Source organism: Triturus cristatus, chromosome 4_1 (assembly GCF_964204655.1).
Source record: "Triturus cristatus chromosome 4_1, aTriCri1.1, whole genome shotgun sequence".
Lineage (NCBI taxonomy): Eukaryota > Metazoa > Chordata > Amphibia > Caudata > Salamandridae > Triturus > Triturus cristatus.
In genome coordinates this window covers 589,835,146-590,782,028 of record NC_140585.1, presented here as the reverse complement: position 1 = coordinate 590,782,028, position 946,883 = coordinate 589,835,146, and the positions used below count along the sequence as shown (strand labels likewise).

The 946,883-nt window shown below is 46.7% G+C and overlaps 3 protein-coding genes and 1 pseudogene across 4 annotated transcripts in view; 3 read left to right on the top strand and 1 right to left on the bottom strand.

The window, feature by feature from the left end:
- Nucleotides 1-83,541: 83,541 nt before the first annotated feature.
- DCLRE1C (DNA cross-link repair 1C) lies at nucleotides 83,542-567,367 on the bottom strand. The gene is made up of 14 exons (XM_085652918.1): nucleotides 567,193-567,367; nucleotides 540,083-540,134; nucleotides 539,903-539,987; nucleotides 539,504-539,563; nucleotides 502,481-502,536; nucleotides 426,828-426,929; nucleotides 401,805-401,877; nucleotides 358,683-358,823; nucleotides 352,224-352,325; nucleotides 288,622-288,758; nucleotides 147,150-147,204; nucleotides 133,707-133,795; nucleotides 92,308-92,408; nucleotides 83,542-85,765 (listed from the first exon to the last, which is right to left on the bottom strand). The coding sequence occupies exons 1-14, from the start codon at nucleotides 567,299-567,301 to the stop codon at nucleotides 84,738-84,740; spliced, it is 2,190 nt and encodes a 729-aa protein (XP_085509044.1). The 5' UTR covers nucleotides 567,302-567,367; the 3' UTR covers nucleotides 83,542-84,737.
- A 715-nt stretch (nucleotides 567,368-568,082) lies between these two features.
- Nucleotides 568,083-771,222, top strand: MEIG1 (meiosis/spermiogenesis associated 1). The gene is made up of 3 exons (XM_085650588.1): nucleotides 568,083-568,204; nucleotides 747,749-747,914; nucleotides 771,030-771,222. The coding sequence occupies exons 2-3, from the start codon at nucleotides 747,753-747,755 to the stop codon at nucleotides 771,156-771,158; spliced, it is 291 nt and encodes a 96-aa protein (XP_085506714.1). The 5' UTR covers nucleotides 568,083-568,204; nucleotides 747,749-747,752; the 3' UTR covers nucleotides 771,159-771,222.
- On the top strand, nucleotides 628,035-629,749 carry LOC146855254 (uncharacterized; annotated as a pseudogene).
- Nucleotides 771,223-832,177: 60,955 nt separating the features above from the next.
- The window catches only part of TMEM243 (transmembrane protein 243), a 156,469-nt gene continuing 41,763 nt past the window's right edge, over nucleotides 832,178-946,883 (top strand). The window contains exons 1-4 of one of the 2 annotated variants that reach the window (XM_085652917.1): nucleotides 832,352-832,515; nucleotides 854,422-854,695; nucleotides 900,186-900,236; nucleotides 939,940-939,964. In XM_085652917.1, coding sequence (XP_085509043.1) covers nucleotides 854,591-854,695; nucleotides 900,186-900,236; nucleotides 939,940-939,964 — 181 coding nt within the window. In that variant the 5' untranslated portion in view covers nucleotides 832,352-832,515; nucleotides 854,422-854,590. Of the gene's footprint in view, nucleotides 832,516-854,421; nucleotides 854,696-900,185; nucleotides 900,237-939,939; nucleotides 939,965-946,883 lie in introns of both variants that reach the window. The other variant, XM_085652916.1, reaches the window with a different exon arrangement.

Sequence of the window (946,883 nt, the reverse complement as noted above, 5' to 3'; positions counted from 1 at the left end):
AGTCCACCACAAGTAATGATGGCGCGATTCTTGTTAGGTCCTGTAAAGGCTTCATTAATTTAAATGCGAGTTAAACCCCTGGTGACTTTGGCACAGAGCAGACAGGCTTAACTTAAGAAGATGTGTAAAGCAATTAGAAGTGCCAAACCAGTTTAAAAAAAGTCTAACAAAATTAAAATCCCACTCTAATTTATAAAAATAGAGTATATTGTAATGAACAAATTGCACCAAAATGACAAAAATCCATTAAGGGGAACCGGAGATATGTATTTTTAGAGTTTAAGTAAAAAATAGCACCAAAAAGAGCAAAGTGGCAACTGTGAGCAGCTAGTCACGGTAAATCGAGACAAAAGTAGGTTTCAAGCCGACTGCAATGGAGTATTGATAGGATCCGAAGACCAGGTTGGTTCTGATGAAAGAGTTACCTTCTGACTTTCTTAGAAGGTAGAGTCTTCAGGAGGGCAGGGCTGCAGGCTGCATCTGAAGATGGGGTCGGCGACAACAGGTTGACGAAGGACGAGGTCTTGTTGAGGCCTTCGAAGAAGACTGGAAAAGTTCTGAGCAGGAAAAGTTTGGAGTTAGTGCACAGGGAGCTATGTCGATCAGATGCTGTTCAGTGTCACTGTCAGATCTTCAGAGTTAGAAGCCAATTTCTACCATGGTGTTACAGATACTCCATCGTAACCGCGACAGAGTAGCTATACCACCATTATTTATTTCCACCAATTTTATATGCGGTGGGAACTTAGGTTTGATCATGGAGGTGACTACTCTGTCTCTGCCTTGATTAAACCCCTCCAACAGCACTATGGAGTAAGGGGCTGTTGGAGGCAGACATCTAATTCTGACCACCTGATTTAGATATGTGCAATTAGTTTGGTTTTCACTGCCTTTCACCGCCAGGTAAACCCTGATGCTAAGGGGCAGTGAAAACTGCTAAATGCTCCCCTCACCATAGAAGAGGATCTCCAGGCAAGGGAAAAATTCCTTTTTATTTTTATAAAGAAAATCCCACTTTAGAATTTTATTTTTGACCGAGGCCTGCAACAAACTATAGACTATTTAAATATGGCAGGTGGCACCTCCGTCAGAGGAACAGAGTAAATTAATCTGCCCCCCTTGACGGAGAACAGGCTACCCACCGCAATATTAATTAGGCCCTTTGTCTCTTTTTTGCTGTAAAGTGAGGCCCACCGATGATGCACCCTTTGCGGAATCGGCTTGACAAGTCGGTCTCGGTCTTCTGTCGGCTCTCGGGGCAAAAATCCGCAAACGTTTCTAAATCCTGAGTTTTAGGGTTAGCCATGAGGAGTACATGCCAAGGGTTCCAGGTCCCGAGAAGGGTCTAGTTGAAACTGGTCAGCTGGGCGCCTTCAGGAAAGTAGGCTTTTTGCAGCATTTCTGTCCCTGTAGCTTAGCAGAAGGTCAGCCAACTGATCCTTGAGTTGTCTTCTCGGTTCTGGGTACAAGTGGAGCAGGTCCAGTCCTTAGGGCTCTCCTTGCAGGTCACAACAGCAGGTGAAGTCCTCCTGTCTTTCACAGCTCAAGTATGTTTGTGAACAGGGAACTCGGTGGTGGGTTATTGATACCTGGCACTAGCCTCTGGGTGGTGTTTTTTCTGGCCTACTCCTTAACCAATAGGGAGTAGTGTGTACCCTTGGAAATGAGCAAACCTTCCCTTGTGGTCACTCAAAACCGGCTCTGGGGGTAGCTCCTCTCCCACTAGGATTGGTGCCTGGCTGGCCATATCTGCCTGTCACAGTGCATGTCCCTTTGAAGATAATTAAATAATTTGGCAGCCAAGATGGCGGTAATGCTTCGAGCCGGCTCCTGATGCCCCACAAGTATCCATTGCCATCTGTCCGACCGGATCATACACTGGCTCCCCATGATCGAGACACTGGGGGTCCATTCTGAGCTGGGTGCCAGCCACAGTGGACACACCGATAACCTGCGTTCCAGATCCTGATGCGGGAGCGGGTCAAAATGGCGCAGAGCCTCAAAGACCTGACGTGCTGGAGACTGCGGACTGAGGTGGGCCCTCCGACCCTTACCGGAGCTAGGCCTGTGCTGCAGCGACATGACCAGAGACTTGCAGCACTAACTCCGGAGGCCTTGGCATGGGAGACATTCAACCTGCTCGTTGCAGGCCCAGAGCGGCGCACATCAAGGGAACCACCGGCTGCTGGAGGCTACGCCAATCCTTGGCCTTTGCAGAGGACTTGCCAAGAGGTATGTGCACAGGATCTGGGTAAATCGGCCTGCAATCCCCTTCACACCCATGACCACTGGGAGCCCGCATGGCCTCCTGGGGCCCCCAGTTTCCAGTGCTTTGCAGACAAGCTCCCTGGTTCTCTTTTGGGCAGCTGGAGGCCCGCTCCCGTTTCCCATCTACACGCTCTTTCGGGGTCACGATGTGCTCTTACCATGCTACCTACTCTGTCTAAAACAACTTGGAGGGTAGTCATTTAATCTGCCCCTTGCCTTTGAATCAGGCTGTCCGCCATAATATAAATTAGGCCCTTAGTTTTGCATATGCGTCTGTTACACGGCCTCTCCCCAGCAATTTTGACCTGCCTGAGACTCTTCGTCCTCACTGCGTGGGCAACTGAACTGGTCTTGACTGTTTGGGAGACGTACCCCTCAAAACCTTACTCTCCTCCCCTGAAGTTGAGCTGCTGGGGTCCCTTTCACCTACCGCACTGAGGGATTGGACTGGGCTGCAACCCTTATAGCAGTTGGGTGTGTGCCTTTTGGGGACCTGCACAGTTTACTGCAGAGAAGCGGAAGACTGTATACATTGAATTCACACCTACTGGAAACTGTTCCTTATGTGCCTGAGATGCCCTTGGCCTGAGCTACCTCGAGGCTAGCAGCTTGTGTCATCGTCCCAACCGGGTGAATGTACCATTTAAAGGAAGGGGCCCTCACTTACTACTTTCCTTCTCCCCTTGATTGCTCCTGAGTGGTCTTGGCGACCTGCTTGCTGCATACTCGTCTGAGATATGGGAGGGGGCACCTCCGACTGCCCCGCTGAATGACTGCCCTCATATTGTGAAGCTGCTGACCACGCTGGAGGCAACACCCTTTGGGACGCCGCTTTGTGCTTAGCCCTTCAGCTCCTGCATCTGGATCAACCCTGCGAGACGACCCTACTTACTCACTACATAGTCTCAATGGAATCCGGGTTGTGCAAGGGGGTGCCCGGATCGGAGGTGTATCTCACTCTTCCAGACTCTTGCTGATGGGACCAGGCAGGACTCTGGATAACTTATTGGCAGCAGCGGCTGCCTGTGGGTGCAAGCGAGCCACTGGACTACAGACATTGACCTCTGGTGATACCATCTGTAGGAGAATAGGATCTGCTTCTTATAGTTAACCCCACTTTTTGCCGATGTTTCACTGTTTTTCGACTTTAGTCTGGCTGGGGCCCTGCTAATCAGGACCCCAGCCTAGCTGCTTCGTCGCTAAAATGATTACCAGTACTTTAGGTACACTCCAGATTAGATTCTGGGGTACCCTTATAAGTCTCTAGTGTATGATATACTATGTACCCAGGGCATAGGTACCCCAGAGGCCTACCAGGGGCTGCAGCATGTATTATTCCGGGGTTGTTTGTAATGCAGCCAAACCATATACTCTTAAGTGCATTTTAACCAAACAGTAAATGCTAACTTTGGGATGGCTGCACGGAAACATGTTGTGTTTGGTGTCAAACACCTTGGAATCATATGATCCCACCCTTCTAGAGGGAGAGACATGACCGCACCGGTATACTCTATACCAGCTAACAGAGACCTGGCATCACAAAATGGATGCTGCCAGCCACAGACAGTCTGCCCTCATGCTGCTAGACGAAACTCTGACAGGGGAGGCCTGGACAATAGGTTTCCTGTCACAGGGAGGTGTCACCACCTCCCAGACAGGCTTTAGTGTATTGGGGCTGGGTGGGTGCACTCCAAGAGTGCTTTGAAGTTCAGCATTGGGGGCACATTTAGTGTCCTTGTGCATAATCCAGTTCAAACCGGTTGCAGGGGCTACCAGCCCCTGCTCTGGGGCGAAACTGGACAAAGGAAATGGGTTGAGCCACCCCTCTTTCCTGACCCTCCCATAAATGGGTCCCAAGAGTTTGTCCAACCCTTCCTTAGGTATAAGAAAGGAACCCCTGGCTACAGGACTTTAGATTGCACCTGGACGAAACTCTGATACTGAATCCTGGAACTTCGTCGATCTACATTGAACTAGATGACTGAAGAATCTCCCTTGGAGTAAAGGAGTTACTACCCTGCAAGGCAGACACCAAAGACGCATCTGTCTGGTTTGCATCTCCGAAGCTCCCGCCGGACTCCGGAGAATTTTGCAGCATAGGAGGTGGGTTTCCGTGGTCTCTGAGATCGATCTGTGCCCTCAGCAATTCTGAGGCCTGTATCCCTCGTGGAAGACCATGCAACCCGAACCCCTGGACACCGTGACCATTTGCAGACGCATAAGCTTTCCAGCGACTCCTGCAGCTGAGCTTTGGGTTACTTGTAGCCCTGACCCTGAGCAGCATTAGCTCCTAAGATTGCCCGCTTACACTCCATGAGTGTTCCGTGAGCTGGCCCTTTGTGTTTTCTCTCGAGGTCCCTTCACGATCCCTAGTCCGTCGACTGGTGGGTCTCTGTGAAGGCAACTTTACTTCTAATTGGGCTTACCTGGCTGCTCCAGATGTGCCCTGGCTCTCCATTGCTTGGGGAGTCCCCAGGACCTTGCTGGTCCACACCGCAGCATCTTTTCTCTTCCTATGTGGGTTGCTGTTGCCAAGGCTTGTTGGGTCCAATCCGGGCACTGACACTGCAGCACTCGACATCCTTCGTGGGACAGCTCGAAGCCAGCTCCTGGTCGTCGTCGACACCTCCTGGTCCTCGTGGCTGCAGAGTCAAGCTTCACCTCTTTGCACCTGAAACACCCGACATCTGTGGGCATTCGTCTGTCGTGCCCCTGGTCACTGGCAAGTGACCCAGACTCTGTCCCCTCTGCTTTCAGGTTCTTCTGATCTTCGATCCAGGATTGGGTCACACCGGACACTTCTCTCCTTCCCGGCAGCAGCACTTTGCAGCAGATCGCCATTGAAATCAACTACGATTCCCGACACCATTTGACACCTATGCACCCGGCTTCCCTGAGTGAGGTAACTAGAGTGCTCTGGTGCTCCCGTGGGTGCGGGCTCTAGAACCCCCCAAGTCTAAAGGGGTTTGCTCAAAGTCCTCTTCTAAGTGTCCTCAACTTCTAAAATTCCAACCTCGACTTTCCCATAGAATAGTACGGGGCTCGCGCCTGTGTTCTCACACTGCACGCGTCCCCGTGGGTCTCCTGTGTCACTTCCTTGGGTGGTTCATTGGGGTCCCAGCGATTCTACGTGCTCTAGGCACTGAGTCTAGTCAAATCGTGGTTCTTATACTACTTTCTTACTATATGGTTTGGTCCGCCCCTAGGGCCCATGCTATATTGTGCTATTTACTGTAGTTTTAGAACTGTATTATGTGCCTTGCTCTCTAACTTCATAAAGAGATTGGTAGAGAGTGTTTAGAAATAAATACATATATTTTATATATATACCTTGTGTGGTTCTCCTTTCATTTAGTAATTCAAGAGGTTATAATCTGGTAAACCAAGATGCTTTACACTCCTTCAAGACTTAGTCTGAGGCTGCTCTCCATAGCTACCACTAGGATAGCTTTCAATAAAGGTTGTCTTTAAACCTATCATCAATAAGGGTTGTTTGGACTGGTGCAAGGTACCTACTATAACTAGTGGACAGCATATGCCAGGCCAACTTCTCACACCATCTGACACCCCTCCAGAGATATGGCAAGACAAGCCCCACCGGACCCCCCCCACACACACCGGCGCGAACCAAAATGTATCAGTGCACCAGGCCAACATTTGGCACGCGTGGAGCCTTGAATTCTAAACTGCTCTCTGCAATGACATTCCTGGAAAAATGAGCCGAGGAAGCTGAAAATCATTCACGGAGGAGCAACTTGCGATTCATTGGCTTTCCCGAGGGATAGAGGTATCCGGTGTAGGAGACCTGATGGAAGAATGGCTCCCATCTTGGGTCCCCACTGATCTGCTCTCACGCTGCTTCATGGTGGAGAGGGCACTTCTAGCTTTGACTAAGCGACCACCCCCAGGTGTCCCTTCTTACCCTCTAATTACCCATATCCCCAATCATCAAGATCGAGATGTCATTCTCCACAAAGCCAAACAACACCAGGGCCCACATTTCCAAAACAACAAGATCACGATCTTCTCCAGACTATAAACACACAGTCCAGCAGCGCAGACGCTTCTTAGAGGACATCAAACAGAAGCTCTGTGCTCTTACATGCTCGCTCGCTACATGCTTCTCTTCCCTGCCCGACTAAAAGTGATTTTCAATTCCTCTATCTACTTCTTTGCTACACCGGAGCTGGACTGGGAATGGGCGACTGAACAGCAAGATTTGCTGTATACGTGTGACTCAAAACACACTGGGACACAGATTGGAGGGTGCCTCACAGAAACGTGCATAGGCGCACCAATAGTCTGCATTGAATCCAGAGTAAATGACTACAGATGATGAAAAGAATCAAAAGCGTGTTAAAGGATCAAAAAAAAGTTTCAAATGTGTTATATACATTAAATGCAACACATTTTCATGTTTATTTGGACAATTCGACTTCTGAGTAAATTAGGCAATTCATTTTGCATATTAAGTTTTGATTTGATTTCAGTTTTTAATGTGTTTTGGTGTGAACCAGGTTGAGTGAATGAAGTATGATAGATCATAGTATGGATGAGATAATTTAGGGAAACAGCCTTAATGCGAGCTCAGCCACGCATGCCATTTCCCCCCTCCCCCCAGCCGTACCACGCTTTTCTTGACCACGCATATGCCGTAACAACGCATATGCGTGGTTAAGGCAATGGGCAGTCTAGTTGCTGAGCGGATGGTCAGGAGAGAAAGACATGAAGACGAAGGACAGTTAGTAATCTGGAGAGGACGCGTAGAGGTAAGTGGGGTTGGGGCTGGGTCTTGAGGTGGATAGGGGGCTAGCTTTTCAGGGTGGGGGTAGGTTTTAGGATTCAGGAGGGGGTTGGGGTTGTTTGTAGGGCATGGAACCGTTTTAGGGCTCAGGGCAGGGAGGCTGGAGTGGGGGTCTAGTGTTTCAGGGTAGGGGTAGGTGTTAAGATTCAGGATGGGGTCGAGTTGTTTGTAGGGCAGAGAGTAGTTTTAGGGCTCAAGGTAGGGAGGCTGGGGTCGGGGTAGTTAGCAGATGAAGGGAACAGTATTTAGGGCTTACTACGAGGGGATGGGGTCAGGGTAGTTTTTAGGGTGGGGAACAGATTTTAGGGCTGGGTGGCGGGAAAGGGACAGTTTACAGAGCAGCAGACAGTTTTAGGACTTGGGGCGGGAGGCTGAATCAGGGTACTTAAGGTCAGTTTTTAGGGCTCAGGGTGGGGGGATGGGGTAGGGGTACTTACTGGGGTGTGGGGTTTATTTTTATAGCACAGGGCAGTGGGAAAAGGGACCGCTTACAGGGCAGGGTCGGGGTAGTTTAGTATGTAGGGGACGGTTTTTAGGGCTCCCGGTAGGGGAGCCTGGGTTCAAGGTAATTTTCGAGGCATGGGTTTAATTTTTAGGGCTCAGGGCAGGGGGAAAAAGGACAATTTACAGGGCAGGGAGCATGGGTATGATATTTAGCACGCATGTCTTTTTACCCATCATGTCTTTACCCCGAACTTGCGTGGTAAAGACGTGGCAGTGGTAGAGACTGTGTGGTAAAAGCATGTGTTGGGGTATGATCTCTAGCACACGTCTTTTTACTGATCATATCTTTACTACAAAATTGCATGGTAAAGGCATGTGTGGTAAAGATGCGGTCGGGATAGAGACCGCCTGGTACAGGCATGTGTTGTTCAGGCATCATACAAGCGATATTTTAGTATGTATGGAGTGGAAGGCATCCTGTTATGAATTTATCTGTATGTGAGATACTCTCAAATATATTCTTTTGATTAACTGACTTGGTAAATGTATACTATTGTGATACGAATTATGACCATGTACTTTTGCTTAGTAAAATATACAAAGAAATACCTTCTCTTACAATAAAAGAACTTTGAGAATGTAAAATGTCTGATTCATGAATCTATATTTTCGAATTAAATAACTAAAGTCATACCTACGTGAAACGTGTGGAGTTGGCAAAATCTGTTCTGTGTTTTTCTTTCCCCTGGAACTGCGTTTTCCCAATCATTTTTTTCAGGGGCCCTCATTTGTTTAGTAGGATGTCCCTGTCCTGTACCTAGTACTTCCTCCGTCTCCTGGTACTCTAAACAGAAGCGGCGTACTGTGGGTCATCCCCCCCCCCTGCCACTCCCCTGATTTGGACACTGCCACTGTCATTGTGAAATCCAAAGCGGAGCAACCCTCTGACCATATCACAGTATATGTAGAGGTCTTGACTATCTAATTGAGTCAGCCCTCCCTCATTTGATCCACCCAGATCAATGTGGCTTTATGCCGTACAGGAGTCTCCTTCACTGTATCTGCAGAGTCCAACTACCCTTATCCCAGGCACACTGCATCAATGGCCCTACAGCTGTGCCCCTAATTGAATTTGAGAAGGCTTTTGATACTGTTGCGTGGGTCTTCTTGGCGGCGGTGCTACAGAGGTCAGGCTTTGGGACTCTTTCTTCGTAGGTGTACGAACGTAGGATCCTTCTAGCATTGTTACCCCCACTTTATGCCTGATGTCCGTGTGTTTTTGACCTATTCTGCTGGGATCCTGCTAATCAGGACCTCAGTAACTGTGCTCTCTCCCCTAAATTGGTTCTGGTAAGTACTTTGGTACGTCCACAATTGGCTACTGGTGTACTCTTATAAGTAAACATAAACAAGAAAGGGAGTGAAGAGGTTCAGTAAGTTGTGGACTCACCCTCCTCTGTAAATCCTTAAAAAACAAAGAAAGTCCACCCTTTATTACTACGATGATGCTATCCTTCCTAGACCAGTTCTATGATGTGTTATAAAGAACTGTTTGCATTCCTAAAATTGTATAGGAAAACTCAATGTTTTGCTAAAATAACCCTCAACCACCAAAAGGTCCCTTGGTGGCATGCTTCATCATAGGGTACTTCCTGCCCTTCTGCGGGACGGGGCTTGCTGCGACCGACGAAGACGTGGGAGCACTTATTAGTGAGGTGATGCTATGTGAGAGTGAAAGGGTCTGAGTGAATATAGTGAGATTAAAAAATACATGACTGTGTGGAAACTAGAATTTAATACACCCTATAGCTGGTATTAATAAAAATGGGGAGTGGAGTATGTATGCTGTAATGTGCTACTTCCTCCATAGTCTACATGTTTTGAAGCCATCCCTTGGTTTCTTTTCAGAACTGAAAAAGAGATCCCTGCATCACTCTACAGAGGAAACAACGTGGTCTGCCTACTCAATGTTGCAGTTCTTATTTGCACATTAAAAACATGCACTCATACAATACCCAATTGGTATAATCATGTGAGTTAATCTGGAAGGATAGAAAAAACATAGTTATTAAAGCAATTTTATAATTCGTGGAAGGTCTACTCAGCGATATATTTTTCACTAGTGCACGACAACTCGTAATTCAAGTGGGTGACGTGCTGCCCTTGATCGTGACGTACAACACAAGACAAAACACATTAACCATAAAACACACACTCTATAGTGATCCGTATCCATGGTATTCCAATAAATGTATAATACTCTTGTTGTATCTCTGTTGTCTAAATGCAGGAGAAATATACTGCGATGCCTGGTGAGATGCTCAATAAAATCGAAGTACAAGGAAAAATGAAAAGCTGAGATAACATACACTTTTATGGCCCAACTATAGCCCCATGAGAAAAACGATACCTTGTTGCCTAAGTGGATCAGCTGTGTCGTACTCCCGTTGTAAAAGCTGCTCTCTCACCCTAGCAATGCCTCCCTGTGTCTTCGAAGAACAAGGAATGTGAGCCGGTTTAAGTACTATCCCTTCCGTGTTTGGCGCGCGCGCGTGTGTGGGAAAAGGCTGAAATGTTAACTCTCCTAAAATGGCCGCCCCATGTTGGAACCTTCTACTATGTACTCACGGTGACTTCCGTGTGTGTGCGTGCTGGCGGAAAACTGCTAGAATGTCATATTCTCCAAGTGGCCGCCCAAAAAGTGGCACTACTTTCAGCGCTATCTCAATGTATATTATGCGGCTGCACTCGTTGGTCTTGACTTCAAAAATGTTGAAAAGGTATTGGGAGAGAATACATAGTCAATAAATGGCACTAATTTCCCAGCTAGCTTAATGTATAGTGTGTGTCTGTGCTTGTTTGCTTTGATCCTTAAATGTCGAAAAAGTATTAGAAGAAAATGTAGTCTTACCGATGACTAGTGTGTGACGTTTACCTTCTTGTACTCTTACAAGTCCCCAGTATATGGTACTAAGGTACCTAGGGCATAGGGACACCGGGGGTCTGTATTGTGCCACCCATGGGAGTCCACTTAAACTGTAACTACAGTCCTGTCAGTGCAGCCTGTGAGTTGGTGCTTGCACCCCTCACAACACATAAGTTTCCTTATATATGAGGTCACTGCACTTAAAACCTACAAATCCCCCCCAATGGCATGCTCCTCAGTCCTGAGGGCACGGTGCTTGGTTATAAGTGTGAAGGTGCCCCTGCATGAGCAGGACACCCCTACAAACCTTGGAGTCAATTCTTCAGGCTTTGTAAGTGAGGTCAGCCATTTTCAGACATATAATGGACATCAGTCATTACGAGATGGCTGCACCGAACCCAGTCATGTTTGGTATCAAACATGTTGGAATCATACCCTAACACCGATTCCAGTGTTGGAAGTATGATCCCATGTACTGGGGGCCCCTTAGGGGAACCCTCTGTACTCCTGGTAACCGCCTTTCAGGGTCTGCCAGTATGCTTGTGCTGCTTCCAAACAGACACAAATCTACCCTCTTTCTGCTGAGCCAAGCTCGAGCAGGAGAAGGTAGAGCAATAGGTTTCCTGTCATAGGGAGGTGTGACCACCTCCCAGGCTGGACTTAGTGTATTGGGCTGGGGTAAGGGTGTTTCCCAGTGCAACCAGCATGTTTGAAGGGCTACGATGGTGCCCTTGCTGCATACTCCACTTTGAGCCAGTTCAGGAACCCTTGGTTCCTGCTCTGGCGTGAAACTGGACAATGGGCAGGGGAGTATCCACCCTTCTGTCCAGTCCCTCCTCTGGGAAGGACCCCTGAGTCGTTTCAACCCTTTCCTTAGGGTATTTATGGGCTCCCCTGTGGGTGGGACCACAGATTCGTTGTGGGACGACCCTGAAACTACGTCACTCTTCAATCGTCTGGACACTTGGACTTCGACTGGAACCGAGACTGCACCTAGGAAGGTTCCTGCTGCTCCTGGTCTCGCTGTTCTTCAAGTCTTCTGCATGGTCTGTGCTTCATTCAGGTTCTCAAAAAGACCTGTGGGCATCGAGGACACCCGAAAAATCTCTCTTCGAGTGAAGGAGTCCCTTCCCAGCATCTGCAGGCACCACAACAAAGCTGAATACACACAACTGATGGACGCAATGCAGAACAAATCAAAACATCTGGGTTAAATTCATCATTCTTTTGCTCCCCATGCTACCCCAGTTTAGACATGGCCATATGCAAATCAGCCTTGACCATGTGCCTCATGGGAACAGTCCAGCCCAAACTGCCAAGCCAGGTCCTCCCTGGACCGGAAACAAGCATCCTAGGACCGGTTTCGGGGTTTCACTCCTCATCAGCCAGGATAGCTTCAATCCAGTGGCACAGTGAGCCTGGGACCCACGTCTGGGTATACCCGGCGCACTTAGGGCAAGGAAGCAAAACACACACTTTTGATGGGACGGAATGCAGAACAAATCAAAACATTCACCCCCAGTCAAGAGATCTGGGTTAGATCCATCATTCTTTTGCTCACCATGCCACCCCAGTTTAGACCTGGCCATATGCAAATCAGTCTTGACCCTGTGCCTCATGGGAACAGTCCAGCCCGAACTGCCAAGCCAGGTCCTCCCTGGATCGGAAACAAGCATCCTAGGACCGGTTTTGGGTATACACCCCATATCAGCTAGGATAGCTTGAATTCATTGGCACCGGGAACCATGTCTGGGCATACCCGGTGCACTTAGGGCGAGGAAGCAAAAGACACACAATAGTTGGACGGAATGCAGAACAAATCAAAACATTCACCCCCAGTCAAGAGATCTGGGTGTAACTAAGCTGACCAGTCCCATGGACATCCGGATGCTCAGCAACACTGGTGGTGGTTCGGTGGTTCCCTAGTGGCCTGACATGTCTTCTCTGCAAATGGGAGGACAGTATCCCTCGTCCGGGCTTCTGGGACTACACCAATGTGCTCTGTGTCGACTTGCCATTGCTAAGGCTTGTTGGCTCTTCACTCGAGAGATCTTCAGGTTACAAAAAGCTCCAGCACCTCACTTCCTGAAGAACAGAGTCCTCCCTGCATCTCCTGCATTGTGGGCCTCTGACATTGGTGAGCTGCTTGACGTCCTCTTGTGACTCCTGTTCGTATGGCCTGTGGGTCCTTTTGAGGGCCTTCCTTTGCTTCAATGGGCTCCCCTGCTTGCTCGGGCCTCCTCTGACTCTCCTGCACTTGGTGAGTCCCTTGGACTTTGCTGGTCCCAATGGTAGCTCCTTATCACTCATCACGCCAGTTGCGCCTACCTAGGCTTGTTGGTTTTCCCACCAGTCACAGACCACCTAGATACTGACATACGACGTTGGACAGATCATGCACGGCTCCTGGTCTTCCTCAGTATCGCCTGGTCCATACAGCTGCAGTGACAAGGTCACTGTCTCTTCTGAACAGCTCGACATCGGTGGACATTGTGCTTCCATGCCTCCTGGTCACCTCCAAGTGGCATAGTCTCTGTCCCCTCTGCTTGCATGTTCTTCACTTCCAGAATCCACCCTTGGATTCTGCCAGACTCCTTCACAGTCTTCTCCAGACGCATCTTTGTCGAAATCTCCCATTGTTGTCTATGGCAGGTTCTGACATCTCACTTCACACCTGTGCACCCGGCTTTCCTGGTGCAGGTAACCTGGTTCCTAGGGAATCCCTGGGTGGGGTGACTCTCCAACCTTCTGTCTTCCAGAGGGTTTCTTCAGGGTCCTCTGGGAAGTGTCCTTTTTTAAAACTCCAACTGTGACTTCTCCATGGACTTCCATTGGGCATGTGGGTGTTTCCACTCTGCACACAGCCTCCGTGCGGATTCCTGGGTACTTAACTTGGGTGGTTCCCTGTGTCCCCGCTCCTATGAGTTTTTTGGTCCAAGTCCCGTTCTTCTTTGCAGTTTGCATTCCACTTTCTTAATACATGGTTTGGTCTCCCACTGGAGACCAGTGTATATTTGTGCTACTTACCTGATTACTTTAAAGTATTCTTGTGTATTGTTTTGATATCTCCGGGTAGGAGATCTACCAATGTGTTAGTGATTGTGTTGTGTAATAGGCTTGTTTTTAAATAAACAATGTGTGGTTCTTTTTCATTTGACTTGCACTGTTGATTAAAGTTGTTTAAACAAGGTGCTTTACACACCTTTAACATCAGCCTGAAGGCTTCTCTCCACAGCTACCACTTTAGGAGTTTCCATGGTTATCAAAGACCACTAAAATCACCATAAGGGTTGCCTGATTAGTGCAAGGTGCATCACTTGAATACAGGTGTACCATATACTAAGCCAGCCTCCTACAGTTGGCTTGTAGGCCCCCATTATGCCAGACCCACCGCCCAGGCCCGAGTTAACGGTATCCTCTTGCAACCCTTTCCGATCTGCAGAGGTACCCGCCAGGGTTGTCCACTCTCCCCACTCCTATTCGTGGTGGCGATTGAGCCACTGGCACATCTCATCAGATGCAACTGTCTGGTACAGGGGGATAGGGACGGGTGGGGGGGGAGGGCAGAAGAGCATATAGTCTTATATGCAGGTGATTTTACTGTTCCTCGCAGGAGATTCTCTGCCTTTACGAGGAAGCCTTTGGACTTTGAATCAGTGAAACTAAATCCCTGCTGGTGATGGGCAATGCAGGCGGAAACTATTGGATTCCCTGGGAGCCTGCTGAGCTGTCTTTCCTTTAAGTACCTAGGCATTCACATTTCCAGTCTTCCGGCGCTGGCATGCAGTCTTAATTTACAGCCCCTCATGACAGGGTTGAATAGGGACCTGCTGCGGTGGGCCTGGTTGCCCTTGAATCCCCTGGGACACTTGGGATTGTTCAAAATTATGTGTCTCCAGCATTTCTTATATGTCCTTGCAAATTTCCCCCATCTGATTTCTAGACGATGGTTCCAAACACTGATGTTAAAAGTCATCACCTTCCTTTGGGCGAGGGGGGCCACCATCAAGTGGCCTTTGTTAACAGCAGATACCCTTCCCTAAGATGGGGGATGAGGATAGAAGACCTATACAGCTACTACCTGGACACCTAAATTGAAATAATAAATGACTGGTTTAACAGTGGATGGGATGACCCTGCCTATCGGGCAGAATTAAACCTTTTGGGCCTCGGCAGTCTTCTAGGCCGCTCTGTGGGAACCCCATTTCCCAGTCATTTCCTGATTGCATGCTCTGCTGGAGGGCAGCTCTGCTGTTCATCAAATGGGATCAGAAAATTACTGGAACTACCCTGTTGTGGCAGTGAACTTGGCTGAACCATACGGTGAGCCTACAGGGTTTTGTGCAGTGGGACAAAATAGGGATCACCCACCTGGAAGCCGTCTAGCGATGAGATGGCTTGATGTCATTACAGGAGATGCTGGAACAATATCGGCTCTCCCGTACTTAATTTTATCGCTATCTGCAGCTGTGCCATGCCTTGTCAGAGCAACTACCCACTGGGACACCCTTCCCAGAATTTTCTCATCTTGAAGCCAAACTCTTGATGGGGAAACTGTGTAAGGGTGCTATCTCTAGAGCATACCACTCTTTCTTCCTTAATTCCCTGACTGCTTTACAGATCTGCACTGGATGTGGGAGAGGTGGGTGGGGCACCATGACGATGACTGGGGGGAGGGCATGCCTGGCTTCCAGAGAACTGCCCATACCCACCGGACTCCACATGATCCAACTCAGTTACCTACACCTCACTTATTTCCCCGATGACTACACTGTACAGGCAAGGCTCATCAGGCTCAATGTGCGCAAGATGAACAAGTTACTTACCTTTGGTAACGCTTTTTCTGGTGGATACAGTATCTGCCTGTGGATTCCTCACCTTGTGAATATCCCCTGCGCCAGCATTCCACTGACTTTTTCCTAGTTCTCCTCGCCGACGTGGACGTCATAATTCCACGGCTCCGCTCGCGACTCCGTATGATGTCACCGGAGCCATAAGAGAGCCACATCGGCGTGATGACATGTGTTCCACCTATTTTTTCCGTGCCTCGGAGGCGAACAGGTGGACTGACACAGACTCAAGTATACATAGTACACAACATTTGAACCAATACATACAGCACAAAGTCAAAAAGGAAAACTAAAAACATCAGCATTTCCTATAAATGTACTAGATAGAAAATAGAATGAATAAACAACCAGCCAAAAAAGGGATCTTTTTAGGTATACAAAGGTGGACAACGGGGAGGTGGGTGGGTCAGTGAGGAATCCACAGGCAGATACTGTATCCACCAGAAAAAGCGTTACCGAAGGTAAGTAACTTGTTCTTCTGATGGATACATCTGCCAGTGGATTCCTTACCTTGTGAATAGATTCCCAGAGCAGTCCCACTCCTATACCAAAAAGTCCTTCAAGACAGAGCGCGCAAAATAATGCTTTGCGAAAGTATGGAGAGAGGCCCAAGTCGCGACCTTACAAAGTCTGCAACTGGAACACCCCTTGCCAAGGCAGAGGTGGAAGACTTAGCTCTAGTAGAATGAGCTCTAATACCCTCAGGAGGAACTTTACCAGCCAGGGCGTAGCAGATCTTGATGGTTAGGATGATCCACCTGGACAGAGTGCGCTTGTGCACAGCTTTGCCTTTTGAGTGTCCAATATATCCCACGAAGAGCTGATCTTCCAAATGAATATCTTTTGTTCTGTCCAAATAAAAGCTCACTGCTCTTCTAGGGTCCAAGTGGTGAAGTCTCTCCTCCTCCTTGGAAGGGTGAGGGGGAGTATAAAACACAGAGAGAGTAATGGACTGCCCCAGATGAAAAGGAGTAACCACCTTAGGAAGGAAAGCAGCCCTGGTCCTGAGGACTATCCTTTCAGCATGTAAGGTTATAAACGGGGGTTTTGAACTAAAAGCTTGAAGCTCACTCACCCTCCTTGCCGAGGTTATGGCTACAAGAAAGACCGTTTTAAAGGACAACAGCCATAAAGGACAGCTATGAAGGGGCTCAAAAGGGGACCCCATCAAAAAAATTAAAACAAGATTAAGGTCCCACTGTGGCATTACAAAGGGAGTAGATGGAAACCTATTAGTAAGGCCTTTGATAAATCTTAAAACAATAGGAGATTTAAATAACAGCTGATCTGGAAGACACAGAAAAGCCGATAAGGCTGATAAATAGCCCTTAACCGTGGCCACAGCACATCCCTATTGAGCCAAGGAAAGAGCAAACTGAAGCACATCAGAAAGGTGGGCTTTTAAAGAGTCAATGGATCTCTCTCCACACCATTGTACAAACTTAGACCATCCATATGAATTCATTGACTTAGTGGAGTGTCGCCTGGATGATAATATAACATCCACTACGTCCGGTGGGAGAGAGAAAGAACTCGGGTTGCCCTGTTCAATCTCCAGGCATGAAGCTGCAGGCTGTGGAGGTGGGGGTGTAGAACCTGCCCCTCCGACTGCGAGAGGAGGTCTGCCCTGAGAGGGAGATGGAGCTGAGGGTGCGACGAAAGGTGAAGTAGATCTGTGTACCACACCCTTCTTGGCCTATCCGGGGCGATCAATATAACTTGGGCCCGGTCTTGGCGAATCTTCCTCAGAACCAGAGGAATTAAGGGTATGGGGGAAATGCGTAAAGGAGTTGTGAGCCCCAACTCAACTGAAACCTGTCCCCCCCAATGCCCCCTGCATCGGAAACTGGGGACTGCAGAATGACGTGCAATGTGTGTTCTCTTGAGTGGCAAACCGGTCTACCCGAGGAGTCCCCAACATCCGGAAGACATGCTGAACTACTTCTGGATGAAGCCTCCACTCGTGGTCGGCGGAAAACTGCCGACTGAGACTGTCCGCACATACGTATAGCACCCCGGCCAGATGATTCACCATCAAGCAAATCCAATGGTCCTGAGCCCAGGACCAGAGTCGCAAAGCCTCTCTGCAGAGACCGTACGACCCTACTCCTCCCTGCCTGTTGACATACCACATCGCGGTAGTGTTGTCCGTTAGGACTTGAACCGACTGACCGGGAAGGGAGAAAAGCCTTGAGCGCCAAACGTATCGCCCACAATTCTAGAAGATTGATATGAGACAATCTTTCCTCTTCAGACCAAAGACCCTTGATCTCCAGATCCCCCAGATGAGCACCCCACCCCAGGGTGGAGGCATCCGTTACCACTGTGGCCACCGTTGGGACAGATTGCCCTCCACGCTCCACCAAGACAGGTCCGCTGCAGCTTCTCTGGAGATCCTGACTGACTCCCTGAGATCCCCGTTGTGCTGATACCACTGCTTGTGGAGACACCACTGGAGCGCCCTCATGTGCCAGCGTGCATGGTTGACCAACAGAATGCAGGAGGCAAACAGACCGAGCAGGCGAAGGACCTTCAGAACTGGAACAACCGCTCCATTGTGGAATAAAGGGATCGTCTCCTGAATGTCGAGAATTCTTTGTGGAATTGTGGAAATATGGATTTTTCTGATCAGTTATGTCCCCTATCTTGGACCCCAACGGTTTCATGTATGAATCACAAGTACATGTATGTTCCCTCCAGTTCCAGTTATGAAGACGCAAATACATGTGCGTCCACCGTCAACATGTCCTCTGTCAGATCCGCCATGAATAGGCCGGATATTCCATTCCTAAGTACAAAAGGCCACCGGCTTTGTATGGCTCACTTATGCCATTTTACAGTCCAGGCAAGTAGGCCCTGATTCTGTCATCAAAACTCTTCTTGCCTTCTGCCTCTGAAAGCTCCAGTCTGAGCCTGCATCTGTGACCATGAACTTTGTCTCATTCTCTGCGCGGCTCACGAAGCCTGACATCAGCCTATTCTCTGCCAAGAACTGTATTTCACCTTCGAGTTATCTGCTTCCCCCTCAGCCGATGCATTCCTGCCTAGTAGTTTAAGTAAACATTCTTCCAGCTACCAAGCAAAGGGCCCGGCTTCTCTGTCTTAATACAAGTAATTCATAGTCCTGTTACTATGGAAGATTCCTGCCCTCGCATTTAGTGTAGACACTTAGACGCTTGTACACGCACACACAGTCAGTATAGAATAGATTCTGTCCGAGAGTCCTTCTTTATGGATAACATAGTTCTTTAAACATAGGATGTTAGATATGATTTGGGATTAGGTTGACTTGACCCCTCAGACTTCTTGTCTCCACATGTAGAGCTAAATGTCAAGTCCCCTTCACCCCCTAGTTACACGTCAATTACACGTCATGCTGCTGCGCGCGCATCTATGCCAAATATTATCTTATAGATCCACCTATATATGATCTCATAACCAATTATGTTCCTTTTTACTCCTTGTTCCACCCATTTTCGGTTACGCAGACAATTCGTCATTTTCCTTATCAATTGTTACGCCTATTGCATTCGCTTCATTGTAATGTATGTATTATAAAAGTCATTTCATATCAATAATGTGTGTGCTTCACTTCCTGAACCTTCGTGGTGACGGAACATTGGGAGCAACCGATTATAATCGAGTTAATGGAATAAAGCCCATTCCGAACCTCTAATACCACGGATTCTGCCTCTCATTTTACTGAGCTATTTTATTATGTTCCTGTATCAAATTCAGTCCAGGTAAAGGAGAATTATTTACCACATGAATGGCGCCCGAACAGGGACACTTTCTCATCTCACGCGCCGGCGGTGAGTTGCAGGCCCGGTCTCCTGCCACAGCTGGACGGACAATAACGCGTACCAGCAGGATTTCCTGTATCTCCCTCCGGTCAAGCGGGGGCGACTGAGACTGCGATCAACACCCAGACGAGGCGGTGAGAAGTGCGAAGTATCCCGACCAGAGCCTAGCTGAGAGAGCAAGATCCGAGGTATACAGAGACCCACCAGTCCGAAGTCAAGCCCAGTGTCCGACGAGTCGAGTCGAGTCGAGTCCAGTCCGGGTCAAGTTCAAGTTACTGAGGCCTTCCGTTTCCGAAGCTACCCGGTGAGTACCATTGCTGGGGAGGCATTTCTGACGTGCACATAGGTTGTGCCGGTCAAGACGGGTTTGGGTACACAAATCCGGTCTGCACTGTTTTAGCAGTGTATCTGTACTGTTTAGCAGTATATCAAGTATTCCGAAGTGTCTAGTTATTGTCTAGTTTTTGTCAAGAATTAAGCTTGGTGATTAGTTATGCAGACGATCATCATTGTTGTTTCAGTTAAAGGTTCAATGTTTAATGTTTAATATGTTTAAATACGTTCTGTATATTGTGGTATGAATGACTGTTCATTATCGTGTTTATTGTATTAAGTCTGTTCAAGATCAAGTATCAGGTCAGTTGGTCAAAATCAAGTATAAGGTCAGTTCTCAATATGCCGCTCTTTTCGAAATTAAGACAGATTACTACAAGAAAAGGGGTTCTCGAAGAAGCCGTTCCTATTCCTCCTAGGGACACTCCAGGGCACTTTATGTATCACAAACATGGCTTAGACGCTATATTATTTCTTGATTTATGGGTAGACTACACCAAGGGATTACCAGAAAGTCAGAGGTGGCCCACAGCGGGAACCTGGGATGCAGAGTGCATCATGAAAGTAGAAGAAGAGTTATGGAAAAGGAAAGTCAGACAGTCACAGAAAGAGGCCATTGAATTATGGCGTAAAGAATCACATAGACGAACAGAAAAAGCACGTAGACAGGAAGAGAAGAGTAAAGAGAATTCCAATAAAGTTCGAGAGAATCTATTAATTGAGGAAGGTATCCGAGTGAAATCAGAACAAGTAGACAGACAAAGAAATGCCCTTATGAATGGTATGTATCCCCTTCTGGCCGAAGGATTACCTAAGGCTACCCCAGAAATACCGAAAGACTTGCCACCCCCATTGTTCCCAATAAAGGTACATCCTAAGGGGCATCCTAGAACCGCAGAAGATGTTTTTCTTTCCTCATATTTAGATGACGCAGCTCCCGAGTATGCTAATTCCGCCCCACATAGACCGCATACCAGGGAGGTCCAACGCCAAGATCCAGCACCCGTATCCCTACAGCAACAAATCGAGTCACAAGTTCTGGCAAGCACATCTGTTTCTACATCCGCTCCTACAGCTACTTCTATAGCTGTGTCCACACCTATAGTTGCTGTATCACGTTCAACGAATCCTTTCACACCCGACACCCCAGATGGGGCCACGGGAGGTGCTACCAATATCTTTTCCACGCCACCCAGAATAAATAAACTCACTTTTCAAGAGTCAGCACATTCACGTACACCCAAACTCCTTAGTGCCCGTGCGCTTAAGGAACTTCTTATAGATTGTAGATATGACCCTGTGCCTGGAAAGGAGGACGAAATGACCCTAGCATCATTGCGTATCAGACGAGCCGCAGTGTATTTAGGGAAGTTACCAGGAATGACTGCGCATCTAGATAATATATACCATTTTGTCCACACAGGGCGAGATCCAGGATGTATTAACAGAGCTATGGAATACCAGAAGGTAGAGATACAGGGGGAACTGTTACGTTTCCTCATAAACTGTGTGATCAGAAATCAAGACCGACCGGGGGTAGACCCGGAAGCAATGCAAATTCTTACAAGATGGAGCCAGAATATATCAGAAGGGAGACATGATAAACAAAATTGTATAATAGCCATGTGCCGAAAGATCCGTAAAGAAACTGTATTTCACCTTCGAGTTATCTGCTTCCCCCTCAGCCGATGCATTCCTGCCTAGTAGTTTAAGTAAACATTCTTCCAGCTACCAAGCAAAGGGCCCGGCTTCTCTGTCTTAATACAAGTAATTCATAGTCCTGTTACTATGGAAGATTCCTGCCCTCGCATTTAGTGTAGACACTTAGACGCTTGTACACGCACACACAGTCAGTATAGAATAGATTCTGTCCGAGAGTCCTTCTTTATGGATAACATAGTTCTTTAAACATAGGATGTTAGATATGATTTGGGATTAGGTTGACTTGACCCCTCAGACTTCTTGTCTCCACATGTAGAGCTAAATGTCAAGTCCCCTTCACCCCCTAGTTACACGTCAATTACACGTCATGCTGCTGCGCGCGCATCTATGCCAAATATTATCTTATAGATCCACCTATATATGATCTCATAACCAATTATGTTCCTTTTTACTCCTTGTTCCACCCATTTTCGGTTACGCAGACAATTCGTCATTTTCCTTATCAATTGTTACGCCTATTGCATTCGCTTCATTGTAATGTATGTATTATAAAAGTCATTTCATATCAATAATGTGTGTGCTTCACTTCCTGAACCTTCGTGGTGACGGAACATTGGGAGCAACCGATTATAATCGAGTTAATGGAATAAAGCCCATTCCGAACCTCTAATACCACGGATTCTGCCTCTCATTTTACTGAGCTATTTTATTATGTTCCTGTATCAAATTCAGTCCAGGTAAAGGAGAATTATTTACCACATGAATGGCGCCCGAACAGGGACACTTTCTCATCTCACGCGCCGGCGGTGAGTTGCAGGCCCGGTCTCCTGCCACAGCTGGACGGACAATAACGCGTACCAGCAGGATTTCCTGTATCTCCCTCCGGTCAAGCGGGGGCGACTGAGACTGCGATCAACACCCAGACGAGGCGGTGAGAAGTGCGAAGTATCCCGACCAGAGCCTAGCTGAGAGAGCAAGATCCGAGGTATACAGAGACCCACCAGTCCGAAGTCAAGCCCAGTGTCCGACGAGTCGAGTCGAGTCGAGTCCAGTCCGGGTCAAGTTCAAGTTACTGAGGCCTTCCGTTTCCGAAGCTACCCGGTGAGTACCATTGCTGGGGAGGCATTTCTGACGTGCACATAGGTTGTGCCGGTCAAGACGGGTTTGGGTACACAAATCCGGTCTGCACTGTTTTAGCAGTGTATCTGTACTGTTTAGCAGTATATCAAGTATTCCGAAGTGTCTAGTTATTGTCTAGTTTTTGTCAAGAATTAAGCTTGGTGATTAGTTATGCAGACGATCATCATTGTTGTTTCAGTTAAAGGTTCAATGTTTAATGTTTAATATGTTTAAATACGTTCTGTATATTGTGGTATGAATGACTGTTCATTATCGTGTTTATTGTATTAAGTCTGTTCAAGATCAAGTATCAGGTCAGTTGGTCAAAATCAAGTATAAGGTCAGTTCTCAATATGCCGCTCTTTTCGAAATTAAGACAGATTACTACAAGAAAAGGGGTTCTCGAAGAAGCCGTTCCTATTCCTCCTAGGGACACTCCAGGGCACTTTATGTATCACAAACATGGCTTAGACGCTATATTATTTCTTGATTTATGGGTAGACTACACCAAGGGATTACCAGAAAGTCAGAGGTGGCCCACAGCGGGAACCTGGGATGCAGAGTGCATCATGAAAGTAGAAGAAGAGTTATGGAAAAGGAAAGTCAGACAGTCACAGAAAGAGGCCATTGAATTATGGCGTAAAGAATCACATAGACGAACAGAAAAAGCACGTAGACAGGAAGAGAAGAGTAAAGAGAATTCCAATAAAGTTCGAGAGAATCTATTAATTGAGGAAGGTATCCGAGTGAAATCAGAACAAGTAGACAGACAAAGAAATGCCCTTATGAATGGTATGTATCCCCTTCTGGCCGAAGGATTACCTAAGGCTACCCCAGAAATACCGAAAGACTTGCCACCCCCATTGTTCCCAATAAAGGTACATCCTAAGGGGCATCCTAGAACCGCAGAAGATGTTTTTCTTTCCTCATATTTAGATGACGCAGCTCCCGAGTATGCTAATTCCGCCCCACATAGACCGCATACCAGGGAGGTCCAACGCCAAGATCCAGCACCCGTATCCCTACAGCAACAAATCGAGTCACAAGTTCTGGCAAGCACATCTGTTTCTACATCCGCTCCTACAGCTACTTCTATAGCTGTGGAATACCAGAAGGTAGAGATACAGGGGGAACTGTTACGTTTCCTCATAAACTGTGTGATCAGAAATCAAGACCGACCGGGGGTAGACCCGGAAGCAATGCAAATTCTTACAAGATGGAGCCAGAATATATCAGAAGGGAGACATGATAAACAAAATTGTATAATAGCCATGTGCCGAAAGATCCGTAAAGAAATAGAACGCCTACACGAAGAGAGATTAGAGGTAGACGAGTTCGAACAAAGCGAGGAAGAAGGGTCAGGACCGCCCACAGGACAGTCAGAAACTATAGCCTATGTAGGTAAAAGAAGATCTTGTAATAGTACGAGATGTCTTAATGACCCAATACGCCCGATATGTCCAGACAATAACAGGAGTTTCCCAACACCCATAGTCCATATAAGGTCTAATGAGCATTCGTTCCAAACAGCTGACAAGTTACTCCGAGAACGAAGGGGTTATCATTTCCTCGATTCTATGGATGAACAAGATTTAGCCAGGGCAGCTGTCCATTGGGTGGACAGTCCCGGAAAATATAGTGATGATACAGTAGTACGCACATTTTTGAATCTTACCCCAGATGAACAGAGGTTAGCTGGGATTTATATGATTCAACAACTCATTATACTATATCGAAGTCAGCATTCAGATCCTGGTCCCTTACCCGACATATTGACTGAATTACTCACGAATAGATGGAGAGGTCCAGGTACTAAATTAATTAAAGAAATTCTAGAATCAAGAAAGCAATATATTCTTTTTGTATGTTCAGAACATGTTCCATTGCCCGTCAAGGAAAGAACTATGTATCACATGGATAGACAGAATCCCTTACGAGAAGTGCACCCAATAAAGGGCGAGGACAATCAGTTTAAACGCGTATTTGTATATACGCCCATATCGAAAATAGAATTGTTACAAATGAAGAAAGTGGTACCCAGTCATGACAAAGACCCAGCGGGTTTTCACCGAGAAATTAAAGACATGTTACTCATGGGAGAGTACACCTACCCCGACATTATGACAATATTAAAGGTATTGATGCCTGCTGGCATTTATGAGAAACTCAAGGAAAAAGAGTGGGAGGTAGGAGACCAAAAGATAGAATGGTCAGTATTAGAAGCAGAAGAAAAGGCCCGAACTGCAGGAGCAGGACTTGGGGATAAAACTAAAGCACTACCAGGATTACTAGTACAGGTACTGCCGCGTTTATTAACTACGAAAAAGGAAGACTGGGGTACAATTTCAGCCTGTAAACAGAAGCAAGATGAGGACACTAGTGATTACTATGCCCGATTTGAAAAATGTTTTGGTATAAATAGTGGCATAAAAGCAAGTAGCGAATCATACCCACATCTGTTTGTAACAAAATTAGTAGAAAATGCTCTGCCCCCAGTAAAGAATAGAGTATTAAAATTCGAGAGTACCTGGCAAGGTAACACTCCATCACAAATGTTACAAATGTTACAGTACCATCACAATAGAATTAGAGAGGAACAAGAACATGAACACAGACGCATGAAAGACACGAAAATGAAAATGTTAGTTTCCCAGACAGTTCCAGCTGAAGGGCATAAAAAGGGTATGACACATTCCGATTCAGCAGGACCTGTAAAAGGGACATGTAATTATTGTAAAAAGCCAGGTCATTACGTACACGATTGCCCAGTTTTAAAACATAATATCAGCATAGGTAAAACACAAGAAAGATCACGCCCACTCAGACAAGATCAGAATGAACAAGGAGCTTTGCAGCATGCCCAGGCCATGCCAGCCGCACAACAGCCAATACAGTTTGTGCCAGCTGCACCACCGTTGCCTGTTACTGCCACACAGACAACAACACGACAAATGTATCAGACCGCACAGTATGAATATCCTGAGTACCAGCGTTACGCATGAAAAAGCCTAGAGAGGGAAATTGACTTACCCCTTATCGAGATCCCTGTAGATCAAGAAGGACCTTATGTACACAGTGAATTATTAGGTCAAGATAGAAAATTTTTACTCGATACAGGGGCAAGTCGAACAACTATAAAACGTAGTGAAGTTCCAGGGGCACCCCTCTCAGGCTCACAGAATATTTCCCTGGGTTTTTCAGGAAAGCCTATTGTTAATGAAGTGTCACAGCCTCTTCCACTTACGATAGGACCTTTGACCCGAACTACAGATTTATTGCTTACTAAATCATGTCCAGAAAACCTGTTAGGAATAAAAACATTAAAAGCTCTAGGAGCTATAATATGTTGTTCTCCGGAAGGAGTAAGATTGTTTTTACGTGATTTTAAAGGTCACTATGTATCTAGAGACATGGATCCCCGATTACAGACTTTACCCACACGTCTATGGGCACAAGGCCCTACTGATGTTGGTTGCATGAATATTACACCATATCGAGTCACATTAAAGGCAGGAGTGGTGCTACCACGAATGCGACAATACAAGTTACCCCCAGATGCTGTAATGGCTTTACTACAAATCGTTGACGAGCTCATTACCCAAGGAGTAGTTGTAGAAACAGACTCCAATGTATGTAATTCCCCAATAATTCCGATTCTTAAACGAACAGATCCAAAGGCCCCGCCAGTATATCGATTGGTTATTGATCTGCGCGAGTTAAACAAATGCATTGTGCCACAATTTCCTGTGGTTCCGGATATCTCGTCATTACTGACAGCTATTGATTCCGAAGCGACATTCTTTATTGTAATCGATCTCAAGAATGCCTTTTTCAGCGTCCCAATAGATCCGGAAAGCCAATATTTATTCGGATTTAGTTTAAATGGACGTAGCTTTAAATTCTCACGCGCACCTCAAGGATTTACAGAAAGCCCCAGCATCTATAGCCAAGCACTGAAACGAGAACTAGATAGTATCCAAATGCCAGTTAACACTGCTCTGCTTCAATACGTCGATGATCTGCTGATCACCGCCCGAAGCGAACCTGAATGTGAAAAAGCATCACTGACAGTTTTACAATTTCTAGCCGAAAAAGGGCACAAGGTGTCCCCTTCTAAGCTGCAATTCTGTGTCCAGCGAGTTATTTATCTTGGACACTCGCTGTCCAAGGAGGGAAGGCAGCTTACACCAGACCGCATTCAGTTAATAGCTAACATGCCAATACCCAAGACACAAAAGGAGGTGCGGGCTTTCATAGGCCTCACTTCATACTGTAGACAGTGGATCCCACAATATGCATTTCTAGCAAAACCACTCATTCAGTTGACAACCCAGGAGGCAGCCACATCGACTGTTCTCCCTTGGACTCAGGAACATACACAAGCTTTTGAAAGCCTAAAGAAAGCTTTATGTCAAGCACCTGTTTTAGCAACGCCATGTTACAGAAAACAGTTTACACTCTTTGTTACAGAACGCGGAGGTACTGCTTTGTCAGTACTCACACAGGAACAAGCAGGAGCACACAAACCATGTGCTTATTTTTCTAGTACATTAGATCCCGTAGCTCAGGCTTTGCCTGCGTGCCTGAAATCAGTAGCAGCGACAGCTTTAGCAATCAGACAAAGTGATGCCATAGTGTTAGGACATCCATTGACAGTTCAAGTACCACACACAGTAGAAGTCCTTGTGAATAGAACGCAAACGCAACACTTGACTATAGCACGACTTACAGGGTATGAACTTACATTGTTTCAGCCACACATAGAAATCAGACGCTGTAACACATTGAATCCTGCCACACTTTTGCCAGTAACCGGAACAGACCCACTAGCTCATGACTGTATTGAAGTTATTACTATAACGACGAAACCTAGACAAGACTTGACAGATGTTCCATTGTCAGATCCAGACCTGACATTGTATGTAGATGGTTCATGTATGAGAACAAGTACAGGAGAGTTGGTGGCTGCTTATGCAGTCACAACAGATACTGAAGTCATTGAAACTAATCGTATAAATACTTTGTCAGCTCAAGCCGCAGAACTCATCGCTCTGACACAAGCCTGTATTCAAGCCACAAGTAAAAAAGTCAACATATACACTGATTCACGTTATGCATTCGGAGTTGTACATGACTTCGGCGTGCTGTGGCGAGAGAGAGGTTATTTAACTTCCCACGGTGCCCACATTCAGCACGGACCCCTCATTCATGCCTTATTAGATGCAATACATCTACCTACTGCAATATCAATTATGAAATGTAAAGCTCATACGAAAGTTACTGATATCATTTCTCAAGGCAATGATTTAGCCGACAGAACAGCTAAACAGACTGCTCAAACCCAAACATCCGACATGACAAAGACAATAGTCCCGATGCCGACACATTGTATGACAGTTAAAGACCCTACTCTTGACGTAATTGACATACAGACACATGCTACACCAGACGAAATAAAGAAATGGACTGAATTAGGAGGGATCCAAACGGACCAAGGATGGATGATGAAAGAAAAGTCTGTATGGTTCCTCCCTGATTCAATGGTCCAAGTCATTATTAACACTATACATAGTCCAGCACATCTAGGAGAAAAAGCTATGCTAGACAGCATTCAACACATTTGGTTCAATAAACATTTACGAGCAGCAGCCAAACAAAAAGTCCGTACCTGTATGATCTGTTGTCAGTTCAACCCAGGAAAAAGTGTTCCCGTAGAACAGGGTGGATTTCATCCTCCTGATCACCCTTTTGAAGTCCTCCAGATGGATTATATCCAGATGGAACGATGTCGAGGATTCAAATATGTTCTCGTAGTTGTCTGCGCTCTGTCCCGTTGGACGGAGGCATACCCGGTTTCAGATTACACTGCCCCGACTACTGCCAAACAGTTAGTTCGAGAATTCTTCCCACGCTACGGTTTACCACGTGTTGTCTACTCAGATAACGGCCAGCCGTTCTCATCCGAATTAATGAAACATGTTTCACTTCTGCTAGGATATCAGTGGAAATTCCACTGTGTTCGACACCCCGAGGCAGCAGGTCTCGTAGAAAGACATAATCAGATACTGAAAATCAGACTGTCCAAAATATGCAGAGAGAAAGGGGTCGACTGGATAGTAGCATTACCAGTTGCACTTTTTTACATGAGAATGGTAGCACACTCTAGAACAGGGCTATCCCCGTATGAGGTGATCTTCGGTAGACCACCAAATATGTGGGGGACGCCTATACCACGCAAAATAACTGATATTGACTGTAATATGCTGACAGATTACTTGGCTTCCTTGATGTCTGCACTACAATCTTGTCGTTCACAGGTTGCTGCAGCATTTCCCGACAATACTGAGGTGAAACCCCATGACATAGTTCCGGGTGATATTGTATTTGTGAAAAATTTCGACCGAAAGACTCAGCTGGAGCCCAGGTGGAAGACACCCAAGTTGGTTCTGCTGACCACAAGAACAGCCGTGAAGATCGAGGGCCGCAAGGGATGGATTCATTCAAGTCATATCAAGAAATTTCATGGACAATCCTCGGATATAGACATTGTGCCCTGCACTCCCTCACAGACTGATTCAAAACTTCCTTTGGTAGAAAAAACTGAAAGCGAACTTTACAAAGTTAAGTTAAGGCCTAGGACGTCAGACGGTTTGATTGTTTAAGTCCTCTCCTAGGTGAAGCGGTTGAATCTGTCTCTGACATGTATCCTCTAGACCTGAATCATGAACAGTCGCGAAAAATGATGAAACGACAGGCGTATTGTAAATCACTGCGTAGCCATTGTATAGGGACATTATTAATTCTGTTTTCCTTAAGTCTTTTAATAATTATTACAAGTATGCTGTTGCACATATATTACCCTATTGCCAGAAATGTTCACAATGTTATTGCAGAACATTCTTTTAGTGACTTACCCCCGCATGAATTGTCCTATAGACTTGCGCTGCGCAATAACACTTTCATTAGTATGTTACATCATTCCCATCAGACTAGTAATGCAACTAATTGTTGGGTGTGTGGCCGACTCCCTCCCTATCAGAATTATGAAGGAGTCTTGCCTTTCTTTCCACATCCATTTACACGTAATGGCTCCTGTGGAGCATGGTTTAGTTTAATCAATTCCATAGACTCAGACACAGCAGTTTACCAAGATCAGTGGGTATGGGGAAACCTGAACCTAGTTTTACTCAAGGTCTGCTATCCTGACAAGGAGGGTCGCCCCAAAAGAACAGGAACTGATCTAGAAAATGAAGTATATGGATTAGGTAATTTTACACCTAATCTCATTATTCTAAATGTCGTCTCCGAAGTTGAGCTAGTCTTACCCACCATGTCAGTATTCCCAGCAAAAGGTGAATTGTGTGTAAGAAAGGTTGGTTCCATACATATGGGCCATAGTCAATGCACTACTACAGTAGAATTCAGTGATCAAGGCAAATCTTCATTCAGAGCTTATCGCCACTCCTACTTTATATGTGGTCAGACTGCATATATGCGTCTACCTCTAGATTGGGATGGTACCTGCTATATTGCATTCCTTTTGCCACCTGTTTTCCTAGCTCCTCCTGATTATTATAGAAATATTCATTTAGTACACAATAGAGAGCGGAGAGATCTCCCAATTGTCGATTATACTGAGACAGCATGGGACAAGTATGTAGATTTCAATAAAGGCATCTTTCCCTATATAGGTACAGTTACCAATAGTAAGCTGATACGTAGATTAACTAGAACCCTTGAAGCAGTAGTGAATGAAACTATTTCCGCCTTAGGCAATTTAACAGAAGAGCAGTCTGCTATGCGGATTGTTGTGCTTCAAAATCGTCTTGTCCTTGACGTCATCCTGGCTGATAGAGGCGGAGCTTGTAGGGTCATCGGATCAAGCTGCTGCGTATTCATACCAGAGAATTCGCCATCTGTATATAAAGCTATAACTCGCCTTCACAAGATTGTAAGCCAGATACACCAGAACCCAGGCACCTGGACTTGGTCCAGTTGGTTTTGGAGTGTGATATCAGCCTGGGGATGGAGAGTTCTATCCTTCCTAGGTATTGGCCTTCTCATATTATTCAGTTGCTGTCTATGTCTACAATGTGGACCAGCGATTTGTGGTCTGTGTGCCACATCGTGTATTCCAACACCAAGATTTCATTCAAGATCCCGGAAGAAGAAAGAAGAACAAATGATGCTATATGAACAGATCAATGGATTAATGAAGATTGATATCTCTTAACGGGCAAGTAGGGGACAAGGAGGGAATGTGGAAATATGGATTTTTCTGATCAGTTATGTCCCCTATCTTGGACCCCAACGGTTTCATGTATGAATCACAAGTACATGTATGTTCCCTCCAGTTCCAGTTATGAAGACGCAAATACATGTGCGTCCACCGTCAACATGTCCTCTGTCAGATCCGCCATGAATAGGCCGGATATTCCATTCCTAAGTACAAAAGGCCACCGGCTTTGTATGGCTCACTTATGCCATTTTACAGTCCAGGCAAGTAGGCCCTGATTCTGTCATCAAAACTCTTCTTGCCTTCTGCCTCTGAAAGCTCCAGTCTGAGCCTGCATCTGTGACCATGAACTTTGTCTCATTCTCTGCGCGGCTCACGAAGCCTGACATCAGCCTATTCTCTGCCAAGAACTGTATTTCACCTTCGACTTATCTGCTTCCCCCTCAGCCGATGCATTCCTGCCTAGTAGTTTAAGTAAACATTCTTCCAGCTACCAAGCAAAGGGCCCGGCTTCTCTGTCTTAATACAAGTAATTCATAGTCCTGTTACTATGGAAGATTCCTGCCCTCGCATTTAGTGTAGACACTTAGACGCTTGTACACGCACACACAGTCAGTATAGAATAGATTCTGTCCGAGAGTCCTTCTTTATGGATAACATAGTTCTTTAAACATAGGATGTTAGATATGATTTGGGATTAGGTTGACTTGACCCCTCAGACTTCTTGTCTCCACATGTAGAGCTAAATGTCAAGTCCCCTTCACCCCCTAGTTACACGTCAATTACACGTCATGCTGCTGCGCGCGCATCTATGCCAAATATTATCTTATAGATCCACCTATATATGATCTCATAACCAATTATGTTCCTTTTTACTCCTTGTTCCACCCATTTTCGGTTACGCAGACAATTCGTCATTTTCCTTATCAATTGTTACGCCTATTGCATTCGCTTCATTGTAATGTATGTATTATAAAAGTCATTTCATATCAATAATGTGTGTGCTTCACTTCCTGAACCTTCGTGGTGACGGAACATTGGGAGCAACCGATTATAATCGAGTTAATGGAATAAAGCCCATTCCGAACCTCTAATACCACGGATTCTGCCTCTCATTTTACTGAGCTATTTTATTATGTTCCTGTATCAAATTCAGTCCAGGTAAAGGAGAATTATTTACCACATGAATGGCGCCCGAACAGGGACACTTTCTCATCTCACGCGCCGGCGGTGAGTTGCAGGCCCGGTCTCCTGCCACAGCTGGACGGACAATAACGCGTACCAGCAGGATTTCCTGTATCTCCCTCCGGTCAAGCGGGGGCGACTGAGACTGCGATCAACACCCAGACGAGGCGGTGAGAAGTGCGAAGTATCCCGACCAGAGCCTAGCTGAGAGAGCAAGATCCGAGGTATACAGAGACCCACCAGTCCGAAGTCAAGCCCAGTGTCCGACGAGTCGAGTCGAGTCGAGTCCAGTCCGGGTCAAGTTCAAGTTACTGAGGCCTTCCGTTTCCGAAGCTACCCGGTGAGTACCATTGCTGGGGAGGCATTTCTGACGTGCACATAGGTTGTGCCGGTCAAGACGGGTTTGGGTACACAAATCCGGTCTGCACTGTTTTAGCAGTGTATCTGTACTGTTTAGCAGTATATCAAGTATTCCGAAGTATTCCGAAGTGTCTAGTTATTGTCTAGTTTTTGTCAAGAATTAAGCTTGGTGATTAGTTATGCAGACGATCATCATTGTTGTTTCAGTTAAAGGTTCAATGTTTAATGTTTAATATGTTTAAATACAGTCTGTATATTGTGGTATGAATGACTGTTCATTATCGTGTTTATTGTATTAAGTCTGTTCAAGATCAAGTATCAGGTCAGTTGGTCAAAATCAAGTATAAGGTCAGTTCTCAATATGCCGCTCTTTTCGAAATTAAGACAGATCACTACAAGAAAAGGGGTTCTCGAAGAAGCCGTTCCTATTCCTCCTAGGGACACTCCAGGGCACTTTATGTATCACAAACATGGCTTAGACGCTATATTATTTCTTGATTTATGGGTAGACTACACCAAGGGATTACCAGAAAGTCAGAGGTGGCCCACAGCGGGAACCTGGGATGCAGAGTGCATCATGAAAGTAGAAGAAGAGTTATGGAAAAGGAAAGTCAGACAGTCACAGAAAGAGGCCATTGAATTATGGCGTAAAGAATCACATAGACGAACAGAAAAAGCACGTAGACAGGAAGAGAAGAGTAAAGAGAATTCCAATAAAGTTCGAGAGAATCTATTAATTGAGGAAGGTATCCGAGTGAAATCAGAACAAGTAGACAGACAAAGAAATGCCCTTATGAATGGTATGTATCCCCTTCTGGCCGAAGGATTACCTAAGGCTACCCCAGAAATACCGAAAGACTTGCCACCCCCATTGTTCCCAATAAAGGTACATCCTAAGGGGCATCCTAGAACCGCAGAAGATGTTTTTCTTTCCTCATATTTAGATGACGCAGCTCCCGAGTATGCTAATTCCGCCCCACATAGACCGCATACCAGGGAGGTCCAACGCCAAGATCCAGCACCCGTATCCCTACAGCAACAAATCGAGTCACAAGTTCTGGCAAGCACATCTGTTTCTACATCCGCTCCTACAGCTACTTCTATAGCTGTGTCCACACCTATAGTTGCTGTATCACGTTCAACGAATCCTTTCACACCCGACACCCCAGATGGGGCCACGGGAGGTGCTACCAATATCTTTTCCACGCCACCCAGAATAAATAAACTCACTTTTCAAGAGTCAGCACATTCACGTACACCCAAACTCCTTAGTGCCCGTGCGCTTAAGGAACTTCTTATAGATTGTAGATATGACCCTGTGCCTGGAAAGGAGGACGAAATGACCCTAGCATCATTGCGTATCAGACGAGCCGCAGTGTATTTAGGGAAGTTACCAGGAATGACTGCGCATCTAGATAATATATACCATTTTGTCCACACAGGGCGAGATCCAGGATGTATTAACAGAGCTATGGAATACCAGAAGGTAGAGATACAGGGGGAACTGTTACGTTTCCTCATAAACTGTGTGATCAGAAATCAAGACCGACCGGGGGTAGACCCGGAAGCAATGCAAATTCTTACAAGATGGAGCCAGAATATATCAGAAGGGAGACATGATAAACAAAATTGTATAATAGCCATGTGCCGAAAGATCCGTAAAGAAATAGAACGCCTACACGAAGAGAGATTAGAGGTAGACGAGTTCGAACAAAGCGAGGAAGAAGGGTCAGGACCGCCCACAGGACAGTCAGAAACTATAGCCTATGTAGGTAAAAGAAGATCTTGTAATAGTACGAGATGTCTTAATGACCCAATACGCCCGATATGTCCAGACAATAACAGGAGTTTCCCAACACCCATAGTCCATATAAGGTCTAATGAGCATTCGTTCCAAACAGCTGACAAGTTACTCCGAGAACGAAGGGGTTATCATTTCCTCGATTCTATGGATGAACAAGATTTAGCCAGGGCAGCTGTCCATTGGGTGGACAGTCCCGGAAAATATAGTGATGATACAGTAGTACGCACATTTTTGAATCTTACCCCAGATGAACAGAGGTTAGCTGGGATTTATATGATTCAACAACTCATTATACTATATCGAAGTCAGCATTCAGATCCTGGTCCCTTACCCGACATATTGACTGAATTACTCACGAATAGATGGAGAGGTCCAGGTACTAAATTAATTAAAGAAATTCTAGAATCAAGAAAGCAATATATTCTTTTTGTATGTTCAGAACATGTTCCATTGCCCGTCAAGGAAAGAACTATGTATCACATGGATAGACAGAATCCCTTACGAGAAGTGCACCCAATAAAGGGCGAGGACAATCAGTTTAAACGCGTATTTGTATATACGCCCATATCGAAAATAGAATTGTTACAAATGAAGAAAGTGGTACCCAGTCATGACAAAGACCCAGCGGGTTTTCACCGAGAAATTAAAGACATGTTACTCATGGGAGAGTACACCTACCCCGACATTATGACAATATTAAAGGTATTGATGCCTGCTGGCATTTATGAGAAACTCAAGGAAAAAGAGTGGGAGGTAGGAGACCAAAAGATAGAATGGTCAGTATTAGAAGCAGAAGAAAAGGCCCGAACTGCAGGAGCAGGACTTGGGGATAAAACTAAAGCACTACCAGGATTACTAGTACAGGTACTGCCGCGTTTATTAACTACGAAAAAGGAAGACTGGGGTACAATTTCAGCCTGTAAACAGAAGCAAGATGAGGACACTAGTGATTACTATGCCCGATTTGAAAAATGTTTTGGTATAAATAGTGGCATAAAAGCAAGTAGCGAATCATACCCACATCTGTTTGTAACAAAATTAGTAGAAAATGCTCTGCCCCCAGTAAAGAATAGAGTATTAAAATTCGAGAGTACCTGGCAAGGTAACACTCCATCACAAATGTTACAAATGTTACAGTACCATCACAATAGAATTAGAGAGGAACAAGAACATGAACACAGACGCATGAAAGACACGAAAATGAAAATGTTAGTTTCCCAGACAGTTCCAGCTGAAGGGCATAAAAAGGGTATGACACATTCCGATTCAGCAGGACCTGTAAAAGGGACATGTAATTATTGTAAAAAGCCAGGTCATTACGTACACGATTGCCCAGTTTTAAAACATAATATCAGCATAGGTAAAACACAAGAAAGATCACGCCCACTCAGACAAGTTCAGAATGAACAAGGAGCTTTGCAGCATGCCCAGGCCATGCCAGCCGCACAACAGCCAATACAGTTTGTGCCAGCTGCACCACCGTTGCCTGTTACTGCCACACAGACAACAACACGACAAATGTATCAGACCGCACAGTATGAATATCCTGAGTACCAGCGTTACGCATGAAAAAGCCTAGAGAGGGAAATTGACTTACCCCTTATCGAGATCCCTGTAGATCAAGAAGGACCTTATGTACACAGTGAATTATTAGGTCAAGATAGAAAATTTTTACTCGATACAGGGGCAAGTCGAACAACTATAAAACGTAGTGAAGTTCCAGGGGCACCCCTCTCAGGCTCACAGAATATTTCCCTGGGTTTTTCAGGAAAGCCTATTGTTAATGAAGTGTCACAGCCTCTTCCACTTACGATAGGACCTTTGACCCGAACTACAGATTTATTGCTTACTAAATCATGTCCAGAAAACCTGTTAGGAATAAAAACGTTAAAAGCTCTAGGAGCTATAATATGTTGTTCTCCGGAAGGAGTAAGATTGTTTTTACGTGATTTTAAAGGTCACTATGTATCTAGAGACATGGATCCCCGATTACAGACTTTACCCACACGTCTATGGGCACAAGGCCCTACTGATGTTGGTTGCATGAATATTACACCATATCGAGTCACATTAAAGGCAGGAGTGGTGCTACCACGAATGCGACAATACAAGTTACCCCCAGATGCTGTAATGGCTTTACTACAAATCGTTGACGAGCTCATTACCCAAGGAGTAGTTGTAGAAACAGACTCCAATGTATGTAATTCCCCAATAATTCCGATTCTTAAACGAACAGATCCAAAGGCCCCGCCAGTATATCGATTGGTTATTGATCTGCGCGAGTTAAACAAATGCATTGTGCCACAATTTCCTGTGGTTCCGGATATCTCGTCATTACTGACAGCTATTGATTCCGAAGCGACATTCTTTACTGTAATCGATCTCAAGAATGCCTTTTTCAGCGTCCCAATAGATCCGGAAAGCCAATATTTATTCGGATTTAGTTTAAATGGACGTAGCTTTAAATTCTCACGCGCACCTCAAGGATTTACAGAAAGCCCCAGCATCTATAGCCAAGCACTGAAACGAGAACTAGATAGTATCCAAATGCCAGTTAACACTGCTCTGCTTCAATACGTCGATGATCTGCTGATCACCGCCCGAAGCGAACCTGAATGTGAAAAAGCATCACTGACAGTTTTACAATTTCTAGCCGAAAAAGGGCACAAGGTGTCCCCTTCTAAGCTGCAATTCTGTGTCCAGCGAGTTATTTATCTTGGACACTCGCTGTCCAAGGAGGGAAGGCAGCTTACACCAGACCGCATTCAGTTAATAGCTAACATGCCAATACCCAAGACACAAAAGGAGGTGCGGGCTTTCATAGGCCTCACTTCATACTGTAGACAGTGGATCCCACAATATGCATTTCTAGCAAAACCACTCATTCAGTTGACAACCCAGGAGGCAGCCACATCGACTGTTCTCCCTTGGACTCAGGAACATACACAAGCTTTTGAAAGCCTAAAGAAAGCTTTATGTCAAGCACCTGTTTTAGCAACGCCATGTTACAGAAAACAGTTTACACTCTTTGTTACAGAACGCGGAGGTACTGCTTTGTCAGTACTCACACAGGAACAAGCAGGAGCACACAAACCATGTGCTTATTTTTCTAGTACATTAGATCCCGTAGCTCAGGCTTTGCCTGCGTGCCTGAAATCAGTAGCAGCGACAGCTTTAGCAATCAGACAAAGTGATGCCATAGTGTTAGGACATCCATTGACAGTTCAAGTACCACACACAGTAGAAGTCCTTGTGAATAGAACGCAAACGCAACACTTGACTATAGCACGACTTACAGGGTATGAACTTACATTGTTTCAGCCACACATAGAAATCAGACGCTGTAACACATTGAATCCTGCCACACTTTTGCCAGTAACCGGAACAGACCCACTAGCTCATGACTGTATTGAAGTTATTACTATAACGACGAAACCTAGACAAGACTTGACAGATGTTCCATTGTCAGATCCAGACCTGACATTGTATGTAGATGGTTCATGTATGAGAACAAGTACAGGAGAGTTGGTGGCTGCTTATGCAGTCACAACAGATACTGAAGTCATTGAAACTAATCGTATAAATACTTTGTCAGCTCAAGCCGCAGAACTCATCGCTCTGACACAAGCCTGTATTCAAGCCACAAGTAAAAAAGTCAACATATACACTGATTCACGTTATGCATTCGGAGTTGTACATGACTTCGGCGTGCTGTGGCGAGAGAGAGGTTATTTAACTTCCCACGGTGCCCACATTCAGCACGGACCCCTCATTCATGCCTTATTAGATGCAATACATCTACCTACTGCAATATCAATTATGAAATGTAAAGCTCATACGAAAGTTACTGATATCATTTCTCAAGGCAATGATTTAGCCGACAGAACAGCTAAACAGACTGCTCAAACCCAAACATCCGACATGACAAAGACAATAGTCCCGATGCCGACACATTGTATGACAGTTAAAGACCCTACTCTTGACGTAATTGACATACAGACACATGCTACACCAGACGAAATAAAGAAATGGACTGAATTAGGAGGGATCCAAACGGACCAAGGATGGATGATGAAAGAAAAGTCTGTATGGTTCCTCCCTGATTCAATGGTCCAAGTCATTATTAACACTATACATAGTCCAGCACATCTAGGAGAAAAAGCTATGCTAGACAGCATTCAACACATTTGGTTCAATAAACATTTACGAGCAGCAGCCAAACAAAAAGTCCGTACCTGTATGATCTGTTGTCAGTTCAACCCAGGAAAAAGTGTTCCCGTAGAACAGGGTGGATTTCATCCTCCTGATCACCCTTTTGAAGTCCTCCAGATGGATTATATCCAGATGGAACGATGTCGAGGATTCAAATATGTTCTCGTAGTTGTCTGCGCTCTGTCCCGTTGGACGGAGGCATACCCGGTTTCAGATTACACTGCCCCGACTACTGCCAAACAGTTAGTTCGAGAATTCTTCCCACGCTACGGTTTACCACGTGTTGTCTACTCAGATAACGGCCAGCCGTTCTCATCCGAATTAATGAAACATGTTTCACTTCTGCTAGGATATCAGTGGAAATTCCACTGTGTTCGACACCCCGAGGCAGCAGGTCTCGTAGAAAGACATAATCAGATACTGAAAATCAGACTGTCCAAAATATGCAGAGAGAAAGGGGTCGACTGGATAGTAGCATTACCAGTTGCACTTTTTTACATGAGAATGGTAGCACACTCTAGAACAGGGCTATCCCCGTATGAGGTGATCTTCGGTAGACCACCAAATATGTGGGGGACGCCTATACCACGCAAAATAACTGATATTGACTGTAATATGCTGACAGATTACTTGGCTTCCTTGATGTCTGCACTACAATCTTGTCGTTCACAGGTTGCTGCAGCATTTCCCGACAATACTGAGGTGAAACCCCATGACATAGTTCCGGGTGATATTGTATTTGTGAAAAATTTCGACCGAAAGACTCAGCTGGAGCCCAGGTGGAAGACACCCAAGTTGGTTCTGCTGACCACAAGAACAGCCGTGAAGATCGAGGGCCGCAAGGGATGGATTCATTCAAGTCATATCAAGAAATTTCATGGACAATCCTCGGATATAGACATTGTGCCCTGCACTCCCTCACAGACTGATTCAAAACTTCCTTTGGTAGAAAAAACTGAAAGCGAACTTTACAAAGTTAAGTTAAGGCCTAGGACGTCAGACGGTTTGATTGTTTAAGTCCTCTCCTAGGTGAAGCGGTTGAATCTGTCTCTGACATGTATCCTCTAGACCTGAATCATGAACAGTCGCGAAAAATGATGAAACGACAGGCGTATTGTAAATCACTGCGTAGCCATTGTATAGGGACATTATTAATTCTGTTTTCCTTAAGTCTTTTAATAATTATTACCAGTATGCTGTTGCACATATATTACCCTATTGCCAGAAATGTTCACAATGTTATTGCAGAACATTCTTTTAGTGACTTACCCCCGCATGAATTGTCCTATAGACTTGCGCTGCGCAATAACACTTTCATTAGTATGTTACATCATTCCCATCAGACTAGTAATGCAACTAATTGTTGGGTGTGTGGCCGACTCCCTCCCTATCAGAATTATGAAGGAGTCTTGCCTTTCTTTCCACATCCATTTACACGTAATGGCTCCTGTGGAGCATGGTTTAGTTTAATCAATTCCATAGACTCAGACACAGCAGTTTACCAAGATCAGTGGGTATGGGGAAACCTGAACCTAGTTTTACTCAAGGTCTGCTATCCTGACAAGGAGGGTCGCCCCAAAAGAACAGGAACTGATCTAGAAAATGAAGTATATGGATTAGGTAATTTTACACCTAATCTCATGATTCTAAATGTCGTCTCCGAAGTTGAGCTAGTCTTACCCACCATGTCAGTATTCCCAGCAAAAGGTGAATTGTGTGTAAGAAAGGTTGGTTCCATACATATGGGCCATAGTCAATGCACTACTACAGTAGAATTCAGTGATCAAGGCAAATCTTCATTCAGAGCTTATCGCCACTCCTACTTTATATGTGGTCAGACTGCATATATGCGTCTACCTCTAGATTGGGATGGTACCTGCTATATTGCATTCCTTTTGCCACCTGTTTTCCTAGCTCCTCCTGATTATTATAGAAATATTCATTTAGTACACAATAGAGAGCGGAGAGATCTCCCAATTGTCGATTATACTGAGACAGCATGGGACAAGTATGTAGATTTCAATAAAGGCATCTTTCCCTATATAGGTACAGTTACCAATAGTAAGCTGATACGTAGATTAACTAGAACCCTTGAAGCAGTAGTGAATGAAACTATTTCCGCCTTAGGCAATTTAACAGAAGAGCAGTCTGCTATGCGGATTGTTGTGCTTCAAAATCGTCTTGTCCTTGACGTCATCCTGGCTGATAGAGGCGGAGCTTGTAGGGTCATCGGATCAAGCTGCTGCGTATTCATACCAGAGAATTCGCCATCTGTATATAAAGCTATAACTCGCCTTCACAAGATTGTAAGCCAGATACACCAGAACCCAGGCACCTGGACTTGGTCCAGTTGGTTTTGGAGTGTGATATCAGCCTGGGGATGGAGAGTTCTATCCTTCCTAGGTATTGGCCTTCTCATATTATTCAGTTGCTGTCTATGTCTACAATGTGGACCAGCGATTTGTGGTCTGTGTGCCACATCGTGTATTCCAACACCAAGATTTCATTCAAGATCCCGGAAGAAGAAAGAAGAACAAATGATGCTATATGAACAGATCAATGGATTAATGAAGATTGATATCTCTTAACGGGCAAGTAGGGGACAAGGAGGGAATGTGGAAATATGGATTTTTCTGATCAGTTATGTCCCCTATCTTGGACCCCAACGGTTTCATGTATGAATCACAAGTACATGTATGTTCCCTCCAGTTCCAGTTATGAAGACGCAAATACATGTGCGTCCACCGTCAACATGTCCTCTGTCAGATCCGCCATGAATAGGCCGGATATTCCATTCCTAAGTACAAAAGGCCACCGGCTTTGTATGGCTCACTTATGCCATTTTACAGTCCAGGCAAGTAGGCCCTGATTCTGTCATCAAAACTCTTCTTGCCTTCTGCCTCTGAAAGCTCCAGTCTGAGCCTGCATCTGTGACCATGAACTTTGTCTCATTCTCTGCGCGGCTCACGAAGCCTGACATCAGCCTATTCTCTGCCAAGAACTGTATTTCACCTTCGACTTATCTGCTTCCCCCTCAGCCGATGCATTCCTGCCTAGTAGTTTAAGTAAACATTCTTCCAGCTACCAAGCAAAGGGCCCGGCTTCTCTGTCTTAATACAAGTAATTCATAGTCCTGTTACTATGGAAGATTCCTGCCCTCGCATTTAGTGTAGACACTTAGACGCTTGTACACGCACACACAGTCAGTATAGAATAGATTCTGTCCGAGAGTCCTTCTTTATGGATAACATAGTTCTTTAAACATAGGATGTTAGATATGATTTGGGATTAGGTTGACTTGACCCCTCAGACTTCTTGTCTCCACATGTAGAGCTAAATGTCAAGTCCCCTTCACCCCCTAGTTACACGTCAATTACACGTCATGCTGCTGCGCGCGCATCTATGCCAAATATTATCTTATAGATCCACCTATATATGATCTCATAACCAATTATGTTCCTTTTTACTCCTTGTTCCACCCATTTTCGGTTACGCAGACAATTCGTCATTTTCCTTATCAATTGTTACGCCTATTGCATTCGCTTCATTGTAATGTATGTATTATAAAAGTCATTTCATATCAATAATGTGTGTGCTTCACTTCCTGAACCTTCGTGGTGACGGAACATTGGGAGCAACCGATTATAATCGAGTTAATGGAATAAAGCCCATTCCGAACCTCTAATACCACGGATTCTGCCTCTCATTTTACTGAGCTATTTTATTATGTTCCTGTATCAAATTCAGTCCAGGTAAAGGAGAATTATTTACCACAGAATGAGGAAATGCTCTACACACAGTAGGGTCCAGAACCGCCCCTATGAACAGGTTGCGCTGAGAGGGCACCAGGTGAGATTTGGGCCCATTGATTGAAAATCCTTAGTTGAATAACAGATGAGATGTTACCTGCAGATGATGTTGCACCATCTCTGGCGACTCAGAAGCCAGTCGTCCAGGTAGGGGAAAACCGGAATCAGCGACCTCCTGAGATGGGCAGCCACCACTGCCATCACCTTGTGAAGACTCGCGGTGCAGTAGTAAGACCCAACGAAAGGACCGCAAATTGGTAGTGCTGCGACAAAACCGTAAAATGGAGATACTTCCTGTGCGACTTCAGGATTGGGATGTGGAAATACGCATCCTGCAAGTCGATCGACACCCTCCAGTCTTCTTGCTGCAACGCCTGAAGAACCTGAGCAAGGGTTAGCATCTTGAATTTCTCCTGCTTCAAGTAAAAGTTCAAGACTCTGAGGTCCTGAATCGGACGCAATCTGCCATCCTTTTTGGGAATCAGGAAATACCGGGAGTAGCATCCCTGGCCCCTTTCCTGCTCTTGAACCACCTCTATCGCACCTTTTTGAAGCAATGCAAGAACCTCCTTCTGCAGAAGAAGTAGATAGTCCTCTGAGCAAAAACCTTGGCAAGGAGGGTAAGGGGGACGAAATTCCCGAAAGGGAACGGCGTACCCATTCTCCACAAGGTTTAAAATCCATAGGTCCGTCGTGCCCAATTTCCAACCTTGCAGAAAGTGGGACACCCGACCCCCAACAGGCCCCACATGATCCAGGATGGGGGATCTAGGTCTACTTCCCTGTAGCATCATTGGGAGCAGAGGAGGCTGAGGAAGAGGAGAGATTGCGGCCAGAACCACGTCGACCCCTTTGTCTTCCTCTATAGGACTTATAGAGAGGGTGCTGTTGCTGCTGTTGAGGTTGACCGAAGGAGCGAAAAGAAGACCTCCCAAAACCCCTATACTTTCTGAAGCCAAAACCCTTCGACTGAGTCTGCAATCCTAATGATTTCGCAGTCGCTTTGCTATCCTTGAACCTCTGTAAGGCAGAATCCGCTTTCTCTCCAAAAAGCTTTGTCCCATCAAAGGGTAAGTGAACCAGAGTGGCCTGAACATCAGGTGAAAATCCAGAAGAGCGGAGCCAAGCCTGCCTTCTAGTGGCTATGGAAGAACCCATAACTCTGGCCACAGAATCAACCGTATCTAGGCCTGACTGAATTACCTGCCTAGCTGCAGCCTGAGCGTCAGACAGAACCTCCATGAAACAACCCTTGTCCTCATCAGGCAATTTGGAGGCCAATTGCTTTACAGAGTCCATTAAAGCATGAATGTAGCGGCCCAACAAACAAGTGACATTAGTTGACTTCAGTGCCATACTAGCTGATGAGAAAACCTTTTTAGCTGACTGTTCAATTTTCTTTGAGTCTCTGTCAGCTGGAGCTTGTGGAAAAGCCCCCCAAGATTGTTTGGAGCAGGATGCTTGCAGTACCAAACTCTCTGGAGATGGATGAGAAGAAAGGAAGCTCAGATCACCTGGAGCTACTCTATGTCTTCTAGCCACAGCCCTCGAAACAGCAGGCGAAGAAAGTGGCTTGCGCCAAACATCCATAATAGGATCCAAGATGGCCTCATTAAAAGGCAACAGAGGCTCAACAATTGAGGAAGGCGAATGAAGAAACTCGGTCAATAAGTTAGGCTTATATTCAGCCGAAGGCAACTAAGTCTAAAAGCTCCGCAGTCTTCTTTATCACCAATTGGTAAGGAGCCAGCTCCTGAGGCGGAGAAGACCTCGAAGAAGAAAGTTCCCACTCAGGAGTGGTGTCCAATCCGCTTGCCTCCTGAATACCTTCAAACTCACCCATTGAGACGTCAAATTCACGTTCCTCCACTTCATCTGCACGATACTGCTCCTCTTCTATAAGTCTCTGAGCTTCTCTTTGAGAACGAATCCGTGGACACGGCGTCGGCGGCACCGTTCGCAGAGTCGCTGCGCCGATAGAGTCAGCGGCGTCACACGCGGCGCAGCTGGAGCCAGCGCCGGCGTCGAGGGAGGCTCCAATGAAGGCACACGATACCGGGAGGAAGGCTCTCCAGACGGCGCCGGGAACTGCCATGACGGCGCCATCGGCATGAAGGGCATAAATGGTGCTGGAGCATAGTGTTGTGGCATGCCTAAACTGAATGCCATTGGACCCGAGGGACCTGAAGATGCATCGGTTGGGAAGGCTGATCTTTGAAAAACTCCATAAATTGCAGTTAAAAAATGCGACGGATCCACCCCTGGAGTCGGGAATTGCGGGTATGGATTCAAACCTGTATCCAGCCCGGGAGTAACTGGCGTCGGAGCCGACGGATCCTCTACCAGATCCACTGGTTCACCTTCAGGCACAGGAGAGAGTTCAGCATCCTGATCCGGCTCGGCGTCGGAAGCTGGTGAATCCCTCGGCGCCGGAGACTGCGCCGGAGTTACCTTAGGCGAAGGAGACTTCTCCAGAGAGACACGAGGAGAAGGAGAAGGCGAAGGAGAGACCAAGTTCTTACTGCGACGTCGAGGTGAAGGCGACCACGAAGCCCTACTCTTCGTCGACCGGCGCCGAGACTCATGCTTCCTCTTTTTCTTATGCCTTCTCGACTTCGACGAGTGCGAAGTCGACGACTCTGTCTTCGACTTGTCTCGCTTTCGACCTCTATCTTCCTTCTTCGCCTTGGCCATGAACAGCTTTGCTTCCCGTTCCTTAAGAGCCTTTGGGTTCATTTTCCTGCAACAGGAACAGTCTTCCACGTCGTGATCCGACGACAGACACCATAAGCAATCTTCATGGGGGTCAGTGATGGACATGTGACCCCCACATTCCCTACACGGCTTAAATCCTGACTTCCTCGAAGAAGACATGAGTACTTTAGAAACAGTAACTCACAAGATAACTACAAAGTAACTCTACAACCAAGGAGAGTGCTAGAAAACCGTTACGCGTCGGTGCGGAAAAAAGGGAACTGACGTCATCACGCCGACGTGGCTCTCTTATGGCTCCGGTGACGTCATACGGAGTCGCGAGCGGAGCCGTGGAATTATGACGTCCACGTCGGCGTGAAGAGCTAGGAAAAATTCCATGAAATGCTAGCACAGGGGATATTCACAAGGTGAGGAATCCACTGGCAGATGTATCCATCAGAAGCTCCCTACTGCAAGCTGATCAATTTCACAAGGTCTGGGTTTGTCCAGCCCAGGCGCAGTTTTGGGAAAGGATTGGAAGGGAACTTTCTTTAGTTCTAGATCGCTCAATCACCCTCACACCAAGGATTGCATTGCTGGGTCTACTTGATGAGGTTGGGGGCAGAGGATGAAGTGTCCTTTGTTGGGGTGACCATGCATGTGTAAATCTCTGGCACCCCCATCTCTTTGGGAATGTAGGAACGGCGTGGACTGGTGCACCCTCCAGGAACAACCAATTTATGAGGCACGAGGGTGTCCACAGTAACATAAGATTTGGGGCAGCTGGTGGGAGCATCTTGGGCTAGATATGTGATAAGGGTGCATGTTTGACTGTTCTTCCTTCATAGACATATAGACTGATTTACAGTTTTTGTTGTTTTCGCCCTGAAAATCAATAAAATTTGGTTATAAAAAAAAGTGTCACAAATCCCTTTCCCAATGAATCAGATTTGTAATAAATATTTTAAAAAGAATGAACTTTTAAGCTGGTTCCTAAGCAGAGATAACTTTATTAATTGAAAGTATTGAAGTGTTTTCCTATGGCACAGCAAGCCCTTCTACAGTGAAAATAACTTTTCAGGCCTTTTTACAGCAAGGATTTGTTTAACATTAAACATTTACGTGGCCTACTTATAAATATCATGCACCCTGCCTTATGAAAATGTAAGGCATACTTAGGGTTGACAACATTCAAAAGGAGGATTTAGGCCTTTCTAAATCCAGTTCAAGTAGACTGCTGCAAACACTTTACCCCGGTTATCACAATCAGCTACCTCTGGGACCAAGTCTTTCTGCAAACTAATGGTGAGGATCCTGTGTTTTTCCACAGGAGTAGAATTCGAAAAAACTGCTTCCAGCTGGTCAAATTTCTGAGCAAGCCAATAAGGCATATCGTCCTTATTTTGGGGGCACTTGCCCATAACCAAGTTAACCATGACGGGACTAATAGTAATCCAGGCCTGGCCAGCTGGTTACGCTGCAACCCCAGGTACCCCCACCTGGACATTGCGTGAAACGTATTGCACTAAAGCCCTATGCACTGTAATTAGGGCGGTATGGAGTTGAGTTAACTCATCCACTGGGGCTTGCAAATAACGTGGATGTGGCGTTTACCTGGCCAATACTGGCGAAGTGGCCCCTGGAATGGACAAGGGACCCAAACGAACCGATGTAACCGTGTGGGGGAGGGCGCCATTGAACCAAATACGATGCTGCCAAGCAGAAATAGGAATTTCCTGCGTCCTATATGATGTGTAATTAGCCGGGACTGCCGTAGAAGTGTATGAGTGAAACGTATTATCATTCGCATTCATCGCCGGCAAAGTAACCCAAGAATAAAATAGCTCATAGGGGTGCAAAGCATCGGCACTCACTACAAAGATAACAGACATTCCATCGTCAGGCACCCCGAACTGCGTCAAATGACGCCGGAGAGGTGCGCGACTATGCGCTGCAATAGCGACTTCAGCTATAAGGACAAACAGAGGAAAAACAATCTATATAAACAGTAACACAAAAAGGGTATAAGATAAAACGAAACCTTTTTAATCGTCAAGCTTGAGAGAACCTATATATTAACTATTTAGGTAGGTTTAAACCGTCACTCCCGTCAACCGGAAACAAGAGTGAGTGTATTGTGGACCAATATAAGCACTACTAAGGCGTCTCAATCATAAGACCAAAACGTTAGGTGCGCCATGTTGCAGGGATTCTGCTCATGCACAGTACTATGCGCAGGAAACCAGGACCTCAGTGAATTGTGGTGTACCAAAAACTCACCTCAGTACCCAGAACCCCTATCCGACTAGCATCAATGTCTCATTCGTTCTCCATATCATCTCGAAGCTACCAATGATTAGACAACCCAGAACAAGCGACTTCGAGTACTCTCAGGAATGGTGGGAATCAGAAACACCTTTTCGTTATTATTCTCATATCAGTCCACAACAAGACTAATCAGAGATACGGTACAGTTAAAAATGTTTATTTCTAACTACTTGCTCTAAGGTGCAATACTTTGGCCAACATAAGCAGACAAATGATTAAAAACAAAATCATCAGCATGGTTATAATACCATAGAAAATGAAGGGAGAAATCATATTACAAATGATAGTGGAAAACAACCACCCTCCCTTCGCTAGTAAGCTAGTCTTATGAAACTAATAGAAGGTCTCTAGGCTTGAATGGGGAACCCCATACTGTTAATATCATCTTAGGTGAATCACATCACAGGACCAGCTCTGCTCTGTGTCTGACAAAGGTTTTCTCCAAGTGCCTTAATCATGCATGCAAATGCAATATTAAAGGCACCCGATTTTCAGATATTTGCAGCTGTGTGCGTGTTATGGCTAGAGCGTGGGCCGATCAACCTGAATTCAGAAGCAAACATTGTTATTTGACCTTGACGGCTTCTGCACACAGTGTTCAAACTAAGGTCGCGGTGCACGTCTAGGGATGTGAACAACAGACCGTTCCCATGTGAAGAAAAAGCAAGCAAGCAGTTTTTCTTGTAATAACAGCTACCTGCAGTGTCGTGTGCAAAAGCAGCAAAGTGGCAAGATGGCATTTTACATCTAAAGCGCTTATGCTGACATAGCAATGTGTGCACGTAGAACCCTGTCTCCACTACAGTGGAGGAAGTTCTTTGGATGGGGTGTCTTTGTCCTTTTGTTTTGATTCAGACGGCTTTTTAACAGGGGTAGCCTCTGAAGGTTAAAGAGGAGCTGTTTGTTTTTTGGGCTCCGAGCCCTTCGGTGTGGAATGTTTCGGCTCTGAAGTTTTAAGTTTTACCGATTTCGGCTCCCAAGGTTTATCTTTTTAGTGTTTTTCGGCTCCGAATGTTTGTCTTTGGATGGTTTCAGCTCCGAAGCTTTGGGTTTACCGGGTGTCGGCTCCGAAGCTTTGGGCTTAGCTGGTGTGGATTCCGAAACTTTAGATTTATGTGGTTTCAGGTCCGAGTCTTTCGGTGCCGAAGATGTTTTGGTGCCGACAGCGAATTGGTGGGCACTTGCTTGGTCTGGGGTTTCGGTGGCGAAGATGTGGGTTCGGCACCCGAATGGGGCCGTCTCGATCCCGAGCCGGAAGATTTATCCTAATGTTTCGTAGCCGGGCACGAGGGCGGGGCATCTGAAACTGTTTCACGGTGTCGACCTGGGCCAGAGGGCGAAGGTGATACCGGAGTCTTTATTGTTTTGGTGGGCACTTAGGGCTCATTACTCACTGTTCGTTGAACTAGAGTGACGGAGATGTGTTCTTCTTCCTCGGCGCCGGGCTGTTGGAATTCAGACTCCTGTCCGAACATGTCTGGCACCGGGCTAGTGCCGCGTCGCATCTCATGACGTCGCACCCGACGGTCACGAATCGTTTTCTTCGATCGGAATGATCGTCAGGCCTTGCAGTTGATTTCTTCGTGCTCCGGGGATAGGCAGAGGTTACAGACCTCGTGCAGGTCTGTGTGTGGGAACTTAGCACCACACTCGGGGCTTTTGAAGTTGTTGGATTTTACAATGCGCGTGGCAAGGGAAGTCGCAATCAAAACAATACCGTCGAGTGGTAAGGATTGTGTGTCGAAAAGTTTCGAAGACGATACCGAACCGGAGCGCAGCAATACACATCCAAACCTGATGGCAGAACAATCTTGGGATGGAGTTGATGCCCATGCGCACTATCGCCCTAAGGAGGAGTCACCTACCTCGTGACCACAAAGACTTCTTCGAAGAAAAACAAAGTGCAAACATCCGAGCCCAACACCAGATGGCGATCTATGCTAACGCATATGATCTACAGCTCATATACCTCGAACAGTGGACTTAATATTTGTTGAAGTGTAGTATGAGTTTTGATGCTGTGCATGATTGACAGCAGCTGATCACCATGTTGCCTCAGAAAGTATCTTCACTAATGCATGCATGGGCTAGCATCTCTCATCCATTTTGGTTTTATACAATAGTTTTTAAATCAAACTTGGTCGTAACGTTTGTTAAGTAATTTCTAACTTTGCAAGACAAACTGGGCTTGCTTCCGCAACAAAGTCAGAAAACAATGAACGTACGTCATGTTTTACATTATATACAGCATTTCTCACTCCTATTTATGTCTCACCCTACGTTATGACACTCTTTCAGAGGGATCCATATTTTTCGGGTGCCATCTGTTTATAGAAGTTATCCTCTCTGCTTTCATGACCCAGCCCACATTTCTGCACCATTCATCAACTGTCAGAATCTCACGGCACGCTCACCCATCTCTATATTATGCTTCTTCTTGCAAAAGCTAGTCACAGGCTCACTTACATTTTGTTATATTGTTTGGTCGACTGATAGTCCCATACACTGAGCAATTTTTATGGCAATCCCGAAATACAATGGCAGTTTTAGTACATCTTCAATTGTGTTTTTTGTAAGCACGACTAGAGGAGTCGACCTCTTTCTACTATTGTTGAGGGAGAATGACGATTCTCCAATTGTTATGCAGAGAGAATCTTGATTTCATTAAAGACATACGGAGGCTAACATTATGCAAATACTTTTATTTGCTGCCCAACATGCAGCCCTTTAAAGAATGTAAATACATCACAAAGAGTAGAACACTCATAACATAACTAGTAGCCACTGTATATTCCAATCTTCCTCTTGGGCTGCGATGACACAGACGTAAATGGATGAGAAAGAAGTATTCTTAAGCGTTGTTATCTGAGGAAATAAGATCATAAAAATACTGTATAGTGAAAACAGGCAAGAGCAGATAAAACACAAGAGGTAATGAGCAAAGTATCAAAAGGTTACAAAGTGCATTAAATTGAATACACCCAAACCCCCTCAGGGAGAGGAGGGTGGGATAATGTTAGCCTCCGTATGTCTTTGATGAAATCAAGATTCTCTCTGCATAACAATTGGAGAATCGTCATTTCATTACAAGACCGGAGGCTACCATTATGCATGTTTAAAGCCATGTAAGACTACATTGCTAACATGCTCTATTGGTCTCAAATAGAATTTTGAGAAAGTAGAAGCATTAGACCAATCTGCAGCTCTAAGTATTTCAGGAAGGGAGCCTCCGCCCCAAAATACTTTACTAGCCATAGCTCCTCGAGAGGAGTGAGCTCCAAATCTAGTCATATCTATACCTGCTTCATGCATAACCAGACGAACCCACCTGGCTAAGGTGGCTGAAGAAACAGGTCTAAAAGGTTTAACATAAGACAGGAGAAGTTGATCGTTGTTAGCAGGTCTAAAAATAGAAATGTTATTATCATAACATTTCATACAGTTAACAACACAAAGTTTTTCACATTCATGAAAAAAAGGGTAAAAGACAGATTCCGACATTGTTTTAGTTCTTTTCCAAATGTCAAAATGAACACCTTCGGATGAATAGAATCTGTTAGAAACTTCCAGAGCTTTGATATCTGATATTCTTCTAAAGGAGATGAGGCATAAAAGTGTGGCCAATTTCATGGAGGTTCTTTTAAGAGAAAGAATTTCGTTGGAAGGCCATGAAAGAAATAAATTAAATATGAGGTTAACATCCCATAGAGATTCGTAACGGGCTGTAGGAGGTCTCCTCAACCTGATACCTTTCATAACTCTCTTGATCAAGGAATTGCTTCCAATAGCAAGGTTATTAACCAACGAGTGTCCTGAAGAAATTGCTGATCTGTAGCAATTAATCGTTCTATAAGAGAGCCCTGAATCAAAGAGATAAGCAAGGTAGTTGGCTATCTGTTGTAAAGAGGCTTGTACGGGATCCAGATCCCTCTCCAAGCACCAGCAAGACCATTTTCTCCATACACCTGAATACCTCTTCCTTGTTCCAGGTGCCCATGAGTCTTCCAAAAGACTCTTAGCTTCTCCTGAAAGTTCAGAATATCTTCCTGAATTCCTGATATCTTCCAGACAAGAAGGTTCAATTTCCCCTCCAGAACCAGAGGATGTTCTTCTCCGTCTGGGCCTTGGAGGAGGCCGAGTGATGAAATGAAATGAAATGAAAATTTGACTTATAAAGCGCTACAGTTGCCCTGAGGCGTCCAGGCGCTGGAAACAGATGGGGCCCTCTTGAGGTTACTAGCTAGGCATTAAACAGCAAGGTTTTTAGCTGTTTACGAAAAGTGGTCAGGTTGGGGTTGTTTCTTAGTTGCAAAGGGAGTGAGTTCCAGAGTTTGGAAACGTTATACGAGAAGGAGCGTCCTCCTGCTCTGGCTCTGCGAGTTCTGGGGGTCTCGGCCAAGAATGCTGTGGAAGAGCGGAGAGATTTATTCGGCCTGTAGGGAGAGATCAGGGGTCGATTGATGTCTGGGCCCGTTTCCCAGAAAGTCTGGTGGGCAATACAGAGCGATTTAAATCTTACTCTGTCCCTGATAGGTAGCCAGTGCAAGGTCCTCAAGCTGGCTCTCACTGAAGTCCTCCGGGGGATGCCCAGCAGTGCTCTGGCAGCACAGTTTTGGGTGCGTTGGAGCTTCTGTAGGGTGTAATCCGGGGCTCCCAGGTATAGGGCGTTATTAAAATCCAAGCGGGATTGGTGATTGATGAAGGAATCAAACGTGGGAAATCCACTGTTAGCTCCATAACCCCTGGGAACCAGACTTGAGACTTCCAGAACGGTGTTACGAGGATGATTGAACAGCGCTCCAGTCTCACTTTCCATAATAATCTCTGGATCATTGAGAAAGGGGGAAAAGCGTAAGCATTTATTCCGTTCCAGGGTTGGAGAAAGGCGTCTACCCCTGACGCATTTGGGTCCGGTCTCCAACTGTAATAAGTCTGAAGTTGATGGGTCAGCCTGCTGGCAAAAAGATCTATCTGGAAGGGACCCCACAATTCTTGGATCAAGGAGAAAATCTCTGGATCCAATTTCCAATCGCTGGAGTCGTGGAGATAGCGAGAATTCCAGTCTGCCCTCAGGTTTTGAGTTCCCGGAATGAATTCCGCTCTGAGAATGATCTTGTAATCCCAGCAGAAATACCAAATCTTCTTGGCAATATCTGAAAGATTCTTGGACCTCGCTCCCCCAAGACGGTTTATATAGGAGACTGCAGAAAAATTGTCTAGATGGATTAGAGTGTTGGAATTCTTTATAATTTCTTTGAAGCTCATAAGAGCATTCAGAGCTGCTAGCATTTCCAGTGAGTTTATCTGAAGGGACTGTTCTAATAAGGACCACCTCCAACCGGTCTCTAGATTGTTTAGGCGAGCACCCCATCCCCGGGTGCACGCATCTGATTCTAGAGTGAAGTCCGGAACGTTGCCAAAAATCGCTTTCCCGTTCCATGCTTGAAGATTTTTTAACCACCAGAGAAGATCTTCTCGAGCATCCTCCGAGAGGGAAACTGAGTCTTCGTACCAAAGACCCTTTCTTAAGGCTAGAGCTTTTAATCTTTGTAAACCCCTGTAATGGAGAGGACCAGGTGAAACCGCTTGGATGGAGGAGGAAAGGAGACCTAGAACCCTGGCCAGGTCTTTGAGGAGAATTAAGTCCTTCGAAAGGATGACGGAAATATATTTCTTTATTTTCGTCACCTTCTTCTGAGGAAGTATTAAGGTTGAGAGGACCGTATTTACTTGAAAACCCAGGAATTCTAACTCCTGAGTAGGTCTCATGATGGATTTCTCTAGATTTATAATAAAGCCCAGATTCTGAAGAAGATCTGTTGTCATTTTTAGATGTTCTAGTATAGTCAAGGGGTTCTGAGACATAATGAGGATGTCGTCTAAGTAAATTATCATGCGAACTCCTCTTTCTCTGAGATAAGAGACCACCGGACGAAGGACCTTCGTGAAGCACCAAGGTGCTGATGAAAGCCCGAATGGAAGACATTGGAACTGATAGAGAGTTCCTTTCCATGTGAAACGGAGGTATCTGCGAAAATCCTTGTCCATGGGGATCGTAAAATATGCGTCTTTTAGGTCTAGTTTTACTAGCCAATCTTTGGCTTGTAAAATGTCTCTTAACAGATGGATACCTTCCATCTTGAAGTGTCTGTATGTCAGAAAATTGTTCAAATATTTTAAGTTTATCACGGGGCGCCAACCCTTGTCCTTCTTTTTGACAAGGAAAATGGTACTTAAGAAGCTTTCCTTTATTTCTGAAAGAGGGATCTTCACAATGGCACCCTTCTCTAACATTTGGGAAATCTCTAGATCTATAAGTTTTGAGTTCTCAATGTCTAGAGCCATTTCCCTTGGAATTTTTTCCTGGAAGGGTATCTGCCAAAAATCTATTTTGAATCCCACAATCGTTTCTAGTACCCAAGGATCTAGAGTAACTTGTGCCCAATTGTGTGCAAAAAATCTTAGTCTCCCTGCCACCTTTAATGATGAAAGATAATCTTGGCTTACCTTGATAGGACTGATTAGTGGATCTGGGTCTGCCACCCCTGGATCTTGATCCCCTTCCTCTTGAGGGGTAGAAATTTGAGTATGAGCGGTAGCCTCTGTTGGAACGGAAGGAACCTCTTTCGTCTTGTGGGTAGAAATGGGATCTGTAGAAACCTCGGCTGATAGACTGTCCCCTCCTATCAGCCCTTCCAAAAACTGCACGGCCTCCAAACACTCTTCGCATGTTAGATTGCGCTCTACTGAAGGCGTTAAAGGTGGAAACGTACTTTCCAAGGGAGTTTGCGAAATTTTCCCCAAACAAAAGCCCTTTTGCATCGCATATGTCTTCTTTGGTAGAAAGATCTGCGAGCTTCGGGTTCATCCTTAAGAGGACAGCCTTCCTTCTTTCCCTAATGAGGTTAGAATTGGCATTGCCCACGAAGCAAATTGCTCGTTGGGACCAACCTCTTAGAAGTTCCACATTTATTGGAATATTATTGATCCTAGCCTCTTCTGTCATATCGAGAATCTTCGTTAAGGGGCCAAGCACGTCAAGAAGTTTATCTTGACACTGTGTGAGGCATTTTTCTATACCCTTTCTAGGATCTCTCCCGGATTTGAAAAAAAAGGTGATAATCTCGGGGTCCAAATTAGGGGTGTTACAAATCTTATCCTCAGAGGAGGGACGAGGGCACTCGTTACGCATGAGATTGCGTGCATCTCTGTCTAAAGGTTTCCTCACCCTTTGAGAGAGGTATTTGCCGACGTGGTCCATTGGCCACCATTCTGAACTCCGGGGGTGACGAATCCCATTAGGATTAAACATTTCCCCACCAAGGGGATCTTTGACAGTGCATGATGAGGTGGAAGGATTATTAATGTCCTCATCCAGATCCTCCAAGCTATCATGGGGATCAAAAAAGAATTTGTCTATATTTTGATTCTCATAAATATGAGATTCTGTCTCATTGTCAAATTCATGTGTACCGTAAAGGTTACCTTCATTTCTCATGTCGCTATGGACAACTCTTCTCTCTGTCCCAGGGTAGTGGGTTCTTTCTCTTGTGCTGCTATGAGCACCAAAATCTATTGTAGCGCGAGGGCTACCAATAACAAATGCACGGGTAGGTGCCTCATTCATGTGCTTCTTTTTTTCTGTAACTTTGCCTCTTTTCTTAGGCTCTGAAAAAGGAGGGGAGTCCCCATCCGAGAGTGAGAAGTAAGTCTCCTCAGTGGGAGGTGTTCTTTTTCTTTTAGTTAGAGCGGCATCAACCGCATCCCTGAGTGAAGATTTAAGTTCTTCACCAATCATCTTTTTTATATTCTCGCCCAGCAATTCCTGAGAGGATTGCGATGGGTTATTAATATCATTGTTCATTGTTAGAAATTAAAATTAGAGGTTCTCTCTTAAATTCCCAAAATCCTATAAAGGATTACTTACAGTAATAAGCCTCTCGTATTTAGTTGACTTCTTGCCTTCCAACAATGAATTTTGGCTTGTTTTCTAACGGGAGTAAAATGACTTAGCCAGAAATTCAATTATGAATTTCTCCACAAGGTGGCACTAGCGCTCTTGAAAGAGGGGAAGGTTTCTTTTCTCACTATTTAATTTAATTCCAGAGAGGCTTCGTTGAAAAAAACGCTTCGTTTCGAGAGGCTCCGGTAACCGTCTTGAAGATGGTAACCCTGGAAACCATTGGGGAAGTGACGGCAGATGACGTCTATGAAGGCACGCTCCCGCGTCTCCCAGCGCGTTGCCAAGAGACGCGGGAGTCGAATGCCAACAAGGTATGAGGAAGCCAGTTTTTATTTCCTTATTTATTTAAGTCCGGTTTTCATTTTCAAGTCCCGCACCGAATGAAAATAGCGGTATAAATATCGAGTACTTGGCAGATATAGGAAACGCAGTGGAAGGAAACTAAAAGGCAGAAACTTACCTGAAGCAGATGTCACGATCGTGAAGCGATCGTTAAGCATACATAGCGAGAAATAAACGTCAGGTTATACAGAAAGATAAATAAACGTTCTCCCTACCATAAATTGGAAGGGGGGAAGCAGTAAAACGATGATAGTTATAGCATCATAACGCTGAAAGCAAACAAGGCGAGCAAGCAGTATAACCATAATATAGCAAAAGCATAGAAAATCAATAAATAGTACCCTAGACGTAAGGCTTACAATAGTAAATCCATTTTATATAGATAACATTGTCTAATAAATATATAAAGTCAACAAGAAAGACCATAAATGTAGGAGAGTACTTAGCTGTGTCAGAGCAGCGAACAAAAGAGAGAAGATTGGAATATACAGTGGCTACTAGTTATGTTATGAGTGTTCTACTCTTTGTGATGTATTTACATTCTTTAAAGGGCTGCATGTTGGGCAGCAAATAAAAGTATTTGCATAATGGTAGCCTCCGGTCTTGTAATGAAATTCGGTCCAGCTGTATAATAGAAGTGAGTCTGAGTTCCCTGGTGTCCGTGTTACTATCGACTATCACGGGATGGTGAGCATTACAAAGCATGCTGTGGTCACATTTTGTCCATACACTTTGTGCCTCTATCTCCCTGGTGGACCAACTAACGTTTACAGGTGTAACAGTATTACCGTCTTAGATAGCTAAAGCCTTATAAACACTGTTGGATTTAATGCAGAGCAGAATAGTTGTAGTGTAAATAAAACATTTTTCCAATGGGTGGTTACAGTTCCTGCAGAGTGGAGGGGGAGATTACAGCCAACAGATAAGCTGTAAATGATGGGGAATGTCTCCAAGGGTCAAGTGAGTTCTTTTAAGGAGTTTCCACATTTGTGAGTGCGGGTGTGTGGGTAGGGAAGTGCTAGTGAGTGCTGGTTTAAAATGAGACAGGGACCTAAAAATATTTAATCAAAAAGATCCCTGGTTCAGGCTAAAAAATTCACGGGGGTGGAGATGCACAGTAGTGCTGCTTTGAGAGGGGAAACACGACCAAATAGAGTCCCACACCCGCACTCACAAATGTGGCAACTCCTTAAAAGAACTCCGCCAGAGAGCCCCTAACCAAGGGCCCGTGAGGGACTGCAGCGCCACCCCCACGAGGAGCAACCATTGCCCAATGATGATGCTATACATCCGCAAGGGTGTGTGAGGGCACTAGATACCACATTAAGGAGTACTCTTTCCTTACTTTGCACACTCACTTGACCCTTGGAGACATTCCCCATCATTTACAGCTTATCAGTTGGCTGTAATCTCCCCCTCCACTCTGCAGGAACTGTAACCACCCATTGGAAAAATGCATGACTTTTAGGAGCATTGGTTCAGGACCTCTTTCTAATCGCTCCTAGTCCCTCCTCTCGTTGATTTATTGTGTAAATAAAACAAACAGAATGGCGTATTGCCAGGGAATGAGTCTAACTCCCAACTCCTGGGACTATAGCTTATCTTGAAATGGAATTGCAAGCTGATTTCCAGGTTAGGACAACTCCAGAGCACGTGTAAGAAGTCCGAATGCTCTTTCTGTGCCTCACCTTGGACACTCCTCTGATCTGACCGGATATATTCTACTTAACTTGGATGGCAATAAATGTGATGCAGGACATAAAAAATGCACCAGTTTAAAGCAGGAGTTACTAGACACTTTTAAACCTGTGCACAAGCCCTAATCCAGTGCTCTCCGGTAGATCCACTTCCCACTGAGATTTGGCTAACATCTTTGTTATAATCCTTTCTGCCTTTAGGGCCTCGTAAAGTTGGGAAACCAGCCGTCGGGAGCAGCTCCTATCTAACAAGACCTCAAGTGTTTGTCTCTCTCGGTGCCTCTGGGAAATCTGTCTATAACTCCCCTAGCTATCCTAGTCAATTTGGCAAATAGAATAAACTGCCCCAGGTTTATCCGAAATCTCTATTCTGCCTCTAAAAATATACCGCAGTTCTCTCCAAATATAAGTCTCACATTTACCCTCTCTTCTGCCTAGCCATGGACATACTATTACTTATTCTTAAAAAGGGTTCTAACTACCATAGCGGAAATCACATAGAATTATGGCCTTCACTTTAATCTCCGATGCCTGAACCACCCGTTATACTATGCGGGCATTGCTTATTCTGTCCGACTGCTACCAGTTTTATGCCACAGGGATACCAACCAACAACCTTTTCTTCCAGTTGTCCTCTGCAGCACGCCATCTGACTGCGAGCTGAAGTTGTGCTGTCAGCTAGTACAGTCCTAAGGCAGAGACCCCAAGCCTACTTCCAGCCATATCCAACTTTAGAATACTCATTCCGACTCAGCTCATTCTTGCCTACCCATATCAAAGAGATCAAATGATCCTAGGTAGTGGCCACTGTGCATTCTGCAGTTCATACAGATATTTTGGTAGCACTATCTTCTTCGCTACCGCAATCCTGCCTGCAATCGCCAGGAGTAATTTATTCCAGAAGTCATCAGAGGTTCGCAAACTGGTTAAGTCTCTGCCTGTATTATAGTTGTACTCCTTTTCTGCGACATGTACATGTATCCCTAAATATCAAAATCTTTCAAGTTCCCATCGCAACCCCACATTAGGTAGCTGTTCAAGTGTACAGCCCATCAGTCTGGCTAGGGAAAACACTAGTGATTCCCTATGTTGATGTAGAGACCTGAAGCATGTTTACATTTCTGCACTTCCTCCAGCAATCGGGGCACTGATGTTTCTGGTTGTCGCTGATACAGGACAGCGTCACCGAATATAGCGGAATTATATGTTCAATGCCACCCACCCGGATACCCCACTACATCAGTAGGTACACAAGTGTACAACCAGTAGCTCTCTTGTCGAAGCAAACAAGAGCAGAAAGTTGGACAACCGTGCCTCGTTCCCCTTTGATATGTCCCCTATCTAAAAATGTAAGCCTAAAGACCTAACTCGGACTTAGAACATTTGTTGTTCTTGGTGCTACCTATTTGACCTGAAAAATACCCAGAGGGAATTAAATCAATAAAGGGGCGGAAGCGTCGATACTGAAAGATGTAGACATACATTTATTAGCACCTGCTGTGTACTGTTCTCCAAATTCGAGTCACTTTTGGACTAAACTTGGTGCGGATATTTCTGCTTACTGTTTTTACTACTGTTTGATATCACTTATTGTGCACCTGGTCACTCTTCTCACAATTCACTATGCTGTTCACTGGAGTAGCACCTCCTTCATGATGATGAAGTTCATTCATATCACTGTATTATATGTTTATGTGCAATCACATTAAATCATGTATCCACACTTTTCGTAAACAGTAAAAGCCAAGCTGCATAGGGTGGCAGCAGCTTGCCCAGTTATGTTATGCAGATTTGTAGAGCACATTATCATCGGGAAGGGTAGCCTGCCACGGAGCAGGTGTGAGCCTAGCCAGATCTCAGGCCTAGTGAGACTACTCAAAACGCCAAACCTTCAGCTTTATTAACTGGGAGAAAAAAACTGACCTCTAGCTCCATGAACCTAATGGGGACATTGATAGAAACTGCAGAGAGGAAGGTTGCCAAATTATTGATTGAAATTCAGACACTAAAGAAGGAAATTATGGATTTAAATCTGCTAGAGCCCACAAAGAAAAACTGTATTTTGAATCAAATATTGGGTAAACATCAGAAATACATAAAACTGAGAAAGGCCAGGAAACGTAGGAGAGATGAGATGGACTATTGTAACGGTAGGGTCCTTACTTTCCCCCCAAAATACCATCATCTTGTGAAAAGGGATGATTGGTAACAAGCCACAAGAGCTTTCCTCAATTAGCCATAGTTCAACCTCTTTGAGCATCCCCTCTAGCAGTGATGGAGAGATTGGTGAAGGAGAAGGAACTTCTAATCTGAACACAAGTGGGAATACTTTTTAAAGAGAAGTGCAGAGGATAAAGATTGGGAGTCGAGAACAATCCAAAAGAACAGACAACATGAGAAAACCAGAAGGGGGAAAAGAGGGGGAAGACTACAGTGGAGAACGGAGAGGGATGCATACCAGATCTGGGGACAAGAATAAGTAGACAAGGGTGTGTCTATTATAAATTTGTCAGATGAAATATTGACCCCAGATATGCAATCTTTCCCTAAAAGGGGGTTGGGATTTTGTCTTGGGATGAGAGGAGATATCTGTAAACTTAAGACTGACCTTTATAAATATGTACGTTTTTTGAAACTGAAGAAATATTTTCTGATGAATCCGCAGACCAATAAAGGAATGCAGACACATGTAATAAATACTGTTTTAAGTGAGTTATCTATACAAGATATACATGATACAGTTATTCTTTTGTCCATCTCTGATCTGGAGGAAGACCCAGTAACAGTTGCGAGGGTTCTTGACAAACTGAATGCACAAATGAATCTTAGTAGTCAGTGGCCTAAAGAACAAATCGCAGTGGACGCCACAACTAACGAGTGGAAATAATTTTTACAGACTAGTTTGTGTGGATCTGGATAGGTTGAGTAAACAAATTGGGGAAGGCCAGGGGTAAGGATAATTTTAGCCCAGGAGAGAGAGTAGCTCAGAAAGCGTTGCCGATAAAGGAGGCTGAAACAGGAGGAAATTTGTGGTCATGAAACGTCAGGATTATGAACATGAAATATAGTCACAGCTGAATGATGAAACTTGCTATGAGAAAGTGGTGGGTAACCCCATGTTTGAACTGACCTAAAAGATTAATCTGGCTTTGAAAAAAATGTAATGACAGTTGTCTACTTAATGATGATATCTGTATTTATGTGTGGATCGCCCCAGGTATCCATATATGATACTCAAGCTAAAGCTGTGGCTGGGACCTGTTTCGGCCTACTGCGCGGTTTGAAGCCGATACTAGGCTTCTTTCCCCCTAGAGCTCGCCAGACCATCATCCAGGCGACAATACTATCCAGACTGGATTATGGAAATTCACTGTATCTTGGGGCAAACAAATCTTGTGTCCACCGCCTGCAGAGGACCCAGAACGCCGCAGCACGCATTCTGGTGGCACTCCCGAGATCTGTTTCGGTCTCTCATGTCCTACCCAAATTACACTGGTTGCCTGTTGAGAAACGAATTCAATTTAAAACTCTTTGCGTTTCTCATAAGATTCTCACCCAACAGGCCCCCCTGGGTTTGGCTAAGCTGCTTCAACCTTATATGCCTCGGCGGCCCCTTAGATCGGCCAATCAGATCTTGGCAAATGTCCCTCGGGTTGTGAGAGCAAAAGCCGGGGAACGCTCATTTCGTTGTCTTGCGGCGCAACTCTGGAACAGGCTTCCACTTTCAATTAGAGAGCTCCAGACTCATCTGACTTTCCGTAAAGCGATTAAGACCTGGCTTTACCCCTCTGTTGCATAACGGCTTCTGGCTTGCCACCCTCCTGTGTCTCTGGTCGCGCTGGGACGCCCCATTGCTGGGGCAGCTATGCGCATTATAAGCTCGACATATAAATAAATAAATGTATACTCTCCCTAAGGTGCATGAAGATCATCCATTTCCACCAGGAAGTGATAGTATCGGGGAGTAGAGGGGGCCAACAGGACGCCTTTCGGAGTTTGTGGATTTTTTTTGCAAACATTTGTAATTTGTAACGAATTTACCCTCACACATTCATGATACTAAGCATATACTAGGTATATTAAGTGACATTATTTGGGAGCCAGGAATACTAATAGTAACACTGGATGTTGTGTCCTTATCCATGAATATAGAACATAATAAAGGGATGACTGCACAGTCACACTTTGAGTAACAGATCATCAAACTTATGGAAACATACTAAGATGCGGTTATCTATGATAGAACTTATTTTAAATAATGTATTCTTGTTCAAAGATGAGTGGTATAGACAACTGCAGGGAACTGCAATGGGTTGCAGACTCGCTAAATCGTATGCAGACCTCTTGTTGGGGTGGATGGAGGAGGAGTGGATATGGGGCCCGAGTGGACTGGAATGAACACACCTTGTATTGGGGGCGCTTTACAGATGACTGTTTTATGATCTGGATGAGGAATGTGGAACAACTTGAGGGTTTTTGCTATTTCTTAATAATAATGATTTGGACGGATGTTTTCTCCCTCAGCACAGTGAAGAGAAAATAGTTTTTGGGGATATGGAACTTTAAATCAAGGATAATAGCATACAGAGAAAACCATAATCTTGTATTTCTATTTTACATGCATTCAGCGCACATCCCAAATGTCAGATTAACGCCAATCCTTATGGTGAGATGATACGAGTAAGACGTCATTGTAGTGATGAACGGGAATTTCAAATGTGTCTACGAGATATGGAGATGAGATTTTTAAGGGGAAGATATGACACACATATTATCAGAATAGCTAGAAATAGGATTGCAAGTGAGAGTAGGGAAAATACTTTGATTAGGACAAGGCATGAAAGGGAGAAGCCGAGAAAAATTAGGCTGATTACTGACTTTAGTTGGATCTCATTTCAACTTCACAAATGTCTTCAGAAACATTGGCATCTTCTTCCAGTAGATAAGATGTTGCAGGATTGCATTTCTAAAAGACCGGATATTACTTTTAGAAAGAGTAAAACTCTTAAAAACCTAATGAGCCCAAGCTATCCTACGCACAAATTGAGAGACAATTGGATGCCACAGCACACAGTGGGTTTTTACAAATGTGGCCACTGCAAGATGTGTAGGTGGACTCTAGCTAAAATAAGAAATTTAACAATGGTGATACAGGGGAATATGATATAAGATGCAATACCAACTGTAATACCAAGTTCGTAGTATACATCATTGTTTGAAAATGTGACCGTATATATGTTGGGAGCATTATAAGGTAGCCTCAGAGAGAATGTTGAAGACCTCATGAAGGGCACTAAAAACAATGAATAATTTGTGGTTCATGCCATGGAATATACGGCACAGACACAACATAAGAACTTTAAGGGGCATATGTACAATGAAATGTCGGAGCGCAGAGCTGTAGCAAATTTGGCAATGCCGTGCTCCAATATTTCCAAAACTCAGGGAGGCGCTGTATTTACAACAAAACAACGTACCCCTGTGTTTTCCCTAGCGCCAAAATTAGCTGCCTAGCTCAACGCAGGCACCATAGTGCAATGGTGTCTGTGTTGCAAGGAATGATTGTTTATGTGCAGAAAGGTGTTCCTTCCTGCACATAAACAATCAATATTGGCAATGTGTTACTTCTATATGTGCTGCAGAATGCAGCACACATAGAAGTAACAAATCGTAATTATGTAATTCCTGCACATAAACAATCATTCATGGCATTTTGCTCTTTCTATGTGTGTTGCAGAATGCATCACACATAGAAAAAAGCAAAAACGAGGAGAAATAAAAGTATTTCTCCTCGTTTCGCCATTCTAACACCTGCTCTTCCATTGAGTTAGTTGTTGGCACTGCCTCAGATTTAGAGATCCTTGTAAATCTGGGGCAGCATCAAAAACAATGAGCGTTGTGGTGGAACGCCCATAGCAATAACTATTGCATGGCCCTTTCATGCAGATACCTGCGTTAAAGGATACTATATTTATAAAGCGACGCTAAGCCACAAAAAGTGGCTTAACGTCACTTTGTAAATATAGAGCAGCAAACTGCATCACAGGAATGCTGTTAAAAGTAACATTCCTGTTGCGCAATTCCCTTGTAAATATGCTACAAATTTTGGGGGAATAGACCATGTGATCAGGGACCCTAGAAGGTGTAACGGAAAATTGAGTCTTAAACGTAAAGAAGCAATAAGGATAATACGATTGAAGGCAATGGAAAAGAGTTTAAACAATGATCATGAAATAGAATACTTTTTGGGGGATTGGTGTTGTATGTAACATTAAATGTAACATGTCAGTGGCATAGTCAGATCTTTTAGTGCCTCTGGATTAAGGCGCCAGCTGGGAATAGGCAGTCTGGGTCAGACCCAAGTGTTATTAAGCAGTAGGGGGTGCATTTGCTGCCAATCATATATTGTTACCCAATGAACTTGAAATTAGAATCTTGTACAATCTACTAAACTTACTATGTGTAGTGGAGAAGAAAGTCTAATCCCTATGTGTAGGGTGCATCAACCTCTAGATGTCCACACACTCCACTTGCCATCACTTCAGCCAGTGACTCTGTCATAGCCACTTTAGAGCAGTGTGTGAGAAGGTGGGTTGGTATATGCTGTCCCCTAGTTAAAGTGGGCACCTTGTACCAGGCCACACGACCCTTATGATGTATGAGGTCAAAGATAACCTTATTGAAAGCTATCCTAGTGGTAGCTATGGAGAGCAGCTTTCAGGCTTAATCTTGAAGGAATGTTAAGCAGGTTGTTTTACCAGAATATCACCTCCTGAATGACTAAATGAAAGGATAACCACGCAGTGTTTATATAAAAATATGTATTTATTAATATAACACTTTACTAGTTTATTTATTTTAAAGTTTATAGAGCGTGAACCAGACCGTGAGGGTATCAGAGCGCTTTACAAGATTGAAGGGTGGTATTCAAAAGATTTAGGAGGGGAGGGTAACAGTGGGGTAAAAATAGGTAGATACAATATACAAGGAAAACAAGCAGTACAAAGTCCCGGATATCTCTGGGATAGAAACGACAGGTAGATACATTATACAAGAAGGCACGCAGTCTCAACTCTTGAGTGGGATGCCCAGGAGTGCAGGGTCGGTATCATCCGTAAAAGCCATGGATAATGCCGAGGTGGAGGGTAGAACAAGTCGTTGAGGTAATTGTAATATGATCATTATGCGAGGAATTTGCCCATTAGGAAAGTTTTGGTCTCCTTTTTAAAGCGAGCCAAAGACGAAAGTCTTCTGATGGCGGGCGGGAGAGAGTTCCAATTTCTTGGAGCAGCCCCCGAAAATTCCCGATTGTAGGTTTTTTTCCTCCGGAAGCATGCTGGTTGGAGCAAAATGTCTCTGGCAGATCTGGAGTTTCTGGCTCCTCTGGATAGCACGAGTTTCTGGGCGAGAAATGCAAGGGAATTGGAGTAAAGTGCCTTGTGAGTGATGCAGGCCAGTTTAAGTTGGATTCTGGCCTCAAGGGGAAGCCAGTTCAGAGCTTTAAGGTGGGGAGAGATGTTGTTGAATTTCTTTGAGCCAGTTAGGAGTCTGGCGGCGGCGTTGAGGCAGGCTTTCAAAGAGGCCAGAGAGTTGGGTAGCCCTGCGAGAGTAGAGCATCCCTATTCTAGTCTGGAAATGACTAGTGCCTGGATTGCCGTTTTTAGGTCAGAAGTGTTGAGGAAGGGTTTCAGGTTTTTTAGGTAACTCAAGTGAAATCTGTCAGTTTTGGCCATCGAGTTGATGTGGCCCCGCATGTTCAAGCTGCCGTCGAGGGTTATTCCAAGGGATTTCGCAGTGTCCACAATGATAGGAAGGCAGTTTAGCGCTGTGATAGCCTTGATCCATTCCTGGATGTCTGGATTTGTTTTGGGTGGGGCGATTAGAAGAAACACAGGGGCATATTCATAAGGAACTATCGCAGAGTCAACAGCACTTTATCGCAGCCAAAGTTGCAATAAATCTATCGCCCCATTCACAAGCTGGTGTTAACAGCCCACAGCACCAGTTTACCCGCGATAGCAGCGGCAAAAAACATCACCACAGAGACCCCCGCAACTATCGCTAATGAAATGCAGAGTGGGCGTTCCTGTGCCAAAAGCCACGACAACACACTTCAACATTCTCAAAGACCAGACAGAACTGCGATAAAAACACAAAACAGGCGATAAGGCGCGTTAGTACCAGGAAATCTACACCTGCTCTGACCTGGTGAAAAAGTCAGATGGCAGCCTGCACAACAAAAAGGAGCACAGCCCAGAGCCACATCGGAAGGGCAACAGATGCCATGGAGCCACCCATCATGCGGCCCGAACACCCAAGAGGTCCACAACACCCACCGACACCACCCCCAGGACCACCCCTCCCTGGCACCCCCCGACCAAAGACATGCCACATCAGCTACACCTAAACATGCACAAAATAGTCTGCCTGATGTCACACAATCACAACTGGTGGCATACATGTGTTGACACAGAAATGAGCAGCACACATTCACTTTCGAAGCAACAAATTAAACTTTATTAAAATGAACACTGAAATGAAATGAAGACACATGGCCGCTCCCCTCGGGACAATCCGTAGGTCCCAGCTTGCAAGACAAACAACATGATGAGAAGGTGTGTCCTGCGCACATCAAAGGACAGAGAGAGAGCGAAGGGGACGGAGAGGAAGAGAGGGGGAGAGAGAGAAGAAGAGAGGGGGAGAGACAGAGAGAGAGAAGAAGAGAGGGAGAGAGAGAGAAGGAGAGAGAGAAGAGAGGTGGACACTGGTGTGTCTCCAACCACGTGCCGGTATGTATCGCAGATCACCAGGTCACGCATCTGAGTCAGAGCCGTCAGCTGAAACAGAGTCCAGATACATGACTGGCACAGTACACACACATGCACAAGACAACATCACGTGCCCACCCATGCACACCCAGGCAGGGGCACCCCAACCCCTCCTGCCGCCCATCGGAGCATGCCCGCCCATGCACTCCCAGGCCTCACTGCTCACCTTCTGCCACCGGTGCGTAGAAAGGAGGTCCTACCGCATGCCGCCACAAGCCCGGAGCCTTCGGGCATAGCACCCTCAACACCATGCAGCTCCGCTCCGCAGGCCACCAGGTCTCACATTTGGTGCTGTGTCTGGATTACTCCATGGCAGAGGACATACCAGTGCACCCGGCACCATCGCAGGCTACACACCCACTCAGCCCAATGGGTGCCACTAACTTTGGGATCCCGGAAGCGACACCACTTGGCGGTAGGCCCGCTCTGGCTCTGGCCTACACTGCGGTCCAGCAGGGCACACTAAACCTGAGCTGTCCGGACAGCCGGGACGGGGCATCATCGCAGGCTGCACACCCGCTCAGCAGCTTAAAGTGCCACTGACTCAGTGCACCCAAAGTCACCGTCCCGTGGCGGGGTGCCTGTGCCGTCCGCAAGGCCTCGGATGCCACTAACCCTGTGCAACCCCAGTCTGCGCCACATGGCGGTAGGCCCGTGCCGTGCACCAGGCCTCGGATGCCATTAACCCTGTGCAACCCCAGTCTGCGCCACGTGGAGGTAGGCCCGTGCCCTGCGCCAGGCCTCGGATGCCAACCAACCCTGTGCGCAACAACTCATGGGCCCTTTATAAATGAGAAGCGTGGAGAGGCCGTCATCTAGTCACCACCGGAAGAGGGGAATGTGACGTCGGCCAATTATGTTGGCGGAGTCACATTGCCAGTGACGCCTGTGCCGGATGGGTGTGGTTTGTGTGCAAACCTGCCCTCTGGGAGTGGCTGTGACATGCTGACGACTAGACCTGCACACCACCAGCGAGTCCGCCTACGACGGGTAGCAATGATGGCCCCCCTCAGTGCGTCATCGGAGTGGTCTGGCCTGCCGTACGCCGGACCAGCACAGGGCTTGTCACAATGACTCGTGGGCTCGGGCGTGGTCCAGTCCATTTCCGGACAAGGAAATGACTGATGCGTGTGTCCCTGTTGTAGTGTTCACGGGATCAGGTACACAAAATGCAATGTCACACCCTCTGACTCGCATCCCACAGGATGAACATCATTGCCGCAAGGGAAGGCATTGTCCCCACATTCATCCACGCATCCATACCTGAATGATGTAAGACATGACACAGCAGTGCGTCACTGGATGTTTATTTGCACATCCAGTACAGTTATGCAGCTGGAGCGAAAGGGCAATGCCGAGCACACTACAAAATATGGGCTCGTGGAGGGCCAGCCAGAGTCCATCCAGAGATGACATGTACTGCGGAAGAGGAAGGATAAAGTCCGCAGTCTGTCCGCTGTGTCATTGGTCATCGAACAGGATGTGGCAGTCCATGTCGCTGTCCATGGTGAGTGCATTGGAGTGTATCGGGGGTCAGTGGAAGGTCATGAGGCCATGTGCGTCACCAAGCAGAAACAGGCCTGGTGGCAGAAATGAATGCTTGTGCCTCCTGATCACAAACCCATCCACGTCCTCGTCCCCAGATGTGTGCCCTGCCCCCCCCCCCCCTTTGGGTGTTGCAGTACCGGCTGCGGCACTGTGTGCCACTGACACATCAGGGGCCTGAGTGGATACGTCTGCCGCACTGTGAGGTACTGACACACCAGGGGGCGGGGATGTGGATGGTGTGGGGGCAGCAGCATTCATCATCGTCACGCCTTGTGGCGGCAATGCCATGATGGAGGTCTGCAGGGCATGATAGATCCCAGCTACATTTCGATGATGTGCAGAGGTGGCTGCCATCCTTTCCGCCTCCATATGCACCATGTCCTCCATGAGCCTCCACATGTGTGCCAGCTCACGGATGGTATCGCTGGAGCCACTCTGAGCGGACAGCTGTTCTACTCTCGGCGTCATGATTCCAGTGATGTCAGTCAGGGCTAGTTGGAGACCATGGAACGTACATAGACACCCAAGGATGACGTCCAGTTTGGCAGCCATGAGATCGAACCCCACCCGCACCTGCTCAGCCGTCTTCCTCTGGCTCTCCAGCACACGGCATTGGAAGGCCATTTGTTGTTCCTGTGGGACTTGGGAGGGTGCCGGGGCTGTGGGTGCCTCCTGCTGGGTGGTTTGGGTGGTGTCTCCTTGATGTAGCTGGGCTGCCCTGATCCTGGAGGTGAGTCGCGGATGAGGTCAATGATGTCTAGGAGGGCTTGTGCGTTGATGCTGGTGTTGTCCTGCTTGTCATCAGTGAAGAGTGGCTGGGACTGCTCTGCAGGAGGTGTTGACGATGCCCCTGCGATGTGAAGGGGAGATGGTGTATTACAATGTGTTCACATGCATGTAGCCGCATGGTACAGGTTGACATTCTGACAGCATGGCATTGTACATTGTGACAGTCTGTGGATCAGGGCCATGACCCAGAGTCATTGTGGGTGTGCACTGTGCTCTGCTTGATTGTGCATGTGTGCCATTGTGGTCATCTCCACCCATCCCCCCAGTACCTGGTCGTCACTCACCCTGTTGCGGTTGTGTTGTGTCCTGTCGAGCAGTGTCCGGTCCCCCAACTCCGGCCACAGTATCCACACTGATGGCTGTCGACACCAGCTCCTCCATGTCATCCAGCACGAGCTGTGGCGCTGGGCCCCCACCTCTGGTCTGCATTGCTGCCTTCGGGTTGGCCGAGAGTTTCTCCTTGATGTCATTCAATTGCCTCTTGACCTCGTCCATTGCCTGCTTGTGCTCTCCGATGGCATTCACCTTGTCGACGATGTCCCGTCATATTCCAGTTTTGGTGCCCACTGACACGTTGGAGGTGACGAAGAGTTGTTGATGGTTTTCCATCACCTTGTGACTATGATCCTGTTTGCCAAAGGACTGAACTTCGTCTTCATCGTCTTCTTGTCCTAGCCCTTCCCTGTCCCCGATGTCCTGGGCTGGTCGTCCGGGGTGTTAGTGGGGTTGCGCTCGTCCTCTGCGCCTGCTCCGGCTGCCTCCATGGTGCTTGGGTGTAGGTCAGTTTGGGTATGGGTGTTTTTTCTACTTTTATGGTGATTTTTTAGGCCTGCCAGGTGTGTGTTGCAGGTCTGGCGCTGCTTATCGCTGATTTCCTCAACGCGCTTTGGCCCATTGCGGGTTTTTTGGTGTTGTGGTTTTTGGTTTTATCTCCGTCATGGTTGTTGTATCGTGGACATTGTCCGTGGTGTCGGCGGACTATCGCATGGTACTGCCTTGTTGTGAATTCCACGTTGACACGGGGTTATTTTCCCGCGATGGGCTGCGATATTGTAAGTTGCATTACGCTACTCTTGCGGTAGTTATCACATGTTCTTGTGAATATACCCCACAGTTTTATTTGTGTTAAGTTTGAGCTGGTTGGTGGTGAGCCAGTGAACAGTCAGCTTCAAGGCCTCATTCAGGGAGAGAATGTCTTCAGGGGAAGAGATTTTAATGTAGATCTGTGTGTCATCAGCGTACATGAGGTAGGAGATATTGGGGGTTCATAGCACCTCTGTGAGCGGTTCAAGGTAAAGATTGAAGAGGGTGCGGGAAAGGGTTGATCCTAGGGGGACTCCAACCGTGATCAGAGAGGGAGCGGATAGGTTACCGTTGATGGGGACTCAGTGAGCGATTTTGGAGGAAGAATCTAAACCATTCAAGGGCGGTGCCATCCAAACCCATCCTGAGTTTGAGGCATTCAAGGAGTGTTTCGTGGTTAACCGTATCGAATGCCGAGGATAGGTCTAGGAGGATTAGGAGACAGGTTTTGCCTTGGTCGAGGGCTTGGAGAGTGTCATCCACGATGTGGAGGAAAGTGGTTTCAGTGCTGTGTCCAGGTCTGAATCCGGATTGGAAGTCATCTAGAAGGTGGAAGTTGGTGATGTGTAGGCTCAGCTGCTGTTGCACACATTTCTCCAGAACTTTGGCTAGGAGTGGGATGTTTGATATGGGTCTATAGTTGTCGGCGGAGGCAGGATCCAGCGTAGGTTTTTTTACGATAGGTACGACTTGGCCAGCTTTAAGAGAGTCAGGTATCGAGCCCTGTAGGAGAGAGGCATTTATTATTGCAGTCCAGGAAGGGATGATAGCCTGAGAGGCGGCAGCTAGGCAGTTAGAGGGGAGAGAATCATTGAAGTGATTGTTCAGGTTTAAGGAGGCTAGAATTTTCGAGATATAGTGTTCGTCATAGACTTTGAAGTAGGACCAGTGCGCTTGGTTTTTGGGTGCAGTTTGGGAGGGCAGCGCGGAGAGAAGAGATAGAGCCGACGTATTTTGGTGGTGAGTTGCGGACATAAGTTTGTTTCCTAGGGTAGAGATTTTGTTGCAGAAGAAGGATGAACATTTCTCGCATGATATTAGGGGTTTAGGCGTTTCTTTGGAGGTTTTTGCTAGTTTGTTGGATTGGTGTTTGACCAAATCAAATAACTTGTGAGGTCTGTTCTTGGCATTCTCTAGTTCTGTTCTGAATAATTCTTTTTTAGCTTTGAAGATTTTCCTATTGTAGGCATTTGCTGGCCTGGCGGAGAAGTTTTATATGGGTTGCTGACGGGAGGCCTCTGGGGTACCTATGCCCTGGGTACATGGTGTACCATATACTAGGGACTGATAAGGGTACCCCAAAATCCAATCTGGAGTGTACCTAAAGTACATGCATATCAATTTACAGGAGAAAGCAGGTAGACTGGGGTCCTGGATATCCGGATCACAGTCAGACTCGACCAAAAACAGTGTGATATCAGCAAAAAGTGGGGGTAACCATAAGAAGCAGATACTACTTTCTTACACAGTGCTTCGGAGATGATCAGCCCAGATCCCCATCCATTGCACAATTGAAGTCTCCGTCCCAGATCAGGGGCTCCCCTAGGTATGTCAGCCTGTTTAATATGGACCAGAAAAAGAGCTTATGATCATTATGCGCTTAACATTCAAAAGACCTGCTTCTCTTCGATCTAGTAGGCCATATAGTAACAGGAATCTGCCCTCTACAATAGCACACACCTTTCGAAACTGAAAGTGTCCCCGGTGCCACCGAGATGGATACCTCCTTTGCATATGTGGAATAAGCTGAAGAGTAAAAGTACCCTCTCCACTTTTCTTTAATTTGTCAGCCTCTGTGTCCACCAAATGAGTCTCTTTTAGAAAAGCAATGCCTACTTTATAATGCCAGACGTATGAGTGCACTCTGTATCGCTTATTATTCTCATGCAAAGCCAACCCCTAACATTCCAGGAGATTGTATTGACCTTTTCTGCCATCTCCAGGTGTACTTGCTTATCACTAAGCATATTTTTACTTGATCATATGGAAGATCTTCTGTGTACCTATCAATTTTTTCCCAAACATGTCAGTTGTACCTTGTATGCTAAATTGACAGAACTGAATTTACATATGTATTAACTTGTAATTTGAAACCATTTAGAATCATTATCACTAAAATCAGAAATTAAGGTGCAGGCCTTTTTCACAGGGTTTTATCAGTAAATCTGATAGAGCAGGGAGATTGTTACAGAAATACGTATCTGTCTTATTCTTGTATGTTGTATAAAGGAGCCTTAAGCAAGCAATTCATTATTTATTTTTTTAACCAATACTTACTGGCCTGCTGGAAAACAGTGCAATTAATTCCAAGGGGCGGTGAAGATGCATCTTTAGATGCCAAGATATATAACAAAGTACTGCAAGTCTTCTTTATCTGCATTGATGTCCAATCCATGGTCCTTGTTCAATTTAGGTCTCTTAGGAAGCAGGAGGACCAACACGGGAAGGAGGCAAATTAGACCAGACATCATTATTGTTTAATAAGTACAGGAATAAGTAGTACATGAGGTTCTGCCAGAGAAAACCTCTGTTCATCTGTCAGCTCCTTCAGGATATTCTAAAAAAAAAAAAAACAACAACAAAAAACAGAGAGGCATATTTACAAAGAAATGGTGCAGCGCTGCAAGCAATTTAGCAGCACTACACAGTGTCATTTAAAAAACGCAGGGAGTCGTTGTATTCACTAAAGTACGGTGCACCCGTGTTTACCCTTGCGCCGGTGCTAAAATCGAAAAAAAAGCTGCCTAGCACCAACACAGACACCCTTGCGCCATGGTGCAAGGGTGCCTGCATTACAGGGATGATTCCCTGCAACTCAGACACCGTGGTGCAAGGGTGTCTGTGCTGCAGGGATGATTGTTTATGTGCAGGAAGGGGCACCTTTAACAGCAATTTGCTCCTTCTATGTGTGGTGCAGAATGAAGCACACATTGAAAGAGCAAAAAATAGATATTTCTCTTCTTTACGCCACTCTAACGCTTGCTTTACAGTGGTGTTAGTTTTTGGTGCTGCCTCATATTTACAGATCCTTGTAAATCTGAGGCAGCGTCAAAAGCAATGGGTGTTGCGGTGGAATCCCCATTGCACGCCTCTTTCACGCAGACCTTCGCGAAAGGGTACAGTATTTACAAAGCACGCAAGTGGCTTAACAGCTCTTTGTAAATATGGAGCAGTTCATTGCCCCACATGAGCTCCGTAAAAAGTGACGCTCCGGTGGCGCAATCCCCTTGTAAATATGGCCCAGACTGTCTAAAACAATGAAGCAGCTTATGTCTCAGTCCCTCCATCCAAAGAGTCCTTTTCAACATCTGAAAGTGAACTGGACAACCCTCTATCCTAACGGGAGTTTTTCACAATCCACTAACAGCATATTTTATAAAGTTCAGAAAAATACAAAATCAGAGTTAATACTAAATTAAGTATCTAAATGATATGGTTGTTTATTGTACCTTAAGACGAAAACTACAGGCCTTGAACACAGAAACTGTGCTGCAAATATGTCAGACACAGTGGCGGCTCCTCGAGGGAGTGCTGCAGGGTGGTGGGGTGGGGTAGGGTGGGGAGTAGTGAACTCCGGAATACGGCTAAAACAGCGTTGCAGCACGCATAATGTAATTTGTTTTATTTATTTATTTACTCAACTCCGTTCGGCCGTATTCTGGAGTTTACTACCCCCCACCCTGCCCCTCCCCCGCCCCGCAGCACTCCCCCGAGGAGCCGCCACAGGTCAGACACACTTCAACAAACGGTCATTCAGGCCTGGAAAAGGAGAAGAGAATGTAAAGTCAAGTCACATTCAGGTACGAATTATTTTAACGAAATCTGAAAGAGACTACACAGAGAATAGTGATTTGTCCCCCAACCAATGGCGATTTAGTTTCTCTTCGGAGTCTTCAATCAGAATAGTCCTTGAACACTCCAATATCAGAGAACATGAACTTCACTATGGTAAGGAATCATTTGACCGTGACTTGGCAAGCCATTTTGAAAGGCAGAACACCCGGGGCTTAATAGAACGTAGCACATTTTTACTCCTGTAAACTTTAGACTTCTCTCTCTTTGGTTTCAGGGAAATTGGCCTAATTAAGAAAGGTTAGAATATCTGTACTGATACATGATGTTTCCCCTAACCTTTAACTTTGTCCTTCCCCCACCATCTGGATATAGGAGGGGAGTTTACCTTAATGAGGGAGTTGATTTTGCAGCATTACCCTTGGATTAAACTAGCAATGCTGAGCCAGTACCGAGACTTCAGAGAAAGTATGCTAAACAAAAACATAATATACATTCGGTAAGAAGGATTCTTCTTGCAGATTCCTCACCTTATGAATAGCTTTCGAGGAGTCAGACTGGATCTGGAAACGTTTACCTTATATTAACTCTTGAGTGCCATGTGGTGGCTACAGCCAGGGCTTTGCTAATACAGAAAGTGACAATACCAGATATATAAGGCACTGGGGTCAGGTGCTGGAAGCATAACCGAAAGGGACAGTAAAGAACACATTGTATACTCAAGGACCTTATTAATACTGGCATTAAATCATTATGACAGAAATGGGCCATAAGAAATCTCGTTCTGTGATGACATTCACATGCACTGAGGAGCAGAAGTCACAGGTTGAGGGACCATGGTCTGACCCAAGACACCACATGCAGATGTCAGGCTGGTCAGACAAAGACATCTTCTTACACCATCTAACATCAGGCTTTAAACCCCAAAACCTTAGAAGTCATTTGACTTATTGGCTGTTGAAAGAGGAGGATTTTTGTTGGTGAAGTACTGAGAAAACTCTGGACCAGTATAAGGTATAAGGTGTTGAAAAACAGGAAATGATGCCAGCACCAGTCGGCAACATATATATCCTGGTGTTGTCACACCTTATGTGGGGGAAACTGCTTGGTGCCACCTGGCGAGCTACGATTCCCCAGATTCAGTGTGGCACCTGGAGGACATTCATAATGTAAGGAATCTACATAACCAAGAAGTAATCATAAAAGAAAATAATTAGAATGTATCCCAGACTAATAATTTTTTTTTGGGGGGTGGGGGAGTCCAGATGTAACCTGACCCCCCTCCGCCCCAGCCAAAGAACATTTAACCGGCCATATGTGGATACAGAAATGAAATCTGGAGAGCAAACCTGAACAAGAGCAAATCAATCAGATAATAAAAGTGCTTCAAAATCAATCCTAAGTGAGGAGTCAGACAGCCTTCAAGATGGATCCTTCGAGTTCTGGCATGGCTCTCTTCTTTGGGTCATGTTCAGTTGGAGAGGATCATAAGAATGCATGGGGAGGGCATCTCCGAGGAGGGGGATGAGGGGTGCACTGCAGGGGCGATTCACGATCTGCTATACGAAACTGAGCATATTCACTTCTGGGCAGGAAACAGCAGTGCGGACACACTTTGCTTAGAGTATTGGGACTAGACATGCAGCACTGCAAACATACCCAGTACACATCCAGATGGCCTTTGACGTCATTCGAGTACTAGAGGTGAATATGAACTTGCAAGCTTTTCTCTTGGGGTTGTCACAGTTGCGGCTCAATGAGCTAGTGATTGAGTGTAACGGGGCAAGGATGGTGGCATGTGGGTAACTTCCCTCACCGCCCCTGCACAGTGACAATCAGAATTGATTTTGCACTCTTATTGAAGATTTCAAAGCTCGGAATGCCATTAAGATTAGTGGATTCAAGCTCATGCAGTTATAAAGTATCCTGATTTTCACAACACATTAACTGAACAAATGTACAATTCTGCTTTGTAAACTGTCTTAAAGGTTTTTTTCCTAGAAAAGAATGTTGGCGTGGATGACTGTTGGAAAGTTGGCTATTAGTAGTGGTAAATAAGCATCTACCACTGGCAATATGGCCACTGATACAGTCTAGTGCTCAGTACAGGTCTCAAAAAATGATTCACTTCTCAACCCTTGGTAGGCTGGCTGCGAGCAGGCAGGCTTAACTTAGGATACAGGTATGTAAAGCATTTAAAAACACCAATGATTAAGACACAACCAACAATAAAAATCCCACACCAATTTATATAAATACAAAATATTTGTATCTTTAAAATGACACCAAAATGACAAAAATCCAATGTAGGGAATCAGAGATATAAATTTGTTAAGATGTACCACTATTTAGCACTTAGAAACCTATAGTGCCACATTGGGACATCTGGTGGCTCTTGACCCAGACAAAGTCAAAGTTTCAGGCCGACCGCGATGGAACCTTCTTGGATACACCTCGCGGTAGGTCTCAGTCGAGATTTTACCTTCAGTCTTAGAAACGTTTGTGGAGCTTTTTCTGCAGGGGTCCCTTGATTGCTCTTCATCATTCCAGGTTCGTTGAGAGTTCATCATCTTTCTTTCCAGTGAGCTCCTGGTCAAACTCTGGAAGTCGGTCCTCCAGAGCTTTTCAGCGGGATGAACCAGCAGGACAGGCCGGCTCGCGGTTGAAGGTCACCGGCTTGGCTCTTGCGGTTGAGTCGGTTCCCTTCTGGAACTTTTTACCAAAGTTGTTCAAAACTTCTCCAAACTTCTAGAACTTCTTCCCGAAGTTCCTCTTGGGGTCCAAAGTGTCTAAAACACAATTCAAAGGTCTGGAATGACTAGGATGGTCTTTGAATGTTTGAGACTTCAGTTCCCACAATCCACTTTGACAAAACCCTTACAAATCCACTGGACACACTCCAGGCTGGGGCTTCTTGGTGGTTATGGTCCAGGTGAGCACTGTTAACATGTAGCTTGCAGGGAGTCCACTCTTTTTTCCTCTAAAGGGTTGCAGTTCCAGATAATGCAACAGGTGACGTCAGTCAGAATGCAGGGCCTGATGGTGCAAATCAATTTTCCAGCTTGGTAAGCCCTACCACCAAAGACGAGTTTGGGGGGAATTTACATTTAAAAGCAGTGCTGCAACACAGGGCTGCTTATAAAATAACCTCAGGCTCTCAGCAGTGGATGCATGCAAGTGCAGAACGGGCTGCTGGCCTCTAAACTGCCACGCCCTATTATGTACTAGGGACTTAAAGGTAGGTTTAATCCCCCTGCTGTAAATGTATTAAGGATGTGTAGCGTAGGTCATGCCAATTATCAGTGTACCCCAATATATAGTGTATGTATGTGGATGTTTTCACTGTGTGTTTCAACCTAACAGTGGGTGTTTTCAACATAGCACTGGCCCTGTGCCTGCCCAGCAGAGCCCAGGGCCAGGGCTCAGGGCACTTTCAGAGCCAGAAAACCAGGATCTCTGGGTTTCAAATGGAGCAAACAGTGGGGGGACACTGCAAGCAGGTCATGATTTCCAACAATGACGGGGCGTGGCTTAGACGCCGATGGAGATGGTCGCGTGAGCTGAGAGCTGCGCGCCGCCCTTACCACTTATCCTGCATTGAGCGCCGGATTGCTGAACCGGTGACCCCAGGAGGGGCCCCCATGGTAGTGGGGACCCACTTTGCGAGAGATCGGGGGTCCTGCTGCCCCCAGGCGCCGAGAGCACACTCCGGGAAGACGGAGACCTGGGCTGCGTAGCTGCAAAATGGTGCCCGCCTCCTGGACTTGAATAACAATACACAGCCTGAACACGAGGGGAAAACGGCGATCTGGGAGGAAATGCGCTTTCCCCCTATGTATGATATGGACTGAGCTCACGGGGTAAGCCTTGCGCCCCCCCTCGCATGCTGAGAAGCGATTGTGGCGGATGCGTCTTGCGGATGATACTGATGCACCTGGTTATGGAAGTGGCGAATGCTGTGGCGAGGGTGCTTCGGAGACGGCCGTGCGAACTTAGGAGAAGACTGCTCCGGTGTGTCTAACGCTCCAGCGAAAATCCATTATCAGACTCCGATTTGGGAGAAGTGTGCTTACCCCCCCAGGATGCAGTAAAGGCAGAGCGTGTACCGTGGGGCCCTCTTAGCGGCAGACGGGAGCGGTGGCTCCGAGCGAGACGACTAGTGGATGGCCCGGAGGGGAAGGCGCAGAGAGATGCAGGAGTGCTGATGTGTGGATCTGTGACCCCGTGGCGCTGCGCTGGCATCGGAGGCACGCATCGGAGCCCAGCTGCAGACCGCACGATCTTTGCTTAATTCAGCTGCAGGCTTAGTGGCCAGGATCTTGTAGCGCTCAATGGGAAGCACAACGTGAACTGTGCCTGGCGTTGCGGGGTACTGATTTCAGTGAGCGGCAGCTTTAACTGATGGCATTTCCACCCGCAGTGGGGGTCATGGGCGTTGGGCAGGGGCACTAACCATTCAGGTGTCCAGAACCTTCCATGATAGTGTGGCTGCGACGTGCCATAGTAATTGTGGCACAACAACGGGATACTCAGGGCGCTCATGGCAACATTCCTTGGCAGCAAAGAGAAGTTGAAAGGATTTCGAAAGGCCCCTGGACCCGATTGTAAGTAGCTGGCGGTGTCGCCCCCTGATGATTGCGGGGTTGGGTCTGCCTGCAGGGCGGCACTGCACTGCGCCACAATGGGGTGGTGACGGGAGAGGCCCTGCGCGGCGCTGAGGACCTCTGGCTGCGGGACTGCGAGACGTCGCCCAGGCCTGATGAGGTATGGCCGGTGAAATCGATTAGAGGTCGGGGATTGACCGCTAGCGCTGATGGTGAGAGCTGAGAGTGGCGCACTTCATAAGCAGACGGACCCGAAGTTTGTTGAAGCCCTTCGGAGATCCTGAGCCGAAGAACGTGAGCAGCCGCACACCCTGGACGATTGTGAGCTGGGGCTTATTATACACGAACTGGATTTTGAAAGTGTCGCGTGGTGAACTCCACTGGACTGTCTGGAATTTGGGAACCAGGGCCCGGTTCACAGTGGAACTAGTGGTGCTGGGACAACTTTGCTCAGGGACCAGATGATTTAATAGACAGTGGCCGCCCAGCGGGGTTCCCCGTTAGGAACTGAGCGCATAGGAGGTTCCCCCGGAGCTGCGTTCGATAGAGGGGATTAGAGACCTGTTGTACCTGCGTCCCTGAAGGCTGGGAGGATCTACGCTGCCGAAGCACAAGAGGAACAGGATGATGTGACCAGAGTTGAGACCTCGGAAGACTCGCAGCCATGGGGAAACCGCGTGGTCGGCAGGGGGGAGCGCACCCGGAACCAGACAACGGATCGGGGGAGCCGAGTCCGCAGGTCGTTGTTGACCTGCACCCTGAGGGGCTGATGCAACAGCAGGTGGACCAGATCCTCCGCGCTATCACGGACACGAAAGAAGCACTCCAGAAGGACATTGCTCAGGTGTCATTAGGACTGGGACTCCTGCGGGCTGATTATTCAAAGCTTGTGGACCGAGTGAATCAGGCTGAGACTACGTCGGAGTTCTTGGAGCCCTCTCAAAATGCGCTGGATGTTCAAATGGGTGATGTCACTCGTAGGCTTCAAGCGCTGGAGAAGAGGGCCGAAGATGCTGAAGGGCGTAATCGGCGGAACAACGTACGAGTAGTGGGCCTTCCAGAAGGAATTGAGGGTGACAGTATGATAGACTATCTCGAGCAGTGGCTGTGCACTGAGGTGGCCCCGGAGGGCCTATCGCCATTCTACACTCTAGAGAGAGCGCACAGGGTACCTGCCCGCCCGCAGGCTCCTGGGAGGCCGCCCAGACCCGTAGTGGCTCGACTGCTCCATTATAAAGACAGGGACCTCCTGCTACATAAAGCACGTACAGCTGGTCCGTATAAAGTAGATAATAGCAGCGTGTCACTATTCCCGGATTACACCTTCGAAGTACAGCGTCATCGAGCCTCGTTCCTGGCGGTCAAGAAGGCCCTCCGGGACAAAGGCATTCAATATTCCCTGATGTTCCCGGCACAACTGCAAATATCGTTAGACGGCAAAACGTTCTTTCATACTGATCCCAACGAGGCATGGAGTTGGTTGGAATCATACCGAGCAGGAACAAACGAAGCAGGAGGTACCGGTGGACAGAGAGCGGAGGTTCCACAGCCGCATCGTGTGAGGCGCACTAGGAGACGAAACCCGGGGACACAGAGGCCCTCCACTACTCAGACAGAGAGAAAGGTTGGCAGCGCTGCAGGCCGTGACAGAGATCTCGCAGGCAAGCGGCACAACGCCGTTGAGACTGACAGACTCCGAAAAGGGGTCTACAGGGACAGATTCCGATGGAACAGATGCAGGGAGTGTGGCTCTGCCGCACATTACTCCGGGGACAGCAGATGAGATCGTTGACACCTGAACTTAAGCAGTGACTAGTAAGAGGGGCCGGCTGAACCTGATGTTGCCTGCGGGGGGTGAGGTGGGTGCTGGCTGATTTACCGGACTGGATGGGGGATGGCTTTGGATATGCGGGTGCCCGGGGGGGGTTCTCTTTTTGGGGGGTCCCTTCTGGGGGGAGTTGAAGATTCCTTTATAGTAGGGTCTGGCGCCTGGGTACAATGAGGCAACAGGCCGGTTTTTCCTGGCGTCGAGTTCCCCCCCCTTAGTTTCGCCCCTAGGGTGACTCTCTGGTAGCTGCCAGAGGGACTATAAGTAGATCGTTTGGATAGGTGCTAGCCGTTTAGAGCCTGTTCTGGGGAGGGGAGTTGAGGGAATTTGGCTTGTTGTTCATTTTGGGGTAGTTCACACCGCCGGTGCGCCACACCAGAGAGTGCAGTTGAGTAACAAGGGTAATTTGCATGATGGGACCATTACATGAATTAAAATGTATTACGTGGAATGTACGGGGGATGCATATGATGACGAGACGCCATAGGGTTAATGCTTATCTGGTTCGAAGAGGGGTACAAATAGCTTTTCTCCAGGAAACCCATATAGACAGGGCTGAAGGCCACGCATTACAATACCGCTGGAGGGGGCAGCTTTTCCGTACCACGTATTCTGCTTTTGCCAGGGGTGTATTGATTTGGGTGAGGGCAGGGGTTCCTTTTCAGCCGACCAGGCAGTTAGTGGATCCCGAAGGGAGATATGTAGCAGTATGGGACGCTTGGACGGGAGAGATGTGACGTTGTGCTGTGTGTATGCCCCTAATGTAGAACAGAAATCCTACTGTGCGACATTATGTGGAAAACTAGCGTCCTTCCTCACCGGCTAAGTGTTATTGGGGGGTGATTTTAACTCTGTTGCTGATACTGAGCTAGATAGGTCACACCCACCACTGCCCCAGGCGCCTATACACAAACTTGCAAAAAGGATGGATTGGCAGGCAGAGTGGGGACTGATAGATACATGGCGTGTACAACATATCGGAGAGCGGGGCGACTCTTACTATTCTTCCCTGCATGATTTGCATGTGCGGCTGGATACGGTGTTGTGCTCCCCGGATGTTCATGCACTGGTACATTGTAGTGAGTACCTAGCGAGAACAGTCTCGGATCATAATCCACTGCTACTGGTGTTGAAGTGGTCTCGGGAACGGCCTGCCATCCCCACCTGGCGCCTATGCCCAGAAGCTTTGGGCATAGGCGCCAGGTGAAGTGTGGGAGGGTATAGAGCATTATTTCCTTGAGAACGAGGGGACGGCATCGCCTCTAAATCAATCGATAGGATTCAAACTCTCGATTTTCCACATACAGCAACCTACAACCAGCGTCGGTTACTCACGCACTCACGCATACGCTCCCTATCATTTGGAGTGGGATGCGTTTAAAGTGGTGATACGGGGCTTATGTATCGCTAAAGCAGTAGGGATGCGGAAAACACTTTTGCGGGATATAGAAAGGGAGGAGCAGCGATTGTGTTGTGCGGAGAGGACCTACCCTGAGAACCCAAGTATGCGGGATAAGGTTGTAACTGCAAGAGAAGCAGTGGCGCAGCAAGTGGAGCAGTTACGCTGCTTTAATCATAAGGAGTATTTGGTGAAGGCACACGCGGAAAGAGATAAGGTGGGCTCTCTTCTGGCATGGCTGGCGAATCCAGCTCCGAGGGTCACACCCATCCTGGCTTTGACTACCTCAGCGTGGGTACCTGAATATACCCAACAAGGGATTAATGGGATGTTTCTCACATACTATGCGGAGCTCTATGAAAGTAAGTTGCAGGACATGAAAGATGGATTGAGCGAGTTTTTAGCTGGGTTACGATTGCCGCACCTTGAGGAAGATCAGGGGGAGCTGCTGGCTCGGGAGATTGACCAGGGTGAAATACGCAATGTGATAAAAATTATGGCACGCAAAAAAAAACCAGGGACAGACAGATTGCCGATAGAATTTTACTCGACGTATGTTGATACCCTAGCCCCTAACTTCAGGCGCTCTATCGAGAAGCCAAGGAATTGGGGAGACTGCCGATTTCTACTCGAGAGGCTATCATTGTTCCGCTGTTGAAACCGCGGAGGGACTCATTATCTAGATCGGCATTTCACCCGTTGTCCATGTTGACGACGGACTACAAGATTTTAAGTAGGATCCTGGCGATCCGGCTCCTTCCCTATATGACGCACCTGATCCATAGTGACCAGGCGGGCTTCATCCCGAAGCCAACTACCGCGACCAACATGCGACGCCTACTACGGATCCTTGGAGAGGACCATAGTAATACACCTGACGAAGCGGTTCTCTCTGTTGATATTGAGAAGGCGTTTGATAGCCTAGAGTGGCCGTATTTGTACCAAGTCCTGCATGCAATTGGACTTGTAGAGACTTTCGTGGGATGGACGGAGCTTCTTTATAGATCGGCGACGGCGCTCGTGCGGACGGGAGTGACGATATCTGCGACTTGCTGGATTGGGCGGGGCACACGACAGGGATGCCCGCTCTCTCCGTTATTATTTGCCTTGGCCATTGAGCCTTTGGCCTCCCATGCCCGGTTGAGAAAGCACTACCCTGGCTTATATCTGCGAGGGGACATGCAATTTATTTCTCTCTACGCGGATGATTTGTTGATGTTTCTGGCGAATACCTCGGCGGCTTTGGAGGGCGCAAGACACCTGCTCCATATGTTCCGACAATATTCAGGACTGAGGGTGAACTGGGCAAAGACTTGCTTGTTTCCGGTGGTGCTGACTACGATGAACCCCGCCCCCGGTTGGAGGGTGTTCGCTGGGAGCACTGTTGTTTGCCCTACTTAGGCACTAACATTTACCATGCCCCCGAGGATTTACTGGAGGGTAATTTAGGTCGGGCCATACGTGGACTTAAGGGCAGTATGGCGTTCTGGAGCATGCTGCCATTATCGGTAGCGGGGCGAGTAGCGCTCCTGAAGATGGTAGCACTGCCGCGGATATTATATTATTTTCGGACATTGCCGATCTGGGTGCCGGGCTCCATCTTCCGACAGCTCCGCTCTATGGCCGGTGGGTTTCTTTGGGGGACGGGCAGGAGGCGGGTTGCATTGGCTACAATGATACGACCAAGAGCGGACAGGGGTATGGCAGTGCCAGATTTTGAGTGGTATTATTTGGCAGCCCAGCTACAATGGCTCACGCAGGCCGTGGCGTGGGAATTCCGGGGCCCGGATGGCCCAGAAGGTCGCTGGGTACCGCGCTATATCTTGTCCTTCATAGTCCTCCAGCAGAAGATGCGGCTTGAACCGCTCACGGCTGAGGAACGTGCTGGAACCGGAGCCAGCGCCGAGCCGGATTTGCCCGCCCATATGACCTCCCCCGTGGGGATTATCTGCTGCACTCAGCGCTTATCTCCGCCATCCAACGCTACTGGAAGACGGGGTTGTCGGAACCACGAACCTCAATGGTGTGCCAGTACGTAGTAATGGCCGCGGGGACCTTCAAGGCTATTACGTGCCTCTACAGGCGAATGTCAACGGAAAATCTAGAACCATTGCGAGCATTGAGAGGGAAATGGGAAGTGGATCTTGGCAGGGAAATACCTGAAAAGTCATGGGCTCAGCTGGTTAGGCGGGCCTGGAAGGGCACGAGAAACTCCAGGTTCCAATTGATACAGTTCTATGTTCTGCATAGAGCATGTTTAACACCAGCAAAGCTTAACCAATATTTCGAGGCGGCAACTGCTCAATGCCCGCGGTGTGATTTGGAGGGGGCGGATTTCCTGCATATGATGTGGGCATGTACGAAATTGGGAACATATTGGGAGGAAGTGCTGGATCTCTTATCTAGTATAACTGACCGGATACTTGAACCAGAGCCGGGCACTTGCTTACTGCATTGGTTCCCACATACTGCTAAAACAAAAGTAACCAGCAAATTTCTCGATTTGGGCCTTGTTTTAGCCAAATGGGAGCTTACTATGCATTGGAAAGCACGTAGGGGGCCTTGCATGGAGAGATGGCGGGCGGAATTTCTTAAGTGGGCACGGAGTGAAGGCATTCTTAGGTTACAACAAGCCTTCCATACTAATAATGAAAAAGCGCAAGAAGCGGCAAGGGCATGGGAGGCCCTGGTTACAGTACTCAAAACCCCAGACACAGACTCAGAGGAGGGGTCACTCTTAGAAGGTCAAGGGGATTCAGCTACAGCACTGGAGCAAGAAGAAGAATGAACCACTACAGGCAAAAAAAAGGCGAGGATACTCTTTAAGGATTTGCTACCCCCAGTGCTGTCTTAATGTTGTTTAATATAGTTATCGTATTGCATACAGAAATAGTCTATTGGTAACAATGCAGGATCTCAAGGCGTGCCGGCGGGGAAAGGGGAGGGAATGGGAGGAGGGTATAGGAGGAAGTGGCTTATGTTAAACTGTAAAGAACTGAGATGTTATTTGTTTAACGCGGCTTTTATCACTGTTGGTTAAAATCAATTTAAAAAAAAAAAAAAATGATTTCCAACAATGACAAACTTGACAATGAAATTCCAAATTGTATTTGGTTGGGTATTAAGCATTTAAATTTCATATGCCATAATCATCTTGTCCTGATTTTCCTACTCCTCATGGATCCATTACAACAAGAGACCCCTTTGTGCTACTTGACACCTCCGAATTCAATGCAAGAGTGAGGTGGGTCCGTAATGTGGATGACCATTGCTCCTAAGCATGAAACACAAGGTAGTGATCTCTCTTGCTCTACGATCCACACTCCATCCCTCATGTGCCATCTTATGCTCTTCCCAACTTTCTTGTCCTAAAAGCAGGAAGATGCGCTTCAGGATACAGGTCCGGCAAGGACAGCACCTTTTTTTTCTATTTCTGTGGCTCGGAGTCTCAGTCACAGGCAGAGCAGTGGAAGGGAAAAAGAAAGCAGCTGCCACGCCAGTCTGATGATAGGAAGGGCCATCCTTGAGTAGGTACAGACCTTCAGAGAGGCAGAAGTCTGCTATTTGTCTCTGGAAGGAAACAGTGGAATATCTCTTTTCAAATGCTGAAATTTCACAGGTGGATAATAACACCTTTAAGGGACGATGCTTGCATATTTGTGAAACAATAACTGACTATATATGTATTGCAAAGCTGTACCTTTAGCGAAATACACAGTTTTAGTCCTGTAAATAAATATCAGAGCTTTTTCTTCAAAGTGACAAGGCTATCTGTCCTGATCAGCCTCAAAATAAATACCAAAAATGTATGTAGTCCAACTCCTTTGTAAATCCGGGTAATCTTTAAAATGGCAACAGCAATTCCAATCTCCCTCAAGATAACAAAGCTCCAAGAGAAAACAGGAATGAGTTCATGACTGAGCACTAAAAGTTTCAGTTGAAGGATTATCTTCTAGGAAGGAATGAATTTACAACTGTGCAGAAAAAAAGATTTGCAAAAAAAGTATTCAACTGGTATGTGCACTAATCAAAGGGCGTCCAGTTTCCAGTCCATCAGCACAGTATCTCCGGTTGCCAACTTTTCATACAGATTCTGTAGTCTATCTGGCCTAGGTGACTCTGCACCAGGAGTGCGAGGGATTTCAAAATCAGAGGATCCTTGGGAGTCTGCTTTTGCAAAAGCTTTCAGTTTTTCTTGATTTGTGTTTTGTGCATTTGTGTTCGGTGTGCATTCGCCACTACCTGGTTTACCCTGACCTTTTTCTCGAGTGGTCAAACTTGACTGTGGATTTTTCCATTCAGCATTGGTGCACAAGTCTCTGTTATCTTTGGAATGGGGCTCATCGACTTGCAACGCGGTCCAGCTCTGGCCATCATTCTGATTCTCCATTGGAAAGAGATGAGCTGGTGAGAATATTAACCTACCATCAGCTCTGTTGACATTACCATACTCAGCAGCTTTTCTTTCCTGAGAAGAGATCAACAACGTGTCGGGCTGGCTGTCCCACCCCTGACTGCCATGTTCTGATATATGAGTTGACTGCGACGAAGTCTGAGAAGATATATGGGTTGACTCCCCATCAGAGTCACTAAAGAGGTTGGGTGACTGTGATCCATTTTCTTCTTTTGAAGCTGTAGAATATTCCTCTTTTTCCTCAGTGTTATCTTCTAGTGCATCTCGTTTAAAGAAGACATCCCACTTTGGCATAACTATATTAGACTCCGCCTCATCGCTGATCACCGTATTTTTATGCATATTATTTTCTAGCGAGTTGATCTTCTCAGATAAAAGCGTACGGTTATCTTCATTTGATACTATTTGTTCAGATTCCTCTTCCTCGTCATTGGACTCCTCGCAGTCCATATAATTGACAGGTAATGAAAAACCAGATGTGCTTGCTTCATAGGCGGCCTGGTCTTTCCCACAGATTTCTCGGTTTGTTTCGGGGGCCTCTTTACATTGAAGCGATTCTGACTTTACTGCTTGCACTGCAGGTAGCTTGTGCCGCCGAGTGACGGGGAAGTCTTCAAACAACTCCTCGACATTATTCTCATCTTGTAAAAAAAAGAAAAAAAAAGTAACAATTAATGTGACGTCTTTCGAAATTTGATTAAACAAGTCTGCGAAAGCTGTTAAATACAAAGCTGCTAAGGTTTCACATGGAATTTGGGAATATCTATTTGGGACAGGCTACATATAGTGAAAGCAAACAATTATTTGTAAACACACACTATTGGATGAAAATAGCGCTTATTCAATTCCATTCAAAGATCTTTATTTTGGCACAGTGCCATAAAAGCACATAAAAATTTGTAAAACAGCATAAAACAAAATAAAACACGTAATGCAACTAATCAGATATTAGTGAGATTTACATGCAACAAAGAAATCCTTCCATGCTACAAATCAAATACGTCCCCCTATAATAATCAGAAAATAAATAGAGTATGGCACAGAGTAGATGTTGTGTCTCCGATCAAGAATAAATGAAGACACAAAAAGGAAATTAGGCAACAGGATTGATTAAAATTCGTAAAAACAAATACCTTGCTATTAAAAAAGTAGGACCTCACATAGTTATATCTCATCAAAATTGCAGTAAACATTTGGCGGCTCGCTACTATCCTGTTTTTCCTGGACAATGCACACTTTCTGCCTTGTTCTCCACATTCCCAGCAAATAACGAGAGGGCGAAGATTAATTAATGGTTTGCTAGCATCATATATCAGTATACTGAGGGCTTCTTTGTGCTCCCTGGTGCTTAAATTACAACACAGCGGAATAATCCAATGCCTCCTTTTACTCATATAGGCTGGGCAGAAAAAACTGTTTCATTTGTGGTGCCACAGGACAGACAAAACCGCTCATGGTCCTTCGACACTTGTGCCCACTTATAGGTGAAAGAATAAATTGGCAGGGTCCCATAACGAAATTGCAAATAGTTGCCTAACTAGTGGAGGCGCTACCTCATCCAACAAATCCTCTTTTCAAAAGGTATCCTTGACTGCAAGAAAAGTGTCTGTTATGGAACCATGCCTCATTTGGGAACTTAGAAGTGTATCTTTGTACTGCCAGTAGGCAGTCTTAATCATAGACTTTGAGGTGGTCACAGCTTCACCTGGGGCACTCCAAAGACAGGGTATCCCAATCTCACTCAATGTCAACTTCATATATTTAATCCATGGAATCTTACTAGAATTTGAGTAAGATAGAATTTCTTCTAGCCCTTCACGATAAGAGCGGAGCTCTGGGATGGCCCAGATCCTCCTCCAATACATCATTCGGCAAAGTTCTAACCTTTCAGAGAGGGTTCGCAGGCAAAAATCCAGCCTAAGAAGAATCAATGGGGTAGCTTTAAGCACACCAACTAACTGACGCATAAAATGATTCTCCACCATAATTAATGTGGATACATCCTAATATCCCCATAACTCTGCATCATAGGAAGCTGACGCAAGTGCCTGATGATTATATATCTGCAATGCCGGTTTGATAGGGCAAAACTGTGAACTTAGCACCACCGTAAGAATTTCTCCCTACATTTGTTCCATTTTTAACCTAAGCTGTATAATGTGTACTTGCCACCCCAGGTGTTCATTCAGTGTTATACCTATGTAAAAAAAAGTATGCACACGCTCTGACGTGGCTCCTGCTAGTGTTGCATTAGCCCTGGTCGAGTGCCTGGGGTTCAGGACCTCATACTTTGTTTTGCTCACGTTGATCTCTAGACCCCTCGTTTTACAGAAACACTCAAATTGATCCAAGGCTTTTTTAAGTCCCATGGGAGATTTGGAGAGGCGTAAGGTATCATCTACAAGCATGAGGGAAGAACCCTCTTATCTGCCAATCTGGGTGCGCCATTAGAACACTGGTTTAAAAAATGTACAAGGCAATTAACATGTGAACATTGTAGGCGCCAATATGCACCCCTGCAAAACTCCTCTAGTCACAGGAAAAAGATGTCAGCTCACCTGCGCTTCTAAACCTAACCTACACATAATTCTTGTAATGCAGTCGTATCATAATGTCGAGCAGTAGTTTGGCACCCTCAGATAGAGCCTGCCAATGTGTTGACCTGGGTACTCAGTTGAAGGAAGCACGTAGGTCAACGACACAGACGTATAGTCATCCCACCCCCCCCCGCCCCAATGTGACAGTCTCCCAATACAGCATCCGCAGATAGAACACTTGGTCAATAGTGCTGGTTGACTCACTGGAGCCTGCTTGAAGGGGAGTCAGAATTCCTTTATCAGATAGCCAATCCTAAAGTCTACTCATGACCACGCTGCTGAATAATTTTTGCAACCTATCTAAGAGACTTATAGGTCTGTAGTTTGTGGGTAGGTCTTGTGAGCCCTTTTTAAAAAATAGGGATGATGTCGGCCCCTGTTCATGTAGATGGAATAGGTGTCCCTTTCATAATTGCTGTGAAAAACATGCACTCAAAATACTTGGCTCACTCAAATAGACCACTGGGGATTTTGTCTAGTCCATGGGCTATATTAGGACCAATTCCCCTTACATCCAAGCTTAATTCCTGTGCATTCCTTTCTAGGGGTCCGTAATCTTGTGTGAATGGGGTGCACCTTTAAGGGACAACCTTTGACTTCACGTCTTGGTCCCATTGATTGCTTTGCAACAATCGCATTAGCTGTTCCCCAGAACTCAGTGAGTTACTTACCATGGCCTGCTGACCTTCCAAATGGGAATATAAACTCGAGAAATGCAACACCCAATCACTGGCTATGATGTTATTTTCTATGGAGCAAAACCCATCCCTGCTGCCAGAAGACACAAAATTCCAGAAGGAGGGATGGTTGTCCGATCTGGAAGCAACCAAGAGGGTCTTCAATATTCCCCACTCCCAGTCCTTTTTGGCCTCAGAAACCACTTTCCTGCAAGACCGTCTGATGGTTTGGATCGAAGGTCTATGTTCCCTCTTAATTGCTTGAAAAAGTTCAGTCTCAGCGTCTCTTCATGATTTATTGTACTAGGATTGTGGTCGCTTCCTCCCCAATCTTTGCTCTCACTCGATCACAAAGTGATTTCTTAGGTTTTAGACATCCGGTCGTGGGCTTCGGATATCGTCTTCAATATCTAAGGTGCTTCTCCTAGCTGGTCTAGTTGCACCAACTACTCCATGCCATCGGCAACTTATCCATAAATTATGCTGATGGACTACTGGGCGTATTTGAAACTACTCCATTTAACCATGCGTTTATTACTAGAAACTTTCAGTCTTCTGTCGAGGGGCTCACATTGGGAGCTATTTTGCACGCTGGTGGACAAACAACTTGAAAATCAGGCCATTATGATCACTATTAAAGCGGGGGAGAACTATCCTGTCAGTCAGAAGTGGACACAATTTGACATCCAGCATTATGTCGTTTATTGGGCTAGTGTGATTTGTCCTCTTAATTTATGGTTGCCTAAGTTGTAGGAAATGATCTATCATTGCAGGCCCGAAGCCCTGATTTAGGGTAAGTGCATTAATTTGGACTGCCACGGGGGAATAGCGCTTGTATATTTCTGGGTTCAGCTGCATCAATATTTCTCAAAGTTGGAGTGATTCATATGATCCTGTTGACCTTTGCAAAGACCTGGAAACTCACACTTAGCAATCTACTTTTTCAATCATTACCCCTGGAAATAGCATTGAAAAAGTCCCAGAACCATCTAAGAAGCATTCCTACCAACATCTCTGTAGTTACTGTTGTATAAATTGTAATCAAAGTTACGACATTGTGTGCTTTTCCGTAATATCAGGCTCGAGTAAAAATATTGTTAATGTTAATGATCGAAGCGTTGATGAAAATTATTTTGAGTCTGTCTGATTGTATTGCTCATTGAAATATATTGTGTGGGTTGGGAGGCACTAGTGGTTGAGCTCCAAGGGTGGGGAACGGATGAAGTTGAGGACCATGATACAGTGGAGCAACCTGCGGAAGCGCAGTAATAGAGATGTACCAGGTAGAACACAAGCGATGGAACGAGTACATCACTTTTCCTTACAGAACTGAATCTGATTATTGAAGTGGGGAGTAGCCCACGACCAACAACACAGCAACTTAAAAAGAGAGAATCATCCTTATACCTTGCATTATGGCACACTGACATGGGGGGGGGGGGGGGAGGGGAGGGTGTATATGCATATAGGAGTGCTGATGGGTAAAGAATATCTGGATGGCAGCGACTTAGATCATATACCACATTGATTTCTGGAAGTCGGATATGTCTCTCGGAATGATGGTAATTAACGAAAGGTAATTGTACCTGAAAAACGCAATAAAAATTGTTTTTGCAAAAAAAAAAAATGAAATATATTGTGTGGGTTTAAAACATACAAATAATGACACTAATTGACCTAGACCAACAAAATGAATTTGGGATATTGCGAAGGAGTGCTCCACTATTCTTGGGTATGTTCATGCCTGGGCTGGGAATTGGATTCTCTGGTCTAGATATACACATCGTGGCAACAGGTGTGTCTTAAAATTAAGAGCACCACTGTTGTGTTCATGCTAACTTACACTGCTCTTAAAATAGGAATGTGTGACTACAATGCAACTGTTGCTTACTTTGATCAGAATAATGGACTCCAAGCAAGCTTTGAAAATTGTAATGTTTACTAGTGCAAGTCTGGTAATTTGTAAGTGACAAAAATTAGGGTAATTACATGAATCTTAGGCACAGACGTTTACATGTCTGTAGCTTTTCTTAGACACAGACGTCTTCTATTCTGTTCCTATTTTCTTTTATTTATCGGACCCGATCCTAATGAGAAACTCATGGTGTACCGTGATTTGAGGGGAAGCTGACTTAGTGTACATGGCTCACAATTGAAATTACAAGTGAATCATGGTCTATGTAGCTTTTATTTTTATTTTTAGTCTTTAATCAGAATACTTTGATCTGATAGCAGGAGAATGGAGGTAAGAACACGAGAAATCTCATTTGTCAAGACGTGAACAACTTTGACATCAGTTGTTTTATCCAAGTTATTCACTGAATCCAGAGAAGATACAATTTGATAACAACGAGGCTTAAAAGAAATATAGACAGAGGTATGTTTCTCCTAATTTTCTCCAACTGCAAAGACACAAGGAGACACATACTGTCAACAAACTGCAAGCAAAATGAATTAGTTGCTAGTAAAACGGAGAATCATCTCAGAAAACGTGCCAAAAACAGCAGAAAGGGCAGCAAAAATGGTCTACTCACATGGCCATGTTTTAGCTCGGTTCTGCCACGGGCGTTAATAAATGAGTCCAACTTCTTATCCCTGCTATTGCTGTGTCAAATGTCCCCACTTTACGACTCCTATCCAATCATAAGTACGCTTATATTCTTTCCTCAGAGTGACATGTCCTTTCAGAAAATAGTAAGACTTCCAAGTTTGCCCAAAACTATGATGCTGCTACATTTGAGCAGTTAACTCTCTGGGAGGAGTGAGTCCTATCTTAATTACTTGGATAGGAATTCAATTCCTAAATTTGACAACAATGCCAATATTACTAGAAAATGAATATAAAATGACCAACTCATAAATGATGGCACAAGATCCCACTTTGAAAGACTAAGAATATTTCCGCAGCATTTCTTAGTCATGTTCCTACCATGGAGGTGAACAAAGTCTCTATAAGCGTTAAATCAAAACCCTTGTGGACACGGAGATATACATTAATCATGCCTAATTACCAAACATCTAATAAACATTTATCTAAATTAGTTAAGTGGGAATCTGTATACAATTACACCTTTGCAAGGGAACTGTGACCCCCATATGCTTTCCCCAATGGTCCCTAAGGCTCACTGTGTCCAATGAACTGTTATTTTAGGTTCAGACATGGAAGTATGTGCCATCAAATGACTTCCTGTTTTCTGGCCTACAGGAGCGAGGAACAATGTGGGGGAGAACTAATAGACGTTTTTGAATCATTCTTTTGAAAGTCTATCACAGAAGAACCACCTGTACGATAATGTTCAGCATTGTCAAAATATTGTTGGTTAGAAATGGAACGATGTTGAAGTCTTGTAGTGATGGCCTAAGGTTTTTCGGAGATGGTACTAGTAATTAAGCATGATAGCCTGCGGTCAAGGTCAATATTGGTTAAGATCCCAAACCAGATTTCTGGGCCGAAGCCGCTGGTGAGGGCCTATAACCAGTCACAGCTCAAAGCTGAAGGGCTATAAAGCTGTTAGAGCATTCCACTCAAAGGGAGAAACAGACATACACTGAAATGCTGGAGCAGAAAGTCTGTATCAGCCATTAATGGCCCTGAGCCACATCAACGTGTTCAGTGGAGCTCTCAATATTCTAAAAATAAAAAATCTAATTAAGCATATAGTAAAACTGATAGACCCTTTTGTGCAAAACTCCAACCATACATGTTCACTCACACAGACACAAATCATACACCCAAAAGCACATACCCAAAAAACATTACCAGTCACATCCCGCTGTGCACCTATACATATATAACATTGAAAGGTATAGACATGATGGCTTCATCAATGCTTGGATTGCTTCAGAATTAAGAACGTAAGTAGTGAAACCAGTTATCACAAATTAAGGCGGAAATGGTGTGCTCAGTACCTGTGTCGTTTAAGTACATTCCTCTGGATCTCTTCAGTGCACCCAGGGGTTTATACATGGGCTCAACGTTGCCTGAATGCGACCTACATAGTGGCTTCAGACTGAAAAGAAATAGGAGAAACACTTTTAGAACTCAATCTCCCAATGCAACAATGTGCAATGCCATAGCAGCGCATTTCAACATCTCGAATTAAGCATGCCGGTCGCCACATACACTGTAATAACAAAGTTTCATGACAGTTTTATTATACTAAGTGTGCAGTTTATTCAACCGCATGATGATATTTATGTATGGGACACCGCAGCGACTATGGTGGGTTAGAAGGACATTGCAAGTCTCAGGTGCTCAGTGATCATTTTGATAAATGACAGGGCTTGCAATATCCTTTGTATTTGTGGCAGGGGTACTTTATTCTGCGTAATACATACTCACATCATCATCATCCACCCATTCCCCTCATTTGAATATTTGGTTTCTTGCTTCCCCTAATGCAAAAGATTATCATGGTGCAGATGGCAACTGGAATGATAGTGGGATCTGTACTGTGGAAATAAATAAATTAGTACAAATGGCAATAGATTACAAAAAAATGTAAACCATTTAATGAAAGTACACTTTACATGTATCTTTGTGGTCTATAATGTGAAGATATATATAGTTAGATTTCTGCTTTACTGTAGATATGTCCAGCAGTGCAATAAATATACTACCATAAATAAATCCTCAACAGTTTTAGATGAGAAGATGTAAGAGAAAGTGATTTGAAAAGGTAGTCTTCATTTTCAGGTCTTTCCTAGTTAGCGCATGTGCTGTCTCGTTCGAGACATGCAGTATCTGCTCTATGGGCTTTCATCACACCCCTCACTTTTCATTGGTGCCTTTCTGTGTCGTGTAAAATCCGTGTCTTTTGGGTGGTGAAATCGTCCCAATTGTCCCACTTTTTCTGTTTTCATTGCCACCCATGGCAACTGGCCCTGCTACATGTATAGTTTCACTTCTGTTTATTTAAGTTCCTTTCGGCACACTATTTTTTGTTGTTGCTTTTTGAAGCCCACAACAGGAACCGACCACCAATAGCAGCTTATTAATGTATGAGGGGTCGGTTTGCAGAGGCAGCACGGCTAGTGCCAGCCTGAGCAATGCAGGAGCCATATGACGCTCCTGCAGATAGCTTATCTCTTTAAACACAGCTGCTTCTATTTGTTGAAGTTTTTGCTGATGGAATATTCTGTATTTAAATGTTATTGGTAATGGCCCTAATTCTGAAATAATTTGATTTAACAATACATGCAATAGCGCTGGGATGTCCAGCACTGAAGATTTGTCTGTGGTTGGTCAAACTGGGAATTACATGTTCCCTCAACCTCCAATGTCATGCAGAGGAGATGTCGCCGAGGAGACTCGTAACGTGATGACACCATCGCCCTACAATATGGCTGTAGGAAACTGGGTTTTTGTTGCAGTACCTCTCCCTTCCCCCACATTTTGCTTGGTATCTGGTGCAATGTTGAATGAGAGTGTGCTGGGTTCCAGCTAATCAGGTCCCCAGCTCCAGTGTTCTTTCTGATTGTTCAGCAATTGCCACAACTTCAGTCCCACAGTAAGTCCCTAGTAAATGGTACCCCTGGTACCTAGGTTATTGGAAATAAAGAGCGTCTAGCAGGGCTGCAGCACTAATTGTGCCACCATTAAGACCGCTCACCAAGATCATGCCGACTGCCATTGCAGCCTGCTTGTCTTGGTGCAGAGAAAATCTAAGAGTCAACATGGCACACATCGCTATGTGCCATGCCTGCCAGTACTACATGTGGTATAGGTAAGTCACCCCTATGGAAGGCCTTACCGCCCTAAAACAGGGTGCACTATTCCCAGGTGTGGGCATATCTGTGAGAGTGAATATATCCTGGTGATATCCAAGTTCACCCTTCGATATTTCCAGTGCACAGGGAATCCATAATGAGTACACCGGCTGGACACTTGTCCTTACGAGTTTCCCAGTTACATGATGGCTTCACTGTACCCCAAGGTGTTTGGCACCAAACACCTCGTCTTAATGAACTCACACTGATGCCAGAGCTGGATTTAATAATAAATGCATACAGAGGACACTTAAGAGGTGCCCCCTGAAAACCTACCGACTATTAGTGTGTTGACTGACTGGTCTCGACCAGCCTTCCACCACTAGACATGTTTCTGGCCTCTTGGTGTGAGAAACTTTGCTCTCTGAGGTTGGGAATAAAGTTTGCTCCGGGTGGAGAGGTTCACACCTTGTACAAACTGTCTTCCAAGACAGGAAGTTTCAAAGGCCATGCCGCCTTTGAAATGATGCCCAGGCCTCTCCAGCTAGCGGAAGATGCCAACCCCCCTGTCCTGTCCCCAATTTTTGTCAGGACGGCAGGTGGAAAAATTAGTTTGATTAGGAGGTGTGCCCACACCTAGCCAGCACCACCCCTAAGGTAAGGCAGCTGATGCGGACTCGACTTTTTAGAAACCTCCATCTTGTGTTGGAGAGAATTATCGGGGTCAGAGTTATGCCCACTTCCCACGAGGTGTAGTCACACTTAAGGTAGGTAGCCCATTGGCTACTACCTGGTACTTCCCTTAACGCCCCTAAATAGCGTATTTAGGTGGCACCACTTGCCCCAAAACTTTAGATTCGACTGACCTAAAGATGATGAGGACAAAAGAGAGCTGCAAAACCTGAAAATTGAGTGCCTGCTGCAGAGTTATGGTTGCAAACCCCTGCCTGCCAATTCAAGACTTGACAATCGAGATGAGCTGTCCCGTCGTGCTGCTGTGTGGCCTCTAAGAACCCCAGAGGACTACCAGCCTTTGCAAACTGCCCAAAAAGTCACATGGAGTAGAGGAGCTACTCCCCTGCAGACCGCAGGCACCAAAACTGCAGAGTCTGGTCTGCCGACTTGCAGCTCCCTAGCCTGAACGGAGTCGCAACCTACCAGAAAGAAGAACTTGTACTCTGGAAGGTCAGATCTGTCTCCCTACGGAGTGTGGAGGCACCAGGACTGACCGGGGCTGTGCAGTACCAACCCCCAGGGTACCGGACGCCCTGCAACCAAAACCGACTTGTAAGAGTCCAGTCAGGACTCCAACTGTACCAGAGACCAGCAGTCGCTTAGGGACATCAAGACCCCTGAGTCCCACTTCAAGAGTGGCCCAACAGTCCTGAATTTGCCCCTGGCAGCAGTTGGCCCCTGACCGCGTGGAGCAGCTTTATGCACCGGGGCCGGCCAACCTACCTGCTCTGCACCCAGCCCACCCGGCCTGGGTAACGGTGAACCGGCTGTGCTCCCTTGTCACCAAGGCCCTTGCAACTCTAGCTTTTGGACTTGCCCGCAAATCCCCTTGTGCAGCCTCTCTTTAGAGCACCCCCTTTCCACATAGCGCACCAACTACCTGCACCTGGCAGAATTTGTGATGCACCTGACAAATGTTTGGTAGAACCTTGAACCTTTGCTTCCTGCTGTTCTAAACTCAAAAGGTGAACCCATACAACTGTTTGCACTGTGTGTTTTACCTACCTGCTTTTTCCTCCCATAGGATTGTATGGTGGGTAATTAATTGCTCACAACTTTGAACTATTTGCGTATCAATGAAAATTCATAAAACATACAATACTTACCTTTGAACGTAGTTCTTGGTTCGAAAATACATTTAAAAAGACTTTGTTATTTTTCTAAATTTGCCTTGGCATTACTCTTTGAGGGCGTTGTCTCAATTATTGCCTGTGTGAGTACAAGAAATTCTTAGCACTACCCTCGGATAAGCCTAACTGCTCGCCCACACTGCCACAAAAGAGAGCGTTAGAATTATCACTTTAGCCTCTATAAAACAATTGTGGACTTACTGGACTCTCTGCACAGTGTACTTCATTTTAGCACATTATATAGAGGACCAGCTTAATACTGCCTTGCACGCAAGCACATAACCTTGGAGAAGTAAGTGGGGCTGGGGATGGTTAATATTTGTATCAGGCCCTATGGTTACTTCGTGGTCTAGGACAAATTGGGCCACTCGTTTTTTAGGTCGAGCCTGGGCGAGGCATGCTATATTGAGGTATGGACTTGCAGCTCCGCCCACTTTATGCTCATATTTTTCATTGGCCTGTGTCATTGTCCACTGTAAACTGTGGCTTTTCATTGGTCACTAGGCTTAGTAGTCCCTCCTTAGTACTGCCTTGCCCTATTTTGTAACCTCCCATGAGGACACCCCCTGCCACGTGTTTTGTTACTCGGTAGGCTTTAATTACAGCCTCCGAGCATTATTTTCTCAAATAGCTTTGTCCTGACACGCTCTCTCCTATTACTTAAAAAAAATCTTTATAGCACGGGCGCCAAACGCATTTGCAATGCAATAGGTCTCGCATTTGTGAGAGTTTAAGCTATTGGCACTGTAAATGACAATGCCTTTTATTTATCTGCTTTAAAAACAACACAAATAAAAGGCATTGCTATTTACAATGCCAATAGCTCAAACGCTCGTAATTGTGAGAGATATTGCTTTGCAAATGCTTGTTATATTAAGGCAACCAGCAGCTAACAAGCACCCAGCAGGTAGGAGTTTGCCGATTTTAGTCACTATGGGCAGAGTATAATAGACCTAAGATACTACTGGGTTTAAAAACAAGATAAACTCTTCTATACATTTGCAACTGTGGGGCATTTTTTCACTATCTGATTCGCTAATAGGAAGCACTTATTTTGGTGCCCTGGTGTGTTTTCTATCCCAGTCTGATCCGGATTGTATTTCCCTGTTAAGGCATTTACTGAAATTACTACAATGACAATACAACTGTGTGCCTCTGTGTCACCATTGTGTGTTAGCTTTGGATCGGACCTGCAGAAGAGTTCACCTATTTTATAAACAAACCTTTTTATTGGGCAGGACATTTCGAGCCCAGGACTGTGCAAATTGATGTGATGATGCCCAGAAGAGAAAGAACATTTCGAGGACGCACGGTGGGCATGAAGGAATTCATTGTAGTATTGTTATCCTTTTGACTTGTACCAGCACTCATGTTTTCAAAATAAAACTGATACCACCTACAGACCATAATACTCTCACTTACTGTCTATCTGGATCAACAAACACTATGGGGTTTGTTTGGATGTGGTTCCAAGTTTGGATTTTGAACCAGCCTGGTTTGTTCAGTGGACAGATGCTGCCATCGATTGGGCAGTTATGGCAGCAACCAGAGAGCCTTTAAAGGGGGTCATTGATGACAGCACAAGAATTGACATAGTCAATAGGTCTATCATTGATGCCTTTTCAGGCTAACCTAAAACTCAATCTGTGAATCAATGCTTCAATGTCTGAAGTGCAAGCAGCTTTAAGGGCACATAATTAAGATCTGCACTGTAGATCACATCCACACCAACAAACATAAGATGTCATGTTAGCCTCCACTTTAGTGCAACAACTAAGCTGAGATTCATGTGGTCTACCTGCAAGCTGTCTTGCACAGCCTTCCCAGTGCATTTCATTCAGGCCCACTTTAGATAGCACTGGCAAGAATGCAAAGTGTGTGGGCCTCCTTGGTATTTTAGGTGGTATGAGAAATTGGAATCACTGGAGTGAGTGTGATTTAAAAGCCTCTACTGGAGGTGTGGCTATGTAAATAATACATATGAAATAACCATCCTGTGTTTGAGACATTCATAAATGGGGTCTTATTGGACAAACCATAATCAAAACTGGATGGTGTAGGAAAGTGGCTCTATATATATTACACCAACATGAAGTATAGTGTGTATAGAGCACAGGTGACCCCAGAGGTAGGCAGAGGTCAAGTAAGATAGAACCTTACTCTCTATTTGAGGTAGAGTGGTCGACCAGTAAGGCAGTATCAGACGACAGTGTTAAGCATTTGATGTACACACTCAGTCAGCAAATGAATTCACACTCTCAAGAACTGAACTCTAGGCCAATTGTATTTGTATAAAAAAATATACTGTTTATTTTTAGATCCAAGCAAGCCTGGCACAGGTAAGCCTAAAATACTTTCCAGTAATAAGTTACTGAATATAGAACAGTTTGAAAATGCAATAGAACTTGTACTTTGTTTGATTTACAGGGGATGCAGCAGGTTGCAACACTTAGCAAATACAGTACTTTGAGAATGAATAGGCTTTTTCAGTAAATTACAGGTAAGTTACTTTTTACGTTACTTTTCTCACTCAGTGCTGGATACCTAGATTCAGCACTGGCACATTTCCTGTAAACAGGTAAGTAATCATGTTTTGGTTATTCGCATGATTTTTAAAGAATATCTTTAGATTTCAAAACTCCATACTTAGTTGTTTTTGGGAAGAAAAACAGTGCATTGAAATGAATAGGCTTTTTCAGTAAATTACAGTTAAGTTACTTTTCTTACTCAGTGCTGGATACCTGGATTCAGCACTGGGACATTTCCTGTAAACAGGCAAGTAAATACGTTTTGTTTATTTGTGCGATTATTAAAGAATATTTTTAGGTTTCAAAACTCCACACTTAGAAACTTTTTGGGAAGAAAATTGTCAATGTTATCCTATGGAGGACAAACAGGTTATCAGTTCACAGGTAAGTAATCGACTGTGGGAGTTAAGGTTCTGGGGTTAGACTCAGGTGTCTCCCAGGGTCAGTGATGCACTGTTGTTGCACCCTCAGCGGCACCAAGGCGGCCGGGTGCAGAGTGTTGAGGCCCAATGTTATCCAATGGGGGATAGGAGGCCTCCGGTTGGTGGCTGCTGGCAAGCAGGCCACTGGGTTGTGAGAGCAGAGCTCCTAGGGTTAAGGTCGGGGCAAATGGGGAAACAAAGTAGCACAAAAGTGCAGCCTCAGCGGCACTGGGGCGGCCGGGTGCAGAGTGCTGTTTCGACGTTGGGCGCCCTGTTGTTTACTATGGGGAACCTCCGGTTTGCAAAAGCACTGGCATGGAGAGGTGTTCACGGGAGAAGCAGTCTTTGGAAGTGAAGGCAGGCAGGTCCTCTGGGGTTTTCGAGGTTGCTGACTGCAGGACACACCGGGATTTCGCAGGAGCAGGTTCGAGCGGAGACAGGCCTGGAGGGCTGGGGCCAAGTCAGTGGGCGTCTTCCTCTTGTTAGCTGGCTGCACGGCTGTTTGGTCCTTCTTCTTTTTGCTACTGGATCTGAGGAAGCAAGGTTCAGGGTGCCCCCTAAATACTAGATTTAGAGGCGTTACAGGTAGGTAACGGGCAGGGACCAATGGGTCCTTCCCTGGGGTGGGTACACCCCCTATTGTGCCACCCTCTAGTGGGAGGGGTGCAGGAGCTTGTCCCTGGTTGGTTGGGTCCCCCCATCCTCAAGACGGCGGGGACTCAGAGTTGTGCTTCAACTCGCCTCCCCTACCCGAGGGGTGGAGTTGGCAGAGGTGGGCACACCTCTTTCCCTCACTTGTTTTTCCCGCCAGCTCTCCTGCCCAAAGTGGGGGGTAGGACCAGTTGCTGAGAGCAGCAAATGGTCTGGGGAGGCTCACAAAGGCGGCATTCCTTTGAAGCTTCCCCATTCCTTTGAAGCTTCCCCTTTCGTGAACCCTGCCCATCCTGGGGGAGGAGGCTTGGCACCTTGTCCCAGGGTGTGCATTGTTTCAGGCCCGTGAGAGCAGCAGGCTCTCAACCCAGGGGTCCAGAAACATGTTTGTTGGTGGCAGCCTAAGCAGCCACTCAGTTGAGTGCTTAGAAGTTGGTCGAGTTTCAGGGGGGCATCTCTAAGATGTCCTCTGTTGTGCATTTTACATTAAATCCCACACAGGCACCACTGTGGGTTTAACGTGCTGAGAACTTCCCAGTTTTCAGTGGAGCCATTATGGTGTTGTAGAGGTCGTAATGACAAACTCCCAGCACCATATACTCTTAATGGCAGCACTGCACTTACAATGCACAAGAATGGACTTGGGCACTGTAGGGGTACAGGGCTCATGCACACATATCCTCACCACTGGCATAGTGCACCCTGCTAGAGGGGCGACTTATCTATGCCAGGGCAGTGTTTTTTTGGGCATGGCACACAGGGATGTGTGCCATGTCGACTCTTCACTTTGTTCTGCACCAAGACACGCAGCCTGCAAAGGCAGTGTGTGGGTTTCAGGGTACAGGCCCTCTAAGGGTGGCACAACAAGTGCTGCAGCCCTTAGAGGCTTTCTCTGGTCACAGTGCCCTGGGTAACTGTGGTACCATTTACCAGGGACTGACATGTGGCCAGAGATGCCAATTGGGTTAATTTTGGGGAAAGAACACAGGCCCTGGGAATCTGATTGGCAGGGACCCAGGGCACACAAAGAAAATGTGCATCAGTAGTCTGGCAAAAAATGGGGGGGGGGGGGGGTTACTGCAACAGAAACCCACTTTTCTGCAGATGGATGTTTTATTTAACAGTTTCAATAGCACCTTTATCCAGAACCAACAGCAATACAAAAAAACTTGTTAATGTCAAGTAAGTGGCAATACATTTGATATTTACTTGGAATGCAATGCTTTAGGACCTGGATCAGCAATGGTAAGCAAATATTGCCACATGTCACTTAGTCCCTGTGCCACAGGGGAGACTTCTGGTGACATTGCGTTGCAGCACTAGCATGGGTAGGAGGGTAGAATTTTTTTTAAGCTGGTGAATGAAAGATATAGTGGGCCCCTTTGGCCTTGGTTCAAAGTCCATTTTTGGGTGGAGCTTTTAGCCCACCCATTACTTACCATTCGTTGGCATCATTATGCCCTCTGATTCAGCAGCAGGTGCGAGGCGTCACTTTCTGTGCCACTTCAATGGCTTTTTACAGGTCACGGACCGAGTACAGACTGATTTCTTTTGATTAGAGCCAGTCTCCTGCTCGGACTATGATTGAGGCACTTGTTCTTTTTTAGAGCAGTTTTATCTAGCGTGACCTCGAACCGACCTGAAAATACTGGAGCTCTTGACATGAACATCAGTTACATTACACAAGTTGACATTATATTTTTTTGGCGCAGGGAGATTAAGTGATTTTTTAACAGCATGGATGTTCGTAAAAACTTTAGTGCCAACTCCAATGGAAAGTCTTGGAATAATAGCTTATTCGTTGTGGGCTGAACTCTTTGTATGTTGACAAAATATGTCCAACCGACCTGCAGGACAGTTAACTCCTGGTAGTACTGCATATGTGGCTGTCACATGCTTTTGCTCGTTCAAGGGGTCGTTTCTCATCTTATAAGCTTTGGTGTTTCTTTTTATCATTTTGAAAGCTTGGATTTCTGAACTACTGATTCGCTTTAAAATAGAAACTATGTTCATCCTGTTTGCCTGATCTGCAAACCGGTAAAAAATCTCCGCAAGCACGCAGAAATTCCACGAACACACGGAATTGCTTGTTCGTGATGCTTTTTTCCTGTTAGCGCACGCTGTTTGCGTGTTCGGGGTGGAAATATCTCGCAAACACGCATTTTGAGAACGCGAACAAGCAAAAAATTCTACGAAGCCGCGGAACGCAGAATTTTGGGCAAATCCGCGTTCTCCACGGAGAGGGAAATTACCCAAATTCTGCAAATTCCGCGAGCGGAACGAAATTTACCGCCCAGGCCTACCAATAACACACAGTACGTCAGGGAAAAGTTTGGACTTTGCGTATTCACTTTAAACCAGTGCGACAAGCACTAAAAGTCCCTTGCCATTTAACACAAAGCAATCCACGTAGCCTGTTTTGGACCCTCTTTTGAAGTTTTCCATCTCCCCATCTCACCGTTTCATTCTTGTCTTAGTAGCCAGTGAGTCTGAAGCGTCTGAAACGTGATAGGCTGTAAACAGTCTGATGCCTACAGCCTATCCTGATTTGTTGAACACAGTGGGTGCACTAAAGACGAGTGCTACCTTCCTGCATCTCCTCACGCTATGCACCGGTCCACCCGCCCCCCCCCCCCCCGGGGCCCCTCCCAAACATCCCTCTTTCGCTCTCTCTCGCTCTCTTTCTCTCTCTCTCTCTTACCATCTCTTACCCCTCTCTCTCGCTCTCTCAAACACTCTTCTCGCCTCTCTCATGTGGTTTACTTTAAGTCTTCGAGTGCAGTTTCTTTCCCGTGTCTTTTCAAGGTTTCCTTCCCTCAAACTCACCTTCTCCTCCTCTTCTTGGGAGTGTCTGCTGCGTACACAGGTGCTGCATCAGTAAGTGTTTCTGTGGCCTGCTCTCCCCTTCTTTCTCTTTCTCACACACTCTTTCTGCTCCTCTATCTTGAGTTCATTCACCACTTCATGCACAAACTACTTATTCCTCTCTATCTTCCTTTCTAACTATTCTGGGGCCGATTACAATGCAGCGCGTAAAGGCTACGACATGCCGCCGGAGCCTTTACAGACACATCATAATGGGCCATTCGGTTTCCTATCCGACCACCTCATTACAACTGGCTGATCATTCCGACTGGCTTTTAACGGGCTCAGAGAGCCAGTCTACCAGTTGGAATGCAGCCTGTAATCTCAAGGGCGGTTTCTTTCCAACCTTGAAATTACGATGCACGCTTTCCAACATGGTTTCCATGCCGGCCTGTCTGACATGGTAACCATGTCGGAAAGCGTGTCAAGGGGCCCCGAGCATGCTCCCATAGTAAAATATAGGATTGCTATCCAACAGTGTTCAGTCGCATCCTAATGGGGCGGTCGGGACTACCGACCGAGTGTTGGTCGGTCCCATGACCGATGTGATGTCAGGCAGAAGTGATTCCGCCCAACATCATAATGACCCCATCTGTGTAGCTCTCACCCCTATCTATTCACCATGCCAGATAATTCCATTACCCAAATACATTACACACCACATAATTCCACCACACACAATTCCACAACTACAATTCCAATCCAACACACATAATTCCACTCCACACCACATACATCCACTCCACACCAAAACTCATGGGTAAAAGACATTGTCATTTACAACGCCAATAGCTCTAACTCTCAGAAATGCGAGACCTAGTTTAAAATGTAGCATTTAACAGTGAAAACAAATTCTAGTAAATGATGCAAGTGTGAGCATCGGTATTTTCTCCTATAGGTCTATATGTTTTCTTAAATGTGAAAAGGGATGTCCATTGATATGATCACCAGAGCACGATAAGCGGAGACTGAAAATTATGCATTGAGTTTAAATGAAGAGAATCTGAAATGTTGCACATTTGCACAGATAGATGGATGGAGAGTCTTTATTATTCATATAGAATTAGTATGGCAATTATCGATCTGAAACCCTTCGTGTGGTATGGCCCCCAAACCTTTTACCTTCACTCCGTTTTTGCCTTATTCGTTTTTGTTAGCATTAGGACCAAGGGTAAAGTGCTTCTGCTTTCTCCCTAAAACATGGTTAAATTGACCTATAACATAATTTCCTTATGAGTCTCCAGTATATGGTACTAAATATATCCAGGGACTGTATATTACGTGCTACTAGTTGGCTGCAGCACTCATTGCGCCACCCACTAGAGCAGTCTTTTAAAACCTGACCCACGTCTACCCCTGCTGCATGCAGTGCAGCTTTAAACTGCCATTTCGACATGGCAAGGTAAACCTTTTGCCAGGCCTAAACCTTACTTTTTAATATTTATGAGTAATTCGGTAGGTTGGCTCTTAAAAGCACATAAGGCAGGGTGTATGGTAAAATGTCGGTTGTGGAATTAAAAAAAATATCTACTTGTCTATGGAGTAGGTTGCTTCATAAATCTACTTGTCCTGTAACAAAATCCACTAGCCCCATGTAGTGCCATGTAGTGCAGTGACAAATTATGGCAGCAATCTTATTATATAAGATCTTTTATATAGCCTCTCTGATTATGCCAGGGCTCGTACCATAGTGGAGTTTGAATACTTACTATCCCCTTATGTTGCCAGGTTTCCACAGATCTGCATACTGGGGCTGAAGGTAGTGGGAAGCAATAGTTCCCGGGTTAGAATGCCCTTTTGAGTCTGAGCAAAGCTAATAACTTGCATGTTTTAAGGGTTTTCAACAACTCTTCTCTAATCTTTTCCATACTGTAAATTGTTGGAAATGTACTCCTGATGATGGTAGACTTAAACCTTCTTCCAGAGTTGGGGAAAAAAGTGATTGGAGGGAAAGTGAACTTGCAAATAATCAGATTTTTGCATGAGCAAATCTACATATGCATATTTATGTCCACAATCTGAACGGCGGACTCCTAGCTCTGCACCTCACAAGTTCCAATAAATCCTGGTCCTGCGCAATGCTCCCTAGAGCGCCTCTATGCTCCAGATCCAAACAGATTACTACAAGTGGGGCTGAGCGTTGCTTATCCATATGAAATAACGGAATTTGAAATAAAGGATTTTTTTGATACTACTTACAGTCTACTGGACTTCATTGCCTGGCGCACACCACTTGTAGTAATACATATGCATATTTGCTCATGCTAAAATGTAGTTCACAAATATTTTTGAGGAGTACCATTTCTTGTCCTACTTCTGTAAATTCTTGGGAACTCACGAAAGCCAAGTAGCTGCACTTAATGCAAGGACATATACCATGGGTGCACTTTTGGGACTTTCTTTAATAATTGGGCCCTTAATTTGGTCTGGCATTGACGATGAACTATTGTGTTTATTAAAATTCTGTCTCTCTCTCTCTGTATTGGCTTACTTCAGTGTGAGTGACAGCATTTTGCTCTTTCTCAAGAAGCATCTCAGCACACAAAGTAGTTTTGTTCACTGCCAGTAACTACTGTGTCAGTGTGTGCCTTTCGTTCGGTTTTGCCAATGATTGTTATAATAGGGAGGGCCCGGCAGCTCCCAAACCAATAAGGTTTTACAAAAACCATGCCATAACAAGTCACACAATGACAAAACTAAAAAGCTGACCACCAATTTCAGACATACTGGTTTTGCCAAGGCTTGTTTATTTTTGTTTCCCAAAATCTTATTGAAACTGGTTACACTGATTTTCAAATATGAATATTTTTGGGAAATACTAGCATGCATCAACACGTTACTAAATGATGCTGCAAAGAAATGACACCTGAAATTTTACAGTAGTTTAGCAAAATGGTTTTTTCCTGCTTTCATTTTTTTATGAACATATTATTTTGAAAAAAAATCTTGCTTTCAAACTTCTACAAATATTTGCATCAAATCAGAGAGCATTCTGGGAGCATTAAACATAGCCTCATATTGCTAAACTTTGAAAGCATGTGTACACATTTTTATACTGAAACCACTGTCAGTAGTGAAGTCAAAGCTTACTACATTTACTTAGAGCGCCCACCCTAATAATAAAGGCTTTCACTTAATGAAAAATCTAGTTACTTACCTGTACACTATGGTTCTCCAGTATTATCTTTCATAGATTCACATGCTTGTATCTTTCCCGTCGTCATGGTGGGAGGTTCTACCTGAGAAATGGGGAGGCGGGCGGGCCGCACGTGAATCTATGAAAGATAATACTGGAGAACCATAGTGTACAGGTAAGTAACTAGTTTTTTCTCCAGTATTTAATCTTTCATAGATTCACATGCTTGTATCAGAATAGCGAGCAGTACTTATACCAGACTGCGTTTCCAGGATAGAACCCCAAAATGTTTGTGGGCTCTGCTCTTCCGTCTAGAATATTAACATTCATAACAGTATTTAAAATATTCAAGAAAATAAATAGTTAGGAAGGCATATATACATTTGCAATATGTATACCAGAACATACATATATATATATATATATATATATATATATATATATATATATATATATATATATCTTGATAAATACCTTATTGAAATAGATGACGTAGAACTGCCTGTCCCATTGCTGTATCCTTTTTCCATGCTGCTTCTAGACAATAGTGTCTAGTGAAGGTGTGCGCATTTTTCCACGTCGCTGCTCTGCAAATGTCCGGCAAAGACACTCCTGCAAACAGAGCCGTAGAAGTTGCCATTTTTATCGTAGAATGCGCATGCAGCTTGGCTTGTAGAGGTTTTCCAGCTTTGACATGACACAAGGAAATGGCCGAAGTTATCCACCTTGAAATACTAGATCTTGAGAGTGCCAGACCTTTCCTGGGACCAGAAAAAGCCACAAAAAGTTGGTTTATTTTTCTGAAAGATTTTGTTTTATCAATGTAGAATTTCAAACACCGTTAAATATCTAAAGAGTGTAGCGTTCTTTCTGCAGAAGACGAAGGATCTTTAAAGAATGTAGGTAACACTACCGGTTCATTCAGATTTAAGTTGAAAGGGACCTTAGGAATGAACTTTGGATTAGTTCTAAGGATAACTCTATCCGGTCGGAATTGGAGAAAAGGTTCTGCAATTGAGAAGGCTTGAATTTCGCTGACCCTTCTTGCCGACGTGAGAGCTAATAATAAGGCCGTTTTCCATTAAATTAACTGTAAATCCGCCTTATGTACTGGTTCAAACAGCGGTTTCATGAGCTGTGTAAGAACCGTATTAAGCTGCCAAGAGACTATTGGGCGTTGCACTGTGGGAAACATCCTGAAGAGTCCTTTGAGAAATTCTTTTATAACTCTTTGAGACCAAAGAGATGAAGAGTCAGGAACTCTCGTATATCTTGAGATAGCGGCCAAATGCACTTTTATAGACATATGTGAAAGTCCAGATTTAGCCAAATTTTAAAGATATGGAAGAATTTGTTCTGAGGAGGCGTGAAAGGGATGCAGATTTTTAGATGCGCACCATTGACAAAATCTCTTCCATTTAGCCGAATATGTTTTATTTGTAGAGATTGCCCGACAGAATATCTCGGCAGTCCTGAAAAATATTCAAAGATTGGAATTCATGTTCGTGAGGTTCCATGCTGACAAGTTCAGCGATTTCAAATTTGGATCAAGTATTTGACCGTTGTTCATAGTGATCAGATTCTGCCCTAATGGAAACTGTATCCTGGGTGCCACTGATAAGTTGAGAAGTTCGTAGAACCAAGCTTGTCTCGGCCATGCTGGGGCTACCAGAATCAAATGGCACGGTTCCAATTTCATCTTTCGCAACACTTTCCATATCAGGGGAAATAAAGGGAATGCATACGCAAACATCCCTGTCCAGCGCATCTGAAGAGCATTGCCCCACGAACCTTTTTGTGAAAACCTGCTTGCAAAGTGTTTGCATTTTGAGTTGTGGCGATTCGCGAACAGATCCAGCGATGGGGTGCCCCATAGATAAAATACTCTGAGAAGCTGGCTTTGGTCCAATTCCCACTCGTGAGAAACATTGGACGATCTGCTCAGAACATCTGTTCTTGTGTTGTCCACTCCTGGAACGTGCTGGACTTGAAGTGATATGTTGTGAAGCAGAAGCCACCTCCAAATTTCCTGCGCTTGTTTCGACAGGAGTTTTGATTTTGTACCCCCTTGTTTTAGAAGGTAAAACATCGATGTTGTGCTGTCTGTTTTGACAAGTACTGTTGAATCGTGAATTCTGGGGAGAAACACCTTTAATCCCAAGAAGATCGCTTTTAGCTCTAGCAAGTTGATGTGAAGTTGAGCTTCGCGGTTTGACCAGTGACCCTGAATTTCTAGGTCTTGGAGATGCGCTCCCCAGCCTTGTAGCGATGCATCTGTCATCATAACAAAACTGTGATTCTGCAGTTCGAAAGTCAGACCTTCTGTTAAATGTTCTCTGATCTTCCACCATGACAGGGCCTTTAGGATCCGAGGAGTGATAACTATCCGATCTTCAAAGGACCCTTGAGATTGAATCCATTGTTTGTCTAGGAGCTCTTCAAGAGGCCTCATGTGAAGTCTGCAATTGGGAAGTAAGGGGATACAGGAAGACATCATCCCCAGCAATAATTTGTAGATTCTCACTGAAACGCACTTTTTTATTTGCATATGCAACACCAGGCTTAAGATTTTCTGAATACGCTCCTCTGAGGGATAAGCTTTTGCTTCCTTTGTGTGAAGCATAGCTCCCAGAAATTGAAGGGACTGAGATGGCATGAGGTGCGACTTTTCTAGATTGATCCTCAGACCCAGACGACTGAAGAGGTCCATGCAACAATGCAGAGAGCGCTGGGTTTCCCTGAACGAAGTACCCTTTATGAGCCAATCGTCTAGATAAGGGAACATTTGGTGACCTTGAAGCCGTAGATGTGCCGCTACTGGCGCCATACATTTTTTAAAGACCCTTGGCACCGACTTCAGACCGAAAGGCAATACTCTGAACTGGTAATGGCGCCCGCCACCATAAAACGAAGACACTTTCTGTGATTTATATGAATTGGGATGTGAAAATAAGCATCTAAAAGGTCCAGGGATGCCAAATAATCTCCCTTGCAGAGGAGGAGGAGTATTTCCTGCAGGAAAAAACATTTGAAAAGATTTATTTTTGATGAATTTGTCCAAACCTCTCAGGTCCATTACCTGCCTCCATTTCGATGTGTCTTTTTTCTTTATTAAGAAGAAATGCGAATAAAAGCCTTTCCCTCGTTGAAGGCACGCAACCTCTTCTATTGCTTCCTTTTGTAAAAGGGATAAAACTTTCGCCTTGAGGGCTGATAGGTGTTCCTGCTTCCTGCGTATAGGAGGATGATCTGGAGGCTTTTGTATGAATTCCAGGGTATGACCTTGTTGAATCACGTCCAAAACCCATCTGTCTGTTATCGACAGCCAAGCCTGATAAATGGAAGAGAGGTAATGATTCTTGACGTTTGAACATGTGGCGGGCGCTTTGACAGAGTCACTGTCGTCTATTAGATTATTGCTATTGGATTGGTATGAAGATCTTTGATTATATTGTTCTCTAGTTCCTCTTTTCCGAAAGGACTGGAACCTGCCCTGCTGAAGAGACCCCAACGCACGCGCAGTGTCTGTGTCAGCTTTGATACTTTGGAGGGCATCATCTATATGTTTTCCAAAGAGATTCTCTCCGTCAAACGGCATGTCCACTATTTTTGCATGGACTTCCGGTCTAAAAGAAGTGGCTTTAAGCCATCCTTGCCTTCGGAGGGCCACTGCACCCGCCATTTGTCTGAATGCCACCGAAGACAAATCCATCGCAATATCTATGGACTCAGAAGCCGCCCTAGCTCCATCTTGTAAAATGGCGACCGCTTCTTCCTTCTTGTCCTCTGGTAGATGGGCCAACAAAGGTGCTATATCTGACCACATCTGCCTATTATATCTACTAATAAGGGCTAAAGCATTTGCAGCTTTAATGGAGGATGCTGCCATCACAGCAAAACGCTTACCCGCACCATCGATTCGCCTTCCTTCCTTATCCGGAGGAGCTGCAGAAGTGGAAACTGGATTTTTGGAGTATCTTTAAGCGGCTTGCATCACTACAGACTCCGGCCGCGGATGTCCAATTAAACAGGCAGGAGAAAATTCTGGGGCTCTATATTTTTTCTCTATTCTGGGTACCGAGGCAGCAACCGAAGCCGGATTCCTCATTATTTTTAATCCCTCGTCCCAAATATGATCAATAATTGGAATCGATCTAACGGATTTCCGTGAATCCTCTTTGAAATCGTAGAGAAAACACTCAGCTTCTTGTACCGGAAGGGGAAGCTCAAATCTTCTTGATGCTTTTTCCATAATGTCATGAAAACCTTTGATATCTTGTTTGCTGTCGATGGTGATGGAGACGGCGTAGTAGGTAGAATGTACTGATCCCATTCTATCCCCACTGGATTGTCCTGAAGAAGTTCCCCTTCTTCTGGTTGATCTGCATCACTCTCCTCCAAATCATCCATAATTGTAACAATAGGAGGAGATTGAATCTTTTGAGCTGAAATATTGGGAGGAGGTTGAGGCGGTTAAATTTGAGTAGGAGTAGATGAAGTGCCCGAGGTTTGTGTGTTAGCCTCAGGAAAACGTCGATAATAGTGGTTGATCATGAGACGTAAGTCAGTCACTAGAGAAATTGGCATTGAGATAGTCTCTTCTCTCATATCAGGTTGAGCTTCTTCCTCATCCTCATAATCATAAGACTGCTGAAAAGACTCATATCTTTTTGACTCATGCCCTGGACGATCCTGGAAAGAGAATACTTCCTGAACCTCCTGATATTCTTCATCATCTGTTTCCTGACTCTTTATCTGAAGTTGAGAAGGACTCTATGCTACTACTGATGACTCTTCATCTTCTGACTGCAATTCCAGTAGATTAGATGGAGGAAGCGGAGAAATCTTTGTCCAGCCGGTAAAATCTGAAGATTTCTTCATCGTCGATGACGCAATAGATTTTAACGATATTGTTGTCTTTGCTTTGGGAGACTTAAAAGATGTCGTCGACCGAGCTCCCGTCGACGAGAAAATACAAATTATCGTCGACGAGGTGGTCGTCGACGAAGTCATCGTCGACGGAGTCGTCGTCGAGGTCACTGATGATGGAGTCGTCGACGAGGTCGTAACTGGCCTCCCCGTCGACGGGGTCGGCGATGAGCCTTTCTTCGACGACGATGTCTTAGTCTCAACGCAGCTGTCGTCGTCGAGATAGTTGTCGTCGACGTTTTCATTGAAATCAGTGCCGGCGACACCCCAGTCTTCGTCGACGGAGCTGAAGATACCTCTCTAGACCCTGAGGATTTTTTTAGAGGAGTATGAGGAAGAGAAGACTAAGAAGCCTCTTTGTCTTTGGTTTTCTGCTTTTTAAGCTCTACTTTCTCCTCAGAAGCAGAAGATTTCCTCTTTTTAGATGACTGAGAATAAATTTCCTCTTCAGAGTCAGAATCTGAAGTGACCTTCTTTTTTTGAAGCCACAACAGTAAACGTGCCTCCCTGTCACATAGGGTTTTTGCAGAAAAGGTTCTGCAATGCTTGCAATCCTTAGGCACATGTTTAGGATGAAGACAGTACAAGCAGTCCTTGTGGGGATCTTCAGAATACAGTCTAGGTTTCCCACAGGATCTGCAGGGCCCGAAGAGCCTCTTTTTAGAGCTTTCAGCCATAGCAAGTAAAATATGAAACAGTACCTCAAATCCAGAAGAAAGAACATTTTCAGTTGAAAAAGGTCAAAAGTTCACTCAGGAACAAAACTGAGCAATGCTCAGGGAGACTCCTTCTCACACGAAGACGGTTGGAAATCTGAGGTAGGATGGCTCTGCTGGGGAGTGTGATGTCAGGGCTGGCAGCGGATTGGCTGAGTTTTGGACCAAATAATGATGAGATTTGGTTACTAAATAATATGATTCCTTATGGGATTTTGCTATGCAGTTTTTTCTAGTACTGCTGTGGTCATTCTGTTACCGTGAGACTCCCACCATGACGACGGGGAAGATACAACCATGTGAATCTATGAAAGATTGAATACTGGAGAACCCTAAATACATGTTTGAACAGCATTAACATATGAGCACAAATATTTTCTTAACTACAGACAGTGCCCTTCCCTGATCCATAATGTGGTACTGCAAACTGGTAACCAAAGGGTTTGTGCCATGGACGAAATACACATGTAAACTTGTTTCCCTTGACCCCAAACAATATGTCATGGGCGTCGGGCAATAGGAATTCCACATCCCTGAATGTAGATCATGTGAGTTTAAGTTTTACATGTCCTGGCAGGAAAAACTTCTAAGATACCTGCTGATACTCCTGAAATCTGTAAATAGATAAAAACGTTACAGGACCTTCACGTTATGTCATATATTCCTGTGCTTCGTCCTTTGGCATTCATGCAGAATGCAGTGGTGGATGAGTATGTGTCACATCGGTGTACATATACTCTTTTAGAGATGACGGAGACAGTCTAATATTATATTCACGTACTGTAGAATTGTTCAGGAGTCATGGCATTAGATTACCGGTGTGACAGGTCAGTTATGATTAATTGGACCCTCAGGTGCACTCAGTCGTTTTTTGTACAGGTGAAGGCATTCTGTAACCTTTTCATAAGTTTACATATTTCAGCAATTAATTCCACACTTGTTTGGAGTCATGGATCAGGTCAGTGGTTGGCTGAGCTCACCTAACATGAAGCACTGTGATTCTGAAGTTTGGTTAGTTACCTACCTATATACGGGCATTAACAGTTGGTATGCCACGGTGATGTGCATCAGACACAACTTGACTTGTGCCTATGGAGCACGCCCTGCTGGGTACCTGAGAACACACATACTCATCATGCACCATTAGTATGTTCTAATCTTTCCCACAACATACACCGCTTTAGGTGGTTATATGAACAGCCACGATGCACCTCTTTTCTTGCATTACTTAGAGGTCGCATCTTTTTTTTAAAGTCACCGGTTGGGATGATTACTGCTTGTTATTACAACTCCTTTTAGTACAATTCATATCACTGAGGGTGAGGTACAAAGGCACTGACAAGTAGAATGGGGAGTTTTCCATTGATTAACAGGACGGTGTGATGCTCTAGCCTTCCCTAAAGAAGCTACTCAAAAAATATTTCCTCTTATCTTATAGGTGAATTAGACAGATGACCATGTCCTGATGCAGGGTCGAAACGTGGACACCCCCGTCTCTTGGCTGTTTCGTGATTCACTGAATGAGGAGCATATATGGAATATTTTGTACAATCTCATGTGTATATTTGCTATACCTTAGGTCTTTTAGTGTCTTTGTACGTTTCTGGATGTATGTGTTGGGATGGAAAAGACCCTTGCATGGTGACGGCGTATACCCCTTCCCGAGTGTCCCAGATGCAACAATGTCTGGATCTCGCGTGCTGATTTTTGTTGCTTTGGGCAAACATGGACCATGGGTGTGCACCATGACACAGGCCTGTCTCACAGATTGCAGTCTTGTTGGTCAGCAGGTGCGTCCAAAGCACTACCCTCATAACGGTGAAAGGCCACTGCCCATGCCAGGAGATAAGTAGCATGAGCGCAGTGATGGCAGCATACCGTGTACTGATCAGTACAAGGGAACAGGCCTTTTTACCTCTATCACTGGAGTGAGGCCTACCGACTCACTTATCTAAAGGTCAGCTATAGTGTGCTTAACCCACCCTTGGCCTACATCAAGTTAGTATGTAGTGCTATGCAGTGTGTGTTGCATGCAGGTGCTGGGTGTACGTGTACCTGTGAATGGTACAATTCATCGAAAATTCTGTGTTCCATTTTGGGAGATCCAGGGCTGACTAGAGGAGCAGGAGAAAGTAGGGGAATCTCCCCAGACAGATTTGTGGAGTGCTGTATTCCTCTGAGCAGGTGGGAAACAAACTGGAGGAAGGAGAGCCTCACTCATCCATACACTTCAAAGGATGCTCTCTGATTCAGGGAGTGCACATGCATTGTGGAATCATCTCCGCATGAAAGCTTTTTGCACTGGTGTACAATATACTCTTTTAGAGATGATTCAAGTGTGTAAGAAATGTGGTTACCAGTTGAGGGGGGTAAAACCCTTCTCAAGCAGCAACTACAATTATTCTCAGGGTGAAGTCCCAAACAAATGCTAAATTAGCGTGTGCTTAATCCCAAAGGTAGCTTGGCAGAGAGATGTCAGTTAACTCAGAGGCAATGTGTGAAGTATTTGTGTAACACTTCTAACACAGTGAAAACACAGTACAAAAGGCGCCCACAAGAGAATTAGAAAAAGAGATAGATTTTTCATAAATGAAACAAGGCCAAAGCAACCAAAATCCAATTAGAAGAATGGAGATATAGAATTTAAAATATATATATTAATATTCAACCCGGATCGGTAACTGGGGGTGAGGGTCTGAAAAGTTTCAGCGCTCCGCCCATCATCTCCTTGTGTTAACTTTCTTAAAGAGGCATTTTCAGAATTTGAATTTAAAATCCGACTTCACCATAAGTGAAGATTTTAAATTGTGATTCCGGAGACGCCAAACATGAACTGGTAATGTCTTCCCATTTGGAAATTACACTTCTAAAATGTAACAAGGCAACTTCAATGTTATTCTATGGGAGACACAGGCCTTGCAGTAGTGAAAAACTAATTAAGAGTTTTTCGCAACCAAGACATGAGAAAAACTGGACAGTGTGCATCCTGCTTCTAAATACATTGCACCCTGGCGGTGACACATGTATTAACAAGCATTTGCAATGCAATTGGTCTCGCCTTTGGGACCTTGTAATTATTTAGCTATGGAGAAGAAAGTACACAAATTTGGTGATTGAATTTTTAACAGTTTGTGCACAGATGGAACTAATTTCAATCCGTGTTCAAAAAGCCCACACCATAGCTGTCCAAAGTAAGGTCATGAAAGATGTTAATGGTGTGATGTCATCGATCACTTAGTTTGTGATGTAACCTAAGTCATTATGAGTGAGGCAATGAGCAGTGCCTTCGGGCAAAAAATAGTAGTGCTTATATATTGATTGAGAAAGTCCTTCCCCTACCTCTTCAACTCTGGTGATGATCGGTTCCTCTTCCAGTCTTACTTTTGGAGATAACTGCTAAACATCTCCATAGAGGAAAAGGGTCAGACTGGAGTCTGTAAATGCCCACAATCCTACAAGTGGGCGTTCCCAATAATTTAAGGCTAACTGTGGCTTGATCTGCCCATGTCCTAGCCCTTACACTGGATTTACTACTGGGGGATGTCTCCTTACTCATGGGCAATGATACCTTTGTGAATTGGTCCCTTTGTACACAAAGCACCACAAGCGTGAGAGCCAAATTCTTATAAAAATGATTCCTCTGAAGCTGCAGGTTAAATCCCAATCATGGGTACAGACTTACAATTTTCTGCAAATCATAACGGTTTCAGTAGTCCTTACAACCTGCAATAGTCAAGAGGACCCGATTCACAAATATTTGGCTGTGATTTACTCTTGTAATACACTTGGCTTAATCAGGGAGTACTATGAGACTATGCCCTACCTACTCAATGCAACATCATTAGGAACTGGGATCACAGATTTCCAGAAGAGCGCATGGAAAACATTTGTATAGTCTAAATTAGGGGCATATTTAGGGAATTTCCATATGTATAAATGTAAATAGGGTATAAGTATACATGCATAAATGCCTCTTCTTTAGTGAAATTCCACACATATTTATTTGTTTAATGTCTTTTTCTTTGCTGGATGCTTTCCTATGGAGAAACCATTTCCAACACTCCCACCAGATTTAGTGGTATTCTCTTCCTATCCCAGCCTTGGCACACTGTAACATCCTTGGTTGCTCCCCAGCTTTGGTGTAAACATTAATGAAGAGGCAGGCTGCTTGAAAGATGCACTTACTTTCCCCAGAAGGCCATGTCTGTGCTGGAATACTTCCTTGGTCTTAACCCAGAATCCATCGCAAGAGTCCTTAAGTTTCTGACTCACTCTTTGGCCCTGATCTCACTTCCATGTGGTTTCTAAGTCTCGGTCACCCACCTCCTGTCAGACATCCCAGGGTCTGTGTGTGCCTAGACCGGAGCCTGCTTTCACAGCCATGCTGGGTGAATGGGTTACATTGTAGCCTAAGAGAGTGAGCTCAGCTGAGCCAGCCGCCAAGCCTGCCTGCTATAAGTAGTGCTGACCATGGCTGCCACTAGATTGCTGTCACACAGTGGTAAAAGCGCTGCACTCCGGGCGGGACAGCTGAGAAGGTGCTTTTCTCGTGCACACAAGCCAAGAAAGGGTGAAATAAAATATTAACACGACCACCTAAAGTAAACAACGAGCGTGGCTTCCATGAGAAAAGATTAAGCACACAGCAAATGAAGCAAAGTAAAAGAAACACGAACGCTTCTCACTACAAGGCAGGTCAACAAAAAAACAAGCTGTGTGAATGAGGAGCACTTACAAAGACCAGTGCAGCTGGGAGCAGTGACGTAGGAGGGAACCAAGCTATGTATAAGGCTGCAATGTCCAACCAGGGGGAGGCAAGAGGGGCCATCACATGCTGTACAGTGTGATGGCCAACCAAAATGCTTTCTTAGTGAAATCGCCGGGGAGGGAAGAAAACGCACACAGGAGGGACATTTATACAAATGCACCAATAACAATCCATCATTTCTGAATTCCACAGATAACAACCAATAGCAATCGGTGGGTGTGCCAAAACCCCACAGAAGAGATACAACAGGTCTTGCAGACAGCTCAAGCGCTGTAGAGGCTCGACTAAAAAAAGGAAGGTTTGGGTCTGGAAGTTTGAAACTACACACACAGGCTCTGCAACGGCAGACCTGAGATATGTTTAAAGGGCTACTTAACTGGGTGGCATAATCAGTGCTGCAGTCCCACTAGTTGCATTTCATTTACAGGCCCTGGGTACATGTAGTGCCACTTTAATTTACCTCTAAGTCTATAGTAAATATACCAGTTGGGTATACGCCAATGTAACCATATTTAGAGGAGAGCACAAGCACATTAGCACTGGTTAGCAGTGGTAAAGTGCACAGATTCCTAAGGCCAATAAAAACAAAATCAGTAATAAAATAAAATGGAGGAGGAAGGCAAAATGTTGGGGGGAAGACGACCGTAAGGCTGACTGGTCAAACATGGCGGTCTAATATTGTCCAATCCTGGAGTATGACCCCCGCTCTTGACCACGGGCCTGTTACCTGGTGTTGAATTTGGAGAAGGCTTTCGACTCCTTGGAATGGGCCTTTTTATTGGATGTGCTCCTACGTTATGGCTTGGGATTATGATCAAGATGGTGAAACTCCTGTATACCATGCCATTCGCCAGGGTTTAAAACGTCCTCATTTCTGACCGCATCTCAATACACAGGGGCACTCGCCAGGGTTGCCCCCTATCTCCGCTGCTCTTTTTCCTGGCAGTAGAACCATTGGTTGGAGCGTGCCCTTCGAGCCCATGGATGGGGTTGGAGGATACAACTAGGTGACAAACTCCACTCGATCTCATTATACATGGATGACTTACTCCTGTATCTCAGGGACATACACGTTATTCCAGCTGAGGTGCCTCTTACATTTAGCCGTTTTGCCCAGCTCTCGGGCCTTTGGGTCAACCTGGAAAAATCATGCCTTTTCCCATTTTCCGCTATGATCGCGCACCCTTCCTTTTGCCTCAATGGAGTTTGCAGCCCACTATGTTTTGCTATTTTGGGTATACGCGTATAACATGCCTCTGCAGACCTTTTCCATGGCAACCTCACTTGGGCGGTGTCCTCATTGCGGCCACAGGTGGGATTTCGGAAGTTTGTGCCGCTCTCTGTGGTGGGTCGCATAGCGCTCCTCAAAATGGTCGTGCTGCCACGTCTATAATATTATTTTGCCAACCTTCCCCTCTATATTACGAAACCCTTTTTTTGATCACTTGAGACATTGATGCACAACACAAGGTGCAGGGTGGTGATACATAAGCTTCATTTACCTACGGAGGAGGGTGGAGTCATGGTCCCAAATTTTGAGCACTACTATTTGGCCTCCCAGCTCCAGTGGGTTGCCCAATGGCTGACAGGCCATCAGACTGCTGACACTGACACTATCCCCCCGGCCTGGAGCCTGCCTAACATTTTACATCTGTTTCACCCTTGCTCGAGAGTGGCAGCCCCTGGCCCTACTCTACTGCGAATAGCATACCGTTGTTATAAGCAGAGCCTCTTTCTTACAAAGGCAACATACCCATATGCCCTGGCGCAACCCTTGCTTCGCACACCTAGGGGAGGCTACATCACCCCTTTAGCAGAACTGGCCACCTGGCACGAGATAAGCTTACATACGCTAGGTGAACTGCATCGCGATGGTGCTCTCATTCCTCTTGAGTCCTTGATTGAAGAGGAAGGTCTGCCACCTGGTCGATTCCTTCTCTATACCCCTCTCATTAGGGTACTCGGCAAAATATGGGGAGATATGAAGCGGGAACATCAGATGCATCATACCATTCAGTACCTCCATGTAATGGGTAATGGAGGACTTTGAACACATTGGCTTGCTGATTCCCTACGTACCCATGCAGCAGCTTCGCTCACCCCACTGCGCCAACATTGAGAAGCAGACCTGAGTCGACAGTGTACAGATAGGGATTGGCCTACCCTACTGGAGAGTCCAGTCCATATCCCACAGAATACCAGCTTTCGTCTCATTCAGTTTTATCTTATTCATAGAACCTATCTTACTCGTGACAAAATAGTTATTTCCAAAGTGCAGATGCCACGTGCCTCCGCTGTAACCTAGCTGATGCAGACTTTTTGCAAATGCTGTGGGCCTTCCAGCCTCTCCCCCTGTGTTGGCAGGGGGTCACTTCACATCTGTCAACCTGCACGGGGAGCCTCTCACATCACACATAGGAGGTCTGTCTATTAGGCCTAAACCGCAGCGACAGAAAACAAAGCCACTTACCGTTTTCATGACCTAGGTCTTCTGACAGCCAAATGCCTAATTACTCGTAAATGGAAATCTCCTGGCCACCCCCTCCTCCCCCCTTATGCTCACAACCTGGGAACAGTCCATAACTACGTGGACTCAGGCAGAAAGCATTGCCCTACACAGGGAAGATACAAAAGGCTTGCGCAAAAACCCCCTGGCAGACAGCTGGCATGCCATTCCGATTGATTTCCACACTGCTGTGCAGTCCACAGCTAAGCCCTCTGGACGCACATCAGACACAGGTTCTCCGGAAACTCATCACCAACAAGATGTGCAGGCACGCACTGACTGTTCCTTGTACCGCTTTGTGGTTTCTTTCCACTGATGTTTTGATGTTACGTGATACATGCTGGCTTATTGGATGGATGTGGGCCTGGTTCTTTGTTTGTCCTTCGCTGTTCTATTTTTTGCTTTTTTTCATTTGGAGTTGAATTGAATCTGTGGCATGCTATTCATTGACTACTTTGAACTCGGCCTTTGCATGATTACTCGCATACGGATTAGCTTTTGCTGGCTGCACGTATTACTTTGTACGAAAGGTATTACCCTAAACCGTATTACATGCACTGTTGTATTTGATTGTCCTCTATTTCTGTGTGACAAAGCTGTTGTGGTAATAATGCTTGTAATACAATATATGCCTCTTGGAAAAATGAGAGGGAACCTTTGTTCACCAAAGGACGAGGGTTCAATCTAGAAAAATAGCAATATATCCTTTGATTGGCAAACTCATTCACTCACCTAATTCACACACATTCAATTATGAGGAATACAGTACTGTTAGAAAAAGCAGTGCGCCAGTACGCAAGTATTGGAAATGTTATGTATCAATTTATTAAAAGCATATAAAACAATTGTAACACATTTAAAAAGTTAATCATTCATAGTATATTTATGTTCAAATTCAAAAAAACATAACTATAAATAAACAAATGAACAAACTCAATAACAAAGACAATTAGACAAGAGTATTAAAAAGACACTACACTTTGTCATCAAGTGAACAACGTTTACGGCTCACCACTTTTAAAACTCACCAGCCGCCACTGTTAGAAACCACCTTGTAAGGGCATACACTGAACCTACCTCACATACTCAGAAGCAGTGGCAGCTGGTGCGTTTTAAAAGTGTTGAGGCGTAAACGTTGTTTGCAACTTTGACAGCGGGAGTGAGCTCAAGTGACCCAAATAGGGTTCGTGGGGCAACGCTATGCAGTTCACAATGGCTGTATCACAATTTAACTACTGGGAAATACTGCGCATCTCTTGCAGTTACAGGAAGAGTGTCCTCGCCCTGACAGAGACAGACTGCAACTAAAGAGTGAAATAAGCAGCCAGTGTGGACCCATGCTTTTGTAAAAACGAGATGGATGTTATTTTAAACAAAGCAAAAAGGAAGCTTATGTAGTACTCTGAGGTGTACACTGGCAGTTAAAGACTTAAAAGACACACACAGATCTTCAGGTTAGCATCCATGTCAACATGTGTATAGTCAACAGTGAGATATCCCGGACTTGTCTAAAGCACATTCTTCATTCACACTGCGTTACGATTCCACTACCTCTATTGAAACTACGTCGGAAACAATAAATTGCAGATTTTGGTCATTAGTTCCAAAAGGTGAAAGCCACCCTTACCCTCCCCCTCCTCTCCCGATCCCAAACTCAATAACCTTCCGTTGCCACCAGGCCAGTGTTCACGACTAACAGAAATGCTCCATCTTAAGCTAACATAACAATATACCAAGTATTTGTTACAAAATAAAGCACTTGCTTGAGGTAGCCCATCTAAGGGACGACAAGGTGTAGCACTGCCACAGCAACAGAACATGTGACAGTCACATGCACTGCAGCACTCCCTGTCCTCTGGATCGAAAGCAGCTCGGCTCCACCCCTCAGGCCTCATCAGCCAATACAAGCCACACGAGCAATGGAGGAGGCGAGGCCAGCTTTCCATGGTCAGTGTGTCTTGTTTTCGCCTGTCAGATTCCATCTGACAGCGGTGAGTTTTTGGATACCGAGGCGATAGCCTCATTACTCCACATTCATTTTTGAGTTTTTTAGTCGCTGTTTCGGTTGTCTTATTGATGTGACGCTTTGTCACAGTTGAGGTTGGATCACAAGGTCAGCGCTGTGAAAGGCCGCAGGTTGCGGTCAATATGGTTTGTGGAAGTGTCAGCAAGTTTTATCGCAGAGTCTTGTATTAGTCTGCCAAATGTCTTCTGGCGGTGATGAGCTTTTGATGGCTGCCGCGGCGGTTGCCTTCTGACAGTGATGAGTTTTGGGTACCTGCCGGGGCGATTTGCCCTCAGGCAGTGATGGGTTTTTTGGATGCTGTGTTGTTGTTTCAGTTTCACAAGTTTAGCGCTTCGATGGGCCTCGGGTAGCGGTCAAATGGGTTCGTAGAAATGTCTGCAAGTTTCCTGATCAGTGGGTTATCTTTTTGATCCAGTCCTTTGTAGAATGTCCTGTTGAGTTTGCGGAGATGGTCGTCCAACATCTCAACGCCCAGGTCTCTGTGGAGGTCTGCTGTTCTTGTGAAGATTGGAGCACCTGCTGCAATCCGTAAGGCCCTGCTCTGTAGTCTCTGCAGGTCTTTCCGAAGCTGCGGGCGGCAGCCACTCCAAACTGGTGCAGCGTACGTCATGGTTGGTCGAATTATTGCGGGGATTACTCGCACCTTGCTCTGCAAGGGCATCAACTTGGTCTTCAGGAGTGGGTATAATGCAGTCAGTTTTGTTGCTGCTTTCTGGCAGGTCTTCTCTATGTGGTTTCTCCATGTGAGTTTAGAGTCCAGAGTCACCCCCAGGTAGGAGCTGCTGTTTTCCCATTTGATCTCGTCCCCGTTGAGGAGGATCGCTGGGTGTTTTCTGTTCAGCTTTCTGGTGAATAGTGTTGCTGTGGTTTTGCTAGTGTTCAGGGTGATCTGCCAGTCGCTGTACCATTCGGAGAGTCTGCTGAGTGATGCCTCAAGGTTCTTGGCCACTTCCTGTTCGCTGAAGGATTGGGAGATGACTGCTGCATCATCGGCGTAAAGAGCCAGATCAGTCTTCTTTAGGTCCGTGGGGATGTCGTTTGTGAATATGTTGAAGAGGAATGGTCCTAGGATTGATCCCTGGGGCACTCCAGCAAGGATTGGGCGTGGCGTTGAGCATTCGTCTCGTACCGCCACAAGAAAGGTCCGTTTTGACAGGTAGCTAGACAGCAGTTTAATCAGATAGCTTGGAAACTTGAGCTTGATAAGTTTGCAAAGCAGTCCCTCATGCCATACTCGGTCGAATGCTTTGGCTACATCCAGAAAGACTATTCCAGTGGACTTGTTGATGTTGAATCCATGGCTGATGATGTCCACAACTCTGAGGAGCTGGTGATTTGTCGAGTGGTCTTTCCGGAACCCAAACTGTTCTTTGGCGAGTAGGTTTTCACTTGTCGCAAAGTCCACAAGGCGGGCAAGGATAACTTTTTCGAAGAGCTTTGATAGGCCAGATAGCAGACTTATAGGGCGGTAATTTGCAGGATCTCGTAGTGGTTTCCCAGCCTTGGGGAATACGATGACTCTTGCTTCTTTCCAGGCATTAGGGAAATACTGGTGCTGCATACAGGCGTTGAATAGCTCAGCAAGGTGATCCACTGCAGCGTCTGGGAGCATCTTGATGGCTTGGTTGACTATTCTGTCCTTTCCAGGTGCCTTGCCGTTTTTTAGTGTCTTTACCAGGGCTGATAACTCGCCTGTGGAGCAGCTTTCCATGGTAGCCACCCACTTCTGCTTTGTACCCCTGAGTCTGCCCCGCCCTTTTCCATTAAATGAATGGAACTCTTTAGACCCCGCCCTGGGCCAGAGCAGTATACGCCCAAAAGTAAGCCTAAGCATCACCGCTAAAACTGGGGATGCCTTCCACAGTGATGTCACTGGCCTGGTTTCTGCCTTAAGGGAGAGAATCATCACGCTCGCAGATCACACATGCCCAGTCAGGTCTCCTACCAAACAAAAAAAAAATCTAAATCCTTCATAAAAGAGCACGTTGCCCTGTCATCCGTCATGGGGGGAGAGGGAGAAAAACCTACGAGTAGCTCTAGTCCAAAGCAACCATTCACTTTTTGACTAAAGCTGCTTGTAGGTTTTTCTCCCTCCCTTCCCCTCCGTGATGGTAGGACAACGCCCCTTTCGCCCTTTAACACCAGCTGCCGCTGGTTTCTAATGTTCTTCTCACTTCTTTAAAGCAAGTAGGGAGGAATCTGAATTTTCAATGTGGATAAAATATGCCAATTCTGGTGTGCAAGGTTTTTTGAAAGATTAGTAGAGGGGCTAAAGATGGTGATGCATACCATGATCTGTTGGCTATTCTTCAGTTTTCATTCCAGTAGTGTTTCTTGGGGAGTGGACCAGGCTTTCTTGCATGCATATTTTCTTAGGAGAGCCTCTCCCACCCAGTTTTTTGCGAGGTTCTTCTGAATGGATAAAGTATTGCTCTTTTTCTGTACCGTATTTGCAAATTCTTACAAACTGTCTTCATAGTAAATTGTCGCTTAGATATCTTGGATGAAAGCTGTAGTATTGAAGGAGGCTGTTCCTGTCAGAGGCTTTTGTACATAATATAGTTGCCAGTCATGTTGAATTTGAATATGATGTCAGGTGACCTATTATTCAATCATTGAGACAATTGTAGTAGTTTGTTGCAGTTCCTAGTCTAGAAGCCAAAGATGTCATCACTGTATTCGTGTCAAGAGGTTATCATCTCTGCAAATATTTTCTTACGGTAGATGTCATATTCAGCCATGTATAAAACTGCCATTTCTGAAATGAATGGGCAGCCCCACTGCAGTCTCTTTGATTTGTAAGTAAAAGCTGCCATCAAAAAGGAAAAAGAAATTTAGTCAGTACTATTTTAGCCAGATTTACAATTAATTCAGTGGGTGCCTGGTTGGGTCTTTTCCTTTTATCAAGATAAAGTTTGATTATTTCCAAGCCCTGATCCTGGGGAATATTGGTATATAGGGAGACTACGATCAGCATGACCAAGATTTGGTTCTGCATATTGAAGACTGATTCCTTGATGCAAATAATGAAGAAGTCGGTTGTGTCTTATAGTCTTCTGAAATAGTATCAGGAAGAAAGCTATGTATTTGGATAAGGGTTTAAGGATACAGAGAAATCCTGAGAGTACGGGTTTCCCAGGAGGACTTTCACGATCTTTATGTATTTGGGAAAGAAGATATAACAGAGGAATTCTTGGTTCATTTTTGGACAGGAACTTCAATTCCTTTGGCCCAGTCCAACCCTCCAAGTGCCCATTTTTCAATAGGAGACTAATTTCTTATGGTTCCGTAACCTGTTGACGTCCTTCCAAAATGTATTATTCTTTATTCTGGACCACTATTGCTCCTCCTTTGTCCGTCCACTGGTTTGATGACCACCTTGTCATTTCTTTTGAGTTCAATGAGGGCTTGTAGCAATGTTTAGGACACGTTCAGTTTATAGTACATAGATCTTTTTTCTACTTGGTTGATAGGTGGAAATACTGTCTTTTCAAATGTCAATATTTCCCCTGGTATCTCAGAGTTGGGTTGAATAAAAGTACATTTTTTCAAACGTTTGTCAGTTTTTTCTTTGTATGCACCTCTTTGTTGAAAGTAAAGATGATTATTAATTTTTTCAAAATAAATCAATTGTTTTTGTCTTCAATTTTACAAAGTCTATAGGGCCAGATGGGACAAAAGAGGGACATGTGGACAATTCTACCATTTGTCCATCGGACAAGGTAGAATTGTGTATGATATGCATAGAGTTCAGACTCCTTTCTTGTAAAATCGACATTGTGTGTGCATTTTCCATGGTTGGTCTCCTCTTTCCCCTTCTCCGCCACTCCCTGGAAATGGCTGTGAAATTGTATGTTTGCTGTAGATGCTGCTTAATGATTATTCACCAGGGTCTTGGTTCTTGTTGGAGTCTAATAATAAAGAATCTGAAAACGTGATAAATCTTTGTTGTGAGTCTCCTTTGTGGTCTGTCAAAGATCTTGTTGCTTTGAGTCTCAAGTAAAAATCTCAAGTTTTAATTTCTTTTTGTTCTTCTCCAATCAGGTTTGTTTCTGGTCAAGTGTCCATTCTTTTAATTCTTCTATTTGTTTTTCAGTCTTCACTAAAAGTTTCTTGCTTTCTGCTAGAATCTTCTGGTTTCTTTTTTAACTGTGATTCAAGTTTCGGAATATCCAACAATTCCAGTTTACAGATGCATTGATGAGACCATCCCATCTCTGCTACATTTCTTTCTAGGGCAACTGAAGTCTTTTTTGATAGATCTGGTCTTCAGTTAAAATAACCAGGATATTTTTGACTTGTAGACCTGATGGGATAGTGCCTGCCTTGAGATGTTTAAGGAGAATGTGATAATGAAATTCTGTCTGTATGTGTTCATTTTTGAGCCTCAGTAATTGTTCTGCCTCATATTGTGTTTTTAGATACAACAGAATGCAGGGAAAAGTGGTGACCAATAGTTTTCTTATACGTTCCTTACTATAGGTAAATGTATACTTTTCATGACATTTCTAGAAAAATAACCTAAGCTTATTGTTGTTGATGGCCAAGAATCCTGCGATGATGCAGTGGCTGCTCAAGTTGCCCTAGAGGGATTATATTGTGCAGCCCTCTAAAAGGAGGCTGGACCTCGTGAACAATATATACAAAAATATCTGCATGCTCTGCTATTAAATTCAAGACACTGTATATACAGTACAATTAAATCTACTGTATCAAGTGGCTAAATCACAACAGTAGACATACAACCTTGTACAATTTAATGTGTCATGAAAGAGCTCAGTATGTATACATTTCAAATAATTTAAATAAAACTTATCAAATATGGTCATCTGGATAAACAACCTTTCCAGCTCCAAACACAAATATTTGAAAAGCTTCACTAGTGCTGACAGAGTTAAAGGGAAGAATTTAATGCATGAAGATCTTGATATAATAAAATTCTCTTATTATTTGTCTATTGTGTTACTTCAACAATTCGGGTCATTAAACTATTTTTAACAAACGTTTTCATCACATGGGGTTTGTATGGAGGAAAAACAATCATGTGGGGTTTGTATGGAGGAAATCAAGGCAGCTTTCACTTGAATTCAATGAGCACATAGGCCCTTGAAGGGTTCCTTCTTGGCCAGGGCATAGCATGTCGTTATACACAGGAGGATCCACCTGGACAAGGTGTGTTTTTCCACTGCATTTCCCTTCTTGGCACCCGCAAAGTCCACGAAGAGCTGTTCACAGTAAACAGTTTTAGTTTGTGCTCTCAATGTTAAAAGCTGAGTATTTGAGTATTGTCCTTTTATTGAACCAATAGAGTCTCTCCTTGTCTTTTAAAGGTATGAGTGGGAGAGAAAAAAGCAGGAAGAGTGATGGATTGATCCACGTAGCAGGTTGGGATAACATTTGGCAGACAAAGAGCTCAGGTTCGCAGCACCAATTTGTCAAGAAAGTGGTGTAACTACAATCATAAAAACCTTCCTGCTTGTGTAGAATTGTACAGAACAGCTTTGCCTGGCCTTGAAAGTCTTACACATCAAAAAAGTGAGGACCAAGTTGAGGTTCCACTGAGGCATGATGAAGTGCTTTTGCAGAACCATGTATGCTAACCCTTTAACCCCTTGTGTGCCCATGACGAGCTGGAATCGTCATGGGCCGCGGTTGCGCTGTGCCCATGACGAGTCCAGCTCGTCATGAACCCCGCCCGCTAATGTAACGGCCGGCACAGGGCGGGGAAAGGGCGTGGCACACAAGGGGTTAAAGAACCTCATCACAAGAGGTGACATGAATAATGAAGGTTGGTCAGACAAATGTAAGAAGGCTGAAGGGGCAGTCATATAGCCTTTAAATGTGCCCACCACAAAGCCTTGGCTAGGCCAACGGCAACACAAACAATACAATATCTGACAACTTAGCCTGTGAGGGATCAAGGTGACGGTCTCAACAGCAGGCCACATCCACTATGTCAGCCGGTATATTGAAACTGCTCATATGTCGCTAAACAGTCTCTATGCATGGAAGTGTAGATTAAGGAGATTTGGGTGTATACTCAGCCCTGTTGCGGGGATAGGAGGTTATACTAAAGAGGTAGATGGACCAGAGGGCCAATGCTCAGGGTCAAACGATCGGAGTACCATACTCTTCTCTCCCAGTCTAGGCCTAGCCATAATGACTTGAGCTCAATCTGGTCTGACCTTTCAGAGAATACAAGGAATATGAGGTAGCAGTGGAAACACTTACAAAATGCCAGTGATTAACTGCAAGAGGAGTGCATTCTCACGGAACCCTCTCTCAGAAACTAGTAGAAACTCTAGCGTGCAGTAATCTTGACATTGCGCGTTCTTTACAATGGTGAAAAGACCAGCCAGAGCATGCATCACCTGATAGGGTGCCTATACCTTTTAACCTGTTTTTGGCGACAAGCAATTCTTATCCACCAAACCGGACAACCAGGAAAGTAACATAACTACAATACGCTGATGATCTTGTTCTCGTGAATCTAACTGGGATGGGCCTACAGGGATAAAAAACACAGGTAGTGATTTTTGGCAGGAAAATAAACAAGAAAGGAAGCTGGTCATTGGGGGGGGGGGGGTAAATTCTATGAGCAACATCATACAAATATCTTGCAGTATGGTTACAAGAACGGTAGTCACACATCTTACATCAGAGTGTATAAAAATCAGTAATCTCAGCTTTCCAGCAAATTCACCGGAAATTACAAAGCCTGACCTTTCAGCCATTACGAACTGCAATACAAGCCAAGTTTATTCCAACGCTCTGCTATGGCACTGAAGTTTTCCTGGGCAAATTTGGGCTTTTCCTCAATTTATTACAAAGTAAGATCTTCAGACTTATTTCAACTACCCCAGAGTGCATTCCCCTCTCAGATTCGACTAGAATTCGGGCGAATAAACCAAAATTTAGCACAAACAGGCGCATTGATCAAATACATGTCATTAGTAAGATCCTCGGAAGGAAACACATTACGAGCTTTTATATGGAACGAAATTCAAAATAACATGCACCATAATTCAAACAACTGGGCCCGAACCTTCAACATAACATTAACAACGCTGAGCGCTAAAGAGCTATGGGACATGGCACTTCCGCACGACTCTTTAAAAAAAGTAATCAACAAGCAAACAAGGTAGTTGTCATGGTTTGAAGATAAAGAAGAGTTTAGAAATAGAAGGCATGCATGGATAACTATTGATAATTACAGGGAGCCCCACCCCCAGAAATACTTCATGACGCTACTAGGATCATTTTATAAAAATAAGCTATTGTAGTTACGGTTTTGGTCTATGCCAAACATTAGAATACATCCCCAAATGGCAACCGCAACCTCTGAATGCAAAGTGCAGACTTTGCTTACTACATGAAGAAACTTTGACTCATATTTTATCAATTTGCCCGATCTTATCAATAAAAAGAACAACCTTATTGAAAAGATTTTTAAATTTGTATAGCATTGGATCATGTCAGCACGCTCTACTATTCTGTATGAAAGGGGAACCTCCACAAATAATAGCTGCTTTGATAACATTTTATCTTAAAGCCGAATGATTATGGACCGCAAATAGTACGATTGATGCAATGTAAGAATGACTCCATAGTGACTTTACTTAAACAGGGCACAATCTGAACTTCTGTGATGCTCAAAGGAAATCTTTAAAATCTGTTTTTTTTACTGTTTTTTATTGGTGTAATATTTTATGGTTTTTATTAACTTTAATAATAAAGTGATCCTATCTAATCACCTGATAGCGCATGTCCCACTGACTGGTCAAAGATGTCCTGAGCTACCCCTAAATGAAGATACCGATGCCTGCTGAGATTGTCTGTTCTGCCATTTAGAGACTCCCATGAGGCTATTGACTACCAGAGGGATCCCCTGTCACTTTAGCTACACCCAAAGGCATAGTGCCTCTGGGCACAGAATCCCAGTCCCCAGTCTAGCCTGATTATTGCAATACCACACAGCAGTTGTGTCGCCAGTCAAGACCTGCACCCGATTTCCCCTTAAAGGACAGGCGAATTACTTTCAGAGCTAGCTGGATGGAGCGTTGATTGAAGCTGTTGCTCTCCTGCAGACCACAGACTCCTGGCTCCCACCTCTGCCAGATGGCCTCCTGAACTCAGAAACGGTATGCTGCCTTCCTGACACGTACCCTTCATCTTATGACATTTCGCCTTGTGCACTGTACCACACAAAAGATCAAAACAGCAGAAACAGGTGAAGAAATGCCTTTGGGCATAAACTTGATGATAGACAATAGTAGCTGCAGGTACCTAAATGAAAAAAAATTGCAAGAGGGAAGAGACAGGAACATGGAAGGATGCTCCCAAAAAGGCAACAAAAAGCATCCAAATCAATTCCTGTCCTTTCCAAAGCCGGAGTATCACCAGCTACCCATCTCAGAGTCCAATACACTCTTAAATACCCGTTTGGCCATAAAGGATTTGACTTCCTGCAGAAAGATAGCATGGACTGCCAAAACTAGGGTAGGGAAGGGTGGGATACAAGAGGGGATGAAATGAAAGGCAAGACACAACCTTTTAGGACAATTTGCAGCGCCAACTGATATGAAGTAATGGATTGCCAGCCAGTTAAGAGAAATCGAATTCTTTGCCTACCGGCTGTGTGTTGTCCTGTAAGAGAGAATCAAAGTGGGTTGGAGGCCGTTGCTGACAGTGGAAGAATAGTGCCCTTGGTAATGTCTGCAGCTCCAGTCACCCCCATGTCCTCTAGAGCCAGGAATAGTTTGAGCCAACGCTCAAACGGCTGTGAGGGCTGCAGATGTCAATAGGCCAGACCCTACAAGTAGCCTCTAAATTTTCTGTAATATTGGTGAGCAAGACAGGTCAGTGAGAGCAAGTTTAGGAAGCAGGCCTTAATGCAGCTGTCTTTTAGGCATTCTAATACCGGTATGCCTTTCCCCAAAAAGCCTAGACATTGCCAGAAAAATTCTACACTATAGAACACAAGAGGTCATGCGCGAAGCAACATTTTCGATTACAGTCCAAGTCATATGGCCATTCCAGCACCAAATCACAGACCATCTTATGCCAGATTCCAATATTTATCTATGACCAATAGCACATCCAGGAATAGTTCCTGAACACAATGCTGGTGCCCGTGGCACACTCAACACAGTCTGTTGTGTTCAGGCTAGTCTGTAGAATATATTTGACAGCTTATCGACAATCTTGAATATTTTGGGCAAAGGTTGACTTCAATGCCTCAGAAAAAGCTGGCAAAAACTTGCTGGTCATATGCCAAAACATTTATATTATGGACTAATAGGCAGACTGCATTTAAAGACCATAGGCCTACACTGGCAGATGAAGGTAATGCTGAAGGCGTCAATGTACTTCGACTCCCTATCTGGAAGGGAAGATACAACGTTGGGGTTGATTTTGCTTGTGGATGACTTTACACTAGGCTTTCTGGGGGTGAATGTTGTGGGAGAATTGCTAGATCAACAGGAGCAGATCTGAGTTGTTTAGCCACTGGGGGAGTAGAGTATGGGGTTGTCCAAGCAGGCATCAAAGTGTCTGTTGAAGTCTCACTGAAAGGAAGCAAAGGCTTCGAAATGGTAGGCATGGCTGCAAGATTTCTGTCAAACCAAATCAGCCATTGTTTCTGTAGTGGAAATTGTAAATCAAGAACTTCTACTTCCCTGCGGACAGCCACCAAATTAGACACATGCTTCTGTGGTCAGGCTTGGTGGAGATTCTAACTCAGACTCAGCAGAACATTCAAAACCGACCAGCATTTTGTAGGTCTGTGTACAATCAAGCATCATTGAAAGGAGGGGGGGCAAGTTGTCTGCCTCCTCATCACCAAGTGGTGTGTTCTGAAGCCATTAAACTGTATCTTAATCGTAGCTGAGCAGGGTCTTCAGCGCCCAGTAGTAATGAAATTAAGAAATAGGCTGGGGATCAGTTTCTAAGGTTGAGGGCTACGCTGTGGTGGTCAAGTGGCACAAAATAGGTCTGGTGTGGGTTGATGTTGGCTTTGGATGGAGACTAGCATCGGGACCGAATTTAGTTTGGATGTTACTGGAGTTGTGCCAATAATTCCAACCAGGGTGTCACCCCAATCCAGTGTGGAGTAATGGGCCGGTACTGGCACAGAATCGCAAGGAGGCCTTGGGGAGTCAGTCGGTGAGACCTGCCAGTTGAAGTGCAACTGGTGAGGCCTGTGGCTCCCTGGGGCCGGAAGGCGCACCAGAGGGAGCCAGCATCATCTTGAAGATCTGCAGCATGGTCTCCTTAAAGACCTCTATCAGGTGCGAGGGTCAGTGGAGGCCCGAGGAACTTGGGGTGCACCGGAACCAGCCTCACAATGAGCTTGGAAGACATTAATGGAGTCAAGCTCTTGGAGTGCTGACTATGCAGCTTCTCGTCTCATCTGGAGTGGTTCTTCACCTTTGTGTGCTTGTGGCATGACTTGGACTTACCCGAGGACTTGGACTGAGAATTGAATCTGGCATGGGAGTGGCCCGGTGATTTGGAGTTGGATCAGAAACGTTGCTTTGCACATGAACTCTTCTTATGTTCCACAAAATATTGTTTTGCTTTGCACTTCTCAATCACATTCAGGTGCCTCAGGCCACATAACTTTGAATCGTGACCCAAACCGGGGCACCAAAAGGAAACATGTAGACTATGACCGACATCTGCTTTCTCTAGTCTTAGCGCAGTGTAAAACTTAGTTGTCTTAGAGGTAAAGGGGATTTTCCCTGTCATACTATCTTAATTTTTTTTTGTGTTGGTAGAGCCAGTAAAGTTGGGAGCAGAGCTCCGGAATTGAGTCGAAAGACATGGAAAGCACCTTTACGCGACTCTGAAATGTCACTTCTAGAATGGCGCAAGTCCATCGCAGGGTTGGACAGCGCCGCCTACCGTTGGGTGGGAGCAATTACTTTGAAAATGCAGTGCAGCCTGGCACCAGGAGCTCTTCTAAAGGTGAGGAATCTGCTGTCAGAAGCATCCATCAGAATAGATAGCTCTTTAAAAATAGCTAATGGCTGTGGATTTTCAGGACAGAAAGTTTAGAAGAATGGCATCTAGAAAGCTAGTGCGTCCTTTATTAATTTAGACAGCTGTTAAAAGTTCTCTTAAGAAACCTCCTTTTCACTTGTTTTTGTGGGAGATAGCAGACCGCATGATCAAAAAAACAATAGCCTAATAATGTTTATGGTATCTCAACTCTTTATTAAAGAAGCCCATCCAAACTGCTATGGTTCCTCAGTTGTTATTTATTTAAATCCTGTTATAAATAAAAAAAAAAAAAACATTTCCAAATGTAGCCAAAGTGCTAACCAACGTGCATTTCAACCCTTATGTCAAATAGTACCCGGAACTTTCTCAGGACTGACTTTAATTGTGATTTAGCCTTTTAATGAAGAATATTTTCAATTCTGGAAAGAATCTACATGTCATCTGGTGGATTAAATGATTTGTGGTCGAGGTACGTGGACTACTAATTAAATATATCTGTCCTCTGGATCATCTCAGGATTTGTAAATAAATAAAACAGAAAGAAAGCACCTTGGCTGGACCCCGTTAATTAAAACTGGAGCTACGTTACACATTATCGGGGCTTTGGATTCTTTATTTCACACGTCCTCCTGCTAGCTCCCCGAAAAATGTATATGGTAGTTGCGGCCAATCCTGCTAATAGTAGCATTCTGTGCCAAATGAAGTCGAAGGCCTGCCTACTTGGTCATAGCAATTAGCAACATGGCATAAGTCCCTCGAAGCATTCTCTTTGTGTCTATGCTTTCACTGTAACTGCTGGACATGGCTGGAGGCATCAAGAAATCACAATTCTACTGTAACTTATTACATTGGCTATGGAAAGTTCAAATTACTGGTGACTAGTGATGTCACAACTAGAATGTAGTTAAAGATAGATAAGGATATTTATAGTAGGGATGCATACTCCCACGTATGATATTTAGAATTATAGATGGCTGTCCATCAATAACAGGGTTATTTTTCCACTTCGGAACCTTGAAGCGGAAATCTCCAAGTTAATGATATATACTCTTATCTATTAGTGTATGATGTGTATGACCCTGCCAATAGCAATCCTGATGTAAGCGGATCCCATAGACGATCTGTCAATGTTGGTGGGGGGGAGGGGCTGAGGATATCCTAGTGCAGTCACACACAAAAAGCACTTCTTCACCCTTTCACCACAAACTTGTTGTCCTGCCTCACCTTACCACCTACCCAAGTCTTTCATTTCCTTCACTGATTCACAATATATGCTTGTTTTTTATAGCGCTTCCAATGGCAACTAAGCGCTGTAGATATTGGTACTATTACCTAATTTCATGATATTCAGATTTAAAGCCCAGAGAAGGATTGAGGACTGGGATTCAAACTCATAACCTCTACATCATACACAGAATTCAGAGGTGAGAGTTAATTTACTGAATCATCATGCAAGCATTCTCTCAATTATAATATTATTTTCAATCTAATACTTGGTGTCCTACCCCCTTCCCCACAACAATCTGAACCTCGCCTTCAAGGCCCAGGTGTGTACTCTGCTCCCAAGAAGCACTAGGACTTTTAACTGAGCCGCAATCAGCAGATAAGGCAATTCTATGTCTGCTGGGGGCCTGCTCAGACTCGCCGGTTCAGAGCCTGTTTTTTCACTGCTCTAAGGTCAGAGGCCCCGATTCCAAGTTTGTTGGAATCAAGGCTCTACTTATCGCTCCTGATAAATACCAATACGTTGGGGTACATTATGTATCAGGTGGGGTAAATAGTGTCTAATATGAGTTTTTGGGAAAAAGCATGCAGATTGTGGTGCTTAATGCACCAAAATCCACATGGTACGGTAAAGACCGTGCACTTTTACCCACTTACATTTCTACAAGCTTGACCTGCCTTAATTTAATGAACAGTGAGGTATTTAATGTACCCAGTGATTACTGGGTGCTTTTAGTAGTACCTAACTCGGTATTCGGACCTCTGCACAAACAGGAGTTTGTGCAGGGGGATGGAAAACAACGAACCTCTCATAATCAAGCCAGAGTACTCGTCAACATGTTTCGACCTCCATGTTCCTGATAATGCCTTTAGACACCAAACGCGGCAAGGAAATTCAGCATATATCATTTTACAGGTATTGCAATAACTACTAACATGATTTTCAGCTCTGCACTTACATCTTTTCTACATGTTCCATGGTTTTGTCAGCGGGTATCACGTTGGGATATGCATTTACTGGATGCAGGTATTTGAGGAAATCTTTAATCTGAACGAAAATAGACAGGAAAAGACGAGTATGATTGGACTCCTTCCAAATGGTCACAATTCACAAGTACAAAATATATAAATTCCAATATAATTCACAGAATGCGCTTTTCTCATACCACAAAATAAAAGATCCTTAGGCTAGGTAAGTAATCAATTATATATTTAAAACACAACATTTAGCACATACACAGTGAGAACCTGAGAGGTCTAGTGCAATGCAATAAATTTTTTTGTGTACAGCAAAGAGCAGCCAACTCTTAGTGACTCAAGTACTAGGTATGGACCTAGGTTCACCAAAGGCCAGCATCTGGATTGCAATTCTTAGCGAGGATAAATATGTTTGAAAATAGCTTTCTTTCTCTTTACGAATGTAGCCATGTGGGCAGAGCACTGGTGAAATCAAAATATGTATGTTGTGTCTAAAACTATCTTAAAACAACTTCTAATAGCTGTCAGAAGCACGTGGACTCAAAGGGCCTGATTCACAAAGGGCCTTCGCACTCGTGGTGCAGACTCCGTAATCAGAATTCTTATTGTGGAGAGTCTGCCCCGGGTGTGAGTACTCCCCCACGAGTGAGAGACCTCCCCCACGAGTGCGAGGCCTCCCCCACGAGTGCGAGGCCTCCCCCACGAGTGCAAGGCCTCTGCCACGAGTGCGAGGCCTAGGCTACAAGTGCGTGGCCTATCCCACGAGTACGAGGCCTCCCCCACGAGTGCGAGACCTCCACCACGACTGCGAGGCCTCTGCCACAAGTGCGGAGGGCCTTTGTGAATCAGGCCCAAAGTGTCTCACTGTCTCTTCTCCTTGTCTCAGGATACTGACACCAATCAACAAGTTCCAGAAACAATTAAATGTCCTTTGACAACTCCTGCTCTCCTGTCCCACAGGAAATCCGTGAACTCAATCACCAAATACTTTATCATTCATTGTTCGAAGCACCCTTTACTGTTGAGCTGTTCTACTACCTTCACTATCTCAATGTAACCCTTTTTGCAACTGGAAATGTTTAAATATAAAGAACCCTCACACCAATGAGGTCCAGATGCACTATATAAATATTAAAATATCTGCACTGAAGGTTAGAGCTTCTGATGCCAAATGGAGATCGCTAGCCAACTGACCAAATCTTGTCTCTTGAATTTTTAAATCTGTTCATTGACATTGTTAAGACAAGATGATAGTGCTTAGCTGTGATATTGCATTAAAAAAGCTGTTCAATTACATTATCAAGAGAGCATGACAGGGCGTGGTCTTTCAAACAAACAAAAGTAAAGAAAAGCGGGCTGGTCTGTAGCATAAGAGTCTCAAGCCACCAACAACGTTTTATAATGCTTCTAGCCTCATCAATGACATTTTCAATGGAGAATCACCCAGCTGCCCACTAAGGGCACAAAGGATGACGAAACATCGACAACATCAGAACAAACAATATCCAAATCCGAAACTGTGACTTAAACACACTGCATAACAGTCCACCTTCAGTGAAGAAAACACTATACCTTATTTTGGGCCAACATACGATAACCTCAGACAGTGGACTCCCCAAAAACAGGAAATTCCTACATATAAACTTCATCTCCCACTCATCTGGTGTAAAAAATCCCTGGTTGCCACACCGACACCGGTCCTAGAATGCTTGTTTCTGGTCCAGGGAAGACCTGGCTTGGCAGTTCGGGCTGGACTGTTCCCATGAGGCGCAGGGTCAAGACTGATTTGCATATGGCCAAGTCTAAACTGGGGTGGCATGGTGAGCAAAAGAATGATGGATTTAACCCAGATCTCTTGACTGGGGGTGAATGTTTTGATTTGTTCTGCATTCCGTCCATCAATTGTGTGTCAAGTAGTCCACTTTCAATATAAACTCAAGCGACTGCTCAACTCCTTTCAAGTTCAATGTTTCTGACTACCATCAGTTCTGTTCCCTGGAAAAGTGGCAAGGCCATACTCTGGAACAAGGAAGAGGCCATTACTCCCATACATGTAAGAAAAAAGTGATTATATGGGTCTAAAAAAGTTGTTACAATTCGTAAAATGACTTTTGAGACCCTTTCAGAATCGGAAATAGGAGGGGAAGTCAAAAGGTCAGCATAATCCTATTTACAAGTTGCAATGGCATGTATCAATTGTATGTGACTGCAATTGTGGTTGCAAACCACTGAACAGTTAACAAGCCCCAAGTTGCTGTAGTAGCTGAACTGCAGAGGAAAGTTCCCGATGTGTTCCCAAACGGGTTTTTCCTTTTAAAATCAGCACCTGACCCTTTAATGGACACAAGATGCTATACAAAATGTTTGTGAATGCAAATGCAGGGGCAGAGGTCTGCTGCCCCGTACAGGCCTCCATTCAATTACAGGAGGCTGTACAATTCAGTTTACCTAATTAATATTTGCTAGCCATGGACAATTGTATTCGGACCCGTCAGTATATAGGTAAATAGCACCACCATTCACAAACCAGTCGGTGAGCAAATTGCACATCCTCTTTCAAAAATGGGTTTTCGTACATCATGCCACTAGTTCTTTGATGAGTAGCAAAGGCATTGTAGGCTGGAAATCACAAATATTTAGAACATTCTTTTGAATCCACTATTTGCGAGATCAGTAAAGATGTCTACTCAGACTGCTCACCATCTGGTTGGTGTCAAGACCCCATTTGTGGCAGCCATTTGACAAGCAGGCGATTATGGGCCACAACCTTGGTGGTCGGGGTCATTTCCCATTTCCCCCTAGTGACCTGGGGCCCGTTCTACTGTGGCTCTGCAACTGAGCTAAGTGCACCCCTTCCTCACTTGGCTCTCAGGGCAGTAAAGCTGAGCACTCAGGCTTCTCAGAGAAGAAGTGGGGTCGGGGTGAAGGGGGACAAGGATTCAGAAGTCAACAGTAAGACAACAGATACAATTAGTCACTGTCCAGCTCAGGGCTTATCTTTATAACAAGAAAAATACTGTCATATCACAGCAAGGTTTAAAACTGTACACACTTTAGAGGCGTTTGATGATCCTATGCAATGGATCGCCCTAAGAGTCCCACCACCTCCAATGTCCTATTCCTGGTTCCTATTGTGACTCTGAAACCTATGGTAATGCGCAAATAAAGAAATCACAGCCAACAAGAAGCACATGTGCAAGTTCAGGAAGTAACCATCATGTTAGACAACCCGTAGATTAGTCATTTGATATCGAGCAAGAGGAGTTCACACTAGCAACATGACTCATTAACGTCAGGCTTATCCTTACTCGTCAATATGCACTTGTTCCATCTTTCAAATTCAAAAATTGCATTTTGCTTTATGCAGTTCACTACAGGAACATTTTATGGAGACTGGGGGACCTCTCATTTCTTGGTCGGTTCTGGTTGTGCTCCCTTTATCAGTCAGGGCCCTAGAGCCAACTCCCCTAACCAATACAGATGCTGCTCTCATGCTGTTAATCAGCATGCGAGAAGTGCCAGGATTGGTTGGAGCAGGCTGGCTTAGTGCTCTTTAAGGCACTGGGTTCCTGTGAATTCTCTCCACCCGGCTGTCTAAAAAGAATTGGATTGAAGAGGTTTAAATTGCTCTGGCCGCCGAAAGACATTTGGCCAAAGTGACATGCACACTTTAATCTGCTGTCATCGGGGGGCATGTCAAAGATGGCACCCATATAGATGTGTCTCTACGGAGTTCAGCCGCCGATATTAGTGGTGGTGGTCCTGGCAACCTTCAAGGCCCCTTAAAGCACCAGTGTGAAGGACAAGGCTCCCGCACTGTGTCGGGAAAGGAGGCAGCAGCTTTCGCACCTGGATGGCCCATATCGCATTAAAGTTTGGCACTGGAGGATCAATCAATCAATCAATCAATCAAAGCATTTATATAGCGCACTACTCACCCAGAGGGTCTCAAGGCGCTGGGGGAGGGGGGTCCGCTACTGCTCGAACAGCCAGGTCTTGAGTTGCTTCCTGAAGGCGAGGTGGTCCTGGGTCAGGCGGATGTGGGTCGGGAGTGAGTTCCATGTCTTGGCGGCGAGGTAGGAGAAGGACCGTCCCCCTGTGGTGGCTCTTCGGATGCGGGGGACGGCGGCGAGGGCGTGGCCGGTCGATCGAAGCTGGCGTTTGGGAGCGTAGAAGTTGAGGCGGCTGTTGAGGTATCCTGGGCCTTGGTTGTGTAGGGCTTTGTGTGCGTGGGTGAGGAGTCGGAAGGTGATTCTCTTGTTGACCGGGAGCCAGTGCAGGTCTCTCAGGTGTCCGGAGATGTGGCTGCGACGGGGGATGTCCAGGATGAGTCGTGCTGAGGCGTTCTGGATCCGCTGGAGTCTCTTCTGGAGTTTGGCGGTGGTTCCGGCGTAGAGGGAGTTGCCGTAGTCCAGACGGCTGGTGACGAGGGCCTGGGTGACCGTCTTCCTGGTCTCGGTGGGGATCCACCGGAAGATCTTACGTAGCATGCGCAGGATGTTGAAGCACGACGAGGAGACGGCGTTGACTTGTCTGGTCATGGAGAGGGAGGAGTCCAGGATGAAGCCCAGGTTGCGTGCGTGGTCTGTTGGTTTGGGTGCGCTGCCTAGGGCGGGGGGCCACCAGGAGTCGTCCCAGGCGGAGGGTGAGGATCCCAGGATGAGGACTTCCGTCTTGTCCGAGTTCAGTTTCAGGCGGCTGTTCTTCATCCATTCGGCTACCTCTTTCATCCCTTCGTGAAGGTTGGCTCTGGCGGTGGCGGGGTCGTTGGTGAGGGAGAGAATCAGCTGGGTGTCGTCGGCGTAGGAGATGATGTTGAGGTTGTGCTGGCGTGCGATGTCTGCGAGGGGTCTCATGTAGATGTTGAAGAGGGTGGGACTGAGCGAGGAGCCTTGAGGAACGCCGCAGATGACTTCGGTGGCTTCAGATCTGAACGGGGGGAGGCGGACTCTCTGTGTCCTTCCGGCGAGGAAGGAGATGATCCACTCCAGTGCCTTCTCCTGGATTCCGACGTTGCTGAGTCGCTGCACTAGTGTACGGTGGCAGACAGTGTCGAAGGCCGCGGAGAGGTCTAGGAGGATGAGGGCTGCTGTTTCTCCGTTGTCAAGCAGTGCTCGGATGTCATCGGTGGCTGCGATCAGGGTGGTCTCGGTGCTGTGGTTGGCCCGGAAGCCAGACTGCGAGAGGTCGAGGGAACCGTTCGTCTCGAGGAAGGCGGCCAGCTGCTTGTTGACGGTCTTCTCGATGACTTTTGCAGGAAACGGGAGCAGCGAGATGGGGCGGTAGTTCTTGAGGTCGGTGGGGTCGGCTGATGGCTTCTTTAGTAGAGCGCTGAGTTCGGCGTGCTTCCAGCTCTCCGGGAAGGTAGCGGTGTCGAAGGAGGTGTTGATGATGTCCCGCAGGTGGGGTGCGATGACAGCGTCGGCCTTGTTGAAGACGTGGTGAGGGCAGGGGTCGGTAGGAGATCCGGAGTGGATGGAGTTCATCGTGCGGACGGTGTCTTCGGTGCTGATCGGGGTCCAGGCGCGGAGGGTGGTGGTGGGGGGGCGGTGGTTCAGTCGTGGCGTGCGTCGGTTGAGTGCTGAAGCTGTTGTGTATGTCCGCGATCTTGTTGTGGAAGTAGGAGGCGAGGGAGTTGCAGAGGTCTTGCGAAGGGGTGATGTTGTTGTTTCCGGCGTTGGGGTTGGAGTGCTCTTTAACGATGTTGAGGAGTTCCTTGCTGTTGTGTGCGTTGTTGTCCAGTCGTTCCTGGAATGCGGTTTTCTTGGTGGCGTGGATGAGTTGGTGGTGTTTTCGGGTGGCGAGCTTGAGGGCAGTCATGTTGTCCGGTGTTGGGTCTCTGTGCCATGTTCTCTCGAGGGCTCGGCAGTTCTTCTTGGAGCTCTTGAGTTCGTCGGTGAACCATGGGGCTTTCTTGCTACCGGGTCCGCTAGGCGGGGTCTTCAGAGGGGCGAGGTCATCTGCGCAGATGATGATCCACTTCGCGAGGTTGGTGGCCGCCTGGCTTGGGTTCGTTGCGCTGGTGGGAGGGTTCATGCTCAGGGAGGTCGCGAGCTGGTCGGCTGTGATCTTGTTCCAGCTTCTGCGTGCAACCTGTTGCTGGTGATGGTGGATCGTGGTCCTTCTGAAGCTGAAGTGGACGCAGCTGTGGTCCGTCCAGTGGAGTCCGGTGGCGTGGCTGAAGGCGATGTCCTTGCTGGATGAGAAGACGGGGTCGAGTGTGTGTCCGGCGTAGTGGGTGGGGGTGGTGACCAGCTGCTTGAGTCCCAGGTTTGCGAGGTTGTCCAGCAGGGTGGTGGTGTTGCGGTCGTTGTTGTTCTCCAGGTGGAAGTTGAGGTCCCCGAGGAGGATGTAGTCAGCGGAGAGGAGGGCGTGCGGGCTGATGAAGTCGGCGATGTCTTCGCTGAATTGTGTGCGTGGTCCCGGGGGTCTGTAGATGAGGGTGCCTCTGAGGGTGGTCTTGGGGTTGATGTGGACCTGGAAGTGCAGATGCTCGGCGGGTGCGAGGGTGTCGTCGGTGTTGGTCGTGATGCGGATGGTGTTCCTGTGGATGATGGCGATGCCTCCTCCGGTCTGGTTGATGCAGTCCCTTCGGATGATCTTGTAGCCGTCTGGGATGGCGATGGCGATGTCGGGCGCTGAAGAGGCGTTCATCCAGGTTTCCGTGAGGAAGGCGACGTCTGGTGAGGTTGTGTCGAGCAGGTTCCAGAGCTCGATGGCGTGTCTGTGGACGGAGCGGGTGTTGAGCAGGATGCATTTCAGGTGGCTGCTGCTGTTGCTCGTCTTGGTCTTGGTTGGTGCTGGAGTAGTGCTGGTCCGGATGCAGGTGAACTTGCAGGCGTTGCAGCAGAAGGGTCCGTGGGTGCGTCTCGGGGTGGCTCGGTAGCATCCTGGGATTCGGCCGGCTTTGAGTGCGTTGAGGGTGGCGGCGTCGTACGTCCGGCGGGTGGGCTGGGGTCTGCGGGGGCCAGGGGTCCTGGCGCTGGGCGCGGACGGGCTTACCTTTGGCGCACCTTCGGCGCTCAGTCGGCGCTCCCGCTGCGCGGTTGCTCTGGGGGCGTCATAAGAAGGGGGACGAGAGGGCGGGTCAGCTGGGCGGCGGGAGCGGCTCGGCCAATGGGCCGGTGGTGGGCGGGGCCTGTGGCGAGCTGCGGCGGGAAACTGGCGAGCGGGCGGCTCTGCTGGGGCTGGGCCGCTCGGGGGGCCAGGGGGGCGTCTGCATCGGAAAAAGGCGGCAAGGCTGGCAGGCAGGAGCAGGAGGCGGCAGGAGGAGCAAGGGGGTGACCCGGCCTGGTGAGAGGCGCAGCGGTCACTCCCGAGCACTCCTTGCTGTCCCCTTAAGAAGGGGGACGAGAGGGCGGGTCAGCTGGGCGGCGGGAGCAGCTCGGCCAATGGGCCGGTGGTGGGCGGGGCCTGTGGCGAGCTGGGGCGGGAAACTGGCGAGCGAGAAGAAAAGGTGCGGCTACAGACAACATGGCGGCAACAGTGCTGCATTGAGCCACCATACAGCGGCAGGCCGCATGGTATTCTCTGTATTCACTGCCTGTTCCTCACTCTAGCCAAAGCTAGCCTCCATCCTGAACTGGCGGGGAGGAGGAACCAACAGTGCTTCAGAGAGACGGTGCTGTCTCCCATCCAGGCACTGACGCATCCGGTGGCGACAGAGGGGATGGGCCTTCTCCAGTGTTAAGACAGTGGATTTGGCCGGGGGAGTGGCAGGCCACATTCAGGGACTACAGGGCTTATCTGAGGTGGCGTGGATGGGGTAGGTGCAGCTATACTGCCACGTATGTGCTAATAACACAAGTCACTCCCCTTGCTGGTCTACACATGGCCTAATAGCCTGCAAAAAGAGTCCTCCAGGCCCCAACAACTACAGTGCGTGCTGCACTGGGCACTATATGGGGGCCATTGGAGACCCAACTGTACTAATCAAAGAAGCGCCCTGAGAATGGAGAAACCATGCAAGATGAAATGTACTCCCCGAGTCATTTCGCGGTGCTCTCCGAGAGGGCCTAGGGGGGTGCCCACTGGCCTAAGTCTCTGTTGCTGTGTCGCATGAGCCCTACATACAAGGACAATATCACAGGAATCGGCGCTGCCCTGGAACCATGTTGCGGTCTATGCTCTGTCGACTTGCCGGGGGCCTCTCTTGTGGTGGCCACGGGCAGAACTGGTCCTAGCTGTGGGCTCTATTATAAAGTCTGCTCATTGGTCCCATCACCCAAGTGCTCTATGGAAGTATAACCCCCATCAGCTCATGCGCACTGGGCGGAGTGCCCCTAACTTGCACGCAATGTTTCGGACTCCTACTTCCCCTGTTGCGTGCTCTACCTGATACAGCAGAACCTGCAGAGGCAAGGGCTACCCTGCACAAGGTGCATGGACACCCACCATAAGCAAGAGAACACGCACTACGTAGAACCTAGAAGTCATGCCCTCGGGTTGCAATCACAGAAAAGACTCTACTATTAAAGATATGCTCACTAAGCCACCCGCAACGAAATCCGACCAGTCTGTGGATGCTTCGATTTCAGCATCCATCCATGCAGCAATTCCCTCGACAGGACCTCACAACAGTGATGCCCCTATCACGGGGGCATTATTGGTGAGCCTTCTCGGCTCAGAGAAGACATTGCGTCCCTTAAGTAGGATATAGCATCAGATGTCAAAGACATCCGAAGGAACATCGGCAAATTGGATCAGAGGGTTAACTCCTTGGGATGGGCCAGCGACACCCATGAGGGGGAACTTAAAGAACACCGCTGTGAACTTCTTGCTCTACAGGACAAGACTGCTGATCTCAACTACCAGTTGGAAGATCTACAAAAAAGTGGTCACGGCACTCCAACATCCGTATCAAAGGTGCACCGCTGCAGGCAGACTCAGGGAAGTTAGAAGATTATGTTTTGCACCTGTTTCACCAGTTGGGCCCGGCCCTAGCTGACCAAGACATTTTATTAGACCACAGAGCTGGCTGACAGGCTTGCTCTCCAGGACAGCCACAGGGCATACTTACCTGTCTCCACTACTTCCAGGAGAAAGACGTCATCATGCCCTCTATACAAGAGAGGAACGACATTCACTTTGAGGGCGCAAAGGTGAGGCTATACCAGGACCTCTCTCCTATCACCTTCCCTTGCCGCAGCAACCTTCGCCCTCTCACAAGCCTCCTCCGCGATAAAGGAATCAGATCTAGGTGGGGGCACCAGTTTCAAATCACCTTTGTATGGAACAACAAGACCCGAAGTGTCCGTATCCTGGAGGGGGCACGGTCGCTGTTGGAGATGGACAAGCTTCAGGAGAAGATTCCACACAGTCCCAGAAGAGGCATCCCATCTCCCCATCCACAGGATACGTCATCTCCTCCGCTCAGCAAAAACAATTTCCCCAAACCCTCTGCACTAGAGAGTCACTGGGAGAACGCTGCTCTGTTGAGTCACTTTTAGGGGCAAGACAGGGCTTCTGAGTCAGACAATGACTAAAGTGGGGGGGGGGGGGTCGATCCACCGATGTCCGCCGCACACGATCATCTACGCTGTAGCATTAGCTACCATCCCTCTCTGGGCCTGGGGGTCCTGGAGAAACTGCCCCCTTTTGGTTCACCTCCATCTTTAAAGCGGAGCTCCCCTCCCACTCAAGTCTGAGGATGGACACGATCAACGGCTGATGAAATGGACCCTCCGATTTTGGATCATCACTGCATTCCTAGGCAGGGAACTCTACAGTTGTACACTTTTCACTGTTATTCACTGTTCTTGTTTCGACAACTCACATTTGGAAACGTGCTAGGCAGGCACTACAATGTAATCAGATCGCTAGAAGTTGTCAATATTGGACCCAGCTCGATGCCACATTATTAGCTACACTCACCCCTATAACACATGGTTAAAATCTCAAGCCTTAACGTTCGTGGCCTCAATGATCAAGTTAAACAATTAGGGCTCCTCTACTTACTTAGGGATTCTAAATGTGATCTCTGCCTTATTCAAGAAACCCACCTCCTAAGGGCAGATTGGAAACGTTTGCATTCCCGATGGTTTGACCGCCAGTCCTTAGCCCTGGGTTAGGAAAGAAAGTGGAAGTAGCGGTGCTGCTGGCCACACATTTTCCAGGGAGGGTAACCCAGACGCAAGCAGAGATACCAGGCAGACTCCTTTCTCTGCACATTGAAATGAAGGGCTATACATTTACACTTGCAAACCTTTACTGCCCCAATGACCATTAAGAAGCCTTCCTTAGGGACGCAAAAGGGCAGGTGCTAGTCACTCCAGACACAGCTGTCCTTCTGTGGAAGATTTTAATTGGGTCCCTGATGTAGCAATGGACAGGTTAGCCCAAAGAGCAGGACAGGTGGGGGCGCTTTCCCTAGCGAGCTGACAATGGTTAGCAGATATGGGGCTAGTAGATGTTTGGGGGCAGCACAGTCCACTCACAAAATGTTAAATGTTTTTCAGCAGCACACCAGATGTATGCTAGAATAGATTTCTTCCTCACTTCCCCGTGCTAACAGGGCAGTGGATATCGGAGTGGCAGCACTCTCAGACCATTCGCCCATAACATTACATGCCACATGCCAAATCTTGTGCCTCAAGATCGCGCATGGCGCCTTAACTATAAACTTATGTATGGTGCAATGTCACTGAAAGAACAGGTGCCATTCATGACTTCCGAGCCATTAATGATATTCCGAACACTCCCATTGCCCTGCAGTGGAATACATTAAAGGCAGTAAATTGAGGCTTCTTTATAGCTATAGTGTCTCGGATCTTCAGGGACCGGAGGGAGAAGCAGTCACAACTGGAGTTGGGATAAAGAATTGGAAGAAGCACATAAGTAAACAGGCTCCCTTAAAGTGCGATGCTAACTACCGGCAGCCTGCAAACAACTCAAGGACCTTGACATAAAGCTGTAATCATTCAATAGTGAGAGGTATAGCCCAACCGATTAAAATAGAGCAACATGTCACCTGCATAAAGGGAGACTGAGTGTGTACCATCTCCCAGGGGAATTCCTCAACGTTGGCCCTGGGTACGCAAAAGACACGCCAGATGTTTCATCGCCAAAGAAAACAAGAGAGGAGATGAGGGGCATCCTTGGCGGGTACCTCTTTGTATCACTATGGGATCTGAGATATGGCATCCAAATTTAACTCTGGCTGTGGGAGTGGTGTACAATAAATTAACCAGTTTGGAGGAAGCGAGATACAAATCCATATCGGGCGATCACCTCAAATAAGAAGGGCCACTCAAGAGAATGTAGGTATGTCTAGAACCAAGCAACTCAACTGTGGATATAGCTGCAGGGTGTGTGCAAGTACCTGAAAGCAATGATGTAGATTCAAAGAGGTGTTCCTGGAAGGAACAAAACCATATGGTCTGTGTGTACAAGCTGTGGAACCAAAGGGACCAGTCCATCTGCTCGCATTTTTGGCAGAATTTTGTAATTGGTGTTTAACAATGCAAGAGGTATGTAGGATTCCAGCTCATGTGCATATTTTCCCGGTTTAGGCAGCAAGATAAGTAAGTCTTCTACCAGAGTAGGCATCAGGGCTGCCGCAGTAAGAGCAGTGTCATATAAGGTTTTCAGACAGGTGCATACACTTTGTAAAATTCTGATGGCAGCCCATCAGGACATGGGGTTTTGTTGGCGGTAAGTGCCTGAATCTCTTCCTGTACTTCGAAAACGGTGATAGGCCCCATTAAGTTCCTCCCTATGTTCTGGTACAGGCCAAGAAGTCGCTTTTCTCCCCCAATGGCACCGTAGTTGCAGTTGTGAACAACAGTGTGTAATGTAATGTACAGTAACTGTCCCTCGCTCGAATGTATAGACAGGATAGGCTGTCTAACCACTTCCTGTTGTATCAGCCATGCCAACATTTATCCAGATCGGTCTGCATCTGCATCTGTTCTCTAAGTGTGTTCAACATAATTAAGACAGCGCAGACTCTCCAACAATGCAATATGTTCACACCCGGACTGGTGTAATTGCTTCTGGGCGGTATTTGAGGACTGTGCTAATTCCTCAAGTCCTAATAGGTGACCCTCCAAATGAGAAATGTCTTTAGTGAGAAGATGGAGAATGTTTAGTGCGATACCCATACAGTGCCCTCGAATAGACACTTTGAATGAGTCCCAGTGTATCAAGGGAGAGGAGTGGATCCAGTGTTAATATCAATGTTCACAGTGATATTATCATTGATTGAAGCACGAAACAGGGGTCCTCCAATACAGATGCCTGTAGCCTCCAAGGGGGTATAGTCAGCAGGATGTGTTCCCAGCAGAGCTTCAACTGGAGCGGGTTATGGTCACAGTGTGTGCGGCCAAGCCATTCTGCACGTGTTATATGGGGGTATTGTCATGGGTACAAACAAACCTTTCAATATGGACATGGAGTCTATCTGCATGTGAGTAAAAGGAATATACTCTAGTGTTAATGTTTCGGTGGCGCCACACATCCAGGAACTCACAGTGTTTTGACCATGTGGTAAGAGTATGTGCATTAGAGGTAGCCACTGTGCGAGGTAAGGGCATCCTGCCAAAGTCATAGATAGAGCATGAAGGAACATGGCTTGTTCCACATTGAGTGCATATATCACTCCTAGTAGCAACCGTCTACCATCTAAGCACCCCTCCACCAATACTTAACGTCCTTCTGTGTCCATGATCGCATGTGTGGCAACAAAAGGGACCCACCTGAATCCATACCAATACCCCTCGTGCATATGTGGAATAATTAATAGAGAACACCTGGCCCTTCCATCTCTTCTGCGGTCTGGATTTTTGCACTTTGGACTTCTTTCTTTCAGGTGTGCCACCGAACTTGTAATTCTGCTTTGATCGGCCTAATGGCAAGACATCAGGTCCAGCAGGTAACGCGGAACATGAAGAGCTTGGGTGTATAATAAGGTGAAGTCAGTGTTAAAATTGGAATGATCTTCTTGGCACGAACACAGTTCGTGTCTACATCGCCTCGCCCAATACAATACAGACATGTCCATAAACTAAACAATGTTTTTCTTTACATTTGCTTTTATTCATAGAATGATGCAGCAAAGTTGGTAATGTTAAATGTACTTTAGATGTACTCTCATAAGTGCATTTATCGCCTTTGTGGCATTGTGATAAAAATACACTTTATCCACTTTCTGCAACATAAATTCATTTAAATAATGGGACTATACTGTACCAAATGGTGAGACCTAAAACAATCAGTAGGAATCTACAGCCAAATAATACTTACCAGCCACTGCAAAATAAAATGTGATCCAGAAAGATATTTACTAGGAAAGTAGATGATATACAATTATGACTGCCTTTTCTACTTAGTGGTGGTGAAGTCATAAGTGTAATATAATGTAAAGCAGCACAAACTGAAGTACAACAGCAGACAACACCTCCCAGGGTTTCAAAACACATACATACCTCACTGTACGAAGAGTGAAAAGAGAAACATGCTCTATATGAACTTCCTCCAGTTCTGAAAAAGAGAATGGTGAATTTAATAAAAGTATTTTTATGACTGCCTCAAAATATTTGGTAGCAAAGCAAATCATTTGCCCAAAGTGTCAGAAAAAGTATATTCTACAACACACCGAAACAGTCTGCTTCACAGTTGTATTTGAAAAAAAACCTGCAATACTGTATTTCAGTGTGTCAAAGAGTGAGGTGGTGTACACTAGCCCAGTTACCTGATCTCATGCACCCACCCACCTGCAGTAAAGACCCAGTGGCAAAGGGAGAAGGCTTGCTATACTGCTTGTAAAGAACAGTTTTTGTTCTCACGTAGAGATCATGCAATTAGGCGTGTCACACTTGCTATTCTATGACTCCTTATGAGCCAACTCTGTCACTACCACGAAATACAAATACAATAAATAATTTGACAAAATGTTAGTTTTTAAGAATATTTCGAGGAGTCAAACAGTTAAAAGCAGTAGGTATTACATAGGGAAAATTTAGAACAGTTTAACACATAACTGATATTTTCAACCCTAATCACTCGTTTTTCCACTGTTTTATCTCAACTTAATTACTCATTTTACCACTGTAATATCTGCTTTCTTTACCTGTTCGTTTTTTCTTCCTTGACGCCACTTCTCTCCCCTCTTCCAGCCTCTCGCTAAGCCCGCCTTGCGCCCCTCCCCCTCCTAGGGCCTACTTAATGGAGGCTGCAGCCGTCTGCCCCTAGACCGCGCCCAGCGCCAGAAACCCTGGCTCTGCCGCCACCCACAGCTACAGCAGAACAGAGTTGATAGCCCTTAACCCGGACCTCGTATTCACAACAGCAGCCATGCCTTTCCATGCTCAAAGGTAGGACCGTTCTCTTGCCGCCAAGGTCTCTTCTACTGTGATTCCGGAGCACATGCACCCGCCACCTACACGACCAGGCCAGGACAACTCCACTGCCTCCTGCTTAACACTCAATTGCTCTGCAAGCCGTCATTGAGATCTGGGACACCATCACCTCCCTCACCAGACATAGTCTTTCTCACTGAGACCTGGCTCAACCAGACATCCGCAGCCAATATTTCCACGGCCACACCCAAGAGCTACAAGATAATACACCGGGACCGCATCAGCAGACACTGAGGTGGAATATCCATGATCCACAAAGAATCCATCCATTGCACCGCCACCAGAGACGACGCCACTTCGATCATGGAACACCTCAACTTCCAACTCCAAACAGATGGCAAAACAACTGTCAGAGGCACTCTCGCCTACAGACCTCCATGAGCGCGCCCTGGCTTCTGTGACGGCATACCCAGCTCCATTGCCCTACTGCCCATCAATACAGAAAACCTCAATTTTCACCTCAACGACGCCAACACAGCCAAACTCCTTAAAGCATGAACAAACTATGCCTGAACCAAATAGCCACCGACCACACTCAACGGCGGACACATGCTCGACCTCATTTTCACAGCCAGCAACAGAGTCAGGTACAGCCATGTCACCGAGCTCACCTGGACGGACCACTCAGTCGTCCACTTCACCATCACAGCAGCCACTGCCACCAAGCCGCACAGCACCACACACAGGAGCTGGAACGAAATATCCAAAAGCCAATGGACCAACACCCTCAACGCCTCCCATTCCGACACCACTGCCGACCTTGAAGAGGCAGTCAAGAAGTTCAGCAACTGGATCACAGACTGTGCTGACAGAACCGCCCCCATAAAGCACACACAACTCTGGAGACCAACCAAACATACCTGTTTGTTTACTGCGGAACTGAGAACCGCGAAATGCATCTGCAAGCGACAAGAAAGGAATTGGTGCACTAGCAAGGAGCCAACAGACCGTGCCACCCTCAAGACAGTGCTCAACCACTACCAACAACTCCTGAAAGAGACAAAAAAGAACGCCCTGGCCGAACACCTTGAAGCCCGCTCTAACCACACCAAAGAACTCCTCAGCATCGTCAAGGAGTTGTCCAACCCCTGAACAAACGAATACATCGTCACCTCTTCCCAAGATCTCTGCGACACCATGACAGACTTCTTCCATGACAAAATCTCCACCATCTACATACACCTTGACCCCCAACTCTCCGCCGCCAGCATCCTCAGCCTCCTCGCCCCCACCGATGCCTACCCCAACCACTGGAACACTGCAATGGACTAGCTCACTGTGCAGAGCACCACAGCCATCATGCATTCTGTGCACTCAGGAGCACCCACAGATCCCTGTCCCCACCACATGTTCAACCTCGGAAACAAGACTATCAGCAACAAGGTCACCACCATTTTCAATATATTGATCACACCAGCTACCTTCCCAAAAGAATGGAAACATGCTGAAGTCAAATCCCGTCCACAGACCCAAACGAGATCAAGAACTACCGGCCTATCTCCCTGCTCCCTTTCCCTGCCAAGGTCCTCGAAAAGGCCATTAACTGCCAACACATGGACTACTTGGAGAACAATGACCTCGACCCCTCCCAATCTGGATTCCGCTCAAACCACAGCATGGAAACTGCCCTAATCTCAGCAGCCGATGAAATCAGGACTCTCCTAGACCAAGGAGAAAAGGTCACCCAATCCTCTTTGACCTCTCAGCAGCTTCGACATTGTGTCCCACCACACCCTGATCAAGAGGCTCCATCAGATGGAGATCAAAGAGGACGCCCTCAAATGGATCGCATCCTTCCTCACCGTAAGAACCCAGAGAGTCCACCTTCCACCTTACAACACGGATCCCAAGAACATCATCTGCGGCGTCCCTCATGGGTCATCCCTCAGCCCCACCCTATTCAGCATCTACAGGACCCCAGTGCCAACATCATCAGGACCCATGGACTCAACATCATATCATAAATAGGCGACGCCCAGTTTATCCTCTCTCCATCAACAGAACCATCTCTCAGGAGGGCCTACTTCCGCCTCTGTATGACCAGCATCGCCCACTGGATGCTTAACTGCCTTAAACTTAGCACTGGCAAAATGGAGTGTTGGAAAACCACTCCCACACTAGAAGGGGTGGTGGTGGTCTTCCGGACACACTGTGGTAGCTTGGCTCGAGTGGTCAGGAATCAGGCTCCGTGCTAAGCATACGACATACCCAAACAATAACCATGCGTGCATCCGTTCCAAAAACGACTCTACACCGTAAAAATTATGAAAATATCTTTCTTTATCTGCTTTTTCTCTTAGTTGCTGATTGGAGAAAATAAATAACAATCACAATATACAAACTTTTTGGATAGTGCAGGTCAAATAAATACTGGCTTAATGATTCAATAAATAGGGGTGATCATAAATACTGAAGGCATAAATACAAGTGCAATACATACAGACAATTAAATATTCTGAGGCAATAAATACTGTAAACCAATAAATATTGTGCATCAATAAATACTGTGGACCAATAAATACAGTGGAACAATAAATAGGTTAAATACAATAAATACAGTGCCCCTAATAAATACTTAAAAGCTGACAGTGACACTCATGGAATCAGATCACTTTTGAATTCCTAAGGGCTGATTTGGCCCAGGCACAGCTTGTGGGGATGTGGAAGGCTTGGGGGTGTCTACTCCCTGGCTTGGTCAAGGCTGAGGCCTAAACTGAGGTAGATAAAGGGGGGAATACCAGGGACCTGGCTCTCTCCCTCCACACAACTTCTCTAGATTAGTCCCAGTTCACCCCTGGCACAGTCAGGTTGATTCCAGCACCTCCCTAGCCCCTTAGAGCAGTCTCTCAGGTCTCCACAGGGCCTTAGGCGCCCTCTACTCCACTTACTGCCCTTTTTCTGATGCTCCGACGCCGCTGGAGTCGTGTCGATGCCGTGAGGCGGTTCCGGTTCGATGTCGGCGGCCTCGGCACAATGTCAGTTCTTGACGACGCCGGTAGGCGGTTCCGGTTCCGATGCCGGCGGCCTCGGTTCGATCTCGACCTCCGATTCGATGGCGTCGGGCAGTCTTTACTCGATGTCGACTTCGGGCGGCTCCGGTCCGATGGCGACCTCGGATTCGATGACGTCGGCCGGCCTTGCCTCGATGTCGACTTCCGGCGGCTCCGGAGTGCGATCCTCACTCCCGACCTCCGGTGCTCCTATCCTTAGGTTTCCGGCGACTCCGGAGTGCGATCTCCACTCCCGACCTCCGGCACGATTCTCACAGGTTCCGGCGACTCCGGAGTGCGATCCTCACTCCCGACCTCCGTTACCCTTCACCTCGGTCTCCGACGACTCCGGAGGGCGGACTTCACTCCTCCGATGACGCCGCTCACTCGACCTCGGGTGACTTCCTCCTCGACCTCTGGTACTCCTCACGACCTCTGACGGCGCCCTCACTCGACCTCTGGCGGCTCCGGGTACGACGTCTGCTTTTCCAGTCAGCGCCGCTTCTCCACCTCGGGCTCCAGGTCTTAGGCTACTCGACGTCGGACTTCAGGGAAACCAGTTTCCAGGTCAGGATCTTGCTGTTCTCTTGTTTCTAAGGCCTGTTCCTGCTGTCCAGGTCCTCAGGATGGTTTTCTGACTTCTTCCCACACAGGGCTCTAGGCTGGGCTCCGTCAGTAGGGACTAGTATCAAGGGTGGGTTTATGGACCCCACTCCAGGCACAAGTTTCCACCCCTGCTGCTTCACTCCTTCCTCCTTCAAGTTTCTGCTGCTCACTCTTCACCAGTCAGGTGCCAACTGCCAGCTCCAACTGCCAACTCTCTGTCTTAGCTTCCCAACATTCTAAACCGCCTCCAACTGTCACAGGGTTCTGGAATGTTCTGGAAGGTGCTAGCAGGTTCCAGTGGATGCTGGTGATGTCACAGGTGGCCACCATTTTGTGCTCCAGGCCCTCAGACAGAAGTTTCAGGGGTAGGTAAAATGGCTCCCTGAATCTGCAGCAACACGAAAAAGTCTGGTGGTTCCCAAAAAGGAAAAATTCAAACAGGGTTTGAGGCAAAAGTGGGACAAAATAAATAATGATGAGGAGGGACCACCCAAAGGGCTGACAGGTCTAACACGCGTCCCCCCCAGCTGAAAGTGGGGAGAGCTACCCAACCCCTTGGGAGTTCTCATCACTAAGGCGGAAATACCTTGAGAGACCGTCTGCATTGGCGTGGTCCACTCCAGGCCGGTGTTCCACCTGAAAGTCCATTCCCTGTAGGGAAATAGACCACCTCAACAACTTGGGATTCTCCCCCTTCATTTGCATCAGCCAACTAAGGGGTCTGTGGTCGGTCTGAACCAGGAAGTGCGAGCCAAACAGGTATGGCCGCAGCTTCTTCAGAGCCCATACCACTGCAAAGGCTTCACGCTCTATTGCACTCCACTTCTGTTCCCTGGGAAGTAGTCTCCGGGATAGGAAGACCACGGGTTGATCCAGACCCTCTTCGTTGAGTTGCGATAACACTGCCCCAATGCCATGTTCTGATGCATCTGTCTGGACAATGAACTCCTTGGAAAAGTCTGGGGCCCTTAAGACCGGGGCCTCGCACATGGCTTTCTTCAATCTCTCAAAGGCTTGCTGACAAGCCTCCGTCCAGACTACCCGTCGAGGTTGTTTCTTGGACGTGAGCTCCGTGAGGGGGGCTACGATGGTACCGTACCCCTTCACGAAGCGGCGGTAGTATCCCGTGAGGCCCAAAAATGCTCGGACCTCAGTCTGTGTCTTGGGGGGTTCCCAGGCCATGATGGCCTTGATCTTCGCCTGGAGGGGCTGCACCGCTCCCCTACCCACCAAGTGTCCAAGGTACACTACCGACCCCTGCCCGATCTGGCACTTGCTGGCCTTGATCGTCAATCCAGCTTGTCTCAGGGCCTGGAGAACAGCTTGCAGGTGACGCATAAGCAGCAGAGAAACTCTCCATTCCGGTGAGGATCTGGTTTACCAGGCACTGAAACGTGGCAGGTGCGTTCTTGAGCCCAAAGGGCATCACACAGAACTGGTAGTGGCCATTGGGCGTGGAGAAGGCTGACCTTTCCCTTGCTCCATCAGTCAAAGAGATCTGCCAGTACCCTGAAGTAAGGTCAAAGGTACTTAGATATTGGGCAGCTCCCAGCCGGTCAATCAATTCATCCGCCCTAGGGATCGGATGAGCATCAGTTTTGGTCACTGAATTCAGTCCCCGATAGTCCACACAGAACCTCAGTTCTGGTTGGGCACCCGGTGGTGCAGCTTTTGGTACTAGTACCACCGGACTGGACCAGGGGCTGCTAGAAGGTTCGATCACTCCTAGCTCCAGCATCTTAGTGACTTCACTATGAATGCTGGCCTTCACCTTGTCTGACATCCGGTAGATCTTGGACTTCACAGGTGGGCTGTCTCCTGTGTCCACGTCATGGACGCACAGGTGAGTCCTACCCGGGACAAGGGAGAACAACGAGGAGTACTGCCCCAGGACCTGGCGACAGTCCTCCTGCTGTTCAGGAGTTAGAGATGGGGAGAGAATCACTCCCTCCACCGACCCATCCTTCTCTTGAGACGCAAACAGATCAGGGAGAGGCTCGCTTTCCACGTCCTCTCCTCCGTCAGTCACCATCATCAAGATGACTTCGGGCCTCTCGTGGTGGGGTTTGAGGCGGTTGGCATGCAGCACCCGCAGGGGCTGACGAGGGGTCTTCAGGTCCACCAAGTAGGTAGCCTTACCCTTCTTCTCCAACACCTCAAAGGGTCCTGACCAGCGATCCTGGAGGGCACTAAGCTCTCCCGGTTCGATCACCCACACCTTCTGGCCAGGCTCCAACTCCACCGGGTGAGCATTGTGGTCATACCACGCCTTCATCACTGCTTGGCTGGCTTCCAAGTTGTCAGAAGCTTGCTTCCACAACTTAGCCATTTGGCTACGGAAGGCCAGCATGTAGCTCACCACATCCTGGGGAAGCTTTCTGGGAGTTCTTTCCCATCCGTCTCTCACCAGGTTGAGAGGTCCACGTACAGGGTGCCCATACAGAAGCTCGAAGGGGCTGAAGCCCACTCCCTTCTGTGGCACTTCCCTGTAGGAAAAAAGTAAACAGGGTAGGAGGACGTCCCATTTCCTCCGCAGGCTTTCAGGCAGACTTCTGATCATGCCCTTCAAGGTTTTGTTAAACCTCTCCACCAGACCATTTGTCTGGGGGTGGTAAGGAGTGGTGAACCGGTATGTCACTCCACACTCCTTCCACATCGCCCGCATATACGCTGACATGAAGTTGGTCCCCCTGTCGGACACAACTTCCTTGGGAAAACCCACTCGGGTAAAGATTCCCATCAGGGCCCTAGCCACAACAGGTGCTGTTATGGTCCTCAGAGGTATTGCCTCTGGGTACCGTGTGGCATGATCCACCAGAACCAGGATAAACCTGTGACCAGCTGTAGTCGGCGGATCTAATGGACCCACAATGTCGATGCCCACCCTTTCAAAGGGGGTGCTAACGACAGGAAGTGGTTCCAGGGGAGCTTTCAGCTTCACCCCTGTTTTCCCACTGGCTTGGCAAGACACACATGTCCGGCAGTAGGTATCGGACGACACTTTCATCTGAGGCCAATAAAAGTGTGGGACAAGACGGGCGAAGGTCTTGTCTTGCCCCAGGTGTCCTGCCAATGGTATCTCGTGAGCCAACTCCAGAAGGAAGGCTCGATAACGTTGAGGAACTACCAAGGCTCGTGACGATCCATGTAGGGGTGCCTTGGGTTCACTGTAGAGGAGGCCATCCTCCCAGTAAACACTGTGGTTCCCTTCAACGTTCCCTGCTGCCTGGGCTTCGGCCTGTCGCCTCAGCCCCTCAAGGGTAGGGCACTCCCTCTGGCCCTGGCAGAATTCCTCCCTGGACGGGCCTCCCTCCACGTGCCACTCGGCCGGGATGGGTAGGTCCTCCAGGTTGGTAACGTCCCCCACCGCAGACTCCTGGTCCACCACCTCCGGTGGCCTATCTGTCCTACGGGGTGGGGACGCCGAGGCAGGCTCCTCCTGTCCTCGGTTCTTCCCTTGACTGGCAGCTGGCTGGGCCTTTGTTCCAGGCTCCAGCCGAAACGAACTCCCTCTTCGGGTAGTCGCGGACCTTGTGCTAACACAGGCCCATTCAGGTGTACCCAGCATCTCGGTGTGAGTCCGGTATTCCACCTCCTTCCAAGCGTTGTGCTCCATGTCATTCCCCAGCAGACAATCGACTGGCACGGCAGGGCTTACGGCAACTCGAAGTGAACCTGCAACCCCCCCCCATTCAAAGGGAACCTCAGCCACTGGATAGTGGCCTGTTCTGCCGTCAGCCATCGCGGCTGGGTGGAGTACATCGGGAATTACCTGCTCTGGAGACACCAGTTGGCTACGTACCATAGTCATACTGGCTCCTGTGTCTCTCAGAGCCTCCCCTCTTTGGCCGTTGATGGTGACCCACTGCCCATACTTTGCGGTATTTGCGGGCACCTGGATCTTAGGAACCATCTCCCGTTCTCCCAGGGACACTAAAGTGACACCCGCCCACTCCCTTCCCTTAGTTAAGGGCATCTCCTCCCCGAGCACTACACTAGCTACTCCGGGGGTCTTTCCTCCAGTGGGAGGGGGTGGTCGTTTCAAGCACTTCGGATCTCCTTTATAGTGTCCAACGCCACCGCACTCATAGCAATGGACAACCCTTGGCTGCTGACTCTGGCCAGGATTAGGGTTTCTGGGCGGGTTAGCCTTAGGGGTGAATCCTGTTCCCTTCCCTTGGAAGTTATTTTGGGGGCCTTTGGAGAACTCCTTTTTCTTTACCCCTCCCTCTTTCTTCTGGGGGGCGCCCTGTCCGGCCTTTTGAGTATCCCCTCCAGTCCCCCTTGTGGACACCCGGGTACTAGCCCAAATGTCCGCCTCCTCAGCAAGCTTCCGGGGACTGGTCAGCTTGCTATCCACCAGGTGTTGCCGCAGTTCAGGGAAACATTTCTCGAGCAGGTGTTCCTTCAGTACCAGGTCAAACAACCCCTCGTAGTTCCTCACTTCACTGCCCTGAATCCAACCTTCCATTGCCTTCTTTGCATAGTCCAGGAAGTCCACCCAATTCTGCGTGCCCAGTTTGTGACTACCCCTGAACTTCTGTCTGTACTTTTCAGGTGTTAGTCCAAACTTTCTGATGAGCGCCAGTTTCATGGTGGGGTAGTGGGTCTGCTCATCCTCCTCGAGGGCCAATAATGCATCCCTACCAGCTGGAGGCATGTACTTGTACAATCCCCCTCCCCAGTACTTCTCTGGAACCCCATGGGCCCTCAACGAGACCTCATAGGCCGCTAGCCACTTGGCGATATCGTCGCCCACTCCATAGCTAGCTACTATGTCCTTTGGCAGGTATGGTTTAGGTTCCCTGGTGATCTCTTGGGTTTGGCTGCCACCATTAGGAACAGGTTGTGCCCCGATTCTCAAGATCTGAAGATCTATTTCTTTCAGTCGTAATTCATGGGCCATCCTCTGCTCCTCCTTCTCCTTCTCCAGCCTTGCTAAGTCCCATGTGAGCTGTCTTTTCTCCCTCCGGTCTGTTAACTCCACTTCAGACAAGCCACCGCTAGAGGCACTGCTGCCCTTCCTAGAAATGGTTCTGGGCCCTGCTGACAGGTTCCCCACCTCAGGTTGGTACATCTCAGCCCCCTCGGGGTCAGGCTCTCCATCCCTGTCTTCCTCCTCAGCCTTGCTTTCTCGGCGTGCCTCCCCCCAAGCCCTTAAGCTGGTTTGGAGTGCACCCTTCTTTGCTCCTGGGGGACAGTACACCCCCTCCCGCTGGCAAAACTCCCTGAGTTGGGCCACAGTGTACGTTTCTAGATTTTCTAGTACAAACTCCATCTCGCCCACTCAGGTTAGAGGACAGGTTTTGTGCAGTAACTATGCAGGGGGGTACCTTTAATAATACCTCCTCCCACCACCAGAGTAAATTTGGAAAAAACAAAAACCCACAATTAGGAAGGCCGCTTTGAGAAAACTCCCGGTGTAGGCCTATGGACTACCCACAGTTATTGTTGAGTATACGTAGGCACAGCTCTATCCCACCACTGAACACCAATTTATGTTGGAAAACCACTCCCACACTAGAAGGGGTGGTGGTGGTCTTCCGGACACACTGTGGTAGCTTGGCTCGAGTGGTCAGGAATCAGGCTCCGTGCTAAGCATACGACATACCCAAACAATAACCATGCGTGCATCCGTTCCAAAAACGACTCTGCACCGTAAAAATTATGAAAATATCTTTCTTTATCTGCTTTTTCTCTTAGTTGCTGATTGGAGAAAATAAATAACAATCACAATATACAAACTTTTTGGATAGTGCAGGTCAAATAAATACTGGCTTAATGATTCAATAAATAGGGGTGATCATAAATACTGAAGGCATAAATACAAGTGCAATACATACAGACAATTAAATATTCTGAGGCAATAAATACTGTAAACCAATAAATATTGTGCATCAATAAATACTGTGGACCAATAAATACAGTGGAACAATAAATAGGTTAAATACAATAAATACAGTGCCCCTAATAAATACTTAAAAGCTGACAGTGACACTCATGGAATCAGATCACTTTTGAATTCCTAAGGGCTGATTTGGCCCAGGCACAGCTTGTGGGGATGTGGAAGGCTTGGGGGTGTCTACTCCCTGGCTTGGTCAAGGCTGAGGCCTAAACTGAGGTAGATAAAGGGGGGAATACCAGGGACCTGGCTCTCTCCCTCCACACAACTTCTCTAGATTAGTCCCAGTTCACCCCTGGCACAGTCAGGTTGATTCCAGCACCTCCCTAGCCCCTTAGAGCAGTCTCTCAGGTCTCCACCCTCTACTCCACTTACTGCCCTTTTTCTGATGCTCCGACGCCGCTGGAGTCGTGTCGATGCCGTGAGGCGGTTCCGGTTCGATGTCGGCGGCCTCGGCACAATGTCAGTTCTTGACGACGCCGGTAGGCGGTTCCGGTTCCGATGCCGGCGGCCTCGGTTCGATCTCGACCTCCGATTCGATGGCGTCGGGCAGTCTTTACTCGATGTCGACTTCGGGCGGCTCCGGTCCGATGGCGACCTCGGATTCGATGACGTCGGCCGGCCTTGCCTCGATGTCGACTTCCGGCGGCTCCGGAGTGCGATCCTCACTCCCGACCTCCGGTGCTCCTATCCTTAGGTTTCCGGCGACTCCGGAGTGCGATCTCCACTCCCGTCCTCCGGCACGATTCTCACAGGTTCCGGCGACTCCGGAGTGCGATCCTCACTCCCGACCTCCGTTACCCTTCACCTCGGTCTCCGACGACTCCGGAGGGCGGACTTCACTCCTCCGATGACGCCGCTCACTCGACCTCGGGTGACTTCCTCCTCGACCTCTGGTACTCCTCACGACCTCTGACGGCGCCCTCACTCGACCTCTGGCGGCTCCGGGTACGACGTCTGCTTTTCCAGTCAGCGCCGCTTCTCCACCTCGGGCTCCAGGTCTTAGGCTACTCGACGTCGGACTTCAGGGAAACCAGTTTCCAGGTCAGGATCTTGCTGTTCTCTTGTTTCTAAGGCCTGTTCCTGCTGTCCAGGTCCTCAGGATGGTTTTTCTGACTTCTTCCCACACAGGGCTCTAGGCTGGGCTCCGTCAGTAGGGACTAGTATCAAGGGTGGGTTTATGGACCCCACTCCAGGCACAAGTTTCCACCCCTGCTGCTTCACTCCTTCCTCCTTCAAGTTTCTGCTGCTCACTCTTCACCAGTCAGGTGCCAACTGCCAGCTCCAACTGCCAACTCTCTGTCTTAGCTTCCCAACATTCTAAACCGCCTCCAACTGTCACAGGGTTCTGGAATGTTCTGGAAGGTGCTAGCAGGTTCCAGTGGATGCTGGTGATGTCACAGGTGGCCACCATTTTGTGCTCCAGGCCCTCAGACAGAAGTTTCAGGGGTAGGTAAAATGGCTCCCTGAATCTGCAGCAACACGAAAAAGTCTGGTGGTTCCCAAAAAGGAAAAATTCAAACAGGGTTTGAGGCAAAAGTGGGACAAAATAAATAATGATGAGGAGGGACCACCCAAAGGGCTGACAGGTCTAACATGGAGGTACTAATCTTAGCAACAACACCTCCCTGTGGAACGACTCCTGGTGGCTTGTGGAACTGGGGGCCTCACCCACACCGACAGAACACGCCTGGCATCATTCTGGACAGCAAACTCCCTACGAAGAACCAGATCAACACAGTATCCTCAGCCTGTCTCTGCAGCCACTCTTGGCTGCTAATCATGCCCCTTCTCTGACGTACGGCATTGAGATCTTGAGAGAAAAAGCAGATAAAATTATAGACAATGCCATGGTAGGAACTCATCGGCGCCTCTTTAAATTACCTCGGCAGGCTTCTCCAGCCCAAATCTATTTAGAGTTTGCCATTCAGAGGCAGTGCATAAGCAGTCTTGGAGCATATCTGAAATGTTGTTATAAGTTAAAAAATTATCTAAGATCTACGCTCAGTACAATTGTGTGGGAGGCAATAAGTGACCATAGAATATCGCAACACATGAGTATTTTAGCTTGGCCCTTTCCACTTTTAAGGCAGAGGAGCTTTGGGCTTTATCCCTTTCTACTTTTTCTTAAACTGTATTTAATGGAGTTATAAATGGAACAGGAAAAAAAGATCTCATCCTTAATGGATACAGAAGTGTGATCTATAAGAGCCCATGCATGAATGGTTATTGGTTAATATGGCCCCTTAAAATTTCAGTCATATTTAGGAGGGTTGACTGGTTTAACACCAAAATTAAAGCTTCTGCGCTTCCAACTTGGAGATTTGCAAATCTGTTTTACTTCACCATCTTGGAGGAGACTGTCTAAAGAGAAATCATGTTGTCTTTGTAATTATTACAAGGAAGTTATTTGTCATATTGTCTGCTGCTGCCCAGCCCTAATGGAAGAGAGTAAAAGATTGTTGAGACAGTTTTTTAACAGAAACACTATACAAACATGTCGGCAAGCAGTTATAGCCTGTCTCCAAGGGGAGGATTTGATATTTTGCAGAAATATTTTAAAATTAATGTCTATTGCTGAGTCCGAACTAGCAAGGCGTGGGTTGTAATGGATATTGTCAGTGGTACATACATTGTGTATGAGGCCTATTCATATTGTGTTAAAAAAAATATGAATTGGTCTTAATTTTGTATGAGTGATAATGTTTTATTCTGAACAATGAACTTTATTGAGATGCATGACTGATCATGCTAAATTAGGTTGTTCTCACTGCGAATATTATTTAGTTTTAAGATGAGAGAGGATTTTATCAGAGGCAAGTTCCACTTTTCTATTTTGCACAAATGGTCATTAAATCATAACATTGTCAGTTGATACATTTTAGGTGTAATAAAACTAAGTTAGTGTATTAAGCCTTTTGAACTGTAAGAATTGTAGATTGGTGCTCTTTTAATTAGCCTCAAGATGGGATGAGGTACTTAGATTATATTGATAATTGGGGGGCTGTAGTTGTGAATCATTATAGAACGCTGGATTCAAGCTAAACATCCCTTTTTTGAGGCTTATGAAGGGAATCTTGGGGGTTATAAGTGTCAGAAGTGGTTTTTATGATGTAATCTATTGATGTGTTATTCGGTGATTAAACTGCGTTACATTTTAAGTGTTTATCAACTGAACAATACAGTTATCTTATTTGTGTAAAAAATAAATGCAGTATCCTCAGCCTGCTTTCTTACCCTCCGCATGCTCCAGAATAATCTTTAATTGGCTCACAGTCAGCACCAGACGCACCGTTACCCAAGCCCTCGTCATGAGCCGCCTGGATTACGGAAACATTCTCTACACAGAAATCACCACACACCTACGGAAGAGACCACAGACCATACAGAACTCAGTGGCGAGACTCATCCTCAACCTGTCCAGGCAGAACCACATCAACCCAAACCGTACACAAGAGGTGCCAATTCAAGATGCTAACGCACGCCCACAAAGCCCTGCACAATCAAGGACCAGTATACATAAACCACCGCCTGAGCTTCCAACAACCCTCCAGTCACCTCCACTTTGCCTCCCTCTCCCTTGCCCATAACCCCTGCATCTGGTGAAGCAAGAGTGGTAGACGCTCGTTCACCTACCTGGCCGCAAAGGACTGGAACAGCCTCCCCCTCCACCTCCGGAGCTCACCCTTCCTGCAGCGCTATACAAATCCTGATTGATTGATTGCTAGATAATGTATGCCTGGCAGGCTGTAGGAAAGAGGCTGGTGGTTCGCCAACTGACAACTTAAAAATGTCGAAAACTGCTGATGTATTCTCATTGGATTTGCTGGGTTCTGTCTATGGCATACTTACTAATGGAACAAACACTTTGTGTTTATGAGGTCCTTTGGGGAACAGCTGTAATTAGCAAACTCATCTATATCATCACTTATTGTGGCATGAATAATATATTGGATTGCAGATCTTCATTTCACTCGAGCAGGTGTCAATGCACATGTATTATTTTATATAGGATTGTGCTCATTGAAAAATAAGCAAGGCCGACTTAGGACAGAAAATAGACCCAGGCACCAAAATAAAAGTGCCCCATTTGGGAATGAGATAGCTAAAAAGTGGCCCATGTTTGCAAATTAAGAAGTTTAGAACTTATAAAGATACACTTGTTGGGGCAGAAAGGTCCTCCGCCTGTTTGAAGACGTGTACCCCTGCCCTCAGTGCCGAATTGTACAGTTGACTGGATCCCTAAACACAGATAATGTGTGTGCACCATGACAAAGGCCTGTCTCACGGATTGTGCTCTTTTTGAACCGGGAGAGGCGCCCAAAGCATTGAACTCATAGTGGTGGAAAGCTACCGCCTTCCCCAGGAGTTAAGCAGCACAAGCACGATGGTGGCAGCATATCGTGTAGTGACCAGTAGTAGGGAACACCACTTTTTTACCCTGTGTCACTGCAGATAGGCCTACAGGCTCACTCAGCTTTTTAAAGGTTATGCTGCTGTGAGCTTAACTCAACCCTTGGCCTACATCAGGTAACTGTATAATGCTCCACAGAGCAGTAGTGACTCTGTACTGGTTCTATGAATGCCTGGTAAGGATAGAGTACAGTGAAAGGGCAGTACTGTGCAGTATGTATGTGGTTACTGCTTGTACTGGGTGTATGTATGCCTGTAAGAAATACATGACACAATAAATGTAGTGCAGTGATTGTGCAATGAGAGCATGCGCTAAGTTTATGTGCACTTGCGTGTAGTACAATACATGAAGAGTGAAGTGCTATGCAGCGCTCACATAGTAAGTGTGTGTGTTTGTAAATAGCACACTATAGTTAAATATACAAGAGTGTTAGTGCTGAACAGTGCACGCAGACTGGTTGTGTTTGTGTGCTGAATGCATATGTACATGTAGGGGTACTAGTGCTAAACATTAAGTATGCTGTTAATGTACACTGAATTAGTTGGCCTGCAATGGTATATACATGGAAGACTCTGGGTTCCATTTCGGGATGCCCAGGCCTGCCTGGTGAAGACATGAGGAGCTACAGGAATCCACCCGAAAAGAGTTGTGTATTGCTGTTTTCCTGGGAGCTGGGTGGGACACACACTATAGGAAAAAGGAAGAGACTCCCTTTATACTTCAAAGGACTACTCTTTGATTAAGTGATAGATCACAAAGAAGAGGGTCTGGACACATTTCAGAAGGGAGATGGGGCTGATCAGGGACTCATAAAGAGGAGGGCTGGGAGTCTGGGATTAACCTTTAAAAGAAGCAGAACCCCAACATGAAATGTCAGACTCAGACCCTAAATTATATTTTGGTATCTGGAACTGGACAATAAGAAAGGGAGGTTGAGACCCTAAAATCTGTCATCAGTCAAGTAGCCAGGGCAGGTTATATGAGAAGGGGAAGCTCTGTAATACTTCTGCGTTTGACCAGAACTGAGGGCAAAGGCCTGCTAGTTTCCCTGCTGGGTGAGGGGACATCACCCAAGACACCAAGGTCACCTCCCCTGGAGCTTGAAGCACCAGTGCCTACCTACCAGCTTATCAAGACCAGTGTGCCCTAGTGAAGAAGAGAAGAGCATTGAAGGGAGCGAGATCCAGTGGGGAGCCTTGCAAGAGGTTTCCCTGAGCGAGGTGTGAGACTGTGCACCGATCGGGTCGTTGCCCGTGTGCCAAGTTGTCTCTGTGACCCCTGTATGCCAGGAGAGGACTGCTGGAAACTGAGCCGGAAGTGACGCACTGTGCGGGCCTGGGTAAACCTGTACCGCCGCGCTGCGGTGACCCCGTATGCTAAAGGGGACCACCAGTAAAGTTAACCACTGCTGAATCACAGGGACCCTTGACCTCAGCATGGGTGTTTGCACCAAGAAAGCCAGTGCCAGTGTTTTACAAGTATGACAGCAACCCCATATGCCAGGAGGGGTGCTGTTATGAATGTGCCAAAGAATTCGGGCTGTAACCCGAAGGTTAAACTGAGGCTATTTTCCGCGGATTGGACTTGCACTATGAGGGAACTGCACCCGACAGACCTGAGGGATGCCCACAACGCCATGGACAACGTTGAACCCTCACTGGGCTACAGATGGGAGCAAAGAAAGGAATTACTGCCCCGCAACCACGCTGGGTGAAGTCAACTTACTGCTTGCTCGGGAGCTGGGAGGTGCTACAAAAACTAAGGGAGACTCCGGCAGTTCCACTCAGGAGAGAGAGTCTGCGCTGCTGGGTGCTGCCGCATGGGCCAGGAGCAGCCCGATTTCTCTGAACTGAGAAGAACTCACAGATGCTCTCTTCCAGAGCACCCACTGCTGCGCCAAACTACTCCATGCTGCGAGAGTGGGTAAGACGTGAACTGGGCCAGTTGGAATGAGGGGTCTCGCTGTTACCAGTGCTAAAGCACATAGACAGTTTTGACTAAGATCATGAGGAATCAAAGGGGAACTCTTGAGTATGGCCTAACCTGGATTACGCGCAGGAGCGTGGGACAGGGATTGGTCTGACTTCTAGAGCCCCAAACTCAAGGGGGATTGTGTTGTTGCTTCTGAATGTCATATCTTTGCATGTGAAGAATTATAAATAAAATACTTTTATTGTTTATACAAAAACAAGTATTTGACTGGACATTGATTTATTGCTCATGCTGTGTGATCTGAGCTTTGAGGTCATGTTCACTGACCAGTATCTACACTGCCCCCCGAGTGAGCATTGACTGCTCGGCCACAGGTACCACTGAGATTCAAGTGCAGAAGGGGTACTTGGCCCAGTTTCTCAGGATCTATAGTAGGTTGGCCCCCTGGACATCTTGTGTAAAAGGCCTTAACCACCACGGTTGGTCCCAGTGACCCCTGTGTGCCCCCCTGTGTGCCCTGTGGCCCTCTGAAACAGATTCTGACAACGCTGTATAACTGTTTGCAAGGTATAGAAGACTGCATGGATTTGTGCTTGCTGCATGCAATATTTGTGGTATTATCAGGGAAATCAACAGTAAAAACCATCCCACCAGACCATAAAACAGACAAACATGTCAAACCACCCCATTTGGCACCGTCTGGTTGCTCTATTGGCCTGTCTGACCCTGACAATAAGCTATGGTCTTAACAGGAGCCTCGCTGGATATTTTTCATGGGGTCAGTTCAATGGAATGGTTCTGTCAAGTCTGAGACTTAGTTAAGCATGCATTCATTTTAATTTTTGTGATTAGATCTCGGAAATACTTTTTTGCTCTTTTCTCTGAATACAATGCTGTTGATGTACTTTTTTACAAGTGTGCAAAAGGACCTCTAGTGAACATCATTTTTAAAAATATGACAGCATGGCTACTTTGGACATGTGGAAAGTGGCCAAACACAAGAAAGTGTGCAGAGACAGTTTATATTTGAGATTGATGCTGTTTCTTGGCAATGTTATGCCTCTGAATGGGTGTTAAGTATGCACTATTCCAGAACATTGGCGGCAAGAACCCCGTCTTTGACAGATGACGTGACTCTTGACACTCGGATTCTGAACACTTGGATTGAAGACTCATGTAAGGAGCTAGCGCCAGAAATCAAGTGAGCCCCACATAGAGTCAATCCTTCTTGTCATTGGTATACAGACACCCTTAGAGAAGGCAAGAAACAGACTAAGGCCCTAGAAAGACAATGGAGGAAATATTATAATCCTATCCCCAAAGTCCATATTAAGGCTGCTTTAAAAGGGTATTTTTTAGCAAAGAAAGCCTATCTGGGAGACAGAATTGAACTTGCTGGGACCAAATCACGAGAAAGTTTTAAAATTGTACAAAGATTTATGTCACCGGAAGCAGGCTCCAGATGTCAGGAAACATCAGCTGAATGGTGTAAGCACCTGGCACAATTCTTCCATGATAAGATTAAGAACATCAAAGATAGCCTTTTTTCTAGCAGATGGCCGAAGGGTGTCTGTCTAGATAGTTTCTATGCAAGTTATCTCCTGAATTCCACAGGGTCTCTTTCCAAATTCGATCCTATCTTTCTGGAAGATTCTTTGATAACTATTCAAAATAACTATTCAAAGCCTCAAGTCAGGTTCTCCGATGAATTGATGAAGGCCCCACATTTTCATCGCAAGTGAACACAGTAGTAGAATCCTGCTTTGTTTTACTACATATCCTAAGAAAGTGTCTTTCTCAGCCGGGAAACAGGTGATACAGGCATTGGGGTCATCCAGGATGGGTTATGGCAATGCTTTGTATCTGTGCCTGCCTGACTACCTTATTAACAAACTGCAGGTGGTCCAAAATACGGCAGAACGTGCTCTCCTCGGTTTGCCTCTGAGAGCACACCTGTCGCCACATCTCAAGATACTACATTGGCTCCCTATAAAAAAAAAGAGAATCTTATTTAAGACTCTCTTCCTGGTTCATAAAGCCCTTTTTCGGACAGGCACAAACTATCTCAGGGCACGTATCAATTTTTACACTCCCTCCAGATGCCTGCGGTCAGCTAAAGCCTTTTTAGCCAAAACGCCTAAGATTAGGTGCATTAGGACTGGCGGTTGATACATTTCCTTTTTAGGTCCATCAGCCTGGCACAAACTTCCCTCTGAGATTCGTAGCATTACAGATATGTCTCAACTCAGAAAAAGATTGAGCACTTAGTTGTTTAACCAAGCCTTAATTGATTAGGCCGTCCAGGTTTGGGCAGAGGAGCAGAGCGCCAGGACACTCCATGGGGTAACAGTGTGCTTTACAAATGTCCGTTCACTCATTCATGCCCAGGTCTTGTGTACAGAAGAGAGTGAGATACGTGCTCTTTTTCTTTCTGTAGTTAGGGGGTACATATTTGCCCTGGTACTTCAAGCACAAGTGAAATCTGGGTGTGATAACTCTGGTTGAGTGTTCAAAGGGGTATAAGGAGAAGTTACTTAACTGTAATCCTAGTTTTCTTCCAGGGGTATACTCATCAGTCATAAGCACTGAATAGCCCTGCTTATGTACATGGAACCCAGAGCACATATCAAATATATTATATATACGTATGTTTAAACATTTAAAAATGCAAAGTACTCTAAAACATACATATATATGTATGTATTAAGCCATATATATATATATATGATCAAGGGCACAGGGTGCTCGAAACGCGTCGCAGAGGGAGTCAATAAATTACATCTACTGCCTTACCTGTTTGGGTCCGTCCTTCTCTGTTCGCCGTGAAAAGGAAGTACGAGGAGTTTTGGAGCATATATATATATATATATATATATATATATATATATATATATATATATATATATATATATATATATATATATATATATATATATATATACATATATACACGCAGCCTATCCAAAATTAGGCTACAAATGCTAAAATTGCATTGAATTTTTCATTTAAAATAACCATATACATTTAGCATTTCTGTATCATAGAACATGCACACCTTAAACTTCAGAATATAGCTTTTATTTGAAAGGAAAAAGGAAAGGGACAAGAAGGCATTGTAAGCATATAGGCTGCAGAGAAAAAGCACTACAGAGTAAACGGGCACTGTGCCTTTAAGACCTCCCTAATCCCATCATGCCCCATAGGTGATAGTTAGGTCAGGTCATTTTTAACAGCACAAAATAGAATTTAAAGATAATAAGCCAATCATAGCTGCTACATCACATATTCGTCCAGGGGGGGAAGGAGGGTTGCTTATGACTTTGATGAGTATACCCCTGGAAGAGAACTAGGATTACAGGTAAGTAACTTATCCTTCTCTTCTAGGGGATACTCATCAATAGTCATAAGCACTGAATAGAATAGCAAGCCCATATCTTACATCTACGGATGAATACCAAAGCAGTTACTAATAGCAACAGGCGTATTACCCAAAGAGATTCCTTAACAATGCCTGCCCCATATGGGCATCTGCCTGAGTGTCTGAATCCAAGCAATAATGGCGAGTGACGGTGTTCTCCGATCGCCATATGGCAGCCTTGCAGATCTCAGCAATGGGTACATTCCTAAGAAAGGCAGCAGTGGCGGCCTTACACGTTGTAGAATGTGCCCTCGGCCTACCAGGAAGGTGCTTGTTGGCTAACTGGTAAGCAAGGGATATGCAAGAAACTATCCATCTCAAGATAGTTTGTTTGGAAGAAGGTAAACCAGTGTGCAGGGGGCCATAATTTACAAACAAACAGTCGGACTGCCTTATTTTTTTGGTCTTGTCAAAGTAAAACTTGAGAACCCTTGTAAGATCTAGGGAATGTAAAGCCCTTTCTGTAGGTGTGGAAGGGTTTGGAAAAAATGTAGGTAGAATAATGGTCTGATTGGTGTGGAAATCAGAAACTATCTTTGGTTAAATAAAAATAAAAAAGTAGGATGAATTCTCATAACTACCTTGTTTGAGTGAAAAATTAAATAAGGTTCTTTCGCACAAAGACCCTGGATTTCACAGACGTGCAGAGGTTACCGTCACAAAAAAGCGGTCTTCCAAGTAAGGTGTTGTAGGGATGCTTTGTGTATGGGCTTAAAGGGAGGACCCATCAATTTGGAGAGAACCACATTAATCTCCCAGGAAGGAGAGGGTGACCTTACAGGAGGGTAGACCTTCTTTAAACCTATGAAGAAGTCCCTAACTAGAGGCATTTGGGAAAAAGAAACACGGTGCCTTTCGGTAGGCTGTAATGGACCCCAGGTTCCCTTTTATAGATGCAAACTGAAGACCAGATTTGACTAAATGTAACAGATAAGGCAGGATCAACTGTTCTTGACCTAGAATAGGGTTATGACCATTGCAGATGCACCATAAGTTGAAACACTTCCACTTGAAAGCGTAAGACTTCCTTGTAGAAGGCCTCCTAGATTCTCTTAAAATATCCAGACAGTCTTGAAAAAAGACCTCAGTGTCCATATTGCAGGAATTCAGGAGCCATGCCGTCAAGCTCAGAGAGCGAAGGTTGGGGTGGAAGACCTTCCCTTGGAGCTTGGAGAGGATATCAAGTCTGCATGGCAACCTCCTGCGTGGTATTTCGGATAGGTGAAGAAGGTCCAGATACCACCAATGGCGAGGCCACTCTGGTGTGATGAGCATCATCTTGTTCTTGGCTCTGTAGAACTTGATGATGACCATGGGGATGAGAGGTAATGGAAGAAATGCATTCAGTAATGTCTCTGACTAGCTGATCAAAAGAGCATTCCCTCTGGATCCTGGTTGAGGAAATCTGGATGTGAAGAAGCAGCATTTTGCGTTTGCTCCCATCTACAAAGAGGTCCATTTCTGGCATTCCACATTGTTGGAAAATGTCCTGAGAGACTTTGCCGTTTAACACCCGGTCATGAGTTACGACGAAGTTGCGATGGAGGGAGTCTGCGTGCACGTTGAGTGTGCCTCAAAGCTGAATTGCAGAAATGGTCAGATCCCTGGTGAGTACCCATGTCCATACGGCTTGTTCCTCCAGAGATGAGGGCCGTGACCTGGTTCCTCCCTGCTTGTTCAGATAATGCATTGTGGTGGTATTGTCTGTTTGTACCAGCAGGGAGCATGTCTGAATGGATGGGTAAAGAGACTTGAGCGCAAGATGGACTGCCCGCAGCTCCAACATGTAGATATGGTACAACTTTTCTGGTTTTGGCCACAGTCCTTGAACTTACAGCTGGCCCATGTGGGCTCCCAAGCCCTGAAGGGAAGTATCCGTAATGAGTGTTTGCGTGGGAGGTCCTGATGAGAAGGTACCCCTGTTAAATGGTAGCGGCAATTTCAGTCGATAACCCTTCAAGTATTGCCCGGCGGTAATCGCCTCTCATACCACTCGATAATTTATCAATGAAAGAGGCAGGCGCCGGAGACTGGAAGGCAGGAAACAAAGTTTTATTCCGTCGGAGCAGAACACATCAGATCAGACAGCAAGGTATCGTCACGAGGTGCTCTAACTGCATCTCTGAGGCCTGGCCTCTTATACACAGGTTTATTGCTTTATTACACATGGTACATTCTTATTGAGACTTTGATGTACGGAAAGGCATCCTTGGAACCCCCACTTCAAGCTCGTTCCCACACATATCTACAGTAGAAGTCCCCACCCCATCTACAGTAGGAGATGGCTATCACGCAGCTGGACATTCCGCCAATTCCCGGGGGTGTGTGCAACCGGCCGGGTCTCAGGGGGTAGGGGCTTTGATCCACTGTAATCCCTTTGATGTGGGGTGTTTCCCTTACAGTAGGGGCAATAAACTTCATCCGCAGGGCTAGGTGATGGCCTGGGATCGGTTTCGGACAATGGGGCGCAGAGGAAGGGGGTTATCAAAGAGAGGCATGACCATGTATGGGATGTCGGTCAGGCGTGGGATGTGGTTCCATGGCAGGGTCGCGCAGAATGAGAGGGTTTATGGCCCGTGTATGAGAGAGCGGGGGTGGCCGGCGCGCGGGGGATGCTCGCAGCGCCAGGGGAAAGCGCTGGCGATCGAGAATGAGCGGGGAGAGAGTGGGGTGCCTAAAAATGGCGGCCGTGCATTCGCTGTGCGTGGCGCTGGGGAGAGGCAAGATGGCGCAGATAATGTTCAGTTACAAGCTAAATTTCCACAGTCCTCCCTTTTAACATATCTCGCCAGCTTGTCTAGTTCGGATCTATCCCCATAATACTTCGAACTTCCACCTCATACAGAGCTTTCATTCGCTCTGTTTCAAAGTCCAAAGTCTTAGGGCAGATGCAGTTCATAAAAAGCGAACATAAAGGTGGCAGACACTGAATCCCCAAGCAACATCCACATGGTATCACAATCGGTATTAGGATAAATGAAAACAGCCTCCATCCCCAACTTTTAATAGTGTCCCAAAACCAACTCCCCAGTGACCATTCTTCTTGCTCTTGATGGACCTCTGCGGACAGTCTGTGGAGGTGTTCAATTGCTTTGTAGACTGAGGGTGAGTTATCCGGTACGTAGGTACAACAGCTGGACCCAATGATGCGGCATGCTCCTCCACGATCAGCCAGAACCACATCTAGAACGAGGCGGTTCTGAAGGGCCACTAACCGGACGGCCTGGAGCTCGGCGGTGTTGTTGGCGAGGGCGCCAGCCGTAATGTTCATCGCCGTTTCGACTGCCTGGGTTAAGTGGCGGATGGCACGGCTGTTTGCCATTGGACCCCCAGAGTGGAACAAGGCCTTTTACAGCGTCCATGAACTGTGCTCCGGCGGAGTCGGCTTGCACAATGTCTTTGGCCCGTTTCTGTCGGTGATGGTTTGCTGGAGCCACATATGTCGGAGGAAGGACAAAGGCGATGTAGCAGGTGCCTCCCCAACCTTTCGGAAGCCAGGTGTAGGCCTTAGTACCACAGACGAAGTACATATTCGGGGAGGCAACAAAGGAGGGTGGGTCAACTGAGTCCAATGTTCGGGTGATGAGGCAGGAGCTGTGGCCCACCAGCTGCGCCCCCAGGCCTTCGAGGCACACAAATCCAGTGATGTTGATGACGGACAGGGCCACTGTTAGGGTGGCGGCCGTCCGTTTCCGGAGGTAAGAGAAGGTGTGTCTGGCTGGGTTGTTGAACACTTGCATTTCAACTCGTTCTTTGGCAGGGATGTCCATGTGAAAGGAAGTGTTCGATCTCAGAGGGCAGAAGTTCTTCCACTTTTGTTCAGCCAGAACCCATGGTAGAAGTGTGACATGGTTCTGCCGGAAGTGGCATTGTCCTTGTAGCTTTCTTGCAGGAGGATTAGCCAGGCGAGGCAGGAACCATGGACAGAAAAAGGTGAAGGGATGAAAGGGATAGAGTGTCCAGTGGCATGTGGTAGCAATCCACAGATCCAGCAATTAGTGGCATTGGCAGCAAGATTGTGTTGGTGGAGCAACTGCACAAAAGAGTTATTCCAGAACTCCTTACGCCTTTCTCGGAGTTGGGGTGAAAGTGAGATCAGATGGTGTTCTTTCGTGGTGGAAGGTTGAACGGTGGTCAGCAATGTCTTATGAGCGGGTGTGCTCTCCTCCATGATCCAGAAGGTGACCACGAGGAGAAGGCAAAAGAGAAGGGTAATGAAAAGTGCAATAGTCTTTAAGCTGTGCATTCGGTCAGTCTTTGGGTTTTTGTAGTGGATCTTCGGACGTCCGGTTGCTTCCATCATCTTCATGTCGGGCGCTTCCATCACCTTCAAGAGACTCGGTAGCGGGCAGAACCACAGACTTTGTTTAGTTTCTCTCCTGGTGGCCTTTGAGGTGACTAGGCCACCGCTCTGAGATTTCCACTTAGCCTGTGGTCTGCTTAGCCGAAGTTCTCTCCTTTCGTCGCAAGTTATACCCTTCCTTGGATGGCACGGTGGGATCAGGATATCTTACTAACTCGAGTGTCTCTGTATCTGGGCAGCGGCTCAGGGATGGTCGGTCTTTGTCCAGAAGTTCCTCTTGGGCGGTGATGTTGTCCGTGGTTGTCAGGGTCGGTGATACCTTCTTGCAGTGGTGTGCATGCAGCCAATTGCGTTTCCCCTCCACTCGAAGAGCTGTTCGGGTGGTGATCAGGACTTGCAGGGGGCCCGTCCACCGGGGCTCCAGACTCTTGGTGCGCTGGAAGTTACGCACTAAGACGAAGTCACCGGGTTGGATGTCGTGTCCGGGGCCCCTGGAAACATCGGGAATGGCGTGCAGCACCTGCTGATGGATGACAGACAACGTTTTAGTTAGGTTATACAAATAGTCAGACATGAGGACGTCCGGGACGTCGTGGATGGATGTTGGCTTTGGAGCAGCCCAAAGGTTCATGGGCCCCCGAAAACGACCTCGTAGGGGGTTAAGTGGTGTTTAGTGGGGGTGGAACGCATTGATAGCAATGCTAGCGGGAGAGCGTCTGGCCATCTCAGTCCTGTGGTGGCGACTATTTTTGCTATCTTAAGCTTCAATGTGGCGTTGTGTCGCTCAACCAAGCCTGCAGATTGGGGATGGAAGACCGCATGGAATTTCTGTTTTACACCCAACCCTTTTAAGATGAGTTGGATAACTTCGGCTACGAAGTGGGGGCCGTTGTCGCTCCACAAAATTCGACAAAGGCCGTATCGGGGGAAGAATTCCTTCAGTAGTACTTTTGCGGTAGTCATAGCGGTGTTGTCATGGGTTGGGTAGGCTTCCACCCACTTGCTGAAGGCACACACAACGACAAGTACATACTTCAAACCTTGGCACCTTTCTAACTGGACATAGTCCATTTGTAGGACTTCAAAGGGGTGACTGGGGACCCCAAACCCTCCCCGGGGTACAGCAGTTCCCTTCCCAGGGTTGTGTTGGAGGCATACTAGGCATTGTTGGACCAGACGTTTGGCTGAGTCTGGGATTTTGTCGTTGTGCCAGACTTTGGAGATGAGCTCGATCATGGGGGCAGACCCTATGTGTGCGGGGGAGTGTGCCATGGTCAGCATGGGGATCAAGTATGAATCTGGTAGCAACCATTTGTTCAAGTCTTTAGTTCGCCAGCAACCGTCATCGTCCTTCAATCCCACCCGGGCCCATTCAGTTAATTCGTGTGGTGTGCTGGCTAGTTGGATATCCCTAATTGTTTCCCTAGCATCCTTCCATTTCTCAGTTTGTGACCTGGTCACGTACATACGGGTCGTGGACCTATTCTCGGCTGTGGTTCGGGCAGTAATGTCAGCCAGTGCATTTCCCTGTCCTATAATGTCTGTCACCTTCTTGTGTGCCTGGCATTTGATCACAGCTAACCGTGTGGGGAGGAGGACTGCTTCGGTCAGGGCAGAGACTAGATCTCCATGCAGGATGGGTGTGCCATGAGAAGTCAAGAATCCCCTCTCTTTCCATAAGAGCCCAAAGTGGTGAACTACCCCGAAGGCGTACTGACTGTCTGTGTAAATGTTTGCGGTTGTCCCTGCTGCCAGGATGCAGGCTCGTGTGAGAGCAATTAGTTCCGCCGCCTGTGCGGATCGCTGTGTGATGCGGGCTGTCTCAACAACTGTTCGGGCTGTGGTGACTGCATAGGCAGCTGAGGTGGTGCCATCGGGGAGCTTGATGCATGAGCCATCCACCCACAGTTCTCCGTCAGGGTCCGGGAAGGCAGTATCCCGGAGGTCAACCCTACTCTTGGTTTGTTCGTCGGTGAGGGTCACGCAATCATGTATAGGGGACGCATTGGGGTCAGGGAGAGGCAGTAGAGTAGCTGGATTCAGAGTGGTGCATCGTTTGAATGTGATGTGGGGTGCAAGCAGAGTCAGTTCATAACCAGTCAATCGTGCGCTAGTCAGGTGTTGAGTCTTGGTTTGGTTCAGGAGGGTGTCAACCGCATGGGGTACCAATACTGTGAGGGGGTTTGAGAGCACGATCCCCTCGCTTTGCCGGATAGAGATAGCCGCGGCGGCTACTGCTCGAAGGCAGGCGGGCAAAGCTCTGGCTACAGGGTCAAGAGTGGCAGAGAAGTAGGCACAAGGGCGTTGCTTAGGGCCTATGGACTGGGTTAGGACAGACAACGCACATCCCTCCCTTTCGTGGGTGTAGAGGGAGAAAGGTTTAGTGTAGTCTGGGGTTCCTAGGACTGGGGCCGAGCAGAGGGCGTCTCGTAATTCTTTGAAGGAGGATTGACATTCGGGTGTCCAGGGGAGGGGGAAGGGGACATCTTTAGCCAGCAGGGAAAGCAGAGGTTTTACGATAAGACTGAAATTTGGCAACCACTGTCGACAAAAGGAGGTGAGGCCTACTAGGGACCGCACTTGCTTCTGAGTTTTGGGAACAGGGGTTTCTAGGATGGTTTGAATTCGGTCAGGGGTAAGTTTCCTCCCGTCTTTGGATAGTAGGTGGCCTAGATACGTTACTTGGGGCTGGCAGAATTGTAATTTCTTTCTGGAGACCTTGTGACCGTTCTCCGCAAGGAAGCGGAGGAGGTGAATGGTGGCTGTGACGGCAAGTGGAGTGGTGTCGGCCGCCAAAAGAATGTCATCGACGTACTGTATCAACACCACTCCATCGGGTAGTTGGACTGCATCTAGTTGCCTCTTGAGGGCTTGGCTATAAATACTGGGACTCTCAGTGTAGCCTTGGGGTGCCCTGCAGAATCTGTACGAACGGGCTTTTAAAGTGAAGCCGAACAGGTAGCGGCTGTCTGGGTGGATGGGGATGGAAAAGAATGTGTTCTTGAGATCAATAACAGTAAAGGTGGTGGCAGTGGATGGAATCAGGGTGAGGATGGTGGTGATGTCTGAGACCACGGGGTACTGGGGTATGACTACTTTGTTAACCTCTCGCAAATCAACAATGAAACGGTAGGCTTTCTCATCTCCCTCGCCTTGCTTCTTTACAATGGGTAGGATAGGGCTGTTGCAAACATTACTGACTACTTCTTCTACCACTCCTGCCTCGACTAGGGACTCGATGATTTCCACCAATGCCTTCTCGCCTTCGGGTGATATCCGATACTGTGGAAGCTTTGGGAGCACTGCGTCCGGTCGGACGGTTATGTGTACCGGGTCGATCACCATGCGCCCTACATCTGAGTCGGTTTTAGCCCATAGATGTGAAGGTAATGTGTCGAGTAGGGACATGTCAGCATCGGTTATAGAGAGCATACGCCGTGTGTGACAGGGTCTGGACAGATCTGGGTTATCGTGTAGGATGACTCGAACTCCGTCTGGGGAGCATCTGATGGTAGCTCGAAAATGTTTTAGCAAATCAAGTCCCATAATAGCATCGGGGGTGTTGGAGGAGAGCAGAAAGGTCGTGTCAGTGGTGTTATCTTCTAAGTCAAAGGAGATTGGTGCTGATAAGGGGTTAGTGGAGGGCTTTCCATCGAAGCCTATTGAGGTTACATGTGAGCCAGACAAGGGTGCCCTAGGAATCAGTCGTTTGGATAACGCACTACGTGTCGCCCGAGTGTCTACCAGGAATGGAGATTTTGTGCCCAAGACCTTAGCAGTGACGTAAGGACCTTGCTGGTCAACACGGAGTTCGACTGGATCCCTCCCTTGCCCCTGGCGGTCCTATGCGAAGTCATGGGTGCTTTCATAGTCAGACTGTTGACACTGGTTTTGTCGGGGGCGATCAAAGGTGTTTGGTCTGCCTGGCCTGTCGTTGATGGCGTAGTTCGTGTACCCTCGTCCCTGTCCTCTATTTCTGGGGTCATATGCTGTGTCTCTGGGGTCCCTATTTTTGTTCATTTCCAGAAGGACCGGGCACTGGGATTTCCAGTGTCCGAACCCTCTACAGAACGCACATTGATTCCCATCTAAGTCTCTCCGTCCGTTGTAGGGTGCAGGGGTATGGTCTCTAGGGGGTAGCTTTCTAGGGGCGGTTGGTTGGTAATTCCCTTTCGGGGGTTCTCTTCCTATGGTCACCCCTTGCAACTGTGCTATCATTACCCTCTCCTTTAGTTCCTTTTTCTTCCTTTCTGACGCCCTATCGTTCTCATTCTTTTGGTTTTCGTAGTATTGGGCCATCTGGAGGATAGCTGCGGGTTTGGAGGCTGCCCAACTACTCTCGCTGGTCTGCAGCTTCTGAGAAACTTCTTGTGATAGACCCTTCACATAATTCTGGACAAAGAGGTGATGTCCAATTGCAGTGGTCATGTCCTGGCCACTATAATCGGAAAACACAGTCTCGAACCGAGAGAAGTATTCAGACACATCCTCCTGGGGTTTCTGGCGACAAGCCGTCACTATTGACCAATCTACCTTTCTTTCTGGGATTAGAGTCTTCAACTTAAGTACAATCTTGTCTGGGAGCTCTAATATGGCTTTCGGGGGTTTCTGTCCCGGTTCTCGCTGTTTATCTATGGTATCGAGTTGTACCCAGGTATATCCGAACGGCTCAGCGTGGTCAACTTTCCGGATTTGTTTCCACACATCAGCCGGCAGACATAATCCGAAGAACAAGTCGATATCTGCTAAAGTCATTATTGTTGAGCCTAAGGCTGTACCTAGTTCGGTGTAGAAGGCAGTCGGGTTCTTTCTTAAGTCGGGTAGAGTTTTTCTAAAGGTCAAAATATCTTGTCGGTCCCATGGCTGGTAGACCCAATTATATACAACCCTCCCCTTCGCATCTTGGTGGTTGATGTCGTCATGTGTTCCCTGACCTCGTGGGGGGACCCAGTAGGGGGCGGCCTCTTTGATGGGCATCATGGTATCAGTCCTTCCTTCCTGGGGCTTAGCCGCTATGGGGGTTTCTGTTTTGGTTGTCTGCCTGTGTTCTTTAAGGTGTCAATAGACCTCGAGTGTGCGAGTGAAGAGGTTCGTCACATCGCCCTCTCCTTCTTCCCCAATGTCTACCTTCCTATATAGGGCCGCTAAGCCTTCGGGACCTTTATCGTGGTACCTATCCTCATATGCATTCAGGGCGTGATAACAAAGTCGTACGACAAAGTGTCGTCTGCGGCTGTCAGCATACGAGTTATACACGTCTGTTATATACTCCTCACTTTCCTTCCGCTCCACCAGTGTCCCTACTATCTTGTCAATTCCTGCTCGTTCATCCTTTGTTAATCGATTCATTCTGGTGGAATCTTTCTTTCTTATCTCAGGGTCATCCAACGTCGTTGCCGACGTTGTGTTCAGTACAAGAGGCTCGGCCGGCGCGGAGGCCGTGAGGACCGAGGCCCCTGTACTGCTTTCACTCGTGTTTGGGGGTTGTGGGTGTTGCACTACCGATTGGGAGGGTGCGTATGGAGGGGGCATGTAAATGATTGGGGGACCTAATAGTAATTCGTCATTCGTTCGTTGCTTAGAGGACAACTCAGGGTAGAGCATAGAGGGGGTCCTAACAGCGTACTGGCCTGAGGTTTCGGGCTCCTGTCTTAGTTTAGTTTCCCTTCTTTCCTTTATTTCTTCTTCTAGCTTTCTAGCGGCAAGGTGAGCTGCCTTTCGTAATTCCTTTTCTGCTTTTACTTCTTCCCTCTTTTTCCGTTGCGTTGCTTCTTTGCGCCACATGCCGATACTGTCAAGCATAGTAGGCGTCGTCTTATTGCTACGCAGAGCCATTTCTAGCACTTCTATCTTATGGTCGTCGAAGGATCCCATCAGTGGCCACTGACTCTCGGGGTCCTTCTTTGTATATTTATGCCATAGCTTGCTATAAGCTACGGCGACTAGTCCATATTTAGTGAACATGTCCTTATTAGGGGTGCCTTCCAGTGGAGCCGGATGGTCCACCTCTAATAAGCGGTCCGGGCAGAACCAACTATCAATCAGTGGGGAGAAGATAGGCATGACGGGTTTCAACGGGGACAAAAGTCAGCACTACCTATCTTTTCACTGCTTGCAAAGACTAGACAGAATATCTCTATTCCTCGTTATTTGTAAGCAGAGAATACCTCCAAAGAACCAATATCGAACAACTAGTGTTCGGACAATCAATCAATCAATCAATGGGGAGATAAAGATAGGCACGACGGGTTACAACGGGGACAAAAGTCTGCGTTACCTACCCTTCACTATTTGCAAAGACTAGACAGAATATTTCTATTCTACGTTATTTGCAAACAGAGAATATCTCAAAGAGCACTTTTCTTCAAAACAATCAATGTTCGGACAATCAATCAGTGGGGAGATAAAGATAGGCACGACGGGTTTCAACGGGGACAAAAGTCTGCGTTACCTACCCTTCACTATCTGCAAAGGGAGAGAGAGAGAGTATTTCTACTCCTCCCCGTTTGTAGACAGCGAATATCTCAAAGAGAACAATCAATGAGCACAATCAATGAGCAATACTAGTATTCCAAAACTTCAAACAATCAATCAATTATTTTGCAATTTGTCGTGTATCACGACCTTACCCGGACCGCGTGGACAGTTTCTCGTCTTCCGCCTCCAGCGCCCGATCGTCCTCTACTCTCCGTATTTGCCGCGGCACTCCTGATGGTTCCCAGTCAGGACCGTAGATCACTTGAGAGAGGTCTGCTCGGAACCAGTGAAGTTCGGATGATCGGCTGCCAGACGAGGGTCTATTGGGCAGGAGCTCTCCCGATCGTTGCAGTCGTTCACTCTGTCGTCAGGACCTCTCCCACTGGATCCACGTGTCTCTGATGGGCCCCACGCTTGGGACGCCAATTGTTAAATGGTAGCAGCAATTTCAGTCGATAACCCTTCAAGTATTGCCCGGCGGTAATCGCCTCTCATACCACTCGATAATTTATCAATGAAAGAGGCAGGCGCCGGAGACTGGAAGGCAGGAAACAAAGTTTTATTCCGTCGGAGCAGAACACATCAGATCAGACAGCAAGGTATCGTCACGAGGTGCTCTAACTGCATCTCTGAGGCCTGGCCTCTTATACACAGGTTTATTGCTTTATTACACATGGTACATTCTTATTGAGACTTTGATGTACGGAAAGGCATCCTTGGGAACCCCCACTTCAAGCTCGTTCCCACACATATCTACAGTAGAAGTCCCCACCCCATCTACAGTAGGAGATGGCTATCACGCAGCTGGACATTCCGCCAATTCCCGGGGGTGTGTGCAACCGGCCGGGTCTCAGGGGGTAGGGGCTTTGATCCACTGTAATCCCTTTGATGTGGGGTGTTTCCCTTACAGTAGGGGCAATAAACTTCATCCGCAGGGCTAGGTGATGGCCTGGGATCGGTTTCGGACAATGGGGCGCAGAGGAAGGGGGTTATCAAAGAGAGGCATGACCATGTATGGGATGTCGGTCAGGCGTGGGATGTGGTTCCATGGCAGGGTCGCGCAGAATGAGAGGGTTTATGGCCCGTGTATGAGAGAGCGGGGGTGGCCGGCGCGCGGGGGATGCTCGCAGCGCCAGGGGAAAGCGCTTGCGATCGAGAATGAGCGGGGAGAGAGGGGGGTGCCTAAAAATGGCGGCCGTGCATTCGCTGTGCGTGGCGCTGGGGAGAGGCAAGATGGCGCAGATAATGTTCAGTTACAAGCTAAATTTCCACACCCCAATTGAGAGATGAGGACGCTTCATCCACCAATGGAGAGTCTTTGGCCATCTGAGAGTCACTTTGTCCTACCAACGGCCCGAGAACTGCAGATACTGGTCTTCCAATGCCTGCTAGAGAGTCCGCACGTGAAGTCTGGCATTCGGAACAATGTAGATGCCCAATGCCATGGACCCTAGCAGAGAAGCCACCTTCCTGACCGATGGATAAGGAGTGTGGAGGAGAGTAAGGCACTTTTTGTTGATTGAGGATAACCTCTCCACCGAAGGAAACAGTCCTGCGTTTTTGGTACCCAAGATTGCTTCTAGGTAGTGAATCGCCTGATTTGATTTGAGGATGGATTTTTTTAAGCTGATTTGTAGTCCCAACTGTTGTAGCACTTGTACGCAAGGCTAAAGTTGTTCCTGCAGGAGAAGAGGTGAGGAACATTTGATCAGCCAGTCATCTTAGTACAGGTAGAAAAAAAGGTTCCTTCTCCGCAGGTAAGCCGCCACCACTGCCATGCACTTGAAGAATGCATGAGGTGCCGACTTGAGCCGAAGGGCAGTAACTTGTATTGGTAGTGCTTGGATGCGACTTTGAACCGCAAGAATTTCCAGTTTTTTCTGGCAATCGATATGTGGAAGTAGGTATCTTGCAGATTGTTGGGGCACAACAAGTCTCCCTGATGGAGTTGGGAGTAGATCTGGTGAAGGGCAAGCATCTTAAACTTCTCCTTGTGATGAACTTGTTTAAGAGTCTTAAGTCCAGAATGGGTCTGTACTCCCAATGTGGACCCTGTTTTTGTGCCAGGAAATAACAGAGTATATTCCTGGGCCTTGTTGAGAAGCGGAAACCTTTTCAATAGTTTTTTTTTTGTAGCAGAGTGGCAACTTATGCTTGCAGCAAGTCTTGTTGATGACCAGAGGTTCTCCAAGGTGAATCGGAGAAGGAGACTTGAACCTGATAGAGTAGCCATTCTTTACAATACTGAGCACCCATTTGTCTTTTGTTACTCTGCGCCACTCATCCAGGTGTGTGACACCATTTCCCCCCACCAGGGTGGGAAACAGAGGAGGAGGAAGCAGACGCTCATTGTTTTGCTTGTGTATTTAGCAGTGGAGGCTGATGGACGGGGGGCGCTGCCCTTCTTCGGGTTGACCGGCATAGATGGTAGTGTGACCTAGCCTGGTGTTGCTGCTGCGTTGTCCAGGGAGGGGCTTCAACACTCTGCTGGTAATGGCAATGATCGTAGTGGCAGAATTTGCGGCGCAAGTCCTTGCACTTCTCCAGACCAACTGCTTTGAGGGTATTTAGCTCAGACTTCATCTTCGCCATTTTATCACCCGCATGAGCACCGAACAATGAGTTGCCACAGAAAGGTAGGTTTAATATTCTGTGCTGGGCCTTTAAGTCTGGTAAGCTGTAGCCAGGAGGAACGCCTTGCACAGATTTCATGTGAGTGGCCATGGGCTGCTAGGTCCGACACATCAGCGGCTGCGCTGATCACTTGGTTTGCCACCAAGCCACCCTACTGGAGAATCTCCTGAAAATCTTGCCGATCTTCCTTTGGCAGTTTTTCAGTAAACCGGGACAGGGAGTCCCATAGTGCTCTGTCATACCTCCCTAACAGTGCTGAGGCACTGGTGACCTTCATGTAAGATGCAGAGGTGTTGCACACCTCCATATTCTTACTGTCCTTATCAGGGAGCACTGTAGATGAAGATGCCCCTGGATGCGCTTTCCTAGTTGCTGCTACTATAATATAATCAGGTGACGGATCGGCTGTAAGAAAGAGAGGGCCCTGGTCTGGTACATTATACTTTTTTGAAATGCATGAAGGTGCAGACCTTATTGATGCTGGTGTAAGGAATGTCAAAAGGGCTGGTTGCAACAGATCAGGAACCAGCGGAAGCATTGGCCTGGATGACGTCCTGTGAAATACTATTTTGAATATCACAGAAGCCGATGTGACTGGAGCAGGCATCTCGATATTTATTTTTGTCGCCCCTCTGATTAGGACCTCATCAAAAGTGATGATATCATCCACCGGTGAGATCCTTGCTGGAGGGGTAGCTGTTAGAGTTGGAGAATAATCTTGTACAGAGGAACAATAAGTTTCTGTGGACTGTGACGGAGATCAATGCCTGCATCTCCGAAATCTAGATAAATGAGAGCGACGAGATCTAGATGGTGTCCGCCTGAGAGGCGTTCTGGATCAAGTTCTCCTTGAGGAAGGTGATCATGTTCTTCTTGGATATCTTTGTGGTGACTTTGTGGTAGTCTTTGGAGGAGGAGGAGTACCAGCTGAGACACTAGAAGGGGAGTAGGTTTGCGAGAAGTCCGAACCTGGACTCTGCTGTGGTACTCTCCACTTTTTCACACTCTGTGATGCGAGGTTGATAGGTGTATCCTCTTTCTCTGGGGCTGGAGATCCATTCGGGGTAATCTGAATTATTCTGAGTTCAAGGGAGGAAGATCTGCTCCTCGACCGTCTAGAACCAGACGTTGATTTATGTATCTGCAACTCCGCCGTACAAGACTGTACATTCCTCGACGTCGAGGAAGGTCTCGATGTCGGTGAGGGTCTAGACATTGGTGAAGGTCGAGGCGTCGACAATCGCCTTGTGTCTTCCGCCAGCGAGCCAGAGGTCCACTGTGTCTTTGTCAGCGTTGGATGATGGGGCAATGGCGAGGTCTTCGATGTCAAGCTGTCTTTTTTCCGTTCTTCCCTTGTGTTCAGGCTTTTCAAGAGAGGAGGGCTCTTTGAAAGGGTTTTCAGACCCCCTCCCAAAGCCACTTGAAGGTCTCACCTTTCCTCCCTCTTGCAGAGCATGCAGTCTAATCTCTCTGCCTTGCAAAGTTCTTCTGGAAAACTGCTGACCGTAGTAACAAGTCTCTGGATCATGAGAAGATGGCAAACACACACTACAGAGTGTGGATAGGATTTTGCCTTCTTTTTTGCCACACGAAGGGCATTTGTTAAATAAGGATGGTATTTTCTGACAAAAAAAATATTTAAATTTTGTCAGGAAAATGGTTAAAACTGTTGAATGAAAGCAAATAATTCAGTCTCTAGACAAAATATTTTGATAGGGACACAGCCAAGCAGCAAAAACCTACCTGACCTACGCCACGCCATTTCTTCCACCGCCACCGCCAAGAGTCCGGGCCAGCCCTCGCCGCACCAGTGAGCATCACCTCCCGCGTCGCCGCCCCGGGACCACAACTCCCGGCAGTACCAGCGGCGGCGCGTGGCTCTGACGCGGCGCAAGCGCCAGGAGGGGATACAAAGCTCCCAGAGGTCGGCGGAGCAGTGGGACACAGCCAAGCAGCAAAAACCTACCTGACCTACGCCACGCCATTTCTTCCACCGCCACCGCCAAGAGTCCGGGCCAGCCCTCGCCGCACCAGTGAGCATCACCTCCCGCGTCGCCGCCCCGGGACCACAACTTCCGGCAGTAACAGCGGGGGCGCGTGGCTCTGGCGCGGCGCAAGCGCCAGGAGGGGATACAAAGCTCCCAGAGGTCGGCGGAGCGGGGGGACACAGCCAAGCAGCAAAAACCTACCTGACCTACGCCACGCCATTTCTTCCACCGCCACCGCCAAGAGTCCGGGCCAGCCCTCGCCGCACCAGTGAGCATCACCTCCCGCGTCGCCGCCCCGGGACCACAACTCCCGGCAGTACCAGCGGCGGCACGTGGCTCTGACGCGGCGCAAGCGCCAGGAGGGGATACAAAGCTCCCAGAGGTCGGCGGAGCGGGGGGACACAGCCAAGCAGCAAAAACCTACCTGACCTACGCCACGCCATTTCTTCCACCGCCACCGCCAAGAGTCCGGGCCAGCCCTCGCCGCACCAGTGAGCATCACCTCCCGCGTCGCCGCCCCGGGACCACAACTCCCGGCAGTACCAGCGGCGGCGCGTGGCTCTGACGCGGCGCAAGCGCCAGGAGGGGATACAAAGCTCCCAGAGGCCCGCTTTGCGGGACGCGCCGGGCTAAGCCCGGGCAAAGGGCGGGCCCTCTGTGGCCCTCCGAGGACCTACGAGACCGGACCGGACCCGTCCCCCTGGGCAAACTGTGATCCAAAAGAAACCAACGAATAGCAAGTTGCTACCACATTCTATTGTTACGAAATTGACCTGTCAAGTTGATAACATGTCTACGATTGTGCCGAGCCCGACAATAACGGTGGCTGATAGAGTGGGGACCCTATTGAATGGCACCCTGGATAATTATTTTACTAGAACATCATCCGGAGGCTTAACAGAACTCTCACTCGCAGAGCGCCGAGCGGAGCGTAGACGCTCTATAGAAAATATCAAGAATAGGGCACTGTCTGAGCCTAACCCTGCAGCCATTCCTAATACTGAGCAAGTCCCAGACCTTGCTGATGATACTCTATTCACAGATGGTGTACCTCTTTTGCTGAGAGACTGTGAAGTGCCTAGCACTTGTTCTACTGGAATAGACATCGTAAACTCACCACATGATCCTTTTTGCACTCCCAGTACATCAGGAGCTCTGATTGCTGTGACACCTACTCCCCCTAAGACAGCACGACAAAGGTATAAGAAACCTGTACAAACTACAAAGTATGGTCCACCACCTACCAAGAAGAGACGCAATAGGATGGAACCTTCCAAGCAGAAGCTGAGCTCTACCGACTTTGGGAAGAAGGCCATCCCCCCTAGTACTAACGTTATAACTGCTGCAGTCCTCACGGATGGGACTGGAATGGATAATGTTCCTATATCAGTGTTAACTTCTGCATATACAGAGGGGGAACATAGTACTAAACATAGTTTGGAGGATAATGGGTCTAATACAATATATACCAGTAATCTTTTGGATAGTATTGAGATGATTATGCGATCTTTTACTCTAGCAATAGTGGAAAGATTGAAAAATATGGAGAACCGTTTAGGGAAAATAGAAGCAGACCTGGGTAGGAACAGAAGTCCTACTCGACAAAAAGCTAATTTAGAGATTAAACAGGCCTCAGTTCCTTCCCCAGCGGTTAAATCCGCTATTAACTCTCGACCATCAACTACTGAAATTGGGGCAGTTTTAAATTTAATTTCAAATAATTCCATATTAGACGCCCCGTCCTCTAGCAGTCACCCTTCGAGTGGGACAGTTTTTGCCCCTAAACCCGCTCATAATAATCTCACTACTAACCTGACAAATGCTCCTGTAAGCATCGCAACAGTTAATACTAATTGTTATCCAATGATCTCTGATAATAAATCTACCAGAGATCTGGGTAATTGTTCGAAAGGATCAAAGAGGCATGAGGAGGGAGGCCTCAGGCAGACCCGGGGGGAACAGTTCAGGAGACCACTACCGGATCTTCCGCCAGAAGCCGTACCATATGTTGTGATTCTCACAGGGGTACCAGAGCTCCCAGCGAACAAGAGAGAGGGTTTTTCCCAACTAAAGAATAAAATAACACACTGGCTGACATACACAGGCCAATTGCCAGTAACATAGATGGCGAAATAATTCATGTACGCCGTCTTCAGTGGTTGGGTGGAAGACCTAAAGACTTTGGGGGGGGGACGTGGTTTTGGTCAATTTTAGAGATCATAATGCAGTACGCTACATCCTGAATTGGTCTCAGATAAATCTTGACAGTAGCATTATTCCACGCCCTCTGACCTACTTCTACCCTAGATCTGTAGTATTTCCTTCCCAACCTGCCTATGGCTACTCTTTCCCTACTACCAACTTCCCCATTATGATGAATAACAGGAATTCTGCCTATGTGCATCATGCAGCTCCAATGGCAGAAACATCTGGATGGAATATAGTACCTACTAGGCCAGGTATCACTGCACATAGGAGCACGGACTATCCAGTGCCATTCACTCCACTGGAGGTGTCCAACAGGTTTGACATCTTTAGCGGTCTGGATGCCTGTGATTGAAGTCTACAGTTACGAGGGGAGGAGATAGTGGGTGCACACTTTTTTAATGCAGGTGGTTTGGTTGAGTCCTTGGAAGGGAATGTACCTATTGTTTCAAATATATTTGACGGAGTTCCTGATCCGACTAGTGTCATTATAAAGGTGCCAAATAATTCTGACCACTGTACAAAAACAGACAACCAAGGTAGCCGTGTAAGTGATATAACAATCCATGGTCTAACCAATTATGAAGCTGTCCCCGGAGTTACAGGTCATTTTACATCTAGTAACTGTTCAGGGAAAGCCAATGAAACTGGATGTCTGGTGGAGGTCAGTGGATCAGAGATAGAGGGAGTGTTGGCGAGTAGCAGCATAGGAGATACTACAAATGTTCACAATCCTTCAAGTAGTAATGTGGAGAGCCAGTTTTTGGTTTCGTGGAATGTGGCAGGTCTTAAAAATAAGTTGGCCTCTAGGGATTGGGCTACCTTTATTGATAATTATATGATTGTCAGTATGCAAGAAACATGGGCATTAGAACCCCAACATAGATCAGGGTATCTTCATTTTGCAATAGCTGCAACCAAAACAAATAAAGGGAGACCTAAGGGGGGACTGACCACTTGGGTAAAACAGGATGATGGATTTACAACTACACGATTAGAAATTAATTCAAGGGATATTCTGGGGGTCAAGTTAAAATCTCCCTCATTTGGTGAACTCATCATCTTTAATGTGTATGCCAGGGGAAAGCCGGGAGGGAAATCATCAGAAGTCGTGGTGGCACTGGGACACTATGTTAGTATTTGGAGGGGAGGTGCTAACATATTAATTTGCGGAGATTTCAACTGCTCCTATGAGCCCCTGGACCATATGGATCTAGAGCTCACGGAGGCAGAGGATATCTGTTGGCAAATCCCCCCCCTTAGTGCACCCCCTATTAAACGGTGGACCCAGGCAGCCCTACAACTTAAGACCTTCAGTTTAGAACACGGGTTGAGAGCAGTGAACGGTAGGACACGAGGGGATGAGCAGGGTAATCCAACTTTCAATAACGGACAGAGCACTAGCAGAATTGACTACATTCTGGTCAATCTTGAATTTTGGACATCAATACGTGATATGACTGTAATTCATCGTATCGAAAGTGACCATAACCCTCTCAGTCTTGAGCTACAGCTCCACAAAGGGTCGGGGTTAATACCAGATGATATAAGAGATGATATCGTCATGACAAACGATACTCGGCGGGTTAGATGGGCCGAGTGTCTGGGTAAACCCGAAACCATTAGTGAAATGAATGACATGGTAAAAGAAGCAATCATTGAAATGCAGGGGCAGCTGGACTTCTGTCGTACTTTGGTATTTGGGACCACGTAGAAGACAGGGCCCTACCCCTGTTTATTCATGTATTAGCAAACCGTGATTGGTCAATGCGGTATGTACAAGCGCTTTGCATAACGTCCCATTGCCAAATGCACTATGTATACGTTATTATACATTGACTCCGTGGGTTCCATCTTGGAGCGGTGGCCATCTTGTCATTGCCCTCACATAGACAAACACATTATAAGCAAGTACGGGCCTTTAGAATACATGTACTTTCTGCTTGACTTCTCCATGAACTGGGCAGCTGGTCTCCGCTGCCCCAGGTCAGTCCGGTCTCACGAGCTCCCCTTCCTCCGGCCACCTGTGATTAGCATCAGGGCTTGACACACCATAAAGTCCTTTCATCGCACACAAGCCTCCGGCTAATCACTTTCGCACCTGCTTGTTCCTGCTTTATGGCCTGTTTCTCAAAACAGGAGATGCTCATGTTTATTGGGGTCAGATGTGGGATCTGAGCCTTGCTGGGTAAATAATTGCGGGCTGGCTGAACTGAAATGTGAGATTGCAATCATGACTCTGCTTGTTCTTTGAAGTAAAATATGTGAATGACCAACTGCAAGAGAAGGGCGGTGTTGCCCAGATTCTGTATAAAAAAGGAAACTGGTTTCTGTTCTGGAGACTGCCTCATTCAGTTGCTAAGGCTTCTGTGCGACGTAGTCTCACTCATTTGAGTTTAATAAAGATGTCTTTTCATATTTCAGCTTCTGTTGCCAAGTTCTTTGTGATATTATCAAGATATGCAGAATTTTATAATACCACATCAGGAAGTACTCGAAGTCATAGGGTGCTACCCCTAGCACCTCTGGAGTCTCAAAAATTGGAGTACTTCAGTTGGCGCCCAACGTGGGTCCTCATCAGAGAAGTGACTTTCTGTGGGAGTGATCTGGTCAGGAGACTGAAATCTACTGGAAGGACAGAACGGGATTCTACCAAGAAGGTACTCTGTGCACAGGGATTCTGGAGATTCTTTGATTATGTAGTCCGGTATATTTCTGCTCTTCCTGATTTTGATCCTCCACATGATGTCACTCAAAAGGTGAGAAAAAGAACCCTTTTGGCGTGAGTATTATAAAAGACGTATGGGCATGTAGAACTTGACAATTAGAATTTGGATAACCTTTTGATTATTAAGAATAAGAATTAAGTATAAGTGGGTCGCTCCCAGTCCTTTGGTTCTTTGGGTCTTTAATTTGGTTATCGCAATTACCAAAGCCGAGGGGTTGGTTTCTTGGTTTCTGATTTGGTCATTGCACTTACCAAAACCGAGGGTCTCGCATATTTGCGAGTTTATTGGTAGAGATAAACCCTTGAAGTTTGAAGCTAGATTAGTGAGCTATAAGATGCCAGATCTTAGCAAATTGGGAAATGTAGCTTTTGGTTTGTATAGGTTTGGATATGCAAATTGCAATTTGCGTAGGCAGGTAATGAGGAGATATTTCTCCATTTGGTTTTGATTATAATACTTGCGTTTTCAGCAGTATTTTTGGCATGCCTGTTTGTAAGCTCACATGGAAAAATGTGTTGCTTTTTGTTTTGAAAGGTACCATAGTGTGGGAAATATCTAAATAGGTTAGATTTAAAAACATATTTCTTCCTTGGTGATTTTGTATCCCCAGGGAATTAAAATATGACATAATACAAAACAAGGATCCTTCGTTCTGCGCAGTTTCACGAATGAAGATATGCACAACGATTTTGTGTGGTGTTCTGCTAGGCAGAGCTAGTGAATTGAGCGCATTCACTACTTCTTGGACATGCATCTGTCTGTGGAGCTGTTTATGCAGCCTTTTGGAACACTATTGAAAAGCGTTGCTTGTAAATATGACCTACAACCAGTATTTGCAAATGGTTTGTTTCAAGTATAGTCTGTGAGCTGTTCTTTCTTTCTGTCATGCGTATTGATTTGTAAGTCAACTGTGTGTTTAAATGTCTGTGGGTTTTTTATCATTAGTGCAACTTCTGTAAGTAAATTGCGACGGCGCTATTTATGAAAAATGGCTAAAGCGCGCTGTATTGTCTGTTTAACCCCTTTCTGTTTATGTCTGAAATGAGCTCAATATGTGTTTGTGGGTCTTCTGATGTTTCCAGTCTGTTAAGTAGTTTGCTGGTTAATTAATATCAAGTAGAAACTTAAAACAAAAATCCAGAAATGAACAATGTGATGTGCTACAATAGCTATGTGTTGCTCTTTAATTTATAGAACGAGCAATTGTGCACATATACAAAACTGCCGTTAAATGCTTAAAGGATAAAATTAGAAACACATTCGATAGATATAAATCAGGCCCCAAAAACGAAATTATCTATTTTTGCAAAAGTAAATAAATTTACAGCATTTTCCTTAGATGCATTATATTAGATGTTCACAGGCAAACTTTTCAGCTGCAGTATATTTGATAGAAATGTTCATTCAGCAAGCACCTTCCCAGTTGAACACGGGTGAAATTTGGCAGAACCGTTTTTTTAAATGAAAGTGGCGCAAAAATGTGACGCGTTTCAAATTGGGCTTATGCGCTTAGGCTTGTGAGTTAAATGTGTCCAAAATGATAGGCAAGGGATGCAGCTTGTTTTTTATACATGGAATTATCACAAAAACGAATAATTGGGATTTTTTAAAAGAAAATTATTAATCATGGGAAAAATTATTTAAAAAAAATAAGTGCTTTTCAAAATCGTTTTTTGATATTTATAAAGCTTAATACTCATACTATGACCTCCTAGCATTAAAATTTGATTTAAGTTGTGTTGCATCACTAAAATGACAAGCATTCGCGCGTACAATTTTCCCTTGGCGCAGGCGCAAACAAGCTCATTTTTATAAAGTATAAGTTATTATTTCCAATGCCTGACTCATGGGTTATGTAATAGACATTCTGGTGATGCATATTATGCAAGAAAATTGTAGGATATTCATTTTTTAATGCTTAAAATATCAAAGTCGAATTTGGGTAAAAAGGACTGTTTCAATTGCATTTTCTTTCATTCAGAGTACTGTTTGAAGTGTCCCAGGCTTCAGTAAATGCATACGTTTAGGTTTTGATATATATTTACAGGTTGTGCCGTCTTATGATTCAATGAGTCAATGTGCCAGTACAAAGGCTTGTTTTAATATCAGGGTTGAAGGTTCTAACTTTAGCTGTGTCTGTCACGATACTACTGAACACGCTATGACAAACAAGACCTTTTTAAAAACTTGGGGAAATTAAATAAAATATGGTGTCGCAACCCGCAACTATTAGATGTTAATAAAAAACGGCCTTAATGGAGTTAGCACCCACATAGAGAAAGAGAAATGGAGAATTGTTTTTTGATGAAGGAAAAAGAGGATGTTTGTGAGCAGGTACGTGATGAAGTCAGTAATGATAGAGGGGTGGAGAAATGTAGAACTACGGTTATAGGAACTGGGTAATGCGTAGGAAGGAGAGGAACAATTGGGAAAATAGAATGCCGTGGAGGGAAGAGAGATGATGAAGGGGAGTAATAAAGACATGAAGAGTAGCGTGAGGAAGGTTGTATTGACGAAGGGAATGAAAAGGAATGTGGTACCGGTTTGAGTAAGTAGGAGGGGAAAGATGAGATTGCAGGTTCTAGCAGTAGGGGTGAAAATATTGTAATTACCTAACGGGAGGCACTGAGTTTCATATGCTAATATGAAAGGGGACGAACAGAGCTTGAATAAAGGCAAATGACTAAATGATGAAGAAAATATCAAAACTCATTGTGAATACAATTCACTTAAGGTTGATGAAATGTATACCATTGCATAGGATTACAACAAGCATTTATTCTAAAAACTGGTATGTGTGTTATTAAATTTTGTGAATTATTCACAGTACATGTAGTTTAACAATCTGGGAATAGGGATAATTTTTTAGCGCCTAAAAAGGAGAAATTATTTTTCAACATAGAGCGAATTATTGCAAGTTAGGAGGGATTAGGAAGGCCTTCTGGCTTTGACGAATTCAGAGTGTCAGAAGCTGGGGGTTGGGAGACCTGCAGAGGCTGGCTCGGTCACGCTGCTGAGATGCTATCTTTCCCGTAAACAATGGAGTTGACATTTATGACCTTTTAAATTAGGGCCTTGCCTCTGTGGAATGCAGAATGCCCTTGCTACACGGGCCTCTAAAGGTGGGGTTTCTGGTTTCTCCATAGCATCACTAAAACTAAAGAACTTAATTCCACCGGGAAAATATAGCAAAGGGGTTTTCTTTGAAAGTCCAAACATCATGTTAAATGCTTTGCTGATACATTGGTGCTCTAAAGAAAATAGAATGCTGCCTGCTATAGTTGCTCTTCTTTAACAGAAAACGAAGTGTTGCATTAAGTCTTAGACAGACAAAAAGATTCTAAAATGTTTTTTTTAAGGCTACATGCCTAAATGTGAACGAATTGCTATCATGAATTGTTCTTGCTGGTCCTGTATGTTAGAAGAAAAACAGTAGAGTTATGTTTGACAGCAGATTTCCATTGCCTGGTGATCTACTGTCAAAAAGGAGGGTAAGTATTTTAAACCTGACAAATTAAACAGGCCCAAATATTGGGTTTTGGGCTGCAGTTTTACAGTGCATAAAGTACATGACATGGTGTTGTGTGTCACCGCTTTTTACATATGCTATTGTTTTGTCTATGCTTTTTTGTGCTTGATATACAGCAAGTATATCTGATGGCTTGATGTTTTGTGCGTTTTTATTATTTTTTGCATGTTTTCGTTGTTTTTGTTGCTGCTTTTTATACTATTACAAGTTTACCTATATTGTATGGGGATGGTCATGACGATGCCCATCGCTACGCAACAGTTGGTTGAACTTGTTCTGGTTACTAAATTCCACAGCTAATGATATTTCATGCTGTGAACATGAGAGGCAACACTTCACCAGTGCATGTCTAAATTGGCTATAATGGTATTACAGAAAACTAAAAGAGATCTACAGGATCAAAGTGTGTCACCTGTCACGTTATACTGCCCTTCCCTTAAAGGAACAGGCAGCCCTACATTTATGTATCCTTGATTGGACCTAAGGATGAAATTATAGATCTGTGACTCAAGGTGGCTTAATTTCTATATTACATTAGGTAATGGTGTCCTGTCTCCTAAGTAGCATATGGCCTTTGCTTCTTAAAAGGAAACTAGGTTTTCATTTTTCCCTGCAGAAGGAACTGGAACATTAGCTAAGATTACCGTATATGGTGTAGTCGCCAGCGGTAGAGTTAAAACGTATGTGACTTTGGCCTTTTGTGTATCACCCGTACTCTTGGTGATGTCACATGCCTGACTACCACCCAAGTAAATTCTTGTCCTTCCTATAGATTTTTATTTTTTATTGCTTTTGTTTCTTCCCTGCCCAATGTCGCATTATGCTTAGTGATTGGGGATTTTAGTTGTGCCCTAGTTCCAATTCCCTTTTCCGTATTCCTTTCACCAGTCAGCCCATTTATTATTGTAGGTGTATTGTTCAGGTACATACTTCCAGACTGCAGTGATGCACCAAGAACCCCCATATTATGTACAATTCCCTTTTGCATGACCAGACTGGTTTCCAAGAATTTTCCTTAGGCCTGCTGCAATGTTTTCCAGCCTGACTGTCAGGGTAGTGATAGACTGGCTAACTGACTCAATATTATAGTAAGACAAGTTTTCCATACCAATAGGAGATATCTTACGTTTACCCTTTTGAACATGACGAATTTTCAATGTCTATTTTTTAATGTGGCTTTTACCCTTTTGTTCCTGCTGCTTTAATTTTCGGTGGGATCAGAAGTTTCTAATCATGCAAATATCAGGACCCTCTAGTCCTTGTCTTTTTGTTTCATATCTGACTATTAGCCTGTGTATTGTCTAGTGCACCTGATATGAAAGGTTTCTACATGCCTATGATAAACTGTACCATGTGATTTTTCTATTGAAATGTCCTAGATAAGGAATTTAGAAACACTTATATGTAATCATTCAGGAAAAAAAATGTGTTTGCCCTATTAGACAATGCCACCATATGTGAAGACATCCATTTTAGATAGAATTCTCGTGTAGTTATCTACCCTTAGATGATGGAGGCTCTCACACGGAAACCCAATTGAAAAGCTTAGAGGCACTGTTTTGCCTACTGCCTTTTTATTTGTGTTGCTTCTTGAGAAAGACAGTGTATTCTAGACGAAAATTGTCCCATGGCGTGTGGCCACTCCCTTGAAGGACCGCAGGCCACCTGTTTACAGTCCCCTTGTTATACAACGAACTGTTTAAAGCATCGCACTTGCTTCATCAGAAGGCGTTCAACATCAGAAAGGAAGAAGGAGCTGGTTTTGCCAAGAACCAGAATTTCAGTACAAAAGAGCGCCTGTCATGTGCTGGTAACCTCTGACAGTGTGCAGTCCCTTGAGCCCCTGGCCCTGAGTTTTTGGCCACACACACCCCCTCTTTTCCTTTGCTTCAATGGAAGTGCAGTGCACCGGCGGATCCAAGATTGACAGAAGGCACTACATTCCAGTGCCCATGGAAGAGCAGCCTGAGCGTCCTCTGACACTGAGTGACGAGTGTTGGAGTCTGAGAATGGTCCCGAATCTGCACGAGATGACCTGTGCCTTTGATCAATGGAGAGCACACTACCTGTAGTGCCTGCTGCAAAGGAAAGATACTGGCGCACTGCCTTGAAACATTGAGACTCTCGAGTGAGCTGTGAGGGCACTCCAACTAAGCAGTACTTTCTTTTCTCATGTAAGGCTTGAATGAAGAGGCCCATGCAAAAGAAAACAACAGAAGAAGATTTGATGGACAATAGAAGCCTGCCAGTGAGGCTTTTTGAACGGACTCTGGGCATAGGTGGTTTCACGAGAGGTTTCCGTGTGATTGTATAGACTAGGTGTTAGAAGACTGTTTGTTTTGCTGGCATTGTCTAGTATAAGCAGAATAAAATCCATTTTCTGTGGAAAGGTGCCCCCTTTTCACCTCAGAGCATTGATGAGGGTCACCACTGTTTCACCTGAACATAAAAAATGTATAGGAGCCCTAAAATGTTACTAAATATTTCATTTGTAATAGTGGTCGCTACTTTCTCCCGTTGTATATATATTCTTAATAACGTGTTTTCTAGTGGGTTTTGAACATGACGTTGTCATTTATGGGTGGGATTGTTTTTCTCTACCCAATTGACTTCTGCACCCGCTTCCCAACCTATGTCTTTTTCCCACTACTGTTACTTTGCACTCTTTTCACCCTTTTCCTGAACATGAGCAGGTTAAAAGATTAGAATTCGTAAGCAATTCTTCTATACAGCTCCTGCATCGACACTAGTTAGTAGTAAACATCACTAATTGTTGGGGGTGTGATCTTATGCCACCTAGATAGAGGTATTCCTTATTTTGTCCTGCCATATGTGGCCTTTGTGCTTCTTCGTGTTCAAGGAGACCTGTCCAGAGAGAGAGTCCAAGTACTAGGATTTTGCTCCATCAGCAACATCTTGATGATCTGGTGAATATAGACCTGGACTAAGATCAGTATGAGTATAGTGATTGCCTATGTAAGGGCAAAAGGAGGGTCTGTCGTACTTTGGTATTTGGGACCACGTAGAAGACAGGGCCCTACCCCTGTTTATTCATGTATTAGCAAACCGCGATTGGTCAATGCGGTATGTACAAGCGCGTTGCATAACGTCCCATTGCCAAATGCACTATGTATACGTTATTATACATTGACTCCGTGGGTTCCATCTTGGAGCGGTGGCCATCTTGTCATTGCCCTCACATAGACAAACACATTATAAGCAAGTACGGGCCTTTAGAATACATGTACTTTCTGCTTGACTTCTCCATGAACTGGGCAGCTGGTCTCCGCTGCCCCAGGTCAGTCCGGTCTCACGAGCTCCCCTTCCTCCGGCCACCTGTGATTAGCATCAGGGCTTGACACACCATAAAGTCCTTTCATCGCACACAAGCCTCCGGCTAATCACTTTCGCACCTGCTTGTTCCTGCTTTATGGCCTGTTTCTCAAAACAGGAGATGCTCATGTTTATTGGGGTCAGATGTGGGATCTGAGCCTTGCTGGGTAAATAATTGCGGGCTGGCTGAACTGAAATGTGAGATTGCAATCATGACTCTGCTTGTTCTTTGAAGTAAAATATGTGAATGACCAACTGCAAGAGAAGGGCGGTGTTGCCCAGATTCTGTATAAAAAAGGAAACTGGTTTCTGTTCTGGAGACTGCCTCATTCAGTTGCTAAGGCTTCTGTGCGACGTAGTCTCACTCATTTGAGTTTAATAAAGATGTCTTTTCATATTTCAGCTTCTGTTGCCAAGTTCTTTGTGATATTATCAAGATATGCAGAATTTTATAATACCACATCAGGAAGTACTCGAAGTCATAGGGTGCTACCCCTAGCACCTCTGGAGTCTCAAAAATTGGAGTACTTCACTACGAGGATTACTGCAGCAGGGTAGTCCATATTCACTCGACCCTTTTTTTTAAACTAAGTAAATATTTTAGTATTCTGAGGAAGAGGAACTCTGGTAAGGGGAAAAGAAAACAGGAGTCATGGTATGATAAAAACTGCAGGATTGCATACAAATCTTTAGCTGATGCAGTGCGATCCACTGATAGGGAGGCTATACGGGCGGCAAGGAATCATTACAAATGGACACAAAATGCCGCGAAAAAAGCGTGGGACACTAAATACTGGGAGGAGTTATCGGTAGCCAGTAAGTCCAGAGATTCGACGGACTTCTGGCATCTTGTGAGGTGGGGCACGGGGAACCAAAAACCAATCCCGGTTAATTATGTCCCGCCAGAACACTGGGTCAAGCACTTTAAGTCCCAGTTCGCTAATACAAATAATGTCCCACCATCTGCCCTAGCCTCTCTCAGCCGTCCTTTATCAGCAAACATGCTAGTGTTCACCAAGAAAGATGTTGAATGTGCCCTTAATTTAATTCCCAAAGGTAGGGCCCCGGGCTTAGATAAAATCCCCACAGATCTGTTCCTGCATAGCAAATCAGTCTGGGTCCCTTACATTGAATTACTGGCGAACACTATTGCCAAAGGCACTACGGTGCCGGATATATGGCGGGGAGCAGAAATCATACCAATTTTCAAGAAGGGTGACCGAGCAGACCCGGGAAACTATAGGCCAATTAGCCTAATAGCCTGTATTCAGAAGGTTGTGGCCAGAATGGTACTTCTTAGGGTCCAGAATTGGATCGAGGACTCGGGAGTCATGTCCACTTTACAGGCTGGCTTCCGACCCCTGACTAGCACGGTAGATCAAGTTTTTAGATTTTCCACAATATATTGGAAATGGGTGGTTCTGGGGGGTGGCACACTCTATGCAGCCTTTGTTGATTTAAAGGCTGCATTTGACTTAGTCCCAAGAGACAGGCTGTGGAGAGCGCTCCACGAGCAGGGTATCCCACCTGAACTGCTTGCGGTTTTGATTAAACCACATGAAAATAATTACGCGCAGGTCAGATGGGGTAACCAGAGCCAGGTGACCGTCAGATTTCCAACGGAAAGGGTCGTGCGGCAAGGGTGTGTGCTGGCACCTACATTATTCACACTATATATAAATAGAGTTATAGATTATTATAGGGACTCTACTACTGATGCACCCAAACAGAACGGAATCCCCGTCCCCCTGCTAATGTTTGCGGATGACACCCTCCTATTATCAAAGACTCAGGAAGGGTTACAGAAGGCAATAGACTGCTTTGAAAAATTTTGCAATGACTACGGCCTTTCTGGTAATGTCTCTAAAACCAAATTTATGACGATGCATAGGCACATCAGGGGCAGAGTCTTTATGAATGGGGAACCGTTAGAGCAGACTGATAGCTTCAGTTACTTGGGTATCACATTGGGCTCTAGGTTACAGTGGAAGCCGCATGTGGCCCATTTAATTTCTAAGCACGCACAACTATCTGGTGCCCTTCTAAGAAAATTTAAGTTGTTAGCCACCAAACCCGTAGCCCCAGTATTAAGAATTTATGACTCAAGTGTAAGATCTTCCATGTTATATGGAGCGGAACTGTGGGGGTCGTCTGATATAGCTGGTCTACAAAAAGCACACAATAAATTTCTCCGCAGCATAACAGGGCTCCCACATTCTACACCACTTGTACCTCTGCGCATGGATTTGGGATGTGAGAGTCTAGAAAATATCTGTAGATTTAGACCAGTTGCTTATTGAAGAAGACTGTGGGTAACCCCAGAATTGAATCACTATGCGTTAGCACTCCTGGAAACGCGTGATATGGATTCTGGGGGCAAAATTCTATAGTTTAGAAAGGTTAAAATTCTACTTAAGTCCCTAGGTTTGGGGGATCTTTGGGATAATCCTCAGGGGACATTATTTCCTACCAAACAACAGTTAAAAGAGGCCTACTGGTCATTCATATCCCAGGAGGAGTTTCAGTCACACACTGCTCCATCGCATACTAAGGCTTTTTTGGAGCTGAAACATACTACTGGGTATGAGATGTACTGGGATCTGATTACAATGCCTCATGATAGGAAATTATTCCATCAGTTTAGGGTAGGTACTCTCCCACTGAATACGGTCACCTGTAAATGGGCATCTTGTAAAAGTGATCAAATGTGCCCTTTGTGCATAACATACCCGGAAACCATAGCCCATGTTTTGTTTATTTGCCCAGAATATAAGGCCCCCCGTCATAAATGGATAAGAGCAGTTTGTATTCAAAAGGGTATTATGACGGGGACTATTGCACTGAGAATATTTCAAACCGACTGTTCTGAAACAATAGTGATAGCTCTAGCAAAATTTCTGAAATGGATGTGGACAATAAGAGTTGGGAAACTGAAAGCTCTCCAGTCGCCCTAAAGTAAACCCAGTACAATTGTGGTACTTTTTTTATGGTTTTAGTGTGTTTTTATGGTAGACAGTTATTTATTTTCTTATCTGGTCGAGTAGGAATACCACTTATGTAGTGAACTTAAATCCTGCTGTTTCTAGCTTCGGTGCCATGCTTTCTGTGTATAACTCAAATGTGTAGCTCTAACGGATATACCTGATGATGAACTGTCCTTTTTTTAAAACTTTTTTTCTTATGTATTTGATGATGAAATGTGTTTTTAATCTGTCTTTTATGACAACAAGTCGAAATAAAGACTGACTGATGAAATTGAAGAGCTCCGTGCTCCAGGATCCTCACAGAGGGAGCCGGAAAAAAGAACTGACCTGTCACCTGTGGGGCATGATGGGATTAGGGAGGTCTTGGAGGACTTAAAGGCACGACGCCAGTTTATTCTGTTGTGGTTTTTCAATGCAGCCTATTGACTTACAATGCTTTCTATTCCCTTGCCTTTTTCCTTTCAAATAAAGGCTATGTTCTGAAGTTTAAGGTGTGCATTTTCTATGTTACAGAAATGCTAAATGTATATGGTTATTTTAAATGAAAATGTCAATCCAATTATGGCATTTTTTTGCCTAACTTTCGATAGGCTGCATGAATATATATGGTTAAATGCATATATATGTAGATTTAAGAGTACTTTGTATTTTTAAACATACATATATATAATATATTTGATATGTGCTGCGGGGTTCCCACACATGGGTGGGACTATTCAGTGCTTATGACTATTGATGAGCATCCCTTGGAAAAGAATGGATGTGTTTTGTGGATCTGTCCTTAAGGTAGAAGAGGAGTATAGGAGTGTCCTGGCCATGTGTGCAGTAGCTCATGAATGTGACGTGAAAGGCGGTGTGTGTTTTGTGGTTTTGTTTGGATGGGGTTTATTGGTCAGTGTATATGTCCTTACGATTTCACGTGAATGAGGCTGTGTTTAATATTACCCATCAGTTATTTAGTCTGCTGCGGGCTTGTATCTCTTATTTTTTATTTTATAATAACAAATGTTATTAGGTTATTTTGCATTATGAGGGGCACAAGCCCTACAATGACCTGTATGATTATAAGGATAATAGTTGCATCGGTAACCATTTTTATGTTAATGAAACGTACCTGCCGAACATGTCGGTAAAGCAATAATACAAACATTATGCAGACCGTTTTCGATCTCCATATTAAAGCATATGATACAGCGGATTCAAAATATATATCATAGCAGAGCAGCAATAGTACATAATGAAACAACACAGGATAATATACATCAGGGATCAGAGGGTGCCACTCATGGATCCGCCTCAGGCACGGGGGGCAGGTCAATCCCTCTGTATGTCGCCCAACGTGACCAGATCTTATGATGTTTCCTGGGGCAGCCCTGGGCCTCAAAGACAGCAATCTCGGCCCCCATACATTTATCCAATTCATTGTTCCATTTGCCTATGGTCGGGGGAGATGTAGCCTTCCAACCTTGCGCAATATCCCTTTTGGCGATGGTGAGGGCCAGGAATAGTAGATGCTGTTTATATTGGTTCCCCCCCCCTATATTGTCAGGGGAATGTAGTAGGAAAAGTCGTGGGTCAAGGGGAAGCACCCATGCCAGCACTTCGTTAAGACATGACCCAACCCTGTTCCAAAAGAGCTGCACAGCTGTGCAGCTCCAAACTGTATTCCTAGTATAGTATACTCTATGCAAATATTTGAACTGGATAAGCCGATAGCGTGAGGAGGCCGCCGCCCCATTGGGCTGGCGATTGCTTCGGCCCAATCGTCGTCGGTTAATTTTGGAATGTCAGCCTGCCAAGCAAGTTGGGTCTTGTCGAGGGGGGTGGGTGTGTGCGTCGTAATTTCTGATAGATTTGTCTGATCTTGTGTAGACCAAGGTCGCCCATCAGCAGGCGACCCTCTAAGGGCTGGAACTCGGGGAGAGCCTCCGAATTGCGGATCTGGGGTGTGAGTGCATGACGGAGCTGTAAGAATTTGTAGAATTGCGACTTATGGAGGCCGAAGTCGCTCTGTAGTTGTTGGAATGATTTTAATGTAGTGCCTCGCAATACGTCCTCAAGGTGGTCGCTGATTGAAGATGTGTACCGTGCCACAGGGGAGTTTACAGAGTGAGTTTCCGTTTCCACTCTATTTGCCTGGCCTTGGCTCTCCTCAGCTGTATGGCCACTCTGCCAGCCGGCGGTAATTGCTCTAGAGACATGTTGAACTATATAATAGATGGAGAAGAGGGATTTGCTCCATTGCGGCGTGCTCTATGGCATATGCCGGATCTGTGGGGGAGTTATGCCATCATTCATTTATTACTAGGATGTGAGACGCAACATAATAGGAGTAGATATCAGCTGCCGCAATCCCCCCACAATACGTGGACTGTGCGCACATGCGTAGTGCCACACGAACCGCTCCGCCACCCCAGAGGAATTTGTTTTGTATGGCATTCACTTGCGTAAACCATGTGCGAGGGAGAGGATATGGGAAATTATGAAGGCGGTACAGGATCCGAGGTAACAAGACCATCGTGAAGATGGCCGAACGCCCGTCAAGGGAAAGGGGAAGAGAGGCCCATATTGCTGTTTTATTCTTAAGGCCAGTTAACAATGGGGTAATATTGTGCGCCCAGGAAACTTTGGGGCATGGGGAGATGTAGAACCAGAGATATTTGAAACCATCCATAGCCCGGGAGAGCTGTGCGGCCCATGAGTCGCGGCCCTGGTGCCCACACATTGGGAATAAGATGGATTTAGCGGGGTTGGCGTGAAGGCTTGTTGTGCTTCCAAACACCGAAGAATTTCCAGTATACGGGGCCCTGAGTACCATGGGTCTGTCATGAATAAATTAACATAGTCTGCATATAATGTTATACGATCAAACCGTGATTGGGACCAATCGAACCCCCTAAGTACCGGGTCACTTCTGACCCAGGCCGCCAGAGGCTCGACCTCTCTGAATTGGGAAAGAGTGTGAGCGATGTCCCGCGATACAAACTGATGCCGTCAAGTCGGTATATAATAGGCGTATATACGTCAGTAAGCGAGGTCCGAAGTTGATCGCCTCAAGCAGCTGGAAGAGATATACCCAGCTCAAAGAGTCAAAGGCTTTATCAATATCAGCTAAGAGCAGGGCAGTGGGTCGGCCCAATGTGGGAGCAGCAGCAATGGCATTGTGGACTCATCTGATATTGTGTCTGGTGGCTCTCTGTGGCATAAATCCGGACTGATCGGGGTGGATCAGTTCCGCAACATACCCACGAAGGCGATCTGCCAGGACTTACTCTAGCAATTTGGGTTCATAATTGATAAGGGAGATGGGGCGATATGAAGAAGGGTCATATGGAGGGCGGCCAGGTTTGAGAAAGAGCACTATTTCAGCGTGTCGCCAGTCCTCCGGCAGACTGGCCTGGTCCGTGGCTTCCTTGATATTCGCCAGTAAATGAGGTCCCAGGAGATGCATGTGTGGTCGCAAATATTCCATAGGAAACCCATTGGGGGCCCGGTTATTTTTGTTTCTAGTGTTTATTATGGAAGGAGGTGAGTAATAATCTACTGGCATTGTTATTCCTTTCCTTCCTAGGCTGTATGTGTCATGGAATGTTAGCAAGTGGCTGGAATGTAGGTCAGTTGGAATACCCAGTGAATTAGAGGACTCCTGGGAATCAAGGACGTCGTTTGGATAATGCCAGCCTTGGAACCTGGCCCCAGTGCAAGCACATGAGTAGCTGTGTAAGCTGGGTCTGGTGGCTCTGTGGACTAATGCGTCCACTGAAGAGGCCTGTGTTCGACCTCATGGTCACAGTTTCAAATCCCGGCGGGTCCAGTCAGCCTTTAATCCATCTGAGGTCGATAAAATGAGTACCATTGAGTTGGGTAAAAGTAAACATCTGTTATTCAGCGCCAAGATGCCTCCGGGTGAACGTGCAATACACACAATGTTATGTTATGTAACAGGAATCGAGCTGTGAGGTGAAACAAGTTTATTAGAACCAAACTGACAGGGAAGCGCATCCAGCATAATGACAATGGACTGTGCTACGTGTCATAATCATTATCAACATTTTATGGCACGTACCATAAAACCAGGGAATAAGGAGGAAAGGGAGGGGAGGGGGGAACATTTATATAAACGCGTTTACATATGTGATGAACATTTTAGTTAGCATAAACCATCCTTTCCCTTTACAAAATAAATTATCCCCGCAGGATCTTTCATGTAGTTATTCTTGTTCTAGCAGATATCTTAATTCTATCAGCAATAGTTCCTTTGCCACTATAAGGCTGTGACGAGTTAGGCTTTTCACTGCTTTCGTATTTTCCAAGAAGGTATGCATTTGTGAATTTTACTCAAGGTTAGCATCATCAGTGGACAATATGTTCTGTAGATGAAAAGTGTGAAATCAGTCAGGTCGCCCTCTACCATTTATACTCTTGGCTACCATACTGATGCTCCAGCACTAACCAGCTTGTGTGCCAGCACTCCCCTTGTTCAATTTTACAATCTTTCGAGTATCTGCCCTTCTCCACTCTCACTGGCATCTTTATGTGCACCACATAACCAACAGACGGGTCATGAGATTTGACCTTGTCATACCTTTGTTTGACTATTAACTGCTTCCTTTCCACCCTTTTTCTAATATATATATGTATCGTGTTTAACCATATTTTATTGGCTTTTAGACAACATCAATATACATGGACATTCCCAGTTTCATATCTAGCGCCTAATGTACATAGCAGTCCGCCTTTATTCACTGGCGCATTTTCTTCAATATCCCCTTGAACAAAAACATCCCCCCTCGAGTTGCGCTTAAGTAAACATGTAAGTGTTTCTACGTGCTGTTGGGCTCTTGTGCGTCGACCTCCCAATTTCCGTGTGTTGTTGCGCTGTGCCTTCAGCCTTCTTTAGGCTGAAAGTCCCTCCTGTCCATTCTCCTGTCCTGGCTCTACCAACTTTGGGGTGCTTGCCCCACTACTGTTATCCTGTTCGCTCGCCACCAACTCGCACACTAAGCTTTCCTATGCCCTAGCCCTCTCCACTTTGCCTATTCTCTGTCTGACCTTCATGAGCAGTAGTCTGCCTTCTGTTCCTGCCCACTTCTCAAGATCTTTTTTCCAGGTAGCAATCTGTGGCCCTCCCGGTGCTTTCCAATTCTTGGCTATCTTTCTCTTGGCTAGGACATAGGCGAGGTCCTGGAACTTTCCCGTTATTTTATTTTTGGCCGTGTGGGGGAACCACCCTAGTAGGAAGTGCTCTGGTGCCTGCGGAAACTCTTTGTCAATAAGGTCGCCTATCACCTGTCTTATCTCTTCCCAGAAGGATTGCAACATGGGGCAGCTCCAAAACATGTGAAGTATATGCGCCTCCCTCTCCCCCATCTTGGGTACACTGCCATTTCCGCACCAAAATGTCTCCTAATTCGGGCCGGTGTGAGATACTCTCTATGTAGCACATAAAAGTTAATTAATTTAAACCTCGCATTTCTAGATGCTTTCGGGGTTCACTTTAATATTTTGTCCCACTCTCGCTCCGGTATCTGCACTCTCGCTCCGGTATCTGTTTACCCAGGTCGTCTTCCCACTGTAATCGCAAGCGCTCTAATGGCTTTTGTATATCACACCGTATTGCCTTATATAGGCAGGAAACCATCTTCATTCTTCCTGTGGACAGCACAACATATCTACACCCCCCTAGCGCCTGTGGTTCCACACCCCCAACATTCAAATGCTTTCTAATCCTTCATGTGAGGGCCCTGTGCTTCAGAAAGTGACCCCCAGAAAAATCTTATGCAATTTGCAAGTCTTCAAATGATAGTAGTGTGGAATCTTGGTACAAGACCCCCCCTCACTGTTAGTCCTGCCTCAACCCAGTCTTCCAGCCCTGCCCAGTGCTCTCCCTGTGGAAGACAGCGTAGCATTGTGATAGGTATGTCAGGGGAGTAGGGGGTCACAGCACCCGTTCGTCTCAGGTATCTAGCCCAGCAGCGCACCACCACCCTAGTTTTGGCTGTCTTCGGATGTATTCCGACACACTGGCAGCAGGATTTTCGCCAGGGTTGCTGCGTCTGGCGCAGCAGGAATTGTTCCCTTTCCGTAGTGGTGACTTTCAAAATCAGGCACCGCCAATCCACCCTCTGGTGTGGGGCATCTCACTGAGGCCAACACTACTCTCCTACGCCCTGCTCCACAAAGGAATGACGTAACCATTGAGTCAAGCTCTTTGAATATCGCTTGCGGGATCAACACTGGGAGAGTCCTAAAGAAGTATAGTAGGTGCGGCTGCATTACCATCTTAAGGATGGCTACTCTCCCAGCTACCGACAGCAGCAGCGTTCGCCAGAAGTCCATCGAAATGTTCGCTGATCTTATCGCTCTATCCACATTACCTTCCAGTTAGTCTGCCGCTCCGTGATATATTTTAACTCCAAGGTACTGTAGGCAGCTAGGTTCCCACTTCAAATGTTCGAGATCAAGCAGTGGGGGGGCATCCTGCGTCATTGGGTATAAGCTGCTGGATTTTTGCCAATTGACTTTAAGGCCAGACACGGTGCCAAATCTGGCCAGCATGGCACGCACTCCCCGCAGTTCGTCTGTCGTGTTGTTTAAGAATAGCAAGAGGTCATCAGCGTACATTGCTAGGTAATGTTGCACCGCTCCTGTCCTCAGGCCCTAATAGTCCTGTCCGCTCCAGGCCCTGCTCGCCAGCGGCTCCATGGCCAGTGCAAACAGGAGCGGGGAGAGGGGGAACCCCTGCCTCGTACCTCTCTCCACCCTCTGTCTAGACGAGATAGTCCTCCCATGCCGTAAAGGATGCGTACAACAGCACCCTTTTTGTAATATGATCTCTCAGCCGCCTTTGATACGGTGAACCATGTGCAGTTACTTGCTTGTGTCCGTCGGCTGGGAGTCACTGGGACGGTCCTCCAGTGGATCACTTCCTTTTTGGAGGATCGATCTCAAAGGGTCAAATTAGGAGACTGCATGTCTAGGCTGGGTAATCTTCGCTGGGGGGTTCCGCATGGTTCGGCGCTGTCCCCCTTGCTCTTTAACATTTACCATCAACCCCTGATTGAGGCTCTGGCAAAAGCAGATTGTCAGGTGTTTAACTACGCGGACGACACTCAGTTAATAGTGCGTATTGATAACTCCCCTGATTCACAGTGTGACGTCCAGAATATTCTCCGGTTCACCATGAACTGGATGACTTAACTCCCTGAAGGTGAACCCAGACAAAACCGAAGTACTGGTTCTTACCTCAGGGGTTTCTCCCTGGTCCAGCCTTTTTTGGCCCCAAGAGCTGGGCACTACTCCTATACCTGTGCCAGCCGTGAAGAGTTTGGGCATTAGGCTGGACACTGGACTGACCCTAAAGACCCAGGTGTCTGCTGTAGTGGGAAGCTGCATCGGACTGATGCGACAACTCCGGAAATTGTCAATCTTATTGTCACCCGCTACCATGCAGGCGGCAGTGAATGCATTCATCTTATCCCGCCTTGATTACGGCAATGCAGTCTACATTGGCCTCCCTGGTAAACTCTTGGGGAAACTCCAAGTGGTCATGAATGACGCAGCGAGGCTGATTTATAAATTGCCTCGAAGAGCGCACGCCACTCCCCTGTTGAAACAGTTGCACTGGTTACCCATTAAGCAAAGGGTAAGCTTTAAGGGTCTGTGCATTGCACATAAATCCCAGTTTGGTGAAGCACCCAAATACATTAAAGACTGCTTGAAGCCTTATGAACCTGGACGTCACCTTCGTCCGTCACAGGCTAGCCTCCTCGCATGCCCACGTTTCAACAGAGCCACTTTAGGAGGCTGGGGTTTTTCAGTTACCATCCCCCAGATCTGGGACAAGCTACCGGATGGTATGCGTAAGGAAGCCAGACTACTTCCGTTCCGGAGGAGACTCAAGACGATGCTGTTCACAGAGGCGTTTGGTCATGCTTACGTTGTTCAATGTTGAGTCCAGTTGCGTGAAAGAACTTTGGATTGTCTGACCCATGCTGTAGCGCTTAGAGACCTTTGGTGATTAGCGCTTTACAAATGCAACTTAACATTAACATATGACAATAATCCACATTTCCACTAATCCATTGTTTAGTACACCAACTAACAAAAATCAGATGTGGAAAGTTTTCTTCTTGGTAACTTGAAGGGACTGATCCCAGTAGTGGAATGAGGACTAGTGCAGTATGACTACTTTCCTTGATTAAATTATGGACTGGAATTCTGTTTTGCAAAGCCAATTGAACACTATCTTTTAGATAGTGGTAAACCTACTGACAAGGCCATTTGATTGTGGGTCGTACACAGCAGTAGAGGTGTGTTTAATATTATGCGTATTGAGGAACCTCACCATCTCATGAAGTAGAATACCATTGTCAGAATCCATGGATTTGGAAACATCGTCTCTGCTGAATATTTACCTCATGACATTTTTTACTTCGTCAGCAGTCACCCTGCCTAAAAATATTACCTCAGCTAACTTGAAGAAATATTTCACCATGACAGTGGTGTACTGCATATTAGCCGGTAATCCCTTAAAGAGGCCTGCCACATCAAAAGAAAGTATCTGCCGTGGTAACTGGGGCCAAGGGCCTGGCTGTATGGGGGTGAAAGACATTTAAGGTTTTTGTCACAATTAGAACATTCTACATAACTCCTCACATAACGGTCTGCTTCTTTGTCTAGGTTCCTTGAGATCCCAGAATTGGGATTCCTGAACAAAATATTAATATTTACACTTAATTCATCTGCAACCTGGGCAAAGTAGTGTAACTCGCAACACACCTGCCTGATTGGTGGCTACCCAGAGCATGTGTATTCTGTGGTCTTGTCTCGTGAATCTTCTTTGAACCACATATTTTCATATATTCTACACTGCACACATTTTACCCACACTTGCAAACTTATTAGGATCATATTCATCATTATCTTCGCTACTGGTTACATGGCAAGGTAATGGAGATAAAAAATCTGCATATTTATTGCTTTAATCAGGAACATGCACAACTTTGAAACAATACCATTGTAATTTCAAGCTCAATCTTGCAATACGTGTTGTGGAATTTAGCCCTCTGCCTGGAGGCAGGATATTAATAAGAGGTTTGTGATCTGTTTGTAAATTTAATTGATAGGCCCAAATGAAGTGTAAGTAAAAATATACTACTCAAACCCAGGCTGCCAGCTCTTGTTCTATTACAGTATATAGCCTTTCTGTTGGGATAAGAGTTTTGGACGGATGGCCAACCACCCATTCATCATTGCTGTTGTGACAGTACAGCACACAACCAGTAGGCACTGGCATCTACAGTTACGGTGCATTATTTACCAATAGTAAATGGCCTTAAGGTGGGAGTGTTGGTTATTTTTTGCTTTATTGAGTTGAACATTTCTTCTTCCTTCCATTCATATGTTTGATCATTGTGAAGGACGCACTTTAGGGGTTCCATGTCTGTGGCGAAATTCTTGAACTGTGAAAAAAAATTGCATAAGCCACAAAAGGATAGAAAGTGCTTCTTGTAACTTGGGAGTTGTGCCTCGTCAATTGCATTGACCAGGGAATCCTTGGGAACAATTCCTTCGGCTGATATTTTGTGGCCAAGACATTCCACTTATTTCTTGAACAAATTGCACTTGCAGGGTGAGAGAGTCAACCCCTAGACTTTCAGTCTTGGGCAGACCATATGTAAAATCTCAAGATATTACTGAACATTTGGAAAGACAGGCATATAGTCTTGGAACCATCTCACATGTCCTTACAATATGATACAGTGTCCTCTGTAAGATGGCAGAGGCAGATATCAGGTCGAAGATCATCTGTTTATACTGGAAAAGACCAAAAGGGGGGAGAAAGGCAATTAAAGGCCTTGATTGTTCTGTCTTCTCAACCTGATGCTAGTCCTGACATAAATCCAGTGTGGAGAACACAGTACCTTCCTTAGGAATGAAGATAAGCTCATTACCTTTGGCAGGGTTGTCTATTTATAACAAAGTTTGAATTCAGGGCTCTGAGGTCGACACACAAACAGAAGCTACCATTGCTCTTCTTAGCCAATACAATTGACGATACCCATGCAGATGATTCAGCCTCCCTGATTATCCCTTGTGAAAGGAGATCTTAGGGTATATTCTGCACGTCTTTTCTCGTGCAGTTAATACAATAGGGCTACCCAATAATCACCCCAGGAGACTGAAAGCAACCAAACAAGAAGCTTCTGAAGGAGTATTTCACTTTGAATGTTTGTAACTTTTTAAATCAGTCTATGTGGTAGGTATCAAACGAATTCAACCCCTAACAAATTTGAAATAACCCCAGCATATAAATCAGTATAATAAGGCATACTCTAAGTATTTTATAAGAAATATATTTATACAATAAAGATGATTTAATACAATATATACAATAAACACGCATATTTATCAAAATACACTGAATGATCGCGAAGGTTCATAAGAGCACAACTGTAGCCTAATAATCACAGGATATTAATCACAATTCACTGAATAGCGATCTTTGGTAATGGGTAAATCCACTCAACCAAAAATACATGTCTCTTTAACCATAAATCCTTCTGAGATGAATGTCCATTCAGATTAAGGTTGTTTGAATATTTGTCAGAGTGGATGCATTGTCTTTTCTTTCAGGCAGGAGTACACCCCTTAATTCCTGCCTAAATGGTACATATCCATTCCTCAATTTGATATGGAGCCAGTTGTTCTGTGGGCTGATCAGCTGGGGAGGACTTCGAGTCCCAGCATCCACGCGGCCAGTCGGTGTGACGCTTTTCCGCGCCCGGAGGTGCAGAAGAGGAGCGGGGGCTTCCTGCAGTGCTGGAGCCCTTTGTTCTGTGGCCTGATCAGCTTGGGAGGACTTCGAGTCCCAGCAACCTCACGGCCAGCCGGCAAGACGCTTTCCCATGCCCGGAGGCGCAGAAGAGGAGCCGGGGCTTCCCGCAGCGCGGGAGCCCATTGGTCTGTGGCCTGATCAGCTGGGGAGGACTTTGAGTCCCAGCAGGAGTGACGCTTTCCCACGCCCGGAGGCGCAGAAGAGGAGCCAGGGCTTCCCGCAGCCTGAGAGCTCTTTGTTCTGTGGCCTGATCAGCTGGGGAGGACTTCGAGTCCCAGCATTCTCATGGTCAGCTGGTGTGATGCTTTCCCGCGCCCGGAGGCGCAGAAGAGGAGCCGGGGCTTCCCGCAGCGCGAGACGCGCGCAGGGGCACCCGGGCCAAGGGCGGGTCCGCCTGCACCCGTCAGAGCCAGGAGGAGGCTGGACTGGGCCCCCCCTAACGTCCCTGCTCTACGAACTTCAGGAGGATGGGGAAGAAGAAAGCAAACCAGCCAGCATCAGAGGAGGTAACAAGAACCGCACTTGACTCTTTCCTTGCTAAAGCTACCAGCGCCCTGGATAGGGAAATAGCGAACGCAGAAAGGAGGCTCTCTCTGGGAGCGGGGGGCCTTAACTGACGCTTTGCACTCCCTTAGCTGTGACACTACTCAACACATTGTTGGTGAGGACACTGTATGTGAACCCCCTGTCATCCCGTCAACTGTCCCAGATTGTACTCATGGGGGCCAGTTAAAGACTGAGGTTGCCCCTTTCACCACCAAAAGGAAAAAAGGTCGATCTAAAGTAGCCCAAATTTCCACAGCAAAAAAATCTAGAAGGGTTAATCTGGGGAGGACAAAACAAGAGCCCCGGCTCCCCTACAGACTAAGCCATGCTCATCCTATGGCTGGCAGGATGTTGAAGCCCACCTTAAAGAACTTATCGACCCAATTGTCACTAGCCTAGATTCTATTGAACAAACTCTCACCGATTTAGTGGCAAAAAACCTAAGGACACAATGTGTTTCACAGGCTGGGGAGGGTCATTAGCGACACCAAGGCACGTGCCCGTCAATCTGGTCGCTACAAGTAGTAAGCGGCAACAGGGCCAAGTAAAAGAAAATTCTATCATAGCACACAATGACCGCGTAGAGAAGGGTCGAGAAATATTGCAGTCGGTAGCACACCCCTCTGGGCTCAACGGAGGCCCGTCTGCGGCGGATCCAGATGCCATGAATCTTAATGCACACATAACCTCGACAGCTCTCAATTCTAATCCTAACACGATTCCAAATGCTAATACATTTAGCACACGCCTCAGCGCAACCCTACCAAGTAGCAGCCCCCAACTCTCAACTTACCACCCGCGGCTTGTCCTTTTGTGATCACCATGGTAAATGTCACACCACTCCTAGCCTACCAAAACAAAACTACCACCCAACTGATGGCGAAGGCCAGACATTGGTTATCCAATGCTGCTGACATAGGCCATCTAATACAAAACCATTTGATAATAGCCAGGAGAATACCGTGGGTAGGCAATGGGCCAGAACTAATCAATAACGATTGCATTGTCCTTATTTTTGACAACCGGGGGCTGGTCAGGCACCTATATTGCCAACTACCGTCAGCTCCTTCCACTCACTCACAGATTTTTACACTCCCACTTGCTTTTTTCTATAAACCACCACCCAAACTTGAACTTATTACTAATAACGCAGGCTACCAGTTAATAACCCAAATCCCCCCCATCAGTTAACGGGGAATAACCCCTTGCTTGGAAACAAGTTTGCCGTCCTTGAGGATCTGGATGCCTGCAATTGACTCAGCCCCCCCTGTAACCCATTATCCCTACCCAGCTTTCCCGAGCGTAAGGATGAAGAAACACAATACCTGATAGGAGACTGTTATACCATGGGGCGTTCCCCTACCACCACGCAGGCTTCATTTGACTTTCCATGTCTGCCACCTGCCGCTCTTAGTAGGGCGACCCCCCTCCAGCCCGATGAAGGACTTATCTCATGGAATATAGCTGGATGTAAAAAGGGAAAGGGCACCCTGGTTTGGGACTCAGAGATGAGGGACATCAGTATTATCTGCTTACAGGAGACATGGGCACAAAAACCTTTCATCTTAAATAGTTACCGTTCCTTTTTTACACCAGCCATCCCATCTATTGCAGGCAGAGCTAAAGGGGGTTTAATAACACTTATTGCTAATACCCTTTCGTTTGATAAAATAGTATTTGCCAATAGTTCGATCCATATCCACATTATTTTAGCAAGGGGACGGAATAGTCCCGATACAGTATTAATAGATTTTTATAATAACATTTTTTTAAATTTAGCACAGGTAGCAGAAGAGCTGGGGCACACATTGGAGGACTTACTATTTAATTACACCAAACGGCCATTTGTCATATGGGCAGGGGACTTTACTTTCCACATTTGCAACTATACAAATCATAACGTACGTCGGGTTACTGATGAACAGGGCCATCCCCTGACTCACATTTACCATCACAACTATGGCAACGCTCTAAATAGTCTACTGATGATACTGGACCTGGAAATTGCCAAACCAAAATGCACTATCTCGGGGGAAATGGAGGCTACATTTCACCGGGCAGTGGGTTCCTCATGTATTGATTTTATTCTGCTCCCTACGGCCTCACGCAGAAATGTTAAGAACTTTGAGGTCATAAATTCTGCATCTAGTGATCACTCCTTTCTGTTATTCACGTTTAGCTGGCACCTACCCAAAGAACCGGGCTCCAACTGTATATCTAAACCAACACTAGCCAGGAAAAACAGGTACACTTTAAAATGGGTGAACAATGATCCCGTTAAGCTATTACAGATAATAGTGTCCTCCTCCTATAAGGAGATCTCCTTATGTTTAAACGTATCCTCCACAGCTAACCAAACCATGGAAGCTTTTAACACTAATCTAATTTCGATAAAGGGATACCTTACTTGTCAAACTTCCTCAAAAAACCTTTAAGAGAAAATTGGTTTGGGAAAACGTGCTCACAGGCACTAGCGTATCTACATAAAGCACTTAAATCGCAACCTAGAGACCAAATTCTTATTAGATCTCTTAGGTCTGCTTATAAATCTGCAAGGCAGAAAAGGGAAATCACCAAGAAAGCCTGGGAAAACCTGAGCGCTGCATCTATAGCTAAGGAATGAAAATCTTTCTGGAAAACAATTAATAGTCCCCTTTTTCAGGAGGAGAGCGGGCCCTCACCGGACCTCCACATTGATGAGACCAAGTGGATAAATCACTTCCCAAAAATATTTCAGGAACAATCAGCCAATATCCCGGGGCTATCAGAGCAACATTCAAGGACCCCGACCCTACTAGCACTGGAGTTCTCCACAGGCGAAGTCGAACTTACATTAAATCAATCCCCAGCATTGAAGGCTCCCGGACCAGATGGGGTCCCACTAGATGTTTTTACATTTAATAAACCCCTCTGGCTACCTATCCTTACAACTGCATTTAACGCCATAGCGATAGTCGGCCCTCTGCCGTCTTGGAAACAGTCCGTCATTGTTCCAATCCATAAAAAGGGGAATGGCGCAGACCCAGCTAACTGTTGTCCGATTTCTCTGCTGGACAGCACAGCAAAGTTAATGGGCAGACTGCTGCTGAACAAATTGGAGGAGTGGGCAGAGGAGAACAAAATCCTCGTTGAATCCCAGTATGGATTCAGGAAGGGGAGAGGCACAATAGACCACTGCCTCAATCTCACCCTAATTGCCGCAAAATATTCTATTGCCAAACAGGGGAAGCTATTTCTGGCATTTATGGATTTGTCCGCGGGATTTGACTGTGTGAGCCACAATAAATTGTGGTCCTTCATGGAGTCTCTCGCCGTGGACCCACCCATAATCTCATTCATGAGAGACCTGTACAGACATGCAGAGGCAGTAGTCCGTTACTGGAAAAAAGGGGAGTGTACAAAACCTTTTAGGACTGACAAAGGGGTAAGACAGGGTTGTGTTACTTTACACAAATAAACTCTCCGAAGCCCTGATTGAAAACTGCAAGGACGTCCCAGTGGTAGGCTCACATCCCCTACCTGTTATGCTCTATGCGGATGACGCCGTCTTTCTAGCCAGAACACCAAGGGCCTTACAGCTTTTGATTGAGACATACTCCACATATATGGCAGACCTAGGCCTACACGTTAATAAAACAAAAACCTATGTGATGGCCATGGGCAGGGCCAAGAAGCAGAAAGCAATGGGCTTTCATATCAATAGCAGAAAACTGGATAGAGTGGACAATTTTATATATCTGGGAATTTTTCTCGACGATAAATTCAAATGGTCCACTATGGTGAGGAACAGGGCGCTCCTGATGTCCAAAAGTATAGCTGGGATCTGGAAGTTTGCAGTAAAAATAGGGAATAAACCAGTAAAAGAAATGTTAGAAATGTATCATGCAAAAACAAGATCCATAGCATCATATGGTGCAGCTGTTTGGGGAATTGCAGACATTAACTCCATTCAAGCAATGGAAGATACATTTCTAAAGAGATTATTAGCGACCCCTACATCGTGCCCAAGCATTCTAATTCACCAAGAACTAGACTTTTCATTCATTTTTGATACCCTGAAAATTGCTCCCCTTCAAGCCTGGCTCTCAATTCGGAAAAGTCAATCAGTCCCTCTGAACCAACTAGTATTAAGGGACATCCTAAACTTGGGCCGCGCTTCTCCGAATAGCTGGCTAGCGTATGTAAAACGGTCCCTCACTGAACTAGATCTGGAGCATTTGTTCAACTCACCGTCTGTGGGCATATCCTTTAATTCAGTGGGGGAAAGCCGTTTAATGTATATGGTTTTATGACTTTTTAAATCAACTTTATAGCTGTTTTAGGAACTTAACATCATCTTTTAATTAATTACCTAAGCTGAATTTCTGTTTTACATGATGCATTCTACACTTTGATGATTTTATGTACTTTTTATGCATTTATTTGAATGCGAAATAAAGATATGATTGTTTGATTGAAATAACCCCAGCAAATGAATCAGTATAATAAGGCGTACTCTAAGTATTTGATCAGAAATATATTTATACAATAAAGATGATTTAATACAATATATACAATAAACACACATATTTATCAAAATACACTGAATGAACGTGAAGTGTCATAAGAGAACAACCGTCGCCTAATAATCACAGGATATTAATCACAATTCATTGAATAGCGATCTTTGGTAATGGGTAAATCCACTCAACCAAAAATACATGTCTCTTAAATCATAAATCCTTCTGAGATGAATGTCCATTCAGAGTATAGTTGTTTAAATACATGTCAGAGTGGATGCATTGTCAGGCAGGAGTACACCCCTTAATTCCTGCCAAAACGGTACATATCCGTTCCTCAATTTGATATGTTGCATGAAGCCTGTTAGTTTTCCCAGGTGATCACTGAATGTTTTTGGGAACTCGTGGATGAGTGTGGCAGCTGTATTATTCTCCTGAATAGCCAAGGCTGGATCTGAGGCATTAGGGGTTAGGGCAATTTGTAAAAGTCTTAGGGTCTTCCATCTTGGCACACACACATACCTATGAATGGCATAACTTTTTTTATTTGTGTTTCTTTCCTTGATCTCTATATTGGCACAAAAATATTCATTCAAATGAATGGTTCTACTATCAAAGGCCACAGAATGAATGTCAGGTTTTGTCAGAGTGCCAACTAGCAGTGCACATTTTGACCTAAATTTCCCCTTGAAACTTTGGTATACAGCGAACCAGAATCCACCATAACCTCCAAATCACAGTTTAACATGTGCAAAGTGCATACTTGGAGCGTATCTATGGTTCTCCCATGCATATTTTCCACCTTCTTGACCACTAAAATCAGTCCTTGGAGTAATTTCTGCTTAGGTTCTATTGCTTCCTGTTTGTCATGATTTGTGGAGATCTCAGCAACTCTGGGTCTTTTGGCAACAACGGTCTACCTTGCACACTTTGTATTGTCTGGGAGAGCACCGGACAATTTGGCTATCATTGCCCAGGTCTGGCCAATTTTTGTATGAAATGATATACATAAAGCTGCCACATCGAAACACATAAATTTTGTTCGAGTCTTCCTGAGTTTGTTCTTCTCTATCTAATTTACCATGTTTCATTTCATCTGTTGATTCCCCTAAAGTTACATGTCACAGATCATCCTTAAAACGCGGTTATAAATTCATCAAATAATTCTCCTTCCCTCTGGTTTGTAGTATACAAAATGATAACTTTCAATAGTGATCATTATTGTGGGCCTGAACCTTCTTTCCATTCTCATCAATGTCTCCTCAAAGTCCTCATATTCATCCTCATCCTGAGATGCATCAATCTTTGGTAGGGTGCAAGAATTGTCCTGGCCCTCTAACCCTAAACAGCATGCCTTTTCTGAGCCCAACAGTCATTCTATTGGCATCAGTGGCCACCAGATATGTCTTTATTTAGTTAGGATTTTTGAGGTGGTTCAAATTGCACGTTGATCTACAAAAATAAAAGCTGATCTCAGAAATGCCGTTGTCCGCATTAAAATCAAGGTCAGATATGAGGAGGGGGCACCGAGAGACTAATGCCACTGAAATGACAGAGGCGTGCAAAACTATGTGAGAATGTGCAAACGCCAAAAGACCAGTCTGATAGAAATTACAATGAGCTTTGAAAAAGAGGAGGTGTATCCATGGGAGGAGAACACAGAAGGGTAACTCTCATGAATGCAAACTCTGTCTGATGCAAGTCAGCACTCCGCCCAAGGGAATGTCAGCAACTACACAGAGCAAATAGGCAGCTGTCAGGAGGTGTCATCTGGGGCATAGAGAGTTAAGCGAGAGTCAAACACTTATAGTTAAACCACTATGCTCCGCCGAGTAGAAAGGAGGCAAGCGTAGCAGGAACCTAAAAGAGCCATTTTGAGGCGCATCAGGAGCACGGTGAATATGCCAGAGGAATCAGCTTGCAGAGCGTGACTCACTAAGGGTGCTGTGTATAGATGAAGAGGCTACTTCACCGCTTCATGAGGCTTGAAGACAACAGGAAAGCCTCAACAGACATTGGCAAAGCTCTCCAAAGGACCGCAGCACCATTCAGGGCTCATGGAAACAGGATGTTCCGCGACACCAAATAGAGTATGCAACAATGCAGGAATAGAGTTGTGAAGTAAAATGAATTTATTAATCAGAACTTAACTCATAGGAGAGCGCGTCCAAAATAACGGTAATGGAGCACAAAACTGTCGGGGGCGCTAGAGAGCGCGCGGCCAAGATGGCTGCGTCTGTGTGAAGCTCCCGAGCAACGGAGCCGTTTTCCTCCGGTTCTCCTGCCCGGAGTGTGCTGCGGGGCTGCCAAGACTGCCTGTGGGGTCCCGGCGCCCGGTGAATCTTACAGTGGCGGCGGGGGCGGCCTCAGCCCGCGTGCCGCCCCCCTTGGAGACCTGACCGGAGGACAGCACGGAGAGCGCTGGAAGCGGCGTCCGGCCGCGCGCATCACCCCACGCCGCGGCCTGCCACGAGGCGGCTGGGCCGCACGTCAAGAAGCGGACCGGCAACGGGAGGACTGAGGACCCGCGAGGGGGTCCCCCTGGGGCGACGGTGCACCTGACGCCTGCTGTATTGCCTGCACTGTGCTGACGCCCCCTTACGCCGTGCTCCTGCCAGTCCAGGCACCCCAGGACAGCGGAGGCCTGCCGTGGTGGACGGTGGTAGAAGACGTTGCGACCGGAGGCTCTGGAGGTGGACATGACACCTGCACCGCCCGGGGGCCCGGTGAGTGACCTGCTATGGAGGACCCCTCTCTGGGAGTGAGGCTGGGGACGGGCCCCTAGCGAGCGCCCGACTGCTGCCCCTCGGAGGCGAAGCGGATACCTGTGGTGGCGGGGGCGACCCTGCCGGCCGCGTTGTGGCCCTACTGCTCGTGCCGGTGGATCGGGGCGAGACGCCCGGGGGACTGACCACTTGTCTGCTGCTGGACGCGGGGGAGTAACTGCTGCCGACCCGACGGAGTGCGGCCTGGCGCACTTTGGCTACTGGTTGCCCACGGCTCGCGGTGCACCTCCCCCGCTGGCGACGCTGCCCTGCGCCCTGACACCCTTGGCGCTGGCCCGACTCGTGACGGCGGGACTGGACCCCCTTTGTTAACGGCGCCTGGTAGTGATTGGAGCCCCGATCGGCCTCGTGCACCACTGAGCCCTCTGAATGCCATCGGCGCAGCAGCTGGCCATGGGGCGGCTTCGGAACAAACAGGCTGAGACCAGACTGAGGGTGGACGGCCCTGATGCGACGCCGGGGCGCCCTGTTGTGACCGCGGCGCCGCCCGCATCGACCCTGGAGGCCAAAATGGACGCCATGTTGGCGGCGGTCGACCGGCTGAGCAACACGCTGGAACAAACCCGCACCTCACTGGAGTCACGAATCGACAAAGTCACGGTTGACTTCACCCTGCTCCACGCCGACCATCGCAGGCTGGCGGACACTGTTGCCGGTCACGGCCAGGCGCTACAGGACGTGCAGCCGATAGTGCGCAATCACTCCGCCACCTTGCAGTACCTGATCGACCGCGTTAACACCCTTGAGGACCGTGCGGAGGATGCGGAGGGCCGCTCTCGGCGCCAGAACATACGCGTCGTGGGCCTGGTGGAGGGCGAGGAGGGGCGGCGACCCGAGCAGTTTGTTGAGGACTGGTTACGAGATATCCTGCCCCCAGGAATGCTCTCCCCGCAGTTCGTGGTGGAGAAGGCGCACAGGGTGCCGATGCGGAAGCCTGTCCCCGGAGCCCGGCCGCGTCCATTCCTGTTTCGCCTCCTCAACTACCGGGACCGGGACGTGATCCTCCGGGAAACGTGGAAGATGGGAGCCCTTACAATAGGGGGTGGCCCGGTGATGCTGTTCCCGGACTACACTGCGACTGTTCAGAAGCGGAGGAGCAACTACCTGGAGGTGAAACGCCGGCTCCGAGAGCTGCACATCCAATACTCGCTGCTGTTCCCCTCGCGCCTCCGGGTGGTCACGAAAGATGGGACACGATTTTTCGATGCCCCGTCCGATGTTTGGGACTGGCTGGAGGAAACGGGCCAGCATGGTGGCCCCCGGCCCGCGGACCCGGGGCCTATGGTGCGCAGAGAGAAGAGGCTGAGACGGCGGAGACAGAGGGACCGACGCGGTGGGATGGGGCCGAGTCCCCCGGCTGCGCTAAGTCCGGAGAGGATGTGTGTGGAGCGGCTGGAGGCTCTGGAGGCAGTGGCCACTCTGGGGTCTGTGAGCAGCCAGGGGGACGTGGCGGCTCGCATTCACAGTGACACTGAGACTGACCTGTCCTCCTCCCCGTCCACCCTGATTCCGGAAGACCAGGTGTTACCAGAGGTGACCCCCCCAGACAGACGACCTTCTGGGGTGAACTCTTGTTGGTTTGCATTGTGTCCACTGCAGGTACCCTGGGGTGTCGGGCGGGTTGTTCCGAACTACTCTCGGGGGGGGGGGGGGGGGGGGGGGGAAGCCTTCTGCCTCTGCTGTCCACTGGACTGTGACTTTTGGGGCCCAGTACGCTTCCGTGAGTGAGACGAGGGGTTGCGGGGATTGAGGGGTAGCACGGGTCCCCTTACACGTGAGCCGGGAACCGGGGTTTCGGGCTTGTTCTGGTTGCGGGGGAGCGGGGTGATGGCGATCCCTACACACACTCCTTTGGGGAGAGGTTGGGCGAATGGCGGCCCTACAGACACACGAGGCCCTGACGGGGGTAACACGGGGCTCTTGCAGGCCAGGATCAACGGTATTGCTCTTTAGCCCCTCGCAAACCCATCTCTGACCTGGTAGTTCATAGGCGATTGAGCCTTACATGTTTGGACGAATGCCCGGTTCTGGGGTTCGCCCCTGTGGTTATGGAGTTCCTTTTGTTCACATTGTTTTTACTTTTGCCTCTTTACATTCTGCAGTGTTCTGCAGTTCTCTCACACACCATGTTCTTGCAGCAGGAGATCTGGGTAGCGGTCCTTCTGGTCTTTCTTCCCCCTCCCCTTCCCCGGCTGGCCCGCGTCGGCCGATGAACCTAGTGTTGTCTGCGCTCTACCCCAATGGCTGACACTGCAATCGTCACTTGGAACATTAGGGGCATGCACACACCGGCCCGCCGATATTCTGTTTTTGCCTATCTCCAGAGGCACAAGATAGGGGTGGCCCTTCTTCAAGAGACACACATGACACGGCTGGAACTGGATAGACTGCGCGCCCGATGGAGGGGACAGCTTTTCGGGACCACATACTCCGCGCATGCTCGGGGTACACTGGTTTGGGTACGGGCAGGCACGCCCTTCATATGCTCCGAGATGGTGCTTGACCCTGACGGTCGATACACTTTGGTGCGGGGGCGACTCAATGGTCACCCTGTGCTCCTGGGTTCTATCTACGCCCCGAACGTTGACCAACCGTCGTTCCTTGATCGCCTCTCGGTGGCCCTGACCCCGTATGTGGGTCTTCCCTGGCTGCTGGGTGGGGACTTTAATGCCGTGCTGGACACGAGCCTTGATAGATCCTATCCGCCACTCCGTAGTACACAGGCGGTCTCGAACGCGAGGAACCTTACTGATTGGCTGTCACGGTGGGCCCTTCATGACGTCTGGCGCACCTTACATCCCACTGACCGGCTCTATTCATATTATTCTGCGGTACATGATCTTCACGTCCGCCTTGACAGGGTGGTGAGCTCCCCGTCGCTGGACCCTTTGATAATCCAGGCGGATTACTTGGGCCGGACTCATTCTGACCACAACCCTCTTCGACTGAGTCTCTGCTGGGACCCGGGGAGACCCCCCATCCCCACTTGGCGCTTGCAACCGGCTGCTCTTGAGGACGCGGAGTTCCGGGCCTCGCTCGGCACAGCGGTCGAACAGTTCTTCGACCTCAATGAGGGCACGGCGAGGAGCACATTGACGGAGTGGGACGCGCACAGGGCGGCCATGCGGGGACACTGTCTGGGGGCGACGGGAAATATCCGTAAGCAACTTACGTTGCTACTCGCCGCTCTGGAGACTCGGCTACTGGCATGCGAACGTTACGGCGAGGGTGGTGGGCGTGACTCGACCAGGCTGGCCCGGCTTCGGGCACGCCATGCTGAGCTGTTGGAGAGGTTGCGCTGCCACAACTACGCTGCCCATTCGGCACGGGTCCACGCCACATCGGACAGGGCGGGGCGATTGCTGGCCTGGCTGATCCGACAGGAATCGGGCTATGCGCCAATAGCCTCCATTCGCGGGCTGGACGGCACGCTGGTGCACACACAGCGGGAGATCCACCAGATGCTCACGGCACACTACAGAGATCTGTACACCTCGGTGGGGCGACGGCAGGCACAGGATCTTGATCTGTTCTTGGGGGCTGCCGGCCTCCCCACAGTTCCGGATGCCCACCAGGAAACACTGGAGGGTAATATAAATTAACAACAGGAGAGAGAGGGAGTTTTTGGAGCCACTCTTAGTCCCCCAGGGCTAGTATAAATCAACAACAAAAGAGTGTGTCCATCAGATGTGAACAAGTGCAGGGAAAATTAGAAAAGTGAATCACTATGTTTTTAAAAGAACCCTCACTCACCAACCTAGTTGGTGACATGCTTCATCATTGGGTTCCCACCGGAGAGACCGAATGTCTCCCCGGTGTGCTACGACGCCTGAATTACAGCGGAGCAGGTTTTTTGTGTGTGGGTGCAGTGCAAAGGGTGATAGTGTAAGTTTAAAATATGTCACAGTTTCAACCAATAATGAATTTAATAGTGGTAAACCGGACACAGTTAAAATGGTGTGGCGGACGATAGGAACTGGTGATAATTAGACCAGCTACGTCCTAAATCAAGTGCATAGTGAAAAAAGTGGTCAACATGTTTCTGCTTCTTGCGTCAGTGCACGAAGCATTCGTCAGGACCTAAAGTAAGACCACCACGGCGGTGTACGCACGCTAAGGCGTACCCTAACCTGTGGGGTCAGAAACCGCTTTAGACTTACGGTCGAGTTTACCTTTCAGCAATTTCTGAGAGGTTCAGTTCTGTTGGAGTAAAATAGAAAAAAGACAACACAGAACAAACAACAGTGATTCACATCATACATATAAAATTGCACATGAAAACAGGCTTGAGCTAAATCACACAAGTGTCGTGAGGATATTTCATGCACACACATGGTGGGAATTTCCCATTGTTTTGAACCTTCGGGGAGCAAAATTCACTAGTATTAGCCCGTGTTCAAATTCTAAAGGCATGTGGTGCTCCTTAGCGCTATCACTAATTGTGCCGATAAAGTGATACACCCTGTTTTTTGGGGGTGATACGGCAAAGCGACATAAGGATATTGCCTTCGCATTGATGGTCAGCACTACATTATGGCCGATCTGTAGGAGGCGATAGGGAAAATAAAATGCTTGGATTGTGATGGAGATTCAAGGGTTAATGTATCAAATGGAATTGTGAACATCGCGAGAGCCGATCACAGTGCTTACGTGATGTTCATTTCAGTTTCACAACATGAGTCCGGGTGGGAGGCGGGACTTATAGTCACACTCTGGACGTGGAGTGAAAAAAATATAAGAAAAGTTAAAAACTTACACGGTTGGAGTAAAGGTATAGAAATCCGTCCTGCAGCGCCTTTACTTACTACTCCAAAGTCACCAGCCCTCTGCAACACCTATTCGGCCCTCCTGCGGACTCGGATGTTGATATCCCGAGCCGCCGAGAGGAAGAAATAGTGAGCGTTTACCAATCGGAGCGGCGTCACGTCATCGCGTGAATCACGTGGGACGTAGACGCGGGGAAAGACTAGACTGCTGCTTGTCAGGGGCAAAGTGAATACTTGGTAAACTTCCGGGAAGCATGGCTAGTAGTCTAGCGGTTTGGTGACAAAAGGGTGCAAAAAAGGGGCTATTTGCGTTAACCTGAATATGCGTACAGCCTGAAAAACATGTTTCATATCAACTCTGACTACAAAAGAGAATTTTTGTGGAAATATTATTTTTGCGTGTTGCAGTATTTTAAATATGGTAAAAGTCGCGCCAAAGGATACGATCATTGCCTGGTGTGTATTCAGTGGAGTAGGGGCTTAGTATAAAACATGTCCCATAGTTCAATTCCTAGTGTTGCAAGCCAGTAGAAATGAAGCTTAAATTAGTGCATGTGCTCTAAGCCCGTGGTGATTGAAACATATTTCAATGAAGGCAATGGCGAGAGTGTGTGGAAAATTGCCTAATAGGTGTCCAAAGAGGCCTAAATTTGTTCATTTGAAATGCATCTGCAACGAGGAACACAGTTTCGTAGTGTCATAAAGATGGAACAATGCCACAAGGTGACTGGTTAGGAGTTTCATTGGCATATTATCTATATGATTTAATATCTTTTTAGTACTGTGCCCCAGGGGATGTTATCGTTGAAACCTGTGATATGACTGGACAGGCGATAAATACAACGTTGCTCCTTTTCGAACAAGATGTTGGTCGTTCTGATTCCTGGATTAATTTGCTCAATTATAGTCCAGGTCAGGTCGTCAGGGGTGTGTTTGAGGGCTGAGTAGTGTTCTGTCATTTTGGTGATACTCTTTCCACAGCGGATTGTGCTTCTATGTTCGACAATGCGTTGTTTGATTTTACGTGTAGTCATTCCAACGTATCTGATCCCACACGGACATGTAAGTAGGTAGATGACATTGGATGAATTGCAGTTCGTGTGGGTACGTTGGCTCCACACTTTGTCTTGTTCCAGATTCAGAGTTTTGCTTGCTTTTGTGAGGTGACACACACTACACTGCCCACAAGGAAAATGCCCTGTTACTTTGGGAAGTCCCCAGGATTGTAGGACAGACGGGATGTTGTCAGGTGGTGATATTCGTGGTCGCGTGTGTACTAGGGCATCTTTTATGCTTCTTGCCTTCCTGAAAGAGAATAGGGGTTTTTCCCATTTCAAGTTGTTACTCAATAGGATGCCCCAATTTTTGCGGATGGATTTGGTGACAGCATTGGAGGCCGTGCTGTAAGTCGTTACACATGTCAGAGGGACATCTTCCATTGTTTTTACTGAATCCTCAAGTAAAGCCTCTCTGTGTTGATTTTTAGCCCTCTTGCAGCTGCGTTTTAGAATTTTATCTGGGTAACCTCTTCTTTTCAGTTTTGTTGAAAGGTTATCAGATTGAATGCGAAAATCTTCCATGCGACTGCAGTTGCGTCTGATACGCAAAAATTGGCCAAAAGGGAGGTTTTCCCTAAGCGGTCGTGGATGGAAACTTGAGAAGGCTAAGAGATTGTTTTTTGAGGTCGGTTTATAATATGTTTTTGTGACGAGCTTGTCTTCACACTTGGTAATAGTAAGATCCAGAAAGATTATTTCATTCTGGTCATATGTGTTGGTGAACTTCAGACTCGGATCGCAGGTGTTGATCCATTCAAAAAACTTGACGAGTTGGATTTCAGGTCCTTTCCAGATCACCAGAATGTCATCTATATATCTTTTCCAAAAAGATATATAGAGAGAGAAAGGGTTGTTGGGAGTCAGTATGTACTTCTGTTCGAAATCGTACACGTAAAGGCCTGCCACACTAGGGGCAAAGGTACTCCCCATGGAAGTACCGGTAGCTTGGAGAAAAAGGGTCCCCTTGTATTCAAAGAAGTTCTTTTCTAAGGCAAGGGTGGCACAGTCAACAATGAACTGTTTCGAGGTCTGAAAGTCCCAGGGACTCAACTCCAAAGTTTCACTAATGACCCTGATGGTATCTTCCTGGGGAATGCTGGTGTATAGACTTTCTATGTCTAAAGATACCAGGAAGGTTGGTTCGTCTGTCAAGGTTACATCCTGTAAAAGTACCAGCAGGCTCTTGGTATCTTTCAAGTAGGTGGATGTGTTCTGGATCAAGGGTTTTAGGAAAAAGTCACAGTATATTGAAAGAGGCTCCAGAAGGGAACCAATTCCAGAAACAATGGGACGGCCAGGCGGAGGGGACTTATTCTTATGAGTTTTGGGTAACGTATAAAAGTAGGGAATAATCCCTTCACTTTTAGTTAAGAAGTCAGCCTCATGTCTGCTTATATGACCGTTGGACTCTGCCTCCTCCACCAGGTTAATAATCATTGTCTTCAGCTCTGGGGAGGGGTCAATGGTTAAGGGGGTGTAACTGATCCTGTCCGCAAGGAGGCGTCTGCATTCAGTATCATAAGCTGATGAATCCTGGATAACAAGACCCCCACCCTTGTCAGCTGGTTTGATGACAATGGAAGGGTTGGACTGGAGAGTTTTTAGTGCCTGAAACTCATCGGCACTCATGTTCTTAAAGGTGCCAGTGTCTTCATAAGCCTCAATGTCATTGAATACTGCCTGCTCGAAAGCAATGAGTTCTGCTGGAACAGTATGAGGCGGTGGAGTGAAGGTAGATTTTAGTCGTAATCCTGTGTCGCTCTCTGGCAAGGAAGGGCTACTGGCTTGATTTTTTTCAAAGAAGTGTTTGAGTTTTAGCTTTCTGAAGAAATCAGACAATTCACAGTGTAAACGAAAACGGTCAAGGCGAGCGGTTGGAACAAAACCTAACCCCTTCTCTAAGACTCGTTTTTCAGTGTCTGTGAGTACGAGGGAAGATAGGTTGGTCACTAAGGTCTCTGGTTGCTCGGTCCTGCTTGCTGAGCCCCCGACTTGCTCCTCGTGTTGATCCCTGTTTCCTCGTCTGGTCCCCAATGTACCTGATTTCTTCTCCTTCCCCTGCCTCTTCGGCCTCTCTCTAAAAAAGGGGGGCGGTACATATTGGGTGGATATGGGGGAATCGGCATGAAAGCTGGATTCCAACCCATCATGGGGAATTGTGGAGGTTGATGGTATTGGTTAGGGAGGTTGGTGCCTTGATTAGGAAAAACAGGCCAATGTTGTTGGTAATTCTGGTACCTACCCTTCCCCCTACCCCTCTGTCTGCTCTTGAAACTACCACTACTCGAACCACTGGTGGTGGATGTGTCGTCATCAGATGTATTGTCTGAGTAGTTGGAATTACGTTGCGGTGGTGTATAGTTTGGTTCAGCATAGGGGTATACTTTGGTGAATGCAAACCGCTTAAGGTCTTTTTGGAACTTTTGTGCCTTGGATTGTGTCAGGTTATCTTTATACTCGTTTATTTCTTTATTTAGTTCCTCAAGCTTCTTCTTATACCCTGTCAGGGTTGTTCTGAAATGGGTTTCAGTGAGTTGGATCTCGACCATTAATGCTTCGGACAGCCTCAGGGCCGTCTTAATGATCAAGACCAACCAGTCACGGGTACAGTGCCAGGCTATTTGTGCCCACTCTTTCCTGAAGACAGAGTCTTCTAGAAAGATGCGCGGGGCATTGGTCACCAATAAACCTCTAGGAGCTATGTTGTTACGTAAGTATTCAGTAAGAATAGTGCCGTGTAAGATGGTGCGGATGCGGTCACGCTTTTGCTCAGATAGTTTATCCCATTCTGTTGTTTGTGAGATAGTCTGGGCAATGGACGGGTCTGAAAAGAGGGAGGGGTCAGCCAGCAGGGCATCGACCTCCTCATCAGTATAAGTTAAACCAGGATTCTCCATATTGAAACCAAGCAAAAGGACAAAGTAATATCAATTTTGAACACCAAATTATGGGTCAATGTAGTTTTTGTCCAAGAGAGCAATATTTCAGAGAAAAACTCTCGCAGCTGTGCGCTGCCGAAATATAAATTAACAACAGGAGAGAGAGGGAGTTTTTGGAGCCACTCTTAGTCCCCCAGGGCTAGTATAAATCAACAACAAAAGAGTGTGTCCATCAGATGTGAACAAGTGCAGGGAAAATTAGAAAAGTGAATCACTATGTTTTTAAAAGAACCCTCACTCACCAACCTAGTTGGTGACATGCTTCATCATTGGGTTCCCACCGGAGAGACCGAATGTCTCCCCGGTGTGCTACGACGCCTGAATTACAGCGGAGCAGGTTTTTTGTGTGTGGGTGCAGTGCAAAGGGTGATAGTGTAAGTTTAAAATATGTCACAGTTTCAACCAATAATGAATTTAATAGTGGTAAACCGGACACAGTTAAAATGGTGTGGCGGACGATAGGAACTGGTGATAATTAGACCAGCTACGTCCTAAATCAAGTGCATAGTGAAAAAAGTGGTCAACATGTTTCTGCTTCTTGCGTCAGTGCACGAAGCATTCGTCAGGACCTAAAGTAAGACCACCACGGCGGTGTACGCACGCTAAGGCGTACCCTAACCTGTGGGGTCAGAAACCGCTTTAGACTTACTGTCGAGTTTACCTTTCAGCAATTTCTGAGAGGTTCAGTTCTGTTGGAGTAAAATAGAAAAAAGACAACACAGAACAAACAACAGTGATTCACATCATACATATAAAATTGCACATGAAAACAGGCTTGAGCTAAATCACACAAGTGTCGTGAGGATATTTCATGCACACACATGGTGGGAATTTCCCATTGTTTTGAACCTTCGGGGAGCAAAATTCACTAGTATTAGCCCGTGTTCAAATTCTAAAGGCATGTGGTGCTCCTTAGCGCTATCACTAATTGTGCCGATAAAGTGATACACCCTGTTTTTTGGGGGTGATACGGCAAAGCGATATAAGGATATTGCCTTCGCATTGATGGTCAGCACTACATTATGGCCGATCTGTAGGAGGCGATAGGGAAAATAAAATGCTTGGATTGTGATGGAGATTCAAGGGTTAATGTATCAAATGGAATTGTGAACATCGCGAGAGCCGATCACAGTGCTTACGTGATGTTCATTTCAGTTTCACAACATGAGTCCGGGTGGGAGGCGGGACTTATAGTCACACTCTGGACGTGGAGTGAAAAAAATATAAGAAAAGTTAAAAACTTACACGGTTGGAGTAAAGGTATAGAAATCCGTCCTGCAGCGCCTTTACTTACTACTCCAAAGTCACCAGCCCTCTGCAACACCTATTCGGCCCTCCTGCGGACTCGGATGTTGATATCCCGAGCCGCCGAGAGGAAGAAATAGTGAGCGTTTACCAATCGGAGCGGCGTCACGTCATCGCGTGAATCACGTGGGACGTAGATGCGGGGAAAGACTAGACTGCTGCTTGTCAGGGGCAAAGTGAATACTTGGTAAACTTCCGGGAAGCATGGCTAGTAGTCTAGCGGTTTGGTGACAAAAGGGTGCAAAAAAGGGGCTATTTGCGTTAACCTGAATATGCGTACAGCCTGAAAAACATGTTTCATATCAACTCTGACTACAAAAGAGAATTTTTGTGGAAATATTATTTTTGCGTGTTGCAGTATTTTAAATATGGTAAAAGTCGCGCCAAAGGATACGATCATTGCCTGGTGTGTATTCAGTGGAGTAGGGGCTTAGTATAAAACATGTCCCATAGTTCAATTCCTAGTGTTGCAAGCCAGTAGAAATGAAGCTTAAATTAGTGCATGTGCTCTAAGCCCGTGGTGATTGAAACATATTTCAATGAAGGCAATGGCGAGAGTGTGTGGAAAATTGCCTGATAGGTGTCCAAAGAGGCCTAAATTTGTTCATTTGAAATGCATCTGCAACGAGGAACACAGTTTCGTAGTGTCATAAAGATGGAACAATGCCACAAGGTGACTGGTTAGGAGTTTCATTGGCATATTATCTATATGATTTATTATCTTTTTAGTACTGTGCCCCAGGGGATGTTATCGTTGAAACCTGTGATATGACTGGACAGGCGATAAATCCAACGTTGCTCCTTTTCGAACAAGATGTTGGTCGTTCTGATTCCTGGATTAATTTGCTCAATTATAGTCCAGGTCAGGTCCTCAGGGGTGTGTTTGAGGGCTGAGTAGTGTTCTGTCATTTTGGTGATACTCTTTCCACAGCGGATTGTGCTTCTATGTTCGACAATGCGTTGTTTGATTTTACGTGTAGTCATTCCAACGTATCTGATCCCACACGGACATGTAAGTAGGTAGATGACATTGGATGAATTGCAGTTCGTGTGGGTACGTTGGCTCCACACTTTGTCTTGTTCCAGATTCAGAGTTTTGCTTGCTTTTGTGAGGTGACACACACTACACTGCCCACAAGGAAAATGCCCTGTTACTTTGGGAAGTCCCCAGGATTGTAGGACAGACGGGATGTTGTCAGGTGGTGATATTCGTGGTCGCGTGTGTACTAGGGCATCTTTTATGCTTCTTGCCTTCCTGAAAGAGAAGGTCCCCTCACTCAGGAGGAGATAGGGGACGCGGTGGCCTCGTTGGCCTCTGGCAGGGCGCCTGGGCCGGATGGTCTCCCGGCAGAATACTACAAAGCATACCGGGAGTCTCTGGTGCCCCGTCTGCACGCGTTACATCTCACAGCCCTTGAGGAGGCCACCCTGCCCGCCTCCATGAGGGAAGCCTACCTGATCTCTTTCCCCAAGCCGGGGCGTGATCCTACTCATCTAGGGTCCTATCGCCCCCTTGCCCTCCTCAACACCGACTACAAGATCCTGGCCAAGGTCCTGGCGGAGCGGCTGGCCCCCACCGTGCCTGTACTGGTGCACAGGGACCAGAATGGGTTTGTGCCGAAGCGCAGTACTTCGCTTAATCTTCGCCGGTTCTTCCGTGTTGCCGCACACGGTGCACAGCATTGGCCACGGGCGGGCTGTCTAGTGTTAGACCTCGAGAAAGCCTTCGATAGCTTGGAATGGGGCTACCTGGTGGCAACACTATCACATTACGGACTAGGCCTTGGGTTTCTGCAAATGGCGGCGCTCCTCTATAAGAACCCTGTGGTCCGGGTGAGAACTGGTCCGTATATTTCCGAGGCCATCTCGGTTGGCCGAGGTACCAGGCAGGGGTGCCCCCTCTCACCCCTCCTTTTTGCGCTTGCCATTGAGCCCTTGGCGGCCACCCTGCGGGGGGTGTTGACGGACGGCATTCCAATGGGCGACGCCACCCACCAGGTTTCCTTGTACGCGGATTACCTCTTGATCTTCGTGCGGGACGTGGCGAATATCTCAGGGGACCTTGAACGGGTTCTCACGGAGTTTGCAACGCTTTCCGGGTTAAGGGTGAACGCAGCCAAATCGTGTCTCTACCCGTTCCGTGATGATACCCTGGATCCCCGGTTTCAACTGGGAGGTGTGCCTGTCCGGTGGCAACCGGACACCTTCCGTTACCTGGGCATTCAGGTGTACCGGCGACCCGCTGACTTAGTGGAGGGTAACTTGGGCAGGGCGGTGACGGCGACCAGGGCGCAGATGCGTTTCTGGGGCACCCTCCCCCTTGCGGTCACGGGTCGCATTGCACTGGTCAAAATGGTGGCCCTGCCCAGACTCCTCTACTATTTTGCTAACCTGCCGACCTATATCCCGGCGTCCTTTTTCGCCGCCCTGGAGCGCTCCCTTCGGGATTTTGTGTGGGGCACCGCACGCCACAGAGTGGCGCTCTCTAAGTTATACCTCCCCACGGGTCAGGGGGGACTCGCGATGCCCTGCTTTGCGCACTATTACCTAGCAGCACAGCTGCAATGGGTGGCCAGGTGGTTGGCCGACCGGGAGAGGGACGACACGGCGTCTGTGGAGCCACCGCTCCCCCTGACGGATGTCATCGCGTTGTTCCATCCGACGGCCAGAGCGGTCAAGCCGGGGCCCCTTCTAGTGGCGGTGGCCTGCCAGTGCTATCGGCGTGCCCTCTACCTGACTCGGTCGCATACCCCATATGCTCCTGCCATGCCGATTGAGGGTTCACCTAGCGGTCGAGGGATATTGCGCTCGGCAGAGCTTGCCGACTGGCATACGGCGGATATTTGTACGCTGGGGGACCTCTACCACGACGGTGCGCTTATACCGTTCGCTCAGCTGGTGGAGGAGACTGGGTTACCGGCCGGTCAGTTCCTCCGTCACCGCTCGCTAGTCGCGACGCTGACGAGTCGGTGGGGTGCTCTTCAGGAGGAACCGGCGCAACACCTCATGATGCAGTACCTCCACGTCATGGGACGGGGCGGTCACATGATTCGCTGGTTCGCGGCCTCCTTGCGCACGATGGTGGCGGCGGACCTGTCTCCATTGCGGGGTAAATGGGAAGTGGATCTGGACCATCCCCTGACCGACAAGGAATGGAGGGATACGCTACGGGGGCCCACACGGATACCCAGGAACCTGCGGTTTCGCCAAATCCAGTACTTCATACTGCACAGAGCATATCTCACTCCCGACTCCATCAATCGCTATTTCCACCGGGCGGACGCTGAATGTCCACGCTGCAGGGCTCTGGATGCTGGACTGGTGCACATGTTATGGAGCTGTCCAGCGCTCGACTCATACTGGCGGACGGTGCATGGAGCGTTACGTACTTGCGCCGGCCCGCTGGCGCCGCGAGATTGGCCCGCCTGTCTGTTACACTTGTTTCGTAGAACTACCCCCACGAAGGTTGCCTGTCGTTTCCTCGACCTGGGCCTGATTGTGGCAAAGCGGTTAATTACCAAGCGCTGGAAGGCGGCTGAACCCCCTCGGGCGCAGGCGTGGCGGAGTTCCTTGCTAGTGTGGGCGGGGGCGGAGGGTACGGCTCTCTTGCGAGAGGAAACGTTAGGCCTCAGACGCACACCCATAGCGAGTCAATGGGACGTACACTTGCAGGTCCTGATGCAGCTGGATGGGGATGCCCTGGGACTCTGTGGGACACATACTGCGGAACCACTTCCTGGAGGGGAGGGGAATGGTGGTGAGCCTGGGAGACCCACTCTGGGGATTGGCGGGGAGGTCCCAGCCGAACCGGGAGGATGTGCGGACAATGACATTTGCCTCTCATAGAACGATATGTCACGGGGGATGGGGGGCCGGGTCTGGGGGGGGGTATCCTGAGTGTCGTATAGTCTAAGATCGAACCTGCTGCGGTTGTTCTGTTGGGCATCTGTTGTTTAACCTATCTTCTTTTACCCCATTTCGGTTGTTACATGAATCTGTTCAACTGCGGGCGGTGGCCCTGACACTTATTTGTTTGCATTACTCCACGCCTCGTAGTGGCGCTGGATCCTGCGGCTCACCGCATTCACAATTGGCGGATACTCCTCCGAGTACCGGACTCATTGCCTGTGGGATATCACATTTATGATGTATGCTATGTCTATATGAACAAATGCTAATAAACAGATTTCATAATAATGGAGCACAAAACTGTCCATCATTACCAACATTCTATGGTAGGTACCATAAAACCATGGAACAAGGAGAGAAGGGAGGGGGATAAAGGATAAAGGGAACAATAAATGCATATACATATCTGATGGACATTTCAGTGAATATAACAGTAGTCATCTTAGAATGCTTACAAAACCACTCATAGATAGTCAGTCGCTTGAAATGAAATGGCAAGTGACTGAAGTACTCAGCGGCGGCTCCTCCGCTCGGCCCGCCCAAAATAGTGATGCGCAGTTTCCCTGTTCTCAATGCAGGCTGCATACAGCATGCATCGAGGGCATGCCCACCCCTCAGACCAATTGCAGCGTTGTGATTGGTCAGGGGAGCCTGTGTGCTGGGTACTTCCTGTTCCTGGAAGACGAGAGCACGAGCAAAGACACGCGGGACCTGGCTGCAAGGTAAGTGTTTATTTTTTTATTTTTCTGACCTGCCTGTCCCCCCTACTACCCTGTGCCTGCCTACACCTGTCTGCCGCCCATCCCGCGAGCTGTTCCGGCCACCACTGAAAGTACTGCGGTAAGTACAGCATGACACGAGATATTTCATCTGAAATGCACGTGCTGTAAATACTGCAGGTGTATTACTCACATTGGGGGTAACATCAATACACTTCTAAAAAAAAATAAAAGTGAATGCAGGTGGATTAATAGTCTTAAAACCACAGACCTAGGATTGCATGATGAAAGTGAACTAAAGAACGGTGTGTCTGTATCACTCCGGTGAGATGGTTATGCCTCAGAGCGCGCACAAGGACACTGGGATATTCATAGCTCTGCTGCCGAAGGGTTTTATGTTTATATATTTTGACTACATAAAATAATGTATGTTTGTTGTGTTTATTTCTGTAGCAAATCCCTTGTCACAACGAACTCAATAGACTATATGTAATCCACACACCACTGAATCCACCAGTAGTACGGATTCATTGACTTTGACTTCATCAGATCGGGCGAACACTGATTACTGACTTGACATATTCCAACATGGCAGGTAGGCGATACATTGTAGCTTCTGAGGACACACGGGTGAATCTCCCCTCTCATCATGCTGTGGAGTGACTTGTAACACGGAACGTAGCGGAACGTGGTTGAGACAGCCCCACAGTGGACACTGGCTTTTTGCACAAGCTTGCAGGTCAGTTAACTGTGATGACTGTATATGTGGTGCGATATTAGAGGTGTGTGGCGGAATCTAATGGTATTAAAGATTTATATGGATGATTACTTTTAAAGCAGACACCCATTACATTGAGTATGTGCAAATAACACCCACATGAAAGGACTTGAGACTGGACTGCAGGCATGACACTAGTATTGGAATGTGAGGATTTTATCTACTCATCCTTGGAGAACACGCACAGAGCAGAACTACTCATTCTGGAACAACGCTTGCTTTCACTGCACAGAGGGTATACACTCAGCCATGCAACAGAAATAAGGATTAGCAGATAACAGTACTGAGATTCAGGCGTGACACTTACTCTCGTCATGCCTATGGTACGCATCGAGCAATAGCACTAATGACCACTCAGATGGGATTTTAAACACCGGTTCGCCACACCAAATGGAAACATACCCAACACAGACTAAATAAGGAATCGAGAAATTCAGCGCAAGCTGATATGACGATGATGAAAGATACTTCGGCGAATGTAGTGGGACGAGCACAACACCGGGTACAGGCTATTTATTCTGTCTGGGAAATGGCCACAGGTTTCACCAATGGGACATCAGTAGCAAGGTGGTGGTAGTGCACATGATGTTGATCTAACCTACAATAGTTTCAATCAGAAACAGATACCAAAATACTGGCATTTTACAAATTCATGACTGAAGTTGTAGACTGAGGTTTGGACCAGCTCAGCGCACAGGAGGGTTTCCTGCAGCTGAGGTATGTTGATACCACTTATGAATCTTTAATAGATCTTTTGCTTTCATCTAGTCTGAAACTAAGGGTCCTTTTTTCAATTTTCAGGTTGGTAGAAGACTGCAATGTCCTGAAGAGACCAGAGGCTACACTCCATAGGGTTGAAATACGGACATCATTTCAGGGGTGTCTGTTGTGAACTTATATCTAACTTCAATTCAAATACTGCGTATTGAACCAGTAACAAGTATTTGCGCACTAAGCATTTTATGTAACCCTGTGCAGTCTGATCTAGATTGTATTTTATACAGTATTATGATGTTAAAAATAATACAATCAGTTGAAGTATCAACAGTGGTCCTGTGGTGCATTGATTGTTTTACTATTATACCAAAGTACAAGTGATTTTTCTAGGTGTGTGGATCAGTGTGTAAGTTGACAACCACAGAACCATTGTCTGTGTTCAACTTACCGACCCAGGTTTCATACTGGGCATATGGGTCCATCCTGTATGTTTATACAGGAATACACAACAGCAGCAGTAAGATATCGTAAAATGAATGTCTTCTTGGTAATAACCCCAGAGCATTTTTTTTTAAAGGGCTGCAGTGAACAGAATAAAAAAAGTGTTGTTTTGGGAAAGGGCATAGGGCTTGATTGCTCTACCTAGCTAAACTGATGATTGCTTGGCAGGACAGGGAATACTTGTTGGTATGTAGAACAAGCAGAGGGACTTCTTGCCAAAGTCCTGAGGAAGGCTGAAGTTTCAGGTTTGTGTGCTTTTTACCACTTCATTATTAGTAAGAGTTAACCGAAAGATAAATATGCGATGTTTGGAGGATGAGTCAGTAGCCTGTTCTTTTTTGATGTCCTTTGTGCTTGCATTAAAAAAGCTCTTGAAAAGACAATTAGATTCTAATCATGCTGTACCAAGGTGGTTTAATAATAAATGCTCGAAAGACAATCGACAGCTGGAATTGAAAATATTAGGCAGAGCTATTTACAATAGAATCAAGCATTGGGCCTCAGAAAAAGCCATCTTACATACCTGCTAATATGGCTTCAGGAATCATGTGGGAACTATAGAGCAATGTCTGAATTTAAAATGAATTATCGGCAAGTACACAGTAGCTAAACAATGCCCAATATATCTTGCCTTTATGGCTCTGTCCTCTGCATCTGACTGTGTAAATCGCTCAAAGCCGTGGAGACTCCTCCTGTCCATGGGACTGGATGAGGAGCGTGTAAGCCTTTTTAGCACCTTACATGACAATATGAAAGCTACAATAAGACTTGGGGAAAATGGTGAATTCTCCAGTTAGATCGAAATCTCTCGAGGTGCCAGGCAGGGTTGCGTACTGCCACCTTTACTTTTTATACTCTACATTAATTAACTAAGCCCCTATTTATCCACTGTCACCTCTGATGTTCCCATTGTAATATGTACTACTACCCATTCTGCTTTACACCAATGATGCAGTGTGATGGCCAACACTCCGAAAGACTGTGTGCTAGTGGCTTCAGTTACCCAATTTATGGCCGACCTTGAAGTTCTTACACATTTTTCAAACTCGTATATCATGGCATGCAGCCCCAACAGAATTTGAGTTTCTACTCTTGCAGTGGGGGGGGGGGGGGGGGGGGGGGGGGGGAGGGCACTTTCCCCGCTTTTGCCGATTAATACAACACAGTGTGTGCCTGTAGCAATGTACGGAGCCAAGATCTGGGGCATCACTAATTGTGAGCCCAATTCAGGCAGAAGAAAATCTATTCTGTAATAAGGTCTTGTCAGTCCCTCCATCCATCTCCCATTTTATTTGTCATGAGGAGCTGGACATGAGCTATATGGTGGATCGTACCAGAGCTAGCCCTCTACTTTTGTGGTTATCCATATGGCGAATGGAGGAGGCAACTCTGATTCAAGCCATTATTAAATATAGTCTAGCGTGTGACAAGGGGCTTAGTATCCCGTGGCTATCACATGTAAGAAAAAACTTTCACGAGATAGGGTTGCCTCGCGCCTTCGCTGAGCCCTGTTCCAGCAGGAATCTAGGTAGAAAGACTGGTAAAGCACTAGTGCTAAACTATGCTCGGTCATAAAGGCTTTTAACAAAAAACAAAAAACCCTCAGTTTTAGCTTACTTTCAGTACAGATAGAGCTCCCAAACAATATTTGTTTAATACATGTTGATGCTAGGAAAGATATCTATTATTTCGCTCTAGGGTTGACACTGTCATCTACCTACTTTGTTTTCACTGGGGCTTTCAGAAAAGTATTAGTATGTGTCCATGTCCCTGTGATGGAAGATCTGCCCAAACAATGTTACATTTGTTTTTTTTCCTGTAAATTCTATATAAAATACATAAAACAATTGTTATCTCCATTTATCAAGTCATGCAATCAATTTTAGCCAGTGAAGACGAGCCATGCATTTTCTACAGAAATTGGCTGATGCCGAATTTTGTTTTTATGTAGAACCTTTCCTGGGACCAGCTGTACGGTCAGGTACCACTATGCACTGTGAGTTATTTTATTAACCAATTACTCTCTTGTTCTGCATATTGTACATTAATTTTCTGTATTGTTACAGGATTTTATATGCATTGTTATTTGTATGATATTGTAATCATGGATTTAATTGGAATAATGCACTTTCATAGTTGTTTTTTTGCACTTGAATATAGGAATTTCGGATTCTCATACTTTATCATCACAAAATTAAAAATGTGATTCCCAGTTCATTTGCAGGTAAACGTGTCACAAGAAGATACCTGCAACAAAACGGCTAATGGTTGATTGTGAATGGACGCACTCACAAAACTGCAGTACTCTTGGATAAAACTGTTTAATATTTAGCTTCAATAACCTTTATTGGTCTTTTACATATCGAATCTTTCTAACATCAACAGTTGACAAATTCCCCTCCAAGACGCCACAGGATTACATTTGTTGTTTTTTAAACACGTTTTATTGGTAAACATCAATCCAAACAATACCATAACACGAGGCACGTAAAATTCCCATAGACAAGTGATATCTCACATGTTGAACTCAAGTTCCACATCAAGCAGATTGCACGTAACAACTCATGCACAGGTTATGCAGTCCGATTTTCTCATGCACCATTATTCACAATGGGAGAGAATAGTTCATAACAACTGTGATGATGTTTTTTTATTCATAGCTTCAATAAAGTTTCAATGGACGCCATATCTTTTTTAATTTATGGGGACAGTCACAAACCTCATATACAAATCTTTCTACTCATATACCATTTATTTTAACGCTACTTTGCTGATTTGAGGGCGGTAGGGACGCTCCTCATAATCTGGCTATATCTCTCTGGACCTCAACCATGCCCATATGACAAAACAACTTTTGGTACCGGGTACTCTTATCTTCCCCACATATTCTAAGAATACATTGTTTCTTATTTGAGCCAAATGCATTTGAGCTACCACGGTTGTACACCTCAGCCCAACTTCCCAGAACTTCCTGACCTCGGGGCATTCCCATAAAAAGTATATAAACGTGTCAGTCAATCCGCATACTCGAAGGGATTCATCGGTATTAGCTCATCTGATTTTTTCAATCAATTCTCAGGTGTAGTGTATTCTGTTCAGAATACTTAATAGCACCAGTATGAACCCATCCTTGATTTCGAACTCCCTCGGTCCCTGCATGGCCTTACTCCAGTCCTCATCTGATAGTTCCCCCACATCTAGCCAGCATTTTCCTTGAAGTCCTACTAACGTGTCTGGTAAGTTACTGGCTATTTTTTTATTTATTTTTTATAAATGATATTGCTTTTTTGTGAGAGAAGTTCCATCAGTTTTCTCTCTTCTGTGCGTTTATGTTCTCCACTTGAACTCCCTAAATTAGTTATTGTTCATTCGCCATTTTTTCCCCATCATTTACTTGAAACGCTTGTCAGGGTTTCCTTTCAGTATCTCCATCAGCCTCAGGGCTTGCAGTCACTTGGGGCATGCCCTGCTGAGGAGGAAGTGCTGTCCCCTCAATCGCCGATACTATTTATCTTTGTCTTGTATTTCATATGCCAGTTTCTCCATCTCCCAAAAGGAACCCATAGCTTCTGTAAACATAGATTGAATACAGGTGCTTTTTTTTTCCCCCCAAAAACGTGGGAATGGCTTGGTCTGCTGCTAACAACAAGCATTGGTATAGCCAATAGGTCTCGCCTTCGGGACCTTATAAGTGTTTAGCCATGCAACGGTTGATGTTGTTGCACCAAGGATATTGTGCTGCATAACTAAATACATATAAGGTCCCAAAAGCGAGACCTATCGGCTATGCCAATGCTTGTTTCAGATGAAAGGGGATGATATAAAGTGCCATGTGCAGAAACAAAGTTATGTGTAGAAACAAAATACAGCACATCTCACTCCCAAACTAGTGAGCAGGGATGACTTTTTCCACACAAGATGGAATGGCACACGGTCAAGACAGTGAGCGAAAACCGGGGCTGCATTATAGGGAACACAATCGTTGTGGGAACCCTAATATAATAAGCAATTGTGGACTGGATGACACTCACAAATCACAGGCCGGCCCATTTAAATGGCCTGAAAAGCTTATGAAATCTTTTTTTTTCTTCTTTTTTTTGCATTTCGGTAGCTGCACTTTTGCTATTATTAACCTAAGGCCATAGGAATTATGCAATTTTTTGGATGTGTCGTTTTCCACATAATCATGGATTTGCCACACTTGCTACATAACCATAAACTGATGCATAAACTACAGATTTAAACAAAATAAACCTTATTGCTCAAACGGTCCAAAAGTTACTAAAAACAGAGCAACAAGTTTTGGTACTTATCTGTTGCTGATTGGTGTGTTTGGATGTCAAAGTGGTTCTAATGAGGGGGGCGTGGCTTCGACGCCGACAGTGATGACCGCCTGATACGGGACCTCCGCCGCACCGGTAAGATTTTCTGTTCGCGGGCGCCTGCTCTCGTATCCTTGCAACGGACCGCCGCTGCCTCAAGCTGGGGGAACTTTGTCGCGCTAATGCTTCTCAAGGATTACTCATGCTGTAGTTGTTTCCTGTGATTTCTTCAAGCACCGGAGGCTCTCTCCCTGCATAAAATGTATACTTGATGTTTCTGGCAACTCCCTGCTGTTTTTATTATGGCTTTTTTGCTGTGGCTGCCTATTGTTGTGGATTTTTCTCTCATTTCAAACTTCCACTTAACCCAATTATATTTTTTTTGTACAATTTGGGTCAGTCTCTTTGTCATCTGCGTTGCTCCATTTTTGAGGAGTTCTCTCTTGAATCTCTCAACAATCAATTGGCGCCATAATTGTGATGCTTCCTTTCTGATGACAGCAGCTCTGCTCTTTGAGTGAATATCTCTCCAGCCGCCTAACGCAACTGCTCTTCATGAACTTTTTTTTTGCCGTACTTCACCTTTATCATTTTCACATGGTTGCTTCTCCTGTTGAAGTATCTTTAAGGTATTTGCATTTGACATTATTGCATTTGACTGTATTGGAAGCTTTTGACCTCTTAAGTGCCTGTTTTTATTTGCCTTTTGCGAGGTTTGCTGACCATAACTGCCTTTTATCCTACGTGCTGCTTTTGCTGTGTTTATTCCGTATCATTTATGTATGGGAAAGTTGCATAAACCACAGTTTGTGTTTATACCTAAGCTTCACACTACTTTGCAGCACCAATTTCTCCTTCAGCAAGTATTTCACCTCATAACGTAGGCGAGATGGCAGGTGTTTCTTCCAACCGCTCCACTTCAGCACAATCGACTGTTACTAAACCTTCTCCGCCACTATCATCATCCAAGCGTCTAACGCAGGACCCTCCATCTCATGACAAATCGTTGCCTCCTCCTATATCTTTGGAAGTTTTACTGGAAGAAATTCGAGCTCTTCGTCCATTTGTAGAGGAAACTAACAGTAAAATGCAACTTTTGGAGGAGAAGTGGTCTACGATGGAATCCAGAGTGTCCTCGGTAGAGCAGCAGCTCCATATGGTGCACAATACGTCTCAGAGACTCTCTTCCTTGGAGCAAGAGGTTCGTGATCTTCGGTTACATACAGAGGATTTGGAAAATAGGAACAGAAGGAACAACCTACGTATTTATGGTCTTCCTGAATCCCTTGAGGGTGAGGATCCTGTTACCTTCTTTTCCTCCTTCTTACCAAAGCTCCTGGATATGCCTTCTTCTATCTCTCTCAATATTCAGAGAGCCCATCGACTGGGCCCTCGTCTCTCCAGCTCTGCGGCTAGCACGAAACCAAGAGGAGTCATTATTCTCTTTTTGAAGTTCACTGACTTGCTTTCTGTTCTCTCGGCAGCCAGAGCCAAACGTCAGCTTTCTTGGCTTGGTCAGAGGGTGTTTATTTCTCAAGATGTATCCAACGTAACGGCATCAAGAAGAAAGGAATTCCTTAATCTCCGACCTCCTCTGCGATCCCTTGGTGCTTGTTATGGCCTTTTCCACCCATGCATCTTTAAAATGACATACCAAAATCAGACTCTGACTTTCCATGACCCAGCGGATCTTAAGAAATTCATCCATTCTCATACTGCTTCTGTTATGGATTCAGCTGGTCCTTCCAATGGTTGACTTTTTGTAATTCTTTTTTAGTTCATTAGCTATTCTTTTTCTTATTACTGCTCTTAGATTTGTTTATTAAGGGGCCTGTTGCCTCTCTCTGAAATGTATCTATGCTAAATGATATTTGTTGTCTATATATTTATTTATCTGTATATTTACTTATTTGTTTATTTCTTTTCTTCTTCATGTCTTTCATCGCTAATTATTTCTTCTCTATTTCATATAGGTTTATTTGTCTCCGTGGCCCGTAAGGTCCTTTACCTTTGTCTTCCCCCGTCCTGATGCGGTCCGGATGTCCTTGGTTTAGGTGGTCCATCTCGTCATGTGTCGTCCTTGCCCTGACATCTCTCCCCCGATCCCTTTAGGTATGTCGTATCAGTCATCCTTTTTGGATATGTACAGTCTTTTCTTTCTCTTCCTTTGTTTTTTCCTTCCTCTCCTTTCTCCTTTCCCTCTTTCTCTCTCACAATCATACTTCTTTCCTATCTACTGTCTCACCTGACTGCTTCCATTTTACCTTTTCTTTACTTTTCTTACTGGTATTTGCCCCCTTCTCTTTTCCCTTCTACTGCTCCTATCTCTCTTTTTCTTTTCTTCATTGTGTTTTCCTCTTTCGCTATCTACTATTGCATATTTGATTTTATATAAGTATTTTCAATTTTTAATGTTTCTCCGTTCAGAGTTATTTCCTGGAATGTAAAGGGTTTTATTAATCTTATTAAACGACAGTGAATCCTTTCCCACCTAGCTTCGTATAATCCCTATATAGTTCTTTTGCAGGAAACGTACCTTACAGAAACTGAATCTCTTAAGTTAAAAAGAAGCTGGGTGGGTACGGTCTTATTCTCTCCATCTACCAATAAAAATAATTGTGTTATCATTCTGTGTCATAAAAAATTGAAGTGTAAAGTTTTATCACACCAAAATGATACGGATGGTAGATGGGTTCTAGCAAAGTTATTAATCAATTTTGTTTCTTTAACTGTTTTTAATATTTACGGTCCTACTCAACCTGATTGTACTTTTTGGCCTTTGATTATGCAAAAATGTATTCAATCTCAAGATGATTTCTTCATTCTTGGTGGTGACTGCAACCAAATTGTTGATCCGTTTCTTGACCGCAAGTCCACAGTCCGTTTCCCTCCACATAAGACTCACAAACAATTTCTAGATACCATCTGACACATGTCGTGGACTCTTGGAGGCTTTCTCACCCTGACACTCATTTTTTTTTTTTTTGTTAAAAATTTTTATTGTGCAGAGAAAAAGGGTACAAGCACGGGCCTACAACCTCCTGGGCCGGCCGCTAGTATTCAGAAATGATCAAGCAGTTCAAAAACAATGACTGGCCCGCAGGGGCTCCGCTCAATGACAGGAGATCAGGCTGCACATAAGGGAAGTCAGGATACACCCTTTTTTACATAAATATCAACAAAAGTAAAGAAAAACAAAAAGCAAGGCGAAAAACATTAAAAGGGCGTCTAACCACAGCAGAGGAACTCCACATAGGACCACCCTAGGGTGTTCAATAAAAAGGGGGTCCGAGAGGGAGGGGGGGGCCACGGGAAAACCAAATCTATACTCAGATGAACAAATTAAGCAAGGAACCCTCAAGGATCAGGGGGACAAGGCAACATCAGACGTATCCACCGGGGGGGGAGAACAGATAGTCCCTCGATACACATTCCACTGACCCCAGATTCTACCCCACGCCCCCGGTTTACCACGAGCCACATACACCGTCTTCTCCCTGAACATGCACCAGTCCATGTTCTCCTTCCATACGGACACGGTGGGAGGCCGTTGGGAACCCCAAAGCTGCGCAATATCTCTCTTTGCGATCATGTTCCCAAGGGCCGCCCACCGAGCCTGGGCCGCATTATAATCATTGGGCTCCCACACATTCAGAACACATCGGCGCACCTCCGGCAGCAGAGCGACCCCAGTGACTCGTTTCATAACATCATGCACCTGGCGCCAATATTCCGCCACCTCGCGGCACTCCCAGAGGATGTGGAGAAAGGTGGCACTGAGCCCGCAGCCACGCTTACAGAGCCCGTCGTCAGAAAACCCCATCGAGACCAAACGGGGACCCGTCACATAGACACGATGGAGAATCTTAAGCTGGACCAGACGGAGACGGGCCGGGATGGCAACCTCCTTAGGGGATGACAGCGCAGACTGCCAGTCCTCGTCGTCCAACTCAACCCCATCTCCCGTCCATGCCTCCCGAAGACGCACCAAGAGATCAGCCCGATTATTTATTCGTTTTTTATAAATCAGGGAGATAGTACTGTCGGGGACGTGTCCGTCGAGTATACGGTCCTCGAGAGGCGAAGAAACAGGGACCGTGGTCCCCTCCCCAAAGACCGAGAGTAGGGCGTGCCGAACCTGGGCATAGCGGAAGAACTCCCTTTCACTAAGCTCGTACTCGCTCTGAAGCGCCGCGAAGGATTTAACCGCGCCTTTAACCCATAGGTCCCCCACTCTGCTAATGCCGATCGTATCCCAGTGCTCAAAGCCTTTCGTTGTCCAGAGGCTTCCCAAGCGCTCTGAGGCGAATAGAGGAGTAGCACACGTTAACCGCTCACTCCAGCCCACAGCTACATTCGCCGCATTCCACACACGTACCGCAATCCTAGTAGGGCCCGTGAGGGTCCTTCCGGCAGATCGAGAGTAGAGCGCTCTGTTATAGTTACCGCCGGGAAGCAGGAATTTATCCATCTCATATGCCGGGTTCGAGCCAGGAGCGTACGTAGCATGGTTAATGGCAGACAGCTGGGAGGCCCAATAGTACCTTCTAATGTCAGGAAGCGCGATGCCCCCGTCATACCAGGGAAGAGTCAGCTTTGCCAAAGCGATACGCGCACGACCGTCCCAAACCAGTCTCCTCTGCAAACTCTCCACTTCCCTAAAGTAGGCCGCCGGAATGATATCGAAGGAGTTCTGGAGTGCGTAAAGAAATCTGGGAAGGGACATCATTTTAAACAGTGATGCGCGACCAAGTGGAGACAAGGGCAACTTACACCACCGAGCCGTATCCGCCCTCAAACGCCGGAGGGGAGACAGGAGATTCTGCTCGTAGCGGACCGCCGGATCCAACGAAACGTATACCCCCAAGTATTTAAGGCCGGATTGAGATGTTTGGATCGGAAGCCGAGGCGGCAAGAGAGGAAGGCCACCGGAGATAGGATACACGCAAGATTTGGACCAGTTAATTATCAAACCCGAATTTCTCCCGAAGGAAGTAAGGACATCAAAAAGCACATTGAGCGACTTCCGCGGCGAGGTGAGGTACAGAAGAATATCATCCGCGTACAACGAGACCCGATCCTCGAAGCCCGGGGCCCACCGGATCCCTCTGATCGAGGGCTCCCAGCGGAGCCAGGCAGCGAGCGGTTCCAAGGCGAGAGCAAAGAGCAGAGGGGACAACGGGCACCCCTGCCTAGTACCCCTCCCGAGAGTGAAGGGCCGAGAAACCCGCCCATTGACAACAACCTGAGCCATTGGACCAGCATAGAGGAGCTTCACCCAACTAATAAATCCCTCCCCAAAGCCAAACTTCGCCAATACGGCCCAAAGGAATGGCCACTCGATGGTATCAAAGGCCATCGTGGCGTCTAAGGAAACCAATATGGCTGGTTCAGAGAAGTACTCCGCCCTAGCGAGGACACCATGTAGACGCCGCAGGATAAAGTCAGGATAAGTTCTGAGGAGCAGCGAGGGTCCGGGGAGCCCTGTGCTCACGCGACCATCTTGGATGCGTGCTAGGCTCCTCCTCCACCCTGACACTCTTGATTACTCTTTCTTCTCTCCTCCTCACGCTTCTCTTTCTCACCTAGACTATATTTTCTCTCTCAATCTTTGTGTCAAAACTTACTGTCTTCTTCTATTGAACCCATAGTTATCTCTGATCATGCTCCAATTGTTACGGACCTGGACTTACTTCCTCCCCGTCCAAAATTCTCTAGTTGGCGTTTTAATAATTCCCATCTTACTGACCCTCTTTTCTCCTCCTCTTTTCGCTCTTTTTCTAAGGAGTTCTTCAAATTTAATTGTGACTCTGACTCCTCTCCCCATATTATATGGGATTCTTTTAAAGCTACGGCTAGAGGTTTCATCATAGATTTTGTCTCCAAGAAAAGAAAAAGAAACGTTTTCTTCATAAGCAGAAGTCAGCCTTAGCACATATTAAGTATTTGGAACATGAATTTTATACCTCTTCCACCAATTCTATTTCACCTGAGTTGATACGCGCCAAGATTGAGTTCAACAAATCTTCTACCGATAATGCGTCATCAGTGCTCATTCGCAGTAGTGCTTGGTACTATGGTGGTCGTAACAAGGCAGGGAAACTCTTAGCAAATTATCTCACATCCCGTAAGGAACGTAAGCTTATTGACTCTATTTACTCCTCTACTAACTCCCTTCTGTACAAAGATCAGGATATTCTTGATGAATTTAAATTATTTTATCAAAATCTCTATACCCCAGATTCTCCCCCTTCCTCTGCTCATATCCAAGCTTATCTTGATAAACTCCCCATTCCTTCTACTTCTCATCTTAATTTTCTTGATCTTGAAAAAGACCTTTCACTTCAGGAACTTTCTACTGCTTTAAATACTCTTACTAAAGGCAAATCGCCTGGCCCAGATGGTTTTTCTGTTGAATTGTATTTACATTTTGCTGATATGTTGCTCCCCAAGCTTTTAACGCTCTTTCATTCATTCTATTCAACTGGTAAGCCAGAAGGCACCTTTCAGGAAGCCACCATTTGCCTTATCCCTAAAGATGGTTGTGACTCTCAATTCGATAAAAACTACCGCCCAATCTCCCTTGTTAATGTTGATTATACGTTATTTGCTAAGCTCCTTGCATTACGATTAGACCCCCTCATGCTCCATCCTATTGGTAAAGAGCAATGTGGTTTTGTTAAAGGTAGGCTGACTTCCGACAATTCTCGTATTTTTATCAATGTCTTAAATAACACCTCCTCCCTCTCCTCTTCATTGGCCGCTATCTCAGTTGACGCAGAGAAAGCTTTCAATAGAGTCGATTGGTCTTTTTTGTTTGCATCACTACATTGGCATGGTTTCGGTCCTAATTTCATATCACTCATTTCCTTACTGTACTCTGCTCCGAAGGCCTCGGTTTTAGTTAATGGCCGTGTCTCTTACTACTTTCCTCTTCAACGAGGTGTTCGTCAGGGCTGTCCTTTATCCCCTCTTCTTTTTGTCCTAGCCCTCAAACCCTTTTTGACCTCTATTCGTACCAATGATTCCATTTCTGGCTTTCCTTACGGTGACCATCAATTGAAACTCTCTGCGTATGCAGACAATATTCTTTTATTCATTTCTTCTCCTGAAACCTCTATTCCTCCTTTAATGTCTGAATTCGACTCCTTTTCACAGGTTTCGGTTATAAAATTAACTCTGACAGACTGAAATTCTTCCTCTTACGAAATTCTGTTTTTCACACTCCTTCTCTTCCACTGGATTTGCATGGAGCAGTTCCAAAATTTAATACCTCGGTATTTGGTTTTCCAACTCCATAACGTCTTCTATTAAATTAAATATGTCTGCTGCATTATCTCGTATTGAGAAACTAACATCTTCTTGGAACCCTCTTTTTCTTTCTTGGTGGGGACGTTTAGATTCGATTAAAATGATGATTGCCCCAATTATATTTTATATCCTCTCCATGCTTCCTGTCCACATTCCTACTCTTTATTTCAAACATATTGATTCATGCCTATCTAGATTTCTTTGGAAGAATAAAAAATCCATAATTGCTTTATCCTCTCTTCGCAAACCAAAGCCTAATGGTGGCGTGAACTTACAAAAATTTCTTCTTTATCATAAATCCTTCTCTTTACGCCAAGCTTCAAAGTGGCTTCTATTGGACCTCTCTCCCTTTACTCCTCTTTGACTTCTCATTGAACAAGTCTCGTTACTACCCCATTCTTTCAGTGAAGTCCTCCGTTTCTCCACCAAAACCTCTCAAGCCTCTCTTCCTTATTGAAACCTTTGTTCCGCCCTACTGTCATTTCTCACGAATCTTTCTTAGAATCCCCTATTTGGCATAACTCGCTTATCCTCTTAAATAACAGGCCCATTTTCTGGAAGGCATGGAGATTAAAAGGTATTATATGGGTCAAGCATCTTTTTGACGGTATCTCCCCTTGCTCCTTTCCCCACTTTCAGTCCCTTTTCCAATGCTCTCGCTCCTTTTTTCAACAGTTCATTACGCTTATGGCGATAATAACTGACACTTACTATTCTCTTCCCTACTCTCCCTCATCGGATACTCAAAACTCTCTCCTTGAGATACTCTGTACTTTACCCAAAGCCTCTCTTATCTACAAATTATTTTCCGCCCCTAATCCAAATTGTATGAAATCTAAACTGGAACTCTCCTGGGAGTCGGACCTAGGATGCGAATGGTCTTTAGTCTTTTGGGACAAACTTTGGACCAGATCCTTAAAGATTTCCCGTTCTGCCTCTCTAACCTAGTCTATGTTTTTCCTTTACCACAGACTCTATCTTTCTCCTGTTTCTTTATCTCGTTTCTCTTCTTCTACTGACTCTAAATGTTGGACTTGTGGTTCTTCAGATGCTGACCTCCTTCATCTTCTCTTCCTTTGTCCTTCAGTTTCTGTCTTCTGGGAAAAAGTCTAGTCATACATTTCCCGTCTGTTCACTATTTCCATTCCTTATTCTATTCCACTCCTCTTTGCTGGTAGTATTTATGAGTCTTTAGTGCTTTCCCCACATTCTCATGGTCTTTTTGACCTCATGCTTGCCCTGGCTTTTCAACACATTTCTTTCAACCGGAAATCCCTCACAAAACTGTCCATACAGCATTGGTGGAACACTCTCTGTCACTACCATAGACTGGATGTTGCTTTCGCCTCCTCATGTGTGCCAGCATATAATAGGGATCTGTTCTGGTTGCCTCTTACCATATATTTGGACCGAATTGTCCTACAGAAAATCTCACACTTGACATCTGACAATTTTAAACCTCCTTGAATGATATTATCTCTGTCTCCTTATATTTATTATATTTATTTATCCTATTGAATTGTTATACATTTTGACTTATTTCACAAATAATGTTTTGATTATAGTATGCCTTTCTTTTTTTCACTTATCTCTCCATTTCATTATGGTAACTTTTCCTACTCTCCCCTCCCCTCCCCTCTCCCATTCTTTCCCCTCCCCTTCTTTTCTTTTCCTTCCCTCATTTGTAATATCCCGAAAATGCTTTTATGCTTCTTTTACGGTATCCAGCTTATACATTCATCTTATCTATTGTTGTTTCCTATATATTAATACAAAATCCTTAGCACACAGAAGTTATATCATTTCAGTGTTGACAGTGTGAACCAACAAAACAAAATTATTTCTATATATAATGATAAGAAGCTTGAGTCTTTAGTTTTTCTTTGGTCCAAACATTTATTCTCACGAACTGTGATTCAGTTGAAAGCCAGATGCCAACACGTGTTTCGTCGCCTTCAAGTATTAAACTTGCGACTTTTTCAAGGCTACATAAAAAGTAAATCACAGTCACTAAAGTAAAAATTAGCTCAGAGGTACAATTTGTGGGCATATCACCACAATACCTCCACCGTGTGAAGAATAATCGTTACATTGGTGAAGAGTGAACAAAATGAACATAAGAAAAATATTGTTAAGACTACGCATTGCAATACGTATTGTTTTCAGTAGAACTTAAAAGAGCTAACAGTTTGTGTGTATATTGTATCTATTGAGACTATTCAAATCTAATCGAAAATCCAGTGGGTAACTTTGCCGCCAAAGTAAAAAGAAACAAATAATAAGAGATGTCCGTCAAGTGTTAAGATAAACAGAAGGTCAAACTAACCTGTAAAGGCTTAAATCTGTGTATACTGTAAGTAAAACAAAGTACAATAGGGTATGAGGGTTACCATCCCTGACATGTAGTTCAAAACATCTCAGTAAATGCATATCCCAGTCTCAATTTACATACTTATCGTGCAGTGTTAATTCTGACCCACACGGTCCTCCGCCGCGGGTGAACGTTCTTTAAACGTAGGTGATTTCAGTGGTCAGTCATTCAGCACGGTATTAGTGGTGAACTGCAAAAACATGTATTGCATCAGCCTTAGGTACTACAACATGCCAAAACTTGTCACTAAAAAACATGAGTAGCAGATGAAGTATTCTCCAAATTATTTCTAGGAATATTCAATCCTATAACTGGCCATAAATTCATCATTCTCCATGGTCTCTTTGCTATTATAATGCTAAACAAACATGGTACCCATTAAGTAACAGTAACTCAAAAGTATAGCACCCCGTTTCTGCAAACCCATTAATGTAATCGGTGTCCCACTAAGGCATCATAGGACATCATTAGAACGACAGTTCTGACTGACCTAGAATCGGATGCAAAACGTAACAAGTGATACCCGCTACATTAATATACCAATATTGGTAATCCAATGTTCAAAGACTTAGTATGAGCCTCCATCCATGTCCGACAACAGTATGTTATCCAAAATTAAATCAATCCCGCCAAACGGACGAGAGTCCCAATATGCAAATCATACCATCGTTACTCACTATCGATTGCTTGTCCGTTCAGCTCCGTGCTTGGAGAAATGATGTGTATATCCCCTAACCAAACATCCAACTGATAGGTAAATCGCTGCCGCTAAGCTCAATAAACCCCCGCATAGGGAACCTAAACTTTTCATAAGTTCATTGCCACTTACCAGATCCGTGTATCAACGGACATGGTGTCCTTCTCCCGCCGGAATCTCGAGTACGAGAGCGCGTTTCCCGTAACCAAGCAGCTATAAGCATACGTCAGTGTCACGTGGTACAGAACTGCCCTGTCATGTTGCTAATACAATCCTGTATTAGCGATCCGCTACTAATTATAAAACCCTCAATTCCACGCTATTATTATCACAATTTTATCACTGAACCAAACGAGCAGTATCGCTGAAGGTGGATAAGCTCACCACTACTTAATCCACCAAAACAAACAAAAGTGAAACTATATCCTGATGGGCAAGCGTCCAATGCACTCAATCAACCCAAGATAAACGTCATTGTAACTCAATGTGTGATTCTAAACGCCATCCAGACCAAGTATTAGGGCCAATGTTTCCACCAAATAGTGGAAAAAGGGTGAGTGTTGGATGTGATCATGATCTATCATAATTCCAAATATTCTAGATATGAAATCTACATGTATTGTAAACATTGTTAGAAACAAATTAGTAAATAGGTTACAATAAATTGTGAATGTCGCATATGAGCACACAAAATCTGCTATGAAGTACCTTGACTACATCTCCACATTGAAAGTATAACTATATAACATATTATTGTTTGCATATACACAGTAACTGAGCACTTCCTCTTTTAGAAGAGCATCAAATCGGCCATAATTGTCAACATACGTGTTAATAGTATAATTCTCATTTATCATCTATAAGAGGTTAATCTTATCTCTTGTAATAATTAATGACTCCTCAGTTACCTCAAGACGTATATTCATAATTCAGACATCCCAGGTGTATCACAGCTACCAAACTCGTATCAAACAGTAGCTATTTTGTACCCAGGAAGTAATGAAGCTCCTGGTCAATGTTATGACCCAGTTCGGTAGTACGTAATCTCAGAATCCACCTAGCCTCATTTTGCCGTAACTGTAGTTCACGGTTACCACCCCTCAAATGTCTCTGTGTCTGTTCAATGCCGTAGAACCCCAAATCCTTGTTTCTACCCTGCGCAGCACAATGGTTGATATGTGCTGCTATGGGATACTTCATGTCACACTGTTTCACAGCTCTTATGTGTTCACCCATTCTTTCTCTCAGGGTGAGAATAGTGCCGCCCACATATTTTCTGCCACACTTGCATTCAATTACATAGACTACATAAATGGTGGCACAGTTAATGTTGGTGAGGATCTTGTATTTGTTATCCCCAGGTCCCATGAATTCCTTGGTGCCACTACTAGCCCATTTACATGCAATACAATGTCCACATTTATAAAAGCCTGTACTCTCAACGGTGAGCCAATCTTTTTTTGTAGTAGTTCTGCGGAAGCTAGGGCTGAGTATATATTTAAGGTTTATACCTCTCCTATATGTAATGTTAGGTCTTGATTCGATAATGTCATTTAAGGATATACCTCCTTTTAAAATATGCCAATGTTTGTTAAGGCTTTTAATAAGTACTTTAGATAAAGTATTATAATTGGTAACAAACCTTATTTTATCATCTTCCTTTTTGTTTTTATGTAAGTTTCGTTATTAGAGAGTGTCTTGTCTCTTGATTTTGCTAATACGTCATCTAGCAGATGTTAATGTTTGTTTATTGTAACCTCTTCTCTTGAAATGTGAAACCATGTCATTTGCACATTCTTCAAATTCGGGGTCAAAACTACAATTTCTCCTGGCTCTAATCAGCTCCCCAGAAGGGATTGCTTTAATTTGATGAGAAGGGTGTGCACTGGAGGCATGCAAAATAGAGTTGCATGCAGTCTTTTTACGATGCAATCTACTATGAATTTTACCATCCCTAATATAGAGTTCAGTGTCAAGAAATGCAATTTTGTCTTTGCTGATGTCAAACGTAAAATTAATGTTGAAATCATTATTATTAAGATGGTTAACAAATTCATTCAACTTAGTGTTATCCCCTGTCCATTTCATAGGGCAGTCGTCGACGTAACGACCCCAGTATAAATTAGAGTCGTTCCATTTGCTTCCCATGGTGCCCCAGATCCAAACCTCCTCCAGCCATCCCATGAAAAGGTTGGCGTAGGAAGGTGAGAATCTGGAGCCCATGGCAACGCCCTGTTTTTGGTTTATAAACAAAAGGATCCACCTTCTAGAAGGAGGTACTCAAAAGACCAGATAGCAGGGGTAATGGTGAATGAGTGTCCCAAAACGTGGTTGGGCACACCCAATGTTGTTTAAATACCCCTCACACACCAAGAATGGCCCATGGTGTCATGCTTCATCATTGGGGTCTTCCCGCCCCGCTGCGGGACGGGGCGTGCTACGACCTACGACTACGTGGGAGCACTTTCGATGAAGTACTATGTGTGATGTAAAGGGAGGGTCTATTGTAGTTGTGAGAATGTGTATGTTAAAAAGCAACTGGCCCAGGGAGACAGAAAAAACTTTAATTTGTCCCAAGAGGGCTGGTGCTAGTAAAAACAAAAGTGCGGAGTTTGCCTACATAATGTGTGGTTACTCCTTGTGGGTCAACATGTTTCGATGCTGGGCATCTTCATCAGGACAGAGAAAAGATCCCTCCCAATTTAGAGGCATGTGCTTAGTAAATACGAAAAAGTGAAAAAAATGCAGTAAATAATGCACATGTATACAATACCTAATAGTATGTATGACGATCTGCAAAGGGAAACAGAGACTTTATCAATTTCCCCAGAAGGAGAACGTGGTACCTGTAAATGTAAATAAACGCCACAATGTGACTATAAACAGCGTGCTTCAACTGTAATATTAGCGTTATCAGGAAGTGTGCAGTGACCTGTAAAAGAAAGGACAGTACAAGACACTACACAACAGAAAACACACACTCTATAACTAAACGTGAAAAATCTTTGGCATTTCAGGTGAGAAACGTGGTTAAAAAGCAAAGGTGCATACTTATATGTATATGAGGAAAATGCCTCATGAACCTAGAACGGGGAGGATCGTAATGGAGCTTTAGTTCTAGTGAGGAAAAAAAGAGTAAAAAAGAGGGATCAGGTTGTTACCTCCAGCGAAGGATTTGAGTGATGGACGAAGTCTTCAAACCGGAGCCGTGGCTCCGTACTTACGTGCCCTGGCTGACAATCTCAGCTACGAGTCTGTCCTTCCCGCGGTTCCGCTGTGTATTGGAACCAGGGCGGGTAGAACGCTCTTAAAGCTCCCGTAATTGGCTGGAAAATGGGAGTCAGCTGATGCCGGCGGAGCACCTGGAGGCGCTTCCGGGTTGGGGCTTGTACAGAGACTAGACCGTAACCCTTGCACACTGGGGAAAGGAAGTGAATCGAAATCTCAAGTTGGCAGAGATGTTGAGAAAAGAGTGATCTAGTGCACCAATGTCTGGGGAACATTGCGTCTATGCCGGTGTGAAATGACACAAACGGATTACGGGGCTGGCGAAAAGGGAAAAAAAGGTTGAACTCATGATAGATGATTATGCGCAGTGGTTGATACCTACGTAAAGTCCGATACGTGCATAAATCTCTGGGGAAAAGAATGGTCTAAAGGGATATGAATTGACCATAAAGGATTACGGGGCTGGCAAAAACAATGCTCAGTTTGAGATTGATGGAAAAGGGTTTCCAGGTGTGGTGGACTCCTACATAAATAAGTAAGGTCCGTTATTGACACGGTGTGCCTAATGAAGCAGTCGCGCCGGTAATCACAGAAAGGGGCGGGGGGGAAAAGGGGGGGGGGGGAAAGGGGGGAGATGGGAAAGAAAGGGGGGGGGATGGGGGGGGGGGGGAAGGGGGAAAAAATACAACACCCAGTGGGAGAGGTGCTCTGGTGTGTGCAAGTACACCCACAACGTATTGGCAAATTCTGACTATTCACACCTCGTTGTTCTTGATAGATTATTGTTAATAATCCAGTAAGGAGACAAATTAATTATATCAATTGTGCCCAAGGTATATCATCGTTCAGGCCCGTTATGTGTGTGTCCAGGCGGAACACCCAACGTTGTTCCTTTTCAAAGAGTCCACGATCATTGTTGAGTTGTTCAATGACAGTCCACTTGATTTCATCCACGCCATGATTCATATTCAGAAAGTGGGTGGCCATTTTGGTCGTGCTCTTCTTGCAGCGGATATTACTTTTATGTTCTCCAATCCGCACTTTTACTTGTCTCGTGGTCATGCCAACATATTCCATGCCGCATGGACAGGTAATGAGGTATACCACGTTCTTGCTGTTACAATTCGTGAACTTACGTTGCTCCCATGATGTCCCATTTGAAAAGGTAAGCTGGGTACTCTTTTTTGTGAGAGAGCACGCACTGCACACGCCGCATGGGTGATGTCCTTTGATGGGTGGCAACATACTACACGTATTATGATGTGTTGAAAGGAGACGGGGTCTGGTGTGAACCAAAATGTCCCTCAAACTGCGGCCGCGTTTGTGAGAGAACATTGGTTTAGGTAGATCCAGACCGCCACAGTTTAGAATTTTCCAGTTCTTATTGATTATTTTGGACACTTGGTTAGAGTGGGTATTATAAGTGGTCACACAAATTGGTCTGGTCACCTGTTCTTTCGGTGTTTGGTTTTCCAGGAGAGCATCTCTGTTGTTGTTCCTGGCACGCTTGAGTCCTCTTTTGACTATTCGTTCTGGATAGTTGCGATCTAGAAGCCTCATTTCCAGGTCTTTGGCTTGTGTTTTAAAATCTGTAAGCTCTGAGCAATTTCTCCGTAAACGGAGGAATTGTCCGTAAGGCAGATTATCCCGAAGATGACGAGGATGGAAACTGTCATAGAGCAACAGGCAATTTTTTGCCGTCGGTTTGAAGTGTGTTCTGGATTTTAATTTTCCTTCTTCAGCATATATAGATAGATCAAGAAACACCAAGTTGTTGTTAGAGACCGTGTGGGTAAATTTGAGGAAGGAGTTCTGTTCATTTAGCCAAGTCATGAAATTAGATACTGATTCAGAATCACCTTTCCAAATGACTAAAACGTCATCTATATACCGTTTCCAGAGGATAATATTGTTGAAAAATGGGTTTTGTTGAAGCAGTATTTTCTGCGATTCCAGGTGGTGGACGTACAGGCCCGCTAGACTCGGCGCGAAGGTACTCCCCATACTGGTACCGTGTTTTTGGAGATAGTGTACATCCTGATAAAGGAAGAAGTTCTTCTTTAGGGCTAAGGTGATACACTCCATGACCAAATTCCTGGGTGTGTGGTAATTCCAGGTACCGGAGAAAAGAACCTCTTCAATAATGTCAAGGGTCTCATTATGTGGGAGACTGGTGTATAAACTCTCCACATCCAGTCCAAGTAGTAGATGTTGATTGGGGTCAAAACTAAGTCCTTCAAGGAGTTGTAGGACTGCTTTTGTGTCCTTTAGGTAGGTATCAGTAGCCTGGACTAAAGGGCGGAGGAAAGCGTCTGAAAATTTGGATAGAGGCTCAAGAATGGAGCCAATACCCGAAACAATCGGACGCCCTGGTGGATTATCGAGGTTTTTATGGATTTTAGGAATGGTATAAAAATAGGGTGTTCGGGGTGATTTTTGAATGAGGAAATCAGCCTCTTTCTTGGATATCCAATCGTGTGTGATTGCTTCTTCTACCATTCCCATTATTCGTATCCGGATTGCCTCAGTGGGGTCATCCCTTCCTCAAATTTACCCACACGGTCTCTAACAACAACTTGGTGTTTCTTGATCTATCTATATATGCTGAAGAAGGAAAATTAAAATCCAGAACACACTTCAAACCGACGGCAAAAAATTGCCTGTTGCTCTATGACAGTTTCCATCCTCGTCATCTTCGGGATAATCTGCCTTACGGACAATTCCTCCGTTTACGGAGAAATTGCTCAGAGCTTACAGATTTTAAAACACAAGCCAAAGACCTGGAAATGAGGCTTCTAGATCGCAACTATCCAGAACGAATAGTCAAAAGAGGACTCAAGCGTGCCAGGAACAACAACAGAGATGCTCTCCTGGAAAACCAAACACCGAAAGAACAGGTGACCAGACCAATTTTTGTGACCACTTATAATACCCACTCTAACCAAGTGTCCAAAATAATCAATAAGAACTGGAAAATTCTAAACTGTGGCGGTCTGGATCTACCTAAACCAATGTTCTCTCACAAACGCGGCCGCAGTTTGAGGGACATTTTGGTTCACACCAGACCCCGTCTCCTTTCAACACATCATAATACGTGTAGTATGTTGCCACCCATCAAAGGACATCACCCATGCGGCGTGTGCAGTGCGTGCTCTCTCACAAAAAAGAGTACCCAGCTTACCTTTTCAAATGGGACATCATGGGAGCAACGTAAGTTCACGAATTGTAACAGCAAGAACGTGGTATACCTCATTACCTGTCCATGCGGCATGGAATATGTTGGCATGACCACGAGACAAGTAAAAGTGCGGATTGGAGAACATAAAAGTAATATCCGCTGCAAGAAGAGCACGACCAAAATGGCCACCTACTTTCTGAATATGAATCATGGCGTGGATGAAATCAAGTGGACTGTCATTGAACAACTCAACAATGATCGTGGACTCTTTGAAAAGGAACAACGTTGGGTGTTCCGCCTGGACACACACATAACGGGCCTGAACGATGATATACCTTGGGCACAATTGATATAATTAATTTGTCTCCTTACTGGATTATTAACAATAATCTATCAAGAACAACGAGGTGTGAATAGTCAGAATTTGCCAATACGTTGTGGGTGTACTTGCACACACCAGAGCACCTCTCCCACTGGGTGTTGTATTTTTTCCCCCTCCCCCCCCCCCTTTCCCCCCCCCCTTTCTTTCCCATCTCCCCCCTTTTTCCCCCCCCCCCCTTTTCCCCCCCGCCCCTTTCTGTGATTACCGGCGCGACTGCTTCATTAGGCACACCGTGTCAATAACGGACCTTACTTATTTATGTAGGAGTCCACCACACCTGGAAACCCTTTTCCATCAATCTCAAACTGAGCATTGTTTTTGCCAGCCCCGTAATCCTTTATGGTCAATTCATATCCCTTTAGACCATTCTTTTCCCCAGAGATTTATGCACGTATCGGACTTTACGTAGGTATCAACCACTGCGCATAATCATCTATCATGAGTTCAACCTTTTTTTCCCTTTTCGCCAGCCCCGTAATCCGTTTGTGTCATTTCACACCGGCATAGACGCAATGTTCCCCAGACATTGGTGCACTAGATCACTCTTTTCTCAACATCTCTGCCAACTTGAGATTTCGATTCACTTCCTTTCCCCAGTGTGCAAGGGTTACGGTCTAGTCTCTGTACAAGCCCCAACCCGGAAGCGCCTCCAGGTGCTCCGCCGGCATCAGCTGACTCCCATTTTCCAGCCAATTACGGGAGCTTTAAGAGCGTTCTACCCGCCCTGGTTCCAATACACAGCGGAACCGCGGGAAGGACAGACTCGTAGCTGAGATTGTCAGCCAGGGCACGTAAGTACGGAGCCACGGCTCCGGTTTGAAGACTTCGTCCATCACTCAAATCCTTCGCTGGAGGTAACAACCTGATCCCTCTTTTTTACTCTTTTTTTCCTCACTAGAACTAAAGCTCCATTACGATCCTCCCCGTTCTAGGTTCATGAGGCATTTTCCTCATATACATATAAGTATGCACCTTTGCTTTTTAACCACGTTTCTCACCTGAAATGCCAAAGATTTTTCACGTTTAGTTATAGAGTGTGTGTTTTCTGTTGTGTAGTGTCTTGTACTGTCCTTTCTTTTACAGGTCACTGCACACTTCCTGATAACGCTAATATTACAGTTGAAGCACGCTGTTTATAGTCACATTGTGGCGTTTATTTACATTTACAGGTACCACGTTCTCCTTCTGGGGAAATTGATAAAGTCTCTGTTTCCCTTTGCAGATCGTCATACATACTATTAGGTATTGTATACATGTGCATTATTTACTGCATTTTTTTCACTTTTTCGTATTTACTAAGCACATGCCTCTAAATTGGGAGGGATCTTTTCTCTGTCCTGATGAAGATGCCCAGCATCGAAACATGTTGACCCACAAGGAGTAACCACACATTATGTAGGCAAACTCCGCACTTTTGTTTTTACTAGCACCAGCCCTCTTGGGACAAATTAAAGTTTTTTCTGTCTCCCTGGGCCAGTTGCTTTTTAACATACACATTCTCACAACTACAATAGACCCTCCCTTTACATCACACATAGTACTTCATCGAAAGTGCTCCCACGTAGTCGTAGGTCGTAGCACGCCCCGTCCCGCAGCGGGGCGGGAAGACCCCAATGATGAAGCATGACACCATGGGCCATTCTTGGTGTGTGAGGGGTATTTAAACAACATTGGGTGTGCCCAACCACGTTTTGGGACACTCATTCACCATTACCCCTGCTATCTGGTCTTTTGAGTACCTCCTTCTAGAAGGTGGATCCTTTTGTTTATAAACTGATACCTAAGTGGAGGATGTATCCATCTTAGTGCTTACCTCTACACTCCCTAATCTTGTTATACTTGGCAACGCCCTGTTTTTGTCTGTACCATTGGTCTTTGAAAACGAATATGTTGTTGTCCAGTATAAGTTCAATCATACTTATAATCATTTTTGTGTGTTCCCAAGTGCTCGCAGATCTAACACTCAGCATCTTACGTATAGCCCGTAATCCACAATCTCTTCTAATACTGGTGTATAGGGCTGTAACATCCAGCGTGACTAGTAACATGTTTTCTTCCCATACGACATCAGATAGTATACCCAAAATATGTTTGGTGTCTCGAATAAAGGAAGGTAAGTTATTAACTAGTGGCTTGAGATAAATGTCCAGATATTCGGACAGTCTTTCAGTAGGGCCATCATTAACCGAAATGATTGGTCTCCCCGGAGGGAAAGGGAGATTCTTATGCACTTTGGGGAGTGTGTAAATGCATGGAAATCTGGGACTATACACTTTAAGGTAACTCATCTCTTCCTCATCTAGTAAGCCCATGCCATGCCATTGTCTAAGATGTTGATTTATATGTTCAGCAAGTTTCCAAATGGGATTCCCTACGAGAATCTCATAACAGGCGTCATCATTAAGTTGAGAGAGAATCTGTGTGTCATAATCAACGCTTTTCATAACCACAATATTCCCCCCTTTGTCAGCCTCCCTGATTATTATGTTGTCATCTTTCTTTAGGTTTTGCAGAGATTTCCTTTCTCCACTGGACAGTAAAAGCCTTTCTTAGGTCATGTATTCTTCTCATAAAATCTGTCTAAGTCTGTTAGTACTAACTTGTGGAAGATATCAATGTTATTCCCCATAAGCAAAGTGGGAATCCATTTCGATTTATCTTTTAAGCCACTAGGTATCGTTGTGTCGCTTATCACATTTAAATCCCTCAGAATTATGTCAGTTGTTAGAATTTCATCCTCACACTCAGTGAGTGACATCAACAGCCGTGTGTCCAACACCTCTTGAATTGTAATTTCACTCAAAGCATGACTCTGTTTTGGTATTGTCATAATTGTATTCATATTGTTGCATACAAAATGCTTCTTAATCTTCACTCTTCTAATAAACTTAAACAAATCAATCTTTAGTTCACAAATGTTACCATCATTAATCGGACAAAAACCAAGTCCCTTTTTCAACAATGATAGGTCATCCTTTGTTAGATCCCTACCGGACAAATTCATAACATTCACATTCTCTACTTCCGCTGATTTCATGAGCGAGTTCTCATCCCTGGCCTGTCTTTTCCCCTTGCTACCTCTTTTTCCCCTCCTTGTTTTACGTTTGTTGTAGGGCATCTGTTAATCTCCTTGTTCCCCTTCTTGATACGCTGTACCTCTCTTAAAAAACGATTTTCACTATTGGCAGTATCTGTTGAGCCTTCCCCTCTTTCCCCTTCTCCTCCACTGGTCGCAGGTGTGTCAAGAGACGTTGTGCTAGAGCTAGGTTCCTTCCTTAGACTTGTTCTGATTGCCTTTACTCACTAAGTCATCATATTTTCTAGCAAACGTAAATATTCTACCGTTGAGGTAATCAAATTCATCTCTTCAGTTTTTTTGTCTTCTTTAGTTTGATCTCAGCTAGATGGCATTGTAACACATCATTAAGTATTGCATAGTTTTTGTCAGTAGCTTCTGGTAAATTCAAAGATTTAATTTCAAGTTCCAAAGTTTCTATTTCAGTCTGAAACCTCGCAGCTTTGCGGTCACAGTTTTCTATTAATATGTTCATACGATTATTTGAGTTATTAGTCAATTCTTGTTCCCACATTATGAGCAGGTCAATATCTAAATCATCGTATGTGGGGATTATTTGTGAACGTAGGCCTCTGGAGATCCTCTGTACCTTAATGTATTGGGGCAGAGTGGCCCCATCCCACCATTTAGATATCTCATTTTTGCGTAGCCTCTCTAGTCGGATAAATGTATCTCTTAATCCCTCATTCTTATTAGTCCCTGATGTTTTGGAACCACTAGGTCTATTTCCTGAAATATTGTCAAATAGTTCTTCTGCTTCCTTGTCTCTGTTACTTCTCTCATTACTGTATGAATTCATGGTGATCCAGGGCTGCCTCCTATTCTCTTAGCTCATGAGCAGTACAACAGAATAGTGGTATATTATGATAGGGATGGGGCTCTTGGAAAAATTAGCTAGGTTATTATGTAGTCTTGCTATTAGTCTGGTGCTATAAGGAAGAAGAGAACCACTAGACTCCCCTGAAGTTACTGTAGTAAAACTACAGTGCAAACATTAATACAAACTCCTTAGCACACAGAAGTTATATCATTTCAGTGTTGACAGTGTGAACCAACAAAACAAAATTATTTATATATATATATATAATGATAAGAAGCTTGAGTCTTTAGTTTTTCTTTGGTCCAAACATTTATCATAACAAACTGTGATTCAGTTGAAAGCCAGATGCCAACACGTGTTTCGTCGCCTTCAAGTATTAAACTTGCGACTTTTTCAAGGCTACATAAAAAGTAAATAACAGTCACTAAAGTAAACATTAGCACAGAGTTACAATTTGTGGGCATATCACCACAATACCTCCACCGTGTGAAGAATAACCGTTACATCGGTGAAGAGTGAACAAAATGAACATAAGAAAAATATTGTTAAGACTACGCATTGCAATACGTATTGTTTTCAGTAGAACTTCAAAGAGCTAACAGTTTATGTGTGTATATTGTATCTATTGAGCCTATTCACCGCTAATCCAAAATCCAGTGGGTAACATAGCCGCCAAAGTAAAAAGAAACAAATAATAAGAGATGTCCGTCAAGTGTTATGACAAACAGAAGGTCAAACTAACCTGGAAAGGCTTAAATCTGTGTACACTGTAAGTAAAACAAAGTACAATAGGGTATGACACACAGGGGATAACACTAAATTGAATGAATTTGTTAACCATCTTAATATTAATGATTTCAACATTAATTTTACGTTTGACATCAGCAAAGACAAAACTGCATTTCTTGACACTGAACTCTATATTAGGGATGGTAAAATTCATAGTAGATTGCATCGTAAAAAGACTGCATGCAACTCTATTTTGCATGCCTCCAGTGCACACCCTTCTCATCAAATTAAAGCCATCCCTTATGGGGAGCTGATTAGAGCCAGGAGAAATTGTAGTTCTGACCCCGAATTTGAAGAATATGCAAATGACATGGTTTCACGTTTCAAGAGAAGAGGTTACAATAAACAAACATTAACATCTGCTAGATCACGTACTAGCAAAATCAAGAGACAAGACATTCTCAAAGAACGAAACTTACATAAAAACAAAAAGGAAGATGATAAAATAAGGTTTGTTACCAATTATAATACTTTATCTAAAGTACTTATTAAAAGCCTTAACAAACATTGGCATATTTTAAAAGGAGATATATCCTTAAATGACGTTATCGAATCAAGACCCAACATTACATATAGGAGAGGTATAAACCTTAAAAATATACTCAGCCCTAGCTTCCGCAGAACTACTACCAAAAAAAGATTGGCTCACCGTTGAGAGTACAGGCTTTTATAAATGTGGACATTGTATTGCATGTAAATGGGCTAGTAGTGGCATCAAGGAATTCATGGGACCTGGGGATAAAAAATACAAGATCCTCACCAACATTAATTGCGCCACCAATTATGTAGTCTATGTAATTGACTGCAAGTGTGGCAGAAAATATGTGGGCAGCACTATTCGGACCCTGAGAAAAAGAATGGGTGAACACATAAGAGCTGTGAAACAGAGTGACATGAGGTATCCCATAGCAGCACATATCAACCATTGTGCTGTGCAGGGTAGAAACAAGGATTTTGGGTTCTCCGGCATTGAACAGACACAGAGACATTTGAGGGGTGGTAACCGTGAACTACGGCAAAATGAGGCTAGGTGGATTCTGAGATTACGTACTACCGAACTGGGTCTCTACATTGACCAGGAGCTTCATTACTTCCTGGGTGCAAAATAGCTACTGTTTGATACGAGTTTGGTAGCTGTGATACACCTGGGATGTCTGAATTATGAATATACGTCTTGAGGTAACGGAGGAGTCATTAATTATTACAAGAGATAAGATTTACCTCTTATAGATGATACATGAGAATTATACTATTAACACGTATGTTGACAATTATGGCCGATTTGATGCTCTTCTAACAGAGGAAGTGCTCAGTTACTGTATATATGCAAACGATCATATGTTATATAGCTATACTTTCAATGTGGAGATGTAGTCAAGGTACTTCATAGCAGATTTTGTGTGCTCATTCACAATTTATTGTAACCTATTTACTAATTTGTTTCTAACAATGTTTACAATACATGTAGATTTCATATCTAGAATATTCGGAATTATGATAGATCATGATCACATCCAACACTCACCCTTTTTCCACTATTTGGTGGAGACATTGGCCCCAATACTTGATCCCGGATGGCGTTTAGAATCACACATTGAGTTATAATGACGTTTATCTTGGATTGATTGAGGGCATTGGACGCTTGCCCATCAGGATATAGTTTCACTTTTGTTTGTTTTGGTGGATTAAGTAGTGGTGAGCTTATCCACCTTCAGCGATACTGCTCGTTTGATTCAGTGATAAAATCGTGATAATAATAGCGTGGAATTGAGGGTTTTAAAAGTACACGTTTACGAGTTTGTTATTAACGAATAGGAGTACACATACTCTTCCAAGATGGCGCCCATAGTAGAGGATCGCTAATACAGGATTGTATTAGCAACATGACAGGGCAGTTCTGTACCACATGACACTGACGTATGCTTATAGCTGCTTGGTTACGGAAAATGCGCTCTTGTACTCGAGATTCCGGCAGGAGAAGTACACCACGTCTGTTGATACACGGCCCTGGTAAGTGGCAATGAACTTATGAATAGTTTAGGTTCCCTATGCGGGGGTTTATTGAGCTTAGCTGCAGCGATTTACCTATCAGTTGGATGTTTGATTAGGGGATATACACATAATTTCTCCAAACACGGAGCTGAATGGACAAGCAATCGATATTGAGTAACGATGGTATGATTTGCATATTGGGACTCTCGTCCGTTTGGCGGGATTGATTTAATTTTGGATAACATACTGTTGTCAGACATGGATGGAGGCTCATACTAAGTCTTTGAACATTGGATTACCAATATTGGTATATTAATGAAGCGGGTATCACTTGTTACGTTTCGCATCCGATTCTAGGTCGGTCAGGACTGTCGTTCTAATGATGTCCTATGATGCCTTAGTGGGACACCGATTACATTAATGGGTTTGCAGAAACGGGGTGCTATACTTTTGAGTTACTGTCACTTAATGGGTACCATGTTTGTTTAGCATTATAATAGCAAAGAGACCATGGAGAATGATGAATTTATGGCCAGTTATTGATTGAATATTCCTAGAAATAATTTACTTCATCTGCTACACATGTTTTTAGTGGCAAGTTTTGGCATATTGCAGTACTTAAGGCTGATGGAATACATGATTTTGCAGTTCACCACTAATACCGTGCTGAATGACTGACCACTGAAATCACCTACGTTTAAAGAACTTTCACCCGCGCCGGAGGACCGTGTGGGTCGGAATTAACACCGCACGATAAGTATGTAAATTGAGACTGGGATATGCATTTACTGAGATGTTTTGAACTACATGTCAGGGATGGTAACCCTCATACCCTATTGTACTTTGTTTTACTTACAGTTTACACAGATTTAAGACTTTCCAGGTTAGTTTGACCTTCTGTTTGTCTTAACACTTGACAGACATCTCTTATTATTCGTTTCTTTTTACTTTGGCGGCTATGTTACCCACTGGATTTTGGATTAGCGGTGAATAGTCTCAATAGCTACAATATACACACATAAACTGTTAGCTCTTTGAAGTTCTACTGAAAACAATACGTATTGCAATGCGTAGTCTTAACAATATTTATCTTATGTTCATTTTGTTCATTCTTCACCGATGTAACGATTATTCTTCACACGGTGGAGGTATTGTGGTGATATGCCCACAAATTGTAACTCTGAGCTAATTTTTACTTTAGTGACTGCGATTTACTTTTTATGTAGCCTTGAAAAAGTCGCAAGTTTAATACTTGAAGGCGACGAAACACGTGTTGGCATCTGGCTTTCAACTGAATCACAGTTCGTGAGAATAAATGTTTGGACCAAAGAAAAACTAAAGACTCAAGCTACTTATCATTATATATATAAATAATTTTGTTTTTTTGGTTCACACTGTCAACACTGAAATGATATAACTTCTGTGTGCTAAGGATTTTGTATTAATGTTTGCACTGTAGTTTCACTACAGTAACTTCAGGGGAGTCTAGTGGTTCTCTTCTTCCTTATAGCACCAGACAAATAGCAAGACTGCATAATAACCTAGCTAATTTTTCCAAGAGCGCCATCCCTATCATAATATACCACTATTCTGTTGTATTGTTTCCTATATATATTGCTGGTATGTTTGTATTTTACTAAGTGCCAATAAAGCTTTTCAAACACCAAAGTGGTTCTAATGAGGTACAACATTTGTCCAGATAGTGTTAACATTTATACAAATGACAAAATAACAAGGTAGTGCCACCACAAAATGTGCTGCGTCACGCCGCATATTTTGCCATTTATAGCTGCATAATTTAGTCAACCTTGCTGCATAATTTGGTCCTCCCCTGCCATATAATTCCAGCATGCAAGTGAAAACTCAGGATTGGATAAGTAACTAAGTAAGACCTGTCAGGAGACAACCTGAGACATCCATAGCTATCAAGTGCCCCGCTTGTCAAATGTCATACACAGAATATGAGAAAAATTAAACCGCAATCCGAAAACCGCAACGTTCTGCTGAGTAAAAGGTAAATGGCTTGTTAAAGAGCCACACACTGCATGGGATCAATTGACAGCACTGTGTCATAGCTGGGTGTACTTGCTCGGCAGACTTTACATCTCACCGCAAACCCAGTTTTTGGATGTTGACATTTGTCCTGATAGGCACATTGCGAATACAATTTAAATTACTCAACAATGTGACCCCGTCTCCAGTCTCGGTATTGCCCTTTACATGCTAGTGTAATGTGGTAATGAAGCCGAACTAGTCTGCCTGTCCATACGGTTAAACTAGACAGTGCTGAGTAAAGCCAGTCCCGCCCCGCACAGCAGTACTAGCGCAGCCATGCAGGTGGTGGTAAAGTAGGTAGGAGGGACGGCGTGCAAGCTGGCTCAGTGGCTTCCTAAAAGGAGAGTCGCCCGGTGTAAATGCACTGAGTCGCTGTGCACGGAGTAGCCGGACGCCGTCAGACAGGGTCCTGCGATTACTGCTCCGACAGAGAAAGACCTCTCCAGGCGGACGCCGGCGCCTGGGAAGGGGGCAGGCACAGACAGCCCCTCCCTCGCCAAGGCTTTAAGCTGAAGTTTTTTTCAATATTATATACAAGCTATTGTTGCTGCTTATTTATCTTATGCAACTAGCAACCACTGACAAAGCCAATAGTTCTGACTTGTTGGTATGATGTGACTTGTATCATATCTGAACGCAATGACAGGAACAGCAAAATACAAGCCGGGCGGCACACTGTGCTAAACACAGATTTTAGCTTAAGTGTTTTTAAGCCACGCCCTTAATTACATTGACCACGCCCCTTTGAGAGACCCCCAGTTTTTTCATCTCACTTAAAGCCCTGCTTAGAACATTACATCACAGTTTCTTAGCAGCCATTTAGCAAGCCTCCTTAAGTAAGTGCTCCCTAAAGCTAAAATCACACGCGGAAACCGGTCGGCCTGGTAAGGTTAACCTTTCCAACATAAAGCGAGGCACGTGGTGCCACAGGGCGCTTCAACCCTTTAAAGTGAAAGTTGATTCGGGTTACCTGATGGTAACTGCAGGCGCTTTTTGACCTGTGGGCGAGGGCAGCGGATTTCAAGTGCTAGACATTGCTTCATCGACATGTGCCCTGGGGCGGGGAACAAACACTACTCCACAAGCTTAAACATTTACTCCAGGCTTCAGCTTTTAGTGAAACCTTAATTCTCGCCTTGTTACCAAAGACTATAGCTGCAGCCATGCCCTGTTTTCGTGCCTCTCTGCATGAAGTGGCCTAAATTCCTCAAAGGGATTGAAATCTTCACTGTACTGTACTCATTAATGCAGCGAGACTGCAAGTCTCAGAAAGCACCGCGGGGCAGGCTAAAAGGCCAGGACAGGCTGACGGTGTTTGCATAGGGTGGCTAAATGGCTCCATGTCATCAGGACAACAAGTGTTTATTTCAGTTCGTTGTTTTTATATAGCCTTGTTCTCATGTGTGTTAGTTCAATTGGCTCAGTTACAATTAATCAAGACTACAACTCCCAGAATGCACAGGTTTGTATGAGCAACGTCCAGGAATGGAAAGCGGTGTCCCGACAACATGAGGCCACCTGTCCCCCCTAGTTATGGGTGGAACGAGTTCAGTGGAAGCTCATGTGCCGGCAGTCCTCACTGCAGCTGTTACAGCTGTTAGAGGAGTGTTGCCCCCATGCGAGGAGTGGATCCCCCATAGCATTGCTGCCCTCTCTGCCCTGCAGTTAACGTGTCCTCCAGACAGGGCATCAGCTGGGAGAAGCCGCTGCCCTTTGCGGAGAATGGGCACCAGCCTCGCTCTCATATCACACAGGTCTCAGGCGCCTCCTTGACAAATAACCACTCAACGCTTTTTGACCTCTGAGGGGAAGCAGATGCGCAGGGAACCTTGAAGGGTGATTGAGAGTTCTCTTGACAGGGAAAGTGGGAAGACACAGGCTGCCATTTTCCCTTAAGGTACACCACGAGACAAGCAATCTGGACTGGGCGGAGCACCTAAAAGCTGCTTTGAGCCTACAAGAAGAAGACGCGAGGGGCAGGTTGTGTAAATAACAGCCATGTGTTGGGTTCAGGCTCCAATACAATAATAGTCTAATATCAACAACAGAAAGGGTGTTCTTTCCACTCGGAAGGGAGGCTTTGAAAAAACTCCAGGGCCATCACTCTTCCTGTATACAAATGGACAAATTAAGGCAACCAGAGACCCACTTATCAACACCGAATGACTGACAGGAATGTTACAACCGGGCAGGCTGCACAGCTCGCGAGCTAGAGGGTCGCAGACCAAGAGCTGTTGGAGGAAGATGGGAACGGACGCCCACCTCCTGCGCGAGAAGGAAAGAGAGGACCCTTGCACACGTGCTGCAGTCTGGAGACGGGAGACAGGCAGCAGAGCTTGCTCTCCTCAGCGCTTTAAAAACAAGCCCACGAATGGTGCGCACGCGCTGTAAAACGCAAAAGTGAAAGCTAACTGGAAACCGCTCTCCTCAGCGCTTTAAAACAAGCCCACGAGTGGTGCACGCGCGCTGTAGGATGCGAAAGTGAAAGCTAACTGGAAACCTGATCCAGAACACATGGCACCCTGCGCGGTCCCGAGTCCCCTAGGCCATGAGAGTGAAAGTTTTGAGGGAAGGCGGGACATGCACCTGTCTTTCGCCATTTGCGTACTATCAATTATTGAAAGCCACACGCAAAGGCCAGTGGGATGTGTGGGAGGAGGCACACCCACACGGAGAAGGCTCTTGGAAGTCTGAAGTGATTCCAAGAGCCATCTCCTAGAGTAGCGCATGCGCGCTGCGCTAGAAGAGACCTAAAATGGAGATTGTTTTCCCTTTGTTAGTGTATAGTCAGTAAATTTTCTCTGGGTGTGCACCAACAATATTATTGAACAGAAATCTGGCTAAATCCAATATAGCTATTTTATGGGTACTGTTCGGTATCTCTTTCAAGTAGTTGTGCAAGTGTGGGTATAGGATATAAACCTATGTGTCCCACTCCCCACAACACCTCCAACACATATCAATGCATGTGATGTCTATTTGATGTAATTGGCCTGGCTTAAGGTACCATCTATATAAAATAATTGTATAGTGACTCCCTGCCTGGTGTGTGTGTTTTGCAAAGTTGTTATGCCTGTGCAATATTTGATCCCATTAGTCCAACTGTAAGGTAATTGCCAGCTTTTTTTCACACAGTTTTTGGATTGGGCATTGCATGCTTTCCTTTTCTCCATCAATATTTTCAAAACTGTAGTGATGGCTTGAGTCTGGGAAGTGTGCTTTTTATTCAGTTTTACAAATGGTGTCCATAATCTAGAGCTACCCTCCCTAGTTCTGGAATGAATAACCCAATGTCTCTGGTGAAAATACCAATATCCTTCTTCCTCTGGAAGACCATACTCTTCCTTTAGTTGGGGGAAAGTCTTGATTTGGCCTTTGTAAAAAATATATTAAAAAGATCTCACTGTATCACAACCCCTTTCTTTCCAGTATGTATAATATCTGTTACTCATTCCTGGGGACAAAATGTATTGTTTAGAAGTGGTATAGAGCAGGTGCTGGATATGAGATACATTTTCCTTTTTTACCCCAGGATGTCCCAAAACTTCATCGTGGCTTTGGTTACAGGTGAAATAAGTCTCTCTGTTCCTTGTTTAGCTACACAACATCTCATAGGAAACAGGCTGCTAGTGCATGATCCACATAACACCTTTCTTTTTACGTGTCTGTGTGGGACCATTCCAGTAAGTATCTGAAATGGTCCGGCTGATATTTAAATAAATGCGGTACGCCCAAAGCCTCCTGTCACAGATGCAACAGCTGCCTGCTTCCAGTCCATTCTTGCCCTTTTGCCTTGCCATATATAGTTCAAGCATAAATTTGGTAGTGTCTTAATGTCACCTATCTGTATTTCCAGTGGGAGTGCATGCATTAATTATGGCATTTCTGAGAGTATTATCATTTGCACAAATTTTTTTTGACCTAGCCACAATACATTTTGTGATTACCAATTAAATAGTTCTGCCTTCACGTGTGCAGATGACCAGCTGCACACTCATAGCAAGTGTTTCAGGCACAGTTTAAGCTATAGTTATCACTAAGCATTCTAGATCTCTTATACCCCATTTAAATGGTATTTCAGCTTGTATAGTGTGCATACACATAGGTGTATTAAAGTTAGATCCTTTTAGTTTTGTCAGGCTGAAATAAATCCTGAAACCAGCAGATACTTTCTTAATTCTGTCAATATTGCAGGGATGGAAAGTCTGAGAGATCATATTTTTCCATCAAATTTGTTAAAGTCTATAGTAATAAAGGTCCAAAGGTTTTATTCGAAAAATGGCTGTAAAAGCAACCGGGCATGGTGCCTTTGATATTTTAAGATTATGTATTGCATTCAGCACTTCCTCTTTAGTAGCCAGTTGATCAAGATCCTCTCCATTTTCTTCTAGAATAGACCGCATCAAAGTATCTGTCAAGAATTGTTCTCTAACTTGCGGAACATATGATTCTGCCAAGTATAATTTGGTATAATATAAATAAAATCATGCTAGTTTGCCTTCTTAATGTCTAGGTATTGGACTATAATTAAGGTAAATTACTTTCTTTGAATCTAATTTACATACATCCATCTACATTAGCTTGCTAGGGTTGACTTGAATCAATTGAAAATATAATTTTAAAGCTAAAACAGTGTTAGGATAAGAGTCAGAAGCTAAAATTAATTTGAAAAGCAGTGCTCTTTCTGGTGGATAGCCTGTCTACCAGCAGATTCCTCACCTTTAGAATATTCCCCAGGCTCCTGACTGAATCCAGAAGATTTCATAGCAGTGGTGCCGCACTCCACTAGGCGGTGCCATGCACTTCCATGTTGACTTTGTACTGCCCCGGACGTGAAGGAGTGGACCCACATATAACTGCAACTCCTAAGCGCTGACATCAGTTGCTTGCTTGACTCTTTCTGTGCCCCTTGACACACAGTGGAAAACATGCAGAACAGTGTACAGCTCTCTAATTGGGATCTCTTTAGATGGCATAAAAAGACTGCTTCACAGAACAGAGAGGTGGTATGGCATAGAGAAATTTGCAGTTGGACAGCATATCCACCAGAAAGAGTGTTACCAAAGGTAAGTAACTTGTTCTTCTGAGGAATACTTCTTACTGCAGTTTCCTCACCTTTAGAATAGATACTAACAAGAACCTTCCAAAGGTGGAGGGACTGTGGAGTGGACCCAGATGAAACAATCCTGCGGGACCGAATGGGCATAATGTCCTTCCCGCAGACCTGACTGTCAAGGAAGTAGTGCTTTATGGAAGTGTGCACCGACGCCCAGGCGCAGACTGGCAGATATCAAGGACAGGCACTCCTTGTGCCAACGCTGTGGTAGCAGACTTGGCCATGGTGATATAGGCTACCAACCCTTCCGGAGGCTGCTTTTTGGCCAAAACATAGCAGATCTTAATGCAGAGGACTATGCAAATAGACAGTCGTGTTAGCAGGGCGGACGTAACTAGCCCTGCTCGCACCTTGAGCCTGTTTGCTGCTAATCTGTTTAAAATATCTCTGACACTGTTTTTAAATATATTTGTACTGTACGACTTGCGGGGAGGATCGTTGCTGCTGGGGGTTATTTTTTAGCTGTTCATCTGTTTCAATTGTTTTAACATTATTGCACTGACCTACTTTTACTTGAGCTCTTCCTCGCTTTCCTTGCGTTCATTTGCACTGTGCTTGCTGGTTGTCAGGGCCGCCCCGTTCCGCCACGGCTGACGTGCCGATTGAGCGGAGGGCGGACCCTTCAGTACACTGTATTCCGGCCAACTCACTTCCGGCGAGGACGCGCTTCTGGCGTTCGTTGGAACGGATATAAACATTCAAGGTGCGGACGCGCGCGTGCCGCTGGCGCGCCAAAGGCGCGCCTAAGGCAAGCCCGTCTGCGACCGTCCGCGCCAAGTCCGTGCCCAGGGCCCACAACTCTGTACTGTGGCCCCCACCAATCATTACATATACGAGTGGGGTACTGCGTGCCTTGGACAAGTAAGGTAGGGAGAACTGCTGTGCTATGCGTCCTGGGGTTAGTACGGCAAGCTGTGCTTGTGGTTTTGTCCATCCCCACCCCGAACTAGTCCTGGCCTTGCAATTACCCCAGCGTCTAGCGAACAACATCTTATGATGCTCTCCATTTCTCGTTTACACTCAATCCTAAAGTGACCTTTAAGGGGATTCTTCTCTATCGTCCCCCAGGCACACGTAACACTTTTTTAACCAATCTGGACACTGCTTGAGCCAGTTATTTTAAATTCAGATTTTACTATTCTTGGAGACTTTAACTTCCATCTGGAAGAGTTAGAAAATAAAGACACAATGGGGTTATTAGATACCTTAAGATCACTTGGACTCACTCAATTGGTGCAGTCACCGACACATATAGCTGGACACACGCTGGATGGGGTTTTCTCTTCAGCCTATGGCCTCACGGTTAAGGAAACTCTTCCGCTAACATGGTCAGATCACTCACTAATCAAGTTTAACCTTCCTTTATTCAGGGTAGGAGAGGGTGGCACTACCAAACGGCCAGCTTCCACCTGTAAAGCTTGGAACAAAGTGGATAAGTCATCCCTTTATACCTATCTGGAAACCTTTCGCCCTACCCCTCAGGATCAGGTGGACTTAACCTCCACCAACTACACTAATTGGATTTTGGGTGCAGTTAGCGCCTCGGTTCCTTTAAAAACATTCTCAGGCAATAGGATTACGCCTTCTGCCCCCTGGTTTTCTGAACGTCTTCGGAAAGAAAAACTGATGTGCCACCGTCTAGAACGGCGTTGGCGTTTAAATTATGACGAACCGGGTAAATTAGCTTACAAAACAGCGTTATCAAACTATAAAAAACTTCTTATCTCAGAAAAGAAAAAATATTTTACACAACAGATTGATTCAGCAGCTAATTCGCCCAAGGAATTGTTTGCGGTGATTAACAAACTGGCTACACCCAATAATACAGGCAGGAAGGTCAATCAGAAACTCTGCAATGACATCGCAGATACTTTTAAATCTAAGGTCTTAGCAATCTTTCAAGCATTCAAGGAGGCTCCCGATTCCTGCCCTTTACCACATTCATGTGGCTTAGACTCTACTAATCAAACGTTATTTGCGTTCTCCCCGGTCTACTTAGATGAAGTAAGAAAATATGTTCATCAATCTAAGTCAGGTTCACCATTGGATCCATGTCCACCGACTTTCCTCAAAGACTGGCAGATTTGGTGAGTCCAGGTCTTACTGATAATTTCAATCTGATGTTTTCCTCTGGTGTTTTCCCGATCAATTGGAAGGAGACATCTATTTTGCCTTTATTAAAAAAATCTACCTTAGACGCCACCAATCCCATCAACTATCAACCTATCGCTAGACTGCCTTTGCCTGCGAAAATAGTGGACAAAATTATGAACAATTAACTGTCGCAATTTATTAACACGAACAGTTTGTTGCATCATTCACAGTTCGGCTTCCATAAAGATCATAGTACGGAGACCGCACTGATCAAAGCTTCAGAGGAGATCAGAGCAGTAATGGATGGAGGAGGCGCGGCGGCCCTCGTGCTTCTTGATCTATCCGCTGCTTTCGATACGGTGGATCACTCCCTCTTGCAAAGTTGTTTGGAGAAGTTGGGAGTGGGAGAGGTGGCGTGGGCACTTCTGGCCTCCTTTCTCACTGATCGAATATCCACCGTATCTATCGACGGTTTTAACTCAGATCCCTACATTCTACCTTGTGGTGTCCCTCAGGGCAGTTTGCTAAGCCCTTCATTGTTCAATATCTACGTCTCTGAACTGGCCCCTCTCATCCGAGAATTTGGCTTCAACTTGACCACGTATGCCGACGATACCCAGATTGTGATAGCGGCACATAAACTTCAACATTCCCCGGCCTCGCAGTTTAGATGCTGCATGAGTGCCATCAATAGATGGATGACAGCACACTGCCTTAAACTCAATTCCAATAAAACGGAAGTTTTGATTTTTGGCAGTATACAGCCCCCCTGGAATAATTTGTGGTGGCCAGCGGAGATGGTCCTACCACCAAAGCCAGTGGTTAAGGTAAAGAATTTGGGTGTGCTAATGGACAATAGACTGACAATTTGCCATCAAACGAATGCCGTGGTGTCTGCCTCATATTTTCTCATAAAGAAAATAGGGAAAATATATCCGCACATCCCCGACAACACCAGGAAAACAGTAGTTTCTTCCCTTAATCAATCCAAGTTAGACTACTGAAACGGCCTTTACCTTAACGCCCAGAAGCAGTGTTTGAGGAAACTTCAGATGATTCAGAATTCGGCAGCTCGCCTTTTGTCTGATATCCCCAGACATAGCTCAGTTTCTAATGAAATTCGCAATCTCCATTGGCTTCCAGTATCTCGGCGCATTTAATTCAAGACATTATGTCTTGTTTTTAAAGCTCTGCATCACCTAGGTCCATCTTTTCTGCAGGATCTCTTCACATGGTACCAACCGACCATACATCTTCGGTCTATGGGGGCACGATTACTGTTAGTACCAAGAATTCATACAGCGCACTGGGTAGGCCGTAGTTTTTACTATGGTGCATCGAAATTGTGGAATTCCCTTCCCTTTCAACTTAGGAATGTTAGTTCATTGATGGTTTTCAGAAAGCAATTAAAAACCTGGCTCTTTCAGTACTAGGGGTGAGTTTGCGGCTGGTCACTCCCTAGCGCCAAGACACCTTTGGGTATTTGCGCGCTCTTACAAATCTCTTTAACATAACATAATAGCCCCAACACGGTTTTGCATCTTCATTAATGGCTTAGTGGATGTTCTAAATAAATGCCAGAACATCGATGCCCCTAAGCTAGCAAACAAGAGTATACCAGCAATGATGTTTGCAGACGACACCTTGCTCCTCTCAAAATCCCCCATGGGCCTGCAAAAAATCCTGGATGCCTTCTGCGAATTTTGTAGGGGTTAGAAATCAATATACTAAAAACATATGAAAATATGACATGGAAACCCCAAGTGGCCAGATCTAATCTGAAATTAATACAGACAGCTGGGGGTTTGGCTAAACATTATAGAAAGTCCTTCCACAAACCCCTGACCCCGGCTATAGAGATTTATAAGACGCAGGCCAGAAGCTCAGCTCTTTACGGGGCTGAACTATGGGGGCACTCCTACCTTAGGCCAATTACACATACCGAAAATAATTTTCTGACGCAATTGACAGGGCTTCCGCGAACCCCCCCTCTATTGCCCTTGTATATGGATCTGGGGGTGAGACCTATCGCACAAGAAATTGCAAGGCGTCCGCTACTGTATTGGCGACGTCTGTGGGCAACAAACGAGCTGGCGGAGTACAGAGCAGAATTACAAGAGGTACTCAGCCTATCTGGGGCAGGGAAGCTTCCTTGGCTTATGCATATCAAGAAAAGCTTAAATGAGATAGGCTGTCCCGAGCTATGGGCAAGTCCTCTAATTGCCCACACCAGGGTGACGCAAACATATTTATCCACCATTTACTGGAAGGCAAAAATTGATAAGATCTCAGAGGACCCCAAGATTGGCTCTGTAACTCGCCAGTTCCTGGATATAAAAGCCATTTACCAACTAGAGCCGTGCTTGGAATTTATACGTCCAACCATTGGCAGGAAACTCTATTTGCAGTTTCGTCATGGTTGTCTCCCCCTGCATTCATTTGTTAATAAATGGTCTAAGGATGTTCCCATGGTCTGCCCTGCCTGTGGTGTAGCTGAGGAAACAGAACTGCATGTTTTTTTTGTTTGCCAAGGCTACTCTAGGATCAGAAGAAGAGAATTACAGCAATTATGTAAGAATCTAAGTGCTATCCATTGCATAGATGTGTTTAGGCTTTTAAAACATGACACCACCATGCATATAGTATTTGCTACCTCACGATTTCTTGCTGCAATGTGGTGGGCTTATCTGCAATTTTTAAAACCTTAATGAAATGTATTTATCTGTGGTCATTGACAAATTGCGAAAGATCTTTTTCTTTTATCAACGCATTTTACTCTTTTAAATATTCCTGCCAAAATCTTTTTTAATAGTTGACATGAAATGCTGTCTTTTATGGTTTCATAACCGAAATAAAGATTTTCTACTACTAAAATAGACAGTCCTTTTCTACAAGTGCCTTCTTTTCTTCACCACAAAAAGCTGCTTGTCCACTCCTTGGTACGATTATTGTAAAAGCTAACAGCTCTTTAGGCTTTAACAGATAGCGTCTCTCCTCCTCTGTCGAGGGATGAAACGGGGCAAAAATGTTTGAAAGGGTGGTAGATTGCCAAACATGGAAAAGGAGTCAAAACTTACAGCAAGAAGGTCACCTGGTCCTCTGCAGTTTATCCAGAAAATAAAATGTGGTGTAGGACAGTTGTACTGAGAAAGCGTGGAGCTTACTCATACAACGAGCTGACGTCATCACAAGGAAGACAGACTTCAATACTAAAAGGCGCAGCGAGCAGCTATGCATTGGCTTGAAGGGAGTACACATTGGAAATTTCAGAACCGAATTCAGCTGCTACTGTGGCATCGCAAATAGTTTGGTAGGGAATAAGTGTGTTACACCTTTAAGAAACCCATAAGTGGTTTAAACAAGAACTATTGGTTCAGTAAATGCAGAAAGGCCGAAAGGGACAATAAACAACCTTTAATCATGCCCACCACATGGGATTTCTGGGCCAAAGACAAAACAAATAGGAAGCTATTACACAGCTTGGCTTTCAGAGGGTCTGTCCACTGACTCCAGACCAGATCACAAATTTGTCACAGGGCCCGGCATTAAAAGACCTTGTAGAACAGTGTCTGGTAACTAGGATGACATCCACAACTTTGGTTGGCAAGTTAAATGCCATCAACTGCCACAGCTCAATCTCCAAGCATGAAGGTGTATATTACAGAGGTTCAAGTGCCCTGCTGCTGAGACAGAAGACCTTGCTGAAGGGGTAGCCTGATCGGAGAGCAGAGGCACATGGTCAAAGGTTCTGAGTATCACACTCTCCTGACCCAATCAGGGGCCACTAGGATGATTTGGGCACGGTTCTTCCTAATCTTCAGAACTCTGGGCAGGAGAGGCAGAAATCCATAGGAGGCACATGCCGCCACCATGGGAACACCTTTGTGGGAACCCCAAAGAACAACATTTTGGACACTGCATGTTCTCTGCAGGGGTGAAAATATCTAGCCAGAGTTCTCAACATTGTCAGAAGATGCCCTATGCCACCTCAGAGTGTAGCCGCCATATGTGATCGACCCGCCAGCTGAGCTCGTCCACCCTGGCATTCGATAATCCCACCAGATGGTTCACAATCAAGGAGATGCCCTAACATTCCAACCAATGGAGTAACCAGAAAATGAAAGCACCCTCCACTTGAACCATATCTATATTCAGAGTATGCAAAACGCAAGGAAGCCTGACCCTACAAAGGAGGGTTCCTTGTACCCTTTAATCCTCCTTCCATGTATCTATCAATCCTTTCCCCCTTCTGTCAATTCATCCATTGATCTGTCAATACCTTCTCTTTTCCATCCATCCAACCATGCATCCATTCATCCTTTCATGTATTCTTACATTTTTAACCATCTGTACAATGTTCATACTTTAATCCATTCACCCTTTCACCTCTCAATCCTTTCAATGTTTCATCCATCTATCCATTCTTTCATCTTTTTACTCCATCCTTTTTATACCCTTTAACTCCATTCTTTCCCTCTTCCATCCAGTCATACTTCATCCTACGTTTCACCTTTTCTTTTTTATTTAATTTCACTGTTCTTCCTTTCACCCTTCTTTTTACCTCCTGTTCTTTCTTTACTATTTCTACCCATCTTTTGTGTCTCAGCCTTTCTCCTACCTTGCATTTCTCTCATACACATTTTTGTATGTTTCTTCCTCTCTCTGCATTGATTCACATGTTCATTAATCCATCATATCTCTTTCTCGGATTCCTTTGCTCAGCAGGTCAGCCAACAACACACACCCTCTCCCATGGTATCCCTTATCATGTATTATCATTTTGTATATGGAGGTAAGAGGCCCACACATGACCAATTAAAGTTTTATTGGGGCCAGTTTAGAAGCCCACCACTGACAGCCCCCGCTTAAGCTTCTTATGGGCGGGGGTTCAATACACCACTTGTTCCAACAACCTTCAAAAGGTGTAGAGTCTTCTGGCACAGGACCACACACCGCCCTCGTTGCTGCTATGCCACATGGCGATGTTGTAGTATGTGAGAACCTCTACAAACTTCACATTGATGGACAGTAGGAAGGCCGTCAATGCCAGGCGAACAACCCTCAACCCCAACAGATTGATATGAAGGTGATTTTCTGGCAGATACCAAGGTCTTCTGATCTGCACCTCCACAATAAAGCAGTGACACATCCATTACCATCATCCGCTCTGGGTGGGGAAAGGAGCAAGGTCTGCCACTAGTCAAGCTGCTGTAGAGCAGCCATCACTACTGATCTTCTGTAGTTTCCCCTAAAAATGGATGACATCTGATAGGTTTCCAGGGTGCTGGGCCCACTGAGACTTTAGATCACACAGAAGAGCCCTCATATGCCACACTGCAAAGTGGACAAGCTGGATGCATGAAGCCAAGAAGCCTCCAAGCTGCTCTCACCAAGATCCAAGCCAGAGGATGAAACATCGGGATCATAGCCAGAATGTTCTGGACTCTTTGAGGTGGAGGAAAGGCCCTGACCTTCACTGTGTCCAAGATAGCTACTGTAAAAAGAGGTCTCTGTGAAGGAGTTGAATCTGACTTTGACTCGTTGAACAGGAACCCCAATGAAGTCTGTAGAAACACGTTGTGTGGAGGCAGTCTACGACAGAGTGATGAGCCCGCGTTCAACAGTCAATTGTGAAGGCAGGAAAAAACTGGTATCCCCAACCTTAAAAAATGGGCAGCGACTATAGTCATCACCTTCGTCAACACCAGAAGTGTGCTGGAAAGGGCAAAGTGGAGCAGAGCAAACTGAACATGGTCTTGGCCAACCCTGAACCACAGGTATGGTCTGTGTGAATTCATAACAGGCACATGAAAACATATGTCCCGCAGGTCCAAGGGTATCATCCAGCTGTCCAGAACCAGGACAAGACAGAACCTGGGCCAGTGTGAGCATTTTGAACTTGTCCTTCCAAAGGAAAGCATCCAGAGAGCAAAGATCTAAAATAGGACAAAGGTCAAAATCCTTCTTCGTCATGAGGAAATAGCATGAATAACAACCCGTCTCCTTTTCACAATCAGACACAATCTCAATAGCCCCTTTGGACAGTAGAGATATTACCTCCTGTGGTAAGATGAGTAGGTACTCCTCTGAAAATCACCCGAATGTGGGAAGAAGCTGTGGTAGGTTGTAAAGAAACAGAAGGGCATAGCCCTGCTGGATGATCTGGAGGACCCATATGTCGGATGTGATGGACTGCCACCCTGGTATAAAATGTTGGATCCTAACTCCTATAGGATAGCTGTGTGCAGATAAGGACAAACTAAAGCAGCTTTGAGGCTGATGCCACAGGGGAGGTGGCTGGGAAGATAGGTGTCCATGGTAATGTGTGCATTGCTTGCCTGACCCTTGACATGAAAGGACTGGAGTGACTATAGCAGGGGTGAGGGGAACATGTCTCTGCCTATACGCCAAATCCCTGGAGTACCATTGGATGGGCCGAAACTGATGAGGAAACTGTCTGGCAGGGTTGAAAGACCCAAAGAACATGCCATGCTCTGGCTTTCTTTGAAGCATTCCATGGTAGAATCAACTTTCGTGCCAAATAGACTGGATCCATCAAAAGGCATATCCATAAGGGATAGCTGCACATCTCCCAAAAAAAACTGTGGATTGTATCCACACATGGCGATGGAGCATCACACTAGTGCTGACTTCTCACCCCAAGCAGTCAGTAGTATTCAGACCAACATGAATCATATATATGGCAGCATTCTTACCATAATAAATCACTTGAGCGAAGAACGCCCTGCACTCTTCAGAAACTGCTAGTAAGAGAACATGCATTTTCCAAATGACTCAATCGTTTATGATTCTCTGCCCAGGGGAATGAATTAGGATCCCCCTTTTAGTGGAAGCTTGGACCAACATGTTCTCCTGAGAAGGTTACTCCATAAGAAAATCAGGTTTGCCAGGCACCAGTCAGTGGCACCTGGCCATATGCCTGTTTAACAGTAGGAAATAGCAAGGCTTAGACCAAGTGTCCATAAGAGTGTCAGTTATGGCTTGGTTGAATGCGAGTAATGGCTCACAGGGAGAAGGCCCAGGTTGCAGAACTTCTGTAAGGACGTTGACTTAACTTCAACAGAAGGTAGATGTAGGTCCAGGACAGAAGCAGGATGTCTGAGTATTACAGCGAAGGAAGCGCTCTCTTCACTTGGCAGCCTCAGGGGAAAAAAGTAAAACTTTTATCAAGGGAAGTCTCAAGGTCACTGGCATCCTGTAAATCCATGTATAAAATATCATGATCACAACGTGGAGGTAAATCATCCCCATCATCACCGTGCCATCTCCGAGTGGTGGTAAGTTATGGCCAGAATCTGTACCAAAAAGCTGTTGGGAGACCCTGAGAGCTGCTCCGTAGTAGTGGGAGTGTATTGTCTCAATAAGGCTGAATGGGAACCAGGTGTGCTGGAGTGAAGTCGGAGTGCGACCTTGTTTGGGGTAGAGATGGATTCGGCTTGGGTTAGACACAAGAGTCAGTAGCAGATCCCTCTGGTGCTGGCAATGTCAGCATTGATGAAATAAGCACCAGTGCAGGTCTTCGAGCCAGAATGGAAGCCGGCACCTGAGTCAGTGCAGGAGCCCAAGCAGATTTATGGGGACCGAAGGCACACCAGAGGGAGCCGGAAGAGTGTCAAATATATACAGCATGGCCTCCTTAAAGGCATTGACCTTCTGTAGTGTTGCAGATAGCTCAGGAAACTCAAGGCGCATTGGGATCAACTGTGCTATCAGCTCCTTAATCGAAGATCGGGAGCAAGATCGAGTGACACCTTGATACCCTTGCAACTTCTCTTCAGATACAGAGTAGAAGGGGTGAGGTCAAGTATCACTTTGTGTTCTTGTGTTTCCTTTTTGAATTTGACTTTGACTTACCAGAAGACTTCAACCACAAAGAAGACAGGTTGTGGGATTGGCTTTGAAAGCAGTAACAAGCCCTTAACTTGGAGCAGGACTTATATGAGATCTGTGACTTTTTTCAATGTTTGGTGACGTACAGCTTCACTTCATGATGTTGGATCGCCGTCGGGTGCATGAGGGCACATTCCTCCCACCATTTGGAGTCAGGAGTCATACCCTTAGCTCAAACACCAAAGGCACACCTCTTGTCAATCCTACACCGATATCCTTTTTCGACTGGTTTGAACCCTGTAGTTTTAGTGGGAAGATTGCTCCCTTGTAGACTGAAATTGAAAAGCTCACCAAACTGAAAAAAAAGGGAGCGGAATTTCAGATCCATGCGGACGGCGCAGAAAGAAAGGAACTTATGTCAGCGTGCAGGGGTGGTGCTTATAAGCTGCGCCACTCTGCAGTTCTGGGACGGAACAAAGTAATTGTGGAGCCAGATGGCACAACCTGCACTGCACTGGAGAACTGCTATAGAATCTTCAACATTCATTCTGCCGCTTGGGAATATTTTAAAGGTTCGGAATCTGCGGTCACTATTAGAGTACCTCATTTTTGGGGCTCTGTTTGGAAAATAAGTATTTTCAAAGCATAAAACTAAGTCAGTTGAAAAAGAAGTTCTTTTCGAGGTCTACTAGAAATGTCAGTGCTTTTTTGGAGGAATCCTGTTAGTCAACATACTGAAACTTGGGTTACCGTAAAGTTTAGTGGCTAACCTTAGTTTGTGCCCTACAGTCTCAGATAACGTCTTCTTACATTTATGACTCCAGAAAAGACAAAAAAGCTGCAAAAATATGACCCAATACTTCAAACACTTCCATGGACTGCAGTGTTTTTTTAATATCACTTCCAAATTTGGATTCTCAGGGTATTCTTAAACTAGCTTGAGTTTCTGTGTCTTCCTCCCTTAGTGTTCTTCAACTTTGATTCTACCTCGCACTTCATCAAATTACTGCCATTTACTGCCAAACTTTTAAGCAAGGTGGTATTTAGGCTTTCAAAAAACTGAAATTTCTCACCAGACTGTAGAGATTGAATTTTATGACATACTTTCTCAAAAACATATGTATACTTCTAGTGAGCAGGCCAACATCCTAACCTGGAGCACTTCACAGAAGAAAAGAAGGAGCAGTATGTATCATTTTCCAGGACACATCTTTGCCCTTTGGTTGTACACTATCTATGATGTGACCTGGCCAAATATCTGCACTGCACAAAGGGGGGCATTCACAAGCACTCAAAGACATTGTGCCTCAATAATAGTCATGAGGGATGATGCATTCTGGAAATGATTGAGACTGGCTCTGAATACCGAAATCGAGGTCTACAAAGGGCTGAACAGAGGAGGAGGTGCTTTCCCGCGGTTTGCAGTTTGTGGTTTGCAGCTGATCGGAGCAGTGCGGAACTGTGGAGCTGTTGTTTGGACCGGGGACCAGACCGGACCCGGACTCGGACAAGTGCTAGCGGCCAGAGGAGCTGGGGCAGAGCGGAGATAAGTTGTGTCGAGCGGGAGTGACGGATGTTAAATCTCCTGTCCCTGCTCCCGCGGATTTCTTTAAATCGGGTTGAGCGGACTAGGAGTTGCGGCCGATAACTCCCTTGTCCTCGCTCCCCGCTCCCGCGGCTTCCTACGGTTCCAACTCCGGTTCGAAGTTTGTGAGCTGTTCGAGCAGTTTGGAGCCGAGAGGCCGAGCCGCGTTTAATCACTTTGAGAGTCAGAGCTGTGTTGGAGCCGCGTTGGAGTCCCTAGTCGCCTACTTGCCTGCCAGCCCCCAACCGCCAACCACCTAGTGCTGCATTGCTGCTGTGCAGTTTGAACGGCGGATCCTGGGGGGCTGAAGCCGTAGCGGGGAGTAGGTGGCGGCAGTCTTGGGCCGTGGTGAAGGGGGAGGTGAAGTGTGCAGGTGTGGAGACGTGAGGTGCAGTGAGGAGGGGAAACGAGCCAGGCGGCCCCCGCACCTGTGCTCGGAAGTCCCGTGACCGAGTAGGTGAGAAGCGGGCATGTCGAGCGGGTGAGTAACAGCCTTGAAGTGTACTTGAAGCCCAGCCTAGCTCTGCCTGCCCTGAACTTGTGCCTCTGTGACTTTGTGCTTCTGCGCCTCTGTGACTTTGTGCCTCTGTGACTTTGTGCCTCAAAGCAGCCTCTAAGCAGTGTCAATATGACTGAGTGGGTAAGAAGTGGGAGCCCCTCACGGTCTGAGCAATTAAGCAATCAGGGCATGAACTCAGGTCTGGAGGACTAGAGGAGAATTGGAGCGTGTGGAGGAAGCGCGTGCCTGCACCAGTGCCTGTACCAGTGCCACTGCACCTGTACCTGTGCTTGTACCTGTACCAGACCCCCGCGTCAGGAATTGCTCCGGGTCCCATGCCTTGGGCTGGTGGCATAGAACGTACATTTTTTAGGACCTTTAAGTAAAGATTGGTGACGGCTATTAAAGGACAGAACAGTTAAAGTCAACGGAGAACCGAGAGCATTTAATTATTCACCTCCAATCCCTCAAGCTGCCCCATTCCCAAAAGCATTCCCTAAAGCAGCCTAGTAAGCAGTAAGAGTATTTAATTATTTTGTAATGCCATCTAGGTGTTTGCGCTCAAGTGTAAAAGCTAAAACAGTAGCAGACTCAGAGAGTTGTTTTCCGAGCCAGAGGAGCCCCCTTAAGCTTCAGAAAACCATTCGGAGCAGGAGAAATAGGGATCACCTTTCTCATCTAAAAACGCACCCATCGGTGATGTCAATGTTTATAAAAGGTGTAAGGAGCTCGAAGCGGGGGAAGGGGCTAAAGGAGGGAAAAAAGGAGGTCCAGTAAGACGAGGTGATGGACACTCATGTAACATCAGAGAATGAGGAGGGTATCCAGCTTACTAATTCATAAGTTAAGGCAGCTCTTTACCCTTCTGTAATCATCCAACAGAACAATAATGGTGGAAAATCCGTACAGCCATCAGGTGAAATTGCTGCTTTACAATTAGAAGGGGTGGGTAGTAAAACGGAAATGGATTTGTCGGTGGGCAAAGTAGAAGGCCCCCGAATAAGAATGTGACAAGAAAGGGACTCACCCCATTATCACCATTGGCAGGATTGGTATCCCTCTTTGACAATTCTCAAGTTTTTTCAAGAAGTATGAACAAATTTGAGCCTGGTTTTTTGCCGACCAAACTGAGTGATCTGTCATTAAAAATGCCACAGCGTATAGCACTGGTCATAGCTAATGCGGACTGCTTTAGGAAAAGAGGTATAGCTGTGATCCCTACTGTATCCCCTTGCTGAGTTCCATCAGAAAGCTTAGGAACGATTCATCAGATGCAAGGGTATAGTTCCTTTAATAATAGGGGTGTAATAATCCCCATAAACCTAAAAGATTATGAAATAACAGTAGGGAGAAACCTAGGAGATAGAGAAATTAACATTTTAGCCCCTTGAAGTCTGATGGCCCACTAGTCCCAATGGGGAGGATGAGGTAGCAAAGTGGAGTTGAGTTGCAGGCACCCTGAACGGGTCAAAAACATCTACCATAAAGCCCATAGTGCGGGGGTAGCCAATTGGGAAATATCCTATCCTGGAATGTGGCTGGGGTAGGAAAATTGAGTTATAAGCTTAAATCACTATTAGAATTAGACCCCAAAATAATTTGCCTCCAGGAAAAGTGGATGGGGGAGGAGTTTCAGTTTGAGAATTTTTTATGTGTACTATAGTACAGCAAAAAAATCTGTAAAAGAGCATGCAAGTGGATCCCCACCGAAACCAGAAAGACGGTCACCCAGGCCCTCATCACCAGCTGACTGGACTACGGGAACGCCCTTTACACAGGAACCACAGCCAAACTTCAGAAACGTCTTCAGCGCATACAGAACTCCTCCGCACGACTCATCCTCGACATCCCTCGCCACAGCCACATATATGCCCACCTGAGAAACCTGCACTAGCTCCCCATCAGCAAGAGGATCACGTTCAGGCTCCTCACCCACGCACACAAAGCACTCCACGACATGGGCCCCGAATACTTCAACAACTGCCTCTCGTTCTACACTCCTACCCGCCAGCTCCGCTCCGCCAGCCTCGCCCTCGCCACCGTCCCACAGATTCAAAGAACCACCACGGGAGGAAGATCATTCTCCTACCTGGCCGCCAAGACATGGAACTCCCTCCCCGCACACCTACGACTGACCCCGGACCATCTCTCCTTCAGGAAACACCTCAAGACCTGGCTATTCGAGCAGTAGCGGCCCCCCCTCCCTTCAGCGCCTTGAGACCCTCGCGGGTGAGTAGCGCGCTTTATAAATGTATTGATTGATTGATTTTACTTAGCTGTGACATAGTATGGGATCCTGTGATTTATAAGCATCCACCAAAATGTTGTTTTGTAGCAAAGCTGAGAATAGGTGAAGATAACCTGGGGAAAGCAATTTTTCTTTTACTGGTAAATGTGTATATTCCCCCAGGAATTGACGTATTGGTCAATTCTGTCTGTACTTTTGTGCAAGGGTTAAGTAACAAAGAAGAATGCTCACGTATAATGATGGTGGGTGATTTTAACGCCAAATTATCCAATAGTGCAGTTATGTCTTTTTCTAACCCGGAACTGGAGGAGGTATGGGCTATCCCAGATTCTGTACTGCCGGTCCATCTAAGGTCAGATAAACGAGGCCTGTTACTTTTGCAAAATTTTAGAAGCTTAGATCTTGTAACGTTAAACGGTAGATTCCCGGAGGACTCCCCCGCAGCTTATACCTTCCGGGGTCACATGGTCACTCTTTAATTGATTATATGGCAGTTTCTCTTCAACTATTTAATGTATGTACACAATTTAAGGTATCTGCCACAAATATGAGTGACCATAATATTTTAGCTGTAAAAATGGACATAGAAATTGAAGCCTGAACTTTGGAATCAGAGGGAGGAAAAGGTCTCTTATAATCTTAACAATGGGGGTACTTGCTGGTCAAATAATTTGCTTCCAAATTTTAAGAGGGTCTTTGAAAATATTGCCTTTATTCCCAGCCAAGAAACACCGGGTCAGAGGATTGAGAGAGTCTTGGCTGCAATTAGAACTTTCGGAAAAAATAAGCAAGTTTTTAGTTCTACTCCATTAGTAATAATACCATGGGAAATTAAAAAACTGAATCGGGAAATTAATGGTTTAATTAGAGACCAATTTAGGGTGCCCACATCATAAAAAAAGAGAGAAATAAGTAGGCTGAAACAGGTACGGAAAAGGAAAATAACTTCTGATCGAAGGAGGGCTGAAGACGAAAAATGGGTTAGACTCCGAGAGGTGGGTCTCTGAGGACACTAGGAAGTATTGGGCACTGATAGCAAAATTTTGTGATGGGAGAGAGAAGTCAAAACTTATTTTAATCCCAGAAGCAGAATGGTCTATTTATTTTTCCCAGCTCTATGCTTTAAATCTCATAGTTGGACAGAACCAAGAGGTCAGTACCACTCTAACTACAGGGGGCGACTATGGTGTACCATAATGCATGGAGATTGAGGGTTACATTAAAGGGGCAAGATATTCCAGCGCAATGGGCCCAGATGATGTACCAGTAGCCATAATAAAACAGGATTGTGAAGAATGGGCAACATTTTTACATCCGTTGTTTGTCCATTGTTATACCTATGGTGATATTCCACAATCCTGGAAGGGAAGTATACTAGTTCTGCTATATAAAAAGGGTCCCAAAAATTCCCGGACAGTTTTAGACAGATTTCGCTCCTGGATGCAACTGGTAAACTGTTTGCAAAGAGTATTCTCACTCATCTTCAATAGTGGGCATTTGGAAATAATTATATCCCTTTGGAACAAACAGGATTTCGTAAGAATAGTGGCACACTGGATAATATCTCCATTCTGCAAACTTTAACTGAAACTTATGCAGTAAGTCCGGGTGTGCCGTTATATTCGGCTTTTATAGATTTCTCCACAGCATTCGAAAGGGTAGATCGGGGGAAGCTGTGGAGGAAATTGGTCACTATGGGGATACCAGGGAATCTTTTAAGATTAATAATTGCTCTCCACACTTATACCTGGACTCAAGTATTATTGGGGGGAACACAAGGTCTTTCGAAAAAAATAGTAACCAACAATGGATTGAAGCAGGGATGCCTTCTGGCCCCTTTACTCTTTTCCATCTATATTAATGATTTGCCAAGAAGAGTGGGGCTTACTAAAGGGGATCGCCTTAAATTAGGAAACTTAGAGTTGAGCTGTCTGCTATATGCTTATCATGCCATAATAATGGATTTAACCCCAATTGGACTGCAAAGACGACTTGCTGAGCTAATTAGATACCTAGAGGAGTACTATCTAAAAATAAATATTTTAAAAAGCAAAGTCATGATTTTTAGTTATCAAGGATGTATGGTCAGAAAAAACTTGAATTGGTTCCTGGGAAAAGAGAAATTGGAAGTAGTAAAATGTTATCCATATTTAGTAAAAATATTCACAAATAGGTGCTCAGCTAATAGACATATGGACCATTGCAAAGGCAAAGCAATTTCAAAAGCCTTTGCAATTAATCGTCTGTACACACACTGTGGGAAAAGACATTTCTCACACATTAGTTCGGTTTATAAAATAAAGATCCCACCAACCCTGAGCTACGCCAGTGAAACAATAGATGCACAAGAGTGGGCCAGATTCGAGAAAGTGGAAGGACAAATCTGGCGCCAAATATGTAATCTGAATTGTGTGGCACCGATTGCAGCGCTTAGGCTCGAATTTGGTCTTCTCTCTACATATGTGCTATCAATAGCCTCGTGCTTAAGATGGTGTAATGCACTGATAAATAGCTCTGAGAATTTGCTACGGGTAGCACTGTACAGAGAAATATTTGTAAATATGAAGGAATAATTCAAAAGTATTATCAATGTTTGGTTTAGATATGGATGAGGTAGTGGTTCTTCCCAAAAGGGCTTTGAAAATTATAATTAAGAAAATAACCTACGGGGTTTCTCGTGAAAGAGATATTAAAATGTGTTCAAAGAATAGAAACATTGATTGTATTGTGGGGAGCAGTATTGTCAAAAATCCCCAACCATACGTTTTATGGAATCTTAAACATGGAGTGCGCAGGGTGATTTTGCTACTGAGATTGAATTCACTCCCCCTGAGAATTGCAAAAGGAACTTGGGAGGGTATTCCTAGACATGAAAGGTATTGTCATTTATGTAATTCCTGTATACAAGACTTGAATCATGTTTTATTTGTTTGTCCCACATTACAGTCAATACGTCGTAGATATTTAAGGAATTGTTTTTTAAAGTATAATATCGTTACAGCAGAAGAGGCCCGAAATTGTCTGATGTCCCGCCATCTGAACGGATGTGTTTTACATTTTTTAGCTTTTGTAAACAATTTTTAAACATATATCAAGGGTGTAAAGATCTTCTTAATGCGTATGTACAGAGCACTTGCACTTTTCCTTGACCTTCCGGTCATTTAGCAGATTTATTATGTTTACAATTAAGCATGTGCACTTTTACAAACCCTTATTGCTTCTAGTTACTCATCTTTGGATCTCAAGCACTTTACTAAATTTGTTCTGCTGCTAAATTATCATGTATTAGATGATTTTTGCCCGATTTACTAGGTTTGGAATTAAGCATGGGCACTATTATAAACTATTTCCTCTTCTAGTTTCTTATCCTCTAGAATCCCAAGCACCTTACTAAATCCTTGTTTTGCTGCTAAACTATTGTATATTTCATACTAAAAAAGGCGAGTTTATGGTATTGAACTACTTTGCACTGTTATTATGCTGCTGGTTATACATTACAGTTTAGTGAGTAGATAAATTATCTTTTTACATGGTTATTGCGTCCATGATCTAGTACTGTATAGCGAATTTTAAATCATTGTATTTTACAATAAGTTTTAATACTGAATGTTTTTAGGATAGTATTTGATTATAAATCCGTAAGAATTCATGTAGGATAATATGATTACTCAAGGTTCACCCCCTCTTGCACTGGAAAACCACAAGACCGACTGCTACTGTTATGTTCATCCGGGTTTTAGATGTAATGACAATATGAATTTACATTGGTAGTTTTTGTGGAATTAAATGTGTTTTGAAGATGTATTTTTATGTGGAATTCTGCGGAATTCCAAATCATAATGAATAAAAATTGAATTGAATTGAGGTCTACAAAGCGCTGCAAGACTCCATTTACTATGGCAAAGTGCCTGGACTGCAATTCTGTCCCTTGGAGAGACACTGTAATACTAAAACAAGCATTGACTAAGCCAGTACATTGAAAACATATCTAATGTAGCACAAAATCTCACAAACAACTCTATGAAAACATAACACAGTGAGATAGACTGTGAATTCTGGGTTATCTCATGTTGAATGAATGTTAGGAGTGGAGTCCACAGTATTTGCTTCATGTATGAAAAAGTGAGTGTGCACCTTTGGATATCTATGGATGATTCTTTCTGACTAAATGAATCAAATATTTTTTTTATTATTGTTTCAGACCTCATCAGAGATCCACAATATAAAATTACAGTAAGTACAGATGATAAAAATGTTCATAAATTTGACATATTTAAAACAGTGGTAAAACATTTTTAAAAATGTAAACAAATTATAGTATACAAATTCATCTGGTGGGATTCTTATTTGCTCGATCAGATCATTAGTTCTAAAAATACTGAATTTAATACATATAGGTTTTATAAAACGGCTATGAGCTTCAACCAGAAGTTTATTTGGACAAATGTATAAACATGCGCCATATCTTGAACACCTCCTCTACACAAATCACAAGAGCCTGATTTATCAACTGTGCCTGCCCAGTTTTTGGTTAAGGCTTTTAATGATAGAATACTTAATCGCAGCATCAATATGCAATACCTGACTTTATGATCTAATGTAAATCTTAAATATTTTGGACTCGCTTTATATTCTATACTAGCTATATACAGCTTATAATGGGATAGCTGTGAGCAATGCGCCTTATCAGAATAAAAACTCAATCTCGGGGAAGATTTTTTCAGGCAGAACTTCAAAAGTACTAGTGACCAAGACTGTAGGAGTTTAATGGAGCACTAAAAAAACTCTAAAGCAGTCTCTAAATTTTCATTAAAAGCGTTTTTCCCTGAACCAGCCTTAAAAGCTTCCTGACTTAAAGGTGCTCTCAGTGAGCCTTCAGGTGCATGAAGACGATTATTAAGCCCATCTAATAAGGTTTGCCAAGGCTCTTGTATATGCACTGACTATTGCTAATTCTAGTCATAGACCTTGAACAGGTATAGCTTGTCCTGTGGAAGTGATCTTGCGCAGTAACTTCCCTTCACTAAGATTTAAAATACCCGACCTTATTATGGGAATGTACTCTAACGCATAGGTTAAGGTAGGGGTAATCTTAGTGCGATACATTTCAAGGAGGGCAGTAAAGTGCTGACTCCCCTAAGATAGGTAGAATCATTTCATTGCACTAAGGTGAGCTACAGCTTTTAATTTGAAATGTTGGAAGTGAGAAGCAGTTCCAAGTGACTGAGAAAATACTCTACCCAGGTAGGTGTATGTTGGTACTTTATCAACTGGGTTTCCTCCAAACTTCCAAGCGAAGTATCTGGCATTTCTCCTTCCCCTAAACAGTAATATTTTCGTTTTTGATAGGTTTACTTTTAAAAAATTGATTTCTGAATATCTAAAAAGAGCTTCCATGTTGGCTAAAGACCAGTTGGAGTGAGGTCAAAATTTGACCACATTATCAGTGTACATTAATAAATGAATGACATCAACAATAAACATTTTTAGCAGCCATTGGTCTGATAGTAAAACTAATTTTTCAATCTGGTCAAGTTTTTAAATTAGGATTAATAAAAGGCCCACTTGTTTATTTGAAATGTGCTACAAGAACTGTGATACACAGTGTCAATGGCAGACTGAACATTGTGAAAACATTTTCCAAGATGCTGGACTTTTATAGTTGCTTAGGATTTCGCTTCATTATATGCATCATCAAAAATGGCCTTTTGTTGATATTGTGACAGACCCACATTAGCAGTCATTCTCCAATAAGTCTCCCAAGACTTTGTCTTGCGAATTAAAATTTGCTTTCCATTTTCAGTTCTATATGCTCTATGTGAGTTAGTTAGTTGTGAGAGTTCCAGGTAATGATATTGTTCAATTAGCCAAGACCCTGAAGACATTTTATTCTACGCAGCTATTGCCTCACTTTGGCCTACTTTGCCAGCTTCTATGGGACGACAGAAGGAATTGGGTAGCACTTTACGCTAGGTGATTCTGGTAGTTACAAAATGTAAGCCATCAGCACTAGCCTTGAGCCAAACTATATATTTTCATCAAAACGAGATTCTTTAAACAAGGGAGCACCTTCTATTACAAAACATGTCCGTAGATAAAGCTTGGGTCCATTTCTTACCTCACTATTACATTTGTCCTTCTGGTTCTTTCCCCAAACCACATGGTGGAAGGCTTGATGCTGATGACACGCAGTGGGGTCCCATTCAAAGACATCATTCCACAGGGCAACCTGTTACCGCGCAAGAATTCTTCATCCTAAAACAAAGGAGGATATTATTTATTAAGGTAAATTCAGCAACATACGACAATAGCAGTACTGGAATCATTTACATTCAAATTATATTTTGGTGAAGATAAGACTCTGCTTTAGCTGAAAGGAGGCACAAGTGTTCCTCCAAGTCATCACCTGAACATTTCTTTAAAATGGTCCAATGGAGAGTTGTTAGACCTGGGGGTCGCTAGTTGGCTGAGGTAGGTACCTTAGGCCAAATAGGGACCCTTGCTTCCACGTCAGGGAAAGGAAGTTCACCTTCTCAGATAGCCCCCGCTCACCCCCTTGGTAGCTTGGCACGAGCAGGCAGGCTGATCTTCAAGGCAAATGTGTAAAGTATTTGCAACTACGCTCTCAGTAACCCAATGATGACACCACAAATGGACTCCACACGAGTTTCATAAAAACGAGTATAAATTTATATAAAAAGATATACGATGAGACCACACGATATAAATCCAACAAATGCGTATTTGTAATATTCCTCCTGGCCGGTTGTTAGGCCAGCCAACCCTTGTAAGTTCTGGTGATATTAATGAGCTATTCTAAATGATACACTGCAGTCCTAATGCAATGCTATGCAGTTCATAACACTAGAATCGGGCACTTTGCAATGTAAAAATAAAGCAGTTTGTTATGCTAGAATCAGGCACTTTGCAATGTAGAAATAATACAGTTCGTTATGCAACAATCAGACACTTTGCAATGTAAAAATAATGCAGTTCGTCATGCAACAATCAAGCAGTTCCTAATGCCAAAACAATGCAATGTGTAATGCAACAATCCGGTAGTTCGTAATGCAGAAATAATGCAATGCGTAATACACTAATCAGGTTGTTCGTAATGCAGAAATAATGCAATGCATAATACAACAATCAGGTAGTTCGTAATGCAGAAATAATGCAATGCGTAATACACTCCAGCACCGCTCACGGTCTCTTAGGCGGTCTCTCCGCCACTCGTACTGACTCACGGTCAGCCCTTGTCAACAGATGCCCCCACACGGGTATGGTGTAAACCAAAGTGCAGCTCCGCACTCTGGCCCCGGTACTGCCACTCCTTGGCAAGTAGGGGCCGCGATACGAGCCGAAGCAGAGGCTCGCGCTGCAGGAATGGGAGAGGCGAGAGCGTCTCTCTCCGAGCCCGCACTCTGCCCCAGGCGGCGACACATGTTACCTGGGGGGTGCGACCTCGCTCTCCTTTCCTCTTCTAGCGACTTGGGCCTCCCATGCAATCTTTGTGGATTCCGGGCAGTGGAACTCGGGCCCTCCCTCGACGGGGTTGGTTCGAGGTCCCGCCCTGGCAACGGCAGACTCAGGCTGGCGGCTCAGCTCTCCTGGGGCTGCCGGTCCGGGCCGCTGGTGCTACGAAGATCTCAGGCTGCAACATGGCACATGCACACAGCGTCGCTGAGACTCACTTGAGCTTCGGTTGTGCACAATCACAGGGCACTCCTCACAAAGGTCTCAGGCTGCACAAAGCACACGCACACAGCGTCGCTGAGACTCACTTGGACTCCGGTGTACACGATCACAGGACAATCCTCACGAAGGGCTCAGGCTGCAAAAAGCACACGCGCACAGTGTCGCTGAGACTCGCTTGGACTCCAGGTGCCCACGATCACAGGGCACTTCTTAAGAGGGTCTCCGGCTGCAAAAAGCACAAGCACACAACATCGCTGAGACTCTCCTGGAAACTTTTGTGTTCCTGAGTTTCTGCAACAGGGAGCCAGCTCACCTCGGGCCCTTGGGGATAAGTTACTTTCGGACACAGCCCACAGCAAAGTCCTTTCAAGCAGGGGGACACAGCAAAGTCCCTTTAGCCTGTTCTTGGTTAAAGCAGAAAACTGCAGGCCAGCCCCAGAACACACAGCAAGGGTCAGTCCTTTCCTTCAGTCTCTTCAGCTGTTTCTTCCTTTGCAGAGGTTTCTCTTGACCACAAAGTAGTTTCAGTCTTGGTCAGTCTTGATCAATCAATTTCTCCAAAGTTCAGGGGCTTCAGCTCTCATAGTTATACCCCTAAATGTCTTTGAAGTCTTTGTGTTCAGGGGGTCACTGAACCCTGTTCAAACCAGTTCTGGGTGCCTCCCTGCCAGTGACACCTTCTTCCTTTGATTAGTGGGGGTCTGGATTCTCAATCACTCAACAGGAGATGGGACCATTTTTTTATGGCAGCAACCTAGGCCTCTTCACCTCTAGGGGCTACTCCTCCCCTCTACACTCCAGATGCAGGTCAGCCTGTTGATGTCTCCCCTCCTCCCCTGGGTCAAGACATTCCCCAGATCCTATCACTTTCAAATCCAGACAGTCAATCTACAACCAGGAAGAGACGCACAGAAATGTTAGAGCACAAAAACCCAGCTAATTCTAAAAGAGTGGTTTCTAAACGCACAATGCAAAAACCACCCTCATAAAAAGATGTGTTATTACATTGTGAGTTCAGGCACACTAAACTTCACCTCTCCATCTCAAGCCTTTGGGAAGATAGGCTGGAAAACATATTACACAGCCTCCTCCACTCTGTCCGAAGGGCAAGATGGCCTTTCAACAGTGAAAAACGAAATGAAGATTATTTCACTGTCAGGACATGGTACACACCTTAGTACATGTCCTACCTTTCACATGCACTACACCCTGCCCAGGGGGTACCTTGGGCCTACCATAGGGGTGGCTGATGTGCATAGAAAGGGAAGGGTAAGGCCTGGCAAGTGGGTGCACTTGTCAAGACAACATGGCAGTTTAAGAAACTGTGCGCAGGCACTGCAGTGGCAGGCCTGAGTTCCCTCTTTAAGGCTACTTGTGCGGGTGGCACAATTAGTGCTACAGGCCCACAAGTAGCATTTGCATTACTAGCCCTGGAATACATAGTGCACTTTACTAGGGACTTTACTAGTTAGGCAAACATACCAATCATGGACAACCAATTACCATTTCACTTTACACAGGGAGCACTTGAACTTTGACACTGATCAGCAGTGGCAACACCATGTCAGAAAAAAAGGTCTAGGGGGAAAGCAAAAAGTTTAGGGAACTTTAGCCAAAAAGGGTCAAGTCCAACAAGAGTGCATAAAACAACCCCAAACTAGTATTCTTTAAATATTTAATTACGTCAGTAAGTGCCCTGCTACTTTGACAGCTATCCAACATTTGTCAGGTGTCGACAAAGGCAGCAAACACCTTAGCTTTAGCAGCAGTGGTTGAAGTGCATTAAAAAAGTTGGGGAACTGTGATGCTACGCACAATGTGGTCAGGGTCAAAGGTGTGGCTAAAAAAACAAAATATTCTGTAACTTTGTTCGGGCTTTCACCCCTAGGTAACTAAATATAAAATAATGCCCAGCTTGAATGAAAAATAAATGCAAGCTAAGTAGATCAGCGGGACATGCACTATCATACATTATGAAATCTCCATTAGTTAATGCACTGCACCAGAAAGCCACAGAATTAAAACCTAGTTGGTGTAGAGCAGAATGTGACTTGTGTATGTTTAGTGCTATGAGGTCAGTCTGTGACACAAAGCACTGTGAATATGTAAGTCATTATTTTAAACTTGTATTACACATATTATAAGATAAGCTGCAACAAAATGTGCAAAAAAGTAAAATATATATTTTTTTTAAAAGGCTTCCTGTAGGCCTATGGACTACCCACAGTTATTGTTGAGTATATGTAGGCACAGCTCTATCCCACCGCTGAACACCAATTTACGTTGGAAACGCCCACTCCCACTCCGAAAGGGTGGTGGTGGACTCCCCGAACACACTGTGGTAGCTTGGCTCGAGTGGTCAGGAAACAGGCGCAGTGCTAAGCATACAATATACCCATACAATAACCATGCGTGCATCCGTTCCAAAAACGACTCTACACCGTAAAAATTATGAAAATATTCTTTCTTTATCTTTTTCTCTTAGTTGCTGATTGGAAAAATAAATAGGTCAATCACAATATACAAGTTTCAATTAGTGCAGGTCAGATAAATATTGGCTGTTTGATGAAATAAATAGGGGTGATCATAAATAACAGGGCATAAATACAAGTGCAATATATACAGACAATTAAATACTTTGAGGCAATAAATACTGTACCAATAAATATTGTACACCAACAAGTCCTGTGGACCTATAAATATAGTGAAGCAATAAATAGGTAAAAACTCAATAAATACAGTGCCCCCAATAAATAATTAAAAGTATACAGCAACACTCATGTAATCAGATGACACTTCAATTCTTAAGGGCTGATTTGGCCCAGGCACAGCTTGTAGGGTTGTGGAAGGCTTGAGGGGGGGCTACTCCCTGGCTGGGACAAGGCTGAGGCCTAAGCTGAGGTAGATCAAAGGGGGGAATACCAGTGCCCTGGCTTTCTCTCTCCACACAACCTCTCTAGGTTAGTCCCAGTTCACCCCAGGCACAGTCAGGTGGGTTTCAGCACCTCCCTAGCCCCTTAGAGCAGTCTCTCAGGTCTCCACAGGGCCTTAGGCGCCCTCTACTCCACTTACTGCCCTTTTTCTGATGTTCCGACGCCGCTGGAGTCGTGTCGACGCCGTGAGGCGGTTCCGGTTCGGTCTCGGCGGCCTCGGCACAATGTCAGTTCTTTGACGACGCCGGCAGGCGGTTCCGGTCCGATGTCGGTGGCCTCGGTTCGATCTCGACCTCCGATTCGACGGCGTCGGGCAGTCTCTTCACGATGTCGACTTCGGGCGGCTCCGGTCCGATGGCGCTCTCGGCTCCGATGACGTCGGCCGGCCTGGCCTCGATGTCGACTTCCGGCGACTCCGGGGTGCGATCCTCACCCCCGACCTCCGGTGCTCCTCCTCACAGGCTCCGGGCGACTCCGGAGTGCGATCCTCACTCCCGACCTCCGGTTCACCTCTACCTCGGTCTCCGACGACTCCGGAGGGCGGACTTCACTCCTCCGATGACGCCGCTCGCTCGACCTCGGTTCACTCCCTCCTCGACCTCTGGTATTCCTCACGACCTCCGTCGGCGCCCTCTCACGACCTCAGGCGGCTCCGGGTACGACGTCTGCTACTTCAGTCAGCGCCGCTTCTCCACCTCGGGCTCCAGGTCTCAGGCTACTCGACGCCCGGCTCCAGGGAAACCAGTTCTCAGGTCAGAATCTTGCTGTTTTCTTGGTTCTAAGGCCTGTTCCTGCTGTCCAGGTCCTTAGGATAAGTTTCTTCTGTCTTCTTCCCACACAGGGCTATAGGCTGGGATCCATCAGTAGGGACAAGTATCAAGGGTGGGTTTATGGACCCCACTCCAGGCACAAGTTTCCACCCCTGCTGCTTCACTCCTTCCTCCTTCACTGTTGTGCTCCTCATTCTTCACCAGTCAGGTGCCAACTGCCAGCTCCAACTGCCAACTGCCTCTCTTATCCTCCCAACATTCTAAACGGTCTCCAACTGTCACAGAGTTCTGGAATCTCCTGGAATGTTCTGGAAGGTGCTGGTAGGTTCCAGTGGATGCTGGTGATGTCACAGGTGGCCACCATTTTGTGCTTCAGGCCCTCAGGCAGAAGTTTTCAGGGGTAATTAAAATGGCTCCCTGAATCTGCATCAATATGAAAAATGAAAACAACTGAGGGAAAAAGGGCCAAGTCCTACACAACCCCCTTCCAGCCAAAAGCCAGGGTAGACCGATCAATGCCTTGATGGTCTTCCCTGCTTGGGGCGAGAAAAGGTGGACGCAGGCCCGCAACGGCAGGAGCACCCGCAAGTTCTCCTCCGCTCTGGAACCCAATGGTTCCCTAACAAACCTCCCTGGACCAACAAAACCACCCCACGGGGGCTCCCTAGCTAGTTGTGGCCAGGACCGGCCCCTGGGCCATCCAGATGTCTCTGGCCCGGGTGATCTCGCGGAGTGGGGGGCAGTAGCCCCAGGCCTGTAGTGCCCATTGACCACTCCGGTCCTCCTCCTTGCAGTCCTAAACTGCCTCTGGTCCTTCTTCCTGGGGTTCACACCCTTAGGCTGACCAGCCTTCCGGGGCGAGGCTCTCCTCCCCCTAACTCTCCTTCTGGGATTCCTCACCCTACCCTGCGAGGCACCCTCAGACCAACACTTCCTCCTCAGTCTAGGGCCTTGACCCCTCAACTGATCCTTCAACCTAGGGTCTAGACCCTTAGGCTGAGTCGGTGCCCGAGGCGAGACCTTCCTCCCTCTGCACCCCCTTCCAGATTTCAGCACCCTCCTACCGGGAAAAGTACCCCTGGAAGTCAATTTCGGGGGGACCCGGTTAACCGAGGCCCCACCCGCCAGGTCAGGCAACCCCTGAGCCTGGCATCCCAGCCCAGAACCTAAACCCTGAAACTGGGCCAACCCCAGAACCTCAGGCGCGCTAGTTACAGTCGCCCTGGGTCCTCCTGACACTAGGGGCTCCCCTGCACTGGAGGGCACATCGGGACAGCCTAGGCTCCCAACCTGGGGCTCCCTTGAGGAACTCTCCAGGCCCTGAGACTTCGGTTGGGGCACCTCGGGACACCTCCCCGTCTCACGCCTTCCTACAGATAGGTCGTGAGGCCCTACAACCCTCTCTCCCTGGGACCTAGCTGGGCTATCTGCCACTTCTCTCACCTCGCTGGGTTGGGAGATCTCTGCACTACCCCCTTCAGGTTCACACCCCAATGCCTCCTCAGACACCCTGGTGATGTCATCCTGGGGTAAATAAACTTCTAGCTCCTGTGAAGCTTCTGGTATGCTGCCACCAGTGTCCTCGCTGGACACACTCATCTGGAGGGCACGCAGCTTCATCTCCTTCATCCAAAGCTCGTGCGCCCTCCTTTTCTCCTCCATCTCTTTCTCCAGCCTTGCTAAGTCCCATGCGAGCTGTCTTTCCTCCCTCCGGTCTGTTAACTTCCTGACTTGGGCCACAGTGTACGTTTCTAGATTCTCTAGTACAAACTCCATCTTGCCCACTCAGGTTAGAGGACAGGTTTTGTGCCGTAACAAAGTAGGGGGGTACCTTTAGTAATACCTCCTCCCACCACCAGAGTAAATTTGGAAAAAACAAAAACCCACAATTAGGAAGGCCGCTGTGAGAAAACTCCCGGTGTAGGCCTATGGACTACCCACAGTTATTGTTGAGTATATGTAGGCACAGCTCTATCCCACCGCTGAACACCAATTTACGTTGGAAACGCCCACTCCCACTCCGAAAGGGTGGTGGTGGACTCCCCGAACACACTGTGGTAGCTTGGCTCGAGTGGTCAGGAAACAGGCGCAGTGCTAAGCATACAATATACCCATACAATAACCATGCGTGCATCCGTTCCAAAAACGACTCTACACCGTAAAAATTATGAAAATATTCTTTCTTTATCTTTTTCTCTTAGTTGCTGATTGGAAAAATAAATAGGTCAATCACAATATACAAGTTTCAATTAGTGCAGGTCAGATAAATATTGGCTGTTTGATGAAATAAATAGGGGTGATCATAAATAACAGGGCATAAATACAAGTGCAATATATACAGACAATTAAATACTTTGAGGCAATAAATACTGTACCAATAAATATTGTACACCAACAAGTCCTGTGGACCTATAAATATAGTGAAGCAATAAATAGGTAAAAACTCAATAAATACAGTGCCCCCAATAAATAATTAAAAGTATACAGCAACACTCATGTAATCAGATGACACTTCAATTCTTAAGGGCTGATTTGGCCCAGGCACAGCTTGTAGGGTTGTGGAAGGCTTGAGGGGGGGCTACTCCCTGGCTGGGACAAGGCTGAGGCCTAAGCGGAGGTAGATCAAAGGGGGGAATACCAGTGCCCTGGCTTTCTCTCTCCACACAACCTCTCTAGGTTAGTCCCAGTTCACCCCAGGCACAGTCAGGTGGGTTTCAGCACCTCCCTAGCCCCTTAGAGCAGTCTCTCAGGTCTCCACAGGGCCTTAGGCGCCCTCTACTCCACTTACTGCCCTTTTTCTGATGTTCCGACGCCGCTGGAGTCGTGTCGACGCCGTGAGGCGGTTCCGGTTCGGTCTCGGCGGCCTCGGCACAATGTCAGTTCTTTGACGACGCCGGCAGGCGGTTCCGGTCCGATGTCGGTGGCCTCGGTTCGATCTCGACCTCCGATTCGACGGCGTCGGGCAGTCTCTTCACGATGTCGACTTCGGGCGGCTCCGGTCCGATGGCGCTCTCGGCTCCGATGACGTCGGCCGGCCTGGCCTCGATGTCGACTTCCGGCGACTCCGGGGTGCGATCCTCACCCCCGACCTCCGGTGCTCCTCCTCACAGGCTCCGGGCGACTCCGGAGTGCGATCCTCACTCCCGACCTCCGGTTCACCTCTACCTCGGTCTCCGACGACTCCGGAGGGCGGACTTCACTCCTCCGATGACGCCGCTCGCTCGACCTCGGTTCACTCCCTCCTCGACCTCTGGTATTCCTCACGACCTCCGTCGGCGCCCTCTCACGACCTCAGGCGGCTCCGGGTACGACGTCTGCTACTTCAGTCAGCGCCGCTTCTCCACCTCGGGCTCCAGGTCTCAGGCTACTCGACGCCCGGCTCCAGGGAAACCAGTTCTCAGGTCAGAATCTTGCTGTTTTCTTGGTTCTAAGGCCTGTTCCTGCTGTCCAGGTCCTTAGGATAAGTTTCTTCTGTCTTCTTCCCACACAGGGCTATAGGCTGGGATCCATCAGTAGGGACAAGTATCAAGGGTGGGTTTATGGACCCCACTCCAGGCACAAGTTTCCACCCCTGCTGCTTCACTCCTTCCTCCTTCACTGTTGTGCTCCTCTCTCTTCACCAGTCAGGTGCCAACTGCCAGCTCCAACTGCCAACTGCCTCTCTTATCCTCCCAACATTCTAAACGGTCTCCAACTGTCACAGAGTTCTGGAATCTCCTGGAATGTTCTGGAAGGTGCTGGTAGGTTCCAGTGGATGCTGGTGATGTCACAGGTGGCCACCATTTTGTGCTTCAGGCCCTCAGGCAGAAGTTTTCAGGGGTAATTAAAATGGCTCCCTGAATCTGCATCAATATGAAAAATGAAAACAACTGAGGGAAAAAGGGCCAAGTCCTACACTTCCAAAATACAGATTTTAGTTTTACCCAGATTGTATGTAGTGCAATTTTTTTCATAAGTCTTTTAAAAGCACACACTTCACAGCTCTTATGCTATGTGTTTTGCAATACCACTCAAAAGAATATATCTGTCACCAGGAAGCTTCTAGTGATTCTGTTAAAGCCCCTACCAGCTTCCGAGCACCCTTTACATTTGCAGATGGACCAGTTGTGCACATTTATAATTCGTTCAGGTAAGCAGGTACCCTGACAAGGCGGCCTGTTTAGCTCTCTGCCTGTCATGATCGAGCATGAGGGCAGGTGCAAAACCGAGCGACCCTCCGGCGTTGGACAAGCGGTCCAAACTACATCTCCCAGGTGGCGCAGCGAACCCACGCTCCCCGTGGCCATTAGCGCGTCCGAAAATAAAAGCCGACCCGACGCGGGGGGGCGGTGCCAATGATTCCGGATATTCCCGTCTTCCTTCAGCGGCCCGCACCTTCGCAGCTCCAGCTCCAGCATCGTTATCGGGACTCCCCTGCTCGAAGTTCCCTCCAGTGATACCCCGAGTTCCACGACGTGCTCACCGCTGCTTCTTCAACCCCACGTAGGTGAGGTGAGTGACAGCGCCTTCGGATGCCCCCAGATGCCCACGGATTGCCGGGCCGTCGTAACCCTGGTGCGCGCTCCTCTGCTCCTCGTTGGTGAGCATAGAGTGGCAGCGTGAGCACCTTGGATAGGCCAGAGAGTAATTGGGTGCCGAGAGCTCTCCATTTCCCCAAACTGTCGGGGCACCGCGAGAGGGTACCCAAATTCACTCCCGTTCTTTCCTTTTGTGTTGTACTTACTTCCGTCCAGGAATCCTCTAACTCGGCGCTCCTCAGCCCCACGGATTCCCGGGCTTGGAGTAGTAGCGCCACCGGCGGTTTCTACCAGAACGTCTTCACTACCCGCAGCCTTATTAAACGCAGCAGACCGTCTCTCCCCGTACGCACAACAAACCAGTGCGTGTGCGACGGGTGTCCCAGAGAGAGAGAATAATGTGACAGCGCGATAGCTCAAGAAGCATTGGGCTACCCTGGCTCCGGGTTCTGGAGTCCTAGAGCCGACCCCTGAGCCTGCTCTGAACCGCACCAAAGACCGTGAATCACCCCACCAGTGCTATTAACTGGGTAAACGACCACGGCCAGAACCAACCATTGATTAACCGATAGCGGGAGGAAAATAGAGACAGGTAAAGCGGGGAACAGATAGGGGTAAGCTCTGTCCACGGGGAGGGGAAGAAAAGCGCAGTGTCTAAACGTCTGCTTGTTTCATTTCAGGTCTCTCTCCCTGCAGAACCTTCCCTTCCTTCCCTCGCCCACCTGTCTCCCGAGTCCGAGGGTATTACACATATTCCGGGCTGGGGACGGATGGGAGGGGGACCCCTCTATAGCATCAGCGTCATCCCGAGGAGAAAACCAGGGTCAGCCACAACAGAATCATTGGCCCACGAATTACCCTCCTCCTGATCACGCTGATATAGAGAATGGCCACGTTAGAAGACGTGTTAGCCGCTTTGGTGCAGGTACAAGTAGAATTAGCTACGTCTAGAGCTGAAACAGCCGCGTTACATACCCGCTTAGACCGCCTCCAGAGAAACCCCTTTGATGTGGGGAACGTATTCCCTACATCAACTCCCCAGGTAGTAGTAGAGATGCTGGCGCATGTGCCTTTAGCCCCTCCTGAACGGTTTCACGGAGAAATACAAAAAGGTGCAAGTCTTTATGACCCAAATATTATTGAACTTTCATTGCAAGCTCAAGCTCTTTCTGACCAACCAAGCCAGGGTGGCGTTCCTCATCTCATACCTGGCAGGAGAAGCCACGCAATGGGCCGTTCTGATAGTCAGAAGAGACGACGCCCTGTTGTACGACTGGGACACCTTCAGGCTTGAGTTCGAAAAAACCTTTGATCGTCGGGCAGACACCTTTTCTGCCGACAGCGACCTCCATGACCTTCGTCAAAGCAGCACCGATTTCATCGGATACATCAACAGCTTTCGGCGGTTGCTGGCAGAAACCGACTGGCCCGAATCCAAGCAGGCCGCAATCTTCTACAGAGGGCTAACGGAAGAACTCAAAGACGTTATTGCCCAAATAGATCCGCAACCCCGTACTTGTGCGGCCATGATTGAACTGGCTTCCCGTCTAGAATATCGACTGAGGGAGAGGAAAGGAGACCACAAACGCAAAGAGAAAACCCTCGTGTCCTATGGTCACCCCCGTGCTTCGGAACACGCGCCACTCCGAACCGACCCTATGGAAATAGGGACAGTGAGAACGTCTCTAACCCTCAGCGAACGAGACCACCGACGTAAACAGGGACTCTGTTTATATTGTGGCAAGAAGGGCCACTTCCTGCGAGAATGCCCAGTTCGACCCAAGACCGGCCGTACACGCAACGGACAAGCAGCAGCCATCACCGGTGAAGGACCGGCGGGAAACTCGAGGGCTTGAAGGGACACCTTCAGGCTACCAGTCCATCCCTTCTATGGAAGCAGATACCACCAAAGAACCCAACCACTTTTTTGTCCCCTTGCGCGTAGTTGTGGATCACAGTCCCCGACAGGTCAGGGCCATGATTGACTCCGGGGCCACCGGTTGCTTTTTAGATAAAGCTGAAGCGGAAAGGCTAGGAATCCCACTACTGCTCAAGGACACGCCAGAACTCGTCTTTTCAGTTGACGGCAAAGAGCTGGACTCCGGTCCCATAAAATACCAAACTCCTTCCCTTTGGGTTACCATATGAGAAAACCATGGCGAATGGCTCACCCTTAACATCATCCAAGCACCACGCTGCAACCTCATCTTGGGGTTACCGTGGTTGAGATTACATGAGCCACACATAACATGGTCAACGAACTCAATAACGTTCAGCTCCGTCTTTTGTCAACAACACTGCAAGGATCCGGGGTTTCCTCCTGACACGGAAAACACTTCCACCCACCACGTGGCCACGGCAGCCGAGAAGGACGTAACACTCCCAGACTGGTACACCCCCTATAGGGAAGTATTCAACAAACGGAAAGCAGAGGAACCACCTCAGCACCGGCAATACGACTGTCGCATCGACTTAATACCTGGCGCTACCGTTCCGTGTAGCAGGATATACGCCCTTACGGGTCCCGAAACCTGTCACCTCCGCGAATACCTGGACACCTACTTAGAATTGGGCTTCATTCGCCCCTCTAGGTCTCCTGCTGCATCTCCCCTCTTCTTCATTCCGAAGGCCAACGGCGAGCTTCGCTGCTGTATTGACTACCACGCCCTCAACGCAATGACCATAAAAAACCAGTATCCACTGCCACTGATTCCGGTGCTCCTGGAACAAGTGCGGGAAGCAAGCATATACACTAAGCTGGATCTCCGAGGGGCGTACCATTTGGTAAGAATACGAGACGGGGACGAGTGGAAAACCGCCTTCAAAACAAGATTTGGGCTGTTTGAGTATTTGGTTATGCCCTTCGGGCTCTGTAATGCCCCGGCCGCCTTTCAGTTCTTTCTCAACGAAGTGTTGAGAGACTTCTTGGACAAATACGTCGTGGTGTATATAGACGATATCCTGATCTTTTCGTCTAACCTACAAGACCATGTTAAACACGTGAAGACGGTACTACAAGCCCTGAAAGACCATCGTTTGTTTTGCAAGCTCACGAAATGTGAATTCCATGTGACCACGGTGGAATTCCTCTGCGTCCTGTTGACCCCCGCCGGACAAATCATTACCGATCGCAAAGTACAAGCGGTTGCCGAGTGGCCCCAACCCCGGACCGTGAAAGACATCCAAAGCTTTCTTGGCTTCTCGAACTTCTATAGGAGGTTCATCCACCATTTCTCCCAGTTGGTGACCCCCCTCACCAGGTTGACCCGGAAAGGGGTCCCATTCATATGGTCTCCTGATGCCCAAACAGCTTTCGACCAACTCAAGAAGGCGTTTACGTCCGCTCCCATCTTACGCCACGCCAAACCCGACCTTCCCTTTATCGTGGAAGCAGATGCCTCCGATGTGGCGGTCGGAGCAATCCTGTCTCAACGTCACCCAGATACCGGACAGCTCCATCCAGTCGCCTTCATGTCCCGAAAGTTGTGCCCGGCCGAGCTGAATTACACAATCTCGGAAAAAGAGCTGCTCCCCATACGAGAAGCGTTCCTGGAGTGGCGACATTGGTTGATGGGCGCTCAACATCAGGTGACCGTCTTCACAGATCACCGAAACCTTCAATTCCTTCGATCAGCGCGACATCTCTCACCTCGCCAAAAAAGATGGATGCTCTTTTTTGCGGAGTACCACTTCCTCGTCACATTTCGGCCAGGAACTCAAAACTAGAAAGCCGACGCTTTATCCAGACAGGAACTTCCCTGCCTCCCTGCGGAGAACCCCGACCAACCTATACTGTCACCAGAGCAAGTGGTGGGCAGTATAAAAACCGAGTCATTTCTACATGGAGTGAAGAAAGGGATACAGACGTTCGCCTGGGCATCCTGGCTGAAGAGTCATAAAGAATGGCGCCTGCACAGTGGCCTACCCATGTGTGGATCTAGGGTGCTGATACCTACTCTCCGGCTCCGCAAACTCGTTTTCACCTGGTGCCACGACGTACCTTGCGCTGGTCATATGGGAGGAGCAAAGACCCTGGAACAAGTGTTGAGACAATTCTGGTGGCCATCTGTCCAGCCAGATGTTCTACGGTGGGTGAAAAGCTGTCCCATCTGCGCCCAAATGAAAGCCGACCATCAAAAAAGTCAAGGCCTCCTGATGCCACTCCCGACCCCTATGAATCCCTGGGAAAGAATCTCCGTCGACTTCATCGCGTCGGTCTGCCGAAGGACCAAGGCTGCACAGCGATAGTCGTTGTCATCGACTATCTCACAAAAATGGGACATTTTATCGCGTGCAAACAAGTGCCCACGGCAGGTGCGTTGGCGAAGCTCCTGTTGATACACATTGTACGGCTGGCTACACGGTCTTCTCCTAGGGATCGTATCGGACAGGGGCTCGCAATTTACTGCCCGTTTCTGGAAGGTCTGGTGTGACGAACTTGGCATTCAATCCTCCCTATCCACCAGCTTCCATCCCCAAACTGATGGCCAGACTGAAAGACTGAACCAGACCCTAAAGCAGTACCTGCGATGTTACGTGGATCACGCATCGGAAACTTGGGTAGATTGGCTTTGGGTGGCAGAAATAGCATATAATAACTCAGTGCATTCCTCCACGCACCACACACCCTTCTTTATTGCGTCAGGTCATCACCCCCGTTTCCTCCCGTTTCTCCTCCCTCGCACACACGGTAGCCTTCCCGATGTACAGGGTAGACTCAACGCCATTCACTCAGCACTCAAACAAGCCCGAGAAAACCTGCGCTTAGCTAAGACACGCTATAAAGCCCAAGCCGACAAACACCGCCGAGCCCCTCCAGTTTACCACAAGGGAGACAGGGTATGGTTGTTTACAAGGCACATCCAGTTCAGAAAACCCATCGTGTTCAATCCGAAGTTCATCGGACCGTATCCTGTGGTTCGACACGTGAACCCTGTAGCGGTACAGCTGTGGCTACCTCAGCATCTGCGCATACACCCTGTGTTCCAAGTCTCGTTGCTCAAACCCTCCTTCTGTCCGGTTCGGAGGGTCCCGGCTCCGGTGTGGGTACACCACGAACAAGAATACGTGGTGAGACGTGTGCTGGATTCCAAGTTGGTGAGAGGCAAGTTGTGGTACCTCCTTGTGTGGAAGGGTTATGGGCCGGAGGAGAACTCCTGGGAACCTGCTTCTGCGGTGCATGCGGACCGCCTGGTGGCGGCCTTCCACCGCCGTAGCCCTGCCAAGCCCGGTTCCTCTCTCGCCGCCGGAGACGGTGTGAAGGGGGTGTGCTGTCATGATCGAGCATGAGGGCGGGTGCGAAACCGAGCGACCCTCCGGCGTTGGACAAGCGCTCCAAACTACATCTCCCAGGTGGCGCAGCGAACCCACTCTCCCCGTGGCCATTAGCGCGTCCGGAAATAAAAGCCGACCTGACGCGGGGGCGGTGCCAAGGATTCCGGATATGCCCGTCTTCCTTCAGCGGCCCGCACCTTCGCAGCTCCAGCTCCAGCATCGTTATCGGGACTCCCCTGCTCGAAGTTCCCTCCAGTGATACCCCGAGTTCCAGGACGTGCTCACCGCTGCTTCTTCAACCCCACGTAGGTGAGGTGAGTGACAGCGCCTTCGGATCCCCCCAGACGTCCACGAATTGCCGGGCCGTCGTAACCCTGGTGCGCGCTCCTCTGCTCCTTGTTGGTGAGCATAGAGTGGCAGCGTGAGCACCTTGGATAGGCCAGAGAGTAATTGGGTGCCGAGAGCTCTCCATTTCCCCAAACTGTCGGGGCACCGCGAGAGGGTACCCAAATTCACTCCCGTTCTTTCCTTTTGTGTTGTACTCATTTCCGTCCAGGAATCCTCTAACTCAGCGCTCCTCGGCCCCACGGATTCCCGGGCTTGGAGTAGTAGCGCCACCGGCGGTTTCTACCAGAACGTCTTCACTACCCGCAGCCTTATTAAACGCAGCAGACCGTCTCTCCCCGTACGCACAACAAACCAGTGCGTGTGCGACGGGTGTCCCAGAGAGAGAGAATAATGTGACAGCGCGATAGCTCAAGAAGCATTGGGCTACCCTGGCTCCGGGTTCTGGAGTCCTAGAGCCGACCCCTGAGCCTGCTCTGAACCGCACCAAAGACCGTGAATCACCCCACCAGTGCTATTAACTGGGTAAACGACCACGGCCAGAACCAACCATTGATCAACCGATAGCGGGAGGAAAATAGAGACAGGTAAAGCGGGGAACTGATAGGGGTAAGCTCTGTCCACGGGGAGGGGAAGAAAAGCGCAGTGTCTAAACGTCTGCTTGTTTCGTTTCAGGTCTCTCTCCCTGCAGAACCTTCCCTTCCTTCCCTCGCCCACCTGTCTCCCGAGTCCGAGGGTATTACACATATTCCGGGCTGGGGACGGATGGGAGGGGGACCCCTCTATAGCATCAGCGTCATCCCGAGGAGAAAACCAGGGTCAGCCACGACACTGCCACTCCCTTGGTTTCACAACATAGGAGACTCCCCATTTCAGCTGAGGCATTTCAATTCTCCTAATTAAGCGTGCAGGGAAGGTTGTCTTTTCAGAGGGGGGCGCTAGGTGGCGCACGTGAGGAATGGCTGCCTCCGGGTGAAGCTCCCGCAGTTCGATGGCACAATCCGTTTATTAATCCTTCTTCAAGGCCAGGCACCCTCCCAAAACTGCAAGGCACTGATGCAGAACTCACCGCTACATAACCCAGGTGAGTCCTGAAAATATTTAAGGCGTGAGGAGACGGTGAGCGGTGGACATAAAGCTGACCAGCGACGGGACCTGCCCGACCGGAGGCCGCGCTGGGTGAAGCCCACCTACGGGAGGCCGCTGCGCTCACGTGGCGTGTGGGCCGCACCGGACTGGTGATCGCGAATGCGGAGGTGCAGGTAGGCCACAGGGGGACGGACTGACTGCCGAAGTGCCGGAGCGTGAGACGAAGCATTGACACGAGTAAGTGCGAACTGCTGCGTCCCAGAAAGTAGCGAGAGCTGCGGGTGACGAGCGTGGCCCGCACCGGCGCCCGAGCGGGATACAAACTGAGAGCACTTGCGGAGGTCTGGGACCCGTGCTGGATACAGGAGAAGAGGAACGGCGGTGGAGCATTGCCCCCAACGTAGGACTGCTGCCTCTAGTGTGCCCCGAGACCTAGCCGGCGGCTGTAAGGACGGGAGCGCTGCATTGAGAGGCGCTGCCGGGTGTGCAACCATACTGCAGCGATCGGAGCCTGAGAAATTGAAAATTAACGGTCACTGCCGACGCTATGCTGTGAGACGATGGAGCGCGCCATCTCTGCCTGTAGGGGGTGATATCGAAAATGAGACAGGCACAGGGGGGCCTGGATAGAGCTCCCATAATCTCCTAGGGGCGCCGCACGTGGATGGGCCTTGGCATCTGAAGAAGCAGCGGTGTTCAGTGAAAGAAACTACGCTGAAACAGGCTAGGGGAGGACTTAACGTGCAAGGTGGCTGGATCAGGCTGTCGGGGAGGCTGCTGGCATCGCGAGCTGACTACTGTGCAATCATTGACGTGTGCTTTTTTTGGGCTACATGCGGAGGTCCGGCCGCCACTGTGCAACCTACCTTAAGGATAGTAACCTTCCCACGGACGGTGAGTGCGGCCAGGGCGGTGTCCCCTTATGCAATACCTTATAACGCTGCGCAGGCTAGCGAGGCGGGCCGACCTGGAGCTACATGCGAAGAGTGAACGTTGCCAGTGAATCTTAACGGCCACATGCGCTGTTAATGAAGAAGATAAGATTGAGAGCCAACTTAGTGCGGCCCTGCTGGCTCACGCAACGAAATCTCCTGGGGATACTCTATAAATAGGGCGGCACCTTGGATACGCCACGAACTGCGGCATCCTGCCCACTGGTTCGCAGAGACGTCTGGGGCCAACTCGGTGACATCGCTCGAGACAGAAAGAATAGTGCGGCTGGTTGAACACCCTTGGGGCTTGGAGGTGTCACTCTGTGACTCGGCGAGATGGGGAAGACAGATCCTCGCCAGCCTCTGCTCCAGTTCGAGGCAAAAAAGAACACCAAGACGCTCCCGGATGGTGGCACCGAACCCGCGACAACAAGCGCTCGAGACCTACCCATGGAGCCTGAAGTGGATATGAAAACTATCCTCCTGGAAGTACGACAGGGCATAGCTACAATTGCGGGCAAAATGGATGACATGAACACGCGCATGGATAATATTTTGCGCAAAATAGATGGGCACGAGGGCCGGCTCATAGAGGCGGAGAAGCGCATATCAGATTCGGAAGACGCTGCTGCGCACATGCAGACCACGATGGCTCAAATGGATAAAATTTTGAAAGTCATTGCGACTAAGAGCGAGGACATGGAAGCGAGAAGTCGCCGCAACAACCTCCGCCTCCTAGGAATAACTGAGACCACCAACACGGGCAGGATGGAGCTGTACGTCGAGAAACTGCTGATGGCGACAATAGGGGGTGAATCCTTTTCCTCTTAATTTGTGGTGGAAAGAGCGCATCGGTCACTAGGCCCACGACCACCGGTGGGCGGAACGCCGCGGCCCATCATCGCCCGCCTCCTCAATTACAGAGACCGGGATGTGGTCCTTAGGGTGGCACGGGAGAAGAAACAGCTTCAATATGAAGGAGTGACTTTCACTATATACCCGGACTTCACCGCTGCGGTGCAGGAAGACAGGCGGAAGTTCCTTCCTGTGAAACAGAAGCTCAGGCAAGCACAAATCGACTATGCGCTGCTCGACCCGGCCCGGCTCCGCATCACTCACCAAGGCAAGCAAACATTCTACACTAAACCACAGCAGGCTGAGGAATTTCTGAAACGACTGAGACGGTGTAATAAATGAGAACAATCTGTGGCAGGCTCCCTGTCGCCGACCACATCGGACATTGACTGAACAGTTAAAGGCGAAACAGACAGATGCTGTCAATAAAGGTAGATGTGAGAGATACATCTCATCTAAGCGATGGACATGAACTATCTGGCGAAATATTTCATCACGTCAAAGAACTTACTAGCCCTGGCACTGGAGAACTTACATGAACTACATCGGACACCCTTGCCTCCTCTATGGGATGTGGAGGGCCCTCACGTGCCCCTGGGAAGGCAGGAGTTACTTGTGTGCTACCTGGTGACAAACCCCACTTGGGAGACCCCTCTGTGCGTTTTTTCTTTTTGTATGGTTCTTTCGGAATTAAGCAGGGTTTCTTAGCCCTTTTGTGGCTGGTTAATTTGGGAAGAGAGAGGAGGGAGGGAACTTTATTACTGGCATGGTTGGGATGCTTCAGTGGGAGGAGGGAGGGGGGATAGATAGTTGGAATGTTTTAGAGTATGTTACGATGTTTTTAGACAGACAACTGCGCAACTGTACAGATGCGGATAGTGGGACACCTACTGGACTCCGAAAGGCTCCTCTCATTGCTAATGGAGAGCGCGGACGGCAGGATACTTGATAACTGTATGGGGATATTGTCCTGGAATGTAAGGGGGATGGGAGATCCTAGGAAGAAGAGACAAATACTCTCCTATCTAGATCGGCATAAAATCAGTATAGCATTCTTGCAGGAAACACACTTCGCTCCACAAAACAACATCACATTATCGGGGAAATGGGCGACTTACAGATTATTTTCCTCATACTCTTCCTACGCTCGCGGTGTTGCCATCCTCGTCAAGCGCCATGCACCCTTCGTGCCACAGGGAGAACTCGTAGACCCGCAGGGAAGCTACGCGATGGTGTGGGGGAGACTGGGATCTGACACTGTCACACTGGTGAACTGCTATGGCCCGAATGTAGACACGCCAGACTTCTTCACTGTCCTATGGGGGAAAATACTGGCAATAGGCACCACACACGTCATCTGGGGGGGAGATTTTAATGTGGCCCTTGACCCTAGCATGGATAGCTCCACGGCGTTGTCACATCACTACAATCGCGCGCAGGCAGCGATGCGGGAGATCATGGAAGAGGGAAGACTAATCGACACTTGGCGTCACATGCACCCACAATCCACGGAGGGCACGCATTTTGTGTCAAGCGCGGCGTCCTGGGCCCGGATAGATTATTGCCTAGCATCTAGAGGCCTAGGGCCGTCCATTAGAAGAGTAAGCATGTACTCAGACCACTCAGACACTGGTCTGTAGGATAAAATCTGGTTCTCCAATGGATCCTATGAAGCCAGCTCAGTTCAGAGATTCTGCTGCTAGTTGTCTTCCTCCAGTGTGTCACCTTATAAATCTTTCTCTCGTTTCAGGTGTTGTTCCAACTAAATGGAAACAAGCCGTTGTAACACCTATCTTGAAAAAGTCTATGCTGGATCCTTTAAAACTCGAGAGCTATCGTCCGATTTCGCTCCTCCCCTGGGTCGCGAAAGTAGTTGAGTCCCATGTGAACGGGGTGTTGACTGAACATCTTGCCAAGGCCAGCATTCTGGATTCTTCCCAGAATGGTTTCCGTGCTGATCACAGCACTGAGACAGCCTTGCTCTCAATGACGGAACACCTCCGCTCCGTTCTCGACTCTGGTCAGACTGCGGCACTGATACTACTTGATCTTAGTGCCGCGTTTGATACGGTTTCGCATGGGATCCTTCTTCAACGGCTAGGGGAGGCGGGTGTTACGGACATTGCCCTCAATTGGTTCCGTTCTTTCCTTACTGAGCGGTCGTTTAAGGTTTCGATCCCGCCGTTTGAGTCCAAGTCCTACCCGTTGGATCTGGGTGTTCCTCAGGGTTCGGTGTTGAGTCCCACACCATTTAATCTCTATGTGAGACCGCTAGCTGCTGTCGTCAAACAATGGGGTATAACTATGGTCTCCTATGCTGACGACACGCAGCTGGCGGTTGTACTGAATGGAGTTGCCGACCTGGATGCCCCCAGATTCCGGGATAGTCTGTTGGAGGTAGCCAACTGGATGAATGCCAACTGTCTCCAGTTAAATGCTAAAAAAACGGAGGTTATGATTGTCGGTAAGCAAACGGATTTTTAGGGTGACATGTGGTGGCCTCCTGAACTGGGTGTTACCCCTATTCCAGTTTTAGAGGTAAAAAACTTGGGGGTGTGGCTGGATCCAGCCTTAAGTTTTAGTACTCACACAAAAAAAGTGGCGGCTACCTGCTTCGGCATTTTACGTGGGTTGAAGCCTATCTTGCGGTTTTTTGATGCTCCGACTAGACAGCTGGTTATACAGGCTTCCATTTTATCTCGGCTTGATTATGCCAGCTCGCTCCTGTTGGGGGCCAATCAGGCTGAAATTGCCCGGATGCAACGTATTCAGAACGCCGCAGCCAGAGCCCTGGTAGGTTTACCGAGGTTCTGTTCTGCGGAAAGTACCATCCGTTCTCTGCACTGGCTGCCTATAGCACAGGATTTCTTTTAAGACTCTGTGTCTTTCCTTCAAGATTCTCAAGTGGGCTTCACCCCAGATTCTTGCTAACCTTTTGGTACCTTATGTGCCTGTGCGCTCCTTAAGATCTTCAGGTCAAAACCTTGTAGTGGTCCCAAGGTTTAGGCTTGCTAGAGCTGGAGGCCGGTCTTTCCGGGTTCTAGCTGCTAAACTTTGGAACGCACTAACATTCGCGAAATTGATGAACTTTTTAAGTTTAGGAGGGCAATTAAAACGCATCTGTTTCCTCTCGCAGCTTAGCTTTTCGACTGCGTCCCCCTGGCTGTATACAGTGTTGTGGTGCTGGGATCTTTTTTAAGGGCCGGGACGCCCCTTGGCTGGGGCATCTGTGCGCTATAGAAGTGACTGTAACATAACATAACATAACTCACCAGTACACCTCATGCTTGATTTGTTGGGGGGGAGCAAGGGGGATGTGGAGACTGCAGCCCACAGCATTACTGGACGCGGTATTCCATGCTGAGCTGGAGGAGGAGATTAGGTTTTTTTTCATAGAAATAAAGGATCTGTGGACTCGGTGGAGATCATATGGGAAGCATTTAAGGTCACGATCAGGGGGGTGTGTATATCGAAAAGCTTTGGAGTGCTCCGAGATATCAGAGGACGACTCCAGCGCTTAGAAAGAGAGCTGAAGACACTGGAGGTGCAGATGACTCAGGGAGCCAGAGAACAGGCACAAGTAGAGTTTAGGGATAAACTATCGGAGTACACAGACACAGCAGATCGCGAATCCAAGTTCTTGGGGAAATACTGGAAAGCTCGGAGATATGGAGAGGGAGAGCGTCCGGGAAGGGCATTAGCGGATGCCCTCAAGAAGCCTAAATTCTCCAATTATATTCTTGAAATAACAGACTCGACAGGGGAAATGTGTCGGGACGCGGTGATGGTGCAGGATATATTCGTGGCCCATTATACCAAACTGTATACAACACAGCGCGGAGACCCCTTAGAGTTTGAGATGTTCCTGGGAGATGTCGCACTGGGGTGGTTGGAAGATCACCATCGATGCACCCCGTTTGAAATAGATGAGGTTCGTGAGGCAATAATGCAGCAGAGGTCTGGTAGGAAGCCGGGTCTTGACGGACTCCCTGCTGAATTTTATAAAACTTACGTGAATATTATTGACCCCATACTGAAATTGTACGAGGAGGCCTTTGAGGGCGGATCACTACCTCCTTCCATGAGTGAAGCCTTGATCACATCTATCCTAAAGCCTGGCAAGGAGCCACAGTTTTGTGCCTCCTACAGGCCATTATCGCTCCTGAACTGTGATACCAATATATTGGCAAAGCTCGTAGCGAATCGAGTTCTCCTCCTCATAGATAAGCTGGTCCTGCCGGATCAGGCGGGCTTCATTCCAGGGAGGGCAACCTCGCATAATCTTCGTACACTGTGCTCGGTTTTACAGAATGTATCGCCTGACCTCCCATTGGCTGCGGAATTCCTAGAAGCTACTAAGGCGTTTGACTCTGTTGAATGGGATTATCTATTTGGTATTATGCTCCGCATGGGGTTTCCCCCGGGATTTGTATCATGGGTACAGCTGCTCTACCGACGACCCACGGCTAGGGTGCTGGTTAATGGTCGGGTCTCGCCTGCCTTTCCCGTCACAAGAGGGACTAGACAGGGATGCCCATTGTCCCCCCTCCTGTTCGATTGAACCCCTGGCGTGCAGACTGAGGCAGCATCACAATGATAGAGCGTTCCGATGCCCCCTACGGCAAATATTGATTTCAATGTATGCTGATGACCTGACTTTATATGTTCGAGACCCCCATACTAACCTAAACCCCCTACTACGTGAATTTAAAATGTTTGGGAAACTCTCTGGAATCCATATTAATTGGGAGAAATCGCAAGTTTTTCCCTGGACGTCGGCGGCGGTCAAATTCCCACTGGACTATGCGCTTGCATGGTGTGACACAGATTTGAGATATTTGGGGATTCAGATTTCGGGAGATAGAGAGGAAATGGTCCGCCTAAATTACGGCACTGCCGTGAGTCGTCTTACTGACAATGGATCGCCTTGCCCCTGTCAATGGCGGGTAGAGCTTCATTGATTAAGATGGTGCTATTGCCACAGTTTTTATACCTATTCCTCAATCTCCCTTACCACCCGGGACGGTTCTTCTTTAAAACACTGCGCTCTGAGCTTATGCGCCTATTTGGGGGCGGTAGGAGGCCGTGGATCCAGTGGAAAGTGCCTACCGAACCCACAGTGAGGGGGGGATTTGACATCCCGGATTTTGAGCTATATCATGCCTGCGCCCAAGCCCACTACGCCTACTATTGGGTGCACCCACCGGCATGCATGCCACAGGTGGCGGCGGAGCACTGGCTGGCGGACCCGATTCCCCTAGATGCAATGATACATGCACACTCTTGCTCACGACACACTGCGCCAACTACACTCATGGGCACGGTGGATGCATGGCAATATGTTATGAAGATCCTAGGGGTATCGACCCTCTACTCCCCGAATTTACCGCTGACGTATCACCCCGGCTGTCACTGCTGCAGGAAACAGGTTTCAGACAACTATGCGCCCGAGTGGGCAGACGAACCTGGGGAGACCTGTTTTGTAGTGGTACATTTTGTACGTCCGTCCAATTTTTTGGTGCCGCACAACCCACCCCTTTAGGAATGTTTTCATATATAAGATTGCGAAAGGGCATGCGGGCCATTCTCCCGAGCTTTCCGCGGGAGCCGGAGGTACTAAAGCCACTGTACCAGATGTTACAGAGTGAGAGTCCTGGGCATCTGGTGTCCAGCTTGTACCGAACGATACGAGCGGAGGGTGAGATCCCTCATAGCAAAGCGCAATTACACTGGACGGCTTACTTAAACAGGGACATTACGGATGAACAATGGCGCTACTGCTGCTCACAAACAGCTACTGCCAGGTTACGTATCATCCATTATAAATTTTTGCAGCGTATGTACTGTACCCCGTCAGGGATGTGCCGCTTTGGGCAACGGGATACAGACCGATGCGATAGGTGTGGTGGAATGGGAGCTGGATTCCTGCATCTAGCCTGGGAGTGCCCGAGAGTGAAGGAATACTGGGGACAAATCTTTGAAGTGCTCTCTGAGATGACGGACTTAACGATAGACTGTGACCCCTTAGTCGCGCTGTTAGGCTACACTAGGCAAATCCCAAAAGCACGACGCCGATATGTCTCGCTTTCGCTGCTATTAGCGAAACGCAGGGTGGCCTGCAGATGGGGTAGAGGGCGGGCCCCTAAATTTAAGGAATGGCCGGAGGACCTGGTGTACTGTCAGGAACAACTTACAATCTATGCAGAGACGTTGCCCTGCACTTCGAGACCAAGAGTCATATGGGGTCCTCTAATGCAGTACTTGCAGGCTCGTGCCGTCGGGTCTCCCCGAACGGTCCGATAGCAGCAGGGGGCGATAGTGGAGTCGCCCCCTTGTAGCCTACTGCTGTCTTGAAACCTGGAAAGAGATAATGCTTTCTCGCCTTATGGCAGCGGGAGGGGGTATGATGTGAGAATGGACCGATCTAGGTAATAGGCAATATAATATGTACCTAGGGCTAATGAATTGACTCACCTGAAGAGCTAATGTCAATAGGAACTACACAGGGATATGACATATATCTGGTAAGGAACTAGCCGACACGAATAATGTACCCCACAGGACGTACCCCTACATGCTATTGGACATTTAAGGGAATACTACCAGCGATTGCGGACATGTCCTAATGTCTTCCTGCTTCTGTAATTGTGTATATGGTGCTCAAACAATTTGTATGTGTTGCTCTGGCTATATACTGCACGAATTGTTTTTGCATTGAAAATTACAAATAAAATTAAAAAAAAAAAAAAGATCCCCCCCCCCCCCCAAAAAAAGTTGTCTTTTCAGAGAAAGAAGGGGAACGGTTTGTTAAATTAAAAAAGTATGGGGACGCCGAGCACCTCAAATCCCGCCCACTTCGATCACTGTCTTGCACAATTAGCCACCAATACTGGGCAGGGTCAGGAGTGGCGGAATTTCCACACGTGAAAAATATTGCTTAATCTTTTAGTGCGATTCTCCGATATTACACAATGCAGAAAAGTAGAACAGAGAGCAACCAGAAACACTGCCCTTGAATGTATCCCCCCATCGATGCCCTAAATCGTCATGTATTCAAATGCTTATCCATGAGCAAATGCACATGATGGTGGAGGTATGTCGTTTGTTTCTATTGGACATCGTTTTTGGGGGAAACAGTGTCAATGCATTCTTAGCTCATCTAGACACAATAGGTACCCGGGCTTGGGGGGACACAGCGACCTCTGCATCTACCTTCGGAGGTGACGGTGTTGAACAGACATGTTACAAAGGACAGAGGGGCAGCTAGCCTAAATACATAGTTAGGAAAAGTAAAAGGGTTCTTGAGAGCGGGGGGCGGAGGGGGTCCTGTCACTGAATAGGCAGCTACTAAACCGGGGAAAGGAGCGCCTTACTTATAAACCAGAAATAAATTAACATTTGGCAGCTATATTGCACCCCTGATGGGCAGGTTAGCACAATAGGTGGGGGCTTTCTACTGAGGGAGGCGAGCTCCACGCTGTTAAAATACATGAGGGCCACTGACAAAAGGCTTTTCATTTTCAACAAAATCTAACCAATTAGCATGAAGTGCTGAATTATACAGCTCATTACAGAGGCCTATAAGAAAGACATTTGAATCGTAAGTTCATCCTATCCTCTCAAACACCCGACAATATGTGCTCTGAGGCTACAGCTGTAACAGTGAGGACTCTAGAAAGCTGGAGCACCAGACTGTCACCTTAACAAGCACTGGCAATGCCAATAGGTCTGGCTTCAATGTGCTGCACACAGCACTTACAGTGCACTCTTACAGGCAGGTGGTCCAATCTGCACTCGAAAGCAGGACTCCCACTCTTCACTAATACAAACACACCCTTCCCTTTGCACTCACACAGGCATACTTGCTCACATGGCACTCACATGGGCACACTGCTCACCCTGCATAAACATAGGCTCACTGCATTCACACACTATACGCACGGCACCGCTCACCATTACATCCCTGCCGTACTTCCATATTGCTCCCAGATACCCTTTGCACTGCTCCTAAACCACACTCCCAATATTGCATCAGGCAGCAACACATGAGCCCATAAATGAAAGTGCACACCACCCACCCACACCCTCCCCCAAGACAACTGCATGAGCACGGAGACACTGTCACACCCCATAAACAACCCTAAACTCCCTTGAAACTATCTCCAGACACTCATACAACTCCATACGGACAAGCAGCAGACAAAACGCTGTACAGCGGTCCAAACAGCCACACAATTCACCCTAGACAACCATATATGCCAAAAAACATTCACATTTCGCACAAACCAAACAACTCCAATACACCCTTTGAATACACAACACAACCCCTCCCATGAGGCGAGTCCTCCTCCCACTCCCTCAACTTTAACTGCGTCCATTTTACCTTTAAATCACACCACTGACAAGGTGCTTTGGTGCCTTAAAAGGTCGCAGTTTATTCAACATAACATGGTTGTACATTCTGAAATTGTAATGGTTATTCATAAACATCCATGTTATCGCATACTTCATTGTCTTTGTATTTATCTTTGTACATTTCTTGTTGTTATGCGCTCCCAGACAGTCTATTTGCGGGGGCCCAATCATCCGGGCCTCTGTGTCTGCGGTTCCAGGCTTCAACTTGCTACTGAATTTGGTGGATGTCCGTCAGGACCTGCCCAGGCTGCAAGTGGCGTTCTGCTTGTCCTGGACCCTTTGTTGGCCCCTCGCCTGCTCCTCAGGGCTCCTGCCGTATGGCATCCCAAGGACCCTGTGTGAGCATTCAATCTATTCTGCCTGAGGCTGCATCCTGACATTCTCCCTCAGTACCCCTGCCGTGAGGAATCCCAAGGGCCCTATGGAAGCATCACATCTACTCTGTCTGTGGCTGTGTGACGTCCTTAGCTCCCTCAGTGCCAGTGGCGGCTGGTGACATTTGAAAGTGGTGAGGCGTAACTTTATTATTGTACTGCACTACGGCGAGCGAGTGTAGCGAGCGAGCTTGAACAACCTAAGAGGGTTTCGGGGGGGTTTTCCCTCCGAGAAAAGTTGGAAAAAAGAATAGACAAATGGTGTATTTTCAAGCAAACTTGAGGAAGCAGGAAGGTTAATAAAGCAATTCGATTTAATTATTTATCATTTAAGAAATTGTCAATTTTTATGAGCTTTAGAGGACAATCTTTGCGTATGCTGGTGTGGGTGGGGCATATTGTGCCTGTGCGCGACTGCCCCATGTGTGGTTTGTGTGACAGACTCACTCGGAGGATTGCTTGCTAGGTGGCTAAACGGCTACACTTTTTGGAATGCTAGACGGCTTATCTTAAGGCTGGGAAATAAACAACACATTTACACTCAAAAGAGTGTTGTGGTGATATTTGCAGTCTGCCTCTCTCTTCATTTCTTCCTCATTCTTCTTCTCTGTAGTTTGTCTCTATCTTTTCGCTGCTATAATCTTTTCTGATGTCTGTCTATTCTATGCTTTCTGAGTCTACCTATGTATTGTATCTTTCCTCTCAGCAGTTTGTCTTTCTGCTAAACTTTCTCTTTTGCCTGTCTCTTAATCTTAACTCTGCTATCCCTCTTCTCTAAAGAACCTTCATTTCTATCTTGTGTCATTCCTCCGATACTGTTCCTCCCTCACTGCAGTGTTTTACTGTTTTGTCTCTGTTATCATTCCTCTCTGCTATCTGTCTCTATGTTAATCGTCATTTATGCTGTTTCTTAATATTGCTCTGCTATCCTCAGTCTTTCGTATTCGGACCTTCATCTTTGCCGTCTCCCCCATCGTCTGCTCCTGACTCCACTCAATCCATTCTCAATGTAATCTACCTCTGTGCTGCTCACTAACCTGGAGAACAGCTCGGCTTCCTTTAACAAAACAATTTGTGTTTCTGGGTGTCAGGGACATCTTAGCACTAACAGAGAGAGATTGTAGGTGTCCCTCGCTAAGCAAGACTCTGTCAGTGATGGACAGCTGGAATCCAAACTACCTCGACGGCTTTGTCGAGCATTCAAGGACCGGCTCAAAGCAGGTGGTGTGAAGGGAGACTCCAGGAATAGTGCAACACACTTATTACACTTGCCATAAAAATAGCAATGGTCAGCCTGCACTTTATTGTATAGAAAAGAACATAACTTCACTAATACCTAAAATATAAATAAATACAGAAAAGAAATAGTAACCAATTCAATTCAATGTAATTAAATGTGTTTCGATTTCCTGTCACCAAGCATTCCATTAAGGCGGGATCATCAGAGACATTTTGTGCTAAGCATTAAACTATACAGGAGGCATTAACGTAGAGCCTATGGCTTTAGCTGATAAAACCTGTAGAAAACAAAAAACTGACAGTGGCGGAATTGGTAGCCTTTGTATATGAGGTCTTCTCAAGAAACATTAACAGAATAAAGTTCCCCACACACACCTCAGGTTCAGCAAGGTAGCAGTAGTAGAGGAAGGTAAGGGGCAGGCAGGGAGAAACTGCATCGACTGGAGAGGGCATGAGGAAGGTAAAGGTACAGTACGGCTGGGTGTACGGGCAAAATGGAGAAGGGGTAGAAAGAGAACGGTAGTAGAGGGCCGGTAGGAAGAAGGGCCATATTTGTAGAAGGCACAGGCAAGGAGAAATGACATGGAGAGGGCGACCGGGTGGGCCAAGGGCACACATCGGGGAACGGGGCAGAGAGGGTGGACAATTTAGCATTACCAGTGCAGTACAAATATCATTTTGGAATGCCGAGTTTACGTCAGATGAGTTCAACGCAATATTTTATTTAAATATACATCTGCTATGTACATAATAACAAACACCATTCCACTGCCTTGCAAAGTTTCTCTTTTACGCCTGAAAGCTGTTGTTATGAAAAGCCCGTTCCGCAATCGCTCCAGTTTCTTTGTATTATACCTCTTTGTGTTGTTGCATGCTATGACTTCACCTGTGTGGTTTCCTTACCAGCGCTGACTGGCTTTTCACCAGCAAATTTTTTATTTCAAGTCTTTTTCCCACCTTGGCTTTCAACTGATTCCCTTGTTCCATGCCCTTTTCCCAAGTGGCGCTCCAACCAGGAAAGCCAAGTTTAACCATGGGCATGTTTCCACATGCTTGCCGATCACCACAAATAATAAGATGCCCAATACAACACGATTCCACTACGAGCTGTTTGAAATGAAAACCAAATTGATCCATGAGCATGCTTCCAAATGCGTGCTGATTTTGCCTGGGGTAGTGCGCCGTGCATGGATTAACAATTTGAAATGCTGTTTAATAACACTCTCCCACTGCACGCTAAAAAAGGAAAACAAACGTTCAGCCACCAGCACGCTTTCAAACATGTTCAGTTTTCTCAAAGGAAAAGTGCTCAGAGCGTAGAATAATCACCTTGAAGTACCCCTCATCAGAACACGCTTCCACTGCATGGTACAACAGGGGCCGGAAGGCAAGTGCAGAAAGTATGCAAGGCAGCTGCGCCCGGCATGTTCGGGGCAGGGAGGAGAGGCGCGGGTGGGGAATAAAAAACAATTAAAAAGTTACCTACCTTACCGCCAGGTATCGCGCCACCTCTGCTCCTAGGGTGTAATGCTGGGACCCGCCGCCTGTTCCTACAGGAAGCAACTAGCAGGCAGCAACGACGGTGAGTGACCCAAGCACGAGCGAGCGAGCAGCACACGAGGACGGTGTTTGTGTGGCGCGTGCCGCGGTGTGCTCCGACGTCATAGCTCGTCACTCAGTCACGCTAACAGTACGCTTGAATGCCTGCCTGCAAATGGCCAATTACTCTCTGCATGGCTTCATAAGCCATGACAGTGATTGGTCATGCTTAGGCACTAGTGCCACCCACGCGCCGCGCCCAATGAGCCAAACCCAATCCAGACGCTGCTCCAGCAGTGCCAGGATACTCCCCGCTCATTAGGAGACCGGGGGCTGCGGTATGCAACAACCCTCGGTCTCCTAATGTGCAGCCTAGTGCGAATGTTCGGGCTGGTCTGAAAATTGATCAGCCCAAAACCGAACATGCGCACTGAGTGACCCCTGGGCCTTGCTGCATATTGTGTTGTTGACAGGTTGTGTCAAACCTGCTGCTGCCAGTGCGCCCCATACCACACCCCCTTCAGAGCCATTGCCTCGGCCGGCCGGATTCACTGATAGGATAATTTTTTTATTTGTGGGATTTTGGAGGATGATGTTTTGCAAATTAGTTAACTTAACACTTAACTTTTTAATTCACACAGCGCCGCCGATCCGGATAGTAGGGCAACGCCCCAGCGCACTAATGGACGCTCCGCCACTGCTCAGTGCCCCGGCTGTGAGGCATCCCAAGAACACTGTGTGAGCCTTCCATCTACCTCTAGTAATTTTTCTCTCTTTTGTATATCTTTCCTGGGTTTCTTCCGCCACGCTACCTACGGTTTGACGATCGGAGCGATCAGGGGAAGCTCCCCCTGCTCTCCCTTTCCTTCCTTCTTTATGAGAAAACCATTTGCTTTAGTACCCCCACGATGTTTAACAAGAAAATATCCATCCACAACCACGTCATGTGCACTCCGTCCTCCAGGTGATAACCCGGGGATCTCAAGTTGATGAAACGGTGTCTTACGAAACCCCAGCCATTGTCCCTACATATTTTTGCCATGGTGATATTCAGTTTACGTCTGGACTTCTCGAACGCCCCCAGATCCAAGGCCCCGCTCCATGCTCTGCGAACTATTATTTCTGAAAAAATTACTTTGGCTGGGCACACCAGTCTTGTCATGGCTGTGAGGCAATCCTGCATTTTTTTCAGGAGGCCCCTCCTTCCTATTGCTGCCAGGTCGTTTCATCCTAGGTGGACAACCACCGCATCCGGTCTGCCACCTTGCCCCATAGCTTTCCGAATTGCGGAGAGCAGTTGGTCCCATTTCATCCCTGATCTCCCCAGCCAAATTACTTCAGTGTCCAGAAGCCAATTCTACCGAACTGGCGTCTGGCCACCACCCACCGTTGCGCTCGTGTTATGTAGGAGTGACCCACAATCCAGACCTTCTTGCGCCGCTCACCCGGGGTGAGATGGGGAGAAACCAGACTCAGAACATCGCGGGGTTTATGTAACGTTTAAACGCACGGGATGCCCATCGCCGTATCCCCTTGATCTGGTCAGTTCCCAAATCTAGTTCTGCAGCTGTGGTGGCTGCCCCAATTCGGAAGGAGTGAAACCTGAATGCCCTAGCCGGGAGACCTTCCTTATTACTGCTATGAACTGGAACCAGTTCAAGTACGACTCGTTCCCATGTGTTGGCAGCAGCCCCCGTTTGTGTTCCTCGGGTTGCATGTACCTTCGAGCTAAGCACACTAGGCAGCATGACTTGTCCCTGATGCAGTTTATTCTGGTCGACTTGTCCCTGATGCAGCTTATCCTGGTCCACTTCCCTCTGCCTGTCTGGTCCGTTTTTGACCGCCGCAGGGGGATATTCATGTGTCCCTCCCTCATTTCTACATCGGCCCTGCGTATGCAGGCTGCTCCTGGGTTGTCTATAGCGGGGGCCACTAATTTGCTGACCCTGTATGCCCCAAAGGACGCCAGCGTGAACGCTGCCTTAAAGAGTGTGGCCTCCAGCTCAGTGGTGCATATTCAACCCAGTGCCCGATAATTTGCTGTAGTATTCCAAAGCAAATGGGCCGCCTACTATCCCTTTATGTTCGTTGCAATCTGCCCCAGTACCTCAATGTCATTCTACTTCAGAAAGACCTTGTCGGATCCTCCACTGCTGCCATCTTTGTGTAGTATGCTGCGGCATTAAAGTGGGCTTGGGCCCAGGATTTCATTTTTCCTGCCAAGAATGCCCATTCTATGAAGCTTAAGACCTCTTCTTGCCCTGCCAGCCGGCCTCCCGTGACCCCTGTTATGTAAGCAAACGTTGCTCAGCACCTACGGTATTGGTGCTCTGTTTTAGGGGCCAGTACATAGTCCAGCATCATCCTTAACCCGGGTCCACCCATGCCCATGCCTCTTTCGGCACCGGGGTCATCCCTCGGTCCGCGTCTGGGACGAGCTCTCAGAATCTGCCCCACTGAAAATGAGAAATGGCATCCGCAATTGAGTTGTCTACCCCTGGGATGTGTTGTGCCCTAAGCTTGATGTTTGTTTTCAACTGGCAGTCGACTAATTTCCACAGCAGATTGACCACTGCCGGACATCTTGCTGTTCCTGTGTTGATCGCCTGAGCTACCACATGGTTGTCAGACCATAGAAATATTTGTCTGTTGGCTAGCCGTTGGGACCAAATGTGGAATGCTACCACAATGGGGAATAACTCCAGCAGGGAGATGTTGGCTGTGACCCCTGTCTTTTGCTAGCTTGCCTGCCAAGCCCCTGCTGTCCATGCTCTACCTAGGATGCCCCGAAGCCGTACCCGCTGGCCGAATCCGTGTAAAGCTCAAGTTGGTTAGCCTGCACCCATGCATGCCACATGAGGGTGTCGCTGAAATTGGTTAGGAAATGTTTCCACTTACCCAAGTCCTCCTTCACCCCCTGCGTCAAGCAGACCCTGTGGCGCCCCTGTGTCCTACCCCTAGTCATCCAGGCTAAGCGTCTGGCGAAAGATCGCCCCACAGGGACTACCCTTGTGGCGAAATTCAATTTCTCCAGCAACTGTTGCACTTCACCTAGTGTCGCCTTTTTCTATTGCCTCAACCTGCCAATGATCTGCCTTAGCTCCGCCACCTTCTCGGGGGCAGTTTGCATATCCCTGCCACCAAGTCGAGCTCTATCCGGAGGAAGGATAGTTTCGTGGTTGGGCCCTCAGTCTTGTCCTGAGCTAGGGGCACTCCCAATTCCTGAGCCAGGTCCATGAAACTGTGTAGGAGGACTGCGCATTCCCCTGTGCCTGCCCCGCCGATGAAGAGGAAGTCATCCAAGTAGTGGATCCCTCCACCCGCCGGGACACTTGTTCCCAGCTCCCACTCCAAGAATCCGCTAAAGGCTTCGAAGTATGCACAGGATATGGAGCAACCCATTGGCAGGCATTCGTTATAGTAGTATTGGCCGTCTAGCTGAAAACCTATCAAGTGGTAGCTACCTGAGTGCACTGGCAAGAGGCGTAAGGCTGATTCTATGAATGTTTTCGCCAGCAGGTCCCCCTACCCTGCTTGTCTTATTAGGTCTACTGCGTCAACCACTGATGCATATCCTACTGAGAAACTCCCTTGCTCCAGCCAGTCGTTGATGGGAGTCCCCGTGGGGGGGCGACAGATGATGTATTAACCTGAACTTGCCTTCCTCCTTCTTAGTCACCACGCCCAGAGGAGATCCCACCAAATCCCCCAGCAGTGGGGAAGAGAACGGGTCAGCTACCCTCCCCAGTTGAACTTCCTTTTCCACCTTCCACCTTGCCGCTCCCGGGTTGTCTCTTATTGAATTCAGGTTTCGACTTTCCCAGCCACCCCTAGGTCCTTTATAAGGGATGGGAAATCCTTTTGTGAAATCTTCCGCTAACCTCTGTCTGTCTGATGCCTTGGGATGTCTTAATAAATATAACAGTCTGCTTGTTTTTATGGGGGTGGGTAGTGGATGCCTCCGCCTGCACCCCTTTCGCCCCTTTTTTGGGGCCACCAGCTCCTTACTTTTTTTTGCCTCCCTTTTCCTTGTCGGCTCCTGTCCCCTGGGCCTGCTTGCAGGGTATGGCGGGGTGGTTTCTCCCGCAGGACCCGCATGCATGCTTGAACCTGCAGGCTGCCTCCCACTTACAATGGTCCTTGTCGAATTTCCAACATGACTTTCCTGATTTGCTACGCCCTTGGTTCTTACCTTTAAACGCCTGTCCCTGTCCCTCATATTTTCCTTTACTCCAGTAGGGACGAAAATTAGGCTCCCTTGAGTTGACCCCTTCTCTGGCAGCTACCATGTGCGTTGTGAACCCCTCCATGTCTTGGCAATCCCACTCAAACACTGGTCACGTGTTTTCCCTGAAGCCCTCGTCATAATGCAGCCATGCGTCCCCCCTGGTATTTCTGTTGTGCATCATGCACCTTCTGTTCATATAAAATAAGTGCCGCCGCACTCTCGAGGAACTTTTCGATGAATACGGATGCTAGGGTCCTGAACGCCCTTAGCCAATACTCCAGTGACCTTTCTACCGTGGGCTTGCGTCTATTCCTCCTGTCATCATCTTTCTTGTCTTGCGTCGTTAGGTTTAAGCCTGCTTGGCGCAATTTTAGCAGTGAGAAAATGTCTATAAATTCCTTCCTCCAGATCCTTTCTTTCACCTCAGTGGGATGAGATTGGCCAACCCTAGGAGTTTTGTGGTAGTGGGGGGGGGGGGGGGGGTCTCCCGGGGAGGGACGTAGGTACTCGGTGACCGGTTTCCCCTTTGGGTCCGGGCCCTCCCATGCTCCGCTTTTTCCCGGAACAGTGCCCCCAGGAGCTGCCCCCCATTGAGTGGTTTTTTCGGGCCTTACCTCCTCAACCTGGTATGCCCACTGAAGGTTCTCCTGTCCCTTGCCACCTTTGGGCCCCCTCCTTTCTTTGATCTCTGCTCTGGCTCCCCCCACTCTTGGGGAGCTTCTCGATGAATACGCATGCTAGGGGTCTGAACGCCCTTAGCCAATTCTCCAGTGACCTTTCAACCGTGGGCTTGCGTCTATCCCTCCTGTCATCATCTTTCTTGTCTTGCGTCGTCAGGTCTAAGCCTGCTTGGCGCAATTTTAGCAGTGAGAAAATTTCTATAAATTCATTCCTCCAGATCCTTTCTTTCACCGTCAGTGGGATGAGATTGGCCAACCCTAGGAGTTTCGTGGTTTTGGGGGGGGTCCTCCCGGGGAGGGGCGTATGTACTCGGTGGCCGGTTTCCCCTTTGGGTCCGGGCCCTCCCATGCTCCGCTTTTTCCTGGAACAGGGCACCCGGGAGCTGCCCCCCCCCCCCCCCCCCCCGAGTGGTTTCTACGGGCCTTACCTCCTCAACCTGGTTTGCCCGCTGAAGGTTCTCCTGTCCCTTGCCCGTTGCCACCTTTGGGCCCCCTCCTTTCTTTGATCTCTGCTCTGGCTCCTCCCACTCTTCTCTGCATTCCACTGGGCCCCCCAAAAGGGGATCCCGCCCCAGGCAATTACCACCAGGGCATCCAAGCCGCTGGGTGAGCCGGTCCCTGTCCACATGATTCTCCTCTGAAATCCCGTTGGTCCCTTCCTTGCCCTGCCTGCCACCGAGGTTGTAGGGGCAAGGGCCCCCGCATCGCTAGATTGTCTACTCCTCTCTGCGTTTCCAAGTTCACAATTTTCCCTGGTCCCCCCTCTGCTGAACCAGTGTGCTGCCCCCCTTACGCCTTCCCCTTGCGCTCTTTGTGCGGTGGCTACAAGTGTCTTTGTCCGCCGTGCTGCTCTGTCCGCTGCGTGATTCTTGAGGGGCTGACGTGCAGGCTTTAAACCTCTCATTGCGGCTGATTTCCTCGGCATCTGAGCTGGACAGCATCTCGGGGGTTGCCGCCCTCCTATTCCTGGCTTGGGGGCTCCTGCCCTCGTTGCGCTCCACCTTGCCAGCAGCAACAACCTTTGCTCCTGCCTTTTTTTTTTAAAACATAGTTTATTGGTTTTTTGTACAACCACATATAGATCCATACAAACTGTTTTTGCCTTGTTTTCCACATGCTCCCCGAGGATTAATCACAAACCCCCGGCAGTCATACAGTGCATAATACAAGGCCATGTAAATCTCTCCAGAGCTTATGCGTCAAACAAACAAAAAACCCCTCCATACCAAATACCCTACCCCTAAACACTATGAAAATTATAAATTCCCTCCCCCTCCCTCAGTCCTCACCAACAACTCAGGTGGCCGCCTCTGTCCTCTGGTATCCTACATTCCGAGGAATATCTATGTGTTGAGTTATATGATGTACCCAGCTTGTTCCGGGGCTATCCCCTCATCCCCGACTCGGTCTCCGCCATCAGCATACGGTTCATAATCTCGTAGTGCCTGTACTAACGCCTCCCATGCAGCTGCCGCTTCTAGCGCCTTATCGTCGTTGCGTCTGCGCGCCCATTGATACCGTAACGCGCCCTCACTGGTGGCCCATTTAAGAAATTCCCCTTTCCATCGTTTACTAGTGGGACCCACTGTTGCTTTCCAACGTTTCGTGATTTCTCGTTTCGCTAAAATAAGTCCCATATCTATGAATTTACTTGTGATCTTAGTTTTGGGCGTGTGTGGGAACCAGTGCAATATACTAACGGCCATATCAAACACCAGCCGCCTCTCTGTCACCTCGCTCAGGGTATCTCCCACCTCTTTCCAGTAAAGACCCATCGCTGGGCAAGACCACAGCATATGATCCAATTCCACACCAGTTCTCATGCATCTGGGACATGCCGCCCCCTCAACCTTAAAATATCTCTGTATTTTCCAAGGTGTCAAGTATGCTCTGTGGAGGATATAGAAGTGCACTAGCTGAAACCTTGCATTCCTCGTGCTCTTCCAGGCTCGTCGCACTATCTGCGCCCAGGCTGTCTCAGGGATAGCTTTACCTAGATCAGTTTCCCACTTCTCCTTCAATTCAGTTAGGGGCGGTAGGTTTTCCAGAAGCATTCTAGAATATAGGCATGTGATCGCTTTGAAAGTCCCTGCCGTCATCATGGTGTACTGGCAAGCCATCGACGTCTTAGGCTCCATCAGCCCCTCCTTCCAGTGCGCCTGCATCGCTCTGGTAAGCGCTGCGTGCAGCAAGAAGCCTCCCCTTGGTAAATCAAACCTCTCTTGGAGAGTTTGGTAGGTCAGCAGAATCCCGTCTTCATACAGGTCTCCCACCACCTGCAGTCCCGCTTCTTCCCAGAGTTGTAATTGCGACCAATCGCCCCCGTGTGGTAGTGCCGTCAGCATCCCCAGCGGCATCTCCGGCGCATACGGATGTAACACTCCCGCCCGCCGTTGGGACCGGTTCCAGCAGAGTCTGAAGGTTGTCTCCTCTGTGAGGAGGTCCCTGGGCTCCAGTCTCTGCTGCAGGGCAATATAGGAAAGGACATGTCGTGGGGTACCCCCTCCCCTCCTATCCTCCGGGCCTCGGAATACCCACGCCACATTCTGGCTGAAGATCTGCAATTGAGCCGCCAAGTAGTATAATTCAAAGTCTGGGACCGCCAGCCCTCCCTCAATCTTGGGTCTTAGAAGCGTTGCCTGCGCTACTCTACGCCTACCCGCACCCCACAAAAAAGACACCACCATCGATTTCAGCAACCTGAACGTGGAGCCTGGAATCCACACCGGGATTGTCCTAAAATAGTATAATAATCAAGGGAGTGCCACCATTTTTAAAAGGGATATGCGGCCTGTCACCGACAACGGAAGGGTGGCCCAAAAGGCCATACTCCCTCTTAATGCTCTCACACTGCGGCCCACATTTCCCTCTAGTATATCTGCCATCGTGTGATAGATGTGTACGCCGAGGTAGTTCAAACAGGTAGGTTCCCAGCGCACCGCGCGAGCCATGTACGGTCTAGTTTCCCCTCGCCTCACCAGGAACATGCATGTCTTAGCCCAATTAACTCTCAGACCCGAGATGTCCCCAAAACCCGAGAGTAAGCTCTCTGCTCCCGCCAGTGCCCTATCGGCGTCTTCAAGGAATAGTAAAAGGTCGTCTGCATAAAGCGATATATGCTGCCGTCCGTCTCTGCTATCTAGGCCCCCGTAATAGTGGCCTGTCCGAATCTTGTGTGATCACTCGGGCCCGGTGCCCTGTGCCCTTATTTAAACCTTCAGCCGCTCGCCGGCTATCCCCCGGATTGGGGGCTCTGTGGCCAATCCTGGTCGCCCCTTTTTCGCGGAGGGGCGAAAGGGCTCCCTGCCTTCGGGCGGCGTTTGTCCCGGGCCCCCATCGGGTCCGGGTTTGCCTTCGCCGGCCTGGGCTTCCTTCTCAACTGCTTCTAGTTGAGAGTACCACCAAGAGATCCTCAAGTGCACCCACATGAATTCCAAAATCTCCCCCAACTGACACCCTTACAACGTCTCACCATCTCAGAAAGCCCACATACACCATCACAATTCATATAGCCATTGAGTCACTTTCAAGTGTACTGTCATAACAATACACCCTCAAGTTATCCCTTGCCACCGTCACAATGCCAGAAGGCACACTTACAATTTCCTCCAGACACAAAAGAACATGTCCACTGTAATACAATGCCCAGATAGATAGGGAGCTAAGGAAAACACCTATCTCGCTGAGCTGGAATGCAATGATGGAGGAATATGCTGCGATAGATATACTATCCTACTAGGGTGCACTGTTATTATAGTTTGAGGGACTGGACCACTGTTATGTGACGCAGGAGCTCCTTACATTATCCATGGGTTGTTACACTGTATGATTCACAAGACTACACAATATACCCAAGTCAGATTGTGGAACCGAGATGCACATGAGTTCAACTGTGGAAATGTGAAAATGCTACTATAAATACTTATTGCCAGACATGAGGGAAGGGAAGGGTGGGTACGTTTTTAGTTGAGTTGTTGTCAATGTATTGAGCACTGATAGATTTGATTACACATGGTATGTTTTATTAGAATCCAGATATGGGAACAAAAGCTGGAAATCATCCGTACTGGTTTGCAATCAGAAATTCAATTACAGATGTTAGATTACTAAACAATGTCTTGCGAGGATTCTCATAATGCTTCGGCACTGTCACTGTGTATTCTTCTATACTGATTGCGAATGTATGTCATTATGCCATGTACAACTATGATACTGTATCAGGTTATGTTGCCTAAGCTGATTGTTGCGTAAAATCAATAAAAACAGATTTAAAAGAAAAAAAAAAATACAATGCCCAGACAGCTACACAACAATATAGGCAGACTCATGAGCCCCCCCCAAACATCATCACAATGCCCTGAAAAAAAACTCTAAACCTTCAGAGTACCCTCCTGCACCCTCACAGTGCAAAAATACATCATCAAAATGTCCTCAAACTCCATAATTGTCTCACACACTTGCCTAGTGCACTTAGTCACCCAACTCCCTCTCGACGTTAACATAAATATCAAACAACCTCATAATGCTAGAAACAGCCACAGAGCTTACCCTGGACGACCTATGCACCACAAAAAACTTCACAATACCCACAACCACATTAAAACAATCTCAAAAAGCCTTTAGGAAACCCCAGGGATCTTTGACACTCCCAGGTCTGCTCATAATGCCTCCAGGACACTCTCCCAATGCATCTATGCACGTTCAAACTGCGCCCTACACACTTGCAATGCCACAGGCTCTTGCAATGCCCTCACACACACATTCAATGCTTTCATATATAGGTATCTGAGGGAAGACCGACAGCTGAGATCGACGCAGATGGATTGGTTCAATTGGAATGACAACCATGACAGATAGGCCGGTTAGAACACCGACTGAGGCAGGGCCCCTTGGATTATCCGCTCTGTCCTGGAATATGGGTTGGGACACAAAGTCAAACGAGGCATGGTATGCAGATTTTTGTATCGGCACAGCTCGTATATCCTGATCCTGCAGGAAATGCACCTGAAGGGTAACAACTGCGCTTTTGTGGGTTAGGGCCGATACAAATCCTTGGCCCTCTCTGTGTTCAATTCGGAGGCCAAGGGAGTGGGTATCCTGGTGTGTAGATCCCTCCCACTGACGATAACACAGCACTGGACAGACTCAGAGAGCTGCTATGCAGCCATATTGGGGAAATGGAATGGCAAAATAATTTTGCTGGTGTCCTGGTATGTCCCCCCAGGGTTGCAGTACTGTGTTCTGGGGCGGATGGACAGTGGATTATTCAGGCCCCACCTGCATTGTTGCTGATAGAAGGGGACCTCAATCTGACCATAGGGCACTAACCTAGAGAGATTAACTGCTGTGGATACTGCAGGGAGGAAGGATCAAAGACTCTGTACTTTTACCAGGGCGCTGGGGAGGGCTAGGTACTCCCACAAACAACAATTCTCATATGCATCCTCCACCTCCTGGTCGGATTCGTAGTTGAATTATTGCTTGGTTCCCCACATTGAGGTACATAGCTACCAGGACACAGCCTTCCTACCAAGGGGGATCTCAGATCATTCATCCATATATACTTATATACTCAGCTCATGACACAGACCACTGTCAGTCGTCCACCAAGGAGACTGGATGCTTGGTACCTCAGCGATTGGAGCACGAGTGAGGGCCTAGGGACAAATTAATTTGCGCAAAAGTGGGGTTCCGTGAAGTCGGTGGTAACACTGTGGGAGGCAAATAAACCAGTGGAGGGTGCAGCCTGATCTCTAGGATTTCAGGGCTTAGGAGGAAGGTGACGAGCAAACAGACATCGAGCAACGCTTGTTGCCCATAGAAGAGAAGTACCTATCCACCTCGAAGGTAGCACTGGCGCACCGCCTCTCGGACCTACAGGATGAATACAAGCAGATTGAGGAGGAGGAAGTGAGTAAACAGCTCAGGGCCACACAAAATCAACATAGACTCTATGAAGTGGGTAATAAGGCTAGGAAACTACTGGCATGGCTGAGGTATAGACAGGAGGGTCAGTGCTGGGTGAAAGAAGTGGTCATGGCAACTGGCTGCACAGCGGACACGGCCCGTGAATAGCCGAGCGGTTTGGGGACCACCTGCAGGCCTTGTATTCTCCCCGGCGGCAATGCCTGCCAGAAGAGTTTTGTGCGGGTTGTGGGAGATCTCCCTGCCCTGGTCCTGCCAGTGGACGACAGAAATGCGCTGGATAAGGCGTTGGAGGCAACGTAAATTACGGATGCCATAAAGGCACCTCAAAGGGGGAAAAGCGCTGACCCTAATTGGCAATCCGGCAGGATTTTTTTTAAATGCCTGTGGAGTCAGTTGAGAGAACCACTTCTCCATCTGTATCAGATGGCATTGGAGGCTGGAACCCTACCCCCAGACATCCTTACAGCCCATATTGCCCTAATAAACAAACTAGGAAGAAACCGGAAGATGGTGCCTCATCCCAACCTATCTTCCTTTTAAAAATGGAGGCAAAACTGCTGGAAAGAATTTTGGCCTCCTGTCTGTATGAGATGTGGGACAAACTGATTCACAAGGACCCATCCGGATTCATGCCGCTTCATGCCATGAGACATAACCTGAGATTCTCAGCAAAGCACATTATATTGGGGAACCGGTGGTGATCCTGTCCCTGGATGTCGAAAAGGCATTTGACTCGCTCAAAAGGTCATACTTCATGGCACTGCTGGAAAAGGAGGGTTTGGGAAGACTCTTCTATCCTGGATTAGCCTACTTTACACGACACCTTTGGCCAGGGTGCATGTTAATGGGATGTCACAGGAATGCTAGCTGGGGAGTGGTACAAGGCAGGTGTGCCCGTTGTCACCCCTGCTGTTTGCATTAGCCATTGAACCATTGGCAGAATGGGTCCGGAAGGATGCCCTGTTGCCAGGCGTGCTTTGAGATTCTGATTGGGAAGATTTGATCTCCCTCTACACTGATGACCTGCTGTTTTACCAGGCGAAGGTGATACAGTCCACTCCCCGGGTGTTGGAGATTCCCAGTATCTTTGCAAGATACTCTGGGATCCATATTAATTGCCCCAAGTCTGTGGCGTTCTTATCTATGGAATGGGGCCCGTCAAAAGACTGGGATTGCCCCCTGCAGTGGACCGAGAACGGATGTATGTACCTCTGTATATTTATCACTAAGAACCTTGGTATCTTTTATGCTCAGAATTTGGAGAGTATACTAGGGCAGTATAGGGAAGATGTAACTAGATAGAGGAAGATGCCTCTGTCCTTGATGGCTAGGGCGGCGCTCTACCATATGATTTACCTAAATTTCTTTATGTACAGCAGAATACTCCAGGTGTGATCCCGGACGGTTTCTTTTGGGTGGTTCAAGCAACCACAAGGACATTACAATGGGATGGGGGTTCCCCTAGGATAGCACTAGATACCTTAATGCGAGGGCCTTATAACAGAAGCATTGCTCTGCTCAATCTGAAGCTTTACTACTGGGCAGTGCAGCTGAAGGTGGGTAATAAGTGGACCTACGCGGACCAGCATGACCCGGCCTTTATGGCACAAAGAAGAGTGCTCCAGCACCAGGGCATTCTGCAGGCGCTGTATGGACATATACAGAGGCCGGTAGTGTTGGCAGACATGGCAGCAGTTGTTCAAATATGGAAGAAGGCGACCAAGGCAATTGGGTGGGCGTGGAAAATTACCATGGAAATGCCAATGTGGGATGTAGATCCACTGCTGGATATACAGAAACTAGGGGGATTCCATCTGTGGGATCTCATTGGGACTTGTGGGTGGCGTCAGGGATGGTCTCCTTTGAATATCTGCAAGAGCAATATAAATTGGCAGAATCCCAGAGATTTAGATACTTGCATATTAGGCATGTTCTTACCAAAAGCACTGGGTACTTGAAACAATAGAGGAGGAGACCCTTAGAGTTCAGGATGCTGCCTGCCCTGCTTCACGACATGCAATATCCCTCATCTATTCCACTCTAGTTAGGAACTGCATGACACCAATGGACAGGTTGAAGGGCAGATGGAAGCGGGACATAGTCGTCCTGGAGGAGGAAGACTGGGCTGAGGCATGCTTATACACGAGGGAAGTGGCGATCATAGCTGGTTTCTGCCTCGTTCAGCTTAAGATATTACATAGGGCATAATAATCACAATCGAGACTTTACGCTATGGGCAGAAGTTCTAATGGCAGATGTCTGAGGGGATGCTGATTGAAAGGGACCCTGGTGCATACTTTGCAGGAATGCCGGAGGATGGGAATGTACTGATGAACCATTCAGGGGCTAATGGAGCAAGTAGTAGGAACTCTGGATGACATATTGGCACAGCTGGTATGCTTGAGTATCTGGGGGAACAGACACTACAGCTATGCTCCCTCCTGTTTTGTAATATTGCACTGACAGTGGCTGGGAGAGATATTGTTCAGGCATGGGGCACAGAAAGCTCTACAAGTGCGACCAGGTGGGCGCAGAACATGGACTGGCGTAGGGTGGGGTTGTATCATGTGCAGGGATACCAAAGGAATTTTGATAAATTATGAGGCCAGTGGATGGCACTGAAAGAGCAGGAGGTCTAGCGGAAGGGAGGCTTGGTAGCCGGGTGGTGGCACTCATGGACAGAGGAGAGGTATGCACCGTCAAAGTAAAAGGAGAGTTGGGGCCGACGTGGGGATTGATGTTTACTGTTCATGGGACTCTAACATATTAGTGAACTTCCCGAAGATGCCATTTTATTTGATGCTAGATCTGTACCATTGGTTGTACTCTGTTTCTTTGCAAAACTAATAAAATGTGTTTTTTTAATGCTTCCACATACCCACAAATTACCACTAGATACCCTTCCAATACACCCATTGCATGCTTACAACGAAAGACATCAACACACATGCTCAACAGTCGCAAAACACCTAGAAAACCACACAACACACAATAGACGGTCTCAGCTACCCAATGATGATTCACAACACCCTTCAGAAACACTCTCAACACCCTCCTCACCCATGCCTAAAATTCCCCAGGCACCCACACATCACACCCATGCACCCCCAAAATGACCCCAGACATTCTTACGAAGTCCCACTCTCCCGGACAGCCACAACTCGCTAATGATAAACTTGCAACTTCTTCTGGACACAGCCTACATTCACACAACACAATTAGAAGCCACAGAAAGCACCCTAAGCAGGTAGATGGTCATAGTCACAATTTCAAAGCCCAAAAACAACTTCTAAACACCCTTAAAACACCACATGTCCCCCTGTCAGAATTACAATAACTCAAAGCCACTCTCATGCTCAAAACTCTACACCCAGCAGATACACATCACTCCGGAGAGCCATGTGCATCCTTCAAACAGCCCAGGAATTCCACAAACACCCACACAATGACTCAAACCATCCTTAAAGTGCTCACATATAATGCCCAGAATCCTCTGACGTCTCCAGGCACCAAAGAACAGACCTCAAACTCAATGTCCAAAAACACCTATGCATACCAGCTGAGACTGTCACATAATCACACACTATCAGACACTAAGGCACAGGTTCTGGAACATAAGCACCACATTACCACAATTACCCACCGGCAGACACAGCCCCTTCATGCATCAACTCTCAAATAGTGGCAGTCAGCCACTCAAGAGTCCAGCATTCTCATATGTTCAGACATCAACAGCTGTACCTACTCGTGAACAGACAGCAATACAGACCCATAAACACCAAGCACACCCAGATTCACTGTCCCCACAATGCTCGGGGACTTGAAATAAATCATACAAGAGTTAGATGACAGGAGGGAGCTGATCCCGTTCATGCTCTCCCCGAAAACACTGGAAATGATGGACTCTGAGGATGAGCACCAGGGATCTGGAGAGAGTTTTGAGTGACAAGGGGCAAGAGTAGTGTGCCGACAATGCGAGAGCATTGGAATTACGAATTGTCAATAAGAGCAGGGGAGTGACCAAGAGTGACAGCAGTTGGGCAGGACAAAGAGACAGGTGAGTAGCAACAACTCCACGAGAGCAGTGGAGTGACAGAGGCAGAAGTGGTGTGACACCGATAGAACACAGCAGAAACAGAATAAGAGAGACAGCAGTGAGGTAATAATACAACAGAGCAGCGGCGTGACCGAGAGACAGCAGTGGAGTGATATTATGAGTAGTGGTGAGCCAACAACGGCGCAGTAGCGTGACAATCAAATATACCACATAGGGTAGCAAGAAAGGAGAGAGTTAGAAGTGGGTTAACAATAGGACGGGGTAGAAAGAAAATTACAGACCAGCACAATCGTAACCTGTGCCCCTATGATCAGGTCTCCCCACAAAGCACATTACACATAATGTTCTTCTGTAGGTTTTATTCCAAGCCACGATCTTTCACCATCAAGGCCCTCCTGATGAAACACTCCATGAGACAATACACAGAGGCACTTTACTTCCTTCAACGTCCTGCATCCGACGATCGCATGTAGCTATCTCAGACTTGAGATCAGGAAGACGCTTGATCATGACTCTAAGTGATTGGCCTGGAGTTATCCTGACTCAGTAGGAGCACACAGCGGACCTATTTATTTTAGGTTTTTGTTCCCTTCTCTTTGCACCTTCTGTTTGTTGAAGTGTTTACCTGTGCAGGAGAGCCTTGATTGTGCATTCACACATACAACAAAATATTTTAAATTATGACGTCTGTCGAAAATAGGAGCTGCTAAAGTATTACGTAATTTTTAACCTTATTATTTTTAACTTTGTATCATTTCATCTTTTCTGCTATTATAGTACTGTAAATTAAGGCCTAGTTTTAAATAGACCGAATAAAGTTATTAGACTTTGACAGACCAGTCGAGAAAGAGAGAGAAGTGGAGTGGAAACTGTACCTTTAGAGCGACAAGGACATACTTCTGTGGCAGTGGAGTAACAATTAGAGAGGGTGCATGAAATAATAAAATTGAGAGAGAGCAGTGGAATGAGATGAAAAGAGAAAGCTGTGAACTAAAAATCATAGTGAGCAAGGGAAGTGACAAGCAAGCGAGACAGGAAGGAAGAGAAAAAGAACATGAGAGAGACAGAGCCAACGGAGAGGTTTGAGAAAGAAGTCAAGAGCAGAGTGGTGACAACTTTGCACGATAAATGCAATTCATTAATTTGCGAAAGTATTCATGCGCCACAAACGGTTGACAACAATTTTGCAAAAAGTGCCTGGCATTTGAAATATAAAATGTATCACTATTATTCTTGTTAATAGTCTTTTTTTTTTTTTTAAACTTTATTGTGCAAAAAGCATCGTTACAAATATGGGCCTACAACCACCAGGGCCGGCCGCTAGTATATGCATATCAGTTGCTGGATGTCAAAAAGCCGCGACTGATCCCCAGAGGCGAAGCAGGGTTACAGGAGATATTCTAAGCAACTCAGAAGCTAGGCAGGATACAGATATTTTAATTTTGAAAAGAAAAAAAACAAACAAAGAAACAATGAAACAAAACTCAAGGCGAAAAACAGTCTAGACGGTGTCGAGCTCCGACGGGGGGATCCCACCACACCAGGTAGAGAATCAGGAGGACAAGGAAGATGACCGGGGGGGGGGGGGAGGGGGGGGGAGGGGAGTCAGAACAATCAGCCAAAAGAGTACCGTATTCCAGGAACCTCAGGATCAGGGGGACAGAGAAATGGCCGGAGTATCTACAGAAGGGGGCGTACAGATGTTACCTCGGTAGGTGTTCCACTGACCCCAAATTCTACCCCACGCCCCAGGCTTGCCCCGAACCAGATACACCGTCTTCTCTCTGAACATGCACCAGTCCATGTTTTCCTTCCACACTGACACGGTGGGAGGCCGTCGGGAACCCCAAAGCTGCGCAATATCCCTCTTTGCAATCATGTTCCCCAGCGCCGCCCACCGGGCCTGGGCGACGTTGTAGTCATTCGGCTCCCATACATTCAGCAAACATCGACGAGCCTCAGGCAACAGAGCGACCCCAGTAACACACTCCATTACAGCATGCACACGGTGCCAATATGCCGCAACCTCGCGGCACTCCCAAAGGATATGAAGGAAGGTGGCGCTCATTCCACAGCCACACGTACACAACCCATCCGAAGAAAAACCCATCATAACCAACCGAGGACCCGTCACATAAACACGGTGAAGAATTTTGAGCTGGACGAGACGGAGACGGGTAGGAATGGCAACCTCTTTCGGGGAGGACAGTGCGGACTGCCTGTCTTCGTCATCCAGCTCCAACCCGTCTCCGGTCCAGGCCTCCCTAAGACGCACAAGGAGGTCCACCCGATTGTTGATCAATTTCTTATAAATCAAGGAAATCGTACTATCGCGCAGATGACCATCAAGTATACGGTCCTCGAGTGGTGAAGATGCAGGGACTGTGGTACCGGCCTCGAAGACCGACAGCAAAGCGTGGCGGACCTGTGCATACCTGAAGAACTCCCTCTCACTCAACTCATACTCACTCTGAAGCACCGCAAAGGATTTGACCGCACCTTTCACCCAGAGATCACCCACTCTGCTAATGCCAATCATATCCCAGTTATCAAAGCCTTTCGTTGTCCAGAGGCATCCCAATCTGTCCGATGCAAACAAGGGGGCCGCTCGTGTCCAGCGATCATTCCATCCCACAGCCACAGTGGCATCCTTCCACACACGTACTGCGATCTTAGTGGGTCCCGTTAGGTTCCTCCCCGCCGTCCAAGAGTAGAGCGCTCTGTTGAAGTTGCCACCAGGCAACAGATATTTATTCATCTCAAAAGCCGGATTCGGACCGGGTGCATACGTAGCATGGTTGATGGCGGACAACTGGGAGGCCCAATAATACCTCCTGATGTCCGGGAGCGCGATGCCCCCGTCATACCAGGGGAGAGTCAGTTTCGCCAGAGCGATGCGTGCGCGCCCATCCCAAACAAGTCTCCTCTGTAAACCCTCCACCTCCCGAAAGTAGGCCGCCGGAATAATATCAAAGGAGTTCTGGAGTGCGTAGAGAAATCGGGGCAGGGACATCATTTTAAAAAGTGCCGCTCGACCGAGTGGCGACAACGGCAATCTACGCCACCGAGTCACGTCCAACTTCAATCGCCGGAGAGGGGGAAGAAGATTCTGCTCGTGGCGGATCGCCGGGTCCAACGACACGTAGATCCCCAAGTACTTGAAACCGGATTGCGAAATTTGAATGGGAAACCTATTCGGTAAGGGGGGGAAGGCCACCGGAGATAACATACACACACGATTTAGACCAATTAATGATCAAACCGGAGTTTTTCCCGAAAGAAGTGAGGACGTCAAATAAGACGTTAAGGGATTCACGCGGGGAGGTGAGGTACAAGAGAATATCGTTGGCGTACAACGAAACCCGGTCTTCAAAGTCAGGGGCCCACTGAATGCCCCTTATCGATGGTTCCCATCGGAGCCAGACTGCAAGCGGTTCGAGATCAAGAGCAAAGAGCCGGGGGGACAACGGACACCCCTGCCCAGTACCCCTCCCGAGGGCGAAGGGCTGGGACACCCTACCATTGACAACAACCTGAGCTAGCGGATCCGTATATAGAAGTCTCACCCAACTAATAAATCGCGCACCGAAACCGAACTTCGCCAGAGTGGCCCAAAGATATGGCCATTCTATCGTATCAAAGGCCATCGTGGCGTCCAAGGAAGCCAAGATGGCCGGCTCGGAGAGAAACTCCGCCCTGGCGAGAACGCCATGTAAGCGCCGCAAGTTGAGAGCGGTGTTCCGGTGCGGAATGAAACCAGATTGATCCGGATGAATCAGGTCACAGATGACAGAGAGTAAGCGATTAGCAAGGACCTTAGCGAGAATCTTCGGTTCAGCATTCAATAGGGAAATAGGCCTGTATGAGTCACAACGATCACGAGGCTTGCCCTCCTTGGGAATCACTACTATAGTAGCCAGACGCTGGTCACAGGGGAGGGAACCAAGCTCACGCGACTCAAGAAACATATCACGGAAAAACGGTGCGACTTTATCCGGGCGCAATATGTACAATTCAATAGGCAATCCATTGGGGCCCATAGCCTTGCCAGAACGGAGCGAACGAATCGCGGTCGCAATCTCGTCGGCCGACAACGACGCCTCCATGCGCTCTCGATCCTCTTCAGACAAGCAGGGCAGCGCAATGTCCCTCAACAAGAAACGAGAGTCATCCTCATCTCTATCGGACACCGGGGAGTAGACCACACGAAAATAGTCAGCAAAACACTCCACAATCTCGCCAGGGTCAGTCACATGCACACCGTCAGAATTCTGAAGCACAGGGACCACACGATTCACTCTCTCCTTCTTATCAAGCCATGCAATCAATTTACCTGCCTTATCCCCGACCTCATACAGTCTACCTTGCTGTTCCCTGTACATTGTCTTGGCAGCATCCGTAACAAGGGATTTATATTCAAACTGTTGCAAGCTAAGGGCGTGGAGCCTAGCCTGGGTGACACCTAAGTCGAGGTCAGCCTCCAATTCCAGTATTTCAGCCTCCAGCTTCACAACCTCCCCATTTCTAGCTTTCTTGGTCTCGACTATTAAAGATAGGGCCTGTCCACGAATAACAGTTTTGAAGGCTTCCCACGGGGACACTGAGGACAAAACAGACCCCTCGTTCTCCAGGAAGTAGTGGTCGAGCGACTTAATGAGGCTGTTACGAGTCTTGGGGTTGCGCAGATGCCAAGGGTTAATAGGGGCGATCCGCCCCGCGGCTTGCGTCCCCGTGTCGAAAAGAAGCCACACAGGGGAGTGATCTGAAATGCCCCGGGCCAAGTGTCTTACCTCCCCAACGTGGGGGGACTGGGCCGCGGGCATGAGGAAGTAATCAAACCTAGAGAGACTCCCATGAGCCCCAGGGTGGAAGGTGTATTGACATTGCGTCGGATGCATTAACCTCCATCAATCCACCAAACCAAAGGTGTCCAAAAACCCACCAAGCCATGATTGGGAAACGGGAAGGGCCCGGGGGGGGTGGCGATCCAGATCGCCGGATAGCACAGAGTTGAAGTCCCCACCCATGAGGAGAAGACTATCGGGGAGTTCCAGCAACATCCGACCAACATCAGAGAAAGTGGAGGTCTGGAGGCTGGGGGAACATATATCGTGGCTAAAGAAAGAGTCTTACCCTCCCACCTACCGGTTAGGGCGGCATAACGCCCTCTGTCGTCAAGGATGACATTATCAATCTCTAGTGGGAGGGAAGACCGGACCAGAATACCAACCCCTCTGGAACCAGTGGTGAACCCGGAGTGTGCAACCAATCGGTACCCCCACCTGTTCATAGCATGACACACATTGCCGACCAAATGCGTTTCCTGCAGGAGCACAACATCAGGGGTCAAACGACGCAAATATTGCAGTACAACACCACGTTTAATACGATCCCCCAATCCATTGACGTTCCAAGATATCAACCTCAACCCACTACCCCCCATCCCCACAAGAGTTGCATGAGTCCCCCCACAGAGAGCAGGACACCTGAAGCAGAGAAAGAACCAATATGCCGCCTTGAGAAAAGAAAACACGAACAAAAACACCCTCTCCCACCCCCCAACCAAAACCCGTTACAACTCCCCCCTCCCTGCACCCCTGCAGACTAAAAAGCCACCCCAAAATGCAGTGTGCCTGTCGCCCTAACAATCCCATTCTACAAAAAGACCCCGGAGGAGGAGAGAGGCCCGTCTCCACCCGCCACCCGGACGCGAACTACTGTAAGGCAAAATATACAAAAGAAGTAGAACCCAACTGAGCATTGTCCGATTGTCAGGGTTAGAGACCAAAAGGTCACTTCTGTGTAGGCTCACCACCCTCGGCACCGCCTGGGTGCCCCGTTCGATCGCCCCGACCAGGCAGGGAATCCAACCAGTCACTCACATTGTCCGGTCGCTCAAAAAAGAAGGTCCGTTCCTCGTATTCCACTAGAAGCCTGGTAGGGAAAAGCATAGGATACTTCAATCCCAGGTCCCGGAGACGTCGCTTAACCCCCTGAAAGCCCATCCTCTGTCTCTGGACAAGTTGAGTGAAGTCCGGGAAAAAATTGACCGAGGAGTTTTCAAATTTCACCGGGCCGTGCACTCTCGAAGCCTGCAAAATCGCATCACGGTCTCTGAAATGAAAAAGTTTTGCGATGATAGGCCTCGGAGGGGCGCCGGGCTTGGGCTTACCGCCCGGAAAACGATGTGCACGCTCCACGGCGAAAAACTTGCTCAGTCCAGAAGGGGCAAGATGGGTGAGGATTAGATCTTCGACCAGGAGGTCAACCGCACGAGTCTCGGGATTCTCTGGAACCCCTATGATGCGAATGTTGTTGCGTCTTGCCCTGTTCTCAAAATCCTCCAGCCGATGGGACATCAGGTCGTTGGCCGATTTCAGAGTGCCAAGGTCTGTGTGAAGTTCCGACACATCGGCCGTGAGGCTGGAAGTCTTCAAATCCAATGACTTCACCTTCTCGTTAGTCTTAGACAGGTCGGCCCTGATTAGAGTGACATCAATGGCGACCGTGTCAATTTTACGAGCCAGAGCCTCATACTGCTGGCCGATGGTCTCCTTCATGCCGGCGATGGCGCCCATAATGTCCTGCAGGGGCAAGCAAACAGGGGCAGAAGGGTCGTCTCTGGCGTGCTCCGGGGTACTACTGGAGAGCCTGGGGGATCCTTTGGCTTGAGTGTAACGGTCCATAACATTTGTCTGGAACGGTCCCCCACGAAGAGACGTCTTAGTCTTCCGCTTCTCGGGTTCACCCCTGCCCGTCATGTTGGAAGATGCACCCTGGAGGGGCCCGCAAGACCTGGTGAAAATGGCCGCCGGCAGGTCGGGCACCAACAGGCCAAGAAGCTGGCTCGTACAGTCCGGAGAAAGTCACGACTTGACCCAAGAGGCTATAATGAGGAGGCAGCGATGACACTAAATGGAGGCTGGATTGGTCCCCGGCCGAGCGAAACAGTCTCTCAATCAGACCATTTCAGGATCCGGAAACGAAACCGGGGGTACGGCCACCGATGAGGTCCCACTGCCGTTGTTGTTCAACTACGACCCGGCTCCACAAGTCACCAAGTCGCCGGCACGGCCTCCAGGTGGGCCTCAAAAGTTCAAAGTGCTGTAATTCTGGTCACCCAAGTCCGATTCAAATTCTGAAAAGAGTTATGGACTCAGTCGAGGTTCACCTTCGAGAGTCCGTCCGAGAAATCAGGATATCATCAGGATAAATTGCGAGGAGTGGCGAGGGTCCGGGGAGCCCTGTGCTCACGCGACCATCTTGGATGTGCGCTAAGCTCCTCCGCCCTTGTTAATAGTCTTGACCAACGCACTGTACCTGTTCCGTAGTCTTCATATTGTTTGCTGTCCCTAGAGAGCACGCGCAGGGCCTTAGTAAGGAAGAAGAATCGACCAGGCTGAGGCCAGTCTAGGCTGACACGATGGCTCCGATAGGTGCGAAAAGGGTGCCCTTTTCGCACCTATCGGTGCCATCCGTATAATCATCTAAAAATAGAATGAGGTTCAGATGGTAATATCTGCATTATCCTCCTTTCTCATAAACCACCACCCTAGTGATATCACGTCGCTTTCCATTACGGACCTTCTATCTATACCGGGACTAATCAGGAGTCAATCTTTTTTATCCATCATGACCCACGTTGGCATTTCACATTGAAAGGTCGTCCGGATAAGCGATATGAATAATATAAAGATATATACAGGCTTTCTGGCAGAGTGGTACGAATCATTAACATGCAACCCTCAAATAGAAGTCTTCTATAACTTTGTCTTGCCCGACTATCATCTCGGAGCAATTTAGATTTGAAGTCCCATCTGGGACATTCCGGTCTAGGAATTCTATACGCATATAGAGCAACTTTAAGCAATAGACGGTTTCCTGACGAAGGCTGTATTGCCGAAACGCACGTAGTTCTCCATCTACCGCATTGCCTCTATCAACCCTATATGGTTACACTGTTTGTATAAATGTTTAATGATGAATTATATGTAAAAAAGAACAATTAACAACTCAATAGTTTTCAATGAAGGATAAAAAGTGAAAAATAAACATTATATATTTGTTCTCCATCTACCGCATTGCTTCTACCAACTCTATATGTTTACACTGTTTGTATAAATGTCTAATGTTCTCCATCAACCGCATTGCCTCTATCAACCCTATATGGTTACACTGTTTGTATAAATGTTTAATGATGAATTATATGTAAAAAAGAACAATTAACAACTCAATAGTTTTCAATGAAGGATAAAAAGTGAAAAATAAACATTATATATATTTTTCTAACTAATATTTGTGTGTGGAAGAAAAAAATATTTTTTTGACGGTTGAGAATGGTTACTCTTATTGTACACCTAGTATTTGTCCTACCTTATGTTCATCTACTTGCTATAATAATTTACCTAAATACCTGCCCATGCCTTCCCCTGCCCATGCCTGCCCATGACTTCCCCGGTCCATGCCTTCCTCGGTCCATGCCTTCCCCAGTCCATGCCTTCCCCAGTCCATGCCTTCCCCAGTCCATGCCTTCCCCAGTCCATGCCTTCCCCAGTCCATGCCTTCCCCAGTCCATGCCTTCCCCAGTCCATGCCTTCCCCAGTCCATGCCTTCCCATGCCTTCCCCCCCAGTCCATGCCTTCCCATGCCTTCCCCAGTCCATGCCTTCCCCGGTCCATGCCTTCCCCGGTCCATGCCTTCCCCGGTCCATGCCTTCCCCGGTCCATGCCTTCCCCTGTCCATGCCTTCCCCTGTCCATGCCTTCCCCTGTCCATGCCTTCCCATGCCTTCCCATGCCCATGCCTTCCCATGCCCATGCCTTCCCCGGTCCATGCCTTCCCCTGCCCATGCCTTCCCTTGTCCATGCCTTTCCCGGTCCATGCCTTCCCCTGTCCATGCCTTCCCCTGTCCATGCCTTCTCCTCCCCGTGTCTACCCCTGCGCTGAACCGATTCTTGGAGCACTGCTGTATGGTCAATTAGACTGAGATCTTATGAGTAACAGTCTCAGGTCCACCTCAGTGCTAGACCTTCTGCTGCTGGGGGGTTGAGCAGGGTACATGGCACTCGTGGGTGTTCTAACCAGTGCTTTAAATGGGCAGTTACTATCCGGTACTACCTGCACTTCGAAAGAGACAGTGCCTCCACCTCTCAGTACTGCTGTAATATATTTAATGGGAGAGTACCACAGTACAGCCCAAGAGCAAATAGGTACTCGAAACGGTCGATGCCTGCCTTCTACGCTCCAATTTAAAGCACTGGTTATAGAAATGGAGGAGGCATAAAGGAAAGAAAGTGATGTGGAAATACATAAGCATTTAAGCCTTGAAGTAAGGCGACCCCTGACTTCACTACAAGTTTGATCGTTGGGAAGAATCTTCTGGATGCAACTTCTATAGAATGGCCACGAGTTTGAGTTGGAATGGCTAATCGCATAACTGTGAATTAATACGTCGCCTGACCTTACCAGGTTTAAGATTTTCGTTGGGAGAAACGCACTGAATGAAGTCGGCTTTGAAATCTTCCTCAAGAATGGACCATTGGTTTCTTGATTGTACCTTGTGTATCTGTGGAAGGTACAAGTAGATGGATGAAATTGCCCTGTACCTTTTTGGATGAAGAACCTGAATAAAAAGATGAAATATATATGAAAAGGATCTACTAGTCGTATCTTTGCCTGTTTGTTTAGATATACATGTTTGATTATTGCCTCAATAAAATTAAAATTTGTATTTTTTATGTACAGCCAATGAGCAGCTGGCCGTTAGATGAAGGAAATAGGGTTGCATTGTTACTGTGAATGCTCCAGGTGGTGCGGCATCAGGTGCTCCGGCTGCCACAGTTTGTGTAAAGATGCTCAGATAAGCCATATGTACATATTTATAATGAATGACTTTAAAATGTGCAATGCGGGGGCGTGGCTAAGATGGTGGAGAGTTAGGACGTGTTCTGCCTTCTCTCCTCCACCCGTCGCACCATACGCACCAGCATAGGCCTTATTTCGCACCGGCGACAGTAGAACTGAACCCTGAACCATCTGGGGACTCCCGGGGGCTCCTCGGCTGAGCCATCTGCAATCCCCACGACCATCCCTGCGATTCCCGGCCCGCGCTGGGCCTGCATCCCGGACGAGACGCTGAGGGAGGTGCTGTTGTTGCGATCGGAGCGGACGGCGCTCCATCCAGAGCAGCCGCGGTGTGACGAGAGCCGAGCCCCGGCTGTCAGGGTGTGCCCCGCTGTCCGGGGCCGATGAACACCGGCGGCGGTGATCAGTAGTGGCCCGGTGGCCCCGGTCCTGTGCAGAGGGGAGGCCTAATCGAGACGCGCCTGAGGAGCGCGACCGCATCCGCGAGGCCTCGAGCCCCGAGGCGCGCATTGCGGAACACCCGGAGTTCTCCTGACCCGTGGCGCCACGGGACACCTCGGGCCCCGGTGGCGGTGAGTCTGGCTGCCCCCAGTACCTGACTGCGATTTCTGCCTCAAGCGGCCACCAGAGGTGATAAGATAATGAATCAAGTAAATCTTCTTGTATTAGATATCCAAGTTTATTCGTAGAAACTCCACCCAACACACGGAGCGTCCTCCCAGGGCAGTGAACGAACGGCAACTGGCTACCGACTTCGAATCACCACCAAGGAACGCTCCATGCATCAGGCCAGCATTCAAATGAACACAGACGACAGAATAACCCATTAACATTCCTAAGATGTCATCTATTCATGAGCATCGCGCGCTAGCCGCGCGATGCCCGACATGTCCACCATTACACCACCTTCCCCCTTTACATAAGGGGGCCTTGATTGTGTGACGGCCGGCCCGTGGGAGTTGGCGAACTTGGGGCTGCATCGGCCCGGAGCAGGCCCACCTCTCCTGTTTGCATTGCCGCTGAGGGGCTGGGCCCTTGCTTGGTGAGGCCCTCATCTCCCCCACCACACGCTCCTGGAACTCCTACATTGCGATGCTCTGCGGAGCCCTGGTACGTCTCGGCCCTGTGCACCCCCTGCACCATTAGCAACCCGACGGGGGGGGGGGGGCCTACTTAGGAGAGGGCCTAGGACTCTGGTGGCAGCGGGGCACATATTGCACTGTCCTGGGAGCCCGAGGGAGCCATCTCGTTACAGCGGTGGGACCCCACGGAGCTGCATTGAGCACCTCGCAGCCCAGGGGGTGAGTCCGCCTGATTGGTGGGGAGCGGACTTAGAAGTTACTTGCGCTCTCTGCTACACAGCTGCCGGGCCTAGTGCGGTAAGGGGAACACAGTATGGCATCATCCCACGGCAGGAGGGACAAATCGGTTACGAAGGAGAATTCCCTCAAGGACGTCTTCGCCCGTGCGCAGAGCGGCAGCCAGACAACCCCCGGCCAGCAGGGTGAGGTGGCACGAATGGCTAACGCAGAAGACGCGCCAGTGACGCGGGCCTTTCTGGAATCCCTGTTTGCAGCTCTGTATGAGGACCTCCAGATGGTGAAACGAGACCTCCGGCAGAGATGAAGGACCTCCGCAAAGATGTTGATGACATTGGTGAGAGGGTAGCATCATTGGAGGACAAAAGCGACAACCATGACACTGAATTGGCGGCCATTCAACAGGAGGTCCTCCGTATCCACAAGCAGCAGGTTGATGCCCAACCCCACCTAGAAGACCTTGAAAATCGCTCCCGTCGCCACAACATACGCATCCGGGGGGGGTAGGCACCGATGAGGAAGCCGGAGACATTTTCGGATACGTGCGAGCCCTCTTCAATCACGTCTTGGGCAATCCGCGGGACTCGGACTTGAAACTGGATAGAGCAAGCAGGGTGGGCCCACCCTGGCAAATCCACCCTGGCAAAATCAGCACCTCCGGCAGATATCCTAGTCTGTGTCCAGGACTTTCGCACTAAGGAAGAGATCCTGCGGAAAGCTAGATTGCTTCAGGCGATCACCTTCCGCAACCAATCACTGGCCCTCTACCAAGACCTGGCGGCCATTACACTCCAGAAACGCAGGACATTCCGACCCTTCACAGAGACCCTGCGCCAGCGCAACTTCACCTATTCCTGGGGGCACCCATTTCGCGTTGTCTTCTGACATGAGGGGACCTTATTTCAGCTTCGCTCTCTGTCTGAGGCCAGCAAACTATTGGGTATCCCTCTTCGGGAGGACACAGAGGATGAGGAACGCACAGACACCGGCTCCAACGACAACAGGCCGGGATGGAGGCAGCAGCGGCGGCGGCGGGGAGCCCGGCAGCTGAACCCGCAGGTGGTCAAGAAAGAACAGCAAGCTGTCCTGGAGGCTCTGTCGGGCGCTCTGGCGAAGACATCATCGAGTGACTGAGTCTGGCCACTATGCTGTCTGTATCCTTTATGTGGTTTGTTGCTGTCCGGGTTGGGGGAGAGGGGGTTGAGGTTCCCCATCGGACACGCTACATCCGCATAGACTGCTCCACTAGTCATCCTTGGATGACGGACTAATGACTGAACTCCAGACTCTTTATGGCGCCTGTTACGCCTTGGTTTTTTGGTCTTATCATTTGTGGGTTCTTGCTCTACTCTTCTTTCTGCTCTTTTCTGCTCTCTTTTCTTTTCTCCCGGGGGGGGGGGGGGTGTTCGGTCCAAGGAGTGCCATAATTTTTTATCACCTGCGCTGGCGAAGTGGGGTTCAGGTCGTCCTGCTGCCCCTTCTTGGCATCATCCCACCCTCAGATGCTAGATGCGGGGGGCTTCTATTAAGATACTCACGCTTAACGTGAGAGGACTTAATAATCCGATCAAACGCAGGACCCTCCTCTGCTAGCTAGAGAGTACAAAGGCGGATATCTGCCTTCTTCAGGAGTCACATCTGCTAGCTAAGGACTGCCACCATCTTAGGTCCTGTGCATTCCCGACCCAATTCTTCTCCTCGACGGCCGGGGTAGCGATCTTGGTCTCCGGGGCTTTCCAGGGGAAGGTGCTACAGAAGGGGATGGAGATAAAAGGTAGACTGCTCACTTGCCAATTCCTTGTGGGGGGCCATGTTCTGCACTTGGGATCTATTTATGCACCTAATGAAGGTCAGGAAAGTTTTTTGGACGAAGCCCTCACTGACGTGATGGCAACACATGACCGCAATATCCTGATAGTTTTGACAATGAGTTAGATAGATCAGTGCAGCGCACCAGTCAGGTAGGCGCCCTTTCCCCCGCCGGTCTCGCCAGACTCAACGACCTTGATCTCACAGACCTCTGGAGACACCAACACCCCAGGTCACGAGCCTTTTCATACTATTCCAGCGCCCACAAAACTTACGCTAGGTTAGATTATTTCCTGGGTTCTAAAGCACTGCCCGACGCCCTGCTCTCTACTGACATTCTGACGGCTGCCCTTTCCGATCATGCTCCCATGGAAGTGATTCTCGCCCTCCCACACCTTCAACGCCCAGCCCGACACTGGTGCTTTCGTGACGCTCTACTGCACAGACCAGACAGTGGCCCCAATTACAGAATGCCAGAGGACTTCCTCACACACAACAACAACCCAGACACTGCCCTTTCCATGCGGTGGGCAGCCCTCAAAGCAGTTATTCGGGGCGAGGTCATCGGCATCTCATCCGCAGATAATGCAGACCGTAAGGCAAAGATGGAGTAGTTGACCTAGAAAGTACGGGAACTGGAGCAGATGTACCAGCGTACCGGAGCGCCCAGCATATGGCGGCAGCTGACGGCTGCCCGGGCACAATTGACAGCCATTGATCGCGACAAGGCGGAATACGCAGCGATGCGACTCCGACATTCCTTCTACACAGGAGGGGACAAATGTAGCCGCCTTCTAGCTAACAGACTTCGGGAGGTGAGACTGCGGGAGGGGGTCCGGGAAATTCTAGATGACGCAGGGGAATTGCATTCGGAGGACACGGCTATTGCCGAGACCTTTCGTAATTTCTACGCTCAACTTTACGATGCACAACCGCTTGATGGGCATGACATTGAGGCCTATCTCGATCACGCCCGTCTCCCCACCTTGACACCAGACCAAGCGGCCCACATAGCGAGGGATATTAGACCAGAGGAGGTTATCGCGGCCATCTCCTGTCTGAAATTGGGCAAATCCCCCGGCCCAGACGGTTACACCCCTGCTTTCTATAAGCAGTTCTGCACGACCCTTGCCCCCTTACTCACCCGGCTTTTTAACTCCTTTGCAACAACCGGCGCAATCCCAACCCCTATGTTAGAAGCGGCGATCGCTGTTCTCCCTAAGCCTGGGAAGGACAGGTCAGAATGCAGGTCATATCGGCCAATCTCCCTCTTAAATGTAGACCTGAAACTTTATACTGGCATATTGGCTTCTAGGCTCGCCCCCTATATGCAGGGAATAGTGGATCCCGACCAGGCTGGGTTTATCCCGCAGCAACAGACCAGCAACAATACAAAACGCGTTGCACACCTCATAGAGAAGGTCTCACGCATCCCTGGAAAATATATGCCTCTGGCCAAAGATGTGGAGAAGGCCTTCGACAGGGTCCACTGGCCGTATCTCGAACAAACGCTGGCCCGCTTTGGCCTTGGGGAAAAGATGCGGATGCACATTTTTAACTGTTATAGAGCCCCCACAGCCACGGTACGGATCAACGGGCACACCTCCACCCCATTCCCTATCCACAGAGGCACGCGGCAGGGATGCCCTTTGTCACCCCTGCTATTCGAGCTCTATATGGAGCCTCTGGTCCAGAGGGTGAGGTAGTGCTTGCGGATAACGGGTATTCGTTTCGGGGGGGGACACACATTCCATTAGCCTCTATGCCGACGCTGTGCTCATCACCCTCGAGGATTCTGAGCAGTCGCTGGGACCTGTTATGGAAGAACTGGACCCCTTTGCTTGTGCTTCGGGGTTTAAGGTTAATCTGTCCAAATCTATAGCGATTAATCTTTCCCTGTCACCACAGGAGCTGGAGTCCTTGCGGGCTCCCTACCCCCTACATTGGTCCGCAGATACCGTCCCGTACCTGGGTGTATAACTGGCTCCGACCCTACAAGCCATGCGTACCTCTAACTACTCCCTCCTTCACTCTCACATCCGCGCTGAGCTGCAGAGGTGGAAACACCATCAGATCTCTTGGTTGGGGCGAGTGGCAGCTATTAAGATAACAATACTTCCCAAAATTCTCTATTATTTCAGCCGCTTCCCCTGCCGCCACCAACTGGTTGGCTCCATAAGGTGCAGTCGGAGCTTTCTCAGTTTATCTGGCAAGGAAGCAAACCGCGTCTCAAACGGTCGGTTGGATCTCTCCCGCCCCACGAAGGGGGTCTGGGAATCCCGGATCTCACGCTTTATTTCTACGCTGCACAGCTCCGATACTTGGTGGAGTGGAGCCGGGCTGAATCTGAAAAACATCGTCTCTTTCAGGACCGGGCCGTAGCCGGCACGTCTCTCATGAAAATACCCTTCCTGTCGAGAGCTCACCGCCCTCCCAAACTTTACACCTCTGAAGTGACTCGCTCACTTCTCACCGTCTGGGATCGGACCAACAGGCATCATAGTCTCCAAACTTTCCCATCTCCGCTCACACCCTTGGTGGACAACTCAGACTTCGGCCCCAGAATGGGCTATCAGCCCGACCAGTTGTGGCGGGACGCCGGCTGTCGAGCACTAGGTCTTTTATTTGCCGGGGGCGACATCATCCCCTTTCCACAGCTTTGGGCAGACTACGGTCTCCCGGAATAAGAACGCCTGCACTACTTACAAGTCCGACACTGGGCCATGCACCCTGACAATCGATCCCAGGCCACTAGTCTCCTTACCACATTCGAACGGTGGCTCATCACGCGGACCTCCGATAAGAAGTTAATTTCTGACCTTTATAAGATGCTCCTGTCCAGATATACCCATACTTACCATGAGGGCCGTGCGCGCCGTGAGGACGATCTGGGTCGTTCCCTTAGTCTTGCAGAATGGGAGGGTGCTTGCTACCGAGCGCACCAAACCGCAACACACATAGGCTTCACTGAAACCCTCACCAAGTTGGTGTATCACTGGTATTATGCTCCGGTGAGGCTCCATCGAACTGACCAGACGCAAAGCCCAGACTGCTGGCAGGGTTGTGGCACGCAGGTCCATCTATTACGGGACTGCGAACATCTGCAGGACTACTGGAAGCACATTCTCGACGATGAGGACAAACACCTCGACACTGAAATCCCTAGGTTCCCTGCCTTTGTCCTCTTAGGGGTGCCTAACCCACTCACTTACCCACTGAAATCTAGACAAGGGAAGCAGATAGCTATAGCACTGGGCACAGCAGTACAGAACATATTTATCCACTGGCGAACCCCCCGCATCCCCGCACACTCCGGCTGGTACCAACGACTATGGCATGTACTAGGTTTTGAAAAAATTTCCCTCATGCTAGCTGGGAAAGGTTCCTCCTTCATCGACTTGTGGCAGCCTTTCCTCTCCCTGCTCGCGCAAGAATTCCAGGAGTTTTATTGCCCGAGATATCTTTGCCTGCTACGCCTCATGTCGCAAGACATCCCTGCATAGGCGGGCTCACCTGCAGGACTGCTGATTCGCCTGACACGGCGCTACTTTGTTAATATGGAACGGGTAGGGGTAGAGGGTGGATCTTTTCCGGTATTCCTTCTTCTTTCTTTTCTGTCTCTTAGAGAGGTGGGTTGGAATGTATTTGTTCCTTTTTCCTTTTATGTTGCTTTTGGCTTTAAAATGCACTGATCGGTACTGCTATTGGGCCATGTGGCTCGGCTTTTGTGAACTTGCCTTTTTCGCAGTGTGTAATAAAATAATTAAACCATAAAATGTGCAATGCTAGATACGTGTCGCATCCTTGTGCACACACTATCCCATTCCGCATCAGTAATGATCTCCGGTACAACTTCATGCCATTTGTCGAGTACCACCATTCTCCACAGAAGATCAACCGTCTCCTATTTGAAATCTCATACATATCTGCCAGGGTTCAAGCTGACACCAGTGCTTCCAGAAATGTGAGACACATCTCCCTGGCCGTATGCATAATTTTTTATATTGTAAAAATTGACAAGTCCCTATATTAAAGGTCACCTGTGCATCTGCAAAACCTAGGATCTGTCAAGTGTCAAGTCTGCCAGTCACCCACGCCTCCATCCTTCAACTGACGTACTTTGAGCAATTTGTTCAAATGGGTGAATGCTCCATATAATCAAGTCTAGTGCGAACAGAGTGTATCCAATGACCCTTTTAATTGCTTTGCACCATACTCGACACATCTGTTCTGCATCAATAAACTGTCCAGTTTATGGTCCCCATATGTGCCCACAACAATCTTTGGTCCCAAATGTCTCCGTCTGCCAACCAGCACACTGCATGATGCAGCTAAACTGTAATGTAATACACATCCAAGTACAGCAACTACAGACCACCATTGGTCAGTTTAATTCTAGTGGGAGAAAATCCATTTCCATAAACACCTTTTGTGGCAACTCAATCATTGCACCTTGGAACACGGATAAGCATTGCGGTAGGAAAACCATTTTTGCCAGAGCTACCCTGCCCCTGACTGAGATCTGTAAGATATACCACAATTTTTGGGGGCAAGAAGTTCGACCCATATTTAATTGATATTTCTCCTTGGCAATGCGGGAGGTACATATTCTCAAATATTCAAAATGAGTGACAGCCCAGTCTAGCCACACAACCAAAAGTCGCTGGACCTCCAGTCCCTTCATTCAAAACATTGGAAATATTTTATTATTTTTTCCGGTTGACGCTTAGACACGACAAACCCCTGAATTCCTCAAACACATGTAATAGAATTGAGATCAAATAGGTAAGCTGACGTATGTAGACGTCAGCATCATCTGCATACAGGGACACCACGTGAGTGGTCTCCCCCACATGAATCCTCCATAATTGCAATTCACTGCAGAGCCCTCACGGCAGCAGCTCCAAGGGAAAAGAAAATAGCAAGATGTGTAGGGGACATCCCTACCGTGTTCCCCGCTCCAACTTAAACCTCACCGAGACCAGTTCACACTTTTGCCAGGAAATTTCTATATCAGATGTAGGCCTGACCTAGCCCTGTCCAGGCAAGCCCATCCAACATATACTCCAGCTGATAGTATGGAAGCTCGCTCAAAATGTTATTTTCCAAACAGGTATAACTGGGACATTACCTCTTGCATAGATATCAAGGGTATTAGGCAGCTTTTAAGTCCAAGAGTTGTTTGTAAGAGCAACACAGAAACACTGATCTATGTTTGGTAATGAGTTTCACTCAAAGAGAAATCACATTAAGATAGAATGAAGATGAACTAGATAGAAGTTTAAGGAACTCTAATTAGTACATGGCCCGGTTTCAGCCAACTGGGGAACAATTAAAAGAGGCTTAGTACAGTCACAACGTTTCTAGTTGCGTCCATAACATCATGAAATTTGACAGCACTCTTTAATGAATCTGCTTCATAGTTGAAAGTTATCCAATGAAAAGCTTCTTTCTATGTATTCAGAAGCCCAGAAAAGTAGTCAAAGTAAACATTACATGAAAAATCAATAAAAGATTGCCAGTATCATTCTTCCGATAGGGTACTGCCACAAGTGTTTTCCTTCCCAATTAGCTCTGGTTTTATTTAGCTGGCTAAGAGCTGGACAAACTGAAGTTAATAGTGTAGGTTGTAAATCATTAGTGGGAGTTTGTGAAACTGAACCTTTCTGCGGGGTTGCCGACAACAGTAATGCAATATGAAAGTGAGAAAGGTTCTATACTATTGGCCTTACTCAACCCATTTAGATGAAATGTCTGCATAGTATGCACACTTTAAGAGTCAAGTCTGGAAAGTGCAAATATCACTGTTTTAAATACCACTCTTTAAATGATAAATCATATTCTGAAGAAAGTACATACCCTTGGATGGCGGCACGCATGAATCTGACTGTATCTATTTGTAGTTACATGGTAGAGGATTTCAGGCATGTTTTTAAACATGTCTAGTTTATTGACATGCACCTAAAGAAAGTAAACACAAATGAAAATAATCTTATTAATCATTAATGTGTGCATTTGAAAGGCTGTAGATAGATACAAAACGTTCATACATTCGAATATTGTCAAAACCAGAGGCTACAGATTATGCTTTACTTTCTACATATATTTGGCTCAACAGCCTAATCACATACAACCACAACAATGCGAGGGACTCGGGGCGTGGCTGCGTGGGGAGCAGCGGAAGATGGAGGTAACAACTTTGGGGAGCTCTGCTGCTAGCTCAGACAAAAACGACCGGTTGACTGGACCTTGGAAGGACCCGAAATGCCCAGAGAGACCACTCGCATTGATCTTCCAAGGTGCCTGCCGCGTATCGACCAGTCAGGGCTGCAGTCATTACAGAGCCTGCTTCTCTCCCACCCGTGCTGTACCGAACTATCGTTGGGAGCCGTGGGGGGGCGTATCGCCGGCGGAGCCAAGACCGGGGCCCGAGCAATGTGTCGGTTTGAGGCCTTGCACTGGGTCAGGAGGTAGGTCCCCCCCTTGGATATAACTGCTGGCAGGGGCGGACTGGCAACCCAAAAAACCCTGGCAATTTTATCGGATCAGCTCCTGGGGAAGCTCTGCCTGGCCTCGGGAGACTGGAAACGCTTGCTGCTTCTGTTACTGGGGCCGATATTGCAGCATCACTGCAAAACCGCCCCCCCCCACAGCTACAAAACCGCCCCCCACCGCTGTAAAACTGTCCCCCACCCTTTCAGCGTCCTGGGAAAACGCCCGATGCCCGCTATGGCCAGTCCAGCCCTGGTTGCTGGGGCCCTGGAAAGTGGCAGTTAGGGGAGGGGGGGCTGCCGGGTTGAGCCGCTGGTGGTCTGCCAGAGGTGACAGCAAGAGTTGCAGTGAGACGCCCACCTGAGAAAACCCCCCACAGAACCTCTTGAAGCTTAAACATCAGCCCTGGGACATTTAGCGGCTGCAAGCGGGACCCAAGCGGATGGTGGATCCTCCCTTGGCCCCAACGGACGGTCCCTCACTGACTTAGACAGGGACCCGAAGTGCAGCACCAGGACCCGAGGCTGCTCGTGCCAGCCCTGCCCGGGGGTGGGAGGGGTGTTGAGGGGGGTGCTTTAAGTGTGCCGAGTCTTGCCGGTGCTGAGCACTGGCAGTTCTAAAAAGCAGGAGCCGAGACGGGTCCCTATCGGGCTCTACATTTGTGCCCTCTCCCTCAGGGTGAAAAAAATACATATACCCATACCCGCATCCAAACCCATCCAAAAACTCAGGGCCGGTCACACAAACACACACACTCAAAATCACTCATGGAGGCTCCCCTAGGGTTGTGACCGTTTCCTGTGTCATGACTGGTGGGGAGGAAACTCCAGAGATAGGCCTGTCCTCCAAAATTCACCCACCTGGTTTCAACCTAGGGAAACCAGTGGCGGCTGGTGACATTTGAAAGTGATATTGGCGTAACTTTATTGTCGTACTGAAGTACAGCAAGCGAGCGTAGCGAGCGAGCTTGAACAACCTAAGAGGGGTTCGGGGGGGTTTTCCCCCTCAAGAAAATTTTGAAAAAAAACAGTGGACTAATGGTGCATTTTCAAGCAAACTTGAGGAAGCAGGAAGGTTAATAAAGCAATATGATTTAATTATTTATCATTTAAGAAATTGCCAATTTTTATGAGCTACAGAGGACAATCTTTGCGTATGCTGATGTTGGTGGGGCATATTGTGCATGTGTGGTTTGTGTGACAGAGTCACTCGGGATTGCTTGCTAGGTGGCTAAACGGCTACACTGTTAGCTACGTTTTGGAATGCTAGGTGGCTTATCTTAAGGCTGGGAAATAAACAACACATTTACACTCAAAAGAGTGTTGTGGTGATATATGCAGTCTGCCTCTCTCTTCATTTCTTCCTCATTCTTCTTCTCTGTAGTTTGTCTCTATCTCTTCACTGCTATAATCTTTTCTGATGTCTGTCTATTCTATGCTTTCTCAGTATACCTATGTATTGTATCTTTCCTCTCAGCAGTTTGTCTTTCTGCTAAACTTTCTCTTTTGCCTGTCTCTTAATCTTAACTCTGCTATCCCTCTACTCTGCAGAACCTTCATTTCTTTCTTGTGCCTTTCCTCCGATACTGTTCCTCCCTCACTGCAGTGTTTTACTGTTATGTCTCTGTTATCATTCCTCTCTGCTGTCTGTCTCTATGTTAATCGTCATTTATGCTGTTTCTTAATATTGCTCTGCTATCCTCAGTCTTCCATATTCGGACATTCATCTTTGTCGTCTGCCCCATCGTCTGCTCCTGACTCCACTTCATAAACCCTGAAAGGCATTGTCCAGTAAAGAGCTGATACTGTGATACCCACAAACGGGGAGGAGGAGATTCACATGAACAGCTTTCAGGTGCTCCATGCACTGAGCACATTTAAACCAGTGGCTATTTCAGTCCACTTCAAGGTGCTCCATGTCGGGTGTGAGATGTTGTAGCCTTTTACATGTGTTTCTGGGTGTCAGGGACATCCTAGCACTAACAGAGAGAGATTGTAGGTGTCCCTCGCTAAGCAAGACTCTGTCAGTGATGGACAGCTGGAATCCAAACTACCTGGACGGCTTTGTCGAGCATTCAAAGACCGGCTCAAAGCAGGTGGTGTGAAGGGAGACTCCAGGAATAGTGCAACACACTTATTACACTTGCCATAAAAATAGCAATGGTCAGCCCGCATTTTATTGTATAGAAAAGAACACAACTTCACTAATAACTCAAATATAGATAAACACATAAAAGAAATAGTAACTAATTCAATTCAATGTAATTAAATGTGTTTCGATTTCCTGTAACCAAGTATTCCATTAAGGCGGGATCATCAGAGACATTTTGTGCTGAGCATTAAACTACACAGGAGGCATTAACGTAGAGCCTATGGCTTTAGCTAATAAAACGCGTAGAAAACAGAAAACTGACAGTGGCGGAATTGGTAGCCTTTGTACATGAGGTCTTCTTAATAAACATTAACAGAATAAAGTTCCCCACACACCTCAGGTTCAGCAAGGTAGCAGAGGAAGGTAAGGGGCAGGAAGGGAGAAACTGCATCCAGTGGAGAGGGCATGGCGGAGGTAAAGGTACAGTACGACTGGGTGTACGGGCAAAAGGGAGATGGGGTGAAAAGAGAACGGGAGCCAGCAGCAGACGCATGAAGAGGTCGGTAGTAGGGGGCGTTAAGATGAAGAGACATGTTTGTAGAAGGCACAGGCAAGGAGAAATTACATGGAGAGGGCGACAGGTGGGGCCAAGGGCACATCGAGACAGGGTGGACAATTTAGCATTAGCAGTGCAGTACAAATATCATTTCAGAATGCCGAGTTTACGTCAGATGAGTTCAACGCAATATTTGATTTAAATATACATTTGCTATGTACATAATAACAAACACCATTCCACTGCCTTGCAAAGTTTCTCTTTCACGCCTGAAAGCTGTCGTTATGAAAACCCCGTTCCGCCATCGCTCCAGTTTCTTTTGTATTATACCTCTTTGCGTTGTTGCATGCTATGACTTCACTTGTGTGGTTTCCTTACCAGCGCTGACTGGCTTTTCACCTGCAGCTTTCTTATTTCAAGCCTTTTTCCTACCTTGGCTTTCAACTGATTCCCTTGTTCCATGCCCTTTTCCCAAGTGGCGCTCCAACCAGGAAAGCCAAGTTTAACCATGGGCATGTTTCCACATGCTTGCCGATCACCACAAATAATAATGCGCTCCTCGCATAAGATGCCCAATACAACACGATTCCACTACGTACTGTTTGAAATGAAAACCAAATTGATCTATGAGCATGCTTCCAAATGCGTGCTGATTTTGCCAGGGGTAGTGCGCCATGCATGGATTAACAATTTTAAATGCTGTTTAATAACACGCTCCCACTGCACGCTAAAAAAGGATAACAAACGTTCAGCCACCAGCACGCTTTCAAACACGTTCAGTTTTCTCAAAGGTAAAGTGCTCAGAGCGTTAAATAATCACCTTGAAGTACCCCTCATCAGAACACGCTTCCACTGCATGGTACAAGAGAGGCCGGAAGGCAAGTGAAGAAAATATGAAAGGCAGCCGCGGCCGGCATGCTCACAGGAGGGAGGGGAGGGGGCGCGGATGGGGAACAAAACACAATTAAAAAGTTACCTACCTTACCGCCGGGTACCGTGCCACCTCTGCTCCTGGGGTGTAATGGTGCAGCCGGGTCCCGCCGCCTGTTCCTACAGGAAGCAGCCAGCAGGCAGCAACAACGGTGTGTGACCCAAGCACGAGGAAGCGAGCAGCAGGCAGGCACTTAGCAGCACACGAGGACGATGTCTGTGTGGCGCGTGCCGCGGTGTGCTCCGACGCCATAGCTCATCACTCAGTCACGCTAACAGTACGCTTGACTGCCTGCCTGGAAATGGCCAATCACTGTCTGCATGGCTTCATAAGGCATGACAGTGATTGGTCATTCTTAGGCACTAGTGTCACCCACGCGCCGCGCCCAATGAGCCAATCCCAATCCAGACGCTGCTCCAGCAGCACCAGGATTGGCTTGAGCAGGGGATACTCCCCGCTCATTAGGAGACTGGGGGCTGCGGTATGCAACAACCCTCGGTCTCCTAATGTGCAGCCTTGTGCGCATGTTCGGGCTGGTCTGAAAAATGATCAGCCCAAAACCGAACATGCGCACTGAGTGACCCCTGGGCCTTGCTGCATGTTGTGTTGTTGACCTGTTGTGTCAAACCTGCTGCTGCCAGTGCGCTCCCACACCACACCCCCTTCAGAGCCATTGCCTCGGCCGACCGGTGGCCCGATTCACTGATAGGATAATTATTTTATTTGGGGGATTTTGGAGGATGATGTTTTGCAAATTAGTTAACTTAACAGTTAACTTTTTAATTCACACAGCGCCACTGATCCGGATAGTGGGGCAACGCCCCAGCTCCCTAATGGACGCCCTGGGCAACCCAACAATACAGCATCCCTGGGTGCAAAATCGTTACTTTCTGTACTCCCCTAGTCTTTTCCCTTCGGCTTGCTACCCTCTCACACTCAGCTCATTTTACCAATTTCAATCCCCATCTATAAACTATACACATCCAGGTCCCAATACGACTTCCAACTCATATTCAGTTGCCTGCGAGTGAGAATCAATACCAGGTTCGTAAATCTATCCCTTACATTCTAAGCCTCACCACGCTTATGCAGGCCCAGCAGACACACGTCGACTCAAAGTCCCGGTTGGCAGAACTGCAAACCACCTGGAGGACAGTGATCCAGTATGGCAGCAGTGTCGGACAGGACCACACCATACGGAAAAAATATGCATCATCCGCACCGCCTCTAGGACAACGCCGGGGAACATGGCATGTATTCGCAATGGGACGAGGTAGGCCCGGTGCAGGTAGTAGAACTGAATAAGTTTAAAGCCAGCATTCTTACACACCCTGGGGGTGAGCTCCAGTGCCCGTTTCCAAGCTGTATCAGACAGAGGAGTCCCAAAGTCCTCCTCCTAGCGCTGACGGAGACACAGCAGGTGCAACTACGTCCCCTGCAAGCAGAGCCCTGTAGTATAGCAATGTGACCACCCTCGCCTGGCCTATGATGAGAAAGAGGTGACACAAGCATTCATGCTCTGGCGGTTCTATAACTCCGCGGCCCCACCATTCACGTATCTCATGCACGAGAGCACTGTGGAGCAAAAAGTGCCCCACTTTTCTCCTGAAGTTCATAGAAGGGAAAAACCTCACCCCGACAAATAAATCACCCAGAATAGCACCCCTCTGTGGAGCCCCAACCATCACCTCGATAGCTCCCAACACCAGGCAGCCAACAATATCAGGGTCAGATCATGCAAAACCCACTATGAATCAGACCACAGAAAACAATATTTTTTCCAGATAATCAGGGAGGTTTTTTTCCATGATATAGTTCTATTGAGCACTGCATGGTGTGTTGGTGTCAAATGAAAATACAGAAGTGCCACATCCAGGCAAGATTTTGAACTATATAACTGAGTTTCATTTAGATTCATTATATGTGCATTTATTTTAATGGAGATTTTGAAAATATGGCATGTATGTGACCCCTCCGTAACTTAGGGTGGACACATCTGGCCGAAGATTTAAGACGAGTTAGTGAAAAGTAGGTACTGAAATTTGCTTAGATTTATCAAAAGGGTCTGAGACCGTCAATATATATATAAAGTCCCTCAGGCACAAACATGATTATTCAAAGTCCACATTCATAGTCGGCCACAATGTAATGTACATTTATTAGGAATGAAGGGACTAAAACTGGCCCATTACCTCTTTTGTACCTAGTAAATACAAAAATTAAACAACTATTATTACTGCAAACCCACCTTAACTCCAAATTCTTCACTGAGGTTTGTAAACAAATACTCATATCCGTAGGCTGCTTTGCAATTGAGCCATACAACATGGTATGGACCCAGACTGATCCAACTTCGGACCAACTCCAAAATTCCAATCAGGCACTCCTCCTAAGCACAAAAAGTAGAATTACAGCAAATAAGTTGAATGAATGTACAGATCAAGCTCAAGCATAAAACATTTGAGTAAATGAACAATGCAACTAAACAACTTGACTAAATAACACTTGGCATCTGGAAATGTTTGGTTCTTTTGGGGTAATAGGCAGAAATATATATGTTTAAGAAAAATAGAATTTATCATTGGCAGAAATATATATTTTTAAGTTAAACAGAGAGTTTATCAAACATGTTAACCACCGTCGAGGGGTCTCCAAGAAATTAGTTCATGCCAATGCATACGCCCCAAATTTATCATCTGTACTAATAGCTAAATATGTAAAGGAATAATCTTCCCACTTCAGGATACACCGAAGTGTGTCTTTTCTCTGTTTCTTAAGCAATGATTGATAAACTCCAGAAGAATTCCATTCCAAGAGACAGCTAAGTCATGTTATGAAATATGGAGCACGAGTCCTGTTTTTTTTTTGTTATCATTGCCAGGCTCGATGGCATTTAATGTACTTTGTCGATCTTCAAAGTCGGTAGACGAGCGTGTTGAGTTGCTTACAAAGTAATTATTCAGAGTCCCAGCTCCTTCCTATTCCCAGCGGATGATAACCTGGCACCACCTTCAAAAGAAGAGTCTACACCTTGTCATTTATTTTATTTATTCAGTTTTAAGTATTTAATACAGCATAAACCTACTACATGGTGTCCCATCTGTCAATTTAAGTATCACACGAAAATGAGGTGGCGGGGGCTATCCGCGCGTTGAACTCGGGCAAGGCCTCGGGTCCGAACGGCTTGCCGGTCGACCTGTACAAGCTATTTCCGGATAGGGTTGCCCCTCACCTGCGCGCCATGTTCGTGGAGGCGCGGGGGAGTGGGGCCCTCCCGTTGGATCAGCGACTGGCGACGATTGTGGTTATACACAAAGAGGGCAAACCCCGAGATAAGTGCGCCTCATATAGGCCTATCTCACTCCTTAACGCAGAGCCGAAAATTCTGGCTAAAATCCTGGCGGCCCGGTTGATTAGGGTACTCGGTGACTTGGTCCATCCGGATCAATCCGGATTCATCCCGCACCGTAACACAGCGTTAAATCTTCGGCGCCTTCATGGTGTAATCGCCAGGGCGGGCACGCTGCGTGAACCAGCTATTGTGGCGTCTCTCGATGCCACGATGGCCTTTGACACGGTGGAATGGGCATATTTGTGGGCCGTGTTGACCAAGTTCGGCTTTGGCCACGGTTTTGTGAGCTGGGTGAGGTTGCTGTATGAGGGCCCTCTTGCGAGTGTGGTGGTAAATGGCCGGGCGTCGACTCCGTTTCAGCTTGGGAGGGGTACTCGGCAAGGTTGTCCCCTGTCGCCATTGCTGTTCGCCCTCGCCCTTGAGCCGCTGGCTGCGTGGATACGCTGGCACCCGGATATACGGGGACTTAGATGGTCGCCTGAGCACGAGGACCGTATATCGCTCTATGCTGATGACATCCTGTTGTATCTTGCCTCACCCAAGAAATCACTTATAGTGGTCTGTGACGTACTCACATCTTTCGGTAGGAACTCGGGTCTCGTTATCAACTGGAGTAAATCGTATTTATATGTTCTTAGTGGCGAGGTTCCACCGATCCCTCGAACTTGTTCGATCCAGGTTGCTCAGCAGGGCTTCGTGTATCTGGGGATCTTTATCTCCATAGATTCTGCCGTGCGATATGAGAGGAACCTGCTCCCCCCCCTAGCGCGCCTGAGGCGGGATGTGGAGGGCTGGCGGAGGCTGCCGCTCTCCCTCGTTGGGCGTGCGGCCCTGTTCAAAATGATGTCTCTTCCCCGGTTCCTCTACGCACTGCAGAATACTTTGGATTGGATACCGGCCAACTACTTTCGGGAGGTCGAAGGCCTCCAACGAGCGTTGCTGTGGGACGGGCGGCCGCGAATAGCTATTGCAAAGTTGACGCTCCCATGGTACGACGGGGGTATTGCGCTTCCAGACATCCGACGGTACTATTGGGCCACCCAGCTGAGTGCGATTAATCATGGGTTTTATGGCCCGGCCCTCAGCCCTGGGTATGCCATGGACAGGTGGTTGCTGTGTGGTGGTAACTATTACAGGGCATTGTATTCGCGGTCCCTGGACTCGTCCCTCACGGGGCCCACTGGTGTGGCGGTGCGTGTGTGGAAGATGGCAACTGACTCGCTGGGCTGGAAGGATAGGCTCACCCTCGCTACCCCGCTGTTTGAATCTGAGAGATTGGGTAGGCTTTGGCACACAAAAGGCTTTGACAAATGGGACTTGATCGGCATCTCCAGGGTCGGAGATGTCCTGATTAAGGGGAGGGTGAAGTCCTTTGAAGAGTTGCAGAAGGAGTATGAGCTGGGGCCATCTGAGTTTTTCCGCTATATTCAGGTGCGTCACGCCCTCCTGGTTCACATGGGATTCTCGGAGGACGGCCTATGCAGGAGGGGATGTGGTATGGTGGGTACTTTCCTGCATATCATTTGGGAATGTGGTGTCATCACGGAATTCTGGCGGAGAGTCCATGCAGTGATGGGGGAGGTGACGGGCATTGCTATGCAGCCGGAAGCGCGGTGTTGTCTCCTGAATGTCTGGGTGCCCACTGATCACAATGCGGCGCAGACTCAATGGGTGACTCTGGGTAACATGGTCGCTAAGAGAGATATAGCGCGATTGTGGGGATCCGTGGCCCCCCCCACATTGACCGCGTGGAAAGAAAATATGGACTGGAGTATGCTAAGGGAGAAGACGGTATATTGGGCTAGAGGCCGCCCTCGGAAGTGGCACGCCATCTGGGGGGGAATTTGTCTTGCCCCTGATCTGGATCCCCCCGAGGAACAGCTTTCCTCCTAACCTTCTTTCCAGCTCAGTATGGTTAATGGACTTCTTTGGCCTCTGCTGTCCCCCTTCTTCCTCTTTTCACGGTACTGTAAATGGTAGATGATTGGGGTCCTGCCTCCCCTGGGGGGCTATCACCATGGGCATTCAGTGTTCTTGCCTTGCTGGGGGTTGTTGTGTGTTTTGTGTTTATTTAAAAAATGGAATCTTTGCACTCCTCCTTCAATGTACTGTGGACGCGTCTCTGTTCCTCTTTACCGAAGCTGCCGAACCTCCGGGTTGTCGGCTGAATAGCTGTGTCCAGACTTTTGAAAATAAAGGTTTTTAAAAAATAAAAATAAAAAAAAAAGTACCACACGAAAAACACATTTTAAGTGTACAACAGCTGATCAGAGGATGGGATTTATGTATAGTGTTGGCACCAGTGGGGGAAACAAGCCCTCTCTAATTATTAGGGTAATAACCAAGCTAACTGTGTGTTAAACACTATTGTATTGTTAAATGGAAGTCAAACAGGCTTTCCAAAATATTGGTATAAAAGTGCTTGATACTCCAGTTTGCAGGTACAATGTTTTTTTAAGATTCTAAAGTTAGGTTAGCCCTATGTTTATGGATTTAATACCTGCGACACAAATTGCGCTGGCTGATTAATAATGCTTTCATTTTTAGCTGTGCGCCAGGAGTCAAGAAATTCTGTTCCCCCCACGGTTATTGCTTTAACAATGCTTTCTTTTACTTTGGAGGTGGATGGCTGTTTTTGTAAGCCTTGCTTTTGAGCAGGCACTGCTTACCTTGTCAGTAAGTTTACTGTCAATTTGAAAATCTAGAACTGCAATAACTGCACCGATCTGTTTTCATCAACGGGTCCTCCTCAACACCATTTTAGATTCACTTCTTATTCCAGCTGAAAATGTTCAATCCCTACACATTCTGTCGGATCTTGGTGCACATTTTAAACTGTTGACCACTCCATTTTCCTTTGAAATACTTACCAATCCCTGTATTTTTTCCAATATGAAATTCTCCGCAATTAACTCAGAGCATTATGGTAATCCAGCCCAAATACCTGCAAGTATACACCTACCTATTATTTTTTTTACCCTTGTGGTGCGCAGTTCCCCCTTATCTAAAAAGTAAGCCAGACTGCTCCATTCACAGGAAACAGGTCATGATAACACTGATAAGGAAAACGTTTGAATTTTAACTAGATAGCCTCTGTTATTCTTTTTCGCCTTCCCTCATCTCTTCAAGATTATTCCTGCTATTTTACACAGTACTTATAAATAGCAACTACTGCTACATGTAAAACAATATTTAATCAATAAAAAGATTGTATTCAATATGCAAATTCTGAAAACTGGCATTCATGGTGTTTCTGGTACTTTTTAGTCCTCACTCTCCCTCCCACATAACTGGTTAGGATACTAATTGGAACAAGCATTGGCATAGCCAATAGGTCTCGCCTTTGGGACCTTATAAGTATTTAGTTATGCAGCACATATCCTTAAAGCACCAACATTAACTGTTGCATAGCTAAACACTTACAAGGTCCCAAAGGCGAGACCTATTGGCTATGCCAATGCTTGTTTATAATGTCAAAACACTGATTTTGTTGGAAAGGCGAGACCTATTGGCTATGCCAATGCTTGTTTATAATGTCAAAACACTGATTTTGTTGGAGGTACCAATAAATAGAAGTTTATTTTATCAATAATTTAAATTGTTATTCCTGTGAGTGGTTGTGTAGGCAGGGCCCAGTGCACTGCTTTGCCAAGGGGGGGCCTATAATGCTGTTAAGACGGCCCTGCTTCGATAGTAGATCTAGCTACAGCGTGTGTCCATCTGGTAAAGCATCTGTGGCAAAGGGCACACTTCCAGAAGCAGAGATCACCTTGCCATGGCATGCACCTATGAATTCAGAGCTATCATTGGAAGAGCAAAACACACAAGATGATAGACGGAATGTTGCACATTGGCAAAACATTCACGCCCAATCACAGATCTGGGTTTAATCCATCGTTATTTTGCTCACCACGCCACCCCAGTTCAGACATGGCCATATGCAAATCAGACTTGACCCTGTGGCTCATGGGAACAGTCCAGCCCGAACTGCCAAACCATGTCTTCCCTGGACCGGAATCAAGCATCCTAGGACCGGTTTTGGGGTTTCACCCCTCTTCAGCCAGGATAGCTTGACTCCAGTGCCGTAGTGAGCACGGGACCCACGTCTGGGCATACCCTTCCCACATAGGGCGAACAGCAAAACACACAAGATGATGGACGGAATGTTGCACATTGGCAAAGCATTCACCCCCAGTCACAGATCTGGGTTTAATCCATTGTTATTTTGCTCACCACGCCACCCCGAGTGGGAAGGGTATGTCCAGACGTGGGTCCCGTGCTCTCCATGCCACTGGAATCAAGCTATCCTGGCTGAAGAGGGGTGAAACCCCGAAACCGGTCCTAGGATGCTTGTTTCCAGTCCAGGGAGGACCTGACTTGGCAGTTCGGGCTGGACTGTACCCATGAGGCACAGGGTCAAGACTGATTTGCATATGGCTGGGTTCAAACTGGAACGGCATGGTGAGCAAAAAAACGATGGATTTAGGCCCAGATCTCTGTACTGGGGTGAATGTATGACATTGTTCTGCATTCTGTCCATCAACTGTTGTTTTTGCATCATTGGAAGAGAGCACTTGGGGGTCACAGTATGAGTGTACCACACCGTGTTATAGCTCACCTTACACAATTCTTCTCGTGGCAAGCCATATTTTTCAAGTGTGCTCTCCCTGTGGCACAGTTTGCTCTGCAAGGGTGCTTGCCTGTTGGCACATCTGCTGCGTGTGTGCTGGTGGCACTGCAACCCTTTGTAAGTGTGCCACACTAGTTCTTGAACTACCCTTGTACATATCCTTTCCAGTCTGGTAAGTGCACCCTTCTGGTGGAAAGGGTTTTCTTCTGCATGTCCTTGGAGTCACGTCTGCAATACAGCGAGCACATGTTTCATTGGTAGCTAGATAGTGCCGCAGCAAGAGTTTAAAAATGTTATTAAGCATTTGTAAAGAACACAACTGTGTTCTTAGTAACTGTTGATGTGCCAAGTCTAAGGTACCAACAGCCAAGGCTCCTCCATAATGTCGGAGGGGTGTAGCAGAACGAAAAATAAAATGATAATAAAACAATTTTATTATCCTCTTATTTTTCACGTGCAGGCAATGCTGCTGAGTCTAGGGCAGGTGGGGCCAGGCAATCCTCTCTTGACAGTGCAGGGACTGGGAGGAGAAGTGGTAGGCACTTGTAAATGCGCATGTCAGTTTAGCCTCCCGTCTTAGGCCGGCAAAACAGACATGCGCCTTTAGGTTTCTCCAACACAGCTGTGTTCCAAAGCCAGGTGGAGAAACACCACAGACTCCCTATGCCTGAGAGAGTGGCAAGCAGCCCGCTAATGCCAAGCCCCAAGCTGCTGTCATAGCATGAGAGCAGCATCTGGATTGGATGGGGAGTCTGTGAACGTTGTCCCAGGGACTGCTGGGAGCAGGAAGATTAGATGAACCCAGAGGTGCGAGGTGGCCGGCCTACAGGTAAGTCTTTATTTATTATTAATTCTTCCCCTCCAAAACCCCTCCCCCCCACCGCTGCTGCCCAGTGTACAGTGGCTGCTGCCGTGACTCGGTACTGGTAGTTAACTAGCTCATTTACTCTGTGCCGTGGCGTCTCTAGGCGCTGGGGTGCCAACTGCCATTGGCAGTAAAACATGAAAAAGGGAGTTTTGACCACGAGCCAACATACCTGGTGGGAGGGTTCTGTACTTAGCAAGTTAGAATATAGTTGTGCGTAGATGTGCTCATTATTGCTACACATAAATCAGGTTAACTTGGACCAACATGCAGGCAATAAGCAACTGGTTTGTATCAAATTGTGTGAAATAGTATTAGTTTTTCTCAATTCTTAAAAACAAAAAACAATTATATTGAACGAACTATAAGTTTACTAAACAAGTTAACATCTTTTATCTTTAAAAAAACATGAAAGAGGTACTGGAGGAGGGGCTTAACCCAAAAAAAGAGGGCCATGGTAGGAGCAAGGTGGGAGGTGCCGTTATGGGGCAGGAGGGGAGTACCGCCCCGCTTTAACAAGAGCAGGTTCTGTATCATCAGTAGATGCACAGATGAATTTGACTTTTTGGTATGTCTTGAGACCAGCTTTCGCGCCGCACATATGTGCACAGGTTACTTTTAGCATGGTTCTTTGTTTCATGTGCACTGCATATTTAGAATGTGTACGTGTGCAAACGTCTTCACACATCTGCACACGTACACAGCTATAGAGGGCACCACAGACAAATGTCCATGATATAAAAGTATACCAAATTCGGCTGAAACATATGCAGAAAAGTCGGCCATCTTTTCACACCTACTGCACAGATTTCCAAGACTCTATCCAAGAATCTTTGTATTCAAACAAATTTACTGGCAACTAATTGCACATTTATGGTAACCGCAATAGCGATCAAAGTGCATTAAAACAACTGTAATATAAGCTAAAAGTATTAGAACGTTTAACACAGAATGCGCGAAAAATTGTGTTGCTTATAATCTGCATATATTTATTCATGATTTTTGTTTCAAAATAAGTCAAGAATTTATTTTAATTTGAAGTGAAACCTCAATTAGACATTTGCCTCAAGTGATGGAACCCCTACCGTCTTCATGACTTCAGCAGCATCATGCCGTTAGGTACCAGAAATCCTAAACACAACTTGTGGGCTTTGAGATCCGGCCTGGTGTTCAAACCCCTAACTGAAACCACCCAAACAAGTAGGTGCCAGAAAGCAGAATCTTCAGAATAAGTTAAGCGTGACCAATGAAGTGCAATACAGTGGCCCATTTTGCACCTCAAGCAGTCCCAATCATAACTGTGCCCATCTCATGGCAAAGCAACACATGTGTGTGTGCCCCTCTGTTGCCAGAGCAACACTTTTCTATGTGTGCCCCACCAGCAATCAAGATACCCATTTATGTGGTTCTTTTTAGTGTCAATACTCCCCTTGGAAGTGTAACGTTTAGAGCAGAGCTAATTGTCGAACTGAGTTTTTGGTGGCATGACAGCTGCACTTGTAAATGTGCCTGTCTTCCAGCAGATATAACATTGCAACATTGCCATTCGCGTAACAGATCAGCAAAGGTGCTGCCATCCGATACCCAAAGAGCCCTCATGGTATTGTAATCTTGGTATTAAAAGAATGGTAAGTATGTGACTTCAATGGCCACACATGCCATTGTGTGGATGGAGCCTGGTGAACAAGTTACTTACCTTCGGTAACGATGTATCTGTAAGAAACATTAGTTAGTTAGATTCCTCACCTTAGAATATCCCCAGGCGTCAGACTGGATCCGGCAGATTTTTCGTCAGCAATACCCCTTGCGCGTCGCTAGGCGTCGTCTGCGGCTCCGCGTCCGTCGTCGGCGTCGTGCGCCGGGTTGACGTCGTCGGAGTACTTAGACGCCGCCCTCGCGCGCTGACGTCAGTTCTTGTACATAGCCTTCCGCGCCAGGAACGCAGAGCCATGCAAAGACCGACACTGGTGCCAAAAATAAAATCTAGGGGCCTGAAAGGACAACCTTAACCCTAGATGTCAGTTCGCAGAACGGGGAGGATGGGTGGGTCGGTGAGGAATCTAACTAACTAATGTTTCTTACAGATACATCGTTACCGAAGGTAAGTAACTTGTTCATCTGAAAGAAACACGTTAGTTAGATTCCTCACCTTAGAATAGATACCCAAGCAATACCATCCCCGGCGGTGGGTCTGCGAACCAAGATCACACCAGAAAGTCCTGGAGGACAGAACGGCCGAAGAAGCCATCCCTCCGGACTTGGCTGTCAAGGCAATAATGTCTAGCAAACGTGTGTAGCGAAGCCCACGTTGCCGCCTGACAGATGTCCTGCAAAGGGACTCCTCGTCCCAAAGCAGTAGTAGCCGCTGTGGCCCGAGTGGAATGGGCGCGCAGCCCAACAGGAGGGTCCTTTTTTGCCAAAGAATAGCAAATTTTGATGCACAAAACGACCCACCGAGAGATGGTCCGTTTGTGCACAGCTTTCCCCTTCTTAGCACCCACGTATCCAACGAAAAGTTGGTCGTCCACCCGGAACTGCTTTGTGCGGTCCAAATAAAAGCAGAGCGCACGTTTTGGGTCCAGACGGTGGAGCCTCTCTTCCTCTTTGGAAGGATGCGGAGGCGGAAAGAAGGTGGGCAAGGTGACAGACTGCCCAAGATGAAATGGAGTCACCACTTTCGGAAGAAAGGAGGGACGAGGCCGAAGGACAACCTTGTCCGGATGAACAGAGAGAAAAGGAGGCTTTGAAGATAAAGCCTGGAGCTCACTCACCCGTCTAGCCGAGGTAATGGCTACCAGAAAAGCAGTCTTAAGCGTCAGCAGACGAAGAGGACAATTATGAAGAGGCTCAAAGGGAGCGCACATTAGAAATGTGAGAACCAGATTCAAGTCCCACTGAGGCATTACGAAAGGGACAGGAGGGAACGTGTGAGTAATGCCTTTCAGAAAGCGGGTAACAACAGGGGACTTGAAAAGAGAAGGCTGATCAGGAAGCCGCAAAAAGGCAGAGATGGCAGCAAGATAACCTTTCAGGGTGCCCAGGGCAGAGCCCTGCCGGGCCAAAGAAAGAAGAAAGAGGAGAACCTCAGAAAGAGGGGCGGAAAGGGGATCCACAGCCTTTGCTGTGCACCATGCCACAAATTTGTTCCACCGGCAGGCGTATACCGTCTTTGTGGAGGGACGCCTGGCTGCCAGAATGAGATCACAGACTTCAGGAGGCAAGTCAAATGGCATCAACTGCCGCCGCTCAATCTCCACGCATGGAGGTGGAGGCTGGACAGGTTCGGGTGGAGGACCGTCCCCTGCTGCTGCGACAGAAGATCCTCCCGAAGGGGCAGACGTATCGGAGGATCGGTCAGCATACTGAGTAGCTCGGGATACCAGTACCTTCGTGCCCAATCCGGAGCCACCAAGATGACTTGGGCCCGGTCGTGCCTGATCTTCTTCAGCACTCTGGGCAGAAGTGGTATAGGCGGAAAGGCGTATAACAGACCGCAACTCCACTCGTGACGAAAAGCGTCGCCGAGCGAGTGCCGCCTTGGAAATTCCAACGCGCAGAACTGCTGACATTGCGCGTTCTCTTCGGTGGCGAATAGATCTAACCAAGGCTCTCCCCACTGCTGAAAGAGACCTTACGCCACTTCGGAGCTCAGACGCCATTCGTGATCCATCATGCACCGGCGGCTGAGTTTGTCTGCTCTGGCGTTCAGAGAGCCCGCCAGATGTTGAACCACTAGGGTGACGCCCTGGTGTTCCAGCCATGTCCAGAGGCGCAGAGCCTCCTGACAAAGGGTCCACGACCCCACCCCGCCCTGTTTGTTGCAATACCACATGGCGGTGGTGTTGTCCGTGAACACCTGCACGACACTTCCCCTGACAGAGGGAAGGAAGGCTTTCAGTGCAAGCCGGATCGCTCTCAACTCCAACAGGTTGATGTGGAGACGAGACTCCGCCGGAGACCAGAGGCCTCTGATCTCCGCCTCTCCCATATGGCCACCCCATCCCAGGAGGGACGCATCCGTCACTACGACATGCTCCGGTTGGGGAAGGGAGAGGCTCCTGCCCGTGACCCAATCGCGGTCCGTGAGCCACCACTGCAACTGCTGTGCAGTGCCCTCCGAGATCAAGACGTGGTCGGACAGGTTGCCGTGATGCTGGGCCCACTGAAACTTCAGGTCCCACTGCAGAGCCCGCATGCGCCGCCTGGCGTGATACACTAGTAGGATGCAGGAGGCCATCAGCCCCAGAAGCCGCAACACTAGCCTGACCGAAACCCAGGATAGAGGCCGAAAGATGGGAATCAGGGCCTGTATATCCCGGACCCGCTGTTCCGGCGGATAGACCCGGAACTGCGCCGAATCGAGAACCGCTCCGATGAAGAGGAGCTTCTGAGAGGGACTCAAGTGTGACTTCGGCACGTTGATGGAAAATCCCAGCAAATGCAGGAGATCCGCCGTAGTCTGGAGGTGGGAGACGACTGTCTGGGGCGAGCCCGCCTTCAACAACCAGTCGTCGAGATAGGGGAAGACTGGAACCCCTGATCTGCGCAGATGAGCTGCGACCACCGCCATCACTTTCGTGAACACCCGAGGGGCACTGGTAAGGCCGAAGGGGAGCACGGTAAACTGAAAGTGCTCTTGGCCCACCGTGAACCGCAGGTAACGCCGGTGGGCCGGCAGGACGGGGATGTGGAAATATGCGTCCTGCAAGTCCAACGCTACCATCCAGTCTCCGGGGTCTAGGGCAGCTAGAACCTGAGCCAAAGTCAACATCTTGAACCTTTCCTTCCGGAGGAAGGCATTGACGTTCCGAAGGTCCAAGATAGGGCGTAGGCCCCCTTTGCCCTTCTTGGGAACCAGAAAGTAGTGGGAATAACAACCACGACCCACTTCTGGACTCGGAACGCGCTCGACGGCACCCTTGGCCAAGAGGGCCGAAACTTCCTCGTGGAGAAGATTCAAATGATCCCCCGAGATACGGTGGTGCTGCGGTGGCATGGCTGGAGGGGTCGTCTCGAAGGGGAGGGAGTAGCCCCTTCGGACGATTTGCAGCACCCACCTGTCCGATGTGATGGACCGCCAGTGGAGCAGGTGATGGCGAACTCTGCCGCCCACTGGCGTGGAATGGGCCTGAAAGCTCGGACTAGGAAGGCTTTGAGGCGGATGCTGCCGGGGTGGATGTGGGCTGACCTCGTCGACCTCCAGAACCGCCTCGGCGGAAACCACGTCCGCGCGCAGGTTGGTTCTGCGGCTGGTGGCTAGGCGCACGTGAGGAGGCACCCCTTCCTTGGCCACGAAAGGGGCGAAAAGCGGAAGATTGCGACCGCGGGGCCGAGAGGCCCAAGGACTTGGCCGTAGCCCGGGAGTCTTTAAAGCGGTTCAGCGCACTGTCCGCTTTCTCGCCAAACAGGCGAGTGCCATCAAACGGCATGTCCATGAGGGTGCTCTGGACATCGCCCGAAAATGACGTGGACCGCAGCCAGGCTTGACGTCTAAGCGTCACTGTGGTAGAAATGGCCCTACCCAGCGAGTCCGTTGTGTCAAGCCCACATCGGATAGCGTGCCGTGCTGCATCCCTCCCATCGGCCAGAGCCTGGGTAAGTCGTGTCTGGACCTCCTCCGGACACAGGGGCAGCACGTCCTCCACCGCATCCCACAGAGTGGGAATAACGGTCCAAGAGACAAGCGGTGTTCAAAGACCGCAGGCCCAAACTAAGGGAAGAGAACAGCTTCTTGCCAAACTACTCTAGTCTCTTGGAATCCCGGTCCGGCGGGGCGGTCGGGAAAGAGGATTGGGAGGTGGAGGCCTGGATAACCAGGCTCTCAGGGGTAGGGTGTTGGAACAGGAAACTGGGGTCGCCCGGAGCAGGGCGGTGGCGCCTGGCGACGTTCCGGTCCACAGGAGGAACTGTGGAGGGCTTGGACCAGGTGCCCTGCAGAACGTCAATGAGGGCCTCATTGAATTGCAGCAGAGGCTCAGTGGAGCTTGCTGCAGACTGAAGCACCTCAGTAAGGACGTTAGTCCTCACAGCCACGGCAGGCAGCTCGAGCCCAAGGGCTGCGGCTGCCTTGCGCAGCACCACGGAGAAAGCAGCGCCCTCCTCCGAAGCCACAGTCGGAGGAGAGACAAATCCAGTGTCTGGAGAGGTATCCAGGCCACTGGCCTCCCCCAGTTCATCTGCCCAGTCCTGGGACAGTTGAGCCTGAACGGCTAGAGGATCCTCAGATCCCTCCCAGTTGTCCCCATCATCCGACTCCTGGTATAGAGGAGAAAGTAACGGAGCCGGGCGGTAGACATAATGTGTCTCTAGCGGCGTCGATCTCGGCGTCCATCGACGCCGGACCGGCGCCGGGCCCGGAGTGGGACTGAACCGGGGCTCGGCGTCGAGCGGAGTCGACGTCGGCGGTGGTACCGGTGTCGACGCCGGCGGAGGAGGCGTGACGAGGTCGACCGGAGTCGACGGGGACTCGAGAACGGGTCCCTCGGGCGCTTGCGGCGTCGAGGCCGGAGCCGACAACGGCGCCGGGGCCGGAGCCACCGGCAGGCAAGGCAGCCCAGTCGGGTCCGCGTGGCCCGAAGGCGCACCAGCGGGCGCCGACAGCGGGGCCAGGCTCCTCATGGCCGAGAGGAAGGCACTGACCTCCGCCGGCGTCGCGTCAGTCCCAGGGACCGGCGGGTATGGGGACGTGCGCGGCGCCTGCGGCTCCGCCGGAGCCGCGGGGGTGGAACCACCCTGGAACTCGGCCGAGTCGCGCGACCGGCGAGGGGAGTCCGAAGAGCGGTGTCGCCTCTTGGAATGCTTCGACTTACCCGAAGACTTGGATCCCGACGACCGATGGTGACGTCGGCTGCGGCTCCGCGACCGATTCTTGGACCTCCTCCTGGACCGGGATCGAGAGGCGCGCGGAGCCGAGTGGCGAATCTCGAGAAGCTTACGGGACCGCTCCCGTCTAGCCTTCGAGGTCAGGGCCTTACAGTCCGAGCACGACTCCGCGTCGTGGTCGAGGCCCAAGCAGTACAGGCACCGGCGGTGATGGTCCGTAACCGACATCAATCGGTTACAGTCCGTACAGGCTTTAAACCCAGGCATCCTACCGGCACCGGTGTCGATTGACAGGATCAAAAAGGATCAAAAAGTTAGTCAAAAATTGACTAAAGGGGTAGCTCTCCCGGATCTGTGCTTACTGGCGCGGAAAAAAGAAGAACTGACGTCAGCGCGCGAGGGCGGCGTCTAAGTACTCCGACGACGTCATCCCGGCGCACGACGCCGACGACGGACGCGGAACCGCAGACGACGCCTAGCGACGCGCAAGGGGTATTGCTGACGAAAAATCTTCCGGATCCAGTCTGACGCCTGGGGATATTCTAAGGTGAGGAATCTAACTAACGTGTTTCTTTCAGATGCTTCGCTCTGGGAAAGAAGCACAGTCTTTGGACCGTCATATGCTGCACACAGAAAAGGAGTTTGTGGAATGTGGAAAGTGTAGTACAACACGAGGCCTGGGCGGGTAACTCCACTCAGTTCTCAGACTTTTTTTCCTCGTTCGTGCTCACCAATGTTAAGTTGGTGAGCGTGAGTGAGGAAAATCCAACGTAAAACCACATCCCAGACAGATTTCTCAATGAGGCCGGTCGCGGATGCTCGTGACTGCGCATGTTGAGAAGCCATCCATTCGTGTTGATTAAGCTGCCGCTCGAGTAGAAAATCTACCCGAGCGGCAGAAAGACGCAGTGCCCTCTTGCACTGCACATGGTGCTGTCTGTGCTGATTTTCCAGCATGGGACAAACACCAGGTGCTAAAAATCAGCGCAAACAGCACGTCCTAACGCACCTCAACACGTGCGGAACTCTATATAGCTTCGTGGAGTTTTTTGGTCAACTCTGCCCAGGCCTATACAACACACATATAGCATACTAGTCCCCTTGTGGTTCACCTGGCCCTCTACGAGGGCCTTGCATGCCTTTCCCCAAGTATCCAGTAATCTTCTCTAGTCAAGGTACAGTATCTAGCCTCCACCTCTCTCTATATATAGGCAGTGTCTGCACTTGACCGATTAGCCATGTTGTTCGTTTTGTTGCCACTAGAATCCCAAAAAGGGAACAGGTTGGAGGCACTGCTTGTATTCCAGAAATACAAATCAAAGCCACAATGATCTCTCCGAACTTATTATTTCATTTATGAGGGAAAACACTTGCAAATGTCATGTTATGATGCAAATGGTAGGAGACCCACAATCAACAACCAATGGTTCTAAAATCTTAACATATGCCATCATCTATCCAGTTTTATTTTAATCTCCACTCGCATTATCAACATGAATGGCAGACATGAAATGCTGCAGCCATTTTAGATTACAACTTCTTAAAAATTCTGTATGAAGACTTTCACTTACATTTTCACAAATCCCTCTGCATAATTCGTACTAACAATCGAGGGTGCATTTTTTAACACATTGCTGGAATATCGTAGCCAGTCTCTTTGCTCCTGGAGGTAGACCACAAATATGTATCAACAAATCTGTAGCAAGTCAACTAAAGTCCAGAGCCAGCAGAGAGCAGGGATTTTTTTTTCGTATTTATGAGAAAGGCAAGAAGATGTTTGGCACAGAGTGCCGTGGGTGTGCCCCATTCTGACACATACTTTGTGGTTTGACGCCTCCTCATTAGTTTGCATCATACTGCATTTACCCTTTTATGTATATGATTCCCAGAGCCCTCCCTTCATTATCCCAGAGCACGCCGAGCTGTGGCGGGTGGAAGAAAGGTGGTGAAAATCCATACACTGTTTAGTCTACGGTGGGGAAAAACAGAACATTCCGTGTGACCACTTACACACCACACACCAGTTCTGCAGCTTCCTTTCTGGATCAGCCTTACCTGGTAAATCAGCAAAAATCTCCCCGATGCAAAATGCGCAACCACGTCAAATTCATCTCCCGGGTGTGACTCAAACAGGCATGTGTGACTGTCGACGTGTTTGGGAGCCTCAGTTCGGCATCTTTGAAAGCTGGCTGACTTGACTGATAATCACAGCAAAAGGAGGGCTGTGCAAAGTTTTTTCCACCCATAAAGTGCTGCAAAGTTGCACATTGTTTCCCCTTGCCATGTTTTCCGATTTAAGTTCGCTTTCAACTCTGCAAAAGCTCTCTGGGTGTTGAAATGCTCTTATTAACACTAACAACAAGCATTGTCTGGGTGTTGAAATGCTCTTATTCACACTAACAACAAGCATTGGCCGCGTGACGTGGGAAGCTTTAGTAATGTAAAAAAAAGAAACACGCTAGTGATGCACGCGTGCGCAGCAGCACGAAAAAGTTAAAGTGATCGCGCTGGAAGGGAGGCAGATGGCGGCTGCGCACGTGCACGCTCACGTGAACGCAAGCGCTAGGCCACCAGGCAGCACTTTGAAAACCCCGATACTAAATGTTTCGGAGCAGCGCATGCGCTGGCTCCGCGGGACCTAAAAAGCTTCACTAAAAGAATACTGTTACAGAAGGAAATCCAGTCCATGCATGTGTTCCAACATACAACTCTACAACGGTACAAAGGTATAGCTGGGTCGGTGCTTTGAAGGACAGTGAGCAATGACCAAGAGTAATAAAATCACAAAGAGGGTAACTTGTATGTTACTCTTGCTATAGAAAATTTAAAATATGAACAAAGTAGAAAATGCAAAAAACGAAAACCAAAGTCAACAACAAACACTAGCAGAAAGCACACAGCTGTATGTGGTGAAAGAACGGTGTAGGCCCAGATTTTGTACTGACCAAAGAAAGGTTAAGAATTCACTTGAAGACATAATGGAATAAGTAACTTGAAAGGGTTGCAGTTAAAGGCCAACTTGTGTTTAGCAAGCTTGAAGGTATTATGGAGTTAGCACACAGGTTCACTGGCATGCACTTTGTGTTTACAAATAGATTGTAAATTGATTAGACAATGGGTGCAGAAAATCCAATTAGCATAGAACACAAAGAGGTCTTAGGTGCACGAAGATAAAGCACACACTCCACTAAAATTGTATTTACCACATATATACATGCACTCACAAAGAATGGCTACGTTTGCTAAGCACTATTAGAAACTGCAATAGAGTATATGTATTGAATTAGGCTAAAGTCAAGGGTCACAGGTGATTTCATGTTTCTTACGATTGCCATGTATTAATCTGTAACTGATGAAATGAACTGCTTCTGAACTTTTGTAACCCTCATTGTTTAACTGTGAATAAAAGAAGCCGTTTGTAATGCATAAAATTGAGAAAGGCTGCCTGCCTGTGTAAGAAGGGTCAGTTTCCCTGTTGCGACAGTAAAGAGCTGTCTTTACATTTTTTTTTAAAGGTTTTATGTCACCCGCCAAACACTCCGTCGTCCTGGTACCCTTCATTTCACCAAGTGCTTGGAAATCTCCCAAAGCTAGGAGGGCTGGTAGTCAGTACATATGCGACAAGGCTCCAAGCAGCCTAGATACATAGAACGTCCTTTCCTGGTAGATGCATTCAGAGAGGAATGATTGTAAAAACATACAGAGAGAAAACATATATAGAGACCCCCACGTTACCACCCTTCACATGTCTGTAACAAGAACCGTCTTTGAAACATCACCGATGCAGATTCTGTTGAAATGAGCAGAAAATATCTCAAGAGAATGAATTCTTATATTGCTGAATTACTTTCATAAATATCTTTGCGTAAGTGAAACTCTGATAGAACCCAGGAATGAAAGAAAGAACCATAGAAGAAAGTTTTGTAGAGGTGCCCACCACAAAGTGAACAGGCATACAGAATAACAGTCTAAGTCAGAGAAAAAACAGAGTAAATGTAGTGGGGACCTGTTTTCATCAAGTGAGTAGACTAATGGGAGTCGTGGCCTAGTAAGATGGACGACAGACCATGGTTGTCCTCGACTTCAGGTCCCTCAATGAAACTACAGAAGAAATCCTAGCTGAATCATGGCGTAGAAGCACAGAAAAATAGGAATCCATACCCAAGAACACCATAATTTGCCTGGTTGACCGATATCTGCAGTGGACTCACTGATCCTGTGTCCGCGTGGTTGAAGCTTGTCCTGACACTGAGGAACAGGGCCTGGGGCAGCATGCTGTGCTGGGAAGAGAAGTTCTGCCCTTGCTTGCTGTACCTGGGATGCTGAATTCATCCACGTCTAAGGGCAAACTGGAGTGCTCCTGAGAGGAAGAGAACCAGTCCAGGGAGACGGTGTGCTGAGAGGCCTGATGGGTCTGAATGACAGGGCCTGCTGGTGTGGTGCGCAGCCTGGGCTGGTCCTGAGAAGCCAGAGCAATTGGCTTTTCTGGAGATACCTGTGCCAGCGATGAGCAGCCCGGGGAGGTAGCAGAATGAGGAGCTGGAGGAGCAGGGCCAGCTAGTTTGGTGCATTGCTTGGGGACTGATTGGCCTGAGAGTGTGGGTGCCGGCAGTGGTCTGTGAAGTGTGGATTGGCCCTAAGGCTGCCAGTCAGGAAAAAGAGTAACAAAGCCTGAGAGAACCACAGTGTGTGGATTGATCCTGGAGCGGCCGGTTGGACCACCCGAGGACTGGCAGTTGAGGTCAGCGCAGGCATCACCTGTGCCTCAGAGCTGCAGCCCTGCTTGGGCTCCTGTAGTGCTAGAGGCATGCTTGTGGTCTGGCACCCTGTGATGACATTTGACAACCATTATTTTAATTGACTTTGGTGTGTTATTTTATCCTAGCCTGAATGTACAATGTCCTGCATATGCCTTGTTCTCTTAAAGGTTTATTTCTTGTAATCTTGCAGTCTTTCAGTGGGAGCTGTCACGGAGTAGAACAGCCTTGCCAAGAACAGAACGTGTGGGATGTGCATTCGAAAGCATTAGGGAGAGAGAAGTGTGGAATGTACTTTTTGGTCTCTAAGTGAAGTGTTGTGAGCAGTTTTGCACAAATGTGCACTGTGTTGTACATTGAGACGATGTATGTGATGCTATAAGCAGTGGTGCACAAATGTGCATTGTGTTGTATATTGATAAGTATTATGAAGTTCTTACTATTGGGTTTGACATGGCCTCATGTCATCCTGAATTCTGACTCTGCCTGGCTTGAGCTTTATCTGCGTGCACAGCAACGCTTGCAAGTTGTTTGGGTTAATCACGTTCAAGGATTGTTTTTGTGAGAGACTGTTTAATGGTCCCTGGAAGGCTTTCGTGAGCTTCGACAAGATATAGGCTGGAACATGCGAAACTGTACAGGGAATGTGGGAACTCCTTCCTCCTGCCATGGAAGGCATGCTTGGAAGCTGGCCAGTCCTGGTAAGATTCCTTTGGCGCGGGGGAGGTTTCTCGAATCTTCTAGTGTGAGTTTTGAGACTATAAAGCTGGGGTTTATTGACAGATGAGTTTGGGTGCTCACTTAAAGAGTAGACGTACTGCTGTAAGACAAACAGAACATGAGTCCCGGTCGAGAGTCCAAGCCAACTGTGAACGGGCCCCCCAGAAAGAATTGGCAAGGATGTCAAGTTAACGATCGGGTGAGGTGATTGGTTTCTGACTAGTGCCATTGTGATTCGTGGTTCCAGTGGCTGTGTCGTCATTTGAGGTGTTTGAGCTTTGATTATTGCCATTGTGATGTGTGGCCAGTGGCTTTGATCATTTGAGGTGTTTTCTTTGTGATGTGTGAATGAGTGAGTTGCACATCCAAAGTAATCATTTGATGTATTTAGTGTATATATCTTTTTCTGATCTCTTGCAGGACGTCCAGCATATTACATTTGCTTGAGTCTTATTATTTGCTGCTTGTTTATCCATGGTATTATTCATGCATTTAACTGTTGCATTTACCAAATGTGTTATCATTGCTTGCACATAAACATATATATCTCTTTGTGTATTTGAAAGTTGTGCATTTGGCATCTGGGAAAGCCTTTTTGTTAGAGAGCACTGTGTAAAATAAAACCCCAAGCCTTATTCTAAAAAGAGAGTCTTTGCATTTTGTAAAATAAAACCCTTTTCTAAAGGTGTTAGTTGTGTTAAATGTCTCCTGCTTCGCCGAGTGTTAAGCCACCGTGTGGGAGATTCTGGATTATCTGAAAGGCGAAGCAAGACAGCTCCGACTGTCTAGAACATGAGTGGCACCTGGCCTGCAGGTTACAGTGTCAGTGTTTGGGATGTCGACCTCCTGAGGCCTGTAGGAGCAGCAAAATTGCAGGTGGAATGCAGGGCAGCAGCTTCTGAGTTCGTGGAGAGTGCACATATATCTTAAAAAGCAAACTGTTGATATTTTATACTGAAGAGCCAAGGTGTATGGCCCTCGGGCTCCTGCTGCCGTAACGTAGGTTACAATTAAACATTCATTTTCCCATAATGACTGACAATAGTCCAATTATCTGAGGCAGCCTGGGAACCACGCAAGCAGATACAGACTGATATCTTTACTTCCTATGGAGGGGGGATAGACTTCATTCTAATTCAACAATAGCAGCCTCTCCTCTGATATCTTCCCATACAGCGTGCTCATGAGGGCGAGGCAGGTGGCATTTCTGCCCTACTCTTACTTGTCATTGTGACCAACGGTTGCGAACCCAAAAGAACAGTAGTAATAATTTCGATTTCATGTAGAGATTCCAGGCAGGCCGCTCCGGAGTGAGAGCCACACTGAGACCTAGCTCACCTTCAACCCCTATGACAAACTCAAACATGGGAAAAGATAGAACAATTAGATTGCCCCAACAAACAAAAATCAATTAATATACAGGGAAGTCTCAGTGTAGGTTTCTGAATCAACATGTGGTTGTTAGACCCAAACTTCGCTCTCTGACAGAGCTTGTAGCCTGACAAGAGGTTGAGAAGAGTAGATCTTGTCACAATTATTTATGTTTTGTGGGGTTCCCTGAATGCGCTCAGGGGGAGACTCCTGAGGCATTTCTGGACTAGGAATGAAAGAAATCCTGAAGCCCCAGGGTCTGTTCCCTCAGCTTATAAGTTAATGAGTACAAAGGGCGTTGGCACCTCCCCCACCTCCTGCAGCCCCTTCAAGGGCTATAATTAAAGTACGAAATTATCAGGACAGGAACATCGTCCTGCAGACTGTGAGAGGCACCGGAGACCTGGGATACAAGAATCAAATCATTCGAATTTTCCTGGATTACACACAATCTGTTCAGTACATAAGGAAATGCTTTGTAGATGTAAAACAGAAATTGAGGGCTATGAACAAGCAGTATATGGTGTTGTAACTGGCAAAACTGCCCTTGATTCACGATGGTCGCTTCCAGAGGATGTTTGAGACTGGTTAGAAGTTGGCTTATGAACTCAAGCTGGACTTTCCAGGTTCACGAGGAATGGCGCAGATGGAATGGAAGAGAGCGGAGGGTTGCGGTTGTGCCGCTTCTTCGCATCCCTCTGCAGACAGAGTAATGGTGGCAGATTATGGTATTTCGGATACTGAGCAATATACTGGTGCACACACTTTTATATCGGGCCCTTACGAACAGGGTGTGTGGTTGGTGGGGTTCAGGATCCGTGGAGCCATGGCAACACAAGTGCCTCTATCACCTCTTCCTTATAATAGGGAACACAAGGGCTGTCACACTTCTTTATAGGGCTCTTCTGACAGGAGCCCAGACGGCTCTGTCCCCACAGAAGCAGCGATGGATGGTAGATCTCAGGACATCTTTCGATGATGCTGCTTAGAGGAAGACCTTAGCTTGCAACCCCAAAGTCTCCTGTAACACTAGGTTTAAATTGATAGTTTTACTTCATGTGTTGGGCATAGCTATACCCCACTGCGCATTCATAGCATGTTCCCTGCAGCCTCATCGGCGTGCCCCTGCTGTGGCGAGGAGGATGCAGACTTCTACAACATGATCTGGAACTGCTCCACACTGACCACCTACTGGGAGGGACAGTGTGTTACAGCTTATCCATAGAGCTACGGACAGGTCCTTTGAGAGCATCCCACAACTATGTTTGCTAGGCCTTCACAGAAGCAGTGCTGCTCACACGGTTATCTAAGGGTTCACAGATCTGGCACTTATCCTTGCCCGTTGACAGTTGATAATGAGCTGGAAATCAGATGGAGGTCCCTATCTGTGAAGATGGTGGAGGAAAGTGATTAAGTAGGCTGACTGCGAGAGAGAGAGGCGATATGGAGGAAGGAGAATAGGGGCGTTTCGTAGGATTCCAATCCTGCTGGCCTGGGATGCAGTGCTGTTGGCTAGCCCTAGACTAGACTCTCAGGGCAGGGTATTGATGAAGGAGGATACCTTTGTGGGTCCCCGATGGCACTGGCTGTGCCACTGGGGCAATCTAGTGATACTGCGGTTGCTTGAACTGGGGTGGATCTGGGAGGGTGAACCCTGGCGGCCCGATTGCGGTGTGTGTAGCAGTGTGTTTGGTCCCGCTTTGGAACCCCTGAACAACTATGCCTTAGTAGCACTCACAGTGTGTGCCGCCACACCAGTCTTGCTCTGTACATATCATATAGCGATTCAATATATACATTTCAGTTTTGACGATTCTCTTGTTTGCCATGCCAGTACAGATTCCTTGGTATTGTTCTGTTCTGTGAGTGCAAGTGCAACCGAAGGGGACTTGGATAACACCCAAACTTTCAATACTTTTGCACTGGGGGTCTGTGCGGATGGGGCACCCCGGGGTATGTATGGTTTAACCTGCTGAGAGTTGCTGAAGGTGAAATATGGGCTTTGTATTCAAATTACATCACATTACACCATTCATGCTTCCACACTAGATACTAAATACAAAGGTTATGGTGATACACGCTTCGGCCTGATGGTGGGTGTGGGGGCAAAGTCGAGTGAAAGCCTACATTTGTTGACTGTCAGTGTACGTGGCACTGGACTCCTCAGCCTGTTGACTAAGATTTAACAGTTTATGTTGTGTGTTGGTAAGTTCATATGTGACACTTTGCAAGTCAATTGCAATCTTGCTGATAGGGACATTGGGTAAACAAAAGGCGCTGGTTTGTATTGATGTATTCCTGGGGGGGTGTGGGGAGAGGGGCGCGTGGAGGTTTTTGGATAGTTTGTAATGTTTATAAGTGATACCCGAAACGTGATTAATATAGACTAGCTGACATTCATAAAATCGTTCACCCACTTGCTCGGTACACTAAATTTTTACTGCTTTGCTTGGTACCCTCACAGACGCATTCAAACAAGAATAACTTGGGGACATTAAAATGGGCGCACCTGTAAAATGCATTACATGGCATGCCCATGGCTATATTAAGAGATACAGAGTGGACACAATTCTGAAATGGATCAACACTGCGTTTCTATAGGAAATGCACTTAATAGATGAAGAAGTAACTACCCTCTGAAAAAAAAATGGAGGGGTACCGGAGATGCTGCAGCACCCTCAGAATAACCGTGTTGGAGTTCTGAAAATGAATAAGCAATTCGTTTTTATTATGTCATATTTGCTGTACGCTCAAAGGCAGAGGTCAAATGCCAGGCTGTGCCCTCTGCCAAATTGCTGCTTTTTATTTTAACATGGACATTGATGTTTACTTTTATGCTGGTGAGAAAAGTATGCAATTGTTTCTAACACGCTACAAAATGTAACATATATTTAAAACCATATAAGCATTTAATGAAGGACTTATCAGGTGCTTTCTAGGTCTCGCCTGAGCCAACGCTTTAGCGCTGCTCTGGCGAGAGTTTTAGTAAGCGGGTTTTGGAAGTGCAAACTAGTGGCTTTTTTCAGGCCTCCAGCTACAGTGCATGTGCGCTGGGCGTGCGCATCATTTGTCAGCCTGCGTGATCACTTTTGCGGCCGCTTTGATGTTCCCAGTGAGCCGCGTGGCCACTGAGAACATCAAAGCAGCCGCGAAAGTGCACACCATTTGCCAGCCTGCGTGCCTCTACGCCTTAGTGCGCGCAACGTGCCCTACCCCCTCCCTTATCCCACTTCCTGCTTGTTTGCACTATATTTCCACAAACAGACCAGATAAACCCGCTGCTTCTTAGTTTAGAAAAGAAACACTAACTTTCATTAACAGGTCAGATAAACCCGCTGCTTCTTAGTTTAGAAAAGAAACACCGACTTTCATTAAGCTCTTCAAACACAGCGGAAAATTAAAAGCAATTAAGTACCCCGGGGATCAATACTACCCATCAAACTCCGATTTATTCATCCGTGTGGCTCGCAGACACTCTGAAAAGCGTGGAGAGGTGACGAGCGGAGTTAAACACATCTTGATAGCGCCCTTAGCATTACTTTCGCAACGCCTGGCTCTAAATGGAGCGCGCTCAGCTAGGAATGCAACGCAAGCAGTGACGCCGGCGACGCCACTTACCCGGATATCTTCCCTCGCTTGAACACCGATGCTTTTCACTCTCTCGCTTTCGGAATGTCTTACAAAGGTAACTAGGCACTCTAGCATCATTCTGGCGTCATTGTTATGGTACATTACAGATCTGACAACTTTAAAAAACATCTAGTGTGTGAAAGAGGAGTAGGGATCAGAAAAAATGAGCTTGTGAAGGGAGTAGGCGCAGAGCCCGTCCCTGCCTTACCAGCCATGAAGGGACACTGGACATGGGGTCACGGAGAGTCCAGGTATAGGCTTTCTTCCTAGCTTTTGTCCCGTCGTCTCACGGTCAGCCTCCACTCCCCAGCCAACCTCACTATTCTTTTACTTCTATCTACCCCGCACCACTCCCTGCCTCTATCTCTGCTCCGCCCCCCACCCTCATTTCTAGGTCGCACTGTGCTCTCCCTGCCCAGTCTCTCTTCGTCCCGTATCCCCTACTCGCGGACACCCTACGCCCATGTGTTATTTGCAGTTGTAACAAAAGTGAGTGAGGCTACATATATTGAAACTCTGTGTGATTAGCTTCTCCACCCCAGAATCTTTGCATTCTGGGACTCGTAGTCCTGGTTTCATATATGGGGATTAAGAAAACACCAAGTTCCAGAATGCAAATTTAAACAAGCATTGGCATAGCCAATAGGTCTCGCCTTTGGGACCTTATAAGTGTTTAGTTATGCTGCACAATATCCTTGGTGCAACATCAACTGTTGCATGGCTAAACACTTATAAGGTCCCAAAGGCGAGACCTATTGGCTATGCCAATGCTTGTTTATAATTCTGAAGTGAGAGGGAAAGAAAGACTTTAATATGATTGAAACAAATCATGACACTATACTTGGTGATGTGCAAATAACAAATAGTCGTTGAAACCGGACTACCACATATTATCGTTTGTGTGCTATATAGTTTATCAGTAAAACTGTATGTCTTTGCAAAGATAACCACACCATGACACATATATATATTTCCGAAAGTTTGCTCCACAATGCACCACCAGCTACATACTATATCCTTGTCAGTTTATTGATGTAACATTGATGGCAGCACCCTCACTCTCAAAACTGTTCCAGCATCATGATTCATCCTACACCAGAAGGGTTCCTCTCTGGGTGGCCCCATGGGTTCCGATTCAGCACTGCTACTCTAGAGCCAATGTGGAGGGCAGATATGTCCTGATTTATGGCCTACTAGTGGGGGGGGGGGGGGGGGGGGGGAAGTGTGACTACTGAACAACTATGCTCCTAACACAGACGGTAAAGCATAATTTTGATCTACATGTGGTATTATTGCTCCTTATGTGGACTTCCTGCTTATGGCGGTGGGGGGGACATTTTAACGATTGGACATACAGCATGGATGGACATACAGTCGAGCCCCATTCCACACTGGGACTGAGATATTAGTGGAGGCTATGACTAACCTTGGATACGTTGATATATGGCGAGTATTGCACTCTGAAATTAGGGATATTTGATCACTCATTAGCACATGACAGGTATAGCATATAAGACAGCATTTTGGTCATGAACAGTCTAGAGACCACAACTGTTGCCGATCAATACCGGTGTAGATTCCTTTCAGACCATTCCTCACCTCTAATTAAGTATAACATGGCACCAGTCCTACAGGCCCTGGGGTTACAATTAGGATAGGTTCAACCATCAGTTCCCATTTTGAAAATAACTGGGGATCAACTGTCAGGCTACTGAACAGGATGCCCTAAAAATTGTACTTTCGGAAGGAATGTGCGAGTACGATCTATGGGATCAAAAGACAATTGCAACAATCTAATACGGGCCAAGGAGAAGCAGACTCAACTCCAAAAGCAAACAACCTATGATACCTCAGGAGAACCGGCCACAGCGCCGGCGCAGCGAAGGTGGACGAGTGATCATTCGGATGCCTTGGATATGTTTACCCACATAGATAATAGACAAAGACCATAGAGAGAAGGCAAAAAACCCAGCAACTGTTAGCATGGCTGTTGAGGAGGAATGGCCCTACTCCACTAAACTGTTCCGGAACCGAACTGATGGTATGAAAGCAGCGACCCCAATGGCAATAAACTCCACTCTAGCACATTGTTTGACCACGGTATACAAAAAAGGCCTATTCTCCGGAAGTACTGATAACTAGCTTTTCGAATGACCTTGAGATTCCATTGCTCACTCCAGAGCGCGCTGTTGCACTGGAGCAGTCTTACTAAAGAGTAACTTTGGGCAACTCTTAAAGGTATGCTGAAGATTCCATGCTCAGATGGCATTACACCCCACCCCACCCCAGAGTTTTATCGCCAATTCAGGCAGGGGGGATAGAATCAATAGAAAAGCTCTTTGAGGGGGTTCTGAGGTTGGAAAAGGCTCCTGAACTCCATGAGAGAAGACACGGTCCTTATGATGTTAAAATGAGATCGGAATCTGCAATTAAATATTGCAACTAATGCAATGTGCATCTTGGTGACTTCTTTACATTTAAATATTTTTTATTAACACTATTAGGAACATTACTGAACTGCCCAACAATCCATTCAAAGCTGTTTTTTAAAGCGTTTTATATATATTGTCCAAAACCTTAAACACAAGTTCCACATAAAAGCAAAGATAATAAATGTTAAGCTTGAAAAGAAACGACAAAATATATGTGCATTGTAGTATTTCAATAACATGTTATTTTTTTTGTTTTCCGTACTTCCATTTAACAATGAGAAACATTACAACAGGGATCACATTGGAAGAAGGAACGGCGTTGAGAAAAAAAAGGGACCAAAATGGAAAGGGGGGGATAAGGAAGATGTTGGGTGGGGGGGGGGGGGCATAGACTACAATTATGAGCTTCCCGCAGAGCAGTTCTCTTTTTCCAGACAGTTAGGTAAAATAAGACACAGAGAGACTGGGAGTTAGACCATATTTCGTGAACAATCATCTTTCACATCATATTGTCATGCGTAGAGTGCATTCTGCATGTAGGCCCCATCATAGCTACAAATGCACTTACATCCGCATCTTCTGGTAAGACTACCATACAAAAGAATTCCTGGGACGCTAGGGCGGGCTGCTGATTGCCATCTCGGACAGTGTGCGCCTCCTGTACAGTCTCTTCCGCTCGCCGAGATGGAATCAGTGCGACGGAGAAAGGATAGGAAGGGTTCCATTATCTCTTTGGGACCGGAGCGTAATGGTATTAACTCCCAGTAAATAGATAGTTGTTCCTGGCAATACGTGACATCGCCCAGCGAAGTCCAAAGGGTGGGAGCAGGTTTCCACCCCCAATGCATGCCTCCCTGCGTTTGGCTAATAACAACAATATGGCTGTGAGCTGGTAATGATAGGCAGGTGTGTCTGAGACAAACCCTAGGAGTCCTACAAGACAGGTGAAGGGTGCTGAGTATAATGTGATTGTGTGTATGGTCATGTATATCTCCTTTGAGAACAAAGAGAGTTCAGTTCCTGTATGAGGAGGTCTAGGTCAGGAAAGAAGGCATTGGAGGGGAGTGCTCCTTTTAGGAGCAAGGGCCCTCACACACCCCGAGGGGTGTCACGCTTCATTATATGGGCAGCTCCTCGTTGGGCCAGCGCTGCAACGCCCAACGGGCCCCTTGAGGGGGCTCTTTGCAGGAGATCTTTTCTTTTCTGTCAATGTGAGGTGCATGAGCGAATGGCAAAGAATATGAGTAGAATGGGTAAGGGTAAGGTGTGTTAAAAATGACTAAGGGGATGCGAAGCTAGAACTGAGGTTTTAATAATAGGATTCCAAGCACGGCTGGGTGGGTGAACCGAGGATAACACATACGGCACCCCATAGCATGCCATAGCTTAGGCCTGGAGGAAATTGAGTTCAGAAGGGCTCGTCCTCATTCATTATCACTAAGCACATTCATGTGTGCGGCAAGTCTCTGTGTGGGCTTTTCCCTTTGGTAGCATGCTTAGAAATTTCATTGCAGATTTTATGCCTGTGAAAAAGTGTGGTTTACCATCCAAGGTGATGCGCAGTTTGGCCATGTATAGCAATGCGTATGAGATTTCCACCCTCTGGAAAATCCGTGTGACGCAGAGGAATTCACAGCGAGCGGCCTGTACTGACACTGTGAAGTTCAGGTGGAACGACAGGCTGGTCCCATGATACTGAACAGAGCCTGACTCATGCGCCAGCCACAGAACCACATTCCCGTTCTCTGTTGTTCAAAAGGCGAGCAACTATGGGCGAGCCAGCGCGCCCGGAGGGGGCCGTGGGCCCAGCGAGCGCTGTGCCCGTTAAAGCATGAAGACCGCAGACAGGCCCTCTCCAAATAATCCACACAGCATTGTCTCCACAAAGTCCTCCATTTTGTGATTGTGGTGGACTCCTGGACACCTATGATCCTCAGATTATTGAGAAGAGAGAACGCCTCAAAATGTTCATTTTTGGCCTTTATGAGTTTGAGCACCCTGTCCATCCTCAGTAGGTATTCTTTGGAGTCTGCCTGTGCGTCATCCTCATCCCATATGCAATTTTCCAGATGATTCAGTCTTTCTTTATACTTATCAACACGTTGCTTAACATGATACAGATAGCTATTGAGGTTATATAGCTTGGCGTCTATGGCTTCCGACTGGTCTTTACGTCAACTAGTAGCTCCTTTAGGTCAATATCTTGTCGACTGTCTTGCACGGAACGATCCGGGGAGACCTCAGATCGCGTTTCATGATCCACCTGGCGAGTGAGGCGTTTGCCCTCAAACGAGAGCTTCGATTATTTGGAATCATGTTTTCCCGTGGTCGGGAGACGATGTAACTGGCGCAACAGCGCTCTCCGAATAGCAGATCGGCAAGGGTAAGCAGTAGCGGCAGACCACAACAGCAGACAAGGCAATCAGGAGTGGAGATCAATTGAGCCGTGACCTTAAGCAGGCTTCATCGTGTCGCTAGAGCCACACCACACCCTGAATCGATCTCCCAACCAGGGGGCATGAGCAGGCCCGGGTCCCAGGCTCGAGGGGACACAAGGCGGCAGGGGGGCCACCCCATGCCCATTTATCACATGAGTGTGAGCCATCAGAGTACTCCACAGAAGAGCGCACACCAATGCTGGCTGGAGAAGGCGCTATTCTCCAAAACTCCATTGGTGAGGGGGCGGGGGAAGATATGAGCAGGCAGTCTCCCACTGGCAGCACCAAGTTCAAACCACGTGGCAACGTGTAGAAAGAAATGGCGAGGGCTCCCACACCCCATGAGCCGCCCAATACCTGAGCCGGGCAGAATACCAGGCTCTGCTACCCAGCACCAAGTCCACCAGTCAACAGCTGCCAGTGCTCCAGAATAATGTAGGGATCTCTTGTGTGAAGGGAGAATGGGCGGTGGCACGGTCCAGAGGCACACAGCAGTGAAGCAGCCGGTCCCTCCCCGGTGCCACCTACAGGCACGGGCGCTTCCCAGCCAGGGCGGAGCGGAAAGCCCAAGCTAGGGGGCCCAGTAGCCAGGTGCATAGCGCTGCAGCAGGAAGGCCTGCCGTGGCCTACGCGGCCACAGTCACTGCCAGTCAGGGGCCTGCCATCTTGGCTGCAAAGTGCGGATGCCTCCAGGCAAGGCTGCTGACCTGCAATCTCCATACAACAGTTGTCCTCCTCTAAGAGAGCCGCCATTCCGGGGGGCACCAGGGTTGTCGACGGGCCTTCTCATGGCCTGGGTCACGGCCCAGTAAGTAGACACCACTTCAGAGAGTAGCATGGCTCTTGGGTGTCAACATGAAAGATGGGGGGGGAAGATGCTCATCGCAGGCTCTGGGGAGCACAGCACAGTAGGGAACGGCAGATGTCGGTCTACTTCAACTATCGGCAGGCCAGGCACAGGATTCGTGGTCCCAGTCACAGAGACAACCAGGGAACGGGGCTCCGCAAGGCAGCGTAGGCCGCACCGAGATGCTAGTGGGCTGCAGCCCCCCATTAGGCACAGTGAGATACCAGGGGCAGCAAAGGCAGCCAAACTGCTCCAGTGGGTGCACCATGGGCAGGGGTCACTGTGATGACCAGTTTGGTGGGTGAGTGATCCAGTGCACTGCAGATGATAGCAGGATTATGGGCTCAGCCGGCAAAGTCTCTCTAAAGAGTGGCCATCTCACACCCTGGCCAAACTCCGACCCATGTTATGTTATGCTAGGTGGATATGTATGGCGCAACATATAATCCATGAGGGTATCCAGGTGCTGGAGCGTGGGACCAGCGGTGCTCCTAGTTGAACAGCGAGGTCTTGAGCTTCTTACAGAACTTGAGCAGTTCTGATGTGTAGAGGAAGTTTGGTCCAGTTTTTGGTGGCGATAAAGGAGAATGCACGCCCTCCTGTCTGGTTTCTGTGGATGCGAAGGATTCGTGTGAGGGAGAGAGAGGTGGAGCGTAGTTGTCTGGTGGGATGATAGAGTTGGAGTCAGTCATTGAGGTAAGCTGGTCCTGTGTGTGGAGCATGTTGTATGTGTGGATGAGCCGCTTGAACTTCCAGCGTTTCTGGATGGGTAGCCAGTGGAGTTAATTGAGGTAGGGAGTGATATTTGTGTTTCTGGGTATGTTTAGGATGAGTCTAGAGGTGGTGTTTTGGATCAACTGGACTCTGCGTGAGTTCATTGCCATAGACGATTTTGCTGGTGATGAGAGCTTGGGGGACCGTGCGTCTTGTGAGCGTGGGTAGCCATTTGAAGATCTTGCTGAGCATTCTAAGGCTGTGGCAGCAAGATGCAGTCACTGAATTGACCTGTTTGTTCATCCTGAGTTAGTCAAACAGGACGATGCTGAGGTTTGTGGCATTGTCTGTGGGTGTGGGACCTAGGTTGGGTGGCCACCAGAAGGAGTTCCAGGGAGAGTTCTTACAACGCATAATAAGACTAAGGTATGTAAAAATGACAGGAAATGTCACAGCAAAGCCTACACCATATATGTTGTTATACGCTAAACTCTTAGCAATTGGTACAGAAAGAAGCAGATTTAAGACAAATGTAGGTGAGCACACAAGGAAATCGGGAAGAAAAAGGGGAGAGGTTAGACAAGAGCAAACTGCAACGAGAATTGTATAATGTGCCATTCTCTGTATAAACTGTTCAAGAAATTATTTCTCTATATCCCCAAATACATTGCCTGCCCCTCTTTTTTATATAATGCTTCTCCAGTGATACTTTCTGCGCAGATGAGCTGCGACCACCGCCATCACTTTCGTGAACACCCGAGGGGCATTGGTGAGGTCGAAGGGGAGCACGGTGAACTGAAAGTGCTCCTGACCCACAGTGAACCGCAGGTAACGCCGGTGGGCCGGCAGGACGGGGATGTGAAAATAGGCGTCCTGCAAGTCCTACGCTACCATCCAGTCTCCAGGGTCAAGGGCAGCCAGAACCTGAGCTAAAGTTAGCATCTTGACCCGTTCCTTCCGGAGGAAGGCGTTGACGCTCCTGAGGTCCAAGATAGGGCGTAGGCCCCCTTTGCCCTTCTTGGGAACCAGAAAGTAGTGGGAATAGCAACCACGGCCTACTTCTGGACCAGGAACGCGCTCGACGGCCTCTTTGGCCAAGAGGGCCGTAACTTCCTCCCGCAGAAGATTCAAGTGATCCTCCGATATACGGTGGCACTGCGGTGGCATGGCTGGAGGGGTCGTCTCGAAGGGGAGGGAGTAGCCCCTTCGGACGGTTTGCAGCACCCACCTGTCCGAAGTGATGGCTCGCCAGTGGAGCAGGTGATGGCGAACTCTGCCGCCCACTGGCGTGGAATGGGCCTGAAAGCTCAGACTAGGAGGGCTTTGAGGCGGATGCTGCCGGGGTGGATGTGGACTGAACGGCACGTTGTCCTCCAGTACCGCCACGGCGGAATCCACGTCCGCGTGCAGGTTGGTTCTGCGGCCGGTGGCTAGGCGGATGTGAGGAGGCGCCCCTTCCTTGGCCACGAAAGGGGCGAAAGGCGGAAGTTTGCGGCCGTTGGGCCGAGAGACCCAAGGATTTGGCCGTAGCCCGGGAGTCCTTAAAACGAGCCAGCGCACTATCCGCCTTCTCACCAAAAAGGCGAGTGCCATCAAAGGGCATATCCATGAGGGTACTCTGGACATCCCCCGAAAAAGACGTGGACTGCAGCCAGGCGTGGCCCCGGAGCGCCACCGTGGTGGAAATCGCCCTACCCAGCGAGTCCGTGGTGTCTAGTCCACACCGTATGGCATGTCGTGCTGCATCTCGCCCATCAGCAAGCGCCCGGGAGAGACGAGTCCGGGCCTCCTCCGGACACAGGGGCAGCACGTCCTCCACCGTATCCCACAGAGAGTGGGAGAAACAGTCCAAGAGGCAAGCGGTGTTCAAAGACCGCAGGCCCAAACTCAGGGAAGAGAACAGCTTCTTTCCGAACTGTTCCAGCCTCTTGGATTCCCGATCTGGAAGGGCGGACGGGAAGGTGGATTGGGAAGTGGAGGCCTGGATAACCAGACTCTCGGGGGTGGGGTGTTGGGACAGGAAACTGGGGTCACCCGGAGCAGGGCGGTGGCGCCGGGCCACGTTCCGATCCACAGGAGGAACTGTGGAGGGCTTGGACCAAGTGCCCTGCAGAACGTCTATGAGGGCCTCATTGAACTGCAGCAGAGGCTCTGTGGAGCTTGCTGACGGTTGAAGCACCTCTGTGAGGATGTTAGTCCTCACGGCCACAGCAGGCAACTCGAGCCCCAGGGCTTCGGCCGCCTTGCGTAGCACCACTGAAAAAGCTGCACCTTCCTCCGAGGCCACAGTCGGAGGAGAGATGAAACCAGCGTCCGGGGAAGTGTCCAGACCACTGGCACCCCCCAGTTCGTCTGCCCAGTACTGTGAAAGTTGGCCCTGTATGGCCATAGAGTCCTCAGACTCCTCCCAGACGCCCTCGTCATTCGATTCCTGATAATCAGGAGGAATGATCGGAGCCGGGCGGTAGATGAAACGCTCATCCATCGGCGTCGGGTGCGGCGTCAAGCGGCGCCAACCCGGCGCCGGGCCCGGACAGGGGCTAAACCGGGGAACGGCGTCGTCCGGAGACGGCGCCGGAGGCGGAACCGGTGCAGCGGAGGAGGCGTCGTGAGGTCGACCGGCGCCGGCAGAGATCCAGGCCTGGATCCCTCGGGGACCTGCGGCGTCGGGACCGAAGTCGTCGCCGGGGCCGGAGCCGCCGGCATGCGAGGTCGCCCAGTCGAGCCTACGGGGCCCAAAGGCGTGCAGGCAGGCGTCGACGGCGGAGCCAGGCCCCTCATGGCCGAGAGGAAGGCACTGACCTCCGTCGGAGTCGCATCAGTCCCAGGGACCGGCGGGTATGGAGACGGACGCGGCTCCTGTGGCTCCGATGGAGCCGCGAGGGTGGGACCACCCTGACCCTCGGCCGAGTCGTGCGACCGGCGAGGGGAGTCCAAAGAGCGGTGTCGCCTCTTGGACTTCTTAGATCGCTTCGACTTACCCGAAGACTTCGAGCCCGACGAGCGATGATGGTGACTGCGGCTCCGCGACCGGTCCTTGGACCTCCTCCTGGACCGGGACCGTGAGCGTCGCGAAGCCGAAGCTCGAGAAGCTTACGGGACTGCTCCCGCCTAGCCTTCGAGGTCAAGGCCTGACAATCGGGGCACGACTCCGCGTCGTGGTCAGCCCCCAGGCAGTAAAGGCACCGGTGATGGTGGTCCGTCACCGACATCAGTCGATGACAGGAGTCACAGGCTTTAAACCCAGGCATCCTACCGGCACCAGAGTCGAGTCGACAGAAGACCAAAAAGAGTCAAAAAAGTTTAGTCGAAAATTTACTAAGAGGTAAGCTCTTCCCGGATCGGCGCTGTCTGGCGCGGAAAAAAGAAGAACTGACGTCAGCGCGCGAGGGCGGCGTCTAAGTACTCCGACGACGTCATTCCGGCGCACGACGCCTAGCGACGCGCAAGGGGTATTGCTACAAAAATCTTTCCGGATCCAGCCTGACGCCTGGGGATATTCTAAGGTGAGGAATTTAACTAACGTGTTTCTTTCAGATAAGGAGCCTTTATGTTGCTATTTTTATGTGACCATTGAATTTTTCAACTACCCCCTCTACAGAAGCCATCCTTGCCACAATTTGCAGGATCAGATTTTGCAAGTATCTCAGCACCCCCATCATAATTGTTTCTGCCTGAGGCAGTACCATTTGTGGAAATCTGTCCCCTATGATTTTTGCACTGTGATTTTTTAGAGGCCACTGCTTAAGAAGTTGCAAACGTATGCCTCTCTTTAGTGCCTTTCTGCATCAGCTCTTTTGGCAAAATATCAGTGCAATGGATGCATTTCACCAATGTCCACCACACAAGTACTTGCCTGCATTAGTTACAATGCTTCCTACACAGCTCATTGCTGCAGCATCTGGTGCCAGTCCATCCACAAATAGTGGGGGACCAATCTGCCATTACCATCACCTTGATGATGGATCCCTGTTTCATCTCTCTCCATTGCCATGCCCAATCCTATTGGTGCTGGTACACTGGAGGGTACAGTGACTCCCTTCATCAACTCGGAGTTCTAAGTTTTGCAATGCAGGTTTCAGTCTCACGTCATATTGAATCCTCTTGTGGGAACATGAGCGGACTTATCTCAAACCATCAAGTTCCATATCAGGCACAAGTACATCATGGTATATGCACCTCTTCGTCATACAGGGTCTGGAGAATTAGGACCCAATCACACTCCTAGTGCCCTAACAAAACTCAGAAAAGAGGTGACACCAGAGTACCTGAGAAAGGCAGCCATCTTGGTGCATGGCTAGCTACGCTCCTACGTTAACTCTGGCAATATTTTACCTTCTACAACAGCTGAAAGAGCAAACACAATTTTTCACACACTAGAAAGCACAGTTCCAACTGAAAACAAAAAAGCCTGATATGCAATTGTTTAGGCAGGTTCCTCTTAACCCGCTTTGAACCCATATGTCCGTCTTTCAACAAGAAGCAAGAGCATAGTAATGCACTATATATTGTGAATTCAAAAGTATGCTTAACATGTGTTTAGATGTATAAAGCTTGTATATTAAAAACTTAAAGCTGAACTACAAAAATGTTTCCTTCATGAACATTGATGGTGCAAAGAACATGGAAATGGAGAAGTAAAGGATTGCGGATAGAGTCAAAAGTCTTTGTACTGAAAAAATATTTGAAATATTTCTTGAAAAGAGATGGTTTTAATTTTTTCATGAAGTAAGGAAATGTGGAGAGAGTAAGCTGGTTATGTTGGAAGGACATTACAACTTTACACATGGATTTACTTGCTAATGATTGAATCACAGTAAGATTAACTTCTGAGCAAAGGGGTTTCTAAGGTGGGGACAGGGTGATATCTAAGATCCTAGTTCCGCTATTTCTAAATTATCTGTGAGCCACTCAATCAAGGTTGCACACAAGACCCTTTTTATTATGCTATTTCATAATGGCTTCAAGTGGAAGTGATTGAGGGAATTTACAGGGACTCTTGTGATGTGGCTGAATTTTCATATGCTAGTAATCAGCCTGTGACCGGCTTGAAACGCAGCATTTGCAGTTCCAGGGTTGTACTCCTCAGCAGTTCTGATGTGAAGTCCAGTGGAAGGATAAGAGATACTGTTTTTTATTGCAGATGAAATTAGCAAATTTGCAGATATGGGCAGCAATAGCATGCCTGGAATTTGAGCAACACACTGTGGTGGTTTACCTGGCCCTTGACCTATATCATTCTGTAACCTGGTTCTATAGCACTATTCTTGCTTGAACAACAGGTATGGCACTTGAGCAGGAGTACCCATCCTCCAGCTCTTTCTGTTTTACATGTACATGCAGCCTCTTACTGAATTGCTCCAGCACGCATGGGTCCGCTGTTACTTATAAGCTGATGATTCTCAGCTTATCTTTAACCTATCTAGTCTACATGAGTCTCCTAAAAAATATTTTAAAAACTGTAGTTTAATGGAGGCTTTTATCATTGTTAGTCAATAGTTGTCCAACAAATTCTTCAAAATTAATCTAACCAAAACTGAACTCTTAAATACCACCTCTTTATCGGTATTTGGAATAGGACACAAGCTTATGGCTAGATATAATGGACAGCTCCCCAGGGCCTTCAACAGTGGTCTGAAACTTAGGAATTATTCATTATCCATGCATGCTACCACTAGGACTAGAATGGTCACTTATAGAGACAGTGCCTTTTCTACAGCAGCGGACAAACTGGGGAACTCTCTCCCTTTGACATTGAGGGCAGAAACAAATCTATTCTGGTTTGGAAGCCATCTAAAACCTGGCTTTTTAATAATTAAGGGCCTGATTTAGAGTTTGACGGATAGGTTACTCTGTCACAAACCTGACGGACATCCTGTCAGGCTTATAGCAAGTGCATTGTGACAGAGTATCAGTGCACCAAACTCCAAATCACGTCCTAAGTATCTTCTGGCCTTTATCCACTAGTCACTGGTAGCTTGTCATCCTAAACTGCAAAGAAATGTTTGCGTAAACGTGCTCTATAAATACATTATAACATAATATGGCACTTCAGGAAAACGCCTAGCTCATCAAAAGCACCCCACACAGTTTTTGGAGAAGCAGTTAAAGAGAAACCATCCGGGCAGCACTGCGGGCATTGTAGTAGCAGGGATTCCGAGGCCTTGGAGCAGCATCAATCCCTGTACTTAGCAGATAATTCTTGGCATTGGGTCCATAACAACAGTTGAAGTAATTTGCTCATTTGTGACAAAATGATGACATTTTCTTGACAATTAACTCATTATAAAGCCAATATTGAATATGCTACTTACCAGTATGCATCTGTTCTTGGCATGTAGGGCTGCTGACATTCATATCTGTGCATAGATCGCCGCCTAGTGTTGGGTCCGGATGTTTGCACGTTGTTGTCCTGGAAGTGTCTTCGAAGTATCCTGAGATAGGTGACTCCTCCCCTGGACCACAGTGCGCATGGGCATCCTCTCCATCCTCAGATTGTTTTTCGGCATTGTGGCAGTGATGGAGTAGATACAGAAAGTGATGACCATGCTATACAGTAATTCTGAGAGCTGTAGCTGCTACAGGCGCCGGGGAGGAGGGTGGGCGATATGAATGTCAGCAGCCCTACAAGCCAAGAACAGATGCATACTGGTAAGTAGCATATTCAGTTCGAGGCATGTGGGCTGCTGAATTCATATCTGTGCATAGAATACATAGCAGTACCTCCTATTAGCGGCGGCCACCAGTGCCAGCTGCAGCGGTCTGAAAAAGAGTTTTGAGAACAGCCTGTCCTACAGCTGCCTGCTGTTTTGAGTGCACATCTACACAGTAGTGTTTGTTAAATGTATGTATAGTGGACCATGTGGCTGCTCTACATATTTCCTGTAAAGGAATGTTTCCCAGGAAAGCCATGGACGCCCCTAACTTTCGTGTTGAGTGGGCTCGTGGGGGAATCGTTAATGTGCGTTTAGCTTTTTGATAACAAATTTGGATACATTTAACGATCCATCTGGCTATACCTGCTTTGGAAATGGCGTTGCCCTTGTGTTGTGGAGAGAAGGCAACGAAGAGTTGTTTAGTCTTCCTAAAGTCTTTAGTTCTGTCAATATAGTACATGAGGGCCCTCTTTACATCTAGTGTGTGGAGCATTCTCTCAGCGACATTTTGTGGGTTTTGAAAGAAAACAGGCAGTTCAATGGTTTGGTTCATGTGGAACTGCGATATTACTTTAGGCATGAATTTGGGGTTGGTACGTAGTACGACCCGGTTTGCGTGAACCTGTATGAATGGCTCCTGAATGGTTAGTGCCTGGAGTTCACTAACTCTCCTTAAGGAAGTGATGGCAACCAGGAAAGCCACTTTCCAGGTGAGGAATTGAATCTCACATGAATGGAGAGGTTCAAAGGGTGGACCCATTAGTCTGGTGAGGACCAAGTTGAGGTTCCACACCGGTGCTGGGGGGTGCCTTGGGGGAAATCACACGTTTAAGTCCTTCCAAGAAGGCTTTGATGGCAGGCACTCTGAATAAAGAGAGGTGCTGCCTGTTTTGGAGATAGGCTGCTATTGCGGTTAAATGGACACGTATTGAGGTATATGCCAGATTGCATCGGTATAGGTGTAATAGATAGCAGATTATGTTCTGAATAGATGCGTCTAGCGGGTTAATGTTATTGTTGTTCCAATAAATGACAAACCTCTTCCATTTGGCTGCATAGCAAGCTCTGGTAGTGGGTCTCCTAGCCTCCTTAATGATCTCTATACAGTCAGGTGGCAGGTTTAGGTAGCCAAACTCTAGGACTTCAGGAGCCAGATTGCCAGGTTCAGCTGTTGCGGATCTGGGTGCTGAATTTCTCCATGGTTCTGCGTCAAAAGCGCGGGTTTGATCCGCAGCCTTTGATGCGGCACCACGGAAAGTTCCAGAAAGGTGGTGTACCATGGCTGGCGTGCCCATGTTGGAGCAACCAGGATGAGTGTCAGTGAGTGCTGTCGCAGTTTGCGTGCCACCAGCGGTATCAACGGCGCTGGGGGAAAAGCGTACGCAAATCTGCCGGACCAGTTCATCCATATCGCATTGCCCTGCGACTGTGGATGTGGGAACCTGGCGGCAAAGCTTTGGCATTTTGCGTTTTCCCTTGTGGCGAATAGGTCTATCTCTGGATGACCCCACTGCTGGAAGTACGGTTGGAGTACTGACGGGTGTAGCTCCCACTCGTGCATCTGGTGGCTGTGTCTGCTGAGCAGATCCGCCATCTGGTTGTCCTTGCTGGGGAGGTGTTCCACCATGAGGAATATGTTCCTCTGAATGGCCCACTTCCACATGCTCTGAGCCAGATGAGACAACTGTGGAGAGTGTGTTCCTCCCTGCTTCTGTATGTAGTACATGGCAGTCATGTTGTCCGTCCGGATCAACACGACTTTGTTGCACAAGTGTACCTTGAATGCTTTCATTGCCAGGAAGATTGCCATCAGTTCTAGAAGGTTGATGTGCATCTTCTTTTGTTGTATTGTCCATAGTCCCTGCACTGTGTAATTGAGTACATGAGCTCCCCATCCCTGGAGAGACGCGTCTGCCGTCAGTATTATTTGTGGAACAGGCTCTTGGAACGGTCGGCCCTTGCAAAGGTTTTGTGGATTCCACCAATGCAGAGAGTTCTATGCCCGACCGCTCACCAACACTATGTCTTTTAATTGCCCGTGAGCCTGATTCCATTGACGTGCCAAGCACTCCTGAAGCGGGCGCATATGTAGTCTCGCGTGCGGGACTATGAAAATGCAGGAGGCCATCATGCCTATTAACTGCATGAACACTCGCGCAGGAAGGGAGTGTTGAGGTTTGAACTTTGAGATCAGCATTAGCATGCTGTTGATCCTCACTAAATTTGGCTGAGCTGTGGCTGCCAGAGTGTCTATGGTCGCACCTAGGTACTGGTGTACGTGTGCGGGTTGGAGATGTGATTTTGGGTAATTTAGTGAGAATCCCAGACTGTGAAGGAGGTGAATGGTGAGGGACATGTGGCTGGCACATTGTTGGGCTGACGTTGCCTGAACAAGCCAGTCGTCCAGGTAAGGGTAGACGTGAATGTGTTGTCTCCGTAGATGTGCAGCCACTGTAGCTAGGCACTTGGTGAAAACTCTGGGTGCTGTTGTCACACCGAAGGGGAGGACTTTGAATTGGTAGTGCTGCCCCTGAATAGTGAACCTGAGATATTTTCTGTGTGACGGGTGTATGGGTATGTGGAAGTACGCATCTTTGAGGTCTAGTGTGGCTAGGAAGTCTCCCTGTCTGAGCAGCGGGAGAACCTGCTGTAGGGTGAGCATATGGAAATGCTCTGAGAGAATGTAATGGTTGAGGGGTCTCAGGTCTAGTATAGGTCTGAGTGACCCGTCCTTCTTCGGTATTAAGAAGTACAGAGAGTACACCCCTGTCCCTTGCTGGTGGACGGGCACGACCTCTATTGCACCTTTTTGCAGCATACTTAGCACTTCCTGCTGCAATAATGCTAAGTGCTCTGAGGACATAGGACGGTGCTTTGGCGGTATTGTGGGTGGAGTGGAGGTTAATTCGAGACAGTAACCGTGTTGGATAACATCCCTGACCCACCTGTCCGTGGTGATGGTATTCCACGTGGACAGGAACCGCTGGAGTCTCCCCCCGACAGGTGTTATGTGGTCGGGGGGGAAGGGAGAGGGCGTCACTGTTTGTTCTTGGGTGAGGACCTGGTGTTGCCGTAACCGCGTCCTCTGCCCTTGGTGCTGGAGCCACGATATCCACCTCTGGTGTTTTTATCGTAGGTACTCTGTGTGCCCCCTTTATTGTATGTTTGCTGTAACCCCTGTCCTCTAGCCGCTCCCCTATTTCCGGGGCGACGAAAGGAGCCACTACGAAATGTCTGCGTTTGCAGAGCCCCCATTGACTTTGCAGTGTCTGTGTCCTTTTTGATCTTTTCTAGGGTGGTGTCAACTTCTGGTCCGAATAAGTAGTCGGGGTTGACAGGCTGATTGAGGATGTTATTTTGAACCTCAGGTTTGAATCAGGAGATTCTTAACCAAGCGTGTCGTCGTAGCATGACGCTGGTGTTTATTGCCCTCGCAGCTGTGTCGGCGGCATCCAGTGCACACTTAATGGATCCGTTTGTGAGAAGTTGTCCCTCTCTGATGAGGAGCTCCGCTGCCTCTTTGTACTCGTCTGGTAGATGTTGGAGTAGGGACTCCAACGTGTCATAGTGTGAGCGATCGTAGCGAGCCAGGAGCGCCTGTGTATTGGCAATGCGCCAGATGTTTGCTGCCTGGGCTGCAATCCTTTTGCCGGAGGTCTCCAGCACCTTGGACTCCTTGTCCGGGGGAGGAGCATCACCAGTTGTCTGCGAGTGCGCTCGTTTGCGAGCGTTAGCAACCACAATGGAGTCCAGAGGTAACTGGCCTCTAATGTACATAGGGTCCCCGGGCGCAGGCTTGTATTTTTTCTCGATCCTGGGGTTTATCACCCGTGCCCTGGTTGTTTCCTTGAAAATGTCCTTTGCTGGCTTGAGGACACCTTTTAACATGGGCAGAGTCTTTACAGTCCTCTCTGAGGAGGCGAAAGTGGCCACTAAGAAATCGTCCTCAATTGTGTCCGAGTGGAGTTGCACTCCATGAATGGCTGCGGCGCGTTCAATGAGGGCATTGAAGGCAGCAGTGTCCTCTGTGGGAGATGTTTTGGCGCCATAAAGCTGCGTGTCCTGGGTATCTGTAGCGGCACCTGGGTCTGCAGGGTCATCCCAAGCTTGATCTGGGTCCTGCTGCTCCTCAGGCTCTATATCCCTGGGGTAGGTGGTGTCATCACCCATGTAATCCTCCATTGCGTCCGTGTCGGAGGGCGTCGGAGAAAAGGACTGGGGATCTGGATAGGAGGTGTGGAGGCGTTCATATAGAACTGGTTCCGATTCTGCTGGCAGTTTTTGCTTTAGAGGGATTCTGTAAGAGTCCAGAGCCTGGTCGGAAGTGACCTTCCGCTTTCGGAGCATGAGCCTGCCGGTGTCGGCGTCGATGAATTGGGACGGTGAAGGCCCAGTAGGAGAGTGTCCAGTAGATGGGGACCTTGTCTGGGTGACACGTGTTCGGATCTCGAATAGTTTTGGCGCTGTGGACGGCGGCAAACCAAAAGTGATGTTGGTTGGTGCCGAAGGTGCCTTTGGAGCCTTTTTCGGCTCGGAGCCCGACGTGGACTGGAGGGCTGCCTGTTCTCTGATACGTTGCAAGGACGCTGCAACTTGTCTAACCGAGAACGCCGAAGGTTCTTTGGTGCCGAGTGGTTCTGTAGAGGTAGGTGTGGACTTCTTCTGAGCCACAGGGTCATCGAGTCGAGGAGAGGTAGTAGCGGTCGACGGCGTCGATGACTGGACCATAGTCGCTGCCTTCGAAGTGGATTCCGATGGAGCGGCCATTTTAACCTTGGTGGTCGGGGCCGATTGCTTCGGTGCCGGAGGCCGAGGCGCTTTGGTGGTACCGATGGCCTTCCTTTTTGGATCGGTGCAGACATCCGCTGCAGCGAGTTCGGCGCCGAAATCCCTTTTGGTGCGTTCGGAGCCGATGGTTTTGGCTGGCGTCGAAGAAGTGGAGGTCTTCGAGCCGACCAGTGCCAGTTTCACTTTCGGTTTCTGTTGAACCGGTGCGACGATTGGTTTCGGTTTCGTTGAAGGGAAACCAGTCTTTTTCAGTAATAATGGCTCTCGCTGGATGTTCGAGGCCGGGCCAGAGGGCGGGGCCGAAGAACTGCGGGATTGATCTCGGGTAAGGCCCGAAGGCGATCCCTCGACCGGAGCCGTAGACTGACGCACTTTAATAGCCTCCGTTTGGACGGGTAGGCCCTGCTCTTCACCAGAGTTATCTTCTTCGGCCCCGAAGGCCTCATCGTAGTCCCCTACCTCATCGTCGGCTTCTTCCCTGTGAAAAATCTCTTCATCTGTGTCTTCCGATCGGTAATCGTGTTCGGAAGCGGGGCTGGAGTTGATGTTTTCCACGCTTTCAACATCTTCGTCCTCGGTGCTGAAGATGTTGGTCGGGGCCGGTGCCGATTGCTGCGCTTCTAATCTCGCTGCTCGTCGATTCCGGAGAGTCTTCTTGGATCTGAATCGGGCACAGGCCAAACATTTCGATTCGTCGTGATCCGGAGAGAGGCATTTGTTGCACACCGGGTGGACGTAGATATGTGGATATTTTGCGTGGCAAACAGGACACCGTTTGAATGGGGTCCTCGATTCCATCGTCGATGTAAGGTCGATGGTCGGAATAAACGGATCCGAAAAAAGTTGATAAAGTTGCTAAACTAGCAAGTAAGCTGACGATACCGATCGGGAACAGTACCGACGAAAACTAAAGGCCTTTTGGCCTGAAACTAAATTTTCCTAACTTGAGTCAAGATAACCACATCCGAACCCAATGGCGGAAAAAAACAATCTGAGGATGGAGAGGATGCCCATGCGCACTGTGGTCCAGGGGAGGAGTCACCTATCTCAGGATACTTCGAAGACTCTTCCAGGACAACAACGTGCAAACATCCGGACCCAACACTAGGCGGCGATCTATGCACAGATATGAATTCAGCAGCCCACATGCCTCGACCCGTTAACTACAATCTCAAAGATATTATAAAGATCAGCAATAGATTGAGGATTAATGTTGTAAGCTGACGTGTAGGCTATATAAAACTCTTGAATAAATAGATATGGGTATTTGATCAGCAACGAACTCCGCAAAATCATCAGTGAACTACAGCTAAACAATCTGAACGAAATGCAGTTAATAGTTACTTACCCTGCTCGGTATCTGATAATATCTGGGATCGCAGAAAGTCGTATCTAAATATACACTCTGAATGTCCTTGACTCTGAAAGACACAATGTTGGCATTGCTTATGTAAAGCGGTCATATTCGATTTTTACAATTGTAGTGCAATGATTTAAAAATATTATTGAGTTAAAGTTGTTTTTAACATTTCACTTACATTTTGGTAGAAAACCAGACTGTAAGTTGTGGGAGGGACGAACATACACATATCATGGTACCACTGGACAGACCCATCAGACTTGAATGGGATCTGCTTTAAAACATTTGACTCTTAAAACCCAACTCATATGCATAACTTTCTCCCACCTGCAATCTTCATATGACCCTTTTAATGTTTTTGAACTCTCAGAAGCGGGAAACCTAAGTGGAGATCAACTATAGGGCTTGTTCGGGCATCTCTGTGATCCTGGCACAAACAGCAGCCTCATCATTGTCTGGGGCTGGAAAGAACCCACGTGCAAAGTTAACCAAATGTGAAGCCAAACTATGACATCTGTGGGAGGACTTTCATTTTTAAAATGGCCGATCACCTTTAATGGTCTATTGCGGTCTCAATAGTAAATACACTGAATCTAACCAATCTCATTAAGGGCATGATCTGTATCAAATTTTCAGGATATCCACATACAACAAATGTGCATACAAATTCATGATCAGCATTTATCCTAAAAACCTGGCATTTTTTAGGAAACGCTGATGCTCTATAACTCTTCCCTATTTACAAAGTAACATACAAATTACTAGGCTCAGAACTGAGCAGAGAATGGTAGGAGGTCGTCCAAATTATGAAAAGTTTACAGTTCTAGTGGCATAATCTGTCAGAAACATCATATTGGCAGTAATGGTAGAAGGTACCATACAAAATGATATAATGTCCTAATAGGAATACAATACTTCTTGAGCCTCTCTAAGTACCCTACCAATCTCTTGTCTAGTATTACTATAAAATGATAATATAGACTTACTCCGTGATTCATTTGAGCAATGCAGAACATAAAGCACCTTTATATTTACAAAACATTTGCGAAAAACTGTGGTGTTAATTTCAAATATGTACATTTTTAGCTTCTTTCATCCGCAAAAATTGATAAATAATAAAGGCCAGAACTCAAGAGTAAATTGGTGGCACAAATTAACTACATAACTGTGATGCTAGAGAATTTAATAAGTAACAACAGAACTCAAGCGGTAGGGCTTCAAGCACTAGCGCACTAGGCGTTTACATATATCCCAAAATAAATTCAGTAATAAAGAAAAATTCGTAGTTTTTATGCTCACTTCTCATGGTTTTACCGCTAAACAACCACACTAACTAATACTCAATCAAGGAGAAGTAACAACACAATTAAATGACAATATCTATATTAGAATTAAATCCTCAAAACGAAAAGAAGTCATTGGGCAGATAGTTCATGATTCAGACCCAATCTTCTTTATTGTAATTCAAGTCAAGTTTTCTTCATGATGGCTGAATTAAATATTCCAACAAAGAGTGATCTGATTTATGCCGGAAAGCTGCAAGTCTTTGAAAAAAATCTAAATGACTTTTCATGAAGAAAACTTGACTTGAATTACAATAAAGAAGATTGGATCTGAATCATGAACTATCTGCCTAATGACTTCTTTAATTCTAATATAGATATTATTGTCATTTAATTGTGTTGTTCCTTCTCCTTGATTGAATTTAATAAGTAATTTAAAGGTATGTAAACTACTAGTGGACAATAACAGGCATGGTGGCAGTGAATACATTTCAAAATTACTATTGAATTAAGAGGATAGGTAAGTAGAATACTGAGGTCATCAATGCAAGTTTGCTGTGAACTCGCGGGGATAAACTAGGGCCAGAATTCATGATTCTGGACAATATTTCCCTCTTAGTTTACGGGGTATTACAAGTTATCCCCCCAACCACTTTGGAGTACTGGGCCCAATTCCACATTTTCCCCCTTCTGTGGTTAATAATAGGCATAAATCTGCAACATTTGTCAGGTGCTTGGAGAAGATGGCAGCTCTGTGGCAGATTTGTTTCCCTCTGCTGTGTGTGTGTGAGAGGGGGGAGATGGACAGAGGAAAAGAGGAGCACAGATCATCGGACTTTAGCTAGGGGACATTTTGCTGCTGCTCCCGATTCTGCTGCATGCGGGTAGGTGGGCAGGGTCCAAGCATGACATCTGTACACAGCCACCGCTGCTCCTCACAAAGCCCCAAGTCTGGTGTCTTCAGGCCTGGGATTACTGGGCCTGGAGTTTGTGGACCCAATGATTCCGGGATAGGAGACATAGGTAAACTTGTAGTTGCCAGGCTCAGTAGGTTGTAATTGATAGGATGTGATGTAATAGGAGTAAAACATGACAAGCAATCATGAGAGACTAACTTTGGACAAAAGAGCTCATTGTGTGTTCTGAGTCCTAAGGAGAACCCTGAAAGATATACAATAGGGTTTGAAACGCGTCAACTGCTGTTTCACCAAACAAGTGTTCTCTACAAGCATTCACCATTGTGGCTCATGACGTGAATGAAATCACATATTGGGATGTTTTAAATCAGCCCTAATGGCACAGTGTTTGGTATAGCCCTTGTAAAAGGAAAATACAAGTAGGGCGTTGTAACGCCAGCCTAAAGGGCATTGGTTTTTTTCTGTTTCAAAAATGACAAATTTGATTTATAATCACAGTACCAGAGCTATTTATATTTCTGTATTAGGTGATTGATATAGATGTATTGTCAATCAATCAATCAGTGACACTTATAAAGCGCGCTACATACCCGTAGGGTCTCAAGGCGCTGGGGGGGGGGTGCCGCTACTGCTCGAACAGCCAGGTCTTCAGCTTCTTTCTGAAGGAGAGGTGGTCTTGGGTCAGGCGCAGGTCGGACGGGAGGGAGTTCCAGGTCTTGGCGGCCAGGTAGGAGAAGGACCTTCCTCCTGTAGTCGCTCTTCGGATGCGGGGGACGGCGGCGAGGGCGTGGTTGGCTGATCGGAGGTGGCGTCTGGGAGCGTAGAAGTTGACTCGGCTGTTGAGGTAGCTCGGGCCTTGGTCGTGCAGGGCTTTGTGTGCGTGGGTGAGGAGGCGGAAGGTGATTCTCTTGTTGACGGGGAGCCAGTGAAGGTCTCTCAGATGTCCGGAGATGTGGCTGGATCGTGGGATGTCGAGGATGAGTCTGGCTGAGGCGTTTTGGATCCGCTGGAGTCTCTTCTGGAGCTTGGCGGTGGTACCGGCGTAGAGGGCGTTACCGTAGTCCAGTCGGCTGGTGACGAGGGCCTGGGTGACGGTCTTCCTGGTCTCTGTGGGGATCCACCAGAAGATCTTCCGTAGCATGCGTAGGATGTTGAAGCACGCCGAGGAGACGGTGTTGACTTGCCTGGTCATGGAGAGGGAGGAGTCCAGGATGAAGCCCAGGTTTCGTGCATGGTCTGTCGGTTTGGGTGCGGTGCCCAGGGCGGGAGGCCACCAGGAGTCGTCCCAGGCGGAGGGTGAGGAGCCCAGGATGAGGACCTCCGTCTTGTCCGAGTTCAGTTTCAGGCGGCTGGTCGTCATCCACTCAGCTACCTCTTTCATCCCTTCGTGCAGGTTGGCTCTGGCGGCGGTGGGGTCGTTGGTCAGGGAGAGGATCAGCTGGGTGTCGTCGGCGTAGGAGATTATGCTGAGGTGGTGTTTGCATACGATGGCCGCGAGGGGGCTCATGTAGACGTTGAAGAGGGTGGGGCTCAGGGATGATCCTTGGGGGACGCCGCAGATGACTTCGGAGGCCTCTGACTTGTACGGTGGTAGGCGGACTCTCTGTGTTCTTCCGTCGAGGAAGGAGATGATCCATTCCAGCGCCTTGTCCTGGATTCCGATGTTGCTGAGGCGCCGTACTAGGGTGCGGTGGCAGACCGTGTCAAAAGCCGCGGAGAGGTCTAGGAGGATGAGGGCCGCTGTTTCTCCATTGTCCATCAGGGCTCGGATGTCATCGGTGGCGGCGATGAGGGCGGTCTCGGTGCTGTGTTTTGCTCGGAAGCCGGACTGTGAGGGGTCGAGGGATCCGTTCGTCTCGAGGAAGGCGGCCATCTGCTTGTTGACGGTCTTCTCGATGACTTTGGCTGGAAACGGGAGAAGCGAGATGGGGCGGTAATTCTTGAGGTCGGTGGGGTCCGCTGTTGGTTTCTTGAGTAGAGCGCTGAGTTCGGCGTGTTTCCAGCTCTCAGGGAAGATGGCGGTGTCGAAGGAGGTGTTGATGATGTCTTGCAGGTGGGGTGCGATGACAGCGTCGGCCCTGTTGAAGACGTGGTGAGGGCAGGGGTCGGTCGGTGATCCGGAGTGGATGGAGTTCATCGTGTGGATGGTGTCTTCGGTGCTGATCGGGGTCCAGGCGTGGAGGGTGGTGGTGGGGGGGGTGGTTGGTCGGTCATGGTGTGCGTTGGTTGGTTGTTGAAACTGCTGTGTATGTCCGTGATCTTGTTGTGGAAGTATGAGGCGAGGGAGTTGCAGAGGTCTTGCGATGGGGTGATGTCGTTGTTTCCTGCGCTGGGGTTGGAAAGCTCTTTCACGATGTTGAAGAGTTCCTTGCAGTTGTGTGCGTTGTTGTCCAACCGGTCCTTGAATGCTGTTTTCTTGGCGGCGCGGATCAGCTGGTGGTGTTTCCGGGTGGCAAGTTTGTAGGAGGTCCTGTTGTCCGGTGTCGGTTCCCTTTTCCAGACTTCCTTGTCTAATGTTTTGTCCGATTTTTTGTAGCGTTTTAAGGCATGTTATCTAATCTAACAATTTTCTGTGTGTCTCTGTGCTGTTTAATGGTTTGTGAAAAATTGATGTTCTAAAAGATGAACGATTCATCTTTAAAACATTTTTGGGGATAAAATTATATGAATGAACCAAGAAAAATAAAATATATGGTCATATCAAGTGTTGTGTGTGATCATGATGAGTGATGGTAATTTGCTATCAGTATTGGCGCGAGTGTAGTTGTTTGACTGTTTTAAATAGACGACAGCAAAGAACCCTATGGGAGTTAAAATAGGAAAAGAAGCATTTTTGTGGTCTACCACCTCCCTGACTGTTCCCTTGCCATGTTGAACCCAAAATTAACTATTCTGTAGAAAATGTTGTGCAATTGTGGAACTGCACCAAGTTATTAACAAACCGAAAAATGCCCTTTCAATGGAAAATCAGACCCATCTATATCCATAAAGGCGTTATCACTGCTTGAGTAATATATGCATCTGGGTGGGGGGGGGGGGTGGATTTTTAGAGGTCGTAGGGATGTTTTAGTTTTTGTATTTCAATCCAATGTAATTAGAACCTACAGATACACCAGATCAGTCAAGCAGGGATGTCTACTGGGGGCAAATAAGGACTGTTGCTGTAAATAACAACCAGGAAGGATTACTACAGGCCAGGTGTCTCAGGGGTTCAACTTCATGTCTGACACCCTGGAACTCATTTCCTTCTCTTCTTTTGAATGAGGTGCATGGGAGGATGGTAGAGTGAGTGGGCACACAATAAAGCACTGGATTACAGGTGGAGAACTTGGCTATGAACTGTATAAGCGCTGACACAACCGTACACTGATGTTTACACTTTCCTTGCCTTTGGGGAGCAAACTGAAATACATTAGATGATACCCGACACTTTTGGGGTCATAGTCTGGGCATAGTGGGAGCGGCAGGGTGACTGACCCAGGGGTGGAGATTGGGCACAGGATTGACCTGCATAATATTTCCTACAAAGGAGAAGTTAGGCTACAGTACTCGGCGAGTTGGCTAAGGTATCTTGTTTTAAATTTAAGTCTGTTACTATGTTATGTTCCTTTTTTGGGAGCAGGGGTAGAATTTCCTGAATGTTGGGGTTTGGCTTGTGGTGTCTAGGGACCTGTCGACTGATTCCTTGGTGACTCGGATACCCTAGAGCATGTGATTTTCTGACTTTGAATGTTAAATAGTTTAATTCTCTGCCAAAAAGGTCCTGGAGACATTCTTTTATTAGGAGAAAGGATGCAGATGTGTTTGCTATTCATAGTAGCTGTTTTCAAAAAAACTTCATATTGGGCGATGACCTTGAAATGGTCCATTCAGGTGGCAGGGGAGCATCAACTAGGTGGCATCACAGGGCTTACTGGAATATAAATGATCTCAGCCGGGTAAACATGTTGGAATGTGGCAAAATAGTATTATTTTTCTGTTAACAGCTCTTTCTCAAGGATTGACTTCCTTATGGTATCAGCCAGGCTACTAAGATGTTTGAGGGAAAAACAGATGGGCTCAATAACTTTGACAGACCAAAGGTCGGTGATGTCTGTCTTTGATCTTGAACCCAGTGCACTAAGAGATCAGATTTAGACACTCATCAAATATATACTGAACGAACCATTGAGTAGTCTTAATTAAGACACATATTAAGGAGTTCTTTGAAATTCGTACAACGTTCAACATTGTTATTACTGTGGTTTTGATGCGATGAATGATGTTGCATGGGGCAGCTTGCGGGAGAGGTTGCTGGCGTCGGTTGGGTTGGAAAAGAATCTGGCTACTGCCACATGGGCTTATAAACCAAATGTCTAACAGACCAGGTGCCAATTTAACACAATACTGGTCAATAGGTCTGAGAAGACACTTACTGTGGCTTAAGCAGAAGCTTTAGTCATGGTTAATGTCATTTTGGATTCCTTCCAACTGTACAGGGGCATGAAGCTGGGATGCTTGTTGGCCCCTTTATTTTTTGTTTTGGCTATGGATCAGTTAGTTCTCTGCCCGACTATGACACAATAATGCAATGAAAGCTGTGATGTTGGAGGACAGGGTTGCATAATCTCGTTGTTTGCAGAGGATGTCATACTTACTCTTTCAGATACTGAATTGTACCAACTCCCACTGATGTCACTGCTCTGGTCTTATGGCGTGATATCAGGTTTCAAGGTTAATGGTGATAAGACCCTTTTAGGTAAGAAGGAGGCAAGCCTCTGGTTAGTGATTCAGTTCCTTTCAGAACTATGGAAAATAAGTCAAGTATAAGGGGCTTTGGGTATCTTTACGATCTGATATACTTGCTCTACTGCGTGATATCTGGTTGGACTTGATCGGATGACGTAACAGGTTAATCTCGGAGAGATAATTTACCGTCTAACAAAATAAATATAGTCCAATCACCTGCCATATGTGTTTCAGGCTGATCCTGTTAGAATTCAATAAGGGCGTATAGAGGAGTTTCAGAAGTTTTTACAGCAAAGGAAACGACTGAGCAGGCCTATTTGCCTGAGAAAGAGGTTGGGAGAAAGAGATGGGAACTGGGTTTGCCAAACATATTTGCATAATATAGGGCTGCCCACATATGGTTGAACCATATGTGATGTCCTTTTCCTCCTGAGGAAGAAAAAAAGATCTCCAATCTTGATTGTAGTCAGAGCACAAGTCCAAAGTTGGAGGTATAGGATAAACTAGCGGTTAGGTTAAAAAATCATACACATGCTACCTATTGCTGTTCATCCAGATTAATTATAACCAACCGTTTCTACCAGTGAGCAAGGGGCAGGCGCCAGATAATTGGAGGCCGGACCACCTCAGAATAACTGCAGATATGTCAGCGGAATCTGTACTAAGGTCACTTGAGGACTGTAAGAGACAATTAAATATAGAGAGGAAGAGATGTTTTGGTATAGACAGTTCAACACTTGGATTATTTACAATTGATACAAAAAGCCGCAACTAGGGAATGGACTTTGAGACATTAATAACTACCTTTGTGGGTACTAAGACCTTGGTATCGATGCATTTATCACCACCCTGAACTCTGAGCAGACGTGGACATATATGTTCAAGTGACAAAAGGAGTTCAGTAGAATAGTTTCTTTGTAAAAGTGGGAATGGTTATGGGAGGATGAATGGAAAAGAACAGACAGGTTGGGACAATGCGTTTAACTTTTTTTCAGCACATTTTAATTAATATTCACATGTTGCAGTACTGATTATCAGTCAATATAATACCAATAGTAACTGCACTGTTGGTTTTAACTATACAGACTGCAAAAGCAAATCTAGCATTCAACAAATAGTTCACAAGATGTAGGAGCATTACTCCATTTTACTCTGTTTGGGGAAAGTAAGCTCACTGTGCGCTTTATCTAGACTATACTATGTTTTTGGCATGTGGTCATGTTTCTTTTTGGGTGGCAGTGTATCTAAAGACCATAGTAACCTATATATGAATAGCCTCCAATCTTTCAAATCTATCCTACCCTATGTTATCTGCGAGTTTGTATTTACACATTTAGCTAAAGACCAATCCTTCATGTCTCTCACCCATTCTTCGACAGTGGGAATATATTCTCTCATCCAGTGAATCTCACCTAGCGCTAGGATAGCTGCATCTCATCCTATTTATAGTTAGTGCTGTGACTAACTAGTAAGTGTGCAGCCCCATTGAACTTAAGTGTCTGGTGGCTTGATCGTATCTATGTTTTTTACCTCCTCCCAGTATGGCTGTAACTGTAGTGACTTCCAAGTCATTTTCAGGAACATGATCTGTACAGTTCTGCATTTTAAAAGGTATTTGATTTGTTTAGATTGATTTTGTGAACCATGACTGGGGTGTCATAGTACTATAAACTGTAGGAGACCTAATCTGGTGTTGTTGGAGGATATTTGTTATGTTATGTTAGGTTATCAAGATTTCTAAAGCGCGCTGTTACCCTGAGGTGTCCTGGCGCTATGCGCTATCTACCAGAGCGAGCCGTTAAGACATTAGGAGGAAAAGGTTCTTCAAGAGAAAAGCCAGGTTTTTAAACCCTTCCTAAATGGAAGAAGTCCAGTAGAGTTCCTAAGATGAAAAGGGAGACTATTCCAAGCCTTGACGGCACAATGGCAGAAGCCCCTACCACCCCAACTGAGTTTGTGGTAGCGGGGAAGAATAGCACGTTTAGATTGCAGAGAGCGCAGGGTTCTCCCCGGCACATACCACTGAATCGAATGTTTTAAGAAGTCAGGGCCAGTTCCATTGAGAGCTTTAAAGACTATGCATAGAGCCTTGAACTGAATCCGAGCTGCCACCGGTAACCAGTGCGGGGATCTAAGTCCTGCCCTTACTGAGGTGAACCTGGGTGTAACGGTAAGTAATCTAGCTGCAGAGTTTTACACGGTCTGGAGTCTAGACAGATGTTTTTTATGAATATTGATATAAAGACTGTTACAATAGTCCAGCCGTGACAAAATGAGTGCCGTAACTGCGATTTTTAGACAGTCTTCTGGGAGAAAGGATTTAATTTTACATAGAAGTTTAAGTGTAAAAGAGCAGGAAGAGACAACTCTGCTAACCTTATCCTCAAAAGACAGTTTTGCATCTAAAAGCACCCCAAGATTTTTTGCCTTCGCGACTGGAACAGGAGGCCTTCCCATAGAAGTTGGCCACCAGTCTGATGTCCAGAGGTTGGCTGTGTTCCCAAAAAGTAGGACCTCGGTCTTTTCGGCATTAAGCTTGAGGCAGTTTGCTGCCATCCAGGCAGCTATTACCTGCATACAATTGTGAAACTTAGAGGCTGTTTCAAGCTCTGCCCCCTTTTTAATTGACAACACAATTTGTGTGTCATCGGCATAAGATGACAGCTGGAATCCGAAAGATTTAACCAGGGTGGCCAGCGGGGTAACATATACATTAAACAGTGTCGGGCTGAGTGAAGACCCCTGTGGAACTCCACAAGGAAGGATAAAGGGCTTAGAGCTGTTCCTGCCGAGATCCACCGTTTGTGATGTTATTAAGGATTTATTCTATTGCTTGTCTAAGTGCAGCACCCCAGTCTCAGTCCCATTTATTCTTCAATAGAAGCAACTGCTTTCAGATATCTGCCCGCAGTTCTCAATATTTTCTTGTGGTTGCCCTGTCTGAATCCTGCGCATCTAATATTTTGTCAGTATCTATGATGTGGTTGGTTCATACAGGGTTGCACCCCAGGTATCTTTGGTTGCCTGAACCATTCCATTTATAATGATGCAAATAAAAGTATGTTAAGATGATATCTAACACTTCGTAAGCACCTATGCTTTTACCCTACAATACATGGTCAGTGTTGGAGGGAGGGCTGACAAGAACAAGTTACTTCCCTTCGGTAATGCTCTTTCTGGTGGAGGGTCTAGCTGAGCCAAAGAATGGCTTCAAACCAGAATGACATGCAGGACCGAGCAGGCAAAATGCCCCTGTCATACCCGACTGTTCAGAGAATAGTGCTTCATGAATATATGGAGAGATGCCAAGGTAGCACCTGGTAAATGTCCAAGACTTGGACTCCACCTGCCAAAGCAGTGCTAGCAGCTTTGGATCTGGTCCTTCCAGAGACCTTCAGGAGGCTGCTTTTTGGCCAGTGCTTAGCAAATCTTAATGCAAAGCATGATCCAATGGGAGATGGTTCTCCACTGCTCAGACTAGCCATTTTTCGCTTGGAGGGGATCTATCTGCAGAGCATTACATCAAGCCACAAATTTGTCCCAACCACAGGTGGATTCAGGTTTTGTTGAGGGACGCCTGGCTGCCAAGATGACATGAACCACCTGCAGAGGAAGATCGAAGTTGTTCAGCTGTCTCATCTCAATCTCCAAACATAAAGGTGGAAATTGCATAGGCTCAGGTGCAGAACCCTGCCGAGCTGCTAAGACAGCAGAACGTCCCAGAGGGGTAGCCTGAGCAGAGGATAGATGTTCATGCCAAGGAATTCTGGATAGCATATCCTCAGTGGCCAAGTTGACTTGGCCACCGTCAGTACTGATCTTCTTGAGAACCCAAGACAACAGTGGAATCGGTGGAAAGGCATACAGGAGTCCTGAGTTCCACTCGAGACGGAAAGTGTGTCAGAGCGAGAAATGCCTTGGGAACTCCATTGGGGATAAGTGCTGACATTGTGTGTTCTCGGTGATGGCGAACAGATTGAGCCATGGTTCTCCCCATTCGCAGACGAGACCTTGCACCATCTTCAGGTATAACTGTCTCTCGTGATCCGCAAGGCGCCAAAGGCTAAGCACATCCGTCCTAGCAATCAAAGATCCTGTCATGTGGTTCACCCATTTCCTTCTGGCACAAGGTCCGTGTCCCCACTATTCCCTGTTTGTTGTAGTACTGCATGGTGGGAGTGTTGTCCATGAGCACATGTACTAGCTTCCCCTTGATGGACAGAAGGAAGGCTTTCAACATCAAGCAGATGGCCCTTCGCTCCAGAAGGTTGATATGCACTCCTCTCTGTTGGAGACCTGAGGCCTCTGAGTCCACACCTCTCCCAGATGTCCGCCCCAACCCAGAAGGGATACATCGGTAACCACTGTCAACTATGGGTGGGGTAGAGAAAGGGGTCTGCTGCTGACGCAGTCCAGTAATCACCTCTGAATATCTTTTACAGTTTCCTCCGAGATCTGGAAGTGGTCTTAGAGACACCCTTCATGTTGGACCAACTGGGACTTCTGATCCCACTACCGAGACCACATATACCACCTGGCGTGCTTGACCTGCAAGATGCAGGAGGGCATATGTTCCAGAAGCCTCAGAGTCTACCTCACTGAAATCCAGGACAGAGGCTGAAAGATCAGGATCATAGCCTGAATGTCCTTTACTCACAAGGGGAAAGGCACAAAACTGTATTGTGTGCAAAATGGCTCCATCGAAGGGGACCATCTGAGAAGGAGTCAGGTGAGACTCTGGCACGTCCCCGTCATCTGGAGGTGGTTCACAACTGCCTGAGGTGATCCTGCCTTCAACAGCCAGTCGCCGAGACAGGGGAAAACTGGGTTACCTAACCTCCGAAGGAATGCAGCTACCACCACCATCTCATTCATGAACACCTGCGGGGAACTGGTGAGACCAAAAGGGAGCATAGATAACAAAAAATGTTTCTGTGCCATCATGAACCGAACGTAGCGCTGATGGGCCTACAGGATTGGTATATAGAAATAGGCATCCTGCTGGTCCAACTCCACCACCCAATCTCAAGGGCCTAGGGAAGACCGGACCTGGGCCAGCGTGATTATCTTGAATTTTTACTTCCAAAGGAAGGCGTTGAGAGTGCAGACGTCTAAAATAGGACGAAGGCGTCAGTCTTTTTTGGCACCGGAAAGTAGCAGGAATAACAACCACAACCTACTTCTGGCACAGTCACCCCACACACCCCTCAATAGCCCCATTGGCCAAAAAGGTTTGCTCTTCATACAGCAAAATGGACAGAGGGTTCTCAGTCAGTCGTTACAGGGATGGTGGTAGGTTTGGCAACGTGGAAACGAATTGTTCGGCATTCAATTTGCAAGACCTACCTGTCCAATGTTTTGGCACGCCAATCCGGCAATATCTGCCAGATCCTGCCTTCCACCTGTTGGCTGTGCTCCAATAAGGTCCTGATGAAGGGGTATGGCAAGTCGGGCTTCGGAAGAGGCAGGGAGGGAGGTTGTGGGTCAGGGGTGGTCAGTGGACCTGCTGACCCATTGACCTTGACCGCAGGGGTGTTGGGCACCACTGCCTCAAACGCAAAATTGTTGGGCATGTTGTTGAGTTTGGATCTGCTGACTGTACAGAGTGCCTCTCCCGGGAAACAACTGATAAGGCTGATGCGGTTGGCGAGGCGGGGTATATAAGCTCAGGGAGCATGCCATGGCCCTGCTCTCCTTGAACCGCTCTAGAGCGGAATCTGCCTTGTCCCTAAACAGGCAAGTCCCGATGTGGCATTCCCTGATTAATTACATGTAGAAATAAATGGGAAAAATCAATGTAGGTCTGGATTTTATGATGTGGCCACGGTTCATATTTAATGAACTACAACCATCAGTTAGATTACAGAATTGGAGCAGGGATGAGACATGTATAACTTCTGTCCCTACTCTTGTGTGATCTTGTGGTTATGGGCTAGATATATTGGCAGTCTTATTCTGGACAAAGCTGATACTGAAGGGATTTATAAGGTTTAATGGGATAAAGACCATATTTGTTTTATTCAAATGGAATTTGAGTGTATATTGGGGATCCAAAACGATCAGTTTTTGTTGGAATAATATAGAACTGGTGGTTTTAGCATACAGCATGCTTCCCATCCTCCCCTACTAATAAGGGCCCCAGAAGAGGGGGACACATTGTATAGAACTTCGATGCTATATGGGGGTCTAAATGCTGCAGTAACAGGATTAATATGTATACAACAGTGTGCCTGCATGCTTTGTGACCAATACCTCGTCAAAGTACTTGCCAGACGCGTCCTGTTCGTGCTTTTCTGTTTGCTTATGTTTCTGGTTTATGTGTTACAATGTCTTCCTCTTTACTAATCTGGATTCACATCACACCTGAGCCGTTACCTGGTGGTGCTCAGAATGTCACATGCAAGAAGCTTTGCATTCATAGTGAAATGTGACCTAACGTGAATATGTTAATGGTGTATCATACCCTTATGCTCCGCAACGGTGGTTCTGAAACTATGTATCACTATTACTAAACATTGTAAAGCTCAATAAAAATTGGTTTAAATAAAATCGAATACAGAATACATTCAAGCTTTGAAATTGACTGATGTAAATCAATGGTCCCTGAACAGGAAAGGAATACTTTAGGAACCTGGGAATGGGCATAATGAAAGGTAGACATCAATGTATAGCTTTTAATATAAACACAGCTTGACCACATTTAGAAGATTCAAAACACTGGAAGGGACTGTCTTCTGACACTATTGAGAAGAATAGTTCTATTTCGGTTTATACAGCAATCAAGATGTATGCATGTGATCCAGAATATGCCACATGAAGTAACTTCAGACTTTCATAAGCAAGTCAGGGATTTTCCAGATACTTGGAATGGAGAATTCTCCAAAAAAGCAATAGAAACCTTTTTGGGACAAAAGACTGGTAGAGACGGACCTGAGATGAGGAACAATGAGACTGACTTCCAAAATAGCAGTAGATATCTCGATTAAAGCTTGTTTCTAAGCTTTTCTCAACAAACTCTTGTTTCTAAGCATTAGAAACAATGAAGATTCTGTGCCTGTGATGATAAATGTTTGAAAATACCTTCAACATGATCATCTATGCACTCTCTATGTGGGAAGATATCTGTGGCAATCAGTTGCATACTTTTACTATTTCTTTATGGATATCTGTTGTTTTCACCCGAGTTATATGAATTGTGTGCCACTCTTCAATAGTCCCTAAATTCTTAATGATTTTTTTAAAACCGTTTCAGCATCTCTCATCATGAAGAAACATTTGTTTAAAGACAGTGGTGAAAAAAAAAAATGACATAAATGGCAAAATATTAAAAACCACAAATAAATGTGATGGTCATATGTTTAATGCCAGATCTGTGCTAGAATGCACACCTTCTTGGGTTTCGTTATTCCTCATTTATGCGTGATGACTTCAAAGCTAGTGTTCAACTAGTGCGTGCTGACTCGGCGCGTGCCTTGCCCTAATGGCACGAAAGAGTTACTCAAGAAAACGGTAGGGCGCTGTTGTCGCCCCAATCCCAGTCGCACAACAAAATTCGTAAATCTTCATAAAGTTCTTTTCATATGTTTAATGGCTCATTCAGGCATAATAATGAACAGTTTTAAATAGCCGTATTGCCCTATTGAGGCTAACACCCGTACAAAGACAAACCTTGATATGTCAATCATACTGAAAGAGGAAGCCTCACCCTCATTTTGTGGCATGCTTTATCCTTGGCAACCTCATTCCACCCTGGTAAGATAGTACTACCAGGGCAGACTCTACCTCGTTGAGAGGGAGTTCTTTATAAGAAGTGTACCAGGTAAAGATGGGATCCAGATAAATGAAACCTACTTTGAGGTAAACCGAATGGTATACCTTTATTAGTGGGTAACCCAGGTACAATTCAAATCAGAAAGGATGGATGATAATTAGGTTAAATGACCGGTTCATCTGTGTCGAGCCAGCATGTTTCTGCCCTCTCCATTGCCAAAACAGGTCAGGGGCAATCATCAGGACAAACGGGATCCATGTCTCAAATTCCATATTCCTTGAACTATACACAGGATAAAGTGCAGTTGCCAGAAACACAGTTTCTTGGAGTAAACACAAGTGTATTCATTTATAAGTGCGTGCCCCAGATAGATTTAAAATCAGAAAGGATAAGTGCTGCAGGGTCACTAGTAGTATTGAAGTTTACTAGCCCTGGGTATGGATAGGGTACAAAACTTTACTAGGAGCTTATAAGTAAATTAAATATGCCAATCAGTAGTAAGGGGGGCACCCTAAGGCTGTCCGGTCTAACGTGTCCCCACCCAGTTGAAAGTAGGGAGAACTACCCAATCTCCTGTGAGTTCTCCTCACTAAAACAGAAGAGCCTGGACAGACAATCAGCACTGGAGAGGAGTTTAGAGGTATGCACTCTCGATATCTGGAATCATAGTCCACCAAAATTAGGGTAAACCTGTTTCCTAAGGCAGTTTGGGGGTCCAGGGGCCCAACAAGGTCAATGCCCACGGTTTCAAAGGGGGTGTCAACTACAGGTAAGCGAACCAGAGGAGACTGGAGCTTTTTCCCTGTTTTCCCACTGGCCTGGCGGTTGGGACATGACCTGCAGAATGCTCCTGAGGCGGTCTTCATCCGGGGCCAATACAGTTGGGTTACAAGTCTGGCAAAGGTTTTGTCTTGCCAGGGGTATGTCATGAGCCAGCAATGGATTTAACCCAGATCTCTTGACTAGGGGTGAATGTTTGATTTGCTCTGCTTTCCGTCCATCCTCTGTGTGACTTTTGTAGGAAGGCTCTGTAGCACTTGGAAACCACCAACACACAAGTTGTCCCAGGCTAAGGAACCTTAACCTCACTATATAGGAGGTCATTCTGCTAAGTAAATCAGGGGAACCCCTATAAGTGTCTCCAGCTGCCTGGGCCTCAGCCTACCATCGAGGGTGGGTCACTCATTCTGTGCTTTACAGAATTCCTCCCTAGAAGACCCACCATCAACTTGCTATTCAGCAAGCTCAGGCAGGTCTCCCAGAGCAGTAATATCCTCCCAGGTAGGCTACTGGACGGCCTCCGCAAGTGCCCCTTCAACCTGGACCGTTGTTGTTTCAGGGACTGGGTTCCCACATCCATTGCCCTTCCCTTTTTTGCTGTCGGAACCTTGTTGCTTGTTTTGCTTTAATGTCCACCTTTTTCAGGCTTCCTTTATGAGCTAAGACCAACTTCCTTTCAGCCAATGGTCTCTCAGCCTAAGCTTTCTCCTTCTTTAGGGCAAGTTTTCTTTCCTCAAAGGCCCGGAAACGCCTCCCCAGCCACCCTCTTGGTAGTAGCCACCTCCTTGGCTGCCTCCAAGTTTAGCTTAGCCAGTTGCAGATTGAACTCCCTCTCAGGTCTCCTGCCCTCCAGCTTCTCTCGGTGACAGACCATAGAAAGACACACTCCGCCCTGCCCTGGGGTTAGTTGTCCTCTTCCGCTGAGTGCTGCAGCTCAGGACCTCTGCACATGTCCTCCTCCTCCTTCTCCATAACCTCATCTTCGGCTGTGGCTTGCAACTAGTGGGCCTCCTCCCAAGCACTGAGGGCCTTTTGGAGCTCCGGCTTCTTGGAGCCCCTATATGCTGGAAGCCCTATCTCCTTGTAGAATGCTCTGGGCTCAGCTGCAGTGTAGCTTTCCAGGTTAAGGAGCTCAAATGCCATGCTTGCAGGTAAAGGCACAGACAGGCAGAATGGGGGAAGAGTTTGGAAAAAGCAAAACTGGCCATTTAAGGAGAATTTAAACGGAGGTAGAATCTGGTATTTATAACAGAATTTTTAGTGTTACACAAAATCATTGAATGGCAGTGCACAAGTACTGAATCCCACCAATGCGAGAAATTGGGTTTGTTAGTTGAGAGGGTGTGAGCCATTCTCAGCCAACAACCACAAACTGTTGTCTATGTGAACCACAAAAGTCACTAAATTAACCTGTGCTTAACCATTTGATAGCTTGCCACAAAAGCAGTTAGGCTTAATTTAGAGGCAATGAGTAAAGTAATTATGCAGCACACAAACAGTAATGAAGTGAAAACACAACATAAGAAAAATCCCACACCAATTTAGAAAACTAGAGTGAAATGTAATAAATTATTTGATGCCAAAACTACAAAAATTCAATCAGTAGAACTGGAGATATGTAATTTCTAAGATTTAGGTAAATATAGCACCCAAAAGCACAGAGCGTCACTCGTAGTTATCTGGTAGTGCTAGACCAAGGGAAAGTCACAAGTACAGGGACCAGGTGAGTTTCGCTGAAAAAGTTACCTTCAAAAAGTCCAGACATGGGCATGACTAATCTCTATCTGTATTATCTAGCAACCCGGCTGCTCGTCCTGCATTATTGGTTCAATGGCGGCTGGTGGGATCCAGCATATAGGATCAAATTAAGGCAATTAGGACTCTCACAAATTCAGGCAAAGTTGTATGGTGGCCCTGTGCCCAGAGCCCTACTGTTGGTGACTCGAGCGGTCCTGCTGGGCTGGCGTACAGCCCTTCGTCAGACTCGGTGGGACAACAAATTGACCCAACAAACACCTCTCTGGCAGGGAGTTTGGCTCAGGGAGGTGGGAGCTTTGGAGGGGTTCAGGGGATGGGACCTTTTTGGTACATCACAATTGTGAAATGTGAGGGTGGGTGACCACATATGCTCATTCCAAGAAATACAGACCCGCAATACCCTTCACAATTTTACAGATATCTGTAGTTACGTCACACCCTTAGCCCACACCTATCGACTGGCACTACACTTCCAGAGTTTAGCCCAATGGAAGGGCAGATCATGATGGGGACTTAGGGAAGGGAGGGGTGCCTCGGATATACCGCTCCTTAACCAACAATGTCCCAACAACGCTTGACTTGCTCAGACACCGCTGAGAGGTGTGGCTGTGTCCTCTCGAGGACGAGGACTGGTGTGATGCCGTAATGGCTCCCAAAACCATTACCACCTCAGCCAAGCTTCGTCTAATCAAGCTATATTATCTTCATAGCGCCTACCTAACTCCTGATCGCCTTTACAAGTCGGGTCTGCGACCCTCTCCATCTTGCACGCGCTGTGGGCTAGAGCCGGCAGATTTTTATCATATGGTATGGACTTGCCCCCACCTTACCTCATACTGGTAAACACTGGAAATCTCAGCTCATGGGTGTCCTGGGTTGGGAGGTAACACACAACCTCATGAATCTCCTCCTGGGAGTTATGGATGGTCTAGACAGATCCAGGACAGACATACTCCTCCTGGGTACCGCCACCATGGTGGCTTAGCGAGATATCGCCACTGCATGGAAGCAGACTGCCCCCCAAGTGTAAATAAATGGCGCAAAGGCGGAGATTGGTGCGCAGCGCATGAAAAGCCTCTGTTCGAAGCTAGGGGATGTCCAGCCAAACACCAGAAGGTCTGGGGCAAGTGGTTGAACCAAGTGGGATGAAGGGGTTCCTTGTCCTTTCTTGGACTCAGATTGTATATGACAATGCATCAAGAAGTGGTTCGAAAAACATGCTTGCGCATAACAGAAACAACAGTCTACTACTGTACCAAATTGCTATTGCTTACCTGTGTTGTACTGTTTGCTTTGTTTATTCAAAAATCAATAAAATTGATTATCAAAAAAAAGCCAATCAGGTGTAAGCCAAAAATCATGTTGAGTGAGTACAAGCTCTTTAGCACCGCTCACCAGTGGTAAACTGCACAGAGTCCTACGGCAAAAAAAACAAATTTAGTAGAGCAGGAAAGGGAGAAGACTAAATGTTTGGGGGATGACAGGTTTAACAATATGCAATGGTGCAACCTGCATCTCTCCGTGTGTGATTAATGACAAATTTAAAATCTTGGTGCTTTCTTTTACTACCGATAGGACCCAACACCGTCTGGTCATTTAGATGTTCACTATCGAATGGGAGTGGGCAATGGTGGTGATGGAAGAATGACTGTGTAGAGCATAAATGATAAGAGTTAAAATATTTCCTCTTACGCTGTAGAAAGGAGGGGGGTTCCTTCTTTTCTTTTAGCATTAGTTTATTTGTGTTCATTGCTCTGTCTATGTTAGATTAATTCTGAATACAAATTGGTATTTCAACAAGAAAGTCTACATCCAGACAACTGCTGTGGTGCACTGAAAATTGTTTCAAGGTAATACATGTGGATAAATCAGATTGAGTTATTGATTATGTTTAATTAGACCTGGCAGACTCCGGAACCTCACCATTTAGTTTGATTGAACACCATTACATTAGAAAATGTTATTATGTATGTGTGGATCTTCTTTATACGAGTTCTGCTTTTTTGGTTTACTTCTCACGTATGTGATACGGATATCTCATTTTAAATAAAAAATTTAATTTTGTAAACAAAACAGGGAATTAGCTACAAAGTACAACTGAACAAATCCCTGAGAATACCATTAAAAACCTCTATCGAAATGTTTATTTTAGGTGGAAATCAGTATTCCAAAGTTCAGAAAATACTATAAGCCTCACAGCTATTGGGTATTAATGATTGGCTATGCAAGTCAACTTACTGTTTGTTCATCTTCAACAAGCCTTGATTAGGGCGCATATCAAAACATTTCGATGTACATGGAACACATGTACAAGAATCTCTCACTGCCAAACGAGCCACGGTCATGTCCAATTAGAAGAATAAGCTGGAATGGAGACACTGAAATAGGAAGCACGATCTGAACAAGATGACCCAGCCAAAGGGTTTCCAAGTTCACAAGATGTTCAAAAAATAATTTCACCTCCATGAAAAGGAATTCTATAAATGCTTGCCATTACGTGATGCAATGGAGGGCTACTAATGTGATAGGAAGGGATTCCCAGAACACTTACCCTCAGAAGGGATAGAAAAAGAGAAATTCCAGCACACGACTGAGTGTTCAGAAGAGTGAAATATGTGGTAGGAAAGTTTTTAGGTCTCGCCTAGCGTTTCGCTCGGCGAGATTTATTGCATAGGAGTACTTTCTGAAAAGAGCTTGAAGCCCCGCCCCTTATTCCCATTGGCTTGCATCACCGTTTATGTTAAACGGTGGGCAGCCATTGGAAATAAGGTTTCCAGGGTGCCTCCTTTTCACTTTTTTAGCCAGCCCACCCAGACTGGCTCGCCTGCATTACGGCTGTCGTGACGAAGTTTCTTATCAGAAGCTTCGTCACGCTGCTTTGCATGCACCAGTCCAGCTCTCCGATTGGGCGCTGCAAGAAACCGTCACCACCGCTCGTCAGTGCTTTTTGTGTTGTTTTGAGCTCTCTGTCCTGGCACGCTGCCTTGCACGCGCCAGTCTGGCTCTGATTGGGCGCTGTGAAAAACCGTCACCGCTGCTCGTCAGTGCTTTTAGTTTTGTTTTTGAGTCACTTGGGGGCTGCAGATTATAACTCTCTGTTAAAACACCCCCGCTCGCGCAGTCCTATGTCTACAGTTCAAAGCACATCTCTTTGCCTGAAGCTCTGCTGTCCATTGTGGCAGGCAGCAGTAGCCGATCACAGAACATGCACATCAGCGGTAGAAATTGCAGGACGGAGAGGCAGCTCTGACCGAAGATTCAAAAGTCTCATCCCGCCCGTAGTTCCCCCACTCGCTGCACATACCACTCTCACACCACATGCTCCTTGTGATCGTGTGCTTTCTAGGCACGCAGAAACACATTTTGTTTTTCAGCTGGAGTCTGCTGCTGCGTTATGTGTGGTACTGTGGTGTGTTATGTTATGTGCTGTATTGTATTGTTATATGCCGAATAGTGTTGTATTATATTGTATATTGTGCTGCTTTGTTATGCTACATGCGGTACAATGTTATCTTAAGTTCACCTACCTCTTCGATGCCCCAGTAAAAACAGACTCAGCCGAAAACATCCAAAAAAGCACAACAACCCTGCGTGGCAACGAACAAAGAAGGGCACAGTGCCCGCCGCTCGATTGGTATCCTCCCCGGGGGTCCGATGCCTGGCACACCCTCCCCAGTGGGTACAGCTTCCTGGACAGCGGTATAGACTTCTCTTCCCCTCCGTTCTACAGGGTGGGCGTCAACAGGTGAGACAGAGTGCGCTGCGAGGCTGGTGGCGAAGGGTGTCCGAGTGGCACAGCACCGGGTGTCGCCAGTCATTCTGCGAGGGTGCCTGGGTGGCACGGTGTGGGTCTGGGCGTCCGCCGGTCGGTGTCCAGGTGGCAGAATGCGCCCGTTGAGGGCACACCATCTTTAAGGCATGCTCAGGTGAGTGGTCCGTGAGTTACGGCTGGTAAACACTTCTCTGGAGATAGATGTCTGGGAGCCCCGCATACCTGCACAGGCAGGAAGGGCCTCGCAGGCTCTGCCTCCACAGCAGCGCTCACCACCTCCCAAGGCTCACGCTGTCGCACACATCAAATCTCACTTTAGCTCCCTACCTCCCTCATGCTCTCGAACATGTTCTTCATATGTCACATCTCAATCTAGCCTCTCACATATCTCATCCTACCTCTCGCGGACTCTCTCCACTGCCCCTGCCCCCACCTTCACATAACATCTCACACTAGCTCCCTCACACACTCTGCCCCCTCACGTCACATCTCCCACTAGCTCTCTCACACACCCCTGACCCCCTCACACGTCACATATCTCAGACCAGCTACCTCACACACCCCTGCCCCCTCACATTTCACATCTCCCACTAGCTCCCTCACACACTCCTGCCCCCTCACATGTCACAAAGGCTCACACAGGGAGGGAGCAACAACATTTCAGAGGGGTTAGGGGTGGGGAGGGCAAGAAACAAGGAGAAAGAAACAAAGGAAAGAAGCATTTGCAATGCAATAGGTCTCGCATTTACGCGAGTTTGCACTATTGGCATTGTAAATAACAATGCCTTTTATTTATGTTTTAAAAACAATAATAAAAGGCATTATCATTTGCAATGTCAATAGCTCAAACTCGCGTAAATGCGAGACCTATTGCATTGCAAATGCTTGTTTGGAATCTTATACTGCAGCCATGTCATTGTAGGCTTATAGGGCTTCCGTATCAGGGTTCGCCTCTATCACACTCCGACTGATCTTTATGACGGTAACCACCGGAAGGCACTGGCTGGTATCAGGTCCACGGTGGGGTTCTGGAGACACCTCCCGTTAACCCGATTGTCCGGTTGGCCATCGCCAAAATGATAATCGTCCCGCGGCTATTATACTACTTCACAAATTTGCCAATAATCCCACCCAGAACATTTTTCCGCGAATTGGACGCAATCCTTGTTTCGCTGATATGGGGTGAGGGCAGACATAGGATAGCATTGGCGAAGCTGCAGCTACCCACCACACAAGGGGATTTGGCAGCTCCATCCTTCGAATCCTATTTCTTAGCCGCACAGTTACAGTGGTTATCCTACTGGACGGCAGGCAGACACATAACAGAGACATATACTAGGAACGGCCCAGTGCCCATACCAGAAATCCGCCGATTGCTATTACCTGGTACTAAACCTCGACGTACATACCCCCTACAGGTGACAGTTGCACGCCAGTGCATGCAGAGGATACACTGTATGTCGCCCGCGATCTCCCCATACTCTCCCCTTCTTCCGCTGGTCGGATGGCCCTTGCAGGAACACTACTATACAACTAATATGCTCCGCTTCTGGAAAGAATGCGGTATCACTGAAGCTGAGGCTCTGTTCGTGGACGGCCAGCTCAAGCCTTTCCAACACCTAATAGAGGATCCTGACCTTCCTGACGGCCAGTTCTTACTCCATCACCAACTCCTCGCACATTACAGACAGTACCATGACCTTTCGACAGGGGAACCAACTACACACCTGGTCATACACACATTCTTGCAAATGGGAAAAGGACGTCACTTGGTCACATGGCTCTACAAAGCTATCGGGGAACTCCGGTACAAACCACTAGAGACCCTACGGGCCACCTGGGAAGACGAATTAGGCCGCTCACTACATGAGAAGGAATGGGAAAAAGCTCTCGAACACCCCAAGAAGGTGTCTCGAAATGCGCGTTTCAAGAATATACAATTCTACATCCTCCATAGAGCGTAATTGACACCAGCATGCCTCCAACACTTCTATCCCGACACCCAGTTCCTGTGCCCTAGATGTCACTCACATGTGGCAGACTTTCAGCACATGTTCTGGTGCTGCTCCACACTACACTCATACTGGCAACACATTCATAAGTCCCTTGGGGATCTTACTGGACTCACGTATTTGAACACATGGGAAGCCTGCACACTGGGTATCTATCAGAAAAGAAAACAACACAAAGTACCCCTCAGATTTGCCTCACTGGCCATTTTGCTGGCCAAACGCAACATTGCTATGCACTGGCGGTCTCCCACAGGCCCCCCGGTCGCTGCCTGGGAGGGGGCGGTTCAAAAATGGGCTTTAGCGGAGGAAGAAACACTACGGGAAGAAGAGGTAAAAGGGATGCACAAACACCCCATAGCCCTAGATTGGGCTATCCTACTGAACCACTTCAAACAATCACTAACTCACGCAGACCCGGAAGACAGCTCTGACACACCGCGCGACACACAGCCGCAGATACAGACCGAGAACATGGACGCCAGATCCCATCACGCAACCCATATAGACAGAAATTAGCTTTTAAGCACTATGCTACACACCCCAATGAACGGTCGGAGCTCAGTGCCGGGTCAACCATGACCCCACCCGTCCCCCCGGCCGTGTGGACCCATCATCCACCAGGGCATATGTCAGCCTGCGACCACAGACAATACCAGTACCCAAAAATTCCATGAACACCACCCCAACACCCCCCCAGTTTGATTCCAACCCAGTTCTGTTCAGAAATTTTACATGGAATCACATCAACAAAGGCAAAGCGTTGTTTTGATGGTCAGGATATGTAGATTGATAACTTGTCACCTGATGCAAAATGTCACAGTAAATCCAAAATGTCAATAAAAATAGGTTTTTAAAAAAAAATCAATGAAAGACATCATTAGTGATAGGGCTTCCGTATCAGTGGCCTCTTAATTCTGATAAAAATGGTAACATCAGTTACCAACCCCATGGGAAGTACGAGGTTTTGTCTTTACTTTCACACACAGCGTGTGTCCCAAAATGAGGAATTAAAGGAAGAATCAGACCCACCAATTACCCTGGAGAGTCTTAATTTCTTAGTGGAATCTCAGGTCCAACAAATAACAGGGCATATTTTACCCACATCCACAGTTACCAATAGCCACCTAGTGCCTCAGTAGCAAACAATTTTGAAACAAAGTAAATATGTTGTGAATATGGCAACATGGCAGAAAGAAGAATCAATGAGAATTGACAGAACAGTGCATGTGAATAGAGGATGTCCACTAAACTTTCAGAGATGTAGAGGCTTGTGTAGACGGTATCACAATGTTAGAAAAGTCAGGGTTTAAGCGGAGAGAAAAGAGAGATAAGAGTGAAAACCAATAGTAAACAAAGTGCATGCCTTAATGTTGGTTCACATGTAGGAAATACATTGATAGGAGTATATACAACCCTGCTCTTATCCTGTATACTGCAAGTAACCATTATGGAAATAATCAATAAAAGAAAAAAAAAATTATAAAAAAAGAGAAAGGAATTTTGGTTAATGTGGTAACCTGCAAGTTAACGTACAGCAGGATGGACAAATGCTCAACTTGATACAACAACTGTACTTCGTTTAGAAGAGGTGGTTTCGTCGGTTTCTTTTGTTGTCATTTTTTTGCTTCCAAGGCTTCTACTAGATAACACAGCATTACATTTATTAGTAAAGAGCACGTTCATCCTTTGGGTCGTTCTGATGCTGAATAAAATATGTTCACTATTACCCACCTCAGTGGTACTTATTTTATCGACTTCGAAAGATGAAAGGCTAAGCAGACATGCCATGATTTTAACCTGTGGCTTTGAGGTCAAACAGAGATCCCTGTAGTTGATGTATTTATTAGTCTACCGAGCCACCAGACCCGGGTTAAAGAATGTACAGACATTATAGGAGCGTGACACTGGGCAACAACTTGAAATATGTCTTATATTTCAGCTTAGGTTAAAGTCTTTGCAAATGACATTAAATTGACATGGCAATATTCACCTGTCACCAGAATGCATGAGCTCCATCCGAGCCACTTCACCTTTGGCAAGTCTAAAGTCTCCAGTATAGAGCACGTTTCCATTGTTGCCCTGAAACAAAAACCTGTCAAACAGAAATAGCGTTACAATACTGACAGTTTCTCCTCAATAAATAATCACATTGGAAAAAACAGCGACTCAAGCTGGTGGTTAGGTATTCGTGAAACCAAAACAGTAAAATCAAAAAATTCACTTCAGATCGATTGTTTTTTTTATCTTAGTCAGTATTGGACAAGCATCTGAACATGAAGAATCATATCAGTAATGTGTGCAAGGGAGCTAATCACCTGATGAAGATACTCCGGAATATCAAACCATTCCTTCTACAAGCTGATTTCAAGCAGGTGGCCCAAACGCTTGTTTTGCCGAGACTAGACTATGGCAGTGGTACACTCTGTGGCCTCCCCAATGTACCTTGGCTCCACTAAGGGCATCATTGAACGCTGCTGCTAGATTGGTTACGGGTTCCAAACGAAATGCACACATAGTCCCAGTCCTAAAATCCCTTAAGTGGTTGCCATACGAAGCACGAATCAGCTAAAGATTGCCTGTCTGTCTCACAAAGCCCTCCATTTCAAGACCCCCAGTTATCTAGCGCAAAAGCTAGAATTATCCGGAGGTGGTAGACCCTCAAGAAGTGCTAACTCTTTCCTCCTGAAACCACAGAATCTTCGCAAAAAGAGAACGTGTCATCGAGCTTTCTCCAGCTCTGCCCCCAAGATCAGGAACTCTCTACCACCGAAGTACGCAGAATCTCCTCCACGGTTGCTTTCAAATTGGAAGCTAAAAGATTGTTTATGAAAAAGTTCTTACCTTAAATGGGTTTGGATCATCCGCTTTAAGTCATTGGACTTACAACCTTACGACCTGCACTGGGTGCTACTCCTCTTTAACCTATCATTTGCTTCCCTCTTAGCTCGCTATGTACTAGTTATTTTATTACTCTCTATTGACACCTTTTGTTTTGTAACTGTTCGTTTGGTATTCTTATTTGATGCCGGTACTGCATTTGTTACCTTCCTTCCCTCCAATTGTAAAGCGCTCTGATGTCCTTCGGGATCATGTTCGCGCTATATGAAACTTTATAAATAAATAAATTAATAAAAATATGTTTTCCACACTTTGGAGTGTCAGATAAAACGTGACAACTATGTTCCAGTTACCTCCTCCAACCCTCTTTCTACAGCAGATGTTTCTGTTCTCACCAAATAAGAAGCAATGGATATCCTGAATATGTCAAAGACTTTCAAGGTGCACTTTCTCCCACTGAAGTTGATCCACTCTTCATTGACCCTACAACTGAGCCATCAATCACCATATCTGCGAAGTTTCCCAGGTCCTTGAGTCACTAGTTAGTCCAGTCTCGTCTATTCTTAGAATTCTTGGACTTGTAGTCTTAGTTAATAACCAAGTATAACATCAAGACTACAACTCCCAGCATTCTAATTCAAATCCAGACTGGACTAGCTAGTCATGCAGGAACCTGGGAAACTTGACAGTCATGAATCGCCTGCCATGAAAACTAATACTTATAGTTCACAAATAATCTGTAAATGTCAGATCCAAAAACCTAACCAAGGGAATGGGGATTCCTCTGAATGCGCGAAAAAACAAGACCCCTGTCCAAAGAAAAGAACATTATTTTCTTGAGTCCCCTCACTCACCTAGGGTTGCCCCTAGGTGACATGATACATCATTGGGGCCATCTCAAACAGCTGCTGCTTGGGGCGTGCTGCGACTTGCGGAACTACGTAGGAGCACATTTTTGGGAAGAAATGTGTAGTGCAGTGTTCGTGGAGTGGTAAAAGTGATATTAAAAATACCTAGCTAGTGAGCAATATTTTATTCTCGCTCCTAGTTGGTATGGATAAAAAGGGGGTTAAATAGAAGGGAAAAGATATAACTATTATGTGTATACACTCCCTAATATTCGGTCGACATGTTTCGCGGTATCCCCTAAACCTCTTCTTCAGGACCACACGGGGACCAGCCCCATGCATGCCACTCCTTGGGAAACCTATAATAAAGTGCGGATGCACACCTAATGTGTGAGCACACGATTCAAAATACATACGGTTTAGTCTTTGACTCGTAGTATTTATGCTATGGCAATACTATGCTTCATGATCTGACGGAGTAGAGGGGCTTGTAGTCATACCTTTGTCAAAGCGCATCTCCGTCTAATAACACCTACTGGCACCCGGTTGGACCGCATCTTGAAAACTAATACCACATGGGAAAATCAAGTCCTAATATCACCAGAAGTCTGTTCTACAATGGTGACAAATGGAAGACTTTAAAAAAAATGTAACATGAACAGGAGAGTCTGGTAATTCCCCTGATCTTTGCAATGTGGCAATAGGTTTCAAAACGTTGTCAGTGACTTCTTGCAAGATTTGACAAAAGTGTACTTAACACCACACAAACAACATTCTCATATATTCACATGTTGTAGAACACAAGGTGAAGATGTGGGAAGTGCTTTTGGCAACACAAACTGTCATGTGGCTATGTTAGGCTCGGGAAGAAACACTGCCATTTTACACGGACACGTTTCTTAAGTTGCCTTCTTCTCAACACAATGAATTTTGACACCTATTTGCTTGGATGGAAGTGCAGGATTAATTTCTCTGAAACCACATTATCACAACACCTTGAGCATTCAGGTGGTGGACGTGGGCTATTCCTCCAATCCTTACCAGACGTAGCAGCCACACTAGTAGGCACCACCCCAAATATCACGCTCTTGGGGGATTTCAACCTCCATTTTGATAGCTCTGATATGGCTAATGCATCAGAACTGACTAAGGAGCTATTAGCAGCTCAACTTCTGCAAAATTTCACATGCCCCACCCATAAACTAGGACACATGCTTGATCCTGTTTTCACCAATAATAAAAAATAATCGGTAGACGACCCATCCCCTCTGCCTTGGACCGATTACTTCTTGATTCCCATTTATGTTATCTCCCCACCCCTCCACCCAGGTATTCATTTCACCACAAAGAGAGTCAGGCCATGGGCCAAATTAACAGTAGAAGCTTGGACTACAGCCGTAGAAAGTTTAAAACCGGAAACCACCCATAACCTCACTACAGCCGCAGATAATTTTTCCACCTGGATTAGGTCATCATTGGATATGGTTGTCCCATTCAAATCCTGCCATAAAGTAAGTGAGAAACGCTCAACCTGGTACTATCCCAAACTTCGGTCACATAAACAGGACTGTAAAAGACTGGAGAGAAAGTGGAGGAATTACTATAATGTCATTAGCAAGCAGAAATATAGAGAGGCTATAAAACGCTATCAAAGTGAAATAAAAATTGCCCAGGAAGCGTACTATGAAGAACTAATTAATTTAGCAGCTAACACCACTAGAGAGATTTTCTGCGTCGCGAAAGACCTCTTAGAACTTCCTAGAGCAGAAGCCTCCTCTGGTCTCCACTGAGCGATGTAATGAACTTGCAGACTTCTTTCTAGAAAAACTTAAAAACCATCACCCCGGGGATTTGCCCCTTCAGTTGATGGTGCACAGGGCACCCCACCTGGTGGGTCTGGCTATGAGCGTGCCCTCTGAACCGCTCTGCTCCCCAGTGGGACCGAGCCTCGGGGACCGTGCTCCTGGTGTTGCTGGTAAGTGGCGCCCTCCATGAGAGGAACTGGTGCGGTCTGTGCCTTTGAACCACGCCGCTCCCCTGCCAGACCGAACCTCCGTGGGGTTGGTGCCCTTCGCACTACCGTGCTTCAGCTGTTGGGTCTATTGACGGGCCCAGGAACTGATGAACCACTAGTGCCCCCGTTGGGCTTGTGGGGGACCTGCCTTGGTCTGACGAGCCCCTCGCTCTCTCTCCCCGTGGATTGTTTGCCCTGAGTAGCTGGTGTTTGGGGCGCCTCGCCTGAGGATCTGGGCCAGAGCATGCCCTTTGAACAGCGCTGCTCCCCTGCATAACCAGTCCTTGAGGTCTGCGGTCCTGATGCTGTTGTGTGTGATGTACCCCATTTGAAGGGCTGGCGCTGTGTTGTGCCATCGGACTGGACCGCGCCCCCACCGTTTTCTGCTACGGGTCGGTGAACAGGCCTGGGATTGAGGAGCCACTTGTGCCCCCGCTGGGCTTGTGATGGACCTACTCCGTGTCCGGATTTGGCTGCCGGATAGATGTTAAGGGGGTCTGCGCTGTTTGTGTATGCACAGACTGCTGCCTGCCCTGATCCGCATGATTGCCTGCTGTTTCAGCCGACATTTTGTCCCCCGTTTATGGCTGACATCAGCGCTCACTTGTTGCATGTTACCTAGAGGTGATTCCCTTGCCTCCTGCTCCAACAGATGGTTATTGCCATGATCGATTCGTTCCATTTTTCAGACTATTAACCTTCTTTCTGCCTACTTTATTTCTTGGACCGAAGGATTGCTCCTTTACCTCTAATCCACATGATCGCCGGCTGTTTCTGCCAACATTGTCCTCCGTTTCGCCCTCCTCAAGATGGCGATCCTCGTATTGCACCTTAAAAGCCTCTAACGACCTTCCACCTGGTCACTTGAAACTCTCGCCGTGTGAGCGGATACCCGTCCTCGGGATCTGCATACACAACCCTCGCACCAAAGCTGCCTTTGATATCCAGCTTAGTGTTTCTCTGCTCTGCGGCAGCCGGCGCTCCCCTCGCCTCACCCTCAGCAACTGGGTAACTTTGGTTGTCTCTATTGATTTGGCCTAATCACGAACACCTCATCTTTGCCCTGCCTTATACCGCCTGCTACCTATCCAGACCCTAGTCTACCTCACTCTCACTGCCGTCTATACTCTTTCTGGCGCTGCACTAATGCCAGTATTGCCCCTAACTACCGTGTGCTGCACTTGCCTGACTTTCTCTGCAACTGGATCCCTTAGCGGGGTGCCTCACTGCAGACTATACTCCGTCTGGCACTGCACTAAATGGCTGTGCTCATATCTCCCCAGTATTGTCCCTAACTACCGTGTGCCCGCACTTGTTCTGACTTTCTGTGCAACTGGATCTCCTGCCCACACTGAGTTGCTCTGAAACTGGATATCTTAGCAGGACTCTGCACCTTATTCTCGCCTAGCCCATAACCTACCCTGTGTTCCCTTGCTGCGCGAACGAACCGCTGAAGAATCTTCGCGCTGTAGGGTCCTCCACATGACCAGAAGTCGCCTGCATAGATCCTCTGCATCTGGATGAACGTCAGTGCTATCAAAAGGCTTTTGTGAAGGCATGATCACCACAATCAACACGTCTGACTAGTACCATCTTTGATGAAGACACACTGACTGGCCAAATGCTCCGTTGTGATGCAATAGTCGATATAATCAAAGATATTCAAATTGTGTTGACAACAAGAGAACTATATCTAGAGGACTTCCTTTGGAACTGAAAAACTCAGACATTGGACTCTCATTCTCTACTACCTGACCATCCTCCCATGATGGCTGGATCTGACCTGATTGCCACTGGATACAACTCCTTCACCATCGCCTACCCTCTTAACCGTTCCAAGTCCGCTGCCAAAACCTTTAAAAATTCCCTCCTGAGAAGACACCCTGAGACTCTGATGTCTGACCTGTACTTCAATGCTGACAGGGGCCTCATCACCAATGACTATCTTCTATACTAGGAAAACAGCATTATGGCGCACGACCATACTCAAAGTACTTAGCGTACACACTGCCAGGAACATCCCCTATGGATCCAAACTCACAATCGTGCCTTACCATTACCGCTTACAAAAACGGCATCGTCATGATCCAAGCATCTGACATGCATCTCAATAAATTTGCTGACTTCTTCCCCATCCGCAACAAACAAGTACTTTACCCCTCCACACACCCCCTAGGCCTGACGTCGCCCCCTGAATCCCCTCGCAGAGCAGGTCCACTCAACTTGAGAGAGGGTCTATTTTTTATCATAGGGTACCCCAGACCCGTTCTGTCCACACCTGAGGAATTAGATCCTTGTCCTTGCCCTGCCAGCCTAATCTGTAGGCCTTGTTACTATATAACAAATACCCTGGGCCATCCTTGTCACTCAGCAAAGCGTGAACTTGTATGTAGGCCTTGCCAGCCTGATCTGTAGGCCTTTTGTTAAGTTGACCAGAGTTCTGCACCCATTTTACTGAACAGCAGGCTCTAGGCTTGTCTGACCAAGAATCACAGCCAGCCTCTCTCAGCGAGGCCTCCTGCTCCAAACTAAAGAGCCCCCACCCTACCCGTGTGCAAAGTTCGCTGTCTCTCTGTTCTGTCGACATATAGCACATCATATCCTGGGTCTGTACATGAAAATAGAGAAGTTCCCACCGCAGCCGCGTCAAGCTGGGGTGATGAATAACCAAGACACATATCCATATATGTATAATTTATTCCTTTGCAATACATATCTTCTGCTTGCCCTATGCAATTTACGACGAGCGCTTGGCCTGAGAATATAACCTTTCACCTAGTCTACGTTCCGCATTTAGTAGGATAGACACGACACGTCTGATAACATTTGCAGACCATGCTTTAAGTGACTGACGTAGGTAGAAGTGGCATGAGATGACGTTACTGTAGGCGCTTCTCATAGGCTTAAACATTATAAAAAGGGAGCTCACAAAGTTCTCGGCGGACTACCCCACCCGTCTGTTAGTAGATAGCAGGCGGGTGTGGGTGCTCCCCAAGAGCTCTTGTTTTTTGTTTTTAAGATACAATTTAACTTGCCAATATATTTGCTGTATATGCTATTTTGTCCCTAAATTGGTGTTTTCTTATTGAGCATTTCATACTTATGTTACATTTGCAAGGCTGCTTTCTTTTAGGTAGGTACGAGAGTATTCTCAGTATTTTAGATCAAATGTGTTTTGCATTCTGAGAAAATTTTTCTTGATTTAACTTATGTTTTTCAAAATGCATTTATATAAATGTGTGTTTGAGGTTTTCTGAAGTGTCTCTCTCCATACGAGTTCAATGCCTTCTGATTCATGCGAGGTCACTATATTTGAATTTTGTATTTTTATGCCTTTTTCTTGAAGTTTCTTGAAGTTGCATCTTCTTAATTAAACTGTTAAACTTTCAGCCTCATTTTCCATGGCTCACATATCTGTTTCCTTAATTTTTAGAGCGAGCGTTCCCAGACACCCCGGCTCAAATTAAGGTGCCCCCTTTGTCCCTAACTCACTCCCTCGATCATACGGTGAAGGTTCCCTGAGCCCTGTGCTCAGCCCCCTGCCCACTTGATCCTTAAAAAAAAAATGTCCCTCGAACATTTGGTGCCGTGACTCGGATTGGTAGTACCGGCAGACAGGAGACAGCTGGGACCGGGAGGAGACGCAGACTAAACACTCGTGCCTCTTTTCTGACTGAACCACAGAGAACAACGCTCGGGTCAGTTTATGTTGACTACCTGATGTGCTTGTGTCTTTTTTTGGTAACAGTTTGAAGGGAGCGCTTGTGAGACATCAGCGTTTCATTTCCCTTTCAGTTTTCTTCCCTGTCTAGCTAGTCTCGCTAAAGGACATTCTAAAGCTGAGGAAGCTTGTGTGCGAAGTGGAATTCTGAGCCAGAGAGTGAAGTTAGGAAGTTATGTGATTTACGTGTTTTTCTTGCTATAAAAAGATATACGTTATTACAGTGCCTCTCTTAGAGCCAGAGGGAAGACTGCGTCTGGCATCTTTCAGAGCTCATTTTTGCTTTATTGTTGTTATAACGTGTTACTGTGCCTCTCCACATATAGCTAGGGGAGGGCCTCTGTCTAGTCACAAGGACCTGACAGGAAAGGGAAGATTGCGTTTGGCGTCTTTCAGTGGTTATCTATTCTTTGTTATAAGTTGTTACCGTGCCTCTCTACATATAGCTAGGGGAGGGCCTCTGTCTAGTCACAAGGACCTGACAGGGAAGGGATGATTGCGTTTGGCGTCTTTCAGTGGTTATCTATGTTCTTCTTTTTTTTTTTAGAATACCCCTATCATATTTACATAGGGAGAAGTGAACTGCGTCTTGAGTTTTCTAGTAGTAATTTTGGTGCCTCTCTAAAGATTCAGAGGGAACCCCTATTTCAATACTAATAGGGAAGAGGTTGATTTCCGAGCCCGCCTAGCTAACGGGCTTACGGTTATCTCCTATGGAGAGTAAATAAGAAGTGGTTTCCCCGGGATGATGTATTAGATGTTATATTTTTAGCTAGCTTAAGCATTGTTTTTTTTTTTAGAGCTTACATTATCGGTTCTTTATTATTATATAAATATATTTTGTGCAACGGAGATGGAGTTAACGCCTGTGCAGGAAGGCAAGGAGTTTGCATGATGCAAATCTCAGCTTTTTGCAGGCTCAGGAGCGGTTCCGAGTCCCGGATAAGATGTGCCACTCTATGTCTTGTAACTGGCACATGAGGATTTATGATAAACAGTTATCAGACTTCCTCGGCTTTTGCGAGGGACTGTCAGTATATATTTTTATTTCCAAAGACAGTCAACATGAGTATTGTGCGATTATGGTTTGTGGAAAAGAGGCTTTCTAATGTGGTTTTCTGTTCTCTTCCTGTGTTAAAATGAAATGTAAAGATGTTTATTTTTTTGCTATGTTATTTTAAGACATCCTTCTGTATGCATTTAGGCCAGCAGAGGAGAATGCGCAAATAGTTCAGTGAGTTTATTTATATAAATAGATGTGTACATAATATGCTGCACATTTTGTATAATTGAAGTGCGAATATTTTAGGGTCAAATATCTTTTTATTGTGGTCTTTTTAGCATGCATTGTAGTTGTCTTTTTAAGCATCTGTGCCTGGCGCAACGACCTTTTATGTATTTAGTGAGATCAATAATAACTAGAATTGTAACTGTTTTTTTTATATATGAAAGCTGTTGCCTTTTTGTGAATAAATAGTATTATATAGTTACCCCTTGCCCCCCCCCAGTCCCTGTCTGACCCATGTGGCGCAGCACCACATTTAATTAGCACAAGTAATTTTCAGATAACTGACCACGTAGTGCACAACAATATACCCCGAATTGTTTAAATATTTCCTCACATTTATATTTTGAAGTATGTACTTGACGACAGGAGGTTGCGTCTGGCGTCTCCTACTTTGTGCCACAAATACGTGTGTATAGGACCGCGTCTGCCAGCTCACATTTGTTTTGAATTTTGATTACCTATTTGGTGTAAATTGTTTTGTTTGAAAGTTTATTTCTGCAGGGAATGGGAGGTGTACTATCGCATTGAGTTTAACAGGGTCTTTTTTCAACTGTGTGCTTCCAAAAGGGGAGCTACTTTCCTTCATCACATCGCATTGTGGTTTCCTATCTCAGGCCTGGCAGTAGCCAACGCCTTTCGACTTCTCTCTCTCTATATTGTAATGGGTGTCCTCTGTTCTTCTCCTTTTTCAGCTACATGCGGTGTACTTTAATAGATATAATGGTTGTCACCTTCTCTTGATTTGCAATTTAGAGCCTCTCCCTCTCTTACCTGGCTTATAGGCCTTTCTCCCTGAAGTGACGCAAATCCTGTTCAATAGGTGCTCAATTTCATTATGATTCATGGTCAAAAATCCTGTGACCTTTTGAGAAACTTTTTGTTGCGTGGGTGGCACTTCTATTTTCTTAAATATTTCCCAGAAGTGACCAAAATGCGTCATGTCCTATGGGTCAGAGGCACCTGATAATGTTGTCCTTTTGTGGTCAATAGTTCATCATTAAAAGAGTATAAAGATCTGCTCCTCAGTCCATTCGACGGACGACCCCGCTGCAGTGACCCCTTGGGTCACTGACACCTGTGTGGTCTCCTTCAGCCCTCTATCTAAGCATCTTTGGCTGAAGCTCTAATTTCTTATTGTACTTTGAAATGGTCTTTTTCTCTCTCCTCTGTATTGCCCTTATTCTAAAACATTATTGCAAAGCACTAATGGTTGTCCCTCCTAACTTAACGTGTGCATTCCTAGCATTGCAGTCAAGTGCATCTTGCATTTTGAAAGTATTTCCATTGACTTATATATTTGCATTACATGAGTTTGTTCTTCACTCCAGAAATGTGTCTTTAAATGCCAAGACTTTGCTAAGACTCCCAGGCTATATATTGAATTTTTTTTAAAAAGGGTTCTTCCTTCATATGAATCAGAAAGCTATTTTTCCCTATCGTTTACACGTCTATTTTGTCATACTTTTGCAGAAGCACCCCCTCAAATTAAGCTGTCTTGGTGCAGTACCCGAGGACCATGAAATTTCACCCTTTCATTGCCTTTAAATATACTTTGAAATTGTAAATTCTTGCATGGTTAATTTTCTCACTTAAGGGTTTGCCTTCAAGGCACTTGAGCGTCATAAACATCTATTCTTGTGTTACTATTTCTGGCTGATTACAATTGTAGTTTTGAATAGTCTTTCTGGAGTTAACAAATTGATGAATATATTCTCTGCTGTGTTAATGATTTGATGAATAAAAGTGCCACTTCAACGTAAGACCTTTGTTTCACATCTGTATTCATTATTTTTAGATAAGCAATGTGTGTGTAGCTCGTGACCACAACAGAAGGGAAATACTTACCATTCATCTCTTATCTTGCTTATGGGCCCTCCTCATCTCCTTCTCTCACAGTGCTACCACAGGAGAGGTTATATATAGGTGTACGTCCCTTGTGCACTGCAGTGAGAAGTGATAAGCAGGAACATCTGGGTACGTGCCAAGCACACCCACTTTAACTGAGACAGGTTCAATTAGAGACAACGCAACTGGTGCACGGTGCATCCAGTGTTTTAACTCATTACACACTGAATTAAGTACATTCTGTTCCTTGACAGTCACACATCATGCTTCTCATCTCACCTTTCTGGCGTGCTTGCAACCATAGTAAAGGATCCTCCCACTTGAATATTCAGTAAAGTGGTAGTAAGAGGGGGAGGAAGGCTTTTGCATGCATTTCTCGCCATAACACACAGCCACCTTTTTTATGTGGAATGCACGCAAGCTACACCCATGGTTTGACTTCTTGGTCACACGTCAAATGCTGCTAGGTCTCCTCAGCCTTTCAGCTTTCCAAGTTGGATAAAATGAGTACCATTAAGTTAGGGGAACAATAAAGATTTGCTATTTTGCGCCACAATACCATTCTGAGTAAACGTGCGCTTTACAAAAAAGCCATATTATTTTAAAATAAGCTATATTTTACGTACAATTAAAGACAACATGTGTCTGAATATTACATGGCGTTGAAGGGTTAATAGATTGTGTCTTGATCTGCCTTCAGAAGTAGCATTCCTGGCCGACCACAGATTCTGGGCGTTGAGCCAGACAAGAAAGATTTCCTGTGGTTGGCAACGGACATAAGATTGAGAGGAAAATATGTATGTGTAGAAGTATATTATAAGTTGGGCTGTGGAAGTTAAAAAAAAAATAAGTTGCCTAGAATCACACAATTTGGTAATGGGGAAAGCCGAGATTGAATACAGTGTTTCAGGTTTCATGTTGTGCAGTTTAGGGAAGGAATATGTATGTGTTTATGTGCAGATGGGTGAGAGGTGGTAAGGAATACGTTTTCGGATATGCACAGCTGTGTGCAGCCTTCAAAATATGAGACAACAAGAGATTCGTAGGAATAGATTACTACAGGTAGCCACCACATGCCCCAGTGCTAGGAAAATTTGAAAGAATAAATAATACGTGCAGATATAAAGTAGATTTCAATGTTAAAGGAGGTTAGCATGGAGTAAGCAATGCTCAGTATCGCAGTGTTGTGTGAACGAGAGGTGTGGATTTGAAGAGGCCTTTTAAAAGTCGAGTTGCAGACTTTAGAGGTGGTTGCATATATTTTGCAGTTCTACCACTACGAGTTTCCTCTCGTGTCCTATCTCCTGGGAACTATTAGAGTACAATGTTTTGGTTCTTCGTTCACTTTCGGCTTTCGGAGTTAAGTGATGTTTTGAGGTTTTTGCAACATTTTTGGAATAAGCAGACTGCACAGGAAAGATTTGTCATGCCACAGGCTCAGGCCTACTACATTTTCCCATATGTTTGGATGACAGCTAGGCCATGTGTCCATTATGATATAAAAGCAGCAACAACTTTCAGCAATGCCTGAACAGACTGCTTAGAGATAAAACAGGCAAAATAAGAGCCACAATTGAGGGAAATAAATAAATGAATAAATTGAGAGAAAGCAAAAATAGTTTATTGCCCATGAATCACTCTGTTTTCACTCACAAATATTACAATGTTCTGACAACAACATAACACCCCATATACTTATCCCTGAACAATTAATATATGTATAAGTCACATCAACTCGACCTAACAGTGACATTGAAATTATGAAAGTAGACATATATTTGTATAATTTAACACGCGCTACAAAGTTTTTTTTCTACTCAGGTGTTCAGGCAGAAGGGGAAGGGCCCCATCATCCCTGAGTCCAAAGAAGAAGAGGACAGGTGATCAGCCGCAATAGGAACACCGCCATCTTCACAAGCAGATGTTCTTCAGAGTTGGAGAGAATATTGGAGTAATAAATTACATTGTAAAGTGGAATGTGCTAAAATGCATTCTAATGCAGTGCATTCGCCAGGGTCTACAAAGGATAGGAGTAATAGGAAAAGTAGTAATGTTGTGTTTATATTATGTTTATGTATTGATCGTTAGTAATGAGTATATGTCAATACAGAAGGATAGTGTGCATTGAATAACTGTGCTTCGTAATATAATGTTTCAAGGATACAATGTGCACAGATTTAATATGTGTTTTAATATATAGGTGCAATCTTTCAGGGTGTTTGAAAATAGGTTTCAAGGTGTAGGGATTGGCACAAAGGGGTGTGGAATTTAATGAAATATACTTGTTCATGGGGCAGGTTGCTTCTTAAATATACTTGTCCTGTAACAAATTCCATGTGTCCCTTTTGTGCCATGTAATGCAGCGACAAATTATGGCAGCAATGTCATTATATAAGAGCTGTGAAATAGCCCCTCTGATTATGTTAAGGCTCCTTCCATATTAGGCTTTGAATACTAAAAATTCCCTTATGTTGCCACGTTTCCGCAGATCTACATACTGGGGCTGAAGGTAATGGTAAGCAACAGTTCTGGCTCACAAAAAAAAGAGTGGCTGGAGGAAAAGTGAACTTGCAATGGCTCAGATTTTCGCTTGAGCAAATCTACACCTGAAAGTTTGCTCATGCTTAAATGCAGTTCACAAATATTTTCTAGGAGTACTATTTCTTGTCCTACTTCTGTAGTCTTGTGAATTTACAACAGTTGTATATCTGCACTTAATACAAGGACATGGGTGCACTTTATTTCATGATTTGGCCCCTAATTAGGTCTGGCGTTAACAATGACATTTTATGTTTAGTAAAATGTTGTCTCTCTCTTCCTCTCTTGGCTAGCTTCACTGTGAGTGACTTCATTCTGTTCTTTCACAAGGAGCATATCCACACACAGTTGTTTTATCCAGTGCCAGGAACTACTGTGCAATGTGCGATTTTTGAGACCAAAACAGTTTCTGCTTTTGCCAATGTTTGTTATAATGGTGAGGGCCCAGCAGCTCCCACACCAATGAGGTTTCACAAAAATATTGCCCAAAAAAGTTGTGCATTGACAAAGCCAAAAGGCCGACCAACAATTTCATTGGCTTTACCAATGCTTGTTTATTTTTATGTTGCAAAGAACTGGTACCTACCTTATTCCAGTAGTTTAGCGAAATGTTTTTGCTTTTTTTTTGTGTGAACATTTTTATTTTGAAAGCAAAGAATTATCAGTCTTGCTTTCGAGCTTCCGCATCTAATTGAAGAGCATTCTGAGAGCAGTATACATAGCCTCACATTGCTAAAATACTGAAAAAGTGTGTAAACATTTTTATACTCCAACCACTGTCAGTAGTGCAGTCTGAGCTTACAACATTTACTTAGAGCGCTCACCCTAATAATAAAGCCTTTGCATTAATGAACAATAAATGCAAGTTTGAACAGCATCAACACATGGACACAAATATTATCTTTTTTTGGAGACTATGCCTTTCCCTGATCCATAATGTGGTACTGTAACATGGCAGCCAAAGGGTTTGAGATGTAGGGGTTGGGCCTACTTGTCCCAAGGACGAAATATGCATGAAAACTTGTTGCCCTTGACCTAAAAAAAAAATGAAAATATGGCCTGGGCGTGGGGCTACGGGTATTTTTGATTACTAAAGGTGTTACTGTGACATAGATTTTCATCTGTGTTTGCTGTTGGGTCAAGCTATAGTACAATGTTTTAATTCCTCTTTTGCTTTTGGAGATAATGAATTTCTTTTTAAAGTCTTGTACAGGGATGCCAATATAGTTTTTAGGTTCTTTCCTTCATTTGGAGTTCCCTCTTTACCTCAGCTGGACAACACATGTAGCGTGCACCATTAATAGCTCAACTATTGCAAGGCATGTTACTACCAAAGTTTCAATTGTAAAATGTGCTGCACACACCTCCCCCAAGGACTGTGTATCAATTGGTAAAGAATTTATTGATGCAGATGTACAAAAAAGGAATAGCATTAACTGATTGTGAGTACACAATGGTTCAGATTGCTTCTACTACACATGATATCATGATATAAAGATAAAGGATCATGATATGTACTATGACACGAAGTATATTATTGAAAGGGCTGGGTGAAAGAAAAGGAAGAAGGGAACAGGGGAGGATGTATGCAACCAGAAAAGGGACATGAATAAGGCCAAATGGAAAGATATATTTACCAACGATAATGCTTGCTCCCATGGCCTGTCTTTTTCATGATCCATCACTTGTAGGACGTGATGGAAGATCAGACTGTTTTCCTAATGCTGTATTTCCACTGCCCCAGGCCACTTCATTTCCCCACATTAAATGGACTTCATCAACATACCCCCCTACTCAAATTACAAGTATGTGTTGGTTATTGTTTTTTTTTTCTTTTTATATCCTCATTTGCCTCTGACCCCAACAAACTGGTAATCCGCAGGTCGCCACTATTACTCATTTTGGAGAGGTAGGTTTTATGGGGTGCTGCTCCATCCCAACGTCGCCCGCCTACCAGTGGTTCACCTACATCCTACCTGTTGGTGACCTCTCGTTGTTAGTAAGAGGATGATCATGCTCTCCTCAGATTTCAGGAAACCGAAGACTGTGGCTGAAAATAGAGCCCACCTTGGATCACTGTTACCTGATGACCCAGTGATACCAATGGGGTCCATCGCAGTCTGAGAGCTTCCCATGAGGCCTAATCATAGGACAAAAAGAAAGTTTCCTATACATAATACAGAGACAAGTTAGTTATATCTCTATCTAGGCTGGAGACCAATTCAAAAGGCAGTCCCAAATAGCCCTCTTCTTGCTATTTTTTAGTCTGGCCAGGTCAATTTTAGATGTTTTATACACAGATGAGAGCCATTCCGAATGTGTAGGAGGCAAGGCCTCAGCCCATTTCTTACAAATTTCTCGTCTGGCCAACAAGACAGCAAAAAAGAGAAAACCTCTACTGTGGCCAGTAATTTCAGTTTGAATACCAAAAATTATTAATCCGAGGGTAATGTGTACTGGGTATCCTAAAATAGACTTTATAGTGGAACCCACTTTTTGCCAGAACTCAGAAATAGCAGGACAAGTCCAAAACATATGTGCTACATTTTTTGCATCTGGCAGGTGGACCATTGGACATCTTAGAGAGTCTAGCTGGGGACAGGTAGGCCCTGTGTGTGGTGAAATAACGATTTCTTCTCAACCAAGCTGGCTTCACAACTGAGAACAAAGTATTATAAGATACCTGCTATAACTCAGCCCAATCCCCCTCCAAAATCAGTTCTTCCCATAATTCACCCGCTAGTCTGAAATCCCCGTCTATGGCCTCCTCAATTGCCCAATAGAAAAAGCTACCTCCTTCTTGCCTGCTGGCTTTTTAACAAGGTGTTCTTCAAGATCATTCCCCAGTCCAATCGTTTTTTTAATGATTTTGGGACCAACTTTCTAACTGAATTATATCTAGACATCCCCCCTTCCAATTTCTCATCAAGTGTTGCCCAAGAAAGGAGAGAGCCGTCTTCAGTTAAGTCTCCCCATGTTTATAGACTTGCTGTTTTTAATGGTATGGCCAGCGTGTCCTTAAAACAACTTGGAGACCCCGGGCTGTCCCACAATGGAGCTAATCTAGAGTAATACCCCAGACCCGTTGATGTTTTAATTCTGGCCCATATTTGGGCTGCTCCACATAGAACCTTCAGCCTAACTTTCTTAAAAGATTTTTTGTCTCCATATTTAAAAAGAAAACCTTCATGGGGAAGCCCTGCCTGATCCAGCATTGCTTTGAACATTTTCCCTCTATCTGATGAATCTGGGGATTTCAACAACATTCTTGAGTGGGTTAATTGAAATGCCCACGCATAATACTGAACATCCGGGAGTGCAAGACCACCCTTTTCTCTTCTCCGTCTTAATTTTTTCAAGGAAATCCTGGTTTCTTTGTAGGCCCACACAGATGAATTAATTGCCTGCTGGAATCTGTCAATCAATTGTTTATCAAAATGTAATGGAATAGTGTTAAAGAGAAAAGTTACTCTTGGTAAAATTACCATTTTTATCAGGTTTACTCTGCCTAAAATGGTCAAGGGAAGGTGAGCCCAGGATCTCATTTGTTTTTGGCTCTCTTTAAGAATATTTGAAAGATTCACCTTGGCTATCTCCTCAATGTTAGGGACGATTTTAACTCCCAAGTACCTCATCTCATCTTTAGTGTGATATCAACCCTTTGGCAAGTTCCAGGTCATGATTTCAGTCTTTCCTGCATTAACTTCATAGCCAGAAACTCTACCAAACTCCTCTGCTAACCTGATGTCTTGAGGAAATGATGTCTCTAGATCTGACGAGAGGATTAATATGTTGTCCGCATACAGGGCTACCTTCCTCTCCCATGTAGCACTCTTGAATGGCAATATGGCTGACTCCTCGCTAAGACTCTGAGCAAATGGCTCTATGTACAAGTCAAAAAGGAGGGGAAAGAGAGGGCAGCCCTGTCATGCTCCTCTCTTAATGCTGAAAGGCTTGGTCAGTTTACCGTAGACTACCAGCCTTGCCGACGGGTCACTATATACGAGTTTAATAGTTCGGCAGAACTTTGGACCAAAATTCAGTTTCTCAAGTACGGCAGCAAGATAATTCCAATTTACCCTGTCAAAGGCTTTTGTTGCATCAAGCGTCATGGCTGCCAGTAGAAGAGTAAAATTGGAAGAAAAATCAATCGCGCCTATCGGGTCGTGCCTGAGATCAAAAAGATTTCTGCCTTTTAAAAACCCCTTCTGGTCAGTATGTAGCAGATCTCCTGCAACTACGCCTAACCTGTCTGCCAAAATCCTAGTGAAAACCTTATAATCAGAGTTAAGGAGCGAGATGGGTCTATACGACCCACAGTTGGTAGAGGATTTACCTGGTTTCAGAATCAAAGTGATGTTTGTTTCTCCCCACAAAGTGGGTGGTTAACTCCATCTCCCAGGATCTTATTAAAAAGTATGGTCATGAATGGAATTATGACTTCACCCATCCTGCCCAGCCGCCTTTCCAGCTTTACAAGCGGAAAGTGCCTTCCTTACTTCCTGCTGCGAGATTTCCACCTCTAGATTTTCCCGTTCAGTAGATTCCAAAACTGGGAGATGGACAGAGTTTAACCAATCTCTAGCAATGGTCTTATGTATGCTGTTATCCTCTTCAAATAATTCCTTAAAAAAGGTATGGAAGGCGTCTCCTATCTCATCTTCATTACTTGTTAGTGTATTAGCATCTGCAACATATATTTCCTTGATCAGGTTACGCACTCTGTCTGATTTAGCCTTCCAGGCTAGTAATCTACCAGCCCCCTCGCCGTATTTAAAATGAGCAAGCCTGCTCACCTCCCACCTACTGGAGATTCTAGCCTGAACTGTGCTATCCAGAAGCGCTTTGAGAGATTCCAATTTAGAAATTAATATTTGAATTTGCTCCTGATCTGTCTCTTTCATAATCCTTTTTTCGACCTCTTTCATTTGACACTCTGTAAGTGAAATTTCTTCCCTATATTTCCTGTTTTTATACAAGATCCTATTCGTGACTAAACTCCTCAGAAAGGATTTTAGGGTGTCCCAGACCACAATGACATCAGCAGAGCCAATGTTGATGTCTAGAAAAGATTTAATCTCCTGGGACAGATAACTAATTTCCTCTTTATCTAAAAGGATTGCACGGTCGAACGACCAAGCCCTTTGCTGAACTTTCCCTACAAGACCCCAATCCATCCAAACGGCGGCATGATCCAAAAGGTGGAGGGTCGAATAGCCTATATCTTTGACGTTGCTTCTTAAATCATTGCTGATTAGAATATAATCGATCCTGGATTTGTGTCTGTATTTTTTGTTATAGAAGGACACTCCCAATTGGGTGCCCGACCTCTCCCTCCAGATATCGATTAGCGCATTTTGCCTCATCATTGTTTTCAAAAAAGCTCTAGATTTAGACGGGATGTTAGCTCTGCTATTTGGGGATTTATCCCATAGAGGAGTCAGAACTATGTTAAAATCCCCTGCAAAAATTGTCCTGTCAGGAAGCCCCAGCAGATTTAAACAGATTGTTTTTAAGGTTGAAGGATCATCCTGATTAGGACCATAGTAATAAAACTACAGTAATAGGGGTACTCTCCACAGAAATCGTTGCTATAACCCATCTACCACTTGAATCCGTCTTCACATCCAGAAGGCTAACATTAGCTTGCCTTTTAATTAGTATAGCAACCCCCCTAACATTAGCCGATTGATCAGAACAGAGACAGTGTTCCACCCACCTAAGCTTCCGACATATTTCAATAATTTATTTTTTGGTAAGGTGGGTTTCCTGCAATATAATTATATGTGCGGGTGAATCCTTCAAATATTGTAAGATTGTTTCTCTCCTATTTTTAACTTGGAGGCCATTTACGTTCCATGACAAACATTGGAGCATTCTCATGGAGGATTAAGGAGACCACAGTTTGACCCTACCCCATCCTGCAAGGAATCTACGCTTGACCAAAAGCGGTGTTGGTTATTGTGTGCATGATCAGCAAATGGACTAAGGCATGCCAATTCAAGAACAGCAATGCACAAACTATTGCTAAATGCCTCCTGAAAGAGTTCATACCGCGCTTTTGAGTACCTATGCTTTTGGGTTCTGAAAATGGACCGGCGTTCATCTGACATGTGATTGAGGGGTTGTGCAAGGGGCAAGGAGCCACACAGAAACTACATGTGTTCCACGGAAACTACCAAGTGGGAATGGTATTCCAAGCTCATCCTGAAGGGTAGCACGTGCTACACAGAAGAGAAAGGACGACTGTGTGAGCGGGCCCCAGGATACATCACCTAAAGAACGTCTGGAAACATCGACGCCCCAACCCCTCAGTCTACAAGTTGAGACAACGAGACATCTTTACCTTTTCATCACTTTGTTTTCTTCATATTGAATGTGCCTAAGTAATAGAAGTGCTTGCAAACCTCTCAAATTACTTGAAGACAGGCACCAACGGTTACTTTTTCTGTTGACGGGCATCATCTCTGAGGCTCTACATTATTACTCAGCAGACTTTTTTTTTTTAAAAGAAGTAAAAGTTCAGCAGAAGATAAGGCATTCTTCCAACTAGTCACAGTAGCCACACGTACCAACGATTGGAACAATGCCTCAAGACTTGCACAAGACTTTCAGAACAATTAGAGAAAATGATCATGGGTGCTACTAGCAGCATTGACCCCCATTGCTGCTATTATAATGACTTTTGTACCACATTGAATAAATAGCCATTGCTAAGGACGGGACAGGGGGACAGTTGACAGAGCAGGATGTTACGTTTGTACACACCGGCCTACTGACACAGAAAACAGCATGTTTTACAATGTCATACCTGTCTCTAAATATGTGGGCTGTGTCCTAATGTACAATATGCTCGTCAGTAAGCACACCGAGTATGTAGCAGTTGCACCTCCTGAGAAAAGCATAATTAGCAAAGGGAGAGCAAGGAAAGAACAGGGAATGTGAATAACTTAGCACTTATAGAAGTTGTAGAAGTAACAACAATAAAGCTACACTAAATGCAGCCTGCTACCATTACCAAATACCTCAAAGACCTGAAAGGTATGCTGTACGGATTTTGTTCAAGAATGAACTAGAGAAGGCAGTGAGAGAGGGTCTATTTTTTATCATAGGGTACCCCAGGCCCGTTCTGTCCACACCTGAGGTATGAGACCCTTGTCTTTGCCCTGCCAGCCTAATTTGTAGGCCGTGTTAAATTGACCGGAGGGTCCCGTGTTACTATATAACAAATACCCTGGGCCATCCTTGTCACTCAGCAAAGCATGAACTCGTATGTAGGCCCTGCCAGCCTGATCTGTAGGCCTTTTGTTAAGTTGACCAAAGTTCTGCACCCATTTTACTGAACAGCAGGCTCTAGGCTTGTCTGACCAAGAATCACAGCCAGCCTCTCTCAGAGAGGCCTCCTGCTCCAAACTAAAGAGCCCCCACCCTACCCGTGTGCAAAGTTCACTGGCGCAGAGTTCACTGTCTCTCTGTTCTGTCGACATATAGCACATCACATCCTGGGTCTGTACATGAAAATAGAGAAGTTCCCACCACAGCCGCGTCAAGCTGGGGTGTTGAATAACCAAGACACATATCCATATATGTATATTTTATTCCTTTGCATTACATATTTTCTGCTTGCCCTATGCAATTTATGACGAGCGCTTGGCCTGAGAATATAACCTTTCACCTAGTCTACATTCCGCATTTAGTAGGATAGACACGACACGTCTGATAAAATTTGCAGACCATGCTTTAAGTGACTGACGTAGGTAGAAGTGGCGTGAGATGACGTTACTGTAGGCGCTTCTCATAGCCTTAAACAGTAAAAAAAGGGAGCTCATACAGTTCTCGGCAGACTACCCCACCCGCCTGTTAGTAGATGGCAGGCGGGTGTGGGTGCTCCCCAAGAGCTCTTGTTTTTTGTTTTTAAGATACAATTTAACTTGCCAATATATTTGCTGTATATGCTATGTATCCTATTTTGCTATGCTATTTTGTCCCTAAATTGGTGTTTTCTTATTGAGCATTTCATACTTATATTACATTTGCAAGGCTGCTTTCTTTTAGGTTTTAGGTAGGTACATGAGTATTCTCAGTATTTTAGATCAAGTGTGTTTTGCTTTCTGAGAACATTTTCCTTGATTTAACTTATGTTTTTCATAATGCATTTATAAATGTGTCTTTGAGGTTTACTGAAGTGTCTCTCTCCAAACGATTTCAAGGCCTTCTGATTCATGCGAGGTCACTATATTTGTATTTTGTATTTTTATGCCTTTTTCTTGAAGTTTCTTGAAGTTGCATCTTCTTAATAAAACTGTTAAACTTTCACCCTCAGTTTCCATGGCTTACATATCTGTTTCCTTCATTTTTAGAGCGAGCGTTCTCAGACACCCCGTCTCAAATTAAGGTGCCCCTTCTGTCCCTAACTCACTCCCTCGATCATACGATGAAGGTTACCTAAGCCCTGTGCTCAGCCCTCTTGACCATTAAAAAAATCTCCCTCGAACAAACTCCAAATCCACGAGTAAGGGCCCCCCCCATCTAGACCTACTAATGCAGCTGCAACTCCCCCTCCACACCCTCTCTCACCCCCACAGGTGGGATTGGCACGAACCCTCCCAACGTGTTCTCCAATCTGTCCAAACCCAGAGATAATCTCTCCTATAGCGCTCAGAGAACTCCCCTCCACTTCCCCCCAACCTCTAGCATCCGCCAATAAGTCCTTGCCGCTGACCCCGCCTTCCATCCCCGCACCTCGCCATCTCATCTAGCATATAACAACCACCTCCCCCCAGCTCACATAACTTTCCCCGCAACGGTCCCGGATCCTCCTCCTCTCGGAGCTTGCCTAGCCCTCCTCTCTCCCCGCCTCCCAGTAACCTAGCCATAGGGGGGGGGGGGGTCGAGCTCCCCCACCTGGCCGCCCGCTCATGCCACCAAACCCTGTCCTGTCTCCCTGGTCCCTTGCCCACAAGCACATCCTACACCTTTAGTCTTTGAAACTTTGAACAACAGAGCATCCACCATAATTCAGAGAATCCAGAAATCCCTATGTGAACATCCTTCTACTCACTGAACATTCTATCACCACCTTCCAGCCCTCCCTTCCCTTGCTCACCATACCCACCCTCCAGCCCTTGCCGCTGACCAGCAGACACCTTCGCCCCCGCAAACTGCCAAACTACCTCTCAGAGGAGGAAACTCTAGCCCTCCTCTCATCCTACACGACCTCCCCTGACGCCCCTTGTCCTCCTGACAAGGAAGTCGATTGCCTGATTCCCACTATCACAATCAATACAAATAGATCATCATCCCTCCGTAATAAAGGGGTAAACTGCAACAACCTAACACAAGTACCTTTAACCTCCCCTTCTAACAACACTCGCACTGATGCTCCACTCTCTGGCCTCCTTCTTAACTGCCGCACAGCTGTGAGATACGCCTCAGACATCGCCGCCCTCATCCTAAGCCATAAAACAGATGTAACCATCCTTACCGAGTCATGGCTCAATGATTCCTCATCTCCTCACCTTGACTTACTGGTCCCTCCTAACTATAACATCATTAGACTTGATAGACAAATAAAAAAAGGTGGAGGCATTGCATGCATCTACTGCTCAGACCTCCTTGTCACAGAACTCCATGCAGAACCCAAAAACTCCTGTGTATATCTTGCTCTCTCCATTAGTAAAAACACTACTCAGTTATGCAAATTGCACGTCTTCTACCACTCTCCAGGCAATGACACTTTCACAGATCTCCTAATGGAAATCATCACTGCTAAGGTCTACCCCCACCTCAATGACATCTTCCTCAGTGACTTCAATCTGCATTGGAACGACCCCAATGACCTCCAATTCAATGCCATCAAAGTCTTCCTTGCCGACCAATCACTCACCCAGGCATGCACCCTGCCTACCCACACAAAAGGCGCCACTTTGGAATGGATAATCGCTAAGGCATCAGCGATCAGACTAAATTCAATAGTGCCATGCGACTGGTCAGACCCCCCACACCATCACCTTCACAATACCTGACAACCTTCTGAAATGTCTTGGACAACCGGTGAAACCAAAACGCTGGCTCAGAGACACTAAGAGCCTTGACCTTGAGATGCTGACTGCTCACTGCGAGAGCGACCTACACCCCCCCTTAATCTTTCTAAGGTCAATGACCTCACTGAGCACTACAATGCGACTATGACTAACATTCTGGATGATCTGGACCGCTAAAACTCAAAAGGTCCCAAATCAAAGACAAAAACCCCTGGTTCAGCAGACCCCTCAATAACGAAAGGAGAGCTCAATGACTCAAAGAAAGAAACTGGAGGCAGAACCCCTCAGCTTCCCATCTTAATCTACTCCGCCAGGCCAGAAATACTTACAACAAGAATATCCTCCTGTCCAATAAAGAGTTCTTTAAATCAGAACTGGAAAATGTCATAAACAGACCACGAAAACTCTTCGAAATATTCAACCTTCAATCAAACAAACTAGCAAAGTCATCAAAATCCCTAATAACCTGCGATGAGTTCTCCTCCTTCTTCACAACCAAAATCAACTCGCTAGGCAATAAACTCAATGCCTCCTCAAACTTCCCTCCTTCTCCTTCTGGGACTCATCTCTCCTCTCGTTTTCTCCAAACACCACCCAAAAACAAGGCTCACTGGTCCAACTTCGAACTTTATGATGACCAGTCCATCTAAAAAATTCTAGCCTCCTTCAAACCGAACACCCACTTCAACGACCCTCTCCCTGCCAACTACTTGGCAGCGACCTCCCCACACATCGTTCACATCTGGACTACAATTATCAACGCTTCTCTTCTTCAAGCATCCATACCCGACTCACTGAAATCCGGGCAAGTCATCCTCATCCTATAAAAACCCACTCTGAATCCTGAAATTCCATACAGCTTCAGACCTATTTCGAATAAATTCCCCTTGCGAAAGTGCTGGAGAAATGTGTGCAGCTACAACTAATCCAACACATCGCTAATTTCAATTTACTTGACGATTTCCAATCTGGGTTCAGGCCTGGGCACAGCACTGAAACTACTATTCTTCATATCGTAGACAATGCTCTCCTAGCCCTTCTGGATCTCTCCTCAGCATTCGACACAGTCAACCATGAGAAACTTCTTAAACGCCTCGAACACAGAATGGGCCTAGGAGGTACCGTCATCAAATGATTTGGTTCCTTCCCCTAGAACCGCACCCAGAGATTCTTAATAAAAAAAACAACAACCTATCTGCTCCTTCCCCAATCTCTATCGGTGTCTCTCAAGGCTCTACTCTGTCCCCTACCCTATTTAATCTCTACCTTGAACCATTAACTGAAATTCTTCGCACGGCCAACTTCTCTGGCCACATGTACGCCGACGATACTCAGATATACATCAAAATCTCCTCTCTGGAGGAGATTACCTATCTGAATGATGCCATGAAATTGACAGTTCAATTGCTCGCCAACCACCAGCTCAAACCGAATGCCCAAAATATAGAATTCCTTCTCATCCCCCCCCCCCAAAAATCCAATGACATCCCTGAATGGATTAACTCAATCACAGCACTCAACTGCATGCCGACCATAGTGGATTCAGCCAAATCCCTCGGGATAACTTTGGACAATAATCGTATTATGAGCGATCACATCAACTCGATGGCCAAAACTGCCAGATTCCATCTGAGCTACTTGAAAAAATTCAAAACTTTCCTGGAAACCGCCAACCTAAAAACTGCATTTCAGGTGCTAGTTATTTCCAGAATTGAATACAGCTGCTCTACCCTATCTGGCCTACCTAAGACTTTGACAGCCCCCCTGAAAGCTTGACCGCATTTCACCACATCTGAAGGCCTTGAACTGGCTTCCTCTTGAAGGCAGAATCCAGCTCAAACTGGCCTGCATCACTCACAAAGCCTTGTACACAAACTCCCGAAGTATCTCGCCTAGACAATTGTGATATCCGGGAGAACCAGAAACTCCCAGTCCGCCAAAGACCGTGTGCTCCAGCCACCCCGCTTCCGCAATGTAAAAACATATAACCAAGCGTTATCTGGGGCCGCACCAAGAATCTGGAACTCACTACCTCCCTCCATCAGAAGAATTCCTACTTTGTTGTGCTTCAAAAAGGAAGTGAAAACATTCCTAATGAGAAAATACCTCCAATAACTCCCCCTTTGCTGCGCTTACTGCCTTTTTATGGCTTTGTGTCTCTGCATAATCTCCTGTATTCGCTTGGCCCTCTCCATATTTTAACTGTTTGTCCTGTTTTACTGCATACATGTCGCTCTTTGTTTTTGTACTGTACTACTTATTGTGTATAACTCTTGCTTTTATCCTACTGTAGTCATTTACATAACCCTCATCCCTATATTTTGCCAATGCCTATCTTGTACGTAACGTGTTTTTTCCTGTAAAGCGCTCTGATACCCTAATGGGTCATGTTCGCGCTATATAAAACCTAAAATAAAAAATAATAATATAATAATAAGGCTCTACTAAAAAAAAACAATCTGGACCCGGACGACCTAGGCAACTATCACCCAATATCCCAGCTCCCAGTAACCATCAAGACCCTAGAAATGCATGTTAACTCAACCATCTCAGAATATTTACATCCCACACAAACAGGCTTCTGGTCTCTTCAAGGCACAGAAACTGCCCTTCTAGCCATTGCAGAGGAATCTAAATTGATCCTCAATCGGGGGGAGCAGTGTCCATTATCCTCCTAGATCTGAGTTCAGCTTTCGATTCTGTGAACTATAATATCCTAGCGGAGAGACTCAGGAGGAGAGGTGTCTCAGGTGAGGAACTTAAGTGGATCCAAACCTACTTAGAGAATAAAACCTTCCAGGTATTCTCAGGGGAATCTACATCTAGAGTTCTGGAGACCAGCTGTGGAGTCCCTCGGGGATCTTCCCTGAGTCCCACATTATTCAACGTGCACATGCAGCCACTGGCTGACATCATCCTGCCTTACGGGATAAAGATTATCAACTATGCAGACGACACCCAGCTGGTAATCACCCTCAATGGCCCACACAATCACCCTTCCCACTTGGGAACCTGCCTGAGGGAAGTGGCTTAGTGGGTGGAACACTCCTGCCTAAAGCTGAATGCGGGAAAAACAGAGCTAATGCTTCTGGGTAACACCTCCGTCCTGGACCCCAAACAGGTCTGGCCTAATTGCTTGGGGCCTGTCTCCTCTCCAAAGACCAAGATCAAAAGCCTGGGCATTTGGTTGGACAGCTCTCTTAAATTTGAGGACCAAGCAGTAAGAGTAACAGGAGCATGTTTCAGCGCCATTAGACTACTGCGTAAGATCCTCCCCCTCCTTCCAATGAGTGCCAGGAGGACCCTAATACAGGCCCTGGTCTTATCACGCTTGGACTATGTAAACTCCCTATACTTTGGTGCACCCACAGCAACTCTAAGGAAACTCCAAGTTGCGCAGAATTGTGCGGCCAGATTACTGATGGGGATACCTAAAAACAAGTCGGTCAAACCAGCCCTAAGGACGCTTCACTGGCTACCTCTCTCCGACAAAGTCAAATTTAAGGCTCTGTGAATAGCCCATAGAACCTATTAGGGTATCGGCCCAGCTATCAATAGACCTCTTATTACCCCTTACCACCCTCTAAAATGCCTACGCTCTTCCAATCTTCATTTGGCAGTCACACCGAAAATAAAAAGGGCACCAAGCGGAGGTAGATCATTCCCCTATAATGTTGCCAGTGTCTGGAACACTATGCCCCCTCTCATCCACGCCAAATCCCATCATCTTCCCTTTCGGAAACTTCTTAAGACCTGGCTATTTCAACAATCAGTTTCATAAACCCACTGTACCCTCTGCCTAGACGCTAGCACTGGGATGCCCTTGGGTAGCTACGCGCTCTACAAAAGCAAATAATAAATAAATTCAGTATAAAGCCTGAACGGGGGGCGTGGCCAAGATGGCGGGGTGAGCGGACGCTTCCTCCCGTAGCTCCTCCGGCCCGGCCAAGCTAGAGCCCTTTTCTTATGCTCTTGTCCCCCCGCTGAGGCTCGGCGCGGGAGAGGAGCGTGGCGGAGCATCAGGGGTGCACATTGGTGCTGTTTTGGTTCGGATCGCCTTGGGGGAACCCCCCCAAAAGTTCGATCGAGATCAAGGAACGACGACGGCGAGCCCGAGGGGCGGAGCGCATTGGAGAGCTGTCCGGGCGCCTCGGCTGGGCCTGGTGCTGAAAGTTGCGCTCTGGAGGGGGTCTGGCCCGCCGTTCGACGGTGACTGAAGGAGCCTTGCGGGAAGGGACCCGACGGTGTGGAAGGCTTGGGACGGGTGCCCCGGCACTCAGACTGGTGACGGCGACACCTCGCACTGCGGAGGCCCTAACCCCTAGCCGAGGTACAGCGGACTCTCTGATGGGGTTGGACCATCTAGGCCCCTGTGCGTGACAGACGGGGGCCGGTAGTGGAACTTATTTTACTGTGGGGTGCCTCGGGGGCCCCGGTGGTGTCGTCGGGCCTGGTCGCTTTGGCCTGCTCCGCCCGGCCGCCATTTTGTCCCCGAAGGAGCAGTGGTGGCAGCCTTCGCCGGAGTCCTGGCTGCTGGATGCAAGCGACCCCCGCTGCTGCTGGGCTGACTACCGGAGGGATGTGCTGATGGGACCCCTCCGCTGCGGCCCCCTTGGTCTCACACAAGCTCTTGCAGCTGACGGTGACCGGACTGGGCCGCCATTTTGTCACCTGTGACGCAGCGACTTCACTCGTGGGGGATACCCAGGTCGAGTGCTAGCCGGCGGCTGAGCATCCCTGGGGCGCCTGGATCGGTGCCCGACTGCGGAGCTAGCGATGTCTGGAAGAGGAGGCCCGAAGAAAGGGGACCGTACCCTGCCGGACATGCTTGGCAGGGCCCAGCATTTGCGGGACAGGACGCAGCCCTCACCGGGGCCCTCCCGGGCTCCGGCGGATGTGACTGGAGGGGAGCCACCCGTCACGAGGGCCTTTATGGAGGAACTGTTTAGCTCCCTCAGGGAGGACTTCCAGACACTGAAGCGGGAGGTGGCCAGCGAGGTCCGAGAAGTGCGCAGGGAGGTGGAGGGCCTTGGCGAGCGTGTGGAAGCGGTGGAGACGGAGGGCCAACAGCGAGCGGAGGAGATAGTCCACCTCCAGCAGGACGTTCTTCGCCTCCGGGAACAGTGTGTGGAGCTTCAGGCCCACTCTGAGGACCTTGAGAACAGATCTCGGAGGAACAACATCCGAGTGCGTGGTGTGCCGACTGCGGACGAGGGGTCCGATCTGGGGAGCTACCTGCGGGCCCTGTTCCGAGAGATCCTGGGGGAAGCTGCGGACTTTCCCATCAGCATTGACAGGGCGCATAGGGTTGGCCGGCAGCGCCAGTCATCGGCACCTCCACCGGACATTCTGGCCTTCCTGCCCGACTTTCCACTAAAGGAACGCATCATGGCTGAAGCCCGTAGGAAACAGCCCCTGACTTTCCGGGATCGGCCGGTGGCGCTTTACCAGGACCTCTCCGCCATCACTCTGCAGAAACGCAGGTCCTTCAGGATTGCCACTGACTTTTTGCGCGAGCATGAGACGCCGTACTCTTGGGGTCACCCCTTCCGCCTGATTTTTCGGTGGAACGGAGTGTTACACCAGCTACGCTCCTTGCAAGACATTTGTGGTGTCCTGGGGCTCGCGGCGGCGGAGGAGGAGGGAGCTACGCCGTCGTGGAGGTCCTCGGAGAGACGAGACCGGCGGAGGTCAACGAGGCGGCGCTCAGCGACCAGTGTGGGGCGCCCGGACTCCCCTACCATCAGAGCGGACATGGCCGACGCCCTGAGGGCGGCGGCCGGGGACTCGACCGGCTCCTCTAGCGTGGCCTTGACGGCCTAACACACACTCCGGGGGGAGATGTCTTTAGCTTCTTTACATGCTTGGTACGGGGCGGGGGGGTTGGGGGGGGGAGCGGTTGGAGGTGAGTGGCTGGACGTCCACTTCGCTCTTTTCTACGGACTTGCCCGTTTTGGGGCTTGACTGAGACTATGGGGTGTTTGAGTTTGTGGGTGGCTAGTTGCCAGGGTTGTGTTTTGGGTGGGGGAGGGGGTTGTTTTGGGGTTGGGAAGGTCCCGTCCGATGTTGTCTATGCCCGCTTTGTTTTGGCTTGTCCTGCGCTGCAGCCCCGCGCGCCCCACCCGCTGATTCCCTGCCCATTGCATGGCGCTCCCGACCCCCGCGAGGAATGCCGGGCCTAAAGGTAGTGACCCTTAATGTTCAGGGTCTGAACAACCCGGTGAAGCGCAGAGCGATCCTGTCGTTGCTGGAGGGGACGCAGGCGGACATTTGCCTTTTGCAGGAGACACACTTATTGCCCCGAGATTGCCATAGGATGCGTTCTGCTAAGTTCCCTACCCAGTTCTTTTCCTCGGCAGCGAACAAGACGGCGGGGGTAGCCATTCTCCTAGCGAGCTCCTTTCGGGGGGAGGTGTTGCATAAGTGTGCTGAACAGAAGGGGAGGCTCCTTGCGTATCGCATGCGCCTGGGAGGCATAGCATTTACGGTCGGCTCCGTTTATAGCCCAAACGATCACCAAGAGCGCTTCCTAGATTCCGCGCTGGTGGATGTCACTGCTTCCCCCGACCGCCACATTATCTTGGGGGGTGACCTCAACATTGTCTTTGACTCTGTGATGGACAGATCGGCGCAGCGCTTCCCGCAGACGGGGGAACTGTCCCAGGCTGGGAGGGCCCGGATTGCGGAAATGGATTTGCACGACCTCTGGCGCTCCATGCACCCCACGGATAGGGACTACTCTTACTTCTCGCACGCACAGCGAACCTACTCACGGCTGGACTATCTCCTGGTGAGTGGACCGATGCGTGCCGCTGCCACGGCGGCGGACATCGGGGTCCTGACCCTGTCTGACCACTCCCCAGTCACCGGCGTTTTCCAGTGGCCGGCGGCCTCCCCCTCTCGGGGGGTGTGGCGCCTCCGGGATACACTTCTACACAAAAAGTCGGTGGTGCAACGCATCGGGGAGGTCATACAGGACTATCTCACCCACAATAGCAACACTGACACCTCGCAGGCGACACAGTGGGCGGCATTGAAGGCCGTCCTCCGGGGGGAATTCATCTCTATCTCTGCAGCTGAGAATAAGGAGCGGCAACTGAAGAGGGATGAGCTGACAGCTCAAGTCCGGGAGCTTGAGCAGGTCCACCGCCGCACCGGGGCGCCGAGGGTGTGGAGGCAGTTGAAGGCAGCGAGGAAGCTCCTGTCGGCTCTGGATCTTGACAGGGCGGAGTACGCTGCCCTACGCTTGAAACATGCCTACTACACTGGGGGGGACAGATGTGGCAAGCTCCTAGCACACCGGCTCCGGGTCGCGCAACAGCGCAGCGTTGTGAAAGAATTGGTGGGCGCGGACGGGGGGGTTGTCTCCGGGGACACGGAGGTAGCGGAGTCTTTCCGCGGCTTCTACGAGGCGCTGTATGCTGAGGAGCCCTCCTCGCCACGGGATGCCGACGGCTATTTGGAGTCGGTGACCCTCCCGGTACTGGATCCGGCTCAGGCTGACCACCTGGAGCGGGACATCCATGTTGAGGAAGTGATTTCAGCTATCGCGCGGCTGAAACATGGCAAGGCCCCGGGCCCGGACGGGTACACGTCGCTATTTTACAAGACTTTTTGCACGGCCGTGGCCCCTGTCCTTACTCGGCTATTTAACTCTTTCTCCGAACCGGGAGCCATCCCTCCGGATCTCCTGAGGGCGACGGTCGCGGTAATCCCGAAACCTGGGAAGGACCGGGCCCTCTGCGGCTCGTACCGACCCATCTCGCTTTTAAATGTCGACCTCAAGTTGTACACGGGGATTTTCGCGTCCAGGCTGAGTCCACACCTCCCCGACCTGGTGGAGGCGGACCAGGCTGGTTTTGTGCCCGGCAGACAGACGGTTGACAACACCAAGAGGGTGACGCATGTTCTGGAGAAGGCCTCAAGGATCTCGGGGGAGCGGATGTTGCTGTCCGTTGATGCGGAGAAGGCCTTCGACAGAGTTCACTGGCCGTATCTTGAGCTGGTCCTCAAGAAACTGGGAATCGGCGATAAGTTCCGCACCATGGTATTTAACTGCTATAAGCATCCTTCAGCGTCGGTGCGGGTCAACGGGTGTAGTTCCGGTGGCTTTGCCATCGAGCGCGGCACGCGGCAGGGCTGCCCTCTTTCGCCGCTCTTGTTTGCCCTCTACATGGAGCCGTTTGCTCAGAGGATTCGTAATAATCCGGATGCTGTCGGGGTCCGGATGGGCCAGTTCGTCCACACCGTCAGTCTCTACGCGGATGATGTCCTGCTGACTTTGGACGACCCTAGGAGGTCGCTGCCTGCTTGCCTCCGAGAGCTGGACGCCTTTGCGGGGGTGGCCGGCTTCAAAATGAATATGAGCAAGTCGATGGCATTAGACGTGTCCCTGGCTGCGGAAACCAGGAGGGATCTTCAGCGGCTCTTCCCCATGCAGTGGTCCTCGTCCACGGTGCCGTATCTGGGGATTCTGCTGGCGCCTACATTACCGGAGATGGTTACGGCCAATTATGCCTCCCTCAGCAGGAAGATCAAGGACGAGCTTGGCCGCTGGAACAAAGGCCTGCTGTCCTGGCTGGGGCGAATCGCGGCGGTCAAGATGACGGTGTTGCCCCAGATACTATATCTTTTCCGGGCCCTTCCGCTCCAACCCCCGGTGGGCTGGATACGACAAATGCAGGCTGACATCTCCCGCTTTGTCTGGCAGGGCCGCAGGCCACGCATGAAGAGAGTCCTCTCCACGCTTGCTCCGAAAGCGGGGGGGCTCGGCATTCCGGACCTCCGTAAGTATTTTCAGGCGGCACAGCTCCGCTATCTGGTGGAGTGGAGCAGGTGGGAGTCCGACAAACATTGGCTCTTCCAAGACCAGGCAGTGGCGGGCCGCACCTTACAAGAGGTTCCATTCCTGCGCCGCGCGCATCGCCCCCCTAATCTTTACGCTTCCTTTGTTACGCGGGTCCCCCTGCGTGTGTGGGACGCGGTCTGTGAGGCCCGGGGCCTTACCACCTTCCCTTCGCCGCTCACTCCCATTGCGGGCAACCCGGACTTCTCCCCAGGGATGGAGCCGGGGGTTTTCTCCCACTGGGTGCGGGCGGGCTGCAGGGCACTCTTCCAGATCTATGGCCCGGAAGGAGTGGTTCCTTTTCAGCAACTCCGCCAGGAGTTCGGCCTGACGGAGCTGGACAGATTGCGCTACATGCAAGTTCGGCATTGGGCCCTCCAGCCCCAGGTGCGTGCCACCGCCGCCCGTCCAATTACACCGTATGAGAGGTGGTTGGCTACTCGGACCTCCGACGCTAAACTGATCACCGACCTGTACAAATACCTACAACCCCCGCCGTTTCACTACTACAACCCGGGGAGGGAGCGTTGGCACAGGGAATTGGGTAGGACACTCAGCCACAAGGAATGGGACAAAATTGCGTATCGGGCGCGGCACTCTGCATATCACACGGGTCTTACGGAGACCTTTACTAAGGTGTCCACATACTGGTACTACACCCCGGAGAGACTGTATGAAATGCATAAACACACTGACAGGGGGTGCTGGCGGAGCTGCGGGCAGGAAGGTACCCTTACACACATTCTTTGGGATTGCCCAGTGCTGACCGCCTACTGGAAGGAAGTCTTGGACGAGGTGGATAAGCACTTTGGGATAGAGCTGCCGCGACTCCCGGCGTATGTCCTGTTGGGCCTCCCCAATGACCTAATGTACCCACTGAAGTCCCGTAGGGGTAGGCAGATCGCAATCGCGCTGGGGTCTGCGGTTCAGAACATTCTAATCCACTGGCGCACAACCACCGTCCCCTCCATCACCGGTTGGTTGCATAGGCTCTGGCATGTGCTGGGGATGGAGAAGCTGTCGCTTACGGTTGCGGGGGAGATAGACCAATTTGAAGAGCTATGGCAACCCTTTCTAGCGCTGCTGTCCACGGAATTCCGGGAGCTTACCTGCCCGAGGTATCTTAGGCTTCTCAGGCTGACGCCGCCGGTGACCCCGGCGGACTAGCTTACATGTGAGACGGGGACCCCCCGGGGAGGGGGGGGGGGGTGCGGGGCTTCCTGGTTAGGATTACTCTGATGCGGGACCATAGGACGGGGGGGGGGGGGGGGGAGTGTTGTTGTTTCGTTACTGGGAGGATGGGGGATGGGAGGGGGGGGATTGTGTTCTGTTAAGGTGTTGATGGGGGGGTTTTTATTGCTTAGATTTGGGGTGTCAGATACGCGTGCGGGGATTCCACAGCTTGTATTTCTAGCTTTCATTTACTGTGTTTTTCCCCCTGACCCACCGCGCCACCTATTGCCGACCCTCTGGAGTTGCACCCTTTTTCTTTGACTGTATTCCATGTATCCTGCCCTCCTATCCCCCTCCCCCATGGTTTGTTTTGTCTCAATAAAAACGTTTTAAACATAAAGCCTGAACGGACATTGTGCAAATGTCGTTGGTTATTATTCAGCCATGAGGCGACAGGGCTATCACAGACACAATAAACAATGTCAGCTCGGCTGAAGCCTGGACACGGAAGTATGGATGTTATTATAAATAAACACACATTTCCTTGCTGAAAATTAGAGGAGCACTCTGCTGTCATTGCAAGGTTGTCGCTGTGTCAGAGTTTCAGCCCAGCTGATTCCTGTTTACACTCTGCAAGGAGAGATGACCAACTTGCGACCAAGATGGGGACCTACATACCTAGCCTTCAGGTGATGAAGATTTAGATAATCCAGTAGGGGATTCTTGTCAGAACACCCGCCCTAGACAGCTAGGTTAGGGAGCACATAATAGGAGTACACTACATCCTGTACTTATATGCCAGCATATATACACACTGTTTTAGCACAATGGTGGAATCATTCGTTCTTTTCACTCTCCTTAGATTGCTAATCACTTTTATCTGCTTGTGTCCATTAATCATAGCACACACATTTTATAAAAGAATCACAATGGTTTAATAATTATTGAAAACGCCCCTTTGTGTATTTCTTGTATATCTCTCTGAATGAGCACGAGTGACTGAGAGAAAAAGGTTCTAGTTCTGTTACCACGATTCCTTGGGGAGTCAGGAGTGTCATTATCTGTGGTTGCCCAAACCATTTGTTACCTTGCCAGGTTTAGGGGTACTTATCGTGGCACTGTGAGCTAGCAGGTCTCTAGGCCAACATATCCTAAGGGGTGCATGGAATCAGTCTGGCACCATCCCAATGTTTATGTTGTACAAGAAACAAACAGTTCCTACTGGAAAGTGGAAACTGTATGACATGGTGCCGCCAATGTTGGTAGATTGGGTTCTTATTTAATAGATCGCCTGAGTAGTTCTCTGTGCATACCCCCTAACCGGAAACGCCCATGGTGGTAGGGACTATCCTCCTATGCTGAGTATGTAACCCCTATGTATGGGCTGTAGGTTGTTCACGCTTGAACTTTTCAAAAGGATTATTCCCATTGTGTTACCCTCTCTGAATGCCACTTAAAAAATATGCCTGACACAGAAGACCCGAAAACACGCAACATTGCTGAGAACTGCAGACATGCGGTTACTCAGAAGCTACATGGTCTCGCACTTACAGGTGGGGATGTGACCTTCGTGGTTGGGGCTCACGAAGCATGTAGGACATAGGTGTTCTGTTCATGGGTTACTTTCCCAGCAGTAGAAAATACAACAGGGATATTTCACAAATATAAACAATACAAAGTTCCCCCAGGGAGGCAGAAAGCCCACTGGATGCCAGGGATTATTTTTTTAAATATTTATAGGGGTTGGGGCTGCCCAAGATGGGCATGCCAATGCCCCCATCCCCCGCAAATTTCCGCAGTCTTTTTGCCCCACCTGGGAGGCAGATGGGGGCAATAGCCCCTGATATGCCCCCCCCCCTCCCCCGGGGGGCAGAAAGTTCATTTGGCACCAGGGATTGCTTTTTTATAGGTAGGGGTGGGGGCTGCCGAGAATGGGCATGATAAAGTCCCCACCACTAAAAACGGCTTTCTGCCCCCCCAAAAGGCAGATTGAGGTAATAGCCCCTTATCTGCCCCTTGCTGGGCAGAAAGCTCACTTGGCACCAGGGATATGTTTATTTATTTATTTATTTATTTTTTTAAACCTTTATTTTCAAAAGTCAGGACACAGCTATTCAGCCGACAACCCGGAGGTTCGGCAGCATCGATATATAGAAACAGAGATGCGTCCCCAATACCATGAAAGGAGAAGTGCAAAGGTTCAATTTTAATTAAACACAAAAACGCACAACAAAACCCAGCAAGGCAAGAACACTGAAAGCCCATGATGAGCCCCCCAGGGGAGGCCGGACCCCACTCATCTAACAGTTACAGTACAAAGTAAAGAGGAAGAAGAGGGACTGTAGAGGCCAAAAAGTCCATAAACCATACTGAGCTGGAAAGAAGGTTAGGAGGAAAGCTGTTCCTCGGGAGGATCCAGATCCGGGGCAAGACATATTCCCCCCCTGTATTGATTCCACCGCCCCCATATGGCGTGCCACTTCCGGGGGCGGCCTCTAGCGCAATAGACCGTCTTTTCCCTTAACATACTCCAGTCCATATTTTCTTTCCACGCGGTCAATGTGGGGGGCCCCGCAGAGCCCCACAATCGCGCGATATCTCTCTTAGCGACCATGTTGCCCAGAGTCACCCATTGGGTCTGTGCCGCATTATGATCAGTGGGCCCCCAGACATTCAGTAGACAACACCGCGCTTCCGGCTGCATAGCAATGCCCGTCACCTCCCCCATCACTGCATGGACTCTCCTCCAAAATTCCGTGATGACACCACATTCCCAAATGATATGCAGGAAAGTACCCACCATACCACAACCCCTCCTGCATAGGCCGTCCTCCGAGAATCCCATGTGAACCAGCCTTGGCCCCGTCACATACACTCGATGCAGTATTTTAAGCTGCACCAGCCTCAGACGCGACGGGATCGCAACCTCCTTAGGAGAGGAAACAGCAGACTGCCAATCCTAGTCATCCAACTCGAGGCCATCCCTAGCCCACTGGTCCCTCAACCCCAGAAGCATATCCGCCCGGACGTTGATCAGTTTCTTATAGATGAGCGAGATCGTGCTCTCGGGCATATGGCCATCAAGGACCCGGTCCTCCAAAGGAGAGGACTCAGGCACCTTCTCACCCTCTATGAGGACTGATCGGAGGGCGTGACGCACCTGAATATAGCGGAAAGACTCAGATGGCCCCAGTTCATACTCCTTCTGCAACTCTTCAAAGGACTTCACCCTCCCCTTAATCAGGACATCTCCGACCCTGAAGATGCCGATCAAGTCCCATTTGTCAAAGCCTTTTGTGTGCCAAAGCCTACCCAGTCTCTCAGATTCAAATAGCGGGGTAGCGAGGGTGAGCCTATCCTTCCAGCCCAGCGAGTCAGTTGCCATCTTCCACACTCGCACCGCCACAGCAGTGGGCCCCGTGAGGGACGAGTCCAAGGACCGCGAATACAACGCCCTGTAATAGTTACCACCACGCAGCAACCACCTGTCCATGGCATACCCAGGGCTGAGGGCAGGGCCATAAAACCCATGATTGATCGCACTCAGCTGGGTGGCCCAATAGTACCGTCGGATGTCTGGGAGCGCAATGCCCCCGTCGTACCATGGAAGCGTCAACTTTGCAATAGCTATTCGCGGCCGCCCATCCCAAAGCAACGTTCGCTGGAGGCCTTCGACCTCCCGAAAGTATTTGGCCGGAACCCAGTCCAAAGTATTCTGCAGTGCGTAGAGGAAGCGGGGAAGCGACATCATTTTGAACAGGGCCGCACGCCCAACAAGGGAGAGCGGCAGCCTCCGCCAGCCTTCAACATCCCGCCTCAGGCGTGCCAGGGGGGGGGAGCAGGTTCTTCTCATATCGCACAGCAGAGTCCATGGAGATAAAAATCCCCAAATACACGAAGCCCTGCTGAGCGACCTGTATCGAACATGTTCTAGGGATCGGGGGAACCTCGCCACTAAGAACATACAAATATGATTTACTCCAGTTAATAACAAGGCCCGAGTTCCTGCCAAAAGATGTGAGTACGTCACAGACCACTGTAAGTGATTTCTTGGGTGAGGCAAGATACAGCAGGATATCATCGGCATAGAGTGAAATACGGTCCTCGTGTTCAGGCGACCATCTAAGGCCCCGTATATCCGGGTGCCAACGTATCCACGCAGCCAGCGGCTCAAGGGCGAGGGCGAACAACAAAGGCGACAGGGGACAACCCTGCCGGGTACCCCTCCCAAGCTGAAACGGAGTCGACGCCCGACCATTCACCACCACACTCGCAAGTGGCCCCTCATACAGCAACCTCACCCAACTCACAAAACCGTGGCCAAAGCCGAACTTGATCAGCACGGCCCACAAATATGCCCATTCCACCGTGTCGAATGCCATCGTGGCGTCAAGAGACACCACAATAGCTGGTTCACGCAGTGTGTCCGCCCTGGCGATTACACCATGAAGGCGCCGAAGATTTAACGCCGTGTTTCGGTGCGGGATGAATCCGGATTGATCCGGGTGGACCAAGTCACCGAGTACCCTAATCAATCGGGTCGCCAGGATTTTAGCCAGAATTTTCGGCTCTGCGTTAAGAAGTGAGATAGGCCTATATGAGGCGCACTTATCTCGGGGTTTGCCCTCTTTGTGTATAACCACGATCGTCGCCAGTCGCTGGTCCAACGGGAGGGTCCCACTCCCCCGCGCCTCCATAAACATGGCGCGCAGGTGAGGGGCGACCCTATCCGGAAATAGCTTGTACAAATCGACCGGCAAACCGTTCGGTCCCGAGGCCTTACCCGAGTTTAAGGCGCGGATAGCCCCCGCCACCTCGTCAACCGTTATGTCACCATCTAGATCGTCCCTATCTATGTCGGAGAGACAGGGCAACTCGATATCACGGAGGAGGTCAGACGAGTCCTCGGGCGGCCTATCCGACACTGAGGCATAAACCCTACAGAAATAGTCCGAGAAACACTGTACAATCCTCTCAGGTTCCACAATCGCCTCTCCCCTCTCTCCCGTCAACTCTGGCACAACTCTATTGACCCGTTCTTTTTTGTCCAGCCAAGCCAGGAGTTTCCCTGCCTTGTCCCCAACATCATACAATCGGCCCTGCTGCTCCCTGCTGAGGGTCTTAGCGGCGTTCGTCACCAGGTCCTTATACTCAGCTTGCTTCAAGCAAAGCTCATGCAGTGAGGATTCTGTAACCTCCTCCTCCAGCGCTCCCTCCAGAGCCGCGATCTCCTCCTCAACCTGCAGAACCTCGCCATCTCTCCGCCGCTTGGCAGCTACTACTAGGGAGAGGGCTTCCCCTCGGAGCACGGTCTTAAATGCTTCCCACAGCGACACTGCCGAGTCCACGGATCCCTGATTATCCTTGAAAAAATTATCTACTTTCTTTACCAGCGCTCTGCGCATCTTGGGGTCTCGGAAATACCACGGGTTAATAGGGGCCACCCTTCCTCCTCCCTCCCGACCTAGATCCAGCCGGATCCACACTGGCGAATGGTCAGATATACCACGCGCCATGTGCCTCGCCTCGGAGACCAATGAGGCATGCGCAGCCAGCGTGAGTAGGTAATCAATCCTGGAGAGACTACCATGTGCCCCGGAGTGGAACGTGTATTGGCTCTGTGTGGGGTGCCGGAGCCTCCAGCAGTCTATCAGGCCAAGCGTGTTTAGGAAGTCTGGGAGCCACCTCTGAGCCCCCCCTGTGTCTCTGGGCGGGTATCTATCCAGCAGGCCGGAGCCAACAGCGTTGAAATCACCTCCCACCACAAGCATACCCCCCGGGAGATCCAGCAGGGCCCTACCCAGATCTGTGAACGTGGAGGCCTGCAGGGCCGGCGGGACATAAACCGAAACTAAAACCAAAGTTCTTCCTTCCCACCGCCCCGCCACCGCCACAAACCTCCCCCTATCATCAACAATGGTGGAGTCCACCTCAAATGGTAGCGAGGCTCTGACTAGGATGCCCACACCCCTGGACCCAGAGGAGAATCCCGAATGTGCTATGAATTTATAACCATTCCTATTCAGAGCATAGCACGTATTACCAATAAGGTGCGTCTCCTGCAGCAAGGCAACATCCGGCATTGACCGTTTCAAGAATTGCAAAACAATCCCACGCTTAATGCGATCCCCCAAACCATTAACATTCCAGCTTATAACACTTAAACCCCTACCCCCCATCCTCAAACGGAAAGAGGCCCACCCCACTCCCGAAGAGCCACCATGGAACAGTCCTGGAAAGAATCATCATGCCTTGCAGAAATAAACCCAACAACAAACCCAAAATCCCAGGAACCCCCCCCCACCCTGCACCCCTGCGGCAGCTTACAAAGCCCCCCCAACTTGCAGTGTGCCTGTCGCCCTACAAAAACCCCCAAAAATCTACAAAAAGTACCCTAAGGGAGGAAAAGAGCACCCCTCGTCCTCCCGCCGCCCTCCGCATTGACTGCACTCTATTCAAGTCTTCAAATATAGCCAAATCGAGTCAGACCGGCTCCGAAAAATCAGCCCTGCCCATCCCGGCCACTGTCCCCATCCTCGGCAATGTCCTCCCCCGTCCGTCGTCGGGGCAAAGCGTCCAGCCATTCATCGGCCATAACAGGAGAGTCAAAGAAAAATGTCCGATCTTCGTGCACCACACGTAGTCTGGCAGGGAAGAGCATGGCATACTTCAGATCCCTCTCCCGAAGCCGCCTCTTCACCCCCAGAAAGCCCTGTCTCTGCCTCTGCACCTGCTGGGTGAAGTCCGGGTAGAAATTCACCGACGCGTTCTGGAAGGGGACCGGGCCCGTCACCCTCGATGCTTGCAGGATAGCGTCCCGATCTCGAAAATGAAAGAGCCGAGCGACAATCGGCCTCGGTGGGGCACCCACCTTGGGCCTCCCACCCGGCACTCTATGGGCCCTTTCAACCGCAAAGAACTTTCCAAGACCCTTGGGCTTCAGATGATTAAGCACCAAGTCCTCGACAAGCAGGTCAACCGAAGCCTCATCCGAGGACTCCGGGACCCCGATGACGCGCACGTTGTTGCGCCTGGCCCGGCTCTCAAAATCCTCCAGCCGGCGGGTGGCGAGATCACTCTCGGTCCTCAGCTTACGAACCTCGATCTGCAGTTCCGTGACGTCCTCGGTGAGGCCCGTGGTCTTGAGGTCCAGGGTCCTAACCCGTTCATTAGTTTTGCCCAGGTCCGCACGGATCAGGTTAACATCCACCAAGATGGCATCCACCTTATGCGCCAGGGCATCAAACTGTCTCCCAATCGAGGTCTGCATCCCTTCGAGCGCGCCCATGACATCCTGTAGTGAGAGCTCCGGGGCCAAAGGCGAGGCCTCCTTCTGGGTATCCGGCGACTGGCTCGACCCACTCGGTGATCCCTTCTGCAGAGCATAGCTGTCAAGTTCCTCAGCTGAGTTCTTAATCCACAGGAGCAGATGCTGGTTCTCCACTCCCCCACTCCGCTACCGCGAACTCTAAGGCTCACGAGCAGCAGTGAGGGGGAAAGGGGAATTGGACAGACAAGAGAGACAGCACTGTACGTTCTTCCTGGACTGGCCTCGAAACCTCTTCGTCAAGGATCCTGCAAAGAAAACTCATTAACTACTGCTCAACTTCTACTAACTCACAAAGTTCTAATTACCACCTTCTACACTATACCTGTCCAGATACAGTGGGTAGCTGCTCTCTATACAACTTCAGCGAGATTCTCATAGGTGGAAGTTGGTGTGGGTGGATGGCATGCAACTATTCCTGTAATAGAAATTCACATGTGAGAACCAAAACTACCCAAGACCTTCCCCACCCTTTACCCTTTCTAGTAACTATCTTTACCTGTCTACCATCTGAGAGAGTAGCATCTATCGCTGAACTTGAAGGTGGAGCTGAAGTAATAATGAATCTTCTTTTAGAGTTTGGTACTCCACAATAGGTTACTGAACTAATGTATACCCCATATATATATATATATATATATATCAATATACTACTAGGAAGCTCTTTGTGGCCAGTAGATAGGTCTCTACTTGAAGAAAGTTCTCCTCACAAGTCTCTTTATTTTCAGGTACTCTGGAGTCAATGTTTAGACGACTGAAAATGCCTCTCTACTAGAAAATCGAACTACTGCTGGACTTGGCTGGAACTCGTAGTTGATTCTGAATGACTGAATTCAATATACAACTGTCTCTGGAATAAAGGCACTGGATAGATGTGGCAACAGCAAATTGAATGAGAGGCTGCACTTACTTCTCAAGAGTCATAGCCTCCCTTTTGCCACCTTGCCTCCTTACTTTCAGAAGAACGAAGTCACAGAAAATGCCAGCTAAAATCTCCGCTTCTCGCTGACAAAACTTCTCAGGATACGCTGTGGAGATTTCCCTCGAAACTTACGCTCCGCTCATAGAGCCAAATGGAAGTCACAAAACAGGGAAACACTTGCTGAACTTCCCAAGAATCCGACTAAAAATAACCTGAGGGAAAGAGTCGGATCTCCAGACGAAAACCGCCTCTTCACAGAGTTTGACGGTTGAAGTGCGCCGCGTATTGGCCACGCGCGCACTAAATCAAAAATGAAACACTGCAACGCAGCCACAGCGGGAGTAACTGGGACGTGATGAACCAACCAGCGGCCATCTTAGGGAGGGGAAGGGAATGGAAACTAAGCGACTACCTAAACTAATAGTAACCGAAGGAAAGCGGAAAGTGACCTAGCAGACACACATCTCCGCTTCCTTCTTCCCACTCTGGTCTGACTACCGTGTAGTAGTTGTAATCGGGGGAATCTGACTCTCTCAACTCCAAACCTGACAGTACCTCCCACCAAAACCCCCCTCCTACCCTCCTTGGGTTTAGCGGGATAAGTGCGATGGAACTCTTGAAGCAAACGTGGTGCATGAATATTGGATGAAGGCTCCCATGATCTTTCTTCAGGACCATACCCCTTCCAATCCACTAAGTAGAAAATCTTCCCTCTCTGTAGCCTAGAATCTAAGATTCTCTTCACCTCAAATTCCTCACTACCCTGCACTTGAATTGACAAAGGAGACTTCCTTAGCCTACAACCCTCGGGACTACGCTGGAGCAGGGAGGCATGAAAGACTGGATGAATCTTTAACCTAGGTGGGAGTCTAACCTTGACACTGACGGGATTCACCATTCGGTCTACACGAAAGGGACCCACGAACCTTGGTTGAAACTTCCGGTTCCCCTTCATACGTAGATTTCTAGTAGAAACCCAAACCAGATCTCCCTTTTTATAAACTGGATTTGGACGCCTCTTCTTATCTGCCTGCTTCTTAAAAGAACTTTTTGCCTTAGATAGATTTCTGGAAGCTGACTGATAGGCCAAGTGTAACTCCTGTACTACTGTTTCTACTGCTGGAACATCACTGAATTCTTTCCCAACTAGGGTGTTTGGATGCCTACCTTGATTCAAATAAAATGGGGAGTAACCGGTAGAAGCATGCTGAGCATTATTGTAGGCAAACTCAGCTGCCCAAACCAAATCTGGCCATTCTCCCTCCTGATCCATCAAGAACAGGCGCAGGTATTGTTCCAATTCCTGATTTACTCTTTCTGTCTGTCCATCAGTCTCTGGATGGAAACTGGTGGACAGACGAGAATCCACACCCAACCTCTTCAAAAAGGATCTCCAAAAACGAGAGACAAACTGCGGGCCCCTGTCGGAAATAACTGTCTTAGGGATTCCATGTGCCCTTACAATGTGTTGTGTGAACAATTTGGACAGTTGTGTGGCATTGGGGAGAGCTTTCAATGGGACGAAATGGCTCATCTTAGAAAAATGATCCACCACCACCCAGATGACAGAAAGACCTCCACTGGACGGAAGATCAACTATGAAGTCCATAGAAATGGTATGCCAAGGGTATGGGGCTATAGGCAACGGCTGTACAAGACCTTGTGGAGCCCTTCTAGGTGTCTTTCCCTTGATACATAACACACAAGTGGCTACATACTGCCGCACCTGAGCTTCCATTGCCGGCCACCAAAATTCTCTCCGAATCAGCTCCAACGTCTTCTTCACTCCTTTATGTCCTGCCAGTGGATCGTCGTGGAAATGTTCTATGATCTGCCTTCGCAAATCCAAATTTAACACCAACACCTTGTCAAGATAATGGAGTTTCCCTTCTTTGACTTGGAATTCTTTTCCCTTGGCTGTCCAAATCTTCACCTCTTCGGGGGACTGCGAATCACTTAACTTCTTTTCAATGTCAGCATAGGAGAGTGTTCCAATGATTCGTTCTACAGGGATAATTACCCCTTTGTCACTGGTGTGGACTTCTTCACCCACATTCAAACGGGAAAGAGCGTCCGCTTTTCCATTAGCTGTTCCAGGTTTGTAGGTTAAAACAAAATCATAATCTGCAAAAAATAAAGACCATCTCAATTGACGTGGAGTTAGGGTGCGAGCGGATTTTAGGAACTGCAGATTTCGATGGTCCGTAAAGACAGTTACAACATGCTTGGCACCCAACAAGTAATGTCTCCACTCTAAAAACGCATCCTTGACTGCCAACAGCTCCTTATCAGCGATGGGATAGTTGATTTCCGCAGCTGATAATTTCCTTGAACGATAGGCAACTGGATGCAGCTGACCTGTCTGTTTATGGCGCTGAGACAAGATACCCCCAATGGCCAGATTGGAGGCATCTGCTTCCACAAAAAATGGCTCTTCAGGATTTGGATGGAGCAGCACTGGGGAGGATACAAAAATTCTCTTAAGTTCATTGAACGCTGATTCAGTTTCTGCATTCCACTCAAACTTGGTCTTCTTCTTGAGAAGTCTCGTGAGAGGACATACTCGCTCAGAGAAGTTGACGATGAAACGCCTGTAGAAATTGGCGAAGCCGAGGAAACTTTGAACTTCCTTCACAGAGCTCGGAGAGGGCCACTCCTTGATGGCTCTAACCTTGGATTCATCCATGGACACACCATTTGGTGACAGCACAAATCCTAAAAACTCAACTTGGGTGGAATGAAATACACACTTCTCCAATTTGACAAAAAGTTGGTTCTCAAGCAACTTCTTCAAGATGGCTCGAACATGCTGGACATGTTCCTTTAAACTGGCTGAAAAAATTAGGATGTCGTCAATATACACCACTGCACATCGATCCAAAAATTCACGTAACACATCGTTCACGAAGTGCTGAAACGCAGCTGGGGCGTTACATAATCCAAAGGGCATGACTTGGTATTCGTACAACCCAAACCGAGTACGAAAAGCCGTCTTCCACTCCTCTCCTTCTGCCATGCGTACCAGATGATAGGCACCTCTCAGATCCAATTTAGTATATAACTTCGCTCCCTTAACCTGGTCCAAGAGCTCAGAAATCAAAGGTAGTGGATAACGATTCTTCTTGGTCACCAAGTTGAGGGCACGATAATCAATGCAAGTGCGCAGTTGGCCATCCTTCTTCGGAATGAAGAAGAGGGGAGACGAAACCGGAGACTGAGAAGGGCGTATGAAGCCATTGGCCAAGTATCTACTCAGATATTCCTTCAGATGGACATTTTCTGCTTCCGTCAGTGCATATATTCGGCTACAGGGCAGTGAGGCACCAGGCTCCAGCTCAATTCGACAGTCGTACTCTCGATGGGGGGGCAAACGTTCCGCTTCTCTTTCATCGAACACTGGGGCAAGATCTTCATAGTCTTGGGGAATTTCTTGCGTATCTACTGCACAAATGGTCTGAGTTATACTGGCTAAACATTGGGACTGAGAAACTAGTGTTGCAACTGATGTATCTGGATTTGAATGGAAACAATGTTGCAGACAGTAGTCTGAATTCATGCGAATGGATCGTTGAGCCCAGTCTATTTGAGGGTTATGCTCAGTGAGCCAGGGCAGACCCAAGATAAATTGGAATTGCGGAGCATCAATCAAATTGAATTGGACAGAGCTTAAATGTTTTCCTGGACCATACAACAAAATTTCCTCAGAATCATAGACTATGGGTCCAGAGGACAAACTCGTTCCATCTACTGCTCGTACCGGTTCTGGCCGTTCTTTTCTCACGAATGCGATTCCAAGAGCCTTAGCAAAACCAATGTCACAAAAATTTCCTGTGGCCCCTGAATCGATCATGACAGAAATCCCCTCCTTGACTTGCCCACCAAACCTTATCCGTACCAATAAAATCAAATGTGGGGCCGAAGATTGCAAGGTGTTTGCCGCTAATTTCAAATCTGGAGTTGGCTGTTCCTTCGCTTCCACCAGGGCAACCCCTTCTACTGGTGGAGCCGATCTTTTACCCAAGAATTGTTCTTAGGTTTCTTTTGGCATTCCTTCACAAAATGACCTGGATTCCCACAGTACATGCACAGCTTACCCAGACGTCTCTTCTCTCTTTCTTCCTTTGACAAGGGTCCTCGCACTGAACCAATCTGCATAGGCTCATCTTCAGAAGTCGTTTCCCTTGACTTAGCACCTTCTGCCTTCATTCTGTCGAAACGAGGAGGGATAAACCTAGTTTCCCTTCTCCTCTCATTCTTCCTCTCATTCTGACGCTGATCAATCTGAAGGACAAGGTCAATCAATTCGGAAACCTCTGTGGGACGTCTTGGGATCTGAGATAGGCCATCCTTGATCTCATCCTTGAGACCTCGATAAAAGATTGCAGCACGTTTTGCTTCTGGCCAGTTAGTTTCAACAATTAATTTATTAAATTGCGCCAAATAAGCAACTAATTCTCGATTCCCCTGCTTCAGATCTAATAATTCATTATCTGTAGATTGAGAGATGGACCGTCTGTCAAAAATCCGTAGAAACTCTTTCTTGAATTCTTCAAAACCATATAAAATGGGATCATTGTTATTCACCAAAGGCATGGACCAAGCGGCGGCATCTCCACTCAGGTACGACAGCATGAACGCCACCTTTGACTGATCTTCCTTAAAAATTATGGGCCGACAGAGATAGTGTAAGGAGCATTGTGTGAGGAAAATTTGGGCCTTATTCGGGTCCCCACTATATCTCTCTGGGGCTGCCAAAGGGATAGTTGGCGAGATTGCGTGGATCACCTGTGTAGTGAGTTCCGCCGCAGATGGGGCGGGAGCGAAAGAGGGGGACTTATCTTCCTTGACAGGTAAACGAATTCCCCCAGAAAACTCCTCAAACTGTTGGCGCAAATGACTAGCATCTGAGACTGACTTCCTAACTTCTTCTCTCAGGGACCTATTCTCTTCCATAGTATCTGTTAACTGTTTTTGGATACTATCTAATACTGTGGCTAGGGCCTTGACATCAATTCCCTCAGCCATCGTGCTCGGGTGGAAAATTCAGTTTTAAGGCACTTCAATCTGTCAAGTTCCTCAGCTGAGTTCTTAATCCACAGGAGCAGATGCTGGTTCTCCACTCCCCCACTCCGCTACCGCGAACTCTAAGGCTCACGAGCAGCAGTGAGGGGGAAAGGGGAATTGGACAGACAAGAGAGACAGCACTGTACGTTCTTCCTGGACTGGCCTCGAAACCTCTTCGTCAAGGATCCTGCAAAGAAAACTCATTAACTACTGCTCAACTTCTACTAACTCACAAAGTTCTAATTACCACCTTCTACACTATACCTGTCCAGATACAGTGGGTAGCTGCTCTCTATACAACTTCAGCGAGATTCTCATAGGTGGAAGTTGGTGTGGGTGGATGGCATGCAACTATTCCTGTAATAGAAATTCACATGTGAGAACCAAAACTACCCAAGACCTTCCCCACCCTTTACCCTTTCTAGTAACTATCTTTACCTGTCTACCATCTGAGAGAGTAGCATCTATCGCTGAACTTGAAGGTGGAGCTGAAGTAATAATGAATCTTCTTTTAGAGTTTGGTACTCCACAATAGGTTACTGAACTAATGTATACCCCATATATATATATATATATATATATCAATATACTACTAGGAAGCTCTTTGTGGCCAGTAGATAGGTCTCTACTTGAAGAAAGTTCTCCTCACAAGTCTCTTTATTTTCAGGTACTCTGGAGTCAATGTTTAGACGACTGAAAATGCCTCTCTACTAGAAAATCGAACTACTGCTGGACTTGGCTGGAACTCGTAGTTGATTCTGAATGACTGAATTCAATATACAACTGTCTCTGGAATAAAGGCACTGGATAGATGTGGCAACAGCAAATTGAATGAGAGGCTGCACTTACTTCTCAAGAGTCATAGCCTCCCTTTTGCCACCTTGCCTCCTTACTTTCAGAAGAACGAAGTCACAGAAAATGCCAGCTAAAATCTCCGCTTCTCGCTGACAAAACTTCTCAGGATACGCTGTGGAGATTTCCCTCGAAACTTACGCTCCGCTCATAGAGCCAAATGGAAGTCACAAAACAGGGAAACACTTGCTGAACTTCCCAAGAATCCGACTAAAAATAACCTGAGGGAAAGAGTCGGATCTCCAGACGAAAACCGCCTCTTCACAGAGTTTGACGGTTGAAGTGCGCCGCGTATTGGCCACGCGCGCACTAAATCAAAAATGAAACACTGCAACGCAGCCACAGCGGGAGTAACTGGGACGTGATGAACCAACCAGCGGCCATCTTAGGGAGGGGAAGGGAATGGAAACTAAGCGACTACCTAAACTAATAGTAACCGAAGGAAAGCGGAAAGTGACCTAGCAGACACACATCTCCGCTTCCTTCTTCCCACTCTGGTCTGACTACCGTGTAGTAGTTGTAATCGGGGGAATCTGACTCTCTCAACTCCAAACCTGACAATAGCGGTCCATACTATTGACTTGGGTATAGGCTCCCCGCCTGGTAGACTTAGCCTTCAGCCGATCCACCTCTGCTTTGCCCGACATGGTTGATACCAAGCAGGTCGGTTCAGATAAGACGGGTCCCTCTCAATGAAAGGAATCAGGGGTGATCAGTTCTGCAGTGGGCCACCAGAGTAGCCTGCAGAGCGTCCATAGGGTAATAAAGCCACCAAGAGCTCTCCAGGGGCAGGGCTGACAAAGGGAGAGAAAGCGAAAGTTAAAGGACGGGGACCTCCGTCCGACAGTTCACACCTCGCCTGGCCGTTGTTGTTCAACTAGAAGTCGGGCATCCTGCCAACTCTAGCGCCTGGCATCCCTCGGAGATAGGCCGCAATCTTCCGCCAGGCATAAGTCCGGTTCCCGGTGGGCGATCCGACCGCGGGTAGCATCAATCGCCTCCCTGACAGGTCATCCACACGATGCCATGCATACCGACAGGATTAGAGACAGGATAGTCGACGGAGGGCACGAGGGTCTCGGGAGCTCAGAGCTCACGCGGCCATCTTGGTCAAGCGCTAGGCTCCTCCTCCCAGGGATATGTTTATGGGCATGCCATTGAGAAGTCCCAAAGGCAAGGGTTGCTCCCTTTTTTTTTAGGCACACATTTTGGCTGTTTCTGATATATTTGTATTCTTATCTGCACCCAAGCGGGGGCAGAAAACCACTAGAAACCAGGGAGAGTTGCTGGCGGTGTGTGTGGACCTGCACTTGGCTAATGGTGTGGGTGGATCACGCTTGATGATGGTGTGTGTAGACTGGCGCTTGCCTGGTGGTGTGCATGGAGTGGTGCTTGGCTGGTGGCGTGCGTGGACTGGTGCTTGGCTGGCTGTGTGCATGGATGGTACTTGGGTGCAGGGCCGGACTGGCCGTAGTGGGCACCAGGCGTTTCCCCGGTGGGCCGGAGGGGTGTGGGCCGGTTTTTTGGCCGTGGGGGGCAGTTTTGTCACTGGGGGCCGGTTTTACAGCAGTGGTGCAATATCGGGCCCCAGCAACAAAAAAGGGAGCAGTGCTCTTTACTAGCACGCCCCTCCCACCCTCCCAGGGCTGGTCGAGCTGCAATCTGCCAGGGCTGGTTGTTGTTCCCAGTCCAGCCCTGCTTGGCTAGTGGTATGCGTAGATACTGCTTGGCTGACTGTGAGCATTGATAGCATTTGTCTGGCTGTGTGCATTGATATTGCATGGCTGACTGTGGTCATGGATAGCATTTGGCTGGCGGTGCACTTGGATGGCGCTTGGCTGGCAGTGTGCATGGATGGCGCTTGGCTGGCAGTGTGTGTGGATGACACTTGTCAGGCAGTGTGCGTGGATAGCGCTTGGCTGGTGGTGTGTGTGGCTGGCGGTGTGGCTTGCATGGATCCCAAAGCGTTTTCTTACCCAGAATCCCCTGCAAACCCTAAATTTACTTATAAAGTCACATTTTCCTCACAAGTCTGTGTGAATAAGTAGTTAGATAACCGCGCAGCCACAAATTTCCTACTACCCAGCATTCCTCTTGGTCTCCCGAGAAAGATGATACCTTACTTGTGTGGGTGCCCAAAGTAGCGTCAGCCTAAAAACGTATAAACAAACTGCCCTTTTGGACCCATGTTGGGCATCCCTCAATCTCTACACGTTTTTGGCCCTTCCATGTCATAGGCACTTGGCCCATCCACACAAGTAAGGTATAATTTTTATCGGGGGACTGAGGAATTTGTGCCGTGCGGTGATCCCACCACTTTGCCACACAGATATTAGAGGAAGATGTGACTTTTTAGCTAAATTTGAGGTTTGCAGTGGATTCTTGGAAGAAAAATTTTGGGAGATCAACGCAAGCCACACCTCCCTGGACTCCCACGGGTGTCTAGGGAAACAAAAGGGTCAGTTTTCACTGTAAAAATGTGGTGTGTCCACGTTGCATTTGGGCCGTTTCCTGTCGAGGGTACTAGGCCTACCCACAAGAAGTGAGGTACCATTTATATTGGGAGACTTAGGGGAATACAGAATTGGAGAGCAACAGCTATTACCTATTGACTTTCTATGCATTTCTGCCTTCCAAATGTAAGACAATGTGTAAAAAAGAAGTCACTTTGAAAAATGTCCTATAATTCACATGCTAGTATGGGTACCCACAACTTCGGAGATGAGCAAATAGCTACTGTTTCAAAACTCTACATTTTGTTCCCATTTCGAAAATACATAGATGTCCTGGATACCTATTTTTCACTCTTTATATTTTACCAAATGAATTGCTCTTATTGTATACAATGAAAAAACATTGCAAGACGCATCTCAGTTATTGGCTCTGGGTTCCTTAGGTTCTTGGTGAGCCTACAAGTCCTATATATCCCCACAACCAGAAGGGTCCAGCGGATGTAACTGTATATTGCTTTCAAAGATCTGTCATACTTAGAAGAAGTTACAGGTGAAAACGTTAGCACAAATTGCTGTTTTTTTCACCTCATGTTCTATTTTTCTTATTTTCAACTGTTAGTTTCTATTTAAAAAAAACTTGAAGGATCTACTTAAATCACCCCTTGCTTAATTCAGAATTTTGTCTACTTTTCAGAAATGTTCACCCATTTCTACCACTAACTGGAAGGAGGTTGAAAGCACCAAAAGTAGCAAAAATAGGCTATGTTCCAGTAAAATGCCAAAACTGTGTAACAAATGTTGGTTTTCTGTCAAAAGTCTGCCTGTCCTTGAAAGGTGGGAAGATGGTGATTTCAGCATCACAAACCCTTTGTTGATACCATTTACAGGGGGAAAAACACACGCTTTCTTCTGCAGCACTTTCCCCCAATTTTTCCCCCAAAAACCCAAATGTAGCTGTATTTTGGCTAATTTCTGGGTCCCCTCCAGTGGAATCCCCAAACCCTGGGTACCTTTAAAATCCCCGTGATGTTGGAAGATAAGGATGTAAATTTGCCGTGGATACCTTATGTGGACAAAAAGTTACAGGGGCCTAACCTCGAGCTACCTCAAATAGCCAAAAAAAAAGGCTTAGAACGGGCAGGGGCTAGCAGCGAAAGAGTTCAAAATGAGGCTAAAAAACAAGTCAGGGAGATTCTAGAACAACCTGAATACTAGGGTGTAATAGAAAGTTGCACCTCTTCAATGAACAATCTCGTTTCTTGTGATCAAACCAGACCATTCATGTCATCTAGTTTTAGATTACAGACATCTAAACACGGTTACTCGCACATTTGCAGTACAAAACACGCACAGCGCCTCTGCCTGGACCCGTGCATGGCGCAAGTCAGCTGTGTGCGGTGGGGGGGCTGGGTGAGGCAGGAGGGTTACCGGTCCCAAGGACTGCCACTCCCACCTCGACCTTTCCCCGGCAGAGTGCACGCGCCACTGAGCTGTTCTTGTGAATGATCGTGTGTCTGTGTGTACCTCTGCGCAGGTTCCCCCATGACTTCACATTTCTGCGTAATGTTTATACATATGCATAACGGCCTCTGTCGCCAACTGTCTGCCCGTCACTCCCTCTCCACAATGTCAAGTCTCCCGCTCACCTGCGGTTCTGTCTCTCTCCCTGTTATTCCACTCTCCCCTCTGGCTTTTTCAGTTGTCTTCATAATATGCTGTTGGTACGTGTCTTTTCATCAAGTGCCACGGCTCAAGCCACCCCCACACCCATGTTTATTAACTCCCCCCTGTGCCCCTGCCTCTCTTCTCTCTGTGATCGTCCCTCTTCCTTCTTTGCGGCATCTCACTCTGTGCACTTCTTCGCCCGGTCTCTTCTTTGCCCCCTACCTACGCCTGTCTTTCTTTGGTGTCATGTTTTCTCTCTTGTGGAAATGTGCTTTTCAATGAGCACACCGGTGCAGGGGTCACCCTTCTCTGTCCATGGGTCCTTAGACCAACAAAATAGAGATTGGCACTGAAGCTGGAATTTAAATAGCAAGTTTATTAATCACTCATGAGTGGGACTACGTCCACACAGCACTCCCAAGTGCTGCCTGAGGTAGTACATTGAAGTCACAGAACACAGGCCTTATATACAGAGTTTGTTGCAGAGAAAGCATGTAGTTACAAATAGAAGGTACAGGCCTACACAGGAATAGTTACCGACAAACATGGGCAGATGGGAAATCACTTAGTCAGCAAAGTGGGAGGGGGAGCAGGAGTGCTTATGGCAGCACTAAGAGATTGATAGTTGAGTCTGAGACCAGGTGTTCTGGCAGCCACAAACTATTTAGCATGCATATTTCTTTTAGCTGAGTCAGGAAGTCAACTAAAATAGACAGCACTGGCAGGGAAAAAGACGAGCAGCAGGGATGGGAGAATTACAAAGCCAACAAAATGGATGCCATAACCAAGACGGCTTCAGCTCATGCTAACAGAAATTATTTCAGATTTACACACTCTTTGTACTCTTTTTTTTTTTTTTTTTTTACTCCTGTGGCTTTGTCACTTCCACTGTAATCTCACTCCCCCGGTCCCTCTCCCTCGGACTTGCCTATCCACCCTCTCTTTCTCCTGTACCATGCGTCTCTCTCAGTCTACACTATTACACAGGAGGGGGGTCTCTTCTTTTTAGCAGTTTTACATACCGCAAGCTCGAGCCGAAGGTATTGTAATGCTTTACATTCGCACCAGTTACAATACACAAGAACACGTTCATTTTAGTTTTTTAGGCATGGAGAGATTGTCTGCCTCCCTCCCTTCCCCCACACCCAGGACTGTAAATCACAGATTAATAACCTTCCTCTGCTCGTGCTGCGATTCAATTGCTATTTTTCATTGTTTTGCTTTGGTTCTTCCATTTTACTTCTTCCCTCCTAACCCCTCCAATTGTCCCTGTTGCTTCTTCGCTATTGTCCCTCTTGCCTTTTCCCTTACACCCACCCACCCATTGGCCCTGTTGCCTCTTCCCTCCCACCCGCCCATTGGCCTGTTGCCTCTCTTTTGTCCCAGTTGCCTGTTCCCTCCCAGCCACCCATTCTCCCTGTTGCCTCTACCCTCCCACCTGCCCATTGCCCTTTTTTTTTTTTGACAACAAACTTTATTGGCATTTTTAAGGACACCGGGGAATTTGTCCCCATACATGGTACCAAGATGAAGAAAAGAACAGTGAGAGGTGGCATCCTTGTTTCGCCCCCCCCGGTCTGCAGAACATCAGACCCCCAAACCCTCCCCCCCACCCGCACATCACACCAACCCACAGTCCAACACAGATATGCAATATTTCCTATCCGCATGAGCTCCATATTCCGACTACTCATCCACAATGCATAGGGCCCGGGGCCCCGAAGGGGAACCCACCGGGGCTCTGATTAGCCTCTCTATTGGGTCCAAGGGCACTGCATCCCCCCGCACAGACAACACGATACCCCGATATCGCGCCCATCTCTTCCAGACTTTACCATGCTTATGCGGACAACCCCTTGCCAAGAATACCGCCTCTTCCGCAGACATGCAGCGATCTAGTGCTTTCTTCCAGGCCTGAACCGGGGGCGGGGCAGAAGACTTCCAATGCTGGGCAATATCTCGCTTGGCCAGCGTCAAACCCAAAAACAGAAGGTGTCGCTTATAGATGTTGCCCCCTATCTCCTCGGTACAATGCAACAGTGTTAAGCGGGGATCGGGGGGAAGCTCCCAACCCAGCACCCCCCCAAGGCAGGATAGAACCGCCGTCCAGAACGGGCGCAGCCGCCCACAGTCCCACACCGTGTGCAAGAATGTACCGTCCCCATCACCGCAACGGAGACACGTGGGGGACCCAATTAAGTGCATGCGCCAAAGGCGGTGCCGGGTGTAATATGCCCTGTGCAGGTATTTGAATTGTATAAACCGGTATTTGGTGGCCACCGCAGCATATCGCGGACCCGCTATAGCGTCTGCCCAGTCATCCTCCGTGAGCGCGGGAATATTGCGCTGCCACGCCTCCTTGGTATTATCTAGGGTAGTGTTCATGAAGGTTGTCAGAGTCTGATAAATCTGGCGAATTTTGTGATCCCCGAGGTCTCCCATCAACAGTCTACCCTCTAGCGGGTGGAACTCCGGCAGAGTGTCTAGGTGCTGGATGCTAGGTGTGAGGGCGTGCCACAACTGGAGATATTTGTGAAACTGGGATTTATGCAACTCAAAATCGGCCTGCAGCATCTGAAACGACTTAAGCGACACTCCCTTCATTACATCCCCCAGCGAGGAGATCCCTATCATGTCCCAATAGCGAAAGCCCTCCAGACTTGCCGTCTCCTTGAGCAGGGTACCCTGCCACAATGGGGTGGCCTGCGTAAGCCTGCCGCGCCAGCCAATAGAAATGACCGATTGCCGCCAGATCCGGATCACCGTAGCACACGCAGGGGGCAACCGGTCCAGTGAGGAACGGCTATAAAGAAAATGCAGCAGAGGCTTCTCCGCCAATGTGGCCCGGTCCAATGCGTAGGCTGGATCCGCGGGGGAGGCATACCACCAGTCATTTATGACTAGGAGATGCGCGGCCCTGTAGTATGCCTGAACGTCCGCCACCGCTATGCCCCCGCAGTAGGTAGACTGCACACACGTCGCCAAGGCCACCCTCACAGGCCCGCCATGCCAGAGGAATTCATTCAAAAGTGCATTCAGCTGGCGGAACCACGCCTGGGGCACCTGGAAGGGGTAGTGTTGGAGATGGTACAAGAGATGCGGTAAGGTCACCAGCTTGAAAATGGCCGATCGGCCGTAGAGGGAGAGTGGAAGATGCGACATGGGTCAGCAGGGGCGCAATATTCAGAGTCCAAGCAAGATCCGGTGTGCGGGTGACCCGTACTCCTAGGTATGTGATATGGTCCGGGGCCAGCACTAATTGAGAGGCCCAAGCCTGGCTTCTCTGGTCACCATACAAGGGAAACAGAGTGGACTTAGCCGGGTTAGCCACGAGGCCCGACGTCTCGCCGAACACCCGCAGAATCTCAAGCACCCGGGGCCCAGAGGCCCACGGGTCCATCATAAAGAAGATGACATCATCGGCATATAGCGCGATACGATCATAGTGGCCCGAGGGCCAGTCCATACCCCGAAGGACCGGATCGGAGCGGGACCACGCCGCCAATGGCTCGATTGCCAACGCGAACAGCAGAGGGGAACGCGGGCACCCCTGCCGCGTCCCCCGTTTGATCGGAAACGAAGGGGAACAGGCGCCCGCCACCCTAACCGACGCCGAGATGTCCGTATACAGCAGACGCGTATATGCCAAGAATCGGGGCCCCAAGTTTACCGCCCCAAGCAGCTTGAACAGGTAGGTCCAACTAAGGGAGTCGAAGGCTTTATCAATATCCGCCTGGAGCAGAGCGGTGGGCCGATCCACGCGCCCGGCCTCGGCGATGACATTGTGAAGCAGCCGTATATTATGTCGGGTCGACCGATTGGGCATGAACCCAGATTGATCGGGCCGGACTAGGGTAGAGATGCACGTCCGCAGCCGATCTACCAGGACCTTCCCTAGCAGTTTCGGCTCAACGTTTAAGAGCGAGATAGGTCGATACGAGCCCGGATCCTCCGGGGACCTGCCCGGTTTCAGAAAGACTACGATTTCGGCGTGGCGCCAGTCAAGGGGAAGAATGGCGTGGTCCACTGCGTCTGCCAGAGCCGCAAGAAGGTGCGGGCCCAATGTCGTCGCACGAGGCCCGAAAAAATCACCCGGAAAGCCGTTGGGTCCGGGGGCCCGGCCCGGACGCAAATTGGTCATCGCGGTGCGAAGCTCATCCAGCGTGATGGGCTCGTCTAGCGCATCCCTCTGGGCATCAGTCAAGCGTACGGGGGGAATATCAGAGAGGAACGCATCAATGAGCGCCTCGTCAAGGGGCTCTCCCTTCGCATATAAATCTCGATAATAGGCCGCAAACGTTTGCGCTACCGCCTCTGGGGAGGTGTGGAGGCTACCGTCACCCGCTCGAAGGAACGGGACCTGCGTCTGGGCATCTCGAGATTGGCACAGCCGGTGCAGCATCTGGCTGGACTTGTCCCCCCATTGATAGATACGGTATTGGGTGGCAAGCCACGCCGCCTTAGCATTATCCATCAGCAACTGGCCCAGTTGACGCTGGACGTGCAGCAGATTCCGCCGGATAGTGGGATCCGAAGACTGGAGGAGCCGCGCCTGCAACCGCGCCTGCTGGGCCTCCAGCTCCTCAATATCCGCCCGCCGGGCCGCCTTAGCATGCGTTCGGAAGCTTATATCCACACCCCGGAGCACGGGCTTCAGGGCTTCCCAGAAGACCGCCGGTGAGGACGCCGTACCAGCGTTATGCTGAACGTAGTCTGTGACCGCCTGGCTAAGAGCTTCACTATAGTCTGCATCCCTGAGGAGCCATGGCGACATCCGCCACCGGTACGGCGCCCTACGAGTCAGCAGGCGCAAATGTATCTGTGTCGGCGAGTGATCCGAAAGGCCTCTGGGTAGTATCGCCGCCTGAGACACCCTATGTAGATAAGTATGGGTAATGAAGATGTAGTCCAGGCGGGACATAGTGGGGTGAACCGCCGACAGGTAGGTATAACCTTGTGCCGTCGGATGCAGCGCGCGCCATGAATCAGCCCAACCCAAGGTGGTCGCCAGCGAGTGCAAGCGGGAGTCTACGGGAGCCGCCGGTCGCCCCTGCATGCGCAGCCTATCTAACTCACCCATTGTGGCGTTCCAGTCCCCGCCCAACAACACCAGGCTCCGTGGCAACCCGCCCCAGACCCGTGTCACAACCTCCACAAACGTGTGGCTAAGCGGCGGGGGCGCATACACGCTACCAAAAGTGATCGGCTCTCCTCCCAGCGTCCCCGACACTATAATGAACCTCCCTCCGTCATCCACCCAGCGCCTGTCAATCTGAAAGGGAACCCTGCGATGGATTAAGAGCGCTACTCCTCGGGAACCCCTAGTGTAACCGGAATGCAGGACGGTGGTGTAGCCGAAGCTCGCCAAGCACGGCGCCTTAGACCCCTGAAGATGAGTTTCCTGCAACATAAGAATATCGGCGCCATACGCCTTACCCGCCCGCAGCACTGCCCCTCTCTTAATCTTGTCCAACAGGCCCCGAACATTCCAGGACACCACGTTCAGGACGGCCAGAGGGCCTGCGGTAGAACTCTGTGCCATAGCCAAGCAAACGACAAGCGCGGAAAAGCCCCCCTCCCGGGGGGATGAGGACCCCTTGTGGTGATGTGTGTGCGAGAACAACAACCGTCATAACAAAACAACTCCCCCCCCCTCCCTTCCGAACCCCGAACCCCAAACCCCCATAGCCGCCCTAGCCCCAACCCCCACCCTATACTTCCAAACCATTGAAGTACCTGTCGCGGTATTGCAGGGTTGATGCTCCTAACGTGAGCCCAAGACCATACACACCAATGGATCCCCGGCTGAACAATTCCCAACTCCCTCAACTCCCCTCACCCAACTCACTGAGGGAGGCCTACCCGCCATTTCCCTCCTCCCCCCCCCCTCGCCCCCATGTGGCATCAACCACTACTCCTCCCAGCCCGTACGGGCCTACCCGTGGTCTACGCTCACTCCTCAATGCCCATGGTGATAGTGCACGTTATGAACAAAATTAGTCAGCTCGTGGTGCGCCCAGTATGTCTCTCACGGATCTGTTATAATTCCGCCTGGAGCACCAGACTTTGTCCCCCGGGAGCTGCCCGACTCCGATCGCTGCCGAGACCGGGACCTCCAGTTGCTCTTTTGCCGGGCCTTCTGAGCTGCCGATTTCTGCGGCGCACCCTGCGACTCGGAAGATTCCACCCCCGGCTGGGCCGGCACCAGCACCGACACCGTTTCATCTGTCCAGCGGAATACTTCCTCTGGCGTATCAAAGAATTGAGTGCGGGACTGAAACACTACCCGCAGGCGAGCCGGGTACAGCAGTGCGTAGGGGAGTTTAAGATCTCTCAGGCGCGCCTTGGCTGCTGCGAAGGACTGTCGCTGTTGCTGCACTTGCCTCGTATAGTCCGGAAAGATCATGATGCGGTGGTTCTCGTATAAGAGCGGCTCCTTAGTTCTGGCCTCACGCAGGATGACATCACGATCATGATAGTTCAGCAGTTTGGCTATCACTGGTCGAGGGCGGGCCCCCACCGGAGGCTTCTGCATTAGGGCCCTGTGCGCCCTTTCAATCACAAAGCACTTAGAGAGGGAGGTCGGGGGGAGCCAGCCCTCCAGCCACTGTGTGAGGAAACCCTCCATGCTGCCCTTCTCACAGCCCTCCGGGAGCCCCACAAACCGCAGGTTGTTCCGTCGGGCCCGCCCCTCCGCGTCTTCCGCCCGAAGGGCCAGGCCCCTCTGGGTGCTCTCGAGGCTAGCCACTTTGCGTTTGAGGATCACAATATCATCCTCCGCCCCCGAGATGCGGGTCTCCGCCTCTGTTATGCGGGCCACTGCGTTCCTCAAATCCTGCCGCAGTAAAGTGACATCGGACCCCACCGCTCCTATTTTCGCCTCCAGTGTGTCTCTTGATTGTGTTATGGCAGCCATCAGGGCCGCATTGTGCGGCCCAGCTTCATGATGACCACTGGCCGCTCCTGTACCCCCACTCGGCCCCGTGTACTTGTCAATGGGGCCTTGCTTAGGCGGTCCGCCGCCCCCCGCACCTCTCGTCATGGCGGTCCCCCTGCTTGTCTGTCTCTTCCAGCCAACCTCTCAGTAGCTAGACCCAGACCCTCGCCGCCCCCAGGCTGGCCGCTGGTAGGTCGGGCCGTGGCCCTACGCACAGGATCCGTATCCTTATGGCAATGTACCCAGACCTCAGGGGCCACGCAGTCCAGTCTCGAATGCAGGGCCAGATAATTGACGTTCCCCCTCCCGCCGTGACCCGATCTGGTCGCCGAGCGCCCCTTATCGTGCCGTATGTATGAGTCCCGGACCGGCCACCGCCCGGCCCGACCGTCTCCGTTCACCAGGGGTGGTCCGTGAGCTCTCCAGCGACCACACCCCACATCGCCCCTGCCGCCTCCTTACTTGCTCTGTGATGGTCTCTGTCCTCCAGGTGTCACGTTCCGGGTCCGTACCATCGTCGCCCGCTGGGCCCTCGGGTCCGGCCCCTCCGGGAGCGCCCGTGCCCCTCCAATCACACCAGCGACGGTCAGGCCTCCAAGATCCACGTGCCCCGCAGCTGCGGTGTCTCGCCCGTCTCCGCAGTCACCTTGCCTCCGTGCTGGAATCGGCCCCCGGTCCCATGGGGCCCCGGCGACGTTACCTTGTATGGACTTCGCTCTGCCGCTGCACTCAGTCGCCGCCTCAATCATGCGGCCCCGGACAACTATGCCAGCGCGTGGTACTCCCGTCAGCTGCTGAGCCCACCGCTTGACCACCGGTGCGGGCCCCGGATCTCGTCGGAGAGGAGTCCCTCGCCGGCCTGGCAGCCCTGTCGCCTCCGCTCTGCCGTCCTGGGGCCACACCAAACTTGAGACCCCGGCTTCTCAGCCCTGCGAGGGCCTCGCACTGCAATCCCGTGCCAGCCCCTCGTACAGTCCAGGGCACTAGGGCCGGACGATCTCCGCTCCGACACCCCCTAGCGCGCTCCTCGGCCACCGGAACAGGATTCTGTGGCCCCTGTATTTCTCCTCCGTCTCAGCTGGTCCGGGCCTCTCCAAACTCAAGGTCCCGGCTTCTTTGGATCACGAAGGCCTCACTCAGCAGCTCCGTTATCTGCGGCCCCCAGCACGTCCCAGGTCACGGGTGTCCCGCCGGATGATCTCCGCCACTTCCGAAAGTTCTCTGTGCCCCCAGGAGCAGGATTCTGTGGGCCCGGTGGGGCGCCTCCGTCGCAGCCGATCCCGGCCACTCTAAACTCGAGGCCCCGGCTTCACCCCTCCTTGCAGGCCTCGGCTCGTGGCCTTACGGTCTCCGGCTCCTCACACGTCCCGAAGCCCCGAAATTTCACCGGAGGACCTCCGCTACCCTCCGCTGCGCCCTATGAACTTCTGGGACGAGATCAGGCGGGGGAAGGCAGGATGAATCGTCGGATAATGTATCGGCGGGACGGAGCTCTATCAGGCTGCGTCCGCCATGATGGCTCTCTTGGCCACGCCCCCGCCCATTGCCCTTTTGCCTCTCTTTTGTCCCTGTTGCCTCTCCCCTCCCACCCGCCCATTGTCCATGTTACCTCTTCCCTCCCACCCGCCCATTGTCCCGGTTGCCTCTTCCCTCCTGCCCATTGTCCCTGTTGCCTCTTCCCTCCCGCCCGCCCATTGTCCCTGTTGCCCTGTTCCCTCCCGCCCACCCATTGTCCCTGTTGCCTCTTCCCTCCCGCCCGCCCATTGTCCCTGTTGCCTCTTCCCTCCCGCCCATTGTCCCTGTTGCCTCTTCCCTCCAGCCCAGTGTCCCTGTTGCCTCTTCCCGCCCGCCCAGTGTCGCTGTTGCCTCTTCCCTCCCACCCACCCATTGGCTAGGTTCACTCTGACCTCCCGTCGCCCATTGTCCCTGTTGCGAGACCTATTACATTGCAAATGCTTGTTACTAAAGATAAGTCACCCCTGGGGTAGGCCGTGGACAGCACAGAGGGCAGGGTGCAATGTATTAAAAAAGTTAAACACGTACTTTTAAGTTTTGCATGTCCTGGTAATAATAAACTCTTAAATTCATTTTCACTACTGCAAGGCCTACTTCTCCCATAGGATAACACTGGAGTTACCTTACTACCGTTAATACGCTGAAACTTCCAAATGGGAAAAGGTGCCAGTTCATGTTTGGTGTCTTTGGAATTATAATAAAACATTATCTGCGTGTTAAAGTACAGGCATATATTTCTTGGAACTTGCCACATGGAGTGCACCTTTGTTGGTTACTATTGAGGCAGGGTATGCTCCCTATAAACCCTTTATTGGCAAAATGGTATGGCTCATCACCGATTTGTAATTTGTGCAATAACGGCCAGCAATTATTTATTTTTTATTTGTCCAGCATTACTATTGTGCCGACGAAAATGGATGAGACCAATATGTCTACAGCTATCTATTCTTTCGGCCTCAGCTTTAACTGAATCTTTTTATGAGCCACCAAATTAAATGTTTGGTTATAGAATTTTTAAAGTGTTTTTAAACTTGTACTAAGGTTCACTAGGTATGTAGGGAGTAACTGCTAATACTTGCTCTTCGTGGGCGATTTTATTCTTTAGCTTGTGATGGTAGTTTAAGGTAGATATATTATCTTATGTTATTTACCTCCTAAACATTTGCACTAGGGGCATGAAGGACATTTAATTATTTTGTACTGTACATTATATTGCTATGTTTTTCATTTGAAGACTTCTTTAAATGTTGGATTCCGCTTAGGAGTCCCTGATGTCTTGTTGGAAAGTTATATTTTTCTGTGTTAATTTTATCATCAAAATAGAACCCTTTTTATTTTGTTATTGGTTTCTTTATGTGGACCTCCACGGAATTCCGTAATCATAAAATAAATTAATCAAATAAAACATCATCTCTTATGGTAAAGTCGGATTTTAAATTACACAATTTTGAAAATGCTGCTTTTAAAAAAGTTGGCATTTTCCTGCCTTAGCCATTTAGTGCCAGCAGCCTGTCACTGGGTCATATGACTGGGGTAGTTGGCAGTTGGACTTTGTGTATTCCTCCATGACAGCCACACAGACTAGAGAGCTTGGTGAACATGGATGGGCTATCACTGGCAGGATGGGAGGGTGGAGCCAGGCACATCTCAATTTAAACATGAATAGGCGGTGTCCTGCCTCCACACAAAGGGTAACCCCTGTAGTGTGGAGCCAGGGCAGGGGAGACAGAACACCTGTGTACTTCAAAAGGAAACCTATACAAGTATCTCCCACTTTAAAGAAGGCACCTGGTATGAATATTGGACCTCAGACACCAATTCATCAGTACACTTCTGGACCTGTGGAGACTCTGCCAGGAAGAAGGGGGGATGTCTTGCTAAAAGGACTGCCACTCTGCTAACCTGCAGGACTGCTGCCTTGCTGGATCGCTATCCTGCTGACATCCTGCCTGACTCAGTGGGACTGCACCAGCACCTAAACCTAGGACTCCTAGGATGACTTCAAGGGCTAGTTTGCTGGCCTCCTGTTCAGAGCCACAGAACATAACAGGCTCCCAACCACCTGAACCAGTACCCAGATCCAGCTGAAGTAAACCCCTGACCCCCAAGTGTGCCGCTCAGCTCCTATACCCTTGAAGGGGCCTCAGTGAAACTGAATTGAATTTTTTGGGCTCTTTTTAACTGCAAATGGGTCGTTGGTGCCAAACCCTGGTAGAACACACTGCCCGCCAACATGAAGTTCTGTCAAGCCGACCATTTGTGCTACAGCATTGAACCTTGCGGGGAACACCACCGCAAAACTCTGGCCCAACCGTACGCCATGACAACAGGATCTTCGCCTTACAGCAACGACTTTCCACGATGCCCGGCCTAATCTTCTCACTACGATGACAACCATCTGTGATGCTTCCCTGCTTTCCGCGGCTCCTCTCCACCATGAACGTGACTCTCTGTGCTTGACTGAGAAAGTAACTTTTCAGCGGGACTAACCTGGTCCCTGTATCTCACCCAAGCTCCATCCCGGTCAGCCTGAACTTGTGTCTTTCTTCCAGCCTCGCACTGCCAGATAGCCACGAGTACAGATTTGGGCGTTTTAGTGGTATTTTCACTTAAATCTTTAAAATTGCATTATCTCAAGTTTTACTGATTGGATTTTTGTTGTTTGGGTCTCGATTTATGCATTACATTTCCCCTTATTTTTCTAAATTGGTGTGGGATTTTTCTTGTGTTTTCACTTTATTACATTTGAAGTCTGCATAAATAATTTACGTATTGTCTTCCAAGCTAAGCCTGACTGCTCTGTGCCAAGGTACCAGTAGGTTGAGCACAGGTTAATTTGGGGTTTGCTTGTGCCTCACCTGACAAGGATTGAGTTTGCTGCTTGAGTAGGGTTTCAAACCACCTTAACTAGTAACCCAATTTCTCACACAAACCATATGTGCCAACTTGTGAACTTCAAAAAGAACTGCATTAATGGTGTCAAAACACTTATGTAAGTGGTCATCTTTAAGAACAAAAGTCAATGGAACTCCTGAAATGTTAGTTTTGCTGACATCATACAGTAGATCCACAAATATTTTGCATGTGCCCTAAACAGAATTTCTGACTAGAAAACAAGCGGCCAAACACTTCTACCACCCAAACTTCCTAATGAACTAAGACTGGCCTTGGCAGTGGATTTCATGACTAATTTGGTGTTATGGGTTATAGTGGATTTTCTCAAACCTCAAACGCTAACCAGTTACAGGCCTCGAAAAATCTACTCACCCACTCACAATTGAGGGTAAAAGTTTATCAGATCGAGCTATTTTCAGCAACTACTAGTCCCATCTGGAGAGTGAATTTAGGCTGGAAAGGTGCAATAAAGGTGCAATAAAGATGCCATTAAATCTTGTTTTTATCTTGACACATTTGCTGTCTGTTCAAGGAAAGAGGTCAAATGTCACTTTGTCTTTTTACGTACTGCTGCTTGGAAAATGGAGTTTATTTTTCTCTCTCTTACTAGAGTTAGAGGGTTTTTGTCAAGTGAGCTGTCTGTAGAAGATGTCAGTTATTTTTCACCGACACATAACACTTAATAAATAGCTGGTTAATTAATATGACAAATATTTCAAAATATATCAGGAATTATGAAAGCAAATTTCTTTGTAATTAAGAAGTGTGATGCAAACAGAGTTAAATAGGAGATTAACAAACCAAAAAACTTAACTGAGTAATATGCAAATGACACATTTGCAGAAACTATTTCAGAACAATATTGTTTGTGCACTATATAGTTTTATAAGTAAAAACTAAATGTCAGTGGGAAAGTTTGTGGCCATTTCAATGTAAAATTTGCTGATTACAAATGAAAGTGTGCTACCACTTCATGCTTTAATTATGTATTTATGAAAAGTGATTGTTTTTAAACATAATTTGAGAAACATTCCTGCACCCCGCCCTAATGACAATGCTGTTAATGAACTAAGAGGCAAGTCAAGGGTCATGAGTATTCTGTGGCTAGATTTGTATTATAGATGGAAAAAAAGTTTAGTCTATTAAATCAAAAAAGAGTTTTTTTGCACAGCAGACATGCTGAACTCGCACATTTTATTTTTACATCATATTTTATTGAATTTTCATGGTACATAATGGGCCGTGGCCCACTGTATAAATTTTAAAGGCATAATAAATCAGGAGTGCCAATAAGGACATGAAACTGCAAAACGTGCAGGTAAAACAACAAAAACATGGCACAGATAGTCCCAGAACCCACGAAGCTCAGTAAGTCTGAAGGAGTGTAAGTGTAGACGGTAGCGTACGTTGTCTGGGTTTCTCAACGGGCAATTATGTGTAAAAGGGCAACCTTATAAGGGGTCTGTGGATGGTGGGGGGTAGATCTATGCCCCGGTAAGTCGCCCAGGGGGACCATATTTTCCTATGCTTCTGGGGACAGCCCTGGGCCTTAAATACCACAATCACGGCTCCCATGCATCTTTCTATGGCCTTTACCATCCACTGATTGTCGGAGGGGACGTTCCCTTCCACAGTTGGGCAATGGCCCGCTTGACGAGAGTGAGGGCTTGAAAGAGCAAATGTTGCTTGTACCGATTCCCACCTATTCCATCGCTACTAGGAAGTGAAAACAGCCTCAGGTCAAATGGGAGATCCCACGATAGGACACGGCCAGGTAGGATGCAATCCTCCGCCAGAACGGTTATAATGCGACACAGCTCCAGACTGTGTGTAGGAAGGTCCCCTCTTCCCTCTCGCATCTCAGACACATGGGGGACTCGATGACTCCCGTTTTCCATAGACAGGATTGTGTGAAATATATACGATGCATGTATTTGAATTGTATGAGGCGGTAGCGTGTGGACAACGCTGTGCCCCGAGGGCTGGCCAGGGCCTCGGTCCAGTCGTCATTGGTCACGTCAGGTATGTCCTCTAGCCATGCTCTTTTAGTCTTATGTTATGTTATGTTATTAGGCACTTATAGCACGCATGGATACTCAGGAGTGTCCCGGCGCGAGAACCAACTACAGGAGACAGGAGAAACTGCGTTAGGAGAAGCTGAACTTTAGTTAAAAAGCAAGGTCTTTAACTGCTTTTTAAACAGCCTGAGATCCTGAGTGTTTCGCAGTTCATATGGGAGGGCATTCCAATCCTTGGCCGCCTTGAAGGAAAGAGAGCTGCCCCCCATTCGAGCAAGGCGGAAACGGGGGATAACTGCAAGGCATTGTGCTGCTGCTCTCAGATGTCTTTTGGGCTCATAAAAGTCAAAGCGTCTCCTCAGATATGGTGGCCCAGATTTGTATAAGGCGCCATGAGCAAGGGTGAGGGCCTTGAACAAAACGCGTTGCACCACAGGGAGCCAATGCAAATCCCGGAGATGTTGCCTTGTACTTGATCTGCCAGGGATGCCCAACAACACTCTTGCTGCTGCATTTTGAATAATTTGCAGCTTTTTTAGCTGGTAACCGGGAAGGCCAATATATAAGTGTGTTTTAGTAGTGTAGTACGGCTGTGGGTGGTCAGTGTCTGGTAAATCCGACGGATCTTATGCACTCCTAGGTCCCCCATCAGTAGGCGGCCTTCAAAAGGATGAAATTCGGGCAAGGTATCGAGTGGATAAATTAGGGGAGCGAGAGCATGCCTTAGCTGGAGGTATTTGTAAAATTGTGTCTTATTTAAGTGGAACTCTGTCTGCAGTTGTTGAAACGACTTTAGGGTAGTACCCTGCATTACATCTCCCAGAGTAGATATGCCCACCAGATCCCATTTACGAAATCCGGACAGGACCGCCACAGGACAAAGATATGTGCCATGCCACAGAGGAGTCGCCCTACCAACCCATCAGTCTGACCGTGTACCTCCAGAGCTGGTCCACGGGAGTAGGAAATCCAGGTTCTCCGTGCTATATAAGAGCTGAAGAAGGGGGATACCCTCCATTGCTACATGCTTGAGAGCGAAAGCAGGGTCTGTTGGCAAATTATGCCACCATTCGTTAATGATTAATAAATGGGATGCTGCATAGTAGGCATATACATCCGCTGCAGCAATGCCTCCGCAGTATGTTGACTGTGTGCATGTACTCAGTGCCACCCGGACCGCCCCTCCATTCCACAGGAATTTGTTATGTATAGCGTTGACTTGCGTGAACCATGTACGTGGTATATTATATGGGAAGTTCTGTAGCCTGTATAGTATTCTGGGTAAAGAGACCATTTGAAAAATCGCTGAGCGCCCGTATAGCGAAAGCGTAAGAGGAGACCATATCGGCGTCTCATTCCTTAGGCTGGTGATAAGTGGGTTAATGTTGTGTGCCCACAAGGTCTTAGGGTAGGGCGTGATGAAGATGCCCAAGTATTTAAAACCTGCGGTCGCATCTGACACCTGCATTGCCCAGGCTCCACGTCCCCGATTCCCACATACTGGGAATAGGACCGATTTTGAGGGGTTAGTATTAAGCCCGATGGTCTGTCCAAACACTCGGAGGATCTGTAGGAATCGGGGTCCCGAAAACCACAGGTCGGTCATAAAGAACAGCAGATTGTCCGCGTATAGCGGGATGCAGTCAGATTGGGTCTGTGACCATTTGAAGCCTCTGATCAACGGGTCACCTCGCACCCAGGCCGCCAAGGGTTCCATGGCCAGGGCGAATAATAGCAGAGACAGGGGACAACCCTGTTTCGTGCCGCGGCCGATAGGGATAGAGGCTGACCGGTGTCCCGTGATCCAGACCGAGGCCGTTAGGTCCGTATAGAGTAGGCGTACGTAAGCTAGGAAGCACAAGCCGAAGTTAATGGCTTCGAGGAGTTGGAACAGGTACAACCAACTGAAAGAGTCGAACGCCTTATCTATATCGGCCAATAGGATAGCCGCGGGCGACCTAGCTCTGGGGCCTTCGCCATGGCGTTATGGACCCGCCAAATGTTGTGATGAGTGGATCGGTGTGGCATGAAGCCTGACTGATCCGAGTGGATCAGGTCCTGCACGCAGGCGCAGAGCCGGTCTGTGAGGATTTTGCCCAAAAACTTGGGCTCAAAGTTGATGAGGGAAATGGCTCGATACGATGATGGGTCTTCCGGTGGGCGGCCGGGCTTCAGGAACAGGACAATCTCAGCATGTTGCCAGTCCTGGGGCAATATGTCTTGATCTAGGGCTTCATGTATCAACTCCAGTAGGTGCGGGTCCCGCATGTTCGTGTGTGGTCTCAGGGATTCCATGGGTAATCCGTTGGGTCCGGGGGCCCGGCCCGGGAGTACAACGGCCAGTGCTGCACTGAGCTGGTCTACTGTAATAGGGACATTGTGCTGATCCTGCAGATGAACTGTGAGCCTTTGAGGGGGGGTCTCCAATAACCCCAATAATTTCTTGGTGAATTGTTTAGGCTAAAATCTAAGCTCAAGTAGCTGAATATACAGCCCGGAGGACTTTCTACACAATTCAACTCTCCAATGTGGAGGAGATCTTCCCCTAAGGTCGTATACTGGCTTTGCAACTTCGCAAAGGAAGATTTTTGCCACATCATCTGCAATTGTCCAGCTTTAAAGTCAGAACCAAAATGTCTGCTGAGACAGCGCTTCATCAGGATTGGAATACGTACATGTCAGCAGGTCATTATAACCTGTCTTCGAGGAGAAGACTTGATACTCTGCAGGAGATTCCTAAAGTTAGTGAGCTTGGCAGACTCCAAATTAGTAAACTCAGACTTATAAAGAACCCCTTCCATTTTATGACATGGCACTTGACTGCAATTCGTTTGGGAAACTGGCCGAGAAAACACTGTACTAGGCCCCAAACGCCCTTTGTCGCTCACCACATATCTCGCATGACTCTTCGATTTTTGATAAGCAGTATGCACTTATTTTTTTAACACAGGGTACCCTATATTTATGATTTAGCACAATGCACTTTCTTTTGCACTTCGCACTAACAAAGCCCTAATGTGACTCGCTTGGCACAGTATATCTTGCGTGGTGAAGCGGTTTTCAAGTCAAAGCATTAAGCACTTTTATCTGTGTATTTGCACTAGCAAGGCAATTATGTTTCATGATCCATACAGTTATTTTATAATCCTGTACTGTGGTTTAGGTGCTCCAAAACGTTTAACTAATGAACAGGGAGTGTATAAAAGTCCCGCAACACGCTCACGTTTATTGATGCTTTCCATTGATGTCTTTTAATTCTGATATGTAATATTTGTAAGATTTAAATAACTGAACAATAAAGACTGATTGATAGAGATGCTCTATTACCTGCTCATTTTCTGGAAAGCCTCAAGAAATGCTTGAGGCCCCAAAGTCAACTGTGTCAACTCATTGTGTCCACAAACACAATACCAGCTCTGCTTCACTTCTGTCACACAGGACGATTGGTCATTTTTACTTCTATTATCAGAATTGCATATAATAACACATGGCATTCCTCTTGTCGTATTTCCCATTTCTTCTCTAATGCTGGACGCCATGTATGTTTACCATATAGCAATTAGGACGTGTCAATGACTGAACGCTCATTGTTGTATGTTTACCCAATAACTGGAGCAACGTATCAACAACCAACATTGTAGCCAAAATACTATGTAGCATTCCAGGATACAATTTACCTTCAAATCACAAAATTCAACTAAAAAAATGCAAATGCTTGACCAGCACTAGTCTGTACTCATTGCCTAAGCACATATACATTCCTGAGTCACATCCCTCATTCAAACCTGCAAATTTGGCACTAGACTCCAGCCAAGAAGCTCGGTCAGATATCCTGCTTCTTGAATATTGTATATCAACTGCTAGGTGTTGAATCAATAGATGCAGCAGTAAAACAAAGTGATGTACATATAAAGTGAACTAAATGGGCCCTGGCCTGGTCCAGGACTCAGTCTGCTCTGATGGGCTCAAATGGGAATGCCATGGGTCTGTCCTGAGCCTCAACAGAGTCACTTCTTGCAAGCTTACTGTTCTTCAGGCATGCATATTTGGCCTATCTCATTCGGTTCTACCTTCTTACCGCAGAATTAGTGCACTAAGTAAGTATCTTAACAATAATATTGTTAGTACTACAGATGGGCTTAGACTTGGAACCTAAAGGCTCCAAGTTAATTTTCACACGTTTGGTAAAATGTTAGGCCACAATGTCTTTCTTTTGTTTTGCTGGCTCTGTGACAACCCAATCATGTGACAGCTTTTCTCCTCCACACTAAAGTTAAAGGAAAGGAAATCTAATAGTAAAGCAGTTGCTGCATAGATTTCTTGTGTATTTCAGTTAGACATTTTGGGAATCCTGAAGGTTTATCTAAGCAACTGCAAGATTAGTATGGCAATTATGATTCTTACATTACTGGTAATTTTAAAAGAGACACAGAATTTGCCACTGGAATGTTATGTTCAAATTCAATTTTCTAGAGAATTTCTAGTTTTTCTATTTTGCCACCATCTGTCACAAAATGTCATTAGACACTAAAATAATGGTTGAGAAAGGATGCTCATCTATTTCTCTGAAAAATCACTACTATATAACTTGTCAAATATGTAAAATATGAAACAGAAAGGCAGATTTACTCAAATGTTTTAGGAGGGATATTGGTTGGGCGAGGGAGGGAGTGGAAGTCACACTTAGGCAATAACCACAGTCCTGGTCAGGGTGAACCACAAAAGTCACTAAATGAACCTATGCTTAACTCCCTAGTATCTTGCCACAAAGCAGTCAGTCTTAACTTGGAGGCAATGTGTAAAGTATTTAAGCAGCACACAAACAGTAATTAAGTGAAAACATAACATAAGAAAAACCCAAACCATTTCAAAACAAGAGAGGACATTTTAATAAATAAAGTGATAAAAGAACAACAAAAATCCAATCAGTACAACTAGAGATATTCAATTGTTGTGTTTTGTGAAAATAGCACCTAAAAGCACAAAGTGCCACTCGCGGCAATCTGATAAAAAAGGATAGTCACTCTAGAAGGACAGATTCATCTAATCTATTCAGTCAACAATAATACAAATATTATTACTGGACATGTACAATATTATTTCAATCCATTAATCTGATAGTCATACATAGATACCTCCTCTCAAGATGCCGGAGTCCCTCATACATGTACGAATCAATTCATTGTATGCATTTATAAATTAAAAATGTTCCAAAGACTTTAGTACATGGAACGGACTCTCCTTGTAGGTAATATATATTATTCTCATGAGACGACCAGGAATACATTTTTAAATGGAAGGTTAGTCTAGAGATAGCCCATTGTGACTTTGGGAAATTAAATGTATCTATGTGCTAAACATCCAATGAGGTTGAGACGGAAATCCATAAATACATTTTCTTTTTTTTTATACTTCAGCGTTGGCTTCTCATAATGTGTGGTAGACGCGTTTCGGCTTATCAAATTATGGCCTCTTCAGGACAAGTTTGCACTCGCTTAGGAAAATTAAATACAAAAAAGATAGAACTAATTAAAACCCCAAAAAATGGTACAAAGATGAGACATGTATTCTAATATATGCTGATGCACTTCCACCCACAATCAGGTCAGCAAGAGTATGGCAATAAACGTGTTTCAACAGCAGTCCTCTGCATGTCACTCTTGGATCTCCTTGCTTGTACATAGTCACTAGTGCATCAGTATGCATTCGACAGCAGAGCCATTCATAGTCACGTGACCCGGGACACTGGCAGAAAGGCGTAGTTGGTTGGGACAAGCAAATGGCAACTGGATTCAAACTAGTCTGGCTGATGAGGAGTGATACCCAGAACCGGTCGCAGGATGCTTTATTCCGGGCCAGGGAGGACCTTGCTTGGCAATTTGGGCTGGACTGTTCCCATGAGGAGCAGAGTGAAGACTGATTTGAATATGGTTTGGTCCAAACTGGGGAGGCGTAGTGAGCAAAAGCATGTTGGATTTAACCAAGATCTCTTGACTGAGGGTGAATGTTTGATTTATTCGGCATATAGCCCATCATTTGTTGCCACAGCAACTTTCTAAAAGTGGTATTTTCAGAACTGTAAGTTAAAATACGACTTTTAAAAGGATATGAAATTACAATTCATTTGAGTGTAAACATAGTTCTACCTGTTCCCAATATAAAGTTAGCATTTATTAAAGTTATTAGGGTAACCGAGAGCCAGGTAATTGGCGAGGCAGGCCCTACAACAGTGAAAAGTCGATTTTAGGAGTTCTTCACTCCCAGGACGAAGAACACATGTCCTACTTTTTAGGGGTGACTTGCAAGTATCAAAAAGGAAGGTTTAGGCATGGCAAAAGTTTTATTTTGCCAGGTCAAAACGGCAGTTTAAAACTGCACTTCAGGCTCTAGTGGCAAGCCTGAGACATGTTTTAAAGTGCTACTGTAGTGGAGGGAATAATGAGTGCTGCAGGCCAACTAGTAGCATTTAATTTAAAGATACTGGGTGCATGTAATACCATTTACTAGGTCCTTACAAGTAAATTAAATGTGCCAATTATGTGTAGGCCAGTTTACTATGTTTTTTGGAGCGAGCACAAGCACTTCACCACTGGTTACGAGGGAAAAAGTACAGAGTACAAATGCCAACACAAATTAGTCCAGCAATAGAAGGCAAACTTCTGGGGGTGAACTGGCAAAAAGGGCAAGATCCAACAAGAGGTAAGAGGGTTAAATGTTGGACGTCTTTCAAGATTATATGTCAAAATAAACCCATTAAAAAAAGTTGTGTAACAAAATATAGTGGCAAATAAAAAGTGACAAAACACTTAAGGCTAACATATTATTGTATGAATTGCAAAAATGAAGTGCTAAAAAGTTAAATTACATCTTTCTTGCCTTTAATTATGTATTTGTATAACGAGTCTCGACAAAAAACATTACAATTCGCAGTGAACTGTGTCAAATGTGCTTAACAAGAGTACCTACAAAATGGCTCTGCAATAATACCTTTTCTCTTGAACAAAATGTAACCCTTAAGCTATCCCCTAACAGATACCACCACCTTAACATTAACACTTTAATCTTTACCCTACCACTTATCCTAACCTTTACCGTGGGCCTTACACCATCCCTTGCTCTAACACAGCGTTCTTCAAACTGTGGGGCGCACCCCCTTGGGGGGCCGTGGCCGTGTTTCTAGGGGGTGCAAATGTCTCAGTAAGAACTTGTAAATGAAAATGGCCTGGAAGCGCAGATTTGTTTATTTATAGCGTTTCCAGCCTGTCTTCATTTACAAACAGCAGCTGAAGTGCATGGCAGTGTCAAAGTCAATGATTAAAAAGAATTAAATATTCTGTAACTATTTCCTTCAATTTTTTTCACTAGCAGCTAACTGCAGATAAAATACTGCATACCTTAAATGAAAAGTAATTTCAAGTTAATACTTATGAATTCTCAATTGGTTAATGCAATCACTGCAGATGCCTGTGTGTGAAGTCAAAGAGTTACACAATTAAATCCTGGTGGGTGCAGTAGGAAAAAGGGGCTTGTGTATATATAGTGCTACGAGGATCCTAGATGTAACAGAAGGCACTGTGAATATGAATATGTAATTCATTATTTTAAAACTGTATTACACCCAGTATAAAATAGTCTTGCAGAATGGTTTAGTCAGAGCCACTGGAATTATGAGGCAGGAGACAGACAAATTATGCAGCAGATTTGATGACATGCAAAAAGAAAAAGCAAATTATGTTAAATAATGTGGCACATTTTTTATAGTAGTACTTCATTATTTTGTACTTTTTACACATGGTAATACTGTTTGGGCAAAGATTTTGCCTTATTAGTACCTGTTTAACAAATACAGAAATAATCAAATGAAAGGTGACCAGTTAACCTTTGTGAAGGGCCTTCCACTGCATGGGAACACATGTCGCCAAAATGTAGTAACTTTCAATCCGTATAAGCAAGAACCAATTTTATTTCTAAAATCTGCAGCAGAGGCACCAGATGCTGGATTGAGCGGCAGATTCATAATTATGCTAAATAAGACAAACCATTGCATAATTCAACTGGCTCTGGGTTTAGAGTTTATGATAAAACAAGTGCTTTCAAAATGTATATTTAGTAATGGGTAATCAGACTGTGTCTAGTGCATGTTTGTTTCATAGGATCCATTAAAAGGACACTTTCCAGAACTCAAAATCTCTGTCACTTGTCATCATGTTTTTTTCGCTGACTCCATCAATTAAGGCTTATACTGGGTCTGTAACAGCCCTTAAATTTGGTGAGCAATCAATTGCACACATTTACATTTCCTTCAGCTAGCAGGCATCTTGGTGACAGGACCGGAGCACCCGAGCTGTTTGCTAGGGCTGGTTTCGGATGATTTTGTTACAGAGGGCCGATACTGCCGTCCCCCGGTAACAGAAACAGCCCCCTAGGGGCCTAAAAGCGGCCCCTACCCTGGCAGCCCACCGAGGAAAATGCCCGGTGCCCGCTACTGCCAGTCTAGCCCTGCTTGGTGAGAAGGTCTATTTTTTCTTTACCTCTCTGTCCTGCCCTCGGCTTACCAACAAATGAGAACCCCACCCCTCCCCTTTTACTTTCACCCAGAGGCACCGTAAGGTCCATATTAACCACTGAGGGATGGCCGTTTCTTTTTTGTTTAACAAAAAGTATGGGAACTGGTTTTGTGAAATGAAAAAAACACAGGCACATCAGTCCCCACATATCCTGCCTACTTCGACATACAGATGTCCTGTCAGGTAACTTGCAGGGTGGCCAACAAAGTCGCATTCAGAAGCAGAGCCCTCTTCATCCGGACCCCTGGGTCTTAAGAGTAATTGGCCCAGGAGATAGAGGAAAAGGGCGAGATCCATGGATAACATCAAAGATATGGCTAATTTATCCAGTTCCTACTGTTCACTCCCAGGCCGCCCTTGTTGCAAAGGGAACATGGCCCCAGCACCAGGGAGAAAATGGTGGGGGGCGAGATGTGGGACTAGTGGTGTGAGGGGTCAATAAAACCCCAGTTATGGATGTTTAATATCCTTCCTTGTTTGAATTAGTTCCCAGTGCACCTTTGTTGAGCCAGTACTTTTGGCCTCTTACCAATGGCCCAAGAGAGGTGCATAATGAAGCAGAGGAGGCAGCTTAGCTTGGTCCTCAGAGCGATGACAGAAGATGTATGGTGCAAGATCGGGATCCATGTTTTTAACAAGGAGCAGAGAAGACTGCCTGTTTCGCAAGGCAGTAGCTATCATTATTGAAGCAGCAAAAGTGGCACTGGATCCCAGGTTGTTGAAGGGCCCAATGCATCAGAACCATGTCCGTTTTACTTTCCAAAGAGGCATGGTGCCTTGCTAGCATTAGAGCTGAGCAACCGTTGCTGCAAAGTTGGGGCAACCCATGGAGGAAAATGTGTTTTCTGAAAGGGACAGAGAGCCTATTTCAAGACTAGAGTGCTGGTCAGGCACGGTGGGAAATGCAGAGGTAAACAGTTGTATCATTAGTCATATAATGTAACTGCAGTACTACGTTCACCGCTTACGTTTCTTACATGAAATGCCAATCAAAAGAATTTTTTTTTAAACTCTAAAACATTTTTACAATAAATTAATCATTTAAAAAAAGTCATTGAACACATTATTCCTTCCTGACAGCCCAGACCCAGTCGGCCACACTGACCCCTTTGACCGCGGATGATTCAAAAACATCCTCTGCAGACTTTCACAAGGATCCTCACTCAGCTCCACTCTGTTCAACCAACTGCCTCAAGGGCAAAACAGACAAGACTGAAGTAGCAATCTTCTGCAAAGACACCTCGCTCTAGGACTCAGCCTGGTGGCTTGCCGAACTCCAACCCACAGCCCTCCCAGCAACCCAAACAAAGAACATTAGAATAGTAATCGACAACAGATTCATTATGACCGGCTGAGTAAACGCAGTATCAGACTCCTGCTGTCGCACACTTAAGATGCTCAGAAACATCTCAAAAGAGCTCTCCACTAACACTCTCAGAACCGTCATCCAAGCCCTCATCACCAGCAAGCTGGACTACGGCAATGCACTCTATGCTGAAATGAACACTGAACTGACTAGAAGACTCCAGACCATACAAAACTCAGCAGCCAGGCTCACCCTCAACATACCACTCCGCAGGGACTCCCAATCCACAAACAAGCACTTTTCAAAATCCTCATGCACACATACGAAGACTTACATAAAATGGGCCCCACATATGTCAACCACTGCACACATGGTCACAAACCTACCAGACACCTCCTCTAAGCCAGACTCCTTATTGCCCGCCTACCCCCAACATACGAAGTACTAGATCTGGCAGCTGTGCCTTCTCCTACCTCAACTCCTAAAACCTGGAATGACCTGACCCTGCAAGTCACAGCCTACTTCTCCGTTTTTTAATTCCAGAAGAAACTGAAGACCTGGTTAGTCACCTAGGCCCGACCCTAGCTCAATCCATATAGCTCCCACTTTAGAGCCAGGATACCCTCTCAGGTCAGTTGTGCACTATGCAAATTCACATAACATTTTTAATATGTTAAACTATTTTTAATTCATCTGTCATTTCAATTTTATTATACAATTTTCGAACAAAGTTTAAATCACGCTATTATTTTGATTTGACTTTTTTGTGCCACAACTTCTTTGTGACTTTTTCTTCACTGCAAACCTTTCATATGTAGTTACGAAACAACATAGTGTCTTCCACATTTAAGTAATGTAACTATAACAAGTGTCCTCAAATTTCTGAATTCGCTTGGTTTAAAGAACACCTAGTAAACTGAGAATTATAATCAATACATATATCTATGTTAATGAATTCATATACTTTACATCACTGATCCTGGGCAATGACCAGCAGGTAAAAGGGTGACCACGAGATCTTCTTTCTGAAAAGGAAGAGAGAAGAATTCACTGTCTTTATTCAAGTGTAGGTTTTGCATGTTATGCCACGGTTTACATACGCCTAATGTCAGTCTTGACAATGGGCAAAATACGAACGCTCAGTGTGCTCAGGTGCAACTGTTGACATTCCTTTCCAAACACTTCCAGAGCCTTAATTTTCAGCTGGGACTTGGCTAAACAGATCACTCCTTTCCATGCCATCTCCACCTGCTTGCCTAATCCGCACTCATTTTAAATATCTCTTAATGTTATAAATTGATCTCTCCTGACCACATTCTATACCCACTCAACGTTCCCTGAATGCTGATGGCTGAACGGCTGGCACCAGCCCAACTTGAATAGGCAAAGAAATTGGATCCTGGCATGACACACTAGAGATCATTGAAGTGTCTACTTTTTTTTACATTCAATCACTGGCTGTCATGCTCCCCATGTAAATCCCCACCAACTTTTTTTCCTCCCCATTTACACTGTCAAACTAATGAACTGTTCAACTCCTCTGTGCCTATGGCTAGTCTGCTATATTTTGACAGGCATCCCATTAGCCCCCAAAAACCACAATTATACTAACTGCCAGTTATGTTATCATCTCTCCTGTCTGCACCCATCCTTCCTACTTTACACTCACGTTTTATTATAATTGTAATGTTTGTTTTGGAAAATTATATATTATGTGTTAAAGAATTCTTGCTCCATACTATTATTTTTTAGTGTGCCCCCATTCAGTGATCTGCAAGCCTGGTCCTGGCTAAGTAAAACTCCATAAATGAAACAGTGGATCACCCTACAGAATACAAATTTGGCAATATAAATTGTGGAAAAACAATTACACGCCCCTCCCACCACAAAATTGTTTTTAAATACATTTTTATTATTTTCATTTAAAAAACGAAACAAACATTAATATCACTCAGGCCGCAACATACAATTTAAAAATGTCACAAGATTCCATTCAACCAGTGGACTGTCCAGTGGTTTACAAGACTCAACCCATGTTTTGTGGGTGCTACATCTCAGATTTTTGCTACACAACAATATACAGAGCGATAGTGTTCTTCATACCCGGTCGCACTACTCCACTTCAATTATCCCATCAAGCATACTGTGGTTCCGTGAATTCTGAACCCATTCAATGAAGGTTGTCGTATCGTGATTGTTGGACTTGGCCCTTTTCCCTGAGTTTTTTCGTTTTTTTTGCTTCTCCCAAGATGGCTGCCACAGGCCCCTGCTACTGCAGAGTGGTCTTTATTAGTAGCACCCTAGCTGCCAGGAGCTGCCTGGAACCCCACAACAATGTTGCAACACCAGCCCGCCTTTTTTGTCCCATAGGTAGAATGGGGAAGCTCCTGGAATGTGCTGGAACCTTCTAGAAGGGAGGTGTGGTTTTACTTTTGCCGCCTTGGCTAGAGGTCACCTGACCTAGGGATACATAAGTGAGAGGGGGAACTTTTTCTAGTCAGTTGGCCAGTGGGGTAAAGCAGAGCTGGAGAATCCATGCAGGAGTGTAGGCGGTAGGGCCTAGCCAGGGACTTATGCCTCTGAGAGTGACAGGATTTAGGTGCTGCCTCTTAAGTGAGCGAGGGATCCTGTGAAACCCACTGATCTTGCCAAGCAGTAGGAGGACCCAGGGAACCTCTGCCCAGCCTGACTAGGAAGGACCTAGTCGCCAACTCACCCCCTACCCCCCTGTAACAGAACCCCTTAAGGGCGCCAGATACATCTGCACCATCAAGACTTTCAAGAGCAACTGACTGCCAGAACTGAATGCTGAGACTGCGTGTCCAGGCTGAACCTTGAAACTACCTACCTAACCGATTGTGGTATCGCTGAGGATCAACCAGGTCTTAGCGCTGTGACCCCTGCGCTCCCTGACCTGGCCTGGGATCCCCAGCAGCGTGCTCCGTTAAGAGCGGAGCCCCCAGCTTAATTTGAGCCCCCCCTGTGGCGTGGAGGCTGAAGCGCGCTCACCGCGGCGGCCCGGAGGCCGGAAGAGTGCCCCTCATCGTCGCGAGGCCCGAGGAGAAGCCCGGGGCCCCGTCGCTGCCGTCGCAGCTGTGGTGAAGGTGCGTGAGGCCGTGGCCGGCCCCCGTCGCAACAGGATCGCCTGAGGACTTCGGAGCCGGTGTGGACGCCTTCCCGACGTCGAGCAAGGTAAGCCCGGAGGCTTGGGACTGACCCCGGTGCGCCCCCTACAGGCTGGGAGCCACACCGCACCCTGAGCCCGGGTTCCCTCTCCGTGGGAGTCCCCAGGTCACCACGACAGAGAGACCCCTCCGAGGGATTCGCCCCCTGTTCCCCACTGACTATTCTGGAACTTTGTGTCTCCCAAACTGCACCGGAGTACGAGAGGCTCGCTCCGTGCGACTCGTTGTGCTCCGTGAACTGCTCCATTCTGAAGTATTCCTTGCTATTGATTATGAGTAGCGATCTGTTCTAGATGCTCCATTCTGAAGTATTCCTTGCTATTGATTACGAGTAGCGATCTGTTCTAGATGCTCCATTCTGAAGTATTCCTTGCTATTGATTACGAGTAGCGCTCTCTTCTAAATGTTCCGCTCTGAAGTATTCATGGCTATTAGTTACGAGAAGCGCTATGTTCTAAATGCTCCGTTCTGAAGCATTCATGGTTACGGATTACGAGTAGCGTTATGTTCTAATGCTCAGTGCTGACGTACTCACCGCTTACTGGTTACGAGTGGCGCTACGATCTAATGCTCTGCTCTGAAGTATGCACTGCGTGCTGGTTACGAGTGGCGCTATGTTCTAATGCTCTGCTCTGAAGGTGTTCGTCAGATTTGTCCCAAGGTAGCGGTAGGCCCGCGAGGTCTGCCCTGGGTCCCTGCATACCCCCAGGAGTAGCGCTACATTCCCCAAACCCTACCACGGGGAGTAAAATATACAAGGTACTGGTGAATATCATACTGGTGAATATCATACTGGTGAATATCATACTGGTGAATATGGTGCTGGCGGATCAAACGCTGTCATAAGTGAATTGCTATTATCATCTCCTTAACTGAATTTATATCTCATGAAGTGCATACATATGTTATGAATTGCCTTGTTATCCCATGAACTGCATTTATCTCGAACTGCTTGGATAAACTTGAGTTATTTGCATAAATCTCTACAGTGTGGCGTCCCTTATTGTGTGCGTTCCTTGCTTCAGTGGAGGTGCGTGTTGTATGGTCGCTTTACACACAAGCCTTTGGGGGCCCAGCCGCTCGTGTCACGTTACCCCCTTAGGGCCTGGAGACCCCAGGTCTTACAGTGATGATTTTGGTATCAGCGAACCGCGACTGACAAGTGCGGTATGCGTAAGCATTTTCGTCATGCTACACCGTTGGATTCACTGTGTATTTGACGATCTAGTCTGCACCCGTGGGTTCCATTTTGTGCATAACCGCCATTTTGTGGTTGCCCTCACATAGGCTAATGACTACAGGATGACTGTGGCCAAGCGAGCCTCTAGGGACGCATACACCTTAGTTTGAGCTCGTGTTGACTTCAGTTTGACCTGAGTCAACTGACCCTGTTGCCCGAGGCTAAACTTGTTGAGCCAGTACCTTGTTAAGCAGCTGGTCAGATACAGATCAAAGAGCAGGACATTATTGATTCTATGGCACACGCACACACCCCTCTATCTCTCCTCATCTGTTTCTGCTCCTTACTTTTATGGCCTTATGGCCTAATTATTGATTTGGGTTGAGGTCTTTTATGATGGGCCCGTCCGGCCTGTTCGAACAAGAATGCTGGATTCTTGCCTTGTCATTGGCGATGGGTTGGATAACTGAAAGTGGGTTTGTCGTTATGTGATGCCTCTGTAAATATCATCCTCTGATTGGTCAAATTTGTGAGTAATTGATGCTAGCCAGGAACGTGGTTTTTGGCATAAAAGAAGATGCTCCGCTCTATTATGTTGAGCAGTCTCCTGAGAACATACACCGTGTTGTACTTCTAGGACCTCTGTTACTGGCTGCAGCTAAATAAATTGATCTTTGATGTCAACAGAAGAATCCCGTGTCTCTGTACTCTAAGACAGGTGAACCCGAAGACTTCGGGCGTGTCCCCTGTGCCGCTGGGTTTAAATCCCGGTTCTTCAATACTTTTCCAACTTTTCAAATCTGGATCTCATTTCTTATCAGTACAAATTCGAAATGAATTTCCTCATCTACAACTCATTCTCGCAAATCCTCAGATCAGGATTAAAACAATAGTTCCACTTCTTGTGATCAATGCATTGCTACTCTTCTCTTACCTATAATTAATTGTGACTTTGTTAAATCTCCTCTCCGATGATCCCCAGGGGACATTGGTTTCCCACTGCTCTTTTCAGTTGTTGTACAACTTTTGTCAAATACAACTCCAATACTTCACATGACCAGACTATGTGCAGGAAGTTACTGTCATCTTGTTTGAAATGTGGGTAGGAGCCAGGGCCCGTTGGGTGTTTCTTATGTATCATAAATTAAGTAAACCCCAGGCACAATTTTAAATAGCAGCAAATCAGGCACTACTAGATTAAGATGTATGGCATGCATATTGGTTGTTACGAAATGTTTAAAAACCATAATATAAACAAATAAAAAAAAAAGCAGGCACTACTAGAAACCTACTGAGAATACAAGAGGTTGCACTCCAAGTAGCATCACCCACATGATCCACAGTGTCTCGTTTACACTCACTTTTAATCTGATTAGTGCAGTGGGCATTTTCGACAGAGAGCCTGGTATATGCAGGCCAATGAGCATTCCATTCCCACAAGCAAAACAATATCCGGGAATATTCTGGTTTCTGTGTTTGGGGTGTTCTGGATATCTCCTTCAAGTATGGTACTCGTTTTTTGGCATTTTGGAACAGAAAAATAAAATTGTCCAGCATGTCCCAGACTGTTCCCTGGAATTCTCAAAGAACCTACATTCTTCGGCCTCATACAAATCCTCCATGAACATGCAGACACATTACATACATCCATCCATTCTTATCACTCAGCTTGCCAAGACAATATGCAGCAAACTGTGTTACCATTATCTTAGTTGCCCTGCCACAAATTCTTGACATCAATGTCACCAGATAAGATATCCCCTATTTCCCCTTCACCGAACTTAAAATTTGGTATTTTAGGTCCACAGACACATGAAAACCCCAGAACAGGGAATATTATATATTAGGGGTATTTTTCAGCCATCGAACCATATGCAGAAGCTGTGGCACCAAGCAATACCATTTCAGGCCAGGAACAATTAGTCAACCATGTTCGTGGGGCAACTTAAAACTGTTCAATTTGACTCTAGGGTAATTACCCACCCATATCAAGGTGGCCAGTAGGCATCAAGCTCTCCAAAGATAGGGCTGGGTGACAAACCAAAAACACCCTGGAACAATGTTACCCAAACTGTGGTTTGCAAGCCGATTTTTAGTGGGCCGCCAAAGTCCAAGCAATAAATAAGGTTGCCTTTAACTTCTGCATTTACATCGTCACATTTGCAGTGCTCCAAAGACAGAGGTGAACTGTCCGGCAGTGTCTTCTGACAATTTGCTGTTTATTTTTTTAACACGGGGATCGGAGTTTACAAACTACTCATTTTGCAGTCAAAGAAAGAAAAGTAAAGTGAAGTATGTGATCATCTTGCTAGGGTACAAAGAGTGTGAAAGGAAAGGCTGTAGGATGTAATTTTTTTAACACATAACACAATTTAAATGACTGTAAATGAACTGAACACATTCAGCAGTTAGTAAAAAAAAAAAAGAAAGCACATTTTTTCTAATGCCAAAGTGTGATGGAAATAAACAGTTTAATAGGATCAAAACAAATGATGACACTTTATAATTTGTGATGCACAAATGATAACTAGTCACTGAATCCCAAATTTTCACACATTATCACTTGTGCGCTATATTGTTTTATCTGTAAAACTGTGTGTCTGTGCAAATTTAGTGGCTATTTCAAAATGTGCTGACTGTAAACAAAAATGCCCTATTTTATTAAAATATCCACTTGTCCATGCAACAGGTTGCTTCATTATCTACTTATCGTGTATTAAAAAAACACTTATCCTTTTTGTGCCACGTAGTGCGGTGAGAAACTACGGCAGCAATCTCATTATTAAGAGCTCTAATAATAACCCGAATATGCCAGGGTTCATACTATCGTAGGGTTTGAATACTAGAAATTCCCATAACATGCCACCTTTCCACAAATCTACATACTGGGGCTGGAGGTAGCGGTAAGCAATAGTTTCAGGGTTGGAATGCTGTTTTGAGCCTTTGCAAACCTAACTTGCATGTTTTAAGGGTTTTCACCAGCTCTTCTCTAAACTTTACCCATACTGAGAAAGGTTGGAAATGTACTCCTGACAAGGGCATAAGTAAAACGTCTTCCAGGGATGGAGAAAAACGTGGTTGGGGGAAAGTGAACTTGCAAACACTAAACAAATTTTTGTATGAGCAAATCTACACATGCATATTTGCTCGTGCTAAAATACAGTTCTCTAGTATTATGTTTTCCTGTTCTACTTCTGTGAAATCATGACAGCAGTAAATCTGCACTAATGCAAGAACATATGCTACTGGTGCACTTGTGTGACTTTCTTAAAGAATTGGGCCCCTAAGAGGCTCTGATTTTAACCTAGACTTTTTGTTTTTAATAAAAGTCTATTTCTTTAGCTATCTATCGGCTGGCTTCACTGCGAGTGATTGCATTCTGCTCTATCAGAAGGAGTATTTCATCACATTAAATAGTTTTATTCAGTGACAGGAACTACTGTGGCAATGTGTGCTTTTTGAGACCAAAAATATTTTTGCCAATATGTGTTGTAATGAGGAGGCAGCTCCCACAACAATAAAGTTTTACAAACAAAATGTCAAAACAAGATGCGCATTGACAAAACCAAAAGGCTGACCTCTAATGTCAGGCCTGTAGGATTTGCCAATGCTTGTTTTTTTTTTAATCTTTCCCATAATCTTGTTACATTGGTTTTCCATTACGAATATATTTTGTAAATTATAGCATGCATCAACACATTTTACTGAATGATGCTTCAGTAAGGAATGGTTCCTAAAAAATTCACAGTAGTTTAGCAAAATGTTTTATTCCTGGTTGTATTTTTCTGTGAACATTTTATTTTGAAAGCAATGAATCATCAATCTTGTTTTCAAGCTTCTGCAAATATGTGCATCTAATCAGAGCATTTTGGGAGCATTATACGTAGCCTCATATTGTTAAACTTTGCAAACGTGTGTACACATTTTTATACTGGCACCACTGTCAGTAATGCAGTCTGAGCTTACATTTCCTTGGAGAGCTCACCCTAATAATAAAGACTTTGCATTAATGAACCATAAATACAAGTTCAAACAGCATTAACTTGTGGAAATAAATATTACATTAACTGTATAAAATGCCCTTCCCCGATCCATAACGTGGTACTGTAAACTGGCTGCCAAATGGTTTGTGCAGTAGGAGGCTGGGCCTACTTGTCCCAGGGACAAAATAAACATGGAAACGTGTTGTCCTTGAGGGCTATAGGAATTCCACAGCCATGCACACTCCTTATGTCCATTAAACCTAGGTAAGTTGTGAAAGTGTGTCTTTATGAAAATTGGGTTGTGGTCCTAAAAGGTTTGAGAAGAAATGGCCTGGAAAACCTAAAGGCATTTAGAACAGCTCACCCTTTCAATTAATGCTCATCTGCCTCTACTGAATATGGGAGCCTACTGACTCTCAGATCCCAGTTCTGCTCACATTTAATTCTAGATACTTTTCTTGATTGTGTGTCACTCATACAACTAAATAAATCAACTCTCACACCTGCCACCAAAGTACCAGCACTGGGAGATAAGCAACAGTCTGCTCACCATTGCACCCACCACAGACGCAACTTGGATCTGGACCAAATTGTACATAGACTGAAAAGACACCATATTCATACAGCAGTTTCAACGTGCAACATACATGCCACTAAAGGTCTCTAAAATAAACTAAGATGTCATAGAGGAACACCATCTGTAACACATTTCCTATGGTAATATCACAGTCCCTCAAGTGTGTTCTATGAATATCAGCCATAGGCTTGATGACGACAGAACAGAAGGGGTGAGACAGGACATCCCTGTTGTGATCCTTTTTCAAGAGGCCAACACTCAGATTTTCCAGCCTGCTCTCACACTTGCACATGGCTTTTAGAAAATTGTACTATTATATGGGCCATATCTGAAATTCTTCTAGCTCTAAAATGACATTTCCACACCACTGTGTCAAAGGCCTTTTCAATATCAATTGATCCCACCACATATTTCTCCTGCTCATCAAGATCTATGGATTAGCCTGCATAGATTTACAGTAGTGTTCTAGGACTACTGACTGGTCAACCTCAATATGACCCATAGTATTTTACCCGCCGTGACCCCATTGAGAATTTCATGTCAATGTTTTACATTGACAAGGGACAGTACGATTTAAAGTCAGTCAGGTCTTTATCTGTATTAGGATCCATTATAATCATGCCCTTTTTCATAGAATCAGAAAGTTGTCTATGATTCCTCATAAACCTCAAGTAGTTTAGACAGGACAGATTTTGAGTAACAGCTTTAAAACTTAACTGAAAGCCATTCGTTGCCAGGGAGGTCTTCCCTCAGTATCTTTGCAAGTTAGGTTACACATCTCTTGCAAGTCAAGCGAAGGGCAGTTCTTCGCTCCGCACCACAGTAAGGTGAAAGAGCGTAGCCCTATCAAGAGGTCTGAACTGATTCCATATTTGGAACTGAAGACTAAGAATCAAGCAGTGTCGTAGTTTGTATCAAAATAGGGGCGCAAGGCCTCAACCCCATTTTGTTTAAATGTGCTGTCAAGTAGCGTTTCTGCTTTTAGTCTGCAGGTTAGGATACATTGCCTGCGAACCAGCTAAGTACAAATCAAACTATTGGGGGAATGAGCAGAGAGAACCCCGCTTATAAATTAGGCTGCAGTGTATCTATAACACAGGATGAAGCTTACAAACATATATTCTATCTATCATAGGAACCGTGGTGGGGCGGAGGGGCGAGTAATAAAGAGATCATGTCCCTCAGGTCCTGCTCCTGCCAGACACTCTCCAATGTGCAGGCATTCGCTGTGAAGTCAGGGCATTGAGCCTTTTTGAGGCAACACAAAGAATAATATGGAAGGATGTTCTTAGTATTTGTGCGCAATAGGAGATGGAGGTAATGAGAAAGTTCTAGTGCATGTGCATTTAAATTTTATGTGTGAAGAAGCATATGTTAAGTTACAGATTGGTGCCCAGTGGGGCAGCATTTGGCTAGAGATGGGTACTGGTTACTGTTGCGTCCACCCCAGCTCTGGAATACGACATGACCAAGCCACACACAGAGCTCTGTAACACACGCCTTTATTCTTCGGCATGCAACCATTAACTGAACGCACTACGTTCTAGACTTTGTTGGCCACGCCCAGACACACACACATACCACCCAACTGATTATGTAACTTTATAAGGAATCCGCTGAAGACCACAAGGATCCTACCGCACATGATCACACAAAACTAGTTACTAAACAAAATAAATTTGATACCACTGAAAAATCCACCATCAAGCACGTCTTTTTAAACAGTTTTATTCCAATCTTGTGTTTTAAAATTTCAAGACATACATCACAGTATTTTCATAAGTCAAAGATATATTGTTGGGTGTGTAAAATCATCAGAATTATTCTGAAGTGTCAGACCTAAACGTCCAGTTAATTGTGGAGACATACCATTAAACAGAACTGACATTTTGGCAGTATCCCATTTTGCTCAAAGTCCAGAAATGCAAACAGATAAACAGTTAACCAAAACAGTTAAAAAAAAAAAAAAAAAAAAAATCAAGGAACCATAATGACGACTGTCCACACTGCTAAATAGCTGCGGGAGACATCCTTCATATGTTATGGGGTTGCCCTCACTTAACCTCCTACTGGTTTGAGGTGGTACACTTTTTGGCGGAAGCCACTGACCGTGCCCTGACTCCTTCAACCCAGTTTGGTCTTTTAGGCATCCACCCTCACCTTGCTAAATATAGAGTTACTAACCGCTTTATCGATCTAGTCTTAGTGTTAGCAAATGTAAAATCACTATGCTGTGGAAAAACGCTGAGGGCCTGCGGACTGAAACCTTGCAGGCATAAGTTATATGATGGGCGACCTGGGAGGGCATCACTCTGGTCCACCAGGCTCACCAGGGTAGGCGCCCATTAGAACAGGTGAGAGCTTGGGATGTGGTCCTGATAGACTTTCGGGGAGAAGGATCTGAGAGTGCAGATCAGAACTCTAGCTGATTGCCCCAGTGGTTGCGTTCCCTGTGTTAGATTCATTAGGTCTTGACATTTACATTCCCAATCATACCTGCGACTCTCCTGAACTATTAATAAGGTCCATAACTGGGCTCTACCTTCGCTATGCTTAACTCGCAATTGCATACCTCCTTTTGACATGACCACCTGATTCTCTATCTTCTCAGGAGGAGTGGGGGGAGAGGAGGAGAGTGAGACATGCTGCCAGGTGGAGGGAGATGAAACTGGGTGAATGTTTGTTCACTTTTTATTTGGTTGTTCTCCTACGCCTAAACTATTTCTTCTGGAACACGTCAATCTATTGGTAACCAGAATCTTTGTCCGCTTGCATACATTTTGGCTTGCATTAAGGATTTTCTTTATACTTTGCAATGTGGGCTTTTGTTATCTTTGCCAGTGACTGTTCCATTTGATTAATTATTTTGTGATATAAGTGCATTAATGTATGTTGTATACTTGAAAGTGGCTTTATTATGTTTTTTTTACCTCCCAATAAAAAGCTGCGAAAGAAAAAGTACCATCATGGGAGGGGACAGTGAGTTAGCTAACGAGAATTCCATTATTTGTGTTAAGCCCCAATCTCCCACCGCCCACCAGTAGTATTCACTGCCAAGCCAATTTAGAAAAATGGAAATTAGATAGGCGCGATCATAACCCCAACAATTTACTTTGATTACTTTAGACATTATATCAAAGGCAACAGATACAATCTTGAAATCTTATCTCTGGATGGACTTGAAGCTTTCCTGCTACAGTAAATCACATCAAACCAACTAAGGATTGAAAATATTTAAGTCATTATTGTGAGAAGTTGGCCTGATATGTAGTGCTCACTATTCTAGTGATCACTGTGTATCATTCCAAACGACCCTTATTGATGATTGGTTGTAAGTCAACCTTTTAGACCAGCTATCCTAGTAGCGTGGATACGAGCAGTCTTAGGCTAAACTCTAGAGGGCGTGTTAAGCCAGCTGTTTACCATCACATATACCCCTTGAACACCAAGTGAAAGGACACCACACAAGTTGTTATGAAAATAAAAGGATATTTATTTATAACAGGACTACCCTGGCTCTTTATGAGTCAGGGAGCTAAGCACACTACAAAACTCTTAGGAAAATACTTCAGTTGCACACTTTACACAAATGCCCGAGGGGCACGAGAAACCACCTACACTAACAGTGAAATGCGAATGGTTAGAGTCTGGAGATACTGATCCCGGAGTGATCCGATCAGTGGGACTAAACGAAAAAGGAACTGGACACTTGTAGAGCGAACCTGCGATGGAGCACCGAGATGCTCGAGTTACCTAGCCCGGAGGCTGCGGCTGCGTGAAGTTCGTCAAGATGTCGGGAGTCCTCGTGTAGTCTCAGGAGCCTGAAAGAAGAAGTTGCTGGCAGGCGACCAGTGACGATGTTCAGAGCGATCCAAGCCTGGATCGGTGGTGAAGGAAAACCTGAAAGCAGAGGGGACTCAGTTCTCAACCGCTAGCCAGCGATCGTGTGGGTACCAGGAGGGTACCGGCGGAAGTCACCTCGACCAGGTGAGTGGGTGACGTCGTACTCGGCTGTTCCTCGGACCAGGAGGCGCGGCGGCGACCAGGATGGAGGGCGAGCTGTCCCACGAAGGTGTCTGCTGTCGATGATGCTGGGCCCAGGAAGGGGCAGCGGATCTTGGCAGTGGCCACCCAAGCGGGGGAGTCAAGATGGCGTCGGGAGTGGACCAGGAGGGTCCGGGGTACTCCTCTGTTGAAGGGGAGCAAGAGCCAGTCTGGAGCAACCAGACTAGTGATGAAACAAAACGTGGTGCGTCGTGAAGCGGGCCACAAGCCGGTCGGCAAGTGGTCGGACAACGCGGTGAACAGCAAGGAGCGGAAGGGCCCCCCACGCAGATCTCGTGGATGCTGGGGAGACAGACTTCGATGCTGGAGCTGCTCAGGGTTTAGGGTTTCTCAAACCCTAGGTGCACTCACTCGAGGGTCCCTCGGTGGGCGTGCTAGATAAGCGTCGTGCAGGTCCTGAAGATAGCCGGTCCCGCAGGTCTCGTCACACCTACGACTCTCAGCTGAGCTGATGAGGGAGGTAAAAGGTCAGAGATGGCAGGGAACTCGGGTCTCGTCGAGCTGGGCAGTCTTGATCCGTAGGCCTGCTTGATAAGGCCTGCCATAGGAGTGACTGATAGGAACCCATGTGTCCATGTTAGGGTTTAGGTGTAGGAATACTACACCTACAGCAACGGGTGATTACACCACGTGGCCCCAGCTGTCGTGCAGCCAGTTGTGTCAGATTTGGGCGGCCATTCCAGGGGTGGCATAATACATGCTTCAGCCCCTGGTAGGCCCTGGGTACACCGATGCCCTGGATACCTGTGGTATGCTGAGACAGGGACTGACAAGGCGGCCCAGTTCCAATTAGTGGATGCACCTAACGTACATGTGTGTTAATTTCGAGAGAGAACAGCTAGGCTGTGGGTCTGATTGGCAGGCCCACAGCCGGAGAAAGTCGTAAACCAATGAAGCAAAAGCAAAAAATCTGGGTGATCATAGGATTGCAGACCCTACTCTCCTACATGACCCCCCCCCAAACTTCGGGACAATAAGCTAACCTTGACCAGGTGAGTCTTCTTGCTCTAAGTGGAAATACCTGGAGAGCCCATCTGCATTGCCATGATCAGTGCCAGGTCTATGCTCCACTGTGAAGTCCATCCCCTGTAGGGAAATGGACCACCTAAGTAGTTTGGGGTTTTCACCCTTCATTTGATTTAGCCACAAGAGGGGCTTATGGTCGGTCTGAATCTTGAAGTGAGTGCCAAACAAGTATGGCCTCAACTTCTTCAGGGCCCAAACCACAGCAAAGGCCTCCCTCTCAATAGCTGACCAATTCTTCTCTCTGGGGGTCAGCCTCCTGCTAATAAAAGCTATGGGCTGGTCATGACCATCAAAATTCAGTTGCGATAGAACAGCTCCCACACCCAGCTCCGAAGCGTCTGTTTGGACAATGAATGGTTTGGAGTAGTCTGGACTCTTTAGGATAGGTGCTGTGCACATGGCCTGCTTTAGGTCATCGAATGCCTTCTGACAGCTTGCTGTCCACTGAACTTTTTTTGGCATCTTTTTACTTGTCAGGTCGTTTAGCGGGGTCACAATGGATCCATAATTTCTGACAAATTTCCGGTAATAACCAGTCAGGCCCAAGAAAGCTCGAACCTGAGTCTGGGTGGTTGGAGGAGCCCAGTCCTGGATGGCCTGTATTTTGCTCTCCAATGGTTGAACCTGGCCTCCACCTACAAGGTGGCCCAGGTATACAACCTGTGTCTGCCCTATCTGGCACTTGGTGGCCTTGATAGTGAGGCCTGCCTTCTGCAGGGCCTCTAACACTTTCCTCAGGTGGACCAGGTGATCCTCCCAGGTGGAGCTAAAGACAGCGATATCGTCCAGATACGCCGCACAGAAGTCGTCCAACCCAGGGAGAACTCGATTCACCAGCCTTTGGAAGGTGGCAGGTGCATTTTTCAACCCAAAGGGCATTACCACGAACTGATAGTGCCCACCCGGGGTAGAAAATGCTGTTTTGGGCTTGGCCTCCTCAGCTAACCTGATTTGCCAATACCCAGCTGTCAGGTCAAACGTACTTAAGTAGCTGGCCGAGGCCAACCGGTCGATAAGTTCGTCTGCTCTTGGTATCGGGTGGGCGTCAGTCTTAGTGACTGCATTGAGACCTCTGTAGTCCACGCAGAACCTCATCTCTTTCTTACCGCCCTGGGTGTGAGGTTTCGGCACGAGCACTACGGGACTAGCCCAGGGGCTGTCCGAGGGTTCAATGACTCCCAGCTCCAACATTTTCTGCACCTCTGTCTTGATGCAGTCTCTGACATGATCAGGTTGCCGATAGATTTGACTCTTGACGGGCAGACTGTCCCCAGTGTCGACCTCATGGGTACACCACTTGGTCTGACTGGGTGTCAGAGAGAACATATGTCGAAAGGATTGAAGAACCTGTTTACAATCCTCTTGTTGATGTCCAGAGAGGCTGCCACAAAAGACAACACCATCTACTGATCCATCGTCAGGGTTCTGAGAGAGCAGGTCTGGGAGAGGGTCACTCTCCTCCTCCTGTCCCTCATCTGTGGCCATGAGCAAGCCCATGCCCTCCCTGTCGACATATGCCTTGAGCCTGTTTACATGGAGCACCCTGTGGGGGCTCCGAGGAGTTCCCAGGTCTACCAAGTAGGTGACCTCTCCCTTTTGCTCAACGATCGTGTGGGGCCCAGACCATTTGTCTTTGAGTGCTGCTGGGGCCACTGGCTCCAGCACCCACACCTTCTGTCCAGGCTGGTACACAGTCAGGACAGCCTTTTGGTCGTGCCAAGCTTTCTGTAATTCTTGGCTCGCCTCCAGGTTTTTAGACGCCTTTTCCATGTACTCCGCCATCCGCGAGCGGAGACCGAGCACATAGTCCACAATGTTTGATGCTGGCTTTCTGAGAGGTCTCTCCCATCCTTCCTTTACCAAACAAAGGGGTCCCCTTACAGGATGTCCGAACAGAAGCTCGAAAGGGCTGTAGCCAACCCCCTTCTGTGGGACCTCTCTGTAGGCGAACAAGAGGCAGGGTATCAGGACATCCCATCTCCGCCGAAGCTTTTCAGGTAGTCCGTGAATCATCCCTTTTAGGGTCCGGTTGAATCTCTCAACCAGCCCATTGCATTGTGGGTGATAGGGTGTGGTGAACTTGTAGTTGACACCACATTCCTTCCACATAGCAGTCAGATATCCCGACAGGAAGTTTGCACCTCTGTCTGAGACGACCTCCTTAGGGAAGCCCACTCTGGAGAACACTCCAAGTAGGGCCCGTGCCACCACAGGTGCTGTAGTGGTCCTAAGGGGAATAGCTTCAGGATACCTGGTGGCGTGGTCCACCACCACCAGTATGAACTTGTGCCCTGATGCTGTCTGGGGTTCCATTGGTCCGACAATGTCGATCCCCACTCGTTCAAAGGGTACCCCCACCACTGGCAGTGGTATGAGGGGGGCCCTTGTCGTGCCACCTGACTTACCACTGGCTTGGCAAGTGACACAGGAGCGGCAAAACTCCTTCGTATCTTCGGACATGTGGGGCCAGTGAAAGTGTGGAACAATTCTGTCCCAAGTCTTATTCTGGCCTAAGTGACCTGCAAGGGGAATCTCGTGGGCCAAGGTGAGAAGGAAACCTCTCAGAGACAAGGGGATGACCAACCTCCTGGTCGCACCAGGTTTGGGGTCTCTTGCCTCGGAGTACAGGAGTCCATCGTCCCAGTACACTTTGTGGGTACCTGTGGCGTTCCCTGCAGCCTCAGCAGCGGCCTGCTGTCTGAGGGGTTCAAGGGAGGGGCAGTCTAACTGTGCCTTCCCCAGGTCTTCCCTGGAGGGTCCCCCTGAGCCCAGAAACTCAACCTGACCAGGTTCAAGCTCTTGCGGCTCAGTTTCCCTCAGTTCTTTAAGGTCAGCCTCCTCGGAGACTTGATCCACGACCTGGGGCAAGGGGGAAGGCGAAGCCTTACCCTTACTGCTCCTTTTCTTGGAAGGTGCCTGGTCCGTTCTTCCAGGATCCAGCACCTGTTCAGTGGGGCATCTTTTGGCCTGTGACCTGGTCACAGCAAGGACATGTGCTGGCAAGCCTAACATCTCCATGTGAGTCCTCTGCTCCACCTCTGACCATTGTGACGTTTCCAAATCATTGCCCAACAGACATTCTACGGGGAGGTCTGAACTAACCACAACCTTTTTCGGGCCACTTACCCCTCCCCAGGAGAAATCAACAACTGCCATACTGTGATTGGTAGTGACGTTGCTGGCATTGGTCACTAGGTAACTGGTACCTAGCATGATCTGTCCAGGGTCCACGAAGTTAGGCGTCACCATGGTGACACTGGCACACGTGTCCCTGTAGGCCTGAGCCACTCTTCCATTTATCAAAGGTGTCTGTCTGTATTTGCCCAAAGTATTTGGACTGGCGTCAGGGGACATATCCATATCCCCTGTACAGACAAGGACGGCCTGAGTGAGCGTGCCGACTAAGTCGTCACTCCCCTCGGTTCCCAAGGTTAACCCAACTAATGCCTTGGGAGGCGCACTACCACTGCTGACTGTACTAGGGGGTGCAGGTGCCTTAGGGGCTGCAGTGGCAGGAGTTTGCCCTCCTTTCTTGGTGCACTCACTAAACCAGTGAGTCTTACTTTTACAGTATTGGCACCACCTTTTTGACTGGCCTTCTTGAGTCTTCTTCTTCTGCGAAGCCTGACCCCCACCCTCTTTGGTTTGTTGGGGACCTGTCGAAGACTTCTGGTCATTTTGTTCGTTCTTGTTACCCTTCTGGTCTGCTTTCTTCTGACCACCCTGGTTCTGATTCTGGTTCTGCTTGACCCTTGTTCTGACCCATCTGTCCGCCTTCTTTCCCAATTCTTGGGGAGAGGTCAGATCCGAGTCGACAAGGTGCTGATGCAACAATTGGTTCTGACAGTTGTTTAAAATCTGTTCTCGCATGATAAGATTGTACAATCCTGTGTAATCAGTAACCTTGCTACCCAGCAACCAGCCTTCCAAAGCCTTAGTGGCACAATCGACAAAGTCAGCCCAATCCTGAGACTGAATTTTCTGGGTGTCCCGGAACAGCACCCGGTACTGTTCCGTGGTTAAGCCGAACCCATCAATCAGTGTGTTCTTCAGGACCTGGTAGTTGTTAGCATCCTCAGCTCTTGTAGTGAGGAGCTTGTCCCTTCCTTTACCTTCAAAGGAAAGCCACAGTATAGCTGCCCACTGACTTGGGGGACGCACTGGACAGTGCAGGCCCTCTCCAAGGCAGTTATCCACTTGTGGATGTCGTCCCCTTGTTTAAAGGGGGGCACGATTTTACTCAGGTGTCTAGTGTCTATACCCCTGTCTTTCTCTCTAAGGAGAATGCTGCCACCAGTGGGATCTAACCCACTTAATTTCTGTTCTCGGGCCAAGGCAAGTCTTTCTTTGGCGAGGGCAAGTTCTTCCCGCTCGATCCTCAGATTGACCTCCCGCATCTTCGCTTCATGCTCCCTCCTCTGAGGGGAAGTCATTCCTCTCTGAGAGGATGCCTGAGAGACATGTGTATGAACCGATCTGCCAGAGCCTCTGGAGAGAGACCTAGCTCGTCCGTTCCCAAGGTTAAGCCTGCTTGAGCGTGGGCCCGGGGCTCCCCCAGTTCCATTCTCATGCCTGCTTAAGTTGGTCCTTGTAAGCCTGCCGACTACCGCTGGACCTTTGTCTGCCTCGTCTCCCGATAACTCGTCCTCGTCCTCCTCCTCTGTGTGAGGGTCGAGGTCCGGGTCACCGAGGGTTCCCTCTAAGGGCGGCATGTTCCCATCTGCACTGGGGGGACCTGTGTTAGAGGACCTCCTAGCATCGTACGCCTCTAAGAGACCTATCAGTATTGCGATGGTAGGGTTAGAACCCTGGTTTAGCTTCCTGGAGGCACACAGTTGTCGCATCTCCTTGAAGCTAAGAGTTGCATATCGTGACACGACCTGTGGAGGGTCACTGACCACTAAGGGAGTCTGCGAAGACTCTCCGTGGATCGACATGCTTTTCTAGTGAGGTGTAAGTGTTGCACCTACCTACACTATGGGTTTACCTACTGATCCCTTGCTAGGAGTTGTAGTCAGGGTGTGCTAAGCCCTGTTACACTACAACAGCCGGTTCAGTAGAACTCGGAGTATTCTAAGTTAAGTTATATGTACCTGGGTACTTATGTGATCTTTCACTGCGATATTCTTAGGATACGTGTGTGGTAAAACAACAGCAAGCTCAAATCCCAACCGCTGCTCACCAATGTGAGAAGTTGGCCTGATATGTAGTGCTCACTATTCTAGTGATCACTGTGTATCATTCCAAACGACCCTTATTGATGATTGGTTGTAAGTCAACCTTTTAGACCAGCTATCCTAGTAGCGTGGATACGAGCAGTCTTAGGCTAAACTCTAGAGGGCGTGTTAAGCCAGCTGTTTACCATCACATATACCCCTTGAACACCAAGTGAAAGGACACCACACAAGTTGTTATGAAAATAAAAGGATATTTATTTATAACAGGACTACCCTGGCTCTTTATGAGTCAGGGAGCTAAGCACACTACAAAACTCTTAGGAAAATACTTCAGTTGCACACTTTACACAAATGCCCGAGGGGCACGAGAAACCACCTACACTAACAGTGAAATGCGAATGGTTAGAGTCTGGAGATACTGATCCCGGAGTGATCCGATCAGTGGGACTAAACGAAAAAGGAACTGGACACTTGTAGAGCGAACCTGCGATGGAGCACCGAGATGCTCGAGTTACCTAGCCCGGAGGCTGCGGCTGCGTGAAGTTCGTCAAGATGTCGGGAGTCCTCGTGTAGTCTCAGGAGCCTGAAAGAAGAAGTTGCTGGCAGGCGACCAGTGACGATGTTCAGAGCGATCCAAGCCTGGATCGGTGGTGAAGGAAAACCTGAAAGCAGAGGGGACTCAGTTCTCAACCGCTAGCCAGCGATCGTGTGGGTACCAGGAGGGTACCGGCGGAAGTCACCTCGACCAGGTGAGTGGGTGACGTCGGACTCGGCTGTTCCTCGGACCAGGAGGCGCGGCGGCGACCAGGATGGAGGGCGAGCTGTCCCACGAAGGTGTCTGCTGTCGATGATGCTGGGCCCAGGAAGGGGCAGCGGATCTTGGCAGTGGCCACCCAAGCGGGGGAGTCAAGATGGCGTCGGGAGTGGACCAGGAGGGTCCGGGGTACTCCTCTGTTGAAGGGGAGCAAGAGCCAGTCTGGAGCAACCAGACTAGTGATGAAACAAAACGTGGTGCGTCGTGAAGCGGGCCACAAGCCAGTCGGCAAGTGGTCGGACAACGCGGTGAACAGCAAGGAGCGGAAGGGCCCCCCACGCAGATCTCGTGGATGCTGGGGAGACAGACTTCGATGCTGGAGCTGCTCAGGGTTTAGGGTTTCTCAAACCCTAGGTGCACTCACTCGAGGGTCCCTCGGTGGGCGTGCTAGATAAGCGTCGTGCAGGTCCTGAAGATAGCCGGTCCCGCAGGTCTCGTCACACCTACGACTCTCAGCTGAGCTGATGAGGGAGGTAAAAGGTCAGAGATGGCAGGGAACTCGGGTCTCGTCGAGCTGGGCAGTCTTGATCCGTAGGAGAGACTTACAGCAAACCGCAAGCGCTTAGGTGGTGCCTGCTGGTGCAGGGTGGCTACTCCTTAGCCACAAGGGAGAGTCTTCAGAAATAGTCAAGAGTTCCTTTCGTGGAAAGTGGTTCGTGATTCGGAGGTATCCGATTATCTGATTATCCAATTTGGGAAGGGGACTCGCTCCTACCTTTATTCTAAGAAAAGGGGCTGGCCCGTGACTAGGTTCTACCTATGGGTGGAGCCAGGAGGGGGGTGGTTACACCCCTATCCTTTGTCCGGCTTCGCGCCAGCTCAGGGGCCGGTGTGCCCCCGAAACTGGTTTAAGCCGGGCTATGCACAGTGAGCACCGGGGTGCCACTTGCAGTCACCTTCCTTTCAGCCCTGCCCACCTGGGATACACAAACCCTGTCTGGGACGGTGCTAACACCGCCCTCGACAGGAAACCCTTTGTCCAAGCTCCCTTTGCTGGAAGGTCCCCCAGCAGCGGGAGGTCAGACTTGTGTCTGGTGGCAGCATCCATTTTGTGATGCTGAGGCTTGAGTCAACTTTAACCGGGGTTCAAGGTTACTTCCATGTCGTGTCCCTCTAAAAGGGGGGGAATGCCAACCCCGTCACCCGGACTGGCGAGGGGTTCGTATTCCCATTCGTATGACACCTTACTCGACATGTGTAGGTGATGCGAGGCCAAAGTTAGCAAATAACCGCTAGGATTATAAGGCATTAAAAGTAGTTGGCCCGCGTCACCATGGAACGGCTATTAGGACTTGGTTCCACAAGCCGTCGACGGGCTCAGCTCGCGCCAGAGCACCGTCCCACATGATCCCCTGCACTCTGCCTTCAGGATTGATAAGGCCTGCCATAGGAGTGACTGATAGGAACCCATGTGTCCATGTTAGGGTTTAGGTGTAGGAATACTACACCTACAGCAACGGGTGATTACACCACGTGGCCCCAGCTGTCGTGCAGCCAGTTGTGTCAGATTTGGGCGGCCATTCCAGGGGTGGCATAATACATGCTTCAGCCCCTGGTAGGCCCTGGGTACACCGATGCCCTGGATACCTGTGGTATGCTGAGACAGGGACTGACAAGGCGGCCCAGTTCCAATTAGTGGATGCACCTAACGTACATGTGTGTTAATTTCGAGAGAGAACAGCTAGGCTGTGGGTCTGATTGGCAGGCCCACAGCCGGAGAAAGTCGTAAACCAATGAAGCAAAAGCAAAAAATCTGGGTGATCATAGGATTGCAGACCCTACTCTCCTACAATTATTTTAAAATTGTAGCAGTAGAAGATAGGCTGCCACACAATAATTTGGTGAATAAGATGAAAACAATTACTTTCCAAGACTACATAATTATAGCTAACCTAGCCCAGATATTTGTATAACTTCACAAAACTGAGGGTCCTTACATTATCTTTCAAAGAAAGTTATAAATGTTTGACATAATGAAACTCCAAGTGACTCCTTAAATTAAAGCACTTTAGAGTCCTCTCCCCGGACCTCCCAACTTCGGCACCCTCCAAGTACTCCAGGTCCCCATTAACAATTCAGGGATTGTTGTTTTTAACACAGTAGATGGGAACTTTTTAATTAAGAACACCTTCATCCCCATACACCTAGCCAATTTTAACCTCTTTTTACAAGCAGATGTCCTCTAAGGTGAGTCGAGGGGGTGGAGGAAGGAGGCCAACAGGGTCATATTCAGATCTCTGTTCGTCCTGACCTCTTGGACCTCAGAAAAATGGCTTAGGAAGAAGCGGAACAGAGCAAAATCCATGGATAGCGATGACCATAAAAAGAGGGCGCTATGTGGGGGGGGTCTCATTTTTTTCATTCACAAATGGACAGGCAGCTGCCCCACTTACTGAATGAGATGCTCTGAAGAAGATTGAGAAATGCGGATACATGTATTTTTTTGTGCCATCACTACCATTAGTGCAGCAGATGCATTGGCACTAGCGCAATGGTGCAAATAATCACTACACTCCAATTAAGGATATGACGCTAGCAAAAAAAAGGGGGGGGGGGGACACGAGCCATTTTCCTGGTTAGTATTGGGGCCCAAGTTCCCCTTGCTGCACAGAGAAAAAGGTCTTTTACAGAAAGGATCAGACTGCCTGCTTTAGGCCTTAGGCCTAGCAGTAATGACCCAGTAGTGTGGGCAGAGGAGTAGGTATAATTGCTGCTGTAGGTGCAATATCACCAGCTCCCAAGGGTGTGAGGTACCAACTAAACCCCTATTATGTCTGTTTTATCAACATTCCTTTCTTATAGTAGCGCTCAGTGCCAGTGTTGCTTAGAGCATTGAACCAATAGCACCAGAGAGGAGAACATTGAAGCAGAGGAGACACCTTAGCTTAGGCCTCAGAGAGAGAAGAAAGGAGAATGGGGGGTTAACGAGGGGCAGAAGAGACTTCCCGCTTCACAAGGCATTCGCTCTTATTAGTGAGGCAGGTGCAGTGATGGCCTGCACAGGAGTGTGAAGGGCCCCTGCATCACAATTATGACAGTCTTAATTTACAATAGAGGCAAGGCGGATAGCATTAGGGCTGAGGGCACCCTTGTTACAAAGAGGCGAGAAATACATGGGAGCTCATGTTTTTTGAAAGGGACAGAGTCTGTTTCAAAACTGGGGTGATGTCCAGGGTGGTGAGGAAGGGGTCAAAGCGGCAGAGGGGATATCCTGCAGCTATCATTAGTGCAGAAGATGCAATTGCATTGGGGCCCATGAATGGGAGGGGCTCACAGAATCCCAAATAATGGGAGTAGTGTTTTGTCTATTTCAGGTTATTTAATGTATTTTCTCATTTATAAGTCTCACATTTAGTGTAGCTTATGAGACACTGAAAAATGATCAATAATCTCATACACACCACCCTCGGTGTTCAGCCCTGCTCTTCTCGCTTTCTACAGTCTTTCAATAAAGTTGTGGGGGGGGCCGACTTCAAAACACTTTAGGAGAGGCTCTGAGTGAAAAATGTTTTGTAGGCCTCTGCCGTAGAGCATAATGGGGGTTAAGACCTCTGAAAACAGTGGCATGAAAAGTATTCTCCGCCCTGGCCAGCTTCATTCTGAGTCTTGTAAAGGATGTTTCTTTGAGCTCGATCCCACGCTCTGGGGTAGCCTCTTTAGGATATGGGATCTACTCCTCCTGAACACACCCGGGCAAGGAAGACTTCAGCACCCATCTGTTCTTCTGGACTTATTCCAAAGCTGCCTTATGGCAAGCACGTTTTGCCTCTTGTTTGGGGTCCTCGAGTACCTTGGCCTCTCACTGTTGTCCTTAATGGGCTAGTTGGTGTTGGCAAGCCAGCGTGAGCCTCGTTATCCAGGAGAGGCAGACCAAATACCAAACATGCTTTCTGGATTGATTTGAAAGCACGTTGTTTACCCTGCCACTCAAATGTAAGTCAGAAAGGATTGCCTCAGCTGTATTGAATGTTATTGTCTCTGAAATCTTGGAAAATTTGTAGCTTGTTCCCGTTATAGCAGATCACCCCCTCCCACCTTCTGTGCCACTTCCAGTATTGTTTCCTTGTCTTCAAAGTGATACAAACAGACAAGAACATCAGGAGGGATTTTGGTTGCGTGGGCAGGCTCAATCAATGCAAAGGGGGTCAGAGCCATGTTCTTCAAGAGCTTCACAGCTAGGCACTGAATGGAACTATTGATGTATCTGCCCGCTTTGCTCAAAGGTACCCCTCTATTAAGGACATTGTGTCAATGGGACCAATTCTCCAGATCTTCCTGTAAGACCACAAGGTGTTCGGTTACAGCCACCGACTGTGAGCAATATTCTACATTTCAAGTGAGCGTTCATATTGAGTTGTTTTCAGAGAGTTGACCCACTGGCCAGGATTATCCACATCATCTCAAATTTAAGACATACTTTTTTTGAGGTCCTTCCAGACCGCCCCAATTTCGTATTTCAGTTCAGTAAAGAATTGTAGCATAAAACCTTTAGTGATAAGCTACTCGTCGGCTGTGCTGGGGTTGGTCTTTTGCTTGTCATCAGTTTCTCTTTGTTTATTATTTGTAGTTCTCCCCTCCCACCTTTTTAAAGGGTGGGATGGGATCTGAAGATGATTTTTGATTGTGGCGTTACGTCTTTGTCTGGTAACCGCCATCATTAGGGGGAGGGGGTCTGTTAACTATAGCACTGTGTGCACGGGGCAATCAGGTAAGGCTTTAGTAAACTCCACACATCTAAGAGGAGCTGATTCAGTGAGGAGAATTGCAGAGTGGTCTGCATTAAGCCAGCCCAATCTGCTGATTCCCCCCCAGGCCCACTGTTGGTGTGTGCTCCAACTGGTTTGCAGTGCCTAGCAGGGCGGGAACCGAGTTTAGATCCAAAGTCCAGGGGGACCACTTGCCTAAGGACTGCGGGCTCAACAAGGGCCAGGAGCCAGTGGCCCAATCACACACGTCATGGGAGGGGGAGACTTCAGGGGGAAGGGTGGAGATTTGAGGAAGGGGGAATATGGCTTACCATACAACCATAGCTGGCATCCCGCAGTGTCCGATCTCTTGAGATGTCCATAATGGCAAAGTGAAGGTAAACATCCATGTGGCCCCCTTCCCAAAGCTCCCTCAACAGGCACAGTCAGATCCACATGGGGGTTGCCAGTGTCCGAGCCAGCAATGTCCGAGTGTATCAGTACAGCGAGCCTCCCTAATCCGCTGATGGAGGCCCGTTCCTAGAGGGAGTTCCCAGGCTGCCACCAGAGCCTGCTCACCACTGGAGACTTCTCCTCGTGTGCAGGTCCAACAAGTGTCTTAGCCCTCTCCTCTGTCTCTTGCCTTTGGAGGTTTGGATTGTGCACATTTCCTCGCCATGTCGAGGGATGCATCCACAGATCTCCAGACCTGTCTACATGGCCCTCCCACCATGGCAGCCATTATTCAGACCTTCACCTGCAGCTCTGTCTGTTTCTTCCCCTCCCAACCCACTCTTGTCTGTGTCGCCGCTTCACTTCCTAACCAACCCTTGTCTGTGTTGCTTATTCCCCTCCCAACCCATCCTTGTCCGAGTTGCTTCTTCCCCTCCCACCACGTGCTCCTGTTACTTCTTCCTCTCCAGGGCTCGAAAAATCATAAAAATGTTACTTGACCTGCAGGTCTAGTAACTTGAATTATCTATTCGACCTAACTATAATGTACTTGATCTGTGAACTGGTCTCAAATTGTGTAATAATATTTTGTCTTACGGAGCAGCCTTTATATATATGGTACACATGATCCTGGTCCTGCTTTTTAGATCACTAATAGCATTGTTATCTGGCCAGAAGCAGGAATATTTTCCAGTTCATGGTTCAAAACTCACTTTTCATAAATATATTACTAGAGTATGATGGAGGTAGTGCACTGCCATTTACCAATAGCACGTTTTCCATTAAAATGGCCACAAAACGTTCCCACTAACATGTCGTTTTACTGATAAAACTACATAACGCATAAATAATGCTTGGAAATTGTGTTTCCGCAAAAATATTTAAAATTTGCACATCACCAAGTAAAGTGTTCTGATTTTGTTTTGATCCTGTAAGAATCTTATTTTTAACCACAGAATTACAAAAATATGTCTTCATAACTATTGAAATCTATTTGAAATGTTTGAACAATTCACTGATTAGCTATTTCAGTGTTGTAAAATCTTACAGCCTTTCATTTCACGTGCTCTGCACAGCGTGCTTGTCACACAGTTCCCTTTACAAAATCCTCTAACTTCAGTCACAGACAAAAAAAAGTGAATGTAGGAAGACAAACTGACTTTTGACCTTTGTCTTGAAGCAGGGTCTAGTTTTACCATATAATGCCTTAGCCATTTCTGTCCCACATCTGAAACATGCGGGTCTTAAGTGGCCCTGCCAGCCAACATGCAGGGGTTTGCTAAATTGCGCATACTGCCCCCAACATTCAATGAAGAAGGCCTTCTGCCTCCCTAATCAGACTACAGATATTTCTCTTGCAAGGCTATGAACTCAGCCACTGTCTTTTGGGTAAACAAGTCCCCAAGCCCCCACTGCCCACTTCTATCCTCGATGTGCACTTCTGTTCTGCACATTACGATGATATAGCACAAATAAAAAACATCCGTTAGTTAGAGGAACACAATGGGGTAAGAATCGGGTGAGGGCTAGCTGGAACATTGCATTTTTTCACATTTGATGTTTTTCTGCTTGCTTTAGAAATTAAGACAGCCACATGACCAAATCAATAATTTATAACCTTTTGTATTCTTCTGCTTTCTTATAAAATTTTCAAGAAGTGACACAAATTGTTGTCGATAATGTACAAATTTTGGTGTGACTGATGATCAAACATCTATCATAACCGGGACTTGTGGTCAAGCAGTTCCTCATTAAAATAATATAAAAGAGCTGCCCTCAGTCCACTCGACGGACCACCTCGCACAAGTGGACCCATGGGTCATGACTAAGGCTCCATGTTTTCCGTTTTTACTGATTTTTACAGATAAATACAGACAGAAAACCATTTATTTTCCTGTCTGTAATTATTTTTAAATGTGGATAAAAATCGAAATTGGGTTGTTTTTGAGTGATTCTAAATGCAGTCTGTCATGACTGCCAGGCCACCAGTTGTGCGGATTGACAGGCAAGGGTATTAAAAAAATAAAGGAAATGTTATAAAGAGCCTTACAGCAGTAGATTTGCACAACATTGATACAAAAATTTGGATGTTTTCTTATAAGTGCATATTTTATCATCTGTGTATAAATCATTGATCCTGTCACGTGTTCAGGCACGAGTGTACGTATGTTAACCGGTTAAATAAATACAGGAATATACACATTTCAGCTTCATTTTTTTCACAAAACCTAAAATAAATATGGATAAATACAGGTTAAATTAGCAAAAAATAAATATGGATAAATACAGACGGAAATAACAAAAATATAAATATCATAAAACCGGGAGCCCTAGTTATGACGCATGTGTGTTCCCACTTAGATATCTTATCTAGCATCTTTGGCTGGGGTTGTAATGCTTATTGTATTTTGAAATTAATTTGCTCTCTCTCGCTCGCTCTCTCTCTAACTTTCCTTTGCATTGCCATGATTTTAGAACTTACTAGATTGCATGTTTTTGCTCTTCACCTGAAATGAGTCTTTGACACTTGTTACTTACTAGACTGCGTTATGTTTGACTAGAGATGTGTCTCTTTGACATTTATTGTTTAAATTGTTTTTTAATAAACTGTGCCACTCTGATTCAGTTCCTGCATCTCACACGTGTGTTTCCTTATTTTAGATAGCGCAACCCTGCTCAAATTAACCCCTTCGCTACTAGGACTCCCCCCTCCCCCGTGCTAAGCCTTTTTTTGGCTATTTGGGGTAGTTTGCGCTTAGGCCCCTGTAACTTTTTGACCACATAAGGTATCCACGGCAAATTTGCGCCCTTTTTCCACCAACATCATGGGGATTCAAAAGGTTCCCAAGGTTGGTGGATTCCCCTGGAGGGGACTCAGAAATTAGCCAAAATACAGCTACATTTTGGTTGTTTGGGGAAAAATGGGAATAAAGGGCACCAGATGAAAGCGTCTGGTTGTTTCCCTGCAAATGGTGTCAAAAAAGGGGTTGTGGTGCTGAAATCACCATCTTCCCAGCTTTCAGGGACAAGCAGACTTTTGTCAGAAAACCAAATTTTTGTACACAGTTTTGGCATTTTTCTGGGACATAGCCTATTTTTGCTATATTTTGTGCTTTCAACCTCCTTCCAGTTAATGGTAGAAATGAGTATGAATGCAATAATGGATCCTGGAGAGCTATACATTTTTAAAATGTAGACAAAATTCTGAATTCAGCAAGGGGTCATTGTGTAGATCCTTCAAGGTTTCTTCATAGAAACTAACAGTTAAATATAGAAATAATTGAAAATTCGTTGAAAAAAACAGCCATTGTGTCAACGTTTTCACCTGTAACTTCTTCTAATTAGGACACCTGTATGAAAGCAATATACCGTTACATTTGCTGGACCTTTCTGGTTGTGGGGATATATAGGACTTGTAGGTTCACCAAGAACCCGACGAACCCAGACCCAATAACTGAGCAGCGTCTTGCAATGGTTTTTTAATATGTACCGGTTATATAGCAATTATTTTGGGAAAATATATACATGAAAAAATTGGTATGAAAGACACCTATGTATTTTTTTGAAATGGGAACAAAATATAGAGTTTAGAAACAGTAGATATTTGCACATTTCCAAAATTGGGAGTACCCATACTAGCATGAGAATTATAGGTCGTTTTTCAAAATGACTTCTTTTTTTAGGTCTCGCCTAACCCAGCGCTTGCGCTGGTCTGGCGAGACTTTAAGAGCTTCAAAAAATGCTACTGCCGGCCACAGCTTGCAGTGCATGTTCGCGGGCGCGCCCTTGAGCAGAGGCGCCATATGGCGCGATTACTGCTGTGCGCGCACCACTCGCGCACATGCACTGCAAGCTGTGGCCGGAGGTAGCATTTTCCCCCCGCGATCACTTTCGCCCCGGGGTTAACTTCCTTGTTTCCTTAACCTTCCATTTTATACAGCGCTGCCCTCTGCTGCACCTCATCCTTTCATACCCATGTGCCCTCCTTTTCCCTGCACTGCAGCCTCCCTCCTTATCATTCCTGTATCCCAATAACTTCACCCCCCCCTTCATTTTGTTCCTTCTAGAGTCCCTGCCTTTCATATCTATGTCTCACTCTATATCATAGCCCAAAACAATTCACATGCACCATTCACTACCTCTTCGGTGCACTGTCCTTTGCACGTGCCATGCAGCACCCCCCAGACATTTACTCCAGTACATCTACTCCTCTAAACAGGTCTGCCTATGCCCCATCTCCCTCCCATGACACCTTCTGTCCCCAACACATTTCTTCTTCAGTAACCCACTTCTTAGGCTTTACCCCTCTACAACTCTCTGTACAGCTTAGTTTATATACCCTTTCTTTGACTTTTCTACACCCTACATATTTCCCTACACTACTTCACCTTCCAGCCCACTGCCCGTTTCTGTATCTACAAGCCTTCTCCATACGAGGCCACCTTTGCCATCACCTCCCCTACACATGACCCATGTATAGTGTCAACCCCTACTCATGGTTAGCTCTTCTACTCACCCTCTACAACGTCACACTCCAATCTTTTTTATTTATTTTTATTGCAGATTTATATAGCGCGAACTCGACCCGAAGGATGCGCTTTACATGAGCACCAGTTACGTTACGTCCTTTATACTGCCCCGCTACACCCTTCTCCTTCCTTTCTCAGCATTGTCTCGTCTACATATTCCCCTGGTAAACATTATCCGCCTGTTCCACGGCGTGCATGGCAAGCTCTGCCCTCTTCTTTGACAGCTGAGGCCGCTCCCTCTGGCTCGCACGTCTGTGGGGAAGCCCTGGGGTGTCAAGGGCCGGCCCACACGGCCTCACTGACTGGAAGCCCATCACACAGCTTTTCTGTACACCCCCGAACACCTGGAACGCTTTGCCAGCTAGCCCGAGGGCAATCACGGATTACAATGCTTACAGAAAATCCCCGTAAAACCCATCTATTCACTTCCCTGTTTCGTAAGGTTAGCGGGTGAATTATGTCACAATTCCGGTCTATTTTAATCGCCAAGAGAAGGCTGGTTGGTAACATAGTACTGACACATCTTCGTACACGTAAACTACCACACAACGCACATGTATCCTCTCCGACTAACGTGGAGAAGCACACTTACAGGCACAACTGCATACACTGACAACGGCTAACACACTTGACACACCGAGGCTTCAACATGAACATATGCACACAATCGCACTGGCACATTTCCTTATGCATGCACATACTAACAGCAACACATACACCAATTTATAAAACACATACCGACCCACGAATACATACATTGACGAGCAGATTGAGATACACACACTAACAAGTATATAAACGTACTAGCGGACACACAAACTTACATGCAATCAAGAAATAACGCCCATAGCACAATTCCGCAGGCAAAATGACAGAAACATGGACATACACGCACGAAGGCAAACGCACACAAACATGGACGCACACACAACCTAGAGCTGATACAGACTGGCAACGTGTGTTCATGTACAAACTGACACATGGGACAAAACCAATACGCATGCACTGCCAAAAAGAAAGACTCCTACCCACAGGCACATATACACACAGACATGAACATTCATACATGTACAAAAGGCATAAGACGCCCACAAACACCAGCAAGAACATGCTCTACTTAAAGTGAATCAAATTGCTTGAAGGCCAGATATGCACGAAAAAAGGATCGTCAACCAGCGGAGCAACTAGACAAAACTTTTTTGAGGAATGGGGAGCTCAGCTAACCAAGGGCATAACAAAACCTGATGAGGCCCCCCTGCGAAGTACATGGAGCCCCCCCCCCCCCACCTCAGTGCTGACTGAGCTATGAAGTGGCAAGAAAGAGGCATGTAAAAACTGAATGCACGGGCTTAGAAATGTACCGTTTTTTTCGGCAATATTTCCTTACTCTCTAAAAGTAGTATAGAAATTCTCATTAGTATAGACTTCACCAGCCACCGTATTATGTTTTTAATCCTGAGTTTTCACAACCACACACACACACACACACACAACCACAAGAACACACAACCACACACACACAATAACACAAACGCACATCCACACACACAACCACAACTACACACACAACCACAACACACAAACACAACTACACACACAACCACAACCACACACACCCAAAACCACAAACACAAGCACTCACACACAACTACACACAACCACACCCACACAGCCAAACACACACACACAACCTCAAACACATGTACACAACGATACACACACAACCACCCACACACACACAACCACCCACACACACAAAACCACAACACACACAACCACAACACACACACAACCACACAAACAACCACAACCACACACGCACACAACCACACACAACCACACACACAACCACAAACAGTTTTGGGGCTGTCAGCATAAATACGCTGTCACCAAACACGATGAACACCTCGGGAAAGTTTGGGAAGTCACCCCCAACTTTGAAACCACTTGCTGTTGCAGAGTGTGTGCTGTACAGATGGCAATACCTAGACACAGCGGACTGTTGCAAGGAATGCTTTGGAGGCTGACTGACCTCAGTCTGTGCATTAGTTCACCCCGTCTTGGCGCTGCATGAAAACAGAGTGCCCACTGTCCAGCATGAAGTGAAACATTGTGATCGGGCTGGAGATGCTATTTAGCAATCTGCTTAGAACATTGTGTTTCATTTATGGCATTAAACATAAAGGAGCACTGGCAACGCTGATAAAATGGATTTCATTTTGAGTAGTGACTAAAACTTTTTTTAAAAGCCTGCAGTACTGAAACAAGCATTTGCAATGCAATAGGTCTCGCATTTGCAAAAGTTTAAGCTATTGCCATTGTTCATGACAATGCCTTTTTTATCTATTTTATAAAACAAACACATAAATAAATGCCATTATCATTTACAATGCCAATAGCTAGTGTTGCATTATTATTAGCAATGCCAACTGCTCACACTTTTATAATGCGAGACCTATTGCATTGCAAATGCTTGTTACACATTGTCTTTCATTTGGAAGGCAGAAATGCATCGAAAGTCAATAGGTAATAACATTTGCTCTACAATTCTGAGTTCCCCCAAGTCTCCCGATAAAAATGGTACCTCACTTGTGTGGGTAGGCCTCGTGCCCGCGTCAGGAAATGGCTCAAAATGCAACGTGGACACACCAAATTTCACAGCGAAAAATGACCCTTTTTTTGCAAAGTGCCTAGCTGTAGTTTTTTAACCCTAGCTCTGCCGGCACCTAGAGAAACCTAGCAAACCTATACATTTTTTAAAAAAAGACACCCAGGGGAATCCAGGATGGGGTGACTTGACTGGCTCTCACCAGGTTCTGTTATCCAGAATCCCTTGCAAACCTGAACCATTGTCAAAAAACCACATTTTCCTCACATTTCTGTGGTGGAAAGTTCTAGAATCTGCATGGATCCACAAAATTCCACCCACCCCGCGTTCCCCAGAGTCTTCCGAGAAAAATGGTACCTCACTTGTGTGGGTAGGCCTAGTGCCTGTGACAGGAAAAGGCCCAAAACGCAAGGTGGACACACCACATTTTCTTTTTTAAACATTTTTATTAAATTTTTCCATCAGCGCAGTGAAACCAACAACAGGGAAAAATAAAGGACTCAATCCTCGGTGTACATATCAGGAGAAATCCGTACTTCCCGCGCTTCCTCCCTAATACCCCAACCCTCCACCCTCTCTACCCCCACCCCTGTCAGTGTGCCCGCGTCAACCCCTCCTGCACTTCTGCTGGGAGGGACCCGGAGTCTGGGAAATCCGAGCCTAGGGTAATCAAAAGAACCTGTCCACTGTTCTTAAGAGACCGGAGACCGCCCCCCCCGCCCCCCATCCAGATCCCAGCCGCCCACCACGACTATTCTGCAGTTACCAATACATTGTGCAAACGCTGAGTCCTCCACCTGTGTACCTAAATGGCCCTATCCAGGGCGGTCTCCCCAGTCGCCCCAGGGGGCCCCACCCTGGGTTCCACACTCCTATCCCCGTCCACAGGATCCCTATCCTCCTCATTCAACTCCTCCAAGGATCTAAGCCCTTCCACCAGAGCTCCCCATGCCCGTGCCGCCTCCAGCGCTTTGTCATTAGACGTGCGTCTGGCCATCTGCAGGCGCAGAGTCCCTTCGCTCCCCGCCCAGGACAAGAAGCTCGCCTTCCATCTCCGAAAGCTCGGCCCAGATCTAGCCTTCCAGTGCATAGTGAGCTCCCTCTTCGCCATTATCAATCCTAAATTATAAAACTTGCTCGTAATTTTGGTTTTGGGGGTGTGCGGAAACCACAACAACAGGCAAGTCCCCATCTCCGCCTCCAGCTCTCGCTCCGTCACTTGATTCAGGCACGCCACCACATCTATCCAATAAGAGCCCAGTCCCACACCGGACCAAAACATATGACCAAAATCAGCACCCTCCACGCTGCACCGAGGACACACCACATTTTCACTGTGAAAAATGACCCTTTTTTTGCAAAGTGCCTAGCTGTAGTTTTTTAACCCTAGCTCTGCTGGCACCTAGGGAAACCTAGCAAACCTATACATTTTTGAAAACTAGATACCCGGGGGATGCTAGGGAGGTATGGCTTGCATGGAACCCCCGCCAATGTTTTCTTACCCAGAATCCCCTGCAAACATCACATTTAGCTGGAAAAAAATCACTTTTTCCACACATTTTTGTGTGGAAATGTTGTGGCATCAACGGGCTGACACAAATTTCCTACCACCCAGCATTCCCCCAGGTCTCCCGATAAAAATGGTGCCTCACTCGTGTGGGAGGCCCAAGTACCCGCGACAGCCAAGAGCCCAAAACGTATTGAGGCGACATCAAAATTGCCTATCACAAAACATCCTGGTTTTGCAAGGGGGGTCACCTGGGTTTTAGGCACCGTGCTAGGTGGCCACCTAGGGAAACCTACCAAAACCACACATTTCTGAGAAGTAGACACCCCAGGGATTCCAGGGAGGTATGGCTTGCGTGGATCCCTCAACGTTTTCTTACCCAGACTCCCCTGCAAACCTCAAATTTAGCTGAAAAAAAATCACTTTTCCACACATTTTTGTGTGGGAAAGTTGTGGCATCACCGGGCTGACACAAATTTCCTACCGCCCAGCGTTCCCCCAGGTCTCCCAATAAAAATGGTGCCTCACTCGTGTGGGAGGCCCAAGTACCCGCGACAGGCAAGGGCCCAAAACGTATTGAGGCGACAATAAAATTGCCTATCACAAAACGACCTGGTTTTGCAAGCGGGGTCACCTGGGTTTTGGGCCCCGTGCTCGGCGGCCACCTAGGGAAACCTACCAAACCCACACATTTCTGAAAACTAGACACCCCGGGGATTCCAGGGAGGTATGGCTTGCGTGGATCCCCCAACGGTTTCTTACCCAGAATCCCCTGAAAACCTCAAATTTAGCTGAAAAAAACTAACTTTTTCCAAACATTTTTGTGAGGGAAAGTTGTGGCATCACCAGGCTGACACAAATTTTCTACCACCCAGTGTTCCCCCCAGGTCTCCCGATAAAAATGGTGCCTCACTCGTGTGGGAGGCCTAAGTACCTGCGACAAGCAAACAAGTGTAAAACAGGTATACTGAAAAGGAGGATAAATCCTCAAGGATGGAAATACAAGAGACCTTCAAAAGTGAAGGGAGGTTAAGGAGTATAATCCATATGTCATAGTTGTCATAGGGTTTTATTAGGCGCACATATCAACCGGAGGGGTCTTAAAGAGCTGTAGCGAATGCTGGTGAAGGTTTTAAGCTTTTTTCTGAACATATGTGGCAAAAATACATGATGGTAATACATATGACTCTCCTTAAGTGGCAATATTCACTTCTATTAAAGGAGATGGCAATTTCTCGTAAAACATGACAGACCATCTTTTCCGCTACAGCAACTGCTGTTGCACAGTGTAAGCCTCATATGCCTTTCTCAACTCGCACTCTGGTTAATAATATAAATTAACAGGTGTCCTTTTCAGCACCATACTAGTTATTAATTGTACAGCAACCCGCTACATCAAAATACACAATCTTGGCCAACCCTTAATAAAACAGCTGCTGTCTTCAGCATGCAAAATGTTTATCCCATTAAGGGTAGTAAGGATGTATTTGCATGCAAGTACATATATGTAATTATTTTGGAGAATTCTATTGAGGGTTTAAATACGGCAATGTAAATGAACATGAGCATATATAAAAATGTGTATTAAAAGTTATGCTTTATATCTCTATACTAAAAAATATAATAAAGAAATTAAAGAGTTCTGTCATTGAAGCAGAACCTTCAAATGCTTTTACATGCTTCCTGCCACACTATCTAGAAGATGTTAAACTCAGTTGACTATATTTAAGTACTGCAATAAAACCACATGCACTATGCTTCTTACTTTTGCACAACCATATGCGAAGAACAAGAGGGTGAGTGAAATAGAGAATTTAAGAAAGTACAAGAGAGAGAACATGAGATAGAGATCACCAGAAAGAGATACGAAGACCACTCAAAGAGTCCATGAACAGAGAAAGCGATATCAAGTAAAACAAGCATATGCAAAGCGAATAGGTCTCGTCCATGTGAGAGCTATTGGCTTAGGCAATGTGTTTGAGCCATGTTGTACACCAGTGTGGCTAATGTTCAGCATGGCTTAACTTTAGTGGCGTGGTGTGGGGTAGATTGAATTGGTGTAGAGTGGAATGCAGTAGATTGGAGTAGTGTGGTAGACTGGGGTAGCGTAGAGTGGGGTAGGTTGGTTTACAGTAGCGTGGAGAGAGGTAGACTGGGCTAGCATGGAGTAGGTTAGATTGGTTTACAGCAGAGTGGGGTAGATTGGTGTGGGGTAGAGTGGAGTAGAATACAGTGGGGTAGAACGAGTGGAGAAGAGTGGGGTAGATTGGTGTGGGGTAGATTATAGTGGGATGGGGTATAGTGGAGTGGGGTAGACTAAACAGGTGTATGGTAGATTTGGATGGATTGCGGTAGATAGGAGTTTGGTAGACTGGGATAGAGTTGAGTGAGTATATTGGGGTAGATTAAGTGGGGCAGATAGATTGGAGTGGGGTAGATTGGGTGGAATAGAGTAGAGGAGTGGAGTGGGGTAAATTGGAGTGGGGCGTGGTAGATTGGGGTAGAGTGGAGTAGGCTAGATTAGACTGGAGAAGTGTGGAGTAGATTGGGTGGATTAGAGTAGAATGATGTAGGGTAGATTGCGTGGATTGGAGTAGGGTAGAGTGGAGGGGGAGATTGGGGTAGGGAGGATTAGTGTAAATTCGAGTAGAGTGGAGTGGGGTAGATTGAGTGGATTAGAGTGGGGGTAGATTGGAGTGGAGTAGAGTGTGGGTAGATTAGGGTGGAGTGGGGTCGATTAGGTGGATTAGAGTATGGTAGATTGGAATGGTAGAGTGGAGTATATTGGAGTGGGGTGGATTGGGTTGGGGTAGATTAGAGTGGAGTGGGGTAGAATAGCATGGAGGGGCGTAGAGTGGAAGGGAGTGGAGTGGCGAGCCGTGTCTTACATAGGAGTGTCGTGGAGTGGCATGGCATAAAGTGGGAGGGCATAGAGTGGAGCTTGGTGTTGTAGTGATGTGGTGTAGAATGTTATAGAGAGGAGTAGTGTAAAGTACAGTGCCGCAGTGTGGAGCATGCATGGTGTGATAGTCCACTGCCATTACAGACAACACATTCCCACTTGAAAAGGCCCACTACATTTGCACAGACATACAGTTTTACTGCTAATGATAATGTGTGGAAATGTCATCACCAAGTGTATTGATTTGTTTTGATCATCCTAAAATATTTCTTTCCACCACACTTCAGAATTACAAACAAAAAAAACATATGCGGCTCTCACACCACTTCAGATTTATATATTTATTTTTTTAAATGCTCGTACTTTTACTATCGCTACCTGTCTACATTACAACTTCTATCGGAAATTTAAAGCTATTGCATGTAATGTACATGTCCCCAACTGCTAGCTGTTATGTTAATAAAAAAATATATATTTATATAAAATAAAAATTACCAAAAAAAATATGCCTAATTTCTCATTCTGATGTATTCTGAAATATCAGCACAGTTCTTTTTTGTTGTGTGCTAGGAATGATAACATCCTACAGCCTGTACTCTCACATGGGTACTCAGCCGGAAGGATTGCCACATACATTCTCTCACTTTGAACTCAGCAAAAGAAAAGTAAACACCAATTTCCCTTGGAATACAAAATCAGACATTTGAGCTCTATCTTTGAATGTACAGCAAATGAGACAAGATAAGAACAAGATTTAAAGGCCTGTTAACAGATAGCGAGTTCTCATGGGAGAGACTAAGTCAAGCTGGACAGCGTAAAACAACAAGCAAATGACAGAGCCATCTAGGAAAATGCACTCAGTAGAGTGGCTCAGCAAAAACAAAAATATAGGTCCCAAAAGTGCAAGCAATGTAAGGACACAAGTACTTGGACCATGCTCTAGGGGAGGGTCACATGCAAAAAGAGGGAAGTGCTGACCGCAGAACGGACTAGCAGGAAGCAAGCAATTGAGAGTAGCTTTGAAGCCCACCACTGGTAAGTAATGGGAGGGCTCCAAGCCCACTAACAGAAAACAAAATGTCTCAAAGATACATCGCATGCACTGTCTACACGAGACCCAAAAAAAACAGAGTGGGAGGAGACAGGGAAAATTTTTGAGAGTGATTTAAAACCATAAATGAAACGTTTGATTCCTTTGAGCACACATCTTTTTTTACTTCCCAAACATCAAACTGGTCCCATGACTTTAGCAGGTAGGTAATGCTGAATGATACCAGAGAAAAACCTTTATTAATACTTACCTCTCCAGATGCTTCATCAACCAAAGATATTTGAGTTGGTGTATCAACTTCGATAGTAACCTATAAATTATATTAAAAAAATAAGACACATAACTAATGGGCTACTTTTGAGTAGTCACAGAAAATTAATTTTCACAGTTAATTGTAGACTTTGCAAATGCTGCTGAGCTGTATGAATTGTTTCAACATACAGAATGAGATTGCTCATGGCAAATGTATCATATATAAAGTCAACTGCCTCCAGTGCCACTACACCAAACTATGAAACGGATTCAGCTAATTTACCCGTGTATGACATTCTACTACACCTGTTATGTCTCACATCTACAGACCTCACTGTTCTGAAACCGGTTTACCACAATGCAAAGAGTAATATTCGGCCTGAACGAGAAAACTTACGATACGTTTCGCCCAAAAACTGTACTTTAGATTCGTAAGAAGCAGCTCTTTGGTGACTGGAGAACAGTAGAGATGCACTTTCAAGCTAAAGGTAAAGAAACAAAAGAGGAAGTGAATGTGTTTAATTTTAAATACTATAAACTAGTAGTAGCAAGAAACACACAGTTGTGATAAGTGTACCTGCATTCCAGCCTTCGTTTCAATGAAGGGGCTCGCAGTCCTCTCATATGATCTTAAAAACATAAAATAAAAACATTATAATTATAAGAATATATGTAGATAAGCTTAACAAATATATAATTAGCAGAAAAGAAAAACATTTTTCAGAATCTCTGAATCAATAAATCTTTCTCTGCGTTTCCTTGAATGTCTACTTTTCAGAACTTTATTACCCATATTGTAAGCGAGGCACTTATTTTGGGAAGTTCTCGGATTACATAAAAAACAACAGCATGCCTTTGCTTATTTATAGCTGCTCACAACAGACCACAACTCAGTACTATTTACCGAAAAGGATAACTTTGATATATTGCATTTTGGGGGATTTGGGTGACTAAACATGAAAATGGTGCTTTCCAGCCTCTCCCCCTGCCCCCAATCAATCAATCAATTAATCAGGGCATTTATAGAGCGCGCTACTCACACGTGAGGGTCTCAAGGCGCTTAAGGGAGGGGGGGAGCCGCGACTGCTCGAATAGCCAGGTCTTGAGGCGTTTCCTGAAGGTGAGATGGTCCTGGGTCAGTCGTAGGTGTGCGGGGAGGGAGTTCCAGGTTTTGGCTGCCAGGTAGGAGAACGATCTTCCTCCGGTGGCGGTTCTGCGGATCCGAGGGACGGTGGTGAGAGCGAGGTTGGTGGAGCGGAGCTGGCGTGTGGGGGTGTAGAACGAGAGGCGGCTGTTGAGGTATTCGGGGCCCATGTCGTGGAGTGCTTTGTGTGCGTGGGTGAGGAGCCTGAATGTGATCCTCTTGCTGACGGGGAGCCAGTGCAGGTTTCTCAGGTGGGCGGATATGTGGCTGTGGCGAGGGATGTCGAGGATGAGCCGTGCGGAGGCGTTCTGTGTGCGTTGGAGTCGTTTTTTAAGTTTGGCAGTGGTTCCTGCGTAAATTGCGTTTCCGTAGTCCAGTCGGCTGGTGACGAGGTCCTGGGTGACGGTCTTCCTGGTTTCGGTGGGGATCCACCTGAAGATTTTTCGGAGCATGCGCAGGGTGTTGAAGCAAGAGGACGAGATGGCGTTGACTTGCTTGGTCATCGTGAGCGAGGAGTCCAGGATGAATCCCAGGTTGCGTGCGTGGTCCGATGGTGTTGGCGCGGAGCCCAGCGCTGTGGGCCACCAGGAATCGTCCCTGGCGGATGGGGATTGTTCGAGGATGAGGACCTCCGTCTTGTCTGAATTCAGCTTCAGGCGGCTGAGTTTCATCCATTCTGCGACGTCCTTCATTCCTTCCTGGAGGTTGGTTTTGGCGGTGGCTGGGTGTTTGGTGAGGGAGAGTATCAGCTTGGTGTCGTCGGCGTAGGAGATGATGTTGATGTTGTGTTTGCGTGCGATGGCGGCAAGGGGGCTCATGTAGATATTGAAGAGGGATGGACTGAGCGAGGAACCTTGGGGTACGCCGCAGATGATCTCTGTGGCCGCTGACCGGAAGGGAGGGAGGCGGACTCTCTGGGTTCTGTCGGAGAGGAACGAGGAGATCCAGTCCAGGGCCTTTCCTTGGATCCCAGTGTTGAAGAGGCGGGTTGTTAGGGTGCGATGTCATACGGTATCGAAGGCTGCCGAGGGTCTAGGAGGATGAGAGCGGTAGTTTCCCCGTTGTCCATCAGGGTCCTGATGTCGTCGGTGGCTGCGATGAGGGCGGTCTCGGTCCTGTGGTTGGCTCGGAATCCGGACTGGGATGGGTCGAGCGAGTTGTTTGCCTCGAGGAAAGCGGTCAGCTGTTTGTTGACGGTCTTCTCGATGACTTTAGCCGGGAAGGGAAGAAGAGAGATGGGGCGGATGTTCTTGAGGTCTTTGGGGTCCACTGTGGGTTTCTTCAGAAAGACGTTGATTTCTGCGTGCTTCCAACTCTCAGGGAAGGTGGCGGACGTGAAGGAGTTGTTTATGATGTTCCGGAGATGGGGTGCGATGATGGTGTCGGCTTTGTTGAAGATGTGATGGGGGCATGGGTCAGAGGGGGAGCCGGAGTGGATGGAGTTCATGGCGTTGGTGGTGTCTTCAATGCTGATGGGGGTCCAGGCGCTGAGGGTGGTGGTCAGGGTCGTTGGTTCGATGACTGGAGGCGTAGTCTGGGTCCCGAAGCTGTCGTGTATGTCTGCGATCTTGCGGTGGAAGTATGTGGCGAGGGAGTTGCAGAGGTCTTGTGACGGTGTGATGTCGTTGTTGCTGGCGCTGGGGTTGGAGAGCTCTTTGACGATGCTGAAGAGTTCCTTGCTGTTGTGGGTGTTGTTGTCTAGCCGCTCTTTGAATCAATCAATCAATCAATCAGTGACACTTATAAAGCGCGCTACATACCCGTAGGGTCTCAAGGCGCTGGGGAGGGGGGGTGCCGCTACTGCTCGAACAGCCAGGTCTTCAGCTTCAGCTTCAGCTGAATGATGACCTTTTGGTGGAGCGGATCAGCTGGTGGTGTTCGCGGGTGGCGTTCTTGAGGGCTGCCATGTTTTCTGTTGTCCGTTCGTGGCGCCAGGTTTTTTCGAGGGTTTGGCAAGATTTCTTTGATTCTTTGAGGGCGTCTGTGAACCATGAGGTTTTCCTGTTGCCGGTCTAGCCTGGGGGGTTTTTCAGGGGGGCGAGGTTGTCGGCGCAGTGGGTGATCCACTGTGTGAGGTTGTGGGCTGCGTTGTTGGTGTCAGCGGTGTCGGCTAGCGGGTTCTGGCTCAGCGATGAGAGGAGCTGGTCTGTGGTGATTTTGCTCCAGCATCTGCGGGGGATCTGTTGTGTGCGGTGGTGGGATGTATTCTTTTTGAAGGTGAAGTGGATGCATCTGTGGTCGGTCCAGTGTAGTCCGGTGGAGTGGCTGAAGGAGACGTGGTTGCTGGCAGAGAAGATGGGGTCTAGCGTGTGGCCCGCCAGATGGGTGGGGGTGTTCACCAGTTGCTTGAGTCCGAGGTTGGCGAGGTTGTCGAGCAGGGTGGTGGTGTTGTTGTCGCTGTTTTTCTCCAGGTGGAAGTTCAGATCCCCAAGGAGGATGTATTCTGGTGAGGCTAGGGCGTGTGGGCTGATGAAGTCGGCGATGGTTTCGCTGAATTGTGTGCGCGGGCCCGGAGGTCTGTAGATGAGCGTTCCTCTAAGGGTGGTCTTGGGGTCGGTGTGAATCTGGAAGTGCAGGCGTCGGAGAGTGTGTCTTCGGTGTTGGTTGTGATGTTGATGGTGTTCACAACCCCACTTTGCCTTCAACCACAGTGAGGTAATATCCAGTCCAGTTATTTTTGTAACCACACCCTTAATAGGAGATTTTACATCAATCCTGAAGAGTCCCAAGCTAGGCACATAAATGAGGGCATGAAAATAAGTTCAAATAGTACACTGTTTGGCCAAATGTTTTGGCCAGGATTGAAAGACATGACTCCTCGCTCCACACTTTCCAATTAGCTGACTAGATCACTACTGGTGTGACGGTGACTCTGATGGCAAGGCCGAGGGATTACCCTTCTCAGGGAAATATCTATGTGTTGCTGGACTGCATGAATTTATAATATAATGCTTAGTCCCAGAATAATTCGGTAAAGTGGTATAGCTGGGATTAGAGGTCAAATTGATGGCAAAAATATACCTACTGGACCACATGCACTGAGCCTATATCCAAGTTCCCCATACAAGTTCCTTTAAAGGAAAAAAGGCAGAAGTGGATTAGGACACCTCTTCTTTGGGTCTTGAGGCAGTTGGTGGTTACTCAGCAGTATCCGTGGTGGATACTGTTGTTTACCACTGGTGTTTCAATTAAGACTTTTGTTCCATTTGGATGACTAAGTTATTCACTTTGTAAACTTGCTTTGCTAAAGACAAATAACCAGCAATTAAGGCTTATTCCAGGAGGTAGTAAAGAGAACTCAAACGCAGTATGATAATCATACTTAATAAGCTCAATATGCAGCTAAGTTATACAATTTGAACGGGCATAATTTAGAGTATGGGGTTATGAAAAGAAACCCCAAAATTGTACCCCATGACTCAGTCGACTTTCACCTCAACAGACGTTTTTTTGTTCATCCGCATATACACTGTGTCCTGCAAAATTATAATGGAAATGTTCTACCCTAGGGACTGGAATCTTCTAATAAAGGGCTTACAGTGCCTGTGTCCACTTTAAAAGTCACAAAACTGGGAATTTTCATACTCTTTGTTGGGTGCTGTTAAGCCACAAGACATTGGTAGAACAGAAGTTGACCATTGATAGAAGTGTCCCACGGAGTACAAGTTCACCCATCCTTGACCGTGCTGCCTCAGTGCTCCCTCATCGGTCTCCGATACAATCCTACTTTCCCTTACACTTCATTCTTTTTTATCGTGTTCTGCACATTCTCCCTATGCAGGGCCAGCTTAATAACTAGAGGCACAGTCTTTTTTGGCGCACCCTCCATGACTTTCTTTACGAATTCCCTCACTGCCACTCTCTAACTGTGTCCCTCACCTCAATAGCCCCTCTCTGAAAAGACATTTAATTTTTTAGTCAAAACTGCCACCAGAAAAAACTCTGATCTCTCACCAGAGTTATCTTGACATTTATATTGATACCTGAAAACTGCTGGACGCTCAAGGAACTCTGCCGCACATGCTTTCAAACCCATAAGTTATTTTTAAATGCAGTGCCCCATCAAAGTCCGCATCCAGTGCGGATGCACCAATCGTACTGCCCTAAAGCTGTACCTGTACCTAAGCCCTCCCATTTCTCACTCCTCTACTATCTCAAATACTATCCTCTGGCGACTTCTTTCTCACATAATTTTCTTTCACATGCTTCAACTGATTCTGACCCTTGAAACACTTTCTCATCCCCCTCTCTCCTGTTGCTCCACTCACACACACCTACTCTCACCATTCTTGCACAACTTTCTCTTCCATAACTTTTTTTCACACACCTAGCCTTGACTTCTCACATTCTGTAAGACTCCTCTCACACCTGGCTCCCAAACTCTCTGGCAAATATTGTTTCACATCCTCCTATTTTAATAATAATTATCCCTTCACATTCTCCTGTTTAAGTGTCCCCTCACACGCTGCTTTCTCTAAGTTCCTCCTTACCCCCACACCCTATCTCTTTCAAGTCCGCACACTTTCTTACTTTAAGTTACTTAGTGCCGATATCGGCAACCCTCCCCAAAACATAATGAGTTATTTAGTATGCACTGCAATAAATAATCACTCCACACAAGGTTTGTTGGAAAAAGTTTGCTGCAGGTTTTTTTATACAAGAAGTATGCCAACGTAGTGGGTTAACTTATGGGCGATCCAATGGCTGGCAGCGGTAAATGGCCTAAGCTGCCCTGCCCGCCTGACGAGCCAAACGGCACCTTGGCCAACCAAATCGGTGCTACCATTTATCTGGGGGATTTCCCCCAGTTAATTACCATGGACCCCAAGTCCATGAATTTACTCACGCCTTTTTAGGAGCAGAGCATTGCAAAGCAAGCCCCCGGTTGTTTAGGCACACAACCGCCCAAAGGACTAGCGTGTGCCGATGTATAGTCCAGGGTCCTGCCATAAAGACTCCTGGAGTTTGGCATATGGCTCCCCTGTTGTGCTCCTAGAAATGGTATCCCTATGTACCAATCAGCCTCCGGATCACCCTGTAACTCCGCCACCGCCCTGGATGTGGCAGCCGTCACATCCAGGGCTCCCCCACCAAGGTAAACATTTGCTTCCCTTACAACCTGCAGTTACCAGGGCATCGCCCAAGTCCAACAGGAACAAGTCCATGTTAACCTCTCACAGGTGTACCTCTTGGTGCTGGCATTTATCAGTCCATGTCTTATGAAGCCAAAACCCCTCTGGTTCTATGAACTTGCACATGGCTCGGGAATGTTCGATGGCCTCCCCGACCTGGCCCCCTGCCATACCCTCCGTGGGGTAATCTCAGACCACCATAACTCACACACCTAGCCTTGGATTCTCACATCTTTCAAGACACCTCTCCCACCTGGCTCCTAACCTCTCTGGCTAATATTGTTTCACATCCCCCTATTTTACTAACATTATCCCTTCACATCCTCCTGTTTAAGTGTCCCCTCACAGGCTGCTTTCTCTAAATTCCTCCTTACCCTCACACCCTACCTCTTTCAAATCCACACGCTTTCTTACGTGCTGTTACTTTTCCACGACCTTTCACTGTCTGACTCACACAGATAAGCACATCAATAATGGTTTTGTTGCTTATGTTTCCATTTGACAGTGCACGTGTTGAGCGATCATTTTGTCCAGATTTACACAAAGTTATATTGCATGAGGGAGCAGGTAGTGCAACATTTTGTATACCTCCTCTATTCTTGCATGAAAATACTAATTATATAATCTATTAACTATAATATTATTAAACAAGTGTTGCATGTATACTAATCAACATTATAAAAACACACTACACATGGGATTTGCTATTTGCATGGCTAAATAACTCTTATAACTAAAATCTGTACGCATGTTAACAGTAGTATATGTGGTAATAGAATATCGCAAGATATGTTGCTTTTGTAACGTTTGCACCTTCGTGGAGGATCGAAAAGGTGAATATAATGGCTTTAAATGTCGCTATATGCTAGATAAATGCAAGCACATAGAGGGATTAGTAAGGGGTTAACATTAGAATCATAATTTCTATGAATTAATTATTCCTTTGTGTTTGTTTCGTTTAAGTTGACATCTGGGCCTAATCCAAAATGGCCGCTGACATCGCACGCAGAAGTGGCCACCGTCTCGTGAGGCGCAGAGTCAACCGCGCATGTACGAACAGTATCGTGAACTTCTTAGCAACCTTTATACATCATGTTCCTGCAGTAGCGGTCCGTGGAGGGAGCTCGGTGGGCAGTGAGGCGGGGCAGGGGAGGGGCAGGGTGGGGAAATGTAAACACCGGAATATGGATGGACGGAGGTGAGTACACATTTAAATAAATAAAACAAATTTCGTTGCGCGCGCTGCATCGCTTTTTGCGATGCAGCGTGCAAAGGAATTCGTTTTATTTATTTAACTGTGTACTTACCTCCGTTCGTCCTTATTCCGGCGTTTACATTTCCCCACCCTGCCCCTCCCCCGCCTCACTGCCCCACCGAACTCCCTCCACGGACCGCTACTGTGTTCCTGGTCAAGGATTAGAATGTGGTGGTCAGCCAAGATAAGGGAACAATCAACCTTACAGTAAACCGGAACAAGCCGATACAAGAGCGGACTAGTGACCTCACCCCTCGAACTGTACTGAGAAAGTCGGAATAAGAATCGGACGATCCCAACCAGCCAATCACCACTGTTCTAGGCCTAAAAATGTATCATGTTAACCTGGTTTTTATTATAAAAGGATAGTGGGATAGTGAGAAATTACGCAACGCTAGCCTCTCTCTAATGCGATGCGACACCTTTTCTTGATGGTCCAGATGCTGCCCGACCGCTTGATGACTGCAAACTTTTTCCAAATCCACGGGCTATGATAGATGCTTGCACGATTTCTGGTCCTTTGATAAAATTGGGGACTGTAACGTGCTGAGCAGAGGACTTTGGACTTTGAGCCTTGGCCTGCTTTATTCGGACAATTTACGACAAATTTGATTATGCAGAGCCAATGAATTAGAGGACCCCAGATAGCCAGATTAGGTAAATATGATGTTCTGTGATTTACTTGAATTGATCTAGAAATTCTAAACTTTGACGAGACAAATGCAAATATAAATTATGAAAATTTAGATAAACAAAAATTGATTAACAAGGAAATATGAGTTTGTGGTTTTTCATTTAGAGAAATAAGGATTCTGATTCTTAAATGTGTTTTAGCTGGTTCTAAATCACCATCAACCAATCCAACTAATTGGTCCGCCGACCAAGTGGGTGGAGTGCCTTGATGTTTGAGAATAGGGATCTATAGGCGACAAATGTTAATGTATATTTTGTAAAATAATTCTTCTCTCCCTATAGGTTATAAGGTGTTCCCCCACATGTCCACCGCTTGAATTACTCATCCCTTCTGTGTGTGCAGACTCGTGAATGTTGACGTGTGTGAGTTGGTGTTATGGGCCCCACCAATGAATGCATGTATGAATGAGTGTGCGTAGAGACGGGTCTGCGACGCAGGGAGGATATCGGTATATGTTGTTCCCCATTTTCCTAGTCTTGCGCTGGATCAGTTTTTTTTCTTGTAGCAGTATGATGGTTATTATTGTATTGCTTTGGTTATTATTGCTTGTAAATTGCTTATTGATTATTGATTTTGGACAAGAATTGGTTTATGTATTAACACTCTATGTTGAGTTGCGTCGAGTTCTAGGTTGTTTGACGGCTTCTGGGATGTAGGAAGTCAGAAGTTTGTAACGGTTCCGTAGTGGGGCAGACTGTTCGCTGCTCTCGGGAAAGACGGAATTGTTGTTGCCCTGTAGGTACACGGGGAAAATGTGTGACGTTTGGAGTTGCACAACGCATTGTCTGGGTTCGATTTGGTAACATCGTCGTGTGTTACTGCTAGTGACATTTTCTGTATGAGAGAAATGTAAGATAGCGAAGTTCACCTGTGAAATTTGGGTCTTAGGTACCAGGAGTCCAAAAGGCACTCTGATTACGCTTATCACTGGAAAGGTAATAGGTGTTCCCTAAGCTTGCTAGAAGGATAAAGTAGAGGGAAGTGCTACTTTATTAACGAGTGTAATAATTCTGTAGTAGGGCAGACTGTTCACTGTTCTCGGGAAAGACAGAATTCTTTGTGAATGAACTACATTTTCCGTATGAAAGTGCGTGAATGAAATAGCATTCAGGTTAATTGTCAAACTCTGGTTTTATTTCTCAGGAACAGAGCGTCTCCAACTAGGTGTCTTAATTCTAGAGAAACAGTTAGCTAATGCTTGTTAGATGGGTAAGGTAGAGGGAAGTGCTGCTTTATCAACGGAAGGAACGATTCCGTAGTAGGGCAGATTGTTCGCTGCTCTCGGGAAAGACGGAATTCTTGTAAGAAAGGTCATTAACTATTCTTTTGTTAGCGAAACAGATAATGGTGGCATTTTTATGTCGTTACTAAAAGAATTTTAGTAAAAAAGTGAATGTAAAAAAGTTTGCCGATACATTTTGTAAAGGAGGGGTCAGCAGAAGCAGGAGTAGCGAGAAGAGCGGACGTCAGAAAGACCGCGCTGGGATTGGCCAGTCAGTAAGAAACGTAGACGCTTCTGATTGGTGCGTTAGTGTAAGTCGCGCTGGGATTGGAGAGTTACTGAAGTCACATAGACGCTCCGGATTGGTGCGTTAATGTAAATCGCGCTACAATTGGAGAATAACAGCAGAATAGTCGTAGGGAAAATCTAGAGATACTGAAAAGACAAAATGATGTATTACGATCCACCAGAAAAAGAGAAAAAGTCCTGGTTTGGAAAGATCAAGAGTTTATTTAAGAAGGACAAACCGATTGTGACTAGAGAGGGACAGTTGCTTCCCCCACCAAAATCGCCCGCATCCTTCATGGTTGCGAAATACGGATATCATACATGTATTTGGTTGGACAATTGGGCAAAGTATACAAAAGAGGATGGAGTCTTGGCATTTCCGGAACACGGTTCATTTAATTTAGCGGTTTTGAGAAATTTGAGAGAGAGAATGATGAATCTAGAACCGAGACCTAGACCAACACAGTTTGAAGCATTGACAGAATGGGAAGACGAGATGCATGACAGAGAACGGCAGAGGAGTGGCGGAAGGTACAAATATATGTTTGGTAGATCATATGGACAGGAGAATCATGATGATGATAAAATGAGGAGATGGAGAAGCGCAAATATGAGTGAGGGTTCGTTTCCTGTGAGAAGTGCTGAAGAGATTAGCAATAGAAAATGTATGGAAAAGAGAAATAATACCGAGTCAGGAGGATATGGTGTGCATGAATCGGAGGATGATGTTCTTGATGACATATTTTATATAAATCCACCCCCATATCAATCAGATTCCACATTATTGACACCAAGTGCCCCAATGAGAGAGACTTCACGAAATATAAAATTTTAATCAGTACCACAAGAAGTAGGAAGAAACAATCCTTTTAGAGAAATAGAGAAAACACAGCATGGTAAAATAGGGAACTGAAAATTCAACTGAACTAGCGAAAACCACTTTAGAATTAACTGAAAAGATTAGGGAATTAACCAAAAATTTGGAAGCCATAACCGTTCCTGTAACTATAGGACCTGTAATGCCTATTTTTGATAAACAGAAGGATAGTGAGCATTGTCTGACGATTCCTTATAACAGTAAAAAACAAAACGAGAGGCCAGAAAAACATTCATATGAGAACCCATGGAGACAAACAGTAGGCATTTCAGAACAAAGTACGCCTAAGAATTTGACAGTAAATCAAAGTTTAGTGGACAGAATGATAATGACGACAGAATCAGTCCCAGGATCACCAAAGAGTTCAGAACAACCAAGTAGTGAGAAAAATCCTGTAGGACCTACTTCGGAAGAATTAAGTGAATGGTTAAGGAGTTTAGGGCGGAAAGATACAGAATCCCAATCTATAGATGTGGCCAAGCTGAAGATTGTTTTGGAAGAATTAATAGTAGGGACTATCCCCACGGAGAAGTTAAAAGCTTATCAGGATGAAGAATTATTATTTTTATGTAAAAGTATAACATGGAGAGCAAGGAATCTACACGAAAGACTAGAAGAAGTAGCAAATGAAATAGGTATAGACTTTGAAAAAGTAAAGGCTTCAAAAAAACCATACAGAGTACATTTTTCTGAAAAAGATATTGAAAATCTGAATACCGCAGGAAGAACAACTCAGATTAAAGACAATCATTTTGTTAAGGAAATGGGGAGATGTAGATAAATGGAAAAGTAGGTGGTTTTCAAAAACGAGATGATGTCTTAGATTAAACGTTTGCAGCTTTTCCAGTGAGAGAAAAGGAAAAGGTAATAACAGAATGTCCCATGAGAGAAATTCCAGGCGGAGGATATGTACATGTCCCTTGGACTAGACAAGATATTTTGTCATTTACCAATGATTTTCCTCGACTACGCTAAAAGCCAGTCGAGTGGTATAGGCAGGTAGATAGGTTTGTAAAATTATCAAACGTTTTATGGATTGATTTAAATAGTCTTTTTGACATAATAGTACCAGCAGATTTATGGACAGAATGCAAAATTATGATAAACTGGCCTACACAAGAGTACCCTAGAGACCCAAAAACGGGTGCCCCTGATCCTGAAGTAATGAAAAAATATGAACAGGTAATTACCCTTCTGAAAAACAAAGTACCTCCCAAGGACACTGATTGGGTAAAAATTGATCGAACTCATCAGGAAGCTAAAGAATCGGTACATGCTTATTATGAAAGGTTAATACTCGTCTTTAAGCAGTTTAGTGGTGATGAAAATGTGAGTGAAAAGGATTTAAGTCACTTTGTATACCGATTTGTATATGGGCTGCATCCAGAAATAAGTGAAATGATTAAACAGCATACAGTGGACTGGCAAAATAAGAAAATAGATGAAGTACCGAGACATGCAAAATACTTTAGTGATGAAATTGAAGCCAAACAGCGCAAGTTAAAAGAAAAGGCTATGTGGGCACAGGTAAAAGTGGCAGAAAGACAGGAAGCTCGATTAATTGAACAGGTAAATGGTGCAGGTATGAAACCTAAATTTAATGTTGGAAAAGGAAAAGGACAATTTAATATAGAGGAAGCCAAAAAGAAATGGCCATGTCATAATTGCGGAAGAATAGGGCATTGTAAATTTCCCCCGAGTGCTAATGGTGATAATGCATCATTGAATTCGCAGGGGCAGAAAGAGGTGAGTTGTCAACCACAGCGACAGCAGCTGCTTGTTGCCCAACAGAATCAGGCGCCAAAACCGCCTTTTCCACAGAGCGTACATCCTCAGAAATACAGTAATGAGACAGGATTCTACAGCGAAGAACAGGTAACTAAGCTGCCGCGTGCTAGTGCTGTTTCGCAGTATTGGTTACAACGCGATGAGAGTGAGTCAGAAGAAAGATATTGACGGTGCCGAGGGGAGGAAGAAGAGTGCGTACTTGGCGCAACTCTAGAAGTAGACCAGACAGGTCCTTTTGTGGATGGAAAGGTAAATGATGAAAATATTACTTTCCTAGTAGATACTGGTGCTACTCGTTCAACTGTCAGGTCAGCTGATGTTAAAAATCTTCCTCTCTCGGACGAAACAATCCAAGTAGTTGGAGTATCCAACAGACAGATTAAAACATATCTCACTGAACCAGTAAAGGTTAACATAGGGAAGTTTTCTGAAATGCACCGCTTTGTAGTGTGTGTGATTCAAGCCCTGTAAATTTATTAGCAAGAGATTTACTGAGCAAGATGAATTGCACCATATTTTGCACTCCTGATGGTATAGCATTTGAGACCCCTGATGAAGATGTACTGTATAAAATGACTATGGCTAATATGGAACCTGAGATTACTGAGGCATTTGCTGTATTTAACCCTGAAGAACTACCAAAAGAACTGAAAAAGACAGTAAAAGCGGAAGTCTGGGATTTCACAGGAGAAGACGTGGGATAAAATGTAGATCCTGTAAAAGGGACTATAAAGGAAGGAATGAGTTACCCAAATATTCCTCAGTACAAATTGACACCCGAAATAATTGAAGGAGTTACTCCTATAATAGAGAAAACGATTAAACAAGGTAATTTGAGAGAAATAATGAGTAGTCCATGTAATTCAAAAATTATGGGCCTGAAAAAGCCTAATGGAACATTTAGAATAGTGCAAGACTTGAGAAAAATAAACAAAATTGTTGTGTCATGTTGTCCTATTGTACCAAATCCATCTGTGATTTTGTATCCGATTCCTCATGATGCAGAATGGTACACAGGAATTGACCTGTGTCATGCTTTCTTTTCCATTCCATTGCATCATGACAGTCAGCAGATTTTTGCGTTCCGGTTTGGCGAATGTATTTTGGCATGGTGCCTAATCCCACAGGGGTATACAGAGAGCCCCTCAATATTTAATCAGATATTGAAAAAGTCCTTAGAAGATCTAGAGATGTCCGAGAGCTTAGTACTGGTACAGTACATTGACGACCTACTTGTGGCGTTAAAAACTCAAGAAGCTTGTGTAGTGGATACCATAGCATTGCTAAATCATCTGGCCGATGGAGGACTTAAAGTATCCCCATCGAAATTACAATTCTGTCAGAAAGAAGTACAATATTTAGGCCACAAAATTGAAAAAGGACTGAGAAAAGTAACTGCAGATAGAATCAAGATAATAAAAGGAATGAGAGCCCCAATGACGCAAAGAGAAGTGAGAATGTTTCTTGGAATGGTTGGATATTGTCGGCAGTGGATAAGAAACTTTTCCCTGATCGCAAAACCTTTGGTACGCCTGACGAGAAGTGATGTGAAAGACCCCATTGAATTAAATAAAGAAGAGTTAACAGCCTTTAAACAATTGAGAGACAGTTTGTGTGAGGCACCAGCACTTGGTATGCCTGACTATGAGAAGGAGTTTGAACTATACTGCAGTGAAAGGAATGGATGTGCACTTTCTGTATTAATACAGAAACATGGAAAACTGAGAAGACCAATTGCATATTTTTCAGCTATACTGGACCCTGTAGCTGTAGCATTGCCTGGTTGTTTGAAAGCTGTAGCAGCCACTTGTAAGAGTCTGGAACAGAGTGAAGGAATTGTGATGGGATATCCTGTGCGAGTGTTTGTACCTCATGATGTAGCAATCCTTTTAACAAGGAGCCGCACTCAGTTCATGACGCATAGTCGGCTGACTAAATATGAGAAAGTCATATTAGGTGCAACAAATGTGAGCCTTGTAAGATGTCTGAATGTGAATCCTTCAACGTTATTGCCTGATGCTGAGAATGTGGAAGTCAGAGACGATGTGGATCATGACTGTTTGGATGTACTTGATTTCTGTACCAAACCACGTCCTGATATAAAATATGTACCTTTAACAGAAAGTGACTTTGTGATGTTTGTGGACGGGTCATGCTTGAGAACAGACAAAGGAATTTAGAGTGCAGCATATGCAGAATGCACAGTAGCAGCGGTAATGGAAGCGTCTTACCTAAAGGGAGTAAAATCAGACCAGGTTGCTGAACTGTTTGCGTTAACCAGAGCATGCAAGTTGGGAAAGAATGTAAGAGTGACTGTGATAACCGATAAATCAATATGGCTTCGGTGTAGTGCATGATTTTGGCCAAATTTGGTCCCAAAGAGGGTTTCTGACTTCAAGTGGTACCCCTATAATGAATGCGGAAGTGGTTGGGAAATTGCTTGAGGCGATACAGCTGCCTAAGCAATTAGCCGTTGTGAAATGTGCTGCACATACAGGGACTGGAGATTATATTTCAGCTGGAAACCAGTATGCTAACGATATGGCTCAATATTGTGCACGAAATTAGAATTCTGTAAATCGGGCAAAAGAAAAGGAAATGAATTCATGTCCCTTGTTGTTTATTAACATTGTGAATACATGGGAGGAAGTGAGGCAGTTACAGGAAGAAGCAGGAGATGAGGAAATGAGACAGTGGGTAAAGGCAGGATGTGCACCAAGGGAAACAGATCATGTGTGGTTTTATCCGGATGGAAGACCAGTTATGCCTGATAGCATGGTGTCTGCCATGGCATGGATGTATCATGGACATGTAGGGAGAGATGCAATGCTTAGATTGTTCAAACAGACATGGTATAATGCAAAATTCAGACTTGTAGCTGAGAGCCTTTGTCAAAGATGCCTTATATGTCAACAGTTCAATCCTGTAAGAAAAACAGTGGTAAGTCTAGGAACGATAGGTCGAGAAGGAGGGGCTCTCCCCAGAATGCAAATTGACTTCATTGAGATGCCCCCCTGTAACAGGTTGAGGTATGTTTTAGTGATGGTCTACCTGTTTTCTAGATGGGTTGAAGCATATCCCACAAGAAGAAGTGATGGAATTACAGTAGCCAAGTTACTATTGAGGGAGTTCATCCCTAGATTCGGGTTTCCAGTCACAATTGAGTCAGATAGAGGAAAACATTTCCATAATGAAATCATGAAGCTAATTTGTGAGGCATTGAATGTACAACAAAAACTACATTGTGCCTATCGCCCAGAGGCTTCTGGTGTGGTGGAACAAGTAAATGGCACTATTAAAAACAGATTAGGAAAGATGTGTTTAGCCACAGGTTTGAAATGGTCTGATGTCTTGCCTCTGGTACTCATGACTATTAGATCAATTCCAGATAGAAACACAGGTTTGAGTCCCCACGAAATTGTGATGGGGAGAGCAATGAGGCATGTATTCATACCAGTCAACAAGTTGTTGCCTATCTCTGATGACTTGGTGTTGGATTACTGTAAGGGGTTGGCTGACTCAGTTCATTGTGTTTCATCATGTTGGATCGGATGCCACCACCCTTGAAAAGAAGCCAGCTCATGACCTAAGCCCGGGTGACTGGGTGAGAATTAAAGTGCACAGAAGGAACTGTTTGGTCCCACGTTGGGGAAAACCACGATAAGTGATTTTAACTACGACAACAGCTGTGAAGTGTGCAGGAGTAAAGAACTGGATTCATGCTGGTCATACCTTACGAATTCCAAACCCAGTGGATAACAAGGAAGGAGAGTACTTTGAAGAATCAGAAACTAGTTCTGAATCTGATACGGAGGACACTAGAACAAGACAAGATCCTGAAAGGGGGGACTCAGAACCAAATTAGATTTTTGCCCCAGAGAACATTCCCTTGAGGAGGAAGTTGCAGATTTCTGATACCAGCTCAGACTCGAGACTGAACAAGCACAGGTACATACGGAAAAAGAGAAAAGCAGTGAAGAGACAGTTAAAGAAATTTTCGAAAAGGAAGTTCCTGATGAAAAGTTGAGAGAAGTTCCACCTGAAGTAACAAAAGCAGATGGTCAGGTGCCAGATACAGAAAGTGAGGGAAAGATTTTTGAGGAAGACCCCCGAGGAGTTGTAGGGAATTCAAACACCCAGTTAGAGGAAGGGACAGTTAGTCAGCAGGAAGATTGTGTGGAAGAACCACAAGGAGGGACAGAAGTAGGGAAAATAAAAGTAGTGGTGGAAAGAAAAACAGTTGAAAGTAAAAGTCAAGTTGAAACCGAATCAGAGGACAGTGATGAAGAAGTACCAGAAGGTCGAGTCCTGAGAAAGAGAGCCTGGAGAACTGAGAAAAATGAAAAGGGAAATAAATTGAAAAGATCAGCAAGAGATGAAATTTGGCCAAACAAAATAAAAAGATTAAGATACAGATTGACACGAGTGAATTCATCTAGAGCTGAACAAGTGAATGAAGTATCTAGTCAAGAAAAATTGAAAGACAAGGAAAAAACGACAGCAGAGGAAAATAAGAGAACGAGAAAACCTAACCAGAAGTATAAGTCGCCGGAATGGTCATATGTGGCACTGCCTGAAATAAAAGAAGAGGCGGATAGCCAAGAGAATCCAGAGGTGACTGTACCAAAAGTGGTTGAGGAAGACGAAGAATCAGAAATCCTGATAGTTATCTTGTCCGATATTAGAGAAGAGAGACGGATGTTCAGGAAACTCTGTACCAAGATTATGAAAGGAAAGTGAAAGACGATCAAATGCCAAATTGAGAAGACCAAAAAAGTGACCCAAGTGGGAAGGCAATAAAATACAGAAAAGGGCATTACTGATAGAACCAAGTAGGTGCTTAGAGCCTTGGGTTAGACAAAATTAGTTGTGAAGTAGAAGAGGCTAAGTCAAAAGACATTGATCATTTTTCGAAATGGCAAACACAGAAAGTAGAAAAACTAAATGTGTATTTCTTAGAAGATGTTTTAAAATGTGTTGTTGTTGTTGTACAGGACTACTAATGCTTCTATGGAGTGCGTTGGCTTTAATGATTTCATTTAAAGTTACACTAGAAACAATAGAAGGACATAGTGAAAATAAAACTAAAGTAGAAAAGATTCAGAAAGTATATCCGACTAAAATAGATAGCAATTATTTACATAAAGACAGGTCTATAAATGATTTCTCTAACAATGTATTTTCAAAATTACTATACGAATATGTAAAAACGATGGACGTCAGGGACTGCTATGTCTGCCTGCAGTTACCTGCATCTGTGTCTGAGGGAGTGACATATCATCACCTCCCAGTAACATATGGAATAACCTGTAGTGTAATAGCATGTTTGTTTTACAAAATAGGGAAATTAGAATATTATTTTTCAGAAGGAGGTAACATATTTTCACAAGTACCTGTAGTTAACAAATTGAATAAAGTGAAGCCTGCAAAAGTGTTAGGTAAAATTTTCTTAGAAACTAAAGAACTAACATTAGAATCCATATTTAGAAATAATCTAACTTGTATCTTAAAGAAGGAGGAAAGGATTTTCTTAGATATGGTTGAAGAAAGGAGATTAAAGATGCAAAGGAAAATACCTGAAGGAAAAGAAAAGACAGTTTGGGATGTTGAAAGAGAAAAACATTTGAAAGGAGAAGCTTGTCCAACAATGGCTTTAGATTGGCATCAGAAAGGAAAATTGTGCATTAGAAGGAATCAAACTGCATATGATAATTATTTTGTGGGCACACGTGATTGCCATGATATATATCGAATCATGGGTGGATGGGGATTTAAAGGAGGAAATGATCCAGTTTTTCCTGGAATATACATATCGAATCATGGGTGGATGGGGATTTGAAGGAGGAAATGATCCAGTTTTTTTCCTGGAATATATTTTATCTGCGGGAACAAAGCATATTATCGGCTACCAGACCATTGGTTTGGCACATGTTATGTAGGCCTGGTTTTCCCAAAGATATTCCATGTGGGAAGGGGAAGAGATGGTGTATATGGGTTAGGTAGTCAACTAACACGTAGAAAAAGAGAATCTTGGTCAGAAATTGTGGGAGTCATCTTTGGAGCATTGATACCAGCAGTGGGAATATCTCTGAATGCACACAAAATTAGGAAATTATTAACAGTAGTGGATCGCTTGTCAACAAGCACCACCGGAGGATTTTTATTGGTAAATACTGAGATGGTTGCCATACGTGCCATGGTAATGCAGAATCGACTTGCCCTTGATATAATTTTGGCAAAAGAGGGTGGAGTCTGTGGAATGCTGAAAGTTCAACATTGTTTATTTATTTATTTTTTTAATTTATACGGCGCAATAGCTACCCAAAAAGAGTTTCCTGGCGCCGAGACACAGCATAATGATGGCAGGGGAATACTGGCTGTTCTAGTCATTGATCGAACAGCCAAGTCTTGACGTGCCTTCTAAACCTGGCATGATTTTCCTCCTTACGAATGAAAGGAGGGAGTGCGTTCCAAAGGGGTGGTCCAAGGTGGGCGAAAGATCTGCCTCCCATTCTTGCCAGTTTGAATCTTGGAACGCAGAAGTTGGCAGCTGATTGCGAGCGAAGGTTTCGCTTGGAAGTGTAGGGATGAGCCAACGCTAGAAGGTAATTTGGTGCAATGCCAGCTTTAATTCTGAACATGTAGTTCAGGGCTTTGAAACGGATTCTACTTTCCACCCTGAGCCAGTGGAGTTCACGGCGGTAGCTCGAGACTCCGGAGTTTTTGGGGATTCTGCACAGTAATCGAACAGCTGCATTTTGGACAAGCTGTAGTCTACTGACTACCGCTTTGTTGGAACCAAGGTACAGAATATTGCCGTAGTCAAGCCGTGATGTTATGAGGGCATTGACTACGGTTTTTTGAGTGGAGGAGGGCAGCATCCAAAGGATTTTCCTCAGCCATTTGATAATGGTAAGGCATAGGCCGACAACTTTACTGGCCTGTTGATTCATGGAAAGGGAGCTATCCATGATGACTCCTAAATTACGTACTTGAGTAACTGGGGTGGGAAAAGTTCCCATCTGACTGGGCCAGTGAGAGGGATTCCAAAGATCTCGTTGTTTCCCTAAGAGAAGAATCTCTGTTTTGTCTCCGTTAAGTTTTAATTGATTTCTTGTCATCCAGTTAAGGATGCTTTGAAGCCCTAATTTAAGGAGAGACGGAGATGATGGACAAGATTCAGATAGGGAGAAGATAATTTGGGAATCGTCGGCGTAGGTCATGAGGGTAAGTCCAGTTCCTTCCGCTAGGTCGGCCAGGGGTCTGAGGTACAGATTAAAAAACAGGGGGCTCAAAATAGATCCCTGAGGCACTCCGTGAGGGGCTTTAAAAGTGTCGGAGCAGGCCAAGGAGGATGTAATTTGGAATGTCCGTTGAGCCAAAAAGGACCGGATCCATTCGAGCGCTTTCCCATGGACACAGTTTCTGTATAACGCCTTGATGAGTGTTTCGTGGGATATGGTATATGATATGGGATATTTGTTTTAATGTCCCTGATGATGTTCTCAATTTTTTCGGTGAAAAAGCAGGCTAGATCTTGACATTGATGAGTGTTAAGAGGGGGAGCCGTAGCTGTGGTTTGTGCACCTGCAAGTTCTTTAACCTTATTGAACAGAGTTTTCGGCTTATTGGTAGCTTCCATGATGGTATTTGAAACAAACAGAGCTCGCGCTTTCGCGCAAGCAGTGTGGTATACATTTCTGGCTTCATGGTAGGTCTTTTTTACGTCAGGGGCGTAGTCTTTACGCCATTGACCCTCAAGCGCCTTACATTTCGATTTTTCAATCTTCAAAAGGTCATTAAACCATGGGGCAGGGTGACGGTGTCTGTTTCCTTTGATATGAGGGGTGGGTAAGCAATGATCCGCGGCATCACTAAGCCATTGTTGAGTAGCTGCTGCTAAGCTATCCATGTTATGACCTTTTGTAGGAGGGTTTTCATGGAGTGCAGCGTTAAGTTTTGCCATGTCCAGTAATTTCCAGTTTTTCCTGGATGTAGCTGAAAAAACAGATTGTATACTAGTGGTAGGTGGGAGATTAATGCTAAATTTTACTAGATGGTTGTCAGACCAGCAAATTGGGATGGTGTCATGCCATTTTAGCTCGTTGATATTAGAAATAATGGGGTCGAGTAAATGGCTCGCTTTATGGGTAGATCCAAAATTGACTAAGGTCAGGTTAAGGGCCGTCAGATCATCTAACAAATTTGAGCAAAAGGGGATAGAAGGGTCGTCAAGATGTAAATTAAGGTCACCAATAAGTGAAAAGCTTTTGGAGGCTATATAGTACGGAGTAATATAATCGGCTAGATTTGACGCCCATTGGGATGAATTGCCAAGGGGCCGGTATATCAATAGGCCAGACATCGTAAAGTTCGGGTTCAACGATATTTTAAAAAAGCCGGCTTCGCAGTCAGGAATGTCGACTGGTTCTAACGTACATTTCATGTCTCTGTTGAAAATGATTGCAATTCCACCACCTAGTTGTTTATTTCTATCTATCCTGATGATTGCAGAGTTGGCGGGGAGGGCAGTAGCAACGTCTGGGCCAGCACTCTCGTGTAGCCACGTTTCTGTCAGGAAGAGGACGCTAGGTTTATCTTCCAATAGGAGGTTAAAGAGGTCTAATTTGTGTTTCGGTAGTGGACGGCAGTTAGTACTATAAAGTAAATATTCTTGTGCCACAGCGTTACAGGGCTGTTTGCGTTTCCTGTGCTTCCTCGTAGCATCAGAATATGGTTGGCGAATGGTAAGGGCAAGGTTGCAGTTTGGGCAAGAGGTGACTCCGGATTTGTGGAGTTCGAGCGTTGTACACCTAGTGTTCGTGATCGGGCGTAGCGCTGTTAGTTGACTAGGGGATCTTACCAGTCTTTTAAGAGTGGGTAGAGCATAGTCCTCTGCACCGTGCCCCGTCCTGGCCCGGACGGGCACAGACGGGCTAGTCTTCGGCGTGCTGAGGGCGCGCCCGCTGCGCTCGTCCGCTGCGCTTCCGGGGAGTGAGCATTGTTATGGGGAAGAGGAGGGGGCGTGGCTTAGCATTAGGGGCGTGGCCTAGTGTCTCGTGGGTGGTGATGGCGGCGAAGTTATGGCCCTCCCTACAACAGCGCTGGCTCCGCTGCGCAGGAGAGTGTCCCAAAGCCCAGAGACAGCTAGGATCAACTACGTAGCAAAAATAACACAGTTTGTTTTTAAAATCTACAATGTGGAAATATGCAACAATTCGTTTTTTATATCGACAAAGTGCAAATAGGCAAAGATTAAAAGGATTAAAACTGAGGAACGTCACCTCAAGTTCAATTGTTGAACTTACATTCCTGACGAAAGTCAAGATCTAAAGACGTACATTAAAAATATAACTGATTTTCATGAAGAAATTTTACCACTGGAGGTTGAAGGTGTTTGGGAAAAGATTGGGAAAAAAATAATCCTCTATTAAAGATTTCCTATTAAGATTAGGTAGTACATTTATAGGTAAAATCCTATTTCCTTTAACATGTGTAATATTTTTTGTATTAATTTTAAGACTAGGATGTTTATGTTGCAAAAGAAAGAAAATACAGAAAAACTTAAAAAGAGAAACTTTGAAAAAGAGAGAGAATAAAAGACAAGAAAGAGAATTTGAATAGTGGAGTTAGAAGAAATGATAGATAGTATGTGTAGAAAAGCAAGAGAAGAAGAGATAGGTGAAACAGAAATGTGAACTAACAAAGTTAAGAATTCTTGAATTCATTTCTTTTATAAAAAATGTACAACATTTTAGGTATTGTGGTGATATAATCACCAAAGGGGGGATTGATGGAGCAGGTAGTGCAAAATTTTGTATACCTCCGATACTCTTGCATGAAAATACTAATTATATAATCTATTAACTATAATATTATTAAACAAGTGTTGCATGTATACTAATCAACATTATAAAAACAAACTACAAATGGGATTTGCTATTTGCATGGCTAAATAACTCTTATAACTAAAATCTGTACGCGTATTAACAGTAGTATATGTGGTAATAGAATATTGCATATGTTGCTTTTGTAACGTTTGCACCTTCGTGGAGGATCGAAAAGGTGAATATAATGGCTTTAAATGTCGCTATATGCTAGATAAATACAAGCACATAGAGGGATTAGTAAGGGGTTAACATTAGAATCATCATTTCTATGAATTAATTATTCCTTTGTGTTTGTTTCACTTAAGTTGACATCTGAGCTTAATCCAAAATGGCCGCTGACATCGCACGCAGAAGTGGCAACCGTCTCGTGAGACGCAGAGTCAACCGCACATGTACAAACAGTATCGTGAACTTCTTAGTGACCTTTATACATCATGATCCTGGTCAAGGATAAGAAATTGGTGGTCAGCCAAGATAAGGGAACAATCAACCTTACAGTAAACCGGAACAAGCCGATACAAGAGCGGACTAGTGACCTCACCCCTCGAACTGTACTGAGAAACTGGGAATAAGAATCAGACGATCCAAACCAGCCAATCACCACTGTTCTAGGCCTAAAAATGTATCATGTTAACCTGGTTTAGTGGGATAGTGAGAAATTACGCAACGCTAGCCTCTCTCTGATGCGATGCAATGCCTTTTCTTGATGGTCCAGATGCTGCCCGACCGCTTGATGACTGCAAACATATTCCAAATCCACGGGCTATGATAGATGCTTGCACGATTTCTGGTCCTTTGATAAAATTGGGGACTGTAACGTGCTGAGCAGAGGACTTTGAGCCTTGGCTTGCTTTATTCGGACAATTTACGACAAATTTGATTGTGCAGAAGCAATGAATTAGAGAACCCCAGATAGCCAGATTAGGTAAATATGATGTTCTGTGATTTACTTGAATTGATCTAGAAATTCTAAAAACTTTGACGAGACAAATGCAAATATAAATCATTATAAAAATTTAGATAACAAAAATGGATTAACAAGGAAATATGAGTTTGTGGTTTTTCATTTAGAGAAATAAGGATTCCGATTCTTAAATGTGTTTCAGCTGGTTCTAAATCACCATCAACCAATCCAACTAATTGGTCCGCTGACCAAGTGGGTGGAGTGCCTTGATCTTTGAGAATAGGGATCTATAGGCGACAAATGTTAATGTATATTTTGTAAAATAATTCTTCTCTCCCTATAGGTTATAAGGTGTATCCCCACATGTCCAGCGCTTGAATTACTCATCCCTCCTGTGTGTGTAAACTCGTCAATGTTGATGTGTGTGAGTTAGTGTTATGGGCCCCACCAATGAATGCATGTATGAATGAGTGTGCGTGACGACGGGTCTGCGACGCTGGGAGGATATCGGTATATGTTGTTCCCCATTTTCCCAGTCTTGCGCTGGATCACGCACAATGAGGCCACATTGACCAGTGCTCCTGCCGAGTATCTAATCCTCTGTAGGAATGTAGACATTAATCAGCGTACTTGTGATTTCAAGATAGAACGTGAGCGAGGTCTAGATCTTTCATGACATGAAAAGTGCAACTAAAGGTTTTGGTGCGCAAAGAAACTGGACGCGTTTGAAACGATTCTTCAGTTTTCCACGCACGGAAGAGTATTACTAATGTTGCTTTAGCCCTATTAGACCAGTATCACTTGGAGCAGTCTTGAAAGATCCTAAAGTAAGATATACAGTTGCCACTCTTCCTGAACATGTTTTGAATGCACGTTTGTGCGCTACGGCCATGAGTTTGAGTTTGAAAGTATTTATAGAGCGCACGTATACCAGCGGTTTCTTGGCGCTATGGCTGACGGGAAACTGAGGTTAAAAAACAAGGAGGGAAGGGGGAGTGTTTATACAAGAGATTTAGCGAATAAGTGGGTTTTAAGGCATTTGCGGAACTGTGAATAGAGGGTGATGGAACGAAGTTCAAGGGGAAGGGAATTCCAGAGGGTAGGGGCAAGGATAGCAAATTTAGATCCTCCCCACTTCTTTCTCCGGAAGCGTGGGATGGTGAGGAGGAACGTAGAGTCCTGGTGGGGATATAAGAGGCAATTTCAGAAGAAATGAAGGCTGGCGCCAAGCCCGATCGGGCCAAAAAGATAATGGATGCGAGCTTGAATTGAATTCTAGCTCGCACGGGGAGCCAATGTAGTGAATTCAGAAGTGGGGTGGAATGGTGAAATTTAGGGAGATTGAAGACCAGGCGAGCCGCCTGGTTTTGTATCTGTTGTAGGCGACGCAAACTGTATGCGGGGATACCGGCATACAGGGCGTTCCCATAGTCCAGGCGGGACATCACCATGGCCAAGATAATGAGTTTGAGGGCAGAAAAAGTGAAGAAGCGGGACACCCTGCGTATAGTGCGCAGAGAGAGGAAAGAAGAGGATACCACAGAGCTGACCTGGGAGTGAAGGGTGAGTTGAGAATTAAGTTTTATGCCTAAAGTTTTAACTGAGGAAGAGGGAGCAGGAGAGGGACCAAGGGCGGGGGGCCAGAAAAGAGGGGACCAGGGGCTGGATGAACCGCCCGTCAGCACCAACTCGGTTTTATCAGGGTTGAGTTTCAGGTGGTTGTGGTTCATCCAGTCCCTGATATGAAGCATGACAGTTTGGAAGTTAAGGACAGCAGAGGGAGAAGAGAGATTAAAGACCAGCTGGAGGTCATCCGCATAATTGAAAACGGTGACCTCCATCTGTTGAAGAGAAAAAATTAAAGGGGCAATATACAAATTAAACAGAAGGGGGGAGAGAGAGAGGAACCTTGGGGGACCCCGCACTGAACTTTCCGGGTGTCCGCTGTGAATTTACCCAGGCGGACAGCCTGGGTGCGGTTGCTCAGGAAGGAGGATAGCCAGACCAGGGCAGTCCCCCCGATCCCCGCCGCCCCGATACGGGAAAGTAGAATGTTATGATCCACTGTATCAAAGGCGGCTGAGAGATCGAGGAGCACAAGGGCCTGGTGCTGATTGGTATCCATGCCCTCCCTGAGGGTGTCTAGAACCGACATAACAACGGACTCCGTAGAGTGTGCGGGGCGGAAGCCAGCTTGGCGGGAGGCAAGGGCTCCGTGCTTCTCCACAAAGGAACTCAGGGCGCGAGTGACGTGGCGCTCGAGCACTTTAGCCAAAAATGGCAAAATGGAGATGGGGCGGAAATTGGCTGGGACAGAAGGGTCTGCCCCCGGTTTTTTCAAAATGGGCACAATTACCGCGGATTTCAGGGAGCTGGGGACTATACCTTGAGAGAGGGAGCTATTTAGGAGATGAAGGGGAGGGTCTGGGCAAGAGACAAAGATGTGGCGGAGGATATGGGCAGGACAGGGATCGTGTGGGGAGCCAGATTTGATCAAAGGGATCAGAGAGGTGAGATTTTCCTTAGTGATTGGAGGAAGGGTGGTCAGTGCGCCCTTGGGGGGAGGATATCGAGGAGCATCAAAAGAGGGGGAAGGAGGAGGGATGTTGGCCTTGATGGTTAAAATTTTGTGAATGAAATAATCATTGAGAGAGAGGCAAAGATCTTCAGACGGGACTGGTTTTAGAGTAATTCGGTCTGAGAACGCCAGGTTGTGAACGATGGTAAAAATCTCCTTAGACTGGTTCTCTGCTGCTAAAATCTTGGAGGAGAAATAAGATGTTTTAGCCTCCAAGATGTCTTTTTTGTACTGGCTCAGGATGTTAGAGTATTCCAGTTTCAAAGTGGGGCAATAGTTTCTCCTCCAGGCCCGCTCCGCGCGACGGACTGCTAATTTGGTGGTTTTGAGCTCTTTATTAAACCACCGATTAGCGTCTTTGTCGCGTTTGGAAGAGATGCGCTTGAGCGGGGCAACGGAGTCGCAGCTATGGGAGAGCCACTGATCTATGGTATCAACCTGGGAGGCGGTGGTGAGGCCCTGAAGAGAGGGGAGAGAGCGGGTAAGAAGAGAGGAGAGATTCTCGAGGTTGACACGGCCCCATGAGCGGACCCAGGTGTTTTTGGGCCGGGGGGGCTTAGCTGGAGGGAGAATAGGAAGGAGGAAGGAGATCAGGTGGTGATCAGACCAAGAACAAGGAGAGATAGAAAGTGATTCCACAGGGCAGTTCAGGGACCAGATCTGGTCAAGCCGATGACCTTTAATGTGGGTAGGGGAGTGAACGTGTGATATAAAGTTTAGGGAGTGAAGGGTTTCGGAAAATTCCTTTGATGACGGACATTCGGCGGGATCAGAGGGCCAGAAATTAAAATCGCCAAGGAGCAAGATGGAGGAATTATTGACTGTGATGGTAGCCAGGGCCTCCAAAAAGTCGGGGAGAAACTGCAGGGGGGACTGAGGAGGGCGGTAGGTGAGGAAGCAGGTTAGAGGGGGAGAGATGGAAACTGTGCGAATCACCAGAAATTCGGTGGTGGCAATGGTAGGTAAGGAAAGAACTTGGAAAGGGAGATCGGTACGTGCGATGACCGCCACGCCGCCCCCAGCTCTACCTGAAGAACGATCCGCCCTAAGGGCATAGTAGGAGGCCGGTAAGGTGGAAAGGAGGGCAGGGAGGGAGTCATCGCCAAACCAGGTCTCGGTTAAAAAGAGAAGATCGGGGGCATGAAGGTCCAACAGGACCGAGAGTTCGTGCGCATGGGCAACAGCAGACCGAGTATTAAGGTAGAAGGCAGTGAAGTTTTTAGGAATAGGCAAAGGGACTGACTCATAACTCGTAGGAGAGGTATCACCTGTGGGAACAGGGCCAGACAGGGGGGTGGGGGGAGTTATGCCAAGAGCAGATATCCGGGAAATTGTTGTCGCCGGGATGGGCCAGTGGCCCTGGTAGCTACGAAGTTGGTCCGGGGTGTAGGTGGTGAGTGGGGCAGGGTGAGACGCCCCTAGTCCCGGCCAGTCGCGGACGGGCGCAGACGGGCTTAACTTAGGCGCAACTTCGTCGCGCCCGCTGCGCGTTCTGAGAATGCACATTTAAGTAGTGGACCTTTAGGGCGGGGAGGGGGCGTGGCCACAGAGTGGGCGTGGCTAGCGGCGATGAAGGCAGGTAGAGGGTGTCCCGTGACAGCGCTGGGTCCGCTGCACGTCGCCCTGAAGTGCCTGAGTGAGAAGTAGCTATTTATAAAAACACACCAGTAAAAACACAAATAATTACAATCAGCGATGTCACCTCCCGGCTTTTCGCCTCAGGAGACCGGACCATGCAAACCACTTGGAGTTGCGTCTGTTCACAATGCTGAAAACTGACACTAAGAGAACTAAAATCAGACTCTGTGGGGTAAATTAAATTCGTCGATGCTGAGCGAACCCTCAAGTGAAACACTCCATTTCCTCAGCTGGCAGGGAGGGAAACGGCTGTTTCCGTTTAGGCTCCAAGACTCACCCTTGTGGCAGTGGGAAAGGAAGTAGGCTTTGGCCGCTAAGTTCTCCCTGTCGAAGCGGTCTATGGAAATGCTGGGATATTCCAGCATGCGACCCTGGAAGGTGCTCATGATGACCCAAGCAACAGATCACCGCACCGCCGTTACCCTGCATCTCACTCCCTGCACGGAAGTAACGCACCGCCCTAAAGAGGCGGAGAAAAGACAAAACACTACCCAACTCATTGGGGCTTCTCAGAGTAAACCAAGGACAAACTCAAAACCACGGGTAAACTCTACACCCACGAGACACAAGCCACCAAACAAAGTCAACTCTACGTTCCTGTACATATCCCAGGGCTGGAGTGCTAATTACTCTGTATTTCTGACTACGATGAACAACTCAAGATGTCCGCCGCATTCACATCCCATACTTTAGCTACTCCCTTGCTTGCTTCTATGAGATACCTCCCTGTCACGTGCTTTAAAACGTCTGCTCTTTGTTTCACTGCGCACGTGCGGGTTCTCGGGTTGGTATTTGGTACACTGTGGTAAGTTTTTGAGACGTGTGACTAGCATCTTCAAAAGAAGGGGTTTCCAGTACCTGCATCTTCACTTTATACGTAATAAAGGGGAAATATCATACATTGCCGCCTTCTTCTGTTCTTCCGCCGCATTAGTCTAGGCTTCGCTTTAGTTGGTAATTCAAACGCCTGCCTCTAATTAAAAGAATAGTATCGGGTACATGCCTAGTTCGCGTTTTTTAGTTTCTAAATCTAGTTTTAGCCTTTCTTCCTCGAACGGAGCTACTCGTTCATTCCGTTCACTGAACACTTCAAGATGGCTGAACACTTTAAGATGGCTGACACTGATACAGGTACTCTGTCATGCAATTGGATTCCGAATTGCGTCACGTTGCTAAGGTGACGGTTGTCAACTGCACCTAGGCAACAGGACGAGTCGGTTAGCCTGCTTGTGGAGAGTAAGCAACACGAAGGGTCCCACGTGTCAAAAACAGCGGTAACACTTAAGCAGGTATAGTAGTTCATACTGTATGCAATGTAAGGAGGGCCCGTAGAGTCCAGTGAGAGGCCTCCCAACCTTTGAGCATGTAGCCCGACACCGTCTTCTAATAGGAATCCGACAATAACCGAGTCTCTGAAACAGTTTCTCTAGAGAGCGCACTGCTCCCCTTCGCCCCCCACGCAGTGCACTGATGATCATTACCCTTTTGCAAAGTAATTTAGCTAACCACACACTGGGCGCAGCCTTAACACGAGCCAAGCCAACAATATATTTGACATGTGAATCGTGCAGCAAACGATGTGTAGAATATTTACTTAATATACTATATTGCATCTCTGCATTGAGTGGCAGTCATTAGAAGTGATACTTTTTAAACATCAATGTTAAGATTATTTCTTCCGCATGTAGTTTGTTTCTCAAGTTGCAGTTAACGTATAAGCAATATACATAAGTAGGGACCAACATGTCCGATTCAGATGGAAGTCAATCTTCAACTACCTTACTCTTAACATTATACATGACAAGAAAAAGTCTACCAGTGAAGACTCAATACATTCTACACTTTGTCATGGGGAGATTACATTAAGTAACACAACACCCCTCTTTCTTTAAATCATTGCGACATAGAATTTAACAAAATAGTATTGATATAGACTAACTTTTGCTAAGGTATTCTTTGGCAAACTATAACTCTAAATATACATTTCTAAGAATAATATAATGCAATGAATAAGCTATTCAAGCAACATAATACTGCAAATATGCAGGCCGTTTGATTTCTCTTCAAGAGCTACTATTACATTGTGGTCCTAAGTTTTTTTTATCTAGACTTCTTTCTAAATTAGGCACACACTCATCCATTCTCATTCACCCCATTACCCAAATGTTGTGTATCTGACCAATTGTAATCTCTCTCTTTAACCTCCTCCAACAGCCTCCTCTTTTTCTCCTTACACCTCACAAATCGACTTATATGCCACACACGACCATCACTCAATCTTGCGGAATTAGTAAATATATTTGCCACCTCCAATGGATCAGAATATTTATTCTCCTTTTTGCAATTTAAATTGTAATTTAACATGCACAGCATCTCCCTTCCTTAACTTTTGCATCACTTCTTTTCTTTATATTCCTTATAACTCTCCTATGTCCTCCAAATGTTCTTTTTCACCACATTCGGTGACCACTGTTGTAATCTAGAATTTACCATCTGACTCTTGATTATCCTTTGTGAAAGGCACCCTCCCCCTCATTACAGTAAAAGAACTATACCCTGTTACTGTAGGGGTAGTACAATATATCCACCCCATTGTGTTTATGCTCACCATCCATTTTTAATTCTTGCACTTAGAAAATTGCAAAGATTCCTTCGCCACTCTGTTGAATCTTTCCACTTCATCATTCCCAATGGGACAGTACATTGAAGTCAGTTTATGTTCCATGCTTCTATGTTTAAGAAAATTCTCTATTTCCACACTCTTAAACTGCACTCCATTGTTTGTGATGATTCATTGGGTAATCCTTCTCTCTGAAAGATTTCATCCAAAAACAATATTACACTTTCATCTTTGGCTGTATTTACAAATTTCACCTCTGGCCATTTTTTAAAATAATTTATTGGTACCAGTATATACCATCCTTCACCATTGTTCTCCCTTATCGGTCCCATAATATCAATCCCTATGGTTTCTGTTATATCCTATACTTCCTAGTCCTGGCTGCTCAGCCTGCATGATTGTGATGTCATAGAATGTTGGGTGTGTGTGCATGCTTTGAATGATCATTTAGATTGAGTGGGGCTGAGCAGCAAGATGCTGCTCCCGGTGGGGCACCCTGTACCATCTTACCTGAACTAATAAATCTACTTAACTACGTCTCTGGCTCCTGGTCTACCTATGATGGCTGCACTTTTCTTCAATTACAAAAATGGTGACGATTGTGAAAAGGACTACACATGAAGAGCCGTGAAATTACACAAGGAACTTGAGAAGATGGCCAGAGTTTGAAAAGAAGCCTGGAAACTAATCCTGTGCAACGCCTTGGATGCCCCACCGGTGTCTTTTACAACAGACAGTCCACAGATGTGTTGGGCGTTGGACATCGTCTAGCTAGAGTGGCTTGAAACCTGCTTGCCTACTGACTGTCTATTTTGAATGTTTTGGTCATTGTGGCTAAAACCTTTCAGCTTTCAGTCAGCTTCAGAACTGGTGTTGATATTTGCAATGTGAAGATAAGCAACCTATGAGTGTTTGACATCGTGTGCCTGATGTCCTGATACTTGTCAGCACTGCTGTTGGTGGACTTTCCCTGAACACGAGCTTCACTAGTCAAAATGCTTTATTGAACGATACTTTCTACCACCTGCTTCCTGTTTTGAGATGCATAATTGGAACAAACGCTATGTTCGGGGGCAAGTATCGGGCCCCAGTGTGCAGTGACCTGTAAAATAAACCTTTCATGTGGAAGAGCGTCTGAGGCCAGTGCGACATTGACAGCCGCCCTTGTTGTAAGGCGTATTCATGTTCAATACACCGTCGAATGTCAGAAACCCTGCTGTTCCTGTATTGCAGTCAAGAGTGTTTTTCATCCTGAAGATGTGCGCTAAGGAGAGGCATATGGGGGAGTTGTGAGACCGTGACTTGTAGCGATCGGGGGTAGGCTTCGAGCCTTGGTGTGACGTGATTGAGCACAGAGCGCTGCCAGGATTCACATCTTGGATGACTTTGTGGAAGAAAAGATCGTTATTTGATGCCGTTTGCTTGGGATGTTGAGCACCATGAAATAAGTTAACATGTAGAAGAAATCGTAACCCAGTTTAAAGGCTGTGATTTCAGTTACACTGCTCTGGCACGATGTGTGGAGTGAAAATTGAGTACAGATCTACACATAGTGTTGTGTTTAAATGACAAGCCACAGGAGGTCTTTTGACTTAGTACTGCCGGCATTGTTTTGCCTATTATTTGTGTGCACTTACAAATGGGGGCTTCTGTGGGCCATTACTGCCTTCTGACAGTTCAACCGTAGTTTTTTTGAATGGGACAGCGCACTATGTTAATGCACGAGGTCTTACCTTGCCTCGAGGATCCCTGTTGCGTTGTTTTCCGATTCTTCCCTCCGGAGTACCTCCAGCGTCATTCGTCTCCTTGTGACGTCCATCTTCTCATGTCAGCATCGTTGTGCAGGGACAGTGAATGCACGTTTGTGCCGTGAGTCACCCGCCTCTGCGCAGGTGACGTGCCGCCATCTTGTGGTTGGCTCAATCCATTTGTTTTCTGTCTACCCTTTGTGATGCTTGCCAACCACGTTGCATTAGTTTCAATGGATTTATTGGCGTGACTTGAGCTTCAACCTGTCTGCGTACAAGTCCTGACACATCGTACTTGCTTCTTCAATGCGCTGTGGATTCATAAATCATCTTTATGTGCATGAGTCGGATGCAGAATCGTACCTTGTTTTGATGAAGCATTACAGCATAGTGGTCAAAGAAAAGCTACTTCTGAAATCGGACAACAATGACTACTTTTGTGTTATTTTAGTTTATTGTTTTTGTAAAACTGTTAAACAAGCAAGAAAATATTTACATGTTTACCTGCACTGTTAACGCTTATTGTACTGTGGTAATGTTATGTTAGAGCCATCAGCCAAATTTAATGTGAATATGCTTATATCTTATTTTGGCAGTGTCCCTCACACGTCAGGGTTGTGATGGGAGTGTTTTTTGCCTCGCACGTCAAGGTTGCGTTGGCAGTGTCCTTCGCACGTCAAGGTTGTGATGGTAATGTCCCTCACACGTCAGGGTTGTGATGGGTGTGTGTTTTGCCTCGCACATCTAGGTTGCGTTGGCAGTGTCCTTCGCACGTCATGGTTGCGTTGGGAATGTCCTTCACACGTCAGGGTTGTGTTGGAAACGTGCTTTGCTTCGCACGTCAAGGTTGCGTTGGCAATATTCCTTGCAGATCAAGGTTGCGTGGGGAATGTCCCTCACACGTCAGGGTTGTGTTGGGAAGGTGTTTTGCCTCGCACGTCAGGGTTGCGTTGGCAGAGTACTCAAGAGTTCATTTTGTAATTGTCGTGTGTATTATTTTTATCTTGTGCCTCGCACGTCAATGTTGCATTGTTTTTTTTTTTTTGTAAATTCTTTTTATTCAACAACTTGCACAGTATGACAACATCTTTACATCATTGCAATATACGAACTGCCTTTGCATATTTCTAACCTTAGCCTTCTGATGTTGCTAGACCGTTACTCCTGTACCTACTGTGTACATCAACGTATTGCAGTCTTTTCATTGCCATCCCTCTACTCCATACCCTCCCTATTCCGCTTCATCACTATCCTCTGAGTCTGTGGAATGTTGCATTGTTAGTGCACTAGCTATTTAAGCTGTAATGTTCGGTGTGCATTACACTTTTGTTCTCCCTTGCACGTCATTTAGTGTGCGTTATTACATCCATGCTGGAACATGTGCAATTGTTTTTTTCTTTTTATGTTCTTTGGCAGAGGGAGATAGGTGTGTTGTGATGTTCTTCTGAGTGTACTGGGTAAGTGTGGTGATCGCATTTTCCCTGCGGTGTTCTTCAGGGTGTACCTGGCAAGTATTGTGATTGCATTTTCCCTGAAACATTTGCAATCTGTTTTGATTGCACCATGCCTGAAGCATGTGCAATTTTTTAAATGTGACCTTACATGTTTCATAGCCATTTTATATGAAGAACACAATTATTTATGCTATATGTTCTTAAGTGAGCATTTATCTCTTATCATTTTATTTGATCTTGATGATCTTAATATCCTAGAATGCTATTTGAATAATATTGTGAACTAAGGATGCATTTACTTATCTAATATGATTTTTGTGATCTAATTGATTTCATTTCCTAGTAATGGAATGTGATATTTTCATTCAATTTGCTTCTTGTTGTTTTAATTGTTTCTAAAGGAAGGAGATATGTTATATCCTATACTTCCTAGTCCTGGCTGCTCAGCGTGCATGAGTGTGATGTCATAGAATGTTGGGTGTGTGTGCATGCTTTGAATGAGTGATCAGTTAGATTGAGTGGGGCTGAGCAGCAAGATGCTGCTCCCGGTGGGGCACCCTGTACCATCTTACCTGAAATAATAAATCTACTTAACTACATCTCTGGCTCCTGGTCTACCTATGATGGCAGCACTTTTCTTCAATTACAAAAGTTTCCCATGTCATCTCAGGACACAGTATTGGACACAGATGTGGTTTTAGTAAAACTTGGGATTTAACTACATCCTACCACGGTTCACACTGTCTAATAACACCTTCCACTTCAATATCTTGACCCCGCCAACAAAAATTCTCTTTGATCTTCTTTTTGCTCATAACGATACCTAAATGTCATTCGTGTCCCAATTTAACAATGGTCTTTCTCAAACCTCTATTATTTATTTATTTTATTTGAAGGTGTTATATAATGCAAACAAGACCCTTGCGGGTATCGGAGCGCTTTACAGGGGTAGCAATAAGAAACAAACGAATACTGAAAGTCAAAATTGAGTCTTTGTATACAAACAGCCGTAGTGGTAATTAGATAAAATGTTCATGTGAATTTCCTTAGGAGTAGAGATTTTACTTCTTTCTTAAAGGAGGTAGAAGAGGGATTCCGTCTGGTTTCAGGGGGCAGTGCGTTCCAAATCCTGTGAGCGATTCCAGAGAAGACACGGTTCTATGACATCTTTTTGGCAAAACGTTGTGGTTTCAGAAGAAGATTGCTGGAACTTCTTGAGGATCTGTTGCCACAAGAGAGCACAAGTTTCTGGGCCAGGTAGCTCGGAGTATTGTGATGTAGGGCATTGCGAGTCATGCAGGTGATTTTTAGTTGAATTCTAGCTTTGAATGGAAGCCAGTTAAGAGCTCCAAGGTTAGGGGTAATTTGACAATTTCTTTTTGAGCACATGATAAGCCTGGCCACTGAGTAGAGTGAGGCTCTTAGAGGGGCCGCTGTCGATCTTGGAAGACCGCAAAGCGTAGCACTCCTACAGTCAAGTTTTGGGATTACTAGAGCTTGAACTGCCAGTTTGAAGTCACTTGCGGGAAGGAAGGGTTTTAATTTTCTCAAGGTGTTCATCTGAATGTTTGCTCCTTTTGTTGCGGCACTGATATGTTTCTGCATGTTTAGATTTCTGTCAAGTGTTAATCCCAGCGATTTTGCTGAATCAATGATATGGGGTTTACAGTTGAGTGCTGTTAGTTGTTGAAGCCATTCTTCAATGATGGATGTTTTGTTGGGTGGAGCAATTAGGAGGAATTCAGTCTTGAGGGTATTTAGTTTCAGGTGGTTTTCCACCAGCCAAATCTGGGTTTTTTGTTGAGTTGAGTTGAGAGATTTTATGTCCTCCAGAGAGGTGATTTGCAAGTAAAAGTTGTGTATCGTCTGCGTACATGTGAAATTGAATGTTTGAGGAGCTGAGAATATCGGTGAGTGCTTCCATGAGTAGGTTGAAAAGTGTAGGTGAGAGGGATGAGCCCTGTGGTACACCTAATGTGACTGGGACGGCCATAGATAAGGATTGATAGACCTTGAATCTTTGGGATCTATTTTGGAAGAAAGAGGTGAACCAATTTAGAACTGATCCTGATGGGCCCATTCTATGTTTCAAAGAAGATTCTCATGTTTGACAGTGTCGAATGCCGAAGATAGATCAAGCGGGATTAGCATAGGTGGTATAAATCCAGATCCTTTACAAATATTGTCATCAATCACAGATAATTCATTGTGTAGCTCCCAGAAACTGTTTAACTCCTACGCCAGAATTGTTTTTCTCTAGCCATCCATCCACAAATGTTCTTAATTTTTTCCATGCTACACTCATTTTTTTCCAATTCTAATTAGGATCTTCTTCCAATGGTAATTTCAATCTATTTAAACAATCTGCCACCTTATTTCTGGCAAGATAAATCAAATTATACCCGTAGTCTAATAATCTTAAGGAAGTTTTTGCAATCTTAGGGGTTGCCTTGAGTAGGCTCTCTGTAGACAATACCTTTAATAGAGGTTTATGGTCACACCTTATCTCTACTTAAAAACACAAAATATCTAAAGTGTTCTAATCCCCACACTACTGCAAGAGTCTTTTTTCTATTACAGAATAACGTTCTTCTGCTGGAGACAATGCCCTGGATGCAAAAGCAAATGGAGAACTCTTCACCTTTTAACATCCCTTTGACTTAACACAGCCCAAAATCCTTTGTTGCTAGTGTCTGTTGTCAATCTACAATCAAGTTTAGGTTCAAAATCAAATAGTTCATTTGCCATGCAAATATTTTTCCTTTATGTTCTAGAAATCAATTCGCAATGCAGCATTCCACACAAATTTACATTCGATTTTCAGGAGTTGGCGTAAGTTGTATGTTTTCTCTGACAAATTCAGGACAAATTTTGCGTAAAACTCCACCAACCCAAAAAATGACCTTATCTCATCTTTATTGCTGGGAGCTGGGGCTTCCCTCACAGCCATCATTAACTCTTTTTTAGGTTTTATTCAATCCGCTGTAATTTCATGTCCAAAGTAATCTAAGGATTGCACCCCAAATTTGCATTTAGAAAATTCAGCTAAGCCACTTTCTCACAATTTCTTCAACACTTCATCCACTTTGATGTCATGTTGTTCTCTACTCTCCAAAAAAGAACACTTGATGGACAGAATGTTTAACAATATCAAACATTCACCCCAGTACAGCGATCTGGGCCTAAATCCATAGCTTTTTTGCTTCCCATGCCATTCCAGTTTAAACCCAGCCATATGCAAATCAGTCTTGACCCTGCTCCCCATGGGAACAGGCCAGCCCAAAACTGCCTAGCCAGGTCCACCGTGGACCGGAAACAAGCTTAGTGGGACTAGTTTCGTGGTTTCACTCCTCCTTTGCTAGGCTAGCTTGACTCCAGTGGCATGGAGAGCATGGGACCCACGTCTAGGGATACCCGTCCCACACGGGGCAACAAATGCAAAAAGAACAATTGATGGACAGAATATTGAACAATGTCAAACATTCACTCCAGTACAGAGATCTGAGCCTACATCCATCATTTTTTTGCTCTCCATGCCATTCCAGTTTAAACTCAGCCATATGCAAATCAGTCTTGACCCTGCTCCCCTTTGGAACAGTCCAGCCCAAACTGCCATGCTAGATCCTCCCTGAGCTGAAACAAGTATCCAGGGACCGGTTTTGGGGTTTCACCCCTCCTCAGCCAGGCTAGTTTGACTCCAGTGGCATGGAGAGCAAGGGACCCACGTCTGGGCATATCCATCCCACTCGGGGTGACAAATGCAAAAAGAACAATTGATGGACAGAGTGTTGAACAATGTAAAACATTCATCCCAGTACAGAGATCTGGTCCTAGGATGCTTGTTTCCGGGCAAGGGAGGACCTGGCTTGGCAGTTTGGGCTAGAATGTTCCCATGAGGAGCAGGGTCAAGACTGATTTGCACATGGCTGGGTCCAAACTGGGTTAGCGTGGTGGGCAAAAAACCAATGGATTAAACCCAGATCTGTTGACTAGGGGGTGAATGTTTGCATTGTTCAGCATTCCATCCATCAACTGTTCTTTTTGCAGTTCTCTACTCTCTCCCAAGACCAGTATGCCATCTTGAAACAATATAGTGCCTGGCATACTAGCAAACAACGTATGCATCTATTTTTGAAAGACTGCCACCGCAGAGGCAAGCCCAAATGGCATGCATGCATATTGATAACATCCCCAAGGTGTAATGAAGGTGGTTACATTTTTGCTATCTTCGTGAAATTTCAAATGGTGGTATGCAGATGATAAGTTTACAGATCTAAACCACTTCTTCCCATTTGTCACTGCCAACATCTCATTAGTTTTAGGTAATGGGAATTTATCTACAACTATATTCCTATTGAGTTCCCTCAAATCTACACATAGTCGAATTTTCCCATTGGCTCATCTGGCAATGACCAATGGTGCAATCCCCTCTAGAGCATCCACTTCCTCAATAATTCCTCCCTTGAGTAAATTATCATGTTTTTTATTTACCTCCTCTCTCAAAAACCAAGGAATATCTCTTGATTTATGTACCTTTGGAATCGTATATTGTATTAAAATGATGTAATGGGAATAACCTTCCATAATACCAATTTTGTTTGAAAATTCCTCTTCAAACAAATTCCTGAATTTCAGACCATGGTGTTCGCTGTTCCCCATGACCAACACTTGTTCAATACTATTTGGGTCCAATATAATGTCCAGTTCTCTTTGATCGATCCAACGTAATATGCCACATCTGCCATCTGCCTGCGCTGCTATCTTCCTTCTTAAGATGAATGTCGAGGCCTACTGAGCTGCATTTCAGTCACAGCTCTGTACAGAATTCATGATAACTCTGGTGAAGTGCCTCTCACCATATTCAAAACTGAGGCTGTTTAAATAATAAAAAACTGCCTTTTCACATTCTGTTAGATATGCAGAATAACATCTTTACTTAGTCTGGGGAAAAGAATTTGTCTCCTACAAGCACATAGTAAAGCAAAGACACTGCGTTCTAGTATGTGTGTCCCCTGGAACTAACAGTGCAGAATTCAGAACAACAATGGCTACCAAAAATAAATGCATGTGTGGTATATTCTTGTGTTGGTGGAAAACATGTTCAAGCCACCATTTAAAAAAAATGCTAAGTTAAAAAGAAAAACGAAAATGGAGATTAATAATAATCCCTGTAACATTTCCTGTTGGTATCTGTTGTAATTTACTTATGGTTGGGTTGTGGAATCTCTGTTGTCTGGGTGATAGAATGAGAATGTTCTGGTGAATGGTGAGATGGGCATTCGGACTCAGAGACGCTGGGAAGAGGAGTTGGTTAATGTTGGTGGTTGCTACAATAAAGCCTACTTCTGAATCTCATACCGGCTCTTAATAGTATCAAAGCTCAGCTTTCTCCTTGTGCGTGCTTTATCTGACCAGCACATGAACCTATACAAGGAAATCAGCCACTCACCCTATAAGTGGTGCTTTTCTGTTTCTTTGTTCATCACCACATGCGGCCCAGTAGAAGAAGGAAGGATCTTGGAGTAAAAAAAACTTGATTCAGCCAGTGCAACTTCAAAATAACCCTGTTATGCAAAGGACAGGTTGTCACTGGAACCAACTATGACCTACGGCACAATTTTTTTTTCCTTTGTTGCAACTAGAGAACGGTACCAGAGCGAAGGTAGCCAAATAGAAGGAATTGCGGGAGAGATGGTTGTGCTTCTGGTTATTTTATTTGTGCACACACCAAAATAAATCAAGGCAAATGTCTATTGGATTCCAGGGCAGGCTTCCTGGTTGGGATGGTCCCGTCTTCTCCAGGGATTCTCCTGGACTTGGGCTTAGGCACGCGGCTGTCCGCTTCCCAGGAGTTGGTTATACCTTCGTAGGTGGGAGGGAACAAAAAAAAAACAACACCTGAATCAGTGGTGAGGAACTGGGTGGGTCCTATATCAAGGGACGAGGAGTGAGGGTATGAGTCACCTCTAACCGGCACCAAGTGAGCCCCGATGTGACCTCCCTCTAAACAACGCCCTTCCCCCTCCTGTTTCCCGTGTACCCCTGGAGTTTCGCCCGTACCTTGGTGAGCCACCCCCCTCCTGGAGGGTGGCTGGGCGAGACGGGATCCCGTTGGCCTCCCGGCTTGACGTCTTCATCCGCGGCAGCGGCTCTCTGCTCGGCGTCTTCCTCTGCAACCGCTCTGCTCGCCCTGTATGATTTTCGATCTCTGCCTCTCACCGTCCACGCCACAAACTCTCCTCCCGCTCCGGGGAATACAGCTTCCGTCCTTCGAGAGAAGTCCGGCCTTCTTGTGTTGGCCGCCTGCTCCCCTGACAGGCCAGTTTCCGACGGCGTCATGGGCCACGCCCCCTGGGATTCCTCTTGAGGGTTTTTCTTAAAGGGCTCCAGGCCATCCTGTACAAAGGACGAGATGACGTTTGCGAGGGGTTGGACGGTGTCAAAGGGCAACAAAGTCCACAGATCGTCATCGGACTCGTGACACATGTCTCCCCCCCCCCCCCCCCTGGAATTCCCTTATCAGGGGAAATAGGAAACCGGGACAGATAGTCCTTGCCCTTACTGTGTAATACCGCGAAGCAGAAAGGTTGCAGGGCCAAAAACCGAAGGACTCTGTCATTGCTCCCTTTATTCCTCTGGAGCCAAGTGAAAGGGGCATGGTCGGTATATAGCAAAAAGGAACGCCCCTCCAAGTAATACCGAAGTTTTTCCACACTCCATTTCAGGGCCAAACATTCCTTCTCTATTGTGGGATAGGTTTTTTCCCTGGGAAAGAGCTTACTGCTAATATACAGTATGGGGCGTTCTAATCCCTCGCTGTCCAGCTGTGCAAGCACGGCACCTATCCCCACCCCTGAACCGTCAGTTTGAAGAATGAATGCTTTCTGGAAGTTTGGAGTGAGGAGTACAGGGGAAGTGGTCAGTGACGTTTTTAGGGCCATAAAGGCCTGGAGTTCCTGTTCAGAGGGGTTTTTGATACGATTAGCCGTAGTGGATTTTTTTAGCAAATCAGTGAGGGGTGCTGCAATTTGGTAAAAATGGGGAATGAACCGTCTATAGTAGCCGACCAAGCCTAAAAATGCCCTCATCTCTTACTTGGTGTTGGGAAAGGGGGCTTCTTGAATGGCCCTTACCTTCTCCGATTGTGGTTCAATCAGCCCTTCCGCCAACAGGTAACCCAGATATTTGACTTTTTGGAAGGCGAATTTTGACTTTTTGGTGTTAATATGAAAGTTGGCTTCCCTCAATTCCGTAAGAATGGCGGAAATGTGCGATTGATGTTCCCCCCCACGTTCTGCTGAAGACAACAATATCGTCCAAATAGGCCGATGAATATCCCAGGTGATTTTTCAGGAGGGTGTCCATGAGCCTTTGAAAGCTAGCCGGGGCACCATGAAGGCCGAGAGGCAATGCTGTGAAGTGAAAGAGCCCATCCGGGTTAGAGAAGGCAGTCTTTTCATGGTCCTCCGGGTAGAGAGGGATTTGCCAATAGCCTTTGGTGAGGTCGATGGTGGATATGTAGCGAGCCTTACCCAGGCGCTCAATCAGCACATCCACCCGGGGAAGGGGATACCCGTCCTGTTTGGAAATGCGGTTCACTGCTCTGAAGTCAATACAGAAGCGGGTGCTTCTGTCTGGCTTCGGGACAAGAACAGTCGGTGAACACCAATTGCTCTTTGAGGGTACCACTACTCCCAAAGCTAACATATCGGCCACTTCTTTTCGTAACACAGCGCGACGTGCTTCGGGGACCCAATAGGGTTTTTGTTTAACCACAACGCCCTCGAGGGTAGGTATCGAATGGGTGGCTAAAGGTGTTTAACCGGGCCGGTTGGAAAAGATATCGGAGAACGAGAGGAGAAGGGCTTGTAACTCTTCTTTTTCTTTTGTACTAAGCTCGGGACCAAAAACGGTATCACTAACTGTAGTTTGTGCCGGGGTGGCGAATGAAATACTGCAGGGTTTCGGGGGAGGCAGACCCAACCATTTCTTAAGTATGTTAATGTGGTACATTTGGGTTTTGTCGGGGGAAAGACGGAGCCCATAGGTAGTCTTCCCGACCTTACTTATAACCTCAAAGGGACCCTGCCACTCTTTTCTTAGTTTATGAGAGGAGGAAGGGAGAAGTATCAATACCCAGTCGCCTGCTCTAAATTCTCTCCACTTTTCGTCCCCTTGTCGTATTGTAGCTTGTGTCGTGTCTGGGCCTTGTCTAGTTGGTCTTGCGCTAAAGTTCTCAATTTGTGAAGCCTTACCTTCCCCTGGTTTGTATAATCTAGTAAGATGTGTGCTTCAGTAACCCCTTGTTCTTCCCATGTCTCTTTTGTAATTTCGAGGAGGGTACGAGGTCGCCTCCCGAACAGGAGTTCAAAAGGGAATACACCCAGGCTAGACTGTACCGTGCTCCGGATGACAAACAGTGCTAACGGAAGAAACTGAGCCCAGTTTCTTCCATCCCCTGACAGGAGTTTCTTTAACGTGAGCTTCAAGTTACCATTGTATCGTTCTACAAGGCCATCCGTTTGAGGGTGGTATATGGATGTTTTTATGTGCGTGATGTCTAGCTGTTTACAGATTTCCTTCATGAGGCGGGATACAAAAGGCGTGCCCTGGTCCGTGAGTATTTTTTTCGAAAACCCCATTCTTGAAAACACCTCGATCAGTTTCTGGGATATGGTTGTGGTAGTGGCTGTATTCAGGGGGAAGGCTTCGGGATAACGAGTGGCATAGTCTACTATCATAAGGACATACTGATGGCCTTCGCTAGATTTAGGAAGGGGTCCTATCAGGTCCATCCCTATACGGTCGACAGGCCGTCCAATAATAGGTAGGGGCTGTAGTGGGACCTTCAGAGGGATGTAGGAGTTTCGTTTCTGGCATATTTCACACTCCTGGCAATACTTTTTGATTTGGAGATATATACCAGGCCAGTAAAAGTTATACAGGATCGACTGATTGTTTTTTTCAGCCCCCACATGACCTGCTAACAAATGAGAGTGGCCAAAGTACAGGGCCTGGTCTCTAAAACTCGTTGGAACTAACAACTGACGTGTAGCCCCCTCTTTAGCGACGCGGTAAAGAAACCCGTGTTGTTCTATAAAGCAGGGATAGGTTTTGTTTTGGGTGTTCTTTGTTTCCTGCGCTCTCTGCCACGCATGTCTATGGGATGCGTCGTTCAGCTGGGCCCCCCTGAAATTTGTATCCATAGCCCAGGGTTCTGAGGTGAGGAGGGCGTTGTGTGAACTTTTTGGGACTATCTCCTTTTTCAGGGCACTGGCAAGGAGGCGGGGAAAACAGGGATTGTCTACCCCTAAGATTAATGGCTCAGGAAGAGCGGGTAGAACCCCTACAGTGATGGTTGTCTGGGTGCCTGCCTTGGTGCGTACTGGCAACTGAGCTACAGGATAGACCCGGATATCCCCATGCACACATCGTATGCCAACATTCCTCCCTGTGATAATCTGTGAACGAGGGACCATATCCCCCCGGGCCACTGAATGCTTACACCCCCCGAATCAAGGAGGGCTTTTATTTCCTGGTTGTTTACAATGAGACTCACATAGTACATATGTCCCATCTCCTGTGCAAACAGAACCGATCTGGGGGCGTAGCTGATGTCTATAGGCTCCTCCTCGGGTTTGTCTCTCTTTTTTATACAGAAGCGAGCTATGTGGCCCCACTCGCCACATTCAAAGCACTGGGGGCTAGATGTGACGGGAGGGTCGGATCTCCCAGGTCTAACCCTTGGGGGCTTTGGGAAGGTTTTGGCGAGTCTTCTCTCCGACTTTGGACCTTTCTGGGGTGTTTTGGGTTCTTTGAAAGTTCCACGACCTTGTGCACGGGTGAATGAAGTGGCCATTTCAACGGCCTGTTCGATAGTCAAGTTTGAATGCTGTCGAAGCCACCTTTGGGTGCCATAAGGAAGGGCTTCCAAATACTGTTCGAGATAGATTTTATTCATCACATTCTCGAGATTGGACTCTTGTGGTTTTAACCTACGATCAGCGGCATTCTTCATTTTGTAAAAGAGCGTTTTAGGAGTGTCACCCGCCGTTCCACGTTCTTGCCTAAACCTAAGGCAGTGAGCTTCGTCATCGACTCCGAGGCGGTCCAGGACGTACTGTTTCACAACTCTATACTCAGCAGTTCCATCCCGATTGATAGTCTGGTATGCCGCCTGAGCCTCTGCTGTGAGCAACGGTGCCAAATAAAAGGGCCATCGAACGGTGGGCCACCCACAGGCCCTGGCAGCCCTTTCAAAATTGAGGAAAATTGCTATAGGGTCCTCCCCAGGCACGTACTTTTGTAGGGGGATAACAGTGCTAGGTGGTGCGGGAGTCCTCCCTTTTCCCAGCCCCAGGAGGAGCTGGTTCTGTTCTTTGGCCAATTTTACCAAGTTGTCTGCTTTTGTCTGTATGGCAGCGGTAAAATCCGCCCTGTCCATCTCGGCCTGACTGGTACCCCGCTCGACGGCCTATTCTAGCTTGGTTTGGCCCTCCTTAAGCTGGTATATTATGTTCTCCATCCTGTAGCGACAGAGGCTATGCCTGCATTCTCCACCACTTTGTCGCAACTAGGGACCGGTACCAGAGCGAAGGTAGCTAAATAGAAGGAATTGCGGGAGAGATGATCGTGCTTCAGGTTATTTTATTTGTGCAAACACCAAATAAATCAAGGCAAAAGTTTATTGGATTCCAGGGCAGGCTTCCTGGTTGGGATGGTCTTGTCTTCACCATGGCTTCTCCTGGACTTGGGCTTAGGCACGCGGCTGTCCGCTTCCCAGGAGTTGGTAATAATGTCGTAGGTGGGAGGGAACAAAAAACAACAACACCGGAATCAGTGGTGAGGAACTGGGTGGTTCCTATATCAAGGGACGAGGAGTGAGGGTATGAGTCACCACTAACTGGCACCAAGTGAGCCCCGATGTGACCTCCCTCTAAACAACGCCCTTCCCCCTCCTGTGTCCCGTGTACCCCTGGAGTTTCGCCCGTACTTGGTGAGCCACTCCCCTCCTGGAGGGTGGCTGGGAGAGACGCAATCCCGTTGGCCTCCCAGCATGACATCTTCGTCCACGGCAGCGGCTCTCTGCTCGGCATCTTCCTCTGCAACCGCTCCCGCTCGCCCTGTACAATCTTCCGTCTCTGCCTTCTTCCACTGTCCACGCCACAAACTCTCTTCCTGCTCCGGGGAATACAGCTTCCGTCCTTCGAGAGAAGTCCTGCCTTCTTGTGTCAGCCGTCTGCTCCCCTGATAGGCCAGTTTCCGATGGCGTCATGGGCCACGCTCCCTGGGATTACTCTTGAGGGCTTATCTTAAAGGGCTCCAGGGGTTGGTTGGTGTCAAAGGGCAACAAAGTCCGCAGTTTGTCATCAGACTCGTTACACCTACATTTTCAAATTGTAACTTTACTGTGTAGTTCATGTGGAAGGAAAAGATGGGTACACTGCATAGCCATAGAGAATAACAGTTTAACCAAAGGGGGCACACAGCATTTATGAGGGTGTTTTGCTTATGAATGAGGAAAAAACAATATTATTTGGTTCTCATTATGAGTTACTTTTCAGAACTAGATGTTGATAAGTGCAAACAGTTTAAATACAATTCTAACAATTTTTTTTTTTACATATCATTATTAGAATTTCGGTTATTGAACATCATACATTGTATTATCGAGTAAAGTATTCGCTGTTGCTGTATCTTTAGGTAGAGTGAGTTGTAACAGCGCATAAATCAACAACCTCGTTTCATACTCTAATTTCCCACACCCACTCTATAGCAATCTATTCCTGGGTTAGGTAGTCACAAATGTGTAAACCTCAAGTTCTTGGTTAAAGAATGTCTGTGGTGTGGGGTATGTAGTGTTCTCAGATCATTCTCTTTATCAAAAGACATTCCCTTTCTACATTCCTTGACTAACAAAAAGGAAAAAACACAACTATAACAGTTGTCTGCTGAGTTCCCTGGGGTCACCGCTCATATTCTTCTCTATTAAGTCACTTTCCACGTATGTCTCTGTATTTATTCCGTGGGAAGAGGAGAGGACGGGTAGCCACGGGGGGGGGAGGAAGGCCCTTAAGGGGACGCAAGCCCAGGCAGGGGCCCACAGATCTGTCTATGCAATCTTTTACCTTCTACTCGTATGTCCTGCTGTACTCTCTCAACCTTATTACCTTGTAGGAGGAGCGAAGGGAGATCTCTCCTCCCCTGTGTTTGCAAGACCCTCTTCATTCTCATCTACATCTTCGGACCCCCTTGATTCCCAGGCCCGCAGTATTTCAGCCCAGGGTTCTGAAAGGTGTTTGCGCCTTTTTGTCCTCCCTGGTTAGTGCCCTTTCCTCTGCTCTAGCCCAAGTTGAGACGTCTGTCTCCCAGACTGACACTCTGGGGCCCTCTGCTGTTCGCCATCTATGCGCTATTTGCCTCTTGGTCAGTATAACGTCAGATCTATGAACCTGTGACCAATTTTCCGGATTTCAGCCTAGGGAAAAGCCCCAGCAGACAGACCTCAGGATTTCACCTCAGCTCTCGCGCCAATACTCCATTGAGGGTCTCAACTACCTTCCACCAGTAACCTTGTATTTCCGGGCAGCTCCACATCATGTGTGTGAAGTTAGCATCTAGTTCCTCGCACCTAGGGCATTTCCTGTCGGCCGTTCCATATATGACATTTAACCTGTACGGTGTGAGGTATGTCATGTGAAGCACGTTAAATTGTATCAATTTAAAGTTGGAATTCTTGGATACTTTCCTGACACTTTCACAAGCTTTTCCCAATCTGCATCAGTCAGAGGTCTACCGATCAATTCCCCCCATTTCTCTTGCAAGTGTGTCAGGGTTGGTTTTGACTTTTCATTATCGCTCTGTACAGCCATTTAACTAGGTGTCTGGCAGTGCCCAACGTCACCATTGCCTGAAGCACTGGGTGTGTATCAGGTTCCCGTGTATCCCTACCCAAGAGCGCTGTCATTGCTCCCCTAACTATATGATAATTTAAGAACTAACTCTCCGTCTTGGTAGCAGTCTTGCACTGCAATCCCCCCAGCCTCCTCCGATTTTTTCAGTTGACTGTGTGTGAGGGGGCTCCTGTCACCCCCTTGAGGGAGGCCTATCAAAGGCAAGTCTGGGGCATATAGAGGGAGTTGCATTCCCCTTTTTGGCATCTATTCCAGCATTTCAAGGCCCTCTCAGGCAACACTTACATGGGTTCCATCTAATGTTTGAGTTGCAACATTTTAGGCAGTAGTGTCTCACGGAGTGGTTTCCCAGGTAGTGCCAGTGTCTCTAGTCCCCACCCTTCCAACCATTGAGCCAGCCATTGAAGTTGCGCTGCCATGTAATACGCTTCAAAGTCTGGTACTCCCAGACCCCCCATAATCAATGGTTGTCGCAACACTACAAGGGACACCCTATGTCTCCCGCCATCCCAGTTCAATTCCTGTAGCTGGGCATCCATTTCTTTGAACCATTTCTTGGGAATCATAACCGGTAGGTTCACAAAGTAATACAGCAATCTAGGAAATATGACCACTTTAGAGAGCGCTATTCTGACCATGACCGAGCTTTAGCGTCCACTAAAAAGCCACACTTGTCCTTAAGGCAGCTTTCTCCAGGTTCCCCACCAGGAGATCTCGCTGATCATGATAAATCTGAATACCTAGGTATTTAAAGGCATATGGCAACCAGGCCAACCCCTCTGGTATTTCCAGTGGCCTAGCCAGTGTGGGTCTGGCTGGGAAAATCTGGGTCTTGCGTTTATTGACACAGAGTCCCGACAGTCTAGAGAACTCCCCCAAGATCTGAGATGCCCTCTGTAACCCCCGCTCTCCATCCCTTATGTATCAATCAATATATTTGGAGAGTGCACTACTCACCCGTGAGGGTCTCAAGGCGCTGAGGGGGGGCAGTGCTGCTACTGCTTGAATAGCCAGGTCTTGGGAAGTTTTATGAAGGTCAACAGGTCTTGGGTCTAGCGCAGGTGGATGGGGAGGGTGTTCCATGCCGTGGCGGCGAGGTGGGAGAATGATTTGCTGCCGGCGGTCGTTCGGTGGATGCGTGGAACGGTGGCGAGGGCAAGGTCAGCGGAGCGAAGCTGGCGGTTCGGGTGTAGAAGGTGAGTCGTTTGTTGAGGTATGCTGGTCCAGCGTTGTGGAGTGCTTTGTGAGCATGGGTGAGGAGCTTGAAGGTGATCCTCTTTGTTGGAAACAGCCCCACTCCCACTCCGCAGGGTGGTGGAGGGCCTTCCCGACACAATGGGGTAGCTTGGCTCGAGTGGTCAGGAAACAGGCGCAGTGCTAAGCATACAATATACCCATACAATAACCATGCGTGCATCCGTTCCAAAAACGACTCTACACCGTAAAAATTATGAAAATATGTTCTCTTTATCTTTCTTCTCTTAGTTGCTGATTGGGAAAATAAATAACAATCACAGTATATACATTTTAAATAGAGCAGGTCAAATAAATATTTGCTGTTTGCTGAAATAAATAGGGGTGATCATAAGTAACAGGGCATAAATACAAGTGCAATATATACAGACAATTAAATACTTTGAGGTAATAAATACTGTACCAATAAATACTGTCCCAATAAATACTGTACACCAACAAGTCCTGTGGACCTATAAATTCAGTGCAGCAATAAATAGATAAGAACTTAATAAATACAGTATCCCCAATAAATAATTAGAAGTATACAGTACACTTTGTGAATCAGATGGCACTTCAATTCTTAAGGGCTGATTTGGCCCAGGCACAGCTTGTAGGGTGTGGAAGGCTTGAGGGGGGCTACTCCCTGGCTGAGGCAAAGGCTGAGGCCTAAACTGAGGTAGATCAAAAGGGGGGAATTCCAATGCCCTGGCTTCCCTTCTCCACACAACCTCTCTAGGTTAGTCCCAGTTCACCCCAGGCACAGTCAGGTGGGTTTCAACACCTCCCTAACCCCTTAGAGTAGTCTCTCAGGTCTCCACAGGGCCTTAGGCGCCCTCTACTCCACTTACTGCCCTTTTTCTGCTGTTCCGACGCCGCTGGAGTCGTGGTGACGCCGTGAGGCGGTTCCGGATCGGTCTCGGCGGCCTCGGCACAATGTCAGTTCTTTGACGACGCCGGTAGGCGGTTCCGGTCCGATGTCGGTGGCCTCGGTTCGAACTCGACCTCCGATTCGACGGCGTCGGGCAGTCTCTTCACGATGTCGACTTCGGGCGGCTCCGGTCCGATGGCGCACTCGGCTCCGATGACGTCGGCCGGCCTGGCCTCGCTGTCGACTTCCGGCGACTCCGGGGTGCGATCCTCACCCCCGACCTCCGGTGCTCCTCCTCACAGGTTCCGGGCGACTCCGGAGTGCGATCCTCACTCCCGACCTCCGGTGCTCCTCTACCTCGGTCTCCGACGACTCCGGAGGGCGGACTTCACCCTTCCGATGACGCCGCTCACTCGACCTCGGTTCACCTCCTTCTCGACCCTTGGTATCCCTCTCGACCTCCGCCGGCGCCCTCTTACGACCTCAGGCGGCTCCGGGTACGACGTCTGCTACCTCAGTCAGCGCCGCTTCTCCACCTCGGGCTCCAGGTCTTCGGCTACTCGACGCCAGGCTCCAGGGAAACCAGTTTCCAGGTCAGGATCTTGCTGCTCTCTTGGTTCTAAGGCCTGTTCCTGCTGTCCAGGTCCTTAGGATGGTTTTCTTCTGTCTTCTTCCCACACAGGGCTATAGGCTGGGATCCATCAGTAGGGACAAGTATCAAGGGTGGGTTTATGGACCCCACTCCAGGCACAAGTTTCCACCCCTGCTGCTTCACTCCTTCCTCCTTCACTGTTGTGCTCCTCTCTCTTCACCAGTCAGGTGCCAACTGCCAGCTCCAACTGCCAACTGCCTCTCTTATCCTCCCAACATTCTAAACGGTTTCCAACTGTCACACAGTTCTGGAATCTCCTGGAAGGTTCTGGAAGGTGCTGGTAGGTTCCAGTGGATGCTGGTGATGTCACAGGTGGCCACCATTTTGTGCTTCAGGCCCTCAGACAGAAGGTTCAGGGGTAGCTAAAATGGCTCCCTGAATCTGTAGCAACACGAAAAAGTCTGGTGGTTCCCAAAAAGGAAAAATTCAAACAGGGTTTGAGGCAAAAGTGGGACAAAATAAATAATGATGAGGAGGGACCACCCAAAGGGCTGACAGGTCTAACACGCGTCCCCCCCAGCTGAAAGTGGGGAGAGCTACCCAACCCCTTGGGAGTTCTCATCACTAAGGCGGAAATACCTTGAGAGACCGTCTGCATTGGCGTGGTCCACTCCAGGCCGATGTTCCACCTGAAAGTCCATCCCCTGTAGGGAAATAGACCACCTCAACAACTTGGGATTCTCCCCCTTCATTTGCATCAGCCAACGAAGGGGTCGGTGGTCGGTCTGAACCAGGAAGTGCGAGCCAAACAGGTATGGCCGCAACTTCTTCAGAGCCCATACCACTGCAAAGGCTTCACGCTCTATTGCACTCCACTTCTGTTCCCTGGGAAGTAGTCTCCTGGATAGGAAGACCACGGGTTGATCCAGACCCTCTTCGTTGAGTTGCGATAACACTGCCCCAATGCCATGTTCTGATGCATCTGTCTGGACAATGAACTCCTTGGAAAAGTCTGGGGCCCTTAAGACCGGGGCCTCGCACATGGCTTTCTTCAATCTCTCAAAGGCTTGCTGACAAGCCTCCGTCCAGACTACCCGTCGAGGTTGTTTCTTGGACGTGAGCTCCGTGAGAGGGGCTACGATGGTACCGTACCCCTTCACGAAGCGGCGATAGTATCCCGTGAGGCCCAAAAATGCTCGGACCTCAGTCTGTGTCTTGGGGGGTTCCCAGGCCATGATGGCCTCGATCTTCGCCTGGAGGGGTTGCACCGTTCCCCTACCCACCAAGTGTCCAAGGTACACTACCGACCCCTGCCCGATCTGGCACTTGCTGGCCTTGATCGTCAATCCAGCTTGTCTCAGGGCCTGGAGAACAGCTTGCAGGTGACGCAAGTGATCCTCCCAGCTGTTACTGAAGACGGCTATGTCATCCAGATAAGCAGCAGAGAAACTCTCCATTCCGGTGAGGATCTGGTTTACCAGGCGCTGAAACGTGGCAGGTGCGTTCTTGAGCCCAAAGGGCATCACACAGAACTGGTAGTGGCCATTGGGCGTGGAGAAGGCTGACCTTTCCCTTGCTCCATCAGTCAACGAGATCTGCCAGTACCCTGAAGTAAGGTCAAAGGTACTTAGATATTGGGCAGCTCCCAGCCGGTCAATCAATTCATCCGCCCTAGGGATCGGATGAGCATCAGTCTTTGTCACTGAATTCAGTCCCCGGTAGTCCACACAGAACCTCAGTTCTGGTTGGGCACCCGGTGGTGCAGCTTTCGGTACTAGCACCACCGGACTGGACCAGGGGCTGCTAGAAGGTTCAATCACTCCTAGCTCCAGCATCTTAGTGACTTCACTATGAATGCTGGCCTTCACCTTGTCTGACATCCGGTAGATCTTGGACTTCACAGGTGGGCTGTCTCCTGTGTCCACGTCATGGACGCACAGGTGAGTCCTACCCGGGACAAGGGAGAACAACGAGGAGTACTGCCCCAGGACCTGGCGACAGTCCTCCTGCTGTTCAGGAGTTAGAGATGGGGAGAGAATCACTCCCTCCTCCGACCCATCCTTTTCTTGAGACGCAAACAGATCAGGGAGAGGCTCGCTTTCCACGTCCTCTCCTCCGTCAGTCACCATCATCAAGATGACTTCGGGCCTCTCGTGGTGGGGTTTGAGGCGGTTGGCATGCAGCACCCGCAGGGGCTGACGAGGGGTCTTCAGGTCCACCAAGTAGGTAGCCTTACCCTTCTTCTCCAACACCTCAAAGGGTCCTGACCAGCGATCCTGGAGGGCACTAAGCTCTCCCGGTTCGATCACCCACACCTTCTGGCCAGGCTCCAACTCCACCGGGTGAGCGTTGTGGTCATACCACGCCTTCATTACTGCTTGGCTGGCTTCCAAGTTGTCAGAAGCTTGCTTCCACAACTTAGCCATTTGGCTCCGGAAGGCCAGCATGTAGCTCACCACATCCTGGGGGAGCTTTCTGGGAGTTCTTTCCCATCCGTCTCTCACCAGGTTAAGAGGTCCACGTACAGGGTGCCCATACAGAAGCTCGAAGGGGCTGAAGCCCACTCCCTTCTGTGGCACTTCCCTGTAAGAAAAAAGTAAACAGGGTAGGAGGACGTCCCATTTCCTCCGCAGGCTTTCAGGCAGACTTCGGATCATGCCCTTCAAGGTTTTGTTAAACCTCTCCACCAGACCATTGGTCTGGGGGTGGTAAGGAGTTGTGAACCGGTAGGTCACTCCACACTCCTTCCACATTGCCCGCATATATGCCGACATGAAGTTGGTCCCCCTGTCGGACACAACTTCCTTGGGAAAACCCACTCGGGTAAAGATTCCCATCAGGGCCCTAGCCACAACAGGTGCTGTTATGGTCCTCAGAGGTATTGCCTCTGGGTACCGTGTGGCATGATCCACCAGAACCAGGATAAACCTGTGACCAGCTGATGTTGGCGGATCTAACGGACCCACAATGTCGATGCCCACCCTTTCAAAGGGGGTGCTAACGACAGGAAGTGGTTCCAGGGGAGCTTTCAGCTTCACCCCTGTTTTCCCACTGGCTTGGCAAGACACACATGTCCGGCAGTAGGTATCGGACGACACTTTCATCTGAGGCCAATAAAAGTGTGGGACAAGACGGGCGAAGGTCTTGTCTTGCCCCAGGTGTCCTGCCAATGGTATCTCATGAGCCAACTCTAAAAGGAAGGCTCGATAACGTTGAGGGACTACCAAGGCTCGTGACGATCCATGTAGGGGTGCCTTGGGTTCACTGTAGAGGAGGCCATCCTCCCAGTAAACACTGTAGTTCCCTTCAACGTTCCCTGCTGCCTGGGCTTCGGCCTGTCGCCTCAGCCCCTCAAGGGTAGGGCACTCCCTCTGGCCCTGGCAGAATTCCTCCCTGGACGGGCCTCCCTCCACGTGCCACTCGGCCGGGATGGGTAGGTCCTCCAGGTTGGTAACGTCCCCCTCCGCAGACTCCTGGTCCACCACCTCCGGTGGCCTATCCGTCCTACGGGGTGGAGACGCCGAGGCAGGCTCCTCCTGTCCTCGGTTCTTCCCTTGACTGGCAGCTGGCTGGGCCTTTGTTCCAGGCTCCAGCCGGAATGAACTCCCTCTTCGGGTAGTCACGGACCTTGTGCTAACACAGGCCCAGTCAGGTGTACCCAGCATCTCGGTATGAGTCCGGTATTCCACCTCCTTCCAAGCGTTGTGCTCCATGTCATTGCCCAGCAGACAATCGACTGGCACGGCAGGGCTTACGGCAACTCGAAGTGAACCTGCAACCCCCCCCCATTCAAAGGGAACCTCAGCCACGGGATAGTGGCTGGTTCTGCCGTCAGCCATCGCGGCTGGGTGGAGTACATCGGGAATGACTTGCTCTGGAGACACCAGTTGGCTACGTACCATAGTCATACTGGCTCCTGTGTCTCTCAGAGCCTCCCCTCTTTGGCCATTGATGGTGATCCACTGCCCATACTTTGCAGTATTTGCGGGCACCTGGATCTTAGGAACCATCTCCCGTTCTCCCAGGGACACTAAAGTGACACCCACCCACTCCCTTCCCTTAGTTAAGGGCATCTCCTCCCCGAGCACTACACTAGCTACTCCGGGGGGCTTTCCTCCAGTGGGAGGGGGTGAGCGTTTCTGACACTTCGGATCTCCTTTATAGTGTCCAACGCCACCGCACTCGTAGCAATGGACAACCCTTGGCTGCTGACTCTGGCCAGGATTAGGGTTTCTGGGTGGGTTAGCCTTAGAGGTGAATCCTGTTCCCTTCCCTTGGAAGTTATTTTGGGGGCCTTTGGAGAACTCCTTTTTCTTTTCCCCTCCTTCTTTCTTCTGGGGGGCGCCCTGTCCGGCCTTTTGAGTATCCCCTCCAGTCCCCCTTGTGGACACCCGGGTACTAGCCCAAATGTCCGCCTCCTCAGCAAGCTTCCGGGGACTGGTCAGCTTGCTATCCACCAGGTGTTGCCGCAGTTCAGGGAAACATTTCTCGAGTAGGTGTTCCTTCAACACTAGGTCAAACAGCTCCTCGTAGTTCCTTACTTCACTGCCCTGAATCCAACCTTCCAGTGCCTTCTTTGCATAGTCCAGGAAGTCCACCCAATTCTGTGTGCCCAGTTTGTGACTACCCCTGAACTTCTGTCTGTACTTTTCCGGAGTAAGTCCAAACTTCCTGATGAGCGCCAGTTTCATGGTGGGGTAGTGGGTTTGCTCATCCTCTTCGAGGGCCAATAAAGCATCCCTACCAGCTGGAGGCATGTATTTATACAGTCCCCCTCCCCAATACTTCGCTGGAACCCCATGGGCCCTCAATGAGACCTCATAGGCTGCTAGCCACTTGGCGATGTCGTCACCTGCCCCATAGCTCGCTACAATGTCCTTTGGCAGGTAAGGCTTGGATTCCCTGGTGGACTCTTGGTTTTGGCTGCCACCATTGGGAACAGGTTGTGCCCCGATTCGCAAAATCTGAAGATCTATTTCTTTCAGGCGCAATTCATGGGCCATCCTCTGCTCCTCCTTTTCCTTCTCCAGCTTTGCTAAGTCCCATGTGAGCTGTCTTTTCTCCCTCCGGTCTGCTAACTCCACTTCAGATAAGCCCCCGCTAGAGGCACGGCTGCCCCCCTAGAAAGTGTCCTGGGCCCTGCGGACAGGTTCCCCACCTCAGGTTGGTACATCTCAGCCCCCTCGGGGTCAGGCTCTCCATCCCTGTCTTCTTCCTCAGCCTTGCTTTCCCTGCGTGCCTCCCCCCAAGCCCTTAAGCTGGTTTGAAGTGCACCCTTCTTTGCTCCTGGGGGACAGTACACCCCCTCTCGCTGGCAAAACTCCCTGAGTTGGGCCACAGTGTACGTGTCTAGATTTTCAAGAACAAACTCCATCTTGCCCACTCAGGTTAGAGGACAGGTTTTGTGCAGTAACAATGCAGGGGGGTACCTTTAATAATACCTCCTCCCACCACCAGAGTAAATTTGGAAAAAACAAAAACCCACAATTAGGAAGGCCGCTGTGAGAAAACTCCCGGTGTAGGCCTATGGACTACCCACAGTTATTGTTGAGTATACGTAGGCACAGCTCAATCCCACCACTGAACACCAATTTATGTTGGAAACAGCCCCACTCCCACTCCGCAGGGTGGTGGAGGGCCTTCCCGACACAATGGGGTAGCTTGGCTCGAGTGGTCAGGAAACAGGCGCAGTGCTAAGCATACAATATACCCATACAATAACCATGCGTGCATCCGTTCCAAAAACGACTCTACACCGTAAAAATTATGAAAATATGTTCTCTTTATCTTTCTTCTCTTAGTTGCTGATTGGGAAAATAAATAACAATCACAGTATATACATTTTAAATAGAGCAGGTCAAATAAATATTTGCTGTTTGCTGAAATAAATAGGGGTGATCATAAGTAACAGGGCATAAATACAAGTGCAATATATACAGACAATTAAATACTTTGAGGTAATAAATACTGTACCAATAAATACTGTCCCAATAAATACTGTACACCAACAAGTCCTGTGGACCTATAAATTCAGTGCAGCAATAAATAGATAAGAACTTAATAAATACAGTATCCCCAATAAATAATTAGAAGTATACAGTACACTTTGTGAATCAGATGGCACTTCAATTCTTAAGGGCTGATTTGGCCCAGGCACAGCTTGTAGGGTGTGGAAGGCTTGAGGGGGGCTACTCCCTGGCTGAGGCAAAGGCTGAGGCCTAAACTGAGGTAGATCAAAAGGGGGGAATTCCAATGCCCTGGCTTCCCTTCTCCACACAACCTCTCTAGGTTAGTCCCAGTTCACCCCAGGCACAGTCAGGTGGGTTTCAACACCTCCCTAACCCCTTAGAGTAGTCTCTCAGGTCTCCACAGGGCCTTAGGCGCCCTCTACTCCACTTACTGCCCTTTTTCTGCTGTTCCGACGCCGCTGGAGTCGTGGTGACGCCGTGAGGCGGTTCCGGATCGGTCTCGGCGGCCTCGGCACAATGTCAGTTCTTTGACGACGCCGGTAGGCGGTTCCGGTCCGATGTCGGTGGCCTCGGTTCGAACTCGACCTCCGATTCGACGGCGTCGGGCAGTCTCTTCACGATGTCGACTTCGGGCGGCTCCGGTCCGATGGCGCACTCGGCTCCGATGACGTCGGCCGGCCTGGCCTCGCTGTCGACTTCCGGCGACTCCGGGGTGCGATCCTCACCCCCGACCTCCGGTGCTCCTCCTCACAGGTTCCGGGCGACTCCGGAGTGCGATCCTCACTCCCGACCTCCGGTGCTCCTCTACCTCGGTCTCCGACGACTCCGGAGGGCGGACTTCACCCTTCCGATGACGCCGCTCACTCGACCTCGGTTCACCTCCTTCTCGACCCTTGGTATCCCTCTCGACCTCCGCCGGCGCCCTCTTACGACCTCAGGCGGCTCCGGGTACGACGTCTGCTACCTCAGTCAGCGCCGCTTCTCCACCTCGGGCTCCAGGTCTTCGGCTACTCGACGCCAGGCTCCAGGGAAACCAGTTTCCAGGTCAGGATCTTGCTGCTCTCTTGGTTCTAAGGCCTGTTCCTGCTGTCCAGGTCCTTAGGATGGTTTTCTTCTGTCTTCTTCCCACACAGGGCTATAGGCTGGGATCCATCAGTAGGGACAAGTATCAAGGGTGGGTTTATGGACCCCACTCCAGGCACAAGTTTCCACCCCTGCTGCTTCACTCCTTCCTCCTTCACTGTTGTGCTCCTCTCTCTTCACCAGTCAGGTGCCAACTGCCAGCTCCAACTGCCAACTGCCTCTCTTATCCTCCCAACATTCTAAACGGTTTCCAACTGTCACACAGTTCTGGAATCTCCTGGAAGGTTCTGGAAGGTGCTGGTAGGTTCCAGTGGATGCTGGTGATGTCACAGGTGGCCACCATTTTGTGCTTCAGGCCCTCAGACAGAAGGTTCAGGGGTAGCTAAAATGGCTCCCTGAATCTGTAGCAACACGAAAAAGTCTGGTGGTTCCCAAAAAGGAAAAATTCAAACAGGGTTTGAGGCAAAAGTGGGACAAAATAAATAATGATGAGGAGGGACCACCCAAAGGGCTGACAGGTCTAACACTCTTGTTGACGGGGAGCCAGTGCATGTCTCTCAGGTGGACAGTGATGTGACTGCAAGAGGGGGCGTCGAGGATGAGGCGTGCGGAGGCGTTCTGTATGCGCTGAAGTCTTTTCTGGAGTTTGCCCGTGGTTCCCGCGTAGAGGGCGTTGCCGTAATCCAGCCTGCTGCTGACGAGGGCCTGGGTGACCGTCCTTCTGGTTCCGGTGGGGATCCATCTGTAGATCTTGCGAAGCTCACGTAGGGTGTTGAAGCAAGAGGAGGAGACGGTGTTGACTTGCTGGGTCATTGAGAGTGATGAGTCCAGGATGAACCCCAGGTTGCGTGCGTGTTCAGTGGGTGTCGGTGCAGCTCCCAGCGCGGCCGGCCACCAGGAGTCGTTCCAGGCGGATGGGGTGGAGCAGAGGATGAGGACCTCCGTCTTATCTGAGTTCAGTTTCAGGGGACTGTTCTTCATCCATTCGGCGACGGCCTTCATTCCTTCGTGGAGGTTGGTTTTGGCGGTGGCGGGGTCCTTGGTGAGGGAGAGGATCAGCTGGGTGTCATGGGCGTATGAGATGATGTTGAGGTCATGTGATCGGACGATGTTGGCGAGTGGTGCCATTTAGACGTTAAAAAGGGTCGGGCTGAGGGATGATACTTGGGGTACACCGCAGGCGATCTTGGTGGCTTCGGATCTGAATGGGGGGGAGGCGAACTCTCTGGGTTCTGCCGGTGAGGAAGGAGGTGATCCAGTCCAGGGCTTTGTTGCGGATCCCCGCGTCGTGGAGGCGTGTGAGTAGGGTGTGGTGGCAGACGGTGTCGAAGGCAGCCGAGAGGTCCAGGAGGATGAGGGCCACGGTTTTGCCTTTGTCCAGCAGGGTCCTGATGTCGTTGGTGGCGGCGATGAGGGCGGTTTTGGTGCTGTGGTTGCTGTGTAATCCGGAGTCCAGGGTGTTGTTCTCCACGAAGAAGTGGGTCAGTTGCCTGTTGACGATCTTCTCGATGACTTTCTACGGGAACAGGAGCATGGAGATGGGCCGGAAGTTCTTGAGGTCCTTTGGGTCTGCCTTGGGTCTCTAATGTAGGGTGTTGATCTCGGCATGTTTCCAGCTCTCTGGGAAGGTGGCTGTCTCGAAGGAGATGTTGAGGATCTTACAGAAATGGGGTGCGATGATGGAGCTTGCTTTGTTGAAGATGTGATGCGGGCAGGGGCGGATGGCGAGCCGGAGCAGATGGTGTTTATGATTTTGATGGTGTCTTCGTCGTTGACGTGGTTCCAGGACAGCAGGAGGCCGGTGTGGCTGGGGGGCAGTGAGTTTGAGGTGTCAGTGGCTGTCAGTGGGTTCTGGGCGTTGAAGCTGTCGTGGATGTCTGTGATCTTGCGGTGAAAGAAGTTGGCTAGGGAGTCGCAGAGGTCTTGTGATGGCAGGATGTCGTTAGAGCTGTAGCTGGGGTTGGTGAGTTACTTTCCGACGTTGAAGAGCTCTTAGCTGTTATGCGCGTTGTTGTTGATGCGTTCCTTGAGTGAGGTTCATTTGGCGGTTTGAATGAGTTGGTGGTGCTTGCGGCTGGCGTTCTTGAGGGCAGCTTGGTTGTCCAGTGTTTGTTCGTGGCGCCACTTCTTCTCAAGTCTTCGGCAGGTCTGCTTGGATGCCTGGAGGTCGGTGGTAAACCAGCTGTCCCTTCTGTCGGTGCGTCTGTTTTAGGATTATAGCAGGATGTCGTCTGCATACATTGAGATCATGTGTATGGATCCATCGAGGATAATTCCGTGTGTCTCTCCCTCGTGTCAAAAATGTTCCGCCAAAGGCTCCATGGCGAGGGCAAATAGCAGTGGCGACAACAGTCTGCCCTGCCGCGTTCCTTTAAATATAGGGTAAGATGAGGATACCACCCCTCCCGTGCGTACCCTCGCCGTAGGTTTTGAATATAGCAGGCGTGCCCACCGCAGCCATCCTTCTCCCAGGCCTATAATTCTCATTGCTTGAAGCAAGAAATCCCATCTCAAAGAATCAAAAGCTCTCTCCAAGTCAACTGCCATGAATACCGCATCGGAGTACCTCGCTAAAGCTCTATAGAATAGCACCTGATAAAATTTTCTCAGGTTGTTAGACATCGACCATATCGGGATAAACCCATTCTGGTCTGTGTGGACTGGTTGCCGCATATGCGGTAAGAGTCTGGTGGCCAAGACTTTGCTCAAGATTTTAAAATCCAGATTCAGCATTGACAGCGGCCTAAAGTCCGCAGTGGTCGGCGACTCAATTTTGGTTTTTAGCAAGGGGACTACCAGAGCCTCTCTAGTGGAAGCTGGGATCAGGCATTCCTGCAGTGCCACTGTGTACATTTTACCTAGGTGCGGGGCTAGTGTGTCAGCATAAATGCATTCTGCTGGGAGTCCGTCCGGCCCCGGCGTCATCCCTTTGGCCATATCTTTGATCGCTGCGCTAACAACCTGTGCAGTAATCGCCATTTCCAGTTCTTTCCACACTGTCTTATCTACCTCTGTTAGCCCTAAGTCCTCTAAATATGTTACCATATTGGCCTCTCGAGCTTCCCTCGGGCTTCCGTATAATTCACTATAATAAGCACTGAACGTGTCATTAATCGCTTTAGGTGAGAAAAGTGTATGCCCCACCGGTGTTTCCAACTTAGGGATCGGGAACCCCCTCACTTCAGGTCCGATCAACCATGCTAACATTCTTCCAGCCTTTCCCCTCCCCTATGTTGTTTTTCGTAGTATGTTCGTGAGTCTGAGAGCCTTAGCCTCTCCCAGGTTTTGCTGTATTTACTCTTTATGTCCGACAGTCCTTTCATGTCTCCCATATCACTCCCAGTGGCCCTATCCCACTTCTGCATTTGTGTCTCAAGGGTATGCAGCTCATTATGTATTTCTCACCTGGTGTCCACAGTCCGTCCCATACATTGTCCCCTGATTACCACCGCAAAAGCATCCCATTCTATCAAGGGGGTGCTAGCGGAACCCTGGTTGTTCTCAAAATAATTTAAAATGGCGGTAGACACTTTCTGCCTAAAGCAGCCATCCTCAAGGAGGCCGGGGTCCAGTCTCCATACCGGGACCGCCGCTCTCTCCAGGGTTGGAGCAAATCTCAGTAAGAGGGGGCTATGGTCTGACATGGAGCGTTCCAAATATTCTGACCCCGCCAAATTGGGTGCTAGTTGTTTGGAGCAGAGGAACATAGCCATCCTAGTATGTAGGTCATAGAGTGACGAGTAATAAGAGCTGTTGTTCGTTTTGCAGGCGCCATATGTCCAACAGTTCCCATCTGGACATCCAATCCCTTAGGCCTTAAGCAATCCCTGCCGTGCTCTTTAGGGGTGGTCTGTATCTATCTGTGGGTAGGTCCACAACGCAATTAAATTCGCCTCCCAATATTAGATGCCCTGCTGCTATATCGGACAAAGGTCCAGAGATGTTATGGAGGAATTGCACCTGTTCTTGTTTGGGGCGTATAGGCTCCCTAGTGTTATTTCCCTCCCATTCAGCCTCCCTTTTACTAGCACAAAGCGGCCCTCTCTATCTATAATTGTGTGAGTAGCTTGGAAGGGGGTTCCCGGCCTGACCCATATAAGAGCCCCCGGGGCAAACGCAGAGCAGGTCGTCGCAAAAAGCTGAGCTCGCCATCTGCGCCTGAGCCTGGCAACTTCTTCTGTGTCTCCTGGAGCATCACCACCTGCGCGCCCCTGTGTTTACCATAACCTAGGATACAGTATCTTTTGGTGGGAGAACCCATGCCCCTAATGTTCCAGGAGAGCATCTTAAATTCTACAGATCCAGCCATGTGACCAGCCATAAACCATGGTCCCTCCCTCCCTCCTCCCCATCCAATCCCACCCCGCCTCCCATATGTAGGACCCGAACGCAGCAATCAACACACCCAAGAACCACAAACCCCAAACCCAAAAGCAGACCAGCAACGGCCAGCTGCCCAAACCTATTACCACACATTGATACAGTTAGAACGCCGCCTTAACTCCTCAGGCTTGACACTCTGGAGGGGGTTGGGGAAGGAAAGTCAAACAAAAATAGAGAGAAACCCTTTAAGGGGTTGTTACACCCCGGTTCTTCAGTTCGCGGGGGGCGACCATTGCTTGCCCCTGAGGGTCAAGTGGACCATACTCTCTATTCTGGGCTTCATGCGGCCAGAAGCTGCTCTTCATAACTCCCCCTATATAATGTCATCGAGTGACTGTGGTGTTACTTTGGGTATCTCCGAGTCGGTCCCAGATTTGTCGTCTGATTCTGATGAGCGGGCCAAGTGATCTGAGGCCGAGTCCATTATTTTCTCCGAACATTTCTCAATTTTCTCAATGCTACAGCCTGCAGAGCGGCCCCCCTGTTCTTCTGTGTTTGTGATATCGAGGGTTTTAGGAGGGTATTCAGCTTCTTGGGTCGCCGTTGTCTAAGCCTTGCCATTCGTTTCATCCCTTGGGGGCCTCCTTGTGGTTTTGGTAGGGGTGCCTCTGTTTAGTACACATCTAGCCAGGCCCATGTTTCCTCAGGAGTGAGGCAAAAATGCGTGGTACTGTCCAGTCTGATTCGAAGTTTTGCTAGGAAAATCAGGGAGTACTGCAGTCCGGCCTCCTGAAGGGCCTTCTTTGCTTCGGTGAAGGAGGCTCTTTGTGTCTGCACTCTTGCCGTGAAATCCGGGAACAGCATTAGCTTGCTATTATACATGGTATAGGGCCCTGGAAGCAGGTCTGTTGTAGAATCGCATCCCTATCCCTATAGTGAAGGAGTTTGGCCACCACTGGTCTAGGTGGTCTCCCTGTGGCAGTCGGCCTTCCCAGACCTCGGTGGGCTCTTTCCAAAGCGAAGAACTTAGAAAGAGAGTTGGGGGCATATTGTCACTTAACCATTGTTCTAGGATCATTATCACGTCCGTACCTTCCTTCTCCTCAGGTATACCTACTATTCTAATGTTATTTCTCCTGTACCTGCCCTCTGCATCTTCTGCCGTGCGCTCCAATTCGGTCACTCTGTAAGTAAGGTCATCGTGGTGCGCTGCTCCTTGTTTCTGCTCCGGGATAAGTTCTTTAACTATGACTTCCACCGTCTTAACTTTATCAGCCAGCCTCCTGTTTTCAGCTTGTAGGAGTCCCAGACCCATAGACACAGCCCCTATATCTTGCTGAAGAGCTGTCTTGGTGTCCTCTATGGCGGCAAGTATCTTATCCAAGTGTAAGTGTAGCGCAGAGTCAGTGCTCACCGGGTCCCCACTTTCACTGTCAGGATGTGTTGGGGAGGGTTCTCTTGTGGTCGGTTGATGTGCCCCTGTTTTTCCCTTCGATTTCGGCATGGTGTCGGGATTGGGGTGGAGGGGCTCGGCTAGTATCTTCCCGAACCTCCTGTACCTCTTCTCTCTCTTGTCCAGTTGGTCCCGGGAACCTACGTTGTCAGGATTAGTGTGTCCGCCTTTGCGTCACGTACCCTTCCTCCCTTTGGCCTTGTCTTCTTAATGGGGGCCCAACAATCGACCTTCAGGGTCTAGTCACGCCTTTCCAGCTGCTAGAAGTGTTATCGATCGTATGTTGGCCATCGGTACCACGGGGTCCACGCCATTTCCAGGCAGTTCCCCGCTGCGGCCTAGTATGGCGCATTCCTTCAAGCTCTGTCTCTCGCTTCCGCTGTAGTTTTACAGAGGGCCCGTGCCATCCGCCTGCTGCGCCGCCAGCGGACCCAATCAGACGTAAGATTCACCTGTCCCAATCTTCCGCTGGTCTGAGTTACCTCTGATGTCGTCGCTGCCTTCCAGCTTCCCACGCCTCGCTTGAGGGTGATCGCGGCAGCCGTGGTTTTGATGCCCGCTTTGTTCGTTCTATGCCTGTGTCGCAGTTGTGGAGCCTGCGAAGTTTGTCCCCCATAGAAGAAGGGGGGTGAAGGAGGTTTCAGTATTCTCCCAATATTTAGCACTGCGCTGCGTAGGCCAATGGATCTCGGCTCCCCTGCTGTAGCCGTTTCCAGAGCTAGGCCTCAGTACGAGGGTCCGATCTTCTTGTCACTTCAACTGTAGCAGCGCTCCAGTCGCCTTCTGATTTTGTCACACCACTCTGCCCGCTATAGGGAGTCTTGCTGCACAATGAAAGTGCGTCACCCCCTTCAGGCCCCAGGACCCGGCCTCGCTCTTCATGCCGCCTGTTGCTGTCAGCTGCAAGGTCCGCAAGGCCCCCACTCCCGATCAGAAACACTGCAATCCACTGCTTCACAGGGTTGAGGAGCTTCTCTCAAGCCTCTGCCTTTCTTTTTCCGCACTCAGGGCCCCCAACGCTGTTGAGTCACACCCTCGGTGCCGAAACGCGGGCAAAGGAGAAAGGCCGCCTGGCGAGTCACAGACTTAGTCTCCGCAGCACTGGCCCCGGAGGCATGCCTCAGCTGCTGATGTCACCTGCCTCCTCCTCCAGGCTCTTTAATCTTTTATCCTCATCCGTGACGCCGCTTTTCCGGGCCCGGGCCCCAGCCCTGACGGTCTCCGTCCTCGTAGGCCAGCCATCTTCACAACAGGAGAGTCTTCCAGCGCATCGCAGCTTGAGTTTCTCCAGTGCCAGTTCCAGAGGCTCCTCCCCAGCATCCGCTTTCACTTTCACACTCTCTGGGTCTCTGAGCCTGCCACCTTCCCAGGGAAGCCGCTCGATTCACACAGGCTTCTCCAGCTCGGAGTTTACATTTTCTGCCCTCCGAGCCTGATACAGAGCTTTAAGGAGTGTAATATACCCCTTAGGTCTGGCACCCCCGCTCTGTTGTCCAAGAATTTACAGGATTTTTGTCTGGCCAGGACAGAGCTCCGCGTCAACCTGTCCGCCATGCTCTTGTTCCCAACCACGCCCCCAACTAAATGTTTTATTCTTATAATAAATGTGTAGCTGAAGGAACAAGCACAATTAATTATTTATTCATTACATATGTATTCCACTAAAGCAAGGTATATGCTGAATGCATAGATATTTACAAGCAAACATGTTGCAGCAGGCAGAGCAAACACCAGCTACTCAACAAATACCACACTAGGCCAATCATTAGTGTTCATATTAACCTCGCCTACCACTCTTCACATGACACTATTGTTTAATCCTCCTATTAAAGTTGTAGTAGGGGTCCTATGCTCTGACATGAAAGTGCTAGTCTTACTTGACCTGTCTACTGAAATAATTTAGCCCGAAGAGATCCTTTGATCAACTTGCTGGAGTTGAGTGCGATCCGACTGGCATTGAAAGCCTTTCTTCCTTCCATCAAGGTGAGACTGGTTCAGGCATTCATGGACAACAGCACTGCTATGTGGTATCGCAACAAACAGGGCAGGGTGGAGTCATGGACCCTATGTCAAGAGGCACTGCGTCTATGGATATGGCTGGAACGTCAGACATTTCCTTGGTGGTTCAACATCTAGTGGGCTCTCAACGCCAGAGTGAACAAACTTAGCCGTTGATGCCTAGTGGATCATAAATGGCGGCTTCATTTGAAGGTGGCGTAAGGTTTGCTTCAGAGATTAGGGAGCACCTTGTCAGCACTTTTGCAAGCTGGAGTTTCCAAGGCGACTCTTTCTTGGAGATACTTTTTATATCAAGTGTACCTCGGCCTCCTATACACCTTTCCGCTGATAACACTCTTGCCCAGAGTTCTCAAGAAGATCAGGAACGGCCAGGCCCAAGTTATTCTTGTGGCTCCGGTTTGGGTATGGAGAGTATGGTATCGGTATCCAGAACTCCTAAGCATAAGCATTGATCCTCCAATCAGACTGCCCTTTCGGGAAGATCTGCTGTCACAGCAACAGGACAGTGTCCTGCACCCAAACCTGCACACACTCCGCCTCCATGTATGGAGATTGAGCGACGACAATTGACAGTTTTTGACCTCCCTCCTGACGTCTGTGTTGTCATTCTGGCAACCAGGCGTCCCTCAACCAAGACAGTGCCATTGGGATACATTTGTGGTTTGGTGAGCATTGAATCAGGTTGATCCCCTTGCACCCTTATCTGAAGTTTTGTTATTTTTCTCTCACTGGCCCAGCAAGGCTTTGCTCTGGGAACTGTTAAAGGGTACCTTTCAGCCATATCGGCATTCTTGCAGTTGCCGGATCAGCCCTCTCTGTTTAAGCCATGGGTTGTGAATCGTTTTCTCAAGGGACTAAAGCATATGTTTCGTATGAAACCCTTCATCATACCCCAGTGGGACCTATACTTAGTTTTAACATTCTTTTTCTGCGTGCCCTTCGAACCCTTGCACAATCGCCCTCTTCGCTTATTAACCTTTAAAAATGCCTTTATAGTGCCCATTACATTGGCCAGGATAGTTAGTGAGCTGCAAGCACTTTCTGTGCACCCTCCTTACATATCTTTGTTACCAAACAAATTGGTGCTGAGAACACGTACCGCTTTACTCCCAAATGTGGTGACAACTTTTAATGTGGGTAAGACCATTACTTTGCCTACCTTCTTTGCTCCACCTCACTTTTCCAAAGAAGACTCCACTGACTGGACCCTAAAAGAGTGTTGTCGTTCTACATTGATCGTATAGAAAGTTATGAGTGGACAATGGATAGTGCTCTGCATTCAGATCTGCTACCCACTGGCCAAGAAACAGCCCCTGAGGGCTTGCATGCTCATTCCACTGGAGCCAAGGCTGCGACCACTGCCTTAGCTCGGGGTGTCACTGTCCTAGACATCTGTCAGGCTGCAATGCGGACATCTCTGCAGACATTTACCAAACACTAGTGCCTGGGTAGTCAGGTCCGTCGTGATTGGTATTTGCAGGTTCTGTCCTCTAAGGCATCTTGGTCTAAATCTTTCACAGACCCACCGCAACAGAGGTATGGCCTAGGTATCTATTCTAAGGTAAGGAATCTGCGGCTAGAAGTCTCTATCTATCAGATGAACAAGTTACTTACATTTGGTAACGCCTTATCTGGTAGAGACACTCTCTAGCTGCAAATTCCTTACTGAACCTTCCATCCTCCCTCCTCTGCAAACAGATTTCTCAATATAGGGTAACCCTTATGTGGTCCTTAGTGTTTGCACACTGGTACATCAGCAAACTTCGTGGCTTCACGCTTCTTGGATAGAAAGGTTGTGAAAAGTAACTGATGTCAGCACGCTGTCTACGTCACTTCCAGTGTGGATGACACCGCTGAGCTGAACGACACCACCTACCAGCAGGCTGTGGTGCTGCTAAAAAAGTTTCCATAGTTCAGTATGACGCCTGGGGATAATTCCAAAGTAAAGAATCTGCAGCTAGAAAGAGTCTCTACCAGATAATGTGTTACAGAAGATAAGTAATGTGTTCATCAGCACTGTCACCCCAACTTGCTGTTTTTCTCAGAGAGCCCTCACCGTATCAAATTAAACCATTCACAGGGGCATCAATAGCCTCAATACTATTAGTCTGGTCCATGTTGCAACAAGTCCAGAACCTGTGTTTAGGTCTTACTACTGACAGCTTTAGATGTTTGGACAACCTAATGTCATCAATTATTCAAAAAGGTCAAATAAGAAGCACTTTGAACATTCCCCTTATGCTTTTTGTTTTCATGTGTTTTTCGTGGTTTGCCATTTCCAGGGCTGTCCATCAGGGCCATAGTATTTTGTTGATGGCTTCATTATCCCATTACGTTGCTAATCAGGTTTTGGTAATTTGACATCAAGAAGTTTTTTTTACGTGACATGTAGCTTGCAATTGACAGCCTATGTGTTTCTTCATGTATTTACTTTGCTAGCACAGCAGCATTTTAATGTATGATTAAAACCTATTTTGTTCAGGAAGTGGGTACTGTTTGTATGAATCTTATAAACAACAATGGTTCTGTCGGGTATTACAATTTCTTTGTGATTTTCAACACTCATGTAAAGCAATGAATCAACTGATGGCGCTAGAACACAAATAATCTTCCAAATTCATTCATAATTACAAAAGACGGAGTAATTTACTTAAACTTAAAGCTTCAAAAAAAGGTTTATTTAATGCAAAAATTACCATAAGAGAAAACTGTCTGGTAATTCAGTCAATGGAGCGGGCCAAGTGACAATTATTTGCAGTGACAAGGTAAATGAAGTGCCCAAGTGACAAGATCAGTGTATTGTACATATAAGTGACAACATACGCAATGGACATATATTTACAAGTAATAGATTTGAAAAAAGGTCCAATTTCAAGTGTATATTACAAGTGTCTCAAGCGCAAGAATTAATCCACTTTGATTTGAAAGCAGAGAGACCTATTGAAGTATGGACATCTAAAACAGTCAAAGTTTTGACCCTGACCAAATCATTAATGGAGGATGTCAATAAGGGTCTTCTTCAGGACAAACGTTGAACGGACAGCCGATTCTTCAAGTTAAATCGATGCCAAGGGGAGACATTGGATATTGAGATGAGAAATGATTCATTGTCAGTCGGCCCTGGATTGAGATGGATCCTACTACGGGTGTGCAAATTAATGCAGATCCTGGTAAAAGGCTGGAAACCAGTGATCCCTAAGGTCATGGAGATTGAGCTCAGTCGGAAGCAGCCTCCTGTTCAGCGGGCAACTAACGGAGTCACAAATGGGTTGTGAAATATTCAAAGGCTTAATGACTGTGGTGCTGTGACTTATTGGTTGTTCACAGAGTACAGGATTCTGCCGTCTGTCAACAACCAATAAGTCATTTTTTCGCAGTTTACGTTTCATTTGTGACATCGCGGTTTTGCCAAGGAACAAGAGGCAACATCGAATTCACTCTAATTTCCAGAGCATCAATGAGTGCTTAAGACCCAAAGCACCACAGTCATTAAGCCTTTGAATATTTCACGACCCATTTGTGACTCCGTTGGATGCCTGCTGAACAGGAGGCTGCTTCCGACTACGCTCAATCTCCATGACCTTAGAGATCACTGGTTTCCAGCCCTTTACCAGGATCCGCATTAATTTTCACACCCATAATAGGATCCATCTGTAACGCCCTGAACGTCTCAGGATCGTTTAACAGACACGATAATGAGAACGCAACCACTTGTGAAGGTTTAGTTATTTTAATGAAGGCAAAAATAATACAAGGAATAAACAAAGGTTATAGTCACTGGAATCCTCCAGGCTAAGTACGTTACCAGCCCACAGCACGGATGGTCCTAACCGTCCTCTGCATATACGCCGATCCCGGCGTATGCCAACAGAGGGCAGAAATGAAATGGCCGACAATGCCAATCGGTAGGCGGTGAGGGGCACGAAGAGTGTTGGGGAGAATCGAGGAGTCAGGGAAACACCCAGCCGGGGTCTCTACCTGAAGGGAGCAGCCGCTCAACCTCTTCCTCAGACTGCACCGGGACGCGGAGTCACCTCCTGGTGATGCGTCACCGATACCCCAATCACAAGCAAAGAAGACTGAACCGAGAGCAGCCGCTTGATCGATCCCGTGGACTTCCGAGTCTGTAACGCGGCAAACACCTCCTGGTGTGCGTTACAGCTGGCAGTCCCTGTATCTCTGGTCGGGCTGGGAGTTACGACTCCAACCAGCAAAAGCGCCACTGCGCTTTGACTCAGCCGAGTCAAAAAGCGAAGCTCAATGGTTATCCGGTAGAGCTTCCGGGTCCTTCACAGGTGACGATGGGGCAAGACACGGCCCAGGGAGTAACGACTCGACCTACCTCCGTTCTTGCCTTACTGGAGCACCACTCCGGAACACTGCTCTTCACTAAGCAGGTACGTCGGTGTAAACACAATATCCGACAGCGTTGTACCTCCCGGTTCCTCCCTTTATAGGGCGTGTTTTCCTTGAGTTATGTAACAGCTCTCCTGTTTACATAAGGGCGTGTTTTCCTTGAGTTATGTAACAGCTCTCCTGTTTACATAAGGGCGTGTTTTCCTTGAGTTATGTAACAGCTCTCCTGTTTACATAAGGGCGTGTTTTCCTTGAGTTATGTAACAGCTCTCCTGTTTACATAACCTCTCAACCGCTAAGCATCCTGGGAGATGTAGTCCGTTTTCGCTGGTTACCGTTTTCCTCCCCTCGCATGACAGGAATTCTTGACACCATCTCAATCCAGAGCTGACTGACAATAATTCATTTTTCATCTCAATATCCCATACCTTCCCTTGGCATTGATTTAACTTGAAGAATCAGCCGTCCGTTCAACTTTTGTCCTGAAGTAGACCCTTATTTACACCCCCCTTTAATGCTCCAGTCAGGGTCGAAACGTCAACGGTTTAAGTTGTCCATACTTCAATAGGTCTCTCTGCTTTCAAATCAATGTGGATTAATTGTTGAGCTTGAGACACTTGTATTATACTTTGAAATTGGAGCTTTTTTCAAATCCGTTACTTGTAAATATATGTCCATTGCGTACATTGTCACTTATATGTACAATACACTGATCTTGTCACTTGGGCACTTTATTCACCTTGTCACTGCAACTAAGCGTCACTTGCGCCGCTCCATTGACTGAATTACTAGACAGCCTTTTCTTATGGTAATTTTTGCATTGAATAGAACTCTTTGTATGAAGCTTTAAGTTTAAGTAAATGACTCTGTCTTTTGTAATTATGAATGAATTTGGAAGTTTATTTGTGTTCTAGCGCCATCAGTTGATGAATTGCTTTACATGAGTGTTGAAAATCACAAAGAAATTGCAATACCCGACAGAACCATTGTTGTTTATAATATACATGCCCAGGTTCTGAGGGATACTGGGTTACCCCTTTTCGTTTTCCAGTTTTTTATGATATTGGCATGTTGCACAGGCACAGTATTATTAATTAATCACGTTTGCACGTTCATTTGTTTGATTTTGCTGCCCTGATAATTTGCTACCATGATAACAAGTAGGGTAATCATGAGTTCCAGGTCCTCGTTCATTCCTCAGCAAAACCATTCTGCATTTATTGCTTTTGTGCCCCAAGAAAATAGCTGCTCATACCAAATAGCCCGTTCCCCTTCTTGAGGCTTTGTAATCGTGATAGAGGACTGACCAGATTGAGATCGATGATGTAGTTGCCTCCTATATTGGGGCACTATGGATCTGATCTGGTAAATTCTCTCCTTCATTTGGGCCGCTTAACAAGGAGCAGCCTTGTGTCTAAAATTCCGGTTCCTTTTTTATTTGGTTATGTAAGCAATCCGTTAATTACTGAATATATCATCTAATAAGAATAGAATTGCTTGCTATATATTCTTTTTATTCTTCCTACCACAAAATGCAAAAGGCTACTGATTATATTTGATATAATCTATATTTGTAAATGTATTTTTCGGATTAAATTTTTTTTGATGGTTTGATTTTAATATTTGTACTGCATACATTGTTAAGGCTTATGCTGCGAACAATAACAAAAAACAATATAACATGTTGCTTGAGTTATGTTTCCGTTGTTCACAAAGCAAACATCTTTATGCACATAAGTTTCTTAAAGATTAAACCAAAATATTAGCCTTTTATGTATGATCCACTGCTGTTGCCATTTGACACATGAGGGCCATAGGGCTTAAAGATTATACAAACTCTTTTGTTGCTTCAATCAAACCCCCTCACAATTATAAAGCTCTTAGGATTAGAAAACGTTGTTAACAAATTAAAAAAATATGTTGTACTGTGTCAAGTGTGTATTTTCTCCCTTTCGTGTTCTGGTATTGGGTTCGGCAGTTCTTAAAACCAGCTTACATAGCTGGAAGCATGCAAGAGGCTCTGTCCAGGTGAACCCAGTGGTTACCTTGCCAAATCTTCACTTCCACATGATATTTTATTTAGTGCAACTTTAGAATCACCCAACTCAGATAAACCCATGACTTTTTCAAACTATAATCAGTTATATCCTTGCGCTAATTTATATAAATGCAAAACGTATAGCACACCCAAGGTGTTTTGTTTCGATCTCATTCAAAAGAATATTGGTGCTTGCTTGGAATTTTGTGCATCGGAAATAATTCTGAAGTATTGAGAGAAATCACAGAAATACATGACCTCTATGACCCTCCTAGTAGTTCGTAAGAGGACACTTTTTAACTCATCTGCCCGATACCTATGGCATAACTTCATACAATTTTTAAATATGTATATCTTACAAGTATGTACTTTCAGAGCGTAAATTAGGGACAATCAAGTCCTTCTATTCTCCATCATCTTCCGAGAACTATTTACAACGTTTTTCTTTTCCTCCACTTTGTTTTGAGTCATAACTACCTACGGTATCTCTGTTCTGCCCACGCAGGAGTGTAGACAGGCCCAGTCAACTAACTTCTTTACTCTAGAAATTCCAGGACCAGCTCTCCCACTTCACGCATCTATCCCGCTCTCTTTTTAGGTCTCGCCTGACCCAGCGCATGCGCTGGTCTGGCGAGACTTATTGAGAGGGCTCCAAAAAGTGCTACCAGGCCAGCCTAGAGCTACAGTTCATGTGTGCGGGCGCACGCGCAGCGCTTTACCGCGATTACTTTCACTTTCGCGGCCGCAGGGCCGCTTGGCATAGCCAATAGGTCTCGCTTTTGGGACCTTATAAGTATTTAGTTATGCAACTGTTGCATAGCTAAACACTTATAAGGTCCCAAAGGCGAGACCTATTGGCTATGCCAATGCTTGTTTAATATCTCTGCGGCACTAAACAAGGGATTTTCTTCACCAAAGGTGGCAGTATTGGTTCAAAAATCAAATTACACACTTTCCCTGTAGCAGTGGAAAGAAAACTTGCAACATTCATGCAAGAAATTGACTTAACTCGTCTCAAAAACACCCGTGGTTGCTTCACCTAGGACTCTGCTACATACACAAGCTTCAGCGTCCCTGTGTGCAGAAAATAATTTAAGTGCCTAACAATTTTGCAACTGATAAAAGGAATGTCGTAATCGGCTTTCCCTTATTACGTGTACAAGGCTTCATCAACTAAGTTGTCAATCTTTTATAATTGCAGAATATGGAACCAATCCGCTAGCGACTCTGGTTCACTGTATATTATAGAAATACATCCTAACCGCGCAGAGTTTAGGTGGGAGTACACTAATTCTGAGTGTCAATGTTTTACTGATCATTTGCATTTTTTCTTTGTATGAAGCAAACTACATTACTCGGAGACAATGAGAGTGTCTACATAAGCATGCACTACTGGATATCTGTTTTTATTTGAAAAACAAAAATTACCTTTGAAGTTATAAAAACATACTGGTTAGACACCCTTCTCTTGGGCCTCAGCTGTACACCCTCAAAACCTGGCATCTCCAACAAGTAGCTCGTGAGCTCCTAGTAGCTCTAAAGCTACCTGTAAGTAGCTCTCCTATGTGCAGCATAGCCTACTGACATAGATATGTTTGCTTGGTTGAATTAATACGTGTATAACAAAATTAAATAGCGTGTGTCTGAGATGAAAATGTGTGCTTTTTCAGAACTCATAAGCTGATTTATTTGGAGAAAAAATGGTTGAATTTCTAAAGCATATTTAAAGCTAATATTTGTTTGACAAATCATGTGGCGTAGGGAAGCCTTATTACTTATATAATTACCTTAGGGCCAGGGACATGCACGTATTGCCGGTGTAGAGGCATTCCAAATTGGTAAACCTTTTACTACATTACTGCTGGCAACCCTTCCTGATGCACTGAAGTGATTACTGCTGACAATCTTGCATGGGGTGGCCACTAATGTAATCTTGCCTGATGTGGTCAATATTACACCACTAATATTAGTAGCTTGGTAAGATTTTCATTGAACATAAGTAGCTCTTATTACTGTAAACGTTGGAAAACCCTGCCCTAAACCACTCAAAGGTAAACTGTTGCTCATTTCTACTTAACATGAGTCAAATGCCCCTCACAAGATACATAACAATTCTTGCCTTTTGTCTATGATCCACTTTTGCCATATTGTTATTTTGCATTAACACTCTTTACAAATGTGCATAAATTGAGGCCGTTGGCAACAGTGACTTTCATGTATTTGACATTGTTAATTCTTGTCATTACCTGGATGCATGTGCTGAAGGGAAATTATTTTCCTTACTGTTCTCCATGCTGCCAGTTTCCCATATAATTTACTAATACATGTTTAAGCATACTTCTTTGCTTTATTGTATATTACCGCCATTTCTACCTGTCTTTTATTTCATAACACTTTTCCACTACCTTCCACAAACCTCCACGTTAATGTACCAAATCAGTTAACAATGTCAAAATATTAAAAACAAACTTTCTGTACAACAACTCTGTCTATAACATGTTAACAATTTGTAAAAACAAAAACTCATTATTTTGGATTGGAGATTATCACTGCACTGGTGGTCCTTCTTTTGTTTCAACGACCTTAGTCTGACAACTGACGAGCATACGATAAGACCAAGCTCACCTCCTGCACAGACCTCGGCGTCGGCCATTTGAGTCGGAGCTCCGTGCCTGGTTTTTGGGCCCTCGCTCTCCAGGCGCTGTCTGGTGGTGGTGTGCCGCCTGATTCCACTGGGGGGTTCGCTCCCCTCGGCCGTATTGGCAAGCGGACTTTTGCCTAGCATTGATGCGCATTTCCTGGACTGTGACAGTCCTTCCTGGAGTCCTGAGGCCGTGGAACCCGGTGCAGCACATGAATTGGGCCCATTGTAATCCTCCACACCTGCAGGCCCACGGATCGGCCCATCTTGGTTGGGTGTGGGGGGCTGCTCGGAGTGGGCACCTCTCCTGCTGCGGTGTCTCTTGCTGTGAGACAGAGGTGGAGTCTTGGAGGGGAGGCTCTTGGGTGAGTGCAAGCTGGAGGAAACGCGGAGGGCCCCCTGGACTGATTGGGATTTGTGCAGGGCTTCTGGCCTCCTAAGGGGGGTCAGTCTGTCATGCCTGTATTGTGAACACTCCGCTCTGCTGGGCCTCACTGGAACTGCCGGAATTGCCTTGGTGGGACAACCGATCGCAGGAAACATCTAGCCACTGCACCTGCTGTTTGTCGGAGGAGCAGCTCAAGTGGGGGAGCAGCCAAAGAGGGAGAGCACCCCCTCCTCCCCCTGACCGACTTGCGGAAGAGATGTTCGCTCTTTGCTGTATTTGACAGCTGATTCTGCTCCACTAGATGCATGGTGTTATGAGGGGGAGAAGCCCGGCAGGATACTGGTTGTTTACTAGGCAATATTTGCCCGCAGCTGTAACCAGTGGTTGGTAGGAGATTTGTCATCTATTCTTAACTGTATTGTTTGCCATTTATTTCCAGCTGTACATTTGTCCCATCAATCTACATTGTAGTGTTTGGATTAAGGGACTTATTATTTGCGGGCCAGGGATGGGGAAGCAGGTCCGCCGGTATCCTTGATAAAGAGATTGAACTGGCTTAGGATATCTTGCTCTTCCACATTGACTCACCCTTCTGAGTTGCTGGGTTGTGGTGGCTTTTTTTGTTTTTGTTTCCCTTGATGATAGTCCCATCGCTTTTCCGCTGATTAGGCAATTAATTCCTCCTCCCGTATATTACCTCCTGTGCTTCGCCGCAAGAGAGCTCTCCTCAGTGCTTCTAAGGGTAGGCCCCAGGGGAAAGTTTGTAAAAGGAGGAAAATAGGGGGGAAAAAGATGTCAGCCGAACTCGATCAAAGTGCATTAACAAATGAGCAAGTTCCACGCTCATCTCGTTACCTCAATATAGAACTTTTTTCTTAAACATTTAAATAATGGAGCTCATCCATTATCGAAGGAGAGGATTAAGATACCCCATGAGCCACCAAGTACTTCGGATCTAGCAACAGACGTACTGTGCTCAGCAATGGATGAAGCACAAACAGACAATTTATTGGAGTCTTCTACACAGGCTACAAGTGCGATTATAAGCCGAGACCCAAGACTGTCTTCTTCACCTTATTTAGATATCTCTTTATCATCATCAAGCTCCAAGGATTTTGATCTTTCACAGAGGAACTGTAGAGAAGACTATTCAAACCAAACTATTCTTTCACCCTGCATGGCTCTTCTGGTAGGGGAACCAAATTCAACTTTTGGATCCCAGGGAAGGTCAATCCCAATCCAGCCTACAACCTCGTCATCTTTGTTGGATGTAATGCTGCTTATGCAAACTACTCTACATGGTATCCTGGAAGCATTGTTGTCGATAAGGACAAACCAGGTGGACCAATCAAAAGTTCTGCAGGCAAAATTACGATTACTAAACCACCAGCTGTAGTAATGGTTGCTGAGCCTAAGGGAGGCCATGGTATTATTACAGGGGAAATTGAAGGTCAAACAGTTTTGTTTATATTTCCAAATGTCCTATGCTTGTAAGGAAAAAGTATCACTGTTTACATCCTTTTAAATTTACCTCCGGGTATAGCTGTACACTGGGCAAATACCCGGAAAAGATTGTCTTGGTCTTATGCCTAAGGTGCAGGTAAAAAGAAGGTGTTGAGTACTCTCTTCGGCTGCTAGACCCACCCCAAATTAAAGGCTCCAATCTTGCTCGTAGTATGGTGCATAAGTTTCAGATTTAGAATAAAGCTCATAGAGAACTACCTTCTGCGTTTGAATCTTTTCCCAGTTCACAACCAGGGCCTACAGAGCTATTGATGGATATTACTCACCAGGGGAAAAAAGCAAAGAAACTTCGACCTTTAAACTGCTAAAAAATACTCCATATATTCCACCAAATTCCCTCCCTTTCGGGGATATCTTCGCTGGACTTAACTTCAGTTGGGTTTCAACATGGCGAACAAGGCAGAGAAGTCTCAAAAAGTTTCCTTTATCTTGCCTTGTATTGCGCAGTTAGTGCTTAAGGCTGAGGATGACCTAGCTAAAGCAGGTCTACAAGCTCTCTGTCCATTAAAAAAGAGCCCTCCCCACTTGTCCCCCAGTCGAGCCGTACTCCCCCGCCACTTTAAACGTACATGGTGGATTAACAGCCACCCAAAGGGAGCGGTTAATCCAAGGGAATCCGCCTGTAAGGCCCGACCATATTTGGCAAAGCAACCAGCCCCCAAATTATCTAAGAGTGGTCATAGTAAATACTAGACCATCCAAGCAACCTGAGCAATTAGTATGGGGTCAGCATCATAGGTTCTCTTCCCTACAGCATTTTGTGCAGGATTGCAACTGGAATATTAGGCCCATTTCCCCCTAGAATGAGGGGTCCTCTCTAAACCTGAGAATCCTGAGCTGGAATATCCATGGGTTTGAACATTTGAGGAACAGTGGTGAACTGGAAGAAAATCTAAAAACCCTACCTACCATCTGGTATTCCTTCAGGAGTCCTTGCTTAGAGAGAACCAGGCAGTAGAAGGTTTTATGGTACTGAATAGCAAAGGCCAGATCTGGGGTAAGGGGAAGGGGAGAGCAGCTGCAGGTGTCCTGACACTAGTTTCCACTAAGGTGATTAAGAGCTTAGTGGAGGTTATAAATGTGTCAAGTGGCTTGCAATTCTCAGTAGTTCAATTGAGCTTGAGTAATAACATTCTTAGATTCTTCCTTCTTATAAATGTCTATATTCAAAAAGAAGATCATCGACAAATGAAAAGGTGGCTGGAATTATTTGAATCTTCTTTTCACCACCTCTTAGCAAAATATCCAGAAGCAGTCATTATAATGGCCGGAGATGTCAATGCTCGTCTCTTCCCCGAACAGCTGGACCTGCAGCTGAAGGAAGTTTTGGAATCTTATAACATTCACCCAGCACAGTTTTCTCCTGGTGTCATCAAAAAGGAGGCCAAAGTTTTGAGTCAATGGTTGGCGAATCATCTTCTGATTTATTTGAACGGACGACTTAAAAAGTATTCGCCAGCAGCAGCTACTTTCCGGCAGGGCCAGTCCTCAGGCCCTATTGACTATATATCTACGTCTTTTTGGCATTTCAGACTTTTTCAGATTTTTGAGGTGGCAAAGTATGAGGTCAGTGACCATTGGGCAACTACTGTAGTTCTTGACTTGTGCGAGCCAGAGTCCGCTGACAGGGTATTGCCTCTAGGAATATCCTATCCACGTAGGCTCTCAACACACTTGGACTCCATTCATCTCCAACAGTTAGCCGCCCTCCAAATAGAAGAGAAGATGGATACCCCCCACAAATATGTTGCTGATGTCATTGTGTAGTACAATTGAATTGTATGCCAAATTTTGGGTTGTATTACAGTAAACATTAGGGAGAAGGGTATGTGCACAAACCCTCGCCCCAATAGGGGATGTTGGTTTGATTCCGCCTGCCAAGAGCTGAAGCGATTGGTGAGACGGAGCGCTAGGCACCAGCCAGGCTCTTTAGCCTCCCAGGAGCTCGCCAAGCTTAAACTCCAATATAAATCTCTTGTGCAGGAGAAAAAAGATGCCTTCTACCACAATAAGTGGGAGGAGATGCAGGGAATTATCCTCTCCAAAGATCAGCAAAAGATTTGGGCTAAAGTTAACAAGTTTAGTGCCCCAAAAAGGGGTACCCTTGTTTTTTATGATCCCGGAAGAGCAGTGGGCTATTTATTTGACAGACCTGTATAGGGGCTGTTCTGGTTCAGATAGATTCCAGAGATTTCCTAGGCTAAAACTCCCAGTCACTTGCATGTGCATCTGCAGAAAATCTTCCAGGGGGGGCAAATTTTAATGTCATCACCACCCTCCGACATGATGTTGCCAGGTGGGGCATAAGAGACACTGGGGCGCAGGAGGAGCCACGGGGGGCAGGAAGCAGGCCGCATGTGATCTCATACACGATAGGGTTGTTGTGCCACAGCCATCTCTTTCTTTAGTGGCCTTTGGTAGATATCATTCACACCTTCTAGCAGTTGGCAAAGAAAAAAGCAGAGCTCAGCTGCAGAGAGGAGCAGCTCTTGGCCAAAAGTGAAAAAGCACAGGGTTTAGAAACCTGATGCAAAGGCTTAATGGAAGAATGAAGCTGCCATTGTCTGGTTAGCAATTTCTAATGTGTTTTTATGTCACCACTATTGAATACACCACATTATTCATACACATATGATCAAGGCAGTGAAGGCACTATAACTGCATTATAAAAAAAAAACATGTAGTGTCAGTCTGCATTTGGTGTTAACGTGCACAAACGAATGAGAATTAAAATATATGACAAATGTATTTATTTTGGAAATGTATTAACTTAAATATTGAATTACTTTCCAACAAACTATACCTATTTGCTGGTCTGACCACAGTGCAGTACTGATGATTTCCTCCCCCCAGCTATAGTTGCGGATCATAGATCCCCTCACCCGCCTAATAAAACTAGAAACTGGAAAGGTATTTCAGCCGACGCCTTAACCAACACCCTAAAAAATATTCCTTGTATAATTCAAGAGGATTCTAATCTTGGGGCTGGGGCCTTTGCGACATGGCTAGAATCCACAGCTAATATACTGGCACCTTTGAAATCATATACTCAGAAAAAAACGCCATCCCTAGCCCCCCTTTATAATGACAAACTCAGACTATTAAAACAAGCCTGCCGTTGCTCTGAGCAAGCCTGGAGATTAACCCTAGAGGAAACTGATCGAACTTCATACAAAGCTAGCATTAAGGAATACAAATAAGCATTAGTGGAAGAAAAATCCAAATACTGCACATACATACAAAATGGAAAATTCATCATCCATAAAAGAGTTATTTAAGCTGGTACAACAGCTTTCATTCTCCCAACCCATAGCAGAACCAGAAACCTCACAAGCATCCTGCGACCAACTGGCCATCTTGTTTCAAACCAAAATCATGGATATATATACTGGCTTAGATCCACACCTTGGAGTGTCCACTATAACACCGGCACCTAGCAGCCTTATTGAGGGGGCACCTCTGAGCCCTGTAGCGAGAGTAGAGGTCTTTCAAAATTCTCTGATCTCACGCCCCTTCTTGTTGCACAATATATTTTGAGAACGCATGCGGGTTCACCCATGGAGGCGTGTCCACCAGCAATTCTCCATATAGCTGCAAACACATAGCAGAACCTCTCTGTAAACTAATGAATAATATCATTCTATCTGGAATGTATCTTCATAGTTGGAAACAGGCCATCATTAGGCCACTTCTAAAAAAAACTAAAAACTGTGGATGAAGGAAAGGGGGTAGTGCTGATTCTCTACAAATTACAAATCAAATCAAATATATTAAAATAAATAGAATAAAATATATTACCATAAATAAAATAACAGCTGTTCTCTTCCAAATTGGAAAATAAAACACATAAACTTAACCTGGATAACTGTTGCAGGAACTGCAAACATGTACAGTCTTGCTGAAATTTAACAGTCACATTTTTCAATGAGTAGTAGTTTTATACAGTTTCTATTCACTGGTTAGTGTACTGATCTCGAAAAAGGAACTGTAAACGTCTGTAGTCATTAGCAAATGTATCAATTACTTTGTCAATCAGCTGTTGTTTGTTTTCATCAATTTTTGCTCGATGTATGCTCATCATGCGCAAACTCGATAAGCGATCATCTGCCATTGTCGACCTCAACCAGGTTTTCATGTTCTCATTGTGCTGAAAGACCTTTCCACTGTGCAAGTGGTCACTGGTAATGTAAGAGCAATGAGAATTGCTTGCTTGACTGATGGGAATAAATCTGTGTGTTTTAGCAAATCCAGAAATCCATTGTCAAGCTGCTCATCCTTCGTGGACCAGATCTGAAACCATGTGACTGTTTCGGGTTCCAGGTTTTCAATGTCGTAAATTTCTCTGATGTTTGCAACATGGCATTTGTATTGCTCGAGTGTCATTTTTGCAATATGTATTGGGTAAAGTGAGAACAAACTCAAATTTTTCTTGTTTTCATTGCCAATCCGGCTTTCTAATGATGCGATGATAGAGTCCATGTATGGCACATAGATAGACTGGCGATAGTATTCTTCCACAGAAGAGGAACCAAAATTAGAACAAAATACTTGCCGGCCACACTGTCTGGGAACACAAAGTTTGATGTTCAGTTTTTCTGCCACTGTTTGAACGTTTGTAAAAATTTCCTTAAATTGCTCTTCTGCTTTTTGTCTGTGATCGCGGAACACCGTCAGAAGGTCTTGCATGTGATTACACACCTTTAGGATATCAAGTTGAACAGCTTGGAGAGCCTTGCTTACAGATTCCAATCTTGATGAGTAATCTGAAATTATGGACAAGGAAAAGAGAAAGCTCACTGTGCTCGAAGAACATGAACATTTCAATTGATATGCATCCTGGTGTGCTTTCCCTGATGCTGTAGTGCCCGATAAGCTTAATTGCTTAAAAGTCTCATCAAAGTGTGAGCAGTGTGAGCTAAAAATTCAAATGCTCTTGTATTTTGCTGTCCATCGTGTTTCACTCAGCAATGGCAGATTAGGAATAAGAGATCTTCTTTTTGGACTCTCACGGAAAAACCTGATGATGGCTTTCACTGTGCCAATAGAATTCCGTATATCAGGAACAGCATTCAGGTCATAAACAACCAAATTAAGTTTATGTGCAGCACAATGAGCAAAAGCATCTTTAGGATATTTTCTCTTTATTATGGCTTGAACGCCACCTTCCTTTCCTGCCATTGTAGAGCATCCATCATATCCTTGGCCAAGGAGTTTTTCTAAATTTAATCCAAATTTAGAACATGTATCCATAATCCTATTTGCAATTGAGATAGCATCCATTTCTTTTAAGGTTGCAAATCCAAGGAATTCTTCTCTTATGACAGCTACGGAGAAACTTGTTGTGTCTACAAAACGTACTCCAAGTGACACCTGTTCTTTTCTGGATATGTCAGCACTTTCATCAGCAATGATTGAAAATCCATTTGACCTATTGACTAAGGATACTAGATCTTCTCTTAATGTTTCTTCACATAATACAATCAATTCATGTTCAACTCGAACTGATGTATAACGTGCATTAACTGCTGCATTTTCCAGATGGTTCTTTAGGATCACATCTCCTGCTTCAATGCGAAATTGGTACAGACTTTGCACATTTCCGGTTGTACTTTTTTTCCCACGTAAAGTAATGTCATGTGTGCCACAAAATAAGATGGTTGACAAAATTGGAAATAACTTTTTCCGATTTTCTTCAACATGCCTTTTCACAGTGTTGTCTATTTGGCAAACAATACTTGTTTCCGGTCTCTTTCTGATCGCCAAAAAGTGAGTTGCATCCACTTGTGCGTTTTTATGCCAAGATAATAAGACATGCTTGTGTGCACTTTCATGGAAGTCTTTATATTTAGTGAAAGGCATAGTTATGAATGCTCCTTGAATCCCACGATGAACTGGCTGTGGAAAAATTGTGCAAAACTTGCAAATTGCACCATTCAGTTGTGGAGAGTAGCTAAGCCATGGTGAGTATTGATTAACCCACACATGAAGGAAACGGCGTGTTCCACCTGAATCCTTCTTGAAGTCATACGTTTCTGGAGCAGTATATGTATTTATTAGAAGATTGTATTTTACATCAGTTTTTTGCTGAATTAAAATACAATCCAATATCATTTACAGGAGCATCAACATCATGGCTAGATTATGTTGGAGCTAAAAATGGACCTGCAGAACTGCTTGTGCTTGGTTCTTCTGCCTCCTCCTGTTCACCATGTCTAGATTCTTTTCTTGCTTCTATAATATCAGATTCTACATCATCCAATTTCCGTTTTGAAAAATACATTCAGATGTCCATTTCTAAAAAGAAATGGGGATCATTAAATACTCTGCTGAGCTCGTCACCAGGCTGGCTGTATTGAATAAAATGAGTTGTAGATGAGCTGCATGAAGTTGAAAATTCCCTTTAAATTTCTCCCGCAAGGGCAACCAGGTTTCCTTGCATAATCCATTAATATATATAGGTAAGATGAGATTTGTGAACGTTAAACAACTCACCAACAATGCACTATTTATTGAATAAATACAGCCCTGTATGCAGTAACAGAAAGTTGAAAAAGGAAAGTTTCTGTGTGTGGATATATATGTACACACACTGATGCAAACACACATTATATATATAGATTTCACTTGTCACAGCACCAGACTGCACGCACAGCAGTTGCCACGGCAGTACCAGATTGCCCCCAAAACACTTGCCACGGCACCACCAGCAGCTATAAACCCACATCACTTGCCAAGCGCACCTTGGTAGTGGCACTGGATAGCATCCAAATCATTCACCAGACATAATCCCACATCACCAGGTATAACCCCACCACACTAGATAATGAATCATATAACCCCCAATGTCCCCATGGTGGCACAAAATATAAACCCACTGCTTTCATGCATGAATGCTTTCTCCTGCTTTTGTCTCATTTTTTCCGGCTCTGTCCTTCCTCTCCCCCAGTTTTTCTGATTGCTTTCTCCTGCTTTATCCCCAGCCTCAGTTCCACATTTTGTGATCACGTGCAAATCAATTAATGTCCCCATGGCAGCCCGCATTTACTTGGCTGCCGGCCCACCTCCCGCTGGTCGCTGCTTGCCCCGCTGAACTCTGTTGCACAGATCCCCTCCTCTACGACTCTATTTTTCACATTGTTTTGCGCAGTTCTATGTAGTACCAACGCCACCCAAAGGTATTGGAGCGCTTTACATTAGCACCATTACATTAGCACCAGTTACTTTTTTCTTGTGCAGTTTTAAAAAACGCCAACACTGCCCAAAGGTATTGGAGCGCTTTACATTAGCACTAGTTACTTTTTTTGTACAGTTGTAAAAAACGCCAACACTGCCCAAAGGTATTGGAGTTCTTTACATTAGCACCAGTTACTTTTTTTTGTGCAGTTTTAAAAAAATGCCAACACTGCCCAAAGGTATTGGAGCACTTTACATAAGCACCAGTTACTTTTTAGTGAAGATTTATATAGCGCTGCCAACAACCAACACGACCTAAAGGTATTGGAGCGCTTTACATTAGCACCAGTTACTTTAAACACATTAAGTTTTGCTGACACGGCGAGATTAAGTGATTTGCCCCATTTTTGGGAGTGTTTCTCATGCTTTGTCTTTTTTTTTTAAATGCTTTTTCCTTCCTCTCCCCGTTTTTCTGACTGCTTTCTCCATTCTCCTGCTTTTGCCCAGTTTTTTCACTGCTTCCTCCTTCCGTTTTTCTGAGCATTTTCTTATGCTTTTGCCTTATTTTTACTGCTTTTTCCTTCCTTTCCACTCTCCCCGTTTTTCTGACTGCTTTCTCCTGCATTGCTATGTTTTTTTACTGCTTTTTCCTTAGTCTCCCACAGTGTTCTGACTTCTTTAGCCTGCTTTTGCCAGTTTTTCCTGCTTTTGCCTTGTTTTTTTTACTGCTTTTCCCTTCCCTGTCCCCTACCCCCACCCCCCATTTTTCTGACTCTTTCTGCCCTGACTTTTACCTTCCTCTCCTAAAAGTCTCCTTCTTCTGTTTTCTACCACGTTTACAAAACCAGGCTGGGTTTTCTGTAAAACATACAGGCTGTCAAAAAACCCTAAAACTTTAAGTTTTAAATTAATCTAAATCATCTGAACACGAGGCGCAGGACTGGACAGAGGGGCTGCTTCTCTCTCTGAACTCTCTCTCCGTCTGACTGGAGGAGCCTGCGCAGTGCACTTGCTGGGTGCTAAGTAGGGCCGGGGCAGGTCGGAGTTGGACCATGATTGGTCCAGCTCTCGATTTTCTACATGTCAGGCAATGGGGCGATGTGGTAGTCAGCTATCATTGGTAGAGCTCAGCTACCCAATGACAGTGCTGCCTGCCTCGCCTACCTGCAATGACACCTGAGCCTCCTGGTGGCTGTCCCATGTGATTGGTAGCTGAGCACTATGCTAAATGTCATTGGTAGTAGCATAGCGCTCAGCTACCAATGACATGAGTCATGTCAGTGACGTCACATGACGCTCGTCGACGTCGCAACCTGGCTGGTTATGCATGGCACATGGCTGATGCTCTGCTCGCCTCCGCAAAATGGCGCCGTGGCCCACTCGCACCTCCCGTCAGTAGTAGGTGGTACTAGGTAGCAGTGTAGCACTAGCTCCTTATGTGTGCTTGACTGAATCACTGCCCAGTACTGCTTATTACAGCCCCGGGCTCCGGGAAGATGCAGCAGCCCGCCCGGGTGGCCGCCACTATTTTTGGTAACTTGAACATCGCACTCCAACAGCCCAGTAGTGTGTCACTGGGCTGCTGGAATGCTGTGCCAGCGTTAAAAAAAAAAAAAGAATGGCGCCCGGGCCGGCCACTGCCCGCACCACGGCTCACCGTGACCTTCACCAGACCAGACTGGGCTGCTGGAGTGCATTACAAAAAAGAATGGCACCCAGCCGTTGCCCGCACCACTCCACGGCAGTGCCAGCACCGCACCACAGAACGGCCCACACCGGAGATCTCCAGGGGGGCAAGTGCCCCTCCTTGCCCCCCTCCCTCCACCACAGACGCCCATGGTCACTTGGTTTTCCGTTAAGGAGGTAAAAGCTGTTATTGAAAGAGTAAAGCTCTGCCGTGCTGCTGGCCCCGATAATATCTCGGCAGTAATAATTGAGACTTCCACGATTTATTCCTCCCTGTTTAGTTGGATTGCCAAGTCTGTCTTTTACCCTTCTTCTTGGAAGGGGTCTATAGTAAAACCTATTTTAAAAAAGACCCCAAACATTATAGATTTAGTAGCTTCCTAGATATTTCACTAAAGATCTTCTCTAAGATTATTTTATCCAAACTAGAAGACTGGGCCCTTGAATCTAAGAGAATACCAATAGAATAGGAGGGTTTCCGGGAGGGTCATTCCACTATAGATCATTGTTTTGCATTATGGGCCATTATACGTAAGTCAATGAAGGTAACTCAAAGGCTGTGCTGTTGTTTTGTAGACTTCATGACAGCTTTTGACTCTGTGGATAGGGATATCCTTTGGGGGAAACTTGCTGCCTGGGAGCTCCCGTTAAACCTCCTGAGTGTACTCCGATCCTTGCATTCTGGTAATTGGGCTCAGGTGGAGCTAGATAAGTCAGGTCGGTTATCCCAAAGAGTCTCCATTGAGAATGGCCTCCGACAAGGGTGCGTTTTAGCTCCACTGCTTTTTAGTTTATTTTTAGCTGACCTTCCTGATTTATCTCTCAATCCAAGTCCTTTTCCCCCAAAGTTGGGAAACATCATATTGACTGCTTGCTATACGCAGACAATTTGGTATTACTGGACTGTATTTCAATTGGTCTGCAGAGGAAATTAGATGCTTTATCAACTTATAGTAAGCAAATCCAGCTCTGCATCAACTTGGAAAAGACTAAAAGTTTGATTTTTGAGAAAAAGGTAAAGAAATTCAGTTGGCACTTGGATACACAGGAGGTGGAGCAAGTTGACCAATTTAAATATATGGGTCTGACTTTTAGGAAGAACCTGAACTGGGACTTGCATCAGGATGATATTAAGCAGAAGGCCTTATTGCAAGCCAGCTGCCTATCAAGGTTTAATAGTGGTTTTGGGGGGCTCTCTCATACTCCACTATTAAAGGCTTACGAAGGGAAGATTCCCACAATGGGTCTGTATGGAAGAGAGGTCATTTCCCTTGATCCGACATATAAATGGGAAGGATTAGACGGGGCAGTACTTTGAAGGCCTTCATTCCTCCCCAGGGCACTATGGTACAAGCCATGAGGAGAGAGTGAAAGTTGTCTTCCTGGAGCCTGATGGCCTTCACTCAGGCCCTAAGATATTTTAACACACTCTCTGCTGATGATGAAGTGTCCAAAGTTTCCAAACTGTGTTGGGTTGAGATCCAAGGTAGCGAAAGAAGACGGGCAAAGAATGTAAGAACTAGACTAATTACCCTTAGGAACCTCCATACAGATGTTGGTACAATTACATCCTGGTATCCCTTTCCAGGCAAGCAGGTATTAAAAGAGTCTGTTGCCTTGGTGTCCAAATCCAACAACTTTTTTCCCCTGAGCAAGAAACAATCTATCAGCTTTTCACTTCCTACTCTGGGGCAGGATACTGTCTTTCCTTATTTGTTGCAGTTATCAGATCTAGGGTTGTGAAACTAAATATTAAGGGCCAGGGTGAGATGTAATCCAAACTACTCATCCTGCCCAAACAGGGCCTGGGTCCAGGATAATAGTGGGCTCTGTCCCTGCCCCTTGAATTTTAAATGTTCCTTGCTCCATATATTAATGGATTGTATTTTTTATTCAGCAAATCGAATTAAGTTTTTAAGACCTTTGTTTTTTAAATATGGTACTCTCCATAGGGGGAAAGCTGTGGTAGTTGTTATCAGAAATGTGCTATTTAGATGTGGCAGTTGGAATTGCTCGTTTTTACGGTCAGTTAAATATACTTTTATAATGAATTATAATGTGAGGGGGTTGCCGGGTAGTAACATGGGACTTTTTATTGATTTTAATTGTTAACTGTATTTTTAGAATGTTTTATGGACAACTGTTTTAATAAACTTATTTTCTAAACCTCAAAATTAATTACTAGCCAAATCCATTACTTTCTTTTACTTTCATTGGATTTCTTTGTGATACATCAAATACTACTCTGCTTGTGCCACTGTCATTTTTGCCTACAAAATAAAAGCACCTCAATTGATCCACATATAATTCATTGGATTTTATCAGAACTCCATAATAACAAATTTGTTTGTGATGAGTCCCATACATCAATATTTGTATGGCAAGTATGCAGTCACAAAATTTCTGTTTGCTTCCTAAGTGAAGGGCTGGGTGGGGAACCTGGCCCTCATTTACCCCTATTTTGCTTGCTTCTACTTCCACTTTACTACTATTTTTCTTTACTTACAGAACTAACCACCACAGCCATTCACTGTTTAGCTGCTGCTCTGCATCATGCAAGTTCACCTTCTATTTGGACTTCTCAATTAAAAAAACATTTGGTACACACAGAACCTTGCTGATAACATCAATATACCTGTACTATTATTTGTACGAGATAGAGGGGAAATGGGGATACAGCCCTGATTCAGTCTCCAGCATCCCACCCATAGCATTTTAATTAGCATACACTTCACTGCTGTTAGGCACCCAGTCTCCACTATACAACGTTTCATCAACAATACAAAACGTATTTCATTGAGCACCCAGTCTCCACTATACAACGTTTCATCAACAATACAAAACGTATTTCATTGATGGTACAAATTTTCTCTGACAGTTAGACTAGATTGCAGTTCTCACACATGTATCTTGCTGTATATGACTTTTAAGTTCACCATTTAAAACACAAAATGTATCTTTTGATTATGTTTGGCCGATCGGACAACTTACAAGAGTTTACTCAGCCAGTACCACAGACTACTTAAAGACACGAGAAGGATTGTCCTAGCCAGTCGCATAGAAGCCAGCTCCAACCCCAGTAAAATACTCTTCAACATTGCCAAGAAGTTCTCCAACCCCTCTGAAAACATCACCACACCCTCTGTGACAATCTAGCTGACTTCTTCCGTGATAAGATATCCACCATCTACAGAAACATCAAACCCCAACCCACCTTCGCTGACACCCTAGCCTCCTAGACCCTATTGACACACCAGCTGACAGCAGGATCATTGTCTAGAACCAGCGCACCTTGCAGAACACCGCCAACATCATGCATTCCGTCCACTCTGGATCTCCCACTGACCCCTGCCCACACCACATGTTAAACCTTGGCAACAGCATCATCAGCAGCAAGCTAACAGCCATCTTTAACACGTCCATCAGCTCAGCCACATTCCCAGACAACTGGAAACACGCAGAGATCAAACCCCTCCTCAAGAAGCCATCCACCAACCTCAACGAGCTCAAAAACTACTGACCAATTTCCCTGCTCCCCTTTCCTGCCAAAGTCCTTGAAAAGGCCATCAACCACCAATTCACAGAATGCCTAGAGAACAACAACCTTCTGGACGAATCCCAATCCGGATTCAGAGCCATCCACAGCACTGAAACCGCCCTGATCGTGTCACAGACGACATGAAAAAACTCCTGGACAGAGGAAACTCAACCGACCTGATCCTCCTCAACCTCTTGGCGGATTTCAACACGGTCTCCCACCACACCCGAATCAAAAGGCTCCTTCAGATCGACATTCGAGACGATGCCCTCAAATGGATCATTGCAAAAAGAACAATTGATGGGCAGAATGCAGAACAACGTCATACATTCACACCAGTACAGAGATCTGGGCCTACATCCATCGTTTTTTTGCTCCCTATGCCGTTACCCAGCCATAGCAAATCAGTCTTGACTCTGCGCCCAATGGGAACAGTCCAGCCCGAACTGCCAGGCCAGGTCCTTCCTGGACTGGAAACAAGCATCCTAGGACCGGTTTCAGGGTTTCACCGCTCATCAGCCAGGATAGCTTGACTCCAGTGGCACAGTAAGCCCGGGACCCACGTCTGGGCATACCCAGAGAAAGCCTTACCTGGCAGGGGAGACACCACTATCACCTGCCTGCAGTACCTCTAGTTGCCACTAGAGGTCACTGTTCTGCAAAAGAGCTACTTGGTGCTTTCCGCACACAAATGCACTTTTAAGTGCTACTGCCGGAGCTTTGCCTGCTGAGGACACCTGCTTTCTGGACCTGCCTGCCTGCCTTCCTGCTGGGGACCACTGCCTGCTCAAGCTGTCTGCCTACTGGAGCTCCCTGCCTGCTGGAGGTGCTTAACCTGCTGGGGCTGCCTTGACTGCTTGAGCTACCTGGCTGCTGTGGTCTGCCTTCCTGCCTGCTGTGGACTGCCTGCTTGCTGTGTATATATATATATATTTTAAACAACAAGGGAACCCAAAGGTAATGGACCAGGGACCTTGGGAGTTAATTATTCTAGACAACAATGGTACCTAGAAGGAAGAACTTTTGAGAGCGAAATGAATATAGACTCAGTCGTTACTATATTGGCTTGACTTGCCCAGCAGGGCAGAGGTCTAATATTTACTTTTAAACAATTTTAAAAACAATTAGTACAAACAGTACATAAAGTGGGACACAAGCCTGTGTCCTACTTAGCCATGAGGTACAAGAGAGAGCGGTGAACAACAGGAGGCTCAGGCAATGCTAATTGGTTTGTTACACATGAGTATACATAGAATTGTGAGGCACAAATCACAAAAAACACCTTTACAAAGAAATAAATAGCAGTTTTTCGTATAAGGTGTATCAAGGTGTTGACGGCGTTTCGAACCGTGGAGAGAATGAGCGGTTCTACCTGCCTGCGTCCTCCACCCACCCAAAGGGGGACCCAGTCTACTGGCTTGAGTATTACCTACCTGCTGCCAACTCCCTGAGGAATCCCTCTTCTTCTGGGCACAGCACAGCAGAACAACAGCATGATGAGCAGAGCTCTGAATCCATGGTTCCACAACACCACAAAGCTTCGGAGGAAGGTCCAATCAGATGGCTCCACACCACTTCTGAGCAGGAAGATCTTCACAGAACTGCTGGTAACAAATATTTCACAGCAGCAGAAATCTGGTGCATAATGTTGGATGCACCCAAAGGCACCTACCTGCTTACATTCATGTCTGAACAAATTTGCAGAAGGTATCGGCAGATGTGCTGGTCATGACGGAAAGAGAAACCTTTCTCTGACTTACACCTGGAATGCCAGCTCGTGCTGAAGGTTAAGAGAATGAGCGTGCACATCTACAACCCACACAGCAATATCGAAGACCTGACAACCTTCCTATGCCGCCACTGCACCGTGATGGATGAACCCTCCCGCAACCTGGACAGTGACAGCATCTTGGATGGTAAATGAACAGTCATGGCAAAGCTGAAGGAGGACCCATCGGCCCCAGAAGAATCCACCCCCCCTTCCAGCTTCTCCCTAGGGCGCGACTCAGGATACCTGTACAACGCTATGCAACAGGTGCAGCAAACCAGGCCACACTGGCAAGGACTGCACAGCGCAAATATGCAAGAAATACAAACTAGAAGGCCACATGACAAAGACCTGCAAAGGAATATGTCTCATTACAACAAATGTGTTTTTCATGCAATCCATTACAACGCAGTTGTTACAACGACCGCGTTGTTTCAACGCGAACCATTACATCGCAAGTTGTTACAACTACTTGCTGTAGGGGGGTGCTGGACTTAGAAATAGTATTATTTACTATTCCTACTCCAGTTAGTGCAACAGCAGGGAAGGTGTTGGACTGTATATCCAACACCAGTGCGCCCCCTACAGCAAGTCGGTGAAACGACTTGCGATGTTATGGTTCGCGTTATAACAACGCAGTCGTTGTAACAACCGCATTGTAATCAAATGCGTTGTAGCGCATTCGATGTAAAGGCTGTTTCCCCCTGCAAAGAGGAGACCCCATGCAACCTCTGTGAGGGTGTGGGCCACTTCTTTAAAGACTGCCCAAAGAGAGCCAAATCCTATTTCCAGGCTGCAAAACCTCCCTGGAGAGACAGACAGGTGTAGGCTGACGAGACCAGGTCTCCAGTCCCAGCCCCACGGCGGGTCAGGGGAAATGGGAGAGGGAAGGGCTCCAAACAGGACAAACCAAAGCCCAACCAGGAAATTGCCAAGGCCCCGGAGCTACAGACACCCGAAGACACCCCACCTGCCATCCCTGAGCCAAGGCAGCACAGTGAGCCAATGGAGGCCCACACCCAAGCTGCCGCTGCGGACCAATGCGAAGGCACCTGGACAAAACAGGAGCTCAGGAAAAGGAGGCTGAAAAATACAAGCAAGAGACACGTGAGCAACCACAACAACTACTCTGTGCTTGAGGATTCGGAAGAGGAAGAGTAGTCAGAAAAAGAGAGCCAGGATGACCAACTCGAGCAAGTGTTGAAAGTGCTAATGGAGATGAGGGCGCTGGCAACCTCCATGGAAGCGTCCCCACCCCCGTCGCCAGCAACAGTGGAAGAGGAAGAGACCTCCATCGAGGACCGAGAGCAAGACGTGCCTGCCACCTTGGAGGAGGTAGATCCCATGCCCAGCCAAGAGTGTGGACCAGCCATCGTGCAACAGCAAGCAACAGCTGCCCAGCAGAAAGGCCCAGCACCAGAGAACCAACAGCCCTGTAAGTAGCCTTGTCACTTGTATTTGGAACCAATTGGTCTTACTTGATAATTAGTCTTTAAGTATTAAGTTTAAACTCTTAAAAACGAATGAATGATGGCTAATTCATCATTATTTACCGTAAATGTCAGAAGTATTAGAGACAGGAGCAGATGTGCTAGTACTTTGAGTTTTCTTGCCAGCCAGAAGTGTGATGTGTACATGATTCAGGAATGATCCATCTCCTTTGCGACATCATACAAGCACTTAGAACAGCAATGTACCCTAGGGCCTTCCTTCTGGTCTGGGGGGAACAGCAGTAGGTGTGTAGGATGTGCTTACCTCTTAGTCAGAGGGAGGCGTTTCACAATGGACTCGGTCACCTAACTGGAGGGTGGCAGGGCTCTTGTCGTTGAAGATTCGAAAGCAGGAGAGCCAGTTAGACTTATCAATGTGTATACCCCTTCTGACGTAGGCGAGCGACGAGAGCTGTTTCTGCGCCTCAGGCCACAGCTGGTCACCTCAAGAACAATTTTGATGGGTGTGGATTTCAATGTATTCTAGAAGCAGGTGGACGATGCGGGGCCAGGGCTTGGGAAGGATTGATTGATGATGCTTCAAAACTACTGTTGGAGATGGTGGGCGAGGCCTCACTGACAGATGTTATTGGGTCCATGGGGGCGAACGCCAGGAACTTCACCTGGAGTTGCCCTGATGGTTCCTTGCACTCCAGGATAAACTTCATCTTTACCTCTCAATCAGGAAGATCAGGCAACTTTCAATGGTGACAGTGCATTACTCTGACCACAGAGCTATCCACTTTCAAGGGGAACTGACGGGCATGTTCCTGACAGGTCCATGTACTTGGAAACTGAATAGCTCTCTGCTGGAGAAAGAGGGGGTGAAGGAAATGAAATGAAATGAAAAGTAGATTTATAGAGCGCGGTTGCTGCCCAGGGGCGTCCAAGCGCTAGAGACCAGAATAGAAATAGCTTGACAGAGGTAACTTGCTGAAATTACTGAGGGGGGTTAAACAGAAAAGTCTTCAGCTGTTTTCGGAAGGAGGAGAGGTTAGGGTTGGATCTAAGATGAAGAGGGAGTGAGTTCCAGGTCTTGGCGGCATTATAGGTGAACGTCCTGCCGCCCGTCCTTGCCTTTTTTATTCTCGGAGCTATAGCCATAAAGGCCTGGCTAGATCGAAGGTTTCTGCTGGGTTGGTACTGTTTTACTAGGTCGCGGGTAATCATAGGACCTGTGTCCCAAAAGGCCTGATGGGCAATACACATGGCCTTGAAGATGATTCTCTGTCGCACTGGTAGCCAGTGCAGGCTGATCAGACCAGGTTTGGCTGATTGTCTGCGTGGGAGCTGTAACAATGTGCGGGCCGCACAGTTCTGCACTATCTGTAGTCTACGCAAGGTGTCCTCCGGAGGCGCCAAGGTAGAGGACATTGTTGAAGTCTAAGCGGGACTGTATCAGACCCTGGATGGCCACCTGCTTTGCCTCCATAGGTAAAAGAGGGAGGACTTTCTTTAGCATCCTAAGAAGTCCGAAGTAGGTAGCCGAGAGTTTTGTAGCCTGGATGTTAAATGAGAGGGTCTTGTCCAGCCACACCCCAAGGCTCTTAATATTGTCCTTGGGTACTGGGGGGGTACCTAGACAAGGAGGCCACAAGGAGTTGAAGAAGGTGGGGTTTGAGGGGCCCAGGAGCATCAGCTCCGTTTTGTCCCCATTGAGCTTAAGGGATGAGGAGGTCATCCAGCCCTTTAGGAGGAGCTGAGGGAGACATACATCCAGTGGCAAGCCATGAAAGACACCCTCCAGTCCACAGGAGAATGGGTCAAAGGCAGGATCCAGGATTGTTTCAAGAATGTGGGCAGGCTGGTTGCAAGGGAGAGAAAGAAGGAATTCAGTAGACTACAGCAAGAGCTGCAAGAACTGCACGACCTCCAACTCCGGGGACAGGACATCATGAGCCCTCTGGAGGAAGTCAAGAAAGAGCTGAGTGAGCACTTTCATGACGAATCCTGGAGGATCATTATCCGTTCCAAGGTGGAGAACCTGGAGAAGGGGGAGAAATGCAACTCCTTGTTCTTTAGGAAAATCAACTCTGCACACACCCCTCTGGTTCAACTGCGCAATAAGTAGGGAACCCTCTGTGACACCAGGGAAGATATTGGGAAGGTTGTGACAGACTTCTATGGGGACCCCTACTCACAGAGAAGAGGTCAGGGGGATATCATGCATAAATGTTTGTCTGGTATCCCAAGAATTGTTTCCCCAGCAGTGAGAGAAGCCCTTAATGCCCCCCTCACTGTGGAGGAGTTGCACTTTGCAGTTAAATCCTTCAAGTCAGGAAAGAAGCCAGGTAGTGACGGTCTCCCAGTCTATACCTCACTAATGGGACCAGACCTCCTGCAGCTATTTGAGGAGATGGAGAGGGAAGGAATCATGCCCCACACTCTAAGGAGAGGAATGATCGTGCTCTTGTATAAACATAAGGAGGAGAGATGTCGCCTCAAGAACTGGCGCCCCATCTCTTTCCTGAATGTAGACTACAAGATCCTGGCTAAGACACTGGTAAATAGACTGAAGGGCGCCATAGGAGAGTTAGTTCACCCAGACCAAACCTGCAGGGTCCTGGGGCACAGATAGCCTGGCACTGATCAGGGACACGATCCAGTACATCACAGACTGCAAGATCTGGGGTGCCCTAGTCTGTCTAAATCAGGAGAAGGCATTCGACCGCATCTCCCATGAGTTCATGGAGAGGGTACTGCACATCTCTGGGCTGGGGGAGCGCTTCTGCGGCTACGATAAAATAATGTATCTTCTGTTCAGTCATTGTAAATGGTTGTAAAACAGACCCCTTTCCTATCAGGTCTGGGGTAAGACAAGGCTGCACGCTCTCGCTCCCTCTGTTCGTTTTGGTTATAGAGCTACTCGCTGAATACATCTGGAAGAACCCGAACATCAGAGGGATCCCGACACCCGGCAACACGAAGAAAGACGTCAAGTGTGTGCTGTACATGGACAATGCCACCCTCTTTTGTGCGGAAGGAAAATTGGTCCAATCCCTGCTGGAAGCATGCAAGGACTTTGGCATGGCATCAGGGGTGAAACTCAATGTGGACAAATCGCAGGCGAAACTCTTCGGGCGATGGGACCTCTGCAACTAGCCTCTCCCCTTCCGTATCAAGGCAGGACTGGCTAAGATCCTCGACGTCTGGTTTGGAGGAACAGGGGCAGCTACAAAGACCTTGAATGAACGCCTGGCCAAGGTGAAGCAAAAACTGGAGTCTGAGAAACTTGAGCATTGAAGAGAAGGCTCTGGTGCTCAGTAACGACGCACTGTCCGTGCTGCAGTATGTGACACAGGCCTCGCCAACGTAGCATGGGCAATAAACAGCATGGTCTTCCATTTTGCCTGGCACTCGTAGATGGACAGGGTTAAAAAAGGTCAGTCATGCACAAGTAGCACCACAGAGCGGAAGGCAATCCCCGACATCCCGAAAATCCTCAGGGTCTTCTTTGTGTGTGGCTGTGTCCGAATAACCCTGTCAAATGTGTACAAGGACCACTCCGCCTACAAGGTGTTCTGCTTTTTCCTTCTCCCAGTGTGCAGACGACTGGGGTGGGATAAGTGGGAGAACGTTGTGACATTTAACTGGGACCTCCCACGGTACTACATGGAGGTAGAAAAGTTTGTGGAGGGATTTGGGCTGAACTGTGTTGCTCATAGCCTTTGGAAGCCCAGGAAAATCCACAAGCTCATCAGGACCAGGGACACCACAGGACCAGTGAGCGACCTGCCACCGGCAACGGCAATCCTCTCCAACTTTGACCAACAGACACAAAGACATTGCATTGATGGCCATGAAGGGGGGTATGCCTGTGAGGTCATTCATGCACAGCAGGAGCCGATTCCCGCACAGGAACTGTCTGTTTTTAGTTATTTGTCCCTGTTTTTATTGGGATCAGGCTGGGTTCTCCCTTTCCCTTATACTGCACATAAAAGTTTGAAAATCACCGCCGTTTTGGTGGGTCCGGGTCACGGGGGTAGTCCTGGTTGGGCGCCATCTTCGTTTGGGCACTGCTTCTCCCGGCGGGCGCCATCTTGAGCGATCTCGCGCTCGGTCAGCCTCGCGGGACGCCTATTTAAGGCGAGCTTTACCACGCTGCAGCCAGACAAGGTATTTGCATAGCTGCGCTTGCGCTGCTGCTAGCGCTTTGTATTTTTAAAATAATCTCCCGTTTTGCTATTTGTGTCTGTTTTTAGTTATTTGTCCCTGTTTTTATTGGGATCAGGCTGGGTTCTCCCTTTCCCTTATACTGCACATAAAAGTTTGAAAATCACCGCCGTTTTGGTGGGTCCGGGTCACGGGGGTAGTCCTGGTTGGGCGCCATCTTCGTTTGGGCACTGCTTCTCCCGGCGGGCGCCATCTTGAGCGATCTCGCGCTCTGTCAGCCTAGCGGGACGCCTATTTAAAGTCGCCCCTCCCCCCGCGCAGCGGGGTCGCGCAGTGGGACGCCGTCGCTTAGCCGGAGTCGTGCCAGAGTCCTGCCCGTCTGCGCCCGTCCGCGCTTAGGACGCGCTGGGCGCAGCACGCTGCTCTCTGGCAACTGTCCATCCGGTGTCGTGATGATCACCTACTCCAATGAAACTTTACGGTCCATTGGACTAACCATTCCGAGGTGTAATCAGACACTGATCCATCCACTAAGCGGCCCATATTGGTGTGCTTGTGGGAGATGGGCACTTGCCTCTCCCGCTCATACCCGCCAGAGGCTTTTCACTACTGCCTCTCGGAGTAATGGCTCGGCGCATGCTCTTTCTATTTTTAGTCTGAATGTCAGGTCCTTGGTGCAACACCATCAAGCCATCTTGGACCTCATGCGGGATGAGACCCCAGATATATTTGCCATCACGGAAACATGGTTGCAGGAGGACGATGCAGCCATTATTAATCTGGCCTTCCCCCCTGAGTATTCCATTTTCACTTTTAACTGTCCATCTAGAGGAGGGGGCATTGCCCTTGCTGTTAAATCTAGTTTCTCCTGCAGCTGGAACGCCTTAGATATTGCTGGGTGCGAAAGCGCCTCTTTTAAGATCTTGATTAGTCCCCAGTTTTCGATCTCGGGGATGGTGGTATATCGACCTCCAGGCAGCGATATTGCGTTCAGAGAAGCTTTCCCTGACGCGGTTAGCTCTCTGGCAATTGGCTGTGCCAATTTTTCCATCTTGGGAGACCTCAATCTCCATTTTGACAATCAGAGCGCGCCGGCTGTTATTAATATTTTAGCTGACCTTGAGGCCCTTCAGTTGTCTCAAAAGGTATTACAACCCACGCACGTAGGAGGGCATATATTGGATCCCTTTTTCACTAATTTAAGGGAAGCTACAGTCTTTTCCATCTTACCTTTAGGGTGGACGGACCACTCTTTAGTGGCTATTCGGGTTCCTCTGCCTGAGATTCCTCCTATTCCTCCAGTTAGACTAGCCCCTAGAAGGCATTGGAATAAACTTAGGTTGGAGGACCCTCATCACGTTTTGGCTGTAGATCCGTTAGGACCTTTGGATAATGTGGAAACGGGTTATGACCAGTTCTGCCAGTGGATTACCAGGGCGCTTGACTCACTGATTCCTATCATGGTAAGTAAACTTAGCTCCAGAGAGTCGAGCCCCTGGTATGACAGCGGCCTTCGTGCCTTGAAAGGGAGTTGTAGGCGGGCCGAGAGAGAGTGGCGGAGGTCTTATGATACTGTTAAGAAAGCATTGTATCTGGCTTCCGTTAAGGCTTATCATCGTGCCATCTGTAGAGCCCGTGCGGCGTTCTACTCTGTAGAATTCCGCAATAGCACTAACCCGTCCAAATCTATATTCAGACTCTTAAAGATCTTCTGGCAAAAAGATTTTCCTCTCAGGCAACGGCTTCTACTTCTCATTGTGAGGCCTTGGCTTCATTCTTTTTGGAGAAAGTGCAGGGCATTTATCGGGCTTTTCCCTGCACGGAGCCTTTATTGGGGGCCCTGGATATTATCCCTGCCCTCCCCATTTTGGATTCTTTTCCTTTGCTTCTTCCTGAGGGATTTGATAGGTTGACCCAGAAAATTAAATCTGGATCACCTCTGGATCCATTAAGACTTGCCCTCTTCAGGGACCAGTCTTTTGTGGGACGCCACATGGTACGCTCTCTGATTAACATCTCGCTGGCTACGGGCATGGTCCCTGCTAAATGGAAGCGGGCAGTGGTTTCTCCTATTTTGAAGAAACCCTCATTGGATCATACAAAACCGGAGAACTACCGGCCCATTTCCTTGCTCCCTTGGATGGCAAAAGTTGTGGAGGCCCACGTTAATCAGGGTCTCTCTGACCATCTTACCCGAGCCAATATTTTGGATGCTACTCAAAATGGGTTCCGGGCTGGGCATAGTACGAAAACAGCCCTTCTCGCCATGGCCGAACATCTGCGTATGGTGCTGGATGCGGGACAGACGGCGGCTCTAGTTTTATTAGATCTGGGCGCCGCCTTTGATACTGTCTCACATTGCATCCTTCTGCACCGCCTAGAGGAGATAGGCATTGCTGGGCTTGCCCTACAGTGGCTCCGCTCCTTTCTCGACGACCGCTCCTTTTGTGTTGCTATACCTCCGTACCAGTCCAAATTTCATCCTCTGAGCCTGGGGGTGCCGCAGGGATCCTCACTGAGTCCCACGTTATTCAATCTTTACGTGAGACCGCTGGCTGATGTCGCCAAGCAGTGGGGCATGACTATGGTCTCATATGCCGACGACACTCAGCTAGCGGTTACTATCAGTGGGGATGCTGGGCAGGATGCCCCTCGGTTTCAGAGTGGACTGAGGGCGGTGGCGAGCTGGATGAACGCCAACTGTCTCCAGCTCAACACTAAGAAGACCGAGGTTATGGTGGTCGGGAAGGGGATGGAACTCTGGGGGGACAGATGGTGGCCTCCGGAGCTTGGGCCGTCCCCAATTCCGGTAACGGAGTTGAGAAATTTGGGAGTGTGGCTGGATCCTACTCTTAGCTTCGTTGGGCACACTAAGAAGACTGCGGCTTGCTGTTTTGGGGTCCTTCGGAGTTTAAGACCTGTCTTGAAGTTTTTTGATCCCCCTACCAGACAGCTGGTAGTTCAGGCAACAGTAATATCTCGTCTGGACTATGCCAGCTCCCTTCTGGTAGGGGTCAACCAGGCAGAAATCATCCGCCTTCAACGGGTCCAAAACGCCGCAGCAAGAGCCATAGTTTGCTTGCCCAGGTTCTGCTCTGTCTCTAGTACTCTTCGTTCTCTGCATTGGCTGCCGGTTAAGACAAGAATTCACTTCAAAGTTTTATGTTTGGCTTTTAAGATCTTAAAGGGATCAGCTCCCCAGATCCTCTCTAATCTCTTGTCTGGGTATGTCCCGACTCCTTCTTTGAGATCATCGGGCCAAGCACTTGCTGTGGTCCCCAGGTTTAAGCTTAGCCGTGCTGGTGGCCGCTCCTTTCGGATCAGAGCAGCAGTGCTATGGAACTCTCTTCCGATTGAGATTCGCTCGATGGAAGATCTTCTATTGTTTCGGAAAGCTATCAAAACCTTTTTGTTTTAACTTTTTCTTTTCTGGTTGTTCTCTCTTTTCTGTTTAGTGTTAGTTGTGTTTTATCTTGTCATGCGCCAGGACGCCCCTTAGCTGGGGCAGCTGAGCGCACTACAAATGTGTTTAACATAACATAACATAACATAACTGGCCAAGGGGATGTCCCACAGAGGAAACTGCACACCATCTTTTCTGGGCCTGCCCCTTTTGGCCAGAGACTATGAGCTGCCTTAAGACAAGAGCTGGAAGCTATTATCCCCTACAAGAACATAACGCATCAGTCCATGCTGTATGGGCTGTTTCCACAGACACACACAGTTGGAGCTATCCAGAGGTGCTGGAGACTCCACTGTTATGTGAAGGACATTCTCCTGTACGCCAGGACCCGCCTGGTGACCAACGGTGAGGTGGTGAACAGAGAAGCGTGCTGCAGGATGGTGACAAACCTGCTAAGGGACTACACAGCCATGGAAAAAAGGGAAAGTGAAGAAGAGGAAGAACTGTATAATAAACCCCTCCTTCCCCACTGTACACATTCAAATGGCCCCATTGAAACCGTAATCAACCCGTGCATTGCAAATAATTCTGAATCCCAAACTGATGGAATGTAAATGTTAAAGTACATTTGAACAAAAATTAAAGTTGACTGCCCTCCCTAAGGGGAGAGGTGCCACTTCATTATAACATATGTACCGCAAACATTTAAGCATTCAATAAAAGTTTTAGACAACCAAAATAAAACAAAAAAACTGTCCCAGGATGCTTGTGTCCGGTCCAGGGAGTACCTGGCTTGGCAGTTCGGTCTGGACTGTTCCCATGAGGCACAGGGTCAAGACTGATTTGCATATGGCTGGGTCTAAACTGGGGTGGCATGGTGAGCAAAAGAATAATGGATTTAATACAGATCTATTGACTGGGGGAGAATATTTGATTTGCTCTGCATTCTGTGTGTCTTTTGCTCAAATGGATCACATCATTCCTCCCTCCCTTCACCTCGGTGCCCAAAAACATCATCTGCGGTGTCCCCCAAAAGCTCATCCCTCAGCCCCACCCTTTTCAACACCTACATGACCCCCCAGGTCAGTATCATCAGAAACCAGGTACTGAACACCATCCCCTACGTGGACGACACCCAGCTCATCAACTGCCTTGGGCGCAACACAGAAAAGACGGAAGTTCTGATATTCTGGGGCATCACCTCGCCGTGGGACAACTCTTGGTGGCCTGCCGACCTGGGACCACCCCATCCCCACAGACCAAGCTCGGATACTCGACATCATCCTGGACTCCAAACTCACCATGAAGAGCCAGATCAATGCAGTCTCGGCTGCCTGCTTCCTCACCCTCTGCATGCTTTGTAAGATCTTTAAATGGCCTTCTATAGCTACCAGACGCACCGTCACTCAAGTCCTTGTCACCAGCTGCCTTGACTGTGGCAATGCTCTTTACGCCAGAATCACATCACACCTCCTAAAGGGACTTCAGACCATCCAGAACTTAGTGGCCAGACTCATCCTTGATCTCTGCAGACAAACCCATATCACCCCCCCCCAACTGAAGAAACTCCACTAGCTCCTCATACGCGACAGATGCCAATTTAATATCCTGACGCATTCCAACAAAGCCCTTCACAACCAAGGACCAGTGTACATCAACTACCTCCTGAGCTTCCACAAACCCTCCAAACTCCTGTGCTCCATCTCTCTCACCCTCGCTTACACCCCCGTGTCCGCCGCAGCAACAGTAGAGGCCATTCCTTCTTCTACAGCCCCACAAAATCCTGGAACAGCCTCCCCATCCACCTAAGGACCTCTTTCTCCCTCCAGGAATTCAGAAGCAGACCTGGTTCTTCGACTTAAGCCCCTGAGCAGCCTGGAATAAGTGCCTGGATTCCCTCATGGGTGATTAGCACGCCCTATAAATCCTGATTGATTGATTCATAGATTGAGTCATTGCCAAAATTCATCTTCTGATTTTGGTTGATAACAAACTTCTGGGATGGTAGAGCTTAGCTCTGTTAATGCAGTCTGTTCATCAAAGAGGCCTTAGTTCCAGCTCCTACTGCTCTAGCACAAGATGTTGATTCATTATGGGAATTCCTTTTCTAGGACAGCTGGGGACCCACACATACACATAGTTAATAAGCTAATCTGAAAGAGACTATTAGTTATGGATTCCTCACCTTAGAATTCCCCACAGGCGTCAGACTGGATCAGGAAATATTTTCTTCAGCAGTACCCCTGCGCGTCGGTAGGTGGCGTCAGTCGACTACGCTGGAATGACTTTGCAATATCGACTTAGACGCCACCCCTGCGCGCTGACGTCAGTTCTTTATTTTTCTGTTCCAGCCAGCGCAGATCCGGAGAGAGCGGTACCTCGAGTCACTTTTTGACTCTCCTTTTGCGACTTTTTGTCGACATCTTTTTCCAGTCGTTCCACTCCTGGTGCACATAGGGATGTCCCGTCCTCGAACCGGCTTCAAGGCCTGCGACTCCTGTCGCAAATTTATGTCGGTTACGGACTCGCACTTCATGTGCCTTTGGTGTTTAGAGTGCGACCACGACCTGAAGTCATGCTCCGACTGCCGAGCCCTGAACCCAAAGTCTGTGCGGGAGCTGTCCCGAAAGCTTCTTGAGGCCCGGCAGTCCGCTCCGCGCCGCTCGAGGTCCCGGTCAAGAGGGAGGTCGCGAGACCAGTCGCAGAGCCATCATCACCACTCATCGTCAAAGTCTTCGGGTAAGTCGAAGCACAAAAAGAAGGCGAAGAGGCATCGTCACTCTTCGCGTTCTCCCCGTCCGTCGGCCGATGTGGCGCGCAGAAGGTAGTCATCCGGCTCTGCCCGCGGAGCCTGTTGGATCGACCTTGAGCCTCCCTCCCATCCCGGGAGCTGGGGCGACCACTGTCCACTTATGTAGTTTTTATGGAGCCATCCACTTGATTTTTGGGCAGCCCGACTCTGCCGGCGCGCCTTTGGGCCCCGCAGACTCGGCTGGGGGCTCTAGGCCTTAGATGCCAGCGGCTCCGGTGCTGCAGGGCCCCCAGGGATCCAGGCCTGGATCAGGATGGCGCTGGGCGACCTCATGACACCTCCGGGGCCGAATCCAGTGGTGAAACCTCCGCACCCTCCAACGCCGGTTGTGTCCCCAGCCGACGTCGACCCCGGCCTCCCCTTCGATGTGGACACGGAGCCAGACCGGTGTCGACCGGTGTCGGGACTGGCGCCGACCGGTACTTTTGTACCACTGTTCATCCCTGGTGTTCCCTATCTCCCTGAGTGGCTACCAGAGGAGGGTGAGGAGGACTGGAAGGTATCTGTGGACATTCTGGCAGACCAGTTAAAAGAACCGGACTGGAGTGAGGAGTTTGGTGAGGCCAGTGGTCTGGACAACTCCCCAGACCTTGGCATGCTATCTCCCCCTACTGTGGCTACGGAGGAGGGTGCATCATATGCAGTGGTGTTGCGTAGGGTGGCTGAGGCCTTAAACCTTGAGCTTCCTACAGTGGCGGTTAGGACTAACCTTCTGATTGAGGTGCTTCAGCCAGCAGCGACCTCTTCGGAGCGCTTTAAGGACCCCAGGGCTATGGCCAGATCCTTGGGCCTCGCTTCCACCGCTCACCCCGCGCAGTCTGCTTTTTGCCCCTTTCATGGCTACGGTAGGGGTGCCCCACCATGTTCTGCCCAGAGCCACGGGACTGCGCAAGCTGTCCAGCCTCTGTGCAGCCGGAGATGTGGGACCCACCGTCGTGGGTCTGGGAGCCAGCGGGCGGGCCAGTCCACCAGCGCCCCCTCTACAGCAGCCTCCAAGCTCTTCTAGTCTGACCTTTCAGGGGAATCATTCACCAGTGGGCAGCCGGATTCACCATCACCTCCCCCACTGGCTCAACATCACGTCGGACAGGTGGGTTTTGCAGATAGTCCAAAGGGGCTACTCCCTCCCCTTCAAGACTACCCCTCCATCCATGCCACCTCAATTCCATTGTATGTCGGAGGATCACTTGGCCTTTCTCCAACAGGAAGTTACGGCTCTCCTGGGAGACGACTGGCTGTTGAAGGCGGACTCACCCCAGGCTGTCGTCTCCCACCTCCAGACTACGGCCGACCTCCTGCATTCTCTGGGGTTCACCATCAACGTGCCGAAGGCACACCCGATTCCCTCTCAGAGGCTCCTTTTCATCTGAGTGGTTCTGGACACAGTGCAGTTTCGGGCTTATCCTCCTGAGCAGCGAGACAGGATATTTGGGCTATGATTCCGATCTTTCAGCCTCTATCCCGGGTTTCGTTCAGAATTACCCAGAGGCTACTGGGCCGCATGGCCTCCTGCATCCTGCTGGTGGACTATGCCAGGTGGCATATGCAGGCTCTGCAGTGGGACCTGAAGTTCCGTTGGGCAAATCATCAGGGGAATCTTTCAGATTGCATCCAGATCTCGGAGGGCACTGCACACCAATTGCAGTGGTGGCTAACGAACCAGGATTGGGTCAACGGCAGGTCCCTCTCCCTTCCCCAACCAGTGATCACAGTGATGACAGATGCATCACTTCTGGGGTGGGGCGGCCACATGGGAGAGGTGGAGATCAGAGGCCTCTGGTCTCCGGCGAAGTCCGGGCTCCACATCAACCTTCTGGAGCTTCGGGCGATTCATCTTGCACTGAAGGCATTCCTTCCTTCTGTCAAAGGGAGAGTAGTGCAGATGTTCACAGACCATCTCACCGGCATGTGGTACTGCAAAAACGGGGTAGGATCGTGGACCCTATGTCAGGAGGCAATTCGTCTCTGGAAGTGGCTGGAACATCAGGGCATGTCCCTGGTGGTTCAACACCTGGCAGGTTCTCTGAACGCCAGGGCAGACGAACTCAGCCGCTGGTGCATGATGGATCACGAATTGCGTCTTCACTCGGAGGTGGTGCAAGCTCTCTTTCAGTGGTAGGGAGAGACTTGGTTAGATCAATTCGCCACCGAAGAAAACACGCAATGTCAGCAGTTCTACGCCTTGGAATTTCCAAGGCGGCACTCGCTCGGCGACGCTTTTCGTCACGAGAGGAGTTGCGGTCTTCTATACGCCTTTCCGCCTGTACCACTTCTACCGAGAGTGCTGATGAAGATCAAGGGCGACCGGGCCCAAGTCTATCTTTTGACCCCGGACTGGGCACGAAGAGTCTGGTATCCCGAGCTCTTGCACATGGCCATTGATCCTCCGATCAGACTGCCCCTTCAGGAGGATCTCCTGTCGCAGCAGCAGGGGACGGTACTCCACCCGAACCTGTCCAGCCTCCACCTCCTTGAGTGGAGATTGAGCGGCGACAGTTGACAGCTTTCAACCTTCCTCCCGAACTCTGTAATGTTATTTTGGCAGCCATACGTCTCTCCACCAAAACGGTATACGCTTGTAGATGGAAAAAGTTTGTGGCATGGTGCGCAGCAAAGGCTGTGGATCCCCTTTCTACCCTACTTTCAGAGGTTCTCCTCTTCATTCTTTCTTTGGCCCAGCAGGGCTCTGTTCATGGCACTTTAAAAGGCTATCTTTCGGCCATTTCGGTCTTCCTTCGGCTTCCTGACCAGCCTTCTCTTTTCAAGTCCCCTATTGTAAATCGCTACCTTAAGGGCATTACTCAATTGTTTCCTCCCATTCCTTCCGTAATGCCTCAGTGGGACTTGAACCTGGTTCTGACCTATCTTATCTGCCCTCCTTTCGAGCCACTACATAACTGTCCTCTCAGACTTCTTACACTTAAAACTACCTTTCTGGTTGCCATCACCTCTGCTCACAGGGTGAGTGAGCTTTAGGCTCTTTCTTCCAAACCTCCTTTCCTGGCTCTTCATCCGGACAAAGTTGTCCTTCGCACTAGGCCTTTTTTCCTTCCCAAAGTGGTTACCTCTTTCCACATAGAAAAGACCATCACTTTGCCCACCTTCTTCCTGCCCCCGCATCCTTCTAAGGAAGAAGAGAGGCTCCACCGTCTGAATCCAAAACATGCGCTTTCATTCAATCTGGTTCGCACAAAACAATTTCGGGTGTATGACCAGCTCTTTGTTGGCTATGTGGGCGCCAAGAAAGGTCGGGACGTGCAAAAATGAACCATTTCCCGATGGGTCGTTCTTTGCATCAAAATCTGCTATTCCTTTGCATCAAAATCTGCTATTCTATAGCAAAAAGGAACCTCTAGTGGGGTTGCGTACCCACTCCACCAGGGCGACGGCAGCCACTACTGCTTTGGGACGTGGAGTCTCCCTTCATAACATCTGCCAAGCAGCTCCGTGGGCTTATTTGCACACTTTTACTAAACACTACTGCCTGGACAGCCAAGTACAGAGAGACTGCTTTATTGGCCGTTCAGTTCTCCAGGACTTTCTGGTGTGAACTTATTTCGCAGACCCACCTCCGGTGTTGGTGTTGTTGGGGTATCTATTCTAAGGTGAGGAATCCATAACTAATAGTCTCTTTCAGATGAACTAATTACTTACCTTCGATAACGATATATCTGTAAGAGACATATATTAGTTATGGATTCCTAACCGCCCCACCCATCCTCCCCGTTCTGCGAACTGACTTCTAGGGTGAGGGACTCCCTTTTAGGGCCCTAGTTTTGTGCACCAGTGGTCAGTGTCTTGCATTGCTCTGCGCTTCTGGCGTGGAATTTCGTGTAAAGAACTGAAGTTAGTGCGCAGGGCAGCGTCTAAGTAGATACTGCAATGTCATTCTGGGGACCATGACGCCAAAGACAAACGCGGAGTCGACTGACGCCACCTACCAACGTGCAGGGGTACTGCTGAAGAAAAATTCTCCGGATCCAGTCTAACGCCTGGGGGTAATTCTAAGGTGAGGAATCCCTAACTAATATATGTCTCTTGCAGATATATCGTTACCGAAGGTAAGTAACTTGTTCTTTCTAAACATAACCTAAAAGAAAAGACTACTTCTATACAGATTGCAGGTGAACTCCATTCTCCATCAGATAAGGGAACCAAGGCACAGTCGCATGCAGTGACATGCCATGATGGCATATTTCGGCTAATGCCTGATGTTTTACCCATATTGTTGTCAAAAGAGAACCCAGTCACAGAATGCCCGCAATCACCGTTGTAGTGACTAAATTCTTTTGAATCTAGGTGATCTTGCTATTGGTGTTTTCTTCTATTTATTTATTTTAAAAGTTTATAAAGTGCACATCTACTCCTGAGGGTTTCCCAGCGCTACACATCAGGCAAGAGACCGTCAGAACCAGCAACTCAGAACAGCCATGTTTTCAGCATGTTTTCTGTTTACATGCTGAAAAGCAAAACAAAGGCAGGAGAATGTTGGCTGTATTAGTCCCGAGTAAGAACACAATGTTTAATTAGTTATTTAAAAGTAAACAAACTATAACATTTTTTTTTAAATATCGCCTCCTTCTCTTTCCGTCTCTGGAAACCAGAGCACACTTGGAAGGACCCCAGGAAATAAAGTTGTCTCGTGGATAATAACATTTTAACATGCTGCCCAGATTTATAATAACATTTTAAGAGAATTATGTATATTTTGGAAGGCTATAGGTTTGAAGAGACAATGGGCATTATTGATTCTTAATGAGCCTAGTTATTGGAAAAGGAACATTTATAGAAATAAGTATATTTACAGATACAGAGTGGAACCACACAGTGCCTTCACTGCCATGTTAACCTTTCTTATTTATTATTTTAGTTTTACAGACACTAGGCATTGGCTTTTAGTCATTGCAGAGTCCGAGGTGTGTGGTAAAAAGTCGGCCTTAAGGCATGAACAGTAATGGGCGAAGGATTACTGTCCCACTAGTTATGAGTTGAAACTTGTGACTGTCATTTTTCAACAACATCCCTTATTTGCATGACTATCAGTCGAACGAAACAAGTTTCAGTGCTACAATTGTTAGGAGTGATCGCAATGAATGAGTGACTACAAACAGTACTACCTACATATACTGCCTGGCTGTATTACATATAAACCACCCCTGACTGTATATAACAAGCATTTACAATGCAATGGTCTCGGCATTGGTAAAGTTAGAGCTATTGGCATTGCTCATGACATTATTTTTGTTTATGTTTTTGTTTTTAAAACATTTAAAGAAACGGCATTGTCATGAGCAATGCCAATAGCTCTAACTTTAACAATGCCGAGACCGTTGCATTGTAAATGCTTGTTTTTACTGTTAAGGCACGATTTAACGCAAAGGAAATCCAATAGCAAAACAGTCTCAACAATTTCTACCTCACCGTGGTCAGGAATACCCTGAATAATGAAAGTACCAAAAGTATAGCTGAACATATTACACATAACTTGAATCTAAAGTAAAATAACCAAAACCGTACGTAGCAAGCGCGCTTCACCTACGTACACAACGAGAACATCGCACCTGGGTAACACGAGATTTAAACATTCACATGTATTGGCAGTATGCCAATAAAGAATCTCCTTCTATAATTATGAACATGACCAACATTTTACACAGATGATGTTGTTTACTCAGAGAAGCACAGATAAATATATTTTACTTCTGACCACTTGGTGACCCTTCCACTGACAGTGATAAACCAGATCTGGCTTAGCTCTGATAGTAAGATTCATTATGTTGAGCATTAAGTGTTTTTTGTCTTATTTCTTGGCAATGTTGTGATGGTGTGACATCGTTATGTGGACAGAATTGCTAAAGAGCTGTGCGTGTGAGTGAATGTGTCACACAGAGGAGATGCATATGTTTCATGTTATTGAATGTGCAGAGCGGCACTATAGTTGCATTGATTTGAAAAGGTAGTTAGAAACCAGGCCCCATGTGTGTCTTTAAATACAGCGGCGACCGGCACAGGTAAGCAGGGTGGGGCAGTGGGGCGGGGGGTTGGCGCGGCGGGGGGGAAGCCAACAGAGGATGGAATAGGTATTATTCGTGCTGTTTTTAATAAGGGGGGGACATATCTCAAGAAAATGTTGGACAATGCAAGTTTCCCAACTGGAAGCACTAAATCCTATTTCTTTGAACAATAAAGTTCATGTACCAACTCATTAGCGCTTGCACAACCTTTGGGAGCGTGGACTCTCCGGGTAATAAGTCACTCATCGTGTTGGTGATCTCACAGTTTTTTGGGGGAAGCTATGAGCAAAATAACACTTTAGGCAATTTATGAAACCAGCAAGTACTTTAAGTGAAGTCACAGTTGCAGCCCTGGTGTTCTCTAAAATACTTCACAGTTTTTCACCAAGAAGATATAAGACAGGATACGTCACAAGAAATGTTATCATAAGCGTATTTGGGTAACCAACCCAAACTTCCCAGACAAAAAAAAAAAAATACTAAGCCCACGTTGGGTCTACAAGAAGGCTGTAGCGGTTTTTCACTCGCACACCACAAAGAAAACAAAACCTGGCACCATTTCACTTTTTAGAATCAAAGTAATCAAATATCAGTCATTAATCTAGTGTAACATGCAGAGCAGGACAGTCGTTCTTTGAGCATCTTTATCAAAAGCTAAAAGAGAAACAGTCAGATATTACTGATAATGTATACAAGTGGTTCACATTCCCATTGGAATCAAAGCGTTGCAGAGGCATGTGACACATTACATGCAGAGAGGTCCCATCAGTATAATGAAGGGGACCCGTGGCCAAGCCCGGCCACTTTTTCCAGCACATATGAAAGCCGTATGTGAGACTGCATCCAGGCCTGCCATACCTTCCTGCACGCCCCAACCTCATGTCTTTAGGACCCAGTTACTGATCCGCCGAGGGCTCCATGCAATATAGTGGAAAGCAGATAAGAGAGGTTCAGTTCAGCTGGGTGCACCGGTAGATAAACCTGGGGAGCTGTTAATATTTGTGCTGATCAAAGGGCTAGGGGTCCTTTCAGAGAGAGCGACCTGCTATTGGGGAATGAATCAGACCCCTAGTGCTTTGAAGCACCTTCTCTTGCCCATGCCCAGGGCCAGTCATAAACCACAACAAACGGATACAGTCAACGCAGTCCCAAGAAACAAGCAGTTAAAATACTGCGCCTAGGGAGAGACTAGGGGTGTTCCCTTATTGGTCTCCAGTTACTTTCCGTGTTCGGCATTTTCAACACTTAGAGATGCAAGACCACTCTGTAAAGTAAAACGGTAAACATCAGATGCAAAGCATGCTCCTGTCACAGGTACAGGCTGTTCGCAGAGTCAGCTGCCCGGGGTCGAGTTGCTGTTTTGCTGGCAGCAGAGGAAAGTTTCCATTTGCAGTATTTAACGATGGACAAAGATGTGGTCGCCAAAATGTCCTTAGAACAGGCTGGAAAGCCGAAAGGAAAATGCATAGAGAATACCGTAAAAAAACTCAAGAGCACTCGTCAATGAAACAAAAGGTGCGAGCCACGCATATTGTAAACATTACGCGCGCAACCATTGCAAATGTGCATTATTGCTTGGCTTTACTGTTTTTTGAGGAACACACCGCTCTGCCTAACACTTTTCATGACTAGTTGATCTGGCAAATTCCAGACATAAGAGAGAGACATCAGGGCATATTATGTTTTCAGGCCATGTAAATTAAGTTATTGGCAGCATCGAAGAAGCCCTGCACCCTCCCAGTTCCACCAAGAGAAGGATGGCGGCGCTTTACTAACCTACACTTTTCTGTTCAGTGTTGCAGGAGTCACGGCATCGACAGAAGTAGGAAAAGGCCACGCCTCCTGTGCATGCGTGCTAAGCAAACAAGACACAGGAAATACGCTTATCATAAATTAAAGAACAGCGTCCCATGATCTGCGTGTGGCAGCAGCAAGCAGCACCCACCTCTCACTGCACACAGTTCACCTCCTTGTGTGTCTCGGTCCCGCTAGCGCTCTTTTCCGTTTAGGTCCTGTTAAATTTGTAAAGCCAGAAACGTCATGTTGCCACCGCTGCTTCCCCCACCCCTTGCTTGGGAGCCTCGCTGTGACCTGCAGCTGGAGAAAACCAGCACGGCCGAAGCGGACCGGGCTTGTGCAATTAAGTAAATAAACATGCGCTGCCGAAGCTGACCGCGATGACAACGTTTTTGTGTGTGTTTTTTTCGTACAGTGAAGAGGACACCACCGCGATGACGACGTTTTTGTGTGTGTTTTTTTTAGGCAAGGCAGCAGGCAGTTTGGCCTTTCGTAACAGAGGACGCTTGTGCGAACGTTAAGGAGGTTAGCGAAGATGGACGGTTCAGAGTAGAGGTAGATTAGTTAACATATTACCAGGGAGTACCGAGTTGAGGATTTCTTTCTAAATGCTCCTGCATGTGCAACAGAGACGTAAGGGAATCGCCCTGAACACCACTGCCTTTCTCCGAGGCGAAGCAGAAATGCCTCGGACAAACGCAGTGGCGTTTTCGGATTGGGGGGCGTGTTTCTTTTTCTCTCCTCTTGCCATTGGCTGGAGGAGAGAAAAACACGCCCTGCGAAAAGCAACGAAAAAACACGCCCCCCAATCCGAAAAAGACGGGGCCTGTTTTGCCCGACAAGCCGCTTCTCCAATGGCTGGCCAGCATTTAAGAGGCCAGCCAATGGAGAACAGGAGAGAAGAGGGGCGGGTGCAAGCCCCTCTTCTCAAAGACATTAAATCTCCGGACTTCCGGTCTGCCGACCGGATGGTCCCGAGACCTAAAAATGAGAGCACTAACGCTTTAGAAGCTCAGGGCTTTGAAAACTAATATTTTGAATGTGTGAAAACTTGAAAACTAATATGTGGACAGTATGTGTGTGATCGACATATTATTTTCAGACATTTTTTGGAGCTGAAAGTTGACAGTTGCGCTAACAAAACAGAGAATTTACATTTTCAGGTCTCTGGAAAGGACTGAGTGCAATGATTAGAGCTGCAAGGGTATTGGACAGCATGCAAATCAGACTTGGAAAGAAATTAAAGGGCAACATTTGCCTGCCTTGCATGTGCTTCTGTAACTGAAGTATTGAGTGATGATATGAGAAGCTGGGCAGGAGTTCTCCCGTCCCCGCTATTGTAAATAAGGGGAGGAGAAGGTAGAAGGAGTATAGAGAATTTCGGTGAAACACACATTACGTCTGAATGTTACAGGGACCTGCTGAAGTGCTGCTATCCAACTGCAGACCTGATGGCTTTTTGAGTTATGCAGGGATACTTACCTGGCTTGCCATATACACAGTTAAGGAGTTCTAATAACAATTTGGGCAATATAATAACAATGAGGCTGATAAAATGTATGTAGATATAAGGTAGGGACTAGACAAACGTAATTGAGAAAGTAATATGTGATGTAAAATATTTGAGGTATTTCCAATATTCACCTTCTTCTATATAAAGATTACTGAGATTATCTTAATAGTTGCCATTATTCTGATACATAAGATTTATGTATGAATAGTGCACAACAAATAACGTATTATTGTAAAATACTAACAACTGTGTGTGTCTACTGTTTCTAGGGGCCAGGGTGGGGATCCCTATTTGTATACAGTGTTCCTACTGAAGAGTTGCTGAGACAGTGTTGTCTGACTCCTAACACTCCTTATCTATATAAGCATAACTCATTGTGGTGAGGCGTGAGAAACACCAGCTTGTTCTCCTTTTCTCTGAAGAGGGAAGTATAATTTCTCCTGGAACTTAGGAGATCTACCTGGGTGTCCCCCGCCCCCTCTCTTACCGAGAAGTGAAATTCACAACAAGATTATAAATATGAACTTTTCGTTAAGTCTCAAAGAGTGGATTTTTGTATTGTGGAGATTATTGTGTCCCACCAAAACAAGTTAAACCCTAAAACGTAAGTCTTTGTAGAGAAATTGGTACGCACAAACTTTCTACGACACTTCCTTATTGTATCAAACATTTAACCTGTGGCACGGTGTTGGGGGGCACCACGTCCCCCGCTAGTGGCGGAGTGGGAGGTTGACTTGGCTGGTGCCAAAGAACAGAGGAAGTAATCTACAAGAGCAGAGGGTGCCCTAGAAAGTGGGAGAAAATATGGTCCCCTTGGTGGGAAAATAGAAGGACGTCAGTGAGGCTGTGAATCCCCCTAGACGCTGTAACAAATGTTAGGTCCAGAGATGGCGCTAACTGAGAGTGGCTTGCGTCCAGCACAGTGAGGAAAAGCATCAAATGACTCTTGTGTTGTTATGGATTTTCATGCCAACCACATTGTAATGCAGCGTCTAAGTTGAATATTGAAAGTGTGCATGTGAAACCGTTTCAGATTTTTAATGTATGATGAGCCTGTTAAATAAAAAGAGTTTTTAAAAAAACATTCCACCAGTGTGGGAAGTTATACGGTGGCAGAGGGATATATGATGCAAATCATGTTACAGGTACCAAACGTGGGATTGGAGAAACACAAGCTCCTGAAACCCAGTCTATTAGTAGGCTTAATTAAACTGTGCTTGTTCACATTTATCAGTTAGAATAATCTGTTAGAATATAATCCAAGATATATTCAGTTTTAGCTCAGTCCCTTACAGCTTTTGGGATGGAAAAGAGTGTTGATATCAACTAGCTTAAGTAGTAAAGACAAGCTAAGATTGCCTCATAGAAATAATATATTCTTAAGCATCCTTACTGTGTGTATGAGTCATTTCATCTGGGTTGGAAGCTATTTTGTTGGAATGCTGGAGGGTCTTTTAAATCTATTCTGACAGGGAAAGGTTACAGATACCAGTTAGATGTTTTGGTTCTGACAGCTGATTTCAGTAACTGGCCCTTTTCTGAGTGCTTAAAAGGTGCTAAATGCAGATTGTAGCATAGCAGTTTATGTACATCTTTGTGGTTGATGATGGAGTCCCAGATTATCTTCCTTTACAAATGTTTCTTCTACATATGTGGAAGAGGTATGGCGCAGCGACCAGGGTGCCTGACTCCAGACCATAGGGTTCACGGTTCGATCGCCAGCGGCAGGTTAGCCCAGCACCATGTGACTCTGGGCAATAGCTCGCTTAATCTTCCTGACGACTCCCAGCGCCAGGACACCTCTCTGGAGGTAGCTGTGCGCTTTACAAATACAAATGCTGGTATATATATGTAACATACACTAAGTACTCTGATACAAATAAGAATGTTTCAAGCCTGTTAGTGATTTGACATTTCAAAAGAATGGGTCTTAAGTGATGTCTTATTATCCTAACAAAATTGAGAGAAAACGTAAGAAAATGCATTGTTGTCTCTACAAACTGATTTATAATTACACAGGATAGACTCACATATTGTTAATTTCTAATTCACTGTTTGCTCCAGTGGGAGCACATTCAATGTAACTCTAATAAAATGTAACTTAATATCTTGTGAGACTTGAGGGTATTAAAATGAGTCAACTAACAAAGCCTTAATGCAATTTTCCAGTCTTAAAGATGAATCTGGTCTTCATTCATCTTCTTTAATTCCTACAGTTGGGATCAACATGGCAGTTCTGGAACCATAGCTTTCTTGCCCACCCCTAGATTTCTGCTTGTTAGATATATGTTCCAGCAAGGAAAATGATTTTTATCCTCTACAATCAAACGTTTCTTTCAGAACATCCTAATGCTGTTTTTTTTAACTCCTGCATCAAATACTTCACCACGGCAAACATAGGAACCACTTGTGGCTTACACTCAGGATTATTAGAGGGAGATCAGAGCAAATATATAAGTGCACCATTATATTGAACTTCATATTGTGTTTAAGCACTAGGTCAAGCTTGTGACCAGCTGTGTTTGTTTGGCTGCTCACTCTCTGTTTCTAGCACAGAGGCAATACTATCAGTGGAATCTGTAAGATCCAGCCTTCTACATCTAGCAATCTGGTGGAAATTGTTGTATCCACTTTCCAAATAGAGTCAGTTGCTCATTTAATTCTATCTCATCTGGCAGCTCGTTCGTATGCATGCCTGAGAGAAAAACAAGAACTTTGGCCCTCTCTTTGCTCTTCTGGTGACTAGTGTAACCATCCAAATGACCATAATTGTCTTTAAGGGTGATATGTTTGCATTGAGATGCATTTCTGAAATTGATGTGGTTATATTTAGGTTACTGTGCTATACTTACCTTTAGTTTCTTTTGGATGCTAGTGCAGCCTCCTCGTGCCAGCGTGATATGTTTGCTAATAGGCATGTTTACCACTTTCTTGGCTGCTGACATTTACACTACCTGCATTTTTCATAGATTCTCCTTAGTTGAGCCTACCAGGAATGTGCTGCAATCTCATTAATGTTTCCCAATACCTACTCTGGCGATCAGAATCCTGTCTTGTACTGCTAACAACACTCACCTAAGAAATTTCATATAAGAGTTTGCTAATGGGATCTTTGCAATCCTACTGTGTTCTCAAGGAAGGCTGTTGCTAGTTTAGAATCTAGTGTATTGACCTAAGAGTTGAAGTCACTTGTGAGCCGGATGTTTCTGTCTCCTAGAATTCTGGGCTCTATCCCGAAGTTGTAGATCAGCACTGCGGTGATTGAGCTGTTAGTGCTAATGGTGCAGTGCATAATTATCCACTCGAATTCCGTGGAATCTGGTTATTTCAAAAGAGTGAGCTGTGCTTATCCCATTATCTCTCCTGACCCTGTTTTTTTATGTGGATGTTTTTGAATCCTGTGGGGAGGAGCTCATGGAAAGTTGTGAGTTGGTATTCTAACAACAGTCCCTCTCTTAGGCAAAATATGCATCTTGATTTCACACTGTTGGTCCTGGGTTTTTAAAGCCTTGTTGTAGGTCATGTGAATGTTGATATGGCCTTGTTTTAATTGGCAACACAAAAAGATGATGGATGGAAGGCTGAACATGGTCAAACATTCACCCCCAGTCGCAGATCTGGGTTAAATCCATTGTTTGTTTGCTCATCATGCCACCCAGTTTGGACGCAACCATATGCAAATCAATCTTGACCCTGCTCCCCATTGGAACAGTCTAGGGTCCCGTGCTCGGTATTCCACTGGATTTAAGTTAGCCTGGCTGGTGAGGGGTGATACCCTGAAACCGGTCCCAGGGTGCTTGTTTTCCAGTCCAGGGATGACCTGGCCTAGCTGTTCTGGCTGGACTGTTCCCATGGGGAGCAGGGTTAAGTCTGATTTGCATATGACTAGGTCCAAACTGGAGGGGCATGGTGAGAAAAACAACGATGGAGTTAACCCAGATCTGTGACTGGGGGTGAATGTTTGACAATGTTCAGCATTGGAGAGGAGTTGGCCTAACGGCTAGGGCGCTCTACCTCAGACCTGGAGGAACTGGGTTCGAGTCTCGGTAAGGACGCTAAAACATCCTGTGATTCTGGGCAAATCACTTAATCTTCCCGTGCCTAACAACAAAAAATGAAATAATGTGTGTCCTCATGTAACGTAACTGGTGCTATGTAAAGCGCTCTGATACCTGATTGGATTCGGGTCAAGTTTGCGCTATATAAAACTCTGCAACAAAAAAAAAACACAAACCCCCCCCAAAAAAATGTTCAGACCTCCGTCCATCATCTTTTGGTGTAGCTTTAATAATCTGTCACAAGAACCAGTAATCTGTAATTCTGGCTCAAAACTCAATGTTTCGTTCTTAGGCAATGCATACAGGGATGTGATATTGGCAATCTTGTTTTGCTGTGGGACATTTTTGTTCCTGTACAAGGTGGTCCCTCTTTTCAAGTTAATATACAAACAACATTTTTGCTGTCTCCTTTTTTGCATATTTGAAAGAATTCTATCCTTTGCCTTCCTCAATGTCTCAGCTTCTCCAGCCAGACTGCCTTTTTTTATTCTCTGGTGGTTAATGCCCTCTTTTTTCGCGTTTACTCCAAATGAACCCATATTTTCTTAAAATGTATTTTAGTTCTTTTTTTGGGGTGAAAATGTGAACCTAGTATCTCCATTTATGCCCATTTGTGACTTATTCTCTGGTTGTCTTCTTAACTTCATAAATCTTATAACTTTTCAACTCTATTACATCATTATGCCAGCTATTAGTACCCATGGGGGTCTTTGTTCTGCCTGTTAAGTTTATCCAGCATGGCCATAACCTGAAACCTGTCTCTACGCACATCTTGTTTCTTGTAAGCCATTTAATCTGTTTTTACTGGATCACTGACAAAATATCGAGTGACAAAATCTCGTGTTCCCAAAATATCGTGACATAAATATTGATGTCAAAAATATCGACATCCTATCTTCATAAATGGTAAGTACTAAAATATTGAGAAAAAACATATAGGGGCCTATTAGGATGGCAGTCGGAAAACCACCCCGACCGCCATGGAAGCGGAAAACAACCGCCCGCCGGTACCATGGAAAACCGGCGGGGAAATTAGGATCAACCGCCAAAAAACACCGACCGTGGTGGAACGGGACCTAGAAAAACTGTCCGTAGGGGGCAGAGTGAGCCAAAATCCGTCCGCGGCGGTCGGATTCGCAGCGGAAAAACACCAACTCGCCGCAAGTATAGCGAAGACAACGCACTGGAAATTAGGATATCCCCGATGGTCCCGCGGTACGTTCCGCTGTTTCCGACCACCACCGCGGTCGCTAACAGTGATGAATGGGAGAGCCGGCGGAAGAGCTGCAGCATAGCCACCGCTGCGGACGATCCATGAAAAATATGGCGGCCGAATGAAAACACCCATAATAAGGCCACAAAGTGCACACAGCAAACTAGCCATGCCCCCCAAAAACACAAAACACATCCCAATGACACAACCACATGGCAAAAAGAAAAATACAAATCCCAGGACAACCCACACAACACACCTTGACAGCAATACCCCATTTGGACACACCCACATAGCTGAGTATAAAACCAACCCTTTCCCTGAGCACAATCCTTTGCAATACTCCAGGAGTGAAGGGACATACACCCCAGCTAAAAGGAGAGGCAAAGAACACAATATCACTAGCTACACCACATACAGCACCACCACCACTTCCACACCTGCACTACTAACCCCCGCACATCACACACCATACACATCACAACCACACCCACCACTCACACCCCTGCACCCACAACCACTTTGCACAGCACACACCATGGCAACACATAAAATGCCCAAATTCACAGAGAGTGAGTTGACAGTCATGGTAGCTGAGATAGTCAGAGTGGATGGGTGAAAGCACGTTCCTGGATCGGGAGCGTGTCTCCCGTTTTGCACTCACGATTGGAAATTAATCCTTAACTTAAAAGAAATAGTAGTCCTTTTTTGTTATTTCAAAGTTATATGACTTTATTGGATGTTCAAAAAAATCCTCAAATCATCTCGTTAAATGTTGTAAATTCGGATGTAAGTATTGAAGTTGCACATATGATGGCCTGGTTGCCCAATGCATTTCGGGCTGTCAAAGCCCTTCATCAGGGGCGAAACTAAAATTAAAATTGAGAGGAAACAATGAATCAGCTTATTACTAACAGTGTAATATATACACCGCTTCCTAGTGTATGTGACTGTGAACTGTGAACCCCGTGTGACAAAAACTCAAGGTGCTCACATGTACCCAAATTATACGGTTGCTTTACTCAAGTGCTAGTCGTGTTGGGGTGAAAATTTACCGCTTCGACACCGTGAATTGTGAAAGGTGAAGGAAATGGTCTGTGATAAACCGTTCGTAAATGAGTGTTAAAAACGTAATGCCGGAAACAACGTAACACCGAAAACAACGTGTAGGTGAACAGCGTGACACCGGTCACTGTACGTAGAGAATTACTCACAACATGGAGATGTCTTAATGTCTGGTATCTGAAAAAGATAACCAGAACTTTAGCAAGTAAATCATGTGCAAACGCGGTTAATTCACAAATAAATAAACTGGAAAAAAGGGAAACAAAACGGGTGCAAGTACACTTACAATTCCGTCGGTATGTGCTGCGTTCAAAACGTATACGATGTATCCGGAAGTGTATTCGCTGGCCGGCGCGTAGCCGTATTTGCTAAAGAAAAGCACGTGACCTTGTGACGAAAGTTTATCAGTGTCAAACGCTAGTGAAAAAAGACTCGTAGTTCGGAATTACGGTACTGAGACCGAAAAAAGCAATAAATATAGAAAAGGTGTTCGTAATTGAAATACAACATATGAAAAATAATAATAATGTTTCGAAGGACAAGAATTATGTGCCTACAAGGTGTATAAAATGTCTATATAAAAAATAAGGTGTGACCGCGGGGTGTATAGTGAAAAATCATGCAGTGTGCAATGTACTGGCGAGTGTAGTGAATAAAACTATAATGTGCTTTTTTAACACCAATATACATCAAATTGAATAAGTAAATAAACAGATGGTACAAATGAAATATAATGAGGCGTGTGTAAACATATACCGGCAGATATATGTCACAGAATGTCATACATGTGTAAACAGTCAGGTATCACAAAGTTTGGATTTCCGAGGGAATGGTAACATTATAAAAACAGTAGCCAATTACAAAACGGTGGCCAATTACAAAAAACAGTCAAGGTCATAGCGTTCATTTAAACCTTTTGCGTTAATGGAATCCAGTTTGTTAATCCAAAATATTTCTCTTATGTAACAAATATTGAGTATTGTTACGTCCTTTCATGATTGGTATTAGTTCTAAAATTAAGAAACGTAGTTGGCTGATGTTGTGTTGATAAAGTTGAAAATGGGTAGCGATGGGGGATTTGGCCTGTCTGGTTCATATGTCACTTTTGTGCTCGTTGAGTCTTATGCAAATTTTCCTTTCTGTTTTTCCCACGTAGACTAAACCGCAGGGACATTTCAACAGATAAATCACGTTCTGGCTGTTACATGTAGCTGTTACCTTGAGTTTAATCGGGTAACCTTTGTGGGGATGTTGAATGATGTTTCCTTTTATGATAGAGTTACAGTTGCCGCAGTTGTGGCAAGGAATTGTACCCTTAAAAACGTTGTTTTCTTGGATATTGGGAGTCAATAAGATTTGTTTGAGATTCCGCGATCTCTGGTAAGCGAATCTAGGGGGTGTGTCAAAAACATGATTAAAATCCGCTTCAGTGCTCAATACTGGCCAATGTTGAGCACTGAAGCGGATTTTAATCATGTTCCCGTTTTTAAGGGTACAATACCTTGCCACAACTGCGGCAACTGTAACTCCGTGGCAGCAGGGAAGGTGGGAGGGGCAGGGTCACCCACCGACAACAAGAGGCTGGGACCCAATCCCTGGACCACATCACCAGAGTCCTTGGGTCATATGAACGAGCCTAGGGACGAAAGGGCCGGTTGGGCGAACTGCTCCGCGAGCTCATCCTGCTGATGAGGTCCATCAACACATGCATGGGACAAATTGTGGAACTCTTGGGCCAGCAAGTGGCGGTACTGACAGGCCTGCGCCACAACCAACACCTCCACCCCCCTCTGGTGGTCTGCAGGATGACAGTTCACCATCCTCCCCTGCGGCCACAGAGAGGGGTGAGTCCTCGGATCCCACTGGCCCTACAGCAGGGGCATCCCCTGCCAAGCGACGAAGGGGCAGTCCAAAGAAAACCCTGGGAGTAACAGGAGGGAAAGCACCTGGCAAACGCCAGTCACGGAGCCAGCCATGATGGCAATCCTCTTCAGCACTGCATTGACTGTCCTACCCCACACTGCCTTGTGAATTGCATCTGTCTGTTGGACTGGGTCACCACATCAATGTTGTGACTACTCGACTATCTCATTTTCCACAACTGTCAACTCACTGCTCCACTAATCACCTCAGTGTAAATGTTCACCCCCCTCACATGTCACCATTGTAAATAAAAAATCCTTACACACAAATTGTTGTCTCTGCTCCGCCTTTATTCCAGGATGTACAGTCTTCACCATGATTACAAAGTACCAGGAGACTGGAGTGTATGTAGACAAGGAGAGGTTGAAGGCACCTAGGAAAACACAACAGAACAACATTCACTAGTCTGGGTGTAGCATCACAGACCTCACACAACACTTCACAAGCAGAGAATCCCACATGCACACATCACAATGGGCAACAAGTGTCAACATACACATCCTGTAGATGTTCCTAAATGAACTGTCCCAGAAACATTGTCAGCCACCACTGAGTCTGCAACCGGCTGCTGTCACAAATCTCACATACACCTTCACAACAACGGCAACATCATCAGACAATGGGCACGTTGTACATTGTCACCCACCTTCAAGTGAAGTAGCGGGTGATGAGCTGTTGACGCAGGTCAACACCTTCCTCCTCTCCACTGTCCTCATCACTGGACACGGGTTGGTTTGCAGGCGGGGGCCTTGGGTCCTCATCATCCAGAATCAGGGGAATCTCCTTGTGAATGGCTAGGTTGTGGAGCATACGGCATGCCACTACAATCTGACACACCTTTCCGGGCGAGTACATCAGTGCACCTCCGATCTTGTCCAGGCAGCGGAAACGTGACTTCAGCAGACCAAAAGTACGCTCCACCACACGACGTGTTCTCCCATGGGCATCATTGTAGCGGACTTCAGCCGGGGTCCTGGGATTCCGCAGTGGGCTCAGCAACCAGGGACGGTTGGGATATGCAGAGTCACCTAGGTGTGACAAACACAAATAAACATTGCTATGTCGCTGAGGCAGAGGGCAGCAGGTCACACACCCAGCACGCCATATGACTAGGCATACTCACCCACAGTCCATGCACGCTCGGGAAGCAGATTAGCCATCAAATGGGGTACAATGCTGTTCCGCAGGATGTATGAGTCATGGGCTGAGCCTGGGAATTTGGCACACACGTGTGAGATGATCATATCTGCCAGGCACACCACTTGCACATTTATGGAGTGGTAATGTTTATAATTCCTGTAGATGTGCTCACGTGTCTGTGGTGGCACAAGCCCAACATGGGTGCAATCAATGGCACCAACAACATGGGGGATGTGTCCCAGGGTGTATAAATCTCCCTTCACAGCTGCCAATTCCGGCCCCCTGGGGAAATGGATATATCTGTCCTTGTAGATCATCATGGCGGACAGTACATCACGCAGCACCATGCTGAACATCGGTTGTGACATCCCACCTGCACTGGCCACCGTGTGCTGGTACGATCCAGTAGCGAAAAAATGCAGGGCCGCCATCACCTTATACGTTGGGGTGAAAGGTGTTGGATATGTTCTGCGAGGCTGCAGGTGGGCCTCCAACATATCACAAAGGGTCTTTAAGGTGGCTCTATCCAGACGGCATTTCCGGATCATCGCCTCATCCTCCATGTCTTCCAGCACTGTCAAGTGACGAAGCGGATTTGGTCTCTTCCTAGTTGAGATGAAAGTGGACACATGTCAATGCAATACATCATGAGATGGGCACAGCATCTCACGTTCTGGATGACACACCGCCAACAATGACTGTCATCAAAATTGAGTTACAGACCAGCCTACATGTAGGGACACCTTCAGCTACACAAATAGCACACTTGTAAACTTACACAAAGCAAGTTCCTCAAACAACACCTCGGTCAATGTGAATGCACATAGGGATATGGCCACAATTACCATGGGCACGCCTGGGAGTATAGCATCCAGCATATGTGTAACAAATCAACACCACTGTCTCATACCTAGCTGCTGTACCTGAAAAACCTTCATGCGTTTTTTGAACCTGGCAAACATCAACAACACAATCACCACAGTCTGAACAGAAATTACGATTGTGTGCATGATCAGACATGAGAGGACATGCAAAAAATAACATCATTAATTGAGACAAACATTGCTGTGATTGTCACAGCACCTCAACACATTGACATGTGTACACATTGTAGAGTCCATAACAACACTGTCCTGTGTACAGAACCATCAATATCACAAGTGACATGTGAGGGAGTACATGCCAATCTACGAAATCACTTACACAAACATGGCATGTGTAGTCACCAGTGGAGTAAATGGAACATTGGCATTGTGTGCACAATGATGTGCCATGTACCATGTGGCCACTGTGCACTGTTGATGTTTGCCATATGGCCATTGCCATTGTATGGCACCCAAATCGCGGTAGCTACCGCCTGTCCCCAGCGGTGTGTCACCAGCAATCCCCATATACACAAGTGCGGTAGTGATACATATCCATGTATTGCCAAATGGCGGTTGGCATGCTCCGCCACCCAAGTCGAGGTGTCTCATGTGAATGTATGGCACCCAAATCGCAGTAGCTACCGCCTGGCCCCAGCGGTGTGTCACCAGCAATCCCCATATACACAAGTGCGGTACTTATAGCCATGGAGACATGCCCAAATGATGGTTGGCATGCTCCACCACCCAAATCGCGGTGCCTCATGTGAATTTATGGCACCCAAATCGTGGTAGCTACCGCCTGTCCCCAGTGGTGTGTCACCCGCAATCCCCATATACACAAGTGCGGTAGTGCTAGCCATGGAGACATACCCAAATGGTAGTTGGCATGCTCTGCCACCCAAATCGCGGTGCCTCATGTGAATGTATGGCAGCCAAATTGCGGTAGCTACCGCCTGTCCCCAGCGGTGTGTCACCAGCAATCCCCATATACACAAGTGCGGTAGTGATAGCCAAGAAGACATGTCCAAATGGTGGTTGGCATGCTCCGCCACCCAAATCGCGGTGACTCATGTGAATGTATGGGAGCCAAATCGCGGTAGGTACCGCCTGGCCCCAGCGGTGAGTCACCAGCAATCCCCATATACACAAGTGCGGTAGTGATGGCCAAGAAGACATGTCCAAATGGTGGTTGGCATGCTCCGCCACCCAAATCGCGGTGCCTCATGTGAATGTATGGCACCCAAATTGCGGTAGGTACCGCCTGGCCCCAGCGGCGTGTCACCACCATGGAGCATGCCCTTACAGCCAATGGGAACCTTGATTGAGGTGGCATGATGCAATTTTGAAAATCACGGTAGGCGTGCTCCGCCACCGCGGAGCCGGTAATTGGATGCAATTGAAAGATGCACCATCGCGGTAGCTACCGCCTGGCTGCAGCGGTGTGTCACCACCATGGAGCATGCCCTTACAGCCAATGGGAACCTTGATTGCAGTGGCATGATGCAATTTTGAAAAAATCGGTAGGCGTGCTCTGCCACCGCGGAGCCGGTCATTGGATGCAATTGAAAGATGCACCATCGTGGTAGCTACCGCCTGGCCCCTGCGGTGTGTCACCACCATGGAGCATGCCCTTACAGCCAATGGGAACCTTGATTGCGGTAGAATGATGCAATTTTGAAAATCGCGGTAGGCGGAGGCGGTCATTGGATGCATTTGAAAAAGGCTGATCGGGACCACCAATTGCTGCTGCTTGGCACTTTTGAAATGAACCCAGGGAGCTATACATGTGTGGGAGGGAGCCTCACATTTCCACTGCTCCCAGAGACCCCTCACCTGCTGCTGCCTCCAGGGACTGCTGCCAGAGACCCCTCACCTGCTGCTGCTTCCAGGGACTGCTGCCATAGACCCCTCACCTGCTGCTGCTGCTGCCTCCAGGGACTGCTGCCAGAGACCCCTCACCTGCTGCTGCCTCCAGGGACTGCTGCCAGAGACCCCTCACCTGCTGCTGCCTCCAAGGACTGCTGCCAGAGACCCCTCACCACCCAATTCTGCCACTGTTGTCTCATGTCCACAGTGATGGCAAGGACAGAGAAGATCCGTGCCAGTCCCTTCACAGGCGAGGAGCTGGAGGTCCTGGTGGATGAGGTGCTGACACAGTACCCAAGACTATATGGTGCCTCAAATGTCGTGGTAAGTCCTCAACAGTGGGGGGGAGGGCAGGGTGGGGGCACACATGTAGTTGGACTGATGCAGTATGTGCTTGAGAGTGTGTGGTTGTGTCATGCACTGCCTAACTGCCTAACATGCTATCTCCAGGGGAAGGTTTATGTGCCCAATGCCACAGGTTTCCCTGCCTGCACATGTATGTTTGAGTGACCTGTGTTGTGTTGTCAGCCATACAGTGACGCATAAAGTTGTTCATGCAGGAGTTAGGACAGTGATTGCTTGGCTGAATGGCTGTGTGTGCCCCTGTTGTCCATCTCAGTGTGAGCCCAGCTGGCCTGCACAGTCCCTGCCCAAAAAGACAAGGACACATCACTTCACTTGCAGAGTATTACAACAGTCTTTTATCATTGCACTCCAGCTATGAGCCATCTCAGCACTGTAGATTGCACACGACCGGCCTTGTGATGAGGATTTTGGATTTGTTGGATCATGTCCCTTAATGTGACATCGATGACACAGTTATCTATTCACAGGGCAGGGACATTGAGGGCTGCGCAGTCTTGGACACAGTGAATCTACCCCCAAACACAGGTTGATATGTGATGTATGTGTTGCTAAACCTAAAAATGGACTGGAGATGTTGGCAGGCTACACAGGGGTTTCAGTGCTGGCAACCTGTATGTGTGTGAGATGTACAGGGACTGTGTTCCCCCTCACACCTGCATGCATTTACATCAGCTTTTCCCATGCAGATGTACCATGTGAGATGTATTCTTGTCTCTGTTAGACATATCTGTGGATTTGTGATGAGTTTGTATCTTGCTGCTGTAGTGAGAGATGTAGGTAAATAACACTGTGTCACTGATCATTTCCCCCTCTTGTCTCCCATGCCTGCAGCTCAAGGTACACCAGCGTAAGGCCGTGTGGAGGGCCGTTGCAGCCAAGGTGCAGGCTCTGGGTGTCTCAAACCGACGGCGCACCCACTGCCACAAGAGGTGGGACAACATCAGCCGGCTGGCAAAGAACGTGGCGGAGATGACCTTGGGGCTGCTTCCTCGCACTGGGCGTTTGGCACGGCACAGCATGACACCACTAATGTGCCGCATCTGGGCAGTGACACAGCCTGAGCTGGATGCACGTTTGAAGGAGCATCAGCAGCAAGCCAGGGGTGAGCATTCTGGGAAGGGTTACTTTGGCTGGGAGTGGCTGCATGTGTACAGAGCCTGTGCCAGCGCTGGCCTATGTGATGTTGGTAGTGTGATGCAGTGGCACGTAAGCGGCTGCTGGGCGGGGTGCAGGTGTTACACATTTGCCCTACCTGTACTGACAAAGGTATTTTGAGTACTGTGCATTCCCATTGCATTCTGAGTCGTGGTCTTTAGGTATCGTCTGCATTGGGGTAGTCTGGGGAATCCCATGGGAGGGAACGGCAGTGTGCCAGATCTGAGTGTGCCTTCATCAATGCGTCCATTGCCTGCACTCAGATTTGGGAGGCCTAGAAATCTGACAACAATGTGCACCAGTCTTTGGGCCCCAAACTACAACATGGTGGGTGGCATGGGCTCATGGCCATTGTGGAATGTAATGTTGTAGTCTGTGTCTGTGTTGTCCACTCCTGTTCCATCCAGATCTGTCAGTGGCAACAAGTAGTGTGCCCCCATCATGTCCCTAGGTGTGCTCAGAGCTATTTGTGTGTCTGGTTCAACGGAGCCACTAGCAGGGTGTTGTGCTATGTGGTCATCACATAGCTCACTTATGACTGAATTTCCAGTTTCCACGCACTGTTTGAGTCAATATGGTGAGTTAGCACAATGTCATTGCACAGGGTGGTGTGCAACATGTAGAGTTAGTCAACTTTTCTGATGCTTTGCTTGCATATGTTTGTTCTGTTGCTGCCACTGAACTGACCCTACATCTCTCTCTCTCATGCAGCATCTCCTGTGGTCACAGAGGGACAGGAGACGGACACCAGTGGGGGTGAAACAAGCACAACAGCTGCACAGGAGCCCAGTGACACAGATGTCATCAGCGCCTCAGAGGGGGACAGGAGTCTGCTGGAGGAATCCCAGCCTGAGACGCAAAGTACCACATCATCTGATGCCAGCAGGCATGCATCCATGTTGGCGGGCACTGGGAACGGGGACTCTGCATCATTTTCCACCACACCACCCTCCCAGTCACTTTCTCTGGTGCTGCCCGTGTTTGCCCCAGTAAGAGGGAAAGAGTGTCCTTTACCCCGGGCACCGCTGCCCCTGTCCCTCCTGCTGCCATCAGTGCTGAGTTAGTGGACCTATTGCGCCAGCTGTGTGTAGGCCAGACAGCTCTCCTCAATGCCTTCATTGACCACGACAAAAAAATGGCACAGGTGTTTGCTTTCATTGAGGGCATACATTCAGACGTGGGTGGGCTGCACCGGACTGTCCAGGCTTTGTCCTCCACAGTGACGTCAGCCCTTCAACAGGCACATACTCACAGTCCAGCTCCAGGCCCTTTGTCCACCCCCCTGGCATTGGCCACGTCTGACGATAGTGACCACGGTCCACATACCTCAAAGTCACGATACAGCACACGAAACACACAGCAGCAACAACCCAAGCAGTCACGGGCGTAGACCCCCATCCTCACAGAAGACCAAAGCCACCCCAGAGCGCAAAGACAAAAGCCCGTCAGGCGACACCAGGAGCCAAAATGCAAAGAAGCAGACCTCAGGCTCACATGCCTCAGAGGCATCCCCAGGCAAGGACTCTCCTGTCCCTAAAGCATCTCGCAAAGAGAAGCATACAGTTTCTGTGCCCACCGAGAAGGTGGTGAATGCCAAGGGTACACCTAGGATGGGCTTCAAGGCACATTCACCCACCACCTCGACTCCCATTCCAAGCCCAGTGAAGCTGGGGAAGGAGGGCACTAAAGGGGTAACACCTAGTAAATAGGGGATGGAGGAGCAAAGGCGAAGCCAGGCAAAGCGTTCCGCTGGATCCAGAACATCCCCAGAGGGAGTGCCAGCGTCTGCACCTGATGCATCTTTGGTGGTGAGTGTCCACACCACTTCTAATTGATCCCAATGCAGGGAAGCCAGTTAGGAGCCCCGAGAAGTGGAAAGGCACCCCTCCACAATCTCCCAGCTACACTGTGTCTGCATTACTCCACCTCAACGTGCCACTACACCACCTGGTCCAAGCAGCCCTCCGGCTTGCCAACCCACTGATGGCTCTACCTCAGCTGGTCCGCTCTCTCCCCGGTCAAGTGCCCCGACAGTACCCGAGACACAGCCAGCTCCCAGTCCGCATGACAGCCAAGTCTGAGTGGTATTCACCCTCACACACCTGTCTCTCAAACAGGTGGGCCTGTACTGCACATTGTTACCCCCTGACTGTGTTGCTGACCATGGAAAGGTACAGTCACACACATTCCTTGTGCAGCCTCTCCTGGACATACTCTGGACTTCGTTTTTGCCACTGGCCTTGTTGCTCATTGCTGTGTTCAAGAATTCCCTGTGCAGCTTCTCATGGACATACTCTGCACCCTGAACTGGCCACTGGCCTTGCTGTTTTGCCCTTGCCTGTGCAGCTTCTCATGGACATACTCTGCATCCTGAACTAGCCACTGGCCTTGCTTTTTTGCTCTTGCCTGTGCAGCTTCTCATGGACATACTCTACACCCTGAACTGGCCACTGGCCTTGCTGTTTTGCCCTTGCCTGTGCAGCTTCTCATGGACATAATCTGCACCCTGAACTGGCTACTGGCCTTGCTGTTCTGCCCTTGCCTGTGCAGCTGCTCATGGACATACTCTGCACTTTGCCCTGCCCACTGGCCTTGTCATTCACTGCTGTGTGCCCCTTGTCTGTGCAGCTTCTCATGGACATACTCTGCATTTTGTGCCTTGCTCTTCTCTACTCATGGTGCATATCTGTGCAATATGTGAATAAAGACAGTTGCTCCTGTTGTCTGTTTTGTCAGTGTCCTTACTGAGTAAAGTTATTTTGCTGTGTGTATATGGTTTACTGTGCCACATGCTCTGTGTGGCACTTCAACATAGCCAATGTCTTGGCTCACTTACTATATTTTTTACAGGGGTGACAGGGACTTCAGTTCTTCCTAACCCTGATACTTGTGGGGGCAATGATGTCAATTTTAAATGGAAAGCAGTTGTCAGTTTCTTAATTTGTTCATGTTGGCTATATTGTACACATGTCAGGTTGGGGGGCACTGCCAGCACAGAGTGGGATTCTAGCCACAGTATTGCAGGCAGGCTGGCCAGGGTCATCATGTATGTGTATTCTTTCTTTATGTGTGCCCAGTGGTGTATGTGTGTGGTCATCTTGTGACGGCCATTCATCCTAGTCCCATGGCTCACTTTCAATGTGTGCTCTTGGGTGGTCAAGAAGTGTGCACTGTGAAGGGGGTGACTTTGTCATGAGTGTTGATGTGTGTGTGCCCCTGCATTGTCAACTACACACATGTGTCACCCAGGAGTTGTTTGCCTGTTGTTGTGATTGTTCAGCCCTGTGGATGTGGTTGTATGCACATGTGTGACTTGTATGTTGTGCACTGTGCAGTGTGTTGGTTTGTCCTTGCAGTTCTGGCTGACTCCTACTTGTTGTTTTTGTCACTTGTGAGTATGCAGAGTGTGTGACTGGCAAGTCAGTGTTGTGTTGATCATCCATGTGCCTTGTTACTGTTTGTGGAGACTGTGCAGACCTGCTGCTCCACACTGCCATTGTGGTTGTGTTTTCTCATGCATTGCTGTCACATGGTACCTTTTTGCCTCCAGTATGGCATGTTGTGTGTGGTGTCATCCCATCCCCTATCTGTGCTTCAGATGCCTACCCATTGTAAGTCTGCACTACCTCTATTTGTGTATGGTACACTCCTGCAATGTCCCCTACTGACATGCAGAACACTTCAATTTGATGTCAGCTGTCCCCTTGGTTTCCATGTGTGTGTGCCTCCCCATCACTTCATTTGTGACACTGTGCTTTGTGGTGCAGTTCTTTGGCCAGGAGCAATGTGTCACTCAGGGCATTACCCCCATGGGTTATATGTGATGTTCTTGTACTGTTTCGCAGTCATGGTTGCTCATATGCACTTCGCTGTGTGTGCTGCCCAGTCCTCTGGTCAAATTGTTTCCACCTTTCTGCCCCAGACTTGTGCATCTGTTGGTGTTGTGTTGGATGTATGTGTGTTGGCTGTGGTACTGCTTCACTTCCTGGGTGTGCTGTTGTCTTTTTTCTGTGATGATTGGTCTTGTGTGGGTTAATGTTATGTCACTCATGTCTGTGTGGGGCTGGTATGCTTGGTGTGCACACACTGCTTGTTGTGCATGCAGTGCTGTGGGTGTATGTTGCCTTGTCATTGCCTGGTGTGCATCCCCTGATGTCCTGCTGTGTTTGCTATGGGATTTGTTTGCCTGTGCGTCTGTTGTTTGTTTGATGTGGCTGTGTTGTTCTGTGATGGTGCACTTCTTGTCTGTGTTGTGGTATGTTGTCTGTGCATTGTTCCTGAGTGATGAGGTTGTGCACTCCTGTTGTGTCTGTGCTCCCATTGCCTTTCCACAGTTTAGCTGCACAGGGCATGTCTGTTCTTGTTGTGGTTCTGTGTGTGTTTCTGTTGGGTTATGTGTTTGTCTGTGGTTTTAGTGCAGACATTTGTTCTGGCATCCGCGTGTGTGCTGTTTGTGTGTACCCCAGGGTGTGTGATTGTTTGTCTGTGTATTGACTGGCAAGTATTGCCACCCTTCAGTGTGTTTGACACTGGTGTTGTGTGCTGCTGGTGTGAGGGGGGGTATGTGTGTAGATTCCTACTAGTGTTTGGTAGTCATGGAGTGTGTCAATGGGCCCTGTGTGTTGTGCTGCTGACGTACTCCTGTAAAGTAGTTGTATACATATGTGTGGCTGTTCACAGTTCGACTTCAGGGCCTTCCTTTCATCCTTGTGCCTATACATGAGTTGCCTTGCTGTCTCCCTGAGTTGTTGCACTGAGCTGTCTGTGGTTTGACTTCACTCACTGTGCCAGCCGTGTGTGCTTTGAAGGGCTGAGAGTGTTGTTCTATGTTCCTTGTCTTGCATGCTTGTTGGTTGTCTCCATGGCCTTCCATTTTGTGCACCCCACTTTGGCTTTCCTATTTATTGTGCTCCATTGCTGGTGGCACGTGGTGTGTGTATGTGTCTGTGTGTCAGTATGGGGTATGTATGTGTAACTTGGCAGGCTGTGTGTCCAGTAGGATGTTTGGTCCTTTTATGTGTGTGTGTTCATTTGGTGCTTGTACTCATTTTTATTGCCATGAGTGTGGTGGTGTTGTGGTGTGTGTGTTTCCCTGGCCCTGTGCTTCTGTGCTCTGTGTCCCTGTGCAGCCACTCCTGCTGTGGCTGTCTCCCTGGTTGTTTGGTGTGTGGTGCAGGGTGTGGATTCACCTAGCTTGTTGTTGTGCATGGGGGTGCACAGGAGGGGCACATGGCATGTGCCTTCAGGGGGGGAACTGGAGTGTGGAGGGTGGAGGTGTGGCCCTGTGCTCTTTGTGCCCTGCCCATGCCTGGCGCTGGCCCTGCCTTCTGCATTGTGCGCATGTATTCCCTTGTCTTCACCGCTGCGGCGACGTGCCTGGGACATTGCTGCATGATCGCTGAAAATGTGCATCCTGGATGCGGAGGGGTGACTTGGTGGCAGGTGGGTCATGTGTGGGTACACTTATGGATGTGTTCCTGTCCCCACCAGGGTGTCTGATGTGGATTTGGACCCTGTATCAGCCCATGTGTTGTGGTTGTGTGATTGCATACCTGCGGTAGCGTCCGCGGCGGTCCATGATTTGCTGGTGATATATCAGGTACAGCACCGGATAAACGTGTAGGGCTGGGTCCATTGCAGTCGTGTCCGGGTGGTGTGGACCGGAACTCTGGTTTCGCACTCCGCTGTCGAGTTTCCGCCGTCTCTGGTTGGGCGGTTTCTCCGCTGCGGTGCGACTGGTTTTTGGGGCATCCTAATTTGTGGAGCAGGGCGGACGTCATTCCGCACGTTTGTGAGTCTCCATTGGCTCACACCGCCGCGGTAGCGGGCGCACTTTGATGGCGGTTCGCGTCGCACCGCGGCGGACGGGAAAAATGGGCTATGTTTTGCCATACTAATATGGCTGGCGTGGGGTCCACTGCTCGCGGGCGGTAAAATGCATTTTTCCGCACCGTGAGCACCGTGGTGGTGCCACCGCCCGCCGTCCTAATAGGCCCCATAGTTGTTAAAAATATCAAAGTACAAAATATCGTTTTTTTAAAAGTATAAAAGATAATGTAAACTAAATTAAATAATACATATTACGTAATTTTTTATTTTTAGAATTACTGGAAAATGTTAACAATTATAAGTAGAAATGTAATGTCAAAATAAATTAAACATACATATATAAAATGTCATATATATATTTACTTAATAATTATTAATTAATCATTATTTTAATAAATTATAAAATATTAGAAATATATTAAAAATTATAAATACATATATAAATACACCTGTAACCTAAAAAAATATATATATATTATACATTTAAAATATTAAAATATTTATTAATTTTGAAAACTACATTTTACACTACATTAAGTGCAACAGTAGGGAAGTGTTGGATAGCGTAGGGGTAAAAATTACAATTCCCACTCCAGCGAGTGCAACAGTAGGGAAAGTGTTGGATAGCGGAGGGGAATAATTTACCATTCCCACTCCAATGAATGCCACAGTAGGGAAGTGTTGGATAGCGGAGGGGAATAATTTACTATTCCCACTCCAGCTAGTGCAACAGTAGGGAAAGTGTTGGATAGCAGAGGAATAAAAATTACTATTTCCACTCCAGGGAGTGCAACAGTAGGAAAAGTGTTGGAAAGCGGAGGGGTAAAATTGACTATTCCCACTCCAACTAATACAAGATTAGAAAAAGTGTTGGATAGCGTAGGGGTAAAAATTACTATTCCCACTCCAGCGAGTGCAACAGTAGGGAAAGTGTTGGATAGCGAAGGGAAATAATTTACTATTCCCACTCCAGCAACTGCAACAGTAAGGAAAGTGTTGGATAGTGGAGGGGATAAAATTACTATTCCCACTCAAGGGAGTGCAACAGTAGGGAAAATGTTGGATAGTTGAGGGGTAAAAATTACTATGCCCACTCCAGCAAGTGCAACAGTAGGAAAAGTGTTGGATAGCGGAGGGATAAAAATTACTATTCTCACTCCAGCGAGTGCAACAGTAGGGAAAGTGTTGGATAACTGAGGGGAATAAATTACTATTGCCACTCCAATGAGTGCAACAGTAGGGAAAGTGTTGGATAGGTGAGGGGATAAAACCAAAGATTACAGCTATTGAACCTAAATCCCCAAACAAAATAAAAACAAAACAATTACCACAAATATTTAGCAATTAACAAATGAATATTAATGATCAACTAATGAGTAATTTATTTAAACTAAATTACTTTCCACCCTCTACCCCAATTAACACCAAAACACACACCTGAAAGTATTTATACAATTTCCATAACTAATTTTACATTATTAAATTAATGACAATTACCAACAAATCATTAATTTAAAAAAAATCATCCCAACATTTACAACCATAAACCCCACAACTCAGACATCAAAAGTATTCCACAATTAGCATATTTATTTACTTAATTAATTAGCATTAGTTAACAAATAATTAATTAATTTTAAATAATTTACATCCCACCATATTCACCTATAAATGACACCACCAATGTTGTAAAACATGACACAATCAACATAATTAATTAACAATAAGTAATTAATTAGTAACAATTAACAAGCAAATTAAAAATAAGTAATAATAAATTAATTCACACAATTAACACTATAAAATAACATTATATATATATATATTCACTGAAAAAACCATAGGTTTCAGGGGCGTTATAGTTAGCTGGACTTTTCACTCGTACAAAACCATTGAAATTACCCCATTATAGTTAGTTCAGCTAACTATAACTCGCGCGCCCGCAATGCACTGCTGATGACGTCCCATATTACATCACTCATGACATGGTCAGTGACATCACTCATGACATCACTGATGACATCTCAAATGACATCACTGATGACATCACTGATGACATCATCCAGTGAATGTGTGTTTTTCTGAAAATTACATATGTTTTATATATGTATATCTCAAGGTCGATGGAAGAATAAATGGGTATATAAGTGTCTAAATGGATGATTTGTTTTTGAAAAATTGATTGTATAACTGACTGATTAAGTGTATCTTAGTGAATACATGGCTTAGTGAGTAATGTTTAAATATGTAAATATCTGTATCAGTCGCTCACTTTGTGTATAAGTGGCTGCATGGGTTGGTGAGTAGCTACATGAGTGTCTATATAGGTTATTAGTTGTTTTTTAGAGTATCAGTATGAGTGTCTGAGTGTCTGTATGGTTCGGTGGGGGGTATTACGTAGTGCATAGTTACATGAATGAGTGACTCATTGTTTGTATGTGTTGAAGACAGCATGTGTGCAGGACTGTATGGGTGGATGAGTGTGTGCATGGGTGTGTTAGTGAGTGAATGACTGTCTCAATAGTGTCTTTATGAGTAACTAGATATGTTTTAAACTAGTATATGTGACTATTGGTGTATATAAGTGAGTATATGTAGAGTGAGAGATTGGAAGAGTTCCTGTATGAATAAGTATGTGTTTCTATAAGTGATTGTTTAAAAGACTAAGTATGTGTAAGTTTCTGTAGAAGTAAGTGTGGTGGTGTGTGTATAACTGTATATGCAAGTAAATGGATGTTTGATTCTTTATTAGCATGAGTGACTATGTGTGTGAGTAACTCTATGGATGAGTGGCGTTGTGTAACAGGTGGTATAGGTGTATGAGTACATATGATGAGTGAGTACACGTATGAGTGACTGTATAGGACTGTTGGTGAATGAGTGGATGTGTATGTGGATCTCAGAATTACTGAATAGGTTGTTGTAACTGGTATTGGTATGTCCATTGTTTTGAAAATTTTAGTTTCTATTTTTGAATGTGTGTATCAAAGGTTATATTAGGGAGAGAGGAGGTCTGCCTCTCTGTCACAAGGATGATGTCATCAGTGATGTCATTTGAGATGTCATCAGTGATGTCATGAGTGATGTCACTGACCATGTCATGAGTGATGTAATATGTGACGTCATCAGCAGTGCATTGCGGGCGCGCGAGTTATAGTTAGCTGAACTAACTATAACAGGGGAATTTCAATGGTTTTGTACGAGTGAAAAGTCCAGCTAACTATAACGCCCCTGAAACCTATGGTTTTTTCAGTGAATTGTTAAGGTTTTTTAAATGCTATTTCCTAACTATAACGTGCCTGAAACCTATGGTTTTTTCAGTGAATTTCAAAGGTTTTTTAAATGCTAATTTCTAACTATGCATACAGAGATAGGACATGTGAAGAAAGAAGAAAAAACGCACAGAAAGAAAAAAAAGAAATGTAGAAAGAAGCAACAGAAGTCCTCAAAGATGAAGAAAAGTGCAGGAAGAAGGATAACGTGCAGAAAGAACAAACATAAGAGCAGAAAGAAGCCTTGTTGCAAAATCATCCTGTACCCTCAACTTTTTCAGACGGATACTGGTGGTAACTGAGTCTGACTAACCAGACCTATAGCCAGTGCTATGTTAAAAGGCAATCAGAATACAGTGAAAACACCTACATACACTAGGGAACAATATGCGTTGGGGTCCCCATGTGATTTGCATGACCTCCTCTGTAAGCCCCTAGTATATAATAGGGCAGGGGATTAAAACTACCTCTTAAAACGCGCCACAGGGCGTGTTTGCACACATCACCTCAGGCCCCGTCCCCTCCATTCCCCACTGTGTAAATGTAAATGTATGTGTCTTGTAAAGCGCACTGCTGCCCTGAGGCGTCGTGGCGCTGTAGACCGCTGGGGAACCCGTCCTGGCTATCCCTGTGAGATGGTCCCTCCTGGGTATCTCCAAGGTGAAACCAGGCATCCCCGGCGAATGTGGGGGGCCGTTGTGGAGATGAGGCAAGCTAATGCCCAGAGTTGCCGAGTGTGTTCCTGGTTAGAGTAGGTACCGAGGCGAGAATTATCGAGTCCGTTTTGACCCTGGTCCACGACCCTGCCGCGTCGGGAATTGAACCCTGGTCCCTGGCCGATTCTCTGCTTGCGGATCTGCCGCCTCTAACCAGTGAGCCACAGGGCGTGTAAACACGCCCTGTGGCCGTTTTAAGTTGGGTGATTAAGTCCCCTTGAATCCTGAGGGTCCCTAGGGTCCAACTAGCCCACTAGGTACCTCCAGTAAGCGCCACAGAGCTGCGTTGCAGAGAGATGTAAAAAGGGGCACGGCCTAGACCACCTCTCTGCAACGCAGCGCAGTGGCGCTTACTGGAAGCACCTAGTGGGCTAGTTGGCCCCCAGGGTCCCTCAGGATTGAAGGGGAATTATTTCCCCATCTTAAAACGCGCCACAGGGCGTGTTTGCACACGTTAACTCAGGCCCCGTCCCCTCCCTTCACCACTGTGTAAACACGCCCTGTGGGCGTTTTTAGTTGGGAGATTAAGTTCATTTGAATCCTGAGGGTTCCTAGGGTCCAACTAGCCCACTAGGTACCTCCAGTAAGCGCCACAGAGCTGCGTTGCAGAGAGGTGTAAAAAGTGGCACGGCCTGGACCATCTCTCTGCAACACAGCTCAGTGGCGTTTACTGGAAGCACCTGGTGGTCTAGTTAGCCCCCAGGGGCCCTCAGGATTGAAGGGGAATTATTTCCCCAACTTAAAACACGTCATAGGGCGTGTTTGCACACATCACCTCAGGCCCCGTCCCCTCCCTTCCCCACTGGGTAAACACGCCCTGTGGCCGTTCTAAGTTGTGAGATTAAGTCCCCTTGAATCCTGAGGGTCCCTAGGGCAAAATAGCACACTAGGTACGTCCAGTACGCGCCACAGAGCTGCGTTACATAGAGGTGTAAAAAGGGGTGTGGCCTCAGAACACCTGTCTGCAACGCAGCTCCCTGGCGCATACTGGAGATACCTGTTGGGATAGTTGGCCCTCAGTATTGAAGAGGAATTAATTCCCCAACTTAGAACTGGCCAGGTGGTGTGTTTGCAGAGTGCTGCAAGGAGGGGGCATAGCCTCCGGCGCGATGTCGGTCTTTTATTTATTTTATTCTTTTAAGAAGGAGGGCTGTGTGGTCCCCCTTCTTTTTCTAATTTATAGGCCCTGGGGACACCATCCCCCAGGGCCTGCACCCTAATTTTTTTTGTTGAAAAAAATTAATCTGGAAGGGTGCCGCGTGGCCCCCCTCCCAAGGCCTTAATCGGCACCGTGGACCCCAACCCCGGGTCATGGCCTTTTTTTTTTTAAATTCTTTAGGAGGGGGGCTGTGTTGACCCTCTCCTCAGGCCACTTATGGCCCCAGGGACCACATCCCCCGGGGCCGGCCTTTGTTTTTTATTATTTTTAAAAAAATATATATTTATAGAAACACCTAGGACATGCTGGACAAACCGTATGTACCTATCACCATGACGATTTGCGTGATATTCATTAAAAGGCGACTATGCATACAATGAATCCACGTGGAATGTATTTCCACCGCTAGTGAAGCTCTGACGTGTCTGACGCCCTACCGTGCCTAATCCCGGCGCCCCCACCAGTGGGTCCTCTCCAAGTAGACACCCTTGTTGTTTATTTATACAAACATGGGTAGCTATTGACGGGCACATTTAATACACACGCACACCAAGCCATTCAAAGGGGATTCGACAACATTTTGACCAAACTATGCAAGAAACCCCCCTCACGGTTAATAAAACACACATCCACCGCCGGATGTGTAATACTTTTTATTTTACTCTCTGGAAAGGAGACGAACCTCACTTGAGAGTCACAGCGTGCTCCTGGCTGAGCCCAATGCTGTGTTACACCCACCAGTGCCCTCCAAGTGCCACACACCTCTGTGTTGTATTCCACCAGCTAGTGCGTATGCTATGACACTCTCTAGCCCATGTGCACTGTAACACCACTTCGTGAATATATCATGCCACACTTGCCTTCGCACGGGTTATATTGTCCCATCTAACGTGCCTTCCTCGATGCCTATATTATAACGCACAGCGCTATGCCATACATATTACAATCTGGGATCCATATCTTTGTCACAGTGCATATGCAATGTTACACTCCCCAGCACATATTTTATATTACAACTTTAGAGACTAGTTAGGTTACAGAACACTGCCCTGTGCATATTACACTCCAAGGCGCATATCGCATATCACGCGCTAGTGCCTGTGCTATCTCGCGCTCTCCAATGAATCTGTCATTGCGCACAATGTATTGCATATTATATTTCACGCCCCGGTTCATCTTATATCACACTTTTTGGTGCATAGTTTATACCATATACTATATCTAGTTTTCATTTTCAATCGTGCTCTGAGGACTATGTCCTATATAACACTGCGTCCACCTACCCTTTTCACGGGCATTACATTTTGCGATGGGGGTGGAGGGTCAGGGGGTGTTTCTGCCAAGTGAGCCTGGAGTCACACTCACAAACATCCTCTTCTTCCTGAATAAAAGTGAGTTTATGCTGCATACTTGTTCATATTTTAAGTAGTTCGCACAGACACACATTTTAAAAACAATAAAGTTCCTTTTTTTTTTTTTAATTAATTTTTTATTGAGAATTCATGTAACATTATGGCAATGCAGTATGAATAAATTTGACTAAGAAAAGAAAAACTTGATAAGATATAGGCAAACCACAAAAATAGCAATAAAATATGAGTAAAGCAAGAACATGGTATGTAGAAGTCGGTTGACGATTACATTTCTAGTATCTGATTGAGATTGGAGGTTGTAAATCATGGAATGTTGTGGTATACATATTGATATTGATATTGAAATGCGTATAGTAAACATAGTGCCGGCTACCACAAACAGAGAAAGAAAGAGAAAGAGAAAGAAGACATAGCTAAAAAAAAAGAAAAAAAAAGTATAAGAATTAGAGCATTACCATAACCATATTCTTGAAAATCAATAGGATTGCGACAATCTACTAGTGCGCCAAACAGCCACTGGTGCCCAAATCTTCAACCCCAAATCGCGTAATTTTTTTTCCCCTTAAGTTGATACAGAGCCGCCTCCACATTATGTATACCCAGTAATCTGGATTGCCACATTTGAAAGGTTGGGGCCTCAGTATCTTTCCATGCTGCTGAAATTAAGATTCTGAGTACAGCAGTGGAAATAAAAATTAGAGCTTCAGTCTCAGTATTTAATTTCAGTTGACTTTGGCATCCGATAATCATGAGTGTCGGAGACAAGGTTATTTGGGCATCCAACAGTCCTGACCAGAATGATTCGATCTCTTTTTTAATTGATTCTAGTTTCTCGCACTTGTAAAACATATGAATGATGTCGGCTGGGCCTTTGCAGCATCTGGGACAGTTTCTATTCTCCCTCTTGCCCCAGTCATGAAGTTTAGAGGGGGTGTAATAAAGATTGAAAAATGTTTTGAAATGTTGAACTCTTAAATTGGAGGATCGTAGGAATCTCCTATCCATTTCAAGGGCTCTGTCCAGGTCAATATCCGGATCCTCCAACTTTGCAGCCCAGGCTGCCTCGGTTTTACCGATATCATCCTGGGATTCCTGCAAGAACAGCCTGTACACACCATTGATTCTAGGTTCACCGACCTTCAGATAATCCAATAACTTACACCTCTCACTTAAGATGATTCGGGGCCTTATTGATCTGATAGTACTGACCATCTGAGCGTATTTATAATCTTGTATACCCTGAAGGGAGTGCCTTAGTCTTAATTCTTCCAGAGTTCTACACTCATCCCTAAGAATAACTTGCCCCAGTGTCTGAATACCTTTTCCTGCCGAGTGTCTCCAGGACCCATCCTTGCTTAGATTTGGAAAAAGGCCAGAGTTCCAAAGTGGGGTGTGGTGATTATATTTGGAGATTGCCAATGCTTTCTGAGCTGAGACCCAGACCCCCCATATTCCTTCAAGTGTCTTAAGTCTCCACTTACTATAATATTTCCTTTCTGTTCTCCTTAGTAAAACACCAGTAGCCTCACTGCCAAGTAGTAATTCAAAGATAGATGGAATCGCATCTTGACTTCTCGGGGAGTTTGAACTACTTCCCACTGGTTCAAATAAGATAGCCATCTGCGTAAGAAGACAAGACCAATGATAGTATCTGATATTTGGCATTCCCAGACCACCCCTTTCCTGAGGCAAAGACATGTGTTTCATAGATCTTCTGACCTTACCATATTGCCAGAGGAAGTTCATGAAGATGGATTCTATTTCCTTAATAATTTTCCCCTCTATTTTAAAGGGGATCAACCGAAATTTATATAACAGCTTGGGGAGCATAGTCATTTTGATTACGTTGACGCGACCAATTATTGAGAGTTGTAGGGTGTCCATTCTTTTCAGATTCTCCTTCATGGATTCCATGAGAGGGATACAGTTGTCTCTAATTATTAGCTCGGGTTGTGCGTTGATCGTTATCCCCAGGTAGACCACAGAGTCAACGAATCTGGTGTCTAGCTTGTTTATGTTCTTGGAGCAGAGCAATAAAGTTCATAATACCCACCTTCTCTGAACAGTTAGCTTGCTGCCCCATCCACCTCCTCCCTATCCTCTGTTGTATGAATCCATGGACTAGCCTCCTCCCTCCTGCCATGCATGGTCTGATGTGCTGCCACTGCCCTCCATTTAGCATGATGTACCAGTCCACTCCTACTGCCCTCCATTGCCCAATTCTATTGCCCATCATTGACCTCCTGCTTAGCCTCTGTGCTTAGCTTGCTGCCCCTATTCTCCTTCCCCCTGCCCTCCGATGTCTTTGTGCATGCCCCTGCTCCATCTTTTTTGCCCACCATGTTCCATGGACCTGCCACTCCTATCTACTGTTCTGTTGAGCTGCCACTCCCCTCCCACCTGCCTAGCATTGTCAGATGACTGTAACCTGTCCCTGCCACCTCCACCCTGCCTGTCCACATGCCATGCCCCTATCCCCTTCCTCCTGTCCTCCATGGTCCATTTTACTGCCACACCCTTCTGCCCTCCCAGGTCTGTTGTGCTGCAACTGCTCCTCCTGCCTGCCCCGCGCAGTCTGTTGTGAGGCCCCTTCCCCTGAACTCTCTTGTCTGTGCCCAGGTCCTGACCCTCCCTTCTATCCTCCATGGTCCTTTGTGCATGCCCCTGCACCCTCCTTCTTGCCCATCATAGCCATTGTGCTGCCACTAACCCTCCCGCTTGCCATGCATGGTCTTCTGTGCTGCCATGGCCCCTCTCACCTTCCCTGTGTGGTCAGCTAGCTGCCCCTGACCCCCTCCCACCTTCACTCCATGGTCTGTGTGTATGCCATCATAGTCTCACTGTTGCTCTCCAGGGTGTGTCTTGTTTCTAGTGCCCATCCTGCCGGACCTCCATGGTCATCTTGCTGCTCCTGCCCTGCCCCCTTGCCCCCAGCCCTCTGTTTCCATGTGCAGACCCCTCTTCCCTCCCTCCTGGCTTGTCTTTTCCATTGTAATGCCCCTGATCGGTCCCTCCTGCCCTTTATGGTCTGTTATGCTGCAGCTTTCTCTCCTATCTGTCCATTATGGTCAGCTAGCTACCATTGCCTCTTTCCCCTCTGTTCCCTGTTGTCCATGTGCATGGTCCTGTCCCGTCCCTATTGCTTTCTATGGATTGTTGTTCTGCATTCCCATCCCGCTTGCCCTGTGTGGTGTATTGTGCTGCTGCAAACCCTGATACCTGCCCTGTAGGGTCAGTTTGGTGCACCTCTCCATGGCCCTCCTGTCCTCTGTTATCCGAGTCCATGTCCCTACCCCAATTAATCCTGCCTACCATGATCCAATGTACCATACTTGCGAACATTTTGAACTTGGTAAGAGGGAGATTTTGAAAAAAAACTGGGGTATTGATTTTCCCCTTTGAGTTACATTGAGATTGTAGACAGGAGACAGATCAAATAAAGGCCATTTGAGCTTAAAAACATTGGACGTTTCCTGGCTGAAACGGGTCTGTTGGCATGTATGGTTGTACTACCACTGCCTCTTCCTTTTGCCCACAATGGTCTATCATATTGCCACAGCCTCTCTTGCCAGTCCTGTATTGTTTGTTTGTTGCCCCTGCCCCCCTTTCCACTTCCCTCCATAGTCTGTTGTGCTGCCACTGCCCTTCCTGCCTGCCCAGTGTGGTCAAATTGTTGCCTCTGCACTCTCCTACCTGCCTTCAATTTTCAGAGTCTGTGCCCCTGGCCTCTGCCTCTCAACAGTATCCCAATGAACAACTAGATTACTAACATTCTATATTTACTACAAAAGTGTGGAACGCCTGACGTCATCTTGATGTAATCAAAACTGTAATACCTAGAGCATTTCCTTTAGAAATTACATATATGAGAGGGTCTTATTTGCATCAAAATTATGGTTAGTGCTTTAAAAAACTAAAATGAGGACATATTTTCTGAGTTTTCAAATAGCGACAAAGAACTTTTAAATTATTTGTAATCTTTATGTTTTTTTATCCAGTTGACCACTTGATTAAATGTTGCACCTAGTGGAGAGGATGTGGTGTTACTCCCAGAGCTGCAGACTTTGCAACTGGGGAACCGGGTTGGAGTTTCTGCTTCAGCTCAACATTCTGTGATTCTGGTCAAATCACTTAATCTCTCCATGTCTACAACCAAAATGAATTTGATCTTGTGTGATGTAACCAATGCTCATGTAAAGCACTCCAATACCTGACAAGTCTGCACTATATAAAACTGCAAATACACAACAAATAAGTGTTTTGCACACTTCTGTCATTGGGCTATACGTGGGCTACATCTGGGTGATATTTGTGCTGCATTTGGGCTCTTTTGTCTCTGGTGGCCATCTTGAGAGATTTATTTGTTATGAAGTTTCCTAATTTCCTCATTTACTGCAGAATTTTTTAATGAAATAGAAGAGGATTTGAGAAGTCACTCAAAATGTGCCCTAGAGGAGGAGCCTAGCGCGCAACCAAGATGGCCGCGTAGGTGCGAGGCTCCCGAGGACCTCCGCGACCTCCTGCATAAATCCTGACAGAATCCTGTCCCAGATGAGGGGACTGTATTTGTGAGCCCGAGCAGAGGTGACGCCTGTTTTCCGTTTTTAAATCGGACCTCGGACACCGGCAGGAGCATCGATTGAGGTTTGCGGCCTTCTCCACGCCGGCCCCCCGTATTGGAGTCGTGGGGCGATCCGGACACAAAGTGAACAACAACAGCGGCGGGCGAGGCTGGGTGGCTCGCGTGCCCCGCACTTTCACTTTCGCTTTTGCGCCCTCCTCGCTGCCAGGCGAGGTTGGGTTGCGGGGCGGTGTGCGGTGCTGTGGCCTCGTTGGGCTGCCCTGCCGGCCCGCCGGCTGCGAACCGTCCTGAGGAGCGGTGGTCGCCCCCCCCCGGAGCCCTTGAACGGGATTGTCTGCCCCCTTTCTGAGGAGATTGGCTCGATTTGGGGATTGCGACCATGGCCACAAAACAAGATGGCGACCGGGCCAAGGTGAAGTCGACCCGTCGTGGCACGGCCCAACAATCCAATAACATGGACCGCTACACCCTCCAGAAGGGATCTCCAGAGGTGCTGCGTAGGTCCCCCACGGGCCCGACTGATGCTCCTGTTCCGCCTACGGACCTGACCCTCCGGGACGTCATGGGCGCCATCGCCGAGATGAAGGCCTCGGTGGACCAGCGCTTTGACACTCTGGCGCAGAAGATCGACTCGGTCCTCGTGGACGTGGGCCTCGTGAGAGCTGATCTGTCTAAAACGAATGACCGGGTCGATTCTTTGGCCCACTCTACCTCGGGCCTCACAACTGATGTGGCGGCCCTCCAACAGGAGGTGCGCAGGCTTGGCCAGGCGAGCGCCCTGATGAATCGTCGACTGAAGGATTCCGAGGGTCGGGCCCGGAGAAACAACGTCCGCATTATCGGGGTGCCGGAGGGACGAGAGGCGGAGGCAGCGGATCTGTTCGTGGAGGACCTGGTCCTCACCCACCTACAGCCTCGGGGGCTGAGCAAATTCTTTGCAGTGGAGCGGGCCCATAGGGTCCCCGGGGGTAGGCCTAAGATCGGCGCCCCTCCGAGGCCTCTCATCGCCCGGATCTTCAATTTTAGGGACAGAGACGCTATCCTGCAGACTTCTAGGCTCCAAGGGCCAGTCAGACTTGACAACATGGATATTAATTTCTATCCTGACTTTACCCCGGCGGTCCAAAAGCAGAGACTAAGCTTTCTGGGTGTCAAACGTCGCCTACGAGACCTGAATCTCAAATATTCGATGCTTTTTCCAGCTAAGCTGAGGGTGGAGGTAGATGGCCGCACGCACTTTTTTGATCGTCCCGAGGCGGCCGGGGACTGGCTGGACACTTTGCCCGGAGATCGGGGCCGGGGGGGCGGGGGGGGTGCGGTTGGTGGGGAGGGCCCGCCGGGTCAGGCCTAAGGGACTAATGGTAGGCCTTGCTCCGGGCTGTGTTATTGTCACCATTGTCACCATTGACTGCTAGGGTAAGTTCCCCTCCTGTGGAGGTCGTGCGGGGTCTCTTGGGGGATCTCCCTCCTCCTCTGGGGGACTAGTTAGTTTTCTTTCTATGGGGCGACAGGCACACTGCACTTTGGGGGGGCTGTTTGGGCTCATGCAGGGGTGCAGGGTGGGGGGAGTTCTGTTGGGATGGGTGGGTTGGGGTGGGGTGTGGTTCGTTTCTACCGCAAGGCAAGCCCTTTATTGTACTGGTGTTTTTGAGTTGCTCTCGGGGGGACAAATGATGGCTTCTGTATGTGATGGGGGGTAGGGACCTGACTTTGTTGTCCTGGAACGTTAACGGGCTGGGGGATAGGATTAAGCGGGGTGTGGTCCTGCAATATCTGAAACGGATTTCGCCTGATGTGGTCTTTCTGCAGGAGACACACCTTATTGGTAACTCCTTTTGTGCCATGAATCGACGTGGTTATCGTTTGGTGGCCCACTCGGGCTTTATGTCAGGCTCACGAGGGGTGGGCATTATGGTCAAGACCTCGCTCCCGCTAGAAATAGACGAGGTGCGCCATGATGAGAGGGGACGCTGCACTGTTTTGGTGGGGAGAATGGAGGGCAAAGTAGTCGTCTTTGTCTCAGTGTACGTCCCACCGGGGTTACAGTCCACCACCTTTGCGGACCTGGGACGCCTCCTTCTTGACCTTCCGGGGGGGCTTCTGGTGGTTGGGGGGGACTTCAACGCGGTGGTTTCTGGGACTATGGATCGTTATCCCCCTAGGGACCTCCCCCGGGCACAGGCGTGGCTGTCGGGCCTTTTGGACACACTGGGATTGGTGGACTGCTGGCGTTTAAAGCATCCCACTCAGCTGCAGTACACCTTCCATTCGGGTGCCCATGGTAGCCTTTCGCGGCTTGATCATATCCTTGTCCCTGCGGCCTATGCCGGGAGGGTGGGGGAGGTGCGCCATTTGGCGAGGGGCATTTCAGATCACTCCCCGCTCCTGTTGCACTTTGGTGTCTTCCCGAGGGGGGAGGGCAGGGTAGCTCCAATCAACGCTTGGTACCTGCGCGACCCCACTATTCGCGCTGACTTGATTAAATCCTTGCAACGGTATTTCGAGGAGAATGTGGGGTCAGTCCTGTCGGCTATCTCCCTGTGGGAGGCTTTCAAGACAGTGCTGAGAGGGGAGGCCCTCTCCTTTATTTCCCATGCCCGGAGGCGCGCACAGGAGGAGGTGACCCGGATGGAGGCCGAAATTACTGAATTGGAGGGTGATTTGGGGAGTGGGGTGACTGACGCTGCGCTCCACGTTCTGCACCTTAAGCAGGCGGCCTATAGGGCCCTCGTCACGGAGGCGGCCAGGGGCCTCAGCAGAGAGCAACAGGGGCGATTGTATGATGTGGGTGATAAGGCGGGCAAGTTGATTGCGTGGCTGGATAAGAAGGAGAGAGCGAGTCGTGTGGTCCCGCTGATCGAGAGGACGGATGGTGTGCGTGTCATTGAGCCGGAAGGCATTGTTTCTTGCTTCGCGGATTATTTCCGCGAGGTATATTCCCCGGTTTCTCCCTGCTCGGAGGAGGATTCCCATGCCCTGCTGCGTGACATCGCGCTCCCCTCCCTTTCTGTGGAGGACAGGGAGTTGCTGGATGCCGCCCCCACCTCGGACGAAATCGCCCTCGCCATCCGCTCGGTCGCTTCTGGCAAGGCCATGGGCCCGAACGGCATTCCCATCGAGTTATACAAGCTGCGACCGGATGTACTGGCACCCCACCTCCGCGCAATGTTCCTTGCGGCCCACTCGCGGGGCTCCCTCCCGCCGGACCAGCGTCTGGCTACCATCGTGGTCATCCACAAGGAGGGGAGACCTCGAGATCGGGTCACATCCTATCGGCCTATCTCGCTCTTGAATGCGGAACCTAAAATCCTCGCCAAGGTGCTCGCCAACCGGCTGGTCGGCGTGGTGGGCGACCTGGTCCACCAAGACCAGTCCGGCTTTATCCCCCACCGCAATACGGCTCTTAATCTGCGACGCCTGCACGGCGTGCTAGCGCGTGTTCCGTTCGTGCGGGAGCCGGCCATCTTGGCGTCTTTGGACGCCACTATGGCGTTCGACACACTCGAGTGGCCGTACATCTGGGCGATGCTGGCGAAATTTGGCTTTGGGCCGGGTTTCATCAGCTGGGTCAAATTGTTGTACTCGGACCCACTTGCACAGGTGGTGGTGAATGGTCGAGTCTCGGCCCCATTCGGGCTGGGACGGGGCACGCGACAGGGTTGCCCCCTGTCGCCGCTCCTGTTCGCACTGGCCTTGGAACCCCTGGCAGAGTGGCTGCGGTGGCACCCTTCTATCCGAGGTCTCCGTTGGACCCCTGAGTATGAGGACCGAGTGTCTCTCTATGCAGACGACATCCTTTTGTACTTAGCCTCCCCGCGCAAATCACTGATTGTCCTGGTTGATGTTCTGCACTCTTTTGGCCGCAATTCAGGCCTTGTCATCAACTGGGCCAAATCCTGTGTCTATGTGCTTTCCGGGGAGGCTCCTGTCCTCCCGCGGGGCTGTCCGATCCAGATTGCCTCGGAGGGATTTCGATACTTGGGTGTCTACATTACGCTGGACCCGGTGGCCCGCTACGAGCGAAATTTGCTTCCCCCCCTCCAGCGCTTGAAGGAGGATGTCGCGCGCTGGAGGCGCTTGCCACTTTCGCCGCTCGGCCGGGCGGCGTTGTTCAAGATGATGTCACTGCCGCGCTTCCTGTACGCTCTCCAGAACACTATGGACTTGGTCCCAGCGCGCTACTTCCGTGAAGTGGAAGGTTTACAGCGCCGCCTGTTCTGGGATGGGAGGCCGCGTATAGCCTTGGCAAAGTTGACGCTCCCGTGGTACGACGGAGGGATTGCCCTCCCGGATATTAAACGGTATTACTGGGCCTCCCAGTTAGCTGCAATTAATCAGGGCCTCTATGGGCCCGCCCTAAACCCGGCATTTGAAATGGACAAGATGCTCCTACCCGGTGGCGACTACAATCGAGCGCTCTACGCTAGTGTGCCCGATTCCCGCTTGACGGGACCCACGCGTGTCATGGTGCGAGTATGGCACGCGGCTAATGCAGCTATGGGCTGGAAGGACCGTTTGACCCGGGCGTCACCGCTGTATGCGTCTGAGAGGTTGGGCTCTCTGTGGACCTCGAAGGGCTTTGAGCAGTGGGACACTATAGGCATCAGTACAGTGGGGGATCTCTGGACGAGGGGAGGATTTAAAACATTCGAGACGTTGCAGGCGGAGTTTCAGCTGCGGGGCAGTGAATACTTTCGGTACCTGCAGGTCCGTCACGCGCTGGGCTCCGTCTTCCCAGACGTGGCCTCCATCCCGGAGTCCTCCCCCCTGGAGGATCGAGTGCTAGATGGCCATGTTCCGGACAGCACGATCTCCCTCATTTACAAGAAATTGATAAATGATCGTTTGGGCTTACTGACTGGCCTCCGCGAGGCCTGGGTTGCCGATGGGCTGGAGTTGGACGACGAGGACTGGATTTCCGCGGTGGCCTCTCCGAAGGAGGTGGCCATCCCGGCTCGCCTTCGTTTCGTCCAGCTTAAGATACTCCACCGGGTGTACATGACGGGGCCAAGGCTTCTGCGTATGGGCTATGCCGAGGACGGATTGTGTAAGCGTGGGTGTGGTGCTTCAGCGACCTTTTTGCACATTTTGTGGGAATGCCCGAGGGTGGAGCGATTCTGGCGTGGTGTGCATGAGGTCCTGCGAGCGGTTACGCATGTCGCGCTGTTGCCTGAAGCGAGGAGATGTTTGCTGAATGTGTGGGAACCGACCGATTACTCGGTTCCGCAGACGCGATGGGTGACTCTGGGCTATATGGTGGCTAAACGGGACGTTGCACAGCTGTGGGGATCCCAGAGGTCCCCGGCGGTGTCGGCCTGGAAAGAACACATGGATTGGTGCATGTTTCGAGAAAAGGTGGTGTATGTGGCGCGGGGTAAGCCTGGGGCATGGGTGAAGATATGGGGCCCCTGGAACGCCTACCGCGGGGATATCTGCGAGCCGCCGTTGTTGCCTCCCGCTTCACCAGCTCCATCCCCCTAGTTTGCTCCCTCCCTCAGTTCCGAGCACAGTATTCTCCCGGTCCCAGACCTGTTTCCCTTCCCCTCTCGGGGGTTTTCAGTGGATGGTTTGGGGTCCCCCATTTGAGGAGCACGTGCTGCCACTTTCGATCGTGGGTTGCCTTGCGGGTGTGTGTTTATTTATGTTGTTGTGTTGTATAAAATGAAACCGTATTGTGGGCTCAGAGCCATATGGCCCGCGTTGTGGATACCTCCTGCCTTAGTGTCTATGTAAAGCTAAGTGCCTCATTGTATGTATGTCATTTGTTATCGTCACTTTAGCGGCCGGCCAGAAGGTTGTAGGCCCCTACCTGTATATATTTGAGATTGCAATAAACGGTTTAAAAAAAAAACAAAAAAAAAAAAAAAAAAAATGTGCCCTAATTTTTCTTACTTCAGCACTAATCATAATTTCTATGGCAAAATGAACCCCCTCATTGTGTTCCTTTTTAAATTAAATGTTTTAAGTGTTACCAGTTTATTCCAATCAAGATGGCTTCAGGTGTGTCATACTTTTGTCATAAGTAAGACAGTAAGCGCTCTAGTTGTTCTTAAGAACACTCTGGGACATTCTGTCATTAGGCTATACTTGGGCTACATCTGGGTGATATTTGAGCTACATTTGGGCTCTTTTGTCTCTGGTGGCCATCTTGTGAGATTTATTTGTTATGCAGTTTCCTAATTTCCTCATTCACTGCAGTCTCCTCAGTAGGAAATACTTTCAGTTTTTTACTTTGGTTCCATCAAGAAGGCATTCAGATGTGTCACACATTTGCCATAAATTCTGAATGTTAGCACTCTAGTTGCTCATTAGATCACTGTAGTAAAACTACTGCTCACCAGGGAAGTCTGCTGCTGGTATTGAAAGTGCATGTTTCAGTCTGCATGTCAGAATTTTTAATGAAATTGAAAAGGATTTGAAAAGTCACTCAAAATATGCCCTAATTTTGTTTCTGCAGCACTAATCATACTTTCTATGGCAAAATGAACCCCCTCATTTTGTTCCTTTTGAAAAAATTTTGATAAACAAATTTTTATTGTTTGGAGTGGTACAACAGAAAAAACATTGAGCCTGACGAGCCACCAAGTTACAATCACACAGCACGAGACCACGCCATCCACCCGCCCCCACCCGAAGCCCCCCCTCCGCCCCCCCCGAACCGCATAATCATAACACATTGCCCAACCATTTCCCCCAGTCCCTACGGTATTTTTTAAGGCAGCCCCTCGCCTGATAGAGAGTCCGCTCCTGTGCCGCACACCAGTCCACTCCAGTGCTCCATTTGGCCAGGCTAGGCGGCTGCGGATGCTTCCAAGCCGCTGCTATATCTCTTTTCGCCACCATTAATGCTGTCATAAGGAATAGCTTCTCTGCGCGCGTGCCATCCAGGCCGTCAGTGATGCCCAGAAGGGTGTGTCTAGGGTTATGTGGCACCACCCATCCCAAGACCTCCGTGAGATCGGCTTCTATGCCCCTCCAGTAACCCCCCAAGTCCGAACAAGACCACACCATGTGGATGAAGTCAGCCGGGGCAAAACCGCATCGGGGGCAAGCTGCCGTAGCGGAGAGGCCCGCACGGTGCAGACGAGCCGGCGTGAGGTAGGCAGTATGAAGATAATAAATTTGAAGACGCCTCAGTTTGGCGGAGGCCGTCACCAGCCTGGGGGCCATAAGGGCATCCCGCCAGTCGACCTTGTCCAGGGGACCCACCCACTCCTCCCACCGTTCTTTCAGGCCTTCCCGGGCCATGGGGGTATTATTAATAAGAGAACGATGTATTCAGGAGATGCCCCCCCGCCCTAGGTTACCGAGCAGGACCTGAGCCTCCGGGGGGCTGTGGTCCGGCAGCCTAATGTCCAGAGGGGTGTAGATGCGTATGGCGTGCCGCAGTTGGAGGTACCTATAAAATTGAGATGAGTGGAGGGAGAAGCGCGCCTGCAGTTCCGAGTATGAGCACATGCGTCCCCCCCGCCAGACATCCCCCAGCTGGGAGATGCCGAGCAGGTCCCATGTTTTGAAACCCTCCAGGTCTGCAACGTCCCGCATCCATGTCCCATGCCAGAGGGGAGTGGCGCGAGTCAGTCTCCCGGTCCACCGGGTATGACGAAGCACCGCTCGCCAAGCCAGGAAGACCGCTCTGGTGATGTCTGGGCAGGAGGCGGGGATGGGGACGCCATACAGGCGGTCTTGAATGCAGGAGAAACCAAGGTCCTCCAATTCCACCCTGTAGGCCGGATCGGACCATCCCCCCCCAAACCAATCATGGATGACCAGGAGGCGGGTGGCCAAATAGTAGAGGTAAAGATTGGTCATGCCTAACCCTCCATCAAAGGTGGGCATGCGACACGCCGACAGGGCCAGCCGCGGTCTCCCACCACCCCAGAGTAATCTGGTCGCCAACCCATCCAGCTCGCGAAACCAAGGCCTTGGGAAGGACACGGGAGTATTTTGTAATACATAAAGGAACCGGGGGAGAATCATCATTTTGTATAGTGCCACCCTCCCCAGCGGATTGAGCGGGAGCGATTGCCATCGCGCCAGATCTACCTTGGCCTTCTTGACCAGGGGGGTCAAGTTAAGAGCCCAGCTCAGTTCCGGGAGAAGGGAGACCCAGATGCCCAGATATTTGAAGGACAACCGACGGAGGGGAATAGTGTCCTGCCAGTCAAAACACTCCCGGGAGGGGTGCAGAGGCACAAGGACCGATTTCCACGGGTTTAAATAGAGGCCAGACGCGCGGCCAAAGCGGCCCAAGAGATGGAGTGCACGGGGACCCGAACGCGCTGGATCACTAAGGTACAACAGAACGTCGTCCGCGTAGAGGGCTATTTTGTCCGACGCCAGGCCCGGCCACTCCCAGCCCCGAAGGAGAGGATCCGCTCGGATCAGGGCAGCAAGGGGCTCCATTGCAAGAGCAAAGAGGAGGGGCGACAGCGGGCACCCCTGCCGCGTTCCCCGGACGATCCGAAATGGTCTCGACAGTGCCCCGTTAACCAACACTCTGGCGCGGGGCCGCGCGTAAAGGACTCGCACCATTCCAACAAACTTGGGGCCGAAACCCATGTGGGTCAGGACCTCAAATAGGTAGGGCCACCCGACCCAGTCAAAAGCCTTCTCGAAATCGGCAAGCAGGAGAGTGAGATATGGGGATATGCGGTGGCGGTGAGCCAAGGCCACGTGAAGGCGACGAAGGCAATGGTGAGTGCCCCGGTCCGGCATGAAGCCGCATTGGTCCGGATGCACCAAGCCCGACAAAAAGGGCCGGAGCCTCTGGGCCAGGACCGCCGCGTGAAGTTTGATATCTGTGTTAATAAGGGAGATCGGCCGGTAGGCTGACCTATCACAAGGAGGCGGCGTGGACTTGGGCAGGACCACAATCGTGGCCATGTCGGCTTCTGGTGGGAAGGAGCCTTTCTTGAGCGCTTCAGCGTAGAGAGCACCCAACCGCGGGACCAGGTGTTCCTTATAGGTGGCGTAAAACTCCTGGGGAAAGCCGTCCGGTCCCGGGGTCTTCCCCGCGGACGTGCGCCCTATCGCATCCCCAATCTCCTCAGGAGAAATGGGCACCTCCAGACTCTCCCAGTCACCCGACCGAAGACGGGGAAGCCGTTGGTCACTAGCGGCAAGCAGTGAAGCCAGGAAAAGGTCCGTCGCCCGGGCCCGATATAGCTGCGAGTAATACTGAGCGAAGGCTTCCGCTATTGCCACGGAGGAAGATTGGAGCAGGCCATCAGAGTCGGCCACCGCCGGGATAATGCGTGATGCCCTGGGGTAAGTAGCCAGCCGATGTAGGAGCGCACCATTCTTGTCGCCCCACCCATATAACCTCGCCAGCGAGGATTGCCAGAGGAGCTTAGCCGCATCAAGCGACCGCTGACGAATCTCCTCTCGCAGAAGTCGCAACTGCCAGGTCCCAGCCGGATCGTCGGACCCAGAGAGAGATTGCTCCAATCGTAGCGCACGAGCCTCACAGGCAGTGAGCCGCTGGAGTTGCGTTTGGCGATGCCGTACCACCTGTGCTTTGGCAGCCCCCCTGATGGTGGCCTTACAGGCCTCCCAAAGGGTGCCCGCCGATGAGACCGACCCGTCGTTGTCACCAAAATAATGCGTCAGTGCGGACCCCACCTCCTTGCGGAGCGTCCTATCCTGGAGGAACCAGGCGTTGAAGCGCCACACCTGGCGGGCCCCTCGAGGCGGGGGACCCAGACCCAGGAGGACCGGAGAGTGATCAGATATCCCCCTAGGGAGGATGCGGATGTCCTGGATGCCTACACAGTCAGCGGGGGGGACAAAGATCGCATCAATACGGGCATGGGTGTGGTGGGCAGCCGAAGTATGAGTATATTGCCGTGCGCATGGGTGCCAGGTCCGCCACGCATCGCATAAGCCCTGAGCCTCCGCCCAACTCGCCAACTGCTTCGCCCGCGCGGCGCGGGGCGCCGAAACCGGACCGGAGGAGTCGAGCTGCGGAGCCGAGACAGCATTGAAGTCCCCCCCCCCAGAACAATAGCGCCCGGCAGGAGAGTTGCTAACAAAGATGCGACGTGAGATAAAGCCTGAGACAGCCCGGTAGGCGGCGCGTAGAGCGACAGGAGACTGAGCGGCCGACCCTCAAGCGTGCCGCAAACGGCAATCCCCATCCCGTGGGGGTCGTGGATCACCCGGGTAAACACAAACGGGAGGGAGCGGCGCAGCAAAATGGCGACCCCCGCGATCCGCACGAGAACCCTGAGTGCCACACCCGGTCGTACCCGTAGCGCGCCAGGAAGGGACATTTCTCGCCTAGCAGGTGGGTCTCCTGAAGCAGGAGCACATCGGCCTCCGCGCGCTGGGCATATTTAAGGACGGCGGTGCGCTTAAGTCTATCCAGCAAGCCATTCACGTTCCAGGACAGGACGCGCGTCTGCGCCTTAGAGGCTAGGTCAGCCATGGTAGTGATGGGAACGGAGCGCGTCGGGAGTGAAGCGGCCGGAGGGAAGCCAGGACTACGGATCTCACACTAGGGGAAGCCAGCGGGCAGCGCAGGAAAGTGGTCGGCGGCGGAACCCGCGTGAGCGGCTGCATGGAGAAGCGTGGCGACAAGCGGGGCGCGATGCTGCATAAGAGGCTCAATGGAGAACAGACCCAAACCAAACAAAACAGTCCCCCGAGGGGGAACAACCAACAATTACCCAACCCCAACCCCCCATCCCCCACCCTACACTTCAAGAACGAAAGCATCTGTCGCCCTAACTGAACCAACAATTACAAGGCCCCAAGCGTAGGCGCTCGGGTGTAAAGAGCGTGGTGGACGCCTCCTGAAGCACGGATTCCAGTGTCTCGTCCTAGGTTGTTGTGGGAAAGCTTGAGACTGCAGAGCCCCCCACCCCCGCCACCTGACAGGGTCGTCGCCTCCCCCTGTGGATGCAGGAAGCAAACGTTAAGTCATATAGCAGGACTGCGGGAGAGGTCCGACAGGTCTGTGGAAATGTGGATTTTCCTGATCAGTTATGTCCCCTATCTTGGACCCCAACGGTTTTATATGCATGTTACAAGTACATGTATGTTCCCTCCAGTTCCAGTTTCTAAGACGCAAACATATGTGTGTCTACCGTCAACATGTTCTCTGTCAGATCCGCCATCAATGGGCTGGATATTCGATTCCTAAGTATGAAAGGCCACCGACTTTATATGGCTAAGTTACTTCATTTTTACAGTTCAGGCAAGTAGGCCCGATTCTGTCCTCAAAGCCTTTCCCTGCTCTCTGTCTCTGACAGCTTCAGCTTGAGCTCGCATCTGTATCCATGAACTTTGTCCTACTCCCTGTGCAGCTAACGGTGCCTGCCTCGGCCAGTTTTCGCCTGTCTGCCAAGAAGTTGTATTTCACCTTCGAATTATCTATTTTGCTCTTCAGCCGATGCATTCCTGTCCAGTGATTTAGGTAAACATTTCCTTTAGCTCACAAGCAAGGGACTCAGCCTTTCCGTCCTCCTGCAAGTGATTCATAGCCCTGTTGCCATGGAAAGTTTTCTGCCCCTCGCATCTCATATAGACACTTAGACGCTTGTACACGCACACAGTCAGTATAGAATAGATTCTGTCCGAGAGTCCTTCCTTGTGGATAACATAGTTCTTTAAACATAGGATGTTAGATATGATTTGGGATTAGGATGACTTGACCCCAGACTTCTCGTCTCCACATGTAGAGCTAAATGTCAAGTCCCCTTCACCCCCTAGTTGCACGTCAATTACACGTCATGCTGCCGCGCGCGCATCTATGCCAAGTATTATCTTATAGATCCACCTATGTCTGATAATTCTAACCAATCATGTTTCTTTTATTCCTTATTACGCCTAGTTTCGATTATGTCACTGTTTTGTCACTTTTCTTATCAAATGTTACGCCTTCTACATTCGTTTCATTGTAATGTACTTATTATAAAAATACATGTCTGTTAATGAATTATTGTACTTCACTTCCTGAACCTTCGTGGTGACGGAACCTGAGGGCCGCGACTCGAGTCGGCCATTTTGAATGGAATAAAGCCCATTAGAAAACCTCTTATACCACGGATTCTGCCTCTTGTTATTTTGAGCTATTTACTTTAATTTAAGATTCCGCATGAAATTCAGTCCGGTAATATTTATTTTATTTACCACATAATGGCGCCCGAATAGGGACACTTTCTCATCTCACGCGCCGGCGGTGCGTTGCAGGCCCGGTCTCCTGCCACAGCTGGACGGACCATAAACGCGTACCAGCAGGATTTCCTGTAAGCTCCCTCCGGTCAAGCGGGGGCGACTGAGGCTGCGATCAACCCAGACGAGGCGGTGAGAAGTGCGAAGTATCCCGACCAGAGCCTAGCTGAGAGAGCAAGATCCGAGGTATACAGAGGCCCACCAGGTTTTCCGAAATCCCGACGTCCAGAGGGTCCGATGTCCGCAGTTATCGAGTCCTGTCCATTCTCTGAGGCCTTCCGTTTCAAGGAGCTACTCGGTGAGTACCATCGCCGGGGAGGCGTGTTGACGCGCACATAGGTTGTGCCGGTCAAGACGGATTTGGGTACACAAATCCGGTCTGCACTGTTTAGCAGTGTATATGTACTGTTTAGCAGTATATCAAGTATTCCGAAGTATTCAGTTATTGTCAAGAATTCAGCGTGGTGATTAGTTAAGCAGACTGTCATCATTGTCGATCATTGTTATAATGTTTAATGTTTAATGTTTAAAGTATTCAGAAAATGTCTTGCATATTGTGGTATGAATGACTGTTCATTGTTCACTGTTCATTATTGTGTTTCTCGTATTAAGTAAGTTCAAGAGTAAGTATCAGATCAGTTGTCAATATGCCGCTCTTCTCGAAGTTAAGACAGATTACTACCAGAAAAGGGGTGCTTGAAGAAGCAGTTCCCATTCCTCCTAGAGACACTCCAGGACATTTCATGTACCATAAACATGGCTTAGATGCCATATTGTTTCTTGATCTATGGGTAGATTATACCAAAGGATTACCGGAAAGTCAAAGGTGGCCCATAGCGGGAACCTGGGATGCAGAGTGCATCATGAAAGTGGAGGAAGAGTTATGGAAAAGAAAGGTCAGACAGTCACAGAAAGACGCTGTTGAGTTATGGCGTAAAGAATCTCATAGACGAACAGAAAAAGCACGTAGACAAGAAGAGAGGAGTAAAGAAAGTTCAAATAAAGTTCAAGAAAATGTATTAATTGAGGAAGGTATCCGAGTGAGATCAGAACAAGTAAATAGACAAAGAAATGCTCTTATGAATGGTATGTATCCCCTTCTAGCCGAAGGACTACCTAAGGCTGTTACGGAGGTGCCAAAAGACTTGCCACCCCCATTATTTCCAATTAAGGTACATCCAAAGGGGCATCCCAGAACCGCAGAAGATGTTTTTCTTTCCTCATATCTAGACGATGCAGCTCCCGAGTATGCTAACGCCACACCACATAGACCGTCTGGCGGAGGGGTTCAACGTCAGGATCAGGTATCTGTCCCCGTGCAACAGCAAGTCCCGATACAAGCTTCGGCAAGCACATCTGTTTCCGCATCTGTCTCCGCAGTCGACTCTACAGGGGTATCGACACCCATAGTTGCTGTGTCACGTTCGACGAACCCATTCACACCCGACGCCCCAGATGGGGCCACGGGAGGTGCTAGCAGTACTTTCACACCACCTAGAATAAATAAACTTGTTTTTCAAGAGTCAGCACATTCACGTACACCTAAGTTCGTAAATGAACGTACGCTTAAGGAACTCCTTGTAAATTGTAGATATGACCCAGTGGTTGGTAAAGAGGACGAAATGGTCCTGGCATCATTACGTATCAGACGAGCCGCAGAGTATTTAGCAAGGTTACCAGGAATGACTACGCATCTGGATAACATATATCATTTTGTTCAAACAGGACGAGATCCAGGATGTATTAACAGAGCTATGGAATTCCAGAAAGTAGAGATACAGGGGGAACTGTTACGTTTCCTCATAAACTGTGTGATCAGAAATCAAGACCGTCCGGGGGTAGACCCGAATGCAATGCTTATTCTTACAAGATGGAGTCAGAATATATCAGAAGGGAGACACGATAAGCAAAATTGTATAATAGCCATGTGCCGAAAAATACGTAAAGAAATAGAGCGTATTCATGAAGAGAGATTGGGAACAGACGAGTTTGAGCAAGACGAAGTGTCCGAATCAGGGAACTCCGCAAGACAGTCAGAGACCATAGCCTATGTAGGCAAAGGAAGATACTGTGAAAATACTAGATGTTTTTCTGATCCCATACACCCTGTATGTCCAAATAATAGCAGAACGTATCCGACGCCTGTAATAAATCTGAAATCTCCTGAACATTTGTTTCAAGCCGCAGATAAAATACTACGAGAACGAAGAGGTTACCACCTCCTCGATTCCATGGATGAGCAAGAATTAGCCAGATCAGCCGTTCATTGGATTGACAGTCCTGAAAAATACGGTGATGAGACCGTAGCACACACGTTTTTTTAACCTCAGTACAGATGAACAACGTTTAGCTGGAATATATATGATTCAGCAACTCCTCATATTATATAAGAGCCAACATGCTGACCCTGGTCCTTTACCTGATATATTAACGGAACTACTCACGAACAGATGGAGAGGTTCTAGTAACAAGCTAATTAAAGAGATATTAGTGTCACGTAAGCAGTATGTCCTTTTTGTAAGTCCGGATTCTCTCTCGCTGCCCCACAGAGAAAGAGCGCCGTACTATATGGATAGACAAAATCCCCTACGAGAAGTGCACCCAATAAAAGGCGAAGACAATGAGTTTCACCGTGTATTTGTTTACACACCCATATCAAAAATGGAATTATTAGAAATGAAGAAAGTAGTACCTAGTCATGACAAAGACCCAGCGGGTTTCCACCGAGAAATTAAAGACATGTTACTGATGGGAGAGTACACCTTTCCTGATATTATGACGATATTAAAGGTGCTTTTGCCTGCTGGCATATATGAAAAACTGAAAGAAAAAGAGTGGGAAGTGGGAGACCAAAAGATAGACTGGACAGCATTAGCAGAGGAAGAAAGGGGCCGAGCTGCAGGTTCAGGGCTCGGGGATAAAGTTAAACTATTACCAGGTTTACTAGTACAGGTACTGCCACGTTTATTAACTACAAAAAAGGAAGATTGGGGTGCAATCACAGCCTGTAAACAAAAGCAAGATGAAGACACAAGCGATTATTATGCTCGATTTGAAAAATGTTTTGGTATAAATAGTGGTATAAAAGCAAGTAGTGACTCATATCCACATTTATTTGTGACAAAATTAGTGGAAAATGCATTGCCCCCAGTGAAGAATAGAATACTGAAATTCGAGAGTACCTGGCAAAGTAACACTCCGTCGCAAATGCTACAAATGTTACAGTATCATCACAATAGAATTAGGGATGAACAAGAACACGAGCATAGACGCATGAAGGATACAAAAATGAAAATGCTAGTTTCTCAGACAGTACCAGCAGATGGTCACAAAAAGGGTGTGACACATTCTGGTGATTCTGCAGTTCCTGTAAAAGGAACCTGCAATTACTGTAAACAACTAGGCCATTATGTACATGATTGTCAAGTCCTGAAACGAAATATAGCTACAGGTATTGCAAAAGAGAGACCACGATTAGTTAGACAAGATCAGAATGAAAAAGGAGCTATGCAGCATGGACAGTCCGTGCCAGTTCAGCAACAGTCTATGCCAGCCTCACAGCAACCCATACAGTTTGTGCCAGCTGCACCACCGTTGCCTGCTACTGCCACACAAACCACAACACAACAAATGTATCAGACTGCACAGTATGAATACCCTGAGTATCAGCGTTACGCATGAACCAGCCTAGAGAGGGAAGTTGACTTACCGCTTATCGAGATTCCGGTAGATCAAGAAGGACCTTATGTACATAGTGAATTATTAGGTCAAGATAGAAAATTCTTACTCGATACAGGGGCAAGTCGAACAACCATAAAACGTAGTGAGGTTCCAGGGGCACCCCTCTCAGGCTCTCAAAATGTTTCCCTTGGTTTTTCAGGAAAACCTATTGTTAATGAAGTATCACAGCCTCTACCACTTACGATAGGACCTTTGACACGAACTACAGATTTATTGCTTACTAAATCATGTCCAGAAAATTTGTTAGGAATTAAAACTCTGAAAGCACTAGGAGCCATAATATGTTGTTCTCCGGAAGGAGTAAGGTTGTTTTTGCGTGATTTTAAAGGTCACTATGTGTCTAGAGACATGGATCCCCGACTACAGACTTTACCAGTACATCTATGGGCACAAGGCCCTACGGATGTTGGCTGCATGAACATTACACCCTATCGAGTTACATTGAAAGCAGGAGTGGTACTACCACGAATGCGACAATACAAGTTACCGCATGATGCTGTAGTGGCTTTGTTGAAAATCATTGATGAGCTAATTGCCCAGGGAGTAGTTGTAGAAACAGACTCCAATGTATGTAATTCACCGATAATTCCGATTCTTAAACGAACTGATCCTACTGCTTCACCAGTGTACCGATTGGTTATTGATTTGCGTGAACTAAACAAGTGTATTGTACCACAATTCCCTGTGGTCCCTGATATATCATCATTGTTGACAGCAATTGATTCCGAAGCAACATTTTTTACTGTAATTGATCTCAAGAATGCCTTTTTCAGCGTCCCAATAGATCCGGAAAGCCAATACTTGTTCGGATTCAGTTTAAATGGGCGCAGCTTTAAATTCTCACGCGCTCCCCAAGGATTTACAGAAAGCCCCAGCATCTACAGCCAAGCATTGAAACGAGAACTTGACAGTATCCACATGCCAGTCAATACTGCACTGCTTCAATATGTCGATGATCTGCTGATCACCGCGAGAAGCGAGCCAGAATGTGAAAAAGCTTCTCTGACAGTTTTACATTTCCTAGCCGACAAGGGGCACAAGGTGTCCCCTTCTAAGCTGCAATTCTGTGTTCAGCGAGTTATTTATCTTGGTCACTCGCTGTCCAAGGAGGGAAGGCAGCTTACACCCGATCGCATCCAGTTAATTGCTAATATGTCAATACCCCAGACACAAAAGGAGGTGCGGGCTTTCATAGGCCTCACTTCATATTGTAGGCAGTGGATCCCTCAGTACGCATTTCTAGCAAAACCACTCATTCAGTTAACCACACAGGAGGCAGCCACATCGACTGTTCTCCCTTGGACTCAGGAACATACACAAGCTTTTGAAAGCCTAAAGGAAGCTTTATGTCAAGCACCTGTTTTAGCAACACCATGTTATAGCAAACCTTTTACACTCTTTGTTACAGAACGCGAAGGTACTGCCTTGTCAGTACTCACTCAGGATCAAGCAGGATCACGCAAGCCATGTGCTTATTTTTCCAGTACATTAGATCCCGTAGCTCAGGCTTTGCCTGCATGTCTGAAATCAGTGGCAGCGACAGCTTTAGCAATCAGACAAAGCGATGCCATAGTATTAGGACACCCATTGACAGTACAAGTACCACATGCAGTAGAGGTTCTTGTGAACCGAACACAAACACAACACTTGACCATAGCAAGACTTACCGGTTATGAACTAACATTGTTTCAACCACACATAGAGATCCGACGGTGTAATACATTGAATCCTGCTACATTATTACCTGTAATTGGAACAGACCCACTAGCTCATGATTGTGTTGAAATCATTGAAATAAAGACGAAACCTAGACAAGACTTGACAGACGTTCCATTGTTAGATCCAGACCTGACGTTGTATGTAGACGGATCATGCATGAGAGCAAGTACAGGAGATTTAGTGGCCGCGTATGCAGTCACAACAGACACTGAAGTTATTGAGACACATTGTATAGATACTCTGTCAGCCCAAGCAGCAGAACTTATTGCTCTAACGCAAGCCTGTATTCAAGCCACAAATAAGAAAGTTAATATATACACTGACTCACGTTATGCATTCGGAGTTGTACACGACTTCGGTGTGCTGTGGCGAGAGAGAGGTTATCTAACGTCCCATGGTGCCCACATTCAGCACGGGCCCCTCATTCATGCCTTGTTAGACGCAATACATCTACCCACTGCTATATCGATTATGAAATGTAAAGCACACACGAAGGTTACTGATACCATTTCTCAAGGCAATGATTTAGCTGACAGAACAGCTAAACAGACTGCTCAGAATCGCACATTAGACATGACAAAGCCAATAGTTCAGACACCAACACAGTGTATGACAATTAAGGATCCCACACTTGACGTAATTGACATACAGACACATGCCACAGCAGAAGAAATAAAGAAGTGGACTGAACTAGGAGGGATCCAGACAGATCAAGGATGGATGACGAAGGAGAAATCTGTATGGTTTCTCCCTGATTCCATGGTTCAAGCCATTATAGCTACAGTTCACAGTCCAGCACATTTAGGAGAGAAGGCTATGCTAGACAGCAATCAGCACATTTGGTTCAACAAACATTTACGAGCAGCAGCTAAACAAAAAGTTCGTACCTGTATGATATGTTGTCAGTTTAATCCAGGAAAAAGTGTTCCCGTAGAGCAGGGTGGATTTCAGCCTCCTGACCATCCTTTTGAAGTCCTCCAGATGGATTATATTCAGATGGAACGTTGTCGAGGATTCAAATATGTCCTCGTAGTTGTCTGCGCTCTCTCCCGTTGGACAGAGGCGTATCCCGTATCAGATTACACTGCCCCGACTACTGCCAAACAGCTAGTTCGAGAATTCTTCCCACGGTACGGTTTACCACGTGTTGTATATTCAGATAACGGTCAGCCTTTCTCATCCGAATTAATGAAACATGTCTCACTCTTGTTGGGATATCAGTGGAAATTCCACTGTGTCCGACACCCTGAGGCAGCAGGTCTCGTAGAAAGACATAACCAGACACTGAAAATCAGACTGTCCAAAATATGTAGAGAGAAAGGTGTCGACTGGATAGTAGCATTACCAGTTGCACTCTTTTACATGAGAATGGTAGCACACTCTAGAACAGGGCTATCCCCGTATGAGGTGATCTTTGGTAGACCACCGAATATGTGGGGGACGCCTATACCACGTAAAATAACTGATGTTGACTGTAATATGCTGACAGATTACCTGGCTTCCTTGATGTCTGCACTACAATCTTCTCGTTCACAGGTAGCTGCAGCCTTTCCCGACAACACTGAGGCGAAACCCCATGACGTTGTTCCGGGTAATCTTGTCTTTGTGAGAAACTTCGACAGGAAAAGTCAATTGGAGCCCAGGTGGAAAGCACCCAAGTTGGTCCTGTTGACCACAAGAACAGCCGTGAAGATCGAGGGACGAAAAGGGTGGATTCACTCAAGTCACGTCAAAAAATTTCATGGACTTCCTCCTGACACAGACAGTACTGCCCGTGTGTCTTCCCCCATAGACTCAAAGCTACCTTTGGCTGAGGCCAGTAGCACCGAACTCTATAAACAGAAACTCAGGTCCAGATCTAAACTGTCGGACGATTTGATTGTTTAAGTCCTCTCCAAGGTGAAGCGGTTGAATCTGTCCCGACATGTACCCCTTAGGTCTGAATCACGTAGAGTCCAGAATCATAATGAAACGACATGCTTATTGTAAATTACTGCGTAACCACTGTATTGTGACTTTATTAATTTTGTCTTCCTTGAGTTTTTTAATAGTTACTGCAAGTATATTGTTGCATATGTATTATCCTGTTTCTAAACGTGTTTTCAATATAACTGATGAACATTCTTTTAGTGACCTACCGCCACATGAATTATCTTATAGACTTGCGCTGCGCAATAACACATTCATTAGTATGTTACATTATTCCCATCAGACTAGTAATGCGACCAATTGTTGGGTGTGTGGCCGACTTCCTCCCTATCAGAATAACAAAGGAGTTCTGCCTTTCTTTCCACATCCATTCACACACAATGGCTCCTGTGGAGCATGGTTTAGTTTATTAAATTCCATAGACCCAGACACAGCAGTTTATCAACAACATTGGATATGGGGAAATCTGAATCTAGTTTTATTCAAAGTCTGTCACCCTAATAAGGAGGGTCACCCCAGTAGAACAGGAACTGATTTAGAAAATGAAGTGTATAAATTAGGTAATTTTACGCCTAATCTTATGATTCTGAATGTCAAATCCGAAGTTGAACTAATTTTACCCACTATGTCAGTATTTCCAGTTAAGGGTGAATTATGTGTAAGAAAAGTTGGTTCCATACATATGGGCCATAGTAAATGCGTTACTACAGTAGAATATAGTGATCAAGGTAAATCTTCATTTAGAGCTTCTCGCCATTCCTACTTTATATGTGGTCAGACCGCATATATGCGTCTGCCTCTAGATTGGGATGGTACCTGTTACATAGCATTCCTTTTGCCACCTGTTTTCCTAGCTCCCCCTGATTATTATCGAAATGTTCATTTAGTACACAATAGAGAGCAAAGAGATCTCCCAGTTGTCGATTATACTGAGACAGCATGGGACAAGTATGTAGATTTCAATAAAGGTATCTTTCCCTATATAGGTACTATATCAAATAGCAAGCTGATACGCAGACTCACCAAGACTCTTGAAGCTGTAGTAAACGAAACTATAGCCGCCCTAGGCAATCTGACAGAGGAACAGTCAGTGATGAGAATTGTTGTTCTCCAGAATCGTCTTGTCCTTGACGTCATCCTGGCCGATAGGGGCGGAGCTTGCAGGGTCATCGGATCCAGCTGCTGCATATTCATACCAGAAAATTCGCCATCTGTATATAAAGCTATAACACGCCTTCATAAGATTGTAAGCCAGATACACGAGAATCCAGGCACTTGGACGTGGTCCGGGTGGTTTTGGAGTGTGATATCAGCCTGGGGATGGAGAGTTCTATCCTTCCTAGGTATTGGCCTTCTTATGCTCTTCAGTTGTTGTTTATGCCTACAATGTGGACCAGCGATTTGTGGTCTGTGTGCTACATCATGCATTCCACATCAAGGTTTTCGCTCAAGATCCCGGAAGAAGAAAGAAGAAGAAATGATGCTCCATGAGCAAATCAATGGATTAATGAAGATTGATGTCTCGTGAAGGGCAAGAAGGGGACAAGGAGGGAATGTGGAAATGTGGATTTTCCTGATCAGTTATGTCCCCTATCTTGGACCCCAACGGTTTTATATGCATGTTACAAGTACATGTATGTTCCCTCCAGTTCCAGTTTCTAAGACGCAAACATATGTGTGTCTACCGTCAACATGTTCTCTGTCAGATCCGCCATCAATGGGCTGGATATTCGATTCCTAAGTATGAAAGGCCACCGACTTTATATGGCTAAGTTACTTCATTTTTACAGTTCAGGCAAGTAGGCCCGATTCTGTCCTCAAAGCCTTTCCCTGCTCTCTGTCTCTGACAGCTTCAGCTTGAGCTCGCATCTGTATCCATGAACTTTGTCCTACTCCCTGTGCAGCTAACGGTGCCTGCCTCGGCCAGTTTTCGCCTGTCTGCCAAGAAGTTGTATTTCACCTTCGAATTATCTATTTTGCTCTTCAGCCGATGCATTCCTGTCCAGTGATTTAGGTAAACATTTCCTTTAGCTCACAAGCAAGGGACTCAGCCTTTCCGTCCTCCTGCAAGTGATTCATAGCCCTGTTGCCATGGAAAGTTTTCTGCCCCTCGCATCTCATATAGACACTTAGACGCTTGTACACGCACACAGTCAGTATAGAATAGATTCTGTCCGAGAGTCCTTCCTTGTGGATAACATAGTTCTTTAAACATAGGATGTTAGATATGATTTGGGATTAGGATGACTTGACCCCAGACTTCTCGTCTCCACATGTAGAGCTAAATGTCAAGTCCCCTTCACCCCCTAGTTGCACGTCAATTACACGTCATGCTGCCGCGCGCGCATCTATGCCAAGTATTATCTTATAGATCCACCTATGTCTGATAATTCTAACCAATCATGTTTCTTTTATTCCTTATTACGCCTAGTTTCGATTATGTCACTGTTTTGTCACTTTTCTTATCAAATGTTACGCCTTCTACATTCGTTTCATTGTAATGTACTTATTATAAAAATACATGTCTGTTAATGAATTATTGTACTTCACTTCCTGAACCTTCGTGGTGACGGAACCTGAGGGCCGCGACTCGAGTCGGCCATTTTGAATGGAATAAAGCCCATTAGAAAACCTCTTATACCACGGATTCTGCCTCTTGTTATTTTGAGCTATTTACTTTAATTTAAGATTCCGCATGAAATTCAGTCCGGTAATATTTATTTTATTTACCACAGGTCAATTTGCACGTTGAGGGGGGTTTGAGACCCGTCCGGGCGGGGCGACAGGCGGCGCCGGGACCTCCCAGCCGCATGAGATGATGTTCCAGAGGAGGCTGAGGAGTCTCTCACCCCTCTCCAAGAGGTGCCCGCAGACCGGGTCCGGGCCATCGCCGCGCCTCGGCGTTGCCGTGAATGCGTGCGCTTCCTGCGCCGTGGTCATTGGGACCCAGCTGCTCCCTGGCCCCGGTGTACAGTAGTGGACGACACCCCTCCGGGTTGGCGCAGAGGTCTTTCCTCAGTGAGCCAGGTTCAGGCCGCCCTGGGAGTGTCAAAGAACAGCGTCTTATCCTGGAAAACGACCAGCAGGCGGGCCGGGAACTGGAGTTGGTATTGGAGGCCCAGGGAGCGCAGCTTTTGCTTTACATCCGTGTAGGAGCGGCGCTGCTTTTGGACCTCCCGTGTGTAGTCCGGGAAGATCATAATGGTGTGGTTGTTGAAAGTCAAAGGGCCACTCACCCGCGCCTCCCGCAGGATAGCGTCTCTGTCCCTAAAGTTGAGGATCCTAAGAATAAAGGGGCGCGGGGGGGCTCCCACAGGAGGCTTGGCCACCAACGACCGGTGCGCCCTCTCCACCACGAACCAGGCCGACAGACCAGCCGCCGGCATCCAGGACTTAAACCATGTTTCGAGGAAGTCGTCCGCCCGGCCCGACTCGACCCCCTCCGGAAAGCCCACCAGGCGAAGGTTGTTGCGGCGGGCGCGATTTTCGGCATCTTCTGCCCGTCTGTGCAGTTCTTTGGAGTGGGTTGTGAGCTCTCGGACTTGGTCCTGCAGCAGGCGAATGTCATCCTCCGCAGTGGAGATCCGGGATTCCGTTTCCGTAATGCGGGCCGTGGCGTTTCGGAGGTCCTGCCGCAGGAGAGCAACGTCTACCTTCACTTCTCCAACCATCCCCTCCAGGGATGTGCGGGAGGCATCAATGGCCTGGAGGATGGTGGCCAAGTCCTTATTCGGGGCCGGCGCCTCCCCTCCGCCCGCGCCCGGCGGGTCCGAGCTCGTGAACTGATCAATCCTCGTCTGGTGGGACGCCGCCGGCGGTCTGGGGCCTTTTTCTTTGCCCATGTCGGACCCAGGGAGCACGCACCGGGCACGAGGGCGGGCGCAGTGGACCGGCAGGCGGCCCCCACCTGTCAAGCGAAGCCGCCCCCCGCGCCAGGCCAGGGACGGGGGAATCAAGGAGAAGGGGAAGGGCGAAGGCGCGTCCTGTCCCCGGCGATGGAGGGCCCAGAGCCCGTTCGGCAAGCACCCCTTCAGACGGATCCGGGCCGGGCCGCCTTCACCACGTCGCGGACCTCGCGCTGGCATCCACACCGGTGATGGCCCTCCGTCAATGGACAGCGCACGGGCCGACGGAGCGCCGTCTATCGCCCCAGCCCACAGGCTCGACCAAGTCACCAGGGAACTCCGCGGCCACCCTCGGTCCGGGGCCGACATCCGAACCCCCCCAGGCACAAGGGACCAGGCACAGCACCAGGGAAGATAGTCAAGGTGCGAAAGGGGGGGGCCCTCCTCGCCGGCAACGGCTCCCGGGCAATGGTGCGGGGTAAGAGAGGTCTGGCACAGCTTCGCTCACAAGCTGGTGCCGCGGGTGCCAAGGAAACGTCCCCACTCCGCGCACGATGGGTATCCGCAGGGTCCAGTGGGGCCGCACCGCCTCCGGGGCACCCAAACAGGAGTCCACCAGGCCAGGTCAACGGGGGGCCAGGGGGAGCCGTCCCCCTCAATCAGCGTCGGCCCAGCGTAGGGAGAGAGCGGGCGCCAGCGGCGGCGAAACCGGATCCAGCCCGTCAGTCGGGCCCGTTCAGCTCGGGCCGATTTACCCGCCGGCCAGGGCCCCCTCACCACCGGGGGGCGCTCACCATCCACCGCCCCCCCAGCTCACCTGAGGTCCGGCACCGGCTTCGGCTCGGGCTCACTCCGAGGGTCCTCCGATCGCTGGCCAGCCGCCGACAGTCCCGCGGCCCTCACCCCTCGTGGAGCGCCGGGGGCACGCGTAGATGACACTGCCGGCCGAGGAACCGGCCGGATGTGTCCCAGCCACCGGTGCCGCTCACGGGCCGCCTATCTCGGCTCCAGCGGCTCCAAATCAGCCGAAATTTGTACCGGGGGCAGGGCAGCAGCTCCTCAAGCCTCGGTGGTCATCAGATCACACCCAGGACAGCCACAGCAGATGTAAGGCGGATGCGAGGGGTCAAGCATCCTGGAGCCTCACCGCAGTGCGGCCATCTTGGGCAGCGCCACCTAGCGCTCTCCTTTTTAAATTAAATGTTTTAAGAGTTACCACTTTATTCCAATCAAGATGGCTTCAGGTGTGCAATACGTTTGTCATAAGTAGGACTGTTAGCGTTCTAGTTGTTCTTTAGAACACTCTGGGAAGCTGCAGTAGAACACAAAGGAATCAACTGACAGTCTCTGCCCTTGTTGGATGTACATGTTTTACTGAGAATGTCAGACTTCATTCTCACATGACTGAGAAAGATAATGTGAATTTACAGAAAATATGCTCTCAGTTTAGCTTATAGATCACCTTCTAAACCTCTGTGGGAAAAGCATGAGAAAATAGTTTTCTCTCAAACATGATTCATGATATCACAGCAGAAGGCTTTTTCACATGGTAAAATCACCTTAGAACACACCACAATTCCTAAAATGAGTATGGTACCATCAACAAATGATTTATAATGTAACTAAAGTCTTAAAACCTTCTATTAACTGCAATGCTTTTTAATGAGGTGCTATCATGTATATTGGTCCCAAGATGGCTGCCAACAGTTCTTGGATGAAGTACTGACAGCCAATCAGATCTCACGATGAGATGTGTGGTTAGGCTCCGCCCAGATATATCTAGCTTTTTAACTCTAATTTTCTCAGGAACTACGGAACGGATTTACACCATTTAAGAAAAAGGCACGAGTCTGAACTGAAGACTACCTCTTTGCCAAATTTTGTGTAATTCCGTTCAGCAGTTCGGGCTGTAGCTGCGTCAATAGGTCCTATGGGAAAATGCATGGGTAAAATGCTTTTTGGGACCCCCCTTTTTTCTCGGCCCTCGCTTGACGAATCACTGTGAAATTTTCAGGATAGGAGCGGACCGGAGCTGGCCAAAAGTTTGGAAAATTTCGCGAAGATTTGTCAAGCGGCGCCAACGTTATTCCAAATAGAATGTTGCAGATTTCCTATGGAAAATCGGTTCAAACTATAACTACCTACTGGCGACTGCCAGTAGGTAATATATTTTATACATTTAAATATTAAAATATTGATTAATTTTTAAAACTACATTTTACACTACATTAAGTGCAACAGAAGGGAAAGTGTTGGATAGCGGAGGTGGATAAATTACTATTCCCACTCCAGCGGGTGGAACAGTAGTGGAAGTGTTGGATAGTGTAGGGGAATAATTTACTATTCCCACTCCAGCGAGTGCAACAGTAGGGAAAGTGTTGGGTAACAGAGGGGTAAAAATTACTATCCCCACTCCAATGAATGCCACAGTAGGGAAAGTGTTGGATAGTGGAGGGGAATAATTTACTATTCCCACTCCAGCGAGTGCAACAGTAGGGAAATGTTGGGTAACAGAGGGGTAAAAATTACTATTCCCACTCCAGGGAGTGCAACAGTAGGGAAAGTGTTGGATAGCGGAGGGAAATAATTTACTATTTCCACTCCAGCAAGTGCAACAGTAGAGAAAATGTTGGATAGCGGAGGGATAAAAATTACTATTCCCACTCCAGCGAGTGCAACAGTAGGGAAAGTGTTGGCTGGGGGGGGGGGGGGGGGGGGGGGGAATTTACTATTACCACTCCAGCAAGTGCAACAGTAGAGAAAATATTGGAAAGCGGAGGGATAACAATTACTATTACCACTCCAGCGAGTGCAACAGTAGAGAAAGTGTTGGATAGCGGAGGGGAGTAATTTACTATTCCCCCTCCAATGAGTGCAACAGTAGCGAAAGTGTTGGATAGCGAAGTGGAAAATATTACTATTCCCACTCCAGCAAGGGCAACAGTAGGGAAAGTGTTGGATAGCGGGGATATTAAAATGACTATTCCCACTTAAGGGAGTGCAGCTGTAGGGAAAGTGTTGGATAGCGTAGGGGTAAAAATTACTATTCCCACTCCAGCGAGTGCAACAGTATGGACAGTGTTGGATAGCGAAGGGAAAAAATTTACTATTCCCACTCCAGCAAGTGCAACAGTAAGGAAAGTGTTGGATAGCGGAGGGGATAAAATTACTATTCCCACTCCAGGGAGTGCAACAGTAGGGAAAATGTTAAATAGCGGAGGGGTAACATTTACTATGCCCACTCCAGCGAGTGCCACAGTAGGGGAAGTGTTGTATAGCGGAGGGGAATAATTTACTATTCCCACTCCAGCAAGTGCAACAGTAGGGAAAGTATTGGATAGTGGCGGGATAAAAATTACTATTTCCACTCCAGCGAGTGCAACAGTAGGGAAAGTGTTGGATAGCGGAGGGGAATAAATTACTATTCCCACTCCAATGAGTGCAACAATAGGGAAAGTGTTGGATAGCGGAGGGTATAACAGCGATTGAACCTAAATCCCCAAACAAAATAAAAACAAAACAATTACCAAAAATATTTATCAATTAATAAATTAATATTAATGATTAACTAATGATTAATTTATTTAAACTAAATTACTTCCCAACCTCTACCCCAATAAACAGCAAAACACACACCTAAAAATATTTACACAATTTCCGTACCTAATTTTACATAAAATAATTAATAACAATTAACAACAAATCATTAATTAATAAAAAAAAAATCATCCCAACATTTACAACTATAAGCCCCACAACTCACACATCAAAATTATTCCACAATTCGCGTTTTAAATATTTAATTAATTAATTAGCATTAATTGACAATTAATTAATTATAAATAATTTACCTCCCAGCATATTCCCCTATAAATGACACCACCAATGTTGTAAAACATGACAGAATTAACATAATTAATTAACAATTAATTAATTAATAACAATCAACAAGCAAATTAAAAACAATTATTAATAAATTAATTCACACAATTAACACTATACAATAACATTAAATAAATATATTAAAATAAAAAAGTTATTAAAATTAAATTACTCCCCACCCTTCTCCCCTATCAATATACAAGCCACTCCTAAAAAAAGACATAATAAACATAATTACCAATTATTTAGTAATAATTAACAACCAATTAATACATATTTAATAATAAATTAATTACCACAATTAACAATATAACATAACAATATAAAATATTAAATACATACATAATTAATACAAAATATTAATTAATTAATTATAATTACATTACCTCCCACCCTACTCCCCTATCAAACCACAATCCGCTCCTAAAAAAATGACACAAACATAATTACTAATTAATAATAATTAACCAATTAATAATTAATAATTAATTAATAATAAATTACCACAATTAACAATGTAACATATTAAATACATATATATTAATTAATAGAAAATATTAATTAATTAATTATAATTAAATTACTTCCCACCTTATTCCCCTATAAACCCACAACCCGCTACAGAACTAAAATGCAAAATTTAATTAAAATAAAATTAAGAACTTCTAAAAATTATTAATACATTTATTATAATTAAATTACTTCCCATCCATTCCCCTAAAAACCCACAACCCACTGCAGAACTAGAATGTGAAATTTACTTAAAATAAAATTAATAACTTCTAAAAATTTAACACATCTATTAAAAAAGAAATGCAATACTTAGACAAAAAATAGAACACATAAATTTAAAATACATACGAAAATACATAACAATAACTAAAAAAACAATATTTTTAACATGGAAAGGCTAATTACCGCACCCATCCTAATATGGATGGCAGTGCATGGTAGGCACCGCCACCGTATTAGTGGCCAAGTCCGCCCAGCCGGCAATCATAACGATTGGCGACCGGTGGAAAAGCGGCAGACACACTTTGCGTCCGCCACGATATATGGTGGGGGGTGAATCTAGTTGGCATGGGGGCGGATCGTCACCGCCGAGCCGGCGGTGGCGATCCGCCCGCCATCCTAATGTCCCCCTATATTTTTGGAAATGATATTAATCACTGCAATATTTTTTAAAACAATATTAATGACTTCGATATTGTTAAAAATGATATTACTTACCTTACACTTGATATTCTTGACCACGATATTCTGACAGTCGATATTTTTGTATCATGATATTTTGCACTCGATATTAGTGTAAGTCGACATTAAAAACTCGATATTCTGACTGTTTACCGTTTTTACTGTTGGGTTCCCACCTGGCATCCCAGTTGGGGTAGTTTTGCTGATTGTCATGCAGATCTCAACATATTCAGCCAAATTGTCACTTTCATCTCTTGGAAATATCCTAAAATACTTTCAGAGCTGAAACAAAATTAGAAAGAGCAAAATATATAATATAAAACACCGTTCCATGATGTTGAATATGTTTATAATTTGGGCTTCATGGCTGTTCTCCCTTTCGCACATATGTGCTCATCTATGTAGGAATCATGTTTGCATCTAAGGGCATCATTACGATGCCGCCCGGCACTGTAACGGTACACGGGACCGACCCCAGAGGTGCGGCGGTCCCGCCATGGCGATTAGGATGCCACCGCCACGGTGGCGGTGGCATCCCGCATATATTACATTGTGGCGGGCGGTGCTGTCAGCAGCACCCGCCACAATGCAATATATGCATGTTGTGCATTGGCATGCACAACGTGACAGGCACCGTGCGGTGCCTGCCACCTTGTGCATTCCAATGTTGGTGGGGTAGCATGGGTATCCCCCAAGTGCAGGCCCCACCCCCCTGGGGGCCTGCAACGGGCCCCCAAAGAGAACTCCGCATGCCTTTCCATGGCGGAGTCTCCGCCATGGAAAGGCAGGCATACTAATATGGATGGCGGCAATCCGACCTGTGGAAAAGCGGCGGACGGTCTTTCCGTCCACCGCTGTGCCCCTCGCCATACTAATATGGTGGGGGGTGAACCGCGGTCATTTGGCGGGCAGATCGCCACCGCCAGGCCGGCGGTGGCGATCCACCCACCATCCAAATAGACCTCTCAGTCTCCCGTGACTATAATTTGAGCCTCTTTATTATTGAGCCTTCAGTGAGTCATACTCTTAAGACGCTCTTTAAGTCCTAAAAATTTGGTTACAACGTTAGGATTGACATATACATTCACTACTAACCTCGCTATGATGTCCAAATTCATCCCTGGGATCTGTGTAACAGTTGTGCTCAGGTGAGATACCAAGCTCCTAGATATCCATCCCCTATTTTTTTCTAGAAGCTGCTATGTTGATTTCTTAGGAGGCATAGTGAATCTTGAGCTAATGTTTCCGGAAGGCAGACTACATCAAGAAGAGTAATAAAACCAAGTAACTCTTCATCTTTTCTTACTTTATAAAGCCCTGCTATATAATCCCTGTTAGTAAGGCAATGACTCTCCTTTATGTTCCTTACTTGATGACTGACATGATATACCTCCGTTAGACTAAAGGTTTTGAGTTTAAGCATGGAGCAGTTGCCAACCAGTCTCAGTCTCAGTGCAGTAGAACGTACTGCATTACCCGCAATGTTAGCACAATGCTTTTCTTTTACAATGTCCCAATGGATCTTCATGCTTCCCTATGACTGAGGGTATCCTGTGCATGCATCCAGATGGAGGGGTGGACACTATTATTTCTTCCCAACTGTTGCCATCATTCTGCTGCAGTCATTTATTCTGCTTGTTTGTGATTAATGTATATGGCTAGTGTAGACAACACACCACTTTTATCTTTGACAACGAGACAGCAAATATTTAGCTTCTTTCAAAAACATTATTGGCTGATTATGATGTTACCCACATAAATTTGTATTTCACGAGGCCCACCTTGAGATGGTGGGAGGAATGTGATGCATTTTATATCCCTACTTGATGTGCCTTTAGCAACTTTAAATTATTCCCTGGTTAAGGATATCATGTGTCCCACATAACGGGTATCCTTTGACTAACAACAAGTTTCATTTTGGGCCCCGTTGGGTTGTTCCCTTTATAAGGAGATTGTGAGAAAGTGGATTATTAGTTGGGGTGGATAGTGGTCTACCACAAGTAGTAATGTCACTATTCTTGTTAGGTCCAGTAAATACTTCAGTAATTTTAACCTGAGCTCAACCCCTGGTAGCTATGGCACAAATGAATGAAATGAAATGAATGAATGAAATGAAAATATTCTTATATAGCGCATGGCTACCCGGAAGCATCCCAGCGCTGCGGAGGCGAGTAGAGGAACAGGTGGAATTATGGGAATAGCGATGTCTTCAGTTGTTTGCGGAATGTTAAGTGATTGGCTTCCTTGCGGCTAGAGAGAGGAAGGGAGTTCCAGAGTTTAGAGGCGTTGTAGGAAACAAGGCGGCCCCCTGTCTGGGCCCTCCTAATTCTGGGGACCTCCGCTAGATGGAGTTAGTCTGAACGGAGACTTCTGGTGGCTTTGTAAGGCTTAATGAGGTTTTTGATGATGGGGGGACCTTTACCCTGAAAGCTTTTATGTGCGATGCAAAGGGCTTTGAATTGTATTCTTTCTTGTATCGGGAGCCAATTGAGTGCTCTCAGGGCAGGCTTGGCTGAGCAGCGGTTATTAGTGCCCATGAGGAGCCTTGCTGCAAGTTTTGGACCACCTGTAGTTTGGAAATAACTGAGTTGGGCACGCCCAGATAAAGGGCATTGCCGTAGTCCAGCCTGGAAAGAATGAGCGCTTGAATTAAGAGCTTTCTAAAGTGGAAGGGTAAAAGTGGGAGTACTTTTCGGGCGGTACGGAGCATGCCATAGCAGGTCGCGGCGGTTTTCCTAGCTTGGGTTCTAAAGGTAAGATCATGGTCGAGCCAGATGCCCAGGCTCTTTATTTCCTGTTTTGGCGTCGGTGCCGGCCCCATGCAGGACGGCCACAGATTGTTAGGGTTAAAAATTGCTTGGTTGCCCAACAGCATGAGCTCGGTCTTGTCACCATTGAGTTTGAGGTGGGAGGAGCTCATCCAGCTGGCGACTTCTTTGAGACATGAGCAGAGGTTCGTGGGAAACAAAGCATACAGGCTCAACTTAAGAAACCATGGCAGGCATCTAGAAGTACAAAAACAGTTAAAAGTCAAAGACAAGTGTCAATGAAAGCCCCAATACAACTTATACAAATAGAGAAAAAATTAATAAGAAAACCACGGTCATCTGGTTCTGCTTGGTAAGGACCAAGGCACAATTTGATGCCAACCGCAATGGAACGCAGGTCAGCTCCAGAAACCAGGTACGACCCAGTCGGAAATTTTACCTTCTGACTAAGGGCCTTGTTTAGATTTTGGCAGACAGGTTACTCCATCACAAAGGTGACGGATATCCCATCCGGCGAAATATAAATGCCATAGGATATAATGGGATTTATATTTCGGCCGATCAAATATCCGTCACCGTTATGACGGAGTAACCCGTCCGCCGAGATCTAAATCAAGCCCTTAGTCTCTGAAATGCAATTCAAAAATACTTAGCGGGGCAAGGTAGAAGTCTGTGGCCTGGAAGGGCTCCACAAGGCCGGATAGTCATTGGATGAGGTCCCGGTGAAGCTGTTGACTTTTGGTGGGAAAGCTGAAAGAGGGAGACATTCAAAATTTGCCTCAAGGAAGATCCCTCTCTGGCTAAATACTTTTGGGGCCTTCGCCTGCTGAAGATTTCTACGTTCCCACGTAGTCACATTTTTGGAGCAAGGATTCCTCCAGCTGCAAACTGTAGACGAACACAGATCCACGAGACTATATAACCTCTCCAACACGTCTTGTTGAAACAGATTTGCTGCTGCGGAAAAGTTCCAAGTGGGAGCAACCTGAATCTTTGGCCCAGCAGCAACGCTCCTTCATCGTGTTGACTTGACATGTGTGTCCCAGTCCTCCAAAGGTGTTTGGAGCCAAAAGGTTTCTAAGTACCAGGTTACTCAGGATGTTAGGAGTACACTTTGACACAGCCAAGGGTTCCAATCTGTGCGCCCCTGCATCCCGGTGCGCCATCAAAACTAGCCAAGGGTGCCGTAAGCTGCATCATTACTGGATACCAGTGACGTGATTCTGTAACTGCATTTTCTTTTTCAAAACTTTGGTGAAAAAAAAAGGAAGAAGCTGTTTTCCTTGTTTAGAGCACACAGTTCATGTTGCCTATGATTGTGGAATTTGTAGCAAGAAACTAAAATACTGTATGGGCCTTGAAATGTATCTTGACTTCATCTAGTGGAAGAAATTATATTACACTTTAGTTCTATTTATAAAAGAATGCAAGTGCTAAAGTCAAAAATTAATATGGGGAGAATGCGGTGAGGGATTTTAGTGGTTTAGTTTGTTACGTTCCTTGTAAAAGTAATGGCCTATGGTTGGAATGCTGGAGTAGCCCCAACCCCTGCTGGTTATTCTGTTCAACATAGCAGGTAAGTGTTAGTACATGGTACACCTGACTGAGACCTAAAGCTTTTTATTGTAACCATGGGGATCCTGCTTTGCCGCTGACTCTGGACCCCACCAGTTCATATTCTCCTTCTCTTCTGCAGCTCCTGCAGACATCTGTGACCTGCATGGCAAATGTTCTTTCCTGAGGGCGTTTTCCAAGTTATTTTATTTTTGTCATGATTACCACCACTTTCAGACAGTATTTTCGCTTCCGCTGGCTCTACGCAGCTCTGCTAATTTGCTGCAGTTCAGAAAGAGCTTGAAGACCTGGCTTTTTAACCTTTAGGTTTTTCTTTCTTCCCTGTTGCCTTGTGCTCTGCTGTTTGTTTGTTTTGCTGTGTTATACTGAGCTGCCTGTGGAAAGCGCCGGGACACTCCTCTGGAGTAGCCGTGCGCTATATAAACACACTGTAACATAACATAACATAACATATTTTATAGTTTGGTCGAGTAGAATTTGCTGTCACTGGCAATAGTGATTACCATAAACTTAATGATGTGCTAACTTGCAAAACAATAATTAAAACAGCAGTAATTGGCCCCCAATTTGATCAGAAATGCACTCTTCTCCTGTAGTGTCCCTTTATAGATTCACATGCTTGAATCTTCCTCATCGTCATGGTGGGAGTCCCACGGTAACAGTAAAAATAGCAGTACTGAAACATTAGCATAGACCTCCGTAGGAAAAAACAACAGTTTTATTAACCTCTCAGCATCGTTTTAAAGCATCCAAAGTTCAGCTAATCAGAGCAGAGACCCTAAAGTATCCTTCCCCTACAGAGTCACCATACCTTAGATTTCTTACCACACGTCATGTTGTAGGGAGTCTTGGAGCTCTGCTCAGTGACCGTGTTTTCTTCATTCAGCTTTTGACCTCCAGCTTTCAGCTATTCTGCAACATCTGAGGTACTCTTGAACTGTACCTGTTTTTTCAAGCAAAATGGCAGTGCCTAAAAAAGGGCTGTTTAGGCCCTGCAAGACCTGTGGGAAATGTAGACTTTTCTCAGAAGATCTCCACAAAGAGTGTCTGTATTGCCTCCACCCTGATCATAAACCAAGGGAATGCAAATATTGCCGCACATTTTAAGCCCAAACCCTCAAGGATAGGAAGGGTAGGCTGCTCCTCTGGCGCCAGAAAAAGAAGGCTGCCTCAGACTCAGGGTCTGAATCTGAGGAGAAAGCCCATTCCTCCTCCAGGACTCTCAATGATCCAAGTCTCAAGAAAAGAAAAAACCTGAGGGGAAAAATCTCAAAAAACTCCATGTGGAGCCTACTAGATTTGGTTCAGCACCAGCTTCTGCTCCCCATACACCTTTCAAGGACTTTTCATCTCGCCCATCAACAGTTTCATAGTCGGAAATGCCACCGTCTATTAAGAAAGCCGACGTTTCTGCACCCTTGATGACCTCGTCATCGACAGACACCACGATGACGATCAAGACGTTGATGGCAGCAGCATCGTCAGGCACACAGCTAGTGCTGGTTGCATCATCACTGTTGACGAGGCCATTACCGTCAAAGAAGATTTAACCATCTACTATCGGTCCGTCGACAGCACTGCCTACAGTTGCCCCGCCAACGAAGATCTCTCATGCAGCGTTGTCAGTGTTGCAGACGGCTATATCGTCAATGGCACTGTCATTGAGCCTGTCAATGGGACCGTCAATGGAGGGGAAAACCAGCTTGCTGTACCCACCAAAGCAAATAGAGGACTTCTCAAAAATATCACCTTTGCCTCTAGCTCGTCTCCTGGACTTCCAAGAGTCTGAGGGTGAGGGCTTATTTGGCCCTGCTTATAGTCCATACAAGTTAAGGGTCAAATGTCAAGATTCGGATGATGAGGATGACGAGGAGAACAATCCTTCCGCTTACCTTTCAGGTGATTATTAATTCACGGATAGAGATCCTTCCTCTGTGCTGCAACTTGACTCCTTCCAGGAGCACTATCCCTATGACGAACAAGAGAAGGAATGCCATCCTCTCCAGAAACCCTCTGTTAACCCATTGCGTGCGTTCTTCGGCCAACGGCCGTCGCGAGCACTACCTCCGTAGTGCCGCGCACGTCCGTTGGCCGACGCGGCCCCGCCCACTCCGCTAAACGGCCGAATGACTTAATGTTCCTGTTTCTTTAATGTCAGACTTAAGACACATGATAGACGACTATTATAGATGCTTTCCTGAAGCTAATACTGCTCAGCGGGCTCCTACTGCTACCCTTGCTGGCCAAAGCACTCTGAAGTCCATAAGAGAAAAGGTATTTCCTCCACTTCTCATCCTCACGGAGATCACCCAGGATAGGGATCCCCACCAGATGGAGGAAGGTGAAATCCATACAGATCTGTACGCTCGTAATGAATTGGATGAATATATAGCCCCCATGCCGCCATCTCCTACCCCAACATCTACGCATTCACCACCCACAGATATTGGTGGTTTTCATGATCTGTTAGAACGTGCTTCCAAGCGCTTTGATCTACCTATGCCAGCCAAGCAAGCTGAATGTTTCCTCTATGATTTCAAAGTGGGCACTTAGCGTACCATTAGAGTAATTCCCATAGTGTTTATTTTGTGGCAGGAGACCCTCAAGCTCATAAGAATACCAGCATCTAATCCGGCAGTCGTACCAAAGCTAGACAAAAAGTATTAGGCCCCTAAGAACTCGCCCACATGTCTTATTGGGCATCCTAGGCCGGATTCATTTATTATGCAGGCACCACAGTGATGAGTCAAAACTCCATCATCTCCATGTACGGCTCCACCGGATAAAGAAGGATGGCATCTTGACAGCATCGGGAAAAGGATTTCTGCTCTAGCAGACACCTACATTAGAGCCTCCAATGCTATGGCCATACTAGGGAAATATGACCAACAGATGTGGCTGGACATCTCTTCTTGTTGGAAAATCTTCCTGAGGATAAGAAGAAGGAGGCTAAAGATATTCAATCTGAAGGTGAGAAAACCTCTTATGAGCTCAGCAAGGTTGCCATGGATGTGTCATCCACCGCATTTCCCCAGATGGCAGGAGCAGCAGTACAGCGTCGATAGGGATGGTTGAGGGCTACCACCTTCTGTTCAGAAGTGTTAGCCAAGGTACTAGACATGCCCTTTTAATGGGAAATGTCTTTTTGACAAGCACGTAGATGAGGCGTTCCAGTCCATTAAATCGGACTCGGCCGAATCGCTCGGCAGTTTCCAGCAACCTGTTTTCAGCCCTTTTGAGGAAGAGTTCGGGGCCAATACCTATTTAGGCCGCAATTATACCAGCGGTACCAACCTTATCCCTAGCACACCTACCAATCATCATTTTACAACCAAGCGACCGATCCAACACCATGCATTGTTATTTAAGACTCTCAAGGCGTAAACATCAACAATCAGCTGGGAAATCTCAAGACTCCAACAGAAGACAATGAGATACACGAGGCCCCTGCCACCACAGTCCGACTTCAATTCGGTCACACCTTCTCCAAATTCTTCAAAAAATGGAAATCCATCTCGACAGATAGGTGGGTTTTAGATATCTTACAGCATGGCCGCACCCTGGAATTTGTTCAGCACCCTTCCCACGTAAAGCTCCTCCTCATCATCTTCCTGATCTCAGAAAAAAAATACAATCTCTTCTTCACAAGAACGCCATAAACTAACTACCCCGCAACCAGCACAATCAGGGTTTTTACTCCCAATTCTTCTTCATCATAAAGAAGACAGGGAAATGAAGGCAGGAGCTCAGGTTACAGAACAAGTTCATCAAAAAACAGTTGTTTGGATGCTCTCACTACAAGAGATCCTTCTTCTCATGGAAAAAGGGGATTATCTAACCCCCATCGATCTCTCCAATGCTTATTTCCACATTCCCATAAACCCCAAGAATCGAAAATTTGTCAGGTTCAAAGTAGCAGGGTGCCAGTACCAATTCAAAGTGCTACCCTTTGGTTTAAAATCCACTCCCAGAGTCTTCACCAAGTGTATGGCCCCAGTAGCAGCCTTCCTACGACGTTTTAATCACCAAGGGCCATATGTAGGTAGCCTAACATTTACCACTTCATAAATACCGAATTTTACCGATTCGGTATTTATGAAGTGGTAAATGATACGTAGGTAATCCATCGGTAATATTTACCGATTCGGAATGGGTCGGTAATTTAGAATCGGTATTTACCGATTCGGTAATGGTAACTGGCTTCCCATTGATTCCTATGGGCCAGGAGGCCCACAGGAATCAATGGGAAGCCAGTTACCATTACCGAATCGGTAAATACCGATTCGGTAATGGGGGGAGCACAATCAAGGGTGGCAGGGTGTCACAGTGACACCCTGTTGCACCCCTGATTCCTGCAGGTGTGCACATGTGGCACACATACATGCCCTAAGTTCATGTATGTCTGCCACATTGCACACTTCAAAGTGCAAAAAAATGCTTTTTTCCAGCTATTCGTCATTTACCACCAACTTTTAGTTGGTGGTAAATAACGAATCCCCACAACAACCACACACTCCCCCTACATATCATTTCAGGATTCGGTATTTACCGAATCGGTAAAATTACCGAATCGGTAATTTTACCGATTCGGTAAATTACCGAATCCTGAAATGTGCCCCCTACATACCAAAAGCCTGAATACCGGTTGGTAACGGGATATTTACCGAAAATCGGCCGTTACCAACCGGTATTGGGCTTCCTACATATGGCCCCAAGTGTTTCCCAACCTAAACGTTGGGTACTAAAGGCTCCAACCTTTCAGGCAGCCAGAAACTCCACACAAGCCTGATGGATTCTCTTCGGACTCTTGGCCTTCGCCTCAATCTGGAAAAATCATTTCTCATCCCTTCCAAATCTCTAACATTTCTAGGGACATGCCTCGACACAGACCTCGGCAAAGCCTTTCTCACTCACAAGAGGATTTTACGTCTTCAGGATATGGCACAGCTTCTGTTTTCAAAAAAGTCAATTTCTGTGACAGCATACAAGTCCATGCTGGGGATGATGTCCTCGTGCATCCCGTTGATTCCCAATTGTCTCCACATGCAATCACTGCAAAAGGAGCTAGATGCACGGTGTTCTCAATCTCAGGGATGGTTCGACGACATAATTTACATTTCCATAGTGATGAAAGCTGCGAAGTCCTGGTGGATGGTCAAGGAAAATCTTTCTCAAGGTCTCTCTTTCCTTCACATAGCGCCACAGCTGGTGAGAGCCTCAGATGCATCGATGGAATGATCGGAAGCCCACCTCCACGAATTGCAGGTTCACGGCAAATGGTCCAAGCAGGAATCAAATTGTCACATAAATCTTCTAGAGCTAAAATCAGTGTTCCTCAGCCTGAAAGCTTTCCTATCTCGGATCCAAGTTTCTTCGGTCCTCACCAGGATGGACAACACTACCATCATGCTCTACCTTCGCAAGGAAGGCGGCACAAGATCTCGGGTACTTTCTCTTCAAGCTCAGCAGAAATGGGAATGGCTTCTTGCCAACGACATATCTTTGCGAGTAGAACATGTCCTGGAACTCCAGTGGGCTGACTCTCTCAGCAGAGTCACCAAGCAGTGTCATGAATGTGAGCTGAACAACCAATAACTGACAATTGTCTTCCAGTCTTGGGCTTGTCCACCATTGGATCTGTTTATTTATAAAGTTTTATATAGCGCGAACAAGATCCCGAAGGATATCGGAGCGCTTTACAAAAGGATGGAAGGAAGGACATAAATGCAATATCGACATCAAGTAAGAATAATAAAACAGGAATAATCGCATAATTACAAGACAAATGAGCCAAGGAGAGTAATACAATTAAACGGTATATAGCGGGATACGAAGGGGGCACACTATGCGGTAAAGAAGAGCAGCATCAAAATGATGGTACAATGCTTGTAGGATCAATGGCTTGGAGCAGGTGTGCCTAGCCCAATTAAGGTAAGAATTTATTCATTAGTTCACTAAGTTCCTCAACAGAAAGTGAACTTTTTTTTCGCAAGCAGACTTCCTCAGCTGGGCTCTTGGGGAGACGCCTTTAATTTCTCATGGACAGGGATGTTCGCCTACACCTTTCCCCCAGTTCTTCAAAAGATGAAGCGAGAGCTGTGTCAGGTTATTCTCATCACTCCGGGGTGGGCAAGACAATTCTTGTACACTGAGCTGCATCGCCTATTGGAGTGTTCTCCCATTCTCTTTCCACAAACGGATGATCTCTACATGAACCAAGGCCAAGTGGTTCATCCACAAATCCACACTCTTCACGTATGGGCTTGGCTCCTCACCACGCTGGATTCGGAGATTTGAACATATCTGAGGAATGCAGTTCAATACAGCATAAGGCTCGAGCCCCTTCCAGGTTCAAGTGCTACATGGCAAAATGGAAGAGATTATGTGCATGGTGTACTACTCAGTCATATCACCCTTTTTCTTCCACACCCCGAGCAGGTCTTGCCTTATCTTCTATCTCTAGCAAAGGCAGGCCTTTCGCATTCATCCATTAAAGTTCACCTCACTTCCATTTCTAGCTATAGGCGATGTTCTGGTTAATCATCATTGTGGTCCAAAAGGCTTATCAAGAAGTTCATGTATGGGTTTTTCAGGTCTTACCTGCCTCTTAAACCTCCTCCAGTAATTTGGCAGCTAAACACGGTTCTGTCGCAGTTTATGCAACCTTCATTTGAGCCTGTTCACAAATGCGTTCTGAAGTTCCTCTCTTGGAAAGTGGCTTTTCTCTTGGCCATCATGTCAGCTAGACGTATTAGCAAAATCCAGCCATTCACCATAAAAGAACCATATATTCAGTTTCTACCAGACGGAGTAGGCCTACGCCCTAATCTTTAATTCATACCTAAAGTGCCTTCAATTTATAACCTCAACGAGCCAATAGTTCTTTCCCAATCCTTCCTCAACAGCGGAAAAAGCTTTGCATTCACTGGACATTAAGCACTGTTTGAAATTGTATCTATAAAGAATGAAGGCTTTCCGCAAATTGTCTCAATTACTTATCTCTTTCCCTAAACTTAGAAAGAAACAAGCTTTGACACGGGCTAGCATTGCTCGTTGGGTCACATCAGCAATACACTTCTGCCACGAAAATGCTGTTTGTCCACTGTCTGCAAAGGCGCAGGCTCATCAAACGAGAAAGGTTGCAACCTCTTCAGCCCTGTTTGCAGAAGCATCTGAACCGGACATCTGCAGGGCAGCAACATGGGCAAACGCTTACACGTTCACAAAGCATTACTGCCTCGATGGTTGGAAAAAGGCAGATATAGCAGTCGGGCTTCAGTACGACGCCTCTTAGCATAAAGTATGCAGCTACTAGCCTCGCTTTTTTGTCTTTTACTTTAATGTATTTTCCTTGCAATTGGCATAGCTTATTTGATGTAACTTGTATTTGGTTCTCAGTATTTGGTTTAACGCCATGGTGGGATGGTTCGCCTACCCACCGCCATTACTTTCTCAAATTTTGGATACTGCTTACTAGTTGGATTCAAGCATATAAAACTGTAAAAGATATAAATCTGGTGGAAAAACAAGTTACTTACCTGTACACCATGGTTTTCCAGTATTTATATCTTTTATAGATTCACATGCAACCCTCCCTCCTTCCCGATTAGGCTCACCATTTCATACCTCTATGTACTATTTTTACACTTGTGCACGAAATCAGAGGTATGGTGACTGTAGGGGAAGGATATTCTAGGGTCTCTGCTCTGATTGACTGAACTTTGGATGCCTTAAAATGATGTTGAGAGGTTAATAAAACTGTTGTTTTTTTCCTTTGGAGATCTATGCTAATGTTTCAGTACTGCTAATTTTATTGTTACCGTGGGACTCCCACCATGACGACAGGGAAGATTCAAGCATGTGAATCTATAAAAGAAATCAATACTGGAGAACCACAGTGTACAGGTAAGTAACTTTTTTTTTCTTTAAAGAGCAGTAAATTACTACTCGCAGTATTTTACCACTAACATAAGCGCTATTCCTCCCGTTACTTTAAAAAAACTGTTATCTTGGTGCACAAACGAAAGACTGATATAGTGAGAGGCTGACAGAAGGAAACTTGTAGCAATAAAAATAATCAGCTGTCAGAAAAAAGACAGGTCCGCATTATTTCATTGGTAATGTATATTATTGCAACCCATCAAAGAATAAAAAAAGATACTAAGATTTTACACAATGCGAAGAAACTTCAAATTTTGCTGTGCATTGTTGCATGAAAGAGAAAACACAGTGCAGCACCATATACACAAAGATTGGCATGCTGCTGGTATCACCCTCTAATCTAGCGCACAAACAGGCTGCTTTGTGCAACACACAGTGCAGAGGAAAGTGTATGCTGTCTAGCATAGGATTTGTACTAGAGACATTCCCCTCCAGTATAGACTTCTAAGTATAGTTCCTATTGTTTCTGACTTAACCAATTAAACTTTTTTTATTAAACAACTGTTATATTTTTATTTTATTACATCTATGATTATAATACCTTCATCGGGTTCAATTCTAATTATTTTCAGGGAATACAATGGAAGTACGCCTGAGGCTGGGCTTACATTGCTTACATTGCCCCACCCGCCAAAAAGAAGTAACATAATAGGGAGCCACTGCCAACAGACAATAGGTCAAGGGAGCTACGGTTCAATAAAGTTTGTGAACCACTGACCTATATGTGTAGCTGAAACAAGAGAAATAACCTACAAAACTTTACTTGTGTCTTTCGTTGGGCAGACTTTAAATTCTTAGGATTTTCAACACAAACTACAATTTGCTTCTCTGCCATACACGCCAAAATCTGTAAATAATAACACTTACTATAACACACTGCTTTGCAATTGTATCCTTAGTGATGACATTGATAATGTTAATGGTGAGATAATATGTGGCCTCAGCCATATGTGAGCTCATAAACAGTAGAGGGGGTAAGCAGGACTAACGTGTCATGTAGCTTTATAGATCAAGTAGAGAGATTTGAACATAATTCTCTGCTTTCCTGGAAGCCAATGACACTTATTTAATGCAGGCAAAACCGAATCAAATCGTATTACGGTCAAACCAAGCCATGCTGCTGGATTATGGGCAAATTGAAGCTTGTTTAGTGCCTTGGCAGATAGGCCAAGATAGATGGCATAACAATAGTCTAACCTGAATGAAACAAACAAAAACAAAAAACATATTATTTTTGCAGCTGAGGAAAAAGGTGTTTGATCTGTTTTAAGGAACGCAACTGAAATAAACGTGTCTTGACTGCAGAGTTGATTTGATCAGCTACAGTAAGATGCATGTCAAACTCAACTGTCACATTTTTAATCCACTGGGCAGGAATATGCTTCTCACCTATGGGAGGAGAATAAAAAAAGATTCCAGCCAGGCGAAGCCCTGTTTTGCCTCCATTTAGTGCTGGCTCAGTGGCATCAAGCATACAACATAGTAATTATATCAACTTTCTGCACTAAGGCTGCGATCTTCATTGAGCTTAAAAATGATTTGGGTGTTATCAACATACATACGTATGGACAACCCAGGTAAAGAATTAAAGGTGCCAGCAGAATCGTGCCAAGTTGCACCCCACAAGTTGGCGTTTTATTTTCGGACAAGAAAGTATCCATAGTCACCTCTGTTGACCTGTTTTCCAAACATCGGTAGGACGGTACGAGAGCCTCTACCGTTGATGCCTAGCTCTTTCAGGCGATCCAAAAAGAAGCTGTCAGTCCACAGTATGAAATGCGGCAAAGGGAGCTAACAGAGTCAAAGCCGCAGGCACATCCAGGACGGTACAGTCTAGAGCAGCTGTCACCACAGTCTCGTTGATGCATTCTGCATGAAAACAAGCTTACAAAGGATGTGAGAGTAGGCGATGTGGCCTAATGGCTAGAGTTGCAGACTTTGTAACTGGAGAACCAAGTTCAATTCCCAGCATCTGCTCAACTTCCTGTGATTCTGGATAAAAATTTAATCTAGTTCCCATGTAAAGCACTGTAATATTTTTGGGTCAAGTTTGTGCTGTATACAATTTTAAAATTGTCCTTGAGGAGTTTTGCCAGATAAGGCAACTGAGACATAGGCCAGTAGTTATTAGCACATTCTGGATCTAGGGCCGTCTGTTTTAGCAATCTAGTAAACTGCTTATCAACCGTGAGGGCATCCAGGCACTGGGGGGGTGGGTGGTGCTGCTGCGGAGTTGTAAAATCGAAATAACAGGTTTATATGCTCTTCCTGAATTCCTGTAGGGTGAGGGCTGTTCGGAGGGGGAGGCCATTCCAGGATCCGGTTGCCAGGTGGGTGAAGGCGCAGCCACCCCTTCTGCTCCTGTGAATACGGGGCGTGTGGGCCATGTTAAAGGATGCAGATCATAGATTACGGATAGGATAGTGGAAGTCCACCCTGTGGATGAGGTATGCTGGTCCCTTGTTGTGTAGTGCTTTGAAGGCATGGGTGAGCAGTTTGCTGATGGGGAGCCAGTGCAGAGACTAGAGTTGGGGGGTAATGTGGGACCACGCAGGAGGTCGAGTACGAGCACTGCTGCTGCCTTTTGAATGATCTGGAGTCTGTTCAGTAGTTGAGGCGATTCCCACGTAGAGGGAGTTGCTGTAGTCCAAGCGGCTCTTAATGAGGGCTTGGGTAACGGTGCATCTGATGCTGATGGGGAGCCATTAGAAGATTTTCCTGAGCATGCACATGGTGAAGAAGCGGGAGGACGAAACTGCATACATCTGCTTGCCCATTGTGAGCCTACCATCAAGTATGATTCCGAGGTTCCGATATTAGTAGACAGAATTATTCATCAACGTGTAAAGATAAGTGGGTAAAAAGCTCAGTGACAGACCTTGAGAGGGAGCGATTGTCTCTTTTAAATCAGAGAAAATTGCTTTGGAAACCTTTTTTAACATCTTACTTAGCAATCATTCTGTCATACATAACAGTTATGCAATACATAGACAACCCTACTAGCCCAAACATCATTTGTTAATAACAGTACATAACATCTGGAACCTGGGCACAAACTTTCATCTATCCTGTATCTGTCAGGGCATCTGTAGGTTACTGTCCCATGCCTGCCTTGCCTCAACACCACAGGCGGTGCATCCACCTTAAGTACTTTGTATATACGTGACATTAGTCTGCTTTGGAAACCTTAACTTCACCTTAACTGTATTTTTTATTGAATTTTGTAGCTTTTTTACTTTTAAAGTGTTTGCACTACTTTAACCGTATCTTCATTTTGACTGCAGTTATTTAATTGAATGAGGTTTTTTTTTAAGAACATTACCAGTTAGGCTTTGGACCACTGTTCTTGTAACCAGCCCCACTGAGCACAGCCTTTGGCCCACCACACTGGGAGTGTACCATCTGGCAGTTAGGCACAGCCCCAGTCAAACTATTTAGGTCGAGCCTGGGCAGTGCATGCGCTGCTCTGTGAGGCATGCTGTATTCAGGTATAGACTTGGAGCTCTGCCCACTCTCCATCCATATTTTTCATTGGCTTGTGTCATTGTCTTTTGTAAACTGTGGCTTTTCATTGGTCAATAGGCTTAGTAGTCCCACCTTAATACCGCCTTGACTCATCTTGTAACCTTCCATAAGGGCTGGTCTTCTTACATGTGTTGTTACTCGGTAGGCTTTAATTACAGCCTCTGAGCTCTATTTCCTTAAATTAAATTTTTTCACTTGTGTCGGAAGCCGTAGGGATAGAATTGACCCCTGACCCTGGCTGGTGTCTCCTCAACATATGGAAGCCAACAGACCTTAGTGAGAAAGGGAGGATCTGGGTCACACTGGGACACATAATTGCTAAACGTAATATTGCTCAACACAGGCGGGGCAGGAAGTGCCGCGCCTGCGAGATTGGGAGAGGGACCCAGACTGGTGTATGGTAGCAGAAAAAATGGTGTATATAGGCAGAGGATGCCCCAAAAAGTGGGAACAGATCTGGAACATGTGGAACATATACCGTGGGAATCCGTGTGCGATCCAAAGCGGGGGAATACTGCGGAGATATGGAAAAATCCCCATAACAATAGTGATGTAAGGACTTGGTGGGAGGAAACAAAAGGAAAAAAATGGGGTTTAACCCTAGAACTTGGAAAATGTATAAATAATGATTACGAGGTTTATGTAATGTGTACATTTTACTTCGACCTGTCACACACAATAAAAAGAAATTTAAAAAAAAGAAAAATAATTTTCACCTACCTGCTGTTGCAGGCAAGACACACTCTCTCCTAAAGCTTTATTTTGTTTTTTTATAGCAAGGCACGCCACAGTGGCCGTTGGTTTATTTGCGGCGCCGAATGCCGCTGCATGTTTTTTTAAAAACTATTTATTCACTTTTTGTTGTTGTTTACAAGTGACCCATGCTACGCTTTCATGATAATAGAGGCCCAGACCCTTTTTTTTAGATGAGTCGCATCTAAAGAAAGGTCGCGGCCGCTATTAAAGTCAAACCCCGGCATGGGGCACTTTAACAAAAAAAAGCATTTGTTTGTCAACTTGACAAACAAATGCTTATTTTTGTAAAAGCGCACTCAGTTCAGTCGCACTAAACGCGGACAGCCCAAGCAGGATGACGCGCTGAGCTCCTCTCCCAAGACTTTCCACATATAAACCGGGAGTGACTTTAACTTAACATATTGTCAGCAAATCGTTAAGCGCTACTTATACAGCTGACCCTGCCCTTCAAGTTTACTCACACGTGATATTCTCATGCTCGTACCTTCAGTGAATTAATCTGGGTGAACTCGTCTACCCTCAGCTGTTTTCTGAAGCCCTCAATTGCTCTTCCTTGCGCTACGAATAATTGCATCAATTCAGCTTGCTCACCCGTTATATGTCCTGATGATGATCTCGAACAGTTGAGATCGAAACGCCGTTGACCCTTTACAACAAAAAACTCTTCCTATTCTATAAAGTTGCTTGAGGAGTTTACACTATTGTTGTCAATGCGATTGACCCCCTATGGAGCAGGAGACCCTGGACCAACCACTGACCGTGGCTCTATCAGAGCTCAACACGGGAAAAACCCTGACCCTCACAAAATGCAAAAATTCATTACACCTACAGTTTAAACATGTACCTTGAAGCTATTGAATGAGGCCACTTCCCCATGGCGATCGAGCCACCCTTGTGGCTAAAATCTGGTAAGCCACCCAACTGGTATGCCTCTTATTGGCCTCTCTCCCTGATATATGCCAAAGTTAATCTATTAGCAAAGATGCTGGCGAGACGACTTAGCCAAGTCCTGAATAGGTTTGTCCACCCAGATAAGTGTGGCTTTATACCCCACCGCAGCATAAGGCACTGCATTGGGATGTTTAATTTCACCTTTGCCCGCTTCTGGATGCTGCACTGCGCTCACAGCACTAATGCTTCTCGACTTTGAGAAGGCTATGATTCGTTAGAATGGGCTTTCTTGCATGAGGTCTTGGTAAAACTGGGCACTGAAGCTTGTTTCCAATCCTATATCCATGTGTTATATGTCAAACCGCAGGCACAAGTACGGGAAAACAGGACGTTTTCCCTTAGATTTCAGACACAACAGAGCATAAGAGAGGGTTGCTCCCTGTCCCCCCTGCTCTTCACCCTGACGATTGATCCTATGGCGACTTGGATATGATGCGATTCCCAGGTCATGGAATTCAGCAGGGGAATGGTCCGAGATGATAGGATAGCTCCCTACACGGACAATGTCCTCCTATTTATAACCCATCTGGCGGAGGCAATACCATGCCTAATCTTTGTTTTGGACACCTATGGGTCCGGGTCAGGGTTAAAGGTAAACTGGATTAAATAATTTCTGGCCCCTCAGCGAGACCCCTGGCCTCCCCTTGAAACGCTTGAACTTCTGATACCTGAGGATTCAAATGACCTGGAAACCAGACCTAGCTTGGAACTTTAGTCTGAGATCCCTAAACCGTGCAGTTCAGGAAGATCTGGATAGATGGACCAAACTGCCACTCAACGTGTTGGGTAGAGTAGCCCAATATAAAACGATAATCCTTCCACGCCTATTGTACACCCTCCAGAATATTCCCTTCTCGATCCTTAATCAATGAGTTTATGCCATCACCCACAGAATCTCCATTGACAAATGTGTTAGATCTACATTTGATGGAGGCCTGGCCATGGCTGACATCCGTCTCTACTACTAGGCTGTGCATACCTTGTTGGCAAACAACTGACTGCATGAGGGCGGGTGGACCCTGCTTTTAGAATAGAGGTCTCACTGATCGGCCTTTACAACCTCACAGGTATGCTATATGGGACACCGATACCTCGGGCCCTTCCGTAGATCACCAAGGTGGTGTTCCATTCCTGGAGAGTACACTGCGCTGGACAGGATGGGACTGCAGGGTGATGATGGAACCTTTGGACTGGTAGATGACTAAACCTGTTGTCACAGCTGGAGGGCTTCAAGGGCTGGGACAGGATACTGGGCAATGTGCGGGAGGGCGACCACATGAAATCATTTGTTACACTTCAAACTGAAATCTCTCTCCGCTAATCTCAATTTTACCATTACCTATAGCTCAGACACGCCCTAGCACACCACCAGGAGATCCTTGCCTTCAAACTGAATTCTCTCTCCACAAAGCTCGATTCTACCATTACCTACAGCTCAAACATGCCTTAGCGGGCCACTGGAAGCTCTTTGCTGCGCCACCCAAACACAACCTCCTGGAAGCACATATACTTTTGGACCCACTGGTTGAGGGTGGTAGGCATCTCACAGGTGTACTGAGCCCTAGTCAACCAGTCACCTTGTAGCCTAGCAAATCTGAGAGCACGTGGGATAGTTGGTTGGGTCTTGTAAAAGACACAGATTGGAGAGAAGCATGTATGGCACCTGCATCCTGGCAATATCAAATAGATTACGCCTCATGCAACTGAATTACTTACACTGTACATTACACCGTACATACTGTACATACTTCACACCTAGACGTCTGTGGAAAGCAAAAAGACTCTTGCACTAGATACCGGGATGGCATGGTGATTTCTTGCATATTGTGTGGGGATGAACTCTTATTAAGCGATACTAGCTCGCCATTTTCCCAAAATGTTTGGAGGTACTGGGTCAACAGATTGATATCTCCTCTAGAGTTGCATGTTACTATGGATATTAGATGATCTGGGAGGTCCCAGGGGCGAATGGATCCTGGAAGGATTGGGAACCCTATTAGAGAAACATTGGAAGAAACCCAGGCCCCTCTCTACTGAGAGAATGGAGGGCAGGCATGGGTCAATGTGCAAAGCTGGAGGAACCTATTTACATGTCCCTAGGATGCCCCAAAAAACATGCAACGGTATAGGGACAATGGTCATCCTACTACGGACTTGTAAGGGACTATGATTAATGTGGGAGGGAGTGGAATAACAGTGTACAGGGATGTACATGGTTATCTGTCGAGGGTTCCCTGCGAGGACCTGCTATGTGTGTGTATTACCTCGCATTTTTGTAAAAAAAACAATAAAATGTTCTTTTAAAACAATTGTTTACACAAACGCAAGAGGACTTCTTAGTGCCAGAAATGAGAAATTCTATTATTTACAACTGCAACATTATGTTTCTCACGTAATAGTTAAGAAAGAGGGGACCTGTGACTTACTGGGGCATCTAAAATTCTAATCTAGACCCACACCACCAAACCAGCAGTGTCTCAGACGTATTACCTCGTCAACACACCTCAGGCAGGGAACAAACTTCCTTATCAACTCCAGTGGGAGAAGGAATTGGGTATACTACTGCATAAGGAACAATGGGCTGTGAGATTAATTTGCCGGCAAAATAATTTTGCAAACATGCACCAAGTAAAAAAGCTTTATCCTTTTAAATACTGGCACCTCTCCACCGCCAAGGAGAGTACTGGTAGTCATGACTGGTAGCCCTTTATTGCTAGTGCTGCTGAGGATGAAGTTCTCAGGGTGGAACCTGTCTGCAGAACACTCCGACAGCCAAAGCGCCTCTGTAGCCCTGTGCTGAGCTGCTGCTGAACCATTCAGCAGCGGCCCATTTGCATTATATCTGGGATGTCCAGGTGTTGGGAATTTCAGCTTCATGCTGAGTTTGACAGAGTAGGATCCATTCAAGCCATGTACTGTCAATCACATTCACACTACTGTGTGCATTTGTGCACACATTCGAACCCAGACAGCCAGCTGAGGTAAAGGGTTTAAAAATGCCTTTTATCTTGCCTGAGCCTTTTGTTTGAGCGTTTGTCTGCTTGTGAAAGTTAAACTGCTTTTGTGTGCGAAAGAGGAAGAGAGGCAAACTGGACACCCTCAAAAGGCATATTTAAGGAAATGAACAGCGGCTGTCGGTGCAGGTAAGTGCAGTGGGGCGGGCAGGGGGATTTTGACAGCCGACGAAATAGGATTTATTTTTCCCTATTCTGTCATGTGTGTGTGTGTGTGTGCATGTGTGTGTATATATGCATATCCGCTATAGTATAGAATCTGGCATGGATGCATAAAATGCATTTAAGGGGTTAAGTAGGTTGTAAGGCAAGGATCCTGTGTTCTATATTGTCATAGAACTGATTTCTATTTATTTATTTTAAAAGTTTTGTATAGCGCGAACAAGACCCCAAAGGGTATCAGAGCGCTTCACAGTAATGGGAAGGGGAAACAAAGTCGGGGAAGGTTGTGGTAAGGGAGGCTAACATGTTAAGTTAGTACAATTGTACATAAATGTGAGCACAAAAAACAATTATAAAAAAAAAATGTAAATACAAAACTGTAAGGCACAACGTTACATAATAGGTAAGGCAATGAGTCAAAGACATTACTAATTGATAAAAAACACAAAAAACAGACACTTCGAAAACAGACGAGCCATGGACAAATTAAGGCAGGAACTTGTTCATTAGGATTGTTTTTGCTTCCTTTTTGAACACCACGGTGTAGGGGATTCTGCGAATTTCTGGTGGGAGAAAGTTCCAGATATTGGGTGCTCCGCCTGAGAACACTCTGAGCCTCGTTTTCTTTTTATGAAATGTCTGCGGTTTGAGTAGCAATGAGGTAGCACTTCTGGAAGGTCTGCCACCCCCTGAAAATTCAAGTTTTTGTGCCAGATATCCGGGTGATTTGTGGTGAAGGGCTTTGTGTGTCAGAACAGCAATCTTTAATTGTATTCTAGCTTCGTAGAGAACTCAAAGGCTGGAGAGATGTGCTAATTTCTTTTAGTGTCGGTAATCAGTCTGGCCGTGGCATTCAGGGAAGCCCTAAGCGGGGCTATGGCATATTTGGGGAGGCCACTGAGCGTTGCACTTCCATAGTCTAGCCTAGGTAGGACAAGTGCTTGTACAACCTGTTTGAAGTCTTCTTGAGGGAGGAATGGTTTTAGGTTCCTAAGAGTCCTTATTTGGTGATTCACACCCTTACACATTGTACTAATATTTTTCTTCATGTTCAGGTGTGAGTCCAGGGTGATTCCAAGAGATTTTGCTGAGTCGATGATAACCAGGGAGCAGTTGAAGGTGGTGGGGTGTTTCATCCAGGTGTCAATCTTGAGGGTGTGTTTAGGGGGGGGAGATGAGAAGGAATTCAGTTTTAGAGGTGTTCAGCAGAATTTGGTTTTCAGTTAGCCAGTTTTAGATAATCGTCAATAATGAGTTGAGTGAGAAGAGGTCTTCAGATGAATTGATTTTCAGGCAGAGTTGCGTGTCGTCTGCATACATATGGAAGAGCATGTTCAAGGAAGATAGACGATTCGCTAGTGGTTCCAGAAAAAGATTAAAGAGTATAGGAGAAAGGGCCGAAACTTGCGGAACCCCCTTGAAAACTGCAGATGATGGGATAAGGTATGGTTCAACTTAACTCTTTGAGATCTATTGTGAAGGAAGGAAGAGAACCATTGCAGTACGAAGCCGGAGAGGCCCATCCTATGTTCCAGAAGAGCTAGAAATTTATCGTGATTAACAGTGTCAAATGCAGAAGAGAGATCAAGAAGGATTAGGAGGCAGGATTCATTATGATCTAGCATGATTAAGATATCATCAATGATGTGGATGAGTGCAGATTCAGTACTGTGACCACTCCTGAAGCCAGATTGATATTGATCCAGGTCTCGATGTGCGAGCACAGTTGCGATTGGACGCATTTCTCCAATAGCTTAGCCAGAGTAGGGATGTTGGAGATGGGACGAAAGTTGTTGAGATCAGATCTGTCCGCATCAGGATTTTTTTAGAATCGGTGAGACCTGGGCTGCTTTTAGACATTCAGGGATCTTATCTTGAGTTAAAGAAGTGTTAACAATTTTAGTCCATAGGGGGATGAGGGCCTCCGTGATTTCTTTGAAGATAACTGGTGACAGAGGGTCGCTAAAGTGATTGGAGGGGTTAATGCTAAGCAGGGTTTTGTAGATGTCATCTTCACTGAGGGGCGAGAAGGAGTTCCAAGTGGCCCTGTTCTTATTGCTGATACTGAGCAGCTTTTGCAATGCCCAGAGGACAGGTTGAACCGGCATCCCAAGTGAAGTAGGATGGGTCCTCTTTGCTTCAAGGTCAAGGCTGATGGCTTTAGTTGTCTTGAAAAAGAAGATAGCTAAATCAGAGCAGAAAGGGGACTTGTCTTTTGAGTCAATGTGATTGGAAGCTATCCCTGATTGCTGTTTGACAATTTCAAAACTTTTTTTGGGCGGTTGGAGGCTTTTCTAAGCTGCAATCTGAAGTAGTCTGCCTTAGTCGTCTTGATTTTTTTCTTGTAGGAGCTTCTGACTGTTCTAAGGGCTTTTAGGTTAAAGGCAGATGGTTTTGATCTCCGTAGGAGTTCAGCTGCTCTTAAGTTGCGACGATCTGAGTTTAGGTTGTCATTGAAACATGGTTTGGAGAATTTGGCTGCGGAGTTTTATACTTGTAAAGGTGCTATGAGTCCATGATATCACAGATAGTTGAGTTGTAGAAGTCCGTGAGGTCATGAACATCAGTCATGTCAACTTGGGGAGACAGGGCTTTTTTACAGTCGGTAGCTAGACAGTCCGTGTCAATATTCCTGAGGTCCCTTTTCCAATGTTTAATTTTCTTGGGCTGGCTCTTTTTTGGTATCACCTCCCTATTGATAGGGAAGAAGATGCTGTAGTGGTCGGACCAGTCACAAGGAATCGTGTCTAACAGTGTGATGGCATTACTTTTAGAGCTAATGAGGTCCAGAATTTCTCCTTTGTTGTGAGTTGGTCGGTCACAGAATTGAAGGAAGGAAAGCGTTAAGACTGATCACCGCTTGATCATTGTGCTTAGACCAGTGAAGGTTGAAATCACCAAGGTAGATTTGGGATAGTGAGTGGTCATCATTGGTGGAGATAACTTACTTTTCATCGAACAACTAATGGAAATTATCGTCAGGGGGGTGGTAGAAGGTATGTAATTTGCATATTGGGAGGTTGTTACTGAAGATTTTGAGGCACAGATATTCAGCTACTGTTGAGGTGGGGGCCTCAATGTAAGAGACTGATAGTGTATTCTGGTATATACAGGCTAATACCCCACCCTGTTTCGTGGTTCTGTCAAGATGGGTAATGTCATGATTAGGCGGTACCAAGAGGTCTAATATAGGAGTGGAGGAGGGATTTAGCCAGGTTTCCGTGAGGATTATGATATCAAGCTCATTATTTTGGATGAGGTTGAATATCTCGGTAGCATGTTTTTTTGTTGATCTGCAATTAAGAAGTGCACACTTCAACCGGATAGGTATGTGAGATGTGGGGGGCTGTGTGATGGTCACTTGCTTGAGATTGTCAATATTTATGACTCTGTGGTTGTTAGAGGGTTCCCTGTTTGGGTTGGCTAGAATGGACTGAATTTGGGCCATAGGGACCTTGTCAAAATCTAGATTGATAGAGCAGGAGAGGAGTAGATCCTCTATCTCACTGGTCGCAAGTTCTACCCTCGCTCTTTTTGGGCGGGAGAGGGCATTGGGGAGGGGTAGGGTATTAGAGATAGGGAACGAGGCATATTGGTCGAGGCCGGTGATTGCAGAGGTGGGGATCATGTGCGGATTGCCTAGGTGGGTAGTAGGCTTAGGTAAGGACAGATGGTCGGGTGAGCGGGCTATCAGTTCATGGAGTTCGTGGATAAGTAGGTTCACTTGCATAGATAACTTGTCCAAACGTGCTACCAAGACTAAGATGAACAATTGCTGAATTTAGGTATCTTTTTGCAAGATATGTCCAGCCAGCAAAGAGACTTGCAGAATCCTTCCGTTGTACCCACTGAATTCTTTTCGGGCTTTTTCTGTGCCAGAAGAGGCCACGGTCAGTCTTGGTTGTTTGAGGCTTCGAAAATATTTCCATGTGCTATATAGCTAGAACCAGGGCCCTAGAAGGTCCTGGAAAGTCGGTGGGTTCAAGCGGAATAATGAGACTTGCATGCTGTTTCAAAGCATCTAGCATGGAATATTTACTAACTCATCTCCTGAGCCAAACTAACAAGGATGTAAAAATAGCAGGTGGGATGGGGGAGGCAACTACACACCTGCCTTCATGCCTGACTGTGCTATTTCTGGGCTGGCGGATAAAGGGCTCATAAAGAGACATAGTTGAGATGTTTGACATCCCAATTCAAGATCCTATAAACCTTGTCATTGACTGGTTTCCATAGCTCTTAAAAACCAACTTTTCCTTTGCTGTACACACCCAGCAGGCCTCTCTCCTCCGCTCTACACACTCATCGAAGACCCAATATGACACAGCACTTGTCCATTATACAGCAATTTCCCAAATTAGCATACTATACTACCAACGCCCAATATTCCCATAGTGCTGAGATCACATAATGCTGGCCTACAACACAATGCAGGCTTACCATCACCCACAGTGATGAACAATGTGCATGGTTTTTAATTTTATTTGTCAGATTCGTTCTGAGGATTTTTTTGCATGGTCCAATCTGTCCTGTCAATATAGATAGAATAGGCTGCATGAATATACCACTGGAATTTAGCGATTCTGCAACTGCAGCGTTTGCCACTAAATTATGGATTTGCTGCATTTGCCACATAATCCATCACCTGCTGCATAATCTGCAGACTACTGAAATTGTGGTTTACTCGTGTTGCTTCACAGTGGAAGGCCCAATGCAAAGGTTGTTTGGTCATCTTTCAGATGCTTATAACCTTTGTTTGGATCTTAAACTAGTACTAATGAGGTGAAACCTCTGCCCAGACAATGTTAACGTGAAAAAATTACAAAATTATTTAGTAATATATTAGCACAAAATGCTCGGCTATAGGTTTCATAATTTGTCTTTTCTTGCCGCATAATTGGGTCCATCTCTGCCGATTAATTCCAGTGGCCCTGAAAATACCCATTGTGTATAAGAGAAAATGAGGATAAGCCTCTAAAATGAGGATATCTTGAAAACAATGGTTTTGAAGGAGGGTCCGGACTGCACAGAGACTAATTGATGGTACCCGTTTAAACATAAAAAAATTAGGAAAGCAGTAGTCCATGGGTGTGCATGTTGAAGCTGCTGCACCAGAGCTCCTATGCAATCTCCTTCCATGTATTAAAGATAGGTGGAATGACCATGATCCCATACGTGACAGACTCCATGTATACAGGCAACATATTGGGAATACCTAACAGTTCATTTTAGAGCGATATATTTCTATAATTTCATTTTCTGCTAGCTTTCATGAGAATAAAGAAAAAGGGTGAGAAAGTTAAAATATAACTTGAAGCTAAAAGATTCCCCTTTACTTTGCGAGTTTTTGCATGCATACCATTAGGAACAAAGGGCCATATGTATCAAGCCTTTTTCCATTCGCAAATGGGCCGATTCTCAGAATCTGCCCGTTTGCAAATGGGAAAAAGCCTTTTGGGATGTATCATCCCAAAAGGCCATCACAAAATAGAGAATCGCAAAATTTACGATTCTCTATTTTGCAAATGCAATTAAGGAATTGCAAATTGCGATTTCTTAAATGCAGTTCTGGAAGCACCAGAAATTTGCTATTTGGCCTTAAGGAATCGCAAATTACCACCGACTTCAAGTTGGTGGTAATTTGCGATTTTCTAGTAAAAAACACTTTTTTGCTTTTTTCAAAGTGCCATTTGGCGCACATACGTGCCCTTAGGGCATGTATGTGCGCAAAATGTGCACACATGCACATTTCAGGGGTGCAACAGGGTGTCCTTTTGGCACCCTTGCAACCTTGAAATTACATTCTCTTTTTTTTTTTTTTTTTTTGTGTGAAAAACCTTTATTGACGTTTCAATCACTTACACGTATGGGCCTACAACCCCCCGGGGCCGGCCGCTAAGCAATCAGAACAATAAAAGCACATGTAAACACAGGCGGCACCTCGGAGACCAAAGTCTACAATACAGTATAGTCCGGCCAATGAGTCGCTCAGGTAGGACACCAGGAGAGAAAGGGTTTTTCATTTTATAATAAAACAAAACAGTAGGATCAGGTGCCAAACAGTTTCCCAACAGCGATAAGGGGCAAGGATAAGAGACGCAAGCAGCAAGCAGCAATACATTGAATCAATGGCGCAGACACGGGAAAGTACGGATGGGGAGAAATATCAAAGATAGTTGCGCCTACAGGTCCCCGTACCTAAAGCCCAGCGAACCCCCCGGAAACTGTGGCACACATTAAGAGCAAGCGATTCACAATAAGAGAGGTGTACCGCGCTGATCCCAGAAAAACAGGCAAAAAGAAACAGAGAAGAAAAAGGAGGCCATGGAAAAAGAGATAAAGACTAAAGAGTCCCCTCCCCCATCCCCCCACCCTGCACCTCTGCGAATGAGTATGGCCCCACCCCCCAGCAGCGTGCCTGTCGCCCTGGAACTAGACCCGAAATATAGAAGAGACAGAGAAAAAAGGAGTAAGAAAGAGCCCCCCCAGACGGGGGGGCGGAGGGAATGTAATAAACTGGAGGAGGGCCTTCAAAACATACCCCCGGCTTCTCCCTCCCGCACGGTGAAGACTCCCCACAGCAAACAATTAGCAGCACCAAGTTGATCATATCAAAAGAGGAAGGGGGGGAGTGGGGAGCATTATGCACCAACTATGCGACTAACCATGAGAGCACGCAACCATGAGTCCGCCTGTCTACTAGGTGACCACTCCCGAAGGATCAGCCTCAGCCTTGACCGCTCTTTGCGATTCTGCCCATGCCTGCCCCTCGACCCAGCACCATGTCCGATGTCCTAAAGTACAGGAGCGTCCAAAAACAGTCGGGAAGCGACGCACACAGGTGGGGTGGAAGTCTCTGAGCATCAGCACGGACCGCTTCATGGGGGGGCGTCTTTTCCAGTGCCGCCCCAGGATCTGCACTGCACACAAGGTCCAGACAGGCTGAAGCAGTCAAATGAGACACACGTTGCTGGAATCGTCCCTGGGCCGCCGGAGATTGCGCACGGGACAAGGCCACCATCTTCCGCTCAGGTCCAATACCTCCGGAGCAGATCAAGCCCACAGTTAGCCGACCACACGGTAGCATACTGTCCGGAGTGTCCGGCTGTACACTAATCGCGGGGGGGGCCGCAACATCTTCCTCCTGTGTGCAGTGTGGAAAGCCACTGTGTACTTGTGGACCAGCATGCCGCCACTGTCCCAACGCTGATACCACACCATCTAGCTTCCTCCCCAGGACCCCGGCGCCATGAGCCAAGGAGTAATGAAGGGCACCAAGGGCCTCCAGGAGGTCGCCGTACCCCAGAGCAGCTCTCTCCGATCGCTCTGCCACACTCCCGACCGTCACACACCCCCAGTCCCGCTGCGTCCCAGCGGACAGGATGGTAGGCTGCATAGTGACAAAATGGCCGCTGGGAAGGCCCGACTCGTATTGGGGCCAGGACCCCGGGACCAACGCCTCAAGGTCCACGTCGCTGAAGACAGGGATCCTGGGGGAGGAACAGATTCAACCGTTGCGCGGTCACGGGCAATAGTCGTCTCCGCCACGGACCAGCTCCCGCAAAAAGCCGGGAGCCGCCCGCAAGGATCAGGCCGAACCAGGGACGGCGTCCGGGCAGCTCACCGTCAAAGGCAGGGGCAAACACCACAGAATCCGAGAATTGCACACCCGGGCATGTCCTCGGTCCGCAGCGCTCAGCAGGGGGGGAGCGACCACAGCAAAATGCAGGCCGAGGGGAGCACCACTCCGGCGGACCGACTCCACCCAGTCACCACAGGCCGCTGTTGTTAAACTGCCGCCCGGCCAAGGCGTCCACTCGAGGTCCCGGCTTCGGGACCGCACGGGCCGCAAAGTTCAATCGCTGATTTCTCCGGCGGTACTGCAGTCAGAAACCTCAGGGTCACACGATCGGTTGCCACTTTCGTTTACGAACACGATCTCGTAGCGCAGAATAAGGATCTCATGCAGGATATCCGTGCGGGATGCGGAGGTTCACGGAGCCGGGAATCTACGCTGCCGTCCCGGTCGCCATCTTGGCTCCTCCCCCTGAAATTACATTCTCAATTTGCGATTCTCTAATTGGTAATCCCAAATTGAGAATGTCTTCCCATTCATTCCTATGGGCCTCCTAGCCTATAGGAATGAATGGGAAGGTATTCCTTATTTGCGAATCTCAATTTGTGATTCGCAAATAAGGAATATGTAGGATTCGCAAAAGTTTTAGCAAATCCTACATACATTGCATTTTGCGATTCTCTAATTACGATTTGCGAAAAATCGAAATTTGAGAATCGCAAAACTCATTTTTGATAAATATGGCCCTAAGTGCTACTCTTCGTGAGCTCACCCTGATCTTTTCATAGTCTGTGTCTTCCATAAGGAACAAAGCACCGATCAAAGATCTGAGATGGCAGAAGCAAGGTCAGGCAGGGTTGAACCAAGACCCCACATCACTGGAGGAGAAAGCTGACAGAGGGTTTTAAGTGCTTGTGCTACAGCCATGTTGTTTTAATTTCTATTTTAAATTGCTCTATTTTACTGAATTGCACTGATTGCTTTAAATGTATTGAATTTTATTGTGTCATAGCACGGTACTCACAGGAGACGCATCTCATTGAAGAACGGGGGTGTAGTCTGGCTCAACTCCACGCCGGAAAACTGGGCGGCTGTCCAGGGCAGGGCAGGCTAGAAGATACCATAGAGAGGTCCCAGTTCTCGAGTAACCTTAGAGGGAGCAAGTTAGCATTCTAGTTGATCATTAGAAAAGCCTAGTTATACTGCGTGCGGATGCACCCAGCAGTCGCGCTAAAGGCAAGCCCGTCTGAGCCAGTCTGCATCCAGATGGGGCCAGGGGTCAGGAACCCTTCCTGCCCTACCCTAGGACCTCCCAGACACATACACTACAATGCAAAAGAGTTGGCATTACTGAGGCCGACAGTCGCACATCAGTGTGCACACACCCTCACGGCAAAAAACCTGGTAGGCAAGAAGACTTTCTGCTGCCACTGCAAGGTCATTGTAAGTAAGGGTACTGCTGACAAAAACGCACAGTCACCAAGGCCAGTAGAGAAAGCACAGTGAAAATGGGGTTAATAAACTGCAGATCCCTCCCAGGACACAAAATAGAGATTAGGCTTCTAATCGACGAGGAGCGCCTCGATATACCATTCAAACAGAGACCTGGTTGAAAGACTGTTCCTCACCAGACCTAGCCATGGCTCTTCCCCTGGGATATGCTATTAGAAGAAAAGATATGGTGGGAAAGATCGAAGGGGGAGTGGCCATCATTTATAGAGATGAATACAAATGTATTAGCTCACCCCTGAACATAATCAACTGCGATATAACACAATTCAGTATCGGATTATCCCCCACCTATACTTTCTCAGGCATGCTCTTCTACAGGCCACCTGGTCCCTGTAACACTTTCCTATAGAGTTTCCCTGACCTTATAGCAAGCACCACCGACAGTAAAGTAGCCGTGACTGTACTAAGTGACTTTAACCTGCACCTAGATGAACCTGGTAATGCATCCACTAACAGATTCATACAAGATATGGAAGCTATGCAACTTTGACAGCATGTGAGATCTGGCACTCATGAAAAAGGGCACATTCTAGACAGGATATTTACCAATGACCCTAAAATAGAGGTAGAGACATATATACCAGTTCCGTGGTCAGACCACTTTTTTATTCCTCTCACCCTAGTCAAAACACATAATCAAACAGCAGTTCACAGCACCATAAAGGCAGGCAGGAAATGGCCTAGATTCATACTGGATGGTATGATTAGCACCCTGGAAGCCCAGACCCCAGTCCTGACAGGAAATCTAGAGGAGGCAGATATGTTATGGTCTGATTGGCTCAACCTAGTGGCCGAACAGTGTATCCAAAAAGATAGTCCAAGGACTCATCGCTCCTGTAGAAAAACGGCATGGTTCAGCACCCACTTAGCCTCGTTGAAAAAAACATGTAAAAAAATTGAAAGAAATTGGAGGAACACATATGATCTTATTATCAAACGTTAATATAAGAAGGCCATCAGACACTACCACAATTAAATTAAACAAGCCGAAGCCAAGCACTTTGAGGAAAAAATTAACTCAGCCCTCAACTCTTCTAGGGAACCTTTTAAGGTTGTTAGATCCCTAACTACCACAGAACAGGAGACTTCCCCTCAACAATCCTCAAAGGCGAGATGCAACAAGCTTGCAACCTTTTTTTCAAAAACAAGGTGGAAAACATCTATAACTCAATGCCAATAGACAGCACAGATGCCCCTCCAGGAACCATCGACCCTCAGGGGCAGGCCACAGGACCAATATTAGATCATTTCCCAGTACTAAGTATAGAAACAAAGTGCATGATCCTGTGGAACTTTAAATCAGGCTGCCCCACGACCCGGTGCCACCAAACATTCTTCTGCAGGGCAGAAATACAACACTGGCCACTACATCAGAACTACTACCGCTATCTCTTACCCAAGGGATAATTACAAAAAAAGAAATACGCCATAGTTCAACCATTACTAAAGAAACCCCATTTAGACCCTACAGACCCAGGGAACTACCGCCCCATATAACTATTACCCCTTTTGGGGAAAATAGTGGAAAAGCATGTTAACCATACCCTGTCCCAGTTTCTGGAAGAAAATGAGGTGTTACATCAGACCCAAATGGGTTTCAGCCTCCAGCATAGCACAGAGTCAGCCCTGCTAGTGGTCTCTGAGGAACTCAAGGGAATTCCTGTTCAGGGGTTGTATCCGCAATCCTGTTACTTGATCTTAGTGCTGCTTTTGACACTGTGGATCACAACACCATGATCCTCAGGCTGAAGGAGGCAGGTATCAGAGGCAGTGCCCTGGGCTGGCTGTCCTAATTTTTTAAAGATAGATCCTTCCAGATAATGGAAGGTGCGCATTTCTCAGATGTCTTACAGATCTCATGTGGAGTCCCACAGAGGCCCGCCCTTAGTGCCACTGTATTCAACCTCTATATGCAACCACTGGGCAATCTAGTGCAGAAATTTGGATTATCCATCGTGTCATATGCAGATGATACTCAACTGGTATTATCAGTGACAAAGGGCCCTCAGTCCAATTACAACCAACTGGCCCCCTGCATGGAAAAAGTAGCCGAATGGATGACCAGGTGTAGCTTAAAGTTGAATGGAGATAAAACAGAATTGATGTTCTTGGGCAACAATTTTGTGCCAGGGCTACCATTAGCTGGCCATTAGAACTTGGCAGTCCCCCTATTCTAAAAATCTCCATAGAAAAACTGGCAATGTGGCTAGACCACAATCTCTCCATGGAAATACAAGCTAAACAACTTTGCAGCCAACTGCTTTGGGATACTCCGTATGCTTCGGAAGATTTTAACCCTCATCCCTGAACAGACCCGGAGAACCGTTGTACAGGCCTTGGTAGTCTCTCGGCTGGACTACAGCAATTCCCTCTATCTGGGTGTAGTGTCCTGAGGGATGGACACTAGTACCTGTGAGAGGGCGAGGGGCAGGACAGGTCACCGAACACCAGTTCCGGTCAGGGGAAGCCAGGGCGCAGAACACAGGAAGCAGGGAAGGAGATAGGATGAGCAGCATGCTGTAGTGGATGCCGTGACATGTAGTCTGCTGGATTATGTTCTTTCCCTGGTTTGTGAACAATTTTGAAATCGTAATCCATTAGTCTGATGCCCCAGCGCTCGATGCAGGGCGGCATCTTTGCCGCTGGGTTGCCGTAAATTGTTACTAGTGCTTGGTGGTCTGTGATGATGGTGAACGGCTTCCCGTACACAAACATGTGTTAATACTCACATGCCCATACCACCGCCAAGCTTTCTTTCTCCGGCTGGGAGTATGCCTTCTCAATGTCTGTCAGGCTTTTGCTGGCGTATGAGAGAATCTTCCTTGGTGACTCCTTTCCCGGCAAGTGTTGTGCTAATATTGCACCTAGCCCCACTGGGCTGGCATCGACCGTCAGCTCGGTGCAGAGCAGAGGGTCGAAGTATGCGAGGTGCTCCACAGTCATCACGGCCTTCTTGATCTCTTCGAACGATTCATTGCATTGTTGAGACCAGACAAATTTCTGGCCTTGTTTCGTTAGTTCTCTCAGCGGCGTGCTCACCGTAGCAAAGTCTTGTATGTATCTGGCACAGTAGCTTGCCAGGCCTAGGAATGATCTTATTTCTGCCACATCTGACGGTGGCTTTGTGTTCATCAGCGTCTCCACTTTGCTGGGATCAGGCCTTATCCCTTTTTTCGAAAATATGTGCCCGAAGAATATCAGTTCTGTTCTCCCTAGCTCGCATTTTTCTCCATTCAGTGTTAGCCCGGCCTGCTTTAGTTGTTTGCACACTTGCCTTAGGGCGCCATCGTGTTCTTCGTCCGATTTCCCAAACACTAGGATGTCGTCACTGTAGTTAAAGCTGTTGTGCACTGGTCGTATCACCTGTCTAATTGTCTCCTGAAATATTTCAGCCGCTGAGGAGATACCAAAGCTGAGCCTTTTGTATCTGAATAGTCCTAGGTGCGTTGGGAATGTCGTTATGTACCTTGACTGTGGGCCCAGCTCTAGTTGGCGATACCCTTTGCACAGATCTAGCTTTGAGAATCGGCACGCCCCTGTCAGCCGGCTGATCATGTCGTTCAGATGAGGTCCCGAATGACGTTCCCTCGATATTGCGGTTTTCGCATGTCTACACAGATCCGTATTTTGAACGTGTTCTTCTTCGGGACTGCCACAATCGGTGATACCGATGGTGTCGGCCCGCCTGCAGGCTCAATTATGTCTTGCTCCAGTAGGTTGTTTATTTCTTCTTCCACTTGCGGTTGTAGATGGATCGGCACTCTCCTGTGGTGCTGTGCCACTGGTCTCACAGCTTCGTTTATGTGTAGGGTGATCTGTTTGTCTTTTAGCTTCCCCAGCCCTTGCAGTATTTCTTGATATTCTTGCAGTATGTTCTCTTTTTCTGTCATGTGATATGTCATAGCCAGCAGCCCCATGACTTGTGCCGTGACGTTGCTCAGCAGGCAGGGTGCTGGGATGTCCCCTTTCAGCAAGTGTATCTCTTCTCGGCACGTCATGTCCTGATATGTCAGAGTTTCGGTGAACTTGCCCATGTTTTCGACGGGTGTCTTCGATCCCCACGTGAACACGTCTACTTTTGATGGCGATAACGTTGGCTTTATTCTCATCTTCATGTACTCTGACATGCACATTATGTTGCATGTTGCGCCACTGTCTAGCACGAATTTTGTTCTGTGGCGCCCAACGTCGATGTCTACTGTGGCCGTCTTTTTTATTTGCTGCTTCTCCACCAGCTGGATGTGTTCCTGCTGTCTTCCTTCTTTTGGTGTGTCGGACATGAGGTATAGCTGTGCTTCCCTCCCGGCCGCCGTCTGTTCGTCCGACTCTTCAGACGAGCCTCTCTCCGCTGTCTCCATGTGTCGGGCGTGTCTTGTGCCCGTCGTCCTTGGTCTGGCTGTTCGTCCCCTCTCGTTCCTGAATTGCCGGTTCATGCAGGTGCTTGTGAAATGGTTGTCCCTGTTGCATTTTCTGCATTTCTGGCCCATTGCTGGGCAGGTGCCAATGTGTGGGAATTCAAGGCCGCATCTGTAGCATTTGACCGCTTGTTTCCTGGGATGTTGTTGCTCCCTGTTGTCGTTCCTTTTAAAATTTTCCATCATCCGATGTGCCATCGCTGATCCTTTTTCTTTGCCTATTTGTATTTGTTTGGCATGTTCCGTGGCCCGTGCTTCTGTGCGGGCCATCGTCAGTATTTTCTCAAGAGTTGTTGGTTCTTTTAGAATGCATGCCCTGAACTCTACTGACAGACACCCTACGATGAGACGCGTTCGTATTGCTTCTTCATTGTTAAATTTTTCGAATTCGCAGTATGTCACCAACTTCCGCAATCTTGTCGCAAAGTCATCCATGCTCTCTTCTAGTTGTTGGCATGCTGTACGGAACGTGTACCTTTCAAAATCGATGTTGCGTTGGGGGTCGAATTTCTCCGTGAGGCACGCTTTCGCGCCTTTGTAATCCGCATTTTTTTCACTCGGCAGTGTCATCATTAAGTCTTCTATCTCGTCCCCCGCAAGGTTAACCATCAGATCTAGTTGTTTGCTCTCTGCGACGTCCGTTGCGCGCATGTAGCGTTCGAATTGTCGTAGCCATCTCTCCCATCTGATGCCTGCTTGCGGTTCCGATATATTGAATGGTAGTGGCCTGCGGAACATAGCTTGTGTGCTCCTTGTCTCTTTGTCACCCATATCCTTCCTTTATTTTATTTTATTTATTTATTTCTTTTCCTTTCCTCTTCTTCCTTGTTCCTCTAGTGCTATTTTCTTTCTTTGGCACCTTTTCCTTTTGTTTCTCCTTTAATTTAGACCTTTTTCAGCCTATTTTCCTTTTTGCCTGACTTTAAAATGGCCTCCCGGCCTTCCTGTGCTGCTATTGGCCCAATTTGCCTGACTCCAAGATGGCTGCCGCACTCTCGCGCGATTTCGCGCTGTCCGGGACTTTGCCTGACCCTTCAAAATGGCCGCCGTCTATCTTGGACGCTGATTGGCCTGATTTGCCTGATTCTAAAATGGCCGCCTCCTCTCGCGATAGTTCGTTGAAACTCACGCGCGGGAGGGTCTTAGTCTCTTTTCTCGGCTGCCTCGTCAATTTCAGTTTCGCGCTGCTCTTACTTGCGTTAGCAGCGCCGGGGTGGGCTCCCGCAACGATGTTCTTTCTGCTGGGCACTTCGAACCAGGGTGGGCTCCTGGCTCCGACTTTATTTCTGCGACCGGGTGGGCTCCGACAGTCGCCGCAACGCGTGGATTTCGATCCCGCATCGTCGCCAGTTGTTGCATCGCTTCTGCTGCAAGGATCACCACAACACCGAGTAAGTAGGTATTTCTTTATTGTGCATTATCTGCAGCCAGCATGCTGCTCGTCTTATCTTCCTTCTTTTGGTGTGTCGGACATGAGGTATAGCCGTGCTTCCCTCCCATCCCTCAGGACACTACCGCATGCTGAAAAAAAGGCCTCAATGGCAGAAGAATACTTAAACTTCGTGTTAAAGCAAAGCACGCCTGCACCAGTAACTCTAACAGAAATAGAGAGAGAAACGGAAAAAGATGACACTCTCCGAGCGGCCAGAGAAACGATGAGACAGCAAAGGTGGAGACATGTCAACAACAACTGCACATGGAAGGGAGGAGTAAACAAGGAAGAGATGCTGGTTCTACAGAAAATAAGTGGGGATCTATCAGAGACAAATAGTGGAATAGTAATGCGGGGTACCAGGATAGTCATTCCAAGCTCACTACGGCGCCAAGTGGTCAGCATTGCACACGAGTCACACAGGGGCATTGTGGCGACAAAGAAGCTGCTGAGAGAAAAAGTGTGGTTCCCCGGGTTAGACCGTCTAGTCGAAGATACGATTGCGGCCTGTCACCTCTGTCAAACGACAGGTCCGCCTGCAAGACAAGAACCATTACACATGTCGGAACTGCCAAGGGCTGTATGGACAACAATGGCTGCCGATTTCTTTGGACCTCTAGACGTGGGAACATACCTACTGGTCATAATAGATGAATACTCCAGATTCCCCATCGTGAGATCAGTCTCCTCAACGTCAGCAGCTGCAACATTACCTGTTCTGGACAACATATTCGCAGCGGGGGGCTCGCCAGAGACATTGAAAACTGATAATGGTCCTCCGTTCTCAGGAGAGGAATTCCGAAGGTTCATGGCCTACCTCGGAATACAGCACAGGAAGATAACACCACTATGGCCGCAAGCAAACGGCATGGTCGAAAGATTCATGGGAAACATCAAGAAGGCAGTTCAGAGAGCAAAGCTGTCACAGATTTCCTTAGGCCAAGCACTATGCCAAATACTGAGAGACTACAGAAACACGCCTCATGGGTCTACAGGGAAATGCCCGGCGGAGCTAGTACTAGGGAGGACAAGCAGAACGAGGCTGCCGCAGGTAGAAGGACTGACCGCGCCAGGGCACGAGAGCGTGGCAGCAAAAGATGAGGCGGCTAAGAGAAAAATGAAAGAATATGCTGACGGCAGACGACATGCCATCAAATCACACCTCCATGAAGGAGATACTGTAGTAGTCCGACAGAGACAACAACGGAAGTCGGACAGTCCATTCGCCCAAGACCCGTTGACGATAACACAAGTGAAAGGAACAATGATAACAGCAGAATCAGACAGCCGACGAATAACAAGAAACAGCTCACATTTCAAAGGCCTAAAAGAAGAAAAGGACGAAGAGCAAGTGACAGGCATCGAAGAGACAACAAAAAGGGAGTGCAATGGAGCAGGTGCAGCAGAAGCCACCAGGCCAAAGGAGGGCCAAGGACTCGTGACGAGGCCGAGAAGAGACATTGTGAGACCAAAGAGACTAATAGAAGAAATGTGAGATGCCGCTCTAGGCAGCATCTCACGGGTCACACCCATCGACACCTTCACATCTTGCAACAGACTCTACCAAACAAACTGTCCCACTTCTGATTACTAACTAATGCTACTGTCGTAACGTCTTTGTGACAAAGGGGGGAGATGTAGTGTCCTGAGGGATGGACACTAGGACCTGTGAGAGGGCGAGGGGCAGGACAGGTCACCGGACACCAGTTCCGGTCAGGGGAAGCCAGGGGGCAGAACACAGGAAGCAGGGAAGGAGATAGGACGAGCAGCATGCTGGCTGCAGATAATGCACAATAAAGAAATACCTACTTACTCGGTGTTGTGGTGATCCTTGCAGCAGAAGCGACGCGACACTGGGCTCCCCTAAATATGTAATAAACGGATCACAGGTGGTTCAAAACGAGGCAGCCAGGAAACTCCGAGGCATACCCAGACAAGATTCAGCGAACGTCTCATTGAAACTGCTGCACTGGCTGCCGATCCAAGTCAGGATCAAATTCAAATCCTTATGTCTAACCCTCAAAGCCATGAACTGCAAGGGACCAGCCCTACTGAGAAAACTCATCACCCCATATGACCCCGGAAGGTCTCTTAGATCCGCCTCAGACCTGCTCATGAAGACGACAAGGATAAAAATATCCAGATGGAGAGGAAGATCGTTTTTGCATCTGGTTCCAAGCTGTGGAACTCCTTGCCTAAAGAAATGCGTCTGTTAAGAGATGAAATAATATTTAGAAAAAAATAAAAAACATGGCTCTTCCCTTAATGATTCTTATTTCCCTCACACATCACCGCTTCTCCTCAGCGCTGGGAAGCACTCGGGCAGCAATGAAATCTATAAATCCATAAAGATAAACTGCCACAAATAGTACTTTCGAGGTCCAGTATGACTCAGTGCTAGCCTAAATCACAGCAATGGCTCATGATCAGACAGGCATGGCTTAAAATCAGACAGTGCAGACATTTCTGGCCAAAGACCACACACGCTAGGTCAAGATCACTTTAAGTGTTAGGGGCTGCATACATATTTAAGTGGGTCATAGGATCAAAAAGGATATGAATTACTATTTGTGTTATGCTACATATGCAGTAGGAATCTGCACATATGGGAAATAAAAATGTACTAACAAGGACAGTGCAAGCACAAAATGAATATTCAACAGATGGCAGAAGTGCGTTTGTATCATGTCCCACCCCTAGCACAGTACACTAGCCACACCCCTTAGTTATTTAGAAGAGTATCTTCTACACTTATTTTTTCGCATTTAAAGCATTGTCTCTGTGCAGGTTTCTGTGTCGCTATACGGCAGCCGATCTCCAAACCTGTTTGCCAAACCTGTAGAGATACATGCAGGAGAGGCTGCACAACAGGGCTATCATAACTCATGAACTCTGGTCTTGCTCAAAGAAAAACAAACTTCTGGATCGAAGTATTAGATAGCATACATATATCTCTACCTGTCATAGATAGCCCAATGCCCTGATGTGATCCTGTTAGGGAGCCTAGGCGAAACCACATATCACATAGCAAACCACAAAGCAGAAGTCAAATAATTAGAGGCCATTTTGTGCAAAAGTGCTGGAAACTATCGTGCCCCAAGACATTTACGGTCCTCAGCATTTCAGTCATGAGGGCAGACATGTAAGTAGATTAACACAAAGGCACGGGTATTTTTGTAGCACTATGGAAGTCAGAGGGAGGTAGAGAGGGCAGGCGAAGAAAACAGAAGAGAAAAGTGTGCACAGGTTGCATACAGGGAGGGCTCTGAAGTAAGATTCTTTACTTAATCATTGAAAGCAGTAATGCACACCTCATGGTTGTAGAATGTTGTTTAAAAAAATACAATGAAAATACTAAAAGATTAACCAACTCTGTTCCTACAAAGAAACGACATATTTGCAAGTAGTTATCAGCATAGGACAATGGTCAGTGTGTAACCAAATGTACAATGTTATGCAAATATTTTATTTTGAGTATTTAATAAAATGCTCACCTGGCCAAAACTGGCAAATGTAGCGCTGTACAACAAAAACATCAATACTGATTTACCAAATAGACCCTATTAACAAGGCAATCACTCAAATAAACAATTGTCTTTTCAGAAACATGTCCGAGGAAGATATTGGAGCCATGGCTGTATCTGATCATAAACCCAAATCAATGAGCCGTGCAAAGCAATGGTCTGATGAAATAGAAAATCTCTACCGGTTTCAGCAAGCTGGCTACAGAGATGAAATTGAATATAAGCAAGTAAAACAAGTAGAACTGGTAAGTAAAACGAAATGAACTGAACTGGTAGTAAAATGAATAGATCTTGGTTAACAGTAACACCAGACTTAAATGTGCTTATCGTGCTGGGATTTATTGAAAAGTGACTCAGATAATTCTTTTCTTTTATTCATATGCATAGACATCCTGTAATGTATTCAAGAATTGTAAATACTGACATGCTATTGTATCACTAGAACTCAGAATCCAGACAGGGAGTGTTCTATCGGTCATCACAAATTGGAAATACTGACATATTGCCTTGATGAAGCAATGATATGATATCATGAAAGACATGTTAACATTTTGGTCTTTTCTGGCATTAATACACCACTATGTGAAGGAACTTATAAATCGAAAAAAACAATATTACACTGAGTAATGTCATTGTTTGCGAACTTTGTGAATGAAAAGGAGCGAATATTAATGCTGTAAGAAAGACCTCACAAGGTGAGAAGGTCAATTTTTAAAATGCTATCATTTTTTACATAGAATCTTTATCGGGATTGTAGGTAAATACTAGCATAGAACAGTGGAAGGAAAGGAAAATTGGCGTACATCCACAGAAACATTACCTCAACCCAGGGGTATGATAACAGCACACATTACATATGGGGGTTGAGGGCCATTTCTGAAAAACATAGCCGGAGTAATACAGGTGGTATTTGCAATGGGGATTGATAACCAGTATTCTCCCATTCCCAGTACGGAATGCAGACAGGAAGAAAACATTAACAGTGCTGACTCAAAATGCTAATAATATCAGTCCTCCATGTGTTATACTTGTAAAATAGTGTGTGACCCGTGTTGATATTACTAGAGGAAGGTGGGGTAAGGGAATATATAGCCCATGTGTATAATGGTAAGGGGAAAATGGAGAGTCCTTGGGTCTACGAGGCGTGCAGTTCCCACCAGCAAACTATCAAATGGTGGGACTGCCATCAGCACTTATTGGCTGGGAACTCGCCTTGATCCAGGAAATTTACTTTTTCAGTTCAAACACTGGCAATGTGTCCTCTGATTTATATATGATGCACTCGTAAGGCGCGATGTGAAACATTTCCTTAAGCCACAACCCTACCATGGTGACAGTGTCTGATTTCCATTGATGCAAAGCTTAGCGACAGCTAGGGCTGTTGCAAACCACAGACAGGCCATGTTTAGGGGTAATTTACACAGTTTACCTGGGAGCAACGCCAGCAGGTGGAGCTTCGCACAATTCTGCTTGGTGCATTCTAAATGGGCGTCTAGTGCTACCAGTGCAGAAATTTATAGTACCCTAGTTTGAGCCGTACCTCCCTACCGGTACAATTTCATACATGAAAAAAAGCAGTTCCCTAAGACAGCTTTTACCTACCAGTTGAACAAGTTATATAGTGGACAGTCTTGGAAGCATGTGGGTACCTGGGTAAATGTGTAGCAACTGTGTAAGAACATTAAGGTTACTTTTATTCAATGCAAGTTTAAGAATAAATCAAAACATGCTAAGGTTTCTGTAGGTAAAAAAACATCCTTAGTGAGTGTCATAGCCATATAAGTACACCATCAGTTGATATTCTTGAATAGACAAGTGGAATAACTTGTTCACCGGGTGACCAAAGGAAGTCTAAAGTGATGGTGTGAGGTTAAAGATCGTTCTTTAGCAAGATTGTGCAAGACCGAGAGAAACCAAATAAGAGTCAGCTTTAACAATGTCACTGCATGTTTACAGGTGTAAGTATAAATATCAATAGAGATTCTCATATGGGCTCATGATTAGACAAGGTTACATAAATGTTTAAACAAGCCTTAGGCACACACTGTATACAAATTATATACGGTAAATTATTCCCGTTCAGTAGTCATCCTGTTTAGACATTAAAGAGAATATATGTTCCACATGAAAAATAAAGTCATCCAAATCTTTGGCTTCAGACATCGTTTATTCGCAGATCATTTTCAATGTTCATGTAGCCAACACGTGTTTCGTCGGTTTAGCGATTTCATCAGGGCTAAAATAATTAATTAAGATAATAATCAGGAAAACAGACTCCCAAAGTATGCCAAACACATTAGGCAAATACATCACCATCACCAACTATTGTGAGGTTGTGATTATCACATGCATATTTGTGACATGTACATATTTAGTGTATTATCAAGTGACATTTTTAGGGAAAAAGTCAAATAGCTTATATTTGTCTACGACACAGTCTCGTCAGCCTATGCTTCACAGGTAACATTTGGGCTTTTTTCACTTTAGAGAGTATGTAACAACAAATTTAGACGGATTTTTCTCATTTCTTATTTCAAATAGTTTGTGGTACTCTAAGCAAACTGATAAATGGGGATTAATGAGTAAGTGGATGAAACAAATGCAGGAAAAAAGTAAAAATTGTAAATAAGTAGCACCAAAACAGCGCACCAAGCGAGGTCACGGATATTTGTGAACTGCAGGATTAACGGGTATACTGTGTGCAACCTTATAGCGCCATGTGATAATAATCATGTGATAGCTAATCACATTCCTGTTTCTAATAAAATAAGATCAGAAGGCAAGCATGGCCGTACTCGAAGGTCAGTGTGCCACCCAATGCATATTCTTGCCGTGCTGCTTAAATTGGTTATTGTTGGTGATCAATTGACAAAGTCTGTGGCGAACCCACATGAGTAACGTCACAATTAACATATATGTCGACAGCCAAACGTACAATCTGTCTGTTGGGCTATACGGAGGCGCCTAAACCCTTGACACAAGGTCTGATAACAAATAGAATGGACTATGGAAACGCACTACTGTTGTCAATAAATGAAGATCTTATAGACAAACTCCAGGTTCTACAGAACACAGCTGCAAGACTGGTTCTTGACCGTCCATATAGATCACCTTCTGCAGCTTGTCTTAACACTCTCCACTGGCTCCCGATCAAAAAGCGAGTCCGCTTTAAAGTGCTGTGTCTTACGCATAAGTCCATGCATGGAATCGGTCCAAAATATTGGTGTAAAAAGCTGCAGTGGTATCACCCGTCCAGAATGCTACTTTCCAGTGATGCGGCATTGCTAACTCCGTTAAGAATTAACACCGTCAGACAAGGAGGCCGTTCGTTTTCCTTTCTGGCACCATCGCTCTGGAACAAAATGCCTTTCCATCTCCGTAGCATTCGAGAACATGGTAAATTCCGTAAAGAGCTGAAAACCTGGCTCTATGTCAATTAGCCTTATTCGTCCACTCGAGCAATCTGCAAGCGCCATGAGACTCATGTTGAGTGATATGTGCGCGATATAAATTCTCTTGATTTGATTTGATACTGCAGTAATCAAAAGTGGTTATTAACTTGACTTATCCAATATTATGCCCCCAGTATATAGGGTCGTCAGTATGTGGCAACCGTAAGTAGCCTATATCTCCGTTATGCGACATTTAGTCTGTCTATCTGTAATACGCTATAATTCATTGTTGGCAAAGGGTGATAAGCTTGACTCACCTGATATATAAAATTGTTAGTGCTCCCAGTATCTAGGGTAGTCCAGGAGTAACCAAATGTTCGTAGGTGTAGACTTAGTAGAAATCTTAAAAACCAAATTAAAAGGTCGAGAGTCAGTTGTTGCAAATTAAGCAGCAACCGTAAATATAGCCTACATAGCAGATATGCGATAATACATCGTAAGTGACCAAGCAGTTTAATTGACTCACCCCAAATTTGTTATTAATAAGGATCCCAGTGTATGGGGTAATCCCGATAAATCCAAAGTATTCAGAAGGACGTAAAGGTCCGAGTGCGGTCCCTGAAATATAACAGTAACATCTAAGAGTGAGCTTAGAGAAAATAGGAAGGAAATATCCTACGTGCTCGCGTGCTTACCTCTAACACTCCTCTCGTGGCATGACCATTGGCGTACTGCGTACGCGCCATGTTAGGTCATGATTATAAAGGACGAGAAGAGAGAAAACAGACGATTGCTATGTAGGCTCGGAGCTAGTACTGGCCTTGGAAATCTGACTCCATATTGGAACGGGTGGTTGTGAGTTGCAATACATGAGTGCTTCACAATATTTAAAGATTGGGTTTCATAGTTAATCGTATAGATCTTTATATAAATTAATGTAAATTCATTATCGGAGCAACGCAAAAATGATAAAATAATTATTATATAAATCCCTCTAATGTAGGAACTCAAAAGAGGCAGGACTACCACCTTGTAAATGAAAGCCTAGCATTAGTTATTGGCGTTATATTAACGTTGATGTTAGTAATAAATACTCAAGGTCTAGGTTGTGTTTAATAAACGATATAATCTTATGTCTATTTGACAGAGTATGGTTCTCCAGAGATCGAGATTGATGAATACGGTTGGACTCTCTAATAAGAATTATAGTTGCTAATAGACCAAAATGATAGTAATTTCCTGGTATGGCTATAAGGTAAAGGCAAACTTAGGACAAGGGAACAAAGAGATTCCATGGTAAGAGGTCTAGGTTTAAGGGCATAGTAATTACAGATAAAGTAGTGGTTGGGCATATTCACCGTGCATGAATAACCTAGAACTAGTGACCTCACATAGGTGACCCAAACCTAGTACTTAAAGATACATTGTAAATCTTGAAGACATGTACTGAAAGTAACAGTTATCATCAAACATAGTAGCTAATAGCAGTCCAGAAACCACATAACCACACGTATAGATATCTCAAATTTAATTTTTTATTTTTTAGCAGACTAAGGGGCATATGCATCAACATTAGCATTTGCGATTCCTTATTAGCGTAAAATAAGGATTCGCTAATAAGGAATAGCAAAAGGCTATGCATGTAGGAATCGCTATTCAAATAGCGATTCCTTAACTTTCCTTAATTGCTACTAGCAAATAGCGATTAGCAATTAAGGAATGCCGTCCCAATCATTCCTATGGGCCTCCAGGCCCATAGGAATGAATCGGAGATTGCATGAGCAAATAGCGAGTACCAGTAGGTTCTCGCAAATTGCTCATGCAATTTCAAGGGTGCAAGGGTGTCAAAATGACACCCTATAGCACCCCTGAAAATGATATGTGCACATATGTTGCACACACACATGCTCTAAGGGCATGTGTGTGCGCAACATGAAACTTTGAAAAATGCACAAAAGTGCATTTTTCAAAGTTTTTGCAAATTACCATGCAGTTCATCTTCATGGTAATTTGCTCCCCCTATTAGCGAAATCGCTAATTTTTTAACTTTGATGCATTGCATTTAAGGAATCTCACTTTGGGATTCCTTAAATGCAATCGCTATTTAAGGATTCGGTATTTAAGGAATCCCTATTTAAAGAATCGCTATTTAAGGATTCCTTAAATAGCGATTTTTGCTTTTGGGTTGATGCATTGGGATTGGGTATTTTTTACTTAATACCGGGAGCTATTAGCGAATCGGTATTTTACCGACTGGATTTTGGGTTGATGCATGAGGCTGATTGTAGGTTATTGTGGCAAAGAAGGTCACATACATAAAACATTAACATATCAGTCACCTAGGAGGTATTTAGACAAAAATAAGAGCGGCACATGTACTGAGACAATTACACAACAATCCTTGGATTTAGTCCACAACACACAGAAGAGTGATGATAACAGGAACAAGTTTTGACTTGATGTGATAGATCCTTTATTCGTGATTATGTGCAACACAGCTAAAGCGTTTCACCCTTGCGGGCTTCTTCAGGGCTGCATATGTAACAAAAGCAACACTATCACAAACTTTGTGCATAAGCAACTAATTACAAAAACACAATATCTTACGATAACACATATTTACAACATATAAACAAACAAGGAAAATATACACATCTGATTAAACGATATTTGTGCCAAATCAAAACAAGACAAATAGTTTCTCCAGACATATAAAAGATATCTTATATACAATGTATTGAGACTTTTCATTTACAGACACATTAATGCTACACCCTCTTAAATCAAAAAATGGCAAGGGAAAAGGCCTGAACAAAAGGCAAAAGCCATTGGTCCTAGGGAGAAAGAACAACAACACGAAGGAGTATGAAGGAAGAGGATAAAAGACAAAGGAGGTGATAGGGCAACAAAAGAAAATTAAGAAAATAAACCAAATAATGTAGGAGCATAACGATCACAAAAAAACAGAACTCGACAATGTGGCAAAATGAAACACGAAAACATAATAATGATAATGGGTAAGTACTGCTGACATTATAGATGGGTAGGAACTATACTATAAGGCGATGCCTTTACCGGTCTCGTGCTCTAATTGACCCACTACGCTCAAATATTCAGAATGAGCGTGAGCACCAGCAAACAAAGGAAGTACATGTAGTTCCATAGTATGACGCAAAAAACCACACCTAGGTTGACTGAATAAAACCTATTAGGTGAAATGGGGAAGTCCTGTCTGCTCGCGCTTAATACCCACCAAAAAGTGATCCAGCTAGCAAGGATATTACACGATATTCGCCCAGGTTGGTAGATGAAACTTTGTGCAGGTTCCTAGCACAAATATACAAAATTTAAACGACGAAAAACAGAAATGTTATGATTCTACCATCCGATAGTTGGAAAACGTGTACCACACTTTTATAGCCGTACAACGAATTCAAAAATAAAAACAAACAAGAATAAGAAAAGATTAGCAAGGGTTAAACACCAGAAAGAACCCGACAAACATACACAAGTGTAGACAAATTGACAGAGGACAAATAAATGAAACCAATACGGCCATGCTTGGATCCAAAAGAACGATCCAGGCACATAAATTCATATAGCGTGTCCCGTCCAAAACTAACAAGACATGCCATAGTGCAAACTCATTGGTGCAATAGAAAGTAAGAGCAAACACACCCGTGCGAGCAAGGTGCAAGCTCCACTCAAGGCAGTGTAACACAAATGATACACACACCCAATGTGGAAATAAAAAAGGCCAACAAGCCCAGCATGCCTTGAATGTGCATACAGTGCTGACCATGCCAGCAATCACAACTAGAAAAATCGTAGCTAACAGTAGAGGTTCACGAAGGGTAGCATCGCAAACCCAAGGGCATTAAGTGTCGCGCTATACCGCCGAACAAAAATTTAAAACACATACGTAAAGAATGTTAAAGCATCGGTCTATAAAGTGGATAGAACGTAGCACCTGCAAGCCCAGCAGGACACTCACTTGTATACGGGCGACAAACCTACTCCTTCCACGTCTGTTTCCAAAAGACCCGCCATTCCGTTTGTATGGGCATTAAGTAGCCAACCAGACGTGACGTTAGCAAAAAGTCAAACTTATATCAGGTGCAGTGTGAAAAGCAATCCTGATTTGAACTACAGCGCAAACCGAGACTATCATCTTTGTAGTAGAATCATGGTCCTTTTGCGCATCAAATACAAGACGTCGAAACCGCGTATCGCACAAAATCACAGCCACAAATAGAGGGATCAACGTAAAATATATATATATATATATATATATATATATATATATATATATATATTATATATATATATATATAAAATAAAGTTAGAATAACCAGAATAATAATATATTATATAAAGTATAAAATGGTAACCAACTTGAAAAAAACGAAAATTGAGTGAATAGAGTCTCGAACCTCATATGTCCATATGCAAACCGCGGGTTTCTAATGAGCTGCTCAAGCTCCGAGTACCAGGACTGGTTCGACATATATCGGGGAAAAAAATCCACGCACATCATAAATGCAGGCTAATTCAGAATGGGTAAGTTACTTACCTGTAATCCTAGTTCTCTTCCAGGGGTATCCTCATCAAAGTCATAAGCACTGAATATTCCCGCCCATGTGCGGGGACCCCGGAAATAATAAAAATATATATGTAAAAAACATACATATATACAGCTCTGTATATGTATAAACATATATCATTTTTTCCAAGCAAATGCAGCCCCTAAAAAAGAAGGCTAGGCAATGTCCAATAAAACATATAGGTATAATAAAACACCTAAATCTCTTTTTTTTTTTTTTTTTTAATGAGGTAAACACTCATGAGAAAGCAAAATAAAAAGAGAAAAACTGTGGGAAACACAGATCCACAACACATTGCTAGCCTGCAGGCTGCATTGCAATACAATACCATAGAGACTAAAAAGCCCTGTATAGGTAAAAACTGGCACCGTGCCTTTAAGGCAGCCCTGGCTTCCATATCCCATCATGCCTCAGGGGTGACAGTTAGGTCAGTTGTTCTTTGCGGGACCGTAGTCCTAAACACAAAGATATATCCTTTCCATAATGAATCATACACTTCTTCTCATTTGCCTGGGGAGGTGGGTGAGTTGCTTATGACTTTGATGAGGATACCCCTGGAAGAGAACTAGGATTACAGGTAAGTAACTTACCCTTCTCTTCCAGGGGATCCTCATCAATAGTTATAAGCACTGAATAGAGTAGCAAGCTCACCTTCCACCTGCAGGCAAATGAAAAAAAGATTGTACCACACATGGAGAAAGAGAATCATGAAAATGATTATGTATGGAACAGATTCCTCAAGGAGGCTTGTCCTACTTGAGTGTCTGCTCTGGTGTCCGAGTCCAGACAATAGTGTCTGGTAAAGGTGTGGACAGATCTCCAAGTGGCTGCCTTGCAGATCTCGGAGAGTGGGACATTATTGAGAAAAGCAGCGGTAGCCGCTTTTCCTCTTGTCGAATGAGCTTTAGGGCGCGCCCCCAATGGTTTCTGAGCCAGTTGGTAGGCCAATGTAATACATGAAACAATCCACCTAACAATGGAACGTTTAGATGCAGCAAAGCCCATACGGACAACCCCATAGTTCACAAACAGTTGATCAGATTTCCTGACATTCTTAGTCCTATCTAGATAGAATTTTAGGACCCTTTTAACATCTAGAGAATGCAACGTCCTCTCTGCCGGAGAGGAGGGGTTGGGAAAAAAGGTTGGTAAGGAGATGGTTTGGTTTACATGAAACTCCGATACCACCTTAGGAAGGAACGAGGGATGAGTTCTCATCACTACCCTATTGAGATGAAACGTAGTGTAGGGTTCTTTAGAACAGAGGGCCTGTATCTCACTGACCCTCCGTGCTGAAGTGATGGCTATTAAAAAGGCTGTCTTCCATGTGAGGTGCTGTAGGGTAGCCTTATGAATAGGCTCAAAGGGAGAACCCATGAGCCTTGACAGAACCAAGTTTAGCTCCCAGGAAGGAGAGGGAGGTCTAACAGGGGGATAGACTTTCTTGAGACCTTGCAAGAAATCCTTCACCACCTGCACCTTAAAAAATGACTGCTGTGAAGGCGAACGCCTGTATGCTGTTATGGCTGCTAGGTGAACCTTTATGGATGAAAATTTCAACCCTGCCCTCGCTAAATGTAGAAGATAGGGCAAAATTACATCCTCCTGGCATTTAGTTGGATCATAATGACGCTGAGCACACCATATATAAAACCTTTTCCACTTACAGAAGTAGGAGTGTCTTGTCGAAGGCCTCCTGGCTTCCTTCAGTATGGACATACACTCTTGAGGGAGGTTCAGATGGCCATACTGGAGGACTTCAGGAGCCATGCTGTTAAGCTCAGCGAGGGAAGGCTGGGATGGTAAATCTTCCCCCGCATCTTGGACAACAAGTCCGGCCTGCACGGCAGCCGCTTGTGGGGGCGGATCGACATGTGTAGGAGATCCGTGTACCACCACTGCCTCGGCCAGTCCGGTGCTATGAGTATCATCTTGGCTAATGAATTCTGCAACTTGGTCACCACCTTGAGGATTAGTGGGAGAGGCGGAAAAGCCTACACAAATGTCATTGACCAATTGATCAAAAGGGCATTCCCTAGGGATCCTGGTCGATGGTATCTTGAGGCGAAGCCTCGGCATTTTGTGTTTTGCTCGTCCGCGAAGAGGTCCACTTGCGGACGCCCCCATTCCCCGAAGATGTCTTCTAACACCTCGTCGTTTATTACCCAGTCCTCTGGTTCTTGAAAATGCCGACTGAGTAAGTCCGCTTGCACATTGAGTTCTCCTGGTAGGTGCACCGCTTTCAATGAGATGTTCCTTGCTAGGATCCAGTGCCACAGGGACTGAGCTTCCAGCGAGAGCGTCCTGGATCGAGTACCCCCCTGCTTGTTCAGGTAGTACATTGTGGTGGTATTGTCCGTCTGCACTAGAATGGTACTCGTTGTGATCGCAGGCAGGAACGCTTTGAGGGCTAGGTGGACTGCCCTGAGCTCCAGCATGTTGATGTGGTACAACTGCTCGCTGCTGGACCACTGTCCCTGAGTTTGCAGAGACCCAAAATGCGCACCCCATCCCTGAAGGGATGCGTCGGTGATTAAGGTCTGAGTTGGGGGCTCTTAATGGAAGGGGATCCCCACTTGTAGATTCATTGGCTTCAACCACCACTTGACTGACTGCTTGGCTGCAGAGGAGAGGCAAACTTTTTCTACCCACAGGGAGTTCCTTTGATCCCATTTGTCCTCGAGATCTTGCTGGAGAGGACGCATCCTTAGCCTGGCATTGGGTACTAGGAAAATGCAGGATGCCATGGCCCCTAGCAGAGATGAGATTTGCCTTGCCGACGACAGATTGTTGGTTATAATCTGCCTGCCTTTTAGAATAATGGATGACTGTCTTTCCTCCGAAGGAAACACTTTTCCTACTCCGGCGTCTATAGTTGCACCCAGGTAGTGGATCCTCTGCGTTGGTGAAAAATTGGACTTTTTGGCATTCACTCTGAGACCCAACTTGCGACACAAGTTCAGGCATAGCGACAGCTGTGACCGCACATTCTGAGGCGATGAGCCCTTTATTAGCCAGTCGTCTAGGTAGGGATAGACGAAGACTCCTGCGCGCCTCAGAGCAGCCGCTACTACTGCCACGCATTTTGTGAATACTCGAGGAGCTGACTTCAGGCCAAATGGGAGGACTTTGAACTGATAGTGAGAGTTGCCTACCACAAACCTGAGAAATTTTCGATGATCCCGCAGGATGGGAATATGGAAATATGCGTCCTGAAGGTCCAGCGAACACATCCAATCGCCCATCCGGAGAAGAGGATATATTTGGTGGAGCGCCAGCATGCGAAATTTTTCCTTTCTTATGTGTTTGTTCAGTATCCGTAGGTCTAAAATGGGTCTGAACTCTGCCTTCACACTCCTCTTTTGAATGAGAAAGTATCTGGAGTAAACTCCCTTTCCTCTTTGGTTTTTGGGCACCTTTTCTATTGCAGATTTGAGTAGAAGCGTCGCTACCTCTTCTCTGAGCTGCTTCAGATGCTGGGATGAATTGACAGGAGGAATTGATGGGGGGTGACTTCTGAAACGAAGTGAGTACCCATGACGCAGTATATTCAGGACCCACTTGTCCTTTGTGATGGATTGCCACTCTGGAAGATGATGTGCAACACTTCCTCCCACCGGAGCGGTGGACAGCATCGGAGGAAGCGGCTTCTCATTGCTTCCCCGGAGCTTTGTTTCCAGCATTAGACTGCCTGTTGTTACCCCGTCCCCTGGATGGTTTGCGGGACTGGTATTGCTGTTTCTTTTGACCTTGCTGGTCCTGGTTCTTTTGCCAATGAGGGGTTTGAACCCTCTGTTGGTAATTGCGCCTGTCATTTCCCTTGCGGCGTCGAAACTCTTTTCTCTTTTCAAGCCCGACGGCTTTCATGGTCTCCAGCTCTGCCTTTATACGGGCCATTTCTTCATCTGCATGGGACCCAAAAAGAGAACTACCGGAGAAAGGCAGATTTAGAATTCTTGCCTGCGCTTCCGGTTTCAAGGCCGTCAATCTAAGCCAAGATGATCTTCTGGCTGTGATCCCGTGTGCATATTCATGCGCTGCCAGTGTTGCCCCGTCCGCCGCTGCACTTATGACCTGGTTAGAAACCAGTCTTCCCTCATGCAAAATTTCTTCAAAGTCCCGTCTGTCCTCTGATGGAACTTTGTCAATGAACCTCTGAAGAGAGTCCCATAATGATCTATCATAGCGCCCCAGAAGCGCTGAGGCACTGGCCACCTTTAAGCTCGAGGATGCTGAGCCGCAAACTTTCCTCCCCAGGAGTCTTGCGTCTTACTGTCTTTATCTGGTGGCACAGTTGAAGACCCAGCTACTGCATGTGTCTTCCTGGCAGCGGCGGTGATGACAGAGTCCGGTGGAGGATCCGATTTTAGAAATAGAGGATCCTCCGGAGCTGGACAGTACTTTTTTAGAATCCTCGCCGGCGCCGTTTTGGTGGTTGCTGGCGTGAGAAAAATATCCATTACTGGTTGCAACAAACCAGGGACTAACGGCAATAACGGGCGTGACACTGTGCGTTCATGAAGAGTTTCAAAGATTATGGATGAAGTGGTCTCCTGAACCGGCATAGGGATATTTAATTTTGCAGCTCCTCTACACAACACTTCCTGAAACGTAGAAATATCATCCACCGGAGATACCCGAGAGGGTGGCGTCTCCGAGAGTGTCGGTGAATAATCCCTTCTGGATGATCTAGAAGAAGGGGAGGTAGAAGGGGTCCTACGGCGCCTTCTCTCTGATCTGGTCGACTTTCTTCTGCGGGAGGAAGACCTGGATCGCCTTCTTGGTGTTCTAGAGTGACCTTGAGATTCTCTTCCCCGAGAACTTGGTCTGATCGGTCTCGCTGGGAATTCAATGCCCCTTAATCTTGTTAGTGATGCCCTTACTGCGTCAGGCATAGCAGAGTCCTGAGGCATCTCCCTTACGGGACTCTGAGGTACCGCATTGTCCTCTTCCTGCGAACTTTCCTCTCTTGCAGGTACTGGAGATTGATGCACAAGCTCTGGTGATTCGGATCTTGAACTTGAGCCCTCTGATCCTGAAGGCGAGATAGAGATAGGACGCGGTGACTCAGGAGCTGTATATATCAGTCTATGAGGGGATTTGCGCCTTGAGACTGGTCGAATCGTAAGGCGAACATGTGACACCTCCTGCGTACCCTCAGCAGAGGGCTGCCTTGACGGTGATAGGCCTATCACCGGAGATCTTGGACTCGAATCCTCGAAGCTCAGAGCTTCTTGTCTCGATGTCGAGATTATCTTCGACGGAGGCCTTATGTACCTCTCCAAAGCTTTGGAGACCTGTGAGGACGGAGGCACCTGCCTCGACGTCGACTCCAACGGAGGCATCTGCCTCGACGTCGACTCCGACGGAGGCCCCTGCCTCGACGTCGGTCTTGACGGAGGCAACTGCCTCGACGTCGACTCTGACGGAGGCCCCTGCCTCGACGTCGGCCTTGACGGAGGCGCCTGCCTCGACGTCGACTCCGACGGAGGCGTCTGCCTCGACGTCGTTCTTTGCGGAGATTTCTGTCTCGACGTCGAAAGCTCCGACGACGTCGAAAGCCTCTTCGCCGACGAACGATGTTTCCTCGACGGCGATCTTGATTTTGACGGCGATCTTGGTCTCGACGTTGACTGTGTAGATCGCCTACGTACTTCTTGCGACGTCGACTGATGTCTCGCAGACCTCGACGTCGTACGATGTCTTTCCTTCGACGACGAACGATATCTCTGTGCAGACGTCGATCGATCCTCTCTTGACGTCGACAGATGCTTTTTCGACGTTGAACTGTGGCGCCGAGTCCTCGACGCCGATCTTTTAGACGCCGTCGACGTCGAACGCATCCGCTTCGACGCTGAATCTAAAGTCGACGATGATTTTCTCTTTGCAGCATGACTTCCCCTTGACTCCTCACCTCTCAGCGACGATCCCGCCGCTGGAGTCTTCGACGCCGACCCCGACGTCGATGGGGAGCAAACAGGGACCAACTGCTTCGACTTCGACCGTTCTGCTAAGCCGTACAGTCTAATCCTCTCCCTCTCCTTTAAAGTCCTTTTGGAAAGGTCTTTACAAAGATGGCATGTTGCTGGAGAGTGAGAATCCGGCAGACAGATAATACACACCTCATGTGTGTCTGAAGCAGCCTTCTTTTTTCCACAAGATGGACATGGAATAAATAAAGAAGGCATTTTTCTGACAAAATAGCAAAAAAATCAGTCAGAAAAACACAGGATACTAACTTCCTCTCAGATGTTATAAGAAGAAGTCCAAAAAATCTTTAAGTTGTAATAATTCTTGACTAAAGAGTCAAAAAAGAAGAGAGCTGAATTCCAGGGTCCTGACTGAAGGAGCCGGAAAGAACAACTGACCTAACTGTCACCCCTGAGGCATGATGGGATATGGAAGCCAGGGCTGCCTTAAAGGCACGGTGCCAGTTTTTACCTATACAGGGCTTTTTAGTCTCTATGGTATTGTATTGCAATGCAGCCTGCAGGCTAGCAATGTGTTGTGGATCTGTGTTTCCCACAGTTTTTCTCTTTTTATTTTGCTTTCTCATGAGTGTTTACCTCATTAAAAAAAAAAAAAAAGAGATTTAGGTGTTTTATTATACCTATATGTTTTATTGGATATGTATTTATACATTGCCTAGCCTTCTTTTTTAGGGGCTGCATTTGCTTGGAAAAAATGATATATGTTTATACATATACAGAGCTGTATATATGTATGTTTTTTACATATATATTTTTATTATTTCCGGGGTCCCCGCACATGGGCGGGAATATTCAGTGCTTATGACTATTGATGAGGATCCCCTGGAAGAGAAAAATCAGAAATTATACAATGCTCTCCAAATGGACTAAATTAACAAACAAAGCATTCACACAGGTGGTTATAGCAACACATGTTTTATGAACTACATAGAAATTAAAATATTGCATTCCAAACTTCACGTTGTCCATCATTCTGATGTAAACTATAAAAACCTAGGAGGTATTGCAGTTCATGGTCGATATTCAGCCCGGTTAGTACGGACCTTAATCGTAATGTCCACAATGCCTCTCTGCGCCGTAAATAGAGTTCCCTTTTCCCCCCTTGGGGATCCATAGTCACGTGATCAATGCCACAAAATTTGAAGCTCCTGTATGCCTCTCGTGCCGGACATTCCATTGCATGGGTGGCAACAGGGCATCATGCATCATTGGACTTGACTGCTCTCATATGTTCCCCCACCCTTTCTTTACATTTACAGAAAATGAGGTATACAACATATTTGGTGTTACATGTAATGTTATGTGTGATGTCAAAATTCTCCACATCTTTAACCGTAAACTGCTTGTTTTTCTGCATTGCATGTCTGCACATTCTGCAATGTCCACATTTGTAAAATCCAGGCATGTGTATTGTAAGCCAGTTCTCTTTTAGCTTTTGTTTGGGTAGCTCGGACTGAGGAATTTCTGAGTGTCCTCCCCCTCCGAAACATGATGGTAGGTCTCTCAGAAATATGGGTTTTAAGGAGCCGTCCATGGTTAGTAAGTGCCAGTGTTTTTGTAGGTATTTCTTAAATTGAAGGGAGAGTCTACTACAGTCCGTAATAAGTCTGACCTTATTATGTCCTGCATGTTCTGACTAGGATTGTGGTTGGATAGGGTGCAGCAACCAAAGTTACCGTGCTGCTTTCAGTAAGGAGGAGAAAGCATATTTATTACAAATGGCCCACTGCTGCTCATTACATCTGCACTGGCGCACAGATTGCCTAGTTCCACATGCACCCTTTGCACCAAGACTATACTTACGGCTCCCCTTGCTCTATATTCCTTGCATGACGCATGCACTTCAAGGGAATAACTCTCTCCGTGTCTTATCATGAAATGTCAATGGGTTGCTTGATCGTATTAAGCGCACAGCAATGTTGAAGTACGCCCAAAGACATGCTCCCGACATTCTCCTGCTCCAGGAGCCCCATCTCCTAGGGACTCGATGACCCTTTCTCACAAGATATGGGTTTGACAGGGTTTGGCACGCGGGCTTCGAAAGAGGCTCAAGGGGAGTCGCTATCCTACTGCAACAAACTCTGGAAAGGAACACCCTCAACCTAATATCTATATACATCCCACCAGCCACACTCACACTATCACTGAGACATCTCACCAACGTCATCTCCGCCCTGCCCTTAGGACAGACAATACAGGGAGCGACTTTAATGCAGTCATGCAACCGACACTTGACACTACTGGCACACCCTCCCCTCCTAGGATAGAACACGCAAAAAGACTGACTGACTGGGCGGCCACTTTGGGCCTATGCGACGTATGGAGAACCTGGAACCCTCGAACTCCCCACTACACTCACACTTTGGCAGCACACCGCACACAGGCCCGAATCAACATGATCCTCATGCCCGCCACCGAGTGCCATAGAGTAGCCAACATTGCTATTCTTTCCAGAGGAATCTCGGACCACTCAGCCCTGCTTCTACACCTAGGCGAATACCCTGGCATGCTTCGACCGATGAGGCGATCAAACGCAAAGTTCTTGCAAAGCAAATAGATTACAAAAGGTGTTGGGAAGGAACTGCGCCAATACTTCCTCACCACCCTAGGCTCTCTTCCCTCCCCAAGCACCCTTTGGGAGGCAAGTAAAGCCACTATCAGAGGAATGGCCAAAAGCCTGCTCCGGACACAACGACTATCTCAAAATAGCCGTCTGGCTCTTCTAAAGGCACAAGCAACCCGTCTAGAGACTGACCTGACCAGGGCCCCAGACAAACACAAGACAGGCAACTCACGATTGTGCGCAAAGAGATTAAACAAATTTCACTAGACTCGACCAAGTTACTATGGCGTTCCTCTGTTGCCTGAGTGTATGGTTGGGGTGACAAGAATGTGAAGTTGTTACACAGGTTTGCTTCATACCCCCTCACAAACTGATTAGTTCCCGAAGTCTGGGACCCCATTGGGGCCACCCAACATACGTCGCCTGTGACCGTGCAGACATTTGCTGATTACTATGCCTGCTTATACTCCGCTCGCAAACCTGAGGCCTTTCTCTTGGACTTACTTGATTATTAAAGGGTTCATCTTCCCAGCCTAACACAATCCGAGGCGGTCAATTTTGACCTCCCCTTCACCCCAGACGAGATAAACAATGCAATCTCCTCTCTAGCATCCCGGTAAAACACCGGGCCCAGACGGGCTCCTACAGGAAAATATATACTCCATACACTGCGGCGCCTCCACTTGACTCTTGCAAATCGCCATCTGCTTACCCCCTATCTGGTGCTCCTCGTCGACTTCGAAAAGGCCTTTGACGCGGTCGATTGGCTCTACCTAGAAGACGTGCTAACAATGAAGAGCCAGGGCCAACACTTCAGTTGCTTCTTTCTGGTTCCGTACCCCCACCCTAGGACAGAGTACTCATCAATGGAGCTCTCTCGTAGGCATTTCCGATCCAAAGAGGTACAAGACAGGGCTGCCCCCTTTCACCACTCCTATTTGCGTTGGCGATGGAGCCCTTGGCGAGTCTTATTCGGCCTGACAACCTGTTCCAGGGCTGGACCTGGGGAACCACCATACTGACAAAATTGCCTTATATGCAGACAACATCCTGCTCTTCCTGGCGGACCCGGCCCTCTCGTCCTAGATGCCTGCAGGCTCTTTGATCCTTTGAAAACGTCTCAGGTCTTTGGCTTAACCAGGCTAAATCGACTCTGGCACCGCACCAGCTCTCCAGGGAATGTTTTGATTAGCAATCAACCATTCCCATTAAGCGACAGTCATTTAAATATCTGGTCATATGGGTCACTTTGCTCCCCGAGCTAGAATGGGCACTAAACATCACCCCATTTGTCAAGAAAGCTAAAGAGGATGTCCGGCACTGGCAAACCCTACCATTTAATCCACTTGGGAAGGTAGCACTATTAAATATGATGATCCTTTCTCGGTTTTTATCAATTTATTCAAAATACCCCCATCCACTTCCCATGGAGCTAGGTTCAAGGAGATGGATAGCATGGCTACTAGATTTCTGTAGGATGGGGCGAGGCCGCGCATAGCCCTTGCTCGATGTCGGATCCCGCCTTTCCATGAAGGTATGGGCAGGACTGATCTTTACCTATACCACTTGGCCCCTCGGTTCCTCATCCTTGACGATTGGTTCACAGGAGTTGTTCTGACCTGGCCTACAAAACTGCACTTAGAGACTTTTGAATTCTCCAGCAACCAAGCCACCCTATATGGTTGTCCAATACCTAGGGTGCTGTCGACAGTGACTGCGGTGGTACTATTAGCCTGGTGCTCGGCCCTACGACATACACGTTGGGACAACAAATTGATTTGACGGCCACCTCTCTGGCAGGGCATGTGGTTGGGTGAGGTGGCAGCACTAGAAGGATTCAAAAGATGGGACCACCTTGGCATATCACAATTGGGTGATATTTGGACGGTTGATCACATTAGGATATTCCAAGACCTACAAGGGCGTTATACCCTCCACGCTTTGCAATTTTACAAATACCTGCAGCTGGGACACGCCCTCAGTGCCCACATATCAACCGGCATCACGCTCCCAGAGTTTAGCCCGCCAGAAGCACAAGTCATGATGGGAAACCTGGGGAAAGGAGGAGTATCACAGATATACCGCACCCTCACTAACAACGGCCCTACAACACTTGGCCCACTCCGACACAGATGGGAGGGATGGCTGGGCCCCTAGAAGGAAGAAGATTAGCGGGATGTACTTATGGCCCTCATCACCATTACAACTTCAGCCAGACTCCGCCTAGTCCAACTATATTATCTGCACACCGCCTACCTTACCCTAGAGCGCCTCCATAGGGCACCTCACCAGATTGTGCACGCTGTGGACAACAGCCGGCAGACTTTTATCACATGGTCTGGTCCTGTTCCCGAATTGCAGCGTACTGGGATAGAATAGAATCAGAACTCACATATGCCCTGGGGTGCCCCATAGCCCCCTACACCTCCTGGATGGCCTAGATGGGTCCCAAGCAGATAAACTATTCCTAGGGATGGTCACTATGGTGTCCAAACGGGACATCGCTGCGACATTGTCACAACCTGAACCCCCGAGAGTAACTAAATGGCACAGAGGGGTGGATGGGTGTGCCGCCCAGGAAAAACCCTTGTTTAAAGACAGGGGATGCCCAAACAAACATAAAAGGATATGAGGCAAATCGTTGCACCAACTGGGTTGACGAGGTTTCTAAATCTGTATATTCTCCTTGATAATGCTGCTTATGTAATGCAGTTCAAGATTACTATGCATGTATGCGCACTGCCCTGACGGGCATACTCTGTGATGTCAATGATTAATGGTCAATCGTGCTGTATCATTACTTTTTCCTTTCTTTGTGTGTGTTCGACTATATTTACGAAGATTAAGGTAGTAAATACAAGTATTTATTTTTTTAAAATCTTTTTTATTGGCATTTGTAGAAACATTACATACAGAGGCACATTCGAGGTTACTATTGGTGTAGAACTACATAAGGCAGGAACGCCCAGCCATAGCCCAGGTGAGCCCCCGAGCCCGTGGACTCGTGGGGTTGCGTGTTACTACTCTTTGTAAACTGCGGACAAACGTCCGGGGTCTGCGTCTGGGCATGTCCTACCACTGCGCATGGCGAGCACTGCGCCGCATAGGAGCCATGTAGTGTGTCTATGTCCCTGCGAAGCGCATCATCAAGCTATGGGGTTGCAGCCATGGGTTAACCTTCAGCCAACTAGGGATATAGAAACTGGGGGAGGGAGTTGCACTATGCCGCAGGATGTGAGCTACAGTAGTCTGGAGTCTGAGCACTGGACCATCGCGTGGAATGATGTTGGAGTAATCGCAGGTGCGGGGATGGGGAGGAGGATAGTCGGATGAGGAGGAGGATGCAGGGATGCCAGTTACTGTCTATGTAGAAGTGTGGTAGCGGGACAGATGTTGTCTACGACCGCGACCCACCGGGCGCCCGGTCTTCTCGTGTGTCTCCCTGGGTGGGCTCCTGGCAGGTAGTAAATACAAGTATATACAGATAAGTAAAGATTTACTTTTCATAACTCCACATCGATGTACAAATATATCTTCATGGTACGTACATGTGGAAAATAATGTAAAGTAAATCTCTACATGTACTATCCATTTGCCCCCCCCTAGCCAGTGTCCATACATGACAAAGATGATGCAAGAAACCAACAGACCAAGAAGGCAAGGCTGGCTTTAGTGATGGTGGTGCCTGGTGCAACGATGTTTGTTGGTGCCCCAGTGACCTTCTCCACGGATTCCCTCACTACCACCCTTTAATTGTGCCCCTCAAGGCTCCATATCCACGCTCTCATATGCATTCCTCATGCAGCGCTTTGTGGACAGATAATAGCCAGGGCCACTGGAATTATGTGATTGTGCGGCCATGGCGTTTTTCACATGACTATACCTTGCTACATAATTCGTCATCTGCTGCATAATCTTCAGATTTTAACCAAAAAATGTGTTTCTAGCTCAAACGGTTCAAAAGTTACACGTGTTGTAGCAGAGAAGAAGGCCCAATGCAAAGGTTGACTGGTCACCTTTCCGGTGCTTATTAGTGCATTTAGGTGTTAAATTGATTCATAATGAGGTGCAACTAATTACCTGACAGAGTAAAAATTATAAAATAATGAAGTAATACTATAACAAAATGTGCTGCATAACGCTGCATAATTTGCCTTTTCTTGCTGCATAATTTACTCAACTGTACCACATAATTTGGCCCTCCTTTGCTACATTATTCCAGTGGCACTGGTAATAGCTCACTGTTCTATATTAGAATTTTAACTAATCAATTGCAAGTAACAAAAGGATCCATCTGACAAAAGCAGTGATCCAACAAACTATTACATTATATGCACTTCCGTTATCTGCATGGTACCCTTTTTTGCAGCAGGCATATTAACCCACTGCACTACTTTATGATGTGTCAAAATTTCCACTAGACAAAACTCTATCTCTCTCCATTAATCACTAGTTCCATTAATCACCAGAGTTAACTTGACATTTTTATTGTTGCTGGACAATTGCTGCAGCAACAAATGCTGGACGGAATGCTGTATAGATCAGACATTCCCCCCAGTCAAGAGATCTGGGTTAAATCCAACGTTCTTTTGCTCACTACGCCACCCCAGTTGGTACCCAGCCATATGCAAATCAGTCTTGACCCTGCTACTTATTGGAAGAGTCCAGACCAAACAGCCAAGCCAGGACCTCTCTGGACCGGAAACAAGCATTCTGGGACCTGTTTCGGGGTATCACCCCATATCAGTCAGGCTAGCTTGAATCCAGTGGCACAATGAGCAAGGGACCCACGTCTGGGCTTACCCATTCATTTCCACTTAGGGCGAAAAATGCTGTGCAAATAAATGATGGACAGAATCCTGAACAAATGAAAACATTCACCCCCAGTCAAGAGCTCTGTATTAAATCCATCGTTTTTTTGCTCACCATGCCACTCCAGTTTTGGTTGAAAAGTTTCAGCACTCCATCCATCATCTTGTTGAAAATTGCTGGAGGCACGGAACGCAGCAGCAAGTGCTTTTAATTCCATAATTCCAGGTAAATCCTTTGTTGTCTTGGGGTCCAAGACTTGGAACCAACACCCTAGTCGGCTGAGAAAGACTCTGGACAGTCCTGAGAGTGCAGTAAAACAATGTCCGCGAAACGCAGGCTTCGTGTGAAGTGCAAGGTACAATTCAAATTCAAGGCTGTACTCTAATTCAGTGATAGGTAAGCAGTAATCCTTTTACCAGTTTAAAATTAAATTCCATTTCCCCCCCTCCCCCTCCCCGATAAAAAAAACCTGTTAAAAGCGAGGTCAGGCTATTTCAACTAATAAAACAACAGAACGTGTAGACATAAAATAGGCGCGATTAGGAAGCGGGTAAGGCGATCTGTCAATCTTTCCTCTCTCCGTCAATTTTCTGGAGAGGATGTGGTCTGAGGGCTAGACTGCCGACTTTGGTGTTGGAAACCAAGGTTCGAGCCTCGGGGTCGCGTCCACGTCCTGTGATTAAGGGCAAATCACTTAATCTCACCGTGCCCACCAAAAAAATTAAAAAAAAATCATGTGTCCTTGTGTAACGTAACCGGTGCTCATGTAAAGCGCTCAAATACATTCGGGTAGAGTTCGCGGTATATAAATCTGCACACACAAAAAAGTCTTAAACCTACTATACATAGTCAAACATCAATCCCACTGCTCTTTTGGTTCATATTTGGTGGGACAGGCCTTCAGTGTAATTTCTCTTAATTTTCTCGCCTCTGCACACTCTCGCTGTTTCTGCTCTTACTGCTGGCAATGTCTGGGGTTAGAAAAGGTAACCACGAGAAAGGAATTACTTACCTATACAGATATTCTTCAGCCCTGGTATAACTACTGCTTAATAACATCTTTTCAATTCAATGTTATCGGTTGCTTTCGTGCAGTTGGAAAAGGCATAAACCATGGAAGGAGACACATGAAGGCATCTTCATAACCACTCTGTCTAAGGTTTTCAGAAGGGCCCTCTTTTGTGAGGAGGAAGACTGTAACATGGTGATACCCAATACAAAAAGAGCTCGGGGGCAGAGCATAGCAAGCAAGCAAGTTATTCATAAGTAGTAGGCGTGAGATTAGAGGCACATGCAATGCATCTAAATGTTACATTCCGATACAAACTAAGGGTCTTATTGCTGTGGGGATGCAGTGCATCATTCAGTACTTTTGCTGGGCAGTATCAGCAACCTAGATTAACATGTCAACCTGCTTTATGATGAGATGTAGTTTGTGATCACATTCGCATTGGACATTTTAAGAGTTATATGATACAAATATACACCCTGATTAGATTCGAGAATATTAAACATCTGGCAGTTATTTTTAATGTGTAAAACGTGGCTGTTCTCAGGACTCAATTGCTGACGCCTAGGGGCTGGCTGTCTAAAACCAAATTGATGATGCCTCATGCAACCAAACACCTTTCAAACAGGTTCTTGCTTTCTTAGCGCCGTGATGTCCCTTGGGATGAATGTTGCGCTCTATAAGTACAATAAAATAAAAAAAACAGGTGTGTTTCAATTTACTTAATCTCTCATTATAAATCTCATTCTGATTTCCTGTTGCCTGCCACAATTTATGGCTGTTCAGCTACTTAAGATACCAAAACCCCTCCACCTAAACTTGCAGTCTTCTTATACTCACAACCCCAATTCCTTGGATAGTGAATTTGAAAATACCCCTTTATACCTATTTAGTACACTAAAGTTCAACTAGGAGGTAAACATTGACGCCACTTCATCTGATAGTTACAGCATGATTCCACATTAAATGCTCTTTCTTAATTTTCTGCAGGTCGATCGTTGGCCAGACACAGGATATGTGAAAAAACTTCAGCGGAAGGACAACACTTTTTATTACTATAATAAGAAAAGAGAATGTGAAGACAAAGAAGTTAATAAAGTAAAAGTGTACGCCTACTAACACATATTTTTTTTTTTTATCATTACTAATGTCTTTGATGGTTGTAAAAATAAAATTAAAACAGTTTATTAATTTAGTTGTGTTTAATTGTCTTTCAAATACATGACATGCAACCAGGGCCATTCTCCTATCATTTTTCTGGGGGAGGGTGCTGGTTCTTGAAGACCCATTGCCGCTGCTGGTGCTTCAGTCACTTTCGCCAGCTGCCCAGCTCTCCAAAGTTAATGGCAGCAGGCACCACAGAGGAAAGATTGAGAGAGGCAGAAGCAGAGGTAAGTGTGTAGGAAAGAGACAGGGCAAGGGGAGCTGCCTGATTTCAACATTTCATGCCAGGGATGCTTTTGGTTCCCTGTCCGGCCCTAGATGCGACCAGAAAGAAATTAATGGATGTGTTAAAGACCTACAACTAAGATGGCTCCATAAAGAGAAAGTTCCTTTGCATCTTTCAGTGTCGGCTTAATAACATAGAATCTTCAGCCAGAAGTCAGCGCTTTAACTAAGTTGCACCAATTCCGTAACCTAAAGGGAACCGGTTACCTTGGAGAAAGCTTGTGTTAGGGCAGGCGAAATGTGAAAGGTTTTGCGATACACGTCTTACCCAATCAGCTATGGGCATGATTGTGCGATATGGTGCTGCTGTCTCTGATATGAAGTTAGCGTGGCTGGAAAGAGTAGCACTACAATGTGTTCGCAGGTGAAGAATGAGGCCATCTCTTGACTCATGATTAGAGTCCCAGAGGCATCTGCCTGGAGTTACTGTGATAGGCTGTGTAGATTCAGTGAGCAGTAAAGCTCGTATACAAGCCAGCTGCAGGACTTAAGATAGTTTACTGGTTCCTCACTCTGCAGCATTGTGATGAGGTGTGCAGGAGCACAGATCCTGTGGAGGGAGGGTGGGGAGGGAGTGATGCTGCGCTACAAGGTTGGGGCCTGAGTGAGAGTGGCATCTACAAAGCGGCAGCTGTGTGCCAGAAAAGCAAGCAGACAAGCTTGAGGCCTGGAAAGTAAGCAACAGCAAGATCCTTTCTGCTTAAGTAACAGAAGTACAATTAAGACTTCCAGGGGGCAGCAATGGATGCTGATGGGCAGACCACTAGAGAGCTGAAAGCACACGTATAAGAAAATGCCAGTGAGGTGGCGATATCTGTCTACAGACTCTTCCTTTTAGAAGTATCTGCCAAACACAAATTGGAAATACTCCTTGAACTTGAGATCATGATCCAGGTAATATGTTAGATGTTCTCTAGCAAGTGACACATCACATATAAGGCATGGTATTTTACATTATTGTAGCACTTTGTAAGACATTGGATTATTTGTTGAGGTGGTTGAGAACCCACTTAAAATAATAATCATGATCCTGGTCAGGGAGAACCAGAAAAGTCACAAAATAAACCTGCGCTTAAACCTCCGGTATCTTGGCATAAAAGCAGTGCGGCTTAACCTAGAGGCAATGTGAAAGCTATTTATGCAGCACTCAAACAGTAATATTAAACTAATTCATGAAAAGTCCCCAAACTAATTTAGAACAATAGAGAATATTTTAATAAATAAAATGGCTCCAAAGCAACAAAAATGCAAAATCAGTAGCACCAGAGTTATGGGTTTTTAAAGTGTAAAGTAAAAATAGCTCCAAAAGACAGGAAGCGCCAAATGCAGCTATCTGGTCGCACCAGACCGAGACAAAGTCACAAGGTCAGGCTGGCCATGATGGGGCCGGGTACAAGACCAGAGTTGTCATGCTGGAAGTTTTTCCTTTTGTCCTTGGTGCGGGGCTGCGTTGCGATAGAAGGCTCTGTGTCACTCTGTGTCAGGTCCTTTGGGCTGGTAGTCAGAAGTTGCACTGTGCTGTTATGTTAGGCTCTGCGTTAAATCCAGTGAAGCCATTGATCGGAAACTGCACAGTGCTGGGATGCGAGGTTCTTGTGTCGACCTGTGTTGGATCCGGTTAAGTTGCCGATCAGGAGCTCCTTAATCCTGCAATTCAAGGGCCTTCATCATCCTGAATGGTTCTGTGTCAGATCCGGTGAAGGTGCAGATCAAGAGATGTGAGGTACTGCGATACGAGGCTGAATGGTTCTGTGCCAGATCCGGTGAAGGTGCAGATCAAGAGATGTGAGGTACTGCGATACGAGGTCCTGCGTCTGTCTGTACCGCGTCGGATCCGGTAAAACATTCAGTTGAGCAGGGAGAACCCCAGCCAAGATTCCAGGACCTGGAGAACAGCACTCGACGTGCAGAGTCAAGGATCACTTCAAGAAAGGCCAGCAAAGGGAACCAGGCCAGGTCCAGTTGGGTCTGATCAACAGGAGAGGCATCTGGAAGCTTGTTGTGTCCCTGTAGCTCAAATAAGAGGTCAGCCAACTGACCCTTCTGGGGTCCTGGGTTCAAGGCAAGCAGGTACAGAATTCCTTCTTCAGAGAGCAGGACAGTCATTCTTCTGAATCCACTCAGGCCCAGGAGTGTTCCTGATTTCAAGTTCTGAGGCTTCTACTTGTACACCTAGTGCCAGCCAGTAGGTGGGGTTGCCCCTTTGTTTAACCCTTAAAATTGTTTCTGGTCAGTTCTTCCTTTTCCCTGGGGTTGGCTCCAGTGTGTCTAGTGAAACAAAGGGTAGGAAGGGTCATGTGTGACCTGCATTTGCCAGTGACGGGGTAGGGTAGGAATCTTCTGAAGCCAGAAAGAGGGTGGGGACAGCCCTCAGATAACTCTTTGAAGTTCAATGAGGGTCTGGGTACAACCCTCAGGCCATTATGCTCAGGAGAGGAACACCCTTCCCCCACTTAAGGCCCCCTTTGTCTCCAGTCGTGGAGGAATACACATCACACCACTGGCAGAAAGGCACATTTGGTTTAGGCAGGAAAGTGCCAACTTTCTTGGAGTGGCATTTTCAAGATAGTAATTTAAGATCTGATGTTACCATTGAACAGCATTTTAAATTACCATTCAAATGAGTGGTATAAGTATTTCTCTAGCTGTTTCCAAACTGAAGTTATAACTTATTAAATGTAATAAGGTAACTCAGTATTTGTCTATGAGAGACTTGTCTTGCCACAATGAACAAGCATTGGCATAGCCAATAGGTCTCGCCTTTGGGACCTTATACGTGTTTAGCTATGCAACAGTTAATGTTGTTGCTGTAAGGATATGTGCTGCATAACTAAATACTTATAAGGTCCCAAAGGCGAGACCTATTGGCTATGCCAATGCTTGTTTTATGTGGGAAGGTTCTCCAACTTAATTTTGTTTAGTGGGAAATTTCATTATGGGGGGATTCAAGAGACGACAACGAGTGAAAATGAAATAATTTTGCCTCGTCGTCGTCTGTTGAAATCCCACCCCACCTGCACCCACTGCTCTTACCTGCAAGGGTCGCGGCTGAATTTCACCCAAAGCTGCCTTTGCAAAACTTTCCCACTGGACTTATATTTTTGAACAACCATACTCTGTCTATCAGTAAGACGAGGCCAGATTTAAAGTTTGTAGCAAGCTTAGGCCGATTTAGAACAGCGCAGTCTCAGAAGGGCTGAAAGGCAGTGAACTGGAGGGACGCCAGAAGAGAAGGAAAGGAAAGAGAGAGAAAGAAATGTATGATATAGTGAGTTGACAGAGAGAAAGAGGGAGGAGAGAATGGATGGAGACAAGGAGAATGAAATATGAGAGTGGGGGGATTCCCCCTGCAAGTAAGAGGGGGTAGTGACAACGTATGAGCAGAGAACAGAAGAAAAGAGAAAGGACGGAGAGATTGGGTAATAGAAGAAAGGAAGTGGAGAATGGAAAGATAAGATGTGAAGTGGAGAGATTATGAATGTATGGGGACATGGGTAGGAAGAATGAGGAGAGAATATGTATAAAGAGAAAGTATAAGAACAAGAAGGGACAGGGTGTAGAGACGGGTGGGAGAGGAGGGAAGAGAGGAAATAGGGGGAAAGAGGGCAGTAAGATCAAAAATAAAAAGAGGTGAAATACGGACAGGAAGAGGAGAAAATGAAGGTAACGAGGAAGATGGGAAGGAGAAGGTGCGAGGGAAAAGGGAGGAGGGAATGGGAATGAATTTACAGATGTTGTGAAAAGAGGGAAAGTGAGGAGATAAACTGAAGAAAATACTGCCGAGACATCATATAGACGCCCGGGGAATATAAACTACTGCCGATCTTGCCAATAAGCAATATTAATGTGAATCAAATTGTTTACAGGAGGAGAACGACTGAAAGAGAGAAGACGGCGGGTGGGGGGGTGTAGGAGAAAGGGCCCGGACTGTGCCTGGAGCGTGGCAAGATGATTACAAACAAGATTGTCACTTAATGCCCTAATGAATTGATCTCTGTGCTTCACCCCTGCTCCCCACCCATACTTACAGCCCCCCCCCCACTTATCGGCAACGCTGATGGAAGCCTCAACGGTGCAGATGCCACCCCCAGGGCCAATCACCGCGGCTGCAGCCATGTGCCCAGCAGTGCTGCCAGGGCTGTGGTAAGGGCACCACACCTGGCACCTGCCAGAGAAGCCCAGTGGGTGAAACCTGCCTGCAGGTGGCACCGAGGGGCATAAGAAAGACATGCAAGTTGGACTGGGGCAGAGAGAGCCGTGTGTGGAGGCCGGCGCCGGGGTGGGCACCCGCTTTTGCGTTGGCTGGCAGAAGATTAGTAGCCTTGCTGGGCACGTTACGAAGAGGGGCATGCATCACCTTGTAGACTGAGCCTATTCCCTACCCTCCGCCCCCAGGAGGTGGGAGGAGTGAGGGAAGTGTGTGAGAGAAGAACAATCAGAGGCAGTTCAGCTGGGCTCTGTCGGCAGAACCCCCCCACCCCCAAAGGAACATGTGTTGTGGAACTGGCTGCTACGTAAAGGTGTCTGGGACTGCTATGGTACACGAGGTGAAGTAGACATTTCTAAACAAACCACTTAAATAAAATAGTTAGAAGTGAGAAAACACTGTGAAAGCCGTACAAGTTATCTGCGATACACCGAGTGGAGCATAAGGACTGCTACAGACACGCTGCTCTGAAAGAGTTAAATCATCTTGCCTACAGTCTATTAAGAATTTAAAATATACATACAATACTATAGTCACTAAGAGAGCTCATATAGGTCTTCAGGCTCAGAAATCTAAGAAGTTGTTGTTAAAAATCGTGCTGGCAAGATGCTTGCGGCTACATTAAAGTTCCAGGAATCTTCTTATAAATCTTCCCAAATCTCTTCTATTAATGACCATCTTGGTAAGAAAAAATGTCAGTCTGAAGAAATTCTTGAGGTCTTTCGAGATTTTTATAATAATTTATATACCCCCTCTACTCAATCTTCTTTTGAACAATGCCAGGAGTTCTTAAAGACAGTTCCTGTGAAAACTGTATCGGAGGAAGATAATAACTCTTTGAATGGCCCGATTACCTCTGACGAAATTATTTCTGCGATTAAAGCTACTCGCTCCGGTAAAGCTCCAGGTCCTGATGGATATCCTATTTTGTTTTATAAAACCTTTCTATCTGTGATTGTGCCGCAACTTCAATACGTCTTTGATGTGTTTATTAAAGATGGTTCCGTGTCTGGTTCTGCTGCTGATGCTACTATTGTAGTAATTCCCAAAGAAGGAAAAGATCATTCGGACCCCAAAAATGTTCGCCCTATTTCTCTTCTTAACATGGAAGCTAAGATTTTTGCTAAAATCTTGGCTAAACGCTTAGAATCCTTTATTCCTCATTTGGTCCATCCTTCCCAAACAGGTTTTGTTAAGGGTCGTCTTGCGTGTGATAATATCCGTACTTTTTGTCACATTCTCGGTTCAGCCAAGCGATCCAATCTTCCGGCTGCGGCCTTGGCCCTTGATGCTGAAAAGGCCTTTGATAAGGTCTCTTGGCCTTTTCTTCGAGCTGTTTTATGTGCACATAATCTTGGTGATTCTTTTATCCGTATGGTTATGTCTCTTTATTCCCGACCCAGAGCTAACATACGAGTAAATGGAGCTACGTCGTCCTTTTTTAACCTTCGCCAGGGTACTAGGCAAGGATGTCCCTTGTCTCCTCTTTTATTTTTGTTATCCATTGATCCTCTTCTCAGAATGATTGACTTACATCCAGACATTAAGGGTTTCTCTTTTGGGTCTCATCAGATAAAAACAGCTGCTTATGCGGATGATGTTCTTATTTTTTCTGACGATATTGCACTGGCCATTCCTGCTATCTCTGATACGATTTCTCTTTTCTCAAGGGTTTCAGGAAATACCCTGAACAAAGATAAGACAGAGATGTTCCCCTTAAATGCTTACTGTTTCTCTTCTCATATGGGTTCGGCGGGTTTTAAGTGGCAATCTAAACAACTAAAATATCTGGGTATTTATTTTTGTTCCACCCTTTATGCTACGGCTACTTATAATGAATCTCAAACTATTCTTAAGGTGCGACGTCTTTTAGAAACTTGGTCTCCGAAGCATATTTCCTGGTGGGGTCGATTGCAGAGTCTTAAAATGATGATAACACCTATTATTAATTTTGTTTCCTCTATGCTGCCGGTAAAGCTCTCTGATTCCTTCTTTCACGAACTTGATTTACTCACCTCCAAATTTCTATGGAATGACAAAAGGGCTAGAATTGCTTATAAATTCTTACGGAAATCTTACGATATGGGTGGCTGTAATCTTCCTGATTGGGAGTAATATCAAACTGCCTTTCTGGCGTCTCAGGGTGCTCTCTGGTTTTCTACTCTCTCTACTCATGTTCCATCTTGGTTGCTAATAGAACAAGAATTAGCCTCCCCTCTGCCGACTGCCTCTTTTTTAACTACGAATACCCTTTCTATTCCATTCTCTCGATCTATTATTTTAGACACTGATGAGGTATTAGAGAAACTATTGGAGAATCCCCCACCATATGTCCCACAGGTTCCCATACCTGCTGCACAGGTACGAAATGTACCACTACAGATGGGTCAGCAGGGACATGCACCTCTAGTACCCATTTTAAATGTACCAATCCTTCCTGCTGCATTACCAGGTCTGCAACTACCCGTCCCACCCTGATCAATACTTAATCAGTCTGCTGTTCAACAGCAGTCACAAGCAGGACAAGCGACACCTGCACCAAATGTATTGACTACCCCTCAGGTACATTTTTTACCAAGGCTAGTGACTGGACAAACTCCTTCTGCATCCCAATCTGCTGGAAATACGCCTGCAGGTACCCTACCTTTGGTTCACAAGCATAGGAGGGACAGACCTAATACTAGATATGGATCACGGAGAGCTGATCCAGAAGAATTAAAAAGGATAGTCCATAGATGGATGGATGACATACATAATGCCACCATGAATACTGTTATGTCAACTGTAAATAGGTTTGATATTTTTCAGCAAAACGTACTCATTCAATATATGACTGAAGGATATAGGACTGGTGGACATGGTGTAATAAAAATAACCCACAAGAGGTGTTACAATTGTGGCATGCAAGGTCACATGATCCCTTCCCCAGAGGTCCCACGGGCTGTTAAAAATTGTTTGTATTGGGGCGTTAAGGTTAGAAGAAAATATCAAAAAATGAATGGGGAATATCCCATGAGGGAAATACACCCGCTTCCTGCACCCCCCGCTGCTGTTGGTGTTCCTATTCAGAACCTCATTCCTCAATTTGTTCATACTCCGTGGAGTAGGTATGAATTAATGGCGATAAAGAAAGATTTGCCAGACTTTAGGAAACATCCAAAGGGGTTTTATGAAGCCTTAGAATCAGCCACTAAATTATGTGTAATGACATATAAGGACTTGGAACTATTTTTTGATGCCTTACTCCCCATATAAATATGGAATGGAATACATAGACATTATGATGTAGCGCACTTTGGACATGCTTGGGTACATTTTGAAAATCTTGACACACAGAGAAGACCAGGAGACAGACCAGATCAACTTATACTTGATTTACCTGATCTTATTATTGCTAAATTGCTACGAAAAATAGCAAGGGAAGATGTAAATTGGGATAAAATAGCAGCTTGTAAACAAAAACCTACAGAAAAAGTCTCAGACTATTTTACTAGGATGGAGGAAATATTCAGGGCTCATAGTGGTCAGGATTTGGCAACTGTAACGGGGAAAAAAATGTTTGCTGACAAATTTGTGAATAATTTGATGAAAGAATTAGGAGAGTTGATTAAAGTATCAGAGATCTCCTGGCCAACTAAAGAACCTGCAGATCTTTTGGTAATGGCTACATATAATGAGAAGTACCAGAAAATAAAGAAAGAAAAGATTGATAAGAAACTGAAAGAATTAAAAACAAAGGGTTTTGCTACAGCAAGCATTCCCAGACAGGGGAAGACAAAGGGGTATGGGAAATTTGAGGGGAGGTGGACGTGGAAGAGGGGCTGGCAGAGCCTCATCAGCTCTTGCGCAGAGCAGGATTAGGCCAAAATAAGTGTGCCTATTGCTCTCAAGAGGGTCATTGGAAGGATGAATGCCCTAGCCTACTGGGCCAAGCAACTGTGGGAAGAGGAAGAGGTAGTTCAGTGCCAAGGGGTACAGGGAGAGGTGGCAAAAATAGGCAAGATTTCACCTAACGTCAGAATGACAACAGATGTCAGAATTATTTTGATAGTCAACAAGTTGACAGAAGTTTTTATACTGAAGATTTTACTGACATTGATTACAATACCTTTGAGTATTCACAATAGGACAGCAATGGAAAGGGTGGAAATAGGGTTATGATTCCAGTTAATCAAGCAGGTCCATATGTCACCATGGATATAGAAGGGGAAGTACGCGACTTCCTTGTTGATACAGGTGCCACTCGCACCTCTGTGGCTCATGACCAATTTCCAGGGGCTCCCCTCTCCGGCAGAATGAATACATCAGTGGGATTCTCAGGTATCCCCATCCAGAGCTCCATCTCCAAACCCCTAGATTTTAGAATAGGTCCCTTCATCACCTCTGCGCCATTTGTGCTTACTAAAAATTGTGCTGAGAACTTATTAGGTCTAGACCTATTAAAAAGACAGAATGCTAACATTTATTGTTCGCCTGATGGTGTCTTTATATCAATAGCTTCTGATAATTTTAGCAAATGTTTTACAATGATCGATGTTACTCACCTACCACCTGAATTACAGGCAATTGATAAAACGGTCTGGCCATCAGGAGATAATGATGTTGGTAAAATGGACATAGATCCCATAGTAATCACTGTTAAAAAAAGGTGTTCCCTTACCCCACATTCCTCAGTCCAAAATGTCCCGGGATGGAGAGCAAGGTCTCAAAGAGGTTATCTCTGATTTAATACATAAGGGGATAATAAAAGAAACAGAAGGCAGCCCATGTAATAGTCCTATACTTCCTGTTCTTCAATAAAACACAGAGGGAACCCCTCATAAATATAGATTAGTGATTGATCTTCGAGCTATAAATAAAATAGTAATACCCCAATATCCTGTTGTTCCTGACATGAATTCTATTTTTACCATGATTCCGTCCTCAGGCAAATATTTTACTGTGCCCATTTCTGAAGGAAGTCAATACCTCTTTTCATTCTTATTTCAAGGTCACTCCCTAAAATTTACACATGCTCCTCAAGGGTATACAGAAAGCCCTAGTATATATAGTCAAGCTTTGAAAAAACAATTAGATCTTTTTACCCCATCAAAAGGCTCTGTATTATTCCAATACAATGATGATCTATTAATTGACTCAGATACAGAGGATGGTTGAAAGGAAACAACAGTTAATTTGTTACATCATTTAGCACTCCTAGGACATTTAGTGTCCTTATCTAAAATGCAATATTGTCAACAGGAGGTTGCCTATTTAGGTCACATCCTGTCAAAAGGGGGTAGAAGACTGCACCCACAAAGAATTGATTGGGTACAGAAAATGAAACGTCCCCAGACTCAATCTGATGTTTGTGCCTTTATAGGTATGACTTCCTTTTGCAGGCAGTGGATACCTAATTTCTCTTTAATGGCAAAACCTTTGATTGCACTAACATCTAAGAATATTAGTAACCCACTCCCTTGGACAGATGAGTGTGAGCATGCTTTTCAACAACTAAAAAACGCTTTATGCAATGAACCTGCTTTGGGTAACCCTGATTATTGTAAGGATCTTTTTATGTTTGTCCATGGGAAAGAAGGCTGTGGTCTATCGGTTTTAACACAATCACATGGGGGGAGGAATAAACCTTGTGCTCATTTTTCCTCCACATTGGATCCAGGAGCTAAGGCTTTGCCAAATTGTTTGCACTCGTTAGCAGCTGCTGCTGTTGCAGTCAAACAATCCGAAATATACGTTCTAGGTCACAATTTGACAGTTATGGTACCGCACGCAGTGGATGTGCTACTAAACAAAACTCAGACCCAGCACCTGACCAGTGCACGTTTAACAGGGTATGAGTTAACACCTTTTGCTCCAAATATCTTTCTGAAACGTTGCAATGTTTTGAACCCAGCCACAATGCTATCCCTCCCAGTGATTCAGGGAAAGAACACCATGATTGTGTGTTCATCACTGAAGAAGAGACCAAGGGACGGGTAGACCTAACGGATACTCCCATATCTGACCCACAGGGAGAGTTGTTTGTGGGCGGTTCATGTTTCAAATTACCAGATGGTACAAACACTGCTGCATATGCCATCACCACTTTGAAAACAGTGGTAGAGTCATGTAAAATACCGCAAATGTCAGCACAAGCAGCAGAATTAATTGCCCTTACGCTGGCATGTGAATTGAGTAAAGATCTGATTGCTAATATTTATACTGATAGTCAGTATGCCTTTGGCGTTGCCCACTCATTTGGGCGATTATGGAAAGAAAGAGGCTTTTTGACTTCACATGGTAGTGGGATAAAATATGGGGAGTTAATGGTAAAATTATTGGAAGCTCTGATGATACCAAAAAGAGTTGCCATTGTTAAATGCAGTCCCCATAAAAAAGTTATTGATGAGGTAGGTCAGGGAAATTGTTTTGCAGATGAAACAGCCAAGCAAACAGCCAGATCTGAATATAGTTTAATGTATGTTACAGGGCCAGCTAGAGGGGTCCCTGAAGTACCAATGTTTAAGAATACCTTGGAATGTGTTAGAGAGATACAACAGGAAGGTACCATGGAGAAGAAAGGGGTATGGCAGACGTATGGTAGATTAGAGGATACCGGATGTTGGATAGACCTGTCAGAGAGACAAAGATGGATGCTTCCTAATTGTTATGTTAACGCTAGTGTTACTATGGCACATAGCCCAGCTCACATTGGTGCCAAAGGAATTGTGGCAACATTAGACCATGCATGGTTCAACAAACTGATTCCCAGGGTGGCACCATCCACAGGCTGCAGGTCTAGTAGAAAGATACAATGGTATCTTGAAAGGAAAACTGAAAAAGATATGTGCTGAAACAAAACTAAAATGGCCTGAGGCTTTGCCCATAGCTTTGTTGTCAATGTGCAATACTGAACACTCGAAAATGGGTTTATCCACATTATGTAGTAATGGGCCTGCAAATGTGTGTGGTTTTACCTAGACCTAGGAAATTTAGTGAAATTGAATATCCTCTGCTTGTTGATTATTGTGACCAATTGACTAAAAAATTGCATTTGATTCATTCACAGGTGAAGGCCAGTCTCCTCCTTGTCTGGAAAGTTCAGGTCATAATTTGAAGCCTGGAGACTGGGTCTTCACCCATCACTTTCAGAGGAAATCCAGTCTTGAGCCACGCTAGAAAGGACCATTGCAAGTGCTCCTCGCCACTCAGACTGCTGTGAAATGCATGGGACACAAACATTGGCTGCATGCCCACCATGTTAAGAAAGCTCCATCATCTTTGTTTTATGATCAATGTGTGAAGCAAGAAACCTCTAAATTGGAAAATGAACAAATTCCACAGCAAGTATCTTTTAATGATGGTGAGCTGATTGAAGAGGGAGCAGTAGAACATCCACTGGTCACCTTCACTCCTGTTGAGCCCAAATTGATACCAATACCTCTATTTGAGCATCCGGATTGTTATTCGCCTAGGTATAATTTGAGACCCAGGACTGTCAAAAACTATAGACTTTGAATGATAAAACTATCTCTGGAGAGATAGCAACCCATGCCGGGGGTCAAGACCTCCAACGTCTGGACCTGTACATAAGCTTGCCAGTGAGGCTTTGAACTAAAGGACACTGGGAACTTTTGATGTTCTTTGGTAGAATAGATAAGGATTTTGTTTTAAAGACAAAATATTAGGAGAAGCAATACTCATCAAGAACAAGTATTTGTACATCACACACATATAATGCAATATGGGTAAGACTAGGAGTATTGAACTGAGACCTTTTGGGAAATCACCCTCTGATTTATGTCAGCAGGAAATGACTCCAGTGTCTGGTATACAACAATTTTGGACCAAGAAAGTGAAAATTATTGTCCTTCTGTGTCTTTTGATAATAATATTAGCAATGCTAGGGTTGTTCTGGTGGTTAGAAGAAAAGCACGCAGTCTCTAAATCAGTGACATCAGTCACCACACCAGTACAAGAGCATCAGTACATAACTCTTGCCCCTCATAAACAAGCACACCGCATGCAATATGTGAATAATACATTCATTCAGGTTTTACATAATGCCCATCTTGGATATAATGCTACAGATTGTTGGATATGTGGTTTTCTGCCATCCTCAGTCAAAAGGAAGGTACCTCTTATTCCTCTAACTTTATCCTATAATGGGTCTTTATTATTATTATTATTATTATTAAAGAGCTTATAGAGCGCTCAGTAACGCCATCTCGGCGTGTCCCCGCGCTAGAGCTACCATCGATCACCAAGAACCTGAGACCTACACAGTGTATAAATGTGTTTTAAGCTTAGTTTGTAGCTTGTAGTTCCTGGTGGGAATTGAATGTTGCTTCTTATATCAAAGTTACTAATAAAGCAGTACAAAGTCAGCTTAGGTGTCACCTTTATTATCTATGCTGGCCAGAGGCTGTTAGAATCTATAGCACTATGGAGGAGAAGGAGGAATTTACAGGCTATGATAACTCCTCTATGTTATTATCCTTTAATGAGAGAAAACTGTCCAAGGTAGCTATGATACCCAAACCTGTGCATGCCAATAACGCCCCCTTTTGTGTTCAAGGTGAAGGGCCCCTTGCTGTTGGGAATAGTATTTGCTCCCATACAGTGATATTAAATTGCACTACTTCTCCCTCATTTGTGGCTTCACAATACACCTATTTTGTTTGCGCAATCAGGCATATGTCGGGCTCCCTAAAGGATGGTCAGGCAGATGCCATATTGCATGTGTTCTTCCTCCCACTTACCTTGCACCATCTGATTATCACAGGACACATCAACTTAATAAACGGGAAGTACAGGTTGACCAGACAGATACCATGCTGCAGCAATTTATTGATGCAATGAAGGGTATAGTGCCTTTTTGGGGTACTATGGCCAATAGTGTACAGGTGCGCCAATTGATCAGAGTAGTGGAAGCTGTTATTAATGAGACTACTGGTACACTCAGTAACATTACTGTAGAAATGAAAGCTACTCGCCTTGTTTCCCTTCAAAACCGGATTGTATTCGACATTCTTTTAGCAGAGAATGGGGGGTATGCAAATTGATTGGCAGTTCCTGCTGTGTATATATTCCAGATAACGCTCCTAATGTGAATTTGGCCATTCAAAAACTTCACAAAATTGCTGCTGAAATACATCAGGATAATGGAGACTGGACTTGGTCAGGTTGGTTTAGAGAAGTACTGCTCACATGGGGTTGGAAACTATTAGTGATAGCCTTGGTTATAGGAGGGATTATTTTAGGGTGCTGTCTGTGTCAGTTGTCTTCCCATGTGTTGCTGTATGCTCCTTTCAGCCTGCAAGCACACTTCAGTTTCTGTTCCACAACAGAATATGCTTATGATGCAAGAAGAAATATGGGATTTAATGAACATTAGTGTTACAAGATCATCCGGAGGGACCGCGCCAACCAGACCAGAGGAGGAGGCATCGCCATCATCCACAGGAACACCATCCGCATCACGACCAACACTGACGACACCCTGACAACCGCCGAACACCTACACTTCCAGATCCACACCGACCCCAAGACCACCCTCAGAGGCACCCTGATCTACCGACCACCGGGACCACGCACACCATTCAGCGAAGACATCGCAGACTTCATCAGCCCGCACGCCCTCCCCTCCGCTGACTACATCCTCCTCGGGGACCTCAACTTCCACCTGGAGAACAACAACGACCGCAACACCACACCCTGCTTGACAACCTCGCCAACCTCGGACTCAAGCAGCTGGTGTCCACCCCCACCCACCTCGCCGGACACACACTCGACGCCGTCTTCTCATCCAGCAAAGACATCGCCTTCAGCCACGCCACTGGACTCCACTGGACGGACCACAGCTGCATCCACTTCAGCTTCAAAAAGAACACGACCCACCACCACCAGCAACAGGTCGCTCGAAGAAGCTGGAACAAGATCACAGCCGACCAGCTCGCCGCTTCCCTGAGCCAGCACCCTCCCGCCAGCTCAGCGAACCCCAGCCATGCCGCCGACAACCTCACGAAGTGGATCAACAACTGCGCGGACGAACTCGCCCCACTGAGGACCCCGCCCAGCAGACCCGGCAGCAAGAAGGCCCCATGGTTCACCGACGAACTCAAGAGCTCCAAGAAGAACTGCCGAGCCCTCGAGAAAGCCTGGAGAAGGGAGCCAACACCGGAAAACATGACCACCCTCAAGCTCGCCACCTGGAAGCACCATCAACTGATCCACGCCACCAAGAAAACAGCATTCAAGGACCGGCTGGACAACAACGCACACAACTGCAAGGAACTCTTCAACATCGTGAAAGAGCTCTCCAACCCCAACGCCGGAAACAACGACATCACCCCATCGCAAGACCTCTGCAACTCCCTCGCCTCCTACTTCCACAACAAGATCGCTGACATACACAACAGCTTCAGCACACACACAACGCTCCCCACGACCGCACCAACGCCTCCCACCACCACCCTCAGCGCCTGGACCCCGATCAACACAGAAGACACCATCCGCACTATGAACTCTATCCACTCCGGATCTCCGACCGACCCCTGCCCTCACCACGTCTTCAACAAGGCCGACGCTGTCATCGCACCCCACCTGCGGGACATCATCAACACCTCCTTCGACACCGCCACCTTCCCTGAGAGCTGGAAGCACGCCGAACTCAGCGCTCTACTAAAGAAACCAACATCGGACCCCACCGAACTCAAGAATTACCGCCCCATCTCGCTCCTCCCGTTTCCAGCCAAAGTCATCGAGAAGACCGTCAACAAACAGCTGGCCGCCTTCCTCGAGACGAATGGATCCCTTGACCCCTCACAGTCTGGCTTCCGAGCCAACCACAGCACCGAGACCGCCCTCATCGCTGCCACTGATGACATCCGAGCCCTGCTGGACAACGGAGAAACAGCGGCCCTCATCCTCCTAGACCTCTCTGCGGCATTCGACACTGTCTGCCACCGCACCCTAGTGCAGCGCCTCAGCAACGTCGGAGTCCAGGAGAAGGCACTGGAATGGATCATCTCCTTCCTCGACAGAAGAACACAGAGAGTCCGCCTACCACCGTACAAGTCAGAGGCCACCGAAGTCATCTGCGGCGTCCCTCAAGGATCCTCGCTCAGCCCCACCCTCTTCAACGTCTACATGAGCCCCCTCGCGGACATCGCACGCCAACACAACCTCAACATCATCTCCTACGCTGACGACACCCAGCTGATCCTCTCCCTGACCAACGACCCCGCCGCCGCCAGAGCCAACCTTCACGAAGGGATGAAAGACGTAGCCGAGTGGATGACGACCAGCCGCCTGAAACTGAACTCTGACAAGACGGAAGTCCTCATCCTGGGCTCCTCGCCCTCCGCCTGGGACGACTCCTGGTGGCCACCCGCCCTGGGCACCGCACCCAAACCGACAGACCACACACGCAACCTAGGCTTCATCCTGGACTCCTCCCTCTCCATGACCAGACAAGTCAACGCCGTCTCCTCGTCGTGCTTCAACATCCTGCGCATGCTACGGAAGATCTTCCGGTGGATCCCCACCGAGACCAGGAAGACGGTCACCCAGGCCCTCGTCACCAGCCGTCTGGACTACGGCAACGCCCTCTACGCCGGAACCACCGCCAAGCTCCAGAAGAGACTCCAGCGGATCCAGAACGCCTCAGCCAGACTCATCCTCGACATCCCCCGACGCAGCCACATCTCCGGACATCTGAGAGACCTGCACTGGCTCCCCGTCAACAAGAGAATCACCTTCCGTCTCCTCACCCACGTACAGAAAGCCCTACACGACCAAGGACCGAGCTACCTTAACAACCGCCTCAACTTCTACGCTCCCAAACGCCATCTCCGATCAACCAGCCACGCCCTCGCCGCCGTCCCCCGCATCCGAAGAGCGACAACAGGAGTAAGGTCCTTCTCCTACCTGGCCGCCAAGACCTGGAACTCCCTCCCGACCGACCTGCGCCTGACCCAAGACCACCTCTCCTTCAGGAAGAAGCTCAAGACCTGGCTGTTCGAGCAGTAGCGGCACCCCCCCCATGCGCCTTGAGACCCTCCGGGTGAGTAGTGCGCTTTATAAATGTCTTTGATTGATTGATTGATTAGTGCCCTTACAGATTAGCTTTTTTATAAAAACCCATTTGTTTCTTATTTTCTCTGTTAACAATCCTATAATGTTGAATATCTGAAAATGAAGTACTGTCATAATATGAGGGGCCAAATCAAATTATCTATTACTGATTCTATAGGTTAGTGATAGAAGACAATTGGTAAATTTTGAAATCATGTTCTAGGACCATTTGAAGAAAAGTTTATATAATATCAACATGAGTTCAGACATTTTTTTCAATCAACCTGACTCTGTACAACGATTGTTTGAGGAAATTTCCATGAACTTCTTACATTGTACATTCTTTTATTTTTTTTCCTCTCTGTGTCCTTGGAAAAGTACAGAGTTGATGTTAGAATAATTACACTTTGTTAATCATTTGTGTTTCTCTGAGATGGAAAGTCACGCTGGGCCTTTTCTATTCAATTTGCATTTAAGCAATGGCTTGTGATCCCTTATCTTGAAAATGTAGTGGGGTTAGCTATTCTTTTTGTATGTATAGCTGGAAGGAATTTTCCAATGGATTAGGGGGAGGGAAGTGAAGGTGTGGAGGCAGACTTGTTTTAAGTATAGTATAAATATGAAAGGAGAATTCTGTGTGGTTATTCATTACCTACACTGAATAACATTTTCCTTATGGGTCTTGCATCTGTTCAAGCTTGAACAAACCAAATGCTTACCTACCTGTACTCATTTTAAAGTAAAGTGGACAAGAGGTGCGTTTTCTCAAGCGGACTGCCACAGGTGGCTCTTCTATAAGGTTCAGAAGCAAAATAAGTAAATAAAATTAATATTTACAGCGCCATTTTGCACATCCTTTCTAAACTAAACTATTGCATTTACAGTAATTAATGGAACGTTAGTGTCCTTTCGTGTCTGACTGCCCAAACAAGGAAATAATGAATGCTATTTTAAAACCTCACTACCAATGTGAAGCGATTTATAATTTTTAGGTAATACACTGGTGACATCATTATGTATGTGAACTGGGATTTCCAGAAATGAGGCAGTGAACTGCACTGTCATGGCATGTTTTTAAGAGGAAAAGTACATACCTTAACATACCTGAGGCATAGGACGGTGAGCTGGCACTTTTGCTTTAAACGCAGTCTCTGCTTGCTCCACTGCATCCCCTGGGTGCAGTTCCACGAACGGGTTCTTGGCTGGTGCCAGCAGCTTCAGTGGCATGACAAAACTTGTGGGGGCCCTCCCTGCAAAGTTCCTGGAGGGAGCCCCCCACGCTCTTGACACAGCCAGGAGCTCTCAAACCAGGGGCTCGCCACCCGTGCACAGTGCCGGAGGGGGCCACCTGGTGCTTGGGGGCTTGTTATGCCTTTGAGCAGCTTCCCCTTCACTGACCCGATACAGTGACTGGGGCTGTCCCCAGCAAACGCAGCAGCCTCTCATACACAGTGTGCATCTCAGCGAGCAGCTGCTTGCAGGAGATTGATTACTCTTTTCCTCCTCTTTGTGGTGGTGTGTTAAAATATCCTTTCAATCTGGGCTGGGCTCTCCACAAGTGCATAGTCAGCAGACAATTGATTCCTTTTCAATAGGTTGTCTCTGAGCTTGGCACAGGTATGCATTTCACATCTCATCTCCTGATGGAACAGCAGATTAGAGGTACAATGAGGCAGTTAATCAGAAAATCTTACCAAGGGATAAACCTATGTTTTCATGTAATGTTTTTTTTATTATTATTTACTTTTGGTGCTTTGCATCTGTATTAGTGTTTATTTATGTCCAGTATGAATAATTATGTTAAGCACAGTGATCGGGTTTTCTAAAATGTGGTCTATATGGGACAAATAAAATATGCCACTACAACTTTAATATTTTCTTTTTAATTGTTGTTGCAATTGGTTTCCGCGCATTCCTTACACTGGGATTGTTTTTCTTTTTGGATCACCCGGTTCTTGACTTTTTACCATGGGTGAGTCTTACTACATGTGCCTCAACTGCGGAAATCACATGGCAAATGGACATCGCTTGTTTTCTGCCAGTGTCCGCCTTTTAAGAAAACCACTACGACTCACCTAGGGTAAGGCGTACTTGACTGCTTACACCTGTGTGCACATGCGTGAGAGCTGGATGTGTGAGGCTACTGTAATGTGCGCAGTGGCGGCTGGTGAGATTTGAAAGTGGTGCGGCGTAAAATCATTATTGTACTGCAGTGCAGTGAGTAATCTATGGAGGGTTCGTGGGGGGGGGGTCCTCCCTTCGAGAAAATTTTGTAAAAGGAGTAGACAAATGGTGCATTTTCAAGCAAATTTGAGAAAGCAGGAAGGTTAATAAAGCAATTGTTAATTGCCTTGCTATTTCCCTGTCAAGCAGCATCACACCCCTGTACATCTCCCTTCTATGTTCATTGCCTTGCTATGTTCCTGTTCAGGTACATGACTCATACAAGTGAGCACGGTGTCGTGTCTTCGCAGCACCAGTGACGACAGACACGATAGGTTTGTTCAGGACTCTTTATTTCTCTCTCCTTACACCAGCGTGGCCCTACTCTCACTGCCCTTCCTACGCCCCGCTCCGCCCCTTCCTGTCGGGGCAGTCCTCCTCTTACTCCACCCACTACACTCCACCCTCACAACCACTAGACCACCTCATCTCTACATCTCCCCCTTTGTTAGCAAATGAAGTGAGTCACTAAAGAGTTACATCTCTTCAATCAGCCGCTTGGGCTGGCGGATTGTTTGTCGTGGTCTAAGTGTACGTCCTTCAAGCGCTGCAGTAGCGCCGGCGCCGGGTTCCTGTCCCGGGTGACTGTCGCCTTCGCTCTGTGCTTCTGACTGTCGAGCTCTTGGTGGTGTCATTCGCGACTCAAGCGTCTCTTGCAGAGCTGGACTGCACTTCTGAAAGTGGGACACGTTTCGGGTTACGCGCCTGTTGTCCGACTCCGCTGTCAGCATGGTGCCTTTCTGTCGAATGACTGTTAGAGGTTCCGCTCTGAATTTGCTATCCGTCTTCTTGCATTGCTCCTGCTTGACGACCACGCAATCTCCTTCGTGGAACGAGAGGGAACGAGCTCGTCTTCTGCCATCCGCATACGTCTTCATGCTTTCTTTGCGAGCTTTGTCAGTGGCTTCCACTTCCCGATGGACGCGGCTGGGGGAAATGGGTCGTAGTGCTCCCTCCCAGGTGGGTATCCGTGACCTGACTGGGCGTCCCAGCATGAGTGTGGCTGGGCATTTGCCTGTGGTGGCATGCGGTGTCGTCCGGTATGCTCGGAGTACATCGTTAAGTGCCACTTGCGGGTCTTTCTTGTCCAAAGCAGCCTGCTGGAATGTCTTTTTGAGGGTGGCCATGAATCTTTCAGCTGTGCCGTTGGCCTGCGGCCATAGTGGTGTTACCCGTCGGTGTCGCACATTCATAAGTGTCATGAAGTCACTGAATTCCCGGCTGTTGAAAGGGGGACCATTGTCCGTTTTTACCTCTGTGGGTATTCCCCAGGCTGCAAAAACTTCGTCCAGGATGGTGAGCGTGGCGGCCGCATTGGTGGATGCCACAAACCGGGCGATGGGAAATCGCGAGTATTCATCTATTATGACCAACACATACTTGCCCGACGGCATGGGGCCATAGAAATCCATTGCTAGTTCTTGCCATACTCCTGGCGGTAGGGGCGTCATCTGGAGTGGGGCTGGCGGGTCTCCTTGCCTTACCACTTGGCATTGCAGACAGTCTTTCAGAGTGTGCTCTACCATCTTGTCTAGGAAAGGGAACCAGACGCGTTCACGAAGGGCCCTTTTCGTCGTGACCACTCCTCGATGACTTTCGTGTGCCAGGTTGACGACTCCTTGCCTCAGTTGCTGAGGAATGACAATTCGGTGATCCCGTAACAATAGGCCGTCCGTTGTAACTGATAGTTCCTCACACACATTTCGGAATGCTTGCCACTCCTGGCGTTTTGTTGTGTCACCGCTCTCGTCCTCCGAGTCTTCGTGCCGCCACCGGTTTGTTCGAACTCTTCGAATCACCTGTTGCAACATTGTATCTTGCTGGGTGGCGTCCAGGATGGCCTCTAGGGGGACCGCTGGTGGCCGCGCCTGATCCACTACAAAGTGGATGTATTCATCTGCCATGGACGGTGTGTGACACTGTGAGTCTTCCGGGTGACGCGACATATAGTCGGCCGGGTTGGCCGCCTTCCCTGGTTTGTGCACAATGGTGAACGTGTATTCTTGCAGACGGAGTCCCCACCGTTCAATGCGGGGCGGCATCTTGGACCGCGGATTGCCATAGATGGTGACGAGCGCTTGGTGGTCCGTCACCATGGTGAAATGTTTTCCGTAGATAAACACGTGGAAGTGTTCGCACGCCCACACCACCGCAAGGCTTTCCTTTTCCGGTTGGGAGTAGGCCTTCTCTGTGTCGGAAAGGCTCCGGCTGGCATGGGCCACTATGCGTCGTTGGTCCGTGTCTTTGTCGTATTGGGCCAGGATGGCACCCAGCCCGACGGGGCTTGCGTCCACGGTTATTTCGGTTTTACGATCTGGGCTGAAGTACGCCAGGCTCTCCACCGTGCCCACGGCCCTCTTTATGTCTTGAAATGCTCGCTCGCATTCGGACGTCCACTCAAACACTTGTCCCTGTTTGGTCAGTGTGCGAAGGGGGTGACTGAGTGTGGCGTAGTCCTTAATGTATCTTGAACAGTAGCTCGCCATGCCTAGGAAGGACCGCACATCACTGACGTCAAGTGGACTCCTGGTGCTGTTCAGAGTGCTCACTTTGTCAGGGTCTGGCTTCATTCCGGCTCCAGAAAAGATGTGGCCAAAGAATTTCAGTTGCGACTGGTGAAACTCGCACTTCTCTCTGTTGAGCGTGAGGTTTGCTTCTAGGAGGGCATGGCAAACCCTGTCCAGGGCCGTGTCGTGGACTTGGATGTTCGCCCCGTAGACTAGAATGTCATCGCTGTAGTTCAGCGTGTTCGGGATGTGATGGATTGTTTGTCTGATAGCTTCTTGAAATATCTCAGCGGCTGATGAGATGCCAAAGTTTAGCCTCTTATATCTGAACAACCCTAGGTGCGTTGCAAACGTCGTGATGTATCGGGAGCTTTCGTGGAGTTCCAACTGGTGGTAGCCTTTGTTGAGGTCCAGTTTAGAAAACACCCTCGCCCCATTGAGGGCGGCTATCATGTCGCTTAGATGGGGTCCTGGATGACGCTCTCTCTCAATGGCGGTGTTGGGCATCCTCATGTCCACACAGAGTCGGACCTTCCCTGGTGTTCCTTTCTTCGGTACGATCACTACCGGAGATACCCACGGCGTGGCGCCCTCTGTCCGTTCGATGATGTCGGCATCCAGCAGATCTTGTAGCTCATCCTCCACCGCTTGCTGGAGGTGGAACGGTACTTTCCGCGGGTGTTGGGCAACTGGGCGGACCTGGTCATTTATGTGGAGGCGAATCTGGCCTCTGTTCATTTTGCCGAGCCCGGAAAACAGCTTCGGGAACTTGTGTATGGTGTCGTTGTCACTGTTGACGCGGTACAGAATCTCTACCAGTTTCAACCGTTCAGCTGTTGGTAAGCTGAGGAGACAGTCTGCTTCCGGCCCCTCGATGACATGAATCACGGCTGGAATAGATGTTGTTTGATGCCTCAGTGTCGTTGAGAACTTCCCAAGACATGGGAGTGGCTTCCTGGACATCCAGGTGTAGACACGGACATGTGCTGGATTGAGCCGAGGCCGAGGGTTCATCTTCTTATACTCCGTCACTGGGATGTAGTTAAGGGATGCCCCACTGTCCATCACAAACTTCGTGGGATGCGTGCCTACGCTGATGTCCAGTCGAGGGTATTTTTTGAGCTGGTCTGGATCGGCAATCATGTTAGCATATTCCACGGAATATTCTTGTTCACTTGATGGTGATTCAGAGTCTCTAGACGGTGATCTTCTGGACCACCTTGAAGACCGTGACTCCCTGCTGGACTGGGAGGATTTGGAGGAAGACTTCCGGCGGTCACGTACCGCTCGTGCGTGATGGCGGCGCATCTCGCCTCTTGGCAACCTCGTTGAGTCTTTGTCTTTCTCCCGGCGGTATTCTCCGCACATGGTCTCGAAGTGATTGTTTCGGCCACACTTGTGGCACTGCTGCCCCAGGGCCGGGCATGCTCCGATGTGTGGGAAGTCGTACCCGCATCGGTAGCACCGTCGCAGTGGCGCCTTTTTCCCATGATCCTGACGCCTGCTCCTCCTCCCCGATTCTGGTCGTCGATGGCCAGGGCGGCGGTGTCTCGACGGCGGCCGGGCGTGCCGCTCCCGCTCTCTTGATCCCCGGCGGGGGCGTTCGGTGCGTACCTGACAGGCTAGCTCTTTGCGTTCCACGCGTCCCGCCTCCATTGTCTTGGCCTGCTCCTCCGTCTGATCGTGGAGTCTCGTGATCTCTTCAATTTCATCTAAGGTGTGGGTCTTCTTCAGTAATTTCCTGCGTAGTGTCTCTGACTGACAGCCGTCAATCACACGCAGCCGTATGGCGTCATCCGTCGAGAAAGCGTCGAACTCGCAGTGGCGCGCCAATCGCCGCAACCGTGTTATGTATGAGCCCATGACCTCATCTTTCTCCTGTCGCGCTCTCTGGAACACGTACCGTTCGTAGTCCACATTCTTCTTATGCACAAACTTCCTATCCAGGGCTGCCCGCACACTGGCATACGTACCCGCGTCTGCGGCGGGGAGTTCCTTTATCATCTTGCTGATGTCCTTTCCCACGAGGTTGCGAAGTGCGATTAGTTGATCTTCGTCCCCTATCACCTTTGAGCCTTTGATATAGTCCTCAAAGTCTTCTACCCATTCTTCCCAGCGAGGGCCCATGCTGCTCCCGACCACGAGCGCTAGGGGCTCCGGAGGGCGCAGGTGCGACAGTCCCATGACGATCGGCTTCGCCTCTTGGCGGGCTGGGGATCGGGCTGGGGATCCATGGTTCGACATCGTGTGGTACGCGAAATGGGTACTGCTTCAGCACAGTATGGGCACTGGTAATACTTTAGGGATCTTGATTGTCTATATGTTTGTGCGCCTTGTTCAGGTTTTTTTTTTTTTTTTTTTTTGTTCGTTTGCTCGTGCTTGTTTAAATTTTAGTGATGCCTGACTTCAAAATGGCCGCTCGGGTCTGTTTGCATGGGACGTCTGGAGACCCGCCTGACTTCAAGATGGCCGCCGGCTGGATAACGTGCATGGACATCACACGTGCTGCCAGGCTTTCAGCTCATTCATTTCTAGACTGCGCACTGCTCAGGCGGCCTCCTCTCATCATTCGCTTCACTCAGGGCTTCATAACAGGCAGGTGGGTGAGAGAGTCTTCACACTGCTCTGACCTGGGGACGCGCGTGTCAGCGTCGTCGTTTTCTTCCTGCCCTTCGAGCGCCGACCCTCTTTCAATGCAGGGCGCGGTCCGCGATCTCGCTCTTCCCGCTGCTGGGCTCTCACACGCTCCGGGCGTGTCCCGCGGGTGACGGCGCTTCGGCTGGTTTCCTCGTCAGCGTGCCGGTGTTCTGGGAGAGCATTTAGCTCGATCCCACTCTCGTCGCCAGCTGTCGTGTCTTCGCAGCACCAGTGACGACAGACACGATAGGTTTGTTCAGGACTCTTTATTTCTCTCTCCTTACACCAGCGTGGCCCTACTCTCACTGCCCTTCCTACGCCCCGCTCCGCCCCTTCCTGTCGGGGCAGTCCTCCTCTTACTCCACCCACTACACTCCACCCTCACAACCACTAGACCACCTCATCTCTACACACGGTACCACGATAGACAACATCTACTGACACCTCAAACTCAGAAATCCAACTCCAGACTAGTATTTGTATCGCGTCATTCCACCATGAACGAAAGAATTCGCCACATTATTAACTCCAATTGGCATATTCTCAATGCGACCAGAGCAAAAGGGTCTGATATACCAAAAACACTTTTTGCGTACGGGAAGAATAAAAATCTTAAAGACCTTATAGTAAGGTCTCGTATGCCAATCAAATCCACCCACCTGACTCAAACATCGATTTCAGGCAATAATTTCCCCGACTGGAAATTTTAAATGTCTATCCTGTGTAGCATGCCAGTTCGCTATAGAAATCAGTGTCTTCACCTTTAACGATGTGAAATTGGAATTAAAAACTTTTTGAGCAATTGCAAGACCACTAACATCATTTACCTGATTATTTGCCCCTGTAACAAAGGATATGTGGGTCAAACTGCGCGATCCATGACCACCTGACTAACAGAACACAGGTCAGCCATTTGTACTTGTAAAACTCAAGCTCCATTGGTCAAACACTACATGGAAGCACAACATACCACAGAGGATATACGATGGCTGATCCTGGAAAAAATACGAACTAATACAGGTAACATCAGTTCAAGTATACGTAAATGTAGAGAGGTATACTGGATATTTTCTTTGAACACCTACCAAAACGGGATGAACAATGAAATCCCATGAGATCAAGCGGCAAAATACAATTTTACTTAATTTTGTCCCATACGAATTCAGCTATTCTTCCCTAAATATACATGATAATATAAACAGATATAGCCCCATAGCTGGTGGCTTTTGCTGTAGTTCATTTCTCACAAAATGTCATATTATCTACACAATTTCATTCTCAGGCCTCTATTTAACCAGTTATGTAATTATTCACACTATACAAACATTAACTCTATTGAAGTGCAGAGCATATGAATACACAGACGCACTTTTTCCTATACCTAGCACTGATTATTTTTATTTTTTGTTTTTTATTTTTCGTTTGGTTTTAAACAATAATCTTTTTCAATGTCTAAGATATACATACAGACACATTACAAGACATCGTCTTAAGATGGCTGTGGTTTTGGCCTTCAATCGTCTATCACGGTAGCTACAACCCTTTTTGATACAACAGAGGGTCACGTGACTGCAACCCAACTTCCGGGTTGCCAGTACGGAAGACAGACTCTCTGGCGCGTCTTTTTCAAATGCGGGTATTCAAACCAAGAAGCCGCAGATCATGGAGGTTATCACCTGTCTATGTTTGCCGGGAGAAGGAGGTGCGGTGCCTATTTGAGAAACTCGAGTTCTCTATCTTTGCCGGGAACCGTGTACCTGCATGTACAGTCCTCGCAGTTCCCTTAAGAGCGCCGGATGCTCTCACATTGCGGTAAGCATTTAAGATCCCCGCCCCTTCACTTACCAACTTACTATGATCCCTAGGTAGTAACAGCAACAGGACTCAGCCCATCTTTTTTATATTTGTATTCATATCACGTACCATTAATTATATCTCATTTTGGTGCGTATTTTCACACTATGTATATCTAATTATTCCCAGTATAGGTGGAAGTGTACGCTAGACTGTAACCATAATGAGAGGTTGTGTCCGCAATCTACCACTCACACCTAAAATCATACAAGCAATTATTCTGCTTTACTTTGATAACTAGTTCACCGATAGATACAAGTGTTTTCATTAAATGCTCATACACACTCGACTAGGACTAAATATAGTCTCCATTCTTTTTCACAGTACGCAACATTGTAAAATTACCTCCATCTCTTAAAAGAAACAGATATATACTGTGGTGAACACAGCAACTGAATAAGGTAGGTATGTACTCCTTCTGTTTATATCTTTAGTCTGATCCTGAATCACATTGATCTAAATTGCCTTTTGCGTATCTTTCCTCTGTAGTGTGGACATCAATTCCACCCGAAGATCTGCATATTTGCATTTTTTAGCATTAAGAGACTCAGAAATCCCATGGACGGCATATAGATTCTTCCTTCACTATCTTTTCTAAATGATCAGCGACCTATAGATAAACATTCTAAGAATGAGACAGTAGAGTATCATGTCGCAGAATATAGATAGGTTGTAGTAATAACGCGGGCAGTTCTCAATAATAACCTTCGCCCTTGTACGCAACCATCATATTTTATATCAATCCGTTTGACCCTGGTTAGATCAACCCTTTGGCAATACCAGGTAACTGTATCTTATCATCACATTTGCACTGTTCCACCTTCCTGCCGTTTGGGTTTTCATTTGATCCATTCTCTGTTTGATCATACAATGCATGTCATTTTCAAACCACTCAAATACAATTCTCGTCTGTACTTTTAGTTACTACACCGTAGCCCTTTACCTTTAGGTTTTATTCTTGCCCTGGTCTCTCATTCTTATCCCTTTCATGTTATAAGACTCATGGTGGTGGTTACTTTGTCACATACCTCTGTCCATCATAACCTTTTCTCCTTTTTTTCATGCCCCATTAAGGTCTCTCTGCTTATTTGTGACAAGTCTATTTTAATTTGTAATTTTTGTGTTAATAGCTATTCTGACTCTGTCATTGAGCCGAATTTTTAGCAGAACCAATTTATATCTATATATACTTTTTTTGTATATGCATCCTGTTTAGATTTCAATCATAATATTTACATGGCTTCCTGATGAAGGCTCATCGCCGAAACGCGCGTAGGACACAGATACCCAGTAGCCATGCGAGAACTGATTGTTTTATAATGTATTATAACAATTGATTTGTGTACGATTTATATTTTTATAAATGTATTATGGAAACAAGGAATGGATAACATAAAAACAATTTATCTAATGTAAACAAATGTGCACTAGACATATTAACACTGTATAAATTGTAAGATTGTATATTCAAAGATAATATCCTTGTTTCTCCTATCCTTTTTTTCTTTTGTATAAATAAAAATTAAAAATATTTTTGATACCTAACGTTTGGGTGATCATACCCTGTTTTATTGTATTAGGTCTGCATATGTAATTATTTTCCTAAATGTTTTGTTTACACTCATTATGTTCCTGTCAAACACCAGCACAACCTTGTATGTCTCTCTTCTGTGTTCATCGCCTTCCAGGTGCATGCATTAATTTTATAATTTGTACCTCTATTTGAGCATCCGGATTGTTATTCGCCTAGGTATAATTTGAGACCCAGGACTGTCAAAAACTATAGACTTTGAATGATAAAACTATCTCTGGAGAGATAGCAACCCATGCCGGGGGTCAAGACCTCCAACGTCTGGACCTGTACATAAGCTTGCCAGTGAGGCTTTGAACTAAAGGACACTGGGAACTTTTGATGTTCTTTGGTAGAATAGATAAGGATTTTGTTTTTTAAGAGGTTTTAGGCATGTTACTTTACTTTTGGCTGTTGGGTGTTTTTGATTTGGTTCTCCTTATGGAAAAGAAGAGAAAGAAAAGGAGAATGGTCTGATCATAAAGACAAAATATTAGGAGAAGCAATACTCATCAAGAACAAGTATTTGTACATCACACACATATAATGCAATATGGGTAAGACTAGGAGTATTGAACTGAGACCTTTTGGGAAATCACCCTCTGATTTATGTCAGCAGGAAATGACTCCAGTGTCTGGTATACAACAATTTTGGACCAAGAAAGTGAAAATTATTGTCCTTCTGTGTCTTTTGATAATAATATTAGCAATGCTAGGGTTGTTCTGGTGGTTAGAAGAAAAGCATGCAGTCTCTAAATCAGTGACATCAGTCACCACACCAGTACAAGAGCATCAGTACATAACTCTTGCCCCTCATAAACAAGCACACCGCATGCAATATGTGAATAATACATTCATTCAGGTTTTACATAATGCCCATCTTGGATATAATGCTACAGATTGTTGGATATGTGGTTTTCTGCCATCCTCAGTCAAAAGGAAGGTACCTCTTATTCCTCTAACTTTATCCTATAATGGGTCTTGTAGTTCCTGGTGGGAATTGAATGTTGCTTCTTATATCAAAGTTACTAATAAAGCAGTACAAAGTCAGCTTAGGTGTCACCTTTATTATCTATGCTGGCCAGAGGCTGTTAGAATCTATAGCACTATGGAGGAGAAGGAGGAATTTACAGGCTATGATAACTCCTCTATGTTATTATCCTTTAATGAGAGAAAACTGTCCAAGGTAGCTATGATACCCAAACCTGTGCATGCCAATAACGCCCCCTTTTGTGTTCAAGGTGAAGGGCCCCTTGCTGTTGGGAATAGTATTTGCTCCCATACAGTGATATTAAATTGCACTACTTCTCCCTCATTTGTGGCTTCACAATACACCTATTTTGTTTGCGCAATCAGGCATATGTCGGGCTCCCTAAAGGATGGTCAGGCAGATGCCATATTGCATGTGTTCTTCCTCCCACTTACCTTGCACCATCTGATTATCACAGGACACATCAACTTAATAAACGGGAAGTACAGGTTGACCAGACAGATACCATGCTGCAGCAATTTATTGATGCAATGAAGGGTATAGTGCCTTTTTGGGGTACTATGGCCAATAGTGTACAGGTGCGCCAATTGATCAGAGTAGTGGAAGCTGTTATTAATGAGACTACTGGTACACTCAGTAACATTACTGTAGAAATGAAAGCTACTCGCCTTGTTTCCCTTCAAAACCGGATTGTATTCGACATTCTTTTAGCAGAGAATGGGGGGTATGCAAATTGATTGGCAGTTCCTGCTGTGTATATATTCCAGATAACGCTCCTAATGTGAATTTGGCCATTCAAAAACTTCACAAAATTGCTGCTGAAATACATCAGGATAATGGAGACTGGACTTGGTCAGGTTGGTTTAGAGAAGTACTGCTCACATGGGGTTGGAAACTATTAGTGATAGCCTTGGTTATAGGAGGGATTATTTTAGGGTGCTGTCTGTGTCAGTTGTCTTCCCATGTGTTGCTGTATGCTCCTTTCAGCCTGCAAGCACACTTCAGTTTCTGTTCCACAACAGAATATGCTTATGATGCAAGAAGAAATATGGGATTTAATGAACATTAGTGTTACAAGATCATCCGGAGGGACCGCGCCAACCAGACCAGAGGAGGAGGCATCGCCATCATCCACAGGAACACCATCCGCATCACGACCAACACTGACGACACCCTGACAACCGCCGAACACCTACACTTCCAGATCCACACCGACCCCAAGACCACCCTCAGAGGCACCCTGATCTACCGACCACCGGGACCACGCACACCATTCAGCGAAGACATCGCAGACTTCATCAGCCCGCACGCCCTCCCCTCCGCTGACTACATCCTCCTCGGGGACCTCAACTTCCACCTGGAGAACAACAACGACCGCAACACCACACCCTGCTTGACAACCTCGCCAACCTCGGACTCAAGCAGCTGGTGTCCACCCCCACCCACCTCGCCGGACACACACTCGACGCCGTCTTCTCATCCAGCAAAGACATCGCCTTCAGCCACGCCACTGGACTCCACTGGACGGACCACAGCTGCGTCCACTTCAGCTTCAAAAAGAACACGACCCACCACCACCAGCAACAGGTCGCTCGAAGAAGCTGGAACAAGATCACAGCCGACCAGCTCGCCGCTTCCCTGAGCCAGCACCCTCCCGCCAGCTCAGCGAACCCCAGCCATGCCGCCGACAACCTCACGAAGTGGATCAACAACTGCGCGGACGAACTCGCCCCACTGAGGACCCCGCCCAGCAGACCCGGCAGCAAGAAGGCCCCATGGTTCACCGACGAACTCAAGAGCTCCAAGAAGAACTGCCGAGCCCTCGAGAAAGCCTGGAGAAGGGAGCCAACACCGGAAAACATGAACACCCTCAAGCTCGCCACCCGGAAGCACCATCAACTGATCCACGCCACCAAGAAAACAGCATTCAAGGACCGGCTGGACAACAACGCACACAACTGCAAGGAACTCTTCAACATCGTGAAAGAGCTCTCCAACCCCAACGCCGGAAACAACGACATCACCCCATCGCAAGACCTCTGCAACTCCCTCGCCCCCTACTTCCACAACAAGATCGCTGACATACACAACAGCTTCAGCACACACACAACGCTCCCCACGACCGCACCAACGCCTCCCACCACCACCCTCAGCGCCTGGACCCCGATCAACACAGAAGACACCATCCGCACTATGAACTCTATCCACTCCGGATCTTCGACCGACCCCTGCCCTCACCACGTCTTCAACAAGGCCGACGCTGTCATCGCACCCCACCTGCGGGACATCATCAACACCTCCTTCGACACCGCCACCTTCCCTGAGAGCTGGAAGCACGCCGAACTCAGCGCTCTACTAAAGAAACCAACATCGGACCCCACCGAACTCAAGAATTACCGCCCATCTCGCTCCTCCCGTTTCCAGCCAAAGTCATCGAGAAGACCGTCAACAAACAGCTGGCCGCCTTCCTCGAGACGAATGGATCCCTTGACCCCTCACAGTCTGGCTTCCGAGCCAACCACAGCACCGAGACCGCCCTCATCGCTGCCACTGATGACATCCGAGCCCTGCTGGACAACGGAGAAACAGCGGCCCTCATCCTCCTAGACCTCTCTGCGGCATTCGACACTGTCTGCCACCGCACCCTAGTGCAGCGCCTCAGCAACGTCGGAGTCCAGGAGAAGGCACTGGAATGGATCATCTCCTTCCTCGACAGAAGAACACAGAGAGTCCGCCTACCACCGTACAAGTCAGAGGCCACCGAAGTCATCTGCGGCGTCCCTCAAGGATCCTCGCTCAGCCCCACCCACTTCAACGTCTACATGAGCCCCCTCGCGGACATCGCACGCCAACACAACCTCAACATCATCTCCTACGCTGACGACACCCAGCTGATCCTCTCCCTGACCAACGACCCCGCCGCCGCCAGAGCCAACCTTCACGAAGGGATGAAAGACGTAGCCGAGTGGATGACGACCAGCCGCCTGAAACTGAACTCTGACAAGACGGAAGTCCTCATCCTGGGCTCCTCGCCCTCCGCCTGGGACGACTCCTGGTGGCCACCCGTCCTGGGCACCGCACCCAAACCGACAGACCACGCACGCAACCTAGGCTTCATCCTGGACTCCTCCCTCTCCATGACCAGACAAGTCAACGCCGTCTCCTCGTCGTGCTTCAACATCCTGCGCATGCTACGGAAGATCTTCCGGTGGATCCCCACCGAGACCAGGAAGACGGTCACCCAGGCCCTCGTCACCAGCCGTCTGGACTACGGCAACGCCCTCTACGCCGGAACCACCGCCAAGCTCCAGAAGAGACTCCAGCGGATCCAGAACGCCTCAGCCAGACTCATCCTCGACATCCCCCGACGCAGCCACATCTCCGGACATCTGAGAGACCTGCACTGGCTCCCCGTCAACAAGAGAATCACCTTCCGTCTCCTCACCAACGTACAGAAAGCCCTACACGACCAAGGACCGAGCTACCTTAACAACCGCCTCAACTTCTACGCTCCCAAAACGCCATCTCCGATCAACCAGCCACGCCCTCGCCGCCGTCCCCCGCATCCGAAGAGCGACAACAGGAGTAAGGTCCTTCTCCTACCTGGCCGCCAAGACCTGGAACTCCCTCCCGACCGACCTGCGCCTGACCCAAGACCACCTCTCCTTCAGGAAGAAGCTCAAGACCTGGCTGTTCGAGCAGTAGCGGCACCCCCCCCCATGCGCCTTGAGACCCTCCGGGTGAGTAGTGCGCTTTATAAATGTCTTTGATTGATTGATTGATTAGTGCCCTTACAGATTAGCTTTCTTATAAAAACCCATTTGTTTCTTATTTTCTCTGTTAACAATCCTATAATGTTGAATATCTGAAAATGAAGTACTGTCATAATATGAGGGGCCAAATCAAATTATCTATTACTGATTCTATAGGTTAGTGATAGAAGACAATTGGTAAATTTTGAAATCATGTTCTAGGACCATTTGAAGAAAAGTTTATGTAATATCAACATGAGTTCAGACATTTTTTTAAATCAACCTGACTCTGTACAACGATTGTTTGAGGAAATTTCCATGAACTTCTTACATTGTACATTCTTTTATTTTTTTTCCTCTCTGTGTCCTTGGAAAAGTACAGAGTTGATGTTAGAATAATTCCACTTTGTTAATCATTTGTGTTTCTCTGAGATGGAAAGTCACGCTGGGCCTTTTCTATTCAATTTGCATTTAAGCAATGGCTTGTGATCCCTTATCTTGAAAATGTAGTGGGGTTAGCTATTCTTTTTGTATGTATAGCTGGAAGGAATTTTCCAATGGATTAGGGGGAGGGAAGTGAAGGTGTGGAGGCAGACTTGTTTTAAGTATAGTATAAATATGAAAGGAGAATTCTGTGTGGTTATTCATTACCTACACTGAATAACATTTTCCTTATGGGTCTTGCATCTGTTCAAGCTTGAACAAACCAAATGCTTACCTACCTGTACTCATTTTAAAGTAAAGTGGACAAGAGGTGCGTTTTCTCAAGCGGACTGCCACAGGTGGCTCTTCTATAAGGTTCAGAAGCAAAATAAGTAAATAAAATTAATATTTACAGCGCCATTTTGCACATCCTTTCTAAACTAAACTATTGCATTTACAGTAATTAATGGAACGTTAGTGTCCTTTCGTGTCTGACTGCCCAAACAAGGAAATAACGAATGCTATTTTAAAATCTCACTACCAATGTGAAGCGATTTATAATTTTTAGGTAATACACTGGTGACATCATTATGTATGTGAACTGGGATTTCCAGAAATGAGGCAGTGAACTGCACTGTCATGGCATGTTTTTAAGAGGAAAAGTACATACCTTAACATACCTGAGGCATAGGACGGTGAGCTGGCACTTTTGCTTTAAACGCAGTCTCTGCTTGCTCCACTGCATCCCCTGGGCGCAGTTCCACGAACGGGTTCTTGGCTGGTGCCAGCAGCTTCAGTGGCATGACAAAACTTGTGGGGGCCCTCCCTGCAAAGTTCCTGGAGGGAGCCCCCCACGCTCTTGACACAGCCAGGATCTCTCAAACCAGGGGCTCGCCACCCGTGCACAGTGCCGGAGGGGGCCACCTGGTGCTTGGGGGCTTGTTATGCCTTTGAGCAGCTTCCCCTTCACTGACCCGATACAGTGACTGGGGCTGTCCCCAGCAAACGCAGCAGCCTCTCATACACAGTGTGCATCTCAGCGAGCAGCTGCTTGCAGGAGATTGATTACTCTTTTCCTCCTCTTTGTGGTGGTGTGTTAAAATATCCTTTCAATCTGGGCTGGGCTCTCCACAAGTGCATAGTCAGCAGACAATTGATTCCTTTTCAATAGGTTGTCTCTGGGCTTGGCACAGGTATGCATTTCACATCTCATCTCCTGATGGAACAGCAGATTAGAGGTACAATGAGGCAGTTAATCAGAAAATCTTACCAAGGGATAAACCTATGTTTTCATGTAATGTTTTTTTTATTATTATTTACTTTTGGTGCTTTGCATCTGTATTAGTGTTTATTTATGTCCAGTATGAATAATTATGTTAAGCACAGTGATCGGGTTTTCTAAAATGTGGTCTATATGGGACAAATAAAATATGCCACTACAACTTTAATATTTTCTTTTTAATTGTTGTTGCAATTGGTTTCCGCGCATTCCTTACACTGGGATTGTTTTTCTTTTTGGATCACCCGGTTCTTGACTTTTTACCATGGGTGAGTCTTACTACATGTGCCTCAACTGCGGAAATCACATGGCAAATGGACATCGCTTGTTTTCTGCCAGTGTCCGCCTTTTAAGAAAACCACTACGACTCACCTAGGGTAAGGCGTACTTGACTGCTTACACCTGTGTGCACATGCGTGAGAGCTGGATGTGTGAGGCTACTGTAATGTGCGCAGTGGCGGCTGGTGAGATTTGAAAGTGGTGCGGCGTAAAATCATTATTGTACTGCAGTGCAGTGAGTAATCTATGGAGGGTTCGTGGGGGGGGGGTCCTCCCTTCGAGAAAATGTTGTAAAAGGAGTAGACAAATGGTGCATTTTCAAGCAAATTTGAGAAAGCAGGAAGGTTAATAAAGCAATTGTTAATTGCCTTGCTATTTCCCTGTCAAGCAGCATCACACCCCTGTACATCTCCCTTCTATGTTCATTGCCTTGCTATGTTCCTGTTCAGGTACATGACTCATACAAGTGAGCACGGTACCACGATAGACAACATCTACTGACACCTCAAACTCAGAAATCCAACTCCAGACTAGTATTTGTATCGCGTCATTCCACCATGAACGAAAGAATTCGCCACATTATTAACTCCAATTGGCATATTCTCAATGCGACCAGAGCAAAAGGGTCTGATATACCAAAACCACTTTTTGCGTACGGGAAGAATAAAAATCTTAAAGACCTTATAGTAAGGTCTCGTATGCCAATCAAATCCACCCACCTGACTCAAACATCGATTTCAGGCAATAATTTCCCCGACTGGAAATTTTAAATGTCTATCCTGTGTAGCATGCCAGTTCGCTATAGAAATCAGTGTCTTCACCTTTAACGATGTGAAATTGGAATTAAAAACTTTTTGAGCAATTGCAAGACCACTAACATCATTTACCTGATTATTTGCCCCTGTAACAAAGGATATGTGGGTCAAACTGCGCGATCCATGACCACCTGACTAACAGAACACAGGTCAGCCATTTGTACTTGTAAAACTCAAGCTCCATTGGTCAAACACTACATGGAAGCACAACATACCACAGAGGATATACGATGGCTGATCCTGGAAAAAATACGAACTAATACAGGTAACATCAGTTCAAGTATACGTAAATGTAGAGAGGTATACTGGATATTTTCTTTGAACACCTACCAAAACGGGATGAACAATGAAATCCCATGAGATCAAGCGACAAAATACAATTTTACTTAATTTTGTCCCATACGAATTCAGCTATTCTTCCCTAAATATACATGATAATATAAACAGATATAGCCCCATAGCTGGTGGCTTTCGCTGTAGTTCATTTCTCACAAAATGTCATATTATCTACACAATTTCATTCTCAGGCCTCTATTTAACCAGTTATGTAATTATTCACACTATACAAACATTAACTCTATTGAAGTGCAGAGCATGTGAATACACAGACGCACTTTTTCCTATACCTAGCACTGATTATTTTTATTTTTTGTTTTTTATTTTTCGTTTGGTTTTAAACAATAATCTTTTTCAATGTCTAAGATATACATACAGACACATTACAAGACATCGTCTTAAGATGGCTGTGGTTTTGGCCTTCAATCGTCTATCACGGTAGCTACAACCCTTTTTGATACAACAGAGGTTCACATGACTGCAACCCAACTTCCGGGTTGCCAGTACGGAAGACAGACTCTCTGGCGCGTCTTTTTCAAATGCGGGTATTCAAACCAAGAAGCCGCAGATCATGGAGGTTATCACCTGTCTATGTTTGCCGGGAGAAGGAGGTGCGGTGCCTATTTGAGAAACTCGAGTTCTCTATCTTTGCCGGGAACCGTGTACCTGCATGTACAGTCCTCGCAGTTCCCTTAAGAGCGCCGGATGCTCTCACATCGCGGTAAGCATTTAAGATCCCCGCCCCTTCACTTACCAACTTACTATGATCCCTAGGTAGTAACAGCAACAGGACTCAGCCCATCTTTTTTATATTTGTATTCATATCACGTACCATTAATTATATCTCATTTTGGTGCGTATTTTCACACTATGTATATCTAATTATTCCCAGTATAGGTGGAAGTGTACGCTAGACTGTAACCATAATGAGAGGTTGTGTCCGCAATCTACCACTCACACCTAAAATCATACAAGCAATTATTCTGCTTTACTTTGATAACTAGTTCACCGATAGATACAAGTGTTTTCATTAAATGCTCATACACACTCGACTAGGACTAAATATAGTCTCCATTCTTTTTCACAGTACGCAACATTGTAAAATTACCTCCATCTCTTAAAAGAAACAGATATATACTGTGGTGAACACAGCAACTGAATAAGGTAGGTATGTACTCCTTCTGTTTATATCTTTAGTCTGATCCTGAATCACATTGATCTAAATTGCCTTTTGCGTATCTTTCCTCTGTAGTGTGGACATCAATTCCACCCGAAGATCTGTATATTTGCATTTTTTAGCATTAAGAGACTCAGAAATCCCATGGACGGCATATAGATTCTTCCTTCACTATCTTTTCTAAATGATCAGCGACCTATAGATAAACATTCTAAGAATGAGACAGTAGAGTATCATGTCGCAGAATATAGATAGGTTGTAGTAATAACGCGGGCAGTTCTCAATAATAACCTTCGCCCTTGTACGCAACCATCATATTTTATATCAATCCGTTTGACCCTGGTTAGATCAACCCTTTGGCAATACCAGGTAACTGTATCTTATCATCACATTTGCACTGTTCCACCTTCCTGCCGTTTGGGTTTTCATTTGATCCATTCTCTGTTTGATCATGCAATGCATGTCATTTTCAAACCACTCAAATACAATTCTCGTCTGTACTTTTAGTTACTACACCGTAGCCCTTTACCTTTAGGTTTTATTCTTGCCCTGGTCTCTCATTCTTATCCCTTTCATGTTATAAGACTCATGGTGGTGGTTACTTTGTCACATACCTCTGTCCATCATAACCTTTTCTCCTTTTTTTCATGCCCCATTAAGGTCTCTCTGCTTATTTGTGACAAGTCTATTTTAATTTGTAATTTTTGTGTTAATAGCTATTCTGACTCTGTCATTGAGCCGAATTTTTAGCAGAACCAATTTATATCTATATATACTTTTTTTGTATATGCATCCTGTTTAGATTTCAATCATAATATTTACATGGCTTCCTGATGAAGGCTCATCGCCGAAACGCGCGTAGGACACAGATACCCAGTAGCCATGCGAGAACTGATTGTTTTATAATGTATTATAACAATTGATTTGTGTACGATTTATATTTTTATAAATGTATTATGGAAACAAGGAATGGATAACATAAAAACAATTTATCTAATGTAAACAAATGTGCACTAGACATATTAACACTGTATAAATTGTAAGATTGTATATTCAAAGATAATATCCTTGTTTCTCCTATCCTTTTTTCTTTTGTATAAATAAAAATTAAAAATATTTTTGATACCTAACGTTTGGGTGATCATACCCTGTTTTATTGTATTAGGTCTGCATATGTAATTATTTTCCTAAATGTTTTGTTTACACTCATTATGTTCCTGTCAAACACCAGCACAACCTTGTATGTCTCTCTTCTGTGTTCATCGCCTTCCAGGTGCATGCATTAATTTTATAATTTGTATATGGTTTGCTGGTGTATAAGACTACTCAATAACAATTCCTATTGTATATCTACAAGGTTATTCTCTGTGTAAGCTTTACTAGTAACTAATAATAAATCTACAATAACTATCAGTTTCTTGCACATAACTATAAGATCACATAAAGTATAAATCTTCCTGGTGTATAGCTGTAGGATTACAATTTGTGTAACACTTCTTGATGCCTAAATTTGAGACTTGACTTTGTGCAAGTCTTTCTGGTGTATAATGATAATACTACAGGTTGTGTAGGCGTCTCTAATTTATCACTTTAGTATTAGACTTGATGTACAACTTCTCGATTAAAAACCCTATAGCTAAACAGTTAATAAAGCAAATCTTGATTTCGTATTTGCCAATATTATGAAAAGTAGGGTGCATGCTGTTGCATCAACTCTGTTTCTCAGAACTAAAGAAATGAGACGTGTAAACGTAGAGATATTAAATGCTTTGTGTTAACAAATTTAAGAAGCAAAGGGTTACTTCGGTTTTGACCCAGCACTGTGTAATAAGAGAGGGTAATTTAAAATCTATTCAAGGATTTTGAAGTTTCGACATATGATAACTCATCCCAGCAAGCATAGCACAGCAGAATAGCAAAACACAGCAAAGCATATCATAACATAATTAAACGAAGCCCAACAAAATAACATATGACAACCTAGTATAGCACACTGTGACTTAAAATAACATAGGTTAATGTGACACGTCACAACACATTAACATAACAAATGACTCGGCATAGCATAACAAAGCATAGTATAGTTTAAGTAACTTACCGTGGATGTTGGTTATAGAAGATAACGTGTTTCCAGCGAGCGGGGCAGCAGCAGCGGCTTTTAACCCCTTCGATGCTCATGACGGAATGGTTCTGTCATGAGCATCGGTGCCCATGTGCTCATGATGGAACCATTCCGTCATGAGGCCAGGGGCACGAAATCCCTCTGCTGCAGACAGCAGAGGGATATCTGTTTAATCCCTGTGACCTTGGGAGCTGGGGAAGAGCTTCCCCAGCTTCCGAAGCCCCCTCCCTGGTTTCTGTGCCATGAAGATCAGCGCGCACGTCACGCTGTCTTCATTGCACAGAAACCGAAACTGAAATAAGCCTTTAGGCTCATTTCAGTTTCACTTTCTATGTGCTCAGGGGGCTATCTCAGGACGGGAGAGGTATCATTGGAAAGGGGAGAATCTCCCCTTTCCAATGGTACCCCTCCCCAGTGGATCTCTGCTTGGGGATCGCCCCAGGAGGGCGATCCCCAAGCAGGGATCCACCCACTAGACACCAGGGAGGGGGGAGCGGCCCTTTGGGCAAGGGCCTTCGCTCCCCCATGCAAAAATGGGCTAAATTCAGTCTCAGATGGGGCAGTAGCCCCCAATCTACCCCTCTGGGGGGGGGAGAAAGCCCGCTAAACACCAGGGATTTTTTTTGGTGCGTTTTTTTAGAGTAGGGGCTGCCCGAAATGGGCACGCCAATGCCCCCACCCCCGCCACCATTACAGCCTTTCTTTCCCCCCCCCCGGGGGTCAAAGCCCACTAGACGCCAGGGATATTTTGGGGCAAATCTGAATTAGGGTGGGGGCATTGGCATGCCCGTTTTGGGCAGCCCCCACCCTAATTAAAATTTGCCCAAAAAACTCCCTGGCGTCTTGTGGACTTTTAGGCCCCCCTGGGGGGCAGATGGGGGCAATAGCCCCCAATCTGCCCAGCCGGGGGAGGAAAAAATCCCACTAGACGCCAGGGTTTTTTGGGGGGGCAAATTTGAATTAGGGTGGGGCTGCCCAAAATGGGCTTGCCCATGCCCCCTCTCCCTCCCCCACAAACATTACACCCTTCCTGCCCCCCCTGGGGGACAGATGGGACAGTAGCCCCCAATATGCCCCCCGGGGGGCAAAAAGCCCACTAGACACCAGGGTTTATTTTGGGCACATTTTTATTAGGTGGGGGCATTGGTATGCTCGTTTTTGGCAACCCCCAGCCTAATTAAAATTTGCTCAAAAAAATCCCTGGTGTCTAGTAGGCTCAGATGGGGGCATTAGCCCCCAATCTGCATCCCCGGGGGGGGGGCAAAAAGCCCACTAGTCGCCAGGGATTTTTTTTACGCAAATTTGAAATAGAGTGGGGGCTGCCCAAAACAGGCATGCCCATGCCCCCACCCCCTCCCCCGCAACAATTACAGCCTTCCTGCCCCCCCCCCCGGGAGGCAGATGGGGACATTAGCCCCCAATCTGCCCCCGGGGGCAAAAAGCCCAGTAGACGCCAGGGATTTTTTGGGCAAATTTTAATTAGGGTGGGGGCATTGGCATGCCTGTTTGCCCTGCAAACCTCAATTTTAGTTGAAAAAATCACTTTTTTCACACATTCTTGTGTGGGAAAGCTGTGGCATCACCGGGCTGACACCAATTTCCTGCCACCCAGCGTTCCCCCGGGTCTCCCAATAAAAATGGTGCCTCTCTTGTGTGGGAGGCTCAAGTACCCGCGACAGGCAGGGGCCCAAAACATATTGAGACACCAAAATTGCCTATCACCAAACAACCTGGTTTTGCAAGGGGTGGCCATATAGGGAAACCTACCAAACCCATACATTTCTGAAAACTAGACACTCGGGGGATTCCAGGGAGGTATGACTTGCGTGGATCCCCCAACGTTTCCTTACCCAGAATCCCCTGGGTGTCTAGTTTTCAGAAATGTGTGGGTTCGGTAGTTTTCCCTAGGTACCGGCAGAGCTAGGGTTCAAAAACTACAGCAAGGCACTTTGCCAAAATAGGGTCATTTTTCACTGCGAAACTGAGTTGTGTCCACATTGCGTTTTGCGCCGTTTCCTGTCACGGGCCCTAGGCCGACCTACACAAGTGAGGTACCATTTTTCTCTGAAGACTTTGGGGAACGTGGGGTGGGTGGAAATTTGTGGATCCACGTGGATTACAGAACTTTCCACCACAGAAATGTATGCAAAATGTGTTTTTTTGGACAATTGTTTAGGTTTGCAAGGGATTCTGGGTAACATAACCTGGTGGGAAGCAGTCGAGTCACCCCATCCTGGATTTCCCTGGGTGTCTAGTTTTCAAAAATATATAGTTTTGCTAGGTTTCCCTAGGTGCCAGCGAAGCTATGGTTCAAAAACTACAGCTAGGCACTTTGCCAAAAAAGGGTCATTTTTCACTGCGAAATTGAGGTGTGTCCACGTTGCGTTTTGCGCCGTTTCCTGTCGCGGGCACTAGGCCAACCCACACAAGTGAGGTACCATTTTTCTTGGATGACCTTGGGGAACGCGGGGTGGGTGGAAATTTGTGAATCCACGCAGATTCCAGAACTTTGCACCACAAAAATGTGGGGAAAATGTGTTTTGTTTGACAATTCTTTAGGTTTGCAAAGGATTCTGGGTAACCGGACCTGGTGGTAGGCAGTCAAGTCACCCCATCCTAGATTCCCCTGGGTGTCTAGTTTTCAAAAATGTATAGGTTTCCTAGACTTCCCTAAGTGCAGAGCTATGGTTCAAAAACTACAGCTAGGCACTTTGCAAAAAAAGGGTAATTTTTCATTGTGAAAATGTGGTGTGCTCACGTTGGGTTTTGAGCCATTTCCTGTCGTGGGCACTATGCCTACCCACACAAGTGAGGTACCATTTTTATCGGGAGACTTAGGGTAATTCAGATCTGTAAAGCAACTAATATTACCTATTGACTTTCGATGCATTTCTGCCTTCCAAATGAAAGACATTGTGTAAAAAAAGAAGTCATTTTGAAAAATGACCGATAATTCTCAAGCTAGTATGAGTATTCCCAATTTCGAAAATGTGCAAATATCTACTGTTTCTAAACTCTATAGTTTGTCACCATTTCAGAAATACATAGGTGTCTTTCATACCGATTTTTCCATGTATACATTTTCCCACAATAATTGCTATATACCCGGTACAGAATAAAAAGCCCTTGCAAATTGCTGCTCAGTTTTTGACTCTGGGTTCGTCGGGGTCTTGGTGAACCTACAAGTCCTATATATCCCCACAACCAGAAATGTCCAGCGGATGTAACAGTATATTGCTTTCAAAGAGCTGTCATAATTAGAAGAAGTTACAGGTGAAAACGTTGACACAAAAGGCTGTTTTCTTCAACTAATTTTCAATTTTTCCTATATTTAACTGTTAGTTTCTATAAAGAAACCTTGAAGGATCTACACAAATGACCCCTTGCTGAATTCAGAATGTTGTCTACTTTTCTAAAATGTATAGCTTTCCAGGATCCATTATTGCTTTCATACCCATTTCTACCATTAACTGGAAGGAGGTTGAAAGCACAAAAAATAGCAGAAATAGGCTATGTCCCAGAAAAATGCCAAAACTGTGTAAACAATGTTGTTTTTCTGACAAAAGTCTGTCATTCCCTAAAAGCTGGGAAAATGGTGATTTCAGCCCAACAAACCCTTTTTTGATACCATTTGCAGGGAAAAACCCAGACGCTTTCATTTGCAGCCTTTTTTCCCATTTTTCCCCCAAAAAACAAAATTTAGCTGTGTTTTGGCTAATTTCTGGGACCCCTCCAGGGGAATCCACAAACCCTGGGTACCTTTAGAATCCCCATGATGTTGGAAGAAAAGGATGCAAATTTAGCGCGGATACCTTATGTGGTCAAAATGTTACAGGGGCCTAAGCGCGCACTACCCCAAATAGCCAAAAAAAGACTTAGCACAGTGGGGAGGGGGGGGGGGGGGGGGGGGGGGGGGGAAGGCCTAGCAGCGAAGGGGTTTAAGGGAGTTTGAGGAGAGTTGGAGTATCACCATGTGGCATGAGTGTGTTAACAAATAATAAAATAACAGAGTCAACACTAAGCGGACACTCATACCATGACCAACAACAGGATCTGAACGTGAATAACCATAGAAATGTATGAATTCAATATATTTAATGCCACCGTTTTGTCCCCAAACAATAGCTTTCCAGTTTATATAAATAAACATACTTTGCTATCAGAAACAGCGGAGAAATTCACACATGACGTGGAGCAAAACAAAACGTGATTGCTGGATTCAGCTGAAAAACTTTTAATTTATGCGGGAACATTTACTGACATCCATTCAAGGGTTAAGATTGATAAAGGATTTCCATCCATCCTTTTGTGTCTTTTTCAGTGAGTCATCCTGAGTGGCACCGGTATTTCTAACCAGCGCTTTGAAGTTTTTATATACTAACATTGTATAAGTAAAATAGAAAAGCGCGTCTGGCATTGCTTGTTTTTCCTGGCTAGAGGGAACGTGGCTAGCGGCACAGCCTGGACGCCCCCTCTCGGGATGGGGCCAGGAATGACTGGCATATGTCTGCTCCCTGTCTGTAAAGGTTTAGTCAGCAAAACAAATAAATGACGGAATGGAATGCTCCAACAGCAGTGAGAGAGGTTAACATTCATTCAAGGATTGCCATCCACCTCTTTTTGATGTACTGTAAGTACCAGAGTATGCCACAATGTAGGACCTGTAGCTCACTCTCCTCGAAAGCCTCAGGGTGCACCTCCCAGATGTTCCAAAAGCGTGAAACGTCTGGATTGCTTGTGTGCCTGCTCAGGAAGGACACAGTCTAGCCGCTCAGGCAAGACTTTCTTTCGGTGGCTGTCTTGCTTTCGCCTATCAGATAATACAGCTCCAGCACGGTGGCTCAACACTCGGCGAAGCAGGAGATATAACACAGCACCTTTATAAAAGGGTTTTATTTTACAAAATGCGAGGACTCTCTCTTTTAGAATAAGGATTGGGCTTTTATTTTACACAATGCTCTCTAACAGAAAGGCTTTCCCAAATTCCAAATGCAGAACATTCAAATATATGTAGATATATATATGTTTATATGAAATCAATAATATAACAGCTAAATGCATGAATAATACTGATGAATAAACAAGCAGCAAATAATATGAGATAAGACTCAAGCAAATATACTGGGACGTCCTGCAAGAGATTTGAAAGATATATATACATCAAATGATTACTTTGGATGTGCACCTAAACTCACTCACACATCACAAAGAAAAAACCTCAAATGATCAAAGCCACTGGCCAAATATCACAATGGCACTAGTCAAAACTCAATACTTCACCTGGTGCAAACAGCCCACTCCTGACTGGGAAAGTTAAACAGCCGTGTTTGAGACCCTCAGCAATCAGGGTTCCACACTCCGAAGTAGACGCGTCCGTCCCCGTTCTGATTCCAAACTCCCGGTTTCTAAGTCAACAACCCTCAGCTTTATAATTTCAAAACACACTAGAAGGTTCGGGAGAAACCTCCCCCCACGGCAGAGGAATCTTACCAGAACTGGACAGCTTCCAAGCAAGCATTCCCCTGGCAAGAAGGAGTTCCCACGTTCCCTTCTCCAAATCTCGCATGTTCCAGCCTTTACGAAGCTCACAAAGCATTCCAGGTACATTAAACAATCTCTCACAAAAAAAATCCTTGAACGTGATTACCCAAACAACTTGCAAGCGCTGCTGTGCACGCAGAAAAAGCTGAACCAAGGCAGAGTCAGAATTCAGGATGACATGAGACCATGTCAAAGCCAATAGTAAGAACTTCATAATTCTCATCAATGTACAACACAATGCACAATTGTGCCCAACTGCTTATGGATTCACATACTTCATCTCTCAATGTTCTATAGCATCACATACTTCATGTGTGCACATGTGTGCATCACTGCCCACAACACTGCACTTTGAGACCAAAAAGTACATTCCACACCTCTCTCTCTCTCTCTCACGCTTTAAATGCGCATTACACACCTTCTGTCTTGGCAAGACTGTCCTAATACATGACAGCTCCCACTGAAAGACTGCAAGATTACAAGAAATAAAGGTTTAAGAGAAACAGGCATATGCAGTTAAAATAATGGCAGTCAAATGTCATCACAGGGTGTCAGATCACAAGAGTGCCTCTAGCACTACAGTGGCACAGTGAGCAAAAGAGCAGATGGAATGGAATGCTGCCAGGACAATTTCAGTGGTTACGATTAAGTCAGTCGTTTTAATTCATCACTTTTGGTCTCACAGACAAGGTACGAGGCCACCTGGCAGTTATGTATCGTGCAAACTTTAAAAACCACAAGGAGAATAAATAAATTAAAAAAAACACTGCCTGAGATGAATTCCAGTGCTACCCAAATAGTCATAACACAGCACTGCAACCGACTCTGGTGATTTGTAGGATGCAGATATACTACATGGAGCCCCAGCTGATACCAGGAGCTAATGGCTCAAGTAACACAGCCTTGACCCTCCCCTCAATAACCCTCATGGACGTGATAGAGCCAAACATATAGAACCAAAGATGGCTCCCATGCTTCAGTCACTATGGAAACAGGCTTCCACGTTCCCATCTCTCAAATGATGGGCAGTAAGGGGATAATCGGTCTTTTGGGAAATTAAAATAAAACTAATAGTAATAACCACTGTTCTTTTAGGTGGTGCCCGAGAATCCTGGTTTTTCCAAATGGGTACCTAGATGGTGCATGCTTGTTGTCGCATGGTTTTTCTCTGTTGCACTTTTTTGCCTCCAGTCTAATGGTGTTATGGCAGCAGGTGTACCAAGAGCCACAGGAGTTGGTGAGCTTGCCCTCAGCTATGTTGGGATGCTGGCCGTGATGGTTTTGTAAATGATGCAGCTGGTCTTGAAGGTGGTGGGGCGGTATGGGGAGCTAGTGGAATTATATGAGGGTGGAGGTGATGTGGTCATATTTCTTCAAACATTGAGTCATATATGTTGTGCAGTGATATAGTGCAAAATGAAGGGACCACTACAGAATATAGGAACAGTTCCCTGAGGCTCTATCGCACAGGTTTTCACAGGACCGTGGCTGAATGGTAGCCACCTGAAGGGTTGGGCCCCCTTGGCAGCTGGAACTGCCAAGGGGGCTTAACTGTTATAATTAAATAAAATATATAAACTTACCTTACCGGGTACTGAGTCCTGCGCCGCCTCAGCTCCTGGCAGTGGCAGGTCCCAACAGGAAGCAGCCACAGGCAGCCTCCCTCCCCTTAGCCAATCACAATGCTGCAATGGCAGCGTTGTGATTGGTGAGGGGCAGCGGAGAGCGCCCCAGCCGGGCCATTTTCTCTATGTAGGCTGCATGCAGCAGCCTACATAGAGAAAAAGGGAGAGTGCGCATAACTGGGTGGGTCGGCCCTGGGGCCGACCAAACAGTCAGTACCCACAACAGTGGGCAAGCCACTCCCCCCGGCCCTCAAGAAGGACCGCCCACCCGCCCGTCCCCAACTAGGCACTTCTGCTTTCTCGCAGTGCGAGAAGCAGAAACATAAAATGGTAGTTTTACCATTTTATAGTTCTGCTTCTCGCACTGCGAGAAAGCAGTGGGGCGACGCCCCACGCCCCTTTGGAGGAGCCGCCACTGCAGGAACCATATGCCAGCACAGGAGTTGTGTGGAGAGGACCGGGAGTCTGGTTTAGCTCTCCACAGTAGTGCTTCAGCCATCTCCGTTGGTGGATTCTCCACTGCGGTGTGATGGGCTGGTTGCGGCATCGTGATTTGTACGGCAGAACGGACATCATTCCGCACGGCGGTGGGTCTCTATTGGCTCTCTCCGCCGCGGTGGCAGGCGTATATTTCTGTCGGTTCACGTAACTCCGCAGCGGACGGAAAATGGGCTATGTTTGCCCATTGTAATATGACGGATGCGAGGACCGCTGCTGGATGGTGAAAAATGACATTTTCTGCCACTGCCAGCACCGCGGTTGTGCCTCCACCCGCCCTCCTAATGAGCCCCGATGTCTTTTAAGAAATCCATTTTCCACTGTTAGCTCATCAGTAACTTGTTGGAAACTTTTCAATTCATGACTCAAATTTCTCATAGGGGGCCACTTAGTGGTGATATCATCTATAACGTGTTTCAATATATTTCTCTTGTGTCTCCAACCATTCCTTTACAGTAACTGTACCTTCACACATAATGGTAGCACAATATGTGCAACTACACATTCAGTGTCTTTTAAACACTCTTTGTCATTATCTGTAACAGATAAACGGGATGAACAGTCTGCTCTACAATTTAATCCGCCAGGTATTTGTCTTATTTTAAAATTAAATTCTTGTCATTTTGACAATAATCTAACAAGTCTAGATGATGCTTTCCCATTTCCTCTTCCACATCCATCCATCATGTATACTAAGGGTTTATGATCTGTTATTATTTTGAATTCTTTACCCCACAGGTATGTTTTTAATTTTTCTACAGCCCACACACATGCAAGAGTTTCACGCTCTATGGTACTGTAAAACTGTTCTGCATTTCTTAGTCTTCTCGATATAAATGCAACGGTATATTCATCCTCACCCTTTTTTGACAAAATACAGCTCCTATACCTACAGCACTTGAGTCAACTGTTACAATATTTTTTTTAATTGGCATCAAAAGGATAGAGGTACGGGTTGGTTACTTTATATCTTCAACCTTATGTTGTTAGTTTCATGTATTCTTCATCCACGAAAACATTCTCTTGAGATACTCCTGAGGCAGCATATCAGTTTATTTGTCTTTTTGGATAGATAGATTCTCGTCATGGGCTAAATAGAAGCAGCTATGTGGCTTGAAATTATATATTCAGTGTCTTTTTAAACTTGATTTGTTTCAAGATACGAAGTTACTTACCGGGCCATTCATAGAAGACCCATCGGAATCATGTTTAATAAATCATCAGGCTATAACAAGGAGACAGCTCATTATAACTTCCCGTTTACAAGGAAACGCGCTTGTCATACAGATTATGCGAATTCTGTTCCTTTGTGAGTTAACAAAAAAAATTGTTGTTCTGGGATTATACTTTTTGGTTTTTTGAACTAGAACATCGTGCGTGCTTCATTTATCATCTGTTTTGTTTGTTTGTTTTTCTTTTAGTCTGTATACACTTAAAGAATCGTCCCTTTTTACAAGGCGGAATCATTGCCACTCTTAGGTTGCCTTTATCTTTCCTGGCGCCGTCCCAACTAATTTAACACCAAATCGTTTGCCAGGCAAGTGGTCTCTGTCAACCCTCTGATTCCAATTATCCTTTTGCCTTTGGTTGTATCATTGTACATCGTCTCTCTTTTGAGTTGTTAATAATTGTCTTTTACATTCTTCTATTCATTTTTTAGACATATCGGACACATCCAGTATTGACCTTGTGTTGTTTTCATGACATTTCTACTGGTTTAAGAGACGATTCAGTCTAGGTGAGTGTAGGACACATTCTGTTATAGACTCACCTACTCGCAATTCTCCTTTTTAGTATTCACTTTAGGGACTTGGGTGCCGTTGTGGTTTTTGCTTTTTGACTCTTAATTCTCAGTTTCTTGAGTGAGGATGTCAAAGAAATGTGCAGTTTTTCTCAATTTATATTTCTGTCTTAAATTATGTTTGATAATCAAAACTGTTTTTTTGATTCATCATTTTAACCTTATTCAGATTTTCCTCAGGCTACACCATTTGATATTGAGTTAGCAGCAAACGAATATCACTGGTTTATTGAATTTATAAATATGTAACTGATTTTTTGACTAGATTGTAGCAAAATGAATGTATAAATTATTAGAGACATACAATTATTTTTATATCTTTACAGGCCCCTCGGACTACAGAAATTTATAAAACTCACGCCCTGAAGAAGGTGGCACCCACACCTAGGGTGATTGCACCGAAACGCGCGTAGGCGTGTCCTACTGTGTATTTTGGTTGTTCCAATCACCCCCAACAGTGTATACCAACTATTTGTGGAGAGGATTTTTGTTTGTTTGTATAATTTATATGTGATGTAGATGAATGTGAGGTGTAACTGTAGGTTGTGAATGGCTGGATTTTATGCATGGATAGTATGAATATGATATGATAATCTATACACCCCTTTGATTTTTCTGATGGGGCCAGTTTTGATTTTGATTTTGTAGACATCTTTTCAAATATTATATTGAGCAATCTTTTGATATTATGTTCCTTTAATATACATCAACTGATTTATTAATAAATAAACAGTGTAAACCTTCAATTATACATCTGGTGTGCTCTCTCCTAGATGGTCTAGCCTGAGTGACCTTGAGGGTGATACATCATAATGATTTAGTCTTTCTATTATTATCTAGAAAGGTAGAGCAAATTTTCTTTGCATTATTAATCAAAAGGATAGAGAGCAGGTGCTTCAACAATAGATTTTTTTGTTTCTTCGAAGGCTAAATCTTGTTCTTTACCCCATCCAAATGTTACTCCTTTACGCAATAATTTCCTTAAAGGCTCTACTTTGTCTTCATATCCAGATATAAATCGTGCATAGCATTCACTTAGTCCCATGAAAGATTTATGTGTTTCCTTGTCTTTAGGTGGTTCTCCAATTTTTTAACTAAATCATTTTGGGGTTTTATATGATCAGCTGTTAATACATGTCCCAAATACTCAATGCTGTCCTGTAAAAATGTACATTTGTTTTTAGAGACAGTCATGCCCCTTTCTTTAGGAATATTCAAAACAACATTTTATATTTTATTGTGTTCTTAAATAGTGCTTGCATGTACCAGAATGTCGTCCTGAAACTTTTCTACACCATGTATGTCATTAAATAGTATGTCCATCAATTTTTGGAATACGCTAGCTGATGAGGCTAATCCAAATAGTAGCCTGATGTACCTAAACACTCAAAATGGAGTCACAAATGTAGTAAGGTCTTTTGAGTCTTCGGATAAACAGATTTGATGATTAGCCAAATTTAGATCAATCAAGGAATTTTTTTTCGATCCTGCTGTTGATGCCAACATTTCCTGGACCTTAGGTAAGGGATGACAATCAACAATTATGTTTTTATTGAGAGATCGTAAATCGGCACAGAGCCTGATATCTCCTGTTTTTTTGTGACAACAATAGCGGACACACACTCAGATGAGTCTGTTGGCTCTATAACTCCTTCCTTACATAATTTCACTAAAAGTTTTTTTTATCTTTTCTTACAGATAGTGGCACTATTCTTACCTTATGCGCTACAGGAATAGCACCTTCATTTTGTTTCATTTTGTGCTCAAACATTTTAACACAACCAATTCTTTCTTTAAAAATTTCATTGTTCTCTTTTAAAACATTTTCCACGGGGCGTGGCCAAGATGGCGACCTGAAAAGACGTGGAGCTCGGAGGCTCCCCGCCGCGGTCACTCGCCCTGGGTTAATATGCGCTTGCAGCCCCCCCCAAATTAGCAATACCCCCCTACCAGGTATCAGGAGCGTGGCGACCCTTGGTATAGAGGGCTGATGGGCCTCTGTGATGCGGAGTTCGTGGCTGTTGGAGGGCTCGGTGACTGGTGATAAAATGGCGCCGGCCCTCTGCTAGCGGCTCCGGCGGCGGGTGGCTGCAGGAGTTTACGCTGCCCCTGGGACCGGGCTTCAGCGAGAGCGTGGTGCTGCGAGTTGGATCACAGAGAGTGCCCCTTGCAGAAATCGGTCCTGAAGGTGGAAGGAGGTAAGCGCGGCCCCCCTATTGCCCTGGGGCGGCCGGAGGAGGCGCTGGGCGGCCAGCGTGAAAATTGAGGCCACGGCGCCGGGCCTAGCGGCGCTGGAGCGCTGCCTCACGGGCACGCACCCACCGGCTGTCTCTTGTGGCTGTGGACTGGCATCTGCATTGGGTAGCAAACCTGTTGAGCCGTGGCTCCTCGCACTGGACTATTCTGCCTCCCTTGAATTGGCAGTCACCCTCAGGCCGAGGACCGGGAGCGTGGTTACCCTCCGTGGGTTAGGCTGAGGGGCATCTACGCAGGCGGAGGTTGTGGCTGTCGGCGGCATGGAGCGGACGCTGGGGGGAGACGAGCGTGGCCCCCCTGCTTGCCGTGGGACTGCCTGCGGTGGAGCTGGGCGGCCGGCGTGAAAATTGAGGCCGTGGTGCCGGGCCTAGCGCGTCCGCCTCTCTCTGGTTGCCAGGGGCTGGACTTGGCATTGGGCAGCTGAACTTCCCTACATGATGAGCGAGAGAGCCCCCTCTATAGGATTGACGTCCCGGGTTGTGGAGTGCCCGTGAGACCCTTGTGGCGGCGGCGCCTGTGACTTTCCTGGTGGTGGTTTTAACCCCCTGTCTGCATCTCTGAGGTTTGTGGGGGGGTACGGAGGAGGTTTATGCCAATCAATTTCACCTGGGGCATTCCTGTGGAGCGTTGTGGTGCTCTGATTTGTTCGCCGTGAGGGTGCTGGCTCCCGGTGCCCTTCTGGAGCTTCATGAAGCGGCCCTTTGTTTTGGACACACACGTGGCCTCCCCTCATTAATGCATGAAGTTCGGAGTTGGCCGGCCTACAGTTGGGAGAGGAAGGCCGGCCACAGCTCATCTCCCGGGGTATGACTTCCGGGCCAGGGAGAGCGCGGAGTGAGGGAGCGGTGGTGTTGGGGCCCACTGGGTTCGCGTCCACCCGCTCCCTAGTGCAGCTTGGGGGCCGCTTCGGTGAGGACAGCACCGCATTTCTCGGAGCCCGAGAGTGGACCCCACCTGAAGCTTTCTTCCTACGCCCCCCGAGCCGCCGCTTTGTCGTCCCATCAGACGAGTCATCATGGCCAGCATGAAGAAAAAGGGAGATCACTCCGTGAGGGATATGCTCGCGAGGGGGTCGGCAGCTGGGGACAGGGGGTGCTCCACCCGCCCTCCCCCGACGCAGTCTACACGCCAGAAGGAGGGCGAGGTCCCTATCACCAGGGCCTTTCTGGAGTCTCTTTTTAATACCCTAAGGGAGGACTTTCAGACTCTTAAGGAAGAGGTGGCGGGGGAGGTGCGTGAAATCCGTCGCGATGTAGACGAGCTGGGAGAGCGTGTGGCGGCTATAGGGAACGGAGAGCACTCTACATCGGCGGAAGTTGAGCAGCTACAGCAAGAAATCCTTCGGCTTCGGGATCAGCAAGTCGACCTACAAGCCCACACGGAGGACCTTGAAAACAGATCCCGCCGAAACAACATCCACGTGATGGGGGTTCCTTTACAAGCGGAAGGGGCAAACGTGACTGAATACCTCCAGGGTCTCTATCGGGACATTCTGGGGGCAGGCCCAGACTTTGAAGTTTGTATCGCTCGCGCCCACAGGGTGGGCCTGGGACGGAAGGCACCGGCTCCCCCACCGGACATCATAGCTTTCTTGCCAGACTTCCCCTTGAAGGAACGCATTTTAAGGGAGGCTCGCCTCAAACAACCACTTACGTATCAGGGGCATGCAATAGCGCTTTATCAAGACTTGGCCTCCATCACTCTCCAGAAGCGGAAGGCCTTCAGGGACGCGACTACCTTCCTGAGGGCCAAAGGAGTGTCCTACTCGTGGGGCCACCCTTTTCGCTTAATCTTCCGGTGGAATGGTAAGCTGCACCAACTCCGCTCGTTCCAAGAGGTCTCAAATCTGCTTGGCCCCGCTCCGGGTAGCCCCGATCCGTCGCCTAAGCAGTCACAGCACTCTTCCAGTGAAGGCTGGCAGCGAAAGGGTCGTCGTCGATCACCAGCGACGGCAGTGAAGCCGGACCCTGACACGATGACCATCGAACGGGCCTCGGCCCTGGCGGCCGTCACAAGAGACACTTCTAGGCTGGACTCTCCGTCATTTTAACATGGGGGGCCTTATTTAGCATCATACTTTGACACCCGTGGGGGGGTGGCGGGCGGGGAGCCCGGGTCGCCCAGACGCCATGATCAACCAGTTCTTCATTTTCCATTGGTCCTTGGCCTGGGCTGCGGACACTGGACAATTGTTGATGTTTGGAACTGTTTCGGGGGGGATTGTGGGAGGGGGAGAAAGTAGGGAAGAGAGGGGTGTTTTGGAAGGGGGGAGGGGGGTGCCGGTGTGTGGGGGGGGGTTGAGGGTGGGGGCAGGGAATGGCAGGGAGTTTTGGAGGGGGGGTACCAGTGTGCGGCCAGGGACAGGCACGGGAAGCAGAGGTCAATCTGGAATGTGTACCCACTTACCGCTGCATCACTGAGTCGCGGCTTTCTCCACACCACTTGTCTCTCAGCTGATATACGATCCTTGTGGCTTGATGTCTCCCTTGGCAACTCAGGTTCTTACTCTTAATGTGAAGGGGTTAAACAACCCCATCAAGAGACGAGCAGTTCTGAGCTACGTAGAGAACTCCGGGGCTTCGATTTGTCTGCTGCAGGAGACACATCTACTTTCTAAGGATTGGCACAGAATGCGTTCCCGTGCATTCCCCACCAGTTTTACTCGTCTATGCCGGAGAAGAAAGGGGGGGTGGCGATATTGTTGGCGCGACATTTTCAAGGCAGAGTGGGGGACAAATTAGCGGAGGTGAAGGGGAGGCTTTTGGCTTACAGGTTCTGGGTGGGGGGTTCCCCCATTATTGTAAGTTCCCTCTATGCTCCCAACGCTCGCCAAGAGACGTTTCTCATTGATTCCCTGTCTGAAATCCTTCGGCACCACGACCGACACATTTTAATCGGGGGCGACCTCAATCTCGTCATGGACCCTGGAAGGGATCGATCGGGTGATCGCCAGGGATGTGCAGGAGCTATCTCGGCCACGGGGCGGGATTGGTTGCGGAGTAGAGGTATGATAGATCTTTGGCGGGCGGCCCACCCCCATAGCACGCACTACTCCTTCTATTCCCACGTACACCACACGTATTCCCGGCTGGATCACTTTCTAGGGTCCTCCGACCTCAACGCATTGGTCCAGGCCGTTGACATAGTTCCGGCGGCTCTTTCCGACCATGATGCTGTGTCTGTCACGCTTGACCTTCGCCCTCTACATCAACCAGTGGGGAGGTGGCGTCTTCGAGAATCCCTACTACAGCGCCCCGACGTTGTTCAGCAGGTACATCAACGCATCACGGAGTATCTGAAGACTAATGACTTCCCTGACGTCTCTTTGACAGCATTATGGGGGGCCCTTAAAGCAGTGGTGCGCGGGGAGCTAATAGCTATCTCCGCAGCTGATAACAAAGTGCGTAGGGAGAAGAGAGAAGAGCTGATGGCCAAAGTGGCGGAACTCAAACGAGTTCATAGTTGTACCGGGGCCCCGAGAATGTGGCGACAGCTGAAAGCGGCCAGGGCTCAGCTGGCCAGCTTGGACCTAGATAGGGCAGAGTACGCCGCCCTTCGACTTAAACATTCCTACTATATCGGGGGTGATAAGACGGGGAAGCTCCTGGCAGGTAAACTTAGGGCCAGGGCTCAGCAATCTAAAATAGTGGCCCTCCACACTTCGTCCAGTGAGCGGGTGGAGGATGATGAGCGGATTGCGGAAGCCCTTCGTGAATTCTATGCCACTTTTTTATAGCAGAGATCCGATGGTGGAGGGTTCGGGAGAGGCCTATCTTCGCAAGTCAGCGGTCACGGCCCCGAATGCGTCTGATGCAGCGGCACTGGATGCTCCCATTCGAGTGAAAGAGGTTATAGGTGCGATATCTCGCCTCAAGCCTCTGAAGTCCCCGGGGCCGGATGGGTTCTCGGCGGGCTTTTATAAGGCCTTCTGTCAGCCACTGGCACCGATTTTAACTCGCCTGTTCAACTCCTTCGAGGGCCCGGGCTCCATCCCTGTGGACATGCTGGAAGCCGAGGTGGTGGTCAGCCCCAAACCTGGGAAGGATCCCACTCAGTGCGCGGCGTATCGTCCAATCTCTCTTCTCAATCTTGACCTCAAGCTCTTCACAGGTGTCTTGGCTGCCAGGTTGGGCCCGCGCTTGCCGGGTGTTATCGAGCCTGATCAATTGGGATTTATCCCCGGCAGGCAAAGTAGCGACAACACCAAACGCTTGATGCATTTAATAGACAAGGCTCACTTTATGGACCTGAATGCTGTCCTGATTTCAGTTGACGTCGAGAAGGCGTTTGACAGGGTGGATTGGGGCTTTTTGGATAAGACGCTGGCACATTTTGGCATAGGCACGCGTTTTAGGGCCTGGGTCGCGAGCTGCTACGATCAACCCATGGCGACTATTCGGGTCGATGGGGTCCGCTTCTGACCATTTGACATCCGGAGGGGCACACGGCAGGGGTGCCCTCTTTCACCTCTGCTCTTTGCGTTATATTTTGAACCCCTGGCGCAACGGATTAGGGAACAGCCTGACATCTCTGGGATTCCCTTTGGGGGGGGGAGCGTCACGCGGTTAATTCATATGCCGACGATATCTTGGCGACTCTCGATACTCCCAGCCGCTCTGTCCCAGCGTTCCTACAGGAGCTGACGGACTTTGGTAAAGTCTTGGGCTTTAAAGTTAATGTGGGTAAATCCATGTTGCTGCCGCTGGGCCTTAATGCGACTGCTCCTGACAACATAGCGGCAAGATTTGGGGCTCTGCGTTCTCAATCCGAAATCCCCTACTTGGGGATAATCTTTACCCCATCCACCGCCCAAACCATTGCCCGGAACTACTCCGCCCTCCACACTCAGGTTGCTTGCGATCTTCGCAAATGGCAGTCTCACCCCCTGTCGTTGCTCGGCCGGGTTGCAGCGGTTAAAATGTCCATCTTACCTAAAATCTTTTACATATTTCAGACAATACCAGTAGTGCCCCCTATGCGGCACATTCACGCTTTGGAGGGTGAGATACTTCGTTTCATCTGGGCGGGGAAGCGCCCGCGGGTCCGTAGAGAGATTGCCTGCCGCCCTCCGGATGAAGGTGGGTTGGGTATTCCTCACTTACTGACGTATTTTAGGGCGGCGCAACTTCGCTATCTGGTGGAATGGAGTAGACCTGAGTCGGAGAAGAGGTGGCTGTTTCAGGACAGAGCTATGGCAGGTCTCTCCTTGTGTAAGATACCCTTCTTGAACCCTGCAGACAGGCCCAGGTACCTCAATCGATCTCCCATTACGCGCTCCGGGGTGCGGACGTTGGATGCTGTAGCGACCCAGTGGCAACTTACGAACTTCCCATCGCCGCTGACGTCACTGTTCGATAACCCGGCTTTCCCCCCGGGACTTGACACGGGGAAGTTTCCGGAGTTGGCCTGTAAGTCTGCAGGACACCTCTTTGATGTGGATGGGTTCCTCCCCTTCGCATAGTTGACTCATTGGCATGGAATTCAGCGCCCCCAAAAATTCCAACATTTCCAACTGCGTCATTGGCTCCTTTACCCGGACACGCGCCCGTTGGTGAATAGACACCTTACGACCTATGAGAGGTGGCTGTTATCGAAACACTCTGACAGCCATTTGATTTCCGAACTATATCTTATGTTGCGACCGCCGGCTTCTACGGAGCGTTCGGCTGAGCAGCGACGGTGGGAGGCAGAGTTGTGTAGAAGCTTCTCACTAAAGGAGTGGCAGCAGATCTACTACAGAGCGAATCATACCGCTCGGAACACGGCCAGTCGAGAAGCAGCCATTAAAGTGGCACCTGACTCCGGCCCACCTTCATAAGATTGACCCAGATCGAAGCCCTACCTGCTGGAGGGGCTGTGATGAGGAGGGCACGTTGAGACATATCCTTGGGGACTGTAGGGAGGTGACCGGGTTCTGGAAAACAGTCCTTGACGATATAGATACTTACTTTGACACTTAAATTCCTCGCTTCCCTGCTTATACTCTGTTAGGTTTGCCAAATGCCCTCACCTTCCCGTTGAAGTCCACTCGGGGGAAACAAATGGGGTTGGTACTGGGCGCGGTGGTACATCATATCCTATCACTTTGGGGCATACGCACTCGTCCGACTCACACCGGGTGGCTGCACAAACTGTGGTACATTATTGGGATGGAACGCATACACGCCACCCTGACTCACTCATCAGGCTCCTTCTGCACTATCTGGCGCCCCATCCTGGCTCTGCTGGCGCACGAATTTAATGAAGTCACATGCCCCAAATACCTCCGCTTACTCCGACTCACTGACGACTCACATCCCCCGGCCACAGACTAGGGGATGCCTTGTCTTTTCGACCGTAGGGAATGGTAGCACACCGGTACCGGGGAGGGAGGGGGGTGTTGGGGGGAGTTGGGTTAGGGGGGGGGTACTCACGGGCGAATCTCTTTGAAGTGTTGGTATAGCCTTTGCCCTTCAATGTAGGTTGTGGTAGCTGGGACCTTTGGGCATAGGGTTGGTTGGGTTACGATGGGGCGCGGTCGAGCTTGTTTCAATGTCAATTTGCCTGCCTAAACTCATTAAATAAAGTTATTCAAAAAGATTTTCCACATTTGTTAGATCTTTAATTTAATTTAATTTAATAACGATTTCTAAAGCGCCTGGTGACCCAAGGGCATCCCCGCGCTATAAGAATTGTGATCCTGTTGAGGGGGAGGGAGAGAGGAGAGACACTTATTGAGGGACTCTATTTCGGGAATAGGTGTGTCTTTAATTTTTTGCGGAATACCAGGTAGTTGGGTTCTTTGGGTATGCTAACAAAGTTTAAATTATCTTCATCTAGAACAGTAGGATCTTCAGCACCTGGTTTTAATATCACACCAAGTTTGGCCAAATCCTTGCATCCTACTAAGTTGCGTCCCCTTTCTGCGACATATATCTTGGTTTTGATAACTCTGCCTTTAAATGAGAGTGTGTCTTCAAAGTATTCAACCATATCTATTTCAAATTCTCTGAATGCCTTCAGATTGACATCAGTTCCCTTTAATACTACATAATTCCATGACTCATTATAAGTTATGTGGTCCTGAATCAGCCATGACTTGTAATTTTATGGCAAGGCCCTGAAAATCTGCAAGGTGATTGTGTGAACCACATCTATAACATGTATATGTTTTACCTTCAAAACTTCTCCCACCTTTATTTCTATCCGCAGGTTTCTGTTGATATTTCTTTTTCTCCTGTAAAGAAAAAACATTAGTATTCACACTATCAATTGACAACTCTTTACTAGAAACTAATGATCGTTCTATTCCTTTCTCTATATATCTATGACTTCTTGCAATGTCGGATTCCTACACGCTGATAACTTTTCCTGTATTTTTTTAGAAAAACAGTGAAAAACAAATTGGCCCCTTATATATGTGTCAACCAAGTCGTTGAATTCACAGTTAGTTGCAAGAACACGCCATGCAGCAACGTATTCCTCTATATTTTCTCCCTCTGTTTGCTTTCGCATTGCTAATATATGTCTGCCAACCTCAGAGAATTGTTTTTCCGTGCTTTTTACCGCCTCATGGTATTCATCTAGTGGTATAAATTGTCCTGGTGGACTTTCATATTCTGGCAAGCTATCAAAAATGTCCTGTCCCGCATTTACTAATAATCCAAACATTCATGCTTTTTTACGTTCAGCATTGTATGCTTTACCATCTATTGCAACCAGGTAATTTTCAAAAGATCTTAACCAACTTTTCCATTGCATTGGTGGCTTTCCAGGTTCACTTCGGAAATGTGCTAGTACACAAATTTTATTGCGTTGTGCCATTTTCTTTATGATTCAAAGTATGAAAATCTCAGTCAAAATCAATATTTTCTCCAAAACTAGATGAAGTTAAGTGATGTAATATATATTTGTGTATATCGTTAGTTATTTCACTTTGATCCAGCGGGTTACCAACCTCAGGAACTCATTTACTATACATTCACTTGGGCCCATAAACACACTCATTCATGTAGGCTAGTAAATACCGCTGGGGTCAATGTATTATGCTAATAGCTTTAAGATGAATTTTATCTGTTTATCTCTTACCGAACCTCTTGATCCAATGTATTTTCCTCTGGTCAATGGACCATTTAGTTAGCTGAATAGGTGAAACATTACATATAATAACCTTTATTAAATAACTATGGACTCAGGAGAGTTTTAAAATGTTTATCTAATAAAATTCATGTGAGCCCAAAACCATAATACAGTAAGAACACCGTCTTTGGCAAGGAGAGGAAGAGAAATTAATTCAATCAGAATAATAGTTAAACAAAATTATTACGATGACAGAACCTGTGTAGGGGGAAAAAGAGAGAGCAATACATTGACATACTACAAAGAGTTATATTTACCTAGTATGGTGTAGAAACCAACCCCTTGACCAAGGAATTGGGAAGGGCCCCTGGGACAGGTCAGGTGACCAAAGCTCAGGACAGGATTCAGGACAGGACTGATGACCTCTTCTAGATACAGCTCCTGCGCCACACCCCTCTCTGACGCTATTTCCTCTTCGATTCTTCCGCGATGTTCTCTAATATGTGCCTTCTCGTTTCTTCCGCGATGTTCTCTAATTAATTTGGCTCAAAAGTTCTAAGTCTCTATTTGGATCTTCTTCAGTATTTTCTCAAATTTCGGACAGCATCTCAGTCTCTCAGCATTTTCCGTCTTTCTGTGGGGTGACTAATCTAACTAAACTACCTCTATTATACCATTCTAATGGCATGTATCACCCCCGAATGTTTCCAATTTACGAAATTCCTAACTCTGATTGGACAAGGAAAGGGAAGATGATCATCACACCATGCTAAGTTTAATATTTTTCTTTAAGCTTATTGTTCTATGTTCCCTCCCCTTAATTTACTTTCCCATGCTTTATTTCCCACCCGTATTCACAAGTTAATCAATACAATGTATACAGTTTTATTAACATGTCTTCCGTTCTCCGGACATTATGCTTGTTCTCAGGACACGTTTCTTTTCTCTGTTTTTGGATGAAGTTCAAGGCTTTGCACCATGGCTCCTGGGTCATTTCGTCTGCGCAATGGGAGTGGTCATGTGATGCGCTAGTTCAGTCCTGCACAGAGGCCCAAATACGAACTAGTAGAGAGGTCAAAGACAAAGAATATTAAAATCAAAAATACATTATTTCACTGTATACCACTTATCTCTACTCTATTCCCGTTTACTTATATAAATCTTACGCATTAGCATTTTAGTAAACTTACATGGTTTTATTTTCAGCAAAGCATACATATTATCATGTGAGTTTCAAGCGGACATTTTAAGAGCAACGGCGCAGCTGCAAAGTTTTCCCTCCAAACGATAGTATGCCATACTGCGTAGATGCGGCAGACGCATGTGCAATGCAGAATCCCGAGTTTAGTGGCCATGTTAGAGACACACGGGTTACTTGTTAGTAATACACATATGCAAGCTTCCCCTAGATATTGTGTGCGTTTTTTTTGGTGTGTTATTAGTTTTTACGAACACAATTATTACGGCATTATAAGTTATTTGAGAGGATTGCTTCAGAGCAAGTCTCTTTTATACGAGTCCTTGCTCTATCAACTTACTAGCGTATAAGTTTTGTTTCTTATTGACCGTTTTATTCATGCGCTGTATTTTTGACAGGAATGCGGGCGTTCGCAATCATTTTTCCGACTTTGCCCGTTTTAAAAATGGCTGCATGCATTAATACGTTGTACGTGTGTGTGACGTGTACGGCAGAGGCAGAGGTTCAATTCTGGTTGCCTCACGCTGATACGTCACAGTGCTGCTCGCGCCGCTGCCAATTGTCTGTTGAATTTTAACGCTCGCAACTGCCAAAACAGTAAGAGTTTAACGATATTATTAATAAGTTATGCGCTTGTGTTGGGCAAAGATTTAAATAATATTGCCATAAAGTACTTGCGTTTTTGTAAAAAAGTTGAAGAATTCTTGAGTTTTCTTTAAGTGAGTTTGTTTCAGTAAATCCAACTAAGCTTAGAAATCGGATGATTTCTTTCAAATGAGTTGGCTGTGGTTCTTTGATCCACGTAAAATTGTCGCCAAGTTGTTATGACAGGAAGCCAAAGGGGTACAAAGTTGTATGAATTTATTAAGATAAATATAAATTATGTCATAAAGGCCCACAGGCTGAGTGAGAGAAGAAGGTCAGGGTATCACCAGGGAGTCCAGTCGAATGACCCAACATTCCATGACATCACATAAATAGCTAACCAAGGTTCTATGATGACATATCATCATGTAAGGTGATCTGATAGGTAAAAGGGAAGGGAATGCAAATGAACAGGTAAGAACTACAATAGAAATAGAAGAAATAATAATAACAGCAAAGATAAATGTCCTTCCTTGATTTACGTGTCGCTCCCGTGTTTTTTTCCACAACAATATAGTTTTAGGAGAAAGAATCGCGACTTTCAAATGTATAACGAGTTACTGTTATCACCTGCCTCCTTAAACCTTCCATAGCCCAACATAAATAATGCCCCTTCCATTTCGTTCAAGAATGTTGGCATGTACGTAATATTAATATGATAACTCGGTGGGCGGGAGCATGTTTACAAAACAGTATCCGATTCTGCAAGGTGTTTCAGTAACTGAGGAACGTGAAACAGGAACTACTTACGCTCACAGACTTGTTTCACATTCAACATCCCGCCACTTCATCTTAGTGTGTGACTGGCGGGAAGGCGACGTCACACTTAACATAATTTCTTGTCACGATGAACGATGTCGCAATACTGCAATCCACCCCAACCTCCCCGGGAATTCCAGACAGGAGGACCCTGATAGAACATAAGGGGGCAGCAGGGTGGGAGGAGTGCGCGCGCTCGTCATGGGGACGAGCACGCAATAGGCTGCGCCTCCCTAAGCGGTGAGCCCTCCCCCTCCTCTAGACGACTTTGGACCATCCGGGCAGCCGGGAGTTGTCAGGCAACGCGCCTCAGCCAGGGATGTTGTGGCCGGCGTTGTCTGCGTGGGGGCAGTGAGAGCTCCTGGAGACGGCCGGCCGCGCTCTCAGGCCCACCGGTGCTCAGCACCAGTAAGTAAGGTAAGAAAGACGATTGTGCTGAGCGAACAAAAAGTGCTGGGGCCCTCTGTGGGAAGCAGGGCAGCCGCAGAGTAGCACAACACCCCACAGGAGCTTCAGTGACGTACGAGCAACGTGGAACTCTTGCTCTTATCTGTTGTCCTGCAGAGAGAAAGGCACGATCCTACCTCAATCTCTTCTCTCCTTTCCTGTCAGAAGCGTTTGTGGTTGATGGGGCGCGGTGCACGTCCAGCCTACCTTTAAGCGCTGTCCCATCAGTTTATGACTTCTTAGCTTCCGGACTGCACCTGCTGTGGAAGCTGTTCGTGGCTGATTGGCTTCGAAGCTGCTCTTACGAAGGATCGTCTATGTCTACTTCCTTTTCATTACAAAACGATATCGGGATGCTGCTTATCCTGAGATCGTTTTACTAGCACAGCATTTTCCTAAGCGCAGGAACAGCATGATGGGTGGGCACTTTATACAATGCCTGCGGTACGTGAAGAAACAAAGTAGGAATAACAAGATTTAAGTTCTAGTACAGCCCTAGCACATTTAATGGACATGATTAAGTAACTCCTCGACCCTACGCATTCAGGTTCGACCACGATCCAGGGAAGACCATACACTCGGCGTGTCTTTGCGAACTGGGCACACACCAAGTACCACGTTGTATTCCCCCTAGTAATAGGACGTTTGACCTCACGGGAATCTCTTTGCTCTTGTATTAACGGTAGCTGTACTGTACTTGCGGCAGCTGATCGATCAGCACTCAAGGATATAATGAACATCTTCTGGAAAGTTAAAATTGTTTGAATAGCTTTAAGCACTTTTCTAGTTCTAAGAGTGCATTGGGTGTACAAATGACACATTTAATTTGTTCTCTCATATAAACATTGGCAATGCCTTCGTTCTGGCCACGGCAGTCTTGCGAAATTATTAATTGTATATGTTATAGCCAGGATATTCCACTAAAACAAAGAATGAAATGAAAATCATGCTGTTACCCAAACTTGGTAGTCGTATGCTTGCCCTTTTTTACTTGCTATGTGCATTGTAGTCAGATATTATCCTTATTGGCACAACGTAAATGTACTATTGGCTTTGAAGTACTGTATTATTAGTATGACAGTTTAAAAACACAAGTATGACAAAAAGTAATGTTTTAGTCCAGCAGCCACAACACTGAAGTGTTCTTGTTTTTAGGTGGATGTGCACATGTGACAAGTGACATGTAAGTCACAGTAGAATAGACCCAGTGACTAAACATGACTGAACCATAGCTGTTGGTTTATGCACTATTTGCGGGGAAGCAAAATGTGAATGATACGTTAAACAGACCTATGAATGAAGGGTGCTACATGTGCATTATTTATTATGAATACTTTTGATAATGGGAGGTTGGGGAAACCACCTAAAATAGTATCCCAATTGAACATCCCCCTATGTAATGAGGGTCTGTTCATTAAAAAAAATATTTTTATTTATTTTAATTTATAGCGAAATAATAATTGTACAAGGACCCCATTCTGACATTGTGATACAGTGCCAATTAAACGATACAATATAGGTCTCTAACCACCCCCCCCTGCAATCCACTGTAGTCTACTAAACTGCTGGTCCAGATGCCTGAGACAGACTAGATAAGTGTGTTTCTTCTTGCTTATGTAGTCCCTAGAAGTGGAACACGCGTCTTCGATTTATTTTTCGCCAAACAAAGCCAGTTTCTTTTAGTATACAACCAACAGTTTACTTATTTAAAACAACACGGGGACTGCCTACTGTTTATGAAGCCAGGTGAAGCCATGACCTTCAATATTATTGTCAAAGTGCATAACAAAACCCTACTTATGAGTCTAATACTTAACCCCACCCTCCATCGTTTCTATCCTCACCCATCTGCCATTTGAGCATAAATGCATTATGTTGTCATCTGTCCTAAAACATGCAAGATAAGGAATACTTTGGATATACAGACACATTTGAACAGCCTGGAAATAATAGTTTTTAATTTTGGAACTGAATACTTATTGGCTGTATAATTTAATAAACTGGCATTGTTTGTAGGAAAAACTGTGAATTATAACTATTGATATCTCCTTACAAAGAGGGCGCGCAGTTTGTGTCTTGTTCATGTTCTGGAAACGTTCTTATCTTAATTACTCGCACAGATCCATAGCACACGTGAATAATCACCGTTAACTAACAGTACATTTTTACAAGAACAATAGTGATACAATATAAATTCACAGCACAAAGCAGGTATCTTGGAATCTTTTATCTTTAATCCTTTTGTTGATTCCTTCAGTAATTAATTCTTGTGACTGTGAGCCCAATGCCAACACGTGTTTCGTCGCTTCTCATAATATAGACATGCGACTTCCTCAAGGCTATGAAAAAATAGACCACAGTCACTTATGAGTGCAATAATTATGAAATAAGTTACATTTCTACGACATTGCACCCATTGACCTCCACCGTGAATTATGTGTCTATTGAAAAGTAAAGTGCCTTTCTCATGTGAATACAGAATATAAACATATTAAAGACAAACTTGTCAAACATAAATTAAGTCTATTTGGCTCATACAATACCAGCCAATAGTGTACTAACACGGAATAAACATTTTGAAACCAGTTTGACTGGCTTTCTACATATTCGTCATATAAACAAATCATCCTAATAATGTTAACTCCTACATCTGTGATTCTATCTGATTCAATATCCATGGTGTGTTATGTGTCAGGTATATCTAAAGTGTGTCTATTCACCCATATAGACGCTTTGACAAATCAGAGATATCAATACCAACAACTAAAAGATGAGATAAGTCACCCATCACCCACACAACTATAAAGGGAAACAAAAAAAAGCACACAGACCTTATTCTTATTCTTAAGGGCCGCTATTAATAATCAAAATGAGAAGAGAGAAAATTGCAATGAATGCTTGCCCTAATAAGGTAATCTATAAATTCATAAATCAAGTCTAATAATTTGGATTAAATTCTGAGGTACCTACTTTAAGTGTGGTGATAATTCCGACCCACACAAACCCAGGCGTGGGTGGATAAAGTCAATCCGCGCAATATTCTTCCAATGCGCTGGATCCAGTATCTTGTATCCGTGCTATTCTAAAGATATAAGCAGAGGCTAGTATCTAACCATCACCCAAGACCTAGCAGTCTAAAGCTAAGATCTGAGATAGAATGATGTCTGAATCTAATTGTAAACACCATTTCTGTATGACCATATTCTTGGCATAACTTTAGAAAGGGCATCTGCCAGTGCGTTTACATAAGCACTAATCACTCCCATATTGGCAGCAATATTAACAAGGTGAATCAGTCAGTTAATAATGATAGGGGCCGAGAGATGAGGAATGCCTGTTATTTTTATATTTCAAAAACAGCCATCCATCTTCAATCCCAGGGGAGTCCACATTAAGTTTCCCTGCATGACTTCATATATATATGGCAACCACACAATATAATAAGTTAGTTGATAATGCGTGCGCCGCAAAACCCATTATTGGCCAGTCAAAATCCACTTGCAAAATACATCCCTTTTCTGAGACATAAATGCAGATAATGTAACATCTGTACTGAATATCAGAAGCACCAGACGGTGTATTGAATCAGCCAGAATAAAGCCGCTTGTTACAGAGACATTAGTCTTCATAACTGTTGGGGGTTGGTGCATGGTATTGTGATTGGAAACCTACCGCAAAATGTTGAGAGAGTCCAGTATAGTGACCGCCACCTCACGCCGTCTTCCTCGTGTACGAGGAAGATCGGACTCCATATCCGTGTTTTTGAATCCCACCCGTGTCACATGATCGCGGCAAATCGTGCGTCACGTTGTCTTAGTAAACGTAGGCACCATCTTGAAATTTCTGCAAATCCATGTATAAAATAGTGATATTCATGAAAGTATTAATGTGTCTGTCAAGATTCTAAACCATAAAGTGTCTAGGTGTTTCATCTTGAAATCCTTATTACTACCCTATGAGTCACATTGGCAGATGTGTGCAGCTGTAGGGTATCTTTGGTTGCACTGTTTGACGTCCCTTATGTATTCCCTCATTCTTTCTCTTAAAGTTCGTAATGTACTACCCACGTACTTTCTTTTGCATCTGCACTCAATTATGTAAACTACATATTTCGTGCTGCAGTTGATATTAGTCCGAATAATGTACCGTTTTGTCACCAGGTCCCATAAACTCCTTTCTGCCATTATTAGCCCATTTACAAGCCACACAATGTCCGCATCCATAAAATCCTATAGTCATAGTTGTTAACCAGTCACTTCGTTTTTTTGGGATGCGGTAACTAGGACTCAATAGGTTCCTCAGGCTAATGCCTCCTCTGTAGGTAATGTCTGGTCTGTTTTTGATGTAATCGCTAAGAAATGTATCTCCCTTCAGTATGTGCCAGTGTCTGTTGACGCTTTTCACTAATACTTTGGATAAAGTATTGTGGTTAGTAACTATTCTTATTATGTCATTATTCTTTTTGTTGTGTTGATCAGAGCGTTCAGTTAATGTGTCACTTCTTTTAATTCTTTGAAACCGTGATCTAGCAGAGTCAAGAACTCGCTTGTCGTATCCTCTCCTTCTGAATTGTTTCACCATATTATCCACACATTCTTCGAATTCAGAGTCCTGGCTGCAATTACGCCTGGCTCGGTTAAGCTCTCCATATGGGATTGCTTTAATTTGATGCGAGGGGTGTGCGCTGGAAGCATGCAGTATAGAATTGCATGCTGTGGCCTTCATGTAAAGCCTACTCTGAAGCTTGCCTTAATCAGTATATTTTTCTGTATCTAGGAAGGAAATCTTGTCTTGGCTTCTTTCATATGTGAATCTGATGTTGGAGTGGTTACTGTTAAGGTGTTGAACAAACTGTTCTAGTTTAAAATTGGTGCCAGTCCATATCATTAGGCAATCGTCAATGTATCGTCCCAATATAGAATTGAGTCATTCCATTGGTTGCCTATGGAGCCCCAGATCCACATCTCCTCAAGCCAACCCATGAAAAGGTTCACGTACGAAGGTGAGCACCTGGAGTCCATAGCAACTCCTTGTTTTTGTCTATACCATGAATCCTTAAAGGTGAATATGTTGTTGTCCAGAATGAGTTCAATCATATTAATGATCATTTCTGTTTGTTCCCAAGTGCTGGCTGATCTCACATGTAACATCTTCCTGATGGCTCTAAGTCCATCCTCTCTTTTGATGCTCGTATATAGAGCGGTGACGTCCAGGGTCACTAATGTCATATTGTCCTCCCACATGAGATCATATAATATGCCTAGTACATGCTTGGTATCTTTGATAAAGGATGGTAAATTCATCACCAGGGGCTTTAAAAAGATGTCGACATATTCTGACAATCTTTCAGTCGGTCCTTCATTACCTGAAATAATAGGTCTTTCTGGAGGGAATGGGAGCTGTTTGTGGACTTTATGAATAGTGTAGATGCATGGGTATTTGGGTCGATCTATTCTGAGATAGCGAAACTCCTCCTTATCTAGAAGTCCTGTACCATGCCATTTTTTAAGTTGTAAATTGATGTGATCCGTAAGTTTCCAGATGGGATTCCCTGTCAATGATTCATAGCATGCGGTGTCATTTAGTTGGAATAGAATTTCCGCATCATAATCAGTGCTTGTCATAACCACAATATTTCCTCCCTTGTCTGCCTCTCTGATTGTGATACTCTCATCTTTCATCAGGTATTTTAGTGATTACCTCTCCCCGGGGGAAAGATTATCAAGTCCCTTCACAGATCGTTTCTTTTTCTCCTCATGTCTGTCTAAGTCATTTAGTACCAATCTGTGAAAGATGTCAATATTATTACCCATCTGTAAGGTGGGTATCCATTTGGATTTGTCCTTAAGTCCACTGGGTACATTCGTGTCACTTATCACATTAAGATCACGCATAATGATTTCAGCACTCACCACCTCATCCTCACATTAAGTAAAAAAAAGCAACAATCTCGTATCCATAATTTCTTGAATAGTAATCTCACTTAAACTTAGTGGTTGCTGCCGTTGAGGTAATTTATTCATGTCTTTGCACATCTCAAAGTGTTTCTTAATTTTTATCCGTCTAATAAACTTAAACAGATCTATTTTGAACTCACATATATCCCCATCATTCTTTGGGCAAAATCCAAGTCCTTTTGACAACAGTGATAGATCATTATTGGTCAAGTTCTTAGTAGAAAAATTAATTACATTTACATCATTCACTTCCTCAGATTCCAAGAGTGCGTTCTCATGCCAGGCCTGTCTTCTCCTGTTGTTCCCTCTTTTTCCCCTCCTGGTTTTGGGTCTGTGTCCGGGCGCCTGTTCTGTTCTCTGTTTCCCCGTTTGATGCGCTGTACCTCCCGTAAAAAACGGTTCTCACTGTTAGCTGTATCTGTAGAGTCCTCCCGTCTATCTGATTCTCCTCCACTGGCTGCTGGTGTATCTAAGGATGTGGAGCTGGAGCTAATTGAAACCCCTTCCTTGGGTTTATTCTGTTTGTCTTTTTTTACTAATTCATCGTATTGTCTGGCGAACCTAAAGATCCTACCATTAAGGTAGTGTTGTTCATCCCTCTTTAGTTTTTTGTTTTTTCTTAGTTTGATCTCTGCTAGATGACGTTGTAGTACCTCGTTTAGAATTACATAATTCTTTTCAGTTGCTTCTGGTAGATTCAGGGTTTTAATTTCTGCTTCTAATATTTCTATTTCAGTCTGGAATTTGCCTGCTTTACGATCGCAATTCTCAATGAATATTCCCATTGTTTGAGTTGTTGGTTAGTTCTAATTCCCATGCAGTTAATAAGTCAACATCCAAATCATCGTATGTGGGTATTATTTGGGAGCGCAAGCCCCTAAGGATTCTCTGCACCTTGATATATTGGCGCAGAGTAGCCCCATCCCACCATTTGGACATCTCGTTTCTGTGAATAGTGCTTATGTAAACGCGCTGGCAGATGCCCTTTCTACGGTTATGCTAAGACTATGGTCATACAGAAATGATGTTTACAATTAGATTCAAACAGACATCATTCTATCTCAGATCTTATCTTTAGACTGCTAGGTCTTGGGTGTTGGTCCAGATACCTGAGACAGACTAGATAAGTGTGTTTCTTCTTGCTCATGTTGTCCCTAGAAGTGGAACACGAGTCTTCGATTTATGTTTTGTCAAAGCCAGTTTCTTTTAGTATACAACCAACAGTTTACTTATTTAAATCAACACAGGGACTGCCTACTGTTTATGAAGCCAGGTGAAGCAATGACCTTCAATATTATTGTCAAAGTGCATAACAACACCCTACTTATGAGTCTAATACTTAACCCCACCCTCCATCGTTTCTATCCTCACCCATCTGCCATTTGAGCATAAATGCATTATATTGTCATCTGTCCTAAAACATACAAGATAAGGAATACTTTGGATATACAGACACATTTGAACAGCCTGGAAATACTAGTTTTTAATTTTGGGAATGAATACTTATTGGCTGTATAATTTAATAAACCGGCATTGTTTGTAGGAAAAACTGTGAATTATAACTATTGATATCTCCTTACAAAAAGGGTACGCAGTTGGTGTCTTGTTCATGTTCTGGAAACGTTCTTATCTTAATTACTGCTCCAGAACCACATTCATATGATTACAGTAATTCTTAGAAGTGGACGAAATTTTAACTAAATGTAAAGCTATTTTTAGGAAATAATCCTACATATCATTAAAACAAATAAAGTTCACCTGACTATTGCCAGTTTTGCCACTCTGGAGTATTAGTCTCTTGAGCCTCAATTACCGGTACTCTGAATGGGGGTGACATTTTTACCAGTGAATGCCTCCAATTCTGAGTTTTTCTATTAAAAAGTATATGCAGAATCGGTGTGTTCTGCTTAAAATTTATCTTCAGGTGTTTCTGGTAATTTTTTCCTTTATACATTTTAAGGGGGGTGTAGTGTTTTTCCCCTCAAATTACAATGTTGATGCCTGTGGAAATCATTGATTGCAGCCTAATTAATATCCATTTATGTGCACAGCGGTGGCGGCTGGTACAATGTGAAAGTGGTGAGACGTTAGATCAATTAAAGAACTTTGGTATGGAAATGAGCGAATGAAGCACACAGAAAATATCCCAGTGGGATCCAGGGAAGGTTCTCCTACAAGAAAAAGTAAAAACAAATGGTGTAAAATGGTGCATTTTTCAAGGCATTCCTGTAAGAAATTGATCAGTCATCCTCTCAGCCAAGGCATCTGGTCTGTGGGGAGTGAACTGGACTGGGCATAGGCGCATTAGCTCCTTCTAGAATGTTTGTCTGAAGAGGGGACACTGGTGGTAATTGGGCTCTTTAGGGTGCAAATGGAGTGCTGACAGAGCTGATGAAATACAAAAACAACAACACTTGTAAGTTTTGTTGTGGTGGTTCCAGGAGTGGAAGGTCACACATGCATTGCATGATGGGTCCATGTCCTCTGAATACGCAGACTGCGTCTTGCAGTCACCCGCCCCCCGGTATTTTCTGTTTTTTTGTATTCTGAGAAGCAGGTAGCAGACCAGACACCTTTATGGCTCCACCATCCTTGTATTTGCACCTCTAAGTACCCAATTATCATCAGCTCCACCCATCTACTCCTCCCTCCACCTTCAGACAGACCTTTTAGACTCCACTAAAGCGCCTAAGTCTGGTCAAGTCCACTCCCCCCAAGATTAGAGTCATTCGTTGTGTAGGGAGGCTGCTAGAAAATAACCAACAAGATCTAGGCCTTATTATGGGTATGGCGGTCTTGAGACCACCGCACTCGTGGTGGCGGTCCGATTGGCACATTATGATGGGGCCAGTGGGACCACCACAAGACCGCCGTCCCTGCCGGAATCTAGGATGGGTGCCTCGGCGGTGTGAAAAGGGGCTGAATATGCTGGCGGTGCCGATTGTCTGAGTATATTAGGACCTGCATTTGAACCTCCCATTTCATGATGGGGACCCCGCAATGAAAAGGGTGGTGGAAATGCAGGTAAGGGGGTCCTAACAGTCCCCCTTGCATGCGGGGGGGGCACATGTTGTGCCCCGCTACAATTGCACCTTTGTGCGTGCACTGTGTCGCATGCAGAACAAGGTGCATGCCACACGGTGTACGTACGTGCTGCAGGCTCTCTCGTCGGTGGTGTGCTGTGTACTCTCTTCTAAAGGCCTAACATACCCACCGCCGCCACACCACCCGCCTGACTTGGATTTAATTTATAATCTGGCAGGTGGGTTCACTACGGGCTTGGAGGTCTTCCTTGGACCGCCACGGTGGTGGTCCCAGAGGAAGACCACCAAATTCGAAATAAGGCTCTTTGTGCTTTCAAAATATATATTTTTGGTAAAACTTAGTCAGATTGTACCTGGTGCAAAACTTCGTTCTAAGTTTCCATTAGAAGAACACATCCCAAAAATCAGCTGCTAGCACCCATCAGTATCTCTTATAAGAATACATCGTTGTCTCCATAAAGTCTCAAATGACTTCTTCAATTACAGCTATGCAGATCATGGCCCACAAGAAGCCTTTAGATCTGCTAATTAGCCAACTGCACACGTTTACATTAATTTCCAGTTGCAAGAACCCTTCTGAGAAGGTTTGTTTCTTCTTTAATTTTCTGCCCCTTCCATGGCTTCACAATTCAGAAGACCCCGCACCCTTTCAGCTACAGGCACCTTAAGGTTATCATTAAATGATACTTTGGGTAATAACATTTTAAAAGATTGACTTGCATATTGACATCGTTTTCAGTCACAGACTGGGACATTATAGCACTATAAATATGCATGTTACTGTGCCAAACAGGATTTATTTCTGTGACTGACTGATTACACAAACTAACATATGCAATGATCACATTAAGTGACTGAAATGCCATAATGTAAGACTGCATTTCCAAATGATTTCTTTAAGTCTATGTATTGTTAATCTTATTTGTTTGTGTTAAATGCATTCCCTAGAAGTGAGAGCTAACAAATAGCTGCAGAATATTGTGTTATTTTTACCCACTTCTCAGACCACACCACCATATTTACGCAGTGCCTTCACTCAAGAATCCCTTCCTCCCCAAATAGCACTCATGATCACAGTTGCCGTACTTAATTCAGTGTACTACAGTGCACGCCGTTGGCAGAGCTTTTCGCTCAGTGCTTACCTGAGAAGAGGAGCCAAGGCTATGCAAGGGCACTCTTCTGCTCCCCTCAGATATACCCGCAAGGGTCATGTCCGCGCTACAAAAAAAGATCAAAATAAATAAATAGATAAATCTTGTGTCGTCTCCTTCTCATGTTGAGGGGTGGATGGCTCGTTGCTACAACCTGGTTGAGTGATGCTGCTGCCAAGAGTCCGACAGATTCCTCGATAAACTCCTCGCAGTCCAGTCTGAAACTCGTGGCTGCTCAATGTGATCTTCTGTAAACAGATACACTGCACATGCTTCTGTGAGCAAAAGAGTGTATCTGATTATGTTCGACGGTCGGCAGCTCTTGCTCGATTTGGGAGTAGGGTTCTCGAAGGACCTCGAGCTGAGCCAATCATCTGGCTTGATCTTTCAGTGGGTCACCCACCTCTTTTGTGTATTTATCTGTTGCTATTTGGATTCTGGCTTTTACTTTCATGTGACCGACCACCATGAAATATGCTCTTGAAACCATATAAAGGAACTTCTGACTGAATGTTCTTTTTTTTCCTGCCATACATTGTGAGAATTTAAAAATGTATTTAGTACAAGCCATCCTTACTCTGTTTGCACAAACATTTTTGTTAATTGCTCATTTTCATGAATTTTGTGTAATGTTCACATTTATATTTTTTGTCAACACTCTGAAGAAATCCTATTTGGATGCTGATGCCGTCCTTACCACCTGTTAAATGAATATGTTTTCAGTACCAGACATTTGTCTATGAAAATAATGACAGTGTTCCATATGGCCTTTGATTGCTTCTAGAAAGTCTATTAGGAAGGGCATCTTAATTTAATGTTTGAAGATGATTTTATACAGAAGTTACCCACTCCCACATTGCGCAGCCATCTCTTTGCATCCTTATTTTATGGTTTAACTCTCTTTATTAATTTCTCACATATAACATAAAAGAAAATCAAATCTCGACTCCTGAGTACAATATGGATCGGACACAAGTGCCGCTATTAGTCACATTACCAGGGTAAAGCATGGAGCGAGGTCTCGGTGAAAGACAAAGGAAAAAATAAAATATGAAAAGTAACAAAACAACATTCAAAAACCCCCCCGAAACATGTCCCCCCACCCCCGTCTCGTCCATCCCCTATACACCACACTAAGGAAGGGGAGTGCCTGTACCCACAATGGATCATCTCCGCCTAGCAGAACTGCCTGGGAGGGCCTTCTGCGGTATCTGAGTATTTTCCAGCCGCAGCAGTCTGAGATATCGAGGGCAGGTTAATTCCCCGAATTCAGTTCTGAGGAGCGTGAGGAAGGGACGCCAGAGCTCTGGGAATTCAGAGCCCCTGCCTGCAAGAGTGAGAGTAAGCTTTTCCATCCCCAGCACCATCCACAATCTATGCAGCCAACCCAAGCCGGATGGGGGTGAGGGAGAGCGCCAGTGCGCCAGTATGTTCTGTGTGGCCGCCCCCAAGGCTATAGCGATCAGGCGCCCCCGTCGGGACTTAAGAGGGTACATCAGTGGGTTCGGTAAGCCCAACAGTATATAGGCAGGGAAGCGGGGAAGCTGTGTGTCCAACTGAGTATCTATGTCATCCAGGATTTGGGCCCAGTACGGCCGAATATGTGGACAACTCCACAGTAAATGCTCCAACGTACCCACCTCCCCACAGCCCCTCCAACAGAAAGCACTCTGGCGGGGGTCAAAACGATGAAGGCGCTCCGGCGTGTAATACCAATAGGTGACTACCTTGGTCATCGTCTCGGTAAGGCCTGCGTGGTGCGCTGAGTGCCGGGCTCTGTAATATATGTCGTCCCACTCCTTGTGGGTGAGAGATCTGCCAATCTCGCGTTCCCAGCGTGTCCGGCCCGCATTATACGTGTGTGTGTGGTAGAGATTAGGAGATGCTTATAAAGATCAGAAATAAGTTTTTTTATCAGATGATCTAGTGATAAGCCATTTCTCAAAAGCGGTGAGGGAGCGCCGGGCACCGGACTTCACCTGGGGTTGCAGGACCCAGTGTCTGAGCTGGAGGTAAGGAAGCCTCTCGGTCTCAGGGAGGCCATAGTCTGTACGAACCTGTGGGAAGGGGAGAATGCCCTCCTCGTCGAACATATGTCCGAGGCATCGACACGGAGAAGGCCGCCATTGTGCGAAGGCCTTGATTGACAAACCTGGTCGGAAGTCGGGGTTGTTAAAGAGTGGCGTCAAAGGGGAGGGAAAGGTCGTCAGAGCATGTGTGACAGCGGTGCGGTCCCACGCCTCCAAAGTCGCACCTGTGATATGAGAAGCATATAGATTGGGTGGTCTGTGCGCTTTACGTAGGAATGGAATCCCCTGCAGGGTCGTGGCCGCAACCGCTTGGTCTTGGAACAACCAATGCTTCTCAGACTCCAACCGGCTCCACTCCACCAGATAACGGAGCTGAGTACCGTAGAAATAAAGCTGCAAATCTGGGACCCCCACTCCTCCCCGGTCGGGCGGTAATATTGCTATGGCATGCTTAAATCTGGGTTTACGGCCCTGCCAAATGAATTGCGCCAGATCTGCCTGTGTCTGCTGGATCCAGCCAGCTGGTGGGCGAAGAGGAAGCGTCTGAAAAAGATATAGGATCTGGGGGAGAATGGTCATTTTGGTGGCCGCGATTCTGCCCAGCCAAGAAAGAGTATGATGCTTCCATTGTCCCAATTCCCCGCGGATGTGCGCGCGGAGCCGATCATAATTAGCGGTAACTGTGTCTCGAATGGTAGGGCCCAACAGCACTCCCAGGTAGGGGACCGTGGAGTCCACCCACTGTATCGGGTGCTCCTCCTGTAGTCTAGCAAGCGTGTGTTGGGTAAGGGAGCTATTAAGCGCCGTCGATTTCCCCATGTTAATTTTAAAACCGGACGCCTGTCCAAAACTATGAAGTTCAATAAAGAGCGCTCGAAGCGACTGGACCGGATCGGTGAGAGACAAAAGAATATCGTCGGCATAGAGGCTGATGGTGTGTATATCCCCGCCAAATTTAATGCCCTTTACAAGGGGGTGGTGCCTGACCCGGTGGGCTAGCGGTTCCATATATAACACAAAGAGGAGGGGGGAAAGGGGACATCCCTGCCTCGTGCCCTTGCCAATGGGAAACCGGGAGGAGGTCTGGCCATTTACCCTGACCGAGGCCATGGGCAGCCGGTAACAGTTCAGAATCCGCGTGCGCAGTTTCTCCCCCATGCCGAACCTCCGCAGTACCTGTTCAAGATATGGCCATGCCACCCTGTCGAAGGCCTTCTCGGCGTCTATGGCCAATAACATGTATTCTCCGTCTGTGCGCGACGCTTTTTCAATGAGGTGGAGGACCCTCTTGGTATTGTCATTCGTCTGTCTCTGCGGTATGAACCCTGCCTGATCCGGTTCCACGAGCTGGGGCATGTATGGACCAGTCGCGTTGCGAGGATACTCGTATATAGTTTAAGGTCAATGTTGAGCAGGGAGATCGGCCTGTATGCACCACACACTGTCGCGTCCTTCCCAGGCTTAGGAATGACCACAACCGATGCCTCCAACATCTCCGCCGGGATGGCGCCATCCTGGGAGAAGGTGTTAAACAGGTCTCTCAACAAGGGAGCCACCTGAGCGCAGAAGGTTTTGTAAAAGGCTGCCGAATACCCATCCGGACCAGGCGATTTGCCTAATTTTAGGCGCGAGATTGCCGCTATGACCTCCTCCGTCCCGATATCGCCATCAAGGTGGCCAGCCTGCTCCGGGGTAAGCGCCGGTAACTGCGCTGCATCTAGGTAGGCAGAGCAGAGGGACGGGTCCAAGGAGTCGCCTGCATATAGAGTCGCATAAAAGTCCCGGAAAGCCTCCGCAATTTCCCCATCCTCCGACGTGAGATCGCCCCCCGGACCACGGCGGATGGACCGCACTCCCTGTTGCTGTCTGGCCGCCCGCAACCTGTGGGCCAGTAAACGGCCGCATTTATCACCGCCAACGTAGAGGGATTGGCGCAGCCGCAGGGCCGCGTATTCGGCTCGGTCCTGGTCCAATGTCGCTAGCTGCTTTCGCTCCACACACAATCGCCGCCAGGCTCTGGCTGCACCCGTTCGCTGGTGCATCTGCTCCAACTCCGCCACCCTCTGGGTGAGCTCTGCCCGTTTGCGGCTGCGTTCCCTATTACTGGCCGTCGAGATAGCTATGAATTCTCCTCGTAGGACGGCTTTGAGGGCCGTCCATTGTGTCGCCAGAGACGTGTCCGGGTTCGCGTTAAGGGTGAGGTAGTTGGCAATAGCCTTCTTGATTTGCTCGACCGTAGCCGCATGGTGAAGTAGCGAGTCGCAGAGTCGCCAGTGCCGCACAGGCGGCTGGGCCCGGGGGAGCTGGAGGGTGGCCACCACCGGGGAGTGATCTGAAAGGGACGCAGTGAGGATCTCTGCGCCCGTCGCGAGCGCCTGCAACGGTAGGGAGCTAAGGAAATAGTCAAGCCTGGCATATGTTTTGTGTGCTCCCGAAAAATGTGTGTATGCTCGGCTGCGGGGGTGAAAATGGCGCCAGAGGTCCACCAGCCCCAACTCGTCGAGGCGGGCCCTTCCCGACCGGGAGAGAGCTCCCACCTGGGACGTACGCTGCGCCGATCGATCGCATATGTTGTCGAAAACTAAATTCAGATCCCCCCCCAGCAGCAGACGTCGTTCTGTGTTAGCTGTGGCCTCAGTGAGAGCAGTGTGGAGGAATGAATCCTGACCTTCATTAGGGGCATAAACCGAACCAACTATGAGGGAGATCCCCGCAACCAGGAACTGATATGCAAGTAGTCTGCCCCTTATCTCAGCCTCCTTCTGCAGGACCCTACCCGGTAAAGAGCGAGACACTAGGATAGCTACTCCGGCTGTTTTAGTGGGGTGCGAGGAAAAGAGTTGTGTGTGGAAGGCACGCAATTTCATTCTGTGGTGATCTTTGGAGGTGAGGTGTGTTTCCTGTAAGAGGCATATGTCTGCGGCTGAGTGTTCCAGGAAAGAAAGGACCGCCTCTGCGCTTAATCGGATTGTTAAGACCCCGCACATTAAGGGTCAGGATGTTAAGTGGTTTCTGGGGCATTCGATGTGTGAGGGGGAGGCACTCCAAAGCGTAGCGCGCAGCGCCTAAGCTGGATTACTACACCGAGACATCTAGGATACCGCGTAGGACTGGAAGGACACCCGGCTATGGAGGGGAGGAGGACAGACGAGCGTAGCAGTTCCCAACTCAACCCCAACAAAATTAAGAGGGAGAATCCTCCCCAACAACCTAAAGAACCAACAACCAAAATGCAACAAGAGATCTAGTCCGTTGTCCCAGGACAACTGGTCAGTCAGTGAACAGGGGTCCATCTCGTAGCCTCTGGAGGAGCACACTCCACCCCCCCCCCCCCCCCCGCCGCCCACCCAGCACCAGCACAGAAGCTGAACAGGAGCTCTCGCCGAAGGCGCACTCTAGCTACTCGTGGCCGTGTGGTCGCTTCCAGCAAGCGCCTCCGTCGCAGCGGTCAGCGCCGCCCGCTGACTCAGTTTGATCTCCGAATGGTCCGGCCTGTGGGAACGCCGCCGTCTAGACTGTCTCTGCCAACCGGATGAAGGAAGCTCTGGGCCCGATGCCTCCCCACCGTCACCATCCGCATCTTCCGGCGACGCCAGGCCCAGCAGTCGGCACGCCTCCATCAGGGAGCGCATCTGGTGGAGCCGCCCTTCGTGACGAAATATGAGGCGGAAGGGGTGCCCCCATGAGTACGTGATCCCCCGCTGTCGGAGGTGCTCCGTGACGGGGCGGAACTGCCGGCACCTCTGGAGGGTGATCAAGGCCAGGTCCTGATAGAGGACTGGGGCATGGCCCTGGAAGGAAATGGGATGAAGGGTTCGGGCCTTGGCCAGAATCAACTCCTTGGTTTTAAAGTCCTGTACACACACCAAGATATCCGCCGGTGGAGCGTTGGCGCCCCGCGGGGGGCCCACCCTATGAGCTCTGTCGAGGACTACGTCAGTGTCCGGGCCGCTCCCCAGGACGTGCCGGAAGAGAGCCGCGGTGAAAGCCAGCAGATCCCTGGTGTCGTCTGTGGTCTTGACCCCCCTAATTCTGATATTGTGTCTTCGGGACCGGTTTTCGAGGTCCTCCAGATGCAGTTGAATGTCCATGTTCTGATCCCGCAATCTAAGGACTTCCTGTTGAAGCAGAGCTGTGTCGTTTACTGCCACGTCGCTTTTCTCCTCAAGGGTGGCCACACGTTCTCCCACGCCATCTACATCTTTGCGTAGGTCCTTGAGCTCAGCCGCAAATTCTGCTTTCACAGATTGGATATCTTCGCGTAGGGTGAGGAACAGAGACTCCAAAAATGCCTTCGTGATGGGCTCCTCTCCGGAGCCTGAGGGAAGCCCGGCAGGCGCAACGGCAGGTGTCGCGCCGGCCATCATTGCGGGCGACTGAGGCCGGCCGAAAATGTCCTTCGTAGGTTTCCCCTTGGGGGGTCGGGTCTTGGACATGCTCCCCTCCTCCGTCGCCTCTCCGGGGTCCACAATCCAAGCCGTCGTCAGGAGGAGCGCGCGGGGGGGGTCCCCGCCGGGGCGCCCCCAGGGGCTGAGCCGCGCGCGCGCAGACCCCCAGCAGCGGGACCCACCTCAGCCAAGTCCAGCGCCAGGCCGGTCGCTGAGTGCAATCCACCACAGTGTCCCAGAAAGTCCCCCTCCACTATGCGGCCGCTTTACCCCGCCGCCCGGCTGCAGCGGCCGATCCTCTGGGCATTAAGGCGCACGTGAGCACGGGCGCCCCCGTCCGGCGAGTCCCGGGGCGCCGCACCCCGGTGGCCTCCTCTGTCCGAGCCCTGCCCCGACTGTGTCTCCTGCCGGGTGTGCTCGTCGCAGCCGGCGCCACCAGCCTGGCCTCTCAGTCTCCGCTCCCCCCTCCCGTGGTTTCCCCTCTCCTGCAGCCGATGCGTCCCCGCGCCACGGCCCCAGCTCACCCAAGCTCCAACGGTCGCCACCTCCGCTGCGCTGCCAGCACCACGTTGCAGGGCCGGTCTCGCCGCTCCTCCGGTCCCGATCTCCTCGCTTTGATCTCGGCAGTCGCGCTGAGCCTGCGCCGCTCCCAGAGCCTCCTCAGACCCCAAAGCCGTCGTCTCGTAGCATCAGGGGAGCCCTTTCAAGGGTCCGAGGGTCTGCCGCAGTAGGCGCGCTCACCTCCGCTTTCGTTTGGGCCAGTGCGCCCCTCCTCCATCCAGCGGTCTCCGCTGTCGCCGCAGGCCGGCTGAGTGCTTCGCCGCACAGTCCGGCGATCCCCGGGCCGGGCAGCACGCCACAGGTGCCCGCGCTGCTGGGGCCCCCACGGGCAGCCCCGCCGAGAGGTAGAGCCGCAGCCGCGAGCTCCGACGCTGGCCTCGGCTCCGCCCAGCAGGGCCCACCGCTATGCTGAGGCCTCCCAACGCCGGGGAGGCTGGTGCTAGCTCCGCTCGGCGCCGCCGGGTCTCTGGCCCTCTGTCCGTCTCCTGAGCGCCGGAGGCTCCCCACCGGCCCAGGGCCCAAGTCTAGGTGAGCGATTTGCACGCCTCACGGGCCGCGCGGTGCCACTCCGGGTGGACGGCGGGCAGGAGCAGGAGAAGACGCGTCCTACCGCTCCGCCATCTTGGCCACGCCCCCTGCATCCTTATTTTAATTGGAGACTACCAAGGCTTTTGATACTGATTCTCCTCCACGTCAAATCGCATGCTCACCTTGCTCTGCTTGTTACATAGGCAGCCCCCATGCACTCGCTGTAACCCCACCCTTTCCCAACTCGTCACAGTGTAGGCATGGATTTTTTACTAACAACACCCCACTCTGTGATGACTTGAGAGAGGGTAGGGTAGACTGCAATTATTGATTTCGCAGCCTCAGACAAGTGCCTGTTTTAAGTGCTTGGCTCCTGCTTGATTGACCCTCATGTAAGCGACGGTCAGAGCATGACCTCTAGGCACCGGGAAAACAGTCGGCTTTCAGCATGGTGTCTATTGCAATTATTTAATATCACAAATATAGATCCAGGTGGCATATAGAGCTTTTATGTGCTATCTGGATCCACATATTTGATATTAAATAATCCAGGGTACTTGGAATAGCGCAGCCCAACTCCCAAAGTCAGCAGCCGCCACTGGTGCACAGAGTACCTGTTAAACATACTAATTTGTTATTCTAGATAGACAATAGTCCTATTTGCACGAATCAGTGAAATTACAAACGTAAGTGTGCTTCACTTGAAAATAAAGTTCGATCTGCCTCCATCTAAGCCTCAAACCCTCGACTGTGACCTTGATGCTGTACAGTTGCCCACCTGGGATCAATGGAAATAAACTCCGTAACATGCCAGCATTACAGTCACTACCCAACAGTGATCTCTACTCAGAAAAAAATTATAAATACAGGCGGAGAATGACATCTCCATTTTGGTGTATTTTTATGTTTCATTTAGTCTTCACAAACATTCATGGTAGTACTCCTAGAAAGATGTGCGAGGCGCAGGTCTCCAAGCTTGCTAATGAAAAACTCATGTGACAGGTTCCGCAGGGTCCTGTACCCCCCCCCCCCCCCCCCACCAGTGCGTAACTCTACATCACATAAAATTCCACACAGAGAGAATAGAGCCTCTTGTGCAAATGCACGTTTTTATTCTCCTTTGGTAAAATATGATTTCCTTTGGTGAACGCTCCTTCTCAACATCATCATCAAATGTGGGGGTGATCAGTCCCCTTCCAAACCTGGCTGGAGTAAATGTCTGACCATTTCCAGGTTGGAGTAAGGTTGAGTCGAAGTATGGAGAGTGCCCACAAACGTTTGTCATTGTTCCCAAATGCCTTGGGCACACCTACGCCTTGAAACGCCTACTTCCCAACATCTTGAGTAAGCGTTACTACTGCACATTTCTCCACAAAATGGCAGAGAAATTTTTATGCTTGCCAGTAATCCTTTGTGAATTGCTGGCAAGCATAAATGAGGCAATAAGCTCATGATTACAGTTGAAAATAAATGTGTATAAGCCCCATTGTATCTTTGCGATGAAGATCCCATGCTCTTAGCTCCTTGAAACATTTTTCTGCTTAGAGGTGGTAATGACAGGGCTAGAAAGGAATAACTGTGAGCTTCTTTAAGTTTATACATATGGACTTGTTGAGGGATTGCTCAGCATGTTTTTTCGTCCGTTGATGGATTCCTGTAGTCTCTAGTCACATCATCTCACTTCACTGTTACCATCCAAGTCCGGTGTGGAGCAGGATCCCCAAGGGATTTTCAAGAAAATGGTTGTTTACTATTTGGAAGCAAGTCAGCCATAAATACGGTTATAGTAGTTGGAAAGCAGCTCACAGAGTCTTTGGGACCTAGGGACAGAATGAAAATACAGATGTTCACTGTAGACACTCATTACAGGCAAGTGTGTTTGGCTGTAAATACACAGAACCTAAAAAAAGGTACGTCTCAAAGATTCGGCTGATAAGATTGCGATCCTCAATCAAACCTCAGACTGACTAGTGTGTTTAGGCTTTACAATGGGCATGGAAGGTGTTCCCACACTCCTTTTCACTTGTCACTGAATTTACCGATTGCTAAGCACTGTGCTAACAGAAGAAGGCTATTCTTTTCACAGCACGTATTTCAGAACACACAGAAAATAAAATGTCAAAGTAGCATGGGGATAAGCAGTGTGAGTTAATTTGCCTACAGTAAATAATGGTGTGAATCTGATGAATCCTTCTTAGGCTAGGAAGTTTGTTGAACCCACCTGTCGCTTATTGTGTAACAAACCATTACACACCACTGATTATTTCTTTAATCCTGTCACTCCCATGCTTCCAATAAGTAGATCACAGAATGTATAGTCGTTCACGTTTACTCCAAAATCTTTCAGGTTCCACCATTCTTATTAGTGAGAAGCTAGCAGTCGAATGCCTAAATTAAAGGAGACCATGGTAATTGAACTGTAGTTAGGCTAGTCTTTGCTACTGCACTCACCGCAATCCTTAAAGTACGCACATTCCTCCTGTTTTTATCAGTGTGATTTTAGAGTGTACTGGGGGACTGCCTTGCACTAATGCCCTTCTTGGCAGGTTCCTACTTAATCGTTATCGCCACTGAGAAGTGCAGTGTTATCCCTTATTTAGAGTCTAATGCACAGGAATATGAAATAATAGGTTGTTCACATTTTATCATGTTACTTTTGCTTTTTCAGTGGAGTAGTTTTCACCAGCATTTTGCTGGTGGTTTGTGTTTTCCTTGATGCGTTTAAATAATGCAGTAATACCATGCACCTCTAAATAAGTGGGTGTGCTGAAGAATCCGTTCACAAACATTAAAAACGTTTTCCAGTACACCTAGATGACGGCAGAAGTATAACTACGCGTCATATCCTCATCAAATACTACTCGAACACAGTGACGGCTGCTAGGGACAGTAGCAGGGGTGAGAGGGAGGGTTAGAAAAAGTAAAGAAGACACACCTTCCGAACAGCGGCCGCAGCCTCTCCTCCGTCATTCTGTCCACAACGCACGGAAGCATACAGGCTCCCCTCTCCAATCATGATGTTGCTGTCACCAGCATGATATTGGCGTTGTGATTGGTCTGAGCGCTGTGGTTCAGGGCTCACACGGGGACTGTGAGCCTGTGCATGTTCTCCACCCAGGCTGTGCAATACAGCCAGGTGGAGAACATGTTAAGTACGCATGACTTTGGCTGGCCCAAGATGGCCGGCCAAACAGTCATTCACACTTAAGTGCCCACCACTCCTCCCCCCTGCTGGCTGTGATGACAGGCCCGCCCCATAAAAGTGCCTCAGTTTGGAAAAATAAAATGATAACATTGAGTTATCATTTTATTTTTCCATTTTGCAATGCTCATAGATCAGTGGGGCGGCCACTCCACCTTAGTGGAGGAGCCGCCGCTGCTTGAATAGTACCTACGTCATACCAACACATTTACTAACTGAACTGCTGTGAAAAGCCTGTGCTGCCCTCTCCGGTTAAAACGCATATACCATACTTTAGGTCTGATGTGCATACTTCTTACAAATGCGGTGCTTACCACGTTTTCACTTTGTAGAACCTGACTATTCAAGCATGCCTTTGGGTAAAAAAAAGTTTTAGTTTTGGATCCTGAATAAGTGAAATGATAATTTTGAGCTCTCTGTTTAAATTCTTTAATTTCTTTGTCTGATAACCGAAATCTCTGATGCTCCTATGTGCACACTGTTTCTTACGGACATTTGTTTTTTGAAGCCCGCTATTTAGCAGTGAAAACGGCAAAGTTCCTTATAATGTCTTAGATGTGAGGAGTTTCCCTATTAGTAATAACATATTTTTGATTTTGATGAGCTTAACTCGAAGCGAAATATGTGACCTATTAAAACACTTAATTCTCTCTGGAATGTTACATAGAATTCCATAGTAAGAAATGTCTGACTAGTCCACCCATTGTTTGCACTTTATTTTGTATCCTTCACAAAAGTACGCATTACAGATATCGTTTATTTCTATATAACTGACACCACACCAACCCTCTTGTGATACAGCGTGTGTAGCAACATTGAACAATTGTTTAGGTGGACTTCAGATGTGGATTATTAGCAAGAATGAAACGTACATTGATCCAGAGTACTACAATATACATTTTGTTTAAGTTAAGGCTGTTAGTCTGATAAATAGCCAATAAACTGACAATGTAGTCATTCATGGTTGTTTCTTAAAGCCAAAGTGCTCACTGTTACGTTTTGTATTCATCCACAGAAATCCTCTTCAGATGAAGACTAAAGTGGCAGCCTTGAAACCCCAGCTCCTGGGTACAGGGCAAACGGTACTTGCAATCGCTGCAGGAATGTGGTTGCTTCAAGAATAATAAGCTTCTGAACCTTGTGGTTCAAGGGTGATCAATGCATCTCCTCACCTTGCCACTTACATGAATACAGAAACTGTACCTTTTATAATGGAGGACTATACGACGAGGACCTATGGCACCGGGGGACTCGACAACAGACCCTTGTTTGGTGAAACGTCAGCAAGGGTGAGAGTTATTCACTTTGTTTTTGTTATTATTCTTTTATATAAAGCTTTGCTACCTTTACTTGCATAGTTTTCATTAACCATTTAATGTTTTATTCATGGATTGTTCTTGCACGTGATCCAAATTCATCTTAAAGTCTTCACAATCCTCATAATGAGAATAGATTTCTTGGTGGCATTGTGAGGAGAGCAGTTTGTTTACTGATGGAGTCAGCAAGGTTTTGTAAAACAACATTTGTGAAAATTAACAGCCTGTATTGTAATCTTCATCCTCTGGTTTAGCTTTTACAGCTTGACACTTCAAATCTTACTTTAAAAGTACAGTATGATTAACTGATTGTATAATGCTGTTCCCGTATGAATTTATCTGTTAATTTAAGATAATATAGTCATTTGCTTTTAGCAGTATCTACTTTGAAAACCGCACTAAACCGCTCAAATATTCTTGTTAATGTGCCTGGTCTGTTGACTTTTGTCCGCTAGTGTTTTGAATTTTATACCAGGGGTGAGTTATTCAGAGTTTTACATTTCCAGTGTGCTGACAACCCAACTTTTTATTTGTTTTTGATTTTAATCTTTATTTTCATGCTGTACATCAACCCGAATGGTGTATTTTAGTGCCGGACTCTAAGCATAAAACTTAAAGCAACAACTCCCATCAACATATGATGCTCATCTTGTAGTCCTCCTGTTCAGTCAATGTTCCTAAAAATACATTTTATTTGGACCCCTTCCCTTTCAATAAGACCAGTTGTTTGCTCTGCTGTGTCTTCTTGCAGCCCCAGACCTGCAAACGGGGCTACGTAACTAAGAGGGAGGATGGTAAAGGAGCAGAATGTAATGAGGGAGAGAAGACTTAACCAAAGAGTAGGGGATGGGTAACAGTGGGGACTGAAAGTGGGAATTGGTTCCTAGGCCGTCTGCCCAGCTCTAATGTTAGCAAATGACATTAACTAGTTGAAAACATTCACCATATATGCTAAGAGGAATTCAAGTGTGCAGTGAGACCAGATTGGTCCTCCGGGGGTTGGGATAGAGGAGGCGTAGGAACGGGGTGCTGGAGGGGCCCACAGTTCAGTCTGGTTCTTTTGGGGTTCTTCCACTCCCAAAAACTTCCACTGTTTGCCATGCAGTAGGTGCAGTATCCAATGCGTAACTTGGAGTAATTGGCTGAGTTACTTCACTCCATCGTGCTGCCATTTTGTGTTCCCTCTGGCCGCATACTGGGGTGCATTTCTATTCCTCTTCTTAAATTCAAATTTTAGTTTTTTTGCCTGTCTTGGTTCATCTTGTACCTACTCCTCTCTGTTGAATCTCTTCATAGAACCTTGTCTTTTCATTGAGACACTTCTTCCAACAGTGGTTGCCACACCAAACAAACATCCACTATTTTTGAGGTCACCAGCTTCAACATGTTAATCTTTTCTGCTCATATTCAGACTCTTGAGTTTTCACCTCAGATGACTCGGATCATCCAGCTCAGTTCTCCTTACTTGCTCCTTTCACCTCCATGCCAGTTTCTTGAGTCTCAAGTTACATCTCAGTCAAACCTGGACCGTTGTCAGTCTGCTTCATCTCCTCTCTTTCATGGTGACACTCACTTGATAGAAGGTCTGTCCCGCGGCGTGCCTGTGTTTCATCTGAGTGGGGCTTGTAAACTCAGCTGAGATTGATAATCCTTTGACAAGGATCTCCAAGTAACAGGGTGAACATATTCATCAAGTCTGTCATAAAATTGTGATCTGTTTGGTAGCACCTACAAATTGGTTGCCACAGTCAACTAGTCTACAGCCAGTTATGGTTCCAGCTAGTGTGGTGGTCTACTCCTCTGCAGTGTAGTTTTGTAACAGGTCTTAGTCAAGCAGTTGACTTAAACGTCTCTACTGAGATCGCTTTCAAACACACCTCCAAGGGTTTACATTTTCCAGCAAGGATTTTTCTTAATATCCACTGAACTCCATTGGTTGTGGGATCTGCCCAGTTTACTGACAATACGCAGTTTTGTTAGTTTTGACTCCTAACCAGTTTTCTCATATCTATTTCTGAATTCTGTTTATCTGGCATAATTTTGTGCCAGGGTCTGCCTTAAATTGCGGTTAAGAATGCGGCTGCTGAGCATAACTAGCATATATGTGGACCCGGACCCATTTGTAAACAATACATTCTATAAAGGCTTAATTTGAACATTGAGCAATGTAGGTGATGGTGAACCCTTGGGATTTTCCAACACCGATACTCCATCCTGGACTACTTGAGAGGTCTGATTCTTGTGAAAGGACTCAAAACACCGGAGATAGGTAAGGGGAACTTTGGATACTTTGCAGGCTTTGTTCTAAATGTTGCAAGCTTTGGTGTTCTAAATGGACAAGATCTGAAGCTGTGCCAGTAGTACGGAACAATGTTCAGTAGTCTCACTACATGGACCTAGTTTCAATTGTTTGCCATTCTTAAAGCTGAATTGCCACTCTTCCAAAAGATTGTTAATCCTCCAGGTGTTTGAGAACGGGGGTTCCTGCTATAGGTCTATAGCTAGCAAGATCCAATTGACACAATAGATGTTGTTTTAGTAAGTAGTGGAGCAATACACACTTGTTTCAGACACTTCAGGACCTTTATATGCATCAGGGTATTAATATTGATCTATGCCGATAGAGGAGAGATGCCATAGCTAACCTCCTTACTGGTGTGGAGAAGTAACCTGCGTGTTGAGCGACAATCACATTTTTCTGATATTTCTTTTTTTCTATTTTACCCTAAGTTATCAGTGCCAATAAGAAAACGGGGGGATGGAATGGAAGGTTCAAAGGGTGAAATTTTAGATTGAGAACTTTCAACAGACTCATTGTCCAAGGACAAACACCTTTCACTCAGTTCTACAACAGTACTCTCTCTATTATGTGTTACTTTGAGATTAAAGAGCTCTTCGATCACCCGAGATAATATATATTCCTGTGACAGGTACGAGTGCTTGATCATTGATATGAATGTGGTTATTTACCTGTAACTGTTGAAGAGCTCCTTGATACAGATCCCAGTCTCTAGGAGCCAAATACTATAGTAAAAGTTGTTGTTGGATTACATTTCCTGACTATAAACTTTCCATATGGAATTTACTATCTCTTGATGTCTCTCGTCTAGTTCTCTTCCATTTTGTTATTAGTGGCCCATAGTTGGCATTTAATTCTGTTTGATATAATTTGATACCACTTCTGCAAGCGTCTACATTTTTGTGCAACATATCCTTCTTTAAAGGGTCGAAATAATAATAGACCCTAGCCCTAAGTTAAATAATACCAGCCAATTTTTCACTTGTATCAGGGAACAATATGATAGTAGTAGGTCTGTATGGTTCAATGGCTGGATAAGTCAGTTTGCTTGTATCTCTCTACTACAATTTCCTAGATCCACCCTCCCCCACTGCATGGATAAATACGATGTTGCATGAACACACACAAGACAATATGGTTAGTCTGGTTAAAATGCTGGATGAGAAGATTCAGTGGATGGCTGTTATCAAAAACTTTAAAACCAGTCTGAAATGTTGTCTTTCTTGTGAGCAGGAGCTTCTATCCATTGTCTGCACCATACAATCTTCACGTAATGTAGAAAGTAGGACTCTCCTTGATCATTTTACTGATCAGGCCTGATATTAAAATGCTGCAGAACAGCGATTGGTTGTGCTTTCGTCCTTGTCAAGTGTAACATTGCAGTAAAATCTTCAAATGCTTGGTTAGTAGAGGTGCAGTGTTTGAAGTGCTCCCCTACTCCAGTGCGGTCATTCCCTAGGAGACCACCCACTGTACTGGAAATACTATTAATTACCTTCCCCCCGCACTTCCCAACTCACCTTTGAGGGCTGAGGGAGGCTGGGCTCAGTGAGAGCTCGCTACTTTTCTAACTCATGAATTCCCCTTCGGTACTTGCCAAACCTCAGGCTAAGTTTTTGCCTCTGGACAATCCTCATTAATCTTCTCAAAGTGAGCACCCAGACTTTGTTTATTTGACTAGGTCTTTGTGTCTGTAGTCCAGTGTTAGACCTGTCAGCCCTAGGGTGGTCTTTCCCTCTATTTTTGCCCTTGCCTCATTTTTTCCACCCTCTTTTTCGTTGGCCTTAGGTCTCTGAGCGCCTTTCCATTGCTAATCAGTGTTACGGTGCAGGTGCTCTCTTCCCCCAATATGGCTGCCACAGGCCCCTGCTACTGCGGAGTGGCCTTTTTAGTAGCACCCTAGTTGCCACGAGCTGGCTGGGACCCTACAACATTGTTGCGACACCAGCCCGCCTTTTTTCTCCTATAGCTAGAGTGGGGAAGCTCCTGGAACTTGCTGGAACCTTCTAGAAGAAGGGTGGGGTTTACTTTTGCCGCCTTAGAGAGTGGTCACCTGACCTAGGGATATTTAAGGAAAGGAGGGAACATTTTTAGTCAGTTGGGGCGACGCAGACCTGGGAGAACCCACGCAGGAGTTTTAGGCGGTAGGGCCTAGTCGGGGACCTATGCCACTGAAAGTGACAGGGCTTAGGTGCTGCCTTTTAAGTTGAGTGAGGGATCCTGAGCTAGCCCACTGATCTGGCCCAGCGGGAGGGGAACCCAGCCCAGGGCCAGCCTTTTAAGCCTGACTGAGAACTCCCTTCAGTCACCAACTCAATCTACCCCAAGGAACAAAACTACTAAGGGCGCCAGAACCAACAAGCGCCAAGAGGACTACAGAAACTTACCACAGAAACTTACCACAGAACTGCTGGGGGATCGACCAGGTACCTGCGCTGTGCCACTCCTGCGCTCCCTGACTTAACCTGGGCCACTCCCTAGCTTGTTCTGCCCCTCTACCTCCCAGCCTACCTGCCCCGAGCTGGGGCGTCTCTGGGGGAGAAAGGGGGCGCTGGGCGCCAAACCAATCGCCACCCTCAAGCTGCAGGCCAACCCTTAATTTCCACCCCCCCGCTGAGGGGGACCTGAAAAGCACTCACCGCTGCGGCCCGGGCCGGAAAGATTGTCCCCGCTATCACCGGGGCCCGCGGAGAAGCCCCGTCGCTGCCGTTGCAGCCGATCTAACGCGGCCCCCAGGGCAGGGAAAGTCGCCGGAACACAGCGAAGGCCTCGTTAGGCCTGGAGCCACCCAGCCGGTGTACCCCTGGCCGACGGGATTCTGCCTAATAGACTCCGATCCCAGGCCCTGACTTAAGGCTCCGAGTAGATGTGGGGCCCCGGGCTCAAATGTGACAGTAATGTTTAGCGTTTCAGTGCTCTACGATGTTTAACGCTTCAGTGTCCTATAATGTTTAGCGCTTCAGTGTCCTATAATGTTTAGCGCTTCAGTGCCCTACAATGTTTAGCGCTTCAGTGTCCTACAATGTTTAGCGCTTCAGGGTCATACAATGTTTAGCGCTCCAGAGATGTAATGTTCAGCGCGTCAAAGAGATGCAATGTGTAGCGCTGCACGGATGTGTAAGGTTTAGCACTCCCCTGCCCTACAATGTTTAACGCACTAAGGAATTGCCCAGTGTAGCGCTTCCACGAAAAGTAAGGTGTAATGCTCAAATGAATGGTCATGCACAGCGCGTCGATCACATGCTCTGGTAAACGCTCTAATGGATCGCCAGGTTTGATATTTTAATGAAATGCCAGATTCCTTCTTAATGAAATGCCAGATTCCTTCTTAATGAAATGGCAGAGTGATACTTCTAATGAAATGCTTTGATCCCAATGTTGATCTAGATAAAGTGGTTTGGTTTTAATCAACCTACTGGTGTGGTGCCAATTATTGCGTGCGTTTCCTGTCTCAGTGGATGTGTGTGCTGTCTGGTCACTTTACACGTAAACCTTTGGGTGCCTACCTGCTCGCGCCACGTTACCCCCATAGGGCCTGGTGACCCCCGGTCCTACATCCAGTATTACATTTTGTGTTTCTAGAACATTCTTCTTAGACTCCAGCAGGTAGGACAAGCTCACTTCAGCAGATGACTGTTTCTAGTTTGAATAAAAGAAATGTAGTTGTTTTCAAGCTTAGTAAACGGCGTGTCAACATTTCTTTACTTGAACCACTGTCTGTGATCTGATGAAATCCCGGTCTCCACAATTGAGTGCATTCTCTAGGTAAGGTAGTCCTTTGCTTTGGGTCCAGTAACCAGTTAACTGGTTCTCTCTGCAAATTGAGCTAAATGTTTCTGTATCAGTCTCCCTTCCTTCAATACGGAATAACTGCCAACACTGCTGCAAAGATAATAGCAATTTGTGCTGCGAGTTCCCAGCTCCTGTACCATGTCTGTTCGTAATTGCTGCTCCAGCGCTACCCAAAAAGATCACTGCTATGAGTGACCATTCTTACATAACTCGTTTTTCAGCTCTCATCCTGGCATCAGCCTACAGATATCACCAGCATCTTTATCTCTCCATATGCTGTAGCACTGTAACAATGGCCATAATCCTTCATAGTAACTATAATACTGTTCTTTATCCCCAAGACGCTGAGAATCTTGTTTGCAGCAGTCCTGGGAAAGCAGGCATTATGTGCTTGTATACCCTGCGTGCCAAAGGCAGACGTTTACTTTGTATTTAGATTGGTTTAGGGCCAAGGCCAGAAGTTGCAAGGAAGCACTTGCGGGACTCCCTCTTACCTCAATGCTATCTTGGCTTCCAGAGCTTCGTTTTTGAGATTAACTCATTCATACGCTCTTACCTAGAGTTCTTGAACAATATATATTTAAGGCTCCACCATGAGCCATCAAGCATTCACATCATATGTTATTTGGCCTTAGGAGATGCAAACTTGTTAGTCCTGCATTTACATCACTATGTTGGTCTTGGATCTAAATTAGGATAGATTTCCAACATGTGTGCTTGGTTCTTAAAGCTTATTGTATCACAGAACCGGTTATTGCACACTAAACTTCAGAATTATCAGCCAATACTGACTGAATAGTTTTAAGATACCAAACTGACTGTTTTTCCTTTCAAGCTGGTGAGAATTTGAGGTCACTCCTTCAGTGTCCAGATCACCGTTTAAGAGAAGTGCATTTTCATGTTTCCAAAGGTCCAGTAAACCTATTTTAATTCTAGCCAAATGGTGGGTTAAGCTTTAAGGCATTATTGCATATGATAATATCCCCATCAATGATAAAAAATTGTTTGCTCTTTGTATATATTTTCATGTGAGTGTTAAAATTTGTATGGATTCATATTCATGAAAGGTAATGATACATCTATCCTCACCTAAAAATGTCCAAGTTTCCTAATATATATAATCTCCAGAGCACACTATGTCAATTTCCCAACAGAAAGAAAGCCCGCACTCAACGTTCAGTTTAAACTCCTCCAAGTTAATTCAGCAACACGTTTCAACCATCAGGGGTCTTCATCACGACCCTGTACACAGTCCGTGTCCCCAATCACCAGTTAAAAAAAAACGATAGACATAGAAAATACATTCTCGTCCAGCATGAAACAGGTGAATATAAACTAAAGGAAAAGTATTTCTCAAAAGTTGTCTATGCATACATTATGTTGCAAGTGAAACGCTAAGAACACCATTGTCAGTCAGTAAATTCATTATGCACATGTGCAAGCATCAATGAACCCCAAACGCATGTTTGTATAAAAAGATAATTGTAATCAAAAGAAAATATTATCTGTATCTGCAAGTGCATTCTTCCCATAGTTCAGGGTAATTGCAGGTGGTATAGCACTCAAATTGAATTCAACGAATCAGGCTCAGTAGCCAAACTGCAATTGCAGGGGTTGCACATAACCGATCATGAGTAATAATCATTCAAAACAAAATAAAGCATGTGAAAATACAGCTCAGTCTTGCTGATAATGGCCCAGTGGCTTTGTTTATTTCCTGAAAATAAGAGAATATTAAACTCCCATGGAAAGCCAGGCTTAACAGCCCATGTTAAAAATATCAAGACCTATGCAGGGTAATACATGACCACCCATTCTAGATCACAAAATTAGAAAAAAAAAAGTAAAATAAAACATATAAGGTTATCCAACCAGCACAGAAACTAAGGGGCAGATGTACGACCCTTGTATGACAAGCTCTTGAAAACTCACCTTTTTAAGACATTCCCTTAACATCACGGCTTTCTGCTTTTCTGCTCTTCTATTAAATAGCGCTGGGAGGCCTCAGGGTAGCCATGCGCTATATAAGTATAATTTCATTCATTCATTTGTGGTCGCAAACGGGAATTCGACCCGTTTGCGATCGCGAAATTGGTCTGCCCCATGCACAAACCGCATTTCGTGTGTCGGTAACCTACTACCGACTCGCAAAATATGGTTTGCAACTCCCTATTAGGAAGGGGTGTGCCGAGGGCGTCCCTTCCTAATAGCAAGTCTCAATGCAATGTACTATTGTTGTGCGATCGCATTTGCGGCTGCAAAACACTCGCAATTTACCTTCTACTTCAAGTAGGTGGTAAACCACTTGCAAATGGGAAGGGGTTCCCAGGGTACCCCTTTCCCTTTGTCAGTGTTTCTGAAAATATTTTTAGGGGCAGGCAGAGGTCCCAGGGACCACTTCCTGCCCTTAAAAAATGAAACTAGAAAGGTTAATTTTTCTTTTTTAAACGCATTCTGTTTTCCTTTAAGGAAAACGGGCTACATTTGGGGAAAAAACTGCTGTATTTAAAAAGCAGTCACATGTATGGTGGTCTGCTGACCCCAGCAGGCCACCATCCCTGGGAGTGCTAGCCATTCTCAATGGGGTCGCAAATTGCACTTGCCCCAGAATATTAATGAGGCATGCAATTTGCGACCCCATTGGGAATCGCAAACCGTGTCTGAGACACTGTTGTACATTCACTTTTACGAGTCGCAAATTGCGGGTCGCAATTTGACGCAATTTACGACTCGCAAAAGTTAATGGTCGTACATCTGGCCGTAAATCTCTATGGACTTGCGCAAAGCAAAATGAACGATCCATCGAATGACTACACTGTATAGAGGTTAAGAGAGAGGAGATGAATGATGCAAGATCACTTCAATAATTACCACATCAGTTGATGTGTTCATGAAGCTCTTCATCCTCGTTGAAGCCACAAGGGTACTTGCTACCAAGCAGAATAATATATTCTGACTCCAAAAGTCTGAGCTTCTTCTCTCTGTCTCCGCCTCGAACATCCTATTGTGAATCCTATCAGTACCAAAATAACAGTAAGAGGTCGGCATTCTGGTTATGTTCTCTGGCCCAATGTCTAGCAACACGGCATGATACATCAAGGTTCTTTATTGCTTTGTAATGTTCTAGGATCCTCTTTTTTTACAGGGCAGATGGTGCTTCCAACGTACCTATAGCCACAAGGGCATTGTAGAACATAAATGCAGTAATCATTGCCACAAGTAATACATTTGTTTATTCGCTGTGTCTTACCCTTGGCGATCCTGTATGTCCTTCTGTGGCAGCTGTTTCTTCAGGCCGTGCATCTACTGCACTTCTAGAATTCCTGTTGCTCCTGAAGCCAGCGCTCCCTCTTGTTACGTGTACTTGTATAGCTGTGTACTAAAATATCTCGCAGTGATTTGGATTTTTTAATGTAAAGTAAAATAATATTATAGTTCCTGACTATAATGTCACTGTAACCATTGGTTTTTCAGAGAATTTCTGTGGGTTTCTTTACAATTTTTTTGTAAGATGTTTAGCGCTGTGCCCGGTTAGCTGCAAGACCTGGCCACTGGCCAGGTCCTGCACCTAACTTCCCATTAGTGGCTTATTTTCCCGTCGCGCACAGCATCTGGCCATGTGTGCCTTGGTGTTGGGCGCAGGACCTCGCTGTGGACGGCCAACCTCCCCCCTCCCTTTTTTTGGTTGCTCCACAGATCTGCCACGATTTTACAGGCAATTTGCAAGGGGTGATTAAGCTCCTGGCGGGACGACAGAAGACAGTTCTGCGTCCTTCCTTTTCCCACTCCTGAGGGAGATCTCGGGACTGCTAGTGATCCAAAGGATCCAAGGACTCCCTCTTCTGATCCTGTGGGCCCCACGTAGCTGAGAGATACCCTTGCTGGTACTCTGGATCAAAACCTGGATCTGATCTAACACCAACACAGGTGCCTCCACCCACTCTGGCCCCAGTCCCCCCCCCCCCCACCCCAATGCCGCCTGCTCTGCTGGATGACAAGCCTATCCCGATTTCCAGCTCTGAGACTGTGCCTTCCCGTCACTGCTCGGCCGTAGCAACCCCTGAACTTGCCACTCTTGTACAGGACCTTTCGACCTGAAAACGGGGAGCGGGGGGGAGAGGGGTATGTGCCCTTTGAACAAGACCTTGATCAGGAATAAAACTGGTTTGAGGAGCTGGGTGACGCCACTGGCCTGGATGCCTCCCCAATTCTGTCATGCTTGATCTTCCAGGCCCTGTTTTGTAGGAAGGTGCATCTTTTGTGACTGTTGCATTGGGCAGTGGAGGTCCTTGACCTACAACTTCCACCCATAGAGGTCAAGACCAACATCTTAACAGAGGTGCTTCAGCATGGGGGTGAGTTCTGCGGAGCCAGTGCTCCCCTTTAATGAGTTCCTTACTGACGTTCTTCTGTGGCCCTGGGCTAAACCTTGTACACGGTCTCCTATGCACCACATGATTGCCTATCCTCATTGTCTAGGTCCAACAGACCCAGTATTCCTCTCCCAGCATCCCTCCCCTGGGAGCCTTGTGGTGCAGGCCTCAAAAAGGTAAGGTCAACCTAAGAGCATTCCCTTTCACCCCATCAGTTAGAAATCTAAGAGGCTGGGTACTTTTAGAAAGTATATCTTCTCTTATACCAGTTTGGCCTTGCGGTTGGTAAACAACTCTTGCCTCTTGGGCCGATATTCTTGTGCTCTATGGCACTTGGTTACGTATCTGCTGCCAATGCTCCCTCAAGAGGGCAGAGCCATTATGAAGCAAGCATTAGTGGACGATCTGGATGCAGCTAAGTTAGCCATCAGGTGTGGACTGGACGCCGAAGACCCTCCAGGCAGGGCCTTGACCTCTACAGTGACACTTCACCACCACGCCTGGTTGTTGTCCACTGGGTTGTTTGGGAATGTCACATTATCCTTGAATGACATGCCTTTTGTTGGCTTCTAAGTATTTGGAAACAAAGCTGACAAGGCACTCCAGCATTTTCGTGAAGGCCAGTCACTGGGCTTCTCTCTGGCTTCCGGACCACAGCAACAGTCCTTTTGTCCGTTCTGTGGCTGGAGACGGAGCTCCTATGGGTGTCGGCAATACCAGCCTTACCCCTCCAGTCCAGCAGGGTTCCCAGCCTTTTTGTGGCTCGGCTTGTGGGTGCCACAGAGTACGCAGGAGCCAGATCCAGTGCGCAGCCTCCCCCGCACCCTGCAACTCCGTCTGCCACAGCATCCAAGCTGCTTTAGTGAGCCCTCCGCCTAGTTGGTGGCTGGCTCAGGCACCACCTGTCTAAATAGAGCGAAATAACTTACTGCAAGTGGGTGCTCTAAATTTTGCAGAGGGATTGTGCCCTTCCTTTCACGGAAACCCCTTCACCTTTGCCACCATCCCCAGAACTGCTGACAGAGGGCCATCTCTGCTTGTTGAGGAAGTGCAAGCTCTGTTGGCCAAAGGAGCCATTGAGGGGGTGCTAGCTCAGAAGTAAGACATGGTTGTTATTCTCACTACTTTCTGGTGCTGAAAAATGGTCGAGGCCTCCACCCCATACTAGATCTGCACCCTCTCAGTGCCTTTCTGAAAAAATAGAAATTCAAGATGCTCATCTTAGCTCAGGTTCTGTCTGCCTTGGACCCTGGAGACTGGGTGGTAGCGTTTGTACTTGCATGGTGCATATTTCCACATCCCTTTCATGTAAGCTCACAGGTGTTACCTGCGGTTCACAGTAGGCCACAACCTTTCACTGTGCTTCCCTTCTGCCTTACCAGTGTCCCCCGCCCGGGTATTCACGAAACTGATGGTGGTGATTGCAGCACACCTTTGAAAGTCAGGGGTTCCAGTCTTCCCTTACCTCGACAACTGAGTGCTGAAGGCGGGCTCGCAACACGCAGTAGTCACCTCCAGACTACGGCAAACTTCCTGCACTCACTGAGGTTCACTGTCAGCATTTCGAAGTCACAGCTGACTCCTTCTCAGAAGCTCCCCTTCATCTTAGCTATTTTGGACATGGTGCAGTTGCTCTCCTACCTAGGGCATTTGTGCTATCATACCAATGTTTCAACCTCTATCTTGAATTTTGGAGAGACTGACTCTGCAGCTGCTGAGTATGATGGCCTCCTGCATCCTGCTGGTGAAGAAGTGGTACCTGAAGACCCAGTGGGCACAGCATCAGGGCAAGCTCACCAACCTGGTCCAGATTTTGCAGGAGACTGCAAAAGATCTGCATTGGTAGCTGATGAACTGCAATTGGGTTAACCGCAGTCGCCTTTCCCTTCCTAACCCGAAGCAGGCAGTTGTGACCAATGCATCACTTCTGAGTTGGGGCGGCTAGCTCGAAAGGAGGAGATCAAAGGACTCTGGTGTCTGGTGTTGTGTCGGCTCCACATCAATCTCCTGGAGCTGAAGGCTATCTGCTTGGCATTGAAAGCCTTCCTCCCATCCCTCATGGGTAGTATGGTGCTGGTATTGCCCGCCTGCATCACCTCCATGTGGTATTTCAACAAACGGAGCGGGGTGGGGTCGTGGGCCCGGGGCCAGGAGGCTTTGCGCCTCTGGACTTTGCCTGTGCGGCAGGATGTTTTGCTGGTTGTGTAGCAGTTGGAATCTCTGAACACCAGGGCAGCGAACTCGGCTGTTGATACCTTGCAGATCACCTCCGATTGTAACGGTCATTTGAGGCACAAGGTCTCTTCTGAGAATGGGGAGTACCTTGTCTCGAACTGTTCGCCACTGCTGAGAACGCGTAACGTTAGTACTACTGTGCGTTGGAGTTTCGAAAGAGACTCTCGTTTGGAGATGCGTTTCGCTTAGACTGGAACCCGATACTCCTATACACCTTTCCACTGATGCCGCTCCTACCTAAGTTCTCAAGATCAGGATGGACCTGGCCCAAGTCATCTTAGTGGCTCCGGAGTGGGAACGGAGAGTGTGGCATCCCAAACTCCTGAGCATCTGTCAGGCTGCCTCTTTGGGAGGATCTTGTGTCACATCAGCAGGGCAGGGTCCTGCACCTGAACCTCTGCACTCTCCACCTTCGTGTCTGGGGATTAAGCTGCAAAAGTTGAGAGTTTCTGACCTCCCTCCCAGGGTCTGTAATGTCTCCTTGGCAGCCAGCATCCTTCAATATAAACTGTATACCTCCACTGTTGGGACAGATTTGTGGCTTGGTGCTCCTAACTACAAGTGGGCCCCGTTGCATCTCTGTTGGAGGTGCTGCTGTTTGTGTTGTCATTAGCCCAGCAAGGCCTTGCCCTAGGCACTGTTATGGTCTACCTTTCTGCTATTTGGTTTTTCTGTGGTTGCCGGATCACTCCTCCCTGTTCAAGTTTCCAGTTGTGACACGTTTTTCAAAGGTCTGCAACTTTTGTTATGCCCCAATGGGATTTCAGTTTAGTTTTGACATAACTCATGTATTTTCCCTTTGAGCCCTTGCACCATTGCACTCTGAGGCTGCTCAAAATCAAGATGTTGTTCCTAGTGGCCATTACATCGGGCAGGAGGGTCAGCATGCTTCAAACTTTGTCCGTTCACCCTCCATACACCAAGATGGTGACTCACTTTCATGTTTGCCAGAACATCACACTGCCAACTATTTTCACTCCACCTCATCCTTCTAAGGAGGAGGAGAGATTCCATTGCCAAGATCCAAAGCGAGCTCTTTTTCTACATTGATACAGAGAATCAAGTGGACAATCAGTTCTTCATTGGGTTCAGTGGTGTGAAAAAGGCCAAGGCGATGCAGAAATGGACCATTTCTCGATGGATTGTACTCTGAATCAAGATCTGCTACGCATTAGCTAAAAATTTGCCTTCTGAAAATATAAGGGGCATGGTAGAGATATCTCCCCCCCCCCCCCCCCGCCCCCCCAACACCATTGGGTCCCCCACCCCCCCAAATTAATCTCCTGTTCTGCAGTGATCCAGCGGGACTCCCGCAGGATTGGGAAAAGAGAAAATGGTGACTGGGGCCGCATTATTAAATTATAGGCCCCGATGACCCCACCTCCAGAGCAGCATTCAATAAGGGGAGGGTGCGAGTTGCCCCTCTACGCGAGCCATCGCAGATCCTGGGGAGCACACACCTGGGGTCAAACTTATTCAATAAGGGGGGGGGGGTAAGGCACTCTTCCCAGACCCATCACATGCCCTGGGGATTCCACCTCTGGGGCTGACATTTCTCAAACGGGGAATGAGGCCCCCTCCCCAAGCCTCTAAAGGTCCCGTGGGCCCCCTCCCCCATGGCTGATTAGCTTTTTTAAAAGAAGCGGAGGGGAACTGTGTGCCCTCCCCTGCCCGAGCCTTCTATGGCCCCAAGGACTGCATCACCGGGGGCTGATTCGCTAGCTGTGTCTTGGGAGCCCACCCACGGGGAAACAGCGGTATTCTTTCCTGCACTGGCAGGTAGGGAAACCTGTTTGCTCCCACCTGTTTGGAGCATTTTTTGTTTTTCTCTACCACCACGCGCGAGCAAGCACCAAGTGGGCTGGAGTTTTGAAAATATTTTTGCCAGGTAGGAGCAGACTTTTTTGATCTTTTTCCCTGCCCACACTGAAGCGGGCAGGGAAACCGGTCGAGATTGCTCTTGACAGGAGGGTGCAGCAGAAATAGCTGCTCCCTGCAGGTAGGAGGAGTGCCAGCTCCTGCAGCATGCAAGGAGACTGCTTGGGCCTCCCCCTTCTGCCTCCAACGTTATGAATGCTTATTATGGCCACGTGGCAATAAGAAGAAAATGTTTCTGCCACTATTACAAAACTCTAAGACTCTGTCAGTGTACCTGAAAAGGAACCCACGAGGGGCCAGTATTTATCAAAAATTTGGTGGGTGCTGCGGGATCCAGCACAGCCCTTCTGTGAGTTATTGCAGAACTCACGGAGGAGCCGCCACTCAAGCTACACATACATTTCCGTTCACGCTTTCTCAGTGCGAGTTGTATTTTAATATCATTCTTCTATTGAGAGTATCGAAACTATAATGTAAAAAAACTACATTTTATTATTATCCACTTTTCATACAGGTGGGACAAACTCGACACATTCTTTAACACACCTCTATAGATTTCTTTCCAATTCATCTTAAATTCCAATTAATCTTGATTTGTAGCAAATAAGTGTTGAAGGAGGTTGTAACTAATGCATCCCACCATTATGATGCATACATACCCAGCTAACTGTGGATCCATTAAAAAAAATGCTTTTTCAGGAGGGATGCCCTGAACATCTGGTGGGCATATTGCTTCTTTGGGCTCCAGTGTCTTTATTCACAGAGCCATTGTGGTAACACTTTTCTCTGCAGCCACTAGGATTCAAGCACTCTTCAGTCCCTCCTGGGACCTGATTATATAGCTCTTCTTCCAAACTCCAGACATTTAACATCGTGAGCCCAAACATTGGCAACAGATTAGTAACCCACTGCCTTTTTTCAAAATGCTCTAGACTCTGGCAACAGCTCAAAGAAACCTCTTTAACCAAAACTGGATGCAGTAGTCAATGCCATTAAATCAGAGGGTCGGATACTGGCAATAGACCTGAAAGGCTCTGTCATTAAAACTGAGGATTTGTCTTTATGTAGTTGGGCTGGCACTTTTATGGTTTTATTCTAAGACCCTATTGAATAAGGCAATCTGATGTAAGGCAATGCACAGTGGACACCAATGCACACGCAGCAGGGAGTACCAAACTGCACTAATAAGCATCAAGTAAGGCCCCTCTTGGAATTAGCAGCACATCACACCCTACACTTGTACTGAATCAAATGAATTTATTTTGGAAAGCAAGGCTGATTTGCTAATAAACACTGCACTGTGGAGAAAGACTGACGGCACAAATCCATGCAGGTTTTGTGCGCACAGGACGTGTAGTGCCCACATTTTGTGAATGTAATCGCTTCGGTTACAGTTTAATTTCACCATTTATAGCCGTCCATGGAACTTTGGTGCTCGTATTACACATGCTAACCCTTTTCCCTAGAAATGATGCTTACTTGCACAACATAAGGCATTTAAACAAATGTTTATACAAATGTACGCTTTATGCAGAGGGGTGTATTGTACACCCTACCATTTATGCAACATAATGTGGATAGTGGTCTGACACCTCAATAGAATATTGACATTTGAGAAATGAAAAAACTATTCATGTATTTGAAAAATCCAGCTCAACCCACTCTTAGTGGAGCCCATCTCACAGAAAGTCCTCTGATTACCGATCACGGCCAACTTGGCATCCCGCTTCCGTCATTAGAATATAGCCACATATCCATCACCATTAAAGAAACCTGGTGTAAGAAACTAGAGTGTTAGTTGAGGGGTGTGAGAACCCACCTTAAGTAATAATCACAATCTTTATCAGGATGTACCATTGCAGTCACTAAATAAACCTGTGCCTAACCCTGTGGTAGTGTGGTACAAAGCAGTCCGTTTTAACTTGAAGGCAAGATGTAAAGTATTTATGCAGCATTCTAACAGTAATAAAGTGAAAACACGACACAAGAAAATCCCAAATCAATGTAAAAAATAGTGTTCATTTTAATAAATAAAATGAAAACAATCCAAAAAGTAGAACTGTAGATATGAATTTTTAAAGTTTGAATTAATTATTAATATTAAATTTAGTAGTCTAACCATTTTTGCAGCTTCTCCCAAACTGAATTTAGCACTATAACTTACTTTAGTGGAACTCAATGTTTCCTTATGAGAGACAGCCTTTCTATAGGAAGCTGGCTTTTTATGTGGTAGTGCCAATGTAAGGGCACACCGTACAAAAAGTCTAGATGACCCTTATTTGGTTTACAGGGCTTACTTTAATAATCCCAAGTGCTCTCTTTGTGGGTACTGTGGTCGAGCAGTTTAGGCTTATCAGAGGGGAGTGTAAAGCATTTGTTGCGCACACTCAGTCAATAAATAATGCGCACATTCAAAAAAAAAAAAAGAAATCGGAGAACAATTTAGAAAAATAACACTGATTTGTATATACACTTAGACAGCAAGATCTTTAGAATAACTTTCGTAATTTTGGAGATATTTATTTTAAAAGTAAATAGCAAACCTACTCAAGTAACAGTTTTTTAGGTATGAGCCTCAAACGCAGTAATGTTATCCTATGGGAGTAAAAACACACACAGCATACATATATTTGCAGTCGAAGTTCAAGGGTGCCCCTTTGGGCTTAAGATTAAGAGGGGGGCAAGATCCAATAAACCACCAGCAGTTTTGGGTTACCTGCCTTTGGGTGTCTGGGTGCAGAGTTACTGGTTGGGATGGTAGCCCCGAGCACTACACCCTAGCTGAAAACAAAGGATGATAGGAGGGACTTGATCCCTGCCCTCACCACATTTTCAACTGAGCCAGCACCTCCATCACACCCATACTCTACTGCACCTTCCAATTCTCCATCATATCCGCAACCTTCCCGGAAGACTGAAAGCACGCAGAGATCACCCCCCTGCTGAAGAAACTTTCTGCCAACCCGACTGACCTCAAGAACTACAGACCCATCTCTCTGCTTCCCTTCCCAGCCAAAATTATCGAGAAAGCCATCAATGCCGAACTCTTGAGTTCATTGCAACAAACCACATGCTGGCCCTCCCCCAATCCGGCTTCAGAAGCAACTACAGCACTGAGACCGCTTTTCTCGCCGCTACAGACGACATAAGCACCCTCCTCGACCGAGGTGAGACTTCTGCACTCTTCCTTCTGGACCTCTCAGCCAACTTCTACGTCGCCTCCCACCACACCCTCTGTGCAAGACTATACAACACTGGCATCCGCAACAAAGCCCTAGAATGGATCCTCTCCTTCCTCACTGGCCGAACACAGAAAGTCAGACTTCCACCATTCAACTCCAAACCCACAGAGATCGGCTGCATAGTGCCTCAGGGATCCTCCTTAAGCTCTACTCTCTTCAGCATCGACATGGCCCTGCTTGCAGCCATCGTCTGAAGCCACAAACTCAACATAGTCTCCTAAACCACCCAGCTGATTCTCTCCATTACAGACGAACCCACAGCCGCCAAGAGCAACTTCCATAACTGGTTGAAGGCACTTGCCATGTGGATGAAGGTCGGCTGCCTCAAGCTTAACTCGGACAAGACCGAAGTCCTCATCCTGGGCATCTCCCTCTCCTCATGCGACAACTCTTGGTGGCCTGAACTCTGAATCCCCCCCCCCCCCCCCCCCTTTACACTCACTGATCACACAGAAAACCTCAGCATTATCCTGGACTCCTCGCTCTCAATGAACTGCCAAATCAACGCCGTTTCATCCTCCTGCTTCCACACGCTCTGCCTCCTTTGTTAGATCTTCAAGTGGATACCCACCGAGTCCAGGAAAAACGGTCACCCATGCCTTCGTCAGCAGCAGACTTAATTACCGCAACACACTCTACTCTGGCACCACCAAGAACTTTCTCAAAAACGGTAGACCATCCAGAACACCTCCGCCAGACTCATCCTGAACATCTCATGTCGCAACCACATCACTGGCCACGTGAGAGACCTTCACTGGCTACCTGTTAAAAAATAAATAAAAAAATATCACATTTAAGCTTCTCATGCACGCTTACAAAGCCCACCACAATGCCAGACCTGCATACCTCCACCACCGCCTCTCCTTCTACACTCCCACCAGACATCTCTGCTCCACCCAACTGGCCCTGGCCACCATCCCATGGATCCGTGTAAGACCATGGCTGGAGGAAGATCCTACTCCTACCTTGCTGCGAAGACCTGGAGCTCCCTGCCTCTGCACCTCAGGCAATCACCATCGCTGCTCCAATTCAGGAAGGACCTCAAGACCTGGCTCTTCGACTGAACTGCAGACCCACGCTCAGAGTAGCCACGCTTTATAAGATTACTGATTGATTGAATGAAAGGTATCACAAGAGACCCTGTACCATCATCCTTGGCAGGACAGGAGTCTTTAAAGGGTTGCAACAACCAGTCTCCCAAGCGTAGAGACTGTGAATTCTCCAGAGCAGTGCAGAACAAACCCTGATATCAGGTGCAGAAAAAAGGGCTCTGATGCAAGAGTGTTCTCGGACTGCAACTTATTCCCCCTCCCCCAGAGCCACGGGAAAAAGATCTTCTTAACAGGGTGAAAACAGCTTCAAGTGAAAAGGGAAAATATACTTGATGAAGAACTGTGAGAATGGAATACAATGAACAAATGGATGGGAAAAAAAGCTGACTAAGGTGGTGGAATCTGTACAGTACCTTGATTATTGATGAGAGTAAGGATTCCTGTCTGGCAAATGATTTGTAGTTGGCTGAGGAACTGGCTGCCATCTAAGAACAACACTGAAGATGTTAACGGATGCTCAACTACACCACTCCCAGCCTCCCAATTATCCTCCCCCAGAAGAAGCACATATTGGTCATGACAGGATCAAAGATAGCAGTACCTATGGTAAGAGTAAAGCGAAGTAAAGGTGCTGGTGATCAATATAGGGTAAAGAAATGCTCAAAGTGCGCAAGATACTTTAAAGCGGTCTGTGTATGTGCGTGCATGATTCCATGGTGTCATTGTTGGAACCCCAACTATCAATTAGCCCTCTGGAAAGATACAGGGGTGTAGCGGGAGTTAAGGTCTGACTGCCAGAATCTCAAAGATTGCAAAGCTTTGAACCAATGTACTGTTTTAATTAGAACTTCAAGGTCATTGTGTACCAAGGCATTAGGATTGGTACGACGGTTCACAAAACTGTGCATCTAAACTGTCATGCCATATTTAGACTCCTGCAAGAGGAGGTGCAGACAGGATTATGAATGCTTGTTCATGGCTAAGGCAGATGACTAATTTAATGATATTGTTGCCCTCGCTAGCGCATGAAGAGCACTACCACTACGTATGCCAACCACCATCTGCACTGAGCTTTAGAAAGAGAATAGTTACTTTATTTAGGGTTTGTGAAGTCTTAGGATTAGATTGAAGCAAATGTTGAGGCATCGAAGGCGTCCGTGACGTCATGTGCTATTAGGAGGCAAATTGAGGTTCTTTTGGGAGAGGAATAGATGGGCGACAGAGAGGTTAGCAGTGGTGTTTTGTGAATCCCAAAATAGATGGCTAATGCCCATCTCCAGATTACATTGTAGATGCAAAGCATCATTGACAAAAGGGAGACTATAATTCCCCAGTCGCAAGGACCATCCTAGTAATATAGGATACATTGGCAAAATGAAACAAGCGTTGTCAATGCCTACAGGTCTGGTGTCTTTCGGCTTTGTCAATGCTTGTTTTGTCATGGTTTTTGTAGCACTTCATTGTTAGGGGAGCAGTTGGTCCTTGCCAATGTTAAACAAAATATTTTCTTGTCTCCACACATAGTCAAAGTAGCCCCTGGCACTGACTTGATCTACTTTGTGTGCAGATGAGCTCTCTGTGAAAGAGCAAAATGCCAACACTTATACTGAAGTTAACTAATGGTTGAAGTTGGCTGACCCATTCCGCATGCTGTAGTGGGCTGTAGGAAAATGTGAATGAAACAGACCAATGGATGTATATTAGCAACTACAAACTTTAGGTATTAATATAATGTGCAGCTACAACACATGATTAGTGGGTGACAGAAGGGTAGGATTTACAACAAGGGGGGGATGAGGTACCTGGTTGAGCCCAGTGAAGTGCTAAGTTGCAGCCTAATCCTGTAACGATCTTTAGTGAAATATGGAAACAGTGGCTGGCTACTTCACCGAGTGTGTTGGTTATTTTAGGGATATTCCACTCCAATTCCCTTAAAGTAACCTATTCTTTTTGCATACTCTGCTGAATCTCTCTCTTGATCATCTTCTTCCCTGGAAGACTTAGCTCACAATCTTATGTATCCACCTGAAAACCCAAGAACTCCAATCTCTGCATAGGCTTCATCCAAGACTTCTCCTTGTTCAAAATAAAACCTAATTCTTCCAACTTCTGCACTACTTCTTGCATCGACCTCTTCAATTCTTCCTGGCATTGGGATAATAACAGAATATCCTCTAGCTAAATCATCATCCTTATCCCTCTCTGCTGAAAAAAAGCAACAACTACTCTCATTACCTTTGTGAAACACCAAGGTGCTGAGGAAAGTCCGAAAGGTAAACACAGGAGTTGCAAGTATCTTTGACTCTTTCCCCATGGGAATAGTAAAATATGCATCCTTTAAATCCAATTTTACCAACCAATCTTTCGCTATAAACAAATCCCTTAGGCAATGGATACCCTCCAATTTGAAGTGACGATACACTTAAAATTGAACTCCCCAAGATTTGACTGGACGCCACCCCTTGTCCGTCTTTTCCACCAAAAACAAATTGTTTACAAAAACTTTTTCTGACTCTTCCACTTCTACTATTGCTTTCTTTCCAATTAGAGATACTATTTCGTCATCTACTATAGCCTCTTGTTTTTTTGACATCTTTGTCTGGAAGAGAAAATGGCCTGACCAAGAGGATTGGAGGATTTATAGATAGACATAAAAGTTATGGTACTTGGCGTATTCTGTAATACTTGGAATTTGTGCAAGGACCAATTTATATATGTTCTCACTACAGTAGTAGTTAGGACCTGAAGGAGAGGCTTACTAAAACTATGTGAGGAACACACAGTAATGACTGCAATAAGATGTGGAAAGAAGTAAAATTGTGCTCAAGAACCATTTACAGCGCCCGCAAAAGACTCTGGAGAAGAGCGAATAATTAGAAGGCAGCTATAGGACAAGAATTGGATGACTAGTGCTTGCAATCAGATCAGAGAGGTATGTTGTATTGGTTAGGTACCAGTAAGAGATGATCTTATAAACAGTTTCGGTACTACCCATGTTCTGTTCTGTGCTGTGTGGTGAAACCTGTGAAAGATGTCCTCCCATTCCTTAGAATTGAGAGCTCGCCCCAGCTCAGTCTCCCAGTGAAGCTGACCCCTAGTTTTTGCAAGGGTGGCCTCTTTGGCAAGCATGGTGTATAATTCAGATCTGCTTCTCATCTTTCTTGAGCAGTAGTCATTTCTCAAATGGAGTCCAGGGACACTCCGCTGCTAATGGATAACCCGGGGAGGTCACCCAGTGTCCAAGCTGTATATATTGAAGATGTTTTATCTCAGTAGGAGAGTAGTAGCATGTAGGTGGTTGAAGGGGTTGAGACCATTCTGATCAAAAAGGGGATCCTATTCGTTTGCAGCCTCTCTCTTGACAACGTTGAACAGCCCTGGAAAAAAGCCTAATTATCTCAAATCAGCGACATCTAAGACGGGAATGTAGTGAGGCCAGATCGTACCTCCTCCTCATCCCATACTTTAAGGGTGGAGCTCATGATCGGGGAGGAGTAAAGGCCCCATGCTCTGTGCTTGCACGGTAACCAGACCTCCTTCCAAATATTTGAGCCTGCAACAGCTTGGTCCTTAAAGGACCAATGCTTTTCAGACATGGAGCTGTTCCATTCCACCAAGAAATGGAGTTGTACCACTTGGAAATATCAAAGCACCATTGAGACCGCTAAGCCCCCATCCATCTTCCGATGGTAAAGTAACTTTTGGTGAAGGCGAGGTCTCTTACCATCCCTCATAGTTGTTAATATCTAGTTACAAGGAGCGCAGAGCCCTAGGAGGAGGGGATAGGGAGAGCGTCAGGAAGATGTATAGAATGCGCGCCAGTATGGTGATGTTTAGAGCCGCTGTACAGCCAGTCCAATACAGTTGAAGTCTTTCCATGCAGCTAATGTTCCGTGTGTCTGGGAGATGAGGGTCGAATAGTTATACGAGAGAGTTTTAGAAAGGGAACTGGCCAATTTGATGCCAAGCTATTAGATGAAGTCCTCTGCCCACCCAAGCGGGTATTGGGTACGCAGGGTAAGTTTATGTGCAGGGTCTATTGAGAGATTCAGAATCTGTTTTTTTTAAAAAAAAAATTTTTTTAGGTTTACTTTGAAACCAGATACTTGGAGTTTAGAGACCAGTGCAGGTAGCGAAGTCATGGGATTCGTTATAGACAAGATGACCTCATCCGCATAAAGGCTGATGAGATGTTGGTAACTCCCAAACACAAAACCGCAGACACCAAGGTTGTGTCGAAGCCGCTGCGCCAAGGGTTCCATATTTAAGGCGAAGAGAAGTGGGGATAAGAGGGCACCTTTGACATGTGCCCTGAAATAATGGAAAGGTGGAGGAAGAGATGCCATTTACCCTCACAGAAGCCCCATGGGTGCTATAGATGCACTGGATCCATTGGCAGAATCTGTCTGAGGAGATCTGGCTAATGGATTTGATCAAATGCTTATTTGGTATCTATGGAGAGGAGCAAAGCCTCCCTCCGAGATCTTTACATTTTTTCCAGAATATGGAGAAGGCGCTTGGTGTTATCTCCGCATTGACATGTCTGGGTAAAACTGGATGGTCTAGTTCAATTGAGCCCAGCATGAGTGGATTCAGGCTGCCAGTGAATAGCTTAGCCTCAATGTTCAATAAAGAGATGGGTCTATAAGATCCACAGGAGTCAGGTCCTTGCCAGATTCCGGTATAATCGAAATAGCGTCCAGCATAGAGGGCGAAAGAGACCCAGAGTTTGCGAATTAGTTTTACAGTCTAGTAAGAGTTGGCACAAGCTCTTGGCAAAAAACCTTCTAAAAGAGGGCACCAAGCCATCAGGTCCTGAGAATTTTAGTGGTTTCAAGCGGAAAATTGCTGAGATTACTTTGCCAATTCATATTGGTTGGTCTAGGGCTTCTCGCTCTGTGGAAAGAAGGATAGAAAGTGTGGCTTCAGTAAGATATGGGAGAGGGTCTGTCTGAGGGCTATCCGCAGCAGAGTAAAGGTAGCCATTAAAGGCCTGGAAAGCAGAGGCGATCTCCACATCTGAGCGAGCTATCGAGTGGAGGCCCAAATCAATCTCCCTAATAGTACCTACGTGGGTTTTGCTTTGAAAGCGATGAGCTAGCATCCTCCCACATCGATTGCTGCTGAGGTAGAATTTATTTATGTTTGAGGCAAACTAGGGCATATTCTGCTCAATCATGATCCATAAATTTAAGGAGAAGCCTCTGTTTTTCCTGTTCCCTGCTAACCCTGGGAGCACCTGTCTGCCTATGAATGGCCTCCAATTTGGAGACTGATTTGTCTAAGAGTAGCCGCTTATCGCAACGTTTCCGATTCTTGGCAGCTGAAAGCGTGATACGTTCTCCTCGGACTACCATGTTCAGGGACTCCCAGACAGAAAATAGGGGACCTCGCCAGTGTCGTTATCCCGGAGATACTCAGAAATGCTATGACAAATGGAAACTACCGTGGCTAGAGATTGCAGCAAGGAGTCTCTGAGTCACGAATGAGAGGACGGTGGGTGATTCAGATTGATTTGAAGAGACCGGAATAGTGGTGCACGGTCCGACAGGGAGCGGGGAAGTGATGGCTGCCTCTAAGACAAGGGCCAAGAGAGAAGGGGTTGCGAGAAAGTGATCTATGCGTGCATACGTTCTGTGAGCTGACAAAACATGTAGTTCCTTGTGAGTGTAGGCAGATGGCGCCAGAAATCCTCTAGTCCGTAGTCTGCCAGCCACTTTAGGCCGGAAGTAGAGAAAGCCCCAGCCTGGTCAGATCGCTGTCCAGAGTGGTCCAGGTCGTTGTCCATTACTATGTTCAAGTCACCCCCAATCAAGATGGCGGAATCTGAGGACCTGAAGACTGGAGTCAGGGAGTTCAAGATGAAGGATTCCTGAGATTAGTTAGGTGCATATATATTTAGTAGAGTAAAGTGAAAGGTACCCAATTTAAGTCTAGCTGGAAGACGGTGCCCCTTGACTTCAGTGATAGTATCTAGCACCGCCCCTTTAAATCCATGGGAGAAAAGAATGGCTACACCCCCTTCTTGGAGGGCCAGTTGACCATAGTTGGAGAGGGAAGCATCGGGAATGCATTCTGGGTGTGTCTTTGGAAAGATGTTTCACCTGTAAGATCCCAATATTGCTACCGCACTGCTCTAGGAGTGAAAGCACAGCAAATAGTTTGGGTTTGTTGAGGCCCCGTACATTGAGGCTGGTTATCTGGAATGTAGGACGAGGGGGACAGACTGTGTAAGCGGACACTTCCAGAGGTGAGAGTTCAAGGCAATGTACCCTGCAAATACAAAAAGAAGAAATCCGAGGTCTACAACGCAACCCTTGATATAAATTCAAGACAGTTGACTCTTAGCAATTGCTCCAACAGTGAATTAAAGAGATAAGCATGTGAAGAAACAGATACAAAAAAGTGAAGACCAAAAAGAGGTAAGAAAAAGAGCTTGATCTAAGGATAATCAGCATCCCATCATTACACTCTGAAAGTGCCCAGTGTCATCATCTGGGGTACCAAACAACTCTTCTCAGCAACCTCTTGTGACATCGAGGCAATACGAATGAGTTGTATCCTCTTATCAAGCATTCATCAAAGAAAAGAGGAAAAAAATATTTTGAGTGCAATGCAACCAAAATTTTTTTGTGTTTTTCAGGTGTTTTTAAAATAGAATAAACAATTGACGAACACTGGGTCTGTATTTCTAACTTGTGTCCCATCAATCGTGTTCCTATCTAAAAGCAGTGTGAAAAGAAAAAAAAAGAAAAAAGAAGAAAAAGCAGTTACAGAACGTTTACTGCTCCTATGTACTGGTCGACATGTTTCAGCCTTCGGGAAGACTATCCCTGGCTTTCTTCAGGACCTCATGCTCAAAGCTTCTAATCGTAGGCTTCGCAAAGAAAAAATGGGTTATTACTATACCCTTATGGCTGTTTCCAATTCCTCACTGTGATTATTGATGTTTAGTGACATCAATCAACATTGAGGAAAAAACCCCACCTCACTTGGCACCAGCTCAAGTCAAGAAAGAGGCCCCGCTCTGTCCGTCGGTACCTCCGGCAGGGACTCGCACTGGGATGTACCCTGCAAAACAAAGGAGAGGCCTTTGATCAGTTAGACTAGGGCCACAAAAGTGGCCCGTATGGAGGATCAAAAGAAAAGGAAAAACCCCAACAAAGAAAACTATCAAACAAGAATATACAAAAGAAACCTTGAAGCATTGAGGAAGTCCAATATGGCAGGGTGCATAGCCGGTAACATGAGTCAGATAAGGACAGGTCGAAGAAACCATTGGCACATGAAGAGATGGACCCCAAGAGAGGGATAGAAGATTATCATCCAGAACGAAACGCGTTGCGCTCTCCGCTGTCAAAATGCTCCCCTGCCAGGCATGAAAGAAAGTATTGCAAAAGAAGAGGTACCAATATTTCAGGCCATAGTAGTCTTGTCGGTGCCTTCTGTTAGAGTCTCCAGAACTGATTGTCATTCCTGAGTGATTTTAGCTGGGTCTGGCTTATTAGTTGCGTTGGAGTTGCCAACTCCCTGCCAGTGGGAGTGTTTACGATTTTGAAGGTCGAGTGAGGCGGTGCGAGGAGAATCCTTTGAAGATCCGTGGTACCCAAAACACTGCTGGCTTCAGACAGGGATCTGAGCTGATACAATTTACCTTCACTGTGGAACATGATCCAAAAGGGATGCCCCCAAGTGTATGATATGCCGGCCTCTCTAAGGTGGGTAGTGACTGGGCAAACTTCTCTGCGTTTCTAGAGAGTTATAGCCACCAAGTCTTGGTATAGTACCGGTATGCGACCACAAAACTAAAGGGGATGGGCCTCCCGAGCTTTATGAAGGATCGACTTTCTATTGAAAGTCTGGTATACAAACTAGAATATCCGCAGATGGAGCTTTATCTGGTCTGGGCAGTCCCACGCGGTAAACTCGGTCCATTTTGATGTCGGTTGCGTCCGATGTGCCCTGTATGTATTGGAACAGGACCCCAACATTATCTCACAGATCAGATCCTTCAGCCAGAGTTGGGACTGCCTTAATGTGGATGTTGTTCCTACTAGATCGATTTTCTAAATCTTCAGCGTGAGCACTTCTTGTTGGAGCCATTTTACTTCTTCATCCCGGGATGTGTTGCGTTCTTTTAGGGCAAACACCATGTTGCCCACTTTCTACAGGTTCCTGCAAACTTAATGAAGGCCAACCGAGAGGTCTCTCTTAACAGCTAGGAGATCCTAGAGTGAAGGAAATGGAGCTTGCAGAGATGCTTTCGTTACAGGACCATCAGGGTCCTCTGATTCGGCGCGAGGAGTCTTAGTAAGCGTATGTTTAGGTGTCTAATCTCTAATGTCACTCCCAGTAGGTCTCAGACGCATGTCTTTAAGGGAGCGATCTTTCTTTGACCTAGAAGAGGACAAGGCTGAAGGTCGACAGCTGCAGCAACTTGGTGTGGCCTCCCTTATGCATGCGCTAAAGTCCAAGGCCAGAAGAGGAACGACGAGCCACAGGGGCCTCCAGGTGGATGGAGGGTTGTCGAGATCAGGGCCACTGGTTTCAGAGACTTTATCGGGGAGCTCCCTGTAGCTCGCAGGAAAATACACTACGGGGTGGGCAGTCAGCGAATGTGTGGCAGGCCCATGGCAAGAAGGCCAGCAGTTGATGCCAGGTGGAAGTCCAGGCAAACTATTCTAGAACAAATGGGGGTTTCTTCTGCGCCGGGGAGGTCGGGCGCCTGCAAACATCACAGGAGATCGTCCCCAGAGTGTCTTGCAGGTGCAGATAAAAAGGGAAAACGGGGGCCCCAGCAGAATGAGCTGGCTCCAGGAAGACTTCTAGAATCACTGTGTATGAGGGGAGGCCAGTTGACACCACAATGGGTTCTAGGCAGCAGGGAGCCACGTCAGGGTTTCAGGGCCGCGGAAGCGAGGAAGTGCCCACCTTAGTTCTGCACTGGCAGATGTCAGTTGGGGGCACAGAAAGGTCGCAGGGCCTGCTGACGTCTGAAGTTATTATGGAACCTCCAGCGTGGTCGAGCAGCAGAGAGGAGTGGGCGCCTATGTCCCTGCAAGATGTTCTTACTGCATTATGTGCCTTCAGGGCCCTGCATGTCATGGGCCTGTTTGAAGTGAAGCTGAGCAGGTCACTATCCCGTCTCGATCACCCCCAGGGCTGCCTGGTCCCAGCCGCCTCCACCACACCATACCACTCTCGTAGGCCACACCAGCTCACCTCTTTCGTGTCGGTCACCGACTGCTGTCCAAGCAGGAGCAGCATCGTGGGTCAGTCTCTGCCTCACTCCATTACTGAGTTGCCTCCTCCTCACTGCCGTGGGTGCCCACCTCCACACAACTGGGCGCCGCTATGTATTCTTCTGACTTTTCCTCAGCTCCACAAAGCCGAGCTAGTCGGACTGGTGGCAGAACTGGAGCAGCCCAGATGATCTTTGCTCCTGGGGTTGAGCGGGGAGAGCAAGAAGTGGCAGAAATGGCAGAAAAGGCGCTATAGAAGGCTAAAGAGGAAGCAGGAATGGAGAGACTGAGAAAGAAGTCTTACTAGCCCGCCATCTTGGCCACGCCCCCAACCTATACCAATTTAAAGGGTCGCAAAGGGCGTATATCACTCTAGAGGTTCTTAGTAGAATAAAGCAAAATGTCCCAGGTGTGTTTCAAAGGGACATTCTTTACTCTAAAGGTTTTTAGTAGAATAAAGCAAAATGTCCCAGCTGTATTTCTCACATCTATACATTGTAAAGAGATCAGTCTACAAGTAGTTTTCTCCATTTCTTAAACAAAATATTTATAAATAATCTACTCCCATACATTTGAAAAGGCAGAGGAAAAAAAACGTTGTGTATCAAAATGTTACTAATGTAAAATTAAAGATGTATTAATCGCAAGAGGATGGATAATCTAAGGAAAGTGATGTGGACAACGAATGCTGGATATGGATCTCTCTCATTATCTACTTAAAGCCCTTTAAATGTATTCAGCTATATTATGACAAAAATCCATACTTCCTCTCATTTTTTTTAAACATCTTGTTTAAATTCTGCATGAACAGCTCAATGTTCATTTATTTCAGCATGTTCCATAGGAAAGGCTTTATATGTAACCGCTCCTATTCCAGCAAGTGGCGTTCAAGAATGCTTCACTTTTGCCGCTAGTGTACAATGTTCGAGTTCTAGTCATTCATTAGAACTCTGTGGCGAAGTTAGAGTAAACTCGGGGGAATCAGCTGACCTGCTGCTGTTGAAAGTACTAGTTTCACTCCGCATGCTACACATTCGTCTGACATGGATAAGGAAGATGTTTGAAAATGTGTCCATCCTTTTTCTAGAGCAATAATTATAACTTCTGTGGCAAAAGGTAACTCCTCATTTTGTTCATTTGCTGCAGTCTGCACCAAAATAAATTATTTCAGTTCTACAGCTCCTATTTCAGCCACGTGGGAGCAACCTTGCTTCCTCCCAGGATGTTGTTGTAGGCAAAAGTGTTTTTCTTCCTGGGAAAACATTTTGCCTTGATAAAAAGGAAAAAACAATTGAATGAGTTTGTCCTTGCTCTGCATATTTTTGCTTGTCCAAATACAATTTGTTATATTTTCTCATCAAAAATCGACCATATTATACGTTGATTTGTGCAGTCAGGGGGCAAGTTTTTAAACATGCAAGTGATTTGAGTTTGTTTCATCCTTATAAATGAGTGCCATACTCTGGTGATGCCAGATGTTCAGCAAAGACTGTGAAAGGATGCTGTTTAGTCTTTCTACAGAGGTTAGAAATGAGGCATAAAGCAAATATAGCAGACTAAAGGCTACTAGATAGGGCAGAAAATAGACAAAACAGCTGTAGAAGCTGCAAAAGGCAGCTGATTTGTTCAGAGATGGAGAAATCTTCCCATTATATAACATATGAATGGTTGTGTACAGTACAGCACCAGTAATTTAATTTCCTAAGTCAAGAATATTTATATGCCAATTACTCGATACCCATTCCCTTTTGGCGCTTAGGGAGGAGGTTGTGTAAACAATATGAAGCCCCCAAAAGAGCTCCAGGGCACAGAGGCACACAGACAAAAAGAAGCAAAATACTTAGCTCCGACCTAAACAAACAAATGGCTATTCCCGGTTCGTAAAATCTAATTGAGTTAGCAGAATTCTAGTACTGGCACTGTTCAATGCAGCTCTCTAAAAATGAGACCAAGTGCTGCTGACAGTGCTTTAAAAGGCCCTTCTACAGCAAGGTGAAATGGCATGCCACCATTACCATTACATGCATCTACTCGTAGTATCTTAACAACAGAATTATGGTTTTAGAAAGTCTAGACACCAGGCTTCTGCCGTAGTTCTAATACAGTGATCCCTCCTAGACGTGAAGAGCTTGAGGGATGCCACACACATCTCTGGGCTTGGCTCACTGGCGTGAGGTTCAATTTGAACCAGCTACCTTATGTTTTCAGATTTAAATTTTATTTCCATTGTGTCCCATATGCCCTCTTTCTGGGATGGGGAATTGCTTGGGGAGTCTTTCCAATAGAGGAATTTGCAGGAAGAACTATTGTAGGAAATCTACCTTTTCTTCTGGTCACACCATATTTGTTGCCTTTTGCTGGACCCTATATTTTTGTTAGTGTTGGAACTCAGTGAACTTTCATCTTGCTAAGCAGTTGTGTTCCCCCTTTAAACATTGTTAAATTGGTGTATTCGATGAGTGCATGGTATTTAAAAGAAGAACATGTAGAAATTTAATGTTAACATGTCCTTACAGTGACTAGCCCCCAAATGCTATTTTTCACTGTGGAACACCTAGCTGTCCTATGTAGAAAACCAGAGTACATTTTCAAATACTAATACTGTATCTCGGGAATGGGACTATCTAGAGAAATAAATGTAAGGAATCTTAAGGAAAAGTAACCCTTAGAAAGTTACCTTTCCATTGCCTGAAGTTCTGGAGGCTAATTAGCATTTTCTTTCAAATTTGTCCCAGCCAGAGATTAGCATTTGAATATGTGTGGACAAAAATTTGAAATGTTTTCCAGGAGCAAACAATAGACTTTCCTGAATGGGCAGAGACAACTTAGTAGAAACTGACAGAATATGCAAGGTGGGGGCTACAAGCATCCTTTTTAACATTAGAGTGTCATATCCTGCTTGAATATGAAATCCTGGTTAGGAGGTCTGCTGGCTTTACATATAACACTTTAAGGTGCACTTGACGGTCATTGTCACTTTATGCTTCTTGGTGCTATACCAACTTAAACCTTTAAAAGAACCTCATCTCCGGTTTCTCTTATTGGATTTGTTATATTGGTATCATTTTGTTTATTACATTTTACTAAATTTTTCTATTTTGATTTGTGATTTTTTGCATTTTGACTTGGACTGTTTTGGTTCTGCATAAATACTTTACACTGGATATACTACTAGTTATGAAATGTGCAGGAAGACAGATTATCGATCAGGGAAATAGGTTATGTCAGGTTTGTAAATGGCTCTCCGCTCCAGATAACCATTGCCTCTATGTCTGTTCCTAGACTGCCTGTTGTATATCATATTTATTTTCATTTAGTATCTCTATAGAGTCTAAGATCTTATTTTGTCCTTTGGTGATTCCACCCACACTGTGGTTACCCAATTCTACCCTCATTATGCCGTATTGTCCTAGTGTCTGCATACATGGTTGGAACCCTCCTCCCCTCTGAACCCCCCCCACCCCACCCCTTTGGCTTTATCCCTCTTTTTCTCATTTCTGTTCTCAGCGAATCTGCTATTTTGTATTGGACTACTACTGTATGCCTAACTGTTTCCCCCTCTGATGCGCAAGTGCATTATAGTCTGCTCCTGGAGAGAGGGCAACTGCCTTCATCTACTATCACAAGTAAGACCTACTTCTCCTGAACAGGGACATTTGTTGAGCATGCTTTTTCTTTCTCCTACTTGTTTGCTGTTGCCAGACCTCAATGGGTACCTGGCATTGGACCATTGTTCTACATCACAAATCCAGCTCCAGGATGAATTTCTCCATATTGTCTGCTTACCGTGTGTCCTAAGTGGCTGCTGTGTGTCTACATTGCCCAGGCCACCATGAGTATGTCTAATCACTGCCATCCTGCCCTCCAGTTCCTTAGCTCTCAACTTGCAGAGTAGGAAGGGTGATGACTTATTCTGTATGCATTTATCCTGAAAAGCCATGATGTTGTGGTCCCTCTCCATTTCTTATGCTGATTTAGATTACTATTGTCTGTAACTAGTCATTTTACTAAAGCAGACTGGTGAACCATCTTTGCCTCTGAAGAATTCAGCCATGTTGGATTTGGTCACACTAAATCTAAGAAGCATTTTTTAATAGTTGAGAAAAGAAATGGAGTAGGCCTCCGATTGGCACCAATTTTTCACTTGTAATGTGTTGAAGCCAATGCTGTGAGCTCCTTCTCGAACTGTCCCACCCTCCAAGTTGCATCTCAGGCCTTCAGTCACGTAACCTGTAGAAAGAGCTGGCTGCATACTGAAGTTGTCTATCGCTTTTACATGTGCCACTCCACTCTGCAGCATAGGGACTTGAATGACACTAACCAGACATGCCTATCAACTGATGGAACTAAAATATTGAAATAGAATTGGAGTTCTTTCTCTTTGTTAAATAAAAATACATGCCCTCAGGAGAAAAAAAATCCTACTGGTTATGTCCAGAGCTTTCACATCTAACACTCTCCTAAATGACACCAAACACAGCAAAATCATCAACTTCAAAGAAAATTCCCTCAAAGACAACAACTCGTTTGTCTCCCAGCCTAGCAAGAACTCCTTTGAAACATCCCAAACTGAATTATACCTAGATACGGGGTTTCGCAGTTCTAATGCTAAGCATAGGTCTACGCACCATCACATCCTGTCCCACCGATAATCAGTTTACCAGTTCCTGACCTGTAGCTATCGCCAATCTATACACATTTACTGTCGTGTAGAACAAACCATCTGTACACCTTTTTGACAAATAGTTCACCACATCCACTGTGGACACTGAAATGGGATTAAACTCCCCCTCCACGCACCAGCACACCCATTTCTGCCAAAGCCAATCTATACATCTTACTTGCTACTGGAGCCCAGGATTCCGTAATGAGTCACAAAGCCTCTTGTGAACGGTCCAGTACCTCCCAAACTCCCGAAATCCTCCATGCCACCAACCTAATTTGCTCTGTTATCACTAGATTGTGCACCTCTCCTGCTGGTCCTCTCGAGTTCTGGAAACTATGGCAACAGAATGGGAAAATCTCTGGACATTTCCAACAGCACTGGGTACCATACATGACCCTCCACAGTGGAGTTATCAGTGCCGTTGTCTCCTTCCACCGGCGAACCATCATAGTCATCCAAGCAATATTCGAAAAAGGTGGGAACGCATACGGACTGAGGCCTTTTCAAATTTTCTGAAAGGTGTCTATCTCGCCTGACGCCGCATCTGATTGTAAACTGAAAAATCTGCTCACCTGAGCATTCAACCAATTGGCAAATCCACTCCCAATCCTTTCCACCTGTAAAAATACTGTCCTGTCCAACATCCAGTCACTTGAGTCCTTGAAATTCTGTGAACACCTGTCCGCTCCCACCTTGCCCATTCCTGGAATATGTTCCGCTTGCACACACTCTCCTCTTCAGACAGTAATCCTAAAACACCTTTGCTAAATCTGCCAAATCCTTTGCCCCCCCCCCAGTTTGTCCACCTACTGAACTAATGACACATTGTCCGCCCGTAAAAGCACTGTACACTTCACCATGCTCGGCGAGAAACATTTTATCGCAAAAGATCCTGCCAGCAACTCCAGGCAATTTATATGCATTTTCTTCTCTTCATTTGTCCAACAACCTTCTGCCAAAATAGCACCACATCATGCACCCCAACCATCTAAACTTGCATTTGACTCTATTACTAACTCTGGATTTTCCCCAAAAATCGCTTTCCCATTCCAAGCTTCAATGTTCATCAACCACCATCTCAGTTCCTCCTTTGCCTCTTCCATTAGAAAAACCTCCAGTGACTATCTCAAACCACTTCTCAGATGCATTCCATTGAACCTCTGTAAAGCCGGATTATTCAAAGGACCAGGAAAAATAGCCTGTATCGTAGAAGACAAAAGACTAACCACGCAAGCTAGCATCCTAAGAGAAACCTGACATTGTAGTAGTACTATTTAATTTTTTCCTTATTCTCAGAAACTTCTCTTTTGGAAGTTTTAAAATCCCTTCTACAGTGCTCACTAAAAAAACCGAAAACGGAGTCTCTTGCTTTGGTTCCAACCACAACTTCTACCTGTTGACCACAAAACCCAAAATTTCGAACAAACTGATAGTCATCCCTGTATATTCCAAGACTCTTTATTTTCTCTGATCCATGATCAAAATGTCATTTAGGTAAATGATCAACCTCACACCTCTTTCTCTCAGAAATGACACTACTGGTTGTAAAATCTGTGTAAAACACCATGGAGCCGAAAGAAGACCAAAAGGAAATCACACAAATTTCCAAATCTTCCCGTCCTTCTTGAACATGAGATACTTCTGATGTGGTCCCCAAACTGGAACCGTCAGATATGTGTCCTTCAAATCTTATTGAGTCAACAAATCTCTTGTTTGCAGGATGTCCCTCAACATGTTCATACCTTCCATTTTGAAATTATGATACACAACCCAATCGTTGGGACTTTGCAAATTTATTACTGGTCTCATCCCTTTGTCCTTATTCTCTACCAAGAAAATATTGCTCACAAAACCCCTTTTTTCTTAGCATACTTCCAAAATTGCTTCTTTTCTCTGTTAGCTCCAACACCTCTTTGTCCACTAGTTTTGCTTGTTCCACACCAAACTCAACTACTCCAGGCACCCACTTTTGAACTGGTTTCTTTATGAATTCAATGCTATAACCCTGCACCATCTCAAAAACCCAAGGATCCCTTTTTACCTGAAACCAATTGTGATAAAATTGGGCAAGTCTACCGCCCAACTTTACTGGGCTAGAAGTAAGGCCTAAACCTTAACCTGTTCCTCTGCCCTCCAAGTCCATGCTCCTTGTCCTTGTGAGGGCCATATCCCCAGGAAAAAGATCTGGTTATTCTCCGGCCAGGAAAACAACCACTTGATCTCTTGGCCCAACCAAAAATCACTGAAGACCCTCTTAATATCTCTCTGGGACTTTTGTTTTGAAGAATATGACCCCACAAATTTAGACATTGACTTAATTAAGTCTTCTTCAAAAAGAAGACCATACGCAGATGGCCCAGCCTCATTGGTGGGCAAATCAACTAGCTTAGGGTCAATCTTGAGCAAAATGCTCGTTTTGCGTTCCACCGGTAAAGCCGTATTTGTGTTGCCCAACAGGCAATTTGCCCGTTGGACCCACTGACGCAACTCGTCTGTATCCACACCCTTTGTTCATATGTGCCTCCTCCACTAAATCAAAAATCTTTGTCAGTGGGCTAGAGACATCCAAAAGCTGAGGTAGGCACATGGGAAGACCCTTGTCAAATCCCTTTTGGGGGATCACGTCCCCCTTTGCCTGTGAAAGCCAGTATTTCAGGATCCAACTCCGGGGTCACCACAACCTTGTCCTCCATAGAATGTCTAGGACACTCTGTCCTCAACCTGACCCATACCTCTTTAGGAATCTGTTTTCGCATCCAAGTATGCATGTATTCAGCTACATGCTCCAGAGTCGACCACTTGGGACACAGAGGGTACCTTACCAAAAATGGGTCAAACATTGAATCCCTTTAAGTAGCCATAATCACTTCAACCTTGATGTGACCTCGCGCTCACACCACCACCACCGTGCTCTGCCACCGCAGACTTTTCTCCTTTTTACTTGCGTATAATCCTCAGAAAGGTGCTTTTGCTTTTTAGACTGAGAAGCTTACCCAGCTGACCAAAATGTTTCTTCTTTTTAAGCTGCCTGACTACTTGCTAACATACCTTCCAACTTCTTCTCCATTTGTGTTCCTAAAACCACTGAAATTTTTTCAACAGATATTTTTGAATTCTCCTCAAACTGAGCCTCATCCAACTGAGATCTCTCCTCTTCGAAATCTTGTTTCTCGTTCTAATTTCAAAAGTTATAAAATGGAAAGCAGTCACTATATTAATAGTCCAGACCTACACTAGAACCAATCCTTATACAGCCTAAAACTGACCTACCCAAAGTTCCTCAGTCCGATACTTTAGCCACCTCTCTTCAACTGTCAGTACCTCATCTAACAGATGTTCAGTCAGCAGTTGAAACTGTGATTAAAAACTATAATTCTGTAACTACACACTTTTATATTACTGCATTTGATTCTGCCCAATCTTATAAAATGGCCCCCCAGGCAAGGGCGAGTAAAAAATTGAACTTCCTCTAGTTAAACTAAAAAATTGGGCATATGGCGCGAACTAAGTCCGTGCTTTATGTTGACTGAAATATTGAGCATATTGGCACACAGCGGCAGCTTACAGCCAGCAATGCGCCTCTTGCCGATTCACAATCATAGCGAGCAGCATTAAAAAATAATAGCCATACAGCGTGACCACAATCCGTCTCGCGCTGGGAGCAATATGCTGACACGCGAAGGGGGAATGTGCTGTTTGCCTTGTACACTGCTTGTGCAGCCCGTGGTAATCTTAAAACTGCAGGCGCAGCCGGATCGAGCATCCAACACGCGCAGAGACCAACAAGCTTAACTGCCGATCCAACAATCCCGTCCACCCAGTAAGATTAAAATGTCCTTGTTTTCAGACAAGTTACTGTTCAAACCCAGAATCGATACGGACACATACTTAAAATCTCTTCCTTTTACCTCTTAAAAACGTAAAGGCTACCGTTACCTAAACAGAACCATACTCCTGCATGTTTATGTTTACCAAAAAACAGTTTCGCTCATACACTATGCAAATAACTACTGCCAAATATGAATAACAAGTCAGTCAACCAACACTTTATTGTTATTAATAACGCTCACGTTCTCCTCACTATTTCTTAACTGCAGGAGCAGCAGCAAAAAAGAAGGCTGAGAGTTGGGGGTTTTGTGGTTTTATTATGTGAGCATTCGAAGTTCTATGATCTTTAAAGGATCTGCTGGAGAAGTGGTAATAAAGGTTATTGCATAATATTAGCATCCGGGTCTTGCCACAAAATCTGGAGCAATAGACATCATGGCAAGTTGAAGTCTACAGTATAGGAAAACTGCCAGTGCATTATTACCTCACCTGGTTATTTTCCTGTATATCTATTCATATAAGTCTCCCTTTACTTTAATTCCCATGATTTTCAGTACTTTTATCAGAGGTTGCCTCAAGCGTAGGCGGGAGAAATAGATTGTGTGCAAATCTCAGTAAATGGGAGTAGGGTACAACTCCGCTAGCCTGCTCTGCAATTTCCCACCAGGCTTATCCAGTTATTCAAACTACATTAATATCATCCCTTTTGACACTTGGTTTTTCTACATAATATAGAAGACATGGAGTATGTCTTAGCGAGTGTCTGCTCTATCCTCACATCTGCAAGAGTGATCTGTAGGCTGAACCAGCATTTATCAAAGTGTTCAACCGTTAGTTCGCTCTCTGATAAAGACTTCTAGCCTCATATTCCTTACCTTAGAATAATCCCCAGACGTCTGACTGGATCCGAACGTTTTTTGAGTAGTACCTATGCGCGCTGGTAGGCGGCACTGTTTGGCTCTGCGTCTGCGTCGTCCACACCAAAAGTGACATGCACGGTACCTATATAAGCCCCACCAGGGTGCGATGACGTTGGTTCTTTCCTTTCTGCACCACATAGTGCTGATCTGGTCAGCACTGCCCTCAGTCATTTTTTTGACTGGGTCTTTTCCGACTTTTGATAGCTCTTTTTGGGAGTTCTTCTCTCCTAGTGTGAAGATGTCACTTAAGAAACCGGCCAGTTTCAAACCATGTGGTGCAATTCGCACACTTTGTGTGCTAGGGATGCTTGGAGCATGACCACAACTCCAAGGCCTGTGAGGACTACTGCACTGTGTACCCGAAGTCTTATCTCTGATGACTTCCCAATGCTCAAGATCCCTTTGACGCAGAAGGTCCTGGGATTGTTTGCAGAGCCGCACCCGGTGATCATTGTCATACTCTGGGTCGTCGGGTAAGCCTCACGGGCATAAACAAAATCAAAGTAGACAAATCAGTCTTCGACTTCGCCGCGCCTGTTGAAGTCTTCTGACGAGGCGCAGAGGTGTCTGCCCTCCAGGCCTAAGGATCCACTCTGACCTTCCCAGAGCCGGAGCGACCCACACCAAGCTTAAAGAATTTTATGAGACTATGCACCTCATATTTAAACAGTCTGGATGCTCTGGAGCGCTCTCGGGGCCGGCGGGTTAGTCGTGGGTATCAGTCAGGCCCTTTGAATCCCCTGCTGGATCCAGAGCGGAGCTGCCAGTGATACCGAGACCTTCTTCAGCACCCACTCCAGTGCCGCCATCCCCATCATCATTCCTGACTCAGTCACAGAGCTGGGTGGGCGGCGTCCGATGCCGGTTCCATCCCTGACTGTGACCATGCTGTTTGGATCAGAGCCAGGCCAGTGCCCGTTACTCTTGGCAGGCCTGGCGAGGAAGATGAGTGGGAGGGGTCTAAAGACCCTTATGGATACCAACTTCTCTTAGATGAACATGAGGACAACCGGTATTAGGCACTGGTGGAAGGCAGTGGGTTTGACACCTCGTCTGACGCTTTGCCTCTCCTCCTACCGCGACTACAGAGGAAAGAGCCTCTTTTGCTATAGTGGTGCGCAGAGCAGCTGATGTCTTGGATCTTCAATTGCCCACAGTGGCATTCAAGACAAACGTCTTGACAAGGGTGCTTCAGCCAGGAGTTGCTCCCTCCGAACTTTTACTCCCTTTTATTGAAGCCCTTATAGATGTCCTATTTGGGGCATGGTCCAAACCCTACACGGGGGTTTCTGTGCATAGGACGATTGCCCGCCACCATTGCGCCGCTCCTGGGGAACCCCAGTTTCCTTACCCAGCACCCCACTCTGGAGAGCTTGTTGGTTCAAGCCTCCACCTCCTAGGATCAACCCCGACGTGTTCCCTACCACCCCACCGATAGGTAATCCGAGAGGCTGGATACCTTTGGCAAGGGAATGTGCTCTTCAGCCAGCCTTTTGGGCTGATAGTCCCATTTGATCTGGGATTCGGTTGCACAAGTGCTGACTTTGGTTTTGGAGGAGGCCCAAGCAATACTCTCCCAAGCTAATGCTGGGGGGAAGAGATGCTGCAAATTTCACCATATGATGTGGACTGAACATGGCCGACTCGTTAGGTAGAGCGATTTCATCATCTGTGGCTGTGCAGTGAGTGATCAGTGCTTAATTTGTACAATAGCAAATATAAGTGCCAGGGCTCTCCTCAGGAGGCTTCTGCAGCGTGCACCACACATTGCTCCTACTATGCTGCCAATGATAGTAACAACACAACTATAAATCCTCACACTCTTACAAGTGTGACAGTTCGGACTATTTCAGGCCCCCAAAGCTATAAGAAAGGCATGGACGGCACGTAATAGTCACTTTTAATGTAGATTGAATTAATAAATAACTGGTGTTGTGGTCATCTCTAAATTAGCCAGACGGCCCCACCTTGTGGCAGCATGTTGACCATTAAGTCCTGGTGCCGAGCACTGGAAAACACTGGCTCAAAAAAGCACTGTCGGCGCTACGCCTGCCTTAGAACTTTATTTAAGGGATGTCCAAGCCTTGCTTACCCACATGCACTTTGATGGTTCACAGCTTTTGGAGTGAAGGCGAATTTAGCACTACAGAGTTTTAAGGACAGCAGAGCTACTGCCAGGTCCTTGGGCTTGTCTACAGCCCCTCGTCACCCCAGTCCTCTTTCTGCCCCTTTCGTGGCCATGGAAGGGGCCTCCAAACGAGTCCATACCCTCCCAGTCACCATAGCCAACAGGCTTCCCAACCTTTTTGTGGCAGAGGACGCAGGTCCCCTCTGGAATACATGGAGCATGAGGAACAGTCCATGTCGCCCCATGTGGAAGCAAAATAAGATTGCAAAAATGGTGATTTGTGTCTCTTGAAACAGGGTGATATCCATCGTATGATGCTCAAGCTAGGCGAGCTCCCGTCAAGCCTTCCGAGAATTATTAATCCCATGTATGTTCCTGCTAACTATTCTCAGCACGGTGCTGTAGTATATTGTATTTCAGGCACCTATGTAACTTGGATGGACGTAATGCGAGTGTATAAGTGTATGCACTATTCCCTACAACATATAACCTCCCAGTGCCGTGTGAGTATGAAGGCAAGCATTTTATAACATCCCACCCTCCATCCACCACAACCCCAGTTGTTGGCAAACAACCCCCAAAGCTAACGGGGGGAAAATATCAACTGTACTGTGACTCTCCTGATCACTAGAATTGCACTCCACACATGGGGTGCAAAAAAATCACAGCGCACTTTCATCAGATCTTGTTTAAAAAAATGACTGTTAGTGTTATGTATTTTGCTTATAGTCACTGTCAATTAAGCCAGTAGCAGCACCCCTGTGATTTTCTTGGCAGAATCCCAGGCTTCTGGATTCGGATCTCATTCCTCCTTCATGTCTCAAGTGGGTGTCATATATTTGCACTGCTTCCGACTTTGTAAAAGAAATCTACTTTTCTATTATATTTGACTCTTAACTTAGCTGGATACTTCATTGACAATTTAATGGATTTTGTTTTACTCTGTGGCTTTTTGGCTTCCAGAAAAGTGTGTCAAGCATCCTGTACTAGCGTGGTATAATCAGGATAGGATGCCAAAGGGGAACTTTGGATTTGCCCTATTCAGATAGAGCGCATCTCTATCCCTGTAATTAAGAAGGCATGCTACCATTATTGGGTTCTGTCCTGGTCCTGGTCTGGGGGCTAAAATCTTACGCACTCTCTCTCTTCAGTGAACACCCGGGTTAAGGCTGCCTTTCCAAAATTGGATGCCAGCATCTCCTCCACAAATATTTCCATGTAAGATAAATATAAAGATTACTCCATGATAGATACAGATTTGGTTTCTGCTACCCCATAATGCGTACGTTGTTTCGATGTTAACTCTGCTCCAGGTCCTCCTTTTCAAGCTTGACCATCGTGATTTCCCATGCTAGTTTAGTCAATGTATCCGCTGCTCCATGGGTAGTTGTCCAAATTAGAAATTCCCGTCTTTGCTGGAGTATGTCGTTGGTCATGCTTGTCCGTTTGTTCCTTTGATTGATACATTCGCACAGACATCTATTTTTCCACCTATAGTTTGCTTAAAGAAATAAAAGCAGGCCTACAAAGTGATCCCTTCAGAGCCATTTGTTTTCCTTCACGTCCTCTTTCTGGCCAGTCCAGTTCAGTTGCAGCGTGGCAATTTTCCAGTGCAGCGTTTCACTGTTGTTGCACACACTCTGTTTCTTTACTGCAGCATCGTCCACCCACGTAAGCAAGGCCACAGACCCCAAAAGCTTGCTGTTAAACTTATAGGGCCGTTAACCAGTAAAGGAAACCATTGTGGCAGCTAGAGGGCCAGGATTGCATATGTTGAACAAGGTCAGCCAGCCCAAACCCACTGCAGCAACACCCAGCTAGGCATGAGAACTGCAGCAGAGATGCCTGGCTCAGTCAGTTCTGGGCTTTCAGCCGACAATGGCAGAAAGCCCTGATGGGCTTCTGAGGGGTACTCGGGCTGTGTGGTTCCAATCACGAGCCCCCTCACACAGCTTGCTCGCTCGGCGCACTGCACCGAATGCCGCAAAGTTCTGAACAACACAACTGTGGGTTGTCTCCATTCAGGCCTCTTGCGTCGTCTCTGCACCTCAAGCTCTTCTCCCCAGCTGCTTCAGTTATTCAGGAGCTCGGGTGAGCAACCGTGACCGCTGGATTGTTAGAAGGGTGGTGTTTGCTACTTTTCCCATTGGGCTGGTATAGCAAACTGTTTAAGTGGCCATGTCATACCTTGCCTTTCTGCCACCCCGACCCTTTCAAACTTACATGGAGGTTAACTTAGTTTCTTGAGTAAGTACCAGCTTCAGCTGCCTCTAGAAACAAATTAACACAGGGACATCCATCTGCATAAACTTTAATATATTCCTGTGTATCTCTACCTTTTTAAAATGTGGACAAGCTCCAAACTTGTAGTTCACTGCAGCCCGTAGGTTTTTTTTCTGTTATATTTGCAGAACAATTTAATTAACTCAGAAATCCTGAAAACAAGCAAATTGCTTGTGGGTATTACCCAGGTTTATGAGTGCCGAATGGGCCTTGGCTATAGCCCTTTTCTGTGCTATGTCCACATGTTCATCTTTCTGTTGTAAACTCGTAGTGATTGGCTCAGTTATCATACATGGGTTGACTGGAAAGCCTGCTACTGGGATTCTGGCTATTAGGGCAGTCCTTCCTCAGGATCGGTTTACCAAATCCTCAAACCTGCTTAAAATGATATTCTCATTTTGCATTGTTTTACTTACGTTGTACTCTCCAGATTGTGGACTTTTGATTCCACAGGATTAAAGTCAAACACCCACAACAGTCTGGTAACACAAAGATTTCCTTTCACTCTCAGAAAGGGTTTGGGGGAAAATGTGAGCAGAAAAGTAGCAATGCTGCAAACAACAAAACTGTCAAATAATATAATAGCCAGGTCAATTCAGTAACCAGATCACACATATTTTTACAAATTACAACAAATAGAATGTGGAATACATCAGCTAGGCTGCAAAACGGTCAAATCTTAAAAAAAATAAAAATCTGTTACCAAACACAAGGAATATGTTTGGAGCAAAAAAGCCTGCTTACTAACTTTTTTTTAAAGAGAGCAAATAAACATTTAGTTAGCTAACTTAGAAGATGCACGTGAGATTGTTTGTGATGATGTTGCTGGCTTTCAAAAATGTAAGTTGATGTTTTAGCCCAGGAAACTGGGATCTTTTTGAACGCAACAGAGCTCTGCATCCTTACTTTAGAGGTTCTTCTATACCCAAGTGAACTTTGTACTTGGCATGCTTAGTGATGACTGGACAAAGTCTGGACCTCAAGCTAATTCATACAGGTACTAGAGTGACCAAGCATGGCACGTAGAAGGTTCAGTGGATGCTACAAAGGTCTACGTCGTACATTCCACAGCCACACGCCTTGCTTGTTGACTCTCTTTGGTTTCCTTAAAAATTAAAAGGTACTTGGGTTACACAGAAGGTAAATGGGCAAAACAGCATACAGTTCTCCTTCTGCCCCTCTGCCCACAATTTGCCCATTCTACAAATCCTGCTATATTGCCTGCGGGGCAACTAGTTTGACATTGAACAGTCTTCAAGCCCTGCAAATAGTCTGCCATATAGCCTGTGCTGTAAAGTCAAGGACATTTAGCATCAAATCAATCTTGCCCCGTCTAACAAGATCCAAAGGACCAAATCCTAGGCTCGCACTTGGGGAAGAGCAGAACCTCAAATACGAGACCGGCTCGCACTTGGGAAGAGCAGAACCTCAAATACGAGAATGTAGAGAGACTGTACTAAGACAATCCAGTCCATGCTTTGGAAATGACTCTTCAGATGGAAGGGTGAAGCGATCTGTTCAGTAAGGCTTTGACAGCTTCTCGTCAACTTGACAGCAATGGTAATCCTGAGAAGAGAATATCGATGACAGCAATTACATCCCCACTCCTCTCAAACAGTCATTTGTTACCCTCTGAGTGTATAATTTTATAAGGGATTTGAATTAATCCTATTATTTGAGATGTGGTTATGTAAGTTGGGGTAAAATGGACAGGCATCTCATTTGGCATCAACCCTTGCTTACCCACAACCACTCCTCTGATGGTGCTGTCTCAAACTGCTCCTTTAAGGAATGCTAATCTTAAAGGATAGCCTGCTTTAGCAAGGTTCATCCCACAGCAGGCTCTTTGTAGAGACACTGCTATTGAAGTACTGGGGATTTTAGGACCCCAGCGGTGCCAGGGGTAGCACCCTATGACTTTGTTTCTCCTTTGGCGTAGTATTATAAAATCTCACTCGCATGGTAATATAACAAAGAACTTGGCAAAGAAGCTGAAATATGAAAAGACATCTTTATTAAACTCAAATGAGTGAGACTACGTCGCACAGAAGCCTTAGCAACTGAATGAGGCAGTCTCCAGAACAAAAACCAGTCTTCTCTTTTATACAGAATATTACGCTTTGGGCAACACCACCCCTGTTTCACAAGTGGTCATTCACATATTTTGGCTTCAAAGAAAAGGCAGAGTCATGATGACAATCCCACATTTCAGTTCGTTCAGCCCTCAATCATTTAACCCAGCAAGGCTCAGAACCCTCATCAGATATCAGCAGACCCCAATAAAACGGGCACCTCCTGCTCGCAAAACAAGCCATAAAGTAGGAAACAGAGTCAGATGTGAAAGAGATTAGCCGGAGGCTTGTGTGGGATGAAAAGGCTTTATGGTGTGTCAAACCCTGATGCTAATCACAGGTGGCCGTAGGACGGGGAGCTCGTGAGACCGGACTGACCTGGGGCAGCGGAGCCAAGCTGCACAGGTCAAAGAGAAGTCAAACAGAAAGTACATGTGTTCTAAAGGCCCGTACTTGTTTGTAATGTGTAGCCTATGTGAGGGCAACCATAAGATGGCCACCGCTCTAAGATGGAACCCATGAAGTCAATGTATAATATCGTATACATAGTGCATTTATCGATGAAATGTAATGAAAAGCACTTGTACATAACGCATTGGCCATTCGCGGTTCACTAATACCCGAATAGACAGGGGTAGGGCCCTGCCTCCTACGCGGTCCCAAATTTCAAAGTACCACACTATGGCGTCTGTCTGCTAGTCTTCCAAGAGAAACGGCGTATGAGGAATTTAGTTGAAAAGCTGGTCATAAGTGTCCTCGGAAAAAGGAGGAGCTTCAAAAAGTATAAAAATGTAAGGGCTGCCACAGTTGCCTTTTCCCTGGGTATGTACATAGTTCCTTTCGTTTGTACATTAGTTCTTTTAATTTTAGATGATCTTATTTCATTGGATGTCATTTATATAGGACATGTTATTTCATTTTCGTTCCTATTCGCATTTTAGTCCTTTACCTTTATTTTGTATAGAATAGTCTTTACTCCGTGAATTAGCTAGAATAGATATTTTACATATTTTGAAATTGCGTTCCAAATTGCCTTTGGTACGAACAGGTATTGATCACCATGACCAAGAATGCTTGTTTTCTTACTTTTTGCTAAAAAAAAAGTTAATAAAACATTTAAAAACAGTACTGGTCTTGTCAAAAAAAATACATCTGGTTGTCATGCCACATCACATTTGATCTCAAACACATAGTACGGTACCCATCAACACTACCTTAACACAGAATCGTACTACAACTACATAACCATGAACAAATCGGTTCTGCCAGTGCTTTATTATCTGAGCAGTCAAATTTTTCAGGTGTTTTTATCCAGTTAAAATGAGGTCTGGTGTTTTGTTACATGAAAGCAGTTCAATTTATATGAGTAAAGTCTCAAGTTGCCCATGTATAACAAAACTGCAAATACAGATTGTAAAAAGCATGCCCTAATTACTTTTATTTTGAATTTCAGGATAGAATAATCAATTTAGTGGTTGGTGGACTTACGTCCTTGCTTGTTGTAGTAAGTATTTCTGGACTTTTTCTCATTTTCATTTAGTAATGGATTGATATTCTTTTATTGTCATAACACGGCTTGATGTAAGAAATAACAAGTATTTATATCAGCTACTGACGCTTGTTTTCAAGACAAGAAGCTATGTCTTTGACATCCTGCATCGCTACACACATACTCTAAACCTGAGATCTTCTTACCATGACCTTCTGGCCACTCTAAAAATCATCCTGCGATGACTCTAAATTCCAGCTCTTGAACATCGTAGGTCCACTCCAGTGGAACCCCCTAAATTCTTGTTGAAATGCTAGTAGCGTAGATGGTCTGCACATCAGTGCCAATTATCCGCACATGACTACTATATTATGTTATGTGTATTTGTATAGCGTGCTAATCACGCATGAGGGTATCCAGGGGCCATGCAGGTGAAAATAGTTGCGGCCTCCTTGGAGTGAGTATTCGAAAAGCCAGGTCTTCAGCTTCTTGCGGAACTCAAGAACTGATGAGGAGGCCCTGATGTGGGAAGGGAGGTCATTCCATGCCTTGGGGGCAGTGTGGGAGAAAGTGCAGCCTCCGGCTGTTGCTTTGTGGATGCAGGATACATTTGAAGTGAGTCCATTTGTTTATGGGGAGCCAATTAAGTTCTCTGTGAGTTGGGGTAATATGGTTGCGGTGAAGAAGGTTGAAGATGAGCCTTGCTGCCGCATTTTGGATGTTTTAGAGCCTGTACAGGAGCTTTTCAGGAAATCCTGTGTAGAGTGCGTTACTGTAGTGAATTCTGCTGGTTATCCGGACCTGTGTAACTGTCTTCCTGTTGTTTACTGGTAGTCATTTGAAAGTCTTTTGCAGCAACCCCAGGATGTGGAAGCAAGTGGAGGTCACTGCTTTTACTTGGGCTGTCACGTTGAGCTTTCTGTCTAGGAAGATGTTTGGGCGTGTGAGGTGGGTAGCGGGTGTATGGCCGAGATCTGTTGGCCACCAGGTGAAGCCCCAGGCCGAGAATTTTCTTCTGAAGTTCACCACTTCAGTTTTGTCTGTGTTGCTTTTGAGGCAGTTGGATTTCATCCAAGTGGCCCCTCGGTCTTCCCAGTGATGAAATTGGTTTTTGTTGAGGAGGTCTTGCCCGATAGGGAGCGTATCAGTTGGTGTCGCCTACATAGGAGACTATGTTGATGTGTGATCTGATGAGGTCCGCCAGTAGGGTCATGTAGTTGTTAAAAAGCGTCAGGCTGAAGCTGCACTCCTATGGATCCAATCCTTCCTGACTGGGAGAAGCTTCCAAGTCCGCCTGGGTGACCACTACTCGAGAGACATGGGTTTGGGACAGGGCGTTCCCCAGGGATCGTCCCTGAGCCCAACTTTGTTCAATCTCTACATCTCCCCAGTGGCTTCGATTGCCGTGAGCCATGGTTTGAAAATCGTGTCATACGCAGATGACACGCAGCTGGTCATCTCCCTCTCACGAGGACCCGGACTTGCTTCGAACAGTTTCAAGGCTTGCATGCAAGACCTTGCTACCTGAATGTCCATCAATTGCCTTAAGCTAAATGGCAACAAGACAGAGGTGCTCGTGGTGGGGGGAGTCCTTCCGCTTGGTCATCGGCATGGTGGCCCCCTTGTCTGGGGGAGGCTCCTATGCCCCGTCAGGAAGTCAAAAACCTGGGCGTATGGTTTGATGCTGATCTGTCTTTTGGACCCCAAATAAACCGAGTGGCGGGTGTTTGTTTCAGCGTCTTAAAAATCTTACGCAAGGTCTTTGCTCTCCTCCCAATGTCCGCCCGGAGAACACTGGTACACGCCCTCGTTACATCGCGCCTGGACTATGGCAACCTATTGTATCTGGGTGCCACCTGTAAGGCAATTAATCGCCTCCAGGTATTGCAGAATGCGGCAGCCCGCCTCATCTTAAAACTCCCCAAAAGATCAGATTCTAAAGCTGCCCTTCACAATCTCCACTGGCTGCCAGTAAGAAGCAGAGTGGAATTCAAGGCCCTCTGCACCTGTCATCGCATTCTTGCTCGGAAAGCGCCGACACCACTCCAGAACCTAGCCATCAAGTATGTACCCTCACGTGCCTTGCGTTCCTCTCATGGAGGTCTACTGGTGGTCCCTAGGATCAGAAAGGCCCGCATGGGTGGATGCTCTTTTCGCCACTTGGCAGCGAAGTGCTGGAACGCCCTGCCTCTTAATCTCCGCCTAGACCCTTCGGAATCCAGTTTCCGGAAAAACTTAAAAACACACCTTTTCTCAAGATAACTGAGCCTTCTCCCCACTTCTGTCCGAGTTTTCAAATGTAGCGCGGGGACACGCTTTTAGCGTAACCATGCGCTTTTTAAATCTCCCTAATAATAATAAGATCCTTGGGGGACTCCGCATATGAGCTTCTTGACCTCCGATGTATAGGGTGGCAGATTGACTTTTTGGGATCCTTCTGTGAGGAAGGAGCGGATACAGTCCATGTTGGGTCCTTAGATGGCTGTTTCATTAAGTCTTCTGATGAGGATGGAGTGGGAGATGGTGTTGAAGGCTGCTAAGAGGTTGAATAGTATGAGGGCCACAGTACCTCCACGGCCGAGGATCAGCCTGATATAGTCTTTGGCTGCGACGAGGGCGAACAAGGAACTGTGGTTGGGACGGAAACCGGGTTCCGTGGTGTTTAGGACCTGGTGTGCATTGAGGTAGTGAGCCAGTTGCTTGTTGATGGCTTTCTCTATGACCTTGGCTGGTAGGGTAGAAGGGAGAGCGTACAGTAGTTTGCTAGTTGAGTAGGGTCTGCCGAAGGTTTCTTCAGCAGTGCTTTGACCATTGCGTGTTTCCAGGCATTCAGGAATGTCTCTGAGGCGATGGAGCTGTTCAGGATGTGAGTGAGGGCTTCGCTGTTGAGGAAGGCGCCCATATTTTAGATTTGATGGGGGCATGGGACTATTGGAGACCCAGAGTGCTTGCCCTCATGATGTTGGTTGTTTCTTCTGTGGTGAAAGCTTCTCAGGCAGTCAGGGTATTTCTGTGGATGTTTATGGGTAGGCTCGTGGTGAGGGAGCAGGGGTCCGGTTACCCTCCTATTGGCTCTTAATCCACTTCACTCCCACAGCTCTGGTTACAGTAAACTTGTATGAAAGAGTTTCAAAATGTTATTGCTTTTAAACGAACAACGTTTCAGTACATAAATAAGTTCATTCAGAATCTAGTCTAGTAAACATACAGTAAAATAATTGTCATTATTTAAAGGGGTTGTGTCATCTACATTGATTGTTCTGTTTTATATTTGGCAGACCTACCTAGAACTTTAAAGGCAATGTGCTCCTTTTCTTACAAGGCTGATCGCTCTCATATGCCGTGTTTATTGCACGCGGATGATTTGGTGATTAAAGATGGCACGCAAATCAGTCTCATGAAAATTTAAATGCTTAATCAAGTTATTGCATATCAAACCTTACGGTGTTTAACTTGGATAAGACTACGGTTATGGCATTTGGTGCTAAAGTAACTAAATTTGCTTTTGGTTATAGGTGATAAGAATGTAGAAGATGGCCTAAAAAAGTATTTGGGAATTATGTTTTCAGCTATAAACTGAATCTATGATAAGTCTTAAATGTAAATATTGGAGCAGAAGTTTAAAGAATGAACCTGTATAACTTTGATACCATCCTGTTTTGTCCCTTATTCATGTATAATAGTTGCATTAATTTGAGGGTATTATACATATAAAAGCTTTACTAATGGCTGATTTATGTTATTTTGTAATTTATTAAACTCAGCCAGCTCACATGTTGCTAATTTATTATCAATATTGTTAGGCGCATAGCCAAAACATTCACCAACTCTTCATTATAAGTGTGGTTCTGTTGATTTCTGTTCTGTTCTTGAGAGGAGTGCAAAAATTTTAATAGCGGACTCTGCCTTTTCAAACTTGTTGGAAGATGAAGCTACTTTGCACTTTGTTATGGCAGGTTTAAGTCCTTGGGGAATGTATTTGTTCGCATGTCACATGTATTCTGATCAATCCGTACTTTATAACTGCCTTCGATCACGTGTAGAGCTGCCTGTATAAGATACATTGGATTGTTTTTTAGGCAGTTTGAAATTTGCATACTGCTGCTGTGTTTCACTTAAACTAGTCACTTCTATACCAGCCTTCAGTGGACAATAAACAATCACCCCATTATTTAAATGACATTTGGAAATCTTTACATTTAATTGCACCCGTTTACATTAATCTATTAGCAGCGAACATTGTGTTAACAGAAACCTCTGCAGAATTAGATGAAAACATTTATGCAACTATTATTGTGATAAACATGTTCATTATAAGACTTGATCATTTTATTTTAGACATGTCAGCTTGTCAGGCAATGTTGCTTCACCTATTGAGGCCTAGTACGAATAAATCCCTGTCACAGGTGCTCTTCCAACAGTTCCTTGAACAATCACATTTGGAATGACTGTGCTGTTATGACACTAGCAACAGGTGCTGGTACAGTTACAATAGAAGCAGTAACACCTGGAGGTATCACTGTAGGAACATGCTCAACTCAGTGAGGCACAACATTCGATATAACAGGTTGTACAATAGGCCGGGCCATCTGTATTAGTCTGTCGATCTGTATCTCATTTGGGTCAACAAGGACTGTTGCCACTGTTGCATTAGAGGTCAAAGCACCCTCAGCGTTTTTTACAGGGGCCATGTGTGTTTGTCAAAAATAAACCCACTGTTTTGGTTTTAGCTATGCAAAACCTCTTAAAATGTGCCCTTTCTGGTCTTCTCCGAAGATGGGTGCCTAATGGTTATTTCAGATCTCATGGTTATCTCAGATCCCAGAGAATGGCAGCATCTGAACTTGAGCATCAAAAGGCTTCATGTGTATCCCATATCAAACTATGGCTAGGAAATGCAGTGACAGTTTCATCCTTTGGGTGAGCTGAGCAGTCTTCTGGCACAGTTACTGTGGCTAATGATGAAAGTGAAAGTGCTCTGGATAGATTTAGAGATGAAATGCCCCAGGCCTTGAACGTTATACCCAAGTGAAGGCCTACCACTTAGTCAAATAAGTGACTGCTGCCTATTTTCTGTTTGTTTCAAAGTCTTTTCTGAGAAAGTCTGCTGTAAAAGTTAGAAAGAGGAAAGACTAAAGAAGAGGGAGTATATAAAACTTAATTGCTTCACTAAACTTCTTTGAGGGGTTGAGTAAAGTGATAACAAATCTGGCTGAACGTAAGAGAAATGAGACGCATTGAAGCAGTATGAACAGTAACCAACGCATGCCCTAAAATGGTAGGCACTATCAATGTTTATTAATTAGAGTATGAGCCTCTCCTGTTGCAGGGATTCTGCTCATGCACAGAACTATGCACAGGAAACCAGGACCTCAGTGAATTGCGGTGTACCAAAAACTCACCTCAGTACCCAGAACCCCAATCAGACTAGCATCAGTGTCCCATTCGTTCTCCGTATCCTCTCGAAGCTACCAATGTATAGACAACCCAGAACAAGCGACTTAGAGTACTCTCAGGAATGGTGGGAATCAGCAATACCTGTTCGTTATTATTCTCATATCAATCCACAACAAGACTAATCAGAGACACGGTAAAGTTTAAAATGTTTATTTTATAAACTACGTGTCCTAAGATGCAGTACTTTGGCTAACATAAGCAGACAAATGATTAAAATTAAAACCATCAGCATTGTTAGAATACCATAGAAAATGAAGGAAGAAATCCTATTACAAATGATAGTGGAATACAACCACCCTCCCTTCGCTAGTAAGCTAGTATTATTAGACTAATAGAAGGTCTCTAGGTTTGAATGGGGAACCCCATACCGTAAAGATCAGCTTAGGTGAATCACATCACAGGATCAGCTTTGCTCTGCGCCTGGAAAAGTTCTTCTCCAGAATGTGTGTCTAATGCATGCAAACTGCAATATTAAAAGGCTCTCGACTTTCAGATATTTGCAGCTGTTTGCGTGTTATGGCTAGAGCATGGGCCGATCAACCTGAACTCAAAAACATACATTGTTTGGTGGCTCAGACTGTTTCTGCACACAATGTTCAGACCAAGGTCGCAGTGCACGTCTAGGGATGTGAACAACAGACAGTTCTCATGTGAAGAAAAGGCAAGCAAGCAGTTTTCAAATAATAACATGTATCTGCAGTGTCGTGTGCAAAAGCAGCAAAAGTGGCAAGATGGCGTTTCTAACATAGCAATGTATGTATCTAAAACGCTGCCTCCACTACACCCTCCCTTGATCGGACTACGAACTATTAGGGATACAATTAAAAGAACGTAGAGTTAAAGTTCGACAGAGTGGAACCAAGTTCATGTATTGGAAATCCAAATAAAGGGGAGTGAACGTTCGAAGAAAAAAACGTTAAAAAAAACAAAATGAAGGGGAAAAAAAAGGGAAATGGAAAATCGTAACATCTTGCAAAGGCTCAGCGAGCCCAAATGATGAATCAGGAAAACAAAAATGTGTGTGTGGGTCGTACAAGGAAAGTTGGACGACATCCAAGATAATCCATCAACGTGTAAGCACAGTAAGTAGCGACAGCTTCCAAGAGGAAGTCATTGGAATGTTCTGTAAAGGTGTCCGCCATCCAGTCTAGCAAGGTAAATGAACATACATGTTCCTCGACAACCGGGGCCTCTAGCACAATCCGAGGACAACTGGCGTGTTCTTCAAGATAACTTCCTGCCAAGAAGTCATACGCCGCCGTACAGATGTCCCAATTTCCTAGGACTCCATGTGCCACTCCACAGGCCATAATCCTGATACCAGAACAGTCCAACTCATGAGCCACTAAGGGACTCATCAGTCGATCATAATCCGGGGCAGGAGACACAGAGTTTGACAAGCATAAATCCAGAGCCCATTCGAATGGACAATCTAGGCAATGAAAAACAGGCTGCACGCAAGTCAAGTAGGAAAACCGGAAGGACAATCCATAGGCTATACTGAGGGTTGCCAGTGGTAATGTTCCATAATATTCAAGCATCCGGTTACAAAGAGGGAGCAGCCTGGACAGGCTGTCGTGTGACACAAATTGTGCAGCCATTGCGCAGTAAGCAGACCAACAACAGCACACCAGCCGTGAAGGCGAGAATCAACGGGAGCCCGCCAAAGACGCTGGAAAAAATAGAATGAAAAAATGCCGGTATCACACCAAAAATAGTTTGGAAGGAGGTCACGAGGCTGGAGCCCACAATTTTGAAAAAAAGCGCCAAGCCAGTTGTTGGCGAGGCATTAAATATAGTTTGAATCAGGGCACCGAAATGAAGTGGGAGATCAGTATTTAAAAGCGCATGCACCTCGGTGCGGGTGTTTGCTACGTGAAGGACAAACGTTTCACGGGATTTCCCTGCAATTGTATGGAATTCCCACTAGCATCCCTCGGCAAGCCTCGTTATTTAAAAGCAAATAACTACCGTTAGCTAGCAACGTGAAAGAGGGTGTAATAGCTGGCACTGGAATTGTCATGCCCCGCGGTCCTGCCCCCTGGAGCGAAGGGCGTGCAAACGCTGCTTAGCGTTCTTGCACTTAGCCCCATTTCCGTCCCCTTGGTGTTTGCCTGACTTCCTGTTAGGTCGTGTTTCCTGTTTCCGGTTGCAGTCGTTTTGAAGTGTACGAGTGCTGGCGTACTCGTTGAGCCTTGTCTGGCGTAGCGTTGGCGTTACCGCGTTTACAGAAGCAGCAACAGTAGACGCGCGGTTCCATTCTGGTTGGTGTTGCTTCACCCGTTTGAAGTCCCGTTACCAAGTAAGGTCTAAGAGTCCGTAGCGTGTCCTATGGTATTACCATGGGTCCCGTTCCCCACGCTGTTCTTCTGTGCGGACTCCTGAGTTGAACCCTACATCGGCATCTGGTGGTTATTAGTAGTGGAGCCTGCAGTTAAGGCGACTCTCGGTCATTGTCAGGCCAGAGCGATATCTGTTACTGTTTATTCTTTCATATCACTTTTCCTTTGATACAAAGATCTTCTATTGCATAAGAAAGGTCTCTCACAATCTATATCCTGCACTACGTTCCCCTATACGTATTGTAGGTGGGGTTAACTAGCGTGGACCATCGCGCTCTGTTTTAGGTGGCAGCAGTACATTACCGAAGACACGCCCTTATGTAACCCACTCACCTTAGGAGATTAGTAGAAGAAGACGTTATTTTGCCTCCCTCCCAGTTCGCTTGGAGACTTACGGGGGTGTTCTAACATTGTGAGGCACATATAACCGTGCTGAGAGTTCCATGAGAGGTGAAAAGATAACCGTGCTGGGAGTTCCTGCCTTTAACCCTGACGTGGTCCACCTACACTACCTGCCTTTCTCCCCGCCTACCCTTGTTTTGTTTCCCTGTTTTCCCCTAGCGTTTCCTCCATACTCTAGAGTTTGATAGAGTCGGAGGGGCGTGGGGGACGACTGTGGACTTCTCTCCAGGATTCCTGACGCTCCTGTGGAACATACTCCGTGATCCTTACAGGAATCCCTTTAAGGACGCATGCTAAATTAGGTGCCTGAACATTGCACGCGCCATGTAATTGGATGTGCCTACAGACTACAGAGTGATCAGGTGTGGAAGTGCATTCCTCACCCTTCAAATAAACTTCTTTACCTTCTCTCATGCACCTACATGTAAATGGAAGTGACCAAACGTCATGCAGGAAAGCCGTACCCAACGGTTCATACCTGCCTAGGGCATAATGTTTCATGCACGAACTGAACTTAAACAAAGGAAATGGCAATGTGATTAACCCGTGGATTAAGCCACACAGCAGAGTTCAATTCGGTCACAGGGAAAGGCAAAGGTTCTAACTTTTCAATATGCAGTAATGAGTATGTTGCATCTTTCATGGACATAAATTATTGCTTCGCAGTCAGATTAAAGTAATTGATTTTGACCATGATACAAAACGGACATATCATCCTGTACAATATCAACAACAGATGAAACAATATTATCTAATGTGTAAATTCTGGACGAAAGGGTGTTAATACTATTATTGATAACAGCGAGTACTTTTTCCAAATTGGCTTGATCAATGGCTCTCAATCTGGAAGCTGCTTTAATTTGCGATAATTTCCAAACTTCGTTATAAACAGCATACACCCACCTTTTGGACCTGCCACCTACAGGACCCTTAACAAAATCATTCAAATCTATTTTGTCATTTAATTTAGATAAATGAAGTTTAACAGATGCCAAGGTGGAATGTTGCAGCCAAGATTGGCATAACTTCCCTACAGAGTAGGTAGTAACAGAATGAGAGATTCAAAGCGGGGGTCTACGCGAACCAGTGTATACCCAGGTTGCAGACCCAGAATACAATGTTGACAGGAATCTGAGCTTGTCTGCCAAGTTAACCATCCTTCCGAATGTAATTTGGAAATATTGAAGGATGTATTAGTAATGTATGACTGCAACGCATCAAGGGACAGATCTGTATGATTATCCCAATTTGGATAAGCACCCAGATCTGGAATAGAGGGGGAATTCAGCTTTTTAGAAGTAGCCAATCCAAAGCAGGTGGTCTGAAAAATAGTAGAATTCAAAAATAACATGTGGTTTGGGATAAGGCAAGCACGATGCAGAGCCTCAGTCCCTTGCACCTGCCATTTCTTGGAACCCCAAACAGATTTAAGATCAATAGTAGCATTCCACAGGTCATACCCCTCGATAGCCAATTCATCCATAAAGGATTTGGAATACAACAATTTAGTGTGTGTCAGCCTAACCTTCGAGGAAGCCTCTGCTGCCACTTTAAAATAAAAGGCGGCAGGTTTCGAAACACTGAAATCAGTAAAATAAGCAAATTTGTTCACCAATGTGTTGGAGTTGCCTTGCATTGGCGTCGGACAATGTTCTCATTGCGTATAATTTACAAAAGTTCGAAATGTACTTATGTAGGAAATGATCGCCATAATGTTGATAGCAAAACAGTTCCCCATAATTAGCAGTGTCTAAATACAAATCTTCAGCATCAAAGGCGGCATAATATTTCAAATCAGAAAACAGTGCCTCTATGGCCTGAACGTCCCAATCATCAGAGCGGATGTTTTGTTTCACTACATCCCCCATAGAAACACGAAGAACATTTGGAACATTAATAACCTCAGTGGGTCCATGAATTTGAAATTTAACAGCAACCCACACAATCCCATCTAACACAGGCTAGGCAGTAATATTCACAAAAGGCTGGTCCCTCTTCATGATGTGTGATGAGGAGTGGGGGGCCAAAGTTCCATCAATTAGTCTAATTGTAGATCTTTCCTTTAGGTAGTGTCCATTTACAAGACGAAAAAATACCACCACAAAGCCAATGGACATAAACAAAAAAAAATACAAATGAGCACCAGCCAAATGAAAGTCCAAGGGGGAATTAAAAAATGTCTTTTAAACCAAACAGCAAAAATAGAAACTTCTGATGGAGCACTGGAAGACATAGAGTTAGTGTCAAAGGAGACTGCTGTTGATTGTAAAACGGGCAATGACACATCTGCGGGATAAGCATACTCGGTATCTTCAGGTGGACCACCAGCCGGTGGTGGCAACAAAGGATTAGTAACTGTATGCATCTCGATGGCAATATCAGGCATGGTGGTAGAAGCCGGAGCCAAAACAGAATTTCTCAGCATTGCAGGGCAAGAAACCGCTGGAGTCATACTAAGAAGAATCAGCCACTCGCTGTAGTTTGACATTGTCAATGGAGATGTACCTGTTATCCTTGCGACCAGGAAGTGGAGGTAAAATGACTGTTCTTGTACCCTGCACGCCAAGCACTGGAACTGGGGCACGATAAGAGGGGTCAAACTCCTTCTTGTTCTCCACCTTCTCACGGACCAGGTCTCCAACTCGAGGTAGCCAGCCGACTACCGGAATCTGAAGCGCAGCATCAGATGTGGAGGGAAACTGTTCTTTTGCGAGACTGTCTCTGGTCTCTTGTAGATTCTGCAATACAGCACAGTAATCATCTACGTTAAAGGGTGCGGCTGACGCCGTCATGTCTACGCCATCAAGGTCCGGGACAAACATTTTTATGCCAAAGAGCATCATGTATGGGGTCCGCCCACCCAGAGACCTTCTAGGGAGATTATTAAGTGCACGTTGAACGTTCTACAGATGGGCTAACCAGTTCCAGCCAGTGCCTAAAACCCTGGCTGTCAGGAATTGTTTTAAGTTACGGTTCATTCGCTCCACCACACTATTACCCTCAGGCCGGTATGGAGACGAATATTTGACTTGGACCCCCAAAGATTTCATGGCTTCTTTGTACGCCTTAGAGGAGAACGCAGGGCCCTGATCAGATTGAAAGGTACCACACGCAAAAATTCCCACAAAGACATGCAAATCCCTTATGACAGTACGAGCATCAGCACTCCTTTGTGGCCATACCCAAAGAAAACGTGTGCACGAATCCATTGCAACTAAGATATACTTATACGCAGTATCAGAGGAGAAAGAACCGCAGTGATCTAAATAAACACACCCAAGTGGTTTATTAGATATGTACAACTGAGTTTGTGGTGGGCGCGCAGCAGTCGAAGGTTTAATCTGCTGGCAAATGTCACAATCAAGAACATAAGTGCGAGCTTGTTTATACAACCCGCGCCACCAGTAACGCTGTTGTAAGAGAGTAACAGGAGCGGAAATGCCGGCATGGGCAGAGGCCATACCCTCGTGAGCCACTGTTATCAAGGAAGGTCTGCAGTCCGCGTTGGGAATCAATCTGTCACCAACGTCGTTAATTCTCACATACGGGACGTTATCAGGACTTAAGTGATAATGGTACAGAGAAGGGAAACCTCTTGTGTAATTACTTCCCTTCTCTGTAGCAGCAATAGCTGCCAAGATGTCATCATCGATCTTACTTTTGGATCTTGTAACTGCTGCTACTAGATATGTCGCCACTGCTGTTTTCTCTGCCTTGTCAGCTAAGCTGTTGCCGACAGCGTGGACACCAACTCGCTGGTGACCAAGAGTGTGAATTACATTCACGAGAGGCAGATGGTGTTTAAGTTATGCCACTCGAACCCAAAGCATTTTATGCTTGATTGTGCTACCTTTGGAATCACGATATTCATTGTGAGACCAAAAGAACAGATTGTCGTAAAAAGACTGAACACAGTAAAATGAGTCACTCACGATAAGAGTAGTAACCAGAGGATCAACAAACTCTAGTGCAAGCACCAGAGCACGGAGCTCTGCCAACTGTGCAGTACAATCACATAATGACTGCGTATGCACGACATCATACTTGAATTCTCCATTCACAAAAGTACCCGCCACAATTGCGCAGGCTGCTGAATAGGCATGCTTCAATTCCGTCGCCGGTTGCGCCGAACCGTCGGTGTAAATGACACAATGGTAATCTTCAAGCGGACCAAAGACAGAGGAGCTGGATGAACGAATTCATACTGCAAGTACTCCTGAGTCTGTAATGAGGCATCCACGATATAGGTGACATCTGGCGATGTCAGAGAAGTGGCCCATTGTATCCAACGTGGATGCAAAGCTTTAGAATTAGGTACACTGGCCTTCGTCACAGCCTCTAGGGCAGGATATGGTGTAACCACCAACATGCGTTTTCCTTTCGACAGTGCTCGTTCTTTAGGAATCGCCATCTGCACTGCAGTCAAAACTTTTTCGACGGTGGAAAAGCGCAGTTCAGCCGAAGTGTACAGGTGTGATTTGTAAATGAACAACAAATATGCTAATACTGCCACTGATTTAATCCTCAAACCAACTTATGAGGACGCACTTTAGAAGACAACAAAAATGCGTGAAATTTTTTTCGGAGACTTAATCCATCAATTTAATTTTTTCAAAAAATACTTTTTCGTCCTTCCATGATACAAATATTCAAAGAAAGTTTACAACTCACATAAATGGGACATAATTCATACAATGTACATCACACCCTTCAATCACACATTTCACACATTCAAGACGACACAATCTTCTTCACTCCAAACATACTGGTATCAACAAACATTCAAACGTCTCTATCAATCTTCTGAAAAAACCATAAACATTCAATATATTCAATATACTTTTCTAAGACCACAGAAAATGTCTTTGGAATAATAACTCTCAATATTGTTTCTTTTTAGAAAATTCCAAATTCTTGTTGTCACACCAGAAGGTCTACGCGTTTCGAGACCCCTTAGTTTTGAGGGTCTCTCATCAGGACCTGTAGTTAAAAGTCAACAAAATACCTTTTGTAAGTAACACTAGAACGCCAAATGACCTCTTAGTACACCAGAGTCCTCCTAGTACTAGCTTAATTACCTTTTTCAAGTGAAGAGAGGATCAGCCGATCTGTTCAAAATGACTCTAAAAAATGAGAAAAAACGGAGTACCATCAGGTCTCTACTGCATTTTGTCTCAATCAAGCTATATCCTTTTTTGTAAAGTGGGTCCTCTGTGAAGATGACCGGGATGTTTTTGATTTGTAATCCTCCTGGGATAGTGCCTGTTTTAAGATGTTGAATCAAAAAATGTCCATGGAGGTCTGTCCGCATTTGCTTTTTCTTAAGTCTTAAAAGTTTGTCAGACTCATTTTGATTTTTTGCTGTAAACTAAGTGAAGCTGATGCAAAAAGAGGAGGGGCGTCCAAGAGATTTTTTATGTGTTCTTCGCTATAAGCAAAGGTGTCACTTTCAGTCATACTGTTAGACAAACACAAATTAGTGTGAATTAATCTGATAAAATGATTGTGGAAGGGAAAAAGAGTATTAATTCAACGAACTTTCTGTGATTTAAACACAGGTTAACCTCTTGCAGAGGATTCTCTGCCAAATTACCCAAACCAAAAATGGAGGTAGGCCAAGGGCAGTAAAGCTGAGCCCGTAATGAGAATGAACAACAAATATGCTAATACTGCCACTGATTTAATCCTCAAACCAATTTATGAGGACGCATTTTAGAAGAAAACAAAAATGCGTGAACATTTTTTTTTTTCGTAGACTTAAAAACACCCCTTAATTGGTTTTGTGTTCACAGCCTGTGACTTGACCATCCATAGCCTGCGATTGATCATATTGTGAAAACTCTTCCACCACCAGCTACATCAAGATAGCAATTAAATGCTATTTGCTTCATAACCCATGTAAGTTGATGATGAATGAGTGTATGTTTGGCACTACTAACACATTTGTCCAAACTCTGGTAGACTTTGTATCCGTTTTTTCTCATTTTTTAGAGTCATTTGGAATTGATCGGCTGATCCTCTCTTCACTTGAAAAAGGTAATTAAGCTAGTACTAGGAGGACTCTGGTGTACTAAGAGGTCATTTGGCGTTCTAGTGTTACTTACAAAAGGTTTTTTGTTGATTTTTATCTACAGGTCCTGATGAGAGACCCTCAAAACTAAGGGGTCTCGAAACGCGTAGACCTTCTGGTGTGACCACAAGAATTTGGAATTTTCTAAAAAGAAACAATATTGAGAGTTATTATTCCAAAGACATTTTCTGTGGTCTTAGAAAAGTATATTGAATATATTGAATGTTTATGGTTTTTTCAGAAGATTGATAGAGACGTTTGAATGTGTGTTGGTACCAGTATGTTTGGAGTGAAGAAGATTGTGTCGTCTTGAATGTGTGAAATGTGTGATTGAAGGGTGTGATGTACATTGTATGAATTATGTCCCATTTATGTGAGTTGTAAACTTTCTTTGAATTTTTGTATCATGGAAGGACAATAAAGTATTTTTTGAAAAAATTAAATTGATGGATTAAGTCTACCAAAAAAAAAATTCACGCATTTTTGTTGTCTTCTAAAATGCGTCCTCATAAGTTGGTTTGAGGATTAAATCAGTGGCAGTATTAGCATATTTGTTGTTCATTCTCATTACGGGCTCAGCTTTAATGCCCTTGGCCTACCTCCATTTTTGGTTCAGGTGTGATTTGTAGGCAATGGGGACTGTATCGCCCTCATTGAATGTTAAGTACGTGAATCCCACTGCGCCTGGCACAATTCTTATTACCAGGTCAGTGCGGTTATCACGTGTCAGTAAGTATTTCGAAGCAAGAAGATCAGCCTGCAAAGATTGCAAAACAGCTGAATGCTCTGGCAGCCAGCTTGATTTGGAAAAAGTAGGTTGTACCAAGGCATATAGCGGCTTGATACGCTGGGCATAATCGGGAATGTAAGTACGCCCGAAATTCAGATAATTCAGCAAAAACAGTAATTTTTTCAGTGTTGTAGGAGCACGCAAGCATGCGCACTTCTCCAGAAAGTGAGGAGCTAACCCTCTACCCTCATTGTTGAGCTCGTAGCCCAAAAACAACACTGTTTACTCTGCAATGTGAGACTTTGCAAAGTTGAATTTGTAACCGAAGTCTGCAAACATCATAATGATGTGATCAACGCGACACAGATGCGGCCACAGCTCGTCGTCTGTGAGATAAATATCATCAACATACGAGTACGCATCAGGGTCAATGCTCTCTAACAGAGAGACAACACGTGCGGCAAAGACGCCAGGGCTGTTTTTATAGCCCATGGTTAATCTTTTAAGCTGTTTTTGTTTGCCGCCAGAAGTAAACGCTGTCCACTGACTACTAATAGAGGACAGGTTATGGCTGTAAAAGCCATTGGATATGTCAAGTGTGGTCTTAAACCTTTTACGCACGAGACTATCAACGAGGGCCAGAACTGTGGGTATTCTGTACAGCACACGTCTGACAATGAGAGTTCGAATACTGGTAATCCAAAACTAGGCGGTACGAACCTTCAGGCTTCGTTACAGTGAATAAAGGATTATTCATTGGTGACACACATGTTTCAATAACACCCTGATATTCCAATTGCTCAAGGATTTCCGCGACGTGAGATCTAGCTTCGCGGCGCATGGGATATTGGGGCTGCGGCTGGGGCATGGACCGTAAAGGAATCTCATGGCTTGGAGACAATTTATCCCACCCAACCTGAGTACGGTACAACACTGGAGCAAGCACCTGAGCCCACTCTTCGGCAAACCTTTCAGCTGGCTCCTTTGGCACAGTGTGTGCAAAGGACGGGAGGATTACCTCTTTCCCCCCCCCCCCCCTTGGAGCATCCAAAATGAAAGCCGGGGGCCAGTCCGCCTCTGCTAAGAGAATGTCATAGGAAGAGGTCAGATTATCCCAAAAAATCCCTTGAATTGTATGTTGTATGTCACCTTCAATTAAAAGGACTATGTCATATAGTCTGTCAGGGGGAGCCACTCTAGTGTCAGCAGTTTCTACAGTAATGGACGTGTCAGTTGCTGTCGCCTCCAGATATGGACGCAGTGCTTGCCGCACTACTGTAACCTCCGCTGCGCTGTCGAGCAGCGTTAGTGCCCATGTCCGGTTCCGAAGCTGCGTTCTCACTATCTGTGGCATACCTTGCTGTTAGCGCAGCAACTTTATTCTTCTGAAATGGGGGGCGTTGACGTGCAAACTCGTCCTGCTTGCCTTTACCGTCAGGCTGACTGGGTTGCTCACGTCCTTGTTGGGCACCCCGACCTTTGCCACGTTCTCCACCACCGGACTGTGAGACCGATGTTTCCTGTGAAGAACGAGGAGAACGTTGTTCAGTAACCTAAAATCTATCAGGTGACCTAATACAAGTGCGATCGCGCAAATCGTATGTGCGCTCACCAGTCGCCTGTACTGAAGACGCAGGACGAGACCCCTGTTTCTGTTGCTGCTTTCCCTGTTTCTTTGTTCGCCAATTTTGTTTAGGAAAAGTTGGATGATCGTCTTTGACAGACAAACTCACCTTAGTTTGCTGTATTAAGTCTGGAATGACAATAGTTGGCTTAATCCCTAAACTACTGCGGCCAATAGTCCTATAAGCCTCCGCAATAATTTTAGGTAACTCTCGGGGCTTATCGAGTTCGTCAACGAGGGCTAAACCATTAGCCACTTGAGAGCGTACCGCATCTCCCTTGAGGTTACCAAGGATGAGAGAGGCCACTACGTCGAACACTCCGACAAGCCGCATACCCAGCTCGACTGCCGCCTCCGGACCGTGTTGATCTTGAACACGCTTGATGACGGAGGGAAGCACAGCCATAGACTGGGTGCAGAAGCACTTAGAGTAGACCGCTGCAAAAACTTTACCCCAGTTATCACAATCGGACACCTCTGGGACCAAGTCTTTCTGCAAACTAATGGTGAGGATCCTGTGTTTCTCCACAGGAGTTGAGTGCGGAAATACTGCTTCGAGCTGGTCAAATTTCTCAGCAAGCCAATAAGGCAAATCGTCCTTATTCTGGGGGCGCTTGCCTATTACCGAATTAACCATGACGGGACTAATAACCCCGGCCTGGCCAGCTGGCTGTCCCGCAACAGCAGGTGCCCCCACCTGCATGTTGCGTGAGACGTATTGCACTAAAGCCCTATACATAGTAATCAGGGCAGTATGGAGGACACGCAACTCATCCACCGCAACATTCAAATAACGAGGATGAGGTGTAAATCCGGCTAGTACCGGCCAAGTGGCCCCTGGAATTGACAAAGTGCCCATTCGAAGCGGTGTAACCGTATGGGGAAGGGCGCCATTAAACCAAATGCGATGCTGCCAAGCGGAAATAGGAATTTCTTGAGTCCTATATGGCGTATAATTTGCTGGGATACGTGTGGGAGTATAGGTGTGAAACGTATTATCATCCGCATTCACCGCCGGCATAGTCACCCAAGAGTAAAACAACTCATAGGGGTAAGATGCATCGGCACTCACCACAAAAATAACGGCCATCCCATCGTCCGGCACCCCAAACTGTGTCAAATGACGCCGCAGAGGTGTTCGGCTATGCGCTGCAATATCGACCACCATAAAGACACAGAGAAGAACAACAATGTATTATACAGTAGCACAAAGGTTCAGAAATATAAAAACCTTTTTAATTAACAAGCTTGACGGAACCTATCGTGCAAACAGGTAGGTTAAAACCGTCACTCCCGCTATCCGGAAACAAGAGTGAGGGTGTCGTGGACTAAAACAAGCACTAATAAGGCGTTTCAAATCAGAAGACCAAACGTTAGGTGTGCCATGTTGCAGGGATTCTGCTCATGCACAGAACTATGCGCAGGAAACCAGGACCTCAGTGAATTGCGGTGTACCAAAAACTCACCTCAGAACCCAGAACCCCAATCAGACTAGCATCAGTGTCCCATTCGTTCTCCATATCCTCTCGAAGCTACCAATGTATAGACAACCCAGAACAAGCGACTTAGAGTACTCTCAGGAATGGTGGGAATCAGCAATACCTGTTCGTTATTATTCTCATATCAATCCACAACAAGACTAATCAGAGACACGGTAAAGTTTAAAATGTTTATTTTATAAACTACGTGTCCTAAGATGCAGTACTTTGGCTAACATAAGCAGACAAATGATTAAAATTAAAACCATCAGCATTGTTAGAATACCATAGAAAATGAAGGAAGAAATCATATTACAAATGATAGTGGAATACAACCACCCAACCTTCGCTAGTAAGCTAGTATTATTAGACTAATAGAAGGTCTCTAGGTTTGAATGGGGAACCCCATACCATAAAGATCAGCTTAGGTGAATCACATCACAGGATCAGCTTTGCTCTGCGCCTGTTAAAGTTATTCTCCAGAATGTGTGTCTAATGCATGCAAACTGCAATAATAAAGGCTCTCGACTTTCAGATATTTGCAGCTGTGTGCGTGTTATGGCTAGAGCGTGGGCCGATCAACCTGAACTCAAAAACATACATTGTTTGGTGGCTCAGACTGTTTCTGCACACAATGTTCAGACCAAGGTCACAGTGCACATCTAGGGATGTGAACTACAGACAGTCCTCATGTGAAGAAAAGGCAAGCAAGCAGTTTTCAAATAATAACATGTATCTGCAGTGTCGTGTGCAAAAGCAGCAAAAGTGGCAAGATGGCGTTTCTAACATCTAAGGCGCTTATGCTAACATAGCAATGTATGTATCTAAAACGCTTCCTCCACTACACTCCCGGGCTAACAAATTAAAATTAATGCTGATGATACTTCTAACTGCAGGTTTCGCACTTTGTGAATATCCAAAGGCACCAGACTGGATACAGAGATTTTTTTATAGCCTTGCTCCAGCAGGTTGTGTCATGTGACTGTGTGTCTACTTCGTCCCACAAGTGACGTCAGAGACCCTTGTGCTCGCCACCCCTAGGTGCTGATGTCAGTTGCTTTTTTTTCCATGCCTTCAGATGCAGATCTGTAGAATGCTTTTTACCCTTGTTCTTGACGAAATTTTCCTTCACAATTTTTCCAGAGTGCAAAGGAGCCTGTACTCTCCTAAAACTGCAGGGGATAAGTCTTGTAGGAAGTGTCCTAAACTGATTTATGTGACGATCCCCCACGTGGTATGTCTTTAGTGTTTAGGATCCTCTTAACGATTCTAAGGCTTGCATAGACTGCGCCTGAATCCCAAGGCAATCCAGACCTGCAAATCCAAACTCTGTCGCCTAGATCAATGGGCGCATAACCCCAACACAAATGGGGGGTGCGGACCCACTCCTGGTCCCGAGGCTGTTCTGACAAAATATCTTCCTCACATTCAAAATCCTCATGTAAGTCTAAAAGTCCAAAAAGAAACCTAGAAAAATAAGCAGAATTCTTCCCCGTTCTGCCCTTCTAGCACAGAGGTCAAGGTGCTTCCAGGTCAGTTACCAAGAAACAGATTCCCTAACTTAACCAGTCTTACCCCGAATTTCCAGGTCAGTTGGTGACGTCGCAAAGAAGCCATGTTGCATATATTTGTCTCCCTCTTTTACGTCTTTGGGCGCCAAGGAGGCTTCCAGTCAAATTACTGTAGGTAGATCCATCCCGACACCTCCGGTGCCACTTGACCCCACTGCGGGATCTGGTGGACTCCAGGGTCCAAACCCAAATTGACTTTGATTCCGGGCACCAAGATCCACAACAGTTCCTTCGTTGTCGGCACCAGCCCTTAGGCCAGTGACAGACTCAGTTGTTTTGTCCAACTCTGAATGAATGAATCCCTGACATGCTCCCTTGAAGTTGCACAAGTCCTGACACAACCGGTCCATTCTCATTCAGACTCTGATAGGACGTTGCCACTACTAAGGAGTCGCCCACAAGTACTTCACAACATTTGTGCCTTGATTCTGAACATAGTCATCATGGCCTGGACGATGACAATGAAGATGACGGGGATGATACATTGTTATGATGGCAACCTCCTCATCGACTTACAGAAGGTCAGTGCTTTGGACACTTCCTATTACTGCGTTGTGTTCTCGCCCCAGCCCCTTGACAGAAGACCAACATCATTTGCTGTGGTGCTCAGGGGTCACATCAAACCACAATGGTTCTCTCGGAGGAAGTTGATAAGCCTGTAATTTCTTGCCCTTCCAAAAATTATTCAACAACCAAAATCAGTTATATTTATTCAATTTATGTTGTCTTCAGATAAACATAATGTAGGTGATCCAACAATCTGTGCAGTGATAATGAATAGTGACACGAGTGAAAGTGAGCTTGTGCTACATACAAGGCGAATGAACAAAAACTGATTAGTATTATAATTAGTTTGAAACAAGATTCAAATTTAGAGTACAGTTCCCAAATATCACAATAAATATCATTCAGCAGAACAATGTGCTGAAGTTTCAGCTCATGTGAGAAATTCTTAGGATTTCATCAGGACAGCAGTAGTAGCAATAATGAATGAGGCATAATCCCGAATACAACTCATATCAGTAGGTTCCTAGTCTGAGGATAAATGTACATATCAGCTGAAAAGGCTGGGAATGGTCCAACAAGTATATGTACGTCACCAAAAATACACTGCCAATAGATCAGCGTTAGAACGGTACGAATTAGGATGGAGCCACCGGATGCTGACTCTTCAATAGAGCGGTCTTGTTGTGTGTGGTGATCAAATGGGCTTAAACTTTTGGCTACCATTTTTAGAAATCCAAACTAATGTCTTGACAGGTTTGCAGCCTGGGCTTCGACAGAGCCACTTTGCCTTTCAGTGAGACCTTGACAGATATGTTAATGGGCACCTAGGCTAATCCTTGCTCTTGTTTGCCAATAAGTTGGCAAGTGGCTAGATGCCACAGACCCTCCCCAGGGGATCCTGCCTTCCTCACTCAGCACCTTACACCTCACTACCCTCACCACCTCCCCATTCTGTGGGATGTATTTTTCCATACATAAAAGGGTCCCGATCTAGAGATCTGCACACTGTCGTATCTGATCAGTTATTGAGCTCAGTGTCCTAAAGCGTGAACAGAGTCCAGAAAGAAGCGGATGTCAGCATAGTGTTGACACCTGTGAGCAAGAGCAGTGCTGTTAAAAAATGATCCGGATCCAGTCTGGTGCATGGGGGTATTCACAAGTTAAGGAATCTGTGATCATCCACCAGAAAGAATGTTACTCAAGGCAAGTAACTTGTTCATTAGGCCACATAGTCATCTAAATGTTAGTTTGCTCAGGGTACTAACTTAGTCTGGGGCTGCTAGTGGATAGGTTGCTTAAAACAGCTCTAAAATCTTTTCCAGTAAGTTACTTTGAAATGCTGGCATCCTCAAACAATTTTAAGTGTTTTCTGCACTGTTTGTGAATAGCATTGTTTTATTGTAGTGGAAGCTCAAGTATCATAAACAATTGCCATGGTTTTCTCCTTCTCAGTTGTTTACGTATGGCTCCCTGACTGACTGGGTTGGCATCTACTTCATGTTCCATAGTTCTTTTTGGGACAACATTTTTTGATGTTCCTCTCTACATCGCCTAACAGCTGCTGTGTTAGTGAGGGTTCTCAGTGGTTTTATCACTGCCGCCTGCTTCCAGACGAAACATCTGCAATAATTTATCGGTCCCAGTAATCTGCCCATTTCTTTTACAGTCCTTGGTGTTTTTACCTTTTTGTAAGGATCTTCCCTTATGTTCCCTTTTCAGAGAACACATAACAGAAAACTTTTTTCCCCATTTTGAGTTCACATTTCACTTTGTTTAGAGGAACTCATTCTTGAAGCATGCTAGGAGTCTGTAGTGATGTCTGGTCATTCCCTGCAAGCAAACACAATGCCTTCACTGATATTTAGAATTATAGTCCACGTAATGTCTCCTGTGTCACATCTTTAAACACTTCAACTGTAGAACAAATTCAAAATAACTAGTAACTTTTATCTTCTCAGACAAGGTTGAATTGATAAAGATATCTGGTGGGACCTCAAATCCAGTTAAGATTGGTGGTATTCTACCTTTGGTTCAGTTTTGAAAAGAGACTCTTCCCAATGAGCTAAGCTGAAATATCTATGGCTAATATAAATTGCCTTTCTCTGCAAATTGTATTTGCCTTTCGCATACGTACACAAGGTTTTGTCGTCACTTCAGTTGGCCACCAGTTAATTTCTCAATTAACCCTACTTCCTATAGCCTTTTCCCTCTTCATATCTTAGTAAGAAAGGGGGATATGCTGGTGTGGTAGGCTATTGGTTATATGGTTTTATCTGTGTGTAAGATTATCTATGTGCATAATTTGTGATTTGTAGGTTATTCATTTGGTTGAAGCGTAGAGTGTGCACAGCTCGATATTAACTGATGCCCCAATATAATTTAGTGACACTGCATTTTGTTAACATATTGGGTGATAACATGGAATTAACTGAAGTATCTAAGTACACCTCATTGGTGGTATTGATGTTTTTTGCGAACACTTGGTATTATCTCATCATAAGGCCAGGAATTAGGAAAATTGGTCCCTTTCTACACCTCATCACCTAAGCATTTGACTCTCCTGGCTGGCGGTCATAATGTGAATTTGTGTGGTAATTGTGTTGTGCAACCCCAACACAAAAGTTCATTGCTGTACAAGGTGAAAGGCAAGGACAACGCCAAGGAGTGATTGGAGGTAGCTTTACTTTCTCATAGAGTATTGTACTTTAAAGAGGATTATATTACTCCAGTATTGGAACTTTCATAGATTCACATGCTTGTATCATTCCCCGTCATCGGAATGGGAGTCCCCGGTATACATAAAATAGCAATAGAAACCATTACCAAAACAGAAAGTAGGCCTAGGCCCATTCTTATTTTGCAACCCAGCCACCTCTTTTTGTAAAAGAGACCAAATAAAGTGAACAACCAATCCGATTAACCTCAGCCTTTAGAACCCTCCTGAGAGAAGCTCAGAACCTCAGATTTTCTACTGCACGTTGTGCAAGGGAGTCTCCACTGAGCTCTGCTCAATTTTTTCCTGTTAACTTGAATTCTAGAGTTTTTTTTCACCAGTTTTTTCTTCAAAACCTGCTTGGACTTCGTGTCAAGATGCCTGACAAGGAGAAGAAAGCCCTCTTTAAAGCCTGTGCCACCTGTGCTAAGAAGAGGTTATATGTAGAGGACAAACACAAAGATTGTATTTACTGTCTGTACCCAGACATAAGGCAGCAGACTGTAAAATATGCCACACTTTTTCCACGAAGACTCTGCGAGACCGTGAAGGGCGTCTGCTAACCTGGATCCAGAAACTCAAGTCAAGAAAGGAGCCTGTATCCAGTGACAGTGAGGAGGGATCTTCTGCTTCATCTTCCAGAAGGTATTTAAAAAGGGTTAGAGTGTCTCCTTCACCTTCTAAAGGACGTCCTGGTAAGGCCTTTAAAAAACCTCTCATAGGTCTGAAAGGTGTAGTCCTGGCAAATCTCCTCACCGAGGTGTAAAGGAGTGGGATGGACTATCAAAAGGAGTGATGTCTGAGAGGAAATCCAGCTTTGTTCCTCCATCTTCTCCTCCTGCGGCTCCAAAGACTTAAAGCTCCTCACTCTCTTCTGAGGTAAAATCTGTGAAGAAAGTCCGTCGACAAAATCTTCAAAGGTACAGTCTTCTTCTGCCTTGGCTCCGTCGACTGGCTCGTAGACGGTGATTTCATTGTCTCCGACGCTGGCGCTTCAGGGTTCCTTGTCGACGACTTCGACGCCGGTGGGGGCTATGTTGCCGTCGATGGTGTCGGACGACTGCTTGCATGTCGACGACGACGGCTGTGGTGACGACTGTCTCGACGGCGACTGCGTCAACGACGTCCATTTCTTCAACGATTCTCATGTCTTCGGCCATGTTGACGGCCCCGTGGACGATGGAAAAAATGTCTATTTCGGTCAAGAAGCGTCAGATTACACCTGTGATGACTTCCCCCAGGAGGGTGACTCCTCTACCTCTTACTCTCCTCATTGAAGAAAAGGGTTCTGAGGAGGATGATGGTCCGTTTGGCTATGCGGACAGCCCTTCTCAGTTACATGTCAAGTGTCAGGACCCAGATTCTGACGTGGAATACGTGGAGGAACAGCACTATGATCCTTCCAACAGGAGATGGTTTCTATGCCTTCCTCCCTACTAGCGGACTTGCAGTCTATGCTTCTGGACTATAGGAAGAGATTTGCAACACAGCCTCCGGCTTCAGGTGCGGAGCCCCTTCCTTCTGTTCCTCCTCCTCCTTGGCCTGCTACCCCTCAATTGCCCCAGCCTCAGCCGATACCTGTGGCCCAGGATGCACCCCCTATCGTGCCTCTGGTTCAGGATGACACCTCTGATGAGGACCAGGGCAACGTTGACATACCAGACACAGACCCGGAATGCGATTACTGTCATTCCTGATCCGGCTTCTCCTCCGCCAGCACCTGTTGATTCCCCTCCGGCGGACATATGGGGTTTCCATAATTTGATGGAGCGAGCGGCTCAGAGATTCCAACTGCCCATGTCCACGGTGCAGTCAGAGTGTTTCCTTTATGACTTTAAGGAGCCTTACAGGAAGTTGGTCCGATCATTACCTATTGTTGGTCACGTCTGGGATGAAGGATTAAAAGTGATGCGAAATCCAGCCACGGTCATTCCGGTATTACCTCGCCTGGAGAAAAAATATAAGGCTCTATATGACAGCCCGGCCTGTTTGGTCAGCCAGCCTAAACTGGACTCAGTCATCTCTCAAGCTGCCCAGAGGAAGTCTAGGAATCTTTCTGCTCCCCTCACGACTCCTCCGGATAAAGAGGGCAGACGCCTTGATAATGCGGGCAAGAGATTCTCCTCCATGTCCAGCCTGTTGATCAGGGCTGCGAACGCCTTAGTTATACTTGGCCGCTACGATCGCCAAATGTGGTGCGACCTTTCCCCCTAGCTGGACCAGTTGCTGGAAGATGCTAAGAAGGAAGCTAAAAAGATTCTTCAAGAGGGCGAGATAACATCTGCAGAAGTCATTGACTGTGCAATGGACATTGCAACGACTGCTTTCCCCTCCCTGGCTGGCGCTGCTGTCCATCGTCGGAAAGGCTGGTGGCGGGCTACGTGGTTCCGTCCTGAGGTCCAAAACAAGATCTTGGATCTTCCCTTTGATGGGGAAGCGCTCTTTGGGAAGCATGTGGATGATGCTCTCCAGGGTATTAAAAAGGACACAGAAACCGCAAAATCCCTAGGGACTCTGCAGTACCACAACGTTCCCTTCCGAGGAGCCAGAGGGAGAGGTAACACCACATACAGAGGAGGATACCAACAGCAGCGGTATTCCTCGTATGGTTCGCCGTCACAATCCTGCCGGCCGAACTTCAACTAGCGGCAAAATCAATCCTCCTCTTTCTCTTGATCGAGTAACAGAGGAAGACGAGGACGCCAGGGGAGGGACGCCTCTAAGCGTCAATAGCGGCTTGCTGGCTCTGACTACTGTCCATTCTCCTCCTGTGACATCAGTGGGAGACAGAATTTCAAATTACCTCCACAACTGGCAGCAAATAACATCTGACCGTTGGGTGCTCAAGATCATTCTATGCGGCCATACTTTGGAATTTGTCCAAACACCACCTTCCAAGCCCCCTCACGCCACTGCATCAAAACATCTACGTCTTCTATGGTTGGAAGTCCATCAAATGCTTCTCAAAGGAGCAATAGAACCGGTCCCTCTCTCTCAGCGGGGAGAAGGCTTCTACTCCCGGTTCTTCCTAGTCCGGAAGACTATAGAGACGTGGCGCCCAATTCTAGATCTAAGGGAGCTCAACACCTATCTCATCAAACAATCATTTCGCATGGTTTCTCTGCAGGACATTCGTCTTCTTCTCAATTCAGGAGATTACATGGCCACATTGGATCTAGAGGACGCTCACTTTCTCGTACCCATTCATGCTGCCCACAGGACGTTCCTTCGCTTCACAGTAGCCAAGAGCCACTTTCAGTTCAAGGTCCTACCATTTGGACTCCGGTCTGCTCCGCGGATCTTTACAAAGGTATTCGCTCCGGTGGAAGCTTTTCTACGAAAACACCACCATCAGGTCTTCCCTTACCTGGACGACTGGTTGGTGAAAGCTTCTACAAGGCATGCACACGCCTTTTCGACAATCTCGGGCTGACTCTCAACTTGGAAAAGTCGACCCTCTGTCTGTCCAGAAAAGCCAGATTTCTGGGAGCCATTCTGGACACATCCATCGACAAAGCTTTTCCCACCCGGGAGAGGCAGGAAAAGCTGATGCCTATGGGCCGTCTGCTGTTAAAAAGACAGTCACATTCAGTTCGCTTCCACAAGTCTCTCCTAGGGTCCATTTCCTCCTGCATTCCTCTGATTCCTCACTGCAGGTTGCGGATGCGTCCTCTCCAGGAGGAGTTGGACTTTCAGTGGCACCAAGTCGACGGATCTTTCGAAGACAAAGTCTTCGTTACCGTGCCCATGAGAAACGCCGCATCATGGTGGACGAAAGAGGAAAACATTTCTCAGAGTCTCTCCGTCAGGATCACTCATACTGCTCAGATAATTAGTACAGACAAGGCTAGAGGGCTGGGGAGCAGTCTTGCAAGACCTTCATGTAAGCGGCCGTTGGCTGCCCCAACATAGTCTTCTACATATCAATCTGCTGGAGCTCAGAGCGATTTGCTTAGCCTTACAGGCTTTTCTTCTGCGAATACAGCAGTCTGCAGTTCTAATACGAACAGACAACACGACAGCTATGCATTATATACACAAGGAAGGCGGCACCAGATTTCGTCTGTTGTCACAAGAGGCTCAGACAATTTGGGAATGGGCAATCCAGCAGGGGCTATCGCTGAAAGCAGAGCATCTTCCAGGTGTTCTCAACAAGACAGCAGACACGCTGAGCAGACTGAAATCGGTCAGCCACGAATGGGAACTGGACCAGACCATGCTGGAAGAGGCTTTTTCGCCTGTGGGGCAGGCCTTTCATAGACCTCTTTGCAACGCCAGAGAACAAGAAATGCCGATATTACGCAAGCAGGCTTTACCATCGGGGATGATTGGGGAATGCGCTTTCGATGGCCTGGTCAGGCGCGTTTGTTTACACTTTTTCCGCCATTCCTCTGATCCCCAGGCTTCTCAGGAAGCTCAAAGCGGAACCGTGCAATATGATTTTGATAGCTCCTGCGTGGCCCCAACAGTTTTGGTTAACAGAGCTGCATCTCCTCTCCCCGGACCTTCCACTTCCGCTGCAGCCGATTCCTTCGCTACTGACCATGTTCCAGGGCCAAGTCTGGCATCCGGATCCGCAATCTCTGCAGTTGTCAGCATGGCTCCTGAGCAGCGAGAATTTATTTCTTGATCCTTTCCACAGAATTTAGGGAGGTGCTCTCTCAGGCACGAGCCCCAAGTAGTAACAAGACTTACAAGCTGAAGTGGAAGCATTTCTGCATTTGGTGCCAACAAAAGGGTGTCCATCCTTTTTCTTCTGAGCCGCATGAAGTTCTTCCATATATTCTCTTATTAGCAAAATCGGGGCTAGCTCACTCTTCCATCAAGATGCATCTTGCCGCCATCTCTCGCTTCAGACGCACATCCTCAGGTCCTTCTCTCTGGTCGGAAAGGCTAATTAAACAGTTTCTCAAGGAACTTTTCAGAGTCTTTCCACCTGTCAAGCCTCCGCCTCCTCTGTTTCTTACCCAGCTTATGAAGGATCCCTTCGAACCTATTCACTGGGTGGATTTGAAATTTCTCTCCTGGAAGGTAGCTCTTCTACTGGCTGTAACTTCGGCTAGAAGAGTGGGTGAATGGCAGGCTCTCACCATTCAGGAACCTTTTCTTCAGTTTCAGAAGGGTACAGTGATTCTGCGCACCAACCCAAAGTTCACACCGAAAGTGCCTTCAGACTTTCATTTGAATGAGCCGGTCATGCTCAAAACTTTTTTCCCCTCATCCTACTACCCAGGCAGAAAAGGCACTCCACTCACTGGACATTCAGGGGTGCTTGAAATTCTATCTCCAACGTACTAAGGACTTCAGGAAGTCTCCTCAACTATTTGTGTCTTTTAGTGGTCCTTGTAACGGGTTTCCCCTTTCCAAGCAGGGGATTGCTTATTGGATTACCAGCGCTATCCAGTATTGTCACAGAGCAGCGGGTAAGCCACTGAAAGGGCGGGTCCGTGCTCACTCCACAAGGGCGATTTCTTCTTCAGCATCCCTCTTTGCCGGAGTTCCTAACCGGGAGATCTGTAGGGCAGAGACCTGGAGCAGTACTCATACTTTTACAAGGCATTACTGCCTAGATTCTGCAACAAAGAGTGACACAGCAGTGGGCCAGGCAGTCCTGAGGAACCTCTTTCAGTAGCGGTGAGCTTTCCCTTTTCATCCCTCCTTCCATGTTACTGGTTTTTCAGCTCTTGCACATTTTGTATACCTCATGTCTATATTTTCTGTGGTTTCTAAGAATGTTGATTGACCATTGAAATTGTCATTATGATACATGTGCTATTGATTTACAGACAAAAAGATATACGATACAGTACTGCACTTATTTATGTAGTGGGAAGTTTTATAATCATCTGGTGCGTTGACCAAAGGAAACCAGACCCTTTTGGCTTCCTATGTTGTGAAACCTTCCACACAGACAAATATGAGCAATGTTTAGGTCGGCACACAACAACCAAAAAGTCTTTTCATAAAATAAATTAGTTCACTCAGGTATTTGCTCCTTGAATCTTTATTATTTTTTTAATTCTTTCCGGTAGCCAATGCGTTTCGTCCTATTGAAGGACTTCTTCAGGGCTCATTAATCCATATATATTTTCTAATGGGTGTCCCCTCCTCTTCAGTTCAAACAGGCCATTCAGTCCTTTTTCTTCACTTTCTCAGTCTCGATTATTCCTCAGCTTGAAGTATTCCCAGCAGCAGTGAGCAGGTCCTTGGACACATTGCGTACTACGCAAAAGAACGGGTCAACATTGGTCATATACTGTTTGAGGAACTTCCTTTATAACACTTTTTTGTGCTAATACTTCAAGCTGAGGAATAATCGAGACTGAGAAAGTGAAGAAAAAGGACTGAATGGCCTGTTCGAACTGAAGAGGAGGGGACACCCATTAGAAGATATATATGGATTAATGAGCCCTGAAGAAGTCCTTCAATAGGACGAAACGTGTTGGCTACTGGGAAGAATTAAAAAGAAAATAAAGATTCAAGGAACAAATACCTGAGTGAATTAATTTATTTTATGAAAGGACTTTTTGGTTGTTGTGTGCGGACCAAAACATTGCTCAAACATTTGCTATTACTTTGTTCTTGATTTTATAATGGTCATGGTTCCAAAAATGGGCTGATAACTGCTAGCTACTCTGATACAAGCATGGGAATCTATGAAAGTTCAATACTGGAGTAAGAAAACAAGTTTCTTACCTGTAACTTTTAATTCTCCAGTATTGGAAACTTTCATAGATTCCCATGCGACTCACCCTCCTCTCCCGGGAAAGCTCAGCCTCTGGTACCTTCAGTGGTGGGATTACACAACGGCTACGAAAATCTGAGGTTCTGAGCTTCTCTCAGGAGGGTTCTAAGGGGTGAGGCTAATCTGATTGGTTGTTCACTTTATTTGGTCTCTTTTACAAAAAGAGGTGGATAGGTTGCAAAACAAAAATTGGGCCTAGGCCTAGTTTCTGTTTTGGTAATGGTTTCTATTGCTATTTTATGTATACCGGGGACTCCCATTCCGACAACGGGGATTGATACAAGCATGGGAATCTATGAAAGTTTCCAATACTGGAGAACCAAAGTTACAGGTAAGTAACTTGTTTTCTTCAACACTTTCCTAATTGTGGTGGTCCTGTGTACACAGGGATGTTGTTCCAGGTCCTGAGTGCCTAAATGGAGAAGGCCTAATGGTTTGACTTTTTCTTTTCTTCTATTATTATTATTTTTTTGCTCTTTCTCTCTGGTTTGATAGTGTCCTGGCTGCGGGCATGCCGTGTGCCACGAAAGGTGGTGAGCTTCTTATCTGATAGTTTGGCCCAGCAGCCATGATGGTTTTGCAGATGATGCAGCTGGGTTTGAAGATGGTTTGGGCTGGCAAAGGGAGACATTGGTGTTCCATCAGATGTGAGTAATGTATTTGTTCATGCCCTATCATGAGGTGTTCTGCGGCATGTAAGATGTTCTTAAGTAGAGCCAGTATGGAGACGGGGGGCACGTAGCAGAGTGTTGCCATTTGTGAGTACAAGGGCTTGAATGGTGAAGCTTCGTTTTCGGAGGATTTACTTTGCTTGCTTCAGCAGTGATAGCTGATACCAGGCTGTCTTGGTAAAGGATTCACCCTTGGATACTAACCTTTCAATCAGTGAAAACACAAGTGACTAGGCATTGGATGAAAGGGTGGCAGGAGGGATGAGTCCTTTTGGGCTTATGTTACTGAACCAGGTTGAGAGTAGCTGTTGCTTTTTGTTCTTGGCTAATAGACTGAATGCTGTTGCAGTGTAGTTGAACTACGGGTAGGTGCGAGACATGAGGTGCAGGCAGTGTGTGAGGTGCTGTGTGACTAGAGTGGAAAAGACTTCCAAGTATAGATCTGTGTCGTCAGTATGTTAGTGAATTTTAATGCTGTTATTGGCGAGTAGAGTCACAAGGGGCCCCATGTAGAGGTGAAAGATGACTGGGAAAAAGATAAAAGCCCGTAAGACTCTGCAAGTGAGGGGGATTTTGTCTGACCTGGAAGTGTACATATTAGTAAATTGGTCTCTTAGATAGGTAGGAGCATAACCAGTGAAGGTTGTTCCCAGTGTTTCCCATTTAATTTGTCGGGGGTGGATGAGGGCAATATGATTGACTGTGCCACAAAAGTCGAGAAATATTCGGGGCACCGTTTTCAAAGGCATAGTCGTTTGATTTGTAATTTTACTATCTCCATTGTGCTTTGTAATCTGATGCAGAATTTATGGGCATGCAGGAGATGCTAGGTGCTGATGTAGTCCTAGAGTTGTGCATTGACTGCTTTTTCAATGATTTGGGGGATAAAATGTAGGTGACTGATGGACCAGTAGTTGGTGAGGTAATCTGGGTCTAGTGTGGAGTAAAGTACAGCAAGCATTGGCATTGCCAATAGGTCTCGCCTTTGGGACCTTATAAGAATTTAGCCATGCAGCACATCATCCTGGGTGCTTTAAAATCTACTGTTACTTCATGTGCGACTGGTAACGGCCATATAAAACTACACACCTTCCATTGTCTAAATTAGAGCAGAACCGTGGCGAGGTGCAGTGGCATTGAGTTCCAGTACAATAAGGGGTACCACAATTATTGGTGGTTTTACTAGCCAACATGTTTATTCAAGTGGTCAATTTTTCATGCTTCCACTAGAGCCCATGGAATCCTTGGTATGCCACTGACAGTATCAACGCTAACTCTCAACGGTTATACTAACCGAGCACTGCGATGGCCGCAACTACCCTAAATTGCATGCGGCAGTAATGGTGGATGCAACTCAAACACAACGAACATAGAAAAGAGCCACATCATCCCTCATTCAATTTATAAAAATATGCGGGTCTGGGTAAGAACGGCAGTGAGTTGCAGACAGAGAAACCAAGACCTTCTCTCATGCTGCGTTCTTCACTCAGAGCTGCTGCTTTCAGAACCTGATGGTTCCCACAAAGGACTTGTGATTAAACACAATAGATGAAGACCTGAGATTGTGCCAAACGGTTCAGAAGCTGAAAACCGACTAGTAGAAAAGACTGAGATTTCCGTGTGTCGGCATAACGGCAATTTGTTTGCTAGATTTATGTATGCAGAGACTGGCGGGGAAAACAGTTGGGAGGTGCGCTTCTACGAAAGACAAAAGTCAAGGGAAAAGCATGCCTTTTGTTTACTCTTTCAAAGACCCCTTTTATGCCTGCATTTTACTTATTAGTCAGACCTACTAAATCAAAACGTAGGCTTCCTTACGCAGGGGTGATGCAAGAGAATACTTGCATGTGTTTGTGTCAGGGGTGGGTGGGGTGGGGGAGTGTACTCCAAGCAAAAGCGTCGCTTCACAGACTCATTATCATGCGATCGTCTGATATAATCTAGGGCTACACAGATGCACTAACCCAACCCACGGGGGAATGAATGAATATTGCGAGCAAACTGTCTTGCTCGGGGCCAAGCAAGGGTAAATCCTCCTTACTCTCGGTCTTTCTTACCACAATGAACTTGCGCTGAATATGCATCCATGTGGCTTCATAGGTGCATCCATGTGGCTTCACAGGCGCATCCATGTGGCTTCACAGGCACATGGGTAATTTCTTACACAGGGGCAAATCAGACAGAAAGCTGCAAATAAATGAGGTGCTCACAGAAGGATAAACGGAGGATGGCAACCAGAGGGAGGTTGAGAAAATAGTACAACACGAGATCGACATAGAGAGAAGATAACAATCAGTGGGAGAGGAATGAGAACGTGGGGTTAAGCAAAGGGAAGAATCTATAAAAGGAAGGTGCAGTCAGAAGGAAAGGGGGAATTCAGAGACAGCCACAATGACAACAGGAAACAAACATTTGAAAAAAAGCATGTGTGTTGTGTTTAATTAGTAACCTGATCCACAACAAGGAATGCAGCTGCCACCCTGTGCACCGCTGCTCGCTCCCGAGAGCTAAACGCCGTGGGAGTGAACATTAAAAAAGAGGTGGGGAGGGAGGAGCCTAGCGCGCAACCAAGATGGCCGCGTAGGTGCGAGGCTCCCGAGGACCTCCGCAACCTCCTACGTTTATCCTGACTTCATCCTGCATCGGTTGAGGGAACTGTGTCGGTGAGCCTGAGCCTTGGTGGTACCCGTTTCCCGTTTTCGAATCGGACCTCGGGTGCCGGAGTGAGCACCGATTGAAGTTTGCGGCCTACCTCTCTCCTGACCCCGGATTCGCGTTTGGGGGCGACCCGGTGACAAAGTGAACAACAACGGCGGGCTGGGCCTGGCGAGTCGCGTACCCCGCACTTTCACTTTCACTTTCGCGCCCCCTTGCTGTTTTCGCAAGTGGGATTGCGGCGCTCTTGGTGTTGGGGTGGCCTCGCTGGGAGACCCTGCCTGCCTGCTGTGGCCCGCTTCGCCGTCCTGGGGTGGCCCCCCGGAGCTCGTGGCCTTGATTGCTTGCTTTTTACTGCGTGGCTGGTGAGGGTGTGAGACCCGCGACGATGGCCACTAAACAAGATGGAGATCGGTTGAAGGCCAAGTCGACCCGGCGTGGCGCCGCACATCAGGCCAACATCATGGACCGCTACACCCTCCCGAAGGGATCTCCCGGTGGACCGCACAAGTCCTCTGAGTGCCCCCCGGATGCCCCGGACTTGCCCACAGATCTGACTCTGCAAGACGTCATGGGCGCCATTGCTGAGATGAAGGCCTCGGTGGGCCAGCGGTTTGACACGTTAGCGTATAAAATCGACGCGGTCCTCGTTGATGTCAACCTGGTGAGAGCTGATCTCTCGAAGACTAACGACCGGGTCGATTCTCTGACCCACACCGCGTCGGGCCTCACGACTGAGGTGGCGGCCCTTCAGACGGAGGTACACCGGCTTCGTCAGGCGAGTGCGCTCATGGATCGGCGCCTGGAGGATTCCGAAAGCCGGGCCCGGAGGAATAATATCCGCATCATCGGAGTACCTGAGGGACGGGAGGAGTCGGCGGCGGATCTTTTTGTGGAGGACCTGATCACTACCCATCTCTAGCCTCGGGGACTGAGTAAATTTTTTGCGGTTGAGAGGGCTCATAGAGTTCCCGGGGGAAGGCCGAAGGTCGGAGCCCCTCCGCGGCCTCTTATTGCTCGTATCTTTAATTTTCGGGACAGGGATGCAATTCTGCAAGCCTCCAGACTGCAAGGGCCGATTAAGTTGGAGAACATGGAGGTGAACTTTTATCCTGACTTCACCCAAGCGGTCCAGAAGCAGAGACTGAGCTTCTTGGGCGTCAAGCGGCGGCTTCGGGACATGAACTTAAAATACGCCATGCTCTTCCCGGCCAGGCTGCGGGTGGAGGTGGATGGTCGCACTCACTTTTTTGACCGTCCTGAAGCGGCCGGGGACTGGCTGGACACTTTGTCTGGGGGTCGGGATCGGGATGGCGGGGGGGGGGGGGGCTGCGGGAGGAGAAGGCCCTCTGGACCGGGACTGAGGTGCTGATACTGGGACTCACTCTGGACGAAGATGCTGCCGCTTTCGGCCAAGCTTAGGGTCTCTCGTTTTTTGTACTCGTTCTCCCTCCTTTGTAGGTGGTGTGGGGTCTCGAAGGGGTGCTCTTTCCTCCTCTAGGGGGTTTACCTAGTTTCAACTATATAGGGGCGACAGGCACACTGCAAGTTGGGGGGGGGCTGTTTGGGCTCATGCAGGGGTGCAGGGAGGGGGGAGTTTTGTTGGGCGGTTGGGTTGGCGTGGGGTGTTGTTCATTTGTACCACAAGGCAAAAGTATTGTTGTGCTATACCCAAAGTGCTCTCGGGGGGACGAGTGATTGCTTTCGTTTATGATGGGGGGTAGGGGACTGAGTCTTTTGTCCTGGAACGTTAATGGACTGGGGGACAGGATAAAACGAGGTGTGGTCCTGCAGTTCCTGAAACGAATTTCACCTGACATAGTTTTTCTGCAGGAGACGCACCTCATTGGCAACTCCTTTCGTGCTATGAACCGGCGGGGCTACCGCCTTCTGGCCCATTCGGGCTTCACGTCGGGTTCAAGGGGTGTGGGCATCATGGCCAAGACCTCGCTCCCGTTGGAAGTTGAGGAGGTACTCCATGATGACAGGGGACGTTACACGGTTCTGGTGGGTAGAATGGAGGGCAGAGTGATTATTTTTGTTTCTGTCTATGTCCCGCCAGGGTTGCAGACGACCACCTTTGCGGATCTGGGGCGCCTCCTCCTTGGCCTTCCGGAGGGGATCCTGGTGGTTGGGGGGGATTTTAACGCTGTGGTTTCCGGAATTGAGGACCGTCACCCCCCCTAGGGATCTCCCCCGTGCCCAAGCGTGGTTGTCTGGCCTATTGGATGCCTTTGGGCTGGTGGATTGTTGGCGTTTGAAACATCCTACGCAGAAACAGTACACTTTTCATTCCGGGGCCCATGGCAGTCTATCAAGACTAGACTATGTCCTGGTGCCGGCGGCGCATGCGGGGAGGTGCGCCATTTGGCGCGGGGTATTTCAGACCACACTCCGCTCTTATTGCACTTCGATATTCTCCCGAGGGGAGAGGGTAGGGTGGCCCCGATTAATCCCTGGTACCTGCGTGACCCCACCATTCGCGCAGAGTTGGTTAAGTCCCTTAAGCGATATTTTGATGATAATGTGGGGTCGGTGTCATCTGCGCTCTCGTTATGGGAGGCATTTAAGACGGTGATTCGGGGGGATGCCCTGTCCCTTATTTCCCATTCCCGGAGGCGCGAGCGGGAGGAGGTGATCCGTGTTGAAACTGAAATAACTGAGTTGGAGGGCGACCTCGAATGTGGGGTGACGGATGACAAATTACATGTCCTCCGACTCAAGCAGGCGGCCTATAAGGCCCTCGTCACGGAGGCGGCCAGGGGCCTCAGTAGAGAGCAACAGGGGAGACTGTATGATGTGGGTGATAAGGCTGGGAAATTGATTGCGTGGCTGGATAAAAAGGAGAGGGCGAGTCGAGTTGTCCCGTCGATTGAGAAACTGGATGGTGTGTGTGTCACGGAACCGGAAGAAATAGTCGATTGCTTTGCAGAATATCTCCGTGGGGTCTATTCCCCGGTGTCCTCCCGCTCGGAAGAGGATTCCCATGCCCTGCTTAGGGATATAGCGCTGCCTTCCCTTTCGGAGGAGGACAGAGTGTCGTTGGACGCCGCCCCAACCTCTGAAGAAATTGCTCTCGCCATACGCTCGGTCGCTTCCGGCAAGGCCATGGGCCCTAATGGTCTTCCCATCGAATTGTACAAGCTGCGACCGGATACGCTGGCGCCGCATCTCCGTGCGATGTTCCTCGCGGCCCGTTCGGCGGGTTCCCTCCCGCTAGACCAGCGTCTGGCTACTATCGTGGTCATTCACAAGGAGGGGAGGCCGCGGGACCGGGTCACGTCCTACCCGCTGCTGAATGCGGAGCCCAAAATTCTCGCCAAGGTGTTGGCCAATCGGCTGGTTGGCGTGGTGTGTGATTTGATTCACCAGGATCAGTCCGGCTTTATCAATCGCAACACTCCGCTTAACCTGCGGCGCTTGCATGGGGTGCTCGCGCGTGTCCCGTTTATACGGGAACCGGCCATTTTGGCATCCCTGGACGCCACTATGGCGTTTGACACACTTGAGTGGCCATATATTTGGGCGACACTGGCGATGTTTGGGTTTGGCCCGGGATTCATCGGTTGGGTGAAATTGTTGTACTCGGGACCGCTAGCGCAGGTGGTTGTGAACGGTAGAGTGTCGGCTCCGTTTGAGCTGGGCAGGGGCACGCGGCAGGGCTGCCCATTATCACCGCTCCTCTTCGCGCTTGCCCTGGAGCCCCTGGCGGAGTGGCTGCGGTGGGAACCTTCTATTCGTGGTCTCCGATGGACCCCCGAGTCTGAGGACCGCGTATCTCTTTACGCTGATGATATTCTTCTGTACCTGGCTTCCCCACGTAAATCACTGATAGTACTGGTTGATGTATTGCACTCATTTGGCCTCAACTCCGGCCTGATCATCAACTGGGCTAAATCATGTGTGTATGTCCTCTGGGGAGGATCCTATCCTTCCGCGGGGTTGTCCTATTCAGATCGCCCCGCGGGGATTTAGGTACCTGGGTGTCTTCATTACCCTGGACGCCTTCATTACCCTGGACGCGGAGGCCCGATATAGCCAGAACTTGCTTCCCCCCCTCCAGCGCTTGAAGGAGGACGTCGCGCGTTGGAAGCGCTTGCTGCTCTCGCCGCTCGGCCGGGCGGCATTGTTTAAGATGATGTCGCTGCCACGTTTCCTGTATGCTTTGCAGAATACAATGGACGTTGTCCCGGCGCGCTACTTTCGCGAGGTGGAGAGTTTGCAGCGCCGACTGTTCTGGGAGGGTCGGCCGCGTATCGCCCTGGCGAAGCTGACGCTCCCGTGGTACGACGGGGGGGGTTGCCCTCCCAGATATCAAGCGATATTACTGGGCCTCCCAGCTGGCTGCGATCAATCATGGCCTTTACGGACCCGCCCTAAACCCGGCCTTTGAGATGGATAAAATGTTACTGCCGGGCGGTGACTATAATCGGGCGCTTTATTCTAGCTCGCATGACGCGCGGCTGACGGGCCCCACGGGGGTCATGGTACGGGTGTGGCACACGGCTAACGTGGCGATGGGGTGGAAGGATCGCTTGACCCGGGCGACGCCACTATACGCATCTGAGCGGCTGGGCTCCCTGTGGACCTCGAAGGGCTTTGAGAAGTGGGACATGATAGGCATCAGCAGGGTGGGCGATCTCTGGACGAGGGGGGGATTCAAAACGTTTGATGTGCTGCAGACAGAATTCCAGCTGCAGGACAGGGAGTACTTTCGTTATATGCAGATCCGTCATGCGTTGTGCTCCGTATTTCCGGACGTTGCCTCCATCCCGGAGTGCTCTCCTCTGGAGGATAGAGTGCTAGATGGGCATGTCCCGGACGGCACGATTTCATTCATTTACAAAAAGCTCATCAATGACCGTTCGGGACTGCTGACCGGCCTTCGTGAGGCGTGGGGGGCTGATGGATTGGAGCTGGATGACGAGGACTGGCTGTCTGCGGTGGCCTCCCCGAAAGAGGTGGCCATACCGGCTCGCCTTCGCTTCGTCCAGCTCAAGATACTCCATAGGGTCTATGTTACGGGGCCGAGTCTGATGCGTATGGGCTATGCTGTGGACGGGTTGTGTAAGCGTGGGTGTGGTTCTTTGGGGACCTTTCTCCATATTCTGTGGGAATGCCCGGAGGTGGTGCGATTCTGGCGTGGTGTGCATGAGGTTTTGCAGGTAGTTACGCATGTGCCGCTGTTGCCTGAAGCGAGGAGATGTCTTTTGAATGTATGGGAGCCAACCGACTACTCAGTGCCGCAGACGTGGTGGGCGACTCTGGTATATATGGTGGCCAAACGTGACATTGCGCAACTGTGGGGTTCCCAGAGGTCGCCGACTGTCTCGGCGTGGAAGGACAACATGGATTGGTGTATGTTTCGGGAAAAGGTGGTGTATGTTGCGAGAGGTAAGCCTGGGACGTGGGTGAAAGTATGGGGCCCCTGGAACGCTTACCGTGGGGGAATCTGTACCCCGCCGCTACTGCCTGATCCGTCACCGGCCCCGTCTCCTTAGCCTGTTTGTCTTCCCGGTTCTGGGCAATGAGTTTACTTAGTCCCCGTCCTGACCTATTCCCCCCCCTCGATATTCCTATGACTCAGTGGGGTCCCCCCCTAGGGGAGCACATGCTGTTATTTCCGACTGTGGGTTGCCTTGTGGACTTGCTTTTTTTGTTGTTATTTATATAAAAATGAAACCGTCATGTGGGGTCCGGAAGGTGTGGCTGCCAACGCCTTTTTCAACTCCTGTGAATTCCCTTTTGCCACAGCGTGCGTTCTATTGTCTGTATTACATGCTCCTTCTGTTTGCTAGCGGCCGGCCTGAAGGTTGTAGGCCCATCTTTGTATATTTTTTGGATTCTGTAATAAACGGTTTAAAAAAAAAAAAAAAAAAAAGAGGTGGGACATACACCCACCATTAGCCATTTGCATGCTTTCATTATTGAAAGACGCATGCAAAAGCCAATCCTATGTGTGGGAGGAGTCAGACCCACACGGAGTAAACACAAGAAGCCTCGCAGAGCAGCGCATGCGTGCTGCTAGGCTGGACCTAAAAATGGAAAACGCTAAGGACTTGGGTGCCTTCACACACTGCCAGAAATACGTCTGTGCATTAAAATAAGTATGACTATGTTCACCTTCGAGGAATTGCGCAATACACTAAAGCAAACTTATTTCTCTTACCCAACAACCTACACACCATATCCAGTGCAGAGCAGTCTTGGTGGAACTGATGCGAGCCACCATATATGCTACATGCATTGCATTGTCGAGCTGATATTCCTCTTCCTCTGCCGTTATCTCTCCAGTTGTGCCCCAGCGACTTTTGTTCTGTGTTTAGGTCATTTGCAGTTTTTTGTTGTGCAGCATTTACTAATGGTTCTTATGTGTGTTCTCTGTCTTACCTTTTGTTCTTTGCTTGAATTTCCGTCAGTTTTTTAGCCCTTGCTTTATTTATGTCTTTAAGTGCCGATTTCAGTATACTGAGTATACCTGCAGAGGGGATGTGTGTAAGTGTCAGCCATACATAACTTAACGAATTTCTGACTGTGGGTCGTGTAAGAGCAAGAAGCCAAGTGCGATAACTGCATGGTACTGATCATTTTTGTGACTTCTTAGCTGGCTCTTTTTAAATGTAAATATCTTAGTCTGGATTTGTTTGTGGACTAAATGTATGGCTGTTTCTGGTGTACCTTCTTTCAGGTCCGTCATTAAAGCAGACACTTCTGGGTCAATGCCTTATAATAATAGGTTTCTTTTCTTTGCAGGTTGTTTCATTTCTGCCGATTTTAGGTAATTCTCCAATTCTCCTAACCATACTTTTCAGCCTCATTCCACTGTAGCTGGGTCTGTCGATGCGTTAAAAGGTGGCAGCTTGGTGGTATTGGAAACATTTTCTGTTGCGATGCCGTGCTGTGGTGTTTGCGTTATCTTTACTTTGGCTACTATTTGTCTCTCTGCTTCGTGTTCATGCCTTCTGGCGATCTGCTGCTTAATCATTTCGCTGCCGGGTCAGAACAAGAATCTGTTGTTGTGGTGTCGTACTTATTTTAAAGCATGGGCTTATTTCCGAGAACGTGAATATATATGCGCACGTGTTTTGCTTTTTCCCTTCTGTACTTTGCCACTGTGTTTAGTATCTCTCTTTATTCAGAATCCTTGTTTTTTGTTCAATTATTGTCGCTCCAGTTTATTGAATTCCAAACATTATTCGTCTTCGTGTATGATTAATTCATTTGTTACGGCCTATCCTCTAATTACTATTATGTGTGTCCGATCGTTCTCTTAACCATTTTTTCTTGTGACTTGAAACTGCCGGTGAGGCCGTAGTGTAATATTGTGCACGAGGTAAACAAAACTATCACTGCAGAGTCAACAAGTTGTTGTTGCAAAAAGTTGCAAAATGTACACCCCGCTTTAGCCGAGCCCATCCTCGGCCTAAGTGTTGGCGTGATTTAGATGGAGAGCCTGCAACACCAGTCTTCAGCAGTTGCTGCTTGAAACAGGTGCAGCAGGAGATACAAATGCTGCCTCTGAGGGCCGCTGTGATAATGTTTTTTATCAACCAATTAATTAAGTACATAATTTAGCAAAGCTCTTACAGTTGGGGTCCAATACTTTTAACGAGAGAGTACCGGCACCTCACAACTACTCTGGAGCATTGAGTACCTACAACTTCTTGAATAACCACTACTGCCAAGTGGCACCAAGACATACAATACCATCAGTCATCATCATCATTCATCTTTTTTCGGTTTATCCAAACCATCAAAGCACACATAACAATCAATTATTGAAATATTCTTACACAAATTCCAGATAAAATAGTATAAAAATATATAACCACCAAACAAATCCAGTAAAATCCCAAACAATAATATTCACTCTACGGAGGCAAAGTGCATTGTGCAAATAACTAATCCTGATTAAAGTGTATTTCAGATAGGGAACAGTATTACCAAACGCATATTAGCATACGTAATAGGGGAAAACCTCCTAATCGGTAAGGGTTACAGACTTCTGACGCCTACACCAAACATTCAAGAAAAAGCGACTTACAGATAAAACAATAGAAATCGATGTATCAGTTTTTAGGATTCTATATGCAACCCAATAGTGTCTGGTTCCCAAATTTAAAAAAAATTCGACGGATCCACTTCCTTCGGGGGAGATGATATTCAGTGCAGAAGAACAAGAGATACTCCTCGGTCTGTCACTAAGCCACAGGCAGATCCCACACGTGTATCTTGATCGATGGCCCAGGCATTAAAAGACCTGAATGGCAGACAGCCCAGTCGAAATTTCACGTACAAGGTTCTTGCCAACGGTGGCGAGATCAGGTCTAGAAAGAACTCTAACTTAGGATATGTCCGAAAGCTTAAAAACTGGGCAGTTAAATGGCCTGGGGTCGTACTACTGGCATACCGATCTGTCACGTACACCCAGTACTTGATCTTTACATTACCTATTTCTTGTTTTCTAGATTTCTCGGGGTAATCCCTCAGTTCCGCCATTCCTAGAGTACTACACCAAATTGCAACATGGAGTAGCCATGGAATTTGATTAGGACCACTGATCTTTAAGACTTCCCTCAATAACTTGCAATAGTCAATTAGCTCTGGTGTGGTTCACAAGCGCAACTAGTACGTCGGGGGTTTTAAAGAGGCCACATCCCCAATTCTCTTTCAAGGTTAAAAAAAACAATGGAATCAGCGGAGTAGTAACTGGGACAGGAACAAGGGATCTAATGTATGAATTCTCACATACCGCCAGCTTGTGGGTATCGACGTGACCCCTTAGCTCTGCTCTGTAAAGTGCATCGCTTTGGGCTTTCGCCCGATAAACCTCCAGGGCAGGTGTGAGTGACCGAGTCTGGGTCGGTCTATAAAAGAGTATAGATTTGGATATATGACACAGGGTCCCCAACTTGTGGTCCCCAACTAAGTAAGTTGGACAACCTCACCCCTAAATAGTGAAAGCAAGTTACCCTCTTGAGTGTTTCTCAACGATTCTCGCTGTTTTTCATCCAGCTTTGCTCTCTCCAAAAACCATAAACTTGTTTTTCTCTGCATTCAATTCTAGGCCTTTTGCTACACAGAAAGCCAAAAATGTATCTAATAGGATCTGTACACTCATAGGGGTCCTTGAGATGAGAAGGGAATAGTCTGCAAATAGCAGAATCAGTATCTTGCTGCCGTTCAAAACCGGAGAGTCATTTTCACACTGCCTTAGGGTATTAACAACCTCATTTACATACAAGGAAAATGGGGTTGGCGTGAGTAGGCAACCTTGTCACACCCCGCATGAATGAGGATCTTGCTAGTTAGTTCACCCTGTTTCCCCATCTAACCTGCGCGTAGTTCCCCTTGTGCAACCTCAGTAGTAGATTTACCAAGTTGGTGGGTGCACCCATTTCTAGCAAGACTTTCCAAAGTAATTCACAGGGCACCAGATTAAAGGATGCTCGTAAATCAACAAATGCCACATACAATTTTTGTCTTTTGAGCAGCACATACTTCCAGGGAAGTAATTTAAACCTAAAGGCCTGATCACGTGTACTTGTATTTGCATGGAAGCGCGCAGACTACCTCGCCCCTCTGAACACCCCGACTAGCAGACCCGATAGCAAGAAAGCCCCATGGTTCACCGACGAACTCAAGAGCTCCAAGAAGAACTGCCGAGCCCTCGAGAGAACATGGCGCAGAGACCCAACACCGGACAACATGACTGCCCTCAAGCTCGCCACCCGAAAACACCACCAACTCATCCACGCCACCAAGAAAACCGCATTCAAGGAACGACTGGACAACAACGCACACAACAGCAAGGAACTCTTCAACATCGTCAAAGAGCTCTCCAACCCCAACGCCGGTAACAACGACATCACCCCTTCACAAGACCTCTGCAACTCCCTCGCCTCCTACTTCTACAACAAGATCGCAGACATACACAACAGCTTCAGCACTCAACCGACACACGCCACGACCGAACCACCGCCCCCCACCACCACCACCCTCCGCGCCTGGACCCCAATCAGCACCGAAGACACCGTCCGCACGATGAACTCCATCCACTCCGGATCTCCTACCGACCCCTGCCCTCACCACGTCTTCAACAAGGCCGACACTGTCATCACACCCCACCTGCGGGACATCATCAACACCTCCTTCGACACCGCTACCTTCCCGGAGAGCTGGAAGCACGCCGAACTCAGCGCTCTACTAAAGAAGCCATCAGCCGACCCCACCGACCTCAAGAACTACCGCCCCATCTCGCTGCTCCCGTTTCCTGCAAAAGTCATCGAGAAGACCGTCAACAAGCAGCTGGCCGCCTTCCTCGAGACGAACGGATCCCTCGACCTCTCGCAGTCTGGCTTCCGGGCCAACCACAGCACCGAGACCGCCCTGATCGCAGCCACCGATGACATCCGAGCTCTGCTTGACAACGGAGAAACAGCGGCCCTCATCCTCCTAGACCTCTCCGCGGCCTTCGACACTGTCTGCCACCGTACACTAGTGCAGCGTCTCAGCAACGTCGGAATCCAGGAAAAGGCACTGGAGTGGATCATCTCCTTCCTCGCCGGAAGGACACAGAGAGTCCGCCTCCCCCCGTTCAGATCTGAAGCCACCGAAGTCATCTGCGGCGTTCCTCAAGGCTCCTCGCTCAGTCCAACCCTCTTCAACGTGTACATCAGCCCCCTCGCAGACATCGCACGCCAGCACAACCTCAACATCATATCCTACGCTGACGACACCCCACCGCCAGAGCCAACCTCCACGAAGGGATGAAAGAGGTAGCCGAATGGATGAAGAACAGCCGCCTGAAACTGAACTCGGACAAGACGGAGGTCCTCATCCTGGGATCCTCACCCTCCGCCTGGGACGACTCCTGGTGGCCCCCCGCCGTAGGCAGCGCACCCAAACCAACAGACCACGCACGCAACCTGGGCTTCATCCTGGACTCCACCCTCTCCATGACCAGACAAGTCAACGCCGTCTCCTCGTCGTGCTTCAACATCCTGCGCATGCTACGAAAGATCTTCCGGTGGATCCCCACCGAGACCAGGAAGACGATCACCCAGGCCCTCGTCACCAGCCGTCTGGACTACGGCAACTCCCTCTACGCCGGAACCACCGCCAAACTCCAGAAAAGACTTCAGCGGATCCAGAACGCCTTAGCACGACTCATCCTGGACATCCCCCGTCGCAGCCACATCTCCGGACACCTGAGAGACCTGCACTGGCTCCCGGTCACCAAGAGAATCACCTTCCGTCTCCTCACCCACGCACACAAAGCCCTACACAACCAAGGCCCAGGATACCTCAACAGCCGCCTCAACTTCTACGCTCCCAAACGCCAGCTTCGATCGACCGGCCACGCCCTCGCCACCGTCCTCCGCATCCGAAGAGCCACCACAGGGGGACGGTCCTTCTCCTTCCTCGCTGCCAGGACGTGGAACTCCCTCCCGACCCACCTCCACCTGACCCAGGACCACCTCGCCTTCAGGAAGCAACTCAAGACCTGGCTGTTCGAGCAGTAGCGGACCCCCCTCCCCTAGCACCTTGAGACCCTCTGGGTGAGTAGTGCGCTATATAAATGCTTTGATTGATTGATTGACAATATCTCATTGTCCTCCATCAATGCTTGTAATTTATCTAGAACCTGCTTTGCAAAAAATTCTGCAGGTTGTCTATCAAGCTAATTGGTCTATAGTTAGAGGGGACCGAGGCGTCTCCTTTCATATAAATAGCAATTATCTCTGCCCCTCTCCATGTTCTCCCCGTCAACTATGGCATTAGACAGACGATCAATATATGTTGCCCATAACTCCGGCTCAGATTTATACAGGTCACCTGGTATCCGGTTGGGCCCTGGTGCCTTTTAAATCTGTGGATAGCCTGGAGTATGTCATCTAGACTAAAGGCTAGATCGATGTTATTAATACCTAAGAATATGCCGGTGGATGAGCATGTTGTTTGATCCCTGTCACACTCCCAGTGTAAGTGACTTCTCCCTTGCCAAATAGCATGGTAAATTAGGTGACCCAAATCCCTGGCAGGATGTAGTAGCATGGTGTAGTGACACTAGGCTCCCATGAACTATGATTTTCCAAAAGAAGCGACTATCATTTCACTGGGCAGCCACCAATATATCCTGCCAATTCTTATCTGCCCAGTCACGTTTGGATCAGGTGAGAGCACTCCTGTACCTGTTCCATACTGCAACTAGATCTAGGCGATCGCCCTCTCTGATGGCATTCTTTAACTCACACTTTGCTTGTTTGCACTCAATATTGAACCATCAATTTTCCACCCAGCAATAGGTTTCTTCCCAGATTTTATTAAAAATAAATGTTTCATGCCTCATAAAACTTGCTATGTGTTGCTCAAATATGCTCAATGAGATGAAGCACAAATAGATCATAGATCTTTTCCTGCAATTTACTATCCTTAAGAACCCTAGGGCAAGTTACTCTCTTAAGGTTGTTTGTTAGGAAGGGGTTCTTGAGCTGTAGAGTAGCATCTTGGCATATCTCTTGTGAGAGGGGCGCCCCTCATAGCTAAGATCAGAGGGTTATGATCGATGTCAGACCGGTGGGGAAACCACCATATCATTCACTAATGACCAGATACTAACATCCACTAGGATGTAATCAATGACATGGAGACTAAAGCCTCTCTTGAAAGCTGGCTGCCTATCAGTATCAGACGGGTCCTACCGTTACATGCCCTTGGGCTCCTCTCGACCGCCAGGGAGGAAAGCTGGCAAGCTGCATTAATAAAATTGCAGCAATAAGCTTTGTGGGTCATGATAGGAATTCCCCAGAATTAGTCTTCGGTAAGGGTATTGATTAGAGGGAAGGGTTCACACATGGCATTAAAATCCCCTGCTACTATGATTTTAGTAGGAGCTGGTAGGTACCAATCGTATCGTCCAGCAGAATCAAAACTGGGGTAATCAGTGCCTGGAGTGACAGACCTAGCATAAACATTTAAAATGGTCAGAGTCAATCTTGAGGAGAAACTAAGCTGAATCCCCATTAGATGCCATGATTCAATCGACCGCTGTTTGTGAGTACAAGCAATATCATTTTTTACTAAGATTGCTAGACCTCCAATAGCTCTACCTGATTTCTCTGGGGCCAATGCTTCCACCCTATATGTGGTGTAGCCATCTATAAATACCCTGTCCATGTCCCATGTGTCTTGAAAAATACAAACACCTTTTCTTCCAATGAAAGCAGACCACCCAGGATCAGAGAGTTTGGGATAAATCCCAGCCAAATACCAGGAAATAATGGCTAAATCAGTTATTGCTTCAGGAACAGTCGCAAAAGGACGGAGTAGGGTCCCTATTCTAGACCTGTGAGTAACATTGCTGAACAAATTGAATTTGTTAGACACTAACTCTTGGTTAGTAGTGGGAGGATTAGCAACATAAATTAGGCTGGGTGTTTTATTCGAGTCAGACCAAGGAGCTGAGCAAGCGTTACTTCAGGTGTTCCCTTGAGAAGAAGGTACTTCGGGTGGTACAGTAGTAGACTCTTAGATAATAGAATTCACCTCAAGTGGAACACTAGTTATTACTGAGCATGAAGAATATAGTAAAGGATTAATAGGTGTCTCAAGGCAGTCTACATCTGCAATCAGGGGTGACATATCCTTCCTATGCCGAACTCCAGGAAAAGTGGGTTGTGTGAAATTCACTTACT

Excerpts from the sequence above, each read along its gene's own strand:
- DCLRE1C (XM_085652918.1), bottom strand. The coding sequence starts at position 567,301 with ATGAGCACCTTCCAGGGTCGCATGCTGGAATATCCCAGCATTTCCATA. Across the intron at positions 358,824-401,804 it reads ATTATCAGATACCGAGCAGG|GAGGAGTGCCTGATTGGAAT; the intron begins GTAAGTAACTAT and ends TTTTGTGCTTAG. Across the intron at positions 147,205-288,621 it reads AGGACAAATGTAATAGTGAG|AACTGGAGGAAGTTCATATA; the intron begins GTAAGAAATGGA and ends TCTCTTTTTCAG.
- MEIG1 (XM_085650588.1), top strand. The coding sequence starts at position 747,753 with ATGTCCGAGGAAGATATTGGAGCCATGGCTGTATCTGATCATAAACCC. Across the intron at positions 747,915-771,029 it reads AAGTAAAACAAGTAGAACTG|GTCGATCGTTGGCCAGACAC; the intron begins GTAAGTAAAACG and ends AATTTTCTGCAG.